The 1,024,039-nt window shown below is 43.1% G+C and overlaps 12 protein-coding genes across 29 annotated transcripts; 6 read left to right on the plus strand and 6 right to left on the minus strand.

Moving 5' to 3' along the window:
• Nucleotides 1-10,751: 10,751 nt before the first annotated feature.
• On the minus strand, nt 10,752-106,884 carry LOC115605764 (cat eye syndrome critical region protein 2). 2 transcript variants are annotated; one of them, XM_030480682.1, is made up of 19 exons: nt 106,712-106,884; nt 55,979-56,073; nt 36,084-36,267; nt 35,200-35,339; nt 34,594-34,698; nt 33,920-33,969; nt 31,413-31,582; nt 30,609-30,686; nt 25,666-25,822; nt 20,840-20,969; nt 20,522-20,559; nt 20,328-20,419; nt 19,940-20,066; nt 18,098-18,531; nt 16,872-17,000; nt 15,960-16,782; nt 12,457-13,864; nt 11,509-11,614; nt 10,752-11,227 (listed from the first exon to the last, which is right to left on the minus strand). In XM_030480682.1, the coding sequence occupies exons 1-19, from the start codon at nt 106,880-106,882 to the stop codon at nt 11,222-11,224; spliced, it is 4,443 nt and encodes a 1,480-aa protein (XP_030336542.1). In that variant the 5' UTR covers nt 106,883-106,884; the 3' UTR covers nt 10,752-11,221. The 2 variants fall into 2 exon arrangements, with proteins under 2 accessions (XP_030336542.1, XP_030336543.1); XM_030480683.1 differs by lacking the exons at nt 30,609-30,686; nt 55,979-56,073; nt 106,712-106,884 and having other exon boundaries at nt 10,752-11,614; nt 36,084-36,568.
• Nucleotides 106,885-136,467: 29,583 nt separating this feature from the next.
• Nucleotides 136,468-159,364, plus strand: ADA2 (adenosine deaminase 2). 2 transcript variants are annotated; one of them, XM_030480587.1, is made up of 10 exons: nt 136,468-136,639; nt 137,727-138,052; nt 140,855-141,080; nt 147,914-148,124; nt 151,142-151,269; nt 152,411-152,501; nt 152,801-152,909; nt 153,905-154,062; nt 154,865-155,067; nt 156,240-159,364. In XM_030480587.1, the coding sequence occupies exons 2-10, from the start codon at nt 137,740-137,742 to the stop codon at nt 156,346-156,348; spliced, it is 1,548 nt and encodes a 515-aa protein (XP_030336447.1). In that variant the 5' UTR covers nt 136,468-136,639; nt 137,727-137,739; the 3' UTR covers nt 156,349-159,364. The 2 variants fall into 2 exon arrangements, with proteins under 2 accessions (XP_030336447.1, XP_030336448.1); XM_030480588.1 differs by lacking the exon at nt 136,468-136,639 and having other exon boundaries at nt 137,730-137,768.
• A 4,918-nt stretch (nt 159,365-164,282) lies between these two features.
• HDHD5 (haloacid dehalogenase like hydrolase domain containing 5) lies at nt 164,283-173,164 on the plus strand. Its single transcript, XM_030480590.1, has 8 exons — nt 164,283-164,450; nt 164,603-164,803; nt 165,133-165,245; nt 166,408-166,501; nt 166,985-167,018; nt 167,427-167,601; nt 167,921-168,109; nt 168,673-173,164. Exons 1-8 carry the CDS (start codon nt 164,355-164,357, stop codon nt 169,040-169,042), a joined length of 1,272 nt encoding a protein of 423 aa, XP_030336450.1. The 5' UTR covers nt 164,283-164,354; the 3' UTR covers nt 169,043-173,164.
• A 6,002-nt stretch (nt 173,165-179,166) lies between these two features.
• On the plus strand, nt 179,167-185,188 carry TMEM121B (transmembrane protein 121B). Its single transcript, XM_030480596.1, has one exon. The coding sequence runs from the start codon at nt 179,847-179,849 to the stop codon at nt 181,914-181,916; it is 2,070 nt and encodes a 689-aa protein (XP_030336456.1). The 5' UTR covers nt 179,167-179,846; the 3' UTR covers nt 181,917-185,188.
• Nucleotides 184,377-209,473, minus strand: IL17RA (interleukin 17 receptor A). 5 transcript variants are annotated; one of them, XM_030480592.1, is made up of 13 exons: nt 209,238-209,473; nt 200,072-200,096; nt 198,159-198,305; nt 196,823-196,947; nt 195,865-195,991; nt 194,674-194,721; nt 193,513-193,670; nt 192,029-192,106; nt 191,517-191,592; nt 191,418-191,432; nt 190,461-190,562; nt 189,612-189,653; nt 184,377-188,994 (listed from the first exon to the last, which is right to left on the minus strand). In XM_030480592.1, the coding sequence occupies exons 1-13, from the start codon at nt 209,364-209,366 to the stop codon at nt 187,484-187,486; spliced, it is 2,583 nt and encodes an 860-aa protein (XP_030336452.1). In that variant the 5' UTR covers nt 209,367-209,473; the 3' UTR covers nt 184,377-187,483. The 5 variants fall into 5 exon arrangements, with proteins under 5 accessions (XP_030336452.1, XP_030336451.1, XP_030336455.1 ...); XM_030480591.1 differs by having other exon boundaries at nt 184,377-188,997; XM_030480595.1 differs by lacking the exon at nt 209,238-209,473 and adding an exon at nt 208,555-208,781 and having other exon boundaries at nt 184,377-188,997.
• Nucleotides 209,474-210,996: 1,523 nt separating this feature from the next.
• On the minus strand, nt 210,997-651,219 carry CACNA1C (calcium voltage-gated channel subunit alpha1 C). 8 transcript variants are annotated; one of them, XM_030480605.1, is made up of 49 exons: nt 650,696-651,219; nt 622,732-623,053; nt 618,980-619,085; nt 414,591-414,730; nt 407,051-407,190; nt 386,814-386,975; nt 384,851-385,047; nt 364,148-364,251; nt 357,527-357,699; nt 334,257-334,347; nt 324,982-325,008; nt 322,669-322,829; nt 321,645-321,870; nt 315,400-315,607; nt 314,458-314,578; nt 312,389-312,503; nt 311,157-311,277; nt 310,960-311,029; nt 304,725-304,857; nt 302,888-303,017; nt 299,040-299,099; nt 295,181-295,287; nt 293,590-293,677; nt 292,327-292,434; nt 291,581-291,633; nt 291,327-291,473; nt 290,234-290,435; nt 289,614-289,772; nt 286,769-286,879; nt 269,557-269,640; nt 268,834-268,917; nt 248,842-248,874; nt 245,713-245,841; nt 242,058-242,123; nt 238,868-238,959; nt 237,910-238,075; nt 236,904-237,031; nt 235,146-235,242; nt 233,402-233,504; nt 231,073-231,174; nt 229,537-229,664; nt 228,256-228,390; nt 227,192-227,544; nt 225,859-225,885; nt 224,362-224,490; nt 223,868-223,977; nt 221,774-221,877; nt 218,709-219,032; nt 210,997-218,445 (listed from the first exon to the last, which is right to left on the minus strand). In XM_030480605.1, the coding sequence occupies exons 1-49, from the start codon at nt 650,742-650,744 to the stop codon at nt 218,149-218,151; spliced, it is 6,522 nt and encodes a 2,173-aa protein (XP_030336465.1). In that variant the 5' UTR covers nt 650,745-651,219; the 3' UTR covers nt 210,997-218,148. The 8 variants fall into 8 exon arrangements, with proteins under 8 accessions (XP_030336465.1, XP_030336463.1, XP_030336457.1 ...); XM_030480603.1 differs by lacking the exons at nt 269,557-269,640; nt 364,148-364,251 and adding an exon at nt 364,628-364,731 and having other exon boundaries at nt 210,997-218,083; nt 218,313-218,445; nt 228,256-228,405; XM_030480597.1 differs by lacking the exons at nt 269,557-269,640; nt 364,148-364,251 and adding an exon at nt 364,628-364,731 and having other exon boundaries at nt 228,256-228,405.
• Nucleotides 651,220-683,776: 32,557 nt separating this feature from the next.
• DCP1B (decapping mRNA 1B) lies at nt 683,777-730,750 on the plus strand. 2 transcript variants are annotated; one of them, XM_030480606.1, is made up of 9 exons: nt 683,777-684,021; nt 685,445-685,485; nt 687,409-687,536; nt 708,815-708,881; nt 711,059-711,194; nt 718,754-718,882; nt 719,628-720,467; nt 726,981-727,229; nt 729,068-730,750. In XM_030480606.1, exons 1-9 carry the CDS (start codon nt 683,869-683,871, stop codon nt 729,146-729,148), a joined length of 1,824 nt encoding a protein of 607 aa, XP_030336466.1. In that variant the 5' UTR covers nt 683,777-683,868; the 3' UTR covers nt 729,149-730,750. The 2 variants fall into 2 exon arrangements, with proteins under 2 accessions (XP_030336466.1, XP_030336467.1); XM_030480607.1 differs by having other exon boundaries at nt 683,847-684,021; nt 685,445-685,625.
• Nucleotides 730,751-746,955: 16,205 nt separating this feature from the next.
• On the plus strand, nt 746,956-875,355 carry CACNA2D4 (calcium voltage-gated channel auxiliary subunit alpha2delta 4). The gene is made up of 40 exons (XM_030480291.1): nt 746,956-747,062; nt 752,153-752,234; nt 758,429-758,545; nt 760,026-760,085; nt 761,675-761,837; nt 764,600-764,731; nt 765,757-765,817; nt 766,441-766,591; nt 768,142-768,216; nt 769,412-769,501; nt 776,987-777,100; nt 778,179-778,257; nt 780,274-780,407; nt 783,455-783,532; nt 784,628-784,708; nt 787,131-787,205; nt 788,592-788,678; nt 792,190-792,261; nt 796,478-796,539; nt 797,219-797,286; nt 797,425-797,470; nt 798,756-798,853; nt 800,836-800,929; nt 802,199-802,294; nt 804,775-804,902; nt 807,919-807,999; nt 850,887-850,948; nt 852,105-852,119; nt 853,976-854,020; nt 854,979-855,041; nt 855,298-855,333; nt 860,685-860,755; nt 861,576-861,651; nt 863,470-863,522; nt 864,532-864,587; nt 865,967-865,987; nt 870,649-870,766; nt 873,564-873,676; nt 874,317-874,399; nt 875,097-875,355. Exons 1-40 carry the CDS (start codon nt 746,956-746,958, stop codon nt 875,181-875,183), a joined length of 3,330 nt encoding a protein of 1,109 aa, XP_030336151.1. The 3' UTR covers nt 875,184-875,355.
• On the minus strand, nt 822,797-846,661 carry LRTM2 (leucine rich repeats and transmembrane domains 2). Of its 3 annotated transcripts, none has more exons than XM_030480294.1 (5): nt 846,056-846,661; nt 833,804-833,965; nt 829,094-829,684; nt 826,623-827,114; nt 822,797-823,674 (listed from the first exon to the last, which is right to left on the minus strand). In XM_030480294.1, exons 2-4 carry the CDS (start codon nt 833,868-833,870, stop codon nt 826,660-826,662), a joined length of 1,113 nt encoding a protein of 370 aa, XP_030336154.1. In that variant the 5' UTR covers nt 833,871-833,965; nt 846,056-846,661; the 3' UTR covers nt 822,797-823,674; nt 826,623-826,659. The 3 variants fall into 3 exon arrangements, with proteins under 3 accessions (XP_030336154.1, XP_030336153.1, XP_030336152.1); XM_030480293.2 differs by adding an exon at nt 835,414-835,544 and having other exon boundaries at nt 822,797-827,114; nt 846,056-846,659; XM_030480292.1 differs by having other exon boundaries at nt 822,797-827,114; nt 846,056-846,659.
• A 7,558-nt stretch (nt 875,356-882,913) lies between the features above and the next one.
• ADIPOR2 (adiponectin receptor 2) lies at nt 882,914-928,319 on the minus strand. 2 transcript variants are annotated; one of them, XM_030478604.1, is made up of 8 exons: nt 928,118-928,319; nt 904,702-904,937; nt 892,742-892,861; nt 890,741-890,912; nt 889,905-890,091; nt 888,643-888,830; nt 887,229-887,422; nt 882,914-885,713 (listed from the first exon to the last, which is right to left on the minus strand). In XM_030478604.1, the coding sequence occupies exons 2-8, from the start codon at nt 904,867-904,869 to the stop codon at nt 885,582-885,584; spliced, it is 1,161 nt and encodes a 386-aa protein (XP_030334464.1). In that variant the 5' UTR covers nt 904,870-904,937; nt 928,118-928,319; the 3' UTR covers nt 882,914-885,581. The 2 variants fall into 2 exon arrangements, with proteins under 2 accessions (XP_030334464.1, XP_030334465.1); XM_030478605.1 differs by lacking the exon at nt 928,118-928,319 and adding an exon at nt 912,113-912,423.
• A 6,448-nt stretch (nt 928,320-934,767) lies between these two features.
• On the minus strand, nt 934,768-951,825 carry WNT5B (Wnt family member 5B). Its single transcript, XM_030479849.1, has 4 exons — nt 951,645-951,825; nt 950,684-950,931; nt 944,306-944,598; nt 934,768-936,286 (listed from the first exon to the last, which is right to left on the minus strand). The coding sequence occupies exons 1-4, from the start codon at nt 951,722-951,724 to the stop codon at nt 935,828-935,830; spliced, it is 1,080 nt and encodes a 359-aa protein (XP_030335709.1). The 5' UTR covers nt 951,725-951,825; the 3' UTR covers nt 934,768-935,827.
• Nucleotides 951,826-973,165: 21,340 nt separating this feature from the next.
• FBXL14 (F-box and leucine rich repeat protein 14) lies at nt 973,166-976,387 on the plus strand. The gene has a single exon (XM_030479850.1). It carries the CDS (start codon nt 973,218-973,220, stop codon nt 974,418-974,420), a length of 1,203 nt encoding a protein of 400 aa, XP_030335710.1. The 5' UTR covers nt 973,166-973,217; the 3' UTR covers nt 974,421-976,387.
• Nucleotides 976,388-1,024,039: the final 47,652 nt, after the last annotated feature.

Raw genomic sequence — 1,024,039 nt, forward strand, 5'->3', positions numbered from 1 at the left:
GCCAGGCACAAGGCGAGCCCCAGCCCCTTCCCACCTTCTCCTCCAGCAAACCTGCTCTGTCTCCTCTCTGCAGGTCCTGCACAGGGTCCTCAGGGTCACAAAACAAGTTTGCATTTCTTTGGTAGCACCTGGGAGACCCTTGACATTTGGTTTGTGTATGTATAAATACATGTACGACAACACCCCACCCTCAGACTGAGTTTATGCCTGGGACCAAGGTGTCCAGGTCTGTTCCTACCAAACAGGGCAAGTGGCTTTGCTTCACCTTTCCGTGCCTGTACCTTCTCCACCAAACAAATATTGCAGCTTTGAGGGCTGGAGGAGAATAAAAATCAAACTCTTGAATACATGAGTGTATGTATTTTTCCTAATACCTATAACTAAACATTTCTGTGATTAGAAACCATTCATTTTAGCCTAAATCTGAGTCTTCCTGAGCTACTCCAAGTGCCTTAGTCCTGCCCTTCTGTGCGAGGTGGTGTGCTCCATGCTAAGTGTGGTGACTAACTGGAAAACTCAAGATGCAAACTTTACCTGCAAGATTCTTAATTTTTAGGGAAATATACAACCAATCACCCCCTTGAAAACACTGATGGGTGCCAAGGGCACTCTGGTTCTTCCTTAGCGATTAGGCACCCCCCAGAGATGTACCATTCAGGTCTAGCAAAGCCCTCCTGGAGCCAGAGTTCTCCCCAGGGTCTGCCCCATGATGGAGGTAAGGGGCTGCCATTTATCTCTGCACCCAAACTGGGCACTAAACTGGTCCCTATTAAAACCAATTCTTCCACCCATCCCCAATTCAAGCCTACGTGGATTAGGCTGCTCTGAGATGGCTGGACATAAAGCTAGATGTGGGAAGCATCCCAGTTCTTAGGGAGAAGGAAGCTAGAGAGGAAGCCAAGAGTTTAAATCCACAGCCTAAGAGCTCAGGAAAGCTCTTAGCAAAGGGGATTAAGCTTTTCCAACCCATAGAGGGAAGGAAATACGAGAAGAAAGAAGAAATGTGGACAGCAGAAAGCAGGGAGAAAGGTAAAAAACTAGGTGGACACCTGCCCATTACATTCACGATAGCATCTTGTCAAGGTTAGGATGTGGCATTTCCTATCGCACAGATAAGCTTTGTCTTTGCCTGGGCTGCAAGGCAGCTCTAAAAGCATCAGCTTTCTGCCCCTTCCCTGGGACTGGTTCCAATTAGCGCTGGCTCCACTCAGCACCGGCTTAGCCCCAGGATTAGAAATCTCCCCCTGCCAATCCCCTCTGACCCAAACACTTCCTGGGACTGATGGGGCGACCGAATTCCTCCCCTTCCTCAATTGGACAGCTTGCTCTTGTCACCCTGAACTCTGGCCCCGAGGGGGGAGAGGGGGAAGGAGGATACGTGACAGAGAGCAGCCTTTTGCCTGCCCAGGAACAGCTTACCTTGGAGGAGCCAGCATCCTCAAACAGCCTCCTCAGGGCCTGGAGGAGCACCCATTGGGATGCTTGGCTTAACCTGCCTCTGCCACCCCGCTGGTCATTTTGGGGTGCTCAAGGTGTCAGAGTGCAGCAGATCACATCTCAGGCTCCTCCAAAAGCCCCAGAGCAGAAAAGTGCCAACATGTGCTCCTGTGGGCTTCTTGGAGTATGAAATACGCAATGGAAGGATAAGTCACTCTCAGACCAAGTCGTGGAGGGTGAAGTGAGTGTCTGAATGGCCCCAGGAGCGGGGATGCACTGCTGAGGATTTACAGTCAGGTCTTGAACAATTCATTCATCGTGGTTCAATCACCCATCTTTGTAAAATGCTGGTGGTGTGAGGGGATGAACTTGCTGCTGTGGGCACACAGAGGGGAAGAAGAGCTATGAGGACAGGATGAGGCCCCTGGTTTGCCCAGCAAGTGTGGGATCCTGCGTCACAGACAAATGTTTCATAAGCATCCCTGCAGAGGCAACTTTGAGAGCTGGGGGAGCACACTGGGCTCAGGAACAGCCCCAGCCCCAGCCATGGCTCCAGCAGGAGGGGCAGATGGAGCTTGAGGCATAAGCAGGCTACGCTGCGAAGCTGTTTTGGCAGGAGGAGATGTGAGCTAGAGCATCTGTCACCAGCCCTGGAGGAGGCAGGGGAAGCTTTCACCAGCTAGAGCTGGGGAGGAGAGGGAAGGAGCATGCAGCATGCACGTGGGAGCCTGCGTGCCCCTTGCCTTCTGCAGGTCATCCCACATGCCCCCTTTTTGCTGGCACCAGCATTTAAGAGAAATCGCCTTGATTTTGTCCTGATGCAAAGCTGCTGAGTCAGCAAAATCGAGCAAGTTATTTATTCAGGGACCAGCTGAGTAAGGGCCAAGTGCAAGCTGCCTCCATGCACCTACAGCAGGCGCCTTCCTGCACAACACGGTGCGGCCAGTTCCCGGTTTTGATGTCAAAACCCCCATCAGAAAGATCTCTGTTGTTTTTAAAAACCTCTGTGCTACGAGGGCTGCAGCCACTCCCCATCTCACATGGGAGATTTAATAAACAGTGAACAGCAAGTGCTGTTTTGTGTCTAATATGGATTAGGACCACCTCACATGAGCTGTAAAGGTTTCCCATTCCTCTAACAGCAGCTGAGGGGCGTCATACTCTATGCTGCTCAGCATCAAAGCAGCAAAAAGGGGAATCACATAGGCTACATCAGTTCCTCCTTCATAGCAGCATCACTTCATAGGTTTTAAGGGCAATCACCCTTTTTAAAGCAGAGAGGGTTTGGGGGAATATGGAGGAATGGGCTACCTGTGCCCCAAGACTGTGTGGTGTTTTGGGGAGGATGCAGGCTTTCCAGCACACCTGGGCTGCGGACAAGCCCACAGCCCACCAAGGACCTGGGGGCAAAGCAGTGACACCATCTCATTTCCACAACGGGGTTGTTCATAGGCAGACAGCTGTGCTTCAGAAAGGGAAATGATCCCAATTAGCATTCCAGGTGCTCTCTTGTAAATAGATTTCAGGTGGTACAGCCATGTCTGACTGCAGTCCAGGGCTCTGCCTCTCTGAAGAAAGCCCTCTGTGTTCCCCACAGCTGCACCCCCCTTACAAGGGTAGAGAGAGACCATCCAGGAGACAAGAAAACACACATACAGCAAGGGCGATTGCTATTTTAAGAACGTACTTTATACAAAATAACCAATTCATATGGAAATAAAATCTACAGACCTCCAAGGATCAAGCTTTTAAAAAAGTTCTTTAAAAAAATTACCCAACACACAGTATTAAACTAACTATTGAGGTAACTGTCGCTCTTGGGGAACAAAGGTAATCAGCAGACCAAGACAAAATATACACAATATAAAAATAAATAGCATTCCCCTTTCCAGTATTGACCAGGAAAGTTCACACAACTTTGCAGCAGCAGGAGAGAGAAGAGGATCCCTGACACTGTGCTCTACGGGACGGGCAGGGAGGCAGGGGCGAGAGGCAGGGCTGCCGGACAGCAGGCAATGGATGGAGAGGTGCAGCACCTCAGCCCCTGCTGGGGAGAGCAAATCCAGCATCAACTCCTTCTTCCACTGAGAAACTCAGGCTATCAAATCCAACCTTTCCTAAACAGCATGGGCAACCATCCAGCTCGGTTTTCAGATGAGCAGGACCATGAGTGTTACATCCCACCACCCAGCCAAACACCCCAGTGCAGAGCCCCACGCAGGTCAGATTCCCCCCACTGAGGGATGCAGGCAGGGGTCATTTTCACAGCTAATGCCACAGCATTAGCTCGTCCTCCCGCTGCCCTGGGACAGTGGCAAGCACTCGACAAAGGCCAGGCTTCTGCCCCCCATGGCTGTTAACCCCCTCCCTGCTCAAAACCAAAGAATACAGCAACATAAGAACAGCCTCACCCAACAAGAGAAAGGCCCCCGTTTTCTCCTTGTGCCCCCAACAGACAGATTACATTCTTTACAAACTTACAATAATACAAAAAAAACCCAACATCACCCAACTTCAGAAAAAATGGACGTAATGGCATAGGCTCTCCTGCTACCTGCCCCATCAATGCCAAATGAAGCAGCAACGGGTCACTCTCCTTCCCCAGAGGCATTAAATCAGCAGTCTACCCACCCTCAGTCTGTGGCAGCAACAGACACCCCTCTTCTACGTGCTCTGCTTTGTGGACAAGACTCAGCTTTACCATCTTGCTCCCTTCTCTTTCTACCTTCCCGAACACAGAAGCAGCAACCAGCTTTCTCCCGGCTACCTAAATCAACCCAACGGCTGCTGGGAAAGCAGGAACGTGGCATAGATAAGATGCAGGCTCACTGAGATCACCTTGCTTCCCACTCAAAGTGTAAAGCCCCCCAGTGTGTTTCACAGCCATTTGCTCCCTGAAACAATATGGGAAGGTCAAAGTCACACCGCTGCACATTATTATTGCTCAGAAAACATCAGGCAGCTGTGCTCATTGATCTACCAAGGAAGAGAGGCAAGAGTTTTCACGGTTGTACGCAGTATGTGGTTTTAACCTAAGCCCCATTGGAGGTAGACAGACCGGGATCACACACAGGAGCCCTGCACAGAGGCCAGGAGCAAATCCTCATGCTGGCAGAAGGACAGACATTACCGTGCCGGGATGGCAAACCCCAGAGGGAACAAAAGAGAACAGCAGTGAGCCACTGGGGACACCTTAATTTCATGAGGAGAGCAAATGTGTACTCCCCACCTGCCTTCCTTATGGAGACGGCTGCCAAGTTCAGCCTCCCGCCCTTCTACTCACATGGGCAGTGAGCTTTCATCTCTGACAGTAACCAACTGCAGCAAAGTGAGCAGAGGGAAAGAAACTTGAAAGCTAGGAAAGGGAGGAGAGAGGAAGTGCTGGCGTATGACACAAAAGGGGATCAGAGGACTTTCCAGACTAAGAGTTGAGGCCTGAGCTCCTGTAGCTGCCTGGCTGGCTTCAGAAAGGGAGATTGCTCCTCTGATGTACTCCACAGTGTTTGAGTGCACTAGGTGTCTGCTTGCCTCTTCCTCATTTGAAGGCCAAAGGAGTCCCTGATGGGTGTCTGGTCTAACTTTATCCACAGCAATGGAATTTTGCCCACAGGGAGTCAGTTCTACTTTTATTTAGAAGAGATACCACTTACTGCCCTTCTGCTAGGGAGCCAAGTGTTTCCACATGGAAGGGGCAAAGGACAGAGGGACTTGCTAGAGTTGGTGAAATCCCACTTAATCCCTCGCCCTAATTAATCCTTTGTCCCCTCTTCCACTGGTGGATGTAACTCTTGCTCCCTCCCGGATGCACCATCCACTTTGACACCCACATTTCAAACAGAGGAAGACCTTTGCCAAAATAAATTTAGGCCACTGCTGCAAATTAAGGGAAAAAAACCCTCAATTGATGCAGATTGATGCAGTGTTAAAACTACAAAACGCTTCATGGTCTCTCACACACTGCCTGTGGGCCGGGGCAGGAGAGTAACCAAAAAGGGAACAGCACCACACAGCTTGCTACACCTGCACTTTGAAGGTACACTTGTATGTTACTATCTAGTTTCAAACACATAAAACCCTATCCTGAATCTCCTTCTCTAGGAGTGGACTGAGCCTTGCTCTTGTCATCCCAACAGCTCCTCTTTGGAGACAGCTGGAAACGCGTCCCTCCCCAGCTCTTTTTCAGAGAGGGAGGTGGGCAGCAGAGTGAAAACCAGGACGTGTAGTTCATTATGTGCTGGCTAAAAGCGTTTTCCTTCCGCATGGGCGGCAGGGGTCCTGCCAAGCCCAAATGTGCTTTACCCCCATCTGTATGTTAAACAGGTACAGATGGGGAAAGGCTGGAAGGTCAACGTTTGAGATGCTTTCTCGGTTACAATAAGCACCAGCTCTTAAAGCATCACATGGCCTGCAGCTGCAGCACTACTTTCCCAGCCTGCTATCTCAATCTCAGCCTTACAGAAAGGATATGGCTCTCACACACCTGCCCTTCAACCACCAGCCTGGACTTGAAGCAGGAATTCTGCAAGAGCAAATTCCTCTACCACCAATGCACTGCAGTGAAAACTTCTTAAGGGGTTGCCCTGATTAAGCGCAGACCCAGTTGCATGGTTGCTCTGCAATGAGGGGAACCAGCAGCAACCACACCATCACAAATGCCCATTTGTCTTCTCCAAGCCACCCCTTGGGATGGCACTTCCCTGTCACTCAATTCGGCACCTTCTGAGAAATTCCACAATGCATATGGTGACACCATCTCCTTGGAAAAGGAAAGCAGAACAAAGACATTGGGAACAAAGCAACAACTCTGGCTGAACAGAGAGATGCACAGAAGACTGAAAGAGATCAGTAGAGGGAATAAAGGAAGGCTGTTTTCTCATTATACTTTCATTTTAAATGGAGAAGCGTTGGGGTGAGAAGCTGCAGGAGAACTGCCTCGGTCAGCAGGATGAAAGACAGCCTCTGTGACTAGCTTTCAGATAAGACATCAAGAAGCTGATAGTTCTCCAAGACCCCGAGAAACCACACTTACAAAAATATACACAGGAGATTAGTTTCAGAAAGTCTGCATGGGAAAGGCATTTGGCAGATGAGGAAGAATCGGAACCTCTTCCAAGAAAAGTGTCTCCATGTACTTTAAAGTCACAAATCAAACCAATTGGGCCTTGAAGCTTCAAATTTACTTTCCTCTTTTGTCCTCCTCATTGCAGGCTGGTGCCTTGGATTGCTACTGAGTGGTTTGGTGGGTCACACCATGGAATTTATAGACTGCAAACTTCTGCTAGACACAGCTAAAAATCACTGCGAAGCCTCAAGTGACTGGCCTTCTTAAAATACTTAGTTGAATTGTCAGGGCTTGCAGTACTTCAGATGCCCAAAGCTTCCAGAGTCCCAGGGGGAGTTTATACAGTGGCATTTACAAGTGGCAATTGAACATCTCAGGAGCTTGGGAACACCATACAACAACTTGCAAAGGAGGAGGTGGTGGGGAGAACAAGAGGCTAAAAATCCAGAGCAGCATACAAAGCTTTTCTGAGAATATTGGAAACTTTTGTCATGCTGAAGCATGGTCAGCATCATTGTTCTATGTACTGTACAGTCTTGTTTAACATGAAATCCATAATTATAGCAAAACACATCCTCCGTATGGGAAAAGTAATAGTTACAGGAAACTTCTCAAAGTTGCCAGCTCAGGATTCTTTCTGAAAAAGGACCAACTGGTAATGTATCATACTACAGCAATGCTGGGGGATGAGAAAGAGGGCTTCCAACCAGAGTCTAGAATTTCTTAATTGTGTTAAAACATTATTTAAGATAGGGACACAAGTATGGCACTCAAAAGCTAGGATGTTTTAAAATGCAGCTGCATTTCTCCTGCACTGCATGCCAACCGCTGGCAAAAAGTACTGCTCTGTACACAAAGAGCTGCCATTTTGCTCTCATAGATCCCTCCTTAAACCCTTGTCTTTCGCAATATCTACAAAGCAGCCCTATGCAGCATAGAATGGGAAACCATAAACTGTAAAATCAACATTTTCTGCTCCTCCGCACACATTTCCACCCCAGCAATCTGCTCCGTGCCCTGAGAGGCGCCATTTTCTTTTATTTGCTCAGATTGTACTTAGGGAGATAGATAGAACTCTGGTTTTGGGGACACCCCTAAATATCATCATAAGAGAAAAAAAAACCAAACCCTAAACACTTATGAACAAAGCATCTGGAAGTCTGGAAACTGAGCTAAGATTCCACAGGCAGCTCTCCATCTTAGTGTGCCCTGTTCCAGGATAGCCCTTATCCCTGTAGCCCAGCCATAGTCCCCCTAGGCTATATGAGTACTTTTCTAATATAAACCATGTGTCCTCACAACAGCAGCTTGTTAGTCACTTTAATAAGAAATACTGACTACATCAAAAGCCGTTTACCTAGAAACCCTCCCAGAAGGAGTCAACTTCACTAATCTGTTTTGTCTACCATTTGCAAGTTAAACCCTTCTCCCAGATTTGCTTTATGTCAGGTAAGGGATAATACCTTCATGTCACATACTCTACATAGGATCCTCTGGGTATCTATCACTGTCTAATTCTCCACTATGTTCTCCAAGCAGACCACAAGCAATTCTTGTCTTTCTTATTTGTCCCCTGTTTTGATCTGGTCTTGGTACTCATCCAGATACCATGACCACTAGAACCATGTTTTCAGTGCCAGTTCCAGCTGAAGGCCAAGAGTGCTTCAGCTTGGTTGGTTTTTTTTTATAGCTTCTAAAAACCTCCTGTTCCACAAAGTTCACAATAAGCTGAATGAAAGGCACTTCAAATATTTGGGTAACTGTGATGCAGAAGACAGGCTGAAGTACAGCAGGGGTGGTTTGCAGAATCTACATTCACGTTTCCAGAATTTCGAATACTTTGTAACAAGTTATATTTTACAGTTCCTCTATTTTCAAGTGTGCTATTTCAAATTCTTTTTATATCTACAACGAACTAAAGATTGCTTTACAAGAAGAAGCAACTGTGTTTTCCTTTGTCTCAGGTTTATTGTCTTGAAGAGCTGCTATACTTGGGGTTTTTCATAAATATCTACTACTGCTTCAGTACCTCCATTCAGTGAGAAATCTAGGCCTGCATTTCAGAGCAGCTGGGGCACCTCTGAAAACCCACTGCCAGTTGATATGCCAGCAACAAACCCTCAGATCTGGAACAATTTCAGATGAGCCATAGCACAATGTTCTTGGCTAAGGAGAGCAGTTACGAGCTTCTCAGTCAATGTGCAACATTCAGGATCACCTATTCCAGTTTAAACCAATCCACCAGTGACAACTGCTTCCTGACAGATGAGCACAAATGAAAAAGAAAAAAGAAATCTACCAAAAAAAAAAAATTCTCCCTTTCGTAATGCAATGGCATCTATGGATAGGTATTGTAAGTGATTCACATTGTATTGAAGTTTTCCTTTGTGGAGGAGCCAGCTGTCCCAGGCAACTCAAGGTTCTAGGCAGACAGCAGCTATAGTTCACAGGCTAGCAGCAGCAGTGGGTAACAAGAATTGCATTTATAAGCACACTGGGGGGAATAGCATGAAGAAGTTTAACTCCCATTAGGCTTGGAAAATGCCTTGGCCCTGTGCAGCTCAGAGGCAAAAGTACTGTAGCAACAGAGCAGTGAAACTCATTGGTAAGAGGGCATCAATGTGGCAGTGTTTCCTTGTTCTAACCATTTTAAGAGAGAATAGTCTCATCTTTTAGGCTTTCTGTGCTTCCAAGAGCTTAGGACAGAAGGACACTCAGCATCAGTGAGATGCTACCTGCCATTTGCTCGAACAGCTTTGCCAGCACGTGGTAGATCTATACAGCAGGACAAAGGCAGTACAGTCATGCATGCCAGTGCAATCCAGCTAAAGACACAGGTGATGGCACCATCCAAGACAACAAAGCAGCCAGAAAAAATCTCCAGAAACCTGGAGACAAAGACTCTCCCCTAGCTGCTACCACAGACTAAAGGGCATGCTGCTCTGTCCTCACTTCTAGTGCTCTTGCTAGCACAATTTGTCCGACACATCAGCACATCCTCCTTTTAACCATACCCCTGTACCCCTCAGTGCAACCAGCACCCTGCCCACTAGGCTACAGTCCCAGCAGACCTTGCTGCCCAACCTCATAGTGTAGTGACTCCCCTGTTTTAGCCCAGCTTCCCCAAGAGTTATCATATCTATTTGCCTGTCAGCTTTGAGGTGTGAACAAATGCAGATGAGATTCCTACTGAACTCATTTGTTAAACCTGCTGCCTTTGAACACCAGTGGCTGATGAAGCACTGGGGTTTCTCAGTGCAGTACTGCAACTGGTGAGGAAAGCACCTGCACACTGACTGCACGCAGCCTCCAAGAGAAGATGCCACCAGCCCTGTAGGATCTGCTGCTACTTATCAGTGATGACACAGTTCAACCAGCTCAACTCTAGCATGCAGTCCCTCTCATCCCTCAACCTCTGAGCCATGCCACCTCGACATTTGATTTCGAATCAGTGTTTTCTGATTCACCTGCAACTTGCAAATGCCAAATCCAACTCCACAGGCCAACAAATGGCTCACATTGCATTAAACCAACCATTCCTCCAAAGCAGCCTCATGCTCTTCCTCCAGAGCAACTGAGAGCGGTCGGGAGCGCCAGGGTACTTTGCTGCTGCTAAGAAGTGAATATAGCCAGGGGTCAGAGAAAGAACTTGGCTCCTCTCCTTGGGCAGCAGGGCAGTACAGATTTGCACAGTTTGTTCTACTGGATAGGCGCTGCTCCACCCGCAGCTGCACCGGTTTCACCAAAAATAGGCTAAGATGACCAGTTATGCCGTTTTCTGTTTTCCAGAGCATACATTTCTCCTATCAGAAAGGTAGAAAGGGTACTATACTAGCAGAAAGGACAATGCCATGAGTGTCCTGTTCTGGTTTCAATTCCTGGTCCTGGTTTCCTTGTTCCCCCATGATGACAGGAGCTGGAAGTGCACTCAGGCCCTGGATCCAGAGGGGCAGAGGCGGGGGTGAGAGGGGAAGGAGGAAGAAGACAAGAGAAAGAGGAGGACACATTATGCTCCTGAGCAATTCCTGCTACTAAGTCAACCAACTATCGGGTCATTTCTTGGTTGCAGAGGACAGGAAGGAGGACAGCAAGTCATCCATCATTCATTCCCTCTCCTCTCCCCGCTCCCCGCCAGACCCTCACCCTATCCTGAAAGATTTCAGTGTGATATGATTGTAAACAGTTAAGGATTCCTCCAGTGCTAAGCCCACTACAAGCTGGGCCCACCCCCTCCCCCATTATGTACAATACATTCACCAACAACAGAAATTTATTTAAAAAGGCAACAGGTTAAATTCTGTAAACTGGATCCAGCTCCAAAACACACATGTTAATACTACAAGTAAAATTCCATCATCGTCCTCTTCCACCCTGAAAAATATACCTGAGTTTAGCAGTCAATGAACGTTTCTGCCCCCACCCTCGCCCTCCCCCCACCCCAAAAATCCCTCAAACCCTGAATGAGACGCAGTCTCCGGTCACGGAAAGCCACTAGTGTGTGATGCTTGCCCTGCGGTGGCAAGCCAGCTGCTCGGCTGGCTGGCTGGGGCCCAGCGCTGCTCCAGGTTCCCAACACAAAAGCCGTCACAGCACCATGTTCCATGGATCCAGGAAGCTACATGCTGCTCGGGCGAGGGGAGGGTGGGAGGAAGGCCTGCCCCTCCTCCCCCTTGTCCAAATCATGTGTGGCTTTCGTCTTCATGAGGTCCTTCCTTCCTCGGACTAGCTCTGGAAGAGGAAGAACGAGAGTTGGAGGCTTTAACTGGCAGCTTTAGAAAGGAATAACCTCCTGATTACATGCAACCAGTTCAAAGCTAGCACTATCAGTCCACCTAGGTTACATTTTACAGTCGGCTAAGACTATGGAGACACCCCCAACTCCTCTACATAGCAGTAGTTCACTTCCCAGCTTCCTCCAGTGCTTCCCACTTCGTCAAACACTTCACTCCTCTAACCAGCAGGAAGGGAAAGATTTGCATTTGAACTTTGCTCTCTCTAGCAGCCCTTACTTGATCCAGAGGCAACGCTGATGGTTTTTGTGACGTCAAGTCTTCCTGGGACATGGTTGCTGTAGGCATCTTTGGGAAGGGAACTTGAGCCTGATGCATTTGCATTCTGGAGCCAGGTTGAATGGAGAGAGTTTTAGCACATGAACTCAAGAGCAAATCCCATTACTTCGTTGAAAGCATACATAAAACATTCACATACAAGCATGCACTTTGTGTATTCTTCTTTCTGACTTTCCCCGAAACACAACCTTTAATCCATGCCACTCCCACAATGGCTTAGCTGTAAGAAAGCTCCCTGAATATTAGAAGGCCTGTCATGCCAGGGCTATGACAAAACACTAACAGTGGAAGCACATTTATAAAATCTGAATAGGGAATTTTTGGAGTAGCATCATTTTCCACTTGGGAATAAAACGTGATAGGCACAGTCTCAGTGAGAAGTAATTATCCATCAGGGAAATTTGAGACAGAGAAGAAGGGCAAAGCAAGACGAGGAGAAAAAGGGGGCAACATTACTTAAGTAAAGGGATTCATAACAAGAGGCTAACTTCTACTTTAGTTAGCTACTCTGCCCCACTATGAGAAAGATGCAACAAAATACTTGCAAAGAAAATTGCAAGAGTCCATTTGAAGGGATTCACAACCCTGAACAATGCATTAACAAACACTGACAGATAAAACAAAGCACTGGTGTGGGGATGGATGGGACAGGCTAACTGGTCTCCATGATAGCAATTGCTACTTGTTTTTAAAGAGCTGTGATGAGACTCTCTCTCCAGCTTAAGAGACCTTTTACTCCAAGGGCCTAACAGTCACCTGTTAGCCATTCAACTTTGCTTGCCATCTGCCCTGGCTTTAAGCATTATCCTTTCAAGGATATCCAACATTTATCATCACCAGGCATCACCCCCCTCCCACCTTGCCTTCTCGCAGAAAACACGATCTTACCCCGAGGGTCTATACAAGTCCTGGGGTGGCCCCCCCATGCCACCTCCACTGCCTCTCTGCTCCATCAGCAAGGCCTGAAAGTGACCTACGTTCTCCTCTCGGCAGCGGTACAGGGGTCCCTCCTGAGAGAGGCCATTGGTCTGGCTAGAGACCGCATGATGAGACAGATGAGCATTCATGGGCGATCCATATGTCCTGGGCTGGAAATGACTGGCAGGATGCCGGGATGCATAAGGAGAGCCAGTCTGTAGCATCACCCCATGGGGAGGGAAGGCTGATGGGCCAAATCCCATTCCCGAACCCAGGTGTGGTGGTGGGGCTCCATAGAGAAACTCCCCTGCTGCCACCGAGCTCTGCCTCTTCGTGGCCGCATTGTGGTTGTCCAAATCAAGAAACTCTTTGGGACTCTCTGGTCTTTCCTGAGACTCCTCAGACTTCTCGTCTTCAGGTCCCAGATCCTGCCCATCACTTGGAGAAACCTCTTTGGCACTCGCTATGTCCATGCGGTTGGGAGAGGCCAGGGCAGCGCTCAGTGCCTCGCAGCCCTGCAAGCCACTGGTGGACCCCCGATCTGGGAAAGGGGGTCTGACCAGTGATGGGTGGGCAGTGGGGTGCCCGCTGGGGCTGGCCTGGGGATGGAGAGGCCTCTGCCAGTCCGAGTAGCCCTGTGGACAGGCGTAGTAGGGCGGTCGCTGGTAGTGGTGGTAGGAAGGTTGAGGCTGCGGCTGGTAAGGGTAGGGCATGCCCTGGGGGGGCCGATACCGGGGGAAGACGCCGGGGGGGGCGCCACTTGGCTGGAAACCCCGTGGGGGAAAATGCTGAGGGTGGGAGGCAGGAGGAGGAGGCTTCCCCCCCATCATGGGACCGAAGCCCTGCAGGCCTGGGTTCATGTGGTAACGCCCGGCTGAATTCGGGTATTCCAGACCAGGCATGTAGAGAGGGTGGAACTGGTTGGGGGCAGCCCCCATGGAGCTGGTGTCCATGCCAGGGAGGCCAGTGCCCTGTCCCATGCAAGGTACGGCTGCTTCAGGCAGAGCCTTCCCTCCGCCACAGAGGGGCTTCTCCAGCAGGTTGGCAGCAAGTCCCTTCCCCTCGGTGCCGGACGCTGGCCCCTCGCCCGCTGCCCCATTCTCAGGCAGGGGACCTCCTCTCTCAGAGGTGGGCACCAGGTCCCTCACACAGCCTGGGCCACCAGCATAGCTGCTCTCCGCCGGCCACGAGCCTTTGCCCTGTGCTGCCTTCAGGTCTCCCTTCACACTGGAGCCATCTCCCTCCCCATCTGGGGGCAAGGCGCGCCTCGTGCACTCCATGGGCAGTGGGGGCTTGGGATGAGGTAGGAGTTTGGCGTAGGCTCCGTCGGGAATGCCAATGCACTGAGCCTTCTCGTCCATGCCTGCTGGTGGCTCCACTGGAAAGAGAGGAGGAAAAAGTCACATATTGGTCTAACTTCAGAAAATGGTCCTCTCAGCGCAACACATGCACGCACCTACTCACGCTCACCCAAAGCACACATGCCAAAGATTAATTCCTGCCAGTTTAACCAGGTGTGCCAAAATAGCCTCTCAACATCCTCTTCTGCTGCTGACCCAAGCTGCTGGGCAGCTTTGTCCAGCATGTCCCTAACATCTGGATGGATAGAACATTCCACTGCGTTGCTAATGCATGAGAAAAAGGAGTGACTCTCTAAAGCCACAAAGGTCCTTACATCGTAAATACTCCAAAGCCTATAAAGATCCACCTTCTACTCAAACCTCTCTGCAGGACTGTTGGAGCATGGCAGCAGGACAACTGCTCTTCTGCAGGGCTGCAGCCTCCCTCCCACACCCATCACAATCTTCCCTTTAGAGACCTTTAGCAATTCTGAAGTGCATTTTTGCAGCGTTAGGAGACCTTTAGTGGCTGTTTCATTTAAAAGAGCTCTTTTAAAAACTACTTGTGTGGTTGCACCTCTCTTGGAAAAAGAGAGCACATGTGGACTGAACCCTCAAGATACAGGCACAATAGTAGTTTGCAAGCCACACATAAGTCACACGTCCATTGGAGTACATTGCACACATGGATTTGGTCTGACACATGGGGCTGCCTAATGGTGAGGCAGATTTGGGAAATACCACTGTGGGGTCCACATAACAGCAAATTAAGAAGATGGGGTAATAGCAGCGTGATTTCAGGCTGTGTTGCTCCTTCTGGTCCACAAACCCGACTTGCCCACAGCGTGGCAGAAGCACTGCCACAACCAAGAAGCTGCAGAGCGAATTGCAGCCATATTTTGACAAACTGTGATTTGGAGATGCGACTACTCTGCCCTGCAATCACTCAACGTCCTCCCCTGGTCTCTGTTCTATATCCAGCACAGTTAAATGATGATGACTTTGGAGCAATGCCACACAAGGAAAGAGTTTGCTCCTAGTGCAAGGCACACGAGGGATCCATAAAAGATGCAAGGGTTTTGATCTCCAGTTTACCAGCTAGAATTAATGAAAAAAAAAAATTTTTTTTGATCTCTGGGGTTTTTTGATCTCTACTTTAGGTTTGGTTTATTTTTAAATTGGGTTTTTTTTTTTGATCTCTAGTTTACCAGCTAGAATGAAAGAAATTCAACTAGAAAGAAACTTGTGATGGTACACACGACACACTGCCATCCCACCTGAACTGACACAGCTGCTGTGGAGAAGCCATGCTCAAAGAAGCATATTTAAACCATTTATTCACATAACGTCTTCTTTCCTTACTTAACTCTCTGCAGATCCAATTTTCATATTAATTCTAAGTGAGCTCTCTAGAAGTATCACAGCCTATGCTTTGCATTTGCACCCTAAGGCAAACTGACAGCTTGCAGGTATAGCTGGGACAGAGGGGACCTCTGGCAGGCTACAGTGAAACAAAACAACCTTAGGAAATCTAAGTGATGGCTGGAGTAGAAAATATAATCCAATTCAGGTTAAAGACACATGTAAAAACTGAATGTCCCATCCATGGCAATGTGCAAGGCCAGGTTGGATGGGGCTTGGAGCAACCTGGCCTAGTGGAAGGCGTCCCTGCCCACGCAGAGAGGTTGGAACTAGATGATATTTAAGGTCGCTTCCAACCAAAACCATTCTGTGATTTTATTCAATCAAGATTTTAATTATTTTATAGAAAAAAACCCCAAACCCCTGCTTTTGTTGCTGAGCCTCAGCCACTGCTTAAAAACTCTGGCAAGCCTGAAGATCAGGACATACTCTCCACTTCTCTAGTAGCACAAATCCAAATAAAGCCACATTTGCAGACCCAGAACATCTGCATGACAGTTAAGGTTTGGGTCCCTAGAAATTTGGAGCCCAAGAGCAACAAATCCAGCCTGGGGGTGCTCCTGCCTGCTCCACACAACCACACACCAGCACGGAATGGGAAATGGTGGCACCGTGCAGCAGGCAGGAGGGATGCCTGGCAGCGAGCAAAGGAGAGGCGGGCAGGGGCATGCAGGGAACAGATGCAGGCAGGAAGGTCACTGGAGAGGTTACCTGGGTTGCTCTCCATCTCCATGGTCTGTGCGGTGGGATCCTGCGAGCCGCCGTTCCCCACAGCAGGCTTCGGGGGCTGCACGCCAGCGGCGGAGGCAGCGTGAGCCAGCTGCGGGAAGGGCCCGGGGAGGTGCGGCGGCGGCGGCTGGCGAGGGTGGTAAGGCACACCCGGCGGGCACACGCGGGAGGACAGCTGCTGCATGGCGATCATCTCCGGGCTGTCCATCATGGAATCCCCACCCTGGCACCCCCTTTGAACCTGAGGCGGTCCCCCAAACAGAGCAGCCGGCGGCTGCGGCACCCTCTGCCCCGCAGCTTTCCCCGGCGGTCTGATATACCCTGAGGGAGGCACCCCGTGAGGTAGGAAATTTGATTGCTCGGTCCACTGGCTGGGAGGCAGCGGTGGCCTCATGGACCGGGGGTCCATCATATGACCCAGGGTGCGGGGCTGGAGCGAGGGCCCCGGCCCCATGGGCACCTTCTCCTCTGGCCCCACAGCACCCTGGCTGGTGGGGCCGTGGCTGCCATTCCATAGGGCTGGGTGCGCGCGGTTCAGGAACTTGTAGGGCCGGTACATGTGCCCTGGGGGGACCTCCGAGCCCTCTGACGGCCTCACGGGGGGCCCGTTGTGCCGCGGGGGGAGGAAGCCCTGCTGGAACTGTGCCGGTGGGTACACGGCGTCTGGCGGGGGGCCGCTCATGCGCCCCAGCTGCAGCGCGCCCGGCCGGGGGCTGAGGCCAGAGACGTGGGTCGGTCCTGCGCACGCCTGCTTCTCCGGCGCTGCCAGCCTGTGCCCGCGGTGCTCGCTCAGTCCCACAGCCGGCTGGGGAGGAGGGAGAGAGAAAGAAATGGGGGGGTCTCAGCGAGAGCAGGGCCCGGGGTGCTGGATCCCTTGGCTGCAGCGGTTCTTACCTGCATGGCAAAGTGCTGGTGCTGCTGGACCGGGTCTCCGGGATGGGGCTCAGGCACTCGCGGCGAGCCATACAGTTTCGTGGGATCTGATCCACGCAGGGGACCAAACGTCCCCGGCACAGCTGGTCTCTGGGGGACAGGGAGAGGTGAAGGAGGGAGAAATGAAATGGTTCGTGAAGCACAGAAAAGCAGCATTGCTGCTGCAGGTGAGCGGAAGCCAAGGCTGGAGGAACCACACATAACCAGATGGGCTTTTTGGAGATATACATGAAAAACCTGTGGTCTCTTTCCTATAAGGTGACACAGTTCTCCTGCCAAAGCCACTCATCACACCCCATCCACACATCCCTGAGCTCGAGGTTGCAATGCACTCACTTGCCACCCAAGTACTTGGGAGCAAGCAAGAAGGCTGGAGGGGGCAGTGGTTCACTCTGAGGAGAGGGTGAGAGTATGCAAGCAGGTCAATGGGGGAACATGCTGGATTTCCTTCAAAATACTTGTCTCCAGCTCTCCTACTGCCTCCCACTATCTGCATCACAAGAATTGCTCTAAAATTTCTTGTTTGATCTCTAGCTAAAAGGGTGAGGGGTTGCCTGGGTCTCAGAGGAGTAGCTGATACACCACAAGACACCACTAGTTGCAGTGGAAAAGGCAGTGAAGGATGGGTAAGGAACAGCCTAGAGGGGAGGCAGAACAGAGAAGGTGGCATTCAGAGAAGAAATGTTGGGCTAAAAGGAGGCCACTGCTGCAGTCCAGAGTGGCCTTGTGTTTGGTTTCATTTACTGCTTTTATAAATACCCAAGGCACAAAATGCACTAGTGTGCAGATGGCACAAAGCTACAGACACCTGTAAACAACTGAGACAAACGAAGACTGGCTTGTTGAACATCATAAACTGGAGGTTAAGAAAGGAAATACAACTGCTTTCCATGCACAACAGGGTAACTCTCCAAGGAGAGAACCGGGGGAGCCGGGGCTGGTGCAAGCCCACACGGGTACTTGCTGGCTGTGGGAAACATTAGGAGGCTGTCCCCAGCTATTGTGGCAAAGACTGAAGCTGTACCAGTTTAAATCTGAGGGCTGAAAAGTTTCAGTTGTAGAAACCATAGCCCTGACCCTTAACCTCTGGGAAAAGGTTCTTGCCACACAGTAGGGATTTCACAGTTGAGAGTTTCATTCCCTCCCTCCGCACGTTGGATGGGCGAACAGCAGAAACTGCCCCTTACCATCTGACCGGGATGTGGCACAGGGCTGGGCATGCCGCCATACTGCAGAGAGCGAGGGAAACCTCGTCCATTGGAAGGACCCACTTCTCGAGGAGGCTGCATTGGGTTGCCACTCTGATCGTCTGCAGAGGATGAGGAGAAGGAGGATGAAGAGGAAGAGGAGGAAGAAGCAGGAGCCCTGGAAGCAGCTCGATATGGTGGAGGTTTTCCGCCATTTTCCAGGCGTTGCTGCCTTTTCCCTGGTCCATCTGGGTCTCGCGACCGAGTCCAAACATTGCCTGTGCTGGAGCGGCCAGTCCGCCGGCTCCTCTTCTCTCGTCTCCCATCTTCTCTGATCCAAAACTCCTCATCTGTGTCTCCGTCTTCCCCAGGGAAGTGCTTCATCATTGCTCGGTGGAAACACCTCTCTAAGTTGTAAGCCATCTTGGTATATTCTGCAGCCAAAAAACCCCAACGACATCAGGGACAGAGCCTTACAGAGAGAAGCAATTAAGTAACACCAGACTTTCCCCATCAAATAAATCATCTCCCCTCCACAAAGTTTCTTCGAGGAAGAAGAAACTTCTTTGTTTCTAACTAGTCAACTTTAGTTTATGTTTTTAAACTTGATAAGCAACACAGCACCAGATTTGTTCAGTAACCCCACCAGAGGACAGGCACATAGGCATGACAAAGTACCATCAGCAGCACAGCCTGCAGAGTCAGCATTAACTCAGTGTTCCAGTGTAGTGCCAAGAATTACATTATGAGAAGCACCACCTCCACTTGCAGAGATGCGTGACCTGCACAGTTAGCCAACAGAGTGCTGAGAGAAGAAATGCGAACTTCCAGCAATGCTATTTGATTACATTCAGAGGCTTTTCTTGGACTCGTTCAAATCTCTGATGTGTGCCACAAGACAGAGGAAAATGAGCAAACATATTCATCTATGTACAGTTTCTAAAGCACTTGCTGACCCTGCCACAAAAACTATTGCAAACACCAGTGTCCCTATTGCATCATTTACACAGGACAGTTCTGCTCTGAGGGGCTCCTACTTTTCATTGGAGTGGATAGGAAGGAAAAGACATGTGAGAGGTGTTAATGACAAGGGCTTGAAGCAAATCACTTTCCAGTTATTTCCACCCACTAACCCTGAAGTTCCTCGGGAAACAGAGCTCTCCCAGTGGCAGCGGAGGAATGCTTTTACTTGGGGCCCACAGCAACAAGCCGGGTAGCTCTAAGTATTTTCCCTTTCAAGGCGGTGCTAGTGAGACACAGTCTGCAGTGATGATCCACCATATGGGAACTGATTTCTTCCCTAAGCAAGATGTAGAATTCCAGTTGGCATAGCAGTTAAACCCAGGGCTTCCCATTTGCAGACTCATGTTTTTCGCTCAATAGCAAAGGAAACCAAACCCTACATTTTTCCGTCCCAAGGACTACAAGCCTGGTTTATTCCTCACTTTTCTGTGGTACTCAATAAACTCCAGACTCCACTGCTTTTCAAAGTATCTGTTAGATATTATGAGAGAGGCACACATATATCCACAAGCACATGACGGAATGAGCTCAGAAAGAAACAGACTGTCTTCTCTTTATATGTTCTGCCTTCACCATCTACCAACATGGGAGCCCCTTAGTGTGCCATGCCTCAATTTGGCATGACCAAGTTGTGCTCAAAACCTCACTAAAGCCCCTGGCCTTTTCACTCAGCAGCTCCAACTCTTTTGTCCAGCCTTCCGAAAATACCCTGAAAGTGAATGAGCACAAATCAAGTGCTGGTGAGTAGGAAGAGATCACTGCTTACTTGCTTTGACTGAGCACTGCAAATAGACAAACTTAGCATCTTACTGCTCTTACCACTGCCTTCACCATTGTACTTAAGACAGTTCCTGAACATGGTCTTCATATCGCCCACAAATTCTTCCTTGGTACAGTACTGACCTCCATTCAACTTCTTCTCCATGCTAGAGATGTCCATGGGGGCCTGAAATGCAACAAAATCTCCCTTCAGTTACAGCAAGTGTAGTGGGGCTTACAAAGTTGCATAGCTAGCTTCCTCATGGAGAGGGATGGGGGAGCCTCTCATCTTTGGTTTCCTTGACTTGCAAGGTTTAAAAGGGAGTACAGGAGTCGTGCAGTCTGACTGCAAGGGTAACATAGCCCACGAAACTTCAAAACACTTAGAAAAACCAGCATGCCAGCCAGCAAAGTGCATTAGTCAAGATGGCTGGAGCACTTTCCGTACCTTAATGATCTGGTAGTAGTTGGGAGCATACGATTCGTCAACGGGTTCCAAGAAGGGCCAAGAGTCCTTGTGAGCCTTTACGACATCTAGAACTGGCAGTAGCAAAAGAAAGGTGAATGATTATGCACACACCCCCAGGGAAGCATTTCACTTTGAGCAAGCCATGCAAAGGGGAAAGCTGGAGCGGGACTAACCTTTGTACATGGCTGTGAACTCATCATCAAGTTCAAAGCTGTAACGGGAAGAACAACAGTGAATATGCAGACTGAGGATGTACAAGACATGCTTATGTACTTCATTTTCCCTTCCACACCATGCACAGTGCCATAATGTTGACAAATAAACCTCATCACACGTAGCATGGGCCAAACCCAGATGTTTCTCAGCTTTCTCCTTCCTGATCTCCAACCTCACTTCTTCCTCTTCATTCCTGTGAATGATCACACTACTCTCCTTCCCAGACTTACTCCTTCAATGCATTCACATGCTGCAATGCCCAGTTGCATACTCACAGATCCTTGGTCCTTCGCTCTTCCCTGGTAGGGGAACTGGGATCCAAGTGAGAAAGCTCAGGGGGGAGCTCCTTCCCTTGCGCCAGCAGCCAGGCCCGCTCTTCACGAAGCTTCCTCCTCCTGGCCCGTTCTGCAGTGGGGAGAGGGGAGAGGTGCAAAACCATTCAGCACCCATTGTCAACATCAGCTTGCAGGGAAAACAGAGGTAGCTGCTGCAGTTCTCAAGAACGCCAGTGAAACGTCCTTGTTCTTTCTGCAAAAGCAGCAACAGCACAGGAGCAGAGGAGGTGAGAATACGGCACACCATCAACATGCCTCTTCATTTTCCCTTCACTTTACAATCAGTGATTCTGAAGCATTACTGTGATACAGATGCTTCCTATGGCAGCTTCCAGACAAATTCCCAACTGTGGTGAGATACAAAGAAAGGTGTTCAATGCACAGAACTAGGCATAGGTCAGCACTATGGAAAGAGCTGGTTTGTTAAGTTATCATCCTTCAGATGCTACACCTCAGGCAGGTGAACTCAAGGCAGCTGGTTTACACTGAAGTGGATGAAGAACAGTACCGAAGGAAGTTCTGCCAGCTGGGAGGCAATGGGAAACTGGGAACATTAATATCCTCCACCACGGTGGCTAACTTTGGGAAGATTGCTCAGGTAGGCCTTCACAGCCAGCAACCAGAGCGAGCAAGCTGCCGCACAGGAGGGCCACTGGGACAGCTTTCGTTTAAGAGGTGAGAGACAGGAAGAAGCAACGCTGGTAATATAACCTGTGGTTTGCAACCAGACAGCTGGCTAACAGATTGCTTCATAATAGAAAGTTTATGGGCTCGTATGAACCTCATTTCCTCTTTCTTATAGGAAATCTGAATTCGTTTGACTTGCTAAACACCTGTGGTTGTACCAACTTTCTGTAGGAGCGGAATTCTGTGAAAGTAACGTTCAAGGAGACATGTCATAGGAGTAAGACCTCAGAAAACAGGACACATTGGGGAACACCCAGAGTGAAAGAAAGATGGGAGAGACTTGGCTAATAACCTCCAGCAGAGGCTCCATCTTTGGAGTTTAAGAGGTTTGCTTGAGTCCAAAGACTCAAGCACCAGCTCTGGTGGAAGAGTATTAATTTACTGTCTTACTCTGTCAGTTAAAACTAAACTTGGGATGGGGGTTGAGAGCACAAGAAAACTAGGAATACCTACAAGGTGGGTATTTCCAGGGAGGTCCATGGCCAGATATGCCAAAGAGTGATAAAGTCCAAATTTCCCATTAGAAGTCTCTGGGTACCACTGAAGTTGGAAGGACAGGACTTGCATCTAGGGAAGTTCAGGTCAGATATAAGAAAGAAGTTCTTTACTGTGAGGGTGGTGAGGTGCTGGAACAAGCTGCCCAAAGAAGTGGTGAATGCTCCATCCCTGGCAGTGTTCAAGGCCATGTTGGACAGAGCCTTGGTTGACATGGTCTAGGGTGAGGCATCCCTGCCCATGGCAGGGGGGTTGGAACTAGATGATCTTAAGGTCCTTTCCAACCCAAACCATTCTATGATTCTACGATTAAATTGCAGTTAACAGAGACCATCTAGGTCTGTCCAAGCACAGTTCAGTACTTCATGCTTCTTCTGTAAAATTAGCATCACTTACATGACACTGTAGTGGATGCCTAAGTGAGAAAGCTGAGAAGGACATGAGGGGATGACTTGAGCAGCAAAAGGAAAATCTCATGGCAACAGCAACCACGGGGTAAGGTGATGTAGATTTTAGAAATAATCAAGGCCTGCCAAAGATCTGACCTGGTAAACTGACATGAATTAGGGAGCACTACCCTGGTACCAGACTGGAGCTCAGTCAGGATTAATAGCAGGTCCTTCTACCACACCAAGTGATTAATATAGCATGTTAAACATCACTGGCAGAGCTTGTTGCCATGCTGTTGGCCCAGGCTGAGTCCTACCCAGCAGCTTTCAAAATCTCAGCAACGTCCTAAAAACAGCTAGAAAGTCACATGTGCAAGAGAGAATGGTGAAGCAGCATCTGGGAAGAGAACTAGGAAACTCTAACCTGCTGTTGTGGTAGAAATCTATAAAGCTGCCTTCACTCATAAATTCAGGAACAAATAGATGGGCCCCACAGGAGGTCTGCTACCTGGGATGTGCACTGGCATGAGGGGGAAGAGAAATCCCAGAGTGGAAACAGGAACGTAATCTAAAAACAGCATACAGTCCAAAACTGAGAAGCAGGTGAAGCGCTGATGAACTATATCAGAGAGCAGATATTTCAGCCTGTGTTTCCTATTTCCCCTCTACAGAAGACCTTACAAAATTAATGCTAAATCCCAAACAGACTGCAAAATGCAAGAAAATCTTTGTTACCCTAAAATCTCTGACAACAGATGTCCAGTTTTAACAAGTCTGATCCAAGCAAAATATGACTACATTTTCAAATCACTTTCTGTCCATGTTACGAACTGTCATGGAAGTAATTGCTAATGGGAAATGTGCTTGGCAATAAGGAAAGATGGTTAAGAAGCCAGTTTTACCTGGGTAGCTGCCGTTTCTAGGGATGAAAAATACTGCAGTCATTTAACTGAACAAGTCAGCTATTTCAATAACCTTTCCAAACAGCTTCTGCACCAGCTTGAAAAAGACACTTCTCCTGACATAGCCTAAACTGACTAGGGACAAATTTAAACTAAACTGAAAGAAACTGCACAAACTAAAATAAAAGCATCTCTGCCAAGAAAAGCATGAATGTAGTTAAATTAACTTAAAACAGTTTACTGCCCAATACCATGCCAGTTTCTTTGAGTGGCTCCGGTGCCTTTGCATCACCACAGAATGGTTGAGGTTAGAAGGGACCACCAGAGATCATCTAGTCCAACCTCCCTGCTCAAGCAGGGTCACCTACAGCACATTGCTCAGGATTGTGTCCAGACGGCTCTTGAGTACCTCCAAGGAAAGAGACTCCACAACCTCCCTGAGCAACCTATTCCAATACTCAGCCACCCTCACAATAAAGAAGTTCTTTCTCATGCTCAGGTGGAACTTCCCGTGTTTTAGTTTATGCCTGTTGTCTCTTGTCCTATCTCCTAGCACCACCAAGAAGAGTCTGGACCCATCTTCTTGACACCCGCCCTTCAGATACTTATATACAGTGATCAGATGCCCCAGAGCCTTCTCTAGGCTGAACAGGCCCAACTTTCTCAGCTCTTCCTCATACGAGAGATGCTCCAGACCCTTAACCATTCTAGTAGCTCTTTGCTGGACTTGCTCCAGGAGCTCCATGTCTCTTGCGCTGAGAGCGCAGGACTGGACACAGCACTCCAGGCAAGGCCTCACCAGGGCTGACTAGAGAGGGAGTATCACCTCCCTCAACCTGCCGGCAATGCCCTTCCTAATGCACCCCAGGATACCATTGGCCTTGTGGGCCACAAGGGCGCATGGCTGGTTCGTGGACAACTTATTCACCAAGACCCATGGCTCCTTCTCCACAGAGCTCCTTTCAGCAGATCAGCCCCCAGCCTGCACTGGAACATAGGGTTTTTCCTCCCCAGGTGCAGGACCCTGCGCTTGCTTTTGTTGAATTTCTCTGCCCATCTCTCCAGCCTGTCTAGATCCTTCTGAATGACAGCACAGCACCCTGGGCTATCAGCCACTCCTCACAGTTTTATCCTAGCAAACTTGCTGAGGAGGCACTCTATCCCTTCATCCAAGCCATTGGTGAGCAAGTTAAACAATACTGGACCCAGATGATGTAGTGATTGAATTTACCCAGAAAAGGACATGGCTTATACCAGAATAAGATCTTTTCACAGGTACATTTATCTTTGCAGCTCTTCTGGAACTTCAAGATTAACATTGTCTATACGGATGGAGAATTAAAGCACAGAGACTATGCAATTTCCCAAGGTGAGAGAGATATATGTGGCAGATATGAAAGGCTGGATGATTCTCAGTTTAAAGCACCGGATTAGCTAGGACTGGCAACCAGGAATATATGAAGGCCAAGCAAGTAATTGGATTTTCTAAAGGTTAAAAAGGTAAGCAGGTAAAAGAAGCTATTCTTAGATAACATCTGGTCTGCTAGCAAACATCTGGTAGCAGACTGTTTCATCTTGGAAAGTTTACAGGGTTTGCATGAACTTAGTCCTTTTTCCTTTTTGGATTCTTTATCCACTTAAGGATTCACAATACTGATACCACCACACATCACCACCACAGCTTTCTGAAGATGAACTGCAAAAGCCCAGCCAGCCACTGCAGCAAAAGCAGCAGATATAGGAATCCCCATAACGGAGGCTGGCAGAGAGAAGATGGTCAGAAATGAGCTTGCTCTTAGACACCAGTACCTACGTGTACTGGCTGAAGGCCTGCTGTCTGTGGCTTGATCATATTAAACACAACACAGCTGCTTGTTGCAGAACAGCTTAAATCAGCATCTAATTCAAAACCATGAAAAGACAAGACCAACACCTGAAGCTGCCACCTCTGCTGCTGCTCTATTTAGCCTGGTCCCCATATCTTTAGTTCTGCAAGTGATAAGGCCAATAGCAATATAAAAGTACTACTCTTGCTACTCCCATCTGGGGCAAGGGGAAAAATAAGCATCATTTGAATATGTCACAGTTGAAGGGTGCACTAGAGAGCAGCCACCAACAGTAAGGGAGATAGACAAAGGAAAAGAAGTTGCCGTCAGACCGACTTATCTAAAGTGCCAGAAAAGATATTCTTGTTAGGAGGTCTGGCAGGGGTGGGATGCAAATGGCAGATCAAGATCTCAGTCTCGGCTTTGAAAGCTTCCACTCCTGCTTCACGCTGGCTGCATGCACATACCTTCCACTGCTTTGACTTTCTCCTCCATCTCTCTCTTCCTCTCCTCCTTTAGCAGCTGTTCCTGCTCCCTCTTCTGCACTGCTATAAGGATTTGCCGTTCCTCCTCTTCCTCTCTTTGCCTCTGCGTCTCCATTGAACTCAGCACATTTGGGTTTACCTGTGGCAAAAAGGTGCAACAAACACTGTAATGCACTCGCTTATTGAAGTCTGAGCAGAGGCAGGTTTACCCTGAGCAAGTATTAGAGCATACCTAAATGAATGGCTGGGAGGCAAAAAGGGAAAAAAGAAATGATGCATACATATGAATTCTCAGATGAAAAGCAACATGTAGAGGAAAGTTATTTGTCAAGCAATGAAATCCTAATGACACAGGGACAAAGGAAGGAGAAGCGATGGGTTAGACAAGCCAGGGATGCACTGTGTGTATTTCCCTTCTGGGCAAAGGGCTGTTGACACCCTCACACAACACCACTACTCCTTCCAGCTAGCAGATCCAGCCAGCAGTTGCAAGCATGAGCAGAAAGGACTACTCTGTTGAACCTGATTCTGCTATAAACCACAGAGTACTTAGGATAGGAAAAGAAACTGGTACAAGGTATCGTTTGGAGTGCTTTCCTTTCCTTCTCAAAATAAGGCCAGCCATATTTATGAGTGTTAATCTCCCTTGAACTAGCTCTTGCTCATTTGTTTGGACAGTTTTCCTGCTGGGTCCCCCAGCCAGTTTTCTCAGTCAAGGACGCCTGGCTCTTTACTGCCTCACTTCCTCACCTCCGCACTGCCAGAAGGCTGCAAGGCTGTGCTTGATCCCACTAAGACTGCATACTTCCCCAGCCAGGGTCGTCTGCTCCTATTTCTCCAATAAAGTGCAAAGTATGTATATGGCAGTAGGGAATTACCTTTATTAGCTTAATTTAATTATAAGACAAATGAATTGGTCATCCACCAGCCACTCCCACCTTACTGACTTCTGCAAGACCAAGACATGTGTGCCTTATCGGCAGGGAATATCAACTGGAAAAGAATAATGTGCATACAGCTTTCTACACCTTAATTTTCGGGGAATAACCAGCAACCACCACTTAAGGCAGAAGGCATTTCCTGAGGATTAGCAATCAGCTGGGGTCCCTTGGCTGCAGCTCAGACCATCAACTTCTACAGGCCCATTATTAATCCCCTGAAAAAAATCTGGCACCATAATTAGTATTTTGTCCTTGTTTCATTGCCCAGAAGTGGAACCTCAGGATGTTTTGATAAATGCCTAGAAATGTTGTCCGGTTTCACTGTACATTCATTCCCCCCTGCCTTCCCTTCCCTACACAGCACTGCCCTACAATATCCCCGTGCAGGTCTCCATGCATGAGAATCGTGTATTATATCTCTGTTTCCAGCAGCAACAATATATATTAAGAGAATTATGCTTTAACCACCAATAGCCATGGAGAAGTGTCCAAGAGAGGGTGATAGAACTCTTGACAACATCAGGACATTTAGGGACAGACTGGACAGCAAAAACCAATATTCTGTGCTGATCTTTTTGGGTGAAATGCACAAAATGATCTCACCACAAGGGAACTCTGCCCATCTTCTTTTCCTTTTTAGATCTTTGCCAAATATTAGAACTTCACGCTTCCACTCCTTCCCTAAGAAAACCATTCTGTGCCTCCACATGCTTTTAGGTTAGCCAGCTTCTCTTCTCATTCAGTCTGAAGTTAATTTCTCATCCCTTCACTCCATCCAATTATTCCTAGTTACACTCTTCTGGCTGAACATAAATCCTCCTCTTCTTCCACCACATTCGAGCATTTATGGGCTTCCTCAGACACTTGCACAAAACTCCCACGTTTCTGCAATTAGGATAATGTTTCCTTATAAAGCAATCCATCCAGCTCCCTAATCATTCCAGTTGTCTCTCTCAGATCTTTCCTCCAACAGATCAATATCCAAACACCAGGATGTCCAGGAATGAAACTGCTGTGCCAAGTAGAAGAGGTCAAGAACCTATAGTATTGGGTTCTACATTTCCACTTCTGATTCTTTTCATATCCCTTTCTCAATTGCTCTACCATCTGATTTTCTACTCATGCACTGCAAACTATTTCCTTTCAGGCCTGATCCTGACCACCATCAAGCAGTTTCCTCCTAACTTTCTTGATCAAAAGAAAGGTACCAAAAAAGTTAGATTCTGCAGCAATTAGAAGAGAAAGAGGTGAGCAGGAACCAGCCACCAGAAGTTGGTACACCAAGATATTTTATTGAGGATGTGACCATCAGCCTTTAGATTCTCCAACCAGTAGACCTAAGCCAGCCTGACATGCCACACTAGTTTCTTCAATTGCTTCAAAAGCTCAGACCTTCCTTTTCCTTGGATTCATACAGCTTCCGCCATTCTTGTCCTATGAACACAACATCCAAGCTGCAGTGCTCACACCAGGACCTATCCAAACCTGCAGGGTGCACTCAGCACCCTATACTCTAGTGACGCAACACAGAATCCATAGCACATTCCAGATCAACCCACCAAAAATACAGCCTCAACAAAGCAAAGGGACAATTTGAACCAAACGAGAGGATGTCATCTTAGCTGAACTAGAGAAAGGAGAAAAGGGAAAAGCAGAAACCACAAACGCAGTGTAGTGAGCACCAAGGACTGCAGCAAACACCCACAACTGCACTTGCTCCCTGCAGTGCTTGCAGGACAGCAGCAATGCTGGCATGGACTCTTTGAGACACTTCAGACACATATATAGTCTGATTTTCAGAGGGACTTTCTGCCTGGAGTCCCACTTAACCCCATTAGGGATGAGTGTGCTCAACTCAGGGTTAAAAAACATAAGTCAACACAAACAAGTAAACTCCTACTAGATATGGTAGAAGCAGACACCTATTGGAATGATAAAACCAAGAACCCAATACAAGTTAAACTCCCTTCCTGACCAAAGAGGTGGCCAAAGGGACATTCTCCAGCTTCCTCCCCACTCAGCGGTTAAAAATCACCCCTCTCATGTGTGATCACAGCATCACCACCTCCTTCCCTCCGCCAGAGAGCACTCCAGGACACAGCATCGCTGCCTTCCCCCAGGGACCCCGAAAGGGCCAAACTTGCGCCTTTTGCTTTGGCTTCCAGACAGTGGGTATCAGACTTCAGGGTCAGAAGACCAGGAGGCTTGGGTGCCCTGGCCCCCTCCAGCCGCACACCCTGGCCCCTCATCTTCCAAACCTTTCCTGCTCCAGTTTCCGCAGCACCACCTTAATGAGGGTGCTGCTCAGGCGGCTCTTTAATGAGGAGCTAATCTGAACCACCTGTTGAGAAATCCCCCGCAGGATTAGGAGCCTACGGAGCAGTTATATCTCAAAGCAGCATCCAGCTCACAGAATAAGGAGGAAGGCGTCACCCCTGCACCAGGCTGAGGTTTTCTCCCTGAGACTCGCCTGCTGCCCACCCTTCACTCAGCAAACAAGCCATCAGACATGCTGGCACCTTCCCTGCGCAGGGATGACTGCCACATCCTGCTGGGGAGCTGGCGTGAGCATCACCACCCTTGTGCTGGCTGGGTCCCCGCACCCCGGCGCAGCAGGTGCCAGGAGGGCCCCCCGCTCGCTGAAAGCGTTTCACTGGCCCACAGGCAGCAATTAACAGCCCTCTGCTGCCGCAGACCTGGAGCACCTGCGGTACTGATTAGCATCATTCAGGCTCCATGTGTTTCCCACTCCCCTCCTCCTCTGGGATTTCTGCTGCCTGTGAACAAACACGTGTCCCTGGGCTTCCTGCATGGTGGGCTTTGCAGAGAGCAATTCTGGCCCCAAACTGACCATTGCTAGGGTTGTATTTTCCTCTCGGCAGGCTTTTATCTGCAGCATGATGAGAGGTTCTTCCTTCCTTTTATTTATCTATTCTAAGTAATTCTATTTATTGTGGGGCACTGTACTTTCTCCTTTGTTTTGCGGGAACCCCTGACCCTGGCTCACGTGGAATATTCCCTGCAGTTTAATTTCCCAGGGCTTGACAAAACATCAGGTAGTTATGTTTTCATTAATCTACAGCAAGAGATTATGCCACGGCCTGATAGAATCAAGCCAATTTTTTCCTGCGAAGCTAATCCCGTGTTGCCTGGCTGATTACTTAGGGTAGCAGTTGCCAGTTCAAAGACCCTCCATCTCCACTGTACCATGCCCCTGGCTGTGCCAGTGTTACTGTTGGGGGCTGCGAGGTGAACTGGATCGGGAAGCTGATCTCCGTTAAAAATAACCCCGACCAAAGAAAAAGGTTATATTTAACTCCAGCCATTTTCCTGGGTCTGGTTCACTGCACAGACCCGCAAGCACCAGCGCTGTGACACTGATGGGGTGGAGAGGAGATGAGGGTGAAGAGGCACGGAAAGAGGCGTTTCAGCTGACAAGGCTGCAGTTTGATAAGCATTTCTTTAAGCAGCCGAAATTGTGACTTCCATTTCCAGCTGACCCCCTCCTCGCTCAGGTCCATCCTGCATCAGTCATTCTTCTCTCCTTCCACGCTATCTACACCCTCATGTGTTTGCAGCCTCACGTTTTCCCCTTGGCTGAATTTCTGTCATTTCCCTTTGTAAGCCGGTTCTTCTAGCCCTCTCATCCTTCTTCAACTTTTCTTTGAACTGCCTCGAATGTGCCAGCACTTTCATTGAAGTGGAATTCCCCAGACTGAGCGCAGATTTCCATATGCAGCTGCACCGGAGTCTGTGGCGAGGCCGGTTACCTCTGCGATCCAGAGGGCAGCACCTCCCTGCTCGCCATAGAAACCCCGAGTGTCAGCCTGCCTTTGACGGGCATTACCACCCATCTCTCTTTCAGCACAAGCACTTTCAAACGAATCCTTCCCACTGAATAGTGATGCTGCGGTTTATTTTTTCCCCCAGGAGGCATCTGCTCTCGCCTCCCTCCGTCGTCCTCCCCCTCGCACCCCCCCTCACCTCCTGCTTGATTGGTTTGATGGGCTGATGGTCAGACATCCACCTGGGAGAAAATTCTGTCCGCTGCAGACGCTTCTCCTGAAACAGGGTTGAGAAGTGAGGGAAGGAAAAAGAGAGTGGAGGAAATTAGGGCACATTGGTGATACTGGCAGGAGAAACTCTGGGGGCTAGAAGCGACCATGAAATCCGTATTAGCTTTACAAGGGTAGAAAACAAGCAAACTGAACTCAGTCCAAGAACATCACGCTGACTGCAGAGCACATTTTACAAAGCCATCTAGCCGAAGGATCCCGTGCCAAATCTGTCCCACCTGAAAACATCCAGTTGATGGAGAATACCCTTCAGAGTTTCGTGGCTTTGACATACCAGCTCAAGCAGCCACTGCCCCTTCAGCAGAGCCAGCTGAGAGAAACAGCAGTAAAAGTAGAATCACAGGCAGTTTTGCATAGAAAAGCTAGGCTGTAAATTGAAGCAGTTCAAAAGCAGATAGATTCCCTGCTAGCAGAAAAGGGACAAGAAACATGTCTGAAGACAGTAACCCTTTCAGTCATCCTACCTGTACTGGCATGCAACCATGAACCAGATCCTTAAGTATCCTCTCGAGCCCTGCCACTCCATGAGGGAGAGCCTTTCTCCCCATACACAAGCTAAACAGCTCCTGCATGCACAACACTTGCAGGCTGGAGGCAGCGGGGAGCAGGACAGGGTGACAGGCTGCTTGGATTTAGCTCTCCTTCAATCAGCAAACGTCCATGCTCTTGGAAACAGTCAAAGGGAGGTAAACAGGATGTCATGTCTCCTCACCTTCTGTGCAATCATGTTGCAGATCTCCGGCAGGAAGTCTTCACTCAAGAGTTTGTAGAGCTGCCGCTCTCTAAGGGAAGTCCTCTCTCTGAAGCTCTCTGTGACCTGCCTCCACTCCTCTTCCGTCTGACACAGCAGCCACCATGTCCCACGGCCAGGCCCTTGGGACCCTTCAACAACATGAAAGGATGTTATCTCCACAGTAGTTATGGCTAACAGCTTTTCTTTATCCCTTCTCTTCTCTACTCAGGGCTCAGGAAGAGCAAAAGGTACTGCCAATGGCCACTGTTATGGGAAACATGCTCTTTGCTATAGACCCAAAGCTCTCTTCGTCCACCGGGAGCACTGTTACCTCCCCTAGCGACACTGAAAGTGATGCCAAGACACAGAGGAAGTTCACAGGTGAGGAAATAATGGTGGCACTTTGCAACACACGGGCAGTATTACATCCCTGTAGCAAGCCTCCATTCCAGTTATGAAAGACCAGAGAAATGGATTTGTTTCTTGTAATGGAGTCTGTCAGCGAGGGGCAGGACATAGAGTAATACAAATGCCTGAGTTAGTCTGGCACCAGAATAAAAACATCGAAAATTAATGTTATTTGAAATAACCTCCTTTTCTTTTAGCACTGCAAACCTTGGCTGCGGTGAACAAAACCTCCCATTCTCCCCAAATGAAACATTTTGTTTGCAGGCACTTGAAAGAACAGAAGAGGAACAGAAAAGGAAGTGAAGGACAGGGTTCATCGGGCTGCCAGATGAGGGGGAAGTTCCAAAAGTTCACATCCCATCCCTGCTCAACCCAGAGTGGGATCTGAAGCAGATCACCCACCGCTCTGAAGCATGTCCCAACTACCAAGACACTCGGAGCTGTTCCGCCTTGTGTGAAACATTTGAATATTAATTGTGAAGGAAGGGCTGTCTTGCGTGTTGGTTGGAACACCCACCTGGAGAGGGGAAATGTGGCTCCTGCTCCGCAAATGTTTACACAGAGCAAGAGGAGCCTCATGGGTTGCAACTTGCATGCTTTTGCCCCGAGACACTCTCTAAGCAAAAAAGGCTGTGGCCCATTTTTGGGGAGGGGAAAGATGTTGGTTCAAACTCCTTCAGGCTGAGGGGGTTCTCAGCTCCCTCTAGACTTTTCTAGAGCTAGCCACTGGCTACTGGAAGGAAAGTAATGGTCACTATCCCCACGATGGCAGATGTCATGCAGCATCTCACCGTATTTTCAAGCAAATTAACTATGAAAAATACAGAGAAGCAAAAACCAGAGCCCTTTTCTCTCTGAACCTGACTCTGGGCCCTTTGTGGATCTGAGCCACCAGTGGCTCTGGCACACAAGCTATCAGGTTGCCCCAGGAAGACTGGAAAGCTGCAGCCTCCCTCCAGCCACCTGCTCTCAGTCAGAAACCTCCATACCACAGTGGGTGTGCTAGCTCCAGGTCACAGGCCAGCCTATACCTTAACCCACTGTTGGCTTCAGCTCCAGTTAATGCACTGGGTATTGGTAACTGAGATAGTGAAGGACCAACCATGTGTTGGTTTCTGCCTCCCTGGCTATGCAAAGCCATCCCTTGCCCACCTGCAATGGGGAGCTTACCTGCACACTGCCCCTAGAGCCTGCACCCTTATTTCCCCTTCCCTTGCCAGCTGCCTATGGGCAACTCCTTTCAATAGCAACCAGGACTAAGGCACTGCATTGTGTCACCAGAAGATTACTCTGCAGCTGAAGTGACATAATTTGCTGGAAGACAATGATCTGATAGAACCCCCAGTGCCTCACATGCACAGCTCCCAAGCAGCCGCCAGGAAATCTGAAGACAAAGGGTGAAGGGAAGGAGGCATGGCAAAGACAATGCCACCCTTGCCTTTTATTGTGGGGCGATGGGCAGGCTGAGCTCCTGGGTTGTGTAGAAGCCACTGGGTGCACATGTATGACAAATGAGTCCCAGCCTCCTCAAATTCAACTTTCTCATTATGTTGCCAACTTAACTTATTCTGTTTGCCTCATTAACCCTTAGGTGGGTATCCCCAAGAGATTATTTACTGAGTTCAGCCACCCAATGGCACCAGGAAGGAGGGGTGAGGAGAATCAAAAAGGTTCTTCCTTCCCTATCTTGGCATCACTGACTCCGCTCTCTTGCCAGTCCAAAAAACCTCACTGACTACAAACAGGGGCTTGTGTTCACCTCACCGCTGGAAGAGCAAGGGCTATTCACAGCCCATTTCCACCAACTTCACTGAGTAGGTGGGCCCCCGAGGCCAAGTGTAACCCAATAGGTTAGGTTTCTTCATCCCAAACTAATCCATGATAAAGCAGGAAGACTGCAGGTGCCCAGGCTCCCAGCTGCAGGGCAGCCTGTAATGCCAACCCCTCCTTCCAAACTCAGTCCCAAACATCAGCAGAGAGACTCTCCCTCTCCTGAGAAAGGCATCTCTCTGGGTTTTGATAATTTAAAAGCCATGTTAGCTGATTGTATCAACCCTGACCCTGCAAATTCTCTTTACCATTTCTTATCTGAGTCTCACGGATTAGCAAGTTCTCTTCTGCCTTCTCCCTACCAAAAAAAAAGAGAAAGAAGGAGTGATACAATAAATATATTACTTCACATCATTGACCAATTCACAGCCAATTCTGAGGAGAAGAATGGGGGACGCAGCAACTATTCAATAGACAGCGAAACCATGAAAAACACCACCATGCAGAACACACACATGTCCGATATGTATTTTCACGTATATATCTATCATAGCTTCATAAAATTTTAAGAAGTCAAGGCTGGAGTTTGGAAAGAACAGTATTTCAATTCTCATGGGGAAGCATCCCAAAATCTATACTGACTCAAGTGGCCAGGATTTTTGGCTGCAAGCGCTACACAGTGGAAGTGTTCTTTATCAAGAGCATATCCTCTAGCACTGCACAGAGGAATTGCATCCAAAGTGAGGCCGCTGGAAGAGTGATACCCACTGTTCCACCAAACTTGGCATCCAGCTCACTCAGAATTTTCTTTGGAGAGTGATCAAAGCACCCACCACGTCTGAGCTTGCTTCACTTCAGAGATGCAATGAAATTATGGCTGCATGGTACATACATACTTATTGGGGGAACCTCAGAAGTACATTATACTTCCCTATACTTATATATGCATTTTACATTTATCGCAGGAACACCCTTTCCGTACCTCAGCAGATTTTCCTCCAGAAGTTTTTTCCGCTTCGGGGGTCGCCCTCGTCTCTTGCCCGTTTTCCCAGGAACGTTTGGGGTGTTTGTCTGCCCCCCGCATCCACTATGAAACAGCAAAACCACCATGAAATATCTGCTGAGCAAGGGGGCTGCGGCTGGCAGGATGGGAGAAGGGCAGGGAAGTCGGAACAGCTGCTAGGAACCCCACCAAAGGAAGGGATTAAATCAGAGCAGCAATGGGACAGGGAGGGGAGGAGAGGAGGGATTCCCACTGGCTGGGAGCCTGATCTGGGAGCCGCCGGCACAGTGCGGGGCAGACGGGGAGGAATGTGGTGGGGCAGGCAGCATCGTTCCCACAGCAGGCTCTCCTGGTGCCACAAAGGCTGCAGGCTGGCTCTGACACAATGCACGACGGTGGGGCAGCTCACAGTCTGCTTGGCAACTCCAGTCTCGCCCCGCATCACCCCAGCCCTCTCCCAGGCTCCCCCCTGCAGCCCCCTGACACAACAGCAGTCAGGCGGAGCCCCCTCCAGCCAGGCTGGCTGTGCTGTGCCCCCCTCACCCCCTGCACCCAGACATGGCGGGAATGTGTGGGGGCCGTTACCTGTCTGGAGCCAGCTCTCCATTGGTTTTCCCCTGCACCGGATCCTCCTTGTACATCCGTGTGCCATAGAAGTACCAGTACAGGGCACCGCTGCTGTCCTCGCCCAGCGGCTCCACGCGGAGGCTGTCGGCGTCCAAGCCCTGCGCCCATCGGGGAGCCCCCCGCCAGACGGTGACAAGTTGAAAAGCGGCCACATTGTCACACAAAACATGATGACACCCCTCTGCAAACACCTCCCTCCTCCCCTCCCACCATGCCACAGCAGCAGTACAGCTGCTCCTCCAGGCCAGAGCTGGGAAAATGTTACTCCAGGGGGAAGGCGATGTTCGCTCTCTGTCCAGGGAGGGATTGAGATTGGCATCTCTAATTTGAATGGCCTCTCTCATTTTAACATTTCATCTCTGGTGCTCCTGACAGGGAAGGTCTAATTAGTGCTGGCGACAGTCACACACAGCCCTGAGAAGCTCCCTCCCCCCTTCCCCGCCATCACCCTTCCCCCAGCTCCCCCACTACCCTTCAGCCCCATCCTTTCATCTCACACCATCCCTCAGCAAGGCAGTCTCGGCTCTCACAGCCCTGCCATTACCGTTGGAGCATCTCCAAATTCACTCTTCGCAGGAAGAGTAGCCAATAAAGCCAATTTACTTAGTGACTCCTGTGCTATGAATACATCCGCACAGGACAAGGGCCCCAAGAACAGTCCTGAGCGCTTGCCTTGGGTCCTCTGCAAGGCAGGGGAGAACATGGAGAACTGCTGACCCACTGCACTGTCACCAATCACCTGGCCTTAAAATACACTTAATACATCAACCCTTCTGTTCCCAGGAAGATTCACTGATCTGGCCCAGCTGCACCATTTCCCCCTTCCCTGCCACCCAAAGCACCTTGAGAAGGTCGAAGACATCATCTGCATCGAGACGGTAGTCACAGAGGCGGTGCAAGATCTCCACCCGGGTGCGCAGAGGCAGCTCCTGGAAGGTGGACTCTCGCAAGGGGTTGGGTTTCCCTTCCTCCAGCTCCCAGCGGTAGTTGATGATGTCCTCCAGGTAGCTGTGAAACGTCTGGGATCTAACCAAGGAAACAAAGTCCCACACACTCACTGTAGTTTACCATGCCAGAAACACCTGGCGGAACCAACAACTTGAACATACACAACACAGACACAGCTGGCACCTGGAGGAGAACCATGCCTCACAACAGCTATGGTTAGGTCCAGCTCTACAGAGTTCCCAAAATATAGCAATCTCATTGCAACACCATAGAATTTCACATTATACACATAGAGCTTACAGGACTCTGCATTATCGTTATTTCTTTCCAAGCTGAAATAACAAGCTAAATATGCCAGCTCAGCCCCATGGGCTGTGCCTTTTGCTAGCACCAACATCAACCCTTTACTAAAATAGGATGCAACGAAGCTGACAAGTCTGATCCCCTTCCACCTCTGCTTGTTTCACGTGGAAACCCTTTTCTTCAGCTTTCCATTTGCTCCTCATATCTGTCGTAGCCAAGCCCTGCTCCTCATTCTGCCTCTTATGTAGATTTCTATGCCCTGGTTCAGTGCCTTGCAACTTTCTGTAGCTGCTTGTCTCCTCCTCGCTTTGCTGCTGTGTGCTTCCCATACCCCTGTTGCGACCCTTGTTCTCCCCTACATCTGTCCCCAAAGGTGCTGCCACTTTCTGCCTGTTCCTCCATTGGTGGCTCTGGCAGGAACATCTGCACAGCCCAGTTAACACACACGGCTTGGACCCTGCCATGCAACAAGGCTCATTCCCAGACAGGGTTCAGCTCAGAGGACTCTCTCCTCCCTAATATCAAGCTGAACACTTGAGTTCTTCATAAACATTGCTATTAGAATGATTTCTCATTTTCTAGCTGGGCCACATTAAGTTCCCCTTCCGCTCCCAGCAGTTCACCATATAACCCAAGGAAACACACATTTCTTGCCCTCATCTGGCATTCAGGGTAAATGTCCCCATCTGACACACATTAGACTGCTGATGGAGCTTAAGGCTAAAAGAACTCCTGTCTATATTAATGAGACTTGAGGCCCTTATTCTGACTGCTGAAAATTTCACGGGAGGCAATAAAAAATGGCTGGTGAGGCCACGTGTCCCTAAATATAAAACTTTCTTAAGATCTGTTCATATTACTTTGAGTCCTGAGACTTGCCAGGCTCTCTCAGCCTGCTTGCGTACCCTGAGCACAGCTAAGGGAGACCCCCCCCATGCCCCAGTCATTCTTGCACACACGGGAAGTCCATATGCCAGCAAGAACACCACTGGGTACACATTCCCACCAGCTCTCAAAAAGGCAGCTCAACTTGATAGGTTTTTGGCACAAACGGATTACTCTATATGATTAATGGAACCGTGCCAGTGCTACAGAACTGCATTTGCCTGAGAAATTGCTAACTACTACAAAAGCTATTATTTTTTAACAAAGAGAAAGAGGAGCACGATCCAACTGAAGAAAGGTTGTTAAAAGTCAACCAGAAGTTATCTATTAAGAGAGGAGGCTTCATGCGTTTGGTAAAGACTGGATGTCTTTGCAAGGACCATGACCGGACAGTGACTGCAAGAAGGAAGGAACAGATGCCACATGATTCCTCAAGCCATGTCCACCTGGCAGCATTCCTCTTCCTCCTTGAGTGGAGAAGTTGATGCTATCACCCTGCAGATCAATCCTCACTAGCCTGCTTCCTTCTGACGTCAAATGCAAGCTGACCTCACACAGATACCTCCTCTCACCGGAGGAGCACTACCAGCCCTCTGGTTGTATTTAACAACAGATGCTCAAATGTACCTGGATCTAGTGCCTTCTGCAGCCTGGAGTTTGCTCTTTTCTTCGTGACACAAGCAAAGCATTGGCATTTCCAAGTATCATTGCTTTGCCCCACTAATAACAGCAATCAAATGCAACTTGTAACAGTCCCCATCACTGATGAAGTTCAGTCAGCAAAGGAGGACTGACTGTTTTATGAAACGATTTCTGAGCAGCCTCAAGTACTAATTTTAGGGTAAAAACTAGACAGCAGCTATCCTTTTTCAAAATGGACTATTCAGTGCACAGTACACCTACCTGAAATAGCTGTGCATTCCCACAGTGTCTTCCTCATATACCTCAAGACCCAATCCAACTTCCAGCAAGGGCTTAAGCTTTCCAGAAACTGTGATACTAGATTCTCTTTATAGACTTTTTACCTTTAAGAGTGCTATTTGGTCACGCACAGCTTAAATGTTAGACATTTACTGAAGCCATTGATTAAAACAAAAATAGACAGATTTGACTAGCTTGCAGAACAGAAGTAGTGATGAGAACATCCCTTCCTGAAAGCAGGAAAGTAACACCTGTATTCTGTTGCTTAGTCCATCACAGAAGGATAATGACTGTAAACTCTCAGAAAGCATCTGAGTTTCAGTCCCCAAGTTCAGTTGTTCAACTCTGTCAGAGCTTAAGGCAGAAGATTTCATCAGATCTGATATAGAGGCTCTAGCTATTTCCAATAACATTGACTGAAAAAGCAGTTTCCCTAGGACCCTGAAAAACTAGTGGGTGACATGGGATGCCAGGAAGAAGCAACAAAAGCAACAGGGTTTAATCTGCTCTATTTTACCATTTGCCTGAGTTCGCTTCTCTTGCTCTACCATTTTGGTTGCTCTCAGAGAAAATTGATCCAGAAAGCCCCTCAATTCCAAAAGATCATATGAAATCTTTGCCTATATAACTCTGATTCCCCCTGGGGACTGGCTTTGGTGACTTAACCAATTTGGTTTGAGTTTGACTTTCACAGAAGTGGCTAACACTAGAAATTTCCTCCATTCACCCAGCGTTCAATACATTACGAGCTCTGTTCTCAAGAGTACTTTGAGTTCCTACTCCCATCAATTTTCAAAGACAGCTACTGTGCATTTGTCGCTTTGAATAAGGATAGAAATGAGAACCAGAGATGGGAACCAGATGTCTCAAGGCATTCTCAATCACTCTCAATCTTACCCAATTTATATTTTCCCTCTTAATGGGGACTGGCCTCTTTCCTCCAGACAAACGTGGGGTGCTCGTCTTCAACTTGTCTGCCGCACCTAGGTTTAGTCTCACTGAGCCTGGCTCTATTACATTTCCATTTATAAAAGGTTTCTGAAACAGCCTCCTTGATTTGGAGAAGAAAATCTGCGAAGAGTGCAGCAATCTGTGAGAACCCTGCCCTTGGGGTCCTTCCTCACACAAAGCAGAAATGCTCAGGAATATTTAGCATTATCCCTAAAAAATAAAAGAATTAATATCCATAAGATTAAAGAATCAGACAGACAGGAATTACCTGGATGCATTCTGTCAACTACTCTTTGACAGCTGACTAATATAACAGTGATACACCTGTAGGTGTGGCAAGTCCTACAGAGTCTCTGCTGCAGTTGAGAACCTCTGAACACACTTTTGTAGGTGGGAAGAAGGCAGGAAGGAGGATCACTGAGCTTAGGAGACAGATGTATCTCTTCTCCTCAGGTTCTCAGCATCACTGATGTAAAAACACTCAACCAATGGAGGCAATGTTAGGTCAGCAATGTTCTTTCTCTACAAACTGGGAGAATTCCCAGGGAGGATGAACTGGCACACAGACACATTCTGCCTCAGGATACATATCCAGAGGAAAATCACCTCTCTCCTGAAAGTAAATTGGGGGTTCTAGGAACAGTTTATAAAATAATTGAGACCATGGACCATGAGACTGCCACCGTATCTCAATCTTCTACCTCTCCCTGCCGTAAAACACAAGCATCTTCCATACAGCTCATTAACCAAGGAAAAGTATTGCAGAAATCACCTACATGAGGTCAGAAAAGTTACCTTAGAATACTCTGTAACTGCAAAACTTCACCCTTCCCACTAACTGTCTTTCTCCCCATCCCAATTTCACTAGCACCATTAATATTTCAGAAAACTGAGACAGAGTGACTCACTTGTCACAACATCCCTTACTTTGCAGCTGCCACCCGATGTGCAAAGCAATTTGGATAGCTGTAGTGGTGAAGTGGTGGAATAGCACATGTGTATCTATGGGATGCATCCCACATGGGTGCAGGCGATTTCTCATGAGCCCAATGCAATTCATGGTCTTGTCCCTGGCTGTGCTCTGAAACCATAGGGTCGTTGTCAAGGGTCCCTACCTTCTTTTTCAAATGATTAGAAAGGAGGTCAAAGCTGAATTGTACCTGTGGTTGAAAGTTTAAATCATATGTTGTGGACCCCTACATATATAAAAGAAAACCTGGGGCACAGGGAAGGATGTGACCTAGCACCTCGGTGTCAAAGGGGAGGAATAGTGGCAGGCAATCCACAAGAGTCCCAGTGAGGTTGCAGCTCAAGTTGCTTGTGATCTTTAGTAGCAGCTGCACAAGAATCAGGGCATAAAGATGACGGGAGCAAGCTGAAGGAGGGGCTCCTCTCCAACATGGGTATCAGCGTCCAGAACAAGCCAGAGAAATGATACACCCCCTGAGAGCTCAGCGCCGCAGCCCGGCCATCTGCCACCCGGCTGCTTCCCAAAGAGGGATGTTTCTCTGTGTTCCAGGAGAGGGGAGCTGAGGACTCCTCCCCCTGCTTGGTGATCCCAATTCGGCAGCCTGCCTCCTCCGTGGCTTTCCCTGCTCACAGAAGAGGCACCCTTCCCATCACCTGGGCTTTTAGTGTGCAGGACCACCGCTGTTGGAAAAAGGAGCTTGGCCAGCGTGCCCATCACCATGCCCAGTTTCCCGGAGGGGCTTCTTGGGAGACCTCTGGAAGAGATGGTGAAAACTTCAAAGGGTTGACAGGATATATGGACAAATTTGGTCAGAGCTTCTGGTGCACACGCCTGGGAGGGAACAGCTGCACCTAGAGACCCCAGCCCCACAGCACCCTGTAGGGAAAACTCAATGCGAAATTCCTTCTGAGTGAACCCAGCACCAGTGGGGCTGGAATTATGTGTACACAGACACACGTATTTTCTTATCCTCATGCCCAGAGGAAGCAGAGCCACTTGTGCTTTTAGTTTTAAAGTCACCAAAGTAAATCAAATCTTGGCTGGGAAACTGTAAACAAAATCAAGCCAAACAAACAAAAGCAAAACCAAATACTGATTCACAGTAAGAGAGTCCCCGTGTCAATCTGCACTTCCCGCAGGCAGAGTGCCATGGCCCGAGTGTGGAATTACTGTCACAGCACACTTCCCTATCTGCTCTATTGCTGCCAATTTTGTTACAAGCCCTCCCTCCCCGCATCCCCTCAAAACAATGAAACACACCCTCCCCAAATCAACTAAAAACCTCCCCACAAAACCCCCAACCCTGTGGGAGTAAATATTGGATTAAAAGAAACATTAGGGTAAGGAGTTGGAAATACTGGAGATAAAAATCTCTCAACAATGCTCAGATACTGCTGGCACACACAAATAAGCCTTCTCAAAGTTCAGATGCCAAATAATTGCCTGGACCCACTAGCTGGCGTATCTATCATGTTGACAGTGTTTTAAGTCTCTTGTTTCATTTAATTTACAAAATGCAACGGAAGAGTAAATACTGGAACGCTCTGGAGCTAAAACTGCTGGGAAAATGGCAAGCCTGACCTATGTCTAATCCCAGACAGTATATTGTTCGGTACTTGAGATTAAAACCAAGAACCCTGACAAAACCAGAGGATGACAAGAGAATAACGAGAGACCTCCGCCACCTCCTGCCCAACAGTAGTATGTGGGAGGAACATGGAAAACAAGACTGTGAGAGCTCAACCTTTCCCTCAAAGACTATTTAAACATGAATAGAATTACTCTCAAAGTTCATTTTACAGAGTTGGCCTGTAAGAAAAGTAACAGAAGTGATAATTCTGTCTGACGAAAGCTTTAAAAGCTGAAAAAGACTTGGGTTCCATCAGCCACCCAGCACAAGCATTGCTTTTACAAGGTTCTCAATATAAATATAAATACAAATATAAATATAAATGAAAAAAGACTTCTTGGGCATGTAATTCACAGCACACAAGAGAACTTGTTTTGTCTCGGTGATCTCTCTAGTTAAAAGAAACAACAGCAGCAGCAGCAATCAAGGTGTTAGGAAAGAACAGACGTTTTACCATGGAATTAATGTTGTGGACTGAAGATATTTCACCTTATGGGCTGGCACCTTTTTAAGTTCTGAATTGGCAAAAAGGCACCAGCTTGGTGTTGGGAGTCACTCAGGTGTTAATGAGAGCATTAACTGGCAGATGGCATTCAAGATATTTCTCCCCTCTCCAATGAAGGCAGCTTCTTTGCTACAGCAGAGATCAGGAAATCTTCATTCTTAACAAGCACACAATGCTTTGGCACAAAGGCAAGCCCTCTGGAAGGTAATGGGAAGGATTCAGGGTTTGCTGGGATGACCTCAGTCAAACATCATTAACAGGGTCAGGAGAAGCAAAGCCTATTTCAGAAGAAAAAAAATAATGTAAGGGCCCCCATGATCAATCTATCGTGGCTTGTCAGAAAGAGAAAGCATAGGCTGACCTTAGAAGCAATATGAGTTACTACTACCAGCCTGACCTTGAGCTCTCATGTAACAATGGAGACTTTTTTTTTCTACTGTATTAATGAGCTTTCTTATCTGAGGTGGGGGAGGAAGTTTTATGGACCAGCTTGTACTTCACCTTCAAACAATCTACCCCACTGAGAAACTAAGTCAGGCATGATGCAGGGGGGGAAAAGATACTACGCCATCCTTCTGGGTGAGAAAAGGGTTGGATAGGTATACTGCCATTTCCTTCCAAGCCCTCTGTGTGCAGCTCACTCTGAAGGTGTGCAAGCCAACAGAAAGCATGTAGTCCTCAGACCATGGGCCAACATGAGGACAATCAGACTGGCAGAGGCTCAAGGGCAACAAGTACCTTGAAGGACCTCTCCTCAAAACACTTCACTGCAGCAGATCAAAATGACCGAGAAGGTGGAGATACAGGAATCATGATCTTTAACATCCCCATTTCATTTCCAATTCAACTAGCAGTGCCACTACTGCACCACTGTCCTGCACCACTGGTGGGGACAGGCTCACAGATTCCAGCCACGGACAGTCTTGAGGGAAGCAGTAGCCCCTGGCTACACCAAACTGATGACAGACCTAAGCAAGGTCCAACCCTAGTAAAGCCCTTGTGATGGAGGAAACAAACACCCAGGCTCATCCTATTTCTCAGTGCCCTCTTTTGATTCATGCCTGGAGAAAACCAGGTGGCCCACAAGTGGCTGTGAACAAAAGGAAGACAGCTGATATTAAGAGACCCTGAATAAGACCACAGAATTGGGGAGAGAAATCAAACTGGACTGATCAAAGCTCCAGAGTGAACTTTCTCCTTCCAGAATCAGAAAGATAGCAGAGATTGCTGGAGTACAAGATTCTCAACAAGGCATGTACAGTCCTGCCTCTTGTCCTCCACTGCTAGTTAGAACTAGTTTTCTGAACACACATATTGCCCAAACCTCAAGTAATTGTGTGGCCATCAGGAGCACTGGCAGTGAAAAGGAGAAGAAAGACACCTGAAGACTTGAGCATGTGGATTGCACTGAACTGAACACACAATGACCTTTGTCTTCACCATTGCTGAGCACCAGAAGACATTCTATGTTACAACCATGGTTTTGTTTCAAAGTTTAAGGACAAAAAACATAACTGGTTAGCGAATATTAAGTAGGAGCAGCTCTTCCCTAGTCTGGTCTAACTCCTGGATTTGGCAGTCTGAAACATGAGTGATCAGAGGTTTCCACATCCATGAAAGATAAACCCAAGTCTTCCAGAAAAGTAAAAGACAGCAGGGTAATTGCAGAACCCTGATCCCTGCCCCTCACTTGTCCACCCCATAACTTCCTTCCAGAGCTCAAATGTGGCACTGAGACCAACCCCAAGAGTATGCTGAAGAGATGTTTAGACAAGACATCAGTGTTCTGGACCCCCCAACACGATAACACAAAGTTAGGACAGGAGGTTCTCCAGCAGAAGGGCTGCTCGATCTTGCTAAAGAAATCTAATGTACATGGTTGGGTGCCAGGGAGTCTACTGCCTTCCCAGCTGAACTCCTGAAGTGTTCACGTTCAGGAGAGAGAAAAAATCAGCTAAGAAAATCCAAGGCCATCAGTAGCTAAGAATACTCCACTCCTGCTCCTTGTCTTCCTCCATCTTACCTCAAGCAATCTTCCATACAATAAAAACTGGGGAAGTTGGAAGGGGAGCTGGCAGATATGTTGTATCCCACAGAGAAGCAGAATGGGAACAGCTATGGAGCGAGGCAGTGTCTCCAGGGAGGCAGAGAGAATGGAGAGCTGATGTGGGCTGTCTGGTCTAATAAGGGATCACACCACAGGAGCATGTGCTGGCTTGACAGAAGCAAGTGCAGCCACTTAACCTGGGTATGACAGCTGAAGCAGGAGCGTTGCTTTGCTACCACCAAAAAAGGGGAGCACGAAGGAAGAAGGGAAGCCATGAGGTCACCACTGCCCACTCTTCAGGGACATTCCAGGTCTTATGCAAACTTCTCCCCCCAGCCAACAGCAGAAAAACTAAGCAGCCAAGGAAGTTTCTAGCTTGGGCTCTTTAGCACTACCAGACCACATTCACCAACTCTTGAATGAGATGGAGATGTCCTTTTACCTGCTGTGAGCTGCTATGTGCTGCCTTCTACCCTTTTTCTCTCACCTGAGGGGCAGGAGGCAGCAAATCCACCCCTCAAAAAGGAGACGCCAGCTGTAGGAACTGAACTCATCTCACATGCCAGCGTGGCAAAAGGCATGCTCTGATCTTCCCCAGCTGCCTATGGTCCATGCTGCTTCTGTGATTTGGCTTTTATCTAGCAACCACCCTACGCATGACACTGCATGACACTGCTGGTGGGGGTGACTCGTTTGTTATTGTGCTGAGAAGGCAGAAAATCAAGAGAGATACCGTCACAGATACAGCACTGTCCCACACTGGCCTCTTCTGAAAAGGCTCTTCCCTTAGGCTGGCAAATGCCGGGGACAAGCAGGAGTGCTGAGATAAGTGTCTATTTGATCTCCTCTTCCCCCATTTACCCTGGCCTTTTCACTGCTTTATGTTCACAAACCGCCAAGGCAGCTAATCAGTGCTCTGTGACCCCTGTTAATTGGGCTGTGTGAGAGAAAGGCAGCACCGGCAGGAGAAATCACACATACCTGTTACTTTGAACTGTCCTGTCATTTTCCGTCTCCCTGCTTGCAGGAGCTCCAAGCACCCTTCTGTGAGCCAGGGCTGCTCTATTTCTGTCACCATCCCCAGGATCAGCAGGAGGGGCCACAAGTGTTATGTGTAGTTGTCCTACCTTTAACACCTCCAAGAACAGGGATGCCGCTGCTTCTCCTTCCATGTAAGAAGGTGAAAGTGATTTTTGGTGAAGGAAACACAATCTGAAGGCACTGATGGCCCTTCTTCCACCTATGCCCAGCTGCTACTCACTGCCCTTATCTGCCTCTCTGTTGCTTCCCCTCTCCCTCCCCACCACAGTACCAGGAGGAAACTAGCAGATGCCCAGCATCCATCTCTCTGTCTCAAGAGACCAGCAGCCTATCTGGCCAAGTGAGCCAGAGAAAGCAATCAATTGGTGTGAAGATGTGAAGCATTGGAGGAAAGAGGGGTTGGATTTGCCAAGCCTGGTGGATTATGCAGTACTTGGAGGATGAGGAAGACACATATGGTTAACTAGATGCACACTGGGTGCGGGGGCCTGCATCTGATTTTTAGGTAGGAACAAGGGCTGCTTGTGTGTTTCTGTTGTTCGAGTAAGGAAAGGAAGAAATAGGGATAGAATCATAGGATAGGTATGAGCAGCAATAAAGCCAGAGCAGCTAGAAACGTCACGTATGGTATCAAAGGAAGAAAAAGTGCTGCGGACAATGGGGATGAGCAAGAGGATGTGTACACTGCCCAGACGGATTCAGAGAATACTAATGGGACTAAAATAAAACATGATAACTACCTGGTTTTGAGTGCTAGCTCAACTCTTCTCCCTCAAGCTCAGTAAGTCCCTGCACAGTCTCCATGAACGGAAGATTTGTGCTCTCTATGTATGCAGGGTTTTGGGGTAGTGGTATGGACAGAGGAGCAGGAACCCCCCTCACTACTGCTACTGCAATTTGAGTGAAACCTGATAATGACAAATCAATGGGTTGGATAACTGGATTAAAAAGGGGAGGAAATAATGCTGCTAAAAGATGCTGAAACATCACTGTGGTGAGCAAACTGTATTGTTATATATATTTGTGAAAACAGGAATTAAGATAGCAACAGATGAACAGAAAAGATTATTTACCTTGAATCGGTACAAAGAAGACAATTTGAGGCAGTTTTAATAATTGTCTTTTTCCTTAATTGTAACTGCATGAATACTATTAAGTGTGATTACACTATTTTCTATGGGCGTTGTTGGGTTTGACTCAGGATGACCCAGTTCATACCAAAGGTGTATTTAAACACACTTGCCCAGCTTTGCCAACATACAGGCCCCACAGATAGGCTGTACTTCACCATTTGTTCAATTTTACCTTTAAGATACTACCCTGAAACCATTAGTCAAAAGGTGCAATAACAAATCAATTGCTTTCAGTGTGATGTACAACCAGCCCATCAGAGCAACAAGCGAAGGTTTTAGCTCCAAGAGGAAACTAGCTCTGTAATCAGCTACCAACATGCATTTTCCTTGCTACCATCATGTTGATACATGCACCTAGCTCCAACATGGAGGAAAACAGATGATGCTGCAGCTACTTTTTCTCTTCTTGCCTAAAAATAGGGAATTTCCTTGAGATATGGCTGGAATTGTAAAATACATACTACATACAGGAACGTCCAGAAAACTCCTGGTAAGATGGTCTGTCAGATATCCTGCCTGTCTGAATGGGGAAGAAGACCTGAGTATCTGTCAAGCAATAAGTGGTTTCTGCTTCTTTTTGGGTGTTGCACTGGACAGTCCATCAGTCTTAGAGGAGACAAGATGCACGTCCCGAGCAATGCTAGCTGCTCTTTTCCTGCCTTAAGGAATCTATCTGTTGAGCTGAGGGAGCCCAAGAAAGAGGCAATATCAGTTACTGAAGCTTTACCCAGAAAGGGAGGCAGAGCTGGTACTAGAAGAGGGTGGTACCAGTGCTGATGCCATCACACATTATGTCTGAGGTGGAAAGGACCAAGAAAAGAAGTTATCTCACCCTAAGTGCATATGATAAATTAATGATAGAACTGAAAATGTCTCTCCATACGCCTAAAGAAATTTTGGTGTCAAGCTGGCATGCGATACTGCAGAAGGAAGATGTCTCTTGCCGTGTGATGACATTGATCTTGGCTGGGGAAGGGCCAGGGAAAATGGCTTTTATTAAACAATGAATTCCCTGGCATGTTAGTGAATAGGGTTGGAGAGCTGAGAAGAATCAGAGGCCAACGCTTCCCTATGCAACGAGATCTATCGCTGCAGCTAGACTGGAAACATGAATTTTTCCCTGGCAGTGTGCTCAGATCAAGTGGTAAGAATCCCCTGAAACTCTAAAGTACAGAGTTTTCTGTCAGGCTCACAATCAGAATGAGTGACAGCCGCCACTGGCAAAGGCAGAATGTCAGGAGGCAGAAGAGAAGTCCTGAGTCTCAGAGACAGCAACGGGGTGTGTACTGAAGGGACAGTTGGTACTAAAGGACAGGAAGATAACAGTGACGAGATGTCATGATGATCAGTACTGAAGTTGGTGGTACTGGTGCACAGGACAGAGGTGCAGAGTAGGAGAGCCGGGTGAAGGAGGGATGCACTGACCTATAGGGCACGGCTGGTCCCCTGGTGAAGCATAAGATCACCAAGCAAAGATTAAGCAATAATGATGCCAAACTGGAGATTTTACAAGCCCATCAGCAGGCAGCAGACACTGACAGACTTAATGGGATCAGTAAATTATGTCACTTTTTGGATTTTTGCAACAAAAAAGCAAAGAACCTTGGTTCTCCTCAGAGCATATGCTCATGAGACAATAAATCCAAGACACAGCAGTTCCCAGGGTCAGTTTTAGAGCTCAAGGGGTAATTCTTTGGCCTCAAAAGAGAACCGCCTGACCCGGACATTTCTGATCACAACTTAACAAAGGGAGGTACCTTTCTCCCCGCAAGAGGTATAAGGCCAGATTTTTGTCTGCCTTGTAAAGGAAATCAGACAAAGGCAGGAGGGTCCCCAGGCAGGGTGAAATGCTGATCCTGAAAGGCTCTGATCAGCAGGTGAAACTCCTCCAGTCCCCACATGGATGGATGCCTCCCAGCACCCCATAGGAATTCAGAGTGCTGCATTCTTCTCTGCCCAGTTCTTCCCCAAGGCTTATCAGACACTGAGGATGGGAATCACTTATAGGCATAACGATCCCACAGCCAGGACAAAGTTTGAAGCCGGAGGGCTTCTGCATTGCTTCTGTGTCAAGTACCTTTAGCTTTGAATAACAAAAGGCAATCTCTGGAAGGATCAAAAAGGAAAATAAAAAGAACCAGTGTTAGAACTATTTAGTAACTAACACAAGAACTAGTTACAGGTTGTTAGATATAATAAAAAGGAAGAGAGAAGGATCTGGGTGCTCAAGAGGGAAACAAGTACCTTGGGGGAAGTCAACTCCCTCAATCAGTGGAGGGGGTGGGTTGGGTAATGCTGGTGTGGGGTGAGAGGCCTGGTAAGCTGCAGGCTGCTGGCTACTGCTTTAAAGGGTTCTGCTAAGGGAGATTTTGGCTGGGTACATAGCCAAGGCATACTGATCTGACCTGGAAAGAATGTGCAGGAAGGGATGTTGATGGCCACACAGATGAAATGAAGTGTGAGAACCACTGCTGTACTCTTTGCTCTTGCCATATGCTGTCTCCATGTGCACACTTTGACTCTTAAGGCTTGTTTTTTTCCCCCTTTGTTTTGTGTTTTTTTCTGTGTGAGCTTGACATCCAACCACACAGTGCACACCCAATAACAAGCCACTCCGGATGTGACGAAATGAAGATCAAGCCATAGCAGTCTCTGTCTCAGGAGGGATGAACACAGCCTTCTGGATGGTCCAGAACATACCTAGAGCCCAACTTTCACCTTCTGAACTGACCTGGTAAGACAGCAAGGGCTTTAGTTGGTCTGTGATGGCACTGCTTTTCTCCCATCAATGATCTTCATCTGCATCTAACCAGGCTTCAATATGTCTTTGCCAATTGTCATCCACACACTCTTTCTAACTGCTCTTACTTGATGGTGATGCTCTTTCTGAAGAGACGCAGATCAACCACTGGGAGCTGGAGACAATTAACTTATGAAAGACCCAAATACATCTTCTATATTCTGAAAGAAGGAGTGAGGCTTACTCTGCTCCACATGCAGACTGGAAGAAGATCGTTACTTACTATTCATTTCTGGATCCTTGAAGAACAAGTGAAGCCAGCTTAATGCTGTATTGTTCATTCCTAGTGCCCATCAACAGAAAGCATGCTCCAGTTCATAGCCATAAGGAAACACAACAGTATTGCTGTGGCCATAAGCTCTTCTGATTGTTTTGGGGCTGTAGAGAGGACCTCAGGGTATTACAGTGATGACGAGCACTGTGGGGAAGAAGCTGGAGTTATTGTCTTGATGATGATGGGGAAATAGGACACATGCCTGTATTATGGCACAAATCCGTATGAAAAAAGCCTTTATGTGCCTTGCTGCTCATAGGAAAATATGCTTAATGTGGGAGAAGAGAGTCCCTTCTGAGGCAAAAAATACCTAGCATGGGGTTGCCTTGAAGCAAACAAGCTTAGCAAATTCCTTACTTCAATCCAGTCCCACACATTACAAGTTTCTGGGGACAATGGATAAACCCAAGTTTTTACAGATAAATACATGGGTCCAAAAGAAGTCCCTTTTGGGATTCATTTCAGAACAGGTCTTCCCTCTTCTTTTGTCTAAAGCTTGAACTACTACACTGGTTGAGCCAGAAGGAAACTGAGGAAGGATGGAAGGTAAAATGAGAGATAAATTCAAAATACAGATGACTTAAAGCAGTGACTTGAGATGACACACCAGATTATCGTAGTGACTTAGCAGCTGGCCAGCAGCCGCCCCAGCTCACTGGGTCTAAAAGGCTCCAAGAAAATACCTTCAGAACTTCTTCAGTATTCTCCCTTGGACTAAAGATTGGCTTCTGAACCTGGCTGGTTCAGAAGCTGATGTGCTGGGAGAATGCCTACAAGACCAACTGTGCTGGAGCAAAAGTCCTGCACTGGTAGTTTGAAACACTATTATCTTGAAATGCAAGCCTCAAGAGTGAGAGCAAAGGTTTCTTGTGGAGAGAACTTCGACCCCGTCCCCCTCTCTCCATCATTATTTGTCTTCTTCCTTGAAAGGAGAAGATGTTTCAACTTGCCTTCTCAATTTCTTCCTTCATCGTTGTTTTCTTCCTCCTCTCCAGAACACTTGGTTTGCAACATCAAGGACTTAAAAATACAGCTGTCCATTTCATATTTCAAACTCTGACATTAGCATGATGACATCATTGCAGTCTCCAAGATTGACTTCTCTATTCATCCTTTTAAGTTTAGCCACCTCTTCCTCCCTGTCAATGTTTTGCATAACTCCCTCTCCCCAGATATCCCATCTATTTGTCTTTCATCCATCTGTCCTAATAATAACAGCACAGCTTTCAGCCTCTCTTTTTCTTCCACCATTTTCACTCCTTATTCTCCACCACATTTATGGAATAGCACTTCCAGAATGTGCTACCAACTTTTCTTCAAATTCTTCTTTAAAGATTCATTTTATCCATCTGAGAATCAAAGACATTTACTTAGCTTTATTTATAGTTGAACTCTATAATTTTATTCCACTGTGCTTCTCATTAATCTCTGAATGACCGTGTTATTTTACTGCTGTAATCTCATCCTTCCTTTCCCAACACCTGCCAGCTGCCTCATTTTCACTTTTTACCCTTTAAAAGGCTCACCTTGCATGGCTTGGCTATTATTATAATAAATATTAATATTAGATTCAAGATGAGAAATGCAGCCACTTCATCTCCCTTGCCCCCTCACGGTATTTCCTGTGCTGATGATACTGGGTCTATTCCAGAGGCCATCCACCAATCTCCATGATGTATGCAAGGCAGCACTTGTTAAAAGTCAGACTGTAAATAATGCTGATCTTGTTGATATTCACTTGGCATTCATGAATATGATTCTGAGTTAGTGAGGTGCTTTGTGGCTAGGCCATTGAAACAGTTGTTATAATCAAGGTCACCAGCACAACCACAAGAGATGGCTGTTCAAACTCTTTCTGAAAGGTGTTGGTCCCCAGGTCTGCTGTGACTGAGCTTAGGCTGGCTGTCCTAGATGTTATGGCATGGACTGAAGCACTGAATTATTCAGGTTGTCTTAGTACCTTGGCTTAGCTATTCCCACAGCACAGTTCGCCACAGTATCCTTGAGACTGAAAGCTTGGCACTGGTTTTTGCCAACTATCCCAGTTGACCTGCCACTTTATCCCTTAGACCAGACCAACATACAACAGTTCTTAAAGGACACAACTCACATATTCACGTGCAGAAGGGCAATTTCAAGATATTTAGTCTTTTAACAGAGGCCACTATTAATAGAGGCCACTTTTAACGGAACATGAGACCTAATGTAACCCCCAACGTAATCTGTAAAGACACAGTCCACACAGAATAAAGTACGAGGGTGGACAGAAGTGACAAAGCAGAAGGAAGAAGAGAAATACTCAGAGCTATTAAATACAGTCCTCAGAAATGGGCATTCTGCCCAGTGGGTTAGAAGATTTCAGATTATCCCTTGTCTCTTTCTGATGAAAGCTCAAATAAGTGATTACAGAGCAAGCATTAGAAAATAAGCAGAATAGAGGCAGTATTCTTGACTGGCAATTCAATGAGTAGGGAATGCAGCTCTTCTGATGCCACACTGGGAGTATTTCTCCATGCCACCACTAAGGCTATGAAAGAAATAATTAAAACAATTGCAGGGGAGGGAAGAGGAGTAAAGGAATATCCTCTTATTATCCATATTAGAACAAACAGGCACAAATTACAAGCCAAAGACTCCAAGATTAGTTTACAGATCCGGGAGCTTAAGGTGGGTGCAAAACAGATGATCCACCTGGGGGGGGAGGGGGAAAATTCCAATGAATTAAGGGAAGAAATAACAAGAGAAAAAATAATTGAGGTTCCTAAGGAAGCAAATGCTGTCTATGGTGCCACAGAAGTCAATTAGATAGTTTTCAGCTACGGTGATGGACCAATCTCCCGGGGTTTAAAAAAGGAAAGAATCTCACGGGGCACAGGCAGGAGCAGAAGTGTTGTTTTTGTTTCTCACTTTCTGGTACCTTTGTCCATGTTAAAAAAAATAAAAGTTAAAACACGTTACAAGAAAAAAGTAATTAAAATGTTTTTCAAGAGACAATAGCAGTGTACTAAATGCTTCCCCATGAGAAATATGATATAGTCATTGAAACATTTTATGCCACCACATTAGATGTGATCCCATCACACTGCAGTAACAGAGCAGTGAAGAATGAGTTTCACTCAAAGAAGTGCTGAACAGCAGGAGCTTTTCTGGATTACTTTAGTTGAGTGTACACATCCATGTCACACCATCATTTCTTACTTAAAAACAGCTGCAGAAGGCTCCTGCTGCGGCTGCTGCCGTTAGCTGAAGCTCTGATCTTCCTGTCTTGATACAAGTCATCAAGTTGCATTTCCTGCTGGAATTAAAGTGGCAGCCCCTAGGGACTATGCAGCTGCCCAATTTATATCAGAGAGGATCTGAAGCAAGCACCAGTCTTTTTTCCAAATGGTTTAATTTTTACTTAGTTTTATAACCCCCACATTCTATTAAGAGTTTTTTCCCTCCCCACTTTCCAGGCATTTGTGTTTTGAAACAATCAAAAGAAAACAGTCATTTCAAGGCCTGTACACAAAAGCTAGAGGCAGGAAAAACGTATGGGTAAACTCAGTGGCATCAAACCAAACTGCGCCTGTTGCGTAAAACTGAGCTGAGAGATCAAACAAAAAGCATCAAGGATATCAGTTATTACATCATTAGTAGCTAGATAGTATGGTTGGTGCATAAATACTGTGAAGGGATTTATAAAACAACAAAAGCTGCAGATCATGGCACAGAAGTATTTTGGGTCAGAACAAAAAGAGGAGAGCAACAGGGAAACTGACCTGGCCAAGGGCTCAAACCACCCAGTGCCAGGCAAAGACAGCTACAGGGTGATTGCTACAGATGTTAGAAGCCAGAAATGCAAACTTGCAAACTACTGTCTTTTCTGTTCTGAACTTCCACAGTGCTTAACATAGCAAGAACCAGGTCAGCAAAGAGTGTTCCTAACAGCTATGGTAGGTAGGTTATGATAAATAAGAGTTTGGAGAAGATCATGTGGCATCCCATTAAGTAGGCTCTGCAGTTAAACACAGATATTCATAGCTCAAAGAACGTCTTTAAGTTACCAGACATTCAACACCCTCTAACCATCAAGCAGGGTAAAAAACAGTCTTTCTCTCATGTATAGGATTCTTAAAAATGTCTGTCATAAAGAATATTGAAACCAAGGCAAAGTTGATCTACTTCAAAACCAAATATCACAGAACCCTACAAAAGTATTAATCTCTTAAAAAAAAAAAAAAAGGAATAAAAAGCAAATCAAACTAGAGTATGTTAAATTGTGCATTAGAAGGGCTCTCATCTAGGTTCCACTTCCAAAATTACTTGAGAGCACATTATAATTAGCAAAGGTATGTGACAGTTTTATACCCCTCTATGATGCATGATTAAAGCCAGGCAGCCCAGCTCCACCACAAGTTCTGCATGCCGTCAAAACAGATGTGACAAGAACTACAAGCTGCTCCCAGACAGACTGTGAGAAAGCATAGGCAGATAACATTTTAGCCATCAAAGAGGTAAGATACAATGCAAAACTAATTAAGCCTCAAAACCCCCTGGAGAGGTAGGTAAACTATATTTTATACGAAGTTATACGAAGCATCTTGTGCTCAAGCCGTAGCGCTCCAAGAACAAGTATGAGAACAAGCTCCTACCTTCCCCTCTGAGGTGCAACAGGGAGCAAAGTTTACAGCTTAAACAGCTCACAGCTTCAGCATGAGAATGTGGAGCAAAATAACTTAAGAAATCGCTGCTGTAATGCCACTGTGATGATCTGTGACACTGCTGATTTTTCCAACATGAGACAGATACCTGCTATCTGTCTGCAACAGAAAAATATGGAGTCCTGGCTCATTGTAAAAGCCAAATCTACATTCCACACAAATTCTGCCTCTTACACTTATATTTGCATGTCTTTGTCTGCTGAGCGCTCACAAAATCAATTAGAGGCTCAACTTCTTACCACTAACAGAAGACAAACTACATACGGTAAGGAAGCTGTGCATTTGCCAAGGACTGACTATGCCTCCTGAACTCAGGTTAGAGGGAACAAAGACATTGGAAATAAACGTACAAGGAACAAGGAGAATTTTAGACTTTAAAGACACACAATCATTTTGGACAAATATTTCATGGCTGGTCTGTAAGTGGATACAGTGAGAAGTGTGTCCAAGCCATCACTTTTATTCTCATTTATCTACAGATTTCCATATTTAGACTACATCTTTATGCTTCTTCGTTCGTGACATCCTTCTGCATACAGCACCTCTGTTTCCAGGTATTCTCCCCCATTGCTTCCTCTGCAAAGCTTCAGAGCCCAACTCCCTAACACATCCCTATGGCTCCAGCCAGTTTTCCTGATATACTCCTTAAGAAGAAGCAATTAAATTCTCTGCCGAGAATTTAGGAGAAACCTCACAATGCAGAATTTATGAAATTTATCAAAGGCAAACCTTCCACTGCTTCTACAAGTTTGAGCTGGTGATGGTGGGAAAAACATAAGCATCTATGGTTATGCCTATGCACCAGCCCAAGACCCTGCACAACAGGGGAATCTTAGGGAGTGGGATTGCCTAACACCTCTTCTAAGCAACTGCAACTGTTGCCAAGCTGTCCTCATCTCCACAATTATGCTTTGCTATTAACACGGTTCACAGGAGAACAAATAAAACACACTGCAACAAGCCTTTGTTATCACTGGGAGCATATTGCGCTGCGTGAGTGGTGATCCTCTAAAGAATGATGTTCTACAGACGTCTCAGTTTGGGAGCGCACTTTGGTGGACACTAACAAAGTGTCTCTGGATGTTGAAACATCAAGAGCAGGTGTGAAATCACTTTCCAACATGCTGAAACTGAACTGATTCCAATACTCCTCTTATTTCTAAGAAAATAATTATGATTGTCCCCCTGTAAAGCAGCAGGATCTTCCATGCAAGTGAGGTGGCTGCAGAGCAGCAAGTCTTATTCTATGCAATATATATAAAAAGTTGAAAACTTGTGATGAGTTAGAGACTTAGTGTGATATCACTAATTTGGCCAGAAAAAGTGCAGACCACAACAGCAGATGTGAACATTCACTGTGTGCACTAGTGCTACAGCAGAGCATCAAACACATTTGCACCAGATCTGGACAAAGAAGTTTGCTTGACAACGGGTCTGTAAAATTAAAAACATACAACTCAACCCAAGAAGAGCTGGAATTCCCTTCCACTTGGTGAAGCATCTCGCCTGATTGCTGGTGGCTGCTGATCACTGCCATGTCATCACTCTAAAGCCGTGAAACATCCCTGCAACAGTGTTAATTAGCTCCCCTTGCAAAGCCTTAAGCCGTAGAGCGAGGTTACTCACGTGATGTCTCTGCGCTGATAGCAACCTTGCAGAAGGCAGGCGATCAGGTCGCTGATAAACTCCACATCATCCCTGTGAAGAGCAGCTTCCAGTTCCTAATGAGCAGAAAGGAGAGAAAAAACAATTCCAACCATCAAACTAATTCCTTAAAATTTACTGCTAGCTGATCAGGACCAAAAAGACCCAAGCAGCCTCAAGTATGCGTACAAAAAGCAGAGCATACACTAGGTAAGCCAACCTTCCCCATCATTAAAAATACTGCTACTACTACCTTTTCACTGCAAGAGTTTATGAGAAGACCTTGAAAGGCTTTTACCGAGTGTCACTCTTCAGCCAGAAGACTAATGCTTCTGTCTGGACACTCTAAAATAGGGTTCAGTGAGGTTGAGATACTATAGCCTAATAAGAAAGCCATGATTTCTCCTATGTTCAGCTGATGGGCAGGAATCAACAGTTTCATTCTCTGGCTTTGCTTTCCATTTGCTAAGGCTGGTGAGTTCATTTAAAAGATGTGCTCAGAAAGCATGGCCCTAAAAGCCACTTACACAGAGAGGTAGCAGTTTCAGATGGGTAGCCAGAAATGGCTAAAAGCTAGCAAGAAAAAGCCGCAAAGAAAAGCAAGCATTTTGATTATGTAACTTATTTTTCTTTGTTTGTTTTGGTTTGGTTTTCCTCTACTAAGAGAGAAAGAAAGAATGGAGGCATATCAGACCTCATGACCCAAAACCTCAACCTTTGATGAAGGGGCGGAAAATAATTCACATAAATGCATGATTCAGGAACTGATCCACAAAAAGGATTAACTTCTGAAATGTAGTTATTACAAATTTCACACATGTTGTGAGCAATATCTGTTTTTCAGCTAGCAATGTCAAGTTGTTTTCAAAATATTACTAGGTTAAATTACAGTTCTATTTATATGCCAGAAAATCATTCACAGTAAGAAAAATCCACTTCCTATAACATTTATTATGAGTAGTATACAGCACTTAACAAGATTTAATATGGCTAAACAGCATAGGCATAAGAAGCTATTCTTTTTAGGTTCCAGAGTAAATAATGGATTGAATACAAATTCCTGCTTGAATGTTACTCAACAGACTGTTACACAAATGGCTACGCTAATGGCTACAGAATAAAGGTTAATGGCCAGAGAATAAAGGATAAACGTTTTGGCACATACCCAATAAAGAAGAGAAAGTGCTTTTTTATTAGACCGCAGTAACTGCGGTAATAAAATTATTGATAACAGATTGCAGATTAAATGCTGCTTGTAGTTATTTATTGGGAGTGTATTAATGGCATATTTTCATTATCAGCACTACTGTTATTTACCTCTTGTGCGGCATCCAAAGTGCTTCACGAGTGGAAGCTTGACACCTGCACTGTGAAGAATGTATCTTAAATATGTATATATGTGGAAACTCGAGGAAAAGAAAGGGCAGTGGGCAGCCAAAGCCTGACATAGCATCCCTGCTGCAGAGCTAAATCCCCAAAAATCTCTGTCCTGGCCTTTAGATGACCACCCTGTTTAATGACAAGTTAATACAAAAACTGCTGTTGCTGCTTGCCATCCCTTGGATAGAGTGATATGATTGTTGTATAAATATTAATCATACTTAATAAATAGCAATTACTGAGTAAATTCACTCAGCCGTTAGTATTCTGGAGGTGTTGACTTATTTTATTTGAAAATTATTTTAGTGGACATCTGCCTTCTAACAAAACACACCTGAGGAGGGGGGGACCAAAACCCCAAGTATGCGATGTGCTAAAACATCCCAGATGTGTTACCACAGTAAACTTGCAGCTTGTGAAAAATGACACGTTAGGACCCAAAATAAAGGCGGGGGGGGGGGGGGGCGGGAGGTGAAATTAAGTCTCCAGGATGCTCCCCCCTCCATCCAGCCGTATCCACATACACTTGTGCACTAAAGCTGTCAGTCAGCAGGCTGCCTCTGCTAGGGTGCGACAGCCTTTTGTATGAAGGAATATTTAAATTGCTTCCCGTGAGCCTTTTCAGCCAGCTGTTTGACTAACACTCCTTCAGCAGTGGCCACAACTGGCTCAGATAGCCCCTATCTGCAGCCATTGTTTTCCAGGACCAGGAGTGACCTTTACCTTTTTGGAGCGGCTGGGTCACCCCGGGGGACATTCCTCAGGCACTGGGCAAGGTGCTGTTTCCTGGGCAGGGACCTCCAGCCTTCCCCAACGTACCTGGCTAGGTATTTTCCCCCCTCATTTGCTGCCTTTTCTCTCCCAGGTGGGTGTTCCTTGTCCTTGCCTTCACGCAGGTGTAGCACTGATTTGGGTACCCAATCCGACAGATCTTGCAGCCACTGGCTAACAGGGGCACTGAGCATGCAGGCCAGTGCGGGCCTGGGTGCAGAGTCCTGGGTTAAGGGGACTCTTGCACAAGTCAGGATTAATCCACACAGACATATCACTGGGTTAAAGAAGGTCCATCATTAGCAGGTATGAGGCTGTCAGCACCTCTGTAGAAAGGTGCTTGCTGTGCTCCCCAATGCCATGGGTGCTGTCTGGAGCCCAATCTGGTCCCTACTGACAGGCACACTGGGTGCCCATGTGTTATGGCAAAGGCACAGTCCAAGTGTTACTGTGATTATTGGAAAAAAAAAGAAAGATACTGACATTGTCCTGCTGCTGCTTGTGATAGCACAAGATCAGAGAGAGGAGCTTTAATTTCCACAAGCTGAATCCATTAGCCCTGCTAAACTGAATACCAGAGTTTTCTATCCCACTGGATTTTCCAGCTTCCTTCCCCAAACCACCTAAATCCTGGACTTTTTCCACACACCCAGGGTGCTGTGGGAATGCAGGGGACCAGGAGGATGCTATGCAAATCTTAACATCTCAGGATTGTAAGCAAAGTGTTAGGATCCCCTTGGGTTTTCACCTAATGCTTCAGCCCACATTTTGCAGGAGGAATAAACCTTGTTTTCCCAGCCCTCCCCTCCAACAAAGGACAGCTAGCAAAGTGGCACAGTGCTTGGGTGGCACATCTGAGCTGAAGTGATGCCAGGGACTCCCAGGAGAAAGAGACCATCGAAACCTCCTTGGTCCTCAGAGCAAACCCTGCCCTGGGCACCATCCCCACAGCCTGGCCAGGGCAAGCAGCGAGTGGCTGGGCTTCCTCCCAGCCACCATCCTCCCCACGCCTCCAACCCTTTTGTTTTTCCCCTTTTCTCTTTGAGCACTGAGCTGTGAGCACAGAAATCTGAACCTTGCCAAAACGCTTTGGGGACGGCACAGAAAGGAAACAGAAGAGGCAGCAAATCAGCAGAGGAACGGGGGGGGGGACGACGACGACCACATCTCCTCCTCCTGTAGCTGTAGAGAGCAACAGACAGGAGAAAAGCAAGATTCTCCCCCTCTCCAGCTGGCGTCACACCTCATTAGGGAAAAGCCTGTTTAACGTCTTTCCCTCCCCCCAGCCCGGGACTAAATCCCCCCTGAGTCAGGCAAGGGCTGTCGGGAAGAGACGGCCGCTGGAGCAAGGGTGACCACCTCGCCCTGGAGGAGCACTGGCCAGAGGCAGGGTTAGCCAGGGCAGGTTGGAGGGCACTGCTAACCCAATCCCTCCCTGCTCCCTGGTGTGCTGGTGGAGAAGGGCATGCTGCCCCACGCCAGGCAGGCATGGTTACCCCCACCAGTGTGCTGCTGGCCAAGGGCTGGCTCTGGAACAAATGCTGCTCCCCCAGAGCTGCCATGAGCATGTGTTAAACCCCAATATCACTTGTCTTTTGTTGCAGTTGCTACTTTGGCCTGCTCTTGTCACCATACAAGTAATCGAAGCCCCACACTGCCCAAAGTGTATTCCTTCTCGATATCTGCCCAGATTTGAGAGGAAAAGCAGTTGACTTTCTGGGTTAAAGTAAAGAAACGAGTCCACAGCTGTGACAGCAGTCACACCACTGCCACCAACACCAGGGCATGCACTGGAGTTTTGAGCTCTGGAAAGCAGCCGGACAGATTTCATCTCCTTGCAAGCTGTCTGCTTGGAGGTTGGCATCACAAAGTTCGGCTTCCTCTTTGCAGAAGACAGGCTCCTCCAAAACCACAGGGAAGCCAGCACATGCAAGAGCCCAATGTGAGCAGAATGGGTGCTGAGGTTCAGTACTGCAGTTTAAAGGCTTCCTCTGTGCTGGAGCTGAATCATCTATAACCAAATCTGATGGACATAACCAGACTAAGTACAGATAAGCCTTGTCCAAGTTAGCCATCAGTTTAAAAACCCCAATCCGTTCAGCTCCATTTCCATACTGCTGCTGTTATCAGCTTTCCGCTACAATACTCCCAAGTGACTCAACAGTCTTTTGCAGAGGCTTTAGGAGATCACTGAAAGCTACCAGTGGGCTGTGACGAGCCAGCCCCAACCCATGCACTGAAATTTTAACACCGTCGATGAATCAAGTCAGGACATTCTTTTTCCTCTCACAGATAATTAGTGACAATGGGCTCCTGGGCAAGAGTCTGGCAAATTCACCCCAAACAGTAGTTACTGGGATTGGGCAGGAAGATGGGAAGTCAACTGCAGGTCTGAAATGCTTCCAACAAGCACCATTTATCCCTGCGTTGTGTGAAGCTGGTGTGTGTGCTTCACATCTCTGTCTAGGAGCTCCTGCTGCCCTCCCCACCAAAGAGCCACATATCCCAGGAGGATACAGGGACTTGGGGAGAGACCACTGCTTCTCTCGGTGCATCCCAGAGAGGAAAGTGCAGCACTCTCCTTTCTGTCGCAGAGCACCCAAATCAGCAGCAGAAGGCTAATGCAATGAATAATGGGGCACGGTCATGGAACTGAGGTGACAGGATCCAGTTACACCACAAGCCAGTTGCTCTGCCAACACTCAGGTCTGTTGGGGCATTCAGCCCCTAGGATGTATTCAGCATGCCCGAAAAATCATGCCTCCAAACAGCAGTCAGAGTGCTTTCTGCAGCCCAGTGCTGTGCTCTCCCTGCTTGTGATTGCTGCCATCGTATGGAAATAGTACTTCAAATATGAAACCTACTGAGTGCCCTGCTCTGCATGACAAGCCAGGAGGGCATTGCAGGGAGTCAGGGGTATTCCTAGGGCCACAATACCCTAGAAGTACAAACAGCAGTGGGTTCAGATGGCTGCCATAAAGTCAGACAGAAAGTTACAGCTTCTGATCCTGATGGATTCTCCCAGCCACATTATTTTAATTTTAAGCAGCTAGTTGGAAACACCACCCATTATCCAAGTCTGCAGCTGGATGCACCTCTCCCAGCTTCCCCACAGTCCCGCAGGACCCTGAACACTGTCTTCTTTCTGAGATGCTCCAGGGTCTTACGGCTTCCTGAGCCAAAAGGGCCCTCAACTTCTCTACTCCACCTTTCTACCACAAGAGGAGTGAGTGCTGAGTGCCCTCCCTGTGCTCCTGGCAGCCCGTAAGTCAGAAGCTCTCCTTAAGGAAACACCATCATCTCCACCTCCACCTAGGGACCACGAGCTCAGGGGGAGCCAAGCTGGCCTTCTACAGTAGCTTTGGGAGCATGAGCAAAAGAGGTTTAGTGACACTTGGCATCACAGCGGTTCTGGTTTTCATCTGAGTCGCCAGACTGGTGTTGCAAGCGCAAGGGATGAAGAGCAAATAAATACCTGGAGGAGGAGAAAAGCTACCCTGTCAGAAGGGGACTACCATTTGGGGAGGGGGATAAAGAAAGATTAGCAAGGGTATTGCCTTCTTCCGTTACTTTAGGTCCCCCCCTTTATGTCTGCCAAGTGCTTTCTGAGATCTCTACCTTCCTTGACTTTCTGTGAGCAGACTTTGAAGGCTATTTCAAGCATGTTGTAAATAGGAGCATAATGTTACTCTAAGGCTAAGCAGAGGTGTGAGATGACAGCTTTGTATGAGGGAGATGGTTATAAACAGAAAGCTGGGGACAATTTGTCGTATTGCCTCCACATTACGGCTGTTTGCAAAGAACAAATCCCATGTGCTCCCCCCCAGTGCCAGCAGTGTGACGGGCAATGTCAGCCATCCTCTCCTTTGGCAGCCCTCTTCAGCTACAAAAGGACATGCACAAAGATTGAATTCTGCTCCGTTCAAACTGAGTAGGTTTGAAAATGCAAACTCCTTCCAATGCTGATGGACATCTTCTGATAGAAATCTCCAGGCTTGGTTTATAGACACACTCTGGTTTTGTCTTCCTTTAGCCTTGCTATCAAGATGTTTTAAAGTTTGAGACCACTGTGCTATCTCTCAACCACCTATCCCACTCACCAGGACGGTTGTGGCTTCTTGTTCTCCATCCATGTTAACCTGCTGCCTGATCTCTCCTCTGGGACAGGGACCCTCCCCTGTTTGCACAGCATGCTGCCGCTTGCTCTCCAACTGGAATTTTTCACTGCTGCGTAATACAAACAAATACGAGCGGCTCATGCTGGGTGGCTAAACTGTACCGAAGAGAGGTTTCAGGCTGACCAGTCCAGTCTCCCTCATGCCCCATAGCACTGCACCGGTACTAGTAAAGCTTTCCTCTCCTCCTAGCTCATCTTGCCTGCAGTACAAGCGATTTGGGACAAGAACTACAACCGTTGTGAATCGTACGTATTGTCAATACTTAAAAAATGTAAAACTTCTACTCATTCCATTTCTCCCCCCTGCAAAGTACCTTTTCAGATGGACAGGGTACACACAAAGCTCTGAAGTAATAAGCTATTAGTTTCTGTTTAATAGTTAGCCATTAGTACTTTGTGCCTCTAGAGCAGCTTTCATCCCAGAGCATCAAAGCATTTAAAGAACATTCGGTAAAGCCTTGTAGCACCTGTGTAGGAAGGGGAGGCACACACCCACATGCAGAGCAATTTTACAGATGGAAAAATTACCACAAGCCCTAGCATCCTTACCAGGGACATGCTTCACTCCGTGGTGAGGCTAAGAGAGAAGCCATGAGGTTTGACACTTGATGCCACTGCAATCATCTTTTTTCCCCAGCAGTTTTATTAGCAGCCAAAGCATTTGAAGATCATGCTATTTCCCTCTGAAGGATCATTTCTCACTTTCAAAATAATCCCTTCTTCCTTCAGAGCAGATAATCTACACCATTTACTATAAGCCAGTTATGCTGGCTGAGGGGCAAGCACTGCACTGGGCAGTGTGCTGGCTTTACATGGGAAAGAGACACAAATTTCAGGCTCAGCAGAACTGATGGTCTCCAGCCTGTAGTTTGCAGACCCCGTGGAAGACTTCCAAGAGGCCTGTGAAGGGCAATTAAGAAAAACAAGCTTAACATGAGTCTGCTTAAATTTCTAATCAAGGGTCCGTGCCTTTACAGGAGAAGTACTGGGGTTGTGCCCTGAAAAAACGCAAACCAAAACACCCCCCCAAAGTGTCTGACCACTATTGCCCAAGCCACAAATTCAACTCCTCTAGCTGAAAATAACCTCCAAACACAGCAGTATGAGAGGAAACACAGTCTGCTTGAATTACATCCTGTTTGCCTCACCCTCAGAAGGATATTGTTTATTATCACCTAGAAAGGATCTCTCCCAGTATGTGCGCTTGTATGGAGTATCACAGGTATTCAGATTGTTAAACTACTTGTAGATTGTGCTGATTTAGGTTTTCAGGGTTCTTTTTTGCTGGGAAGACAGGCTGAGGAAAGTGGTAGGCAGATTAGCACCATTCTGAAGCTAACCCATAATACCATATAGATTATGTATTATTAAGCTCCCGCAGTCCCATGCCAGTACTGACTTGCTGGTAAAACCAAACCAGAACAACCCCAAATTCCCTCTTCTCCACAATTACTGGATTTAACATTCTCATTAATGGGCTAAGTACTACCAGCTGCTAAAACCTGCAAATTTTAGCAACTCTTTTACATAGCACCCTGGGTGAGCACAGCTCTACCTGTTCTTGATGTTGTTTCTGGAAACAACATCACTGGGTTAGCTATGGTCCGTCCCCAGATGATTTGGCTGCTCGATAAATAAAGAACAGCTGATCCTGCCGTGTCACCATCTCCTGCGGTAAGAGGCTTCCTGGGTACCTAGTGGGAGTTCTGCTAAGCTTTTAAGCCCATTGGCAATGTGGGGAACAGTCTGTAGCTCCAAAGCCAAGAGGCTCGAAGTAATAATCCGATTTCAAAGCTCCTCCTCCTTTCCAGCCAAAGGCAGCAAGGGAGGATGAGATCAGACTGTAGATGCTCTTCATTTTAGATCTGGCCATTGCACTCATCTGCTCAGCATGAGCATGGGGAAGGGAAAGGACGAGTGCCAAAATCTGGAATGGATTGCTTGACTGAAGTTTCTGCAAAGATTTCAAGATTTATTGGGAAAACAATTTTTTTAAGGGGATTTTCAGTGCTCTCGATATAGCTAGACTGGCCTATCTAAACCAACCTCCAGTTTTTTGGTTTGTGCACCAGCCAAAACTCCTGGGGTATTTACTCCCTGCCATCAGGCACTGCTGAGGCACCATGGCATTCAAGCTATGCAGCTGGCTTGCACTCTCACCTCAAAACTTCTGTAACAGAAAGAAGTGGTGCTCCAGCATTTACGTTGCTCCCCCCTCTAGGATGTTATTAGCTGCCAGTTGATAAGCAACCCGTGAAAAAACTATCATCATCATTGAAATAAATAGAAAGCCCAGATCACCCCTTAGGGGTTCAGGTGATTTCCTTACATCCCTTCTGCTCCCCAAACGAAAACTACAACCTGGCTTTTGAATGGGGAAGGAAAAGTCTGTGCTCAACCTTGCCTAAAAAAGCAGGATGAAACAGTAAAATATATTTAGATAAAAGAAGGCTTTATGTAAAGCCTTGCATTTTCCCTTTAATCTGATCTCCACAGCCAGCCATTCTTCTGCCTCCCCTTCTGATGCCGGGCAGAGCGCAGCCCGCAGCATACCCACCACAAACAAACCCAGGCTGGCGGCCCAGCGGGGACATCAGCCTTAAAGAGCTGTCGGCACTAGAAACTCTTCCTCCTCACTCAGGGTCAGACAAAAGAAAAGCCACCAAGAAAGAGCCTGCAGCCACACACAGGTACCCCAAGGGTTTCTACCACCACATGTGGCCAAGATGAAGGGTGGGTGAATTCCACCACAGTGCGATAGTGAAATCCAAGTTCCAGCGTTTTTTTCTGTTAGGTTAGCAAAGAAGAATTGGCAAAAGTATGAAATAGCTGCCAACCGGTACCAACCCTGATGACGCAGCCAGCCAGCTACTCAGATGTGTGAACTGCCTGTTTGCAACAGGCTTAGTCTCAAGCCTAAGAATGAGTTTTAAAAACACACATCTATCCCTCGGCATAACAGTTTGTGGAACCATAACTAATAGGTCTCTTTAGAGACTCTTAGATAACTGTCTGCACTACTCTGGATAGCCAAAAGCATCAACTGGCTTATCTATCAGACTATCTGGCTTATTCCAAGCTTATACAGTCCAGATGTACTTCAATACAAAAATTAATAGCTTTTATACATTTTCATTTTATTATTATAAGAAACACAGATGCTACCACCCTAATGTGAGATATATGCACTAAAGTACAGGCTTGTCATAGGAAATAAGTGTTTTAAGCCTGCCAAATATTGTAATGTGAGTCACAGCTCTATACACAGCCCTGGCTTCATAACGCATGTCACCACAGGATCCAATGTCAAAATAAACACAAGAAGTTACCTCTTCCACTACTCACACTCTACCTTCAGCCCTCACAAAAAAACCCCACCCTATATTTTCATCGGATATGTGGAGAAGCCACCCGGAGCTTTTAAAGCCTGGTCGAGGCTCAGAGCCTCCACTTCCAGTGACTGCTACCCAGCTCGCCTTCCTCAGCCAGTCTCCACGCTTCCTTGGCTGTCCTATAGAACATGCAACCTGCCCTGCTCCGCTGAGACATCATCTTCTGCTGGATGCTGGTAAAAACCTAAACAGGGCTCAGCAGGGTTGCTTGGAGGTGGAGGTGACTGCTCTCTGAGTGGGGAAGAGTGACTGGAAAGCTGTTCATGGAAAAGCACCTGGGGGTGCTGATTGACGGCCACTGAACATGAGCCAGCTTGTGCCCAGGCAGCCAAGAAGGCCAACAGCATCCTGGCCTGTACCAGCAATAGCGTAGCCAGCAGGGCCAGGGCAGTGATCATTCCCTGTACTCGGCACTGGTGAGGCTACACCTGGAACCCCGTATTCAGTTCTGGGCCCCTCACTGCAAGAGAGACATTGAGGTGCTGGAGCGGGTCCAGAAAAGGGCAACGGAGCTGGTGAAGGGTCTGGAGCACAAGTGTGATGAGGAACAGCTGAGGGAACTGGGGGTGTTTAGTCTGGAGAAGAGAAGGCTCAGGGGGACCTTATCACTCTCTACAACTACCTGAAGGGAAGTTGTAGTGAGGTGCGGGTCAGTCTCTTCTCCCAAGTAACAAGCGATAGGACAAGAGGTAACGGCCTCAAGCTGCGCCAGGGGAGGTTTAGATTGAATATTAGGAAACATTTCTTCACAGAGAGGGTGATCAGGCATTGGAACAGGCTGACCAGGGAAGTGGTGGAATCACTGTCCCTAGAGGTGTTCAAAAAACGTGTAGATGAGGCCCTCAGTGACATGGTTTAGTGGTGGACTTGGCAGTCCTGAGGTAAAGGTTGGACTTGATGATTTTAAAGGTCTTTTCCAATCCAGTTGATCCTATGATTCAGAGCTGGGAGCAGGCAGGAAATGAACCAGGAGGCCCATGGGAATTACTGTTCCCTTCCCCACAGCTGGGGGAAGGCAGAGGGGAGAAGGATCTGCTCAGAAAAACAAAGCATAAAGCTGGCAGTCCCAGGGATTTTAGGGCTAGTGTAAAACCTCAGGAACTGCTTCTTGTGACACACTGTGAGTGACTTGCCATTCACACAAGTGCCACTGGTGCAACTGTCCTGGCAAGGCCAGAAATGGCCACGAACCACCACCTCCACCCGCATCTGGAAGGAGCTCAGCTTACATGTGTGTTTGCCAAGGGAAATGATACAGAGCCCTTCGTGTGTTTAGGAGACGGACACCCTGTGTTTTACTCCACATCTGGCAATGCTGCTCCATAAAAAAGGTGATGGAGGGCTTGGAGCTCTCCTTCCAGAACACAGGATTAGTATCTTCAACACATATGCCATACAGAGATTCTTCTCTAGCTTAATTTAATGTCATTTTTATAGCCAATAAATTTTGAGGTTGCTACAAACACTTGGCTATTTATACAATAATAATTACACCTGCCAGAAACGGTAAATTAATAACAATGTTAATTATTATGTTCATAAATGTTAATGCTAACTACACTCTTAAAACACATATTATAAACAGCATCATAATTTGAGAGAAGGGCAGTAAACTACTTGCCCAGACACAGAGGAAACCAGGTCTACTGCTCTAACACTTATTCTACAGTACCTTTTTCTCCCAAATTCTTTCCTGCCATCCAGAATAAGAAAAAAGAAAAACAAAACCAGACTTGTTTCGCTACATTTAAAAAAAAACAAACCCAAACCCAACCAAAACCTAAGGGTCTGTTACATCTTGTAAACCGTAATAGCCAGCTTTGTTTCTGCAATTCAGTGCAGAAGTGATGACACTGGATTATCCAAAGATCTGCACAAAATGCTTTGGTTGGATGAAATAGCTGATCTGCCTGAAGTGGGGAAAAAACCCATGGTAACAGATAATTATATAACCAGCTTGTAGAAGTGTTATTAGTGGAGCATGGGATCAGGAAAGCCCTGGCTTTGGTTCTCATTTCATGCATTCAGTGATGAGAGCTAAATCTCTGCCCTTTTCTCCCTCCCCCCTGCCAAAAGTTAGATAATCTTTAGCCAACCCTGTAAAACACTTGCAACCTTTGAGTAAAAGCAAGGCTGGGTTAATGTACTGCTACTTCTCTAACATTCAGATGCTGTGTTCTTCCTTGATAACAGAAGAAAACTGGAAAAAAAATTTCCTCTGCTGTTTAGATAAGGTAGCTTGAGGACTCAGGGGTAAACTCTAAAGTTCAACATTTTAGTTTGAAAGGACATTTCCAGTCATTGGCTACTGGAATTCAGATCTTCAGATCTTGACTAAATGACAAATTCAATAAAAAAGAGCTTTGTCAGAAAGTATCTCTTTCTTTCAAGAAAGAATGGGAACATCAGCCATTCTGTACATTAACTAAGCATAGCAAAAAACCACACATGAACCTTGTTCTCAGTTATCCACAACTGGATGCCTCTGGAAACCTTTCCTCAGAAGTACAGTTTTGCTCCTCCTTTCTTAGGAATGACAGAGGCAAATCCAAGCAGGAGAAAAATTAAACTGGTGGCAACAGACCTTGAAGGTCTGACAGTGACCTGCAGCACTAAGGTCTTTGAAACCGCTTTCATTTGCCAGAACATAAATTAGTTTCCTCACTAGGTACAGCACCGGGGTTAATGGGAGCTTTATAAAGCCTTCTTTGAACATACAGATTATCCTTTTCAAAAAAGACTAATCTTGTGGTTTAAAGTACAGTACTGGGAGCCAGGAAACCTATTCCCAGCTCTGTTGGGCTGGGCGACTTCAGGCAACCCACTTGACTATTCCTCTTTTTCAATAAGCACAAAATAGAGACAAATACCTAAATCTCCCATGAGACTCAATATTTGTAAGACAACAAGAACCAGCTTAACTGTTCACAGATCCCTCAAAGCAGAAAAGGATGGCAGGCCCTTTTATACAGAGGTTTGCTCAAGCCTCTCCAAACACTAAGTCCCACAGATAGGAGCAAGGACACCTGCGCCTGGCACATCATACAGGCATGAATTGAATTACAACATTGCCAATTATACTTTTTTTCAGCAGTGAAGGAAATGTCTCATCCTGCCTGGCATTTCTGTCCAAAGGAGCAAAAATGAGGAACTAAGGAAAAATCAAGTTTAGGGAAAGCTATGCTGGCTAGGCAACTCTCAAAGAACAGCTTTCCTCTGCAGGATCTGATTTCACTGCAAGAATGTTAAAAAGAATTTAAAGACAACAAAATAAATTAAACTAAAAAAAAAAAAAAAATAAATCAAGCATTTCGAAGGTAAAATACAGAAAACTTCAGAAAGTGTGAGATGACACAGAACATTCAGCTCTGGGAACAAGGGTGACTACTACTCTTTCAAGAACAAATTCACCCTAGACAGCTCCACTGTGAAAACCAATACTGGCTTAGAGTCTCGTTTCAAGAGGTCTCTACCATTCATCCCAAATCGTTGTAATTACCTACTCTTCATCTTTTAGTTTCCATATATTAGTCTCCCTCAAACTTTTAAATAAATAAAATACATGTAAAACTTTTGGGTATAAACCAATCCCATCATTTCCAGCCCTCCTTAAAAGAGGGCATGCAGAGCCTTACATATGTTATGCACTACAACATTTTGGACTCACACCTTCAAAGACTGAGCACACCTCTTTTCTGCACAACCCAACGTTTTGATCAATGCATTCACATGCTGCTGCTGCTCGAAACAGCACTTGCCCATAAGCACAAGTGACTCTGACCCGGTCACTCCTAAAGGACTCAATCCCATTGTGTTGATGGGTGGTAACATTCCTTGTGACTCACTAATAAACTTCAGCAAGAGAAGTTCCAAAGAATATTTCCCAACTCATTCCCTTCTAGCACACAAAAATTTCAGGAAGTCATTTTAACTCAATAACCTCCACGTCATTTCCAGTTGAAATAGCAGAAAAAGCAAACAAAGAAAATCACATCCTATTCTGCAGACTACAAAATTTGCTCATTCCAAGGTGTCTCACACAGAAGAAAGTTATCCAACCAAAGGCAGCAATGTCATGTCACTTCCCTTTCCTCCAAAATAAATGTTGGTGTTGAAAAATATTCCACCTATACATTTATTGTGGGCAGCCTCAGTCAATGCTGGAGCATATCCACAGCCAGCAATCAAGGAACAGTGTTCAGTACTCCCTCTGTATTGACTTCTAGCTGGGGTACAAAGTTAGGAATTTGTCCTATTCGTGTCCCCCCCCATCTGTTCATTGATCTAAGAAGGAAGAAAAAACAATCCAAAAATGCCCAGACTCACTTTCACATAAGCTGAAGCACCACAATTAGTTTTCAAATTAAAGGCAAATTGTAATATTTTCCTAACAGCACTTGTGAAGGAGCTACAGCAGTTTGATCCATTGCTATTCATTCCTTCAAACACACATCCAATCTTTCAGTCACTGTGCTTACTGGTCATATGGAAGGTAAAGCAGTGAGGAGCACTAAAGGATTAATTCTCACAATAGCGGGAAGCAGGAGTCCCGGCTCTGAGGGAGGTGAGTGGGGGAGAAGGATGAACGTGTAATGCTGCATCCCTGGTCTTTGGAGTTCCTTCTGATTTCATCTTCCGCCTAAAGTTATCTTAAAAGGGAGCTACCAAAGAAAGGGTGCCCTAGTGACTTAAATGTAAATAGCATTATGGGAATTTTGTTTTAAACCTGCAAAGACTACAAGAAAGGGTTACATGTGAGATAAGCGCGAGGCATGGCTCAGCAGGGAAGGGAAGAGCTAAGGCACAAACACTTTGTATTCTGTTTGTTGGGAGTCACACAGTAGCTGAATAGATTTATGATTCAGATGTTTTAGTGTTGGTTATCAGCGATTAGCTCAAACTCTTAGAAAAACAGAGAGAGAAAGATTAAGCTTTTGTCTGCCCCAGCCCTCATCCTTCCTTCGCCTGGCAGCAGGGGTTACTGATTGTTTCTGTTCCTTTTTTAACATCAGAATGGCTCTGAGCCACACTCACTGCAGCAGCAGATCACACTGCCAATATAATCATAAACATTAGATTCAACAGCTAATTCATTTAAGTGCAAAATCATTTATTCAGGTACAGCCTACGCAAGTATATTTGTAAGATTTGGTTATAAGGGAACTTTTAAGTGTGGAGGCTTTTCCAACCATAGAGATCATTTGGGATACAGAAAGGGCTGACAAAGAGGGACCGGTTTTGTTAACTTAATCTTCGGTCTTTGTATAAAGCCAGTAACGTACACACAAGAGGACTTCATGCATCTTTATGGCATTTAACTTCACAACAACCATGTGGGCTTCTCACAGATAAGCTAAGTGACTTGCCCAAGATCACACAGGAAGCCAAACACAGAGCACTAAAACCGAATATAACAACTTTCAGACTAGACCTCTGACCATTGCAGCATTAATCCATTTCTAATTTAGTTTAATTGAACTTAACACTCAGCTAACGGATTTATTCCAAGACAGTGTTACATGGTGTGGAGCTATATGTTAGAGGAAGAGATTCAGACTTTTCTGTGAATCCCATCTCTACGCGTAAATGTAATGATGCAACCTTAAGGACAGAGTCATCCTCAGCACCTCTGTAACCAGGGGACCTGAAATGCAGCTGACCTTCAAAACCACACTGCAGCTAAATGTCATGGTTGTGAGAGACACGGTAAGAAGGACACTAATCCTGTCTCACTGCATCTGCAGAATGATATAAATCCCCAGCTCAGACCAAGGCCCAAAGTCCATACAGGAGCAACTGAACACAATGCCCAATTTTTCAAGTGCTGAGTCTACAACAACCCCTTTTTGTCTAAACTGTAAGGGACTGTCCACTTTTAGGGGAGAGAGGGGGAATTAGGGTAATTTAATAGTCTGTAATGGTGATACAGCAACCAAAGGTGATGCTGCTATAAGAACAAGAGTTCCCCCATATTACCTTGGTTGTGGTTAAAACACACAGCAATACAAGGAATTCCACAAGAAGGCACCCGATGGCAGATTCCTCTCTTTACAGATCCAGCCAGCACCACTCATCCAGGACAATTCTGGACAAATGCTTACGTGCTGACCCAGCATACAGCATAAGCTGCAAACACTACACGCTTGGTACGTCTCCAACCTCACGCGTGCATGTTCACTGCTCACAGAGTCCATCTGTGTACAATCTACCACATCTGGGAGGCAAATAGGCTGCACATCTGCACATCAGTGATGCGGCGGGTCCAACACAGAGAAGGAACATCAGGCTTATTAGGCAGAAGTTACAACAGATCATCTGAGTGATTTCTATCCAAAAGCTCCCAGCCAGGAACAGAGAAGGCTCCAGACTTCCCTGGACTGCTTCTTAAAATGTTGCAGGGCTGCTTTCCTGGAGAGGAAAGCGTGCACACCGTGTGACCAGATTAAGCTCTATTAACATAAGACACTTTTAAACAGAGCAAACTAAAACTAAACTTGGAATTAACTGGACTGGTGTAAAATTATACCTTAATGCACACAGAAACCAGATTAGAAGACAGATGGTGAAGAGGAAAGGAGAAAAAAGAAGAGTGGATTGGATATACAGAATCATAGAATCATAGAATGGTTTGGGTTGGAAAGGACCTTAAGATCATCTAGTTCCAACCCCCTGCCATGGGCAGGGACACCACACACTAAACCATGTCACCCAATACATATGTGGATTTACATTCTGTGGGCTTGGCACACGTCTTAGAGGCATTTTTTTATTTTCAGCATAATAGAAAGTCGCCTGACAGTGCTGGTACACTAGATAAGGGAAAAAAAGAACAGATGCTTTTGAAGGACTTTGTAGTATGAGTCTTCAAGCAGGAATTTCGAGATCAAGGTGAGTAGGAGCACTGGAGGAAGGAAGTTCTTTCAGATATGGTGGAAACATAAAAAAGGAGATGCAAGAGGAAAAAGGAAATTCTGGTGAATCAAGAGTAACTGTCAGGGTCCAGATCATAAGCAAAAGTGCAGGGATGCAGCTTGGGCAGCAGGGTGCAGAACCCTGAAAGTAGAAGCAATACAGTAGAGGCTGTCAAAAATTAATTAATAGTAGTAGGCATGCCAAGGAAAGGAACATAAAACATCATTATACCTCTTCTAAATGCAGAGTGAATTTGCACTTTAACTTACATGCAGTTCTGGTCCCCATATTTAGAAAAAAATAAAAGACAGAAGAACCGAAAAGCTGGAGCAAGGCAACAACAGTGATCAAGCGCATGAAACAGCTTCTGCAGGAGAAACAATTATGCAAAACAATAAAGGACTATAGAACCAGAAATGGCACAGAGAATGAGTGCTTGTAGTCCCTTCTCAAAAAAAGAATGGACAGACACCAAACGAAGCTCTCAGGATAAAAACAAACAAAAGGAGACACTTCCTTGCACAAGCAATAATTCATCTGCCTGTCTCTTTGCTATGGAATATCATGGATGCTAAAAGCGTACATGAGTTCACAGAAGAAACAAGCAACTTAATGGGGTGGTGGTGGGGTGTGTGTGTGTGTGCGCGTGAAGAGATAAAAACCTATCAAGGGCTGTTAAATACAAAAGGAAGTTTCAGAGCTGCGAATACGAGCCAGAGGCTAGCGGGCACAGTCTAGGGAGATACCATTGCTTGATTGCCCCACTCTGACACTCTTCCCTGGGTATCTGCTGTACAACAAGAGACAGGATGCTGGGCTAGGTGGACCTTTGATCTACCCCTGTACATGCATTTTTGTGTACAAGGCAGAAAACTGTTTGTATTCCATGTTGAATCAGGCTGGGGATAATAAAATTTGAATGGGAAAGTACATGATTTAGATGGCAAATTCAGAAAACACGGGTTGCCTAGAGCTGAGTGTCATAAAGGAGAGAAAATGTGAGGGTCCTAAAAAAAATAAAATCCTGTTACAGCGTTAAAACAGAGGACAGAGATTAGACTTCTGATGGCAAGTATGTGCATGAATACAGAAAATTGCATTTCAGACATAGAAGGGAATAGAGACTTGATTTCACACAACTTGGGATGTATGAAGGGAGGCAAAAAAAGAGGGGATAAAAGAACAGTATAGAAGAAGACTCCCAACATGTAAAAACTCCACTCTCCGACAATGCCTCAAGCTATAAGCAGAGCCAAGAGAAAAGAGGTGAAAAATGCAGTTTGACATGCTCGTTCAACTTCAAGAGATGAATCCAAGATGAGGTAGTGGAGATGATCATGTCATTAATGTACTGGACAGACATGGGGAGATCAGAGTTCATTTCCCAGCTGCGACACAGACTTCCTTCAAGAAGTTGAGCATTTCACTTTGTTGTTCCATAAAACTGAGAAAATATTTTCTTAATGCACAGGAAAGCTGTGAGGCTGAATTCCTTAAACAGCTGAGATGCACCACGGTGTCTGGAGAAGCACAGTTAGGACAGCAAATGCCAGGCACTCGCATGCCAAGCACCACATTTCACGGGCTGCTGGGACCAGACACAGCATGGAATGTAACCACTGTAGCAGGGACAGGAGAAATAATTCCACCACAGGAAATCAGTTCAGGGAAATTAAACCCTCTAAGGTGTGAGGGGAGGAGGTTTTGAAGCCAGTCAAAATGCAAGATGTGCAAAACATTTTTAATGAGACAAAAAGCTTGCAATGCATCTGAAGAACAACCCAGCAAACTATAGGAAGGAATCAGCATGACACTACAAGGGTGGGAGATAAACAGGATGATTGGGTATAATAATGTGCAAGTCCTGCAGCATCTGAGTCTACATCCAGAATGCACTTGAATACTTAGAAATAAAGACTCATTGCTTAGCCTAACATTTTCAATGCTTTCTACGGATTTCCCACCCGACCCCCCCAATCAGGAATATAAACATTGAATCATTTAAATATTAACTGTATCACTGAAGAAGATACAAAGAGGCTCTTGCTGGGGATACCAACGCCAGTGCAAAATCTACAAGAACAGCAATAGGGGCTGTTTGGATCCACTGAAACTTCACACTCAAATACTTAAGATACACTAAAAACCTTAAAACGTTGCTAGAACCAAATTTGGAGTTATTATAACCAATAAAAGCTGAAGCTTCTTCTGACTTTTAATCAATCATTCAAATTATACTTAACATCCAAACCAAATATTTGCCAAGAGGTGTAAAATGACTCCCAGACTGAACTGGCAGAAAACACAGAAGAGCCCAGAATAGACCTTACTGATAGGATAAATTGAGCCTTGACATGTGTGGAGCCCATCTGCGAGTGACGAAGAGTATGAGCTTCGTTTCTGTTTATGCCTTTCAACCCGGATGAAATTTCATGGGTAACTTTATAGCAACACTGCCAGGCTGGTGCCCAGCTTCCCTACCTGCATCCTCCCCTTCACTCACAGCTCTGCAGCAGCTCCTGGGCATCACCAATGATCAGGCACAGGGAGGTTTTAGGATTAAAAATCCTAAACCCGCTATTAGATGGTTTTCTTTCCCATATTATTTTACAGGTGAATCAGCCTTCCTCTGTCCATCTCGCAGTCACTTGTGGCAATGCAGCACAGCGCACAGCAAGACATGGCTGCTGACAAGCACCTACCTACAACCTGAGCATAGCTCTTAGTGCATCTGGCAGCACTGAGCTGCAAGCCAAAAACTCACTTTCTTCTTCAATTTCTGAATAAAAACCTTTATGTGACACGCTGAGGTGTTGGCTTCATAGAGCCCAGGAGGACCTGAGGATCAGAAACCAACCAGGTCAGATGGCCAACTGCAGCAAATCAGTTCTAGAATCACAAATCCACAGAATCAGCTAGGTTGGAAAAGACCTTTAAGGTCACCAAGTCCAACTGTTACCAAGGACTGCCAGGTCTGCGATTAAACCATGTCACTAAGGGCCTCGTCAACATGGTGCAAGGCTTTTCATTTAACACAAATTAATACTAAACTTCATCAAACTCATTTAAAAAGTTTTAGAGCACTTTTTAATTTAATTTTTTAACCAAAAGCACTTCAATAAAGGTCATAAGCAAATAGTTTATTCTGCAAAAAGGAAAAAACAGTTACAATTTTATAACTTAAAACGTTAAAATTAATCCAAGTAAACATACATTAAAGCCATAAATTGCTTAAACATGTACAGAAGAAAAGTCTGAATTGAATGTAAAGACTGAATTTGGCTGTAAATCTCCAGACTGTAGGAAAATTTGGAGATAATCCGACTTTTACTAACATAAAAGGCAAAAAAATATCAACATCATATTTAAATGACTATTTATTGCTTGCTTGTTGGAATAAAAACGTTAAACCCTCACATTTTAACAAATGTGCTTAAGCTTCCCCAAAGTTTGAGGGTAGGGAGTTGTCAAGATACTCGGAAAAACTTTTCAAAGTGTATCTCGAAGAGCAGGAGGCAGAAGCCCTTGCCGGGTGCTGGTAACAAGCAGTTCAAGAGCAGGCGCTGTAAAAACGCAGGGCAGCCTGCCACTGATGCCTGGAGTCACATAAAATTAATTTAAATTGGAAACAAACTGGCCTTGGTAGCACTTGCCTGAGTTTCTAACAATGTTAAGAGCTAAGCGGTGTATTACACATTTTGCTGGCAGCTTGATCATTAAAATTAAATAGGAAGTGGCAAAGCTGCAGGGCAGGCGATACCGTGCATTCGTGTATTAAAAGCAAAGGTGAGCCTGGGAATTACAGCCGCTTGTAAACCTTACTTTAGTACCTGGTAAAATGGCTCGACTCAGTAGTTATGGATGTTAGATTAATGCCATACAGGAGGCACAGATTAACATGGTATTTCCATAAGAAAAATGGGCACCTCCATCTTTTCTGCAAGGAGAGTCAAGACAGCGGTTAAAGAAAAACTGGTAGATATAATTAATTTGAATTTTCAAACAGCCTTTGGTAATATTAATCACTGCAGCCTATTAGGGAAACTAGTCATGGGGTGAGAGGTAAACATCTGTCAATAGATTAAAGCTAATTTAGAAAAAATGAGCAGCATGAATAAATGGCCAGTTTTCAAGAAGGTTAATGGGGGAAGTCCCAGGGGTGGATACTATGATCAACATTTAATATATTAAATGATCTGGAAACGGGCATATACAATGTGAAATAGGAGAAAAAAAAAATTGTTGACAATACTGCTTTATAAATTATTTAAAACTAGAGAGAACTAAAAAACTAAATCTTCACGATCAACCCAAGTTACAGCAAATAAATGTTAGTACACACGAGTGCAACGTTATGCAAATTGTCAAGGAGAGTTTGAAGTAATTGTGGACATGGATGGGTTCCACATTAATTGTAACCATTCAGAGAAAGATCTAAGTGGTCTCGTGGACAGCACAGGGAAAACATCTGCTTAGTTTCCAGTCATTGTCAAAACCACAAACCAGATGTGGAGCTTTGTATTAGAGAGAGATAAAGAATAATATGGAAAACACAATTTCAGCCTCAAATGTTGCGTTCAACCCATTTGTCCTTGTAACAAAACAAAATATAAGAAACCTAGAAGAGTGACATAAATTAGAGCTCCAGAAAGATGCTCAGCTAAGAACTCAATTAAAAAATACACACATCACAAAACTCAGACTCACTGAACCCTAGTTAGCGTGACTTCGGATAGCCTACAGTCCGTTAAAGTTTTCTGAATAAGAACTCTAATGATTTTCAAGTTTCTGGGCTGCATTCAAGGGGCGATAAGTAAGAAGTGAAACAATCCGAGCGTATGATACATAAAGCAGACAGAGAAAGCCATCTGGATGCACTTATTCTCAATTCCCACCCTCTTTTTCTCCCAATAAGACAGGAGCAATGAGTTGTCCAACTAAATAAAAGACAACATATTTAGAAGTGATGAAAGAAAATACTGCTGCACCCATACAGACAGAACTAACCCACAAAACTCAACTCGGCAAGGTATTTATTGAAGCAATAACCCTAATAAGATTAAAAACCACAAAACATCAACAATGTCAGCAATCGGAGTCAAGAGATTTCTGCAGCTTTCCCACTTGTCTTTGCAGGATTTTACTCTTTCTTCCAAGGTATCTAATCTTAGGCATGACTCGGGACAAGAAATGAGAACAAGCTGGGCTAGTGGCCTCATCCAGAACCTGATCAGAAGTTCAATGTGAGGAGGACAAACTCTGGACATGAAAGTAGTTCAAAATGAAAGAGGAAGGAAACAGGGAAGACATGACTTTAACTTCATTGTGTGAGTTGCATTCAAGGAAAAGACGGTTTAAGTCACCACAAGAATAGCTGAAAAAAAAAAAAAAATAAAATGCTGAGAAACAGAGTTTTTCATGTCCAAAACATTCAGCCCCTTCTGAAGGGGTAGGAGGCAGTATTAACTCTACAGTTACTATCGCTGACTCTTCCATCCAAACCAAATAGTATTTGAGGAGATGCCAATCTTTTCTTCTATCAGGGAGGCAAAACATCTCCATCAAAAACTGACCACCAGGCACAGCCAGCTAGCCTCCAGAGCACTGACTCACATAGCAAGATCCTTGTATATTTGCCATCTAATTCCTTCTTATACCTTCCAGTAAATACTGAGTCACTTGTTCAGTACTTAGCCCAAGTCTGCCAAAGGAATGCATGTCTGAAGTGTCCCCACTCTCCTACTTCATCAAATAATCGTCATATTGGTTACTGAGATGAACCCACTACTTACTTATGATACCAACCATCCCCTGCTTGTCTATTCTCTTCGAGGACAAAAGGCATACGAGATCCTATTTCTAACCCTGGACTATTTGAATGATATTACCTGCTGCCCTCCAATCTATTTGTCTAGTATAAATGTTTTAAGAAGAGAGCTTCCTATTCCTGTTTAGGATCCCTTCCTTGTGCTCAGAATCCATTTTCCCCTCCTCCTTTCTCCTACTATTTTTATCACCCAATTCCCTTGGCTCCCTCGGTGTCTGCGTCCTTTAGATACAGGTAAGCATCCAATACATTCAGGCCTTTCAATCTGTCTTTACAATAGGATCATTTTCCTGCTGTTTTTCTGGTTAATACTCTTTGACTTCCACACAATTTTTAAATCTTCCTGGCATTAAGGTGTCCAGAAACAAGGTTATACAAAAGGGTAAGGGCTACTGCCAGTCTTAATACATTTTATGGTGTAACATACCTTTATACGCAGTCAGTAGCTTTCCTTTGTATTACCACATCTTTAAGAAGGAAACATCATGCAACGTTATGCTCTTATAGCCTCTCTTGAACTAGAGGTCTGCCTTACTCTAAAACATTTAGAACAAGGTGTCAGGCCTACAACAAACATGACCCATTGGACTCACAATATTTTTAAATTACAATAAATGCTGGGCTCAGTTTGGTCCTCTAAACTGGGCATATACTTGGACCATATTATTAAAGTATCTTCAAGAACTGAAGTAAAATATGAAATACTGATTTTGGCCACAAGTCACAAGACATGGCTCACTCATTCTCAGATCACGAATGTTCCCACCAAATAGCTCTGGTTTAGTTTATTTATGTCCAGATACGATAGCATATGCTTTCCAACTTGAAGTTCTTTACCTATACTTCTAATCTCTTTCTAGGATCTTGCACTTTTGAGTAGTACTCCTTTAGCATTTTTAATGTGCATGAATTTAATTAGTACACTGCCTATTTCCTTCTCTGAATCATCAGAGTCAGAAACTACTTCTGATCCCTTTGGCAGTCTGATACATACCCTCTCACAGCACAGTTTACAATTACAGGTTTGCCCAGGGTAGGAAGGGTGAACCTGAGGTTTTTTGGTTATTGCTTTCACAGTTCTCTATATTAAGCAGCATTATTGAGATAAACCTAATGTTTCACAATAACAAAGTCACAACCATGCGTTATCTACCTTGAATGACAGCGCATAATATAATGTCATATTAACAGTGCTTCACTTCAATTTCTGAACCAAAGGAAACTGCAGGAAGCATAAAACTAAGGAAGAGGCTAGAAGTCAAGTAATTGTCCATCTGAGGAATTACTTTCTGTATCTACATGCTATTAATCAGTACGAAGTCTCATTTTAAGTCCCTTTTAAAAGGCACTGTGTTTTGGATGTACCAGCGAAAGCTGTTGGCAGATGAGGGCAGGTTACTGGAAGACAGGGCTCATGCAGACACAAATTTTCTGGAAGCACATGAAGTGTCTGGAGCTCGTCCATGAACACCACGCTGTGCACTCTGCAGACCATGACATGTGCCAGCAGGACAGTGGTTGAGCAGCCTGGTTTCCCTTCCTTCCCACTACCCCCCCACCTTGTGAGCCCAGCTCTGCTCTCTGCCACTAGAAGATCTAGTCGTGATTCTGCTTTCTGCTTGCAAAAAAGGGACATAGAAAAGGGAATCCAAAGGGCCATATGCATCTCTACATGCTGTTAGCATTTCCTTAGCAAAACTGAGGCACCACGTATTTTGTCTAAAGCACAACAGGTGAATATAACTGTCAGTCTGGACCAGTTCAAAGGCCCATGGAGCCCAATATCCTGCCCAAGACAGCAAGTAGCAGCAAATACTTGGTGGGTGCGTAAGAATAGCGCAAACATACCATAAGACTTCCCCCCTACCAGCTTCCAGCAAGCTGTGGCTTAAGACTTCCTGTGCCAGAGATTGTATCTTTGTGCTTAATTGCCCTCGATGAACTTCTCTTCCATGAATTTGTTTAATTGCTTTTTGAACCTATCTCGACTTCTGGCATCCACAACATCCTGCGGCAATGAATTCCAGTTTAATTATGTCTTGCATGAAAAAATACTTCCCTTTTGTGTAGGAAATTACTTCCTTTAAAAAAAACCCAAACCAAACCAAACCAAACAAAACCAACAAACACCAACCAACACCAACCACTATGTAAAACTACAAGTTCTGGTAAAGCATTACAGTGGCTTTAAAAGAAATCACCATATTCAGCTGTCCTCTCTGGCCTTTTGGAGAAGGTTACTGCCTGGATCACTAGACAAAGCTGCTGGTAATAAAGGTGAAGTGCTACACGATGGTGGTAGACGATGGTCCTATACAAGTTGGGAACTTGCAGTTAATAAAAAAAAAATGGGTTGCCTACATTCCTGACTGTTGTATGCACTTGCAAAAGTCCATCGTTACAGGACAAGATTCATTCCCCGCTAGACCACAAGAAAAGGTCTGCATTCTAAAACATTTCCCATGTTACGCTTTGACTACTTCGATGCTGCAATCCAGTGCAAATGATCACAAAGAACATAATTCTTTGCTTTGCTTGTATTATTATTGTGTTTTGTGGGTTTAGTGGTTATTTATTCCCACTGTTTCAGGTCCACAATAAATAAATTTAAGTGTAGAGATAGTATTATATGAATAGAGAGAGAGATAATATTATATGAAACCTCTTTCTAGTCTCCTCTCCTTTCTCAGTATTCCAAACCAAACAGCACAAAGAGTCTTTTTATATGTTGTTTTTTTCAAATACTGGCAACTTTGGCAAACTATACTGTCTATCCAAAACTGAAGTCCAGTGGAGCTATCAAGGCTGACAGCAATCTCTGTAACAAACTGAAGTGCTGATAGTCCAAGAGGAGAGCAGACATGGCCATCAGCAGTTCCTCCTTACTACTAGGTAGGGAATTAAAAGGGTTGACTAATTCCCTGTCTCCTGTCCTAATTTGCACCAGTGCTTGAACCAGGCAACTCTATGTTATGAATAGGCCCTCTTAACTCAGCTGAACATCATTTCACTTAACCCAAAATGAGTGCAAGTGGCTACCCTGCCGTTACAGTTACTGGATTCTTGCAAGGGCATCTCTCATAGCTCTCACACCACATGTGTAGCTGTTCCAAAATGATTTTCCTATAAACTGTGGGGGAATTTGTTAACTTTCTGGAGGCACAAGATGAATTCAGGGAGGTGCTAGAGGGCTTTGAGCACTCAGGTACATTAGCCTCTACCTTTACTGCACAGCCAGAGGGTTAGCAGCCTAAATGATTGCAATGTTTCTGCCATAGATTCACCACCTTACTCTATGCCAAAGCACTTGCTAAGCTCATTGCAGACCCTGGGGCAGGGGCATAGAGGAGAAAGGGAAGGGCAATGCCATGGGAAGATCAAATCCCCTGTTGAAGACATGCTTGGAGCTGACAGCTGTCAAACACTGCCTTCCACATGTTTCAGAGCACTCCTCCTCACAGGTAGCCTCAACATTTTACCTATTTTTGTTAATATTTATTGCCAATCTGCCCCAAAAGCAAGGCTTGGGGCCAACTTCTCTTTGGATGAGTGACAGCAACCAAAACAACAAAACTCAGCATTTAGTTCTCCTGAAGCCAGGCCCTTCCCCTTCACCAGCTGATCACAGAAGTGCACTCAAACCCCATTTCATTTATTTATACACTTTGCCACACTCTCTATTCCTGGCAACTGGTGCTCATGACATAGTGGCCTGGGACATGCTGGAACAGGGCTCTGGGTCACCTTGTACATGGTGGCAGCAGCTGCCTCCTGGATCAAGCGTTTTATTAACCAGCAGCTCAGGAGTGCTCTAAATTAAGTTCTCTGCTCTGTTCCCACAGAGGGGGAGGGAGAAAAAGATGCTGCCACCAAATCCCCTTCCAGCAGGACTCTGTGAAGCTTCTCCACTGCTCAGTCCTATCCTTGCTGAGATAAGACACCTAAGCCTGGGTTTCCATCAGCAGCCCTCTGGAATATGGAGGACCACTTGCTATTCCAGCTGCCATGGCTTTTCACAAACTATATAGCCCTTTTTTGGTTGGTGGCAGTGGTATGCAACTTCTCTTGCAGCACAGATGCAGCCTTTGGACCATCTCTGCATCCGAGATGCCTGCACAACACCATCCCTATAAATCGCAGTGGCAGAGAGTTAGGCACCAAGGGTGCTCTGAGCCCAGTATCCGTCATTTGGGAGGGGAGACTGTATAAATAGCTGTCGTGCACATACTCTGGAGGAGCAGCAGGAGAAAGAGGGAGGGAGGGGGAATCTGAAGTGTTGGGCCCCAGCTGTGAACTCCTCTTGTTTTTGTTTTAGGGTAATTAATGTTCTCTTGAATAAAGCCAGAGCATGGGCTCCTGTTTCTGCAGCTTTCAATGCTATCAGCAGCCCTTGCTGGACTGGGAGCGGCGGGGGGGAGGTTTGTATTTCCTGCCATCCCCATTAAATGAGGTAATGCAAGCGTGCGGCTGGAGGCAGGGCACAGCCAGGGGGAACCCACCCGAGCCCTGATGGAAGCCCACCAGCCTGCTCCCGAGAAACCCCTCTGGAGAGCTGCCTGCCCCTTCCCGCTTCTCCATCCTTATTGATTTTGCTGTCAAGGCAGGGGATCCCCGTACCCCCATCCCACCACCCCTCTGCCTGCTCCCCTCTCCCACCCCAAGCTCCCCTGCGCCTGAATTAGATACATTCCCCCTGCGCTCCCAGACGTCTCCATCCCCTGGTCCCCTGACAGAGCAATCATTTATCAAGTTGTTTCACGCGTTGTCGGGGAGGGGGGCCCCGGGGGACGGGGGTTTGTTTCGTCCCTTTGTTGGAGCTCCACAGGACCGTCCAGCTTAGTCTCCAGCCAACTGCTGAGAGTTGCCGGAGTCCGGGAGCAAATGTTAAAGGGGCTGCCTTTCATCTGCGGGCTGATCCTGCTGCCTTTTCATTTTATTCTTCCAGCTTCTGGGATGTTACTTGCTTACACACCCCCACACCCACCCTGCTATCATTCTGCATGCATGCATGTTTTTGAGGGAGCAGGAGCTTATTTTCCATGTGCTTGTCTCTTCTCCCTCCCTCAGCAGCTTCTCCTGTCACCAACCCACTCAGCCTCTGGGAGTTGGTGGGATTTTTTGCTTACCGCTGGCCTTTTTCTCATCATGGAATGTAAGATAATATCATAAACCAAATTTGCTTAAATGCAAGTCCTGCTTGTGCAGCCCATCTCCTTGCACACGCTTTGGCATATTGGAAGCTTTTATCCCCCTTGCTCTGTGCTTGGGAGATGAGTAACTACCTAGGGCGTACCACCATCAAAACACAGTATTTAAAAAAAAAAGGAAAAATAGATGACACTTTTTGGCAAAAGAACTAAGTAATGCTAAAGAAAAAAGAACTGTTTCGAGCACTCTGGTGCTTTAAGCACTCTTGTGTTTTCCACCTGTAGGACTGGAAGACAGATTATCTGTTTTGTGTTGCAGACTGCCCATGCTCACGCAAGAAGCTTGTGGCAGGTCACCTAGCCCCTCTGCATCCCACGGTGCCTCACCTGGAGACCAGGACACTGCCCAGCCCCTGGTGATCCTCCCTGCCTGCACTCATTAACCAGCCCTTAACATTCCCTTCGGATTCCTGGGTGGAAAGAAACATGGAAATACAGACGGCATTAAAGCAGAGATGTCTACATGCACCCCAAAGCAAAGTTCTTGGATACTTGCTTGGGAATGGCTGAATAAGGAGAGGGTAGCCCAAAGAGCTGTGAATCCAAACACGCCATTTCCTTCATTTACCAAAGCGCATATGAAGTGCTGCAAATCTTACGGCTGCATTTATTTTTGGACAACTATAGTTAGTTACAGTTTGTTTTCTAGCAAGCTGCCAAGTCTGTCCTCTGTGCTTATGTGTGAGCATTTCTCAGCTACAGCTTGTTGTAGTTCTTAAAAGATGGACAGAGCATGAAGGCCAAATAAAAAAGTCCTACTTGCTTAGCAATTAAGTAGCCATTGTAAATTCCACACATTTCACAGCTGAGAGGGCAGGAGCTGCCTGAGATCTGATGTATTCCTCTCACCACCTTGCCTCCATAACTCTTCCTTGTGGAGAAGAGCTGGATTCATTTGCTTCCCAAGTCAATCAACAGAGTTCATGAGTCAGCCAAGGGAATGCTGAAAAGCAAGAGGGTATGCTCCTGCCCCCAGGAACTGATTACTCTGCCTCTTAATTGTTCCCAGATTCTATTATCCCTGAAGAGACAGAGCAGCACCAGCACCAGCCAGCTTGTTGACAACATCCACTACATACCCAGCCTACCTCATCAGACATACAGAAATCTGCATTTTTGCAAACCACAGATCTGTTGAGACTACAATAGCTAGGTTATTGAAAAGGAAAAGTTAGGTCTTACAGATGTCTATCTGAAAAATCGTCTGTCTTCTTAGTCAGAGTTCAATATCCTACAATTTTGAGTCTGTTGGTAATCACACGGTCAGAAAGGCATCTAATACCAGGACAGTTCAAACCTATAAGCAGTATGGCCCTCTGCATATCACTGATCCAGACGATTCCCTCTCTTCTCATTTTCTACCAATTCCAGTAGCCTTAATGCTCATTTCCCCCTGCTTTTTCTCCTGTCCTTACCCAAACAAGGACACCCAAAGGTTTATTTCACTCTTCATTCACTGCGAAATGGAGTATTTTTGATTTTACACTGCTGTGTAGCCTCACTTATAACTACTTCCTTCATATCACCTATGCAGACTGCTGGCTTTCTGTAACAGTTCGGGTGACAGTGTGTGAAGAAGGAAATGCTACTTGGACTGTAAAAATAACCTGAGGTCTGTCCCATTATTCAAACCCTTTATAATAGCTATTAAATGAGTAATCACATACATCTCCATTACACTTCATTCAGTGCATGGGAGTGTGAGACTAGGAAGTAAAGACAGCTGTTCAATATTGATTTTTATCCTTCTTATCTTTATGTATCCCTATGCCTAATTTGCTACATAGCTTCCAAGCCCAGCCACCAAATAAGCTATTAATCGCTTCACAGACCTTTTTCTACGGTGGCCTCCACGTAGCATCTCAATCCAATAATCATTAATTCTTTTCTCAACCTATTTACAAGTTAATGATTTTTAATCTGATTTGACAAATGAGAAATTGAGAGAAAAAAGTGACCCATGCTAGCAAAACTCACTACTCCGTTTAAGCATTCAGTGGCTGCACCTCTATTTGAGAATTTTCCCCTCGCCCCCAAAATAATCCCACAAGCCTCATGCTTAGGATTTTTATGGCAGCATTTAACACACTAAAGAGTTTTAATTTTTATTTTCCCCAGGACAACAAGAAGGTGGGTAGGTAGCAATACACCCCAGAGGCAGGGAAAGCAAGGGAGAGAAAGGTGCCTTGACCACAGCTACTCAGAGAACTTCTGGCTGGTTCTTCCCTGCAGCACCATTACCAACTTTAACTTCCACCCCAAGCTGCCAGCACTTTCTAAAGCTGAAGTTTGGCAGTTTGTTAAGATGGCTTCAGGCTGTTCAGCACCGAACCTGAAATGCCACAGAGCAACACCGAGCATAAACTCAACTCTGCCATTTCCAACACATCTCCCCAGTTTAGCTCTGCACTGGCTGGCATCCATGGCTCTTCCTCTCCTGGTTAATTTAGCTAACTGAAAAACACACCCTTATTTGGATCATCTGGATGACCAGCAGCCAGGGATGGAGAAACATGGAAGGAACCAGGGCCCCAAGCCTGAGCTCTGGAGTGCAAAATGTGCAAGAAGGAGCCCTTGTCCTCTGTGCTTCAGCTGACGCAAGAACTTGTAGGGCCTGTCTGTGATGTGATCTGGGACCTCATGCCAGTCTCACTTGGCTTCAACCTATGCTCCTTCCCAGCTCCCACAATAGCTCGCAGTTGTATTTGCACAGATGAGGAGAAGTGCAGGTCCCCAGCTGCTTCTGAGGTAAGCACTGCCACCAAGTCTGGTACATGAAGGTTTCTTGTTTGAAATGGGACATGAGCAACTCACCCAGAGCCATAAGTCTGGGTCTATGCAACAAAAATGAGCGTGAAGACTGAACATGCAACTTTACATCAGCATGTTTATTGGCAAAACCCATCCTTATTCCTCTATGCTTATGCCTCTTCCACTCATTTGAGGACTTCATTGTAAGCCAGACAATTAAAATAATTCCAGGTACAAAAAAAAAAATCCAAAATTTAGCTTCTGAAACCTGGATTCCTCCCCCCCCTGCCAAGCATGGCCCCACAAAGTTCAAATGATGGATGAAAAGGGGCTGTGATAACAGAGAGCAGAGCCAAGAATCTCACACATGCCTTTCTGCTGGCTAGACAGACATGTATGATAGATACGGCGCTACACCCTCACTTCACCAAAAGACAACTTTCTTTTCCCACAGCGGCCCCATTTCTCATGTTCTGCCCATGTTCAAACTTCTTCAGCAAATGAGGCAAGAGCCACATAGCAAACAGCTTTGTCCAGTGCTTAGCCTTGGTTTATACTTTCAGCACTATCTGCCCTAGAGTGAGCACTGCCATTCTCCCATAGAAAAAGAATATGATGCTGTAATTAAAAACAATCCTCATCTGCAGGTACAAGGTGATGGATTAAAGGATGTGCAGACAACTGTAAATCTATAGTCTCCTGCCAAGTAGTTGAATTTGTAAGTATTTAGCATTGGTTTCAACACAGAAAACAATAATGTACAATAAACCCCTCGCTATCATGTCACGGCAGTGGTTTGAAGCAGCCACCTTCTCTACCACTGCTACCGCTTGAGCTCAAGTGCAAATTACATTAGCAGGCAAGCAGACAATACTGGTCTTTGAAGCCTTCACTGCAGGACAGAAACACTGAAAAGCATGCAGGAACAGCCCCATTTTATAGGCATCCTACCCAAAGGCAAGCAGTTAAAAGTGCGTTTTTTCCCCCAGAGCTAATAGTTAGTTCTTCAACCAGCTACATTATTGTTAGCAGTTGAATTTTCATAGTATTGCTATTGCTCATACCTGCCCTATTAAGCTTGGGATTCTGCTTCTAGCTGGTGACATTTTCTATATTTACAGCAGCACTGAAGGTAAAGCACTATGAGCATTAATTAGGCACACTGATATTTTCATTACTAAAATATGAGAGTCAAAAAATGAGGTTTAAGTTTAATGTCTTGTCTGAGCTGGTGCACTCAGTTCCTCTCTGTCATCCATGGAGAAAGAGAGAAACACCTTCAGAGTGATTCATGCCAGTCTAAAATAGACTACCCTTCTCTCAATTTCTTTCCATTGATGGTGATGAACCCCTGCATGATCAGTCTGACGTAACAGTCGAGTTTTAATGTTAAATTATTCTTGCCCTTTTTCTCATCCCTACCAGTTATTCCAACCTCTACACCATGGCTGGCACAACTGCTTGCCAGGCCATTCTATGATCCAGCTCATAAACTAATCCAAGCAAAAAATAGCTGGAAGGAAGAGGAGTTGAGGTGTTTTGTTGTATTTTTTTTTTTTTATCCACTGGCCAGATCAGCTCTTTGACCTATTTCAGGGTGCCCCTATGAAGACTACTGCTGGCACACTTGCGAAAGTGCTGACAAGGATGCAGGGACTAGATAGTTACCTAGCTTTGGGGCACGTAGAAATAGATGAAATGAGCTAGGTATAAAAAACCCAAAGGTCAGAACTCTTGGGCTATCTGTTCTCAATAATAATAACAATAAAAATATCTTCCTATCTGGTCTAAGGCATTTCTGGCAAGGCAACAGCTGCTATTTTGTGTGTGCCTTACCCAGAGGTCCCATTTAGAGTGCTTGCATAATGACTCCTAACGCAAGGTATCTGTGCACAGGCAACAGCCATCCAACAAAGGCAAACTATTCCCTACAGGATGAGAAAAAGAACTGTTTCCAACCCTGTCTTATTACTAGTCACAGTTCAAGCAGAGCTTCAAAAAGAAAACCTCCAGAACCACGAGCAAAAGGCATATCCCTGCCTCCCAACTAAACACCTTTTCTTCCCAGCTCTCCTTCTGCCCAAACTGAATTTCAGCAAACAGTTTTAGACCATGCATTGCTAAATGGTCTCTTAAAACAACTCTTGCGGCAATTCTGCTCTCTTTTTTGGGGAGTGGGAAGAGAGAAAAGAACTGAGGAAAGCATTATGCATTCTTTAGACCATGGTTAACCTGACCAACTGCAGGCACCAACCCCAATTCAAGCAAGAGGTTGGACTAGAGACTTCCAGAGGTTCCTTCTATGTATTTTTGTGATTCTATATTGTGGTTTCCTTATGAGTCTCTCCTGAAATCAAGTCTTTCCTTTCATAATGGTCTTCACAGATCACTTACACCTTCAAGGTCTCAGCCTTCATTTAGCATCACCTCCCTCTGTTCAGATGCCTTCTTTTACTGTTTTCCATGTATGACAGCTCACAAACCCAGGTGCACACCATGAACAGCCAGGAAAAGCAACAAGCAAAGCCTACCCAGGGCAGGACACCAGGGCAGCAATACTCCATCCACCATGACCAAAAGAATGTGATTAACAAGCATTTAGGGCTGGATGCATGTGTCTATGTGAACGCTAAGAGGTCCACACAGAGGTATGCTTGAATAATGTTCAACACACTTTGGACCTTTTGATGGAACGAGGTAGCATTAATGTACCCAGGCTAAAATGAACCTGCCTCCAAGCTGCAGCAGGTGCCACTCTCCATCCCGCTTCTTATTACATCTGGGAAAAAGTAGAAAAATGAATCAGGGAAATCAGGATGGTTCCTTACTTCTCGGTTATAGAGAAAAGGCAGCACAGGAGAGGATTCCTCCTCTTCAGATGCATAGCAGCAAGACGCTTTTCTGATGCCACAGGGTAGACCTTACACACTCCTCCTACAGGGGGAGGAACAGAGCCTCTCACTTACCCTCTCACTGGGCAGGAGTCCCAGACTACAAATAAGATGTTCTATTCAGCAGCTGGGTATTTATCCTGCTAGAGGTCTCTGCCCTCGATAATGTCAAGCATCTGCCTGTTGAGCAGGAAACATCACATAAGAAAGCATCACCAAAGTACATTTGTTCCTCTGCTCCTAAGGAACCCACAAACATCCCCACACAATTCAGCAATCCCCGTTCATTCCCTGCTCCTGATCTTGCCCCTGCCAAGCCACCAGGCTAGGCCAGGACTCACACTCAATATGCTAACTTTTGTGCAGCACATTGTGCTAACTCCTCAACGTCCAGGCATATCCTCTTGGCTCAAGTGTGTATAGCCCTGATAATATTTTTTTTGGGTGGCAATGGGGAAATAAGCACTCAAAAAAAGAGAAGATGGGGGACTCGCGGAGCCCCTGCCAATTGTTTAGCTCAGACACAACTTCAAGCACTGCTGTAATTGTCTAGAAATCAAACAAGTGGTTGATAGCACCAATTAACACCTTCCAGCATAACAATACCTTCATCCCATCTCTCCCCATTCTCTCAACAGCTTAACATATTGGCACTCTGAATGACTTCTCTCCCAGACAGCAGACAAACTAGTAATATGGAGGGGAGCAAGGAATGAAGGTGTACACAGTGCCCTAGCATGATAAAAAACTGCTAGCACAAACTAGCAGTTATAAAACCTTACATTAGAATAAGGAATTAGGACTTGAGACAGTCAAGAAGGTGAAACTAGTCTGGAGAAATATTTTTTACTTGGCCTCAAAACACTTTTTTGTGGGTAGTTTCTCAGCTACAAGCTGAGAAGTTATTTTAGACTGACCTTTCACCAAAGAATACAGTACTTTTTTCACACAGGGAGGGAAGAGCCATATGAACAATTTAATCAAACTGGGGGAAGATTTAAAAGAATCTTCAAATTTTCTTCAGAATAAATAATAAAGAAAAATAAGTTCTTGTGTTTAAGTTGCTTCTTTAAGCTTCTTGTGTAAATGTAAGTTTGCAAACTTAACCACATGCATCAGTCTTGCATTACAGGAGAACATAAGACTGTTCCGAAAGCACTCCATATTCAGTGTACGGATCGGGTACCACTCAGAGCTGCAGTCAGCTCTCATTAACAAACAGGGAGAGCATCCCAAAGATAAAACCTTGGTTTCAGGTGGGACACTGATTTCTGTGAGTACAGCATAAATCTGGAGTACATTGACTTGAATCCACTGGACTTGCTCTGAATTTACACCACTGTGACTGAATACAGACAGGGAGAGGAAAGGGGCAAAGGCTTCAGTTTTATTCAATACACTGTTTTGTTAAAGTAATAGGACTATGGACGTGAGATCCCCAGGATTAAAGTAAAGCCACATTTGTGGACCAGCAACATCTATTAGATCAGCAGCCACATCTGGAAAAAGTGAACAGCTTCTGGATTCAGAGCTGGTTTGGGGGTTGGCTTTAGGTTTGTTTCTTTTTTCTTTGGGGGGGGGGGGGGGGGAGGGAAGTGGTTGCTTTTTTTCCCCCCTCCCAGAACTTGTGCTACCATTTAAAACAATAAAAAAAATTATCCTTGCAGTAAAAGAAGGCTAATTACCCTTCACAGTGACACTGCCCATCCACCTTAAGATTCAGCTGCAGGGGTAGCTGCAGCTTGGGTGCATTCCCAACAGGGAGAAGCCTCAGGCTTTGCTCCACACCAGAGCCCAGGAAGGACGGCTGCTGGAAAAGGAGCAGTAATCCCAAACCGGCTAAGCCGGGCTGCCTTCCACCACAGCCCAAGGGCCTTTGCCTCCAACATTGAAATGCTAATCTGACTTTGTAAACCCATAAACAAAAACAAAGAAAAGGACACAAGAGGTAAAAAGCCTCCCTGAACTCCACCCCCAAGCCGAATCTCCGGCATTCAGGCTCTGTCCTACGGAGCATGATTTTACCCACAGGAGTGGGTCCCACAAGCTCCCACATAAAAATTGCTCGCAGGCAGCATCTTTATGATCAGATGCATTTAAATGGCCACTTCCAACCACACACTAGAATACCCTTTGTTTCAGGAATCTCCTCAGAAAGCAGCTTTTTACTGCAACAACAGGCCAGGCACGGACTCGCTAGCCTTAGTTATTGCCTTTTTATAACAGGACACCATCAAATATTAATAATACTAAAACCTAACTGGCTTCAGCAGCTGGGCTCAAGCTTGACCCTGCATGTGCTGAAGGCACCTTCCCTACCTCCCCCAAACACACACTGTTAAGACCTATGCCTGCCCAGTGGCTCACAGAACAGGAGTAGCTCCTTCCCAGAGACCCCAGCTAAGAGTCAGATGTGGGTACCACAGCTCTGGGCCTGCCAAAGGATGGTGTGGGCCGTGTAGGAAGGACAGCAGGGGTTAGCTGGTGGGGAGAACACGTCCGATGGCTTCCCTTGGAAGGCTGATGCTAAATCTCAGGGATCAGTAGGTATCTGTGATCCCAAGGCTTGCTGGCCCTCCTCTCTGCTTGCTCTGCTCTTCTTTCAGACCCTATCGGCATACCCACATTTGTAGAGTCAACATGGGGAATGACTTCTCAACAGCAAATGCTCCCTACCAGAGGGAGCACCGCAACCATCTAATTACCCCAAAAGCTGTCCTTTTGTTTCCCACCCTCCCTGTTTTCTTCTGTCTCCTGACCTGTTTTTGCAGGCATTCTGGATTGCCCATCATGTGGAAGACAGCTTTTAAAGACAAAGCAGTGGCTCACATATTTATCCCTCTGCGGAGAATCAGCTGACTCCAAGGGCACTGCTGCTACCATTGATCTTGAGGGGAGGACAGATCCAGCAACACGGACCACAGGGGAGGGGAAAGCTGTTCTGCAGTTCCTCACTGGGGTAGCTGAAGCCAGCCGTGGTTAACTCAGGCCAGAAGGTCCAAGGGCTCTTTTCTGCCAAGTTTAGTTTTGGATGACAGTGAAATGTGCTTAATTTGACAGTTTCATTTTAACATGTATGGGCAAAGTCTAGAAGGAGACAGTGGCAGCAGCAAGGGAACAGGGTTGGATTATTATAAGGTTGCTTTCCTGTTGCCTCAACCCAGTACTAAAAAACATACAAAAAAATTATAGATGCTGACTCTTCACCCTAGCAATGAAATAACTTAACAGAGTGTCTTCAATACCATAACAATATTCTCATGTTATAAAAGTTAGCCTTTCACCATAAATGTCAAACTCTGTGCCGCAGCTCTAACATTACAGAAGCTGAAAGCTTGGGCACAGCATCGTGGCTGGAAAATGTGAGGCTGGAAAACAGAGAAACTTTCTGCATATTACCCTATTCACATTTTTGTTTTTAAATCTACAATAAAGTAAAGCAATGGCACTGATATGACTTCTGTGTCCTTCTGAGTCTATAGGAAATACACTTATTCCTGTGAGCATGTGTAAAATGCAGTTCCTGAAGCTGCCACTGAAGCAGCAGGGAGAAAGAGGTGGTCAACAAGTTTGATTAGTGGAATCCTGTCAAACACATGGAAACAACCTGGCTTATTTGGGGCTGTATGCCGTGGGGACAGGGGAAAAGAACACTTCAAAGGTACATGAGAACATCTTCTGATCTCTGCTTGACTGTTGCTCCTGAAGAACTGCAAAGTGCATCTTTCTTCACTAATACTTTGCTCTTCATTAGGCGACACAAAGCCACCAGCTGGTTTACAACACACACCTGGGCAACCAACTTCCATAAGCCTGGTACATTCTCTAGGCTATATGGGGACAAGATGTTTTGGTAGAGCGCTTCCAGACATACTGATCACCCACCAGGCACACCAAACATCAACTGAACTGGAGGGTATAATAGCATGTCATCTTCTCTTCAGGCTTGTGGTAAGAAAAGACCACCTTGGCAGTCCAGCACTGGCTACCTCTTGACCATCACCTCCTTCTGCTCACAGTCCCCCCATTGGGGAAGCTGCCCTCTCTATTTCACACAAGTGCACCCCAGGCACGCGGGGCAGTGAAGGGTTAATTTAATTAGTTCTGTGTGTGCTCAAAGAATTACAGGCAACTTCATTTAATTATTAAGTAGCCAATCAGGTAATCTCTGTATCTGATTAGCACGCTAATGAAATAATGTCTTCCAGTTCAAAGCTGTCATTCCAATCAGGAGACAGCCCTTCAGCTAGAAGGAAAAGCTGGCCAGGTTTCCATGGGCTCAAGCTTTGGATTTTGGAGAGGAGATGGGAGCAGGGAGTGGAAACCATTCTGCCTTCCCTCTCGTTGTCTCTGACTCCGCACAGAACAGCACAGATCCCCCTTCCAGACAGGCAGGCAGGCACACTGGTTCCAGATAGGCTCCCTGATGCTCTAGGCAAGTGTCCTGTGTCACCACCACCTCGCGTCCCTTCTCCCATGCTCCCAGACACCCAGGAAGACTCTAGGCGACCAGAGCCCAGGGAGTGCCAGGCTGTTATAGCATATTGCCTAGGCACTGCCAACTGAGAGATCTGCTAAATATGTGGGGCATGACTCTGCTATGGTCCACATGGGAGAAGATTCACACAGCAAAGCCATTATAGCACTAAGAGGAAGCCAGAAACCCTCCTCCCTCCCCCACGCCATGCTCTGCTCCTGTGTCATATGCAGTTATTTCCAGCCTGGGGAAAAGTGCAAGGCGGCAGCTGTCACACGAGGCAAGGACTTGCCCCTTTTAAACAGGGATTTCAGGACTAAATGACCCATTACAATTAAGACAGCTGCAAGAACTGGGACACTTCCACACAGGCAGAGAGGGGCTTTGGGAGTGGGGGAGGAAAGGAGGAGACAAGCAGAGGGTTAGGATCATACTTCCAAGACCTGGGGTGGAGCGTCCCACCCCTCTGCTTTTTAAGTTATGGCTCAGCTGTCCTCTTCCAACTGCTACCACTCAGCCTAAGCCCAGCGAGGCAGACAAGCCCAAGCCCACCACACCACCTCCTCCATCAGCTCCTTACTCACACAACCGCTCCTGCTCAGAAACTCCCTTTCCCAAAGAGCAGCACTGGCTACTCCACTTTTGCATAGCTGCTAACTTTTAATTAGTTAGCCCAGCTTTATCAGAGGAGCTGCAGCAGGATGTGGTTCAGCACAACCAAACCATCCCAGCGTTTATCCGAGGAGCCCGGCAGATGTTGCTGTCCAAGCTCAAGCCTGTGCTGCTGCATCTGTACTTCTGTGCGTCCTCTACTGCCGGTTTAAATGCTAACTCAGCTCCAATAGTCACAGCTGACAGCGTGCCTTTGCATTCCCGAGCGCTGGATCACCTTCCCGGTGGGTGACGCTTCCACTCTCCCAGCACATTTCTCAGGAAAAGCCTCCAGGATGCTCACACTAAGTAGCACTAGTTTTGTTCAAGCCACCAAGCTGAAAACAAATACAGAGAGAATCCCAAGAGGAAGCAGGAAAATTGCGAGCAACCCCCGGGCAGCCAGCTGCCTTTCTATGAGAACATTTAAGTATTGATGCTTTCTGTTGACCTTTTTTCCCTCAGCATATCCCATGAACAAGAAACAGAACTGCTGAGAGTGAAGACATCTCTCTCTCTCTTCCCTCTGCTGACTACAGCCATTCCAAGTGAGGGAAACCAGTTAGATCAAGAAACTCAGGCTTGGACAGCACAATGAAGCATCCACTAATAATCAATCCCTTCACAGCAGCCTTCCTGCCAACTGGCTACGGACTAGGCAATGATTATAAATTGTAATTACTCCTCCAAGGAAAAACAACACATCATCATACAGCGGTCTATGTTCAATCTGTAATTCTGAAGCCAGTCCCACTCACAAAAAAAGACAAGTCTTTCTAACTGCCTGTCCCGAAAAACTTAGCCCTGAAATCCAAAGCTGGATTCATCCCATTGTGTGTTTCACTAGTCACAAAAAACCACCCAAAAAGTGATAAAACTCATGTCATTAAAGTTAGCAGAAAACTCTCCAACTGCCAGTGGAGTGAGTTTATTGCTTACAAAGAGATATTGTCACCCCCACGTTTCTGGCATCCTACTACCTTGGGAAGCTCACATAGGAGAACCTGCCACAGCAGAGCTGCCCCAACACTTACTAACCAGCGCACAGATGCAACCCGAGCCGGACTTAAGCTCAAGCAACTGAGGCAGCCACCTGGGGACCCACATTCCTTGACAGTCCTGCACATTCCAGTCCCCTTATCCCCCAGCCCCGAAACCAGGTCAGGGAGGCACAGCTTGACCTGATCTCCACCTCTGATAGCACCAAGCCCTGTCCCATCCCCTCTTGCCACCCTTGTCACAGTTGGGCCACATGCGACACCTCCCCCCCTGCCAAGACGCACAGAGCAAGGATACAGATACCCATCCACGCATGTGAAGGGACTCCCTCTCAATGCCACAGCTATTTGTGGATCAGCCGTCGTCCAAAACTTCCCAAAATGAGAAAGTCCAGGCATTTGGAAGGTCAGGTGCTTACTACAGCGAGTAGCTTGTTTAGCCGAGGGACTCGTAACACCCTCCCAAATTACACATTGCCCTTTACGGGATGCCGCAGCAGCTGGAATCAGCTCCCTTCTCACATTCCTTAATAAGCACTTCCATCAGAGAGTAGGGTGGATGCAGGGCATCAGCTGCAGTTAATCATAACCGAGAGCTGGGCTCCCTTTCCTCATGCTCGCGGCACTATCTGCAGTCTAAGAATATCCAGCACCACCCGCCCTGCTGGGGCAGGGGGAGTCAAGTGGTCCGAGCTCACAGGCATCACAGGTCTCCCTGTTACAGGAGACTTTCACTCTGCCTCCCCCAAGCAGCAGCCTTCAGCGGGGCCCCTCGATAGCTGGTTGAGATCCTACAGATCATGGAAAGATAATCCATTGCACTACTAATGCACTACTGCAGCTGTCCATGGAGAAAATCCCCTTTCAACAAAAAAAAAAAAAAAAAAAAAACAAAAAAAACCCTCAAGCCCTTTGATCCTCTCCAACACACAATTATCTTAAGGGCAAAATAGTCTTCTGTGCCTCGGCACCTTGTATCAGGCTGAAAGAAAGGAAATCGAGACTGCTATTCCCTGTTTCTTCTACATGGCTGCCCTGTCCAACAAGGCAAGCTGCTCCAGCCTCTTCAGCACAGGCAAGCAAATCCTGATGGATAGATATCTACATTGCTGGGTGACCAGAGCCTAAGGGAAACTTTTTTTGTGGAAATGGTTTGGTGTTTTTTAAAAAAAGAAAAGCGTGAATCTCTGAGAAGGATGATAAAATTTTGCACTCTTGGTTTTGTGCAAGACTGTCAGCTACAGCAAAGTTTAACTGATTTCAACTGCGTGTTCAGGTCCAACTTGGGGAAGAACAATTTCAAGGGTCGCCATCAACTCCAATTTGAACTTTTTCCTAACCAGAACATTAACTTAAAGAACCAAGAAACCTAGCAAGCCTTGATATAGCACCAGAAAGGAACCCCAAACCACTCTTAGAGGCCAATGAAGGTCTTTCCCCAGGTGCCCCCCTCGCTGCATGACCTCTTGTTACCTGCACAGTCTCACTCTACCTGCTACCCAGGGCTGCCGTGTGATAAGCATTTCTTTCAGCAGAAGTGTCAGCTATAAAAAGCCCTTCCCTTCCCCTCCCCACTGCCTGTTTCCATTCCTGTGCCACCGCTTCAGTCATGCTGGTACAACCCTTTTGTGGGGCTGCGGAGGGAGCTGGCTGGGGGAACCAACCGCTCCTGGTTAGACATAGCTCACTTGAAGGAAGAAAGAGTTGTGGCTTTTAATCCGGGTGAGCAGTTTTACTGCCATCCGTGACGGGTGGCAGGAGCTGCCGTGGGAAGGCGGCTTGAGAATTGATGTCCTCGGGTTGGTTTCACCGGACACTGCTTGTAGGTCCACACTAACAACACAAGGAAAAGGGCCATGTGATGCCAAACTCTCCAGTGGAGAATACAAAAAGGCAAGGAAAAAAAGTCACTTCTCTTGATGCCCTGAAATCCTATTAATTTTGGAGGTACTCACGACTACATTTTATACAGGGATTTTTAGAAAACACATTTAAAAATCCCAACCAACACATTTAAAAATCCCAACTACTCCTTGTACACATTTCTTCATCAATCACCCATTAATAAGTTTTGAATTCTTGGCTGACTCAACCAAAAGCAACGGGAGTGCTGGAGTCTTGGACACGCAGCTTTTATAGACAGTGCTCACGATACTTGGCTCCTGCAACCATCCCAAACGTGTTTACATGCCAATGCACACACGTGGCCTGGGAGCTGCATGAGACAACACATGATCTTTGCAACAGAGGGTTGCAGAAAAGAGAAACACTGAGAAAAGTGAGACATGAGGACATGAAGGGCTGCCATACTCCGTGCTCAGACTGGGAACCCTTCTGAAACCAGGACTCAATTTTACTAGCAAGTAAAATGTACTTTGCATTGGAAAATGTATTTCACTTTTACAGAGTGCCCTTAATGTTGCTTATTCGGGAGTCAAGAAGCAACTTCTGTGCTGGACCAACAAGGCCTATGCGAGATCTTAGAACACCAGAGGAACAGAAGGGGTCTTGCTTGCTGGTTTTTTGTTGTTTGTTTGGGGTTTTTTAAATATTTTTCCTTATGTTTTGGCATTTGAACCTTCCCAGCACACCAGAAGAGGGAGCCTTTGACTCCTCTCCCATGCTCATTTGTTTTATATTAGCAACAATGACAAGCTCTATTAAGAGTCAAGCTCTTTAAGTGAACTCTCACCCTTTGCCTCCTAAAACAAACAAAACACCCACGCAAGAAAAAAACCAAAATCCACAACCCTCTTTGCCTTGTGTTATGGATATATAAATATTTTTGCTGCCACACAACTCCCTGTGTACAGGGCTCACCAGAAATGGGAAAGTTAGCTCTATCTTCCAACCCTTGGGTTGTGCAAAGCTCCAGCCCCTTTTGGGCAGGCTTAGCTGGAGAGCAGGAGCCAGACAAGTAACAGCTTTCCAACAAGGAGGAAAAAGACTCTTCAGACCTCCTTTTACATCACCAGCCCCAGCAACCAGAACTAAACTAAGGTTAGGATTTCAAGAGCCATGGCAGATTGATCCAGCAGCTTCTGGCCACCAAAAGCACGAGGTCCTGCTCCTCCCACAGGACTAAACGCCCCAAAAATCCCAGCCAGGACCCAGCAAGCAGCTGGGCTGGTGCCAGGGAATGGGCAGATCACAGAGTCAGAAGCCTGAAAAAGGGCCTGAAAGGGAACAAGGTCTTTCTTCCGGCAGCCAGCAGCCCCCAAAACCAAAGCTTTGGGTGTCACTGCTTCCTGCGCAGCACATGTGCCCTCCCTTCCCACTGGGCTGAACATGCTAGCTTGAGTACACTGATATAAAAACCAACAAATACTCCCACCACTACCACCCTGTCACTGAAATGAGCTACATTAATATAGGAAGGGCTGAACCAGCGTAAGTACATCTAGGGGTGAGATCTTGCACTGGTTAAGTCAGATCAGTCCCAAAACTACATTAAACTGGTGGTCTGACCCGGGGCAGAAGTGGCCTGAGGACCATAGCCCCCTTGTGTTTCACATAGTTTAGTATTATTAATTTTACATACTGCCTTCTCCAGCCAGCCGTCAGCAGTCCTGCCCTGGATGATAATAGCAGCTTTACTTTTTCCGTGGAAAGCTGATGTCTTAGCTAAGCATTTATATATAAGAGATATGAAAAGTTTGTCAAGAAGTTGAGCCAGCTCTGAAAGGAGTTGCCACAGTGGGCTGTGAGGCCACCTCCAAGCAAAGCAAAGACCCTGACTGCCATCAGCCCATAGTATCTAGTTATTCCCCCATCCTCAGTAAAGGTGGATTTAAAAGCCCCCCAAAAAAGCAGGAAAATGTGTGCTCTGGCAGCAAGCAAACTCAGGAACACCACTTTCCCCCCATCAGCTGTTTTCTGTTCCTCACACAAAAGGCAGCAAACCCCTCCTAATTGCAGGAGCCCTCCACCTAACAGACCCTGCTCTCCGGGCCCTCCTCCCCAGGAACTGGGGGAGAACTGGGGCACAATAGGAAGGAGCCCGGCTAAAGGGAATAGATCTGTTAAATTAACGCATTTTCTGTCAACCAAATCAGCTGCCCCTAGTGCTATTGTTGGTGAAACAATGGAGACCCCAGGAATGGGCACCCATTAAAAGGAACAAGCCTGCTGAAAGGATACACTCTGAGGCACAGCCTTGTGTGTTTAACAGGATTCTCTACTGTAAGGAAGGAGGAATCACTAGGCTGCATTGTTCCCACCACCACAGCAGATGCTGTTGCTTCTGGTAACGAGGAGGGGGAAAAAAATAAGAAAAAAATAATTTCGCATCTACCTACAATAAGGTTTACATGATAAACTTTTAATTCGGGAACTTTTAACTCCCTGGCTGTTGCCATTTCTGCCTATAGCCCTTTTCTTGAGGAGATTTTTGCCTGAAAGAAGTCTATGAAAGCATCCATTGCCATTACAAAAGTTAATTCTTCACCCTTCATGCAGGCACTTAACAGATGCCAGGGGCAGAATGGCACAGCTCTGCCGGCATTATTCCCTGGGAGAGAAAGACCGCAGTTAAGCAGGTCTACATATAAAGCTGCAACACTTTAAAGGTGTTACTTTTAGCTGGTTTGGTTAGAGCAAATTCCAAAAGGAACAAACTTTTGAGGCCTAATTTAGATGCACTATGCAGTAGTTTACATCAGCTGCATTGAACTGGTACAGGTTTGTGGTAGTCGAGTCTCTGTAAACAAAGCAAACTGCAAAGTCATATTAAAGCTGCTACACAAAACATTTCCCCCCCCACAAGCCAGGGAAGATTTGCACCAGATTATTTTAAGTTGTTTTTTTAATAAGTTCAGCTTAAACCATTAAACTTGTGGGTGCACAAACACTTTGGCTAACACCAGACATGATTTTCAGAGTCAGCTGCACTAGCAGAAGAAGTAATTGCCTCCAACTACTACCACCAGAGAAAATCTGTAATATCAACTCCCATGTACTCCATCCAAATCTCCAAAACTCTTATCGTGTTCCTCTTTCTTCTGCCTTCGGCTGCTACAGTCATTCCCCAACTCCCCTGTCACCTAACTAGGATCCATTCAAAATGTTGCTGTCAAAATAAGCTTCCTTATCCATTGTTCAGACGCCCTTTGGCTTCGTGCAGTCACTTCTTGTTTCTTTTCATAGGCTTAAGATAATGTTTTAACCCACATATCAGCCTCCTGAACTACCTATTCCTTCTTTTTGTATCCAATTACACTAGAGTCTCATTATATAAAATGTAAACACTTGTTAAAAAGTTTAAGATCTACAGTTGGGAAAGATGTGACTTGCATTTAAAATGGAAACTGACATAATGCTTTCCAATTTGCAGACCACTTGAAACAACAGCTCTGAGAAGTATCTCTCTGCCTCCCCCTGCATTAATCTCAATGAACTCTAGAGCCCAATACTGACATGTAGAGTGTTAATGATTCTATTATGAACAGAATAACTAAGGCAGCAAAAGTTGAAGATCAGCAAAGTAAGAACAGCAGTTCTTAACAGCTGGAACAGACGTGGGGAGAAGGACGGGGTACTGCCAAAGCACCTAAACCGAACAGTGGATGGGACAGGTAGAAAGAACAGTAAAAACAGCACTAACCCTCCATTTTGTTTTGTTTTTTAAACTTGATTTTCAAACAATTTTCAAACAACGAACACCCAGCTCATGTCCTCTACTATGACGAAGCTGATGCTGCTTGTTGGAAGCACAGCCACCGCAGAGTGACTGTGGTATATAATCCAAATTCACACAGAGGTCCAGAAGCAGGTCTCTCCACACAATGGGACACTTTTTCTTTTCAGTATGTCTGAAGTCCATCATTTTTTCCATCATGACTTACTTGCCATACAGCACCTCTCCATGCACTGCCAATTACTCTACCTTTCCTCAGACAATGTGCTCTTTCTAAAGCCAGGTCATTTGTGCAAGAGTGAAGTTTTAGCGAGCAGATCTATTGTTTCGCTCTTGTTTCAGGCATTCAATGCTCCCTTCCACTTTAACATTGCCTACCACCCATGGGCAAAGGGCAAGAGGGATGGACATCCTATGCCATTCTACTGAAAAAGCATTTAAACCAACTCAGACTTACCCTCTTATGAGTAGAGCTGAGCTACACGAATTCACTGATATTTTTGTCAGCTTGCAGCACCTACTTGTTGTGTTGATCTTAATTAGATTTTAAATTCTTCTGAGCAGAAACTACCTGGCCATTTTAGCTATCATACAACATGTAGATGCTGTACATGCTACTGTAATACAAATAATGCAGCACTAGACCAGAATAGCTATAGAGGGGTGAAGGCTCAGCACTATACAATTAACCCCATACCAACCACTGACAGAACAGGAAGGTTGTGATGTTCTGGTATCACAGATCACAAGGGATCCACCTGGATGGCACAGAGCAAGGGGCTCCACAGAGTAATTTCAGCGGGAACTAACATGACAGGACAGTGGAGGTCAAAGCATGCTCAGCCATCCTGTCCACACTAGGAAAAAATTCTAACACATTTAGAGTTTAACACGTTAAAAAATGGTTTTTGCCTTTAAAGCTGTATCTGGTTTGCACAGATAGAAGAAACCCTGTTCTTTGCTCTCTCCTTCAGATGGCCAGATCACAGCTCTCCCTCTCTCCACACTCTTCCTCCTCCTGGGAGACCCACGGGAGCAGTAGCAGTTGCTGGTTTGTAACAGCCACATCGTACTCCTAACAGAAAGAGCCTGTTCAAGAACCGACATGGCAGATACCGCACTTCAGGAGGAAAAGGTGTGCAGGAGCAGCAGTGCCCTGCCTGTGGGCAGGAGGAATGTATCTAAAGGTAGAGCCAGAGCCCAAAGTGCTAGGAAGGGGCAAGAGGCAAGGAAAAGCATCTTAAAGCCATAGTGAAGTTAACAGCAGAGGCAATTTGCCCAAAGGCGCTTTTAAAAACCACAGGAAAAGATTTATGTTTTCCCTGTGTAATGTGGCTTTCCCCCCTTTTCCAAATAAACTAAGTTAACAACGTTTTGACTATTTTCAAGCGCATTCTGGAAAGTCACCTCCCCTCGACCTACCCAGGCAGAAGTTCCTAAATGTTTTAGCCCATAGCTCCTGAGAGCACATGCCAAAGAGCTGGGTGGCCACGCCATGCTGGCTTCTGTCCAGTGTTTTCAAGTTGCGCTGAAATATGGTTGAAAACGTTAAATATTCCCCTAATATTTTCGATGCAAACAAACCCTACAGCTGCCAGGAAGATATTTCAGTTGCAGAGGTGAGGGCACATGGCCAGGAGACACTTTGTCATGAGACTTGTCCCACATTACAGTCCAGACTTGAAGAGGGAAACAAATCACTCCCTATCATCACCTGCACTAACTTAAGCATGGAAAGCATCCTTTCTGTCCATCAAGGCAATGCCTCCCAAAAAAATGATGGATGTGTCCTGGACAGCCAGACCTTCTGCTGGAGTACTGTTAGAATGGGGAAGGATGAACTCACTCGATGCAGATTTTACAAACCACTGAGAAAGCAGCCACGACATCCAAGCCAACACAACTGAAAGCCCACTTTTGAAGTGGCATGCAAGTTTTATACAGCAGATGGCCGACAAGGCAGCCATTTAAAAGGGGAGGAGGATGAAAAAAGACAAGACCCACCCCAGCAGGCAGAAGCACTCTCTGCCATCCTCAGAGATCCACGTGAAATCACGGCATGAAGCCGAACACATCCCAGAGCACCCGCTCCTGGCCCACTGAACTTTTGACCCGCTGGCAGTAGCTGAACCCCTCCTGAGCCCATCGCCGGGTGATGCTGCGGCGGAGGTTTGAAAAGAGGAGCCCTGCGCCTCATCAGGCGCCTGCATCTGCTGGAGCCAGCATGGGGGCTGGCTGTGCCCACCCCCTCCCCAAACAATGCCCAGGGCCCGGCCTGATGGATGCGCTTCTTTCTTTCAGTTTCGGACACCCCTTCCCTATAGTCTCTGGCTACACACTGGTCCAGCAAGGAGAAAAACAAAACATCTGCTTCCCAGCTTTCTGACATCCAGCTGCTGACGGCAGCCCCGCATCTGGAAGCTTCACTTTCTTTTGGTCCAATAAGTAGAGAGAGAAAGGTTTGCATTTGAAAAGAAAAAAGAGGAAAGCTCCATGCTGCTTCTCTGTGCTAAAGCCCCAAACTTCTCGAATACCATCAGCAAATCTGCTCGGCACGGGAGGGATGGGTCCAGATGGCCTATCATTACCGAGCCTCCCAGTTAGCTACGGGCAGACCCACCAGAAGAAAAAAAATATCAGTTGGGGGGGGGGAGAAAAAACCAAGAAAATACCTATGGCTTTAAAAAGAAAAAACAATACACCAAAACATATTGGAAGATCGGGTTTTGTCTGGTTTGGGGACTAGAGACTGTAGCAGTGAAACCTTAACCTCACCGCCTGCTAAAACTGGAGGGAGGGAGACAGAGAGAGAGAGAGCAAGGAGGGGTATTTGTTACAAGCAGAATTCAGGTTTGTTTAAAACTTTCCCTTGTTGTAACAATGTTGTAAGAGTTTAGCACCAGGCTCCCCTCTGGAGATACACAAGTATCAGAAAAAGGAAAAAAAGAAAAAGCCACCAAACTAGGATTTAACTTGGGAGGAGCTCAGCCGTCCTAGGAAGAAGGGGGTACCCTCCAAGAGCCGACTGCAGCCAGAATAAGGCATCCCTTAGCAATACCGGGCAGAGCCAGACAGATGTTTGCTGCAAAGCTCCGGGAGCCTGGGCATGACCATCCTCTCGCTGACACTCTCTGAGCCTGAGATCTCCATTCCTGTTTCCACACACGAGAAAGCAGGTTCACTCAAACCACCTGTTTTACTTTGCAACCAGATGGACCCAGGTACTCGCCCTGGGTTACCCATGAGGGGCAGTAATTTCTCAACAGCTTGCACTTGGCCACAAGCACCCACCCACATGATAACTGAATCTAAAGCAAGAAAATGTCATTTGTAGATGAGCACAGTTTCAATTTTTGATGGCTGGGTAGGGTTTTATTTCCTCCCATTATTTGCCTCGAGTCCTAGAGTTTCCCCAAACCCTAGAAAAGCCACATCCATTTTATTCACACACCCCTGAAACTCAAAGCCCATCTTGGACGTAGCAGTGTCCAGAATGGGAACTGGCACTATTAGGTCCAAAACCAAGGAGGGAACCTTCCCTATGCAGCCAAATAAGGTACGAACCAAAAAAGACAGAGAGCAGTACTCTTAGAAAAAAGGGTAAGACTCATCACTGGCCATCAGCTTCACACCACGAACTGTCTGGAGGAAGCTCTTTGTGCAAAGCGCTGTTCCCAGATATCCCTAAAACCAGTGGTGAGACTGGAACAACTATGCCAGGCAACAGGTAACAAGATGGTGAGCTTCAAGGAACAGCAAGTTTTGAAACTGCCTGCACTGGGCTGCTCACACCGTGCTGAGGACGGAGATTTACTCCACATGCCTGAAGACGCTGAGTTCTGACAGCCACATCTGTCCTCTCTCAGCATCCCACTTCTAACCGCGATTCCTACCGTCCCTCGCACCAACACCATCCTTCCAAGCCTGTTCCTGCCGAGCCATCCATGTGCACCAAAGTGGTTTTGAGGGCAATGTTTTCTATGTGCTGCTTCTGTGCTCTGCAACACCCCCAGCACCAACCCGCATGCACCCCTCCTCGCCCTGGGCATCCCTCCCCCCCTCCCCAAAAAAGCAACTTCATTTGTTCCGAGTGATGTTAACTTCCACCTCCACCCTAAGCGTGCTCCGGGAAGCAAAGGGGAGCCCACATTTACTTCATTTGTGAAGCAAGCCAGATGCTAATTGCCTCCAAAGGTGAAAGGCTAGTGCCTTGGCTCCTTTATCATTGTAAATTCAGGTTCCTTCAAGACTTTGCGCTGCCGGGCCCGGGGAGCCTCCCCCTTTACTGGTTTGGCATCAATAGGAGGGGGAGGGGAGTTCCCTTTCGCAAGAAGTTGCATCATTGCGAGACCTTATCCCCTCTCAAGATTTCGCACCGCAGAAGGGATTCCCCCTCTTTAGAAATTCACATCCTGCTCGAGGAGTTTTGCTCTTTAAGGCTTCGCGCATCCCACTGAACTTTTAAGCATCTTTGGAATTCGCGTTCACGGGGCAATTACTGCCTTTAAAGAAAAAAAAAAATAAATAAAAACACACGCCGCCACGTTATTCACCCGGGTTTATTGCCAACGCGCTGGCAAGAATAGCTTTTCACAGCAAGCACAAAAGATTTCCTACCAGGACGCACTTTGTTTGTAACGTTTGTAGCCGGAGCACAAAATATTTACGGAGCATTAGCCAGGCGCGCAAAAGTAAGAATTAAAATAATAATGAAAAAACCAACACCCCTCCCCAAAAAAATCCAAAACCAAACCCACACGGGAAAAGTGGGCAGGAAAGTGGGGAAGCCGAGAGTTTGCCCTACGCGGGGAGCAGAGGCGGGTGGGCGACCGGCGGGGAAGGCTCCGTCGCTGCCGCGGAGCCTCCGCGGAGCCGCACAATGCGCGGCGCGGTGCCCCGCGGAGCAGCCCAGCACGCCGGGATGCGGAGAACGGCTGCACCGCCCGCCGCGGCGGCGACTCTTCGAACACACACACCCTCCCTCCACCACCACCGGCACCGGCCAGGTGGGAACCGACACCCTCCCTTCAACAAAAGGAACCAACTTGGGCACAGGCTGAGCGGGCTGGGGACCCCCCCAACAAGAGCCGCGGGGACCCCCGGGGATGGCGGGGGGTCACCAGGCCGGGCCCGCCTCTCGCCGCCACCATTTTGGGCACGGGGGACCCGCCGCCGGCTCCGTGCCGACTCCGTCCCCCCCCGCCACCTTTGTGTGCGGACACCGGCCCGGCGGAACAATGCGGCCCGGCGGCGGCCGGCCCCGCTCCGCCCGCGGCTGCCCCGCCGGGTCCGGAGCCGGAGCCGAGGGAGGTCTTGCCCGCAGACGCCGCCGACGCCGCACCGGGACGGGCGCGCCGAAAGTTTGCGAGCGCGCCCGGGAGGGACACGGGGAAGTTGTTGCATCTGCCGCGGGCAGAGGGGAGCACCCGCGCTGCATCGCGCCGGGATCCAGCGGCTCACCGGGGCAAAGTAGGGCTGGGGGGTGCCGGAGGAGCGGCGCGCGGGAGCCGCCGTGCCGCGGGAGCGCAGCGGGGACGGCGCCGCGGCACGGCAACAGCCCGCGGGCTGGGGCGCGGAGCGACCGTCCGGCGGCTGCCCTCCGGGGCGCGCACGGTGCGGGGAAACGGCGTCCGCGGGGGCTCTCACCTCGATCTCGAAGTCGGGCAGGCGGAAGGCGGTGCGGAAGAGGGAGCAGAAGTGCGCGATGGCCGGGACTTCCCACCAGGAGCGGAGCTCATCCAGCGCCACCGCCGCCTCCGGGCCGCCGGTGCCGGCCACGCCGCCGCCGCCGCAGCCGCCGTCCTCCTCCGGGCACATCTCCCGCGGCCGCCAGCCGGCTGCCTGCCTGCCCGCTCGCTCGCTGCCTCACTCCGCGGGCGGCTGCGTGCCGCCGCCGCTCGGCGCTGCGGCTCCGCCCGCCCCCCGGCGCCACGCCGCTCAGCGGCCGCCCCCCGGCGGCCCCGCGCTGCCCCCTCGCTGCCGACCGCGCATGGGGCGGCTCGGCGCCGGCGCGGGGGCGCTAGGGCCGGCGGGGGCGCTGCTGCCGCTGCTGCCTCTGCTGCCGCCGGCCACCGCCGCTGCGCGGGCCCATCCTCCGCCGCCCGCCCGCGCCCTGCAGGGCAACCGCCGCGCCGCCGGGAACAGATGGGCCCGGGGTGGAAGGGGGGGGGGACGGGACGGGGACGGGGACGGAGAACGGGACACCCGGCGGGGAGGGGCGGGCCGGCGGGGCGGGGCGCAGGGAGTGGACAAAAGGCGTGAGGGCGGGGTGGGGGCTCCGCGGCCATGCACGAGGACGGGGCGGAGCCGGCGCCCATCACAACAACAGGCCCTCCGCGCCCGCCCGGGCACGCCTACCGGGGCGGGGACACCGGCCGGGGCACGGGGACGGGCCGTGTCCCGGTCCTTGCATAGGGTGGAAGCGGCACCACAGCCTCGCCTCCGCGGTGCCCGCCCGCTTCCCCGCCGGAGCGAGGCGGCGGGAAGAGGTGGCCTGGGCTGAGCCCCTCGCGGAGGTCTCGAGGAGCCACCTCCCCCAGGCTGCGGCCTGCCCCCCGCCTCAGCCCTTCACCCCGCCCTAGCCCTCGCCTCAGCCCCTTCCCGCAGCCCCGGCGGAACTCCTGCTCCAGTCCCCAGGGCATTGGGACTAGCCGTCGGGCTGCCAGGACAGTGCCTCAGCCCCACTGCAGGGCTGTGTCCCAAGCGCGTTGGTGCGGTGGGGAGATGCTGGGGCTGGCTCCTGGGGGAATCCCCATCCCTGGAAGTGTTCAAAAGATGTGTAGATGAGGCCCTCAGTAACGTGGTTTAGTGGTGGACTTGGCAGTCCTGGGGTAACGGTTGGACTTGGTGATCTTAAAGGTCTTTTTCAACCTAGTTGATTCTATGGGTGCACTGAAGGGGGATCCCTCCGGGATTTCTGTTCACACTTGGTATTTTTGAGTGAGGGAGCCCAAGCAGCACTTATTCTCCACATGCTGCTGTGGCTGCCACAAGGAGTCAGACACCTTCCTCTGCCCTGAGGTGTTTCACTGTCTCACCCCTACACTCAGCATCTCCATTTCTCCTGGCTCTGAAAAGAAGAGGGTAATGCTGCCCTATTTTGAAATCTGTTATGGAAAAACATTCAGCGACAGAAAGGTATTACCTCCTCCTGGGGCTGCCCTAGTGAGACGTAAGAGCTTCAGTGAAACACCAGGCAGCTGTAACTTTGCATGCTGTCACTGCATCACTTTACAACCTCTCAGTTTGCCTCCGAAATCCACCTTCAAAACAGTCGCAAAGTATCACTGTGCACAGCTGCACCAGCTTAGGATCTTACCTCCAGTGAAACCAGTATGAAGCTGGAGTTTAACCACAGTTTAGGAATTCCTTCCTTCTACTCCTTCCTGCCTTCTTCTGGCTGGGGCTGGTTTTATACCAGTCCCACTTTTCCCAGCCTTTCCTTTCCTGTATTTGGTTAACTTTCTTATTTTTAGCCTCTCCCCTTCACACCTTGCATTCCGTTGCTGTTTCCAGTGCCATCTCCACGTATCTGAGTGTGATGGGCTGCTGTTTGTGAATTCACACGCTCAGCACAGGACAGCAGAACAGCGATGTGCAGAGCTCAGGTAATTAGTCCAGAACTGATGAGACTAATCCCACAGCCTAGTGACCATCAGCGTGGATGCAAGGAAGCAGTGAAATGCCTGAGGTGGCGTAGGAGGGGGAATGGGACCTTCCCTTTTGGAAACAACCTGAAGATCGGCTGGATCCAGCTGAGGGGAAACCACACTGCAGATGCCCTGCTCTGTCTCCGACTTGGAGGCATCAGGGAGGGAAAGGCCAGTGGCATCAGTCAGTGTCATCATATTGCTGCTGAGCTAATACCAGCTGACACAGAGCAGTCTGATATTTCAGTCTGCAACCTCAAGCACGTACTTTTGAGGCTCTCAGGGTTTCCTCTCCCTGCTGCCCTTCCAAATGAACTCTTCAACAGAGAATAGGCGAAGGCATAAGCTCTGCCGTGCCCTAGGCCACTGCCAAACAGCCTGACCCAGGAAAACTTTGGCCAAGGGTGGGAACAGCTACTTTAGAGAAGAAACATATCAAGAGACAGCAGTGCTGCTTGGCAAGAATGAACAAGCTCTAATTTCATTGCCCTTTTTCATATTGCAGGATCAAGGGATACCCAGCAAAACTGGAAGGAAGCAAATTTAAAATGGTGCAAGGAAATATTTGTACCATGTGTAATTAACACATGGCATTTATTACCACAAGGTTTCATTGAGGCCAGGAGATTAGCAGGATTCAGAAAAGGATTAGACATTTATACGGATACTGAAAACATTCATGGTCACATTAGACAGGATATAAATAAATTTTAGAAGGGATATAAACTGTCAGGCTTCAAGGCACAACATCTCCACTAACTGATGGAAAGGGATTAGGGAGAAACTTCCCTTGTGGGCAGGTTATTCTATAATTGTCCACTACGGGGTTTCTCACACCTTTCTTTGAAGTATTAGAGAGCTGCAACTGTTGAAGTGAGAAGACTGGATTAGGAGGGCCACTGGGTTGATCATCTATGACAACTGCTGTGCTCTTTGGGGGGCTGTGAGGGTCACTTGAGAAACGAAGCAGCAAAGAGGATAAGATACTAGAGGTAGCATCAGGCCTCTTATACCATTCCTCAGGCAGAGAGCTCACTCCCTTTGCTGTAAATTTCAACCCACAGCACAGATTTCCTAAGCCTTCCCCACCAAGGTTTTTGCCAAAATGTGCACTGTTTAATTGGTTTATTGGTTATCTTTCTGAGCAGAGTTTTTGCATCTGTTTTCCCCAAAAATCTTTTGACTTCATTGTTCTCAGGAGACCAGTATGTTATACCGAAGCCCTGACTCTGTTTTAAGGCATGACAGCTTGAAGACTTGATCTTGAGTGGGGCAGTGTCTGATCTCTCATGTACTGTATCTGCCTGCACTGGATTAAACCAGTAGCTCCAGCTACAATAGGGTAACTGCTGAGGAGGAGAGTGCAGTCTAACTTACAGTATTTTGTCAATATACAGGATCACTATAAACCACCAATAGGCCTGCATGAGAAATTTTGGGGTGACAAATTCTCACACACAGTTTTCTTTGGGCTAGTTACAGAACTCTGTAGTGTTACTTAATGCCTGATGCGCCCATGGAGCAAACTTTCTGTTCCCTTGCCATGTAAGGGGAGTTGCATTTCTGTCTCACTCTATCCCAACATTCCTCCCTGAATTCCTGTAATGTCCAGCCATGGCTTATCTTACTGCAGCATCTTTGCTTGTTCTTGACACTAGGTCAAATAGTTTTGTAGTATCCCCGCTCTCTATCCCACTAAGAATTCTGTGAACTTTAATGAAGACTCCTAATCTCTCCATCAGAAGAGCTGTACTCCCAATTTTGCCTAACATTTTTGTGAATTAATTTGGCTCCCTCTATCGTCCCCATTATTTCTGTTGGACTGTGTTTACTCTTCCACTGTTCTTTTTAGGCAAGGATGCTGGGGACTGCCTGTGATCACTTAAGGTTGCTTCACTTTGCTATATTCTTACACTGTTCTTAGATCACTTCTTTAGATTTATTAATCAAGCCTAAAAATCTCTGCTCTCCCACTGCTGTTCAAGAGTAGGCACTTGGTGAATACAATGCAGCATTTCCTCTTCTATTTCTCTTTGACAAATATCTCTGTTCACAAATCTGTGTGTTTCTCCCCTTCCAAGCCACCTTCGGTTATGAGTTTGCTATTTGTAACTAACACAACCAAAGCCTTCTCTGACCAGTGTCCTTTCCCAGTATGCTATATTCTTCCTCTCAATCTTTTTTTCCCCCCTAAGCTATTGATAAGACTTCATACACCTATTGATATTTCAACTCAATATCCAATCCTGGCTGTTCACTACCTTCCATACTTAGACTCCTCCACTATCTTCCGTGTGTTTTCTTTTCCTTCCTTCCTATACTGGGTGTAAATTGAGAGCTTGTACCATGTAAAGTCACACTGAGAAAGAACTGAGGCTGATGGACCAAATCAAAGCCTCATGTTTTTGTTGTTCAAAGTCATCTCTGGATTTCTGAGCTTGTTTCCTTGAGAAAAGTCAAATTCAAAGTGCCAAAAGCAAATAAAAAGCTTGTAGGAGATTCAGGGATTAAATGTCCCATTCCTGTATGACAAATCATTTCACTTGGAAACAAGAAAAAGGGAGGAATGTTTTCCACTTTCTCCAGAAAGACCTGCAATATGTGCCCAATTTGGCAAAGCTTAAATGTAATATTAGGTTGATGACAGCCTGTAGCCTGCCCCTGAAAGAGAATGGGTTATTGACAGGTACAGGTCAGCTCCTCAGCAGCTGAAGTGATATTGTAATTGATAAGGATCTCTTTAAAAATAACTTCTTAAATTACTTGCATTTCCACTTCATGGCTTCAAGCCAAAGCATCACTGACTAGGTTTCTATAAGCTACAGGAGAACCTGCAGGCTTCCCTTGTAAGGACCCAAAAACATTTGCAGAAGGACTAGCCAAAACTCAGGTGCTATTCTCACTGGCAGCACATTCTCAGAAGCACGGGGTTTGGGGAGGTTCAGGTTTTCCTAATTCAGAGGAAGTACAAATTAAACCCACCGCGTCTTCAAAACAGAACTTTCTCATTTCATTGTGTGAATTGCTTCAGCTCCCTTTTCTAGCATGTCTGAATTTTATTCCTCCCTTGTATGCGTTGACCTGCCTCAATAGTCTAGCACCAGCAAATCTCTCTGCCTTTGCTTCTTTTCTCTCTTTGAGTGGTGAAGCAGAAGGCAGTTGTGATTTAGCCTACTACTTTCACCCCAAGCCACTTCTACCTGCTAGGACTCTTTGTATTTTGATCCATCTTCAAGTTTCTTGTTCCCTTTTCAAGGCCTCCTGAGTGAAGAGATTTTGTGGTTTACATAGCATGGTTGAAAAGCCTTCTTGAACAGAGCAAAGACTGAAGTGGAGTACTTAGCATTGAGGGGTACATTTCTAATCCCTTGATCTGCCTCTCTGACTCAGACAACAAGTCAAGGAAACTGAGGCACATATAGTGGAAATGCTTTTCTCGGTAGTGGTGGGCCGGAGTCATGGGGGCGGCTGTGGGGATCACAGAAGAGATGCAAAAGCAGGTGAGAAACTTTGCTTCCTGTAACTGAACCAGGAACGTTGAGAGAAGACAGACATGCTGCATTTTGATAATTAGTTATTTTGAGCTACTAGTTGTGATTTTATAAGTAGGGACAGCAGTGGTGCACAAGGGGCTGAAATAAGGCACATGCAAGCCAACAGGAATGGAACAACAGGAAGAATCCTGTTTCTTTGACCAGAAAGTGCTGAAAGAGAGGAAAATAGATTTGAAATAGAGGACATCAGTGCAGTCAAGAGACTGTGTAGGATGAGACAGACACAAGGGATGAGAGAAACTGGCAAATACTTTGAGAGGTGGGAAGTGAAGGAGTCTATATATCTCCTTCCTAATTAGGAAGGAGTATGGAAAAGTCTGTAGTCACAAACACTTGTGGAGTAGAAGGAGCAGGAATGCTGTGAGAAAGAAAGGGAAAGAGCAGGGAGGGGCTGAAAGAGATGGTAAAGCCAGACAGAGAAAAAGGAACAAACACATGGTGAAGGCAAGGTCGAACAGCAGGCTCTGTCAGTGAGTGGAAGGCTGCAGGGTTGAATAAGAAGGTGAGAGAGGATGGTACAAAATGTGAGGTCTGAGCAGCCTAACAGTGTGAAAATTTAAGTTACCAAGAGAAAGGACGAGGGAGCCAGTAAAAAGGAGAGCCAGAGAATGAATGGGGAAGAAATGGGTGGGCGCAGATAACAGCTGCTGAGTGGAGGCATGAGAGAGAACAGGGTCTGCCTGGACAGTGCTGGAAAGTGTGAGAGACAGGAGATGGAAACAGGAGTAGCACAAGAGAAAAAAAGGCTTTCTCCCTTTTTTGGCACTGCGCTGCAGTGAACCAGCTTGCACAAGGTCTGTTGCTGGAGTTGGGTATATGGTATCGATGCAGCTACATTTAAACTTTAGCTAACATAAACAGGGCTGGGACACAGACATTTCTCTTTTCCTTTGAGTAACAAGGAGGCTTGCCATGATTCCTGCAGCCAGTATCATTGGCAACATGGATTTGAGGCTCATTTGCTCAAGAACCTGTTGCTTGGTCAGAATGTATCCTCCAATTTCTCACGTGCTGTTATGCTCTGGAGATTGCAACTGCCAAGGTGTGGTGCACTGTTTATTTTGACTCCTGAACGTACACATTTGACTTGCTCAGTGTACAAGCTAATGTGAAAATAATCACTCCTGCAAACCTGACCTAGCGCCTGAAAAACTGATGGGTGCTCTTTGAAACATCCCAGGTATTTGCTTCACAACACTATTTTCAGCATAGCAAACTGTTGGAAAGTATAAGTAACTTCATGTTACTGAAGTGTAGCCACTCTCTCCATGAAGTACAACATCAGTCACACACATCACCATTGGTTTAGGCAGAAAATCAGCAACATTGTGCCATTTTTAGCTTGCATCAGCTCCGTTATTCAAAAAGCACCTATCTACTGGGAATTTGGCTAGCACCGATGTGGCAAAGCATCCTCTATTATGGCTTTTCTCCTGTGTGCTTTACTGAACTACATATCAAACCAACAGATCTAAGCCTTAGGTCTCAACAGATTTTCTACTCTTAATCCATTGGGCCTGACAACCACAGGTTGTAACTCGATGTTTTGTCCCCTAGAGAGCAACCAACAGGCGAACAATAATTTGTGGCAATGGATTTAAAGCCAGGGAATCTGGATCTTTCCAAATCTTCCCTGAAGAGTAGCACTGAGAGGGGCCCACCACGTACTGTTTGTTTGTGGTCAGCCATGCTCACTGCTGCTGCCGAGCACTGGTCCATACATCTGGCAGAGAGATGAGTGAGACACAGGCTGGCTTGAACAGCCACAAAGCAAGATGAAGAGCTAGCAATCTGCCCTGGAAACCTCGATGGGAAGCTGAGCAGAGAGACAGGCAAACCCAAGCGCTTTCATGTCTCTCCAGGTCTGTTGTCTCTACTGTGGCCATCCGCAGCTATTCCACAGGCAGCAGTGCTACCGCATAAACGACGAGATATTTTAATTGTTTCCAGACCAGCGGTTAGCAATGGTGCTGATACACGTGCTGCGCACTCCAGCACTGGTTCCTACAGACTGTCTCTGAACACCCAGTGAGAGGCTCATTGGGATTCACTGCCACAGCCTGAGCTGGTTTGGCTCAGGTGCAGCACGCTGTGGAGGCCAGGCACTTACAGGCAAAGAGAACAGCCCCAGATGAAATGCAGATGATGCTTGACAGCAGGGCGGTGCTCCATAGCCAGAAGAGCTCCCCATCAGTCACTCCAGGAGAGAAGAACTATGTTCATTGAGGGGAATTAAAAGACCATTTTGCTTACAACCCATAGCAATTCAGTTCTCTGTTCAACACCTTATTAGAGGTATCAAAGCAGCTCTGGCAGTGCAGCTGAAATTTTCTTTGTTGCAACCAGTCTTCTGCAGTCTGGACGTACAGACACGATATGAGGGAAAGCTTGATTTCTTGTCTAAAGTTGTGGCTGCCCCATCCCTAGCAGCGTTCAAGGCCAGGTTGGATGCGGCTTTGAGCAACCTGGTCTAGTGGGAGTTGTCCCTGCCCGTGGCACAGGGGTTGGAATTGGATGATCTTTAAGGTCCCTTCCAACCCAAACCATTCTATGATTCAGAATCATCCTTCGGAATGTGAATCATCATTCTCTGATGATCTCATACAGCTACGAGAGGTGTTGCTGAGTGCCTACCTGCGCAGAGCAAGAGGGTTCCTGTTCAGCATTGGTGCCAAAGCTGTTCTCCCCAAGGAGGTTTCTAGGCCATATTCAGTGTTGATGTTAACCATTAAGTACATACAAATTAAAAAATGGTACGGTTGTGTGCATACCAGTTACTGCAGCCATGGCACGGTTGGAAAGGCAAGACCCAGGATGGCTTAAGCTAATGCGGTCCTTTCCAACACTTCATTTGACACCAACCTGATAGTTGCTTTTCCTGCTTCTGCTACTTCTGTGTAACTCCTGAACGCTAACTTGTTGAGACTTCGCCAGCATCCATTTTCAACCTCACCTATAGTCTGCTTGTCACTGCTGCATTTGGCTAGGGAGATATTAAAATCCCATTCCTTCCATAAAAGTCAACAGAAATTAAGGGTAATTCATTTCTAAATCCTGATAAGAATAGGATACTAGGTTACACTGACGCACAGATCTAGAAATGAGGCAGAGCCTCATGGATAGCTGAGCAGCCGTCCAAACATTAGCAGGGCTGAGTTGTGGTTCCAGCTCTTCCACTGAATTGCTCTGTGCCTCTGTGTAAATCAAGTCATCTATATTTTTCTCATCCATAAAATGGGAATGGTCATATTCAGATACCTCCGGGAAGTTGCAAGGCTTAATTAGTTAATGCTAGTGCCTTGTCAGCTCTCATTACCATGCTATCTCAAGTGTTTATTGCTTTGAAATCGTAAAATGCTACTCAAATGCTAAACATTATTATTCTAGGTGAGGTGGAAAGACTTAATCCAGTTTCTCTGTAAATCCCAACGACAGGGAGTTGACATTCCCAGTAATGGCTTAGGTATGAGGGCTGGCCTATTTGGAAGAAAGTTTTCCTAACATATTACAAAATGTATTTATTTCCAGATCCCTAATGTAACTATTCTTGAACCAGTTTAAGCTGCGCTTTTACTGGTTTGCTGAATTCAACATCTATAATTAAAGTCATTTGGCATAAACACAATTTAACCTGGTTCAGACTCCTCTTTGGTTCCAGTGCAAGGAAAACCGATAGGATCACTTCCTCTGGCAAAAATAATCCAGGCAGGTCTCAATCAGAATAGGGCCCATGAAAGACTTTCAAACCCTATTTGCATGTCAAGTCACTCAGAGAAAAGAGACTGTAGGCGCTTAAAGTGGGGGATGGCTGGCAGATTTGAGGAGTGAAGGGATTTCAAGTGCCCAGCCTCAAAGGGAAAGAGCTAGTGACTAATCCCGTTAGTCATCTCCAGACTTTTCCCAGAACAGTCCTGCTTGTAACTAGGCAGTTTTAAGATACTCAGCTTTTTGTGCTGACCAGTTAAGGGAAAGCCTTAATTCTTCATGGGGGTACAGCCTTGACCTTAGGGCTATTTCTGTTAGCGCCACATTGCATTAGAACAGACTTGAGATGCTGGCAGAGGGGCCAAGGAGCTGCCTTCACCCCTTCTCACCCCAGCCTCTGCAGTAGCTGTGCCTACTGAGGTGGGGGTGCCTGCCTAGCCAAGGGATGATGGCCAGCTTGGAAAAGGCAGGCAGGGGTGTGAACTTAAGCCATGTGATGTATTTAGGACAGGCCACACAACACAGCAGCTGATCACCTCTCTTGGTCACTAGTACAGTTTGCACCAGCAGTGCAGAAATAGAAAGAAAAGACCTGTTCGCACCATTAGTGACACTATCAACCATTGACTCCTCCAGCTGGTTTTCATTTACTACCTCTCATCAAACACTTGAGGCTCAGCTCCAGGGTTTCCCATGCTAATAGCATGTCAATACAAGCTGCTAGCATTCCTTACAGTCAGGCATTAAGCAGGAGGGATGCTGTAGGCTCCTGAACAGAGATCTGATAAATAGATCCCAGTTATGGCCAGAGGAAGCTCTAGGCTTCAGTCCCCAGCTCCCCAAACAGCTCTGCTAATGCACCTCCACTTTCCCCTGAATTCAAGATGAGGATCCTGCTGCAAAAGACCTGGCTGTGGTGGAATGGTTGCTCCTGCAGAAGCACTTGAATTGTTTTAAAACTGTGACTTGATGGAAATACAAGTAGATGTGTAATGGGGAAAGACATGCATTGGTAGGGAGAAGGGCCAACTGACTTGTTCTTTCTTCTGCAGTTAGTAGCTTTCAAGTTTTGGGTTTCCCGCATCCAGCCTTCCTGGTTCATCCTCCTGCCTAAGCCTCATTTTCCTGCTGGGAAGAGAGGGATGTATGCCAGCAGCTATGTCTGTCTGCCTTAGCACCCAAGATGTTGTCTGCCCTGCTAGACCATGGCATCAAAAAATTCAACTGCTTTAAGTTAAAGTGGTATATAATCATCTAGACAAACAATCCAATTTGCAAAAGTACCAGCACCTAGCCACCCTGCCAGTTACCTGGGTGGCCATATTTCCCTTGCCTGCTCCCAGTGATATGCAGACAAAATGGGGTAACTTTACTGGCATCAGTAAGAGTGACTCCACTTCATGTTCTGGGTGAGGGCAGAATCAGCCCCTGCACTCCAAAATGTAGCAGCAAGGCTTTTATACGTTTGGACAAAGCCCCCCAGGGAACTGGTGTATGGAAATAAAAACCATTATGCTTTATAAATAGAGAAGAAAAAAGGCTTGGGGGTTAAAATATGAAGTGGTCAAGATATTAACCTTCTCATTTAGATGCCATGGTCACTAAATTATGATGCATGTCTCCTTCCTCTTCCTCCAAAGAACAGGCCTTAGGAGTGGCTGAGGGAACTGGGGTTGTTTAGCCTGGAGAAAAGGAGGTGGAGGAGAGACCTTGTCACTCTCTACCACTACCTGAAAGGAGGTGGAGGGAGGTGGGTGTTGGTCTCTTCTCCGAAGTAATAAGTGATAAGATGAGAGGAAATGACCTCAAGTTGCACCAGGGGAGGTTTAGATTGGATATTAGAGAAAAATTCTTCACCTAACGGGTTGTCAAGCATTGGAACAGGCTGCCCAGGGAAGTGGGTGAGTCACCATCCCTGGAGGTATTTAAAAGATGTGCAAATGTGGCACTTACTTAGAAACATGGTTTAGTGGTGGACTGGGCAGTGCTAGGTTAATGGTTGGACTTGATGATCTTAAAGGTTCTTTTCCAACCTAAATGATTCTATGTATGATACTGGTCCATTATGTGAACAAGCAATAAGCCGTAATTAATCCAGCTCTGAAAATGTGATCAAATACCCACAATGAGTCACAGCTGAGCCAGAGGGGGTTAAGGAGCTTAAATCAGCCAGCCAGTGCACCAGGAAAATAGCAGATCCTCCCACTGCCTCCTGTCACCCCACCCAGCAAGGGCTGTCCCCACAAGTGACATGAAGCATGCTGCCTCACATGGACTCCACGGGGATAAAGCTCAGTTCATGTGAGCTCTTGTAAGGTGGGCTGGCTCTGAATGGGACAGGAGGCCTCCAATGGAGACCCAGGAGAGCACGGAAAGTGGGTCCAGAGTCAGCAGGCTTAACTCTGTGCCACCACTCAACCAAGAGGTGCACAGCGCTGTGAGGCAGATATGCATTTGGGAAGGGAAAGGGAACGGAGTTTCCAGAGATACTATCTTTTAAGATATAATATTGAATATAGGTTCTAGCTGGTCCTGGTAGTTAAAAATGCCCTGGCAGTGGTTGCGCACATGTACTCTGGGCAAATTGCAACCTAAGCAATTGCATTTTGCTTGTCTTAAAGCAATTCCAGATAGCTTCAGCTGGAGGAAAAATTAATCTTCCCCTTCCCTGGTGAAATGTGCCCTGCTGTGCAAGGTCTATGCTAGAGGCAGCTGGTCCGCTGGTAGGAGGGGAAACAGCTTGTTAGTACACACTGTGGAGATGCTTCTGAGTGGAATGTTATGTGCTTTTGCTCAGCGGTCAGAGCGGACAGGGAAATGTCTCCAGAGACAAGATGGGTCCTGCAAGTTCCATTCAGGGAAGTGGCAGCGCACAGCTCTGATGTTCCGAGATGTGTAGATGGGGCAGACCACCTTGTCCTGGCCCACATGGCTTCCAATTCCTGCTCTTTCCCAAACACACTGCTTGGGCATGTGTTCTCTGTGAAGCGATTAGATAGGAGAAAACCCTCCTCAGCACAGGGAAGATGTGGCACAGAAATGCTCTCTTGCACACCTCAGCTGGGAGATTTATGGCACGCAGTTCATACATCACAAGACCATGCCCATCCTGCTGCTCCTGTGGGTGAGACTACAAAGAGCAGAGAAACAAAAGCTACCCTTCTCTTTACAGAGTATCATCTGCCAAGAAGCATTGCTTAGCTGCTAGCCATACTTCATGTTCAAGTCTACTGTTCTTTGATCTAGCAGTTGTGAAGACGCAGGAGCTGGGCTGGCATTTTTTGGGTGCACATATTGAGCCATACCCCACTCAGGCACCTCCCACCAAACACCTGCGTGTGTTTGGAGTGAAATGGGGTGGGGAGCACGTCTCCAAGCCAGCACATGTAGAGCAGTGGTGAAGAGGCAGCAGCGTAGGCTTCAGCACAAAGTGGACCAACCTACTCGAGTATCAGTGACAAGCATCCTCACTCCTGTTACTACTCCTCCTCGGCTGGTGAGCTGGCAGCTAGTGTAGGTGTGCCTGTGCTTTCCAGAGTCACCCTCATTTGGCTGTGTAGGCACACCTCATGTCAGCAGTCTCCAGTCTTGGCTGGCCCAAGGGCACAAGCAGTAACGCACTGCAGGCAACACTCTGCTTCCCTACCTTTGTTGGAAGCAGGAACGATGCCAACGGAGGATAAAGCATTTGCTGATTACAAACACCTGAAGAGCTGATTTTTTGTGGGACCTACTGAACCAGCTTTTTGGTTGGGATGTCAATATACAATCTTTTGGGCATTCTCTAATTTAAACTTCTAAGTAGTCACTGCATCTTGCAGTAGTGAACCCTTTTCTCAGCTCATTTCCTCTTTGGGTCCATCGGCATATAACCTTTGACTTCAGCTTGTGCTCTCCCATTGGCCCTGTGACCACAAGTACCTGATTCCGGTGAGCTCTAGGCTGAGGAGACCACCTAAAAGATTTCTGTTTCCGTGTGCCCAGCTTTCTAAGGCCTCAGAAAGAGGTCCCGCATAAGGCCACTGTTTCCTGGGGAGTCTTTTTGCTTAAAGAGGCAAAACTTCACTATGTTTCTTTCCCTTCCCTCTCTTTCTGATGTAAATAGAGTATTTAAATATCCATCACAACTCTACCCTCACCTTTCTAAAGCAAGTGCTTTTCTCAACTGATTTATCTTTCCGGTGAGAGAAGGGTAATGTTGTTCTGAAGTAGCATCATAGGAATCAAGTTGAAAGCAAAACCAGGAAAAAAATCCCTTAGCAAAACATTTGTAAACCAACAGTGCTATTAAATATAAACCAAACTGACATCCAAAATTCCCCTGCAGTCTTCCCAAATCCGACTTTGAAGACCATAGTGGGGAAGAAAGAAAAGTAAAGATTACTTGAGATAAAAGAGAAACCAGCCAAACTAATTCCTTTGATCCAGCTGAGAAGAAAATACAGGAGGGACAGAACTAGCATAAATAGTAACCTTTTTTTAACACTATGAGTTTTAGTATTCCAAACTGCTGTTAGTATAAGTGACCACTACACCTCAAGATCGCTACCTGTGAAATGAAGATGTTAACATAGAGCTATACATTGTAGCTATATACAATTTTATTAACAAGTCTTTGTTAAATGCCCTCAGATGCTATGGGTGGAAACATATAGAGGGAGGCAACAAGTGTTGTAATGAACTGCCAACTACTGTTTGCTTAAAGATCTGCTTACCCGTGTGTTACAGACTCCATGCTGCTAATAGCCATGCTTTGGCTTTATTGTCTGTGTTGATAGCCTGCGTGCTTAGGATAGTCAAGAAATCCCTGCAGCATTATTAATGTGAGGAGGCCTGCCTGTGCATGAGCACATGTCTGTGTATGTACACATGTAGCCTATATGAACTATCCCTTCTTAACATTTCTGCTTAGGAAATCATATAGAAATCTCAAAGCTGCTGAGTGAGGACCTATCTGGCAGCTCAGGCCAACTGTTTGGCCCTTCATCTGAAGCAGCATGAGAAACGGCAGGGTTTGGGAAGATTGTTTTACTTGCTGGCTATACCCAGAAGGCTGCTAGGTAGCTTGGGTTGATGGCTGTCAGCCCATTGCATCTGTTCCTGCTATCTCCATGTGGGTGATCAATGCCTGGTGAGAAATGCTCCTTCGACAAAAAACAGTCTGTAAGCAGTAGCTGGGGGATGACTTGAAGTCACCGGTCACTTGCTGATTTAGTGGTTTGTTGTTGTACTATCATTTGTGTTGGGGAACTCGGGGTGTCTCCCTGACTGTCCTGCCCTGATTGCAAAAGGTGAATGAAAGGCAGGATAGGACATTTTCAGTATACCCAGCTCAATTCCCAGCCCTGGAAGGGGTGTCTTTCATGCCAGGCTCCACCACAGCCCTTCTCTGCCCCAAGTTTCTTCCCTCCTGCGGGGTCGGGGACCAGGAGAAGGCAGAAGTTCTCTGCAGCCCCAAGATTCAATCGGAGTCATGAAGTATTTTAAGCACCCCCCATCCTTTTCCTGCTGCTGCTGCCGCAGCTGCTGTGCCCCATGCTGTTTCTTTGTAACAGAGAGAGAAGGACAGAGGCAGATTTTCTTTTCGGCACTTACTGCTGCTCAGCGTTCTTCACTATCTCCTGTCTGCAGGCACAGCAGTTGCTCCTGTTCCTCTCTCGCCCTTGCTCAGACAGATGCCTTCTATGGTTTAGCACCAATTTCCTAAAAATAATGAAGAACTTTACTGAACAAGGAACCACACACTTATTTCTATTCTCCAACTGACTCTGCCTGCCCATTTCGGGTGAATCCGGTGTTAAGTGCCTTTAGTAAGTGCCTTTACTTAAAGGCTACAAACAGCCTGAGGCAGTGATTGATTTGTCCCACATGTATGCGCTGTACCCAGCATCCTGTGCTCTAGACTGGGGCCTGATGCACTATCACAGCTGATGCACTACCTGGTGCAAGAGAAACCTTAACATAGAAGGAGAGAAATTCTTGTATGATAGCACAGGGAATAGTTTTGGTACTCACCCCTTATGCCCTAACCTTAACAAAAAAACACACACAAGATTTTTTTAAGTTTTTATTATTATTAAGCTGGCAGCTGGCCTTGCTTAGCACTCTGAAGCTATGGCTATGAAACATCATATCAGCGCCAAGCCAAACTCTGTCACTGCAGTTGTACCCATCATGCCAGAGCCTCCCTCTATTCCCACGCCCATATACTCTGGGAGATGCTACCAGCAAAGCACTTATGGCACAAGAACAGCTAAAATTGCAGCTCTGTGCTTTGTGGTGCTATAACAAATCTTCTCCCCTCCAAAGCTGCAGCTAATAGCACCTTACAGGGAGATCAGACTCTGTGGAGTAGCACTGACAGCCATCCCAGCACTGCCATCCAGCCACTGCCCAAAGGCATCCTCCTCCAGGGCCAGGCTGCCTGGGGTCCTGCAGCCAGGACAGGCAACCACATGGAATGAATTTGCCTCTCACCTATTTATTGTGGAGCCATGTGGGGGTTAATGCTCCTCTTTCCCAGTTGCTGAGTGACCCAGGTGGGGCTAATGAGTGCTTGCCTTGCTTAGCTAATTAGAGGTGCTGAGAGCAGCAGACTGCAGTTCTAGGCATGGGGCACTTGCAGAGGGAATATAGTATGTGTGGGGTTGATTTCCAGCTCTTTATTTTTTTGTCAAATAAAAACCTCTGGCAGGACTAATACAGCACAGATGGGAAAGAGCAATGAGATGAGGCTTCACCCTTCTTTGCCCTGTCTCTTCTAATGTGCATTATTCTGGGGTTTGAGGAGGCAGGAGCAAAAGATTAGGATGGCTGGACCATTTGTTCCCCTTCAAAGATAGATTTCCATCTGATCCAAATCAGTGTAGTCCTTTGGAGTCCTGCATAGGTCTCCCTACTTCCACAACTCACCCCTCTTATGTCACCTCTCATCTCTGCAGGGTCTAGCAGGGTGTGCCCCAGTGGCACACATGGCCTGGCCAGTGGTGGTCCTTGCTGAAACCTGTTTCTGCCCAAAGGCATGTGAACTTCACACTTTGCATGGGACACTTATGGACCCTGAATACTCTGCAGTCTGGTCAGATAGGGCTTCACCCACTCTCCTTGTCTGCGATGCAGTATCCCCACCGGTGGGGCTGCCCAAGGATGCTGAAGGGGAAGTCCCTCCTCTCAGAAATGGGGGGAGAAACTGAGGAAGGCCCAGTATGGCTGCTGGGCTCAGCAGCCCTGCCCCGGCCCCTCACGTTTGCACCACAGAGGTTTTGCCACCGGGGTGCAAGACCCTGAACAGACAGACAGACAGAGTGCACCGAAAGCCAGGGCTGCTGCCTGCCATTCCCACCCATGCACTGTGGGGCATCCCTGCAGCCCCACCGGCGACTGAGGCTAGGCTCTGCGGGGCTGAGACTGCCACTTGCCCCACTGTGGCCTCACCCCAAGTTCCTGTGCCTGGTCTGACCTTGCCCTGCCCTGGCAGTGCTGGGACAGAGAGCTGGGGCTGGGAGAAAACCAACAGCCGGATGTCTGAGGCACTGATGGTGCCCACTTGAGCTGAAAACCTCGCGGCCAGGAAGGTTTGGGGTGCGAGACCCCAGGTTAAGGGACGATGCTTGCCCCGTGCAGCTCGGCTTTGCTTGGCAGGCAGGTCATGGCCAGAGCTGCTAAACACTGCTCCCAGCCATCCCATGTGTGGCAATGGGCCGGCCAGCACATGACAGCTTGAAGGGATCTGGATTTTATTACAACATCACCTCTATCACAGCACACCCAAAGAAGGCCCTTAGCTGCTGATGAGCCTGTCCCATGCTCACAGACTAAATCTCAAAAAGTTGTAGCCTGAACTCTCTTTTCCTTGCCTGCCCAGCTCTTTACATACAAATTGGAGAGAAAAAACAGCTGCTGCTGAAGGGTGCTTATTTTAACTTGCAAGCTGCATTTCTGTTGCCTCTTTCTAGCTGTTATTTAGTTCCCTTCATGTTGTTTTCCTCTGGCTTTTCCTTTGTTTCTTTCCTAGGGAAGCAGCACATCATTATGGCTGGTCTTTCTCTAGAGCTCTCCTAGCTGAGGTCATTACTTAGCTTGTGAGATCCAGCGAGGTTGCTGTTTGTATGGCTGTGAGACCTATGAAAAAGCAGCTAATCAATTCAGAAAATCATCTGGGTGGTAACCCCACTGTCAGCTTATTTTCTTCCCTTCCACTTAGACATCAAACTGGCTGAAGAGGGCTCTGGGGAATGAGGCAGGCACTGAGAGCTGCTCTTCTGCAGACACATCTGTGTCTTTCATCAGCAGGGCTCAGGGAATAGCACTAACCGGAGAGGGGAAAATCTCTTTGGAGCTGAGAGGTTTGTGGTCTCTGTCCTCTCGCTCTGAAGAGACCCTAGCCAGTGGGGAAACGATCGTTTGAAAAGTGGCTAATGCACTAACATTGTTTGGCAGAAACTGTCACATTACAGACAGGGACAAGGCACAGCAAGGAGGCTGGTGTTAGGATAGCCTCGTGTCAGCAAGCAGATCCTGGTTGCCGAAATAGCTCACGATGTTTAAGTGGAGCAGCAATTGGCAATAGCACATGAAAATGGTCTTCTGGTAAACGAACTTACTAATTGTTGCACTTTGCTTTCACCCACTCTTTCTGTGGTTTGTGTCTTTGGGGATGACACCAGAACAGTGCACAGTCAGAGCCGTAAAGCCTTTACCACCGCCAGTTGTAGTAATTAGAAGTATAGATGCATGGCGCCTTGTACGCTGGGACTCAGTGGTGTCACAGCTCATTCAGAGGAGATAAGTCACACCTGAAAGGCATTCTCTGGTGGACCAGCTAGCCCTTTGAAGGGTGGGGGTGGCTGCACGTGAGTGTGTCCTACCCGTGGATTTGGCCAGCAGTCTGGAAAATGTCAAGGTTAGGAAAGGCTGAGCTTCATTTGCTTTTCACAGATCTGGGTAATGAATTTTTCATTTTAAAGTATTGTTCTAGCTTGAAAAGCGAGTCTGTAGCGCTGGCGTGGGGTTCCGCATCTGTCTCTCAGTTGCTCTGGACCACGCTGGCCCATTTTACTAAACAGGGAATTTGTTATGTTTTGCAACCCTGCAAACTAAACAGGAGGCCTGAGGCTTTAGTGGAGTTTTGCTCCTCATATGGCTTTATCAACATGGCAGATTTTGCTCACTAACCCTTTATATATTAGTCTCCTGTGCTGGCATTGCTTTTGCAAGGAGACCAGGCAAAATCAAGGCACAGGAAGGGGAAAAGCATCAAGAACTCAGTTTTGTCACTAGACGGAGTACTTTTAATTCTGAATGCAAATGGGAAGCAGAACCCCACAGTAAAAACAAAGGCGTTTTCCTCCCCAGCCAGGGTTGAGTCAAAGTCTTTTTCTTCCTCCTCCTTTGTGGCTGCAGCTTGATAAAACTCCATAAAAGAATGAGCAGCTTGAAAAGATTCACCGGGAACTTATCTCCCTGTTTCATTGTGTGAAATACAGAGATATTGAATTGCATTGGAAATCATATCAGGACAGCTAAAGGCAGTATCTTTTCACACTGCTCACATCTTACCTGTGGAACTTGTTTCTGCCACGTGTGGTGGAGCCCAGGGGTCCTGTCAGGATTCAGAAAAGGGTTCAGTAGGTCTCAAACAGTCTTCCAGACAATATTAAAAGCTATAATTAAAGTAACAAAAGCTTCTAGTGACGTAAGCCCTGCTTACCAAAGCTGAATTCAACCTTGGCGTGTGGACTTTGGGAAGTGTTTCATCAGTAGGCATGTCTTCCTGCTCCTGCCTACTGGAGGTTTGTGTGTCCCTTTCTATGATGCTGACCCCAAGCAAAACCAGAGTGCTAGAAGAGAGGAAAAGTTAGTGTGATACAGCACAAACCAGTTCCTCTATTTTTACTGAAACTGCCAAGCACTGAATATGCCCACTGTAATCCTAACCAGTCCAGAGTGCATCCCAAGGCTAGAGGGATGGTTCAAGGGTAATGCCTCCAGTAAGGGCTTGTGCTAGGGGCATGTGAAAAGGTGCAAAAAATCCTTTGCCTTATACATATGTCATGGGGCAGCGAGTTCCACAGCTGAACTACCTGCAAACAAGAAAATTTCCTTTTTATCAGTTTTCTTTCTCTACCACCTGCTCAGGTGGGAAGCAAACATGAAAACTTTCTTTTTTTTTTCAGTGAAACCAACTTCTCCCACAAGTTGTTTGTGCTGCAGCATTGATATTTCCAAATAGGTAGCTCCTAAATGTTTTCTCTCTAAAAGTACTTTACCTGTTTTAAGCATCCCTGAACGGTGCCCACACCATGCCAGCAGTGTGCGTTACCAACTGCAGTTGTTGAAGGGCTGCTGGCAGCCAGAGCACAGTCCCACTGTGAGCTGTAAGAGAGACCAAGGGCTTGCCAGCATCCAAATAAGGGACCAGCCTGGTGCCCACTTGATTGTATGAGAACAATCAGCATTAAACCACCATATCCACTCACTTAGTGGTGTTCACGCATGCAGTGGCCTGTGGCAAGCTAGCAGCTGGAGCAAATTCAGTGGATGGGCAACAGAGGAGAAGAGGAGTGCTCCGGCCATGGCAGGACCACAGTGGGAAGCGCCAGGTTCACAGCCCAACTAAACCCGACAGCAAACATGAGCATGTGCTTAGAGGCAGTTCTTAGCAGAGTAACTGCTTGCCATGAGCAGATTGTGACTAACCATGAGCATCCCCAAAAGCACAGGAAGACTGAGGCACCCCATGCCTTTCTCTTGCCAGTTGCTGCCTGCCCTGCCTGGCCGTGTGGGGAGGAGGCACACATGGGGCTGACTTGCCCACCCTGTCTTGGCTGGGCATATTTAGTTTACTCTCAAGGTGCCCACTCCCCTCCCTGCTGCTGCATGGTGCTGGATCAGCCCCACGGCTGATCGGGGGAGCAGAGCCCTGCGGGAGGAGGGTGCAGCTGAAGGGGCAAAGCTCTGAGTGTCCCCGGGGTGGCTTCGCAGAGGATTTAGAGGGGGCTATTGGAGGTGGGTAGCAGGTGGTGTGGTGCTGAGCTGCTCAGCTGTTGTGTGGCTGGAGAGAGATGGACGCAGCTGGGTGAGGGAAGGAAAGAGCTCAAGGTCTGGCAGTCTTTCTGCTTTACAGGTCTGGAGTCGGCACAGAAACAGCGGAGAGCAATCGAGTTGGGATGCAGGGCCCTGGGCGCTTATGATCCCACTGCGGGCTGTGCCATGAAGCACCCTCACAGGGGTGTGATGAGCATGCACAGGGTCTGTGACAGTCTCACCCAGGGGCCCATGTGCTTTGTGCCTGGGTGAGTACCCTGGCACAGCCCCTGCTGTATGCCAGCAGGGGCCTTGGCAGTGCTCTCTGGGGCATACATTTATAGCTGCTCATGCAAATAACCTGGAAGTGTCCCCCGGAGTGGGACAGCTGGTCCCCGGCAGTGTTTTTGGGAGCATTCTTTATGTGCCCATGTAAGTACCCTGGCAATGTCTTTTGGGGCTCGCCAGCAGGGGCCCTAGCAGAGGCCGGGAGGCAGCATCTCAGTGGCTGAAGCCATGCCAGCTGAAGCTTTCCAACAGCAAAGCTTTCTTCTGCCCCGAACAAAGAGCCAATGTGGCTAGCATTATTGATCTGTTTCATGCCTTGCTGCTTTTAATGTGGCAGGAAAAGACCGAGAGGAGTTTTAATTTGTCCAAACAGCTTTAGACAAGGTTAATACAACTCATTGATAAATGCCACCTTTTATTAAGTTTTAATTACAGTGTCATTTCAACAGGCTGGACACACCTTGCCTCCTCAGCACAGCCAGTGGTGAGCTTTTTAAGGTGCGCTTCCTTGAGCTTCAGTGATTGATTTCCACTGCGGACCCAGGAGCTGACAGTGTGCCGGAGAGCCCGATTGCCTCAGCAAATTCCCCTTGGCACCAGGCCCCGTGCTGGCAATCACAGCTTTACGTCAGCAAGCCAGTTGGCAATGCACGCTGGGCTGGGGTGGCGGCGGGAGGAGGTGGGCCAATGGTTTCAGGGACAGTAAGATGTACACAGACTAAATGCAGTTGTTGGATCTTCTTTCTTCACACTCATGGAGGTGGTCCCTTCCAGCGAGTTGCAATCTGGCTGTGCCTCAGTCCCCGTGGCACAGCCCTCCGTATGTTTTATGAAGCCTGATTTCTTGTATTGCAGTAGGACCTCCCTGGGGCAGAAGCTGGATGCATAAGAAGGTGTGTGCATGCACGTATCACCCCTGAGGCACTGCACTGCTTTCCGTCCCCAGCGCTGTTCCAAATATTTGCTGAAAGTTGGCATTTTCTCTGTTTGCTCCCTCTTTTTTTACAGCAACTTTCCACATCAATCATTTCCATGCGATCAAGATCTTTGTAAGAGTGGAAAACACTGCTGCAGAAGGCACACGGATGACAAACCACTCCTTGGTTATAATGCTACAAGCCATTCTTCCTCTACTGCCCTGTGCCTTCCCAAAAAGCTGGGGAAGCAGCATTAGTGCTACCCAGCCTTTATTTCTGCAAAGGGTGCCTTACACAGAGGAGCAGGGAAACTAGAGCTCAGAGTGGTAGAGAACTCACCATGATGGAAAAGAAACGTCAGCCAGCCTTAAGTGGCACTTGCTGTCAGACCAAAAGCAAGAGGGTAAAAATGTCAGAGGCAAGACTCAATGAAACTACAGTACACAGGTACTACTGCAGGGTTTGCCTCAGGTGGTATTATGGCAGGGTTTGGTGGTGTTCAAGGAAGCAGAACTGAGGATTAGGCTGCTGTACAAACACCAATTATAACACAGGCTTGTCCCAACCAGGCAGAGTCTGGAACACAGATGAGGGGTGTCTGGTAAGAATCTTTTACTTTAAAATGCCTGCTGCTGTTACCATGGGCATTTGTGAAGGTGTGGTGCTTATGTCTGGAGATTGGCAGCAGATTATATTCACCCTTGGCATCTAAATCCTGCCTTGAGAAGGCTTAAACAGTGTGGTAGCTAGTGTCAGGGCCCTGAGCATATCCCCTGGGGGTTTGGCTCCCTGGGCTCAGGGCTGACTTAGATAATCATGCAGGTTTCTGATGTTTAAGAGAGCTCTTCGAGAAAGCTCTGTTAAAGAGCCCCAGTGAGGACCTGTCCTGTTGTTCACTTGTAAACTGAAGCTCCTGCACTTGGTCCCCAGCTGTGCTGCAGCCATCCCTGAGCCATGTACTCTGTTTATGTGCACCTTGGCCTGTGGACTTCAGTCCCTGACTTGACCTTGGATCTATTTCCTCACCATGGACTTGCCCAGCAATCGCTGGCCTCTTGGCTGAACCTGGTTACCATCACCAGACCTGCTCTGCTCTTCTTGCTTGGGTATTATGGGACTGGGCCTTTGCCAGTGTGGCCATTGCCCTGTGCCTGCCTTGCTGTGACCCTCAGTTCCAGGCTTACCTTCTTCCATCGAGCAGCTGGCCCTTGCTGCTTCCTCTCAGCTGACACATTGATTGATGCCTATATCTCCGATGTTGCTTGTGATTTTGCCTTGGCTGTCACCAAGAGAGTGAAAACACAGTGGGAAATAGAGTTGTCTGTCTGCAGAGGACATATCGATCAGGCAGAATATAAAGGAAGCAGCTCTCACATATTATAATGCAAAGCAGTGATGGGCAGCATTCCTGCATCTATGTGCACACTTGATGTGTGCTAGAGCCATGAGTGCTGTCTCTCAAAGCGAACAAGGCCATGGGAACGAGGAATTTTAGGCAAATAGTGATAATGGCTCTGCAGGACTCCTAACATGTCGCTCCGGAGGGGGCTATGCTAGGTGCGGAGTGGGATCCCTGGGTAAGCCTGAGGGGTTGGTCCCTGCAGCCATGCTTCCTCCCGTAGCCGATGATTCAGGTTACACCGCAGATCTAGCGGCACATTCCCCACCCTGTGCTTTACAGTGTATTACTCACACAGGAGCCATTCTCAGAGCTGACTGTGAGGCTCAAGAGCCAAAGCTTGTTCACCGTAATTGAAAGAAGGTGAGCTTGAGCTATGTGCGCCCAGGATGGGCTGAAAAGCGGTTGTATTCCTACGACTTCCACAAGACATGCCCTGTTTGGTTTGAAGACCCTACAAAGCCATATCCTTGAAGCCTCTGTCTGTGCCTCACTTCGTGAGGTCAGTGACCATACTGCAGCTTGTTGCTGAGAGGCTTGCAAAAGTGACACTGTCTGCTTCATGCCTTTCTTGTCACCCAGGTTGGAGTGGGTGAATTGAGGACTTCTCTGCTTGCTGCAGTGTTCTAGCGCTTTAGTGAAAGAGCACCTCTTGGGGCAATGCAGCCATGTAGGTGAAGGTAAGATTGCACCTATCACTACCTGCAGGACAGGTTGGGAGGTGCCAGGGGACAAGAGGCAAAGTGTTATGGGCTGGGCTGAAACGCTTCTGAAGAACAGGATGAACAAGTCTAGGCATGTCAGAAATGCCCTGAGCTTTTTCTGTAATGACTCCAAGTGGCTGGGCTCTGCTGTTGAGTGTGTACCCTGGGCAGGTGACTGTTGTGATGAGCACCCTTCGCCTTGCTTTCAGCTCTGTTGCTCAGGTGCTGCTAGAGTTGACAGCAGTATAAATCCCCACAGAGCACAACCCTGCCTAAGAAGCTGGGTAATGCTTGGGGGGAAAAATGTTTTGCTGGCAGCGCTGCTAGTGCTAGCTGGCTTGAAGCCAGTGTCTGCGTTTGTGGTGATGGTATATGGAGGTACCTGTAAAGGGAACGAGGCAGAAGCCTTGTTTTGACATCTCAAGGCTTTAATAAATTTTGGAGGTTTGCCTAGGCAGGATGAAGCTTGGCTACAAGACAGACACTTTTAATTCAAATGCTCCTTGCTACTATTAATTTTGTAGTATAAACCTGTTCTAAATACTGACTTGCTTGCCTCATGCACAGGAGGAAAAGAAGCCATACACACTGGGGTGACTTCTGAGCAGCTGAAGGTTGGGTGTAGCTGCTGGTGTGTTCCCCAGCCTTTGCTATCCTCTCTCCCAAAGCATTTCTGGGGCCTGAAAGTATAAGATAGAGCTATAGCTTTGGCACACAGTGTGGCGTATGTGTCTTCTGGTGGGACTTCTATGAGATTCCAGGGGGAGAGAGGGAGAGAGAGAGAAACCATGGTCCTGTGCCACTGCAAGGCCTTGTACATCTTACTGGTCAGGCTTGAAGTCTGTGTGATGGTGGAGCAACCTGGGTGATGCAGACACAGAGAAAGGGAGACCCAGATAGATAAGATGGTTGATGTGGAGACACAGGGTGTCCTGACAGAGATCATGGGGATGCTCACAGCTGCAGAGTGACCATGGATGAACTCAGATCCTCTGTGTCAAGGCGTGATGGACTCCCAGGGCAGATGGATTAGGGAAGAGATTTGATTTGCTTTATGTTCCAGCTGGGGAAGGCAGGTGGGTGGAGTAGGAGGCTGGGAGTGTGTGCGAGTGTTTAGATGTAATATAGCTTTTAGGAACAGGGATTTTGCCCTGCTTGTTATACCAGAATCAACCCTCTCAAAATCATGCTGATCCATGGGAGCCTGTGCAGCCTGGTGGTGGATGGACACCACAGGCCAGTCAGGAAACCCGACGTGACTTGCAGAAAGCAAGAAAACACTTTCCAGTGTGGCACTGGGCTTCTTCTGTCCCTCAAGTCATTCCCTAGAGAGAGTGAGTCAAGCACACTTGCTAATCCAGGATGTTTCAGTTGCCTAGTTTGCTCTCATTTTTACCCCTAGTAGGTAGGAGAGGGAGAGAACACAAGAACACAAACAATAGACTTGAGGCTTTGCTAATATTCTCTGGGAACCTTCACACAGAAACCTCGGAGACAGCTTGAGACTTGCTCTGGATGGCACCAAGCCTCTTTCCCAAACACCCAGGGCTCTCAGCTCCGCCCTGGGAGCCCTTGGCAGCCTGCTGTTTGCTCCCAAAGCAACTGGCTGCTAATACACACCACCTCACTTTGTTTTGTCTTTCCCCTTTTCACCCTCCTCTATGGGGTGACAGCAGTAGAGAACAACCCTGGTCAGGGGGAGGATTTTGAAGGAAATGATGCAGTTTGACTTATTTATTTTCAGGGTTGGAACTAGATGATCTTAAGGTCCTTTCCAACCCTAACTATCCTATTCCATGATTTATCTGCAAGCTCAGCTCAGCAGCAGCGCAGCGACAGCCTGTGTGCAGGCTGCTGCTGGTGTGCACCGCCAGCTCCACTGTAGTTAGAGGGTGAGTGCTGATGAAGCTGTTGGGCTCCTGGAGCTATGAACCCCGCTCTTGTGAGCAAGATGGATTTGAATTTTTGCAGGTGTGCTGGGAATAGCCCAAAGCACCTCATCTTGGTCTCTGGTCAGAGGAATTCACGGCTATTACATCTGAGAGCCAGGCGATGATTATAAATCAATGACTCCGCTCCCGGAGTGATTCATCATTAACCTGGGAATTTAGCTCTTTCTGTGGCTCTCTGCATCACCAGCTCCAGGTCTTGTAGCATCTCGAGTGTCTTATTTGTTTTAAATCATCAGGTTGCCATGGGTGTAGCTGAGGAGGAGTGGAAGGACAGATGCAGGGAGGCATGGCTGGGCAGCTAAGGCGAGGGAGGGTTTCTGAAGGAGGATGGAGCACCTTGAGAGTGAGCAGAGCTTGGCTGTAGGTTGGGGAGCAATGCTGCTGGCATGACCCACGGCAGAGCAGTATCCTCTCTGCTGCAGGGCTCCCACTGACCTGTTTGCTTGGCTGGTAAATGGCACATATATTTTGCCTGACTGGGCACAAAGCGAGTGTGTGTGTGTAAATACCAACCTGTGCCCAGTCTGAGCAAAACAAAGGTTATTTAGCAGGCCAGTGGGGAGTTTTTAATCATCCCAAACATCCTGGGCCACTCTGTTCTTAATAATTTATAGCGCTTAGCATTTTTACACCTTATCAGCATTTCATAGGCATTAACTGGGGGGCTAGGACCACTTTGGAGCAGGGGCTGGTGCTGTGGTCTCCCCAGGCCTAGCACAAAAGTAAGGAGCAAGCTTTCCACAGCCTGCCCTCATTCACTGCTGCACCTACCCACCTACGGCTGTCTTCCAGCTCCTTGTCCCACCTGACAGTTCTCCTCTCAAAACTAGAGCATGTCTTTTATGCAGACTTGCTTTAAAACTGCAGCCATCTAGCCGCTGGCCCAGGGAGCTTGGCTATTTCACCAGCAGGTACAGTAAGTAATCACCACTGTCAAGCAGGGCAGCTAGGCAGGGAGTTGATCCCATTCACAAATGAGGCAGCTGGCGCAGAAAGAACAGCTAACTGGTAGAGCTGGGATCGCATTTCCCAGCTCCAACCTTCTCTGCCTGGCCTTACAGTGGTATTTCCAGAACATGACTTAGACATTAGCATATTCAGAGAGGATAAGAAGCTAAAAAACACCCCAACCCTCTGTACTATAAGAAATGTTTGGATATGGCTTACTCAAAATGGGTTGACCACATAGGAAACTTTGCAGGGTCTGCACCTTTAGGTCTATCGTCTGCTGGACTTGTCAACACTGTAGTTTTTGCTGTCATCTACACATGCACCAGGGCTTTAATCTGGGGCTGGGTTCTGCAGTGGCACACAGCAAGCTGATCCTCCATACAGAGGCTGCAGCAGAAAGATGGGCTTTGCAGGACACTCGAAAGCACTATGTGAAATGCCAAGCTGAAAGATGAAGTGAAAAACTTGTGCCCACAAGCCCACTGCTGCTGCCGCCTCTGTGGTCCTTCCTCCTTCCTGCACCCCTAGTGCTGGGGACTGTGGCCATGCTCCCCTTTGCACTGCTGCTGCAAGGGACTGAGTGATGGGAGCAAACACCCCGTTGCAGTAGCAGGGAAGATAGATGCAGGAGGGAGAGGTGGGGGAATGTGCTGGAGGTGATGGTAGCCGTTGCCTCCAAGAAGCTTGAAAGGTTTGAAAACAACTGGTTCGCATACAGAACTGAAACTGAACCAAGGGGAATTCACTGAGAGAACTACATGGCCGCCACCAGCTATTTAAAGCTTCACATGCATCTGACATGCAGCTGGGCATAAAGAAAGGGTGTGCCTGCAGCTTGCATGGACATACCCCATGACAGCTTTAAAACAGGGCTTTTGAGCACTGCTAGGTACAGCTGCAGCAGCTGGGAGGTCAGGATGGGCTAGAAACCACCCAAGAAAACAGGGAATGGCTGGGGTATTTGATGGAGTAGGGCATGACCGGTGCCCCTATCAGTCCTGGCTAAACAGCAAGTAGAATTGGAGCCAGAGAGTTTAAGATTATTTCAGAAGCCCGTCAAGACCAAACAGGAAATGCAATGGCTGTTTTGTGGACAGACACACAGAGCTATTCCACAACCTCCAGGGAGGCTACCCACTTCTCAGCAAGAATTCAAACTAGCTGGGAGATGCATCAGAGTAGAAATGACCCCTACAACATTCCTTGTTGGTCCTTTATATAAAGCAAGTCTTCCTATACCATGCCTTAGTTCCCAGGGAGGTCAGAAACCTGAGCTGTGAATGCCTATGGGCACTAGAGAAACCCATGTCCTCCCACAAATGGGGCTACTGGTGTGTGGCAACCATGGCTTGGGTTGTCCTGTTCTCCTTCCTTCCACCCTCCACGTCCAGGCAGATCCAGCTTAAAAGCAGCTGGGTTCTTATTTCACCAGCGCTGGCCCCCCATGATTTTCCTTTTCAGAGCTTGGACCACATTTTAATAGTGAGCAAAGCACCTCAAACACCTTCTTACTTCCTAGCACAATCCTTGCAACATCTGTACAGCACTCTCCTGGCAATGACTGTGATTGCTTACATGGAGAAGTCCCATTAAAGAAGTGTTTTAGCATTGGACTTTGGTTTTGTTTTTCAAACTCAATTTGACAGGTTGAACCAGTGCTGCACATCTCAGAGGCCCTCTGGTAGGCACTTCCAAGACCTCTGCCTGGCTGTGAGCTGCTATTTGAGGTCCTCTGCACAGCATTTTACCCCCTCTTAATGCTCCTCCCTGGGAACCTGTCTCCAGCACCCAGTTGCTCACTGCAGAGATGGTTTTCTAACTGCCCAGCCTGAATTTTGTTTTATGGTCCTAATGCCAGGCTTTACTACTCTGAGATAATTAGAGCAATTCCCTTCTTTCGCATATGTTGTTCCCTTGAAGATACTTGTTGGTGGAACACTTGTCCCTACTGAACCATCCCTTTTCTGCTCCATGCACTTCTCTCTGCAGTCCCCTCTTGCACCTCCCATCCTCAGACTGTTTTCACCAACTAATAGATGCTGCAGAGCATAGTTGGGTGATCATTCCACTCCTCTGAGCACCCTTGGGGATCAGTATCCTCTTGAGACTGAAGAAAACACCCCCATCCTGCTGAGGAGCTGGCAAGGGTCCACAGCCAACCACCAGACACATTGCCCTGGCTGGGGTTTGGAATGCTTTGGGGAAACCCTGACTGATTCCTGCATGGATGCTGGGGCTGATCTCAGTGACAGCAAAGAGACCAGGAAAGGAGGAAAAGCTGGCAGGTGTTCATCTGAGATATTCAGGGAACCTGTCCACCCCACGTTCAATCTGCTGCGGTGATGCCAGCTAATGCAATTTCACATATTATTGACCAAATTCTACTTTCTGTGCCTCAAAACCAATCTTTGTCACTGCTGTGGGTTGTTTTCAATAGCTCTTGGCTTATGAGATCTTTCTTTCTTTTATTAAAAAATTAAAATCATTAAAATTTTGATTAAATTAAACCAAATGGACTTTGTTCTCCACTGGAAGCTGTTTATGGAACATCTGTTTTAAATAACTTTAAAACTCAGCCCATTCAACTGTGCAAAATAAAGCAGTGAAATTACAATAGTTGCTATGATTTAAAGAAATAAACCAGTTTGTACCCCCTTCCACCTGATTTACTCCCCAGGCAGAAGCTTAACGCTGTGTGCCCAATGCAGCCCACTTTGCACATCTGCCTGGTTTGCACAGCTGGCAAAGACTGGGCAAAGTCATTTAAAACTACTTTGACAAATTCCTGTTTTCTCAGATAAAAACACATTAGTAAGTAGAGCTTGCAGTGCTGTTGGCATTAAATGCACAAATCAGATTAGATACCCAAGCTCACGTGTATCCCTGGGACAGCCTGAGCAGGGCTTAAGTTTCCCCATACAGGGAACATGTGCCAAAGTGTTTCTTCCAAGATGTTGAAAAGCTGCATATGCATATCAGAGTACATGGGAGGGCTGCACAGACAAGCCCCTGCTCGCCTCACTGGTGGTCAATGACGGGTTAAAGAGTGCACCTCTATTCTGTGCAGGAGCTGGAGGGGTTCCCATAGGTGACCCCACTGCTTTGGCTCCCCAGTTCCCAGCCCGGCTCCCTGCAGCTGCTTGCCTGGGAGCCTGTGTCCCTCTTTCTCATAACCTCGCCTGCCTCCTCCTCCTCTTTATATATTCATGAAGTGGTAGGGACAGGATAAATAAAAGCTGAGCAAGCCGGAGCAGCAGCACAGGAAGAGGAACTGCTTGCTCCGGCGGGTGCCTCACTCTGCACCGCTGGGACGGATCCTGCCTCTTTATCTTTGCTGGGACAGAGCCGGCTTGCGAGAGAGATAACTGTTCCCTGCTCTCTGGGGTGGCAGCTGGATGAGCTCTGCATGCAAGGAGGAGGAAAGTTAAAAGTAAGTGAGTCAGTCTCACGAGGGATAAGACAGTGCCTTGTAGGATGTTTCTTTAAGTTCAGAGCCAGGCCTCTCATGGGGCTGCATCTGCCCTGCTGTGTTCCCCGCAGATTGCTCCCCCTTGTCATGCTTTGTCCCCTGGGACCCGCTGATGGGGCTGAGGGCAATCTGGTGGACCCACAGGTGGAGGAGAGGCTGGAAGCAGAAGGCACATGCGCAAGCAGGGACTTACTGTGTAATTCACAGGGGAACATTTCAAAATGTTGAGCCTTTCTCCAGCCTGCTTCATTCTGGAGAGATTGGTGTGGAGGGTCACTAAAGCCTGGTGTTAAAGGATTATATTGCAGCTGTGCTTTTTTTGGGAAGGGCAGACTTCTCAGAGTTCACATATGCCTGCCTCCTTGCGATCTCTTACTACTCCCATGGTCTCTCTTCTGTCCTTTTTCTTCTGGGATTGCAAGGAAAGGATGCACCTCTGCCTCTGATGCACCCCTGCACCTCTGTCCTCTGATGCACACAGAGGAAGCTGTGGGGCTTTCTGCCAGTAAATTAGTCCCTGTGATAGCTGAAATATACTATAAAGGTGCAATAAAGTCTTCTCTTGGCTGTAAGGGATCAGGATCTGATTAGCCTAAGCAAAAACTAGAAGCACCTCAAATGCTATGGACCCTTGCTTCCCTCCTTGGGATGCTAGCAGCACAGCCAGCACTGTGCCGCCAGCACCGTGCCACCAGCACCTCTTATTCTGAGGAGACTCCATCCCAGCTTGCAAGTCAGAGAGTGACCTCACCAATCCCCCGTTCTAGGGCTAGAATTTTACCATGCTGCAAGTCTGCATGATGTGCTGCCAGTCTGATCCAAGGAGCATTATCTCCCTCTCTGCCCTGCCTACACTCTTTCTGTGTGCAATCAGCATCATGGGGAGTATGCTAATGCATAGCCCTAAATACAGGGAACATTGGTACGCGATGCTCCCCCCAGCACTGACCATCAATTACCCACTATTTCTGCAGGATGGGCCCATGGGTCACAGCTAAGGTGTCACATTTGGACCTCTGCTAATGGTCAATCTTCTCCCCCTGCCTAGGTGCAGCTGCAAGATGAAGCCTCCACTTGCTCAAGGCATGAGGTTTGTGTACCTTCTTCTGAATTTGGCTTCCCTCTGCTTTCCCATCCCACTCTGGAAGGACCGAGACTCCCTAATGCAGGAGGAGAAAGCCCATCAGACAGGCGGCAATTTGGTGCTGAGTAGACAGGAACAGCAGCTGAGTACAAAGCTTGTAAACCTCAAGAAGCAGGAGGTTGCAACAGCTATAGCTACGGGACAGTTTCCTCCAAGCATGCACTTCTTTCGGGCAAAAGGCCTCATTGAGCAGAGCACGGTGTTCAGCATCTTAAAGCGCATGCCAAAAGGTAGGCTTGGCCCAAGACTTGCTTGTCTTGTTCGTCCTCCTTTTGCCTTTTGCTTTCTACAGCAGAGCTGGGACAAAGCATGAGATGTGGCAGGCGAGCTTATAAGAGCTGTAAATTGTGCTCACTCCATTCCAGGAAGAGCCCTGCCTCTGAGCCTGCGGACAGGGCACAGGGAGAGAGGAAGAGGGGGACAGATTGGATGAATACACATTTCCAGCAATTGTAGCATTTGGTATAACTTATCATATGGATTCTTCAACCTTTGAAATGTGGAGAAAGGGCAGAGGAAGCAAAGACAGCAAGACATCACAGATATCCATATTTGCTCAGCATGCTCCAGCCAGGGCCTTTCCTTTTTTCACATACACATACTACAGACATGCTACCAACCTTATCTTAGCCCACCTCCTAGCCAAAATGCTGTAGCCCCAGTAAGTCTTTCTGCAGGTGTTCTGGAAGTCTACTGGAAAGTCTGGGGGCATTAGAGGAGGAACGTGCTACCTCCACTACTGCAGGCATTTCTCCTCTTGTCTTTAGAGATCTCGTTTGGCTTACTCAAAGGGTGTTGACCACACAGGAAACACAGCAGGGCTTGCACCACCCCTAGGTCATTTTTCCCCGGTTGTGCAGCAAGCCATGTGCTAATGGGCTGTCATGCCCTAATACCAAAAATGTTTCTGTACTCTGCATCACACAGTTTTAAAGGCATTTGGACCATTTTAGGTTAGCTAGAGGTTATGACGTTGTCCAATACCTTCACTGCACCATCCTGTGCATCCTCCAACAAGCAGCTGGGATGCAGCAGCATCTGAAAGCTCAGCAGTCCAGGTTGCAATGGAAAGGAGGAGAGGATATTTTTAGCCACAGTGAAATACAAAACAGCTAGGCTGGGTAGCAGGAAGCCTAATGTCTCCATGTCCCTGAGCTGCTGACAGTTCAGCAGAGAGGCAGGGGGTTGAGGTGATCACAGGAGGAAAGCCTTGGCTCTAGTTTCTCCCTCTGCATCTCTAGTTCAGCAAGGAAGAATCTGAACAAAGTGCCTTCTTTAGTTAAAGATACAAGACACTTGCAGTAAACACTGTCAATACTCCTGTAACTCTGTACAGTATGTGCACCCTTCCAGGTGGTCCCTTTTTGATTCAGAGCCCCACGGCCTTGCCCACATGGAAACAGGCAGGTGACCTGTTTTGGAAGATTGGGGAATCAGTTTCTCCACAGAAGCATTTTTTACTTGCAAGCTGTGGCACTGGAACATGGAGAAGAGCTATCTTTCTCACTTCACAGCTTCTCCCTCCCAGCCTCCGGTGTGGGATGAGGACCCCTGGCTTGCAGCATCCTAATCTGTTACCATAAATGATTGGTATATCAGAATTGTCATTATCTTTTCATTACTGAATAGAACAGTAAGGAATTGAAAAGTACTCCGCCCTTCACCTCCACTAGGGTATCTTTGATATCAAGGAGGAATCAAACAAAAAAATTAACACTTTTCAATCCAGGAGATGTTAAAATGGGTTCTTGGAAATTTTTCAAGAGCCATAAGCTTTTAGGGCCAAGATCACTGCTTGAGAAGGACATAGTCTTAAAGACCCTGGGAATTACTGTTTTTTTCACATACTATTATAATTTCTATTGCTGCTCACATAGGGAAGAGGGTGACATTGCCAGGAAGAGGAAGGTCAGATCTAGACAGCTGTGGCATGCCCATTCTGTCACACTAGCTCTGTTGAGAGCAGCAAACCACAGTTGCTCAGCATCTTAACAGTCAGACCCTCTGTAGTGGGAGATTATAGGCCATATAGGCTATATTAGATCAGTCCACTATAAGTTACAGTCTTGAAGTTTGTCTAATGTCACATACACAGCAGTCTTCTGTATTGTTCTTGCCACTCATGTTCTCCCTTTACCCCTAAGGGTATCGAAGCAATTTTGACTATGAGCTCTCTCCTGGACTAATAAAATACATATTTGTAAGACTTCACCTCTCACAGTAGCTTCCCTTTACAAAGATGAAGTTTAGTTCAAGCATCAAAAACGTAAGAAGTCTCTGCAAAATGAGAGATTTTAGCTAAACGAAAGGATGGGCTGAGGAAGGTGAGCATGCAGAGAGTGCCGGGAAGACTGGCAGTTGCCAACGTACTGCACAAAGCAGAGCATCCCGGAGGCCTTTTGTGCTGGCCAGCAGCAGATGTACATTGTGAGTGAGCATGCTTTTGATAAGGCATAAAAGTAGATGGTACTCTGCATCTGAGTGCAATTCCCTGGTGTGCCATGGTCTGGGATTTTGGTGTATGCCAGAGTTTCAAAGAGATTAAAGAAGAGACACAGACTAGATGCAAAAATTGAGGCAGGGATTCAAATAGCTTAGATACAGAGGCTTGTTTCAGGTCTGCAAGTCAGCTAGCATGCCTTGTAAACTGCTGCCTACTGTGTGAGTTCCTCTTTAAATCAGTGGGGCCTGAGCCAGCTCACAGCAAAGTCTGTCTGAAAGACCTTTAATAACTCAGAGCATTTTCCATCCCAGCGGAGAAGCAGAGCTCCCTATTGATTTCTGCCCTCCCTCTGCTCCCAGGGAGCTGTCACGCTCTGCCTGCCCTGTGTTTGATGTGGAGGGGGCCACATCCCCCAGCATGGGAGAGGCAGAGCAGCCGCACAGTCTCTGCTGGGAGAGGTCACTCGCAGCCATCTAGAAGCATTTCCAGATGCCCTTGGATGGGCAAACTCAAACTATTACCACACTAAACTTCAGTTCCTTCTTCTCAGCTGCTTTGTCTTGTTAGCATATATTTTTCCTCCCACCAGGTGCTGTCTTACACCTGCACGACTATGCCATCCTGAGTGTGGACTGGCTGGTGTACAATGCCACCTATCTCCCCAACTGCTACATCTGCTTCACCCGCATGGGCACCGTTCGGTTTCGCTTTTCCAAGCCTCACCCTCCGCACCCACTGCCAGCCCAGTGCTCCCAGTGGGTTTTGCTGGAGACTTACCGTAAACAGCTGCACAACATGACCGAGTTTGATAGCAGGTGAGTGAAGAGGGGTTGTAAGCTTGCCATTACTTCACGCTAGCCTTGTGTAGCCAGCAGGATCATTCTGATCATCCAACTTCGTCATTTTCTTGCTGCTCTGGAAGTGGGGAACTCCATTTAGGGCTGCACGCATACAACAAATAGCAACACAAGATCTTGAACATTGCAGCACACCAAAGTCCGACACCATCAAAATTGAAGTTTTCTGTGCACCCTCACTCTGTCGTTCGCACAGACATGTTGAAGACAATGGTTTGAGTAGATTCGTGTGGCCTATCCCCACCTCTCCGCAGCATCCATGCTGGATGTGCTCCCAGCACAGGACAGGGCTGCATGCTGAAAGACCTTATCTCATCCATTAAGGTACCATGGAAGAGGATGAGGAAGCCAAGTAGCTGAGAAGAGAAGCCCAACATCCAAGAAGTCTTTTGTAAAAAAATCATTATTTTGAGTCAGAGCAAGAAGTTGGGCAAGGTACTTGTGTTAGTAACTGCACTAGCAAAAAAACCCCCCAAATAACCCAAGAGAAAACCCAACCCAATTTCCCTCTCCAAACACCACCCTTGACTTCTGAGGGCTGTCCTTGAAACCTCACTAGTACCCACCAGGCTAAGGCAAGAGGCACTCATTCCCAACAGGGTCCTCAGGCACCAGGAATTGTGATTTACCCTCAGACAAGGGGTTTGGTCTCAGCCTGGGCATTGGTTGAACCAATGAACCCCACACAGATCCTATGCCTGGTATCTCTCTTGCCCCCTCAACACCCTCCTGCTAGCAGTGCTTCTCCCCTTACAGGAGAGGCCTCCTATAGCTGTCCAGGAGCTCACCCATCAAATGGCTCCCCAAGGCATCCCTCACTCTCTACCAGGAGCTCCCCTCCCTGGAGGCAGCTCCTATTGTAAGTGCTGGCAGCCTTTTATCAGGACCAGGTGTTAGCTGACTGCTCAGCAGCCCCCTACCATTTAATCACTCACAGGTGGGTGGGAATAGCCTGGATCCCCCCTTCCAGCCGGTGGTGACAGGAAGAGAGAGCCCTATTCCCCCATCCAAGAGCCACTGATCCTGGGACAAAGCCCTGCCAAAAAGGCCAGGAGGAAGCATGTAGTCCTGCGTGGCACGTAGGGGGCTGGAAGAGCGTGCTAAATAATGCATGGAGTCAGACACTGAGTGATGAGGACAAGGGAAAATATTGAGTAGTGATCCATTCAGAGGGCACCACTGTCCACGGTGCTCTGGGGGTTGGGGTCCTGCGGGAAAAAATAGTATGGGGTGTCATGTAATTAAAGCCAGCATGGCCATGCCGATATATGAGGAGAGGGCTAGATGAAGGTGATGTGGGTGACCCTAATTACAGCATTTCCTACGTGAAATTTGATGGGGTTTACTGTAGTGCTCTTCACTGAGAGTCTGTGCTCTTAAGTAGACACCTTTTAACTCTTAGGGAGCTGGTAACCCCTCCAAATGGAAGCTGCCTGGGCTCTGTGCCCTACAGATCTGCGAAGAAGGTCAGGTTGGGAAGCTGAGGAGCTGCCAGACCTTTGGCATGGTATTGCTTTCCCTCCCCAACAACAGCAAGGGGCAGGGCAGAGGGAGCTGACTTTCCAGGGTCCCCACCACTCATCTCCTATGGGAGGTCCAGACAAGGAGAAAGTAGTGTCAGACCCTGGGCTTTTGATCTTTCATATCCTGACATTCAACTGCCCTGGCACGTGATGGAAGAAATCAGATCCAGTGAGAAGTCGCTTACCTATGTCTTTGAAAGAGAAAACTGGTTTCCCATTAGCTCCCTTACACTTCTACTGGGAGTGATAAAGAGGGAAAGACCACAGCACCAGCTTTTTTCAACCCCACCTGAAGACCCATAAAGAATGTGCAAGAAACTGGATTTTGAAACAGCTTCACTTATTTGAAGCCCAATCAACTGCACTGGGTATTTCAAAACTGCCTCAGGAGCAACCATTTGTTGTATTTGTTTTTGGTTGTATTTCCATAGTGTGACATCCCTTTCTGGCTGAGGCTAGAGGCCACGGCATCCTATGCACCTAGGAGGGTGGAGCTGTGCATTATTTGATTCCCTATGTTCCTGTTTGGGAACATGATTTCTTTTCAGAGGCAGTGTTATAACATTCCTCTTCTTTTGTATTAGTTGTCTGACAATGTCTAGTAGCCACAAGCCAGAACAGGAATTCAGAGTGGCAGGCACTACACAGGAACACAAGACAGACCCCACTGCAAAAGTATCCCCAAAAGTGGAGGGGAAACTGAGGCACAGACCAATGAAGTGATTTAGTGATTTTCCTCAGCGAGTGAGTGCCCAAGCCAAGTACAAACTTGGATCTCTCACATCCTGGGTGCTTAGACTTACTCATTTGAGTGTGTTGTCCTTCATTTCTTGCCCTTCTGTGCTCATCACCACAAAATCACAGAGGAGTCATTGCACATTATGTGCAAACACACGAACAACCACCACATTGAGGCTCTTCCCCTTCTATATTCATCTAATCCCCGGGTGCTAGTTCTAGGGGTTAGGAATGTTTTTTGGCCGTCTGGAAATAGGTCTCTAGCCAGGAATAGGCCCCAATCTGTTCTGCTTCTCAGATTCTGGAAACTCTCCCAGTCTCTTGAACATGTGCATCCCAGGCTACCTCTTTCCTGCGCTCCTCTTTGCCCTTGAGCACTGACAAGCTGAGAGAAAGCAGATGTCAGAGGAAGGAACGGATGGATAGTTGGGTGGTTTCAAGGGAGTATCAAGGGAATATGGCAGCAGGGAAGGGCTCTCATGCAAGACAGGGTGGATCAGCAACTATGAAGGGAACAATGGAAATGTTTCTGAGAGGCTGCACCTCTTTCACATTACTGTAATACTGACCAGAAAGGGGTGAGGGAGAGAGGTGCCTGAATTCCATTTTGCTGTTTGCATTTTTAGGTACATATGCATACATATACATATGTGCATATGTGTTTTGGAAGCAAGTCTTTTTGTTTGTTTCTCTCAAAAGAAGGTTTAATCATTCCTATTCAAAACACACATCCTATGGGCCAAGACCCTGGAGTATTCTGTTACTGATTCCAAAAGGATGCTATTATGAGAATCAGGAGATCACAGGCCAGGAGGCAGAGAAACAAAGCGAATGTTGCTTTGAGACTTAAAAGAGAAGAATAATCCTCACTTATTTACTTTGCATTACGATATAGGAAAATACCATTATTTCCTCAAGATGCAACATAATGATGACTGTCTCTAAAGCAAGAGCATGCCCCTAGATATTTCGGGAAACAGCACTGACATTCCAGATATTTGTAAAATACCACTGCAGACCCCTTCCTGACCAGCAGCCCTAGGATTAAGGCCGTGCCTGGCAGCACATCTCCAGTGGCCCAGCGGAGCTCTCTATCACCAGGATGAAGTCATCTGTGAGGGAGCTGACACCATGGCCGAGGCTGCGCGGACAACTCCCCTGGGCACTCCTGGCTGCCTGGACTGCCATCACCTTCCCCTCCATGTCCTCCGACTGCCTTATCTCACAGAAAAATAGAGCAGTGTGTGCATTACAGGGGAAAAAAAGAGACTAAAAATCCACTACAGAAACAAAGCACTCTGCCCCCTCTACAAGTCTCCCCTTGGGGAGAAGAGGGGGGATGAGAAAGAGAGAGAAAGCGAATGAACCACATGTGACAGATGTTAGTCACACTATTTAATGCACCACTGGAAGACACTCAGATACTACGGTGACAAGAGGGCTGTAATTGCCCATCGAGAACAGAAAAAGCAGCAGGAAAAAGAATCCCTTTAAAGACAAGGCAACAAAACTGCTTCTTTCTATATTATACAGCCCAAGAAAGCAAGACAGTTAGGGGAAAAAAGAAAAAACAGGAAAAGAGAAAGCAAAACCACGGTTGAAAACAAATAATCCTTAGCTGGTCATTTTAGCTGTGCCCCTTTGGGCATATGCATTGCAATAGCATTGTTCAGTGCATACATGACATGACATGGAAGGCTATTTGTAGTCTGCACCTGATCACTGGCCCATTCCAGAAAAGAAGCAAAAAATGTGTTTATGAAGCTTTGCTTCATCTGCATGAGCTACTGATGGCAAAAGCCCCTGAACCCTTAGGAGATTATCCAGTTATCAAGGATGGATCACTATTACACAATAAATCTTCAACAGTTATAGGGATCAATAATCAGTCTCAAAGGGAAGGGAATTATAAAAAAAAGCACGATTTGATTTATGTGCTTTTAGGAACAGGGCAGTGTGGGGATTTATTGCTGTTTCTAGCCCAGGAGCACAGGCTAAGTAAACAACCACAAGTTTGTACAACTAGATTTAAAGGCAGGGAGCGGAGCCCTGTGTGCACTCATTGCTGGAGAAGCCAAGTTCTCACAGGACAAGGGCAGAAAGCGGTGGGAGCCCGACTAACCGCCCATCCTTATCCAAAAAGAAGCTGTGCAGGGTGGCGAGAACAGTCTTGCACGGCCTTTTGATCCATGGGGAGGTTTTTCCCTCGGTGCTTGAAGGGATGGTGGGAACAGCCCCACTCAGCTCTCGGCTTTGGGCAGGTGCTCTCCGCCGGTGCGCAGGGCTGGTGGGGAGCTGCCCTTTGGCCAGGAGGGGAATGGAAAAGTCTCTTTTCCGCAGCTCTTCCCACACAAAACCTCCTCTCCCCTCCCACTGAGCTGCAGCACACCCTTTCTGCTGGCAGCCGGCCTCCACCACAGCTCCAGCAGCTGGATCAGAGCCTTTAGGATGCCCCTGGCTCCTGCATTCCTGGTTTCTAGGGTGATGCTGTGGTGTCTCCCACTGCTCGTGCTCCCCACTGCCTGCCTCTGCCATGGTCCAGCTCGGTCCCCTTTGGATGCATGGATTACTGAACAGTAGCTGGGGTTGCCCAGTGCCCTGTGATAATAATGGCACCAAAGCCCCTATTGTAATGCGCAGGAAAGCAGAGGTGAAGTTGCTGTGGAAACCTTAGGTCTGAATTTTCCTGACTGTTAAGCATTTAAAATCTCATCCTTAATGTGGTATGAGTGTCTCAAATTAACAGAGTGAAGAAGAAATGAAATTGCAGCCACTGAAAGAGCATCCTTAGTGAAAGCGCAGGCAAATGCTGGGGGAACGGGCTCTGTTTTATAGTCAGGATGGAGGGACTCAAAAAGGATGTCCCTGCCTGGGATGTGTCAGTTTATGAGTTTGGACCAGACCACATTTTACATCTGTAGGAGGAAGGTTTTTAATTCCATCCATCCAGAAGCCTCTTGGAAGAAGATAATAAGAGCACAAATCAAACCCACACCACTCATATAACAAAGCAGAGCACTGCACAAGGATGGGGGCCAAGACATCAAACAAGAAACATCATTAAAGATCAGCGGCTGTCACTGAGGGGAAACAATATGCTTCAATGAAAGATGAAGCATGGTTGAAGGAATTTCTATCTGAACCTGCCTAGCCCCTGTCACTAGGCAAGCATCAGGCCTGGCCAGACTAGTAAACCCACGTACCTGCAAGCAGCTGGCTCTTTAGCTTGCTGCAATGGCTTCAGCTTGTCCACCCAGGAATGACGTTGATCACCCCCATATTGCCATTTAGACTTTGACCACCAGCCTGAGAAATTTATTATGAACCTATTCAGGTGGCCACCAGCAGAGGGATGGGAGCTGCTGCCAGAGGCAAGGCTTTGGGTGGGATGAAGACTATCAGCTTGTCAGAGAACAGCATTGCGGTATGGATGCTCACCCTGTCCAAAAGGCAAGCTGTCACCCACAACTAGGTAATCTTGGAATTATGGGCTCCTTTAAACTCTGCTTGATAAAACTACCTGCTGCCTTTCTGGATTTCTGAGAGAGGCTTCTACACCAGCTGAGCGTATGGAGGAAATACATACGCTTCCTTCCCATTAAGGAAAAGCCAGAACCTGTGATTCTTATCAGTCATTTCCCAGCAGACAACCTGAAGAAGTCATCAGCAAGGCAGGCAGGATATCAGGTGTGTTCCATTGGCAGGGGAAAAGGATTTCTGATTTACAATCATTTTCCCCCTGCTTGTATTAGATGATGTACTTTGACGACACGAAGGTGTCAAGGCAAGTTCTAGGCTTAGTAAGCAAGTTGATGGTGGCCCAGTACATGGCATCTCCTGGAGACTCAGATTTCCTTTAGGTGGTAAACAGAGGGCCAGGTGTCATAACTTTTTTACATACACTGAAGATGTTTGGGAGAATATATTGTCTCCAGGAGCAATGTGCTAGCCTACTTTTGGATTAAGGATACCACTGGGTAGCGGAGTGCAATTCTTATGATATAAAAACATCACACTTGCTTTTGTAACTCTTTTGTAAAGACAGGTTTTGAACATCTAATCTTACCTTGCTTGTAACTCAACAGATAATGTATGACTTTTTACCTGTCAGCTATTATCTGTACCAGCCATTGGAGGAGTAAATATAGGTGGCAGAAAAATTACCTGAATGCTTTCTAGCTGCACCAGTCATTGTTATCCCTGTTGTACAGCAGTGCCAACAGGCCCCGAGTTAGATGTTGGTCCTCTACTGTGGCAGGAAAGGCTTTGCACCTTTTCTTGGACCTGCCCATAGAACACATGGCTCCTTCAGCACAGCCACTGCCCTGCTACACCCCAGAGCATGCAGGTGTGAGAGTGTCACGTCTGCAAAGCTTGGTCTCTGACCATAAAACTCACACCTATCTTGGAGGAAATCTATTTCCCCCTGTACTGAACATCTAGCTGCCAGCCAGTGGCTTTTTGCATGCTGAAAGCCAACTGTCTTGTTCATTCTTCTCATTCTTCCTTTTCTCTATACCCTTTCTACAGCTTGCTGAGAAACTTGACCCTGGTGACAGATGCCCCTGAGCTCACCTACCCTTCTCAGACTTTAATTTGGAAAAGATTTGAAGAAGTCTTTCTCATTGCCTCTGGACTTATCTGCTACGCACCTGTGTTCAAGGCCTATTTCTACCAGGGGCTGCTGGAGCTCTATGAAGATAATGTACAGTATGTTGAGATAAGAGCTATCCTGCCTCCGGTATGTATTTTTTGGCTTCTCTAGTATTCTTTTAAATCCTTATTTCTCCATAACTATTCTCAAGCCCTATCTTGAATTCAGTTTTTGTATGTTTGCATACCTGCCCTTCTAAGGATGCTGGAAAACCTTGATCATATTCAAAGGTCTTTGTTGGAGATTTGCATAGGCAAGGGCTTGAAAGTGAGAGATGCTAAGGAAGGCACCTGCTGTGGCAAGAGCACAGAACTCCATTGCACAGTCTGACTGAGAGCTGTGTCAAAATCTTGCTGGTTGGAAAGATGTATCTCATGTTTGTCTGGACCAGAATCACCTGTTCTGTGGCAGCTCTTCTGGAATAATTACCTGTTTTGACTAGGGACTTATTGTGGAATAGTTCTGTTACTTTAAATCCACAGCTTATTTCAGAATGATTTCTCTGAACAGGCTAGTAAACCGATAGACAAAGCACAGTCTTCCACAGTTTGCTGACAACCTAGAATTCTGGCTATGTATGTGAGTATGAACTGCTCCTTTCACTGCCACTAAAATCTGTTGGTAATAGTTCAGGCCTTTCTCCCTGCATGTCACAGGGAGCTGGTCAGATTGTCCTACAATCCCATGCTGCCCCCATGCCTTCCCGAGCACCAGCAGTACCCACTACCAATCTTTGGCTATAAGGGTTCACACATTCCCAGTGGCAATTTTGACACTGCAGGCACACCTTTTCCATGCAGTTCTCCTGCCCAGCTCTAAGTTGGGCAGCATGGGGATGGGAGCTCTGTCAGAGAGGCAGATGCCTTACCAAACACCGTATCTATCAGGCTGCTGCTCCTCACTACACCACCTACCTCCGTGTTCTTCAGAGCCCGTTGCAATCAGAATGAAGCTGCTGTGCAAGGTCGATCTGGCAGCACCTGATGGACCAGCTAGTGGTGGTGGGTTGTGTGTGGGAACACAGGTAGCAGCTTGCTGCTCGCACCACAGTGTCCAGCAGATGAAGCAGCCACGCTGATGTCCTGCTGGTGGCCTGACTCCCAAGTGTGCCTGACACCAACTTCCTTAAATGACTGCCCTTGCATGCAACGGCTGGTGGGCTCCAGCCAGCTGCGTATGCATGTCCGTGCCCCAGCAACCACAGCCACCCCATCAGCAGACAGGCAGATGCTGTGAAAAATCTGGAGACTGGTCTGGCTTTGTGCATGCCTCCCCCCAACAGCTGGGGAGTGGGGCTGCTAACCCTGCCCTACTGGGGCTTGGGCTGGCCCTATAGCAAATAGGGTTCAGTGTCAGGGCTGCAGGCTGGCACTCTATTGTGCCTGAGATGAGAAGGGTGTACTGAAAAGAAAAAAAAGGAGATGGAGAAGAACACAGAGCTTATCTGTATCTTACTTTGCTGGGGTTGGTCATGAGCCAGTTGCTCTGAACTCAGTCACCATTGTCTTTGGGGTGGAAATAGACCTGCAAAGAGAAAATAACAGCAATGTCAAAATTCCTGTGCCATGAGACAGTGCAAAAGCTGACATCTCCCCATGTCATGCAAGTTTCCGAACCAAGAGTATCTCCAATGATACAAGTGCGTGGGCCTGACTGGAAAATACCCTGCCTTTACTGGCAGCGCTTAGACAGGGTTGTAATATCTTTTGAAGAGAGGCTTGGCAGGGAAGACTTCCTTCCTATCCAGCCCCTAATGCTGGCTCCAGGTGTGGGAGCCTCCAGAGCTCCCGAGCTGGGCTTGCTCGCACCCAGTAGCTTGGCATGCTGCGAGGTACAGGCAGCCTGTAGGTACAACCGCACTGTGAGGGCTGCGAGGAGCTGCGAGCACGCTGGGCTCCTGGCCCCCAAGGGAAGTGCCAGCTAGGCTGGGGCAGGGATGGGAGGGAAAGAAGATGCTTTGCGAGGTGAGCAGGGTGTGATGGGAATAGTGAAATGCTTGTGTGGCTGGAGATCTCTGCAAGGCTTGGACAACAGCGCTGACACTCTGCAAAAGCTTGCCTTGCAGCAAAGCCCGCCAGAAGCGGCCCCTGAGGTAAAGTAAATGAAAGTCAGGATTTAGTGCGCAACAGCAAACATTGTGGAAAAGCCACCCAAACCCAGCTGTGTTTGCAAATTCAGCTGTGTAAAGTCTCACATTCCCATGGGCTGCAGCCCGGGAAAATTCCCTTGGAGAGTCTGTGTCTGTACCACGGCTGCTGGTGCCTGCAAGGGGGATGCCCCAGAGGCATAGGGGCTTAGCAAGGGGCATCACTGCAAGGGGCAGCATGGAGGGGAAGTAAGAATGTGGAGTGGACCAGTTGGAGGGTGGAGAAGGGTGAAAGAGAAAAGAAAGGCAAGACGGATAAGAGAACAGAATTATTTTAGCCACTGTTTTTAGAGTGACTCCAGACAGGGCCTTTGTGGGTTAGTATCAATCAGGATATACAGGGCTACGGGTATACAAAAGCCCTGCATATAACCCTATTAGTGAGGATCTCACAAAGTTGATGAGACAGAGCATGCCAAAAGGATTGGTTTTCCCGGTTTGCAGCCAGAGAACTGGGAAAGCATGGCAAGACTGAACAACAGACTCAAGGTCACAGAGCAGACCTCTGGCAGAGGGGAGCAGAAGTGCAGTCCAGCTGGTAGCTTATGGAGCCCCTTGCATGCCTTGGGGCTGCCTTGGGTGATAGACTGCCGCCGCAAGGCACAGAACGTGTGTGAGCCACCAGACAGCTGGACAAAACACTCCAGCGTTTGATATAGACATAAGTAAGAGGTCATGGTCTCCTCTGGGTACTCAAGGGCACTTGCTTGCCATGTCTGAACATGTAGAAACTTGTTTCTTGCATCACGCAGGAAAGAGGAAAACCACTCCTTGGTTCTTGCCATCTGGTAAAGGCTTCAAGAAGAAAATGTTCTGCACAGATTCAACTGTTTTTTTCTGCCCTATTGATAGGCTGCAGCACATTAGTTCTCCTGAGCTTTTCTTCACTTAATTTCTCCCACCCTCCAATAAAACACCTCTTTCAACTTCTGCTTGCCATGTGCTTCTCGTCCTGCAGGTGTATGAACTGGATGGCACCCTGCACAATAAGTCTTGGTCTGTGGCAACCTATCGGGACGTGACCAAGCAGTTTGTGAAGGAGCACCCTGACTTTATTGGAGCCAAGATTATATTTACAGCGCACAGGTAAAGGCTGAGCGGAGCTAAAAGAGGCTGAGCAGAGCTAAAAAGGGCTGAGCATGGCTGCCTGTGCTACAGCAAAGGTGGTGGTAGGAACGGATGGCTTCAGGCCAGGAGAAGTGGTGCTGAGGTCTGGGCTGAAGTGCCACAGTCAGTTAGCAATGCTTGTCTGTGCCATCAGACCTGGGCTATTGACTCATGAAGCATTCCCTGGCACATGTAAAAGGCTGACGATTAGACATCTATATAAGTCTGTGTACGTGCAAAGCGAGCAGGGTTAGCTCATGGTGTGTGCTGGAGAGACAAGCATCTGTGAGCCCTGGGTGTGGGAATGAGCAAGGGGAGGGCTGCTTGCATGCGTGCGTCCAAGCCATGCATGCTCTCTTCCTGAGCCTGGATGTACTCCCTCTCTCTGTGGAAAGTGAAGCAGTGACAGCAGTGCCCGAGTATGGGCACTTGGTATTACAGAGATCCTCATGGAACCCTGCAAAAGCTGTTCTCCCGGCAGCCTTTGTACGGTATGTTCGTGCTGCTGTTCGCAGGCGGGCACAAGGCTGTTCTCCAAGTCAGCCAGATGCCATGAAGTCATGTGAGGTGATCCCGAGCAAATATAACAGACCTCTCATCAGCACTTACTCACTCCAGCTTGGCAGAATTCCGTTTCCAGTTCAGAGCTGGCTTGCCTCTGGCCAGCTTGGGTATGGATGGAGTCTGTCTGCAAAATGCATTGTGATGTTTAAGTCTGATAAGGCTGGAAGAAATCTAAATTTAAAACTCTCCTGAAACGCAGCTGCTGTCCCACCTCCCAGCAAAACAATGGAGAGGCAAAAAAAGTAAATTAAATATTTGCTCTCCATGCTGTTATGTTCCCTGCTTGGTAGATGGGAAAGCCAGTGAGCCAGACAAGCATGTCTCAACTCCAGTGACAGCGGGGTCTAGCCAGGCATTTCCTGGTCATTCAGGGGTTTCCTTTCATAATATCAATTTTCTACTGCTGTTACTCTGGAGAGCTGAAGCTGGTTGTCAGATTCAGGAGCAACTTGCATTTTGGAAATATCCCTGGGGGCCCCGTTTCACAACTCAAAGCCAGAGAAGGCAGGCCTGTGGGAGTGAGCCTCTGCACTGCTTTCTCTCTCTTGCTCTTTAGGATGCTGAATGTTTCCCAGATTGAAGAAGCCATCGTCACTGCCATGGCACTCAGACACCACTTCCCAGACACCCTGGCAGGCTTCGACCTGGTAACTGTTTTTCTTCTGTGGCTTCAAGTTAACCCCTAGAGGTGCAATATATGTATAATATGGCATATGTTTTATACGAGAGCCAGATCCTCTGCTGCTGTACTGTAATCAGTGTAAATGAATCACAAATCTTCCAGCTAAGGATTTTATTGAGAGTACTTGACAAAATCTCCTGAAAGAATCATCTCCCTACTCCACAGCATTGTAATTTCAGTACAGTTGGCACCTCAGTGACATGTAGCTGTAAGTCCCACCATCTTCCAGAGTGTGTTCAAAAACACCTATCCTCTTTCCCCTAGGTTGGTGATGAGGATGAAGGTCATTCTTTATGGGACCTGAAGGATGCCCTGACCCTTCCGTATTCCCTGGGGGTCAACTTGCCATACTTTTTCCATGCTGGGGAGACTGGTAAGCATGAAGACTCAAGGCCTGTTATTGCTTGCAGAGGCAAGGCTTCTGTGCTTGCAAAGCACAGAAGCAGCAAGCCTGGCTGTACCTAGAGTATGTGTGTGTGCATATGTCTATACATGTGTATATAACCAGTTTTCCCTATGTTTCTCCCCATATCAGCTTGTTGGCTGTAGCATTTCTACATGGCACCTCCCCTACCTGCTCCCTGCTCTTGACTGTAGGCATCATGTGGCTCAGCATCTCTGCCCTGTGTGTGACACAGAGCTGTGATGCACGAGTTATTTGGGTAGCCATTTCCTACCCAGAGCAGTGCTTACCTCCTATTCACAGTGGTAGCAGAATTCCTCAACCATTATTTTACACTTTAAGGTGAAGGAACATCTGAGCCAGCCTCAAGCCTTATCTGAATACACTCATCAAAGTAACTGATCATTACCTTTCATTCCTAGGGCAATATATTCCTATTGGCAATCCACTGTTCAGTCCATATGGATGAGGTTTACCTTAACCATGTGTGACAGTTGTGTCTAACTTGTGTGTTATGCTTACTGCATGTTGACATCTACAGAGAAGATGTCTACATCTGAACTAGTTACCTTTGGTTCCCTTTACAGACATGGACAGTTACAAGCACTTCTAAGGCACAATATATCTCATGCTAATGCACAGGCTATTCCTCAGAAATTATTACTTCTCTCCATTGACTATCAATGCAGACCAGCATGATTAGCTTAGCTGTAAGAGCAATACTGTGGACATCTAAAGCCAGGTGAGATGAGTAGGTATCTCTATGCTGAGGAATGTCCTGGGCAGATTTGGATCCCTATTTCACTGAGAATGCAAAGTGGGAACTCAGAGCATGAGCAACCCTCCCACCTTACAACTGTGACATTTATTAAAGAAATGATCTAGCAGTTGTATGAGAAGATTTCTTATCTGAGATGATTTATTTCCTCACAGCACTGCAGTGATTCTTACCTGTCTTTGCTCAGACTGGCAGGGCACCTCTGTGGACAACAATGTGCTGGATGCATTGCTACTGAATACCAGTCGGATTGGCCATGGACTTGCCCTCATTAAACATCCAGTAGCCAAAAGTTTGTCTCTGAAGAGGGATATTCCTGTAGAAGTCTGTCCCATCTCCAACCAGGTATGTTGGTAAAAGCTTAGGTCTTGGGCTGGGACAGAGGAATGGAATTTACCATGATAGCAGAAAGCTGAGGAGCAGCTAAACTTTTTGTTGCACCCAGGCTGGCTCAGTTGTCTTTGCACCATGTTACACTGCAGTCTGCTATGTAGACACATGCTGTGTATATATAAGGCTGGTAATTCCAGTCAGCTCACAATCATTTAAATTCCTATCCAGAGGAACGTGGGAAGGCAATCCTCCCTAGTGGAGGTGAGGCCCAGAGCCAGGGAGGTGCCCAGAGAGACACAATGGAAAATACTTCAAAGTCAGAGGCTGAGAAGCTGGGATTTGTAACTGGAAGTCTTTTGGTTTTGTAGAATTCATAACCAAGGGGAACTCTTTTGCAACACATTAGCATGGTGCCCATTGTCCCCTGGGTGCAGAGGAAAGGATGCTCTGGGGTAGACATGTACCAGTGTGAGCCTTGAGGGAGAGAACCCTGATACCAGCTCCCAGATGTCCTCACATTGTTACAAATTGTTACAAATAAGCAGAAGTTATTCAACCCACTGGCCTTGGTTTAGGTGATTAATATAAGAAACCCATCTCCCTGCGTAGTCAGTGGAGACAAATAGGCTCCTCCTGCAGCAATTCAGAGGAGAATGCCTAGCATGAACAGCCCACTGGAGGCTCTTCCTCCCTGATGACTACCTGCGGACACAAGCAGCTAGAGGCAGCTAGAGCAGGGCGATAAGTGCTGTAATGCAAGCACAGCTACAGCAATAACCTGATGTGGTGTTATCTCCCACCCTTCCCTGCCGAGGTCCTGCTGCTGGTAGCCGATCTGCGGAGTCACCCTGCAGCTGACCTCATGGCTGAAGGGCACCCCATTGTGATCAGCCCCGATGATCCCCCTATCTTTGGAGCAAAAGGAGTCTCTTATGACTTCTACGAGGTGTTCATGGCCATCGGAGGGATGAACGCTGACTTGAGGACCTTAAAACAACTTGCACTCAACTCCATAAAGTAAGTTCTTCATCTCTCTCATCTAGCAATAGTAATGCTAAGGGGACTACCAGCTTGCTCCCTGGAAATCCACTGTGTTTGGGGTTTGCCCCCAGAGTCTCCTCTGCCACATGAACTGGGCTTCCATTAATCCAAAGTCTCCTCTGTGTGTCTCCTCCAGGGGCAAGACAAAGGGACCCCAGAGGCTCCTCTGCCTGTGCTCTTGAGTGCCTTTCTCTAACTCAGCATCTCAGTTTATCCCCCCTTTTCCATCCTTCGCAAACTTGCCTTCAGTACCCTGTTCTGGGTATGGGAAAAATCTTAGGCCTTTGTATCGCTTGTCTATTTCTGTCAAAACTGACTTGCTGCGCTGTTTGCCATGGCTTCATTGGGGAAACACAGGAAAACAATCTACCAGCATGTAGCTTGAGTGTGTTTAACCACATTTTCTATGTATCTAGACAGCTCTGAATGTCCCAAAATAGTTTGGATATGGTGCCGAGAACCTTTGTGCACATTCCTAGACTCTTGTCTCTTTGCCAAATCCTGTGCCAATCCTCACATCAATCCCAAGTCCCTGCATGGCCAGGGACGACAACAAATACTCGTTTCCTACCAATCTGGACCAAGCCCAGGCCACATTTGAAAGCAGTGCTGTCTCTTCTGTACTAGTCACTGGGTGCCACCCAGTGAGTGTCCAGCTTATGCAGACTGAGCTGTTTGTCCACATTGTGTAATGGGGTAATGGTTTTAAACTAAAAGAGGGGAGAGTCAGGCTGGAAAAATTCTTTACAATGAGGGTGGTAAAATACTGCAACAGGCTGACCAGAGAGGTGGTGGATGCGCCATCCCTGGAGACATTCAAGGCCAGGCTGGACTCTGGGCAATCTGATCTAGTTCAAGATGTCCCTGCTCATTGCAAGGGGTTGGACTAGATGACCTTTTGAAGGTCCTTTCCAACCCAAACTGTTCTATGATTCTATGACTCAGTAGCTGTTGATATGGCCTTGTCCCAGCATGAGCCCAGCTGGCAGGAGCTCAAGGCTTCTTTACACTGCCTTACTCTGTGTGGTGTAGGCATGTCCTGCAAGAGTTAATCTGTTACTGCTTCCTGCCTTTTCATTTCAGTCAGTGATCTTGAAATGGCTGCCTCCTTGTCTCCTGTCTGATACTGACTTTTCTCTTCCTCGCAGATACAGTGCCATGCTACCAGATGAGAAAGCCAAGGCCAAAGAGGTCTGGCAGAAAAAATGGGACCAGTTTGTGGTTGACCTCTCTGATAGCTTTTCAAGGGAGCTTTAGAGGGGAGGAGACACATCTCAGAAGGCATTTGGCAAGCCAGAGCCAGCCAGACTTATTGCTAAGAGAGAAACTGCTTCTTCCATGTGACCTGAGCAGATGAATGAACCTCAAAAGTCTGACCTGGCAATGGGCTTCATGGGCTTAATACTAAGAATGAGCTGCACTATCCTGTGAAAATCATGGACTGGAGGTAAAAGGGAGCAGTTATAGCAACAACAAAAGAACACCCTGCTCAAAATAGTCAAAACAGTTAAAAATTGCCAAAGACCAAATCCTGACATCCTTATTCAGGAAAAACATGCTTTCTAATTAATGTTAGCAGGAGATTGCCAACATGAGGATCTCCAAATTTCGCCTTATCATTACAAAACGCAGACCTTGTCCGGAAACAGCTAAGACAAACATCCAACCATTTGGGCCACTGACCTTCAGGAGAGCAAGGACTGAAAATGACTCTTGTTATGTTTAACCCTGGGCCTGCCGCCAAAATAGCACTGCTAGGTCGAAGAACCAGTCATAGGTCCGATGTCTGCTATTTCAGGACCTACCATGGCTGGAAACGAGCTGATGGAACTTGCTCCCAGAACAATTTAAGCCTGGTTGCACTGTGATCATAAAGTCCAAAAGAGGTGCCTCTGTTGCTGACAGGTTTTTTTACTGCAAAATCGTTTCCTGTCTTCTGGTCACAAGGAAACCAAACCACTTTTCAGCTGAGAAAAAACACCCTAGCTTCTCAGATACAGTCCCCTGCACTGGGCCATGTTAACACGGACCTTTGCATTTACAGAAGATGCCATTTAATTTCAAGGTATTCCACTACCAGCCTTTTCCACCTAACTCAGAGTGCAAATGCACCCTTATTTAGCCTGTTGGACATATTTTCACCTTGTTGGAGAACTACCCTCACTCTGGATAACCACAGTGTTCACTTGGACCTTTGTAGTTTCCAGCTCTTTGGCAAAAGGTATTGCAGCAACTACACAATAAACAGTGTTTGGACAAGCAGATTCCCTTTCTTAACATCACCAAAAAGATCAGGAGAAAACTAACTGCAGGGAGAAAGAAATCTCAATCAAGGATGCTAAACAAATTCAGCAAAATCCTTTGGCACACATAGCGCAAGCACACAGCCAGGATCAGTCAGCGGCTCTCCCCGGCTTCAGCACAATTATGCTTGTTTGCATCAGCCAAGAGAGAAATTACAAAAGTTCCTGCTGAAGGACATCTCTCTCCTCTGAGCTGCAGACTTGCAAGGCCTGTCACTTCCTGATCTGACCAGCTTGGGCAAATTTGCTCTCTTTATGTTTGCTGCTAATTGTCTCAAGCTGCCTGGCCATAGTGTTTATTTCCACTGACCTTGGCTAAAACACCCTAGGAGGAGGCAAGTATACTTACTACAGACCTGGATGAGGCAGCACAGCCCATGCATCCTGTGTTAAATTGCTCACATTTCACAGGCTGCAAACTCATCTCTTGTTATCCTAGGAAAAAAACCCCAATAAACACACTACAAACCCCATAACAAAAAACCAAATAAACCCACAACCAACCGAAGGCTTCTACATTGCAGAAGCCAGCAACACAAACCACAGGAAGCAGAAAGTGAAAGCCCAGTCACACACCTCGCTAACCAAGGGGGCTGAGCATCTAGCACCCCAAGGCTTTTTCAGACACAGCTGCCTCTACTCCAGCTCTCTCTGCCCACACCTTCCTCTGAAGCACCAGCAGCTAATCTTTACAGGCTGGACTTTCCTGGGCCTTGATGCAGGTTTGGTCCTGGGACCAGCTTTACACTGGAGGAGGAGCCAGAGTAGAGCCACCTTCCCTCCTTCTCCTCCTTCACAGGTGTTGCGTACACACCTCAGTCTAAGGTCCCTAAGAAAGGCTTTGGTCATGGTCAGACTATAAATGCTGACGTGGGAAATGCCTTATTTGTAGTGCTGAGGAAAACTACTGCAAACTGGCGGAATGGCTGCTAACCAGTGACCCACAGCAATGTCCCTCTGAGCTCCCCAATCCTTCGATTTTGCTATATATGGATCGACAAAGATCTTTTATTTGCTGTGAATTGATTCTCCCTTAAGTGAGCCTCTTTGCTACCAAGGTGAAGCTAATAATTACAGAGTCAGTGTGGGAGGAGCTGAGTTCCTCAACACAGGCTGACCCATGTCCTTTCCTTTTCTGCCACAGTGGAAAGGCTTCAGCACTTCCTGCACATGGTCTTTTGAAGGCTTGAACCACCGGTGGCTTTTTGGTTACCTCTAGTCCCCCGTCCTCATTTATCCACATTAGCAGTAGGGCTAGATCTTCTGTTTGCCAGACACTTGCTGGGACCAGTTTACTTGTTGTGTCCAGTTTGTTCTTGCCTTCCTTGGAGAAGCCTGTTGTGTACTTGGCCATTTACCTACTTTGCATTTGGAACCATGATATGATGTGGCCCATGGAGCCACTAGCAAGTGATGCTGTTCAGGGTTACAGCACAGAAATCACAGGGGAGTTAAAATTGCACAGGTCTGGAGATCTGGAGATCACCTCAGAACTTGTCTCTATGGGGCTGTGTTCGAATTTGTGACTCAGCTTCTGCTGAAGGTTTCCATCTTAGGGTTGGTCAGAGAGCAAAAACTTTTCCATCCTGATCACATGGGTTTAAATGTGAGCCTGAACCACATGGAGAAGCCTGACTCCAGTCATGTAGCCTTCCTTGCATCCCTCCTTGCCATGTGTGGTGGCTGGGCATTCCCAAGAGTCCTCTAGCAGTAGATGGGCTTTAACCATTTTTAGGGCCTTAGTGAGTGTGACAGATGGAGGGCCAGACTGCTTAACTGCTGGGGATTAACTCATCCGTAGAGTGGGCCTTAGTTAGGAGAAAGATGCAAATTGGGAAACCCAGACAGCATCTTCACATCTCCAACTCTAGCTGTGCAAATCAATCCCTTCAGATATCCTTTCCCGTACCCTCAGTACCATGGGCCCTGCTCATATTTGTTGGCAAATACATCGCATATAATGCTTTCAAGCCTGTCTCATTCAGAACATGGTAAATATTTACATTTTTAAATGGGTTTTAATTGCGGGGTTTCACTTTTTTTTTTCCTGTTAAGAAGAACTGGGGATACCTGTATCTGATGTGAGGTTTTAATCTGGAATGTGCAGCAGAGGGGGATCTTTCATATCATTCAGCCTGGATTATCAGGGAGTTATCAGGGAGTCTGAAGTGTCTTCACAGAACGCTGCAAAGCACAGTTTGATCCATGGGGCTAACACACTGTGGAGTCAGCCCGAGTCACCTGGCAGAGGCATGACACAGGTCCTCCAGCTCCCCACACCACACAGTAGCTGCATCCAGCTCAGGGCTGTGTTTTCAGAGACCACTCAACAGACACGATTTGCTTGTGCTACCTCTCCTCCTGTTCAAGTTTTGTACCACCTCTATGGCGGTTACAGCATGGGAAAGTAAAAGAAACTACTGAAGGTCATTTTGCCTGCTTTTAGCATGATTTTAACAGAAGGCAACAAGGAGAAGAGTAAATGCTACACGACAAGCCCATTCTTTTCAAAGCTGGCAAGTGCCTGGTGAAGTACCAGCTAACTGCCTGGCACAACTCGAGGCTCTTTGTCCAAAGCATTGGTGATGGGCATGGGAAGAAAGGGCCAGCCAGAGAACTTGAAAACCTGAGATGAAGGAGGTGTTTGGACAAGCAGGGCTGGAGGCAGCCAGAAGGGTGGTGGGAGGTTGAGCAGGGACAGAAAGGGCCCCCCTTCAGTCTCCATCTGGACTTGGGAGCAAGGAAGCAGAGTAGGAAATCTATCTGTGATGTTACTTCAAGCAGCCATAGGAATATGCCAAGCCTAATGCTTGTTATCTCCCCCATCTGTCTCTCTCTGTGGCCTCTTCTGGCTCAATTTGTTTAAATGGGAGGTGGATGGAGCTTTGTTTGCAGCACACAGGTCTAGCCTGTGTTTTGTTGCGGAGCAGTTCAGATGCCTTTGGGGCACTTTAGCGAATGAAATGTTTGCCTCTTGGTCACTCACTGGCAGGAAATGGCTGATCCAGCACTAGTGGTTGCTGTCAAAAATCTTGCCAATAAAAACAGAGGACTGAGGTAGCTGGCTGAAAATAGAGATAGGCCAAGCGAGCAGCTGGATCTATACATCATGTGAGCCTCCATCACTGCAGTGGGACTACACACATGCCAGATGCTAAGCAAAGCCCTCTGGCCATACAACAGAGGGATACAGATGTGTTTTACACCAGCTCCTGATGCTCAGCCTGCTTCAGGTTTTTTCTCCAATAAGTTGCTGAATTAGTCTCTTCACAGGTAGTAGAAGGACATTTCTTTGGCCAGAAACCTGTAGCTCTAATTGGCTCAGTATTCCTTTCTTTCCAGGCTCGCAGCAGCAGTTGCAATCATGGCAGGTCTATCAAGTCCACTGAGGGTTAGGCAGGTGAAGGGTCTGGCCCTCTATTCGCCTGGCTTGCCATTTTTATCAGGCCGTGTCCTCCCCCCTTGGTCATTACAGGATAAGGAAGCCATTTTACTGTATTTTCTCAACCTTTAGCTTGTCCATCATTCCATGAGGAGGCTGCAGCAGAGAAAAGAGATAAACTGAGGGGGGAGGGTTGGTTCAGGCCATTAGAGCCTCTGCCGTAAGAAAAGAGACAGAAGGTACCTCTGCTTTTGAGGAGGATATTAGAAGGTCATGAAGAGGGGGGTGATGACACGGCTACGAGTCCAGGGAAAACAGAGCTGCAAAGTTTACGTAGGAATCCACGGGAGAAGGCTGTGGGCAACTGCCTGTTTTGCTTGTCTTTAAAGGCAGCTCTGAAAGAGGGTGGGGGAAACATCCAAGCACAGCGTAGACAGGGGAAGAAGAGGGAGTCTCCTGTGGGCTGGTGTGAGAAGGGCAGACAGACCATCTCTGGGGGCATGAGGGGATATGGCTGTTGCCAGATGTGCCTGCAGAAGAAATTGTAAGGTCCAGCCATGTGTAACACGCAAAATGGGAAGCTCCTAGTACAGTAACAGAGAAAGTATCAGCTCTTGAAGGGAAAATGACACTACTGGGCATTCAGCTAAAGCCTGCCTGCTTTAGCTGGGGGTTCGGCAGCCAGGCTGCTGGCAAACTCCCTCCCCGCTGGTTTAAAAATAAGCGCCTCAGCCTGTTGGACAAGCCTTCCTCGCAAAAATAAACACGGCAGCTCCGCCAGCCCGCCGGGAACACTCGCTGGGGCCCTCCACACGCTTTGGGGGCACCCCTTCAGCGGTGGGTACACCCTGGCCGGCGACACCAACCCTCGCTAGGTGCCACATCCCTGTGGCTGCCCAAACGCTTTCTGAACGCCAGGAGAACGCTGCAAAGCATGCGATCGGCGTTAGCGGGGCCAGCACCGCCGCCATCACCCCCATCTCCGCCTCCTCCGCCCTCAGGTGAGCGGCGGAGGCCACGCCCCCTCCCCGCGCGCCCGTGCCGCGGTGCGGAGGCGCCCCCTGCTGGACTCCGCTGACACCAAACTCGCAGAGAACCACAAACCAGGTTGGAAAGACATTTAAGAGCATCAAATCCAACGAGAAGGGAGAACGGTAGGTCGCACCTTTGAATACGATGCGGGGAAAACACCTCATTCCAGTGCTCTGCCACCCTCAACGTAAAGAAGTTCTTCTTCATGTTGAGGTGAAACTTGTTGTGTTTTAGTTTGTGGCCATTGCTCCTCGTCCCATCACTGGGCACCACTGAAAAGAGTCCGGCACCACCCTCCTGGCACCCGCCTTTGAGATATTGATATGTATTAATCAGATCCGCTCAGTCTGCTCTTCTCTAGACTAAACAGGCCCAGCTCCCGCAATCTCTCCTCAAAAGAAAGACCACTGATCATCCTTGTGGCCCTCTGCTGGACTCTCTCCAGTAGCTCCTTGTCTTTTTTGTAACTGAGGAGTCCAGAACTGGACACAGTACTCATCAGGGTCAAGTAGAGGGGGAGGAACCACCTCCCTCGATCTGCTGGCCACACTCCTCCCAATGCGCCACAGGATACAACCCATCCAGCTGGCAAGTGGTTGTATTGTTAAAAGGCTGTAAATGCAGGTCAGCCCAGTCTCCAGACAGAAATCACAGTAAATCAATTAAAATTTTTCTGTGCCAGGAGCAACCACCTTGGTGGATATGTGAAAAATGCCCAAAACCAGATGTTTGTCTTTGTCGTTCGTTTTAGAAAGTCTTTACCTCTCTCTCTGACTGTATTTTTCATCGCAGCCAAGGGACATGAGGGTTGGAGGTCCTCAGGTTGTAAGTGGGAGCATAACTAGTTGCAAAGGTGTGCTTCAAAGTAGCTGTAACTGGCTTCATCATACTAGCAGAAGCAGGTTTGAAGCCCAGCACTGCAGGGAACTAAATACTTCCAGTAATGTTTCCAAGGCCAGCATGAATTTTGCCAGAGCAGGAGGAGCTGCAAACACTTCTGAGAAATTAAAGAGGTCCCAGCAAGTTGAGGAAATTATGTAAAATAAACAGTAGGTAATTCACTTAAGGCAAAGGCACTTAAGGAGGAATAACCATCTGTGCAAATGCATAACCCTGCATTACCAGTGCTTTTACAGCTCTGCAGAAAGGGCTCTGGGTGTTAAAGTGGGTCAAAAATGAATGAAGGTTGGTGTTCATGGCAATGGAAGCATAAAACCAATTACGCTGTTTGTGTAATCGGTGTCTAAAGTCATACGTGTTAAACCTGCCGTATCACAGGAGTCAGGAGATCTTAAGCCTAGCCAGAAAGCAAACAAACACTGTTTCATCTCCATGGAGGTGAAATGAACCTTTTGCTTTCCGCAGGTCTGGAAGAGCCTCAGCTGAATTCAGTGTCAAGATTTCTGTCCCATGCTGCAGGAAAAGAGGAAGCCCCTGGGGCACAGCCCATCAGGCAGCAAGAAAAAGGCCAGAGTTCTAGAAAACTTCATGATCTGTGTGAAAAGATCAGCCTTGTTCGGACTTGTTTGGAGAAGAGAAGGCTCAGGAAAGACCTTATAGCAGCCTTCCAGTACCTAAAGTGAGACTACAGGAAAGCTTTTTACAAGGGCATGTAGAGACAGGACAAAGGGAAACAGCTTTAAACTGAAAGAGGGAAGCTTGAGATTAGACATTAGGAAGAAATTCTTCACTATGAGGGTGGTGAGGCGCTGGCACAGGTTGCCCAGAGAAGCTGTGGCTGCCCCATCCCTGGCTTGCTCAAGGCCAGGTTGGACGGGGCTTGGAGCAATCTGGTCTAGTGGAAGGTGTCCCTGCCCATGGCAGGGGGTTGGAATAGGTGATCTTTAAGATCCCTTCCAAGCCAAACCATTCTATAAGTCTATGAAAAAACAACACAAGACTTAGGTTTGCATAGAAAAGACTGTGTGAAGACCGGGCAGCAGCTGGCAGGGGTAAAAAGTTGCAGTGAAGAGGCTTCGCGTGGGCACTGTGGGCAGGGTAAGTTTTAACCACCGAGACTGGGACCAGGCTACGTTCTCTGGACACCTTTATAGCCATGATGCCTACACCACAAAGTTGCCATCATAAAACCGAGTCTCCCACCCTTTGCTTTTGTGAACAGGTCAGATAAACGCGGTGGAATCGCTTTGTAGGCGTCTAACCCTTTCACTCCCTCCTGCCCAAACCTCTCCCCATCAGTGTCTCTTCACACCTCTCCCACCGCGGGGCTGCTCGTACCCGTTTCCCCGGCGCACCCCCTTTCCTCTGCCATGTCAAGCCTCACCGCCTCGGCCCTGTTTCCAACACCTGCTTCTGCAACCACTCGCCACCTCCAGCTTCTCTCACAGATCTCCCCAAGACTTCCACCCGCTCCGCGGACACCCCGCGGCGAAGGCGGGCAGCCCTCTGCCACCCCCCGCTCCCCAGCTCCGCCCGCCCCGGTCCCGCCCCGCCGCGCCCCGCGCCTCGCTGGGAGCTGTAGTCCGGGAACTACGAACGGCGGCGTGCTCCGCCGCCGGCCCCGGGGCCGGGTGGAGCGGCGCGGCATGGCGCTGCGCGGCTGCCTGCGGGCTGGGCTGGGGCTGCTGCGCGCCGCGGCGCCTCGGGGACCGCCCGCCCGCGGGCGCTGCGCCGGGGGCCGGGTGAGCGGCGGCGCCGGGGGCGATAGGCCGGGCCCGCCGCCCGCGTCCTTGCTGTGGGCCGGGAAGGGCGCCGCGGGCCGGCTGCGGGGAGGGGGAGAGGAGAGGGAAGGGCTGCCGGCGGCGGGTGACCGTGCCCTCCGCTCGCCTTGCAGCCGCCGGCCTTTGGGTTCCTGTTCGACGTGGATGGGGTGCTGGTGCGGGGCAGCCAGGTGGTGCCCGCCGCCCGCCGGGCCTTCCAGAGGCTGGCGGACAGCAGCGGGCGGCTCCGGGTGCCCGTCGTCTTCCTGACCAACGCCGGCAACTGCCTGAGATCGGCTAAGGCCCAGGAGCTGTCCCAGGCGCTGGGGCTGCAGGTAACGGCGGCGGGCCGGGGGGCGACGCGGCTCCGCCGGTGGGTCACAGGGACCTCACGGCGCTGGGAAGCGGCTTCTTCACCGCTCCCCCGTTCAGCTGTCCCGGCTTTGGAGGGGAGCACCGGGAGGAGGAGAAGGAGGGATCTCCCCCAGGAGGGATGAAGGGCTGGGGGTGGCGGCGTCACCGAGCAACCGGCCGTGCCTCGGCCCGAGGGATGGAGGGAGGCCGGTAGCAGCATGGGGAAGGGAAGGGGATGCAATCCGTGCAAGGAAAAGTGGGGGAAAATCTTCCCAGCGGATCCTCCATCACCCTGTCCTCCCTCCTGCAGGTGTCTCCGGAGCAGGTGATCCTGTCCCACAGCCCTCTGCGCCTCTTCAGCCAGTTCCACCACAAGTGCATGCTGGTGGCTGGACAGGGGCCCGTGGAGGAGAACGCCCAGGAGTATCCTTTGCTGTGCATGCCTTGGGGTGCTCTGCGTGTCCACTGCGGCTTCCCAGCTAAATGCTGCTGCTTCCACCCTGCCCCTGGCACTTGCTCAGTCAGCTTGTACAAGCACAAGGAGATGGAGTCACAGTCTTACCTTAGGGGGAGGCAACCTCATGGAGAGGCCCGAATGCAGGCACTAACTGTTGATCTCCATCTTGGTCACCTCCTAGCTGTCCTTGGTCAGTGTTTGGCTTCTCACGCTGATGACCTGTTGTGTGATTGCTGTTCCTGTTGGTGAGATGTCACTGTGAGGACTTTATCAGCTTTGGATCTCTCTCACTTTTGAGATAAAATTGTGCTCCTTCCATTCCTTCATGGCAAAGTGCATTAGAGATCACTCGCAACTCTCACACAGCTAAGGCTTTCCCCCAGGAATCTGACAGGCACTGGAAGGAACCCAAATATCATTACAGTCAGAGAGTCAATCCCAGATGCATACTGCCTGGCTGAGACTAGAGCACAGCAGCTCTGACTAACCCCATGTCTGCGAGGAGGTCAGAACTGCCTGCGGGGTTTGCGACATCTCAGCCTGTGCACACAGTCACACCCTGTCCTTAGCATTTAACTTCCTTTGGTGCAAAACCTTGGCCTGTCTCAGTTTCCCAAGGCCAGTAGGGTGAGCTGAGGGTGAGGAGTTCTGCAAGCAAATGCAACTCATCCTTCACTTGTGTAGTTTTATCAGCACAGACCATTTTCTTTTCACCAGCTGAGCTGACCAGAGCTTCACTGATTCTGCTTCTGGCCAAGAAGCCTGACCAGCCCCCTGTGCTGCACCAGTATGAGAACCCTGGCCTTAAAAGGCTCCCAAAGCACATCTATTTGGCACAACCTCTGCTCTTTGCCTAATTCCAGGGATGGCTGATCACAAACTAAATCACCCCATTCTGGGTGTTTTTGTAACCTTTAGGGCCACCTGTAGGTTGAAGCACAGCATACAGTTTGGCTGAAGGCCACAAGGTTATGCTTTACCAGGTTAAATGACTGCTCTATTATTTGCACTTGTATTCCTTAATCCTGTAAATGCTTTTGCAATTAACTTAAAAAACCTCAGTCACTTAAAAAAAACAAGTAACAAAACCCAACAATGTCCACTACTTTCCTTAATGGTCTGAAATAGCCTGGGGTTCAAGCATGTGGTCACCATGGAGGCACTCAGGAAGGCATATCCCTTGTTAGACATGGTGGATCAGAGCCGGAGGCCAAAAGAACTGGTAATTTCCTGATGCATCAGTAGAGCGGGTGGGCTGCTGTGGAGGTGCTCATGGCATATGGCGTGGGTTGGAGAAGCTGCAAAGGCACTGAGTGGCTGTCTGCTGGTGGCTGACTTACGCAAGAGGCTGTGACCGATGCCGGGCAGCCAGCGTCTCTCTGCTCTTTCCAGTGTTGGCTCCTGCAGGAAGAGCAATGACTTTCCCCTCTCCTTTCTTATGCCATACTTGTCTTTCACTCCTGTTCCTTGCAGTAAGTTTGGTTTGGTTGGCATCTCCAGCTCCAAGACAGGAATGCAAAATCTGTGAAATCCAATCTGGGATGGGGGGGTGGGGAAAGTCTTTCTTTGGGATTCCAGGTGGCCTTGTCCTTCCTCTTTATGTGGCTGCCTTGGCAGGTTCAAAGGAAGCATTTATAATTTGTTTTGGAGATGGCATTAGGTTTTGCATTACTAACCTAGCCTTGTTTTTTTTTTTTCCTGGCAGCCTCCTCCAACCACTGGCTTCCCCGCTATAGAAGGTAAGCAATAGCCTTTGTTTACATACGAAAAGCAAGCAGAAATAACAGCAAGGCAAAGCCAGCTGGGCTGGGAGCTAACAATGTGCTGTCTGTATCCATCTGTATCCACAGGCTGCTTATTCAGAGGATACAGTCAGGAGGCAGCATCGCTGCCCTCGTGCAGCACGAAGCATGAGCTTGATAAGAGCAAAGCCAACTTTTCTCTGTGCCATGCTCCAATATCTGGGACCAGTGGCGCACATGGTGCAGTAACATACAGACTGGAGCCCTGGCACCAGCCATGTTCCAGCGGTAGCTGTATTAGCCAGGGTGTCTCAGCAGAGGAGTGTTTTTGCTAGCAGGTGGCTTTGGTAGTGGGTGCTATATGTGGCTGCTGTGAGTTTCCAAGCATCTCTTGAAATCTTCCAGGGGTGATTCTGTTTGGTGAGCCAGTGAGGTGGGAGACAAGCCTGCAGCTTATTACTGATGTACTCCTGAGCAATGGCAACCCTGATTCAGAGCTTCAAAATATACCATACCCCCATCTGCCTGTCCTTGCCTGCAACATGGATCTCCTGTGGATGGCTGAAGCCAAGATGCCCAGGTGAAAAGCATTTGTTTTAGCCTATTTTATACACCTCTCCTGCAGATGATCTTTTCTTACTACATTTTTTAGCATTTGACTGGTTTAAGTGTTTGACTGTATGGCATAATTAGCAGCAGAGATATGAAAACTGCATGAGAAACAAAGACTTAAACTTTCAAGAACCAAAACCCAGACCACTACCTGTGGAGGTGTGTGGGTAGATACCATGACCAGCCTAGACAGTGGCCTGGCTATAGCAGCTGGTCCTCCTCACTGAGGAGTGTTTGCTACTTCAGTGGTGTGACTGAGGATACTGATGACCTCCTTTCTGGAGCAGGATTGGCCATGGCACTTTCCTTCTCTGCTTAGAGAACATCTACAAGAAAGTGACAGGCCGGGAACTGAAGTATGAGGCCTTGATTGGCAAACCCAGCACAGTCACCTACCGCTATGCTGCATACTTGATACAACAGCAGGCAGAGAAACAGGGCTGGAAGGCTCCCATCCGACGCCTCTATGCAGTTGGGTAAGAGACTGTTTTCCCTGCTGTTTTCCTTAGGGGGGTACATACTGACCTCTCAAGTGTTTTTTATACCAAAATCCCCATGGCGCCTCTGGAGACTCACATCCTGGAAGAGAGGCTTGCTAGATTTTTGTACCCTACACTTTTAATAATTTGAAGGGCCCTGTCAGCCTAGCAGAGCTGTTTACTATAGGGTGCAGAGTGCATGTAGCATGACTGGGTTAAAGAAAAAGTTGAGACCAGATGTAGTATCATTAGCCCTAGTTAAGCCAAACACTTTGGAATCATAGGGAATACATTACAGTAATGGCTGAAACTGCTGTGGGTGCTTTGGACATGTCTTTTCCCCTTTGAAAGATGTTTGTGAAGCATGTGGCCTTCACCACAGCTGGACAGGACACACCAGTAGGTGGACTCCCTGGCCCAGTCTCGGTGATTCTCTTGATGTTACCAAACATCTTGCCTCCCTTCCTCCTTCAGTGCTGCCTTAATCCCAGTCTGCCAGAGCCTGAAATTGATGCATGGGCTAGTTTCTCATTTCTGTTTCACACTGTGACCTTATCCAGGGATAATCCTATGTCTGATGTCTATGGGGCAAACCTCTACAACAACTACCTCAAGACAGCTCACCAGAACCAGGTCCAAGCTGGGGTGAAGAGGAGCCCACAGGCAGCCAGTCCCCAAACTGAGGATCACTTCAAGCTGAGGAAGGACTGCAAAAATTCAGTGGAGAGTTGCGAGTCGATTCTGGTCTGCACTGGGGTCTACCGCCACAATGCAGATGTCCCTAGTAAAATGAAAGAGTGCACAATGGAGGCAGTGTTCCATGGCCATCGGGACTTCTGCTTTGACCCCAGCCTGGTGGAGGCATCTCACATAGTGCAGGACGTGAATGATGCTGTGCTGCTTGCTTTCAAGAAAGAGAACTGGAGCTAGGGTTAAGACAGGTGTGCCTGAATATCTACTGTCAGGGATTTTATGTACTGAAAAGAGAAGAGGGAAGGAGTGGGGAGAGACCTGGTGTGATCTTCTAATCTAGACAATATGAAAGAAAACTCCCTGTCTCAGCACTAAAAGCCCCTTGTTTTTAATCGATATTCATCTGCAATCCTGCCAGCTGCCAGCAGGCTTTCAACTGTGAACATACATTGCTGCCATCAGTAATTGAGCCATAATGGAAACAGGGTATAAGAAGGCGGCTTGTCCCAGTAATCCCAGTTTTGTTCAGCCATCAGAGTTCTTTCTTTACCACCCTTTGTGCATGAAGATCAGGCAAGCCCACCCTCCTCCTCATGATGTGTTTGAGGATGAAGCATTTCCCTGTGCAAGGAGCCACCATCAGCCAATGTACCATTTGTACAATGTACTATTCGTCCAGTCTGTGACGTGAGCACACCAGAAGCTGTGTTGTGGCATTGTGCCAAGGGAAGGCTTTAAGTCTTAACATTCTCCTTGTGAAGAATAAGTGCCTATGGACTTTAACAAATTCTGTTTGCTTGGGGATTTGCCACTGCATCACTGTCAGTCTGAAACAAAGTCCCATTTTGCAGTCCACTGGCAGCTATGGAGAGGCAGGGCCCCTCAAAGGAAGCTGCAGTAGTCAGAGCAACTTGCTGCAGTGCTGAGGGAAATGTTATATTGTTCCTTCCCCCCTATTTAGCATTCTGTGAACACTTCTGCCTTTTCACATCCCGCTAGGGAGCCAACAGCCTGCTCTCAATAGCAGAGGAAACCACCACGGAGTCTGAATTTCCAGAAGCAGCTTTGCCCAGAACTCAGCGCTGTAGCAAGAGGCTGTTTCGGCACACACCCTGACCCAAACTTTGCAAGGAACATCCCCCTGCTCCAGCTGGCACAGCTCCCAAAGAGGGGCTCCTCTTTGGAACAAGGGCCAACCATGAAGAGTCACGGCTCACCTTTAGTGCTTCCTTGCATGCAAGGATCGAGGAGGAGATCATCACGCCAGGATAGTACCTAAGCGCCAAATTCCCAGTCTTCATCTTTAAGAATAAATGTCTCCGTCCTTCATTTCCTTTCTTCCTCTCCTCTCTCATGTCATTTGCAGCTCAGGGATATCCCATACAGCCTGATCCCTGTTCCCTCCTCTTCCTTTAATGTGCAGGTAGAGTCCCCCTAACATGAATTAGCAGCTGGGACTTGCCTGCCTAGGAACATTTCCATATCCTTAACAACATGCACTGTCTGTTGCATCTGTTCTCCTAGTTCGGGCTATGCAGAGAAGGATCAAGACCTGTGTGACCTTAGGCAGTCCAAAGAAACTAAGCAAGGATTGCTTGAAAAACTCCATGTGAAAGACTGGCTCAGCAAGGAGTGTCTTAATTCCAGAGGAGCATTGTGATTTTAGAAGCATAGATCAGTCTGTGTATATGATGGAAAGCCTTTGGAGGCAACACAGCTGAGTTGGTGTTCCTAGTTACACTCTGCTCACACCACACAGAGATCAGAAATAAGTCTTTGCCTCCTCTTCCCTCCCTCCTGCTTTACCAGGCAGCTCCATACACAGGGTACGAACGAGATGTGAGTTGTTCTTCATTCAGATCTCAGCGTCCATGCACACTGACATTTTGCTTCAGCAACTCTCCATCCTCTCACTACTGATGTGCCTTCCTAGGAAGCTCACACTGCAGAGGCTCTGTTCTTATGTTATGCCAGGCTTTGCATATGGAGGGGACTGAATGTTCTGTCAGTGATGCAGGTAAAGAGGTCCTTCTCAGTGGCTTCTTTCTCTATACCTTATTTTCTGAATAGGAGCAGAAAAGTACTTCTTTGGGTGAATTTCCCTCCTGTAAAATCTATAGTAGGAAGCGGTCTCTTTCTCTCTTAGTACTAGCTAGGTTTTTTGTCTTAACAGGACAAGAATTGCTTGGCTGCTTCTAAAAGCAGCTGTAACATGAGGAACACAATCTTAGTTTTGAATCCTTTGCCTTTCTTTGGAAAGAAAAAGAAATTACCATTTCATCTGCTTGTACAAGACAAGGGCTTGTCTCCAATTTCCAGAAGAGTAAGTACAAGGAAGGACTTTGCATGTAACATATGGAAGGTCCTGTAGCTTTCAGAGTATCACAGTCAAAATTGTGCTGTGGACCCAGTGTGCAAGACCTTAAACTGGAAGTCCAAACCCCATTTATTCATAAACTAGGTCCAGTGCCCCTCAGCCTTACTTTTCAGAGGTGCAGTCCAGTGCAGAAAGAGGAATGCTCCCCTTCCTTGCAGTATTCGCTAACTTTCATGGGATTAATGAATGGTCTAGACCATGGAAATGGTCTTCTAGGCCATGATTACATAAACCTCAGAGAGCTGATTGCGGGCAGTAACTGCTAGCCACACCTTCAATATAGTAGGTACTTATCTACAGAAATACTAAGATCTGTCCATCTGTGTGTGCAGAGCTCTTTCTTGTTACTTGTTGAGACTCTGGTGCCAGTTATTTAAAAGCAAGGTGCTGCTGAACCAGTATTTCCTGAGGGGTGCAGTGCTGCCAAATCAGCTACCCCAAATGGAGTGAGGTACCCTGGCTGCTTCTCCAGTGATGGCAGTAGCTTTGTAGAAGCAACGTGAAGAAGAATTGTGAGAAATCACAAGCAATTTTTAATTTCATATCAGCACACACGCCACATCTCAGCCAGAAATGAGGTAGGTAGCAAGAGGAAGGAGGTAGCACCTCTTTCAAGAAAGGAAGAGGTTTGCATTTGCACAGACAGTGAGCCAGGCATCTCTGTCTTTGGAATAGCAGTGGAGGTGAGCTGACTGATGTGAATCTACTTCAGATTCCAAATCTGCTTTTAGCTCCAGATTTGGTTTTTTCCCCACCACGTTAGTGTTGAAACAGTGCTCTGGGAGTCTTAAAAATGTGTGGGAGGAACTTCAGTGATACGAAATTTAAGAAATGCTTTGCTTGCAAGTTGAAATTGGACAGAAGGGAGGAGGAGGAGGAATCTAGAAGAATCCTGTACCCTTTCCCCAGTTCTTACCAAGTAAGGTTGCATAAAAGGCTCTGCTGTTCATCTATGCACTATTTAATCAGATGGGCTACCCTTGGCCTGAGCAACATGGAGACCTTTCCCCTCTTCTCCTGCTCAGCTCCTTGGAACAGTGCACTTCACCCAAGTCACTGCCTAGGAATTGCATGGACACATGGATGGAGTAGGAAATTGGTTCTCTGGCTGTTGCTGGATACTGACTCGATTGTGGAAGATTTCTACAAACAAAAGTGCTTGCCAGGTCTCCTCTATTCTACAAGTTCTGTGCTAAAGTGCTGTGCAGGCTTCTAAGTTATTTGTGGTTCATTTATGGACATCTGTGGTTGCTAGAATTCAGTGAAGTCCTTTTTTCCTGGAATTGCAGCTTTCTGGAATTAGCTTCAAGTGTGGCTGCAACAGAACTTTCCTTTGTCTCATGTGTTGCACAGAAGTGGTATTTCTGAAGCTGTATTTCTCTCATTTGGAGCAAGCATACTTGTGTGCAGATTATGGGACCAAGCAGGAGAGGGATCTTCACTTGCTGATCCAATACCTTAGTATTTATATGGTTCACTGCCCTATACAACAAACATGGTGAAGACCTGATCCTAACAATCCCACCTTCCACAGATGGATAGGTGTTAGTCAAGTGTAAAGGGAATATGCAGTGAGGTAAGGCAACTGAGAATAGCAGGGAGGAACCGAAGGAGGGATAGACCTTGTTTTGGATATGAAGCAGAGAGCTTTTACGTCATGCAATATCATGGTGGCCAGAGAGGTCAATTCCTTTATTCCAGAGGACACATGCAACTACTAGCCTGGCATTCAGGGAGTCATATAACACTACTGTCCCCTTTATTCCAGTCTTAATGCTGGTGTGTCTTTTTCCCTCTAATAAATGGGTAGTGTTTTGGATTATATCACACACACTGTAGCAGAGTGATTACATATCAGAGAAATCACAAGCTGTGATTATTTTAGATTTCATATTAATTTTAACCTAGTTCCAGAGTTGCTCTTTTGATCTAGTGTATATATATATATAAAAAATAATAAAAGATGTTTTCTTTGAAATAAATTTTAACTTGCTGCATGTACATTTCATGAGTATTTATCCTGGTCTCTTCCACATCCATGCCTTAGAAGATTATCAGGACAAATTCTGTCTTTCATTCTGTTCATCAAGCAATTTTTGAGGAAATCACCCTGAAAGATACACCTCCAGCAATTCTTTTGACTGAGCCAAACTGTAATTCTCTGTAAACTCTACATCTGCTGTAGTTAGGTGAGATGAGTGCAATTTTGACCATTCCTACTCTGTGGCATGGGGCTAGGGTGGGGAGGACACATCACAAGCTACAACGCCCTGACTGACTGTTCACAGTCAAGATTAGTTTTGGGATGCCACCTGTGTATGAGATGCTTTCAGGGTAGGCATTTAGTTGTGACCTGACATAAACAAGCCACAAGGTAGATGCCATCACCTTAATCTGCTATTGCAGATGAAGAACAAGCCTAAGGGCATATGGAAAGCCATCTTTACCACTAGAAGCTTGCTTGGCTCTATGTTAAATAAGCCCTTTGTGATCCTATAAGAAACCCAATTTATGTGACAAGAGCCATACCATGGTACCTTCTGAAGAAGGTGAGTGGAGTTAGGGAGAGATATACTAACAGGCAACTTTCAGATTAGAACCAGAAGTTTCCACTTATTTCAGCAAATGAAAAATTAAAGATCTTACTAGGTAAAAACCAACAGCTTTAATGATCTAGAAACAGCCAATTCACTTGCATTGTTCTTATATTCTATCAGATGGTTTTCCATCTACAAAGTTCACAGCTCACAGGAGACACATTAGACAGCAAAACAAGTGTAATTCAGAGTCCCGAGAACTTGATGTTGAAAGTAACAATTGATAAAGCAGTAAAAGCAGTTTTGTACGGGCAGGACAAGGATTCCCATTCTCAGCAGAGAGAGGAATTGAATTGTATCCTACATCCTGGAGAAGTGACCTATGTCCCTGTCCTCTAATAAATAATAATAAAAAGCATTATTAACCAGCCTTCTCTTTTTATCCAGTACTCCAGTAGCTGGGGCACTCGTCCAAGATAGAGCTTACCAAGGTTTAGTTGGGCAGAAAGAGATCAAAACCTGAACCTCTCAGGTAAACACTTTTAATCACTAGACTATGGTCAAAGCAAAAGGGCAGCCTAGGGTTAAGGTATCCCTTGTAGGTGACAGCCTTAGCTGGAAGCTAGAGTCCCACATAAATCCTTAACCAACATAAGGAGCAGAGTTAAACATTGGCATAATGAAACACTGAAGAAGGAATGACTTGAAAAAGAATCAAGAGCCCTATTCAAGTTGGAGTTTGCTCCCAGGTGGATGGCATGAGAGTTGCCCACCAGAGTAAGCCCCAAGAACTGCTTAATCTATGGGTTCTGATGGGCATTGAACACAAGCTAAGCAGTTACCCGCTCACCCTGGTATAGAGCTTGTCCCTTTAGAGGTGTGCCCAAACCTTTCCTTTACCAAATCTACCTAACCTCAATTATAAAAACACAAATCTTATGGATTTTTGGAGCCACATAGTTAATTTGATGAAAATTGTGCACTTAAAGGCCTTTATAGATCCAATCTGCAACAGTTTAAAATCTCATACCAGCAAGGCAGCTACATCTTCTCTAGGAACCAAACTGTTCTATCAAGAAAGCACTTTTCTCTCATTCACTGTAATAAACCTGTTTCTCCCTTTCAGTCAGTTCAACTACTAAGAACTTTCATTTTGTCCTCAAGGTCAGTTCCAGTAGACACTGTGTGCTAAGACTGAGCAAGCACACACTATTAAGAGCAAACCCCAAATCATCTTCACTCTCCAAACTCTTACCCTGATACAAGCATGAAAAAAAAACCAAAAAACTTTGCATTTTATGCTGGTCTTGAAAGCTCTTTCAACTGAAATGTGATTGCAAGCAATAGATTGTTACTTTTATACCCTTTTGAACAGTATCTGCATTCCCCAAACCATAATACTGGATCAGCAGTTCAGTTACAAAGACTGCATTCAGAGGCACACAAACTGAGGCCTCTTTCAGTTTTGGTGCTGGCCAGGTGAAGCTCTTGTACGCTTACCTGTAACTTCAGCCCTGCCTGTTTGAATGGGTTAGATAAGGGCAGTACAAAGCGTGTGTCAGAGAATCCCAGAGCCTTCCCTTTCCCACACAAAAGGCATTTTAAGTACGGTTGGAGCAGATTATGCTCAAACTCACTGAGATCAGCTTTGCCTCCTTCCCTCCCACTGCTGCCAGTTTCTGACAGCTTACTGCAGGGTATAATTAGGGATTTAGTTTCTAGTCTTTCAGGCATATATTTGCCTCTTCCCCCCCCCCCCTTTCCCCAAGAAATTGAGTCATTATTATGTCTCCTTTTGAGCTTTACCCTCAAGAAAGTTTTACCTTTCCCCCAACAGGGGTATTTTTGATGGTACACTACTTGTTTCCACTAGTAGTGTAAACTAGAGTGGTAGCATTTTAGATATTCAGTGTGACTATTTCACAAAACTCTATTGTCTGCTGTTTGCCTTTAAATATATGTATATACACACATATCTGTGCATACATATAAATACTTAAAGAAGCCAAAAACATATGGGAGCTGCTGAAAAGTAGAAGCTATTTATAGTTTAGCCTTTTAATGTTTTAACAGTAATGGTTAAGCACTAACACTTCCAAGGACTGCACATTGCATTAAATAACTGGATCACTCGGGAAGCATCAACTTGTCATATCGCATCCTACAGTGTGCTACAAAAAGCTCTTCAGTGCTTTCTCAAGTAGAAGACATTTCTCCCCTCACTCCCATTTTAAGGTACAGGCACAATTTCTGCTTCCTTCCCCAGAAATAAGCTTTTTCCTTATTCTCACCTGCTTGTTTGGGTAGTGTTTGCCCTGCTGGAACCCATGCTTAGCCCAAGGAAGCCCTTCAGCTCTCACCTTCCTTTCCAATGCTCCCCCATCTCTGCTTATAGCTCCCCTTGCTCTGTAGCCACAGGTCCCTGTTCCCACCTGCCTACCTTGGATGCGGGGACCTTCCCAGCCTCAGCAGGGATCCTTTGGTCTCTGGAGAACCATTTCCACATGGTTGCTCTTGCCCTGCTCACACAGCCTCATCCCAGTAGGCCTGTATCCCCCAGGGTACAAGAGGTGCAAGCCCCTTCACCAAGTATGTGCTAGCCCAGGCAGGCCCCACTTAGCACCCAGGTGCTTCGCTTCTCCCCCTCCCTGGGCTAAGCTCACCACATCACCTGGCTGGTGTGTCAGAGCCCATTTCCCTAGGTGGAGGCCAGCTGCAGGTGACAGCCCATCCCTCACAAAGCCCATGGACCCCACTCCGATTGCACTTATCCCAGCAGACATCCCACCACATCAGTCTGGCAAGAAACACACCCAAACCTTTGTGAAATGAGTCTCTGGATTGAAAACAGAGAACACACAAGTGCCTGTGGGCAGACTGCCAGGGCAGTTAAGTGAGCATGTCTAGCCCGCGGTGCCCAGGGAAGCGCATTGCCCAGGAAACCTGGAGCACAAGAGCCAACGAGGCAAAGCCATCACCATCTGCTGCCCAGGTAGGGCAGGACCAACCCTCTCTGTGTGAGGGCTGTTGCCCTGGTCAGCCCAGATGGATGCTTGATTTTCACTCCACGTCCTCTTGTAGAAGTGGAAAACTTTCCCTGCAGTGGAATAGGTGAATGTGGTAGGAGCAGGACTGATTTAGCTAATCCTCGGGACTAGCTAAATTAACCATGCCAGTGACACAAGTGTTGGCTTACCCTGAGAGGGGTCAGGTGAATGAACTCACCTTAGATAAAGGCCAGGATCCTGAGGGTGAGAATGTGGGTTTACCCTTGATCACACACAATTACACTGCCATTTAACCCATGGAAACCAAATGAGGAGACACAGCTGGTGCCATTCACAAACCTTTGCTGCCACTCTGGGCCATCCTTAACTGGGCAGCTCCTGACACCAATCAAAGGGAGGTGGGGCTGGGCCCTGCTCGGACCTGAAAGAGCAATGCAGGTAGCAAACATTCTCCTTGGCCATGGCCTCAAGCCTCACACTCCCGATATAACAAAGGCCCTCCAACAGAGCTCTAAGCAAGGTGTTTGTGGTGTTGTACAAAAACTGTAGTTAAAGCAATTGTTTTTTAACTTTCACAGACAAGTGTGCCAAAGACTTGCCTGCAAAACACATAGTGCTCAGTGGCAGAGCCCAGGCACAGTGCTTTTGTCTCTGACAAAGCCCACACGCTTTGAGAGGCTGGAGAGCAAAGCAAACACGATGGGAGCGTATCTGGCAAGGAAAGTAGAGGCAGCTCACTGCTCGCTGTCTTCTTGCATCTTGAACAACCTCAGACTAAGCTGCTCAACGGAGAGTGGTGCTGCATTGCTTCTGTCACACAAAAGCTTGCCATTTTCCAGTGTTGGGTGGCTGTGGGCTGGCACTGCACCAAGCAATGCAGAGGGAAGAATGTAGCGCCTCTGAGGCACTGACATGGGATATGAGCTGTGGGAAGGGGGTCTGTGTGGTCCAGGGGATGCCAGAGCTGTGATGCCTTGGCCAAGTGCCTTGGACTAAATGCAGGCAGCACTGTGAGAGTGACACAAGTCTGCTGTGAGAGATCCTCAGGCTGCCATGCAGTCACCTGCAGGAAAATAAATGGCAGCATCCCTCTTTGGACTCACCTGATCTTAAACTTCTGAATCCCGGTGGTGCTTGTTACAGTGGCAAGGGTAGTGGTGCTGCCTGCTGCATCCTGGTCCCTCTGTGAGCACGTGCACAGGTGTCCTGCCTGTTCTGCCTGGGGCAAAGCCTCATGTCCTCAATCCCGGCACCAAGCAGGGATACACCAGGCCATTCACCACCCTCGAGGCCAGGCTGTTATTTTGAACACTCATAAGAAACATGTTTCTTATGATATGCTATTATTAATGACCTTCTTAAAATGAAGGATTTTTATTTGCTAATTGAAATGTAGAATTATAGAGAAAGGGCCCTTAGACTGCAAGAGAGCACATGCCTGTTCAGTCTCCTCTGACGCTATGTACCATGACAAGGTAAGTTAGAGGAAGGCAGTGAACACAAGTAGCACTGGTGTAAGGCTGAGTCTTGGCAGGTGCGTCCTAGCATTGAAAACACAATGTGAGTATAGCAGAAAATGGGTGTTCTCCATCCTAGCTGTGACCCACACTGCAGCCATCCAGGTTCTGGCAGCAGAGGTGCAGCAGCATGGACTTTAGAGCAGAATAGCAATCAGAGTGGGAGACCAGGGGAATGCCTGCATGTTGCTACCCCAGTTTAGAGGTTGCACCGCTTCAGTACTGTGCTTCCCAAGTAATGACATTAAAGCTTGCAAAGCCTCCAGTTATCTTTTCCCCCCTCTGTTTTGATCATGCTTTTAGAAAACTGATTTATCTGTGTTGCCTCACTGCAGTCTCCATTGACAGTAATGCTTTTGCTGTGATTCTTCTTCTTCCCCTGCATTTCCTCTTGATCATTGCTATGTGTCTGAAGAAATCTTCGTGTCAACCCCCTCAAGTTCACCCCTTCCCCTTCTCAAATATTTCTTTGTTTTGGGTTTAAGCATGAATTCTCGCAGTACCCCAGACTGATTTCTGCTGTTTGTTGTCAAGAGCAGCCAGTGACATTTACTGGAATAGGGCTCCTCAGGGAGCCTGCACCAACATGTATTAGACAGTTGTCACTGCTGTCCTGATGTCCTTTTCCAGTACTAAGCATCTGGGTTTCACTTAACCCCATGTGCTGATGAGCAGCATTCTCAAAATCAAGCTATTTTGGATCTTTATAACAGAGGACAGTTAATACAGACATTTGTGGGCACAGCTTATTCAGTATGCTTCATGTCATTGCCAGGCAGCACCTGGCTCATCACCGGTGGGCACAGCTAGGCATGAGGGACTGGTGATGCTGAGCACCAAGCCACTTTGGAATGTGCCAAGTCATTAGTGCTGGTCCTGTGGCAAATTCAGCCAGCCAAGTGCAATTCAAGGCCGTTATTACTGGGACAGTAAAGGTCCTGACTGGTGCTTTCAGTAGAAGCAGGAACTTTAGGGCTATTCACATCAATTTAAAGCCACTGTGCCACTACATGGACCTGCTCAAGCAAGTCCAGAGGAGGCCACGAAAACAATCGGAGGGCTGGAGCACCTCTCCTGTGAAGACAACCTGGGAGAGCTGAGCTTGTTCAGCCTGGAGAAGAGAAGGCTCTGGGGAGATGTTAGAGCAGCTTCCAGTGCCTAAAGAGAACGTACAAGAAATCTGGAGGGGGCTTTTTACAAGGGCATGTAGTGACACGACAAGGGGGAATGGCTTTAAACGGAAAGAGTGGAGATTTAGATTAGATATTAGGAAGAAATTCTTCCCTGTGAGGGTGGTGAGGCACTGGCACAGGGTGCCCAGAGAAGCTGTGGCTGCCCCATCCCTGGCAATGTTCAAGGCCAGGTTGGACGGGGCTTGGAGCAACCTGGTCTAGTAGAAGGTGTCCTTGCCCATGGCAGGGGGGTTGAAATAGATGATCTTTAAGGTCCCATCCAAGCCAAACCATTCTATGATTCTGTGATTATAGCAAGCTGGGCAGAGCCCTCAGCATGTGGCTTGGCTCAACTCGGGGAATCGATGGAGTAAAATCACTTACTTTGATGTACAATTACTTAGAATAGACCACAAGTATGGGCAGCTGAATGTCCAGCGCCACAGATGAGGAGCCGCAAGTGAGTGTTTCACTGAGGGCTCAGTGCCAGGCCGCTGGCCATTGTCTTGGTCAGCCTGGAGAGATCGCGGGAGACAGAAGTACTCCTGATGTTCTGGAGTGGGTGCTGGGGGACTGTGGCATGCCCATGAGTGCATCACCCAGGCCCGGCTGGCTCCACTCACAGGGGCTTGGGGGTCAGGAAGCAGCCGGGCCGTGCCCCCCGAGAGCTGGCTGTACCGCAGCCCCGGGGACAGGACGGGGGGCGCCTCTCCCTCCCTCCCCTCCTCGCTCCCCCGCACAGCCGCTCCCCCGCAGCCCACCCACCGCCGCCAGCGGAGACGCCCGCCCCGGCCCCGGCAGCTGCCGCGGTTCCGGCTCGGCGCCGCCCCCGGCCCCCCCGCAGCGCCCGCCGGCTCCCGCCGCTCGGGGTCTCCGCACCGCTGCCGCTGCCGGTGCGGCGGCGCGGGGGGCGGGCCGGGGGCGGGCCGGGGGCCGCGGCGCGGCCGTCGGGCCCGGCGCGCCGGCTCGGGGGCCGGGGAGGACCATGCACCGCGCTGCCTCCAACCAGCGCTCGGTCTCCTCCTCCTCGGGCTCCTTCCAGCCGCCGCCGCCGCCGCCGCCGCTGCCGCACGCCGCCGACCGGCAGCCCCTCTTCCCGGGGGGCTCCAGCAGCGGCGGCAGCCGGCGGGGCTCGGGGTCGAGCTCCGGCTCGGCGCGGGCCCGCCGCACCCGCAGCCCCCGCAGCAGCACCGAGGAGGAGGAGGAAGAAGAAGAAGAGGAGGAGGAGGACAGCATCAGCATCAGCAAGCCTCTGGTGCCGCCGCCCGCCGCCCCGCCGCCCTCCGCCGCCTCGCCGCTCCCTAGCAGCAGCAGCAGCAGCAGCGGCGGCGGGAGCCCGGGCCGCAGCATGACGGCGGCGGAGCTGTACGGGGCGGCGGCGGGCGGCGGGGCGGCGGGCGGCGGGGCGGCGGCGGCGGCGGCGTTGCTGGGGCCCGGCGGGGCGGCGGGCGGGCGGCGCTGGGGCTTCCAGGCGCTGTCCCTGGTGCTGCTGCTGGGGCAGGGCGCGCTGCTGGACCTCTACCTGATCGCCGTCACCGACCTGTACTGGTGCAGCTGGATCGCCACTGACCTGGTGCTGGCGGCCGGCTGGGGCATCTTCTTCTGCCGCAACAGCCGGGCTCGCCGCCGAGAGCGGCCTCCGCCGCCCCCCGGCCCGCCGCCGCCGCACCCGCTGCTGCTGCACGGTCCCCCCGGCGGGCGCGGGGCCGGGGGCCGCGGGGCCGGGGTTCCTCCCCGCGGCGGCGACTTTGCCTACGCGCACCTCGCCTGGCTCATCTACTCCATCGCCTTCACGCCCAAGGCGGCGCTGATCCTGGGCACCTCCATCCTGGAGCTGATCGAGCTGCGCCTGCCGCTGGGCACCACCGGCTTCCGCATCACGCTGGCGCTCTCCGCCCCGCTGCTGTACTGCCTGCTGCGGGCCATCGGCACCGAGGGCGCCGGGCAGCTGCTCCTGCCGCCGCAGCCGCCGCCGCAGCACCGCGCTGCCGCCGCCTTCCTCGCCACCTGCCTCGACCTGCTCGACAGCTTCTCCCTGCTGGAGCTGGTGCTGCAGCCCGGGCGGCCGGCGCCGCTGCCCGCCCCGCTGCGCTACCTTCTCATCGCCGTCTATTTCCTCTGCCTGGCCTCGCCGGTGCTGTGGCTGTACGAGCTCAGCGCCGCCCGCCCCCCCGGCGCCGCCCGCCTCGCCCTCCACCTCCTGCTGCCGGCCGGGCTGCTGGACGCCCCGCTCCTGGCGCTCCGCTGCCTCCTGCTCCTGCGCTACCAGCAGCCGCTCTCCCTTTTCATGCTGAAGAACCTGTTCTTCCTGGCCTGTCGCAGCCTAGAGGCGCTGGAGACCTGCTGCCTCCTGCGCCCCGCCGCCGCCCCGCCGCCCGCCAAGTACGGCCCCGGCGCCGCCGCTCCCGCCGCCGCAGCCCCGCTGGCCCACGGGCTCTCGGACGCCGACGTGGGCCCCCACGGGTACGTGAACGCCTTGGCGGTCACCGCGCAGGGCTGAGCCTCCCCCCGGCCGCCGCCCCCCGAGGGGCTCCCCGCAGTGTCTCTGCGGTCCTGCTCAGGTTCCCGCCGCCGCGGCCGAGCAGGGGAAGGGGCCGCGGGCTGCCCCGCCGGGCTCCCGCGCTCCTCCCTCTCCCGCGGACACATCCAGCAGCGGAAGCTCAGCGCAAACCCGACTACCTGCACGGGCCTACGGCTGGCGCTTGTCCCTGGAAAACACAACTGCCCTTCACGTCGAGTCCTCTCCTAGCGCTCCTGCCCCTCCGTGCTGTTCGGAGGGTCCCACTCCCCCTCTCCTGCTCCCCGCCAGGACATCGCGTTGCTTTGTGACCATAAAAGTTTAGTTTTTCCTTTCCCTCCTACACAACAAACAGGGACCAAACGGTGGATTTTGTCCCCTCCATTAAGAACTCCTGCTGACCACAACGACAAGATGCGAGAGGGCCCTGCCCAGCAGAGACGTGCCTTTGGGGTGCGGGCAGGGCAAAAGGAAGCACGCTTTGGTTTCACTAGGTCTTGCAAAGCTGTCGCCTCTGTTTCCCAGCAGCAGAGAGTATCCCAGCTGGAGGACCTCTGGGAGCATGCCAGCTAGCTGGTCATTTCAAACCTAGGAGCCACTTTCTCCAAGCCAAAACCGTCTACCTCTGTGCTTCAACCTTTTGCATCTTATGTTGACTTCACATGCTAAAGAAACACGCAAATCTAGCATGGACATAATGCAGGAGCTTAGGCTCCATTTCAGTACTACCACCGAGACATTTATTTCTGGTGAGAACAGGGTTTACAGCAGCCTACTGCTCGCTTCAGCCAGAAGCACCCAGGTGCTGGGGCTCTCATTTCTGTGAATATGCATGTTTATGGAATCAGCATTGGTTTTCTTTTATGCAGAGCATACGGTCTTCCTTTCCATAGGCTGGGAAGGCTGGAAAGATTTCCTCTGGCCCCCTTCCATGTCTGCATGAGAGCACAGAGACAGGGCTCAGCCTGCAAACTGCCCCATCCCAAACAGCAGAGCAGAGGATGCTGGTGCTGCTCGGGGTGGGCACCGGGCTTGGTGAGCCTCACTTTTCAGCACAGAAAGCAAGGGCACCCGAGCTTTGGTGATAGCCCATGTACCAGCATCCTGTTCTCCATGTGCATGTGGGTAAGAGTAGGTGGGGTAAAAGTTAATTGTTAGTAATCTCTCATAAAAATATGGTTATCTTTGTTTTTAAGCTCCATGAACATTCGGTGGAGGTTAAGGCCTGCTCTTCTGTCTGGCTACAGCTGCTCCTGAAACCAGCCCAATGGAAGCAGGAGCACAGAGGCCACATTTGGAGGAAGGACTTTGCCCCTCCCAGGTTTATATTTTGTTATCTGGGCAAGGCTGCATTCATTGGGAAAATGCCAGTTTCACATCCTGAGCCTTTTTTTGAGCTGTCCTGACGGAAAGGGGAAGTGAAGCACAACCAACTGCTACCCCGAGCCAACAGCAGGACTGCAGGCACAGCCCAGACCTCTCCTGCACACACATCCATTCTTTCCTTCAGGGCTTGGGCTTCAGTGGGACTGAGCCTCTATCCCACTTCCCATTTCACAGGGTGGAATCAACTGCCTGCTCCAGTGGACTGCTACAACAAAATGTTTACAGTCTGGTGACTTCCAGCTCCCACAGGCAGAAGTGGGGGTGCCATGGGCCTCTTCTCCCCCAGCTCTTGGTGGCTGATGAGTTTGGAGGAGCTAGAAAAGCCCCTTGGAAAGCTGGGGCAATAGAGCTGTTCTGTTCAGAGCTGCAGCTATAGGACAGGTGACTCGCTGCTCTCCCCGTGCCAAGTGGAGAGTTGGCAAAGGCCAGGCTTAACTTTCCCACCAGTGCTTTATTTTTAACCTGAGCCCTTACATGGGCAATTGTGTGAATTTTGGCCAGTGGCCTTTCTCTTCGGTAACTTCTTTTTGTCTGGACAATCTTGGTGCTGTGAGTGACTGTGATTGTAAAACTTGGTACTGTGAACTTTTCCTATGTGATGTGAGATGTGTCGAGGGGATGCTAAGTTCCTGACGGAAGGAGGTGTACTTACAGGTAGATTTTGCTTGTACAGATATGTTTCCTTGCACCTTCCTTTTTCAGCGTTCAGATAGTAAAAGCTCAGCAAGAACTACAGTGTTATTCAGGAGAGAATAAGATGATACCTGTACCCAGAAGTACTCCATGCTTCAGTCAAACAGCTGAAGGAAAAAACCCCAAAACCAAAAAACCAGCTAAACAACTTTGCCACAAACAAGGTGAAGGAAATAAAAAGCTATTCACCCTCAACTATGTTTTGCTGCACCTATGGCTGAGGTCATGATAGCACCAAATTGCTAATCCCTAACACACTGAAGTGTAAGCACCGTTGAGACACTACAAGAATCACAGCAGAATTATTGAGTCTCAGCTCAGTACCCTTTCAAAGCACATAACAAAGTTGCTGTTTCAAGTGAGTGCCTTTTTCCAGTTAGGACATTATTGAGAAAATGGCATATTTGAAGTTTATCTAGCCATGGCATATGCAAACCAGTGACAGGGAAATCACAATTCAGACTTGTCCGTGGATGCAAAGGTTGCCTGGGACAGATGACCCTGCAAAATGATGCTTCTGTTGCACAGAATTCCTTTGTAGAAAAAGCAGTTCTTTGTAGTGCCATGGTTTCTAGGTTGTTAGTGAATGTGCTGTTTGGAGAGTATAAAGCTCTCGTAATAGCTGGCTGCACAGAAGTCCCCTTGCAACTAAAAGGGCAGCTCTGCTGCCACTTAATTACTTACTACAGAGAAACACATTTAAAGCTCTTCAATGTCTTGTTTATAAACCTGCTTCTCCTTTTGAATACCCTTCTCTTTGGTAATTGAGCTCTTGTTTCTATTTAAACCTTTCACCTCATAATAGATCCGTTTGCAGAAAAGAGTGACAGTGGTACCGTTAAAGTGCAAACAATACCTCACCTGATGCACCTTGCACACCAACCATTTATTCTGCCAGCATTAAAATTACTGCTCCAGGTCAGTAACACTTTGCCAAATGATGTTGTGCCATAATGCCCCTTGGGATTCTGTTACAAGCCTTTTAACACAACTCAGCCATTTAGCATTTTATTGCTCCGTTTGCTATCCTGACAAAAGAGACGACTACTCCCAGGAGGAGAAACTGAAGTGAGAGAAGGCCTGTGGCCAGTGGACACTTGGCATCCCCCTGGCATTAATCAGAACTTGTATTTTTTAAAAAGCAAGATTGTTAAAATAAAACTAGAAACTTGTGAGTGATTTTGCTCTTTATTTCCCTCCTTTGAGTCTTGCTGGGCTATTCGATTTTGCATTCAGGGACCAACAGATGCATTCAAGTTACTTGATTTCCTCACACTGGACCACCAGAATAGCATCTGGATTTTTCCCTTGAACTTCTTGTAAGTGAAAGCAAATTCTAAAAGCTGTAACACCACGGGAGCTATTTGAGAAGGGAATGACTAAGTCAAGAAAATCCAGATGACACTTCTGAGCTTCCCATTTAAATGATGTATAGGAATTCATACTACTTGAAAGAGGCTCATGGAGGAAAAAAATACCAGATTTACATGTTAATTGCTGCAAGAGAAAAGAAACTTTAAGAAGTGGGATCATCAAGATGACAGTTATTCTGAGAATGGGGTTCTCGCTGGAGACACACTGAGATCACAGCTTCCCCTGGCTTAGCCCCTGCTGGATTAGGTCCTGTACAGACAGGAAACGAAGGTGGCACCCAGTTTCCAGTGTGGATCTATGCAGGGACCATCCCTTTGTTAGTCTTTCTAGGCATCTGGCTGCAGAGACAGCAAACTGTCTGAACAGTCCTCACTGGCAGCCCTGCACACAAATGACAAACATTTCCCTTCTTTAACACCCATTTTGAAGGAGCATGCACTTCCCACACAAGAGGGCCCTCAGCTGTATCCAGCTCAACTGGATACAGCCACAACCCTTTGCAGGAATGCTTTGGCATTTGTCAGCCAGTTCAGTTCTGGCTCTCAGTTTTGCTTCAGATTTCTGTACGGAATACTAACATAAGGAGTTAGGTGGAATTGAGCACATAAAAGTGTTTGAGTAAATATATCCAAAAAGTATTCTTGTCTTTTAATTTAAGCAACAAACCACAAGTTATAAAAAAATTATACACATAATACACATTATCTTCTGCTGAGATATCAGATTTTCAAAAAGCTGAAATAAGATTTTTTGACAAGTAAACTGATAAGGACAGGACGATGACAAGCTTGTCTGAAAGGAGAAAGGCCTAGATCTATCTACATCTCACAGGCTGTTACCCAGTGGGCTGGACTGCAGACACCCTGACAACAAACAGGGTAAACACCAGCCTCAACTAGTCCGCCACCCAGTCAGCACTACATGGGCCAACATACGATCACTCACAGGGAATCAGCTTTACTAGCGTATTGAGCCCAACTTTTTAAAACCACTGGCATTGATACAGTTACCATCACTGCTCCTGGAAGATGAACCCTTTCGTCTATCAAGCATTTCACAATGTTTAACCTGAACTACCTGCGCTTGAATTTATACCCACATAAATACATCTTAGACTCATTTTAGCTCAGCCTCTCCTAACTCAGTTATAATCTCCACTCTAAACCAGCATCTGCTGAAGCTACACTCTTTTCTCCTCCAAATCAGGCTTTAATTTACTTAATTGTGTGTCACTATCCACATCTTCAGTTCAAGTCTTCCTGGTGCTAATATATCCAAAAGCAAACAGCACTGCAGCAGTGCATTACAGAATACATCAGATTCCCCTGATTCAGTAACTCTCTATTCAGCCCCAGATTCTTCTTGTATAAGAAGCCTGAATCCCATTTTTTGGTCCATTATCCCCTTTTCCCCCCTTCCTCCTGTTGCTGGTTTTCAAGCACATTCCTCCCAGTAGGGAGGCAAGGAGAGTTATGGAGACTCCCAATTTAGAAGTTTATCCTGCTTACTGCTCTGTTACTCCACTTGATTTCTGAATGGCCATGGAAATGCAGCTGGAAATGAACAAGTGGCAAAACTAAAAATCTCTAGATACATGTATCAACCGGGTAGAGACAGCCCTAACCTAGCTGGAGTTTAAGGCACACATCTTTAACACAGTATTTACAACGAAATATTTAAAATGTGTATTAAAATGGCAATGCAAGTTTTGCCATGTTATCTATTTTCCAAAATCTGGCCATGACTTTTATCCAGTGCAACAGAATCAGCACAGCTGTAAGGCATTTTGAAGGCACAAGTGGATGAGCCAGGGCCATCCATCAGTGAGGATTCAATGTAATACATTTCCCCAAGGAACAGAACTACTGCCTGTTCTTTCACAGAGGTGGCTAATATTTGTTGCTTCTCTCCAGGAATTGGAAGCAGCATTACCAGTCTGCTGTGCAGTCCTGCCTCCCAGCAGCAGACAGGAAGAGCCTACCAGTAAGTCATTTATGATATGAGAACAAGGATGGTGTTGGAAATGCAGTTTCAGCACTATGCATGGTACCACCTTCCATCCCAGTATTTCGAATGGAGCAGGTTCCAGATAGAGCCTAACAGTCCTCCAAAGATTGGCCAGTGTCCATCACCTCAGCAGGACACTCCCAGTCAGAGCTCCGTTGAATGTCCTGGAAAAACAGCTGCTGCTGGAGGCTCTTTAGACTGTTCAAGACCTCTGCAGAGAGTTCATGGAAGACCACCTGGTTTTCCTGATTCTCCTCCTCCTCCTCTTCTTCCTCCTCCTCCACAAGGTCATCAGGAGGCAAAGGAGAACATCTAGAGATGTAGCCCTGGTCTGACTGCACTGACTGTCTTTGGTCTTTGCACTGGTCATCAAAGACCAACTGGTGTTGCTTGTCAGCATCCTCTTGGCAGAGAAATGGCTCTGAAGGAATGACACTCTGCTGATAAAGAGAGTGCATAAGTTCATTCAGATGGTGTCTCAGGTTACCTGAGAGGTCTGCAGGACTCTGGTCATCTATTGCTGAAACTTCAGAGTCATCATGGAGGATGATGTTATTCCTCATTGGAACGCTTGTCTCCAGAAGAGGAACTCCCTCCATACAGTCCTCATTACTCAGCACATGCTGGCCAAGTATATTTCTATCTTCCATGGAAGAGACTGGCTCTACTACCTGAACTAGAGGAGCCTCATCCATAGGAAGGACCACAGTCTGAGAAGTCATATCCCCACATGGATTAAGCTGAGGTTGCAGCTTACAGCCTCTACTTTCACCTTCATGCATGTGGAGACTGATGACATACGAGCAGTTAGGGTCAGGCTCCCGTAGCTGCAGCTGGTGTTTCACAATTCCACCTGGTTCACTCAGCAAGGAATCCACCTGGCTCTCTCTGTTTAGGGACAGCGACTCTTCATCATTATCCAGGTAGATGGTTTCACTCTCAAACCAGTCTGGGTGCTCAGTCTGCCAGTTCTTGAACTTCTGTACTGCCTCTTTCAACTTCCTCCCACTAGGGGTATCAATGTAGTTTTCGGCTGTGATTTCCTGGATTCGATGGATGCGCCCAGGTTCAAACTTCTCCAAATCCTGAATCCGAAAATAAATATCCTCAAACTTGTTCATCAGTTGGTACCTGGATGTGACGTTGAACAGATCAGGTATATCTTTCTCACTACTTATCCCCTCAAAATAGCAGACTATATACATTCCAAAACATGCTGGCTTCTTGAAGTCTGGGAGGATCAGATTCAAGGCTGGGGTGAACAGGTCTCCCATTGGTTTTTGCCGATCTTGCTTGAGACACACAGGCTCACTCCCAAGCATCGCCTGCCATTTGGCCTGGGTGCCCCGTGAACATAAGATGATGATCTTTGAAGACAGGTCTTCCATTTCCTTCTTCTGTCGAGTAAGCCAGGGTAATGGCCCTAACTCTGAGATCTGATGATCTTCTAGCAGATCTAAGGCTACAGCAGTGCCACAGACAGTCATCAGGAACTCAGCAAACTTCAGCACCACATCCACGTACAGCAGGTGATCAGCAGAGTACACAATCCAAACCTTTCGGGGCTTCAGTGGTGGCAGAGGAAGGTCAGCATATGGTGCTGCTGAAAGACAGAAAAACATTCATTCCAGCCACATTCCCAAAATTGTAATGGTGCAAGTCAGTAGCAATCAACGTAGGACCATATTAACAAAAGGTTATAGCAACTACCAGTTCTGAAGCTATTTTGGCGTCATATGCAGGTAACATCTTACTGTATAAATTTAATATAAAAGTCCAGACAGTGGAGCTGTGATTTATAATGATGCCTGAATAGTTCATGGAATTTCACCACACAAAACCAGCACACCAGCTTCAACAGGCTTGCAAATGTAGCTATATTCCCTGCTGGAGAGCCAAGTGCACCCACCCCAAAACAATCTCATATTGCTACGGCTTAGATGATGAGCCAAGTTTTTTTTTCCTGCCAGTACAGCCCCAACTGCATCAAAAGCCTCACCACTTTACAAAGCAATTATCTCCCATCTGGCAAATATGGCATTCCAAATTCCATACACATAGTTTGTTTTAGCTCAACAGGAAGATCCTAAGGCTACCTTTTGGTTTTGAGAAGCACCTATAGAGTAGTAGAGCTTATGAGAGCCCCTTCTGGACAACTGTGTGAGACTTCCAGAATGCATTACATGTGCTAGATAAGACATGGGCAGGATATCTTACCAGTTTGCAAATTATTGTGGTTGCATTTCCCTCGCCAGTGTCCTGGAAAAGAAAGTCACTGTCAGTTCTGAAAACACGAAATAAGATCAAATCCTTAAAATGACACCACCTTCCAAATAATAAGTTAAAAAAACCCCATAATCTTTAACTGTGCAGGGATAAAACCATGGGGAGAGAGAAGCCTAATAAAAAAAATTAACTAAATGAATAAAGACTTTTCTACAGCTGATTTTGCTACATACTTCACTACATTTTTACCAGCCAGCGAGTTGCGCAGTTTCCATGTGATAACTGCCTCATGGTTGCAGCACAAAAGACTAGGAGTTAGTCCTTAAGTACCCAATTTTCCAACCCACTCAGTGTCAACCTCTGTGCCCTGTCTCCCTTCTTACATCTTAATTGACAAACACTATTTAAGCTCAAAATAGCATAAAAATTAATTTTGTACAGATTTTGGGAGACGGGAAGGATTACAGTCTGGACAAATAGGAAGCTTCTGCAGAACTCTTATGCAATACAGGAGAAAAATAAATGGAAAAGACATTGGTAGCAATCTGCAGGAAACAAAGGCCTGAACTACCAAGTTCCTTTCTCACTTCATAAGCTCTGAAGTGCTATGAAAATGGAGTATCAGTGCATAACCCATGGAAGGCTTTACTTAACTTGGTGGATGGTATTAGGATGTTACAAGTCCCATGATGTAAAACAGAAGAAAGCGTTTACATAGACATTACTTCAGTGGCAAGACATCAGAACAGCAAGGAAGAAAGTAGCAATAAGAATAGGTACAGAAGTACGAAAAACAGTTTTAGCATTGAATCTTTTCTTCCTAGCTGATATGAGTCTTACCTGCTCGTTTTTTGGTCATACACATTACCCCTGCTATGACTGATCCCACCAGTAACACACAGATCCCAGTGATACACCAGTAGAGCCATATAATCATATCACCTGCAGTACAAAAATAGTTCTCAGGCATTGCTATAAACAGACCTTCACCAAAGAACAGAAGTTTCTTGAGCAGCAGGGGCCAAGGGAGAAGGGTCCTGGCTCTGCCTAAACCCACAGGTAGTCCAGCACTTCCCCCTTACAACATAACACAGTCACTTCTCAAACCAAATTTCTGCTTTCATGATGATGCTCTACACCATAAACTTGCTCCACAAAGAACCATATGTGCAGCACACTGAAAACACAGATCAATAATCTTCCTCTAAACAGCAACTTTTACCCAGCTTTGACAGGCATGCCTCCCATGTCCTGCCTGCTCATGTAATCTACCTTAAAATAAAATCTAAAAAAATCACCATTTTGGATAATGTATTTTTTCAATCTACAGGTGTTTTTCTTTTTAAATCTTGGGCAAACTAACTCCTTACAGGTATTGCTGCAGCCAAAAAAAGATGTCAAATCATTATGCACATGATTTATCTTGATATTCATAAAAATGAATATATGCATACTATTATCTCCAAAGCTGTTTTATATTATGCAAATTTTTTAACACTGAGCAAAGTGACAGAAAGTATTTTATATTAAGCCTCTTCTTGTCAAAACTGTTTCTCAAAGAATTCTGTGCAAGTGAAGTATGTCTAAAAAATTGCTCTTTAAGGTTCACGCTGCATACAAATACTTGCCTTGTGAAATCATGGTAACTTTTAACACAATTCATTCTAAGCTCAGTGTTACAAGGGGACATTTCCTGCCCATCGGGTCATTCCCAGGGAGGATCATTTGTTAGTCTATATGACAGGAAAAGAGCAGCAGAAAAAAGAAGAGTTTCAGGGTATCGGAAGAACTTCTTACCTGATGGGTCTGTACCTGCAAAAGACAAGAGTTACATTAAAAGATCGGCTCTCATCTGTAAGGCAATGGGAATCTAATTTACAGAAAAGGAGTTCTCACTTGGAGCTGGTGAACATGGGATGAAAGCAGAGTGTCTCAGACAGTCTGTGCCACAGTTCGCAAAAAATGGCTGAATCTGCAGTTGAAATAAGTTCAGAAAACAGAAGCTATTCTTAAAAGCAATTTTGTGCTCTGCTTTACCTTCCCCCGCCTCGATATTTGCTGTATTTTAGCACAAGGACCCAGAATTCCCATTTCCCTTCAGCAAACAACATTAATCAAGATTTCTACACTACAGTAAGAAGGCAGCAAGCTCCTGAGGTTGAACACTTGCCATTCCTCCTCCACAGTCTCCAATTTGGCAACTCTATACTAAGGAAAAGCCACTGTCTACAGAGAATACCTATATGAAAAATATTGTTTTTCCAGCTGCAATAATTATTTCCCTGATACAGATAATTATGGATTAGTGAATCTCAGAACAAAACACTGTGTAAAACCCCATAATATTCCAAAGCTGCTCACAGCATTGCTGGTGAAGGAAGGACACAGGGAAAAGAGCGAGATCTTACCTGTATTTTGTAGTTGCAGCAAGCTCTTATGTTTTTCTCTATTTTGATAGTGACATTCACTTGCTGTTGTAGCCCACCCTGTAGAAATCAGATGTAAGTTATAGGGGAAGGAAGAAAATTAAATGCAAGCAGGAAAAAAGGAGTCAACATGAGAATATGGAGTGGTCCAAAGAAGCAGAAATTTCTTTTTTGTTTGGGAGAGGAACAAGAAGCCCACAAAACAAAACAGATAAATGGGCTGGTCACCATCACTGCAGGTGTCCTGCACAACAGACCTGGTAATACAATTCAGACAGAAGGCTAAGGTTGCATAGGCAACAGAAAACAATTAAGGATGTGCACTGTATAACTGCAAACACGTTAACTTAGACTTACAGTTTCTTAACAACATAAATGTCTTCAATTATTTAATGTGTAAACATTAACAAGCTTCCTCTAATTAAAAAAGCTGTCAACACTGCTTCTTCTGACACTAGAACAGACAAGGAAGTTGCCTTTGTTACCTGATGTATACAATCAATATAATGATAATCTAAATATATTCTTTACAATGACTAGCCAATACATACTCTAAACTGAGGTATATTCCCCTCTACCAGGGAAATATGCACACCAGCTGTGTCAGTCATAACTTAATACATATCAGTGAATGCAGTATGAAGGGGTTTAAGTGTGAAAGGAATGGAAAGATTAAACAAACTGAATGCCAATATATCTGCCCTCCCACAAGGAAGAGTGGGGACTGGTACCAAATATTCATCATTTTTCCTCCCTCAGATGCCTGAAGGGGAACATTTCTTATGTCAGAAGATACCCTGGATCTATTTTGAGCTTCTCAATAACAGGCTCTTAGACTTACAGGAATTTATTCAGTTTGGCTGAAGCATCTGTTACAAACCCACTCATTCCTGATCTAAACAAAAAAATAATTAATTACCCTCCCCTGCTGCCATCACATTTGATAAACCAATGATTTATTGAAACTTCGTACTTCCATTTTTGTTGATTTATTTAGTCTTAACCCACAGGCATTGGCTTGACAAAGGTAACAGAGCCCAGAGAATCACTATCAAATTTCAGGTTTCCATGCAGATGTTTACAGACTGCTCCATGCATTATAAACCCTCTTTTTTTATCTTTTATCCATCAAATTCCTGGAATAGATTTCCTCTTTCCAAAGGCAATTAAAAATCTGTGAAAGTAACTCCTCGAAAATTGCTGTTCAAGTGCGTTTGTTACACCTTCTAACATCATGACGCCCCATTCCTGGCAGGGTTCAAGGCCAGGCTGGACAGAGCCTTGGGCGACATGGTCTAGTGTGAGGTGTCCCTGCCCATGGCAGGGGGGGTGGAACTAGATGATCTTAAGGTCCTTTCCAACCCAAACCATTCTATGATTCTATGGCTCCAAGTCCTTGTTTAGCAACCATTAAAGAAATGTTCCTCTATAATACCACAGAAGGTATAATTTAGGAAGGTAATTACCTCAGTGAAATCACGTGTGATCATTTTACACTTCTTGTCATTCAGGAAACTGGCCACATGAATTTGGTATCGGGCTGACTCCATCCATGGGTTAAAGCTCACAAGCAGAGTTGTATCATCTAGACTTTTACCTTGAATCCTGGGCTCCCACAAGCTGCCTGGAAATAGTGCAGATATCCCCAAGTTTCTCAACTGTCAGAAATATTTCAACAGAGAATCCATGTCTATGTTACAGAAAACTCTCCTCCGCAGGTTTCCCACAGCTGTCTCTGACATCTGATTCTTAGAAAAATAATTGAGTGGTACAGGAATAGGAACAGCTCAACTGGGTGCCTCTGGGGAGGGACAAAGAAATTCCTGAGTTTTTATACCCTCACATTCTATGCACCCAACCATCACATGCTGTTGACATGCCTCTTGGTCCAATAGTTTTGGTTCTCCTCATCCATCATTGGGTTCTTCCGTTGTCTCGAGGTGGTCCATAATTTTATTTTAACCTCTCTGGTTGTTGCTTCTTGCTAACAGATCCAACTCCTTTATCTTCTAATTTGCACTGGTCTCTAAGCCTTCATTTACATAACTAAGCACAGGTTGTAAATTAAGTTCAGCTTTACCTAGGTGGGAGTTAGCTGCTTGCGGTCTAAAGCTCCAGCAACTTCAGCTTCCCATGCTAAGCAAAACCACCCAGTCAAAAAAACTCAGTTAAAGGAATTCAAACTAAACAAGCTGAAAGAGTTGGGCTTGTTCAGCCTGGAGAAGAAAAGGCTCCAGGGAGACCTTTTAACAGTCTTCCAGTACCTAAAAGGAGCTACAAGAAATCTGGAGAGGGACTTTTTACAAGGGTATGTAGTGACAGGACAAGGGGGAATGACTTTAAGCTGACAGAAGAGAGATTTAGATTAGACATTAGGAAGAAGTTTTTCATTCTGAGGGTGGTGAGGCACTGGCACAGGTTGCCCAGAGAAGCTGTGGCTGCCGCATCCCTGGCAGTGTTCAAGGCCAGGCTGGACGGGGCTTGGAGCAACCTGGTCTAGTGGAAGGTGTCCCTGCCCATGGCAGGGGGTTGGAACTAGATGATTTTTAAGATCCCTTCCAATCCAAACTGTTCTGGGATGCTGTGAAACTTAATTCACAATGTCTACATAACTCAAAGATTTTTACCTGTCTTTATACATGGGATGGTTCTTTTCATCAGAGAGTCCTTGCAATCTGCAAGAAAGACCACAAGTGACTAGTCAGAAACACTGTACTTCCATTTAGGAAAAAAAAAAATAGCTAATTTTCTTATCAGAAGCCAGACATCTAACCAAGCCCTCCTTGACAGAGACCTTTTGTCAATGCAGTAGCAAAGTATTGCAGTAGAATAACATTGGTTTCCAATGCATAAACTAGACTCCCTCCCCTGATGTTATGGTGCCTTTTTTTTTTTCCAGAACAGAGATAATTAATAAGAAAAGACTGAAAATATACAATACTTATAATAACAGTAATATTTGACAACCCTCGTTAATGTAAGACTTCTGCAGACAGGGTCATAATGGAATTAAGACTTCATGTTGATCTCTGGGCCTTGTGATCCTGGCCACAGCAATACATTCTTCCAAAAGCATTCTGCCCCAGGAAAACTAGGAAGCTGGAATCTTTCTTGATCCCAAAATACTTTTCCAAGTTTATAATTCTCTTTGCTTCGTTTAGGAGATTGGCCCTGCTCTTTGGGACCTTCATCAGTCCAACCCAGAGTTACATATCCAACATTAAGCAATGTGGGATTTACAAGTCTCAGTTTAAACTATGTCTCTCCTCCCAGGTTTGGATAAAGGAAAAGGCACAACAGTTAAAAAACAGTTGAAGCCCCCCCCCCGCATATCTTAAATTTCCCACTTTCAAAGTTAGAATATTTACAGTGCCTCTGTAATTCATCTGTAAGCTCTAATCGACAAAGCTCCCTGCAACTGCTGAGCTTGACACAATGCATTAGATTTCTGAAGAACAGTGGAGGATAAAAGCCAGGAAGTTCTCTAAGTGACCAGGTATAAGAAAGGATAAGAGGGCTGAAACTCAAGTGCTCCCTCTCCTTTTCCAGCTCACACTGACTGACACACCACATACTTTGCCATTTTATAAAATCATGTTGACAACTATAAACAAGTTAAAAAGAAAAATATGGAACAGTTTAAGCTTCGTATTGAGTGCCAAATTTTTTACAAACAAGCCAGTGCAGCCAGAGGGCACTGCAGATGCCCAGCATCTTTGGGGAGAACAACAAAAATTCTTTCTAGTTATAGGAAAATTTTCACATACACGCAGAAGAGTCCTAAGCTCAAGACCCAGAGTAAACTAAACATCTCTTACCAGGCACTGTGAGAGATGTGGACTTGTAATTGTAGTCTCCAACTACACCCAGTTTGGGGAGGTGGTAGACAGTAACTTGATAAGTCTGGCCAGGTTCCACTTCAAAACGGTCAAAAGTGAAATTCCACTGAAAACAAAACACATTCACAAGGACTTAAACAAGAATGTTTTTCTATAAAGGCATTGAAATTAACAGCTAACTTGGCTGACTTGTTCCCCTGTGTTCCCTCATCCCATATGACATTTTTTTTTGAAGCTTATTAAGAAAACTGAAATCAAGTATATTAAACGTATGAGGGCTTGGTTTGTCCCAAAACCTTCTGTTTGGAATAAGAAATATACAGTTATTTCTTGGGATCTTTGAGCTAATACAACAGTCTTATGTCAAAAAACTTTGTGGAGTTTCCACTAAATTACATTCTGAACTGAAAGTAGATTAGGCTAAAATACGCAGCTCAGATTGTTCATACAGGGAGTTGTGGATGCTTAGCATTTTTCTGATGGGTTTCCTAGACTCAGTGTAAGTTGAAGGACCACCTCCAAGGTTGGTGCTTTCCTCCATATCAAGAGGGCACAAGAAAGAAGTGGAAGTAAAAGTAAAGGTTGAGTTAAAAAGACTTGAAGTGGCACAGCTGTCAAGCAGAATGCAAAACCTCCTACAGTTATTTACTTTAAGCAATATCCAGAATGATGACAAGTACTAGGCACTGAAAGCAACAATTCTTAAAACCTGAAGAATGGGAAAAGCAAAAGAGACGCCAAGATAAGTAAGCAGCTCGTAGGCAGTTAAACACAAGTGTAAAACTGGAACAGACAGCATGTCTCAAGTCCAATATCTTCATTGTTTTCATCAACTTTAAGAGTCTGTACTTTTTAATTGATAACCTTGCTGTACGACAGTGAAAGTAGAAACAAACCAATGGACTAGAAAAAGCAGGTTAGAGCCCTTTGCACTCACCCGGCCTCCATCTGGACGGACCTGAAGTGTCAAGTTGTTCTGAAAGTCAAACTGGGCACAGATCTGTTGATTGCTGTTCACTTGCATCACAGCCAGCTCTGCCCCTTGGAGATACTGGATGCTAGCTGCAGGGACAGGGACAGAGAAACATTATCTTTCTTTTTCTGTCATCTGCATGTGCAGGGTTGCAACCCCCACAGGGATTACCACTGCACCTAGTCTTGTCACAGTCTTATTTCTTTGAAGTGCTGGGGGTCCTAACACAAAGATAACTGGCCATGAGAAGTGAGCATGCAGGGTTGACTAACAGCACTCTCAGCTTAAAGGTTGCCCTGCATGGCAAGAGCTCCATCTGTGCAAATGAAAGGGCAAAGCAGACGGCAACTTCATTCTCTCAGACACCCTGGCAGTTCCAGAAGTTCAGTGTTGTATTTAGCTATGCCTCTTAAGGCTGCTTCACGCAGTTTGGGCACCAAAGCAAACATGCTTTTATTGTGGTACTGACAGTCCCAGTGAGAAAGTTTATAACCATAGCTACACAAAATTACTGGGTTACCCAAGTCACACCTGCTTTTACACTGTAACAGCTATACTGAGAGCTAACAGCCCTTAGACAAGGCCCTGCAGAAGGAAGAAACAACGAACACATTTAATTCTGTCATGAACCAGTGCAAAGCCATGGACAAGAGCATGTAAGGGAAACATCATACACAAAGAAACAATCAAAGATATCTGGAGAGTAAGAAAACTTGTTTTATTGTTACTCCTTTAGGTTCCAGCAATGAGATAATTATTCCTTTATCAATACGTGTGTATAGGAAACCTAAGTTACAAGGATTAAATTAGCTGAAATGGGAGGAACTTGCACTGGTTAACAGTGCATAATTTATTTGCACTGTCTCAAATTAATTCTCATTTGTTCAGTTTGCAGATATAATTCCCCTGCACAAGACTGCTGCATTCATCACTATGCCTTAGAAAGGCAATGCTTGCAGAGCAAACCACCATTCTCCCCTCACTACTGTGGTAAAGGTGTGGGACACTTGATTCCATTTTTATGTGCTTTTCCCATTTTAAATGTCATTATCCCATACTAGTGGAAGCACTCTGAATTCTCGAACACCCAGCACACCCAAAGCCCTAATTCAGTCCTCAAGAAAAATCAAAAAAACATCTCCCAAAGCAAACAAAATGAAGCAGCCAAACTCCCAGATTCAGAGGTCTGCTTTCATGACTAGATCAGTGAAAGACTTCAAGCCATAATTCTTCTCCCTATCCTTACTACGTCACACCTAAATCTTCTGCTCCATGTTCACATTAAACCACCACCACTTACCATCAGTGGCCACTTTCCATTCTATCCGAAGCACAGGGAGCAGTTTTCCATCCATCTGACGGAAAACGTCAGAAGAGACATGAAGACTGCTTGGAGCAGAAGGAGTCCACGTCCGAACCTGCAGCCAGCTCACCTCCATGCAGGTACCTGTCCAGCAAATGAAAACCACTATTTAGAGTGGGGCTGAGGAATTGCAATTATGGTCTGCCCTCTGGGTCAGGGTTACTCAGAGGGCAAAACTGGGTGACAGACTGCTTCACAGTTAAGAAAGGCAGTTTTCAGCATGCAAATACTTTATAAATTGCCTGCAATATTCTGAACTCACTCATTCTAGTTACTTACACTTCTTCTTTTCCTTAAAATCCATTAGTAATTATCACAATCAGACTAAACAGGTCAAGTAAGTTTACACAGTATCTCCTGCTGCTGCAACAGACCGATATTAGAAGACTAGTGTTAATTTCCAGCCTTCCAATGGTAAGAAGTCTGTCAGATACCCAGGGAAATTGTTCCAATAGTTAATTACTTTGTTTAAAAAAAAAAAAAAAAGAAAGTTACTTCTAATTTGAATATACATCCAAATTCAGTTCCCACAACTGCTTGTTATGCCTTTCTTAAATGATCTACTTACACCCATGTAAGACATTTGACTTATCAGGGCATACTAAAAATAGTATGGTCAGTCCCCCTGATCCAAAGATACTTTCAGTCTTTTTTGCTGGGTCAGTGATGGGAACAGTGGAAAATGGGCACTATTCCTTCTTGTAACAGCATGGTTTTAGGTTTAGGAAGTAAACAGACAATCCTCAAATGCTCATTTACCAGAAAATAACTACGGAAAATCTGGTAAGATTAAAGTACCTTTCAGGAAAGAGTGTACTAAGCACTAAAAAAACCTTTCCCCTACAGCAGAAAAACGTAAAAAAACAATAAGGCAGAATTTAAATCAAATATTCAAATAAGGTGGCATTTTAATGGTGGAGCTGTAGTTTGGCTTAGCTGTGTTTTCAAGCTGTATTCCAATGGCCACCTGCCAGTGGGAAATATGATCCAATTCAATCCTACCCAATCCCTCTGCTGCCAAAAAAAGTTTTAAACCTGGTTATTTTCAGCATAGTCGTCTCTCTGATCTGGCATGCCAACCATGGCTACAAAAACACTTGTACCAGTACAACACAGGGTTGAGCACTGAGGCAGACATGAACCTGCTTAGAACAATGACTGCGAAGGCAGACCAAGATGTTCTGCAGCACGATCCAGACACCTCCAGGTACCAAATGGACATATGCAGAGCTTTCTCCTTTTTTAAGAACATTACCCATAATTATACTAAAGTGTTTCCTGTGCATGTCATTGCTAAGACTTGACCCCGTGCACCTGATGTATCCAATACATTTCCTCAGAGGGACTTACAGTAACTCTCGTGCCTTTTTCCAATTCACAGGATCATTTAGGTTAGAAAAGTCCTTTAAGATTAAGTTAATTCAATGGACTTTATGCCCAGTACTTTACATTAATTGCTTTCAGCTTTATACCCCTCTTTTAATTCTAGTTCATATGTTAACTTTTCATCAAGTTCTATCATAGATATAATAGCTTGTACTGAACATTTACTGACAAACTTGTCCAAAAATTCTCATTTCTTTAAAAATTCACCAGCTTTATATAGAAACTAAACAAGTTGAGTTGTGCTCCACCCACCCCACAACTCTATCTTAAGAAAGACTTAACTTCCCATTCCTCTTTTAGCTAGAGCCGATTATGGATCAAACTGAAAACTTTGAAAGCAAGGCACGATAGCAGTGCTACACTTCCTATCTCTCTGATTCTAGCTGGAAGAACTTGCTGTATGAACTCAGTTAAAAAAAAGCATGATTAATGAGAAAACCACAATGAAGGAAAAAATTACTTACTGTTTCTTACAAGGCAGTTTAAATCCTGTGGGGGAAAGAAACAAGAATATTATTCTCAGAATAGAAACTGGATTGACAGTAATTTGCTTCTGCTTGGTGGCAGAAAGAAAACAATTCATTAACAACAACGCATACAAACTGGAAGAATCAGTCATCAGGAAACATTGCACAAAGTTGCTAATCAGAGAACCAAGGACACAAGGCCTCTAACCTGTGCACGCCTGAACTGCATATGCGACAGTAGTAGTTGTAATAATGGAAAGCAACTGAGGAGAGGAAAAAATGCAAGATTATAGTAAAACCCTTCCAAAATCCAGGATTGTGAAAATAGAAACCAGTGTGACATGAAAGACAGTTTGAAGTGTTTAAACACCATTGCTTTAAGTTACCACTACCCAGCAGTGATCATGCTGGTAATGCCTGCAAGGTCTAAGCCCACCTGACTGGAAGCACAAGCTCTGTGCTGCTAGGTTTGACACTGAATTACTGGGTTTCACACTGCCTGCTGCAGAGCATCCCTGAACAGAAAGGCTACATCAGTTACAGCTGGTCTTTCTCCTGATGCCACATAAGCAGGGAAAAGACAAAATTTAGTAAATGCCAGGCTTTAAAGTAGGATACAGTGATTTTATTTTCTAGAAAATAAACTGTTCTCCCCCCAAAATCCTAATGAAGGCAAAACATCACATCAATTAATAATATATTTGAGAGGCAATTCAAGGTGGGGGGGGGGGAGGTGGGGATTAATCAGCATTAGACTCTTTACGAATAAATAAGCCCTGAACACAAAGAAGCAACCAGAAACTATGTGGGCTCTGCCTGGTTTCCCCAGGTATGTTTTGTTTATAGGGGAAGACCCCATGGTCACCAGGAAAAAGCATGTATGTCTGCTTGGTTAATGTGATGCAAAATTCTAGTGATAAGGAAGACTGAATTTTCACTGACTTTGTAAATCAAGACAAGGGCTAGGTTTCTTCCCTCTCATTTCCTATGCCTTGACATATAAAGACGGATATTACTGTCACACTGTTGCCACAATAGAATTCATTCCAGTGGAGGAGGCGAGGCGGCAGCAGGGTTTTTAATCTCTCTGCAATTTAAGGTCAACTCCAAGTGTATTTGGGGTTTATTAATGCGGTGTAGCTCTGGCTATCCAAGGTTGTATTTACATTTTCAGGGATGGGTGCTTGAAAAAGCCAACTGTGCCTTTCTGGTAGTGAACATGCCCTCCAGCATGGCACAGAAAGCTAATGTTTCACAGACACTGAGCTGGCATTAGACAGCATCATTGCCAGAGGCACAGCCTTAAACCTCCGTTCACTGACACCCCAGCACTACAGCCTGCCCTGTGCTGGTACACGCATGTTTGTGACATTGCGGGCACCTGGCTACAGCCTGAAACTGACTCAAGGGGAAGAAAGGAGGTCATCTGTGAACTAGAGCTTCTGCCTTTCTGCACCTCTGCTCCTGGTTGTGTGGGAGAGGCTGAGAACGAACCACCAGGCCTGAGGAGGAAAGCAGGCACTGCTCTTTCACAGCTATGCTGGCTTTTGTCTGCTTGTAGCAGGGCAGAACTGCATCCTACCTTTAAAGAAGTCCTAGTGAAGGCAAAACACCACATCAATCGATAAGCTTTCTATTGTTTGAAAGAAATACAAAGTATAAGCAATCAGTGAAGTCTGGTATCGTACAAGCTGTCCCAAGCAACTGATTTCAAATGTGAGCAGAGTTCTACTGATTATGAAAAAAATGTCTTGGACATCAATACTCCTATTTCAGCTAATGCATCCGTGTTCCTACAAACCTTGAGCGAAAGCAGGCAGATTTGGCATTAAGCTCCTCATGCTTATACAAAAACCTGTAAGTCTCTTGCAGGCTTTTGTTACACAAGTCAAAACAATACAGAGGTATAAATCCGGTCTTCAGGCACCCTTCACAAGGAACAGACCCACACTCCAATAAGCAGTACTACAAATGGACTCAAGATATAGGTGTATTAAAAAAAGATTTAGTGCAACACCTAATTTGTGTAATATTGACCAACTTCATTATCATTTATGAAATATTTAAATCAAATGAAGGAATCTGCCTCATTGGCCGCCCTGAACCTCTAAGTATAACAAATCTATATAATACTTTGCCTAAGAACTGAACTTTGGTGAAGAATTGTTTTCTGATCAGCCAGCTAGCAACGTTACATTTTTCAAAATGAAACAATCTTTGGTGTACTAAGTTAGGACTAAGGCAACATCCCACAGTCAGGACAAATATTCTGATTACTTTTCGCTGTTAAACAGGTTTTTTTATATATGAGGAGGGAAGGAGGATGAACACCAACACACTTAACCTTTCCTTGCCCTTCTCCCACTCTGTTCCTTTCTCATCTGACCTCCAGAGATTAGCAGCTCACCTGCAGAAAACATTTGCCTTCCTCCTTGCTCTTGAAGTGGTTCTTCCTGAAGTTTTCAACTCACTGTTGGATGCCCAGCCTCCCTGCTAGGCTGTGGCACTTACAACTTGTTGGTTGTTTGGGAAACACCCAAACAGCGTCTTGCTAGATGCGAGTTTTGGGATAAGCAGCCCCAAGAGCTGCGTAGCAGTGCCTTGCCTGGACCTCCAGCGTAACCAACAGCAAAATAAATCTATGAACTTAATGTCAGGATGAAAGGACGTGTAAGAGATACTTTTCACTATATTTGTTATGCTCTAAAGCTCAAACCAGACACAAATATATTCAACTTGATAAATTTTAATATAAATACCAATTCAGCCTGAACTGCAATTTTGCAAGTATACTGCACCTAATTATTGCAGCCAAATGTACAGACAAATCTTCCATTAGGTATTTAGATCCATCAAACTTAAGAAAAATTGTCTACAAGTATAATTAATAGAAATATTATTGAAGCTTTGAACCTCCCAAATCAGGTCATGTCCCATTGTAACTACAAGTATGTAAAAGCAGATTAAGCTACAACCTCCCGCCCCCCACCCAACTTATTCCTAACATGTCAAATGCTTAATCAGACTTTCTTAGGTAAATTATTTAGCCTGACATTGCCCTTTGCACAAACAGGTGCAATCTTTTTGGCTGTGATGAAGTTAATTTTCCTCACAGCAACTGGCATGATGCTGTATTTTGGGTCTGTGACCACAACAGTGTTGATAACACAGGGATGCTTTAGTTATTACTGAACCGTGCTCATGCAGTACCGAGGTCTTTTACGTTTCTTACACCACTCCCCTCAAGCAGATAGATTGGGGCACACAAGAATTAGTAGGGGGCATAGCCAGAACAGCTGACCCCAAGTGACCAAAGGGATACCCCAGACCATGTGATGCCGTTCCCTCAGGGGAAAGGATAAGGAAGGGGGTGACATTCAGTTATGGGATTTGTCTTCCCAAATAAGTGTTACACATGAGGAAGCCCTGCTTTCCTGGGGACAGCTCAACATCTGCCTGGTGATGGAAAGGAGTGAATGAACTACTTATTTTGCTTTGCTTGCATGCAGAGCTTTTGTTTTACCTATTAAACTGTTTTTATCTCAATCCACAAGTTTTCTTGCTTTTGCCCTTCCAATTCTCACCCCATCCCACTGAGGGAGAGTGAGCAGCTGTGTGGGGCTGAGCTGCTGGCTGAGTGAACCCACAACAGGCAACAAAAATAACTGGCTACTAACCATGGTTTTTTGTTTGCAGTTTAATGATTTCTGTTAAAACCTATCACTATTCAGTCATTTTGTCTTTGTTCTGTTGCAGTTATCAGTAATTATTGTAAACAGCATAATGATAAAACCCTTATATAAATTATACAGCATTATCTGCCTGAAGAGCAGCAACATATGCTTTCATTTGAGTGCTGGTGTTTCTGTTTATTAGCAGATAAGACATGGTTAAATGAGGAAGTGCTGCAGTTCCCCTTTTTTGTTTTATGATCAATATTAATATTGAACCAGCGAAGCATATAAATTGATTCTCTCTTCCTCCAGATCTGCTCTCCCAGGTAAAGTGTTCACAATGATGTTCCCAGCACCCATGAGACTGTGCCCTTTCTGATGTTCATTAAAAAGCCAAGAGCTTAATCAGGAACCATCAGTCAGCTGATGAAGATTCAGAACTGAAACTTGACAATTAAGATCTCTTACCTTTCAACAGTGGGTTTCTATGGGGACAAACAATAGTTGTGTGTCACTGCTCCCCAACCCCACTCACGATTTTCAAGGGGCTACCTACAAATGTTTTCTTCCTATCCCACACTAGCCTGTTTACCTGCTGTGCCAGTAACCTTTTGCTATGAGTAGCTGACTGTGTTGGAGTGTTTTAAGCTGCCACCAGTAATCCAAGAATTTAGCAGGCTTACCACAGATGGGGAGGAAGGAACTTGGGAGTCTGCAGCAACTCAGGTGTTGGTCCATTCCCTTCTCAGACCCCAAAGCACTACAGGGATAACCCTAACAGCCAAAAGTGCCCAGAACAACAATCATCCATCTGTGAAGGCCTTGCTATTGGCATAAGGAAGCGAAGGTAACAGAAGGAGAAGGTGAAGCAACAAGGCAGGCTTGAGATATAACAACGTCAAAGGATACCTAGAAAGCAGTGACCATGAAAACCCTCATTTCCTTTTTGGATACTGCCCAGGTGAACTGACTGGGCTGCAGCTGAGGGCACACTTTTATACTAAGACAGTGTAACTCCAGAGAATGACACCCAAAAGCCAGGAAAAAATTTAAAAAAAAACCCCAAACCCGAACCAACCACAAACAAGTTGGTTTTGCAGTAAAATAAGCCAACTACTTCCAGATTTGCACTGGCTACCTGCTCAGCACCAGGGGGAATACTTGCAGGTTTTCCCTTCTAAAGGTCCAACCTGCCCAAAACCTTATCTGACGCCTTGGCTCATTCAGAGTGCATTAAAAAAGCTGTGGTCAGCAGAAGTACTTAACCTACTTTCTCTACTTGAGCAAGCACAAATTTAGATGATACAACAGAAATAAACCTAGAGCAATGGTTGTTTCTGCTCACCCACGTAGAGTTAGAAGCATGTAAGCAGCATTGACAGAACTGAGACATGTGTCAGTCTGCATAGAACAGACAAGCAGACAAATGGGAGAAGGAAGAGAACTCTGCAGAAAAGCTGAAGATGGAGCCTGCAGCTAGGCAACTGCTCTGCACATTATTATAGAAGGGGCTTAAATTGAGATGTGCTCCTCTCACCAGCTTCCTATTGCCTTCCAGGCCCAAAAAGCAAAGCTACAAACATGGGAGGCATAAATGAGAACAAGATGATTGTGAGGCGATGCCTGAAACTATTATCAGCAGAAGAGGACAGGCACAGTCAACTCTTCATGTTTACTTGCCGTATTTTCACCGAAAGCTAAGCAACTGTTTCGTTTACTCTTTTTCCCCTCCCAAGAGTTTTCTTGCTTTTGACAAAAAGAAAAAAAAAAAGAACAGACCGTATGCTGTGGAGAATCATATGAAGCTGAAATAAAATGGGAAACTGATTAGCAGCCAGTCATAATAATTCAATTAAATTAATAGGAGGTCAAGATTTCCCAGCAGGACACAAGAAATGGCTGTGAGCTGGGCAAGCATCCAGTTTTCCTCGGCACTCAAATGAAAGAGCAGCTGCTGAACAGAAATGGCTCCAGCTTTCCAAAATCTACCTCTCACCTATGAGCCATTCTATGTATCTTCCGAGGCTTGGCCGCTTTGAACTTTACTGCAGTTTCCCTTCCCTGATTCCTTAGTTAAAAGAAGCAGAGATCAATAGGACATGAACATGCTACAGGAATAACTGCTGAAAGATGATTTGTTTAAGGCTGATAGGAAACAACTATCTTTTACAATATTGTTATGATCTTTTTAAGCATTTTTCTCTATAGTTGCTAAGTTCTTTCTCTTGCCCTCATATACTTTCTCAGCAAAATCAAAGCCAAACTCAGAAGCAGAAGATTCTTCACAAAAATCCGTTTTAAAGGTTTTCTTAATCATATTTTCATAGCTTTGATTGCTAACCCTTTTTATGCTGAAGTTGGGTAGTTCACTAACCATTTTTGTGCCAAGAAGTCCAGAAACACTTTAGCAGCAGTAAGTGTGACTCTGGTTTATGGTAACATCCTACATGGCAAAAAGCTGCCACAGAGAAGAATGAGAGAAATCAGTCAATAGCAAAGACAAAATGAACACATTTGTAAAGGAGGACCAGGAAAAGTCTTCCTCATGTGCACCACCATTGCTCATCTTCATGAGAGTTGTTTCATCAATTCTTCTCCAGAGACTTTTAGTGAATATCCATCAAGCTAGCAAGATAGATTTCAAAGCCAAACTATGTACACCTATCCAGCTCCTTAAAGATGGCAGGGTTATAAACTCTGCATTCCTCCAGGACACCAAGGCGTGCCATGTAGTGAAACAGTTATGGCCCAGTGACTGAACACAGTGATTAAACACTTGATGGCGAACAACCAGATGGTTATTTAAGCTGTGAGATGGTTTTACCCTGTACATAGAAAAAAACCCCCAAAACAACAAAACATGAAGCCCACCTCCCTGAATACGACATACTCAAATAATAGTTACTAGAAGGAAGTAGATTTGCAGCTGTGCTATTGAGCCTTACAGCTGACCAGGCTTGATGGAGTGGTGGTAAATAAGGCCCATTAAGTGCATTTGTCGGTATTTTAATAAGATGAGCTGTTAATGAACATTTAGTTTTACTTTCACAGTTTACAGGTGTCTACCGATATTGATGTGACACTTTCCCTCCACTACTCCATCTCCAGAACAGCCTTCACCACATGAAAGGTTTGCTGAAAAAACCACTGTTTCTCACCCTGACCTACTCTGAAGCTCAGCAACAGCAGCATGAGTGTGGTGAGTTAAAAAAAGGAAGTGGGTCTCACCAACAGCTTCTTTTTTGAACCACGCTGCAGTCACTCATTGGAAGGGTTAATGAATCATCCTCCAAAAACAGTGCAACTGACAAAAAGGGAAGGGGATATTGTTTTCAATTATCCTAACTTCAGCTGATGGCACTTTTCCCTGTATGTCTCGGCAGCTTCACAACTGCTTCTAAAGAGGCTGCTCGTGGGTTTAAACCAACTCATTTTTCATAATACTGTTTGCATTTTAGAAAATGGCTTATTGACAGAAAAAACCAAAGTGCATGCTTACACATTCACTGATCTACAAACACACCGAGAATGTGAGGCAACACGTTTCCTTAGTAAAAGTCAGTTATGTACTAGTGAACCCCTCACCACGTTATCGTGGTTCAAGTTCCCTAAAAAGCCAGAGGTACAGCCAAGAAGACAAAGTCAAAGCCCAAGCATCCAAGGACTCACAGGAACCCTATAATGTATTACTCTCAAGCTCTGTGTGACTAAATGTTTGGGCTACCCATGGTTTTGTTAGATGCCTAAGCAATACCGTAATGTCCTCTTTCCCCTTTGCTAAGATTTTGCATTTTGTAACTCCACAATGCCCAGCCTAAAGTAGAACTGCAGAAGTGGTCTTTTTTCTTGGGTATTTTTAAATAGGAGTGAAGGCAGCAAGGGCAGAGGTCAGGTGAAACAGGGGTAAGCATACAGTCAAACATTAGGAAAGGAGGCAGCATAGACAAAGGCTAGGAAATGTGTTCAGGAAAAGATTATAGAAGCTTTCATCCCAAAGGACACATTTAGGCTGATGTACGTCTACAGCCCCATCTGACTGGCTGCTTCGCTAGAGTGCTGAGAGTGCATCATGACACTCAAAACTGTCCAGCTTAGAAGACAGCTGCCCATTATCCTGTTTATGCATGCACCGCTGCTGTTAACAGAAACAAAATGCAAAGCCAGATCTCTTCCCCCTTCTATATACTCTTTACATGTGTCTTAGACAACGAAAGACCCCAACTAAACAAACAAAATATCCCAAACAAAACCAAAACAAACCCCCAGAAGGAGAGACACCAGCTAGAAGTTAATACTTTGGGGTGCCAAAGTTAGCTCAGATTGGTTAGTTCACTCTTTATATAGACACTACATCTGCACCTCTCAATCTATATCCTCTCTGTCTGGTTTCCCAGGGAGAAAAGACAACCAGCAATCTGCCTTTTCAAGATTTCAAGTACATGTAATGTTTGTTTACCTACTCCTCCAGCAGAGATTCCCTCCTTCCTCCTAAAAACCCCTCAGCTGCAAGGAAGAGGTTAAAACATTTAGGATATTAGGCAACCTCAGCTATTAGCAAAGACTCACATCCTGCGCAGTAACTTCAGGCAGTTTTAGCAAGCTTCAGCCCCAGCCCCTCACAGATGCTAGTGACAGGCATTTCCTGGCAGTCATTACAAGGCCAGGCTAATTCTGCGGTATTTAGGATTCGAGTTTAACATGAAGTTAACACTGTTGTGCGCTACATACAGTTGCTTTGATACATACAGCCCACATCAACCACAACCAACCCCCCCAAACCGTACAAAACCGAGGACCCGGGGTTACCTGAGCAGCACAGTGTAACGCAAGGATGAGGTCGGCAGCAGGACCAAAGAGTCACCGACCTCGAGGGGCCGAGGGCGCCCATTGCCAGCTGCGAGAGCTCGGAAGGGTCCCGTCCGCGGCCACCTCCTGCCCGGGCAGCTCCCCCCGGCTCCAGGCGCCGCTTCGGACCGGCGCTCGCCGCCAGCTCCGCGATGGGCGGACGGAGGAGAGGGAGAAGGAGAAAGAGCTCACCCGCCCGAGGCTTTGCCTGCGGACGCGGCGCCACGGCCGGAAGTGAGGCGGCTCCGGGTCGCCTGCTCCACAGCCCTTGTTGCTCCCCACCCCGGAGGGAGCCGAACGGGCCCGGGCTCCCCCCCCGACAAGCCATGTCCCGGGAGAAGGCGACTCCGCTGAGTCCCGCACCCCTCCAGCGGGGCAGCCGCTCCCTCATCCCGACTTCCCGGCCGGCTCCTCGTCCCTGTCCGGGCGGCGCGGTGCCCGCCCCCCCGCACACCGGCGGGTAGCGGCCGCTGGCGGCGCGGGACACGGCGGGAAGCGGGAAACCCCCGCCTCGCCGGCCCTGCGGCCGAGCCCCGCCCGCCACGAGCACCGCGGGGACGCCACCGGCCCCGTACCCGGCCCCGGTGCTTGCCGACCGGCCGGCACCACCGAGCTCCCGGCGCTCCCGACGCCGCCGCGCTTACCGGCTGGGAGCAGGTGAAGGGCGGCGCGGCGCCCAGCAGCAGCCGCAGGGCCGCGGCGGCGGGCGGGATGGGGAAGACGAAGAGGAGCAGCAGCAGGATCAGCCACCGCCACAGCTCCGAGCCCGCCATGGCCCGACCGCCACGGCCCCGGGGCTTCCGGACTCCGACCTGGGCGCGGGGCGGTGCCAGCCCTCACCTGAGGAGGGGCCGCCGCGGCGAGGCGGCGCTAGGAGCTGCCGCGGGGCGGGGCGAGAGGCGGGGCCGCGGCCCCCCGGAGCCCGCCCGCTGCGGATTACCATTGGGTCGGTTGTTTGGTCTGGGAGGGTGCGGTCGTGAGGAGCGAGCCGGGCCCGGCCCGGTGCAGGCAGCGGCGATTTCCGCGCCCTGCTTCGGGTTGCCGTGAGCCCCGCTGGAGAGCGCCCTGAGGGCAGAGGTCGGGGCCAAAGAGACGAACCGGGTTTTACCCGGGGTTGGTCTTAGTTCTTCGTTTTCACGAGTAAACGGAGGGGTTTGCGAGGTCTGTCTGCTCATCCTCCCCGGTGCACGCTTCCACATAAATACTGTAAGCATGACAAAGCATCAGCAGCGGTCTGCAACTACCCAGTAACAAGCATTATAGGTGTATGTTGTACTTTTCCTGTCGTGGGACTATTCTAAATGCACTCAGTTCACCGAGGGCTGTGCAAACCTTTTACTCGTCCCTGATGCTCACGGCGTTTCAGCTGCCTCACAGGTTTCACTCAGGGTTTCACACCATCCTTCACACCGCAGCACACCCACAGCCGGCTTTCACCCGTTACTGGCCGTGGTTTTCACACAAAGCTGTAGCCCGGCCCCAGGGAGCTCGGCTGCGTTTCCAGCTCGGTGAGCTTTCCAGCAAAGCTGAACCATTTGCCGGGCTTCAACTGACACAGCACAGCGGTTTTGTGTGGTTTTGCGGTGGCAACTGTCTAACTGAGGGCTGGTCCGAGCCTGGAGATAACGAGGTTTCTGGTGCTTGCTCTGCCATTCCGACACCTCATGCTGATGACATCCACAGGTCTTAATCACCTCCTGGGTTTTACCATTTTGTGGCACCGTTAACAGTTTCAGCAAAGCCTGCAGTCCTCACGCTTGCATGCAAGTCAGGGAAAATATATGTATATATATACACACATAATTGAAGAAAAACACTCTGTTTTCTTAAGATGTTATTTTGCTCAATCTTACACCAACGCACTTGGACTAAGTGCACTATGGTTTATAGTGCTGCTACAGGAAATACACTGCTCAGCTGGCATTGCAGCGGGATTGCATGATAACCCTGGTAGAACAAATTTGTTCAATCAGGAAGTAAATGTGTGGTATGCTACTTATTAGCGTCCCATTAGCTTCATGGCTTATGTATGTACTGATTATGCTGTATTTAGGCTGCGGGCATTCATTTTTTGTTGCATATGATTGGTAAAAAAGAATCCTGTGGAGAAAATGTGAAGTGTGTGGTTATGCACGAGTCACACTTTGGCAATCATGACACAGCAGAATTGCTGTAGTGACAACAGTACAGAGAGCGGCTGGATTTCCTAAGTTACTGTTTGACAGCGCAGGCTGTAACTGTCCAAGACAGTTCTGCGGCCTCTTTAATACCCACCAACAGCAGCAGGACTGCTGGTGGGAAGTAAGGGGCTGCAGGAAGCTGCCTTGTTCAGCTGCTGCTGAGAGAAGGGAGCAATGTCAATGTCAAAGGAGTTCTGATAACATTTACAATATTAAACAAATCTGGACATTGTTTAGAAATTTATTAGCAATTTTAAAATAACATCATTCATTAGATAAAAATGCAATCTTACAGGAATATACATTTGTCCCACACAGAGATGACCCTATAGCTCGCTGGCGGGCCATTCACTCTAACTTTCCTCTGTTGATTTTAAAACGTGCGAGAGGGCAAGACGGACTCTGGCACTGATGACAGGCTTACATGACGGTTACAAACTGTACAGCATTATTTACAAAAGCATTTCTGTGAGTTCATGAAAACTAGATATAAAATTGTGGAAGGAGGTAAAGAATTGAGATGGGGAAGGGCTTGGGTGGAGGTGCAAGAGAGGGTGGGCGGGGAGTGTAGGGAAGAGTGGGAGAGGAGGTTTATGTCTGGACTGATTTATACTTGAGAGAGGTCATTTTACAGCTCTGGGCAATTCAAATGAAGGCAAAACACTTATATTTATCAACATTTATAGCTGATGATCAGAGCAGGAAATGGTGCTCCAGGGCCTGAACTTAAGAGGTGCTGAGGAACCCCATCTTCCCTGAAGTCACCGGGAAACACAGTTATGCAGTACCTTGCCGGGCCAGGCCCAAACCATGCAGCTGCAGGCCAGATAGAGGTGCCCCCCAGATCTTACGTAGTTTTGATCCTGCAGTGCTCAGTCACTGGCGCTGATGTGAGTTCAGACTGAGTGTGAGATCAGCTCCCAAAACCTTTCACCCCTGAAACTGGACTAGATGCCAACCACTTCTTGCCAGAATTCACCCAAAGCGACTTATCCCCTGCTCTACCAAGCGGCAATTGTTTGGAGGGAGATTTCATCATTCAGAATTGATTTTTAAGGCAGTTTTAAAAGAATCTCCCCCTTTTATTTTTGTGTGTGATGCAGCAATGTTTGTCAAAGAGATATTTACAATCTCGATCCTCCTCTGAAACCTTCCCACATTCAAACTGTCAAGGCTGAATAAGCCTGAAACAATCACTTCTATGAGCAATCATAAAGTTGATGATGTTTAGATAGTATTGGCTGCCAGTCTAGCTAGGTGCTTGAGATGGGAGCAGGCTGGCTTCAGATGCTTAAAATACTGACAGCATTACAGCCTGTTGGGAAGGAACTTGCATTTTGCCTTGCTGGGCAAAATGCAACAAGAAAACGCAGGTATCTAATCGTCCAAATAACGAGTCTGCTGAATGGTGTCTGAGTTTGCGTATCTGTCTTGAATAGGAAAATGCTTTGGAAAGGGGCTGTTTGAACACTGACAGAAAAAAACCTGTTGTTGGGTGGAGTGTTGCCTGCTCTCGCCTGGGCTTGCTCCTGCTCCACTGGGTCTGGGATGCAGCCGCTAACCCTGGCCTGACGTAAAGGCCGGGCAGAGCGCCGTGAACTTCAGGCTGTAGGAGTGGAGGCTGTCTGCATGAGGTGGGGTAGGAAAACAACTGCATGGGAGTGTGGAGACCAGCTCCCAGTTGTGCCTAACTAAGCCCTTGGTAATGGTAATGAAGATTCCCTTGTTACATCAGTCATTGGTACTGCTCCTCTCCATTAGCCCTTTAGAAAGGGCCTTGATTAAGTTGCCTAATTGTCTCCTGCCACCTGAGATCTCTGCCATCCAGGTGGGACCAGTAGCTGTAGTACTAGCCGTGGGGAAGAGACATGCCTTTCTGGACCAGCTGCTGCAAGCCAGAGAGAGTGCTGTAGGGGATCTCAAGTGGTAGCATATGCCCACATTTAGGCAACTGAGCTGAGCCCTGTGCCCCTAAAGAAGGCCTGTTTTTTATGCTCAAGTGTTAACACTTAAGTAAAGCCCCTCGTAAGGGCCAGGGGAAGAATGGAGGATTTAACTAGAACACTAAAGTTTATATCAGAAGAAGTTGGGTTTTTTTTCCATTCCAGTGTGATGCTACTGACTTCTCCGAAAGCAGTTGGAGCCCAGTCTGTCTGCAGTGCAGTACAGGACATCTCTCTCTTGGCTGTGCTTCTGCCCTCGCCTGCCCCATCTCAGGGTGCTTAGCAGCAAGGCCATAGCGGATTCAGCTGTACAGAAACAAAACAGCAACAGAGAGCAAAGCTCCACAGACTGAGATCCCATTGGAAATCTTCTGGATCTCTGGGCTTGCTAACCCAGGATAAAACTTTGAAAACTTTGCAACATTTAAAAAGAAGAAAAAAAGAAACCCTATGCATATATTGGAATTTATATTTCTTAGACTTCTTTGGAGAAGAAAATAAACAGAGAAAAGATATAATAAAACTTTTCTGGGCCCAGTTCTGTTTTCCACTTTTGTTGCATCCTCGTGCCCTCCAGCCTCGTGTTAGCAAGATGGGAACTGGGGCTTCTGACAGCCTGGAATATTTTCTTTATATGCACTGCAGTTTTCATTATGGAAACAGATAAAACCTCACCACTACCAGCAGACCCCAACTGGATTCTACTTATTTTATCAACTTTATTGTGCTCCAAATTCGTCATTCAGTGTTCCGGTCCCCCACCCCACCCTGCCATGGGGACAGTCACAACAGGACCGTGCATATATCTTAGGATACTCAGTTCTGTCTCAGTAGGGCTGCTTCACTTCAGCTCACCGGACCAACAGGTTGGGGTTCTCATCCATGCATATGAAGCAAGGCCTCCAACTTCATCTCTGACACAGGTGACAACCCCACGGGCTTGCGGTGCCGTCACCTTTTACGATTGTGTCTGTGTGCAAACGCGCATACATTTCATACAGCAATCTGAAACTATCAGGCAGAAAAGACACAGGAGCCTGGCTGAGACCCATACAACTGTTATATTGGCGTCAGTCTAAAGAAAGCAATGATACATTGCTTTGGAAATTATCAAGAAATGTAAAAAATGCATTTGCCCTTTTTTTGTTGTTGTTGTCGTTGTCATAGTCATCAGGGGCAGGGTTCTGAGTCAGAAAACAAAGCAGAAATAGATGTGATTCTGTACATGGCGCCTCTCTGGCTGTCCCTCCGTGCTGGGGTGTGGTGAGCAGGGTAATAAAACAGGCGGGACCCCTGCAGTAGCAGCAGCATCTACACCATCATCGTTCACATGTCCAGCTGAAGAGGCAGGTGATGCAGAAAAGGTCTGTGGACAATGAAACTCCAGCTCTGGATCATGAGTTTCACTTTCTTCCCCGTCATGTCAGCCACACAGAAATAAGGAGGAAAAAAAGAAATGCACCCGGTGTGGCTGGCCCAGTACTGCCAGGAACAACGAGCAGGAGTGATACAAGGAGGAGGTTTGTTGTTTTATAAGAAACGTCTTTAGTCTGCAGCGTACTCTTGCAAGTCAGAGATGCTCAGTGGCAAACAGCAGATCGTTTTCCCCATTCTTTCCTTCCATGCCACTCCTCAGCCACCAGTTCCTTCAAAGCTTCCATCCACAGCACAGTGATCGTACCCACCATCCACTCCCACACACAGGGAAAGAAGGACATTCCAGGAACTAAATCTGCCCCTGCCTTCCCACCATCCCCTGGACTCTCCCGCACCTGAAGGAGGCAGTAGCTCTGTGCTCAGGCCTGTCACAGTGTGCACACTGGAAGTACCTCAAATGAAAAAATAAATAAAAAGTGCTGCCCTCCCCAGAAAGAGGAATTTGTACAGCCGGCACCAGCAATTACTAAATTTAACATCTGCCCCTCAAACTGCAGCAGTCATCTGCATTCTCTAGCCATGTGTTTTCCACTCTGCAGGACCTAAGTCAGGGGTCTTCCAGCAGAGAGCGGGGTTTCCCCTGGCCATGGCAGGCTCCGACCCCTGAGGCAGCTGCAGCTTTCACTGGGAATGTGTGGGGCATAATCCTTTCCACCATGTTCCTTCCTATCAAGAAAAAGCCTAAAAGCTGATGGGGCTGTCAAGCATCCAAACAAGCCCATTGCCACCACTAATTTAGATCCGTACTTTGTTTCTTGGGAGCAGAGAACACCACCGTCTCCCACTGGGAGGGTCAGATGGACTTTCTAGTGGAAGAAAGTGAGATAGGGAGCCCTTACCCAGATTTCATTTTCAGAAACAGCCAGGCACAGCACTATTTCCTTTCAAATAGCTTTGGAGCACATCGGCACTAGCAACAGCAAACTCTGAAAGGGAGACGCGCTTGTGTGCCCATCTCAATACAGGCACGAAGGATGGAAAGGATGAGACTGACTGACATCAGCCGGTTGCTTTCTCCAGGGAAGTCTTGAATTAGGACTTTGATGCCACATAGTTGTATAAATGGATTCATATTTCTCTACTTTAAAAGAATTTGGTGGTTTTTTCTCAAGGTATCTTGAGCTGCTACTGGCCGGTTCAAAATGACACTGAAAGAAGTGCTCTGTCAAAAATACCCTTTGCTATTTCTGTTTTATCAGAGATAAAAGAAGAATCAAGAAGAAAAACAAGGGCATAACAAAAATAATGTAATCAACATATGCAATAAATGATGTTCTCAGACATCTGCAGAAGCTCAAGATTTGAATGAAAGTTTAGCTCTGAGTCAGATCATGCCTCTTAGCACTGATCTGCAAGTTTGTGAACCATCTTGAGAAGGGAGAAAAAACAGCAGCAGACTAAACAAAAATCAGTTGCATAAAATCTAACGGTACCTGCCTGTTTTTTCAGCCTCTTTCATGAGTTAGGATCAAGGGTCGGTGTGAGGAAAGTCAAGAGACATCCACACTCACTTAGTAGGGAAATATGGCTGGGACATGCTGTGCTCTCGGATGTTTTGTGACTTAGAATCTGACCCATCCACTGAAGTCTGGGAAGAGGGATGAGACCGTGCATGGGAACACAAAAAAAATCACTTCACATCTGCATCTTGGCCAGAGTGCAGCAATTCTCCTAAGCAATGATCCAGAGCTCTCTCCCTCACTTAACCTCTGCTTTGAGCCCAGACCAGAGTTAGATAACTTTACTTTGCTAACGATTCTGCCTCTTGCATTTGCTTATCCCAGGATCCTGCTATAATCGATCAGGGTTAGCTATTTAATAAAAGAAATTTGAAAGCAGATTTTTCCTCCCCACTCCTTGAATTGCTGGTGCCAGCTGATTACGTAGGATGGATCTACCAAACGGGCTTGGGGCTCTTGCCACCCTCGAGTGGAACAAGACCTTTAGAGAAACTGAGCAAAAGGAAGAAGAACAAAGCCTGAATAAAATGTCCCAGTCTCGGGAAGAAAGATTCTCTACCAATAAAGTCATCGTGCATGTTTAGAGGGAGCGAGGAAGAAGGAAAATGAACACAAGATATGCAAAATCAGTAACGTTCAACCTGTCAGTGGATTGCAGAATAGTTACTTACACCAGGTACACTTTGTTCATTGTACAAATTAAAAAAAAGAAAAAAAATAGTACCCCTTTCCCCAACCACACGTAGAAAAGCACTTAAAAGTTCAAAGGTAAAGCTTGGCACATTCCAAATACGAAATGATTCACTTGACATGCAGCAAAATATACAAGAAGTGATTCTTTTTTTTTCTTTTTTTTTCTTAAACAAACTTAATTCAATTCATTATCTTTGCTTGGCACAACTGCAATTCATTTTTAAAAAAATATTTGAAAAATACTGAAACTGACCTGAATTCAAGTATAACGGTTTCTTCAACAGAAACATTATCAATGCAATAAAACATCACACGGAATATATCGAAGCGTAACGCCTTCTGGTTTGTTTTTTTGTTTGCTCCCCCACCCACCCCCCCCAATTTTTGTTTTCTATACAGTTTTAATGCCAACACAACTTACAATTGTATTTTAAAATTAATATTATTGCATTGTTTTTGCATATCTTGTGGAACAGAAAATGCAAAGTTACTGATTCCCCTTTCAAAAGCAGAGACAGTGGTTTGTTTTTGCATTCAAATGGCCCCAGATACAGATCTCCTGCAGCTCAAACCAGGATGTGGAGAACTGCATGCACTTACACACACACGCACGCGCGCACGCACACTCGCTCTGTATTGCTCCCACACTCACAGATATACTTAGCACTAAGAAGAACCCAAATCAATCACTCAAATGTGCAAGACTATATCAAGTGCATTGCCTACTATCTTTAAATTATAAAACAACAACAAAAAAAGGAGGTTTCAATTACTAGCAAATAAAATTACAAATTCTTGGTGTACATAATGGTTGGTAAAACTTGTCTATCATTATACTTCTACCAAATTTCAATGGAGAAAAAAACCCCAGTTTAAATAATGCAACATGATCAAACCAATTTAACATTTGCAAAGGTGAAAATAAACCAAAACAAAAAGGTAAGGTGATTACAAAACCTTGTAAACACTCCCTTCTCCCTCCAAAAAAATTCAAATAAAATAGTCAAAATAAAAACTGCAACATGCTTTCAAGAAAATATCAAACTGCAAAACAAGGAGAGATCTACACAAGCCCACCACCACCACCTCAGCAAGTGCGGGGCAGGTCGGCTCAGCCCCGCCGCAGAGCCTGCTCCCCGCTCTCCCACTGGCTGGCACGGCTGGCTGTCAGAGCTCTGATTGGTCGGCAAGAGACTGCCTGAGCTCAGATTGGCTGGCAAGTGACTGCTCGAGCTCTGATTGGTTGGCCGGAGTGGCTGCCTGAGCTTGGATTGGTTGGCAGATTCCGCCGCCTGGGAGTCTTAGCAGGGTTGGGCAGCGCTGCCACCTGCCCCTTGGGCTTCTTCTGCTTCCTCCTTCACTTCGCGGTACGGGAATCCACAGCAGAAGAAGTCCTCCTCTCCTTCCGAATCAAAGGGCCTTGGCTTTATGGAGACGGTGAGGCTCATACAGAATATGTGCAAAATGATTTTTACAAGCAAAGTTGAAAGACACCCGTTTGAAGCAGGGTCCTTTTGGCTAGGGCCATCCACAGGAAGCTGAGGTTCCCCTATGCGCTTGGGAGGCAGCTGTTCCTTGTGCAGGGACTGAAAAAAAGAGGGAGCTGGCTCTCCTCCTCTTCCTCCTCCTCCTCACTCTTCCTTCATGGACTCATGCTGGGGTTATATCCGCTCCTGAAAAGCTTTCTTACACCACCCAACTCTGCGACTCGTCCCAACAGAAATGAATGAAGAACGCTGTTCCGGTTACTCCAGGTCACGAGAACAGTGAGGCACTTCTGAAACAAACCCATTAGGAACATTGAAACAAATAAAAAACCAGCATCGCTTCCAGCCCTGGCAACTACAGGCTGCTGATATAAATCCTGCTGTCCTTGAGCTCCTCCTGACTTATTCTACAATCCGGGTTCTGCACCTCTTCCTCTTCCTCTCCTGCACTGTCCTGCCCTGGGTCCCTGCAGTTAACAAAAGGCAAGAGGTTGCCATTGGGGCTCTGCTTGCTGTTACCATTGAGAATGTTGTCTGCTGCATTTTCCATCTCTTCTATCGTCATGTCACAGGCGTCTGCGAGCTCCTGGGTTGTGACCTCAATGAACTTTGGATCTTGAGCAAACTGCATCAGTCCTTCCGAAATCAAGACCTTCAAAAGCAGGTAGGGAACCAAAGACATAAGTTAGAATTCTGCATCCTCAACCCTGCCACACCTCTAACGTAACCCCCTTTACCACTGTATTTTCCCCAGTGGTCCTTCTCCTCCCATTCACACTGCTAACCCCTGCTTGTATGTGCTCTCCTATGCTTGGCATTGTGGGCAGCAACATATCTGTTGCCCTGCTCTTGTGAGTGCTGTGTTTCTAGTTGGCCTTGACACTGCTCATGTCCTGGTTGACTCTGCAGTCTTACCGCTTCAACCAGGCTGCCAGCGCTGCCATGAAACTGCCTGCTGCTCCCTCCGGTCTGGCTGGGGACGGTGAGGGAGACTGGCCTGGCTCTCCTCGGGCTGCTGCAGCCGGTGTTGTCAGGATACCGAGAGCCGCAGTGTACTGATGGGAAGCTGCTGTTGAGCTTCTCGCTGGACTCTGCCCCGTCCAGGCGCAGAGTCGGGATGGTCTGTTGCGGCCAGCCACGGTTGCAGGGTGTAGCAGGAGGTGTCGCACACAGCCGAGAGAACATTGTAGGAGAATGGCTTCGCTGGAGTAGGGGACTCAGGCCAGCCACTGCTAATGCCTGTGGACAGAGGAGGAACAAGACAAGTGAGAGCTTGCTCTTAGCAGCAGGGCCGGAACCCTCATTCTGGAAGTTCTGCAGAAACTACCCAAGAAAGGCCTGGATGGTCTCAAGGCTCGTGAAAAGAGCTGCCAGCTCCTGCAATGGTTTGGATGTTTGCTGTGTTTAAAGGAAAGTGCAAGCTTTCCTTTAAACAGCGTATCTTGCACTAGTGCTGAGGACCAGATTGAAAACATTCACAACTGCAGTTCTTCAGCCTTGGAGCCACTGCACTGACAGGACGGATGTAGCCCTGCTCCCCACAGCCTTGCCAGAAACACCACCTCTTCTCCAGTGGGTGAGACAGCAATTCATTTTCCCACCACTGCCACCACCCATACTGCTAGCTTTTACTGCCAATTGCTGTGTTTTCTGTTAAGTGTCTACTGTGGAACCTGAACAGTACCAGATGTGAATTTTAGATGTGTCTGCAGTTGGCAATAACTGAAAAATCCACCACTGGATTTTAAGGCATCTGCTGTTGGTGGGAGGATCAATAGCTGATGATTATACTTCGAGTCATCCAGTCCTTCCTGTAATCATATACGCAACCTCTGAGTCATCCTGACTCCTTTTATAACAATTTCTCAAGAAGCCTGTTGTTGCACAGGGCTGATCTGATGCCTTATTCATGTGACTGCTGCCTTGTTCCCTAAGGAATGCCATCAGAATCATAAGGTCTTCTCACAAAGCTCACTGATGCCTAGTATAAGCAAATAAATCTATTCACAGGAAATACAAAAGCATGTGGATTGTGTTGCAGAGGATCCTTGGTTGGCTCACCCAGCTGCAGCTGTCTGAAGGCTATATGTTTAGCCTAAGTTAACTGTGCAGAGAGACACCAGCAAGCCTCCTGCTTCTTTTTGATACCTGCCTGAAAATGCTATGTGAAGGATGAGACTTAGACAAGACTTGCACTTGCCCTTTGGAGATGCTCTTTGTTGAGCACAGTGGGACTGAACTGACCAGTTTAAATTAGAGAGCTGACTTGAAGATAGCTGAAGGTAAGTAAGGCTCAGTCCATCTGCCACTGAAATCCTTGGGAACTGATAACCATGCTACGCTGATGGTTTCAGTGACAGATGAACAAAAGAATTGTCATGTGCAAGGTTCACCGAATTTCTCAGGAATTAGACACCTACCAGAATTCATTGAGGAAGAAAGCCTTTAAAAATGATTCTGTATAAGTCATGCTGAGCAGGCCTCAGCACATCCCTTAAACTGCCAGGGCTTCAAGGAGAGCCATAGATCTGTCAGGCAGGACAACTAAACCAGTTTTTCAGTATATTGGCTGAAACATATACAAGGTGTTTTGGCCAAAATATAAGGTTCTGAGGAAGTTGAAGGAAGCTATTAGGGATTGCTCTGAGCTTCATCTGCATATATTTACATATCATGATGTGTGAGTATTTTGTGAGAATACCCCTTCAAGCATTCACAGCAACTGAATCTGTTGTGCTTAGCAGAGACAACCTTTACACCGTATGTTCTTATTTTAAGCACTGCTGGAGCTAACATTTTTGTAACAATATGAACACTGCTGAGTGTTGTCAGTTGGAGGTCAGATGATTATTTTAGGGGAACCCTTCAGCATGGCTGAGTGACACTGGGATGTGTAAAGCCTCATCCCTTTCAGTTTGGAGCTGCATGGTGGAATGAGTAAGGCTGAAGTAGCTCCATCCTCTTCATACAGGTTGGAGGGAGGTGATGCTGCCAGCTGGTGGGCTGTGAGGGTGGGAGGCATGTGTCCCCTTTGTCTGGCCTGCCATGGGAGGGCAGCAAGTCTCAGGAGGGCTGTTGCTGCTGTGGGGAACGTGGGAAGCTGTTTCCTGCCCACTTCTCCCTGCCCCAGTGCATTTTCGGCTTGTCCCTGCCATGGCTGTAACTCTCTGCAGAGCACTGCTTTCTGGAGCTCGATCCTTAAAGGATAACTAGCTGGGAGCAGAGATAAGAAAAGCCAGCGAGCCTCAAGCATTCTCATCTCTCACTCATCTGCTCTGACTTCTCCCTCCTCCCACTGCTGCTGTCTGGCATTTTCTGCCCCTGAGGTAGCCTAAGGAGGTGGCAAGATTGTTCTGCCCTGCCCCAGGAACTACGCAGAGCAGGATGCCACACTTGCAAGGCTGGCACTACCATCTGTACTCATTTCTTCTATGTTGACAAAAAGTGGCATCGTTAAACTAAAAGACAGAAGTCTACTCTGGACTACGACAGCTGGCTTACATTTGCTAGGCTGCTGAATGTACTTGCAAAGGGCTCAAGATGTAATGTAGTCAGTTTATGTTTTAAAATTATTAATTACAGTTACTAGTTTCCTTTAATATTAAAGTAGACCCTGTATATTTTATTCATATGCATACTACCATCAAAAGCAGTGTAATTGCACTGCAATGTGCAATTTGGGTAGATATTTTTATCTTTTAAGTAGTTTTTTATTTTACTCTTTCATGGGCATCAGAAAATGGTAAGTCTGCTGCCTTACAAAGGACATGTTCCTGTAGCATTCTTCTAGGAATGATGAAAGTCCTGAAAGCAGGAATAAGCATGATGGCAAATATGATTTCTAAAAATTGGACATTTGATAAGGGTGAGAGACTATCCCAAATGTTTTTTAAAAGGTTGGTTGGGATTAAAGGAGGTGGCACTGCAGATGGTAGGGTCTCAGTTGAATTGTTGGGCCCTTTATGGTTATTAATGCTTACCTGATGATGTACCAGATGCAAGGGCAGAACTGTCTTCTGCGAGACATCTACGCCCTGGTTTTTCTGTCTTTTCAGACACTCTAAGTGAAAAGATGCTCTTCGACCTGAAACAGAAATTGCACACAACTGTATCCATCACTCATAATACACTACAGGAAATCTGTTTTCAATTTCTTTTAGTGTAGTCTCACTGGAGATGCAGCAAAGTCATATACATTTTACTCCGTGTCCACTTTCCCTCAATACTTTGCCCCTTCCAAAGCGTTTGTATTCACAAAAAGCAGTCAAGCATCATGGACTAGCCAGCACCACCTCCCAAACAAGCTGCAAGATAAAATTCTGGATGATGATTTGTATTTTTCCCTTCTGAAACACTGTCCTAGTAGATACCATGCAGCTGATTTTGCTCCTAAGCAGTGGAAGTGTTCTCAGAACCCTGATTCAGGTAAAGCCCTCAGCGGGACTGAGGATGGCAGCTGAGGCTCTGGTGCTGTGCCTGGCTATACATAACATGCACGAGGGGACGTCAGGCTGCTCAAGTGACATTGACCTCCTGCTTGCATGTGATCTGTGTCCCTTAGCTGCCAGACATACCACAGCTTATGAGGCTGTGTCTATAGCAAGGTCAAGTGGAGTGAATTAATCAGTGGTTGAGTTCACTGGTGAATGGAAGGCTGCTTATACAGACGTGAAGCATTTTCAAAATTTGGAAAGAAGGGATGAGAAAAAAGGTTTTTTTCTCTTGGAAAAAAAAAAAAGATATTTTAGGGGGAACTATTGAAACAGTCACGTTGTTTACTTGCTATAAAATTGATCTTTACTTCTGTAAATGTGAGAAAGGTAGTCCCTATGTGGGAATTTAAAAGTACTGTAAACTATGTTTGTGAACAAGTGCATAGGCTTTACTTCTGAAGAACGGCAAATAAACCCGGTGTTAAAGATTGAGCTGCATGGTGTACTAAAATATTTTGTGGACTTCTTGATCCTGTTGACATTTTTCTGAAGAAAGAAAGAAAATCAGAATTCTGAAAAAAGTAAATACCTATAATATTGATTTGTTGAGAAAAGGCCCTCTAGGGGTTGAGGGAAACGTGTTATAACCCAGAGAATGAATACTACAACACAGAAAAAAATTTTTCCTCTTTCTAGAGAAAAAAAACCCCACACTAGTAAAATGAGTATGACACCACTGTATAAATATTCACTAGAACATAGTTAATGAAGCACTGTATCAAGAACTGACTGCAAATTTGGCCATACAGATAGATATAGGAATTGTCATAGCCTAATATTTTAAGCTTTGAAATAAAGTAAATGCTTTTAAAATACTCCATTGTACAAGCACCCTGAAGGATCTGAGTGAAGACTCAGTAGCCTCACTTTAAACATTACGCTACCTAGTCTGTCACTGTTATTTTGTAAGAATATATTTTATATACAGGATTCTTTTTACTTTCTTCCCCAAATGTTCTTTTTCTCCACATGAGTATTCAGGAAAAAGGCTGAAAAATATTCTACATTAAAGAGCTCATTTTCTTTAAGGCTCTCACATTTGTCCTGATACTTCCATAAAATCCTGTGACTCATGGATTTCACCCGAGCATAGCTTGCACACCCAAGCACTTGAAAATATCCAGGTACAATTAGAGCAGAAAGCAAATTTGTATTAACTTAATCTGAAATTGACTCTATTCATTGTAGCAGAAAAAAAGAGACAACCTACCCTTTCTCCCTCCGAATACACACAGAACAGAACACCGTATACTCAAGGCTAGCCTATTCGGTGACTCCTTGGTGACTGTTAGGAGAGTCTACAGTGCTCTAATAAACTCCCCTAATTCACAGGCAGGCTTAATCAAACAGATCTCATGGACCATCCAAACAACCACAGATTCATCTACTGTCTGAGCATAACGTCATGGAATCATGTGCATGATCAGGATCATATGCACACTGTGGGATTCCTGGTCTCGCAAGCTAAATGCACCAAACAGCAACACCAGTGCCCACACATGCTGGGATTCCTCCAGCAAAATGTGAGAACTCAGTTGAGGTAGAGAAGAGCACAGCCCACATGTCATGCTGGGGGGTTACCTAATGCTGAGGAGCACAGAAACCCTTTCTTCGGGGAGTGCCGGCTGTCTTCTCCTTTGTTGTTTTCTGGTGGAGAAAGTTGTCTGTTTTCATCATCTTGGTATGCAAGCCTGGAAAGGAGAACAGAGGGATTCTAGAAAAACAGCTGATATTGGACAGAATAACCCCTTTTCCAGCAGGGAAGCCAGGAAAATCATGCTATCAAATGGATGCAATAGCAAGCCAGCTTCGAGCTGTAACTGGTCCAGGAGCAGTAACAAGAGATCATGGGACAGAGAATGCTCTAAATGTGAGATTTGGGAATGTTAAATTGTAGAAGCGAATATGAGAGGAGGCCCTGTAGATCCAGATGTCTCATTCAGAGAAGGAAAACCCTGGGTCTTCCAGCCTTACGCCATAAAATGAATTTTTTGGAGAAAACCAGCACCTCTTCCCACCTCTCCCCCTTACTTGAAGAACCACCCGAACACCTTGACTAAAGCTGCAAAGCTCACATTTCGGTAGAGAGCAGACTTGGTTCACTACAGTACTCAATGTCTTCATTCAAATTTTCATCATACGTCTCATCCTGAGACACTTCCTCTCGGCAAACAATTGCCAGCTGGCTGTCTCTGGAACTGGAGCTAATGAGCAAAAAAGACAAGTCAAGATACAGAGATGGTAAAGACAACCTGTTATAAAGACAAGAATGACAGGCTCCATCTGTCTCAGTTTATTATAATGTTGAAGAGCTATCATAGAAAAATCAATGACTGAACAGAGCTGCAGAGTTCACAAACACAAAGCAACAACCTTTGGCTCTATCCTCTTTCAGAGGAAGAGTTTCTTAAATCAATGCTGGACAAATATTATTGTCATTTGTGACTACATGTACTCTATAGATGTGCAACATCACACTGACTATATTTTCAAAGATATACCTCACTGAACTTGAGGTAAAACCTGAGATGGGCTCTTGGAAATACAGCTTTTTCCCTTGTTGCAAAAGCCTTGGTTACGAATTTCAGAGAAGCCTCCTAGACACTAACAGTAACCCTCTCAGCTCTGTGGTTTATGGTCTCTGCCTCCGAAATCCCTTTCTCTGCACATCTCTGCCCTCTGCCTTCTGTTCTCCCTCTTGTTCCTTGCTGTCTTTTCCATGTTTGGTCCCTTTTTCTCATCACTAACTGCCGAGTGCTTCTACTGAATTCAGTAGGATCCATTGAAGCCCTTAAGCGTGACAGCCCTTAATTCCCTGCTTGCCTTCTCTTTGTCCCTCTGTTTTATGTCTTGGCCCTCATATTTCACTTCTTTCTGAGTTGGTGTTTTCTCAGGAGCAAACTGAAATCTGAAGGTAGTGTGAATCTTTGAGAGACTGACATGAAGGTATTGGAGCCAATGTCAGTCTGTTACTAGCATTTGCAGAAGACAGCAGTATGGCAGGGTTTTTTTTTTTTCATATTTCAGGCACTGGATAGGAAACATTATTTTATCATATGGTTTAAGCAAAAAGCATTGGGCGAAATGTGCATACACATGGTATAAAACAGCTTGTAGGACAGTGCTGCAGTGATCTTCCTCCTGAGATGGGAGGCAAGTAAAACTGCTACGGTGCAGAGGGGAGAAAATAAGTATGAGGCAGCTCCCCCTATACAACAGTTTGTGTTTAGCCAAAACCATACAGAATTCTTGCAATAACATGCCAGGGTGTACTTCACTGTGCTGTGATCAGAGGGTGCCTAGATGTGTGACCCCAGCTAGAAACTCTAAAACCCTCACAAATCTAGGAACCAGCTAGGAACAGACTATGCATCACTACCTGCCCATGGGCAGAAAAGCCCTGAGTTGGGAGTATTTTCTGGAAATGTCATGGTGATCATTGCTTCTTTTTCAGCCTTACTGACACCAAAACCAAGAGGTCATACTCAGCCTTAAGGGAGATTTGGACTTTCAATGGAACGAACATGGATCTTACACCCAGAGAGCATTAGGGCATGAGGGAGAACACGTACCGTCCCAGTGTTTCGTAGTAATGCGTCCTAATTCAAGGAAGGTGCCCAAGGAAGCAGGGAGAGAAAAGAACACCATGTTAGCAGTGTTACATCAGCATAAGTCAGCAAGGGGGAGGGCAGATGGTTACGTGCAACTCCTGTGGCCTCCCTCAGGAAGGCACAAAGTAGAAAAAATACTGGACTCTTTACTTGGGCAATTCATAGAACCATAGAATGGTCTGGGCTGGAAACAACCTTAAGATTACCTAGTTCCAACCCCCTGCCATGGGCAGGGACACCTCCCACTAGACCAGGTTGCTCAAGGTCTTGCCCAACATGGCCTTGAACACTGCCAGGGATGTGGGATCCACATCTTCTCTGGGCAACCTGTTCCAGTGTCTGACCACCCTCACAGCAAAGAACTTCTTCCTTATATCTAACCTGATCTTCCTCTGTTTAAGTTTGAACCCGTTACCCCTTGTCCTATCACTACAGTCCCTAATGAAGAGTCCCTCCCCAGCATCCTTGTAGGCCCCCTTCAGATTCTGCAAGGCTGCTATGAGGTCTCCACACAGCCTTGTCCTTTCCAGGCCAAGCAGCCCAAACTTTCTTAGTCTATCTTCATACGGGAGGTGCTCCAGCCCCTGGTTATTCTCTATTCTGCACCCACTGAATTTCCCGTCTTACTTTTCTATTCTACCCTTTGGTGGGGCAGCATTTCTCCACCTTTTGACATTGTCAATTCTATGCACTGAAAAAAATTTCCAGCTCCTTCCTCTGTTACTGAAAGGGTTAAAAATATCCCCTAGTGATAAAGATGATACCCCTTTTCATACTTGTCATCTGTGTGTAAACAGCTTGAAAGCTTTCCAGAGAAGGTGATTTTATTTGCTTTGCACAGTATTGCACTTCTGAAAACCTTGCTTTCCCCCTCCCAGGATGCCTTTGGTGACCTCTGTAGGGATGTGACCCACTGAATGAAAAACCACTGACTTCCACAAAGCTCCCTATTGGGGGCTTAAGAGGTGAACTGCAGTCTTTTGGTTACCAGTTGATAAAACACCTCCCTGTGGTGAAAGGGGGATACATAAAGCTCCCTTTGGTTCTTACAAAGGCTTTTTTTCATTATAAATCTCAAAGAAGTTAAGTGTGTTAGTCAGTAAGAGTGCAGTGGTCAACAGATGCATATCTGTTGTATGGTGGGCTTTGGCACAAGTGGAGAACCACAGGCTCAATCCAGGCTGCAGGCTGGGCAATGTCTGGTGGGTGACTTCAGCTAGGCAGCAGTGCTCTGGTGTCTGCATGCAGGTTCCTATACCCAGTCCCTTGACTCACTCACTGCTGTGAAGCTTACCTTTTGGAAGGTAGTTTCCAAGGAGCCTCCTGTACACGTATGGTGGGTGACAAGGGGGTCCCATGGCCTTCCACTGTGCTGACAGTGCTGGGGTAGCTGGGTGGGCTGGGGAAGCGGCACAGGGCTGTGTTGTTGGCATTGTTGATGTTGGCATTGGAGCCCGAAGATGAATAGCTGCTGGGAGTGAAGGTGGAGTCCACCAGCTTCTCATGAGATGGAGACTCGGTATCTCCCTGGTTGTTGCCAGACTTATTGATGTGCAAAGGTCGCTGGGTGGTGAATGTCTGTGGGAACGCACTCCTGCCATCACTTTGGTAATAGCTGACATGGTTTCCAAACAAGCCTCCGGCTCTCTATCAGAAAAAAAGGAAGGATTTTCCCTTTTTGAGCGAGAAGATGAGCAAGGGCCCTAGTATCTCCTGATTAGCCTGCTGTTGAGGAGAAATCCATGAGGACAAAAGTGTGTGTGATGGCACTAGTGCTCTCTTTTCCAGAGAGACTAGGTACTCACAAGCTGTGAAAGCTTTAGCTTTCTAAGATATTTCAGAGGACTGGCCAGGAGTATAGGTGAGGCAAAGAAAAGGAAATTTTACCAGAAGAGGCAATTACAAGGAATAGGAATGAAATAAGAACGAGAAGATTTAGATAATGTGCTCAGAAAATTTCCTCCTTCTATAGGAGCGTTATTGGGTTCTGTTGTACTTTTTGGAAGGATGCTACTTGTGCCACTGAAAGAAGGAGTGAACAAAAAAGCTGAAGTGTGCTTGCTGCTGCTCTGTGGACTGAAAGATGGCTGAACTGATGTGTTCTTCAGACTCTGGCCATTCTCATTCTGCTTTTACTTAGGTTTTAAGAGGGAAGCTTGCATTGAGAAGAAAATGGGATAAAAACTGTGCAAAGGTCTCAGGATCTGGCACCCTGAGTCCCCCACTCTGTTTTCTAATAGGGTCTAAAGAACAAGAAGGAGGGCCTAGCTGAAAACCAGAGTGCATAAAAGAGAATGTAGCACTCTTTGAGCTCAGCTACTGGTCTAGCCTCAGCTTGCAAACTCGCTGAGTACCTACCCGGAAGATATCATCTTCAGAGGCAGCAGAAACAGCTTCTTTCATGGCCTTGTCTAGCTCTTCTTCAGCTGTCAGGTCTCCAGAGATTGCTCGTCGGATCTCTGGCCCAATGTCGTGAAGTGTTCGCAGACCAGCCTGCAAAACAGCAAACTATAGAGCTTCATATCTCCGAGTGGGTTTATGAGGGACAAAAGCAGTTCTATTTCTCCCTAAGCACTGCAAAGCCCTTTTACTTAATACAGCATCCCTAGCTCCCAGAAAAACACCAACAAATTCTGTTCTTTCATCTCCAGCTTAGAGAGAGTGAAACTCATAGCAATCCAACCCAGGAATGTTTGTTGCTAGTCCCCTGGCTTCCTCACAACAGGACATAGTAATAAATCCACAGGCTTGACTAAGCAAGTCTGCATGCTTTCAACTTTGGGTTCTCAGATCCACAACCAGAAGCCCTACAGCAGCCACAGTTCCAGCTGAACTGTGGACTCTGTGCCTCTGAAAATGTCTTCTTTTAAATCAGCAGCTTAAATATGGATATAATAGCTAACCTTCTGGCATCTGGACCTAGACAGTCCTCAAACCCCTCACTGACTGGAATCTATTCCAGGGAGTCCATCCAGGAAGGTAAGCTGTGGGTATGCCAAGACCTCAATCTGTATTTGATCCTGTGCAACAGCAGTTTTTAGCTTGCTGGAACTCCAGTCACCCTTCTTCCTTATGGTACCCTTGAGGGACATAAATGGGTTTGCTTGTACAGTCATGAGGCTTTCTCATTCTTTCACTCAGGGTGGTAGTCCACCCAGTGAACATGTAGCACAGTGGTGAACAGATCCCAGGTCTTAGAGCCTGATGCCCCATTTGTTGTATGGCATTGGCACTCAGGTATGCTTTTTCGCTTTTTAACTAGTTTTGCCTCCTGGCAACATGCTGTCCCTGACCCTGTTATAGAAACTCCCCTCAGAAAGGGTAGAATGAATGTGGTAACAAGCAAATGTCTCCTGGACACTTCATACCAGTTCTCTAAAAGGAACCTACATTTCAGATATTACCAGCAGATTGATAAGCTGTGGATATATCTCACTTGTGCCTTCCACCTCCAGAGCTAAGGGATGTGGCAGGTGGTACATACACGTTTATCCAAAAGGACTGATGTAGTAATTCAAGGGGCCTACAAGCTCCTTTCCAGTGGGGATAGCCCATTGCACCCCCCAGCGTGGTTGAGAGGGAAGTGGGGTCAAATGCCTCTACTGTACCACCCCTGTCCATTCTGTGCCCGCTTGTCACCTGTAAGGAGAGCGCGTTGCGCTGGGAGGGCTTGCCCACCAGTCCCTGTTCTTTACGTTTCTTGAACTTCCGGAAATATTCCTGAATCAGGAAAGTGGCATAGAACTTCCCAACAGTCACCTCATCATCTGCAAAGGGGTATTAAAAAAATTAAATAAATTAAATAAGAAACTGATTTTATACAGTGTATTTGCTAATGTGAGCCTTGCAATTCGCAGCAGAAACACTAGGTACCGCAGTACAGCTTTGCTTCTTATGGCATCAGGATGCAGGGCTGAAGGAAGGGATTGTTCCACAGCCAGAGTTTGCTGTAAGTAATCAGGAAGAGAGGTGCATGTGGCATTTGGATAGACTGGTTCTGCTGGCAGAGAACCCCTATAGATATGTACCTCTGGATGTATGTTGTTTATGGTGAAGGGCCTCTAACTTTGCAGTCTCTGGTTCTGGTTTACCACATAGGATCTTGCTATAGCAGCAGCCTCCCATCTGGGTCAATACATGCTGCTCTGTCTTGTGATAGCCTGGGGTAATACATACTCATCGTCTGCGCTCACCAACAGCATCTGACTGGCCATCCATTCCAGACATAATGTGGCCATTCTCTGTGTTGAAATTCTGTCTGGTTGTGCCTAGCATGGTCATGAGTGAACCAAAATGGTCACCTCTCCCCAGAAATGCAGTCACTGCTGTATCCTCACTTAATACAAATTGTCATTTTGATGTGCATTAAGTTTTTACCCAGGTAACTCTCCTCCCTTCTCCAAACCCACTGGAAATGTTGTAAGACATGGTCTGCTGACTTCAGAGCAGGCTGAGCAAGATTCAGGATCTGGCTACAACTAACTATCAAATGCTGTTTTGTGCTATAGCCCCTGCAGCCATCTGGAAAGTCAGTGAAGGCCACACTGGATGCCCATCCACCTGGGGTCCCAAGAAGCCTAGCAAAGGAGTTGCCCAGAAGCCTGCAAATTCCAGCCTACCAGGGATGCTTGCATAGAAACCCACAGCAATCTGTTACGCCAGTTCAGGCTGGCTGAGGAATGTCGCTAGGTACATGAGTCTTTGACAGGTATCACAGTAGAATGCAGTTACATGGCTAAAAAGAGTTATATCCATAGTAAAGGTAGCTTTGCTAAATATGCAGGGTTTATGAGGTGGGGCTGCATTCTTGACTGTAATGCAGTCACATAAAGTCCATATCATCATCCCTGGAGCTACTTTGTTCTGCCTGTTTTCTCTGCCCCAGCAGGCACCAGATAATGTCCTGGAGGGGCAATTGCCTATGGTCAAATTGGGGCAAGATCTAGGAATAAAGTTTTCTAACACCTATTTATGCAGTTAGAAACCTCATTTCTCAGCAGTGAGAACAAGATATTCATGTTAGTACAGGCAGAAACAGATCTCAGCCTGATGAAACACTGGTAACAGCTTGTAGAAGAAAGCTTGCCCCCCACATTCCACTTGATGATCATGAGGTGCAGTAGGACAGTGGGGAAAGAGACAGAGATTGAGACTGGGACAAGATCTTGCACTCACCACCTGCGGGGGGCACCACCTGGTCCAGCAGCTTCATACTGGTGCGCTTCCAGATTTTCTTAATTATTGCTCTCAGCTCTTCGTTGGCTTGCTCGAGGTTACCTGCAGGGTGAAAATCATCAGAGGCAGGGATTAAGCAGACCCTGCAGAGGAGCAATTTCATGTCTGGCATGGCAATCTTAGGAGGAAAATACCAGAGCTTTTTCAGTAGTGCAAAGTTTCGGGCAAAGAGATGCCCTCGCCATTGCTAAAACCCCCTCATAGCAAGAGGTCTTCTTCCTAAATATGCATAGTCATCTCGGGTTAGGAAGGTGACTGTGTTACTGACTGTGATAGTGTGCAAAAGCCAGAAACAACAGAACCATGGTGCTACTTCATCCCAATAAGCAACAATCTTATCTAACACTTGAATTTTTAATTGAGATCCAGTGAAGGTTGAATATGATGAGAAGAGAGGTCAGTTGATGGGAAACTACAGCTTGGGGAACACAAATGGCATTAAAGATGCATCTAGAAGTCTGAAGGCCTGTGCCTGATTGCAGGACTTACCAAGAATTACCTGTTGCAATCCCTGCCTCCCAGCAGATATCAAGTTCTTCACATGGTGCAAATAGTCTGCCTTGAAGAGTGTGCACAATGCTCTGACAAGGCACTACAGGCATGTGCAAGGCTTTCACTACTCAACTCAGAGGACTGTCCCAGGATAGTTGTGTTTATTCTCTGAAGAACAGCACAGGCTGTAACAAGCCTTTTATGTAACTGAACTTAGTCTTTACATGTCTCAGTCTGAACTTAGACTTTACATGTTCCTCCAAGGGGTTCTGAGCTAAATGAGGCATTAATCAAACCACACTACCCCTTTGAGAGTGAGTGAAGCAGGTTCGATTTATATCCTTTCCTTCTAGATACCCATTTCTTCCCAGGCGACTCACTTTCAATTTTATTTCTTAATTTATGTACGTTCAGAGCCCTTATAATTGAAGCTCTCTTCTTTCTCTAGGTGTATGGAACCACTATCTTGTCCTCCTAAAGGTGCTGTTCCTTCAGCTTTTCTTATTGCTCCTCAGCATTAAGGCTTCTCAGTGTGCTGCACAGGGCTCTGCATGGCAGTAGCTCTCTTAATAGGATGCAGTGAAGACAGGAACACTGAGTAACTTGCTGAGGATGACACAGGTGGACAGCATCAAAGGCAGAAGTCTGGCTCAGGAGGTCTAATTCCAAACTCCTGCCCTAACTAACCACTTAGAAGATCTTGCTAACGCAAGAAAGCAAGCAGTTTGAGGCTTTAGGTGGTTTCCCAGGAGTTCACTGGAAATGACTGAGAGCTTGAGGCAAAGATGGACAAGAAAATCGAGTCCTTTTTGGGTCTTTGTTTCATAAAACACAAGATGTCCTACAGGGGTTGTGGTTGTCCCTTTCTTCAGGAGAACCTCTTTGGCTACAGTTAAACGCTGTTTAGCACAACATTCATGATCTTAATATGTTTTTTTGATTTTACCATGTTTTTTTGGCTCAGCTGTCAGTATAATCCTGGCACAGTAAGCTGGGGTTCTGCTGGTCTCTGCCTTCCCATGCCTGAAATATAGCCACTCCTGAGGCAGAGGTGGTTAGCTCTGAATCACAGACCTACACACTCTTTTAGAGTGTCTCATTAGTACATGAAGCCAGGTTTTGACTCAGGACCAGTATCTTTCATTACAGCAGGTGACAGAGCGCAACAAAGGGAACAAGCTGAGCCCAAAATCTTGTCTGCTTTCCCAAACTGTACCTGCTGGTCTGTGCAAAGCTATTATCAGCCCCTTTGCTTCTCATCTGTCTTTAGTCCTACAACACTACTGTCACTATAGTGTGATATGAACTCATGCTAATGGAAGCACAGGAGGAGTTTTAGTGAGGTGAGGCTTTTGAGTCCAACCTGCTTAGCCTCCCTTGGATTGGAAGATCAGTAGCAACAACAATCAAAAAGTGGCCCAGCTCTGCAGCTGGTTTGTACAAGGGGAGACTTCTTTGCCCTTTTTCCTTCCCCTGGTTGCTGTTTGAGCAGACATGGACCTAAAACTTAACTTTGAGACCATTGTAAAAGACATGTTCAATAATCTGAGATGACACCATGGGAAGCACCAGCTCTCTAGTGAACGGTGAACACTGTTCTCTCCCTAGAAGATATTTCTCCAAACATCTTCACATTGTTTTTTGTACCATGTGCTGCATATGAGTAACTGGGATCATTTTACACCAGATGTCCTTAGTGTTGTGTTCCAGCTCAGCACGCTTCGGTGTGAACACCATTCAGCTACCTTTGTACCCTTGCAGCCAGCAAGCTGCTTACCTTCTGTCTTGATCCTCAGTGCTGTTCTGACCAATGCAAAGAGAGTGGCATTGAACATGACAGTCCCATCACTGTTCAGTGGCATATTCATGGAAACAAGGCGCTGCGGAGTAAGAAGAAAGAGAACAATCATACTGCCAACAGATAGACTGAAGCACGCTCTTCCTTGTGCCCTCATGATGCCCTCCAGACCTACCACCCCTCTTATGTAAGCATCCATGGCCTGTGGATTTAATTACACAATTACAGAAGTATTTGTCACATCCACTAATGGTCCCAACCATGGTATTTTTGCCCTGGGGTCCCTCTCTCATTGCTAGATACTCTGTTTTCTTCAGTGTAGCTATCACTTTCTAACCTTCCTTTGGGTTAGAAAGGAAGTGTATTACACAGCAAGAGATTTGCTCCAGTCCCCAAACCATCTGGCTTTTAAATGACACCTTGTTTTCTTATGAGGAGCAAACTGATTTCTTCATACCTCATAACGCACTTGCAAAGCTGCCTGCACTAAAGCTGTGCCTGATTCGAATGTATTTAAACAGAGAGCCAGAATCTTTCTTTTAGGTGACAGGCTTGAAAGAAAGGGGATTAGCCAAACCTGATAGCTGTTCTGCTTTATCCAACTATTCCCCCTCTCCCATTAAAACAAGGCTGTGTCTGCCCTGCAGTAATTCTGTAAAGCCATGTAGGACGAGAGGGGAGAGTGAGTGCTGAGTACTGTTGCAGCTGCAGGGCGAACTTCAGTGAGACCAACAACATATGTCTGAAGCAGATGCAGCAGAGACACCAGATCTTACATCCTTCCTTCTCTCTCAGGAGGTAAGAGACATCAGGGACTTCATTTGAACTCTTAAGCTTTCAGGGGTTGATTTTGTTTGAGCTCTTTCTTCTGCCACTTTCATGCAACAGGCCTGGTTCAACACTAAATTGGAGGAAAGGGTGTAATCCCCCATCACTATCACTGCAGTCACAGTCTGGGGGGTTTGAACCAGATCGTGACAACAAACAATTGCTTGACAGCAGACTGAAAGGGATTGGCAATAGACCACAGAAGTCACATACTTATGTGTACAGGCCCCAGGCTTTGTATTTTGCTCTGAGACTAATATAAAGAACAACTACAAGTGTCATATATGAACTCTGGGACTTGCAAGGACATGAGCAAAGATCTTCAAGCAAAGGAAGCACAAAGGTTATAAACATGTCATTATTCACTAGAGAGTCCTTTTTCATAGCCAGAGACTCAGAACTAAAGAAAACGAGTGATTTTCACAGAAAATCTGTCTTTGCCCTTCATGCATTTTAATACCGTGCTCAGTGTGCTGTTTAATATCCGTCAGTTATTTAAGCAAGAATGAGATATAACACTATGGTTCTGGTGCACTGCTTAGTCAATAGGAAAATCTCAGAGATATTTTTACTTGCCCTGTTATTTCTGTCTGCCCTGATCTGTCTTGGGATGTGTGTTCGATACTGCAAACATATGTATGGTTGATTCAGTGCTCGATATTTGAGAGCTGTGGTTAGCATGAATGCTCCCTCCTAGCTACAGAGAGGGCTGGCAGTGTGCTGATGTCTCTGATTAGCAGAAAACCCACCTGCTGGTGACCCTCCAGCCCAGAGAGGCAGTAGACTGGGAGGCACCCAGACTGAGCAGCAGGGTTAGCTATAAAAATGCCACTGCGGGCTATTTAGCTGCTTCCTCAGGCCTTCCCAGCCTTCCCCAAGCTGCTGTGTGCCTTACTTTGCAAGCCACCCGGTGAGGGCAGAGCTTCCCAAAGCCCAGGGGTGGCTGAATCCGTCGGAGCAGTGTCACCACGTCCAAGTGTTTGATCCGTCCCCTAAAGAAGAAAGCACAGTGAGGGTCTCATCCTTACCACGGGGTAACCTGCTGATCCGCCTGCAGAGTGTGGATGCAGCTAGAAGTATCACTAGATCTTTGCAGCTCCACACTGCAACTCCCTGATGCCTGGGCATAGCTTAAGGCATTATGTCAGGCCTCTTGCATTGTGCATTCCTCAGGATTTGCCCAGCACTCGTATAACTCCTACTAGCACAGAAAACCCAGCTGTCAGTCACGCATGAGTCAGTACTTGCAAGAACTGACTTCAGTGTTTTGAATGCTGCAGTTTCTTAGTGCATTGACAGACATGAACAGACAATTTGGGGTTGTCCTGCCACCCCTGACCCGATCAAAATCTATGTCTGCTTATTTACTTGTTGGTCTTAGGGCTATAGCAGGCACAGAGGTGCACAGGATCTCTTTTTTTCTGGTGCTTTACCTCCCATATAAATAGCTCCAAGCCACTCTCTTTTGATACTTGTTTATGCTTTGGGCTGTCATTGGAGATAGTGCAAAACAAAGCACTAAACTTCCTTCACAGAAGCAGTTGGGTTTCTTTTAAGTTCTGTAAATGGCATCTCAAAAGAAGAATTCTCCCATGGAGGGAGGAGAGCAACCAGGGCCGGAGGTGGGGCTTCAAGCCTGGGACATGGATGGGAAAGAGGGAAAAAAGAGCTTCCCATTTATAGATGGGAAGGAACAGGATGTCATTTGGACTGAGCAGCTATCTATTATATGGCTTCAGTCCCTGCAGTCTTGCCTTCAAACAAGCACAAATAGTAGCATCTGTTTTGTTAGCAAACAGTTTATTTATTAGAATTCTGTGCTTATCCCCTATCCATATTAAAAGTCTCTATGGGAAGTCACCATGGATGGGAAGAAGGGTTTCAATTTACGTATCACCCTGATAATGTGACATGGCCTCACATACTGCAGAACCTGAGCCCAAATTAATCTTGACACTATGTTCCTAAAGAGATCTGCTTTTAGTTCACGCCAAGATCTCTTTCACAGTTTTTGCACTATGAAAGGGGCTTTGCAATTACAATTGTCAACTGTACTGTAATGCCACAGGGATCTAAATGCACTTTAAGCCTAAGCATGTGTTAAACAGAGCATATAATACTGAATGTCAGTTAAGCCCTCGTGTGAGTTGTTCTTGTGTAACTTTAAATCCCTGCAAGTCTGCTGATGTGAATAACCCTGCAGACAACCTACCGCAGCCATGTGAAGGTACAGGTTGTGATGGGCCTATATGACGGAATGGAGATTTGAGAACAGCAGCTCTACTGTGAGTAGGAACTCAAACAGAAGAGTCACAGCTCAATATCCCAAACACACACAACAACAACCCCACCCTCTAACCTCCTTTGCTCAGTCTCCTGCTGCCCCATCCCTCTTATCCCTCTATGTCTCCCTCTGACTGAAAGTGAAACAATGTCCTGCCAGGTAACAGTGAGATTTGTGTGTGTATCCTCGCACAGCTGGCTTATGGAGTTGCCAGCAATACCCTGTGGAGGTATCTATTTTAGGATTCTTTTCAGAAAAAAAAGAAGTGTTCCTGCAGGAGGAACATGGCACTTACTGCACTGGGTCTAGAGAAAATAAAAATGGGCCTGTTCTCCTGAGGAGTTCTGATATCCAGGCTGGGTTACTTACTTGGCTTCAGGGTCATACTCTGCCCAGATCCTTTTAAACTCATCCAGGTGATGTGGTCCTAAAATGGACCAGTCCCGTGTCAGGTAATCAAAGTTATCCATTATAACAGCTACAAAAAGATTGATGATCTGCAAACAAGGACAAAGATGACTTGATGGATGAGACAGGTAACAAACAATAGATTTTACGAGGTTCTCCATTTAAGGGCTAGATTTGGACTTACAAAACTAGGAAGCTATTGTGCGTGGGTTCTCTGTTCCCCCATGCCAGCCCCTCAGTTTGAATGGGAAGATCCCAGAGGTGAGATATTCTCAGCTGGTCACATTTTTCTCTTCCCTACTAAACGGATGAGGCCCGAATTTGCTTAATGCTTAGACATGGTGTGATGGCTTTTTGTTTACCTGTGTCTTTGCCCAGCAGAATGGAGTAGCGGTGGAAGAACCTGGGATTTATCCTCTAAAGGCAGTGGGGCTGAGATAAAAGCCCGTTCTTCTGGCCCAGGACCAAAACTTTTCAAATGTTGCTGCTGTTCACTGGGAGAGTTTTGCGCACTGACGCCAGCTGCAGAGCATGTGCTGTCGCTCTGAGCAATGCCGCATTGCCAACATGGAGCAGATGCAAGTGGGATATGTGTATTCTCACAGTCATTGCTGCTGGCAGGGGAGGAAAAACCTGCTCAGCAGCCAGAAGGAAGGTAGGAGGGAAGGTGGGAAGTGTGGCTGAGGCGTTGCTAGCCTCAGCACAGCCCACAACGCACTAATTTGGTTTTCTCATTGAGGGGGAGGGGGGAAGATCCTTTGCTGTGCACAGAGGATTTGGTTTGGAAGCAGAGCATCCCCCAAAGCGGGAGGGAGACAGGAATGGCAAAGACCAAGGGGGTGTTGTCACTTAAAGGGTGCTGCTGGGAAAGACCCCACGGGAAGATTTTCCCTTGTTGAGATCACTCTTCTATTGTGCTGTGCACAGTTTGACAGAGGACAGGTTTCAGTTGCTGGGGCAGACTCACCAGGAAGGCACAGAGCATGTAGAAGCTGATGAAATAGAAGACTGCGAAGCTGCTGCCACAGGAGTGATCGGCTTCAGTGGAGTTGGCTGGCTCCGACTCTGGGTCACACTTCTTGTCTGGGAGACATGCCAACATGATTTCTTGCCAGGCCTCTCCGGTGGCACACCTGGGCACAGCAAAGGGCAAGAGAAGACAGCAGTGACCTTCGATGTGAGAGGGACTGGCACATTAAACAACCTGTTCCTGCTCCCATGAATATTAATGGAAATTTTGCCACTGGGGTCAATTAAGAACAAGTTAGGCTGATAGCTGGGCTTTGACATACACTGGCGTACTCTCTTTTTGGCTTTGTTGCCATCACCAGTGTGTTGTTCCTAAATGGCTTTGGATAGCCTGGGTATGGGGCTGTTGTGCTCCAACCAGCCAGAATCATTGAGACGTGTGTGACATGTCTATGGATTGCATGAAAAAAACCCTTGAAAATGAGGAGATGCTGTTGAATTTGTGCCATCTCTCCACCCTGTCAGCACCTCTCCCTGACCCTGACACACCTGGCCACAGCTGGAGCAGCATGATGTGCTAAATTGAGCTGGACATGGCCGTGCCAAAGCACGAGTGGGAGTTCATGTCCCTTTCCCTGCTAAAATAAGCTGGAAGTCATTCTGGCTACATTTGAACGAAAGGAGGAGTTTGTGATGCATATCAACATTTGATAGCACTGAAAACTAGCTACTTCTGAATAGGAGGACTTGCCTCCCTGCCAGCACTGAGTGCTGGCCAGCGTACAGGGCTTAAGCGGCTGGTCCTGTCATCTGACATAGCTCCTAGGCTCCCCTGCTGAGGGACAACATGTTTCTACTCACCTCGTGAGCATGACACAGTAGAAGGAGATAAGCTGTGCCCAAGAGCAGAGGGATCGTGCTCCCAGGCTGACAATCCAGAGCTGTCAGACACCTACCTGAAAAGCAGCAGCACTGCCTGGGGGAAGGTCTGGAAGTTGTTGTTGCGGTTGATTTCTGTGGTATCATTCAGCGCAATTTTACCAAACACCTGGCAGAAAGCAGAGGTCTTTTCAGGTTAGCCCTGCAAAATCCCCAAACCTCTTGTCACCTGCAGCTCTTGGCCTCACCCTGGCTCTGATAGTTAACAGAATCTACTCTTCTCTTAAGAAAATAATTTCCACAGGTCTTTTGTATTTGCTGCTACTTCCCTTGCTTGTGCTTTGTCATCAGAAAAGCGCTCATTCTGTAACAAGAGGCGTCTTTTGTTAAAACAAGACTTCCTTATTTCATACACTATGAATATGTGATATGGGGCCTTATTTTAGCAGGCACTTATATGTGGAGAGTCCAACTGAAAGAAATCAGTAACAATAAAGAAAAAGTTTATCTGTCTTCACCAGGAGGAAACGATAGCCTTGAGCTTCCAGCTCTGTGGGGTGCCTTGAATCTTCCTAAAACAACATAACATACGTTGCCTTGGATTTGGATATCATCCTGCCTGCCCTTCTGGTAGCCTCCCTTGTTTCACACCACCCCCTCTTCCCCAAAATGCAGCAGTGAGAAGGTGGTACCTAGATTTTTCCAGACAAGGATGGCTTACAGCTTCCTTCCATGTCCAACCAACCATCGCTGCAACTGTTTCATCCAGCCACAGCAACCATCAGCAAACGTTTTTAGGAGCCTGCCCTTGGGTGTGAAGTCCTCAGTGCAGGACAGTTTCAGGCTTCTTTGAAAAAGTCTTATATAGCTTTGTTACTTTTGGGAACTGGGACTGAGAGCCTAACAAGCCCTGCTTGGCAGAAAGGTCTCTGCACAGCATAGCCAAGTCAGGACTGTTTATTCCCCATCAACAGCAACGTGACAGAGATCTCAAGGACTGAGAGCTGTAATCTTGTAGCCAAAACAAGCAGCAGGAACAGAGCAGCTCTGAGAGAACATGGATCTTCTTTTCCAGCAAATGTCGCCAATAATTAACACCCCAAGAGAAACAATGACGCGGAGAGAAGTGCCGGGACAATGGTGCGGAGGCCACGGCAGATGGGAGGGAAGGTTTGTACATGGCAGCCTTTCTGCAGGGATTCCTCATGGACATGTGGGCCCTCCCCTGCCCCAGCTGCACTGAGGAGGAGCAGGAGGACAGTTTAAATGCTCAGAGGCTGTTTGAGCTGAGGCAGCCCATATTTTTCATTTCAGGCGAGTGTAGGCAAGGGAACTTCCCATGCTGGAAGCCTGATTTTCCTTTTGACCCTGCAGATTACCCCATACACAAGGCACTGGTGGCAGCTGCTAAGAGTGCTTCACATTAGGCGCCTACGAGAAGCTGTAGGTAGAAGTTCCTCTCCCATGGCCTCTCCAGTCTGTGCCTCTTGGGCCATGATATGAGTGGCTTCATGCATCAGCATCAATTTGGGTTTTTCCACTTGAGCACATTAAGCAGCAAAGCTTGAAAGCTGTTAAGCTCCAAGTCAGGGCAGCAGCTGAGATAAAGTGGTAGGTCTCCTTTATGTGGGAAATTCTTATACTTTCATCAGAGTTGGTACATCTAATCTTCCAAGGTAGCTGCTTAATGGAGTGAGGATTTTCCTTCCTACGTGTCCCTATGTGTAAGGAAACTCTCTGTGTCAGCAGGTTCAAGAGAGCAGCACACAAAATGTCTGAGATGCCATTTGGACAAAGAAGTGATGATAGCAGGTCTGTGGGCTCTAAGCAAAGAGAGAAGATGAGAAAAATGGTTTTCTCATTGGAAGACAGGAGGGCAGGAAGCGATCTAGTAATCGAGATCAATGTGAAAGACAGATGTACGATCCTCAGGCTGCTGAGATGATTTAAACAGAGGCTTGAACATAAGCCAGACATTAAATAGCCAACTCAGAAGTAGCTGACAGAAAAGGGAATAGAATTACAGAATAAAATGTCTAGCCCTGGCAGTGCCCTGATCATTGCAGACCCATCTACATGGGTGCTTGGAATCTATTTTTAATGCTTTGTGTAGCTGCATAACACTAGTGTGATACTCCCAGGTGATTTTCTGTATAGCACAGGTAATCCTGTAAGATCTTGGCCATTTGAGCTAGTTAGGTATTAAAGGCAAAATTGGCAAGTTTGCAGTATGAGCCTAGTAGACTAAATGACAGCTGTAATGACTAGGGGCAATTGAGGTAACTAACCCGTGATAATTCAAGATCAGACTAGTTTTATTTTTTAAACTGGGTCAAAGTAATGGAGTCTATGAAAATATGTGATTATAATAACAGGAAACAAATTAAAGCAAGGTCACAGGGGGCAGATGAATTCTGTTACAAATTCTGTAAGCATTGTGAAACCAAGAAGCCTGTCATGTTTGAAGACCTCTGGAAGCAATTATACCATGCCTTTCTATGCTTTGGTCCCAGATGGTTGGCTTGTCCGAGATCTTTGGTTAACACTGAAGTGGAAAGCGAAGCTTAGTTTGAAAAGCAGTGCAGCAAATGAGGCTGGCACTGTCACAGACTGTGCCTGTATCACATGCTTTCTTCAATAGTCTGTATGCAACCACAGTTCCTTGCACAGGTGAATGCTCGGGCCAGTTCCAAGTTCTTTCTGTAAACTGAATAAGCTATTGTATTGATGCAGCTTCCTGAAGAATGGGCACAAACACAGAGTGTCGGTTTGTCAGGTCTGATCCTGTATTTACCTTCATGGGTGTAAATCGAAAGCTGCTCTTTACAACTTGGTGGAAGTTACGCCAGTGTGAAAATGATGCAAGAGAAGATTTGGGTTTCTTCAGTGCAGCACAGACCACTGAAACAACTATTTTGAACCAATGAGCAAGGCAGTAAATCTCCTTTGCCACCACTGCTGAATATTGCTTTCGGACTGTGGAGGGCAGTCATGGTCCTTTTACTGTTTGCATATTGCATTCTACCATTAAATGGGTCTTTTTTTTTTTTTTTCCTTTTTTTCTTTTTTTGGAGTGTGTTCTGCTCCTGTTGGAAGTACATAGGTGGACAATGTTTTCCAAGCAAGGCTAGCTGCCATCTTAGCTTACTGGGTGAAAACATCCTTGTAAGCCCCTACAACCACACATTGACCTAATTATTTTATAAGTCAGTTCCCAAAACTTAACAGGAGAAGACAGACAGAGTTTAGCTCTTTGGTATCACTTACCTGCATCCCGATCACGGCGTAGATGAAGAACAACATCACTATTAAAAGAGCCACATAGGGGAGAGCCTAGAAATGAAAAAAAGAAAGAAAAAGGGAAAGAGGGAGAACACCGTGTGTCCACCGAGCGCGGCACACTGAGCCTGGTCCATGCTGCTGGCTTTGGGAAACTGAGCAGAAGCTGACCCCAAACGTGGAGTCTGTAATTTGGCCAGATGGCCACTAGATGCCTCCCCAAGCCTACATTTGCTTGCCCTCCCCTCTCAGGCGGGCTGTGCTTCTGCTCCCATCCGTCATTGTGCAGCTCTGCTACCTTCAAGTCAGTTCTGCCCTTGACGGAGTAAGGAAAGAGAGGGAAAAAGCAGTGTCTACAGCTGCTTACCAAGAGGAGAAAACCCTCACAACCTGTATTATTCTGGCACTAATGGCCACGTGTTTTTTAATGGATCTAGCCTGGTGAAGCAAACAATCCAACAGCTGCTGAGATCTGAATTCAAGTCTTCCGCTACAATGGCTATGTCGTGGTTAGTACCATCCTAAGCACCTAAAGGAGCATCAGCTTTGTTCCCTGTTCAGTGTTAGGTGTCTCTGATGCTGTCTGCAATGCACTAAGAGTCTGTGATCAGGAGCTGAAAAAGAAATGCAGAGCTGCCTCATAAGGAAGAGGCCAGTGCAACTAGCAAAGTGTTGAGTGCTATCATCTGTTTCCTCTGCCAGTAGCAGGAGTCAAGGGCACAGCCTGGGACCTCACAGGCTCAGGCTTTTGAGGAGAAATTTTCTACTTTGTTGCCTTTGAAATATGTAGTGCTCAGGCCACAGATTTCCAGACTTTATTTCAGAGGCAGTGGGCAGACACATTCGCCCTTAAAATGTGAGTAAAGCCCCTGATCAGGATTTTCAACACTCCATTTCACAGAGTATAAAAAGCCTACAACATTATTATTATTTAAATATAAGATTATTCCCACATTTTAAGTTTATGCCTTAATTCAAAAGGGATAAATCCTATAGGAATAATCAAGGCAGAATTTTCTGGGTCCACTACGGAGATTTGACTAAAATCTGAAGAAATAATCTCAAAGAGATCTGAATATTAAAATGGCAAAAATTCAACCCTTGAAAGAATATCATATTGAGGCTCAGGAGCAGATTCTTCTGTGTTTTATGGGGTCGGACAAATCTGTTACCCCACAACATCAGTGGAGATACACCAGCTCAGAACTGGGCTCCAAACATTCTGTGGTCCAGACGGGATGGGAGGTGCATAACCTTACCAGTTATTCTATCTTTCAAATGTGGATGGGAAAAGTGTCTCCTCTCCTGGCCCTCTGGCCCTCCACTTTCTTTCCATGTTCTTCTGCACAGCCCACTCCCCTCCACTGATGCACCTTCTTACTCATCTGTACCCCTTAGTCCTCACAAGTCCTTCAGCTCCACACCTCCCATACTCCACTCTCCTTGCTCTGTCCTTCTCTGCCTCCATCCTTCCCTGCTCCCACTTTGTCCTTGTGATTCCCACGGCCTTGCTTTGCCCTCAGCACCCCTCTCACTTCCTACTCCTCCCACCCGCCTGCCTGAGCCCTGTCGCTATCTCTGCAGGCAGAAACCCCGCTGAGCATTTTCCCACCACCCGCTCCTCTGACTGGTATCCCAACTTGCAAGCACTGTGCGCCATGCATGGGGCACACGGTAGTTACAATAGGATGTGAACTCCAGCCTAAGTTCATTGCTTATTAGGCTGCCCTGTGTGAGCTGACACTTCCTGGAAGCATGTGAGGACACAGAGAAGAGCTCATGCCAGACAGAGTCTGCAGGGATCCCAGATTTTGACAGTGGGAGTGGCTGAGTAAAGAGCTCTGCACAGCGGCTATTCATAGCTACCAAAGGAGCCTCCCAGTAGTTGCAATAGGAGGATCTCTGGGCAGAGAATACCATGGTATAAATGACTAAAGGCTTCTAATGGAAAAGGCACTTGCTTGCAATGCTTAGTCTTCCCCCCTCCCTGCTGTGGAAGATGCCTCCCTTGGTACTTTCTCCCATCACCCTACAACCCTGCCTAAAAGTGACTCTCCAATCAAAGAGGTCTGGAGGTCACTGGAGGGAAGTACCAGGAACTCCCTTTCCCATCCATCTCATCCTCTCCAGCCAAGGGTTGTGGCAAGCTGAGCTCAGAATAAGAGTGAGCTATTGCTAAAGAGGTTGGAGGGGCACAGGGGCAAGGGGAGGAGAAGCAGGAACTGGAAAGTGTGACTCTGTCCCCTGCATCAGAGATGGCTGAGCTGTGCCAAGGGAATTTCATTCCTATGCATGCAGACAAAACTGTTCCCACTGGTGCCGCTCAAATAACAACCTGGAAGTTAGCAACCATGTAAGCAATGGAAAAAAGTTACTGTGGTATGGATATGTCAGAAAACCACTGTGCAATATTAGATCCTCTGGCAGTCAAGGAGTGTGCAAAAAGAGAGTCCTTTGCATGAGCCTGGTGGTCTGGCTACCAAGACCACCTGAGAGCTGCAGTGGAAAAGGTCCAGATTGATCCCTGGTGTACACGTGTTCTAATTCTGCTGACAGGGACAGAAGTCATGCTGATCCCCAGCACTGCACGCTTTGGTCCCAGCTTCTGTTGCAGCTGGTGAAGTTTAAGTTTTAAAATGTGGGTCAGCTACTTTCCCTTTTGAGTCAATACAAATGCTATCAACCATTCAAAGCCTCCATCTGAGGGATATATGGTTGCTGTTTCAAGACTTATATGTTGCATGTTACTCTTTCATGCATTTATCCAGTGGTGTGTCCTGAATCTTTTCTCATGTTTTGACCACCATTTGCATTCCTGTGCTATCTTTCCCTGATGCTTCCTTCGGACCTGCCCCAGCTAACACCCAGGTTGTGCTGGCCCAGTAAATCCAGGTCAAGTATTTGTAAAATACAAGAATATGCTATGTTTAATCTCTAACATTTTTTCTATACATGGCTAGGTTAGGGGCTGGTTTGGAAGCAGTTTTCTAGCAAACGGCAGTCTCTTGGTGTTTGTTTTTCCCCCCGAGGTGATGATTCTTATTGAGTCTGATTTTCTTTTCCTTCCCCTATCTACTCTTGTACTTTACCTACCATTGAAATGCAACCTGCCTTCAGGGCAAAGGCAGCAATTTAATAACTTGGCATTGCTACCAGAGCCAAAGGTATGGGGCCAAAAAGGCGAAATTCTTCCTGGATAAAAGCATGGGGGCCACACACCTCTAATACTCACTGGAAATCATCAAAACAAGGCTTAAGGGAAAAACTTGACTGAGACCCAGGCCTTCCCCATAGCTGTGCCTTTCACTTGAAACAACAAATATAAAATACAGCTAAAATAGAAAAAAAAAAGGGGGGACGTTGAAGGGTTACAGCAGGTGGCAATTGAGTTGAACTGAACTATCAAGGCTGTTCAGAAAGGTCTCAAGCAATTACTCATGCTTTAAAGATGAAATTCATACCAGGCGGTTGTTCCCTGCAAGCCCCATTTACTTGACTCTCATTCGTGCAACGTGCCACTGGTGCACACAGCTCTGACCAGCAGACTTTGAGCTTAGGCACTTGGGTGAAACCACTCTATGAGAGGTCACCAAGGGGAAATAAAAAGGAATTAGGTCTTACTTAGAAATAACTGAAAGAATACCTGGAAGGATTTGATGAAGGTCCAAAGCAGTGTCCGGATGCCCTCCCCTCGGCTCAGGAGCTTCACAAGACGCATCACGCGGAAGAGTCGGAAGAAGGTGATTGAGATGCGAGAGTTTTCCTCTGCGTTCTGGAAGCCATTGGCACAGAGGCAGGAGTTACAACAGCACGGGAGGAATGGGGGCCCTGGGCCACAGAGGACGCTACACCGAGAGCTCACTGCACTGTTCCTTGTCCTGGAACCGCTCCCTGGGCTTGCACTGCTCCAGTACCCCAGGGATGGGCCGAGGCTGGTCAAGCCTGCCCGCTCTCCCATGGTGGTGAGCTAATCTACAGGGGCTTTTGAGGCCACCAGCCTCTCCTTTCATATTGCCTGGACTTTTGGGGATTAGGGATATTTATCATATAACCCCCCCACATTACATCTCCTCCTCACATTGGAAAGATGCAATTCTCCTTTGACATCGTACAGGAGGAGAAAGATACTTTCTCTTTTGACTCGTCTCAGATGTTTTACCCAGCAAACACTCCAGCCAGTGGTTCTGGAAAACCTGGTGCTGGGCATCAGCCATGTGCTGCTTGCTCTGAGGGGAAACAATAGCAGGTCCCAGGTCTGCTTTGGGGTGCGAAACCTCATGGGGGCACGGCATGTGCTGCCCTGTCCAGCTGTTGGCACCGCTGGTGGCCTCTCTGTCCCTGCACTGCTGCTGTAGCCATTCTTCAGGGGGCCAGACCATGGTCGCTTGCTCCACTGCTCTGTGTTCAGGCCTTTTGCATTTCTCATGACCCCTTTGTATTTCCCACAGTCTGTGCACTGACTTTTGTTTTTCTAAAGACATTTTATTTTGGCTTTGCTGCTACTGTTCAAGCGTGCAGTATTTTAAAATAGTCTTTCCTCTGGCCAGTTTTTTTCTCACAGCATCTGCTTTGTCCCTAAGCATTTTCCTCTGGGCTTGCAACCAGCTCTGACATTCCTCAGCCTTCATGTGTGTGAAGGCAACATCTATCTGACTGCTGCCATGGAGGCAGGCTCACCTGTGCCTCAGTGAGAAGGCTTCCCAGCTCACTCCTGAGTGGAGTGAGGCACAGAAAATGCTGTGTTTCCCAGTTCATTAATCCCCTAAAATACTGTGTGAAGCCTGTGGAGCTAGTGGTTTGCAGTAGCAGCACTGTGGGAATGTGACCTCGTGTCACAGGGGAAGATAACAGTGTCGCCCTGCCACTTGACCTGCTGTGGAGCAAAGAAGTGCACAGAAACGCCCTCTCTGTCCCCACCCAGGCTGCAAAGACTGCAGTTTGAGTCTAAACGCCACCGAAAGAGCAACATTTAGGAAGAAGAAACAGTGCAGATCACCCCCGCTGTTAACTACTCACCACTGTGTAAACCAAGAGAGAATAGACCCTTGGGATTTCCTGTCACGAGGCAGTGAAAACAGCAGCTGCTTGCCTGTCCACTCCCGATAAAACCCAAAGCACAGGCATTGCCCGGACAGAATTAAATGACCAGATGAGGATGTGTACCTGTGCACTGTGTGTGCTCCTGTTTCCAACCCAGGATGAGCAGACTGGTGCTCAGCTCTGTTGGCCCCAGCAGGGTCTGTGCCCCAGCTCTTGCTGTGCAGCCATGGGGGTACAGAGGGTCAGTAGCTGCTTGCTAGTGTGTGTAAACCCCACTTACAGCTGCAGTTTGTCTGTCTATCTGTGGAGTGAATCACTGGTGGATATTTTGGGTAGCTCCTTCCAGTCTGCAGCAAAGGCTGATGCTCGCTGCCTGTTTGCTGCCCATGCAGTAACCTGGTGAAAAAGATTAGGGGAACAGGCTGTGTCAAGGAAAAGCCTGAGTGCTCCCTACATCTCACATTATTCTCATTTTCTAACGTGGACAACAGGCTGGGGGCTTCAGTGATTTGGAGGGAATTATTCTGAGGTGAAGGAGGGAATGTGGCCTCCAAGAAATCAAAAGTCATGGCATTCGATTCTCTCAGCACTGCAGTCCCAGAAAGCTAATTATAAAGTCACACAACTCTCGCAATCCTACGTAAGTCCTATGTAGGAGTTCTATGGCCTCCCTTCCACTTTCTCTAACAAGCTAAACTCCAATGCCACCTCAAAGATCCAAATTTAAAAGTTGTGTGGACAGCAGTACTGCTGTGTTTGTGGACCTAAAAAAACCCCAAAAAGTATTTTCTTACTCTACGTGCTGCTGCTCTTGTCAGCTTGGCCCTTTGGATGGCAGCATGTTGGGATGGAGGTCTGGACAGAGGTTTTAGCATTCTTTCATCTTTGCTTGCTGAGAAGAGGCAGCTGCTACAGGCAGAAAATTACCCCTGTCTTCCTACAGCCCTGGAGTAGGCAAAGGCCAAAGAGCAGATAAAACAGAACAAATTCCTCCCTGACGCAAATCTGCAACTTACTGGCATCAAACCACTCAGCCAAAAACACTCAGTGATACCTCAGGAGATTACAGTCATTTTAAGACTAGGTGGCTACAGATTAGCCTGTGCTTGAGTAGCCTTGCTTGCTTTCTCCTGACTTCCATCCAGCTTTCTGAAGGCTTAGCTTTGCCGGAGGAGGGAGGTTCTGCAAAGTGGCAATCAATCAAGAGACTGGAGTTACTGCAGCTCTGCTGGGGTGGTGTGGGAACTGTCTTGTACACCAAGGCAGCTGAGTTTGTGTGCACCACTGCACAAGTTTTTTTGTGCAAACTCCAATGTTACAGTGAGTCACCTCATTGCAGAGGAACTTCAGAGTCCCAATCCTTTCTAGTCTGGAGGCCTGGACATGAAGTCACATTGCAAAGTCATTCGGCATCACATTGATAGTGACACAGGTTGTTGCTAGCAAGAAATCTTACCAGGTCTAGTTCTCTCTTGGTGATTCAATTAGAAGGCAGAACGACAGTTAACTTGACCAAAGGAAAGCTCAGGATGCACAAGAAATACACATGTGCAGCATATTCACAGCTCAGGTGAACACCAGACTCACACCAATACACGACATGGCAGCTTCATGCACAAATAACTAGGCTGGGCTTGGAGAGAGAACTCGTGATCACAGAGAAGAGAATAAAGGAGTGTGTTAGAAAGAGTGTCACAGAAGCTAGGAGGGTGGTCTGTATTTTTGGTCTTACCATAGAGGAAGAGCATTGGGTATGTTCAGCTGGCTTTAAAGAAAGGCAGACAGAAATAAGCTGTAATAAGTCTCCAATCAAGAGCCCTAGTAAACTAGGTCTTGGCTAACACAGGAGCAACAAAATGGTAGAAGAGGGCAAACGGGAGTTTGAAAGAAATGCACAAGAGGCTGGGCTAATTCCCTAGGATCAAAGCTGGCCATGGCAGAAGTAGGTACAACTTCCACTGGATTTGATGGAGGCTGTATACGCTACCACCACATGTGAATTGCACCTAGTATCTCCTGCGTGCTAGACATCCTGGCATCCAGGCAGTGGAGGTACTGATACTGTCAAAATGTTTCTTGTATCATTACTATCGAACTCAATACAGGGTCTGACTTAGCTCCCCAGCTCAGATCCAGGCCATGTCTCCACAGGGACCAGCCAGCTTCTAGTGCATCAGTCTGATTTAAAAGCCCATAATACCCCAGTGCTAAAGCAATGCTATTTATATATCCCCATTCCCTTACACATAGTTCTGGGTTGGGACAGTCTAATCAGCAATTTGCAACACTACAACACCCACCACCAGCTGTGGAAAGTGGGTTGGTAAAGCTGGTTATCTTGCTGTACCTTCACCCACCTCACAGCAAAGCTCCAGGGACCCAATGGATGTTTTCCTGGAAGCCAAGCTGAGCTGAGCCCTGGTCATGCCTGGAAGAGTCTAGCTGCTGCAAACACTCTACCAGATGTTCCTTGATTAACTTCTGGGGCCATTTCCAATACTGAGAGCAATTCTAAAAAACACCCAAATATCCTTAGGTGTAAGAAGCAGAATTGAAAATTAAATAAAACCAGCTTTACTGGGAGTCCTTCAGTTCAATAGTAACATAATCCTTCAGGCCTAACCTCTACCATATGCCAAACCTGTCCGTCATTACTTTCTCTGATTACATTAGCAAAGCTGAAACTGATGTATTTGTTCTTCTGCAATGGCAGAATTTAGCTCTAGCACCACAGAGGGCTCTGGCAGTGTGCTCCTGCTCTCCAAGGACAGTCCAGTTACCAAACTGTCATTGTATTACCTACATAAAAACTAGTTTGGATGCACAGTCTATTTGGTGATATAGGCAAATGAGAATAATTGAAAACCCAGGGTACACCTAATCATGTAATAGTCTTTTGGGTTAACGCATTGGTTTTGTAGTGTCAGATTTCATTGCTTTTATCCTCCTCTTTCATGTGTTTGCTCTTGTGTTTTCTTTTCAGATCACATACAGGCAAAAGTTGACTTGAATACCAAATAAAGGAGCGGTGCCCACAGAGACATTTCTTACAGACCAAGCATAGATTTCCATTTTGTGTTGCTGGGCAAACATCTTTCCAGCAGAGTTTCTCTGTCCCATTCCCCTTCCTCTTTCTAGTTTTGCAAATCATCTTTTCTAACAATAGAAGGACCTTTATTCTGCTAGTTGCTGCGCTCCTGATAGAAGGTACAAAGCCCCTTCAAATTTACTGAAGAATGCCCAAAAACTTCCAGCACCTTTCATGATTCTCCATCCTTCCTGGCTGACGGTGTTGGTCCATCTGTGACTGACTGGCTGAAGAAGCCTTATAAGTTACTGTGGAATATTACACCTTAATTGTCATTTGGATATTGTTAGTATTTAATCAGAAAATGCAGATAATAGTAATGTAACAAAGTAAAAAAATCTGTATAAGAAGATATGACTATATAAGCCACTGTTGGTATGGGATGCTCAACTTGAAGGAGTTAGCATCACCTTGAAAAACTAGAAACCAAAGGTTCTGAGCATCTCTGGCACTGCTAAGAAAGTGGAGGTTGATTTACTCCTCTCTCATTCCTGAGCTAACTGGCCTGTGTTTTAAGATGGGGTCAAATAGCACATTTTATCACTACCTACAAAAAAGGCTCAAAAGCAGCACAAGAAAGTTTCTGTTAATGTTGGCAAGTGGTATTTGTCTGAACTGTAGCACTGTGGGCTGAGGTTCCTGATATGCTTGTGCATACTGTATTTTGTGCATGAGTATATGAGGGGGAAATCAACCCCCAGCTGTGGGATGCAGAATACATTTTCTGATGTCCACAAAGGTTTCAGGGAGAAGCCAAATCCTACCATTTTCCACCCGTGCCAAAAAATCACCATATGGACCTGAGCACAGATATCTGAGAACCTGTTACTGGGACTTTGAAGTGTGGCTATTCCTAACTATAAAGCCGAGAGAGTTATCCCTAGATTTTCTAAGAATCTTCAGCCTTGCACATGATGTGGGTATGCCAATTTTAGGACAAGGACAGGCACTCAGCACCTGAGAATGTACTAGTCACATCAGTTCACAGGGATGGAGGCATGGTGATAGGTACTTGGAATTCAAGCCAGTGTCAGGATTTAATTTCTACAAACCTCAGAACAATATGCAAAAGCAAATCCTCATCTGTTTGATGTCTTTGAAAGGGCGTATGGAGAAGCTACACCTCTTAACAGAAGGCAGCCTTGGCTGTACCCTGTTTTACTGGCAGCCATCTCTTCTGCGTGGTATAACCTGCAAAGGAACTTCAAGTATTCTACCCTGCTCTCGCCATTTGGGGCACAAGTAGCATGCACAGAACTGAGTAAGAAAGGGCAACAACAGTAACAGTGAGATTAGTCAAGAGATGCTGCTCTGTGCAATTTCCATCATAGAGAAAATGGACCTGAAGTATAAATCACAAACAAGACCAGGGGCGTATCAAGAGTGGTGTAGAATGAAACCTGCTAAACAGGGAAGAGAAATATCTGAGGCAGGATGCATCTGTGCAAAGACACTAAATGGGAATGAGTGCAATGAAACTGCTTGGGCCATTTATTTATTTATTTTCTCTTGATGTCACCATATTGTTGCCTGCATATTATCTCATTTTACCTAAGTTGAATGTGTATCAGGGCACCAACATTTTAAACAGACACATTGCTCGAGCTGCTGCTAACCTCTGTGTGTCCTTAAAGCCGCTACAGGCACAAAAGCGAAAGGCAGAGTTTATGCCTCTCATGAATTCAGGATCCCAGGTAAGGAAGTCTCTGGGAAAGAAGTTTATTCAATGGAGGGATACTTAAAATATCAGAGACCACAGCACAGAATAAGGTAACTGATAGTGCTGTGTTCCTGCTAATCATGCTCCACCTGGGTAGGTGGGAGTAAGGCATACTGGTGGCTACTGGCAAAGAACATATGACCTTCAGACGGGAACAGGGAGCATCAGAGTCTCCAGAACCTCCATACTGACTCACATATCAGACGTGGTGTCTGATCTTGCCATCGAGTCAAGGGAATAGTTTTTAACTTTTTTTTTGCTGTTTGTTTTGGGTTTTTTTTTTTTTTTTTTTTTTTGGTGGTTTTGTTGTTCTGGGTTTCCGAATCTTGATAACAGCATGAATGCTTTGAAAGCTAGGAGAAGATAAAATTTGCACTCTAGGAGAACTAGTTTCAAGGGCAATAAGTAACAGTTAATATCATATGACGTTTATGCTATAATGTAATCCATTTTGAAATTTTGAGGAGGGTTTACTTGGCATTTCAAAGCTGTAATGACAGGATTTAAAATATAAGCAAAAAGGCTAAAGACTTTGTACCACCACAGCAGTATCAAAGCCCCCTGAAACATCCATGCCCTGGAATATCTTCTGGATAGATAAAGATTTGGAAGAAAACAATAAGGTTTGTTAATAAATAGATTCAAATGAGAGTTTCAGTAGAAAAATTATGAGGAGAGGTATCAATCCCAACTCATCCTTGTGGAACACTGGAGATGGAGGACCATGTCGAGAGGTTTGGGTTCCCTAGGATTTTTGGCTGGTTTGCTGAGAATTATAATGACTATCCAGAGAAGCAGCACCTAGAAATGCCTGAAGGGGAGCTCCATTAGGTTTGTACAGCATCTATTTAACCAATCTATCCAAGGAGACTCCTTGACTACTGGGTGAGTATTCTTTGGTAGTTGTAGAAGCCTGACTACCACTGAGATGATGGTATAGGCAGGTGGCATTCCCATTACCAGCACTGTGATGGTAGTAATTTTTTTTTTACACCAGAGGACACACTGAAGAGGATGAGTTCAGCTCCCTCAGTGGATCAAGTCTTTGCTAGGAAGTCCAAACGGACTTTTTTCCAATGTTTGAGGAGTAAACCTTCCTTGCTGATAGCTTTTTTACTTTCCAATAAGATTTCTTCCATTCATAGGGAGGAATCTCGTTTTGCAAGACAGAATTCAACCTTTATGTTGTGGAGAACTTTGGCCTGGCTTGATCTGGGCAATATTTGAGCAGTCAAACGCACAGTGTCGTTACTGCTTTTTAAGTCAGATTTGTCTTAGCCAATACAGTGGCACAATGGCAGCTTTCTAATTTTGCCTGGTAGCCCTAGGTTTGAAGAGATATGATAAAATCTGTGTTTGAGACTTTGGCACCATTGATATGACAGAGTATCTTCATATTTCTCAAGAAAACGAATTGTCAGATGCTTATGTTGCCTTTTGTGACAAATCTATAACGGCATATCTCCACTAATGAAAATATGGTTTGTGGATGAAGCTCTTTGGAGACCACTTGCAGTAGCTGGTTGCTGGTGACGGATGACTGCTAAGGTGTTTCCTTGATTGCTGTTGATATTTGGAGAATGAAGTTACCCATGAATATTCCATATCCTTTGGAAACTTGTCCATCGGTCTGTTAGCCTTCTTCCATGAGGAAAGGGGTGATGGGTATTCACTCCTTGTTTTTTTCTACTCATTGCAGGAAGGATGCCTCTGAGAATCTGCACTGCAGAGTTCGCCTGAGCAGGCTGCAGCACTGTGAAGCTCCTTTGCAGTTCTAGAATACCGGTCTTTTCTAGCTCGGGTTCTTTGTATCGAGAGGTCCTCCAAGAGTCCTGCATAGCCATACTGCATCTCTGACCTTCTTGGACACAAAATGAAGGGTGAAAAGAGACACTCTGGGAAAATGAACTCATTGTACAAACATAGATAAGATTTTGAGGGGAATTAAAAACAGTTCCATTGAGTGATACCTGATGAGCAACAATGATTTGATTTTTTTGCTGCAGGGGATGAGAAAGAACTGAAGGGCTGTTTCAGCTGCTTGGCCACTTCATCTTTCCAAATGTAGAGTGCACAAACAGGGCAGCAGCAAGCCAACAGCACTACTTTTCTGGAGGTTTTTTTTTTCTTTCACACATGTGGATCACACTGGGATGGGATCTGTAAGGACCTGAGCTTCAAGAAGAACAAGAATCTACCCTAGTATAGGAGAAAAAGCGAATTAGAATTTGTGCCATGGAGACATGACAAAAGAGAAGACACAACTCTCTCCTGTCAAAAGTCTAAAGTGACCTCAAGAGGCTAGCTGAGTAACACAAGTCTCTGTGGAGAGCTGGAAAAAGTCAGGGTTTCAAATCAACCTGGCTGCTGGCAGGTAATAGCCTGCCGTTACACTGGGGAGTTACCACAACCCCTTCCAGACTCATCTGTCTGCCACTGCTGTGTGTGGTTTTAATCACAAGAACTCCAGCAACCATCCACCTGCCACCAAAGTCTGTGAAGTTGTTATAAAACCAGGCAGAAATGTATCTGCTATTTCTCTGACAGGGAATACTACTGGATTGCAGATGGCATAATTCAAATTCCCCCAACCTTTCAGTGACATCAAACTGTTAGCAGGATAATAATAACAGCCAGTCAAGCTGCTCAAACTCTGCATTCTTTCATTAAGTGTACAGTTCTTCAAGAATTTCTGGGAATATTTTGAACAAAACTAGCCAGATTTTTTTTTTTTCCCCCTACAAAAATGTTTTCTGTTAGAAGAATGCTGATGCTGAAAGTGAAATGTTCTGTGGGGACATGTCAATTTTGAAAAAAGCATTTCTGAAATCTGAGATTGAAATCTCACGTTTTGTCCTCGCACATTTCAATTTGAGTTTTCAGTTCCATTAGAAACATTATATAACTATGAAAAAAATAAATCCCAGATTAAACTGGTTTTACTTTACTTAAGTAAATGCCTTGCTTTTCCTTGATTATTTCTGTTGGAGTGATCTCTTACTGAAAAATTTTCAATTTAAAATTTTTATTGTATCTTAAAACAGAAAAAAAAAAAAGTTACAAGGGGCATTTCTGAAACAAAAAATCAAGCCTTCCTGTAGCTCTAACCTGAGTGAAGCACCAGAGGCTTTTTTGATCATTTTCATAAATTGAGGTTTGGTTTTCATGCCTATTAGAAAAGGGTGTCATCTTACAGGAAAACAGGGAATCATCAGGGCAAATGGTGAACACCTTGCTGATTTCCCTGGAAAAAGCCCTGAGTTGTTTCACTGCAATGTAATATGCTAATCCTCAGACAGATCTGCAGAAGATGGAACTAGATGATCTTCAGGTCCTTCCCAACCCTAACTATTCTATGATTCTATGATTCTAAGAGACTGAAATCTCTTGGACTAGGGAATTAAAATTTTATTTGGTGTAATACAGGCAATTACAAAAAATGTGACAGCTGCAATGAAATTTGCCATTACATTTCTGCCTGCACTAACTCATGTGGATCAGCAGACATCAAGTGTCAGCTCATACAAATGCAATACATAGGCATTTATAGTTCACATAGATTCCACATGATCTCAGATCTTGGGGGAAATATTAGCATAACTGCATGCAAAAAAGCCTATTTCAAATACGTTTAATAAGATCAAGGTAACTTTTAAAGCAAATGAGTCCTGCAGCTATCAGTTTTTCCCCTTCATTTCCTATATTGTAAGATTTTGAAATTCTAGAGCTTGCTTTTCTAATTAGCTTCAAATATGCAAATCATACCAATTTGAATAGCTTATTAATTAATTTCATATATATATCTATCCATGAAATTGTCAGACAGTTATCTTACAGTTCTAAGTGCTTAAGGTAAATATAAGGCAAATCAATTGCTTTAATTTGGTTATGCAGATTACTCTAGCTTGACAATTACTGGACAATTAATGAGTCACTTTTTACACAGCTGAAAGCTCTATTTTTTCCTTGACTTTCAGAAAAGCAGAAGAATTGGTAAAGTATATCTATGCAAATTATTCTTAATTTTCAGGATGTTTTAATAATCCTTCTCATTAACTCTGGGTAAAAGATAAGTTCAAGTCTTACAGTCGTCAAGCCTGGGGGGCTCCTGAAAAACAAATAGATGTTAAACACTATCAGAAATATAGTGCTCATCTTCAGGTACAAATGCCTGTCTGACCCTGGGAGGCAGGTGCAGCTTACCTGTGTTTTATTATTTGTGTTTTGTAGGACAGGTAGTTTAAAAAAGCCCTAGAACATCTGGATAGGAAGGCTCTGAAGAAAAACCAAGCCAAATGTTGAAAGGCTACTTGTGTGCAGGACCTTTTACTTTTGTTTTAGAGGTGGAGAGATTTTAAGGATTTTCTGGTTTGAATATCAGTGGATGAGAGGTTTTGCTGATTTGAACACCTCTGCCAAAGGCCACGTGTGACAGAGTGGACTTTCTTCATTCACCTTGGATTTTCACTTGACCAATTCTTGATGCGCAGGGCAAGGGCTCCCAAAGGAGGTAATCAGGCTGTTCCAGACCAGAGCAGACTAAGAGGGATGACCCTGGGAACAGACCAGACCACTGAGCAACACAGAGAGAGAGCAAGTGTGAAAATTTAGAGTTCCGAGGTCGCCAGCTTTACTCAGCTCTATTACCATCCATGCCAATGCTTTCTTTCATTGCTGTCTCTAAGTATTCCAGTGTGCCTCACTGCCTTTCCTATGCCAAAGTTAATATGGCTTTTAAACACCAAACCCAGCAATGTAATTATCACTGTGCTGGAAAGGGCAGTCTTCTTTTCCTCCACCTCTTTAGGAAGATTTATGTTCTCTGTTACATTGATCCTTATTACTGTTTTTAATTTTCATTGTCTGGTAGGGACAGAGGGAGTTTGGTTTTCCAGAAAAAGCACAGCCTGTATCTGGTTTTGACTCATTCCAACTGGCAGTTCTTTTCATATCCAGGTTCTCCCATCCCAAACACCCAAATGAATCCACCATTTTGGCTTCCTATCTGTAGCACTGTTGTGAAAGCACAGCTGCTCTGGAAAGCTGCAAATAGAAAGATGGTCTCTGACACAGCCTGGCCTGCTAAGGTTCTTGTACATTAAGACCATACTGCTGATTTTAATCTTGAAATAACAAAGAAAGAGACTGTTTAAAGCATTCATTCGTACCAGTCTTGGTTACTTTAAAGACATGCTGTTTGCTGTATAAAGTATTGATTTTTCCATTTCTTGTAACATCCCACAGCCTATCTTGGAAATTATAATGGCAGCAAGAATTTTTCTGTAAGATGAATTTCATGAGCCATATGTAGGCAGAGGCTTTCCTTATCTCCAACACCTTGCAACACTCCATTAGTACTGAGAGGGTAACACCTACTGGCTTTGTCTTCCCTGGGGGCTGATGATTTGAGGAATTAAGTAAACTCCTAGAAGCATCTCCTTCTGTCACGGCTGTGCTTGTCTTCAGTGCACTGAGCATTTGAGTGCTTCTACAGCTATGTTAATTACTTATTAATTAGCTGATAGGATTCCATGGTGTAGGAAAAGGATAAGGAAGAAGGTAAAATGAAGAAGAGATTGAAACTTGGTGTCCTCTGTGTATTAATGTTACTGGGGCTTCTCTGGGCAGTCTCACCTGCCTAGGGCAGAAAGGAGGCTAGAGACCTTTGGACTCCATTGGTGAAGAAGTTTGCTGGGAGCTCAGTATGAAGGATTTACTGTGATGTGATTGGCAGGAGCACATGAATCCAGAAGGAAGCTTTTTTGCAACTATCCAGAAGGAGTAGCACTTTTGCAACTCTTGTATAACTGATGGGGAATTACATTGGTGGTGTTAAGGTCAGAAGCAGGCACGTGGTCTGCAGCAAAATACCCACTCCTCACTATGATAACTCTTCTGGGAACTAATGCAGCCAGATGGAGACTAGATCATGAGCAGGTTTTTCCAGGGAGGAAGGCAGGCAGTCTACCAGCTCAAAGACTGCATGCAGTGTTGCCAGGATCCTTCCTTTGGCAAGCCCAAAGGCTCTGGGACAGAGTGAAGATGAATGAGCCATCTTATGCTTTGATGAAGGTGCTGAAAGAAACTGCACATGCCACTGAAAACAGGAGAAAACCCAATCCCCCTTTGTTCAAATGAAACAGTCTGTGGGTTGTAGGAGACAGTAGCTACAGGTGAACTAGCAGCCCCTGCTAATTTTGGGTAATGAATCTTTTCTGAAGGGATGGTAGCCAGAGATACCAGAAGCCCAAAGAGAGAGTTTGTTATGGATCACTTAGTTTGAGATTTGTAGCAGTTATTATTTAATTCCCAGGCTGTGTCTTTTCATTGCCTTTTAAATTAGAAAGTTATTTAATGTTGATGCAGAAGGTTTCCTAGAAGAGAACAGCCTACAGAGTCGTACTGAATTTTTGTATATTAATATGGGATACAATAAAGCCTACGAGCTATTCTGGGATTGGAATGCCAATCGCAGCGCTATCACAGCAAGTTAGAGGTGGTCATATGTAACTGCAGATAGCTGTTACAAAGCTATTGAGCAACAGTTTTTTTGCTCTACACCTCTACCAAAAATAAATTCTTATTGAGTTGATGAATTCTTTGGTAAAAAAAAAAATAGTAGGGATAGTTTGGATGATGTGTACTGCTCACTGTGTGTGATTTACTATGTTCACGTCTGTGCAAACAGTTGAGCCTCAAATTCTTTAGCCCTAAATATTAATCTGTTTTAGTGCCTTTCTATTAACAAGTGTTTCTTTACTGCTGAGGCATCTTTTCCTTGATGTCTGTTCAGCTTAGGAAAAGATGTCATTTGATTTGGGTGAAACAGATTTTCTCCCAGTCACTCAGACAAGGCTCAGCAGACAGCACCACTGACTGGCATCTCTGTTTAAAAGTGGATTTTGAGAGAATGGCTGGGATGTGACCAGCTGGGATGTCCCACTACTCTCCAACAGTTTTACTAGCAATTAGAGCCAGGACATTCGTGGCCATCAATCAGCTAACCATAAGCAGCAATCCAGTCTCTACAGCAAGGTCATCTGGATGCAGCAGGGAATGGGTCCCATTTAGCAGATGTCTATGAAAGTATATGAAGCAGAAGTCATTTTGTTGGCATGTCGTGCCAGACAGTCTCCACAAAGAATAGACCACTGAGAGAAGGTAAGAGCACAGCCATTTTAAAAACAGTTGTCTAGTGAGAAATTAAAAAACCCCTTATGTTTGCCTGGCTGGTACCTATGAGGGTAGAGGGAGCACGGCAGAAGCTAAACAAAGGTGCTATATTGACTATATTCAGAAGGGTAAAATTAGTTTGTATGTGTTTACCTTCAATCACAAATCTGGCTGGAAGGCCACATTCCTTGCCTACCAGCAAAACTGCCACAAACAGGTCTTTATTGAATAGGAACCGCAAAAATTCCTGTTAGTCTGTGCATTTGGGTTTGCAGAATGGTACCCGTCACCATGTTGAATTGCTGCCGAATGCCTGGCACAAAAACCTTCACAAAGGGGAACAGCCTTTCCCATGGACTGATGGCATGTTGGCTGGAGACAGACAGGAAAGATCACCCATACAGGAGGTAGAGGGGAACTAATAACTGCCTTGTTGAAAACTACTTCTAGTGCTCCTGGGAATGGGAAACATGATGTCTGCTATCTGAGATTTCAGCAAAATTTGGGCAAAGTCACTGGGGATAAGAAGATGGGGAAACAGAAAAAGTTAAAGAGGAAAACAGGTAAAATATTTGTGCATGTCTTCCCTTCTTCCATCACCTTCATTACTTTCATTGCAACTGGCAGTGCAATCTGGAACCAGTTAGCAGATCTCTAAATATGCATAATAGTATGAGATGGTACACGCAATGAGGTCTTGGAGGGTCAGTGTTAAAAGCTTTTGTAATTTGGATGAGGAACAGAAGCAAAACTGAATGAGTGAAATACAGGGGATTGTACACCCTTTATTATTGCAATCTGTGGGTGGAGAACAGCGGCATTGGAAAACTCCTTGGGCATCTCAGCGAAGTAGGTCTTAGAAAAAGGAGAATTAAATGCCAGAAATCATCTTTCACTGCTTCAAGGAATTGCCTTACATAACAGAACTAGCTGAATTTGCACTCACTCAAGCACTTTTTTTGACCATCTAACTTATTGTGCTTAGAAAGCTATCATTAATTAACATTGATATGTTCTGAGATGATCTAAGGAATCAGGCAGGGATTTTACTGTGGATTCATATAAAGATATAATCTCTATTAGAGTTCAGGGAAAGTTAAAGGAAACTTTTGCTAGGTAAAAGGAATGATTTATCCTGGCTAACAAGCCAATGGAAATATAACCAGCTTGGGGTAGTTCTAATGGTTTTTATTATTTTTTCTTTTGCCTTTTAACTGGTGTTTTAACTAGCTTTGTGAAAAAACATTGAAATTAAAAGGACAATGAAACATAACTATATTATATCACAAACGTTGATGCCAGAATAATGTAGCAGGGTTTTTTTTTTAGAGTGATGTGATAGAAAAATGACAGGAAAAATTAAATACTGGTCAAAAAAATATCTGTTTGTAGGCTTTTTAAAGAGGTCTTTGTACTGAAATGTACATCACACACTTATTTTACCTGTGAACCAACACAGGACAAGGCCTGTGGTACTTTGTATTCCTACTATTAGCTATTATTGTTATTGTAACAATAATTTACAGTCAAATAAGAAAACAGGACTCTTCTCTAACAGCTTTAAAACCCACCAAGGTTTTGGGTATGTGAAAACCTGCAGTAATTTAAAGAACTATCCACCCCTCAGTGCACTCACTGAGGTGCTGTGCCCCACTATTTTAGAGACAGTTCTAAACATTTTCGCTCAGAAGGACTCCAGACAGGTTTGTGCATCCAGTTAAGTCTTACAGCTATAGGGCTATCTAACTTTCTTTTTGCTGCTTTCACAATTAGCTTTTAAGAATTTGTTTGATTCTTTATCTTCTGTTTCTTGTATTTTAAGCAACTAGCATGTGCATGGTCAAATTTATGCTACTCTTAAATCTCCCCTTCATTAAAATACATTCTGATTATTCCATGCACCTTGAATAATGTTGAAAGCCAAGTACAACAAATAGTTTTGTGGAAATCACAACCTTGAGGTATTTCTTCAAAACTGGGGAGTATGGAAAGTCTTTCAAAATGGGAACTACATGCTTTCTTCTTATGGTGCTAATATTGCTAGTCATCAGTTACAGCTCAAATACTCAGGGAAGATGAGGAAGGAGTAATTTGCATTTACTACCCCCTTTTCTGCATAGATATATACTTTTTTCTGTTTTCCTGTATTTCATATAGATTTCCTTACAGAAGAAGTTGTGCAGTTACCAAAATTACCTCTTTGAATAGGCAAATCACATTATGAACTCTGGAAATGCACTCAGAATACCAACATTTTTAAGCAAAATAGATAAAAATAGGCCCCATTTTCATGACAAAAATATACATAAATAAAACCAAAATAACCCTGTTCAAACATGGTTGTGGTCAAATAGTCTTACCGTACTTTCATACATACTTTCACCACACAGGGTGAAAAACATGCACTAGAATTTTTGATTAAGCATGGGAGGTGATCAAATTCAAATTGATCTAAGCCTAATTTGGGGAACAGTTCAGGGCAGCTCTCCTGATGTTCACCAAAGGCAAAATAAAGCACTAGCATTTGCCACTGCTACAGCTCACAACCATGCTTCAACGTGGCTTCCCACATACAGAAGCTGGGGCCACCGTGGTGCGTTACCTGTATTATTCTAGCGATAAAAACACCACCAGATATTAGAAAAAGCAAATTAAATCCACCCCTCCCCCCATTCTTTTTCCAAAAAGAAAACAAGTCATATATACAGACATATACACGCACACAGGGATAGCTCAGGACTACACACAACTTCTAGGATGGCAGCAGTAAGGGTATGACGATACGAGATGTCAAAAGAAGCCACTGTGCTTCTCCAGCCCTTTGCTACATAATTTGGAGGCCTCTGCTACCCAGATGGCACTTAAGAAAGAAAGAGAGAGAAGGAGAGACGAAGGAGATGTTTTCTGCCTCTTCCGGAAGGTTTGAGTAAATGAACTTGCAAGTTCTAGGAATTACAAAGATTTGTGTCCAGTGGCAGCTGATGGCCAAAATCTGAGCAGCAAAGGGCATGGAAGCAGAGAGAACCAGACAGGCAGAGACAGAGAGACAGACACAGCGACAGAGGTGAATGCCAGTCCCAACTGAGGTGCAGGCTAGATGTATGTCGTCCTTCCACTGATCCTTGCTCCCATTGTGGGGGGGTGTGTGTATAGGACTGTCGCAGAGGCTGACCGCTCCAGTCCTTGCTCAGGTGAAGTGCCCTGGGGCAGTTCTGCCTGAAGGACTGCAGGATTTAAGCCACTGGTTCTCTGCCTTCAGACACATTGATTGAGGGTGAAAATGAGCTTGTGAGGTTTAGTGTGGCTGGAGACAAGGGAGAGGAAGCAAGGGAGAAAAGGAAGAAAGGTAGGAGGTGGGTTAAAAGGGAGAAGTGCAGGAGAAGGTGAGAGGGAGACTTGAGTACAGGCTGTCAGATATTCCAAAGGATGGGAGCAGGAGCTCATGACAAATCATATGAAGCCTCTTGACACCAAAAACAAGATGACTGTAAGGAAAGGCCCCATGCGCCTGGTTTAAGCCTGAGCTGCTTTACTTCAGAAACAAAAAAAAGACTAAAGGAGAACCCACTGCACAGGCCTCCAAGTATTCTTGGGAGCTGAATGCTTCGGTATCTCTCTGACCTTACTGCATCAGTACTCAGGAATCAAGCAAGCTGCAACCCCCTGCTGACTTCATACCAGAATTTGGAAACCTTTTCAGAAGGGCAAGATACAAAGTACTCAGCTCTCCTGAATATCTGGTAAACGCCAAACCACTACACAGCAGTCCTGTGCACAACAGCCCTGACCAACATTTCCTAGGGGCACTAATACAGTAAGATGGGCTTTGGGTTTCTCTAACCTTCTTCATAGCGGTGCTACTTCCTGAAGCACCCAGGTCCTGTGTCTCCCAGATGCCACCATGGATCAGATCACGTGCAACACTGTATTTTCCTTTTTTTTCCTCCTTGTGTCACCTCTCCCATTAAAAAACCACACCATTTCCTTCAACCCTCAAAGCAGTCACAATGCTCACTCTTGGAAAAACCTGTACTGCTACAACAGGAGGCCGACTTTCGCAGGGAAATACTCCATTATTTCACAAAAGCCCACAAGTCACCAATTCCCTATCTCTGATAGTTCTCATCTCGTATCCATGCACACCCTCCCCCAGCTTGCCACATCTGCTGTATCACATTGCATACCCATCACGGGTATCTCTTCCTCCTCCTCTGTATCTCCTGCAGTGTTCACAAACACACTCAGACATGCAAGTATGGTCATTGAGTGGAACAGGTGAGATGGATACCAGTCCAGATGGTTTTGCTCAGCTATTCTCATGCACTCCCAAACACAGTTGATGAACACAGAGGTACTCACACATGCAGACACACTCAGAGGCACTCGCAGACGCCCTTGCTGACAGGCTCACAAGTAGGCACAAACCCTCCCTCTCCAACATGCTTTCAAGACAGACAGAATCAAACCACGACATCCCCACTGTCACTGTTGTACCTGTGCCTCTGGAGCCACACATGCTGCCACTTGAACATGCCTCTGTAACTCTCATACATCTGCATGCCACGAAAGGCCCACTGCAGCTGGATGGGCCAAGCTCTCAGCTGGCCACAGGGACGCATCCAGCTCAGTGGGCACTGCTATGAGCATCGCTTTGGTGGCAAATGAAGACTCAGCCACAGCGCATCTTTGGTCTGACACTGGCAGGGAAAAGGGTGAAATAAAAAGGACCCTATGGACAAGAGAGGTATCAGCTTTTCTCTCCGACTGAGAGGAAGGAAGTTACATTACCATCTTTCCCAGTGACATGATAGCACAGAGCACAAATAGAACTTAATTTCCCCCTTTGATAAAACACAAGAAATAGTAATGAGCAATTTTCTTTGCCTGGAGGAGGGGATAGCAGGCACCCAACTCCAGGCTGTGTTCTGTGGAAAGGAAGGAAATGCATGGCTGTGCCTGGGGCTACTTCTGGGATGATCTATTCCAAATTTGCTGGCTTTTATTCAATTCCTATAATATTTTATTTCCTATTATTATAATAGACAGTAGTAATCTTTACCACCTTAATGGTTTCTTCTAAGGAACTTAGAAGTGTTTTGTAAACACTGACGACAATGCTTTCTTAACATAGGGAATAACAACAATCTCCAATTTACTGATGGGAAGACTGAGGTATAGGGATCCATTCAAAGTCCAAAGAAAACAACCCATAGACCCCACGTCCTAGTCCCCATATATTATATAACCTTTCATCTTATTCCTCAACAGTAATTCTTGGTACTAGCACTTAAAGAGAGTTGACACATGGTATATGTGGTCTCTGCCTCAGAAATTCTTTTTTTAATAGCAGATTAAGAAGTCCTCCCCTCCCTCTTTACTTAAGAAGTGGCTTAAGAGAGGCCCAAAATACAATCATTAACTATTTCTAGAAATTTTGGAAAAATCTTTATTTTTTTGGCTAGGAAGTTAGTTCTGTAACACTTACTGAGAAGCAAAGCTCTGAAAACGCATCTTGAAAGTAAGGCAATTTAAAAGTGAATTTGGCAGAAACTGTGCCACTCTCTGAAGCTTCCAAACCCACCAGATTTTAACCTGCCCCATGCCCTTTGCACTCAGTTGTGTGAGCTGCTTCTCCATGTGTCTGCGGAGCTGGTGGTGGGGCACTTGGGAGATGTTCCCAAATTGCAGTAAGCAAGCGGGCCTAACGTGATGCAGTTGGACTTATCACTTGATATGTCTCCACACCATGGAGATGTTTTAAGTGGAGGTTTCCTGAAGGACTCAGAAATGCTGAAGGTGACCTGGGAGCCTACCTCATGAGTACATGCATTCTGACTGTTTTTGAATGCACAGCCATGCTAACAAAAATATGCTGAGCTTGCCACGCAAGTGTACACTCACACACAGGCATGCAGATGAACATGCCTGCATAGAGGAAACTCTCAGATATATAAACACCCACCCATAAGCAGACAAATTGCACAGTAAGATAACTACATTGGCTCAGAAAACTTATTCATAGACTCAATTACATACACGACAACTCATGTGTCTCCATCAACAACCATTCAACAACACAAATGTGTATGAAATACGTATGCTTGCATACACGTTCTCTTTCTCCCACACACGGATTCATGTCTGTACACTCCCCCATGGATTTGAAGCCCATACACAGGCATCCAAACACATTCAGGAATACACACTACAACCAGTGGACACACACAAAGAGTCACCCATGCACACTCACATCTATCTAATGAAGGTTTTGGTCTGGGAAATTCCCTTTCAGAAAACAAAAATAATTGCCAAAAGCAAAAAAAACCAAGAGCATGGGGAACTGCACAAACAGATGCAAGCGTATACCTACACACACACTGCGGAGCCTGCCGGTCAGGATTCCCAACGCAACTACAGCTATTGCAGCTCAGCACCTGATGGGTATGCTTCCCTGAATGCAAATGTCTGGTGAACTTCAGAGATTTCAGGCTTATATGGCCACATATCAAACTAACCCATGCCAGGTGTCGACATCTTCCCTAACTGACCACAATGAAAACTGTCCTTTAACTCCAAGAGCAGCACCTTCCAAGACGCTACCACAAACATCCTTCAGCTTCTAAGGAGCTGGGCAGAAACATCTTACCTGCACCTGACCAGGTTAAACATCTCCAATTAGTGGAGTTTATTGGAATTTTAGTGTTTATTTTTCATTTTTCAGACTCCAGGTCTCTTGGAACAAGACAAGACATTGTACAGAAACACAAGGCAGGTTTTGCTCAAACCCACAAACACCAAGAAAGCAACAAGCTCCTGAGGAGAAGGGGAGAAGTGTATCTGATAAACTGCCTCACACCGCTTGGGAAGATGACAACTGTCCGTCCAAGATGGGCTGCTACTTCCAAAGCCCATTTGCTACAGATGTAACATATCAAGTGCTGCTAGCAGGAAGGGAATCCGACAGGACAAACCAACATACAAAACATTCTCTTATTCAATAAAGGTTATAAGTGCAAAGGGATTTCAGAATATTTCAGAACAAACTCCATCCATAGCTGCTGGTCATTTATCAGTGCATCAAAAGATTGTGCAAGTTTTTAGTAACAAACATTTGAAACTAGTAGCAAAGGACTTGCCTAGATAAAAAGAGAAGATTTAAACATGCCAGGTAACAAAAAGACGTGTGCAAAGATCTGTAAAAACTGTATAGAAGGAAAGGATTCTTTAGAGGAAACAGAGGGACCATTGTGCAATGCTCTTACTATAAGAGTCAGGGCCACTCCTGCTGCCTCCTCAACTAAGACAGGTGATGGTTGCTTGGACAGAAGCACACCCTCATTTTTCATAGACTTCTATAACCAAAAACTGGATTCTGGGCCTTGGCTGACATGAACTTGAATTTAGCCAGGGAATGGAAAAGAGGGGAAGCCTTGTCAATGGTAATTAAGCACCCCAGTATGGATAGCCGTGGAGACTGAAGATCAGAACATAGCACAATTAGCAGCAGTGTGACCTTCTTGACAACATGCTGAGAATGAATGTGATTTATCCTGCTTAAATTTAGTGTCTGAGAGCTGGGTGTCTAGACAAACCTAACAAACCTAGACAGTCACCAGCCACTGGATGGGCACCTCCAAAGAGCAATTCATTTTCCCTGTCATAGACACGTGCAGGGAGGCACCAGTTGGCCCGGGGAGGTGTGCGTTTCACTACACTAACAGTGAGAGGAGGCCTAGGTGACTATCTGTCTTCCTCTCAGATGACTAAAGTTTAATGAGATGTATATCAAGTGTCTTAACCCATGATGTAAAAAGTTCTTTAATTTATAGGAAATTACTGTGAATTTCTTCAAAAGGGTCCATTAGATTTTCCCGCAGTACAGGGTTTCTGACTATGATAGACCTCTATTTATTTATGGAAACACAAGGATTTCCTGCCTTTCTTTTTATGAGACTTCTGTACAGATCCAAATACATCAGTCAGGAAACTCTTGTTGATGTTTAGCATAATTCATCTCCAGTTAACTGTACTTACTTCCTCAGTTACCATGTACAGTTCTGCCTCTGTGGATAAGAACTGAACTTTTCCACAATCTGAAGGCTATTGCCAGGTTCCCCATTTAGTTTTCTTGTGAGAATTCTCACATAAAAAAGGCTTTAATTTTATTCTTCAAAAGGAACAACTTCAGCCTACTGATCATTGTGACTTCCCTCTACAGTCAGTCCGTTCCTAATATCTCTTTAGTAAAAAGGTAACCAAAATTGTTTACAACATTCTGGGGGATCTTTTTTTTGTGTGTGCCCAGAAAGTAGCACATTTAACAAGCAAAATAAAAGTTAATTTTCAGTTAGAAACTATTTTCTATTCTCTCAAAAGACAACGAAAATAGACTAGTGTAAAATAAAAAATTTCATTTATTCTAAATCAAAATATTCCAACTTGGATAAATCTCCCTGTTTCAGAATAAAAAAATAAGAAAAAATAAAATAAAGAAGTTGAACAGAAATTAAACAGAACCGAAATAAGAAAACATTTTGTTTGGAAAGTTCCAAGTTAGGCACTTTTATTTTTTCAAATTGTTGCCTACATTTTCCCTTAAACACAGTACTGAGTGAAAACTCTGCTGTCACTTTCCTGCTTCTGACGGATTGCCTCTACAGTACACAATTCCAAGCTGGAATGTTTACTCAACAGCTACATGATTTTGAAAATACATGATTGATTTGCCTTCATTAACATATTTACAACAATTTTCTTTCAATCTTTCTATTTTCCTTGCCTTGCTAAGCTAGATTTTGCAGTGCAATTTTTGTCCGTGCTCATAAACCCAGTGGTCCTTTGTTGTCTTTCTTTTGGGAATCTGTTCGTTTCCTGCCTGTCCTTTGTCTACCTATCCTGTAATGCTATATCCATCCATCTCCAAAAATACAGAGGAAGAAGTTTGCCTGAAGTGATTTATTCCTTGAACACCAGCTGCTCATTTCAGTCTCCGTGGCTCATTCAATCCTTCACCTGTCTGCTGAGATGGGCACCAACCAGTGTCAATTGCGCTGATGGAATTTGTGAGATGCAACAAATTGGGTTGAAAACCCCAAAACCTGGGTTGAAACTCTGGCACTTCGTTTTTCTTTGGGCTTCCTGCTTTGTTTTTATTTTATCTAGCTTTTTTTCGAAATTAGAAACTGGACATTAGGAGCAGGTTCTTCTAAACAGAGATCACGGAATCACAGATGATTTGGTCATTTCTTTTGGAGGAAGCCTGTGTGAAGAGGGAGGATTCCTGGTTTGGTTCCCGCAGTTCCAACTCGAAAGAACTGACTTTTAGCTCTCTGTGGGGTGGAGAGTATTGAACTGCCATGGGAAGCAAAGAATAACACTGGGTAGACCAAAGTGCTGGCCTGGGACTATTCTAGTAGCTTCCCGTGGCACAAATAGCTTTTTCACTTACACTCCACGTTTCCCATCACTTTTCCTGCTATACAGTTTAATTCATGCCAGGCGGATTATGAAGGGAAGAAAATGATGCAACAGTCAAAAAGTCCTTTAAGTCGTTCCAAAAATTAAAACATAATAAAAAGAAAAAAAAACAACAAAAAAAAGAGATCTTCAAAACTGAACAAAAAGCTTTGAAAACAAACTCAAAAGAAAGAAGGAAGGGGGAGGGGGAAAAAAAAAAATAGAACCCGGGAAAGACGAGTGAATGTTAGAGCAGGCACGATCATGGACAGACGCCAGCTACTTACGTTCACCTCGGTGATTGCTATATCAACAATGCTACCCACAACAATCAAGGCGTCAAATGTATTCCATGCATCACAGAAATAGTGCTGCATGTGGCAGAGAAGCCAAGGAGAGAAAGAGAAAGAGAGAGAGAGAGAAAGGAAGAGAAAGAAAGAATGAGAGAGAGAGGGAGAGAGAAGGGAAAGAGAGAGGTAAAGGGAGAAAAGAGGGGAAAAAAAGTAAAAAATAAAATAAAATAAAATAAAAAACAAAACAAAAGCATGAAAGAGGGAGAGAAGAGGAAAAAAAATAAGAAAAGAAAGAGGTTACGTGGGCATATTAAATAGTCTCTTACCACTCTACAGTATTGGTTGCTCAAACCTCTGTAACGTTTCACATGATGGAGGGTATCAACAAAAGCCTGGTTAGTCAGAAAGTTACACTCAAGCATGTCTACCTTTTGGAGGGAAAAAAAGCACACACACCCCAAACTCTGTGCGCTTTCACCAGTCACAGCTGTGGGGCGAGCTATGACAAGTGAAAAAGAAGGAGGCATTTTCCCCCCCTCCTTTTTTTTTCCCTGGGAGAAGGAGAAGGACGACGGCAAGTTCAATAAAAGCATGACTAGAGGGAAAAAAAAAAAAAGAAAAAAAAAAAAGAGAGAGAGAAAGAAAGAGAGAAAGAGAGAAGGAACAGCAGAGGAGGAGGAGGTGGTGGTATCCTGGGGAGGGTAGAGTAATACTCACATTAGTCTCACTGAGAATGACGTCTATAATGCTGCCAATTACGATGAGGAAGTCAAAAACATTCCAAGGATCACTAAAGTAACCCTACATAAGGAAGGGGCAGGCAGGATGGGGATTAAAAAGGAATGTTAGACAGACAAAAACAGTTCAAAATTACCATTAGAATTACTGCCCTGATACGTGAAGGAGCTTTCCTCTTAAGTCTACTTGTTGCCTCTCAAGCTGCAGCCCAGTCCTGGGATCCCTGACTTGTGTGAGCAGCCCCTATCCAGCTAACGTGATCCCAGGGCAGCTACCCCTCCCCTCCGACTCTGGGACGGGGGGCAAAGGGAAGCCACACAGATCACTTTAAGCATGTCTTCTCACAGGAGTAGGGCTTGCAGGACCAGCTCCTCCAGACACATCGGATTCCTCACAACACAGCACCCTTCCCCATTTGGCTTAGATTTGGCTGTGGGAAGAGTATAGGAATGGTGTCATATGGTTCTCACAAAAAATGGCTCCCCTTCTGCCAGTGTCTACCAGTCCATGTTTCAGATATAATGCTCTGTGCTGGCGCTGGGAATGAATGGCTGTCTGCGCTATCACAATGGAGTAGAGAGCACAGTAGGGCTGAGGATGTGCTATCTAAACCTCACTGGTTGTCACCTTCTTCTTTGTCACATTGAGTATTATGACAGCCATTAGCCTTACAGTTTCTATTACTAATGCTTTAGATCCTGTCTTAAAACTACAGGGCAGGACTGGCATTTCTGCTACTCTGAAAGCACATCTTGCCACAAAATGAAGGTGTGAATGTAGCATGCCCTGGCACATCCTGTCAGGAACGGGTAAGAACAAGAGCAAAGTTGGCTTTAGCATGTGCTCAGAGTGAGACCTGTTGTTCACTCACGCTAAAGATAGTGCTGCAGAATTACTGCAACATTAGCTATGACAAGCTATGGCAGATCTGCTAGCAAGTGCTAAACTCATACCTTTGCTTTGCTGTGCAGAATCATTTTGGGGGCTATCTCAAACATCTCATTGTCCTAAGCAGAGCTCAGGAGAAGATAATCAGCACTGCTTAGTGTCCCCGTCCTGCATGATTTTTGACTGGGAAGGCTATAAAGATACAGGACCTGTTTGGAAAAGGTTCTGTTCAGCCCAGAACATGAGCTTCTGTATGTAAACTTCCTGTACAACTCAGTATCATGAGCGAAGAAAATGTGTCTGGGCTCACTGAACACCTGTGCCAACCTCTTCCCCTCATTCTGCAGTCTTAAAAGGAGGTGAACATACAAAATCCTCCGTACTCCTTTAATGCGTTTGGTTTTGTGAGCATAGGCTAATCTGACCTCCCTGTTTCCCAGCTGCAGCACGTCTCCAGTGAGACTGAACCCAAGTTGCACTGCGACTGCTATTCTTAGCCAGAGAGTCAGGTCATGGGTAAAGTGTGAGTCTGTGTTCCCAGGCAGTGTTTTAGAAAGCAAAAAGAAGAAAAGAGGAAAAAAAAAAAATAATCCCAGCACTGGCACTGCACAACCCAGGCTTGGGAACCTGAAATTACTGCAGGTTCAACCATCAGATGGAGCAGGCAGTGGCAAAAAGCATCTTTCTGAACGCTGAAACACTGCCTCCGGGATGCTTTGAGACTCACATTTATAAGCTGAATTATGCTTGGGACAGAGGAAAAAAAAACCATCTATGAAGCAGAGAAAGCCACTGCCCCGCTGGTTCTACACCAGTGAAGGGAGCTGGTGGAGAGGACGTTGAAATCTTCTCCTCCAAACCAGAAAAAAAACCCCTTTATTCTGCAGCCTGAAATAGGCAACTCTTAGCAGATCTACACTGGAAGAAGTAATTATCCCATGGCTACACATTACTGTGCAGTTAGCTACAACAGGGAAGAAGGAAACAGGAGCAAAAGCAAATTCAGAGAATATTATTATTCAGCGTCCAGCCTAGAAAATACACAACAAATATTAGAATGAATTCAGCAGTGATGTCCAGCATCGTTAGCAACCAGATGGACCTGGAATAAAACTGTAATTAGACTTCACCAAGAGGAAGGGGAGGGAGAGAACAGCAGATTAAATTGTAGAGGCAAACACATTTTGAATAAATAAAGGACAGACACAGATCACACAGAGTTGCAAAAAGTGCCTTTGCAGCCTGATGCGACCTTGGCAGACAGTACGCTTGCAGGATCAAAGAGAACAGAGTAGAAGACAACAGACCCAATCCTCCTGCCCCTGTTCACGTGCACAGTCCTGCTGAAGGCAATGGCACTGCTCACATGCCAAATGACTGCACGCATTTAATAGCATGGCTATCTTCCACTTCCTTCTCAAATTGCATAGTTTAGGAATTATTAAGGATTTCAGCAGGAACCCAAACAACTCCAAAAAAACAGAGTCTGCTTTTGGGCAGCTGCAAGGATGAAGATCCAAAACATGTTGCTCAGGTTTTGCCTATGACAATGCTGATGATCTACTTTTAAATCTGTGGTGATGGATAGGTGGTTATTTTTACTATGATTGGCATCATATGTCAAGGAATGTTTTTGATGCAAACAAATTCAGTTTCTTTTTACTGAGCAACTTCTTTATAAAGACCCCGACAGCCATTGCTGCTGGTGAAACAGCATTTGCTTTTCGTACAAAACCCAGGTGACAAGCAGCATCAAATCCTGTCCTCAGATGACCACTGAAGCCAGTGAAGTAAATTTTGCTCCCAGTTGCGGTAACGCAGCCTCAGCTGGAAGTAATGACACTGCACTGGTACCGTTGGGACATCTTCGGAGAGATTCAGGAAAGAAAAGGTCCCATTTTTATTGCCATTACAAATAGCCGTTTTGGACCTTTGTGACACTACAGCACATTTTGAGTCACTCTGCTAACTTTGGTAGTGCAGCTTTTTCTCACGGGATGCTCTGCTGGGTCTCATCAGCCAGCTCCTTGCTTGAAAGTCATGAGCTGGTGTGCTCTGGGATCACAGAAAGAGCATTACCGTGGTCTGTTACTGTGTGGCTTTAAGGTGGACTTAAGAGAGTTCTTCTCTTCCTCCTGTTCCTCTTAGATGAGTGATAGAGAGGAACTATGGATATGAATGCAGTTTTACTCAACCCTACATCCAATATGGCAGTATTGAATTAAGAAAACACACGAAATTTAAAACCTTCCTTTCCTCCTCACCTGTTCCCTCTGTGTTTCAAACAGAAGGGTGAAAAATAGGAAGATATTATTTACAGTAAGAGAGCTCAAAGAAAAGAGAGAATATAGACGCTTCATTTGTGTGGAAGGTAATGGAATCTTTCCTTGAAAAGCCACCCTCCTTGGAGACATTTATACCAACAAACGGCCATTTGGCCACTTTGCTTTAGATCAGACCTCATAATCTTGTGGAGTTCTGAGCACGTATCGAGAGTGAACCAAACCCCTTTGGGACTTGCTTCTTGCAACCTTAAAGTACCTCTTCAAGCCACATTCTTCACTGGAGTGTACCAGGGTGGCTAATGAAAGACAAGCTGAATGAAGGAAGAGCTTTCACTCTAATAAAGAGGTTGTATTTCCAAACTATTTTTCCCACCAGAAAGTTCTGTATACTTTTCCCAAGGGGGTGGAGGTCTGACTGGAAATGAATTGATGGCACTGTTTGTTTTTGCAGTACGGGAATTTAGAGTGTAATACCATATTTTACCCTTAAAGGGAGATGCTTGACCTTGATTTAGCTGTATAATTGCATGCCACATAATGGCAGCCTCAGGGGCTTACAGGGGAATGGTAGTCACCCTCTCTTGTGGGATGTCTTTGGAGATCCATGAAGCTTTTGGGGAGAAAGGAGGACAGAAAGAGACCAGGAGGATTGGACTGAATATTCAGGAAGCATGAAATAGCCCCACCATTAGAGCATATTTTTTCCCCACTTTTTTATTTCTCCAAAGGTAGCAAAGGATAGTGTATCACCACATGATCAATAAGTTAATGAAAGGCTGAGCATAAATATGCAGTAGCTGACTGGAATGGAATCTCATTTGTGTGAGGGGAGTAGACATTGTAGCATCTCAGAATGAGTATGCCAATCATTTTTAGGTTTCCTAGTTGCTGAGATTAGCTATCAGAGAAGCTAGGGTTTGTTTTGATACTTATGGACCCATTGAAATCTCTGGATTGATTTGAAATGGGTTCAAAAGTTTTGTTACTCTTTGTGAATATGAGATCGTAACGCAGTATCTAAGAAGCCTCATTAACAGCAGAGAAAATTGCCCACTGGAGTCTATCTGAAGGTCTGAGCTCAAAGTCACCTGGGGCCCATAACAAAAATGTGTGGTATATGTTGAGCAATGCATCTACACTGAAGCACAGAAATCCTCAGGGGAAAGGTGCTGTCGAGTCATGGTAGCAGCTGGGTTTTGAGCATCCAGCCCTGTGGGAGCTGCAGGGTCACTTGTGTGCTAATTGATGTGCAGTTATTTATCTGCTTAGTCCCAGGTTTTCATTCCCATCTCTTACGAGGTGGCTGGCAAAATTTAACAAATGCCTCTGAAAGAAAAGTCTCTAAAGATGAAGAGCACAGCAAGGGTCAAGGCTATTCTGGGTGGGATCTGAATGCAGGTCAGATGGTCCCCAGTGAAGAAGATGCTGCAATGTCATAGGAAAAAAGGGAAAGACACGCATTCATGCATGTATGCATGTATGAATTCAGAAATGAAGCATCCAGGAGAAGAAACTAAGACATGTAGGTAATTACACAGACTAAAAGGAAAGCAAACTACAGGAGAACCTTGCTATCACTTATGTGAAATAAAGCTGCATGTTAAAACAACAAAAAGAAGATTCAATCTTAATCAGCTGAAAAGAGTATATAGGAAGGAAAGGGGTTGATACTCTGATATGCAGTGTGATTTCTTAGCAAAAAAATTTCCTGCTCATTGTAAAGGGCACCAAAGCAGACTTCGCTAGAAATTTGCAAAATGAGATGAACTGCTAGTTTAGCTGATGGTTGCTTGCTATGTGAATTTGTTTCTGAAAATGTTGCAGGCTATTTGGAGCTGTGAGAGTCAGTTCTCAGACTTCATTAAAAGAGGCTTTCCCTGAAAGTAACCTTGCAAAAGAGACAGTTTCATTGGGAAATGGTATTGAATCAAATGACATTTACACAGTGCTGTGGCTCTTGGCATACCTTCTCACAGCAGATTTGAGTGATTCACATGTATCCTGAACTATCTTACAAAGCTACAATAGCTCCTTACATCAAACGGAGATTTGTGTCAGATGCAAATTCTGTTATGCCAAGATACCATTTAGCCATAACAGCAATCAGGGAAATTAGCAGAACCTAGTAGAGAAGGAATAAAGTGGAGGATGCAGCTGCTTGGAGCTCCTGACAGGCTGCAGGAAAACAGCATCTATTTACATACTATCTATCAGCTCTCATCCATTGATGGATTAATTCTGAGACATAGACTCCCTGCAGTTCACCTACCAGTCACTGTAATGAGTCACTGCTCAGGGAATTGACAAGGTCCTCTGAGCTCCATCAAGTCTTTCCACAGACAGGGAGTGAGGATAGATGCTTTTCAGCTCCCCAGACTATTCCAAGGTTTGGTCAGTTCTGAAGCAGCCTCCTGCCTTGATCTGCTTATTCCATAAGAAGACAAGACCAAGCTGTAGACCAAGACAGCTGCTTAATAACTTTGATGTTTTCCTTTATCCTCTCTCACTCTCACGCTCTCTCTCACTAGGGGATGCTAGTGAAAGCAGACAGGTATCCCTTGGGGTCTAAGGACTTGCCAGGAAACACTGGACACTGCTTGACAGAAACAAAGGAACTGGGGGACTTGAATGGCTCTGTGATCTGGAACGTTTATTTCTAGGTCACTATTATAAAGGTGGGGTACCTTGTTACTGGTTAAAAGTGACCACCTTCTGATTATTTTTTGAGAGCCTGTAGATCCAAAAGCAAACTACGGGTCTCACCTGTGCTTCTAGTGGACAAATATCTCCAAACACAGAAAAAAAGGAGAAAACTCCATTGCCTGAACCAAGATCCCCAAGCCACCATTTGACAAACTTAAAAGTTTACAGAGGCTGGAACGATATAGTCTCTTCTGTCACAACATACCCTTTTTTTAATGCTCTCCATAATTACTGCTAATTGGCAACGTCAGGGGGGACATGCCTAGAAAAGTCTTTGTCATACCTGTTCTGTGAACTGAAAGTTCACTGCAACTCAGTCCATTCCACCAGAATTGTAATTTCTAGATGGTCCCATGAGCTCTTCCATGACCACCTACATGGTGGCACAGTTGTCTTACATCTCTCCATATTTCATTTACTGTAAAGTGGTTAATAGCACACAAGTACTGAGCCATGTGGAAGGCTTGAAGTGCAATGTTATGGTCCCAGGTTTTCCAAAGACTGGGAAAGAAGCATGGCAAAGACAGTATGGAAGCATTTATCATGGAAACATCTCTTAGAGGTTGCAAAGATTGTATTTCAAGACAACATGTTGAGAAGGCCTGTGGAAATGATAACAGTAAAACATGCTGAAACTGGATGATTCAACTAGCTGACCCTGATGTCATTTTTTGACTGGATTTGAAGTTGCCTTTAAAGGGAGGGTGAGTAATTTCTTCAAAGCTGCCTCTGAAGTGAGGGTGAGTAATTTCTCAGAATTCCTATGGCCTCCTTGATATAAATGCTTGAAAATGGAAGCAGAGTAACAGAAAGCTGTCTTTAAATTCTGCTGTTGACCTAGAAACGTAAGATAAACATTCCTGACTTTCCTACAGGTATGTCATGGCACAGTGATACCCTGTGAGGAGTTGGGCCCTTTTGCTCATGAACAGTAATTACATTGCCATCATTCAACAATTACTACCCTGCAGTCAGAAACCAAACTTGTTCTCAGCAAAGAGAAACAAAATCAACACCAGTCTTACCAGAAAGACTGAAAAGTGAATGTGATAGCTTGTTATGTCTGAACAGATCACTTATCATAAAATACATTCCATGAGAATTTTGCTGTCAAATTCCATTAGGAAGAAGCTGTAAATGCTCAAAGACTTTGCAAGGTCTAGAAAAAGCAGGTCTTGATGAGAGCCAACAGATAACTCTTGAAGGCAATAAACCAAACCAGCAACATGAAACAGTCCTATGAAAAAGGATGGGGTTAGCTGTTTAAAATAGTCTATCTTCTGAAGTTAGACTGACATCCAGCCCAGGGAAGAATGACTCAAAAGAAGAAAACTCAAAAGAAGTGACACATATTTCAGAATGAAGAGCCACTTACTGTTGTGGGCAGATGACCCCGTAGCAAGTAATGGTTGAAGCAGCATTCTGAATATGGGGCTGGACTTGAAACAACTTCCCTGTCTCTGTATGCACCATGGGAAAAGGCTATGGACTACTCTAACATGGTTGATGCATGGGTAGTGGATACTCACTGGGAGAAAGGCACAATCTCCTAGAAACAGGCTGGTAGGTATGAGCAGTAGGTTTCTTGATACATTTTTTTTTTTCTAAGTTATCTCCATTTTCAGAAAAGGCTTGATTTTATATGAGTAGTTAATAAAATAATGCTTACTTTCATGTAATCCATCAACCACAACTTTCCAAAAAGAACGGTTACTCTCATTTTACATGCAGCAAAGCAGAAATGTAGAAAAGTAAAGTTTCCAAGGTCCTACAAAAGCCAGATGCATGATAGAGAGGAGAAATCAACTCTCTTAGATCTCAGCCAGGTGATCATCTGGCAGAGGAAATGTAAGTTCCTAACATGACGAACAATTCTTAACAGGGGCTGTATCATAGTCTGCTACCTGGTATCACTCTTACATGAAGAGAAGATTCACATCTGTGAGAACTCTTGACCCTTTAAAACAACCTCACATGAGGTGATAGAGGGTTGGGATTTTTCTTTTGAGAGTGAGAACAAGTCACTTTTCCCTGGAACTGTTCCCTTTACCTGCTGCTGCTGACGCTGTCGATGCTGTTCTGAATGAGACCCCAGTTCACCATCCCACTGGGCTTTTAACACTGTGTGAATAATTTCCTGTGTTAAATAATTAAGTGTAATAACTAATACGGTACTTCCCACACTGTTGCATTGTGCAGTCGTATCATTATTTTTGATCATTTATAATGACATTAAAACCCCCAAGTGCCAGACTGAAAATAAATCTGTCACAATGTTGCAGCAATATGCAAATTCTCTGGGTATGCTTGCTGTGAAGGAGAAGGTCCTCTCTCATTGAAGCTCTTATACAGCTTCTTTAACAGCTTTTTCTGCCTACTGAATTCTCCACTGATCCTCCAGAAAGCTAGAGGATTGCATAGCTCTGGCTGATCAGTGTTAGAAATTTCACACGTTCTATATAGTAATTAGAGGATCTATTTGTGTGCAGAAAATTGCTGGCCTCGTCCTCCAGGGAGGAGAACATCCTGCATTTAAGCAACAAATGTAACACGGGAAGCAGGAGATCAAACAGCCTTTTTGTCCCTCACCAATTGCTTCAATCACAACATGAAGGGACAAGTTTTTTTTGAACGAAGAGGGAAGTTTGTTCTGTATACTCATTTCACTCTTGGCCTCTTCTCTGGGGGCACCAACAAAGAAACCAATCAAGATCTGCTCATGCCTTTCTGCAACACACGTTTTCCACAAGGAAATGGGAAAGAGACCAGTATACTTCATACAGGATGTCGACCAGTGCTCAGAAGGAAGACTTTGATGTTTCCTGACCCAGATTCAACTAGAGGTATGAGCTAGGATTTACTGTGAAATTCCATTTCTCATCATCTGTCTAGTTGCTTCTGTTACATTCACCTACCAAATGTTTTTCACACTGCATGACTTGTTTAGGTGGAGTCACGCCTATGCCATCTCAGAATATAAGCATATGCACAATAGAAAAACTTTAGTCTGGCACTACTTTCTTCTCCTTCAAAGTGTCGGGAATAGCCAGACTTCTCCTCCCACACACCTCCCTGGTGAGGAACTTGGTGAAATCTAGAAGTATCAAAGAGGATTCCCTGTACTTCCACATGACAGAGAAGGCAGTTACTTCCTTGCTAACTCCTCATTTATGGAAACTGGTGCTAAATCAACCTCACTCCTGAGCATTCTGTTGCAAATTCTCTTTCTATATTAACTGGAAGATTTGTTGTTCGAGGCTCTACAGTTACATCAGGTGTACCGTTTAACCTGATGGGCCAGCACTCTAAAACATCAGGATGTGGTTCCTCTTTGTTTTAATGTCACTGCCTTGTAACATGTTGGCAGCACAGACTCCTGAGTAGTTTCAATTTAAGGCCTAGAATAACAAAAGCAGCTGATTTGGTCCTTGGCTAGCTGGATGCCCTTCCATGTTCTGTGAGAAAGTTTTAATGCCGAGCTGCTGAGAGTGCTGTGGCCCATGCTGCGCTGCAAGAGGCTTAATTACTTTCTTAGCCCCTCTTTTCTCTTCTTCCTCATGGACATATGAGGCAGATAGAAATTCTGTCAGGCAAGCAGCACTCATAAGCAAGTCTACTTGATGACTCTCTGTGCCAATCCACTGATAGATATAAAGGACTGGGATGATCTGACCATTCATGTCCAGAATAATTATCTCAAGTATTTCTTCACATCAAAGTCACCTAAATATGCTGCTCTTACACACAGTTTTTAGTATTTACTTTTGCAGAAAGGGCTTAGAAAAGAGGCTCATTCTTCCTCTCAGACCTGTGGACATGAAAGACCTTATGGTCAAATCTCCACATGATATGTATGCTATGCAAAATGTGTGAAACTTCTGGCAGATAATCACAGTAAAGAGAAAGAAGATGAGTGATTAATGAGGGGTTAAGATGTTTTCCCTTTTCTTCTGTATTTCCAAAACTCTTGAGCCTGATTCAGCAATTGCCTGAGAGCCTCAGACTGACTGCACACATATAATGCAGTGTCTGGTCGTGAACTACAGAGATGTCAGAGATTTCTGATCATATGGCTGCTGGGTTTGTTGGAGCAGCTGAGATTAATTCTGGCTGGGCTACTGGCTGTACAGAAGATGCAGAGAAATACATAATACATTCAGACTTCACTCAGAAAATAAAATTGCGATGAAAAAGGAGAGAATTTCTGGGGTAACATGCTGGTGCATTTTGCAATGGGGCTGAGCTTCGTCCACAGAAGTAGGTAAATACATTGCACACAACTTTTATTGCAAATTATTCTAATGAGAGGCTCTGTGGCTGAGATACTGATGTGTTTGAACATGGTGACTTGGGATGTCTGCCAGAGAACTTCAATAGAAGGTAGAAGCACAAAAAGATGCTCTTTGGCTTAAAAGCTATGGGTTTTATTTCAGTTTTCAATTTTCTAAAAATCCCTTTCCATGTTTACTTTGCTTTTTAGCCCTGTTTCTGTTTTACTTTTCCTTGCAACATTTTTTGTGTAATCACTTCTTTCTCTATTTTATTAATATTTTTCTCTTTTGGGGTCTTCATTTTTTTTTTTTTCTTTTTTCTGTTTCCTTTCCTTCCCATGCATTTAAGGATATTCTGTCCGTTCCCATTCTCCATTATTTGCGTATGGCTTTTCCTCTCCTCCAGGTTTCGTTTCTCTCTCTTCCCCCTCCCAGGACATGGTCCCTCCTGTTCGTTTAGGTCTCTCACTTTCTTCAGTTCACACACTCTCTTACCTGACTATTCCTAGTTCTCTCCAAGTTCACTATTTTTCACCCAACATCAAGCATAGCTCACTCTTCCTTTTTGCTGAATGAGGTATATTTTTTCCCCACCCACAGATCCTGAAACATATTAGCTCTCTCACTTCTTTTTTTTGCTTTTTAAAGCACTTGTTCCAACCAAAGGCAGGGTGGTGGCTGGAGACTGCCCTTCCTATTGCACCGTAGATGGCTCAGCTGCCTCTCCAAAACAGAAAGTATAGTGCTGAAGCTGAGGGGAGGAAAAAATTAGATGATCACTTAGGTCTAGAACCTCCAAAGCAGAGAAATCTGCAAAGTAAGAGCCATTTGACAACCAGAATTGTGTTGCCAAACTCCCAGAGAGGGGGGCAGCTGCCTGCACCAATACCTTACACATTTACACAAACTAAACTACTAATTTAGGCCACCATACTTCACCCCAGACCATGTGATTTTAAACTGTGATTCTTTATGCCTGTTGAATGGACCTGAAATGTTTTTCCACGCTGAACAAAAGACAATTCAATTATAATCAGTTTTCTGACATTTTTGTGTGGGTGCAAAAGTCTTCACTTTGCTTTCTCTGCATAAGCTGGAGAAACAAAACACTGTGATGAATGATGTCAGGGAAGCATCCTAAGCTATACAGATATTTCTAAAGGCACTAGAATGAAGAAGTACAAAAGCATTAGATTTCCAAATAAGCCAACATTGTTTCTATGGCGCAAGGGAATAGATCTGATATAAATTTCAGCTGTTTGTGAAAATGCTGAAGCCTCTAGCCTGACCAAGGAATGACAGATTATGGTAATGGTGAAGAAGAAGAAGAATGCAAGTAGTATGAAGCAGCCAGTGTAACTTTAGGAGAGACTGCTCAAAGATCTGTTTATAGGAGTAAACATATGACAAATGAAGTAGTAAAAAGGGAACAAAACCAGATAAGTAATTTTTCAGGTTTGAGAAGAGATATCAGTGCATCAAATACATGATAAATGCTGAGTGGAACTTAAAGAGGAATAAAGAAGGGCAGATGCATCAGGGGAGAAAGAAACACTGAGGACATGTGGCTCCATCAGTAAATAGAGACTAAGAAATAACCATAGGTGACATTCATGACTTCTACTACTCAGAGGGTCATAGCTCTTCCTGGGATCACACGGAATTATTTGCCTTGTGCTGAATATGAAACTTGTTTGAAACAGTGCACAGAAGTCTGAACTCTGCTACATGAAAATGACATTAAAGAATGGCAAGAATACAGAGTAAAGTAGCAGTGATAAATGAGGGACTGAGCTAACTATCTGAGGCAGGACAGATGGCATTACAGTCTGCTTTTCAAGTAGCATCCATAAACACTCAGGGAAGAAAGGTGCTGACAGTGTCTGGTAAATGGAATAGACTTGTGATCTGTAGACTCTGTGATAGCCATAATTCCACAGAGGAAATCCCCAAGATTGCCTTTCCACAGATTTCCCCAAGATTGCAGATCTGAATTTGACAAAATATATGAACATGTGCTTTACTTTATGCATGGGAGCAGTTCTACTGACATATCTTCCCTGGTTTGAGATGACAGGGACAGTGGTAGAAAATTCATAGTTCTTGGACTACTAGTCCTGCCCAAGCTAATAGATAGATGAAATGTTTCCTGAAAGAAAAAGTAGATGTGGTCCATCAGTAAAACAGCCCATTCCATGGAGCTGGAAAGCTCTGAAATTCCTGGAAGAATATCTATCCCCATTTTAGCATGTGCGTTGACAGATGGCACAGCTTCATATGAATAGGAATTTTAAGTTGCTGTCTTTGAGTTGAAAAGATAAACCTGAGGCAGGTTTTACAGAGCAGCTGGTCCTTCATGAACTGGTGCTTGTGGAGATTTCTTCTTTAAGAAGCTCAGACAGTGGTAACTGTGAGCACTCTAGACAGCACAGCACTTCTCATTCCCTTTAGTAGTTTTCTCTGGGAAGAGCATGAAGCAGCAGCAGCTTGCTCTATGCAGGAACCGGAAAATAGCTCACCAGACTGGCTGGAGAATTTATAAAATTATAAAAACAAAGCAGCAAAAGGCCTTGGCTCAACAGCATTACTTTTAGACTGCCTGTCTCTTTGAAGTAACTGGTCTTAAATCAGTTTATGAGCATCAGCCAAGACAAACACTCAGGTCCATTTGGGAGTTTTGCTTCAGAGCGGCACATTAATACTGTGTAAGGAGATGCAGGGCATGTAGTGGAGGTTTTCTTTATCAGCAGCACTAATCACCCCAAATCTCTCTTGCTTATTGTTAGCACACACTCCTGTTAAGACTGCATCAGACACAGATGAGCTGTCTTACACAGTGCTTAGATTTATCCTGCAAAAAAGATTGGGATAACTGATCCTCTCCTCCAAAAAATGTGCCACACAGAAACACAGGGGATCTCAGAGGCTGGCCTTGTCCCTGCCTGGAATTCACTATCCATACCAGCAGCAGCTGCTCCAGCTAAAGCACCCCTCTTCTCTCTAGCCTTCCTGGAGACTAAACAAACCAAAACACAGTTCACAGAAGATGGCCAATAAAAGGGACAGGTATCAAAGGGACTTCCTGACTAGAGTAACCAACCTCAACAGTGACAGTATGTTTAGTTAGGAAAGCCCTTGTCTTTCTACCCCCTTCACATACTTTCTGTAAGTGTTAGGAGATGGGCTCTGACTCAGACTTGGCTCCCTATTCCTACAGCTGGCCTTTCAATAAGTAAATCCTTGTTCTTAACAGTAGATGGAGGGCTGGATTACCCATGCTGATTCTTTGCAGTCAGGCACATGTGATCCTACTCAATGTCTGTGCAACTGACCGTGTGGGGTTTTTTTCACCTTTACTATCAAGAGTAGCAAATAAGAAGGACGTGTGTCCTCACAGAATGGGAGCAAAAACTGGATACAGTAAGAAAATCTTTTCAGAGACTGCCACCTTTTTTGTTGTTGTGCATGTAATACACAAGTAGCGCTGTAGTACATTATATTACTTCATAAAATAGCAATTGCCATACCACTGCCTGCAGAAGGAACTCTGCATATGAGGCTCCTCAAAAAGCTGTTCTGCATGGGCACATCCCTGTGGTGACTTCCATAAGAAGCTTGAGTGATGGCAGCTCTGAGTGCCTCAGGGACCTGTCCCAGTTACCTTAGCAATTCTCTCTGGTAAAGGTATGAATAAACAGCAGTTTGTTCTACCTTGCACAGATGGAGAAAACCATGATCCTCTGTTGCTGCTGCAGACCATTCATTCCAAGGTGCCTTTTAGGAAGTGGCTGTGCAAGGGAGAGCTCTGCGGCAGCTGCTCCAGAGTTACAACTCAGTTACTGCATTGCCTGCTGTAGTTGAAGGTTAGCTGCAGCACCCACTCTTGGGTTAAGCACCACAAAGTTGGAGAAAACAGAGAGAATTTTGCCAGTTTCAGTTCTATGCTCAGTTCTGTTCTGCCACATTCTCCTGGGGCTTGTTGCTGAGGACACACTACCTTCAGCTAACCAGGTTTCCTGCTTTCTTGTTGTCAGTCATAAATCTTACAGCTTCCTCATTTGAGGGCACTCTTCAGATGGAAAAGAGTGATGTTTGGGCACAAATTAAAAGTGAGACAAAGAGCTTAAACAAAGGCTGGTTTGTGGTTTATTGCTCAGGAAATGGCAGACAAATCTTGTCTTCAGCAGAGATCTCATGAGCATTTAATCTTGCCATTTCATCTTTGGGAAACACTATTGTCACTTAGTATCTCATTTCTTTATCTGAGGGACTTCATTGGCTATAGGGGAGAGGATGATGGCTGTGCTGTAGACATGTTCATCCAGGTGACAATTCAATCCTTTTGGACTTTTCCAGCTGGTATTCCTGGGAAGAACTACCATCTACAAATGTAGTTTGCTTTTATATCTTAACTGATAGGTCTCACCAAACAGAGGGCTGAGGGTAACAACTTCTTCCATGCTGGAAGACTCCCACATCAGAACATACTCGAGGCAAGTTCAGCTCCAATCCCAATGTGCAACCTAAAGAGAAGCAGATTGTGCCACTCAGCGTTGCTCCACATCTGTCCAAGTGGTTATCTGGAATAGGGGGTTTCCTTCTTTGGAGAGCAGGTTGAGTCAATATGGAGCAGGGAATGAAGGCTGCAGGCCAAATCCTTGAGCTGAGCAGACAATGGCAAATTACACAAGGAATTTTGATGTTCAAACTGGAGTCGCTGAACTGGTACTCAACATAATCCAGTGTCAATATAGCTGTAGGCAAGTCTTTTTGCTGTATTAGTTGTTTTCATGAATTCATTCCTGTTTTAATTTCCTGTAAATCCTGTGGTTCCATTTTTAAAAAATTTTGTTTATTTTCTTGAAGGTATTTAATTAAAATAGAGCTTGAGAGTTAGTACTATTTTTGGCATATGTGCCAAACTAGAATTTGAAACAGATTTATTCTTTTCATTGGCTATTCTTTCAGGATGGGCAGGACCCAGCCTGAGATTGCTGTCTGATCCTTAGTTGAGAAGACTTTATTAAGACTCTACTACTCTGGTCACCAGGAAAACTTCTTTTATATTCTCAATTTTACTATAGTGTAGTAGCTGGGGATTTAGTTGGAAATTACAGGATTATGGAAAACTGGGCTGAGAGGGACCTCATGAGATAGTCTAGTCTAGTCCATTCCACTGTTTCAAGGCAGATCACACATTCCTCAACTGTTTTTAATGAGAGGTTCCCCTAACTTAATCTTAAACCCTCAAACTACAGAAATTCCACAATGTCTTTAGGCAACACGTTCCAATGTTTTGCTATCTAGAGGATACATGTTTTACCTCTGTTGATTTTGTTTAGTACTTGGTTGTGCAGCAAAAATTGAAACGGAGATGAGACGTAGGAAAGTAAGACAGAGGAAGTAGAAAGGACCTTCAATATCATCAATGACAATTCTTTACTTGTTAGTGGCAACCATGTCAAGTAAAGTGTTCCTTGATATGTACAGAGCTCAATATGAGAACTGGTAGAACGTTTTCCCTAAATGCTCAGAACAGATTCTGCTGAGAACCTCATCTTTCTCAAAGTTAAGAATCTGCTGTGAAGTAGAACTATGAAATCAGAAGAACTTTACAAAGCCTGTGAGATACATTTCTGGGTACATAATGCGCAGGTAATATTTTTGCCAAGTGCCAGAAGATTTGCTTGCTAGTAGACAAGGCAACATCTCAGAAGTGAAAGGTCCCTCCTGAAAATTACAATCCCTTCTGAAACAGATGATAGTATTTCTAAATTTCCCAAGACAATGTTTGAGATTTCACACACACACACACACAAAATAAATAAATCAGACCTTCACCAGGACTGCACAAGATGCTTTTATCTTTCAAGAGAACTACATCTGAGATAGGATAGTGATATTGGTTTCAGGAAAAAAACCCACAAAAACTGTGACTCTTCTAAGAAGAAGTGCTAGAAAGTGGGGTAGGCTGGGTAGAAGTAAAGTCAGCACAGATTTAATAGAAAAAGTAAGACCAAATTCAGTTGAATTGGACAGCAAAATTTCTGAGGTGAGGATGAGGAAGAAGTTAGGTTAGAGGTGGGAGGATCTCTTAACTTCAGTGATCCCCTAAATGTTTAACATGAAGGACAAGCATGACTGTCAGAGACATGATTGTTCTCATCTTTACCAGTGTCATAACTGATGCTTCAGACAGTATTTGTCAATCCTAGTGGATCACGGTATCCTTCAAGATACAACCCCATGTGTCAAGGTATCATTGAAGATATGAAATGGCATGAGATATCGGTATTTAAGTATCTAGATTCTGCTCCTTATGACCCAACTCTGAGCTTAAACCTCAAAGAAGAAAGACTTGCGTAATCTTAAATTATGTGAGGTCAGAATCTTTGTCCTTGTCCTGCAGCAGCTGTGCCAAATTAGTCAGAAGAGGTTGTAGATTATAATCATACTCCATGGTGCAGCTCTACTAGCAAAATGCCATGACCCAATGGACAATACTTTCGCACAGAAACTGGTAGGGTACTGAATATTATCAGTGAAATTTTATATTCAAAACTAAAGCACTAAAACTATCATTGAGATGTAGCCCTCCCAGATGCAACATTTTTTTCCAAAGCTCATAACTCAAAATGAGTCATGCTTGATTAACTTCACTTGGGCCAGAAGACTAATCATGGGATGCTATTTATAATTTATTTAAGGAAAGTCAGAGAGAGCATTAGAATGACATTGAGAATGGAAAACATGTTATGGCCTTAACATAGTGTCACTGCTATAACTTAATGGAAACAGAGAACTAGGAATCTCCTCTCTTAGCAGGTGTTGCCTTTAATTATTTTTATTTGTTTTAGTGTGTCTCCTCTCCAGTGAAAAATTTATTAAATATATGTGAGACTCCAATCCAGAGAGCAACTGTCCAGCTCAGTTACTGGTGGGGTAATAGATCAGAAAGTTTCACCTCCTCCTTCTCCTCACAGCTGCCCCGCACACATGCACACACACACAGAGGCCAGGAAACTCTACCCCTATAGTACCTACCTTGGGTTTGAAGGCGATTAATTTCAGGACCATCTCAACAGTGAAGAGGCCAGTGAAGAGCATGTTGAGGATATTCATGGCTTCCTTGAACATGCAGCTCTGACCGTAGTGCTGAAAAATAGCATCCCGGCACCAGCGTGAGGAATGAAAATATGAGTTTGTTTAGTTAGTTAGGAACCCACAGGGCCTCTCCTGATCTCCCTTTGTGTTGAGGTTCTCTAAAGAAAACCACAACATGCTCCATCTTTTCAATTTAGAATTCCCATCTCCCTTTACACATACGCATTTCCATACCTCTAGCCATTTTGCCATCTGCCTCCTCCTCTTTTTACAAAAATCTTTTTGAGTGGTGGCTACCAAAATCACACTTCTAACTCCAGTTGAGGGCTCGTTATAAATTTGCATAATGGTACAAGGCAGTCTCCAATTGAGTATGTTATCTCACCATTCCCTAACACTTGGATTACTTTCTTGTTTGATTGGTACTGCACAGTAAACAGAGGTTTCACTGAGCTGTTCATAATGATACCAAGCCATTCCCCAACTAATTACACTTAATTCAGGATTCTGCAAAGTACACGAGCAGTTCAAATCATATCTTTCCAATATGCATTATCTTGCATTTGTCAACTCTGAATTAAATTTGCAATCATGCTGCCCATTCACTTAACTTTATTAAGGTCTTATGAAGTTACTCTCCATCTGCTATTGATTAATTCAAGTAGTGTCTTCTGCAAATGTTGCCACCTCACTCTTGATTTCCCTATTTCCAGATCATTATACTTGAAACTGATTGCACTGCCTTAGTCTAAGGTCATCTTCCAGTTCGTATTACAAGGCCCTATTGGTAATTGCTTAACTTTGATAAACTTTAACCCGCTGGGATGAATTTTCATATTCTACATTGGCTCAGAGCGATTTATTTAAAGGAGTTTCAGTTAAAACAATTCAGCTGCAGCTGAAAGCCAGTCCAGGGAAAAATATATTGTTGAGGTGTTTTTAAAATTTCTTGTAACATTCTCCTTGAAAGACTCTAGTACTTAAGGGACTCTGCTTAAAAACTTGGAATTTCACTGGAACGTGGCTTTTGTGTTTGCTGTATGTTACAAAGTTTGACTCAAATCTTGCCACAGTATAAGCCTTTGGAAAAATGTACTTTTCTCAAGATGGATACAGACTCCCTAGAATCTCCAGAGCTGCTGTCCTCCCTGTAGGCTCACAAACATCTCACGGCTTCTAGCTTTACCTGCCCTAGGTGTGTACCACTGTCACAGCAACTGAGCATGCTTCAGGGTGAAGATAATAGTCCCTCTCTATTGCTTCATGACAGCAGGGCAGTAGATACTTCAGCTGAGAGCAGAGCACTTTCTCGTGCTCATGCTGCCTCACTCCTCTTTTGGTACCTTAGGCAGGACAGCAGAGGAAGCCTTTTCACTGGGGATGGGAAAGAACAAGACCAGATAAAGAAAAGGTAGGGAGGTCAAGAAATCTGGTGAGATAGGACTGGAGACAGTGAGAGAAAATAATATGAAAATTGACTGTGAATGTAGACTTCGACTGTTAGTGAGTGATAAGAAACTGAGGCTAGTTTTGAGGGGAGGCTGGGAGTGCAGCAGATGGGCATTGATCCAGTAGAAAATGTAATGGTGGGATGCAAAGGTCAAAAGGGAAGTTGGTGTTGGAGTGCACAGAGAGATACAAACTAGAAAAGGGAACAAAGTGTAACAGACAACCAAATAGAAAGATGATCTTTAAGGACCCTTCTAATCCAAACCATTCTGTGATTCTATGAAAGGGCAGAGAGAGACCGGAAAGGAGATCCATGTAGGGGCAACTTCAACTGAATCTATGTAGTGAAGAGGACTGTTTGAGGGGTCAGGATCTGGACTATTTGGTCCATGGACCAGGGAAGAGACTGACAGGGTGAGAAGAAAGTATGCTTAGCAGGTGGAGCCTGGGACTGACTGAAAATGAAAGGGAGGTGAGAAAGGCCTTGTGCAGAAGACAGACTGGAAGGAACAAGCCAGGAAAATACAGACTTGGAAAAATGTACAAATGTTCTACCTGCACATGGTAATCTACTACCTCTATTTGCTATTCTTGTAGATCCAGCTGCAAATGTTTCTTTGGTGGATTCATGTTTGATCTTTGGAAAACCTTTGCACAGTAAGGAAAATGAATGCACAGCATAGTGGATAGTAAGGCAATCAGTAGCATCAGTAGTGAAAAAAATTTAGGCAAACACCTATCAAGAAATGCTTTAGGTGGAGCTGATACTGCCTTTAGGTGATGGGATGGACAATAGGGCCCCTAGAGGTTCTTTCTAAACAGTTTCTATGGTTCTTAACACAGATTAAAGGAGATACTAGGGTCTTCCTACCCTCCAGCCCCAGCTTCCTTGATTGTCTTGTTTGCCAAAATATTTGCTTTTTAAGACAGTAAAGTCCCAGATTTAAAATTCAGCTCTCAGGTGAGTGGCAATTCCAGGCTTATTGCTGCATTTTATAGAAGACAAGTCAGAATTGAAAAGTTGCTTGTTATTAGAGTGGCCACTGAATTGGTCTGTAACGTAACTGTTAGGTTCTTTTTCTTATTTGTTTTTAAGGAGTTAAAACAGAATTGTTTAAAGTGTCAGATATTAGCAAGAAGAGAATAAGAGGCAGATTCCTCATTTTAACTAAATGTCATCAGGAATGAATGTGGTACAATGCTTTCTATCACGTCCCTGTCCTCCCTCAATACACTGGGTGAAAGTGAGAGTGGGTCTCAACCTTGGCCATTTCAACATTTTCCCTGACAAAGTCTTACAATTCATCACCTGTAGAGTTTTATGCTGCTTACTTACTTGCATGGCCAGGCAGATGGTGTTCAGCAGGATCAGAACGAACATCAGGTATTCAAAATAGGTGGAGTTGACCACATACCAAACTTTGTACTGGTACTGGTTTTTAGGGATGTATCTCCGCAGGGGCCGGGCTTTCAGGGCATATTCTACACACTGGCGCTGTGAAAGAGGCAGGGTAGGTTTAAAAATAAAAACAAAATACAGGGTTGGTCAGCTACCTCCAAACATAATAAAAATACAATGCGTTTCAAGTTTTTTACTGAAATGAAAATGCTTGGTATAAGCACTTCTTTCAGGTCACAATCCAAATGTGCTTATTCTACCCATTGAAGAGTTACATACACATTTACTTTGGCCAGACAATGTCAATTAGTCATGCTCATCTAATCTAAGTGAACCAAATGGAATAGCACATATTTTTAAGCAAATGTTGTTCTTTGAACCAATCTTTCAGCAAGACTTTTTCTTTTACGTCACTCCTGAAAAACGGCAGTGAAGCCAGCTGACTGTTTTACCTTGTTAGCAGTCTTCACATGTTCCTCTCTGTATGTATTTATCTCTTAAATGCTTATTCTGAATGTATTTTCTATCTTTGGTGGTGACAAGGTGTTGTAGATTACCTGGTTTTTGTCCAGCTCACAGTTCTTGTACTCTTGTTCTCCTTGTTCCTGAAATGTGACGATGACGAAACCAACGAAGATGTTCATCATGAAGAAAGCAATGATGATGATGTAGATAATAAAGAAGATGGAGATCTCAACCCTGTGATTATAGATGGGTCCCACATCCTCCATGTGGGAATCAATGGACCTATACAGCAACCTGAAAGCAAACAGGAGCCCAATGCAGAGAAAATCTGCAACTGCCTTGAGGCCTTATAGGTGATGTTATAAAGTTTAACTTCGTGACTTTCTTTTACTTGTATCAAAATTAATTCACTCACAGCTGTGCAGAGTGTAAACTCTTGCAAAAGAGAAGACATGGCTCTTACTAACTTTACACATTTGAACCTGTTTAGGGGTGAAATCTTTCTGTAGTTGAACAATTACAATTTAAAACAGAAGCATGCCCTTCAGTTAACAGAACACAGGAGAGTCTGTGTTGTTGGCAGCTCAGTTTTGCGAGAAAAGGGGATCTCAGCACTTTTAACATTTGTTAACATTGCTGTTGGTGTCACCCTGTGACAGGTCAGGGTCAGCCCACCTGGTACCCTGCATGCCTGTGTCACACTGACAGAGTGAAGCTGTGGGAATCTTTCACCCTGTGGCACAGCCAGCACAGGCTTATAAGACATCTCATCTCTGCCCATATTGCAGAGATAGCACTGCTGTGTTTCATATGGCCCTGTTGGCTCCATCAGGTAACTTGCAACACCTAGCAATACTGGTAAGTGCCTGACAGGCATTTTATATCCATTTATATATATAATATTTGTAACAAATATCGTTATCACTGCTACTACTAGCAATCATTTCTTAAGAGCTAGAGACAGTGCTATGCACTGTTTACAAGTACAGAAACAGCAATTCCTTTGGGCCCTGAGGAATTTACAAAGTACATAATACTGCAATGACTGTTGCTACTATTGCTATGTTTAATGCTTTAGACTTATTTAAATACTTAGAATGGGAAAGACTATGCTCTGCATTTGAATTTCTCTTTTGAAATGAATGAGGATATTGCTGCTGTTGCACCAGTCCAAGAAGCACTCACTCTGGCCAGCCCTCAAAGGTTGAGACAGTGAAGAGGGCCATCATGGCAGTCAAGACGTTGTCAAAGTCAAACTTGCTGTTCTCCCAGCTCCGGGGTTGTATCATCGGCTGGTTGACCTCACCATCCTTGTATGTAATGTAGTACCCTCTGTGGATGGAGAGCAGAGAGAGAACATGGCAGAACTACACTTACAGTACAAGGCCCTGAGAGCAGGTGACCAGTGAAGGGGGCTAACTGGGAAAGGTCAGACCCACCTGCATTCTGCTTCTGTCTGCTTGGAGCTATCAGTGCAGCTGTACAGCTTGCCCTTGAAAAAGAAGAAAGAAGAATGAAGCTTCTTTTCCTGATAGCACAAGGGTTAGGGCAGATCATGCAGCAAGGAGGCTGTGTTTTCTACTTGCTTAACCAACTACGAGCATGTTTACATGCTCTTTTGCAGGTAGATGTGAGCAAACTGGATTGAGAGTTGCTTCTGAGCAGTTCAGAGCACAGGCTTTCATCTGCTTGCACAGTACTTTTATGTGTATGTCCTGAGGTGCATGACTACTGAGCACTGCAGAACACTTGTAGTCAGAAGGGTGGTGAAGGGCAAACAAATAAGAGCATGCATAAAAAAGTGAATGAATAACCTCCTGTGATTATCTGGCATGTCCCCCTCTCTATGAGATGGGATGTAGACAGCCTGCAGGTATCAATCCTTTAGAACAGCCCCCTTCACCTCCTTGGTGCTAAGTCATGCTACAAGCTATTTATGGAAGAAGAAGGTTACTGATGTTTTCTTATGATTACAGATGAAGGGCAGGAGTTCTGAATATGCCTGGTCCAGTTCTGGGCAACTGCTGGTAGCAGGAACCCAATTAACACTGACATTGCCTCAAATGTTTTGCCTTTCACACATAAGACTCCATCTCCCCTTCCCAGGCTTCTTGGTGGTAGTTTTCTTCCCATCCTGTACTACAGTTCAGTGTATTGGATGAATGAAAGGGCCTAATGGTTTTACCTTAAACAACTGAACTCCAATGCAGGCAAACATGAACTGCAGCAAAGTGGTGACAATCACAATGTTTCCGATGGTTCGGATGGCAACAAACACACACTGCACCACATGCTGCAAATGGAAGATAGGAATAAAAGTAACTTGCAGGATTGTTCTGGCTCCTCTGGCTAAGGGAGAAGCTTAAGACTAAAAATACAATGAAAAGATTTACAATTAACAATTGCCCCTTAAGCAATGTCTCACGAAAGAGGAGAGAATATCAACTTGTTACGTTCTTCACTGTAGTCTTAGGAAGTGGCAGAAAGGGATAGAAAAATATCAGAGCTCAGCTCTCTGAAACTTTCAGCAGCACTGGCTCGGACAGTTGGGCAATCACCAGCCCACAGGAAGGAGTTTATCTAATACAGTAAGGCTATGTTAAAATAGACTTGTGAGCCCAGCAAACTACATCATTTAACCTCAGTGGTGATGGGTCGGACACCCAGCTGGAAAGCAGCCTGGCAGAAAAAGACCGTGAGGTTCTGGTGGACACCAAGTTGAACATGAGCCCTTGCTGCAAAGAAGATGAGTGGTATCCTGGGCTGCAATAGGCAGAGCACTTTAAGCAGACTGAAGGAGGTGATCCTTCCCCTCTGCTCAGCACTGGCCAGGCCACACCTGGAGTACTGTGTCCAGTTAGGCTCCTCAGTACAAGAGAGATATGGATGTACTGGAGGGAGTCCAGCAAAGGGCCATAAAGATGATTAAGGGACTGGAGCATCTCTCCCAGGAGGTAAGGCTGTGAGAACTGGGACTATGCAGCCCTGGAGAAGAGAAGGCTCAGGGGGAGTCTTGTCAATGTATATAAATACCCGAAGGGAGGGTAAAAAAAAAAAAAAGAAAGCAAAGCCAGGCTCTTTTCAGTGGTGCCCACTGATGGGACAAGAGGCAATGGGCACAAACTTCAATACAGGAAGTTCATCTGAACATTGGGAAACACTTTTTTTATTGTGAGAGTGACTGAGCATTGGAACAGGTTGCTCAGAGAGGTTGTGGGGGTCTCCCTCCTTGGAGATATTCAGAAGCTATCTGGGCATGGTCCTAGGCAGCCCACTCTTGGTGGCCCTGCTTGAGCAGGGTTCTTGGACAAGACAACCTCTGGAGGTCTGTTCCAACATTAACCATTCTGTGATTACGCTGAAACACTACCTGAACCACTGCAAAAGTCCTTGTAGCCTGAAATAACTTGAATTTATAGTTTAGAGAATACATTGGGACTCTTCTAACCTTTAGTCCTTTGGCTCTGTTGATGGCCCTCAGTGGTCTAAGGACTCGCAGAACACGCAGGATCTTCACCACATTGATGGCACTGGACCTGGAATAAAGTATTGGAAGGTTTAAGAGATACAGCAACATAGGGGGTGTGCTGCGAGGGCAGATAGATTTCACCCACTCTTTCTTGCTTGAAATCCTACATAGCCTTAGACTGCTTAGGATAGTTAGAGAATCAACTCTTTGCTACGCCACTTCAGGGGTAAGGAAACTACTCTCTGGTGTTATCTTCACAGGTCTTGCTTTCTGATCTGGGCAGGCTCAGTATACATTCTCCTGGCTTCCACCATCTCTGCTGTATTAATGAAGGGAATGGAACATAGGCAGGGTATTTTATTTTTTATTTTAAAGCAGGGCAAGCTGCCAAATACTCTGCAGATATCTATGATACAGAAATTGTGCCAAGATGTAGTCATCACAAGATATTTTCAGATAAGGCTCAAAGAAGCACTCCAGTGAAATATTCATGAGAATGAAAACTCCAGGTGACTCCAGCATTAAAGGTACCATACACCTGGAGTTTGATCCTTCAGTGTGTTTGGCCTCTGATCCCACAAATCAGTTGAGTGTGTACATAAATTTAAGGATGTGGAACTCCCAGTGAATTGACTAGGATGACTTATGTACTTAATTTTAAGTACTGAACATAATTATCTTCTACAACAGAGCTCTCTGCATCTTCCAAGACTAAAACCCTGACTGAGAATCTTTTCCATGCTGTATGACATCAGGCTCTCCTTACTGATTTTGGAAACAGGTTTTTTACTAACATATTAAGAGCCTAGTTAAGTCTGTAAGAAAGAAATAGCAGGTCAAAATGAGCAATCTGCCATTCTTAAAACCTTGTCTGAAAGCCTAATGGACCTAACAAATCCTTCTGCTTGACTAGTTACTTAGCTCTGGAATATATGTGAGCTGCTAACCTGTAACGGTGACAATTGGGAGCTCATTTCTGATCAGGTGGGATACTAATTAGAAAACTCCCTAACCAACACATAAAGTTCCACACAGTCAAGTAAATCTATAAACTTATTAAGCAAATTAACACATCAACCAACACAATGCAACGCAACAGAAGCAGGATCAACAGTCACTGCCACCAGTACTGTGCAGATTTTCACACAGATCTTCAGACTCTTGGTGGTCTTTGACTGACCAAGACCCACAACATCTTAGGAAGCAGCAAAACACTATCAGCCCATTTTCCAAAGATGTTATGAGAGCTCTGGGAGGGAACAGTAAGTTACTCAACTGTCCTGAACAGATACAGTGAATCAAGAGATCTTGCTGTTATTCTCAATGGACCATTTCTAGTTCTCATTTGCTCTTTCTCTAAGTTACACCTCCATGTCGCTAGAGTAGCATTTCCCAATTATTACCTCTGTTCTTGAGGATGAATTTTAATGGTCTTGAATCATCTGAGAAAAATACCTCCAGGCTCATGAGAAAAAAATCTTACCCAGGTAAGACAATGATCCTGAAGTATTACCTCTCAACCCAGCCCTACAATCCCCAAAACACAGTCAGCTGAAAATAGCTCACTCACTGGATCCCGAAGGAGATGAGAGAAACGCTGACCACCAGCAGGTCTAAGATGTTGAAATAGTTTCTGCAGAAGGAGCCTTTATGGAGGAAAGCCCCATATGCGGTCATCTGCAGGAAGGCACATGAAGACACAAACACACTTTGCCATTAGCAACTGTTCAGAAACCAAACACATCTGGTTGTGCTCAGTGTATATAACTGGGAAGGGGCAGAATTTCTAACATAACAGACAATTTACCCCCAGACCCTAAAGGAGAAGCTGAATCCCCATTGAAAGAAGAGAGAGTGAAAAAGACATTAAGACAACTATAAAAGACCTAACTAGGGAAATCAAACACTAGGTTCAGTGAGGAAAATATGTGCTTTGAGTGCATAAAGTACAGAACATTTAGAATCAGCAAAGCAGTAGAATGACTGTTTGCAAAAACTACTCTTTGCAATCATATGCTTTTTCCTTTTTCTTCAATGGCAGAGGACACTTGTGGGTATGATGCTTGTATTATATAAAGGCCTCTTAAGTTAAATTGAATAAAAAATATAAAATAAAAAGGGCGCTTTTGTAATGTTTTTCAATGCTTAGACCAGCTGCAGTGGACAGCTGAGTTCTCTTCCCTCTGTGAAGAAAAAACAGAATCCCTCAGGAATTTGATGTTTTGGAGCTGAACTGAAACAACAGGAGGAATTCCTGCTCTCTTCAGTTTGCTCCTTCTGGTCAGCTCAATCCTGTATTCCTTTTCCTATCCCTCTTCAGGTTTTTCTATTTTTATTCTAGAAGCAGTTGCATTTCCCCCTTGGTTTTCCTCACAAAGCCTAAGGTAAAGTTCTTTGAGACAGAGTGGTTTCTTAGTGGAGGTAATCATTACGAACATCATCCAGCAGAGGAGGGGAAAGATTTTACATGTTTTACATGGGACACTCTGCCCCATCTGGGTATGAAGGGGTATTGAATACCTGCTGGCTTTAAGGAGGGTGTCACAGCTCCAGCATTAGTTGAAGTGACCATGTAAATGGTAAACAGAAATAGGTCTCACCCACAAAGTCAGACCTAAACACCTATGAGATCAGAATTTGAATTTCAGACTGAGCTCAGTTACAGAATGTAATTAAATGAGTCTGGCATGGTTAAAGAGGTTGAGGTGATGGGGATATTGTATCACCTACCTTAGACTCAGCGAGCAATCTAAGTAGCTGCTTTGAAGAAACCCCATTCCCACAACAGCTAAAGTCCCTCCATTACCTGGGTTAGGAACACAGGCTGCTAAATTTGGTCCTCTGAATCCCATCTAAGCTAGATGTCTAAAGTAACTTGAAGCAGACATCATGAGACTGTTCCTCAGTGACGAGCTCTAGCCAGACTCCCAGAAGAGAAGTGTGAACTAGAAACTGAGTTTTCTGGCTCCTGATAATGGCTCAGGATGGCATACCTGCTAGTGGTTTCCAGCCATGCCTACCTGGGACAGCCTTATTCAGAGGAGGGGTGGAAGGGAACATGGTATATCAGGTTTTTTTTTTCACCAAACTTCCATGACACCAGGGAACTGCCTATCAATTAGACAGAACTTAGAAGGGAAGAAGTATAAACTCTGGTCTTGGCTTAGAATTTATACTTATAGACACATTCAATTGGGGAAGAGGGGAGGGGTTCTTGCCATAACAAAGGTGGTAAATATGCCTGGTTAGATTTTGTATGGCAATCTTGAAAGAAAGGAGACACCATTGAAATCAGGAGGAGAAGCTCTGCTAAGTTTAAGTTCTATGCAAACTGTGGTTCTCTCAAGCCTGCTGAGAGATTTTGTTATCCCAGAAGAGACTCTCATAGAGTACATAATCTATGCCTGCCTCCCATCTGGGGCACTGAAGAAGCTTTTAGGATGACAACTAAAAAGCCTTGGTGGTCACCTTGTTAACATTCACCAGACTCCACCACGGCAGTGTGAAGCTTGCAGGTGTCATCAGCAACATAAGATCAGAGGAAGATGTTTCTCTACAGCCTTGAACATCTTATGGCCATTTATTCTGTTGTTTTTTACCATTTAGGCTAACCTTTCTGTAGTGCAAAACATTCTGCTCAATTCAGGACAGCAGAGAAACATGCACTGAGAAACCAATGCAGCTTGTGAGGCAGGAACTGACAGGACAAGAACAGAAGAATTTCTTAAACAATTGTAGTCCTTGTGCTCCTCTCCTATTTGAACTCAGAGAATATCCAGGGGTGTTGACATGAACCCGCTGAAATTAATAGGAAGACATCAGGAAGGTTCCTCTGATGCACTCCCCTGATGAAAACAGAGCAATACACCAGTGGGTTTGATTAGGTTCTGCTTCCACTGAAGTCATTAGGAGTGTTACTATTTGCTTCAGTGGAAGCAGAATTAGTAATTCTAAATTCAAACAGGTGTCTTGAGCTATGGTTTTATTTTTAAGTGTTGCTGTTGAGATGTTTTCCTTTTTTGACAGGCCTTTTTGATCAGCCATTTGGTATGTGCATGTTCAGATTTATTGTGTAAACAGAGATGCACACCGCACAGAAGCATAATATGTACATCTCTTCGGAGAACATTATGGCTTTGGTGATTTTAAGTCACATCAAGAAGCACTTTTCTCTATAAAAATATGCAGGGGCCACCTTGCTTGCCAGCCTTCAGTATAGATACCGTTATTAGGGGTTTGAAATGCAAGATTTGAGCAATGCTAAGGTACTGCCTGCCAGCACTTAGAACTAGCTTGCTGAGGAAAAACCCAAGCTGCCAAGTGAACCTAGCATTTAGAAAGCCAGAACTTTGCTCAATTACTGTTATTTAAATTATTAGCCTACCAATTTGAGAAAATTAGTGTTAAGAACAAGGCAACCTATTTTTATTTTCTTCCAAGCTAAACCAGTATTCTGCACATTTCCCTTGGTATAGAGTAGGTTCCTGGAAATGGGAAGGCAGGTTTCGAACAGGCAATGCAGCAGTTTTCATTCGCAGCTACAGTCCTTGGTGTTTCAATGACTGGTACTCTCAGTTATCTCTTCACACCTAGAAAGTGAGCTACTGCACTGTGCTCCCTGTCTCCTACTTGACTGTGCACCCCGTAACCTTAAAGGGTTATCAACCACCCACTTACATCGGCCACTCTCTGGCCCAGCCTCAAGAGTTGTGCAGAATGAGCTGTAGTATGTGTAAGCGGAAGTGTGTATTCTCAGGGTTCCTTGCACAGGAAACAAATCCTGTTTTCAGAAGACTGGCCAGAGTAGAGAAAGACATTTATGGGGTGATGGCTGCCTTCTTGGCCTCCTCTTACTTTTCCCAACAGGATCATCCTTTCATTGTGATTCCCATAAAAAGCATTTTTTTTTTTTTTTTTAATACAGGCCCTGAATTACAAGTTTGAATCAAAATTTCACAGAAGACTTTTTAAGCAACTACCAAAGCATTAAAATCAAAAGATAAACAATCCTTTGCGTAGAGGTAATAGTGAGGTTTTTAAAAAAAAAGAAAGCTAAAGAAAGAAAGAAAGAGAAAGAAAGAGAAAGAAGAAAGAAAGAAAGAAAGAAAGAAAGAAAGAAAGAAAGAAAGAAAGAAAGAAAGAAAGAAAGAAAGAAAGAAAGAAAGAAAGAAAGAAAGAAAGAAAGAAAGAAAGAAAGAAAGAAAGAAAGAAAGAAAGAAAGAAAGAAAGAAAGAAAGAAAGAAAGAAAGAAAGAAAGAAAGAAAGAAAGAAAGAAAGAAAGAAAGAAAGAAAGAAAGAAAGAAAGAAAGAAAGAAAGAAAGAAAGAAAGAAAGAAAGAAAGAAAGAAAGAAAGAAAGAAAGAAAGAAAGAAAGAAAGAAAGAAAGAAAGAGAGAGAGAAGAAAACGAGTGTATTGCTCAGATTGGTTACCTTCAGAATAATTTCTAATGTAAAGATACTAGTGAAGACATAGTCTGCATTGCCTAGGATCTGAAAAATAAGCACAATTGGGTTAGTGGTACTGAGCATGACCCGGGAACAAATAGGCGTGTGTGTTAGCAACAGATAGTGGCAGAAAACTAGTAAGCTTGTGAACAAGTAATGGTAGAGAAGATGGGCACTTTACCTTCAGAGCAATTTCAATGGTGAAAATGACAGTAAAAACTATATCAAAATAAAAGAGAATCTGTAAAAACAAAAGGGAATAGGATTGGGGAGGGTAGATCAGTGACTAATCACTTGAATGGGAAATCACAGTTCAAAATCAAATACATATGCCTTTTAACAAGGGAACAAGGACTATATAGGAAATGGGTTTGTAATGAAGTCCTGTTGAATGCAGTGAAGGTCCTGGCACAGAGGACAAGCAGCATATTTCATGAAATCTTTTCTGAGTTACAATCCCATGAGGACTCTAGAGGCAAAATAAGTTTTTGGTTGTTGTCGTAGGATTTTTTTTTTAAATCTGATAGAGAACAGACGATTCAAGGATTTTCCCAAATACACATCCAAACTGAGAATTCAAGGAGCCTGGTCTCTCAGTAGAAAACATGACATCCCTTCTTATTAACTTCCATTCAGGCTTGTTCTGTGCTTCTTGCAAAGGAAGAAAAGAAAACCTCAGATTCATGCTCTTGCTATTTTTTTTTTTTTTGTCTACCCTGATTTGCTTTGGATTAGGCTGAAAAACAAAGACTCTGCCAATTGAACAGAATCCCAGCTCTTGTATTGCAACCATTTCATCATGTGCTAAAGGTGCCTAACACAGATCTTGCATCTTTCCATTGGCATCCTGGATAACAGGCAAGCTGAAAGGCACTCATCGTTCCCATGAACTTGGATCTGGTGAAGGGGATACTGGTGGCATGCATAGCAGACCACAAAAAGTGGTCCTGGAGCGTCACAAAAGGCAACAGCAAGTCTGGAAGTGTAAAGTGATTTTCCAGGTAACAGCATCAAGGACAGAAATGTCTTTTGCTGCCAATAAATTGACATCCTACAAAAGCAAATGGGAACTTCTTCATTGACTAATGGGACCAGAACTGAACTCTTTTTGTTTACAATGTATTCCAATATCTCCAGCCATTTTAGTGTTCTCTACGCTACAAATGGTGAAGATCAAAAGTATTGTGCCCTAGGACTGCTGTTATTTTACTGTTGTTTGACCATGAGCAGGCCAATATATGGAAGTTATAGAAAACTGATCATTTGTAAAATTTAAATCTTTACTGCTAAGATACTAATAAGCATACAGCAGTAAAGTGCCACAGCTGTTTGTTGTATCTCAATGCCTGTACCATAACTCAGATTTAGAGCTGGCTAAATTCTCACAGCTTGGAATGCCACAGGCAGTGGGCTAGCTACTGCAAATTACAGGGTTATTTTAGATGGCACTATTTAAGCATGATCTGAATCTGCACTAATTTGCAGACACTGAATGTCAAATGGGGGGGAAGTATCACTTACTGCTACTGTGTAACTTAAAATTTTTCAGGTCACTGCTTGGTTTTTGACCCCAAGTTGTTCTCCCTTCTTCAAGGATGTCTTGTGGTCTATTAATTTTTGCAACTTACAAAATTAAAAAAAGGGCCATTTCAAGGATGGACAGATCTCAATTGCACCCTATATTAATTTACACATATTATGACTGGAAATGCCCCCTTGCATTGCTGCCTTATAGGTCCTGACATTTGGTTATTATATGAACAGAATAATTTTATAATCAATGGGCCAAATTCATGGGTACTCTTAGGCTGCTTTGCATGACTTCACCAACATAAAGCAGTCATAAACTTGATTAAAGTGGATAATTAAGCTGTACCTGCAGCTGCTTTACATCACTAGAGCACTGCAAAGCAGCTACAGTATACTGGTGAAGCTGGCCCCAAAGCTGCAGCTAGTAAAGATGTCCTTTATAGATGAGATCATGCCTAATGAAAATGATCACCGCTCCACCTGTGCACGCAGCACCACTTATCAGCAAGCATATTTATTATTATCTAAATACGAATTTACTTTAGAATATATTATAATGAACAAGCACCTTGTCAAGGTGCAAACAGGAGAATATTATGGGCACACAAAGTCTTAGGACTTGTTTGGGCTTTAAAGGCTGTTTGATCAGACTGGGGAGGCACTTTCAAACACCTGCTGTCTGAGCCCTGTGTGACACAAGAAAGACGCAGCCACTAGCCCACCTAGGACAGAAGCAGTGTCCAAGCCTCTTCACTAGCCCTTCCTGGGCTCTCTGTTCCTGTCTTCCTACCCTAGGACACTTTTTGTCAACAGCAGCACTAGTCTGCATGAGTTCTTGGGCACAGGCTAATGCCTGGTTATGTTGTCCCAGTGCGAAGTTAGAAGCAGTTAGTTTGCTTTCAGCTTGCTTTCTTTCTCTCCCAGGCCTCTGTGTGGGCACAGGGCAAGACATATTCTTACTGTTCTACTGTCAAAGTGTAAAGGCAGACCACATTTGCAACCCAGACATCTTGTCAGTGTCCCCTTGTATGATACATTTTAAACATCTGTACCTGCAAAAATTAAACACAAATTTTCATGCAACATCAGTGGCTTCAAATACACAAGACAACACTTTGCCCCAAACCTTCAGCTTTTTTTATCCAGGACAACCAGCTTTGACTACTTTTTTTCTCATTTAAATCTCTCTGCTGCAACTTCTGTGGCATGTCAGAAGCTCATATGCCAGTTGACATCATGCTGCAGCGCTAATACACATTGACATACATTTATCCCTACGCTGTGGGCACACTTAACTGTGCACAAATGGGTCATGGGTGGCACAAATTTGACTGTATTATTTAGCACCCTCCATCAGGACAAAAAGCAAAGCAGGTCTGAGATGAGCTGAGGAAGAAACCTCCATTAACACTTTTTCTGCATGCACATGTGTGTTTAAATGCATGTTGAGGCCAGGATATTTCAGGCAGGTAGAACACAAACTGTTACATTAAGGTTTTTTTATTAAACAACACAGAAAATTGTCCCACTCTTTAAGCCTAGCAAGTTCTTCCAGCATAAAGACACCAAAATGCCACTGCAGACAAGCAGAGATCTCATATATGACTGCTGACTGATTTGGCTGTCTGATTTCTCCAGTGACCCCACATTAATGGAAACAACCACTGGCAAAGTTAAGGGAGCACTGAATGTTCCTAAAGGCTAATAATGGTCAGGAAAGAAGGTGAGAATGTATCTCCTTGCTGAATGCCTTCCTCTCCTTCCCCCAGACTGGTGAGAAGCACAGCATATTTTCTGAGGATTATCTCAAATTTAATGATAGCTTTGCAGCTTGTGTTCAAATAGTCTGATTCTAACCTCGATAGCACCATTTTCCTCTACAGTGACTGCATCAAACTCAAGAGTGTTACTCCTGATTTTCACCAGTGTGAACAGAATCAAAATCAGGCCCTGGACATTTTAGTTCAACAGAAAGCATGTTCCAAAGGGAACCTGCAAATCCCCCAAATTATAATTATCTGTATCCCAATTAATGTTTCTACAGCCCATTTCTAATGCCTTAATTCCAGGGAACAATTTTGCTTCAGCCTCCTGCCCTTCCTTCCCCTACACACACTTCTGAAATGAACTTAGAGGCCAGATTATGCACTGACTCATGTTCCCTTACACACAGCCTAAAAAGGGATAGGGAGTCACTCCTAAAGCCTCCGATGCATCTTTTTCTGCCTTTCTCTGCTTCAACTCATGATCTGCTTATACCACACTTCTAATACACAGTGAGGGAAGGAGGATGGGAAGCATACTTGGTTCCTAAAGGAGAGGTGTCGGACGGGGTCCTCAGCTGCCAGGGAGATGCTGCTGAGCAAGATGAAAAATAGGATCAGGTTGGTGAAAATGTTATCGTTAACGATTCGATGGCAGTGGACACGAAACCTGCAAGAGAGAGGAGAGGCATAACTTTATCGCTCAGAGAATAGCAAAACATAGGAAACATTCCCCCTTTCCTCTTTTGCCAGCAGGACTGGCCCTGCGGGATCGTTCTCCAGAGCACCTTCCCTCTGCCCCAGCAGCAGGGAGAATGATGGGCCCAGGCAGCTGTGATGGGTACCAGGCAGCTTTGGCGTTCCATGTCATGCAGTGATGCACACAGAGTGATCGGCTGCCTGCGGGACTCATGCGAAGAACAGTTGCTCCATCCTGACAGAGCTTTTTGTGATTTAGATGTGGTCTGAAACCTTCCAACCCAAAATTATATCCTCTGCTTTCATTCACAGAACCGTTCCCTATTCATTTAGTGGGGAAAGCAGCAGAAATGGGCTTCCAGGTGATCTTTCTGAGCTGGGTCTGGAGTGTCACTGGGCAGGAGCTGTGCGACACCTACTTTGGTAACAGGGCATAGACCTGGCCAAATGTATACAGGGCAGGCTGCGAAGGGCTTCTGGGAGGACATCATGCCATGCAGGGTGTCTGCTGAACATCAGCCAAATATAGAGTGCTCGGTGCTCTTGGTAGGAAACTGGCAGGTAAAGAAGTAGCAGTGTCCCATCAAAGAGCAGCATGCTTACTGGAGACGATTGCAGCACTTTCCATATGTTGGTATCAGGGCGGGAGGAGTTAAACCTCATAACACTCCTATACATAATTCTAGAGCCACTTCATTAATCTATTTAGCTCTACTTTTGGCTGTAAAGTCTCCAAGTCCCTATTAAAGCAATTTTACAGATGATTGCAGAGGTTAATTTACTTCTCTTCAAAAAACAACAGTGGGTGGGCGGCAAAGCTGACATTAGAGTCCATGAGTCCCAATCATCATCAGTCCCTCCCCGCTGCACATACCCAAGGAGGAGTGGCACAAACTCTGCTGTGGAAAGACTGGCTGTGAATTCAGCTGTTCTTTTACAGCCCTGCCTTACTTTGGCACTGTGACTGGAGGCCAAATGCCCAAGGGAGATATTGGGATACACAGTACTGCACAGACTATGGGGCAGTGAGCTCATTTCTGCACCCTTGGGAAGGTATATTCCTCTGTGTCAATTCTCAGCTCTCCACCCACAGTACTGGTCTCGCACATCTGTGTTGGATAGACAGTTGGGGCAATGTGAATCCACATTGAAGAAGCCCAAGGGAAGCAAGAAAAGAATTATACTTCTCAGTCTCCCTTTAGACCTATGGACTCTCCTCCTCCTCCCTTTTCTTCTGTGCTCATTCTTGACATGTAGGAATGAGCAGAGACACATGAACTCCCTACTGAGAGCGGATTTTGAGCAGCCATTAGGACAGGAAGCTCCTACCTCATGCTTGACTGCATGATGGCTTGCTTGCAATTTGGACCTGAATATATTGAGGAATTCCAATTACTGACTTGCCTCCGAATCCCTTATTTCTGAAGGTTTCATGATTTGTGTCTTCAACCAGCCTTGGAGGTGCCATGAACTCCCACTGAATATTGTCAGGGGGTTCCCTAAAGTTATGCTTTCATGAGGATTTCATGCCAGGGCCTTTAAAAGAGAGACTGGTCAAAGAAGGTCTCTGGTATGAACTGCTGGAAGGGAGCTCTGCATCACATAATCTTTGGGGCCCAGCATGAAAGTGATACCTGCTCTCTGTGTCCCTGTTCCAGCTAAGCAGTTTCTTAAATACCTGTTGTTAGGACTGAAGATGAAAAAAGCACTCGCATCAGGCATGGGCACAGCCTTTTCCTTGAGGTGCAGCTCAGACATCGGGCGAGGCCGAGGGCCGACAGGCATCTCTGGTTCTTCCTCATCTTCCTCTGCTGCAAGAAGCGTTTTTGTCTTTTAATACAAAATACAATCCCTTTCTGGAGTGCTGGGGCATTTGTCTCTCTCATAACTAGAGCTAAAAACTAAGAATCGTTGAAATAGGATGATGAAAGCTTGAGGTTCCTTGCCCACTTCCTTTCTCCAAGGCAGCATCCGCTGTCCAGTGCTCACCCTGGCATACATTGATCTAGACTCTCTGTGAAGCCATTAAGGCTGGTAAACCCACAATATCCTTACTACAGTCTCCTCAGATGCTTCACTGTCCCTCCTGAAAAAAACAAAAAACTTCATCTAATGACTGACTTGAATCATTCACAATGGTCTAAATCCATTATGTATTTTCTTATTTTCCATGGACACAGGAAATAGGGAATTCCCCTCCTTTTGCAGAAGGCTTTTACATAGTTGAGGACCATTACTATGCCTCTGCAAGGATTTCTGGTTCCCAGAGCAAAACAACAGCAGTCTTTCCTGAAGTGCTGTGTTCCTTTGGTGTCTGATCACTCTTGCTACTTTCCTCCAGATTAACTGAAGGATTCACCTCCAGTTGAGGTTTTACTAGTGCAGAGGAGAGCTGGATTATTTATTACAATACTATCTTCCTGTTTAAATATCCTTCATGGGCACTTCTTTTCATTATACTTTGGCATTAATTTGCCATCAGTTTCGGATTTGCACAAAGCGCAGATTATTTACCACAGAATGGTTACATAGCCTGGCACTCCCCCTTCTGCATTTGTGCTGCTGACTGTTCTCAAGAGTAGCATTTTGACTTCATCCTTATTGAACTGCATCTTATTTTATTCAGACCATTCCACCAGTTTATCAAGAACTGCTTCTCTCCTCTTTGTAAGGCTCTCCATGGAGCCACTGCCACATTTGGGATTGCGTCTGGATGAGCACATGTATGCGTACACGTATGTGCCCCAGAGCAAACATGAAGCACGGGCACTTTGACTTACATGAATCAGAAATTCTTCAAGTTGTCCCCTTTCATAATTCAGTGTGTGGGAAGACCGAAAAGGTGGAAGCAAGGCTGAGACTCTCGAATCTGATGCCTATGGAGCAGACCTCCAGGCACTGTGCAGATCAGAGAGCACCCTCAACCAGAGGTGGGGGCTAAGTAGTATGTGAAAGAGAATCTTCCAGCTTTGAGGATTCCCTCTACCTGAATTCAGATGCTGTTTTGTAAATGACAAATAGGATTTTGCTATTTTAAAGATTCCAATCCTCTCAATCAGCAAGACAGGAAAAAATAGTGTAAGAAAGAAGCCTGACAGGTTAGATGCATCTGATTCAGAAGAAACTATAGTTAAAAGGTTAATCTTGAGTCCACAGAGTGAGCTGTTATTACATGTAAATAGGATTCCTTCTTTACACTTTCAGTAGCAACAGTTCAGCTCAGATTTGCTTGATAGATTTTTGCATAAATGTTTGAACTGGTACTTAAGAGTTTGTACTTTTAAAGGCAGTCTATTTTTTAACAGCTCAATTTTATGTTGTAATATAATTCATAATACTCTTTCTACAGGCTTTAATAGTTAAAGAAACATTCTTTCAGAAGTACTTTTGTACTTGTAAAATTGGTGCTCATACTTATATTTATATAATATTAAAATACTTTGCACTTGTACCTTTTATCTACAGGTTTCAGAGCGGGCTGACAATGAGCAAGGTAAGCAAGTTCTTTTTCTTCTTCAACAGTCTAGACTACCAATGCCCACGATAATGTTGGTTATTTGAGACTCCTACTTAAAAAGACTAGTACTCCAAGTCACTGTTCTGTGCCTTCAATATTAGATCTCCTTTTTCTTTTACTTGAGGAATGCTTAAAAAACCACTCTTAAAAGGCTATGGTACAACGCCTAAGGAAAAGGGACTTTTAGCAGAAGGATCAGTCCCATAAGACCATAAAGAACATTGTTCCTCTCTTCTTTTTCTTGTTTCTGCCATAGAGCAAGAAGTATACTAATGATTCTGGCAACCACACACCTTCAGACTGGAAAACGCATTCAGTTCCTCAGTCATAAATAAAGAACAATGTTTCAAATATTTTTCATTTAAAGTAGGGTCTAGGGCACAGAAGAAAGGAAAAACTGAGGCCCAAATACACAAAGAAAAACATGATTACAGCCTCAGCTCAGGTCACCACCCACTTGTTGTTTGACTGTTTTCTATACCTAAGATATATTTCTGTTCAAAAACTGACCCTTCTAGTCAAGCTTGCCATGAAATCATAAAGAAACATGACTCAGAGCTGCCAAGTTCAGATCTAGGTTTGAACTCTCCTAAAGTTCAAGGAAATTCAAATCTGGGACTGTCATCTTGAATTATGCTTCATTGGAATGGTGATATCATTTGATTGTGAAGCCATAAGCACACACAGGCTACAGTGCAGCATCAGTGAGAAATTCAATGATGAGGGTTTTTTCTTTTACTGTACAAAGACCAGAACTCTTGTGTAAGGACACTGCTTTGCATCAAGCTCCCATGCATCACCCCAAGCTATTACCTTCCATCTGACATTCTGAATTCTTTCTCTGTTTCTGTACTAATCTACAAGACTAACTCCATGTCTTCCTATAATAAACATATCATCATAATAATCCTTCTAGTGTACGCAAATCTCTGGAAGAACTAGTTTTCTCCTTCCAAAGATGTGATGAGCTGCAAGTACACAGAGTATCCTGGGGACTAAGAGCAACAGTGTGTAGCAAATAGAGTCAGAAGAGGTTATTGAAAAAACTGGCTGAGGCAGCAGAAACAAACGGGAGATTGAGTGAGGTAGGTTGAAAGAATAAAGGGAAAACAAACGAGGTGACCATTTCAAATTGTTTCTGAACACTGTATTAGCGTGAAGGGTGTTTTCAGAGGATGGAATGGTACACAGCCATGGAATGGTCACAGGCATTAACAGCTTAAATTATAAACAGAAAACAGTAGAACCAGTTGACTGCATCTAAGAAGCAATATGATGCTTTACTCAAAGCACAGCTGAAATGGATACACATGCAAGTGGACAAGAAAAGGTGAATTCCCAGACAGGCCATATATGGCTGGACAGCATCCAGCATCTCCTGTACCACAGCTGGACCAATCAGCAATTAGCAGAAGGGTTCTGGACTGGTCACAAAGGAACTGGACAGAGCTACATGTCAAGATTGTGTGATAATTCTGGGGAAAGCCTTGGAGCGTGGTTCCCCAGAACTGACTACACAAGGCAGATGTGACATGCCACACCAGCTCTGAGAGGGCCTTGGTGTTTCTGAACTTTTTACAGCAGAATGGAATAGATGACTATGGTAAATCTAATCTAACAAGGGATTTACAAAACTACTGCAGCTAAGCCTTATGGTTGACTTCCATGAACTCTGAAAAAGAATGGTCAGGTAATTTTGTGAGCTTGTTGTTAGAGATCAACCTCACTCCTCACAGAGAAATTGTAAATAGTTGAGGGAATAGGCCTGTTTAGAAATGGCATCAATCAACAGCAGTTAACCAAGATGCTGTCCCTTTCCCTTTCTAATAGGAGACAGGAGAAAACCTGACTATCCATTCAAATCTTAGGTTCTGTTCAAAAATACAAGAAGCCAGGAATTGGCACCCAAAGGCAAGAGTTAAAAGTGTTTTTACTTAATTTTCTGCACTCTAATCCTATGCACGGCTGCAGATAAAATGTCTATGACGCAGACTGTAGATGTAGCTTTTGACATATAATTCAAATGCCAGACTATTTCTAAGCTATCCACAGAAGGCAACTAAAACACAATTCTCAGTAGGCTTAAATTTGATGCACAGGTGACGGTACCTTCACTTGAAAAAAATGTAATGGTCTGCAAATCCAAGCCAGGTGAGAAACAGAAACAAAACTATCAAGCTGTTTTAATTTATGCTTCCGACTAAAGTCTTCCACAAACCCCTTAGCAACTGGGCATGTGTGTCCCGTAAGTGCCTGTGCCTATAGAGGTGCCGGGAGGATTAAAGCCAGAGTGATTTGCCTGAAGCAATGTTAAAATACTGTTGCATGGTGTTGGAACCACATTCTATTCCTGATAAATGGGCTATAAATATGGATGAATATAAGTATAGCAAAAGCAGGGATTTCTTTATACTGAAAATCAAATGCAATGAACAGCTTTCCTTTTTGCTCATCTGAAACCCATGTCCATCTATTTAAAATGAAGTATTATGTCTTTTTTACTCTATCACATCAACCTATTATCAGACATTTATTTATTAGGAATCACAGAATAGAGGAGAATATGTTTTATTGCCTATTACAGCCTGTTACATAATGGTAGAAACACAGAAGAGAGGAGAAGGTAAGGATCACAAAAGGCGCTCTGGTTCATGCCTCTGTTAAGCCAGGATTAACTAATTATTACATCTAAGCCTTTTCTGGCAGATATTTTTCTGACCTGTTTTTAACAACAATCAGTGATGCTGAGCTTCTACAACCATCTCCATGATCTTTTCTAGCCTCACCTTTAAAAAATTCTCCCCTGATGTGAATCTTAAATCTGTTATTTCTTCATAATGGAGATAATTCCTCTCCTACCTTTAATAGGCTTTTATGCATTTGAAGATGTTTCTCCTGCCTTTCCTACCTCAAACAACCACAATTCTTTCAACCTTAGTTCTTGCTTCCTGCTAGCAGTGTTTTCACCATGCTCTCCTAAAATCCTTCCAGTTCAGCCCCGCTGCTCCTAAGCAGAGCACCCAAAATGAGATACGATATCCCAGCTGAGATCTTATCAATGATGAACAGAATAAAACAATTGCTTTGCTCTGGTTAGCTTTCACTGGCCAGTTAGAAGAAACCCATAAGTGGACTAAAGGGTCATGTTTCCATTGGTTATAAGTCTCACTACTTGCTTGGTTTTTGAAAGTCAGCAAAATGTTTTTGGCACCTGTTGAGCTTGTGGTAACAGGATTCAGATTCTTTTCTCAACCTAAGTCTCTGTCACTTGAGATCCTTTATTTGTAGAGCCTGGCACTTTCAGTTTTATTTAGACCATTTATCCAGTTCCTCAAGAGCTTTTTGAATTCTAATGCTGGGCCCAGCACGCTTCCTGTCCTTCCTAGCTTCATGCCATCTGGAAATGTAATAAACATATTTCCTCTTCCATTACTCAGGTCATTAATAATGAACTGATCTTGGGAATGGCCATTGGCTTGTAGAACCTCACTTGGGCTATCACTACTCTCCATCTAAAGGGTCTCACCAATTTCTCTCCCAGTCATCGCAACCATGTTTTTCTAGCTAACTTAGGAGACAACCATTAGCCTTAGCAAAACTAAAGAATATGACATCTACTTTTTTTTTTCCTCCTGTCTACAAGTCTTGTCAGCCCCTTTTAGAAGAAAATAAGGGTGGTTTCATGTGATTTGTTCTTGGCAAATCTATGCTGGCTGCTAGTCATCTCCTTATCTTGCAGTCATATAGTTTGTGTAATCATTTGTTCCAGCACTTTTCCAAGAATGGAAGTTGAACTGCCTAGCTTACAATTCTTCTTCTCCATCCCCACCCCAATTCAGAATCTCTTGAAAAATTGCTTGAAGTTCTGAGATTTCTTCAACCAATCTTTTAAGTATCTGAAGATGAAGCTAATTAGGTCCAACTGACTTGAAAACTAGCCTAATTAATGCTCTAGATTGAATTTTTCCAGTTCTAGGCTGAGATCTCATGCCTTTAGAATTATGCTAATAAATCACACCGTCTTTTTTGATTAGAAAAAGTGCAAAAAGGTATTCAGCACTTTGCCTTTCCTAAGTATCTGCTGTGATTCTCCTCTGACCACTGACTACTGAGAAAATAGACTGAAAACAGTCATATATATATACAGAGATTTGTATGTGATTTGATTTTGGTTCTCTATAAAGCTTTGTATTTGGAGAACCAAATCAAATATTAGTCAGTATAGGGACTGCAAAGGACTACGTCTACACCTGTGCAAACATAGGCAAGCACATCATCCCGTCCCATCATGAAAGCACTACAAGTTCAGCATAACTATTACCACAGCTTGACTTTATTCATTAGCAACTGGAACTTCTCTTTGTTGAACCAGGGATAAGAGAAAGAAGACATATACCTGGCGCTTCGGTTGTGGGATATGGACTCTTTTCTTCATTTTCATTGGGCTGATAATCATCCACGTTGATCTAACAGAAATGGAAGGAGAAGCAGCAAAGCCTTTGTCAGACAAGGCAGAAGGTTTTCGTTCCATCAGAACCACAAGCCGTTCACGCCATCACTGCACAAAGAGTGCTGGCTGGCCCCAGACCTCACCTTGGTAGCAGGCGGGGATTCTCCATCAGCAGTGATCGATTTCAACTCTATTTTCTCTTCCTTTGTCTCCTCCTCCACAGCTGTTTTTTCTATCTCCTGTTTCTTTTCAGGACTAGCAGTTCTAACAATTTTACAAGATAAAAAACAAAGAGTTACAAAGGTGAAAAGCTGTTTCCCTTTCAGGTACTTCATGTAGAACAGCACACACCATGAGAACAATCGCCTGCCTGGCACCTCCATTCTGAGCCCAGCTTACATACCAGTGGTTTCACCTTGTCTGGATACGCAGGCAAAGGCAGAGACTACTCTGCTCTAATTCTATATAGCATCCTTCTATTTTATAGCTTTCTCAATGGCATGTGTCTGTGGGTGGGTGCATGCACATGTGGGGAAGTATGTGCCTGTGTGAGCACATGTGTATTCTAGGTCTGCCAGTAGAGATCTCTTTGTTCACCCAATGACAAAGGCATGAATCATTTTCAACCCATATCTTGTGCACTTACACTATGTTGCCTACAAAGTTTTGCCCCTCACTGCACTCTAAGAGACGGGGAAACCTGCTGACTAGCATGCAGGATGAAGTAGAAAGATCTGCACAAGACATCCCCTCCAAGTGGCCTGGAAGACAGTGAATAGAAATAAGCAGGAAGGAGAGGCTTCCCTGCTGTTGGCAGCTGGGAATGTTAAAGCAGCTCTACATCCAGCTTACGCCTCCTAAGAGTCTGCAGAAACACTAAAAGAACTGGCAAGAGAAGAACAGCATGTGGCATCGAAAAGGAAGGAAACTGCTGAATCTTGTCATGGGAAAAACAGTCTGAAAATACACCTTGTGGTCCAAAGCAATCAGAAGGTAATAGGGAGATTCAAATGGGTTTGTAACATTGACACCATTTCACACTCATTCTCTTCTGATGCCCTGAGAGCTCATCAGTCACCCAGACTTCCTTTCCTCTGCTCACATCATCACAAATGTGGAGACTCACAGCTCCTGATTCCTTCTTGTCCTTTAGTTTAAATTCCTTTGCATAAAAATGTGTATATATATATATAATTCCACATATAATTACATTAATCACAAATATAAAATCTATACATACCCACAGAGAAGTTATATACATACATGTTCCATATACACACATACCTGCATATACATATGCGCGCATAATGCTTGTAATTACACTCACAGGAATGCATGCATATGAGTGTAGATAGGTGTTTGCAAATGGATTTACCTAGCTAGCTTTTTCCTTTCTTTTTCCTCTTCCTCCTCTTTCTGGGCAGATGTTAAGCTCTCAGCATCAGCAAGGTTGTCCACAGCAATGGCCAAAAATACATTCAGCAGGATATCTGTTTGTGTGCTACTTAAAGAAAACAGGCTTTGAAAACTGCAAAACAACATTATACCAAAGGTTTCTTAATTGAAGGATTTTAGCAACCTGTCATCAGATCTCTTGGATTTTCCAAACTCTCATTTCACACAAATGTTCAGGACGTGCATATCCAGCATGCACAAATCTACACCTTCCATCCAAATAGCTAACACACTGTGTGGGGTTTCCAAAATTTCACAACCGAATGACTGATATAAAACATGTAAGTCCAGACTTCTATTTTAGTTTCCAGTTTCCCAAAAGAGTCTCGCTTTGTGCAATAAGTCCCACAGAAGATAAAAGGAGTGCTGAATGCTTTGCATCTTTGACAGCTTAGGTCACTTTTACTAAAGCACTCATATTCATGAACCTCATACTATAAGACACCTGGGCTTTCCAGTTTTGGCCTATGCACGTGAGGTGAACAACCTCATTATAGATATTCCCACAGACATGAGTGGATTTTATGGACAGCAAGCATAGCACTCTCACTAGCATTTCTGAGGCAACCCAAAAGAAATCCATTTAGTCTGGGCATTGAAGGGTTGAGCTGACAACTCTGCCATCTCCTAGCAGAGAGTCCATGCATGGCCAGTGATGCCCATGTAGCTGGAGGGCAAGGAATCACAATGGTTTTCTTGTCTTGCCAGTCAATGTTCAGATCTCATGCCACAAATCTGAACATCAGCTTCTTTTATAAATTTCTTGAGAATGGGCCTTATTACACCATGGTAACTTTTAAGTAAACCCCAGTTCAAGGCTTCGTCTGGAAATATAACCATCCCCCCTCCCTGGGCTTCAAGGTCTCATGGCTCCAAAGTCAGCCAGCATGTAGAGCTGGCTCACATTTTTCCTCTGCAGTTCACAAGGAAATCCAAATTGTAGCTTTTTTTAAGCTGTCAGGCAGACTGCCTACCTCGACCTTCTGATAAGTGGAATTGCACCATCTCACTTTGAAGAGAGGGCATGCAGGTCAACTGAAATGTCAAATAATGAGGTTTGAGAGATCTGAATTACAAGGAAAGGCCAGAAGAGCTGGGCTGAGACTACAAGGTGGCTTTATAGGAAAATTGGTATAAAAAGAAATGTCACCTCTGACACCAGAGAGTCATCTATTAGGGAAGCAGAACCCAAACATGAACAAATTTGAAGCAAATTGATATACAGAGCAGAACCACATCTCTATGTTACATGTAAATTCTTGTGAAAAGACACACATAGCCTTAACATGCATGTGCTTTGTACCTCCTAGGATATGTACAGTGCCCTCACTTCACCTTGAAGCCTGAGAGAACTGAAGTTGCTTAACACCAGCACAGGCTGAAGATAACAGAGCACATGATTTTCTGTTTGAAGAACACACAGATTGCAGTAACCGAAATGTAACACGGTTCCTGTTAGTTTATACATGAATTAATATATGATCTCATATAAGTCAATTATGTCAAACATATGTTACTCCTATTAAAGCATTTGTATATAGCATATTGTAGAGTATACAAATTTCTATTCCACATAAGTCTTGGATGAAAGTGCATGGAATATATTACTGAAAAGGCAATTAAAGCAAAAATATGCAGTAAGTACAGTGGGTACACACAGAGATTAGTTTCTGGACAAGGCAGGAAAGAAAACCCTATGAGAGAATTAAGGGGAATGAAAGATAAAAACGCTAAACATATAAAGATACTAAATAAAAGCTAGCATGCAGAACAGGCATGTAGCTGGTTCTTACAACTGTTTATATGCCTTAGCACTTGCTAAAATTAAACAAACTTGCTTAACTTTTGGCAGTGCAAAGCCAAAATTCAGGCCTACGGAAAAGGTAAAAATGTAAGGTATGAAATTCACTATTTTCTGACATAACAAAGTAGTAAAGGGTGGCTTTAAATTCAGCCCCACTTGAAGAAGAGAGTAGCATCAAAGGATACAGTTTCCACAGATGAATAGGATGATGAAGTAAATACAGACCAACATTCCTGGAAAAGAGGGGCCGCCATAAGCCATGATCCCATCATACATCACCGAATTCCAGTCCTCCCCAGTCAGGATCTAAATGACACATTCCCACCAATAAGGGATACAGTGTTAGACCACACAGAGAATTTGAAAACCCCATTAACACATAGATATCTACTATCCTAGAGAACACCCCCTCCCCCAGGATGGTTGGAGACTGTCTGCATCCATCTGGAAAATTAAAAAACTCCAAGAACAAGCAGAATGCAAAGAGGGCCTGTGCTCAAAGTGTAAAAAACCCCAAGACGTCCCCTTGAAGCTGATGGCTGAAGATGAACAGTTCTCCCAGACAACTCTGATCAGGCTGCCCCATCTCTCCCAGGTGCTTCACTCCCATGTGCTGGTTGTTTCAAACAAGGCTGCACAACCTACGACACTGAAGACAGCCCTCAGCACAGCGCTCCCTGCCGCTCCCCTTAACCTTGCACATGAAATGATCCTGGTGCTCTTGGTTGATCACTCCCAAAACTGCAGTCCGGTTAAACACCATTTGATTACTTCTCTGGTGCTTTGATTTGTTCCCGATTACCATGTGAGGGGGGGGGGAGAAAGCTGCAGGGTTGGGCTTTTGGCACGCAGGTGCTGCTCTGGGACAAGGCAATGGCTCTTCTCTTGTCCTACCCTGCTCAGACCTGGTGTTTGCTACACAGAGGGGCTTTAGCTTTGATTCCCCACTTTGGGAGGGAATACCCCTGTGCTAGCAGCATGGCATGGCACCTGGCTCATGGAGCTGTTAGTCTGATGCCCAGTCTCGGGGACTGCCAGGCTGCAGGGGAGGGGTGAAGGATCTGCTGTCTGTCTTGCCCCACATAAACACGATGTGTTGGCTCCATTGGGACCACTCTTGCCCTTACCTGAAACACAGTGAGGAGGGACTGGGGGAAGTTGTCAAAAGTACTCCTCCTGGTCTGCATCTCATCAAAGTTAAACTTGCCCCCAAAGAGCTGCATCCCCAGGAGTGAGAAGATGATAATGAAGAGGAAGAGAAGCAGCAATAGGGAGGCAATAGAGCGGACTGAATTCAGGAGTGAAGCCACAAGGTTACTCAGGGAGTTCCAGTATCTGGGAGAGAAAATATAGGCAGTTAAAATTCCTTCAGTCCAAGACAGGTGCTCATGGACTGCACAGGATATTGGTTCAGGCTGCCTTCTGCATATAAGCAGGCATTTCCAGATATCCTGTTAAGCAGTGAATCATTGATGTGCTTCCCTAACATAATGAGACCTACTGCAGCTAATGAGTAATTTTACTATCACACGTGTACATACACAATTCCCCCCACCCTATATGCACACCCAGAAGATTATTGCAGCACTCTCCATCTAAGACACTGCAAATCTTCTATCAATATATGGTGATTAGTTCTTGCTGCTTCAGTGAGTTACATTCTAACCAACCTCATTACAACACTCACAGATGTTTGGCAGCCGGAATACCTCACTCCAGAGAATGGCCTGTAATAACTAACAGAGCAGATGGGGAAACAGTTTGGATGCAAATACAAACTTGTCCAAAACCTGGTATGTGTGATTGGGCTCACTCACAGACAGAGGTTGCTAAGCTTTCTGGTATTGAGAGGAATGAGAAAGGTATTAAAGGTCCTTTTACACGGACCCTATAAGAGACTCCAGATCTATATCCATGAAGTCCAGAGTTTCCTTTGCTCTTGGAAGAGCATACCATCATTGCTTTTTTGTTTTGAGTATCAAACCCACTGTACTTCCTCAAACATTTTGGAAGGGCTTCATTCATGAGAGAGGGTGGCTAAGACCTGTTCTTCCAGTGTATTCAGGCTTGTGCCCAGATCAGAGTGATGTACGATGCAGAGAAAGGATCTTCTTGCCCTTGTCTTCCCACATTAGAGCTCAAAGAGATGCCAGCAGCACGCTCTGCTGCAGCATGTCAGTTTGCTTGCATTCTCTGCCAGCCTGCAGAGTGGCCACATGTTGGAAAAAGGCTTAAGATAAAATTGCTGAAGAATCCACCACATCACTCCTGAAGCAGCTTCCACTTTGGTGCGGCATCTGCTCAACCAGTCAATCTGCTCAACTAGGACTGCTTAGATGGTCCCAACCACTTCTCTTTTATGCAGTTTTCAGCCTGACAGAGTTTTCAGCCTGGTCTGAAGGTTGGCTGTCAACTTCCAATCACCTCATTTTGAATGCACATTACTAGCAAGCTCCAACAGCTTTCACAGGTCAGCAAGCCAGTAATATTTGCCTGTGATTTCTAAGTCTTCCTTCCAGCACCATCTCTTGTGGCCTACAACCATGCTTTGAGATTCCACCATGGCCAATGTCCTCCACTCCCTTCTCCCAGAGCCCGTAACACTGAACCTTTCTTTCCTCGTAGGACTCTGAATTTCTAGCCATATTTTCCTTGGAGCAGAAGTTTGACTTGAGAAGGATAGCAGACATGTCTAGTGCTCTCACTTCCTTTGAGGAAGCCTGATCCTTCAACATACAATTTTTTTCTGAAGGTAGTGCAGTCATAATAGACAAGAGTTCTTAAAATCCCAATGAAATTAATATTTTAAAATGTGAATTTAATATTTTTTTTTTCATATTTTTTAAAGTGTAAAAAGAAGGTTTTTCTTGTCCTATGGAAGACAGGAATGCTTGAGCAGCCCTATCACTTTATGAAGGTTAGCAATCTGATCTGCACAGGGACACCACCATGTCCTCTGAAGATCAGCAACTGGTCCATCTCCAAGGGCTGAGCTTCAAAGAGAACTGTGATGTTTTCCCTCCAGCCCAGCTTTAGCACTTCAGAGAAAACTAGAATGCTTTAAAGTTTAACTGCAATTAACAAGATGAGCAATGAAAAACTACAGAGCAAAGGTAAGGGCATGGAAGCTGTGGGCTCAGTGCCACCAAATATCTGCACTGAATGTGCAATGTAACAGCTCTCTGTATTTGTGTTTATGCTTACATTCACATACTTTCACACTTTGGGAGGAAGGGAAAGCAACACAGTAAAAGGGAATTAATTTCTGACGAAACTCAACTGATTTTAGCATTCTTAAATCAGAAATTCATGGGGGTCAAAATATCTTTCCAAGTCCTCCAATGTCAGCCAGGACACACATTTTCTAGGTCTTTCTAGCAGTGCCCTTAAAAGGCATACAGTAAAGCTGTTACACATCTGAATCGTCTCAGTGACTCACTTAAAACTTAAATGCCTTGCTATCGCAGAGCCCAATTGCAAGGCTTCTATCAGCTCTGCATTTCTTACAAACAGCTCAGTACCTGAGGTTCAGGTTCTTATGTAACTATCAAACTTAAAGCAATTAACTGAGATGACCTGGGGATAAGATTAGAGTTGTTTTAGCTGTGTCCTGAGTGCTAGTGAGAAATACAGCATCATTAGAAAAATAAACAAACCGGGGTTGGGTGTGGGGTGGGGGTGGGGGTGGGGGGGTGGGAAGAGAGAAAGGAAAAGGAGAAGATAAGGAAGGCTTGACTTGGATTAGGATGTGAAAATAACAATTGTCTTATCTTACTGTCCTAGAAGCCTGACCTGAGGTTACCATCTGTCATATTAGGTGGTTGCAGAACTAACATGAACACCCCCTCAGAATGAGATCTGGGGTTACTCAATAAAACACAAGGCTTTTAAGTTGGGAATGGTTGAAGCCCAGACAAAGAAATACTCTCTCACTACGTTGTCCTCTTTGGTTAACACACTTCAAGGAAAAACCAGTTACAATATATCTCATGGCACTGCTGGATGGAATCAGAGGTTTTGAACCAGGCAGCATATAATGGGAGGTACAAGAGAAAGCACTGCTGCTGCCTCAGAATTATAGGGAAACGAACGTGCTTCTTAACATCTCCCACTTGCAGATCTCAGACCCTTGAGGATGCCAGTGAATGAGGCACTGCAAAACTCCAGTGAGTAGGATGTGATTATGATCCCTGTTCAGAAATGGAGGAATGATGCAGAGAAGTTAAATGGGTTGTTCAACATCTCACACAGAAATCAAATGCAGAACTGGATTAGAAGTTAATGTTCTTTTATTCTCTTCCCTCTCCTCTCCATTGCCTTCCACTATGTCTTTATGATACTGGCAATCACAGATGCAAAGCTTAAAACAGTAGCAACAGCTGGCAGTCTCATTGTGGGAAAGCTTCCCACACTGTTCATCCAATATGAAACCACTTTGAAAGCAGGTACAAAAAAAGGTGTCCTGTCTCTCCTCCCTACATTTAACAGTGACATATCTGTCACTGTGGCAAAATTAGGTATAAAATATCTAATTTTAAGTATGTTGATTAAGATTTAAGTATGCTGTTGCAATTAAATTGATTTATTTTTTAGGTATAAAGGACTAAATATAGGGACTTACAAAGCATTAAAGGACTATTTATAAAGAGACAATAATTTGTCTTCTCATAGCAATGGGAGATGTTCTGCACAGCTCTGTAAAAATTAGGCAGAATAAAACAAACAGATGATATTGTTTGCTCATCTAATGTACAAGACTAAATGATTCTGAAGAGTATTTATAATTTTGGAAAAAATGTTTGCTTTTGAAATTCTAAATGTGGTTTCTAAAATGACGCATTGTTCCTCTGATGTGTCTTTATTTGTTTCTATTATATTAGGGAGCCGTATTAGTGTTTTTCATAGAAGTGTATCATCTTGACACACCCACAATTTTTTTGTGCTTGGTGTTTACCATGGAAAATCCATAAAAATATACAAAGATCAGGCTACGTATTGATATACTCTCACCAGAGTAATCTTCCTGCTTTGTGCCTTTTTACTGCCCTTGATTGTCACTCTTTCCATTTACACTGTACGTCCCCATGTCACTGCTTATGCATACGTATTTAACCTAAAACATTACACTATTCTTCCTCTTACCCTTCCCAGCTTTCTAGGATTGTATCTTTCTGTATTATGGTTGCACTCAGGTGGTGTATTCCACCAGAGTTTGTAACATCAATAAATCCTCATTGTATTTATTAGAGCTGAGTGAATAATGGAAAAATTTGTATTTTACTGGAGAATATCAGAGGTAGAAGTTTTGCTTTAATGCCAGAATATTCTCTCCTGCAGCAAGATGTGAGTGGGCCTAAAATACTGCTTTGAAGGCTTGTGCTAGGGCCTTGCACATGAGGGTGAACTGCACCCACAGAGGGGAAAAATCATGAAGAAAATCATGAATAATTAAAAAACACAGATAAATGTGAGACTACTGCAACCTACTTGCCAATATTTTAGGAACAGGAAAGAAGGCAAAATCTGATTAATACATTATTCATTATGAGTTATTCCTCAGCTCTGTGCTTTACACATAGACCCATGCACAAATTGCAGAAGACGCATTCCAGGTAACATTTGCTTCCATGTAAAATTGCATTTTAGTTCTGCTGCAGAACAAATATAACTAGTCCTACTGCTAGCTGGTTCCAGCATTACATCTCTGCCAGAAGCTTTAAGAATATTTGAGTACTTCAGTAGCTCAAGCTTCCTGAAGTATTAACGATATTCTCTCAGAGTTTGCCTTTCTATTATAGAATTCTCTAGACTATATATTTTGTGTAGGAGTGGAGAAATGCCTTGAAAAAACAATGACCTCTCTAAGACGCTATGTTGAAGCTTATGCTTTTATAGCTATTGGTATGTTGCCCTGGGTGTATCTGATTACCCAATGCCTGAAACAGCTACTGCTTTCCCCAGAAACCAAGCCTGGGACTCAGTGATGATAGCTTTCAGACCCAAAGATCCAGGAAAAACAGTCACCAGACCAGACATCCCCACTATTTTTGGAAGGGCAAAGATGCTTTTCTTGCTGGAAACTCTTGTTAGCAGGGACGTTTTTCCCTCTTCTGTGATCACAAGTCTAAACAGACCACCTTTTTTTATCTTTTTTAATAGCAGTAGGCTTGATTTGGCCTCTCTCTCTGAGACTGTAAACTGATTTTCTGTCTCTGTCATCTGACCCTGAAAACCATTCACCCTGCCAGAGAGTTGAGGCTCAACTTAAGGGTTGAGCCTTAAGGTAAGCTTAAGGGCAAATCTTGTACAATGCACAAGTTCAAGTCTTATTTTTTCTGCCTCTCAGCTCTGCCATCTTGACTGTCTTCCAGTTCTGGTCATGTTTTTCTCATGAGCTGTGTTCTTTATCTCAAATTTGTCAGAAACTTCCTCTGGGGGAATTCATAGCAATTCTAGGGACATTTTCATAGCTGAGCTTGCATAAAACACACACTTTCACCACCCCAGTCAAGCCTTTTATAAGGTGCTGACTGGTGCCACACGGGAAAAGGCAGACCCTGTGCTGCTTTGGGTGAGCACTTGGATAGATTTGTTCCAATAGCTCCCATCTAAGCTGGGAGCTGAACTTTGCTACAACCTCCCCTTAAGATGAAAGACTCCTGCCAAACCAAGCTGGTGTTTTGGAGATACCTGACTACAGGAAGCAACAACTGTTTAATAGACACCATTGTGCCTTTATCCAGACAGAGAGGAGAAAAAAGGAGAAGGAAAAAGAGGGGAGACTGGAATCTAGAAAAAACTGGTTTCTTCATAAAGCTGCTGCTTCATGCTGGACTCCTCTGAAGGAGAAGGGCTGGCAACATCCTTTGCCTATAGCTGCTAGTGTTGACACTTTCTCCCATTCGGACCACTGCTGAGCCTACTGGAGCTGGCATGGCTCCTCAGTCAAATGTTATTCTGGCTCAAAGCAGCCTTTCAGGCTCCTCTCTGTCACCATAATACAAAAGAAAAGATTGCAAGGCTATCTGATGTTTTGTTTTCACTTTGTCTTTTGCAGGGAATTTTAAGACCTCAAGCTCAGCTCACATTACCCTTCCAGGTTTCAGTTTAACAATCTGCATGGTATCAAGTGTCTCCAGCCCCCTATGCCAGACTCCTCACCAATCTGTACCACTCACACCAGAGATACTCAGTCTGTACAACCTTCCCTATCCCACCACAGACTTCAGAAGATGAGGACTGTCAACCTAGCACTCTCACTACTCAATTAGTGGTATAAAAAGTGAAAAACAGGGATGTGAGTGACTTGTACCTATGTATGCTCTGCACTGGGGAGTAGCCCTCCTTCGTCCCCAAAGAAACACAGAAGTACCTTGTGATTTTAAATATTCTTAGGAGTCGAACACATCTCAACACCGAAATGCCCAGTGGTGACATGATCTTCGTCTCAACCAGAATTGTTTCCAGGATTCCTCCACACACAATGAAACAGTCAAAGCGATTGAAGAGGGACACAAAATAGGCCTGGAGACCAAGGCTGTACATCTTCAGTAGCATCTCTGCCGTGAAAAGAGCTAGCAGCACCTTGTTGGCAGTGTCTCATGAAAAACAAACAGAAACAGATTAAGGAAACTTAGTCAAAAGATCATCACAGCTAACCACTGGCCTTTGTCTATAAGAAACCTCTTCTGAGATCAGTCTGAAAAGTTAGCTTCATGTAAGCTTGGGTCAAAGAATGGACTTCAAAAGCACAGGCATCTCATTCACAGAAATGTTTTACAAAGATCCTTACAGCAATTCTTATGTATTGCACATACAGGTGTGATGTATTACACAACAACACAACCTCCAAGGCAGGGACATGCCTTCCTGTGCACAACCTCCCATCACGCTTGTCATCTGCAGATGAGAGTGGGAACAGAAGAGGTGCTGTGCTACCTACTGTTGCTTAATTAAGCCTTTCAGCTGCTCTCACCTCCAGTGAGGATTCAACTGTTCTGCAGACAGAAGAACTTTACAAATTGCTCTTCCTCACCTCCCTTGTAACTAGAACTTATCATAAATGCCATTTCAGGAAAACCCTGGACAACCTGTGGCTCCCAGTAGCTATCCATAAATTGGAAATCCAGTTGCTGTGAATATATATTTAGCATAAGCTCCTGATTTCACCTACACCCAGTGGAACACTGCACTTGCTGGAAATGAGTAACTTAGGTTTCCCCTGAAACTTCTGCCACTGTAAGCAGATATTTTGTTGTATTATTTAAGATCCTTCACAGACACTATTAAGAGCTGTGTATGCTCCTGTTACATTGTGAAGTCTAATGCATCAGCTCCTCCCTCAGTCCCCTTTTTGGCACTGATCATGATAAACAGAACCATCTGCCTCTCCTCACCTTGGACCTCCGTGAGCCAGTCTGGCTGGTTGTAGTGTTCAGAGGCAATGGTAAGGGTGTTGAGAAACACAAGGAATATCACCAACCAGTAGAAAACATTGGACTTGACAGCGGCGCGGCACTTTCTTCTGCAGAATCGATTCCACCGACGCCAGTAGCGACTTGAAAAATTGGAAAAGGAAAAGTTCTTTTCAGATAGGGATCCTTAGGCTATTGCAAATCTCTGTCAAGAGATACTCTAGTCTTCATTTATTGTTCAAGAGTGGTAGAGAATAACTTTAAAGTTCACCCTGAGAAATGTCCTCTCATTTTCATCTGAGCTGACAGCTATGATCATCCTTCGTTTAGCTATAGAAATAAAGCTAGTCCTAAGACAATTTGCAACATTTAGCGATGAATAAACCTCTTCAAGCAAGCCCTTAATCTGATTAAGATATCCATCACAGCTACCCCAAGAGGTTTTTTAGCCCAGTTCCAATAAAAATATTTATTATTCTTGTATTTAATGCTTGCAGCCTGCAATGGGACCTTGCCCAAGCACAGGATAGTCAATGAAAAGCTACCCACTATGTACCATAGACCTTTGGATTAAGTTCTTGGAGAAGTGAGGTCAAATAAAATCCATGGAATGTTTCCAACATTCAGCAATGTTCACGAGTAAGCTCAATACAAGGGCTAACTCTGAACAGAAACAAACAAACCCCAACAAACAAACAAAAAACAACTTAGGGGACCTCAGCATCTCACCTTCATGCCTCGAACTAACGGTACCATTTGCTAATCAACAGACCTTTTAAAGTTTGCCTTCCATGAACACATCCCCTTGTGTCACTGATTTCTGAGGGTAATTACTAACCACAGAAGATATTTAAAGCTAATTACACACCTCCTACTCTTCAGAATTTAACTTGCATAGCAACCAGTTTCCAGGCAACACTTGCACTGTAGAATAAATCTAATAGTTTTATATAGATATTATATACATATGTGTGTGTGCGTGCATGCATGTGTGTGCCTCTAAAGAGACACATACATTACAGGAAGAGAGATATTTTCTTGGCTAGTCTTCTCTTATGCATTATTTCCAGTGATAAACTATGGCCATGCTTGAGGTCAGGGTTCAGAATCTCTATGAACTAAAGACAGATGACGTGAACATTGCACAATGGCCAAGAATTTTGCAACAACATTTTAACAGGTAATCAAATCCAGGCTGTTTTATCTATGCAATTTATAAAGGCATCCGGTCTAGCTAGAACAAACATTTAAGAAGGGTTGCATGTTTTGCAGTGGATTTGGGACAAGAAACGATCTCCTCAATTTTCAAAATGGGCACAACACTTAGACATTCATGTTGTCATTAAATCATTATTAATCCCACACACTTTTGTATCTACTTGTGCATAAGTGTGTGTGCACATGACCATGTGATGATACAAGTTTTTTTTTTTTGTGCTACAGCTGAACCCAGGACACACTTACATACAAATAAATCCACTGATTGTAGGAATGTGATCATGCATGCAACTCCGCACACGGATGCATATAGGCAACATGTATGCATATGTGCATTCCTGTATTTACATTACTGTTATTTCGGTAAGCTGAAGGACACAGTTGCTCACTTTTCCCAGTTATTCTGAAAATTAATTTAGTTTTTTATAAAACTGATTTTGAATTCAGAGTTATGGAGGCAGCTGGGCTTCTACTGAAGAGGCAGAAATGGACTGGGACCTCAAAGCCAAGTTTCATGAGCTCAGCCAGCCTTTCCAGTGCAAACCCACAGGCGACCACCTGGGGATTGCTTCACATTTTCAAAAGTTTTAAATCAACAGAAAAAACAACCATCATCATCAGAACTCCACATGTCTAATGGTGAAAGAGAGAATTTCACAATTAAGATGCAAACCTCATCAGTTGAAAGATTTACAATCAAGCAAAGCAGACTGGTGCAAGAAAGTGTAGGAAAGAGAACCTTGAGCTGACAGGGTTGATGTTGATGGATGTAGCATAATGATGCAGTTGAACTGCTGCTGCTGCTGCTGCTTTTATATGTTATGGCTTGAAATATGTAGGTAGCAATCAGATATGAACTTCTGAGTGAAATACTGTCAGTAGCCCCTGTTCCTTATTTCAGTATGACACTAAGAAAAAGGATCTTGATTTTTGGTAGATGACTGACTAAAATCTCACAAGTTTGGCAGTATCTCCTAGAATCAACACTGTGTCCTGCAGATGCAGGAGTAAACCTCTTCACAAAGTAAGGAACAAAACCAGTGGAAAGGAGGAAAAGCAAAAGTCAGTTTTACTTACCTAAACTTTGATTTTGAGATCCGATGCCTGAAAGATAAGAATTGCCATTAAAGTCTCTGAAGCTGCCCCGTATCTCCCAGGCTTTTACAAAAATAGCAATAGAAAGAAACAAAGTTTCAAAGCTCAATTAATTTTTAATGGATGCTGTTTTCCTCATGAATCCCCTGCAAGTCAGTGTAGGCACTGGGAATGGCTAGAATTCCCTGATATACACATCTTGGGGTTTTTTGGAGGGAGTCATGCCATGATGGGATTCTACCACCTGGAGACATGGGTGAACTAGCTTTTCTCTTGGGTAAAAGTCTGGCCCAGTGCTAGGGGCACTATACATCTCTCACCAATTTTTCAAGCATGATTCTTCTTTCTTTTAGTCACTAGGGTTTTTTTCTTATATTAAAATACATATGACTTTATATAGACAGACTTGTTGCTTTCACACATCACCTGTCCCTTCAGGAAATGCAAGCTCATTATGAAACCATGGGGAAAATAATACTTGCTTTTTTTTTTTTTTCTTTTTTTCCCAGCAACTGAAATAAAAACAGTGGATATTTTGAAACTTAGATGCTAACACTTTTTTGTCTATGTTAAAATCTATATAAATTGGATGAATTCAAAAGGGTTTGAACAATAACAGATTCTGTTGTTATCAATGAAATTTGGAATTAAGCATTCATAAAAATTTGTCCATGTTCCCACCATATATGTTTATCTAATTCCATGCACTTGCATTTATTCACCTAAGTAATCTCAGCCTTTTATGCAAAGCCTCAAACAAAGTTAGAGATAGACCCCAATTCTCTAACCACTACCTTGCTCTGCTTGACACATGTCCTACAAGGCCTTTGAACTCTTTGTCTGTTTTCTGGTTCTTAAATAATGGTGCACAGAGAGAAATAAAGGTATGTGGATGCAATGACATGAGTCAGAGGTGATTTAGGAAGCTGCAAAATCCACTACTAATAACAGAAGAAATGAGAATCTGGGGAGTGACTATGAACAAGAAATTTCTGCTGGGTTGAAGCATTTCTTAAGATTTCCTCTATGATAGGAAAGTGATTCACTGTTGACAACAGTTGGCAAAGGTCTTACTGTACTGGCTGAAAAATGGATTCACTGTGTTAGTAGACACAGGACAAAGTAACTCTCAAAGCATCTAACAATACTGTAGTGGTCTTAAAAATGGTCATGTCCCTGTTTGAGGACATCAGTCACTGACAAGTAACCAGTGACCGGTCAGTTTCCTTATGTGGAAGAGATTGTAGTGATAGGAACATTTCAACAGCAGATGGTCCAAGACAAAAAAGAAAAAAAAAAGCCTTTGCACTGAATACATCATTCCTGCTGTGTCACAGGCAGCTTGTCTAGGACACAGTGTGGTTACAGACACACACAAGAACTCTTAATAAGGAAGAAATAATGTACTGGCTGAATAGAATGCTAAATTACGCTGCAGCGAGAAAGTGCACTTTAACGAGCAAGATGAGCGAAGCACCTACAAAGCATATCCTTAATGTTAAAGCTATTCCAACTTCTTACAGAGAATTCTTCCTTCATATGTGCTACCTACAAACTGTAATGGATCATATTTACAGACCACAGGAGAGAAGGTTCAGACAAAGACAGGCAAAGAAATAAAAATCAGAATGAAGGAAAAAGTGGTGCACTGAAAAGGAGATGGAGAGGACTTTCATAGGAAAAAGCTGGGGGGAGCAGAGGAAAAGAGAGCAAGAGAGATGTCATGGGGAACCTGTCTGGTGGAAGGTGAAGGACAGGGACTGTGAAGTCCTCTGGTGACCTCTATGGCTAATGGTTTGCCAGTAAGGGAGTTGTGTGACATTAAAGGAATTTTTTTTATTTATTCAAGCAAAAGAGATGTGGCAGGTGTAGTACTCATCACGCATCTGATAATTATATCTTTGGAGCATTATGAACAGCAGCCAAGCGCATTCAGTGCTCCCACAGGTTAGCTAGAGCCTTCCCGCACCTTGCCTTACTGCTATGGCAGAAGGCTTTATCACATGTGGGTGTGCTATATATATAGAACAGGACAAGGAAGGAGGAAGAGATTTATATTTAGAGGCAGAATCCAAGACTGAAATGGAATTTTGGAAACGCAAACTGTACAATAAGCAATTCTGAAAGCATTATGCCCAAATCTGAAACATGTTTTTCAAATGACCCTTGTGATCAAGAATCTTTTGTCTTTCAGAACCAGAATTAACTATGTAATATAAAAAATCATTTTATGGCATCATTAGGGGCTGTCAAATAGTCTAGATTTGAGGCCTTGCCGTGGCCTTTTTGTGACACTCCAAACTGGCAATTGCCAGGGGTTCAGGGTGGACAAGATTCTCTGCTGAGTTTAAAACATGGATCTCTTGCATCCCTGGTATCCTGGGGGCTTTATGTCATTGGGAGAAAGAGAGCGTCCCCATTTGTGTTCAACTCTGGAATATATTGAGAAATTATTGTTTAAAATCACGGTATAGGAGCTTATATGAAAAACCATTTCAGATCACTACTGAGTGTTTTATCATAGGAACCATGTAACGCTGACTATCTTTTAGGAAGACAAACACAAAGATCAGACCCCTACTGGCTGACCAGCTGTCTTTTAAATTCTCTAATACTCTTGAACCTTACATAGTTATGCAGAACATACAGATACAACAGGGAAAAGATTTTATCTGCACAAACTCAAGATAATCAGCATAATTCGAATTTAGTGAGATTTACCACATTCTGAGAAATAAAGTCTTCATTTCTCTGTTCATGGAGGACACCAGAGAAGAGAAATTATGTGCTTGTGAAGGATGTGACATTCCTGCATAACAGGGATTAAGGACTTTGTGTAATTGCACACACAACAAAAATCTGGAAAAATCTTGTAGGTCTCCAAGCATGACATAAAGTTGTTACAGTTGTTTTCTTGGAGTAGAAATTACTAAACATGACCATGAAATTATCTGGCATGCTGGTCACAACCACTTCTACACTATATGATCCCGCCTATAGGCAACTGTTTTCATGAGGACTTACAAAAGCCCTTGGATACTAATAAAAGCTCTCAGAAAAGCACTAACACAGAAATTTGCTTACTATGCCTCTAGGTTATATGCAACTTTGGGGAACATCCAAAGAGCTGCACTAATCCTACAGATTTTAGAACTGTGAGAACACATCCCTGGTGTAATATTGATACTGTTTTGGTGCAATATGGTGCATTCGTGCAGTTACTGGCCAGGCAGCACAAGATTTTTCCTTCTTTCTATTCCTGCTGATGACATATCGTTGTTTCTGGTCAGGATGCTGGCATCCCTGAAGATGCCCACCATACGGTCTTTTTTCCACATACTACTGGGACAAGGGCATATAGTATCATGACATTTTCAGAAATGTATGCTATATACCTGATAATCTCTCTTCCTAGTAAAGACTTAGGGCTAAATTCTATCCTCAGCTGTGCCTCTGTGATTCACACTAAAGCAATAGGCCTCCATCCTTCTGCTTGCTATCCTCATCACATCACAATTAACACTGGGGAGTTGTACAGGGACATGCAATGACCATTTCTCACTTCATTTAATTAATTAAAAGATTCCATCAAAACAGAACAGATGACTGACTGGCCCTGGAGAACTTGCATTCTCATGTGGACTGAGATCCTCCTGCTGAGGCAATCACTGAATTTCAGCAGAGTCCACACAGTGATGCCTCTTCTCTCTTTCTGTTTTTTATTCTTGCCCTTCTTGCATAAGCACTGGAAAGCATGCTGACCTGATCTCAGTGATGCTGATTTTATGAGAGAGGTGTATGCTGGCCAGTAAGAATCTATAGGGCAACTTTAAGAAAATTGAATCTGCCTAGCTTAAAATTGAGCTGGCTTGCTATTCAACAGGCTTTCTTACAGTCTAGGAAAATAGGCCAGCACTTCAGCACTTAGTGAATAATCTTGCTCTCCCTGTGACAAGTCACAGGCAAGGCCTGTCATAGAATCCAAAGTAGCAAGATAATTCGTACTCCACAAGGGCATGTTATTGTCCTTTAGACACATATCTAGAGCTGACTGTGAATATCAAAAGCACCTTGCTCATAATAAATCGGAGAGCAGTAGCTGAGGCTGATACATAAGGTTCAATCCTGTGTGTCTTCCTGCTGAAGTCAGCAGTGGTTTCAGAGTGTTTGGCAGACTTTTCTTACCACTGCTCCTGATGTGATGGGGACTTTGGTCCTCACAGAAGGAGGTTATCATATTACTAGGTGAAAATCAGCAGCAACTATAGCGAATCTCCATGCAAACTGATTCTTTCACCTTTACCACTGGCTCCTACACTGATTATTGCAAGAACTGCATAGGAATTATTCTCCCAGCCAGAAAAGCACGAAGGGAAAATCACTAATGGTTCAGCTGCCAGTGAAAGCTTCCACTGTTCATAATATTTTCAGGACACACTGTTTTGAGTTGGAAAGCCAGGGTAGGTTATTCACTTTGTTTTATCCTGTTTTATTGTTTTAACCCTCTTTGGCGGAAAAGCAATTGAACTGTACTCTACATGTATGGAAATCCTGGCCAAGGTAAAAATGCCAAGTGGCTCATTGTTTCAATGAAAGCAGGTAATTTTCTCTTTCCCTTTGAGCTCAAGTGCTTCACTTTTCTATTGAGGTTCTATGGAACATTAGTTTCCACAAAGGTCTTTTTTTTTAGCTAATACATATGCATAAAAGCAAGCTCTATTGTGGCACCCCAGATCTGTATGATTGTATTAGAAAATTAACATTCTGGTTATATTGGAAGATTATATATGCTGACATCCTTCACACAACATATTACTACTGATTATGAGCAATAGCCTGTCTTTGGGAATCTTAAGTCGTGCACAGCAGTAACCACAGAGGCTCAGGGAAACTGCTCACTCCTGAGAAGTCCTGGGTATAAGGGTATCATGCAAATAGAAACCCATTGCTCCTAGTTCCGGGTTTATCCCACAGGTGCGTGCTGCAGAGGAAACATGTTTCTTTGTACCCAGAGGCAAAAGGTTATTCATATCAGAAGTAAGATCAGTTTCACTTCCAAATGTTGTCCTTGAGGTTAAAAGCTGTTGTGTTTCTACTGCAGGACAGATGTCAGTGTAGTACAAGGCAATACCATGACAGAGATGATGTACTGTGGAGGCTTTTCAACGTTCTGTGGAACCCTAGAAAACCTTTTTCAAATTCAGATGCCTGGTAAAGCTAACATTCATCTTAGGAAAGGAACTACTCCCTGCCAGAGCTCTCCTGATGGCAGCAGAATTACACCAGGAATTAATATGAGCAAGTTAGAATAATAGAATTATAGAATAGCTAGGGTTGGAAAGGACCTTAAGATCATCTAGTTCCAACCCCCCTGCCATGGGCAGGGACACCTCGCATTAAACCATGTTGCCCAAGGCTCTGTCCAACCTGGCCTTGAACACTGCCAGGGGTGGAGCAGAACTTGTTTTGGTTTGTTTTGTTTTAGTTCTAAGAAACTGGATTTACACAATAGGCAAAGAGAGATTAGATGTTAGATCCCTCCTGAAACTCCTTCTGCTGGTTTGAAGACTGGCATTGCTCCAGACAGCACAGCTGATGAAGGCAGTTTCTATAGTATGGATACTATAGAAATAAAAGCTTCTTTGAGACAATTCATCAGTAGGAGATAGCTTGTGTTTGAGAGGTACTCTCGTGATCTCACATAGCATATGTCTCTGTGGAGCTGAGAAAGGCTGTCAGGGAAGATCTCCTTTTCTAAAAGGCATGCTTGAGCCTGGCTTCTCATGCAGATCTTTCTGTCATTCACAGACCCAGCCTTTCAAAGCTCTACAGCTTTTTATAAGAACAAAAAGAACAGCCAGTAATTCTGAATTATCTTCAATGAAAATGGTTTTTCCTTCAGTCTCCTGGGTAATTTTTTCCTTTTATCACGAGTTCAATTTGATGGCAAGCTCAGTCTGTAACTATGGTGGTGGTGCTGGGATGGTTAAATGCCCTAGCAGCCCGATGCCACTAAATAAATAAATATATTACCTTTCACTTGTAATCTCCCTGTTGCTTCAGTCATGTCTGGTTGCAGCTTGCCCAGTGCAGTCTCTGCCCTCTGGGAAAAAATGTGTTTATAACAAGGCAATGGGGACTCATGGCTGCTAGATGATTTTAGCAGGCTGTCAAAAATGAAGACTCATGTGCAACCGATGAAACTCAACAATCAAGCAAAAACCTTGTCTAGCCATTTCAACTGTAAAAACAGAATCCAGAGGACAGATGACTGCTCAAAAGTCCAGGCCTAATCTTCAACTATAGTAAATCAGGGGCATGACCATAATTATTAGTGCTTACTCAAAGTCACTAGTACCAGATGAGGAACTGACTTGAAAAGATTAACTGACTTCCCACATGAATTATCTCTATTCTTGAACGCTGGGCCAAATTTCGATTCTCTTAGTCAGATTCCAATAAAAGAAAATACTCACTCAAATAAATTCTTCCTTACATTTTATATGTTCCTGCAGGAATATTGGTCTATGGGGGGTTTAAATAAGGGCTCAGTGAGAAGATAACTTCATAGTTCTTGAAACCAGGAAAGCTGGTTTCTTTCTCTGCCTGAGTGTGTGATGCAGTAACAAAACAAACCAGAAAGGATTTCAAGCCTCAGAATCAAAGACAAATCTGAATTTACCCATAACTAAGGAATCTGCAGCTACACAACTTTGAAACAAGCATTTTACAAAAGTAGGAAGCCTTGGCAAAATTTGTAAAAAAAATCTCACTCAGAATTTCAAATACAATGATGCAGCCATTCAGTTTCCTAGATGAAGGAGCCTATCCATCTCTTAGAGATGAAAAGCAATCTGAGTGAGGCCTTGAGGATTTTAACTGTCCTTGGTTAAGGGGTAAAAAACCCCTTCTCAATAACAAACTTCAATTCCCCTACTATACATCACCCATTTTCAAACTAAGTGGGAAGGTGCAAGGAAACTGTTTATTTCCCTGAATCTTACATGTCCTGCTCTGGCAAAACTTGGGGCGAAACCCTGTTTTAACATTTCCAACATGGGAAGAAGAAATGAAGCTCTATTTTCTTGTAATTCTCTTACATCTTCTTCCATGAAATATGTTGGATACAGCTATCCCTTCTCCTAATGCCAGGAGTATAGTGATCATGACGCCAGACCACAGCAGTGCTATTCTCCTGTGGGCACGTTGGGCTATTTTAAGTAAACTCCATTCTAAGTCATGATTATGTTTAAAGTTGTGTTTAACTTCAGCTCTCCTGGCCACATTCCAGCTAAGATAATTATGTTCGGCTTGCCAAAATTCCCCATGCAGTTTCAGTGCAAAAGAAGCTATCCTTCATACATCTCCTTATACACTCGTGTTCTTTGTTTTTAAACACCTGTCCCATTTTACCCTGAAGGTGGCTGAACTCTAATGCTGTGAAAACAATCCCTACATTTACAGTTCATAAAGTGCTTTAGGATCCTTTGGGACTAAGGACATTAAATGAATGCAAGCTGTAATATTAAAAATATATGAAACTTTACAGTAACATTTGCCATTGTTTTTGGCACTGTGTAGCAGCAGGGGACCCATTGTGTTGGGAACCATAACTGCAGAATAGAGATGGTTCTCCAGATTGGATCCAGCTGGAAGAAGTGGTCACATATCCAGCTGCTGCTTCCTGTAGTATGACAAGAGCATAAGCTCTTGTCTTGTGGTGCTAAAGGAAGGGCTACAACTGCCTGAGCACCATGAATAGGCCTAGCCTGATTCCTTCAGGAAGGAGTCTATAATCTAAACTAAAAGACTCAGCAGGTAGGCAACAGCAGGCAGGTGAAGGAAAGCTATCACAAATAATTTCTCCCAGGGTTTGTAAGTCACTGGCTGACACTTACAGGAAAGCAGATTGAATTTACAACATATTCCACATATCACATCTTCTAATGCAGATAAGATCTCCTCCTCTTCAGTTTGTAGAGGAGGGGGCCAAGGGTATGCGTGGGAGATACAATCAAGGTTTACAAAGTCATGAAAGTGATAGATAAGCTGAATGTGGAACTGTTGATCACCAAATCTCACAGTATTAGAAGGACAGGACGTCGACTAAAAGTAGTAGTAAATCAGCTTAAAACAAATATGAGAAAGTACTTGTCTACACAGCAGGTAGTGAACTTCTCGAACAGCCTTAACGGGTTCAGATAAATCCACGGATGACAGGTCCATAAACAACCACTAAAGGCAAAAAGTAGAGGTGTGCTCTCTAACATCTCTAATCTACTAAGCATAAATTTGGGAGCAAAGGGGACTGGAAAGCATGAAATGGTGAAGCTTGTGTATTTGTCCTCCTATCACTGTCAGGACCTGAACAGTCGGCCAGCTGGACCACAGGCTGACAAAATTACTTATATACCTATGGTGAGCATTTGACAAACACTGAAGGGCTCAAGGTATGCCTAAGGACAGCACAAAGCCTCAAAATACTCCAGCATGGTACAAGCTATAGCACCGATAGGCTTAGCCCATATTTCAAGGAAATTTGGATGGACTAATATATACCCCCCCAGCATAAAGTCCATTCTTGTTAAAGTCATGCAAAAGGAAAGGACTCCTCTTGCCTATTCTTGCTCTCTGTGATGCTAAAATGTATACCATATCATATGGTATTGCCAAAGTATTATCTTACACATTCTTCAGCATCTCCAGTAACTACAATGGTGCAATTTCAAGGAGGCATTGCTCCCTTCTATCTGATATATTTCTTTGTCACTACAGGGTTGCATTCAGCACTTGAAGGGTGCAATTCAGGCTGCAGGATGGGAGGTATCAGCCATGTATCTCCATTACAAGACAGTGTAAAGTGTAGAAGAATCATTAGAGAAATGTAAATAGACCAGTCATTTCCACACTTTGGCCTACATATACTGGGTTTGATCATATGTCACCAAAGAGGAGTTTTAAAAAAGAACAGTGTTATCCATCAGTTCTTCTTTTAGCTATTATGCAAAACCAGATCTGCTTATCCTGGGCATTCTGTGCTTTATTTATATCTATGTAAACCCAGAGTCTCTCCATTAGTGTCCAGAAGAAATCTACATTGCAATTAAGATAAGAACTAGGATCAACAGATCTTCTGCACCCCTTCCTTTCACCCACTGAGATTTTTTTCCTCTTAAAAAGGCTGACATTTGCCCTGGCTTTAACCCACCAAGCTCGATCCAACCCCTACACACATGTATCTGTGTATATGTACTCACGCTAGCCTAGCACCGCAGTTTTCGCCTTCAATATCTGCTCCAGGGACGTTGTCTGTGTTCACGGACTCAGTCTCACTGGTGGGCATGCTCACTGTAAGAGTCAAAGGGAAGAAAAAGAGAAGGTTGGCCATTAGAACCTGGCATATCTATTAATGAGTCACATGAGGGAAGGAACTAGCTTAATAAAAAGACCCTCAGCTGCAGCTCCTGAGGATTAAGCAATTTGCTAAGCAAGTCTAGCGTCTCCATGTACAGGCCAGGTTGGGTAGGTAGACTTCAGAAACATACACAAGTCATTCAAATGCTAAAGAAAAGAGAAGAAGCAGCTGCTCTCTTTCTTTCAGAGTCAGTTCCTGGAAATTCTATGAATAAGAACCATGGAAAACTAGAGTGCTTGGCAAAGCCAACAATCTTTGTTTGATTCAATGGAACACTTTAAAAAAATACCTCTTTACTTGCACCAGCCCAACCACCTCACTGCCCTCCCCAATCTTTTGTGCAATGATCAGAATACAAATAAATAGTACCAGATTGACATGTATTCAGTCAAATGTCTTCTGTTAGCCTGATAGCAAGTACCACATAAATAATACTGATGGTTCATATGTCGTATAGTAACCATTAATGTGTTTCAACATTACACGTAGAAACTGGACCTATAAGGCAAAGAGGGGAATTCAGATTCTCTGATCCATTCAAAGGAGCTAATGAATATGGACTATGATAGAGATTCTATACTGACACTCACCAACTAATATCTGGACACAACTTCCTAGGCTTTTATAGAAGTATCATGGAACAACCTTAGGCATCAACTTCTCTCATTTGGATTCAAGGACCTGTCATGTTTTCTATCTGTTATCAAACCTCACTATTTTAATTGCTCTACAGTTCACACATACACACAAAAATCACCGTTTCTAGTCCACTAGCTGCTCTCAGCTGCTATATGAGTTCTAATAACTCCTTAAATATATAATCATTCAACAGAAGTTAGGGCAATGGATAGGATCCAATATGTGTCCTCTTCGTTCCTCCCTCCTTTTCAAATACACAAAGCAAATGAAAAAATGATACTTAAAACTGAATGATGGAGGAGTTAAACAGATCTTTTAGATGCTTGGTAGAACTTCAGAGCATGAACTGTGTTAGCACTTGGATATCTAACAGATGAGACTTGAGAGCATGTACTACTAGCTGTAGGAGAGGCTTCTAATAGCCTGTAAGAATACTCAGAGCTAAGAACATATCTATTTCTGGGTCCCTCGCACAAAAGGAAGCAATGTAGGACAAATGGGTTCTGCATTTCAATTGGGCAGATGTTTAATGGGCCATGGGGCCAGGTCTTCTTTCAGAGGCTAGAAAGATATGAGTAGGTTCATCCAAAGAGGTCCTGGATTCCAGCTTTGAAAGCATGATGGCAGAAATGTCCCTCAAAGTGAACTATGTTTCCTTCATCCCATCTCAACAATTCACATGCCTACAACATATGTCTTAGGAAATCTAAAGTTCTTGTGTTGTGTTCTTTGGACTATATAAAATAATGGACTCTAGCACTCTTGACATAACTGAAATATTGTACTCTAATGGTGCCTGTTCCTTTACAAAGACTAGATGTTTTGATAATCTTGTCTATGTGGAAAGACAAATTAAGGAATCAACTGAATTCATATTTTGATGCACATGAAGCAGTCAAGTAAGCTGTAAGAAAAAACAACATTCATAATTAAAATTTTCAGTCCTGACTGAGGCCTTCAGGAAAAAAAAAAACCAAAACGCTGGTATTTCGCAAGTCATCTTTGAGGATGAGGTAAAGCACTTTCGAGACATATTTGAGCTTATTTGCAAATGGAAAACAATTTTGAAGACATTAGCAAGAGATTGATTTGCAGAGCAGCTTATTATCTTGAGTGCATGAAGAGGACACTGCACAAGCAATAGAAAAAGCAAGGCACGCGCATGCAGAAGTATACAAAGCTATATTATATGTCCATTTGTACAATATACAGACACACACATACACGGATATATGCAGTGTGGACACAGAGTGCAGTGGAACATTACCATGGGTTTCTGTGGAGTGACTAAACCAAGCAAACTTTCCTTTCTTCTTATCAGGCAAGCCAGCTGGAGTGCTTCCTTTCACAGACAAGATGGTCAGTGTCAAGTACCAGGAACAAGACATCAATAGAGAACATGCAGCCAGTGACAGGCAAAAGGAAAAAACAAGGAACTCAGCTTACACATGACATCCACTTCTGTCTGAAAACTTCATCATGTGAATTAAAAGTACAAATGAAAGCTGAAGATATACGGAAGTATGAAATATCATAGCAGACCATCAGAGGGCAACTATTCCTGGCTTTCTGCTCTTTTTGTATCTGGCTTCCGAGAATATGAAGCTGCTGAATTTAAGTTTATGGGTCAACTCCTTTTTCTAGTGATGTCAACAGCAAAACTCCTCTTGTCTGACTGTCTAACATGTTGAAGTTGATGAGACCAAGGCAATTGCAATGTGTCCCCAGGTTATTCTCTGATGCTTACAGTCAGAATCTGGACTAGCCTATTTTTTAATGAGGTTCATCTGCTTTCCTCCTAAACTGCTCCAATACATAGAAACTTTTCCAAAACTGTCAGAGCTGCTAACAGAAAGTTGTTGAGGTAACCACATTTCTCTGTATTTCCCCATCTCTAGAGATTAACAACCTTCATCAAGTACCCAGATGTACGCTGACTTGCTCAAACTGAGATACCCCTAGACTATGCCTCATAATTTCTCTTTGAGTTGAGATTTGGCATTCACCCTCTGATATCCTTCTGGCGCGTGGCTTTTGACAGCATTACTTAATGTTGATCCTCTGCCTCTTATGCGCAGACGTCCTTGGCCCACACAGATCAGAGGTGCATGCACAGAGATGTCTTAGAACGTACTTTGCACTTCCCTAATCTACTGCTGCTGAAAGCCAAATTTAAGTAAAGTGAGTGATGAAGGTGCTGTGGCACATGGGCTGAACAGAATGCTGTGGTTCTGGCTAGCTTGCTGGCACTAGCTCACAGGCATTTATTACACTGCACTGACAGAAAATATTAAGGACAATAAAGTATTAAGATGGTATCAAATATTAGAGGAATGATGGCCAGAACTTAAAGGTCAGGACAGACAGGAGATTAGGACTGTATTCCCCAATGCCTCAGCAGGACAAACACTTACTTTACCTGGCACCTCGCACCACCTTCAATATCAGGTCGTGCAGATGCTGTGAGGTTCATTGAGGTCAGTTGACATCTGAAAATAGAAGATGCTGCAGAAGAGTTGCGTACAAACTGGGGCTGGATATGAGAGGAAGTAGACCAAATACTGCCCAGGTGGCTTTCTTATCTGACTCAGTTCTCAGAGACACAGACCTTGTGTCCACACTGGCTCCCGCCTAGAAACAAGGCAAGGCATTTTTTGCAGTCCGGGTAATTAATTACTGGAACCATGTACCAAGAATGCTGGTGGTAAATCCACCACAGGAATGTTTTAATCAGGAAGAGATGTTTTTTTCTAAATGGTGGGCTCTACTCCAGACCAGAGTTATGTTTAGGACCATGTTATACAGAGCAAGCCATCTCAATGGCCACTTCCTTCCGGTAATTTTGGGAGTTGAGACAAAGGCAAGAAAGAGGCAAATGCATATTTCCTCCCACCTGGGTACAAAGAGACTTAGCAGTGGAAATCCTGGTGCCTTGCATCCTGTGCCATGTGCATTCACTGACTTATGCACTCTTAGAGGAGTGGTTCCCTGTTAACTTCAAAAAATCGATTGCTTGTAACCCAATCGGAGATCCCCAGGGGGCTTGGTTCTGCCAGATGTAGAGGAACCCCACCTCACTGCTTCCTGGCCTTCAAGCAGACCATTAAATCTTCCATCTCCACATACTTTGCATTGAAGGTGCTTCAGTGTCCAAACTGCAGCATGGACAAGGCAGTGATCAATCTCTGCGCATACTATCCAACTGCCCACTGATGTATATACGTGTATATAGGCAACTTATTGACAGTAAGGAACAACTCTGTCCACACACCTGTCCATCCTAAGTGACATCAGGTTGTTAAAGAGGTAAGAAGGCATTTCCATCAGGCAGTTTGCCTTTGTATAACTACACCAGGAGCAGCAGTCCAGCTAACAATGCACCAAGCACACAGAGTGGGCAGTTGCTTCAATCAAACCAGTCCAGTGAACCGTAACAACTTCACATATTTCACAGAATCATAGAATGGTTTGGGGTGGAAGGGACCTTTTAAGATCATCTAGTCCACCCCTCTGCCATAGGCAGGGACACCTTCCACTAGACCAGGTTGCTCAAAGTCCCCTCCAATCTGGCCTTGAACACTGCCAGGGATGGGGTAACCTGTGTACCTGTTCCTGGCCAAAATCACAATGGCTTTACTTAAACAGGAATCTCATTTTTTGGATTTAGCACCATATCCATGATTCACTCTGGTAGATTAAATCTCCCATTAGTTACATATCCTCTAGGTAGTGTAGTATAGCATTTTTTTAAAGGCATGCAAGTTATCTCACGATTTCAATAGTGTGCAAACCATAAGGACCAGAAGGTTATATACTCTCTCTACAGTTGCTTCTGAAGCCTTTACACTTATTACATCTTGCCAGTGTGGCTCATCTCTGAATATAGACTTTCTATCCTGGACTACCTAAACTCAAATTTCACATTACTTACACAGCATTCCTGCAGCAGCTAAAGCAACAACAAAAGCTATGTAGCAGCTTCCTTGAAAATAAATCTGAAAAATGCTTCATGTTATGTCAATTCTAGCTCTTAGGCCCAACAGACAGAAATAAGGACAAAGAGTCTGCAGTGTGTGACTGGCTAGACAGATAGATGTGCAAGACCCTTTGAGAGCCTCTGTTCCATGTCACTGGCATCAAGCATTGATACCAGCCCTACTCTTGCACTAACATACCTCCCTCCTCTACTGAAACGCCCCATGGACATGCAATGAATTATTAGATGGCAGGTTGCCAAAAGACAGCCAGCCACTGAAACAGAAAGCTGGCAGAAGCAAATACCCTTCTGTGTAGCCCTGAAATAATTCTTCCTTCACACACTTGGAGAGTAATATTTGCTCCCAGTTCAGAAATATCATTACTACTGTTGCATCTTGCATTTATGACACTTCTGTCATCTCGGCAGTGGAAATAATTCTAATATTCAGATTTATCTCTGTGGATTATATAACCTTGCCACAATTGTTGCTGAATCTCACTTTAATACTGTGACAACTTAAGATCCAGAGATCGTGCCTGGGCAACGGGTGCCCAGTCCCACAAACATAGACAAAGCACAAACTTTTCACAGATTTTAATGGGACACATAACTACATGACTTTGCAGATCTGGCCATCAGTTTTAGAACTGGGTATGTCAGAAGCTATTCACGTTGCCTGACTTCATGTCTCTGATTTCGCTGAGTTAGGCTACAGAGGCAGATAGTTTCCTGTCACAGAGTTTGAGTGCTATACTGATGTCTCCCTCAATGGTATGGACAGGATGTGCATTTACCTTATGCTGTTGGGTTAGGTACCTGGCTTGAAACAGTGTGACTATCCAACAGTTCACTCATATTGAAAAAGACCTGTAGTGGGTTTTCAGACTAAGAAAAGCAACAATACACTTGATTGTGTTTTCTAATATGCCCACTGAGACTCCAATTTCTCCAACACTCCAATTTCTACTAGTATTGAATTGCTTTGCAAAACATGGGTATAAATCTGCCTTTTGCCCACGCTGGCATTTGAGATCAGAAGGACTTGAAATCACTCCATCACCATTTCACCTTATTGTGTCACCTTGGTCACACAACCAAGCCTTTCTATGTATCTGTTCCATTTCTCTAAAAGGGGGATTATAATTCTGCACTCATCTTGCAAATCTCTCGGAGATCTGCAGATGAAACATATTACAATAAGCGCTAAGTACTATAGTTATTACTGATGCTGAGGTCTCCCAAGCGGGACTCTGCAGACCTGTAAAGCAAATCTAAAGAGCAAAGAAGTCCTGTGAATTCTTCAGCTGGGATTTAAGATTTCTTTTTCCACAACAAGAATAAATTACAATATCCAGGCTGCTTCTTTTTAACAAAATGTGCATCGAGAGAATGACTTTGTCTCCAGTACAAATCCTGCTTCCCGTGGTGCCTCTCATGCCCATCATTTCATGAATGAGTCTATGGCAGCTGTCAGAATATTAATCAACTCTTTTTTTTTTTTTTTGGTGGAGAGCTCTCATTTTAATTAATACATGAATATTGCCTAGCTTTCCTCTTCTCATTGCTTGGTTTGGAAATGCTGCACTCATTTATTTTATTCATTAATTTAAATAAGATACAGCTTTCATTCTGCTACATGCATACAGTGTCTTGGGAACAATCAGTGAGTGTGTTCATAAACGCAAGCAGTGTGCAGAACGTAAACTGTGCAGAGGTAAATAATTAGTTTTCTCTAGATGTCCTGATTTTGTCAGGAAAATATACTAGATACAACTGGGGGACTTTGGCATTTTCTGTTTTGAAAAAGGAGTTCTGGAATAGGAAAGCTTCTACAGGAGAAGAGGAAAGGGAACTTGAACTATATGTAGGATCTGGTGGTTACATACCTATTCATACAGAATACATCATTGAATCTAGCACAGTAAAAAAATACCAGAAAAATTGGGAAAATACTTGGAAAATGTTTACCAAGGGCTCAGAGACCAATGCTCATATATGGACAGTGTATATACAGACAATATTATACACACAATATTACATTAAATACATGTAATAAATACAGTTTGTGTAACCTAATTTTGTGTTATGTACAAATGACTGCAATTGCAAGGAGAAAGAGCTTGATCACTCAAGGTCAGCCACAGAATCTAAGACAGTAATAAAGAGCCATACAGCGATTGCCAGTTTTATCCACTTCAGTCAAACAGAAAAAGGCTTTTGATAAAAAGATCTTTATACCAGTGAACCAGCAGCAAAGGTGCTGCAGCTAGTATGTAGTAACAACACCTGTCATTACAGTAAAACCAGACTGGGCTTTGGATTGTATCAGAGAAGACTGATGCAGTTTAGCACTGTTTTACTGCACGGAGTAAAACTCACTTCTTTTACAGAAAGTAGGAATGTTGCCAATATTGGGATGGGGTACTGTATCTTCAAACATTTCACTCAAATAAATTATATATTTTACAACACAAATTGCAATGTATATCTTTTTATATAAAGACTAATTTTTACATGTCCTTCTCCCCTTCCAGAATGTCACCATATGCACATATACACCCTACGATGGCGAGGGGATATAACCATAGGCTAAGTAAATGTATACCATACCCAAAGAGGAATAAAGAACAATATGTATCAAATGTGCAGGCATGTGATTAACGGATCTGTCATTACCATATGCAGATTACTTCACACCTATGAATACATTATCTTGCTACTAATTAATCTTCCTGGGACTTTTTTTAGTATAACAAACTCCTCAGCTACTTTATACAGCTGCCATTTTTCTTCTTTTTATAGCGATATTGACAGTAATATGCCTCATTCCACAAATACCCGTTCATTTCAGTCCCTGAGTGGAAAGCACATTGCACAGAGGACCATGTAAAGGGCACAGTCAAACTCCTGGCCTGCCAAAAGACAGCCTTTGCAAGCCCCAAACATCTTCTAGTCTGTGTTTGAAAGGAAGAACTTCAAATCCTTTTCGCATTTCCCTGCCTGAAGGGCAAAGGTATTCTTTGCATAACCTGTGGTATCCCAAATGTGTCGTAAGCACAGAATGCAGGACTCGCCCAAAAGCAGCCTTTACAGAAAGGAGTCAAAGTCTCTGCTAAAAAGAGCAAGAAAAGCAGTCTCCCTGGATAACTGGTTGTACTGCTGAGCAAACATCTAAGTCTGCAACAGGAGTCCAGTCACTGCAGAGTATCTGACTGCAAGTGCAATGGAAGTAACTCTCTTAATCCCTATGGCTGAAGGAGGACAGATGGGTTGAGTCACAGGGTGACAGAACTGCTACCAGAACAGATGAAAAGATGTCTCTCTCCTGAATCTGGATCCTCCTATGACATCCTAAACTGGTTTTCTTGTCTGATAAATGACTTGTATTGTTTGCATTGTAAGGAGCAAAAACTAATGTGCTAAAGTGCAAGGCATTTACTTGCCAGGACATGGTTTATGGCGTAAGTTTCTCGTGTCAGTCTAATAGCTTTTAGCAACCCCTCTGGTTCCCCACAGGATTTGAAGCAATTCATTAAAAAAAAAAAAAAAAAAAAAAAAGGAAAAGCAAAACGATTGAAACAATTGAGGATCTATGACTTTTTCAGCAGTATTTTGTAATGGTGAACAAATCACAGCAGTTCATTCTGAATGGTTCTGAGAGATTTCTGTCTCACTCTTTATGATTTTTAGTGGAGTAAGGTAGGACAAGCAGCAGTGCTATCAAATCCATATGAATCTACCCTGCAAAATGATACATGGACACAACAAGCAGAAGCATCTCGCTTGAAAATCAGAAGGATTCTATTAGTGCAGGCTGGTCTGGCAGGCACCTTAGAAATGAGGACATGAGAGCTGAAAACACTGTAGATAATGTGTTGGGAAGTGATACGAATGTTGATCATCATGAACAATTACTAGCCACAAAGAAAGTGCCCTGAAGACAGCAAAATGAATAACTAAAAGAAAAAATCCCTCCTGCTTTAATTGTCTTTGTCCCTTTAATAGTCATGGCACTATTCATATTTTGATCACCAAAAATGAGCAACACACCAGTGCTGTTATTAATGAAAATAACCAGCACAGAAGTTCCAAGCACAAATGTGGTATTAAAACAGACCATGTGTTTCTTTCCTGAAATTCCTGTGCATGGAGGAATTTCTACATCTGCCCACCTATACAAATATACACCTGGGTGGTGAACCAGTAACTTTGATGAGGATCTTTGCTTCAGCAAAAGCGTCTTTGTTCTTTGAGTTCATAGCCCTGTGAATCCATCTTCCCTGCAGAGTCCAGGAGAAGCAAAAAAAAATTACAGAAGCTAGTTCCAACTTGGTCTGCTTAGGTTGTCAGAAACTCTCCAGGGAGTGCTGCTCACCACCTAGATTGCAAAGCTTCAAAGTGACTGAGATGCAGCTGTTTTATGACATTCCTGCCTGTTGCAAGCCATTTCAAGGTGGGTGATGCCTGAAAACTCAGCAAGTGGCCTACAGTTTGTGAGCTAGAGCACATAAGAGGATATGTCAGGACAGCAGGGACTGTTTGGATGGTGCAGTGGGTGGGGAGTCGTACTCTGGTAGCTTGCAATGGACATCTTTCCCAGAAGGAGCTCACACAACCCTGTGGCCAGGGAACTTAGGCAGGAATTGTGCCATTCAGAATGTACATCTCTCTGAGGACTATATCTGGTATAGAAAAAGGAAACTATTCTCCTGGAGCCTGGCCCTTGTTGGCCGAACATCAGAAAAAAAGGAAAAGTGAATGTGAAGGAGAAATTGGACTGTATTATTTCACAGGACAGGCAGGGCAACTGGGCAGAGGCTGGGCCACAAGTGAAGAGATTGTGGGAAAGGACAAGTGACTGAATACTTTCATCTGAAAAACCAATCTGCAAGCTGGAAGAGTGGTGTGTGTTTCCTGCATCTGGGAAGACTTAATTCAGGAGTGACTTGCTTAAAATATTTAAGAATTAATATTATGAAGAAGAGAGAGCAGCAAAGCCCTGTCCATCTGAGCAGTCCCATCACACAGGCAATGCCTGATAGACATCAGTTCTCTCCAAATGCAGACATTTTCTAATAGCAGTATTCATTTTGGATGTGTGAGAAGGCTTCTGGATGATGCCTGCCTTGATGGTAATTCTGGATTGTTTAATCAAGCAATTCAGTTCACTCATTAACAGGTACAGCAATTCACATATCAGATCTGGGTCATTCTGGAGCCAGGGCTGTGTGAAAGCACTGGATCCCTGTAGTTGTATTCATGGATCACACTGAACAGATTCTGTTCAGCTTCATGAGCTGAAATGGATATCACCTCTCCTATTCTGAAATGTGCATAAAATTCTGTTTTTAAAACCTAGTCTGCTATATTTCTTCTGTGCCTAGTAAATAAAATGCTTGTGATTTTGCGTGCTGCTCCTGCATGTGGTGTTCTTTCAGACACTTTTGCTAACATAATGACTAGTCTGATACTAGACACTATTATCACAATATCATATGAGTCAGAAGCATGAGACATGCTAGCTGGGCAGGCTGTGTGTTACTGTGCAGAAAAGCGAAGAATTGAAGTTAGAAGAGTTTTGCCCTTAAAGTCAGCTTGTCAAACCTGTAATTAAAGCTTTTATACCTCTCGAGTAAGGCATTGAGAATAGGCCAATTATGCTGAGCCAAAGAAATAAGCATTTTATAGTGACCTTGAAATAATAGATTCCTAGTTTGCAAATACTTGTAGCATGCGCATGCAGGAGACTGAGGGACTGATAACAACAGCTTGAGCTAAGCTTAGTGTGGGCAGGTGTTATGCAAGCTTCGCTCACACAGCTGTGCTAAAACAAGTAATTCGTGACCTGGCATAGCCCTGTTATTCTGCTCGTGGTTCTTCAAACAGCTAAATAATACACTTACATTTTGATCTGCACATCTGTGAGGATCCACGCAGCTCTGCCACTGCATCCTTGTTCTGATGCTTAACCCTTCTGCTACTTCAGCCTATGGATTTTAATATAGCTGGTAACATTCTCATCCTAACCTCCGGTGACCCCTGTGTTACCTATCCTTGGGCCCAATACAAGACCTCTATAGTTAGCTCTTAGAGGGACACATCTGATTGCAGTCCTTCCTCAAGTGGACAAGGAGAAGCGAGATGCATCATGCTGTCATTTGTGAACTCTGTAAATGGAAATGAGGATGTGAGCAGCACCACAAACACCCATGGGCCCTAAAGCTGAATTTGAATTTAAGCCTCAAGATCTGAAAGGCCAATTCTCTTATCTGTTGGCTTATCTCTACAATCCTGGTAACTGAAGAGCTGCTGTAATCAGCAGGCAGACTCAGTGCCACAGCTATTTTCAGTTCAGTTCCCCAGTTGGAAAGATTTTACTTCCCCCGCCATCTCTCCAGGCTTGATGTTGTTTATGAGATAACTGGGATGGAGAGACCTGCTTTTTTTCCCAGGAGCAAATACGATGAGAGATTTTTATCTTGTTAGCAGTCTGTGCTGGACTGCAAGCTTCCCAGGCTTCCCACTAAAGTGCTGAAAAGGGCTGGGTGCCATTCACAACTGTTGGTTCTTCTCAGCTACGCCATCACTGGCTATCAGTTTGGTAATATAAATACTAGTTCAGCTGTGTAATATCACTCAGACTCCTTGTCACCGAGCTCTGCCACAGGAATATCACAGACCTCCTGTTAGCTACAGGCTCATTGCACTGCTCCACTGCATTACCTTCACAACAGCATGGTCGGCTTTCTAACCCCACTTGTATTTAAAACAGAATAATATTGTCTTTGCTGCTTTGTGTACTTGCTTGTGAATCAGTCTAAGAAAGTGATGGATTACTCAGGCTACCTTGCAGTCAGGTTCAGTGAAAGTGGAAGATATGACAGTTTCATTGGGAGAGCTTTGCTAATGCTACTCCTGCCTCCCTCAGCCTGTACTGGTCTCTTAGAGGCTTTTCAGTTTCACCCCTTCCCACACAGAGCTCTTGGTCTGGGCCAAGGAATACAAGGTCTGAGCCTCAGTATTTATCTTCCTGCTCATGAATCTTCAAGTTATAATATAAAACACATAAGGGAAGAAAAAGAAATAGGTAGATAGGTCATGATGAATACACACTTTGAGGGGGAAAAAAGCTCGCATCAGAACCATTTCTGTTGCAGTTGGCCCTATTGCATTCTTCTATCTACCAAGAACACTTTTAAGACAGTCAGCTTACAAGATGCATATTGAAGGTTCTAGCTGTACTAAACTTTTCCTACATGTCTTTGGAGTAACCACACTCAGTTGCTTCTTCTGATGCACTGGATGGCATTTTTGACATCCCACCTGGGATATGCCCTTCCAACAATCACACCCCAAGAGTGCTATAATTGATCTGTTAGTCCACAATGAAGGTCTTAGTACCAGGAAGTGTCTAAATTGGCATTAGATGAATATGTTTAGGCAGCTGAACCCATCTATACTAGCTTTGGTTTCCTGTAAAAAGGAAGTGCATACATATACTTTATATTTGTGTATATACAGTGCCAGACACACTGTGGCTTTGATCTTGGCTGGCATTACTGTAATAACGAGTAATTCTCACCCTCAACAGTTATTTCTAACTCCAAACACATGCTCCATGTCCCTCAGTTACTATTACTGAATACCACAGCCACTCGCCTGACAGTTCTGTACGCCAGATTAAAAAATCCTCAGAGCTGCCATCAGTCCAGCTCACCAATGCTTTCTTCTCAATGAAGAGGCTTTAAAGTCTACATATGCAATGATAACTGGTTTTCAAATATTGATCACAGGTCATTCTCACTGACTTCACTGGAACTGCTGAACACTCCACAGTTTTTAAAACCACTTTAAGTGCCCTTTTAAAGATTTATGAGCACACTCTTGGCACCTACTTAAAAAAAAAAATAGTGGCCTTGCTGTTTATCCTGGGAGTTTGTGGCATTTCTTCCTAAATTTTTCTGTGGAGATTCTGGTACCAAATGCTTTCTATGCCTCTCTAACCATGGAAAATAAAGCATGTTCAATCTGTCAGAAGGTATGGCAATGGCAGTTTTCTCACAGACTGTTCCCTCTAATGTCGTTCCTTGAGAAGCAGAATCACAGTGTCAGTTGATAAATCTTGACAGCTTCAAGAAATACATCCCAGCAGGGCAGATGGAGATTAATTTATTTGTGCAAAGGTGTCTTCCCTGCTATGTAAACAATGGATTCCCTCTAAAGCCTTACCTGCAAAGGTATCTCTCTCTAACATATTAGCAGAGGATTTCTACATCAACATAACTCTCTCTTCCAGCAGGCAATACAGAAGTGTTATCTCACCAGACCGTCTTTGCTAGGGAAATAGCTTTTATAGTAGATAAACTTAATGCCTTATCAACATTAATGTCAGCCTCTGTATGCTGTATCTGGTCACACATCACTGCTCTAGCAGTTCTCAGTGTAATGTTTGCGCTCCACGTTACAAGAGTCAGGGAAGGGAGAAGCTGGAAAAAACTGTAAGCTGAACAACACAAGCCAGATCCTCAGCTGCAAGAGAGCAAGAGCGTGTGTAGATCATCACAAAACTTTTCAGTCATAGAGAATCTTATAGGAAGAGGCTTTTTCCCCAGATGTGAACTACAGCAGCCTGGGAACTTATCTAACTTATGCAGCTTTTGATGTCCATGAGGGAGCATGAACTAAAATTGAGCCTGAAGGCAGAAATCAGCACAGTTTTGGAGTTTGCTCTCCATGCTGCCCTCCCTTCCTCTATGCACAAGTAGCAGCAGTGGCACAGAGATTTGGTATATGCTCATTGCAGTGACCCTTTCAGGGTCAGTTAATTATCTCAGAGCTGCCACTGTTCACCAACACTCACTCAAGAAGCTGGCGGCTGGAGCCAGACACATGCCTGAATTTGGCCCACCTTCCCCAAAGTGTAGAGTTACTCTGCTCTACTTTCTAGAAATGCTTTTCCACTTCATCAAACAATATCAAGCCCTCTGATGTTATGTTATGTTAGAACAGATTACTGTAGACCTATATATTGTAACATTGGTCTCAGCTTTGTCCTGAGGCTTCCTGAATACCAGCAGCTTTTTCTTCTTTAGCTCTTCATTCAGATAAAGGAAACAATTTGTTTTCTCCATACTGTGCTTTGACATTAAACACAGCCTTGAGCTAAACTGCTTCTACACCTCCTTTAGTCAGATGGGGTTTACCTACCATCAGCAGTAACTATCAGCAGAGAAGGAAGGGGAAGGATTTCAACTGGTTGCTTGCTTTTTGTTTTATGATCAAAGCTCCTTTTCATCCAGAAAGAGAGAAAATGGGAAGTTATGAAATCCATAGAACAATGAAGTTAAATGCTGCTTTTTTATAAAAGCTAGTTGTTAAATTATGTTTCTAATAAAATCAAACCTGTGGATTAACGTACAGAGTGAACCATCCATACATTCTGGGGAACAAGAAAATTGTATCTATTAAAGTGATTGAGATGATTATGGTGAATTCCCAATGAAGGAAAATAGTTCAAAACTACCCGGATCAAACCTGTAAATGCCTTACATGATACAATCCAGGGTCAAAATTTTCATCTAGAGGGCAGAGAACGGTATGAGAGACTCTGCCACTGAGGGAGTAGGTGACCTTCAGTAAATCATTTAACTTTCCTGTGCCTTTTTCTTTAGATTAGACAAAAGAGCCCAGAACAACATTACTCCCCTTTCCAAACATTAACCTGCACACATATTTTAAAGAACCAATGTTGCATATGAAGCACTTCTAAGCATAACTTAAACCCCAAAGTTTTTAATTTCACTTTGTTGAGAGAATTTATTTTTTGTTATTTCCTCTTTTCTCTTCTTGGAAATGAGGAGAAAGACAAACAATCAAGGACAAGGCCTTATTGCTTCCTTGCTTTTTCACTCACAAAAAAAGAAGAAAGTAACATGTGAAGAGAGTCAGGAAGGACGTCTACTCTCAGTTTTGGTCTGATTCCAATAGGAAAAAGCCAAATGTTGGCATCAGTTTTGTTGACACTGATGGAACATAGGACAAAAATGGAAGCAGAAAGTTAAACAATGAAAATGACACTTATATGGCAGCTTTACTTGAATATCACTGATATTACTTGAATATCATTGCCCTAGATACTCTGCTGCTGAAGCTACCTACAGCGTCACTATCAAGCCTCACAAATGCCTTCTCATTTGTTTTCAATCTATGTTGTTTTTCCTTTTCAGGATATAAAAGTTTATCTGGGTCTGATCCCACGTTTCCTTAAGTACAGTTATGGAAGCCAAATGCTTGTAATGACTGTGGGTCAAATTGATGCCAGATACAACTGCATTTCAGCCAGTGGAATTAAGCACTGGGCAAACAGCACTATCTGGACTACTCAGTACTGTAAGTGACTTCGGATCCCAAATATCTCATGCTCTCCATTTGGTGGATGACTTTTACACAATATTGAAGTCATGTGTGAGCAGAGAAGCCTCTGGCGCATCAAGACCTCACACTGGGCAACATTTTCAAGTGCTGACACTGGCATGTTTTGTTACTGACCTCAGATGAAACAGATTGGGGCCCAAGTCCTTACCCAGGCAAAATCCCCAGCAACTTCAGTAGGATTTTTGCCTAAGGACTGCAGAAGTAATTCAGCCCAATGAGAGAAATAATTTCCCAGAAGCTTTTTCTAGGCAGTATGCTAATTATAGACTCAAGCTTGACATCTGTAGCACAAACCCATGCAGCATTTTGCAACCTGAGCTTCTCTGTGAAGAAGAGAACAATCACATGACAAAAAGCTGACTTATCATTTACAAAGGCCTTTTAGGAAGTATTCCTCAAACTATGGTATTGATATTAAAAGATGTGTATGAACTACTTCAAAAGATGGCAAGGTAGAAAAATGCCACTGGGACTGTTTTCCACAGAGCATGCATTGGGCACAGCACACAGCTGGGAGTTGCTGTTACTCCTGTCTGAGTAAACCATGTTTTTGGAACTCTGCTACAGAGTACATGGAGTTTTAATTCCCTAGAGGAAACTGGTGGTGCAGAGAACACCAAAAAGCACTTCTGTACTTCTTTTGTCCCTCTGCCTTCAGGTAAAAGAGAATAAATCTATCACTGCTACTAAACTCCTTGTGAAACAACTATCAAGTGCCCATGTGAAATGCCTACAGTTGTTGGCACTGCAGCAAATCTTTTCTTAGTTACCAGATGATTATTTTCCACATCAGTGGACAATGATAAAAGTAGATGACATTGGGCTTTCTTTATCTTTAGATGAGGTTTTGACAGATAATAAATAATTTTACAACACTGACTTTTATTTCCTCGTATTTACACATGGAAAACAAAATGCAAACAGGTCGTATGGTAGCATTCTCAAATCACCAACTGGTATTGGAGGAAATAAACTGATAAAGGTTTCATTTTTCAGCCTGTGCCTTTTACAGCTTTTGCTTAGATGATCTTAAATCCCATGCAAGTGCCCTATGGTTTTGGGGTTTTTTGTCGTTTTGTTTTGTTGTTTTTTTTTTTTTAAATTGCTTTTTGACAACAGGCAAAAATGCTCTAAAATACCAAGCTGTACGTGTCTGTCAAGGGGTGACTGCCCATGTACTTCAATGTGTATGTGAAATACCTTGGGACAAGTTCTGAGGATGAAACTAGAATAAATCTGGGTGAACTGACTTGCTGTTAACAAGTTCAAGTGTGTTTCAAGTGTGTTCTGTATTAGAGGAGACAAAATTAATTCGGTACACCATCTTTTTGCTCATAGAGTAAGCAGACCTGAGTTTTAAGGCAGCGACAGTCAAGACTGAATTTAAAATAGACATCTCGCAAATATACTCTCGTTTTCCCCCCCTCTGTGTTATTTCCCTAGCTGTGCCCTTTCCGTTGAATTTCATCATAGAAAATGGACCAAGAGATTTTTTAGGCCACCCTGAAATTTTAGCCTTTAACCAAGTCTTTGAAAATCCTGTTATGTGCTTTCTACCTGAGACATTATCCCACAGCACCATGCTATGTTGTCAGGCTAAAAGTAATAAGCTACTGCCTTGTCAGTACACTAAGCACTTGATTCGGAGGCCACAGAGCAAGCTGACATGTGGAATTTCTAAATGTAAAAATTGAACAAGTTGGTATTCTTTTATCTCGGTACCCTGATTAGATCTGTACACAAAACTCTCTCAAGCCAACAGCTTCAAACTGCTAACTTTCCCAAAGGGTTGCACAGGATTTAGTGACAGCTTTCATTAAACTAAATGGAAAGTATTTGGTACATAGCCTCTCTGGAATCAATGGAGTCTCCTTGTGGTATATAAGTTGCCTTTGCAGAAGGAAGTTGAGAGAAATTGGATAGCTAAATCCTAAAAAGCCTGAACTTTCAGAGAAAGATGGTCACGCTTTTTTCCCTGTTATGTAATAGAGTCAAACTACTACTGGAGCTCTTGGGAATAAAACCTTGTTTGGGTTGAAATTACTGAGGCTTCTATTTCTAGAGTTCTCAAATTCTTCTCTTCTCATGTTTGAACCACCAGCTCTCCTGTTCTCATGTCTGGCCTGGTGTTCAGAAGCACAAAGCATTTCCATGAAAATGTCAGTTTTTCTGAAAGTTCCAATGGTCCAAGAGGACCCAATTTCTTCCAAAACTTTTGCAGCTGAAAACTTACTCCCTGTCTCAGAATCATTTTCTGATGATTCTGAGACTCTCATTATCCTGTGATTTTTACTGCCTTGTCATAACTAGTGCTTTTCACAAGTAACTCTCCTTGTGGGAGTGAGACATAATCTGTGGTTCACCAAAAAGTTAGGTTGCAGTTGATTCCTTAGTGGCAGTGAACTCAGATGTTAACAAACATTTCCAGAGGTTACCAAGGCACTACAAGAATTGCTCTGAGAATGAGATTCAAGGCTATTTCTTTTTAAACAGCTTAAGTTTTTATGTATTTTAGAATCTGACTGTATTTCTGTACTTCTTGTCTTCAGCTGGGCACTTTCTCTATTGCCACTTTAACTGAGGCATAAATCTGCACATACAGCCAACTCCCTTCCCACACCTTTCATTTTTTAATGTACTATCTGAAGTATTGCCATTTGTTTTTGATAGACAACACATTGGCTTGTATTGCTTTTTCATGTGAAACTTGATTATCTACAGCCATCAGTCCCATCAGAATAGAGCCTGGAGTTTGATTAGACTTTAAATTTTTGTAAAGCTACCTGCAAATCAGCTCTTGAATTTACAGCACTATCTTCGATATGACTTAACTAGAAGAATGATTGTCTTGAATCATAGAATGTCTTTGTTATCAGATCCCAGCAGCTAAGCAGTGGGCTTTGCTACTCTTAGGGACTCTGTTAATTAATGTGGTCCTACTCACATTGCAGATGGCAGCACCAAAGAGAATGGAAATAGAAGGAAACAGAGGGAGGGCAAAAATCTGAGCAGTCAGAAACATCAAATTACTTCTTCCTGCCCATTCATAGCTTTTTCCTGGCTCTAGTGCAGTCAATGGGAGCTTTGCCAATTAATTTCAATAGGAGGAGAATCTGGGTTGGACTGAGGTTTCCTGCTTCTGCCCACTGCCACACAAATGCATTCCAGACCACTCTTAGGAAGAAAAAAAAGGGCAAATTCCCAGTTACTGTGGCAACAGGAGGGATGGTTCTCTTTCCTATCATGCAATCTTGAAATTCAGTAGCTGTTTTGTGCCATGACATGTGTTTCTCTCCTCTGTCAAATTAATGTTTTCTTCCCATGTGGAAGGCTCATCAGGTAAAGAGCATATAAGAAAACCATCAACACAAACAGTCCTCAGAAGCCTTTCCACATTTCCCACCTCACATCTGTCATAATGGCAAAATGATGTTTGCAAACAACAAGGAAAAACTGCCTTAAACATGTACTTCCCAAAACACAGATAATGAATTCAGCCCGCTCTGTGAACGCCCCTCAACATGTGAGAGATGACTGGTAATAAACTGCCTCAGAAGAATGCCAAGACCTCTGCTATGGAGAGCATCAGCTAAAAGCTGCACAGATTGACTGACTCTGGCTGCATTTATCTTCCTTTCTTACACTTTCCTCTACTAATGTCCTTGCTGTTGTAGTTCCTGGACTTGTTGACCATTTCATTAAGGGCTGTAAACACCAAATGAGACTTAGGGCAAAGTTTGACAGCTTCAGGAAAGCAGTGGCATATACAAAATGTGACTGATGAGGCCCTAAGGACTGGCACAGGCAGATTTTCAAACCGAACCAGGATGCAAGTAAATTTTGCTTCCCTTCCACTTTGTGTTCTCTGTTCTACAGGAGGCAATTCCCATGCTGACAGAGAGGCAACCCTCTCTACAGACTAAGATGGCAGTAAAACCTGCCTCTGCAGCTAAGGACAGAGAAGAGACCAGAGACATATGTTCTCTGTGTTTGGGATGATTCAGTTTAGGTATACTACCTGGGTCAGAGCCCAGATGGTGTAAACTGTTGAATCTCAGAGTTTACCTTAGCTGAGACTCTAGTTTAATAAGAATTTTTTAATTAAACTTCTAAACTTTTCTGACATTTTTTCTAAAAAACAAAGAAAACCGAAAGCTCCAAACAACCTCCAAGGGAAAACTGAGGAAGCAAAAACTGATGTGACTTCTTTAAAGTAATGGTGTGAGTTACTGTCAGAGTTCAGGCAGCAGTCCACATTTTCTGAGCATCAGTACACTATAACTGATGCAAAGGCAACCTCTGAAGTTTACTGAGCTAAACCAGCAACTTAAGGAGGTCTGAACTGCCCTATGCACTTCAGTGATTGTTTTCTAAAAGGCACAGTGCTGATACCTTAAATCTCAACATTATTTATTAATTAATCACTGAAAAAACTGTGTTGGACAGGGGTAGTAGCACTTCTGTGGAGTTCAGGAGGTATACTGGAGACAGGAGGTGGAAAGCTTTGAAGAGCATTTGACAGAAAAACACTCAAGATGCATACAAGGCAACTGAGCTCTTTCAGCAAAAGCTAAACAAGACAAGGAAGACATTGGAGCCTTGGCAATGCAAGCTCAGCACTGCTACTAGGTGAGATTCAAATGTCTTGGGGGCACTCATGCCAAAGGGATTCCTGAGGGAATTTACAACTGTGCCATCTGTCCCTTATACTTGGAGCTTATTTTGGAAGAGAATTAATACCATCTTTCTTCCTCAGTTTAACTCTACTGGTGATTGACTGCTGGCATGAGTGCCCAAACATTCAACACAGTAGATAACACACCAAAAAAACCCCAATCAAAACCAAACAAAACACCCTGTCACTTACGCATGGTACCTTTTCTGTGTTATTATCTCAACCTGAAGCCATTAAGAAAAGGAGCTCTACTTCTCGGTTTGATTTTGCTACACAGTGTTCATTCAATCCATTTTCTAGCAGATTTCTCAAGACCCAAGAGCAGTACAACTGCAATGTGACTCAGCTTCAGGAGAACTGGCAGGCCTTGGCAGAGCTGGTTAATAAACTAGTCTCCAGTACTCGACTGAGTTGAGATGGTTCTGCAGAAGGTATATTCATAGGCAGTAGGATAAGCAAGATGTGGAATCACATTGGTAGGTACAGTAAGTATACCAGGAATTTCCCACTCAACACACATGACAGATAAGCATATCAACCAATTAAGTGAGTATGACATCTTATTAGAGGATGTTTGCAAGCTATTTGGCTTTGCAAACACATTCCCACCTGTCGTGTGAGTAAAGATTGAAATTCAGGAATATCAAGAAATACAACAGAGTTTAAGCAATAAACTGCAATTGTGCAAAAGTACATACAACAGCCTACAGGAAAATATGAATGTGACTTACGAAATACAAAAGGGCAGCTCGTAAGCTCCACAACTGTGCTAAGTGAAAGCATGCATCCAAGTATTTTACTGGCTTCGGGGTGGAATAGGGAGTGTTGCTCTTTACCTTCTGTACCCAGTGGCTATGTGCTTCCTTACTAGAGGATGTCAGCACAGAGACCCTTTACTTCTATAGCTGGAAAAGCCTGTGGCGGGGAGACACTGGATAATACACCAAAGCTAGAAGTATTAATTTGGCATTCACAGATGCATGCCACAGGTGCCAAGAAGAATACTGCCTGCACTAGATGGAGCACATATGTCAGAAGAACAGGCAAAAAACTTCATGGAGTGACCTGTTTGCTTGGTCTCTGCTATTCTCTTGTGCAGAGACTTTTGTTCACATGCCTACTGTCCCCAGCACATGTTCAAAATCAGTGAACAGCCTTCCTTTGCATTCTGAGCAATTCCTCTCAACAGAGGTGTAATTCTACTGTTTAGCACTCTGCACTGCAAACATCTGTTCCCGAACCTGGTCTGTCATGTAATAAAAATGGATAATGTGACCCAAAGCCACAATGTCACAGAGAACATGTTGTGTGCGTGGGACTGGTCAACAGCCAGTGCCCTTAGACCTGACACTTGGAACCGATGGCATTGAAGACTCTCCATTAATAGTTTGGAAAAGAAATGGGTAACAAATTAGTTTACTAATAGTATGCAATTCTGTCATTAATAGCCAATTGTGAGAAACTCCAGACAACTTGTTGGATATAAGACGACTAATTTCTATAAACTGTGTCTTACAAAATTCACATTATTAAACCAGACAGGAAGAACTGAAAGCAAGTTGAAGACACGTTATGTCTCAGTTCTTAACACCACCACCTATAAAAGAAGCTTGTCAGCCCAAATGTGGACTGACCCCACCCCACAGCACGTGCAATGAATCTACACCTTGCACATTCCACAACTCTTTTACAAAAGCAGCATTATTTTTGTGTAAATTTAAAAAGAAAAACTTCAAATCTGCTAGTAAGCCAGGCAAGTTCTAATCACCCTACTTTACCACTATGGCCACATATTCCTTTAGCAGGCAAGTCTCTAAAGAGGAAATGTGATGAACTTGACCCAGTCCACTGAAGTCAAGGGAAAGTCTCCTGGTGACTTCATTGGAGTTGTGTGCAACTCAGTCGTTGGTCTCCCCACTCAGATGTCACATAAGTATACTAACCAGAGCCCACTATGGTAGTGGTTTTTTGGTTTTGTTTTCTTTCTTTTTTTTTTTTTTAACTATAGGGAATTCTCTCTACAAATTAATTTGGATCATCAGACATCATCTTCCATGTATTATATGCCTCAGAGCAGCAAATATTGGCCAAGAATAATAAATTAATTTTTGAATGATTACTGAGGTAATGAAGGTTATGAAGACACAAGCATAAAAATCAAAATCACTTGATTTGGGGAAACTCTGAGCAAGTCATCTTGGGGACTACTTCAAGTCCAGATATCTCAGTATCATGGGTATAACCTTATATTAATAAGGTTTTTTTTTTGGGGGGGGGGGGGTTTCTGAAAGAACTTCAATGTTCTGGCAGCAATGGGAAGTAGTGCTTACTCCCCAAAAGATCATGAGCATCTGATACATATCTTGCTTTACTCTGCAGGCACAATTTCCCATATCCAATTTTCTTACTAGAATATACGTTTCTGCTTCGATCATCTCATGGATTTTGCTTGTTTGGTAGGAAGGGTGATATCTGGGGAAATGTTTCATGTCTTCTCTTCCAAAATCAAACTAGGAAAATGACCATTTCCATAATGAAAGCAAAGAGTACAGGCAGTGTCCATTAACTGTGTAACTGTCTACAGGTTCCAAGTCTGACATTTCCCAAGTGCACGACCTGAAGTGATAACTGTTTCTGATAAGATGTTTCTGAAGTGTTACACAGTGTGTATTGGTAAAAGGAGGTGGAAGAAGAAAATTCAGTGGAGGTAATGAAATGTAGAGAATCACTGCTTTTTTCAAGCCCTTCCATCTTCAGGATTTCTAATAAGAAGAGATAGTTGGTGAATTCTCACTTTGCACAAACATCTTCTCAACTCCAGAACATAAGAATAAGAGGTAATTCCTTTACAAGAAATGTCTGAAAGCTTAATTCCTGCCTGGTAAAACCAAACACAATTCCACTGATTTCAATGGAGTTACAGATGGCCCACTTGCTGTACAGCAGGGTTTATTTGGCCCTTCTACCATATAGTAGCACTGCTTTGCCTAGAAACCTTTGCTTTCAAAGTAATTAACAGTGTGTAAAATGCCTGCAACTGCAGTCAAATAAATGAATAGGAGATATTTATATTTTAAAACTTATCTCAATAGTGGACTTTAACAGCAAGTATTGACCTTTTTTTTTTTTTTGTCAAATATCAGGAACTTATGTCAGTATCACAGACAAGAAACAGGATCTGCAGAACAGTATCAATTATTGTACACGTATTTCTCCCTCCCACAGTTTCCAACAGGCATTAAACTGGAATAATGTACAAACATAGTGAGAGTCTCAGGAAGAACCTGTTCTTCCTTATAACCCATGTCAGCACTACAACAGGTGGGAACAGGCTCTCTTGCTAAAAGCACAGAGGGGGAGAGACAGACAGAAGAAAATTGCTTACTGTTTCGAGGCTTCTCCTCATCCATGCCTTCATCTTCATTTTCTGGGTCAATATCTTCTGCCTGAGTTATCCAGTCTAAGTATCCCTTCAAATCCTCTTCTAGTTGTTGTTTTTCCCGTAACTTCTGGAAATCACCCCGAGCTTTAGCCTTCTCTCTTTCTTTGGAAAACTCCCTAGCAACAGGGAGGAAGGGGCAGGACACAGGTAGAGGGAAGGAAGAAATTGAAAAACAGTGTGTTAGATTGATTTCCACTAAAAAGTCTCCACATCCTGCGTAGCATACCCAGTTTTCTCTATTCTTTAAAGACAGACACATGAATGCAGTACCCTTGCTAGATACACATGTAAAACAGCTAGAGTGTCCACATTTTAACCAATGCTTAGGGAAAGAGGTACACCTGGTTTTAATCCTTTCATTCTCAACATTTGATTGACAATTCAAATAAAACACATATGTAACATTTATGTACAATACCATACACTTTCTAATATTCTTCACCACTTGATATTCTCGAACAGTTATCCATAAATATCTATATGAATAATGGTTAATTTAATTCAATGACGAACTGCCTGACAATAATCTGACATCTGGAGAATGATATGGTGGCTCTAATTTTTAGCCAGGTTTCAATCTATCTTTAAGTTCTATATGTAATCACAACTAAATTGGGCTAATTGTAAGTGTAATTAACAGTACTCACAATTCTGTACACATTTAATTATGGGCAATTTCAACCACAGTCCTGAACAACATGTTTAAAAACTCAGACCTCAATGTTTTACTGCAGACTTTCAGTACTCAGGGCTATTATCTGACATGACTTATTTTTCAAATATCAACCTGGGTAGGCAAACATGATAAATTATGGGTAGACAAAACTAATAGATTCTACCAGAAAGTGAAGAAGGATAGACTTTGATAGTTTTATGAAAGACCGCTACTGCGAATATAGGCTTAAAACACAGGGTATAAGAACAAGAATTTCATGCTGCTTAGTTATGAACCTGAGTGCTTGCTTTGGCTTCTTTTTGGCTGTGATGCTCTTTCTTCCTCTCTTCCAGAGACACCCATACTGCATTATTTTTTTTCTAGAAATACTGACCTACCTTTCTTTAGAGACTCTTCTGTGGTTCTAATCAAGGTTTTCATGCTCGTATTTGAAAAAGTAAGCTCAATGATTGTGAAAAGTGCTGGACCAAAAGTACTTAAGTATTAAGTCTTTTATCTGCTGAAGCAGATCACCATATAAGGCACACACAGCAGATAACATGGCCCACTGTTTCTAGAAATGAGAGGTAAAGTCATTCTTTCCAATGCATTATCCATTGCCATTGCTGATAATGGTCAGCAACAAATGAATAAAAAAAAAATAAATGTTCACCTAATATTTTTCTTAGGTTTGCTCCTGAAAAAACAAATAGAAAACATAACAATTGGTTTGGTGGAACAATATTAGGATGATGAAAATGTATCCCAAAATGTTAATGAGTGCCATGTGAAGTGTCCTCAAGCAACTGAGATAGACATGAGTTTCTAACAGTGATGGTGAAGTTTTTTCCTCCTGTCTGGTCTAAAACCCACTGAAAAATTTTCATTGACTTCACAGGCCTTGTATCATGTTTCAATATTATGAACTGTGCACAAAATCAGCAATGCAGCAGAACAAAAGTAGGATGATGCCTTCACTTCAATCCAAAGAATGTGACAAAGTATGCCTGTGCAAACTTCACCTCTGGCACATGGCTGAGGGCTCAGCCCATCCCCACGGGACTGCAATAATGAAGGTGGAAATGAGGAAGAGAATTGTTGAATCACAGTCAACCCTGGGACCAAACTTAGCCACAAGGCAGAATCAGTTATCGCGAGCATGGCAAGGATGAAAAAAACCCAATTTTTCTCATGCTGGGGTGATATTTTACTATTTAAAATCTAAAACAAACAACCCCCGAACAATAAGGTCAGCTTGGACAGGGTTTTGAGCAACTTGGTCTAGTGAAAGGTGTCCCTGCCCATGGCAAGGGGTTGGAACTGGATATCTTTAAGGTCCCTTCCAACCCAAACCATTTTGTGATTCTAAGATTCTATAAATAATAACAAAAACTCCACAAAGAATTTTAGAAAAATTCAGTCTATAGCAGTTATATTTTCTGCTTCAATAACATCTTTCCTCTGGGTCTGACACAGTGCCACATCCAAATTAATAAATTAACTCTTTCAAAAAAAGAGGACTGAAGAAAGTTTTTATTACTAAGCCTATTTGATAAATCAAATCCCAGTATTTCAATTGTTGACTCCTAAACTGGTGTTTTACAGCCTAAGACAAACGGATCCAATTTTAAAAGGGGCTGAGCTTTCAGCTCCAAGGGAGAACTATTTATTTTTGCATGGATATAACTTGCAATGGGCTGTTATAAAAACAAAAGTGGAAAACATCACAGAACAGCCCAGCTTACAGAAACTGCAATTCCTACTGTGCACTGAAGTGGATTGTTTGTTAGATGCACCTAAGCTGCATGACTACTTGGGTCTTTTCAGTCTCCTTTTACCGTCTCTCTCAAATGGGACTCAGGCTGAGGGGAGAGCTGACTAAATCAATGGGAGATTTTAGCATGCTGTCTTTACACTGACCATCTGCATAGGAGTGAATTTGCTACCTAGCTTTTTAATGGCAAAACTGAAAATACTGTGATTGCCTAGTCTAAACGATCTGCAATTGCATGTCTCTTTCCTTTGTACAATGTATGATACTCCATATCTCAGAAGACTCTCCAAAGAAGACAACTTATTTAAATTACATTAATTTCTATGCTTTACTAACATTAAACCATTGAGAACAGTTGTCTCAGGAAATTGCTAATGCAATTCAAACCACCTCCCATGTGGAATGCTAGCCTGTACTCAGGCAAACGTACTTCACAATCAAGAATTACTATTAATGATAATTTATTATCTCATGTGAAATGAGTTGGTGACCTCAGCCCAGTTCCTATTGCAGGCAGGTGTGAACATTGTATCTGCCACCATCACAGCTGGCAATAAATGGTCATTGTTTGCAGTTTCAGCAGGGAGGCCAAGGACCAAGTAAGCTTTCTGATGAAGTGCCATCTTGAGTCTGGAGGTGGCCTTCTCAAAAAATATTGTGATATCATGTCAGGATTAGGTTGACAAAGGCTTGCAGAACTACTGAGCAATCTGTCTTTTTTTCAGTGAACAAGAGAACATCAGTTTAAGAGTCAGTGAATCTGGTTGTTTTTACCAGAATTCAGTTTGCTTCACTTCTCCCAGAAATTATAAGATACATCTGCCAATGGGAATACCAAAAAGCAGAGCATTCTGGAGAGATGGTTTTTTTTGTGTGAGGTTAGAGTGGGTCAATATCATAAATCTGAACACCCAGCTCTTTATACCGTGCTGTTCCAGAAGAAAATTTCTCCTGCCCATCCTAATGATGGAATATAAGTAATTCTTGTCTATATCTGATTTCAATATGATTTCTCACATTTAGAGGAATGAAAGAAAGTGAGCAAACCAGCAGAATTCTAGCAGTTCAAGACTCTTGCTTACTAATAAAGGTGTAGCACAAGGCTTCAAGCCTCATCCACCCTGAGAAGTACACCAAGGAATGGGAAAGGTTAGAAGAGGGGACAGAAGACTAGGGAAAAGTCCTGAAAGGTCACAAAACACTGCTCCAGAAGGAACTAAAACCGTAGCCAGCCTCTCATTCACTCTGACCTCTTCCTTGGCAGTAAGAACATCAAAAGCAGCCAACCGCGTTTTCCAGGATCCTCTTAAAGCAGAAGAAACAGCTGTCCTCTAGCCCTTCACTTGCCTTAGGCAACTGCTTATTTGGCCTGTGCCCTGGGATTCGGATCACTGCTAGACAAAATATAAAAGAAATGTGAATCTATATGCTTAGGTGTGCAGCCTTTTTTTTTTTCTCACTAATTGACTGAAACATAACACACATGCGATCAAGAGACCTCTACGAGGGGCTTCACTGCTCACAGCAATGATGTGGAATCCTTCTGCCTGGGCTTGGGGAGATCTACTGTGTGTTCTGCTGACTGGATATTTCCTTTGGAATACATGAATTTTATATTATGCTCAGTCAAGAGAGGAAGAGGATTATAGCTCCACACATGAATACTCGGTCATACTGTTTAGCTTAGCATGTGTGACTAGTAAATTTACCAGAAGGACCATGAACGGATGACATACCTGAGAAAAAACAAATTACGAATGAGTTCAAATGAGTTCTTTAAGCAGAGCAGAACTCAGCATTTGATTTCACAGGTTCAATCAAGGTGTCTTTGTGAGTACAATTAATTACACTTACGTATTCAGACGTGATTACAAAAACTAAGTTAATCTGTCATTGACGAAGCCTACCTACATGACATGCTTGGTGAAGTTCCTGAAATAGATAAATAGGAAGAAATCAGAGATGCCTAGAATGGATATAAAAAGATGCCTGGGAACGCTGCTTTCTATCTAACATAGGACAGGTGGATCATCTACATAGGTCAGACTAATAGTAATAGCAAGTCTAATAAAAAGCTGAATCTGCAAAGTGAACACACTTTGCAACTCAGCAGAGTTCAGAACTGCTTTAGAAAGTTAATTGTTTAAGAACTGCTTATTCAGCCCAAAGAAAATTTAGAACATTTCTCCCATAATTTCTGTGTTTTTTTTCATGGAAGCAAACTCTTTTTACTTTTTCTCCAGTTGGGAAAATTGTTGCAGAAACAGTGCAGCTGTCATAACACTGTGAACACAGTCAGAAAAGAGTGACTCACATCTTAAACAAGGTGAATTTCATCTTTGATTTCAGTTCTCTCTACAGATTGTTTCCATCTCTTACCACTAACTGTGGTGGTCTACCTGCAGTATGTCAGGAGGTGGAAGATCCAGGCCCCAAAACTTTCTTGAGTTGAAAAACGAGAGAGAGGAAATTCAATTTTCAATTACGTACAGAGACAAATCCAAGTGTAGGTAAATTGAATCAGCAGTGCTCCAACGGTATGCACTCCTCAGGGCTGGGCTCACAGGCACTGTTTATCCGATCAGATACTATATAATATTCAACCACTGTCTTATATGGTCTTTGAGTGCACCTCTGATACAACAGATCATTTTTCCTCTGTCAGCTGGTTATCATCCTCCACTACTGCCGACATCCTTACCCACTGATCAGAGTATCCACTGGGAGAAATGCTTTAAAATTGTACCCAGAGTATCACTCTCCAGACTATTCAAAACCAGACTATTGTCTGATATTTTTTTTTTTTTCCCCCCACTCCCATTATTGCTTGGAAACCCTTCTCTTTGCAGCAGCTGTCTTAACAGCATATCTCCTTCAGCGGAGTAATGAAGATAGTAGTAATACCTCCTGTAGATCTGCTATTACCTGTCTCTTTGCAGGATGGCCAATGGTGGATCATCTTCTCCAGTCCCACTACTGCCCTTCCTATGTTGTTGGCCCAAGTACTGAGGGCATAATTTTTGTGAGGCATCAAGTCCTCTTTCCTGCTCAGAGATCATTTTCCCTCTCTTATGATCAAAAGACAAGGTACTTCAGGGCTGCCCGTGCAGGCAGCAGGTACAGGCTCCGACCAAATTCATTTAGAGCTCATTAAAGGAGGCAGGATGTTGGAAACGAAGAAGAGGATGCATAAAAGTCCTCATACCATATTTATCCATGTACATAGAATGTCTGTAGGCACCCAGTCATGCCCAAATATGGAATTAGAGGCCTAATTCTAGGAGATCTTTTTATAAAAATGTTTGCTGGCTTGATTCCTCTAATTATGTGGCTCCCAAGGGGCAGTAAAATTTGTAACTACTGGGGGCAATATCAATTGTTTTTAATCAAAGCTACTAAACTGATGTTTTCCAGTGAGGGTTATACTGCAGAACTGAAATACAGCTAAATGTCTAGATGTCTTAGGAATGCTTAAACAGTAGAAGGACTTCTCCTGCTTCTCTGTTCATCCTTAGAAAAGGTCAGAGGGAAATTATCTTTTCTCCCTGCATCATGCTAGGCTTGTAACTGCACAATAGAGAAGATGTGCTTAATTGAAGAAGTAGTGTGTCCAAGACACTCTCTAGGGAAAACAGTCTCCCATTAGGCTGTGCTTTAGAAACACTAAACAATGTGAACATTCCTCGTGTGAGAAGATATAATTTGGCAGGAATCTCATCCCACAAATATGAAGAGATTTGTCTCATGCTCTCATTCCTCCTTCAGTCCCACTGATTCTTCCAGAAATTTTACTATAATCCCCTTCTATGGTGAATGCTGTGCTTCACCCACAGGAGAGCATAGCATTGTCCTCTTCCCACAGAGTACAGGTGGAGGTTTTAGGTAGAGGAACATGTTACAGGCAAAGAGTTGTCTTGTATCCCTTCCATTTAGCCAAATGACTCCTTCCATTGCCAGTAGGAATGCAAAATACTGGCCGGTATTTTGCTACTGGCGCAGCAGTAGCCTAGGCCTTCTATTAAGGTTCCTGAGATCAACCCACCACTGCCCGTTGTTTTGGTAATCAGAGAGTAGGAATAGAAATACAAATTAAAAAAAATAAACAATAATAAAACATTTTCCTCGTACTGCTTACCCGCTAAGTACACCGAGAACCAAGTTAAGTACAAAAAATGACCCTATGATGATTAGTGTAACAAAATAGATCCAGGGCCAGTCCCTTCCTATGGCATCATTGACCTGGAAGAGTGGAATGATAATTAGTGAGACAAGCTCAGATTCTGAGCACTGCAAGGCTCCAGCCAAAGAGATCCCAAGTCACCAGCAGTTAAGATTTTCAATAGCCAGCTTTCTGGAAATTTATGACAGGTTGACATTAGTGATTTTGAATGCTCTGAGACTGAATTTCTTTGCCAGAGAATAACACCTCTTTTGTTACCTGTATTGTTATTTGCAATGTTTGAACATTTTGTCAAAATATTTGAGAGCTGATGTGAAGCTTCCTTGGATTCAGATTTTTAATCCCTCTGAAAGAATCCTGGTGACAGGGAAGAGCCCTTATTATGGAGTCTTGCCCTGTAGCATTGGAAAAAGGACACCAAAACTGTCAGCTTACCCGCTCAACACACCAAGAACCAGATTTAGAACGAAAAAGGATCCAAAGATGACCAGACTGACAAAATACACCCATGGTAACTCATAGCCCATAGCGTCCTGCATCTGGAAAGATGAAGGAAAGTTAGAAGACAGAGAGGGAAAGCAGAAATGATTAGGCAAAGGAACAGATGGAAAGGTTTGTAAACAGAGCCTGTGGTTGGTTTACACATAATCATAGCATGTGTTTCTGTATGTTCTCTCTGATGTGACCCCTCCTTTGATTGCTTTTTTCCTCTAGCTGTTTCCTTACACACAGTGATTAATATAGACTGAGATATAACCGCGTGCCATACTGGCACTTCCTTAGACTTAGGACTATCACTTTCTGGAGTTTACTTACAACACCACAAGGGTCCATCCGATGATTTCTAAACTTCTAACCACTGCACATTCATATGACTATTTACTGCCAGTGAAACTATTGCTAGTTTTTTCTAAGCATGGCTACAGTGTGTTGTCAGATCATGTTTACTTCCCATGTACCTCAGAGAAAGCATGTGGTAACTGTGGGCACATTTCCCTGACAATGCTCTGGTAATCTTCACAGTTTACCACAGTGAGGGCAGTAGCAGTATGCTTTTGAGGAAGGACCTTTCAAGGCTCACCGTATTCTAACCTGGTCAAGCGCTTTCTAAAGCCTTCTCACAACCTTTATCTCTTTAAAGGATGAATCTGTCGTTCAAAATTTGATTCCTACACAACTGAATACTCAGAGAATTTGAGACTGCAAACTGAATGACATGAGCATAGGTCTGGCTTTTACAGTACTACAAGCATCTGCAAATGAATCAGGCAGACTACTGCTTTAATGCCAGAATCTGTACTATGTGTAAAGCAAATCTATCACATAATAAGATACTGCATATATTCTAAAAGTATCTGCACATAGACACAATTTAACTTGAAGTCTTCTTCAAAGTTCAAAATTTTGGAAAGCTGCTGGATACCTTAATAGAATCTCACTTGCATGACGGTATCAAAATATCAGAGTCCTTTCTTTCTTACTTTTCATAAACACTTATCTCCTGAGCCAGACATAGCATCATTAAAGAAGCAGATGGTGGTTAACGTTTTCAGGAGCACTAAAATGATTGATGAATGTAAATTGCAGACTTGCAAGTACCTAAAGGCATAAAGCATCCTAGGTTCCTTTGTTTTCCATGCTTTTGAAAATTTTTATCTTATGTTGTCCTCTCCTCCACAACCTAAGCATTTGTTGTGATCACAGAAGAAATATTTTTCCATATATGGGCACTGAGACACACTTCAGGGAAGGCGATCTGACTCAAGATTTGTAACAACTCAGGAAAGGAATTTCAGACCTTCAGTAAGACAAGGCAAGAAAGTAACACTAATATAATCAGTTCTTTGTGGATGAAAGCCCATTATCCATTTTTCTTTCAAAGTACAGTCACTAAAGTCCTTGTCTGGCAAGAGTCCACAGTCAATGGGCTGGTCCAGAAGTCTCTCTCAGGGCTCCTTCAACTGCAACTGAAGTAGACTCACTAAAAAATAAACTCAAAATCTGCCTGTGTGAAAACAGTTCATCAGGTCTTTCCTCAGGATTAATATGTTTGGTGATCAGAAGAAAGTACCTGAACATCTAACATTCCCAAAGCATATTAACCAGCTTCCCTTTTAACACTTTTGTTCAGTTAGTTTACAAATAATACTAATTATTCTTTATGTTTGCAAACCACACTTCATCCCACATGGCGAAAAAGTAGACACCTCTGGTGTGAAACACACCAGTGCTTTAGAGAGAACAAAACATCATGGCATATAAAGATGGAAGCAAACATTCACCTGAAATCACAGTGGAAAAATCAGGCAGGCAAAATGTAGCTGCCAAAGCTGGAATTAAGTAAAGAAATGAGACTTAGTATTCTCTCCCTTCTACAAAGAACATGGCTATAAAGCAATCCACACAAACAATGAGTATGGATGATTTTGAAAAACTGCCATAAGAATTTACCAATGCAGGCACAATGATGACTCCACTTCCCTCTAATTAGGATAGATGGTGATAAAAAAGCCTCATTTGTCTGGCATTTATCTTTAGACAGGTTTTTTCTTTTTGTCAGCTGGGAAAGTTAGCTGGAAAAGTAAAACTTAAAGCTGGGGCACAAGTGAATCCTAAATAGCAAACATCGGGGTGCTGGGTACAGAATTCAGGTGCACGTCAGGGTGCCTTTTGTGTACTCTGGCATGCAGAAATTTCCAGATGGCAAGAAGCTTCCATTGTGGCCTGATAAAGTATAGGATCAGCGTATAGTGTACTCTGGTTATTCCCAATGCCTTCACAATTGCATAACAATCGCACCAGCCAGCACCAGCACAAATTAATTCTGAAAAATAGACCCGCATTCTGGTACAGCAGAGTATTTGGGACTTCTCAGACTGAACATTTAGGAGGTCAGCTTTTCATCTCCTTTTTATTGCCCAGTTGTATACGTAACAGAGAAGCTGAGAGGCAGAGACCGTGATAGCTTCTCAAGTGTGGAGAAACCATCAGTATTTGGCAGTCTGTCTCTCTGTTGCTGTACTCCCTATGTTTGGTATGTTTGGTGCTCTCACATCTCATTTTCTTTAGTAGGAGTTGAGATTATTCTATACATTGTGGGACTGAGCCACAGATGACAGAAATGTATATGTTGATATAACATTAGGTATTTGGTAAACTATGATTAAAACCCCATTTGATAAAGAGATGATACACTGTGAGCTTACTATTTGCTCTTGGAAAACATCTGCAGGAGAAACGCAGAAACACGGGCTGCTTGGCAGAAGTTTGGGGGGGGGGAAGAGATAGACTTACTCAGAACAGTAACAGAAATATATCAACATTTAAGAAACATTAAATTCTTATCTGAGATTGTATCTTTCCAAATACTTGGAAATGTTTCCCCCAAAATGGAAGTATCCTAGAAGCCTAGGGTAGACTGTTCTCAACAGCACAATGCTCCCATACAGTTATCAGTAAAAACCTTGCACCTGTGTTCGAGTGAAACTGCTTCCTGGAAACTTATCATAATTCTGCAAATATGTAGCTATTAATCATGTGTGTATGAATACACATGTCCTGTTGACTGCAGCTGGAGGCTTTCATGTCAAGTGTAACTTCGGTGGTAGAGCTGTTTTTATCTAATTATGCTGTTGAAGTGGAGAAACTACAGAAGGTCATGACAAGATCAGAAGGAGTGTTACCACTTGTACACTACTGAGTGCAGAAAATAAGGTCTGCAAAATATATTTTGCATTCTTGTCTACAGTGAACAGAAAATGGCTTGGTTACCTCTCTAGGAAGGACAGTACAACTCAGGGCACATAGTTCATCTCTCTGGTCACTGAGTGCATTTCTTCTTCCTGAGTGTTTACTATTAACCATATGAACCCCAACAGACAAGGTGGATTATCTTCTAGATTTACAGTTCTGAACAAAGACTATCAGCCAGTGTAGGTCTGAATTATAATATTCTAGCTACACTAGTCAAGGTGATTGCAACCTGATTAAGCACATATAGTACAATTGTTAGGTCAGCTGGAAGCACAGCATTGGTGGGAATCTGCAAATCGTCATTTAAAGAAATAATTCTGCTTTTTGAGTCAAACTGCCTGACCTTTCCCAGTTCACATCTCAACACCCATATCTCGCTACTCTCGAGGGTCAGAAAGTTGGTACATTTCTGAACATTAATGCATCATCTCTCAGAAACCTCAGAGATAACGATTTTAGATCCCTTCTCATGATTTGCTACATACCCTCTCTGGGTATAGGGACATCATTTTGACTCGCTATGCTTCAGCTTTCTAATCTGCAAAGTACAGCTACAGGTTGGGCAGAGAAGAGATTCAGAGCAGCCCTGCGGAGAAGGACTTGGGGGTGTTGGTTGATGAGAAGCTTAACATGAGCCAGCAGTGTGCACTCGCAGCCCAGAAAGCCAACCGTATCCTGGGCTGCATCAAAAGAAGCATGACCAGCAGGTCAAAGGAGGTGATCCTGCCCCTCTGCTCTGCTCTCGCAAGACCTCAGTTGGAGTTTTGTGTACAGTTCTGGTATCCTTAACATAAAAAGGACATGGAGCTGTTGGAGCAAGTCCAAAGGAGGGCCACGAGGATGATAAGGGGGCTGGAGCACTTCCCGTATAAAGACAGGCTGAGAAAGTTGGGGCTGTTCAGCCTGGAGAAGAGAAGGCTGCGTGGAGACCTCATAGCAGCCTTCCAGTATCTGAAGGGGGCCTGTAAGGATGATGGGGAGCGACTCTTCCTTAGGGACTGGAGTGGTAGGACAAGGGGCAATGGCTTCAAACTTAAACAGGTGAAGTTTAGATTAGATATAAGGAAAAAGTTCTTTACAGTGAGGGTGGTGAGGCACTGGAATGGGTTGCCCAAGGAAGTTGTGGATGCTTCATCCCTGGCGGAGTTCAAGGCCAGGTTGGATAGAGACTTGGGTGACATGGTTTAGTATGAGGTGCCCCTGCCCATAGCAGGGGGGTTGGAACTAGATGATCTTAAGGTCCTTTCCAACCCTAACTATTCTATGATTCTACGAAAATGGGATACAACCCTGCCTCACTGGGTACTGTCAATGAAACCACTCAGCATCATGACTAAAAGAGGGTATTTCAGCATATTTGAGGTCTGATGGACCTTGTGTACTGGGGAAGAGCTTTTCCTTTGCCAAGAATCCTTAACTGTTACCATGACTATGGCATTTCAACATCCAGTTGAAGGCTTATCTCTCAATGATACAAATAATGTCCTAGAAACGACACCAGGATTTTTAATTCTGTAGCTTGCTGATCACAATTAGAACCAGTAGTTTCAGTAAGGGCCAAGGAATAAAAGTCTATTTATCTCTACAAATAGACCTCTGTGCCTACGCCTTCTGGTTCTTCAGAAGACACAGGTGAAAATGATACTGGTAAAGCCACAGGAGATATGCATGCTTTACTTGTTTAGAAGATTGAGTTTTGTTTTTCCCCAGGGATAATAGTCTGGCACATTTTGCAAGTATCTCATTTATTACACAGGCATCATAGTTCAAAGAAAATATCACAGGCATATCATCTATTAAAATGATGGCTGAGCATGACCAAGCACATAGTCAGGTCTTTCAGTCACTTAATGGAAGGGGTAGACACAATTCACTGAATTCTGCTGACTTTACAGTTCACACACCTACACCCTGACACTTTGTACCAAATGTCTTTCATAAACGACTGAAAGTTAGAGGAAAAGTTTAATGCACCACAAAAGGGCAGCTGTCACTGAAAAGCAGCAAGCTGAACTGAAAAAAAAGTCAAGTCTGTTTTGTTTAGTGCACAGTACTGGAGAGCTGCAGCTTAATGGCAAATAAGTTAGCTAGGACACCAGGGCTACAAGTCCTATTTCTTGAATAAATTGCTAATTGATTTCTAACGACTGTGGAATGTTATGATAGTCTTTCTCAAACATAGGTCAAGTGCTTCAAGTATTCTATAATGAAGTGTATAACCTTTCACAGAATAACAATAATCAAGAGAAGGACAAGTACTCAATAAAATTAAAGGGCAGTAAATTTGGAAATTTTGTGTAGAAATGCTATTTTATGCAGCCTGTCTGTGGAATTCACTGCCTCAGGAAATGATCTAGCCAAATGTAATGGTTATGGCCAACAGCAAGATCTCTAGTTTGAATCAAGTCTTTCTTGTAACAATATAAAATTAGAGAATACTGGGAGCAGGAGATATTAGAAAGAAAAGGTAACAATTGTCACTGAATATATCTTCCTGCTTGAAACCTTCATTTTGAAAACCATCTTTTTCAGGAAAAGTACCTTCATAACATTAAGGATGTGTAGAAGTGATTTCCTCAGCTTAGACCAAAGATTAAATGGTAGCCTACTGGCAGGTATGGCTCCGTGCATACATAAAGGGCCATGCATATACTAATGTGAGATTTAGATATTTATCACTGATCAATTACAAAGTAAAAAGGTTTGGATTAAAACATAAATTTTCCTTTTCCACTCCCTAGTTCCTTCTCTTCCCATGAATACCTGGGTGAATATATTTCATTTACATATATGCTAATGGAACTACTACTTTAAACTCAGCTTAAACAACACTAGAAATACTTCTTATAGGATGACTGTTTTGCACTGTGAGCGAAAAATGTTTGCCTCCCCATTTTTTAGTCAGAACTCAGGTACAAAAACAACTGAAATAAACAGAGGATAGAACTCTTATTATTTTCTTTGGTTTCCATTATATCTTTATGCTGCTTTCATAATAGTTTAAACTTTGCTTTGTCTCTGAAACTTCGCAGATTGACTAAAATGCTGTGCATTCATATAGTCAGTGAACAAAATAGATCTCACGAAATCAGTGTAACACTTCAGAAGTGACTAAGATGGAGTGAATTTCCCAAAAGGTGCCTGGATAAATTTGTCCAGTGAAGAAGCAACCCTTTGAAAGATTTATTTTTCTACCTTTCCTCATGCTAGATGTATTACAACAGCAAAACCAGCTAATGAACAAAATATTCATCTGAAATGAGAAAAAGGATATTGCTGGCAGTTCCCAAGAACATCCAACTAACAACTGTAACTGGCAATAGCATGATTTCTGAGGCTACTCTGCAAACAAAAAATATTTGTTCAATCAAACATTCTCTTCTGGTTGACTTCTCAACTGCTCAGCTGATTTAGGCTTAAGAACACCTTGGCTCTGCAGTACTTGCAGTCTTTGCCTTGAAAGCTCTTGCTTTCAAGTCAGAGCAGGCAGAGGACTTGTGATGTGAAGATTTGACTCCTTGCCTTCTCTCAACTTCTTCTCTGGGGAGAAAGAACACATCTGACAACTGCCTTTTTAGCAGTCATGCTCTTAAATAACTTACAGGTAATTAATTGGACTATTAAGATTGTGACACAGGCCAACCCCTAAATGTGCAAAAAAATTTAGTATTGTTGGCTAGCTCTGGTAACAAAGCCTGCACATGGTATTTTTTTCTGATCTCTAAACAGTACACTTACGTTATACTGGTTTCTTTTTTATGTAATAATTGTGATAAATATATTAATTATGCATTTTACAACTTATTGTAAGCCCCACTGGTCTTAATATTGGTTTTAACAAGGAAATTACTCATTGTTATTCACAATTTCTAATTTTTCCGCAGAACTATAAATGCTTAAAAGAAGCCCAGAAAGATTTCAATGAGGTATAACAGAATTAAAGCTACAGTAAGAAGGGATACAGTACTAAAATTGACTTTCTATGTATGTTAGGCTCCATAGGCACTTTTTCCAACCCCTGGGGCAAACTATGGGATTACTTATTTAGCACTAGAATCCTACACATCCTGAATCTGCTGATTTGTTTGGAGTTTGAATGGTGTGAGGCTGCTGCACATCATGTCCATAAAGACATGAAAAAAGCACTTTTTTAATTGAGAAATTCCTGCCTGGTCTCCACATACACCTCAAGTAAGTCTATACACAGCACGTATCCATCTGACTTCACCATTCACTGAAGAAGCAAGAAAGAATCCTATTTCTTATTACCCAGTGTATATTCTTAAAAAGCTGGATTTAGACTTAGTGCATTATTATCCCAAGGATGAAGATTCCACTTTGTAGATCCTTCAACATTTAAATTCTAATTAGTTGTCTTCACTTGGTTGGTTTTTAATCTAGTACTCATGTAGGTGCAAAATTTATGGCATATGAATAATTTCATTGAAGTTAATGGTCAATAATTTCATTGAAGTCAATCATCATTATTGTTACCAGCAGAAATGAAGTGATACGCATAAGTGCTTTGCTTGAATGGGATGGGGCACAGGACTGGGAGAAATGTATAAGGAGCTCATTTTATGAAATTCCCTGAGAAAAAAAACAGAAGTTTAACGTACATGGTGACTAAAAAATGATACAAAGATTTAAGCATTTCAGTCTAGACATTCTAGTGCATCATCAGAAGTATCATTATTAATCTTATCAACCTGAAATACTCTTTCAGCCTTCCTGAGTCTTTAACACAGGTGATAAGGAGTGGGAAGTTAAGGTCTCAGAGCTGACTCAAGGCAAAAGAACAGAGATGGGGTAAAAAAATACAAAACTGCAAACCTTGTAATAAGCAAAAATACAAAAACTAAAATAAAACAGACTTACTTTTATGGACTTAAAAACAATGGAGTAAAATTGCTTCTGAATGGCTTATAACATAAGCAAAGGACTCCAGATGCCTTTGCTATTATTCTGGATAGAATCTTTCTAAGCATCAACATCCTAATAGTCTTAAATTTGACTCCAAGACACAGTTGCTCCTCATGACTGTTCTGAAATACTCTGCATTTTGTAGCTGGCACTATTAAATGGATGTAAAGGAGAGACTGGAGAGTTCAACCCGGCTTCAGTCTGAAATGGTGATTCTCAAAGAAAGGAGCAGCACTTGATCAGTTGCTCCTGTTAAAAACTGTTTGACAACTACATTTCTTTTATTTTGAAATAGTGAAGGAGAAGGCAAATCTTAAGATCAGTTGTTCTCTCCAAGCACTTATTTTTAAGGATCTTCTTACTGCGTTACCTCAATTAAGGCATTTTATAAATTCCACATGTGCATTCTATATGGATATACAGTCATCTATAACCCTTTTTTTTTTTTCCAGAATGTCTTCAGGAGAAAGGCAAGACAGAGCTGGATGAAGTTCACAGGGCATCATGAACCAGGGCAGAGGATCCTCCAGACAGGTTATTCTGCTATACAGTTACTGTAGGATCAAAGCAAATAGTGTAGGCAAATTCATCATACGTAGGCAGTGGGAAGAATAATAAAATTCCTATGTGTACCTTGGTTCCTCAGTTGTTCTGTATGCTCTGCAGTGATGGAAAGAGCAAACTAAAATTCCACTCTGAGCTAGAAATATTGGCAATTTGTACAGAACTCTCTGCAGGAGCTAAATGGAGCCATTAACTGAGAAAGGACTGCCTTGATGAGGACAACAGAAGCCATCAAGGGAAGAGATTAATTTGTAACAGAGAACCCCTGGAAAGAATCAAAGAAACTGCAGCAGTGTGAGTCCAGAAGAGAGAAGAGGAAAGGGGCAGACAGATCTAAGAAAAATGGGAGTCTGCAGAGATTTCTTCTTCAGCCCTGCAGACAAAGACTATGTTGAATCTGCTGTAGATGTTCTCACCCAAATACACCTGTTCTAATCCAGGTGAACTGTTTATTCTAGAAAAACTTTGGGTATAGCTATAGTTCATTGCTATGCTGCCTGATCTCCCTGACAAAAAGGTGAAGTCTCCACAACGGACCAAGCTTCCCATGCAGCACGATAGATAAGTGAAAGCAATGCTGGGCTCAACCTCAGAAGCATGAGAGCACACACTCCTGCAGAACATACACCTTGACTAGCTTGGATTTCTTGGGGAGACTGTGTAAAAGCAGGAGTCCTGCAGAAGAGCCCTACCACGTTGCTGCAACCTGTGCAAAAGCAAGGTGAGAGCAGAGATGTAGAAGCACTGCCTTACAACCATGTCAGCTGCTTGATGGCAAAGTGAAAACACGTAAAATAGCTGTTTGAGCTTCTCTGAAATTATGCAATCACAGCAGAATGCCATTTTGCTGTTATATGAATTCCCTTCAATGAAGAACACATAAAAGATATGAAGCAAACTGTATTTGCTTTTTGTTGTATACAGTGTGCGGGAAGTGTATTGTTACCAGTAGAATTTGCCAAGCTTATTTCTTTTAACAGCACTGAGTCATATTTTCATCACTCAAATACTGGCCCCACCTTTTCAAGGATATGCACATTTTCTCAGCTGGGAAAGACTGTATAAAGTCTGAGGTACATAGAAAAAAAACCAAATTTCAACCACCTTTCAGCCCCAGATTACTGATACTGTATGCGGACACCGAATACTTCCACTGTGTTCTTTAGCCCCCAGTACATAATCACTGGAGTCAACAACATTATTTCATTCTTTAGTATCTATATGGATATTTTAGCTGTTTTCAGGGTGGGTGCACACTGTTTTTTGTAGTCAGCTGTTCTTTAAAAGATTGAGCTATTACAGGGATTATAAGGTCTCTGTCTGAGAATGGGAATAGAATTAAAACTTGCATCCAAATACCAGCAGGTCAAAATGTCTGTGACACACAATGATTGAGCTGAACTGTTCTTCCACTGCAAGCTATTTCTGTTGAAAATGCTTACTGATCCCAGACTTCTACACCACTGTAATTTGTGCTTGCTGGAGGGACAGGAGGGCAATGTTAACTTGGTTGTGTTTACTTCTGTCTTAATTAAATCTGTAATTTTAAATGGCCTTCACACAAGCTTACCGTACAACTTCAACTAATGGCAAAGGCCACTAGCATTTGATTTCAAAATAGAGGAAAAAGATTTAGACTCTCCCTTGACTTAAAGAGAACAGCACTGGTACCGGGTTTTGTTTTCACAAAGTTGCAACTTTTATTAGCACTAGGAATGTTCCAAAGGGACATGGATTACCATGGCAAATCAACTATCTGACAAAATCTCAGCATGCTATATTTTGTTTGTGCAAGTACTATGGGGAAATTCCTACAGTCAACTTCACTAGGGGAGGGAAAACAGAAATTATCAGGAAGCTACCATTTACACCTCCTCCCATCCCACCTGTACTCCTTGTGCTTTCTTGTGGGACTTATTTATTTTTCTATGAAAGGTGGAGGGGGCTATGTATGTCTGCAGCATGTTTGGCAATACAGGGATTCTGAACTCCTACTGAAAACGTTAGTTACACAGTGAGAATTCCTTACATTAAGGACAAATTCTGAGCTCAAATAAGCCTCCTGCTTTGCCACCTCACTCTCTTTCTCCAGGTGTAATATGTAGAAGAAAAAAAAAAAATTTTTTCAATTCAGTTTAGCATAGAACATGTTACCCAAAAGTGAAATATTGAAATTCATGTATTGCCAAGTGATACAGGAACTCACATTCTAGAGTGTGCTGGAACTGCTGCACTTTGAGGATGTAAATAATTCTCTCTAAACTATTCCCTCAAAAGACTTTTGTTGTTGTTGTTTGGTTGGGTTTTTTTCCCTAGTGGTGGCTCAGGTCACTCCTAAAGACAGTAGGTCCAGACTGAGCAGAGCTTCAGGACTTTCACAAACATAGCTTGTAGTTTAGTATGCCAGGCCCTTGCTCTTAATCCATTCTGCTTGTTGATATAGGTTGCTGACAGGCCATTTTGCTTACCTCTTCCCTACTCAACAGCTAACATCAATAGTGACATTACTTTTGCGTTCACTTAGAGGAGATTCACATCATTGATCCACCCGCAGTGTTCTGCCAAAGTCAGGACCCTATACGGGTAAGAGCACTCATTAAGGCACTCCATTCTCTCATGTGACTGAGTACATGAGTTACCTTGTTGGGTGAATTTGCAATTTACAGAAATGGCATGTAGTGACCTCCAAAAATTATTTGGACTTGTGTGACTTAATCAGGATTTGAATTCAGGCCTCCAGAGGCAAAAGTCAGAGAGCTTTACGTGAGTTGCCTTGTTCCCATGTAACTGTATAGCTTTTTTCCCCTTTAAAAGTGCTTTGAAAAAGTCATCCAAAAGCCCAAAGGCTATTTAGCCACAGGGCTGATAGTTCTTTCATTATAGCTATTGCAGCAGTTCCATCTCTTACTGCTGCTCAGTTATTTAAAAACCTTTTCATCTTTTAAAGGCTTTGGAAATTCACTCCAAAAGAATAAAGTGCTGATTTCAAGCATGAAAATATCCCCTAGGATGGTGGGTTTCCAAATCTAAAGATTTCATTTCATCTTAGAATTCCGGGCTATCCCTTCCTGGCTCTGCTTATTTTGTATTTACATTTGCACGGCTGATTATCCAGAAAGGATTTTCTGCCTGTTTTACTGTCCTGCTGTTTTATAACTGCTTCTATTTATCTCAATGCAGACTGATAGCAAATTCTACCACAAGTATATTAGAACAGCACTGATTGCTGCATGCACAGGAATACACAAGCACATACTGTTCATTGATTTACATAGTCAATTAAGTCCTTAAAAATAAAGATAATGAAAAGCAGTACTGTAAGCTGTAGATAATCACTACCTTCTTTATTAAGTGGAGGCATGACTGTCAATTCTTTTTTTACACTTGATCACTATCTAACCCCGTTTCCTTTGTAGCCAGTTTCCGATCTATGATATTCCTAGAAATAAGTTCTACATTTTAGATTATGAATCCAGCTTTCATCTGTGAAATCACTCCCAAAATTCTCAAATAAAATATACAGTATCTAGAACTAAACCTTAATCTGATACACACACTAGCCACTCACAGATATTGTATGAGCATTAGAGGTTCATTGGAGAAATTACTTTCAAAGAGCCTGAATGAGGTGCAACTGCCTTATTGGCAGACAAGATCACCCCTTCTCTTTTTCTGGTGAGTTTTATCAGCAACATCAAGTAGGCAAGATCAGCATTATGTCCAGGACTGATTTAATCTAGATATGCTTTAAAAATCCACAGTATGGGTGTTCTGCGGTAAATATTCCTCTGACTGAGTCCTAAGCTCTTCATTTTCTACTTCTGGTCACTTTAGGGAGATGTGACCAATACTGGTCTTAGGCCTCCAGTTTAGATGCAGTTCAGAGGATTGGAGTTAGAAGGAAACAGTTCTAGAGGAGGCCATGGGTGCAGCTAAACTATACACTTATGATATATAACCACCAATCCTACCGAGTCCTTAAGTCCCATTCAGGCAGAAATCCCACTCAAATCAATGAATAAAGCCAGTATTAGCAGACTGATGCTCTTTGAAGGCAGGAAAGACTTTTATTCACAGTAAGATTGGTGAGGGTTTAGTGGCATTGCCCTTTGTCTTGAAAACAAGATATTGAAACAAATTAAACTCAAAATAAACGTGAATTTTACAAAAAGTTCTAAAGCCACCACTTGCATTCTGACCTTGGGCATATGCCCCTGTCTTTTTCTTTCCTAGGGTCTAGATAATGAAACTAAGTCTCTTATTTGTGAATTTGTCTGGTGCCTATCGGTCCAAACTTAACAACTCTGAAGACAGTTGTTTCAGAAGGTAATGATTTTCAGTTTTTGAAAAACTGGTAGTAAGGCCCAAGCAGTGCACCCATAGAGGCACTCAAAATCCCAAGTCATATAGGATGACCTAGCTCAGTAGCTAAGCTCTTAATTTTATAGCTTTGGGATAGAAGATTAAAGATTAAAGACAAGAAAGGTCTCTGTGGTGATTAGACAGCAGCAATTAGGAAATAGCCTAAGAAAGAACAGAAGAAGAAAGAATAGAGAAAGGGCAACAGAAAGACAGGGCTATTAAAGAGGTCCTTCCCACGCAGGAGCACTGGGCAGAGGGTCTCCATTAACACCTCCCCGTAACCAACCCAAAGCAGCTTATTTTTAATGGAGAGTTTCTTTCCATGTGGAGGAAGAGGACTGAGAGGTCCAAAGTTGAGGTCTGAAGGGCTCAGGAAAACTTAATTTCACACAATAAGTGCCAATAGTGCATTGAACAAATGTTCAGCAGCAGGTTTTTTGTGGCAGGTGGCAACCAGCAAGTCACTGCTGTTACTCGTTTTCAAGGTAGCAGTACAGGCAACCATGACAGTTGCATGTGCAGTTGTTCATGAAGAAAAGGAAAACTGATTTAGGCCAGCATTTATGCAAATTAAGGGTGGACACTGCTTTTGCAGGTCATTAATGCTGTGCCCCTTCAGTGCTCTCAACTATAGGCCCTCTCCCCTTACCCACCACTGTTAACAGATGGAGAAGAAATAACATCTGCAATTGCAGAGATGGGTTGCTCATACTTGCGTGCATATTCTTTGTAAATTTTTCACATCCATACAAAGCCCTGCCAAAAAGATGATTAAAAAACCTCAACTCCACAACAATAAAAGCCCAACATTTTCTTGGAGGGGTGGGGGCGGATGGGGAATAAACACCATGGAAACATGTAGACAGATATATTCTTAGAATCAGATCATTCTCTTGTGTGGAAAGCCTTACTAATTCAAGCCTAAGTGCTGCAAGAATAAAGGGTTAGAAGGAAAAACACAGCTGGCAAAAATTGGGGGTTGCAGCTCTGCGTTTAATGTCTTCCACTTTGTGGCAGTATCTCTGTATGCCTCACATCATTTTCCTCACTGGCTGCAACAGACTGTGGGGAGATGAGAAAAGCCCACAAGATATGTCAATGCCGTCAGCAAAATTAATTATGTGTTGTCCAGTTTGTACTGTTTTGATTTCATGAAGGGTGACTGTAAGCTCCAGTTTCAAGCTCATTTAGTGACTCTTGGAAGTATGATCTCAGAGATTCAGAGATGGAAGAATCTTTCTGAACAGCTTGTTTAACCCGCTGCACTTATATACGTTACTCTATGCTGCCTTTGGGGATGTGATGCTTCCGAATGTTTCCACTGATTCAATCTCACTACATCGTGACTCTCATTGCATTGTGGTGGCTCTGCCATACCGTTTTAGACTACTAAAACGTTTTCTTGTCTAGGAGCTGAGAAGCCCACCAAGGACTGTTCGGTTAAATTTGAGGGAGTCAACTTCTCATGTGCCAGTTCAGGCATCTCTTCCAGGGATAGGTTAGTGCCCTGGATCTCATCCAGACCTGGCTTTGGTCCATCTATAATTATACCACACTCTTTAGTTTACAGTTAAAGCCTTGAGGTAAACTGTCCCTGGACGCACTGCGTGTTATTTTCAGAGACTCAATCAAGTATTCTGAAGTGTGGTCCAAATGACATGGGACAAAGCCAATACTCCACAAATTATGTCAGGCTCATGGCTGCTCATTATTAATAACCTATTAATAATCAAGCACATAAATCATGTAGAATTACTCAATCCTAGAATTCAAGCTGCAATGGGCAAACTGTATGCAGTACATTTCAGGACCAGGTTCTCCACCACCCAGCAATGTGAATAACCCAATATAACAAAGTATGGATGTGTTTTGCACCTGCTCTGCACTCTTTTTTCCTTTATATATATAACAGCTTAGATGCAGGGGAGTGGAGAGACCAGGTACATAAAACTGAGGCTGCAGTGGGCAGATGTGCATGCAGTGTCACAGGGCTTCAGCTGCAGAAAGCACATTTCACATCAAGATGAAAGCCTTCCTAGAGAAAGGGCACTGTCCGAACTGTATTTAACTCAGAAGCAAAGTGTCCCCTGAAGGACAGTAACAAACTGATTAAAAATAATTAAAAAGAAGCCCCATTAGAGAAGGTTGAAAGAACTGAATCTGCTCAGATTAGAAAAAGATTAAGGGAAGGCAATAATGTCTACAGATACTTAAACAGGATGTTACAAAATGCACAGGGATTAATTTTCCTCCTTGGACAGCAAGACAATAAGAAATAACAGACTGCAGCAGAGACTGATTACAAAATATAAAATGACTCAATTTGTAACATTTAGATTTGCATCTGCTGCTGAAGTTTCCAAGACTGAGTGGTCTTCAGAAACGGGCCTTGGTGCCTGCACAAGGGAATGAGGTGCTGTGCTAGGCGATCATACATTAAGGAGAATTTTGAGAATTATAAGCTTGATCTTTCTACAATGCATTGGAAAAACTACGATGTGACATATCATAAGAGGTGCCTATCTACTCAATTCTGTGAACTGACTGCATATGAGATAAAGCCACCTGGCATTTCTACTGGGACAAAGCAAACCTTGTAAGACTGAGGCAGTGTAGGAGATGTGCTTCTATAAACACTTAACACTCCCTTCAACAAAGATCAATTTTTCAACAAAGAGTCAACAAGGTTGTTTTGCATGGATTTTCATCCTGTCCGATATAGTTTTTTCACATTAAAATTTTGGCTCCTTGTAAGTAATATCTTACCTGCCACTAGTGCAGTCTCAAACTGTTTTCCTCAACATTTTTCTTTCACATTGCAAAAGATGTCAATCTACCTCCCAAATCTTATCTACTGAGTGAGAGAGGAGATTGGAAAGCGTATTGATCTTACTGATGTCAAATTCTTCTAAGGAATAAAAGTTTATTGCTTTTCTCTCTCTCATTATCTTATTGTGAGGATGTGGATCACAGGCGGGGAAACAGGACTCCATGAGAGAGGAGACAGGCTTCCCTACAGAGGCGAAAAGCTGGAGGAGGCATGTGGAGAAGCATGAAGAAGGAAACTGAAGATAGAATTTGAAGAGCTACTAAGTGGATTAGGAGTCCAAGGCTTGTGGAAGGTCATACAGCTTTCTAACTTTTAAACATGCATGTTTAACCTTGCAAGGTATGGCACAAGACAGACATAGGTTTCATGAAATTGCTAGTATATTTTTCAGGGCAACATGCTGAAATGTGCTAAGCTCCCTCCATTCCCACTGAGAGGAATGCAGAGATCTAGGTACCTTTCAAAAGTTATTTTTCAGAAGATATAATTGAAAAGCACCTATGGGAAAGTTCAAACCAAGGGAATTGGTTCATTGTCTAAACATTTCCAGCCAAATAATTCAGCACAGAGCTTTATCTGTGGTTCTGCTGAGTTTTAGGCTCTTTTCAGATTTAAGGAGGAAACAAAGAAAACTCACTACATACCTACAGACACCAAGGCCCTGATTAGGCATCTGTAAGTCCTCATGTCATACACATGATGGCATGTGGAAAATCTCAACAGCGTGATCAAGATTTTGCAAAATAGAAGTTAAGATGTTGACCTTTTGAAATTAATTGGAATTTTGCCATTGATCCCAGCAGGACCCCAGATTCAAACCTTGGTATCTACCCTGAATTGCAGAGGAGCTAAGAACCTGACAGTGTGCTTGAACTTTGAATGCTCAGCACTTTTAATATTAATTACTTTACATCCTTAAGTTTAAGGAATGACCTCTGAAAATCACCACCTAAAATTTTCAGCTGCAAAATTGTCTGATTTGCTGACAACATTTTCTTACACTGTTCTTTAACCTGTACTTTCCTTTCAGCGTAAAATGGACAACCAACTCTCTATCTCAGGGTGTAGTTGGAGAGAGAGGATCTGGATTTCTAATTTAATTAACTGTGCAGATTTATTTACTAACAAAGCAAGTTTTAATTTCCAGGACCCCAGTGTGGATCCAGGAGATCTCTCAAAGTGTTATCTACTTAAGAAGAAAATAGCCTCCTATCTCTACACTCTTGTGGAGATGCAGCCCCCAATGGGTTGTCTGTGGCAAGTCCACTCTTCTTGGCTGAAAAGTCAAAGGCCAGGGAGTAGAGTTGTATATGAGTCAGACTTCACTAAAGAAACAACGGCTCACACTAAGTTTAAAATAGATTATTTATATCCTACTCCACTTACTAAAATTTGTCCTTCACAGAGATTGAAAAGTTGCATTTTTTCTATTTACTATCCAGAAATAATCTTACTTTTGATCTGGCTGGCTTCAGTTAGAATGCCCTTTTCATGGACTATAAAGCTTACAGTATAAACCACAATTGATGAGGTTTGAAACACCGACATATGAAATTACAGTGTGAATGTTCAGAGACTGTTTCTACATATAAATACTAAAGCCACAGTGCTTCTCATAGGCGTGCCCTATAGTGACTGCCCAAACAAAATCTGACTCCAGAGTACCACAGACCTCTCTGCAGAAGGAAATACGCATTGCATCTCAAATACCTTCTTTACCATATGGCAAACACTGATCACAGTTGACTTCTATCCACTTTCTCAACATGAAACAGTGGCAAAAGGTCATATGGGACAACAATACTCTTAGGATTGTTTACAGCAGCTTAACTGTGTCTGTCAGCTCAGGTGTTCAGGCATTTACTCAAATTTTGTGTTTCATGCCCTTTAAACATAGGTGATATGTTTTTTTCTTTACAAACTAAATTTCTTTCTCCTCAACTACTGAAATTTTGCCTGCAATGCTAACTCTTTTGTAGTCTTGTCTAGGAATAATTGGAAACCAATGATAAATATTTCTTTTATTTCCAAAGCAAATGGGCTGTAGCAATAGGACAAGGGGTAATGGGTTCAAACTAAAACAGCGGAAGGTCAGGTTAGATATGAGGAAGAAGTACTTTACAGTAAGGGTGGTGAGGCACTGGAACAGGTTGCCCAGGGAAGTGGTAAATGTTCCACCCCTGGCGGTGTTCAAGGCCAGGTTGGACAGAGCCTTGGGCAACATAGTCTAGTGTGAGGCATCCCTGCCCATGGCAGGGGAGTTGGAACTAAATGATCTTAAGGTCCTTTCCAATCCTAACTATTCTATGATTCTATGATTTTATCAAAGCCATAATATAAAAGGCTAACTATACAGATGGCCCTAAAAATAATGACCATCAATCTGTACTAATTTCAGGTCTCAGTTCACCATAGTGTCTCTAAAGATAAAAGAACAGCTCAGGAAATCAGTGAAAAAAAAGATGGCTGAATACCCAAGAAAGGCCCACAGCTAAAATCCAGGTTGCTGCAAGGATGCCATAAAAAAATCGACCATCTGCAGCAGTCATGGTAGAAAATCATTTAACATCGAGTATAAGCTTTTGGCTCCTGGTATTAGATAACTGATAACTGAGTTCTGAATGATTCATGTCCCATCATGCAAATGATGCCTGGATCCAAAAGGGTAGGGATTGGCAGGGTCTTTTATTACACGTGCCTTTGGAGAAAACGATGACAACTTGTGAATAGGTTTCATGATACTAAACAGTATAAACTGCCAAAACTCTTTTCATGTTTCATGTTTGTTGCTGGTATCTTTTACTTTCTTCTGTCTCCCTTGAACTACCTATAAATCCTCTCAATCACATGAAGATTGAAGGAATGTAAGCTAAATGTAATAAAAAGACAGGTATATTATATATAGCTATAGTTGAGCTGTGGAGTAGTTTTGATCAGTTCTTTTTTTGACTTAACTTCTGTTCTTCTTTATTATTTTATTAATCTATACTCTCATTTCAAGTAAAGGCAATTTTTGTGCTCTGAGACCCAGACTCCCCTTGTGGTTTGATCTCTGCCCTTTATCTCAGGCATTTAAAAGAAGCTCGAGTCACAATTTTAATCTAAATTTATGAGGATAAAGAGACAACTGCTAGCTGTTCCACATAGAGACTATCTATTGCAGATAAGCTAAATCTTCAAAGGGAAATCTTGTAAACTCTAACTCACTGGTGGGTAGAAGGCAGCTTCAGGCTAGTGTTTAAGAGAGAAGCTGATGCTGATTAACAGTGCAAGCTGCCTCAGCCCAGATTATCTTTTTGTGTGTTTTGGGTCTTTTTGAGTTAAATTCCATCACTCATTGTAGCACATCCTACCATCTTGGAGAACCAGGTGTCGTAATATGCCAATCTTCAAAGTTAGTCAGAGTCTGGGTTAGCCTTACACAGACGGGACTGAGTAAGCTGTGTGTGAACTGCTGCAAAAGTCAATGGCAAGAGCTGAACCAAGAAACATGTTTATATCTGGTTTACAGGTGAAGGCTAAATCTGATTTGAACTCCTATAGTATAATTGTATTGCCACTGAATTTCCCAACACATCAGGAATTAAAAAGCAGAAACTAAAGCTACTGACTCCCAGAACTAGGGTAAAGGACAAGATGAGACTGCATTTAGCTTAAAGATAGTATCATGTTTCAGCTAAACATGTAACCATGATTGATAACAACATGAGAGTTTGGAGAATTTATTCTAATACTATTGTGATAAAAATCATAATCAGGAGTAGCACTGGCATGAAAAGGGATTTGTGAGGCCTTTCTTATAAAACCTACAAGTGATCAGCGTAATGCCTTTGTAACATTAATGCCATTGGTAGAGCACACAGTTTCTGTCATAAATACTTCTACATCAATAATCTGGAGATGTACGAGATATTTCACTCCTGCAGAGAAGGTCTTTACATGACATTCAGCTCAACAAAGGTACATTGATTATCTTCAAACCATTAAGCCACGTGCCATCTTTCAACATTAAAATATCACTGCATGCTCAACATTTACATTTGATTTAACTGCACCAGATAAATCCTCCCATTTTACCCACTAATATTCTGAATTAATTAAAGCTCCATGCTAGCAACCATGCCTTCACTATATAGAAATTAGCAAGAAAGCTCTAAAGCCCTGAAGCTTCACCATAGCCATAGCACATGAGCAGGCCTTTCATCTTATCATTTTCGGATACGTACCCAGTACAGTACATCTGTCCAGCCCTCCATCGTGATGCACTGAAACACTGTCAGCATGGCAAAAGCAAAGTTGTCAAAGTTGGTAATGCCGTGCTTAGGTCCCTCCCAGCCTGCCTTGCACTCCGTGCCATTCTGACACTGTCGCCCATGTGCAGACTGGGGGGCACAGGGAGATGGATCATCTTCTGCAGGTGTATCTTAAAGGAGAGGAGGGAGAAAAAGGAGATGAAGAGAACTAATTGCCGTGAGTGAGTGAAGGATATCTGATTTGAAGAAATACATTTTGCAGCAAATTTGTCAGATTTGTGTAGGAATACACAAGCAACAGTATTAATTTTAATGGGCAGAGGAATGTCTTTTTATGCTTCACTTTCTTTTTGTAAAAATAATGGATAAGCTTTCAAATTTTACAGTCAAAACTGAGATAGACATTTTTTGAAAGCATAGTCTCCTATGAGGAAGAAATCATGCTCTTCAACATGAGAGGGAACATTAGATCGAGTCTATTACATTCTTTAGGCTGCATGTTATGACCAGTGTTTTCATACCGCAGTCACCTGGCATCTGGGTTAATCTTGGAAGAAAACTGCAGCAGTGACTGGCACTCCGCTGAAGGAGGCTGAACTTCTGCAGCAGACAGGCTTCAGTGCTCTGGAGATACGTTGATATGGTGCTGGGCCACTGCTAAATCACAGCAGAGAGTGTCTGGAGCTCCACTCTTCTGGAGTTTAAAACCTGTGTGGCATTTTCTCAATAGCTCAGTGTCACTCATGAGCTCTATAAGACTATAGCTTGATTATATAGCCCTTATTCTATACAGGTGCTTCCAAAAATTAGAGAACCCATGCAACAAGCCTGCCTAAATGCTTTGGCATATGAAAAATGCTACTAAAAAACATTTTTATAAGCACAAAGATTCATTCAATAGTTTCTTTTGGGTTTGTTTTTTTTTTTTTTGTATATGGATTTCAGAGATTAGTGCTACATTTATAACAGATGCAGGTATGTATGTGTGTGGAAGCAGATAATAATGTTTGTTTCTCATCTAATATGGCAAAAAAATGCAATTTTCCAAAATTTATGATCACACTCTCATCATTAAAGTGTACCAGAAACAGCAATAATAGACTTAGATGCTGTAACATAAATAATTCCACACTATGGAGAAAGATATATACACTTTAAAGTTGTAAATCAGACTGACAATTCATTATAGTTCAAGCATCGTTTCCAGAAAATGAGATCTGCCAATGTTATAAAAGCAGAAAATATAGAAATTCTGAAACAATTTCCTGCTGTACAATATTTTCTTGGTTATAAGCTGAACCAGGTCCTAGACACTGGCACCCACTACCACATAGGAAATCACTGCTGTTCAAGTTCAGTAAATCAAATGAAAAAGAGCAGATGGTTAGATGAGTGAGTGATAATACAATTGAATTATTTTGAAATTTGAACATTTCTTTCTGTAAATAAATTTGAAAATTCTTTCCTGATGGATTTGGTGCAAAAAGTTTCTTTCCATTAATATAATTTTGCTTTCATACCAGCTGCACTTCTAGTCATGGTCACAGCCTGTGATTGAAAAAAAAGGTAATGGGCCTCAATTCCTTTATAATATACAATAATCCTTTACAATGATACTAGTTTAAAATGGACATGTGTTTGTGTACAAGATTAATAATAAAATATAAGGGTTTTTGATTTCTGTGATGCCACCTCATTTGTAGCTCAGTCTGACTAGTGGTGAAATCATCACTACTTTAGTGTTGCTTGAGCCTTGTTAAAGAACTCAGGCTGGCTTGTAGTGCCAAAGGTCCACATTAAAAAGTTCACTACTGTGTTCAGCAGGAATTGACAGGTTTGCATATAGCCTTTACAGACAGCACAAGTGTGCTCTGAGATACACGGGGAATGCCTTCCTCAGAAAATCTTTGTGTGTATGATATAGTGTTCCCCTTACCTATCAGTCCCCCTTGCACATGATAGCAGGTCTTATGCATCTTCCCCATGAATAACTCCAGTCCAATGATAGCATAGATAATAATGACAAACAGCACCAGCAGGGCAATATGCAACAAAGGGACCATGGCCTTGATAATTGAATTTAAAACCACCTGGAGACCTGCAGAGAGAACAGAAGGAAACACTTATCAGCAAGAGAACAAAATAGAGAGGTGATAAATTGCACAATAATAAATACGTAATTTTTATTTCATCCCCCCCTCACCTGAACTCATTATCTTGATGATGTAAAGATTTACATTTACAGATCACCTCCCTCCAGAAGATACCCAGTATTTCACAAATTTGCCATCGCAGCCTGGATCACAGACTAAAGTAAAACAGGTATTACCCTACCTGTCACTAAAATACCACCACACTGGGGAGGGAATACATTAGCTATTTTGCCTGTTCTTGAAAACCAGACACAAGTTGTTCCCCAGAAAGTATTGAGGAGAGTTAAAGCATGGGAAAAATGAAGAACAACCAGAACTGAAGCAGGACAAGAACGGAAAGACATGCAAGAGGGCAAGTGCTGGGATACCACAGAGCTGCACCCCAGAGCATGGGAAAAGATGGTAAACTGAAGTAATGTCCCTACTCTGATTCTGCGTTCTTCCAGAGGTCAAGCCATCTCAGTGAGAGCCTGAGCTGCTGACGGACCACCAAACCTACACTGACGGAGAGCTCCCGGTCCTCTTAGCATCTCCCTGCACTCTAGATCTACCCCACTTTACTTCAGTATGTGGGAGAGTCAGAACCAGCAGCACAGGTTTTGCCCCAAGATTTAGGGATCATTCTATAACAGAGGTTGTCTAAGTACCTAGAAAGGGGTACGAACAAAACAGTATTACATGGCTGTTGTTAAGGCATGAGACTGGTATAAATCCTGGTCATGAGTGAGCCAAACATTTCCAGAATGGCCCAGCGAAGGTGACTTGTAGCTGAGTTTGCTAAAGCACTAAGCAGCTGTACCCTCAGATGCAGTTGACTCAAGCTGCAGACACATGGGTCTCTCTCTTGTTTCCTTCTCCTCACTTGTAAAACCGGAACAACAAAGCCAGCCTTTAGTAAGGATTTGCATTTACAAAGGTCTTAAAGTTATTATCACTGGTGGCAGTGATGGCAACCACTGTCACTGGCAAGTTATTAATGTTGGAAATACCGAGAGACCTCTAAAACTCTATAGCCTACAAATAGCCAGATCAGAACAATTATGAGCTCATGATTTTGCAATGACCGAGAGCCAAAAACCATTAATGTCTCCTGCAAATGCTGCCATCTCCTTAGATAAGTTGATATTAGCTGTGATTTTTGAAAAAATGTGATTCATGAGTTGTAAACATCTGTTATATATCTGCCAAGAGAGTTTGTGATAACTATTAACTTCTAAAATCTATCATCTAAGATCTTAGATTTTCATTTTTATTACTTTTTTCTAACTAATTTAAATACCTTCTAATAAGGATGACACATCTCTTGACAAGCACTTTCACTTGTAGGCAATCCACTTGTCAATTCACAGCTAAGGCTGAGAATTTGCATTTGCTCCCCAGCTACATGGAACACAGCAAAAACAATCAAAGGTGGCATCAGCTGCCAGGCCAGCAAGATCATTCACTGCTAGTAATCCCAAGTTGGCTACTAGCATCCCTCTGGTCATAATGTTTTTTCAGGTGTCTGTAGCCAGTTCAGTTACCTGTTAATGGCTCATGTTACTATCCAAAGGGAGTGATACTCAGCATGAAGCATTCTGGCTTTCACAAGGAGTTTCCTTATATGAAGTAAGATACTGACAGGATCAAAACTCATCCTGTAAAAGACTGAGCTGTTCTGCTCACTCAGTTACCTCTAGGTACTTACTCTGGATAAGAAATGTCTCTGGGGAAAAAATACTGCTGTGATTACATGAGGCAGTCATTCTTTCTCCCTAGATGCTCACCTGATTTGGTCTACCTCTTTTAAATATACACAAAAAATGAACTGCGTTCCACATCAACATCACCCCAATACTTCACAGCAGTCAAGAATGTCACATTCACCAGAAAATTACAACAATGTCCCACCTTCTCCCAAACAATGTACAACACAAGGAAGTTAAAAGACTACAGATGGCTACGAAGCTGAAAAAAATCACAAACTCTGCAGACTGAACTATTTGTAGCTTCAAGTAAATCTACACAAAAGCAAATAAAGGTCTCCATTTTTAGTGATTTTAGGAGCCCTATTAATCCAAATTATAGTCAAGGTCTTATGTATTTTATCCTTAATTACTGTTATTCTTAATTGATTTAATATCATAGGATATACCCAGTGCTCTTGAGAGGGTACCGAAGACAGACACAATGATGAACAAAAAGCTCTCTCATTTCCAATGTAGCTTCATTACTACCCATGCCATGAAAGTCTTCAGTGTACTACAAATGTCCAGAGAAGACAATATCTGCACAAACCAATGCCCTCTGTATTAACAAAGCAGTGCTTGTGAAATCAAAGGCAGGCACTATCAACACGAGATGACAAGGTGTTTAGACAGTCAAGGGAACATGTACCACCAGATTTGCAGGAGCTTCAGCTAGCTTAATTAGAGAAAAGCTTCTAGAGGATAATAAACCAAAACTTTGAAGAAGAGATGAGCTACTGCATACTGCTGGCATGAATCAATGTGTGTGCTGTGCAGTACCCCAGTAGGGCAGCTTGGTTTTAAATCCAGATGATTCCATTAATTAGCAAGCTTACATATATTACCATTGAAGTATTCAGAGAGTTTTTAAAAGTTTAAAACCACTAACTATGCAGCAACTTTAGAAATGTCCTCTCAGAAGATGTAATGAATGCTACTAGTAGAGGTGCACAGGTTTATATGCACATCACCATGCTCCCAGCATTGTTGTCAAGCTCATTGCTGCAATATAGCTGCAGACAGTAAATTACTTTATACCCACTTCAGGCAACCACTTGCAACTTGAATAGCTGTTGCAAGGAATGGCATGAGGAACCAGGCCTGGACAATCAGAAAAGTTGGTGTAGTAGCAGAATAGGGAGAGCAGATAAAGAATGATTAAAGGACTGAGGGAGAGCCATGGGTAGGTGGAACAAACAGGGATGCTTCAAAAAACATAAAATCTGTGTTCTGAAATCTGAGTGGTGCAGATCAATGTCTATGGATGATGAGATGCATTTCCGATCAGGATAAATGAAGGCAAACCATCCCCTTACATGCAGTCACAAAGCTTTTTCTAACCAATGGTGAGACCTTCTACACACATTCACATGTTTTATCCCTCAGCAGAGGAAGAAAAGTCAGTTGAACTTACACCACCCCGTACTCCCCTCACTCCCCTGGCTAAACCCCCCAAAAAATTAAACTTCTCTGTGCCAACTCATTCATGCTCTTAATCTTTGTGCAATTTGACATGTAGATATCACCCAACACGGGTGTTCACAATACAAGGGCAACACAGACCCACTTGCTTGATGCTCTCTACAACACACCATCGCACAATGCACACCTTTGGCATTTTATGCCTTGTGGAGGTAAGGCTTGCACTGCAAGCAATGAGCTTTTCAGCTTATAATCATAATTAAATCAGTATGCCCAGTGACCTTATCAGAGTGCAAAGCTGGCCTCTGGGTTTCAAGAAGGTGATGCCAATAACTGCCTTCCCACAGCAGAGTGAAGAGCTGTGTTTTTACACTGCCTTACAGAGGCTGGCAATGCCATCGTTGGCCAACCATAAATGCAGAGTTCTGAATTACATCCTGGCCAGTAAATATAAGAATAAATGGTTTTCAAATATTTGGTGTACTTAGTCATTCATGGAAGCTTTCTCCATGTGCTAGACACACACCAAATACCTGTGAAGGCATAGCGCCTGCCTTGAGGGGCTCACTCCAGGCTGGACAAAGAGATAACTGCACAGAGGTGAGGGAGAGCACCACAAAAGGGATTGTTTGCAGTTTTACAGCCTGCACTTTTCTTCTGTTAATAATTGAAGATCTTAAACAGCTTTTAGTATTTATTTTGAAAGCACTTCAGCTTACCTTTTAAAAAACCCTCTTGGCTGCATTTTGTTGGCTGACATTGACTTCATAAATGTTTCAGTAAGCAAAACACATTAATGCCATTCCCTGGGCTCGCAGAATTTAGCATTTATTTACACTGATAAAGTATTTTAAATATTTATTATGTGAGAACAACATTGCTTTTTATACTATGTCAAGCCCTTTTCAGCCTCTAAGGACTGCATCGACCCAAAGGTTTAGGGAACAATTGGGAAGTACAGGGAATATGGAAGAAAGAAGGAAAAGAGCTTATACCAGGCAACATTGATCTTTCTCAAAGCTATGGGAAATATACTGTTAGGGATACTTGAGCTGTTTTAGAGGTATTATATGATGCTGCATTTCCTCTCAGGAAGACAATCACGAGAGGAGCTGGTTCCTGTCTCATCAATTCAGGTTTATCTCTGAGCATGTAAGTGTCTGCACCTAAAGCAATGGGATTACCTACATACTCCATTGTGTACTTACAAGCTTTTTTGGATTTCAACCAGTGCTCAGCAAAGATGGCACCAAAAAAAAAAAAAAAGTGCACTAGACCCAGCTGCTAAAATGCACTAGGCATTGTTGTGCTGTGGAACATATCCAAGGAAAATAATGGCAAGTTGGTCTCAGAAAAAATATTGGGACTTTCCAAGCACAGCTCTATCTCACATTTTCATGTGTCTTCAATTTTGGAACAAACTTAGTTTGCTGGACAGGGTTGTTTCCTGTTCTCATGATAACCCAGATCTTCAGAGAAAGCGTATCCCAAGTCTACTCCTTCATTGGTTTTGCAGGGTTATAGTTGCCTACACCATGGCATTGCCTGAACCAGGAGTTATAAGCAGGCACAGTCTCATAAAAATAACCTTCTGGGAATGAGCAGGACTAAAAGGAAAAGGCAAGGACTTTCAGCTCCATCCATCCCTCCTCCACCTCCTGATACACACACAAACACACAGAGATTTTCACACTTAAGCCAGTACCAAGGATGCGGGAGGTAATTATTTTTCTGCTAATATAGTTCAGAAGAAAACTACTACTTTCTGTAAGCAAGGAGGAAGCAGGGGAGGATTAGTGACTCAGCACGGTGCCTGAGTCAGATCACTTTTGGGAACCACTCAAATGGTAGAGTTTATGCACCATGCCCAACCACCAGCTAGGCCTACCAACAGATCACATTTATTTCTGTTGCTACGCTAAGGGACTGCCACTACAGTTATCTCTATTTCCAAAGCTAAAGCAATATAACTAGTAATATTCCCCAAAGCAGATGTTTATAATTTAATAAACGTAGGCATTAGCGAAGAAAATTAAAAAAAAAAAACCAACATTAAATTTTCATAAATATGAAAGGTTTTACACCAATTTTAAAGGAAACCTGGAAAACAACAGACATTTTTACCACAAAATGGTCCACAGTCATCTTATATGAGTACATCTGCAACGATTTGTGAGGGAAAACATTGAGGACTTTCTTCACTGGTATTGCAAAGGCAACTCATATGGCACAGTTCAGTTAAGGACAGCTGTACAGTAACAATTTGGAGAGGTAGTCCTTACTGTCTTGCTGGAGTCTCAAAATATTAGTGGCAGATTGCTAGATAAAGCAAGTTCTGTGGGTGTAGTGCAACGTTCTGGGGCTGCAGATGTCATTTCTATTTCAAGAATAATAGGAAAGGTCTTAGAATAGGAAGGAAAGGCACGACACAGGACAGAAAACTAGCTGAAGAGAAAAGAAAGAAAAACTAGGAAAGACACTTTTCAAGTTGAACAGTGACTATTTTGGAGTAGGTAATGCTATTTAAACGTATACAAACATACAATTCAAAAACATGTGCTGGAATGAAAAGAAAAAAGAAAGTTCTGGCATCTGCTCCCAATGTTCTCATTCCTCCATTTTCAAACCATGTTTTCATTGACTTCTCAAACCAAAATACACACACACACACACACACACAAAAGGAGACTCATACAAATGGGCATGTGTATGCAAACACAATTGTTTTATATTTGTCAAGTCTTGCAATACCACCCTTGCCTCATCCTTTGAGGCAAGAAAAGAACAGCAGAACAAAAAAACAAAAGCCACAACAAAATCAAGCTCTTCCTTCTGGATCCTTTTCTCTTGGGAAGCAACTCATCTTCGGCATCCTGTTTGTCAGAGTGACCTAACTTAAACAGCCGAACAATACAGCTTGTCCCTCAGCATGGTGGCTACACAGCCCCAGCTCTTGGATGCCTGAGGAGGATGGCTGGATAAATGTACACACTGACTTTGGCTCTTTACCTCTCTACTGGAAGAAACCTCTACTACCACTCATAGAAGCATCCCTCTTCCCTCCTGGGGGGCTTTAATCTTTCTTAATAGCTTTTTATTCAAAGTATGTAAGCGTTCACTTTCTTAAAAAGTTGCTTGCCAATTAGAAGACCTTGCTCATCTTTCCAGTCACAACACGTTCGGTAGCTCCTACAAGCTCAACTTTTTTTCTCCAGCCATGATCTCCAAATTCTTAATGTAAAAAACCAAAGGCGTAGTGTCCCTCCCATGCAGGTACTTGCATATAGAGAAGGTCCATGGAGAGAAAAGCAGCAACTAACTACCTACTGAAAATTGACAGAAAAAAAGACCATTATGAGTAAAACCACGAATTAAGTTTGGTAAGTTAAATTTGAGGCTGTTTCAAACAAAGACCACAGTGTGCTATAAAGTAGTCTTATGCTGAGAGAGGGAAGGATGAGTTGAAGTATTCACTCCCAGAGAGAGATTCCTAAAGATGGGCTGAAAGTAAGGCAGGTAAAGGGCATGCAAGAGCCCTGGCAGTTCCTGGGCCAGCAAGGATCAGCTGTCACCCTTTACCAGGAAATAACTTTGATCTTTCTGCTGACAGGACGATCATGGACTCGGAGACTGTTGTTGGACTCACTGTAAAAGTTTTATCTATACTTAATCACTGTGAAGGATCACAAATAGAAGAACTTTTATTCGCTCCTCTCCCTACGTAGCTATGCAGTCTGGTCAGAAGACTGCACCAGTTTTCAGTGAAATGATCCATCACACTTCTACTTTTTTTTTAATTTCTCCATGCTCAAGCACAGCTGTGACAAAGAACAGTCTTTCAAGCTCCAGTACAGACACAAATTTTGGTCTAGTCTTGTGCCACTGGATTCAGTGAGAAAACTTGTATAGGAATGTCAAAATGCTGCACTGTCCTTAGTCTGGTCAAGTGAACATGAACACCCCCCAGACCAATAGTTAAGTAACCTCTGAAATGAGATAATGAAAGAGCTTTGTTTCAGAATGCCAGATGCTGTTTATATACACATCTGAGGAATGACTACACACATTACTGTGTCCTAAGGATGTAGTTTTTGAAACAAGGAACTATGGCACCTGAAGTGCTAAAGCACCATGGTAATAGAACTGGGCTTAAAGTACCTGGTCTCATTTGTGAGTGTACCAGCATTTAACTGTAGGACTAATGACTTTTGGGTTACAAATACCTCTGTTAAGTTGCCCAAATCTCAGGGTTATAACAGCATTATTTTTTACTGTTTATTCTCATAGCTCCCAAAGCAGGTGGACATTAGCCCCTTTTGTTCATTGCTAAATAATCCTCTCTCTCTTATACATAATAAAGTCTTTTAGTTGCCTGAGCTCCTTCTCCTGATACTCTAACTTATCACTTGTGAATGGGTTTAGAAATAATAGCTAGCAAGGTAACAAATGATAACAGGGATCCTGCAAACGTTAAAGTGCATCCAGGGATGATAATATTACAGTATTGTTGTACTTGGAGAAAAATATATTGATGGCAAAAATTGCTCGTCTTGGAGTGATTAAATACTCCAAGCCTATCAACTGGCATACCATGAGCTACACTAAGTTTTACTCTCTCATGATAGAAAAAGTACAACAAAATACTTGATAAACCCTAAAACTTTCTCTTTAGATGGCTATCTATGTGGAAGTGAAGCACTGTATATGATGAACAGGCCATATATCTCTGCAGAAGAAAACTCACTCCACCTCTTTAGTTTGGATAGCACTTAATGAGCATAGTCAGGACTAAGATCTGGCAAGACAGTACAACATTTTCGAAATCATTGATAGAGTTTTCAGGAGTATTTTGGGAACCAAGAAATATAAAGTTACCTGATCAGGTAATGAAAGATTTAACGCAAATTACACAATGAGTGATTACTGTCGTCGTGTTACTGTCTTGATACAAACATGGGATTTGTTTTCTCTTTTTAAACTATCAAAAATGCTGTTAATGAAAATGCATGGTACAACACCAAAATCCTTGAAAAGATATGGCCATACAAATCTGAACCACTTTGACTCTCATTTTTAAAAAGAGAGTTTGGATTTAGGGACTCACTTATTCAGTGGTTAATCAGTCCAATCTCAGAATACCTAAAACATCAGCTTTTTTTCTTTTCCACACTAGTAAGACTGTTGCTTTTGAGTTTTATAAACCTGATTATACTTAAAAATCTGCTTGCAGGCATCAGATAATAAAGTAACTTTAGGGGAAGAAATACCTTCTGATATAATAGGCAAAACCTTCTTTAGCTCGCTAGGGAGCTCCACTATGTTTGGACAGAAAAATTAATGGTTGCAGTTTTCACAAAGATGCATTTGTCAGACTAAAGAATGGTACTTTATTGATATTTACTTTCTTTGTAACTTTCTTTATGACTTGCACAATTCAGAAGACTTTTGTACAGACTGTGTATGTATTGCTGGAATGCATTGGAACTAAACATCTATTTATTTTTAATTTCCTTTTACATATAATAAGCTGTCAAGAGAGAATCATAAGGCCCTCCTGCTGTAAACTGAACAGCTAAATTAAATTCTTTACAGATACAGAAATCTACTAATATAAATCTGAGTGGAATTTGGCCCCCTCCAACGTAACGATCTTAAGTGAAATAACTATCTCAACTGGTGTGTGAAAAGCAAAAGATGGGCTAAAGGTCCAGTTTAAATTTTCACCTATATTGTGAGGGCAAGGGTGAGACTCAATCCTAAATTCTTTCACTGGGTGCTGTTTGTACTAAACAACCGAACTGTCAGATTTAAAATAGGCCTTTGTAAAGCTTATATGTATGGATAATGGATATATTGGTTTGATTTCCAACCAAGACATCAAACCTGATTAAAAGGAACTTACCTTTTGGTAACTCCAAATACATATTAAAAACCAACACACAGCAACAACCTATGAGAATATGTCAATTGCAGGAACGTGCTGAACAACAAGGAACAACAGTTATTGCAGAAAACAAAATTAAAAATCACTAAACCCAACAGCCAATGCAAAACAAGACAGAAATGTCACCCAGGCTGCTAGTTTAATGTGTTAACACTAATGTAAAAGAAAACGAGCCAGCAGATCACATTTCTAAGATATATAGCATTAGGTAAGTCCCACTCCTCACACCAGGTGCATACCACTGCCTCCAAAAAGGGGAGCCCTCTGCAAGAATGGTATCAGATTAAAAGATGAAACACTTAAAAATTTAGAGAGGAGGTTTTGTAATCTAGTAATGAAATTTAATTTCTATAGATCTTTCCACTCCTAAAGAAAATAAAATCTAGTCAGCCTTATGAAAAAGTGACAAAAATAGAATTTTAAAAATTTCTTGTATTTCTTTTATTCCACATGCTGCTTTCTGTCAAAAATGCTTCTGATGTAGAAATGTTGAGCAGCTTTAGCATTACTGAAGTTGAAAAGAAGATTTTTTGCAGAGGGCTAGCAGATGTTTTCTGAATTGTGATTAATGTGGCAGGGCAAACCAGGAAAAGATAATCTAAAACTGAAAAAAAAAAAAAGAGGCATAGCTATTCAGACAAGTTAGAAAAATAGTTGCAACAAATGGAAAAACACATATGGGATAGGTTATTGTTACATGTGTTAAACAGGAATTGGATTTGCTTCTGGGAAAAAAGGAAATTAAGAAAGTGTCTGATCTCCTTCCTTTTTTCCTGGCAGAAAGCAAGCTGATAAAAAGTTAAGAGACTGGGCAGGTTAGGTGGGCTGTAGTTTGCCTTTGGTCAATATTTCCCCATGATCAGAACAACAAACTATTTGTTCCCCCAGTGAACATCTTAAGCATAGAAAAGTTTATTAGTTGTTCATAACCAGCCAATATTCCCGTGTTCTCAGCTAGCACAGTAATATCAAGCAGACGTAACTTAGAAGGCTGCAGCTGATTTTGGAGAAGCTAGATTAAAGAGAACAGAGAAGGTCTCAAATAGATTTATGTAGCCACTGAAATTTTTAAATATATTTCCTCATATTTGCCTCCTCTTGGTTCAGTGTACTTTTTTTTTCTCGTACAGCACTTGTACAAGATGCAATATTATTACAAATTCAGATTATCACTGAAAAAAGTAATTTATTTGGAGACTAAACATGAGACTTTAAATGTATTCACTGGTTGAGAGAACTGACTGATCTGCTGCTCTGTGCTTTGCTGATATTTTGATAATGATTTGTGAAAAATCACAATCATGACCACAGGCAGCTAACAATGCTTTTGGAAGGCCAGGACAAACAGAATTAATTCAAATGATGCCAGTAAAGGAGCATCCATGTACTGCCTTCTGTCCTCAGCAAAACACTCTTCCATGAACTTTCCTGTGTCCCACTTCTGAGACAAATGCTACCCAGCATGTGTTAGTCACCTCTTCAAGACAGGATGAGAAAGATTCAGGCATGTTAAAAAGTCCCAGCAGTTCAGTAACAATTTAATAGACATGCATTCATTTTAGAGAAAATGAACAAGGGTTTCAAATCATTCCTTACAAGATCCTAATTAATGAGCAATGTAAAATTTAGCCAATGGAATCAAAGTATGAAATCACATTTGATGTAAGCTTGGGATGACATCAGATGCAGCAGAGATGTCATCTGGGAGAGAATGTAAGAAGAAAGCAAAATAGATCATATCCTTACTATTTTGATCAGTAACAGCAATATCTTAGCTCAATCATCATGGAGACAGCAACAGCCAACAATTACAAGTGAGCAACTGGGAACCGAACACACTCCCGCTGATACCAGTTAGCTAAAATCTGTAGGCATACTTCTGCTCCTTCATGGTCCAGACAAAAGCGTATCTAAATAACAACGCAAACTGTTCTTAGGAGACAGCAGATGGCATTCTTAGGTTTTTCAGATGCTTTAGGACAAGCATCTTAATGACATGGGCTTTCTCTGAGCTTTGTCCTATGCCCGTTCTGAATAGGAACTCTCAGCATTACTTGAAGAACAAAAAACAGGTGCTAGAAAGAAAGTCTGATCCATTCAGAGCACTTCTGAAAACCTCTTACTAAGCCAAGCTAGGATTTTTTGACTATCTTCATGTCTGCTCTTTGATGTCAGCGTGGGCTTTGTTTTCTTCATTTGGAAGGACTGCCTACACCCTGATGTGGTCCCACATTATGGTATTGGGATTTTTGTTTTGTTCTGTTGTGAAGACATGTTGAATAATCATGCCAGCACGCACAGTAATTGGTAGGATAAAGGCTGACACAGTTATTGGGTACATTTGTAGTTAATGCTATTTTTAAAAGAGCTATGTAGCCAAGATCAAATAATAAATATTTCCCTGTTTTCATTGGCGTTCCTTAAATATGAGAGAAATCTTTATTACAACAAGAAGTCTGTGGCTCTGTGAGCAAACTTCTTTACTGAGACAAATCCCTTTTTGCTATGCTGAGTTAACCTTTTCTGCCATAAATGACATCATTCTTTAAGTTGTACCACTCAAGGAAACATGCTTTAGGTCCCGATTGTGTAAGCCCTGCTCATGGGAATCATCTTTACCTACGGGAGATGCTACACTGGAATAAAATTACTCCCTTGAGTAATGGTGACCTAAGTAAATAAAGGACTTGCAAGCATGTGTAGGGTTTTAAGTTAACTATGAAGAAATAAGCTTAATGAGGACATTTGGTTCAGACTGTTCTCTCCCTTTTTTCTCTACTCCCTTCCCACTTGTAATGAAAGCAAAACAAATCGGCCTCTTGAGGTTAAAAACAGCTAGGCAATGACATGGGAAAGGTGGTGCAACTTTTCCTCACATGGTGCTGTATGTGCTGGAGAGATGGTACAGATGGTTGAGAAGCCTTGTTCAAGAATGAAGGAGAACATAAGAAACCTGCTTGAGAGCACGTCTCCTACAGCTTTTAGAGCCCAAGAGAAAAGAAAGGAACTGGACTTGGCAGAAGCTGACGTTATTAAATGCAACAACAACAAAGTTTAAGGCAAAATTAAGATTTTGCCCAAATGTATTTGCAGCAATTCCCCCTGTTGTCAATGATCTTTATTTAATAGATTTGGTGGTAATAAAATACCAAGTATATTGTCTCCTTTAGCTCACTCTAATCTTTTGTACCTACACACACACCTTTCACACTTTGAAAGCTTTGATCAGGCCACTTCTCCTACCTCCTCACACTGAAGGCACATAAGAATTCTCCACTGGTATGCTGTTTGTTCCATAACCCACATGCATCAGGAGGGTAAATTTAAACCCCTAGCTCCACCAGTGTATAAACACAAACCATGTGCAGAACCGATGACTGTCAACAATACTTTACCAGAAGCACACACATTTTGAAAAAAACCAGTGTTGTTGACTGCCAGTTAGTATTTGCTTAAAACTTAAGACTTACTATGTGCTATTCAACATATTCAGCAGGCAATGGCTCACATTTCTTTGCCATATTCCAAACATGCGTGGTTCTCAAAAGAGATGCCATTTTGGATTTCTTGAATTTTCTGTTTATTACCTCAATTACATAATTTCCTCAACTATATAAAGTGGTGATAATTTTCTTGGCTGTGAGGAAAACAATGAGAAATTACAGCTAAAAATTTTGATTGCGCACTGAATAAAAATAAATCCCAAATGCAAGCCAAATAACTGCATTGTGTGTGCTCATTTCAACGGATGCAAAATGGCATCATTGCAATAGGTTGAGCTACATTGTCTCAGTGGCTGGCAAGCCGAAGCAGGAGAGCAACCACAGTCCACACAGTCAGGTGTTGAGGATAAAGTAAGGCGAATGTCACCAATGCACACTGAGATATAGAAGTAACTAACAACATGTAGAGTTGCTCTAGGTCCCATTCTCACCATCCAGTAAAGCGTTTGGCACAGCCAAGTTGACATGATGCTATAAATGAGAACAGCAAATTTCCCTTGGGAGATGACATTTGAGGGTAGTTTAAAAAAAAAAAATCACCAATCTCCTTGCTTTTCACAGTACAGGCAGAATGTAAGGTTTCAGGACCAGTGTGCCTGCAGCAGGAACCGGGCTCTCTGCATGGTGCTTGATCCATATTTACCTGCCTAGCCTTCTCCACACACCAGGTAGAGTGGCTCCAAGGACGCTTCAACTACACCTGAGTTCAATTTGGCCTCCAGACAAATTCAGCTTTGCAAGGATTACACAGGAGAGAAAGCATTATGTCTGTTCCCACCTGGTTATGTACACCTAACCTGGTCCAAGTCAGATGCAGTTGAAGACTAAGTCATCAGTATAGTACTAGTTTCTAGCTCAAAGCACTAAGAGGTCTTCTGATAAGCAACAAGCATTAACGCCCCATCTTTTATAAATCATTCAACAGCAAATTTAGAGTCCTCAAATCAAACATGAGACAGAGGATTTGCTTAGTCTTACATTAGGAGGATTACCATGGTGAGTCTGACATATCCCTACTGTCTTAAACTCTGTAAGTCTCTCTCTATTTTGATATAGAACTCCCTCCATCTTTTTCTTTCAGTGGAGGGTGTCTCTGAATTATGAGATTGTACAAATAAAATTCCCCTATGATTTGAAATTAATAAATTAGATCATATTCCTTAAAAAAGGGGAGGAAAACAAAAGAAATATTACCAGTCAGAGTTAAGAACAATCTTCATTGGAATATGTAGACTACAGTCTAAACACCCTGTAAAGACTTGAGAGCCTTTTTCTTTTACTTCTTCCAAAAAACTGATGCAGAATGTACTTGGCAGTGCCCCACACAGACAAAACCTAGACAGAAAAAAATCCAGTCCTACCACCCCTGGGATTTCCTTGCTTCACCTACAACAATACCACAAATAAACAACAAACCCAGCTGGATGACTTTGCCAATACAGCATCTCTCAAATAGGCAAAACTTTCCTCATGCATTACTCTTCTCATGGAGCCCTTGGGGGCTCTTATTTTACTTCTCATCTTCACCACCCTGTGTGGTGAATTTGGAATCATATATATAGACCTGAATGGCTCAGATCTATCAGGATATTGCAAGTAAAGACAGGATGCTTTCCTACACACTCCAAAGTTCAAAGAAACAACCTGATTAATGCCAGAAAATTTGGGATAAAGATGGAAGACGACTGTGGTAATGAGAAAACACTGAAATGAATACAGGGTAGAGAACATTTCTGGGACTGAGGAAGCATTGTAAATTTTAATAGAGAAGAGCATTTCAGGGCAAATGAGGACTAATTGTAATTAGATGGAACAAAATCTGAAAATGTCTAAATTTTTCATTCACCTTGTCTGAAGACACCCAATTTTCACATGAACTCAGAGCAACCATGGACTTCCACAACAGCATCGTTATAAAAAATTTGTTGCTTTCGTTAGTTGACTTAAATACGTGTAAAGGGAATCACCTCTAGGCATTCATGCATGAAAATTCTGGTCTTCATTTTAACAACAACAACAAAAATATACTCAGCCAGATACACGGTGTTGTTTCACTGATGGAAAGACGTTGCACTGTCATGAGGAGGGCTTAGGATATTTTTCTCATACCGTCCGCTTTCCAGTTATGCAATTGTTGCATCTCAAGTAGACCATGTAAGTACTGGTGCTAGAGACCTATTTTAAGTAACTCTCCTGCTAGGAGACTCAAGTGAAGCTTGAAAACATCACAGGCTTAGTTTCTTGTGTGGTTTTTTTTTTTTGTTTGGGTTTTTTTTTTTTTTTTTTTTTTGTTTTTTTGTTTTTAAAGAAAAGAGTAAAAAAAAGAAAGAAAAGAAAAAAGGTGGCAAGTTTTTGTTCTGGTGGTGGAACAGTCAAGTTTCCTCTCTAGCTTTGTTAAGGATATCACAGTCTTCTGCCCACATCCATCTGGGTGGTCAGCAGAGGATCTCATTGAAAATACAAGTATGGAGCACATCATCTACTCAAATTATATGGCTTTCAAGATACCTGGAAGAGCTTATAAATTAAGTTTGTCAAATATCAGATAGGCAATAACTACTGGCAACAATGTAGTTACATGAAGACAAAGTACAACATAAAGAGGATGAACAGAATGTATGAGGTGGTATAATTGAGCTGCATGCATAAAGGTGGTACAGATGGAATTTAATAAGTTGAATGGGCGTGAGTTAGCATGAGTAGGAGTAACTGATTGCCCCTTTTTAAGTAATTGATTTTCCTTTTTCATTGGATCATGCTTCTTCATTGCTGAATGTATGCTTCTTTTTGCCCTCCTCAAGCACAAAATGTTTAAAGCAAGTTTTAAAATATGTAATAATGTAAAATGGTAATAGAAGAGTGATCAACAGAAACCTCTTAACACAAAAGGGCTCACTTGATCCTGTCCCTAGAAAGCTTTGCAATGCTTTACACTCCTGCCAAAGGATACCAGGTAACAGTTTCCAATTGCTAAAGTGATTAAGTTTTGGTATACATGCTGATTTTGCGCTTGTCTACTTATGTCCATCTAGAGAATTGTTTTCCTTCTCTCTCCTTTCTCAAACCAACATATTGATCTTAATGCCACATTAAGATAGGTGCTCTAATGCACATATGAAGGTTTTTTTACAAGGATACTGCTCTGGTACATGAGCAGTAAAGTTATTTCAGCGACTGAAATGAAACTATGCACTACAAGAATTATGTTAGTATGACAGTAACAGAATAGTTGAACAGTAAAGCCTGGCCTGTGTATCAACGATATACAGTGCTTACACCTAATTTCTAAAGTGACTTACCACTTCAAAACCTAAATTATCTATGTGCTTTTGAAAATATTCACTGTTAATTTACAAGTTAATGCTAGGCTAAACAGACTGGGAATGGATCATTTTTCCAGAAGCAGGATGAATTTAAACAGAGGGGAACAAAAAAAAAAAAAAAAAAAAAAATATGGAGAGAGAAAGCAAAAGAGTTGCTTAATTATCCCTTTTAAATTTTATTTTGTTCACAAAGCAACTGTCAGCACTGGGTATCTAATCTACTGCTCTGCCATGCACCTCACATAGTCACAACAAAACCGGTACTTTTCATTCCAAAAAAAGTTTTCAAGAAAGGAACTCAAATTACAAAAGACATATCAAAACAAATCAATCCCTATTGCACTCTTTGGAAATGTGTAAATACTTAACACCAATTTTTGAAGGTGTAGTGGGAACACAAAGACCTTAAATTCGGTGCCTTTGAAGGCTTCTCTCATGATGCTACAATTATTTTTGAGACATGGGTAAGACACGTTTCATCCTTTAAACAAAATGTCTATCTCCTTTTTCATGACAAATGGTCTTGTGAATGTCCATATAACCACAAAGAATAAAAGTATCACCTGTTCTCTTGAAGATTATGAAATATTTATCTGCCGATGACAGTCATCCAGATGTAGTCTTCAGGCTTTGCTGAATTCATGACCTCAAACGCTTTTGATCTTGACTAAAGTAATTTGGGGCCTAGGACTGTTCAGTCATAACAAAGATTGCCAAAGGTACCTTTGCTCATCTACCCATGGGTGAACCAAATTTGCTTGCAGATGAACCTCTTCCTGTGCTGCACAGTCCCTGAATTCTTTACTGAGACGTTCTCTGACAAGAGACAGCCAAGTCCAAGGAACTAAGCATGGATGGGACTTGGAGAAAAGGCATTCTCAGATCTGAGGCTAACATCTATCTAAAACTATCCATCTAGCTAAAGCTTTCATATACCCAGGTGTTTAGCATTGGTAGCCAATGAGAGACATAGAATTAGAAGCCACTTCTGAAAGTGTTCAACCTTGAACTTTTGCTTCAGTCTCCCCATCTGCAAAATGCAGACACTTGTAATTTACTTTAGAAGACAATTCATATGTTTTCCCCCTACTTCTAATCATACTTATGTGGAAACTTTTCGTATTTTGAAACAGGCCTTTAAATGCTGAACCTGAATACAAAACAATGTCTCTCTTAAATTGGATTAGTTCCTAAGATTGAACCAGAGAGAAAAAAATTGACTCAGAAGAAATGATTCCAGGATGCAAGCCAATATATCCACCTCAGACAACCTATTTCCCAATCCTGATGAGATTAAGAATTTCATGCAAAAATTCACCACGTGCTTCATAAATTTAGTTTATAACAATCATTGTGTTTTATACTTTTTGTCCCCGCAAATAGTGGTAGTTAGATCTGGACCTCAAGTCAAGCAGCAGATGTTGGGATTTCCACGCAGAAGGTGGCTGTCAATAACCCCAGAGGATCCCCTTTTACTAATGAGATACTACTTCCATACACTTACGGAGTCTGCTATAATAAATCTAGAGTCTAAAAATAAATTGCAGTGCAGGTTATGTTCACATAATTTTAGGACAAATCTGTGCAGTTTGTCTCCTCACAGTAGAAAAGTCTACTACATTTTGGAAGGGAAAGGAAACAAACAACATTTCTTTACGGATAGCAAAACACAGCAAGTTCAATACTGGTAACTCACCCACTGGTGTTTATGATGCCTCAAGGACAGAACTTTTATGGGACCCAGAGATTTGACTTCCAAACCTCTACACTTACTATTATGTAATAATGCAATCCTGTAATGTACTATTTATGGTTAGCTTAGGTAATCTTATCTAAAAGGCCTCATGAGAAAAGCTACGCTCTAATACATATGGATGTGATATCTATCTAGGATAATCAACAGGCATTTGTACAATTAATAAATGCTCAGTGAAGACTGAGGCTGTATTAGTTACAGACCTCAGCAGGCTTTCTAAAAGCCATGCCAGCCCCAAAGAAACCTAGTTCAATAAGTACGTCCCTAGTCAGAACCATAAAGACTACTAGAGGATGTCTGTCAGATCAAGTTGATGGTTCACCTACTTCGCACTGGGCTGGCATTTCACTGTCTAGACCGAATATTTTTTAGAATGCACCAGGCTCCCTGGGTCTGTTCTGGTTCAAAATAAATACTGCTCTTGATGAACCTCACCCCACCCCAACCACCCCATACACAAATGGACTATTAGTCTATACTGGGATCAAGATCATGTATGCATATGGTTATGAACTGTGCCAGATTTGGCTCCCTCAGCCTCTTCTAGTCCTCTAAGAGCACTAGTCAAGAGACTCGAACAGTAGTAACAAAACCCCTTTCTCTGAGGGAACACATGTTTTTCTCCAAAACAGCAAGAACTATAAGCACAGTTAAGCTCAGCCTATGTCAGAACAACTCTAAGAACATGACCCAGCATAGGCAGCATCTCGCACTCCAGTTCATAGATGTTTAAATTTGAGTACCATCCCCTTACCATACAGTGGGCATGCAACTATAAGGTGTCAAAAAACTTAGATCAGAGAAGGACTAGGAAAGAACAACAAAACCTTAAGTGGATGCCACTGCAGACTGAAGACCACAGACAAAATACGAACAAGACCACAGACAAAAATTGTCATGGGACAGCTTTGGCCAAAAGCAGAGCTGCCTTCTGCATGGACTGAAGGTATTGCATGGTACACAGTTGTCTACACGAAACAATCCACTGCAGTAGTGCCTAACAGAGGTGGCATGAATACTGGATGTTAGTTCTGTATCAGAGGGAAAGGTCCTTAGTTGCTTAATAGACAGCACTTAGCTTTCAATATTTTCTACTCACTCACTGATGTCCAAAGCAACCCCAAGTTGGGCGCAAGTTGAGGCTTTGCAGGCTGGTTAGCAAGCATGGCTTTTTGTGAGACCAAATAGTAATGCTGTCAACTGTCTCAGTATTTTTTACTTCTAACAGGACTTCAGCTCCTCCCACAGAGATTCTCACCTTTCATTTAAAAAGTTTCTACCCTTTATGAGTGTGAAGAAAAGCCTGCAAACATGGCTTTAATATAACCTATGGGTCAGAAAACAAGCCAAAGAAAAAGAACCTCACACTTCTTTTCCCTAATAAACAAATAATGATTTTTAAATTGATGGTTTATGGTAACTTGACACAGAGTTTATGGTAACTTGACTCAAGGTTTTCAAATGACTAAGGTTAGAAGTACTTTAAGACATCAAACTAGCAAACTCCCCAAATAAAAATAAACAAAGCTCTTTCCACAGCTATTCTGGAGAAGATTAACTCCTTTCCTGCTAACCACATCTCTCATTGCCATAAACATGGAAATCAATGACAGCTTTCAACTAACCCTCTCTCCAAAAGGCCAGTGGGTCCCATCTATAACAAACTCTCAAGCCAAATGATAAAATCCTACCACACTGTGATGTCCATATTCTACCTCCACAACAGAATTACCAGACTTCCAGTTACTCATATCTTCATTATAAATAAGAAAACGGATGTTGGACTATAAAAAGCTGCTTGAGGACTTTCTCAGAGGCATTACAAATAATTTAAGCAAAGACTAACAGAGAACATGACTGTGTCATTGCCCTAGGTCCTGTTGGTTCTAATTGTTCCCAGTGCTCCTGATCAGAACATCACATGCAAAGAAGAAAATGCAATTTTAATGAAAAAGCTCCTCTCCCTCCGAACTTAACACAAATGGCCATACAGCATTTCCATCTAGGTCAAGTATTTATAATGCCAACAATGCACTGTGTCTTCACAGTTATCTAAAGGATCTTTTGCTTGTAATCATGAAAATCTTGGATCTCCCACTTTCATTGTTTAAAAAAGTTGCACAATTAGATTGACATACCATGAAAATTCCATTCCCATTCAGCTCTTATTTGGTCATTGGATTAGTATCACATTTATTATGAACACATTCATTTGAAAAAAGGTCTCCACGCACACACCAAAAATAATCTGCAGCACACTCCACCTTCAAAATCGTTACACAAGCTACTCCTGCCCCATTCCACACCACACACATACATAAAAGAAAACCAATGACATTACTTACTAGGAACTCCAGACACCAGCCTTAAAGGGCGTAATACTCGGAAAGCCCGCAGTGCTTTAACATCGAATCCGGCACCTTTTCCTCCTATTGAATTCCCCCCATCTGCTTTGGTTGCTTGTTCTAAAATTGCACTAAAAAGCCTGCAAAAAGAAAGAGGAAACAATCTGTAGGCAGACAGCAAGGCTTGGGCTAAACAGGAACAGAGATCATCATCATCATATCACCCAAACTATCTCACAGACCTGTGAAGAGTGTCACATATCTCAGTCGACATTCACATATGGTGGAGGAGAGACAGACTCTTCCCATCTGCAGTAGCCTAATGGTGATGTCTATACCACTTACAAAACACTTGTTTCTGGAGCAGACATAAACATGACATGCTCCTCCTTCAGATTAATGGCTCCTTGCAGCCAGCTATAGACTACCACAGCAACCAGCCTGCCTGGTGGCACATGGAAGTGCACTCCCTGCCATGGGAGCTGGGGCATGCTGGACGCATTCTGGCAATGCCTTGTCTGAATTTAAAGGGTCACCAAAAGCAGAGCACATGGGTCAGATTTTGAAGGCAGGCTCTATGCTGTTCTTATCAGTCTGGACATACTCAGTGGGAGTTGAGCAGAAAGGCAAGAAAGCACAAATTTTAGGGTTTTGCTCTTTCTGCTGCCAATATTTTGCTATCTTTATTAACCAACAATTTCCCTTGGGGAAAAAAAATCTCCATAATTAAACCAATCGTTAGCTATCTGTCACCCATTTTACAAGGATTTAAGATTCACCAAGGTCACTGCAGGTAGAACATGGTGTAAATCTCAGGGATCGTTCAAGGTGCAAATTTTTAGATAAGGGAGTATGCTCAGATTATGTGCTTGTGTATCCATTTGTAAATCCCTTGATGCATTGGCTAGAGAAAGCACCAAACTGTAGGAGTCTTATTATTAGAATATTTTATTATACCACTCAATGTTTAATTTTGGCTAGTAGGAGTAGATGCTTTAAGGAGATGTCTCACTCAGAACACATTTGAAAAGGCAGTGCAAAGCAGAAAAGACAATGTTCTTCTGTTAAAGTGCTGAAGGTTCACCCTATGTGTTAATAAGGATTTGATATAATACATTAGCTTTCAGGAAGCAGTTTCCATTTTTCTGGTAAAACATTAGTACCTTTGGGGGAGGATGGATTCCTCATGAATTTGCTAATGACATTGCTTTCAGCCTTGAAGTAATCAACATGAACCCAGCCAAATTCAGTAGAGGTTAAAAGCTATTCCAGTATAAACGGATGTTTGGTGCTCTGTAAAAAATGCTTGCCTGGGAGTGGCAGAGACCCCTTGGCCCATAGCATGCCATGGAGATACCAGAGGTAACTTTAAAGAAGCCGCCTGGGATGCCAGAAACAGCCTAGTTAGGATGGCCTGGATTCAGCACTGGCTGATTTCTCTCTCAGACTTTGCAGTCTGCAGTATCTCTGTCAGGATCTCGTTTGTACACCCTGACTGGCATATTACAGAGAGAGCCCCCAAACTGCAAACAGAGGCTGAGCTGCCTGATTGCTTTGCAAAGAGCTCCAGTGCCTGCTGTCTGCAATTAAAACTTACCAACAGGGCCACAAACACAGGTAGTTTGCTGTGAATAGAAAAAAGGATTCCTTTACTGAAGCATCTAAGCCAACACTTTTTCCCAGCATTAAATCCACACAGAAACGTGGATTAGGGCAGCGCAAGTGCAAAATCAGTTTCTTACAGAGTTGGTGGGGTTTTTTTAATTTCAGATAAAGAGTCTTATAAAACTTGTCAGCTGTGACTGAGGAACTCCTAACTGGATCTATTCAAAGTCTCAACTTCAAGCACTGCAGAAAGATTTAACAACTAGGTAACAAGCGTGGGAAAAACTGTGTGTGGGGAGGTTGGATGCTGAGTTTGTAGGTGTTGCAGACTGAGAAGCAGGATGCAGAGAAGACAAAAACAGAGCCTATGAGAAATACTGCGTTGACTACAGATATCATAGCGAGAGATAAACAAGGGCTGATGAAAAGAACAAATTATTTGAATGTATGTATGTATTGAGCTGTGTACACAAATTATACAGTTGCAATTTTCTGCTGGTCTTCATAATAGAAACACTGTAGGTCAAATTTGGCCTAATGTATTTTCAGTAAGCTAGTGATTACGCTCTAGAAATGTGCTCTATTTCTTATTCAAACATTTATACCTTCCTAGTCAACAGAATTCCCATGCTAGGTGATGAGTGACATACCTATACAACAGTCCCAGTCTCCTGGGATCCTCTGGAGGCAAAAGAATTCACTGCAAAAGGTTTCTTATGCTGTTTTTCAGCTCTTTTGCAATGCTGAAGACAAGAAATTTCAAGGAGCTCTGAGTCAGCAGTTGTGCAAGTCGGAGGGTTCGTTATCCTGGTCCCATTATCACTGGCCCCATGTTTGGCCAAACACCAGCTCTTGACAGCTGGCACCAAGGGCATTTCTCCTGTCACTCATTCAATGAGCAAACTATGGGCTGCCCTAGAATTCTACATCCTAAGAAAAGCTATACATGTCCTAAATTAATTCAGAAGAAGCAGAAATACAAATACAGTAGGACACTGGAGCTGGAACCTACCTTCCCAGATTAATGCAGCTCCCCTGCAGGCCAGTTGGCCCTGTTTGTGTGCTCTAGCATTGACCGTATGCTAAATGTGCTGTCTTGAGGTACCCGCAGTCATCTGCCTACTGTACTTCAGGAATAATTCGCGGTAATTCCTGCTGCTCCTCATTTAAAAACCTACATTTAAACTTGAATTGCATTACCACTGCTAATCCTGATTTAATGCATTTACTCCATGCATAATATCTCCCCTTGTACTAATCCTGCTTTTTACTAATGCAATATAACTTTTTGTTTCTCTCATTTATTTCACTCTCTCTTCCTTTTGTACTGGGGTCTACACTCTGCTCAGTCTGGCCTACTGAATCACTACTTCACTCTTCAAATTGATGGTACACCTTGCCAATCCTACTTCATTGTCCCTACCACCTCCAGAGTTAGAGCATGGGCTGACGTCAATGATTCAGAGGCTACAACTATCACATGCTGCTTTGGCTGTAACTCATCATGATCCAGGGGGCGAGCTAAAACCTGTTCAGAAATAGCACCAATGATAACACACAGAAGAAAGGTAAATCTTGTGATGGTTCCCCCTTCCATTATCCTCTACTAGGAAAAAACTCCACAACCTATATACAATTTGTTATTTCTATGAGCTCTATAGACTGTAACTTTTTCAGCTAATTGTTTTCCAAACCTGAAAGAGCTGGAGGGATGTTAAGCTACTCATATAAAACATGAGGCCAGACTCTTTCAGCCCTACATTTACATGGCAAAATCTGCTCCTTGATGAAAACCTCTGGGAAAAGCTTACAGTAGGTACGGTGGAGTGAGGTGTGGGTCTTTCCTTTTCTTCTCAGTAGGTGAGTTAGCCAAAATTCATATTCCAAGCACAGTGTGAGAGAACGCTGTGCTGACAGACAAACCAAAGTTTGGATGGCATAAAAATGCAAGAGAGCTAATCTCTTGTGGCCACTGAAAATCTCACCATTAAGAAAAAAAGAATATAGAAATCAGTCTTATTTCCTTCCAGCTAACTACTTTTTGCCAGCCTAAATTCATGCCCCATTTTCATTTGATACAGTACTTTCCACTGATGAAGCACAATTAACAGCATCTTGATTTCTGAACTTCACTTGTGACATGACTACTCCTAAATTAAATTCATCTGCCAGACATGAACCTTAAAGAAGAAATTAAATTTTTTTCACACATGTGTATGTATGGACACACTCCACTTTTTTTTTTTTTTTTTTTTATATTTACTTGTGAAGTATAAAGCAAGTTTCACTGTTTTTCTCACTTCTATTTTTCTGTTTCTGTTTTGACATTTGAAATATCTAGAAGGTTTTTGCTTTGCTAGATGACCCCAGCATCAGCATGATAAGGCTGTAACCTGCTCTTCATCTTCTCCTCTGTGGGTAGGGCACACTGATTTTTATAACATAAAAGAACTTGTCAAGGGCCTCCAGAGTACAAAGAGAAAACAGAGGAATTGGTATTTCTAAGACAAAAATGCAGCAGAAAAACACAGCTGAAAGAATCCTCATAGGTATAATGAAATAGTAATAAAAAAGGTGGTTTTCTTCCCCCCACCCTGTGTTTACAGTTCACCTGTGATTTGAGTGTGAAAATGTTTGGGTCTGCCCTTTAGAAACTCCCCATAGGTCTTTAGAAAGATATATACCGTGACCACATTTTCCAGTCTGCTCTGAATTTCAGATCTTTTCCAAATACCTTCATGCTTATCTTCCTAAGACTTCCTTTCAAATTACGATACCTTTTTTTCTGGCAGAAGCTATGGGTCGTTGGAGAATGACTGTGCTTGGCAGACAAACCACAGTACTGCCAGGAAAGACACATATTCTTCTAGCACAACATTGTCAGGTTAGGCTTCTCTCAAGAGAAATTTCCTCCAACAGCCTAATACTCAAGGACATCACTGTTATATCTGAAAGTTTTAATGTTTTCCAAAAGAGGAACGGTAAAACTGGAGGAAGCAGGAAACAATTTGACTAACCATTAGTGTTTGTGAGTTGTGCCTCATTAGGCAGCTTAAGGGTGTGATCTCTACTCATAACTAATAATGTTCTTATCCACAGAGCCTCTCTGATTGAAATCCTCACACAGACATTCTTCTTCAAAGGAACGTTTAATGGTGCTGCTATAGCAGTGTCATAGGCTATTTAAAGATAAGCTAGAATCAAGCTTTAAATTATTTAGCTGATGAATAAGCAGATCTCCCACACTGCAAGAATGATAAGCTGTTACAAGCTTACAGGTCTAAAGTGCATCCTTTCTCCTGAAAACGTAGTGGTTGTATTCAGTGCTTCCCTCTGCTGCTGCTGTGTATTCCTGTAGCCTTGCTAGAACCACTGGTGCTAAAATCCCTTTGGATACCAAGGGACCTAACTTCAGAAGGCAGGGGAAAGTATATAGGCATGCTGTTATAAAAACTTTTCGTGGAAACTGAGACTTCCCTCTAGAATTTATGCTTGGTCCTACACATGCCCATTTTCCTCTTAATCTATTGACGTGTATACGTTAACATAAAGGAAGCCAGTTGTGCTGTATTCTCTCTTCATGATATGCGTGTACTAGGTGGATTTAGAGATAAACAAAGGATCTAAAACATGTCTTTTTTTTCTCCTTTAACTTCCAACTTGAAGAAGTACTTCCCACCTAGCCTTTCCAATTTTTCTGCAGCAAGGACAATCATTCAAAATGAAGATGATTCCTAAGGCAGAACAAGCATGAATGGCAATTACCATTGTCATTCTGGGACTTGAGGCTTCCAGTATGAGTCCCACACCATCCTTTCCCCCACATACCAAAGAAATCCCTCTACTCAGTGCTACAGCAGCGTCTAAACTACTCAGCTTTCTCAAACAACTCCATCAATGGGCAGAAAAAGGCACCACAAGGAAATGTTACCAGCACTTGCTTTGTTGCTCCTCCCTTTCTCTCTCTTAAAATTTATTTCAAACCTTTTCTATGGGACTTCCTCCCCGGCAAAATATTCAAATACACTGAAATTTAAACATAATGTCATTAGGGGATTTCAGACAGCCCCATGGAAAAGAAGACAGGGCAGAACAGGAACAGATGGTATCACCACGTAGGTTTTGCAGAGGGGTTGTGGAGAGAAAAAGCAGCACACCAGCCTAGGCTGTGGTACTGTACAAGTGAGTTTAAACAGATAAACATCAAAGGAACCCACCTGGCCTTGAAGTGGAATCTGTCACTTGAGATTGTAACTATTTAACAGGGACCTTGGGGTCTTGGCCATGTTTATTATACTCATGTAATCCCTCCCCAGTTACATTTTTTGTTCCCCATCTAGTGACGAGAGCTGCTGGAGGCAAGAGCAGATAGAAGAGCTGAGAGCTGCAGCTTCTGTAATTGGCAGGAGAATTAATTTCAGTCTGAATATCATCTTGCTGATTAACTGCCCTGACAGGAAAATTGAAAAGGACTGTGCTTAAACTAGATATAATGCTGCCCTGTGATTTCCGAAGCCCTGCTCTTTCACATTCCAATGGAAGCAAAAGAGGTAATGTGTCCTCTCTTTAAAAAGTCTCTTTCTCATAAAAATGAAAAGGGAATAATCGCATTCACAGGACTTTTGTTCTCCAATCTTTCTTAAACTTAAGCAGTAATTCCCAAGCAGGTGATAAATCTGAGGGCATTGAAAGGCAGAACCAGCTATGGAATTAGACATCAACGCAGGGGAGGGGTTGGGGATTTTCCAATTTCCAATTACTAATTTGCTGTGGTATCCTCTGGCTGCAGGTAGTAACAAAGGCGCACCGCTGTAAGGAGAAGCGTTATGCCCATGTGGAGGCAGAGAGGTCTTGAGACTAAGAATAGGTTCCAGCTTGTCCTCCCTCCCCTTCACTGGGAATTCTCTTTCCACCCACTTCTACCCATGATGGTGGAAAGTAGGAGGGATTGGGTAGCACACAGCAGTTTGCTGACGTAATTTTGGGGGGCCGCCACAAAAATGGTCAAGAAGCTACATGGACCTTGGCTTGGGCAGAAATTAGGAGGGGTTTTCGATGACTGAAAGTGTCCCTTTTGACGTTTTCCCTAGGAGCTGATGCAGGGTTTGCTTGGTAAAGAGGTGAAAAGAATTCAAGTTTTTGTGGGCGATGAAATTCTTTAACAATGGAGTGGTGGGAGGATGGGACAAATTACTCAGGCAAAGATATACTTGTTCTCTTTGTCTTCAGTGGTAGTTTATCCTTCACCTCTTCCCTTCAACAACCACAATTCAAATCCCTTGCTTATCTCCTACCCTTAGGTAGAAAAAGAAGAAGGTGTTTTACTTTGCTTTTATTTGAATAAATTAAATGCCAAGCTTGAAAACATGTAGAGTAATATAAGGGGATTAGAAAGGTTGCAGCTCAAAGTGGCAGTTTGATCTGCAATAGTAAAATTAGACTTTTAAAATGTTAAAACATTAAAAGGGTCAAAATCAAAGTATTGAAATCACCAGCAGAACAGTGCATTTGAACGGAAGAACTTATTTTTGTTTGTAAGAATGGAAACCTGGGATTTAAATTTTTTATCCATCTTTGAGAGTGAGAAACATCAGTAAAAGTTCACATGATGGCAGAATTCCTTTGTCATCCAACTCTAATCTTCAAGGATCCAACCCAGATGTTATTTTTAAATATTCATACAGGTTTAAAAACAAAGAGAGTTTCTTCCAGTTGGGCAGTCTTGCACTGCTTCCTCTTTTTATCCCTGTTCCCGAAAAGCAATTTAATTTCCATGTCTTGCAAACCATTAAAATGGTGGTAAGAGGAGGAACACAATGTACAGTAACCTCTAACCCATACATAGCATACCAAGTATTCACCCACCCTTATGCTCCCAAAGGTTGACAGTATCCCCATGTGCCAGTGCATTCAAAGATAAAATGTTGGTACTCACCCTACTACCACAATTATAAAATCTAGTAAATTCCAGCCATTGCGGAGGTAAGCGTTGGGGTGAAAGAGAAGTCCGTATGCTATTACTTTTAAAAATGCTTCCACTGTAAAAATTATGAGAAAGAGATACTCCACTCGTTCCTGTGGAAGATAACAGAACAGAGAGACAGTGGTTAGTGTGAGTGACAAACCATGGATAAGGACGTTTTCTTCTGTCACAGTCCACCCATGCAGCCTCCAAGCTCAATGACCCACCACTTGAGTACACCTAACATGCATGGCTTGTCAGAGGGCCTTTCTCCCTACACTTTCCTTGTCTGCAGCTAGTCTGACGGGACAGTGGCAGTAAATTTTGGATAGGCTCTGAAATTTGCTGCCCTTGCCTAGGCAGTGATTGACCACTGCACACACCTGTGTAAAGGAGGTGGGGAGAAGGTCAACAGGCATGTTCTAGCACTCAGCTCTCTACAGAGTACGTTGCCAAATATTATCAGCTATCAGAATGAACTGCATGCAGTCCTTTTCTACCTCTGGAGAGGAAACATTGCTGGATGCAATACTGTTGAGAGAGATGGGTAGAAATAAAGACAAGAGCCCACCTGAGACTGATGCATGTGTCATACTGTGCCTTCTTTGGGATTCCCTTTTCTGTGGCTGGGGAATAGGTAGGCAGAATATTGGTGGCAAATGATTTACAGATCAGGATGACTAATGTTAGGGGCTTTTATTCATTTCATGAGAAATCTACATGTCCCTGTGAAATGCAGGCTGCAATTAAGCATATCCAAACAAAATTACTTCCAGTGACAGTACAGTCTGATTCAGGACAAGCAAGCACGTTTTTGGAATCAGTGCACAGGCTCACCATCTCTAATCTCTGGGGTTTCTCTTATTCCCCACCGTAGAATAAGAATAGCAGTACTGCAGAAACGGTAGAGACCTCCACCTAAGTAGGAGGGAAACTGCAGTATTAGGTAATCACTACCAAAGTGCTGCGTGGCAAGCTGAGTGGGAAATAAGTACGTGAAAACTAGATGACAGCAAAAAGATACAAGGTCCCTACAAGGTTAAACTCCAAAGTGAATAGAAGTTCACATTAAAGAGATAAAAATCTGAGATAAATACAAACTAAAACATCCTAGGGATTCCTGGTCATATCTTACAGGGTACCCAGAAAAACAATCAGGCAGTTCACTATTTTTCTTTTCAACACCAAACTGCAATTGCCCTTTTCCTCTGTCCAGTTGAATGAATGTATGACACTTTCATATGACAGAGCAATACAAAAAGTGTAGGATTACAAAAAAACCCCATTCCATCACTTCACAGCTGCCCATTTGAACATCTTCCTTTCAGCCACACATAATTAACAACTCACTACCAACCCATTGATCAAAAAAAGCAATTTCCAGTTCATCTGCATGTTTACACTAACAGGCTATTTTACATGACTGAGAAATTTCATCCGACAGTAGCAGGCACATGTTTGTGCTTTAAAATATTGCTGTTCTCCCCTCAGACAATGCTTTCACAATAACTGCAACATTTGCACTACTTAGTGCAGGGAATGCCTAAAACAGAAAAAGTATCATTTTGTAGTTATCTGTTCATCATAAACCTTTTGAACATGCCCACAACACAGAATTTATCCATTATTGTCCCAGATGGAGAAAGGTCAGCACGCTAAGATTTCCCTCCCCTTGAACTCAGAGAAAGAAACAACAACATACAATACTAGCAACTGCTATGCCCTCGGCTTTACAAATAGTAAGCGCATTGTATTATTTAGCACATGAATTGGCACATCAAGTGCTAGCAACCAGGAGTCCAGCCATGGTCTTGGCCACAGAAAAGAGCTCCATAATGGCTTGCACACTCCTAGAATGGACTCACCTGCTGCCCTTCTTCTTCCACTGCTGCTGACACATGAATGGGTACTAATTGATGTACAAATCGTAGCCAAGCAGCCCCAAACAATCAAACTCTATGCGTACATTTGTAAAGTAATTCATTTTGCCATGAAACCTCTTAAAAAAAGCCCAAAACAAACCACAGAATGATCGTGTGATGGGAAGTCTATGCAGTTTCTTTCTGATTGCCCTGCATCTTTGTGCTGCTCACGTTTCTATTAGCATGGTGCAAGGCCAGATGCCATCCTATACAGATAGCCTGTGGTAGCTCTGCCTGGGAGACGATGCCCTATCTCTGAAAGGGCAAGGTAAAGCCTGTGCAAAGGATGAAGGAAGGTGGAAATGGGCTCTGGGAAGGAAGAACCTGCCCTGCATTGAGGATGGGAGTAGGAAGTGTTGTGCCTGGCATGGACATGGCCTCCCTAGGGACGAATTAACAACTTTTAGGATGGAAATGAAGATTTCTTTCGCTGCAACCCAGCCCATTAATGGGTCTCATTCCCGGTTTCAACCAAGGGCTTTCCATGCTGTGGGCAAGCCCTCCTTCCCTCCTGCAAAGAGCTACAGCAGATCTGAGACCACTCTCTCATTCAGACTGCTGATGAGGCTGCCCTGTGCACTCAATTCACCTGGCATCCCACTCTGTAAACACAGACATGGGCTCATGATAGAATGCTGTAGGCACTAAAACCCGGCCTTCCCCTAAAATCTTTCTTGGCAGTCACAGCCAACACTGATACCAAGGGGATGCTGAGGAGACCACCCCCTCGTTTAATAGCTCCAGGTCCAATTTGAAGCAGATTGGCAGAACAACTGAAGAGGAAGGCCTAAAACTGATCCTGTGCCTAGTGATTCAACAGCAAACACTGTCCTTGACCTCTGGGCACCCTCAGACAAATGCTGCTGTCAGCTCGCTCTGGCTCTGTGCTTCTTCTGGGGCTGCAGTGCTGTGCAGGCCTACTGGCCAGAAGAGCCTTTCCACTGCATTAATTTTGTTGAAATAACTAACTAATTATGTTAGTATTTGTTGAAATACTAACATAATCAAAGGTTCAAGAAAGTAAATACTTGAGAAAATTCTGGAACAAACTTCTTTTTTTTTTTTTTTTAATATTTAATACTGCACAGAACAGCCAGTATTTCACACACTAACAGGTTCCATTTGGTTGGGTTTAGGAGCCTCATACGTTTTTGCTTCTAAACATGCCTACGGGACTACAGACTCCTGTTTTGTTATTGTAATAAAGCTGTTTGTTGAACCATGCTACTGAGGTAATAATATGCCAAAATATTACACACACATGCATATATATACACCTATACAAAGATATACACATGTCTACATATACAACTACAAGCTGTTTGAATAAATTCCTTAAATGCTCTGGTTAAAGTGGAAAGATCCACATAAAGTAAAACTCTATAAAAGCCTCTGAAATGAACATCAGATATAGAATGCTGAGCACAGGAGAGAGATTTTATGATCCTCTGCACTTAAATTAATGATTTCAGGATCTAAAACTGAAGGAAAAATGCTGCCGAGATTAAACAGTGTAGCTACTCACAGACCATTTCAGAAAGCTACTCTCGCTTTGACTCCAGAAGAATTTGAAAAGCCTACTAATTAATTGTGTTCCCTTTTCTCCTTATACTATAAAACTCAAGGGCTTTTATGAACGCAGCATAACTCAGTAATGACACAGCATAACTAGGTTCCCAGGAACTTGGGTTAAAGTCCCAGTTCTGATGCCACCCTTGCCAGATGAACTCACAGGCATGACTTAACCACCCCCTGCCTCAGGTTAGAAATAAGAGGAGGACCTATTGCCCTCAGCAGCCAGAGAGAATTATTAATTTGTCTCTGCTAAATGGGCACCTGCAATTCTGGCTGCTCATTTGAAGTTTTGCTGTCACGGTTTAGGCAGACTGGGCCCCAGTGTTTCAAGCTCCCAAGGGACATAGCACTGCAAAGTATCTGTAACCCCACTCCTCTGAGAAGCCAATTTGGTGCCATTTTAAAGGAAACCAAGATAGAAAAATATTGGCATTTTTGCTTGAGAGAGCTCCCTGCTGACAGGGAGCTGCCCACTACCTCTGTGGGAGGGAAAGGAGATAGCAACAGCATCAGCCCTCGAAAGACAAATCCAAACCACAGCATCAAAAGAGAGAGAACTTGTTATGGAGCTGTAAGAAAGAGGGAACAGTATTTTTTTAATGTGTGTCTCAGAAATGGGAATCATGCTGGTGGAGCCGAGACACATGAAGCACAGTGAAGACTGCAGAATTATACAGCAGGAGCTTCCTGCTTGGGCAATAGTGCTGAAATGCTTAAAAAAAAAAAAAAAAAAAAAAAAAAAAAAAAAAAAAAGAAGGAAAAGAAAGAAAATCAGAGAAAAAACCCCAAACAAACAATATATGAGTGGAAGATGAAAAAGGATAAAGTTTTAGAAAACTGGCCAGTCTCTAGAGCATACACAGATGTTCTGGGACTCACTCTACCACTGGTTTTCTGGGTTTGTTTTGTTTTTCATAGACGTAAGACATAAGCATCAGCCGATAGATTAGCCAGCTAATCTACCTAGCCAATAAATTAGCCAGCACTAACATTGCCTAGAAACAAACTGTACATCATCTTACTCTTAACAAAAAAACAAACACTAACTTACTGTTAAGGCTCTAAGATATACTTCCAAAAGAGGATTACTGTATTAAGTACAAAACCCCTCTAATCTCATGTGCCTTCAAAAGATGTCATCAATTTGTTTTTGTTTATAATTTTTAAACCATACCTAATGATACTCTCGGTTCATAAAAGGAGTCTGAAAACAGGAAATCCAAAGAAATTACTGTAGGGTGCCTTGAGGCTTTTCTCCTGTCAACAGAGGAGTGAGTAGACCAGTGCTGTTTCTGAGAAATGGTCCTCAGGATGATTCATTGCATCTTGATCCTAGCTCTCCAAACCCCATCCACTCAGCAATACTGCTCGGTTGTAACATTTACTTTGTAAGAGTTACTCGAAGCTCAAATGACAATCATGTCCTCGTATCTCATACACCCCAGTCTTAAGAGTTTACAGCCTAAAAATCAGACTTTGCTGTCTGTCTCTGCTTGCACTCTGCTCATCTTGTAACAAACCAAGGTTCAAAAACTAGAATTTATGCGTTTGAAGTAACGTGCAGCAAGCCCTGAACAGCTAGAACCATTATGAATCTGCCTGTTTGACCTTAGTCAATGTTACGTCAGTGTCTGCGTTATTCCCTAGTGCTTCCTTAAACATAATAGAATACATTTATTCAGTAATGCAAATACTCAGTAGTCCAAGGAAAACATCAGTGTTTTAAGGGTTTCTGTCATATAGGATGCTTTGGCATTAGCTGCATAAATAGGCTCTGAAAGATACAAGTCAGAGTGGAAGCACTCAGACTTTTTCCTAGTAGGGAAAATAATCTTTTCTGATGGGCAGTAAGGAAACTAAACTACAGTGCTGGCAAAGATGGCCTAGAGACTTTATGAAAAAAAGTTTCAATTTTTTTGGATTACAAGTTATCATCACATTAGAGATATGGATATCCTCACTGTGTGAATTTGCTGACCTGGAGGTTCCTGTTAGCATTAATAACTTTGACCTTCAATGAGGAAGAGCCACATGTATGCACTTAAAGGATCAATTCAATAAAGCAGATCTTAAGACAGATCTTAACTTGTTGACAGTAAGTTCCTTCTGAATGTACTCAGTTACTCAGGGGACGTTTTCAGCTAAGTATGTGTGAAAATAGTACACAAGCACATTGGGGAATAAAAGGAGAGAACATGCTTAGATTCTTTTTTCTTTCTTTCTCCTTAAAATTATTGCCATTGAACAAGCAAGCAGCCATATCTATTTATTTGATAAACAGAAAGGGATGATAAGATAGCATACTGTTAAACATAACTCCTTTTGCTGTTACTTCTGGTCCTAAAAAGAGAGCATCCCTTCTTCTAACTATTGCACCAAAAAGAACACTAACTGATTTTACCTGGAAAGGATAAAACAAGCCCAAAGAAGGAAGTGGGTGACTAGCATTTAACCAAACATAACCCGCTCTGTTGGTAAACAGCAGTCCAAGCAGCTTCCAAAGGGTTAGATTTCCAAACACCATCAGCATTGCCTTCTCTCCTCTCCAACCAAAGGCAGTGTCTGTATAACATCAGGCATTACAATGAGCAGAGTTAAATTCACACCAAGCATTGCAGAAATACCACCTTTTAACTAACACCTGTAAATGACAGGTACTCTCATATGCAGCTACTTTAAAAGCTAGAAGAATAAACCAAAGGCAGAAGTCTAATCTGAAATGAGTAATTATAAAACAGGAACATAGCGCAAGCCAGCCTTCAGTACTTTATGATAGTTTATAACATGCCCACGATGCATTTAAAGAACTTCCGCTGAAATGAACGGAAGAGAGGACTTTAACAGTTTTGAATTATTACAGACCTGATATACAAATTACATTCAAGAGTTCCTTAGCAAATCAATGAATACTTCATGCATAGATCTTTCGCAGGATCTAGTGTGAACTCATTTTTCTTACAGCACTTTGGCAAGGATCAAGTTGAATTTATTTATGGGTTCAGTGGAATTACGTTTTGTGTCAGACAGAGTTCAATTATAAATACAAAGCCAAGATACAATTGGTCCATCCCCTGTGCTAGGTACCTTGCATAAACACACTTTCCCTTTCAGTAAGCCATATGTTCCTTCTCCACTCAAACCAAAATAAAGATGATGTATGGCATCACTGTTCTGATTTACCATCACTTCACTACATTTGTTTTACTAATATTAGGTGAAGAAACAGGCTCCAGCTCTGCAGAATAATGCCACTATTGGGAATCCTGCATTTCAGAAGGGGTGGACGTGCCATTATAATTTGGACCATACTATGAGAGAGTTATTATTTTGAAACCTTTATACTAGAGAAGATTCTGAGCAACTTGATTTAATTTTGAAGACAGCCATGGTTTGAGGCGGAGTTTGGACTAGACAACCCACAGAAGTCCCTCTCAACCCATATTTTTTCTGAGACAAAATGTGTTTTTTATCATTCTAAATACAACTCCAGCCCTCAGAATAATCTAACCAACTCGCTATTTCCTTTCCACACAATGCTTTCCAGTGGGATGCCTTATTCTCCACAATAGAGATGGTCAAGCATGCACCTTTCTGGATTCATATAAAGGATTATGCATCCATTTGGACTTAAAATTTGGACTCTGATGCCGATTAGATAATGTCTAACCTATTCAAATTTTTTCTTTACGGTCTTTGGCTAGAAGTAGTAGAAATCTCTTGAGTGCTGTTGCTCAAGAGTTCTTTTTTTTTGGACTGAATAGAACAAAGTTCTTGCCTATATATGAATTAAATACAGAGATTATGTTCCTTATGGGCTTGGTCTGTCTTTGGCGTGACCAAGAATTGAAGCCATCCAAACCGCCATGTACAAACATTCCAAACTGAACAGCTCTGAAGAGGCAGAGAATTTCGTACCCTACTTTCTTTTGCTTTGGTCCACTACTCTGATTAAATTGAAATGAACTGTCACTTTACATTCTGATCAGACCAACAAGAGATTATCCTTCTAGGAGGAAGCAACATTAGGGAAGGCAACATCAGCTTTATGACTAAGAGAGCCTCATTTAGGATCTCTGGATAGAAATTAAAAGCTGGCTAGGTGTTGTGTTGTTATCATGCCCAGAAATTAAATTCACCCCCAGAAGAAAGCTTCTACTAGCTTCTTTTACGTAGTTTCAGAGGTAGTGAGGCAGTCCAGTGTCTTCTTCCAAGGTTAACACAGCCATTTGAAACACCAGTCAACCGTCCATCTACCAACGTCTGTTTAAGGACAGGGTACCAGAAGTATCCATTTACATCAGAGCAGTCCCAATATAACAGCTATATCTAATAGATCATTGCAAGGCATATCATGTCTCATCCAGCTCCCAGAATGACACAAATGAGTTAGAAATTGGCTACTGATCATACTTAGGTGTTTGGACTTGATCATGTATGTAAGCTATCAGCTACAAAACACTTCAGTGCTCCATTTTATTAACACTTTTCATTTTTATTAATATTAAAAACCAGTCCCCTCTAGCATAACCTAACCTTTCTGTGCTCAAGACCATGCTAGTGTTAAATATTGAGCATTTTGTTGCCAGGCAGAACAGTAAATATATATCCCACTTTAGGAGGAGGAATTCTAAAGAAACTATCTAATTAAATATCGACTCACTAGGGCAGTTTCCAAAAGGTCTTTACAGTGCATCACCTGCAGCAGGATAGACAAGCATGCTTGCTTTTGGAAAAAAGCTACATGACCTCAGCAATAACTGTTCTAATTATTTTATTGTCGGGCTGGTTCCTCAAGTCACAGGTCCAGAGTTGTTCTCATTGTATCATTTTAATCTGATCCTTGTTACAAAACCAGAGCTTTCAGTACATTATTTTTCAATCAGTGGTAGGAAAGCTTAACAAAGGTGAATTCCAAGCGTCTGACTGCTGCCAAAATGAAGGACAGAACTTCCAACAGAACTCAAAATGTGGATAGTGAGATCCTTTGGAAATACACTCATAACAAGACTTTCTCTGTGCCAAGGGCTTTTACAATCCCCTCATGGGTAAGGGGTGTGGAGGAGTTGCATTCCATACCCTTAATTTAATGAAGCATCTTTTCTCTCAAAGAGCTTTTTTAAAAATTATATTTAAAAAATTATCTAATCCTACAAGGTTTGGAGTAATTCTAGTACATGTCAGGTTAGACTAACATATAGTTAATTCAGGGAGAATTTTCCTACTAATTTTAACATAGAAAATATTATCCACTTAGTAGGCAAGTCAGTAATTGCCTACAGACTGAATTCCCCATTTCTCTTCCTCCTCTTCATAACTTCTCAGGAAACACTAAAGAATTAGAAACCTCCCCTAAATTGCCTTGCAGGAGGAACCCCAATTTGAAGGAGGCACCACCACATACTGAGCTGAGAAGGCACTGCCTCTGTCATGCAAGCCCCGGACATAGCCAATGTTTTATAGAAGAGAACAGGGCTAGCAGGAAAGATGACAACAGCCAAAGAAAGAAGTATTTGGGCAGCTACCATGGGATCAGATGTCAGCAAACATAGGCTCTTCAAGAAACCGTAGCCACATCCAGCACAATTTAGATCCTCTGTGAATTACTCTCCACTACTGAGCTAAGAACTAGAGAGCCACAAGAGACCCCCTGCAGAAATCTGGTCCTGAATCTTTGTTTTAATAGGCCTCTGAGCACAGACTTTTCTCTGACCACCCAGAAGAGCTCATCAAAATCCCACTTTTAAAACATTTCTGTCAAATGCATTTTAATCCCACCACTCTTGCACATTTTATGATGCTCCAATTCATGCTTTTAATCTACTACAATTCTGTCATAATTGTTTGTGCAGTGACGCCTGACAGGGAATGCTTTATAAATAAATTGAATTTATGACTATTTATAACCTCTTCCTCTTGAAATTGCTAAGCAAATAAATGGGTCCCACAGTTTAATGTTCTAAGGTTGGGGTGTCTCTGTAGATATTCATACAAACACACAGTATACACATGTGCATAAGAGAGAAAGAGATGAAGTGTGCACGTGTGTGTGACCTTTTCTTTCCATGAGTAACTTTAGGGCATATTTAACATTCTGTTCACACTGCTCATGGCAGACAGGAAAAACACAACTAAGGGGAATGAAAAATGAAAAGTCCTTGCAGCATCTCCGTCTCAGCCTCTATCTTTATTTTTGTGGGGCAAAGGTTTTCAGTTTTTGTTTACTACCCCTGAGTAAGTTTCTGTTTGTTTGCTTGCTGCTTGAATGGACAGGGCACATGCAATGAGGCAGCTATAAGGACCTTTGACAACCAGCACATAAAACTCATTTCCTTAATGGAAGTCTAATTAGTAATTAAAAAGATGACTGTGACTTGTGCAGTACCCAGAGAATAGAAATGGACTTCGCTTTAAACAGATAAAGCTCACAAGGCTGCAGCTCTGCAGAGTAGCAAGATTTCTTATGAGCAAGGAGAAGCGAAAGAAGTGCTTTAGTTTTTAGCAGGTTTTGCCAATTTAGGCTAACCAAAAAAACCCAAATGACTGATATCCTTTGTCAGTTCTTCTGTCTCTTGATTGACTCCCCCCAGCCATTCTGCCAACCATCTCTGTAGTGGCTAGTGAAATATGTTGAAATAGACCCAGAGACAAGAAGCTGGAAAATGGAATTTGGATTCTTGCCCCCACCCCCATCAAACTGGGGCATGTATTTCATTTCTTGTAAGACAAGTGTGTGTTTCATCCTCCTCTGTGTGTGTATTGCAGGCATAAAGGGACAAACTAAGAATCTAGCCAATGCTACTACCTTCCATTCAGTTAGGTGTCTAGTTGGTGTAACCTCACGCTGCAGGATGCTGTATCTCCCTCACAAAGCCCACAGCAGTTGCTTGGGAGGGTGCAGAGTAATGCAAGGTCACATCATAACAAAATGCTTGGATTTGCTTCAAGCAAGCCAAACACATGGAATGTTAAAACATTTCTGCTCAATAAAAATGTTTAAACATAATGCTCTGTCATGTCTGCACTGAAACTCTCAGAGATTTTTCCTTTAGGGACAATGGAGAGGGGGAATATCATATACAGAATGCTTCAAATTTTTAATTCTAATATTAAACAAAACCAAGTTTTGAAATATTGGAATTTCCCAGGCAACTTCTAAATTTCCACCAGCCTGAGTGGCAAACCAGCAGGAGGGAAAATGGAAAGAAGAGAAACAGCTCTGAAATGGGTTATTGCATGCTAATGCATTTAATTCATTAAAAAAAAAGGAAAATGTTTTCTATTGAAATTTAAGCATTAATAAGGAATGAACATTGAATCCATACCACTTTTTGCAAGTGAAAAGTCCGTAAAAAGTTACTGTGAGCTACGCAGCCAATGTACCTGTGTTTTGTCTTACTATGACCAACCCTTAAGATGGTATTTATTCTCATGTAGATAAACTTAAAATAAAAACAAAGAAAAATATTAGACTCTGGACAGTGAAAGGTCAGAAATTTTACTACGATTCGATAATGCTCTTTAGTTTAACTCGGCTTGATTAGGTTCTGCCTAGTTTACAAAAAGGCATACTCCTCCTACATTCCCCGGCTTTGGGGGCGGCTTTATCTCCAGCAAGTATTGCAGGCTGCGGGATCTCCATCTAAAGGGAAAATTGGGTTTCAGCTGGCCTGTCTGAAATAAAAAATAAATATCTAAATCCCACCCACAACCAGAATTCCCTTTCATCTGTTACAGTCAAATCCTTACGACGCCCATTGCTCAGGAGGTCACTCCCGGTGAAATAATCTCTAAGAACTCAGCCAGATTTCCTCTACGTCAGACAGTCTACCGCTCAGGGCTGGCAAGCGTTTTGCCAAATGGACTTGGATTTCAAAGATTTTGTGTTCACTTGATGAAAATAAGATGTTACACACTTTGTGTTTTCACTTACTTTGTTCCCAAGGCTCCCTCTTTCTTCAATTACCCTAAGGCTCTAAGAAAACAGGATTCATATTGATCTGACTGAAAATTATTTTTAATGCTATTAATGTTATAGGCTGCTGCACTGGATATCTTCTAAGTTTTTCATCCTGACTAGTTGGTTCTGACTGATCTGCAATACACTAACCCCATCACTTCTGCCTTGCTGCTGGCCAAGTCCCAGCTCACACCACAGAAATAAAAGACAGCGTATGTCTGTACTTGAACTTTGGTAGGGCATAAGTGTTTTCTTGTGCTCAGTACATACTCCTCATAGCCTCACAAACTCTGCACAGTGTCATCCCTTGACATTTTCTGGCTTTTTACATCTCCATTCCATCACTCTGCTTTCTGTACATTTTAGGTCATGCATAGTATTATTGCTGCCAGTGCAAAAGTGGCAGGAGCTGAATGAACTTTTGGATGCCAATTTAAGAGAATTATTCTCCTATTCTACTGTTATCTCCCAGTCAAACATACAATGATTATTGTATTTAACTGAAGACTACTACATTAAATTCAGAAACATCAAATCAAACTACATATTTAACATTGCAAAAAGGAATACCTTAAATGGATGGTATGATATTGCAGGTACAGCTTTTAAGATACAGGGTATAATAACTTTAAACACACTTAAAAGTTTAGATTTTGCAAACACTTAACATCTCTCACATGGAATAGATTTTAGATTTTAAATAAAGTCCTTATTTGGTCCTAATTTCCACGAACTTCTAGAAGGTCTGCATAAGAAAGAATTGAGTAAAACCTGAGTAAGTACAATAAGCTTTGGCCCACTAATACCAGATATATTCTCCTATAGTAACACTACACCAAATTTCACAGATTTGGGAGATTCTACTGTTTTCTTTTAATTGTCTACAAACTGTGCTAAGGCGCTGTTGTGCTAATGTTTGTGCTCAGTGGTGGAAGTGATTAAAAACTATAATTACATGGAATAAGCTATTATTTACAGAACAGCAAAAAGGGTATAAAAAGGAACAAACACAAACAGTGAAAAATAATTTTGATATTATTCTTTCATTTGACTATCTTTGGTAGTGTTAGTAAAACATAGATGGAAGGAGAACAAATTTTGCAGGTAATAAGCATTGCTCAGTCCACAGTTTATTCTGGTCCCTTGAAAGACTGTAAGAGCAAACACAGAATTTTTTCACAGGATATTTTACAGGCAGAAAGGGACCTTGTGATTTAATCTTTGCAACCTTTTATGTTTTGCTGAAATCTTCCTATTTAGTCAAACAGTCTGAACTGAAATTTTCCGAAGTAATTTTTTTTTTTTTTTTTAATCTCTTAACCATTCCGTCCTTATAGGATCCACCAGGACTCATGTAGAACAACATTAGTAAGATAGTACGTCACAAGGATTTGTCTCAAGCCCCTGAGCATTACTCCACAAGCTATTTTACACAACTTATCTTCCAGTCACGTCCGTCACTTGCATGTCCTCTGTTTCACTCTCCTATGATGTCTCACTCTGCTTTATTTCAAACTCAATTTGTCTTCACAAGACGATGAGAAAAATAAGCAAGGAGGACTATGAATCCACTGGCCTATGGCAAAGGCCATAAAATAAAATAATTCAGAGAAATTTTAATTTTACTGAGCTTACTTCCTGCAACCATTCCCTTCATGAAAAGTCCAATTACCAAGAACTGATGCCATTACATTTACTGTACTGTATTATGCTTAGTTGGGCTGTTACACAGCAAAAGAACTGACATTGAAATCTCTTGTATAACTTGCCAGATGTGAAACTAGTAGGGCTAAATTATCCCACAAGTCATCTAGCACTGACTGAAAAGAAGAGATTGCCAGGGATAAGTTTGTCTCACCACCTTAGTGCTTTAGATCCCCAGAAAAAGCTCCAGGGGTTATAGTCAATCACAAACCGAATATGACTCAACGTCATGCTATTGCAAAACAAAAAAAAGCAAACATGCTGGGATGTGTAAACAAACGTGCAAACCACAAGATGCAAGAAAAAATCCTTCTGCTATACACAGCAGGGGTGAAAGTTCTGTGGAAATTCTGGAATGAAGGAATACATGGAGGGACTAGAGTGGGGTTGGGGAGAGCAACAGGGATCTTCTGAAGAGTGACCTGAGAGGAAAGACTGTTGTGAGGCTGTTCAGCATAGAGAAGGAAAGGCAAGACTACAGACTGCTGCACAGAGGCAGTGAATAACCCATTTCCGTGCATTCACTTTGGATATGGCAGGAAGTAATGGCTTTACATTGGCACAAAGAAGGTTTAGGACAGACATTAAGGAAACCTTTCGTTGGGATGCCAGTATTGGTCATAGTGCTGTGCCAGAGTATGCTGTCTGGGAAGTTACAGACTTTAAAACACTAGAGGCTCAATTGTTCTATGGGGCAGAACGACTAAATGGCCTCCCAGGGTACCTTCTAGCCCTAGCTTTTGTATTCCTGAGGGTCTAACAGATGTCCGAGGCCACAAGATCCAGCCAGGTTGGTCTCATCAGGGAGGCAGCTGTCTATTGGTTTTGAACAGAAAGACTGGGACACGGGACTGTCCTTCTGTATTCATGAGTGAATAGCCTTTCAAAATGTCTTTGACACCGTGCAGTTAAGGTAGATCTATGCAAGAAATGTTAGTTGTTTAAGATTTCAAGAAATGCCTCCATATGTCATCACTGAAAAAAGGAGCTCAATAGCTCTCCTGGGGGAAACAGAATTCAGGCTTCTCCTGAATCAGGGCTGATCAGTTTAGAAACATCATTGCGATTGCACTGGAATGGAGTAAGTTCTTCTGTTCATCTGGTGCAGTTTCACGGTTTTCTAAGATCACATTGTAGAGGCCAAGTTAAGCAGAGGGAATTTCCCCTCTCTGACAAGGCTCTCAAGTATTATCATTCTGACCAATTCTCATCTGGGATGGTGATATTTGTGCCAGAAATTTGTCTTCCTCAGTGCATCTGCCTCTGAAGGGCATGTGAAACATGACCTTGTGAATGCTTAGTCTTCTTTTGATCTCTTTTGCTTTGGGTCCACAGATCCCCTGTAGCAGGAATCTATGAGCTTTGTTGAGCACATTTGTAATTAATCCTGGACTTAGAAAAATTTGGGGATTAGTGTATTGCTGAACTCCTTATGTCTCTATAGCAATGCTGGAGTTTCCTTTTCATAAGCAGCAGAGGAAGAGTTGGCATTTGTTGAGAATCTGGCTTAGGCTACTGAACATACTGATTTCCGTAGATCAGAGAAGTCTTCAAAGCAGCAGTACTACTTGCTTGAATAAATACAGTCTCCATCCAAGGCTTGCAATAGACTTCACAAACAGTAATGAATGAAATAAAATACAAATCATACCACAGGGGCAAAAGAGAAAGTACCTCCATTTCACAACTGGGAAAATTGAGAAATACATAGGATAAAGGTATTTGAAGATTTGAGATCTTCCAGTTTCTGATAACCCATTTTAGGACAATGACAACCTGATTTGATTTTATTTTTTCACAGACACTGAGTGGTTTGTTGACTAATTGGAGTGATGATGCCTCTAGGGATAGGAGCTTGGCACACTGACTTGGCTGACTTAACCAGCTAACGAGCTAATAGCAATTTAGAGAAGACGAACCTCTGACAAGCGTGAAAAGACCTTGTCTAAATGTTTAGAAATCTTTGATTAGTTCCTGGTGGATGAAAACTGAGATGATGTTGTCCCTGCCCCTCTTTGTCCCACTCGATTGCTTCCACTCCATCTCCTGCATCCTGTTTCTGCCATCTTTCTATCCTTTTGTTTCTTTTTTGTTGCTTTGTTTTGTACTCCACTTTTCTTCTTGTATTCAAGGATTTCCAGAGGTTGAGCTGAAAGTGCAGGTGTCTGGGTCTCCATCTGCAAAGCACAAGCTGTTCAAAACTGAGGGACAAGTTTGGAAATTAGACCCACCTGATTACCACCTTATGACAAAATCAAGACTGGGATGGTGGAATCCTGAGGGGCTACTTTGCTATTCCATGCTGTAGATAAGGTGCATATGCCAGGCAATGTTAGTGAGGTGCTAAAGAAACTTCATTATCTGAGAAGGGTATTTTTGGGGTCAATTCTATGAACTATTTTGATATATAGTGCTATAGCAACACATGTATTTTTTGGTAACATTTGTACTGTAACATCAAAATGATACCAAGACACCACAAACGCAACAGCAGTGCTGACGGGTACAAGAGGCACCAAAATTCACTCTCAACCAGCAAATTGTGTCTGAACAAAAAGCTACCAAAAGCAGTCTAGCAGCCTTCTGTTGACACATTGGTTATGAGCAGGGAGCATATTATACAATATATCGTAGCATAATGAATTTATTGTATTGTAGCTGGTATGTAGTTTCATTTGCTGAAACAACATTGCTGTTTAATCCACAGTTGAATACCGATTGGCATGCAGAAGGCTGCAGTGCACCTTGCGCAGTAGAGATCGGCTGCATTTACGCTCACCAGAGGGAGTTGTAATACTTTTCTGCACAATAGAGTTCTGCTAATTCATTTATAAACCCTGACTTGGACCAGTTGCCAGGGTCCTAATGAAGTTGAGTTAGACCCTGTGCATCAATCTGCTGCTCCTCCTACCGATGTTTCTTTTCCTCTGCAGAACCAAAACATCCCTCACAAAATTGTGATTCAGCTCGACTAAGACACTGTCTGACAGGATGTACTCTCCAGGACAGCAACAAAGTAATACAGTAGGCCTCTTCTCTTTAAAACACAGAACAAAACCCAATTATATAAAAAGAAAGTACACCTACTGAGTGCACAACAACGTATATGTCTCTAGGTCTCTCCCATAAAACAGACATAGTATAGCTCACTGCTCAGGCCATGGCACTCCTCCCTAAAAGCAATCAGAAGAATTCATGCTGCAGGTAGACTGATGAAAATGGAGATCGGAGATCAAATTCTGAGCAGGTCATAAATAAAAGGAAACAACATTGGCTTTCTCTTTACAGTAAGCATTCTTCCCTAACGTAAGCTCACTACACTCCTTACAAATCTGCACTGGCAAGCTTTTGGTAAGGCTGGTGCTCTGGGGCATTGCACTGTGAGCAAGGAAAACCTTCAGATGGAGGAAAATCAGGGTCTTTAATAACAGATGGTAGGTGCACCAGGAAGACTGGTGGGTCCCCAGAAAGAGGGATGTGGCACTGTTCTAGCTTCAGCTGTGCCCACAATGCCCCTCTCTCACCAAGGCTCCTTCTTTACATTTTCCCAAGGGTAGTTTTACAGCCTTCTAAAACAATCTTTATGGGGCTGTGTTTTACCAGGCAGTAATTTCTGAGAGCAATACTGCATTTTTAGCAATTATTTTGAACTGTTTAAGAATATGCTGGGTTTTTAGCAAAAAAGAACCCAAGAGTAACAGGTAAGATCAATTTCTGATTTTCATTCTTTGAAATTCAGCCTGTTTAGGAAGGAAAAAGATTATGTACTGTCACACATACAAGCCTATGAACATCAATATATTTTAACGGATACATCTTTCTCTTGTATCTATCCTCTGAGTTTTTCAACCTCTGGGCAAGACCTAAAAATGTACCATGTCATCTGTAGTGCTCTGTAACCTGAAACCCCAAGCCTCCTTAGGAAACTTTTCTTTCAGAACGATTTAATAAGATGGGATATTAACATCCCAATAGCTTTTCCCTTACGAGTTACAAGTACCACTCTCTCTATTTTGACTATTTTCTGCCAAATAAACACAGCCTACCTCGATTAGAGAAATTCCCATATTTTGCCTTTTTTTTTTTGACTCATGAGGCTTTCTTTACTTTGTACCCTGAGCTATTAAGTGGCTTTGCCTCGTTTAAAAGCTGTATCTCTGCCCAGCATGCCTGCATTCCTGTGGAGAGTTGCTTAATCCCTCTGTATACTCCCAATCTGCCTGTAAGGAACGCAGAGCATTCACAGATCTTTAAATGGAGGCAATACAAAAATCTATTTTCTTTTATTAACAGAAAAGAATCCCTGTACTAGTTAAAAAACCCAAACAAGCTCCCTCTTTTTTGGTATTATCCTTTTTTCGTGCTTTACTCAATTATAGCTGATTGATTATTAACTGCCATGACATATGAGTCATGCAGGATCTAGGACACAGGATGTGTTCAGAGTTGCTTAATCATGTTCTAATATTTAACATGTACACTTGTTTCTTAGGTAATAGAGTTGTGCATGATATTTACATTGTGCTATATTAATTTGGGATGTTAATGCTAGAAGGGCCAGAAAATGATAAACAGAAATTATACAGGCAAATGAGGTGGAAAAATGAAAAACTAAACCAAAGCACAATGAGAAAACAGATTCCCAGGGCACAGGAAGGAAGAAATCACATTCAAATTTTTTTGTTCAGGAACTTGTAGGTCTCCTTTCAGTTATATCACTAAGCTCAGGGTAACTTCCTTTTCATGGTAATATCTAGTTTCACCCTAAAGTAGCCAAACTTTCTACACCTCAGATTTTATTTTTTCTCAAAAATAGCTAGCTCCCACATGCCTCTCAAACTCCTTCAGTATATGAGGATTATCTGTGCACCAAATCGTGACTTTTGCTGCCTGTTTGAGAAGTGTTGACATCTGCCTCCAACTGCATAAGGAAAGGGACATCCCATATGAAAACACATAACTTTTTCTCCTTTCCCTCTCTCACTACAGCACTTATGTCTAGTCAGGACAGCAGACAGCTTTCAAAAGAGCACACAGAAGGAAGCCAAGCTGTCTTAAGGTGAAGCAGATGATCGCAGCACTGTATTCAGTGGTGGGGCACAAATGTCGATGAAAACACAATTTAGCCTGAGGGCTCTATTTTAAAAAACCACGAGTTTTTTCATTAATAAAAACAATAAAAATCTAAATAAGATTACTTGTCTGTGAAACTTATCCAGAAATGACAAAGCTACGTAGGCAAGATGGAAGAAGTAAACAGAAATAAGATGTACTTAAGCGAGGATATTTGAACTCAGGATACTTAAGGAAGGTAAGGAATATGAGAAATCAACAAAAAAAGCACTATTTGGCTAACTTCCCCTGGAAGCACTTGGCAGCTGAACGTGGTTTTGAATGGCCTGAAAGCAGTTTACCACAGGGACTGAGTCAAGGCAGCTTTGCATGAGAGAGGACAATGGCATTCTGCAACACAGAGGATAGATGCCTATTTTGAGGAGATGGTTTTCTGTCTCCAGAGACCCCTGATGTGGATACATGACAATATAGAGGACTGCAGCAAGAACAGTCACACCAGAGCTTAACTTGGAAACTGTTTTACAAATTAATTGCTTGTTACTTCAGTTCTTCTTTGTTTTTTTCCCCCTCACACTTGATGGCTTTTTCCTCTTGTCCTCTTTCCTGGGACTTCTCTCATTTTCATCCCACTTTATCAATCCTATTTGAACACTTGCTTGGTTTTTGTTTGTTGGTTTGGTTTTTGTTTATTTTGTTTGGGTTTTTTAAATTTTTTTATTATTATTATTTTATTTTATTTTTTGGGAGGTAGGGGGAAGGGTTGGTTTGGTTTGGATTTTTACTTCTGTCACACTCTTCAGAGTTCCCAAGCCACTGATAAAACACTGCAAGCACCCTATGGTAACAATGTTTGTAATCCCTAGACTAGTTTTTTTAATGGAAACCTACAAGAAAAATACATTCCTTAGGAGTTATATCAGAAGCTGACAAGGAGGCATGAAAAGCCCGAACAAGACAGCATCAGGAAAGCATAAGCTACAAAGCCAGATTCACCTTAGGGAAAAACAAGTGGTCTGAAGATCATTGGTGTTCTGGCTCTTCTTCAACAGCATGCAGAGACCACTAGTACTAGCCCCACAGTCCAAGTTCTCTTCTGATTTGCAGAGAAATGCTGTGATGATATCATGCCACTGTTTATCAAGGCTTTTGAACAGAGGGTACGTGGACAGCAAAGTATTCCCAACAGCTGGTCCTGAGCTTTGGAGGCAAGAGCTGCTAAACTTCCAACCCATGTTATGGACAAAATGACTTCCTAGCAATTCTCAGAATACAGAAGAATCAAAAATCCCACAGCCACATTTCCCCATGCTGTTACCAGAGCTGTAATGGCCACAACAACAAAGCAGAGCCAATATTTTAAAAGCCACCTGTGCAAATTCTGGCTTCTGACTGTACTAAAGCACCTACCAACATTTCCAGAGCTGTTCAGTAGCTCTCACTGTTCTCAGCAGGAAAAGGAATAGGGTTGTGTTTTCCAAGCAAGCAAGTTTTGTACTTTGTGCACCAAGTTTTATAATTATTGTGACAGATATGCATCTTCTACTTTTCAGTTCCCCCTCATGCATAATTTCCAGCAGCAGTCCCAAAGTAGACCACTTGGTCTTCAATGCTGCCCAGAGTCACCTGGCTGCCCAGAGGCTGCTGCTTGCTGAGTGCACTGGAGTTATCCCTCAAGTCTACTGCCCATCCCTAGGCTTCATTTCCATTTTTTGCTGCTTTTTCCCTTAGTCATCAAGCAGTTTTCTTGTTAAGTAGTCTCTAAACAAAAAGCACATTTCCCCTTCCAACATTTCAAACATCTCAGTGACATGGCAGAAAAGCCAAAACACACGGCGATGCAGATATCACTTCAATTTATTGCCCAATTCAAGTTATCAAGGCCTACATGCTCCAGACAGTTCTCTGAGAAAACGAAATCTGAAGGGCACAAAACTCATACCTCGTGTCTGCAGTGCTTGTCCAGAAATGTTATCACTTTAGTACATCACAAGTGATCATAAAATCAGCAGCATCTTCAATACCAAAATACAGAAGAGCCTTATAAAAATTGATTAGATTTAAGGGAGCAAAGACAACCGATAGATCTATGCCCTTCACCAATCTGCTAAAGGAAAAAGAATAAAGCAGACTGGTTTACAGCATTGGAAAAGAATTAATCTGACTCTTACAATTACTAAAGGACATTTGTCTCCATAACGCAGTAGGCACCTGCATTTTTCATCCTGTTGAACAGCATTTCCAACTTTTGCTTTGTATTGTTAACAAATAGCCCTTTTAGTCTTACTGCTCTTTAAACACTACCTACCTAAAAAAAAAAAAAACAAAACAAAACCAAACAAAAAAACAAAAAACAAAAGCAAAAACAAAAAAACCCCACAAAAACCAAAAAACCATGAAATAATCAGAACATCTGTGTAGGATATTAGCTATATGGAGTAGGTGATAGAGGGAAGACATTGAAATCCCCTCAGCCTAATTCCTGCAGAGAAAGAGGAGAGAAACACTACTGTCTTGAAGCTAAAAGGCAATATTCAGGTGCAAGAGTGGCAAGGGCAGTGGAAATACAGAACAGATGCAGAAATTGAAGAATGTCACTTATCTTTGGTATGCCTTTGGAAATATAAATTAAACCTACAGAACATTTTGAAGCTCCTTACAATAGAGCACTTGTTCTTTAGGTATATCAAGAGTACGTAAATGAACAAATGTGTCTATACGAAATTACATTCAGTAGGAGTTTGCTGGTTTGCCTGGATATTAGAAGTGATGTCATTAAAAACTCAGCATTGACACCCAGTCACCAGGGTGAGACGTCCATTTTTTTTTAACCAGTTTTTATCAATTTGCAGAAGAGACATCAAACTATAGTTCCACTCTAATGGCCACTTTAAGTAAAACATTAAGATCTTTCATAACCTCAAGGATTACTGAACTTATATTAAAAAGAAGGTAGGGAGAAGCTGAGGATTTCTTCTGTCCTAGCCTACAGATGACCAAAGGCTCATCAGGCAAAGTGATGTTTTGCATGGGTCACTCAGTCCACGGCAACAATGAATGAGGTCAACTACTTTGTCTAGAGCAGAAAATAGCACTGCAAGTCTGGATTTGTGCGTAGCTCTTCCGCAGTTTTTCAGGCCCACTCAAAAGCTCCACAGAAATGCGGAATTATTGCTTAAAATTAGGCATTTGACAGTTAAAACTCTGACCTATGCAATTTACCTAAACTGTACACAGTGAGCTGAGGCTACCAGAAGGCACAACACAGAACTCCCCTCTCAGTCCCTTGTTCTGCCAACATTATCTGCAATGCGCACTGCAAAAGTGCTGAGAAAGAGGTAAACATCTCTTCACATGTGGTCTTCTCTCAGCAAAACAAACATACTGGTTGGCTTCAAACTGCAGATACCATCAAGTTAATTATTGCTGCCAAGTTAATTATTGCTGCTGTTCTTATTATTTTTCACCCATCATCTCTCCCGTAACATTTCACTAGCTTCCTTGGAGAAAGAAATGTGTCTGTGGGTAATAATTTCACTGCTTTTCCTCCTCTGCCCGCCTCTTGATCACTCTTTTATATTGAATAATCAGTTATATGGTGGTTTAATTAGTTACTTATGAATGTGTTTGGGTATTTTAAGGAGGAAAAATCATTGTTTACTCCCTAGTAATTAAGTGGGTTGCATTTGATTTTGGTCTCAGGAAATTTATGAGAATTATTTTTATGGGTGACGGTATCAAATATTAAAAACATAATTATTTGCTCATATCTTGGTACACTGAAAGGGGAAGTAAATTTCCCTAACTGTAGGCTTCAGGCTTGTGGTGGCTTATCATTAGTATAACTGATCTGGATACGCTTATTATGATGTAGAAAGAGCACTCAAGAAAGGGACACTAGTTACAGATAGAAAGCCTCACTGCATTTTGCAGAACACTCAATTCACCTGCCTGCCACCAAAGCCAATGAAAACAGCTTCCAACTCCTTCCTTCCCCTTCAAGGGTATAAGCAAAAGCAAGCATCTAAAAGGGTCATCTATGGTCCTTGTGATCCGTATGCAGCAGCTGTGCTTGGAAGTCAACATTCATCTTGTGAGCCCAACAGAAGCTCTACGTACAGGAAGGCTCTGCTTGATTCTCCTGACACTAACAAACAAGACAGGTCGCCAGAAAATAGCAGCAGGTCTGAGTGGAAGGAATGGGCAAGAGCAGTAGAGGCATAGACACCGACTCTTAGCTCTTACCTTTCAGCATGATCCTGAGAAAGGGCAGCAGTAGTGTATCTGCTACAGTTCTGCTCTGCCACAAACAGCAAGCGATCAGATTTCAGCAATCCCAGTAAGATATTTTTTTAAATGCACAGGCTATGAAGCAGGAATAAAGAAAACCACATGAGCCTGGTCATGATGTACCTCTGAATATTGCTAGTAATGCCCCAGGATCAGGTCCTACATGCGGCACTCCTTCCTTACTTCCTATCAGGGCACAGCATGGAATGAGATGAATGATGCAAAAACAATACAGCATGAAGACTTTGGCCTCTTCAGACTTTTACTCTATTTCTCAACATCTCCATTTGAGAAACATGCATTACTCAGACACTCTAGCTTAACCGAGCATGGTTTTAAGACCTCCATTTGCCAGTTGCAGGGTCAGCAGAGCAAGGCTTCTGTCACAGGTGGAGGCCCTTCTATCATCCATATCCCATAGCTCACACCATAAAAGCACTTAGAAAACAGCAACAGAATTTTTAAGTCTTTGATAATGCAAAACAAGGAGTAAAACACAGTGCGTTGACTCAGGGTAAGAGAAACAACATGTTCCTGCTGGCATGCTTTATGTGAGAGCACCTAGAAAAAGAGATGCCTGTAGCATATTTAAAACTCAGTTCCCTCTCAAAGGCCGACTTCTATTCCCAATGTTGAGAAAACCAGCACAGCTCCTACAGTTTCCAGTAGCACTGCTTCCAGCTTCATTAATGGATAAGAAGGATAACTTATTTTTAAAACACACAAACAAAACTGCCCTGTAATATGTCCCCTATTTTGTTCCTTTTCAAGCAAATTTTAGAGGAGATTATAAATCAGATCTTCCATGCTCCATTTTGTACTTTCTTGTAAACTGCTCTTTTCAAATGTATGTTTTTCTATGAACTCTGTATGTATTTCAAACTAGTACATATTATAACTAACAGCATATAAATATGCAAATCCTGATTTTGCCTTATAAGGACCTATTAAGAAGAGCAGTACTGTGTTTATAGTTCTTTTTCCTCGATTTATAGTTTCTGAGGCTTTACTGCACATTTTCAACATTCACTACAAAAACTATGCAGGCTAGAATTTTACCATCTTTCAGAGCAAAGCTGAGAGCAACTTAACTGCAGAAGACTGGGCTATCACAAAATAGTCAACTACTGTGAAACTCAAGGTAAAATAGTGAGATTTAGCAAGATATGCAAATTAGGCTAAGCATACAACCAACATCCATTGTAGCCTGCCAGGACTCATCCATACTTGATTCCTATTTCCAACGGTCTCAAAAACTAAATCCATCTTGCAATGTGAACTGAAGGTCATTAGAGGTGGGTCCAGCTGCACCAGCAGGGGAGCAAGGCATGGAGTCAAGGACCTGGGCTAAATATAACCGGCTGTCAGCTCCGTCCTTCCTTAACCTTGAGGCTATTATCAAAGCATTCCAGTGAATTTCAAGTGCCTTGCTATCATGTGAGAAGAAAGTTGCTTTCAGGTATTTATATCACTGCATTCACAGCTTCACAGTTTATTAATGACATGTGCAGTGAACTTAGATGTATGAGCCTCAAGCCTTCATGTCCTTTCAACACTTTCTCACAAGTATGATATTTTGTTGTTTTTGTTTTTTTTTTTTTTTTTTACCCAGAGTTACAAATCCAGAGCAGAGCCTATTCCAGCATCTCATGGTTAATTAATATCTTGGCCATACGAACAACATTTTATTGCTTAAACATTTTAAAAATCCAGTTTATATATGTTTTCAGAATCTAATTATCAATAAATGGTCTTCCTTCAGTCATATGAACATCTGAACTGACTAATGAATATTAAAGGCTAATACTTTATCAAACATCTTGAGGTCATATATCATCAAGATCTACAGCACTGCGGCAGCTTCTAAAGTATGTGAACTACACATGCCCACAGCCAATAATTTGGAGGTATGTTCACTGAAGGGTTGGCCAGATTGCAGAGCCACAAAAGGCTGCTGCAAGCTTACAGTTGGAGTTTTGTTCACAGTTGGGTCAACCCCTCAAAAAAATTTAAGATTCCTTGAAATCAAATAATGGCCCTTGCTTTGTGCAGAGCCCTCGGTGTCTGCAGACTTATTGCAATTTAAGTCGGTAATACTACTTGCATGTTTGAAAAAAATCACTTTGGAGCAGGAGAAAAAAAATGTTGTGGATTCTCTCTCTACAACATATGTATGCAATCAAGAGTCACGGAAAATCCTATGTTTCATGATACAAACTTTTAAAAGCTTCACCTTCATTAGGAAAGTTTCTTATTTTGTCTAATCAAAATAACCACAGCGTCCCTCATGTTTCAGCACAGGTATTACAGTCATTGTGACCTGAGATTTCTAGATTTCTCTCAAATATTTCCTAAGGATATTAACACTGGCAGCCGAGGACAGAGAAACTTCCACAGTTCCCCTGTTAACGATTGTTTTCCAGCCTCAAAACCTCAAGAGAATGCCTTGCTGAGCACAGAGGCCCCACAAATGCTATATATAAAACTTACATTTCTGTTCCTGTTGTTGACAAGAGTAGCGAAGAATAAGGGACTAAGGGAAGGTAGAATGCCTTCAGAGATGAACAGAGAAAAGAAAGAGATATTACCCATTTTTTCACCCCTAGCCATGAAGGAACCCTATTTTTCTCATTTGATGGTTAACACCACACAGAGACACGCACTTGCTATCTTGGCAGAAGCAAAGCTTCTAATAGCATGGAAAGGAAAGTCAGAAAAATTTCAACAGTTGCAGACGAAGAAATAAGGCTGAGCTCTACAGCATATTCTCCCCTGCAATGTCCAGTCTACTTTTGTTATGCTTATATTATACAGATGGAGCACTGACTATTTCTCTTCTACAAACCAGGCAGCCTCGCAGTTAGAATGTTTCCTAATACTTCAGTCATTTTATTTGTCAAATTCTCCTAGATTTTACTCCATTTCCTTCCTCCAAATGAGCTTCCAAACCCAAGGTGTTCTCTTTTTAGTCTTTTGGGAAAACACTAAACAAATGTTTCAAAAGTGTGGCATTTTTTCTGCACTAAGAAATCAACTTACTTTTTTTTTTTTTATTTATTCTATTTGGTGCTTAGTAGCAAAAAGAAGTCTAAAATAGGATCATAGATTTTTTAAACTGGGGCAGGAAAGGGAGGATAGATGCATCTCCAGAGTATGCAAAACAGAAATGAGATTGAAAAGTGAATCAGGCTCAAATAAAGTCACCTTGATTCAAATTACACAATCACACACTGCAGTAGCATTAGAGATGTGGCCCTGTGATGTCTAATCAGAAGTTACTGTTCCCTTACTAAGATAGCATGTTTGCCTGCAAAATAAACCTATAAGCAGAAATGGGGTGTTATACTGGATGTACTAACATCCCCAAACTCATGTGCATACAGGCAAGCTGCAACTCATACAGCATTAGCAATTATGTGGGCCAGCAAACAGTGCAACTCATCCCAGGCTGCTAACAGACAGGCTCCCTCTCAGTGAGGAGAAAGAATGTCATGTCAAGAGTAGACTTCAGTTCTGCCCTAGCAGCAGGGCTGCAGGATTGTATCTTGGCTCAAGGTTCATCTGCTGGTGTAAGGATGAAATCAGTGACAGGATAAGCAAGACCCAAACACAAGTGGTTTTGCTGCTGCAGCTGGAGGAAGCTAAGTACCCTCCAAACCACAGGGCTGCAATCAAGATAGGATGGAAGAGCAGGCTGGATCCAGCACATAAGGCTTGATCATTGGGCTATAACAGTATCATGATGCGCTATGCAACATGCCTCAGTCTTCTGGTCCCCTATTGTCCACATCAGAGCATGCCACAAGCACTCTCTCAGTCTCTGAGCCTGAATTTTGCTCCCAGGAAAAGACCACATGCATTCAATCACAGGGTTTGGAAACAGCCAGGAAATCCATTTAGACCCAAACAGTGCAAAGCATGCTTGGACCTCACTGTTTGTTTATTGCTGGAGTGAACATAAGGATGGATGTGCATTGACCAACACCCTGAGGGCTGGGATTCTGCCCAGTGCGCTTCCTCTCTCCCTCCAATTCCCCAAAGAACAAGAGTCCTTTGAATCACGGCTTTTTGTGGCGGTTATGCTAGAAAGTATTTCTCTGTACTTTTGCATGCTAAGAACTTGTTATTTTGGGTTATTCCCAAGTCGGAAAATACATGAGGCCACAGATGAAGCCTGCTATGCACAATGTACAAGTTTTTTGATGTGGAGATGAAAACAGTAGTTTATAGGTAAGTGCATCAATCTTTTCCTTCTGAAGCCAATCCCTCCTCTTCAAAGATTACAACAGCCTGAGCCTGGAAGAGACAAATGGCATTCTCTGAGGTGGGCAACAGAAGCATTTCAAAATTTTAAATCAGTCTCAGGTACATGCACTTCACAGCTTGCACAAAAAAGGACAGAAGATGCTCAGCCCGTAGAAGTCTTTTTCATGCAGCAGTCTGTCATAAATTTATATTAAATCCATTAAATTTGGGACTCCAAGATCACAGGGTTGGAGAAAGTCATTCAGCTAGCCACAGTGATTTGAGGACTGCTACTACTAGGTTGGAAAAAGACTGAAAAGGGGCAGGGCTTGGCTATTTGGTTTGTCTTTCCAAGATAGAGTATTCTGGACACTCGGTCATCAAAGGAAGCAGGAAGCTGGATTTAAAGTCACTATGGCTTCCAGATGGGGTAAAAATGAACCAGAGACGATTGTTATGTATCATTTGCACAATGAAGGGGCAGTACTTGCAGTGCCATGAAATTTGGTGCATTTGTCAAAGGAGTGCAGTTTCCCATGACAAGCTGAGGCATCTTGTACACAACTCTGAAAGTGAGTTTTCCCTTGGGGTTAAAGTTTGTTTTCAGCTGAAATATTGCTCACAGGTTTTCAAAGTTAAAAGAAAAGACTATGGAGCCCCACACGTAAGGTCTCACTTAACCTAAGGACTGCCAGGGAGGCTGGAAACTGCTGGTCTCCCATTAAGCGGTCACATTTTCTGAAATGCCTTTCATACAGATAGGCATCCACATTAACTATCTCACCAACTTCAGTAGGTGGTTTTGGTGGCAAGAATTGTGTGTTAGGGGATCTGGATCCTCTGGACTGACTCTCTGGGGCCATCACAGCTGATGAGTTCGCTTCCCACAGTAGCCTGGCTACAAGTACATGTCTGTTCTCCCTACAAACATGCACACTCACATTAACATTTTTGTAATAGGCAGCCAACAGGCAGGAAGATTAATAAGTTGGCTTATCATCACAGCTCCTGCTGACATAAAGTGACCAACATGGAGAATAACATGCTCATCTGTGACCTTCACCTACATCAGCAGGAAGAAGGACAAAATAACCAAATGCAAGGACAGCAAAATGCAATATGCAGAGTCTCTGACTTTAGACTGAAAAAGGTGCAGCTTGGAGGGAGGGAGCTCAGGTGATCTAAACAAAGCAGCGCAAAGCAGAGACAACCTGGACTTTCCTTTGGCTCATTGCTAATGCAGTGAGTGCCAGCAATTTAATCCTGGGAAGGCTCCAAGTCAGCCTCACAACAAGAGATACCAGACCCTAACAGCTGCTCTGGCAGAACATGCTGGCACAGTGTTCTTTTTTTGCTGTCCCAAGGTGGCTGGATGAATGCAGTCAGTCTTGTAACCGAGGGAATTTTCTCAGGACTGTTCAAACAGATCTAGGACATTTCATGAGCTGAGCTGTTTAACTCCCACTTGCCTGATCCAAAGCCAGTGTGTGACCTTCTCCTTCACAACTAATCTGAGACAACTTGGCCATGTTTGATGTTGGAAGCTTTCAGATCAGCATTTCAGACAATAGAGACCAGGCAGTTGCTTGACCAGTGTCAGGCGCACTTTGGAAAAAGCATCAGGTATCCCCACTTCCCCAAATCCTGACTGGCATGATGGGAAACCACCTAGAGTACAGTGGCACAAGTATCTTCTGAGGTAGCACATAAGCAAAATCAAGGTCCTTTTTTTAACTACAGCTTTGAGAACAAGTTATTGGCCTGATTTTTTGCTCCCTTTTGTCTCACAAAAGGCCCCCTTACTGTCCTTCCTGTAATATCACATCCTTATCATTACAATATCTTTGCAGCTTTAGGCACCTGGAAGAGCTATCCAGTATTCTCCTTACTTCACTAGCTCCTTGGCAAGTCACAGCTCAGTGAAATATGCGCATGAAACAGTGAAAGCTAGGGAGAATGGAGAAAATGATGTATAAAAAAAAAAAAAAACTAGTGAAACTGGCTTGCTGGTGCAAAAGCTGCAGACAAAGACAGTTTCCTTGTATCATGGACCTTAAGCGAGTGGGTAGGTACCAACCAAATGCCACCCAGGGAACTATGGCTCTTTCCATTGCCTGGAATTCGGCAGGGGTTAGAACTTCAACAGGAGAGGATGCTAATGTGCGCTAGATAAATCTCTTAGGATTGCAGTTACAGGAGCAATAATATAAAATTAGAGGTATCAGCAGGTGAAAAATTTACTTAGAAAAACACAGGCCAGCAAAAAATAAGACAAAGTCATTCTGGTTCCTAGCCGAGGACAGCTAACTGGGTCAGAGCCATATAAAGATATTATTTATGTGGCTATCTTATCTGCCTTCACCCGTGGAAGAATTTGTGCATTATTGGTATTAACGGAAGACAAAGATATGCCAAGAAATAGTTTTCTTCATGTCCCAACATTTATCATCATGGTATAAGTTTGGGGTATTTTATGCTTATCTAATTTATTTTTACAACAGTTTTCCTAGGTCAGTAATTTATTGATATTTGTCCTAAACAGAGATTTAAAGAACTAATGTTAACAGCGACTTTCACCAACTGTTCTTGTGAGGCTATTTAGTGAAGAAAATGAAGGATTACAAAGCAAGGCAAATCTTACTTCATTCATTTGCAGGAGATAGTCCTTGCAAAAAAACCCTAAACCTGTCCCACTTGGGTGGGATGGAGTATTTACTCTAAGTGTGAATAGTAGAGGGTGTGGAGAAAAGAAAGTATATTTATGCTCTGCAATGTGAGAATTTAAAGAGCAACTTTTTTGTCAAAATGACAAAAAAACCCCACAGTCAAAAAATTGTAGAGCATGCAGAAAGATATGAGAAAGCACAGCTTCCAATATCTGAGGTGATCAATCTAGGGATCATAACACTGACTCTCTGCAAGGCTTAACTCTTGTCTCCATGATAAAAAGGGATCAAGGGGAAAAAGGAAGATGGTATGAGGCAAGGAAGTATTTGGGAGCATAAAAGATCCTCTCCATGCTGAGGAATGGAGGACATGAGAAGGGAAGAAACAAGCTGTGAGCCCCTGCACAGAAGAAAGGAACGTTTGGAGCACCAGCAAAGAGACAGTAAAGGAACAACCCCTGAGGGAAACCAGGGGTACAAAACTGCAGACATAGGAAGAAAGGGTACAGAAACATGCACAGAGCCCGTGGCAAGAAGGGGATGAAGTCACAGAACCGAAAAGAGATGGGCACGTAACACAGGTTGCTCAGTGAGGCAGGAAAACACATGAATGCAAGAAACCCTTTACACACCCATAAAGCACAAGCTGTGTAGCTGCACTGATGATTACTCTGTTTTCTCCTGTATGGCAACAAACTGGAACAGACCAAAACAGGAAGTCTAAAATAAAAGAGGAAACAACAATCACAGGGACAAGGACCACATCTCACCAGGAAACAAGAGACACGCAGCAAGGAGAACTCAAGGAGAGAGGTATCTCCAGAACAACTAGCAGGAGGCCAATACAGCAGCCTGTGTTACAGTTTTCTCTACTCTCTAGTCCTCCAAGAAGAATATGTAAGCCTGGAAACACACAGAGAAGTTCCTCTGTGCATAAGAGGACTGGATCTGCAATGATTTGCAGCAAAAGCAGGGTATAAAAGATGTGGAAAAGTCCTTTGTAGCTCCCTGTGTACATCTTCAAAGACCAAAGAGATGCTAAGCTTTCTTACCAGAGTATATATTCTGTTCTGGAGGGAGGTCATCAGTTTAATGCAAACTAATTAAGACACAACACCCTTTCCTCTTGCTATTATACAGATTACTTTCCCTTTTATTGGTGATCATAGTCCTGCAGCAAATAGAAGAACAGCTTATATACATGGCTAGTATTAAGAGATGTGTTTAATGTACTCTAACTCCCTGTAACGAAATTTAGCGTCTAGGAGAAGAGACTGCACTTTGAGACCAGACAATGCTTTGCAGACCACATGAAACACAAAGCTAGGGTTTGCAGACCATAGTCAGTCAGCTCTAATCTACAGAGTAATAGAACACTTTTTTTTTCAGCTGCACTAGTTTCTACAGAATAAAGACCACCAGAAAAACCTGAATGTCTTTTACAGAACTGTAGAATTAGTGGCTGTAGGGAAAGTAGTATACATGATGTATCTGAATTACAAGCATTTGACAGAGCATCTCAGGAAATATTACTCACAGAATTAATTCACTTCAATCTCGATGGGAACAAAATCAACCAAAGCAAAAACAGACTGCACAGCAGTAAACAAATTCCAGGTTTTGGCACTACATCGAGTTTGCACACTTAGCTTACTGGAATATTACAGGGAAATATGTTAGTCCACTATTTGCCTAACGTCATCATCATTGTTCCAGAAAAAATAAAGTGCCCATTAATAAAGAATGACATGCTTATAAACTAAAAAGCAGCTAAAAATATGACTCAGATCAGAAATCAGAACGAGAAAAGAAAGGTACCTTCAACAGCTGAAACCACAACTGGAAAACATGAGACTGAAATCAGCTCTATACAGAGGCATTAGCCATTGTCACTGGCTGGCTGCGAGGATCCTATCTGGTGCCGTGGATTGCAACAGTGCAAAAATGTCACTGCCAGGTTCTCTTCCACATACCTTGCAAAAATGTCCCTGTCCCTCTTATAACCTTGAAAATACCTTCAGGGCTCAAGGTGTGCAAAGTAATCCCAGCCTAGCTGATAAGGTAGGGCTGTCTTAAGGATTCTGGTGGCCCATGACACAACTATGATTAAACACCTCTACAGCTCCAGACAGACACATGCAGACAGCAAGTCTATGTTCACACAGCATGTTACAGAGTTCAAACAAGCCCCCGCACTAAATTCAACAGATCATATTTGCTCTACACGCACAATTTATTTGTACAGATTCATTAGCAGCCTTTGCAAGCTGCAAGTGCTGGCTTCCCCAGAAATAGAGGAAAAATTATGTTGAGTCCCTTCTTACACCAGATATTTTGTGTATATGGGAAATCCTGTAATAAGCAGGGTATCTGGGAATTCCCACATTCAGGGATCTTTTGACCTTCTCATAACCCCATGCATTAAAATGGCTTTGTATTTAGGGCCAGCACATCAAAGAACAGGGAGACTCAAGTCTTTATTTCTAGAACACTCAGGGATATTTCATTCACTTTGAGACATCTCATTAACTAAAACACAAATGCAGCTAAAGCAGAAGCAGAGGAGAAACAAGAACATCCGGGGGCTGATTTAAAAGGAGACACTCAGAAAATGAAATACACAGACCTTGGCTCAGAGGCAATGAAGAAAAAGAATATAACAAGAAATGACAAATACTTGAAGGGTATGAACACCAAGAAAGGAGAGGAATTTTAGGTTGTGCAAGAAGTAGTAAACCTATGAGTAATGACATTAAATTAAGAAAAGATAAACTTGCATTGAAACATCAATTTGTCTTTACAAGTAGTTCTAGTATGATATCAAGCAGCCTTCCAACAGAAAGTTCAGAAGATCCATTGCTTTGGGTATTTAGGAGGATTTTGGACAAATAATTGAAAGTGCTCTGTAGGAAAAATATTGCATACTGAGAGCCAGAGAAGCTGCATGATTTAGTAAAATTTTTTCTTAATGTGACTTCTCTGACTAGATATTGTGAAACAAAACATTCAAATGAGATTATCTAGCTCACAAGGATGGTGAAAGTTAATTTGTCTTCTCTTGCTAGAGGTCCTACAAGTTATGAAAGTGTTATACATTGCTGATTGGATACTGTTTGACATCACTTCATCTAAACTCACTGTAGCTGAACTAAAAGGAAAGACTAAGAAAAAGCTAAATATGCAGACCTTGGCAAAGAGACAATGAAGAAAGAGAACTCAATAGGTATATCTGTTTTGCATCTGAAGGATATAAACCACAAGGAATCAGAGACAAAAACACACTCAAGCAATGGCAGCTTAAATTACTTCCTCAAAGTCCAGAACTAGACAATGGTGAAGGCAAGAATTGATCCCAGGGATGCTTCAAGATGCTGGGCACTCTGGATTCCTTTCTTAAATCAATGGGACATGTATCTGCTCATGTCATGACTAAAAGCTCATTCCCTTTAAAAATAAATGTACTTTATGTAAATCTAAACTAGAAGAGGTACTAAGAAGCATGCTAGCAATCACAGAATATGAAAGAAATGTTCAGCTCTAAACCAGTCACATGGTGAAATGGACATTTAACTGTATTAATGCAATATGACAATTACAAACGTTTTTATATTAAAAGTAATAACAGCACCTTTGCAATGGAGATTTAGCTGTATTGATACAATGTGACAACTGAATTACAAACATTTCTATATTAAAAGTAATAGCAGCATCTTTCAAATGAACAGGACCTTTACAGCCTGAAGGGTCTATAGGCAGAAAAATTGTACCTGCTACGCATGACCAAGCATGAATGCATGAAGCATGTTCTGATTCAGGTATTAGAAGTATTTGGGTGATTTTTATACCTGCTAGAAAATTGAGACCTTTCTGACCTTAAATGATGCCACTTCTGCTTGGTACTAGTGAAAACAGACTTAGTGTAGCTAAAAACCACTTCCCAAACCTTACTCTTATAGAAAAGAGATATCATGCTTGCATGTGTGGCTGAATGTCAACCATGTCTCATTCTGCTAAAGGTTCTCCTGCCAGCATCGGCAATGGCTGCAGAAAATCCGGGCAGCTAGATTTGAAAATCTTCTTTAAAAACCTAATGGTTAATCAAGTCTAGTTTTGCAGTATTAATACTGTCAGGGGTCACAGACTGGCTGATAAGAAGAGTCCAATCCCTCAGAAGTTAATATAAGTCCTTCTAAAGGGATGAAGCAATTGCATCACCGATGGAAACAGAAAGCATCAGCTGGATCCCATTGGATCACTTTGTAGTTCCCTGCAGCTCTCATGCAGGGTTTAAGTCTCCAGGGTAAATGTGATGCTGTGCAAGTACCACTGCTGGACACTACTGAAATAATGGCAGCTTAAGGCAGTGGAAAATTAATGCGGGATCCTAAGGAAAGGGAGCACAGAGTACACAGGATCCAATCGTAACCTCAAGTAGGACATAAAACCTAGTGACTGTAACTCTAATGGCAAAGTGGTGCTGTGCTCATACTGCTAGTGGATACCTGACACAGTGACTATGTGTCTGATGGCTCACATTGTGGCATATGCATTTCCAGAAGATAAGGCTTTCTATGGTGTCTGCTCCTGTCAAAACACCAGTGTGGTGGCAGCACCTCTCCTTCGCACCTGAAAGGTGGGAATGCCCTGCTGTCTCACAGGCAGAGTTGGCTCCCTGGCCCTCCTGTTGCCTAAACCATGCTGCATTTTGCCCAGAGCCCATCCTCACAGTGCTCTCTCTGCTTTGAGAAGTGAGGTCTCCCAGGGAAAGCAGCTCGGACCTTGAGGGTTTTCTGATCCCTGCAAAACTTGATTTTTCCTTCAATTTGGCACCTTTTACAGGGAAACTGAAAGGATGAGAGGTGGAGGAAGCAGTGTTGTTTACATCTATTGCATAAAAGAAACAAACAGAAAAAGAAGCGCCTGAGCTGTTGGAGTCATTAACACAACCAGAGCCCAGGGCAAGCAACGGGTGTGCCACACATCTTGCCAGCTCCTTTTTGATTCCTTCTTATCTTGCTCATCCTCTGTTTCCCCTCCACAGCTCATGCATTCATATACATTTTTCACAATGTCATGGGGCCAGGCAGGGGCCACGCTGAGCCTGTAGGACAGGCTATATCACTGCTTTTATTCCCTGCAGCTACTCCGAGACGAACACTCTGAAAATGCGTAGCCAAAGGAACACACTGTAATTGTGCAGCTACAAGAACCTCCCTCCAGTGCAGACCTGACTGGGACATCTAAACTCCAGCCCAGGTTGTGGCTGCCCGCCAAGATGCACCCCCAGGGCCACCCCAGGCAGCAGGACAGGAGCAGGGTCATGGGAGAGAAGGCTGAGGGTGGGCATGGCTCTGGGATGAGCCAGTGTGTGGAGCACAGCCCATCTCCTGTTGTGTACAGCACTGAAATTAAACAAGAAGCTGCAGGGTTTGACTGACAGGCAGGGAAGATGGCAGCCACTTGTCATTGTCTCTCTGTGGAAGGATGCCGGGAAATGACTAGACAGGTCTTTGGCCCATAGTTCGAATTGCACCCAGCAGCTACCTGTGTCCTAGCTTGCTTTTTCCTTCTCTCCTCCCCACCAGCGCACAGGTTGAGGCAGGCAGGAGGGGAAAAAAGAGAAGTATCACTTTGATAGATATCATTTGACAGTTGTACCAACTAAATGAAACAGTCTTTTTAATGAAAAAGCTGAAAAAGGCTCAAGGCCAAGCCTTGGCTGAAACTTGAACCACCATAAAGCCACATAGATCTCCATATAAGGAAATTTAAATAATCATCCCAAGCCCCCTGCACATTCAGATATCCTTGAGCTAATGAGCAGGGCAGCTTTACTGGGCTCAGTGTATGTGTGGGTATTCCAACAAACACACACACACGTGTGCCCATTCCTGGATAGTAATAAAAGGGGGGAGGAAATCAGAGAAACATATAAGAATCATTTTGGGCAGTAGCGGCAGAGCAGCAAATCTATAATAATATATCTAAGCAGGGAAATCATCTACTGGTCCTGAAAAAAATATGCTAAAGATCATGCACACCAAGTTTCTTTGTAACTGTGGTGTACTACTAAAAGCAGTACTATTAACAGCTGCCTCCTCTCTCCCCCACCCCCCCCCCACCTCCCCGCCTGGGAGTAAGTCTGTACTGAGCTCCGCAGAGCCGTAATGCAGTAGGTGACAGCACTGCACACATAGAGACTGAACACAGGCACCGCTCAGTTTCTGACCACTTTCTTCTGAAAAGAAGATCCCCATATAAGGAGATCTAAGACTTTCCCTTTGGGGCTCGGGCAGTGGGAGGCTGAGGAGGGATTACACACACACAAGCACACACACACACACACACACACACACACACACACACACACTCTCACAGTTCGACAACATTTTAACCCATTCCTTGGGGATGTGGGTTTGAAACCGCTTTGCTATTGTGGTTCCCAAGGTCGAGAAAGCAGGGGAGGGAAGCTAACGAGGAAGGGGCAGCTGCCTCATAGGATGCGTTGAGTTCCTGCGTGCTCGAGGACCAGGCTGCCCTGATATCACTTGTGGTGTGGCTGAAGAGATGGCACATTTGACACAGCCACCTCATGCAGCCTTCGCCATGTAAGAGCCTACGCACTTGGCTAGGTACTCAGAAGAGAGAGCCCCAGCACTACAGCATTTGAGTCATACTCTAAACAAAAGGCAGACAGAAGGAAGAGGTACAGAGATGCAGTTGATTCAATACAAACAGCTATTATTGGAAGATGATTTCATTAATGAATTATCCCAACGGCAGCTTAGCTAGTGGGCATGAGAGAAGCCCAGAGTAATCAGTTAAAGCTGAAGTGATTTTCTTTTGTTCTGTAATTTAGCTCCTTGGGAGGTGTTAGTCTCACACATGCACATAGAGCTCCCTATACAATCCACATGCTTATCTCAGCACACAAACTGAAGGTGCCTCCCATACGCCAAAATGCCTTTTTGATGGGAAGATGGCAGCATGGATGGAAAAGGGAGGACAACCACATTAAGAAAGTTGGGGAAAAGGGAGAGCATGAAGAGAAGGCAACATTGATAGGAAGTGGAAAGAAGAGAAATTCAGGAAAAGAGGAAGATGAAGGAAAAACTCGGAAGGGAGGGCAAAATATAAAAGGAAAAGATATGAATAATAAAGAGGCATTTAAGGAAGGAAGAAAATAAAGAATTCAAAGCACACGGGTAATGCAGATGTACTAAAAACTGCTTAAGAAAAACACATGTTTTAAGGATGGGGTTTGATTTTCTGAACAGACATTCTGCAAAACTTAAATTTTCTGAGGCACCTGTGTTGGGCTGGCATATCTGACACAGAACATAACAGAAAGCCACGCTCTCCAGCAGGCCAGGCAGGGTACTGTGGATACCTGAAATGGCACAACATGCCCAAGCTTAAGCAGCTGAATTGCACTCTAAAATGTCGAAGACCACAAGATACAGCCAGGCATCCAATGAGAAAAGGAGAGAACCAGGATGATGTGGAACAGTGGCAGAGTCAGGTGTTGTAATTCTCCAACAATCTCATGAAATAAAGCAGCCTGAACTGTGGGGAAATCGGTAGCCACTACCATATGAAGGTAGACAACCCATCAGAATGTCAGCTCGAATCAAAATCAGCTATCACATTTTAAATGTAGGTTCATATTGCTTATAATAGGAGTAATACTTGAGAGCACTAATGTGAGCTTAGGAAAGACCAGACAGCATAAAATACAGCAACCATATTAGGCTGCAGATCAATGGAAGATCTGTCTAGCCCCTTATCCTGGCTCTCACGGTGGCCAAGAGCAGCTGCTCAGCTAAGAGTCCAGGATGAAGGCAAGCCTCCTGTGGTACTTCTGCAGAATGCTTCTTGTAGCACTACAGTCCCTTAGCTAAGGGACCTTCTGAGCCACAAATACTATCTTTGCACCTAGTGGCCTTTAGTGGCTTTCTGTTCTGTGAATGAGCCAGGTCTCTTCTTGAACCTCTGTGAACTCTGAAACTCCTCAACACCCTGCATGAAGGAGCTCCGCAGATGAATCCCAGGACTTTTGTCTGCTTTGAACCTGCCTTATCACTTGCTAGTTTTACATAATCCTTTGTCTTCTTCAGTTCATGCATAGGAAAAGATGGTGAAAAGTTATTTCCCTACATGCCCACCTGCTGACGGTTGTGATTTTGAAAACAAAGCACAACAATTCCATGGAGAAGCTGTGGTATTTATCCTACTCATGCTTCCCTGAATGAGAAATCTAGCTTACCTTTTTATTCTGTACAGTTGTTATTGTACATTGTTAACAAGACAGAGGGTAGTCAGATAATCACACTTGATGAAGCAAGCTGGGGGAAGGCAATCTAAATGCGTTTCTTGTACCTTCCACCTGCTCAGTGGACTGATCCTTTCTGTTAACTACAAACTTCATTGAGCAGCTTCACACAGACTTTTATGTCCTTCACTAATGCAACCAACTCAAAAAGGCTTTTTCAGGCTTACTGTAATGCAATACACTGTATGTGGTACACATATACTCTTGTCCCCAGCAGCTATCCTGAACAAAGGGTAAAGGAACAGCTGCTTCTGGCACTGCCAGGCAAAGGAGATCTTCCTTAGCTCCAGCATTCATGCCTACCTTTTTCCTGCTGTGAGAGAAAAGTTCTTTTCTTATGACTTGGGTGGGAAGGAAAAAGTGTAATTTATCATTAACTGAGCCTGCCCTCTGCACTGATTCATCTTCTGTCTGGACATTTCCTAGAGGAAATACAAAGGGCAACCTTCATGCCTGTCACCACATGAACATATACATATTCCAAGCTCCATACAGCAGCACTGCTCCCCTAGTCAGCACGGATTGCACTTTGGGGTGAATCATACCAGGCATTTGTCTTTTCTGCACATCCCTTCTCAGAGAACCCCATAGAAGGAATATACTATTCCTGTGGAAATAAAAGAGCAGAGGCTAAGATGGGATATGCAAACATTAATTTGGAAGAACTGATAAATCAAGGGAGGAGAGGAAAATGAATGGAAGTGGAAGGAGACTAAAGAAAAGGAGAGAAGTGGAGAGAACTGAGAGGATGGGTGCTCATGTGACACAGCACAGCAGACATTTTTTATTGGGTTAGCTGTATGAGAGGGCAAATGACAGTCTGGTTTTACTGTGCATTTTTGAACTTATGTAACCTTAGCACACTCCCTTATTACAATGCATTTTATCGTTAATCATTTCCATCTGCAAAACAATCTCTTACTGAGACAAACTGTATGCGGCATAATAAAACTGAAGTTACAGCCACTGATCTGGTAACTGAATCTGTATTTTCTTGGAATTGGGAAAGCTGATTGGGTTTTTTGCACTACTAAGAAAAGCAATCCACAATTTTTCAATCACTTTAAAAGCATCATCAGAAATACTGTTCAATGCTTATATTCAAAGTTTGGGGAATTATAGTAGCATACAATTTTTAATGCTTCTAGAACAAGGTTGGACGTGAACATGTAGCAACATAAATAGCCTACAAGTTATAAAATAAGACAATAGTATATTGTTATGCACGCACAAATACATATGTGCATAAAGGACAAGCCTCCTCAGAAGACACTTACATAGCTTTAGTCAGCTACTACTGATAATATAAACAAAACCAAAACAAACATCAAACACTATGGAAAACCTTTTAAAATCATTACATATGCATGTAACAGCTTAAAAATCTATGTGGGTATAAAGTTTACCTTTGGCTGCATAGAAGTCAAGAAACGTGATTGTGGTAATATGCGGCTTATTGGCTTTCTGTAAAGCTGCTGTCCTTGTATAAACCAGTAAGAAATACCCAACATATTTGTTGAAGATATGAGTGATGAAGTTTATTTGAAGATATACTTTTACCACTGAAATACTTTACCCACACCTACTCACATTTGAACCTGTTTTGCTGGGGCTAAAGTAGCACACTCAGTTCCAGAGACATTATCATTAGAGACCTGTATGTCCCATTTGCACTTATGTCCGCTTGCTCAAAGTATTCCTGGTTCGAAATAGCTAGGACAGGAAGAAAAATGAACCTTCAACACATGCCATGTGACTATATCTTGGTGTTTCTCCCCAAGAAGAGAATGAAAAGGAATGTAAGAATGTAAGAATGAAAAGGATTCTCCCCATTCCAAACACAGTGTTCCTACACAGCTCTCTTGGGAAATTTTTATTCCTATATATTGCACCAGCCAAACTTATGTCAGCTTTAACCATTATTTTGGTAGTGAACCATGTAAAAGCCCTCCCTGGATATGTGTATCAACCTCAGTGGCACTTGTTCATTTCCTAATGGGTAATAAACTGCTATGTGCTGTGTTTAGAAGTGCCAACGCACAGAGCCAAACTTACCTAGAAGTATTTCAAAACAACCAACTAAAAATCTCAGTTAGTTGCCTGAAGAATCTATGAAATCTCACAGCAGCTTATGCAGCATAACTCTCAAAAACACGGTTCAGCTGTGATTGAATGCAGCTGGCTACCCAAATTACAGATTACCTGTTTTTGCACCAATATGAAGAGACAGGCAATACAAACACGGTCAGGCCCAGCAACTGAGAAAAGCATTTCCTCTTGTGAGAATGTTGCTATGTGAGGGGAGGAGGCAAGCAGCTCCTTATATAGGGAAGGAAGCTGCAACCTGCAGCTACGTCCTAAAACTGAGCCCCAGGTCCCGAGCCTTTGGTGGTTAGACCACTTCTAGCCACAGTAGGAAATCTGCCTAATTAAGGACCACAACAGAGGAAGCTTGTTCAAGTCTACCTACCACCTCAGGTAGAAAATAGAAAAAGAAATATCCCTGACCTGATTACAAGGTCCCTAAGCACTTACAAATCTCATTTGACATTAACAAAGCCGTAGGCGATCAGGTCTTCAGTAACAGCAGTTGTTTGCAGAGAGGCTCACTTTATACCTCAGACTAGCTGGACTAGCAAAGTACATTGAAAAACAGCTTCCTGAAAGTGAAATGCTGTAAAAATAATAATAATAAAAAATATCAGAGCAGTCCGAATGAAGTATTTTTGTTAAAATACAATGGAGAAGGACATTTGTTTGCATTCTGAAGAGAAACTGCATTCCTATGTATCCTAAGCACCAGCAATAAAACTGTTAATCAAGATCTAATTGTGTCTCAGAACAATACATTCTACTTGAACCAAGAAGAACCCAGCTTGGCTCTCAGATCATATTTTCAGAACTGGCTGTTATGTCAGAAACAAACACATTTCTCCACTTATAAATCAGAAGATCTATCTTGAGTAGGGACAGTATAGAACACACGCAATGCGACTTTTAATCCTTTTCACTTTGTATGCAAATACTACCCAATGCTGTTCCTCTTCAAAATACAGTACAAAGCATCTGGAGAACAGGGACTGACTGTTAGTTATTGGGAACCAGTAATTCCTAATGACTTTGGAGAAATTGCTGCTGGCATGTTCTGGGCCCAAGCCAGTGTACAAAAACTGTGCCAGAGGGCAGCAGCAGTGGTAAACTCATAATGTAACTTGAATCTCTTCAGTTTCTCCATCAGGATTTCAACTGCAACATGCCCTGGGAAGTTTGCAGCAGAGCTAGATTTGGAAAGCAGCTCCCCAAGAACGCAGGCTCTCTTCTTAAGTGACAACGTATTTTAAAACCAGTCAGTGGTAGGGAAAATGAGGTGCACGGGATTATTAATTAGTGATGGAAGCGCTGACACCAAGAGCAAGAGCTGGGTTTGGCTCTGGGATCAGCCTTCTCATCTAGCAACCAAGGAAAATTTTGCCTGTGCTCTGCTCTGGGACTTGCTTCTCCTCAAGAGCTGGGGAGGTTAGAGCCCTCTTGCTGCGGTTGACACAGCAGCACTCAAGGGTACTTAATACAGAGGATAACAGAGAAAAAATAATTTCAATACAACCTCCTAAAGCAGAAGCAAAAAGATCCAGAAATCTGGAGTAAGTCAATTCTTACTAAGCTTTCATAGAGACAGAAGATGTAAGCTCAACTTACAGGTGATGCTGTCTTAACGAGATATCCTACATCGCATTTCCTAATAGCCTCCAGAAAATCCATTTTTTCCACTACCTGTAAATGTTCTTAGTTTATGTGTGCAGAAATTGTCACTTGTTTACACCTACCTAATATCTGCAGAGGCAGTTATAGCCTCATGTGCAAATGTGCACTTGAATGCATTGCTCTGCAAGCGTGTTCATCCACTGACATTCTTCACAGTTTTGGCAACTACCTGCAAATCTGACTTCAAAAAGTCAGTGCCAAAAGCAAACTTGAACTTGGATCAAAAGGTCCAGATTTACATATGTCCTTATTTTATTTCTTGTCTAAATCTGGGGGATGGTTATATACTAAAGGGAAAAGAATCAACTGCTAACAATATAACCAGAACTCCACAACTATACAGGTTTTTAAACCCATTAATTTATGATATATGCCTACTATAAACTTAATATTTACAACTAACTAATCGTCTCTTCACAAAACAAAAAGGCATACTGGAATGAGACATATGAAGAGAGTTAAAAAGAAATCCTTATGCGTGCTCTGTAAGTAGCACACCCTTCTGGAAAGCATGCCCATTTCAACTCATTTGCTCTCGTGTGGCAATTTTAATTCCAGCCTCTCGAGATTTAGCATGTATAGTACCTCCTGGTACTTCTGTCAATACACCCACTTTTCTCTCAAGCACAGATGTCCCAGTGCCCAAGTACCTCTAACCAACACATACAGCAACAACAGCAGCATAGAAGCAAAAATCTGAAGACAGGCAGACAGAATCCAGGACACAAATGCATTCTTCAACTCACAGCTTCCCAAGAATTTGAATAAACATATGCTTAACCTAGAGGGGTTAACATTTCCAAGCAGGAAAGCTATGTCAGCTCTCAGAATGGGCTGCAGCCTCCGAGATAGAACTGGAGGGCTTTTGGCCATCATGTCTCTCCGGAGGGTCAGTATATTGGGTCTGCAAAGCATCTTGGAGCACACAGAGTTGCTCACTGAAGCGTGTGCTAGAGGAAAAAGCATTCCTGAAGACACACAGCCTACCTGAACTCCAGCCACAGCCAGAGCAATGAGGCTAGGTACAGCCTCACACCAGCAGGGAAGAAGGATTATCTGGCTGAGGCGTGGAGTCAGAAGCTGCAAGAACACTGCAGGGCATCCTGGCTGACTGCTGGCAGCAGGTAGGCTCATCCCATCCCTGTGTACCGTATGGAAGCCTCTACATAGACATTCCCTGGAAATCACCGAGTCTTGCAGGGAGCTTTGGGCAGGAATTTATTTTTACGATACAAAATATCAAGTCATGAGAAAGGGGCAAGTGTCCTTTGCATTCAAACTCCGGGAAAGCCAGCTACTAACATTCATTAGTATTTCATCTTTAACATCATTATTGAATCCTGACATCTGTGGTTTAAGCTATTTATCCATCAATCCCACCTCTTTTCTAACAGGGGAGTTTTTAATTTGGCAAAGTTTTGTCCCTCCCTTCACCTTCAGTGAATCAGAGTTAAATCCCACAGTGAACTTTAATCTTCCACACCATGACTTCATAGTCCAGTAATAGAAAGTACTATTTCACAATCAACAGAAATTACATGTATTTATTTAAGTAATTCCTGGCTGCACCATGCACTTTCCTGTAACAAAAAGATGAATTTTGCTGCCCAGTTCTGTGGCTGCAAATCGAGGTCAGATTATTAATAAGATTGAAAAAGAGAGGTCTAACAGTACTCTGAACAAGGTCTAAAACATAATGTTACTTTGTCTGAGAGACAGTCTTGTACCAGCTGGAGCTATCTAGGAGCTAAAAAATGCTTTTAAGAAGAACTGATCACTAGCAGGGATCTCAAGAAATTTCACAAAGAAGTTAATCTAACTCATGAATCAGCATAAATACATTGGAATTGTAGGACCCTGGATCAATGCATGGCAGTCTGGGTGACCTTTGTAGATGTCTGCAGACAAACATGAACAGCCATCCGAGTGTGACATCTTAGCCAGTCTCTTCATGATATTTCAGTGTTCTATTACCATACCTTTAAACGAACCAAAAAGCCTCTTATGTTTTGATTAGTAATAGTCTTCGATTAATCTTTTATTGCTATTCAAGCCCCTATTCAAATTCACACCCATTTATCAAATTAAATAATGAAACCTGCTTGTATATCTTAGGCTTAAAGGCCTGAGACAAACCGACGCAGAAGACTAATAGACCAGACAGCCTTTTTCAAAATTAAGGCACTTAGTACGACATGTAAAATAAAAGTGAGAACAGAAATGAAACCCCTCCAGGAGTCTCTCATGAGGCATGAGAAGACCCAAGATTTGTTCTTATAATCAACAATAAAACGAGAACTGCATGCCGCTCTAACATTCACCTCTGAAAAAGCAAAATGAGTATCAGAGTGAAAAGAAATCACACACTTGATGGAGTTGCTTCAGTAAGGACAGGATCTGCTCAGAATATTTCCAGACAAGGCAATAAGATATGTAAGTGTGTTTTGGCTTCAGTCTTTAGAACTTAATGAGCTTCTAAATCTTACTATTTGTCCTGGGCTGGTAGCCTGAGAGCTGGAGCAGCAGCTGTTAGAGAGTATCAAGAGCTGCAACTACTCCATTATCAGGCACCCGTACATGACAATTTACTGACTGTGCTGTTACACCAACCTACATCTACTACTGAAGTGGCTCTTCTGTCCTTTCTTCTCAACATTTGGTTGAAAACATACCTGTCAAAATGTACCACTTTGGGACCTGCGTGCTTCATATTACTGCCTCTCCAGAGGAGGTATCACATCCAAATATGACTTTGTAAGTGACTATAGCATCACATAACTGCAGAAACTTCGTCACTCAGCTTGTCCACATGGGACGGTACACAACTACGCAGCAGCTAGTACTCATGTTACCTGCAGCTCCCAGAGACATCCTAGTCTGCAACACTTAACCACATCCTCAACAGAAGGAACCCCAAAAATTTTGAATCTTCCCACAAAAAACTGAAACAATTTTCTCTTCAGTGCAATTAAAACCTTTCATTCCATTTTCTTCTTTTTGTTTTATATTGTGTAACATCAGCGTAGTTGTTGGAAACAAAATAAACATTTCAGAATGAAAAAATCAAAAATTTCTGCTCTAAGAACCTGAAAATGAAATGTTAGAATGTTTTGGCTCTATTCTTTCTGTGTTTTGTTTTGTCTACGTTAACACATATCTTTCAAGCATTTGAAGTTTGCTGAAATTACTTTTTGAAAAGTGAAATACTTCCAGAAAATGTCTAACCAATTCCAGCAGGTGTGTCAATCACTAGTACTTGTCTGTCTCTGCACAGTTGGGTTAAGACACTCAGTGAGAGGCTGTAAGCCATGAATTTGAGATAGTTACATTGCTAGCTGGACATTAATTGCTGTTGATTAACCAAAGCATGACATTTAATTATCAGCTGATTTGGCACAAGATGGAAACACCAAAACAGCTTTTGAACTCTAACTTTTCATTCTTTGCATCTAGTTACTGAGGTTTTGCAGAAAAACAGATCAAATTTCCCAGTAATATTAAATATCTTGTCTTTTATGTTCATCATTGCATGGCAGCAGTTATCCTTGAAAGGTGCACTATTAGATTGCTCAGCAAACAAATAAAATGTATTTCTGTGTATGATAACAGCATGAACATTGAATTTTAGAGGAGGATGTTTAAATTTCAAAATAAATAGTTCTCATTTGTTATTTACTGTGCTTGTCCTAATCGTATAATGTCAATGCATCTATAAATTGCCTTGTCAAAGAGCAACTGCTGAAAGTGATGAAACCTGTCACTTAATCAAAAAGCCTAAATTTATCAAGGAAAGGAAAGGAAAGCAGACCCAGAGCTACCATTAAGGCTTTTTCCTGCTCCACTAGGGATGATAGACATGAGTGAGGGAGCTGCAAAGATAACAGACAAAAACAATGACAAAAACAAAGAAGAAACCTTGCAGGCCTCAGTGCAGAAGCAGGTACACTGGCCCAGCATCACCTCCACAACACACAAGTTCTGGACCTAAGCAGTTTTAGGTAAATTTGATCTTTACCTCATTTGTTCTCAGGGTGGTAATAAAATGCTCTGCTAAGAAACCATTGCATCCCACCACAGAGACAAGGCTTGGCTTCAGGAGTGGGCAAACAATCTTCCTATCTAGTTTTAACATTATTTTGCAAACTGCTTTTGGATTCGCCAAGATGAGCAGCATTACAGAAGTGACAATATTTCTTCAGAAATTATTCTCTCCTAGAAGCTGCTGACAGGCCACAGGACTGGGTTTGCACAGAAGAATGACTCATCACTTCTGATTAGAGGAATGAAATAAACATGGGCTTTATCAACACTGAAAGTTTTACCACTTCACATTCTTTCACACACAGTTCCAAATTATAGGGCTATATTATTTTCTCTTGTAAAGGAATGCATGTCCACTAATGCTGGGGCAAGTTTCCTATGTAATCTCTTCACCTGAGGCTAGCTAGTAATAACATTATACTGGGGGAATATAATTGGTGTCTATACACAAATCACCATAAATGCTAGGGAGGGAAAAGACCTATTTAACCAAAAGGACACAGTGGCTCAAGAAATAGCACGTGCCTATGCTTCAAGCAGAAATTAGAAAAGGATTTCTAACCAGAAAAGAAGTGAGGTTCTGTGACAGCCTCTGAATTAAGAGAAAACTATTGTAAGATGGGGTTTGACTCATTTATAAAAGGGATTATTTCATGGTTTGCCTGCAGCACTGGAAGACTTAATGGTCAGGGAGATCTGTGACATTCCTAAACTTCGCTTTCAGTCTTTCTTTCCCAAGGATAACAATTGAATTGATACAGACAGAAAATGTCCGACAACAAGGTCAGCACTCCACATGCAAATGCAATAAAAGAGCTATAGAAAATCCAAATCTAAGTACTTAACCTCCGCAAAGCCTTGAATACCTTGGTACTGTAAACCAGCTGCACACATGCATGATTTCTTTCTGGCGCCAGCTGAAAGGTCCTTAAAACGCAGGGAGCTGACATGCTCATAATCTTATCCAAACCAGATTAATCACTATTTTTATTCAAATACCAGTCCAATCTTCTCCTAGTAACCTATTTGCCCATTTGTCACACAGGTCAAATTGCTTGTTGCACATAAAAATATCTTGCTTTGGTATGTTAAATTTCCTTCCTTTCACCTAAGAACAGACATCCACCCTCAAGCCTCTCTGACATCAAAGCAAGAATTTTTTAATTCAGCAGTGATGATGCTGTCATGTGATGCCACATGTCATGGAGAGCCAGGCTGTGTTTCAGGGCCCAGAGAAAGGGGTAAACTTAATCAAACCAGAGACAAAACCCTCGCTGCTCAGCCCTTTCAGGATACTCTGGAAAGTAAGTCTCACACAGATGATGGCACAATCTCTGAAAAAGAAAGAGAATGCTGGCAGAGGTGGGCCAGCTCTGTGTAACATGTATCTGCAAAGGATGCTGGTGATTGCATGATTAATCCAGCACTTCATTGTTTTAAACAATGACATATCTTAACGTCTAAGAAATATAATAAGCAAAATTACTAATGAAGCCTTACAGTCTGTCATACAAATAATTAAGGATGCCTCAACCTTTCCTCTTTCCCCCTGCACATTTTTCTGCCCAGCATCTTACTGCCCCTAGATGTTCATCCACTTCTGCTTCATGTTATTGAAGCTTAAAACCAGAAGCCCCTTTTCCTGCAGTTGCCTGTTACTCAATTACTTGGCTCCACGCAACCCAGGCTCACGTGCTTGCCTCTGTTTCTACTTACACTGCAGACTCCACCCTATGCCTGTCAGCATTTCTCAATGAGGTAGCAGTGGTAACACATAAAAAACACTCCTTTTCGTTCTCGTATGTGCCAAGTACACACTTTGCTATCACAAACCTTGCAAAAGACTGATTTTGTATCCCACTAGTACAGAGAAAAATCTGTTCACTATTCTCTGCTTTCTAAAGGTGTCACCAATAACAAACAACATGGCATCTGCTATGTGTTTGTTGCTAACAAAGCCAATGGGCTACTAGAGCTCAGTGATTTCTCCATACAGTATTCCAAATAAGCAACAGTTTTCCATTGCCCTTGATAAGTGATGGATAATCAAATTGTTTGTTTCGTTTTCTCTTGGAAACATCCTACCAAGTGATTCAGCAATATTGTTTACAACGTCCATTCCACATCTACAGGATAGTGCTTGTTCACATTACAAAAACTGGCAAAAAAGAAATGCTGCAATTTTCCAGCTTCCATTACGGTACTGCTCTGCCACAGCTGTTAAGAAATTCATATTGCTGAACAGAAAAAGGACATTTTCATTCCCTTTTGGTCATCATGTTCTCACTTTAAAGTTTCTCAACAGACCACTCAAGCCAAGTCTCTGAAGCTTTGTTCATATGAACTCAAAGATCCTCCTAAGGAATTCCTACAACTTCTATTATATCTTGTAACCAAATGAAAAGGATCCTCTAGATTACAGGGAATTTCCAGCAAGTTGTCACTTTGTGTCGCCAAATCCAGAAGAAAGCCTTGCTACTAGATCAGACTTGACAAGAGAAGATGATTTCTGATAGCCAAGCTACATGCCTGAACCGCCCTATTCAGGAGCAATGATGAGGTGATTCATGACACTTTTCTTAGGCATTCAAGGCTACCAGCTCCTAACCCCAATCTCCCTTTATGAAAGAAAGGCTGGAAAAAAACCTCTAATTTCTAAAATTGATCTTCCACCCGATTAATGGACAATCCAATCTGCTGAATTTACTCCTCTTTCCTCAGAAAGACAAAGGTGCTACTAAAGACTCCACAGCCTCCGGTAATACCAACAGTGTAACTGTAAACTTTCCTTGTGGACTAGAAGTAACTTACAGAAGTAAAGGGATTTGAATTTGCTTTTGCAACATATTCTTTTTTGAGAACATATTTGTCAAAAACATCTGCAAACTTTGAAAGAATGTTGTTTTCTGGTTGCAATAAGCCTGCTATACCAGAAAACAAGAATTCAAATGTCTTTGATGAGCTTTCGTGCTCTGCCAAACAACCGAGGCACCCAGGGAAGGAGGATGTAAGAGAAGATAATATGTTGTGGATCAGCTGAACTACATCATCTAAATACTGAAAACATTCAAGGCCAGACTGAGGAAAGTCTTAGTGCAGTGTGTAGAGAAGCAGCTCTGGAACTGGCAGTGTGGTAAAACGGGAGATCAAAGCCCAGGGTATAGGACACTCTCTGGCTGCAAGTGACCATTAATAATTGTAATTTTTATCAGCCAAAAAGTCAGTGAGCATTTTTTCTGTTACTTATGCTATCCGCATTCAAAGTAAACACCACATAAGTATATGGTACAGATAAGCCCTAAAAGAAGTGATCAAAATAGACTGCAAATCCTTTTCCAGACACAACTACGTATGGCACTCTCTTCTCCCACATCTACTACTATGTGGCAAGAAATGAAGACTACAGAACAAGCAGGCAATTTGCACATTGAGCATAGGTACAAAGATTCAAGTAACTTAAATAATTCACACTTATTTGTTAAAGAGAACTGGGTGTTCTGCAGCTGACATACTGCACAAATACAGCTAACTCTGAAAATATGCCCTGAAGTAGCTAAATTTGGTGACATACATGGAAATTGTTTTTCATTCAAAGAGCAAATATATTTTTGCCTAATAATTGTTGACAGAAATCAGAGTCTCTGCCAAAATATTTACATTCAATTTGATTACAACAATGATCAGAGAGCATTGTTAAATTTACTGTGTTCATTCAGTTTTGGCAACAACATCAAATATGAAATAATTCTCTTCAGATCTTTTATAGATATTTAGTACACATCAATTTATATATTTATGTGTGTGCATAATTATGCATATTTTTATACACATTCTAGTTTGTTAAACTTTTTTATTTAGCAAAGATGTTTCTGACATAAAGCAGCAGGCACCTGGGCTAAGTTTGCAGTTCTGCACCCTCCCTATATTGGCCCTAACTAGATCTGCATACAGTCCACATTTTTTGCTACCACCTTGCGAAACAACACATTCATAACTAGTAATACTATGGAATTTAAAAAAAAACACATATATATAGTTCTGTTTCAAGATTATATTGTGCAGAGTAACAGAGGTTATTATAAACGAGCCCTTTGCATCTAACCCTCTCACCCATAATCTGTCTGCAAACCTCACACTAATCCCTCTGGAAAACACAGAGTGGGTATTGCCGAGATAGATAGCTCATGACCACACCAGAACACCTGGTTGGCAGCAGCCATCCCTCTAAAACTGGGCTACCATATACCAGAACCAGCTTTGTGAAGGAACCTAACAAACCGAGAATTTTGGCTAGATTTTCTGCATTGCACCCAAAATAACCCAAACACCAGAAACAGACTTTGACTGGGTACAACTTGGTTGCTCTGAATTCAGTGCAGGTGGCAGGATTCATCTGCCTGCTTATAAGACAGAGGAAGGACGCCACTGTACTGCTGCCCATGTTGCCCTCCATTTGAGGCTGAAATGGAGTCCAGACCTTAATCTCAAATGTTCCTCAATATCAGAAGTATGCCATAGTTAACACTAACCCGGCTCACTTCTGCGAAATTTGTTAACAAGTACATCCAACCACCTTTGGTTCGATGTGAAAGGGTTTGTGGGTCAGAAGATTAAATAAACTGCCAGGAATGAGAAGCCCTGATAGTGGAGGGGCTTTTCTTTGATGCTTTTGTAGCGGACACAGAGCGCTGCTGCAGAAATATTCCAAGGAGCTGTGGGGTTTTCCTTCTTCATCAAATAGCAGCTGCCAAAACACCTACCTGGCTCGAAACAATTTGGTCATTAAAGGAAGCTCTGGCATTCCTCCACCTCCACAGCAGAGTAATCTTTTAAAGAGGACTTCTCACCTTGGGGTGCATTTTCTGCTCTGTTTACAGCAACAGCCTGTTGTGAGATCCTTAGCTTGAGGCCTTCATTTCTCGTTAGGATTCTCAGCTTTATGGAGGAAGGTTTGAACAGCAAAAAGCTTCAGGCTCTGTGCACGTCAGAATGGTTTCATGGCACGTTAAATTCAAACGCAGCCATAAACTGAGACTTCTCTTAAAGCAACTGGAGTTTCTATTAAGTGCAGTGATTACCAAAAAGTGTCTGCAAACGTTTCAATGTCTGGCTCAGTTCTTTTTTCTGGCTGGAAGGTTAGTATAGGATGATAGACTAAAACACCATGCAGCTTCAGTAGCTTGCAGCAGAAAGGTTTTTTTACAGTTACAGAAACACAGAAGGTATGTATGTAGTGCTAAGAAATAAAAGCAGCACTTTGCTGTGCCTCATATCTGCACAGTCCAGCAGAGTTTTGAAACACTAATTAAACATTTCAGCAGCCTGGAAAATGAGTAAGAATTGTTCTCATTTATGGATAGTTAAACATAGGCTCAGGGAAGTTAGATGTCTTATCCTAGAAGACAGAGCCAACCAACTGCAAATCTGGGACCTGATTTTTTTCAGTATCAGACTCTTACCTCTAAATTAATCTTACGTCTCTTGGAAACAGAAGTGCTGTGACAAAATCATTTTTGGACATGCTAAGTTGCGCGGTCCCCTCAGTAATGCAGGAATCTCTCACAAGTAGCACTGTTGATGGACATGCTATTGTGTATTAAAGTATATAACTGCAGTACGTCCTCCTCTGCCTACTTTCCTGTCTGCCACATGATTTCAGAATGAATATCTTCCCCAATAAGATAAAATTTACTTCCACTAGATTATTCCATGTCCCTACTTTAAACATATTTCCTCTTGGGCTTCCTCTTACTCCAACTTCACCTATTCAGCTCCCCAACCACTTCCATACTTCCTTTAATTTTATGAAGGCTTAAAGCCTTATCTGCTGCTGTCCCTGCCCCTATCACAATGATTCTCAATGTCCATAGCATCTTGTATGAAGTTGCATGAAGAGCAACAGAACAACTAAACGGAATAATTAGCAAGGATTAGAAAGGAAGAAGATAGCATACATTATTTCAGTTTTCTTACATAACAGCGACAATATGTCAAGCTTATCACTGAAGGCACTATGCTGGGGCAATGAAGAGTAGCTGGTGGGTAAGTATCAAGCTCGATATCATGCCACATGCAAAAAATGCAATACATTGACTTAGGATCTTAGTCTGTCCTTTTGTTACCTGCCACTGATGGTGCAATTTTGTCTTAATTTCATAAGATCAGTGCGACTGTACTACAGCTGATAAGAAAATGCAAACTAAACTTCATAAATCAAACCTTTCTGGCATGACTGAGGGAGCAAGAAGCTAGAATCCATAGCCGTGACTTCCAACTATGCTTCATAGTAGTTTTCTCCTCTTCCTTCCCTCTTTTTTTTTTTTTTTTTAATTTTTTTTTCTTCACAGTTCTGATCTTTATTGTTACTCCTCAGCACCCCCATCTCTTCAGCCTACTTTCAGAATCCCAGTGATGGCTCCAGAACACAGATTTAGGCCTTTATCTATATGATTAGCAGTCTTGGCTCCTACAGGCTTAAGACCTCATGGACAGTTAAGGAATCTATCCAGCACAACTTATTAATTCTGTAATTTGTGATCCATGGGATGCACTGGAACACAGAGACATCTGTACTGTTGTGTACCTCCCAGGCCCAGGAAAATGGGCATTCACTAAACCTTGATGCACCTCTTGATAGGATGGCGGAAAAAAGCTTCCTCCAAAATGCTGGGATGTGAACAGCAGTGAACACACAGACAAGACAAAAAGGTCAGAAATTGGGCCTTTATCTTAAATGTCATGGAGCCTGAGATATATGCAAGAAGCAAATAGACTCACAAAGACTCCTGAGCAGGCCTGGATCTGACTTCTTTGCTCAGAGGTCTCCTAGAGCTAAGAAACCTACTGAGAAAGGACAAGTCTGGCTAGTTAGGGCAGAAAGAGACATTCTCTATACATATTGCGAGAATCTCTGGTTCAGTTATCATAGGCCACCCTAAAAAAGCCCCTTATGAACTTGCAGATATATCAGCAGTGGATCTACAGAAATGGCATAAATAAGCACAAGGCATAAAGTACCTGGGTTGAAGGTAGGGGATAAGTGGTCAGCACTGATCTTGAAGAGAGGAGGCAAATGAGTTGCATGTTACAAGGGGGACCAGTAGACAGCGAACTTCTACATAGTAAGTACATAAGTTCAGTTAGCTCTATATCAGGAAAAGTAAGAGCACATAAACAAGTAGGCTTTTGGTGGGAGGATAAAAACACAGAAGTCTGATAAGCATCGAGATGAGGAAGCTGTAACAAGTGCTATCTGAGGCCACAAAATGTGGGTATCACCCTGGTAGGAAAATACAAGGCTGAATAACAATAGTTTGATGGGATAAAGACTATGTCTTATATTTTCTAGACACAGTGCTTTGGAAAACTCAAGTCAGTCTTCATTTGCCAGTCTTCACTCTGGCAGATGTTACTTGAGAAGTACATGATTTTGGAAAGCATAACAAAACCAGCTGTGGTGTATACTGCAAGATAGCCGAGTTAATTTAGAAAAGATCTTTCTGCAATAAGCGTTTGCACATATTTCTGATACCTATTTATACTCCAGACTGTGAGCACTTCATTTGGATCTCCCATAGGAATATTTCAAAATATTAATATAATAGTACACCACCTCAGTCCACAGCCTGATAACCACTCACAAAACATACATAAAATATCATTAAGGAGTCAGGGAGAGGAATAAAAAGGTCCTTGAGTGTGTATGCTGCAGTTATGGAAAGCATAATTCTTGATTTAAGGGTCAGGATTGTTTCTGAAGAAATTGCTAGCTGTGTTAAACAGGTGACTGATCTACCACTGTAAAAAGAGTACAGTACTTATCTTGTTGTGTAGTGACTTGTTCTTTTTAATCAAGATTATGTAATTGAATAGAAAAAGACTGCAAGCTTCTTCCTATGAAACCCCGACCAAAAAGTGTATATTCTGCTTCAATGCAGGCTTCTATCTACCATGCTGGTCAGTGGCAGACAATATCTGTGGCTGTGTAGAAATGTAATTTCCTGTCCTAGGACTAAGAAGATTTAAAAAGAAAATCCACTCAGGTTACTTAAAAGATTTAATACTAAACTTCCTAGTTTCATAAAGTTTTTAATGATAATTAGCTTAGCTTTCTAAAGGAAAGGTCATTTTGAAATGAAAAAGCACTATTCTTAAATCTAAAAAAGGTCAAAATGGATGTATTGCAAATTTGAAAAATTCCGCTACCCCAAATATTTGTCTTGAAAAATTAACCAAAACTAACTTGTGATGTGACCTGGTTCAGTTTTGATGAATCCACTTGCTCTGAAAAATATTGCTGTCATGGAAATATTAATGACTAGCTCCACGGAGGCACTAGTAGTACAGTACATGCTGTAATGTCTTATAGAGTTGGAGTCATCAGTCTTGTTCAGCTATGCTTTGTTGACATAGAAAAAAAATGATTAAGATATTGGAAAATATAAATGTTTTTGCTAAATTGGCCTCTCCTAATAAACCGAAAGGCCAGTTTCATTGAAATCAGTTGCAAAACCTCTTTAAAATTGCTAGGTAGGTGAGATGTTGGATGGATTCTATAATAATCTGGTTACTTAAAATTGATCTTGAAAAATAGCCATGAAGTTGGACTAACATGATGAAGCAAATCCCCAAAGAAGAACATGAGAATCCTGATGCTTAAACATCTCTACCATTAAGTTGAGAAAACAAAATATGAGCATTCTTAAATTGAATTACATTTTGCAATGAAAGATGACACAGTTGAGCTGCACATCATGCCAAGAAAGGGAAAGTATTCTATTGTTACAAGCACTCCAGAGGAGACATCTTCAACCTTCTTCAATTTTGCCATCAGGCAGTCATGGAAGAAGCCTGCTCCATCAGTATTCCCTCTGCCATGAGAAAACACTACTGGTACCTCCAGAATGAGAGACTACCCATTAATAGGTCTAGTGCAAATAATCAAACTTAAGTAGCTAATAATGCAGGCTTAAAGTTTTACAGGTAAGTTAATTCTCTTCAAAATTTTTTCTGCAAGTTAATTACATTGTCCCTATGACCCCACCAGGCAGTTTTTAATTTGAAAGAAACCTTTCAGCCTGTGTGATCAGGAAGTGTCACAGAAGATGGAGAGTAGGAAATGGCGTACCAGGCTGTAGAGCACATGCTGGAATACTGGCACCCTGATTGCAAAGTGGAAGGAAGATGACTAGGTACAGGGTGCAAACACAGAGTGTGAAATCATATGCTGGTGCTGAAAGGCCATGAGAACTCCAGGACAAAGCCAGACTGTTGTCTTCTGGTGGCACACAGATCTCGGATGTACGACAAGAAGGGCAGCTTTCTTTTTTCTAAGCGTTTTGCAACATTCGATTAACTGTGTTCTCTTGTGATGCACAAAGACAATCTGTCAGTGCAAACAGTGCTGATTATTTTTCTTTTCTTAGATTGCCTCTTAACATGATCACAGTAGAGCTCTCAAGGCTAAAAGATTTCTCCATTTATGATAAAATGTGAATAAAAACTGACAGAGAGATAAGAACTGTTTCTTAAGACTTCCCTAAAAGGCTGAGGAATCTAAACAAAGGGGTCTTGATTATTAGCTCAGGACAACCTATCATCACTGCTACATGGACAAATTGCACTGCATGCCAGAACACACTAAGAAACAATAATTTATCAGTCAGAACACAGAAAATTGCACGGCGCACGGTGACTTCCCAGATCACATTTCTTCCTTGCAGATCCTCCATTTCTGCCTTAAAGAGACATCGTGATACAGCATAAGTCTAAAATGGAGTTTGGGAGGGAAAACGAAGAAAGGCATCGCATGGAAAAGTACCTACTTTTGAGCATCAAACATAAAGCCTAAATTAGATATTCAGTCTCCCTTTACATTCCCTAGAAAAGAGAGGAGCCCTGCTAGATGGTAACTTAGAGCAAGAGTTGAAGTGTCCTGTGAATCACACTAACTTGCACACAGATGTATATACCCCACCTCTTTCCATCAACTATTCTAAGAGCCTACAGACACTAACTTCTGAACTGGGCATCTAAGTAAGGCAGGCAGTGTGAACAAATGCTCTCGTGTGTCAAATCTGGGACAAGTGAAGGAGCTTGTACAAACAAAAACACAAACAGGGAAAACAATCTCGTGGCGTTGCTTAAAGGGAAAAGCTAAAAGTATCCAGAGGTCTTAACTTTTCCACTCTTAAACTTAGAACAGGAAGGCAACACAACAGGAAAGCTAAAGGAATGGACCTCAAGGGAGCACACTTCAGTCATCCCAGAGGTTTGTCAGGAAAGACCTTCAGGAAATGGTCTAAGGAAAAAGGCATTACAGAGAGATGGATTCTCTTTAATTAAATAATTCTTATGGCCTTATGTGCTAACTGTTTCACTGTGGAGAAAAGACAAGTCACATAGTAACCTTGACTAGACTGTGAGCTCTTTATTGACCTGAATCATGAGAAGGGAGCAGAACAGCAGTGAAAACCAAGTCAGATTACCCAGCAAAAGTACAAAAGCCCAGAAAGACTACATCACATTAGAGTGTTATTCACTAAGAGTGTCCAGGGTACAAAGTTGGATATAACCAGCAAGAAACATTAAGAAATCATTCAACAAAGACATAAACAACAAAGGTAGACTCAGGACTAGAGTGACATAAAACAGAGTGAAGGTTCTTGATGTATGATGTCAAAATGGTCAAGATGTTTAATGCTTTTTTGTGTGTTGTTCATCACAAAAGATAAGCTTTCATCAGATGGCTATCATATCTAATTCCAGTAACAAAAGAGTGAGATCTAATTCTTTGAATAGAAAAAAACTCCAAAGACTAACAAGTATTTGTTAAATTCAATTGTTTTCAAATTGCCCAGACCTAATGAGCTTTGTCCTCAGCCTAAACCTAAAGGTTTGGGTGATAAAATCTAGAGCCTTTAGCAGTTATTCTGAGAACTCATTAAGACTTGGTAAGGTATTAGACATTACTACATTTACCTTTCTCTAGTTTGGGGTGGTTTGGGTTGGTTTTTTTTTGTATAGTTTTTAAAGACATGAAAGGAGAAGGGAATTAGAAACAGCCAGTTTAGCTTCAATTTCTGGAACAAATTCTGAAATGTTTGTAACTACATAGAGGGTAATTACTAACATCCAGCAGTGACTGGTTGTGGGAAAAATCATGTCACACCAATCTAATCTCTTTTTAGGATCTAGTAGAAGGCCTTATGGAGAGAGAAGAAAGACAGTAGATGTTGTACAACTTGAGTTCAGTAATGTATGTAATGTGCTCTTAATGTTCTGTTAATGTAGCAACCTAGACTAAGATGAAAATAGGTGTGAACTGGTAGGAACACTATTTTTAGAGCTTACTTTCCAATATATAAACGTTTGTCACTGACAGTGAAACATCGATATATGTAAGAAAAGTTAACATGCAAAATAATTCTTCCGTTCTACTGAACAACTGGAGGATTCAGGTCTGGGTGCCCATTGCAGGATACCACATATGGACTGATTAAAGAAAGTCCAAAGGAAGCAATGGAAACTATGGGAGGACTCAAAAACACCATCCACAGAGGCCTACCAAAGACACTGGCACCGATGATAGATCCTAAGCATCTTCTATGTAAGAAGTCTCCAAAGAGAAACAAGTTCATCCTTTCATGAAAGATAGAGATAATTACTACTGTTCTTTCTTTATTTTGCAGTTTAAGATCAATTCTAGCTTATCTACAGTGGAATGTTAATCATTTGTGCTACATGTGTTTCAGCAATCAGCCCAAAATGATCAGATACTGTCATGGCAGTGTACAATTTTATACTATGTATGTACATTTGTGTGCATATATATATAAACATATAAATACATGCATGTATACACACAAACCAATGTAGGCTAGTAAGTCCTCAGAACAAGCCTAATTCTTTTTATTTCTTAGAACTGTCTTTATTTATGCTTAACTATAGAGGATCAGCCTAAAATAGCCTAGATAAAGTAATGACCTCATATGCTGCAGCCTAGTATGAGGGCTGATATATTCCATAAATAGGAACACCTCAAAACTCTAACAGGTTCTGCCTCATTCCCTGACCCCTGCATGGTTAAAAGCCACTGCTTAGCCCTACCATCACAACAACATTCAGCCTGTGAACCTGAGCTAGGGGAGACCTCAATGTCCTGCAACTTGCTACTCTTCACTCTCTTTACCAGCTCGCTCATTAACTAGTCTCCATATCCCTATAGTCTTTTCGAGTAGCTACATCCCATAGGGCTGTATTGTTAAATTCACCATTAACAGTTATTTTAAAAAACACTACACACTTACAGACTTTTGTTTCCTCATTAATTACAGCTGGGATGTGTTGAAGCATTTTAAGATATGCTCTTTCTGTGTTGAAAGCTAGACAGTGCCTGCCCTTTCATACAGCTTGTTGTCCACAGGAGGATTTCTGCCCCGGACAATCCCACTGAAGCCCTGTGAAGGGCTGCCTGTGTGAAGGGTGGGAGAAACTTTAAAGGATCACAACTATATTTAAAGGTGCCAAGGCCTGCCCTCTGAGCTACATTATCACTATGTACACTTTTGACTATGGCTGGAATTCTCATGATGTCCTCTGGTCTCCCTTGTAACATAATCAGACTTCCAGATAGAAAAACTTCCCTTTTATGCCCTCAGCTAATACTAGAGCTAAAAACTCACTGTTTGCAGGGATGACAGCTCAGCTAATTTCTTGCTGTGCTGGCTCCAGCCCAACTCTTTACCCCCTCTCTGCTTGCACCCCCCCTTTACCACCATAGCAGCTGCAGAGTTGTGCCACCCCTAATTATTCCCAGCAGTGCCAAGCTGGAGGCACCGCTGTCACGGAGGATGGCAGCAGAGTGCAGAGCATGACAACAGCAGCAGCAGGTGGGCAGAGCAGAAAAGGCCAGATTACTGTCTATGTGATTACTGTCATTTATCTCAAGTCAGGCAGAAGGCAGAGCATGCTCTGCCTTAGCTAGTTCCTTCCCTCTGTTGCTACAGAGCAATTCCCGAAAACACTGTAGATGGATGTTATGCGCTTGTTAAGCATTGCTTTAAGCAATGAAAACCACTGCAGTCAGAGCAAGTAATTGCCTCTTATAGCAGTCGCAGGTTTCTCTCAAACACAAATGCTATGGGAAAATAAACAAGGAAACTTCCAATTTAGGGTCAACTTGAAAAGCTGTTAGATTTTCACAACTGCATATATTTCTGTCTTTCAGTGTATTGGGCTGAGCAAAGCATGAAATATAAACAAGAACTTTGGCCTTACAGCTCCGCCTTCTCAAGGCAGCAGGACTGGGATGCTGTCAGCAGCTGCCTGCTGGGAGGGTTGCAGGCAAGCTGCTTGACTCCAGTGCACAGGTGAGAAAGGAAGCACTCCCCTCTAATGCTGGGACCAATCTAAAACATGCTCCTGCATCTGGTTCCCATCTTTGCTAATTCTTTTCTCCCTGATACTTAACGTGATAATATTCTGTCACAGCTAAGCTCTTTCAACTCTGGTTGTCAGATTTCTACATGAAATCTATGTATTTAAAAGCATATGGATTTATGTATCAATGCTTTATACAAAAATGTCATTTCTGAATCTTAAAACAGACTTTCTAAATTTAGCCAGAAAGCTTAACACCATCACAAATACAGTCTTCATTGCAACACATACTTTGCTCCTCCAAAACTGGATTCAAACTTTGCTCCTTGGCCTCATCATTAGGTTAAGAACAAATGATAAAATAAGACCCAAAGTCTGAGTCCATATGAAATATAAATCTATTTTGAGGCCCAAAAATATTCCATATACCCTGATTTTCATTCCATTGGTCTTGAACTAGAAGCAAAATGGAGAAAAGATTTGATTTGGGGGGAAAGTTTTTCCTTTCCACATTAAGGGAACAGAAAACTCTATAGCCCAAATGAGGTTTAACAAAAGCCTCCTGCATAAATCTGTGGGCCTCCTGAGGTTTTTTTCATCACCTGCTCAGACAGGGAAGATAAAACATAACGAAAGGCTCATGGGTCGAGATAAGGACAAGGCGAGATGATTCAATTACAGTAACAGGCAAAACAGACCCAACTTGGGGAAATTAGTTTAATTTCTTACGAGAGTAGGATAATGAGAAATAAAACCAATCTTAAAGACACCTTCCCCCCACTGCCCTGCTTCTTCCCAGCTTAACTTTACTCCCAAGTTCTCTACACCCTCCCCACTCCAGTGGTGCAAGGAGGTGGGAAATGGGGGTTGTGGTCAGTTCAACACACACTGTGTCTGCCGCTCCTTCCTCCTCAGGGGGACGACTCCTCACACTCTTCCCCTGCTCCAGCGTGGGGTCCCTCCTACAGGAGACAGTCCATGAACTGCTCCAATGTAAGTCTTTCCCAGGGGCTGCAGTTCTACATGAACTGCTCCAGTATGGGTCTCTTCTCTGAGTGCAGTCCTTCAGGAACAGACTGCTCCAGCATGGGTCCCTTCCACGGGGCGCAGCCCTTCAGGAAGAGACTGCTCCAGCATGGGTCCCTTCCACAAGGTGCAATCCTTCAGGAAGAGACTGCTCCAGCGTGGGTTCCTTCCATGGGCTGCAGTCCAAGAAGAGGCTGCTCCAGCGTGCGTCCCCTGCGGGGCCACAAGTCCTGCAGCAAACCTGCTCCAGCGTGGGCTCCTCTCTTCATAAGGACACAGGTCTCTCTAGGAGCCTGCTCCAGCATGGGCTTCCGATGGGGTCACAGTCTCCTTTGAGTGCATCCCCCTTCTCTGGTGTCTGCAGGTGGATATCTGCTCCACCATGGACCTCCACGGGCTGCAGGGGGACAGCCTACCTCACCGTGGTCTGTACCATGGGCTGCAGGGAAATCTCTGCTCTGGAGCAACTCCTCTCCTCCTTCTGCACTGACCTAGGCGCCTGCAGAGCTGTGTCTCACATGTTCTCACTCCTCTCTTCAGCTGCAGTTGTGCAGTTTTCCCCCCCCCTTCTTAAATATATTATCCCAGAGGTGCTACCACCGTCACGGATAGGCTTGGCCTTGGCCAGCAGTGGGTCTGTCTTGGAGCTGGCTGGCATTGGCTCGATCAGACACAGGGGAAGCCTCTAGCAGCTCACAGAAGCCACCCCTGAGGTCCACCTGCTACTAAAACCTTGCCACATGAACCCAATGGCAGCAGCGGCATGAATCCAAGACAGCATGTATGAAAAATGTAGGAGATTTTGAGTGTATTGTAATGTTCACTTGTCTACCAGCTACTTAAAGATTTCCAGGGCTGCCAGTTTCACATGAAGACAGTCTACTCATTATTGAAAGCAAAACTTATTTGCTTCTGCTGTTTGTAGTATGTTCTTCTTTCAAAGCAGGCAGTTGGAAAGTGCCATGCAGACTATTAAGAAGGAAGTTCGTGGTAGACAAAACACTCAGAAATCACTATTAACATGGGTTAAGCACTGGCTATTTTCAGTCACCAGTGTGACTAAAGAGGCTTCACCCCACACCACACTGTGAAACAACTATCTTCTGATTGCATGTGCCACTCTGCCCTGAGAGCACAAAAAAAAAAAAAAAAATCCATGAAAAGATCAACATAAAGAGTTTTCAGCTTGTTCTGGGATTAGAAAATATTGCCTTAATTCCTGCCTCCATTGCCAGTCTTCCTCACCAGCCTGCTCTCTCAGCCATTACAATTTTAAGGTAAAGTAGTAGTGAGTTTATGACAGCCCAATCGAAGACACTCTGAGCACCGGGTTGCCAGAGTTACACCTCATTTTTTGCAGCTCCAGGAACATTTCCATGCTTTCCAGCAACAGGACCTGAACACCACCAGCATGATTTTGCAAGACAAGCCCAAGGAATGAACAGAGGTGGTCTTTACAGGGGCTTCCTACATCACTCTCTCTTCTGTAACAACAGTCCCCTGAAAACAGCAAGCTGCCAGAGTGACACAGCAATGCTTGTGAAGTGTGTGTGAAGGCAGGGATAGCAAGGGAGATGGGGAGTGCTGAGGCTGCATGTTCCTGCAATCTGCTTTACCAGGCAGTTCTTGGGCCCAAAGAGCAAGGAGGCAGTTTCTCCCTCCAGCCTTAGACTTCACAGCTACAGAGAGCCAATTGTAACAGTAATCATAGAATCAGCTAAGTTGGAAAAGACCTTTAAGGTCATCAAGTCCAACTTCTACCCCAGGACCGCCAAGTCCACCACTAAACCATGTCACTGAGGGCCTCATCTACACATCTTTTGAACGCTTCCAGGGACAGTGATTCCACCACTGCCCTGGGAAACCTGCGATCACCCTTTTGGTGAAGAAATTTTCCCTAATACCCGATCTAAACCTCCCCTGGTGCAGCTTGAGGCTGTTACCTCTTGTCCTATTGCTTGTTACTTGGGAGAAGAGACTGACCCTCACCTTACTACAACCTCCTTCCAGGTAGTTGTAGAGAACAATAAGGTCCCCCCCTGAGCCTTCTCTTCTCCAGATTAAACACCCCCGGTTCCCTCAGCCATTCCTCATAAGACATGTGCTCTAGGTCCTTCACCTAACAACTGTGCCTAAAGGTGTATCCTGCTTAGATCCCAAGGGGGTAAGCAAACATGAGCAAAAAAAATCCCACACAAGCATGCACCACTGCCTGCACAGAAAGTTAAAGGATAACACCTGCTCCACCTCCCGAAGTTGCCCAGCACTTACACAATGAGTGATTTGAGAAAGGCAGTGTGTACTTGAAGAATAATTTCGCAGTGCCCCAGTTTGTGCTTACTCTGTCCTGCCCCACTTCATGCATTAAGGCTACCCCCAACACTCCACAAGCTGGGCTGACCTGCCCCAGGCAGTGGGAAAATACCCTGCCAGTTCCATATCACAGACAGGGCAAGAGGTGAAGCTGCCAGCAAGAGGAGGGACTGACAGCCAGAAGACACAGCCATACATAGGGGTGGCTAACAACAGCTCCTGCCATTACCCTGATTAGCAATAATTAAGAGATGATTGAGTTTAAAGCAGGGGGGGGAAAGAGGGGGTGAAACCAACCCAACACCTCTTGGGTAACGTATCGACCTCCTCCTTGACATATTACCTCCAGATACCACAAGCTGCTGCTTTCAGTCTGCATAAGATAAAAGGTGCGACAAGCCGACCTGAGGTTGCCATGGAGACCAAAATCCTTCGCAGTGCCATGGTAACTGACTCTAGGATGTGCTATGAAAAGCTGACTGCACACCCTAGTTGAGCTTTTTCATATTTTTAAACCAATTAACTGAGTTTACTTAAATTACTTTCTGTTTAAAGAAAGGCACTGTTAAAATCTAAGATACATTAGTTAGTATCTTTTTTTCTTAGCAAAACAGAAGAAAATAAAACCTGAGGGATATTACCAAGGTACATTTGATTGGTTTTGAAAATCAAAAGCCTTATCTTTTCACATAAGAAATTCAATTTTTATATATTTATACTGAATTGGAAGGAAAGGGTTGAGCAGCTCCAAACCTAAGCTTCCCTTAGGGCACAGTGCTGTACTCCTGTACTCTGACATCACTGGAAGTTTGGAATGGACAAGAAATAAGCTTCTACAAGAAAATAAATAAGGCTCCAGGAAAACATTTAAGGCAAACATCATAAAGCTGGACACGAAGCAGCATGAGCTGCATGCATACCCAGGTCAGTGAGAATGGAAATTCTCAGTCAGCCCTTTGACTTCTCTGTGCCTCTGTTTCCTCACTTCAGTGAGCAGTGATTCTTCCCTCTTCTTACAGTATTCTGTGATACCAGTGGACTGAAAACTCCCAGATATCATCAGCAGGCATTTCAATTCTTCCTTTCCCACCCTCCCCCCACCTTGTTTTAAACACTGCATCACAAACATGCTCCTTACAGTGAAACTTGATATCCAGAGCTTTCTCAACATGAGACTACTACTGATTAAACCAGGAGTTTCCAAGATGCTGCTCCATCCTCTGATGACAAATGTGCAGTGTGTAGGTGCTGTGCTTCAGGTTAGTGAGCAAGGAATATAACATGGCTTAATGTTTTCCACACAACTAAGAAATAGCAAAAGCAGACAGGCACAGGAGAAGTAATGAATCTACAATACACTCTCCAGGGTAATGCTGAAAAGGCTAAGCAACACCTGGGGAATACCTGCCTGCACCACATGCACTGTTTGCAATGCTGTACCGATAAGCTGAGGTGAAGAGAGCTCACGTCAACAGCCGCGTCCCCATGCTTCCTAGAGTGCTTCCCAGAAAAGTCTGCTAATTCAGAAATTTGGTTTGAATCCAATTCATATATTTTGGGGGTCTGGTCCTTGAAAGTGAGAAATGTTATGGAGAAATAAAGAACATGTTCATTTCAGGGATGTAGGTGGCAGAGCTCTCCTACTGAAACTGTGTAGAACACTGTCCTCATTTGACCCAGTTGTAAACAGATATCTGGTCATTTGTGGACTGAAAACTGGGCAGGTTGAGTAGTAGTCACATAGCACTCCAGGTAACTAGAGAAGTGAACTCACTCTTGCCTTACTTTGAGGTTTGCCTTTTACTTGTTAGTCTGTACTTCAAAATCATTTTTACCTTAGCAAAAGCTTCAGCAAGAAATGTCCCTGGAACACAGCAGTAAATATTGCACAGCCACTCTAAGCTTCCAGCAAGTGTCATAATAGAGCCCAGGCAGAAGGATACCAATTCTTCAAGTTCTGGTATGAAAACTGCCATTTCTAATAAACAGCCTCTAATAACTAAGAACATTTTCATGGAGTTTAAAATGAGCAAACTCAGGTTTCTATATAAGGCAGCTATTGCATCAGGAGAAGATGTACTGGGTAGGTCTAAAAAAAACACCCTTACAGTCTGTCTTTGTTCAGAAGACAATTCCTCTCTTAGCTATTCCGCAATTAAAAAAAAAAAAAGAAAAAAAAATCCCATAGCATTAAATACATAGAAAGGATATTAAGGATATTTTACCAGAATTAATGTAAAGCTCATTCCTGCAGTATCACCAAAAAAAAAAAAAAAAAAAAAAAAAAAAAAAAAAGAGAGAGAGAGAGAAAGGGACCTCTTCCACAAGAAAAATACAAGGTGGATACTACAGTAAACATGTTGCAATCACCATGGAAATACACCCCTAAGTTTTTGACAGGTATTTAAACAGAAAGTGAAGAGTCTGGGCAAAAGACATTCAGAGTACAAGCTAGAATTCAGAGGTCTCCTTCCCCCAAGAGGGAACACTTGCTAGGAGATAAATATTATGGACATTGAATAGAAAAAAATAGGTGAGTAAAGAGTGTCAAGGAAGCAGATAGAAGATATTTTGATGGCAACTACTGGAGAACACAGCACTGGCTGATGAGCAGCAGGAATCCATCTCAGAGTTTTTCAAGAGATGCTAAAAATACTCATGAGTATAAGATGCCAAACCAGCTAGCTTGTCGAGGAGAAGCAAGAACAAAAGAGAAAAAAAATCCTAACATGTTACAGAGGCAACTTATAAAGGAGAAGCCAGCAGAAAAAGCAAACCGGGAGTGCACTCACATCTCCAGCTGATACTCTGTTCTGCCTTATATTTGCTGCACAATTTATTTAGAAAAGTTTTTCTAAACACTTCACTGAAAGTAAAATAATGGAACAGCATTTGATGTTAGAACAGATTCTTCAAAGAGGTTCCATATCAGAGAGACAAGTGGTCTAAACAGAGTTTAACCACAAGACCTAAACATGGTTAAACGTAGTCTTATTTCAACAATTTGTACACTGTTACTCCAGGGACAACGTTTAGTAGTTATCCTCTGTTATGAGTAACTACATCTCCAATTCTATATTAAAAAAAAAAAAAAAAAAAGTGATTTCTCATACTGGGCGGCTTTCCCTTTGTCTGTCTAGGATGCTAGTAAAGTTTGTTTTAAGGCAAATGATTAATAAGATTTAAGCACACATCAGACTGAAGTACAGATTGAAGTATTGGCTGGGAGGATGGATCTGTGCTTCACTAACGAACCTACAGAAACCAAGTCTTATTTTGTACCATAGATTATATTTCTTGAGATTCAGAACTGAATAACAGACGGAGAAAGATGAAGTATGCCTGTCCCTGAAAATAGCTACCCATTCTTCTTTATCATCTTGTAAAGTCAAACATACTCTTCTGAAAATATCCTGCGTCCTGAATTGCCATAGCTATGTGGGGAATTGCCTGAGAGTTCTTTGTGTACTATGAATGTTCTAGAAGTGGCAGCTTTCCAGATGCAAGAGAAATGACCAACAAGGAGATTAATATCTATAAAAAAATTTTCAGATCTTCATTTCCTAACTAAATACAATGCTAACTGATGGTCAGGAATAGCTGGATGAAAACATTACTCACTTTGAAGACACAGAAATCTTGTTTTAAACAGCTGTCATTTTGGCATAAGCAAATTACAACCAAAAAGAAATTACTTGCACTTTTGTTCTCATCTAAACCAAATCTCAAAACTTCACCAGCTATTTTTTGACCAGTCAGGAGCCCCACACTTATGCTACTTACAAGTTTCTATGCTTCCATTCTAATCCTCAAAATAACATGAAAAAATGCTACTGTCGAAACACTCTTGCCACCTTAGAAAGAGGCAATTTCCCAAGTTATTATACGGAAGTGTGTTCCCTTAAGATTTCAAGCACAGCAGTCTGTAACTATAGTCTCCTCTGAGAGGATGCTATTACCATTCAGCTTTTCAGCAAAATACATCCAGATATGGTCTGCCACCATTTACACCCAAATTCCCACTGGCATCCAGGAGCTCAGTCAGGTATGACTAAGGGTAGAATTTCCCCTGTAGTCTTTCATCAAATTAACTGACTTTGCTGCTCTTTTCTTTTCAGCTGCCCTGACATTTTACCTGCTTACACTAAATGCACGTTAAGAGCTGTATCAACAGCAAAAGGGCAACTGGCAGACCCTGTATTATGCATTTGTAATCCCTACCATCATTTTAAGCAAGCAAATGAGCAGCATCAGCTAAAGAAAAGAAATGACAGAGCTTGTGGTTTGCTTCTTTTTCCTCACTTCATCTTATGGTAGAAAAAAAATCAAAGGAATGCTTCACAAACTGATGTCCCAGAAAGGGGAAGAAAACTTTCTTAAAGGCCTCTTTGATGGAAAAAAAATAGTACCTCCAGATACATTACTATGGAAAAATTGCTATCCTGAGCTGCTTCATCCAGAGCCGGCCGGAAATTAGTCATAGGCAAACTGCAAATACCTTGAAGGTTCAGACGGGCATTCAGAATGTCTGATACTTATCATAATCCCTTGAGTCTGCAGAATAGTCTTTATTGCAGTTTCTTGATGCTTCTTCGCAAAGCGCAGAGATATGAAAAATTAAGGCAAAAAAATGGCCGGACATTTCTGAATTACAAAAAGACCTCCATCTGAGTTTTGTGGGAGGACTGCAGTTAGCTCTTACTTTATCTAAACTAGCTTATACATCCTAAACTGCTTTCATGGCAGGACTATTTGGAATTCTTATAATCCTTTAAGCTACGTGCACTACCTTAATCAGATTCTAACCTGATCTCTCAAAATTCTGAAGTACCATTTTTTAATATAGAAAAACAAAAAATTCCATGATTTTATTCTGGCAGAGAGATTTTCACTGATTTGAGAAAATGATAGGACAAATGGTCGCAATCAATCATTAGCTCTTTTTCCTGTTTAGCTTAGGAATAGAAGCATAATGAAATAAGTCTTACAGGAGTGAATTGAGAGAAAGAATCACTGCTGTGTGCAATGCACTACAAATGATTATAAGAAAAAAGAGAAATAGCCAGAAAGATGCATGCACAGAGACATGAAAGTGAATATAATAGTAACCATTCTTAATATGCCATTTACATACTAAATTTCACCCACTGGATTATATTCAAACATCACACAAGCAAAATAAGCTTCACAGAAACATACAACATGGGCATATTTTTCCATGGCTTATCAAAACTGTAGCAGTGCTCATGAATCTGAGAAATGAACTAAAACATTAAGCAAAACATGAGGGGGATAAGTGTTTTTCTGAACTGATGGTTAAGTGATAAAAAGAAGTATCTAACCCTGATAGATTAGTCTTCTATACAGAGACATTGATGTTTATGTTCCTAGGGGAATTCCATATTATGAAGAGGAATTCCAAATCAGAGCTGGTGCAATGATGTCTATTAAAAGGGGAATAAAAGGAATAGTGAATTGAAGCAAAGAAGAGAGGGGAAAAAAGCTATCATACCTGGCCTAATCACCTTCTCATATAAAAAAAAACCAAAACTTTCTAGGATCTATTTTTTTTGTCCCAAACAATGCAAAGCACAGTTCTGCTGAAAACAAGAAGCGATTCTATTGCTGTGTTTCTAAAGACAATCCCTCTGTGGATTCACAGTGAAAGAGCAACTAATTATACATGGAGCCCCAAAAAGTTCATACAAGCAATATTTAACTACTTGCACCAGCCCAGTACTAAATATACTTGCTCATCTAGTTGGGTATCTTCTCTGCACACTCCATTTTTCTCTTGTAAATGATCTGCTGAGTTTATCCTGAAAACACTCTGTCTTTGAAAAGTAGCCTCCTGCTTTTTTAAAAATGAAAGTACAAAAAGAGCACAAAACAAAACTCCAAAGTCCAAAAGGCTCTAAATGATTCTTTATCGAGAGACTACCTAAAATCACAGAATTTTACATGGAAAAGTCAGAAGCGTGAAGAAAAATAAAATATCTGAAATACAGACAATGGAATCTGCTATATAGTTCTACGGGCACGTTGGGCTACGTAGAGTGAAGTATTACAGGTACATCCCAAATCCTTGCAGTTTATCACTACGATGGAACAAATTAAAGAAAAAAAAAATCTCTTTAGCATCTAAAATTTACTTTTGGAAGCAATAGTCCAAATAATGGTGTAAATTTAAAAAGAGATAAATTCCAGAAAAATACAAAACCAAGTACTTTGAAACTTAAAACTGCCTTTGAAGACATGATTTGCCTTTACCATAATAATCATAGAATGGTTTGTGTTGGAAGGGATCTTAAAGACCATCTAGTTTCAATTCCCCTGCCATGGGCAGAGACACCTTCCACTAGACCACAGGTAGCTCCAAGCCCCATCCAACCTGGCCTTGAACACTGCCAGGGATGGGGCAGCCACAACTTCCCTGGGCAACCTCTTCCAGTGTCTCACCACCCTCTTAGTGAAGAATTTCTTCGTTATATCTAATCAAAATCTACCTTCTTTCAGTTTAAAATCATTCCCCCTTGTCCTGTCACTATATGCCCCTATAAAAAGCCCTTCTGCAGCTTTCCTGTAGGCCCCCTTTAGGTACTGGAAGCTGCTCTAAGGTCTCCCTGGAGCCTTCTCTTTTCCAGGCTGAAAAACCCCAACTCTCTCAGCCTGTCTTCCTAGGAGAGGTGCTCCAGCCCCCTGAGCATCTTTGCAGCCTCCTCTGGTTTCGCTGCAACAGGTCCACATCCCTCTTGTGTTGGGGATCCCAGAGCTGAACGCAGTGCTGCAGGTGAAGTGTCACGAGAGCAGAGTAGAGGGGCAGGATCACCTTCCTCGACCTGCCGCTCATGCTTCTTTCGATGCAGCCCAGGATACAGTTGGCTTTCTGGGCTGCGAGTGCACGCTGCTGCTCATACTGACTTTTTTTGTCATCCAACACTCCCGAGTCCTTTTCCTCAGTGCTGTTCTCAATCCAGTAATAAATACTACCTTTTCTGATATGTAGAAAACCAAACACAAAAAACCACACACAAACCCCCAAACAACTGTGTGGTAGCATTGTGCTGCTATTGGGCATTTTTCTCAAATGCTATCTGTGCTTCTTCATTCAAAACACATCTTTTCTGAATCACACGATAAATAAAAAGACTGTACTCACTACAGCCTTCTACAGAAGCAGAAAGAGAAAAAGCAGGCTGCAGTACTGCTGAAATGCTTTACACATAATGGTACAGTTTTTCCTCACGCTGATTTAACATGAGAAGCTCAAATAAAGTTATTGTAAAATGGACAACAAATGTAGGTCTATTTCATTGGCAAAATGAAGATAAACATCTTAATACTAAATGCCTTTACTGAGAAAAGAATGACCAGCCTTTGTTTCCAAGCACCAGGATAAGTTTATGAAAAACAGCAGGAAAGAACACTCCAAAGAGTCTGTGACACGAAGCCAGTATGAGTTTGTGTGTAACACAAGTTTAAGAGCTTTTAGCTCCTTGAACAGTTAATGGTCTAGTGTCCCAACATCATGGGTGTTTTTCATGTTACCAAAGCAAGTTGCATTTTATTGAAAAGTTGAAAAAATTCAAGTTCCAGAAGAGGAACGAGAAAAAAAAAACCAAACCAACCCAAAACAAACACAAATATTTTGACACCAACCTTGTGACAAACAGCAGAGAGAAAGCTTGACTGCAAGACATTGAAAGAAAATACTAAACTCAGGTTATTTTGACTAAGGATTGCTAAACCTTAGAAGACACAGCTGCTCTACATAGAACGATTAAGAATGGTTTTGTCTCTTCTCTATACTTGTAGACTTTAAGCTCCATCAGATTATCTAAGAATAACTAATGGCAAAATTTGGTTCATGCAGTTTTGACTCCAGCTGTCTGTACCCAAAAAGCATATCCAATTATAAATTCACATCCATTCCTACTTTTGTACAGGAAGTCCAAAAAGAAAAAAAAAAACCAACAACAAAAAAACCAAAACAAACCCCAAAACCCAAAAAACACAGAACAAAAATCTTTATTGTATTTGAAGTATGTGAAAACAGATGCCCCAGACAGTTGAGAAATGGCCAACTCCTGCATTGTTCAGGAAAATTCAATTATAAACAACCAAAGACCCATTTAAGCCACATGTTTTGATTAAAAAAAAAAAATAGGGTAAAAGAACAGATATATTCTGCTTGTTACCTTCTTGCTTCAGGCCTCTGTATCTATGGTAATAGTATTACCATCTCAGGACTAGAATTGATCAGAATTTTTATAATTACATTCAACCCTCACAAATCAAGTGCCTTTTTCTGTGTTTGGTGGTGGGGTTTTTTGGTTTTGGGTTGGGGTTTTTTTTCTTTTCCTATTTGAATTTTATAGTTATTACCTCAATAGTCTCCACCCCATCTTAAAATAATGTATTAAAAATGATTGCTACTAAATGGTTTCTTTTTCTCTCTCTAGTCCTCTTTACTACAAATCACATCAGCTAGAAAATCCTATGTAAAGCAGGGTTGGCTTTGGATTATTTTCCGTCTTTTCCCCTCTGTCTCCTTTGATCAGTCACATTTTACTGAGAAAGCATACGCTCGGCATTAGAGAAACGTAGCACAATGAAACAGCAAGGGAGGTTTGAAGCTTGTCTTATCACTAGGTCTTCTGCAGTTACAACATTAATTTTGCTGACTTGCAAACTCATGGAAAGGCCAAGAAAAAGTGATTTTGTTTTATCTTCCAGGTTTCATTCGCTGGTTAGTGGCTTTTATTTTTAATGATTAAGCACTCATGTCATCCATGTAATTCCCTTCTATAACAGGATATGCCTGACCAGTTTTCCAGGACCAGGAGCAGGCAGTGCCTAGCTTTATTAATGAATAAAGAAAAAAATGAATCAGGTGGTCTCCTTCAGTTACAAGGAGATAGCAACAACTAGAAGCCTGTGCTAAGAATGGAAGACAGAACTGAATCCATGATTTACAAAAATAGAGAAAAGAACTAATTTTGTAACAGGTAACAACCTCAGAACCCGAGTAGCCAAAGGGAGGAATACAATTGCCTCTCCTCCCTAGATTGAGTAGAAGCCAAGGCAAGAACAGCTTGGAAAAGCCTAGGTTTTAGACTCCCTGTGAATTGCTGAGGAGTTTGCTTTCCAAGTGAAAGCAAACACTTGTGCGTACCACACCTGCTGAGTGTTCCTGAACCAATAGCATAAATTGGGGGGTTATGCCTATTAGTTCATATGGCAGCATATGTCCCTCACAAAATGGTTTACCACATTGAGCAGATGCTATGAAACCACAGAAGAGGGAGAAATTCTTGGCTGTTGTAATGGCCTGTACTGTCTGGAACACATGCCTATAAACCAGGAGGACAGATAACTAAATCTGCCCATTGGGGAAGTTCCAGCGATTTCCACCATCCAGAGCATAGGGGACTTGCCAGGTTTCTAGAACAGAGAAAGCAGATTTTCAGCTCTCTTAGCCAAATTTTCAAATCTATTGAGAATACTGGAAGGGCTAATAGAGCCAAGTGCAATTTTCAGACACAGCTAACCAAGTCAGGCATACAGCTCCCAGGCCTTAACTTGCTTAGGCACTTTAGAAAACCTCATTAGGTGCATTATCTGCATCTTCAGATACCCGCATGTTTTGAAACTCTGGTCTCTTTTCTCTGGCAATTCAACCTTTTATGTACTTGTTGCCTATTCTTGCTTACATCTAGGCTTTCACAAGATGCAGTAGGCTTTGACCTTGGAAAAGGGATCCTGGGATGCTTTTTTAGAGGGGGGACTACGCACAGAATGATACCTCTCAAAAGAATAGATTGAACAGCATTTTTTTTTTTTTCCTGTTTAACCAGCACAGCTATAGATTATAAGGAGTTTGGTTTCATTATATAACAACTCATCGTTGTTCCCTAATACATTATCACATCAGGAGGCGCCATTTCAGAGAGGCTACATAGACACAAGTTTCTTAATAGCAGAGCTAAGTGGCAGCATGATGGCAGGATTAATTATATAACTGGCAAGTAGGCTTTTCTGCTTGTAATACAACTTTAAATTTACATCTTGAAATCAAATTTTTAGACAACTAAAATGTGTTGATTTTAAGAGATCTGTATCTAGCTCATCTGTTGGAGAAAAAAAAAAAAAAGTGGTCATTTACCTTTTTAGGACCTCCTTTAATCATATTCACCCTTATTCTAACCAGAAACTTCTTGGACACCACATTAATTTCAAAAGCATATAACAAATCAGTCACAAATTTCAGATATGGAAGTCAATATATGAATTAAAATTAGATATTTGATAAAATTATTCTCATTAGTAAGAAAAAGAAGAAGGAAAACTAAGTAGAATCTTAGAGTTCTTACCAATTTTTGCCCAAATAAAGGACTTCTATCAAAGTCGCATGTAATTGCTGACAGGAGTAAAAGTAGTGACATTCTAAGAGACCTTTGGGTAATGCTTTTCCTTCCCTACCAGAAAAAGTTTTACATTTTTGTTATGAAATATCATATGAGATGATGCATTTAGCACACACTATTAAATCTTCTCCATATGGTACCAAACTTTCTACAAATGTAGACCATGTGGCTATCAGGATTTATGAACAACGTGTGCAAGCTTTCAGATCACTGAAGTGGATGCTGAAATAAAACATGGTAGATAAGTAGATCATGTATGAATTCTTCCTCAGGCTTCCTCTTTTTCTGAAATGTTAATTCAAGCTTTGCTAAGAATCAATGCAGAGAGGACTTTTACTCTTCTGGAGTCAGAGCACCTTATCAAATTATCCTAAGTGGTTTTGCTATGAAATTGTTTTAATGCTCTAGAAATGGTTTCATGCTGATATTTATGAAGGCTTACAACAAATTTCCCTTTTAAAACAATGCTATGATTTACCCTTGTACAGTGGGAATGGAAGAAAACAGAGGATAAAATCTCACTCTGATTTTTACATCATCAGTGATGCAGCCAACCTCAGTAATAAGAGTCAATCCAGTTTTGAGAGCCAAAAGCTTTCATCCTACTCCTTTCATCAGACATACTTCTTATATATTTGTTGATTCTGCCTACTCCCTCTCTGTGGAGACTGAATATGAACGTGCTTCTTTCACATCTCTCCTTATTGCCTGCAGCTTCCATCTTATTCTCTTGAATTAGCAACTAAATAATAATTTTATTGATATACATTATCCTTCACAATATAAATTGCCCTATTTGGACAAAATAAACTGACAACAACTACTCATGGTCAAGGTAGCTGCTGCCAAACAGTCAACAACAAACCCTCTACTTTCCTTAACCCATGCATGTATATTCATGAGAAAGATCTTCTTGGCTCCTATCCCAGGCATAAATTAAGCCTGAACCAGATTTTGGATATGACAGGAAAGGATCATTTCCATTCCACCTGATTGTAATCTCATTTGTACTGACTTTTCACTAGTGTTAATTCTGCTAGTTTTATTAGGGGTGTTTCTAATCTTCATCATTGAAAATAAAAATCAGAACCTTATATTTCAGGTTTAAAGACTGAAGATATTTTTCCATCTTGAAACATTTGCAATTCACTCTAATTCTATCTATATTAGTGAAAATCTGGAGTAACTCCAGCTGGAGACTGTAACTTTTTGGCAAGCAGATAGTGAGAGAAATTTAGCAACAATTTCTTGTGCTCATATAACAGACTGCAGCTCTCATAAAAGAAAATATTATTAATGGTCATAACTGTAAATTCTAAAACCTTTCATCTCATTTAGTATGGAAAAGAAATTACACATCATGATAAAACTATGGAAAGCAGATGCTTTTGCACTTAAAGACTAAATTGACATCAAGCAAACAATAATGAAATTTCCAGAAGATGCTTTTGCCAAGTCAGGTTAGTTAACAATTTCTAAAGAACACTAACACAGGATATTCAAGAGGAAAAGCATGAAATTTTTTTATTATCTCAAATCATTAATATGTCTGTTAGGACTTGCCGCTAATTGTTGCACAATGGGGGGAGGGGGAGAGGGAAAGGAAAAAATGTGGCCTAAATTGAAAACCATCCCTCCCACAGAATCATTTTAGATAGATAAGATTACACATGGTATGAGTTACAGGGTTAGAAATGTAATTCAAATAAAACTTAACAATTATCTCCGAGTTGCAGGCTGTCATCAAGTAATGCTTGATGGACAGAAGAGATATAAGTGATAATATTTAATAGCAAAGAATCCTCTACTTGTCTAATATTTGGAAATAATCTATTAGGTCATCTTTTCTTTAGCAGATATATTGGTTCCTATTATTATCACTATTCAAACTTCTTCCCATTGGATGTAGAACAGTTTTGTCCAGGGAACTTGTAGGCATCGGAATGGATTCAGGCTCCTTGCTACTGAAGAAGTCCACTAGAACTCAACACATCCACTAGACCAGACAGACAAAAGGACCCAACTGATGTGGTCCCAAAGGAAGAAGAGTAAGCCCTAACTGAAGGTCCTTCCTCAATTTCTTGAGTTGGAGTCCATGCCCTTATTTCTCATTTCTCCAGACTTGGTCTGAACATGCTCTCTTTCCCCAGTTTTGGTTTGTTTGCAGCTTGTTTGGTTTATAGGGATTCTTCCCCCCATGGAAACAAAGGGGCCATGCTGTTGCCTTGACCTGGGTGTATGCAGGCTAGTGGTGGCTCATTTCCATGTACATTTATCTCTAAACAGTCTAATCACAACATTCAAGATCTTCTGGCCTTCTAGATGGTGTTCCTCTAATGTTTTCTGCTATGCCATATCATGCTAGTGTTAAAATTTGTCCAGGGATATAAACCAGCACCCTTGCACCTCCAATCCCCTGCTCTCACACAGTTCTTCCAAAGTACCACATTTCTGAACTCACCATTCCTACTTCCTCAGCCCTTGCTCATTACTGCTCTGCTGACAGAACTATACAGCTCTTTTGAAGAGGTGCTAAAAGTTTCTCTATTTAACTATTAACAAAATTATTATTGTTCCTTTACGTAAGGTGACATAGCTTGGAATCACCCACGATATATGGAAAAATAGTGATACCAGTCTGACTGCTTTTGCAAATCTACAGTGGTATGCAGAATTATTACAGACAATTTATTCAACAAATTGAGCAGTTGTTATAAATTGTACCCCACACAGATCACAATATTTACACTTTCCTTAACAGTTTAGTGTATTACAAATCTGAGGGTTGCTGGTTAACTAGTTTTGCTGATGTGCATGATAATTCAGTTCAAAATTCCTGGCATCTATTATCAACTAACTTGAGTTGCTTCTATTCCCAGATCATCTGGATTAAAATTATAACCATATACTTAATAGCAGATTAATCTATTATTTCTGCTTCCACCTGAAATTATCACATTTGAAACTAATTTTAGCTCTGGATCCTTTTTTTTTTTTTTTTTTTTTAATGTTCTTGGGAATAAAATTTCACTATTAAAAGAGTTATTAGTTTTATTTAATGAATTTATGAAGTTTAGGGGTAAATATGAGCCAATCAACAAAAGAAATTTTAAAGAATATTTCTTATGGTTTTCCTGGCTTTAATGACTTAAGTTTTTGCTTAAGCTTGACTTTGACTTGGGCATTTTTGTGATTTAAGTAGTTTTGCTGGTCACGCTTCTGTTGATGCAGCCCAGGACACAGTTGGTTTCTGGGCTTTGAGCACACACTGAAGCCAGCTCACGTTCAGTTTCTCATTCACCAACACCCACAAGTCCTTCCGCACAGGGCTGCTCTGAATCACTTCTCTGCCCAACCTGTAGCTGTGCCTGGGATTGCCCCGAGCCAGGTATAGGACCTTGCACTGAATGGTTAGGGTTGGAAGGGACCTTAAAGATCATCGAGTTCCAATCCCCTGCCATGGGCAGGGACACCATCCACTAGACAGGTTGCTCAAAGCCCCATCCAGCCTGGCCCTGAACACTGCCAGGGATGGAGCAGCCACAGTTTCTCTAGATAACCTGTTTCAGTGTCTCACCACCTTCATAGTGAAGAACTTAATATATAATCTAAATCTACCCTCTTTAGGTTTAAAAACTTAAGAGTTCATCCTATCACTACTTGGTCTCTTTATATTCCTTTTGTCAATCTCATTTCAATGGAACATGAACTCATTTGTGTTGAGATGATAGATGGGTTGATGACTAACTTGAAGAAATAACCATTCAATTATGCAAAGTTGATTTCCTTTTATTAAATTGGCATTCCTTGGTTCAAGGAACTGAAATGACTACCATCTTTGGTGGCACTAGTCACGAAACAAGTATGTGCCAATACATGCATGTATGACAGTACATAAAAGTTCAATTTTCTGGGAACAATATAGACACCCATCAGTAACTGTTATACAGGCTCTTCTGTTCAACTTAGAACACTCAGCAATATATTTGTGAAAATGCTGGCTCTGATTAGTCTTCTTGACAAAGGCAATGCTTTCTAGAACTTTTGTTGAGGGGGAAGAGACAACTGAAATTGACAAGAGCCATATCCAGTGAAGTCTGGATTCCGTATACAGTATTCCGTATTGTTATGTGGGAAAATACTAAACTTGGATGAATTCTGTCATACATCTTGATGCCTCCAGCAATGAAAAACTGATGTACTCGTTACCGTTTATAAGACAATATCCTTATTCAGGCAGCCTTTCAGTTTGGATAAATCTGCATTGTCAATTGCAGAGCTAACTATGCTGTTAGAAATAACACCCAAGTGAAAAGAAAGAAAAAGAAGTGGCTCTTCAAGGTGCATTAAGACCAGGCAGCTCCAGGAATGAAGGTAGTTCAAACTTGCTAGCAATAAACTTTAACTTTTGGCCAGCCCTGAAGTGGTCAGGCAGTTGGACTAGCTGATTACTGTAGGTCCCTTCCAACTGAACTATTCTATTCTACTTTAATCTTCTAGTCAAGTGGAAGATATTTGGCTGAAAAGAAACCATGTGCTACTTCAAGTCCTAGAGGAGCTTAACAGATGAAACAAATGTTACAGACATCAAACTAAAGGTTAAATAAAAGTCCAATTGCCTTTTTTTTTTTAATAATTGGAACTATTTTACTACACATCTAATTCAGTTCTGCTTCATTTACAGGCCACTATTTCTCTAAATAACTCTATGTTTAGCTGTGCAAGTCCCTTCATGGGACTTCTTTGTCTTGAAACAAATCTGAAGACTCACAGCACACTAAGCTCTCACTCAATTTAGAAGCCTATGGATGTCTCTAGAAGTCCCCTCTAAATATACAGATATTAGAAAATGCATTTTCTTTGTATCACTAACTCATTGTGGAAAACAGTTTCTAGATTCTTGGAGATTTGTGTGATTTCTTCATTCAAACAGTAGGTACCTTGAATCTTTATCTTATGGCTTTCTGCTAACATTGACCAAAAGGCAGCCAGCTGATGGTGTTTGTATTCCCATCTGGTCTAATTAGACCCAAGACCATCAATGTCTGTTACCCTGAATACCACCATGCCTTTTAGTCTCTTGCGATTCAGATAGCTTTTAAGCTGATGACCTTTACATAACAGTATCCTTGTTTCATTCCTGAACTGCTGAGCTGCCAAAGAACTGTTATTCCATTACTAAGCATTCCAGTGTAGATTTGTATCTTGCGTTTACCTATTAAACTTGATCCCCACCTAGGAATCCACCAAAATTTTATAGCTGGTTGGATGTTTCTGCCTTCCTCAGGAAACCTCTGCAGAGGTTGGAGCTGCACATCATGCATTAATCCTTCTACAGACTACTATTACATACCTAGATCACAAGTTGTAACATAGCCCTACGGCTATTAACAGTTTTCCACTGTCATGAATAGAGTCAGAAAGCTCACCTATTACCATTTGAAAATAAAAACAGAAATACATTGCAGGATGACTGTCTTGAGGTTTAATGGAGTTTGCCCTTCCCAGAGAGAATAATTCAGAAGATAAATTTAAATGATTATGAAATTCTCCTCCCTGACCCACATGCCTTCTTTAGGCTTCTTACATATTCTGTCTTCTACCGTGGGAATAGCTGTGTCACAGTGAGAGGATTGTGTGTCCTAGAAATACATTAACTAACCAATAGACAGTGGCTATGAAAAGAAAAAGAAGGGTGACAGGCTCTCCCTTTTCATATACAAATAGATAGTGTAGTAAGTAACAATTTGGGGACAAGAGTTTCCTGGGAAAATAATCCAATGTGAAGGGTAAAAGGTTTTCTATTTATACATTGTTTCCATTTGTATTGTTCACTAAGTATGAAACCTCCTTTTTAAATCTATGTCTCCTGGTGTCTTGAAGAACAGACTATTCCTGCCTGTCTGACTCATATATCTCTGGGCAGTCAGACCTTCTGACTCATTGGATAGTCAAAAATCTCAGATTAACAATAGTGTGTGCCTGCTAAAAATAGGAAATATAGACCCTGGAACTGAACGTAGGCAGAAGTAAACACATTTCCTCTGAATATGTGCAAACAGTGAAACATGAACAAAGGTGTTTGCCTTATGCTTCTTCATTTGGATTTCATTACTTTTGTTGGAAAACTGGATCCCAAATTGCCTCTGCAATTGTTTCAAAACAGTAGCTGGTTGGACGTTTCTGGAAGAGAAGAAACAATGACCACATATCTTTCTGACCCGCATACCTGGAAGTAACCTGATCGTGTTTAAGAAAGAATGCCTGAACTATAGTGGAGTAATAGCTTATCCTGCCACCTAAACTTGAGTGCTTTTTATAGGTCTCAGAATACACATTCCAATGCTTAAACATATTAGAAATATCTTTGCTTGCCCCCTTTTTTTTTTTTTTTTGGCTTTGTTTTGTGCTGTTAAGTTAGCCATTCTTGAATTCATCAGAAGGACAAGTTTCAGAAGTACACCAAAAAACATGATCTGTCTATAAAATTTGTGTATCTTGCTCCTAACATTTTTAAAGTGGTATGATCATTGTGATAGAAGGTATAAAAGCAAATTAAACATCGTAATCTGGAATGCAATCCTGTAAAATTTCCACAAAAATTCATCATGAAAGGCACAAAGACTATTCATATTGCCTTTTATCCTGAATCTGGTATTGATGCTGACACTGATAGTTAACTTGCCCATCAGCATGATGAATTTGTATTAGTATTTCATTTACATTCACAAAAAAGTGGCCTGCCTGTATGACAGAATTTCACAGAACTGAAAGTGTAACTGTCTTCTGAACTGATCAAAGAATTCTGTTCAAATACACATGGGGCATGTGATCAGCAGGAACTCCTAAAGCTTAAACTTCTGATGATCTGCATCAGCACATTTTCTTGCATAGCAACTTCAATATCCCTGACACTAGCTGCATGCCCCTATATTGTAAAATGGCTCACATGGGTTACTTAGAAACTACTATTATCAGTGCCAAGCAGTATCCAAGTGCTCACCTTAATGGATGGGAAGGTTAGAGAACTACTATCTTCAAAGAAAAATGAAGTATAAGAATTTAAGTAACTTCCAAAGAATCCCATCAAAATGCCTGTGTTAGGAACCAAAATTTTACGCTTGAAAAAGAGAGCTTAAAAAATTGTCAGAATTCAACAGGCAGTAGTGCCTTATTCAGGTTCTATATTTTAAGATATAATCTTAAAAAAATATATAAAATCCTCAACCAAAAAATAAAACCCCCAAACAATAGAACCCAAAAACCTGTAGAGCAGAAAAACATTCTGCAATCACATTTAAACTTGTTCATATCCTATCTAAGCACTTGCACTTGTGCTCATGGCTGCCCCAGTTGGTCAGCCTTCTTTTCAAAATAGTTATTCCATGTTGTTTCGAGGAGTAATTTTTAGCTATATCTAGAGATCATGCTGTATCTGGCAACCCATTTTTGCAGAGTAGCATTTTAAAGGAAGCTAGGCTAGAGAGGAAGAGAAAGAATGTGATATGCACAACTGGCAAGCTGGAATACAGGTGTTAAAGAAAAGGTGGGAAAAAAATAATCCACAGAATTCTGAGAAATGAAATAAGATTGTCAGGGATTAAGGCAATTCAATACCAGAAGAGAGTTCTGCAACCCAAATAGTCCAGTCTTTGACTGCTTTCTTAACTCTTGTCAAATCTAGGCAACAATGCTTTGTAGAAGAGTGCTGAAAACTCGATGTGGCTGCCAAAAATTATCAAAGATCGACTAACAGACTGAAATGGCTTCTATTCAATGCACCATTGAACTGGCTCTTGAGAGATGCAAATAGACAGCTATTTGGACATAGAACCTTTGGCAAGAACAAAAGTAATTGTATTTGTGTCACAAATAACAAAAACGAGGTGCTCTTTCTTAAAATGTTGGTCTACACTAGACAAGAATGTCACATTTGCAAAGAGCATTCACAGTTGATTAGAACATCAGCTTTCCATCATCTTTAGATGGAATTTAGGTTGAAACTATAATCCTTCTGAATTAACCCACAATTTTATCAAGACTTAAGGAATTAAATACTGCTCATTCTGGTTTGGTCCCTATTAACGCTTGAGAGCATGCTCTCAGGCTTTGGAACTTCCAAGAGGGTGGGTATCCAAATGACCTTGAAATTTTAGGGGCTTTTTCCTTTCTTCTTCTTCTTTTCCCTTTCTCTTCCTCCAGCTTAAGTTTTCTGAGAAGATTCTGAAATTACAACGAAGAAAACAAGGAGAGGCACTTGTAGGTATTACTGGTAGTGTCAAATTTTTCAATTTGACATTAGTTAAATGAGGTAATAGGATGATACAAAAGAAACAAGTGCAGAGGTCCACAGAAATTCCTTATTTGGCCATTCACAGAAAACAAATGGATGGCTGGAAACAGCAAGAAGCACCATCATTCTGCCAACATGACTTATACTGTATTTGGAAAAAACTTGAGCTACTTCCTATTATCATCTATGTCTGGATCATGTATCAAAGAGATCTAACTTCTTCGAAAGCATTTCTCCAAAGAAGTATTACTATAAATAAACAAGTTGAATTCTTGGTCTCATTTCAGTTCCTACCATACTGTTACCCATATATCAGTCACCATTATGACCAAATGGCTTTCTTCCTGGCAATCCTAATGAGGGCCAGACTTGTTAGGCCATCTCACTTCATTATCTTTTCTTCTGTTTCAGAGAAAACAACATGAACCTTGCATAGAAGGCAGCACTGATCTGGTCATCAGCAATGTGTCACACTTCACCTGGGACAAGCCCTGTATAGTTCTACACCTGCTCCAACTCCTTTTCAGCACATCTACTAGAAACTTTGACCCACCATTATCTTGGGCAAAGTCCCAGCTGCAATTAATTATTGGATTTGCCTGTATACATGCGCATGTGAGCACACAGAGCAAGCCTCGCCATGCTGCGCAATAATGCTTCGCTTGTTCTATATTCCTGTTAATGGTGCAATAGAACAGTGACAAAAACGTAAAAGTATATATAATTCTTTTGAAAAAAGCTTTGTCCTGCCTTACAAATGGATATAAAAGTATCCTGCAATAAAACAGAAGGTTTTTAAAAAAATTTTGATTCAACTAGAACTACATGTTTTTCTTTCTCTGCCTAGGATAAGTTTGAAATAGGCACTACCAGGGTCTTAGCTTATATAAATATCTTACACAGGTGCTAAGCAAAAATACCTTATGATAGGTATTTTTACAGAAAGATAGGTATTTACACAGAAAAAAAGCAAAAACAAAAAAAAAAAAACCTCATTAATCAGTTTTATCCATGTCAGCTTTTTGTAGAGTATTTTTTCCTCTAGGGAAGAAAATTTCACCAGTAGCTCTATGCAAAATCTCTTTTGATTTCTCAGTCATATTTTGTGTATCTATATATATAAAGCAAGCCATGATTCTTTTTAATGACTACAGCAATGTTCAACCAATGTGTCTAAGATACAGGCCACAGCAATTCTTTGTGTGGAAAGAAGGGATAAGCTTAGGAGAAGAAGAGAGGGCATGGGGGAATCAAGAGACTTCTTAATCAGAGAAAAGAAAGGATGGGGAAAAGGCAAAATATGATTTTAAAATCTCATTTGAAAATATAATATACTGGCTTAAATAATAATGGTGTATCCAAACACCTCAAGTTCTGAAAAATCATGAAACCGATCTTCATGCTTAGACCTGTAGAGTTTTTCTAGATCCTAGTAGCCAGATGAAAGGTAATGAGGGATAATCAGCCCTAACCTCAATGAGCTTGAGAGAAAAAGTCCTGCATTGCTGGGAGTTAAAATTAACTTAAACTCCAAGTCTCTGACTACATCACAAGCTGCAACCATGCACTTTATGCAAAACATGAGTTGTACATGATTAAACATGAGATAAGAATGTAATCAGATTTTCAACATCATGGGGTTTTTGCTGTGGTAAAATGAGACAACTAGACATTGATGCCTGGCTTTAAAAACAGGGAACTCTTTACAAGGAGCCCTGACCACCTGCTCAATTACCTTGAGAACAGTATAGAATTAGAAGCCGCCCTTCTACTCATCACCTGGACACACAACTAAGCATGGCAGGTGTTTAATTAGCAGTATGAATCATCTCACTAACACCAAAGTGATCTAGATGTCACATTTGGAGGAATGATGAATAAAAATTAGAAAGAAGTGGCCATTTCTCCCTATTCAGCACATGTAAGGCTACATCAGGCTCTCCACCAAATGGAGGCAAATTATAGCAAGAAAAGTTCTGGTATAGGGGTTTTGTAATTTATTTTTTTTTTTTTTAACAATGAGGATGATTAAGCACTGTATCAAGCATTTGGAGAGGCTGGGGGAAATCCATCCTTGGATATAATCAAACCCCAAATGAAAGCAGCCTCTGAGCTTTGCAGGCAGCACTGCTTTGAGCACATGGTTGGGTAAGATGACCTAGAGAGGAACCTTCCAATTGAAATTATTCTATGCTTTTGTCATACTGTGTAATTTCTCAGTTTTCCTTTTCTTTGTATGTTTTTAACTCAGAAAGCCATATTTCTTCTGTTGTGAATACATTAAAAGCTAGTAACAGACCCATTACTGTAAACCCCAGGTTTAATGATGTAAATACATGGTCATTTCCTAAGATATAGAAGTCATTCTCTCTCAGGCATTGTTCCACTAAATGAACTTACTCATGGTTCACTCGTGCTCTACAGATGTTTTCAGCTAAGTCTGAGTTTCAGAATTAGCAGCCTTCTTCTACTACTGAGAGTAAAAGGGAGATTTATTCATGGTAGACTTTCAACACTTACTGTATTTTGCCGTGCTCTCCTTACACTTTAAAGAAGTGTCTGTAGGGTAGACCATTTTATAATCATTCTTTGTCCACAGGAGTGACCTAGTGTTTCTGGCCATTTTATAAATCACACAAGGAGAAAACTGCAATGTTTTTGCATGTCCTTCTGCAAAAACATTTTGAGCAGTTATTAAAAAAAAAAAGATACTACAACATTAAACACTAATGGCCATTTAGCTTAATTTTGACAGCAATGACCATTATATGTTTTTATCCATTAAAAATTAGTGTTGGCGATTAACCTAAACTGAAATCTGAATTTCAGATCTTCTCAGCCCACTTTGCTTTGCATTGCTCTGGCAGCAGCAATGTGGGATCACAGAGTCAGAAGTCCAGGTGGAACCTTCAGAAGTCATTTATTACAATGTTTTTAATCTTCTGAAAAGTGCAACTCCCTTTTTGGTTATACATGTTCTTGCAACAATTATGTAAATAGGGGCCAGAAACTGCAAGGTCAAATGCTATTTGATATAGCCACTGCTAACACTTTAAGAATCCTTTGAATTCAAGCATAGCATGACCCAGAGTTTGGAAGTCGCTAGTTTATTTCATCCCTTTAAGCAAAATTTACTCCTTCTCTATGTTCCAAAGGAGAATCAAATATACTTATATCATTTTTAACAGATGTTTGCTTAGTTTCTTGGAAAGCTTCCAATGCAAGAGACTCCACAGCCTTCTTTGGCAAAGTATTTCAAAGCTTCACCATCCTTATTGTCAAAATTTCTTTCCTAATATCTAGTCTGCACTTCCTATCTCTAGACTAAACATTCCTAAGCTGCAAGTCATGCTTTGATCATTCTTCCTCTGCACTCTCTACAGCTGGTGCATACCTTAATATGTACTACCCAGAACTAGCCTCAGTGTTTCATCTAAAGTCTTACCAATGCTCAGCACGATTGAAGGGTTCTATCATTTCTTTTGCAGCCTATTCTTCTGTTACTGCATCCCAAGATTGCAACTACTCTCTTCACAATAGTGTAATGGACTGATATAGCTCTGTGCTTGTCTCCTATTATCAGCTTCCTTGCTTCTCCTGTCAAAAGATGCATCTTGTCTTTGCCTCAACAGTTTCTGAATGCCAGAACAGCCATTTGGGTCCTCAGCCATCAGGGATATAATTTAGTCCTGCTGTGAGCTTTTTACACTGGGAACTAGAACACAATGTAGTTATGCCCAAGAGCCCCAAGCAAGTGCAGTGGACGACCTAATCCTGAATAGGTAGCCACCATCAACAGCAAAAAGCAGGAACAGGTTTCCAGGTATATTAACCCCTATAATGCATTTCTCTAGCTGCAAGGCAAATAAAATGGTAAGTCATACAGCTCTGGGTTGGTTGTATTCTTGTATCTATAGTAGACACACACACATAGAGACTATGGAGTTGACAAAATAATGATTGCATAACATCCCACTAATGCTGCAAAGCTTTTTACATTATTTTCTGCACTTGATTCTTAAATTTGCTTTTGGAAAATTAAATACGAAAGTCTAGGATGCTATAATCTTGTTTTCAATATTAAACATTCCTTTGCTAGGAAATAGAGACATTAACCATATTAAGGTAATTTGACCTTAACTGCATGTCTTGTTTTGTATAACTAGTAATAAAGTGAAAGATGCAAGTTAGTATATAGCCTGTGCTGTGCAGGGAGCTTGATGTTATAATAGAAAACTTAACTTCTACATTTCCTCACCTGCTGTATTCAATTCTGGAATCTTAACAGGAGCTTTGGCGAGATAATACATATTCTCCTCCTCCCTTTCCCTTCCTTGCTCCTTGCCCTCCTTTCCTCTTTTTCCTAATTCTTTCCCTTTATTTAATTCCCTTTTCCCTTTATATAATAGGTCTTTTCTAGCTTGTTCTGAACAATATAGTCCCTTGCTCAGTTGAGGCAGGCAGCCCTCTCTCAACTTCTATTGAAAGTGGCTGTTGCTTTGCTTACCACACCTTTAATTTAGAGTAATGCAGCACTGTAAATATGTGATTACAGGCTATAAAATCAAACCTTTCAATGCTTTAAATACCTGCTGGAGCCTTTTCATATTCTTAATGCCTCTTATCACATTAAGAGGTTTAGCTCCCATCAGAAATGGAAACATTTTGATAGCCCCGAGAAGGCCTTTGGGATGATTGCCGTCAGACTCTACAATGATTTTCATACCGTATGCGTTCAGTGAAATGACCACATCATTATTTTTTAGTTTCTGAAAGGAAATAAGGACTTGCATGGTAAGTAAGCATTCTTATGGGAGGTTTGTGTATAGTACATGAGGATCACCTGCATATTGCAAGTAGTGGTGGGAATTCTGAACAGTGCATTTTATAAGCAAACATTATATAACTGTGCAATTCCTTTTTGAGTTGTCTACTCCTGTTCTTGTAAATTTCATAGACACTAAAACCAGTGAAAAAAAAAGTTCTTTACAAGCGAATTCACAGGTGCCTACAGAGATAAGAACTCCAAGATATCCAATAGATATAGCCATAAAGCATAAGAAACATCTTTCTATAATGTGCATGTAATCTAGAGTAAATCTGGCACTTACAGACTTTATTCCTGTCTGAAAGAAGTGATATTCTATAATTCTCCTTTCAAGTCTCCATTATTCTTTTATTTCCAAAAAAAAAAAAAAAAAAAAAAAAAAGAAAGCCTCCTCTTATACAGTCCAAGGAACTATTTCCTCTTTACTGATAACTTGCAGCATGCAGGAAAATGCTAGGATTAATTCCATTGACTGAGTTTGGGGCAAAATTTATTTTCTACTAAAAGCTTTATGAGACCTATATGAATAAAAAGTGCTATATGGAGCACTTACTGTATACAATTACTATTCTGGAGGAAAGGTTCAGGCTTCCTTCTAATGCATTGATCAGTAGCATCATTAATCCTGACGGCATTAATCCTTCCAAGATTTCAATAAAGAAATCACTATGTCTCATGTTTACTCCATGACCTTTTCTGAAGAGAATGAACAACAGTGAACAGCAATATTATTTTCTACTTCGTTTGAGCAGAAGAGGTCTGAGGAGTTGCTCTTTCACTTCTAGAGTCCTCACTGGAGGGGTCCTGAAGAATCAAATCTTTCCTCCACATTACCCACTGTCTGTATGAAGCTGCTGGAAAAGCCGCTGAGATAACAAACACTGTCGTGCTGGCAGACTGTGAGCCAGCCCACAGCCTAAGTCTCCTTTTTATCACATGTAAACAGCACCATCCCTCAGCTTTCTCAGTGCCTCTATGAAAACAGCATGTGGAGGCATGGTATCTACCTACAGCTGAACAACCTACACAAGACTGAGTAACACTGGTAAGAAGCAGCTTTTTTTCCTCTCCTCTCAAAGACATTTGTCCTCAGATTTTCCAACTGGGGTTTATTTAGACTCATCTGGATTCCTTAAGGCATCACCCAAATAGCCATTGTAGCAATAAAGACCACTTGTGTGCATGTCTAGAAAGAAACAGGACCAGAGACAGTATTGCCTATAGATGCTGCCACGCTTATCTTGGAGATTTATGTGATTGGAAGCACAAATCAGAGGCACTTCCCTGCAATACTCTGCTTCCTATTCCAATAGTCTGCTGGATGCAGAGGTGAAGGTCCCTGTTCAGAAAAACAAATCTTCTTAGGGTTATTCTTGGCCATGTAGAACTACACTTATCCCTTGCCCAAGCCTTCCTACAGCACTTACTTTTCATCGACACAATTAAACACCAACTAATGATGTCACAAGTTTCAAAGCAGCTAAGCCTATCTTTTAAGATTACACTTACAAGAGAGAAAACTGATCAAACTGATCCCACTCTCATTAGTTTCAAAACCAAATTATTATTTTTCTGTTGAGCTTTCTCTTGATAAATTTCTACCTACCCACAAGCACAAAAATACGAGCAAACAACAACAAATTCCTGTGATTGAAACAAGCACTTCCTTTCTCCAAACTGGAAAGTAATTGACCGAGACCATTATTTTTTAAATATTTTTGAGATATACAGATATCACAGTTACATAGGCTATACAAACATATCAGTGGATAGTCTCCAAATTACGCAGTCACAGATGAGAGTATAAAATCCATTAAGTAATCTGTGCGAGTCCCACTGCAGTAGTCCCAGAGGAAAGACAGGCCTTTTCATCCTAGAGAAATCAGTTTATTGTAACTGGGTCAGATTAGTGGCTAGGAAGGGATTACTTTTAGAAACCTTATAAAAAAAAAAAAAAGTTGTAAGTAGAGTCAGTGGTTGAGATTTGTATGTCCCTCATAGTAGGGATAAGCAGAGCCTCTGTAGCGCCCTTCATCAGAGAAGCGTGTAAGCTAGAAAAAGTGGACCCACGGAGATTTGCTGTTATCAAAATAACTAGGGAATGTGCAAATCCATAGGATCAGGCTGCAGTCACTTTCAGACTCAACCACGCTATGGATGAACCATTAGCTACTGAAGTTGCCAAATAATGACTCAAGTCATTAATAGAAACTCAGTCAAAACCTACAAGTAAGAGCTCAAATAGCTGAAGACATCCCAGTCTTCCTTGTGGCTTCCCAAGTACTTGAAGTTGGTTCATGGCAAATGAGGGTTTGCTTGCTTGGTTTTGTTTTCAAAGACAATACAGCTTAAATTAGGAGGTAGAGAGGACTATGCAGGTACAAGTCAGTGTAAACAATTTAGGATTTTCCTGATGAGAACCAATCTGGTTTTAGGATAACTCTGTGGGAAAATGTTTCATTTATGACTGATTCATGGTTATTACATTCTGCTTTTCCAAATGTGTCTTGTGAGAGGATCTTAATAATAGTGACCCCAAGAGGGATAGGTTAGAATGCTATTAATACATCAGAACATGAATATCCTTCATGTAGCAATGGATATTGTGAACTTCTCTCTCTGTAAAGTGCCAGCTGGGTAACAATTTTAAGAGACCAGAAAAGAAACACATCACTGTTTTGTAACACAAACTTCTGACACCACCTCCCTCCCCGACTAATTTTCTCAGCTGTTTTTATCTTTTATAGATAAAACTATTTACAGATTAAAGTAATTTTACATAAATATTTGATGCTAGACTTCATTATGAATCTGGGTTTAGTAACATAGACCAAGACAGAACATTTCACAGGCAGCATTTTCCAATACAAAATCATTTAAGCATCTGCCGGCTGCAAGAATAAACGTCTCTACCAACTTGTCAGAGCCTGTCAGGCCTATAATTATGTTCCACAGCGCTAAAGAAACTACTTTTGATTATGTGGGTATGAATTGCTAAACTAACAATACCAAATTATGAAGGCTACAAGCAGAACAGACTCAGTGGAAATGTGTGCACTGTTTGCTGACCAAGGGCTCCTTATCTATTGCCCACCATGACATGTGCATGGGCCCTGGCAGCTGTCACCTCTCCTACAACATCCTACTGTGAAGGATTTTTATTGCAAAGGTGATACACACCTCCCCTGCTACAGGGACTCCAGTATCTCAGCATACCACTGACAGCCTACAGCCACCCCACCTGACACTGCTATATAGCCATGCCTTAGGAGCTGAAGAAAGTTTTTATCAGACCACCTGCTCAATGGAAGTCCTCCAAAGAACATAGTTAGCATTGTGATTTAGGAGGTGACAATGTTTTCTGTATATGGCAGTACGGTCCCATTCAGGTGACCAGAGGGTGCTTTTTGAAATCCTCACTGCAGTTTCAGCTGTAAATGGTATTCAGCCTTACCGCTCATCCCAATCTCTTTGGTAACATTGCTTGGTGCTGTTGTGGAGCTCTCATATTGGTCTTCCTTTGCACCCTAGACAGCTGGCTACAGTTAAATAATACACAAGCAGCTTATTTATATCCTGTTACTAACATAAGAGGGGGTAGAGTTACAAGTTTCAGTACTTACTGACTTAAAATAACAAGGGCAAATACGCCTTCTAACAATCATAGAATAGTTTGAGTTGGAAGGGACCTTCAAAGGTCATCTAGTCCAACCCCCCTGCAATGAGCAGGGGCACCTTCAACTAGACCAGGTTGCCCAGAACCACATCCAGCCTGGCCTTGAATGTCTACAAGGATGGCACATCCACCGGCTCTCTGGGCAACCTGTTCCAGTATTTCAGCTCGCTAATCCAAAACACCTTTCAAATCCCAAACTTTTCGATTATAACTAAGTACAAACTGCATTTCTCTCACTTGCAGAAAGCAAAGAGAAGGCACTGAAAGAATTAGTAGTTTTACTGCTTGCAATTATCGTGACAGTGATATTATAGATATTACCTATAAATGGTACAGTATATGCTAATTATATGGATAACAAAACTACTTAAAAGCTAAACACTAATTCAGCTTCAAATACTTAATCTTCTAACCACTTACCACAAAAAAAAAAAAAAATCAATTCCTACATTAAAACCTTAAGTTTTACCCAATCTCCAGAAATAACCACCACTTCTAGTCAAAAAATGAATTTCAAAGCTATGCTGTTAGAAGGTCTATTATCTTGTCTACTATTTAAGCCCTTTAGAAAAACTAACCTGCACTTGGAAATAAAACTGCACTATACCCAACATGTATTAAAGGCTTATCCTGTCACATTGACATTAAATGACATAAGACACACTTTTAAAAAAACATACGGCACTTCAGCAGCAGCAGGCAGAGTTTAGTTTTGCCAAAACCCTCACAACACTAAGATAAGCAAAGAAAACCCTCAGCAAATTAAAACACTCCCTCTTCCGTCCTCAGACTGTCATTCACCTGGAGCCTGGTTCCTCTTGCACAAAATTCAGTGGAAAAAACACCAATTCACTTCAGTCCAAGTGGAATTAGGCTGCTAGCATTCAAGAACTCAGAGTCATCATTTTCTTTCAAGAGACAACTATCATTCAAGACTAGGTCCATATGGTCTAGTTTGTTACAATTCTGCCTGTAAGTGAGGAAGTTCTGTTGCAGAAGAAAGCTCTTATAAAGAGATAAAAAATGATGTTGAAGGTAAAATAATGTTTCCATCATAACTATAATCTCTATCTCGAAACAAGATTAAAAAAAAAAAGTCTATAAAAGTAGCTGCACAAAATAGCTAGTATAAGAAAAATATTTTATTTTATTGAGAATTCTTCTTTTATTCTTTGCTGTGTTGGCTGTTTTTTAGTCTTGGCACATAGTCAAAACACTGTTTGTGGCTACATACTCACAATTTCTTTCTTTGTTGTTTCATCACCCACAAAAACCTTTTATGGTTTCATATTCTCCTGTAGCTGAATAATACCCCTTAACTGTTTATAAACTCCCCTACAAACTAGAAAAAAATATACCAGTGTGTTTTAAGAAGCTACAGTACAAACTGCTGAACGAGTCAGAAATCCATGACTAGCTTAAGGAAAACAATAGTTAAACGGGGAAGAAAGCTTTTGTCTATTCCTTTTAACAGCAGCCAAAGGGAATAATTTCATCAAGTGGTCTGTTTGTTGTACCAATCCATACGGCTGCAAACTGATTCACTAGTCAAAGGTCATTTGAATTGAAGCAGCCCTGCCTTTCCAAACACAAACCTGCCACAGAACAGAAATGGGCAGAAGCAACTGTAGGAAGCTGTCAGTATTTTCTGTATTTCACTTATTGGAGAGATAAGCTTATACTTGACCTACTTGCAATCATCCAGCCACCACTCTTCTCTAGAAGTACTGTGTTTCTTTTACATGGAAAAGGTGGCCAGGCAACGACCACTGTGTGACTGTCATTTGCAACCTGCAGCAGGGTCCTTCAGCCACATGAGCCCCTACTCACCCCTGCCCCATCTGTATTCCCTTCCCATGCTATTTCATCCTTCGTTCCCAAGCCAATTCCCATCTGTAAAGCACAATCAGCTGCCAAGCATACATCTTCCTACAACACTGCAGAGCTCTACCACTTCTGCCAGTACTGGAGACACGGGAATGCCTGCTGATGCCACAAGGTGCTATTTCCCTCACTAGCATCTGCCCTCTCTTTCTTAGTCTCTCTCAAAGTTGTGCAGAAATGGCATGAACAATAGCAGACAGCACACTGCTCGGGCATGTAGAGGGGTACTGAAGTGCTCAGGTAACATATTCTGCTCAAATGGCTATTCCCTGTTTCTGTTGAGTAGAATTTAATAAGCTGAATGGAAGTGGTTTCAGTCAGTAACCAGGCCTGCTGGCATATGTGATCATACTTATTTTATTCCAGAAGTATTCTCCCATTTTCTCATAAGGGGTCATATGAAATTCAACATGAGATTCCCAACTTTTTGGTAGAGAAGAGAGAAAAATCCATCTTTACCATAAGTCGGCATCCAAGCTAGCCAACCAGATTTTTTTTTTTCTTTTTTATAAGTTGCTTGCAAGTAAGAAACACTTCTAAGTCAAGATTCAGCTAATTATTTGAGACATCTACCTTCAAGTAGATGAATCTCATTTTAGACATGGACTGCTGAATCCTACCCTACACAAGTTGACTAAGGAAGTACAAATGAGTACAGTGGGTTATGGAGGCATCCATGCTTAGCTCTGCAGTAGGTTTAGATAAGGCTACTAAAAAGTTGAGATTTCAGTAATCATTCAGAAAAATCCTTAAGTGGATCAATGGAACAGCTGAATTTTTGTGTCTTAGCTTGCTGGACAACTGTTCTACGTAAGGCTAATTTTAGAGAGTATCAGTAATCAAACCTTTTGAAGATATTACCTTGGGTTTTGTTTATTTCAAATTGGTCCCTTACTATATTACAGCTAGGTCAACTGAATTGTGAACTAGCATCAAAAGACAGTTTGCAGAAAAGTTACGTTTTAATTAAAACTCATAAAATGGCACAAAGACGACAGGAGAGGATCTCAGTTTTACAACTGTGCTGCAGCCAAACTGACAGTATATAAAGAGATGCAATAGAAACTGAGAATGCAACACGTATTTCTCATATTTTATTGCAATTCCAGCTGTATCTTGTATTTTGCATGGACCTAGCAGCTGAATGTCATTTTGCTACCACAAGTCTAACTAGGAAGGTAGAAAATGTACTAGTCACATATAGCACCATCTGGGCAGAACTCTTATTTCCCAAAACCAGTGCTGGCAATTAAAACAGAAATTGGTGACCCTGGCTGAAATATTTGACAACATGTAAATATTCAGGAAAATATATTCAAGAAAATGTATGACTCCAGCATGGAAAGCTTACCTCTGCACCTTTTGTTCATAAACACACAGACACAGAAGAGAAAATGTGATGCTGTTCCTACCAAAGGGGAAGGGGGCAGGTAAAACAACAGCAGTTCGGTTTTGAGAGTTATGAGGGATGATGTGGATAAAGCTATTTGAACAGATACATTTATGAAATGTTCTGATTAAAAAAAATCACGTGGTATAAGTCACTCACATGCACATGCTACTGGTATAACATTGTACTAAGGATGCTGTCCTGACATTACTATCAGCACTTGCTATCTGCTACTATCTGCTTACTACTAGTTGGGCAACACACATTTCCTTCTGTTTCAGTAGGATTGGTAGGAGTATATAGAAATTATTATTGACATATTGAAGTCTTGATGGAGTTGATTAGTATGAAACATGGGTTTCTGTAATGCTGTAGAGCTGACTGAGTACACTAAGGCTGGAATAATGTAAACAAAGGCTAGAACTAGTAAAAAAAATGGGAAGTTCAGTACTGTCATTTGATATTTCAGCACTGTTTTTTATTGATGCGTGCCAAAACTCAGTCAAGAAGCCAAAACATCATGCATATTTTGTAGAACATGAAGTACCAGAAAATTTCTACTAGAAATGCCAGTATTTTTCATTTAGACGTTAATGTCAAACTGAAACTCAAAGCTATATTTTGAATAACAGAATTTTGGTTTGCATGGAATATACAAGTCTCATAATACACTGCAATGGTCAAAGGATATCACGACAGAGAGAGCCCCAAGGAAAAGACTAACGCAGGAAGAGAACAGGGACATGCAGAATTTGAATAGGAACACTCACAAGCAATCACAGCAATTCAGGTGAACAAAGATTAACATCAAATTGACCTTAAGCACATTGATTCAGTAGCTTAAATCTGTAAAGTGAAATGCTATTTTGAATTCTAAAATGAAAAATTAAGGGGTGTGAGCAAAATTGTAGTTCCCCCCCCCCAAGAGAAAACATGTTAGTAGAAAATTGCTAATGCCTCAGGACAAGAAATTTGTATGTAGATATATATTTATATATTTAATGCACATCTTATAATCTCCCTACATTGTCTATCATTTTCCCCAAAATCTACAAAGAATAGTTTCCTGATTGTAGTGGAAGTAGGTGGCAGAGAAGGGTCAAGCAGGGCTGGCAGAGATATTAAAGGATCTTTTGCTTCTTCTATTCTTACTACCCTGCCCGTGGATGCACCCAACAGCTCACCATACAGCAGAGAGGCAGCACCACTCTGCAGCCTTAACCCAAACTGCAGATGCTGCCAGCTCCAGGAACAGCATCTTCCCTAAAGGTGGCTGCTGCCTGGAGCACCTCCTTTATGCAGGGTGTGACTCTAAAATTGCTGTTGCCAAAATTGTCATCTTTGAAATAGTTTATCTCCAGGCACCAGCAAAATGGGTTTGGAATTTGCTTCATCTAATGCATACTGTGAGTCACAAAGCAGCTTATGTTTCCTCGCGTAGATTTTCAGAAGCAGGCTGATGTTTGTTAATTAGCGCTAGGCCCTGGGTTTTGTCAACATCTGTTTTCTGTTGCTTTCACTAGATGCTATTTTATCCTGCATCTTAAGATTTTTAACCTCCCCCCCCCCCCGCGGAATATTTGCTGTGTTCCTTTTCTGTAGAAATCCTGTATTTTGCTGCTTTTGTGCAATACACACTACTTGTTAGGATTTTGTGAGCCCCTAGCTATGTCCGTTCATCTCCAGGATGTATAATAGGTTGTGAGTCCTCTCCCTAATGTTGAAGTAGAATTAGCTTTAGTGGGTTTTGCCCAGTTGTGACCCCCCTTAAGTAATATCTGATCATGTCAGCCCACAGACTGAACGTCTTGATTTTATAATTGAAATGAAACATCTTGGCACTTCAGCCTTCCTCATGCAGCACTCCATCCTCTGTACGCAAGTCAAAATTACGGTGGTAACAAGGAAAGAAAAAGATGATTTTTGTTAAGACCTACAATAGCAGATCTTGATTTACCATGCTTGGTATTCATGTCAACAATTAACAGCAGGCTTACGGGCCTGGTGGTGGTGGCACTAATTAAATCCTGTATGTGCCCTGTAGTGAACACACTGCAAATCACCTTCAAGTCTGGCACGTGCAGCCCTGATTATATTTATTGTATGAGAATGTTTGGGAGCAATACAGTCCCACTGACCACCACTGGCAACATCTGGGAGATACTGTGAACCTAGCCAAAGACATTTGCTAGTAGGTAAAGCAATTTCCTTTAGGAAAGAGGAATTAAGTTCAGGGTTCTTCCACATTCCACAATGCCCTGCAGAACCAGCTCAGGAAACAGGCAAAATTCCAAAAGCAGGATTTATGCCTTGAGTAATTTGAGTGGGTGGGCAGGGGGAGCAGCAGCAGAAGCAATACCCCCCTCCCAGAAAGACAGGACTAGGAACAGGGATTAATATTCAAGAGACATTTGCTTATTTGCAATGCTGGTCTTGAACTCTGCGTCTTGAAAGGAAAACTATTTAAAATTATTTAGCTTGGCAAGGCTGAAAAGCTTTTTTTTGTTATATTTAAAATCTCTCCAACACTTCCCTTTCCCTATTATTTATTCTGTGTATGCTTGGAAACACTTATGTCAGGCCAGCCCTTGATTCTGCCTGGAGGAAGCAGCACGAGGCAAGTAGTACAGGATCTGAGATCTCCTTTCCTTTCTCTTTCTGGAGACAGCAGTGACTCTCACATAGTGCTCCAGATCAGTGGAATTTAGAGAAGATAGTTGTCAAACTGAAGGTATGGGTGTCAGAGCATTTATTTTATCCTTCTTCAGGGTTGTCACCAAAGTGTTGCTGAGGATTTTTTCGTAAAAAAGAGTGAAATATGTCAATATATGTTTCTATTCACTTTAAAGTGCTACATATGAGTAATAAAGTATAACTAAAGCAATTTCTTTAACTGGACAAGGCTAATCCTAATTACATTGCAGTGTTTCAGACATAAAATGCCATTAAAGTATAGAGTGAAATCTGTGGCCCCAACATCGTACCTCCTCAGATCAAACCACCTGGTTCTCTTGTAGTCTTGATCTTCAACAGTATGAATAATCTGTTGTAGTATTAAATTAGTAGGAGCTAAGTAGCAGCAAACTGAATAAAACATAATATATCCTTTTAAGTGTTCAGTAGTTTTCAGTGGTCAGGGGGAAGAAAAGTTCCTTTTTCAGAAGCTGTAGTTTTGCCCACATAAGGAAAGTGGGCTATACTTGAACAAAGTCAAGTACTATTACTGCACCCTCAGCATCTTGTAACCACAGACAGATAAAGCTCAGTCTTGCACCTGAGATCAGAGTTCCTCGACAGGTTTTAATCAGATTCTCTTTTTCCTCAATAGCAGAGAAACTTGGGAACATACATTTGGGTTCCAGTGAAATCCCTGCCTCTCTGGACAGTTGGATAAAAGCCAACTTTGCTCTGTGTAGCCAAACCTGAACTCCAGTAGAGCTACCAAAACCAATACAGATATATCTGTGGTTAAATACATTAGAGTAACTTGGTGATCAAGTATCTGCATTGTAAGTTCATCAGCACAACTATAGCTTTGCAGTGTAGCAGATATAAAAGAGCACCACACTCATTTATCAAGATACAGAACTTAATACATGCACACGTACCAAATAGCGTCTCTCTCTCTTTGCCCAACTCCTGACTTCCTTGCAGCATTATTAATGTGTGATGTATGCTTGTGAATCAGTGCTAGAACTTCATGGAACTATTACAGAAATATATCTGAAATGCTCCCATGGTCTATTTTGGAATGTGAAAGACAGAAACAAAATGGGTGAAAATAGGATTCTTTCACATTTGGGAATATTTACTGAATAGTTTATATATTCTGAATGAATCTTACGTAAGAGTCAACATGTTCAAACAACTAAAAATAGGTTTGAAAAACTTTGGTGAGCAAATTCACAATATTTCTTGGAGTTCTATTCTTTAATCCATTAAAGACTTCGTATGTTTTGCCTACTTCCTGCAGCTTTTATTTGCCTCCTTCTAACAGTCTGGAAAACACCAATATTTTTAAGGATTTAAGCTGAATCCTAGGTAGAGATCTGCACCTCTGTGATAGACCTGTACCTCACCAGTCTGGGGCGGGGGCGGAGAGCAGGAGGGCTGTAAAAGTATTTTTCTTAACTTTGCCCACAGAATAAGGAACCTAAGAAAGTCTGGCCAGCCAAGCTCCTTTACTTACTTGCTCCCTCCTCCTTTATACTATTGCTACCTATAATAGCAAAAATGTTATTAACAGAAAGTTTCTTAAGCAGTAGACCCAAACTAGAGAAAGTTTCACAAAAACACACATATAAATTTATCTGAAAATCAATAAGAGTTTGGACTGAAGAGAACAGGTCTAATATGTTCATTAAAGAAATAATGTCTGCAAATCACTGCAATCCCCAAAGAGTTTTAAGATGTAGCCTCAGCTAGAGTTCATCAAAACAAGCTACTTTCAAAGTGAGAAAGACATTAGTAGACCACACTCATCATCCTAGTTTCTATTTCTCGCCCCACTAGTAGTGCTGGGAAGAGGAGGATTTATAGGTATTCTCAGAAGACCTTGCATACTTTCAGATAAGTACTGCTCATACAGCATTGATTTGCAGTGTAGCCAAAAGTAAAAAAAAAAAAAAAAAAAAAAAAGTAAAATAAAAATTGAGGTATTCACATTGCCCTAGAAACCTGTAATTGTATTGGATAAAAATTGGTGTGATGTAATACGTAGACAGAAGAGTTACCAGTGGGTTTTGAAAGAGGAGATTATTTTCTAATACCTTATGTTAGTAGTAACACTTGCTGCAAAGTAAACAGCAGCTTTTACTTCAAAAGATTTTCAATTACCTTACAAAACATACTTCCAGAAATCACTGCCTTCTTCCTTGAAATGTACCACCTCTGGGGTGCAAAGTGGGAAGAGTAAAGGGCTGAACTCTACGTACATGAGGAGTTGGTTCAAGTCAGACTGAGCTGCACATTGGCAGGAAGGAGGTCAATAACCTCATTAACATCATCTCCAAAAATACGTGAGATAATGCAAAGGCTGTGGTCATGGTTTAACCCTGTATGGAGCTAACCCATATACTACTCAGCTGTCAAAATACATGGGAAGAGGCAGCAAAGGCTATGGTAAGGTTTTCATGCAAAGTACTTGATCTTGGCAGAGAGCAACTTCCAGGACACATTCAAGGGAACAGGCTGATGTCCACAGACATTGCATAAGGATTCTTGAAAAACGGACCCTTCCTAAGGGTAAAGAGGAACTTAGGAAAGCTCAATGTGTAGGAATACCTCAATTTATTAAAAACATATTCCTCTTTCATTATACTTCATATTTCTTCATAAAAGTCTTCATTTTAGAAGCATATTATGAACAGTGGGAATAGAAGGCTGATAAATGCAGAAAATGGAGCAACAAAAGTATTGTGCTGAATCCAGGCAGAGGGGAACTGCAAGGTTCTCTGCTAAAAGAGGTCCAGGCATGGGGACCCTCCCGAGGAAGGGCACACACTCAGAAGAGAGGTCCTGACTGACAAAACCACCACCAGAAACAAATGCTGCATAGCATTTTAGGACTAGAAGTGCTTACAGTAAGCAGCGTTAACTTCACCCCCAAAAAAACAAATAAAACCAAGCAGGGGAATTTACTTTCCTGAATTACAATGTGATTGGCATATATATGAACAAAGCTCCTATGCTTCTGAACAGTTCCGAGATACCACTGAGGGCCAGAAACTCATCTCTACATACTATTAGGTCTCCAGCAACTCAGGATGTCCAAATGGAAGACACACATTAATTTGGTATTAACTTGAAGCTAACGAGAAAGCTATCACTGACACAGCTGTAGTCAGTGCAGAGCTGAACAGTGTAGTATCTTATTTTGCTATACCTAGTTAAAAATTTGGGATTTCTTATATAGTTTCTTAGTCTGCTCAAGAGGAGTGATTGCCTGCCTGCATTCCCTGCCATACACAGGCCAACATGCCTCTGGCTTTGCCTACCTTAACTATTCATGACAATTTCCAAACATTTTGAGCATTTATTTGACATGTCCTCATGTTAATCTGTGGATATTTGTAAGCCAAAGGGTACTTTCTGGTTGTATTTAAAATATTTACAAAAAGCAATTCTTTTAGTCCACTAAGGATGTGAATTTGGATAATTTATTCTGTTCAACCATGGCTTTGTAACAAGGGAATTCCTCTAAACAGAGAATTGAACAGGAGTTAGGACTGCTTTACTGCACATGGCTAGAAATATCTTAAAACTAAAAAAGAAAAAAAGTAAATATTTTGGATTACACTAACTTATTATTTTAGTGGGTTTTTTTTTTTTTTTTAATGCAACCTTGGACTTGACCCGAATTATCCCTTATATGCAATCTTGTATGTAGGCTCCTGTCAAGCTCTATTGTCACCCTTTATTAAGTATTTTCTTGCCCAGCATCAGTGCAATTTCTGCCAAGAAAACATGTTTATACATTCACATTGATGGGATTCCTGATAAAAGCCAGTAACTATATTGCCTGGATTAAATCCCTGGTTCTAAAAGCACTACCTTTAGAATAGTTTCTGAAGCTGGAAGGCAGTAAAATGTCTTGCCCTTGTTGCCTGGGCTGCAGATTGTCTGACCCAATTTCTTCATTCCCATTAACACTCTTTAAATCCTCCCTGACACCTGGATGAGCCCTTTCACTTGCCACTCATGCAAACTATAATCTTATGGTATCCCTGCAAGCTCATCCTCTCAAGCTTCTTGATAAGTCTTTTTCACTCATCTGAACACCTCCAGAGTAATATAAAAAAACATATGCAAAATCTACATGGATAACACACACACAGTTACACACAGCTTGCCAAATTTATGTGTGCTTGCAGGCTAAATCCTTCATATATAGATAAAATGCTGTTTGCCTGAGACATGACACCGAAGTCCGTAGGTCATTTCCTATTGGATTTGGCCAAAATTATGAGAGATCAAACTCAGGACCTCAACAATAATACCTAAGAGTTCACCTTGAATGGTTGCACTGAGTTTTGAAATTAAGCCCAGCATAAAACAGACCAAGTCCGGTGACTTCTGAAAGTATCACAGCTCAGTATAGTGCAAGTCTTTTGCATGCGTGAAGTCAGAAGGCCAGATTCATAGCTTCCTTTGCAACTAATCATAAAAAGCAAAATTCTTTTGCACCAAAAGCGTCCCGTGAAATTTGAGGACAATTATTTCTTAGGAGAAAGAAAAAAGGAGAAAAAGAGAGAGAGACCATGATAGAGCTCCTACAGAGATGCAAGGTCAGATTTCTCTCATACCCAGAAGGTGTACTAAAGTAGTACATTACATCAACACTCCTCCTTAGCCAAACCCCAGCTCCTCAGGCTGTGTTCTGCACGCCACCTTCCTGCCCTGGCAGGGAGAGTAGAGTAAAGCCTGTAATCTAAGTCTGCCGTCTAGGCAGTCTTTATGCTCTTGAAATAGGTGATATCATAATAAGAAAATCCTGCTACGAATGTGTAACCTAATAACAGTGTCTGTTTCCGTCAAAGGCTTTATGTTTGTCAGTTTTAGCTTCTGTGAAAGATTATCATATCTCTTTTTTAACACAGGCTGTGTGGCTGATAAAGCAAACAACCTTTAAATACGTCTGGTAAATGCTCCCTGCCAATAGCACAGCTCCATGCTGACAGCTGGGGTAATTTCCCCTACCCTCCTTCCTCATCATTGTGGGTAATTGACATTAAGAATTTAGACGTGTCAACCAAGAGGAAACAAGCAAGTTCAGAAAATTCACAAATACAATCCAAATTCAACTTGTCTACATCGCATTATCAACTTTTTTCTCCCAGTTAACACGTTTATTGCCACTCCCATTCCTTTCCTATTTGTGAGAGCACCACGCCATTCACAAGTCATCCCTGAGAAGTACTGGCACGGATTTTGGGCACCCTACTCAAAACATTAAAGACTGGCTCTTCCCTGTAAATTCAGAGTCACCAAGCTGCATAAGCAGAGTTTATACAAAATTTTATGAGAAGAAAAGAATCTGACATTCCTTTTCCCAGCTTTGCTGCAGCAAAAACATTGGGCTCCCTAGCTATTTAGAAGAGCAGATCCATGGGTTGTTACCCTACTTAAACACCTGTCCTTCAGACTGGTTTATTAATCTTCTCTAAGCTATGTGGCAGAACAATGATTAAAAAGCCTAAACATTATTTCTTCTCTTTGGCAATCTTGCTCTTTCCATTTTCTCTGCTTCCCCTGAACTTAGACCACCACACCAGCCACAATGGATAAAGATAACTCAATATTACATTTGCATACTGAAGCACCCATATTTTGAGCAAGTGTTTTATTAACTCAAAGCAAACCCCTATTTTACTAAACACTATTTCACTAGGGAACTAAGGATTACTTAATGAAGTGTTCACAGAGTTAATCATATGAGTTACTGGAATAAAGAATCTTATCACCACCTGGCATAGAGAGTATTGACAATGACAAAGCAAATAAATGCATAAGCCTTTAATTTGTCAAAACTGTACCTTTAATTACAATATCTTTACTTCTACATGGATGAGTACCTAACCTCTCAGACAGCTGAGACTCACAACACTACTCCCAACCTTTTAACATTGAAGTTGGAGTGATTTTTTCACCTATTTGCCCAGAAGCTATTGCCATTTTTCTGATGCTTCATATACAGACAACTGCCAGTTTTATCACCAATGAGTAAGTCAGGCAAAAAAAACCCAGCAGATCAACATAAACAAATCTTCTTGATGACAAAAAAAATGAGTTTGCCTATTCACTTGTATTTGCAATACCTTAGCTGTCACCAGGACACACACATTTGTGTATGTACCCAGGCAGAGGCACAGCCACACATGCAGAGTTACAGGTTGTTAGCTGCTTTTAGCACCCGAGACATACAAGTCCTATTAGCAGGTTATTCGTGCCAAGCTTTCTTTCCCCTAACATAGTCAATACCCAGTTATCTCACCAGGATTATCTTCGCATTAAATTACAGAAGCTGTCCTCTGCAACATCTCCAGCTCACTGCCATGTATTTTTGACACTTTGCATTTCTGAAGCCCGCACTGGCTAGAGTTTCACTTTGTGAATATTAACGTTTATGTATTTTACAAAGATTACTTCCATTATTATCTCCTTTTTCTATTATAAAATATATACTAAAGACAGCACTGATGCTAGTGAGCAGTAATTTTGTGAGCTCATTGAGACTGTATCGCAGAGGTATCCACAGCCACTGTCGAGATCTCTGCTTTGCACAGCTGGACAGGGCACACGGAAGGAGGTGTCTGCTACAGGAGCCAGAACTCCTGCTTCACAGAGGAATAAAGTAGCTTCACTTCTCTGCCTATGTTCATTACTATAAAAGGAAGGGAGCTACTAAGATATTTAGCAGGGCCAAGTTGATTTTCAACTAACCAATATAGTGTTTCTTATTACTAGAAAAGTCTGAACCAATGAAACCGAAGTATTTCATAGAACAGAGCTCGTTCCAAATGGAGGGGGTTTTAGTGCCTGTATGCAATTTCTCTGTCCTTGTATTTCTTTGGGAAGCCATTTGATAACTTTTTAACAGATGAAAGATCTCCAGGATGCAATTTAACTTTATTCTGACCAGGAAGTTAAAGGGGTTCTCTCTTTGGAGCTGAAACTAACAAGTTCAAATAGCCTGTATCAAAGTCAATGCACAAGTTCACAGAGCTTAACATTATCCCAACTGGCTAACTAGTTTTTCATCAGTTGTGAGGTCCCCTATACAGAATGTATAGGTTATAGAAATATAGCAGACCTCCACAGTTTTCAAAAAAAAAAAAAAAAAAATTACATATAAACATCAGCCCCCTGAAAAAGAGGAAAACCTTATTAGCTATAATTGGTATTAAAAGCAGTAACGCTTTAGGCTTAGATGGATTCTGAAGACACATTATCAAATATTCAAAACAAAAATCAGTAGCCTCTTTCAAAAGAGCAGTGCAGAGAAAAAAAATGTCTTTTTTTGTGAAGCTTATGCATAAACATACATTTGAATGAGGTATTCATATACTGAAAAGATGCACCTGAACATTTTTAGATACTAAAATAGGATTAAAAGAGAAAAGTCTTTTCAGAAATTCTAGTTCAATTAAGTTCAATGTCATTCATTTCAGAGGCAGGGGTCATGTTAAACCTGGAATCAATGAAGACAAAAAATATACTCATGAAAGATGGCAGAGAAAGAAAATAAATGTAGTTCACTATTTAGGGTGGGACCTCACAGACAAAATTAAAATACATATAAGTAGCAAGACACTAAACAAACTGCAGTAACTGGCATATCACAGACACAATTCATGGGTTGTGTTACCAAGGAGATAATGTTAATAGGGAAGAAACAAGAGAGTAGGACTGGAAATAAATAACTAATCTCTATGCCTTTCATGTCAGTTGTGTTCATGTATATGGAAGGATAAATACTCTATTTAAAAAAAAAAAAAAGTGAAAAGCACAGCGCTATTTTAAATATAGTTACTGAAAAGCTAAAGCTTTAGCTCAGCATAAAGGTTTTTCAGAGAAATCAGATCAGGCCAGAGGGTTGGTTTGTGGTTTTGTTTTTTTTCTCTGAATACCTTTTCTTTATGAGAAGATGAGTACAAACAGTTTAACAATAAGCAATTTTTGGCAAAAACAATGGATGCACCAAGCTCCAAGCACTTCCTCATGTCCCTGCAAAGTGACAGCTATAGTATTAGTGAGCTCAGCCTGAGGATTTTCTAAACAATCAGCAGTTTTAGGTACACCCCCAGCACAAGAAAGCCCTCATGCTGCAGCACTGAAACCCTAGTATTTCTCAGTTCTGGTAACTAATTGTTAAATTACTATATTTATTTAAAAGACAGACTAAATGAAATGGCCTGTTGAAAGCTATTTAGAGATATTTCAGCTTCAGACAAATACATGCCTTTTTTGTACAGAAATTAACAGCAATGATTTTAAGAAGGACTTCTCATCCAATAGGTGGTGCTAGCAAGTTCCCAGTTATCTAAATAGCTGACATAAGTATTCCTAAAAAAAAAAATAAAAAATAAAAAAATCAGACAAGAGAAAAAAAAAGGGGGGGAAGAAAATCCACTAAGCAGAACCAAACCCAATATCCTCTCACTACCAGGTTTCTAAACTACACTTACATTAAATATCTTAGAATTGTTGCTTTCCTCTGAAATGATCGAGTTTTTCATTTAAAAAAATTCTCCAACATTTTCAGCAAAAATGTGTCTGATAACATCAGCTTTTGTGTGGCTGCACACATGTATACCAGCAAACAGCTATTCTATTTTCAAGTTTCTCCTGCTATTTCAAATGCCCATCTTCCCTTAAAGTGAAAGGGAATTCGATAGTGCTACAAAATTTGATCTCTAGCTTGCTAAAATCATATTATATGCTCTCTTTCAAGACACTAAATTTTCTGCTAATCTTCCAATTGCAACATATTAATGAAATGGGAACTGGCTTCTTGAGGAAAGCCCAAACCAGGGAAAACTGGTATCCAACTCACTTCTTTTCAGATGTCCTCTCATTTTGTCCATATTTCCTCCAAGAAATGAAAATGAAATACCTATTATTTAGGTATGAGGCCAAGAGTAAGGTACATCTTCATGTAAACTGTGTACCACATGTGAAAAAAACCCAACTCGGATTTGCATGAAATGAGAAGGAAGGGTAAAACAATTAGAGACGACACAAGTTAGAGACAGAACCAGTCTGTGGCAAAATACTCTGCAAATGACTGGATTAAAACAAACAAAAACCCCAAACCACAACACCTTGATGGTTTTCAGGATCAGTTTGACACCTAAGTACAACTTCACAGAAGTCAGTGGAGGTATTTGTGTTACTAAACCATAGACTTCAGTCTCTATACACAAAATTGTCATTTTTCAGACTTTCATTATGAAACAGGTGGAAGATTCCTGAATTTTCTTAGGTACTAAGTAAATGACTAACACCAACACAAAGGCAAGCACAATGCATCACACAAAGTACTTTGATAATTTATTTTCCAAATGTCATTTATAGCGTTATTTGTGATCATATTTCATAATGTAATAGTAAGTGTCCTTTGGCGTATTTTTAAAAGCAATGAAGTCTTAAGTAATAAAAACACCTCACTGCAGCATTCTGCTATTACATTTTTTCTAAAAGTCACGGGGAATCCATCATTTTTCTGTGGGCAAATTAGCAAAAGGTGTATTAGTAAAGTTTCTTGCATGTTCTTAGGGCACTCATCTTCCTACACTGCTTTAGTTTCAACAGTTTCTGAGTATCCTTGAATCATTAGCATCAGAACACCTCCCAAAGAGGGAAGAAATTAAAAAACCTCAAGACGACAACAAAACCCACATTATATCACCCATTTCTGAAGCCATTCCCACCTGAATTTGGGGAAAAGAAAGCATTTGTAACAACACTAAAAGATAATGTGTGGCACAGTGTATCCAGCCAAAAGAGTGATTCAGAAAAAGGAATGCACTTCCTAAAGTTAGAGTGGTTATCATCCCAAATCTTACAAAGAACTGCAATTTATGGCCATAAACAGGTTGAATGCTGTAGCTTTCAAGCTACTGTTCATGAAGCTTAATGCCAGCACATGCTGGTATCCAAAGAGGGAGTCCTGCCCAGTGAGCTCCTAATCTGCAGCCCCACATCCCCGGATTCTACCTGTTCGCCTGAACAGGGATCACCTCTGCCAAAAACCAGTCATGGCTCTCCTACAAGTTTAGCTATCACCCTGATCTGACTCACCACAGAGCTGCAAAAACAGTAAGTGTGGGCCCAAGAGGTGTGGCAGAAATGCATTGTCAGAGGCAAGAAAAGGGCAGCTGTACCTCTTTGGTGAGAATGACAAATTATCCTTGAACCACAGTTTTGCTTTTATTTGTCTGTTATCCTCAAACAAAGCAAAAGCCCTGCAATATTCGACCTCTCCATATCCCCGTGATCCCTTCCCACCCCCCCGTTTAGCATTTCTTGAAGTTTGGAACATACTGTGACATTAACACCTCTGTTCTAGAATAACATGCATCTTGATCTCTGCTACACTCCCCAGCTGTTGTATACCTATACAGCCACTTCTGAGAGATAATAACAATTCTCCAACACCATGGAAAGCAGAAGAACTACCTTCCTTACAGCCATGAATTATAATTCATACAAGGATCTGACTTCATTTGTAAATACAGGAAGTCTGACCCAAAAATATTACACAATGAAGTTGTATGCTGGTGGAAATGCTGCAAAGTTACCAGACTGAAACAGCTTCCTTAAGTATTCCCAACAGTTTCCTTTGGGATTTGAAAAATACTGGCAGTATTTTTCTAAATAGAAAAAAAAAAAATAAAATAACCCACCCCTACTTGACACAGGTGGGAGGACAACAGATCCAAGAAAAGTTCAATACGTACTGCTCCTGGTTTGTTCCATATTTTATTCTTCGCACAGCTGCAACGGCTCTAGTTAGCTTATGCTGAGTGGGCTGACATCTTTCAGATGTTCTCAATAGCCTGAAACTGTCCCAGCAGCATTTTCAGACCAAAGCCCTAAAAATGGGCTGGTATTTGTATTGTTGCAGAAGAAGGAAGGTCCAGCAGTTATATTGCTAGTCAGAAATCAAGGACTTCAAAGACACATGTGTCTACTACAGCAGAGCATCTCTCTGCTACTCTGCTCATTTTCTCTGCTGTCTCCAAAATGAAGAGTAGGATCATGCAAACCTGAGAATATCCTTCACATGAGACACTGACAGCAAAAGTTGTTACCATAGCACAACAGGCATGTTGCTCTTTAATTTTTTTCCAAGTTATTGGTAACAACAGTTTTCCAGAGCCTCTTCCTCTTGAGATTATCAGAGTAGACAGTATTACTCTTCCTCAGAGTTGTGTGGTTAAGATAAAATATATCAAAATGATCAGAATTCTGAATACCATTATTAACATGGGACCTACGAACAACCTTGACCTTGGAAGAGCAAGACAGAACAGAGTGTTTTCAGTTACTAATGACTTAATTAAATTCAGAAATAATACTGTTCAAGTCCTTAGACTTCTTTGTAAATCAGCTTTAATACTATTTTGCATGAAGCCCAATTAGCAAACTGAAAACAACTGGTAATGATTTAAACCCATACTTACATACCACAATTAAAATGCATCTACTACAGACACCCCCACTGCATTACCTTAAATCTATAATACAATCATACTCATATAAATGACTTAGCAAGAAACACAACTACAACATTAGGTAGTCATGATCATGAATGGCTCAATCATGTCTGCATGAAGTCCCTGTTGTCAATAAGAAACCACAAAGTTCACAAGCTGAAAAGATTTCTTTAGATCAGCAGAGATCCACGTAATGGCGGTCTTGCACCTCCAGGCCACTGTGTTATCACCGCCTTTGCCTTTTGCCCTCAACCAGTCCTAATACACAAACTGTACTTGTCTCACAGTCTCTTTATTACTCAGGAAGCTTCAGTTTGCCAGACACAACTCCATCCATTGTGGTGTTGCTTCACAGGGCAGATGCTTTTAGCGTGTAATTATTCAAAGGTGCTGAATTTCAGCAAACCATATTTTTCAAATGGGTCCACTTTGTTAGATGGAAACCCTTTAGTTTGATTAGCAAGTTGACAAGTTGCATCCCACCATTTTAATGAGCTACGTAGCTTTTGAACAGAGTTTAATTAAAACCATCTATACTACCTACATTGCTCTGCAGTTCATAGTATAATTTTTAGGTCAGATGTACCTATTAGTACTACCTTTGGACAGCCACAGCTCTTCCAACCAAGTATACTAAACACTACTCAACAAGGGGTGCAAGAGCCACTAGACAGCAGCAAATCAGGCAGTGTGTTCATTAGTATGTACGGTATCCTCTCCCCCACACACTTGTTGCATACACAAATGGCTGTGCTGTTAACATTCACCATGCAGTCTGTACAAAGGAATACTTGTAAATAGAACATAACAGAGGAAAAATATAGGCTTTCCTTAAACTAAATATGCACCAGAAACACACAGATAACAACCAAAGGCTGCTAACAGGCAAAGCATTAGCAATCTCAATAAGAGAAAGATAGGCTACAGTAAACACCCTAGCTCAGAAATTACCAGTCAAATGCTGTACTCACATGCACACTCCTGCAGAGGGGCCAGGGAGGGCTGGGAGCTGCTACTCACTAGATGCCTATCCTAGGAGAAAAAAACCCCCTCATCTCTACATAGACAAAGAAAAAAAAACCCACCCTTACATCCCACACTACCCCAGGGAGGGCTGGCTCTTTCACACATTGTCTAATGAAAATGGAGAAAACCTGAGCAGCCTTCTGGTCCTCAGTACAACACCCTGGATTCCACCTGCCCCAGCCTGGGTGGAGCTTGTGAGTCTCTTCTCAGAGGCAAATTGCTCTAACGAGAGCAACCGGTGTTGGTTCGATCAGCAAAACCTCCTGTGTTCATTTCAACTTAGAAATGAGTCAGGTTTTGCAGGGAACATACTCCTTTGAAGGTTGTCCCAGGGACTTGTGATCCCTAGAACCAGAGAAATTAAGACAGAAGTTTCTTCACCCTGATTTTCAGTTCTTTTGCTATTTTACATACTGTGCCATGGAGGGTGGCAAGTGGACTTGCACTTTTATATTCTATTATACATTAAAGCTAGCGATGTGCTTGTAGAAATCTTGTGAAGATGACCACAAAGGCTCTAGTAACAGGCAGTTCTTAACACATAAGAACGCAAGAAAAAGTATACACAGGAGAGAGAATATAGATTTAGGCAGAAATTTACTACAAGTTTGGTACCAAAGTCAGAACAAGAGAAAAAAGGGAAATTTCACTGGCTTCTGTGAGACATTGTGAAAAGACTAGATCAAAGAAACAAAGCCAGTACAGTGATATTACAAAGTTCCTTTTACCTTCTCTTAGGACAGCTGGAATCAGGTCTGCCCTTGCAATCACCCAATCAGCATTTTGTTCCTCTTTGTGACAACTGCTGAGAAGACATGAAACAATGAGGCCCTAACTCCCCTTGGTGGATAGGCTCCATAAAGCTTCAGTAATGTCAATACTGGTTTTGAAATAGCCAGCTATATGGCAGGCAGACCAAAGGTATGCTTCTCTACTCTGCTGGAGGGAGGAAGCAAGCTGCCAGAAAAGATCAATGAGGAATGAAATGTTTCCTGTTAGGGATGTTTACATTTAAGGCATTCTGACCATAATGGAAGTGACTTAAATTAAGACTGACATACACTGGGAAGCAGCAATTTCTCACACCAGAGCCTCACCCTGAGTCTTTGTGTTGAAGACCACATTAGCTGCAAAGTTTCAGATCAGAAACTGAGTTTTTCCCACCTTCAGGGTGTTCAGAGCTGGGCCTTTAACTTGAAGTAGCACTTTAGAATACATCTTAGAAAAAGATGGCACACCATTATGCAGAATGATTGGCATATAAAGATAAGGAAGACTTTCTAGCACTTTAATCTTCCACAAAAAGAATCCTGTGTGTGCTTAATGCAGGTGTGTTTGCTATATGCAGGTGGGTGTAAGAATGCATGGGTGGCTGTGGGTATATGCATGTAGGCAAGTATTTTTAGTATTATTACTAAAGAAAATAATTTACAGTTGTTTGCCATAGAGCATTACTGAAGAATGCCACATAATACTAAAAATGAAAAGCCAGCAGTATTGTAAAAAGTGCTAGACATGGAGGAATGATGAGAGCAATTAAACATGAGCAACAACTGATCTCTCTTCCATATCTTTTCACATATTCAAGTTCTTTTAGCCCCCTAGATAAAATCATCTGATCAATGAAGAAGTTCACTGTCATTGCAGGGACCACAGACTCATCAGTACATGCAGTATAATTAGAGCTAGATTTTAGGTTACATATCAAAAGCAATCAGGCCACACACTGCAAATGCTTACTACTGAAACTGTTGGAAGAAGCAACTGGTAAAGTTGCAATATGTCATAGTCACGGCTTCATAAAATCTACCCTCAGTCTTCAGGAGACTGAAACAACATGTAAGTTGAAATTAATCAGTAAGTTGAGGATACAAATACATCCCCTCATGAACTCAAATCCTGAATTCAAAATGACTGATCATGGAAAGAGATACACAAACTGGGTAAGGCTTTTTTGAAGTTGTGACAGCAAAAGTCCATCTGAGTCAGTCAACTAAAAATATAGCTTAAGAAATGGAAGAGGTGTGACTTTACTGACAAGTCTTTTCACCCACTCTTTTATAGACTTAGAACATGATAGATAGAAAATGGAAAAACATTTTGGTAAATTGTAATTAGGACTCTGCATACAGATTAGTAATAGAACAGTGAGGGAGCTCCTGCGATGCAACAGCTCAGGTCTCAGCTAGGAAACACAGTGAGGGGGGAGAGGATGAGCCAGAAGAGGTCCCAAAGGAGGAGGGGACAGAAGGAGACTTGCTGGATCCTGCTTCACCTCCAACACCAACTGTCCTGCTGCAGCACTGATCTGAATGGAAAACAAAAATCTGTTAAGAAAGCTGGGAATATAAAGGTGAAGCCTGAAGGATGAGGTCTTCCCAGGTTCTCACACAACTATTTTCCCTCTGTTGTTTGTTCTTTGGTTTGATTTGGTTGGTTGGTTTTGACAACTTTTAGGATAGGGCTTTCAAAGCCACCTACTCTGGGACTCCAAATCTCTTTGCTTTGAAAATCTCCACCTTGCTGTCTGCTTTGTTTACTTTAGCAGGCATTTCAATTGCCTTACTCAGAAGGAGACCTAGTAACTCAACTTCTTTTGCTCAGTTAAAGTGACTGATAAGTGAAAAACTGGGGCCCACTTTCAGGTGTTTCTGCTCAACTTGAACATTTGGAGAGCTGCAACATCACAGAAGACATTGTTTCTAAATTACCCTAAAGGATGATCTCATTCCAAATACCTAAATTAAATCTCATCTTTACATAACATATACAAGCACCAAAAGATTTTTTTTTTTGACTGTGGATTACAGTGTTTCTCACTTGGTTCCCCTTTTCCTAAATACTTACGGAGCAGAAAAAGTTCTTGTTTTCCAAATAAGCTGTTTGGAAACAAATACAGTCCCCAAATTATAGTTTTGCAAGTAAGTTTAGTTCACTGAGGGTGAAATCAGATCACCATGATGGTGAAAACTGTTCAACAACAGCTTATGCAAGACAACTGGAAATTTAAAATGATATGCACAGAATCACTGTCCACATTGCACTAAACCAGGAAAAAAAAGAAAGGCAAACGTACAGAACATACTTTGTCCTAGCAGGAATCAGGATGGCTAACCCAGGCAGGACAAATTTAAGAACAGTAGTGAAAAGCATACAAGACTGAAGATAAGGAAATTTGACAAATATAAACCCAAGGAATACTATAGTATGCAGAAAGCATTTTAAGCTGGTTCATATACTTTAGAAAAGGAACCATCCTATTTGCATCCATTGGTGTTTTACCATGAAGGCTATGCATAGATGTACCTGAACTGGCTAGTGTTGGTACCAGCTGGAAGCTGTCAAATATTCTCTGTAAAACTGTCTCCCTGTGTCCAAATAAGGCAACCTACTAATCCCATCTGTCCTTGCAGCAGGTGAGTTTGGCCTTTTTAAAGAGGATCACAGGACATCTTCTGTGACTAATACCAATGGTGCTGTGGCATAACAGATGGAAAACATCGAGTCGGGTCATGAACAGTGAGCTTTTCATAGTTGTTAATGCACACAGCAGGCAAATGCATGGCAAGCCATGCTCAGTGTTTTCCCGCTTGAATATCTAGCAGTTTCTCCCCTAAGCAAATCTTGAATGCATTTCTGGTGTTTGGTCAGCAGTCTTAACTTTGGGCAAGAACTAATAACTTTTAAAATGTGGAGGAAAGATGTATTCTCAGGCAATCAGCAGTTTCATTCAACTTTCTTTTTGTTGCCTAGTGGAAGAGCTTTTGATCTGTTCCAGAAACAGAGTTGAATAAATGGGAAAACTTAATTAATACACAATAAAAATAATGTTGGCAAATATCTGAGGAAAGAGAAAAGACCCAAGAGTAGCTAGTCATTGAACTAACCACAAAAATCAATACGCTAACAGCAATTGTGTGCTTCAGAAGCAGCCTACCTGCCAAGGCACAGTGGTCAAAGGAATCTGAATTATATTTATAGTCTTCTAATAGGTGTTCCAAACTGTGTAACAAGATTTCATACCAGTAAATGTGGTTCTTCTGCATTTATTTTTTCATACTTCTCCACCCAGAATGACAACCAAGAACCACCTCTCAGGGCACATTAGTATGTAAAACATGCTGAAGAATAAGGCTTTAATAAGTAAACATTGCCAGGAATTGTTTCAAATGGATTAGATGTTAAAAAATGTTTGGAATTGTAAAACTATTTCTGTTCTACACAATCCATTGAAAAGAAAAGTCTTTCTTCAAGTTCAGTGTGAACTCTTGCAACCACCTGTCATATTGCTTCTTAGATGTGTTTTGGTGTTTCATGTCAGTCACACATGACAGGCCATGCTCTAAGGATTACATCTCCCATGATGGACACTCAGTGTACAACCTGAGAACAGGCTGTGAGTGTGTTGCAGACCATGGCTAGTCCCTACAGGAGGAGGGAAGCAGCAGGTACCTCAACTACCTCTCTCATGAGGCACTCACTGAACCAGCTCAGGAAATTAACAGCAAGTAAACTGAAAGGGAAGATGTTCCTATTCGGTTCAACACAATGAAAACCTTTGTTTCAGATTAAATAGACTTGAAATTAAATACTTTGTTTGCTTTTTCTTCCAGGAAAAAATGTAGACTGGTAAAATTTTTCTGAAGGAAAATATAAGTTTTTCAGAAGACACATTTTTTGTTAAAGTAATGTTTGTATAAATTGTTGTAATAAATAGTAATACAAACCAAAGAAATCCTCTTTCATTTATGAACTGCTTTTGAAACTGTCACAAAACCTAATCCTCTCAAGAGATATCCTGTTCCTAAACTACAAAACAAATCAATTGTGTGATTTTAAAACTATTTTAGCTTCCAAGTTCAAACCAGAATAACAAAGATAGTTTCTAAATTGGAAGCTGTATGAGCAAGCAGAATAAAAATTTTAGTTAATATCTCAATTTTTACTCTTTTCTAATCTCTGGATGAAACATTCTATATGCTGTCAGAAAATTTCAGGTATTTGCCTCATCACGTAACGTCCTTGCAACCTTTCTATGTGTTCCTGAATCACAATTTTTATCAGCAGGCCCAAATTTAAAATAGAGGGTTGTGTGAAATGCCTATTGCAATATTAATATGAATATCAAAATAACTGTCCATGATGAAGTATTGCTGCTGAGACATCATAACACAAAACAAAACACAAAGATGTCGTATAGAAACAGAACTTAGCAACAAAAACTAAGTGGAAAACATAGTCGAGACATTTTGCAGAGGGCATGTTACCAAAAGCCTTTTTAACTGTTGCGGTAATAGTTGTAATAAATAGCAAAGCTCTCCTTCAAGCCACAGAAGGACAGGCATACCAGGAGCCCTTTCATTTGCCATTCCTTATGTATCCCATTGTGAAAACTTCCATCTGATCTTTGGCTTCACACCTCTAACCCCAAACCAAAAACTGAACAAAAGAATATATTTTCCTATATATTTCTGTGTTGCATGTGCCTTTTAGTTATGCACCCACAACTTCCAGTACCATAAGGGAAAAGCCTGTTATTCCTTCCAGAACAGATTCTGCTGAAAGATGGTCCCCAGAGCCATGAGAACATTTACGGGTGACTAAAGTATGCTTAGAGAATTGTTTTTCTTGGTTTAAGTTCAACTTGGATTCCAGCTCAGTTCTCATTCTGAAGGAAGGACATTACAGGCCAACCACTTTTGAACTGAAGAAAACCCCAAATAAAGCTTGTTGGGAGTAGCTGACTCTTTAGTTCAGACATTCTGACTTTAGCGTACTCACAAAAACAAGTTGTGCCAGACACTCTGGGTATAAACATTTCAAAGTCAATCAAATCATAGCTTATCATAGAAGCTATAATATTTATTTAGGTAACAGTATTATGACCAGATTAAAGGTTGACTGTGCATCTAATTTTATAGTTTGCAGGTCCCTTAGCTATTCTCACCTTCAGTGTTGAGGTAATAGGATCTTTTTGCTAATTAAATGTTAATATGCAACAAGGGAGAAGCACTGGAAAACAAGACCATTTTGGGGCTTCACATAAAAGCTCTCTTTGAATACAATTAAAGTGTGAGAAATCTAAAGACAGTCTTAATGTGCTAATGAGAGAGGTGATAAGCCATAGAGCAAACTCCAGACCCGCTGTAACCTGAATGCTGGACGGGCAAATTTAATTAGCTTAATATCCAGATGCAGATCATCAAGCCAGTAGAGTATTATCAACTGAGTGCTTCCCATTTGTAAGGAAAACCCTGTGGTACAGCTTCTACTGCAGCCTGCCCAGGGAAATCAGCATAAACCTGGAAGCAGGAACAGGATTTGAGAATGCAGCTCTATCACCAAGTCCTACCCCCTCACCAGCCACATCTTTTTATTTCTCTGACTCAATTTCTCTATTTATGCTGTAGAGCTAAAAATATTTTCTATCTTGCTTCATAGAAATGTTGTGTCAAAGATGTAACATGAGTATTAATGTTGTTAGTATGGGACTAAATAAACATTTGTTAAAACATGGTTTTGCTAATTATATTAATAGTACAGTAACATCCAGAGATTTCACCTGGATTCATACCTTTACAAGACACTTCCCAACACACCACAGAACACAGTTTCTTCAAAAAAAGATACAGCTCACAAGAATAAGAAAACAAGTGGATACAGAGAGTAAGGGGAATCATAGAATCATTCAGGTTGAAAAAGACCTTCAAGATCATTGAGTCCAGCTGTTAACTCAGCACTGCCAAGTCCACTACTAAACCATGCTTTTAAGTGCCACATCTACACATCTTTTAAATATCTCCAGGGTTGGTGACTCAACCACTTCCCTGGGCAGCCTGTTCCAATGCTTGACAACACCTTCGGTGAAGAAATTTTTCCTAATATCCAATCTAAACCTCCCCTGCTGCACCCTGAGGTAATTTCCTCTCATTCTATTGCCTGTTACTTGGGAGAAGAGACCCACCTTGCCACAAGCTTCTTTCAGGTAGTTGTAGAGAGTTATAAGGTCCCCCCTGAGCCTCATTTTCTCAGGCTAAGTAACCCCAGTTCCCTCAGCAGCTTCTCAAAAGACTTGTTCTCTAGACCCTTCACCAGCTTCATTGCCCTTCTTTAGACGCATTCCAGAACCTCAACGTCTTTCTTGCAGTGAGAGGCCCAAAACTGAACATGGTGTTCAAAGTGCGGCCTCACCAGTGCCAAGTACAGAGGAACAATCATTGCCCTGGCCCTGCTGGCTACACTATTGCTGATACAGCCCAGGATGCTGTTGGCCTTCTTGGCCACCTAGGCACAAGCTGGCTCATGTTCAGTGGCCGTCAATCAGCACTCTCAGGTCCTTTTCTGCCAGGCAGTTTTCCAGCCACTCTTCCCCAAGCCTGTAGCGCTGCATGGGGTTGTTGTGACCCAAGTGCAGGACCCCGCAGTTGGCCTTGTCAAACTTCATACAACTGGCCTCGGCCCATTGATCCAGCCTGTCTAGATGCCTCTGCAGAGCCTTCCTACCCTCCAGCAGATCAACAATCCCACCCAACTTGGTGTCACCTGCAAACTTCTTGAAGGTGCATTCAATCTCCTCATCCAAATCATTGCTAAAGATATTAAACAGAACTGGTCCAGTACTGGACCCTGGGGAACACCACTTGTGGCCAGCCACCGGCTGGATTTTAACTTCATCCACCACAGGTCTTTGGCCTGGCCATACAACCAATTTTCTACCCAGCCAAGAGTACACCTGTTCAAGCCATGAACAGCCAGTTTCTGCAGGAGAATGCTGTGGGAAGATGTGATAAGTGAAGGCTCACTACAGCTGTAAGGAAACCTTATCACGACATTCATTTAGGTAAATACAAAAGTAATTGAGACAAGTTTTTAAGGTGTGCACTTAAGTAGTAAGAATAGTATTTCACATGTACAAAGTACCCTTCATCTGAAACTGTTCAAATATTTAAAGATGATAAATTGAGCCGTCCCATCTTTGAAACATAAGGAATCATTACTGGTTTTAGAATAGTTAATGTATATAAAGACAATACATTCAGATGAAGAAGCCACAGCTGTGTTGGACTCAGTAGTTCTGTCACCAATTTCAATCAAAGCCAGGATTCCACTCAGTAGTGTGAGGCTAGAAGAGACTTTTACGATAATCAGATCATCCTTGCGGATGAACTGAAGCACATTTTTCCCAAAGACATAATGACGACTTGCACATCAGCATGACTTTGGGATAATCATATTACTGAAGTCAACAAACAGTGCTTTGTTTTGTTTCTAAGCTAGAGGTTTCTCACTGCCACTAGCTTGCTGACACTTGGGTTTTGATTCTCTTCTCTCTGTAGGAAATGTTTCACTGGAGTTTGGTTCCTGCTTGAGAGGCACCTACCTGTATCAAATCTGGCCCTCATCTTGCTCTATTTACTTGTCTGCACCCAATGACTGAAGTGGAGAGATATTCCCAAGTTGGCTATTGCTGGTTTTTACTGTGCAATATTTCAGATGGGCATATTTTCTGATGATCTTGTGGGGCTGCAGATCATATTAGTCATTCTGACACGAAAGAGATATAAGGTGTAATTGACTACTTCTGAAAGTGTGTGTCTATATCATACTAGTCATTCTGACACGAAAGAAATATAAGGTGTAATTGGCTACTTCTGAAAGTGTGTGTCTGTATATATATACACATATAACTCACTTAAGTGTATATTATAATGCTATAGTTATAACTTGATTATCGTAAGAAATTCTAAATGAGAGAATCCTTTTGACACTGTACTAAAACCAAGTAAATGACAGCTGACAAGATGTCTTTGTTGAAGAAACAACTAAAAAATCATCAAATAAACCTAAAAAGCGAGGCTGGAGTTGACATGTTCCATTTGAGAAAATATTAAACGGAGTAAATGTGGCATGGCATAGGGACGAGAAGATTCCTTGGGAAAAAAAACCCAAACAAAAACCAAACAACATTTTGGAGGCACAAGCCCATTCACATTGCCAATGTGGAATGAAATACTGTCTCAGAACGTGTGAGATGACCTTAAAAATGCATCCAGTAAAATGTTTATTTTAAGTTGTTTAGGATTCTGTTTGGAGATTAGCAATTCTCCCAGTATGGGGTCATCTTTCAGCAACTTTTTCCGTGCAAACGCATGTTGCTAGCTACATAAACATTCTAAGCTTCTTTAGTTAGAAGTTACACATTTCATTTTTATGATAGTGATTAATACTCCTAGCCTGTTAGAAAATAATAAAATTAAAAAATAACTCACTCCAACAGCAATATGTATTATGGAATTTAATAAAATATATTACATTTCAGAAATGAATCAAAATAGGTGGTTGAATGTGTCCTTTATTATTCATAGCTTGCATTCTTAAAGAAATATTAGACTCTTGCAGCTTTTCAGATTTATGCTCTATGAGCTGTGAAAGCTCCAGTATTCTCCTGAAGAATGATAAAATGTCAGTCGATCAATCATCTAACAGTGTTTAACTACAAATCCATATTTTAAAGATCTTTCCATTTCTTAACCTTATTAAACCCAGGATCCTTCACATATTAAATTCTGAGATTATCAGCAAATAATCCCCATTATTTTAGTAACTATATTAATTTCTTGACTTTTTTTTTTTTAATTACAGTTTTAATTTATTTGTGGGTTCATAGATCTGTTCCTGCATTCCTTAAGAAGACTCAGAATCTGTGTAGCATGAAACCATTATACTCAGGAAACTACAATAAGACTATAGCTACTTCTCAATGTTTAAAAACATTTATCAGGACAAAAAGTATTTGCATTTGTTGTTCTGCTTAAATATCACAAGACCAGAAGAGATAGTTTTCTGAAAGGGAAAGAGAGTAGGATGGTATGATCTTAGTTTCCATTTATTAACTTTACAAACTCAGTGTTTTAGAGATGGCATCAAATCCACATTCATGACAGGAATTGCTCTGCTAGGAAAGTGTGGTTTGGGATGCACTCTTTATGGCTGTGAACTATTATTGGGTTTGGCAGGAGTCGACAGGAGTGACAACATCTCCTCAAGTAAGGCTTGTGATTCAAATAGCAAAGCTATTACACAGGTCAGAAGTGAAACGCATTAGGCAGACTATGTGAGAAACTCTAAAAGAAACAGAAAAGGCTTTTGCAGATCTCATGTGGTAGAGGTAGTGCACATATCTGCAACAGCAGAAATAAGGAAGGTTGAAATCAGAACATGAGACAGTCACAGAGCTGGGTCATGGGCTATCGATCAGCTGCCTGGGTAGCTCTATCTGACAGCAACTTTGACTACATAATAAGCAAAGCCATTGCAAAAATGTATTTACCCTAAAAATGTCAAAGAGGAAAAACTGAAAATGTTGTTAAGTCTCATAGTCAAATGATGACTGTTGAACAGTGACACAAATTCTACTTATTAGAATGTATGGCAGTAACTAATGCATGGGCAGATCAAAACAACTCAAAACAAAAGATATAATCAAATCAAAACTATGAGCAAATACATTAAAATAAAACTATATAATATTCTCTCTCATTTCTCTTTTGTGAGTTTCTCTTCTCCACCTAGAGAGCCACTGACAAATATATACAGTGAAGCAACTGTGTAGCCCAGTCAGAAACTTAAGATGACTTCCAGAATACTTAGTCATTTCAGTAGAAGGGTGTCCAGAGCTATACTAAATTATACCTCCCCACTCATCCACCCACTTATACCATAAGACATCCCAGGTCCAAGATAACAAACCTAATATTTTTCAGTATTCTAAATCATCAGATTATAGTACCTCCATGGTCAAATGTAGCTTAAACAAAGTGTATGTAGGGGGAGAAACAAGCACACAAGCAAAAAAGTTCCAGTCGGCTTCTAATAGCAGAACCAGAGTTCAAAGGGTATATAATCTCCCTGTCTGAGCTGTCATGAATAGGGCTCTCAAATCTCTGTGATAAGATTATGTTTTCTGACAAAAAGAAAAAATCCTTTAGATATGCCCTGCAGGTGAAAGTTGAGAAATTCTGCTCTAAGTATTGATAATATTTTTAAAATGCTTTGCAATAAGAGTTGAGGCATTCAATGTACTTTACAAATGAATTCTCCTCCTTTTAAAGAAGAAACTGAAAGATTGACGGGATGGAAAAAAATTAGGAAGGAAAGAAGGAAATCTGCAAGTCATCATTGCACAAATGACTCACAGATTATCCTTCTATCTTCTGACTCTTTTCCATAAAATGTGGCAGAAGAAACATTGCAAAGCAAAAAAGTAGAGAGCTGAGCATGGAGCATGTCAGACAGCTGAAATTAAACGAGGGGTCAGCAGTATTTCCAGGGTGACATGCCAAAGCACAATTTCCTTTTCCAAATTGGAGGTTAAGTGGGCCTTGAAGATGCCAAGGAGGGAAAGGAAAATCGAGAAAAACTTATGTATTAATGATACATCCAAGCGAAAGATTTCAGGGTGGCAAAGAGGACAGGAGATTTATCTACAAAGAAATTTTACCAGACTTTAATGAGTGCAGTTTCTACAGAATAGAAAAGGAAGACGACAGACTGAAGTGAGGTATACTGTTATCAGACAGGAGATGGTAGCACCTGGAGCAACAGCTCCAGATGAACTAACTTCTCAGGTGAAGCAAAATAAGGTACAAGGTGGACACAAAATATGGTACAAAGTACAACGTACAAGGACAGGAGGGGCAGATGAAGTCACAGAGAAGATGTTTGATTAGAGACAGAAAAGAATCCAACTGGACTTTGAGCTGAAGAGGTCAGAGGAGGAGAAGGTAGCATTAAGGCAAGATAGGCAGTTAATGTCTTCCCTCCTGAATTGTGACTGTATGGCTAAGTGCACACACAGGCAGCAGCTCTGGTCTTGTTGATTCCTTTCAAGGCACATTATAAATCAAGTAGTAATCCCTATTACTATCTCTCTGAATTAGCATTCCCTCAGGGCATCTAAATTTCTTCTACATATTGAAGTAATTTTGCTCATTGCTTGCTCTCCAACAAGCTATTGGCTGGAGCATTTTTTAACTGTCAGTATTTTGACAGTGCATGAGCATTTAATTATATGCTGTCCTTACCCTAGAGATTAAACTTCTGATTAGCGTGCAGCACATTGGCCAAGGACTCATCAGAACAGCAAGGGAAAAATGGGTCAAGAAGTCCAGGTAGAAAGAATGTTCCAGTTCGCTGTATTACATGAACACAGTCTGGAAGGGCCACTTTCCATTTTGTCAGAGCACTGCTGTCCACAGAGACGCAAAACTGTAGCTTCCATAAGAACTTTGCTTGAAGCTTTAGGCCTAGTCTCACCAGACTATACTTAGCACTGAGTTTATCCATAACAAAGCGGAAAAGAAGACAGTTCATGCGCCTTTTAAGAATTAGATCTATGTTTATATTCCTGGTGAGAGAAAGGAAGACAGGAAGAGTATACTCAGATCTTCGGGAGGAGAATAAAAGCATGCTTGGATCTCCAAGAAAGAGACCTTGAGAGTCCATGTATGGGTTTTAGCAGAAAGTATCTACCTTGGCTCTGTAAGGAAAATGCTGAGGGATTTATAAGTGGATTCCAGCAGAGCAGAACTAGGCAGACAGAAACAGAAATCCTGTATCCTAGTGAGAGGAAGCTGATGTCAAAAAAGCGCTTTTTAGCAATATCATTCACAGGTCATTTTGCATGCTGACCCTTACCTATGTAGCAAATAATCAGTGATTTGGGGTAATTCGGTGTACCTCAACTGATGGCTGATGAGAGCCTTATTAATTGTAGGTGACAGAACTGGATTAGAAGTGTTCCCTACATGATTTAGGAAGTTAGTATTTCTTCATATCTCTCTTACATTGCTGCATTTTTATAATAGGATTTTCAAACAGCTGATTAAAAAGGGCTGCCTCAGCAGACAACAGCATAAACCCACTGTTTTTTTCTGAATGCAACAAGTTCTCCTCAGTGATGTGGATTCCCCACAGCTGAAGAAATGTTCTGTATGTATGCAGAGCTCTGACCCTTCTTCACTTCTCTCATTTAGTTAGCCAAACTTCAATACCTAATTTCATGCTCTTTTGTTTGAAAATTCTGGAAAGCATGATTTACCTGAAGTGATAGAGCAAGTTAGTTAGAATACCGATTTTTATATTTCTCGCACTTCTTGCACTGGGATACATTCCTCCTTACAGGGCAAAATACATTTCCCCATCTATTCTTTAATACTATAACTCTCAAATGGAAGCCACCCGCTACTGATAAACAGCATATCAAAACTGCCACAGAAAAAAATTCTGTCACTTTGTTTTGTAGGCTCAACTCAATGTAACAGTATAAGCCACTTATCCTTTAATCTTCTTTTCATAGTAGCAGAACACTCAGAAACATATTATCCTGAATTTCCTTTAGCAGGTCTTCAGTAGCAGCAGGCTCCCATTAAACCAGGCTGTCTTTTATTCATGCTGTAACTGTACTTACACCAAGGACAAGATGGGAGCATCTGTGTTTCAATCCTGAATGACCTTCCAGAGCAGGAGTACTAGCAATTACCTGTTACCACTATGAGCACTCCCACTAGGAAGACAGGTTAGCATTTTATATGTCATTTAATTTTGCTTCATAGTGGCAGCTAATATCAGTTCTTTGCCTGCAGAGCTGAAAGCATAAAATACTATTGTCCTGTGACAATATTTCCCATTTTGATCTTCTGTGGCATACCCTATTTTCAGCTATCAAGTGCAGCTCTAGAATGCAGTACAATATCTTACCAGGTTGAGGCAGAAAGGAGAGTTAAAAAGAGAATGGTTGGTGATGGTTTTACAACAAAACGGAAAACCCACTGGTTCAAACACTGCTTTCTTTGACTTTGTCTAAATGAGAAAGTTTTGTAACACAACAGAAGAGGATCAGTAGGTCAGAGCAGTTGGTACTCAGGCCCCTACATCTCCACTGTATGAAGTTCCACTGTTACTTCAGATTAAATTTAATCTGTTCTCCTGCGTCAAAACATCCCCGCTATGTATGTGGTGTAAAGTGCTCTAGCAGATTGATCCTTGGTTCAGATCCCCATGTTCCCTTTAGGATTTTAAGCTTCCTGGATATGTACCCAGATCAGGGCTTTTGGTTGAAGTTCTTCTGAGAAGAACCTATTTAACATGAATCAACAGCACACAAGAGAAATGTGCCAAGATGTGGTAAGTGGGGACAGAGGACTCGTTTCAAAACTGCACTGCTTGTCTGTATCAAAATGGTAACATAGAACCACCTTCATTTTGCCTGTCATGGAAAATTAAAAATAAACAAATAGCACTGAAAAAAAAAAATTAGTTGAATAATGGGAATAAGTCTGGATTGGATATGGAACCTGAAAAGGCACAAAGCTGTGAAAAAGAGGGACTTATGCCTAAGCACTGTGGTACCTGCATGGATCTACTTACACCACATGGGAAACCTGGGACTCATCACTTAATTGTAAGGTATGGTTCACTTATTTTGTCTGTCACGGTGTAGGCAGCGAACTCAGATTTTTTTTTGTCCCAATTTTCAGCTGAAAACTACTGAGGAGATGCATACAAAATTTCACAAATATACGTCCTACTTTATTTTATGGTCACCAAAGAGATATTTCTATGACCTGAAATTCTACCCAACTGTTATGGTCCCTGACCATGCTAATGGGAATATTATTTTCTCAGTCTGGGATCCAGCAGTTTTCAACCCTGTTGGTTTTCCAACTTCTTCATTTTTTTCAGTCCAACAAAGCAGTAATATTTGCTGAGGGCATTCAACCCTGATGGGCTAAGACATTGTGGTATGTAAGAGCTAAATTATTTGGCTGAGTTTTGGAAGTGATTTGTAGCCCTGGGAATTACTAACAGCCAAAATATTTTGAGAGAGATGTCTGTAAAAAAAAAAAAAAAAGGTATCTATCAAAAATATTCTTATTTTAAAAAGTCTTTTTACCCTTATCGTTATTAAATTATTTTGTTTTAGAAATAATTACAGCAAGAAAGTGAACATGCATTTTTTGGTTTTGGTTAAAAGAGTGAGGTCAAGTTGGTCCTTTATTTGTATATTAAAATGTTAGTTAAGACTCCTGTTATCAGATTTTATGAATGGACAAAAGCTTATGTAAATGGTATTCTTCTACTCTCAAAAGACTGGCGGTGATTTTGTAGGATGGAGAAAATGTAATTCACATGATATAGTGCTTAACACATCTTTCCATAGACACAAACATCTTTTAAAATTAACTCATATGTAGCAATGTCATTAAACAGGCTACTGGAAGTGCTAACACAAGTTTTCTTTTGAGTGGGATGAAGAGATGAATTCCTTGTGTAGAAGCCTAGCATAAATCTTGAGCCCTTGTACTTCCAGCTCTCATAAGAGCTTTTTAAGTGTGTGGGGGGGGTGTGATATGTAGACCTTAAGTTGGCTTTGAATTCTGGCTGAGGAGATTCTGTAAGTCAGGTAGCTACTTCTATTTGGCTCATAAAATAACTTGGAGAAGACTGAAAAAATACTTTCAAAAAAGGACTGAACTTCTCAGAATGACAGTTTGCCATAGTCAAGTCTATACACAATACAACATATCTGAGTCATTCTGATTGGTTATAAGGCACAAGCAAATCACTAAGCAAAGTACAATATGGAAAATATAACAGCTTGAAAATCATTACTACAAAACCAATATATTGAAATTTGCACTTAACTCAACCTTCCAGGAAGGAGAAAGGCAAGGTGAAACAAGAGACCACCAAACTGTGAAAGACTATGCTACACTTTCGTTCCAGCGAAAGTTTACTTATTCTAAATTGTCTGTCCTACACCAAATGCTAATAAAGATCTCTAAGAGCTTAAACATCTCTGGATATTAAATAATCTATTTGGTATCTCAATTAGAACTATCAAATGAAATATAGAGATTTAAAAATAAGTTAAGGCAGACAAACCAGTTCAAAAGGGCAGTCAGAAAGGGCACTGAAAACAGAAGCATGGAACAAAGTATGCAAGTCTACAAGAAAGAAAGCCTACTAATCCAAATCCATAGTTCTGACACAAACAGATCCAGATCTGTAATTCAACTTACTGTATTTTGAAGTAGAGGATGCAAAGACAGGTAGTACCTACTGCAGACATGAGAAAAGTGAGAAAGAATTATACAACTCCTAACATGATTTTAAAATCAAAATTCAGTAAATTTAAAAGAAACTTTCAAGGATTTTCTTTTAGTCCTTCTATACTAAACTTGAGAAGTAAATTAATCACAAGAGGATGCCAAAAGATATGCAGTAGATTTGGATAACTTTATGAATAACTGGAACAATTATTATCAGTGCAAGCTATTATCAGTGTCCAAAATGCACTTCTGTGGGAATGGGAGTCTAATTCCTCACCCCAGAAAGATCACTGCATCCTTTGAATGTTAGGCTTGAGTTTTGGGGTTTTTTTTATGTTCCTCTGATACCTGAAATGATGGCCACTACCAGGTAAAAGTTTTAGACTTGAGGAACCAACACAATTTGATTCAGAGTGGCAAATCAAACCATGCTTTCCCTAAGTTCTTCAGAAATTGCTCCTAATTCTTACAAAGTAACTGGAAAGTAAAACGTAAACGAAATATGAGATCTGGATCGCAGGCACTGATATCGGTCATTATCTGTTCATCTAGAAAAAAATATCCCTCCTCTTCATTACCTTACCCAGTTCTTTTTTTTTAAATCCCTCAGAAAGATTAAATTCATAGCAATATAACCAACATCCAACACATTCCAGACATGGGGAACACACAGTGTAGCCAGGATCCTATAAATGTCAAAGATACTTTAGTGGTGATTTTGGATATGCATTTGGGCATATTTTTATTCTAGTCCCTGCTTGGGGTGTTTATCTGAGAGTGCACCAGGTGCATACTAACTATGGGTAAAGTACTTGAAGCTATTATGCCAAAGCAGCAGCTTGTTACAGTTTTCATTTCACTGCTTTTATTATTACTTGTGGTGATAGAAAAGTCAGTGAAATGGCACAAGTCATTGCTTAGGATGCTTCTGTACGTCTTAAATTCTATAGGGGTTAGGAGGACATACTTGGAAGGACAAAGGCTGTTTACAAGTGGCTGGGATCACAAATTCCCACTGAGATTCCAATTTCCAATATAGCTAACAGACAAACCCTGGTTTTCAAACAGGAGCTTAAATTGCCAGGTCAAACAGGTGCCACAGCAGAAGCCAGGCCAAAAAATATAAGCTTGCCACAAAAATGTCCTCATTTGCTAAACTCTCCCAAAGGAGTGTTAGTTTGTGCGAGCACATGCCTTTTGAGAGCAGAGTGAACAGAAATGTTTGTTTTTGGACTCTTGAAAGGGCTGTTATTCCATACCCTTCTCTATTTTTCTGTTTTCTAATGAAACATTTTCCTTTCTCCTAGGAGAAACAGTGGAACTTTCTTACTAGTGAACCAAAAATGTATTTGAAATTAGCAGTAATTCTTGTGATTATAAGCAGTCACATCCACATAAGAGACCCAGGTTTAAGTACATAGTCCTTAGCAGTCAGAGATGGAACCTGAACCTGGTTTTCTTCTTCTGTCTGGAAGCTCCATACAAGCAAGCTCCCAGATACCTTTTCCAATAAGGATGTAAATTAAGAGAAAATTAAAACAAAATTTATGATAAGAGAACATATGGCGTCTACATTACCCATCTCGAGTTTTGTTTTTAGCAAACTGAGAGAAGGTGAGTTCCTGCTCAGATAGCTATGTAAATGCACGACCAGGTACAAAGCTGTGCATTCCACTACTTCAGTGGCATGAGCACACCGATTCTAGGAAATGATTTTGAGCTCATTTTAATAAATTCTTATTTAACATTATTTTTAAATGTGTCTAAAATGAAACCCTTAAAGCTGGAAGAGTACTTAGATTACCTAGCCCAGAGGACTATTTTATCACTTACTGAGAGGGGCATGCTTTTGAATCTGAAACAGTCCATATTCACAGAAGTCCAAATGTCACAAAAGAGGTGGCAGCCAGGCCCTGGCACTTGAGACATTAGATACAATGGACTAAATTCCAGAGCATTTTATCCTTTGGCAGCAGAATGATCAGGTTTTCAACATAACTTCAGGGGATGTCACAGTCACAGAGCTGTGCCAGCTATCCAACAAGAAGATTGCTTATAATGACACTGTCTTTAATTGCATCTTAGTGTGTATCTTACACCACTGCTTTCTCTTGAATAGAACCCAACTTTTTTAGGGGTGTGCAATAGTCCTTCCACTTCCACCAATATGAGACAATGTCTCATTCAACTCATGTGGTTTGTGCTGTTGAACAGCAGTCAATTTTACTGCAAGATGTTCTCAGCCATTACCATGAAATTCTGACTGGCCGCAACAGGCAACAAATGAAGATAGTGAGGATCTGACATGGTGAAAAACTTTTTTAAATGCCTTCGGTTCTCCTACCACAGGCTGCCCTGCACATTATAGGTGTAACTATGTAGAGTTACATAGGAAAGAAAAAAGCATGGATGGGTATACAAGGAAGGAAATCTCAACGAGACTGGAGAAGAAAAGTATCAGGAGACAGTGAGGTTTCACTGTGTATCTTGTACCCTAATTCAGATCTTTTTCTAATATATGGGAAACAGACTTCTCCTGAGATCTAAACAAATGTTTACTGGTTTGGTTTGGGTTTGTTGTTTTGTTTTTTTTGGCTTAGGCATTAGCTGAAAACATTTTTTTTTTTTTGCAGGTTGATGAGAAACAACTTCTCCACCCCTTCCCAGCAAAATCAAAAGCTGAAAAATTATTTCAAGTTGGGTGAAATGTTTCCTATCATTTTATATATCAAAATACATACAATCTGTTTTGAAAAGAATAAAATATTTTTACTTTAGTTATTTTGCATTTCTTAAAATTGCACTGATTTACCAAATTCAGCACAAATACAAGTATACTATTCAGTACGTTGAATCTAATTGTTTGTAGCTAATATTGCCTCAAATTTGAATAATTTATTTAATGTACTGTTTCCTCTGGTGAGCTTAGGTATGAAAAACCCACTATGGCTCATAAATGTATCAGGTACATGTTTGTGGACGTAGTGTAAAGACTCGCAACTAGTTCCCTATCTAGAACTCTCTGGTCCCTCACTACCCTGAAAACTGCTTGAATTCGAGTTCCATTGCAAAAATAAATCCAGGGATATGATACTTTTAATGCAGCTAAATGAAAGCTTTTTAATTAAAAATTTTTATATACCATTCTTTCACTGTATGAACATTTATCCACCAAAGCTAAACCCCAACAGTATACCTACCTAATACTGTACAAAATATCGATAGAAAGGCAATGCTTAGTGAAAATTTTAATTCTCTGAAACAAAAGTGATAACTTTAAAATCAAATTTCGTGACTTAATTTTGACAAATGCCTCAGACTTCAGCTAAAAAAAAAAAAGTTTGATAAAAAAAAAGAATACCTTATTTTGCCTGAAAGTCTAATATTATTCAGTGCAATTATTTTTAGAAAACATTTTCCTTATAATTACATCTATAATTATATTTTTCACTGTTGGAAAGAAGGAATTTAACTGCCTTTTTACTGTTTTCTATAAATTAACTTTCCTTTAAGAAAAGGAAAGTTTAACATTAAAATCAAAAACAAAAAAACAAATAAAACACCAAAATAAACTTTCAAGCTTTCTTCCATCATCAGAACAATACGAACTGAATAACAAAAAGTATTTGATTTCCTAAGCTTTAATTTTTTCCTCTAGATTTTTCCCATTGTGCAAGTATGGGGAGTTACCCATACCTGCTACCAAATTCCTAACCTTAGTTTTCTACTTCCTCTCATTTCCTCTGTTTCTTAGTCAAAAAGAGTGTTCAGTAGCTAAGAGGGAAAAGGAGAAACCCCTGAAATAGTCCTAGGGTTTTATAACTGTAGATGCAATTAAAATTTCAGTTTGAAACAAAGGAATCATTTCACTTGCAGTTCTTTCAAATAAAACAAATAATATTTTTTCAAATTTTACCATTTAGAATCTTCTGAAGCCAGAGACAACCAGAGACTTAAAAAAAATAAAATCGATAGCCTAGATTTCTTCTTTTTTGAAGCCTTACCACAGACTTTCTCAGCAGCTCTGGCCAATCATCTTAATCATTCTGTTCCTTATTCTTTAAACAGAAGTAATAATATTAGCTTGCCTAACAAGGTTGTGATACAGCTTTATGTATTAAAGAGAGTGAAGTACTTGAGAAAGTTTGTTTTGAAGTCAAAGTGCTGGGCATTATATATAATTCGAAGAACTGCAAAGCAGTGCAATCTTTATTAAAAGGAGAACTAAGAAAAATATTTGTATCGCTGTGATACATGTTTCAATAACCAGGTTTCTGAAAATAAGCTTCTAACTCATACTTAAATATTTAGAAAGACAGTGTGGTTTTAAAAAGCATTGGTCTCAGTAGCTCCCCCTCTGGAATGATAAAAGATGTAGAAGACTAATTTTCATCACAACTTTAAGCTTTACATAAGGCCTGGACCTAGATTTTCTTCTAATTATATCAGTAGAATTTTCCATCATCTGAGTATCTCAAATATTTCACTTCAAGATGAACATTCAAAAATCAGTCTTTTTCCCCTCCTTGAGCATAATACAGCATTACTTTCTGATTTCTGACTTCAGTGCAGTGGATAAGAAGTATCATCTGCCGTTACTGCTCACCTCACACTCCCCTTTCATGAATGTTCAGAGATCAACAGCACTGCCTGAGCATCACTGGTAATTCTCATTGGATGGAGATTGTGGATAACAGAATTTGTGCCAGTAAAAGAAAACAACTATCATTCATGAGGTAGTGCCACCACCTTTCCATTATTATCTATTTCCTATGTGGGATGCCAACTAGCAACATATGTCGCTTGTCAGTTTCTACAGTACAAAGGACCCAACTCCTCGCTTGCAGTTAGAAGCTAAACATGTTGAAGAACATGAGTGGAGGAAGGGCTTCAGTTTTATTACAAAGGAAAGGAAAGCTTTCTTGCTGACTGGCCATGCCATGGGGAAAGGTTCCTTGGAAACAGATCAGAGAGATTCCAGGCATTCCTGCACCATCACCACGGCTGGATCTGCTCACTCTTGCACAGGCCTTGGACTGAAGGTGGGGGGCAAAGGAGAGAACACCACGAGCTTGATTTATTACTTCTTATGAAGATGGCACTGCAGTGAGCAAGATCAAGAGAATGTTCAGCATAAACAATCTGAGGAGGAATGCAAAATGCGTGGATGATTATCCTGAAATGGAGACTCTGCCTGAGCCATTTTAGGTGCTTTTAGATTTCAAAATAGCTCAGGAGTGTTAAAGTCTAAATGTGAATCTTTCCTGAGACAGGACTGTAGGGGCTGAGACTCTGTGAGTAAGGAATGCCCCAGTAAAATCAGAAGGGTAAAACTCAGGACCTTATCCAGAACTGAATTTGAAAGAAGGTTTCTATATTTTTCTTTTCTGTATTTTTTGCACTGAATTTCAATAGCAGATGCCTTTCTGAAAAATCAAAGGAAGATGAGGACAGATGGATCTAAAATAAACACAGAGCTCTTACTTGTTTGTGAAAAGCACATATATAGCTGAAGGCAGAATCTGTACCTAAATTATTGACACCTGTAATTTTTAATTAGTACTGTCACAGGATCCATTTTCAGGCAAAGCAAAAACTATTAGAGAGTTTGAGGATTGTGACCAATATCCAACTACACATTCACTCAGCAAGAAAGACAGCAAATGCAGTTCTGCATAATGAAGCCTCTTGATGTCCCAACATCAATATGATGCACTGTCATACCATCCTGTAAAAAAACAGAAGCTCATCAATTCACAGTGAGCATTAAAAGAACTGATTTGGAAAGCTCACAGTAAGTACTTTGGGACTGGTTTTCTACCACCAAACAGCTCTTCCACTGAGAACACTATTTAAATGAGGAAGCCACCAGCAGGCAGAGAATTGCCCTGGCCAGCATCCAGCCAGCCAGGGGTCTGAGCTGCAGGAAGCAGAGGGGAAGAGAACAACTGCACCATGCTATATGCCATATAGTGTGTGAGTCCTTAAAAATCAAAGCTAACAGAGTCATGTTAGAGCAGCCTGAGAGCTGCTATACTCTATACCAAGATTGCCAACAAGATTTGGGGACATAGAGAGTGTATCACACACTATCATTCAGCTTGGGAGAAGGATGTAGGAAACAGGGGCAGAGAAAGGGAGCCCACAAACACACACAGAGGGCTGGGACCAAGGTATGGAGGACAAAGGAGTGCTCGGGCAGACCTCTGTGGATGGGGGCAAGCAGCAGCAGAAGGTAGGGCACTCAGGATACAGTTTGCAGACTGGTTGCATTTTCAGCTATTGGTGTAACTAAACCAAACTGAACTGCTTCCAAGATCTCACATTATCTGTTCTCCTTTTTTCCCTATCCTGACCTGCTCTAGGTGCCTGTAGAGGAGAAGAGGGTCTTTATTTTGGCAGAGGCACCACTGTCCCAAGAAAGATGTAGGTGATGCTCTCTCCTTTTGACTTCCACAGCCTGGGAAGGAAGTAGGGTGCAGAACAGAGAGCAACCGAACTCTCATCTTCCACCACTATAATACAGCTGCAACTACAAAGAGACAAGACAAAGCTGCACAGATCACTCACAGGTTACAGAACACAGAATGGGACAGTCATGGGAAACAAATGGAGAGCCTGTGCTTCCTATTATCTCTGTGTAACAGTGATGCTGATCCAAAATAAAAATGGTAGGTGAATTCAATAATTATTTTCAAACTACCTAGAAACTAGGTTTGAAATTCAGGTGAAATTTGGTTTGCATGGCCTACATGGTCTGTTAGTAGTCCATGAGATTCTGAGAATCTGATACTAAAAAATTCAATCACCTGTTTTCTTTGAGAATTTCTTCAGGATTTACTATAGGGAGTTAACTCTACTTGCTAGAAGCAGCCTTTAAAATCAAAGCATTTCAGAAATTGAAGAAATGTCCAGATTTATTTTTGGAGGAGAACCAAGGGACAGAAAGGAAAATTCAGGAAAGCAGGGTAAAAACAGAAACAGAGAAATATGCGGCCTTTTTCTGTTCTGAACATTTCTTAGATTCATATGTCCTCTGCTAGCCATCATCCAGATATGTGTCAAACCAATTTGCATAGGCTGCATGCCTCTAGAAGCAGGAACCAGCAGGTGATGTACCTTTTGAACAGAAGCTAGGTAGAAAGAAGAATGGAAGAGTACTAAGTTCACAAAGTTAGACTTTTTTAGGAGGCAAGACCACCTCTAGCTTTTTCTGAGTGTAAGGCTTGAATCCTCCCAGCAGCTCGCACATGTATATTAAGAATGGCCTAAGTGCAAGATCTGAAATATGAGCATAGAGTGAAGGTGTGGCTCCAAAACAGGACTTATTTTCATTGTTCTTGGTAAACACATCTCACTCTGTTTAGCTGTTTTTCCCTTTTCATGTAGAAACAGGCAAAATATTTCTGAGCCCTGCTATTCAAACATGGAACACTGCAGGAGGGAATAAACCCTCTCAAAATCAACTGGGAAATAAACTTATTTTCATAAGAGAAATTAAAAAGCTTTAGAGCCAGGAAGGTGTTGAATCATACTTGTAAAAGAACCTTGAGATTTGAGATTCATCACAATCGTCAGTGATAGAAAATACTTCGTAGATTTCTGCATCTTTATCTTTAAATGTTGTTTATGGTATTTTTAGACTCTTCAGTATTCAGGAGCAAGACCTTCTTTCCATTTTATCCTTAGCCTCACTTTTCTGTACGTTAGAGCTTTTTACCTGTAACTAACCTGAAAGAGATCTTAGGATACTTTTCCTCTAAAATTCGTTTCAATTCTTTATAGGTCAAATTCTCTTCCTACTAAAAACATGGAATAAACCTCAATAGGATTACACAGACCCCATGAAATAAACTTCAGAGGGGTAAAGAAACTGCTGACAGGTCTCTACTAGAAAGCCAAAAAAAAAAAAAAAATGCACAAGACAGATGGACTAGCCCCAGATGGCTGAGAATCTTTTAATTCAGTCATATAATTTTCATTGTATTAGGTAGTAGTACCTCTAGATGAATAAGGTGGGAATAGGTCACTTATGAATGGACATTATCCAAAGAAAAAAATCACTGCTAGAATTGTTAATGAATTAGTACTAGAACTTGGCTACACTTGAAGCAGAAGGCTTTGTATCAAATCTCTGTCTCTCCTAACAAGCCCCATATATTCACAGAGTCTGTTTATTGGCCTGGTACTCCAGCTGAATTTCAACCTAGGGAATTATTTCTTAACTATTTGATATGCCCAGAAACATCTCCCCTAAAATTATTCTGTAACTGTGGGTACTTTAAAAGAATTGCTCTATTTCACTGTGGAGGTGACTTCACACAAGAGATTTCGTTTGCCAAATGGACAACCCCAACTTTTGCAAAGAGTGGTTAAGATAAGAACTAATCTTGGATGAAATATGAGCATACGCCTATCACACTGTATCATCTTGGATTACACAGGCCTGGGAACTGGGGTGAGGGAAGTGAAATTAGAAAAAAAGAAAAAAAAAGAAAAAGAAAAAATCTTGATATCTTTTGACTTGAACGAAAATGATTGCATGATGTTTTGCTGCCTCCCCACTGCATCTTACACCATATTACACCAGCCTGGGATGACGAGCATCTGCAGTCCTGTGATTACAGAACTTGGTGACCACTCACTTGTGGCACTGATGAGAAGCAGAAATATGGAAAGGGCAGAGAAATTAAAAAAAAAGCACTTCATAAATTTCCCAGCTGATACATTGGACTGGCAAGCAAACTGCCTGGAAAGGTTGTGGCAGAGCCATCAGCTTGAATACAAAAGTGAATTCTTACTTTAAAAGAAAAAAGAAGAAGAAAAAAACCCAAAACCAAACAACTCAAACCAAAAAACTAATGACAGGAAAGAGGAGTGACACAACCATGTTGTTCTATCCATTAAAATACATTAACACAGATTCAAAAGCCGCACTCCAGGCCTTTTGCTGGCACCAAGCTCTTTCATTCATTAATCTTCTCAATGCAGCTAATGAACTTCAGAATTACAGAATGTCATGGGTTATATGATTCCTTGACTTATTTTTTTCCAGCTCCATATAACTCTTTAGCTGATCACTATCTACACACATACATATGCACTTACACTACTCTAAATCTTTGATGAGTGTGGAAGGTGTTAATTTGCATAAGAACTTATCTTATATGCTAAAATGATGTTCCTGATCCAGAAGAATGAGAAATCAAGACACTGGAAGTACTCTAGGTTTCTTTGGCACAAAAGATGCAGGTTTTACTGTTGGGGCAAGATGGGAAAAAAGCATACCCCATACATCAAAATCCTGCTATGTCTGCAAGCACATATGTTAAACCTAACGTTGTTTTCTTCATGGAAAAAAAAAAAGAGAGTAAGAAGATCAAAACAAAAACACCATCTCAAACCTACTCTAACTTACATATTCACACACGTTCTTTCTCACATAGATGCTCTTATTCCCATCTACTCCAGCAAGCCTCCGCCTAAATACTATCCTCACCAGCACTACACTAGCACATGTGCATCAACATTCACACACACTCACTTTATCTGTCACCCATACATATATGTAATCCATGGGCTGTTGGTCTTACTGTCACTATGCTTTATCCAGGATACTACAACAGCTAAAAGACAGACAAATATTCACTGAGTTTCACAGCAACAGAGTAAAATGTAGCAAATTGGCTGCAGTTCTTTATGTGTTAGAAGGCTTGGGCAGCAAGCAGAAGATACCATACCACCAATGTTCATCCTGTGTGACCAGAGCCTGATAAATTCAAAGATACTGACAGCACCCACATCCTTCATCTCCTGCATTAACAGCAAACTTTTCTGACTATTGGTGAAGAATGAACCAGGGCAAATCACACACATAGAGGCACTGAGTTCCCTTAATTGATACCAGTCTTATTACAGATTGTCAAAAGTTTCCATCAGATCCAACCTTGCCTCAGCCAACGTAGTAAAGACAACACTGAGAAAACTCCTCAAAAGTACAAAAATAGTTCAAGCAAAAAGTACCCCCAGCTCTGAACTTCACTGAAATCAGTGATCGGAGGTCTGAAGAAAGTTTGACCTTCAAACTACAGAGAAAATGTGTATTACATTAATCTAAAGTCAGGAGGGTTTTGGCTTTTTAAAAATTCAGTAGTAAGAGATTTACGAGCAAAATTACACCGATAGAGAAAAAAACTGTATTGGGAAAATATGATGCTTAGGAGGAGAACAATTAAGCATTACAATTGTTGGTATTATGTCTTCTTTGCAGACTATAGATCAAGCAGAGCAAAGAGTTATCATCCTGATCTATTTGCGTTTCATGTAATAATGCCTTAACGATTCAATTAGCATTGATTCTTCAGCTGCAACAATATTTTCTGACTGATCTAGTAATTTAGCTCTCACTGCTGATTGATACAATTCCTATGAGTAATAACGCAGTTTGAAAGAAATTTATTTAATAATTCACAAATTGCTTTAAAGAAGATTTTTTACTGCCTCTTCCAGTAGTAATCCCTAAGATTTCAGGAAGTGAAATATTCTTTTTAACAGTTTGGCACTTGTAGTGGTGACTCTTTCTTTTAAGAAGCCTATTCCCACCTAGCATGGCTGTGGCAACTCCATTTTAGGATACTTACCAGCCTTCAGGTGGAGAAGATTAAGAAAAGGATGGATAATCTGAAGATGAATGCGCATGGCATATAATGTGCACCGATCACATAGAAACAACACAGGCAACTTGTACAGTTAATACATAGAACCTGGTTTTGACTCTCAGACAGAAATCTTTTTAGCTAATAAGGAAATATATTAATATTAAGCATAATCAGGTATTAGAGCAGAACTCCACAAACAAAGTAAAAACTGGTGCTGAAGGTGGTCAGAGAGATATACTGAAGTTGTATGACACAGAGATTTCTTCTAATATGGAAATGGTAGTATGTAAATGAAATATAACATCCTCCTAAATGTTTTGGGGAAAACAACTGCTGCAGAACTTCTGCTGCACAGACTCAATCAGTAATAGCTTCATGGTCTCCATGACACTTCCTGTTGCAGCAGAAAAAAAACTACAATGAAAACTTCATCAAGCTTTCAAAATAGCATCCTGCTCATGATTTGTTTTTGTCCATGCTCTACAGTGCCTCATAAATTTCCACACTGATAAGTAGATCCTGTCCAAATGAAATGCTCTTTTAATGGGTTTGTATGTGTTGCTTTGTGCATGTATTTATACACACTTCTTATTTCATGATGGCTCCCTAGGCAAAATCCCTCATTCTGCTTTATTAATTGTCTAGTATTTCCTGGGGAAAGCAGACAGTTCTGGAACACACAGATTTTTTTCTTTAAGTCATATTACTTGACATTTATTTTTAACTCAGCGGGGAACAATCCAATTGAAAAGACAATGTGAGAAAAAAACATTTAGCAAACACAAAAAACAAATCAGAGAAGCCTACGTGAAGATTTGAGTAGGATTAATCCTCACTGGGATATATCAACTTCCCTGTTAATTTCAGTCTTTCAAGGAGGATGAACAGCTCTATGTTTAAAACACAGTACAGGGAGAGTTAAGACATCAGTTCTTTTCCTCACTCTGACTAAACTTGTTACGTGACCTTGAAGAAAAAAGGTTTTCATTTGAAACTGCACTCAAGTTACCTGCTATACATATATCAGCCTTTTGCAAATATACATGTTCAAGAGTTGACTGCTTTGCTAGGAGATAGTGCTTTCACAATCTGGGGGTAAAATTCAGAGCCTTAATCTGCCTATGCTTTAACGTCCTATCTTGCTCCTGCATAAAACAGAGATAATGACTCCTACCTAGCTGTACTTCACAGGCATGTTGCGAGGCTCCATTCATTCATACGATATTTATAAAGCTTTCTGACATCCCTAATAAAAGATTCTGCATAGCTACAAATTATTATTTAATGATGAAAAATTGAAACATGGCATGTAGAATGCAAATGAGAGTAAGATATGGTGGGGTCACTCTGACAGGCTAAGGTTGTCTCCTTCAACTGTGTGTCAACCAGCATGCAAACATGAATGCAACAAAGCTGTGTCTGACCACTGTGCTACAAAAAGCCTGTTATCACATGGTTCTCAAGGGCAGCAGTTCTTTCAAATCAGATTGTAGTAATGGCAATTATGCTATCAAAAAGGAAAACAAAACTGAGTATCCATTGTTGGTTTGTTTGTTCCCCTCCTCCTGTCAGCTAAGGAATTCATGCATACAGTTGTGTTCCTCCCCCTTTACTTTTAATTGATATTATTAATATATCTAGATCATTTAATAAGAGCATTTCTAGGGCAGGTGAACAGGAGGTGACACAAAGAATTAGCTGCTACATAGTTGCTTTCACACGTTTTTTAAAATTAATGTGAAGTACAGAACACAATCAACTTTAAATCTTGCCTACTCTTTCCTCAACCTGCTTCTGCCCCTGCTACAGAAATCACTATTTAGCAATGGACAGCCTTTTATTCAGTCTTGCCCTGTCTGATATAGTGCCATATGAACTCAGGATGTCCCTAATTTCCTGCCCTTCCGTAACTACAGCTACCAACACTCACCCAATTCCAAATATTTTCCCTCTTCCTATGTAAGGCCTCCACAGATCAGAACTGCTCTTCACTGCTCAGTTTTTTCCCACACACATATCTTTCATACTTGACAGTCACAGCTCCTGAGCTTAGAGACATCCTCAAACCTTTCTCCTTCTCTTTCTGTGAACCTATAAAAGAATCAAAAGCATTGGAGTACATGCTCACAGATTCGCTTTCAGCTCCATCAGACTTGCTGAAGGGCAGGTTAAACTGCCTGAACTATACCCTCTCTCTCCGTGCTTGCCTAGGCAGAAATCCCCACAAACCTCACAAAAAAGCTTTTATAGGCTCAGTGCATCAATCATACCAGGTAGGCATGACATTGGTGAGGCAGATCCTCCTTCAACCCTCACTACTGAAATGTGCCAGGTGAAAACATACCTAGAAGAGCCATTATCTCAAACAGACATCAGCTGGGACCTTGACTGTTTTAGAGACCATAGATTAAATGTTTATAGATCTAAAGGCCTTTCAACACAAAAAATGTTCTTTCTGCTTCAGAATTGAGGCATGGGATGCTCACTTCTGGAGAATCGAGAAAAGCTGAATGTTCACTACTTTTCATTTAGCATGAGCAACTCATGTCTTAGTGCTCAACTCAGTTTAAAAGAAGGAAAAACTCTTCGATACTATTATTTTTAATTACAAGATCTCATCTTGTATTCTCTCATTAAAAGGTATGACTATAAGAAAGGTAAGGAGAAAAATTTAAGTAAGAGACAGAGTATTAGGTTTCCACAAGCCTGCTTCAGGGAATTGTCTGTTAGTGGAGCTATAATACTGAACTATGTCAGTGCTTGGTTTCTTTATTTTGCTTCTTGGGTTAAAATTGTGCTATCACACCTCTGATAAGATTTACTTTGCCTTCTCTTATTGATAAATACAGAATTTCAAGAAGGTTTGAACGATTCTGTGATTCTGTTTTCTACCACGTAATCTAGTCAAATCTTTTCAGAAAGAAAGGAAATGTATTTAAAAAAAATTTTTGCTATATATAATTTAGAGATAATAAAAATTATATATGAAGAGGAGAACACATTTTCCTCCTCAGCACTATGTCTACGAATCTCAAAACATACAGTATCATAGAAAGGTAATTCCTATTTGATTTGCTATAAAGCTCTCAAATGTCATCAATTCATTTACTAGCTCTCTTGTGAACTCATACAACTGTAAAGCCAAGCTATATTTTTTCAGAAAGGCAGCAGAATTCTTGTGTTCATTAAAACAGTGAGGATAACTTTTAATCTGTTTTGAACTCCTCATTTTTGGTTTTAACTTATGATCTGTAATGTGCCTCACTCAATAAGGCCTGTGGTAGAGCCCCAAATGAAGATGCCAGCTCAGTGGCAAGCAGAAGGGAGGAGAGCAGTGGGAAGAATGTGCTGAGAACTGCAATGTCAGAGTAGTGAGAATAAGTAACAAGGATATCCTGTTAAAAGTTAAAATCATTTTAGTAAGCTGAGGCAAACATAGTAGAGAGAAATATTTTCTTACAAGATTTTTACATTAAATACTTTTACCCAGCTGTGTTATAACCTGAAGACTAGTCAACCTCATTTTAGCATGTCTTCTTTCCTGCACCAAGTTTATTATTAGCGTACAAGCTCCCTGGACAACAACTGACTTCTCCTGTACCTATAGAATGTCAAGGACATCTTGTATACCAACCATTTGTAAACAATAAATTCCTATTAGTGAGAAGTAAAGACCTTACCACATCCATGGTAGCTGCAAAATATCTGGACTTTCTCCAGGATGAGAAAGTGTACCAAATACAAATTATTTTTATATGTCCTTGGAAAGGTAATTTTCCCTAGATATACTCTAAGTTTTTACACTTGACCTACAACTTCGATGTCAAGGACCATTATCTTTCAACATGTTATACTAAAGCAAACACAATTTTTTGAAGATTTGCTTGAGTTTAAAAGGATAAATTAAATTAGCACAACTCAATCATATAAAAAAAAAAAAGTATTTTCTCCTTAGATGGCAGCTCTCATACTGTCTTGCCTGCAAATTAAAAATGACCTTTTTGATAGTGTTGATTGTTTTCTGGCAGTTTAGTATTGGTGATTTGTGACTGTGGGATACTGACAGGAGGTTCAGAAAATATCAAGACTAATATCTAACAGATCCTGCTGATTGCTTCCATATAAACATTTCTCCCTTCCACAGTTTCAATGGGTTTTCAGATTCAGAGGGCCATATTTGAATGACATTCAATTCTGTGGAGCTACTTGTTGAGTGATTTACTAAAACTGAACAGGTTAGTGCCTCTAAGGTACAAAAAGATAAATCACCATTGTCTGTGCACTCCCAAGGCACAAGTCAGCAGAGGCCCCTGTGCCCTACAGGACAACCAAGGACACTGGGTTGCATTCACAAGTATAATGTTTGAAGGGGGAGGTGGGACACAAAAAAAAAACCCCAAAAGTAACATTTCTTTTGATAAATAGGACAAATTCTGCTGTGTTTGTTATATATAAATATATTTAAAGTGAAACAAAGTTCACAATAAAGCATATTACAAAATCTGACAGTCCTTTTTAAAAGTCATTACTGCACCCTTTCCATCCCCTTGAGCACAATGTCAAATTGTTCCCTATTGTACATTTATTAACATTTTGTCCAGTCTATATTTAAATGTGTCAACAACAGGGCTCCCAACATTTCTCTGTTCCACAATCTATTCCACTCAGGTCTAAAATTACCCTGTTATAATTTCCTGTCATTAGCTCTATTTAACCCTCTAGTTCCATCCTAAAAATGTTCTCTTCAGTGTTAGACTTACATCATTCTACCGTTTCCGCACTTGCTCTCTCCTATTGGACAAACAAGCTACCAGAAGCGGCGATACTCTGGCCAGCAACATCTAGTTTAAGGCTCTTAAATGCTTCATATTAAAAAATACTCTTTTCCATTGCTTATTATTAACATGGACCTGTCTTGTTAGAAATTTTTCATCCTGCCTCAAGCAGCATTTGGGGGGATTTTTTTTTTTTTATTTCAGCCAAAATAATTGTGCTGTTAGCCAGCAGGAAAATATGCTTTCTTCTGTATCTAAGAACTCCAGTGACTTTTCCTTCGAGCAGCCCTACCACGGCAGCTTGAGAACAGAAACTTGAAAGACGAATAATCTCTCCTGTTTTCTTTTTTTTCCCTTTCTTTTATTTTTCTTTTTATGCACACTTAATTCAAGCAAAACTTTTCTTCATCTCTCAAGACAAACTCAATACAAAAACCTATGTTTCACAGACAGCCACCTAGTGCTTTCATTAGCACTGTGATTACCCTTCTGTACCCCCATTGCCTGGAGCATTCACTTATGGCCTGTCCTGCAGGGCACTGATTATCCTCAGCTTCTTCTGAAATCAATGGAAACCAAGCACACTACCCACGACACAGGAGGTCCACAGCCACTGACAGGAGCAGGTACTTACAGATTAGCAACATATTGAAAACATCACAGGAGCAGCCACTTGCTAATATTAAAACCACCCTTTCATAAAAAAGAAGGTCTTATTATTGATGCAAGCAGGGCCTGCTGTACTTAAAGCATGTTATTAACTGTAATGAAATATGGTCAAACTGTTACAGCAGCAAGGAATTTAGGGGAAAAGTGGAAGAGAGGAAGTGTGATATACAGCATCTGCTTCACATACTGCATGGGCCCATCCATCATGGGGCACAAAGTCTTTCCTGTTCATGCCCTAATAACTACTATGGAAATCAGCTGCTATGCACAGAGGGGAAGAGTGGAATGAGAGAAGGGGACGTCTGACAAAAATGCATGCTTCAGCATATGTTATAAAGCAACAGCAACAATGTGAAGTACCTTGGGACAAAGACCTTTTTCTATGGACCATCAAGTCCAATTTAAGGCTTACTTGAACTAATTTGTTCCTTCCTACAGCTGACTCCTTCAGAGCAAGGTGATATCATGTGGCTGTTCAAACATTATCTGATCTTCTACTTGAATAACTTTACTACAGCTCCAAAGCTTGGATGATCTATTCACTGGGAGAGACAGAATGCACTGACGGATCACTAGTCCCTCAAAACCAGCAGAGATGAATGAGTGTTAATATAGGACTTGTAGCCAAGCCTTCTGGTTGATAGTTCACCTAAGGAGTATGTGTGAGGTTGGATATAATACGATTATTACCTACAGTTGTGTCTTCCACAGAAATGAAAGCCACTGTCATTCCAAATGAAATACTCAAGGCAAACCATTACGGACTTGAAATGTTGCACGCACCCAAATAGACCAAATAGTATGAAATCTGCATTTCAACAAAAATACCTAGGGAAAGGTCTGCTTTTACCTGGTTTTGGCCTGGAGGGTGGTAAATGTTCCTCGACTTGTAGAATAGTTCAGGTAAGTGAGGTCTTTGCAAAGCATAGCAGTGAAATCTTGTCAGTGGAATTTTTGCGGGGGAAGACAAAAAGACAAAAGCCAGGAAAACTATGGGTTGTGGTGTCTCCAGATGCTACAGAACAGTAACTATTCGACATTAAAAATTGTGTTCCCCCCACTTTGGAGTGTGTTGATATTCTACTGACTCATTAAAAACTGTGAGGACCATATGATTTGTAAGTGTAGAAATTATTACGTGTGTTAATATTTTAGTTAAGAAATGATACAGAACTGAACAAGAAATAGAATTATTAAAGTAAACTTCAATGTAAAAGGAAAAATAGGAAACACTGCTGCAGTAAACTAACTCCTAGATGTTTACACCACACCTTATATTAAAAAACCCAAACTCTTCTATAATCTCATGTAATTGTTTACACTCCCAATATCTAATTATGGAAGACAATTATGAATTCTCAAAAGACAGAATAGAAAATTGGCGATTGGTCTTATAAGCAAAATGGAGATGCTCTTTAATGCATTTCCATTTTGTAGGTACAATAAAAGTCAATTAGATGTAAAAGGACTATAATAAATGAACGCTGTGGATTCACACCATCTATGAGCAAAAATGCTCTTCATTATCAAGTATTGCCTATATGATGCCAGGAATACCACCAACACATTAAATTTGGAAGACCTTTGTGTTTCCACTATATATGAGCTCACAGTAACTGCAAAACATTCCAACTTATCTTTCACAGGAGGAGAAATGAATAATATAAACTACTTTGGTTTTGCAGTAGAGAATGAATGTGTATATGGAGATCCCACTCCTAAGTGGTGCTATATCCATGAACCACATTTTCAGAAGTAGGTACAATTTATATCTCGACACTAGTTTCCATGTATTCAGATATACACACAGCCATGTTCACATAGCTTACAGATGTTCTGCTATGAACTGTGGAATCCCAGAATGCCAAACAAGCTGCAGAGCTTTTCTGATAAGCTCAGAAAATACTTGGGCAGTTATCTTGAGTTGAACTCTGTGCTGCTAAGATTAAATAGATATTGCTAGCCAACCTATTCAGTTTTAAACCTAGCTCCACTACTTTTGCACAAGCTGTTGTTCTGAGATCTGTCAGCTATTTAGATTAAATAAGAAGCTGCTTCTGAGTCTTGTAACTCCCTAAAGTCTTCACATGGTGTGTATTTGGAAAGTATCTCCCACTCTACAAGCCTCAGTACATCTAGAAACAGGTATACTTCTCTTTAAAGCTGCTGGAGACTTGAACATATCAGCCAGCACTTCAGTTTGTAACTAAACAATTTACCACTTCCCTTCCTGGCTCCCTCTTTTGTTGTCCTCCAACGTTTCACAGAGCTGAAAGCAAATGAGCTGCATCCTGATGTCAATTTTCACTCTCTCTGGAAAGAGATGTGAATACATGATTGAAAATGTTTCTCCTGTTGCATAGTTTGCATATGCTGTGGCCTTACTTATGCCATAGCAACCTCACATCAGCAACACATGGCTGTTGGGCAGCAGCACCTGGTCACCACATGGCTGAAGGTGCTGTAATTCTGCCTTTGCAGAGAAGCTCCAAAGCTTTCAGCTTGTTCAGAATGGATTAACCCATTTGCTCTTTTGTTCAGCAAAGAGCCGTCAGATTTCGCCTGCCCTGAGTGCTTCCTGTGGGCTGCTCAGAGTGGTATTTTGACTTGAAGGTTATCTCACTAAGTTTTAAAACCCCAGCTGGAAAGACCATATATAACATAGAAACCTCTGTACTGACTTGGTATCATCCTTGTTCTGGGGATTCCACTGATACCTGTTGAACTAGTTGGTCTTTGTACTTTATCATAGCTGATTTCTTGATAGTGGAATTCACTACTCTACAGCACCCATTTCATTTTATACTCCTACCCATTTTTTTATTAAACAAAAGCCTTCAGCATTTTTTAAATATCAAGGGGATTTTTTTAATGATATTTATTTAATGATTGCTGCTGGCCTTATGTTTATTAATGTTACATCTTTCCAGGCCTCCCTTCTGAGCCTATGAATGTGTAGGAGAGAGAGGAATAGTAGGATGCTGCCTTTGTTTTTAATCTGTTTGCATTTTAATACTATCTTATTTATTATTACTGATTTTGTATGTTTAAAAGAATAATTTCTTGTTTCAACAAACAGAATAAAACAAGAAATTGAGAGTGCTTTATAAATAAGATCACTATTCTAATTCTGCTGGCATGAAAATGATAGTCTAGGATGGGGCTGCTGTTCTTAGGCATTACCATATACAAATAACCACAGTTAACATTGGTAGCAGCCCCAAGACTGGGGCAATGGTGTTTCGCATCAAAAGCTAAATAGCACCTGCTCATTTCAGATCTACAGAGTGGTCTGTAAATAAAAAACGCAGCTGTTACCCAGGCCAGGGTCACTGAGGGATATTCTCTTTAAAGTATGGAACAAGAAGCAAATCCCCTGGGAAGAATTAGGGAAAAAGAGGTAGATAATTTTTAAAAAAATGAGGGACTTGAGAGCATAGAGGGAAATATTCCTGACAAAAGACCAGTGTCACTAGGATCAAGTGGACAAGAAGAACAAGCAAAACTGAAAAAGATGACTTTGTTTTCTGTAAGACCTTAAATTTCAAATGGGAGTGCCCAGCTCTGTACAGTCCATGGGCAGTGCAGCTTTCACCTTGGGGCAGATCTGCAGTGTTGCGGGGAATTGAGAGTGGGTTCCATGGTTCAGATATTTCCTGAAAACTGTTTTGTGAGAAGGTTTCATAGAAGCACAGACTGGGCTGCATTGGAAGGGACCTTAAGATCATCTAGTTCCTGCCCATGGCAGAGACACCTTCCACTAGACCACATTGCTCAAAGCCGCATCCAGCCTGGCCTTGAACACTGCCAGGGATGGGGCAGCCACAGCTTCTCTGGGCAACCTGTGCCAGTGTCTCACCACCCTCACAGTAAAGAACTTCCTCTTCTGTCATACAAAAGACTGGAGCTACAAACATACAGTATTTTTTACCAAAGTCCTCTGATAATCTTACGTTTTCATTAGAAGAAAATTTACAATACCTTGGGACGTTTTTCAAAAGTATATTTATGCTTAAAAGCCTGTCAGAACTTCAGTGCAAGCCAAAAGAGGAAGGTAGGTGAATTACTGTAGAAAGTAAATCATTTGCAATGATTTAATCCAGTTGGTTTAGATATGATTTAACATGCACTGTCTCACCCATTGTTACCATAGCATTAATGCATAGATATACTATAAACAAGCCTGTATCCAGATGCATAATTAGAAATGTTTTGTCACACAGTAAAACATGCAGAGAAAAAGGGAGTAGGAGAGAGGACAGACTTCCAAGATAGCATAAGTCCTAGTGAAATTACTCTGCTACGGCAAAACTGAAAAGTAAACATATTGCTGCAACCACCCCCCTACAGCATTTCGCATGATGAGTGGATGCACTTGGTAGATAGGACAGACCCACACGTAATCACGGAGAACCAGGGCCCTTGCTCAGGCCCTGTGCTGTGCCAGCCATCCTGAAAGAGTTAAGCCTCGCACTGATCTGAAGGGATACCACACACACATCTGTTTAGCACACACTGACTAATTGCAGCGTTGGCAGAGTGTGGCGGGATGCCAGCCCCTGCGCTCATGCGCAATACACTGGATTATGCACTGATCTGCTTTTCTTGTGTGGGTTTTAAATACCCAGATAAGCCTACAAAGCTGCAAGAAGATCACATCGATATATTTACCCCAAAGGCTTCCCTCTCCCTTTCCATCATACTGTTATGTGCCTACCAAAGGTCTGTTGTAAAACAATCTCCTGAGCCCTGTTGTGTTGTAGCTTTCTCTAATGTTAACTGAATTTCCCTTGGTAACAGAGACACAGTATCTCAGCAGTATTCCCACTCTCTTCTCTGAATAGCTTATCATTTGATAGTGGAGCTATTCAAAATGGCATCTAGTGTTTTCTTCGTAAGATTTCACTGCTGAATTATTGATGAATTAGAGTGTAATTTTAAAGGAGCTGCAATTTAACAAAACAGCTGGGTAAATGATAAATAGAGGGTTGGCACGTTTGCTCTGTGGTAGATTTTGCCTATAACAGTACTACATCTAATTTCAAGGTCAGGACTTTCATTCTCAGGCAGCATTTAGATTTAGGAAGAACACCTAGCAAGCCATGAACATAAATTCATTCACCCTCGTAATTTCTACAAGAGGCAGGCAGGTATTATGATCTCCATTACACGGGGAAAACATCATCTTCTAAAAGAAAGACTGACTCCAGCCACTAGAGAGGAGGCATTTCAACCATCGTATCTCTGAAAGCTGGCTAAATATTTTAGAATTAAGTATTTGTTATTTTTTCCAGAAAGATGTTGATAAATTGAAGTCGAAACTTCAAATTAACATCTATGCCTGTAGCAACAAAGATGGATTCTCCAACTCAAAAAAGGAGAACGGCTCAACCAAGCTTAATTTGTCAATAAGAGAAGTTTAGATAAGTAGAAAATAACTCATTTTATTCTAATGGGAGAGGGAAGTTTAAAACTTTGCTCCAAGCAAGCATATACCTTAACATAGAAAATGAGCACCTGTCCTACTGCTCTAGAAGGAGCATCTTTCTTTACTTTGAAAGACTTCTCCATGTACAGAATGAGTCAATATTTTAAATGCTGCAACATCTCACAGGAGAGGAGACAGCCTTTTCTGCCCATTTCTGCTAGTTGTTTCTGAAGTCCAGACCAAAAAATATCCATAATGATTTGCAGAAAGATAAATGAAACCATCATGATTGGGTAGCAGATGTCTTGATGTGAAACTTACAGATATATCTTAGGAAGTTTATTAAAAAAAGGAAAGCAAAATAAAATTGGGTTATTTCCTCCAGCAAACATTCCAGCACCAGATGAGAATTAGAGCAAATTCTACCTCACTGTGAAGAAGGGTAGGATTTGTACAACAGCAAGGAAAGCATTATGAGACAGGGATTATTTCTGACTAAGAGAATCTAGTTGTAGAGAATACAGACAGAATAGAGGCAGGAAAAAAGACTGATTCAATTTCATGCTAATGTGAACATATAGTACTGGAAATTGCAGTTTTAAATTTATCAGCATCTATTTCTAAATTATCAAGTAATAAATACATTGTTAAGATTGTTCTTCTTCAGTTCTCTTCTAAAATATAGTTGTTTATGCGATGTGTTTTAGTACATTTTTGTATGGTTTTGATCCTGTTTTATTTCATCCTTCATATTTATCAACTTCCAGGGAGTCATTATATAAATATACATAGGGTTTTTTTTAAAAACTGGTTTTACTTGTGGATGAATAAGGATACAATAAAGAGCCAGACTTTCTTCCATCTCCTAAACAAGTTTGTTCCTTTTTTTGAAATTGAAAAGATTTTGCAAAGGAATATGTGAACTATGCTTACTTATTTTTCTAGGAAAGGGAACCAAACAAGGAGGTGCTAACAAAGTTGCTTTTAAGGTTATTGTGTTAATAAAGGTCAGTCCAAATCAATCCTGTAAGCCTGGCCTTTTGGAACATGTGCCATATAATGCCTACTGACAACTTGTGATTTGCAAATATAATTCTTCATGTCATCTTTTCCCTCCAGACCTTTGAAAGGACCCTGTTTAAATTGTTTTCCAATAATGTCACAACAACATATCACTGGAGACATACAACATATATTTCTGTACTTCAGCTTCCTCAGTCTGGACTGATCTATCCAGCTTTTTCTTGGCCTAGTTAATTCTCACTTCAAAAAACCCCACAATTTTAGCTTATTTTTACTTATTTGTTAATATAATTCCAGAATATGACTCTGGTAGAAGTATGGAGAGAATGGTAATGGCAAAAGGAAATCTCTAAAATAGAAAAATTTCTGCTGGCTTCAGATCCTAAGTTACCATAGCAGCGAATTCAACACACTACCTGTAGACTAGATAGCAACAGATAAATAAAAGCTGGGAGAGATCATATTAAAACCTAAGGGTCTGTTCAGCAAATTCTCTATTTATACCCACAAAAACAAGGAGATAACGTGTGTTGTTTTGATTCCTGGCACCCGTAATTCAACAGAACTGTGCAGAAGGTCTCCTTGGTCCTCATTTCCTGTGGCAGTATTCTGCAGGCATCCTTTGTGAATTAATTTCTGTTAGGTTTATATAATAACACAGCTCCACAGAAGCCATCCTCTCTGATGAGGAATGAGTGTTTCTTTTCAGTTTTCCACGAATGAAAAAGAATGCCTAATCCCAGATGCTATCAACTCACTAAGAATAACCTAATCTTACGTAAGATCAGGTTGCTCTCTGAATTGAATGTGGACTGTTAATGCTCATCTAATGACAGACAAAGTGATTTGTGTTTACAAGTCTGGGAGGATACCTCACGCATATTTTATATTTTACATTCATGCATATAGAGAACTGAAATCTATGTGAAATCTATGTGATAAACTGTGTACCCAGATGATATTGAGATGTGTCATTGGTATTTTACATACTGATCTATTTTGTTTTAACATTTCAAACCACTGGGACCTTGTTTGCACGGCACAATTCAGCTGGATAGAGAAACATCTAACAGATCACTATCATATCATTGTAAATTAGATCATCCATCAGATTAGCTAACCCCGATTAGCTAACCATGGTCATATCAGGATGTTGGATACTGCAGCCTGCCTATAACCAATCAAATTTATTTTTGAAGTTCATAAAACTAAAAGACTAAGAGCAAAGGTAATAGCAAAGAACCATTATAGGTGCATAGGTCAAAAGCAGTTCAGTTTGGCTTCAGAACAAAGTTTTTTCCCAGCTTCAGAAACCTCCCCAGTGATGTGGAGGGATTCTTGTTTGAAGTTTGTTGTTTTAAGAAGTGATTTCCTCATTGTTACTTTGTTGGGTGCAAGTGAACAATACAGGGCATAAATAGACCTTCTCAAAGATTAAAAAAGAGAATACTTAAACTGCATGGCTAGGATTCTTCTCTGCTACTAATGTACATGTACATATCTCCCTATGCCAAATGAAAATCAGGAAAGAGATTACCCAGTTCAGTTCTACAACAATGTTAATGAGATTTAGTCTCAGTGGGGTTTTCTTGGTCTTTGTCAATTATGCCACTTTACCTGTCCTTTTGGCTTTTATTTCTCCAGTGACTTCTCTATGTAATTCACCAAATAACAAAGGACAATAGTAAAGAAAGCTTGCATTTCAATGCAGGTTTTCATTTGAAAAAAAAAAATGATACAGAAACAGAATATAATTCAGGCTCTGGATACAGAAGAGTGCTTAAGAATATCATTAACTTTAGACCTGTGCAGTATTCTGAGAAAGAGACTGAAGAAAGTGCTTAAGTACTCATATCTAACCTGAACTTCCCCTGTTTAAGTTTAATCCCATCATCCCTTGTCCTATCACCACAGTCCCTAAGGAAGAGTCCCTCCCCGGCATGATTGCAAGCCTCCTTCAAATAATGGAAAGCTGCTATAAGGTGACCATGCAGCCTTCTCTTCTCCAGGCTTAACAGCCCCAACTTGCTCAGCCTGTCTTCATACGGGAGGTGCTCCAGCCCCCTTATCGTTTTCATGGCCCTCCTCTGGATTTGCTCCAACAGCTCCATGTCCTTTTTATGTTGAGGACACCAGAACTGTACACAATACTCCAAGTGGGGTCTCATGAGAGCAGAGGACAGGGGCAGGATCACCTCTTCTGACCTGCTGGTCACGCTTCTTTTGATGCAGCCCAGGATATGGTTGGCTTTCTGGGCTGCGAGCGCACACTGCCGGCTTCCTGTTTCTCGTTGACTGTCTCATCTGAGACAGTTGCTGTTTTAAAGATATTATGATGTTAAATGGACAAGGAAGACAAATGCAAGAGAATTGAGGGCAATAAAACAGTTACAGTAAGTAACCACCAACTGAAGGAGAACTGGGAGAACGTAAACCAAAGACATAGTATGCCTTCAACTGAAAGAAGAGAGTGGAGCTGAAGGATGCTAATGGTGGGAAGGAACAGCTAATCTGCTCTCATGCATTCCCATTGACTTCAAATAAGGTATATCAGGGAGCTTACACTTAAATTATGGCTCCTGTTTTTGCTGGTTTGGGAAGTTATATCTCCTGTCTTTAATACTGAACCGTGAACTTGAATCTGAAAATGTCCTTCAAGTTGCTTAGAAGGACAGAGAAAGTGTGCAGCAAGAATTTAACTGTTTGTGACAGATTCAGCTTCAGGCACTCTTAGATAAAGTACAATTTATGCAATTTTTCTGTGTGGAAATTAGTGACTGAAATATTTAGCTAAATCAAATTGTACATAAAGATACCAAACTCGTAAAACACTGAAAAACCCGTGAGTAAACCTATGAGCTATCAGGGCAGTAAAGGTGCGAAAGAAAAAAAAACCCCAGCAGCTCACATATAGAGGTCAACCAATTGCCCAAATGTGAATCTGTTCAGTCATCTGAAAGCATTGATGACTGCCCGGCAGCACTTTGAAAATATACAGTTGCCAACTAGTCCTAAATCTCAGTTTGCGCAATGATTGCAAATTTGCATAATTAAGAACAGCCACCATAAAGCCCAAATGGTTGTCAGTTTAGAAGAATCTCACTGCAATCTGCTAAAGTTTACGTGCTAAAAATAAGTGTCATAAGGATTGGCAGGATGGTCTCACAGTTTAAAAAGGAAGTTTGTTTGTGAACTTGGATATGCCTGCTGTATTTGAGACCTTCGACCTGCACTTCAAATACTATTTAATTCAATTTCTTATCTGAAAAGTGTGGATAATACTATGTGGCCTTTTTCATAAAGAACTTCATAATTCTTGACTGAAAGGATCTATAGAACTGTAAACTATTTATTATTATGCAAACTGTTGCTGAGAATGCTCTGTGACAGCTAACTCTACTTTCTTCAAAACCACTTAATCTCTTCAATGGATTCTCTCTTAATCCCAAAACGTACTTTCATTATATTAAATTACCACAAAGAAGCCTCCATGGACAAGTTCCCACGTTTTTATTCATTCCTTCTTCAGCCAATGCAAAGTTAGTAAAGTTTCTGTTTGAATAATGACCAAGTCAAAACTGATTATGGAAATCAGGATTGAGCCAGGAAAGTAGAGTTTTCCTGTGCACGTGGAGGGGGAAGAGACTGACCTTCTTTAGAGATTATTTTTGTTATCATGCAATAAAATGGATTTGGCAGATTTAGATTATTCTTAGTTAAGAAATACACCTCTCAGCAGCACAAAATATGCATTCCAGATGTCATTTTACATGCCAAATGTATTTAGATAGATTTTAAAATAGCTAAAATTAACTCAGAAAATAAAGCTTATCAAAGAGACAAAACACATTGTTTCATACCTAACATCTTCAGAAGCATCTCTAGACAGATTAATTAAAAACAAAAAAATAATATCAAGATTAAAAGATTCCTGGGTTCAAAATGCATTTGAAAAAATTCATGACAATGTTTTTATTTTTAGTTCAGCACTCCTATCTGAAAGATCACATATCTTAACCACAGCTCCCTAAAGCTGATGAATGAATTTATTTTGACTAAACTACATCTGATAGCCAGGCCCCAATGCTTTTCAAGTCCACTTAAATTCATAATTTTATCTGTAATATACATTCACTACTCCTTTCCCCATCCTCACTTCAATATAGAGGTACTGCTAAGAGATGACAAACACTAACAATTTTGTGGCACACGAAATTCTGCCAATTGATAATACCACTCTCTTTCTTGTCCAAGTTCAAATACTCTACAAGTCATGCAGAAATGCCATCAATTCAATCTTTGATTTTCATGCATTTGGATTTGCAAAAATAAGCAAACTACACATCACCATGAAGTCTCTTTTAAGACATTCAGCACTGCAGTTATCAAACAGGAAGCAGTATTTCTTAAGAAACAGCAGATATCTGCAGGCACTTTTCCATGAACAGAGTTTACTTCAGTTCCTGGACAAAGGTAAAATTCAAACTTTCTTGGAAAATATCCTCTGTCCTTCTGTTTCGCAAGGAAAGGTAGCAAGTCAATTTAGTCATGAAACTGACAAAAGGCTCAACTGAACATCTCCAACCAGATTCTGCATGTTTACCTCCATAACACATAAAGAAGAGCCATTACAAGTTGCCTGAAAGAAAACAGACATTTTTCCACTAGAAAATACTCCCACTTCGCTTAATTTGCTTATTTCCATAGAGCCTAAATGGTCTAAAAGCTCCCTCAACCCATTGCTTGAAAGCGGATCATTGCTGTCTCCTGCTCTTTACTTCCCACTGCTGACTGCTTGCTCACTTCCACCACCTTACAATAGACTAGCTCTCCACCTGCAAGAAAATGGCAGAGGAAACAGATACTTGTTTCATAGGAGAGTGGAAGTGAATGGGGTTTTTGAACAGCCTTAGACTATGCAAGACACAGGTCCATTTCCTTAGGCTGGGATGGGAACCAGAATTAAAATTTCAGGGACATACAGTTAGTCTGAGTCTTACTTTCTGGCAACTAGCAGAATTCACACTTTTTTTGTACCATGCCCTCTGCATTGCCTGAAGTTTTATCCCAGGTCCCGTCTTTCATATTCCCATCTTCAGACACCCGATAGCTCTAAATTTCTCAGGCATCTTTCCATCAATGACCTTCAGTTCAACCCTCATTCTGGGACACCAGTTGCAATCTTACTGTAGTAAGTATAGCTTTGCTTTGACATTTTATTAGACAGACTTCAAAATGTGTGTAACAAACACATTTCAAGATAACTCACTCCTGTAAAAACATTTTCTTCTAATCTCCCTGTGAATACTGTCACCCCTTACTGTATAAAATTTCACTGTGGTCTTAATTCCTCAGTATCAGGATCTGGTGTTTTATTTGCCTGTAGAGTGCCACAAACATCTGTGGCTCTGTATAAAATCTAAAAATTAATGAAAACACAATGTTCTTAATTTTCTTAACAGCTTCTCATCTCTGTCTCACCTATTAATGCAAAGTCAACTTTAAAGTTTATCACAAGTAGACTGACCTTTGCCTCAGGTTTTGTCTTAAAATAGGCATGTGGTGTTGCAGAAAAAGTCAAAAGCATCGCCGTCTTCTGCTGGTTTGCTGCATGAGAATGGCTCAGATGTCTCATTCTGCTATTTCAAGTGGTTAAGTGCATTATCTAAAGTAAGCCTTGATTGTCAAAGCTTGAGCCCATATTCTTCTTTTATCTGAAGGTAATGCAATTTCAGATAACCGATTATTTCATCTGATGAGAAAAAAGAATGACAATGCTCTGTCTAATGCACTGAAAGGATCTGAGCACTAATGTCTTAATACGCTGTAATGAACATTAAGAAAGTATCTTTTCATCTTGTGAAATGGCAAATTTTTGATTGCAAAAATACATCTGTGACAGCAAGTATACAGCATTGCATATGCAGTCCAGCCGGATGATGCTTACAGAGCGCAGAGTACAGAGGACAACACAGCAAAGCACTTTGTTTTCATATGCTTTTGTTCTAGGATTTCAAGTAAGATGTTCAAGGAAAGCGTGAGGGCAATATTTTGAAGTTATGTAACACACTGTCAGCCCTTCACAGTTAAAAATAAAAGGATTCAGGCTCTCCTCCATAATTGTAATTTACAATGAAGAGTTACATAGATGCATTCTCCTGAAGAATTTCAGCATTTATTCCTTGTTTTAGCACTGTGAATCATAAAGACCCACTGGCTCTCTCTTTAGGCAAGTTACACTCCCAATGACTTTAATGGATTAGGAATATAGAAGATCACCCCGTTGTTTCCTGCTTTTGTGGCTTAGAGGCAATTGATGTGAAGTTAGAGAAAATTATCAAAGCTACTGTTGGAATGCTCCCCTGGTTCTGATTCTGCCCAAAACTTTCCCATACCCTTCTCCTCTCCTACATGCTCCTCCTAGTTTTGAAGTGCTGTGTACCTGCAAGATGCATTTATATTAGGCTATGGCGAAAGGCTTCAGGAGAAGACGCAGAGTGGGACAGAGCAGAATTCAGAAAGAACTGGTAGGAAACTGCATGTAGCTGGAAGTGGAAACTCCTAACAGAAAGGTACTACCAGGCCTACAGGAATGAGAGAGAAGCAGAATTTCTTACTTTTTAAGCATCCAGTTTCAAGAACTGGGGTGCCAAGAGAGAACAAATTGTGGCTCAGCCACAATTACAGTTCTGAATACATTTCTAAGGGCCTACCTACCTGTTCCCTTCAACAACATGATCCTATTTGTAATATATTTCTGTAAATTTGTAAGGCTTTTATTCCCAAAGGAATGAGGAACTACATGCAGCCACCTGCAACAATGCTGCAATTGCAAAAAGAGTTGTAGCTTGGATGTATTCTAAAGCATCTTCCATTCTGCCGACAGCTTGTTGGACAGATTATGTTATTGAGAGAATAAAGTGTTTACTATGTCAGCAGAGTAATTATATCTGGAAAAAAAACCACATGAGCATTCATAAAGTCTCTCCCCAAAATTGAATTATGTACTAAAAATAATGATGGCTGCTGTATGAATAATCTCAACTTTAAAAGAAGTTTCTGTAGCAAAGCTCACAGCAGCCTATCCTTTCCTCCCTATCTTTCAAAAGCGTCAGTCATCTTCTATCTTATCACTATGAACACAATGCAGGCCAGCGCTGCTAACTTCTTACCCTGCAAGAGCATTTGAGTGATTAGAGGTTTCTCTTTTGTTTCTCTTTGGTTTACGTATTCTTTCCAATAGCACTCTCACTTTTACTATTGGGAGACATATTTTTGCCGCCACAAAGTTTGGCTGATGCTTCCGGTGACAACTTCTACAGATACCAGAAAGACTTCCAATGTTCCCGAGCCTTGTGTAAAGGGCTTAGGCTGACTTCTGGAGTAGAAACTGAAGTAGAGGCAACAAAGATCATAACCTTGGCTTTTAAGTGTTAAAATTATAAGACTTTTGGAGGTATCTAATGAGCAAAATATGTCTTTAACATAAGATAACCTTAACATTTCCAGTGGCTTGAATAGGTCAACAAAACGTAAAACTATCAATGAAGATTGCAAAGGCCACCCAGTAGCTCCAAAATATACTGTAATTTTTTTGATCAAAAAGGAATCTTTTTATAAATATTTGATTGAACCTTTTTAACTCTTTTGTGATAATTAAATTCTTTTAAAATTTCTATTTAGTATTACTTTCACAGATCCTTACATAAGAACCTCAGAAATCTGCCAGTGAAATCTAGACTCAGCGTAAAGATCAATTACTGATGGAATGAGATTGTAATGATTGCTATATCACACAGCTAAGGAATTTACTATAACTCCCTGCTTTCACAGGTTTTATTTAAAAAGTAATCTCCCATTAGTAGGTCCCTATCTTGATTTAGGAAATAATTTAATTCACAGGGTTCAACAATGCAGAGACCACCAAGACCAAGAAACTGGTTTTACTCCCACTGATGCTAAACATAATACTCTCAATCAGTGAGAATCAGAATTTTGTCTGTAGCTTTATAGCAAGTATTTTTTTAAAAAAACCTCAGTCCAAATTAGTAAGTGCAGCTGCTTCTAAGATGCATATAATCACCAATATGTTTCACACATAACATAATACCAAATTTCACCCATGAATTATGAATTTTGTAGAAAGCAAAGTAAATGATAAAAATGTTAGATTGCATCATTTCTTGTAATACATGTATATGCATGCTCAAATTCCCCCGAAAATGTCGAAATGAGAAAACCCCAATATTTTCTAAGTCAAGACATATATCCTATAAATTCATCATTTCCTTAGTTTGTACCAACCCAGGAATTTCAGTCAAGTACAGAACTGAGCATTAGCACTTGGTATTTTACTACTGCTAATAGAGGTACAAGATGACAGTTACTAAAACACCAGACCAGCCACAGAGTATTCTATTTCACTGACAGATAAGGGAAATGAGCATCTCAATTGGTGCTTTTATGGGCAACTACAGGCCCTCAAAGTGCCATGACAGGAAGCATATCTGGATTTTAATGGCATCTATTTGGGTACTGTTGAGCAAAAATGAAAAACATTTTCACTTCTACGCTATCAAAACCCTCAAAGTGGCTAACAAATAGTAGCATTTGAAAATCTAAAAATGAAGATGCAAATTAAAACAGTAAAAAAGATAAGAAATTTCAAGGCAACCATCAGTGAATTACCTAACAAGAATAGTGTATCTTTCCTAGGTAAGATGTTGAATACTTGAATATGCTGGTGAAGACTCAGCAGGACCCAAGAGACATTGCTATCATTCACTTCATGAGTACAAGGCAAAGCTTCCCGCCGAGTTCTGAAAGCAGGCCCTGGGAGGCATTTGCCCTCACACATTTTTGGAGGGTGCCTGGTGTCCTAGATCTGCCTTTGTGCTGGCTCTTGCACTCTACCACTTAGTATCTGCTGTGTTTGACCATTAGCACACCTGCCGTAAGCTGCTCCCTTTGCTCCAAGGAAACCTATTCATAGTTTCCTTACGTATTCAAAAAGGCAGTGAACTGCCCCAAAGAACTTCATGACTGATTGTTTATTGATGAATTTGGTTACATTGACATCAACTCAAAAGGAAGAGCAAACCAGCAGGTATTGTATTTAAATAAGGACTGGTTAGAGTAGCCTTTGAGTTCCCACAGAAGTTTCTGTGAAGAAGATCAAGTTTTGAAACCAGCAAGCTCTGAGGAAAAAAGTCTGCTTTTCTGCAGGTAACAGTGATTTAGTTTTGACATACACTGTTTAGCAGGTTCTGATTTTTTTTAAAACCAAGAGAAAATCAGCTTCTGGTTACCAATTTAAGGGCATTCTTAAATTTGTTATTTGCATATCCCTCTGTTTCCACACTACAGAGGAGAAAAAACACAGCATATTCAAGTCCTCAGGAACACCCCTATTGATATTATCTTTCAAAAATAATCAAAAGGAGTTTCACAATGACAGAGCTCAGCTCTTGCAAGTGCATCCCATGAGGTCCCATAGACTTGCGTATGTCCATTTTGTTTACGTGCTCCCTAAATTGAACTTTCCGTACTTCTTCCACTTCACTCCAGACTTTCCCACCAGTCTCAGGGGCCTCGGATTCCTGAAGCACAGTCTTACCAGTAAAGACTGAGGCAAAAAAAGCATCACGTACCTTTGTGTTTTCCTGTCGTTTGTAACTGGCCATATTCAGCTGCAGGCCCACATTTATCCTCCTCTTCCTTTTACAGCTGATACACCTGTATAGAAGCACTTCTTGCTGCTTTTCACATCCCTCTCTGGATTCAACTCCAGGTGGACTTTGGTTTTCCTAACTCCATCACTTCGTGCTTGGACAGTGCCTCTATAGTCTTCCTGGGTCACTTGACCCTGTTTCTACTATTGTATGCTTTCTTTTTAAAATCTTTGTCAGGAGTTTTGTGTTCATCCATGCAAGCCTCCAGCCACCTACTGTTTCCTGCATGTGGAGATCAACTGTTCTTGAGATTAGCAGAGGCAATTGGGCAACAAAACCACCAGCTCTCCTGGATGCCCTTGCTCCCCAGGACTGTCTCCCTTAAGATTCTTCAGAGCAGATACCTCACTAGAAAATCCTGCTCTCCTGAAACCCAGGGTTGTGATCCTGCTATTTGTCTTGCCATCTCTCAGAATCCTGTTCTCTACCACCTCATGGCTGTTGCAACCAACGTAGCCTCCAACTTTAACATCCCTGACCCAGTTCTTCCTTCTTTGCGAGTATGAGTTGCATCACTGTCCTCCTCTGATCAGATCCTCAATCACCTCTGGTAGTAAGTTATCACCAATATGCTCCAGAAAATTCCTGGATTGCTTGTGGCCTCCTGCATTACCCTTCCAGCAGATATTGGGGTGGTTTAAGTCCTATGTGAGGACCAGTGCCTTTGAACGTGAGGCTTATTTAAATTGTTTGAAGACCACCTAAGCAACCTCTTAGTCTTGATAAGAGGGTCTGCAGCAGACCCCTACTGCAAGGTGGCCCACCTGTAGCTTTCCCTATAGCCCTAACTTATAAGCTGTCAGCTGCCAGGCATAGCTCCTAGGCAGAGCTGCATGCACTCCCACTGCTCCCTCACACAAAAAGTAGCTTCCCCCATATTGTCTTGACCCATCCTTCCTAAAGAGCTTGTACACATCTGTTACAGTGCTGCTCTTGTGTAAGCTATCCCACTGTGTTTGCAACACAGATGAGATCATAGCCCTGAAACTGCACACAGACCCCTAACTCGTGCTGTCTGTTTTACATGCACTACATGCATTAGCAGACAGACTCTTCAGATAGGTATTTCATCATGCTGATTTCCCAGAAAACGTATGAAAGCTTTCCCTGTAATAATGCCCTGTAGGCACTTAGTTATTGCTTGCACAGGCTTGATGAGGTCCCCCTTCAGCATTATGGATTAAGAGTTCTTTATTGTCTGCAAAACCCTGCACCCTTCGCTTACAAACTCAGTCCACTGCTTCCTCACTTGACTATGTGTTGATTCCTTTACCCTACTGATCCTAAAGTTCTCACCCAATTGGCCAGCCCGTTGGCAAAGATGCTTTTGACCTACTAGGTAAGGTGGATCTCATCTCTCCCTAGCAGTCCTTGGTACTGAGGGAGGATCCCATGGTCATAAAAGCAGAATCTGCTGTTGAAACCAGCTGGGCAACCAGTTGATCACCTGCAGGAATCACCCACTCCTCCTCAAGCTGCATTGAGAAGAATTTCAATAAAAACATTTTTTAATGCAAAGGTGACAATCACTTCTAATCTGCATCAATCTTGCAAAGAAGAGCAGTCAGGCTTGAGTCATATTTCACTGAGCTAAAACTAAGATATGGAAGTTGGACCAGTCGAAAGCTGGGAGCAAAGCTAGCAGTGTGTCCTCACATCCACGGGAGAGAATGGTCTAACAACTTTCTCTAGCAAACTTTCATGCCAAGGTCCCAGAAACCAGAAAACCATAAATTTTATGTTTTGAGTGTTCAGTGGTATCAACACAAACAATAGTAAGAATTCTAACCTCTGAACTACTATTAAGTATTACATTAATTTACAAAAGGATGAACAGCTCTTTCCTGTTGTGCTAGTTTAACCCCATAATATTAAATGGTCAAAATTCTGCTCTGGCTTACAAATTCAGCCCTAAAGTCCCAGGTAGAATTCTAGCTTCAGTGACAAAACTACCAATGATGACTTGCAGAAGGTAAAATACCAGGCATGGATCATCTGAACATAATCAGGACATGTTCTAGCATTGGGCTGGGTGCCTCTGGCTGAGAGAAAAATTCAGAAACAAAGTAAAAGCATTTTCAGTAAGCAGAGTAAGGAACACAGGTACTAGTGCAACTGCAGTTGTGAACTGAACAAAGATAACAAGCGCATTGAGAGTCTGGATAATAACTCAAAAGAGGTAATGAACTCAACAGGAATAGCTCTCCCCCAACAAAAATCTGAACCCCAGGCTGAGAGTTCCTTCCTCTTTCCCTCTCCTTCCACCTCTAGAGCACACAGGAGGGCCCTGCAACACTGCAGAGTCTCGAGTGAGCAAGCAGCCTTTCGGTCTACGTCCTTCAGTGGCCATAAAGCTACTGCAGTTCTTCATCTATCAGAAGGACCCAGACAGAAGAGACGGGCTGAGCCTCGCTCATCAGCGCACTGTTGCCATGGCAATCAGCTGTTGCCAGGTAGCCTGCAACTAAGAGAAGCCTGAGAACTAGCGAGGCCTAAAAATAAAGGTGTCGGGGTTTTTTCCTAGATGTTCATGTGTAACAGGCAAAATAATACTAAAAATCCCTCAAGATCTCAGCAGTTACGGGGTGTTTATATTCCGTAGGCTTTGATCACCTTTTAAAATTAGCACATTTTGATAAGCAACAAAACCAACCAAAACATGCCAGTGGGAAGATTTTCCAAATCAATGAAAACATGAGACTAAAAAGCAGGAAAGGAGATAAACCATTCTGAATATTCAAAGAAACTGACAGATAAAAGGCTAAAACCCTTTTAAATCTCTAAATCAGCAGAGTCAGAAGACATAGCAGTTCTGCTGGTTTACGTCATCTGTGCAGGAACTGTCCTGTGGATGAGAAAAAAATTTCATTTCCATCCATAAACACTCCCTAGGCATATAGACCCTACAAAATAAGAAAAAGATGCAATTTCAAATATTGTGCAACTAGGCTTTGGCATTCTCAGATTGAAGACATGATGGGAATATGCCACATCTAACTGCAACAGGGTTGATGAAAGCTAACGTTGCAAAGGCTCATCACCAAGGAAAGAAAGGCTGTTAAAGCGAAAAATTCTTCAACAGAAGTTAATAAAAGTTGCAACTAAGAAAACAAAATGTGTTCTTCACTGCTTCTTCCTGGTCACTACATGGACACATGACCAAAACAACCCAAAACCCAACCACAACTCAGCAGGTCACATGGAAATATATTTGCAGCACCTTTCTTCCCAGGAGCAAGTATTTTAGAGGAGAGAAGCTGTATGAGACCCTGTAAACTAACATATCAAAATCAAGTCTGATCCTAACCAGTAGCGTTTTACAGTTATTGACTCCAAGATCTGCATGGGTTTGTGCTACTGGACGCCAGGGAACCATTTCCTGCAGGTTTCAAGGGATAAGCCCATGGCAGAAATACAGCAGGATTGGGCCAAACTGCTTGTCCAGCTGACTTCTTTCAGAGCAAAGCTAGACAAAAACCGAAATATTAAGTCTGAGCCCATTTCGATGTACAAAATAAACAATTCCTTTGGGTTTACTAAAAAAGGAATTTTCCTTTTTTTGTTTTTCATTTCAAGTAAGTAAAATCTGAAGAAACATTAATTCTTTCTACCAGGAAAGACTTTTTTCTTTCTTCTGTTTTTGTAAACTGAAAACAAAATGTAATGACATAAACCAAAAAGAAATTATGAAATGGAAACTAATTTCCGATTAAAATAATGTAAACTTTCAATGCTCAAAATGCTAAAATGAAACATTTGGTAGTTTTTGAACATTGTTGTTTCAAATGAATAGCTTGGCAACAAAAAAGGAATTTCTAAATCATCTTAATGTTGCAAAATCTGTATGTTTCAGAAGTAAAATCTGATAAAAATATTCAGTCCTTTTCTATCTCAAGCACCTAGCTGAGACAATATTTCTCCCTAAATTCTATGCTGTACATGACCCAGTATTTAGAAATACACAGCACATCAGTTGTACTATGATGAAAATTATTCTCTCATTTTTCCTTTTTATTCCACATGTTTCAATAAATAAATAATATTTCTTCTTCAGTATATATTAGGAATCAATCGCAAGTGGAAAATGTCACAATAAACACTTAATAGTGGCATGATGCATTTGAGAAACCGGAATAACATTCTTGTGCAGAGGGACCTTTGAAACAGTGACATAAAGAAGCAGTGGATTTACAGAGAATATTCTAAAAACATATTTTCAGACACCCTACAAAGGCACCAAATAAAAACAGGCCAAAGCTGAGTGGAAAATTACTTCCAAAAATGAACAAGCACAATACAAAGAAAGCCAAATAAGAGCTGGATTTCTTACTAGTGGCTAGTGTTTGTTTTCAGAAAGGACTTGAAATTAAAATGTCTCTTCCAGTTAGAAGAATCATTCTTATCCTGCTCCCTTTGTTCTGGCACCCATCACTGAATGTTATACATTTTCACTTGAGGAGTATCAGATAAGATTAGTTTATACAAACATAGCCAGAGACACAGAACGCTTAATATAACTCTGACTCAACTCTACTGATTTCAGCCTAGAAATTGATTTTTGTCTGAATGGGCTTCAGCTCCCATAAAAACACAAAGCAGTTGCGAATATGGTGATAACCTTTAAGGAAGCCACAAACTCGAATACTGGAAAAATCTGACTTGATTTTCCCCTCCTGTTGCATCCCCCTGGGAAACACAAATACCCATCCAGGGATTGTTTCCAGAGATACAGTGTTTTCTGAAGTTCAAAGGAGTTATTTTGAACTCTCTGAGTTTCTTAGTGTTGTTTCTAAAATATAATTAGAGATTCCTTAGCCTAAGCCAAGTTCTTGCATATATGGAGGTGCCAGTTAGCAGCTCCCCTGAAGAGGAACATGAAGTGGCCTGACTTTATAAAGACATTCTGTTCTCTGTGCCACACACGAGACTCCATTTGTCTCCACAGAGCTTAACTAGTTAGGGGGAAAGTGCTTCCTCAATGAGTCTTCCACAGTAAATCCCTCAACAACACGCAAACAGGGGGCCTGGCGCTGCCTTAGGTACACAGAGCAAAGCCCAGCAATAGCTACCAGTTATGCTGTAGCATGGTTTCCTCATTTGGTATCACAGAGGCTGTTGGGAGGGTTCGGAAGGGAGGCAGTGGAAGGAGGCAGAAGGGAGAGGTGAGCTCTTATTTCTAGTTTTAACATGTACAGTGCTAAAGGAAAATAAGGGAACAGCCACCAAGTGGTCTCGTGTCTTTCTTATTTTATTTCTGCTGCATTTCTGTTATTTATGTAAGTTTTTCTTCTGGTATCTTTTAAAGCTTAAAAAACCCACCACCACCACCAACAAAAAAACGAACAACAATGGAAGAAAAGTTCTCTTTTGCTTAAAAATAATTTTATGAAAATTACAATGTTTTGCAGACATGTTCATATCAACTACATTTTTGACATAATATTGTCAAGTTTCCACTTCAGATGCTGAACCTACCAATTAATCTTCTCATATTAAACTCTTAATTGTAATTGTATATGTAAAAATAATATATATTATACTTAGATAGCACAATATAAAAGTGGAAATTTAATTAATCAAAACGTTTTGATACCACTAATGTGATTGCTGTATTTTGAGTCTTCATTCAAAACACATTGGACGTATATTCTAACTTGAAATTATTTCCTACTCAAATGTTGGGATTTCCCATGGAAGAGAAAACCTGGTATTTTAGACACAAATGACTGTCACACATTCATAGGTATCTTCTGGGGTATACAGTTGCAGTCCAGGAGCATTAACTAAACTGAATGCACTCAAGAAAAAGTGAATATTAATTCACCTCCAGAATACTGGCATTAAACTAACATTTAAATTCAAACAATTCTGTATATATCCTTCTAGCCTCAAGAAGTGTTTTATACTTATTATTTTTTCTTTTAATTATTTTATCATATCTACATTAGATATTATTGTTAAAACAATAGCTACCCCAGGAAAAACACAAAAAAAAGCTGCCTTAACACGAACCTATTTCACTGCAAAATAGAAATAAAAGCTTTCTTTTCAGATAACAAAATACAGGAATGAGGGAAACCATCTAGTTGGAGTCCCACATGAGGCAGCATGCAAGCCACAACAAACATCTCTATTAATCCAAATGTGGAGATTTCATACTGGAGGAAGGGCTGCTGATGACACCTGTAGCTAAATCAGAACACAGACCTCATTTTTGTGCAGCACTAAAACGAGGATGCTCTGATCTCGTCTCTCAAACTATACTGGAGCATTGTTCAGTTTGAGAAAACTTCACCTTAAATGCACTGTAAAAGTGTTATATCATCTGAGGAAGTATTTTTTGTTCTAAATGTGTTAAGAATTGCCTCCCGCATAACTTCCTCTGGTTTGAATAATTAAGTAACATGACCATCTCTTACACTCTTAGGAAGAAAGGAGCACTTAGCCATCAGAAGACCAAATCACTTTTAAACATCACCATTTATTTATGTACAGGAGTTATATGGAGTATAGCAGCAAAGTATCAATTTAAAATAAAATAGGTATTCTAGAATACCTTCCCATGAGGACATATTTATCCTTTTCCTTCACTAGACTCTTTTGTGCTTTTGCTCAGTTGTAACCAATTCAGTAAGTCACAGGATACTCTACTCTTCTCTCTTGAGTGGGTAAAAATTCTGACCCAAAAGCACATACCTAAAATGTTTTTTAAATGAACATGTATACATTTTGGTGTGAACAAACTTTTTGCCAGTTAAACTCTAATTAAATCTAAAATTAGTGTAAAATCCTCCTTAGAATCATTGAATTGCATCTAATTTCCACTAAAAATCCATAATTGACTCAAATGTACTTGAAAGATTCACAAATCTCTTTATGGTTTCTCCTCAGCAACCCATAAAAATAATTCTATCAGAATGAACACTAGCTATACAACATTGTTACAGCTAATTGCCTTAGGTTCTTTAAATTTCTTTTTTTGATCAATGAGGAAGAAATGTGTTGATCAGACGGGTTCATTTTGGCTTACATATCAATCTGTAAGTTTCCATTGAAGTGCCAGATCTGGAAGTTTATGGCACCTGTAAAACTAAACTTGAAACAGTGGGCTTGTATAAGTTTCATAGAGAGTCAAATCTATGCTGCAGAATATTACTGGTGATGATGCACAAGTAGGAAAGAATCAGGCTTTCTTTGCTAAGTCTGCAATGCTGACAGCAAAAATATCTGTAATCTAAATATATTTGATCTGAAGTTATATAGAGAGAAACATGACAACCTATCACATCTTTTTTCTTTTTAAACAAAGTCACATTTCTGAGAAGAACTGCAATTTAAGGAGGTTTTTTTTTCAAGTTTTCAGGTCTGAGTCAGTTATGAAACCAGAAAGTGGGCATAATGAACATGTAAACCTCCAGCACGTATCTTTAGATTCATGTCAGCCATTTCATAAGCCCTTTGGAAGGGTGGCTTTCCCTCAGAGATATACAGAACTGAACACAGAATTTTGTCCTTCAGGAGTAATCACCACCTCTTGGGAAGCTCTCAAAAACGGGCTAGAAATCAGCCTGTTGATCTGCTGCAGCAGTTCTGCACCATTTCCCTTCTGAGAATTACTTCATAAGAGAGGCCGGGAGACCCGCCAGCCTCATTCCTGTCTTTCCACTCTACTGCTTCAACCTAATTTCTACATAGCACTCGCAGTGGTCCACCATTTGGGGGTTTTTCCTCAAAATTATTCAAGGTGCTATTACATAAGGATGAATGCATTTTGAAAACTAGATACACCATTTGAAAGGCAAGGATCACAAGATCACAGAGATCTCTATTTTCTACTGTTTATTATTTTTTTATTATCCTAGATGATCTCATTGAAGCAGGCTTCTCACCTTCAAACAACAAACTGTTATCCGTATGGAATATTAGTAAGGCTGCCAGGAAACAACAAATTTACATATTAAAAGTGTTTGAAGTTTTGATTTCTATTGGGTTTTTTTGATCAGCATATGAAGGACTTGATCACCTATCTCCCACGCTTTGCGTATGCACTAATTTACACTAATCCATACCTGTTTTGCTGAAATTCTATCTAAGGTTTTATGTATTTGTCATCTAAACCGAAACATCTTACTTTTTGGGGAGAAAATAAAAGATATAATCAGCTTTAATTATGACTTTAAGTGAGGAATAAACCAACATGAAATGATAAATTAAACACTGACTTCCAAGCACAGCCCAAAGATTAAAAATAGGAAAATAAAGGTAGCATGACACATCCTTTTACTTCAACTAATAACAGACACAAAGGAAAAAACAGATGTTGATCAGCATCCAAAGAACATGAGGTTCTTGAATATGGATATTTCTGATTCTTTTGAAAGGTCTCTGACATAGCATAGATCTCTAACTTCTAATCCTCAAAGAAAATTTGAATGTGACAAGCAAAAGAGAGTCAAATTAAATCTGAAAATTATCTTCTTCCGCAATAATGAAGTCTGCAAATATGCACAATATTTAAAATAAAACTCGCACAATTCAAATCTGTCTTTGGGATGAGGACTCTTATTCAAAGATGCAAGCACTAAACCTCTACTATATTCAGCTCTACCTAAAAGGAGGAAGAGTGCACACACACATGCCCCGCTCACAATAAAAGGGAATGAATGGCTCCTGAGGCAGGAGAACTAATAAAATCAGGGTTTTCACCAGAAGACTTCTGCCTCCTCCACTTCTATGACAAGAAGCACAACTCACCCCTCTGTTGTACTTCCATTAGATCTTCCACATTTACCCAGATATCTGCAACACCAGCTACCGACAAAAGACCTTCCCTTCCTCTCCATATTCACATTATTTCTCCATTCTATTCTCAATGATCATTTACCTCATCTCCCAGCAGCAATATTCCTCATTTGCTCCAAACCTCATTGACCTTTCTTGTTTGGATAAGGCAAAGCATGAGTTTGCCTGGAGCCACACGTTCCTTGCTGATGTACTATTCATGTGCTGGTTGGCTCACTTGTCAGCACTTGTTGGGTGCTGACTGCCCAACTGGCTGTTGCCAAACTTGATGGCAATGGCCAAGTTTCTGCCAGTCTCTCAGTGGGGCCATTAACAGGGTTTCTCTCCTTTAGTCAGCCACCCCTTTTGATAATAGTTTTAGGAACTTGACACCTTCAAGATCTCTGTCTACATGCAAATTTTGATTAAAATTCACCAACAAACTCCAAATTTATTAAGAGAAGACTGACAGAAAGTGCTATCACTTACGATTTTTTCTTGAAGAACCTATGCAAAAAATACAGTTCAAAGAGCTGTCATTCATAGTGTTATTCTTTCACCACAAAACTCATCTCAGATTCAGTACAACTTTTCTTACTATATTATATATTTTTTCTTGAGTAAATCAGCTAGAGCTTCATACAGAGTTACCAGAAATTGAAAGGTGTTTTGCACAAGGTCATACAATATGTCACTCTCAGAAGTGGGTGTTGTCACCTACGCTCCGCGTTGTTTAGCCAGGAGAAAAGGAGGCTCAAGGGAGACCTTATCACTACCTGAGAGGAGATTGTAGCAAGGTGGCTGTCAGTCTTTTCTCCCAAGTGAGGAGCAACAGGACAAGAGGAAATGCCATCAAGTTGTGCCGTAGAAGGTTTGGACTGGATATTAGGAAAATATCTTCACCAAAAGGGTTGTCAAACATTGGAACAGGCTGCCCAGGGAAGTGGTTGAGTTACCACCCAGGAGGTATTTAAAAGACACGTAGGTGTGGCACTTAGGGGCATGGTTTAGCATTTCGCAGTGCTGGATTAACAGTTGGACTCTATGATCTTAAAGGTCTTTTCCAGCCTAAACAATTCTACAATTCCATGACTTCAGTTTCTATTTCCCTATTCAGTCTCTCTTCCCCTTTTCTCCTTCCCTTCTATACTAAAAATCTTCTATTTGCCTTTTTCTTTTCACAACTGGAAAACACAAGCTGTGGCCCTACATTAGTCCTTCTAAGAGGATGTGAATCTCACCTTCTTTATAGAACAAATAAGAACATGTAAGAAAAAATCAGAGTAAACTTGCCTGATAGATATTTCATTCATTATGAAGGCGGTGAGACACTGGAACAGGTTTCCCAGCAAAGCTGTGGCTGCCCCATCCCTGGAAGTGTCACGGCCCTGTTGGACGGGGCTTTGAGCAACCTGGTCTAGTGGAACGTGTACTTGCCCATGGCAGGGGGCTGGAACTAAATGATCTTTAAGATCCCTTTCAAGCCAAACCATTCTATGATTCTACAATTCATGCAGTTCATTAAAAGGTGGGAGGCAGGAAAGCTTTTAAAATTACTGAAATGCTGCTGCAATTTCTTTGATGGGATTTTTCCATCCTAAGTGTGATTAAGGATTTTGTTTCTATTGTTACCTTTAAACACTTTGATTAATAATTCAGTATAAAATTAATAAATATACAATTAAGAATGTTGTTAGTTTTCTACCAAAACTTTTTTCAATGTGTTAAAAATAAATACAGTGCTATCTCTTCCAAATAGCTGACTCCTTTTTCAACAGATTGAACATGCCACACAGCCTGTTTTGATTGAACATATTGCACCTCAGAGTCTTGAATGAAGCCACACAAGAAGGTCGTAAGACCTTCTTTGCAAAACAGTCCTCAACCTCATTCTTAAATTTCTGGTTTATATACATCAAATTCAAGAGAGATGAACTGCTGCAGATGAAAACACTCTTCTAATTCCATTATATCAGAGATCTATTTTGTGTGGTAAAGGCCTTATTTTAAAGGCCTTATTTTAAAGGCCTTAGCTATATGGTTTCTGAAAAATGTGTTATTTTAACAGCACTTGTTGCAGTGTTACGTGCTTTCATTTCTGTTATTTCAGGTACCTAACTGTTTTCTGGCTAGTTCTACTCTCCATGCTTGTCAATTCTCCAGCTGTAGCACCAATAAGAGGTCTACAATGACCAGAACTGAAACCAGTGACTTGCAAACTATAACTCATAGTCCACTAATGGTCCCTACAGACTATATAAAGAGCAGTTTCCAACTCAAGTGAAATATTCTTTCTTCAAGAAGCAACAATTCATTTGTAAAGAATGACAGAAATTTTATTTTTTTTTTTTAATTTAAAAAGAATCGGAATGCTATAATGTAAGATACATGTAGGTACTGGGCAGAGAATGCCTCTGAAATGTAGAAAGTGAGAGCTAAAACCCCTACACACAGCCAGGGTAATGAAGATTTTAATCTTAGGTAGTCTACACTCAGTTGAATACTGAGACGCAGCTGTTCCTTTCTAGTGTCTCCTGTTGTAATAGTCCTATTTTGTATGAATAAGTAATAACAGGGACAGAAAAATATAGTTCTTGGTGCTTACCACTCTCTTGTGGGATGAGGAAAACTAAGTTTCACCTGCTTGCTACAATGAACAGAGTTGCACTTTTACAGCAATTGAACCATTCCAGCTGAAATCCAGCCCCAGATTCCCAGTAACAAAGAGCAGAAAACTTTAACCCATTTTTCCTGCATCCCAAATCAGTACTTCAGCCACCAGAACACCGGCTATGCTAGAAGTCCTTTCAGCTACAAATCCCTCCCAAGATTTCAGAACCCCTTCTGGTTTAAGTTTTGTCAAAAGTGCTAAGTTCCTACAAAAGCTTTCTTTTCAGTGAAATCTTACTTTCAGATGGAAACATTTAGCTGAAAAAATGTCCTGACCAGTCCTATTCCCAGTTGTTACGCAATCATTTTAAAGGGATTTGCAGACCCTTGTGAAAAAAACAAAAGAGTCCAAAAGAGTCCATTTATCAGCACTTTGTTAAGTCTACATTTCCTTTGGTGCTCCATTAACATTGTTCATATTTGGTGACAAAAATATGAGAGGACCAGGAAAGTCTAATAAAATTTGGAAGTGACCTTGAGATATTAGCACCATCATTGCTCGCAATGAAGGGGATGCTGGAGAACATATTCAAACCGGTTTGATGGAAACCTATAGGTTACAGCATCTGTTAGATGAGCTCACTTCATTTGTGACCAATATTCAATTTACTCCAACCCCTGAGAAACAAGCAAACCTTACTTCAAGTAACAGTTGCAGATGTAATGGATTTTGTTCTCTATTAGAATATAAAACCAAATTAGTTGTGCTGTCCACAATATCTGAATGGGGCACTCCAAGTGTATGATGTTATACTATTCTTATTTCTGCTGCTCTAAAGATAAACGTGGACATCAGTTTAACTAGGATAGACTGTGAAAATGATGTAAATTTGTCACCATTTGTACATAACAGCAAAACATTCCTCAGCACTTACAGACCTGAGCATCTTTTACTTCCCCAAGATGCTCACCCTCTGCTCAGCTTCTATCATTCCCCTAGTACTAGGTCTTGTAGCAGGGACCTTGCACAACGGCATAACTTACACCACCTCTCTGGGGAAAATGGTGTCCCTGAGTTTGTCTGGGGTTATACTGACTATTTAAGAGAGATGAGAGGAAGCACACAGCAGAATCTCTGCAGGATCTTTGCAGAAACCTCATCCATGATTCAGCACATGGCTTTCTTTCACAGTAGCCAGTATTGAAAAACCAATAACTGAATGACTGATCGGACAAACTCTTAGAGGGTGCTGTGCTGTTGTTAATATAGGCATCATTTTACCGCTGAGGGTCTCTAGTATTTACAATCATCACAAATCCCACAGTTCTATGTAGAAGACATTGCTATTCATGCCTCAGTTATTACCTTCTCTGCTTCAGAATAAGTGGTGCTTGTTTGGGTATTAATGAGGAGTGAAAAAAATGCCTACTTTTTCTATATAAAATCATATGCTAATTTAAAACAAGGCTTAACAGTGTGATAAACTATTTCCTCAGAAATGTTATAAACCATTAAATTATTCTTTAAACAAAGTGGTTTTCTTCTTGGTACTTTCATAGTTTAATGAAAATTTGTTGTAGAAATCTAGGGTTCTGACTAGCTCTGTATCAATATCTGTATGTACATCTAGCGAGAAATGTTTGCTTATCATAATCATCCTGAAAATAAACGCTTGTTGCTTTAGCCCTTAGTGTAGCAACAGCATTCCTTAAAGTTTCCATTTGTGTGACATGAGCTCGCTAGACCTGCCATGTATCTCCTAGGCACAGTCCTGCAAGCTACTAACTCCTGCAGAGGAGTTAGGCAGATACCAACTGCTTCACGTGGTTGGTGTCAGTCACTGTATACAAGCCAGGGTATGTTATGCACCATCAAGCGTAAAGGAAACAGTATCCCTGCTAGTCTCTAAACAAAAGAATGTTTAAGTACAAATCATAAGAGAGCTACAGATTCCGCATTAAGGCAAGAGGTATTTCTATCAAAGACCACCCGATTTGAAAAACACATAATGTAAAAAGAACTGTGGATATAATGAACACTTTCCAGGGTGAAACAGATCTCTACAGCCAATAGAAGTCTACAAACCAATCAGTTATGTTCAAGTCTGACAGGAAGAAAGGATTAATCGATACACCTGTCTTGGAAGTGCTTTCCTGTTTTGTGGGTCTTTTGCCATGGAAATAGGACTGCTCCTTAACTAAATTTCAGACTCCAAAGGAAGCTAAAATTTAGATTCCCAGATCAGATTTTTGAGATCTCTGCATGTTTTATTCATTGCCTACTCCAAAAAAGAATTCACAAAGACAAAACCACTAAAAGACTTTATTGGGTCTCTTACACACATCCAAATCTACTGGTCACAGACTACTGCTACATCTTTGATTAATGATGTATTGGCAACTACAAACACGTTAAACATTCTAATTATACTTGTTATTTCATTAGATTTAGATGACACATACATGCTCTCTGCATTTCCAGGGCACATCTAAAAGAGCCCAGAATGAGTTTTAAGGAAATGACAGAGATGATAGAAGATCTAGGAATATTCCAGCCATTAATGCATTTATTTTTTTTTTTAAGATTATGAGACAGTTTCTGACTACGAAACAGCTTTTCTCACATAACTAGAACATCATCATCTCAGATAATCTATTTCACATTATTTGTTGCATCTTCATTCCTAAAGCAATGACACTTAGCATCATCATATTCTCCCTTCCAGGATCATTCAAACAACAAGCAGCTCGCATCAGTTCCATTTTGATAAGGAAAAAAAAACCAAAAAAAAAAAAAAAAAAAGAAAACCAAACAAAACAACCTATTGTTACTCAGAAGGTTTACAGAAAGGAGTAGTCTAGCGTTTGCTGGACATGGACACCATCCAAAACCAATGGTGGCTATGAACTGAAATAAACCTAACAAGTGAATGCTTCGTTCTTTAAAGAAAGGGCAAAGTGAGCAGATATATTGTAGCAAAATTTAGTCAGATTAAGCAGCAGTATAGGTGAACCAAGGTCAAATCAAGGAGCTGGCGCAAAAGATGCCTATATAGGAAGGAAAGCTGCTTGGCTAGAAGAGTCTCACTCAAGAAAGCAAAACCACAGAAAAATATCTATATATATAGATATGTAAACATATTTACCACACAGAAAATGGCAAAACCACGAAACATTGCTAGAAGCCATCCAAAGGACAAAAAAAGGAAATGTTTCTAGCATTTGTTATCTGTACGTGATTGCAACTGAAAATGACAGATTCCTCTAAAACCTTTGGTATAAAACCCACTAAATAGGAATAATCTGAAATAAAAATTGAAAAGTTGATTTCTAGTCCTTCATTGCCTACATAATGGAGTTAAACATACAGATATTTAATTCCTGACACATTGAAAAGATACTTAGATAATGATTTCCTCTATACAAAGGCTTTGCTGCTGCAGAGAAGAGTATGATTTTCACAGGTATATATTAGCATAGAAATATTACATCTAATTGTTTTGGATTTTGTTCATCTTTTCAGTGCAATTTTGGGATCGCATGACCTTATACGTTCATGAAAAACCTCATCCTGATGAAAAGGAGCCAAGAAATAATACCTTCCTTTTTTGTGCCCCAAAGAAACATATAGATTTTGAAGACTAAGAATGAAAAAGCTGTCTAGTTCCTAAAAGTTCAGACACCTCATTTGCCTTCTCTCATAATGTTATGTGCCTAAAGATTATTTAGAATGGCAGTATTTCCTCTACTTTTGCAACTACAGTTTGCCAGTCACCATCCAGGCATGCACATATTTCCAGCCCCTCTAACTTTTTCTGTGAGTATCCATCATCTCACACACCTTAGAGCCCTGAAAAAGGAAGGACCCTGGTGGAATTTTGCCTGAAGGGGGGTGGAGAGGCTGGGGTGGCTTTTGTGCTTCTGTCCCATTCAGTCAATCGCACCTGCACCAGAACTGGGAGCAGAAGAGACATCTCTGTGTTGTGATTCAAATGGGTGATATGTAGCTGCAGAGGTCTGAAGATCATGAGTTTGAAGCTATCTGAGGAAGTCACAAGCATGTGAGATAAGAGGTATTTGCAACAAGAGGTAGGAATGGTACACATTCAAAAGACTTTCGCCAATGCTGTCTCCAGCTTTGCTAGAATTTTTATTATCTTTTTAGTGTTGAAGGTCTTGTTATACATAAGAAGACAATTTATTCTTTGAAAATGGCCAGTTGACATGATGTGACAGTTACCTTCCTACAGATCAATGTTCTAGAAATTCCATTAGTTTCCAAAGATTAGCTTCATTAGGAAGCAGCTTTAATTTCTAAAGAGAAATATCTGCCAATATATTAGATGGGAGTGGAAGGAAGAACACACTTCCAACAAGGCTCAGTGCAGGGTCCTGCACTGGAGTCACACCAACCCCATCCAATGCTATAAGCTTGGGGAACAGTGGCTGGAAAGCTGCCTGGAGGAAAAGGACCTGAGGGTGTTGGTCAACAGTTGGCTGAATACCAGCTGGCAGTGTGTGCCCAGGTGGCCAAGAATGCCGACAGCATCCTGGCTTATATCAGAAATAGTGTGGCCAGCAGAACTAGGGAAATTATTGTTCCCCTATACTCAGCACTGGTGAGGCCACACCTGGAATCCTGTGTTCAGTTCTGGGCCACTCACTACAAGAGATACATTGAGGTGCTGGAGCGGGTCCAGAAAAGGGCAACGAAGCTGGTGAAGGGTCTGGAACACAAGTGTGATGAGAAGCGGCTGAGGGAACTGTGGGTGTTTAGTCTGGAGAAGAGACGGCTCGGGGGGGACCTTATCACTCTCTACAACTGTCTGAAAGGAGGCTGTAGTGAGGTGGGTGTCAAACTCTTCTCCGAAGTAACAAGCGATAGGACAAACGAAAATGGCCTCGGGTTGCACCAGGGGAGGTTTTGAGTGGATATTAGGAAAATTTTCTCACTGAAACGGTTGTCAAGCATTGGAACAGGCTGCCCAGGGAAGTGGTTGAGTCACCACCCAGGAGATATTTAAAAGATGTGTAGATGTGGCACTTAGGAATATGGTTTAGTGGTGGACTTGGCAGTGCTAGGTTAACAGTTGGACTCTATGATCTTAAAGGTCATTTCCAACCTAAATTATTCCATGATTTTAAGATCATAATAATGCAAATAATATTAACTATTGCTCCAGGGAATGTAAACAAACTTTAGAATAAAGTAAATAATTTTTCTTTTTGTTTAAACAGTCAATGGGCACACCAATGCTAACCTACCTCCAGTATGAGAACCACCTTTCTTCAGTGGGACATTACTTCTGATGTCCCACTGATGCTTCTGTGTAGGTGGTATGCAATTCATGTCCAGTTCTGTGCAGTTCCTAGGCTTCAATCTTCTACACTGCAGGAGACCCCCATAGTTTTTAACTCGTAACCAGATAATGGGCTATAGTATAACCCAGTAGACTTGACTGAGTTACACTGCTGTGGTTTACTCCAGTTAGGATTTCATGATCAGTAGTGCTGAGTGAGAGAACAGCCTTCCAAAATCCAACTTTTAAGTATTTTCTGTGGAAAGAGTGCTTTTAGGCCACTCTTCTTTTTTCCTGCTTGTTCCGATGTTTACCTGACTGCCCCATTAAACTAAATATGTTTGTAGAGTAAATGCTGAAATAACCTAATCAAAGTACCATTCCTAGCATTGTCTGTCATGCCACTCTGAAGTCTTACTCACTGATTATATTGAATAGCATATAAAATAGCATGAGGCAAAACAAAAAGTACCAAGATTTTATCCAACTCCTTCCTAATGAATTAGTCTTCAGATATCTTCAATGGTTTTATTCTTTTAATCTGTCATAAGCAAAAAGATAATACAAACGCAACCTGCATGGGCCACAGTTTCATAGCTGCAGCATGTGGATCACTGATACTTATTAATTAGCATTTCAAGAAAAATAATATATAATTCCCATTTCAAGAGTAAATATGTTTCTCTGTGGAATCTACTCTTTATGTTATTATGGTGTTCTATAAGAGTGCAGAGACTGACTTTCTGATTGAGGTGCATGTGCATGCATGCACACAGAGAGACTGCATTTTTGTTGGCCCTGTTGAAGTGTCAGCTCTGGGTTTATTTTATCACTGAGGAATATGCTTCTCTAACTTCATCTGACCTTTAAGAGAACCGTGTGCTGATGCTAATAGTATGCTACTGTGTCTGAAGCACACTAAAAAAGAGACTGGCTGCTAGATCTGTGTAGTACACTCAAGCAAGAAAAGCCTTTTTAAACTCTGGACGGTGACAGTCAAACCACTGGAGGCTTGAGGTTCCGCTAAGTACACCAAACGGTTGATTACCCAAACTTTTACCAAACCACTCATCTTTTAACACAGATGGAAGTCTTTCAAGAGAAAAGGTGGGAAATTCTATTTCTGGTTTTATTGTATTTGGTTGGTTTGATTTTATTTTTCCATGAGGAAGTTTCTGGTCCCTCCCAAGTCTGGTCTGGCTGGAATAGCTACCCTTCCATAATGCAGATTTTGCAGAAAGGGCCACCACTAGAACAAGGGATTGCAGAGTGCATGAAAATGAATGGAAAGGGATTAACTTTGAGAGCTCAACAAAATAGAAATATCAGAGTCCTGAAGTGATTAAAATGAAAGATCTGTGAGAAATTTGACACTTCAAAAGTAATCTGATCTAGGTTTGGTTCAAGGACTTGGTAAAGAACAGAGTCAGTTCTAATTTTATCTGGACTGATTCACCTATTTGTAACGGCTGTCCTACATGCTCTAATAACACAGTCCTGTGGCTCTTATACTTGCACTGTTACACAGATGTCAGATTTTTAAGACACTGAAGAGGTTTTTTCACTGACAAACTACCAGCTTGACCAAACATATCTTACTAGCTGCCATTAAGGGGAACATACTGTGGAGATGCCCTAGGGCAAGCAAAGGATAACAGGCAAGACAGCATGTCTCGTAAGGAAAACTTAAAACAGCAGCCAACTTTCCAACTTGGAAGCAGCCAACTTAGAGTACACAACAGGTTAAGGGCAAAGAAAACACCAGTGAGTGTTAGAACAAAGTAAGGAATTGCAGAATACATTTTCTGTGAACATCCAGAAATAGAATTACCACTGCTACTATTGTCCGTCTAATGAAAAGGCAGCAGCATAAGAATAATTGAAACATCAGCCATTACAACAGGAGAAAGTCAGGACTATGCAGTCCAACACCTTTCTTTACATTCCTCCACTTCATTTTCATTGGATTTTAATTTGGACAAAAAGGAAACTTTTACAGAATTAGAAATCAAGGGGTTTTACCCAGAGAATATCTGCTGCAACACTCACCAAACCCTCCCCCTCTTCCCCAAAATTCCTTGCCAGCACTTTTTAACATTAGCAAAGAGAAACTCCTTTGAAAGGCATTGAGGACAATCCTGCATGAACATATTCACTCAGCCAATTATGGTCAAATATTAGCGGTGACTATTCTGATGTGGGCACTACTGATGATTTATAGAGAGACTATTACTGTAGCAGCGAAACATTTACTAGAAACTGGACTGGGGCCACCAATTCATTTCACACAAGCTATTGAAACAGTAAAATGTTCTCTTGTCTCATTATTAATTTGAGCCAAAGTTATTTGGTTCCTTTAAATCAATGTTTCTCATTAGCTTGCTTTGGGTTCAAAAAGGCTACTCACAATCTTTGTGACAATTTATAAGGCTTTTAAGCACTTAGTTTAGTGTAGTTCATTAAATAAGGGTTAAAGTAGTTGAAACATCCCAGTGAAACATACATAGGCCTTTTCCTAATTTTTTTTCTGTTGCTATACACTTGAGGCATTTCAAAACAATGAAGGTAGTTTAGTAAGGCAAACAGTATTGCAGTTATTACTGGCTTTCATAATTCTGACCATTGATATGGGGAACTGCAAAGAGAAGCCAGCTACAAGTAGACTGGTACATAGCTGCACATCCTTTGTCCACAGAGGGTCAGAACAGCAGCAACTGAAGAACATACACATAAAGGGAGGGGAGCCACCTATTATCTTTAACACTGAGGCACTATGTAATGCTCCATCTAGACCCAAAGAACTGAATCTAAGCATGAAATAGGTCCCTAGTTTCCTAATTGAGAGTTTGAAATTAAGTGAAACAAATTCTTCTTAGAGATGATGGTGTTCTAGAAGAAAAAATAGAGTATCCTTACCCACTGCATAACGAGTAGCTCTGCAGCTGATTACAGTATTCATCTTGGTTTGGGAAATCCCAATACAGATCTTTACTCTGCTTATTTAAAGATGTGAATCTTAATTTTTTTAAAGAATGTCTTAGCAACTAGAATAAAGAATTATTCTCTCCCAAGGTTTCCTGTCGGAGATACCTCATTATGTATAAATGATTGACTCATCACAGACAAGGCTTGAAACTCTTTTGCACCTCTCTAGTGGTTGTCCTAACCATGGACATGGATTCAGTCCCCCTCACTTTTTCCCAATTGTATTTAATTACGTTCACCAAGAATATCTCTGACAGGTAAAAAGCCAAGAATGATCATGCAATCTTGTATATGGGGCATTTGCTGGGTAGAGGAGACACCATTTAAGTTGCTGAGCTGTTTAAAGACTTGATCTGAATCACCCCCATCAAATGAGTGTCCTGGAGTTCTCAGTGGCTGCTTCAGGTTGTGTGTTTTCTCATCTTAGCTATAAATTCCACTCTGAACCCAGAAGCTTTTCCTGCAGAAACTTGTAGTGTACATTGCTATAAAAAGTGCACACTGTGACACATGCGTTAATCAGAAAAATCCAGTCTGACATTTATGCCACCTACATATTGGAAACTCAGTTTTCTCCAGGCTGGATCTGAGTTAGAGGACACACTCGATGGTTGTTCTCTGTCTTAAAAAATGAGGCTTCTATCAAAAAAATTCCCACCTGCTGTCTTTGTTCCACCATCTCTGTATAAACAGGCTACTACAACAATCTAGATGTCCCAATTAAAAAGCTGGCACATGAAGAGAAATATGACAGCAAATGATCATATTTGCTGTCAGCCGCTTTCCTTCCACACATCATTTTAACAAGCACACTCTGATGATCATGTTGTTAATCTCCTTGCTCCTCATGCACTGAGGAACACACAGACTATGGAACTGGCAAAAGGAATGATCTCCTATCCCTCTACCATTAAATTCTTTTTCTCCTACAGCCAAAACTGGAACAGTAGGCCATTCTAAAACTAAAGTTTGCAAGAAAATCAAGGAATATCATTACTTATCTTATATAATTTGCTATAAATATATCAGTGCTTTTTAACATTTGAAGGTGCTTCTGAAACTGAACTGGTACTTCAAAGGAAATAAACACAACAAATGTCCCAGATGACCTTTTACTGACATATATCCAAGCTTAATATTTTAAAATTTTACCTGGAATGTCACTGAGCAGCAGTAAGTACCAAATGAATTACAAATACATACTGGCAAGTATAGTGTCTGCGCATACGAGACAGAGCAAGCATTGTCTCAGTAAGAGATAACATACATGTATTTCTCATTGGATAAGACAGACAGATTTTAATCCATAACATTTAATTTCGCAGCTGTAAGCATTAAATTTGCATAAGCAACACTGAACCCCACTTTGGAGTACAACATTTCAGGAAAGTGAGGTAATTGGATAAGAAACCCAAATCCACACAAACTACACAGGCAAAGGTCACTCACCATCCAAAAGAATATTTGCAAAAGATCTTTTCTCACTCAAACAGTGCACTTCACATGACTCAGATAATAGACCCTTAGTTTACGTTTGTGCTATATCAACCAGTCTTCGAGGACAGTGTCCTGAAATGTACTGTAACTGCACAAATAGATTTTGTTCCTTGGTATGGCTGTTAAAGAAAAAAAAACTACTTAGGTGGGAAGACTGCAGGAAAGTAGGCAAGGAAAGTAAGGATAGGCCAAGGGAAGAGAAGCTCATAGGTAGGTTTTTTCCTATCCTCCCCACAGTTAAGTTTGTTTTTAACATGACAGCCATATTTTCAAACTAGTTATAACCTCGTCCCACTGAAATGTGTGGGGTTACACCAGTTTACATCTGTCTGAGGATCTAGCTCCAAGACTAGTGCTTTTTTAATTTTTTATTGTAAACCATTTAATCTTCACAAGTAGCTCATCACCATAAGAGTCTCATACAGGCAGAAATGATCTCATTTCACTAGCTTTCCATAAACTGTAATTAAATAACTTGTAGTAGGAGTCCAGGGGCTCCTGCCTGGTTTTAATTGTGTTTTCATTAAAGCAAGCACTGCTATTGTCCAAGTGAACTGTGAGTTCTGCAGCGTGGCCTGAATTGCCTCTGTAGAACCTATGTGAACTACAAGCTCCAGCATACCACAGCTGAGCTGTTATACTTTAAAGAAATTAAATGCTATAACTAGTAATGAGGATGGTCAATTTTGAAGTTACGTGATTTAAAAGAAAGCAACAAATACAGTTATTGCCTTTTTTTACTTTATTGCCAAGATAAATAATCATGCTAAGCCACTACTAAGGAAAGCAGCCTTATGTAATAGACAAATGGCACTTGCAAATACATGTGCAAGATACTGTTCAAGTAATGCCGGCACAATACCTTCCTAATAGACGAGGGAAAAGGATGATACTTGAAAAACATACCTTCCAACTGAAACCTGGCAAAGAAAACAAGTAGTCTGCACATAAGGTCTAGGCTATGCAGTTTTCATTTAACATCTGCTGCAAGACTAGGCTTTCCCCTAAAGCCCCTGCAGTTATTAATACTGAGAAAATAGGATTATTGTCTGCACAGCACGGAGATGAAAAACTGCATCTGCAAGCTGTCTGCTTATTTAGAAAGCATTCAAGACTGTTTTTCTTAATAACATATTTGAAGAACAACTTTGGAAAAATAAACCTTCTGGACTATTTTTTGATTTCTCTTCTTCCTTGCAGGTGACCTGTGATTTTTTTCTAAGTGACAGAGCACACAAATTTTTGCATCTTCCTAATGCATGCACAGGAAGGGTTTCCAAGAGATTAAATTCAAGGATTCAAAATCATACTATTAGAATAATAAAGAATGATTTGGAGGGCTTCCTACCACGGTAAGCTTGCCCTAAAGTACATAAAATCAGCTATTGCCATTACAAACAGAGGTAAGTGTCTCTCAGGCTGTTTTTATTTCATACCCTAGCTAGAAGAAACTGGAAAACACTTTACACAGAAAGTGGATGAAAATACTGGCCCTGATGATGGTTGCTAGGCACCGAGCATTGCAGAAAGGACTACAACAAGCCAAGTTTCAAGCAGATTTAGATATTGTCCTAATGAACATAGAGTGTCATTAAAAACCCAGGGCTAGTTTAAACAATTTTGCCTGGACTATTCAAAAAAGAAAATTATTTCATCTTGGCTTACTCTGCAAAGCCAGATACAATACCCATGTAGATGAACACACTAGCAGTTACAGACACACAACCCCTCATACTTAATTCCCAAATAAAGGAAGATTAAATAGCATTCAGGATCCCTACTGAGCTTGTGCTCAGTGGTTCACTTGCAAAGCATCTGCTGTAGGATGGGAATCCAAATCCTAACCCATCCATCTTCACTTCATTCCTGGAAGCATTTGCATCTTTGCAGCTCTTGGCTGTACATCCAACCATCTTGGGACCCTACCAATCTTTTGCTGCCTTGCTGAGGGGGAATCAGGCCTACTGCTGACATACATGCCAGTCAGCATGCTCCCTAAGATGGACACTGACATGTGGCAAGTTGTACCATCCAAAGCAGCACTTCCAGGGAAGCTGCAATGCCTTTGAGTTCATCTGGCACAAGTCCAGAGTAAAATGTACCTCTCTGAGCCTACTGTAAAACAGACCAGAGGGAATCAAAGAATCATAAAACATTCTGGGTTGGAAGGGACTTGTGGAGGTCATCCAACCCAACCTCCCACTCAAAGACAGGCTTTAAGCTCAATCAGACTTCGGGTCTTTAAACAGTTCTGTCCTTAAATAGATTCAGGGTCTGAACAGTTTGGGGATTGTAATTCTCCCTTTTTTTTTTTTTTTTTTTTTGCAAGTTCAAGTCTTTGATCACAGTTGTTTTTGTGGATTCATGACGTTTCATCACCCAGATCTGCTATTTCTTTTCATGCTTCAGATCTAGAGACTGACTGGAAAAAATGTCTTAAATCATCCCAGATTTTGAAATATAGATCCAAACTTCTCTATTGTTGTCCATCTGTTCAAAATGCTTCTGTGAACATAATTTGATTCAGGTGCTTTCTTTTCCTCCTATATTCTCATTATCCCTACAGGTACTTAAAGAAAAGATAATTAAAGACCAGCAAACTGCCATCACCCCAATCCAAAAAAAATACAAACAACTCTGAGCCTGTCAAGGAGCAGATCAAACTTCAAATACATAAAGAGACATGAACTCTATTCCAAAGTTTTTATCTTCAGTTGAGGCCATACTAAATTTCTCTATTTAAAAAATGCTTTTAAATGAGCAATGTCCTCTATATTTTCTGCAATACAGAGGATTCTCTAGTTCATCTGCTACTAGGGCAGAAGCCTCTGTTTATATACTCAATTACCTTACATCAAATCTTCAGAGCACTTTATTGTTTGTATTTATCTTCCTTTCTTTTAATAAATATTATTTTCAGGTTGTGTCATAACTTGTGCTCCAATCTCCTAATGGCATTTGGACAGAATTTCCATTTTTAAAAAGTTTTTTTAGGTTCTAATGAATTAGTTCTCTTCACTGATTTGTGTCAAACTCAGTACCTTTACTTTGTTATTCAATTTAGTCTTGTAGCAAAATGTTTTTAAGTGGCCTTCTCCAGGATGATTTTATACTTTTTCTTTTTTTTTTTCCCATCTAACTTTCAACCAGATTTTAACTATTTTCCTTCAAGCTTCAGAATAACAAAACCATTGATAAATTGCTATCAAAACACCTCTGCTAAAAAATTATAGCTCCCTCAAACGCTAGGTTACTCCTAGCCCTCTGTACAGAGGGTTAGTCTATGAATGTCTGCCATTGTAAACTGGTAAAAACTACCATCATTGTAAGAAATAGTTATCATGCTACTACCTCCAGCTCTTCAGCTAGTTCTGCGATTAAGTGGTAGTCCTGACAGCAGTAGTATCAGCACAGGGAAAAGAAATAGGTAATGGGCAGCTGAGAGTAGCAGAGGGGCAGGCATCCTGTGGGACCTGCATGGACTGGAGCAACTGGAGGACAGTATCTCTTTAAAATAGGTCCTCATGTGTTATTCAGTCATTTAATAGACTTGTTATAAGTCTTTCATGCTTTCACAACAGATTTTAATCTATTATCATATAGGTCTTCTCATTAGTTAGATTCTGGCATGATGTGGTATACTTCTGCTATTACCTGTATTCGGTGACATTTGTAACCAAAGCCAAGATTTTGTAAAGCAACTGCCTGAAGTTAGCATTCTATGCCTATACTTCGGCATCTAAAGCAGTGGTTTAATTATCAAAAATGTTGAGCACACAGCTCCTACTTTAACTTCCAGGATGAAGAATAAATAAGGAATTTTTTTTTTTTTTTTTTAAGAAAGTGTGTTTTTCAAAGTTTATTCGACAAGTTTTGCTTCTATTTTTCATGATATAGCTAGAAAATTTGATAGGTGAAGCAGAAAAGCCTGACTAAATAAGTATAAGCTTTTATATCAATACTGGAATTCATTGCCACAAGAAATGAGGGAGTTCAAAACTTCAGTGAGGTTTTAAAAGGAATGCACATGAATAAGATGCCTTTTAGAGCCTAAACCAACCAGTAAGAGGAAAAATATTTTCCTTCTCAGATAAGCTTGCACATTATAATGGCTTTTCCTCTTCCACTCTTCTATTCAGACAGCATTACAGTCCTCTACCAAAGGAAGAAGAGTGAACAAGCAGTGTAATGTGGCAGTTGCAATGTCCTCATGAAGTAGCACTCACTACTCCGTGCTCATTTTTAAAATCCCATGTTCCCCTTCTGAAGTTCAAAAAATCCCTCTTAGCTTGCACCATGTATGGACACAAAAATAGCTATATTCTTCCTTTTTGGTCTTAATATCTATGTACAACCAAGAGTTTAGTAAGAATACAAATTTTGACATTCCAGATCAGACAACAATATTCAGAATACAGAATTTCAAGCATAACCACCAGAAAAAAGCTCCATCACCCGATACACAGGAAGTCAGAGAAGAAAATAAAACAACTTTTCCTAAGAAGCCATGTAATATCCAATACAGTCAAATCGTGATTCTAGTCTGATAACATATATTGGGTAGTGGCCAGTTTCTGAATGTTCATAGGGAAACACACAATCTCCATCATACCCTTGGATGAGATTAGAAAGTTGTAAACATGTGGAAAGTATAGAGATTCAAGGAACTTCACTGATTCCCATAGGCAAACCTCTCATATCAAAGCGTGTGGCACAATTAAACTGATAGTCACTACATTATTGCATTAAAGCCCAGCTACCACGTTGTTTTATCAGTAAATCCTAAGATTTAACATCTTTATAAGCATTTCACAAATTTCTAAACACAATTACGTGTGAAGAAAACAAAAATACTTGTGTTGCTAGCAAGTATATTTGCTCTTAATAGAATTATGTACTATAGAGTCTGTGGAAAACAAAATTAAGGTAAATCATGCTCAAGGTGTTCTTCCTCATCCTGGCACAAAGGAGAAGTTGCCCCTAGTCAATCAGTTAATTTTACCTAATGTAGCTGGAAGAATGTCAGGCCTGTCAAGGAGATAGACATGCTCACACCTCTTCTCTGCCAGCTGCACAGTTCTTCCAAATGACTTGTCGTGCATGAAGAAAAGATGGAAGAGTTTCCCCTAATCCACTACTGTGTCAGAACATAAAGTCTTCAGGACAGTGACTCAATAGAGTGACTAAAGTTGAATTATTATATTTTTTTATTTGATTTGAATCACTTTGCATCTAGCAGAAAGCTCTCACTCTCTATCCTGGTCCTGCATCCGTTTTATACCATGTAAATGCGTAATAACAAATCTTCCCCTAAGTTTTAGACTTCAGGAATAGGACATGGAATTTAAAGTGTATATATCCTATTTGCTGTAAGATGTTGAGGAAGGGAGGAGAAAGCAGAACTGGAAGGGCCACAAAATAAGGATGCAGCTTATCTCGATGACTTTATTTACAAACTGTTAGTTACAAACCTTTTTTTCTTACCCAGCACTCTTACTATTTTTTAACAAAGTTATCATAAGCCACAGTTCATAAGAAACCATGCTGCATTCAGTCTGGAATTGTTATTCACTGGTAAAGTATCTGAAGACAACAAGACACTATTGCCCTCATGCCTATTGTTCCTTCTCTCCACTTTCCTGATTTTTAAATCCACTACCACATAAGTGGAAATTTTTGGTAAATTAAAAAGCATTACCCTTTGGCCACAATCTCAAACCAAACATTCACAAGTTAATTTCAAAATACTGTGGGTATATCCATGATTCTTGGTGCTTAATCGGCTTGAGTTGTGATGGTGCTCAAACTGTAAATCACAAAAATTAAGGAGGTTTGGGCACAAGGAGAACCTGAATACAAAATCTAAGCAGAAAATCTGTAGAAAGTGGACTGGGTAATTATAGTGGGAATGCTCTTCTCCCCTAACCCTCAGTGAGCCGATATGGGTCTAGATACACAGGTTCTGAACATCTGCCAGCAATGTAACATAGTGGAGCCTCATGACTTTTACTCCAGGCAAAGGGAAAGGGTTAGTAAAGCCTGGGCAAAATCCCACTTTATGGGGTTTTTTAATTGGTTTAGTTTGTTTTAAGTTTACTTCATCTTTTTCTGTAAAGTAAATGACATTTTTTTGTTCATAGTCTTATCATGTTGTCCTACCCGTAAACATGCTGAATAAGTATGTAGAGTATTTCAAGCAAGATCTAAAATGAAAACATGTCCATTTCTGTCCAAACTCACTTCAAGCCAGTGGTCTTGTGTACTATGGTAGCTTTCAGAACAGTTGATAATTGGGATATTAAACATTATAGAGAGCACACGGGAGAGGACAGTCCCACAAGTATATATCAGCAATTTCAAAGCCCTAACTAGTTTTATTCACAGCAAGAGAGAAAGGAACACCTGCACATGCCGCTGGCTGGAACCTCAGGAGCAAGAAGCCTAACAGTGCATGGAAGCAATACCATCTGTCAAATCTCAGCCTGCTGCCTTACATTTAAATGTGACATGCAGTAAAGGTGGCACAAAATTTTACTGTGGAGTATCAGATATTGCAGGATTCATCTTCTGGTGGAAAAAAAAAATAAAAATGGAAGGAAAGTAATATTCAGTGTGGCTTGAAGATAATACTAGCACCATTTTTCTTTTCACAAAAGAAACATGGCCTACAAGCTATTCTATTAAGAATACTGTAAGATTGTTGGAATAATGCTGCATATTTTCTATTGAAAATTTCTTCACCATATGTTTTGTCTTACCTTCATTCGATGCAGGTGAAAACATAGCTATCAAAACTCAGAACTAATTTTATAAAGCACAAAAAAAATCCAGTGACATTCTTACATGCTCAAGACAATGTTTCTTTCAAGAACAATGTACTTTCAAGACAACGGTACTTAATTGTACTTCTAGACATGTCAGACCCAGACTCCTCTTTTTCCCATTGTACCATTTAAGAAAACATTGCTTAAAAACCAGCCAATATTATACTGACAAATTTAGTGCTATGACAGAGTAGTCCTAACCTCCCTCCTCCTGTTTTCATAACTTCGCACAGCTTAAGAAACTGAAAGTGTTATGTAAACTTATGCGTTCTTAAAAAAGGCATGAAAGTATTAATTCACTATGATATATGGCACTTGCTATGATATGTCTCTTGCCTTGAGACAGCTCTTGATACTCAAACTCACCCAGATATCAGCTTGTATTGATATATACATCCTCTGTTCACATTCAGGAAAAAGAACCAGAACACTGAGAAAACTGAGTTACACCGGATTGCTTCTTTGAAACACTATACTGAAAGATCTGGGGCAGGGATCATCTTTTATTCTCTGTAATGCCTAGCACAATGGGGTCTGGCCTACCACTAATACTCCTAGCAGCTTTGATTTTTTAAATAATTTTACTGCAGTCTAATGGCATAGATGGCACAGATCAATCTGTGCATGACTCTATGCTGCTAATGAAAATGCTTTGTGGTAGTAAAGTATTGTTTCACTATGTGGCTGCACTCACTCAAGACAGCAAACCTGAGAAGACAGCCTCACCTATATCTGTATTGGAGATATTTTCATAAGGATACACAAAAGGCACCTAGAATCAGCTCCAGCCTGTTGAAATTAAACCTACTCCTCCAATCTGACCCCTGTCAGAAGCACCTGAACAGTGATGACCAGAGACTTTCTTTCACCCACCCAAACACACACGCAGACATGCTGTCCTAAACAGCAAGCACTGATATATGTTCAGAACTAACATCTAGCCAACCATACCGCAAATGTTTTTATCAGTAACGAAAGGGACGTAGCACTTCGGAAAGCATCAATATCACTTAAGAACAACAAACCAACTCACAGTTGGTAACAATTGAAAAATCAGTATTCACATGTTATCTTGTATTATTTGATATAGTTCCACATTGCTTAAAAAAAACCCCAGATAGATATTAGTAAATACAGCTTCCTTATTTTTTCCAATAAAGTTCTTTCAAAAACCAAACACACAGATTTATATTGCTAGTGAGTATTTTTCTGCTAATGGCATAGGTTAATTTGAAGAGAAAAATAAAAAACATTTGGTTTGCAGTTTTGTATTAGCCTTTTAAAAAGTGGTTATCAGTGTTATACTCAGAGCCTTCTCAGAGCCTATAATAAGTGGTATTCATATAATTTAGGTCATAAATATTTTTACTGGATTTATTTGTGCTGGTTGAATTAGAGCTATCAGTTTGAATCACTTACCGGAAAGTTTTAACTCAAGGATTTTTATAATCATTTTATAAGTCCTTTCTCCTATGTACTATCAGAGTCTTTTCAAAAGCGTGTAATTAGTGTTCCTAATAGAACCAAACTGCTTTTCTTCAAATCACTAGATTAACTATTATTAAAATGACAAAGGCATTGTCATGATACATACACTTGTAATCTACAAGTGGAAAATACTGCAGCATCTCACAGGTGATACTTCTATGGGCTCTGTGACCTTCTCTTGACATTGTTAAAATGGTTCTCTTGAAGAAGTAAGTGTCAAACAGAAGATAATGTCTGTCCTGAACCCAGATATCCAACTCAAATACTGGAAGCGAAAGCAAATGTGGTAAAACAATTAGCATACCACTCATCTCCTTATTAGTTGTGACTGGATGATTATTTTTTCATGACAGTTCTATACATAGAACAGTTGTGAAAATGAAAATGAAATAATAAGAAAGGTTCTGGTCAGATTTCTAGGCCATTAAAAAAAAAAAAGGCAGCTTCATCAATATTTTCACATACGGATTGAATCTAGGGTAGATTCAGGAAGAGGGTCTAGTGATCTGAAGAGTCACTATAGTATCCTCTTGATGCTATGTGACATGTCCCTATGTTTCCGTCCTGTTTTGAATCTGAGCTTCCCAGAAGTTCACTGAACCAGAAAGTAGTTCATGCTAATCAGCCTCCACATCTGTTGACACAGAGAAAAATGGCCAATTAGAAGCCAAGTAGATCCAACCAGAGCTTATGTAACAGCTTAGTTTTGCTTTGCCCATCTTTAGAAATTCTGCAATTCCAAGTTTCACTAGATTACTTTAAGATCCTCAGGAGATCAGTGGCAACTACCAGCGGTCCATAAAAGACACCGTATCAGCAAATGACAAATTTAACAGCAAACTTTAAGAGAAGCATGTGTATAAAGAAAAGGATCTCGATTTGGAAATGCATCAGTCGGGATTCTAATGGTATCCTGGTGATACATTAATGTGCTAAAAAAACCAACAGAACATTTTCAGCTTCTTTTTATTGGCTTTCAGAATAATTTTGCTGAACTGTCTTCCTAGAGAATCTGAGAAATGCCAAAACCAAATGCAAAACCAGCAGGATATTTTCCAACATAAAGAGTCAGCATCCAGACTTTCAATTCAGACAACACTAGAGACTGACCTAGATGCCACAGAGCTCATCCCAGGCTAGCTCCTCAGTCCAGAGAAATTCCCTTTCATTACTAACATAGAGTGAATACAGTTGCCTCAAAGTTCTTACATAGCCAGTTTTGAATGGCTTAGAGTGTCACCTCTGCATAGTTGCTAAGCTGGTTAAGTCACCTTCTGAAAAAGTCACCAGTCAAACTGGTGCTGTGCTTCCTCTATGCAGAAAGCAAGAACACTAAAAGGGAAGCAGACACCCTGTTAAAAATGGGTAGAATACCGCTATGTGGTTAGAGCTGGCACTTGTTGATACTGTGCACAAGTATCAACATAGCCTGTCCCTGTAAGCTGTCTTCTAAGAAAGTTCCCTAGTCAGGAACTCTATCGGAAAGACTGAGAGGATTCTGTTCAGGCAAGGTTTCTGAGGGCTTAGAGAGATCCATTTTTCTGATATCTGGGACACTTATATCTGGACTCAAACCTGCTAGGGAATTGATGAAAATAGGGACAGTATCTAGACCGTGCTGCTAGGTCTGTTTTCCTTGGAGAGAGACTGAAATGTCTTGGGTCCTGCCATCTCCTTTATAGTCCTTGTATGTGACTCTCCACTGAAAACTCCTTGAAATAAAGCTACTGAAGGACATCATGAATACAAAAAAAAGGTGGCACAATTCTGATGGTGAGCTGCAAGCTTCTTTGTGACCCTACACTGTCAAGACTAATGCAGGATTTGTGGTGTCACTTCACAGATTTCCAATTTCTCTTGCTTAACTGCAGTGTGAATTAGATTTTAAAAGATGTTTTGAATAGAGGGCTATATCGCAAATGAACAAGCCAACATTGCGATATCTGCCTCCCTCCCCTCAATTTCTAGCCAAAATGGCAATCTCAGCTTAATATCGCTCTACCTCCCTTTATCATCCCAAGATGAAGAATTTTTGCCGAATATCCCTTCACAACTATTAAACTCCCGAACTGAAGACTTTATATAAACGGAAGACAACTTTTACCTTCAGTGCTTCGGACAATCCATGACAGCATCCTGAAAGATTCAGGAAAGCACAGAATTTAATTTTGCTGTTAGCAATGCCAACTTAATATATACCTGGACAGTATTATCTCATGGAAGGAAACACTGGAGCTTTGGGTTTACAAGCCACAGTTTTGATGACCAGCCTAATTAAGAAACCAATAAGAGGGAATTAAGGTGATGTTCTTGGGAAGAGTTCTCCCATGTGAATGGATGTGAAAGAAGAAAATTCCCTATAAGTAGCTTTACCAGTCACATTCAGATTTCATTTCCCAAATTCATTTGGATCTATGCCCACAATATGTATGAAGCCAAATCTTATTACCAACAAATTAGCAGTTTGAGGCAGAAGTGCACGTTCACATGTCTACCCAAGTTTGGTGGCTCCTACATTACTGTCTCAGGATGATCTCAGCTGACAACCTTGAACCTTCCTCTTTTCTCAGATTTAATTACTATAACAAGGCACAAATCTTCAGCTTCACTTACAGTTATGTTCTGTTAAACTGAATTCACTAAAAAGCCAGGTTGGATGGGGCTTTGAGCAACCTGGTCTAGTGGATGGTATGGCAGGGGGGTTGGAACTACATGATCTTTAAGGTCTCTTCCAACCCAAACCATTCTATGGTTCTCTGAAAAAGCAAAGACTACTGACTTTACAAGACAGTTTCTGCAGCCTTCCAATATCTGAATGGGGCCTACAAAGATGCTGGAGAGGGACTCTTCATCAGGGACTACAGCGATAGGACAAGAGGTAATGGGTTTAAACTGAAACAGGGGAAGTTCAGGTTAGATATAAGTGAGAAGTTCTTTACTGTGAGAGTGAACTCTAGGGCACTGGAACAGGTTGCCCAGAGAAGTGGTAAATGTTCCATCCCTGGCAGTGTTCAACACCAGGTTGGACAGAGCCTTGGGCGACATGGCCTAGGGTGAAGCATCCCTGCCCACGGCAGGGGAGTTAGAACTAGATGATCTTAAGGTCCTTTCCAACCTAAACCATTCTATGATCATGAGTCTCATATATTCAAAATACATGGATTCCTTTTCTTTCCTTCCCCTCCATGCCAGTAGAAGGTTGGCCACAAAACCATAAAACAAAGTCTTGGACTCTTTCTGGATTTTGAACCCCAAAGTTCTGGTTTTAGGCTTCCCTACCCCACCAAAAATGGGCTTATCTAACTTGGTACTGTGCCTCCAAGAGTGACCATAACCAAAACCCAAAGGAAGATCAACAACAGCACATGCACATACCTCTCCCACATACACTCCCAGCCTTCAATTATTTTCAGCTCAGGGGATTTCCTCAGCCTGATGCAGTTTCTCTATTTACTAACTCTCAATGGACCGCTCTTCCAAATTCTTTTTCCATTCTCCCATAGAGTTAATGTAATCTTTCTGCTTTCTTACGCAACAGCAATACTTCAGACTAAAGACTAAACCTCTTGATTTTTCATGAAGTAATGTCAGAGGAGAATGGTACAAAGAATGAGTCATTTCCCTCTCCTGACTCAACTTTTGTCCAGGAATGCTGTGAGGCTGCATGGAATAGGTGGAAACCACTGCTCCTGGCACAAGCCAATCAGCTCCCAACTGCAACAATTCATTTTAATAAGCCAAGAAAACAAAAGGCTTTACTGAAAGTCATAAAAGGCTTCTACGTGTTTGTAATTTCCCATGTTTAAAGTGTATAGGCTTCTCTACGATTCACTGAAAACAGGATGGAAAATGAACTGTTGCTCACTGAAATAAAACATCACTGAGTAGCAAGAAAAATTCTACCAAGAGCTTTATCAGCAGTCCAGTCTAAGATTATTTAACATAAACTAGCTTCTGTTGTCATCGGATTGAGAGTTTCAGCATTTAAAAAAAAAGTGTTTAGGGTGAAAGTCATTACAACCATCATTTCCAATTCATGTTTAGCACAGACCATATCATTTCAAATAAAGTTAGGAGGCTATTTTTTTTTCCCCTAGAAAATGGTGAGGTAATGAGAAGATTTTAATTTTTAAGTAAATAACATCCCTATGAGAAAACAGTGCTTTCGCTTTCCTCCTTCCTCCCTTCTCCCTGCTCTAGCACTCAGTGATGGAAGCAAAGACAAGTATAAATTACTATATGCCATCAAGGCAAAATTGGCCCTGAGAACCTGGCATCATGCCCGGGATTTTACTCACTCCATGACAAGTGGTGTTCTCTTCAGCTAGGATTTATCCAACCTCATCAATAAATACCTCGAGCATGGTCATTTGATGGACATGATGAGATTAGATTCCAAAACATTTAGGTATCTATACAGGATTGCACTATTGTAAAGAAAATGGCAATATCCTGAAGCAGGAGCGATTTCTTTTTCTGACATTAAATGTCTGAACAAATTGTTGTACAATCCTTGTTGGCTACGTATAACATGAGGGCTTTTTAAAATTCACTTGGTGCTTTTTTTTTTCCTGTACATTATTCTATGAGCCATTTCGCCCTCAGTGTTTGCTTTACAGTCATCACCACTTTTCTCACTTATGTATGATGAGGGAGAATATGTTCTCATCTGTGTCTTCGGAGGCAAGATGTGGATTTGTTTACAAGCTTTCAGTTCTTGCTTTTCTGATTCAGACCAGGGGATCCAAAGTAACAGGTTTTAATATGGCAAGTAAATACAACCGACTCGAAGCCCACAATCAGTCTCTCTTGCTCTCTAGTCCAATTAAAAAGTATTTACTGATAGCAGGACAGAATAATTACATAATTACTTTGCATCCAATGTGGGGCTCCATCAGGTAAGATGGAGAGAAGATTTAGAGACATGACAGCACTAACAGCAGAAGAAACATGTTTGCAAGCTGTGCGAGTGAGACTCACCGAGATCAACCTGAATGCTTCCAATTGTGCTAAATCAGTCCAAACTTAAGACGATTTATCAGAGAACTGGGAACTATAGAACAAAGTATTTCAGCACAGCAAGATAGCCAGAAACAAAGGCATATGTCTGGAATGAAGGAATGTAGGCCAAACTTACTAAACTGCCATTACATATATACATATATATATATTGGGGAGCAACTGTTCATTAAGGTGGCTTTCAGACAATTTCCAAGGTCAACCAAATGCAAGCATCACGACAAAGCTTTTGGATAAGATGGCTAATAAGATTCTAGGATGCCCAAGGAGAAAAACTGAAACAGAATAATTACTTTCTGTGCTGTACTACTGATAATACTGAAAACTTTATCTACCTTCAATGTCCATTCTTCAAAGATGCTGCTGATGAGTACTTTCAGGAGAAAAGAAAAATCGTAACAATTGTTATCAGGAAATAGTGAAAACGGAGAAGTTGCGGTCCTCATAATAGGGACAATTAAGCCAAGACTCAAGCATAATCTATCAGAATTTGTATGGAGACAGGAAAGACAATTTCATTCTTGTTGCAAATATGTATAGTTGAAGAATGCAAGTTGAGGAATGAAAAAAAAAAACCCAAAAACAAACTATCTTTTTTCAGATTATATTATTCGTAAGCAGCTTTAAATTTGAATTAAGGTTGTTCTTACACATATACTAATCATATTTTCCCTCTTCTTGAGGGAGGAATTACTTCATGAATTTATATGACCAGTGGAAAACAAGACTAGATGCTTGAAATCACCACCTCCCACCTTACAATATCATCTGATCCATGGAGCTCGCCTACAGCTTTAAGTTTGTGCTCACCTCTGGGTCCTGCTATAGTCTATTTCATTTGGTCTTTCCCTAGTCCCACAGGGTCAGACATACTTTCAAAAGGTTATAGGCCACTTTATTTTAAGCAGTTCAACAAAAAAAAAAAAAAGAAAGAATCTTTTTCAGCTTCTTATGGATTTTCATGCTTTCAAAAGGTCAAAAACTCTGCTGAGCCCAGTTTGTCTTCTGGGGCTGGAACAGTAAAGGCACATCAGTTTCCGTAGCCAGAGGCACTCAGAGCAGCGTGGTTATCACTGTACTTAGCTGCGTTCAGCCCTCTGTCCATATGTGCAGATGCATTGATTAGAGGCAGTTTTCAACACTGTCCTGAACAAAGCTTAGAAGTCACCCATGGGAGAACAGAGAAAGGCCTTACCTGCTCTACCATTATTTCAAAAGCGGAACAGCCTCCTTTCCTGCACAGACTGTGAAATGGACCTGCTACCCATCCCAGTGAGACAGGAGGGAAGGTGCAAGGAAAAGGAAGAGGCACTCCTCCTACACACACAGCTGCTGCTGTGTCTGCACACAGAGACAGGGGAGAAGCCTCCAGACTGGTGCCTGTTACCCTGAGTGTCTGTGTCAGTATGAGTGTGTACTTCTGTGGGAGATGGAGAATGACAGGGACAAGGCCTACCTCTGACAATTACACACCCGCTATGAGCACTACCCAGAAACATCCATAACTGTGGTCCCCAAAAAGGTCTCAGAAGTGGATCCTAGCACAGGTGGAACCATGCTCTTAAGTTCTGCTTCAATGTATTAGTTCAACAGAGGCTTTAAAAAATATAAAATAAAATAAAACAAGAAAACCAAGACATACTGAAGAACCAGTGATTCAAAAATCCTTTTTTGGAAATTATTATTGAGAAAAGGAAAAAAGTGTGTAAGTTAAATAAGTTATCATCCAATGAAACCTTTCTTTGCATTTCACTGAAGATCAGCAGCATGCACACAGGCTGGGAGCCATGTTAGTTCAGGTCTTGATGGTGGGGGACGGGGAGAATGAACCACAAAGAACAGACTGCTTTAAACACACATCTTTAGATTCATACCACAGCCCAACAATGTTACCTGCCTACCATGGAAAATGACATGAGTAACCAAGATAAATAGCGCAGAGAAGCACATGAGCAGCAGCTTGAATACAAGCTGTGATCCCTCTTCCTCTGAAAGGGGGAATCAATATCTCTGTAGTATCCTTTTTCAACAGTATTGAAATTTGAAAGCAAAGGTAAACATTTCCAAATGGAGCTGTCATCCAGGACTGAATTTATTTCAAGAGATAATCAGAAATAGTTGTATCAGCACGTACTTCTCTCAAATACTGCATGGCACTTTCCCTAGACATGCTCCTGTCCTTTAAACCTTTAAAATGCTATGTCCCTCATACAGCCATATCCTCTGTAAGGTGACTGCTATGTACATGCTCAAAACTTAGCAGAATTAAACCTTCTGAGACTTACAAATATATTTTGGCATATATTTTTTTCCTCATTTCTTCTTTCACTCCATGAGATTTCCGTACACAAAGATCATCCAAAAGACTCAAACACATTCTCATATTTCATGGCCCCTGAAAGGCTAAAACATTCAACTTTGCTTCATCTGCTTCTTCCTTTTTCCCCTATGAACTGTCAAGTACTTGCATGCAGCAGCCTGATACTTCAAAAGAAAAACAAAGTAGCAGCAGTGCTGGTTTTATCATAGAGACAATGAAAACTGGAAACAAAATCGATTTGGACATTAATATTTATATCAAATATAAAAAAAGAGGCTGAAACTGGAATGTAGTTTTTAAGTGTGTTGTTAAACGGGTTAAACATTTAATTGAAGTAAAAGCTAATGCTGGAGTTTGAACAGTTATCATCAAGAAGTTATTTATGTCAGGATGAAAACATCACACCCCTGAGATAGATAAAAATTATATAATTGTCCAAATGAGAATTAGGATACCATGAAAATGTTAAATAAGACAGGAACTAAAAAAGAGTCAGTGACTTGATTCATAGCTAAAACTTTGTTTAGGTTGAATAAGGGAAGAATAAATCATGATTAATGACTTATAAAAATTATGATACAAGTTGCACACACCACAGCTGCACATCCAGCTCAGATATCTACATGCAGATGCCAACTTTTGACTACAGTTCTCCCTACTTTGACATACAGCACTGACTTCCTAGAAAACTCCAGATGAAAATATAGTACCGCTCCATTACTACAGTTGCACATGATTATTCGGTATTTGCACAAGCAAATGCTTAGTTAGCTTCTTGAATTCGGGAGGTACCCAAGGCATTTAATAGAAGTGGGAAGCTGGAAATCCTCTATTTCCTTCTCTTTGTTGCAAGGACAGCAGTGGCTTTAAAGAGCAGAGGCAGCTGGTTTCCTCCTTCTACAGAAAAACAAACCTTATTAGTTAAATGCCCCAATATCCGTCACTACAGTGATACAAATCTTATGTGTGTTTGAGATCTTAGTTTGTCATTGTTATGATTTAGCTTAACAGCTAGAGGTGAATAGGAGCTGTTCATTCTTTTCGATTTTATTTCATCTTGCAGTCTTTCATCTCAGCCCACCACTCCTGAAGGTCATTGATGTGCCTTTTGTTCAGATTCAGACATTAGCTTGATGACCATAATGAGGAGAAGCTGTTTGTTTGTTTTTTAAATACAAGTTTAGACTGTTAAACAATTATGCAACTAGATCTTTAAAAATCTTTTGTGACCACATCTTTGGCTGCATAATCTCATTTAAACAGAGATTCTTGTTTTAAAGTGACTCTAACAAACAATAAGACCACACAAGGATAACAGCACTGTAAGTGGTTTTCAATGGATAAAGATAATAATTACAATAAAATAACATGCAAGTTCTGCTTTTGTGTGATGTTTTATATTTGAGGGTATGTAAAAGAAGTAAAACATTTCAAAACGTCCACATGAAAAGCATTCACTATGCTTCTGATCAAAGAGTAATACTAAGAGATTAAGCACATTTATTGCTAACTAGAAAAACATTTCAACATACCAGATGAAGATAATCATATGCAAAAGATGACTGCTTCAGTTCCTAATATGAGCTTCCTAAATATAAGTTTTATAAGAAACAGACAATAGCAAGTCAGCAGCAGAGGAAGAATTCCAAAACCCCAAACTCTCCATCAGTGCAAATTTATCAGGACAGCCTGAAAAGCAGTTGCACACTTGCCAACACAGCTAGGTGGGGAACCACACACATGCTGCTTCTGGAAAGCTTATACTGTGGGAGCTGGGCATATTGTTCCTGCCATTGCCAAATTTAATGCATGGGGCTAAAGGTGTTGACACCACTGTTCAAGAGACTTTCAAGAAATTGTACTGCCAGCAACCACAGGATTGTAACAGTTTTCAAAGAGCAGGTATGCTCCTTTGGCCAGATGTTCTGCATTAGAATCCAAAGTCTGCGGCGATAAGTTCACTGTGAGCATCAAGACATCAATTCTCATCATGCATGTATAAAATTTTACAGGTATACATCATTAAAGTGTCTCAACCAAGAAAAATATGCATTCATTAGTGTCCCACAGACCATCAGAAGTTACTAAGGTTGTAGCAAAATGCTAGAAAAACTCTGCAGTCCAGAAGCGGTCCAGCTCTCTTGCCTAAGCTTAGGTAAAAAGGGAACTTGCTAAGGATGTCTTAAGGAGATAACCTGCTGTGCCAGCTTCCCAGCATCTACCAGAACCGCAACATACTGTGGAGATGTTAATGAACTTTTCCTGCTGCTTACCAGAACTCTTCCCCTAACTGGTGAACTTCCAACACCATATTCTTAATAGAGAAATATCATTGACAAGTATAGGCTCTTCACAGTTATTGTACAAGAAAAGAGATTTTGTTCATGGGGTTGTAGACAAACTCCTTCATAAATTGCCCAGCATTTCCCAAAAGTGAAATTCAAGGATGGTCTTTGCTTTGAAGTACAGGCTGTCTGTCATTCAGCCAGGAGGACTTAAGAGCTGCTATGACATACAGACCTTCATGTTTTAGGAGATAAAAAATATGGGAGGAGAACAGGAATTGTCCTCAAGAGGAATAGCCACTCAAAACATTGACAAACATACAAAACATTCTTCCCTTTGGGCAATTCTGCCTCTTGGCAAGCAGCACATCTGTTCCTTTATTTCCAATGGAATTATGAAAAGTTGTTGGGATTTTTTCCAGTTTTCACAAGTACAAGGAGTATTGCCTTTAGAGTCAATGATTTTGTAGATGTCAGCAAAGCCCAATGTTCCAATGATTGTTTGTAAATAGCATGCACTAAATTAGAGAATGGATGTGCATGAAAATCAAGTTAACTCCAGTGAAGTCAACGGGAAGTTCGCCTGACTAAAAACCCAAGAACATGGTATAATACAAATGATACATAAAGGAATCTAAAGATCATATGTAAAACCATCTATTGAATTTCTAGATGGAGATGCATATTTCCCAACATCATTAAACTCATGAATAGAAGTCTAACATCCCACAGACTTGCAGAAGGATAAGGATACTTGTACCAAAAAGACTCAGAAAAAGTACCTGTCATTTTGGAAATTAGACTACAGTGAAAACAACAGTACTTAAAATCTCTTATTTGTCCTACTTCCCTATTTTTCCTATCTTTCCCGAACAGGAGGAAAAAAAGAAAAAAAAGAAAAAAAGAGAGAAAAGGAAGGCATTCTACAGTAAACATGAGGTTTGATAAACAAGAATAATTACCACCTGGAAAAAAAATATCTTGCGTACACTTGATAAGTGAGTTGGAAAGCTTTCACATAAAGAAAGGGGAAATGGTAATCAGAGCTGTCTAAAGAAATGGGATAAATGGCTTAATGTTTGGACTAAGTCAATAAATGAGCTGTCAATCAGAAGCAAAACATATAGTTAAAATTTCAAAAATCACTTACACAGAAACATATAACCTGCAAATTTCAAGTTTCTATTTCTATGGACTTGGATTAGTTTGTGTAAAATTTTTTTACTTACAGTTCTACCTATATAAAACTTACAGTCCTACTGTAAGCAAACAGAAGTATCTGTTTCTGCTACCAATCTTGTAGCTGTTTGTCTACAGAGAAAGGTCCTCTTTCTGCAGCTCCTCCAAACCAGGACAGCCCTTTTCAAATAGTTGAATTTTGCCTCAAAGGCACATCGTTCACTTTCAAATCCTATCTGAAACCTACTTCTTTTCTGTAGTCTGTTATCTCTTAATCATCTTCTCTTTATTACATTATATACTGCATAATGTAAATGTACTTGATAACGTTACAGCATTATTTATAATTCATTCTTTAATTCTAAAAGCCTATTATGCCATTTTTCAGTATCTCATTAATTCAGTGAAGCACTATGACACATTTTAATACGGAAGATATTAATGGAGGTGAATCTCTAGCACTATTTCTGTTAAAGCTACTCAATATTTTCCATTCAGATACTGTTTTCAGCTGCTTTTAATTGTGAATTTACCTGTTGATCCTACAGTTTTTCATGCTGGTTTCTATCTCAAGCTGTGTATTTGTGCACTATTTCAGACAAAACAGTTTAACAACATCCATTGATTTATTCCAGTTTAAAAAAAAAAATATCTCAACTATTTTCTTTAGTGATAATACTATTTGCAACAAGGCCATATATCTGCCAAATTAATGGCCTTTGTGTCAGGGCTGCATCTTTTGCCTTGTCTACCCATTGAAGTTTGGCCAGATTGGCTTTTTAAAACCTCCATCTGCAGAGGCTCCACAGAGACTTGCTAAGACTTAACACTCAAACTGTCATTACAAATACTAATCAGGCATCTTACAGCTTCTGCAAACCAAAATGTATGTGTCACATCCACAGAGCTGAGCAAGGGCTACAAAAGCTTTCAAGGACCAATGTAATAGCTGTTCTTAGCTGGTCTGAATCAAGCTGGAATAAAGCAACTGAATTTTCAGTTGGGCTGCTCTCTCAGTATTTCTACCACTGGTAACCAGACATTGGGAAGGATACTACTGATTTCCAAAACAAAAAGGCTAAGGACAAACCAGGGACAGGCTCAGACTGGGAGACCAATGTGTTGAGAATGGAGCTGGAAAACAACAAAGAAGTAGCTGGAAAGAGTGTGGGGATTTCGTGGATTACTTGGTTACAGAGACCAGGTATAGGAGTGGAAAGGAATTTAAGACTAGAATTACCAAGAGAAGTGGTCAGGGAGCCAAAGCTGAGTGAGGGTAGCACTGAGATCAAATGAGAAAACAGGTGATTAACATATGAAATCACTATGGAGGAGAGAATGCAGTTAGGAGAGAAATGGGAAACCAAAAGGAACAGGTCTGATAGAAGCTGAACTGGAAAAATTGCTTGGCAAAGCAAAGATAATAAATTTTAAAAAGCAACAAAAATGGGGACACACAGACATAAGAGATCTCAGAGGAGATCAAGAGATGGTAAACAACAACAAGCACAGACTGGGTGAGGACACTGGGACCACTAGTACAAAGAGAAGCAGAAGGCTGGGATTTGATTGGGACTCAACAATGAGCCTTGTAGAGGACAGAAAACTGCTAATGAAATGTTAGAAAGAAGACTGAAGTATGGACTCTAAGTCTCGTAAAGAAAAAGAACAGAAATGGCAGAACTGAGGAAGAGGTATAGCTCAGACAACTATAGCTGAGATGAGGAGAGGTTCAGAGGGAGGCATTATTGGAAGAAAGAGCCAGAAAAAGACCTTTTTCCAAAAATACAGAGAAGCCCTTATAAATATATTACTTTCCAGAGCCTTGAACAAAACCCAGCATTCTTCTGTTGTGGGCAAACACCTCTGAATTCCTCTGCTAAACTTTCCCAATCCTGTCTTCGTGTGGTCCACACAGAGAACCACCTCTTACCACTCATGATTACCCAACTCAAGTGGCAGAGACCTGCCCAGGGAATCCAGTAGTTTTGGTCTTGCTAGAAACACATATAGGCATCAATGTCTGCTTTACCATTTTGTCTTCACAAAGCCTAGGAAACGACACTGCTATGTTAAAAGAAGGATACAAAGGCTGCAAATTTAAATACCAGCAGGTAAGAGCCCCCCCTCAAACTAATTCAACACACATGAGCAAATTGTGATGATGCAGTCCTACGCTCTTCTCAGGGGAAACAAAATTCTGACCCACCAGTGCAAAGATATAAGGCTTCTGCCTTAATTTTTACCCTTCTTGTTCAGTTAAGAAACCATGGGTTTGGAATTGCTTGCTACAGAGTTTATTCTTCTCTTGACGGTCTTTCCTACAGCATTGCTTGTAATGGTCTGCGCGATGTCAGGCACTAATTACCTTCACCATGAGAGCAGTGACCAACCCACTTTACAGATGGGAAAACCGAGACAGCAATTTACCCAAGACCACAGAGTTTGCCAGCATCAGAACCAGCAGACAACCCTGAAAGTCATCTTCTCAAACCTAAAGCTTATTTTTCCACACTGTGCTTCACTATTGCCATAGATGCTGAGTATTAGCCTCTCCCTGCCAGAGGCAGGGCTTCTGAGGACCTTGAGAAATGTTGAGCCTATATTCCATCATACTCAATTTCCTTGGCATCACACAGGTCAGTGATTCACAATCTTTCTGGAGGAAGTCCTCAAGGATGTTTTGGAACAATCTCCTTTCTTCTCCTCATCCTGATTCCAGTCCCTTTTCCAGCCTCCTCAGCTCCTCTCTTCCAGCCTCTGTCACTTACTCCTCACTTTTCAAATTCTGTAACTTTCCCCAGCTGTAGCAGTGCTGGCATGAGGCCCAAGCTAATAAACCTATCAGAGCTTATTAGCTTGGTATCTCCTCTATCCTGCCCTGCACCTCACCTCTGACGTTGGCGTATCTCATTACTGTATTCACTTACTAGTTGGGAACTGTCACACAGGAGGATGACAGCAATGACACAAGAGAACCAAAAGCTTTTGTGCAGTATTCTTCCTTATCCTTGTCCAGAAAAGCTATCTCTTTTTTTTCCTGACCTCCTCACCACCACTTTGCTCTCTAATACTTTTCTGACTTCGCACAGTTAAAAATGAGAGACTGTTCAATATGCTGGCTCCAGAATTCTCTGATATAAAAAATGCTGGTTTGTTATGCCAGTATCTAGAACGATAATACATGTAGCTACATCCACACCTATTGTGTCAGTCCGCTGCAAATGCAGAAACATTAAAAACATTTCATTCTTTTTTGTACAGGAATCACCTGCTCAACTGGATACTACCATAATCACCAGTAACTAAAGCAGCCATACCTTCCTGAAAGGCAAGCTCCCTTTCTGTAGACAGGCATTCCCACAAACACTGGCTGGCACAAGCACGGACAAGCAAGCAGAAATTCCATTTTTCCTTTCACAGGGTCCTATTTGAAGTTTAACAAATTAGTCTGAAGGTGATATCCCTTTATAAGCTCACATATAAACATAAGAGATCTTTTTTTCAAATTTAGCTAGTATAAAACAGGATTTCCTTTCTGTAATAAGAACAAGGGAGGGAAAGCAGAGCTATCAAAACAACACAAGGAATCTCCTCCTGCTATTTATCCAAAGCATAAACAACTGAGTTGCCTTCCACGGAACGTGTTGTAAACCTTGGTCTTAACCTCGTTATGTTATCGCCATGCTGTGACATTGACCAGGCTTGTGCCATTTGCAATTGCCAGTAAAGTGACAGAAGCATTTTCCTCTCAGCTTCGTATCTTAGGCGGTCCATAGTTTTATTCCTAAGTGTACATTATCTCTGTTCTAATGCATAATTGCAGGGATAACAAGCAGAAAGCCTCCATATCAGTTACAGCTTCTCATGCAGGCTAACTTTATTTCCCTTCAAACAAGCTCCAGTTTTCCTGACTGCATCAAGAGAATACGTTACTGTTCTTTGCATGAGCTTTACTTGTAAATTCAAGCAAAGTTTCAGCAGAGTTCGTTACAAAAAAATTTTTGCACCTACTACAACTCCCCTGCACTTGTGTGAGTTCAATTGTTTTCCAGTGAACACATTGCAGAAGTAAAATACAGAAACTGCTGAAGCAATTTCAAGCATGTTATGACTGCATTATATTGTTCTGGCATTTTTCTTATAGCCAGTGACAAAGACATGGCAGTGAGCATAAAAATGTGAAATCTGAGGTTTTGGTGTAAGCGTGCACTTGAAAAACTAAAGTGCTTCACAGTCCAAGTTACCATCCCTAGACTTGATGAAAACGGCTTGAGGATCTACAGGAAATATTATTATTATTACAGGAAGCCAAATTGCAGAGAACCATTCAGAACATCTGTGTGCTATTTGGCCTAAACTTGTAGTACATGACAGCTAATCACAATTCCTTGCTAACACAAAAAGGAAGGAATTATTTATTGGAGTCTTCTCTATTTATTTCTAATGCTTGTACTAATTACTGTGGCATCATATCAAATAGATTTTGCACTTAAAGACAAGGCTTATTAAAATTGAGATGACTATAGGTTCCTGGTTTTGTACAGGTAAATGAAGCATGTGTCTCTTGAAGACTTCTGTAGAAGGCATAAAGCAATAAATAAGCCCTATTTGACCAGTGGCTGATCACATCTGTGAAATTAAACTATTTATCAAAACATTATTCAGCTATCATTTTTTACTTTTAGAGACAAAGCCACTCCCACAATTCAGAACTCCTTTCTCACCTCTCACCACCCTCTACTCCATTATCTTGTTAAAAACAAGCGACTGAATTTTTACCTCAGCCCGCAAAGAAAACGTTGTTTGAAAAGTTATGATGAAACCTTAGAGAAGGAATACTCAGACCCTAAGGGAAAAGTGGCAGCTTATTGGAAAACTGTTGTGACACTTTCAGACCTTGTAAAACAGCTACTATCCATCATATGTTTTCTGTAGATAGTTTCTTCATGTCTCAGGAAGTTAAGGATGGCTGAGGAAACATAGAATGTGGGAGTTTCTGTGGTAGCTTTACCCCTAAAAAAACTAAACTGAAAAATGGAAATGAATCAAGAGTTACAGAAGTGGCAATTTCTTCTGTACAGATAGGAAGATTCTGTATGCATTTGGTCAGACTCACACTTTTGCACTGTACATAAATCTGTGCATGCTATTAACTTATATGCACACATTGTAGTCATACATTCCTTTCCTCTTTCAGCTTTTAGAGCTCTAGACCTCATGGCTACAACATAAATCTGATTGCAAAACACATGCGCATAGGTAGGAAGAAAAGGTAAAAATCAAGCAAGTATATGAGCTTTTACAGTAACATATTCTTAACCCCAGCTTCTTTCTAGTTGCTTCCATGTAGTTTGGCTCTTTGAGAGTAAGGTCCCACTCTTCTGCAGTTCCTACCATCTGGAATAACTTCCCTTTAACTGCATTTCATCTATGCTTTCATCCCCTTCCAAAACACAACTAACACATTTTTTCACCCTTATTTCACCCATTTGCCTCCACTTCCCCTCCCTATTGCTCAGTTCTTTACTTACTCATCACAATACACAACTCTCCACAATTCTATGAAAAGTTCAGAATGCAGCATATGACATACGCAAAAACTGTGTTTCCAAACAGCAATATATACATGCCAAGATATATGTATATCACCCTGCGAAAACAAACAAACAAAACCACAAACCCACAAAACAACCACAACAAGGGACTAACAAGATATCACAGGACCAAAGGCTACTGGGCAGTTAGAGGTCCAGGGTTTCCTCTATAGTCTAGAATAAAGTCTTACATCCACTAGTGCAAGCCCTTCATGGAATACTAAGTATCCCGTTTTCTGTTTTTAATTACTTTTTCCATTAAGACCCAAAGAACAATGTGTAGTCAAGCAGACTCCCCATTTTACTTTCTTCTCCCCCTCTAAAACTGCTATTTAGATAAATTAACAATGCCTCCTCATCTTCACGGCTATAACATTTCTAAACTTTCCTCAGACGATGATTCTTGCTTGGCTGGGCTTTTTTAACTCCTACTCACAAATAACATGAGTGTTTTGATAGATTGACCAAATGATGCAAAAGATGCCCTGGAAAACAGATGCAGAATAGCAACTCAGCTCACAAGGTGCATATATTTTCTGATAGAAGAGTTTCAATAAACCTCATTCAATAAGAATATACTCCCAGCCTAGTATTAGCCAACAGTCTCTTCACTGAAATAAGGCAAATACCCACACAAAATTTAGCTCAAGACAAATTAGAGAGTTCTCTAACCTTCAACTCTGCTTCGTTTTCCTCTTTCAACCTTGGAAGTCAGAATGTGCAATAAATATACTGTCTTTTATCACAAGAGAGTCAATTGAATTGAGTATGCTTTTTAAAAGATTCTCATTTTGAAAGCTGCCACACTGAACTGTCTTAAATATACACACCACAATTCATCACTGTTAATCACTAAGTCAAGCTAACAAAAAGATAACAGCAAAAGAGAAATAAGACAAGATCACATATTCTGTCAATATAAAGAACAGTTAAAAGTTAACAATCACTTATCTCCTCCTGCTCCTATTTTTAAACTTCTATAAGGGGCTACAGAAGAAAAGCGTTAAATTTTTTTATTCCTCCTTTTTTTTAACAAAGAAGTACTGGTCTAGCAAAGTCCTGAAGTTTGCAATTTGTTTTGTACAACTCCAAGAGATATTTAATCAAGTGACTGACTTCCAAGAACAGCATGGATCATTTTAATTACAACATCTGTCAGCCACCCCAATTATCCCTACTTTGGAAGTATGGCTTTTGTTTTCCTCCTCTGTTGCTCTTAAATTTCTTATGTCTCAGTAAATTTTAATCAGGAAGGAGCATCCCAACTCTTAAACTCTAGGAGCAAGTTTTCATCCTGATCCAACCAGACAAGTGAGAGATTTGTTCACATATTTGAGAGAAAGAAAAACATTTTCTGCTAATTCAGTGAATTGTGTTCCAGAACTGGTTTACGCTGTGTCCTTACTGAAGAGAATTTTTTGCTATGACTTCATGCTAAGCCCAAAGTAAACACTCTTGCCTTTTTATACAGACAGCTCTATCCCAAAGCTCCAATATTAGCATCAGTGGTGACAGAGGAAAAGTTATTTTCCTCAACAAGAGGGACGGAAAAAAAAAAACAGATAAACAAAAAACCCCAAACCTGCAAACATTGTCCAATCACACATATGTCTGTGAAATGCAAGAATTAATGTATTTCCTTACAAATTAGTCATGAAGCTGTGCTCTCGAGTACCACCTGAGACAAGGACAGTATCAATTACCCAATGGCACTTTAAGACAAAATCCATCATATAATCCATGATTAAAAGATTTCTTCTGCAAATACCTGCAGTTCAAAACTTACCAAGCACTTTTGCAGCATGCAGAAACGTGTTAACCAAAACATCACATACGGCATCCATACAATTTTTGGAACATTCTTTTCTAAAGCCAGCTCAACTGAAACAGATGCTAACATAGAAGAGGAGACACAGCAGTCCAATCCAATTTTTACTTTATTACATTCTCACCTTTGGTAGATACATCTATGTTCCCTAGCTTCAACAGTCTCTCTGGTCACTTTTAAAAAGGACTTCAAAATAGTAAGACTGAACACCATTAAGGACTTACCAGATTGGAATTGGTGGCATTGGAATCATCTTCTGGAAAGGGGATATAGATAGCTAAGGCCACACAATTGGCAAAAATAGTCAGTAAAATAATTATTTCAAATGGTCTGAGGAATGGAGTTAAGGCAATTTTTCCAAAATGTGCACACACAAATAAAAAAGAAAAAAAGATTTATAAGGATTCTGTTTAAAGAAAACATTCCAAGCCCCTTATATTCTGAAAAGAAACATATGCCTTTTTAAGTGCTTTTAGGAGCTCCCAGCCAAGAATCTTCCTAATATGTCAAAAGAAGTGTAGGCCAGTCGCGTGCCAGAGTAAACACAGATTTCTTAAAAGTTTTTTCTTCCTTTATTTATTTAGATTACATTTTCCCTATTTTCCTTCAAGTGTGGCTGTACTATTTTTGATAGCAGAAGCCTGTTCTAGAAGGACTGCCATCTTTCGTCTTACAATTAGCTTCTCTCAGTCTTTTCCATCTGCATTTACAAACCCTGAAATAATTTTAGCAAAAGTTTAGGGTTTGTTTTTTTTTTTTGTCATTGTTGTATTCTCTCCCCCCTCTCCCGCCTTTCTCAATCTCTCTCTGATATCTCAAAGTTAAATGCAAGAGCCCAAGAAATACATGCATACATTCAATTAGAAGACATTTAAATGATGATAAGGTTTGTTAAGGCAAAAGAAAAAAGTTTTGTCCAAAATATGCTTATGCTGCACATTGCCATGTATGCTTGTTTTGCTTAAAAATTATTTGAGGCAGTATTTCTTCTTTTTAATTTGGATTTCCTTTAGTATTCATAGGGAAAACAAATGTGCCTACACGGTATATTAGGGACAATGGGAAGCTAAGAGTTCTTATGACAAAGAAAGTAGCACCAATTCAAGGGCATTTCAGCCAGGCATCAACTTTGTTAGAGAAAATACCCCAAACATTTTGGATGTTCAACAAGCAAATCCTGCACAATCTTGATGCCCCACTGACTGCCCATTGGAATCAAAGGACATTTTCCTACTGACCAATTTGCTGGCACGGTACTTAGTCTACTTGTGTGGACTTCTTAAACCTAAATACTGTGAAGTGCCTCCAAACTCAGACTAGAGACCAGATTTACAGTCTGTCTACATTTACTCGCCTGCAAGAATATCCTGGAAACTAGCTCTGCGATAACTCACCAGTATTCTGGAGGGGAATTAAGAGCAGGACAGGACAGGGAGAATGCCAAGTATAACCTGTGCCACAGAGTGCATTTGAGCATGAATTTATATACCATGGGACTGGCTTTGCAGCATTGCCGAATGTCAACACAACATGTATGATTCTGGCCAGCAGACTACTGTTCTCAGCAGGTTTTAGCAGGAAAGACCTGGAGATCGGGATGTGCAGCTGCCTGAACTGCAGGATATACACAAATCCCAGGCACCTGTGTATGCTCAGATACTTTCTACATTTCACATATGGAAGAGTCAAAGGGTTCCAAACTCGCCAAACTACCATGCTTAAACCTATAAATAATAGGAAATATATGACCATATTGAGGAAGAAAACCAGATGAAGATGATATCCATGGGACTTCTCAAAAAGTTCAGGCTGTGTATATAGTGTTTACTGTATAAACACCTGAATTTCCATAGGCTCTCCTTTTCTTAATCACTTTTTTCCTAGACTTCTTGGTTTTGACAGCATTGTTATCTATTAACATATCACTGTTTATGCATACTTTCTTCAACTTCTCTTTCTGCACTGTAAAAATAAAATGGTATAAAATCTACAAATACACTGCACACAGAGCAGAAAATTAAACACACAGCTAAATCTTTGCAAAATAAGGCAATCGCTTCATTTCACTTTTTCTTATATGCAATTGCACCTTCAGGCTCTTAATGCTATAATGTTTGGGTAAGAAATACCACAGAAGTACCATTTGATATTTAATATCTACTATGCTTAGACTTTAGTGGTTCAGCAAATTAAGCTAAGCTTTTCTCAGTAGTTTTTAGCGATTAGGATAAGTCAGAGTACAGAATAAAATTTCATCACAAGCCTTTGATATTGTTACTTGTCATTGAAGTGTTTCACATTTATAAACACTAGATGTCCAATGACAGGTTCTGATGGAAAACAAAAATACTTCCATCAACTCACCTAAAAGCAAATAAAACCATAAAATGCAATCATCAGCACCTTTTGATTGCTTTAATTGCATTGTTTGGTCCTCTCTTGATCTCAGCAGTGCTGTATCCTGTCCTACAACACATTATTCCCACCACTCATTGGTGATCTTATTCATTTATCAAATGTCACTTTGTGCTCTTTTTCTAAAGACATGTGGTTACTGGGGTGCTGGCAAGCGAACCAATATTCAGCTTCATCCTGTTAGTCACCATCCATCTTCTTAAAACACCAGAGCTATGTCCAAAGGGATAAGAAGTAGCAAACCTAATCATAGGGATTAAAAATTAGCATCTGAAGAAAGGAATAGGCAGGCAGGTAGTTTAAGGACATCTAAGAATTGACAGGAACATTTTAAAACATTCTTCACCTGGAAAATATGTCCATGTCAGCAAGACATAATAATTGTATTCTGTTTTCATCTTTCTAACGTCCCACCAGACCCCCAAAGGAACAATATTATCACATTGTCTTAAATGCCGTCATTCGTTTTTTTACCATACTAACTACTGCCAAGTTCTGTACTGCCTTCCCTTGACATGCTTATCTATCCCTAACAACGTGCTTTCTCTTTTGTATTTTCTGAAGAATCTGATTAGCTTCCAATTTACTGACAGTTACTGTTCAGGGTAAGACTCAATTTCCCTTTGGGAAGGCAAGGGAGGTGTATTTTATTTCAGTTTGTGTTTCCCACCAAATCCTTAAATTCCAGCTTGTGCTCATCAGACTTGGGTGATTTTCTCCTTCCACACAATGAAACCAATGGCCAAACTCCCACTGACTTTACAGGAAAACAGCACTGACCCTTACATTCTGCAGCTCTGTGTCAGTGGTTATCATCTATCATCTCTGACAGTCTGTCTCTTGTTCAGACTACTAGATCTGGCCTTATACTGCATTTGTACATGTTGCAGGATTACTGTCTTTCTTTTACCCTGCTTCTAGATAACGAGTATCTCTTACCATACGTTAGTGAGCCTTATTGGTTTAAGTGCAATTTCAAAATAATTAAGACTTTAGCCCTGTTTCATGGTCTTATTGCGTTTGGGGTTTTTTCCTCCTCCTTTTTTCCCATTCTTTTCTCTATACTGTAGAAAGTGTGATACCACGTGTTTAACAAAAAAAGCATATGATTCAAACCACCAGAGCTGTTTAACCGGTGACACTGGTGCTACTGTTTTAACTACAGAAAAAAAAAAAAAAAAAAAAAGAAGGGAAAGCCAGCAGCTGCTATCAATCCCATCGAGTCAGTTCAGTTCTGGCCTCAGATACCTTGCATATCTCCCATCAATTTCATCCTTGGCCATGTGTTTTTAAAAAAGAAAATTTCAACCCCTAACCTTTATCATTTAAACTTCTAGTGGTTTCTTACACAAGGGTATAGTTAAGGCTTCAGTCCTAAACATTAAAATCTTTTTTCCCCCAGCATAAATGATCTTAGTTAAGACATCAAAAACTATTCATGTACTTTACGTTCCCAGTGGTGCCTTTCAACTTAATGTATTGATTTCTTCACACTTATGAATAGCGCCTGATGTGCACAAACAATTTGCTGTTTTCCAAATGAGAACATCAAAAAGGATATTTCCATTCAACGATGTTGATGCATGCCCTCCGGATGGGATTTTTCAGTGTTAAACACAGCAGTGCCCGGGGAGGACGTGTAGCTGTGGTGGTACCCTGTTTTTTCTGTTTCCCATACTGCTGCCGTTTCCTCTGCGTGGAGCTAGCTGTGGATATTGTTGCATTGCCAGCACTACCCATCAGTTTGGCTTGCCTGGCAGCATCAATCGCAGCTTGCCAGGACAGAGCTGCCCCTGGAGTAGGGATATGCTCTGGGGCAAGCCCTGCTGCTGCATTGGCATTCATGTTGGCATGAGCTGGACGGGGACTCCCATAGTTGGAACCTGTGAAAGGAAAAGATAAAAAACAGGAATTTGTACAGACACTTTTAACAGCAGAAAAGATAATTTTTTTTTTTTAAACACAAGTATCAGTATTTTAAGTATCAGTAAAATCAAGATTCAGGATAAGTGTAGGGTATTCACTTACAACCACCTTGTTTCTCCAACTCAAACTCTTCAATTTAAAGTAACACTACTATGCAGTCATTTGTCTTGCAGGTCTGCCAACAAGACCCAATAGACACTGAGCTATTAGAAGCATCTTCAATCAATACAATCTCCACAGATTCACAGAAAAGACACTGTCCTCTTTTCCTTTGTTACTCACACATTTTGCAAGTTGGACTGTTTGAAAGTTCAAAAGGTGATGCTAGTTCGCATCACTTTATCACACAGACATGCAGCACTGTGCTATTATTTGGCAAAGCACCCAAATGAAGTTCTCAAGTCCTGTCATAAAAATCCTTATGTTTTCAATAATGCCTCAAGGTAAAGTGAAGTTTTAACAATGACCATAATTCTCTCTGCGAACAGTACATATTGTTTGCGGGCTGCTGTAGTCAGCCTAAGAACAGCCTGACTAGAAGGTACACTGAAGCAGAAACTGGAACACAAAGGAAGGGTTTGTTGCTTTTGTGCTCTATAGGATGCTGTGCAGGCAGTTTAGGCCAACTAATATATTTAGAATCTGGAACTGACTCCTTATAAGCTGATTGTAAGTTAGATGAACTATTGAAATCAATGGAGTAACATTTAAAAGGCATGTATTAACAAGAATGATAAGACCTAGAAGTCTCAAGTTTTGTGCGTCTTTTAGCCAAAACTGAGGGAGTATGTGCTTTTATCCAAACATAATAACAAGATATATGTCAGGCGACATGTGGCTGATATTTAGGTCTTAGCAGTACAGAAAATGAAAGTCACCCTTTCAAGCTAGTGCAATTGTTCCTTTGTTTCAGTAAAGGCAGTGAAGTCACCTGTGTCTCTTCAATGAAGCTTTTTCAGCAATATAAGTTAAAACTTCAGTCACTTCAAGATGAGTGAATTTTGAAGCTTCAGATTCCCTTCCTCCTTGGAGTGTGCTTCAATTGTGATACATGAGAACTTGTGAAAGACTAACTGAATTTTGCCACAAACACTTCATAGTATGAAGAAAATGTAAGCCATGTTAGAAAAGTGCAACATAAAATCTACACAAAGTCACAACAGCAAACTTTAATTGGAAAGAACTTCCTGTTTAGATATGTCATATAAGATTTCAGAGACTACTTCTCTTTTTTTCGTGGACTTGCCTGTGGCTCATACATTGAGATACAGGTAAAAGGAAGTCCAAATGACTTACAGATCTTATTCCTTCACAGGCCATGAAACCAGAGTTCAGTTTCAAAACACTGCACACTCTAAAGATTGTGTTTTCTGATCAGCAGAGACTATGCTTCAGAAGAGTGTACATGCAAACAGCAGATAGTATAAACCCAGTACTTTGTTTGATCACCTTTTATTTCAAAGCAAGCTTGAAGTCTACTATTAATGGTGTTCCACTTTAGTATAGAAACATGGTTCTACTAAATAGATCAGATGGAATCCTATAGACTACTAGGCAAAGCAAACACAAGACCACATGACACTGTTTTCCTTAAAAAATCAGGTGAAAGACATTTAAAACTGGGGAACTGGCAAACTGTTCTTGAACACAAATAATTACCCACCCAAGATGAATATTTCATAGGTGGATGTGCAGTGCCAAGATATCACAGCAATGACCAATGACTGTACTAAAAATGAATTACAGCAGGTAGAATAAATACAATTACATTGACACACAGAATGCAACAGGATATGCCTCTGCCTAGAAAACATACAAGATTTTTAAATTCATCTCACTGAATCGCAAGGAAGGACATGATAGTCAGATGTTATTTTATGTCAGGCATTGCCATAAGATTTCCAGGCTGTTAGAGTTTCATTGCAGAGCAGGAAAATCTAGAGCTTGTCTCTGCTCACTGAAAAACCTCCTAGTTGCAAACCAGCCAAAGGAAGCTGGTGAGTAATATGACTCTGACATGTGAAAGGGAAAGCTGAAAGAAACAAGAAATTGGGAAATAGTTAATTCACATCCCTCTGAATTTGAAACTGAAGAAAAAGAGCTTTCAGAATTGCTCAGGCTAAGCAGATTTCCTCGATGAAGCAGGCAATCAACTGGCGGACAAACTTAGTTTTCTAAGGCTAAGCAAATTGTACACAGCACTGCTCATGGGATGCATATTTATTTTCAGACCAGTTTCAGATGCAGTTTTTCTCTTTAGCATCTATTTGACCTCCCTACCCTGAGGCATGCTGGAAAGAAAAATAAATGGAAAATTACTCTAATTATTCTCCAACTCCAGCTCTTCTTTAATACTGATCTATTAGAGTGGATAAGAAAGATGTGTGTGTTTTCCAGTAAAAGCAAACTTGCTAATCCATCACCACTTGTGTTCTTATCATGCTGACTAGACCATGTGGTCCTGGAAATAAACAGCTGCTGCATCTTAATGAAGACTTTTATGCAATTTGGGAATGTGTCAAGCTTCTTCATTATTATTGCTTATTAGCTAGGTTTCACATGAGGATTCAAGTCTATGCATTATGACTTGATGTGCCAGCAAAGTTAAGGATACAACTTACAGTGTTTTCATTGCTTTTGCTTCTATTATGGGACTGGTGTTCATGGTAAAGTGCTTTGTCTCAAATTAATTTCAAAAGATGAGTCAGTAGTGACAGATTTATATTAACAGATATTACAAATATTGATTACTGATAAGGATCCGTCTGTTTTATGAAGCTCAGAGGCTGCAGACTCTATCTGTACTAAACAACTAACGGCAGTGACAAATGACTTGATCTACAGGCAGTTAATAGGAATAGCTTAAATTACAGAGTGAAGCTCACAGCTTCACGGAAAGTACATTCAAGCACTGAGCAAACTATTTTCAAAGACAGCATAGCCAAAGTTTCAGGGCGAATGAAATTCTAACCTATGATCTAAATGCTTAGTGTTAATTCCTAGGAAGCAAGCAGAAAACAGTTCATACTGAACTTGCAAGGCACCATGCTAAATTTCACCTGCGGCACTCATTTCTCCCCCACCACAAAACTTTGCTGTAGAGAGCTGCAGTTACTGGATTTGCTATTTTCATTTTGCAGTGTAGCAGTTAAAATACTTCACTCCATTTCCCTACTACAAATAAAGTTTCAGGATCTCTAAACCAGTTTAATCATATTTGTTTATACTTTTATTCAGCTGGAAGTTGACCAGAACTGGGCAATAGAGATTCATCCCCCACCCAAATGCAATAACTCACTAAGCACTGTGATCCACAGCATTATCACCCTACTAATCCTTATCACCCTTTAACAAGAATTTTTACTGTTGACTCTGTCCAGCTGGTGCACAAAACTCTTCTCTCTCAAGGACTTCTGTGCTATGGTTCATGAGTTTAAGCATCTGAATAGTAATTAAACAGAAAAGTCCATGTATACGGACAAATTTCACAGACTCATAGAACGGTTTGGGTTGGGACCTTAAAGATTAAAGAGCATTTGACAGATGATTGTAAGAAGGCTTAAGTATTACATGACCTTTTTGCATCAATTTTTACTAAAGAAAAATCCATCAAGAGCAGGTGACTAGCACAATTAATCCCCAACTGTGAATGGGAAACAAGCTAGGAAGTACGTAGATAATGTCCATGGTTTCAGCTACTTAGGTACCACCCCACAGAATATCCTAGAATATTTACAGAGCTTTCTGAAGTAATCTCAAAGCTGTTATCTGCTGTTTGAATTCATGGAAGACAGGAGACACCTCAGAGGACTGAGGAAGTGTGAATTGATTACCCAGTTAAAAAGGTGGAAAAGGGAGAAAATTAAACCCAGTTGAACTTCAATCTCCAGAAAAAGATCTAGAGTATGTAACATAAACAAGTGACAGCAAGTACTTGGAGAACAGCAGACATGGATTTGTCATGAATACATTGTGTCAAAGAAAACTAATTCATTCCAGAACTGGGTAACAGAATTCACACGCAAGGTGGAAGCGGTAGGTGCTGTTCTGCTGACTTTATTATGACTTGTATATATGACAATTTCACAAGGATGCTAGGGACATATCAGCAAGAAAAGTATTGCTGTAACACGAGTATAGAACCAGTGGATGCCTGAGAGCAGTTATCTTTGGTACACACTCTAAATTGAAGGATGTGTCACATGGAAACACCCAAGTGCTTGCCCCGGATCCAATTCTGTGCCATGTTTTCACTAATAATCTGGATGATGAACTGGTGAATGGTGTTATTAAACAAGCAGGTAACTGTGAATTTGGGAGGTAAAGCAAATACCCTGAAGGACAGAATTTGAATTCAAAATGAACTTCATGAATTGGAGAAAAAGTCTTAAAAATAGAATGGAGTTCAGCAGGGACAAATGCAAAGTGTTTAAGCAAAATGAATCATCTGCCTAAATTATTTCCAGAAAAGCCTTGGGGGTTATACTGGATCCCCAACGGAACAGAAGTTGATATTGTCATACTGCCTTCTTCCCACAAAATGCAATCATCACAATGTAGTATATATATAGCGATAAAATCTGAGAGGAGAGCAAGGAGACCAACCAAAGGCCTAGAAAACATGAGCTATGAGGCAAAGTGACAGAAATGGGAATGCCAGAACTTGGATTGCTGATCCTGAAGATGTGAGTGTAAAGAGGGTATGATAACAAGCGTGTGTATATATGTATATTATATATACACATATATGCTTCTTAATACATATTTCTAAATGTGTGTGTATTTTATTTCAAACAGAAGGGAATATCTATCACCATACTCACAGTGAATAAGCAGAAGTAATGTTTCTGTAGTAAGAAAAATTCATTATGTACCTTCAAAAACACTTTCTAACCACAGAGAGAGTGAAGCACGTCTATTGACTTCCTAGATTGGTGGCAGTACCTCCCGCACTCTAAGTCTTTTAGACGAGGCCAGAAAAACATTTCTCCAGAACCATATCCACGAGGCGATTTACAGTGAGAAGCAGTTTTTTTTGCTAATCTAAAGCAAGACTGACCTGAAGGAAGGCCCTTCCACAGAAAGCTTATGTTTTTCTTCCATCAGTCAATCTATCAAGAGAACCCTTCAAGTAAACCCCACTTTACTCAAAACCTTTAGCTCCTCACAGCTACACAGGCACATTGTAAGAATGCTCATCACTCCCCAGGGGGGAAGTGAGGGCCCTCAGTCTGACTGACCGGGAACTCTCCTTCATTGGTTTTAAAACCTCACTCTTCCAATGTACTTTTTTAAAAGCCCAAAAGCCTTTCAGTATCTCAGGACAATAACAACTAATCATCCGCAAAGTTTAAAATCTTGAAGTAGGAAAAAAACAGTCTTTTCCAGAAATCTTCATTAACTTTTCAGTTGACATCCCTGGAAATTTTCACTAGCAAATGCAGTGCTGCATGCATATAGCATTCACTTTCTTCAGAGCATGATTCGGATGTTTTTCCTTATTTGCCTGGTTTTTTGGTTTTTTGAGGTTTTTGGTTTGGGTGGGGGTTTTTTTTTGGTGGTTTTTTTTTTCTTGTTGTTGTTGTTTAGGGGTTTTTTGGGTGTTTTTAAAGTTGACAAAACATTAATTCTAACAGCTAACTGCTAATATTTTCCGAAAAGATTTTTCTGGAGGTAATTTGTAAGTAGAGATGGGAGCTATAATGAAAGCTGGATTGCAACCTGAACTATGGCTTTTTCTATAACAAAATTTATAATATACACATACACTTCTAAACATCATGTCAGACTAAAAGTCAGTGTGTAGTTGTTAGCCCCAGATAAGAGAGTTAAAGAATTTTTCCTGTAAATTGTTTTGAGGCTTCAGAACACACACATAAAAGATACATGATTTAAGACAGTTCGTTTGCCATAGTTGAGACTAAACATTCTTTAAAATCTAAACAAACAAAAAACCCAAACTTATTCAAGAACCATGCTTCATTTGCTACTAGATATTTGTTTTCCTTTATCTCCCTCTCCAACAGAGGATTTTTTTGCTGCATGCCATTAACATAAGAAGACACAATAAGCTACTAGCAATGTGAAACAAACAAGTCCATTTCAGTGAAAACAGCAAGTGCACAATCTCCTCTCACTTCAAGTATTGAATTCCTACAAGTTAAATATTTACATTTGAAAATTACCCATGGACATTGCATGGTAAATTGTCCTAACTTTGCCAACACTATTTGGATTTCGAATTTTCGAAGAAAGGGGCGGACTTTTATTCTATATCAGTAGAACATCCAGCACAACAGATTCCTGGCTCATGAATAAGGCACAAGAAGAATACAAGCAATAATAATTCCCTATCAACACTGAAATAAACCATGAGATAACTCTTCCTTTAATATCACCAAATGTATAGTTCGCTCCGTGCAAAAATACTTTGTTTCAGAGTATAATGCAAACCCATTGCTTCCAGATAAGATCTTTCCTCCCTATGTACTTAGACATGCAAGATATCTAGGCGCTGAGATACAAATTTTTAACATTTCCCTTATTTTTCTGCTTGAAAATGCTATGGTTTTCAATAAACACAATTCAGGGGTTTAGGTGGGTTTTTGCTTTGGTTGGGGTTTTTTGTTTGGTTGGGTTTGGGGGTGGGGAGGAGGGTTTGTTGCTTTTTGTTTGGTTTTTTTTGGGGGGGTGGGTTGCATTGGGGTTTTTTAATAAACAACACAATCCTATATTTGTAGTAAAAGCAAATAATGTTTTTATTTACTGACAATTTGGGGGTTTTACAGCTCAGTCTACAATAACACAAATGATAGAATCCCTCCCCTTCTAATTAGTAGGTGATAACAAGTTATCATCTAAGATTTCATCTCTTGAGAAGCAAAAGAAGGAACACTTCAGTTTTATTTTTACATTCTGAAACAAAACAAAGCAAAGCAACATTCTGTTAGACCTCCTCTACCACAAAGGCATCTTGTCAGATCATGCTCAGAAGAACACAGAAAGCCACAAGCTTGAAAATCCTTAGCAGTCACAAAAATCCATCTAGTTTCTGATTTTCCTTCCTGTAACTATGGATTCAAGAGAACTAGTCTGGGAGGTAAGGTCTCTTTTTTAGAGAGGAGGAAGAAGAAGAGAAGAAAGCATGGAGCCTAGTAAATGTTAAGCCCCAAGGCAAGTGTCTAATATTAAAGGATTGGTAATAGACACAGATACTAGGAGACCCAGGGAAGACAATAGTGCAACTTAGCTGGACTACAAATTCTATTAGGAGATACATCTGTTAGACTGGGGGAGGAGGGGTGTTAAGAGGTTAATTTCCTTTGAAGCATTTGCATTTTCTTGTGGCTTTCAAGCTAAAAGAAAACAAAAAGAGACCCACAAAGACTCCTCCTTGATTTCTTGAGACATGTTTCTGGTGGGACTTAAGATAAGCTCTTGGAAATCAAGCCAAGCAACACTTTCCTTCAACTATAGCTCACTGAAACATTCATAAAACTCCAAAATAGCAACAGAGGACTAGTGACATAAAGATACTTTTTACTAATACCAATATTTGTATGCACCTCAAATAACCCTGAGAGAACCCAGTTAACCATGTATTTGAAAGAATGGCTAGCAAGAGCTTTTACATAAAACAGTAGTTCTGCTGTGATAATGCAATCTCCCACAGAACAAAGCACAAAGCCATTTCTAATACCAAATGGCATGCAAATTAAAAACCAAGGTTCCTGACTTGCAGCAGCAATAGATGCATGTATCATAGTACAGTGCATTAATACATCTTTTTAAAGTATTATAGGGTACCTATCAGTACAAAACCTTTGTAGTAATGTGCATACGTGCCACGGTGAGTTTCTCGGAAGAGCAACATGCTTCTTGGACAAACTCCAGCCACAGATCCTCAAATTGAGGCACCAAGAGAAAGCTTTTCTTGCTCAAATGTGTATTTTTGCACTGCTTATCTAAATTAATGTTACCACCATTAAGGATCCTGGGATCAAGTACATACTTGGCTAAATTTCCTTGACTTCAGCAAAATTCCTCTGGAGATTAACCATAACTCAATAGATTGGATCCTTCTGACAAACCTGTCAACTTAACTACTCATCATTTTCTTACTGGTGAATGATTACTCTTTACGTCGTGAGTAATCTAAATATAACTTCGTTACAGAAATAAAGCTCTTACAGGTTTAAAATGTATCAGATGCTGTATCGGATATTCTCCAGATTCTTTACCTAAGAATGCAGATTGGGATAGAAATAAATACATAAGCCTGTTAATGTGATTTGCCTCACCCTACCCAAATCATTTTTAAAAAGGGATCTTGTTGAAGTTTCCTCTGTAGTCTGTGCAGAGGACCATTTCTTCCATTCTTAAGACAGATGTTTGAAATACAAGTGAAACCAGCTGTTGAAAGTGCCAATCTCTCTTCAGATTGTACAGAAGTAATCCAAAACATAAATTTCATTGCACATCAAATTTAAGTGGATTAAATGAGATGAAATGACTCCCACTTATGTGTGGGGAGTATATACATGCACATGTGTTTCTGAACAAGGTACAGGACAACTCTGTAGCTGCTTTTGGCCCAAAACATGACAAAATTTGTAAAATATGTGCAACTGCATGGTATCTAAATAATTCAAAGCCTGCAATTTCAATGATACTTCATCCTAGAAAAATCAATCACAATTCTTCCACAACTCATAGTATTCTCAGTCCTGAAATAGCAGTCTGTTCCCAGTTACATCAGATGATGACTAAAAAGCAAAAGGAATCTCTATATAGGTCTGTATTTGAGTTACAGACAATATGAATTTCAATAAAAATAGACACATACACATAAACCAAAACAAAACAAACCCTTTAGCATCCATATCTAAATGGAGATCAGCCCTGAAAAACAATACACAATGCAAATTCTTAGAAGCTGAGGTTTTTTGCTTCCTCTTGCTGCTTATGGAGTCAGTGTTCAGCTGCACAAATCCAGACAGCAGGCAGAGTTTGTTGGAATGTTCTTTGGAAGTGTATAAAAGGAGTGGATATCTAACCTTCCTATACAAGCCATAAGTACTCCCTGCCAGCCCTCCCTCTCACTGGTGATGCAGACAACAAGAAGCCATTAATCCACATTATCATACAATGTCTTAGGTTAAAAGGGACCTCTGAAGGCCATCTGGTCCATGTCCCTTCTCCTTTTTAGCCCACTCATCCAAAGCAGTCAAATTTTAGCAACCTCTTTGGCTACCCAGCACCATGCCTTGCACCACTACTGCTGTCTCTTGAGTCTCTGGGTAGCATTGCAAGAATTGACCACAGTAAGCACCCAAATCCAAGGTTCATTCAGGTACTGGGCATACAGCTTAAGAAAATAGTACATACCTAATTTTAAAAGGTACCTACTACATTATACTTTGTGAATACCAGACATCTATAAATTATATCATTAGCACTCACACAAAACAATCACCTAAAAACTATTTATTGCTTTCCAGAAAGGCAAAACTTAGAATTTATTTTAAACTGCAGTTACCTAATTTTAGATTAGGCGTGCAATACCCTAATAAATTAAAGATGCACTCCCTTCTTGAAATGCAGGCAGTTTCAAAGGAAAAGATATTAAAAGATTCTTCAAGTGTCAAAACTGACTTTGATTTCAGCTATTAATCTTAGTGTTCTAAAAAACACATTTTTCCTATTTTTAAAATGTGATTACTTTTTTTTCCCCTGCTGCTTGGAGTAAAACCAACAGAAGATCAGAAAAAGCAACTGGAGGGGAAAGTTTTGAAACAGACTATAAAAATGTTTTGCCAAATCCTAAGAATTAAGACAATGATAGACAAGGTCAGGTTTTCTCCTAATTTCACTCATCTAATTAATATTATCTTATTTCTGAACAATTTTTGGGCAAAATTAAAGTATTGAAATGGGAGGACTCTTTGTAACTTGGCACCATCAAGGTGCTAGAAAGAGATCATGCAAAAAAAAAGGCAAAATTTAAACTGAGGGAAGAAAAAAAAAATGCTGCCTCAGTCCTATCCTTCTGTTTCCTTTCATCTACAGAATCTCAAGAGGATGCTCGATATACAATGTGCTCTGTAAGACAAGAAAGAGGAAGCCCTTGCAAACCTCCATTAAAACAAACCCACAGAAAATTACTAACCACATGAATATAAACCATGCTATACAACAAAGGAAAACAGTGGCTTGTTTCAACTCCAGGGTGATATTAAAAGGCAATTTAAAAAAAAAAAAAAAAAAAGAAAAATAATAATACTTTTACTCATACTAGACATTTGTGATCTAGAGGCACTGCAGCAGTAACAGATTTAGAGTCATGTTTTTAAAGTCAGTTTGCATAGAAGAAAATAATTCTACCAAGTTGTTTGCTACTAAAGTAGGATGTTCTATCTCTAGCATGCAGACTTTTCTCTGACATTCTTTTTTATTTACTGGTATCCTCTTGGGGAATGTTCCAAGTCTGAATATTAAGCATGTGTAATATCCAGATGCAAAAACAAGCACTCTTGACTTGCTCTGCTAGTGAAGAGCATTTCCAAACTAAATAAGGCACTAAATCAGAAGAATGCAACTGTAGCAAAAAAGGAGAGGATAATAAAAGGTGGGAAAAATTAGCAAGAAACAATCTTTGTAAGCACCTGTATGAGAAAAAACAGCATCTGGCTTACATCTTAGGTTGAACACTGTAACACGTAACCCTGAAATAGTTCTTATGCCACTGGTTGTCTATACAAACATTGTTAAGCAGCTTCTCTGTGACCTTTTCTGCAGTAGATGCAGGCAAGTGTTTGAGATAGTCTTTATAGTTTCTTTCTAAAAATAAAGACTCCTGCTTATATAAAGGCAGATTAATTGATCATTACTGATTTGACGCACACCAGAGCAAAGGTGGCAAGAGCAGATGCACACCAGGTTTGTAGGGCACTTGCTTAGATCTCAGTGGGCAGTATTTTAGCACTGCCACTGAGTCAGCGCTCTAGCCACTGCTCCAGACCCATCTTCTGACAGTTTTCAGACCATACCAAAGACAGTGAACGCTAAGGCTTTTGTGCTCCTTTCTTGGGGCCTTCTGCACTTCATAGGATGAGCATCACAAAAGAGCCAAGAAATTTCCTACAAACCATTTGCTCCGATAGCATTTGAACACTAGTCAAGAGATTCTGCATTTCTACTGCTTGCTAGGAGTAAAAAAAACCCAAACCCACCACCACCAACCCACAACCAACCAACCTTACAAAACCCCAAAACATCCAGCCTATTTACAGGGAGTAAGCATCTCTCTTTACCTTCGGAGCTTGCCACGGAATTGTGCCCTCCCTGTTTGGAGACAGGGCACACAAGCAAGTCAACTCCTCCTTCATGACTGAGCTGCTTTGTCCTGAGAGCCAGTTGCCTGGCTCTAACTAATGGTCAGAGTGAACCAACACACAGACAACATGGACCTCAACAAGTTTCAACCTATGTGTGAGCCTAAAAGTCCAGGTAATATGGCTGTACAGACCATTACTACAGAACGCAACATCACAGGCCCCAGTTCTAGACTCCACACCTCAAAAAGAAGAATAAAACAGTTTAAAGAACTAAGAAAAAGAAGTACAAGAAAACGTAGAGCGGGATAATATCTTACATTGAGACACTAAAGACAGCTGAATCATTTAGTCTTACATAGAGACAGTAAAAAAAATTTATCAGAATTTATCAGCATGAGCATTAGGAAGATTTTTGACACCACATGACCCTTTCAGCTAACTGGAATAACCATTATGAGATTAAATATTTGCTAGCTGTAACTAAGCAAACTCAGATGTCTAAGAAGTTATACATTGCTAACAACGAGGAGGCTGAACCAGTGGAAAACTTAACTGTGAAATGTCAGGGGTCACCTCCACTTTGCCTCCCCAGCTCAGGCCTGGGTATTTTTCTAATGTCCCTTATGATACTCAAACAGCAGGATTCAGAAACTGCTGGGTGAGATCCTTCAGCTTGGCTTCTGTTATCCACAGACAGCCCAAGGACAGTAGGAAAACATGAAGCGATTATGATGACATTTAAAAAATATCAGTTGGAAATTTCTCTATAAAATGGTATCTTTTACAACATACTGAGGTCTGCAGTGGGATAAACACAAGATTTTCACATAGAGTGGGAATGCCGATTGTTGTCTTTTTTCAAGTTATTTGCTGCACAATGGCTTAATCAGAAAAGTATGCTACAAAACCAGTTATGTTATTTAAAGTAAATTACTCCCACTTAAATCTATACATTTCCTGAAACATTCTCTTGTCTCAAGTTTTGACTCATTGTATCATTACCAGGCACAGGCAGTAAAAGAGCATTTAACAGCAAATGGTGAAATGATGACAGAAAGCATCATAGACAACCCCATGCAAAATTACAGAAGAGCTTTCCATAGAGGCATCGTAACATATGTTTGTGATTTCTATAGGAAGTTTAAACTGGAAGCTGCTGATAGGAAATACTGTATTTCAAAAATTGTTATTTCATGAAAAAAATCCCATTATTTCCTATTTTCAAAATTAAATTTTCAAATTTGAGTTCAAAAAGTTCAATTATTTTATCAGCACCTCACAACAAGGGCAAGTATCGCTTTGAACTGGTCTACCCCATCACAGATGACAATTTCTGTGAGCAGAATTTCTTGTTGATGCTCTTTAGGAAACTAAAATAGTTGCTCCACATATTGTAGGTGCTGCAGCACAGCCTTTCTTCCAGGGCATGGCAGGTATTTGGCCACTATATAGCTTATGCAAAGGGCAGCATGATAGAGTCAAGGCTATAAACTCTGGGAAAAGAGGCTCTGAGGAGATAACAGGATGATACATAAAGACATCATGTCCCTGCTTGTGGAATGACAGGAAGAAATTTTGAAAAGATGCATGTTCTTTGAGATAATAAAGATACAAAGAAAGTGTGTGTGCCACCCTTTATTCATGATGATAAAAATTTGCCCTGCTGAGATGGGTTAACCTTTTCTCCTGATGCTACCAGAATGAAATACTATTCCTCCTCTGGCTGCATCCTGGAGGGACAAGGGATCTCCCCCTCTGGTTGAAATCATGGAACCCAGCACACTTTGCCTGGTACTCCAGGCTCTAGCAGGCCAAAGCTTATTTGCACATAATACACAGTTGAACAAAGTTGCCAAACTAACAAGACCAAATGAATTCTGCACCTCAATTTATCTTCTCTTTGGGACCCTGTTACTGTGGAAGTTTGCAATGATTCAAAAATGGCACTTTCAAAATTAGGCATGCTGTGTTTGTCCACCCAAAAGCACAAAACACACAAACTAAAGAGTTACTGCAGAGAACTCTCCCTACATTGCTATTACCTGACTGTTCATCTTTCCTTGTAAATTTTGTACATTCCAGCCAGCCCAGCTAACCACGCACGCTAGTTAGGAGAAGCAGATTGAACTGATTAGAGCATGGTTTCTCTGATGCTGTGTCTTCTGGCATGCTTGCCATCACTCTGACACTGGCTGGAAAGCCCCATCTCCTTCCTGAAGCTACCTATTTTGCATTCACAATATTCTCCACTCTAAATATAATTTGGGGAAAAATTAATTGTTCTCACTCTAGATGGAAACAGGGATATTCTTCAAGAAATAGCTTCCATGAATTTCCAAGAGGGATTTTTCCTGAAGCCCTGTTTTTCTTGTCATGCATTTCTTTAAGAATTCCTTTTATTTAATGGCATACATTCAGTCAGGAAGCATACGTTTATTGTATTTTCATTCATGCAGGTCACCTGGAAGACAGGTGACTTACTAAAACCTGTTATAGGCAAATAACTCCTTTCTCCACGCTACACTTCTGTTGTTGACAACTAGAAATAGAAATCAACACACATGCAGAAAGTAGAAATCACTTCCTGAGTTCCAGCAATATAAAAATCTAACATTTGGTCTAACTTGGTCATCAATTCTTTATCTATATAGTTAAGGCACAGTTAAGTTCCTCAAAAAAAGCAGTCCACTCCACCTTTTTTAGTTATCTATAATGTTCTGTAGCCATGGCTGCCTTCCTCTCCACTGACTACACATGAACTGTAGATGATTAGCTCCAACTAGACAATTTAAACACCCACAGTGAGGTAAAATGAAATCCATGCCAAATAATTATTTTTTCTATATAGAGAATGACAATCTGAAAAGAGATTATTTCTCTCATTTCATACTATTCTATTTCTTTCCAAATCTTCTGTAACACAGCTAGATCCTTCCAACCACAGTCACTTATTCATTCTGGTCCACTAAGCAAATTATACTTCTCCCTATATATATATACACACACACACACATATACACAACTGTGTAGGCACACTGCAACTGCAGACATCTCAGAGACATCCTAATGGTTCCAGAGCATAGATAATTTTTTCCTACTATTTGAAAACAAAATTTAAAATATCCTTGATACACACACTTGAAAGATGGCAGATAAAAATCGGGAGTCCCTATATATCTAGGTTGCTCTTCAAGCCCTTGTGGTGCCTACTGATAAGCATGTGTAGAATTGGAAGGAAGAGAGAGGCATAATTCCTCTTACCCATTAGCACCAAGTGCACTTGTGTACACACCACATACTACCATGTGCAGTCCCCAGAGAAAGACCAGACAGAAGCCTCCTTTTCTATCAGATTCACATTTGATCATAGCAAAATTCAAGAGAAGAACACTTTATCTCTGCAATTTATACCCGAATGAAACCACACATACCATGATGATAAAGTATCTGATTCAAAATTCGTGCTAAGATCTCTGCACTGACTCCTCATGAACCTGTATATTTCTGACCAAATCTGCCTGATCATTTGTTTTCAGTTACCCAAGATGTCTGTCTCCTTCCACAGCCATTGCATCTCCTAATTATAAAACTACTGATTACCAGCGAAAAAAATATAAGTGCAAAGAATCATGGAATACCAGGTTGGAAAGGACCTCAAGGATCATCTGGTCCAACCTTTCTAGGCAAAGCATGACCTAGAGTAGATGTCCGAGCACCCTGTCCAGCTGAATGTTAAAAGTGTCCAATGTTGACGAGTCCACTCGTCCCTGGGGAGATTATTCCAATGGCTGATTGTTCTCATTGTGAAAAATTTTCCTATTGTGTCCAGTCTGAATCTCCCCAGGAGTAACTTATACTCATGACTCCATGTCTTTTCCGTGTGATTCCTTGTAAAAAGGGAGGTAGTAATCTTTTAAATACTGGAACATGGTGGCAAAGTCTCCCCTGAGTCTTCTTTTCTCTAGGCTGAACAAACCCAGTTCTCTCAGCTTTTATTTCCTCACACAGCAGGCTTCCCAGTCCTCTGATCAACTTTGTGGCCTTTCTCTGGACCCTCTCTAGCCTGTCCACATCTTTTTGGTATAGTGGAGACCAAAACTGAACACAGTATTCCAGGCATAGCTTGACAAGAACTGAGTGAGGTAATGAATTCTTTATCTCTGCTGGTGATGCCTTTGTTGATGGAACTCCACATCTTGTTAGCTTTGCTGCAGCAGCACACTGTTTGCTCACATTGAGCTTGCTTCCACCAGGACCCCTAGACGGCTTTCCACAGAGCTGCTCCCCAGCCAGGTAGATGCCAGCCTGTCCTGCACTCCTGGATTGTGTTTTTACCCACATGCCAGACTTTAGACTTGTCCTTGAACTTCATAAGGTTCTTGTTAGCCCACTCTTCCAGCACAGGCTTCTCTTCCAAAGTGCCTCCTTCTCTTCCAAGGAAGAGAATCCCCTTTACTTATTAATATACAGCGCCCACTTGATAAGTTAAGTTTAGACTTAGTAGTTAAGACTACTCAGAGTACTTATTAAGGCTGCAGGCAGATGACTCAGTCCTGGCCTGACTAACTGAACAAGACATGGAAAACTACTGGATGTGCCATGAGAAATTACCAGATGTGACAACAAAGTCAGATGCTGACACAGGTTACAGGTAGTACTGTAAGGAATGGCCAGATTTCACACTCAGTTAAGAAGGACTTGAGTCACAGTTAGTTGAAGCAAAGTACTGGAGTCCTGTTGGGAAGTACTGCAAGGCTAATAGTGCCCAGATAACTGTGCCAGTAATGCCAAATGAGGCCAGGATTACAAAGTACCAATGTCAGAAAGACCAGATTTGGTTACGGATGTAGAAAACCTGGGACTAGTGGGGAAAAAAGGTAACTAAGGGTGGGTTGTTTATTCTGGAGAAGGCTGGTCAGAGAAGGGAGGCACAAATGCAGAGAAAAGGAGAGTCAGCAGAATTGAAAAGGAATAATGCAAATCATGGGACAACAGTTGTATAGGGGTACCCAGTGGGAGCCGTGCCCTTAATCACCACAGCTGGACCTGTACAACAAACCAACTTGTTACTCTGACCATAACACAAGTTTCAAACCTGCTTATGCAATCAGAAGGACCAGAGCAGCAGCTGTTTTCCCTGGTTGGCATCCAGACAGATGGATCAAGCATCCCAGTATTGCTATATCCATGCCTGTTACAGGCTTGATGGCATCAGTAACTACATACCGTTTCATAACACGCATCTCACTAAAATTAAATGTCATATTAATTTCTTTGCCTGCACCTCCAAGAGTAGTATCTTCACATAAGCACACAGAACATAGTTAATGAAGAAAATTAAATTTCCAATCCTATTGACCTGGCACGCTGGGAAGAGCAATAGAGTTTTTGACACTGGAAGTTGTTCATATTACAGGGATCATGACCAGGTAAGTATGTAAGAAAATACGTAGACGACTTCAGAGAACACATTTGCCAACCTTCCAAAAGGAAAGAAATACAATCTTTGTGGAGGTTTGGCAGACTTTCTGGAAGCCTACATCCTAACACAGGAATAAACTAAAATAAAGTCTGATCCTCTAATGTCTGTACTCTAGTCTTTACATTAATCTCTCAAATAGCACCTGACAATCTGTCAAATCTCTGTCCAGTGTTTTGTAGCGGCAGAATCAGGTTTAGATATTTTCTATTGCTGTTACTAAAATAACTAGCTACATGAACTAGAGGTTTAAATCTTAAGATGACAAGTGGGGCTTTCCATCTTCTACAGTAATTCTATTTTAAAATGATATTTTAATATAGTATTTCAATACTGACATTCATCGATATATTAAGCCACCTGGATGAGCTTATACCACATTCCTTTTGAAGTATCAAAACACTGCTGATATGTGCAATAAGAATAAATTTCCTGCCCTTTGATATTGTAGAATTGACTCCACATAGGGTTTCTCCATCCATATATCACACAAATAACACATCCTCTGACCCTACAGCACACATGCCAAAATCCTTAGCAACATTCAGTTAAACCTAGCTCTGCATTCTACGCACTACTTTTCTCCAGGAGAAACCACCTTAAAGCACAACAGAAAAATCTCGAAAATGCATATCCAAAAATTGTTCTGGTGAAAGAATAATGTAATTAAGGGAAAGCAAGACAACAGCAAGGTTCTCAATATGAATGCTAAGTACTAGGAAAACAGATAGAAAACTGCTGACCCATATGTACTGTAAAATCCAAATGAAAACTTATTTCAGTTAAATCTTTGCATTAAGACAGCAGGATGTACATTTAGTCCAATACATACCTATTGACAGAAATGTTCTAAATTGTTACTCACACTGCAAATTAAAAGCACTAAGATGATGTCTAAGCATAATGTTTCATAGGAAGTAACAGAAGTTGCATTATCAGCGCTAAAAATTTCTTGCAATGTTTTGTTGCATTACTAGTATTTTCAGATGTGCTCCTTTATAAAGCACTTCAGGCTTGACTAAGATAGCTTCCCAAAGATTCTGCCAAGCACCTGTAGAGCTCCATGCTCAAATCTCCTGAAGCTCGATATTTGACTTTTCTAGGAACTGCCAGTAACAAGTACTGCTAGTTATTTTCTGACTGACTTTGTGGCATGCATAACAGCTTTTATCACTGCATGCGAATTAGGACATGAGTTTTCATCTCTTATGATCTTTCTTGACACCCTTTGCCTTTAAGCAGATAAAAGTCCTCAAGCCATATTGATCTTAATATTTCACACACTGCTATTATTTCTGGCTTTTGCTATAATGGCCAAACTTACAAGTGATACTCTCTTTATTCCAGTCACCACTATGTCATTATATTTGCCTTCAAAACCAAAATTAAACTATAACTCTTTTGGTCATAATATCAGTAAAAAAAATTAGGCTTCAACATAGTCTCTCATAAGCTTCCCAGGAATTAGTGATTCCCTGGTTCCTGATTTAAACAATAAGCTTCATTACATCTAACACATAACAAACAACTCTCTTCAAAGAAAACTGTAGAGAAATATGTTTCAGAGCTCAGCAGAGTGTACTGCTATGTACAGGACTACCACCACCAAACACCTGCTAATAAACATTTCACACTCACATGATTTGTGCAATTAAGCCAAAGCCAGTGAGAATCCGACAGATGAAAGATATTAGAGTTATATCACTCAAGCCATCCATTAACTGAAGTACTCGATTTTGACATTGCCTGCACCAAACTTGACTGATGTCTGCAAATCACAGGTTTTTCACTTACAATTTTCATTTAGGTGAAAGCGATGCAAAAAAATCATATAACTCACTCCTACCTGTTGCTCCAGTCATACAAAAGTTCCATTTGAATCACAATTAAACTTGATCACTTTCCATTTTCACTTTATAAATGTATTTTACTTCTCTCTAAAGACACCAATTCAAATTTAAATTACACCTGAAAACACTCTGCATTTATATAATTTATAAATCAGCAATAATAGACCATTCAAGTATCATGGGAATTTCAGCACACAGGTGAAGCTTTCCTCCCTACATATATTTGTTTACAACTCAAGAAAGTAATGAATACCATGGATTTCCTCTGTTTTCTTAAAGGCACTTGGGCTTATCTGACTTAATTGGCTAACTTTGCTGTCAATGTGCTAAACTTATCCCAAGGGAATCAGACCCCTTTGTACTTAACTAAATCCAAATTTCTAAGATTTGCATATAGGATCTGCATAGAAAAAATTCTTTTGTGAACGGTATGAAAGCTACAAGATAGAAAACACAGCACAGTTTGGCATTGCATCTCACCCTTAGCTTCCTGATACTTGTCAATCTGTGTCAGATTTTACTGTAAAGTTCAAAATCAATACACTATGCAACGTATTTAAATGCAGTGATACATTTTTCTTCTATCTTCAACAAAAAATTTTAATTCCTGAACTCACCTGGGTTCCCTTGCTTCTCACACAGTCCATTGTGGCATTTCTGTATCTAAAATTGACGAATTTTACTACTAACAGCTATATCGTAGGAGTTTCAATTTCAGAATTATTATTTTTGTCAATAATGCATGAGGCAGAATATAGATGGTACCTAACAGAGTTGGACTGACTTACAAGCAAAGAGACGCAGGTACTCTTTTTGTATATTTAAAGACTATTTCATCTGACAAAGCATTAGAGGAACATCTGATGTATCAAAACTACATATTAAATTTCAAAATCTGAAGAATCTTAAGAAGTCTTACATCTATCCAGGCACATGGAAGAATGGAAGTCTTTTTTTCTCTTCCTTTGCAATAATACATCTGAAATCTGATCAGTAACATGAATTTGTTCCTACAATGCCTTTAGGAAGAAATGTTGAGTTAATTACTCAATTAGAGCATATTTACTTTGTAATTATAATGTCATGTTCAGTTATATTTTTTTTTTTTTTCCAAAATACCCAAAGGCAACCATCCACATCATGGCCTGAAAACCTGAAAAATTTAAGACAAATAACAGTTCCATTTAGAGAAGCATATTTTAAACATATGATAAAGCATCCTTTAAAGTTAGATGGATCTCAGACAATATTTTCCTCAAAACAACTGGCTCGTAAGATTTATGCACATGATGGAAAGATAGCCAGATTTTTTGGTCTCATTTCTCCTCCAGTTTGAAAACTATTAAGTCTCCAAACACCTTTAAGATTTACTTTATTTTAATCTTCTGTCTTTTACCAAAGAAGCAAATTTTCCCTCCCTCTTAACTGTGCTAAATTCATCAGCGCCCGGGTCAGGAGACTGATGAATCTTGTGGATTTCTTTTATTTCCTTACAGGTGCCAGGTTAAATAACCTTTTTTTTACTTCCCACAGGCAAGGTTTTAACTGGTACTCTGATAACTCCTCCCAGCTGTTGACGGAGATTCAACTTGCTGGTTTCTTTTCATGGATTCTAAATGTTTTGCCTGCTGAGACAGCAACTGAGATTTAGAATTTAATAACTGGGACTAAAAAAAACCCTCACACACACAGAAAAAAGAAAATTGCAAAGTCCTCTACAAATATAGTCTTAGCATTTCTATATAAGCTTCTAACATCCCAGAGAACATCCATTAACAGTTATCTCAATTTTCTTTAATCCACAGGGAAAAAAAGAATCTAAATCAAAGTTAGGACCCTCATCCTGTTTGGATTCAAGCCCTACAGTCATCATTTCCATGATGATTTTATGTCCAGATATATATATCCCAACAGTAACTAATGAGATTCAGTTAAATGTTTATATATTATAGCGGGATTCATCTATTGACATGTTAACATGTATTGGAACATTAAACATTGAACTACTCATAGATTTCTACTACCTCATCATTATATGTGCCAGTCTCTGACTGTAGCCACAGTTCTGCATGAAAGCCATTCTAGCACAGGGCAGGAAAACAACCCACTTACAAACTCAGTGTGTCTATCAGAGCCATTGAGACTCCAGACCTACCTCACCTCACCTACAATACAAACTATAATAAAACCAAGCAAGCTACCCAAAAAGGAGTGATGCGCTGAGACAAAAGCCCCTCAAGTCTTCCATCTCAAAGTTTCAACAAATAGCCACAGTGTCTGATTAAACAGAAGAACGTGGTTGCAGTTTAGCTATTGGCTGACATATGTAAATATACAGAGTAGGTACTATGAAAAATGTGTCGTGGTTTCTCTTTTTTTTTTTTTTTGGTTTGGTTTTGGGGTGTTTTTTTTTTACCGTAAGGGTAGTTAAAGATGGCAACAGGCTGCCCACTATGTTTGTGGAAGCCCTGTCCCCAGAGATATACAAGATTTGACTGGATATGGCCCTGAGCAAGACCTGCTTTTCAGTAGGGTGTTTAACTACCTGGCCTCTGCAGGCCCCTTCCATCCTACGTTATGATTTTATTTAATCCCCACTCCTTAGAAATGCAATTCTTTGCAGTGAAACTCATATGAGAGTTTGTCCGCCGGAGCGCATGTCTTCCAGAACTACCACTTCTGGGAAAGATGCCTGGGAAGGTGACATACAAAGCAGACCAGCTTCAAAACCATTAGCAGTGGGTTCCCCTCAATCAAGGCTTCTCAAGGACGAACCGTGCTAATAATCTTACAGCCATACGTCACAATAATTCAACCTTCGCCAATATGCCAGAATAAATACAAAATGTGAGTCCCTCAAGTCTTCTGTCACCTTCTACAACACAAATATTAATCTTTTCTCCCTTTGTTTTTTCCCTACCCCCTATGGACTGTCAAGTTCACCTATCCAAACCATAGAATCTCCACTGTTATGTTTAAGTGTCTGGGAGAAATTCAGCAAGGCCTTTTGTTCTGCAAATCTCTATACACAGTAGAGAGACACCTGTGACTCTTTCAGTTCAAAGAGAGCTACCCTGAACCCCTCTCAAGTTCTTAATGAAGTTTATATAACTCTCATCATTACGCCCCATCCACGGAAACTGACAGAAACTCTTTCAAGGACTCTTTCAGGCAAAGATTTATATATAGCATTGACTGCACCTTGATATATTCCATGACAACCTTGCACTAACAACAGGTGCCCTTGTGATCACATAACTTCATCAGCGTATTTCAGAGTTCCCAGCAGGACCACTCTACCACCTAAAACTACACCTGCTCTCTGGCAGAAGCACCATAGGCCCATCACTGTGCTCTGTGCTCAGAAGACTGACTGACTTCCTCCTGCATAAAAACCAAAGGGAAGTATAAGGGGACAAAATTCTCAGGTAGCTTAAAGGCACAATGATGCTTTTACTCCAGTAAAGTAAAAATCATTAAACATGGTAAATATTAACTTTATATATTTTTTAGCATCCATTAGTAAAATTACATGAAAAACATGCCAATTCTATATTAGGTAAGAGATGAACTATGTCAAAACGAAAAGTATTTGGTGGTAACCAATTTGTCTGAATGCTTAATGTTGTTCTTTTCTTAAAATTGATGATGCCAAAATCCAGCAATGAGCATTTTAATTAGTACACTTCCTCTCAAATTCATCTCATCTCCATTAGCTAAATAAAAAACAGTGTTTTAGATGAAAGAGTGACTCAAAAAAAAAAAAAATTGGGTTTGTCTACAGTCAAAAAAAAAAAAGGCATTTGAACCATTTAATAACATTATGCTTTGTAAAGCATATATCTGCCATTGGTAAAAGCTTTCTTCAGTGTTGATCCAATTTGTTGTTTTCAACAATTTAAGAGACTTTTACTGTATATGGTCACATGTGTTAAGTTGTTTGATAGTCAATAAATTTATACAACACATTTGCTCAGAAGAGATCTTATATTTGCTGTTCCTGAACTTCAGTGACTCTGTTCCTTGAACTAATTCCCAGAAAGGGTTAAACAAGACAGTTTCTAATGAGTCAAATGGCCATGATGACAATTCGCACAAATGCAGACACACATGCAAAAAGTAAATTTAAGAATGATTGCCATTCAGATTGATCCTATTTTAAGTGCGGATGTAAACCCATTTTCCACAAAATTGAAAGAAAGTAAGCCAAACCTAAGCGTACATGGTAATATTACAGGTATTTGACATTTTCTTCAAACTAAAGTGTTTTGAGGAAACAAAACAAAAAGATGAAGACAAATAATTAAAAGTAAATATCTTGGTAGGATAAGCTAATTTAATCGTTGGACTTGATCTTAAAGGCCTTTTCCAACCTAGTTGATTCTGTGCTTCTATTCTACGATTCTAATTAATTCCACATGGCAAGGATGTGTCAGGGTTGCTGCAGTGAATTACACAGATGTAACCCCAAACACACATTCAAGAGCAGAGATGCAACCATGAGTGGGTTTGCAAGGCTGTCTTGGTTGCAGAGAGGGCACCAGCTGGGTTCTTCACAAGCAAGTGTTCATAATGGCAGAAACTGACAAACTTCAGGAAGAACCAGCCAGCAGGAACACCGGTGAACACCTAACCCAAAGTGGTCTCTACGACTGAAGAGAATTTCAAAGAAAATCTTTCAAAAGTATATACTTTAAATCCCATGTCTTCAGCAGAAAACTTAAATACTTCTTCTAAGGATATGAAAAGGTTGAACGCACTTAAGCACTTTTCTGAAGACTCTACTAGTCTTCTTCTCTACTAGTGCACTGCATTTACTTTCATAAGTAATTTACTTTCATAAGTAAATGCAGTGCACTATATTACTTAGAATGTTGAAGTAGTTATTTAACATTATATTAAACATTTTTATATTACACTGCTATTTCATGTTATATCAAATTAAACACTTAACACTTACTGAATGTCCCAAGTACTCAGTGGAAGAAGATAATACTTTACAAATACAAGCATTTATTGTTAAATCTATGACAGTTGGAATTTTAGTGCTGTGTTTTAAAACAGTGATTCAGATATTTTTTTCCCAAAAAAATCCTGAAGATAAGTTTCAAACTACTTAGAGGTATTCTTTATGCCCCGCAACTAATGCCTATTCTGACAAACATGTACAGTAAAATGAGAACACAAAAACAAATGGCTCAAAACTGAAGACTCGGTTTGCTTGTCTGATCACTTTGTCACCATGAAAAGAGCATGGTTTCTCCTATACGTAAAAGCATTGCCCCAGAAAATTACAGGAAATAAAAGTGGCATTCTGAAAATAGAGCAGAAAATTAAAGCAAACATCCAATAAATTCTAGTCCACATCTCCAATGGTTTTGTCTTGTAGCACAGCATGAGACAGATTTCAACCCTTCAACTGAAATCAGCTGTGAAGTGTACACAATCATCTCTATACCTGCAGAGTTAAGGGGAGCATTTGTGGGTTTGACCCTCATTTCAGGTCAGAAATGCATTAGGGACCATGCTTGTGACTTGACCCTCTCACTATCAATAGGCTTCTGAGAAATAAAGGATATACTAATTAGTTCCTGATTTAGTAGATACAAAAGATTACAAGGACTATGAGTGTCTTACAGGGGAAGATTTCAAGAACAGAGTATGTGCAGGTTAGGAAAGGAGGTTGAAAGAAGACCTAATTATGGTTCACAAATACCTGAGGGGGTTCTTTTCTACAAGCAGCAGGTAGAAATCTGTTCAAAATATGCAATAAGGACAAAGCCCAAAGGCATTCTCTGAAATTGAAGGAAGGGTAGTTCAGACACGGCATCAGAAATGGCTTTTCACTCAGAGGATCATTACTGTATGAAATAAGTGACCTACCAGGGACTCTTCAATCCTAATGAATTTTATTCTGGGGTAGATGCGTATCTATCGGTGCTACATCTGGCCTGTCCTCCTGAGGAGCAGGGGATGGATGAGGCAGACCGAGAAGCATCTGCATGGCTGCGGGCTCAGCGGCCCCGCAGTGCCACCTCCCGGGAGAGGCAGTACCGGGACACCCTCCCACCCCTCCCCGAGCCCCCGGGACTGAAAAAACACAGCAAAACTACTGGATTCGTTTCATTTCCTGGCTGGTCACCAAATCTCCCCAAGAGAGACCCCGCCAGAATGGCGAGCACCCAAATTAAACTGGATGGTTAAGCTATGCTTGAGATTCAAACTCGCAGCACCAGAGGCTGGGTTGACTCACACTGGTCCCTCCCTTGAGAGGGCTGTGAAACGTGGGTTTGCAAACTGATTTTCCATTTTCTATTATGAAAGAGCAAGTTTTCAAAATATTATGAAGGAAACGCATTAAAGATGCCCATCTAGGATCCCACCCGGTCCCACATGTGCATTAAGCGTGATGGAGGTAGTTTTGAAAGCTTTTTTCTGGTGCTTGTCGGGTGGGTTTTTAAAATTTTCTAGATAAACACATGCTCTATGGTAATAATGAATAATTAATTGTTATAAAAATACATTCTATTATGTAGCAAAAATAAATGTTGAGAAGTGTCTCAGCATCAACAAATAATACCATCAGCTTCCCTTTCTTTGTGCAGCAGGAGGCTGCAACAAGAACACAGTAGATTTATATTTTAACATTCAAAAATTATCAGAAATTCTTACTTTAGGGTGAAAGCCTTTCAGTGGACAAAGTCACATGCAAAAGAGTAAAACGCGTATTACAAACCTACACAAATTAGAAGTTGAGAAGTCAACAAAGCATTTTTAAGTACAATTCCTCTTCCCCACAGCCCTCACAACCTAACAAATGGCCTCTAGCATGCTTTATTTCTTTATTTTAAGTAAGTGGCTCTCCTGTCTCCCAGGTTTTAGTACTAAAGGCTGTACAGGTGAGCTGATGAGAGGCTAACTGAGAGTGGACATGTGCAGAAAGCAGCTGCTGGCAGAGGCCTAGCCCTGTCAGTCACATTTCAAGAACAGACAAAAAAAAAATCTGCCTTGTATCAGTAGCACCTGGAACGCTCACCTTGCTGCCAGCAACTGAGAAGGATACAAGAATAAGGACTTATTCAACTCAATCTTCCCTCCTACAAACAAGGAGCAGGCCAAGATCACACACCTTGCTTCGCCTTCTACCCGTCTTTTTTTATCTCTACCTTGCAACTGAGAATCTGTGGTTGCTTTAACGACTCCATTCCGCATTGTGATTGGTTTGCTCCCACCTCCTTGTCACCAGGTTTTCTCGATTACTGATCAGTTTAACCTTTCAGGCGCTGTTTGCACAAAATCAAAATAGATTGTAAATAAATGGCAGCCCAGCACTATCAGGGAACAGAACTCTTCCACCTGGCTGATTTTCTGTTTGCTTTAGAAGTTGCTCTTTCACCTGGGAGTAATGACAATCCGCATGAAGAGACAGATGCAAAACTGTTCCTTCAATTATATAATCACTGCAGCTGATAAGGAGGGAGCTGGATTTAGGTTGCCATAGTGTTGGCATATTGCTATGGAGGCTGAGCTCTTCATCCACTTTATCAGCTTTGGTCCAGGAAGAGCAGCCCAATTATGCCTGCTGAATGCATGCGTTGTGGGCTCGCTCGCACTTTGAAGGAGCACTCTGCATCAGGGGCTGTTTCCTTTCCCCTCCCACCTCATTTTGATAGAGTGGCTAGGGGTAGGGGGTGCTGGGTTTTTCTCTTTTTAATCTGTATTTAATCGGAAGGAGGGTGGTGTTACCTCCACCGCCTCTCCACCATTACGGGCTGCCACAGTGCTAACGCACCTCCCCAGCTGCACCCTCGGCTGCCCCTGCCAGGGGCTCAGGACAGGGGGCACCAGGGGAGCTGGCCGGGGCTGGGATGCCCCCCCCCACCCGGTGCAGGTGCTCGGTCACAGTGGGCAGAGGCCCCGGCCGAGGGTGGGAGGGGGGGATGCCCTAGAGAGCAGGGCCGGGGGCAGGATCGGGGGATAAGGAAAAAGAAGTTGCCCTCGGCTGGGGGGCTCTGCCGGGAAGAGGGAGGCAGCCGGTTCCCGCTGGAGCGCTGCTCTTCTCTTGCCGAGGGGAGGAAATGGCTCTGTCTGCTCTGCAACACCGACGTGTGTGTGCAGCAGGGCTGCTGGGGAGGGAGGGGGGACAACATGCAGGTAACATGATAAAAATAACTTCAGGGACAGCAGATCGGGGTTGGGCCGGGGGTGTGTGGGGGGTAGGCTTCTGGAGTTTGGACAAAGTTTTACTACAGGGAATAACGGCGGACGTTTGCTAATGCCTAGGAGCAGCAGCAGCACGGGTTGGTATCCATGATGCAGGCGATCCTGAGAGAAGCTCGGCGAGAAATCACTGCCCCAAGTAAAACCCAACTTTGATTTTAATGCAGGCTCTCCTGCTGTCCCTCATCCTCTCGGTATGTGCGCGTATGTGGTGTATGTGTGTGTAAACAGATAATTCCCCCTTCCCTCTCGTATGAGAGATTAGAAATAGCGTAGAAGGGAAGGGCTCCTCTCCCTGTGTCTTAGGAAGCCGTACCCACATGGGGGTTAGGAGGACGGGGAGGGCATTAATTGGGAAAGATCCCCTAATGCTGGCTGCGCTACCAATTAATCTGCCCCTGACACGGAGGCACGGGCGGCTCCGCGCAGCCCCTCCGCCCTGGAAGGCGACGACGGCGACTCAAAGGAACTTTTATTTGCCCGGTGTTTTCTGTGAACCCCCCCTTCCCCGAGGGGCTGCGGGGTCTCCCTGCAGCACAGCCGGCTGAAGGGAGCGGTGTGCCCCGAATGGGAAGCGGTGGCAAGAGCTGTCCTCCGCCCCGGACCCTCGCCTGCCGCTGGCTGGGGCAGCGGCTGAACCGAGCTGAGAGATTACGGACAAAGGGTAGGGGAGAGAATGGTTGCTAGATCCTCGGAGGTGAATCTCAGGCTTACCTTGATGGTTTTCTTCAGGGATGTACATCCTCTTGTTTTCATTGACCATTTAAAACGAGTCCAGATTAATCCCTCCGAAAATCGGCTTGGTAAAATACAAGGAAGAATGGAGCTGCAGAATTTCCCCTTTTATTATTACCTGATTCCCATTATTGCATCAAACACCAAAAACTGATCCTTTCCACTACTGCCTCCTTTAGTGAAATTGCAATGCATCCTCAGTACATCCGGGCCCCTTCCAAGAATTTAGCACAGCACCTCTGGCTGTTAAACCATAAAAAAGAACAGGAAGGGGGGAAACGAGAGAGAGGGGGGATTTAAAAAAAAAAAAAATGGAAAAAGCAAAAGCATCCAGGGCAAACCTCTGAGGGTTAAATGTCTTTTTAAAATCCGCCAACTACAAGAGTCAGAAGAGGAGGAAAAAAAGGGGGGGAAAAAGAGAGATGTTCAAACGCTGCTGCTCCTCCTCTTCAAAGCCATTCCGAGCGCGTTGTGTTGGCAGGGAGCTGTTTCTGCAGAGGAAGAGAGCACAGTCCCAGCCCCTTACTCCCTCCCCTCCCTCAGCGCGCTCGCTCCCCGCTCTCTCCCTCTCGCCGACAGACACACTGAACGCTTCCAGATGTTCCAGCTGCGGCGGCTGCACGCAGCCCCCCGCGCGCGGCGTTCGGAACCGCCGCCGGACTTGATCTGAAAGTTTAACGCGGTGCCCGCCCGCCTTCACTGCGCCTGCCGGGGCCGCGCCACAGACATGACGTCAAGGAGCCGGGCTGGAGCCGACGGCCTCCACAAGTGGGGGGACAGAGCAGGGGACCCGCGGCACGGCACGGCTGGGGGGCGGCGGCACCGTGTTACGGTGGTACAGAGACAGCGTGGCTCGGTGTCACGGTGGCACAGCGGCAGGGTGGCTCGGTGGCACAGCGGCGGAGCCCCGCGCCCGCCCGCCCGCGCCGCCGCTCCCCAGTCCCGCTTCGATCCGCTTTCTCGGTATTGTGGGCTCTGCTCTGCGGTTCCGCCACGGAATGCGAGTGCGAGCTGCGTTTCGAGGCGGGCGGTGTCGTTGGCTGAAGCGCTACCGCGGGGGCATCGTGTGCGAGCGTGTAACGAAGCGGCGGAGCGGGTTGAGGCTGGGTCCGGCCCGTTAGGAGCAGGCAAAGCCGGGCACGGCATGCAGGCAGGCAGGCAGGCGGTGGAAGGGAAAGAGATACCCAGGGATAAGTTGCACAGACGAGAGGATGCACAGATGTTTAAACAGATTAATCAAGCTAGGATTTGCAAAATCCTTGGTGGAAACACCAAAGTGCTCTGCTGGTATCCCACCACTTCCCTTAATTATGCCTGTCATTTGGTCCTCTATAATTGAAGCCTCTGCAGAGAGCAAAAATGACTCCTTTAAAATGAAATGTGAACTGAATTCAGTACATGTTAAACGTAGCTGGACTCTTCGAGCTGCCATGTTAAACAAGAGATGCAGAATTCAAAACCACCCCTCAGGAACCACTCCAGAAACTGCCAAAACCTGAGCAACTAAACCACTCTGGCGTACGCAGAGGTGAGTGTCCAGAATACCATGTCCTGCCTACAAACCCCTGGCTGTAAATTCTCGTGATGACAGAAGATCCATTTAACATCACATGCATGCGATACTGTTTGTGGAACTTAAAACACAGTGGTTCTTTCCTTTCAAGTGGTTTTCCATTCCAACTAGAAAAAGAGTATTTCTAGTTGGTAATACCCCTATAAAAGAATCAAACTAACTTAATGCCTTCCCTACAACTGGATCTCAGTGGGGTGTATCAAATAGCTGTCTCTTTTTGAGGCATTCCTCCCACTTTGAATGAGCTGCCTCTCAGATGGAACTCAAAATATAACAAAAACCACCACCACCTAACAGATTCAGGCAAAGAAACAAGAAAACAATGCATCCACTTGGAACTACAAGAAAAACTGGAATAGAGACATAAAAACACTCACAAAGAACTGGATACAGCCAAAGCACTTGTGCTAAAGAAAGGTCATTTTGGTTTCTAATAAACACTGATCATCACAACTTCTGCCTTAGATGCTATTCAAAGGGTAATCCACTGACAACATATTGCCACTGACAGCATGTAGAGACACAGCTTTATTTCTGACTCAGGAGGAAGAGTTCCTCTGAGCAATTAAAATACTCTGTCCTCTATTGCCTAGTTTTTCTCTAAGAATGTCACATGCACTCACCCTGTTTAACTTAGGTTTAACTTAGGTTTTGCTTAGACCAAGCAAAATCACTGCTAGAGGTGGAAAGGCAATGTATTAGCTTTCATTTTCAATGCAACTTGCCTTTTTCTTGAGAAAAAAAAAAGGGGGAGAAGAAAAAAGTTTTTCCTTCATCATTCTAAGAAGGACTGAACAGCAAATCCTTCACTGCCTATATTTATTGTGTAAGTATGCATTTTCTTTTTCTCCTTGTGACCACAAATCCTTGCCATTTTGGATTGTGCTAACTCCATTTTTCCAGCCATGCGTCAACCAAGAGTTGCATGATTCACCCTTGCATGGACATAATCTCTGGGGATGTGATTAAGTGTATGCTGATCACTCTTGTAAGAAATCAAACACCAGTGGGGCACCTGTAAATATTTTTTCCTCCCTTGTCAGGTCACATCCTCAGCTAGCTAAGGATTATATATTGTATTAGTTGAACAGTTAACATCCACAGAGCCTTGCTTTATGCCAGCTCCCATACTTATGCAGCCACATACACAAGCTGTCCCTGCAACCTACAAATCTCTTTCTCCGTTCTTTATCCCTCTCTCTCTGCCAAGCTCCCACAGTGGGACACAAGTTGGGCCAATTACCAAAAATTAAATACAGAAGAAAAATAGAACAAGAAACAAGAATATTAGCTGGCATTAATTTCTTCAGCATAAATAAAATTCTACTATAACTTGAGGCTTCCTTACTCAGCAATTCAGATGCAAATATTTTTCTATGCAGAGAAGTGGAAAGAAACTGATTGTAGGATTAAGATGGAAAGATCCTGCTAATGAAGGACAATCAGGTGGCATAAGAGTGAACATCACCTTCCCCTAAAGAATTTGTACTGTCAAAGGACACTAAGAAGATGTATTCCATGAAAAAAAGGTTTGGTAAAGACGTGGCATTTGAAGTACAGGTGCTCATAAGATTTTTTTTTCTTAATAATGTGATTACTGAAATTCACATTTACTAATAATTGTCTCTAGAAAGAATCTGAATTGTTACCCTCCACAGAAACTAGGAAGATTCAACTTGCTTAAAATTTGTTTCTTTACATTCTTTACACTTTCTTTCCATTTTTCATAGCAGTAGCGCAGAAGGGATTCTATTAGGGACTCCAGAGCAGCATGTTAGAGACTTCAGGGAGGGTAACAGCCCTTCCCTGCATGGGCCCTGAATCCTGAGCTCTCTAATTGGGTACATTCTGGCCCAGGACTCAAAAGGCAAAGCATATGGCCTAAGCGAATTAGAAAGTTTTCTATTATTTTTGAATGACTGGTGTATGAAAAGCTGTAAGGCCTTCTGAAGAAGAGCGCACTTAGCCTTCTGCAGTTAGATCCCCTCACACACAGCACAAAGATGAGTGTGCAAGTGAGAGAAGTATCTTTAAAAAAGTATTAAAGAATTATTCCTTCAACACAACAACAACAACCAAAAAAAAAAAAAAAAAGAAAAAACAAAAACAAACAAAAAACCAATTAGAAAGTTCTTTGTCCTTGCCTCATATGGCATCCAGCAGATTTAAAGGCAAGATTTGACAGACTGAGAGAGTTGGGGTTGTTCAGCCTGGAGAAGAGAAGGCTCCACAGAGACCTTAAAGCAGCTTCCAGCACCTAAAGGGGGACTACAAGAAAGGTGGAGAGCAAGTAGTGATAGGACAAGGGGGAATGGCTTTAAACAGACAGAGAGAGGATTTAGATTAGATATTAGGAAGAAATTATTTACTGTGAGGGTGGTGAGGCACAGGGACAGGTTGCCCGGAGAAGTTGTGGCTGCCCCATCCTTGGAAGTATTCAAGGCCAGGTTGGATGGAGCTTTGAGTGACCTGGTCTAGTGGAAGGTGTCCCTGCCCATGGCAGGGAATTGGAACTAGATGATCTTTAACTAGATGCTCTTCCAACCAAAACATTCTACGATTCTGTGATTCTAAGAAGGACAGTGTAAAGATCAGGTACAAGGGTATCTTACATCAGTCTGAATCTGTGCTTGTACACTTCCTCTAAGCAGATGGATATAGATCAGACAAATCCAATGCATTAGGGTTTGCATTAGGGTTTAGTCATAGGCCAGCCCTAAAGCGGAGATACTAGTTTTCTACCCCACAGGAACGCTACAAGGAGAAAAACAGTTCTCCAGTTGCTCTGGGAACAATAGTAACGAGGGCCATAGAAAGCACCAAGACAGAGATTTCTGAAAAAAAGCTATTAAAAGTTACAAAGTGTCAAAGATGATTTGTAAGGTGCATAACGTGAACATGCAGCAGTCCATTCTGCATGTCAGGAATTTTCTGTTCTGTGTACAATGTTCTGTGTACTCCATCCCTCTTACCCAGCCATAAATAGAGTATACTGGGCAGAACAGCCTCTTCAAAATCCAGTACCAGAACCTACGTCCATCTTCTGAACAGAAATAGCCCAAATAGAGCGTATTCTTGATTCAGAGAGTTACTGTAATGCTGTATTTAAAGATGGTGCCAGAAAGCAATGGGATGAAAACAGAAAAGAGCATACAATAACTCTGCATTGAACTATTTTTATATCTTATAAAATTATTTGAAAGGCTCTTTTAAGCAGTCTCAGTACTTTTAAAATGATCTAGAGTTTTCATTGGGCCTACTGCAGAAGTTATCTAGCTATCTAATTGCAGTGGATTCTGTTCACACTATTTTGGCAGTAATGCCTTTTACTATAAGAAGGTAAATTATTCAAAAGTAGAAAAGAAATTTATTTATCCCCAGAAATAGTATTAAGGTTCACAATACAAATGTGATTCTTTCCAGGGCCAGCACAGAGAAACAGTGCCAGAACTCTTTATTACTTTGCTGAAAGGTATTTTTTTCCCCACAGATTTAAGGTTTTGCACCTCCGCCAACAAACAGAGAAGGCTTCCCATAAGAATCAGCACTTTCTTGTACTGAAAAGTGTGGGGTTTTTTTGTCACTGATTTAAATAAATGGGATTTAAACACAATGCAGTCTTTGCATGAAGACTTTGACCTCCTTTTTCTCAAAGGCTAACACGTCAATAATTCCGGTTTCTGTTTAGTATCTTTCTTTCAGAACATTCAGACCTAAAGCAATAGCCTGATCAGTCCTGGGTACATTAAAAGAACCATTATGAATGAATAACACAATATTCTTAACAACTTCTGGGTGACATGGTTTAGTGTGTGGTGTCCCTGCCCAGGGCAGGGAGTTGAAACTAAGCGATCTTAAGGTCCTTTCCAACCCTAACTATTCTATGATTCTATTTCTGATCATATTGCATTGTTGGTCCCTGCACAGTACAATGGAAACATCGGGTATTTGCTGGTGTTGCATTACTACAATGTATTTTTTTTTAAATCAAATATTGATGATAGCAATTTTTTCTCATATTTCAGGACTGCTCTGTTTTGAACTGTTGCCAAAGTTATTTTTTATTCTTCTGAACTACGTATCATCCAAAAATGTGAGTATCATCCTCTCCATTTCAACTTCCTATTTGTTACTGGAAAAAATACCTATGAGTTTACACCTATGAGTATGGATTTATAAAAATGTCTTTTTTTTTTTTTTTTTTTTTGTGTTCCTTAATTTTAATTGGAATGAAAGCAATTGACAGTGCTATCTAAAGCTATTCAAAGTGTGGCCAGGAAACTGCAGACCTTTCAAAACTATCAACTAGCTAGAACACAGGAGAATTTCTGAAGAAAAAGGGAATCTAGGAAGGCTGATGATCAGGATATCTAGGTGATTTCATTTCTTAAGATCTGAAACAGTGCCAAATGCACAGGAACTTTTGAAGTTTTATATAGTCAGAAAGATTGATTTTCAAAGTCAGCTTGGAAAACTTAGCCCTATTTTTCACATTGAAATTAATAGAAGTGGTTACTTGGCTTTGAAATTTACAGCTTTTATATTTACATTCAAATGTCAACAAGCAACTACAAAAATTTAGAGGGAAAATGATAAGATTTATCAAGATAGTTGTATGGTCTACTAAAGCATATTAAGGCCTAGTATTGGTAAACAATAGAAAACATAAGATATAAGGGAAAAAAACCCCAAAGAATGGGTAGGAAAGTAGTTGCTAATCAAAACAAACTGTAGAGAAGAAAAGGAAGTAGAGGAAATTGATGGCCTTTAAGTAACTTTTGATTTTCTAGACTGCAGAAGCTTCTAGAAAGTAACCTGGATATCTGAAAGTGTGATTTTATTCAAATCTTGCTAACTATCATGGTTTTCAGCCGTGATCTGTGATTTCAATGGGTGGTCACCATGGTGGGGTTTTTTTTAAGTCCAGATGCAGAAATGAAAGAACTCGCTATTTATCCTTGTAGATAGGTGATAATTGTTTAATGATTACTATGTAGCGTTGTATGAATTCACGCACAAATTTGAAGTGTAACAGCAAACAAATGCTTGAACACACCGAAACACACCATAGAAAATTATCCCAAGTAAAATATAAATACAGATGTGCTTATCAGACTTGAAGGGAACTTGTGGCAGTTTTCGCTGTACCATCACCATCGCTGGCAGCAGCCACAGAGCTGTTATAGTGCTCTAAGGTCTAACACCTTTGCAGAACTTCAGAACAGAATTAATCTCTGTTCCTCACGAAGGGAAAAGGCCAGTTGTTCACTCTGCCATAAAAGCTTAAGGGCAAGACATGAACATAAAGTGTGACACTGTTTCTATTTTAGATAAGAAATAATTGGGCTTAACTAGACTGGATATGTACTGATACAAAGAGACAAACTCATCAGTTCATCATTAGCTACTGCTAATTAAGAACAAAACAAAACAGAGCAAAAAAGCAAAATAACTGTGGTTAATAATAGTCTAAAATCATCAGTCAAACAAAAGACATGACCTAATAAAGTTTACAAAGAGATCTACAATGAAAAATGAGTTTTTAATACAGTCAGCCTACACTTTACAAAAAAAAAAAAAAAAAACCCCCACCAAAAAAAAACCCCCAACAAAACAAAACAAAAAAAAAAAACAAACAAAAAAAAAAAACCAAAAAACCATCATGCAAACTGTTGAGGGGATCTTAGATACTTGCCACTGCTTACAAAACAAAATGAAGAAATTATTACAATTCTGATCCTCTAACATGGTTCAAAAAAATACTCAGGAATATGTAGCTTGTATTTTGTTTGTAACTAAATACCACATGTAAGTTGAGATTTAGGCCAACTACAGATGGAAGGGGTAGATTCTTCAAAGGGTAAATTTTTGCAAGTTGTTGAGGAAGATTTTACAGTGACTACAAGGGTTACAGGATGCTGGCATTTGGAAACCTCAGTGGATCTAATTATTAAACAATGAAAACTACACAATGTCAAAATAAGAAGGCAATGTAGAAAAATATATTTAGCCTGTACAACCAACTCCAAGCATAAAAGTCATAAATTGCGCTCAAAAGAGAAAAACAAATTAAATATAGGGGCAGGCTACAAAACCAAGTTCCTTCCTTCTCTTTTGGCATTTAAAGTCTCAGAACCTCTAAATCTGCTTTGTCAACATAGGAAATTATTGACAAACTCAAGGAAGCCAACAATTTGGGATTATGACAGATTTTGGAGGATCTACAGTAATCACTATTAAGATAAAATGGTCTAAAAATGCATAGTCTTATGTATCAGCTGCAAGAAAGATGATTAATTTGTTAGTATAGTCAGTTACTGTGATACTGACCTTACACATAACGTCAACATTTCAACTCACTTAGTAAGTGTATCTGGTTATAGAGTAATCTTTGTAGTGTTCTTCTAGCTTTTTTTCACAATCATTTCTTTCCAAAATGGAGAAAATCACCACTCACTCAGAAATCAGCTTCATTTTCAACTGCAGCACCTTTATTTCCTGTAATCTTAAAATCTGCTCTACAACTTGCAGTTCTCCCACTGCCTCCGGTTAAAATGACTTGTAATTGTGTTTACTGAATAATGATTTTGTGGTCAATTCAAATGGGCACTAAGTTAAAGACAACTTGCACATGTAGCAATATTTAACTTGAATCCTTTTTTCCAGAATTGTATTGTTACAGACTATAGTCAGTCCAGGGTTATCTCAGTACCACCTAAACCTTTCATTCAAGTGATCTAAAGTCCTTCTTTGCAAAACACTTTAAAACAAAATTAGTTCCAATAGATTACTCAAAATAGCTCTCTATTTCCATAAAAATCATCATCAAACCACCAGAAGCAAATGCTACGCAGACCCTAATTGAATTGGTTATATCATCAACTTTAAAACTGTATATTTCATTATGGTTCCATCTTGACTAATTGTTCTCCTAGGACATCCAGAAGCTCATTTAGTGGAACTTTATTAAAGTGTTACAGAAGTTCTGGAAGTGTGAAACAAAGTGTTTCAAAGTATATTTTGCTGGAGAGATATTAAAGGCTTCTTGGAAATTTTCCTGAATACTGTATAAATTAAATCTGCTCCTATTGCATGGATTTGGGCTTGTACACAAGTTGCTCAAATAGCTTTAATTTAAAAATGGTTGTGTGGCTGTCACTGTTGGTGAAATCCACAACTGCTACAGAATATTTCAAATACTTGTAGCAATACACAATAGGTGGTTTCCTAAATATGTGCCCTCCAAAGCTTTCTTTGCTGCAGTGGAACCTTGATGGAACAGAAGCAGTAAAACAGGTAAAGTGACAGGCAGCAAAGTTGAGACCATTATTTGATTTGGGGGACAATACAGTAAAGTAGGTTTTGAATCAATATAGTGTGATAAATGTTCATTATGTTTGCAGTGTCTTGAAAAAATGTGTAGCTTTAGAAGCTGAGAAGAATGTTACGCTTATTTAAACTACCCCTCCAGCATGCAATCAGTTTATTTACATCTCCCCTTTCATGTATTTCCATCTTTCTTTAAACATGCAGACAAGCAAAATGAAACAAATAAACAACTCTAAACTCTTTAGTCACTAGTTCCACATATTCTGAAGGAAATATTTGCATTTCCTTAACATAAATAGTTGAGAGTTATTTTATAATGCCATCAATGTGTACAATAGTTTATAAGAGCTGCCCCTCAAGAACATCATGAGACCAAGAATGACCAAGCTAAGCTGCAAGCACACACACACACAAAAGAAAAGAGAAAAAGAAAGAAAGGAAAAAAAGGCAGTAGTTTTATCTAAAAGAAATGCATCACAGGAAGAATGCTTCCAGATCAGGTTTAATATCGTCTTTGATTTAGGGTGAGAGTGAGAAGTAGAGGAAGACCACCTTTTGCTGGACCTTAAAATAGTAATAAATTTCACATTGAGGGGAAAACTTGTTGCTGTCTCAATAGAAGACTAGTCTACACTATTCTGCTAAGTAACAAAATGGGTAGGTTTCAGAATAGGTTACATCACCGGCTAAGGCTGCTTGAGATGTTATTCGTAACTCACAATTTTTCAGAACACCATGGAATTTTTCAGTCTGTATTTAATTTCCCCTTCTACACCATGGGAAGAAAGCCTGATAATTTTTTAATGAGAAAAAGCAAGATCAGAAGAGAATAGAAAGCTCATGCCAATTACACATATAGCAAGCATATGCAATTGCATCCTTTCATTCCTTGACATTATCCCTCCTTCCTGACCTGATGTTTCTGCATTGTTTTCTTTATAACCAGGAGCTGTAAAGAACTCAGGCCTTGATCCTGATCCAGAATTTTGGACATTAAACCAATAAACTGATAAAATATAATATATCATAAGTAATCTTACAAATTGGGAAAAAGAGAATAAATGTCTGACCCAATGTCGCACAAGCAACAAGCAGTAAAGAGAACAGAAAAGGACACGCTACCCACTTTGTTCTCCAATTGCCTTTCCAGGAGATGTCCTTTATATCTCATTTACTCATGTTTCCATGAGACAGTTTGAGTCTTCTGACTTCAGAAGAAGAGTGGGTGAGTGAAAGCAAGATGAATATTTCAGACCCAGCTCCTTATTGATTAAATCCTTGAAGAAGTCTCTCTCTCCAGTTCCTGGTTCAACTTGACATAAAGAAAACTTTCTTTCACCCTGAGAGCTGTCAGGCACTGACCAAGTTTCTCAGAAGGGCATCACTTGAAGGATTCCAAGTCAACTGGACAAAACCCTAAGCAACCTGGTCTGTGCTTCAAGCAGGAGGTTGGAGTAGGTGACCTCCCAACAACCCTTCTGATGTAAGCTGTTCTGTTTCTAAGACTGAGAAGGGTAAAATTGCCAAATTTTTGAGACTTTATTGGTGTTTCTTTTATCGTAATCAGTATTAAAATGTCTACTGATATACTGCAATTATGAATCAAGAAAAGGTGAAACAAAACTGTTCATTCACTTTCAACTGTACTTTACTATCTTCCTTTAATCTGGAGTATACTTGTCTTGCGTCAAAGGAACACAAAAAGCTCAAAATCTTACTCAGTTCCATCTGTATCATCATAATGCAAATAACAGAATTATCTAGCCTTTCAACTGAGTAACTGTTGGACAGAAATAAGGATTTGGGGTTTTTTTTCCCCATCTTCAGTCTCGAGGAGAGTCTTTGACTTTTACAATTACTGTATCATCTACTGCTATCTCCTGAAGAAACACATCTTGAACTTTGGAGGAAGACAGGAAAATGAAGGTATCGACATTCTGAGTTTTCTGCTAGTTAGTGCTGCCTGTCAATCACAAAGGACAAGTACAGTTTGCAAGTTCTAGGTTGGTCGAGTGTAAGAATGTAGAAAGTGAATATTTAAATAATATGGGACTATTACACCTCTCTGATTCCATTTCTCTTCCATTGAGCTCTGTAGTGTTTATGGCAATTGCTCCCATGCACAACAGGAGCTGCTGGTTTTCACTGCAGGAAGGAACTCTTATCGGCACAAGCACAACAGTGGAGCTTCTGCAGTACATAGCAGAGCAAATCTGCAGTACACAGGCTGCACAAAGAGTACCTGATTTAGTAAGACATGTGACTGTTGTTCTAACATGAATAGGCATAGAGTTGTACCCAGGGGATGGACTGACAGATTTCACATTCTGAATATCTGCATTTAGCTGTACACTACTGTACTACTGTTTTGCCATCTACCCGATGTATAGAAGTGAACGACAATTAATTGAAGAAGATACTAGAAAGGAAATTCTGTTCCCAAAATAAATCAGGTTCATAGAAGAATGCTAGAGAAGAAAACAAACAAACAAAAAGCCAAAACAAACCGTGCTTGTCCCAGTGACCCAAAGACAAGCCAATAAGATCATCCTGACCATAGCCTGAAATGACTTTGTATCTATACTTACATAAATCTTCCTTTTTGTGCTACTCTAGCGTATCAGATAGCTTCAGTTTACCAGAAATAGAACTATACAGAAATAGATCTATACCCATATATAAACTATTTTTTCTGCCATGCTCCTCCAGTTTTTAAAAATCATTTTAAAATCATACAGCTATTTTTAAACTAGATTTTTGCAGCTTAACTGGCCCAGCATATCCAAACAATGTAGTCATCAAGAGAGTTACAAAGATAAAGGAATAAGCACACTATGAAAGAATGGCAGATGGTATTATTGTCAAAATGTAAGTGAGCTGGTGGTGAAGTCTAATCATTCATTGAAAGCTACATCATGTCTGAAATTTCACACAGGAAGAGCACATGGCTTAAACATGTTCAGTGAATGTATTTTACAAATATTCTACTGGTGAATAACAATCAGAATCCCCAGCGCATGGGAAATCCACATACTTTTCAAGGAAACTAAATATATCTGTTTGCTAAGACCAAACCTATTTCCAGTGAAGCTGCTGAATCTGAAAAGATCTCACACAAGAATTATACTGATGTAGTCAATCAGTTTTACCAAATTACTCCCAACTTATATTATTACAAATGAGATCAGGATGCCATTTAGTCTTCAATGGGAGTAAAATCTAACCCATGAAGATGCATCTGCACTTTAGTGTTCAGCAAAATGGAAGTGATGAATCACACTCTTGCCCTAAGAGTGACACAAAGGAGCAATCAGCTTGAGCTGGTGTTCTGGCACTAGTTAAGAACATACTCGTGACTCCCCATGTTCTAAGTTTCTCAGTCCTTTAGATGAAGCTCCCATAGTCAGCAGCAGCATCAAATACAGTCACTGATGATATTCAGAGTGCCTTACATGCAAAAAACTTCAGAGCACGCAAAAATAGTTTAAAAATAATTTTACTAGTCGCAAAGATAGAATTGACATTTGAGTTAAAGATTCATTTTGAGTTAACACTACACCATACTTTTAAGACTGGAATTGAAAAATGCCGTGTGAAATTATTTAGCTATTGTAAGAACTTGATCAGAATATAAGAACAGGAAATTAACTTGGTCCTCTCAACTCTACAAAAAGGTTCAGTGAGATCTATAATGACAATAAATTGTCGAGCTATTAGATGTATGTTATGGTTACAAAAAGGTAGTACATCAGGCAGCATGGCGAAACCTAAAGCATATAGTTTTGTTGGCTCTGTATTCCAGGAAAAGAATGCAATCTGCTCTGTAGCTTTACTGCATCTGGTGTCACCCTAAATTCTACTTGAAGTTTCATTCGATTAATAGCTATGACTAATTTTGCTTTGTCCATAAATACCTCTGAGAATAAATGTTAAGTGGACCTTCACAGAATAGTATACTCCTTCAACTCTGTAGTTAAAAAAAAAAAGTTTGCGTGTTTTTTGAAAGAAAATTTAAGTTCTACACCAGCTTCCACATAGTTTTTGGTTTTCTTTATATACTTAGTGCTCTAGTATACAACAAATATTCTTAATAGATCAACCAATACAATTAGAAGTATTAGGTCTTTCAAAGGCAAAATGAATGTTAGACCATGCAGAGTCAAAAGTAAGGGGTAAAGGGTAAATCACAGTTGTACTTCCAATGTACAATTGGAAGGAATTTGCTGTTTCCTGTCAGCTGTGACTAAAGAATACAGACCATCATTTCCAAGCTGGTGGAGCCAGATGGTGCGATATGATACAGTTAATATTAATGGTTGCATGCTGCCTTCTCTTGACTAATCAAGAGTCCTGCTTCATGCTGGTTTTGGGGAGAAGGCTGCAAAGCCAAGGAGATCTGTCATTCTAAGGAAACATGAGGCAGGAATTTCTGTTTGTTCGGACTGGCTTTGGTTTCATAATTGGTATGCAAAGTTGTAGGCAGACTTTTTTCCTGTAACTTTTTATTTAAGACAGTTGTCACAGTACTGGGAATAATTTCAAATATTGAAGAAAGTGTAGCAAAACCCCTTTTCAAAATGCATTCAATTTACATTTTTGATTTGGAGTTATGGATCATTGCTCTGAGGGCGCTACTCTTCTCCTCCAAGTGTGCTCTAAGATAGTGTTTGAAAAGTCAAAGCGGTAACTCACAACAGACATTTATTTTACTCCCTCTCCAATTTGGTATTTTACAAAGAATATCGAAGAGTTGAGTGGAAAGATACCACAATACGTTTCATTCTTTACCTGAGCCTTAAAAGACAAACACAGGATAATTTTTTACTCTTTCAATCCCATCAGTATATGATTCTCAAATTAGGAGGCATTTCCAAATTACCTAAATTTCCACCTGGGTAAATACAATCCAGGAGTGCAGCACAGGTTGGGATCTACCTGGCTGGAGAGCAGTTCTGTGGAAAGAGATCTAGAGGTCCTGGTGGAAACAAGCTCAGTGTGAGTGAACAGCATGCTGCTGCAGCAAAGAAAGCCAACAGGATGCTGGGTTACATCAACAAAGGCATAACCAGCAGAGATAAAGAAGTCATTACTCCACTCTATTCAGTTCTTGTCAGGCCACACCTGGAATACTGTGTTCAGTTTTGGTCCATTCTATACAAAAAAAGACGTGACAGGCTGGAGAGGGTCCAGAGAAGGGCCACGAAGGTGATCAAAGGACTGGGAAGCCTGCCATGTGAGGAAAGGCTGAGAGAACTGGGTTTGTTCAGCCTAGAGAAAAGAAGGGTCAGGGGAGACCTTATCACCATGTTCCAGCATTTAAAGGGTGGATACAAAGAAGGAGGAGACTCCTTTTTCAGAAAGAGTCCCAAAGAAAAGACAAGGGGTGATGGGTACAAGTTACTCCTGGGGACATTCAGACTGGACACAAGAGGAAAATTTTTCACAATGAGATCAGCCATTGGAATAACCTCCCCAGGGACGGGGTGGATTCCCCATCACTGGACACTTCTATGATTTGGCTGGTCAGGGTGCTGAACATCTACTCTAGGTCATGCTTTGCCTAGAAAGGTTGGACCAGATGATCCTTGAGGTCCCTTCTAAACTGTATTCTGTAATTCTCTGATTCACTAATGATTGACACCACCTTAAAATCAATTGGGCCGCATCCTGCAGTACTTGACATTCATTCAGGTAAGATGTTAATTAACCTAAATAGTGACTTCAAATCAATTATGACTTCAGGATTCCATGTACTGTTGCTTTTCATTTTTAATAAGGATGAATTTTGAAAGTCCATGTAAGCTTCCCTCACAGACAATTAAGGAAATTTTTGATCCTAAATAATCCAGGTTTTAATTTTAATCTATTTATGGAATATATTTTAATTCCAACCCAAACTATTCTATGATTCTAGGATCTTAATTTAACACTTTGTTGGTTATAGTTGGGAATCCCATCTTCCCATAGTAAGCAGAACTGTTTTTCTAATATCACTTACCTATGTTTTAATTTGAAAGATCTATGGTGTATATTCTTTTCTTTAATAAACAATAATTCAACTATTTGTCTTTGTAACCTCTAACTATAAAAAATACATAATAATAAAAAAAATCTTTATAGCATTTAGTAACACAAAAACACTCTAAAGCCTGGACTGGAAGAAAATATTTTCAGCTAAATTACATTATCAAATTTCATGCAATTTCTATTAATAATATCAACTAAAATCTGGTTTTGTTTTTCATACTGAAGTGGTACATCTGATCTTCTCAGGCACAAATGCTATTTTTAAATAAAAAACTGCTTCTATAAATATTTCAGTTTTAAACACCCATAATTCAGTTTCTCTTTTTTTTAATTTTTTTTACATCTAGAACTGCAGCAGGGCCTTGGAGAGGTTAAACAACTACAAAAAAGCCGAACATCCACATAATGAGTGCTAGTAGCATTTCCCCAGTTCAAAGCAGACTGTCCATAATTCAGAGGACAAGACAAGGTCACTAATAAACATCAGCGAACTGTGTCTGCTTTTGCAAGTTCCACATAAAAATAGTGCATCCCTAGGAACACAAAACAGACATAATAGATTGGTTCACATCAGAACACACATAAACACAAGAAACTAATCATCTTTTGATTGCAACAGGCTCTGACTCAATTATTTTGCAAGACTAGCAGCCCTTTCTTTGTATGGTATTAAAAGAAAGGAAAAAAGTTGTTTTGTAACTTTAAACAATTAGAACTAATGCCAGAGCCAAATTCGGCTCTTTGCAGACAAAAGTAAAAGACTGCAGTTGGCCTGTTATGGTCTGCACATCTGGCAGAACTGGACCTGAAAAACTACAACGCACATCACGAATGCATTGCAAATTGACTTATCATCTCCCACCAGAAAACAATCATGCAGGAGGGTGGGAACAAAGATCTTTTCCACCACCTTATTTCTTCTGAATGTAAGAAATAATTCCAGAAGGGACTGAGGGTACCACTTACCTGCAGCTATCTGTGTCACATGTGACACAGAATATGTAACAAAGCAAAGAACACTCTGCACTCCCCTCTCTAAGTAAACTATCTTCAGCTCTGAAAGGAAAAAACACCCACAAAGTGAACTGAGCTATGAGTTATAAGGTGGGGGGAAACTACCAGGTTTCCCATGAACTCAGAGTAAAATGACAGCCTATGAAGGGCCAACATATGGAAGTTACTACAAGTGGTACATAACAAAGGTGCTCCTGAATCATCATTTACTGTCATAACAAAATATTGAGGAAGAGAGTGTTGTCACCCTTAATATAAAAGTGACAATGACAGTTGAATAATCAGAGACAGATCAATGACCTCTGCATTACTCAAGACCTTTCTTTTATTCAGTAGCTTACTAGACACATGAAAACTGTTCAAGTTCCAAAGGACAAGCCAGAGTATATCTTAAAATACCAGCTGTCCCCCTTTCCCCTCCACCCCCCCCCCCAAAAAAAAAAGGAACTAAACCAAAACCAAAGAAAAAAGAACATGCAACATATTTTATTTTTGTGTCTTCAGTACTTGGCACTATTTAAGGTATAATATATTGCATCTTTTGCATACTTTCTTCTTAGTTTTTCATTCTTATCCCTACTTAGCTTTCTGTGTTCATATCACATTTAAAGTACTGTAAAGACAGAAAGACAACTTCTTCCTTAATATCAGTTTCAAGACATATCTTGATTTAGCCAAACAGTCATGTCCTCCACCCTTTACTTCCCAGCCACCACATATAGTTAGTGAGGATGTTTGTACTGACATCTTCCCGTCTTCCCCCTCCATCTGTGAGGCACTGTGTAAGCTAGTGTCTTCCCAGCTGGGGGTGGGAGGAGTAGATTTGTAAGTGCAGGGTAATTTATTATTGAAACTTGCAGAAATGGAAATAAACACTTGACATCTTGCTAACTTCTAGTCGTATCTCTGCCTGGGTCTAAAAAATCTACCCCCAAGATTTTTAGCCTCTTGTAACACCATGAATCAAACTTCTCTCTTCTATAATCTGTGTTCCTCTTCCCCAAGGATTCTGGTCTCCATATTTCACAGGTAAAGAGAGCACCAAGGAGACACAGTTACAAGAATTAAACCCTATCGTGGCATGAACATGGCTTTCTATGACTAAGCCTAAATTTCGTATGAGGATATGCAGTCTTCCTGCTGACCTCGGGTGGAAAAGATTTGGTTTGCAGTAAAAGTTTTGTGTATTTTTGGAAGTAATGAAAGATGTAGGAGAACACAAGGCTGCAAACACTTTTAATCTTTAGGCAGATTTCCTCATGACAGGATGTAGTATGCACCGCTATTTCTTTGTATTACTTTTCCCATCCATCCATCCATCCATCTCACTTCTGAATATTGGAAATATTCTTGAAAAAGATTATCATTATTTTATCACCAGCAGAAAACTGTCCAAAGAGATGATGCATTATGTATCTTCAGAGGTATTTCATTAATATGGGTAAATCCTTGGCTGTAAAGAGGTTGATAACTTTACCAAGCTACATGAGATGGAGAACTACAGACTACAACTCCCAACTTTTATTTCTACTACGATTTAGAAATAAAAATTGGAAGTTATTACAAATCAAGTATGACGCTGATCATTATAATAACAATGAAAAGGTAAAGATAAACAGTATTAGTGTTGACTTTTTAAAGTTATTTCTAAAAGATGAAGGCCTATGGCTAAAATACATCAAGAATTTCCCCCATACAAAGTTTTGCTTGATAGTGTCCATTTAACTTACTTACAGTCAATAGACTTTAAAGACAGAGTAGCAGGAGAGTCCTCTATTAGGAGCTATGCAGAATTATTTCCAAGTTAGTCTGGGTGTTGACAAGTACTTTTCTAGACAACAAAATGTCACAGGTGTTCAGGATTTTGCTCCAACCAGGTCAAAATGCTGGAAGTAAATATCTAAAATACTTGTTGATTCACTAACCAGGCACCTGGGCAGGATATGCAGAGCATTACCTAGAAAGGAACAAGGGGGATGAAGAAACATATAGATTCTTGTCACTAAGATTTCATGACTGTGCAAGCAACAATATGAGACTTAATTCAAAATCTACTGAAGTCAAAGAGTTCAGTGAATAATACAGCTGTCCTAAACAAAGATGGAACTACTAAGTTTTCCCTAAAGATCCTTTCAGAAGGAAGAGCTGCAATTTCAAAGGTTAACAGGAAGGACTTGGCAAATTATCTCATCTCTAACCTCAAATGTGTCTTGCCCCTTCACTCATTTTGACTAATTTCCCCCTGCCTTTTTATTAGAAAGAAGACGAATATAGTATTTGTGCATCTCACCGAGACACTATTTGTGAAGTTATTTGAGATGCAATGAAAGAACTGAAAATCCATATTAGTACACATGAACTATAGCGTTACTAAATGATAACCTGTAATTTGATTTTCATTTTAAAATAACTCTCTTTTACACAACATAAGTACAAGGCAACACTTCTATCGGTCACTTTTATCGGTCTTATCATTCTTTGATAGCAAAGTTTTAACTGTTTGGATTCAAATTTCTCAGGAAAATGGGTAATAAATGCTTCAGAGTTAGGACTCGCAATCTGACACGCAAAACTGCCCAGATTTCAAAACTGCCCAGATTTCAAGGCCTTCTGTCATGTACATGACTTGAATCTTGTCAAATTAAAGTTCCATAAAAGAATTGTGGCTTCCATATGCTCAATATGGAAAAAGAACAAGCTATAGGGCCAGAAATGTTCCAGACCACAAGAATCACTGACCTCAGACACTAGACTGGAACTCCATGCCTGGATCTGTTCTGCTCAAGGAGACTAGCTTCCACACCTTCTGAAGGTGTAGTCTCTGTTTTCTCCCCAAGGCTGACATAACACATAACAGTATGATCACCTACACTTGTTAGCAGTTACTCCTGTTTTCCAAATGGCAAAATAAGGGCTAATAATAGAAATGTTTCAGCTGTTTTAATAAACTGTACTGTAATAACATTCTATTCTATTTAAATTTGGGGGTGGGTGAAAGTATGTGTTTCAGGAGATGCATAACAAGAAAATTATATCCAAAAGACTATAGGAAAGAAACAAGAGTTAAGCCTGGCTGAGAAACCTTGTAATTCTGTTTCCATGGAGTTATGCCTTATAATATTTAAGTTAAGTAATACTTTCTGATGGGACTACTGGAATGTCTTAATTCCATGATACTGATTTATCTTCTCTACCTTTGGAACCAAAGGACTGAGTAAAGAGGTCGTATTTACAGTAAAATCTCTGCCCCAAGGAAAAAGGCACTGAACCAAACTAGTATTACTATAGTGTTACAGGCAGAAGTCACAGTCTTTGCTGATGGACAACTGAGAAAGAGCAGTCTGAACACAGCTAGTTTTAAACTATGGTGTCATGGCCATTTGGAGAGTACCACCTTATATTTGGTACTCCAAACTAAGATGTAATCCTTCTTCATAAGCAAGAACTTGTTGATGGTCCAATGAAAATGACTAATGAAAATTAATTTTCCATCAATTATAGTGGAACAAAGACTATGCTTGCATTTACATCTCTATTAGAATTCTTTGATAGCCAAATTCAAAGTTGAAAAAATGAGGAATTTGGGACTTGGGAGATGGAAGTCAACTTTTACAATCATCGTGAAAATGTGATTTTTCAGCTGCAGATTATCAGCTGTTCTTCTGGGACACTAAATACCTCTATGAGCCTGAGCCTCCAATGACCTAATTATTCAGTCTTATTTTTCAGCAATCTGCTGCTTTCCTTGTCCTCTAGTAGGATAAGGAAATGTCCTACTTTTTGACAATGCCCTCATGAATGTCCTCTCCTCAAAAAGGGGGGAAAGGAGAAAAACTACTATGTGGAATGCAGGCAATACTTCCAATCATGAAACTGGGCATATAGATGATGAACAGTAAGAATACAGATAATGCTGTTCCCATTTATAACTGGATGTGATTTCATGTTTGTAACGTGACAAGGAGTATATATTTTAATTACAAGGGTGAATATCTTGAGATTTATTATTCACTGCAAGAAATAGTGTTATGAGATTGATATGGCTATGTTAAATGTATACTGTTTGGGAAATTAACACATTTTGTTGCTTAAGCTTTATGTTTTTCAAACATGCAATAGCTTGCACTAGGACAAGGGGTGATGGTTTTAAACTGAAAGAGGAGAAATTCAGGCAGGACATGAGGAAGAAATTTTTTACAGTGGGGGTGGTAAAATACTGGAACAGGTTTCCCAGAAAGGCGGTAGATGCACCATCCCTGGAGACGTTCAAGGCCAGGCTGGATGTGGTCCTGAGCAACCTGATCTAGTTGAAGATGTTCCGCTTATTGCAGGGGGGTTGGACTAGATGACCTTTGAAAGTCCCTTCCAACCCAAAATTTTCTATGATTCTATATCATGTCCTAATTTCAACTCTAAGTATACAACATGTAGGTGTATAGTTGACTTATTTTCCTACAAGGCAACTTATTTTCCTACAAGACAACTGGCCGGTGTTCTGGACAGTCATAAATTTCAGGACTAGATTGTTTCCAGAGGTCCCTTCCAACCCTAACAATTCTGTGATTCTCTGCTACCCCCCCCCCATTTACTTCACTTTGTTTAGAATGAGTAAGTGAAGCAAACAGATAATTTTCATAATGCATTCCTTTCTCCTCATACTTGATTTTTAAGATATTATTCCATATGTTGTATCTGCACAAGAATTTGCACATGAGCAGAAAACCCTTAGTTTGACAAAGGTTACTAAGTGCTATGAACAGACACGTATAACAGGACATTCAAATACGTGTACAATATTTCCTGGAATACTATGTGTGTGGGGGGAAATCTTAATATTTGGTTTCTTGGACCACTCCTCTCTAACACACATCCTACAAGCATGCTGGGCCTGGATTCCAAAAAGTCATCTCAATGGCTCCTTTTAGTCACCTCCCTGGAATAACACCCTCTGATACACGGCTCGAAAGTATGCACTGGCCTTCCTAATCTGGGCAATTCAACAGTTGACTATGTACAGTGAAGTCAGTTCACTTCCACAGAACAAACAGTGGTACCTGATCTTATTAGCATTTTTATTCTCCTGAGAATCTTTATGTAATGTTGCATTAGTAGCCTTTACTAAATTAGAAAACCAAAAGGGAGGATAAATCAATATGAATGTACGTTTGCTGATATTGATTTTTCCCCTCATAGTCAGCATGGGAATATTGTGGCTCCTATTAATATAAGAAGTGGGAGAGCTTTAAAGAGCTCTGTCTGGATAATTACCCAGTAGTTTTGGGAACTTATTCAAACTTTTTTCGTCTATAATTTTGAATTAGACATTTCACAAAATCAAATCCTTCTCATGAATAATCATGTTAAGATGTTGATGACAATTTCTGGATAGAGATTATCAATAAGATGACTAGGAGAGACATTTGACCTGTTACTCATGAAAAAGGATGAAGAACTGGGCAATGTGAAGGTCACGGGCAGCCTAGGCTTCAGCAAACATGATACTCTGCAGTTCAACATCCTGAAAGAAGTGAGCAAGGGAAATACTGGAATCACGGCTCTGGAACTCAGGATATATTTCGGCTTGGTTAGGAATGTGCTGTGTGGGATCCCACAGAATATTGCCCTGCAGGGGATGGAAGCAGCAACAGGGTACCCAGGAGGAATACATGGACATGGCCCAAGAACACAGGGATGGAGTCAGGAAAGCCAAAACTCAGAGGGAATTAGAAATAGAAATATGAAAGGCAAGAAGGGCTTCTGTAAGCACATTGGCAAGCAAAGGGAAGGCTGAGAAGAATGTGGACTTACAGTTCAGTCTGGCAGGGAAACTAGTGACAAAGGACATGGATAAGGCTGAGGTACACAATGCCTGTTTTGCCTCACAGTTTTGTTTGGGGGTTTTTCTTCCTAGTAAGGTTTGTCTTTAGGCCTTCCAGGTCACTGAGCCCAGCGGCAGTCTGTGGGAGCAGAACACTTAAGACAGTTGGACATACACAGATCCTTGGAATGACAAAAGTGGTATCAGAAGGTGTGTAGAGAGGCGGACAATGTCACTGCAATGTCACTCATTTTTTAAATGTTACAGCTATCAGGGGAGGTTTTTGGTGACTGGAGAGACAAACATCACATCCATCTCCAAGAAAGAGGGCCCAAGGAAGTTGACTGTAGGGCAGTCAACTTCAATTCCTGGGAAGATTATGGAGTAAGTCATCCCAGAATCCATAATCAAGCACAGGAAGGACAAAAAGGAACAGCCAGACTGGACGTACCAACAGCAAACCATGCCAGACCAACATGACAACTTTTTATGACTGACTCTGTGGACAAGGGGAGAGTAATGGGTGTCACTTCCCTTGACTTCAGTGAGGTCTTTGAGTTTCCCATAATATTTTGTAGCCAAATTGTGGAGATGTGGACTGAATAAATAAGAAGGATGAAAATTTCCCTGTACTGGCATGTTCAAAGTGTTGTGATCAGTAGTGTAAACTCTTACTGGTGGCCAACTACTAGTGGCATATGTCCTTCAGGTACTGAAATTGGGGCCAAAACTGTGCAATATCTTTATTAATAATCATGATTACCAGAGAAAGTGCACTTTCAACTAGCTAATGGATGATACCAAACTGGGGGAGAAGTGATATGCTGGAAGGTAGAGCTGCTATCCAGAAGGACTTCAGGAGACTGACAGGAACCGCATGGAGTTTAACAATGACAAATACAAAATCCTGCACCTGGAATGGAGTAATCCCATGCACCAGCAGAGGCTGAGAAGCAGTTTTGCAGAAAAGGACCATGTGTCCTGGTAGACGATAAGCTGAACATGAGCAAGTAGCATGCCCTGGTTGTGAAGAAGGCCAACCACATCCTGGACCTAATTAGCAAGAATTTTGCCAGCAGGTCATAAGGAAGTCATTCTGAGACCACAGCTGGAGTATCCCATCTAGTTTTGGGCTACCTAGTACGAGACATTGACATAGAGGAGGAAGTCCAGAGAATTAGGGGGCTGAAGGATAACATAAGAGAACAGGCTGAGATAACTGGGCTTATTAAGCCTGAAAAAGAAATAAGGTAGACATTGTTGCTGTCTTCAGGTGTTCAAGGTAGAGCATAGAGAAGTTGATGCCAGCTTCTTGTCAAAGGTACATAGTGAAAGGACAAGAGGCAGCAGACAAGTCATAAAGGAGGAAATTCTAATTAGACATAAGGAAAATAATTTTCATTATAAGGGTGGTAAAACACTGGAACAGGTTGCCCAGAAACACTGTGTAAGCTCCATTGCTGTTGCTACTACTTTAGCTTTAAATCAAAGATATGTTCAGAGTCACTTTTATGGAAAAGCCAAATTTAAGGCCCTTTTTTTTCTGTTACTATAGCAGTTTAAGTACAGTATTCTCATTCACAGAACAAAGATCATATTCCTCAGTACTGTAGGACACCTGAGAATCAATGAAGCTACAAACTTAACAGATTTATAATTCTAGCATAACAAGATGCATTAGCCATGTGAAAGTAAAAACCCATAAGCCAAGCCGTCGTACTCACACTGAATGAAAATGGAGCCATCATTGATGAAGTTAAAGCAAATAACCAAATGCTAGAGGAAATCAGACTTCAGAAAAGCTTTACATCATTTCATTGCTTTAAATCTTTAGTGACAAGTAAAATGAGCCCTCTCTCCTTTTAGGCCTGCTTTTTGCTTTGGGATTTTGTTTTGTGGGGTTTTTTTTTTTTTCATTTTTTCATATACAAACACACATACATTTACTACCCAAAGCTCAGACAAAACAGCTTGGTTTATGTAATTTCTGCAAACAGCAATATCCAAGATAGAATGTTAAAAATAGTACCCTACAGCTTTTCCTCCCTCTATATCCTAAACCACATTTCAAACAGCAATCTCTATTGACATACAGTTACTTTTAGGAGAAAATGCAACTGCTATTTATCAGTTGGAATTAATGATACTACATTAAACATTAGACATTTAAAAATAGTGGACTATATATCATCTCTCTTGGAACTGTATAAGTGGCTTCTACATCTTGTGGCAACTGTTGCCAAGTAGTAGAGAAAACAGAGATGCTTTCTAGCAGGCTTTATCCTTTCATAAATGCTTCCTCTATCATTAAAACATCTCTCTTGATGGTCGGCAACTTCTCCTACAACTTTTAAGTCTATGACCCTTTCTTCCTCAAGCAGGTGGAGAAAATGCCTGTTCTGTATCCCTCAGAAACCACTCGCAGACAGAGACACAGAAAATATATGTGATGCTGTATCTGGTTCCTAATTGCTCAGTGCTGCATGAGGAGAGACTCTCCATACGTCCTGTTCTGTAGCAACAACCACTTCCAACTAGGTCATGTCACAAGCAGTGATTAAAGTGACCTAAAAAAAATGGTCATGGCAGAAAGGCAGTATCCAGTAATGGCCGCACACTGTTTACCCGTCCTTGTGCTCAGCATTTCATTCCATCAAAACCTAAAGAACTCCTTTTACCCTACTTCCAGTTAGAAAACCAATCTGAGTTTTTCTGCCCCAAGATCTACATAACTTTGTCCTTTCCTAGCAGGTGCCTCTTTCTAGCTGCAAGCCTCCTTTAGTTTTGCCCCCATGTTAATCATGCCCTTCGGTGCAACATGGCAAGCATTATTGCTCCTCAGTTCTGCCTTGTGAATCCACATGCATCCTGCTTCCCCAGTCTGTATGCTCCTGTATCATTTCAACAATAACACAGTACTGTGTCTAGTTCTCTTCCAATCTTTATCTCTCCTTTATAATCCAACCTACTAAGTTGTCTCATACATTTTCTACACTCCCTCCCACCCCCTTCTTTTTGATTCAGAGATGAAATTGACTTTTGCAACAGAAATGGAAAAAATATCACATTGATTAGAATAATGACTAAAGGAATTGGTTAAGATGTTAAACTCCATCTAACAGAGTGCATCCTCAGCAAGTTTGCAAATGACACAAACTAGGAGGTGAGGTTGATACAACAGAATCATGCTGCCATCCAGAGCAACCTCAAGAGGCTGGAGAAATGGGCCAACAGGAACCTCATGAAGTTCAACAAGGGAAGTGCAAAGTCCTGCACCTGAGAAGGAACAGCCCCACACACCAATATATGCTGGGGGCACACAGCTGGGAAGCAGCTTGGCAGAAAAGCAACTGGGGGTCCTAGTGGACAAATATGAGCCAGCCATGTGCCTTCACTGCAGAGGCAGTGAATGGTATCCTGGGCTGTATCAGGGAAAGTATTGCCACGAAGTCAAGAGAGGTGATCCTCCTCCTCTGCTCAGCCCTGATGAGGCCACATCTAGAGTACTGGGTCCAGTTCTGGACTCCTCAGTACAAGAGAGATATGGACATACTGGAGGAAATCCAGCAAAAGGCCACAAAGGTAATGAAGGGTCTGGGCACAGGCTGCCAAAGGAGGTTGCTGTATCTTCCTTGTTGGAGTACTGGAAGTCCTGAGAAACCTGCTCTAGGTGGCCCTGCTTCAGGGAGTTGGACAACGTGACCTCCAGAGGTCCCTTCCAACCTCAACCATTCCCCGATTCTGAGAGTACCATGAAATATGTTTTATTACCTCACCTCTTAATAACTGAAATCCTCAGAGGCCACGTAAAACTATTTAAAAAAGATTTTTCCTTGAAGTTGAGTAGTAAGTCAAGAGTAAATAACAGATTACCTAACAAAAATGTCCTAAACATGGTTTAGTTTTACATGGTCTTATAAGTTTTACTAGTGCTTAAATGACACAGCAATTAACAGATTTGGGTAAAACAGCAGGAAAAATAAGAGGAAGAAAGAGACTTTGGCCTGTTGCTGTCTAAGGAAGTTTTTCTTTAAAAATCCATGTAGCTCATGTTTCTGTCACGCAAGGTAATATGCCTGTAAATTTAATCTGACAGAAGACATAGCACAGCATCACCAGAAAGTGACAAAATCAGATTGTAGGAGAGGGACTGCCAAATGCCTTCACAGCTCTCAGAATTCACTGGGGGAAACAAATTCACACAAGTGTAATAAACCCAGACTCAGATACCCACTGGAGGTTTGTGGTGTTAATACCTTTAGTTTCCACTTCAAAATCTCATTCAAAGTGCTTAAATCTTCTATCAGTTGCCTGCTGGAAGGTGCCTTTGCCCAAATGCATCCCTCTTAAAAACCAAGGATATTTCCAAGGGCAACATTTCAAATGTTACCAAGTTTTATCTTCTGATACACTTACACAGAACTGAGCTCCTTCTTCTACCTAGGCCTTTCTTCCCATACCCACAAACTCTAGATCAACACAAGTAATAAGCAAAATGAAGTATTCTTAAGTTTCAGGAAAAAGTAATGTAATTGCATTTGAAGAATAGAGGTAACTCTGAATCCTATTGCAACATGCTGCATAATGAAAGAGAAAGTCAGATTTCTGTTTGAAAGGAAGTTTACTTTAAAGCAAGTATCTCATTGATACTTGCTAGCCAAATAAAGCCAGTAACAAATAAAAACGATTACCCAAAGCATTATACCAAAATGTAAAGATCACGCTATTTTAAGTTAGATGGTCTCACATTAAAAGACACGTACAATAGCTTTTCAGCCTAACTTTAACTACAGAAGATACATTTGTAAGAACATTCTTCACAAGCTCCTACCACCTTCAGGAGCAGATATGAAATAGGCATTAGCATCACAAGAGTTTTTCCCATGGTAATTTTCATGAACAGCTATCAAATACACAAAAAGATTGGGGCAATATTTGAGGCACAAACCCCATTTTACTTACTTAGTTATTTTAATGATCCTTCCTTATATCATTATTTATCTGTTATAACTCTCTACAATTCAGTATTATGATAACACTCTCAACTTCATTCACTTCTGCTATGTCTAAAGCCATGAAATCCTGTACCAATCCTTAAAAAACAACAACATTCTTCATAAAAAAACCCCACCACCACCAAAAACAAAGAACACCCCCCAACAAAACCCAAGAAGATACTTCTATCAGTTTAGAAGGCAATAATGCAAGTTCTTTCCATGAAGTAACACTTCCACAGCTACAGGTATAACAGTTATTTGGAGCCTCTCCTGACTTCATCAATTAACTCCAAAAAAACAAGCTGATTTGAACATACAGAACTCACCTGCCTAAAAAGATTCTTTAGCACCACTGGCTCGAATCCCTGTACACCCCAGCCCCTAACCAGACTCAGCCCAAGTACTTCTCCAGCCTTGCTACTAGCTTCTTCTTTGCACCAACAGTGGCACATCTTTGTGCTGACTGTTTCCTTAATATGGCAAGAGCTCCTATGCCAAGTGAGGTGTATAAATGAGGTCGTGACTCCATATAATTATCTAATGGAACTCTTCATATTATGAATGAATTAAATGAGGCCATCTTCTCTGTAACTAGTTGGGAAACAGCTCTTTTAGAGCTACAGGTGTTTGATTCTGCCCAATTAAATGATGATTACCAAAAAGATGTGGTTGGAAAGGTATTATCCTTGGTAAGCTATAATTACTATTATATCTTATTAACCTATGGAAAATAGCAGGAATGCTCTATCTTATCAGTATTTTGGTAGTTTGCCTAGCTGATCAACTGTGCAAAGAATGATGTTGATGGATCAGAACAGTTTAGGGCAGCTTATCAGGAAAGCAATAAGGTAATGGCTATCAACAATGTTTTATTGATTATAAGCACATACAGCTGTGGTAAAAAAAAAATTAGTGAGGAACTCAAATACTAGCTCAAATACTAGCTCAAAATGGCCACCTTCTCATAATAAAATCCAGTGTTTGGTTTGGGGTTTTTTACTGTAATTAAAGTAGTATGTGGGTGAAAAAAAAGGAACTTGTAAAGTTAAACCTTATGAGAAATATTACTGAAGGAAGTCAGGGATTTCTGCTACATTAAATAAACAAAGAAGTTGAAAAAAGCCAATAAGTTTTGACGGTATTTTTTCTTTGTTATAGCAGGAAAATGAACTATGTTTAGGGCATTATTAGTATTAGGGAGAGACTGAAGGATGTAATCTAGAATCTTATTAAGAGATCTGACAGATTTGTACTCACAATTGTATAGTTATAGAAGTCAGGCAAAGTTTGCAGATAAAGGTAACACCTTTTATTGTATCAACTAGTATAACCAGGTAAAAATATTCCATGTGCAAAAATCTTTTTTAAGTTTATAATTTTCTCATTTCTGCTCTACTGAAAGATAAAACACTGAAATCGTATAGTCATTTAAAACACTGAAAATCTAACACTGATAAAAATCAGAATTTTTACTGATTGAACATACACAAGAAAGATTTTTTTTTTTTTTTTTCCCTGTATAACACTATAATTCAATGCAATTATATTGGTACAGCTTCTTCCTTCCTCCTCCTGAAATAGTTTTTTCCTGGTTTTATTTTTTTTTTTCAGCTCAGGTTATGCCCTCTGAAAAGTGATTAAAGTTCAATCAAAAAGAATTCTTCACCCCAGAAGAATATCTACATAGGAAGTTAGAAAGAAAAAACAGTAGTTCAATTAAAGATAGTAGGGAGCTTTCCTTCAGTTCTCCTCCAACTAGGCCACTGGCAGAAGGTGGGCCTATAAAGAAGATAGAGCTCAGTATCTTGCAAATAAATGTCCAGAAAGAGGAAAAAGTGTAGAGTTACTTACTAACAGAATCATTTAGCAAAATGTAAGTCAAAGAAAGAACAAACTTTTTGTGAAAACCCAGGCTCTTACATGCATTAAAAAGCCCCCAACCTTCAACTGAAAACCATAGTAAATTATTGTTAATTACTTCAGACACAGTATGTATAATATCAGAATTTCAAAACCAACAACGATAGGAATACCGTCCCATTCTTGTGCAGACTAACATTTGCAGAAAATCTCAAAACAGTCTCATAAGCTTCACCAGGGAGCAACATTACAGACACACATGGGCATGCTAATAACTTAATGTGGTGGGGATTATTTGGGGACAAAGGGGAGGGTTGTTTTAAATTGGAATGAAAGTAACCAGATTTAATTTTAGAGCAAAGAAATATTTTTTTAGTAACTGCACCAGATAAAACTATATAATCTGACCCTGTACTCATTAAGGAACCTTTAGCAAGTAATAAATTACTAACAGAAAGACTAAAATTGCTTTTACCATTAGGAGTAAAGAAGTGGTCCAGCAGCACAACCAACAGCTTCAACTTTCGAGCATAAGGAAAGCACTCTAACGCTATCTATTGAGAGCCCGTAATCAATGTGGGCTGTAAAGACCATACATTTCATCAATGTCTGGGAAGGGATGAAGATAGCCTCCAGCACAAGGGGCACTGGTTCCCAAGTTGTGAGAGCTACCATGCTGCAGAGTTGCAAACACATCCCCAGAAGTACAGGAACAAACCCTTGCAGGATCATCCTGGCTCCATAAGAACAACCTACTTTTCCCCTGAAAGCTGTTATGCTGGAAATCACCACATGAAGATATTCAAGTGGCCCTGGGTGGAGTGAGGGGAACTTATTAATTCTGCCTCAGCACCTTTTCCACTAGCAGGGGCAGCAGTAGAGCCACCAGAATCAGAAGAAAATTATGGCAGCACTGGGGAAGGAATAAAAAGGGAAAGATAACTACCACGCAGTAACAACTCCAAAGGGGCTGGAGATGAGAAAGAGAAGCAAATGAGGTGCTCAACTCTACATTTAATGAAATGATTCCTGCTGTTTATTAAAAAAAAATTGCTCCTCAAAGAAGGAACTGAATGTGAACAAGTAGGAAAGCAGTCAGTCAAGGCAGTGATCTCAGTATGAACACTTGCTTTTCAATCCATTTGTTTCCTTAGTTTGGTTCACACTGTGGCCACATATGCACCCATGCCAGTACAGTCCCAAGGCACCAGGATGGTGGGACGGAGTGGCTGGGACCTGGGACATGGGTTGTGTACGCTCAGCAGTGCCACCAAATATATTAATATAAAATTGTATCATTAGTGTTGATAATTTGCTGTTGGAGGCACAATTTTTCTTTGAACAATCCTTGTGAAAAAGTTTGGCCTAACCATCTTAAAGTTTATTATTAATGGAGACCTTAAGAATGTCATGCTGTGTGCATTTTGCCATAAATCGGTCTGGATATTACCTACACAAAATGCCTATCACACCACATCAAAAGCATAGGTGTGTTTTCTTTAACAGCGTAGTATCCAGGTGGGTGGAAGACAAAAATGTGACATTCAAATCATATACTTCATGAAATTATGACACTTTGAAAGCTAGAAAATTACTTTGTTTCATAAACAAATTACAGCAAAATCATTCTAACTCGATTTGATAGTTATTATGGACTACCGGATTACTGACTGTAAGCAAGTAACTGCAGTTTAAAGAATCAACCTTTTTAAGCTGTGACATTTTTGCTATAATGTCCTTAACTTCTTAGGTGCAGAGAGAATTCACAGTGCTTCTCTTAACACGATCTTGTTTCATTGGAAAAAATTTAGTCTACTAAGTGATCCCATAAAGCAGGGCAGAACTAATGGCTTTATTAAGTACCTTTACTTCAGGCTAAATGGAAGGAGCAATTACATCCCACTTATACAGCAAAACAGCTGCGACCAGCAGAAGCTACCTCACCATGCAACAGAAAATATAAAAAGGCCTGATCAGAAGCTTGACAGGTTCACTGGCCCAAAACACAGGACTATGGACTGTCTGTCCAGTTATGTTAGAAAGGGTCACAGTAATCCAGAAGGAAGGTAGTGCTAAAGAAGCATCCTCAAACAGGGCGATGAAAACAGACAGGCAAAATTTTTGGCAGGCCTACTTCAAGATCTTTAGCCTCACAGTTGGGGTTTCTTCCATGGAGCTCAAGGGAACAGGACATTGTCTAATCTTCCTATGTCAAGAGAAGGGCACAGGAGACACACTTGAGCCCATCAGTCTGTCTCTCTAACACAACAAATGGGCAAGGCTTCAAGTATTGGTATAGGGGCACAAATAGAAACAAGGTAAGTTGTAAAAGGTGAAACACACCTTATTTCTGCTTCAAACTTCCCCCCCCCCCCGTAACAGGACTGCAGTACATCTAAATGTTGTATTCTGCTTTCTCCTACCCAGTAACAGCTATGAGTAACTACTTTTAGTTAAATTAACAGCCTTTGAAATACAGTTTCTATAACATAGTCTTACGATGGGACTTTGCAATAACCTCTCCCTCCCTCCATGAAAAATAATAAAAAAAGCAGGGCACCTTTTTTGGTAAGTATTATTGTTGGAGGGAGCAAAGGCATCCGGGAAGGGGAACTCCAAGAGTTTGACACTTCTACACCTTGGTGACAAGTTGGGACTTTTTGTAAGCAGAATTGTCAAAGAACTGGAGATGAGATGGTAATGAGAAACTCCAGCACATGAGAAGGAATGTGGTTAGGGGTGCCTGGAAACTGGGAATTGAGGACTATCCAATCAGCAAAAAGAAATTATTGTGTATCTGTTCACTATTTGAGCGACATGACTTATCTTTCCTACTTACTATTTCTTTTTTTTTTTGCCATTCTACTCCGGTCTACATTCTATTCCCAGACCAAGGACAGCAGTTTTTCTTGTCCACCATGAGCCCATATATCTTTCTTGCTGTTACAGGATCTGTAAATCAGCCAGCACTTTGCAATGGAACCGCTTAGAGCCATTTTCCTACCACAAGTATACCAAAAACACTTAAAAACTTCTAAACTCTAAAGCTGTGTTTCATTACAGCCCCAACTGAAACAAGGTGGCTTTAGATAAAGAAGAACTCAGAGTGAGACACATTATAATAAAAGGGCACGTATAGAGGTTTCCTCTCCCACTTGCAGAGCAAGCTGTGGGTCCTCATTCTTAGCAATGCAATTTTTAGTGGCCTTCTAGGCTACAACAAAACATATGCATTCTCTCCTGAGGCCCAAAGAACAGTCTCACTTCCTGTGCTTCCGAAGAGCGTGCCCATTCCTAACTCTACTCAAGAAAATCACTATCCCTACATTTACTACTATGAATTTCCAGCTTGCTGCCTCTCAGTTCTCTCCTATCCCCACTTTGCTTTTTCACCTGGGCTTGCCCATTTGCTCTCAGAGCAGATGCTGCTGTTCAGTCTATCCTACAGGCCCCATCTGGCCTAGAGTGAAAAGGAGGGAAGAAAAAAGCAGTCTTCATCCCCCTATATCCAGCTACTGCCCTTTCAAAAATGTTGTGTCAGGGATATTGCAAACAAACAAGATAGCACCCACTACCTTTGCCTTTAGTTCTTCCAGAGTATCGCATTCTCTGGAAGGAAATGTATCACTCTACTGCTTCCATACACAGAAGGTAGTAACTCCTTTTAGAATTGCTGTTGGTCTGAGGTGATGAAGTAACAAAAATTTGCTCTCACAGGGGGTTCAGGCTGGACAGTTAAGCAAATCTTTTAAATGTAAGCACATATTGTTTATTTGCATGCCACATAAAGCTCATGTATTTGCTGTAAACTGTTGATATCAATAGATTAATAATAAATATATGTCTGACAGGAAAATATGGTAAATAAATTCATGGTCTTGTCCATCTGTTCCTCTGCTGTTTGTGTATCTCCATATCATAGTATGCTTATGTTTCAGCTGCTTGTCACATGTATGCACATATATATATTTATAAGCACACACACGAGGGTTGTATGACGGCTTAGTTTGCACTCACATTCCTTTTCCCTTAAGTTTCATGCAGATGTCTGTGAGTGTATGCTAGCAAATACAGACTGGATATTCACCGAAGTGAGACAACTTGTGGCATACACCACACCTGCCATCGTTAGGCTAATGGGCACACGGCGGGTGCAAGAGCCCCTGCCGTGTCGTCCCTCTGGCGAGGCAGCTACTCTGTGGCCTCCCCAGCGACAAGTAGAGGCCTGAAAACGAAGGGTGCCGCGGGAACACCGGGCGGCAGAGGCGGGCCGCAGGCGGGAGAGGCGCTGCGCAGCCGGCCGGCCCTCACGGTCTGCCCCGGTCAGGCCGCGCCTCAGCTTGCCCCGTCGCCAACGGCAACAATCCTGAGCGGGCGGCGCTCGGCGCTCGATTGCGGCGGCTGGGCTCCAACTTCCCCGCCCGCTCTCTCTACGACTGGACGGGAGGGGGGTGGGAGCCGCCGCCGCCGCCCTTCTTCTCGGCGTTGGATTAGTTGCGCCTACTAGGAACCGTGTGTTGTTCTCGGAGGCAAAATGGCGGCGGCGGTGGCCGGGGCCGCCCTGCTGGGCAAGGGGCTGGACATCAGCCTGGCGGCGCTGCAGCAACAGGACCCCTACATCAGCAGCATCGTGGACGTGGCCAGCCAGGTGGCGCTATACACCTTCGGGCACCGCGCCAACGAGTGGGTACGTGAGCACGCACCGCCCGCCCCGCACCCTCCGCCGCGACGGGGCGGGCGGGGCGGGGCGAGGAGAGGCCACGCCCACAGCGGAGGGCGGGGCGGAGAGGAGGCTCCGCCCCCTCGGCATGTGGAGAGGGCGGGGGGAAAGAAGGGGCGGGCGCCGCCGTGGTGGAGGTGTGAGGGTGGGTTCGGGAGGGCTTTGTCGAGGGATGTCTTGGGGCGCTCACCAAGCTGGGTGGGAGGTTGTGCCTCAGTCTTTCAGGGGACTAAGAAGCTCCTGCGGTACCTTGGAAATGAAGTTTGAGAGGCTGGCAGGGCAGGGCAGGGCAGGGCTGCGCTGCAGGAGACTGGGGTTTAAACCAGGGTGTGGGCTCCTCTGTAGCAGAATCAAAGTGCATATAAGAGTGTTAGTGTTACAAATGCTAAAAAGACTGTTTAAGAACAAAAACAAGTAATTAACTTGGGGAACTGCATCCAGCTCTGGGGTCCCCAACATAAGGAGGATGTGGACTCGCTTGAGCGAGTCCAGAGGAGGCCATGAAGATGCTCGGAGGTCTGGAGCACCTATCCTGTGAAGACAGGCTGAGAGAGTTGAGCTTCTTCAGCCTGGAGAAGAGAAGGCTCTGGGGAGACCTTAGAGCAGCTTCCAGTGCCTAAAGAGGGGTGACAGGAAGTCTGGAGAGGGATTTTTACAAGGGCATGTAGTGACAGGACAAGGAGCAATGTCTTCAAACTGAAAAAGGGTAGATTTAGATTAGATATTAGGAAGAAACTCTTTACTGTGAGGGCGGTGAAACATTAGAACAGGTTGCCCAGAGAAGTTGTGGCTGCCCCATCCCTGGCAATGTTCAAGGCCAGGTTGGACGGGGCTTGGAGCAACCTGGTCTAGTGGAAGGTGTCCCTGCTCATGGCAGGGGGTTGGAACTAGATAATCTTTAAGGTCCCTTCCAACACAAACCATTCTATGATTCTGGCTATTTGCAGGTGGTTTTTGGACTGTTCTAATGGTGGGGCTTAGGACCTGTGTTTGAAGAACTTGCACAACTTGTCTTTTATGTGGTTTCCCCCTTACCCATCCTGAGCATCGCCCCCAAGGGTAGGCACTGTTTGGAAAATCCTTTCCCTGGCCTGTGCATCACCCTTGGGTGTAGGGGAGAGTTAATCCAGCACAGTGTTTAGTCTCATGGTGTTGAGCCTTTAGCCTTTTCATGTCTTGTCATAAGGCTTGGGTCAGCTGCACAGTGACCTGTGCTAGCTCTAGTCTCTCACCACCAGCCAATGAAGTTGGGTTTAGTTAGTTATTTCTTCATGGCATAGGTGAGAGAAATCTAACTGATGGCATTGGTAAAAGAGTGAGAAAGGGGGCTCACTGAGGGCTAGCAAAAAGCTCCCTTGATTTCAACCCTCTTAACTTTCCTTTTCTTCAGGAGAAGACTGATGTGGAGGGAACACTGTTTGTTTACACAAGGTGAGGATCTACTGATTCACATCTGCAAATGAAACCTGTGGATATGGAAAAGCTAGCTAGGATGGACCATGGCTGCATGAATGAAATGCTCCTCCTTGTCAGGGGTGAAAAAAACCTGAAATTGGTAGAAGCAAATATGGGTAAGAAAACACTGGGAAGGAGCCATCACCTTGTATTTGGATAAGACTTACAAATGTGATTTAAATCTCAATATGGGTAAACCACAGGAATCTGTTACGTTGTTTTAAATAGGATGTAGCATTTGCAGTTGAAAAGGTGACTGAACAAAAAGCAAATAGTGAAATAAATAATGATATTCCTTAAAGTAAGAAAATTGTAGTACTTATGAAGTATTGTGTTCCCTACTTAGGGGACTTTAATACAGCTTGTGTCTGATTATTCATTTTTCATGCATATTTAACCAAACATTCTGGATTATTTTAATGCTTTCTTTTAGCAGCAGCTCTGATTGTGGCTTTTCAAAGCCCTGGTTATACCATTTATTCTAGTGTGTACATTAGATCTGTTGCAAAGCCTACCCTATGTTTGAGTTTTCAAGTTAGTGCTCCAGCATTTCCCTGTGACTATTGTTAAAACCAGAAAATAATACGTTAAGCAAATCTTGCAGTAGCTGCTGGGATGGGACACCAAAACAGAAACTTTCTTCTTCAATATTTATGTTGAAGAGCTGGTAGGAGAACTGAGAAAGCAAGAAATTGTTTTGAGAAGATGAGAGATATATGTGTGAAGTGACAGAGTTCAAGAGACCGTAAGCTTTGTGTGAAGTGAGAATGCTGGTTTTGATCTTTTAAGCTCTTTGGTACTGGCAGTGAAAATCATCATCGGTAATTTTTCTAAGCTGCTTTCAGGTAAGTGGAGACAAGATGCTGTTACAATTACCACCACAAGAGGAAAGAACTGGCTGTTAGTTGTGCCAGCAGTAGGTGGAAGTGGCTAAACAGAAGTAGTATTTCTCTGGTATGATGGTTTTAAAACTCCAGAGCTGACAACATATAAGCTGGCACTTCTAGCATCTGTGATCTTTCACTGTTCTTTTTGTTGCCTGAGGAAGTTTCCATTTACAGCAGAGATTGCTACCCTGGCTGCCCTATAGGCAACAGTATGAAACAGGTTGTGAGCTGTGAGTAACGTCATATGTTGCTCTCCCCTTCAGTTTTAACCTTCATTTTTTGTGGCTTTGAACAAGGTCATAAAGCCCTGTGGAAAAGACATTGCCAATAGACGATAGTTTGGAGACCGCTAGTGTTGCCTTTGTTGCTTCTCATTGCTGTTGTAACAATGGAAAGTAATGTGACCATTTTACTTGAGCTGAACTTTTTATCACCTATCTCGTCTTTGCGAATTCTGAGGAATGGTCAAAAAAAAAAAAAAAATCTCTAATTGTTATCCTGAGTATTAAAAAATATAGTTGCTCTGGCCCATGACTGAATCATTCTGCTTGCTGTTTTTTACTCCAGTGAGAAACTACAGGGTAGGTGGTGGTTGGATAATGTGATGCTGATGGTCTGGGACAAAGCGGCTTTTTGTAACATCTTGCCTGTTCAGAAGTTGTAGGCCTTATAACTTGAAGTGAAGACTGGACGTGCAGATATGCTGTGACTAAATCACTTGGTGTCAAATGGTAGGATCAGAGGTGTGGCATACTCTCCACAGCTATTATGAGACCAGTGGTGCTTCTGTTATTTCTGATGCAGAATGTCGGGTTTTGACATAATTAAAAGGACTGCACGAAACACTGCAAGAGTCTGTTGTTATTTCCTTGGCAAAAAACCAAAACTATCTCTTTAGAAATAATAAACAAAACAAAAAAAAAAGACAATTTTGGAGAACCATACAACAAAGCAATTCTGTTAATTTCTTTTTTTCCTTGACTTGATGTGATTTCTACTTGATAATTTTCAGATCGGCTTCTCCAAGGCATGGTTTTACAATTATGAACAGACTGAGCATGGAAAATCGAACAGAACCAATTACTAAAGACCTCGATTTCCAGCTGCAGGACCCTTTTCTACTGTACAGAAATGCCAGATGTAAGTATGTGATATGTTGGGTTAAATACTAAAGGAGTCAGCACCTCTTCAGAGTCTGTTCTTGGCTATGGCAGTCCAAATAATTAGGCTGCAGCTTTCAAGGGCAGAAAGCTAGCTGGTTAACAGTTACGATTGAAGGAATGCATTTTGCTTTTTGAAGTGCTGAAAGAGAAGAGACGCTTGCTTGATGCTTCCTAAAATGCAACTCTTCTAAAGAAAGTATTAGAATGTGCTTAAAAGTAATCTCTTCAGTTAACTGACAAATAGAAGACTTTTATGGTCGTGTATGTGATGGGCTTAGAGACTCACAGAGATACTGTGCGTGTTCTGAATATATCCTAGTCAGTGCTGGGAAGTAGTGCTGTAAAGCAGATCTACTAAGGGTTGGAGTAATATTCGTAGTCTTTTTTTTCTGCGTAAGAATGGACAAATGCAGCAAATTCAAACCCTGTCTTCTGCTACAGCTCCAAAATACTGTTCTTATAGCAAGTTCGGAGGCAGATTACTTCCTAATTATTAGGGCTAATTCTTGACAACATAAGCGTTGAGCCTCATTTAAACCCTGATGAAAGACAAAGCTATTACTTTGGGCTCTGTGTTTATCTTGCATGATTATCTTTATACAAGAATTAGCAAGTGTCAGGCAAACTCAGAAATACGTGGCAGACATGAGAAAACTGTTCTTTTACATGCAGATTTACATGCAGACTGTTACAATGTGCAATTATATGAGAATGAGCGGTTATAAATACACAGTTTATATCCGTACTTGGAAGCAGAGCTGTAGTACGATCTATGCTTTGTGCTTGATGCATAAAAGCAGACTGCAAAAATGTTTTATGTAAACTGTGATGCAGAAGTGTTCCCTCCAGATGAAGTAAAAGCAGAGGAAATTTGTGGCATACAAAGCAGCCCAGTTTGATAATCTGCTAGACCTTTTTACTTCATAAACTAATTGGCAGTTGGAAAGTATATCAAGAGGGAATCCTGTTGTTCACGCACACTATGTGGTAGAAACAATAGAGAAATAAGATTTTAAATAACCTAAATGAAACTTCTATTTTTGCAAGTATTTGATAACCCTGACAAAAAATTGAAATTCCCAAAGAAACTGAAAAGAGATGCAGACATCTCCAGGCTAACATAAACTAGACGAGACATAAGAAATTTAAGTACCATGAGACCTATTTATCCCATCTGATTTTGAAGTCTTTCCTATGTGTATGTAATATTTTTTATCTCATTTTGAAATTCCATTAGGAGTTTATGCATGATAACTAATATTTACCTTTTGAAATCTGATCTATTAATTTTTCGTTTTTGTGAGATAATTGGTATAAAGAGTAATTAGAAGTTGTCATAACTCTATGCCGACATGAAGTAAGACAACCTTTAGTCTGATTACTACATGTTAACTGTGATTCGTTTGGTTTGTAGTTAGGAGAAAAACTGGGGTCTTTGAAGGATGTATGCCATTTGTTTACTAAGAGATATCAGAATTTTAGGCAGTGGGCCTATGTTCAAGTAAGTCGTCCAGAGCTTTTTGGCTAGTTGTGCAACAGCAAAATGCAGACGGCTTCTTTTCTGGGTTTTTCTGTCTAGGCAGCTGTTCTTTTAGGGCAGTTAACTGCTGAACTGTGTTTGTATCACATCAGGGCCTTCTCTGTTTCTCACATTGCCCTGCCAGTGAGTAGGCTGGGGGTGCGTAAGAATTTGGGAGGGAAAGCAGCTGGGACAGCTGACCCCAACTGACCCCAGGGAAACCCCAGACCATACGATATTGTGATCAGCAATAAAACCGGGGGGAAAAGGAGGAACAGGGATGTTCGGATATACAGCATTTGTCTTCCCAAATGACTATTACACATGAGGAAGTCCTGCTTTCCTGGAACTGGCTGAACATCTGTCTGCAGATGGAAAGTAGTGAATGAATTACTTATTTTGCTTTGCTTGTATGCACAGCTTTGCTTTACCTGTTAAACTGTCTTTAGTCTCAAACCCAGGAGTTTTCTTACTTTTGCGCTTCTGATTCTCTCCTCATCCCACTGAGGGGAAGGGAGCAAGTGGCTGCATGGAGCTGTGCTGCTGGCTGGGCTGAACCCACAATACCTACAATTTGCCAGTGGCAACATGAAAATAACACCTTTCTTTCAGTTTAGGATCTCTAAGCCACAAGATCTGATAGCTTCTTGACATTGTGGCACACTTTACTGCATCATTCCTTTGAGTGCAACCACAAGAAAAGAAACAACAGGATCTTCAGTCAGTATACTCCCAGTTTTATAAAGTTATCTTCAGCCTGGTTGCGTGGGCCTGATTTTTAGCTGTTTGATCTATCCATAGGTAAATCTGTATCTGTTACTTAATTGGAGAATTTTGGTGTATGAGAAAAGATGCATGTTTGCTTTATCAAAAAAAATCCACTGGTTTAGGATTTCAGTTAGTATCAGGTGTGTTCCAGGTATGTGTTCCAGTGGTATGTTCCCCTACTTATTTATCTTCTAAATACTCTTACAAAGGATTAATCATTAGTTCTTCAAGAAATCTGAAGGTCATGGTACTTCAAAAGGAAAACCTGCCCTTTTCTTAGATTTTCATGGAAATATCTGTGTTTCCAGATCAAACTGGCATTACAGATCCATAGAAGAAAAGTTATTTACCAACTCATTTGACTTTTCCAGGTTTTCTTTAGGTCGCTACAGATTGTTCATATGGTGATTTCTCTGCCAAGATGCAGATACCTCTAGCCTTTTCTTCCTTACTGTGTGTTTCGAAGCCTTTGCTACCTAAAATAAAGGAACCTTCTCAACATTAAGTATCTGTTTTCACTCAGGTCTCACCTAGACACAATTCTGAGTATCAGTCTTGAATTTGCTATATGGATGCTTTCTTTGTGTTTTGCTTTATTATACTTGTTTTTATAATTTTTGCAAAACCAAGACTTCAGGCGTCTTCCTTTTTAAATGGAGTTTTCATCCAAAACTGGGGTTTTTTACACCCTGATCTTATAATATTATTTTTATCTCTTGCTTCCAGATACTAACGAGGAGTACTCAGTGATAGCTGTTTACTTGGCAAAACAGTGGACAGTTTGGCAGTAATACTTAAAAGGATCTGGAAACAAGTTATCTTTTGTTTGACTTGGTTACTTCTCACTCTATTTTTCATACATATCTTGTTATTAGATACAGCAAAACTAGCAGAATTTCCCCTGTGTCTCTAATTGGGATAGTTGCTTTCCCATATAACGGGACTTAGGTTTTTGTTTGTGACAATGTAAATTTCAGAAAAATACAAAAGCTAGCACTTGGAACAATAAAGAAGTCCTGCCCGGTGTTTTGTTTCTTCTAATATTCTGAATGTTTGTTGAAACCAGCTTAATTTCAGTACAGCTGAATATCTATGGTTGGCTGTATCACACAGTCTAAAATAAATGCTCTTGCTCTTGGCAGGAAAAGGTGGTACTTGTGTACAACAAGTCTGCCAACATTTTGTCATGTTATAGCTATTATTTTGTAAAGATTGCTTTGCATCCAGTGTATGATGACAATGGAAAAAGCTTTCCAAAATTGTACACGATAAATATAAGTTTTATGAATACTTAAAATGATTTTTTCCCGTTTTTGTTTTATTGATTTTTATATTTCTTCTGTTGTTTCATATGATCTTGGTCATGTAAACTTGAGCTACTGTTTAAACACCATGTTGCAGACACTTACAGTCTAATCCCAGGACTTTTCAGGCTGGATTTGGGATCCATGCCAGTTAATGTTTGCACTGATCCACTGTTTCACGGAAGAGTTTAGTTTGGGAAATGTTAGGCTAGAACTAGGGTTATTCATTTCAAAGCCAGGAGGGAAGCTCAAATTACAGTTTTGAATGCCAGCAGAAATCCTTGTCCACCAAGAAACAGAAGGTTTATAGATCAAATAAGTACTTTCAGCGTGACCTTTAAACTTATGTAGTTATCTGCAGTTTTGGACACTTTCTTTCTGAGAGCAAGACAGTAGTTCTGTTTCTGTTTAGATCATCTAATGATTTTAAGGGTTTAAAAAATTTCCTGAGTTTTATATTTGAGTAACCTTAACTACATAATTACTACTTTTTTCCTTAATCTTTGGTGATACTTATTGTCGAAACCAATGTTTAGAACCAGTTGCTGAAGACTTGATGTGATTAATATGACATAGTTCAGAAGAAAGGCTTAACTGTAAATTACTGGTTAAACTAAATTCATTTTCTGTCTATCAATCAGAACCCTGAAAATTTAGTATTGTTTTCCTGTATTCCTACACTGCAAAAATGTTCAGTAGATCCGATGGTATGGAGTGGGAAGTTTGCCACCTGTCTAAAGAAGTAGCTTGAGTTTTTGGGGTTCGAGGGGGGTTTGTAGGTGATTGTTGGGTTGTTTATTTTTCCCTGTAGATCAGAATTATTTATATTGCATGAAAATATATATATATTGCATGAAAATTTCTCCAAATGGTGTATATTTTTCTCAAACTATTATTTTTCATTCTTAAATTCTATGTTACAGTATCCTAGACCCCCCTCAAACAGAACAACTTACCTTCTTGGAGACTGATTGTGGCTCATTTCAGTTCATCCTTCTAAGTAAATACTGATAAAAACTAAATGCGCAACAAATGCCCCACTTCTGTAGGCATTTCTGGAGACCCATTGACCCTGCAAGTAGTGTTTCTCTTGTAAAGGATGTCTTAGTTTGAAGACTATTAGAAGTTTACTTCCGAAGGGAAAGCAGGAGACAACAGTAATAGAATTTGAGTGATACATAAAAATGAATATGTCATGAGAATCTTCTTTTAGATATTAGTGTCTTTTTTACCCTGGAATGTTTGTAGTCTATACTACGTTGTATATTCTGTAATTCAATATTTGAAATCTTTCTTCTGAGGTGTGTTTTTATCTGAGAATGAAATCAGCCTTTGGTGGTTAAATTTGCATATATATTTAGATTCTAATGTTGACCAGTGAACAACTACTTCCTCAGTTGTTTCTATTGAGACAGGCAAAATAGATTTCCCAGGCTTTGTTTTTGTGATGTAATAGAGTTTCTGTTTGATTTTTGGTGTTGGTAGAAAGGTCAGATTAAAATGTAGAGCCTTATTTATTAGCCTCCTACCTGTCAACACACAGTATCTAGTCCAATAACAAAAAAGAACCCAAGAGGATGAATGCAGTAAATTGAAATGTGTATTTAATCAGTTATTCCTCAAATGCTCATTGGTCTTGAATTTTGAAACAGATATCTTTAAGTATTTTCAACTTTGTTCAATTCATATTATTTTTCTCTAAATTCAGTGGTCTGCTGATTCAGAAATGCTACATGGCTTTCTGTTGCTGCTTCATTAAGCAAAACACAATGTTTTTGTCACAACTGAATAACTTAAAAATAGTTGTTCTGAGGTTAAGTTTGATTGCAGAACAATTATTCTGGCCTGCTAGAACCTGCAGGTTTTGTAAAAGAAAACATTTCTGTAGTTTAAAGCTCTGAAAAATGTTTGTCCATTTGTACCAAAAGCGTTTGAAAAGTGAAAGCTCAAACTATAGAAATTCAAAGTAATTTTGGCAGAAGGACCTTGCCCTTGTTAGAGGTATGTTCTTCTTAGCCCGTTGTTTGCTAAACAGATTTGGCTAAAGGTTTTTTTTAAACGCCTGCCTGGACTGACTACTGCCATTTGTGCAGAATACAAATGCTTGTGGTTTACCTGAGGTTCTGTCCTTTTTGTCTCAGGCAAAAAGGAGACATTTTGGTCTCAGAGGAAGAAACAAATAGTTCCTCCTTCTTCCCATTCCACTTTCTGTCCTCTAATCAGCATTATAAAAATTCATCAGGCATCCAGCAAGGCAGAGCAGCAGCAGAGGTCACAGTTATCTTCCCTGGGTGTTATTGACCTCAAAGTGAAACCTCAGTTTTGCTGAGAGCATTGGAATGCTAACACTGTTAAGCATAGATATTGTTTTCCTTTTTTAAATTTAAAAGGAACATATACATACTGAAAATATATTAACATTGTAGTAAGAGTTGATTCTAAACCCAGAAAATTAAGGTCGCAGCATGAGTTTTGTCCTGTGGCATGCATTTATTTATTTTAGAAACCTGTTTTGTAGATTCTCTCCAACTTAACTATTTTATACTTGGTCATGTGCAAATTTTCTTGAGAAGCAAATAAATAAGAGCAGGAAGAAACTTGCCTATCAATCAGATGCATAGTGACAGTAATTTTTATTTTTTTTATGTGAGATGCTGTCTAGCACTCAGTTTACTGAGTTTACCCTGTTTACTGAGTTTACTCAGTTTACCCTGTACCTACACTCAGGAATTATCTGTTCCTAAACCAGTTTATAAAAGCATATATAAGAGCATTACTAATTTCCTATTACATTTCCCATATCGTTTCCTCCCTTTGTGGGCTGTACTTCAATCTGCTGATGATTTTAATGTGCTAAGAAGATGGTAAAAGTTGCTTTGGAATATGAAGAAAAATAATAAATTGCCCCTTGGAACTGGTAGATACTAATTTACATTTTTATAAATAAAAAGATAAAATAGATACCTTTATAGATTAAGATTTTTGTGCTTTGTCTCATTTTAATTTTCAAGGATGCCTAAAAATCTTCAGTGCTTGCCTGTTGAAATATAAAAATATAACTTGATGGCATTACTAAATGCTGTTTTGCGGTTGGGTGTGGATGGACATGCACCAGTGCTGGCTCAAGGCAGGTGAATCTTAAGATTAGGGATCATGATCTTGCTGTCTAATGGTTAGCTGGCTTGCCTGTTCTGGAGTTTACGCCTGGTTTTGAAATCTGTATCTAAACTCTGCTTGAGTCTATGGAAGCAGAAGTGGATTTTTAACGTAGTGAAAGGGACAGGATAATTTGTTGTAAAGGAGTATGCTAATTACTTAAAAAATAGATTAACTGAAAAAGTGCCATAGAATATACTTTTCTGTGGAAAATTGTAGTTGATCATAATTTCTTCTCCTAACTCTCTATCTTCCTGAGGCTAGCCCTGTTTTGAGGAGAAGGTTAGAATAAATGACCTGCAGAGGCCCCAGCCAATAAACTAAATTATTAATGTTATTCTAGAATTAGCCGATATTGGTTAATTCTACTTTAGGTCATTTGGGATTTTTTTTGTGTGTGTCTGTGTGTGTTTATTGTGAAGAGTAAATGTAGTTCTGTGATTTAGGTTTTTAGGGTTCAAATGAAAAAATAAACCAAACATAAAACAGAGGAAGAACTGTAATATCCCTTTTTTGTTTGTTTTTTGTAAGGCAAAATTGTTTGGACGACTAAGTATTTCTAAATTTATTTTTTCCAGGATTACCTTATTATTTATATTTTCCTTTGAACTAAATATGATGTATGGTTTTCAGCAGAATTTGTACATGCCAGTTGTGAAGGCCTTAAGATTAAGATACAAGTTTTGATAGGTAAAACCTATGTATGTCCCTTGCCACCCCACCTAGTTCAGCACAGATATTTCTATTCAGACTTTCCTAAAAGGACATTTTTGTTGTTTCTTCTTCCCTGAGGATTTGGTAGTTGTGTAAGTCTTTGACTGAGCAAAGGAGACAATTTAGGACGCTTTGCATTTGTAAAGTAGTTTTTTGCAACTGCGACTGTGATGACTGCAGACATCTTTTTGCTCTAATGGTGTGTTTCTGCTGTGCGATGAAGGTGGTAGGGAAAAAAAGTGCAGTAATCCTAACATGCATTTTCAGTTTTGTGGAATGATGGAGTCCAATCGGAAAATCAGAGAAACTATATGTCATGTGAGAAGAAACAGGCTAAGGAGCTAAGATAAGAAAGCTATGTAAGTTTTTTTGATGGCTGGTAATTATTTTGTGTATGGAGGAACTCTATCACTGCCTGGGCAAACAGATTGGTAGGGAAAGTATATGAAATAGAATTAAAAGCATGTATCAAGCATCCTGTAGTTGTGGATGAGTTTCTGTATTGAATAGAAGGAGTAGAATACTGCATATATCTGCTAGACACAGTCTTTGTTTCCCATTTATGGATGTCAGCATATAAGCAACATATTAGCTTGCCTGGACATTTACTGCTGAGAGTGTACTGCCAGCGCTGGGAATTCCGGACATCTTTTCAAGATAACATAGGCATATGATGCAGTAAAGCTCAAGAGTTCAAGTTGGAACAGATAATTTTTTTTTTAAAGAGGTTATTTTCATGTGACTACCTGTATACCCTCTACTTCATACACACTTCCTTGTATAGCATAAAATGGTAGATGTTTTCAGGTCAGTGTAACTATGCCTGCATATTTCTTCTGCAAATGAAAATATTACAGAGCTAGTTGGTTTTTAGAAATCTCTTGCGTAACCCCATTCTTGGATTAGTCCCTTCACACGCACACACAGATGCATTTAATGTTTTGAGCTTTTGTGTGTTTTAAACTTCTCAGGCTTTTTGTCTGCAGAAAAACCCCTTTTTCTTTCTTGTTCCTTATACCTACATGCCTTTTTTTTTTTCCCTTTTCTCTCTGGTATCAAAGTGAAGTGGGAAAGCAATGTTCATTGGATACTCAAAAGAATATATTACAAAGAGAAGCCATCGATCTACTTAACTCCGCAGATTTTAGACTTACCTAAATACTGTGGTAGTGGAATCACACACGCAGGACTTCACAGTACATTATCCACAACTATTACTATAAGTTATTCGTGTAGTTTCATATATTATACAGATTATTGTATTTAAATAGAAAGGGAATAGTTATGCCAGCAGGTAGATACCAATACAGTTTGCATGCACACAGCTGGGTAATGCTGTCTTACCTCCGGGCTTGATGTAGAAGCAGTTAAGCTGAGTTTCATGCACCAGCTTCCCCTTATACTTCGTTTCAGGTTCCGTTGGCTGGTGGCTGGGTAGCGGGTGGTATGCTTTTCGAACAAAAGCTTGAAACATTTTAAAATTCCAAGGAGAGTTGAAACAGCTGAACCTGAGTGTATTTTCTGTATATAGTAAAGGTAAATTCCTTTTGGTCAGTTGTTTCTTACTTCAGAGTTACTTTATGAAATAGGCTTGTACAGAAGTTAAAACGTGAAGGTTGCTTTAAAGTACTGACAACTCGGTCTTTTAATCTAGAATCTATTTTCTAGCTCTTTGAAACCTCTGCAGTATCTCTTGCATTATCCTTCCTTTCCTTGCTCTTTGCTCCTAATCCTTTTCTCGTCCTCTGTGCCTGATGCTCAGTTGGAGCCTTCTCCTCCCCGGGTGGTTTTTCAGGAAAACTTGGATTGAGAAGTGAAGATAATGGGCGCCATCCACCCGTCAGCTCATCACCTCACCGAGCCATGACGATCTCTGGTTTCTGTATATCAGCACAGACTTCTCTGATAATATCCTCTTGTGTTTGAAAAAAATAGGTTTGTCTAGTAGGGGGTGGACTTCACTCCTGACATAGCCAGAAAACTTCTCATGGAATGTGAGCTTGCTTACTTGCACTCTTTCGTATGTGTGTATATATAAAAATATTTGTAACCTTCTCTCAAATCATGGAAGATAAATATGTGAGCAAGTGTATCCCACAGCGCATATACAAGCTGCTCACTTCTGTCTAGTATTGATTTAATACAAGCTCTTGAGAGCCTCATCAGCTCTCTCTTCGTCAAAACAAGCCTTAAATCGGCAGTAAACAATACTTCTCAATTACGGGAGGAAAAAAGAAAGAAACCCTTCTCAAGTATAAGATAGCATACCCTTTAAAGGACAAGGAATGTGTTCTATACAGAAACACGGTGCAACTGCTCCAGTGGAATTCCACTAAGGCTGCAAATGCAGTGTTGCTTTTTTGTCTTAACTGGCATACGAACTCGTAACAGTATTGGGCTTAATATTTGCTGTCTGCTCTGCTCTAATGGTTGCAGCTGCAGCCCAATTGTTGGTTTTGCAATGCAGAGCTTGCTTTAATAAAATTTAATGAAATGTAAAGTCTTCATATCGTAACGTATTGCTTAAAGCCAATCTTAAAAAAAAGAAAAAGTGGGTTTTACCTGCTAGCTTCGCTATTTTAGGCATACATATTCCTAGGTCTCTTGGAGCCTGTTTCGGTAATCCTTTTGCATAGCAGAGGTATTATTTATATGAATAAAACCAGCCAGAGATCCTGTAGCCAGGTCGAAAAAAATGTAAGTGATGAAAGACACATGCTTCAGGTCAGAAGTCAACAATAAAGGGACTAGGAAGATTCTTCCTGTGAATCATCTGGTGCTGGTCATTGTCTTAGACAGGATATGGACTTTCAGTTTGATGAGCTCCACCAATTCTTTTGTCTCTGTCAAACAAACTGCCTTCCTGTAAAATTTCAGTATTATTTGCTTTACAACATACAGTATTAAATCTTCTACACAGGAGTGTGTAGCATCTCTCAATGAAAAGGTTAATGAAAATTCTTAATAATTAGAAAAGAATAGAAATAACATCAGATTTTTATATAAGGTAGCGTATGCCTTCCTGCAATACTTCGCTGCTTTTTTTGCTATTGTTGTCATCTCTCTTCTGGTTTTATTCTGGTTTCTCTCACACGAATATTTTGTACATCCTCTCTCTCAAACAGAAAACAAAGTAGGGGTTAAAATTTGCACTGAGGGAGTTAAAAGCTGAAAGAGGGGATAGACTGAAGAACCAGAAGATGATTGCCGATATGTTTTATTCCTGAGGGATTTCACATAAACTAGTAAAGTACCACTGACTTCTGAAGCAAAATGAAATACGCACTTTTACTTTTTGTATGAAAATAATACAACCATTGTAATGAATATCACCTGATTCAAAATTTCAAATTTTTATTCAATTTAGATGTATCTCTATTCTATATTCAGGGATTCAAAATTGCAGGGTACCTGTTATAAAATGTCTAGCAGCTAATATAAAATTAATTTGATAAATATAGGGGTTTTTTTCTGTTGGACTACAGGTTTAAAACAAGGAAATGCTTGCTGCTTAAATTGCATTTTCTTGGTGACAGACTTGATCTCAGGAATACATTCTGTTTCTCCCTCTATACATATACTTCATGGAATGTCTTGTGTGCAAGAAGGCAGAAAAGTCAGTAAGCTGCTAATGTTTGTAGTAATCTGAAAACTAACTCCAGCAGTTAAAATAAATTTTTTAAAAATATACAAACATGTTAAAAAAGAATTACAGCAATCAAAAGAAAAAAGCAGTTCAAAGAGGTGGTGTTTGTATCTTCATGAAAGAAATTACCAAGTTGCAACTTTCACGAGAAAAAAAGAGGATCATAAAGTATTAATAAAAATGTGTAAAATATGTTTTAAGATGAAATGTAATGATCCTTCAGTTTTCAAGCATGTGAAAATGCAGTGGCCATATGTGAATGATAAAGGGTCCAAGGTGTAACCAGCTACTGAGATTTAGCTCGTGAGCGCAGCATGAACCTACCCAGAACTGGAGTAAACCTATTGCTGCTTGCCTGTCATTATGTGAGAACAGTGGAAATCACTTCTGTGCATGTGAATTTGTATTGTATCATTAAAAATTGTATGTCAGAATTTCCAAAGGCAGCTCTACAGATAAGCAGGTGTTGCCGAAGGCAATGTAACAGCTGACTATAAGACAAGGAACGGCTACAGAATAGTAGAGAAGAATTTTGTAATGTGTTGCCTATAACATGTTGACAGGCTGTGGCAAATCAGTAAAAGCAAAACATAAGAATGTTGTAAATATGAAATTAAACATTTGAAATTTCAGGAGGAGTAGTTGACTTGACCTTTGCCTATTTCTGTGTGAATATTTTTATTTTTTTTCTAGGAATTTCAGACACAGAGATGGTTTAGGGAAAATGAAGAAATTGCCTGCCTCTCAAATGATGGCGTGTACAGAGTGTACAAATGGAAAAATACAAAATTGATTTTTTAAATTCTGTTAATCTTATGGTATTACTTAGCTGTTACTTGTTACAAGAACAAGTGTATATATATACAAACAACTTAGACTTTTGTTAAGAACTTAGTCCAGATCTGCAAATATATTTCCATTACTTAGGATCTGAAGGTATGCAGTGAAGAAATAAGAGATGAGATCACAACAGTCAGAATTAGAAACATCATCTATAGTTAAGGTTGCTTATTTTTCTTTTTGAAGCCCTTTTTGAAGGTGTTCATAATTTTGTTGGAATTAAACCATTTAGGGTGACAGCTCATCAGAGTGATTATAGTAAGAAATCAGGTTTCAGGAATAAATAAAATACCATGCTATTAAATACCTATTTGAGGTTAAGATATTCTTCCTTCTTTTTCTCCTTCTTTTCTATTGTCATGATTTAACCCCAGCCAGCAACTAAGTACCATGCAGCCACTCACTCACTCCCCCTACCCACTCCCCAGTGGGATGGGAAGGAGAATTGGGAAAATGTAAATACCTGTAGGTTGAGATAAGAACAGTTTAATAATTAAAATAAAATACAATGTAATACTAATATTACTACAGTACAATTGCTCACCACTCATGAGGCAGCTCCTGCCCAGGCAGTGATCAGTCCTTCTCAGCCAACTCCTTGCAGTTTATATACTGGGCATGATGTGCTGTGGTATGGAATATCCCTTTCAGGTTCAGGTCAGCTAGTTCTGGCTAGTTCAGGTCAGCTGTTCTGGCTGTGCTCTCCTGTCCCAGCTTTTTGTTCTCCTCCTCACTGGCACAGCATGGGAAACTGGAAGTCCTTGACTTAGGGCAAGCGCTACTTAGCAACAACTAAAACATTGGTGTGTTATCAGCATTGTTCTCAGACAAAAGCCAAAACACAGCACTGTACCAGCTGCTAGGAAGAAAATTAAATATCCCAGCTGAAATCAGGACATCCATTTTACTGAAAAATCAGTAGAGTTTGGAAAAGAATTTGACCTTGAACTTGATTATAGCTCCGGAAGTAGAGATGTACTTGAGCCTTTGGTAGGTATCTCAGAGATGCATTTTAAAAATCATTGGGAAGATATTCTTAGATTTGACTAAATTATAAATGAAAACCATGATGTTTAAATCAGATGAGTCCTCTACCAACCATGTATGTCACATACAGTAGAGCAGACTTTATACTTACAGCTCTAGAAGCCCAGATACTCCACAAAAACCATAACAGAAGTCACAAGAAACATAACAGAAGCTGCTGCTTTTCTTAACGTAGTAGAAGGCAAGATGGAAATAAAAGGGCTGGAAATTGAGAAGGTGAAGGCAGCTCTTCTTCCTATTCTTTCAAATAAAAGCAAACTTTTTTTTTTGCCTCTGGGTTGGAAAGGCAGTGTTGTCCCCTTCTTGACTGAGGAGAGTTCTCATTGATTTTAGCCAGTAGGTACAATGTGATGTGCACAGAATCGAGCAAAGAGTGTGGTTTCTGGTTTAACCTCTTCTGCTTGTGATAGTGTTAAGTTAATGTGAGCTTTTCTGCTAACAGAGGTTATGAGTATATATTCAGCCTAGATTTGTGTAATGGCATTTTCGTAATATGTTCAGATGATTCCTGTAGATCAGGGCCTGGCTTCATTTCAGTGCATTGAAGATATGTTTTGTGATTTGCTGTAGAAGGAAGAAAATATAGAGTAAGCTAACACAGGTGATAGTTTCAGATGTAGAGGAGTTATGTGTCTTTCCGACTGAGCCATTCTCTGATGGAATTTCTTTCACAGGAAGAATGCTGTTGTTGACTCAGTATATTTGGATTTAATTTTTAGCCTTGCTGAAGACTTCTTCACTTACCTTTCTAACGTCATTGTCTATCATTCTTCTATATATTTTTCTTTCACCCACCGTTTGTTTTTCTTAATACCTCTTCACTTGGCTTTTACGCTCCTCGAGTGAGACTGTTTAATCATTTCCGTTATAAAGGCAGTGGAGCGCCAGTCTGACGTGGCCATTTCAGAAGTCTATTGTGAAATAGTAATGAGAACCACTTGTTATTTAAGAACAACTTAGAAATAATAACAATAAAGGATTTATTAAGAACAACTTGTGATTTTAGAAATTGATAGTCTAGCATCTACAGACTTCCTGCCTTAATTTCAGTGTCATGCATCATCATGGTTTAAAAATTATTTGGAACTGATGATGCAACGTCAGGCGATGTGACTGGAAAACCAGTGGTGGGCGGGGGGAAAATAAATGCACTAAAAGCCAGATGGATCATAACATAGATGCTATTCCTGTGTCGTGACTAAAAATTTCTTATAGCATCAACAGAATGCGATTTTACGGGAAATCTGGCAAATTCAGTTTGCTTTTGGGCTCTTTTCCAAAAACTAAAGAACCTGCTGATGGACTCCTACATCTGCTGAGCTTTATGGAAATAAATGGATCAATGGGCTTTAAAGTTCCCTACAGTACTGACATAATGTTAGCTTTGAGGCTCTTTAAGGGGTATTCCAGTGAGGCAATCTTGTTGATGTCTGCTAGAGAATTGATGTTTTTTTCATAAAGAATTCTGATAAATTTTGATTAAAAATCTGCCTGAAGTCAGGCTATCACAGTAGAGCCACAGACATGATTTAATAAACAATCCACCATCTCTGAGTTGTCCCTTTTTTGCCTCATGAAATCAAATATTTGCTGAGTCTATCTGGAAGTCTGCAACACAACTGTCATGACTGGTGGAAGGTGGCAGGGATATTTCAGGCTCCATCCTATTCACAAAAAAATTGTTTCCTGTGGTGATTTTTAAGGCATAGTTCCAGGCACAATTAAACAGATGATGGCAGGGAACTTTCTCTTGACCTTGGAAGTGTTGCCAATCATTGCACACTGTCAAACCATCCACTTTTGGGGAAAGGGGTTTTGACGGGCTTTAGCATTGTATTGGGTTTTTGTTGTACATTTTCTCGTTATTTTTGGGATGGTTTTTTTTTTAAGAAAGCTGCTTGAACAGTTCCCTCCTCACTTGGATTTGACTGGTCAAGCTGAAAAACAGCTTTTTTCACTCTCCAGGTATGATCATCAGTTTGCATGAAGATGCAGAGGATTCTTTTCCCTTTAATAACTGGCTTTTTTTCCTGCTTGATCATAGAATCATAGAATGGTTTGTCATACATAATGTTTTAAACATTTGAAATAATGGAAATACCAAGTTATCCTTTTCCCTGTCTGTATTAAAAGTTCCCCAAGTAAGGTCAGGAGCCTTATCGACTTTTAAATAAAAGAATTAAGTGTTTGATTATTTAAACTGTTGGGTTTTTTCAGCAGCTTTTTACGAATTTAAGTTAAGCTTATATCAAAATACGGTTTTTTGTTGCTTTAAAAGCTCTTGCCTTGCTTCAGTTTCTTTGCATTTTATTGCCTGGGGCATCATAAAAAATTGGTTCCCCTCTAAGAACTTCCAGAAATAACAGGGTACATCTGAGCTGAATTTCCGTTATTTAAAAACAAATAAGTTTCTTTATATATATTATTTGTATTGTACTGCTTTACACAATGTAGAGAAGCAAGAGACCTAAATGAGCCACATCACTATCAACATGGCAGTATAATAGGAAATTTAATATTCTTCTAGTGTTTTGGTTTTAGATATCTAAATAGCTAAGCAAAATGTTGTGTTTGAAAGAACTTTAAGGCTGTAAAGAACTAAAATAACTTTAAGGCTCCTAAACTAGCAAAATCCAAAATTAAGGCTGCTTGTGCAATCTCTCTTTTTTTGCTTATGGAATTTTAAATTATGTTATCATCTTCTTTTGTAATAAGGACTTTGCTTCAGTTATCAAATAGTCTGAATGGCATTCATGTAAAGAGCAGCCACTCAGTATTTCTGTTTTTTCATCGTTACTGATATGTGGGACTTTTGCTTTGTTATATGCCACTTAAGTTCTGCACTAGGGACAGAATCAGTATAATAACTGATAAATCATGAATAAGCTGAACTGTTGTACCTTGCTCAGATTAGAAGAAGTATACTTCCCATTTTACAAATGGGGATCCTAGGGCATAGTAGTCACAATTGCAGAGATCAATTAAATGCAGGATGTCTGATTTTAATTACTCAGACCTAATTTTTCCAGCATCATTCATATGTTCAAAACCACTTCATATGGACTTCAGTTGTGATTATAAGTAGCCAGTGGTTTTGCAGGTTATGCATTCAAATCTTAGACCAAAGTTTAGGGCCTCAAATCTAACACTGGGAAATGTAACATACACAGTCGGTGACAGCCACTTAAGATGACATTTCACAACTTATGTATTGTTGCGTAATGTCTCTGGGGCAGTGTCAGAGATGGAATTCAGCTTGCCAAGATAGCGTGCAGCTGCCTTAGTTGCAGGTTTTTTTTTTTTATCATCTTTCCTTTGTTGCAGTCCTCTCTTGCTTTACACTGTAGAGCATAATGTAGGCCGTCAACAGGCAAGTCTCCTTTACTACTGGAGATGAACAAAGGGGAAGGAACATCACATGCCTGTATTGTAATTGTAACGATGGTATCAGGGACAAAGGGATCACATCTGCACTGGAGTCGAAGAGCACAAAGTCAACATGGCATGCTTTCATTCATGTCTTAAGAACTCATAGATGAAAAATTATCGTTGTGAATATAACCTACTTCGGTTCTTTTTTCAGTAGGTCCTGCAAAACGGAAGCTGCAATATTCTAAAAGTACTAGGAAAAGAAATGAAAGCATTGATAGTTTGCTGAATAGTCAAACATTAGAGCAGAGAGAAAAGATGGCCGAATAAAGGTTTCTGGCTACCTCGTAAGATGTGTGTAAAGAAACTGCTGTTTAATATGGGCAAGTGTGGATATACATATTCAGGAGCAGGAGTCTAGGCCATACGTAGGGAATAAAGTTCCTTAAGAAACATGATATCAAGAATAAAACATTAAAATTGAGGAATCATTTTATTTATTTGTTTATTTTTAATACCAGCGAGTATAAAACAGTATCTAGGTACAGGGAGTCTCTAGTCCATAGTTATGATATTGCTGCATTTATTTTTATCATGGTTAAATACTGTAGGCAGTCTGTGGAGCAATAGCTTTAAAATAATGTGTTACAGGTACACTGTACCCAAGACTTTGATAATGGAAATGTCTATCCAGAAGACAAAAATCTAATAGCTGGAAGTCGAAGCTAGACAAATTAAGAGTAAAATAAATAATCTTAGAGAAATGCCTTCTCTTTTAACAGATACTTAATGTGAATTATGAAAGTTGATAAGAAATTCTTCATCATCATAATAAATAAAAGTTTCAGATTTTGAGAGGTTAGAAATTGTCATCTATAATTCTGGTAGATAGCAGCTGTCAGCTTCTGCTTATAAATAGTATCGAGTGCTCTCGTGTTTGTGAGGACAGGAGAAATCTGTAGCCAAAAAAATGAAAATTGTAAGGGAGAAGCTGTAGAATTGGCTCTGAAGTCATGATTTAAAACTTAAATAGTATACTTCCTGAAATTCATTTACTGAGCTATATTAAAGGAGCTGCACAGATTTTGTTAAATTTTTTCAGTTTTTATTTACGAGTAACAGACCTTTTTCAAATTCTAAGCATTCTAAAGACTGATATCCCTTAATATTAGATTATTTAAGTGATTTATTTAGCTTATTCCCATTCAATATTAATTGTATTTTGTTGATTTGATAGCTGCATTATATCCTTCTAGTTTTGTGTAATCTTGTTAACAACATCATTACTTTGGTGCCTTATTTTTTCTTCTTTAATGTGATTGATTCATTACTAAATCTCATTTCGTTTAGTAAATGACTTTGGAGCTATTGAAAGTGTATGAATAGCTGTGTACCATCTTGTCAGTATTAATGTAGCTTTCCTTATTGGGCTTTTGTTAGCTGCTTTTTATGTGACTGGCTCACTTGGTTAGCAGAAGATACTTGACTTTGATTTGTTTTTCCTTCTTCTGTTTTTTACAATAATCTCTTCTTGAATAACTGTATAGCTGAAGCTGGGCCTAAAAGTGCCTTAATATTTCCTCTTTTGTGCAGCAGCAGAAGTACTTGCTTTGTGCATCTGCTGTATAGTGATTCAGTTGTGCCTCCGCTGAATCATGATTAATTTTTAACATGTGAACATTTTAGTGAAATTACCACTCTACAGATGATACTTAGATCAGGATTTCCTTTTTGTCAAACAGTCTGATAGAGATGGAAGGCGGATAAAAGTGATCTGTTTAGATTTAATCCTGATAAGACATGCAGTGTTTTCATGCGGGTGAAATCTTGTAGTGAAATTTGTGCTGTATGTCTGTGTAGTTTTTATTAGTGGAGAGCATGCCAGGTTCGTAGCTTGCCAGTTACAGTTTGTAGTCATCTTAGGTTCTTTTGCTGGTCCTGGGATCTTCTGTATTGTCATACACGTATATTTGGGGTTTTTTTTCCATTTTGTGTACATCATTAATCAAGAAGATGGCCATTAATACACATTTTTACTACTATTATTTACAATTTTGTTTTCTTAAATGTAGATTATAGCAGAATACACTACTGTAGCATGAATTTATGACATAGCTCTTCATGTGATGAGCACCCAATATGAAAACATATGTTAGTGTATTTTGGATACCTGGTTATTTCAAATTTCCATCAAGTTACTGCCTTCTCACTGATACCTCATTCTCCCATGCATGAAGGAGCTTGGGGTACATTGTGATTATTTCTCAGTGTATTTTGGAAGTGTTCATCTGTTCTGGACAGATGGGAGAAGTGTGGAAAGAAGAAGAGGAGGACTGTCCACTTCTGAAAGATTTCATTACTGAATGGGTGAGCTGTAAGCTCAGAGGATACTGGGTTTTGGTCTTAGCTTGCTTTCGGCTGTGCTTCCTAGTCTGGTTGAAAGTACCATTTAACTGAGGTGAGAAAGCAAGTGTGGGTGGGTGGTTTGAAGCTCAGTTAACATCTAGGCTAAAGGTCTCTGGATCTGCAATATCATGACTTAAAGCTTCCGATGAGATGTAATATATTGTTGGGTGGTGGTTTGGTTTGGTGGGACAGGCAGTAATTAGTGTCCTTGTTCTGTGATCTGAAATGGGTGTGCATTTGTTTGAATTGTATTTCAGAATATTAGCTGTAGTGCTGTAAAAGCTGAAATAGTGTTTTATACTGGTAATCAGACAGTTTACTTGTGTTTGTCACTGGGTTGAGAGAAACTAGCTTGCTCCTGCTGTTTATTCCAGTCCTTCAACTTCTAATGGCCAGAAGCACTGCAGTATTTTCATGAGACTGTCAGTTTTCAAATTGATTAGATATTCATAAATGGTCTATGACATGTTTGATCAATTGGCCAAAAGGTGAAGCTGTTCAACCCATCTTGCATATTGGTGATGCCACCAGCTGTGACAGACATTAGAAAAAAAAGAAAGAGAAGATGGAGCAGATGGCCAAAGTTTCATCAATATTTTTCTGCACTGGAGATTCTTTTATAGCAAAGAAGAACCTTGATTAAAACAAATCTGACTTGTCTGGGCTTTTCAGTCTGCTTGCTGTGTTGTTGCATTGAATACTACCAAGTTACAGTTTTCAAATGTGTTCCATCACAATGATGTGTAGTTTTGCGTAATAGGTTGGTGCTTTGGAACCTTGTGAATCGTTCATATGCTTTTGTGCAGGTTTGTAGTTTATTATTGGATGCTTACTGGAATGTGTTAGAATATTAATGTCTAATTTAAATGCATGTTTTAATATTAATATCTGTGTTACAAAACTGAGACTCTGCAGTTTAGATCAGCTCTTATGTTGCACATTTGTAGAATCACTGTTGCATATTGTTGCTCGCCTTTTTTTAGGTGAATAATAGAAGTCATCATCACAGTTTTCAAAAGTTAATCATAAAAAGGACTGTACATATTTTAAAAGTTATTTATTGTATGTCTGCAGGACAGCTGTTGGTTTGTGGATTTTTTAGGCTTTTCACCAATATGCTGTATTAAACAGCTGAACCATTTTTAGCTATATAGAAGATAACACATGGCTGAAAATCTGAGGGGGAATGGCAATAAGTATTACATTTGTGTCTTACGAACAGCTGTACATTCATTTTCTTTCCAAACATCAACAAAGGAAACTTATACTTCATATGCCATGGTTTTGGTTCTGTGGAATTGAAGAAGTGGTTGCTTTTGGATTCTGCTAATATAAGGAAATCCTACATCATCAGGGTCAGTGCTGCAATTGTTTTTAAACAGGTACTTAATCCATTTATGCCCCTTTAAAATCAAACATAGTAGGGGCTAGATCCTAAGACATATTAGCAATTGACATTTCTTAGTAAGGTTAAGGTAAAACTCTTGCCTGCAGTGTGGTAGGAAGGGGAAGGAGAAAGAAATGGGGCAGCTACGTGTTAGCTACCATGTCATGTAAAGGGAACATGGATGTTACACAAGGCGATAGAAAGGGGAAGATCCATGTTAACCTTTTAAGTGCTTTTCCTTTCCTCTTCGCACAGCAGATTTTGTGCCTGAGGTTAAAACTAGCACAGTTACCCTGACAAATGCAGATGGATTGTTTTGAGATTGTGTTGTAGATTTATTCCCAGGCTGTTTTACCAGAGGTATGTAACATGGTTGAGAATGGAAAAAAATCTCCCTCTTTATGATGATTGTGGAACCTGCACTAACTATAGTTCCGTCATGGCTGTTACCATAATGATGGTTTCATTAGCAGTGTGTACGTTTGAGAATCTTGAACTACTAGTAAATTTAAATCTGTCATGGCTGGGCAAAGCTGCAGGCACTTACTTTAGTGGAGGTCTGAACTTAGATATAGATTTTCTGTACTGGGGTTGGCTACAGATAATTACTTCTTTGGTGGTGAAAATAATGAGCAACATTACAGGAAATCTACAGGGAGTTCATACTATAACAACTTTGATGTTATATATGATAGATCAGAACATTGCTGAAAACTAAACAGATCTTGCTTGCTTACATACGCATGCAACACTACCTGCACTATGCTAGCCACTGGACTCTAATGGACATGATATGACAACTGAAAAAATGAGAGAACAAAAGGTTTTAAAGGAAAAAAACTCAGGTTTAGTGTTCTGAAGAAAAGGATCAAATACCTCTGCCTTAATTGCAGGTTCAAGAGCCTGTAATTTACATCCTTAGAGATATGCCCTTGATCATTTTTGATTTTGGAGGATCTGAGGTGTCATTCTTATGTTTATAGATAGGGAAAACATAAATAAATCCAAAAATTCCTTTACAGGTCACTTTTAAATATCTACCAGGTAGAATTGCTGTTTGAGAAGATGCTCACAGTTTGTGTTTGATGTGCATTTACAGTGTCCATATATGGGATTTGGTTTTATGATAAAGAAGAATGCCAAAGAATTGCAGAGCTCATGAAAAAGTAAGTGATGGGTCAACAAGACTTTTTGTGCTTTTATTATGTATGTATTTCTGTACATACATGCACAGTATATTGCTGGGATGATTATATCTTTCTACTTTAAAGCTATATTTGTAGAATTTGTTGCAAATAAGGTTGTCACACCTGAATTTTGTATAAACAGAAATAAGTCACTATATTGCAATACTGTTCCATAATCTGCTGTGCAGCTTTCCAGCTACATCAGAGTGTAACACTTCATCTGATTTATTTCCTGATGACTCAGAGATCTGTTTTGAAGAATTGTATTCTTTGGGGGTTTAATATATTTTTTGTGTTTGGGGAGTTTTTTAATGTTGCTGTTACCTTTTTTTTGCTTATATCAATGTAAATGTGGGCTGTCATGAAGGCATACTCTAATAATACAGTTCTGTGAGGTTTATCCTGTTTCTGCATCATGGTTAAATTCCTGCTTCCTCATTTCTTAGCAATCTGTACAAAATTCACTTTGTTTTTGGAATATAAAGCAAGACTTTAATTAGCTTTGAATTCATTACTTTTATGTACATAACATTATTTTCTACATGTTATATAATCTTTAATTTTGCAGTCAAGTCGGAGATTAAAATTTCAAACAGAACTGTATTCTCAGCTGTATTTTAATCTAATGATATCATGGGTATTTTTTTCACTCTCACTGCTTTCTTTATGTGTCCAGGATAGACAGGGCTCATTCTTCTGCTCTACCCCCTCGTTGGCCTAATGATGGGCTCGTTTGCAATGATCCTTCTTTTATTACTATATTCTGCAGGTTTTTGTGTTTGTTTGGAGGAGAAAGGAGCTGAAGTCTTCTTACAGATTTTATCAATATATGCAATCTAAATTTTTTAGAGCTATAATATAGAGGATATGGTAAAGGGGCCCAATAGGAACAGGCAGAGATTGGATATACCGGTTGCCTGCACTATGTAGGGTTGAACATATCATCGTGTCACAGTTCTTTTAAGTGACAGGAGGAGCGATGATGTAGAGCCGGGTCTTTGTCATCCCAAGAAAAGCCATGGGAGGTGGATACAGTCAAGCTGACAGCATTGGGTACTAACAGAGTGCAATGTAAAGTCACTGTCAGACCTGTGAATCTGTCCTTTTCAAGTCATCTGTCCCAGTCTAACAGCTTCTCTAGCCAAAAGCATGCTGAGGAAGTGACATCAGCTTTGATTGCTAAAGTTACTAAGTGCCCAAAAGCCCAATTACGTACCCTGCAGTGCAAGTCCAAACAAGGTTCACATCCTCGCACATCTCAATCCATAGCAAAGTGCTTAGCTCTTCTACCACTATGTTTCAGATAGGATTTGTTATAAAATACTGGATGGGAAGGTAGTCATGTTTCCTCCAGATCACTTTTTAAAGTAATACCTGCTGCTTTTCATTTTGCAGTGACAAAACATTGTGAAACACAGACTGTGACAATGATGGGGGTTTGTTTAGGGGGTTTTTTTGTTTTTACTGTATATCCTACAGCAATAAAATGAGTCAGTTTTGACCGAAGAAATAATTGATGGGGATGAATTTACAAAAATAAGCAATGAACCATAGGAAACCCAGGTTTTTGACAGCTCATTTTAGTTAACTAGCTCAAGTTTCAGTTGGTGGTGATTAGGTACTCTCAAACTGGTAATTTACTACAATAAAAACTAGTTTTCAGAGGATTCCTGCAATTGTAAACCACGTGTAGTGGTTTATAATAGCAGTATTTGATATAGATAAAAAATACCCTGTCGCTCAGCCAATTGGCTGCGTGTTTTAATTCTCAGCATTGTACAATAATAATAAAACAGCTGGGGCAGGAAATTGGTCATTTGCTAGTAGTTAATGACTGATTTGTGTGTGTTTGCCATCCTCCACCACCAGCAGAACTGAATAACACTATAAATTCCCCGCTCTTTCTGGGTATAGAAATTAAGACTGAGTTATGGAAATTTTAGTCTATGGCCTACTGTATTCAAGATTGGAGAAAAAGAATCTCATGCCTGGTCAAATTATGGTTTAATATAGATCTTTTAATAGAGATTTTTTTACACATTTTAATGAAGATCAGGGGTAAAAATAGTTTTTATTCATAAAGTAGTTGTGGTTAAACTCTTTATATTTTATCTGGTTTTTGTCTTGTATATTCTCCTCTTACCTCCAACTTTCAGCCTAACTCAACAGGAACAATTCAAAGCAAAGCAGGGCATGGGCACAGGAGTATCCCCAATGATTATGAATTCTGCTAATAACAAAGAAGTGGATATCTTACGGATGCTTACCAAGGCCAAAGATGAGTATACCAAGGTGAGATTTGCTGTCTATGAAAGAGGACATTTCTTTTTGGCGATACTGTGATGCCAACTTACTCACATTAAATTTTAAAACATAAAAGGTTTGGGTTTGTTTTCATATAGTTTTACTCAAAGTGAAATTGATTTTAACAGTGTGCTCTCTCATTTTGTATAGAATTGGCTGGTAGAAAAGTTTTGTCACAATTTGCTAAAGATTCAAGAGAAATGAATGCTGTCAATAAAAACCTCTGAAAGGAGAACATGTATGTGGTTGGTTATTTGTTGAATGCTAGAGGGTAAGATGAAGTATAAATCAGCTTTCATTTTGACCCTTGGAGTTCCTATGCTTGTTGCTTATTGAGTAGTACCTAGAAGTTTTGTCCTTTTTCTGGCTGAAGTACTCAAACCTGCTAGCAGTTTCTGTAGTTTGTACAAATAGCTTCCTTCAGAGAAGACCTTTAACAGTGAAGTTACTGCTTTTAATTGTGGTTGTTAGCTACTTTCAAATACTAATAGAAGGCAATTAAAAGGTTGAAATGTAGTATAATTTCAGCCCGTGTGCTGCTTTGGTCTTCTGAGGCTTCTAAATAAAGAAGTAACTAATGGACTAATAATGTTCTCTATTATTGAGCAATCAAAAACATTTTACTTTGGGGAATAAAAATTAGGAATTTTAACTGTTCGTATATATGCTGCAAATTGTTACAGAGCCTGCAGGTTCCTACTGCTGTTTCCTGTATTTCATATGTTTTGTCATGCAATAATAAAGCTCATAAGTGTTATTGAATCTAGAAGTATATCTTAAACATAGCAATTTCAAGAGAGGAAAAGTTGTTTTTCTGAAATGCAGCAACTAATAACATCCTCAGAAAGATAATAGTAAACTACTTGAGTTACGGTGAAATGTAGCCCTTTTTATTGTAGAATAGCTTCTTTTGAAGCTTAAGACCTTTGTATTTTCTGTAATGGGGATTTAATATAGTGTAGTGCATATTTTTTAAAGAGCATAACTAACTTTGAGGGGTATATCTTATTCCTAAATTAAGTTACACATTTAAAGGTTACATGTAAAATAAAATACATAGCCTCCCCCCTCCTTCTTTTATTAATGGAGCTTTAAGTTCCTAAACCACTAAAATATTTTTTGAAAAATGTCCTTCTTATACACTTGCCTTCTTTTGATCTCTGGTAAGAAGAAGTGGTATTAGCTGGCCTCATAATGATTGACAGCTGGGGAGATAAATTGCTGAGAGCTGCTAGAGTACAGAACGAAGCATGACTAAATGTGTTTCTCTTTAACCATTGTGCCTTTTCTTGTCCTACAAGACAAGGTCTAGTTTTAGATCTGTGCTGTACACTTCTTCTACAGCATCTACCCATTTACTACACCAACTTTGATGTACTAAGGGTCAGATTAGGTAGGCATCCTTTGTCTGGTTGATGTGGCAAAAATAACTGAAGCTTGCTTCTTCATTACTAAGGACACACAATGATTTTATAAGAACATCATTTCTGGTAGCGAGCAAGCATGGCTTCTGGACTTCTATTTCTGTTTTTGACTGTTTCTTTCACTTTTTTGTCTTTTAGCAAAATATTCCAATGGTACTGCCCTGCCCAAAGAGGAATATAGTTTCTAAGTTTTCGGGTGCCTTAGCTTTTGATTTGTTAACTGTGTGAAAGGCTTGATCGTAGGATCCCCAAGGCCTAGTTTTCCTGAGGGCAGTTTGCCATGCTCAGCCTTGATGATGCAGAGACTACACTGCTATTCTTAAACAGTTTGAATTGGTTCTGTATGTCTCACTTAATCAGGGCTCTGACTGGAAATCTTTACTACTGCTCTTTGGCACAGTCCTTGTCCTCCTTAGTTCCTCTCTTCTGCTAAGCACCTTGTACGCCTTCATATCATGTTCATTAATGTCATCTTGTGGCTGCTTTAGGAAGAAATCCACAGTTTCCAGGGCTTTTTAGCTCTGCACTCAAGCTCTGACAACTTCAAAGTCCTCTTCATCCCTTTCGGCATAGACATCTAAATACAAAAGCTCTTCCAAGTTCCATCAGATCTTGGCTGACCTTTTTTCCTTGTATCAGACGTTCTAGCGTCAACTCCTTGTACTTGACAGGTCTTCGCAGTTCACATGTCTCAATGTCAGGTTTTTGCTACAGACCATGAGATTGGGATGTGACATGGTATTTGCTTCAGGAGAACTGCAATACTGAGGTACCGTGCTTATCCATTGTCTGTTTACTTTGAAAATGTCCTGGTCAGCTTGAGCTTCATATTCTACATGTAGACTATGAAATCTCACAACATGGAGCAGTTGTTTGCCTCCAGTGTCTCTGACCATACCAAACATGCCTAAAACATCCTCAGTGATGGTCTTGTTCTTTTTGTTTGACATTTACCACGTCTTCTTTTTTTTTTCCCCCCAGTGTTTCTTAGCCTTTTTTTGACTTGATCTTAGAACCTTTTGATTTCTTATGAATCTTTTGTAGGAACATAGCTTTGAACAAGACACATGACTAAAGGACAGACCAGTGAACCAAGTTGGAGTAATCATCGAGTGTAGTAGCTGATGAGTACTCTTCTGGTTCTATCACTAAAGAGCATGGTGACATTTCTTTCATGCTGTTTTTTGCTCTTGGTGATGGCATATGATGTCTTCTTTACCTGTCCACTTGACAGTTGCTTAAAATGTCATGTTGTTGCTCTGAACTTACTCATCAGCAAGGCCATGCTCTCCATCTGCCAAAATGACTTTATATTCTGAGCTTCTGAAATCATCACAGGCTTTTTTTTTTTTTCTCTTCAGCATACTTCTCTGTATTTGACACCAGCTTACTAGGCAAGTTATCAAATCATGGGAATGGTACCAAATCAGTTCAATGTCATTCTCTATAGGCCTTTTTGTATACTGCTGTTCATTCTGCTGAGGAATTTGGTCTGAAAAATGCTCATATAGTGAGAAACTCCACTGTTTCTCACCTCATTTTTATATGCTTAGTTCTGTGCTCATGCAGAGTATGACAGTAAAAGCTAAGGTACTCACAGGTTCTGAAGAATTCAGCCTATTAAAATACCCTGGGGAAATAAGGGTATTATTTAAATTCTGGAGAACCCATTGTGAGGTATACAAGAGTATGTTATTCATTGTGATAAAGAAAAAGTTTAAATGCATGCTTATATGATTTTAGCCCCAAAAGTTATGCTGAAAAATAGCAGTAAGAAGAAGGTATATTGAAGAAACGGCAGCATCATTAGAAAGAGAACAGTTTGGGAGAAGAAAAGCTATTTAATTTTACTGAAGTGCGGTTTTGGTCTATGTAGGATCTGTCCAGTCTAAAACAGAAAATTATCTTCACTTTTTGTAGTATAGATCGAATAGGGCCACAGGAAGCACTTATTTGGACTATGAAGAAAACTTTCATCATATAGTTTCAAATATACTAGGTAAGAGGCTTAACTGTAATTAAGTGAATGAGACACAACATACGTCACCAGTCAGAAACTGGGTGGGAAAATGAGTTAAGAATAATTCAGTCCTTTTGTCCTAGCATATTTAATTTTTTAAAAAATTGGTGAGGTTGCAGAAGGCTCCATACTAGGACATTGTTGAGAGTCCATACGAACTGCCTGGAAATGATAAGAAAATAAAGCTTGTAGGAAAGAACAACAGCAACAAAGAAGTTACTCAAATTCAAGGATAACAACGTGTAAGCTAAGAAGAACCTAAGAAAACAATTTGTTTGAGCAGTACATTGACAAATTTAACTCAGAGCTAATAAATGGAAAGGAAACTTTTCCTTAGTGTAAAAGCCTTAATAGTTACGTTAGTGTTGTAGGCTTGTTTTCTGCACTGTTTCTTCATAGCTTCTTTCTGTTACGATTTTTCATAACAATCCATTCATAACCATTTTAAATATTAACGGCTTAGCAAAACTGAAACTTCAGTTAAGTGTAGGTTTCTTTCGAGTGCTTCCAGTAATCAGGCTTTGAATCATAGATGAGGGAAGTAAGCATGGACTAGCTTTAAAGGAAAACGGTTTTGCTTGTCATGTATAAGTCTTTGGACTTAACTCTCTATTTAAATTTTGGGACATCTTTGGTCATCAGACTTGCTCTGCACTATGAGATGGGTAGCAAGGCTCTGGGTGAATGAGATACCACATTCTAGTAAAATTATTTCTTTAATTTTTCTTTTTTCCCAGAGAGGACAAAAAGTGTAGCTGAGTTTAAATATATTCACATGCTGAATGTGGCCTACTCAGATTAGCCATGAGGCACGTACTTGCTATATGATTTTATATGTAACTGAAATCCAGTTTTGCTGCGAAGCTCTGCATTTACTGGCAGCGTCAGTATGTTGTTCTTCCTGTTTTTTCCAATCTAGTGCTTGAGGAAGTTTCTCATTTTATGCAGCAGGGGTATAGCAGGAAAGAAGAGACTGGTGCTTGTTCGTCCTTGAAACTGAATAGCTAACCACCCTGTGGCATGATTGTGTGTGCATGCTTAAAAGTTATTTCTAAGAGCAACATTTGAACCAAAAATTGTCATACAATAGGAGAAAGCCAGGTACATGAGAGGAATTACACTTATACTGTGCAAGATCATGTTTTCAGAAACTCACTGCAGAAGGTCTTGACTGTCTGAACATCCACAAGGTGATTTTTCAGCAGAGACTCACAAAATTGACACTGGAAGGGATCTCAGGAGATAGTCTAGTCTAGCCTCCTCATTCACAGTAGTATCAGCTAAAGTGGGTTGCTCAGGGCCATGTTAAGTCAGGTTTTAAATATCTCCATGGACAGAGACTCCACAACCTCTCTGGGCTCCCCGTTCCAGTATTTAAACATCCTTAGAGTAAGCAATTTTTTCTTAAATTTAATCAAGACTTTGTATATTCTATTTTTTTTCTTTTGCCTCTTGTCTTCACTGGGGACCACTGAGAAGAGACTGTCTCGGTCATCTTCACTTCTTCCCATCAGGTATTTGTCCACATTGATGTTATACCTTGAGCCACCTTTTTTGGAGACTAAGCCCCTCCTTGCTTGACAGGTGCTTAAATCAACTTCATAGACTTTCAGTGAACACAGTCATGTGTGTGTGCATCTGGGAATCCCAGAACTAGATGTAGCACTGCACTGCTTAGTAGAGGGGTCTAAACAGTGGTCTCACCAGTGCTCAGCAGAGGTGAAGGACCACCTCCCTTGATCAGCTGGCAGTGCTCTGCCTAATGCAACCTAGGATGCTGTTGGCCTTCTTTTGCCACAGGGGCATGTTGCCAGTTCACGTTCAACTTAATTTCCACCCAGGTCTCTTCCTGCAAAGCTGCTCTTCAGTCAGTCAGCACCAATCTGTACTGCACGGGGTTATTCCTCAGTTTCCCTTTGTTGAACTTCATGTTTCTGTCAACCCATTTCTTCAGTCTGTCAAGGTCCCTCTGAATGGCAGTACAGCCATTTGGTCTATTAACTACACATCACTATTTTATATTGTCTGCAAGCCTGCTCTGCCTCATTATTCAGGTCATTAATGAAGACGTTAAACAGCATTGACCCCAATGTCAAACCCTATGGTACCCCACTAGCGAGTGACTGGCCTCCAGCTGGACTTCGTGCCAACAATATTTTGAGTCCAGCAGTTCGGACAGTTTTCTGTCCACCTCACTGTCCACTTACATAGTTTCATATCAACAGTTTGTCTTTGAGGATGTTATGGGAGACAGTGCCAAAAGCTTTGCAGAAGTGAAGATAAACAATATCCACTGCTCTCCCATCATCCACTGAGCCAGTCATCTAACTGTAAAAGGCTACTGGGTTGATCAAGCATGATCTTCCCTTTGTAAATCCATGCTGGCTAATCCAAATCACTTTCTTGTCCTTAGTATCTTTAGAAATGGCTTCCAGTAGGAAGCCATTTGTTTCATTGCCTTTCCAGGGACTGAGGTGAGGCAGACAGTCCTGAAGTTCCCCAAATCCCCTTTCTGGCTCTTCTTGAAGATAGTACTGATGTTTGTTTTCTTCCAGTCCTTGGGAACCTCCCTCAGTTGTTAATACCTTTCAAAACCATAGTGGCTTCACAATGACAGAGGCAGCTCTCTCAGCTCTTATGAGTGCATCCCACATGCTACCTAGCCTGATGCTCCTCTACCAAGGGTAAGTCTTCATCACTCCAGACTTTCTCACCAGTCTCAGATGCCTGGTATTCCTGAGGACAAATGTTGCAAAGAAGGCGCTGAGTACCTCCTAGAGCCCCTCAAGTCCCCTTGAGAAGTCAAGTTCTGTTTTGCTGAGCAGCCTGGAACAAGAGTGTCTTTGTTTACTATTGCAGTAGGTCAGAAATGGATTAAATGATCAGTTTTGTATATTTGAGGGGGGTGGGGTGTGTGTTTTCTCACCTAACATTTGCATCCTGAGGAGTTTGTCTCTGAAAGTTCTGGAAAGGACACCGACATTTTCATAATTGCACAGCAATGGCTTTGAAGTGTGTCCATATGGCAGTCTGTCCAGTCCACAGTTCTGTCCCAAGTAATGCACAAAACTGGGGTCTTTGGAGGAAAGCATGAGAAACCAAATCTGATCATTCCTTACCCAACCATTAGACCTGCAGCATAAAATTTAGATCCCATCAAATTCAGGTAATTGACTGTGAATATTGTTGTTAGATAGGATTAACTTCTTGTTAGGTAATTCTTTAAAAAATCTTTCCAGGTTCTTGGATTCAATTGTATCAAGTGACAATGACTTCCAATATATTATTTTCTACTGACAGTAGCATTCCTTGTATAACTAATGTTTTTTAGTTCCATTGATTATGTTCTTTCTTTCAGTACAATGAAAATAGGACCATCTTATTCTCCTTTTCCTATTCCATTTATTATTTCTCTTTCAGGCAGCATTTTCGGTGCATTTCTTCTGAATTAAATCATGCCTTTCCATGTCCCTGATCGCTTTTAGTCATCTGTCTCTGCTCATGTTTTTATAAATATTTTTATTAATCCTGTCATATTTAATAAGAAAACATACTGATTCTAAAAACTGATTAAACCTTTAATTATTTTTCTTTGTGGGTATATGCATCCTCCAGGTTCCCACAATGTAGAACATTTATGTAAAAGAGTTTGAGTTATAATTCCAATTTTTAACAAAACGCATTGAAAATGTTCTTTATGGCCATATTAATCCTTCATGTATTTGAGCTACTACTAGCTGTCTGCTAATGCAGGAAAAGCATGTCTGTTGCTTGGTTTCTAAGGTGCTTTCTAAAAATTATTTTATGTTTTCTTAAAGTGTGGGAAAAGCAGAAGATAAGAAAGAGAACTGAGATTTAAATGAGAAGGAAACCTCGTACTTGGGAAGTCTTGGAATCAAGTGTTTATTTTTACATGTGCTTTGTGGGTTTAGAAAATTAGGTTGCAGTTGTAGTTCTTTCAATAGCATAATATTTCATAATCAGTGCTGCAACTAGTATTTTTGGTTACTGAATACATGGCTATGTCTGTATTTTACTATACTGGAGAACTCAGGGAAAAGATGCTGTCACACTTACTAAAAAGCACTTCTTTTCTGTTGCAGTGTAAGACCTGCTCAGAGCCAAAACAAATAACCAGTTCCTCTGCAATCTATAACAACCCCAACCTGATCAAACCAATTCCAGTGAAGCCTAGTGAAAATCAGCAGCAACGAGCATCTCAGCAAAGCAAGGTAAAATGTTTTGTGTGTTTTCTGACCAGTGCTGCTGTAATCGAGTAACCATGTAGGGATATTTATTGAAGTTGGAAGGTCAGTGCAAGAATTTGAGGTGGAACCACTGTAAGGAATTATGTTAATGCAAAACTCGTCTGTTTTATAAAAAGCTTCGCAACCCCCACTACATGATGTGGAAGCATGTAAGTCACAAGCATGCTGTCCTGATGCAACAAAGAAATACTAGTCTTTCAAATTTCAGATGCTACTTTGATTGCAAGCTGGTCTAGTCAATTGCTGCACCACAGTTTTTATGTTTTTCTTTTTTTAGGTTAATTCAGTTAATCTAAATAAAGAGAAGTCTCTTGATAAATCTTCAAGCTCAGTCACACTGCAACATCCTAAAAGCTGAATTCAGCTGTGACAGGGAGATGCGCAAGAAGTGGCCCTACTTTGTGCATGGGAGACTTCTGTTTCTTACTAATATTGTACTGGTGGCTGAAAGAGAAGATGCTCTTTCATGGTGTTTGAAGTGAAGCCACTTCTATCTCTCAGATTCACTGATATTCTCCCACATTAGCAGCTTGGCAACTGTTGTCTTGCCCTTCCTATGTGACAAAACTATTAAAAATCCTCTTGGGAGAAAAGAGCATATCGGTTTTCTCAGCTTTTCCTTGAATACTGCTGGCTAAATGTTGTCACCACTTAGTGTAACTTATGCATGAGGGAACTATGTTTACTTTTTTCCCTTGTCCCCTCACAGAATGTGGATCCTGAACCACAGCACTTGTCTTTGACAGCACTGTTTGGAAAACAAGAAAAGACAGATGTCTCAGAACCGCTTAATAAGCAGCATCAAGAGAATCTTCCTGTTAGGCAGGGTGTGGTACGTTCACTGTCCTATGAAGAACCTAGCAGGCATTCACCCTCTGCAGAGAAACAGCTTTGCCCTGCCATTCAGAAGCTTATGGTGCGTGGGACAGACCTTCATCCACTTGCTGAGTTTCCTGAGAACCGACTTTGTGAAAATGGCAATATCCACCCTGTGGGTGAGACTTTCACAGGACTCTTCCAACCTGTGACTTCTCATGGTATTGCAGCATCTCATGTAGTTCAGGATACTGCTGGCACTCAGAGCTTATTGCAGAAATTACAAAGTCAGTCAGGGACAGTGACTAAAATGGACGCCAATGCAATAGGATCTGTGAACTCAACAGCTTCTGTGTTCAGTAGGACTCCTGCTCCTGTTGGAGCACCAGCAGGAACAGTAAATAATATGAGCCAGCCACCTTTGGTATATTTCAATGGTTCCCTACCAGGCCAGACTTTAGAATCTCAGACAGTTGGTAAAGAACAATCCAAACTTCCTAGGCAGCCACTTTCTCTCTCTGGCAATCAAGCAGCCAGTTCTGGGGTGATTTCACCTCAAGAGTTACTGAAAAAACTCCAAATAGTGCAACAAGAACAACAGTTGCATGTATCCAGCAGACCAACCTTGGCAGCTAAGTTTCCTGTCGTTACTCAGAATACCAATACATTGAAACCACTGGATTCTTGGATCGAAAAGGCACCGGGTGCAGAAAAACAGAGCGCGCTCTTCCAGGTAAATGGGAAACATCAACACTTAAAATAAATAATAAAAAAATCTAGCAATCTTTGAACTTGGTGTTTTGCAAGATTAGTCTTTGTTTCATTTTGACCAGTGTATTCTTGTTACTATTCTTACCACATGTTCCTGCACATCATTCATTTTGCAGCGGATGGTTTAACAACAGCAAGTAAGTTCTGATTTACTAAGCTGTGATATTGTAAATACTGATGGCTCCACGTCTTGCACATCAATAACGACCAAAAATACTGCAGTCTTGGGTTTTTTCAGAGGCACTAAGAAAAGTCACCTGGTTTTCAGTTGTCATACTTACTTTGAGGCTTCCCATATGGTTACTGAATTTTGAGTTTAATAATTTTTCTTACAAAATTAGTCATGGCTTCCTCTGTGCAGGTATGCATTCCTTTGTATGCCCTTTGCTAAAGGTGCTTAAAAGGTCACTTACTTTCTAACCAGCAGTTTTTTGAAGTTTTTTTTGTATCGGTGAATTAGCAAACTTGCACCATAACATGAGCTATTCATTAGCTATTCTTTTATTTGCTATGTAATATCGTTTGTTTTCTTGTTGGTTTTTTGGTTGGTTTTTTTTTTTTAAAAAAAGGCCTTGTTCCTGAATGCCTTCAAAAAAACCCCAAACCTTTAATTCTGGTGATTGTGACCCTACAAGTCAGAGTGGGGTCTTAAAAAATTCAGGAGATGTCAAGAGAATGTGTGTCTCATGAGTGCATTTTTCGGCTTTTTTCTTAAGAAAAGCATCATGTGCAATTACAAAATGTCCCATCCTGGATTAACTTCTGTCTTTGTTAACAACTTCATTTTCTGTTGGATCTTTCTCACCTGAATGTCTTTCAATGTGCTGTTCGAGGATGCATCTAAGTCTCTTTTAACTTACCTTATTGTGGACAGACTGTCCACAAGATTTGTGTTGTGCTGGAGTCTGACTTGTATTGGAGTCTAGAAGTTACCCAAATGAAAAAGCATTCACCTTTTCAGTGTAAAATTAAAAAGCTGCTTTTCTATTGCAACTTCTTAAAAACCTGAATGAAAGACTAGAGAATACTTCAGCATGCTCCAAGAATCCTCCTGATTCTAGAAAGTTATCCCATGTGAAGAAGCTGAAACAGTCATTTAACAATTAAGGGCCACATCTGTCACTAACACTGTGACATGTCAAGATTTCTAATTCCTTGAGAGAGGTCAGAGGAAGATTAATTTGCTATAGCAAATAGCTCTCATTATTTTTATTCTTTTAATTAAAGCAGCATGACTTTGAATAATCTGTGTGGAAGAGTTTTGAGGGGGATTAGTCACTGAAATTATTCAGGAGCAGTTGCTTACAGATGGTATTCTGACTTTCCAGTGGAGTGCTAATGAATTAAAAGAGTATCCAGAATCACAAAAATTTACTTCGGTTTTCACTGGGAATGGAGCTTGCCTGCTAGAAATGAAGGAAATTGTCTAATTCACTGGTACACGTACGAGTAGCATGGAGACATAAGACATTCCTTCTCTGAAGGTAAAAGTAAAATGAGGCAAGTGCCAGGCTGTACATTATAAGTCACTACACATAAATAAAAGATGGCAAATATGCTGATATATTTCCATATGAAAAATCCATATACATGTTGATATTGCTAATGACTTTATTTGTGTATACTTGAAAAAGACCATGATGCCAGCATTAGTTGAAGGACAGAATGGGAATTATTGAGGTCTGACATAATGCAATGTCAGTGATTTTACTGTTTAAGTACGACTAGAACAGTAGCTTGCGAGAAGAGTAAAATCTTCACTGGTACAAGTCTCATTCACTGTTATTATTGCTGCAAGTTTGCCTTAAAAAAAAATGCAGTTGAGGAGACTCTCAGTCTCACTTCACATGGCCGTGAGCAGACCAAGTAGGTTGAGACTGCCTATGAGTGGTTTCACAGAGCGGCATAGTCACAGCTGTTACCAAAACAGTATTAGATGCCGTTCTTCCGGCATATTTAGCAGCAGATTTAGTACACAGACTGAAAATGATAATGAAAGTATGAGTAATTATTGTTTCGGATACCTAAAGCTCTACAACCTGGAAGGAATGGCCTCTTTCACATGCAGCAGATTGCCAAAAAACAGAAAAAGGGGGGGAGGCTAAAAATGAAGGCATGAGTATGTATTCCTGTAGAATGCCATGATTTAGCCACATGAAATATGCCTACTTCTGCAAAAAATAAAAATATTGGAAGATAAAAATTTGAAACAACTTTTATAACCAACATTATTCTTTTCATAATATAATACTTGCTGTAGACCAGAGCTTTAAGTGACATGCCTGCAGACAGACATTCGAGTGAAATTGAATTGGCACAAATATATCTGCACATGCTCATGCAAAATTGATCAAAGCAGATTCTGACAACAAATGCAGCAAAAGGTTTGTTCTCTGTAATTATTTATCTTTTGGTATTGCCTCTTCTACTACATTTCAGTATACAGAAAAAGCAAATTCTGAAAAGTCTGACAGGAACGGAGAGATATCTGGACAGTGTCTGTTGTTGGAAACATTATTAAAGGAACACCCTAAATCCATCTAAAACAGCACTAAGAAAATGAAAGCAAGTCTTTTCCACAATTGACACATTACAAGTCCAAGTTTAAATTGGCTTCTCTGCATCTCCATATGGTGTAAGAACTGTGATCTCCCACATGGAAAGGAAGAGACCAGTTACCAAAAAAAAAAAAAAAAAAAGTGGAGAGAGAGAAAGAAAGAAGAATAAAAGCAAAAGCTGAAGAATAACACTCAGGAGCATTCAGTCTGGTCTGGTGCCAGCCCTATTCTGTGAAGTATTCCTTATGTGGACAGTGAGTAACGTGTGCTTAAGATGCAATAAAAAAGCATTAATCTGCAGTGGTCTTTTAAGCATATGCTTAGTGTTACGCATGAGTTATCCTGATTATAGATACATGCATGCTTAAGTGTTTATGTTAATCAGAATTATAGGTTTAGAACTGCTTACAATAACCTTGACACAAATTTATCTTTTCTTCAGAAGACCATTTATCTCGCAGCACATTTTTCTTATTTGGAGCATTTTCCATCAAGAATGTATTATTTGGTACAGGTTACATCTCCTGAATGTGTGCATGGTACCTAATATCTCTGGTGTGAGCATCACATCATTACCTTTCAATTGTCCTGACTGCAGTTTCAGCACGAGATTCTAAATATGCACAGGAAGAATGCAAATAAATACTTACAACTTGTTTTGAAAAGTAGTTTAAGATTCTGTACTTAAACATCAATTTAAAAAATCTGAATTAAATTTGAAAGACAAAGCAATGTTAGCACTGTAGCCAGCTTTATTTTAATAGTAATTGTCTTTAAAGTTCCTGAACCATTCTTAGATTAAATGTTCTCAGTTTTAAGTAATGCCACTAAAAACAGTTAGAGGCCCACAGCACCCACCCAGGTGCTCGTGTTCCAGAGGAGCACTTCATGCACGTGGGATTCTGCATGCGTAGGAAGCAACAGGGGGTGCCAGTTTGCATTACAGGAGATCCAATGCTTTCCTTAGTTCATGGTGTTATGTGAATTTGCCAGCTATCATGTCATCTTGCTGCCAGCAGCCACGCACAATACCAAATATGTATCTTAGTGAGCATTTATGCCTCTGAGAAGGAATTCTATATGCTGCAGTGATCATTTTGCACATTTTTTTATTGTTCTTTCTTCATTGCTGCACAACTGATGGTAGACTCCTACTCTGTTATTAGTGACTCAGAGATTTAAGTGTTGACCTGATAAAGCTGGAGATAATTCAGTAGAGGCTGGATGAACAAGTAACTCAGGTTAGATTCTGTGGGGAAGAAGTTGATGGAACAGCATTTTGGAAGAACTGTTATGTCTTGTGAGAAATTGCTCAAGGCTAAAAGATTGGCCCAAGGACTATTAAAGTCTCTACGGAGCATTTTAAATGCTTTCAGCAAAAGCATAGTGCTATAGGAATTGCACTAGTAATGCCAAGATCAGCATCCCATTTTTTGGTGGGTGTCAGCTCTCCCAGTGACTGAAGGTGACCTGAACCAAGTCTAAAATGAAAGTATGCCTGTAAGTTTTTAAAAAAGCATGTTGTTTATGTAAATTTGTTAAATGGCAGAAGCTTTGAGTATGAAGTGTTAGCAAAAAAGTGTATTTTAATGTTTGCATACAGAAACAAATGCTGTGCACTGAAAAAAATTATATATATATTTTCTATTCTTTTGACACAAGTATTTTAAGTTTTGCAGTAACCTGTAGATATTAGCTGTGTCACCAGAAGATGGCAATATTGCTTATTCCATATAGTTTCCATATGTTTGGCAAGTCCTACCAAAAAGCTGATTCCATGCAGAGAAAACAAGTAATTTTTCATATGTCTTTTAAACCACAACATGTATACGTGTTTGACAGTAGTAACTGTATATTATTAAGCGCACAGTTTATCTCAGGTTTTGTTTATTTGCCTTTGACTCTGGAGAGGAATGTCTTTTGATTTTGAAGGACATGTCATCTAGGTTTTGACATAGCCCGTGGTGGATTCAGCTATGTTAGTGGGACAGTTTATCTCCTCCAGCTGCTCGCCACCATCCCTTTGCTGGAGGTTCCTGCCCTTGGAGAGCAGTTTGTATATGCATTCTTTAAATCACATAAGGGAGAATCATCTGGTGCAAGCAAACCCTGCCAATTTTGCTTGAGATAAATTATAGAGAAGTTACTTCAGCTACATGGGTGAGTAGGGCAGAAGCATTGTGATAAGTGTCTGGAGGCAGTCAATCTTCCACAGGCAGGAGAACAATCTTCTTACAGGAGAAAATCTGTGCATAGTCTGAAGGTCTCACTCCACAGAGGGTTGTCACTTTGAACTTAGATTGGTTTTCTTCTAAAAAGAATGTTGTTTTTCAAGCATAGGTGCACAAACATATGCACTACCTTACTGTTTGAAGCAAACCTACAGCAAGTTAGGAATACCTTAACTCATTCAAGAGCTTGTAACACAGACCTGATGATTGCTGTTATGACTTATGTGTCATGGGGTAGGAAAAAGCTGTAGGTCAAGAGTTTTGTTTTTAAGTAGAACTCTTTATTTGAGAAACAGAAGCAATATTTGCCTAATGTGTTGTCGTGGTTTAAAATGTGAACTGAGATATTTTTGTATTGGGTGCATATTGCATGCTTTCTGATATCCATGAGTCTTCCCTGACCCCTGGTCTTTCTGCTTCCTTAAATTTTGTGTAAAACAGCATGAGATCTTAGTCCTCCTCATTTCATTCTATTTTTCTTTGTACGGTAGTCTGACTAACATTGTTCAGAAATGTCTTGGGTAGAACAATATAGGAGTAAGTCAAACTACCAAAATATGAATGTTCTTTAATATTAAACTGCGTTGTTTTGCATACCTGGGAGATAAACCTCAGTTTTATTTTGTTAATTTTAATTTTTCTTCAAAACTGAAATGTAACCCGGGACAGAGAGTGGAGTGGTTCAGTAGCCTTTCACCTTCATACGGTAGCAATAAATCATGCTCCAGTCCAAAAGAGAGGAGCTTTGGTGAGCTCCTATCAATTGCTTTTTATGTTCTGTTCTGTGAAAAAAAGATCGGGTACTTGAACAGCGAGAAGATTGCTGATTAGGATTAAGATTTATTACTATAATTACCTGGAGAGAGCTCTAATATCTGCAAACTGAGTGAATAAACTTCCCACTATGTTGTGTATTACATCTGATAGTATTTGCTAGTTCTGCATGTTTTACAGTTCCAAGATGCTTTGCAAAATTTAAAAGTAAAAATTCTTTGACACATATCTTTGCAGGTTGGCATGGGTATGATACTGAGGGAACTTGCAGAACTACTGCAGCATCAAGGTTTTGCTTCTCTTTGAGGGCCTTTTTGATTTTGTCAGCTGCATGTTGGTTAGGAGTCAGTTCTGACAGTGCTACTAGCTCACTGTGACTTTTTAGATAAATCACTTAATCTCTATTATTTTCCTTCCCCTTTCCTTAAGTAAAATAATAAGAAAAAAAATATACTTATATATATATTTATAAAGTAATTTGGAAGTTGTAATTAGAAAATACTTTCTGATATTAGATAGAAAGATTTGTCTTTAAAAGTGATATTTGCATGTAAGTATATACTCAAAGATTAAATTTAATGACTTACTGTCCCTATGTAGAAGACTTTACAGCTGCATTGTATAAGAGTGGTGATATTTGATAGTAGTCTGATTTTTGTAATAAAATGCTCTTGTCCTAAGATCATTTGCCTGTCAGACTTAATCACACTTGAATCCAATGCTTCAATCTCAAATTGGGTGGAAGCTGGTTTAATCTGTAAATAGATCATATAGGTGGTCCTGAGCTGGAGTTTCATGTAACTGAAGTCTCTGTACCTGTTGCCAATCAGTCTGCAGTTTTCATCATCTTTATTCCCGTAGAATAAAGTAGATGATAGGTTTAAATTGATGACTTTGTTTTTATATGGACAGGTAATCTCACCTCAACGCATTCCTGCCACTGTGACTCCTACTTTGTTGATGTCCCCCATGGTGTTCACTCAGTCCACATCTGCTCCACCAAAAGCAAATGAAAGTGGGCAGTTAGCAGCAGCAAACCAAGAACCTGCTGCTAGCTCAGCTAACCTTCTCCTGCCACTGCAAAACCCAGAGCCTTCTGTGGTCAACAGCAGCTCAATGACGAAGATGCAGCTGCAGGAAACACTTCTACACCTGATCCAGGTAAAGAGCCAAGAATTCTCCTTTGCTTAAAATCCTGGTACCCATTTTGATAAAAGCACCCTGTGATCAGTTGCATCTGTCTGTCTAGAGGTTAAATGAATAATTAAAATATATGCTTACGGCTGCGTGTGAAAGGAGCACTATGGCATAGATTGAGGATGTGATAGCCTCTCCTTGCACCCTGCTGTCTTAACTGCATTTTGATTAATGCATCTGATTTTGGGCTCAGGAAAGAAAAAATTTGATGGAAAAGAACAAAGGTGACTGAAAATTTTGTTAGGTGAACCTGTGAGCCAGAGAGAGCTCTATTATATTTTTAGCTAAGAATAAATAATGGGTGATTATCCTAGCTGCCAAATATTTCAGAGGTGCATGTTAGCAGTAAGAAGAATTCAGATGGGAAATGAAAATTGCAGGATGACTCTGAGCAACTTTAAAATATGGGTTAGATAACCTAAAAATATATTAGTTCAGTTAATTCAATGCAATTCTCTAGTTCAAATGCTAAAATTCCTTTTGCTGTAGTTTTCCAGGTTTAAATGTGACAAAACACTAACAATGTTATGTATGAGATGATTGTTTACTGCTCTGGGATGGTATGAGTGATTATGAATATTTTTTCCTTAACTTGGCACGTGATGAATATCTGAAGAGTAGAAGTTGAGGGGAGATTATATAACTAAAGACCTGCCTACAAAGCACAAGGAATTAAAGCACAGGTTTAAGGGTACAATTTGTAGGCAAAAACTATGTGCTTGTATGACTTTCGAATAAAAATAAAAGTCATTATTGGAATGTTGAAGTTACTTAAAATGCAATTTAAGTCATAGACTCAGAACGAAAACAGTATCTTTAGCAAATTAAAGGCTTTTCTTATTTTTCCCCTATATTTTTAGTTTGGGATTAAAAGATAAAATTATCGCCTTATCCTGTCTTTACACACTTGGAGTATCCGGATAGTAGTAAAACCATATATGAAGTTCAAAAGGAATCTGGTCAAGGAAAATTGGATTTTACCCTCTTAAACTGTACTTGCAAAATGTACATTTGACCCTACTGTTCTGGGTGGTAGTTGGGATTAACTAAATTACCCAGAAATATATTGCTGCCAGTTTCTTACCTGTTATTTTCCATTATATAAAACTAGGATCTTGGATGCTCCTGATTTTTCTCAAATAGTATCTTGATTTTAATTATCTTCATATGTTTATATGAGCTACTTAGGACATTCTTTCTTAATGTGGGTTTACCCATTCTTGCAAATTGATCTGCAGAAAGAAAAAGTTAAGCATCAGAGGAAAAGGAGCAGCATCAGTTAGGAGCATTAACTCTAAAAGAGCTAAACAAGATGCAAGGATTTGCCCAGGTAGGATTTAGTATAGGATCAAACCCTAGGGTGTTTCACTATTCTTTCAGACGTGCTTGGAATTATCACTGACCTGATGAAGGAAACTACTTTAGGAAGTCCCTAGGTAAATGAGGGCTAAGAGAAGAAATTACAGGGTTGTATCACCTTCGTGTTATCATGTAAGAATAGAGGGCTGAAGTTATATCCACTGTGAGTTTGGAAAATCTGCTTTATGTATGCTCATTACTTCTTATAGAGATACAGTCATGTTTGCTGCAGTGAAGTTTATATTCATGTCCAGTTCGTCTTAAGGCTAATAGCAAGGCTTGGAAATAATCCATATTTTTGTAAAGGAAATAGCCTTCCTATTGCTCACTTTCAAAAATAGAATAAGGATGAAAAGTAACTGATCCATGAAATGGAGAAGCCTTCTAATCTCTTTACTCAAAACACCTATCATGCACTAACAATTACCTGTTTTGTTTTTCAGAATGATGACAACTTCTTAAATATTATTTATGAAGCATATCTCTTCAGCGTGAGAAAGGCGGCAATGAAAAAGTCTATGTGAAAGATCATTTTTAAATTCAGTATCTTCCTGAACTCTAGGAAAAAGGTTTTCAAATTTTCAAGTACGTTTATGGTTAAAGAAATGAATGGTCTTAGGCATTTTGCATACACGTAGATCTTGCTGGTTGGCAAGTACGTGCTGTACTGAGAAAGAAGTGAGCGAAAACGGATTGTGCCTTCAGGGAGGGGAGCGTCACGATACTGAAGACTTAATAACAAAATATCTTAAATTATTTTTCTTATATTGGTCCATACTTAGAATTGGTTTCCTTGCATAAGGGCTCAGTTCTCAGAATTCAGCTTCCTTTTTTACTTGCAGTGTGGTTGGTTGTTCATTGACTAGGTATTTGACGTGTTTCTCCGAGACGTCTGAAGGTGCCCATCTCTGACCACATGGTGGCAATGTTGGACTATTTTTAGGAACGTAAAAACCCGAGTGACATCTCGGAAGGGAAAGTCTTGGGAAGGCTGAGCTATCATCGCACTCAGCTGACTGCAAAGCAATTTAGATGACATGTCATGACTTTCCCCCAAATTTTTGTAGAAAAATCTTTTTCTATTTTAACAAGAATATTTTTAGCTAGCTGTAGAAACGGGACTCTGCGGGTGTTTTGAGGAACTGGGGGGGAGGGTTTGTTTGTGAATGTACTTGCTATCAGCATAGCTCTGGGGTGGCACTGGGTTCATGTTTGTATTATTCCAGATGCAATCTGCATATTGGATAAGCAATGTACAACTTTGTTAAGGGGAATGCTACCTGGTGTAAAACTCCTATTAAATTTTTTTAGTATGTTCCTGGAGCACAGTGATTTCATTGATCCGCTTCTAAAGAAAATAAAATAGCTATTCCCTACTACGTGCTGATTTAATTTTATTGTACCGTGGACTATGTATTTAGAATTGTTGGGTGATATGTATTTGTATGACTTTAAAATGTTTTTACACTTGTCAGAAGACTGACAAGGTTTTAAATCAATTAGAATAAATGACTGAGGTAAATTTTACGTATAATTTTTATTAGCATCTGCTACTGAAGTGCCAGTTTAGTACAGGTTAGGAACCAAAAGTTGTTGCTGAGGAGGCATTTCTTTTGTGGGTGCAGAGAACCCAATCTGTACTCCATAAGTGAGTATACACTCTTCTTTACTATGGGCATTGGTGTAGGCACAGCTCAGTAGCTTCAGTAGTGAAGGTTCTTCAGTGTAAATTTGGATGCGGGTTTCGATTAGTATAGTTGTAATGATTCAAGCACTTGCCCCCACCCCCCTACATGTGGCCTTTCTCTAGTGCTCACATTCCTTGCGAAAGGTTCTAAATCAATATTAAAAAGAAAAGTCAAGAGCTACTTTCTTTATAGTCAAGTGAATAACGCCAAGAGACTCGTACCTACAAAACTGCTAGACTTTTCCCACACGAAGTAGCTTGTAGAAAGCAAGTTGTATTCTAGTTCCATTTTGTTACCAAAATCTTATGATTCTTTTAGATTCAGTGAAAAGAACATGTTGAGCAAATACCAGGAAGGGCAGATTTAAAGATAGCAAGTCCTAATTCTAATCTTGTAGCCATAATAATTTATGTAGCCATTAAAGTTTATGGGATTGTACTGAGTTAATTGGTATTATTTCTGAATATACTGGTGTGGAAGAAATTGGAATCTACACAAGAGAGTTTGTATGAAACTACATACATGCATAATTCATGTCTGTGATGCAGGATTACCTGAGAGTGCAATTTAAAGATGATGGGGATACATAGTTAAGACCTCATTTGGCACAGAACTTCTGTAATTGGTGGGTAAAAATAATCCTTAAGCATCTCGAGCTGTGGCTGTGATAGGTTTTCTAATCATGGAGGAAACTTTTATTTACAAAAAACCAAGTAGGAATTTTAAAACCACCCGTATTTACTGTTTTTCAGAGTAATGTAGCATTTACAAAAATTAAAGGCATATTTTTTAAAACATCTGTTAACTCTTGCTGCTTATGACAACAGTAGTATTGGCACGATGCTTGGCAAGCTGAGGCTTATCTTAAAGCAGACAAAGAGCTAATTCAGGGTTTCTTCTCATTGCCCTCTCTTCTGGTTACATCTACACCAAGTAACACTGATGGAGTTGGACTTCTCTTATTGTATTATGCTATAAGGGATTTCTGGGATTGTTTAGGAGGCATAAACTTGTCCTTTATGGAGTGAAGAAGGGTAGTTGATAAAGAAGGGAAGTGCTATTTTAGCTGACTTGCATGCCTACCTAGTACAAGGTAAGAAGATAGAACAAGCTCAAAAAGAAACTAAATTTTATGACAATTAACAGGAGAGGAAAAGTAGTGAGGGAATTCTATTGAGAAATGAAGACAAACTTCTTGTCTAGGTTTCCCTTTTAGATGGCAGGATCTGCTTCTTCAGAGGTGTTTGAGAGCTGGAGAGGTGAGCTTGGAGTCATACTGGAGTGTAGAACTGTGCCATGCCCCTTTCTCTCTTCTCTCTTCTGCAAGCTGAAGAATGCGTCTCAGAAAAAGGCATTTTCCAGGAATATAGTCAGAGCCTTCTAGTACTGTGGAAAAGCTGGAGGATTCTTACCTAATACTGAAAAATTAATCTCTGGCTTTTGGTATTGTGTTTTGTTTAATAGCTTTTTTATCAGCTCGGGCTCTCTCTTTGTGCAGCCACCTTTGTGCATGATACCAAAAAGTTTATTTCGGCTTTGTTAGCTCACCTCTATACTAGAGTGGTTCTGAACATTTGGCTTCCCTGTTTTACTATGTTATTTTTAAGACACTGCTAGAAGACCAAGCTAGCAAGGCCTTTGGAGAGGCCACAGCAGTTAAGATTGCCTTTCTTTAGGCCTATTTATTATTTTTTTTTAATCTGAAAAAGGAGAAAAGGTAGCAAGCAGAAAATCAGAAGGTATGTAAGGAACACATTAACTCTGCTTTAGATGTTGCCACAGTATGCATGTGTAATATTTTTTAATCGTCTGTGTAATATACTGCTGTTTGCGGGGGGCGGGGGAGTGGAGGGGGTGGGTTTGTTGTTCTAGTAGAATAAATATCTCGTAAATGGGGCCTTAACAAGAATTCCAGAAGTTGGAGCAGTGCTTTATACATTAATCCCAGTCTCAGCCTTGAATTGATATTAGCTTTCAGTGTAGTTCCACTTAACCACTGACCACTTCCTTAGAAAATTCCACACCTACTAAACTAGAATGAGACGACAAGGAATAGAAAATCAGTGAAATACTTAAGTATAATCTCTCTCCGTGTTTATCGTTAAATCCGTAATATTCAGTGAAGGCATCCAAATCTTTTCTCAGAGAAAATTCAGGTCCTTAATTTGATTTTTATTCATTAGCTCTCTGTTGCTCCTCTGTTTACTCCTTGTTGTAGCTGCAAATTGGGTAATTAAAATTGTACAGCAAAATAAAATTTTCCAGGAGCAGGATGCAGATGAATAGGCAGGATGCTTCATCTCCTCTGACAGCCTATTTAGAATGTGTTGAGCTTTGAATTTCAGTCGTAAAAGTGGTGGGTATTTGAGATGTCTTTGTCCCTTTAGATTATTAAAATAATTGTTTAATATTTTAGCAAACTTGGAAATCTTTGCTGAGGAAAAGACAAAATTAAAAGATATTTTTTCAGTTAGCATTTGAGACTGTAATGTGAAAGATGTTACGAGATGGCAGCTTTACCCAGAGGGATCCCTGAAACCTAGAAAAAGGCAAAATTCCAGTCCTGAAGATGAATAATGCACTTAAAAATTAATCCTCTGTCAACCTACAGTAAACTTTACTGCTAATCCTAAGGACTTTTAAGAGACTATTACATGTCCTTGCCTTTTCCATACTGCTACGGATATCTCTAACAAGCTTGTTCTGGCCTCTAGACGTAAATCTCTATGCAGCTGAGTTGGGAATATAGGAGGAGGGAGCTTGGCATATACGAACTGGAGGAGGAAAATGTGGTTCTGCAAGACACCTCAGAAACAAAGGCTGTAGCTTTATAAACGCTTTAAGCTGGCTCTGCTGCTGAGGAGGCAGTCTGTCCCAGCCACCCACTCCTAGCTGCTCATCCCTGTTCCCCCACCACTCTTTCCTTCCTTTGCCCTTTATTTCTCTCCTGTTTTAGTTTGATTAAGACATGGTAAAATATGTTGCAGCAGAATTACCCCAGGTTAATCCCTCCATGCCAAGTCTGGTTTTAACCTAGATGAGTCCAGTGGGCTGCAGCCAGGCACTGGTGTCAGTATACAGACGGGCACGCAGCTGTGCGGATAAGTGTGTGGGATGTGGGGAGAGGAAGGTGAGGCAGGAGACTTGAGTTGCAGTACTGCCTTAAACTGACTGGAAGCTTTTGTGATCTAAAGGCCTTTGCCTCTTCGCTGACATTAGGACTCAGACGATGCCACATTGAAATGTGACTTTGTTGTTATCCCCTACCTTGGCTCCGTATGGAAATCCATGAGAGTGTTTGCAGATACCTTCATGAAGGGTAACTACTGTCCATGAGGTTAAGCTCTCCAGGCTCTCTGCAGAGCCAGGGGAAAGACAGGATCCTCTTGAGACACTCAGTGCAAACCTAATTTAGCTTGGGAGATTAGATTGGCTGGGCTAAAGTTAGCCTTTGCAAACATCTTCCCTACCACCATCATCTTGTACTGAACCAGTACTGACATCAGAGTCAGCCCCTACCTTTGCTCACAACACAGCAGATGTTTGGGTGAATTTTCCCTTCCTATTTTTTTTTTTTTTTTTTTTTTTAAATTTAATGGACGTTGTACCATCAAGCCTGAGCAGACTGTTCAGGTACAAATCTGTCCAGCATGGAAGTGAATGTGGAATGCAGGAACCAGATTGCTTTTGTCTGTGTAGCTGAAAAACTACTGGAACAAGCAGGAAATAAGCACTGGAAAGATAAAGGGGAGAGGAGGAAAAATGATATTTTTTCAGTAATTTTAAAGAATAGCTTTTGGGGAAAGTATGTCTGTATTCGAACACTTTTACTTTATAGTTGTTGTAGAAAGAATTTGAGTTGCAAGTAATCTCCATGGTTCTTCTTTCTAAAAGGTGAGCAACATCATAAAAACTTCCAAAGAACAAATTTAGAATAAACAGCTGGTGTACACAATAGGAAGTCACTACTCATTTTTTTGCGAGCAGCAGCTTCAGTCATACACGGAATAAAAAAATACATTTTTGAAACCATTTGGGGCATACATTAATTAAAAGCCCTTTTTACTATATTTGGACACAAATTCCACAAGAAGCAAAGTAAGCTCTGCCTTCAGAACAATGTGTCTGCACGAATACCACCAGTCAATAAAGACAGAAGAAAAAACCCTCTGGCATGTGGTGACTAAATGAAAGTCAAGAAATAGAAAGGATGACATCTTACTATCAGCAAGAGAGTAGCCTGCTTTCACGCCATGAGGGATCTGTGCAAACAATGGCAAAGTCCTACAGCTGCTGCTGTACAGCTGTGTACAGAGAGGGATGCAAGTCCTATCGTTAGATCCTCCATCAATACTACCACTTTTCTTGCCCAAGTGCTGCCACCTTGCTCCACAGGGCCATGTGCTCAATGCAGACCTGCTACTCATGGCCTTGAACCATGCTGCTGCACGTTTCTGTTACACTATGTCGTTGTGGGTACAGCCACTGGTACCATATTTCACCCGATACTTTACTTCTGAAACATACTAAAATGGAGTGATTACTATTATTGTGTCACTTACCCACCTGTGTGTTTTTCTTCAAGCACTTGTCTGTAAATACAACGTTTAGAGGGAGAGAGGAAAGGAGCGTGCAGGCTCTTGGCAGCACTCCCAGCATAAGGCTACTCAGGCTGGGAACAAAAGCTCTGTTTTCCTTCATTTTTACTGCTGCTTAGCAGCCTGACTCGCTAACAGCCGCCTTCTTTCCACTTACAGCAGTAGCCCCAGACCTACCACTTAGTAAAAGTGCTTGCATTTCACATTCATACAAGAAGTTGTGGGGGGGTTTATGCCTGAGGCTCCCCTCTCAGGTTCTTATCAAGGACAACCTACCTCACCTGGCTTCTCCCATGGGTGCGGTGACCTGTGGCCAGGGGTTTGAACTAGAGGAGCTGTCAGGCTGTAGTAACGTAACATAATCCAGGGCTCCCATACTTAGAGCTTGCAGTGTGGCGACAGAGGTAAAGTTCCCACCTCTTTTAAAGGTGCGTTTGCAGCCAGGATCAGCCGCTTGTCCCTGATGTCTCATCCTCTTGTGATACTAATTTCGCTTCCCCTGTTTCTACAGCTGAAGGCCAAAACCTAGTGCTTCCAGACATTCTGTATCCTCTTTCCTACCACTGCCTAAATCCTATTATCCCCACCTCTCATTCCTCCAAAGCAATTGCTCACAGGGAGATGTTTGCCCTTGTCTGCCATGTGAGCAAGCACAAGCCATCACTACTTTCAAGTGGATTACACCCCACCAAACGTATGTCACAACTTAGGAATGTCTGGACAATATCAGCAGGACCAAAGATGGAGATGATGAATGCTATAACAAATGAAAGCTTTGTTCTCTTTGAGAAAAGTCTCTGCAGGGATCATCCTAAAACACAGGCTTCAAGGGAAGGGTAAAAGGAATAAGACGTAAAGAAGATGAAGAGTCTCCGGTTAACTCCTTTGACTGAGAGGTATGGAGAAATGCTGGCTATGTACTCAAGAAATCCAGTAAGGTCTTTGAAAGGACAGTGAATAATTCTAAACAGAAGTGAAAGCCAGGAATTTTCAGCTCACCTGTGGGGACAGAAGTGAAGTTGCAGAAACTGGAAGAGGAAGCAAGGAGATGGAAATGCAGAGAAGAAACATGATTTTGTTCAGTTAAACTTTCACTTATAAAAGCAGAAATTCAGAGAGCATTAAAGTTCAGAAGAAACAGAAAGCTAATTCCTCACTGTGGGGGGCTGCCAAATCCAGCAGACAAATGTTCTCCAGTGTCAAGTGCATCGAACCAGCCAGATGGCCAAAGATGAAGGCAGTGAGCACTCATTTCTGAGATACTGGCAGGCAGTCAAAGCAGACCTGGCTTTGCAAAGCAGATACTCTGCAAGTGCTGCTGTGCGTACCTTGAAGAAACCAACTCATGAAATGGGAAGATTTCAGAGATAAAATACCAGTTTAGGAGGTGATAGAAAGAGAAAAGTTGTTGGGCTCTTCTTGTCACACCATAGCAACAGGTTTAATCATATTGGTGCTGAAGGGGCAGGTCTGAACATACAGATGGTGGGGAAGATGGGCAGGTTCAGGTACAGAACGGGAGGACACAAACACTCTGGTCAAGATTTAACCCGAAGAGATCTGCTCTTGTTTTGTAAGTGGTGATTTCATAATCCACTGAAAGACCTTTGGATGAGAACTCTTACATGGTTTTAAAGGATGTCTATTTCTTACATATGTTTTCAGTGTCTTCAACATTGCTCTAAAGGTGCTTTTACATGAATAGCTTGATAGATACAAAGTATGTAGAAATGCTTTGTATACAAATTACCCTAGCAAAGGAGAGAGAAAGAAATACTATCTCAGTTTAAAATGGACATGAAGAGTGGTTCCATAATGGATTTATGGAGAACACAGAAGAAATCAAGAGACAAAAGCAGATACTGATGCTCAGTCACGTCTCGCTGGGGCTTTGCTCCTTTGTCCATCACTTCACTTTTGTTTGCAGCAAACAGAAAAATCCCTCAGCCCAGCCCAGACTGCCCTGTTTCCCAGATGCAGCACTTCATAAGAGATCAGCATGTTGTGTAGGCGGTGAAAACTGGAAGAAGCAAGGAACAGACAGAGACAACAGCAGCAGCCTAGCAACCAAAAATGTATCCTCACAAATGTGGGATTTCAGTTGTTATATTTTTTTCCCTTTGCGGGTGCTGTATGACCAGCAGGAATCCTGTCCTCCCTCCCTTCCTCTGCAGCATCTCGCAGGCTGGTATGTGACAGCTTGGTACGCCCTGTGCCTGTCCTAGGCCAGACAAATGAACAAAGCCAGCAGGAATGAGTGGAACAGCGATAGTATTTTCATATGCAATTCCTGTATTGATCAAAAAATAAATTGCTGTTGCTCCAAAATGTGCTCTCTCCAGCTGTGTAATAGAGATGACGCTAAAGAGGCCAGTTGGTGCAAGTTCCCATTATCCTTCCTGTCCCATTAACGTCTGCTCTTCCCTCAGCTCTTTGCTCTGAGCCTCTGATGTGATTTGTGATGTGCTGCTGACAAAGCTTCTGTTGCGCTTCCTCCTTAGGAATGTTCTTCTTCTGCCAGATGACTGCAGCAGCTTAATGAGAGTCTTAAAGGTTTTTTGGTGGTCTGTCCAGAGGTAAGCAATTGCTACTGACATTTTAGAAAAGACCAGAATTAACCAAAAGTCCATTTTCGGTGGGAGAGGAAAAGGAAAAACCTCCTATGTGATCCCCACAAACACGAGTTTGCCAGAATAGGTTGGACTATCAATCTTTCAGGTTCTGTTTCTGCCCCTGTCCTTTATCCCCCAGTCTTCATGCTCCAGAGAAAGCCCATGACCCAGAATAACACTGCACAGCAATGCTTAAGCCCACTGTGGATGACAAAACATCTTCTGACTCCTGACGCAGCAACTTTTCATCTCATCTACACAGAGCCTCTGTACAGAGATCGAGTTTGCCGTGTGCTCTCAAGCACAATATCTGCATTTGTTTCTACACATTTCTGGCCCTGAACTGCCATATGCACAGCTTACAATTTTCTAGTGCTAATAACAATTTTCTACTTGGTTAACACGTGCAGCACCACACTAAATCCATCTAGTCGGTGTCCTCCCTGCCAAAAGGCAGGAAAGGGGCTCCACGGCTATTCTAGCCTGTCAGCTTTCACAGCCTCCTAAGCAATCAATTCTAAGGAATTTTAGTTACATCAACCTTCTCTGCTTCCATCTTATTCCATAATAGGTTAGAGCATTTTTAGCCTGGGTATGACCAGCAGCATGCAGTATTTAAAAGCTCGCTGACCTCCCTCCAGCATTTTGGGAGGACTATGAAAGCAGTGAGCTCCTTTCTCTCCTCATCACCCTCAACAGATGTTCGTGTCAGTGAGATGATAAAGAACAACAGCTTGTCCTTTGCTGCTGGACACCATCCTTGGAGAGAAGGCTTTGGAAGTGAATAACCTTTGCAATTTCTGTTTCTTCCCTGGTAGACAAGGAGAAAGCAACTGTTGGCAGATGTGAAGCCAGACATCAGCACACAGGAAAAAATACCAGCACAGTTCTGGAAAACCTCTAGAAGACAAGTAGGAGCATTTTAAAGATGAGACAAAGCTGACCAGCTTAGAGGACTTTGACAATAGCCCCAGCACAATTTGGAGGTGCCCCAGAAAAGGATTTGTGAAGTCCTGGGCACTGTTCGCATCTCCAGCATGGGAAGAGGAATGCTGGTGTACTGCTCTGGCACCCACAGGCAGCCACAGCCACTCTCAGCAGTTCACCTTCTACCAGAATTACCAGCACGCAAGCTGCCAGACCCGACTCACTGCTGCCTGCTGTGACGTTTCGGCCTCTACACAGCCATGAAGTAGCTTAGTCGCTGTCAGAGTGTGAGACTGTACTTTAGGGTACAAGAAGAGCTAGATAATGCTTTTTCTTTTGGGGAGATTTATAGGCCTGGTAAGCAGAGTAGATCTAGGTTTAAAATGCAGCTAGAAAAGGGAATCACTCCAAACTGAGAACGCCAATTAGCTCCAGCATCACTTGAACGAATTAAGCTAAGGTCAGAGCTGCAGTAAGCAACCATTGCTAATGGGATTTTGGTGCCACTCTGCCTCCTTTATGCACATCAGATTTCCTGTGAAGGAATCCCTTGGGGCACAACTGTTTGTCTTCTGTCTGAAACTTCAGGAGCCTCTGGCTCAGAATGATGTTAACTTCAGCCTTGACGCTGCACTAACAAGAAGGCAGGCAGTTGGAATGCTTCTTTAGCAAATGGCAGATCATTTTAGACAGACATCACAACTTGGCATTCGAATTTTCATTCTTGCAATATATGCATGCATTATTTATTTATCTATAGCTCTGGTAATCTTAAATTCCACTTTTTGCCATGGACAGTGAATGCAGTTTTTTTAGTTTTATTTCAAGCATGCTGCAGAGTGATCTGTCCTCAACACAAGCAAATGGTTTGCCGAGCTGTCCCTATCTCTCTATTGGCTGTTCCACGTGCTGCCCAAATGCTGACAACAGCAGGAGGAAGCAGAATAGGTGAGGCTGCTAGAAACTGATTTTTTCAGACAGGTACTTTGCCCATTGTTACACCTTCCATCAGTAAGAGAGAAATCATTTGCTCTCATAATATAAGTGCCTAGACCAGGCTAAATCTTTGTGAGCCACCCTTTCCTAGGGGTTGACGCTGTCCTTGGCCAGCATCCATGTTAGAAGGAGATATCTGCAACCTGGAGAGGCCTCTCCTGCTGCGTGGGGCTACCGGCTCTATCGTGCTGTGCCGATGGGAGCTAAAATCATCAACAAAAGCTGCTAGCAAGAAATGCACTATTTTGCTTCCACAGCTAATTTGTGCTCCTTGAAGGAAATCAAAGGCAGCGTTTAATGATCCTTCTGGGCACAACATGATTTGTATCTTCATCCTTTGGGGGCAGGCTCACAGCATGAAAACCCCTGGGGTGGAGGGGAAATCTCTTTGAAGGCCGCTTGCTGAGTGAGATGCTGTCAGATATTGAAGGGAGGAAGTGTGAATGTGTGTTATGAAAGTTGGCAGGTGACTGAGCTAATTACAGACTCGGAGGCAATTTAGGGTGACGGGAAGTGACTTGAATTGTAACCAGAGGTTAAAAGACTTTAAAAGGAGATGGTGCCGGTGCTTCCATGCTCAGATGGGCTTCAGACCGTTCCCTGTCACCCCATTGAGCAGCCCTCGGTCAGAGAAACACCCTTTGCACTCGTTACAGAGCAATTTTGGAGCAAAACACAAGCTGCTGCAAAATGGTGTTAATTGGATGTGGAAAGCCTCATGGACACTTCCCCCACCCCCTTCTCTTCGAAACTGCCTGGGTATTTTGATAACAATTGATGGTTGCCTAAAATCACAAAACATGTTTTCATTAATATTCATGAAAGAATGGACTGTTTTTATCTACACCTACATCAATGTGTGGTAAAACTCATCTAAAGCCCAGCTCTTATCTCTAATCACACTGAAACTGATCGCCTCTGATTTTTGTGGGGGGAAAAATACTCCTGTTTTCAAAGGAGAAAAGCATGAAATGCTATAATTTGTGACCCAGAATTTTGGCAAAGCTTCTGCCTTCTGTGAAATCAAAAGGAAGGAAAAAAATAATCAAACTTCTAAGATTTTTAATTGAGTTCTGAATATTCCAGAAATTCTGATACATGTTTCTGCAATAGCTCTTGCCTGGACATTCAGTATCAGCAGCAAAACAAATAAAATTACAGGAAACCTCTGAAAAATGTATTTTAAAAAGATGAAAATGCCTTTCTGCCTAGACATTGCCCTTTATTTATGCTATGGTAGCACACAGCAACTTCCCCAGGGATCAGGCATGACTGCTGTATATATTGTGCAAACCCCCAGCCACAGAGCCCATGGCCCACAGACACTGTGCTGGGGATAGTCAGTTCATCTGTATTGATGCCATTTTTCCTGACAGGCAGATGTTTAATGCCTGGATCAATATAGACAGGTCTGCAGAGTTCTGCAGCCCACCCCTATTGCCAGGGAATGGATAAAACTGCCCTGTGGGCTTGGTCTGACCCCTGAACCACTGACAGTGTGATCCAAATCAGCCAGGGGAGAGGAGCGAAGTGGAGTGGTTTGCTGCTTTGCCCCTGTAGATCACATGCCAAGCGAGAAGATGGTCCTCAGCCCTGCAGGCTATGCTGTCTCCCTTTGCAAGAGCACAGAGAATTAGAGAGCACCTTGTATTTCCAAAACACCCTATAGCCATTACCCAATAAACCCTTATCAGGATTTCAGCAAATAGGTGAGGCAGTAACATCAGATCACAAAGGCAAGAAACTAATTTCTGCACTCTCCGCATCTGCTGACCCTGACAGGGGATCACATAGGAAGAGGAACCCTCCTTCTTTCCAGCCCAGCCAGGCTGGAGCAACCCTAATTTGGCCCAAATACCTCTGTCCTGATAACCGTGCAAAATCCTGGATCCTTATTAACACACAGAGCAGAAAGAAGGAGGTATTTGTAGCGTGTCCTCTGGATAAGGTCATCGCATCATGCATTTAATACAAAACACGTGGCAACATAAATGATATTGCTAGATGTGCACTGAGTCAAGGTCTTTGTGGCTGTGGAGATTAGCGGGATAAGTGGCATCATTTATTTAGACACTTGATGCACCACAGTTCCTGGGGTTCCCCATGAAGCAAAGCCTCCTCTCTCAAAAAAGCAGACACTTTATCACTAAAGGCTTTAATCTCTTTTAAATGGGGTTTCCCTTCCTCCTAATCAAGTTCCTTCAGGTGGACTTGAAATAGAAAAGATTAAGTTTAACCCTTTGGTCGTAGAAAGAGAAGGATAAAGTTGACTTTCACCCTGGGTGCTTTTGTGACAGCACCCAGGAAAGCTGCATTCTGCTCACAGGTCTTCCAAAACAAGCATCTGCTTTCACTTACTTTTCTTTTTTTCTTTTCTTTTTTAATACATTCTTTTTCTTGCCTTGCCTTCAGAGATGGTGGGAAGATGCTTCAATGTTCTTTGCTTCCTGTGCATTCGACTCTCCCTTGGTGTCTCCCTCCGTGCCCTACTTTTCCTACTGTTCGTAACACTGTGCCTGATGAGGGTTTGAAATGCTGCTAGCAAAATAAATAAATAAATGCTCATTTCATCTTGGAATATTTAAACAAGTCTAAATTTAGAGAAGAGCTGGGGGGGGGGGGGGGAGGCAAAAAGGAAAAAAAGGCAAAGTAACCAGCCAAAGGCGTTAATTAATATGACACCTACATGGCTGCTTCTTTAAACAATTAGAAGAACATGCGGCTTGCAGGTGAATGGGTCTGCAGGCAGATATTTACAGACCACTCAGGTGCAATGTAGGGTCTAGGAGGACACGGTTTGAGACATCCTAATGTCTGATGGTGACATCCATTATTCACTGACTCTGAGGCAACCTGAAATGGAGAAAGTCAGTGGTATAATACCTGCCTACGTGTCAGCATTCCCCTGTATAACCCCCCCTGTGTTACACTAGGGATGAATCTGTCCTGCTCTACAGAGATCCTAGTGGGGCATCAGGTATTCAGCTGCATTCCCATGGTAAACACGCTTTTGTGTGTCTCCTCTGTGGAGTCACATCAGGGTCTCCTTGTGGCCACTGGCACTCATCAGCCTGGTCTCTGATGGCAGAAGAACCCTTCCACACACCCAGAGGTATCAACCATTTCCCCTGCACCCAAATGATATTAAAAGCAGCTAATTTAACCCAAAACACTCCCGGGAATTAGGGAGGTATCCACACCTCTGCAAACTCAGTTTGTGACTGTTAGTTCTCCACAGCACTGAAACCTGATCAGAAGAGATTTGCACGACCAGTCAGTAAAACCATGACTGAAAGTGCTTTTGCATTGCCTCTTCTGGCAAGGGCTCCCTCATCCTGGCAGCTGCTGGGACAGGGGGATGGCATTCTCTAGTACTGGCAAAACACTGCCTGACTGCTTTCCAAACCAGCCTGAGGAACAGTTAAACCTACTCAGACAGGCCACAGACATTGTCCTCCTATCTTCTGAACAGGACACAAGCTCAAACGCTGTTGAGAAAGCAGTTTCACAAGGAGGATGTTTGACCAGGACAGAAAGGAGCTTTTGTATACAGATACTCGTTGAAGGAGTCTTGACAAGAGATAATGAGAGGCACAAGATTATGATCTCAGATAAATGCATCGGCTGTGAACAAAACCCTTTTTTCCCATCATGCCTTGTTTTAAGATATTCAAAATCAAGGCAAATTATCCTTATTAAGTGATTACATCCCAGACGTTTTAAGTTCAGGATCATGATGGAGCAAAGACTTGCTTTGAGGTATGTGGTGGTGGCAGGCACACAGCAAGATCCCAGCATCTCCAGAATGAAAACCAAGCCAACGGTGATGTCTTGCAACCTCTTCCTCAGTCCTGATATCCCTGGAATATCCTGATATCCTATTGATATCTACAGTGCAAAAAGGACCCTGAGGCTCGCTCCATGTGGGCCCTGAGACACTGCAACCGAGTACCCAGAAAATAAGAGGGAGCACCCCTGCCTCACTGCAAGGGCCAACAAGGAGATCATTACTGTGGGTGCTACGGGGAAGTATCTCTATGACCAGCTTCAGCCCTATCAACCTCCTGGCAGCAGGAGTAATATTATGATGAGCCTGGTGCCTGAGGAGGCTGAGACACTGTCCCATCTGCTCTCATCTCCACAAAGCTGCATACTCTTTGCTGTGTTCAAGGTTGTCACCATAGCCCCTGTTCCAGCCAGCTTTCTAACAAAGAGACACTTGGCTGCTACAGAATGCCTTATTGACCAATATTCCATGGAGAGAAGTTGCCTCAAGAGATTGTGCACATCTTTCTAATGATGCCCTGCACATCTTTCTAATCAGCTTTCTCTGATGCTCAGTGTACCATTCCCCTTTCTTCATTTTTCCTCATTATATTTATCCCACTGTAAGACTACACATTAGCCTGCTGAGGCATTTCCAGGTGAGGGTCACCACATGAATGCATAAAACAAATAAGGATTTCTACTATTTAATAAACACTGCTTATACCAGTGTTTTGATGATATTTGTTCTTTAGCTGGTCCTGACAGTATCTTCTCCTAACAAGATAATCCAAACTGAACTCAGGTTCTAGTCAAACCAGAAATGAATAGAGCTGGTAAATCTTCCCCCTGCCTGTGAATACAGCACAAAATCATACTGGCCTTTTTTTATTGCCCTATAGTTTTGCAAATTTAACTCTAATTTGCTGTAATCATTCACCCCATACCTCTTGCAGCCTTGAATTCTACTCCTTGTTATGTGTTTGCTTTCATTCTTTCTCATAGGATTAATTTTCTTTCTCCTAACTCAGACCCTGCTGTCGTCTATCTCCTCCCTGTGCTCCAGCTGTGCTCACACTCTGTGGTCGATGAGCTCTGCATAAGTAACTGGATGCACACTAATCCCATTAAGGGCCCTATAGTCACCTGGGCCTTTTCAGTTTTCTGTGCAATTTTCATTTCACCTTCAAATCTTACTCCCTTGCCATTTCAGATCATGAAGGGGTTAAGTGAGATATATCCAGTAAATGGGATAAATCCAAATAAAGGGATTTGGATCTCCCAGTTCAGCATGTTGTTATTGCCTTTTCTATCAGTGTTTCAGGGTTTCCCAAACACAACCAGACAGGGGCTCTTGCCAGAACCCATCTGGATTAAACTGGCTCCCAGCTGCAAATAGGACACAGTGGCGGGAAGGGTTAGTGAAAAGATCCTGCAAAAATCACTCACAATAACTATTTGATACGGCTCCTTGCAAAGTGGAGAGAAAATGCTATCTAAAATGTTAATTCTCCTGCCTTCAGATCTCATTTCAGATTGTTTCAGAACATGAATTTTTATCATCTCTTCCTTGAAGCATCCAGACAGTGAAGCCTGCCACTTTGGATGCTACCCCACACTTTTAACCCAGATAAACACAGAGAAATCAGACCTTGATGGTCATTCTTCCCAGCTCCTCCAAGAGCAATCTGTTCTCTTCAGGCTGCAGAGGAAGGAAGAGGCAGCAGAAGCCCAGCCCTGTGGTCCCGGGTCCCAGTAGCATGAGGCCAGCACCAGGGGAAGGGCAATCAGCTCCTTCCATTCCTACAGGCAACACATTGCACCCCTTGTCTGCAGTGAGCATTTCTGGAGGGAAGACATTTCTCTGCAGCGTCCTCACCTCCAGATTCCCCCTGGGGCTGTCTGGGTCTGTATGTGCCCCTTTCCAGGACAAGATCCCCCATAGCACATTTTTGTCATTTAAGAAATGCATTACTAAGATCCAAATCTGCTGTGCCTGTTGCCTTCATATACTGACTATGGCGTTTGCTGTACAGCCATGTGGTACCCTGAAGGCACTGTGTCTACAGCATTTGTGTTTGTGTAAATTGATTTTTTATAGATTTTAAGGTGAGATAGAACCATTTCAACCTTCCCATGTAACCCTTTGCACAGACCTAAGAACATAACCTGGAAATTTCTGCCCTTCAGGCTCACAACATCTGCTTTAAGAAAATCGTAAATTTCAAAAAGATACTCAATCTGGAGTTAAAGATTGTAATAAATGACTAAACCATCCAATCCCAAGGTGAATTATTCCTGTAATTACTTAATTGCTCACCCCAGGCGTTCAGCCTCTTCATCATACAATTTAACCTGTATTACACATTTCACAGTTTTATTCCCTTCCCTGTATTTCCTCTGCAGCTTCTATTATCCCATTTAATGTGTGGCACCAATGCTGCACTCAGCAGCACATCTATAATATGTGCCTTAGTTTTATTTTAGTGCTTTGACAGCCAGTTTCCTCCTCTACATTCTTATGAGACACTTAATGATCTAGCATGGCTTTGCATTTTGTATTAAATATGCCATTTGTAAAGGTGCAAAAGATGATTGGAAGATACTTTAATAACCAGGTTAATTCATAGCCATAGAGTCAAGGTGTTCAACAGGTAATTTATAATCTTTCTGCTGCTGCATCTATAGTTATTTATAATTTATACTTCTCGTGACTACAATGAGCTTATACAGCATGCCCCTCATCCGAGTGTGCAGTTTGCTGCTTGCTGCTCTTCATCAAGCTCAGCCATTGGTCTCCTTTGATTCATTGGTCTCCAGATAGATGAGGGGATAGCAATCTCAACTGAATGTTGCTCAAACTGACAGGTTCAACTCTTAATAAATAATTTCTCACATAAGGAGACAATCAGTTAAAACCAGCAAGAGTCCTTTTTTTCATGTCGTTTTTGCTTTCCGCAGCACATTTTCCCCTCTTTCCTCTCTCCTTTCCTCTTTTCTTTCTCCTCTCCTCTCCTTTCCTCTCCTGTGCAAGCCGGTCCTGTGCAAGCCTCAGCACCAAGCAGCAACACAGCATGAATTGACTGGTGTCTGCAGGAGCCTGCCACATAGCCCGCATTCCTGGTCCCAATCCCAGGTCCCCGGTGGGGAGGAGATGGTGCTGGGCTGCCCTGCTGGAGCAACACATCAGCATCCTGTAGTGTGACAAAGAGGCCTTGCTGGACAGAGATCAAAGGTCAGGGTATTTTTGGGAGGGTGTGCATATGACCCCTTTAAAGCAGGCACAGCCTGACCTCCGGCTGGAGAAGCCGAGACCCATCTTCAGGAATCAGAGTAATCCCATGTGATTTTATCCCACTCCACTTCTCTAAATCTGTGGCTGCTGCTGCTTGGCGAGGGGATTAAGGGGCTGGTGGGGGATTACGTAGCTACCACGGCTCGCAGCACGGATCTCCCTCCCGACACTGCCACTCCTCGGGACGCAGAGATGCACCGCACCCATGGGTGCCCACCGACGAGGGTTCCCACAGGCTTTTAGCTGCCTGCCCTGCATCAGAGACCCCTGACAGCACCCGGTAGCAGGAGTGGCATTCCCAGGACAGAGGCAGCCACAGTCACCCTGGGGCTTGGCCCTGCAGGGTGAGGACACGCAGTGTGGTAGCATGGCGGGGGCGGCAGGGGACCTCCCCAGGGGCAGCAGGAAGGACAGGGAACCTCCGCATCCCGCCGGCTGGTCCTCTTGCTGATGGTTGGCACATGGAGGATGGGGCCCTGGGCCATCCTGTGGATGACACTCTGGCTCTTCTGCCTCCTGCCCTCTGCCAGGGCCCAGACGAAGATCCCACTGGAGACGTAAGTATTTCCTTCTCTCTGTCATGCAGTGTTTCTGGTGTGGAGTGGGCAATGCTGTGGGCATGGGCAGGAGGGTGGGAGTGCCTCCCCGGCACTGGCAGGGACTGAGGGTGCAGGTTCCTCCGGATGAGCACATCACTGCAGGGGAAGTTGTGTTTCCTTCCAGTGATGGCAATGGCTTCTGAGAGAGGACATGGGCATGGGAGCCACAAATTCCATTCCCAGGTCTAGCATGGATGCAATGCCTCATTTTCCCTGTTCATCAAGCAGAGCAATGATACTCATCTCCTTTGTTCAGCACTTTGACATCTATTAATGCATTGCTTAATGCACTGGGTGGCAGAAGGCAAAACCAGTTTAAAGACATGTTCCTAAAACCCCACCATGGGTGCAACTTGGGGAGATTCAGCCATGGAGGCAGATGTAAGCACATGGGGTGTTTGAGTGAAGACGCATCATTCTGACACACGAGATATGGATTGTGCAGTACAAGCTTTGCAGCTGTGACCCCTTGTGTTGGTCTGGTACACTGATGGCTGAAAAAAAGCCTTTGTGCGCACATACGCAGCCTGGATAATACACACACGTGTTTATTCACATGGGCAGATGTCACGGGATGTTAGGGTCATGGCGGCTGAATAGAGGAAAGAGGCCATAGCACCTTTTCTTGCTTACTCCTGCACCTTATTACAAAGGGCACAGTAGCCCTGCCCAGAGCTCTGGAGCTTAAGAATGAGAAGCTGAGCTGCCATACAAAGCATAAACAGCCATGTTTTGTGCACAAAATCACAGCATGGTTTGGGTTGGAAGGAACCTTATAGATCACCTGGTTCCAACCCCTCTGCCATGGGCAGGGACACCTTCCACTAGACCAGGTTGCTCAAAGCCCCGTCCAACCTGGCCTTGAGCACTGACAGGAGTGGGGCACATCCTGCATTTGTGTCTGGGTGCTAGTGCACATGCAGGGAATCTTAATGCACCTTTTTGGATGTGGTTTTGCAGTGCACCCATGCCTGCGTATGTGTTGGTGTGCACAAGTTGCTCCTCTGGCATGGTCATGCTGGAAAGCTCCCCACCAGCAGCGCAGCCTGCCCTGGCAGCCCCCCAGGAGGCTAACAGCTCTCAGCAAACCCAGTGTATGAAAACTTCACCTTGTAAGCTGATTTAGGCAAGTTAAATCCTTTAAGGATTAAAAATGTGAGCACCATGGTTGGTAAAAGTTGTTGGGGGGCAGCTTCTCTGGAGCTGGGATAAGTCTGTCTGCGTAGGACAGCAGGTTGGTCTGGAAAGGAGACAACACTGCCATTCAGTTTCAGGAGGAGATATGTCTGATAAACCGACCAAAGTCAGCTCAAGCCCTTTCCTGAGATTGAGAAAATATTGTATAATCAAAAATTGCCTATAAGACCCTTTGTAGATGTGCTCACCAAACACAGCCCAGGCGATTATCAAGAGTTGCGCTGACTTTATCCAGTCAGGGTCTCAGGAAACTTTGCCGCCAGTTTTATTCTTGGCTGCACTTTCAAGCCCTTCCTCAGCAAAGTGCTTCTGACTTGGGTCTCACAAAAATGACATAGAGGTTACATAGAATAAAATCCAACTTCTAATAATTTTAAACCATGGAAAATAAAAATCAGCTTTCCATGCCCTGGGTAAATACTGCATGGAAATACCTTTTGGCCTGGAAATCTGCGGCATTAAGAAGCCAGCCATCCTTTCTGCTGTTTTTGCTACTGAATACAAGTGCAGGGATTACAGGCAGGCAACCTCTGACCAAATCCTTTTCTGATGTGTTTGGTTATAATGTGATAGCCCTTTACTACTGAGAAAAGAATTACGTCACTTTGCAGAATTTGGAAGTTATTCATGCACAAGAATGAAGAGTAAACAATAGAAAAAGAGCTTTTCTCCCCGGGTACTGAAATCAGACCAACACCCGAATTAATCCCTGGTATTCGAAATCCATTCCTGAACTTAACTAAAACACAGAAGTTGCTCTTTTTGAATGAAATTTCTGTAGAAGAGCACATTGGCCAGAGGACCAAAGGGAGTAAATCAGCATGAAATGGACCTGCTCCATAAATTACACAGGGACATTTTGGGGACGCAAACCCAAAGACTTTTAAACACCAGCTGGATTCAATCACAGCTAAGTGACATTAAAGCTAAGTCAGCCTTTGCAGCTCCCCAGGTCATGCGTGGCCTTGTTGCACTATGTTCTGTTCAACACCAACTTATTCACATCTTTGCAAAGCTCACTCAGCTTTAACTCCAGGGTGCAAAAATCTGCTCAATTACTAGCAATGCTTCTGGGGTGCAAGTTCAGCACAGAAATCACCTCCTCTTTCCTCCTGGCTACTGCTCTGCTCATCAGCTGGCCATGGCATGGGCAGAAGTGCTCACAGCTGTGAGGATGGTGAAGATTTGCAGCTCACTGCTCACTCTTTGCTTCTTGGGGTACCAATAAACATCAGGAAATGCTGGTGGGAGAGGTGAAGATCAATCTGGTATGGCCTCTTTACACTGTCCCTGCCATCTCTATGCACCTCCTGAGTTCAGGAGCTAGCAGCCTTAGATAAAATTTCTCTGCAACCTGACGAATTTTAGACTGACCTTTTCTCTAACTTGTTTATGAAAAAAATAAGGAAACCTATTTAAATTCAGCAGGCAGCCCTTAATTTCCCAGTACTTTAAGGTTGCTCCCTTCCCTGGCAAATAATTGTCTTTTAAATATGTAAATGCCAGCATATTTCCACCTCTCCATTTGCCTCCTTTTCAACCTGTGTAAAATGCCACTATATATTTTTAATTACCCACTCTTCAGCCTTGTCACACAGGGCTCTGGGGCCTTTGTGCCCTCCCATTCCTCTGCGATACCTAACTTTCCAACCAGCCCTCCAAAGCTGCTGGTCTCTGGCTCTCTCTCCGCTAAAAATGTTCTCAAAGGCTAGAAAACAACCTTCCCTCATCCTGTTTTTATGAAAGCAGAGAATCCAAATCAGGATGGACTTGAGGACTGCACAAATGAGCAGATCCAAGAGCAGCAGGGCTGGAATCTTCTACGAAACTGTGTGTGTGGCTGGCTTCTCTACCAGCTGTTGCTAAGCTCATATTGTGGGCCTCTTACCTCAGCAATAGCATCTTTCTGCTATTTTATATATATGTATCTCTCACAGACTCTTCCACTCTAATGGGTTGAAAAATTATGAAGGCCGGAAGGAACAGGGATGCACGCACGGCCACAGACATGACACAAAACAGAAAGGCCAGGATCACACGCACCTCATTTCTGGGGGAGGCAAATAGGGTAAAGATAAACCTCCCTGCTAAAATTGCTATCCCATGCTTCATGTCTAGGTTCTCTTTTTCTATGATAAAAGGTGTGGAGACTGGAGAATATTAGTCAATATCAGCACAAAACATCTTGTACATAAAAGCTATAAAACCATCAGCAGCAGATGGGCATTGAGTTAAATGGTTATTCAGAGATCCTTATACCTCAGGGAATCTGTTAGTTACTACAACAGCAGGAAAGTATCCCATAAGGTCCCTGTTATAGTTTCCTCTTTCATTCTAGGCTTGCTAGAATAACTCTAATATGGGGCTATAAATCCTGCTTTCCTAGCAAATACCCATATTCTTTTGTATTTAAGAATGAAATGAAGAGATAAAAGCTCTGGCTGTCAAAATAAGATGCAGAGCACAATGCCAAAAAAAGGGGGGAGAAGGAGGAGGTGAAGAAGCTTTGCTCTTATTGACTTCAGCTGGTGCTAGATCACACTCAGTGGTTAGAAAGGAACACCTCATTGCTAATTAAGGAGTGATTAAGAAAGATATCCACCCTGTCATTATACTCCTTTTATAGGCAGTGGAGAGAGGTGCAGTTCAGGGCAGAAGCCTTAAGTATGCTTCAAATCATCTCTATAGCTGCTTACCATTCTCTCTATTTGCAAGGGGAGAGTCTAAACAGGCTTTCCTAGGCTGAAGTTAGCTGTTGTGATTATTCCACCACTGCTGTGCTGGCTTTACTCCAGAGCTCGTCTCTATGTTGGTGTTTTATTCTGCTACAAAAGTGGTGCAATGCACTGAGAAATTAGACTCTCATGTTAAAGTCTGCTTAGGACTGGAAGAAATCTAGTGGAAGCTGTAGGTAAGACTCTGCACCCCATAAATAAGTAGTGTATTCTGGTAAGAGGGGAAGGCTATTTATTCCATTAAATAAATCTCTCCTAAGTGAATCCTTGTTGAAGGATCTGCATGTAGGTGGAACTGCTTAATGTGAATCATGTAACAGATTTCTGATTAAGTGCTCTGTCAATAATGAGAGCCATCTATTTTGATTTGGATGGCTTGGTGTTCAGGCTGCTCTTCAACATTCTTGTGTTCTCCATGTGGTATTGCTATTATCAATTATTTACAGGATGGCACAAATGCAAGTAGTGTTTTACAGTGATGAGGTGTGTAATCTACTCTGGCATTATCAAGCTGTAGTACCTCCACTGAGAGCAGTGAATTAGTCTGGCTTGTTAGTCTCTGTGCCACACAGCTCTCGGAACTGAATCCAAGGGGTGAATCTTGACAACTTCTTTCAGGTCTGGCACTTACTTCTCTTCAGCAGCCTTGACATTAGGTGTCTAGCCCTTCACCCCAGGCTCTGTCTGCAATCAGTGAAGACAAATAGGTGTCTGCAGAGAGCTATTTATTTCACTTTGCTAACAACACAGGAAACCAGCTGATATTGAAGACCAAATGTAAAACTTTTGTACTTCTAAAGTTGTGTGAGACAAATTCACTAAGTCAAAACTTGGTGACTATTTGACTTAGTCAAAACAGTGACCGAGACCAGCAGAACTCAGTGTTTCTCCTCATTGAACAATGTCCCAGGCAGAATGTCCAAAAGCAGTGCTTGCTGCCTGCCTTTGTGCTTGTCTGGCTAGGAATATAGGGAGAAAGCTTTGTTGTTGTCACTATAGTGTCTTAGAGAAATAAGGGGGGGTTTCATACTGGGAAAACTTGAATTTTCCCTGTCTGAAGAAGTAAGCAGTTCTACTGATTTTTATTAACCCTGGTTTTCCTTTTTCTCTTTTTAGGGTGAAGTCTTGGGCAGATGCCTTCGGTGGGGAGCTGTACTCCATTGTGACTAAGTATTCAGGCTCTCTCCTGTTGCAGAAGGTAGGCAAAAAGCTGTGAGGGTTCCTTTGGCTTTGCACTGTCTCCCCATGTAGCCCTTCAAGCTTTCCTTTGTGATGGAAGAAAGCAAACCACACAGGTCTCCAGCTAACTCTCAAAACCATGTAGCTTCATATCCTTAAGTAGAGAGTGATGCCTTGTGGCCATTCTCCATGAACTGGAGAGGGGAATCCATCTAATGCCTTTCCTGCTTTCATTAGCCATGGCTGAATGCCACTTTAATAGTCCCATTTTAAAAAAATACTTTTTCGCAGTACTAATTGTGTTTCCCCTCTGATGATCACTTTATTCCCTTTCATACTAACCCTTTACTTCTCCTTTCCTAAGTGCCTATCAGTTCCTCTCCTCATCGCTCACATGTTCATGGTCATCCCATTGTCCCATCCTGCAGCTCTGCAGCTGGCACTCTTGTTTCTTTCTGCTTTCTTCATCTGTCTTCCACCAGTCACTCCTCAATTCTTTGAATTGTGCCCTTGAAACTCTGCTTTGGATAAGGTTCCTGAGGCAGCTGCCCTGGAAGCCATGATCTTCCAGAGCTGCAGAGCTCTGCTTGGCTTGGCCACCAAACACCAGACACTGCTGCACTAAACTCTCTACCAGCATTAATGGGTGTAGCTTCAGTGGCTTTAATAAAGGTCCCATTTGCAGATGTAGAGAAGTTGCCCTGTTGCCTTGATTCCTGAAATCAGAGGTGAATGGCTGCTCCTCTTCCAGGCTTGGTGAACTCTGCACTGCAGCAGCAGGGCTGTATGGATCAACAGGTCCTAAGCGCTGCACAGGGAGCCTGGTGGTGCTGAGTGCATCTGAAGGGATGCAGTCCTCTCCCCACCTTATGAGGTTGTCCAGTTCCCTTTTTTTACTCTTCCTCTGATTCTTCTCTTCAATACAAACCATGCATTGCCTCTTAGGCTTTCTAGGTGTCTGATTTCTGTCCTCGTGTTAGTAACAACACCCATATCCCAGTGCAAAAAGAAGGATCCGGATATCATTTGCCTTGCCTTGCTGCTGAGCCCTCTCATTCCCTGTCCCCATGGTGTTGCTTTCTATCTAGAGTAAGGGAGTATCACCTTTGGTAGGCTTGGCCAAGAAAGGCCTTCAGCATTCACCACAAAGGTCCATATTGATCATCAGCTCTTCTTAGGAGGAATGTGCCACTGTGCACTAAAAATCTATCTGCACTAATAGAGGTACTTCATGCACTAATCAAGAGGCAGCTGTGGTGGGTATAGATGCAGGCACAAGTTTAGCTTTTAGCAGTTTTGATGATACTTCTGCATTGCCTATTCTTCCATGGGGTCTCCAAGTGATGATTGCCCGAGGCAAAGGGACATGCTAAGCTATCTCTGGTGGATGCCAGAGTTCCAGTGGGCAGGAGATACAGATTGGGGTTATTTGCTAGTCTGATATCTGTGCCTGATGCTGTACAGGTGTGTTTCAGCACAGCCAACTTCACTGCTTCTGTGGCTATTTCTACTAACAGATTAAGGGAGTTGATGTTCCTTAAGGCCCAAAGGTCAGTGGGACCAAGAAGAACAGGGTTTAGCTTGAAAATACCAGTGTTGTGAAAGTTAACAATGGAGGCCAAGAATGGCAGATGTGGTACTGAGGTGGATGTTAAGACAACTGTGCTGCTGGCCCTTTAGAGATGTTGCACCCAATCATTTCTCCTCCCTCTGTCCACACTGTCTTGTCTCTCAAGATCTTGATCTCTTTGGGGTATGGGTTATATGAGACCTATAGGTGCTAGTACAGTACCACTGAAAATGACAGTCATGACAACCAGGTCTTGAACAAAAGTTCTCAACTTTATCAGCTTTTGGTGAAATTCACTGGAAACAAGACTAATTTCTGATGAAAAAGAAGCCTGAATGTAACCAAATCCAATCTAGCATTCATGTCAAGGGCAGTCAAGGCAGAGCTATATTTCCCTGGTGGCCTGACAGCCTTATAAAGCAATTGCACTTGCAGGCCTGGGGAGCCAAATGCACTAATGTCCAGAAATCCAAACGTGCTCTCCAGGCACCTTCCTCTTTTTGGGCTGTTACCTCCCATTCACATTAAATATTTCTCTGTGTATGTAAGTATGCACAGACCAGCAGAGGAGTGAGGGGCAACAGTGTAGAGGCCCAGATGATTCCTCCTTGCTTGTTAAGTCAATGGTCATTTTGCCTTTGCGGAAATAGAAACTGAGAGATAAGAGCACCTTTCATATTTTGTTTCATGCTTCCTTGTGCTTAATAGGCTCAAAGTAACTAGCTTATTGTTGCTTTGAGAGCCATAATTTTTCAGTTACTGAACGTTTTGAATGTAGACCTTCTCTTTAATATTTAGCATAAACTTCCTTTTATGGCTTTGAGTTTGTTTGGTTTTCTTTAGGGTTTTTTGTTCGTTTCCCCCAGAAGAACTCTAATACCACATTGCAAATCCAAACAGTCGATTTCTTGCCAAGCTTTATTGTTCCGAGAGACCTGGTGAATCAGTAGACATCTCTTGAATCCACAAAGGCAGGTTCTCATCCTGCATCAGAGGGCTTTGAGAAAGCCCCCTAGGTGTTTCTCTATCTCAAGCAGTCAGAATATCATTAAATTAAACCTCATCAAGGTAGCAGAAGCCGAAGAGTGATTTTGGTTTGATAGCTGAAGCATTCATTGTATTCTCTTGCTTATTATGCAGCAGAAGTTAAGATAATTTGGAGAGGGACTTTTTATAAGGGCATGTAGTGACAAGACAAGAGGGAATGACTTTAAACTAAAAGAGGGTAGATTTAGATTAGATATTAGGAATAAATTTTTCTTTATGAAGACACTCCCATTCCCTGTCACTGTTCAAGGCCAGGTTGGATGTGGGTTTGAGCAACCTGGTCTAGTGGAAGGTGTCCCTGTCCATGGCAGGGGGCTTGGAACTAGATGATCTTTAAGGTTCCTTCCAACCCTAATCATTCTGTGATTCTGTGATAAGCTTGTACACTTCAACCTGGCTCAGAGATGATGGATCTGTATTAAAATGCTGGCCAGAGTCTAGGACAGTTGAGAGCAATACAGCTGGAATAAAGAGGCAATGGGAAAGGCTGAGTAGAGTGAGGGCAGTAGCATCTCCCAGAGCTAAGGAACAGAAAGCTGGAACCTGTGTTTTGTTAGGTCTGTTTGCTACAGTTGCTGCAGCAACCAAAGGCTTGGGGCCACTAATGGCATCCATGCCAGGAAGATACCACAGTGGTTCTGGGCTTCTCACGGCTTGCGCCGAGTGGCAGGAACACCATCAGCTTCAGCAGACCCAAATCTTCACTTTTTCTTCTACTGTGTAAATGATACATTGTGTTTTCTTGAGAATTGTCTCCTGCTTCCTTCTGGAGCTGAGGTGCCGATTGCTTTCCCTGGTGGATAGGGCTGAGAAAGGACAACAGGGCTTGGCTGTTGGCTCCAGCTATGTAATTACTAGAAAGCACGACAAATAACTGCATGGTGAAGAATAGAAGCTAAAGAAGTTCAGTCAAGACATTTTCCTGGGTGAAGATGAAAGGAATGTCTTTCACACTCTTAATATAGTTTCACTAGCAGTGAGTAATGCAACACTGTGTACTCCAGTGGGCTCAATTTCCTGGAGGTGGGAACAAGAAAATATATTTGGTGATATATCTCTGTTCACAGATAAAACTTAGAATACTGGGTCCTGGATATTCCAATTCTAAGTCACCACCCCCATCACTGCAGAAGGAGAATCTTAATGAATTGCTCCTATTTTAAGGGAATACTAATTACTAGATGAATATGAAAAGATTTTCTGTTAGATCAGAACTTTTTGGCCCCTTTTCAACATCACATCCTTTCAGCAAGTTCTCCCTAGTCTGTAGCTGATTTCTGTTCTGTAAATTATAATGATCTGATAACCTGAACCCTAAACTTATTCTATGCAGGTTAATGTTGGTTGGCCGTAAGCACCTATGTTGACATATGCTGCATACTTTCAGCCATGATGTCTGGTAACAGTATTGAAATCACAGGTACTACTTCATTGCTTACCTTTAGGAAGCCTTGGAGTGAATATTCATTAGTAGCAGGAGATTTTAGTGGCAGGAGTACAGATAGAAAATGGTCTGCTGGATTGTTCATAGGGGAAAAAAAGCTCAGGTATATTCCTTGCAGCCAACTGAAACTTTGCAGAAAGTTTTTTTGGTTGTTTTTATTGCCTTCTCATTTCTGGCTAGTTCCCAGGGCTGAGACATGTGTACAGTATTAGCAGACTGCTCATGATTGCTCATGATTACTTTTACCTTATTAACATCTACTTGTCAAAGTGTCAAAAGCACATTAAACAATAACTGAGAGGTAAAAAGCCCCATTCTTTTTAATTCAAGACATGACCCAAGGTAACTGATGGCAGGTCACTTTGTAAAGTGCATGCTTGCCCGTGCTGGTGTGGTCCCCCCCTTTACTAGCTTTCCCAGGAGAGATTACCCTCCTCCCCCCGAGGAGGGCCTGATTAAAGCCTAGCCTGGCAGAGATCTCTTCCCTTACAATGAAACCATGACACAGAGCTAAATGGGACAGGCACCGCTGGGATGTGTCCTGCATTCTTGTCAGCAGTCAGGGATCTCAGTCGGGGGGGTTGTTGTTGCACACCCCTCTTTCAGCAGCATGGTTACGCTAACCTTCGTGTTCAACCCTACCTCCTCCCCTGCCAGTCCTGGCTACCCAGCCACAGCAGAGGGGATGCAAGGCCTGGTGTATTTAATCCAGTAAAACCCTTGCTGTTAATCACGCCAGACAGAGCAAGCAGCCTCCCTGCCATGCCTGCTGCAGGCTGGATGCTGCTGCTATTTCTGTCTGACGTCCTCAGCCTGCCCCATCCTCAAGGCATTTCTTACTCTGCTTGCACTCAGCTGCCCTCCCTCCCAGATGGTCAATGAGCTTCTTGAACAAAAGGAGCTCTGCTCACTCACCCTAAAGACATGCAAAGTTGTCACCAGCCCCTCTCTTCTAACTCAAAAGTGCCCCTAAAGCCCTGCCATTCCCTTACCCTTTCACCACCTCATTTTTTACCAGCACAAGAAGTCCAGTCCTGGCTGAGATTGCTGCTGTGGTGCTAATACAACATGTAGATGGAGGGCATGTGTATACACTGCAGAGAGAAATGATGATGAGGGACCGGGGAAATTCAGTCTCTGTTGCCTTCATGCTTCCACATCGCTGGGGAGAGAAAGCTCTGTCTTTTCTGAAATAACTTAACCATATTGTGTTCTTTTGCAGGTTTTTTTACTCTTCCTGTCTGCCTATCTCTATCAGGCTCGGGATTTTTTGAAAAAGGGAAATAAAGGCCATTGTATCCAGTCTTGCAAGGGCAGATTTAGGGAGGCAGTTTGGGAGTACTCTCAGGTTTTTAATGCCTGGATTCTATGAAACATGGTCAGAAGGAACTGGTTATCTCTAAAGCTGTCATACCCAGATTCTCTTTATTACAGCATCTCTCCCAGTGGAGGCAGCAGTAAATAGTTACACTTGTAATTGCTAGTTTCTGGGAATCACCTCTGTGGTGCTCTTGGGTCAAAGTGTGACATGCATGCTGAATAAGTATCATCATACTCTCTCACTGACCTTTCCTTGGCGGTTTCCCACCTAAGCACTGAGGGGACCCTTCTTGCTGCAGACCTGATAAGTTACCCGGCAGATAGGATGGCACTGTGAGAGGACAGGGCATTACACTAGCATAACATCTCTCCCACTACTGACCCAGAGCACATATGATGTAGGAGGCAATATAATGACAGCATACAGTTCCTTGCCCTTCTTTCTGCCTTAAGTAAATTTCAGGTATGGGATGCATATAATGTTGTTATGGTTGTAAGCACAATATGTATTTTAGGTTTCCAAAAGCCCCTTCTGCTTCTCTCTTATTTGTAGGCACTAATAGCTTCAGGTACATTGCTGTTTTTGACAGTTACAAGCTCACAATTGGATCAATTGCTTTTACTTCGTCAAAATGCTTTGTGTTATGGCCAGTAATCTGCACACACCCTGAAAAGGGAAGAAATGCGAAGATGGGGAAAGGTGATAAATCAGACCAGTTCTTTCAACACATCTTTCTTCACCAAAGACAATAATACCCAGCTAACAATAATAGATTCACTCCTCTCCTTATAAGCCTCCTCTCAGCAGGATTTTCTGCTTTCCCTTGGGTAGAAGTACAAAGATGTGGAGCCAACGCTGAAGATCAAAGAGGTGGATGGCTTGGAGCTGGTGAAGAAGTTCTCGGAACAGATGGAAAACATGCTCCGCAGGAAGGTCGAAGCCGTTGAGGTATGACCACCAGGGCTAGAGAAAGGAAATCCTCTCCTGTCAGGCCCAGAGCAGTACACACAAGGCTTCCTGCCTGCACCAGCAGCGTGTGGGCACAGAGGTTGCATGAGGACTTCCTTGCCTAACAAAATGCCTGCTGGTGCAGCTGGCTGCTTGCTCTGAGCTTTAAGTAGACACTGGTGGGAGGATGTGGGCGTTCAGACAAGGGAATGCTGGCTTCTCTCTCAGCCCAAAGTAGGAAATGAGATACAAACAAAGTCTAGGAATAAATATGAGGGAATGAATATTCTTTCAGGAGAAAAGAGCTGTTTAAAGAGGGAAAAAAACCACCTCTCACAAGAGAAAGTCCATCCTTGCATAATGCACTCCGGCCATTGAAGACTGGTAGCTTGTTTCAGCTGCGTGTGTGGCTCAAGGGAAATTTCTGCAGCCCCTGAACAGGAGCTGTAAGGAAAGTACTTGGATTTCCAGCTGTGTATATGGGGAAGTGTGGAGGAGGTAGCAAGAGGTCTTTGGCTGTTGCTGTGTTGGAGATCAGAGCAAGTAATCATTATGGCCTCTCTTACTTCTTGCATCTAAGGATCTATCATATTCCCTTACATTTACCCACTATGAAAAGCATATTTCTGTAGTCACAGAGCCTTGACTGTTTAAGGTGTCTAATGTGGAAAACTCATCCAGAAACACATCATTTGAATCCCAAAGTGAAATGTGGGCGTATTTAGACCCAGAGCTTTGGCCCATAACATTAAATTCATAGCCAGACTTTTCCAGTGTTTGGATTGCCTTTATCCTTTATGAATGAGCAAAAAGTAGTTTTGCTGAGACTGTCACTGATTGTGCAACTCTGAAAACATGTGCATGTGTAGCTGGATTCCTTCCCAGTCTGTACCAATTGAGAATTAGTGCCCTGAAGCATCACAATGGAGAATACTAGTTGATTATTTTTGCCTTCCATAAATGGCCACACCATCACTGAGCCCTTTATGAAATCAAGTCATGGTCTTTGTCTCAGTAACAATACCAGACTGAGATTCCCACAAGGCCTTCTGACAAGATACCAACATCAGGCTGGGTCTGCCATGCCTTTCCCATGGCTTTTTGGAAGGGTTCATGGAAAATGAAATTAAATCTCTGGCTGCTCTTTCTCTAAATCAACATGTTTCTGTTTGTATATGTCCTGTGATATCTAAGACTGCTCAGGGGTTTAGCGGGGACTCTGGAGTAAGTAGGTGTGAATATACTTGGCAATAAATAGCTGTGAATATACCTTCCAAGCTGTAAAGTTGCAGCACAGAATGACAGGTCAGCAGAAAAGGAGGGTAAGAGGGAAGTTAATAGCCCAATGACTCTGTGTTGCGGTAAAGGAGGCAGTCGTGTGTCTTTTCACTACCTGTGTGAATGGCTGATACAGCTGGAAGAGCTTCTGGAGGGCTTTTTACAGCACTCCCTCATCTTTCTTTCCATGTGCTTGCATTAGAGGTTGGTAGAAGCAGCAGAAGATGCAGACCTGAACCATGAGTACAACTCCTCACTAGAGGTAAGTTTATCCTGGTCAGTGACAAAATATGACACACATCCTCAGAGAGACTAGCCAAAAGGCAGGCCTAGCTGCTCCAGCCACCTTGGGTTCCTGGACAAGTTGGGAGTTTCCTTGTCTTCAGGACACTCGGCTTGTCTAGAAACTAGTGTAAGAGACTCCCTTGGCAGATCCCAAACCTAGTAACACCAAGAAGATTAGTCCCTTTGGCTCTGGAAGGGAAAGGATTTGTGAAGACGTTGGGTTGTGTGCTGTTATTGGCATTACACTTCTGCACACCAACGTTGTCACTATGTGACGCGTTGTTGCAAATTAGTTGGAGCTTTGTGGGTTACTTGACTGGAAAATGAACTAAAAATTGAGTGTATGTGAGTGATGAGACAGATGCTGTTACAAATACCCACAGCAAACTGTTAATCCCAATGAGCTGAGCTTCTCACTATCTTTCACAACAGCTCCCATCATCTTTTCTCTACCCTGCAGACACCCACTTGACAGGACTTCCTGTTAAGTAAAAGCTTGGTGTTGTCCAAGCTGTTTGGTTAATTGGGTTTCTGTTAATAACTGTTGTAGCCAAGCTATGGGATTATTGCTGGTGAAGGGAATTGGAGTGAAAACTCTGATTGTGAATGTCCACTGTCCTCAGTACAAGTGCAGAGTGCTTAGTAGAAGTGCAGGCTACCCCTGCAAGTACATCTCTTCATGCTGGGAAAGGGTGGGAGTGAAAATGCTTCTTGAAATCAAGCTAGCTACTATTTTCACCTCTTTATTTAAGAATCTCATTACAGTCATGCTAGTTGGGTTAGCTGCATTCACAGTAAGGGTCATGAGTGAGTTGAGGTACTTGACTGTATTTGCACACATCATTCACACCCCCTGAGAACTGTTAGTGCTTGAATATAAAGCCTTAAATAACCTCTGCCTTCAGATAAAGTCAACAAAAACATCTAAAAAACATCTATTATCCAAGGGTGAAGAGTGTCCTGAAGATACTAAAATGGCTATAGCTGCTAAATCACCAGTGGCTTCACAGGGGGAAAACTGCATTATCTGTGAGCAATTTCTGCTCTATCCTTTGCTCTTCATGAGTGCCTGCCGCTTGGAGTGACAGAGTGAGGGGATAATCCTGGATGGATGTACATCAGGAGTTCACTCTAGTAAATGACAGCTATAGAGACAGGGCAAGTAAGGTCTGAATCAGCATGCCCTATAGCAAACCTGGGAGGCAGACCCAGTGAGACACTCCATCTCTCTGGCTAGTCACTTAAATACCTCCGAGGGACCACAGGAGTTCACTGCTCTGGCCCTTTGCTCTCAAGTGGCTCTTCTGCTGCTGGTTATGACCATGCTTTCAGTCATGTGGGCACCTGACAATGAGAAACTGGTCAGAAACCATCGTTTGGGCAGCTTGACAATTTTCAGTTGGTAATGGCTGTTGTTTGCTGCTTATCTTAATCCTATTTGAAGCCCAAATTCTCCAGGTGTCCTTTATGTTCTAGAGGTTTTGAGGTTTTTTTCAGGCAGTACTGCTAATAGTCTGTCTTATTCTCTCTTGTTGCTTTTCTCTTTTCCATCATCCTCATCAACAGTTTGATTACTACAACTCTCTCCTAATTAATGATAAGGATGAAAATGATAATTATGTGGAGCTTGGAGATGAATTCATTCTGGAGCCAAATGAGCATTTCAATAACCTGCTGGTGAACACAACATACAGTGATATCCAGCTTCCCACCAATGTCTACAACAAAGGTAATGGCCTCTACTTTCTCACTACTAGTAGGTTGCTGTGGAAACAACCAGTAATAATACTGAAAAATATGGGAATAGAAAAAAACCCCACAACTGACAGAAAAGAAAACAGGGTTGGAAAGATACTGTCCCAAGGCATGGCTATGTCTGTGCTGTGGTCTGTCACTGCGACACGGCTTAGGTATAATCTGCTCTTGAAAAACCTCTAATGATGGACAGTCCTCCATCTTAGGCAAGCAGTATAGTCTCCTAGGGTTCATCTACCCAACCGAAGACACTGTGAAACACAGTGATGTTAATTTATTGGCAATCATCACTCTGTACGAAGAGTCAGATCTATCAAGGTCTTCATGTGTTGAGGATGTCATTGATTTCAGCTGAGAATTTAGACCTCAAGTACCTTTGTGTTATGGGTCATTAACATCTGACAGGGACACTTCTAACTCCTAATGAGCATATCTGTAGGGACTAGGGGTAGAATCATAGAATCACAGAATGGTTTGGGTTGGAAGGGACCTTAAAGATCATCTACTAACCCCCTTGCCATGGGCAGGGTAATTAACAACTGCTAGCGGGACATGACTATTCTGGCCTATTCTCCATTCTTAGCAAGCCTTTGGCTCTTTGGCAGCTGCAGAAGCCCAGAGAGGCACCAAGGCTCACATGGCCTCACCTGTGCCCAGACTCTTCCCCTGCACATCCACCACTCTGGCTACACACCAGAACCCGCTCCATCTCCAGGCTGGTCAGCACACTGCCGAATATGTGGGATGAGACACCAGTTGTGACTGTTCTAAGTTTACTGCACCTTTTGGCCACCATTCAAAGCTGCCTGAACTGGCTGCTTCCCTGCCTCCCCATCAGCTCTTCCCCTTGCATACATTTTAGCAAGAAAAAAAGTGCCATTACTTCTCTCATAGATGGAGCTCATTTACAATCTTCAGGACCAGACAGGGCAGGCGCTGGTGACTGTGCTCACAACTGCTACATTATTTAGAGGGACAATAGAGGGAGTTCTATTTCTCCCATGATTTTAAATTAGTTCCATCTGGTCTGACAGCCCCAGACACTAAAATCTTGCTCACAATAGAGCCATCAGCAGAGCTGGCTGTGGGCAGCTACAGCAGAGCTACACAAAGCAGCCTGCTGCCTAGAGCAGCATATGGGAAAAGGTGGCCAAATGCATGCTGTCAGAGACAGCAGAGGGGCACTGCCCAGCTAAACTCTACAGCTTGATACAAACCATCCAGCTGCTACGGCTGGAGAATGAGCAGGAGATGGAGGAGGAGGAGGGACACTTCCATGCCCAGGGCTCATGCCAGGACCAGTGCTTGGTAGTACTCACTCGCTCTCTTGCAAACTGCAGCAAGCCTGGCTCTCCACAACTCTTCTGGCTCCCTTCATGCATGAGTTACTTTGGCCTCATCCCTGGGGGAGTCACAGTTCAATTTTTCCTCTATTTTGACCAAAACTGCCTTTAGTAAAGTGACTAAACAGGAAGTGGTAGGTCAAAGTCCCATATCCCTTTCAACATTAATACATTTAATCCTGCAATGACTAGTCTCATAATTCCCTGTTTCTATTGCTGCTGCTGTGTTTGGTGTCCTGAGGCAATGAGTCAACACAGACACCAAATATACATTGCCTCTTATGAATTCTTGCAAACCTGCAACTTCCTATTGATTTTGATGAGATCAGGGCAAGGGAGGACAGCTCAGGCTTTGTGAAAGAAAGGGTAGGAAAAGAAAGAATTGTTGGGGAAAAGAGGAGAGAGAAATGGCATAAAATCCTAGAGCTCCTCTATTTTAGGTACTTATAACTAACATAAATTTAAACACTCTTGAGTCCTGCCTCTGTGGTGTGGCCAGTTGTGCTCAGCACAGTGCTGGTTTTCTGGGTCTCCTGGAGCCCTCTTCCAACCAGATGTAATGCCCAAGGGCAGACAAGGCTGGAAAAAGAAATGGGGATAAGAGTGTATGACCAAGCTGAGACCACCTGTAGTGGCCAGTGGTGACCTGGCCTCCAGGATTCACTTGAGTGATGCATCCAATAACCTGCTCAATGTCAAAGCTTTGGACAAGGCTGCATTTCTCCTGTGGTTGCCTTTGTTCCCATGTCCCTCCATGGGAGATGGAGGGTGACCTCCCCTCTTTTGCACTTTCTTTTCCCATTGTCATGGTTTGAGCCCAGATGGTAACTCGGAACCACGCAGCCACTCGCTCACTCCTCCCCTTCTTCCTCCGCCTGCTCCCAGAGGGATGGGGAGGAGAATCGGAAGAATGTAACTCCCACAGGTTGAGATAAGAACAGTCCAGTAACTAAGGTATAATACACAACCACTACTGCTACCACCAATGATAACAGTGATAAGGGAAATAACAAGGGGAGAGGATACAATTGCTCACCACCTGCTGACTGATACCCAGCCCGACCCAAGCAGTGATCTGGCCTTCTGTGTCACTCCCCCCAGCTTATATACTGGGCATGATGTGCCATGGTATGGAATACCCCTTTGGCTAGTTTGGGTCAGGTGTCCTGTCTCTGCTTCCTCCCGGCTTCCCCTCCTCCCTGGCAAAGCATAAGACTGAGAAAATCCTTGGTCAGAGTAAACATTACTTAGCAACAACTAAAAACATCAGTGTTATCAGCATTGTTCCCAGGCTAAAAGTTAAAAAACACAGCACTGCACCAGCTACTAAGAAGGAGAAAAATGACTGCTATAGCTGAACCCAGGACACCCATTTTCTATTCTTTCATCACAGACCCAGATATCCTGAATGGTGTTTACATGTCAGAAGCCCTGAATCCTATTTTTGTGGACAACTTTGAAAGGGATCCCACGCTGACCTGGCAGTACTTTGGCAGCTCCACTGGATTCTTCAGGCTCTACCCAGGTAAGGGAGCAGAGACCAGCTTCGCTCGTTCAGTGCAATGCAATAGTCTTGCAGGACAGGGTCCGTACCACGGAAGAGCTCAATCTGGGAAGGTTGAGGGCAGTGTGGCCCCATGAAGGGCAAGGTGCAGTGAGAAAAATACTCAGTGCATGGCATTGCTGCCACTTAGGATGAAGGAATAGCATTCATGGCAGGCATAACCCCCTTTTTTCCCATGTGGACCATCCCCCCAAGCATGTTGCCCTTGCAATCTGAGAGTCTACTTACAGGTGCTCCAAAAAGCTCACAAAACACCATGGCAGCACCCATCTCTCAGGTGGGGCACGGATGCTGCAGGAGGGCTCCCTGCTTCATGCTCCTCTGTTTTTTTTAATGGCAGCCGCAGCCACAGCCTCTCTCCATCTCTGAGGGCACATGTGGCAGATGCAGCTGGTCAGTCTGACTTGTTATCCAGTCACAAGCTGAGAGCTGCATGTAAGATTGTGGAGCAAGAGGGAGGGCCTGTGCTTGGAGGAGCCCACAGCTGTATATACTGTATATATAGATACTCCACAGCTGTAGCTTGGCCTGGTGGCCCCTTCATGTGGCTGCATGCCCTTTTTCTGTGACCTGTCATGTCTTGTGGAAGGGGAAAGTAGAGATGACTGTGAACAGAGCCTTTAGCGGGGAATCTGGGACACATCCCTGTCACTGTCACTGCTTTTTTATGCTCTCAACCACCGCTGGGGAGAAGAAGATGTTGAGAACTACATCAAAGTGGCAAAAAGCTCAAAGTAAGTGCAACTGCTCCCCAAAATCTAACATTTTTAGATAGATATCTAATAAAGAGTTTACTTAGGACTGCTGAAGACCACGCAGCTCTGCTTGTATTTCTACAGAATGGCCACTGCTATTGCTGGCCAGACTTGTGCGCCCCTGCGGGGTAGCTGCGTCTCAGCAGCAAACAGCAGAAGTTCCCTGGGGAGCAGGGAGCAGATGCCTGCCTCTCTGTGTGTGTTGATTGCTCCTTTCGCTGCTCCCTTCAGGAATAAAGTGGTTACCAGATGAGAACGGAGTCATCTCCTTTGACTGCAGGAATCGTGGCTGGTAAGAGTTTTGGAGAGTCTTGGCCAAAGCACCTTTCAGTCTTCCACTCTCCCTCTTTTCCAAGGTGACACCTTAGTGAGTTGCTGATCAGCAGCTAGTATCCCATACTGCTTCTGCAAGAGATGAGGGGTACATAAATGAAGGCAATAACAGGTTAGAATCCCTACCACTGGAAGGTTCCAGCTTTCCTTATGGCATCTAACATGTGCTACATGAAAATCGCCAATGGTTTGTCCTTCCTCTGTCCCATCCTCCTTATAATTCTGTGACTGGAGGGATGGGGCTGTTTAGACTCCGGAGGTGCAGAGTATTTACTCAGTCTATTCAGCATGGCTAAAGGAGGCTTTAGCAATTTTCACTCTCAGCTGTATCTGGACATACGTCTGCAGCAGGCCCAGCACTTGCCAATGTGGAAAGTGAGATGCTGGGTCTGGTGGGAGAGGCAGGTTGACAGGAAGGGACCCATCAGATGCCCTGACCCTGCCAGACACAGCCCAACCCTGCCAGACGGCTGTGTTCATGGCACATATTTTGCTGCTGCTAGCATCATGCGACAGCAGCATGCCCAGCATTCCTTCTCCTCGTACACTCACCCTACTTCCTTGGATTCTTCTTTTATAAAGGTACATCCAAGCGGCCACCTCTCCCAAGGACATTGTCATCATTGTGGATGTCAGTGGGAGCATGAAGGGCCTGCGGATGACCATTGCCAAACACACCATTACCACCATTTTAGATACTCTGGGAGAAAATGACTTTGTCAACATCATTGCAGTAAGTATGTCCCATTTTCAGTGATAAGTTGTCTTCCTTGTGACTTGTATCCGCTCCTCAGTCCCTTTAGCAAACTATAGGCATTACAGTGGTGTAACTACAACACTTAGTACCTATGTTGGATGGTGGATTAAAACCAGTGATCTTTGGGAAACTGGGTTCGTGTGGTCAGCAGGGTGGCTGCTAGATCATCTCACCCCCCTCTATGAAGGATGTCAGCTGCATCTTTTTGCTTACTTAGGGATGCGAGTGCAATGGATAAAGTGATGTAGGAAGACACCAGAGCTAATAAATTCACCTGACATAGCATAGTGTAATACTGTGTTGGGGTTCAGTCGCAGTATAATCCTCAGGATAATGTTTCCAGGCTAGAAAATTACCACCATACACAGTTTTGTGCGCCAGCATCCTGCAAGGCTGCAATCCGGTTCAATCTGCACAGGTCTGCATGGAGTTTGGTCAGGTTGCTTCAGTGTTACTATCTCCCTGTTTAAACCCTGGACAGGTTGAGGATGTGCTGGTTACCCACAGAGAACCAGCACTACTGACCACAGAAAGCAAAGCTTTTCCATGATCCAGGCCAAGACCACGGGGTTTGGTGCCAGGTTAAAGCCAAACAGCTGCCTGTCTCCTAATTTTAAAAGCTAATTCAAGCACCATCTCTTTCCCTGGTCTCCTTTCTATAAAAGCTTGCCAGGGCACAGTCACTGAGATATAAAGTCTACTATTTGTCAATAGCTTGTTATTGTGTAAGTTACTTAGAAACTCCGGTAAAGATCTGTCTTTATATGGCTGGATAGTTGGAAGAGTGAACAGTGTTGGCAGAAAAATGGAGGCAAGCCATTAATGAGTTTTAAATATCATCTGTTCATCAAAACAATCCCCAAAAGAGCATATAATATATATTCCTTTACTGCACTCACACCAAGAACCTACCAGCTCAGACACATTATAGCCTGACCTAAGCTCCTAAGCTGAGCATTAGCAGCCTCTTAGCCATGTTTTTAGGAATGACACTCTTCTGAACCTTGCAGGAAAAGGTTTATACTGGCATGTTTTACCTCACATATGTATCAGGCTAGAGAAATATACCCCACTAATTATCACAGTTTGGTGGATATGTGGTAATTTGATATGTTGTCGCTCAGCCATGCACCAGAGGCATCAGATGTTAGGATACAAAACGACTTGTGAGGTTCGACAGGGACTCAAAGTTTCCAGAAGTCAAAAATATGTGCAAATAGTGCTAGAAGCAAGGCCAAGTGCATAAGCTAACAGAGTGTGGAGGAAATCCCTACAGTGTGAGTGAAAAAAAAGTAATTTTCTATCTGTGGATATGCCCAGATAGAACTCAGCAAAGCACCATAATTAATGCATTATTCAGAGATTGAGATTTGTCAAAATTGTTTTGCATGATCACTACAAACAGTTCTTAAGGGAAACATGTATAAAATGTCATAATGCTCCATACTGTTTTCTGAACATCCACCTAGAACATGAGCTCATTTTTCTCCAATTACCACCACTTTCTTCCTATTTTCTCTTTGCAGTATAATGATTATGTGCATTTTATTGAACCCTGTTTTAAGGGTATCCTGGTCCAAGCAGACAGGGATAACAGAGAGGTGAGTACCACGCTCCTATCTATGTTATTCAGGTAGCTCTCTTAATGTAAGAAAGAAGTACATGAGGTTAAGATGCTATGGCATGCAACTCCAGGGACAAGAAACAACCATCTCCCAGAAGTGTGTGGGGCTGCGTTTCAGAACCAAGCACCAGTTCAGTGGTGTGTGCTGGCTCTGTGGTTCACCTTTGCTTACACAAAGCCACTGTAACATGGGGTCAGCTGGCTAGCTAACCAGCAGCAACCAGCTTCCCTGTGTCACAAGAGACCACTGCCAGAGCATGAGTGGACCCAGCCCAGACTGCTATGGAAGAACAGCATGCACAGGGAAAAGGGTCTCCACTTTTGAAACCCCACATCCTCAGCCTTCAAAGGAGGAAAATCAGCCCTTTCCTGGTGAACGTGTTCTCAGCCTGGCCTGATCCTTTGCCAGGGTGGACTGCCAGCAAGCGTTCTCTGATGAGGGGGTTTGCTGCTCTCATCCAGGATGGCTCGGCAGCCCCAAGGTGGCCAGCCTGCATCCAGCTGCTCCACTGCCCTCTGGGCTGACTTGTATTCTTAGCATTTTTTACTGTTTGGTTTTCTTTAATCCCTTTTTCTCTATACTAATACCACAGATGTAGCACATCCCTCCATGTCTTCAACCACCAGATTTCTCTCCAAATTTCTTAGCCCTGGGTTTCAGACTATGACTCCAGAGGGTGATGTTGCCTGCAGCATTTTCCAAAGGATCTCTAAGCATTTTGGATGCTATGTTGCGGCGAGCATGTTCTGAGGGTTTTATTTACAATCAGTCAGAACAATGCCTCTTTTTTCCCCAACCCTGTTGCTCTTGCATGCACAGGAATATTTTGTTTGTTCATTTTCCTGAAGGGGCGGATAAGGGAAAGTCTGATTTCTAATAGTTTTGTCACTTGCATGTTTCATGGACCACCCATGGTCCACAGCACGTAGACTGTGAAATGCAGTCCTGCTCTGGCTGCTTGGGCAATGGTGCAACATGATGGCACTGCCAACAGAACCACCATTTGACTTTCCCACCTCCACCCATCACAGTGCTGCACTGCCCTGCCAGCAGTGGTGAAGGATCAGGAGCCCAAAGTATGGATTTTTTCCAGGTTACCCTTTCCTCCCTCTGCTGAAGGGAACACCCTGCCTGTGACTCATTGCTGCCTTTTTCCCCCTCTTCTTGCCAGCACTTCAAGCAGCTGGTGGATGAACTGCAGGCAAAAGGAGTGGGCACTGTGAACAAGGCTTTGACAGAGTCCTTCAAAATACTGAGGGAGGTAAGAGTCAGCGCTGATGCTTGCATTGGGCACAAGTGTCCCTGCCCCTACTTTCCCCTCTGCATCTAATGACTTAGCACATCCTTCACGGTGCAGCAGAGCGGAGGTGGCATAAGCTCATCTCACAGTCCCTAACTTCGTGACAAGCAGTGTGCAGGGGTGACCCTGTACTTTGGAGGTGTCAGTTTGTGCGTGGTGCCTTGAGGCTGCCAATCCCTGCAAGCCTGTGGCCTCATGAGTGCTTCCTTAATGAGCCGCACGACTGGGCATTGCTCAGGCACCTTGGTTATAGATGGTGGCAATAAAATATAACTGATCAGCTGAGGGTGACAGTTCTAGTCACAAGTAATGTTATTACAATGTGAGCCTTGATAAGTAGATGATGATGAAGATGTGAAAGATTATTCTTAGGCTTCAGATTTATTTCAATGTCACTTTGAGTGTCAGTGCTTGGGGAAGAAATCACAGGTACAGAAGAATTAATCAGTCAGTCTGATCATGTCCTGTGATAAGAATCGTAAATGATTCATTGCCTTATGTGAACAATTGTGACTTCAGTAGCCTGGAGGTAAACATAAAATTTAACTCTTTTTCTTAAGGAAGGTTAACAAAAAAGGACAAAGAACCAGCTGAACACCCCTATCTTCTTGTGGCCCTGTCTATAGTGTGGTTGGCCTAAAGATGCCAATGCCTTTGGGGCTGACAAAAATATGTATACAGTGCGATGCTAGTGACCGTAACGATGGCATTGGTGTTAAAAGTAATGTGCTAGAGGTATTGACACCCTGGGAAGGATTCTCCAGTCTTACTTATTTTACAAATTGAAAGTTTAAGTTTGTTGTTGGGTATGGTAATGCTGTTCCTGATTTATGCCAGTGCAAGCATCATCAGAGTTGAGCCCAGGGATGGTGGTGGCTGAGCTGACTTGTCAGTGGTTACAGAAGCATAATGGAATTAATGGCAACTTGAGAAGACTGTGATATAGCCTTGGCATTGCAGTAATAGGCTGGCAGCACTCCTAGTAGTAATGCTTCAACATCTTTGGAGGAAGATAGTTGAGATGACCAGGGAAGCAGTAATGATCTAAAGCTAGAACAATTGTATGGACCATAGGTATGCTAGATTTATCTACATGTACCTTTGAACTTTATGGCAGAATTAACTTGAACTTTAAAAAACAAAGATCCAGAGCCTATATAGGCCTGTGTCCTATAAATCACAATATTTAAACAATTTTTCCGTCAGAGGAAAAGATGATTTCGTAATATCTAACGTAGCACTTTGCAACTTCATCCCAGGACTTCTGTCTGCCTGATGACATTCTGTCATGGTTTAAGCCCAGCTGGTAACTCAGAACCACACAGCCGCTCGCTCACTCCCCTGCTTCTTCCCCCCCCCCCTGCTCCCAGAGGGATGGGAAGGAGAATTGAAAGAATGTAAATCCCATGGGTTGAGATAAGAGCAGTCCAGTAACTAAGGTATAATACTCAATCACTACTGCTACCACCAATAACAATAATGATAAGGGAATTAACAAGGGGAGAGGATACAATTGCTCACCACCCGCCGACTGACACCCAGCCCGACCCGAGCAGCAATCTGGGTCTTCCAGGTGACTTCCCCCCAGTTTATATACTGGGCATGACGTGCTGTGGTATGGAATACCCCTTTGGCTAGTTTGGGTCAGGTGTCCTGTCTCTGCTTCCTCCCGGCTTCCTCTCCTCCCTGGCAAAGCATGAGACTGAAAAGTCCTTGATCGGAGTAAACATTACTTAGCAACAACTAAAAACATCAGTGTGTTATCAGCCTTGTTCTCAGACTAAAGTTGAAAACACAGCACTGCACCAGCTACTAAGAAGGAGAAAAATGACTCCTACAGCTGAACCCAGGATACACTCAGAAGAGACAGAGGTGGCGTCTCAGTTCACAAGCGGCATCGTGCGCATACATAGGCATGCAAGTGTAGAACTATGTCTGCTGTCCTAGAACAGCCTTCCCCAAACTGCAGCTTCTGTAGCTAAGGGCTCATCTAGAGAATGTCTTGATACCACCAGCTGGAGGACCCCAGGCTCTGCAGGTACCACAGCTAAAGGCAAAAAGGTATCACCTGCCAAGTGCTCATATGCTTTATGGACTCTCTGAAATCATAGAGATTCTTAGATCTATATCGGTAATAGGAGAGGGAGAGGGTTTCTGTCAGTGTGCCCTGAAACAAATCTGTGCTGCTGCAGTCATGCAGACAGGAGAAAGGGAAACTTTGGTGGAATTGGCCACCCCCCTCCCATCAGAAAACATTCACATTCTAAGCTTGTAGTCATAGCTGTTACTCACAGACTGTCCTGTTATTGTTCACAGGAGCATACGCAAGAGAATGAAAATGAAAATTGCTACATCACACTGATGAAACAGGCTTTGCTGATTACAACAGACAACCAGTAATAATATCTGTAATGAAAGTGATTACAAAATTTCTCTGGTAATTTCCCTCAATCCAATTGCTCATAGAATTAATAGCCCAGTAGAGACCTACTCAGTGAGGTATGAGTGGCAGAGAGGGGTTGCAGAAGAGCACAATCTCTCACCATCTTTGTTTTCCTTCATTATGTTCTGGGATAGACAGGGTATATTTTAATCTACGACGCAATCTGCAGAACAGTTTAGGGAGAACAGTTAGCCAGAGCCTCCTCTGCCCCTCTCTGCCATGCTCAATAAACCACTTAAATGCTCTATTCCAATTTAGCCACACACCAAGTGGTTTCAATAAAATATGCGTGCCAGGGAAACTGTGGTCTTGAGCATATATTCATAAAGTGCTTCAAAGTTCTGTCAAGTGAGCTCCTTCCTAGTTTATCAAGTTTTAGTCACTCTCAGTGCTGTCTTCTCTTTGTTTCAACAAGCTTGGCACATCTTGTCCTCTCACCCTTTTCTTGTAGGATTTATACCCCTTTGTTCTGGCTGCTGCTCTGCTCACGGCCGCTTCCAGGCTGCCTTCCCTGAAACACCATCCTCCCAACAGTATGTACGTGCTGCAGCTGAGAGCTACCAAGTGCTAAGCAGAGCAGAATAATCACCTTCCTTGTTTTACACACCATAGTCCTCTTAACACAATGTAAGACAACAGCTAAATTTCTTCAGACACTGTCACATTGTTAATTCCTATCCAGCTGATCTGCCTCTGCGGTATTCCTCTCTAGCCAGTATTCAGCCTCCTGTTCTGTGTTTGAGCCTCTGACTAGCCTTTCCAATGTACATCAATTGTAAAGATACTTATATATTTTTATAGACGTGCCAAAGATATGTGTGTACATATACACATATGCAAACACAACCCTAAGCCTAAGAGGGTGATATAAAATTATTTATATATTTGTTATATAAGAATAGAACTAGGATTAGATTATACAAAATCTGTGACTCTTATGGCTCCTCCTTTCTCGCGATAATTCTCAGTCTAAATAGGGACTTTGAAAGCTGATGTTTTCTGACCCTGTGGAGGAAAAGAAATCCCAAGTTTTGCTCTCTGAGCCCACCTTGGAATGATGTCTCCTTTTTCACCAAGCTGGTTTAATGGTACCTTGACTGGCAGCTGAACTCAGACATTACATACATTTTGAAGTCACTCCAAAATGGGTATAGATGAAAATAAAATGGTGAAACTGGTAACAAACTGGACTTCAGCGAGATGTAAAATTGCGTAACTTGAGCAAACTGGTGTCATGAAGAGAATGAGCCATCTGCTGATGGGAGTAAGCAAAGGAGTTAGTGGCTTCTTATCGCCCACCTGTGTGAGGAAGCATTTAATTTGCACACTCACAAGAGGACCATGTTACTAATTTTTCTAGCAATGTGCTAAAAGTTTAAGGGACAATTTACCCATCTAGTTTAATCCCTTCTTGTAACAGGCGTTTTCTGTTGATTCCTGCTTTGTCCTTTGGGATCTCAGCCTCAGTCAGGTCTCAGCCCATGAGGCAAGTAGTTCAGCAACACCTTCTGCAATTCTTTCCCTTCCTGCTGAGCAGAGATTATTCAAATGCTTTCAATTAACTTTTTCTTTAACCCTACCACTTTATGACCCTGCCTGTAATTCATTCATTCTTTTCTTTGTCTCTTATCACTTCAGTGTATGCCCAGCCATTACAATATTGTCTTTTTGATGATGAAGTATGATGGCTCTAAAGCATCTCTGCCTGACCATTTCCCTCTGTTTTTTATCATCTGGCAACATACTCCTTTTACTCCCTTTCTTGTTTCTTCTCTGAACATGTAGAAATCTTTTCTCAATTCCATTTGCATTTTTTATGGACCTGGATTCTGCAGCAAACCTTTCAGGATAAGCAAAGCTCAAGATTTCCTGTTTACCAGTTTATGCCATTTTGCTTATTGCCATCTCTCATTTGTTCTTCACTAGCTTTCTGTTTCCTTCTCTTCAGCTAATTTTCTACCTAGGAGACACTTCCCACTAAGTCTTAATTTTCAGTAATTCTAGAGGCCACTCTGGAGGCAGGTCTGTATAAGAATGGGGCAGAAGGAGATGAAGAGGAGCTGCTCAGTCATCTGGCCTGATGTGTATAATCCACATGTGTGCCTGTGCATCACTGAGTTATGCTGATGTTCTTATTGCTTCACTAGTAACTCTTGTGCCAGGCCGTAACTGCAAAGTAAATGGCAGTGAGCAAACAAGGGAGTATAAGAGACTCTGACCCTGAATTAATTAGATCATGCCTGTTGCTCCTGGCAATACAACCAAAGTTATATGGGAGAACACATAACTCCATCTCTCATTTGCCGACTGCAGCTCTAGCCTGCACCTATTCAGGCATCTGTTCTGCAGACATCTTGTTCCCATTCTCCCATTCTTTCATGCTCCTGAGATTTCAGTCAGAGCAGGGAATTATGCTCAGAGCCTGATGTGAATGCTGTCAGATCATTTGCTACAGCTGCAGCCAGCCACAAAAGGACCTAAAAACCAGGGATTACCTCTTGTTCATTTGTTTTCTAAATCTGTCTCTTTAATCTCTATTTCTATGACACTGATGATCTCATTTTCCCTGTTGAAAATATCATCTACTCCTGTAATTAGGAGATTGCTGGTTCTGATACAGCATCTAATTTCTCAGTATCTCAGTATTATAAGGGCTGAAGTAAGCTACATGAAGAGAGATCTTAAGTTGTTTGAAATGGTGGTGACCTTAATTAAGTGTTAATTTAACAATTATCTAAACAAAATATGTTGTAGATTGCAACAGACTGGAATAAGCTGCTTTTGTAACTACAAGGTTCACAGATCTGTGATCTAAACATCATTCTGACAGCATCTCCTGCACCATCATAATCATATGCCTCCTTAATGGATGCTCACACTAGCCCTTCTCTCTGTTAATTTGCATGTAGTGGATTTCTGCCCTAGAGCTAACTCACTTGAGACTCCTTGTCTTTTTCCTACCTGATGATCTGCAGCAGAATCCCATGAAGCTATCGACTGCTTTTCCCCTTTTGTTTGCACCTAAGCACATCCTATGTTTGTTCCTGTTATGCACCCTCAGCCTTTGCCCTGAGTCTCCTTGCTGAAGGGGGGACATGTATTCTGACCCATTCTGGAGCTCCAATTACCCTCTAGCTGGCACTGATGTTTTTTTTTTTCCTGGTACAAGGTTTAGCAGCTTTTTGGACGACTGGAAATGTCAGATTCTGGGGACTCTGTAGGGAAAGACATGAGAGATCCCTACTGTTGGGTTGGTATGACCACAGCAACAGAGGTACACTCTGTCTCCCCTCTCAATGTGCTGCTGTGGTGACACAAAAGAGACAGAGCATGTCCAGCTACCTCATCCTGATTCAGCAATTCACACAGATGTTTTGCCTAAGAACAGCTAGTTAGGAATGACCTTATTACACCACCCTTCTCTCTCATGATCACTTGTACCTATTCTGGTCAGTGAAACAGGGAGAGATGGGTTCACGCATGTGGTCATTCAGAAGCTGTTGAATCCATGCGTACTGCAGTAGAGTAACAGATACTTGGTGATATTGAGAGTAATGTTGAAGGAGGCAGGACTGATAACATAAATAGTGGTGGAAGGAGACATTATGGTGATGTTAGCACCAGGTATCCATGGTCATGATGTTAATCTGCAGTGGAACCACAGTACCATCTGTGTTAGTAAAGACATTTGCTTTCTGTCCTAACAAAGCATTATGAAACCAGAAGGGACTTGTTAATTGAACCCTAAAACATCTATAAAGTACCAGTTTGCATCCTGTGCTCTTGTCCTCCCACCCAGTGCTTGCTTTCATTTTATGCAATTAGGGTTGGATACCTTTTTCCTTATTTATAAGACATAACTATCCTCTCCAGTTTAAAATTGCTTCTGTGTTTGATATAACATTAGTCACCCTTCAGTTAGGCTTCCATATGCTCTCTATCTCATGCCATTGCCTCTCATTAATCTTGTGTGCAGAGTTGTCGTATCTTGCTCTTTCCATATTTCTTTTACTCTGCATCAGTTTCCATATCCTCCTCTGCTGATTAGACTTTTCCATGCTCAGAAGCAGTGAGATGCTCTGCAAGGAGGAGCACATGCTGGCACTGAGCTAGGAGCCGCAGCAAAGTAGCTGAGTATTTTTGTGCTTTGATGACCTCTGCTACCTCCTCTGGTGACTGCTAATTTAATACCTGTGTTGGTGCTGCATAAGGCACTTGTGCTCTCAGGTACACTAGCTCTAGAGAACCAAGAGGCAAATGGCTCTGCAGACAGGAGCAGGAGATAAGCAGCACTTGAAGGCTGTTTTTCCTGGCTGAAAAGGCAGGGTCTGGCTTTTTCAATGCCCATTCAACGCCTCTTCATGTGTTCTTGGGAGCACATCAACGTTTGTAACAAAGTCCCAGACTACCTCCACTCTACCTTAAATATCACTTATGCACAGATAACCGGTCATCTGTCATTATAGTGTATGGCCTTTTTATCTGGCACATTCGTAACCTATTTCAGCCCTGATGGCAGTAATGCTCTCGTTTTCGCATGTTCCTGCCTTTCTCTGCTATTTTTTGTCAGATTGATGGATTTGCCCTGAAATAATGAGTCTGATTTCCTTCTCCTGTCACTTTTTCTGCCATAAAAAGTGACAGTTATTGCTGTCAAATCAGAATTGCAGTGTTTATGGTCAGCCTATAGTTGTTTGCATAAACGAATGCGACTGTAAGATGTGAGGCAGCAGGGAACCGCACCCTTCCTCTACAGCACTTACTTCCTCATTATTTTACTTCTGCAAAGCCTCCTGTGTCTACTTGTGCTAGGTAGGGCTGTATAAATAAAACAATTATGTGCAGCATACAAACACGATCCTTATTTAAGCAGAGCTCTTTCTGAGCACAGTGTGAGGTTTACAAGAGGAAGTCAGGATCTGGCCCACCATGAACAAATACGCTGCAGTTACACAGAAACAGCCCATGCTGAGGTAACTAATGCTCTTCCTCTCTGTTTGCAGTTCAGAGAGGCTGGTCAAGGGGGCTTGTGTAACCAAGCTATCATGCTGATCACAGATGGAGCAGTGGAGGATTACGAAGCTGTGTTTGAAAAGTACAACTGGCCAGATCGGAAGGTTTGTCTGGGAAGTGCTAAATGAAAAGGGCGATGAAAGGTGTTATCCTGCTATGGTGGGAATGGAAGAGCATGAGCCAGGACGTCAGGCAGAGCTGAGCATTCACATCCTTCAATACCCACATGCATGCAGCTGTAAACACAATCAAAGCAGCCAGACAGGAGCCTGCTGTGGTGATTTTAGAGGTGGTAGGATCACAAATGGTATCTGTAGGTCAGTGAAGATTTATTATATTTTCATACACTTTGATTTCTAAAGGTGTGACAATCAAAACATTCTCCTGATAAGATGACAATGACTAAGCTGAGTATTTTAAAATAATTTAAAAAAAAGAATTTTAATCCCATCCAAGACTGTTTATAATTGGTGCTGTTTGGGAAAGGTTTGGCTGTTACCAGTTCTTACAGTGGGCAGGAGAATGGCCCAGACAACCTCTCTAGGTGCCTTCCAGCCCTATTTACCTTGAGGCCTATGATTACAGGCTTGTACTAGCAAAGCAGACTGGGAAAGTAGAATAGAGCAGGGCTCATCCTAAACCCTCCTGATTTATTTGCTTACCTCATCCCAGCTAGCAGCAATGCACAAAGGGAGAGAGAAGCAGCCTACTGAGAGACCAGAGCATAGGGCTGTTAAAGCAGTTTATTTCAGGATTGGCTCTTTTGTTGTTGGTCAAACACAAGAGAAATGGGGAAGCTTTCTCTAAATGATTCATGCAGCCAGCTGTTCTCCTGGGTAAAGGATTTCTGTGAGCTATAAACCTCTCTGCATGTGGTTGCTGAGGGCCTGGCAGAGCTGCTATCATAAAATCAAACAGAATTTGCACTTCTGCCTTGTTATTCAGATGACCTCGGGTGCTACTTGGCTTTCTGGGCTTATTGTAATTGGAAATCAAGTTCCAGCCCACAAAATGCAAAACAAATGGAGCAAAAGGCTTCTGTCTCTGTGTGAAGGCAGAGCTATTGCTATGCACCACAAATAAGCATTCACACCAGTGCATAGCAGAATGCTAAACCTCAGCCATTTGGATTTGGTAGCACATTGCATCCTAATTCTTCTATCTTTGCATTCTTGCTCCCAGGTCCGGGTTTTCACTTACCTCATTGGACGAGAGGTCACTTTTGCCCCTAACGTGAAATGGATTGCCTGCAACAACAAAGGTGCTGTATGGGAACGGTTCCCTGAACCCCATCATGCATATCCTGCATGGACTGCAGCTACGGGGCCCTGGACCCCTCTAAGGCTCACCCACTGCCACCTGGGACCCATAAACCCTTGGTTGGAAAGCAACCTAAGGAAAAAACAGACCCTGCTAGTCCACATTTAGAGTGACTGTGTCCAACTAACACAAGTCCTCCGTGCTGAGCCACCACATTTTCCTGTCATGGTGCCAAGGGACACTGTGACCGAGATTCATGCTGGCTGTAGTCCACTTAAGTCCCTGCGCTTATTGTGTCCCACTTGCTGGCTTTTGACAATCTGTCTAAAACTCTGTCAGAAAGCCTGTGACATCTTTTGGCTGATATACAAAACTAATATCTCTTCTTTAAAGAATTTATAGCATTTTTCATGAAGTCTGCAGGTTAACCCCTATATCCTGGCCAAATTCTTTGTGTGCCAGTGGTTTCACTGAGGTACCAGAATAGCTTGTTAATCCCACCACAAACTCAGCATTCTGAATATGGCATGAATGGGAAAATCCATTCTGAGTAGGTGAGTCACGTCTATGCATTTGGGGCCAGTTAAAAAGTCTAGCTAGCCTTGACAGACTCTGCAAGGGTAAAAGAGAGGGGAAAAAAAAGGTGTTTGGGCATGACTTGGCCTAAACCTGGGTGGAGACAGTTAGAAATGCTTGTTACGTCAGTATCCTGCTTAAACAGGGAAAGGAAGGGAAGATTGAAGGTGGGGGCTGACTAGCTAGGTATATTGACTCTTTTCCTGTCTGAGCAGTGGTTCCAGCAGGCTATGAAATGTGTGGGTGCATTTGCTACTGAAAATAATTGACAGACAAGAGTTGCTAGCCTGCAGAATGTGAGCTGGGACTGTCCAAGGCTCAAATGTTTGTCTATTAGCACTATGAATCACACTTAACACTCTTAGTTTTTGATATATGAAACAAAAACCTGGATTTCAGATTGCATAATCAGACCTAAGATTAGTGACAGGGGATTCACTGTGCTGTTGGTTCACATAAAATGTGAGAATGGATTCTCCTGAATAACTAGAGAACAAAAAATGCACTTGAATTCTCACTTACCAGACTTGAGCTCTGCACAAAGCTCACTGATTTTGGTTCTTCTCTTTCAACACATTGTATAGCTCTTGTAGTCCTTGTTTTTAAGCACACTAAATCTGTTTCCACATCACAAAGTTTATCAGATCATGAGCCCTTTCACATGGCAGTGTTTTCCATCTATCAGACATACTCTTTCCCATGCCAAGTACAACCAATCAGTTCCATGTGGTGAGAAGCAGGAATCGTTGTGACATTACACTGTGTTAATATTTCTAACCAGTTAAGCAGATAGTTTTAAGGACCTTTTGATAATTTGAAAACATCCTTCCCCTGTACTCCTTGTTGTAGTATTTATTAGACTGGCATGGGTCCATCTACAGGGGCAGAGGAAAATAGGTAACTTGCACTTTTAGGTTCTGCTTCCAACAGGTAGATGGAAGTAGTCGCCATCCTTGGATGTAAAGCTAGGCAGACTGAAGAGTAGAGTGCTGGAAAAAGTCTAGAAGAGAAGTTGGGAGTTTGGGCTTAATATAAAATTGGGCAGGGTAAGTGGGTAGCCTGGTGGAATACTTTGTTTGCGTATGTCTGGCCTTCAGGAACAAAGGCAGCCTGATTACTGGGATTTTTTTACTTAAGTTTTGCCTAAGACCCAAAGTAACATTTTACATCTATTTGGCATGATATCAAGACTCTGGTCTTGTGCATTGGTCCAGTATTTTGAGAAGAACAGAGCCAATCCTTTGAAACTCTAGATTTCCACAGAAACGTGTCTACAGAAGCTTGTGGATACAAGGCATGTCAAGGCACATTTTGTAAAGAGCAGATAAGCCATCTGGGTATATAGTCTTTGACATCTAGTTTTCTAGCTTTGCACAGACATTCATTTAAAATACTGAAGACATGTGAGCAGCATGACTCACACCTCTGTTTCTCCATGAAGGCTACTACACTCAGATCTCCACACTGGCAGACGTCCAGGAGAATGTGATGGAGTACCTGCATGTCCTCAGCCGACCCATGGTCATCAACCATGACCATGACATTATTTGGACTGAAGCCTACATGGACAGTGCGGTAAGGACTTACAGCACAAGTCTTTAAGTCAGCAAAGAGTAGGGCCTATGGGCCAAACTGGAAAAGGCATTAGACACCCAGCTAGTATGTTAGGCATATAACTTGTCCCAGATTCCCATCTAAATATCTTATGTGTATCAGAATCTAAATAAGTTTAAATAAATCTGAATAAAACCAGGAATTGGTTGATTGATAGAAGTTACTGGGCTCTGGCACTGCTGAGACAGTGTTTCTTCTCTGCCACACCTCTGGAGTTGAGATGCGTATGCAGACTCAGGTCTGAACCTGCAGTGACCAGGGAGCCCAGGACTAATCACACAGATACAGCACGATTTAAGTAGTGCTTGTGTGAAAGCAGGTTGCCTTCTAAAGGATTATTCACAGGAAAGATTTACAGCTCAGAATATGGGTCACAGAGATTTATTTCCTCCAGCCCAGTAGCTAAATGCATACTACTTGCTACTCAAAGATACTTATCTCGGTTTGGGAAGCAAGCTCACTCTTTCATTCCTTGAGCTAGCAAGTCCTAATGTCACTGCAGTGGCCCTGTACTCAACCCTATGGGTAAAGGACACATGGCAAAGGACCAGTCAGTCAGCACGCCCAACACCCGTTGCTTTATCTCAGGCCTGCCTTATGGGAAGACATTTGGACCGTGAGCAAGTGCTATTATGGTAGTGTATTGCCAAGGAGGCTTTGAAATTCAAAGGAGTGAAGGGAAGGACAAAGAAGTAGACCTCCACTGAAGGAGTCTTCCCCTGCACTTCCCCAAATAGAAGACGTTCCTCAACTTCCATCTCCATGCCTTTTTACATTGCCAAAGAGAAAGTTACAGTTCTTATTCTGGGGCTGTGCTTTCAGGGAGATAAAGTTTATTTCCTACACTGGGACTCTTCACCCCAGAGAAGTGTCTATATAACTGTGACAGCTAGACCTGACCAGAAGTCATATTTCCCTCTTCCAAAAACAAACCTGAGGTCTTAGAACTGTTTGTACTATCTGAGGGGAAAAAGTATTCTAGAAATATTGAGGATGTTCCTGTACACAGTCCCACTGTGGGACTGAAGTTATTTGCTCTGATCTGGCCAGCAGCAGCTTTAGGGTGTCTGCCACAGCCCTAGGGAGAAACCACAGTTTTCATGTTTAAGATTCATGGTAAGAAACCTGAACTTTCTGAGTTGGAGTAAAACTAGGGGTACTAAGCTTAGCTTTGTAGCAGTAAATATGACCTGGGTCACCCATGGTGGTGATCAATGCTGTGCTCAAACTCAAGACCACACAAACCCCAAGAAATACCTCTAAAGCAGTCAGGCTTGCACCACAACAGTACATAGATGCTATACTCAGGAGACTTTTGTGGGAAAGGACTGTCCCCCACCTCTGTGCTGTGGCTGACTATTAAGGCTGCAGCTGTGGCACATTAGCTCAGTGAGGGTGACGTGGGGATGTCTTCTGCTGCCAGAGCTGTGCCGAGTGAGAGTTGGGGACATGGTACTTGGGTGTGCAAAGCAAAGCCTCCAGAACTGCTGCTAACTACCCAGCAAGTTTATTTTATCAGCAGGCATGGTACCCTGGCACTACTGTATGGTGTCACTCTTCCCAAGGCAGCCACAGGGACTTGTTTGTTGCATTTCTTTTCTTGCTGCATCTCTTCTCTTGCTGCTTGGTTTGCTATTCTCTTCCTCTGCCCCAACCTCTCCCATCTTTGATTCACCCCTCCATTCATGTACTCATTCATCTGTTCATCCATGTCTCTCACTAGCTGCCACAGTCTGAGGAGGTAACTGCACCCCTGTGTTTTGTGAGCATGCTGTTTCCCCTGTGCCAGTTGGTGTGTCAGTGCCAGTGCTCGCAGCCACAGCTGGCCTGTACATCTGGAGGGGGGTGGGGGCTGCAGCACTGGCGGAGTCCTCTTACACTGGCAAGAAGAGGAGATGAAATTATGGATGTACTGGAGAGCTGTGCTGTTGGTTCAGAGTAGGTAGGGGTGTCTGTGTTGTGCAGTAGCTTAGTTCACCATATGTCTTTTTCCATATATCCACTAAGTGCTGGAGAAGTTTACTTGCTATGTGTTAGTGTGAGTGTTGCTGTGAATGGAAAGTTTCCACAAAGAATTATCCGGACCAGTAATTCAAGATAGCAGGCTCAACTCTCCTTCACGTGACTTTATAGATTGTTGACTCGCTCCTTTATGGTTCCTAGTATGTGTAATAATGGAGACAGAAGGTCATTTCTTGCCTTACTACTTACTTGACCAAGTAAGAGATGGAAGGGAGATGCTACTGGCTTTGAGGGATTAGGTTCTTCTGATAGCTAGGCATGTTTGGGAGACTTCTTCACATGTGTCTTGCCTTTTTTACCTCCTTTCATGTGTGTTTTTAGAGCATCTGTCTTCTGCAGAACTGGGAGTATCTGTTCCCCACTACATGGACATGTCCTGTATCCCCTGTAGAGATAGCTCACCATGATCTGTTTGGATCATTTGTCTCCGTTTTTCCTAAGCTTAGATGGTTATGTAACAAGTGTATATAAGCAGGGTCTGTGTGTATTTGTGCCCTTTAAATATTTGCCATTGGTGTTTCTCATTTGTAGTATTTACGTGTTTGCAATATAGATGACATCTTGTTTGTGATTTTGCTCATATTTGTGTTGCTTTTCTCGATCCTGTACTCCTTGTGTTGGTGGTTTTTACACTTGTGTAAGTGCTCATGTTTCTACGCTCCCAATGCGTGGTGGGTATAAATTGTGCCACCACTTCTACAGGTTTCTGTCTCTTCATTAAAACAGCTCTTTAATTTTTCTTGCTTCAACACATTTCATTGGCATTCATCCCATCATCATCACCACTCACGAGCAAGCATCCATCCCACGATCCTCTTGGATACGGAGTATTGAAAAGTGCTGTCATCTGTTTTTAGAGCAGTGTGGGAGGCAAGGAGGTGGCTACTTGTAATTAACATCAGGGGTCTTTGGGAATTCCAATGCCTTTCATTTGGGTTGTCTGTGGTATTGCATTTGCTAACACACAGCTCATTCTTCTGTGGCAGCTCTTTGCATCTCAGGCTCAAAGTCTGTTGCTCATGACAACAGTGGCTATGCCAGTCTTCAGCAAAAAGAATGAGACGGTGAGTGCAACACGGGCTTCCTTCTCCTCCAGCCAGCAAAGGCGAAAAGGATACAGCAGACCTTTGCAAGGTTTTAAAGCCAACGGGTCTCTGAAAGAACAGCCAGCCGTTACAGACTGCAGTAGATCTCTGGCAGGAAGGGCAGCTGACAATTTATCTGACAAAATTGATGGTCTGAATGTTATCTCTTCAAAATACCCCTTAAATATTGTATTTCCCCTGTTTTATCCCTTCCATTTTCAAACTGAGCCTAGTTCACAAACCCATAAAGTTTCAGGCTGGAAGAGATCATTACCTTGTCTACTCTGTGCTTTTTACTGCAGACCTTTACATTTCATATAGATGGTTTTTCATGAGCCGAATAACCTGTGTTTGGCAAAAGCATCACTGAAGAAAGGCATCCATCCCGACCTCTCTATTGTGGTTTCTCACTCTGCATTAAAAACTGATGTCTAAATTCCACTTTCAATTTGTCTGGTCTCACCTTCCTGCCATAATGACATTCTCTGCAGATTAAAAAGCCTGTGCCCTTTTGTATCTTCTCCTGGTCCTAAAAAAAAGGGTCCTCCTTCTTCACCTGAGGCTAGCTTTAACCTGTATTAACACAGTGCTGCAGTGAGATCCTGTGAGTCGTTCTCCCATCATGTTCTCCAGACACTTATTAAACAACCAGTTCCCCATTTCATGGGGCATTCCTTTTTCCTAGATTAACAGTTCTGTATTTGGCATTTGGTTTAATCAACCCAAGTTATCAACCAATCCATGTTGTTTTGTGTGATTGCCTTGCCCTTACTGTATATTTACATATACTGAAACTGAGGGGGTTTCCCTCAAAACTTGTTTTCAGTGATTTTATGTTACTTCTGAACTATAGTTAAAAATGCTAACTAGTGCTGGGTGGAAACCCTCCTCTCCGTAAACACTGGAGCAACTTCTTTAGGCTTTTTGAGGTATGTTAGTTGGTTTTCAATCAACATATTCACACAAGCCTGGAAAGAATACAGAATAGACTAGTAGGAATGCAATAATGTGTATTCAGGTAGAAAACCACCCAGGTCTTGCTTCTGAAAATGGATTCTCTTCTTTTTTTTCAAGCGATCTCATGGCATTCTCCTGGGTGTGGTGGGCTCTGATGTACCACTGAGGGAGTTGCTAAAACTTGCTCCACGGTATAAGGTAAGACTGAGATAAAGTAATTTGCTATTTTGCACAGCAAAGTCACCAGTCATTCTTCCATGGGCATGACTGAAAAATCATTCCTCTGCCTGTAGGAATAACTGTAAGTGTGAAGCAAGGGATGCTGGATTTGGTAATGTGTGATTTCTATATAGCACATGGGAAATCATTCACTATTAGAAGCTCTTATGCTGCTTCAGAAACACAAGGACTGGATGATCCAGTAGATTGGTAACAGGTCATGAGTGTTTGCATCTTGATGGTCACCAACCTAGATCCCTTGGAGCTGATACAGATCTGACAGCCTACCTCAGAAGAACTGAAGTTTTATATCCAGTTCTCGGTGCACAAAAGCTGCCATGCCAGCTGGCAACAATTAAACTAGTTTCACTTAGCAGAAAAACTGAGGACTGAATGGACTACAGAGAGCCAAATTTTCTGTCATGCCCAGAGGTTCCTTTCTCCAGATCAGCATGAAGATTTCTTGGCAGGATAGTGCACAGGAAGTTGGCTCTCACTCACTTGTGCTGTACCTAAAGTATTTGCTCTCCAGAATTCTTAGTCCAACAACTTTCCATTAGCTCTGTTTTTAATATATCTAAAAAAAAAAAAAAAAGCTCATCCATAGGAAGCCCTGAGTTGCACTGTTTAGTTTGTTTTCTGCTGTGATTTCTGTACAGTGACCTTATGTTCAATCAGTCTGCACACAGCAAAGCACATCTGAGGATCACCATGAAATCAGGTGATTTGAGCCATCATTTCAAGTTTTCAGTTTCTCTTGAGTAACTATCAGACAAATACCACCAGTTAGGCAGTTGTCCAAAATTTGATTGCTGAAGACTCACAGGACTGAAAGTGCTGTCAGAGGCTGACAGTGATCTGTGGGGTGCTTCCAGACATGGATGCGGGGCAGACCATTCTCATGCAGCTGTAGATAACGATCCTTCAGGCAACCCAGGAGTTGAGTGGTGGGGTGCATACACTCAGCACCAAAAGCTAGCTGGTTTGGGTCTAAGGGAACCTTGTCTAGGAGCTTCAATTTTTATACATGTTTATTTTCTCTGTAAGACCAACACTTTACATCCTATTCCCACCATGTCACTCAAAGGCCATGTGTCACAAAAATCTTTCTTCTGGGCCAAGGAGGGACACTGTTCTTTCCTCCAAGCAGTGGAGAAGGGAAAATTATCTGAAGGATGTCCTTACATCAGAGGCACGACATGACTTCCCACAACCTCTTCCAACTCCAGACCAGTTTGGAAACCTAGGATCCTCAACTTAATCCCCTGGCATATGGATTGCAAAGGACCAGCTCCAGAGTTACAGCCCTTGAGAGACTGTACATTTATGATCATGATTACTGAGCTGGGAAATTTCAGCTTTAATAGGCCAGCAAGGAAGTTTGCTGTAGTCCTGATTCAATGCCTTGGTTTCACTCTTGCCATGCTGAGCTGAGCTCAGTGTGCTCTGCAAAAAAACTTTCATGTAGGTAAAGTCCAAAGTTTTGATCTGGGATGTGTGAAATACAGAATTCATTCCCTCCAAAAAAGCACAGACAGATTGTAAATGACTTGCCTCCCCACTTCCCTACTCGTATCCCTGCAGGATTGTCTCTATAGGAATATAAATTTGAAAAATTTTTTTGAAGACAGAAACCTTAGCCATTCTTGTTTTCCTTGAGGCACCTCTTGGTTTGGCAAGCACAGGCTATCAGCGGGATTTTAGGAACTTGGGGTTTAGCTGGAATTTGTATTATATATGGGCTTGATCTGAGTAGTTGCTCTCTCGGAAATCTCTTCCAGATCAGGTAAACCAGTGCCTGCTCTTGTTAGATTATGCTATTCCTTAAAAAGCATTCTAAGACTACAGGGTTGTACAATTGGCCTAGGCTGGGTCTGGTCTTGCCAACACTGAAACATAATGCAAAGCTCCTCTGAAAACTGACTGGGTTTCCAGAGAAGCCATCTGTGAGATTAATACTCACTTGATCACTCACTGCTCTGCATATGTAGTGATGGGCATACAGACCTGTCACTGCTGTTCCTGTATTGTTTATGACATTCCCCACTCTTGCCCATTTTATGTGCAGCACTGCTGTGCCTGCCGTGGAGAGCTTATTCTGCCTCTGGGTGGTAACTGTCCACAAGGACAATCACACTCTAGGAAGGCATCTTTTTCTGAATGTGGACCCAGATCAAATACCTGCCCATCCTTTTGTGCATCCCATCATAGTCAGCCTCCTCAGACAGAGCAGCCAGAGATCTGTAGATAAATGGTTTGGGATGGACCCTGTTTTCTGCCAGTCGATACCTTTAAAAGGAAAATATTTCTGAATACTTGTGGTGCCAGGGTATCGGTGGCACCCATTACACAGCAGTGTTTATAGCTAAAACACTAATTATTGAAATGCTTCTTTCTCCAGCTGGGTGTCCATGGATACGCCTTTCTGAACACCAACAACGGGTACATCCTTTCACACCCAGACCTGCGTCCTTTGGTATGTATAGCTATGAATTTGAGAACCTTTGATTACTTGGAAACAGTGGCTTTCAGGGATGCTCCTATTTCTCGTATTTTATTGAGCTGTGACGGCTACCAGGCTCTGATATATAGGCACCCACGAGCATGCGGGCCAGAAAAATCAATTCCACGTGCAAAGATGTATATTCGGACACACGCATATGAAGCATAAGGTACCCTGCCTGTCTGTTCTCCATAAGAATGCATGTGAGGGCTGTATTTGTGTGCACTTGCTGTACTGTGGGTGCACGTGTATCTACATCAATGCAAGAGTTCACTGGTGGGCTGAACAAACAATTCCCCTTGTTCAGGCATATCTCCTACAAGAAGATTCAGCCTGAGTAGCACCCCAGTAATAGCTACCCAGCAGCTATAGTGTTGGACAGTTTGGGAATCTGAGGATAGCAGGGTCCACAGGTCTTACGAGCATGGTAAGTCAGGCACAATTTAGAGACCAGTAGGCTGCAAAGACCCTCTGGGACTTGAGAGAGTGGACACAAGGACAACATTACTCCCTCGCCGTGCCACCTGAAGCTCTAGGCTGCAGATCTGTCTGCAAACACACAGCTGGCCTCATTACTCAGGTACCCCGGCATACAATGATTTCACATTTCATATGCATGCCTGTCACCACAAATCCACCTGCGTGCAGCTATAAGCTTCCTCTTGCCTGTGGTGAAGCCACCACAGGGCTTCACAGCAGCTGTCTTCAAAAAGGCAGCTTTGCACAGGGAGACCACAGGCACTGGTAGTTACTTCAGTATGTGAAGGGAAGGGATGCATCGTGTTTTCAGTATGGGGCAAGGCTAAGTTAAGCAAGGGCACTGCTTTATCCTCCCTCTGAAACTGGCCTTCACATCTTTTCCTTCTCATAGAATATTACAGGGAAATAGCTCTCTTGCATGAGTAAGCCCTAGGTGAAAAGCCTACCTGTGTGTCAGTGGAGTCAAAGCCTAATTCCCATCAGAAAAGATCTCCTGCTGGTATTATTAGTGTTAATGGGATTACACTCTTAGCTGTGGGGAAAAAATTATTTCCTGGAGGCAAGTGTATCGTACTGATCTATTTAGAAGGATATTCTCACAAAGGAAGGTCTAGCCTTTACCTCCAAGTTTATCTGTGTTCCTGCCTGTACCTTGCTCCTGGATCAGCCTCTTCCACTTGAACTCTTCTAGCCCTTCAGTGCCCACATAAAGAAGTACATGGCATGGGACCAAGAAGGCCTTCCTAGTCAGAGAACAAATGAGACGTCTCTGTTTTTCAAATTACATATCAATTCTTAAAAGGTTAGTTTAGGAATTTATCTAGACTCTTACTTGTGTATTTTTTTCCTTTTTTCTTTTCTTTTTTTAATGAACACCAGTATAAAGAAGGAAAGAAACTGAAGCCTAAGCCGAACTACAACAGTGTAGATCTCTCAGAAGTGGAATGGGAAGACCAGGATGAAATAGTGAGTATCAGAAAGAGAATTTAGCCTGGTTTTGCAGCTCCTTCTTTCTGTTACTTTGTGTGCCTGTATGGAAGGAGCAGGGGAACAGCACGCATTCATAGTTTTTTCTGTGCCTGACTGGCCGCTACAAGAGGACACAGATGATGCTTCTCTACAAAGTGCCTGTCTTCCTTCCCAGTATGAGCCTTCCTTCTCATGGATCAGGGAGAGGAAGCGCTGGGAGGAGGAAGGAAGCACTTTTCAGGGTCATATACACGCTGCTTCAAGGAGCCAGTCTATATATGGCCCAAATGCTGCCTTAATGTAAAGCCAAGATAACTTACAAGTCTGGCAGTGTCCCATGATGTTACCCATACATGTAGTATGTGAGATATAGGTGAAGCCACTCAAGTAATGAGATCTGCAACAAGGGAAAGGTACATTCAGAAAGAGACTAAAGCTTGTAGCCATTACTAATAATAGACAAAGAGGATAAGGGACTTACTTAAACACTTGAGAAAAACCAATTTCCAGAAGCCACCTTATCGCACAGGTGTGGAGGCGCTGAAAACAGTAGCTGACCAGAGGGAAAAGACTAGAAAATACCTTTTCTATTGTCTTTTGAGCAAAATTGTTAAAAAGGGGTAAACAACAGCAATCACCTTAACAGGTGCACATTGCCACATTGCAATAGGAACCCAGATACAATGAGAAGGTAGAGAAGTTCCTCTGTGGCTGGATTTCTTTTACTCAGGAGAATTAGGAAAGAATAGATACTTAAGTTACTAAGATAAGAACTGAATTTAGAGTAAGATAGAATTAGCTGTGGGACACATGCTTCTGGATTACAGGGGAGACTGCTGAGATAGACGGATCTGATGCTATAGATACCCACTTAAACAGGTAGGACAAATGAACCGCCCTGCAAGAGGATCAAAGTAGCTACGGCTGCTAGTGCAGGCCAAGTACAAAGGGCCATACCAGCAGAATCACATATGGGAACTGGGAGAGTGCCAAACTAAGAAAGGAAACACAGCAGAACTGGGTGTGAAACATGGAAAGCAAGATAAAAATAAGAGGCTTTAATGCAGTGGAACCACCAAGATGAAGGTTGCCAATGGCTTTTTGTGGCTTCACTGGTATCTTCTAGAAGCTCTGCTCCCATTGTAGTTTTCTCTCTTATTCGAGCCATTTTTAGAGCTTCACTTCTTTACAGTTTGCTATTTTACGCACACAAAAATAATAATCCAGGAAATTGGAGAACTTTGCTGTCATATTTATTTGGCTAGCAGGTTCCTGTCTGACCAAGTAACACTGATACCTGATGCAAATATGATGCAAAGTGTAAGGTTTCTGTCTGTGGGCAGAGTAAAACTATCCAATAAAAAAAAAAAAGTCAAAAGAGGCATGAAAAACAAAGCCACTTTGTGTTCCTGTACTGCATCTTCCAGCAGAAAAGTTGCAGTCACTGACGGTACACAGACATTCAGTGACGCGAGCGGTATCTGCAGTGTGACTTCAGCAAGTCTAGAGACTCCCAAGATACACCCACTGCAGCAGAGAGCTGCCAACATTTCAACACCCATATTTGCAGCTATCGCATTAGATCAATGACAGACTCAACATCAGTTGCAGTATAATCTCGGCAACACTGATAAGCAACAAATTCAGACTGGAAAAATATGCCCAAGTGCTAATGATGTGTAATACAGACCAGCTGCTAAAAAGAAATCTGGGGGAGGGAAGATGGCACTGTCTGGAAAATACCAATTGATGCACAATAGTGCTAGCTGCAGCTAGGCAGCAAGGAAGTTTGGGCTTGCTTATATAGCGACACAGGGATAGTCTTGGTGTGAGGGGAAAAGGGAAGAGTCAAGAGATCCTCCCCAGCAGTCTAGAAGCTGTCACCCAAACAGATTTTCTTCAGTTTTTACAGAACCACTGAAGAAGAAGTTAGTTTGGAAAGATGTTGAAACTGAGTGGCAAAACATATAGATGTAGTGAGAACCCCTCAATTAAACTGTATGTCTGTGTTGGTTTGAAGCCACACAAGCAGACAGGGGAATGGAGTCTGCAGAACTCATTACCAGTGGTGGGGACAGCACAGACTCATTGCCTTGGAGCAGGAGTTTGCTGTTTGGAGTGTCAGGAACAAGTGCTTCAGCATGCACCAGAGCTCCCCTCCATCCAAACTCCGCTACACACTTTTCAAAGTGGAGGCCAGCTGTTGCCAGAAGTGTGCTGCCAGAAAAGGACTGAGCGTTATGTGGCTCCCAGACACCAGGACTGTAATTGACTTCTCAATGCTGGAAAAGCTGTTGAGGAAGACGCAGCAAGCCTGGACTGTTGCACCAACCTACAGCCACTGTCACCTGGGGGCTGGGCACAGGACCAGGAGCCTGCCTGCAGACGAGCTGGAGCTGAGGAGATCCAAGGAGACCTCAGATAGCCACTGATTTACTTCTACACTGCCTTACAGGGGAAAGATGCCTGATATTCAAGAAGATACAGATGAAACAATATCTGGACTAAAACCAAAACCCATAGCAAATGCTGCAGGCTGTCAGACCTCAACAGAGAGTATGCTGTGGCTCTGGCAGAAGGTCAAACACTCTTAGCCAAAAAGAAGTAATAGTACCAGTCAGTGTTTTAATTTCCAAGACATGGGCCTTGGGGAACACAAGCTTTATATTCTAGGTCCGTAAATAACCCACATCAAACAGCCATAATAAACAAAACTGTGGCCTTGTAAAGCAAAATGCAGTTGAGACTGGCCAGCACCTGAATGGAGGCCTGTCTCTGGAAGTAAGGAAGCAATTTGTGTGAATGAATAAGTTACTTCCCACCTTTTTTTCTATCCAGGCTGAAGCAATAGGTTGATATGCTCTGGCAGGCTAGACCTGAAGTCAAAGCCTCTACACTAGTGGAAAAATTCCCTGGCTCTTACTTGCAAGAGGCTGGGAATAACTGTGAAAACTACATTTTGCCTTTGGAACCTGGATTGAATAAAGTGGTCTTCTCACTGCCTACCCTGCTATCGTACAGTCTTGCTTTGCTGTGTTAAACAGCTGCGTTGCTGCACTTCAGAAGTGGTGCTGAATACAGCCTACAATTTATAAATCAGTTTAAAAAATGTCAAAGAGCTTTGGAATCAGTCTGGGGGAGTTACTGGGTTTCTCAGTCGCCTCCGCTTCCAGGCTCTCAAAGCACCATGCTAATGACTTTCTGGCTGCCAAACTGTGAAGTCTGAAACTTGGACTGGCAATTTCATAGCTTCCAGATCCTTTCTTTTCACTGAAAAGACATATCAACAAGCTTTCAGTATAAACCATCATTATTCTGTGTCACTTATCAGCCTCAAGGAACAAGGATCCTGACCACCGAGAACAGGTTTTCAGTTTAAAAGCAGCAAGAAAGAGCTGGGGGGAGCAAGGGGCAAAGTCACTCTTTTCCACAAGACCCTGTACGTTAATGGCAACCGCTATTAATTCCTGCCCTGCCTGGAGACGCTAACACTTGTTCACCTCTGCAGCTGAGAACTGCCATGATCAATGGGGAAACAGGCTACCTCTCTATGGATGTGAAGGTCCCTGTGGATAAAGGGGTAAGACATCATGCTTCTGCTCAGGTCACATGAGGGAGGGGATGGGAAATGGATGCTGAAGAACCGCAAAGGATGTGGTTTTAATGCTCAGCATTTCTGAGTGTGAAGATTTTATTGTTTCACCACATACATAACACATGCTAAAGACATAAAATAGAGCATCGTTAGAAGTACTTTTTATACCTATCAACATTCTACTCATACAAAGGTATTGGAAATGCCTCACAGCTCCCTTCTTTGTCCAGGAAAAGCCAAAAAGTATGTTGTTAATTGTTTATAGGGCTGTGAAATGAATCAGGGATCTTAAAGAGTTTTGATTGGGGAAGACTATGCTGAGCTGAGCTAGACAGACAGAGGTTTGGAGGCTATTTTGCAACTCCCTTTCCCTACCCAAAAATACTCATGAAAACTTTGTCCCTCACTCTGTCAGAAGGTGATTTCCTTTATACAGGTCCAGGATTCAGTTTCTATGCAAATATTTACAGATGTTTTATGAAAAGTCCTAGTGAAATGGAGACTTTTGAATGTTCCCTACCAGCTCTTATATAGGGTTATACATCTTCCCTTGGAATCAGTGCAAAATTATCTTGTACATTTACATTCACTGGTACTTTTTCATTCAGGCTCATTTAACTCTCCTAAAGATTTTGGCTTTCATCATTTCCTGTTAGGAAGTATTCCAGAGTCCTGCAAGTTACACTGCCCAGAAGTCTTCCATATTTCAGGAAAATTTTCCATCTCTTACAGAGAACACTTTTTTTTGTGGGGGGATCAGGCTGGCTGAACTGCTCCCATGCTAAGCCACAGTCGACACCAATTCCAATTAAACCAACTGCTCACAGCCACTGCTGAAACGGTGCCACTTCCTAATGAAGGCACCACTCAGTTTCCTCTGAATAGTTGTGCTGCTACAAGTTGTAACTAAATTCTCTTTCTTTATTTCTGGTGCTTGACACTATCAGGTACCTGTCAATGGCTTTGCCCTTCCTTTCCTGGGCATTGTCAGCACCTGCATTTGAAATACTTGCACACTTTTCAGTTCAAGCAGTTCAGCAATTATTTTTGTTCCCTTTGTCTCTTGTACCATTTCTGCTACACAGGTACCAGGGCTTCACTGAATTATTTCAGTTCTGTTTCCCTGTTGCTCCCTGTTGCTATTGTAGAGAGCTTCTATTTTCTGCAATAGGATATTTCTGAACAGGGAGCCCCAAATCTCCTTTCTTTTGTCCCTTCAATATTCTTCTCCCTTCTACAGCTGCATGGGAACAACTGCTTTGGTTTCCATGCTTCTCAGCTATTTTTTCCAGTTGCCATTTTTCCATGTGAATCCCACTCCTCTGTTTTGTCTAATCTTTCTAATTTTTAAGGTCGTTGGGATTTTTTTTCTCAGTATACAGAGAAGTATTGTTTTACTTTGTCTTACAGATCACTGTACATAAAGGCTCCTAAGCCAGTCTGTCTGTTCCTCTCATTAGATCTGTTTCCCTTGATGGCCTGTCGTTTGCTGTTTCTTTTTGTTTACAGTGCTGCAGCTGGTTCTCACTCCACATCTTATTTAACCCCACTTTAACAGATTCTTTAGAATGAAATTTAATGAGAAGCTGTTTCAAGTGCTTTATATAAACCCAGATACATTGCATGTCCCTTATTCCCTTCATCTATTCATCTATTACCTTTGTTATTTTGTCAGAAAAGCAATCAGGGTTTTCCAGCAAGATCTATTCTTTGTAAGTCTCGATTGCTTATTTTGCTAGCTTAACCTCTCTCTCTGTCTCTGTGCACCCTCAATAACATTTATTCTGAGTCATCGAAAGATACCTTTTCAGTTCAGTATTTTAGGGACATCTTTCTGCTCCCCTACCCAGGGAAAAAAGATAACAAAAAGTGGCCTTTGTAAGAGATATTAGCTATTTTATTCTGCAGCTCTGTAAGCTTTACGAAGCATAATAGGAGACTGAAGCTGAGTATGTGACAGTTTCACCATTATCAGAATACACATGGAGTGGGGACTAGAAGTGAAACTTAGCAATTCCCACTTGTACTCTGCTAGCTGATGGAGCAGAGTAGCATTGAAACAAAGAAAGTGCTGACAGAGCCTTGAAACAAAGACAATGAGGCAGTCAGACTGCAGAGAGAAGGGCTGAGTGAAGGGGATAGAAATTAATCTGCCAGCCACATAAATGCTGGTTCCCCAGGTTGATCTCAGGAAGACACTGAGAGCAGAGTGAGATAGAGAGGAGAAAATAAGGACCAAAGACAAGGGGTGGTTGTTAGAGAGATCTAGTGACAAAAATGCCTTTGCTTGCAACTAAGGTGCAACAGGGTTGTGACTGTGAAAGCAAAAGGGCAAGGACATGGATAGGAGCTGTGGCAAACCACTGATAATGGCATTAGCCAGGGCTGGCTGCCTAGTACAGTGGTGACAAAACTGGAAACATGTGTTCCCAGACCGCAGGTGCTGGGAGTCAGCCATCCTATCCCTGTGCCAACGCACCCATGTTCTTGTCTTCTCCCTTCCTCTGTGTTGTGTGTCAGTCCCACCTGATCATCCTCAGCCCTGCTTGGCTCAAGGGTGCCTCTGCTTCTCTTCCTTCCCATGGATAAGTGCTAATACATCCAGCTGTCTTAGGGAAGGTTGGCCATCCATCCCTTCCTCTGCCCAACAAAGGTTTCCCCTCCCTCCCACAAGGTACGAGTGCTGTGTGGCTGCATGTGCAGAAGAGGGGCAGCTCAGGCGAACAAAGGATAAGCAGAACAAGCCCTGCTGAAGGAAAGGTTCTCAGAGTAGTGGCGCCCATGGGCCATTTTTCACTGCATCCTTTCTCTCAGAGACAGGCCTACACTCCTGGGTTTCCCTCCCCATACCTCCCCGCCTCCACCATCAGCTCAGACTGGAAATGAAAGGGAGATTTAATACCTCTTGTACCTTTCTCACAGCCACCAGAACACCACCATGCCATGTTCCTTGGCGGTATCACACACTTTTGTAAAATCTTCAGCTCAGCAAAAAACTTAGCCCCTGTTGCTCAGCAGTACACAACTGGCACACATGGAAAGAGAGGGGAGGGAGGTGGCTGAGACATCTGCTTCCTCACCTAACAATAACCCCCATCCCCGTCAGCCCATCCACTGCATGCACAAACTCGGGGCACAGCGTGGAGCTGGCACTGGCTCGCCCTTTGTGCCTTGCTCTGCTTCCACTGCTGCACAGCTTGAGCAAGTTAGAGCCGGCATGACTTTCCCTGGGGAACACTGAGTTTTCTGTGTTCGCTCCGTCTCCCACACACATCCTCTCACCTCATTTTCAGATCGGGCCTGGGATTTTAAACATATTAGAGTTCATATACTGGCATAAGGGTTGGATAGAAACTTTCCAAGAACTTTTCTCCTTTTTGGAAAAGAGTTCCACTGAAATCAACACTTTCCTACAGGAAAAGGCCAGTCTGGCAAACAGCTGAAGTTCTGAAGTAGCTTTCAATAATCTGAAATGTCTTCAGTTGAAATGTCAGTCTGAAAAAAATATTTTCAAGTGCATCAAAATGGCTTGGATTTGAATCAGCACTTTTTTCCAATTTGAAAATGTAAATTTGGGTTTTTTTTTTTTTTCTGATGTTTTCTAACAAAATTGAAATATATTAGTGTTTTGTCCCAGTTTAGCATGAAAGCAAATGTCAGGAATGTCAGCATTTCCCACAGGAATGAGGAGACCTGGCCCTGGTTGCCCACCCACACTGTGGGTAGGTTTGCCATCCTGTCTCTCCTCTAACCCCACCTCTCCTTCCTACCTGCCCCACTGAGCCCCCCTCCCTCTGGGGATGATAATGATGATGATGTGCAAAGCCATCAAGGTTGCTCTGTATAGCAAAAGAGCAGCAGGGCCCCAGCGCGTTGGCTCAGCGGGTACAAGAGGGAGGGCAACATCCCCCCACACCTTCCTGCAGCCTGTGCAGGAGCCCTAGAGCAAAGAAAGGTTTAACTGAAGCCCTACATGGAAAGATAAAGTGGCTGCCTGGATCCTGAAAGTCACAAGTTGCTGAATATGCTGAATACTACACATTCGCCCCTGCCTCTGGCCAGCCCTAGCAGGGTGTGAAGTGTTGGTAATGATCAACTGCTTTTGCCTAGCTTTGGGGACGTATATCCCAGGTCCCCATCATCACTATGCTCTTGGTCTGTCAGATGGTCTCTCACTTTCTTATTCATGCTCTTATTCCAGAAACGAGTTCTCTTCCTCACCAATGATTATTTCTTCACGGACATCAGTGGAACACCCTTCAGGTGAGCAAGGATTCATGTGACACCAACCCAGGGTGTCAGAAGTCTGCCATTAGGGACAGCAAATTGGTTCCTTCATGAAACTGGCCACAAGTCATGAGTAGAGCAGCGTGAATAACTGGCTTCTTTGTTCCTATAGCCATTAAAATATTGCTGGGGTCAACTCAAAAGGAATATTAGATTTATCTGAAGTTCAGCGTCCAAAAGCTATACCTTAGGTGAAACATGTTGTTTCATTTCAGAGAAATGAGACATCTTCAATTTTCAGTTCTACTGAAAATGTTCCATGTCCTGGTGTATGGCTCTAAACAAAACATTGTTATGAACTGAAAATTATAAAACATCACATAAAGAAATCAAGCAAACATTTTTTGGGGGTTTTTTTCCCAGCTGAAATGGTTTTAAATTGGCACAGATTCGAGAAATGTTATTGTTGACCTGAACCTACAAGACTGGCCAAAAAAAGTTGTCACCAAAATGCTTCATAGCTCTATAGACAGGTTCCTTAGCCTTGTGCTGAAATCAGATCTCACCTAATCCTCTTTCGATGATGTTCTTTTCTTTAATAGCTGTGCAGGGAGTTAATGTCTTTAAGGGTTGTAATTGCAGGGAACACAGTGTCATATTCAGGGATTACACTTCTCCTTGCTGACAAGTCGTCTGTTTTCCTTCCTGCCCGCAGCCTGGGTGTCGTGCTGTCCAGGGGACATGGCGAGTACATTCTGCTGGGGAACACTTCAGTGGAAGAAGGTAGGTTAATCTGACACAGCCACACTATCCTAAGGGATAAGTTAGCTACTCTGAACTTCACTGCTTCACTTCTCCTTCACAGCCTGTATCTGCCTGTCTGGTACCTAACTGCATACTCTGTGTATTATCTGGTTTCAGGTTTGCATGACCTGCTCCAGCCAGACTTGTCTTTAGCGAATGAATGGTAAGTGGAGGAAATCCTGTCAGTGACAGAGGACTTTGTCAGGAGATTTTGGCACAGTTCCCAGCAATTTGGCTTGATTTCACCACCCTCTGTGGCCTAGGGAGAAAGCAGTGTTGTTCAGGGGCTGTACCTGCAAAGACCTGATTGTCTCTAGGCAATTCAGTTCCTCCTCTTCCTTTGGGAGATCCCACCAAGGCCTGGCACATCGCTCTGCTAAGAAACATCTCCTGAGATTTATTCTCAGTCTTCTGTGCTCAGACCTATTTTATTCCTCCTCGTGTTGCTCAGAATTGTGCTACAAAACCTACAGCATGTAAGATCTGTCAGGAAATTTTTTTGCAAGCTTGGTGAGAGATTGAAATGCTTTTTTAAATCCTAGCTTATTTTTGGTTGGCATTCTTCTGAACTGAGCCTAGACCTAATTTCTAGTGAATGTGGAGGTGATTTATGACCCCCGTTTCAATAGCAAGCATAATTTATGGTTTTGCTTGGTTTGGATATGAAATAGGGTGAAGCATGGCACTTTCCATTTATTGCCGTGAGGTTTGGGATTTTCATGAACCCGACATTCAGTTACACTCAAGCACACGAACCCAGCCTGTATCAAAGCCAAAATAACTATATTCAACAAACCCTGCAGCCCTTCACACCTCTCATTACACTGTCAAGTTTCACAGGCAGCGCATTTGAGACATAAGCAGTGACTTCTCCTTCTTCTACTCCTAACTTGGGGTGTCAGCTTACCACACCTTACATATTCATTTCTCTTAGGCTTCCCTCATAAATCACTCCTTTCAGCTCCTTCATGAGTTATAATTCTCTCTTATAACCCCTTACCCTCCCTTGTCCTGACAATGAAGCAGTCAAAATTGAAAGCAGGATTAGAAGACTGGTTTCTTTTATAATACAGAACATTTGTAATACATTCTCCTTCTTCTCCCCAAACTGTGTCCTGAGGCTCCTGCAGCTGTGTCCCTTTGGGACAGCTTTTATTGCCATCATATCATACTGCAATATCATTCCTCATCTCAGATTTTTTTTCTCTCTTTTGCTTTTTCTGCTCTCAGTCTGGTCTTACATTGCACATGACCCTCTGCTTTTCAGGTCTCTCCATCTCATTGTTATTGTTCATATAGCCACATTGTTAGATTTTGAGTGGGAACAACATGCAGCAGCAGCAAAATCTCTGCAGCACAAGGTCTCTTGCTGAATATTTGTTTGCAGTTATTATTTTCTAGGAGCATTTGCCTGACTGTGGTTTCTCTTTCTCTCCCCTCCCCACCAGGATTTACTGCATCACCGACATTGATCCGGACCACCGGAAGCTCAGCCAGCTGGAGGCTGTGATCCGCTTCCTCACCGGAGAGGAGCCTGACCTGGAATGTGAGTCCCAGGCACCAAACAGGCCCCAATGGGATTTTCCTGTACTGACCACAGGGGAGAGGGGACTGTGACAAACTGATTGGTGTTAGACTGAGCTCCTGTGGCACCTGCTCACACAGACAGGACTGAACTCAAGCCAGCTTAATTCACAAGTGGAAATGAGCTGAGGATCCACTTCCTCATCTCTGTCAGAGGAATTTTTTTCCATTTCAAAGCTGTCACATAACTTGGCCTTATTGGAGGTCTCAGCACTGGAAATACTGAAAGGTGAAAGGCTTGAATGGAGCTTGGCAGGGGCTATACACCATGTTTCAGACAGACTGACCAGCTGGGCTAGAGGGGGTGATGGCAGGAGGAACCAGGAAAACTGCTGTTGACTTCTCTCCTCCCCAGGATCCCAGCCAGCATCCTCCATGGGCTGCATAGTGCCGTCTAGAGAGATGGGTTCTCTCAGAACAAGGACTATTCGTTTTGTTTTCCAAACACAACTGGTAACCAACTCAGGGAAAAAAAAAGTGACAGAATTATTCTCTTTCCTACTCCCAGTGCTGGCCATCCCTTGCACTCGTTCTCCAGGCAATGCGTAGCCACACAAGCAGCTGATAAAGCACCTCTATAGAGTGGGATCTCTGTCGGTGAGCAGAGGTGGACATCTGTGCATGGGAACTCCTTACAGCAACTTAGCTTTAGGATGTCCTTCAGCCCCCTCACTCTCCATAACTTCAGACCCCTTAGTTGTGCGAAGTACAAGCTTCTGTATGTAATGCTCTACCTGAGAGTCACAAACCTTTGGCACAAGGATGGGAATCTCTTAAACCTAAAATTAAATAATTGTTCCTCTCTTGCATAGTATGAGTAGACCCCTCCTGGCTGTCTTCGGAGCAGGTTGGAAAGAGGAGATGTATGAGTTGAAGAGGCTAGAGAGGAGGAGGAAAGTTTCAGGAGAGCTGACTGTGAGAAATATGCAGACCTGGAAGTGCTGTGGAGCAAAACCAAATACGATTTTGGACGCATCCTGGACATGCGGGGCCAAATCAAACAGAAGATACTTCATGCAGTAGCCCTTGGGCCAGCCCAGACAGGACAAGATGTGAAAAATGTGCTCTACACTGCAACCAGGGAGAATGGTCCTACCTGGAACCTCTGGCAGAAAGCTCCAGGGAAGACTTGAGGTCAACCCCTTGGCTTTTAGAGTTGAGAATACAGAAGATCCAAGGCTGGCTATACTCCAGCTGTAAAAGAGATACTGGCAGCCTGTGAAGGAGTTCAAGCTGTTTCAAGAAGTGGTTGCACTGCAGCACGGCTCCTCCTGGCACTCTGACTGCTAGTGGGTTTATGACAGGGGTTTTAGAGTATGTCACTTAGCACATGATGATACATCAAACCTTCCTAAACATTTCTCAGTTCCAGTCCAGAGCGGACTAGACTGGTAGCCTAGGCTGGCCAGAACTTCTGGTGGAAACCGGGACAGGACATTGTCTTATGAGACTTACAGGAAGGGTGGCTAACAGAGTAGCCAGTAAGTACAAGGACAGAATAGAGGCCATGAAGAAGTCACTAGTGCTTTTGCGGAAAGCTTCTTGAAGGGAATGGGGTGGCTGGTGTCCTCTGTACTGGGCAGCCAGAAGAAAGGTCAAGGCAGGGATTTGAGGCAATGGCTGTGGTCAGCCTGTTCAATCAAGGAAAAGGACAGAGTGAAGGTCTGATGAAGAAATTAATTTGAAAGCCTCTCACTTGCCCACACATTCAAACCCAACCGTTCCACTGAGTATGCAGTTGATCATGTTAGCTGTAACCTCTGTTCTTGTGTTCTCTGCCATCCAGGGTGGTAGGTCCTGTTTGCAGCCCTGTAACAGGAGGCCTCTTTTTGTGCCATGTTGCTCCACTGTCCTGGCCAGGCAGATGATCCTTAACAAAGGATCCTCTAAGACATCTAAGGAGGAACACGCCTTTCTCTCCTGATTCTTGTTCTCCCTTCTTAGGTGATGAGGAGTTGGTCCAGGAAGTACTGTTTGATGCAGTAGTCACTGCACCCATGGAAGCCTACTGGACAACACTAGCCCTCAATATGTCCATGTAAGTGTATGAGAAATAAATACGGGTAAAACACCATTGAGGATGCACCTCCAGATGCTATGGGCTTATGCAGTGTCCAAAACAGTCACAGACCCTTATACAGTGTATAAGAAACTCTAGAAGTAGCTCAAAAGCTGACAGAAATAGCTCAGTATCTTTAGAAATAACTCTGAAAGTGTCTCTCAGGAGTGGGTCTTCTCAGGAGAGCCTTTAATTTGGTGAGGGGTTTTTTGGTAACACAACATTAACACAACCCATGTCTGAATATCACTGGAGGACAGCAGTGATCCCAGGTGTCACTGCAAGGGGTGTTCCTCACTAGTTCTTTGCAGCACCTAACTCAGATGCACTGCATTTGCCCCTTAAGTTGATAGAGTTTGGTATTCCTGGACACCTGAGGCCATTTCAGTTTAAAGTAGTTTTGAGTTATCTCCCCCTGCATCAGATATCCCTTTGAATGGCAGCAATGTGGTTTGACTCAACTGCCCCTATGACTGTAGCAGAAGTTCCATTTCAGGTGGCAAGTAATTTGTTCCCTTACCAGCAGTAAAGAAAAAGGAGTTTGATCTTGTCTCTGTTGGTGATGATTTCAGATTGAGCCTTAGGGAGTGGATAGGCTGGCTTCAGTGAACAACTTTCTACTCTGTTTCCAGTGAGGCACCTATTGCTTGTAGTATCTAGTATCACGTCACACAGATCTTCTTTCAGCAGACAACATATTACTTAGACGTGTGGTCTTGGGATTCCTATCCCTGTTTCAGTTACCAGTATCTCTACCACTACCAGATGCTGAGCCACTGGCAATCATGCTAGGACACCGAATTATCAGCACATCTTTAAACAGCTGCACCAGGACACCCTCTTCAGAGCCATTCTGCCACCCTGGCCATTCTCTGCATCCCTGATACAGCTATTCTCTCTCTGCAGTTCCTCTCCCTCACTTCAGCCTCATGTGGGCAGCCTGGAGCAGGGCCAGCAGGAGGAGAGGAGCTTATGATCTATTTAGAAGAGAATAAAATGAACAAACTTCAAAGATATGAATCTAGATACAAGTCTAAGCCTGCCAATTGTTAGCCAGTAACAACCTGTTGCCACCAGCAGGGAGGAGCCAGTGTGACCACCCCTGGTGTGAATAGGTTATATTGCAAATGAACTTGGGACTACATCTCCAGGTGTGGTTTCTAACTTGAAAGGCCCTCACCCTGGGGCAGGGAGATGGCTGTTCTTCTGAGACCTGTTTGCTTCTGCTTGTGTGTTTCTGTTCCACAGGGAGACTGAGACAGGCATTGAGATGGCATTTCTGGGCACTCGGGCTGGACTCATGAGGAGTGCCCTATATGTGGGCTCTGAGAAAATTTCCAACAGGTAAGTCCCTAAACTGCATTAAGGGGCTTCTCTCAGTGTCTCTGAAGGGGCAGCATGAAACCACCACCAGCCTTAGAAATGTATTTGGGAAGACAGAAACAGAAAGGAAAGAAGCAACACCTCGATGCCATTGGTGCTGATTTACACAGTCAGGGTAGGGGTCCTTTGTCTTCTTCTGGTCCTTTTGAGTTTTTCTTAAAATACTATCCCAGCGTGCATTCATTTCAATGAAAACCTTCAATTATTCCCTGACTTCAGTCAGCTAACAGAGAAAATGTCCACAGTTAGTTACTATATATCCCCAGGACCATTTTGCAGTGCAGAGGCTCTGCACTTCAGTGCCCCGGTGACATTCCAGCTTGGCTAGATTTGATTTTTCTGTCTCAATTCCTCTTCCAGGTTTATTCTGTTCTGCCTTTTACATTGCCCACATCACAGTATCCCAGCATGTTCCAGTGAGGCATTCAGTGATGTGACTGACATCTGTCATATATGATTCATTCTCTTGTCCTCTCCCTGAAGGCAAAAGCGTGTGTTGGGTGGAGGGTTCTGACATGGAAAGGGTATAGTTTGCATTTTTGTTGCATTTTGAATACACAGGCTGGTGCATGCTGCTTAAGAAAGATGGGTCACAGAGGCACACTAGCAGATGGAACAGAAGGGGACAGTGGTGGTGGTGGTCGTTAGCTTCTTGGCAGCTGTTTCTCTGTCTCTGAATTACCCAAACACAAGTCATATGTTCAAGGCAGACAACTCTGCTGTGCCTGGAAGGTGAAATTCTTCATAGTTTTGAGGCAGTCTGGATAAGTCAGAGTAGTCAGGCCCTGGCAACAAGGAAGAAAACGATGTGTGCTGCAGGAGGCAGATGTGATGATTCCTTACCCCCCACTGCGCATCAGGAGCATCACTCAATACTTTTAAACAGATGTAGTCATGACACTGCAGTGATAGACCCCCACGCATCACATAAGAGGTGCTTCTGGAATCCCCTGAAAGGAAGGAACTGTATAAATGAGTAATTATTATGTCAAAATATACAGCTAAACAGAAGCCTGAAAACAAAGGGGATTTGTCAGGCAAGATGTAGGGACCTCCAGGGAAGCCAATGACCTGATTTTCATGAAGCCTCTCCTGAGCACCCACTGCCTGTCTTGCCATGCCCTCAGGATTCATCCTCTTGCCTTCAGGAGCACATGTTTCCTCAAGTACTTCAGTCCACTCATCCCTAGGAGTTCAGTACTTAGCCACAGCAGCACGACCTTCGGTTTGGGGTGCATTTTGTTTTCTTCTCATAGAATCACAGAATGGTTTGGGTTGGACGGGACTTTAACAATCATCTAGTTCCAACCCCCTGCCATGGGCAGGGACACCTTCCACAAGACCAGGTTGCTCCAAGCCCCGTCCAACCTGGCCTTGAACACCGCCAGGGATGGGGCAGCCACAGCTTCTCTGGGCACCCTGTGCCAGCACCTCACCACCCTCACAGGGAAGAATTTCTTCCTAATATCTAATCTAAATCTCTCTTCTGTCAGCTTAAAGCCATTCCCCCTTGTCTTGTCACTACAGGCCCTTCTAAAAAGTCCCTCTCCAGATTTCTTATACCCCCTTTAGGCACTGGGAGCTGCTCTAAGGTCTCCCTGGAACCTTCTCTTCTCCAGGCTGAAAAAGCCCAACTCTCTCAGCCTGTCTTCACAGGAGAGACACTCCTATTTTTTTATTATTATTATCAGCGTTTTTAAAACTTGTGTTGCTGGTTTTTTTCAGGAGACTCTCTAATTCCCATTGCTCACCTGCTCCCCATTCTCCTGCAGTAACTAGCCACACGCCAGCTTGCCTTCCCCCACCACAGCTCACGCCTGCAGCCCTTGCTCCTCACTGAGTAACCTGCCAGGCCTCCCGCGGGCGGGCGGACGCCTTCTCTCCCCACCCCCGGCACTAAACCCCAGAGGCCGCTGGAAGCCGCGGCACCCACCGCCCTGCCGCCGCCGGGGCGCTGCCGGCCTGCGGCCTCCCCTCGCACGCCCTTGGGGCCGCCGCTGGCCGGGGCTCCGAGGGCCTCGGCCGGGGCAACAGCGACACCTGGCGGGCGGCCGGCAGCGGCGCGGCGGCAGCAGGGAGCGGGGCGCCGCCGGGCAGTGGCCGCGGGTGTGGCCGTCAGCGGCCCGGCCCGGCTGCCGGTAGGAGCCCGTCCTCGGGGTCGGTCGCTGACCCACGCTTCCCCGGCGGGTGCGAGGCGCGTCCGCGTTTCGGTAGCCCCGGAGGCCTCGCCGGCTGCCCAGGTGTCCCCAGGGCGAGGAGTGCTCCACGAGGACCATGGCGTGTTTCGCTCCCCTAGGGGTCCCTCCGCGGCAGGGGAAGCCCCAGGGGATGGGATGCAGGTGCTGTGCCCAGCCCCACGGGTCCCGCTGCATTGCCCCAAGCAGGGCTGCCCAGCTCCTTCACACCGTGCACAACGGCTGCCCTGGGTTTTCTCTTGGCAGGAAATTCCTGACACAGAAGGACAAGGAAAGCATCTTCACCATGGACCACTTTCCTCTGTGGTACCGGCGGGCAGCTGAGCATCCTCCTGGGAGCTTCATCTATAGCATTGTCTCAGAAGATGATTCAGGTAACCCCAGCCTGAGCACCAGAGGAGAGGGGAAGAGAAAGCTCTTTACATCCCACGTCCCACACCACGTTTGCCCTGATCCCTTTGTTGATGCCTCCTTCCTAGCGGGAAGTGCTGAGACCTGGCCTTTTGGTGTTACCTTCGCACCAGCATAGAGGGGGCATGGCCAAGATACTGACACAGTAGAAGGAGAAAGCTACAAGCTGCACAGAAGGCAGTCAGGGCTGCATAACGTGAAGGTAGCAGAGGAGGTGAAGAACATGTGGAAGTGCAGGGACAGGGTAGACCCAAGGGTATAGGCAGGCAGGAGGTGGGGAACATGTGAACCATGAGAAGGGTAGAAGAAAGGTATCACAGAAGCGGTGAGACATATAGATATGAGCAGGCCTGGGAGGGAACATCAGGCATACTGCATGACAGTAACAGCTGGGACTGATGAGGGATCAGCAAGCACTTAGTCAGGAAGTCTAAGTTTAGAGGGCAACATTTTTCCTGTCACCACTTTCCATGATGAGAACGGATGGGTTTGTTTTGGAAGATGGTGGAGGAAAAGGGAAGAAGGCTCTTCCATAGCTTATTCTCAGGAAGGGCCTCCTCAAAGGCTGGAAGAGAGCAGAAGAGCCTAGAAGAAACAATCAAAACAAAGCCTCATGTGAGGCTCCTACACAGAAGGCAGAAGTCCCCTCTGTGCTCCTTGCTGGCCCCTAGTTCTCCATCTCTGTCACGGAGCTCAGCACTTTAGCTGCTAAAGCTTTTTGTGGCACAGTGGTGGGAGGCTGGTGGGTGGGAAAGCAAGTAGCAAAGAAGAGAAAACCAGACTTGGAGGCAAGAGATGAACCAGGATGTAAAGGGAGAGGGATGGAAAGAGAGAATACTTGAATCCTTTCGTGAAAGCCTCTCTCTGCCCAGCACCCTTACATCTCACTTAAAAGGCAACTGTGGAGAGAGGGGTAGGCATGGCAGGACCTTTTACTCCCCTGCATGCCAAAGTATTTGCTCTTCGGAACAGAGTGTGGGTTAAAACCAGGCAATGACATTCTGTGGGGCTTCCTAGGACAGTCATTACCCAGGCCACAGTAATCACTGCTGGCTAAACACTGGGGTTGTGGCTTGATGTGGCTTTCTTAGAAGTCATAGGTGGTTTTCCATGAATAAAGACAGAAGACAAGCAGCTGCCACTGTTTCTTATATTATGCGGCTATTGGTCAGAAACTTCTACCAAGTGCAGGACCCCATTCACCTGGAAACCCTACAGGCACATTGTAAGTAGTAGTACTTGGCCCTGAAGATCTTGTGCTCTAAACTGTAAGGGAGATTAGTCTCTTCAGAGATGAGCAGCTAGGCTTAGGAGACTGTGATCCATGAGGCCACACAGTATGCGTGGGAAGAGCCAGAAAATAATACTCAGTGCTTCTGAGATGCAGTGCTGCAGTGTCAGAGCAGAGTCCATGCCTTCCCTTGACATCCAAAGAAGCAGGGGTGTCCCACCATTTGACCATCCCTCTTATTAAGTTCTTGATGATTAGATGCTGAAGTCCCCTTTCCATGATTTCTACATGTCCCCCCAGCAAAGGGTTTTCATGGCAGATGCACTTCTCATCACATAAGAGGGAAGAGGCCGAAGACTCCCCTGTTGGAGAGTAAACCAGCAGGGAATGACTGCAGGTCATCAGAATAATTTATTGAGGGCACTTCCTTCCAGTGTCCAAAAGTCCCACAGGGAAGAATACAGCAGGGAAAGCTCTACAAGTCAGCTGTTCTTGCAGCCCATATCTCTCATGTGTTGGGTGGTTTGTTATTTCAGGTTGGTTGGTTTGTTTGTTTTTCTAGAGATGCTAAGTGTGTTTTGCTTCTTTGTCTCATCCTAGGAAGAGTGAGACATTTGGGGTTCACCATAAAGGCAGAATCAGGCTCAAGGCATGTGAGCATAAGTTGGCTGGGTGTTTGTTTCACAACGGCTTTACTATTTCTGACATCCTTGGGAGAGTTAATCTGGCTTCAGCCTGAAAAACAGTGAGAGACTCCAGGCTAAAATGTGGCAGACACTGAATTGTGCTGTGGATGCACTGGGTACCACCTAGAATGATGAAGGCAGAAATGGGAAGCAGAAACAAATGCTGGAGCTCTTGGGAAGGAAAGAATCCTTTACCCATCTGTCTGAGCAAGACATTTCCGTTCAGCGTGCAAGTAGGGAATCAGTTGCAGGCTAAATTGATCATGCTGACCTTCAGAGTGTCCCCTGGCAGTTCCAAAAGAGGTGCCCCAGCTGAAGCTAATCACTTTAGAAAAATACAGAAATGGCATCTGTCACATGAACAATTGCAGGCTGAAACAACTGCACTGACAAAGAGAGAGGAGATAGGGTTCAGTTGCTTTAACCTATCCAGCCATGCTATTTTAAATGCCCTGAGGGAGCCAAGAGATCTGCACAGGGCTGCCAGATGTGACACAGGACCTACAGGACGCTTAAAGCAGCAGCTAAAGGATAATCAGGAGATGCTGGGGCATAACAGAGTTTAGGCAGCGACGTCCCAAGAAGACTTTGTTTCTAAAATGGAGTGTGCCCTGGAAAGTACCTGGAAGTGCTGTGTCTGTCTCTCCAGTTTGTAGTGCTGGTCTGGCTTGGGTAACAGAGTGTGAGAGTCAGTGTCAGAATTACCTATCCCACTTCTCTTCTGCCTACAAAGTTTGGCTGGTGCATGAAGCATAGCAGTCTTCTGGCCTAAAAGTAGCTCTACATGCCCAAAATTGAGGAAGCCAGTCCCTTTTTATGCTGAGAGGATGCTACTTGTTTCATGGGACCTTATCTCCAAGAAAAAAAAATATCTACTCATAGCCACTTAGATTGTTTATGTGTCTTGAAAGATGCAGGCCTCCAACTTCTTGGGTGTTTCAGGGTTGAGGCATATGTGCACACTGTCCTGGATGTGAAAATGTGCGAGCAAGCTGCTCCTGCTTCATTTTACTCCTCTGTGGTGGTAAGCTAACCAAGCCTGCTGTATTTGTGTCTTGACAGAAGGAGGTGGCCTGCCAAAAGTGGTGACAGTGAGCACGGCTGTGTCTGTGTCTGTGGATGGGAAGATGGGTATTGCTGCAGGTAGGACATTCTGGTTTCTCTTTTTATCTTGAATGAAATGGTTGCATCTTATATTGAGAGTGGGAGCTGAGAGCTGTTTGTTAGCTTGTCACTCAAGGGAAATGACGGGATCCACAATAGTTTGTGATGTTGAAAACTAGGCTAAACAGAGAATACTGGAACAGGTACTGAACAGCTGATAGGCTTTTGGAAGGGAAATTGGCTGTTTGAATGGAAGCTTCCCATCTTCAATGCTGGTGAATTTGTCGATCTAAACTGTTTCTCTGGATCATGAGTAGGCTGAGAAGTCCATGCAGATTTTGAACTGTTTGCAGGAGACACTTTGTTTTTGGAAGAACAGCGTCTTCATGCATCTCCATCGTTATCTCAGCTGAAAAATAATTTTTGCTGGTGGAATGGGCTTGTTGCTAGATTTCCAGCTCAGACATATAGATTGCCCAATTTATTTTTGTAGACGAGCTTTAAACCCCTTTTGGCAGACCTTCACTATACTCTGTGTCTACTTTTGGAAAATTCATAAACCACGTTACTTCCAGCAGAACTCCAAAGCTTTTGAAGCCTTAGCATTTTCTGCAGCAATTGCTTCTGCCTTTACGGAAGTACAGTAAACTCAAAGTGAAACGGAGCAGCCATTTAATGAAACATTATTAATCAATAATGCTGGCATCGTATCTAACTTAAATGCTCTGTGTAGGAGTATTGGGTAAGAGAAGATGTAGCTCAGTGGAATTTGGTTTAGAACTGGAAGCATTAAGGGAAGAAGTTGATGAACATGTAATGGAGTAATTATCACTAAAAACTTGCCAAGAAGAAAAGCTACTTGTGAAACAATTGTTGTAGGAGTACCTAGTAGAAAGAAGGTCATATAGCAGATACCTTCAGACCAGAGAGTCAGCCATTGCTCTTCCCTAGGCTGGGTAGGATACAATGACTGGTCCTTAGTACTACAGTAAAACTACGTCAGTTTAACTTCATGTGAGGAAGCAAGCATTCCTCAACTTCTAGTCTTTCAGTAAGTTCCAGCTGGGAGTGGTACTCTTTAAGTATCATGTGGGCATTAAGAAGGTACTTATAAGCTGAAGGAGGAATGTTATGAAATAGCACTTTTCACTAATAAACCACCATTTCAAGCCCAAATCCAGAAAATCATTATGAAGTCTGCCCGTGTGAAATAGAGATGGTTTCAGTAAAGTTCATGTTTGGTAGGTGCTTGGGTCATAGAAATTACTCTCAAAACTGATACTGGCTGGCACTGTTATGAGTATACCCAGCAAAGAATGAAATAGCATTGAAAACGTACCAAGAGTCTCTGCAGCACTGGAGCATTTGGAGCACCTTTCTAAGCACGAAAAGCTTTTTTTGTTGTTGTTGTTGTTTTTGTTGTTTGTTTTTTAAAAAGATTGTTTTTCGTGGTTGTTTTCCTTCCCTTTCCTGACCTGTGAGTTAGAACAGAGGCACACAAGCAGTTCATCTGGCACTTAGCATAAATACAAGGCAGGAAACTTCTGAGTGGAAGAGCTGGAGCAAGAACAAGTGCTAGGAGGATCTGCCCCTGACAGAGCCATTTCTCTTCTGTCAGCAGCACTTTTCACAACCCCCATGGAGATTTCACCCGCTCAGTTATTCTGAATACTGAATTGACTGTCTGTGTGGACATGCTGTGAAGGGGCAGGATCCTCTGCAGAGGGAAGAGGAGGGCAGAGAAAGAGCAGAGAATAGGGAAAGAAATCATGTTAAAACAATAAGGTAAAAATTGTGTCTTTGTAGAAATTATCCAGAACAAACTATTTTCCTTACGGGTAACCACAGAAGTTGAGGCACAAAATGAATTCTCAATTGCTTTCATTCCTTAAAGGTACCACAGTCCCTGTCACTAGCAGACACATTAGGTGTCCTGACCATAAGCATCTTTGCTTACTTCCACACATGGTACATACAGCTGGGTGTTCTTCATTCCCCGTTTCTTATGCGTTGATAAAAACTACCCATATTTCATCCAAATAATGGGCTGCATGACAGCACTGAGGGAAATAATTTCTCCCAAAGGGTCCAAAGTCCTTTGGGCCCACAGCTGTAGTCCCATTGGCTTCATGGGAGCAAGGGTTTGCCAAGGTAGTTCCCATCTGCTGGCTTGGGTGTAAGTTTACACCCTGGCTTGGGTGTTTCAGGGAGAAAAAAATTACTATATATTACCATTTTCTTTGTTTCCAGTAGCAACTAGGTTCATCATCTGAATCTTTTATACCAACAGTCATTTAAGAAGAAGAAAAAAAGGAAATAATTGTAGGTAGGTAGTGTAGGTCACACTACCTGTTGCAGTACTGTTTGATCTTGAGGATAGCAGCTTTGAGAGAAGGATGTAGGTCTCTCTTCATCTCCCCTCACACTAATATACACAGTCCTGAGTGGCCAGGACCTGATTCTAGAGTACTTCACAAGTGGCTACAGCACAAATGATGCTGGGGAGTGCTGCAATACCATCCTGGGTACAGAGGAGAGGTGAAGGAAGGGGAGTGGGAGGAGACAGCGCAAGAAGCAATCAGAGCAGAATGGGATGCAGATTTTTGTTATTGTTATTCTGATGGCATCAGCCCTCAGTCGGATTGATATCTTGTTCATTTAGAGTTAGGATACTGCCAGCAGTTTGGTAGCACAGGTTCCCAGAAAGCCACATATCTTGGTAGGCTTGTAGTTTCTGGATAAATACAGTCACAGTTCTGTAAAAGGGAAAAACCAGGGACTTTTTAAGTGCCCCTATAAAAGTGCAAGTGGTATGAACTGGCCTGTCATTCTGCCGCTGATTGTTACTGTCACTTGTTTGACTTGACAGTGCTTGAGGGGTGGGATTTGTGAGCACTCTGAAATGTTCACTATGCATGCAGTGGAAAACTCAGCTCTAGGATTTACAGGCATGCCTGTGGGGACGGAGCACCCCCAGTACCCTCATAGGAAGAATGTCAGTGACAGGGAGCACTGGGCCCCTTTTCTTCTGGCGGCTGAATGGCAGTCCCCAGCCAAGACAGAGAAAGGCAAACTGGCAAAATCAAATGTCCAGGAAGATGACACAGGCCTGGTGCTGTCAGGGAGTGAGGGAGCAGTCAGCTTGGATTAGAGAGCAACTGCACTGGAGGGCTGAGAACAGGGATAGGGTGGGAGTACCAGAGCCTCTTTCCTCCTGTTTTGCTCTGGCTTAGCTCAATAGGGAATCCCAGAATGGGTCTGGGAGGAGTCCAAGATGCTCCTCTTATTGTTAGAGATGCTCCACACAAGGACGTGTGGGGAGGTGGCCAAATTCAAGAGGGAAAAGCAATGTCCTCTGCCCTGCTCTACCCTACCGTTTCCCCCTTTCACCCATCCCTCTCCTTCCCCCGTGGGCCAAGCCCCTGTAGCTCTGGCACAAGGGATATGTGCAAAGGGTTCAAGGTACCTGCAGGTCTCTTGGAGGACATAGTGGAGTCAAGGCAGGGTCCGCTTGTGTGAGCTGAGTTGATGTGGTGTCTCTGGTGGGAAGCCACACAGGCAAACCTACCCCTGGCTTGGCTATACCTGTTTCTTTAAATTAATAATATCCCTTGCTATATTGTGCTTTGGCACTTCAAAGCACTATGCAAACATTAAGTAATGCCTGGATGATTAATTATAATTAATTAGAAGGCAGCTATTCTCCTGGGATGTCAGTCCAGTACGTTTCACGCATACTAACTTTGTTGGAAATGAAAAATAAGGAATTGTGATGGCACTCTCCCCAAGCCAAGTCCTGCCCCAGATAGCACTGTCATCTGCTGCCTCCTGTGAGTCAGTAGCCTGGGGCTTTCTGGTCCTCAGGGTGCAAGACAGAAATCACATGTAGTTGCTGACAGAAGCTTTTAGTGATTTAAAGCCCCAGTGAAACTGCTGGAATCTGCGCAGGAGTTTAGCTGTCGTTTTGGGCTGTGTATGACATCTCTTTCACTGCCTGACCTTCTCGCTGTTCAACTTACGTGGTGTGAGCTGGCTGCCAGTCCCAACGGGGGCAGGTAGGGGTTTCTTTCCATTAAGTTTCTTGCAATGGTTGTCATGTCTTAGAGATGGCAAACAGCTGATACCAGCAAACCATGGGGCATGCACAGGCTCCGCAGTGCCCAATAAAAACCAATCCAAATGGGCCCTTAGGAAATGCAGGTTTATACAATACCTTTCTTCTCTGTTTATATTGGAAGTTACTGTTAGTTCTTATCTGCAGTGATTGGACCACAGTGAAATTGTTATCCCATGACACCAACAGTATACAGAGATGTATTTGGGAAGAGTGCTCAGCAAGCTCAGTCAAGGATGAGAGAAGAAAAATATTGTCTCTGTTTGACAGAGAATGTTTGGGGACACCGAGTTATTAAGGCCAGTATTTTCAGAAGAGCTCTGTACTTCCAGCAGGAGCAGATTTTTTTAAAAGCTTAGATTTTTTTCAAAAGTATTTGAAATCAATCAGTCTGAAAAATAGATAATGGGAAGTAATTTTGCCATTATACTGCTGGTTAAAATCCAACCTCTATCAGTCCAACAGAAGCTCTTCATTTGAAGAGTGATTACTGGCCAGCTTGACATCTCTCCATCCTCTTCCTTGGTCCCCAATTTTGGCTACCTGCTGTCTGTTACCAGGAAGCAGGGAGAGGAAGTGCACTTGGCTTCTTCAGCAGTTCTGTTGCTGTGGCAGCTTTTCAAACTACTCTACATGCAATTCTGTATTCCTAAAGTTTTGTTGCTTGGGTGGATAAAACATTTCAACCTTCTCTCTAGGAAGTGACAGTTGCACCTGTAGAAGCTGCTAAAATGCATGGAGATAAGCTACAATCGCATAAGCACCTTTTACGTGGAAACTGCTGCATCCAAGCTGGAGAATTAAAATTATTTCACTTGGCTGGCTCAGAAACCAGCTTATTGTTACCCATACAAAACCCAAGAGCAGCTGATCTCCTGAATGAGTGATGCGGTATTCAGAAGGAATGCTGTCCTTCTTTTAATGCTAGAAGTTGTGCCAGTGTTGTCCCGGTATGCTCCTGAGGCATTACTGGGTGCCTTTATGGAAATGATGATATCCCCAGCATCCAGTGGTAGCACAGATAGAAATGCTATGTCTGGCGTCTTCCTGATGCCATTCCCATCTGGCAACCCAGAAATGCTGATGATAGTACTAACGGGAGCCATATCTTCTCCACCTCTCAGAACATCTGTCTGGAGGCTGTCAGTACGTTTGGCTGGCCTACAGGTTGAGCCAATACTCCATGGGCCAGGGTATCAACATTTCGCAGTGCTGTTGGTGTGCCAAAACCAGTGTGTCTTGCATCCTTCATCCATCCATTTGCCTGCCTGCCATCCATTGCATTCTACTTTACCTACCAAGCCTTGGGGGAAGAGACCTGTAAGCATAAAGGCTGCTTTTTGGGGTGTTACTGGGACAGAAACAAGCTGATCTATGAACCACATAAAAGTGAGGTGGTTGCCTTGTTTGGCACTGGCTTTGATCTTACAAACTCTGCCTTTTGCCAATGCTTGGTGTCAGTGCTTAGGCTACATGGTTCCCTGCTCAGAGTTGGTTACCCTCCAGCCAGGTCAGAACAGGCAGAAAGAGCAAGCATCTGCCTGCAAAATTCCATATAGATGTCTCCATGCATGGACAGTAACTAGTGACAAGGGGGTCGAATACATTTATTTTACCCTCCAAAGAATGCTAAAAATAATATGTGAGACATTTTCCATAGCATTCTGCCCACCCTGGCTGGACATCAGCAATTTCCTTGTCTTCTGCGGTGTATCTGCTGTCTGCATAAGCTGTAAGATCTTCAGCACAAGGATTGTGCCTCCTTCCTCTGCATGTGGACATTGCCACTTGCCTTGGAATAAGCCCTTGGCTGGGGGAAAAGCAAAGAAAATAGCCAATTCTGCAGAATAAATATTTCCTTGTAGTCTCAGCTGAGTGCCAGAGTTTGCACATTACATCACATACCAGGGAAGAAAACACTAAGTGAATCAGCCCTCCTTCCTACAGCCCATGCAGGCAGTGCTTCACCCAGCACAGAGCAAATGCCCCCACTGTGGGTGGGTGCCTGTGCCCAGACCCTGCCCTCATCAGCCCTTTTAGGGAATTCCCACAATGGGGACACCAAAACAACTAGCAAGCAATAAGATTTCTCTTGAGAGGTCTGCTGAGGCATCCCTCAGGACATCCCCAGTCCTGGAGCCTGTTTCAGGCTGGATCTCCAGCCCAGGAGCCCGTTCTTGCCTGTGTGTAGCAGAAATCTTCTAGCCTAAGGTTATCCATCACTGCTGCGTCTGTAGCTCCTCTGATTGCTATGGCTGTCACTCTTGAAGGGAAAAGAGCCCTTGACTCTGTTTCAGGAGATACTTGCATGTAGCTGGATTTTTCAGATTGGCACCCGGCGCCTGTGCCATGTTCCCTTTGCTTGCAAATTATTTGATATCATTTTAATTCTGAGCCAAATTAGAGCAGTGTGCGGGTTGCCATAGCAACCATTTCCTTGTGCCTTTTGGTCTGACTCATTGCAGACAATTACTCTTGCGCTCCAGGATTCACAGATGTGATAGGAGAAGAATCATGTGCTGGGCTTTCAACTTTTTTTTATTTGCTTTTAATTTCTTTCCCAGCCTATCTTGCATTAACTCCTACCTAGCCAGCATCAGAAGGGACCTATATCTCTGCTACATGGGCCCGTGGGAGCACGTTGTGGGTATAGAGTATGTGTAGATGCCCAGTGTGTGAGGAGATTTGTGCATACATGTGCATATTTGCATACACAAACAGTTTCTCTGCAGTGTGTTGTGTGGCTGTGATACCTGTCTATGTGTGTAACTAGGGGTGTGCACAGATGCGTATATCCACAGAGTGATTTGCACTTACTTATGTCTGTGGTAGGGCTACACACTTACATGTGTTTTCTGTGTGCACACGCCGGTATGTACATGAGTAATCCCTGTGGACATAGAAGTGTACCCAGTGTGTAGGGTCTGTCAATAGGCACTAAATATGCAGGGGTACTGACAAAGTGCAGGGACCACGAGTAGGCCAGGACCTTTCATTTGGAGCTGTGTGAAGATCCACAGACTGCCAAGCAAGTGGCATTAACACCTCTGACCAAGTAGGGTGCAAACCTAAAGTTCTGTGTGAATGCAAGGCCAGTTCATTACCTTGCTCATACCTATTCCCTACAACAGCCCATACCTATTCTTGTGAGACCTCACTTGGAGTACTGTGTACAGTTCTGGTGTCCTCAACATAAAAAGGACATGGAGCTGTTGGACCAAGTCCAGAGGAGGGCCACAAGGATGATAAGAGGGCCGGAGCACCTCCCGTATGAAGACAGGCTGAGAGAGTTGGGGCTGTCCACCCTGGAGAAGAGAAGGCTGCGTGGAGACCTCATAGCAGCCTTCCAGTATCTGAAGGGGGCCTGTAAGGATGCTGGGGAGGGACTCTTAGGGACTGTAGTGACAGGACAAGGGGTAATGGCTTCAAACTTAAACAGGGGAAGTTTAGATTAGATATAAGGAAGAAGTTCTTTACTGTGAGGGTGGCGAAGCACTGGAATGGGTTGCCCAGGGAGGTTGTGGATGCTCCATCCCTGGTGGTGTTCAAGGCCAGGCTGGACAGAGCCTTGGGCAACATAGTTTAGTGCAAGGTGTCCCTGCCCACGGCAGGGGGGTTGGAACTAGGTGATCTTAAGGTCCTTTCCAACCCTACCTATTCTATGATTCTATGCATCTAAAGTACATGGAGTAAAGTCGTGTTGTCCATGCAAGGACCATAGCCTTAGCACAGGTATAACGGATGCCATGAGCTGCATTAAGACCTGTCGTTCAGCAGAGGAGCAAATTCATGTGAGAAGATGCTGAAAGGGATCACAGAAGCAGTCTGTAGTTGTAGGGATGAAGGTAGTAAATATTACAGCAGATAAGGTTATAGGAAATGTCTTGTGAGATGGTTTGGATTAAATTAGCCAAGGCACAAGCAGACAAGTTCTGCAGGAAAAACTTAGCAGATCTGAGGACAACTTCAATCTATTCCTAAGACACATTCCTTTTACCACCAAACTCGGCCTGTTTCCTTCCTGAGTTCTTCTTTTCCTGCCCTACTTATCCACCTAAGGCACAAATCTCCCCATCATAATGCTGCTTAATGGGACTGCTACTGTGAGCTCTTTCCCCTCACAAGACCTCCTTCTTTTTCTTTCCCTTTCCCTCACTGGGATACAGAAGCCCCGCTCATAGGACCATAGGATAATTCCTCTTGAAAGGCACCTCAGGAGGTCTCTAGTCACCTTTCTGCTCAAAGCAGGGTCAACTATGAGGCCAGACCAGTATGCTTAGAGCTTTATCATATTAATAGCCCCAGAACCATGTCTTGTTCCTCCCTAATGCTCTTATGCTGTGCTCTCGCCCTCTGTACCATGCAGAGGCTGTACTGATGGCCATTCTCTTTTTCTCTCCCTACCCTTGTGCTGTTTGAGGGCTATCAGCACATCTTCACGACTCACCAGGGGCTGTGGAGGTGCTGAATGCGGGGTGGTTTGCAGTGGGTATGGACCTAGTGTTGGATAGTGAGGCACAGAGAGGGTGTGGGAGGAAAGGAGACAGCGGAAGGCAGTCGTCCTGCTTCTGCCGGCGGGGGAGCTTGGCTGGGAGCCCTTGTCTGGAAGCCCTGGGAAGTGCCAGGCTTTCCCAAGGCAGCTGGAAGGCAGGGAAGAGATGTTGTGAGTGCAGGAGGTAGGGAAGGTGTGGGCTACACTGCTGCCTAGGGTGTGTGGAGGAGTGGTTTGCTGCTGGCTCTTGGAACTGCTTTCACAGGCAGCCATGCAAAGTCTGGACTGTGAGGAGGGAGCTGTTCGGCTTTCAGGGACTGTGGAGCCCGCATTTCTGGGAGGAGTCAGTAAATGGCAATGCCTGATTCTCTTGCCCTCCATCTGTCTGCCACCACAGGCAACTGCTTAGGCTGCTTAAGCTTTCTCTGCAGAGAGCCTACGTGGAATGGAAAAAGAACAGACAGCAAAGAAAGCTGTGTCTTAGAGGTCAGGAAATATAGGGATAAAGTCAGGATTGCTTACAAATCAAGCTGAGTTAAAGCCTGCAAAGGAGATTAAAACAAACACCAAAGATTCTTCAGCTATTTGGAAAAAAAAGATAATGAGAAGTGGGGCCACTTCTGGACAGTAAGAGTGAAGTTGAGATCAAGGAGTCTGTAGTCTAAGCCAAAACCAAAGAGGACTTTGCGCCCAAATTATTGATAAGGACAGCAATATTGTCCTTGGGGAAACAAAGAAGCTGACTAATGAGAACAGGCAGCTCTAGCAGCTTAGTGCATGCTGCTGGGCATGGGTGCTCTACTGCCTTGGGAGAGCTGGAATGTGGAAACACAGGCTTATAGCAAGGGATTTTCTTCAACTCTACCCACAGTGGTGCCTCCATGCAGGCTGGAAAAGTGAAAATTCAGCAGTTATGGTTAAGGAAGGGGGAGAAGTAAGTTGGTCAGTCTCAGACCTGTACGTGTAAACTCTGTAATGTTTGTAGCACTTTAGAGGAGATCTTGAAGGAAAGTATAATTATTACCAAGCAGTTAGGGGAAAAGGGAGTTGGCCAATATGAGTTTATCAGTGCTAGATCCTACCAGACTAACCCAATAGCTTTCTTTCAGATGATTGTTTTCCTGGAAGGCTAAAGAGATTTCAGAGGTCTGATCTCTGTATTTCAGTAAAGCACTTGATACAGTTCCACGTAAGAAACAATCAGTTAAACTGGACTAGATTGGGAAAGGCAGAGGGAGTTGCAAAGGGCAGGGAGAGAGAAGTCAGTCTGGGAAGATGAAAGCAGCAAAATCACTTGTCAAAGTCTGGCAAAAGGTGCAGCACTCCCCCATGGTCACCCATGGGATTAGTCTTTGCTAACATTAACCTGAGACTCTGGCTCAGATAGCAACAGGTAGTGAGGAAGTGTCCTGATGATTCAACGCTAGAAGGCATTGCTAGTACAGGGAAGGAGCAGGATATCGTAGAGAAAACCTTAATTGACCTTGGCAGGAGTACCAGAAACAGAATGAATTTCAGTAGTACGACAGACAAGGTCATATGCTTGAGAACTAATATTAGAAATCTCCTCTAAGCTGGTAACCCTGTGAGATCTGGCAGAGAGCACAGCAAGCACAACTAAAGGCAGCCCTTTTCTGGGAACTGTTGGGCCCATTTTGCCAAGTCTCAATATGATCCTCAGTGTAGGCTGTATTGCCCCCTCCCCTGGTGCCCATATAAAATTCAGGGAGCTGTTGTTGTCTGCCATGTTCTGTTCTGAGGTCCTTGCCAAATGGCAGATGGGTAGACATATCCTGAGAAAGCTCGGCAGAAAAATGCTGAGAACTCCTGTATTAAGTGATGGTAGGATGATGGCAAATGATAGTGTGATGCAGTTGTGGTTGAAGCAAACACTGTTCTAGAATGTACCTGGAGAGGTGTTCCTGGTGGGGATGGGGGTGCATTGGTGCTCCTACCCAAAGCCGTGTGAGGCGTCCCCTCTAGTTTGTGTTACAGTTTTAGCCAAAGGAATAGAGGCTGAAGACAGGAACAGACAGGACAAAAAGATGATGAGAGAAAAAGAAAGCCCGACTTGATGAGAGGAGCCTGGAAGAACCCAGCTTGCTTAACCACATGCAACCAAGGCTGAAGCAGATAAGATTGCTGTAGTATATATGCTGCATATCGGAAGAAACATTTATACTAAATCACATGGCTTGCATGAAAACAGTGCAGTAGAAATAGGCCATGAAAATATTTAGGGTGGAAAACTAGAAGAGAGTTTCTAGCTGTTAGGGTAATGCAGATTCAGCCAGAATCTGAGGTAAAAAGACAAATGGGTTTAAGCTGAAGTTCGAAAAGTCTGTAAGAAGGTGGTGGTGCCTTGAATAGAAAGAGATGAGACTTTGCTAGCCTGCAGTCCCTTCTCCATCACCAGGAAAAAGCTGAAGTCTCTTGTCTCACCATGCCATGGTACAATCACCAGCAAGCAAGTGAGCCACGAGGTGGTCACTCAGGGCAGTCCCTGTTCACTGCAGCACTCCTTCTGGGCACAAGGCTGGGTCTTTTTGCCATCAATTCACACACTCCATGATTTAATCAGGACTGAACAAAAATATGTGTGTTAATGCAGCTGAAAGTCCCAGCACAGCACCTGGGAGGCCAGAAACTAGGGCTGACCTAAACCCCTCTCCCACCCTTTGACAGCATGGTGTTTTTTCTTGATTGATTTGGGTTTTGCAAAGTAAAGAAGAGTGAGTGGAGAAGCCCCTGCTTATGATAACAAGCCTTTAAAAAGCAGATGGGGATGTGGGGGTTGGTGTGTTTTGTGGCAGCTGAGAAGTGGCAGTTGAGGAGATCAGAGAAGGGAGAATCTGAAAAGCAGCTGGTCAGAGGCAGTCGCTGAAAAGAGGATGATCAGTCACAAGAGGATGAAAATAAGGGTGAGAGAGAAGGAATTATTTGGGAATCTGAGACCTTTATGTCCAGTGGGAGAGATGTGAAAGATAATCAAATAATCAAATCATATGAGACCATGAGTGGATGAGAAAGTGCAGACTGCTAGAAGGGGACCATTAGTTTAAATAAAGGGCTAGATTTTTCTCTTGCCTAAAATTGCATAAGACTCTTGTTTAAAATCCCATGAATTTATACTGCTATAAAGGGGGTTATGAGTGGGATCAGAAATAGTTTCCCATAATCTTGATGATAAAATGACTTGTTAGGGTTTTTCCCTAGTGTTTCCATATCCCTTCATCTTTAAAGTAGGAACCATGTTCACACAGCCTAGAGGGCGTGCTGTGAGACATTGTTTTATGGGGAGGAGTAGGAAAGGTGATATTTACTGTTGCATGGCAATAGTCAGGCAGTATCTACAATACAGAACACAGATTTTGTTGGATGAGGAGCATACTTCTAAAAGGGGGAGGAAAAATTGGAAATAGTGTGGCAAAAGACTACAATATTGTTCCAGAGGGCAGGAAATGCTTTGCAAGTAAAGGCTTAATGAACTCAATCTGCTTATCTTACCAAAAAGAAGACTGAGCAATTATTTGATTAGAGTATAAAGTACCTTCATAAGGAGAGATGCTGGTTACTGAATGTTTAGGGTTTTTTAATCTAGGAGGAGAAACGCAACAAAAACCTGTGACAGGAAACCAAACAGATTCAAATGAGATATTAAGCATGAATGCTAACAGCATGAATAGTTATTGTAGTAAGGGTACCAAGGGAAAATGGGAGGTTTCCTCTCTTGAATGTTTCTTAGATTAAAGGTAGATGCCTTTCTGAAAGATTGACCTTAGCTACATGTAAACACTCACTGTTGGGCTTTCTACAGTATAACTTCTTTATTTTCTGTTTCATAAGCTATACAGATTGAGGTCTTTGAGGCTTTCACATCAAGGCATTTTCTGCCACCCTCAAATAATGTTTGTGGTTCTTTTCCGCACAATTTCCAAGTAGCGTGCAATACACAGAAGGTCAGACTGGATGATCTAAAGTCCCTTCTGGCCTTCATACTCTCTGAATCTCTGCCTCTGTGAATTCATTAATGTTTGCAAGCTCCCAGAGAGCTGCCAAAGGCAAGCACTATAGAAATGCAAAGCATTGTTACTTTGGATATTTCCCTTGAGCTTTATGCAGAGCTGGTTGAATATCGTCTGTGCATATTTCCTCAAATGAAATACCTGCATTTGTCATTCATTCGATGCCCTTTGCAAGTTGATTTTTCTGCAGCTGTTCTAGCAAACAAGTTTGTTCCCAAGTTAGGACATAGAAAAAGCAAATGCGAAGGGTGAAATCTGGAGTTGGTGCCCCGAGCAAAGAGAAGCACATTGTTGTCCTGGCCCAGGAGCTCCATGCAAGGCAGAGTTATTCTTAGCATCACAGTTTGCTTTCTCCTTGGCTCCAGGTGCCCTGCACATGGCCTCTGCCTGGCTGCAGCACAGTGCCACTGTGGGAAGGAGAGGTCCAGCCCCTGTCAGTTGCTTCTTCTCCACCCTCTAATAGGGAGAAAAGCTGCGAGGATGCTGCCTTGTTCCCAGATTTCCAGGGCTGCTACTGATGTGGAGAGCTCCCCGAAGTGATACAGGAAATCGTTATTTACTTGCACTCCATTCCGTAACTGTACTTATTGGGGAATGCTTACTCTTTTGTCTGTATTGCACAATATTCTCAGAGGGAAGGCTTTTTGGTCCTCAGAAATCCCATGCTAGGACTTGCCCTCATCTAATCAGAGGATAGAAACTGACCTTCTGACCTGTGTTTCCAATCAGTGTTAGCAAACATCATTCAAGCCAGCACAGCAAGTTGCTGATGAACAAGATACTGAGGAGGAATTCTTTTTTATATATTTTACATGTATTATATATACATATACATAATTACATGTTTTATATATATAATTACATTTTATATATGTGTGTGAGTGACTATATATATATGATGTAGACATACGATATGTGTGTGTGTGTGACTAGATAGGTATGCAGGGCAAATACATTTGCCAATATCAAATAATCAAATTATAATAACAATTTTAATTTAACCAATATAATAACCAGGCAGAAGATCACAGCCTGCTCCCAGATAATTCATGAACTGAAAAAACCTAGAGTCATCAGATCAGTGTGTTTTTTTCTGCTCTACATTTCTGGTATTATATGAACTGCTTAGTAGTATCTGTGTGCACTCATCTACCTACATGGCAAAATTAGATTAAACTATGTGTCATAGACACCATACTGTTAAACAATAATAGCGATTCTCTTGCGGCACATACCTTTTCATCAGAACAGATGCCTCAGCTGTTATCAGATTAAGAGTATTTGGGTTCTGCACCCAGTTTCTCTCTAAAGATCAGATTGAGTATAACAGGGTGGCGGAGTATTACGCTGTGAGCATGGTAGCATGAGGGTTTGCTTGTGGCAGGGTTTAACATCTTTTGTGGTTCCACATGCCTCAGGATGAGCTTTTTCTCGCAGGAAGAGTATGTGATGAATTGTGTATGCTTAGTGCTGAAAGTAGACAAGTGGGGAATTTAGACTTCTTAGCTGTTTGTGATAGACCTCTCCAGTGAACAGCTGGTGGAGAGACTCTTTTAGCTCCAGGAGTGACAGCTTGTGTAGTTATGGATGCAATAGGATTACATAGCAATTTCCATTCATTTCAGAATAACCTTGTTCAGGAGGGTCAGGAATCTGGAGGTGTGGGAAGCCATAGCTCACTATTTGTTACTGTAAGTTTGATTGAACATTATGCTCTAATTAAAAAAAAAAAAAAAAGCTTTTGGAATCAAATTTGACCTGAATATAACTCCATTGGCTTCTGCATTCTTACCCTAGGGATTAATTTGGCCCTTTCTACTTTTATGTAATGAGCTGATTGCCACAGTATCTTATCCTTGTTACACAATCACCCTTGTCTGGCTGTGTCCCTGGAGCACTGTGTGTGTGTGTGTTTCTAGATCTATGGTCTCACCTTGACTTGAGTGTGTATTTAGTTCTACAGCCTCACCTCAACTACTGGTAGGTGCTTGCCTAGGACTCACACTGATGTAGTGTATGTGTGTTTGTAGGTACATGCACATTCATTCCAAGTTCAAACACTAGGTACAGACAAGCATACACATATGTGGGAGTTCAGGGGCTTTTTCATTTGGCTGGCTGTATCCCTGCAGTGTTTGTTTTTGCAGGTTGTAGGGGAGAAAGGGGAGGTTACCATCAGAGATCTCATTTAAACAAGAAGGAGCATAGGAAAATACATTCTTTATTATTCTTCTGTAACAACAAGCCAGAAATATAATATACCTTTAAAAATGTTCTGTCTCATGCCAGAGAAACCTCCATTCAATCATTTTAGAAAATCTTGTTGCTCTCCCTCAAACAGTAACAAAAAGAAAAAGGAATTACAAGTGCCATCTGTTCCCTACAAGAAATGTGCCTGCTTGTACCACAGGTGGGTGTGTGGGGAAGGGGAGCAGGGGGAGTAGAAAGTGTGTTTCTGGTGGCCCTGCCAACCCCTCCATCACCCTGGCATGTGTTGGGCCTGCCAGCCCCAGAAGACCATTTCCTGAGGGCAGGTACCTGCATGTGGCATTGATACACCTGCCTGCAGCAAAGGGTGCGTTCAGGAGGATTTCCCCCATGCCTAGCCATGCCTGCAGGAAGCACAGGACCTCCTGTCCCCACACATCAGAGGAACCTGTTGTCTGGGCACACAAGGAGCACTGGGTCTTGTTCTATATCCAGCATCCCACAGGAGAGCTTAGTTTCTGACCTGGCTGGGTACCATGTTCCCTAGAGTGCCTGTGGGCAGTGCAGCAGCTCAGTCACACTAGGGCAGCCTGTTTTCCAGGTGTGCTAGGGAGCAGAGTAAGAACCTGTTTGCAAACAGTGGTATAAAGAGGACATTTCCCAGTGAACCCTGTTACCCTGCTCTGCATGAAGGAGGACAGGTCCTTGTCCTTCCAGTCACAGTATTTTACTTCCAGTGGGACTCCCCGTAGCAGCCAGCCTTCATGTTTCTCAGCAGCCCTCTTTTCTCCCCTATCCCATCTTCTCCTTTCCTGGGTGGATTTCTAAATATAGCAGTCCCTTTTCTAGGGTTCAGATGAATCCAGACTTTCTGCCTTATAAATGAAAAAAAAAAAAGAATGGGCAAGGTCACCATCAGCCCCACAACACAAGATATAGAAAATATTATTAGCAACAATGAAAAATTGGTCAGGGCAGGAGAAGGTCACAGGGAAGGTGCAGGGAAAGAGGATTTCAGCCCCCCAACCCCTGCATTGTCCCCTGCCTCCCTCCCATTAATTTTACCTCTAGTCCATCCCCTTAAAAATGATCTCTCCCTTACTCTCTTGTTCACTCACACACACACACACACACACACACACACACACACACACACAGGTCCCATTTGTTTTGTGCAATATTTCACCATTATTTGATGCAAGTAAAATATAGATCTATAAATATACCACTCTGACTCAAGTCCCATTTCAAGTATGATTGCGGAGTCCAGTATGGTAAAGGGAGAAGTTCCCCTGAGAGGGAGTTTGGGGAGAGGTTTGGATCCAGCAGGCAGAGTCTAGTCCTGGCTTGCCGGAAATGTGGAGCAGCAGTAACACGCATATGGAGTCTGCAGTGCACCAGTTCTGCCCTTCAGAGCGGGCTACGGTTGCAGCATGGGATGGTTGGAGTGGCTATACAGTGCATGGGGGAAGAGTCCTTCCTCCTCACATCTTACCAGCCTCTCTCCTTCTCTTCCCCAAAAGCAGTGTGCTGGGAGTGGGGGTACAATGTGTGCGCACACTTGTGGGTGGACTGCTTCTCCCAGTCATTCTTTCAGGGCAGCCTGGTCTGCTGCTTACTGAAGAACATCTTTCCCTGTCCCATGCATCACTGTGTCAAAGGAAAATCATGCTAAAACAGTCCAGAGCATCCTATCATTTTGCCTGTGGTGGCGCTGGGTAGGCCAGGAAACACACACTCACACACTTCAGCACTGTGTGCCCATGGGTCAGTACAACCACCTATCTGGGACCAGAAGGGAATGAGGAGCCAGCGTGCATTACTTCCACAGGGATCCAGCAGCAGTGAGCAGGAGGGCTGTGAGATGTCCAAAGGCATTGGGATCCAGCTGGAGCACGAGAAAAAGGTGAGATGCCCTGGCAGGGTCCACCTGCAGCGCATGCTGGGCTCTGAACACAGGTTGCTAGCGAAACACCCTGCAAAGCTGGGCTGGCTGCCAGCTTGTTTCCTGATGGCAGGGATCACACCATCCACAGGCACTGCGGATGCACGACCTCCGGTGTCATCTTCCTCACTCAGGAATACCCACTGTGATGGGTTAGAGCAGGTTACCATGGCAATGTGCGCTCTCCCCTGGAGACAGCATTTTATCCCACTTCCAGTGATACAAAATGAGTCCTTATGTTGAGTTCCTTTCATTTTTTTTCCTCCTCTCACTTTTTTTTTTTTTTTTTTTTTGTGTCAGGTTGGAAGGAGCTGAGACTAATAGGAGGCACTGCAGTCTGAGGGCTTTAAAATCTGGTTGGGGGAAGTCACCCTAAGTGACAGTGGCAGTGTGTGCAGTTGTGTGTGTATGCACACTCATCTGCAGCTGTGCATGGCAATGAACGCAGAAGTGATGGTGAGGGGAGCATATGTGGACTGTGCTGGACCATGCAGGACCCTTCCTGGGCTCTCCCACCTCTGTCATACTGTGGTCCAGGTTTCAGCCTTCACCTCAAGACCCTCCAGAATTGTGCCCCTCTCTTCAGTCACCCCAGCTGCATAACCCTACTCCATACGCCGTGCTTGCCCCTCTTGGGTTGTGTGCCTTCTTCCCCCGCCACCTTCCCTTAGGCTCATGCTACTTCTCAACATAGCTTACACTACCGAGGCTGGTAAGCCACCTCCTCCCCTAGTCTCTCCTGATGGCCCACTTCTGCTCTACCAATCAGACGTTTCCAAATGGAGGCTTCATATCCTTACGGTCTCCATTTATCATAGAAAACATAAAATAGATAACAAGAGCACACTGTATTTTTTTTTCATGCTGTGTACTTGTTTCCACAGACTCATGCTGTAACCTTAATAACTTTGTTTCTCTCCATCCTATCCTGCCCATTTCCACTGGCTCTGCATTATGGCTGAGATGTTTCCGTTAGGTCCTCAGTAGCAGGGTGCATGTATTTTGTCTGAAGCAGAAGATGCCGTGCACTGTTATGGTGAGAGTAAAGTGGCTGAATGTACTCATGGCTGCACACGGAGGGTAGATCAACATGGACACGTGGCTCTGCATGCACAGGTGGGGTGCCTGGATGTCTGGAGCTGGGGCCAACTGTGTGTATGTGTTGGGATCAGAATGAGTCAGTGTGTGTGTGTGCAGAAGGACAGGTCTGTATCTGCGTACCTATAGCAGGTGATATGTGTGCCAGCTCGCAGATCTGGACTTGGCCAGGAGCAAAAAGAGGGACACTGTGCTCCCGGACAATGTGTTAGAGTGATACAGGTATCTTTCCGCCTTTAGAAGTGAGAAGGGAAATCTCCCCCTGACTGTTGTCAGCTCCTAGGGACCTTCTGTCCTTTCTGATGTGCTCTCGACAGCACTGACTTGGAGGGTGAGCAGCAACTTCCTGTCACACAACAGCAGTGACCCTAACAGCAGGGCATGGACACTTTTGGTGTCCTGCTACCCACAGAAGCTTTCACAGAGCTGCTCTCTGTTTGCAGAGAGCTCTTGACAGGATACAGGAAGACTCAGGACCAAAGCTGAAAGGATGCACAGGTTCCCAGAAGGTGCCACAGCAGGCATGTGAGGGAAGGTCTGTGCAGGGTCATGAGGCACAGCAAGCACTCGAGATCTGACTCTACTTTATTTGTCTGGGAGGGCCCAAGGGTGAAAGGGCACAAAATGGGCCTGGGGCAGAGGAACAGAAATTGAGCCAGGTGTCCTGCCCGCCCAGAAGCATGTTACACTACTTGGGTGAGTGGAGCAATAGCACAGTCTGTCTGTCTATCTGGGAAGATGTATGTTGGGAGGACCCCACGCTTGACTGCTCTCAGGTACCTTTGTTCATTGCTGTCCCTTTCTTCCTAGAAGAGTTTCATGCCACAGAAGAGATTTGTTTCTGCTCTTCGTGTTCACCTTCTGTGTCACCCATGAGTGGCTGCCTCTTCTTCAGCTCCCGGTGGTACTTGGCCATAAGGGAGGCATAGATGCAACCATAAGCAGCTGCCACCACCATCATGATGCACACAATGCCGCAAACCACCCCTGCAATGATCACAGTGCCAATAGCCCGGCGCACGCTCACAGGCCTATATCGCTGTTTCTGAGGGCATCCCACACTGGGCTCCACTTCTGTTTCTGGACCTGATTTAGATTTGGAAGGAGTTGGGCTTCCTTTAGTGCAGGGTGGGCCAGTATTGTCCAGCACTGTAGAGCTGTTCTCATCATCCAGCTGGGAGCAGTAGTTAAACATCTCCATGGGCACCATTCGCATATCCTTTCCTTTCAGCTCCTTGGGCAGGGTACACGCCAGCTGGTCGATTTTCCCACCTGTCCCAATAGAGATAATAGGAGTAAACCACAGCTTCATCCCCATACAGTGGCAGCAGAGCTAGATCCTCAGGTGGGTTAAGTTCCTCTGACTCTAGTCACATCTGCTAAATATTTGCCCTGCAGAAGTCAGCACTGTGGTTATCAAGTGGGGAACTGCTTTATTATAGCACTGGGGCCATAAAATCCAGTCCCTCATGTGTGAATGCATTCCTGAGTAGAGAGAGTATTCAAGAGAGCCTGCCAGATCCTCAGTGCTTGTCCAAGGTGGAAGGAGGGAGGAATGGCTCTGCTTCCATGCACTGGGCAGAAGGAGCACATGTATTATCCTTTAAAATGATTGTTTTGCCTAACTTGGAGACATTTTACATAGAATGGTTTGGATTGGAAAGGACCTTAAGATCATCTAGTTCCAACCCCCCTGTCATGGGCAGGGACACCTTCCACTTGACTAGGTTGCTCAAGGCCCTGTCCACCCTGAACTTAATACTTCCAGGGATGGAGCATCCACAGCTTCCTTGGGCAACCTATTCCAGTGCCCCACCACTCTCACAGTAAAGAATTTCTTCCTTATATCTAACATAAATCTTCCGTTTAAGTTTGAATGCCTTAGCCCTTCACTGCTGGAACAGTTTCAACCATGGCAGCTGGCTGGTATGCCTGGGTTGGATTTGACTGTAAAGCTCATGGTATTTGGTATCTGTATAGACATCTTTCAGGCCAAGACATGAAAGCCCTCTGAAACCATCGATTAAATCAGCCTCATACTGTTTAGTGAGTTATGTAAGTGTCAGTAGAACCATTTTAGAAAAGGAGAAATAAAAGCAAAAAGATAAGACCAGGTTGTATCTTCTCCAGATAACAGCAAACATACAGTCCCATCTTCTAACAACTAATCCATCCCCCTTCTGTGAAAATAATGACAGATGTTGAAACAAATGCTTGAGCAAGTTTGGGCAATTTCTTTGTAAGGGGAAAAAAAAGCAAAATTAACTCCATGTGCTTTCCATTGACTCTGTGATTTGAGAGTCAAGAAACAAAACAAACCAAAAAGAAAAAAAAAAAAAGAGGAAAGTGGCACTCTCATGCTTGTTTGATTCTGCTCACACAAATGCATATTTCAGACTGCAGTATAGCCATAGGCGCAGATAATCTCTTTGCAGCATGGCTGTGATCAGCAGAGATGTGACAGCTGACTCTTGCTATCCGCATGATTTGAGACCCTTTCCTACTCATTGGCTCCAGTGGCAGAAGGTTAGGCCTTCGGTCATCATTCCTGTAAAATGTGCCATCTTTGAGTCGCAGCTCCTGAAAGCATGTCATCCCATCAGCATTCCTGCTAAGTGATATGTACCTTTCCAGTCTTCCATATTTCAAGGAAAAGCTGGAAATACAAACTTGTCAAGAGCTGCTTGGTTTGAAATGATTTTATAGCCAGTCTGACTTGGGGCCTGGCTTGTTAATTTGAGCTTTAGTTTGGGTTTGCCAATATTAGTTGCAGTATTTTCCTAAGTGGCACTGTTTCCTATGGACTTTTAGTTGAAAGCAAACCTGATGCTTTACAGCCAAATCTGGCTTTTAGTTCTTCCAGCTTAAGAAAGAGAATGGGATGGTTATTTTGAAGCATGAAAAGCATTTCTTTAAGCAGAAAGGATGAGGGGAGCTCATAGTCCTAAAATTTTAATGTTATTTGAGGAAAGTTCTTTCCTCTCCCAAGAAAAAAAAAAATCTTTCAGAATAGAAACAAAACAAGGGAATATGAGATCTGGGGCTGCGGAGGACTTCTCAGTGTGGCAGTGGTGCTAAACTGTCTCTTAGCATTGTGGCATGGTCCTCATGCTCCTTGGCTAAGATCTGACATTCAGGTCAGCCTGACCTACCAGATGTATCTGCTCGTGTTTCTTCCCTGCCCACCTTTGTCTGCCTTTGCATGGAAGACCAGCACTTCTGCACTTGGCTCCCACTGCATGAGCACCTACCTCGGTAGGAGAACCACTCCATCCAGTGCTTGAAGTCTCGGAGGTTGCAGTCACATTCCCAGGGGTTATCCCCAACTTGGAGTTGCTGCAGGCTGGTTAGCGGTTCGAAGGTCACCCTGTCCAGGCTCTGCAGGCGATTGGACCTGAGAGAGAGGGAGCGGAGAGCAGGCAGGTCGTCAAAGATGCCCGAAGGTATCTGGGCCAGGCCATTGATGGAGAGATCCAGCTGGCGCAGCAGGGCCGTGTGTTGTAGCAGGTCCTTGTCTAAGGCCCGGATGCTGTTGTTCCTCAGCTGGAGCTCCGTGAGGTTCCCCAGGTCACTGAAGATGTTCTGAGGGAGCTGGTCCAAGAAGTTGTTGGATAGATCCAGCCTCTGTAGAGCAGAGAGGTTGGAAAACACTGCTCCTGGCAGGATGCTGAGTTTGTTGTTGAGAAAGAGGAAGGTCCTGGTGTTTGTGGGGATGCCTGAGGGGATGGAGGAGAGGCCCAAGCCACTACAGTCCACTTCCAGGTTGCCACTGTTACACTTGCAGGAGGAAGGACAAGCAAAGAAGGACTCGGCAGCACATAGTGACAGCCAACAGCCAAGCACTGGTAGGTGAAAAGCAGGGGAGAGAGAGTGCATGTATTAGAACAGCGCTTTCCCGTCCTCATCAATTACCACCTTGACCATAGCTATGGCTATAATGTAACCCTCAAAGCAGGGCTCTGCTTCTTCACAGCTACGTCCCGTTACTTCTGGCCTGGCATCATGGCTTTCCTCTTAGCCTTTTTGTCATGAGCAAGCAAATAAATATCCTTCTAGTCTCACAAGGAAGTTAGAATGGTGCATCCCAGAGGACTTTGCTGCTAGATGCTAAAGAACTGGAACCTGTCAGAGGAGAATGGAGCAGAGAGCAGTGGGAGGTTCACCTCTGATAAGGGACAGCTCTTTCCAAACAGTCAGGGAGGTGAAGGGACTGGTATATATTTAAGAAGCTCTATTTTTACAGAAATAGACATGTTAATGAAAAGCTTTTAAGAAAAATGAAAACAAAACAACCCACATCTCAGTTGTGCTCCTGCGGTTTGTATCCTAATCTTTGTGATAGATGAGACTCAGGTCTAAGTTAGCCTCTAAATCAGGGTATCATTTGCTTTCCATATCCACAGTGTGTTGTGGGGGCCTTGTGGCAAGAGACTTTTTTATGAACTAGATTACATTACAAAGGGATGACCGAAAAAGCTGTCAAAAAGTAATGAGGAGACCCTAAACCACTGGACACCTGGTACTTGCCATTGCTCTCAAAACAGTTTCCAAATACCCCCATATCTGTCTCCTCTGACCAACATTGCCCATAGCAATGGAGATGAGGACAAAAATTGTAGGTTCGTAGTTGAAAACAGAGATGTTAGAAAAAGGGTTAGCACACCACCCCTTTCTCCTGCACTGTCTCAAAAGTAAGGTCAGATAATAGACAAAACAGTGTTTTTTAGAGCTGTTGTGGATCACCATTCCAGATGTGGGTCCAGATCCTATGAGTGGCATCAGGGCACTAGTTACCAACCCTCTTTGTGAGCCAGTGGCTTTTAGAACTCTTATTTCTGTGGCAAAGGAGCACCAGCAAGAGGGAAGCAAGCTTTGTGCCTCCTGTCATTGGAGGAGTGGGAGTTATGTTTAAGCAGACTATGTAAAACATTTGCATCCTTCATCTTAATTCCTTTTGTGGAATTGAGATTAATTTCTCAATGTGGGAAGCAAATTCAGCTCCCTTGCTGCTTTTTAAGGTGACAAGTTTGAACATTTGACTAAAACTGAAGCAGGTTTGTTTGTACGTCATGCCCTGTCCTCTTCCTTTCTCACTTTTTTTCAGAGAAGGCAGTCGCTTAGGTTTGGTAGTCTTTTTAGGGGTGAACGGTAGCTAAAGTGGATGCATTTATTTTCTCAACACTCTTTCCTGGGCTGGAAACCAGATTCTTCTGTCCTGTTTTTTTTCCAAAGAACCAGCAAGCAGGTGTTTTGTTTCTTAACCGCAAAGGAATTGTGAAAGGACTGCCATAGGAGAGGGAGCTGGTGGAGAGCTTCTGGAGAAGCTCTGCTTGGATCAGTCTGCAGTCAGCCATGCTCTTCCTCTCTTCTCTCACACCACTCTCTAGAATTTAGTCTAACCCATACCCCATTTTTTTAAATCATCTTGGCATCTTTCAGCAATGCAGCCTTTGTACTCAAACCATGTCATCCTGTGTGGGGTGTATTCATGTTCCCAATGGTCCTTGTGAGAATCAGCAGATTTGTGGACTGGTAGCATAAGGAGAACTACACAGTTTGGATCCTAAGCTATATAACATAGGGCCACAAAGATGACTGGGAAGCCTGACACGCTGGGAAAGGCTGAGAAAGTTTGATTTGTTCAGCCTAGAGAAGAGAAGGCTCAGGGAAGACCTTATCACCATGTTCCATTATTTAAAAGGTGGCTACAAAGAAGGTGGAGACTCCCCTTTTACAAGGAGTCGTATGGAAAAGCTGAGGGGTCATGGGCACAAGTTACTCCTGGTGAGATTCCAGTTGGAGGCAAGAGAAAAATTTTTCACAATTGAAACAATCAGCCATTGGAATAATCTCCCCAGGGAAGGGGTGGATTCCCCAGCTCTGGACACATGTAAGATGTGGCCGGTCAGGGTGCTGAGACATCTAGTCTAGGTCATGCTTTGCTTAGAAAGGTTGGACCAGATGATCCTTGAGGTCCCTTCCAACCTGGTATTCTATGATTCTGTGATGACTTCACTAAGGACCAAGGGATAAGTGTTCAGAGAGACAGCCTCAGCTCTCTTGTATTTCATCCATCTTGCACAATTTCTTCAAGAATTTTTTTGTCCTACAGGGGAGATCTCAGGTGTACTTCAGCTCAGGCTGTGCCAATTTGTGTGCTCTTTTAATGATAATTGTGGATCCTTATGGTGAAATACAAGAGAAATCTTTACCTTGAGCACCTCTGTGCTTTCTTATCATGCAAAGGTGGGGGTCAACAGCAAAGATTGCCATGAAAGCAGATCATAGTCTGTGGACTGGTGCAGTGCAGGTACTGGCTGGCTGGATGATACTTAATTCCATTCAGAATACATTGCGCTCTCGTTTAAGGAGAGAATTAAAAGAATGGGAGCTAGAGTGGGGAAGGGAGAGAGCCGTGAGTCACTCAAGTGACCCTATCTTTTCCTGGATGCTTAACAAAAGTACAGTATTAATAATAGATTGACAGCTGTGATGATGAGATAACATTTAGCTGCTTTGTACACCAAGAAAGGCAAGAGCAGACTGTGTGTAATGCTATACAGGTGGCATTCTGTTCAGGGCTTATCTCTGAAAATGCCTACCCGCCACCAGCCCCAACTGGGTGGGTGTGGGGTTCCACCAGTATGGATGCTGGCAGCGGCTGGTAGGAACAAAGTCTCAGGCAGCTGGCTGTGGTTATGTTCAGAATCTGATTTGTGCCAAGTTTCTGCAGCCATGTAGGATGTGCCAAAAGTGTCTCGTTGTTGCCCATATATTGCTCTGTGTTCTTGGAAATATTTAACTAAAATCACAGAGAGGAGAAGGTCTGATTTCATTTTCAGTCCCTGCAAGAGGTGCATCCACTAGTATGTGAGTTGAGATCAAGGAATTGATCACACTGGTTAGGATGAATCTCTATGGGGAAGGGAGGCAGAGAAACAATAGACAGAACTTGACACTATCTTCCAGCCCTACAGAAGGATGAGTAGCATGTGTTTTTGTGTTAGGGGAAGATGAAGTTACTTTGTGGGGTGTTTGGTGACTAGTAGGTGGCAGAAAGCTGATCCAGGTATATCAGATTAAGTCAAGACTCAGTAGCATTCATTATAAATAATTTATACAGCAGTCTAGTCTGTGACAATGGATTACAAAGATGCCTGTTTTTTGGAGAAGGAAATAACTTCCCCAGCTTCTTACAGTGGCAGCCCCAAATTTGAGCAGGGGGACAGGAACAAGGGAAACCACAGACCTGCTTGGCGCCTGGGCATGTAGTAGTGATGGACACTCTCTAGGTGCTCCCTTTCCTCTGCTGTGGTCCACAGATGCTTCTGGGAACTGCAGATACACTCCTAGAAGCCTCACATCACCATAGCCATCTCTGCTCTGCACTCAGGGATGCTGTAGCAGATGCCTCGGTCTACTGGGAAGATGCCCAGGCTGAACTTTTACAATTTAATGTAAAAGAGATCTTCTTTATTTACTCCTTGATTTTCACTACATGTGGCAGTGCCCAGTAGGAGAATTCTGCATTTGCATCCTGCATTCCCTTCTAAAATCTGTCATGACTTCTGCTGTGAATCGCTGGGAGCCTTGCCCAGCAGCATATATATATATACATATCCCTACCACAGAGAGGGGTCTGCAGCTCACAGGATGCCAATGTGAGAAATGTTCAGGATGGATCTTTGTGCAGTGGTATCTGTCTCGCTGTTTCTCACCTGCCAGGCCCACTGGAATTCAGCAATCATCACTCGCTGTCCCACTTTAAGCCCATCTTCAGCTTTAGAATCTCACTTTCCCTCCCAGCTAGCCTGGCCTCTAAAGGAATCAGGAATTAGTTCAAACATCTCCATTCTTAGCTGTCCCTCTCCCCTATTCTTAACCCTGATGTGACCTATTTTCTTTCCACTCCCTTGACAAACAGGATCATTGTACTTAGTACCTGAGTAGGCATTACTTACAACAAGCCTCTTGCCACCTCATGAGGAACCTGCTCTTCCACCTGTGGCCAGCAGTTGTAGGCAGCATTGTTGTCTTCTCCAGCGTGTCTTCACATCCACCAGCCAGCCTGGCACACAGCCCCAAAGGGAGGAGGAATGACCTGGTACCCTGCCTGCCAGGTCCTGGAGGGGCAGAGCAGAACAAAGCGGGTGAGATTCAGTTCCCTGGGCATAAGACACAGGGCTGGGCTGAGTGTTGTCCTTTCTTCTCCCCAACTAGAGTTTTGCCTTTAAGGCATCAGCTCCATTTTGAAGGAGAGATGGGGGATGTTTCAGGAGGCGCAGTGTGACAAAGGGACAATGTTAATTCACTTTGAACCTCGCAGTGCAGAATTAAGGCCTGATTCACCTAAGTGCCAAAGAGACAAGCGTGTGCTTGAGTACCCTGCTACAATAGCTACATTAGCATCACACTCAAGGTTAACCTGCTGAATTGCTGAGGTGACCCTGCCAGGGCAGCAGACTCCAGCTTGCTCCCTCTTGCCTCCATGCAGTCTGGTACGACCTGTGCCTCCTCTCCCTGATGCACAGCTCAGGCTCATTGAGGTCTGGGTACCAGCGGCTGCCAAGCTGCTTCTCCCCTGCCCTGTATTCCCTACCAGCGCTTCCTTTGTGTTTGAAGGTAAAATGAATGCGGTGGCTAGAGCGGGGCTGAGCAGAGCACAGCTTCAGCTTGGGGATTTCACACTGCAGCAACTGCAGGAGCTGAAGAGCAAGGGAGGGAGCCTCAGAGGAGAAGGGAGGACTTGGGGCAGGGGAGACTGAGTAGGAGTGTTGAAAAGAGAGGAACTGCATCTTAATTAGAAGAAGGAAAAATTCTCAGTCTAATTAGAAACCCAAAGACCATAAACTCTCCCCTGAGAATAACTGACTGACAACAGGTTCCAACTTCCCTCCCGCTTCCTTTTTGGATACAGGCAAGCAGGAAAAAGGGAAACACCACGGACCCTCCTGTCCTCCTGCTTGCTCTCAGATGTGCCACCCACAGTAGCAGCAGCAGTTGGATGGACACATTTCAACAAGGGTACAGAAATAAACCATCCTCCACCCTCTCTGAGGGGCTCTGACAACATCCACAGCCATTATTTCAGCTGGGTGCAGCACTCCCACTGGGACACCCTCCCCACACACGTGCCAGCTGCTTCCCCTCCCCCAGGCTCCCAGGAATGATTTATTTTATATGGGAAAGTAAACCACCAGGAAATATTTAAATTAGCATCTTGATGAGAAAGATGAGCAGGTTCAGTGCCCGGACTAGTACATTCTGCAAGGCTATTTAGATAATTTACCCAAATGCCACTGCACCAAATAGATGAATACCTCTCACAGCACCAAAACCACCCGCTGCAGCCCCCCACTCTCCAAACAGAGCTCGAGCCCTTTGTCTGCAGCCCCCACTGAAGGAGAAGCCACAGCAAATAGCTGTCCCCATTCAGTGCTTGCATTCACCCTGGCTGAGAAGGAGACTTTCAACCTCCCCCATATCAATGTCTCCATCCTAAATGCCACCCCTGAAGTCTCCTGTCCCCAGCTCTCAGCAGCAGCAAGGATGAAAAGCCACAAGCGCTTACCTGGAGGGGCTCTGCCTGCAGCCACTTCCACCCGACTCCCCAGGCACTGCCCAGTTACTGCCTCTTGCTTCCCTCTCCCTCCTTGACTTTCACTCCCGGCAGCAGGCTTTCCGTGTGCTCTATTTAACTCCCTACAGCACAGGAATAAACGGCAGAGTTAAGCTGACAGGCACAGAGCCTTATCTGCCTGCTGGATAGCAGGAGCCGATCAGCTCCAAATCCCATTGCCGAACGATCGAGTCCTTGCTGTCAGCATCAGGGGCTGCCTGCCACGCTCTGCCTTTCCCTCTTCCCCACCTTCACTCCATCTAACTTTGTCAGGGTTATAGATAGCTCTGTTCCTTGCGCTCTTGCCTTTTGGCTCTGTTTTGTAACACCCCATCTGTATCAGCTGGCTTGGCTCCAATCAGGGGGGCTAAGCTTTTTTCTTTTAAAAGAAAAAAAAACAGCTTCCTTGGGTGCTTCGTGACACGGCTTCCCTCTGTGGTCTCCCCTCAGCACAGGTCCCTGCTTATGCCAGGGGCTGGCGTCTCCCCAACCCCTCTCGCTGCTCTGTGCAATTCAGCCACGCCATCCCCAGGCAACAGTGGGGGGCTGAAAGCAGGATGGGCATACCCAAGTGTAAGAATGGGGTCAGGGTTTCTACCCCTAGCCCCTGCTCTGCCAGGGCAAGCCCTGCTCTTACAGTCATTTCTGGTACCTCACAGGCGCCTCTTTCTCTGAGGCAGCGCCAAGGCTCAAGCACAAAGTGCAGGGTGGGAGGAGCAGCCGTGTATAAATAAGCCCTTTTCCTATGTTTAGAATTTATTACAGTGCATAGTGATTAACACCTGTTCAGGCTTTAATGCTGTCTCCTGCGCTGCAACATGCACAAAGATGGAGGCGCCTTGATAAACCCAAGATAATTTTAAAAACATGTCACAAACACAGCACTCCCGCCCCACACAGATAGCAGCCACCCTTTGTGCACTCATACACATGTTTCTAAGACTTAAAAGCAACTATCTTCATGTATGTATGCAGACATAGTCACTAGCCTAGCTTATGTTTACAAATGTGTGCGCAGTTGGGCATGCACATGTACTGGGGGCTCTTCTGTAACCCATATTTATCAATATCCACGTCTCGCACAGAACTGCCTGCTTCTCCATGCATAACATATGCTCAGGTGGCAGCGCAGTAGATTTGGAATAGGTAGAGGTTCCTGGCTGCTGAAGTGTGAGGGGCAATGAGCTGCTGCATTTATACCTTGAAGCAGTATATTTATGGAGGAATTTTAATTCCCAGGATCCAAAAAAAGCCTGTTTCTTTCATGCTTCTATTGACTCTAGGCACATTAGACCCTTAGTAATTACTATTCTGCACCAGGAGAGAGCAAGGCAGCAGAGAGGATTTCTGAGAGTTTCTTTTTTAAAGGTTTTTCTCTGACTTGTCTTGAATTCTGACTTAATTAGCTGTTTTATTGTGGCCCATGAGATGCCTTCTGCTCTGCAGAGCACCAGGCCAGCTGTGCTCGCTGCCAATGCAGCATTGGGAACCCCGTAGTCCTGGGGCAACTAGCACCTGCCTACACCTCAAGGCTCTCCAGAACACCACTAAATCTGTTTGGCTGCTTTTAGCCTGACAGCCAGAGACTTTCGAGCAGTGAGGACTCTGCCAGACCTAGGAGTGCCCCCATAAGCCCCCAGCCCAAGGGGAGAGGCACTGAACTAGCATGGCATTGCCTGGGTTTGGGGGCTCAAGGCTGATCAGCATTGCTGCAGCTCTGAATGCTCTGAAGTCGCTCAAGGGCATTAGTCTTTCTTCTGGGCTCACTAGATAGTTCCTTCTCCCTGGAGCAACATGTCAGCTGAATGCCCTGTCACATGGGACACGGTGTCCAGAGCTTTCTTCCACATGCTTAACTTCCAAGAGTTAAGTCTCTTTTCCAGATTCAGGAGAAATGAACAGGGTAGCCTGTGGGGCTGGTGATTAATAAACTTTTCTTCTTGCTGTTTGATATAGGACAGTAAAAGACAACTTCTATAGTTTCAGCTCAAAGCAACAGAAATCATCCATTTCTGGCCCATGGTCTCCAGTGGCCAAAAATACACTGTGCTGAAGTGCCACTTGGACATTTGGCCTGCTGTCAGACTCTAGAGGACTCTCTAATGAGGATTCCCCTAATTAGTTTTAACAGGGAACTTTACTGCTGGGGAGGAGGGAGGGTGGAAGCAGAGGAGATAGATTGTAATGACTCTGCAGCACTTGCCAGGGCATAAAAGCTATAGCAGGCACTATCCCTGTCTTGCGCTTCCCTTCTCCCTGCCCAGACACCCGTAATGTTTGCAGTGACCCTCCAAAGCTTTTGCTTTCGTGAGTAGGGTCCCAAGGAGCATGCCGTGAGGGTAGGGAGAGTTTCAGGTTACTGCATCCACACACTTCTTCAGTAATACTTCCCAATTTGTGGCACCTTCTATCCAAAGCTTTCCATCTGCTCTAGGAATGGCTCCTATGGTAGTTGTAGGTGGCGTTAGTTTGTATTTAATGACCACAGAAGGAAGGTTGGGGTCGTAGCCTATAGAGCCTCTGCTCTAGGTTGGTGGATAAAACTATCCCATTTTCCAGACGGGGACACTGAGGCTAGAGAGACAGGTGACTGTGTCACTAGGATGAGCCGCGGTCAGAAACAGCCCAGCAACCTCTGATTATTTCTCCTAGTACTTTTCACTAACCCTCGGATCATGGCTAACGGATCAGACTCCGTTAACAGCCTGGCTTATGAGCATTGGCAGGGCATGTGGGTGACCTATATTACAAAAGGGTAGGTAGCAAAGGCTGCAACAGATGCCAGTGTTAAATTATCAGGAAGTACATGCAGATATTCATCCCTCCCGCACACTCTCCTTGACGAATGATGGCAATGTCTCTTTTCCCTTTCCAATGCTGAATTGCTATAGCCTTTATCAGAAAAGCAGCAGGGTGAGGGAGGGCATGGAGGACACTTCAAGGATATTATCTTTTCCCCCTCCCTTTTCCTTGCTGTTTTTAGGATTCTTGTTTTATTACCATCACCCCGTAATGGAGGGGGAGAGTGGTACCGCAGCATCCTGTGACTAAAGCATGCTTTTCTATGTCTGTTCCTTCATCAGCTCTTTGGGGAGCAAGAGTCTCAGAGGGCAGGGAGACACATCAGCCATGAGATCTGATTACAGCAACTGGAAGTTCATGAAGTAACCTGGCCGATAAGTCCTAGGGGGGAATCGTGCCTCAGACAGTACCGCAAGTGGGCTTATATGGCCTGAGATGATGCCTGTTCTTGGTCCGCCAACAGACCTGTCAGTGGTGTAGATTATTGACCATGAGAGGTCACATAGCCTCAGTGTCAGCTTCTCATTTGTGGTCTATTTGGACTGCAGAAGCACCCAAAGATAGCAGCCAAGCTCAGCAGAACTGTAGAAACATGCAGCATGTGTCGCTGTCCCAGTGATCTTCTAAGCTAAATAGCTGGGGGCTTCATTTCCAGCAGTTGCTGATTTATTAACACGTGTGTTCAAGACTCATTAGTGTTGTGCTGTCACAATCAGTGCAAAGCACATTTTAAATTCATACTAGATACTCAGCTGCAGAAGAAATGGTGCCATCTGACTTGTAGTGATCAATCACAGCTAAGCAAAGCACCTCATACAGAAAGCTGTAAAGTAGAAGGTGTGCAAAACCCACTTGGTATTGTAAGGGATTCTGCCACATTCCTGACTGGGTGTGAATAAAAACCTCACCCTGTTCTCTGGGATGTGAAGAGGTCAAAAAGCTTCTGATCTTTGGAAGAACAATGTGTAGGCACCTCTGAAATGCAAATGTGATTGCTGTTAAAAGATGTTTTCTCCCCAAGCCCCTCCAAGAAAGATCTGCTTTATTCCCTTTTTATGGAGGGGTAAACTACCACGGAGGTAAAAATGGCTGCTGAGTTTTGCTGGCTGCTTAGCTTTTGATACTTCTTCAAGAGCCCAAATCAGTTCTCCACCAAGCGCAGTGCTTGGACTGGACCACTTCAGCTTGTAAATGCTCTCCTGTCCTGCAGAGGTGATTTGTAGGGCTTTCCGGAACAACACAGAATAAATGAGTTTTGGCCAGGCTTTCCCAAAGTTTCCTGACAGGCCTGTGGCAAAATCAGGAGAGAAGCCAGGTTTTTTGATTCCTCATCCAATACCTTAGCCAGGAAACATTATATGCATCCCAAGCCTCCCTGACCAATGCATGATAATGAGACTGGGAGATGTTGGAGGGCATGGAAATACCAAGGGCATCAGGCATCATCAAACCCTCTGAAAAAGCACAGAGCATCCAAATGGGAGCCAGGGCAGGTATCACTGATGGGAAAGACCCAGATTGCTGTGGAGAAGTGAGATTCCTTGGGAAGCTGTGGAAGCAGGTGGGGAGACTGGGATATCCAGCACGGGAGTGACAGGAAAGTCCCAGTGCAGCAAGAGTGTGGCATATGGAGGAGGCCCAGAGCAGCAGCAGGAGGAGAGCTGAGGGGGCAGTTGACAGGAAGAAATCCAGCCATGTGTGTGCCAGCATCTTCTCCGAGTATTATTGCATGCAACGGACCACGTGCATGTTTCCTCCATGCAAAACGGAGGCAGCTGAGAAGGGAAGCGGGTGAGAGAGTGGGAGAGGGGCTCAGAGGAGGGACACGTGAGCTGGCTACCCAGTTTCCTTCTCTTCTTCTTGTCACAGAGTGATGTTTTTGTTCTTCTCACACTGTTGGCAAAAATTGGTAACCGAGTGAGATGTGGAGGGGAGTTCTACATGAAGGCTGAGATAACATTTTCTGATCCAGCCGGGAACAGTTGGCTGTGGGTGGTGGCTTGTCACCAGCCCTGCCAGTTCTAATCCAGATCCCAGTTTTTCTTTCTCTCAGCTGTGTAGTGAAGAGCCTTCTCTACAACTTTAATTTCCTACAGGGGTTAATCCCATGGTCAGTAGTAGCTCAGGCCTTTAATCCTTGCACTCAGCCTCTCAGCAGAAGGACTGTGGCCACTCCTGACCCAGCAGGTCTGAGGGAGGAACCCTTCTGCTCCCAGTTCCTCCTTTACATCCCCATGAGCATCCTTCACTGTCATTTAAAATGCTGCTCCCGCCCTCCTGACAAGCCTGCCCTGGGGGTGTGGGTGAGTGGCACAACCCAGGGAGAGGCTTCAGGCAGAGAACACAGCTTAGTAGGAGAATCCCGATTCTGTGATTCTCATTCCCCTCCGCAGCCCACACACAGGTATTTTCCACACTTAGTTGGATGGTGCTCTGAATCCCAAAGTAATCTCTTTCATAAGTGGGTGTTGTTCAAGAAGAAGGGTATGTATGAGCCCACATATGTGAAGGATTCTCCGAAGGCTCAGAAATTTTGGCATGACCCAGTACCTTCCCTCGGTCTCTTATTAGGGGAAAAGGATGCAGCAGATCCATAAGAGGGAAGGTGCCAGCCTGTCTGAGATACATGGATAGAGTAGTAGATGGAGATGCATCAGCTTAGCAGCAAGATAGTAAAATGTAAGGGGTTTTTATCAGTATAGCTCTCAGTTCACAGTTCTGTCCTCAGAGTGCTAGGCCAGACATCTGTCAAACAGCACAGCCAGACTGCCAAATAAAGAGGCTTCTTATGGGGGCCAAGGCACTTCGGCCATAAGCCTTTCGCCTTGTGCTTCCTCATTCCTAGAATCAGGCGAGCTTCTGCAAGCTCCCGTGCACACAAGATGTCCCACACCTGCCTGTTTGCCATCATTCGTGTCTGCATTAGCCCAAGAACTGGCTTTGCCTTTTTTCATAGTCTCTATTCTGAAACACACCAGGATGCCAAGCTCACTAGCATTCCTAGTGCTTGACTCTTGTTACTTTTGCTTCTGGTGGAGAAGCCAACATGATGGAGAACTGCTGCCACCTAAGCTACTGAGAGAGAGAGTCTCTCCCCGTCTTCCTCACCCAGCACCTTGGCTGTGCTTCCCTGGCTGCCAGACTCTCAGAATGAGACCATTGGCTGCAAGGGTAGTGGCTTGCACTTTAGCAGTTGGAGCAGGAGGAGAGAGAGGAAGTAGAAAACACAGTGGGTCGAAGGAAGATCATCACTACCATCTCACCTCACAAGCCTGTGCCTTGGGCATGTACACAGGGGCAGGGATCATCCATGCATGCACAGCAGGGTGGGAAGAGCACAACATGCTAGCATTAAATCCTCTCTGCTCTTGTCGTAAGGGGATCAGTGACCCAGCACACACACAGCTCCTGGCAAACCTCCCAAGGAAAGGCTGACTCTCATTGTTCACACAGAATGCATTTACACCGAACTCTGAAGGAGACCTTTTTCTGCCGTAGTGAGTTGCATAGATCTGCTTGATTATCACTGTGGTTCTCTTCTGCTTTCCCATCGCCCCGTTGTCACCTTCCCAGAGCATCCAAGAGGGGCATCCCTGCAAAGTCCACACAAACTGCATGGGGTACAGGCTGCTGCCTGAAGCTCCAGGGGTGCCTGAGGATCTCTGGGACACGTTTATACTCTTTACAAGCTGGGAACATTGCCCATAGCTCAACAAGATGTAGTGACAGCTCTCACAACCCAGCGCTCCAGCCAAGATCCTTGGGTGCATCTGGGTTAGCACACAGATCATAGCCCCATGCTGCAGAGCTTGTGAGGCTGGGGAAGGTCTTCAAATCTGATGTGACTTTCGTTTTCTGGAAGGTTTGTAGCCACAGAAGAGATGGCAACGTTCACATCCCATCAAAATCGATGCAAGTGGTGTAGGGAGCAGGGCCCATCTTCAGCCCCTCTGCCACCAACAGGTACCTTGCAGCAAAATCACAGCAGCAGCATGCCCTGCTTTGGGGAGCACCAGCAGCAGAGAGCCTCACCAGGAGTGGAAAGAGAGCCCAAGTTGCCTCTAACATCTCCAGACTCAGTATGTGGTCCTACTTTTTTATTCCTTGTGTGACAGCACGGTCCATGGGGAAGGAAGCTTCCCAGTCTCCTTGGAGTGAGGAGTGTGGTAGCAGGGCCTGTCTTTAAAGTAACAGCCTTTGCTTGCAGTCAGTCATGAAGTTCAAACTTATATGGATCTGCTGTACATTTAAGTCTCGGTCCTTCCTGTGACAGGTGTGGGGTGTTGCAATGTATAAATCGTAGAATCATAGAATGGTTTGAGTTGGAAAGGACCTTAAGATCATCTATTTCCAAACCCCCTGCCATGGGCAGAGACACCTCACACTAGACCGTGTCACCCAAGGCTCTGTCCAACCTGGCCTTAAACACTGCCAGGGATGGATAATGGCAAGCCTGTTGTTTTCCCATTCATAAAAGAAGAATCAAGAAGATGTCATTTTAATTTTTAAAAACAAATTGCCATATAATAAAATATGCCATTTGGCTTGCAAAGCCAAGCACTTAAATGTGGGTTAATACCTCCACAACCTTAATTCAGCCACTTGCATATACTCATTACAAGACAGCCTTTACTTACCCAAAAGTACTATTTCTTGTTTTCACAGGACCCTGTCCTGTACTCAGTGCAAAGGACACACTGATACTCCAGCTAACAATGAGGTTGTTGTAATAAATAAGGCTATTTTTATATGGTCGGCATTAAATATTAAACCACAGTTTTGGCACATGGCCACAGTCTGCCCATTCCTAATTTTGCGGGTGCTCAACACGAGACCCTAGGGGCCATTTTGCTGAACTGCTGAGCACTCACAGCTGCTTTAGAAAATGCTGGCAGCTTAGCCAGCAGACCGGTACGGTCTCGACGACTCAATGGCACTGAGAGCCAAGAGGCTCCAAGCTCCAGTCATGCACCTGCTGCACCTTCCCCATGTGGCTAAAGGGAAAGTCTCTTTTCTCTTCAAAAGCAAGGAAAACAAGCATTCTGTCTGCCTCATCAGGAGCATAAATTCTCTATCATCAGCTATGAGGCAACTGTAGCAGTGAGCATCTTCAGAACACCACAAGACAATGAATAATGATGTATTGCCTGCAGGGCTTGGATGGCAGGCAGTAAACAAATAAAACAGGCACACACTTTGCAGTACAAAAAGCACAGTAACAGCCCTTTGCTTCACTCCCCGAGCAGCATGTAGCCAGTGCTCTGAATGAGGCAGCTTATGGAAATACAGCCTGTGATCCTACCAGTTAGGGCTGCGACCCAGTGCAGATGGCATGCTGCCCCCAATCCTGACATCTCCTAACTTTTAACTGCTTGGGTTTGTGATGTGAATAAAACTGTATTTTACGTAAACCCACCCCTCGCAGGTTAAGCAACTTGACCTTCCATCTCTCCAGCCTGGAATTGAACTGGTTTATAGAAAAAAATACTTCTTCTTGCTATTAGGATACCCTCAGCTACACAAAGCATTTTTGTGAGCCAGCATTTTGGTAAAGCCAGGAATAAGGTATGTGTTACAAGGTATTTCTATGTGGTAGACACAGAAACAGCCCAGGACTCCAGCTGCATCCCACTGAGAACTGGAGTGTGTCATGGTATGGCACCCTGGAGCATTACCAGGAACATCCCAGTATGGTCATTTGAATTACTGCTTGAGCCACCCAGGCTGGGACAGATGTCAAGTGGTGTAAGCAGCTGCTTGTAACCAAACATGGCAAGTGAAGGAAACTGCTTGGGCTCTCTTTTGAATCAGCAACAGGCAAATTCTGAAGAGTCACTGAAGAACTGCCCAGAAATGCCCTCCCACAGGCTTGAGCCTGTCCCTATCCTGTTCCAGCGTCTGCTGCTCCCTGGATGCTCCTGTCCAGGTATCCTCATGGCCCTGTGCTGCTGCTGGTCCTCCCTGCTGCACATTGAGATGCAGGTCTGTCTTCACCAGGCTTCTCTGATGCTGAAAAGCCTAGAAAATCCTTTCTGCATCAGGCTTAGAAAAGCCAGAGGAAGGGCAGGAAGCTGGAGCAGCTCATGAAGGTATCCAAGCACCTTGCTAGTGTGTGGCACTCACTTTGCTGGAGGCAAGGGTAAAGCTATGATCTGGCATAAAAATTACATAAGAAGGCTTCCCCCCTTTCTCTTTGCAAACAGCCCCTTTGCTCAGGATTTACCATAATTCCTCCAACTGGGCAAGATACACTAACAGAGACTGCACTGATGCCTACCGGGGAGACAACTCCCGCAAGCCTTCCGCTCATGTGGAATAATTCCCTTGCAAATGTTGTTTGCCGACAGCAGTTAGAGGAAGATCCACCCCCCACCCCAACAGACCTGAGCAATAAAGATCAGCAGAAAAATGGTCTGCAATTCTGGAAAGGCACCCCCCCCCCTCCTCACTGCTAGAAATACCCCCTGCCTTGTGACAGCTCCCTATCTATGTGCCTTTAAGGGTGTCCCAGTCTTTTAAGGGTTTCCTTCTTTAAACCCTGCAATAGCAGCTGCTCCAGCCCTTCCCCAATTGAGATCTTCATTTCTCCCTCCATCCTTGGGTGGCAGATCAGGCACTGGCAGCAGAGCAGTGCTGGACCCTGCCGTTGCCATCGGGGATGTGCTGGATGTGGCACATTCAGGCTACCTGACAGCCCACATGGCGGGCCTGGGGCCCATCTTGATCATGACCTGGTTGGAGTAACACCTCCAAACAGCCTCGCTCCCCAAACTGGGAGAGCTCCAATTTTACATGTCTCTCTTAATTAGCATGAGGTGCAGTGGCAGTAATAAACTGGGCAGGCAGAGGGAGAAGGGGGGGGGACAGAATGCCCTGTATATGTGCACGTGCCTGTGCATGTGTATATATGCACACGTGTATATATGGACACACACGCTAACGCTTATATACCATTATGCATAGGGGGCTTCACATCAGCTCATTCAGAAGCTCATTCTCCCCCTTTCCCCCCAGGCAGGGCTGGAAAAGGCTGTGAAGTTTCTCTGTGCTGTTTCATCCCCATCCTCAGTGCTGTGCCTTCTGCCCAAAAGTTCAGAAATTGCAGGGTCAGCCTCCAGGGATGCCAGAAGCAACTTGGGTCTTATTTTTGGCTCTACTTGTGACATGGCATCCTTCACTTCACATTCTGTGGTCGTATCTGTGAGCTTTGTGTGTGAAACTGTACACGCACACACACATACACATAAAGACCCTACTCATCCTAAAGCTGGGTGTTGAGTGCTGGACCTGTTCAATTTTGGTCCTCGCTTCTCCATTTTAGGTTTTTCTAAGGCAGCTGAGACCAAAATGATGCCCAGCAAAGCAGTCACGGGTCAGGTGAGAGGCAGCTCCCATGCTCACCCCTCTCACACAAGTAAGGAGGAGGAACAAAAGCCAAGGCTCACCGGCTGCCCAGTAGCCGGTGACCACAGCACCAAGCACTCAGCCCCAAAGCTGCACCTGAGCTGGTGCCATTCACATCTGGGAGAAGTTACTCCCAGCTGCCCGCACTGAAACTGGACTGGAACCAGTACCAGCAGTCTCTGCGGCAGGGTTGTCGTTCTGCCTTATCGGGAAGATCGCTGCCTGAAGCCTCACACAACCGGGACTTCTGCACTGTGCCGCCTGGCAGACAGCGCTGCCCCTGACCACCGCTCCCCTCCCCAGGGAAGCCGGTTCCTTGGGGGGCAGCTCCACTGATCTCACATAGCTGGGGAGTGAGGGGGAATACAAAAGAGACATCTTTACTTACCTCTCTGGGGCTGGGCTGGACCCTCCTGTGAGAACGACAGCTCTTCCAGCGAACCCGGTACAATCCCAGAGCAAATCCAGCAGAAAGTGCCTCTGTTGCTGGCTGGGCTCTCAATGGACCCTAGCTGTCAGGAACCCCTCCTAGCCAGCCCCTCGCCACACACGGAGGGCAGAGGAGCCGCACGGTGAGATGGCAGCGTGGGAAAGGAACTGTAATCCTCCGTAAATAATAAATAGGGGGAGAGGGAAAGAGAGACGGGAGAGGGAGCGACTGCGCGGCGAAGTGACAGCTGGGGGTACATCTGCGATGGCAGCAGCACACGCACAGGAGCGCGCACAGACAGTGCAGAGGAGTCACCCCGCCAGGCAGGCAGGGTCTGCTCCGCAACACCCAGAGGAAGGAGCTCGGGAGATTCTCGTGTCTCTCAACCCATCCTGGAGAAAGGGCAGTTGCTGTCAGTCCCTGTCTCCCCCTCTTCCTCCTCCCCTTGCCTCCATCCCTCTCCGGGAGCCAAGGGAGTCAAGAAGGGGTAAGGAGAAGCCAGAGTGGAGGGAGCTCCCCACAGCCCCTCGGGAGGCAGATTGGTCAGGCACAGGTTATGAGAGGAGGCACCGAGCCGAACGCCTCCTCCCCTCCCTCCATCTCTCCTCTGCCTGGTGTATGGCTGATGACAATAAACCCAGAGAGAAAAGCACAAAGAGAAAGGATGAGCCCTGGGGTTTGTATAGGGCTGAGGTGAGCAGCTGCAGGGGAGGCAGTGGGGGGAAAAGCAGCGGGCTTGGGAGCAGGGCACCCCCTTCCCACCAGTGCTCCAGAGGCAGCTGGGGGAGGCAGTGTGTCTGACAGAGAGACTTAACCAAGAGGTGCCCACCGCAGGCTGGCCGCATCCTGCCTGGCCACAGCCAGCATCCCCAGCAGCTCCTGTAATGCTTCTCTCCTTGAACACAGCATGACCCTGTGTCTGTGTCCTTGAGGAATCAGGGAAAAGTGCTGGTGGGAGGTAGTTGGGATGGGAGGAATGGGTGAAAGAGAGTAGCGTTTGCACCCACAGTTCATTCCCCTGAATTTGGTGTGTGGCAGGAGAGCGTGCTCAGCTGTATGTCCAGCACAAGCTTGGGGTGTGGTTACATCCATGCAGTGACAGAGACATCCCCTGCCCTCCCTGACACAGCCTACTGGTACCCTCAAATCCAGCCCACTGCCTCTGTCAGGCTTCCCTCTGCGTTCTCCTGTGGGCTCCTGCAGCCACCCTCACTCACCCCAAATCAGACCCCTTGCTTGCCTTCCTCCAGCTTGCTGAAGACCTCGGTAGCTCATACGTGCAATAATTACTCTTTTGCTGATCCAACTGAACTGCTGCTTCTGTCAGGTCCAGTATCATAAACAGACATCCACTGGTTTGGGCTTTTTGTTCACTTTAATTTGCCTGGAAGTTATTTTTTAAGTAAAATTTTTAGGGGACTTCAAGTAAAATTTTGAGTGGGGCAGCTCCACTGCTGGCTTGAGAGGGAAAATGGGAATATTTCAGAAATAGGGAATGGGGAATGCAAATAGCCATTATGGGCAGGGCTGCTCTGCCACTGTGGCACCTTTTTCCATTTGAATCACAGGTTTTATTTAACCATTGGACCAGCTGCCATGAAAACAGGTTGTGAATAGCAAGGTAAATCTTGATTAGCACTCTACAGGATGTGGTCTTGTGATTGTTATGCCTTTTTATTATGCAGCAGGCCCAAGAATTAAATCTTGGGGAAAGCTCCTTATGAGAACAGCATATGGACAATCAAAGAGAGAAGCCAGGGAAGGCAGACAGAGAGAGACGAGCAGAGGATGAGCTAATGAGGCAGACATGCTCAATGGAGGAATGAACAGGTGGAGGGGAAGGCTCTTATCTCCACAGTGAATGGCAGCATGAGACGCCAGAGAAAGCCAGCAGCAGCCATGCAGTGGGCAGTGCTTGGGTTTGGTGGGAAGCCGTGAACAGGTCTGGGTAACTCATTGACATGGTGAGGCGATGCTAAGCAAGGTGCACAGCATTGCTGGTCCTTGTGTTTATTTCACTGCTGGAATGCTACAGTCACACATGGTGTTTGCACATTGGTAGGAATAAAATGATTAGCCACAGTCTCTCTGCGGACTCCACAGTTATTGCTGTGCTGCACACTAGAGCCAGTCATCATTTTACAGACCTCAGATCTTCCCATTCCTGCAGCATATGCTTTGCCACATGAGCAAAAAGGCTCGTTAATGACCAGTTGTACTTTGGAACAAGCAGAGAGAAGTTTAGTCCAGTTTTCTCCCTCTCACCTGAGCTGCAGCGTCATCCTCGCCTCAGGCTGAATTACAGCTTCCCTCCTTTCTCCCCAGCCTCACCAATAGCCTGAAGGCACCCAGGCAACTGGTTGTTACTAGCACTGGGAGGATGATTGGGCCTGTTTCTCCTCAGCTCCCCTGTCTTCCTCAGGTCACCTGAATGTGTGGGAGTTTCTCACAGCTCTTGCCAGGAGCTGCCAATCCTCACAGACTGGCAAGGAGTGGTGCTGCCAGGCAGGAGCACGGAGCAGCCCATCCAGTATGGTTCCCTGTAAGGGGTACCATCCAGATAGACAAACCTGGCTGCAAGGCAGAATAGCCCCCAGCTTTGCTTTCAATGACCTCTTCAGACTGTGCCGTGATGTGAGGAGGAGATTGGTGCTCACCATGGCTCCATGAGGAATAGCTAGAAATGCGTGCAGAGAAGATGAGTAAGCTCAAGCCCTACGGAGAGGTTAGGACTGCAGAGATTGCATCCAAAGGACAAGGATTGTTTACAGATGGCACATACAGGTTAGACATGGCTGTGAGCAATGTGGAAAGAGGAAAAAGAATGCTGGGAGACTCTACTTTCTGTCCCTGCTGCCAGCCGCCAGTGCAAGCCTCCAGAAACTCTCCTTCCTCATGTTGCAGGCAACGCTGTCCAAGTTCAGTACCTGCTACTCATGTCTCCTGAGCAGAGGCAAGGATTCACAATCAGGGGCTAAGCTCGCCTTGAAGAACAATTTAAGGCTAGATGTTCCCACTGGCAAAAACATGAGCCACTGATCAAGTCTCTGCATTGCAAGGTTAGTTATGTAGGTGTCAACTCCTCTTCAGGTCTCATAAAAACTCTATGTCCTGAGTAATGCTCAGTGCCATTGATGTGATCTGCTGTGATAAGGGGAATAACTTTTTCTTGAGATGGTGTTAAAGGAAAATGATGAATTTATTTAAAGCTACATACCAAATCGGATGCGTGGGCCTCATCAGACTCAGCAGCAACAGCACCATTTGCCTTCTGTCATGGGCTGCCGGTTTGTCAGCAGGGGCATCAAGCCAAACCATGCCTGCGATAGCCCCGCTGAAGCTGATGAATCTTCACCCAGGCTGGACTCAGCCCCGTCCTTCCTCCTTTGTTTACATTCTTTGTCTCATCTGGTTTGTGTTCTGCAAGGCTTAGGGCAAGGCAGCTCTACAAAATCCTTCCTTTCCCCACATACAGGCAGTCAGATTCAGTCTATAGCATGGAGAGCTGGATAATAAACGCACCTGTGATACATGGGATTTTGTAAGATGTAATAGCAGTGGGAATGTGACAAGGACACTGATATGAAAGGCAGAACTGATGCCAAGTGCCAGGGTTTCTGTACGTGCTGCAAGAAAATATGCCATTGCATACTCCAGTTTTAATTCATACCCGTCTGAATTAGAGCATCAGATCATACTGTTAACTTAAAAGCACCCACACAGCATGATTCAGATTTAAAGGATCTGTTCCCCCTTTGAAGGTCCTGCTAATTCAGAGGAAATCTGTAGAAACAGCAACACTTCATCCACCCGATATTGGTGGTTGTGAAAAAAAGGCTCAAACTTTCCCTCTCTCTGCTTCTTTTTCTCCCTCACTTGCACTTTATATTCTATTTCAAGGTCCTGCTTGAGGCTGTAATTCCTGCAGAGCATTTGGATTCAACTAGTTGACACAGAGCCCCGTTGCTCCCGTCACCGTGCCAGGCTGCGCACGACTGCACTGGTTATTACGTGTGTTTGCAGGCAACCTACCCAGGGACAGCTAGGTTATTCTGTTAGGGAGACCCTGCACTGTTTCTTCTCCTGTGGAGCTATGCCTTGCTTCAGGAACATGATGCTGGGAATAGAAGAGAAATTAAGCCAAGAAATTAGGACGCTCTTCATTAAGAAACACACATGCTTCTGCTTAGCCCAGCGTGTGCTAGGCTGGGACCGGGTAACAAAGCACTTCTTCTAATCAACACTTTTCCATCAAATGGCATTCATATTTCTGTGCTTTTATAGTGGCTTAGGAGCCATCTAAATTGCTGTGGTCTCCCCTTGAGACAGGTGGGGTTTTGAATGAATCTCTTCCTCACACTGGCCTACTTTATTTCTGCCTGATGCTGTGTTGTGCAAGAGTTGAGGCTGGGGTGATCAGAAACAGCTGCAAATCTACAAAAGACAAAGATGAAGGTTCACACGCTCACTGCCCTGTGTTTTTTGGTGGGACTTTTTTTGTTGCTGTGAATTTGTTTGTAGCTCCGTAGTGTTTAGTGGGAGGGAGGTGTCGGTACCTCAGTACAGACACTGTCCCCTTTTCTTCTACCTTGTTAAATCTCTGACTCTCACTTGGCAGTCTGACTCAGTGCTGATCCCCTGATGCTTATCACTCACGCTTGGAAGCAGGTTGCAATTGTGATTTCCATCACATCACTTCAGGCAAATATTTACTCCTCCTTTCCTAACGTGTGTTGTCCTTCTCTCTCTGGTTCCTCTTTTCATCCTCCCCCCTTTTTGTTTCCCATAGCGGTGGGTGTGCAAATCACGCTGGAGTTGCTCCAACGCAAGTTTTGGATGGCCATGCAACAGGTAAGAGTATCAGCAGTCATGCAGAGAGACAATTTAATGCTGTTCATCAGCTAGGTCGATGCTATGTTACATCACATACAATGGTGTTTTGATGAAGGCTTTTGTGACATTCATATTAAAAGATTTATGAAGTAGATTAGTTTGAAGTCACACATTTCTGTAATCCTTTGACGGCACTAATGCCATGTGAGCCGTGAGTCTGTTCCGCAAATGCTGTGTTGACAGTGTCAGCATCCTGGCCTGGCATTAGCTCTGCTGCATATGACACATTTAATTGTGGAAATATGTTTGTGCTCATTCAGCCTTTCAGAAACCTCATGGAAGTCTGCAATTTTGGGCACATGTTAATAAAAAAAAACCTACTGCCCTCTCTTATCTTCCTAATGGTAACAAAATGCTACCAGCTTGCCAAAATAAAAATCATTTGCTCCAGGGATAAGCTTTCAGTGGTGTCCTAATTTTGGACACTCTTGCTGGACTGAAAGAAGTGGAATAATTAAAACAGCTACCGTGGTCTGAGAGGCAGGAAAAGTGAAACACCTTTCACTTACCACCCGGGGGCTTTCCCACCCACCTTTGTTTTTGGAGGGATGAGACTGATGGGATTGAAGCAGCAACCAGCAGAAGCGGCTATCTGTTGTCAGGAAAGGGAACTGTCATTATATGGGGATGACAGGGAACATCATAGAAGGGCAGGAGGCTGCTCGCTGGGAGCGAACACAAGTGGGCAATGGAAAAGCCCAGAGTTGGCCGTAGTGGCAGGAGCATCCTCACAGGTGGGATATCACATAAACGTAACCTGAGCTAAAAATACTTCTGCAAAGTGTATGAGCATACCCTGATGCATCAGCAGAGAGCTTCATTTTTAAATATCTCCTTAGGGCCATATCCAGGCAGTTCTCACACAAACAAGCCCACATGGGTGTTGAGTGAAACCGGGAAGCCTTATTAAAGAAGCTGAAAGGAGGCCTGTGTGCCAAGTGCCTGCAAGCCATGGCCCTGCTGGGTGCTGGTATGAAAAAAAAGCCTGCATATGGTTTTGGAGGATGTGACCGCCATTTGACAGAGGAATGACTAACAGATTTTGTTTTCTCTCTCCTGCTTCACCGCATGCTGTGCCGCTCTGGATGTCCACACTGTGCCTCCCGTCTCCCAGCCCAATGACAGTGATGTAAGTAGACAAAAGCTGGGGACAGGGAGGCATCCCAGCGTGCCTCGCCGTAGCTCTCGGCTTCGTAATTGTGTCGTTTGTGTGCCAGCATATTATAGGCACTGTCCCTTGTCTGTAGTCACTGGAGATGGTCCAAGCCTGTCATAGGCTGTGTTTGTCTTCACAGTAATTAAGTGTCTTTTTGACAAAGCTGAAAGTGCTCTGGGTCACAGTGTTTCAGAGACCTGACCAACAGCAGGAGGATGTTGTGAGGTAGGCTGGTCTCTGAGGAGGGACCTGCACCCATAACATATATGTGGTCTCAGAGCAATCAGAGAGCTCAGGATCAGCTCTTCCCCCACCTCAGGGACTCCCTGCAAGCTGCTGGTGCTCTCAGACAAGGCTCCTCACCACTGTCCCACTGCTGCACAGCCAGCCCAGCACTGGGCACTGCTGGATCTTCTCTGAGTCTGGAAGAGCAGCGGCAGTGAGACCATGTCCTCACACTGCTGAGGAAGATGATGTGAGATACAGGCCTTTCTTGTGGAATCCACTGTGGTTCACCTCGGTTTCTGTTCTGATTTTCATGCTTTGGGCTCTGTATTTGTTATCCCCCAAGGACATAATAGTGGTTCTTTGTGGCCATACTTCTGTGATGACCAAAGGAAGGAATCCACTAGGGGTGAAGTACAGGGTCACTTCTATGCATATGTCCAGGGAACCAAATCAATCCAATGCTGTTTTGTGAGGGGTGAGACAATGCTTGCAAGTGTGGGTAAAGGGGTGCTATTAAACCATCATCCCTGAAACCTCAAAGCCGGTTGGAGCATGAGCATGCGATATTGCAAAGCCACAAGGCTTGAAACAAACTTGGGCATCTCCAAGCCTCCTCTGAAAGAAATTCTAACTGAAAGTAATGATCTTCTTGTGGTTTGAAATGGCAAATTCACCTCTTGTTACTGAGAATCATCCAGAAAGGGGTCTGGGGCTTATGTGTAAGGGTTTTGCAGAAATAAAGGGCAGCAGGCTGAGAGCAGACAGGCTACACAACACATCAGTGTCCTTCCCTGATCCCAGAAAATCTCAGGCAGAAAGGGGACCCCGTGTACAGAAATGGCAACACCTTGTCAGCTTTCTTCCCTCCGCTGCTGGAGAAAATAGCATTCAAAAATAACACAAAGAGACAGACACGCGCAGCCATGGCAAACTTGGAACAATTATGAAATCAATAAGCACCTGAAGGGCTTTGTTACTCACCCCTTAACCCCTCATGTCCCCACCCAGTTCAGCATTGTGAAACACATGTCAAATCCAGTACACAGAAATCCTAAATGAAACAAATGGATGGTGCCTTAGGCTACATGAGCACCATTCACATCCTATTTTATCATTAGCTGCCTGGAGAATAAAGAAACCAACAGCAACAACAACAACAAAAGATCCCTGCCGGAGAAGAATCCTGATCTAAAATACCATGCCATGTGTTTAGTGCAGAACCAGCAGATGCTGAAATGCATGCTGGTTTCTCACCAGTGCACAATAACCTTTGCGTTTGCAGCCAGAGAGCTTGCTGCTGTCCCCTTTCTTTGCAAAAGCCACCTCTGCTTGAAGTGCACAGTGACCATGTCAGGGAGGCAGGTACAGGATCAGAGCCCTCAGCAACGTGGATGTTGCTCTGGGAAGTGGAGAGCACACAGAGGTACTGGTGCCCAACTTGGGGGGTGGTACCTCCGCATGCTGTAGAGCTCATCTTGAGGGAAATGCCAGCCCAATTGCAGAGCTTTATGGGATGGTGGAGACCTTTAGCTCAGCAGTCCTTCAGGGGAGACTGTAAGATGAGGTCATGCCATGGTTAATTCTCTGTTTTTCCTTTCCAGTGCAGTGCCTTGGATGGTGCCTGTCCACTAAGCTGTCAGGATGACGTAAGTTGCCCAGATTTCTTCTCTGTAGCTGTAATGGGTGTGATTGACTACCTGCTCTGTGGAGATCTCACACACACACCCCCCCCCCCACTAAACAAAAAGGTATCACCTGTCATCTCCTCACAAGAGGTTGCAGAGCTGGGGACAGGACCTTGTGCTGTTGAGGCAAACCTGCAGTTTAGGTCTTCCCCTTAACTGAGAGATGTCAGCTGAGCCGGGGGAGGGGCATGGGGATTCCAGCCAGTGACTCTAAGGAGAGTCCATCTCCTCTAAAGCTGCCTCACTGTCATCCCAGGTCTTCCAAAGAAAATGGCTGTCAGCATGACATGCATGCTGGACACCCCTCTTTGCATTTAGACCACTGCTTTAACCTTGGTCTCAGGCATACGTGGGACGGGAGCTACTCAGTTCTGGAGAGTAGGATCACCAGAGAATTTTTGATCTATGTTAATGTAAGATATCCTCTGCATCCTAGTTTTCCCCTCTGAGACCTAAAGGTTTTCATCTAAACTCTGTGCCTCCATTTCCTGCTCTGCAAAACCAAAACAGAGACCATCACTGATGTTCAGTGGTGAGGAGAGGGTTATTTCATGAGTGGTTATAAAATTCTGAAATCTGAAGATGGAAAGCATTAGATACCATTTTATTAGAGAAGTGCTCTCCAAATATCCTGCAGGGCGCCTTGTCTTCTGAAGTGTGGCTCACAGCCCTGGCAAGAGACAGTCTCTGTCACAGTCAGCTCACGAACTAAATACCTGAAGATGAAGGCAGAGAGGGAAAAGTCAATTGTGTAAAACCCATGGTAGCTTAGCCATGGGGCTAGGCATAGAAATGCCAAGGCTGTTGCCATAAGCACAGCCCACACCACTCCATCCTGCACACAGCAGTACATGAAAATACATAACAGATGACCATGGAAAAAGCTGTCTTTAATGTTCCTTCTCTTTCATCTCTGCAGATTCTGAATTGCTTCCTTATTGATAACAACGGCTTTATACTCATTTCCAAAAGACCTGCAGAGGTAAGAGAGCATAAGAGGAGGAGCAGGGGAGCATTCCTAAATAACCCACCAGAGCTGGTTAGAACAAATGAAGCTGAATTGTGTAATAAGAGTGGCTGTGGTGTAATTAAATTCAGCTGCATGATGAGGGGGAAGCCTCCCATCAGAGTGACAGCACATCCTAGGTGAGGAAGGAATTTGCAGTGATAAGGAAGGAACTAGTCAAAATACCTTTTTACCAGGAGTGAGGAAATTAGACTCATTTCTCTCAGCACAGATGCTACTGAATGATGATCTGAGGCAATCCCAGAAGGCAGGTGTGCCCTGATGAGGAAACTGAAAAGAATGAAAGGAAAAGGAAAAGGAAAAGGGGAAGGGAAAAAGGAAGGGAGCAGCACTTCTGAGTGCCTTGAAGTCAGAGCAGGCATTCCACAGGAAAGGAAACCAAGGGGATGGTGAGAGCAAAATGCCAAAGGCCAAAATGCCAAAGGCAATTTGGAAACAGGGGAACACCTAAAGAACTGGAGGACTCACAGAAGTGAAAGGAGTGAGGAAGAAGACTCAGAATAATAAAAATATAAGCAACAAAAGTCACTTGTTTTCCTCTTGCCACTAGTGCCTCCATGACCATTTCTAGTGAGCTAAATGGGTGCAGTTTATGATGTGTCTTCTCTGCAGCCTGGGTAAATCCAACACTACCAGCCACTGCATGGCTTAGCTATACGTTTCTGTTCACCAGTAAATTCACCACAGAGCTATTTGTTTCAAAATAATAAAAGGCTATAGATGTGGTTGTCAGAAAGTGACATGTTGGAACAGTCTCATAAGCTACAAGGCAATAATAAGTCAATAGCAAGAGTGGGGAATGAAGCAGTTTTGTTACTGACAGAAGTGTGGAGTTTCATTAAAATTTCCACAGTACTGGAGTTACCAAACACTGTATGTGTATTTCCAAAAGGCAGTAGAACTGATCCCAGAAATTGCTTGCTTCAAGATGTGACAAACAGGTTCAAATGGAAATTAAAAGTAAAGAACATCCAATTAAAAACAGAACACCTGATGAATGTGATTGGGACAAGCAGCACAACTTCTATAAAGGAAGAAAACCTATCTTACTAGCTATAGTTCTTTGAAAGTGTAGATAAATCAGGAGATAAGGGAGGATGGATGACCTACTGCATTTCAGTTTTATTAAAAGCCTTGAAGAGTCCCTTAGAAGAGGCTGTTAAAGAAGTTCTGGTTGAAGAGTGAAGTAGTGGCGTTGATCTCAAAGTATCTGGGACAGAAAAGAAAGATGAGGAATTTTTAGATGGATATTTAAATGGAAAACGTCGAGCTATATGAGTCCCATGGTTTCCCATCTGGACTTGTGTTGGTTAGCATATTCAGAATAGGCTGGCAAAAGAAAAAGGTGAGATCATGAATTCTGCAGGCACTACGCAGTAAGTTCAGTGAGGCCAAAATGAGAACTGTTGGGGCTCACAAAGCAAAATGAATCAGCAACACATTGGCACCAGGTGGATGATATAGACAAATATCAAGGAGGGGGCATATTGCAAGGAATAACCAACCTCTTTTCTGCTGGGAAAGTGACCTACTGAACACTTTGAATATTCCAGTAAAAAGTGCCCCTTCAATAACATGGTGTGCCAAAAAAAAGCCAAAGAAAACTTGAAAAATAAGGAAAGAAATTGCTGTAAAGTTATATTGGCTCCCTACTCTGTGAGGCCAGGTCCTACTGCATGGTCAGGATGGGCTGGTAATCTTGGGATTTGCAGTTTCCTTCTCTGCCCCCCATGGCATTTTCAAAGGTGCTTTGCTGAGTCCTGTGGCATGTGTCCATAGATAAAGGCAACTACACCCTTTAGCTACCAGATCTGCTGTTCTTAGCACTGCTTTCCTGGGTTCTGTCTCTGTATTTTTCCTGCATCTTATGGAAAATGTTGTTTTCCAAAAGCTCATCTCTGAAAGATATGACTAGTAGAAACATGGCATTATAGTGGATTTGAGTAAATTGTAAACATTATCCACTTGCCTCCAAGATCAGGCATTTTGGCAGGCACCAGAGCTGTTATCTCCTTCCAGCTGTTACCTCCCCTGACCTCGGAGAGTTCGCCACTATTTTTCTTCTGATTTCTTTATCTTGTTCCAGTTACTGCTTTTATTTCCTGGAGGCACCATAAGTGTCCACACTGTTAAACCCTACAGGGAATTCAAGCAGCAACATTAAATCAATACCCTGGGTTTCATAGCCTTGCCACTTGGATGTTGCTGCTATGTGGTCTTCTTTGCCCCATCCCACACTCTTCCCTCAGTGCATCCTTTAACATAATGACCCCCAAAAATCCCTTACCTGGATGTTGTGGGTATTTTGCCTTTCTGGAGAAGTCAGCTACTTCGCTCTTCTCCCTCCCTCCCTTACACCAGCAAGAGTAGCTCAGCATTTCAGTCCAGCAGCAGGGAGAATGGCAGCATGCCCTCATGCTGAGGCACTGAGCTGCACAGGCTGTGGCAGCACCAGCACAATCAGAGCTCCACACACATCCCCACTTCCCTGAGGAAGGCAGCCAAGGAGCTTTCATGTCCAAAATACTTACTTCCTGGGGCAAAGTGCAAGCTAAGAATAACAGTGCCTGTGTCCTTACAGCCCCTCAGCAAGCTGGTAGTGCCAGAGACCCACTCTGGGGGCTCTGAGATGTTTTGTTCCATCTCTGTTGTTCCCTGCGGTGCCTTATGGTGTTCTCAACCTGCTGCAAGCACCTCTTTTTTGAGTGGCCACACTGGAAATCAGAGCAACTTCATGAAGGAGTGGGGTGAGGATAGCCTGGCTTGGGCTCTGCTTCCCTTTGTCCTTGGGATGGGCGATCAGGATGGGGGATCAGCTTTAATAACCTCTGCCTGAAGGCAGCAGGAAGCTAACCAGCAGCCAAAAGTCACCACAGAATAAAGAGGGACTCAGGATTTTAATGAGTGATGCATTGGAACCTCCCTACAGGATTACTTGGGGAGAATGGGTAATCTTTTAATTCAGGCTAATCTCCCCATCCAGATTTATTGAGAAGGGATCAAGAAGTTAATAGCCAGAGCCAGGAGAAGGAAGTGAGAGAAGGAGAGGACTGGGTGATCTAGGGCAGGGAAGGAAGGTAAGGTCAGTGGCATGCTCAGGCTGTGCTGCAGTGAGGGCTGCTCCAGAATATGTTTCTGCCAGTGTTTTCAGCCCTGGCCACATGACTGCCCCTGAGTTTTCTGCTGCCAGCCAGAGGCACATTTGTGGATCACAGGTCTTGAGCTCCCTCCACCTGCTGCATCTAGATGTCCCCTTGCACGCTAAACCTCTTTTTTCTAGGACTGCTTCTTTCTCCCTGAGGCATCTGCAAGCTTTGCCTAGGTGGGATTCAGGGACAGGGTGGTAGCTAAAAGGCCAAGATCCCACCAGGGGTGGGCAGAGCTTGTGGAGAAGAAAGGGCTGGCTTTGTCTGAGCCATGTAAGGAGGCTGCCCGCTCCACTCACCCAAAGCCTGGCCCATTTGACAGATCTTGTTTGTCTCCAGCTTTTGTGTGTACCAGAAGTGCAGATTGCTCAATGAGCTAGCAAAGCATGGGCGCATCTATGTCTGTGAGCAGTGATGCACCTTTCAAGCCATATGCATGCTCCAGGATGTATCTCTTTCCTGTGCATAGCCTGCATATGCATTTGTATGCTCCCAGCTGCAGGGGGATGTGATACAGCATGTGTCACACAGGATGTCAGAGGCAATACTTTGTGCTGTGAATCTTTGAAATTGCAAGGGCTTGTGCAATTCCAGCTTCCAGCCTAATTCCCAGCTTCTAGCCTAATTTCCAGCCTGGGAATTAGGAGAAACACAGCTAGGAAATGTCAGGGAGAGCAGCAGCCAGCCACTGAGGAAGAAGGCTGTAATGAGAGCTGCCTTGCAAAATGTCGCTTCAGTAGAGGACCACTTGGGTTTCTGCCAAGTGATGCTTTCCTGTGTTACTACCTGCACAGGGTACCTAAAACAGCACCAAGCTTTGAATGTCCAGTTTGGTCTTAAAGGCCGGTTTGCTGATGCTTTTCTGAACACATTCCCTAAGCCTTTCTCTCAATTATACTGAAAGCTCCTCATATTTGTACCTATAGGAACAACATCCTACCTAGAGAAATTCAGACATCAGCATCTCTGGACAGGGTGAGACTCTTCCCCTTGCTACACCAGCTGCAGCTTGCGCTGTGTTAAATCCCACTGCTCTGGCTCTTGCTAGGGCTACAGACTGGTATTAAATGGAAGCAGCTGGCTTCCTTACCACCCTAATCAGATTGAAAGAGCGAGGGAGGTGAAAAAAGTTAGCGCTTGCTCAGACACATTTGACTATGTCTGAGATGATTACAGCCTAAGTGCTCAAAGAGGAGTTGATGTTATGTATCAATATATACAGTGAGATGCATTCTAAAGCCTGTTGGGAAGAAGCTCATAATCATGTAATGCTACTGTTAGATGATTACCATATGATCTTAGGTAAATCTGCCTAAGGGTTTGTTTTTTATAGTGGAGATGCCCCACTCAAATAAATGAAATCATCTGTCATCTGCTAAATACATGCTAAATGACTGCTAGCCCATCAGTGGAAAAGTAAAATGTACCCCCAAACTGTGTGAACAGTTCCATAACATATGGGAGGTGTTTACTGTGTCAAGACCCATGAGCTAGGAAAATAGATGGAGGATAGCTCATATCTGCACTTTTATTATTTATGAATATTTTATTAACTTGCTTGCAAACAAAGCAGTGAACTTGGCAGATTTGAAGCATTTTTGCAATAGATTTGTCATGGTTTGGTAATCAGGAAAGCCAGATCTGTTCTTTGTTTGAAGAAGTCTTTAAAGCAGCAGTTCCAGGATGTGGAATTAGGACTGTATTTGAGGTATTATATTAACTCCAAAGCGTAAATGGTACCAGAGAGCCACAAGCTCTGCTTTTAGTCCAGGCATCCAAGTGGGATTTGGGGGTTGTTGCCCCCCACATGCAACTTTTGTTAGCGTGGAGCCTGTGCAATAGCTCTGACTCTGCCAGTGCATAGGAAGCTAAAGGGATGCATTGGTTTGTGTTGTGTTGTTTGGGTTACTGCCTGCTCGGAACTCACACAGCAGCAACTTGTAAACTTGCATTTGCTACCTAAATAAATCTGTCCAGCACACTCCCATGTGGTGGGTCAGTTCACCTAGTGCAGCAGGAGAGCAGGGGTTTCCAAAGCCACTGCAGCCATGAGCTAGCAGAGAGGTTCAAGCAGAAGAGATTCAGGCATTCAGACCTGGAGGATGTGGATTCACAAAAACCCACAGGAGAGCCCAGGCTTCCGGTGAATCAGTGTGCCTGGGTCTCTGCAGCTTGAGAGTCCTCCTTTTTCTATCACAAGCTGCATGACTTACGTGGGCGAAATCATTTCCAAGTGTGGTAGGAACTGTGCAGAGTGCCCAGCTGGTGATGGGGGAAGTCCTCCCTCAAGCTTTCCAGCCAGCCAAAGGACAAAGCTTGGCATTACCTCCTTATAAAATACCTGTTATGTGTAGTAGGTCTCCAGACAAACTGGATCAGCTGGTCCCATCGAACATTTGGAAATTTTACTGCTGTTAGTTTATTCTGGTTTTTTCCTTTCCTGTGCTTGCAGACTGGAAAATTCTTGGGTGCAGTGGATGGCCCAGTAATGACCCAGCTGCTAAACATGGGCATGTTCAGGCGGTAAGTGGGGGATCTCCGTGCTGTACTTCTCCTTCTTTAGCTGGTGTGTGGGTCAGAGCAGACTGGTCCCCATAAGCAGCAGGGGAAAAATTCACATGCTGATGCATGTGACTCTCTTGTTTTGATAGAAGAGCTTCTTTAGCTACCTGCCTCCTCCCCTGACTTGCTCAGCCACCATCACCACACACCCTGTTCTTCCTCATCCGCTCTTCTGCCTGCTGCAAAGCACCGAGAGAGATAGTAACTCCTGATCTGCATGTGGCCAGAAAGCAGCTGCTCCTCTGTGTTTTCCAGGGCAAGATGCTATGGGAAACACTTCTTGGCATTTTGGGTATAAAGCACTTCAGTTCCTCCTGCAACTTGGAAAGCCTGTGAGCAGTTGTCTTGAGAGCCTCCCAGATGTAGTGTTGCAGCTGGCTGAGCACATTTCTCTCTCTCCTAAAAATACCTCTGTTTCTCTCACTCCACTCCCCCAGCCCATGTCAAAAGAGAGTTCTGAGTTTCAGTGGCTTGAAAACAGGAACTAGGGGGACCTGTGGTAGTTGCAACTATAATTTTCCTGCTTCACTGCCTGCTTTACTCACCATCTGAAATTAGGGACATATTTCTTCCTGTACTGACCCAGTTACATTAATCCAGAGCCTGAATTTCTTGCTTTGCAAGATCCAGCACTGACCAAACAGCAAAGACATGTATGTGTAAGCAGGCCGCTGATTTAGTTCTTCCATACAAGGTCTTCTTAGAAAAAGCTGATGTGTGTGTCCTGTAGGCAGTTGCATTGCTTACTTTTGGCTGCTTGCTTGTTTTGTTTTGATTGCAGGGTGACCATGTATGATTATCAAGCAATGTGCAAAGTACCCTACCACCACCACAGCGGTGCCCAGCCCCTGCTCAGCGTACGTATCTGTCGGCATGCAGCCCTCTCTGGGCTTGGCTGCGGAGGCTTTCTCCTAGGACATCTCCCACACCCTGATGTAGTGTCTTCCCCAAAAGAGTTTAGCAGATTTTTGCTTTCAAGTGATGGGAATGTCCAAACTCACCGTAAGGCAGATTTCTGAGGCAGTGATGGCCACTTACAGTGGTTTTCAATTTGGCTCTCTATTGGCGTAGATCTCACTGAAAATCAGAAGGACCAGGGAGAGGACAGGAACTAGACTATGCCAGGCATCTCCTAAAAGCCAAGAAACCAGCTTGCAGCTGAAATGAATAGAGATGCTTTTGCAGTACATGGTTTTGGTCAGCAGCTCAAAAAGAGGAGTTGCACTCTTAGCATCTGGGAGAAAGCTGTCAGCCTTTCAGGGAAGCATAACTGGGCTTAGAGCAACAGAGACAGGTTAAAGCAGCTGAGAAATGCTGATAGCCCAGGGAACAAACTATCAGAGTGAATAGTCTTGCCAGTACACAAATGCAACCTCTCTTTCAGCTGATACAAACTAATAATCTAATCCCACTCTACCTTGCTAACCTGTCCTGAAACAGGCAGAACAAAGTAATTAACACTCAGGCTACTTCAAACTAGTTGAAGCAATCCTAAAGAAGGATGTGTTTATTATTCTTAAGATTGGGGGTTTGATACTTTAAAATGCGGTGTGCTGGAAGTACTTCTTACAGCATGACATTGTAATTTATTTCCAGTAAAAGAATTTTCAGCAAAATATTACTTTTTAACAATATGTTATGTTATAACAATATGTCTGATTTGCAATGGCTGTACTTCAGCTGGATAGGTGAGGGTTGTGAAAATATTTGTTTGGTTGTATTATCCTCCAATTCTGATTACTGAAAGAAATGTCACAAAATATGAGCTGCCAAAAATGAGGTGAACTGAGAAGAGAATAAAAAGGTGAGCATTCCGCCTCCATCTCTCCTTTTCCCTTCTTAGGAAATTCCTTGAAAAGGAAGAAATTGAGAAAAGCCCATTTTTCATGTACATTCGTAAAAAATCAAACAAATTCCCAACCATCTATACATTTTACTCTTTGCTGACTTTCCCTGGCTGAAGATAAGTCAGTTAGCAGTAATGGAACATTATCTTATGTCCTATGACTGCTGCATCTGTTTTGGATTTGAGGATAAGGGTGTGATTATGAGAGGGAGAGACGAAAATTAGACATGGTTACCATGAAGAAAAGAAGCAGCAGGATGCTCTGCAGATGAATTGTCCCTGGGACAATGCTGGATTTCCAATCTGTAGCTGAAAAGCAAGAAGATGATAGAAGTCGTGCCATCTTGAGGAAAAGCTGGATGAAAGCGCAGTTAAGCATAATCAATCAGTGGCAGATAATACTAAATCCTGGGCAATGCTGTCGCTTGTCCCAGAAACACCACTTGCTATCAGATCATAAAAGCATCCTAAACTGGTGGTGTCCCATTTAGCTGTGTTTCTCTCCTGCTCTGAGCTTTCAAGGTCATCCATACTGGAGAGAAATCATCAAGCAATTACATCTTCAAAGTCCTTCATACATTTGTGATAAACTCCCTGACCCTGACGGGGAGGGGGTGAGAAGATATTATTAGTAGCAAGGCAGCTCTGCTGGCTTTCGATGTGTTTTGAACATTTTCCAGTAATGCCCAGACCTTGAATTTCCAGCCTGTTTTCAAGAGCTCTGATCGTTTTAGAGGGAATTGGTCTGAAACCTGGGGTCCTGCATAACAATTATAAACTCTCTGACCAGGTCCTTACGGTATTTCTCATTTCTTCTTTTGTTCTCCAGCCAATTTATGCCTTTCTAGCTGCAGTGAAATGGCTGATAAGTGATTTCCTCATGTGAGTACCAGAAGATGGGGGGGTTTGGGAGGCTCAGACCAATAGGGGCAACAGCTGAGAAAGCTGCAAGCGGAGGTGCCTGCGTAGGGCATTGCTCTCAGCCTTCTCCTGACATTCAGCTCAGCGCCTTGCTCCTGGGAGACAGAAAGCTATTACTATTCCCATTTTGAGAGGCAGAGGCCTGTAGCGGGTCTGGGATTTACCTGAAGTCACTCAGTACAAAGTGGCAGAGTCAGAAATAGGACTCAGGTCTCCTGGGGCCCCATGCAGATCCTTGATGCTGAGTCCTCTTGCCTGTCTCCTTTGCCTGTGATGAGTGAATGCACACCTTCATTTCACAGGGGGTGAAGGCTGAAGGAAGGAAGCCAGGGAGCTCAGGTCTGAGTGAGAAGCAAGGCAGGAGAGGAGGGAGGCCTTGAATCAAGCTCTGGATTTGGGCTTACCTCAAACTGCTGGGGGGAATTGGAGTTCAAGCTGAATTTAGGATGAAAATACCGCTTCTCAGCTTGCTGGGTGCACAAAAGGAAAAGCGTGGAAAAGATCCAGCTCCAAGGGCTTGGCATATTGGTACAGAATAATTTAATGTGATGTGTAGCTACCTCCGAGTAGCCAGAGTACGGGCTCCCTGATGGCCATCCATGCCTGTTCTTCAAGTGGATCTCACTGTGACTGAATCCCCTCCCAGCCTTAGGGGCTGTTGTACTCATTCCTTCCTTCGCTGGCCCTGCACAGCATATACTAAAGGAAAAAGCCCATTTAGATATTCCACAGTACAGATCCCATGATACAGAGCTACACAGTATCATGTGGAGAGCAGGAAAAAAATATAAATAAAAAAAAAAAACCAAAAAAAAAAAAAAAACCCAAACCAAACTCAGACTTCCACTGCCAGCAGATTTGTAGTAAACATTTTAGAACTGATACTCAGCAGGCAATGGGGCCATCTCCCTGACACCTGCATCCTTCCAGGCTGCTGAAAAAGCATCCTCTGTTTTTGCTCTTTTGACAGCTTCCTTTTGGAGTTTAACATGAGTAGCTTCTGGCACTCAGACAACTTGGCAGATGGTGAGTATACAAGAGTCCAGCAGCCCCATAGCACGTGAGTGTTACAGCCACTGGTGGCAGAAGAAGCTGTATGGGGAAGCCTGGCCTCGTGCGAGGAGCCCACCATCTGCCCTGCCACTTCTCCCTCCACGGGCACTGGAATCCAGCTTCCAGGTCCCAACACCACCCCGTTTCCTCCCATTTCCACCCCCATTTCAGGCTGCCACAGCACCAGAGCAGTCAGGCTGAGGTGTGTGTGGTTTTCCTCAGGGTAACTGGGGCAGGGGGAGGCTCTTCTTTCTGAGGACCCCCATCCTACTTGCATAGGATGAGAGACACCATCAGCTGCAAATCCCTCTGGTTGAAAAAACTCCCAACCAAAAAAATCCCTTTTCTGGTTGAAAAACCCTCCCTTTCCTGAGGGTTACAGGACAAAGCAGAGCAGGGCTGGAGCAGCAGGCTCTCCAGAGCCTAGCGAGGGTACCAGAAGACAGCCAGAAACCTGTAAACTTCAACAATACATTGAAGGGCTTTTCTTGCCCCACTGGACCCTCTCTGGAAGAGAGATGATAGCACATGGTATTACACAGCAACTGGGAGCAGCAGAGAGGGTTGAAATCCAGTGATCTGCCCTGCAGCTGCAGTGCTGCCTGCTGAAAACATACTGGGAGTCTCTGCGGTCCCATCCCTGCCCCTGCACGCAGGAGGGATGCTTCTGACCCTGAGGTGACCCAAAGGGAAAGGTAAGGAGTGCTCTGCATGCCATGTCGGTACCATTATTACACCCTCACTAACCGTTCAGCGCTAATGGTGCTTTTAGTGGAGACAGTGGTAACTTCCCTGCTAACAGTGGCCCTGTCTTCTGCGCTGAACTCTCCTGGCATAATGAGGAAATGGTAGTTTTTAGAGAGCAGAATTTCCTTCCAGTCAGATAACCGGCCCAATGTCTGGGTACTGTGCATGTGCCATTCACCTCCTCCAAAAAGGATCACCAGAGATGGTGATAGAAGTTGCAGCAACCCTCTATGTAGCCCTGGCTGCTGCTTAACATGCACCAGGATAACAGGAGTGGCCTCATGCAGAAGTTGGTGAGGAAGAGTCAGATGCGAGTGCAGTACTTGTGGCAGTGCAGGAGGGCCCGACCAGCCTGGTGTTCCTGCAGAGAGCTGCTGTGGCTACAGTTTGGTTTAGTCTTTGCTTGAGGAGACGGGGAAAAAAGGAGGGGGTTCTCACTCCTATCCTGCTCATCACCAGTTCCTTTTGTGCTTTCTTCGTCTCTTTCCTGCATCACCTCCATGACTGCTGTGTGCTGATTCATCTCTTCACTGGGCTACCATCATGTGAAACTGTCATGTGGCTCCATCGTCATTGTGTGTATGTCTGTTGTGCGACTTTTCCAGCCAAGGCTGTCTTCCATCACTGTAAGTAAAACCACTTAAGAGCAAAAAGAGGAGGATTTAGCTAGAAATACCAGCTAGGAAAGGCTTCTTTTGGACAATGGGGAACTTGCAGAAAGGTGTGACAGGGACAAGGCAGTGCCTGGCTCTATTTGCCTGCACTGCAAAGAAGCAAGTGATGCTGTTCCTTGTTTAGCTGGCAATTGAAGGTCTGTCACTGAGAAGTCAATAAAAGAAGGGACACACCAGCCTCCTCAGGGGCTGCGGGCACAGACACCACCATCACTGTGGTGTAGATGGGCACATAGCTTAGGTACCATGGCATGTCCTTCACTTTGCTTCCCAGCTGCCCCATTCTTTTCAGTTATTATGCCAAACCAAAGACCAACCCATGCCCTCTTGCAGGAAAGACTATATGGCTCTCACAGACTTCAGTTATTAAGAGGCAACTTAAGTCTTCTTTTCCACACCCCATGGCTTAGCTCCTTCTGATGAATCCCAGCCCAGCTCCAGGATAATGCACAACTACTTTCAAGCAGTTCGGCTTGATAAGTATATGCTCTAGCTCATAAATCCGCTCCTACAGGCAAGTTAGAAATCCCTCCAAGACACAGTCCAGACTGTGGCTGTGTTTGTATCTTCCTGCTTCCATATCATCTAGCTTGTATTCGCCGATTTGCTCTCTGCCCAGCAAGACGTAAGTGTGAGACAGAGATAGAGAAATAGAGACAGTTGGAATGTGTCTCACTGTAAGAAGAGGAAAAGAAAGAGTCTGGTGGGGGAGGGAATAGCAGGGTGGAAGAATACTATTGGGGCTGGAAGAAATGGATTGCACATGTTGTTAAGAAGGGGCTGTAGATTTTTGCCAGAGATGTTAACATTTTTTTGACTGCATGCCAAGGCTGGTGTATGCAAAAAATGTGAAGAGAAGGAGACATTTTGTGAGAGAGAGATTGAGCACACATTTATTCAGGGATATAGGCAGAGGAATTAATGGCCAGGGACCTAATGCTCACCGTTGCCTGACTGTGCACCTCTAGCTCTGCAGCACTGAGCCTGTTCCTGCTTCCCAAGTTCTCTTGCTTTCTGGGAAGGCAAGACTTGCTGTTGGAATATGGGCATGATGTATTCAGACTGCACTCATCGTGCAAATCGGCTTTTCAGAGGTGGTGAGAAGACATGTTTGCTGCTGTGGATTTTTCACTGCTCTCAGCATCTCATTCCTCTCTGTGTCTGTAAGGGCTTCTGCTTTTTTGGACATCAGCACAGGTTTGAAAGCTTTTAAAACCACATCCAGCCAAGGAATACAGCCTAGAAAGGACTATTTCTAGAATTATGTAGCTCACAAAAGTTTCTTTTTGATTGCATGGTAGTGTACAGAGAGGATATTTTACAAGATAATCAATTAAATTCTCTGTTTTGTATTTGTAACTAAGTAGCAGACTTTGTCTTGTGTCCCAGAGTAAATCCACCGGCTTGAGTTTGTGATTTATGCTGGTGGGAAAGAGTTCACGATCTGGGCTATATAGTTCATAACACAGCGTGGCAGCTGCCTTTGCTACTCAGAAGGATTGGTTGCCAAACGTCTGACAAAGTCTTTCTGGCAGTGCAGATGGTAGCAACGACAGCCTGGAATTAACTCACTCTTTGCTATAAAGTTTGCAATTTGTTATCAGCTCCTCTGGCTGTTTACTAATCCCTGACCACCAGGCTCTTGAAGTGCTGATAACGTTTTGATGTCCAGCATGTGCATGCAAAGGCTCAGCCCAAGCGTTTCGCTGATGATGTACGTGCTACTGGGCTTCTCTGAACTTCTCAATACTGCTGCAGCTGCATTGCTTCCAAGCAAATTAAGTGGCAGAAGGCTTAAGCATAATCTCTGTCATAGGTCTTGTCTCTGTGCAGAAGTTAGGAGATTTTAAAGGGGCTTCTTTTCAGTTAGCCTGTGCCAAGAAACTGATTTAAGATGGTCTATGCAGAGGACTTGTGCCAATTTAGCGGAGTTTAAAAATATAACTTGGTGCACATGATGGAGTTAACCCAGAGCATGACAAATTGCAGGTGGTCATGAAAGACTCAAACAGAAATGCAACTTCTGTGCATGACTTAGCCCATAATGCTGGTGGCAAAAGTGCTCCTGAAGGGACTAACCCAGGTGCACTCCCCACTGTTTAACTCTAGACACACAGGCTGCTCCTGTGAAAGCCACCATGGCACAGTTCAATCCAGGATTACTGCTCAGGTGTTGCGTCTCTAGAGCTGTGTCCAGAGCTGAGGCACAGCTCTTGCCCATGTGTGCGAGTCAGGCCAGCAAGCAGTGCTGCAAATCCAGGGGTAACATAATGGGGCTTTGATGGTTTGTGGCTGGGGGACCAGTGTGTGGTCTTGCCACAAGCATGCCCCTAAGAAGGTCTGTCCCTGGCCCAGACTGCAGTAGTCTGGGCCGCCTGTTTCAGAGTTTGGAGCTGTTTTCCCCGACACTAGTACAGAGAATTAAGGCTGAAGGAAAGGGCTCCCACTCAGTTCCTCACACTCCTTTAGTCCATCAGGGACCAGCCCTGGAACTGGTCTGAAATGGAAAGCATTTGCGGCTTCTCGCCTTACAGCCTAAACAGGGATATTCTGTGTGTTTCATCAGAAATGTCTAAGCCTTTAAAATTCACCTCAGTAACAGGCCTTCTACTGCTCATCCCGAACATCCTCGGGAATGTTCATCCCTATGACAGATACTAGCCAGAGACGTTCTCCATTAGCAAAAATGGGAGGGGCTTTTCCGTGCTTCTGCAGTGTGGGGTTTGCACAGAAGGATGGCAAGTGGTGGCAGAGCACAGCCAGGCAGCTCCCGGCTGCCAGACCCTGAAATGACGAGTTCAGTTGATTAATTTAGTGTGAATCCAGGGTGAATACAGAACAAGGCATCATGGTGAAATCAAGCCCTGTGTGCTTTTGGATCTGTGCAAAAATGAACCTAATCATGATACCAAAAGGTAGGTCCTGCAGTCTGTGAGGATTTAAGCAGGAGGCTGCCCTGAAGGTGACATTTTCTGAGAGTTCAGAAGAAAAGCCCAAGGCACAACTACTGGGGACTCTGTACTGCAGGGAGGTGTTTCAGTCTCCATCATATTCACCTGGGGAAGGCATTAGAGGGGAGATTGGGCTGCAGCTCCTGCCTCTTAATGAATGTCTTGTGTCGCTGGATCACAATGGTGGGGAGGAAAAATCAGAGAGAATCATCCAGCTTTTCTCTGTCTCATGTAATCCCATTGTTTAGACGGCAAACTCTGCGGGGGGTGCCTGCCCCTTTCTGTGTGCTCTGGCAGCATCGGGGCAGAGGAGACCATAGCTCTCAGTAAGGCTTTTACAGTGATGCAAATTACCCATCAGAATCACAGATCCCCTCTTGCTGCCTTCTTACCTTACATTCACTGATTAAAACCCATGCTGCTTCACTTTTCCATAAATCTTCAGCACCGCTCCTGCAAGGGATAAGCTGGTCATCCTCCACTTCAGAAGGACTCTCTTTCCTGCCTATCCCCTGGCAGGGCTTCCTGCAGCAGCTCTGTGGGCAAGTCTTTCGCGCTCAGACCCAAAGCTGATGTAGAAACCATTTCTCATAGTTGTTGTTAGCTGAGCCGCAACCACCTCTGCTCTAGCAACAAAACGTCGCATTTCCATCAGCGGCATCCCCCTGTGTGTTACAGAGGCAGGAGCTGGCTTTGCTACCTCAAACTGCAGAAAATAATTGCCAGAAAGGCCCAAGGCAGTAGTTGGAGGCAAGGCAGACTTTGCTGAACTCCTAGAAAGAATGCTGTTGCTTCTCGAGGGAGGCTCGGTAAGGCAGTTCAGCTCCCCCTCATCCCCAAATTAGTTTGGGAGTCCCACAGAGTGTGTGTGACTGATGAGTGATGGAGCAGCTGCTCCCTGCCTCTGCAGTGGATGGCTCCCTCCAGGAGCCAGCGCTGTGCATTAGCTAGGCCTCTGCTGGTCCTTGAGAGCCATCACCTGCTTCCCTGTGGGCTCAGGCCAGATCTGTTTGCTGGCAGTGTTTTCTTTTTAATGTGACACACATTCAACCACTCAGATTTCCTTCTGTCATGTCAGAGGGCTCAGGAAGGATCAGTGGTTGATGAAGAACCCCACCACGGACATGCAGAGTCCCCGCAAGGGCAGATCCCTCAGCACGGGGACTGAGGACCAGCCCAATTGCAGCTTTGAATGTTTAAACAAGTGTATGAACCAGGGCTGCGTTAGGCAGGAGGGTCTCTGTTTTAACACTTCTGGTTTGGTAGACCCCCCTCCTTTGAACACAGGGGTACCGGTGCCCAAATGCCCCTGCCTAACTGGTCACGGGGGTCCTTGGGGTGCTGTGGCCGTTGCAAGCCCATGGCTGTGGCTTCAGGAGGGCAGGGTCCAGGCTTGCTTGGGGAAGGTAAATGGGAATATTGGGCTCATTTCTTACATAGACCGGTTTTCCCACACCACCTAGTGGGAGCAGGGCTCACTGCCTGGCTGCATTCTGCAGCATCTCCATCCCCTTCTCCTCCGGAAGGCACCTGCTCTTGGACACTGTCAGGGAGGGGAAACTCAGGGCTGCTCCTCCAACTTACATCACCAGTCTTACATGCATCCATCTCAGTGCAAATCCTCTGCCCTTCCTTTCTCACCTTGCCTCCTTACTATCGCAGCTCACAAGCACAAGAAGCATGACATCCTGCAACCCTGTGACACCGAGTACCCCGTTTTCGTGTATGAGCCAGCTATCAAGGAGACCAATGGGCTGATCGAGTGTGGAGATTGCCAAAAGTAAGAACTGTGGATTCTCTTTCATTTGGGGGCTCCCCAAATCATGGTCCTTGTTGCAGAGCCCAGGGGTGACAACAGCAACCTGAGGAGAGTTGACTTGCTGCTGTGCTCATGGCATGGCCACCGCTGCATCCACAGCTCTGGCCACAGAGCAGAGCTAAATAGCCACGCTGGACAGCGAGGGGGTGAAGTGACCAAGTTAATACTTCTCAATTAAAGAGGAAAAAATTAAAATCATCTGTTAATAAGTAGAGATGGCTGTAGAGCGAGGGGGAAAGCATTTAAACATATATATAATATATATGTCTTTCCATTCCACGGATTTCAGAAAGGAACTTTTTGTCTGTTTTTTCACGTTTCTGGCAACAGTTTTCTCCTTAGAAATTTTTCCTTTTTGCAGTGCTTTCAGCTTTCCTTTTACTTTTATTTTCTCTCTTTCCTGTTTTTATACCAAAAAAAAAAAAAAAAAAAAAAAACCAAAAAAAGAAAAAAAGGGGGAGGAAGGAAGTGTTAAACTAAAAGAAGTGAAAATACAGGTAGACCTTTTTATTTTCTGTTTTCATTTTAAGAGAATGAACAGTCCAAAATAACAGAAAAGTCATTGTGAAAAGAGGCTGTTTTGAGTGGGTGCCATCAGCAATCACATGCAGAAGGATGAATTTCCACTGGTCCAGCTTTTCCTAACACGAGGTGTCCAAACAGAGCTGACTGGAACCCCTCTTAACAAAAAAGCCAACAGTCTTACCTAGTCTGACTTCAGTCTTGGATTAACAGCGGGAAAGACTTAAAGGTTAGGAAAACAGCCTGCATTAGTCAGCATGACTTTAGGAAAACCAGGCCTTGCCAAACATTGTTGTACAAGAGATGGCAGATTTGGTGACAACAAGGTGTTGCGTAGGTGCAAAAGGCCCTGGGCAGATCCAGAGGAGCCAAGTGCTCCAAACTGACCTGTTTGTGTGTTATGCTGTTGCTGCACAGATCTCTGGCACCAACACAACCTGGGACTGACCCCTCCATGCAGGAGGCAGCACCTCGACTGTGCCATCAGAAGCTGCTGCTGCATCCTGCTTGGCTCCTCTGTAGTTAGAAGCAAAGTTGCAGTCTCTGGATCCCGGGTGCATCTCCTGTGCAGGTGTTTGGGAGCAACACACACCCTGACACAGGCTCTGTGGAGCATTAGCCAGTGGCCTGCTTGGTCATGCAGGCTTTCCTGATCACATTTGGCAATCCCAGGTGGTTCCCAGTGGAGCTGGGTTCTCCACCCTGGGCAAACGTCGGCTTGGTGCATGGGGTACTTAGCCTGGTTACTGAATGTGTGTGTGGGTTAAAGCTGTCATCAGCCAGGAATACTAATGAAATGGTTGAAGCATGTCACACTCAACACCTCTAAATGTGAATACAGAAATCCCTGGAGGCTAGACAGCAGTGAGGCTAAGTGGTGACTGACCGGGCAGGCAGGGCGATCTGCAGTGCAGTCAGGTTCATCGATGCAGGAGGCACAGCCTCACAAACCTGTATTTCTCATGCAGAAGCCCTCCCCCTTGGCTGAGAGGTGGTGAGCACACAGAGCCCCATCCTGGCTGCAACATCACCTGTGCCGCTAGCACAGGCACACCAAGCCTGATGCCCTTGGCCTTCCCTGTGCCCAGTGGCAGCACAGCCTGCTGAGCCGCAGTGGAGGATGACAGCATGAGCAGCTCGGCCTTGCTTTGTGTGGCTGGAGCTTCTGTGCTGGCGGAGGGCAGGCAATGCCTGCAGGGCATCAGGCGCGGGGGGTGAGCTGCCCAGACACGTACAGCACCTTGCGGTGACACCGGCGTGTGTACGCTTGGACACGCACCCCCTGGCACTCCACGTGCTCACTCAGGGTGACAAAGCAGTGCTCGTGCCTGTGTGCAAGCTCACAGTCACACACAGCCCCCTGAGCACAGGGACACGGCTGAGCTGTGCACACGCGCTCGTGCACGGAACCCTGCACGCAGCTGGAACACGTGCCTGCCCTCGTCCTGCTCTGCCCACACGAGCCCTCCAAGGCCTGCAGGAGCAGGGAAGCAGCACTGCCACAAGCCCTCACGTGCACATCCTCGGGAAAGCACTTGGATCTAGAGGCATCCCCACCGGCACGTGCCTGTGCTCGTCACCAGCCCTTTTCTGTAGCCTGCTTATCTGACAGGGAGGGGAAGAGGCAGGAGAAATCGTGGCTGCAAAGTGAAGCTGTATGTTTTTCGTGGCAGCAGGCAAGACCGAGCACTTGTCCCATCACAGCGACATACTTGTGATGTTACTGGGATCCCCCATTTCTCACTCCAGTAACAAGAAATTTAGCAAAACTGTTCTTTGCAGGAACACTTAGTACATAGATTCTTGCATTGTATAAGCAGATGCATAAATATACATCAAATGGGCATTGGCACACCTTCAGATGAAACCAGGCCTTTTCTGGTGTTATCTGCTGTTAAATGCTAATGGGGAATCATTTAAGTATTAAATGCTGCCCCATTTGTGGAGGGCTGGTGTTGGGTTTTGTCTGGTATTTTTGGTTGGGGTTTGGGTTTAATTTTGGCTTTTGTGCCTAGCATGAAGTTGTAAATCTGAGACAATTCAGAGCTTCCTGAGGCAAAAAAGGTGTGCTAACATCACCTCCCCCATGTGTACAGCTGCTTGCTGTGTCTCTCCCACTTTCTACTGACATCCCGTTTCCTGTTTTCTTTGCATTTCTGTGCTGTGGGTCAGGTGATGCTGCTCTGGCACTGCAGTGGGAGGGATGTGCCTTCTCCAACCTGCTCTTTCCTTGCAGGATGTTTGTGGCGCAGCAGATTGTCAGCAGTAACCTGCTGCTCCTCGTCACAGATGCTGTTTGCGACTGCAGCGTCTTCCCACCCATCCTGCTGGATGTGAAAGAGGTCAAATATATCCTTCCATGTGCAGCAGGGGCACACAGCTCCACAGGTCCCTTCATCTCCATGTTTACTAGGGTGGAAAACATGCTCCCAGGGCAGTCGCCATGGGGATGGAGGGCATGGCCCAACTTGTGGGACAGCTGGGGAGAGAGACATGGAGCAGGTAGGGTTGCAGTGTGGTGGAGAGAAGGCATCGGTTCTGCCTTCCATCCCCCCAAGGGAAAGCCAGCCTCCACTGGCCAGGCTGCCGGATGCACTGTGTGAGGGTTAGGGTGGGAAAGGCCAGAGAAAAGGATCAGTGGTGGGGTGGGTTGCAGCTGGGCTGGCTCCCCAACACTGCTCCCATAACTCATCCCTGCGGGGTCTTCATCCCTTGCTCTTCATAAAGGGCAGTGACATGGTGCAGTTTGTTGCCATGAAGCTGTGCCCATGCATTTTGGCCACTTTCAGCTGTGGGTCCTTCCTTGCCCCCTTCTAGTGCTTGGTGATGTCTCGAGCCCATGCAAGGTGACCTGCGCTTCCCATGTCCTCCCCGCTGTCTCCCAGGCTGCGCAGTTACACCCAGACGACATACATCAGGGCCCCTTGGTCTGCGCGGTGCTCATCCCCCTTTCCCTGCCTGCTGCTGCATGTTCTTAACAGCCTCGCACATAACGCTTCAGTGAAGTGTGAACGGATGCGGTCCCAGAAGCTGAGGCGGCGGCCGGACACGTGCCACGCGTTCCATCCTGAGGTACCCCGGGGCAGCACGGGGGGCAGAGCACACAGCTGGGTTTCGCCATGGGCATGCCTATCTCCTCTTGCACCCCTGCGTTGTGTGTATCACATGACTATCCCACTGGCTGAACACAGACACAGCCCTGTGACTCCTCAAGAGGTTCCAAGCCCCTGAGTCATGCTAATGATACCTGGGAAGGGCTTGAGCTCAGACATCACGGGGTTACTGGGTTTCTTTGGGGCGTTCACCTGACGGAAGAGCCTGATTCCTGGAACCAGCCCTTGCGACCTGGGCTTGGTACAGGCAGGCAGCTGTCCCGCCTGCCGGGATGGCAGGAGCTTGGTCCAGGCACCTTCACACAGTGCCAGGGGCCAGGAGCAGGCACAGTGACCTGCTTGCAGGCAGGGGACTCTGGAAGGAGCTGCAGGAGGAACGTGAAGGTGGGAGCCGATCCTGCTGCAGCCTGCAAGGCTGAGGGATGGGTTTTAGTGTATGGGGCATACCATGGTGAATGCCAAGAAGGTGAATGTCTTCCTGCAGGTGGCCGCCATGGCTCACTGGAATCAAACCAGTCCCTTCCTTTGCCCCTTGCAATCCTTCCTTTAGGCTACAGGCATTGCTCCCCCTTCCAAAGGCAAGAGGCAGGCTGCCTTCCCTCTGCAGCAGCCACCCTGGCTGTAAGCAAGCTGACATCTTCTCTCCTGTCTACCAGGAAAACGCCCAAGACTGCGGTGGCGCTGCCGAGATCTCCGTCTCACCAACGCTGCTCTTCCTGCCCCTGGTGCTGCTCCTGCGGTGACGCTGCCTGCACACGCCTTATGCAGCAGAGACCCGGGAAGAGGGGGCTGACACTGGCCCCAACAGCAGCAGGGGAGGAGATGGGGCTCAGGCCGTTGTGATAACCACTGCAACAAACTGGTGAGATGAGGCACTAACAATGTGGTGCAACACGTCCTGTGTCCTTCACCACATGGTCCAGTGTGGTGCTAGTGGTGGAAGCTGCTCCCTCCTTGAAAGCCCATGGCAGCAGTCCTGCATGAGGGCCAGCAGGGTCAGCTCCCAGCACACCACCTCCTGAGCTGCTCCTCCCAGCCGTTGGCTCACAACCAGGATGGCCAAGGTTGTTGGCATGGCTGGCATGGCACCGTCACCCTGGATCCCACAAAGACACTTTGGGGTAGTAGAGGGCTCTGTGGGGCAGATCTGGCCTTAGAAGAGCACGTGAGGCAGGGGATGCTCTCTGCCTGTCCCACAGTGGGAGCCACCAGGATTTGGAGCATCCGGGTCTGGAGCAGCCCAGGCACAGCCCTGCCAGAACAGGGCCCTTAGAGGTCCCAGGACAGAGGCAGTATCTCCTGGGCTTGGTGGTGGTCCTCGACCAGGACTCCAGGAACAGGACATGACACCTAACCTGAACTGCACTACTTAACACATAACCAGGTGAAAGCAAGTAGCACAGCTTGGCTAGTTAGCTGCAGCTACACCAGCTCTGCCGAGAAGATGTCTCCTGACACTGCTAGCACAGAATCCAGAGTCTTGTCTAGATGTGGACTTAACCTCTGGGAAGGGGTTATGGATGACCCACCAAAACTGGAGGTATGTTTCCCACTGCCTGCTAGTTTCACTGCAGAAGCAGCTAAGAAATGGGCACTTTTCCCCTTGCAGCAGCACTGCCCTGCTCACTGAAGCAGCCCATGCCCAGCTGGTGGGCATGGGCCATTTCTCACAGAGCTTTACAGACACATGGGGAGCACTCCTTTTTCCTTTTACTTTTTGTATGAACTGCTCCATACCATCTCACTAAAAACAAATATATGGCATATTCTAAATAGATACTTAAGCTTCAGCGTCTCATGTTTGGAGCTAATCACAGCCCTACACCACATCCCCTCAACAAACTCACAGGGACGTGGTCCGGGTGGAGGGACTGCAAACCCAGCTGTGGTGGCCTGGCCATTAGGGGTATGCCAGCAACTCGTGGGGATGCCAAGAAATGGTTCTGGTTGCTGTGCCACTTTTTACTGGAGCTTTGAGACCTCTGACCATGCAGTGCACACTGTGATCCAGCCAACTGCACCCCACAGCCCACAGCTCTCTGTCACCTCCGGGGCAGGATGGGGGTCCTGGGATCTATAGCCAATGGCTATAGATGGAAACAGGGTCTCACCTTGAGCTCTGCACCATCCCCATCCGTAGCCACCCCAGCACCCATGGGTACCCACTGTGGTGGCTCAAAGGGAGCAGGCTATCAGGCCAGCAAAGCAGAGCCTTGCCCTGGCCTCCTCTGCCAGGTCAGTCACTTTAGGAACCCCCTGCACCCCTTTGGGCATCCTGAGAGGTGTGTGGCTCATCAAACCGAGCTGCTACCTCCTGCAGGGTAAGTGCCACCCAAAACTAAGAGGACAGTACCGGTCACAACCAGGTCCTGTGGGGACCTTTCAGGATGTTACAGGTCCCACTGTGGTGGGTTTTGCTTGCCTGGGGCCAGTTTTACGGCAAAGAGGAGAGGAACAACTATAAACTGGAAGTAAATCTGGCCATGGTTTCCAGGCTTCAGATGCAGTGACCTTATCAGAGGCAGAAGCAGCCAAAGAAGATGAAGACAGTGAGGAGGGAAAAGGGGCTGCTGTCAAGTCTGAGGAGTCAAGAGCTGCTCGCAGATGGAGGAGCCACCGTCTCAGGGCATCCCCCGCTGCTGGCACAGCTCCCACAGCTCCATGCACATGCCTTTGGTGCTGGCCTCCTGCGGCACCACTCTCAAGGGTGACCTCCCTGTCAGAAAGGATTAGCAGTCCCATCTCCACTCAGCTTAAAAAAGATACAGAAATACATGTTGTCCTCCTGCGTATCAACCATGTTTGATTTCAGGTGCATTAACCCACAATGAATATGGTCGTACAGAGACCTGCACTGGGAGAGTAAAGACATGAGCTATACCTAGCTTAGTTGACTTAGCTAGTTTGTTCCTCAGTTGTAAGTGGAGGGAATAGGACAGGGATGAGAACTGGATTACTTTTTTAACCACAGAATAAGGGTGAAGGTTCTCTGCAGGGATCCAGGAAGAGGGGAGCTGCACTGGGCCCCCCGCACTCAAAACCCTGGTGGGTTTGCTCCCCAGGGCAGGTAGCAAACACACACTGCAGCAGCCATATCTGCTACAGAAGCTTCTGCTTCTGTACATGAGGTTTGTCTTCACCATTTATTAGGAGGCAAACACAGCCCTTTTCTTCCCACAGTGCTGCTGATCCACAGTGGGATAGCTACATTTAGGTGTAAGGCTTATGGTTTTAGCCTTAGAAGGCAAATGGCTTGCTAAGGTTTTTTGCCAGCAAAGCAGACCCTAAGCATACCTACCCATTTCTGGTCTCCAGCATGGGGTTAAGCAAATCCCACTGCCTGCTCTGCTTGCCTGGCAGAGGTAGCAGCTCATGGCCCTACAGCAAGAGAGAAGTCCCCAGGAAGAGCAGCTGCTCCCAACTTCTTCAGTAGTGTGCTGGGCATAGCACATTAAAATAGGTCAGCAAAAGCAAACAGATCTGAGGCCAGAGGATCTGACCAGCAGAGGAGCAGCTGTGAGAGCAGCCATCTCTCACTTCCAGACGAGCAGCATCCTGCTGCCATCCTGATACAGCACTGTAATCACAGCTGTACCTCCTGCAAGATCCCGCTCACCCCCACAAGCACACACCCTGTAGGCATCAGAGTTTATTCTAATAAGGCAAGACTGGATGGGAGAAAACTCCAAGCATTGCTCTGCAGTGAGGAGTGTCCGTCAGACCTACCCAGCCACATCTGGCTGCCACACACATCAGGGGCTTCACAAGCCCTGAATCTGCAGCTGATTTCCTCCCAGGCAGGTGGAGAGGAGAGGAACAACTGTGTACTGGAAGTACAGGCTTTGGAAACACCCCACTGCAGGCTGAGCTAACCCTGGATGCTGCAGTGGGCACTGAGGATGCCTGAGCTGCGGGCAGGGACACATGCCTTGCACGTACACGTGCCCTCCCTTGACTCACGCCTTAGGTCAGAGCAGGCGGATGACCAGACCTTTGAGTGTGGCCAGACAGGGATGACTTCATCCTACAAAACAGGAGGAAAATCAGCCCTGGATTTACAGCAGCTGTTTGCAGTTGGGAGTGGGCACAAAGGCAGCAGCTTTTCAGCAGGCTGGCCTGAGTGAGCTTATCCTTAGCAAGAGCCTGGCCCATCCCAGGCTGGGGATGGCAGCGCTTGCAGCTAGGAGCCACATGCTCCAAGTGGGTTAAGAGGGGAGGGTGCCCACCTCTGCCTCAGCAAAGGACCAGTACCACAGTCTGGCTTGGGTTTATGTGCACCTCTCAGACTTGAGCTCCTCAGAATATTTTCCAGATGCTGCTTCTGCTGATAAAGCCCAATGGTACTTTCATTGCAGAAACCCCAGGCTCTCACAAGCCTCTGCTTGCAGGGGAGGGGGACTGAGGGCAGCCAAATGCAGCATGCACCTTTGCATAAAGCAGCTTTTCAAAAGCAAGTGGAGAAGGAGCATCAAACTCCCATGTGCTGGATGGCTCCATCACCAGCTGGACCCTCGCTGGAGGGGGTTGCTGCTCCTGTCTCCCCTGGACATCGGGGAGCTCCTATATCCTTCAGTGCAGGCTGTTCTCCAAAGCCTCTGCTGCAGGTTCCCTCACGCCACCTCTGCCTCCACCTGACAGGAGCCTGGACACCGCCTGTCACTCGCTCAGCCAGCAACCACCACTGTCATTACCTCGTATGACATCAGCCACAGTAACACAGCTCGTCACCAGCACCTGACGCAAACTGTAATGGCCCCACTTAAATGCCACCAAGCGTGTTTCTTCAGTAAATACTTCATGGGCGTCGCAGGGAATTTCATCAGCTCTTCCTGCTTTGCTTGCTGCTGCCTCGAATGCTGGGAGCCCTGGCACCCCACTGCTGGCAGCAGGAGAGGGCTGGGCACTGAGCCCTGTCCTTACATCTCCATTTGGCTCTTCTGGTGTCAGCCAGCCACTGCCACTCTTCCAGCCGGTGTTGTAAGGATGTGCATGAGCACTTTCTTGGCTCTCCCTGAGGAAAGGCTTTGGAGATGGTGGGAGGCTGCTGACATTCCTGGAGGCCACCGTCACACCAGGGTCTGGCCTCTCACAGATGGCAGGGAAGGGGACACGGAGCTGCTGGGGAAGCCCTTGCACCAATGTAAAGGAGAACGGCGATGCTGGAAGTCACACACTAGCCAAAGCAGTGGCTTTCTTCTGCAGTGGGCAGCCAGCCCCCTGGCACAGCAGGAGCCTGCTGTCACCCTGCTCCTGCCTGGCTCTGAGGGACACAGTGTTGCTTGCCATGCTGGCAGGATGCTCCCTGGCAAAGGCAGCACACCCAGCCTGGCTGCTGCTGCGGGCAGCGGGACGGGGGAGCTGTGCCAGAGCCAGGGCTGAGCCAGGAGCAAGCAGGAGGTGGTGGCAGGAGCTGCTCTTTCCCAGGAGGGCTGGCATCCCATCCCATCCCATCCCATCCCACTGCTGCCAGCAGTGGGGAGCTGCCCCAGCCTGCCCCTGCTCCAGCTCTGCAGCCTGGCATTGGCTGCACTGAACAACTTCCTCAGTCCAGGGGAGCTCAGCTCCAGCTAGCACAAACCTCAAACCATATGCACAGGTTTGGCATGGTTGGAGAGGAGAACAAAAGCTAGCTGCTGGAGCTGGTTTGGGTGTCATTTGCCTCCAATAGGGAAGCACATCGTTGGTCTGGGAACCCAGCCAGGCCTGTGATTTTCTCATCTCATTTACAGCTAGACTGGTTTGGGTTTTCTGCCAACTGTGAAGAGCCTCTGTGCCCAGCTGCACCACTATAGACATGAAGCTGCTAATAAGAGAAATCACCACGAATCTCCAGTGCAAACATCTCTCAGCTTGGAAACAGCAATAGCTCTGCTGTTCAAACACGAATTTTACTAGAGGATAGAAGGGCAAAGGAGAAGCTCCTGTGAATGCCTGAAATAAGACTGACCTGGCAAATCATCCCCTTGCACACACACAGGAGTGTTAGGCTCACATCCTGCCATCCTTCCCCAAGGAGCCTGATGGTGAGCAAGGTGGTGAACAAGGGACCAGTTACAGCTTGGTCCCCTCACAGCAGCAAAACTGCATCACTGCCCAGGTGATGCTGGGCAGAGCTCCTCCTGTGCTTTCCCTATGTTGATCATTGTTAACATAGCTGAAGATGGTCAGGTGTGATGTGTTCAGTGTTGCTACGAGCTCGAGGCTGGTATTCCTTCTTCATAAAGAACATACAGACCTAGGAATTAACACACATCCTCTCCAAGGAGCTGATCTTTTTAGGGAGCTTCATTTAAAGCACATCAGTGTGCTCCAGGCTTGAGAATCTCATCTTGGGCATTCCAGACAAATACAGAAGTTCTGATCAGCAGGAGAGTTTGGTTCAAAGTGCTTGATGCCACACAGGAGGTAGGGGGGAAATAAATAAATAAATAAAAGGAAGGGAAAAAAGAACTCAAATTTGCAGGAAAGCCTCTAATAGCTTCAACTAACCCAAACTCAGCTCCTCCATCCTAATCATACACTTCATTTATTTCCAGCTCCTAAAACAATTAGGCAATGGCCTTAGACATCCACTTGATTGCAGCGCTTCAATCCATTCTCAGGGTAAGTTCACCCTTTGCAATGAATGAAACAAGTGATTCTTGGGAGAGGGCAAAGCACGGCCACAGCTACATGCAGAGGTAGGCCATGCAATTTTAGCCTGCCCAGACAACTTTTAAGTATCACTCTGCTTTCTCAAAACAGAATAAACCCAATTTATATCCAAACATGGCAGCTTCTTTTAGTGTAATTCATGTGCAATCTGACGACGACGTTCTCGACGCTCCTTGAATTTGCTTTGCATTAAATAAAAGATTCCATCCTAACACCTCAAGCTGTCACAGGTCATTTACTGGAGCTGGATGTCTTACAAGGCACTGCAAAACATGTATCTTGAGCCAAGTAACTGATAAACAGCCCAGCTGTAGATGCCCAGGCTCGGTGTGAGGCAACATGAGAGGAGGATTAGGCATATCCTGCCCAGGCAGTCCACATGCGCTTGCTGACAGCCAAGGAACAGCCATGAAGGAGCAGAAGGCCCCACTGCAGGCACAGGGCTGTTCTGGTCAGCACTAGCCCCACTCACTACCCAGTCAAACCCCACTTCTCCTTCCCACCCCTGCCAGCCTTAAGCCTGCATACGAGGAGGAGATCAGTCCCTTACAGGGGTACAGGCTGGGAGGCACTTCCTCTACACCAGGAATTGGAGTCCAGGCCTCTCAAGTATCTCCTCTTAGTCTCAACTCACCTAGAATTTTGCCCACAGAAAAACCCCAGGTCTCAGCACCCACCCTCTTCTTCCCCCAGCTCTTGCTCTTCACACCCTTGGTCCCTCCTGCCTGCTTTTTTCCTTGCAAGTTCTCATGCACCAGTGCTTCACCTTTGGCTTTCCAATACTGTCCATAAATCACAGTTTCTGCTCCTTCCACCACGCTCCACCCAGTTTGATTCCTTGGCTTGCCTGCTCCTTTCCCCTGCCTGCCAATTACCCCCTGGCACCCACCCTGCAGCAGTAGGAGACAGCCTGGGAAGCAAGGAAGGGGACAGTACACATGCAGTCTGCTCTAAAATCTGCAAGGCCAGGAACTGGGAAACTGAGCAACTGAAAAGTAGTGTCTCTAAACATGCAGAAATAGATAACCTTTGAAATAGTAGCTAGCCCAGCCTCAGACGGAGGCTTGGGGGATGGAGAGAGACCTGACAAAGGCTGGCCAGCCCCATGAGCACCCCTCAACTCCACTGTACAGGTTCAGCCAAACTTCCCAAAACAAAAGGCAAAACTTAGCAGTAACGCCAACCCCGCTTTGTCCTCAAGTTACTTTTAAAATATGACAGAGGTCAAAACCAAGCTGAGATAGGACAGGATGTGTTGTCCCAGGCCTTTCATTCTCTGCAAGTTCAGAATAATTGTATGTCAGGGGAATTCTTACGACGGGCAGCTTCATGAAATGGTGGCAGCAGACACACCTACCACCACCTCCTTCCCCCACACCACTACCAGCCCCATACGACTTTGTACAACTACTGCCTGTTGGGCATCAAAGTCTAGACTTTGGAAAAACACATCTCCCCTGGAGATTAGTACTGTAAGAGGCAGCACAGCCCACTGACACCTTTGCTGTGATATTTAAATGCATTAGACAGTACTGAAATCTTAGAGGAAGACCAGGCGCACACTTGATGTGAATTATAGACATCAAAAGGATGCCACATAATAGAACTAAAGTTTGTTGTCCATCCCCCCCCCCCGCTGGCTTTTGCCTGAGGAGGCACACAGCAAGCATCACTTCAGCCACAGGTAAAGAAGTGTTTAAGCATCAGTTTGGTTTCTGCACCAGCAGAAGTCCTCTACCTACAGAACACTGCCTGTAAGCACTGGGAAGGATTCTTTCAAGCTTCACACACAGCACAGAAAGACTCAAACTAGACAATAATCAATTTGGTTCTTTTATTAGCAGAAGTTAAGAATACAGCAAGTAATAAGATCCCATCTTACATGGAACCATCACCAGAGTCCCCAACCATCAAAACCCCAGAATGTGCTTCATTGCTTCCAACAGTAAGCAATTTTTAAAAAGAAATATACTGAACAAGGCCACTATTTAATGGGGAAGGAAAGAAGCTGTAGGTCCTAACTATTCTATGGCAATAACCTGCACACAGAGCAAGCAAGCCTCTGACTGCTGAGAGTAAGGCATTCAGGTGCCAACCTGGGAAGAGTTCTCAGCAAAAGCTACAGAAAAGTGCACAGCTAGGTTGTTTTTATTGGAACACACAAACTTCTTGAATGGAGAGACTGACTGGGTTAAGAATAGCAGGTGGAGTACTGTGTTTTTGTAATAGTTCTGTGCTGTGTAGGACCAGGTTACAATCACCCTTCAAGGAGTGAACGTGGGACGATCCAGGATGGAGACTGCCACTTCTGCTGGTACTGTTACAGAGGTATCCCAAAGAGCCTTACCGACAACTCCGATTCTGATATGTACCGCGCTTTTCTCAGACACCAGTATACTTCCCTCCAGGCAACTCTACATCTTTGTACAGAATGCCAGTGCTATTAGCCCTTACATCCAAGTTAATACTGCTCTTTACTTCATTTTAGTACCACACAGAATTGTGATAACTTCTGGCCCTACAGGCAACCAGTGTAGTGATCCCACTGAGAACACGTCCCTCTAAGCTTGCAGACTCTGCTGCAGCACCTCTTTCTGCAGCTGACCTTGCCCTCATAGGCTCACATTCGAGGGGTGAAGCCTTAATACCAGTCAACTTTAGGAAGGCATTCTGCTTCTACACGACTCCATTAGGCAAAGGAACTCCCAAAAACACACTCTGTGATATCCAAGGCATGGGAAGATCTTTGCAATCCACATTTTTCTCTTGAAGGATGAAAATTCAAACTCGCAGGAGTATTAAAAAAAAAAAAAAAAAAAACAAAACAAAACCCACAAAACCAAAAACCCTACTCAACACACAACAAAAAAACCCAAAACACCCTCTACCTTCCTTCTTTGTGAAATACAGCATTTTATGAGCTGTTCAATTCATCTGTGAGAGAGGTAATTGCTCTGAATTTCCAACCAAACACTCCAAGCAATACCTGTGCCATAACAAACAAAACGTTCAAGTTTCATCTTACAACTCCAAAGATTCTCCTTCAGTCTGGCTTCTGACTGGGCTCCAAAGATCAAGCTACATGAATTACACAAGAGAAGGATCTATGCCTCCCCTTATATAGGAGGTGCGTCAGCTCCACAGCAATCCAACTGAACACTTAGTTTTAGGTTTAAGAAATACCAGCAGTCCCATTGCTTAAGCACAGATGGGAAGCAGACCTAAGGAAGAAAAAAAAAAAAAAAAATGGAACTGCATTAGGCTGATTGTGGATTTTTCCTCTTAAAAAGAAAAACCTGCAAACTCCCTTGGCATACGGAGCCTGACACATGAGAAGGTAATGTGCTTGAGGTCTGCAGTAACTGTTAACTCCAGGTCCTGGAGCACACAGCTTCCTCTTTCCAGTCCATCTTAACCCCACCTCTGCTTCCCCTCACATGCTCAACTACCTTTTAAGAAGTGTATTACCATCATTTGTTCAGACAAAGCAAAGCACACCAGCAAATGGCAACCATCTACTCAATGGGGGCCCTTGGGTATAGGCAGGCACTGATGGAGTTGGACTGTTTGCCATTTCATGTGCAGTTATCCCACCATGCTCCAATTCATACGATGAGAACCAAAACAACTAACTTTAAGATCCACTATCCAAAACTATACAGGCCACACAAGCTTGGAAGGCAGCTGTCCCACATGCTTAGGCAGGGCACAGATGTATCTTTTGAGTTACTTGCGTAAACAAACTTGCTAACACTGTGACTTTCACAACCCTTGTGTACATGTACTGAACCTACTCCAAGCGCTGGCCAGGACCCCATCTGGCCCAGGGCATGCTTCACTCCTGGGAATTTTACCTGGTCCTCCTGCGATCGTTTATTTTGTGCAAAATTGAAACAGTGTGTGGTACTTGCATGTTGCATTCTTTACAAAAACCCTTTTCCCCCCCACCCATTGTTTAAAACATTTATATAAATTTTATTTAAACAGAAAGTTAGAAATCTTATTTACAATTTGTTTTTCTCCCAAAAGAGCATCTAAAATCAACTCCCAAACCCTCCAAGAGGATATAAATTTAACCTTGATTTTTCTTAAAAAAAAAAAAAAAGAAAAAAGAAAAAAAGGAAAAAAAAAAAGGAAAAAAAAAGGGAAGGAAAAAAAAAGAAAAAAAAGGGAAACTGCTAAGCTATCCCTCCCCAATTCTACAAATAAATATGGCATTGAACAGAAGCCGATTTGGAAAGGGTCCTCTGTAGCTCAATTTGTAGATCCCAAGAATAAATTAGGGTTTCAGAATTTCCTGGTCTTCAAATTGATTTATTCCATTGCTTGAGGTATAGAATTTATCTTGGTTAGTCAGAATCCCCATGAAGCTCCATGCCCCATCAGTTGAAACTTGGATTCTTCTTAGGTATTCATTTTGCTAGCCTGTATGCTTCAACCGCGCTTGCGGTACTGTTTTGGTTACGATCTTGGGCTGAAGGCTGGTTTTACTGCATCCCATCTTCCTCTGTGCAGCCTCCTCCGACCGTGAAGCGGAACTCCTGGAGGTTGGAAACCCCATGGAAGTGCACAAAAGCACCAGCCACTACAAAGACGTGAAACAGCTGATGGGAGTGGAACTGTGGAAAAGAAAACACTTCTGTTCAGCTGGGGTACTTTGGGTTCTACTGCTACCCTGTCTCCAAAAAAGCCACACATTCAGCTGAAGTACACAGTAACACGTAGCAGTACCTCGAACCACAAGCTGCAAAGTTCTCCAAGTTGTGTAAAGGCCCATCCCACTCCTATCATTAGCAAAATAATCAAATCCTCCACACACACGCACCCCTTTCCTTCACAGGCATCTTAAGCAGCTCGTCAATCAACATATACGCTACATAAATGCTATAGCGCATCTTTGTGAAGGGACAAGGATCATTTCCGAGCTTTGTGCAAAAGGCTTAAGCAGAACAGTTAAAATTAGTTCCTCCACAATACGGTTTATTGATAAAAAGGGCTATCTCATACCGCTAACAGGTATAAACTCTGCTCTGGTCACAGGCATAAGTTTTACCACGTGGATTTTGAATGTTATTTTATTTCTCTGCCACAGAGAAACAGAACAGGAAAAAAACAGGTATTATATTAAAACCTAGAAGCAACCAGATGATCTGAATGAATGTCCAGGATGCTATTGATTATAGTACAGCAGAATAAAAACCATGAGGGAGCTACATGACAAGGCATGTCCTTGTTTGAGGGAAGCCACACCAATATGGATAATACTCTTGGGAAAAAATAAATAAATAAATCTATAAATGTGTATTTGCTGCATTGGAAGCTTGGACAAGAGTGCTTTTGGAGCCTAGCTCATTATCATAACAAGGCTTGATCTGGCCATTTAAACAAACCTAGCAAACCGGTGCTGTGCAAAAAGCCACTAAAACAACCTAGGCCTCATTCTCACTTCTAATCTTCTTTAGGGGTCTTAAACTACACTAGTGAAAGTACAGTGGCCTTCCAAAGCTCCACTCCCTCTCATCTGTACTCGTGCTCCACCCAGGAGTAGAGGTCTTTTCTTACATTTTCCCCATGTATTTCCCCTCGAGAGTCTTCATGATCCTTTTCCTCATACCAAGTTTCCCTCACCCACCCGCTTGCTCACCCGATTTTCCCTTCTGCTGGGCCAGAGATCCCTCTGAAGCCTACCATCTATATCCATCATTTTCACTGGCTGCACAGGATGAGGAGCCAGCTATAGTGAAGATCCCAGAGAAAACACTGAACATCAGAGAAATAACCAGACACTATTCTGCACAGAAGCAAGGTAAGATGTGTGCTTGCAGAATCCTCAACATACACACATGAAAAGGTTCACAAAGTTGCTTACCCATCTAGTAAAGCTGCCTAGTACATGTGCAGGGGTGAATTTGCACACCAGCAGTTACCTCAGACCAGCCCGTTTGTGACAACTCAGCAAGAGAGACACAAGGTAAGCCACGCTCAGAGAGCCCACAGTTTGGCCTGTTAAGACCTATGCTTCTGGTGCAGCAGTTTGATACTTGCAATAAGAAAACACTGACACAACATCCTGCAGCCTCAAGGGGAACTAGCTTTCACGTTGGCCTCCTCATCCAGTCATTCTGTAGACTCACCCAGATGTCACACTTGCCAGGGAAGAATCTCTCCGGGATGCGGGCAGCATATAGTGCAGCACCAGTGATGTACAGGCATGCCATGAGTGCCAGCCAGCCTATCTGCCCCATTGTGGCTGCTTTCAGGAGCCCCTCAGAGATGACAAAGTGCAGGGTGGGAATAACCCCACTAAGACCCAGACCTAGAAATACTCCTGGGAGGTAAAGAAAATGTGGGAGAGTCAGGTTTGAACACAGTGGTGGTAAAGGGAGACAATGAAAACACAAGAACTATGGAAGGAAAACTCAGTATTTGCCAAAGCAGCAGCGAAGTGACAACTCTTGAAGCTAGAGGTCCCCAGAAGCACTTTATTGGGGAGGAATTTAAAGAATGCACAGACTTCCTTCATATAGCAGAACCTACTTAGTTATACGTTCCAGCACTTACTGGAATATTTAATTTACTGATTGCATCTGCAGGCTTTAAGATACATTGAGCCAGTTACACATCTTGGACTGTAGAGGGCACTGAGACTACATGAACTACATCTCACTTTACCATAATCTCTCAAGAGCAAGACAAGGAGAGACAACAAAGAGATTATTTATCATATACTGTACAAGTAGTCCTAGGAAACAGAAAAGTAGCATCTGCGGCTCATCTGATGTGCCAAATATGAGAACATGGTTTATTCATTTAGCTTTTAGCAGCACGTACAGAAATCTTGTAAAAAAGTTGGGGAGGGAGAGGCGGGGAATAATCATGTCTCATCCACAGATTTTAAGTTTGGAAGGCTGAACTCTCTGAAGTATACCCATAGCTTGTCCAGGAAATCTAGATTTACTGTAGACACCATGTGCAGGTTAAGTAACAAATAATACTATTCAACCCAGCTGCATGCACATTCCATAGCTGCCCCCTAAAGCTTTCTCTTTCTTCCTACTTCAGAATGTGAAACCAAATCTGATTTTGTTCTTTTGATTACGTGAAGAGAAAAACTAGGTTCTTTGTCTTAAACACCTATTTTATCTAGGCAAATCATTCAGATTAATTCAATCATTCAATGATCTGCTTGTTTCTCAGCCTAGTATTTGAAAAACAAGACAAATAGTAGAAGTACACATACACACACCAAGCAGTCAGCCATTTTTGGAGAGAGCAAAGTTGCTAGATGTAGCTAGAAATACTTTGCACTACCTTTCCTACTGCGTGTGTTACTGTCCATTTCAGGAATGCACTTCCAGGACTTGTACCAGCCCTTATCTGTGCATCCAGATGGCTATAATAAATGCTGAAAGAAAACCCATCACGCTCCCAACCCAAGAGTATCTATAAAATTAAGCTCTCAAGTCTTCACAAGACATTTTCTTCCAAGCAGCAAGGAGGAAGAAGAAAAGGCAGTTAAGAAGCAAAACGATTAACTTTAGGTCTTACCTGCCCTTACACCCCGGTATTCAGGGGTTGCAAACATGTCCCATTGTGAGACAATTATGGCTGCGATGCCCAGGACACAAATCACAATCAAGTAGATGAAGCAAGGCTGAGGGTTGCAATAGAAGGAGTAGTACAGCCATGGTACAAAGCTGCCCATTATGAGAAGTGCAATGCCAGAATAATCCAGCCTAGAAGGAAACATAAATCAGTTTTGTAAGAAATGCTAATCTTTGGAAGTCTTGATACCAACACTCTCTTCTTTAGTAGATCTACTACCTACTTCTCACTGCAAAATGAAGTTATTTTCACCACTGCAACTTACTTCCTGATGGCAACTCTTCCACCAATGCCCTCCTAAAGTAATGGATTACCTTGACAGACAACTAATAAGGCCACTTTTGGTCATCAGCAATACCTACAGCAGCCTTCAGACCAAAGTTTTTTGAAGAAAACTCAGATTTAAGGTTCAGATGAGGAAAAAAGCAGCACAAGAGTCCTCTAAATACAAAAAAGGGCACACAGTATGTTGTGAGAGCACAGCCAACACAAACACTTTGGTATCTGACAAGCATGCGTGAGTCAAGCATCAGCTGAAGTGACCACTGGGGAATAATGTCACCATTTTTCAACCATGCTGTTTTTCTATATACTAGGGAAGAAAAGGAGTTCTTACAGCTACTGCTTTTTACCGCAACCTGACAAAATGCTCCTACAAAAGATGGAGTTAATTTTTCAGCAGGGGATTTTAATTGCTCGGCTACTTTAGAGGTAATCTTGCAGACTATACAATTTTAGGTTGAGTAATCTTAGGAAATACAAGCTATTTAGCAGTCAGCCAAAAAAGAAGGTGTAATAAAACCAAAAGACCAAGACATCGCAATACACATTGTGGAGCTGTCTTACATAAGTTTAAGATTCAAAGTTATTCAGACTAGGTGAAATGACAAGAAGTGACAGTTGCATTAAAAATTCAAAGTCCTGTAACTAAGCTCTAGATATATTACTTACAGCAGCAAGATGCGTGCACACGCCTGCCAAACAGCAGAAAATGAAGGACTTTTGAGACTAAAATGACAGCACAAAAACTCATGCTGAAACAAACAATAATTAGAAGAAGCTGCACTGAACCTCTGCTTAACTCTGTTCCAAAGTACATGCAGTCATGTGATGAACAACTCCTACACTGGGGCTCCAGGTATAAATCCCAACCCTGTTTTCCCACCTGTTTCCTATTTGGCCTACCCTGTCCTCTAGGCACTTACTTGGAGAAGAGCCGGGAAACACCTTCTGAGTGGCAATAAACTGTGTGGAAGAGCCATGAGAAGGAGAGGCAGAGTATGGCTCCCAAGAAGAACAATCCAACAACCACCTTCTCCTGCACGGGTGCTACAAAGGACATGTTTGGCCGGAACATGTAGAAAATTCCCAGACAAAGGAAGAACACACATCCTGAAAAACAGTGAGGCAGAAAGGTGTCAAGTTCATTTCATATTGAAAGCTTTTCTTTCTAAAAGCATGACTTTAATGTACAGGAGCACTACACATAGGAACTTCATGACAACCAGCAGCACACATGCAGAACAGACTACAGCCCTACGCATTCTAACCAGATTTCTGTCTGACTGATGCAATACAGACTTGCATGGACTCTGTATTTTCATTTGTGTCTGACAATTAGTTGGACATCGTAGAACAATGAAATAACCTGCTGCAAAACTTAAAAAGAGAAGAGCATGGTCCAAAGAAACCCTTTCCCTTCAAGGCTCCCTGCAAGTTGGAAACCACTCATACAAGCTGCAACTTAAACGTGTTCCTGTGGCAAGAAATACAATCTCAATTAACCCTTATACACTTGGGGAAAAAGAGTATCTACCAGTATTTTATCAGCTATAAGGAAATTTTTATTTTATTGTACTGAATGCATAATTAAGGAAGCCCCATCCAACTCTGGTGGGATAAAATTGAGAGGGATACCAATCTATTAATGTATCAGGTTACTAGTGGAATGATAATGCTGACGACCCCATACCCCTTTCTATCTTGCTCTCAAAGAAAGAGAGCAATGAAGCCAATTAGCATTAGAACAATCTGAAAATACCTAGAAGATGTGTCCAGATGTTACCAGTCTCTGTATGTATTCTGAAGATACTCTTGAAACAAGCCCGGAAGGAAGGCATGGGTGGTCTGTGTCCATGCAACAGGTAGTCGTTGTCCTTTAGCCAGTCAGGCAGAACATCATGGGGAATGACCCTCCATCGGCCCTCCCATACCTAGGAGTTAGAAGATTTTAGTTAAATGCAGGGAACTGAGTTCCACTGATGTATGGCAAAAGTCAGAAAATCTGTATTAGTAAAAGTGTTAATCTATGAGAACAGTAAACAGAAAAGAGTGGACGGGACATTTCTGGGGAAAAGGCTTTACACTTGAAATAAATATAACGCTTAAGTCACAGCTCCCTATTTAAACAGTACCATTATGAAGTTGACCTGCACCACTAGAGGAAGAAACACTTCAGCATTTCACTGAACAGGAAAGCTATTGGGCTTTTTTACTGCTAATGAAGGGAAAACATTTAATTCATTTCCATGTTCTGTTATTTTCACAGATCATCCTTTCCATTTAATATGAAGTCTACACCTAGCTCCCTCCAAGAAATAAATAAGAGCCTGTTCTTCCAACCACAAGCTAATCTGACTGTATATCTGTTAGCATTTGGGGCAGTCTAGCAAAAAGGCTGCCCATCAGCACTAATATGGGCTAGAAAGCATGAAGTGGCAAGAGGCCAGTGAGACATATCCAAACCCTTATCCAGGTTGGAAAAAAAAGAAAAAGCTCCCACACTTCCAAAACAAACAGTGACAGATCAGTTAAAGCAACAGATCCATGACTCTCATTTCCATCAGATTTCTTCTTTAAAGGGAGAGAGCATATGTGCACATGTTATTCTTGTAGCTGGTTCCAAATGAAAAAAGTGTGCACGGGTGTTCTTAAGGCTGCTTCAGTAACATGAGATACACGTAGTCTTCAGTTTGGTGTCAGAAGCAGCACTGCCAAGCAGAGGGGTATCAGGGAATTGCTTTATGTACCGGGGTTGTTTCTGCAGTGTTCCTTGGATTTGTCGGCTGGTTAGTAACACAGGAGCGAGCCTGATGAGTCCTGAAACACTAAGTTTAAAAAGCTACATTCTTATTTCAGTTTCAAAAACCAGAGCCCAGAGTTTTCAAATCAATTCTCCACACTCCTTCATGGAAGCAAAACAAAACCAAATCAGAATAACCAACCTAGTTAAAGACTAGGTTCTTCAATATACTAAACAAGAAAATAACTGGTTTACTTCAGGAACCAAAAATTTGAATTGAGGTAGGAACAGCAGGAGGGAATTCATTTTACACAATCCACCCTACACAACATCTAGAAAGGGAAAAGATGCATAGGAAAACAAAACAAAACCAACCAAACAACAGAACCACCCACACACAAAAGACCACCACGTAGCTAGGGTCCCTTGTAAAAACATCAAAGAAGAGTTCATAAAACCAGCAGTGTGTAAAGGGACAGCACTCCTTTCACCAAGCAAGGAGGGCCAGACACAGCCCCACGGATCTAAAAAGCAGCAAAAATTGAGCCAAAATCAGCAATTACAAAATCCGCAATGGATTTACTTAGATACAGTTCTAATACAACTTGTAAGGGACAGAGCTTATCTGCAATGGATGCAAAAGTGCTGGAAAACCAAAATATTTGGAAGTTCGAAGAAACCTGGGAAAAAAAATGACCTTGTGAATGAAAGTGCCTTGAACGAGAAGGCTTTTACTCTGCTTCGCACTCACAGGTGTTTCAAGGAGCTCCTCAGCTGCACTATCAGCTTTAGTCTCATTTGTAATCCCTACTGTTTCATGCCTTACAATTTATTCACTTATGACAGACCAAGATCCCAAGAAGTTGTAGTGTTACTAGTTATAGCAAGAGATGCCCATTCAGGGGTGGTGTGTACCTGCTCTCCCTCACATTATTAGCACAGTTGCTGCAGGTGTAGTCTATTGCCCACTGGAGCTTCCTAAAGAAGGAAATTACTTCAGCAGTTTCCATATGCACTTACCTTACAGACAAATTCTTCCATTCTCTCCATAGCATGGTGGGCTTGTAGAAGAGGTGACATACCCATAAACCCTTCATCTTCTTGAGGTGACTCATCATTGTGTTTGTAATCTTCAGAACACTGGGGAAAAAAAAAAAAAACCAAAAACAAAACCAGAGAAAATGTTTTTTAGAAAGATGAACAGAGAAAGGTGACGTTTTCCATACAAAACTATGATTTGAGGTCTTGGCAAATAAAGTAGTCTTTTTTCCTTGTCGGCACTGAGGAAGGAATTCAAGAGAACCAGCAAAAAATTATTACATTCTTAGGTATCTGAGAACAACTCACATGTCTAATTCATTTCGCACATGTTTTCACCACGTTTAGAAGAAAGCAGTGTTCTTCTGTAAGTTATGCTTCATTAAAGCCCAGATACGGAGTCTGAGGCTTGCAGTCTACCTACCTCTAGGGAAGAATTACTTCCTATTTTCCGTTTCAATGTCACTATGTCTACCTTAATGCCTCTATAACATGTATGGCATTTTAGGATAATAAAGGGCAAGCCAAGGAATCTATTTACTTTGTTATAAATGCTTCATCTCATTTTCAGTTCAAATCTGAAGGTCTCTATTGTGTTTAACTGACACTTCAGACACTTACTTATTTGACTTTCAAGGTATTTCAGATAGTAGTATGAAACTTTGGCCAGTTAGACAAAGGCAAGTTATCACAGAAAAGCAGTAACAGACATCACAGTTTTAAGCAAAATTCAAATAAAGAGAAATATCCATATGCCTAAGGTGTACCAAGAGAATTACGAAAACCAAACAAAAAAACCCCAAAAACCAACACTGAGCCTGGATACTCAGCTGGTCCACATCACTAATAACTTTATAGGAACGAGTTTTGGTAGCTTTCTACCCTATGCTGACTTACCGCATCATCTACAGATCAGGAAGAAGGCAGGGGGTGGTAGGGGTGGTGTGTGTGACAAGACAAATGTTTGCTTACTACAATGCTCATGGCCCATTAGAGACCCCTTCAGCTTCCAAGGTAAACAAGTTTGAGAAAGCTACAAAAGAGAGAATGACCGTTTTGTACTCTTCAGGATTGAGGCAGAAAGCTGCCGTGCACAGCACCTCGTGACCAAGCCAAGAAAGCCCTACAAGCTGTAAGGAGACTGGCCTCCTCCATATTATGTGTCACAATTTTTCCACCCTCCAAGTCCCGTATCAAGGTTAACAACTTTAAAAATCAAGATTATTTATCAGTAACGCCATCTGAAGTGTATAACCTCACATACTTTATCTATTAAATATTATCAGTAATGTTCAGGAAAGTGTCCTGAACTTCAAGTCAGAGATCAGATCTGGCTGTGCATCTGTCCCACGCTACAGCCCTCTCTTTAGAGTATGGCCTTATTACCTGTTTCCATCAGAAAGTTAACTCAACAAGCTGCTTAAAGCTTTAATTTTTTGATAAACAAAAGGAAACTTCTTCCAGCCTACAGTAAGCTATCCAGATTCTTCAATAGTTTGGGGTTTTGAGAGAGAAAAACAACATGTTAATACTTGCTTTTGTACCTGAGGCGTGCAGCAGCCACTGAAGCTTCATCTTTTGAAGAGGCCCCCCCAACACATAGTTCTTGATCCAATTTTGCTTATCCAGAATGCAGATCTCTGCTATGTAGTACACAGTAAGCATCCTTCACATTTCATGACCTCATTTGTCCACCCTAGGACAACTTGATTGACTAAATGAATCTTTGTACATAATCTAGATCCCTTGTAGTGTCTACTCGTCTCCATCTATTGTCACAATCAACACCCACCCTGAGCAAGTCTGGGCAATGATTTCATATTTTATATCAGACAACTGATATAAATATTGATCAGTTCTAGCCAGATCTTACAGCAGTATGAGACAGTATTAAATACACTCTTACTGCCTAGATTATCCCATCAATTCTATCGAAAAAAGCATCAGACAACACTGAGATGTAAATAGGTTTAATATCCTTCTAAAAAAGGAATGTCCCGTTGGACCAGAAAACATATTAATAACAAATTTGGTTTCACTCTGACTCAACAACATTCACTGCCATTATTTTCCACACTATCAATTTTACTGGCTTTTTCTACTAATGGATCTGACTGGTTAAGAGTCTCCCTTTTCAATATTATAAATAATTAAATAAAGGTCACAGAAATATATAATGATTTGGGTTGGAAGAGTCCTTTAGAGATCATGTAGTCCAAGCCCCCTGCCATGGGGGCCTAGATAAGATGCTTATGATAGTCTGCAATCTTGCAAACCAAAGGAATCCTCAGTTTCCAGGAACATACCTTCTAGAAAAGCAAGGCCAGTGTTGAAGTTGCAATGTTCTTGAAACAAGAAGCACTGCTATGCCTTTTAGCTATCCTAGAATTTCCTCTCTCAGCACCATACAATGACCACCTGGAATGGGGTGAACAAGTCAGTAATCCTCACTTTACAAAACTGGATGGACTGCAGAAAAAAAAAGTCCCTTACAGAATCAAAGCCTGTATTCACTGCAGTCTGCCCAGTGACTCAAAGCCAGAAAACATTCATTTCCCTCTCTCCACATACTCCCATTTCCAGAATGATGGGAAGGTTTAAATCTGAACAGACTGCAAAGCTCGAAGAGCACAGCTATTTATGAACTAGCCCGAAAATCTTTGCATTTTGGCAATGTGCCTACAAACAAATCATTACAGAGCTTCTTTTAGCGATAAAAAGAATTTGTATCATATACACAGTCCAGATTACTGCCAGAAAATGGCATTTATTTTACTATCTCCTTCCTGCCATTAAGCTGCAAAATTAGCATTCAAGTTAAAACCCGAAGCGCAGCTTCTTAGTCCTTTTCTTGCTAAGGAGGAAAAATGAGGTTCTGGAATGTCTGTCCTCTCTCGACTCCTTCCTGTAACATCCCTTTAGGAAGAACACTAAACTGTGCTTCTTGGAAGCTGGAAATCTATAGTTGGAGCGCAACACCAGTGCTGGTTTTCATGTGGAAATCTGAAGGAGTCTGTTGACCTTCAATTCTTCAGACAATGACTGAAGGGAAAAATACCACTTTTCTGTTCAGAAGGCACATTGTTGTAAAGTTTCCACTGTGACAAGTTCCTTTGAATCTTAGGAGCGCCATTTCTCTGCTCTTTGGCTGATCTTATCAGAAATTCGAGAGTAGTTCTAGAACATAACAATGTAAGCAAGCATATGCTTTAGGCCTGTTTTCAACTATCTCTAAGTTCTGCCCACAGAAACACATTTTAAAATGGAGAACACGTTGGGTAAATAATCTCACTTGCCTTAAGACCGTGCAAGAAATGAGAGCCCAGAACAAAACTCTGATACTCCCACTTTTAATGAGGTATGGTATATCCTTAATCAAGTGCTTCCAGAATAATTTTGCCTTTGTACTTTCAAGATCATTGGCCAAAAGGATTTTCACTCTGCTGATGTTTCAGATGTTCTTTTACATCATCTAATTTACTCAAACTCTTTTAAAAGCAGTCTCAAATTTTGACTAAATAATTATGTGAATTCTTCAGAGCATTTTAGATTATCTTTCAATAAAAGCCCTCATTCACTTGAAACAAACAAACTTGTTGCAATCATAAATTGTCATTCTTCTGCTGCACATAGGCCACAATGCATAGAATCAGTCTTTCATACAAATCAGAAATCAGGCCTCCTGTATACTTACACTCCAGAGGTTCTAGACACTTAATTCTACGGAAATGCAAAACAATCCTTCCAATTTTAATCCTATTCTTTGCAAATTCACAGAGTGTTAAAGGTACCAACACAGTACAGATATCTAGTGAGATGGAAATTATACAACAGAGGTATAAATGCACCCAGAGTTGAATAATGATACCAGAAAATAACTAAACCTGAAGGACAAATGACAATGGCTGGAAGAAAACAGTTTTACTGCTTTATCCATATTCACTTTATTCTGGGAACTTTCCAGATTCTTTTGTGGTAACAGTGATAGACAAGAAGGTAAACAGGTAGAAATCAGACTTGATTATATCACTTCATAGAGTTCCAAGCGACATGCTTCCAGGGACAGATTATCTTCTAAATAAGAATTTCAGAGTGTGCTTTGGTAGGGACAGAAAAGGTTTAATGCTAAAACCAAATCTTAGAGCACCAGAGTGAACAAGAGCAAGAAACATGAGAGCTCAATTGTACAGTGCACATCATTAAGTAAGTTTATTTTAAAATTAAAATATCACTCTTTTATAGCAATGACACAGAAGTTAAAAAAACAAAAGTTTACATTTAGTACAAGAATTTGCTGCCTGAATGTGGTCCAAAAAAAAGTCAGATCACATCGCCAAAGACTGCTAGAGAAAACTGCAGTAAAACCTGCTCTAGTAAATGTAGCACTTCTCTTGTCTTATCTTCTCTTGTCTTGTTCCTTTATCTCGTCTATCTTGTCTTCTTCTCTTATCTTCTTATACTTCTCTTGTCTACAGCTCATCCTTCTCATGTAGGTTAACAGTATTTATACTATCACTCTCAAACCTTTTAACAGACACGCTGTTTATTAATGCCTTTACTATGCCTGTGAGAAGTCAAGTCATAATGGCGGAAAAAGATTCCAGAAAACCTTTTACCACTTTTGAGAAAGTTGTGTTCTCTGGATTTCAAGTAGTAGAAGTGTAATTTCTTGAGGTCTGTAGTTTCTTGATGTCGATTTAAAGATGCACAGAAAGTTTGAGAGTTTGCACACACCTACTACTTACACACATGACATGCAAGCTTTTGTTCAACGCTTGAGACTATAATTTTGCTATTAAATGACATCAATCTGTGTTCATTAGAGTGTGCAAACTGAAGCATAAATCAGACTTGAGTAAGCAGCTTACTCTATCAAAACTGGTCCTTTTCTCCCTCACCCCCTCTTCTTTTACACTGCTTCTGTGTTAACTCAAGGCACCCCTCTGATTCTTGAGTTGATTAGCTGATCCAATACTAATCTGACAGGAACTGTTCACAGTTTTACTAGGTGACCTTCCCGGTAAATAAAGTTGGTTGAGATAAGGGACTTAAGGAGCCTGGGCTAGTGCAACAGGAAAAAGGAAGCATCAGCTTCCATTTTATTGAGATTCACTACAATATACTGTCTGTGGATCATGTGCAAGACCAAGTTTCTTTTCGACACGTATCAGTTGGATGCCAAATGACCTCCAGACCTCCTTTTTGTAGCGTTCATGAGAAAGGAGCCTAGGAACTGAGCTAGGCAGGGATTAAGGAAAGTTAAACTAATGATTGCTTCAATAGGCTGCTGCATTCTCAAAACTTCCAACAGCTGTCAGGATGACACTTTCAGAAATTTGACAGGTTTCACTGGTTGCATGTATGGTATTTGATGCAGACTCAGAAGTGCATGTTAACCAGTAACACTAGTAACTGCAATGCAAGTCTCCTAAACCCCAGAAAGAGCAGAACTCTTCTGTGTTAGGGTTTCTTTTTGGACAGAGTCACCACTCAGTTACTTGAGGGCCAAACTGACCATGCACATACCTATGTAGTATTAAGTTCTGGACTTAAAGTCCCATGTCTCAAAGCTCAACTGTTTGTGATGCCAATTCACCATCAAGATGTCACTGGTGCCCTGAAGCTACCACCACAGGGATTTCCGAAGCGTGATGCAGTCTGAATCTGTTCTAATGTTCCTGTTGCTTCCTTCAGCTGCTGACAGATGCTCGCCCACTCTCTTCTTGATCTGTATCCTGACGGAACTCTGCCTTGATAAGAACACATCACCGTAACACAGGCAGGATAGTTCAGAAAAAGTAGACATCTTGATTAACACTGATTCATGGGATATTATATGACTTACTACTTATACACAATTCTCTTAAAATACAAGTTACAAAACACATGTCATTGCATCTACACCACCACTGTTAACCCCCATATTAAACTGGAGTCTAAACATGACTTGGAGTTTTTTGCTCTTATCTTGATCTCACCAGATGAATAATTAATAGTGTTTAACACAACATTCAAGTCATTTAATGTTTCTTGGAGGAGCATGTCAGATTCAGTAACTCGAGAGTATTCAGCATAATGGACAAGATACATTCAAGAGTATATTATAAACTGCTATTTTTCTTATTGCAGTCCTGTAACATCCTTTCCAGCAAGCCATATTGCTTTTTTTCAGCAACTCCTCTGTGCCCATTCTGCCAACTGACCTTTTATCAACTGGTCTTTTGTTAGGGGAAAGCAGCGATAGGCAGTGCCGTGCCATGCCATTCCTCCTAAAACCCCATTGCGCATTTTCAGTATTTCATCAGCTTATGTTCTTTGGATTGTAAGTAATTAACTGGAAAAGCACAGCACCTTAAAACGTCCCCTGACATCCCCTAACTTCTGCACAAAGTTATTCTAAAATAACAGCTTTGTCATTTAGAGTTTACATTCTCTCTTAATCTGACAGACTTGTAAACACAGACACATCAGAGTTTCCAAAAGGGTAACTACATTCACCCTCTAAGCAGGGTGTGCAAAGCTGTTTTTGCTGTCACAGGACCAAAAAGAGTCTTTCATTAGTGCTGTGCCAAAGACCCTTTCAGCCTATTGGTCAAAATGTTAAGTACTTGAAGGTTCCTGGAGTTTAGTTCTTTTCCTTTGTAGGTCACCTTCTTCTAAAAGCTACACTCCATTTAATATAGCACTTGGAAACAGTTTTATACAACTGGTCACGGGTGATTGCTTGCTGGCACTCATTAAAAACAAGCACTAGCATTTAACACTCGTTTAGCAAATAGTCCTGGGACAAAGTCATTTTTTGGCTTCGGCAACCTTGCTAATACATCCTTATTAGAACTAGCTGCCTCATTAAATAGCTTCAGATGAAAAGGGTTTGTTGAATCTCTAAGCAGTAGCGACGACCGATTTTCTGTCAATGCCCAGTACTTGACAAGGAGCAAAGACCCCAAACGCTCCTATGTGCTCATCAGTACACTTTGGGAGAAAGCCTGCAGAAAGTGCTTCTACTACAGAAGATTCTCATGTGCCATTTTCTGCTCCTCTGTCATTGTTGATCCTGACAGCAGAGAAAGAAAACAAGCACACTGGGCTTATGGAAAAAAATGCTCTGTTCAAAAAATAAACAAAAAGAGGCTGAAAGTGTACTGCTGAAGTTAACAGAAGAGCAGAGTCGATCAATCTAAAACAGCTGGAGAAAGATGCAAGTTAATCCACCAGTACACCACTATTTTATCTTATATCACTGTGAAAGGAGTCATCTCCCCCATTGCTGCCCAGATCAGGCAGATACAATCTCCAGGAGAACAAAGGCAAAAACTGTGGAATCTAACCCTTGTCCAGGGAAACTGTTGTGCCAGTGAATTATAAACAAAACCACTCCCTCCCCCTCCTAGTTTTCAACAAGCAGCACAGCAAGCAATGGTTACAAAACCAGCTGGCAGGCAGCAAACTCAGTAGAGCATCAACACTTCCCCTCTCAAATAGCTAAGACTCTACATGCACCCTTTCTGTCAATACCAAAACCTATTTCTATAGATAATACGTACACATTTCTGGAACAGAAAAGACTCTCAGTTAAGTTCTAAGTGCCAAGTTAAAAGCCTCGAGTTATTTGCTCTTCTTCAATTATTCTAGAACTTCTCTTTTGCACCTGAAAACGTTACATCCTTCCACCTCCCTCCTTTGAGTGACTTTAGTATTTATGCTCTTGTAGCTACATGCAGGTATATCATTAAATTTGTCAGAGGTCAAGTAAGTTCCACTTGAAGTCAAAACCCATGCCTCCTGAGAAGCAATCCAGATGAGTATTTGCTCAATTTTCTTCTGCCCATTCAGACGGCTTGAGAGCTACCCACACCTCCTCCCAAACACTTACTGTAGATTATCAAACTCCTTATATCAACAAGTCTCCACTTCATGGTGCATTTTGGTGCCAAACAGGACAACTACACAAGGCAGCTCAACTGCATGAGAGAACTCATCATTCAGGAACAGGAAAGCCTGACAACTGGAATAAAGTCAAATAAAATGGTTCTTTTGTTTACCTCCTGTCACTGACAGGTTAAAATATAAAAGGAAAAAGTCAAGCACGAGTTTTTAGGGCTGCATAAAGAGCCCATTCACCAGGTTATAAGAAGTAACAAGCATTTGATCGTGTAAGCTTACCAAAGCCACAGTAAGAGAGATTTCTTTAGGAACTATCGCTACTGGAATTAACAGCAGTTAACACACAGAAACTCTAGGACAGCAGAAAGGATGTTGTCCCAAAGCAAACCAATGCAATCCAGCATGCTACAGGAGGGAAGCATCTGCTGAAAAAATGCCTTATCAGCATATGCACAGCACATGTAAATTAGAGCAAGAAAAACAAGTTTAAACTGCTGAAGAACAAGATGAATTATGCAGCTTGCCTGATGCTTTTCTCACCACCAAATCTTAAACATTCAGATAAATGGCCACTATTCCTCAAAGTCACAGAAGTGCATCACTCCTCTGATGTTATACTGAACGCATGTTTAAACAAGATAGCAAGATGTGTATCTATACTTTGGAACAGATACTTGGAAGAGGGGATAATCTATGAACATATACACACTCTAGGAGAAAACATAGTCATGGGTTAAAATACAGACTAAGGTTCAGGTGTTAAAAGGGTATTGATTTTATATGATCCATATCTTCTCATAAACATCATTACAGAACTGACAGATCAACAGCACTGGCAGAGGGATGCAGCTATTTTACTATTATTGTGGATAACCATGCTCAATACAGCTAATGAACTTTTGCCACATGTATTCAGTGAATGACACAACTTACAGAGAGTAACATCTTTCATGTAATTTTTAGACCACAGCTATGCAACCACTCAAATAGGTTACTGGTGCCAGAGAAAAAACTCTCAGGAAAACAGAAACAAAACAAAACCATACTTTTAGGACTAAACTTGATTTCTTAATCCCACCTCCATTTTTTTCCCCATGAAGAAGTTTTATTTCTAGGGAGGACCAATATTTTGGCCCATCAAAATTAGAAATAGATAATAGTGCAAGCTGTGGGGGAGATGGAAAATTATTCTGAACAATACAATGATATGCTTCCACACACCCCCTTAGAAAAGGCTATTAAAATAATTCATCAAAAGCAGCTAGTACCCCTTAATTGCTCTGACTGCTTCCTCTTATGAGTGGAGCAGAAAGTGAATATACAAGTAGCAGAGGGAAAGGAATTTTTATAGGAAAGTTTGGGGCAGATTTTATATAAAGGAGCTGCAATGATGTAAATATAGAAGCAGCAGGAAAAGTAAACAATGCTGCATTATCACAGGTATTGTGATAATGCAGCACACACATTTTTACACTAATACCTCAAAAGTCTTAGGCCCAGTAAATTTTGGAGAAGTATCGTAATTATCATAAGTATCTATATTATGATATTCAAGAAAGTCAGTATGCTTAGCTTGTCTTAAGTAGAAGCATTTGAAAGCATGTTAAATGACCACGGTTGTTCTACCATCAAGACGCTCTATAGCTCTCATCCACTTTCCTTTCTCCAACATGGAAATTCCCCAGTTGTTACTACCAGCTTCAACGTGGTTACATTTAGCTACTGGAATACTAATGCAATGGGCACCACTCAAGTCCTTTTATAAGGCTAGGTTTAGCTTGTGCGCCCAAGTACTATTGCCATCCACAGAAGAACAATAACTTTGTATTACAGTGATCTAAACAAGAGCATCTTCAAAACCAAAGGAAAACCATGCTTTTGAATAATAATTCATCCCTACTGAGGCAGTTACGCTTAGCCAGAATGTACAGTAGAGCAAAAAAGTGAATTCTAGCTGGCATTGGAGTAACAGCTGCACTGAGGCTTATACAAGACAAAGGATGATATATAACATAATGTTTTTTCCAGATTATTTAGAACGCTGCAGTATTTCATATAATAAAGGCCATTTGGCAAGCTAATACTGGCAATTTTGACAGCAGAGTGTTTTGGGATGAACTTTTAAGATGAAAAAAAATTAAAAGATATGACAGTATTAAAAACAAGAAACCACAGAGGAAAGGAATAAAGTTTAGGCTGAAAGTAAAAAAAGCAGACAGCCATATAAGGCAGAGAAAGTGATACAGTCCAAGACAGAACAGCAAGGCCCAAATGGCAAAAAAAAGATTTCTGTGGCAGCATTTAGCGAACTGGGAAAGAGAGAAGACATCAAATACAGGAAAGATAAATATTTGTAGTGAGCCAAAACAAAAGAAACTTCTGTTGAAAGCATGAGAGCAAACGCAAAGACACCCCAATAGGCTAACAAATGCCAAGAATGCCTGAAAAAGAAGATAGAATGAGAGTACTTTAACCATTTTACTTCCACAGTTCTAAAATTAAACACACTGACTCATCCATGTAATTTCTATTTAGCTAAGCAAATGCACAGAAAGATTTACAGATCATAATCATTACGGGCTTTTACTTTGGGCTACTCCACCTGCAGGTAACAGGTAACTCACATTATTCAATCAGGAAAGTCAGAGACAAGAATGAAAGTAGCCTTCAAAAAAGATGATCCCAAACACATTGTCAGGTAAACACGCATGTTCAAAATAACTGCTAGTACAATCTTTTTTCTAACCTTAGCAAATTCTGCTATTTGCTAAGACTTTGCACCTTATACACATATATTACAACCTTTCACACAGTGCAAAGAAAAAGACTGCGTATTTCCTGTTATCAAGATACTAAGAACGTCCTATAGAAGTTTCAGCAGTGTACAACAGAGTGCACTGGCTTGGCTTATCAGCCACAAATACCTGTTCTGATTCTCATTAAAAGGACACTTGCAAGTGAATTCCATAAGGCTCAAACTCATCAAGTTAAGGCAATCTAATACAGGTTGTGTCAGCTATGATAGTGGTCCATGCACATACCCAGAATCTCTGGCAAATGCAATTAAAGCAACAGCCCAACTCTTCTGCATAGAAGGCTACATTAAGTAGTATCAGCATGTTTTTGCTGCTGGCTAAAACTACACAGTTTCTGTAACTGAGCTGATACAGTAAACTCATTAAGTCATGATAAATTTAATAGCGAGCTTAGGATGAATGCCTCTTCCACTTAACTGTGCTGATAACCATCTGTATATATCCTGGGAGAAGCATTAATTACAGTTCCGAAACTCTCTAACCAGAAGGTACTTCTGTCCAATTCCTGGCCATTACCCTTGTATAACACCTAATTAAGCTGTGGAACACCTTTCCGCAGGATGCTGTGGCTGCTAAAATTTACAAAGGCTCATGCACCAAAAATCCAAACACATTGCCACCAGCTCCGAGTATCTGTGAGCCACCAATTACTACAGGCTGGGAGAGTACCCTTGGGAAGTAACACAACATACTTCCCCACCCTCGTACTCGTCCTTACGAGCCAGAGTTACTGGCTACTGTCCGAGATAGGATATCACGCACTTTGGATGTTTGGTCTAATCCAGAACGGCCATTCTTCCAACAAGAATGCTCGCTAACAGATGTTTCTGTCCTAATCTCCAAAATGATTGCCAAGGTTCAGATTACATTCAGCCAGAGTCAATGTATCTTCTCCTTTCACTTATTATTAATTGAAGGTTACAGAACAAAAATCTCTTCATATGAGCAGTGTCTCAGTAGAGAACAAACCAGTATGAGTCCCACTTCTTTGAGGAAGGAATAAAAAGAAAATATATATAAAGCTGGTAAACTCACATTTATGCCCAGTGTTGTCACCCAAGTTCCCTTACATTCATCTGAATATTTCTGGCATCTTCCTGCTTTTAATACAATTATTTAGCAGGCTTAAAGAGTTTGTAGGCTCACAGTTAACATTTCTGGAACTTATTTCAAGCACTGAAGCACTTATGTCAAAACTCATGTTTCTTAGCAAGCCTAACAGATAATCCTATAACTTACATTTTCCTGGTCAGAAGGCGGCGGCGGCTCCACTAAAAGCAGCCTCTGCTCAGAGCTGTCCTCTTCAAAGGCTGCCTCTGTTGTTGCAGTGCCAGACATGTGTCCTTTTCTGAGCCGTAGACCTGGCTCTGGAGAACCAGCATTATCGAGTTCCGTTAGTTCATTCATGAGATGCTGGGAGCCTTCTCAAATATTCTCTTTCCTCTTGGTTCAGTTTGGCTGTTTATGTGCTGGCTCTGAAAAACAAACAGTCTGTATAACTGAACTGAAGTTTAAAAGAAGAGTATAAGAATTGGCTGAAAGAAAAGCATGCTTAAAAGCTCCCAAACAGCTATGATAACTATTTCTGTATGTACACAAACTCTCACAGGATCAGTGATAGAGACTTCTAAACTGCTGGACAATAGATTCCCATTTTGTGATCACTAATACTTTCATAAGCTAACACAAGTTAAACACAACTTTGAAAGATAATAGAAAGTGAGGTCCACAAAACAGTAAATTCACAAAAGCACAGTGATGTTTTTATAAATTATTTTTATTTTTACAAAGCTGCAAACACTTGGCTGTTGATTCTATGTACGAATTAAGCTCTATAGTTACAAGCTTCCTGTGGGTATGAAGCTCGTATCCAAGCTCAATCATGTGGGCTAAGTTTCACCAAAACTAGAACGCTAAGTACTAGTACAGCTGCTCGGGTAATAGCAAGCAAGCAGAGATCAAGCAGCAACTAACTTCAGACAGACTGCAACGAGGGTAATAGTACACACAGTGATTATGTTTCTGTTGCTTAAATGAACATGTTCACAATTGCTGCTAGCAATGGGTCTGTATACTTACTTGTGTTAGGAATTAGACCAGACAGATGTAAACACCATTCATTCCATGACAGCAACCAGAAACAGATTAAAAACCATAACCTATGCTTTCTACTCAGAAAAGTAACTACATTTTGCACTTAGAACATCAAGGATGTGGGGTAAATTTAACTCAAGATTCTAAAGTTCAATTAGATTTGCAGAAAATTACCTTATTACCTGTTAATCTGAGCCCTCATCCAAGAGTATTATTGGTTACCTATTCATCTTGTACATCACTGTGTGGTGGTCACCTCATTAGTCAGTTGAGAGATACCTATTTGACACTGGTAGCCTTGGGAGGCACAACAGCCAGAGCACTGCAGTCAGAGTGCCAGAAATTATCAGAATGAATTAGCATTCAGCTGAGGCTTCAGAATCACTCTGAATGAGAATCTATTTGCTTTGTACTGATCACTTGGTGTCATTCTTATTACTGTACCATCTAAGCACTTAGATGTGACTAACACATAACATTAAGATAACCAATCTAACAAGTTTTAACTTGCCAGGGAGCATGATTAGATTGGAATTTTAGTGCCCAATGAAAGATGCTGAACTTTGTCGTAATGTAGGAAAGAAAATTAAAAATGTAAGATAGGGGATTGATATTGGCAGTCTTGTAATAAAATGTCACCTCAAAAAAGCCAACAAATAATGTACTCCCTTTCAGGGACTAATCTCATTTACATATAACTGCAAGATAATTCTCAGCTGACAAATGTGCTATAGTTAATTTCGCTGCAGCAGTTTGTAATATTATACCCCCTCAGCTGGCTGGCAATCCCCAGAGGAGAGAGCTGCTAATGAGCAGGTAACAGACTTTGCATAACTAAATGATACCTCAGCTGTCCGAGTTCAGTATGGCACACTGCTTTAATCACCCAAGAAGGTAAGTTTACAATATGACAGCCAAGCAGATGGTATGCCCACTTTCCTGCTAACTCCACTACAGGGTCAGTAACCTCCATCTGGGAAGTAACATCTAAAACAGCCACAGCTGTTTACTTGGTAAACACAAGAGCCACAGGACTACCACCCCATGAGAATCGAGCCAAGGCTTAACAACATTACACAGGAAGCCAAATGAAGAAGTTGAACAAGTAGATTTTAAGACCAAGGACAAATATTTAGAAAGCCATAGAACAACTGAAATCTCGACTGGTTTTGTCGTATTTCAAGCAGCCAATTCACAATTCTATTTTTATGCAAGAAGCACGAAGACATCATCACATTGCCATTTGGCAAAACTGATCTAGGGAAAAAAGAAAACGATGCAATAAGAACTGCAGTTTGAAATGGAGCTGAATGTTTAATTTAAAAGACAACTTATAAGAGTCTAAATTCAATACAGTAAGCTGAACCAATTTGAATCTACAGCTAAAATAAAGAGATGCAAGTAATCAGAGTAGCTGTTTGTAAACAACAGTTACACACACACGCCCCCTACCTGATACTCCGCACAACATTTCAAACAGGTAGCTAGTTGAAAGAGCAATAGTTAGTTTCACAGATTGGTCATTTTGCATTAGACATTTAACCAGCAAGTTTTACTAGTTTTTCTTTCTACCAGCTTTAAGCAATAGAATTGCCACTGTGTGCTGCATTACCTGCTGTATTGCCTAAGAGCATGTCCTTACATCACCTCTATGACATGGTGGGAGCCAATGTAACAACCAACATAACAGGCTTAACCACATTTAGCCAAGATGCTTGTGAAAAGTTCTTCTAATACAAGAGTGCCAAGAGACAGGCACTAAAATCAGGCCTTGAAGATTTACTTCACTATACTCGCTGCCAAGCAATCACTAAGGTTAAAAATAAAAGATGCATTTCACCTCCAGTGAGCGATACTTGCATTCAGCAGTCGAGTTGAACTTTAGAGCTCTGCAGAAATAGAAGTTGTCATTTCTTGAAATTACAGTGGAATTCCTCAATGAGCTAGGATGTTTTCACGTTGTCCTTCATGCAGGATCCTTTTAGTGCTAAATATGCTTGCCCTTACTGAGCATGCAAAGGTAAGCAAGCCAAAACATAGTCCAAGAGCCTCACTACTGGATTTTATTCCTTAAAAAAAAAAAGATGTAAAAATGTACCACAAAAGCCAAAGAGACATGCCTGACTGCAACATGGAGTTGCTAACAGAAAAGTGCTAATAGTCAGAACTATTTGTTCGCAAGTTAAAAACAGCAGTCTGAGATTATGAACAGGAAAGGCATAGATGGTCTTTAATTTCTATTATAAAGTTTCTATGAGTCCACAGTTCAGTGAAGGATTTGGATGACTACGATGACCTTTTCCTATGAGAAGTCATGATGGTTGAAATGCAGCAAAGAGGCATTCGGTCTCTAAGAATAGGCAGTTTAGGAAAAACAAAATCTAGAAACTGAAAGCTATAGAACACTTGAGATCTTGGAAGAGATTGTTTTGTGTTTCACTGAGATTATAAATGTCATAAGTCCTTTAACATTTTTTGTAGCATGCAACACACTGAAAGCTTTCATTAAAACTAGCTTCCATTTAAAGAGGAAGTTGCCATGTACAACTGAAAATCTACTTAATGACTGCATACATAATAAGCATAATATCAGCATGTAGATCAATCAGTGAGTTCCTGCCATGTTTAAAATCAGCTGAGAAAAGCATCTACAGAGTTTGGTTTGGTTGGATTTTTTTAAATACAAAACTTCTAAAGGCTACATCAGCTTTTAGAAAGGACTTACCAGTTTAATGCTATCATAGTTCTAAACACAGCCTATAAACACAAAATGTAGCACTCCATTAGTTGACTTCATATGCTGCTGCCACCACACAACCTATAATAGCCTAGGTGGTGATCACCCCAGATGCTCACTCCACCCCAGTTCAGAAGTCAACCTCACAGTGAGGGGAGTCAGTACCAGTTTGAGGCTGCAGACGGACACTTGTAATCTTTCTGAAAAGAGAATCAGAAGGCAGTACTAGTTCAGCACTTAACAATTGTGCAACATCAGAAGAGTCAGCATCCACAATTACAGCATATTTAGGACACTGCTTCACTCCTCAAGATGACAAGGACAGAGTAGTTACACAAACTTAAGCACCACAAGATGATGCTACTATTCTTTGTACAATCTTCCTGGATACTCCTCAGGATAAGTGATATGATCCTTCTAACCTCTCAGAATTCACCTGACACGACTGGTTTTCTAAGCTAAACAATGCCACATGGTAGCAAAAGAAAGAAACCACACTAAGGATAGGTGTTTGTAGTTAAATTTAAGAGATCTGTTACTCCCTTTTCAGGATAAGAGAGTCCTGGATGGTCAGACTACCTCTCACTACCCTTAAGAGCAAAGCAATCTCTCCAGCATTCAACTCTTCTCAGCATATTCTTCCTATAATAAGCACAAGAATGATCCCTTCAAAGGTGTTTCACTCTGTCTGTAGCTGGTATTTGGAAGAAGAATAAAAATTGTATCCCCTTCCATTCCCCTCTCACTTATTCAACAGTCTTTTTGATAGAAACTTTCCTGATCAGGAAGATAATGTCATCCACCATATGCGCTTCCCTTTCTAATCCTCTTCAAAGCATCCATTAAACTAGCACAAGCAATGAATACACATCGGACAGATCTTCCTAAGATTAGCTCATTCTCCCTAACAAAGTTTAGTTATCAAAAGAACAAGAAGTCATCATGACAATTTCAGGCTACATCATTTCTCAGAACATTCATTAATATTTAACAAAGGGCTTGAGTGCTTGAAAATTCTTGTAAGAGATACTATCTCAATCTATAAATTTGCCTTGTGTCTACATATCATCACAGCTACAACCGCATCACTAGCTAGTTAGCTACATCCATGCCAGCAGAATGGCACTGTTAATTGAACAGTAAACCACTTATGTTGAGTAACTTTACCAAATCCAAAGTTGTTTAGAGTAGGCATTAGAAACAAAACAGGCACAACTCCATTTTGAGAACTGTTAGCACAGGTACAATGGCAAAACACAACATGAGCAACCCATGAGCAGACTGTTTGTGATAAGAACACACCTTATATGGGGTGATGGAAGGGATTTTTTTTCCTGTAAAATACTTAATTCTGGCTACCTCAACTGAAATAAGGTATGCTAAACAAAATGTAGGTTTTGGCACACTGTAGTTCTACTTCTGTCTCCTGGTAGGGAGGTTCTGTCAAAGATAGTCCCTCCCTACCAACAGTATTCAGCAACATCACACAAAATCTTAAGTTATTCTCAGATGACACTGGCATCATCCTATCACCCATCTGGTTCCCTTACTCCCTAGCAGCAGTGCTGCTGATCAATTTTGTTCATCAACAGTGAGCTGTTGGCAAGGTGTTGGGTTTCGTGCTCCAGGGGGGAGGCAGTCGTCCTTGACTTTCTGCCTATGTGGCACCTGGTCCATTTACCAGGGAAATCAGGCAAGCACCAGCATTATTACAAGGTAGGTGTATACAGTTCGGGCTACGGAAAACAGGAAGAAGTCATACAGCAAACATTGTGTCACGAGTTAAGACTGCTGTTGCGCATCACCCCTGCATGTAGCCTAGCTGGGTCACTTATTAACTGATACATGAGGTATCCACTAGTTGTCTGCTTTTCTCATTATGCATAGAGCAAAGCAGAAGAGATAAGAAATCCACACATTTTAAGTAGGTGTGCAAGTTGTCCCTACATTAGAAGGCCATAGCTAAAATGTTAACAGTAGTATTGAAAGATCCAACAGCATAACTTTAAATAAAGGATTTTTATCCTCACACACACCCCAAGTCTTTCAGTAATTGAGCTTTTTCAATTAAAGAGTTAAACATCCACAGCAATATTCCAAATATTCTCCCAAACCAGTGTCAAAACCAAAGCAAATGAGGGTATGTATGAAAGGGGGAAGGGGGGGGGGGGGGAAGTCACTGAAAACCTTGCTTTCTCAATGTACCCTAAAGGAAAAGTATGAATAGGGCTGTAAAAATTCTTTGGAGGTCATCTTTAACAATGAGGAACAATGAGGAAGCAATCCAGCACCTCTTCTCTTAGATGTAATTTCCCTAGATAAAGAGACATCTACAAAACAAAGATTAGGCTCCTGCAGAGGGTCAGTGGCCAAAAAGCTGTCTTTGTAACTTGTAAACTGTCACTGGACACTTCAGCCTAAGCTATTTCACAGCAGGCTGCAGAGGCAAACAATCAAGCACATTCTGATGCATTTGGATCCAAAGAAAGGGAACAAGCTAGCAGCCTGCCTACGTTAACGCAATGCTTCCATTTCAGAGGATCCCATTACATTGTTACAACATTTGTCCAATTTGTACTGCAAATTGGACCCCAGTTTTGTAACTGGGTTAAGCTTTACATCAGAGGTTGGCCCACCCCCAGTGCACAATGTCCAGTTGTTACAGACTGGATGACTGCTGTAAATTAGTGCTACTCTTCAATAAATAAAACCAAGAGAATTGTCTCAAAAGCAGTAAAAAGAGAAGTTCAAGTTCTTTTCACACCACATTCCACAAGAATCTACAGCCCAGACCTGGAACGCTTGCTTTTGGTTCATTTTCATTACATGGCTCGGTTTCTCCAAGTGAGAAACATTCCACCGTTGTGCCCATTTATGATTTTATTTCTATGGCATGTTAGTAACTCACACCAACTTACTTCACACTTGCCAACAACAAAAAGACACACTTGGGTTTTGTTAGTAACACTTTGAATCACAGACCGTCTAAAAGTGAAAGACAGAAGTGAGACGTTACTTTCCTCTTAAGTGAAAACTCTTAATACATCCTTTTAACTACTGCCTCAAGGACATCCACTTCACAGAACTGTTGAGTAAAGATGAAGAAACCATCTTTGGAGCAGGCACTAAAATCCACAGCTAGACTACTAAACTGAAGTTATATTCGTTTAACCCCTCTACACAGAGGATCTTATTGCATGAGAATGTAAATGGCAGCAAAATCAACAGCAGCAATGAAGAGAGCAAACATTCCTCTACTCTGGCAGGTACAACACTCTCCCCCAAGAAAGTATAAGTTTGAACATTCCTAGAAACTGAATTGAGACCTTTTATAATTCAAGAATACGCTCCAAGGCCTAGAGCAACAGTACAAAACAAATGCTACCACCCTGCTTTTAAAATCAAAGAGGAATAAACGCATTTCAGGCTGCAAACTTAAAGCAGGAAAGCAGTAAGACAGTTGCCTTCAGTGCTTCTAATTGGCTTGCTTGGACATGTCTTCATTTAGGTGTCATCGCTGTGCAGATTCAAGGGCTGGCTGTCATGAAGACAAGGCAGCCCCACTCTTCCCTGGGTGGGCTTCAAACAGCCCCACTTCTCATGGCTCAGTTCACTATCAGAGACAACATGACAGAAAGGGCATGACCACACACCTAAAAATTTTGATTCTTTCTGTATTTTATGGGCAGTATTTTCCTAACCTGTTAAGGACTGACAGTTATTTCTTGGCTCAAGCCTTTAATTGTCACATACCATGGCCTTTATTACGACCTGTTGACCGGCTTATTATGACCTAGCATAGCAAACCAAACACCTCACCAAGATTAGTAATTTTAATACAGTGGTTGGGATCTCAGAAGCTTGGTTGAAAAAAGCTGACCATCACAATCTTCACAGTTTTTGGAAGCATCTGCTGTTTAGTTTTGCTGATAAGCTTTATTCATGAGGCTATGAGCTTGCTCATCAGTGTTTTAATTTGTGGCTGAAAGATTTGGTCTACAAAATATGTTTGCATTCCTGTATATGTAAAAAATAAGGACAAAGAAAACTTACTCCTTTACTTACGCCCAACAACAGCATTTCTTCAGTGGAAAACAGCACATATTCCTCTCCTCAAAAACTATAATGTTGTTTTGCCACAAGTCAGACAGCTCTAAAAATTTGTTATTTTTCTGTAGCAGAAGTATCATAAGAACGCTGTAGGAATAACACTGACACCCACAGCATCATATCAGTCTAAGATCCAAAGAGCAGCGCAGCATCTTTTTCAGACTCTTTCTTAACCAAAACTTAAGCAGGAGAGGCAGATCTACTCTAACTAGACTGCACCCAACTTATGTCAATCAGAAAGAGATTTAGTCAAATGGCTGAAGTTCTAGATAAGACCAGGTAAAATTATTATTAATTACAAATCTTCGCTTCCTTAATGCAATAGCCAGAGAATAATTTGTTTTCTAAAAGATAATCGTTGTTGAGAGTTATGAAATAAGCTGAAGTGAACTTTTAGTCTCCTCTAGCATTTAATGCTACTCTTTCAGATAAACATTTCTTTCTTGGTAATATTGTTTGAAATAATCTCAAATTCTGAGACAAGAACACTGATATCACAATATATCACTGATGTAAGTTAATCTTTTACTTTCTACTGTACTATAACTAAGGAGCTATGGCAAAACACCCACAGCCTACTTATGATACTCTGATGTTACTGCTAAAGTTTGAAGAGCCAAACTTACTACCCATCTACATGCAAGCCCTTTAAGTAGGGATTTAGCTACACACAGGACCTAGACCTAAACCAAGACATTTGCACACAAAGACATTTTGTTGTTTTTTGTTTTAACATCTTGACATAACACTTTCTGCTAGTATAACTGTGTTCCCTGCAGAGGTTTTTGCTAGTATAGCTGCAGCCTGCAGTCTAATCAGTAGCTATGCTAGTAAAAATATTAAGTTTGAAACAGTTTAAGACCATAAACATGCTCCAAGTTAATTTTCACGTAACCAGGAAGCATTTTGGGAATATACACATTAGGTATTTTCCGTTACTTAGTATCACTTATTGACGCATTCAGATGGCCACTGGGAGGGGAGGGAAGAATCTTTGTCTCTTCCAACTCCAAAAATAACCCCAAACCCTAAAAAATGCTGTAAATAAGCTGTGGCAATGAGAAGTGCTTCACGTCTATATACTTTCAGTGAAAAATACACTGTCCCTTCTTTGTAGCATGTAATTGCAATCCACCCAGAGCTACACTGCTTGTTTAGTAAAACAAGGACTGGCTGTAACATTGGATGAATGGCAGTCAACACCATTAAAGGAAAATAAAGATTATTTTGTTACATCAAACCACCTAGATAACTTGCAACAGAAGAGATATTGACAACAGGAGACCAAGCAAAAAATTCTTCAAAGGAAATAGACACAATATTTACCCTTATAAAAATCATAGAGTAATAGTCAGGGTTGGAAAGGACCTTAAGATCATCTAGTTCCAACCCCCCTGCCATGGGCAGGGACACCTCCCACTAGACCATGTCACTCAAGACTCTGTCCAACCTGCCCTTGAACCCTGCCAGGAATGGAGCATTCACAACTTCCTTGGGCAACCTGTTCCAGTGCATCACCACCCTCACAGTAAAGAACTTCTTCCTCATATATAACCTAAACTTACAACACAGGAATAAAACCATAATTTCACATAAACCAGAAGAAGTTGGAGTTAGACATCCAGGCTGCCTTTATCATAGACAGAATACAGTATTTACCATAATTATAAAATCCATAAAAGAAAACACAAGACTATTGTGTGAAGCACTTGCACTAAGTACAATGGCTATATTTCACAACAAAGCTCTACTGGCTACCCTCAGACCTACACAGGTCACCACAAGGCATAAGATGGCAGAAAAGAGAGGATGCCTCCAAGATCCTTTATGTGCTCCTGCTCGGGAACCTGGAATCACAAGGAGGTTTGTAACACCCTTCCTGGACTTGTGAGTGATAGGTGGGATTTGTGGACATGGAACCAGGGGAAACCAGAACCACGGAGCCCTGTAAATACAGCACTACCAGTGCTAGCAGCAGGCCATAAGCTCCGTATTGAGCTGCAAGACCTCAAAGACTGAGGCTTGTCAGGCTGGCTCTGTCCAAACCTTTCTTGACCTGCGTTTTACTCAGCTTAGCTGTGACAGCAGCTTCTCTACTTGTCTAGATGTCTATGGCTAATTTATTTTACTTTTGTTTACCATGGTGTGATATTACCTCCAGTTATCCTCCACAGAGAGTGGTATTTACAATGATGTTGAGAAATGCTGGCCTAGTATGACAACAGAGGCCCTGAGAAGCGAAGAAACAGGATGCGGTGCAGAGGAGTACAGGCGTGGGATAAGAAATAGGGCACAAACTTGCCTGGACAACGGGTGGAAGTAACTCCAAGGAAAAGGACAGAAACCAAAAAGTGCATGTGTTACAATTTCAGCTGCATTCAGCAACATTTTCCCTCTAAGTACTCCAGCTGCAATATTCTTGATTTTCCTTTTAAGAACTTTAATTTGTCCAGAATAATGATTCTTAAATCAGACTGTTAAGATTTCCATTATACCAACAATAAATCTTTGTCTTTCGTTTTTATAGACACAGACACATGCGCAAGGGAAGCTTCCTCTTTCCCCATAAACAAGAATGTAACAACATGGATGGAGTCCTTCATTCCTTCTCTCATTTCGTAACCCTGAAGAACATTGTTAGTCTTTAAAACATTACTATTATATTGTAATTTTCCTGTAATGTGTGAAACAGTCCCAGGAAAAGCAACTACGTGGGCAGTCTGAACTTGTAACACATTCTTCAGAGGGAACTCTTCGTGCCAGGGTGACCCAGTCAATGTTGGTTTGTATCAAAGGGTCTTTCATACATGTATGTATGAACACATAAACACAAAAAACAAACCAGTAAGCTAAGCAGTTACTGTGTGCACTTTCTGTTTGCAGAAAGAAGTTCTAGATATTACAGAAGACACTCAATTTCTTTAAGGAACCCTAAGAACAGGAAGGAAATATGGGCAAGTTGGTAAGTATCCACAGTCTGAAGAGTAGGAAGGGTAGGAATTTGGGTTGATTTCCTCAACAAGGGCCCAGACAGGAGGAACACTAACAGAGAGCAAGAACTGGGTCAGCAAACTATTTGTCCTGGTTTTCAAATACTCACTGAAGGTACTCTTACCCTAGCCCAACTGCATCTGTAAGGGGTGCTAATACAAGTTTCTACTATTCAGATAAACTATTTTGGAAAAAAGAAAAGATACCTTGCGCTGACACAACACCTACTGTCAATGGAGTTAGCAAATAAGGGATCTCATTCTAGCATAAGTTTGTTCTCTGTAAGAAAAATATGCTATCTAGTGTAATTTTGATGCACAGACTAACTACCATGTCCGTGGCTGTGACTGAGAGGTAACATCTCTTCAGATTCATCTCATATGCACAGGCTGAAGCTATCATCAGGACTGAAAAAAATGCAGGCCAAGCTTCTTGGTTGAAACCGAGTGCTACACATAGGAGCCAACCACTAATCTGTATGCCAAAGATGTACTTGGAAACCTAGCCGAGAACTCTATACAGGGGTCAGATGTAAACAGAGCATAAGCACTGCCTTATCCACTTCTAATACCCCCAGGTATACTATTATGAAAGGTTCCTCCAGTGCCAGCAGCACAGTTGTGGCATGCATGAAAAAAGTAGACACTGAGAGATTTGTAAGTCCTAATGAGTTAATAATCAGTGTAGCTAATTTATTGTTACAAGAGAGCAGAAGTCTTGAAGGACAACTGACCTGTCCAGATAACCAGGCAATCCCTGACCGATGTAGGCAAGCAAGCAGCTGTAGCTAAGGAAACAAGAGAACAAAGTGACACATGCCTTGCATTTATGAAATACAAAATCTGGTATCTATTTTTACCATGTTAGTAGTAGCAGCTAGTTAATAGTTCACCAGTTTTACATCATATTATACACATTTGCTAAATTGAGAAGTTATTTGCTTTGCAATAGCAAAAAAAAGTTTTATTTATAACCAGAGCTGACCGGTCAAGATTGCAATAAGATTTCAACAGAGCACAAGATTTCCCAATCTTTGTGCCTGCAGCACCATGCAAAACAATGAGAAAAAGTGGAAATACCAAGCACTACCTGTCAGCCAAGGTAAAGCCACAGAGTCAGACGGCAACACAAAATACATACACAAAAATAAGTTGTTTGTGACACAGGAAATTGGTAAAGCTTGGAACTCCTTGCCACTGGATGAGGATTCACAGGGAAACTGGACAAACACACAGGATAAATCCATCAACGGGTGTTAAGCACATGAAGCCACCTCTAGCTCTAGAAGCTTCTAGATACCGATGCATATCTGCCGTATATTGCTTGGATATTTATGCTTAGAAGCTATTTTCTTCCTTAGGGGATAGGCATCCTTACTAAAACCTTAGTCCTCTCTGAGGAAGGACAGCAAAGGGCCTAATGCATGAAGACAAAACAGGGAAGAAGTCAAATGACTATGAGACAAAATTAAAAAACCCACAGAAGAAAGGATGAGGGCTGCAAATTTCCCAGAGACACCACACAAAGCACCCTAACAATCCCAATAACTCCCCAAAGGCATCCAAGAAGCCAGCAGACACTACTCTGAAATGCTGTAGCCAGCGACCCACATAAAAGGACATGGGAACAGAAAAACTCTATAGTTGCCAGAATCTCATTTGCCAAGTTTCTTCCTACTCCCCTGAACAGCCAGCTTGGCTAGGACCAGTAGGTGGTCCTGCAACTTGGCCAGGCTTCAGGCTCAAAGGGTATAAACAGAAAGGTTAGGGACAAAGCACAGCCAAAGCCTCAGTAAGATGTGCTGCAACCTGGCACATTTGGCAGACACACATCAGGATTTCATCATGTGGCAGGTCACACATCAAGTGAACCACATCACGAACCCATAGCACAACTCTCATGCTACCCATCAACTTAACCCAGTGAAACACAAAACCTGCTGAGCACAAGCTAGCCCAGAGCTTCTTGGTCCCTCTGCTTCAGGCAGGAGGTCTTGTCACTTTGTGCATGGGTGAGACACCAGGGCAAGAAAACTAAGCAAGTGGAGCACAAGGATGTTTCACAGCCTGGAGGCATTCTGGGTGGATATTATGCAGCCTACTTGGGTTACACACACGAGGGTGGACAGAGAGTCTCATGGGGCAGAAGCTTAAGCAGCAGCTCCACAACGAACACAGGATCCTGAGCCAGAGAGATTTCTAGTTTGACCCAGCCTGGTTTATGTTACAGCTATTCTGGAATTCCAAATTTCAATGGAATGACTCGCCCTTTTCCAGAGACTCAAGGAAATCAAGACACTCTGTGTGTCCCAATTTTGGTTCTTACATACAAATTAGGTAAGATCTGTTAACCACTATGATTTTGCTTTGTTCCACAAATAAACTGTCACACAGCAATTTGATGTCATTGATTTTCACTGCCAAAGTCAGAACAGTAAGAGAAAAAAAGAAAAAAAGAAAATCCACACCACCCCTCCAAAACAACACCCACCTGAAACAAACACAACAAACCTGGGAGGAAAAACAAAAATCAATCCCACACAGCAGAAAAACACCCACCCAAAAAACCACCCTTATCAAATACCAGATCACACTGCCACAGTTTCCCTCCTGAAGGGGAAAAGAATAACTAATTAAAGTCCTGCCTCCACAACTGGTTTATACTCTCACGCATGTACCTAGCACTCACCTCAGCTACCAACTCCAATCTGGAAGCCAAGCTTGCTACATTGTCACCTCACTTCAGAAACATAGAAATTTCTTGTTAGCCTCAGTCCTGAGAAATACAACTTGGAACAAACCAAACAGATCTCATACCTTCCCTGTGGAGTAACACACAGCAGTTATCTTCACCACTAAAATACATTTCCCCAAAACACCCGGTATTGCTAGTCCCCAAGTTGTTACTGCTCACTGACAAACAGCTGTGCTACCTATGAGGAAACACAGATCTCCCACCTCAAGCTTGTAAGTGGTTTTGATATTTGTATTCAAGCTTGGGAAGGTTACAGTCCAAGATTCACACAAGAAGGATGTGAAATCAACATGAAGGCTCTTTCTCCAGGTTAGTTTAAAACTAGGTAATAAATTTATGGGGGTGGGAGGGAGGAGGGGAGAGAGAAAGGGGGAAATCCTTAGAGTGCTATACAGCAGCTATTAAACACTTAGAGTGGATGACAAAATGCATGCATTCCATTTAAATTAGAATCCTTTGATTTTTTTAGGCTCACTCACCAAGATAACTTCAATTTAATGAAAACTCCACATAGTTACAGCTAATTTGTATAAAGATGCATCAGCACAAAACCAAGGAAAGCAGGGAACTTTTTAACCATCTCAGCTACATAATTCTCCATAAAATATTCAATGTAACTCCAGGTACCATATTTTATTCAAACTCTCTGCCAAACAAATCTCTGCCTCGGTACTTGTTAAAACTGATTTATTACTGCCAAATACATTAATCCACATGTTAATCTGCCTCAGGTCACTTAAAGTCAGTCAGAAAGGACTTTTGTCAAGCCATATACAATGTTGCTTTTGGTCCTCCTGGGAGTTTGAAATCAGAGCTTGGGAGAGATCCTCTATGACATAAATATTACAGCATGAAAACAGCAAGGAATGCAGAAGCCTTTTCCTGTAATCCATTTCCATTTTCTTTGCTTCACTTCATGGCATGCTGTTAAAGCCTAAAGTTTCACTAAATGAAGGCCGAGTTTATCTTGGGATCTTGTGTCACTGGAGTTGTAAAGCATACTGCACTCACATGCCAGCTTCAAACTGACATTCACTGCACTCCTGCAGAGGGGGCAAGGTTGGTAAGTTATACAACCTACTTCATCCATACTGCAAGCAGTACACAAGACTGAAAAGCTGGCTCAAACATTACAAGTATTACATTAGATACAATAAGTACTGGTAATATTTCTATATGAAGTCTTACACCAAACAGTTTAAAGCCTTCCAATTGTATGGCTTTCTTATTCAATATATCCAACTGAAAGCAGAACTGGTTTTCACAAACAGACCACATGCCTCCTAGTATAACCAATTCTCTAGACAACTTACCAGATGACCCAAGATTTTCAGCACAATCGAATCAGAAGTTCAAAGATGAGCAAGGCCAGTTGGACAATCACTGAAGAGAAGCAGGTCTGGCATACGCATCTTGCGAGTTTGTTAGCAACTGGATCACCCTGAGCACAGTATGCTGATACAGGTCTATTACCTGTTACATCCCCTGAAGCAGCAGTCTCCACTACAAGCAGCAGTAATGCATACATTCTACACCTTTCCTTTTTATGTCTGCCTAGTGATTAATTTTAAGTGCCAGTAATTCTCACATACTCCATCATTAGGATGACTAAATGTCACTCTACAATAGGAATTATGCAGCTATGCTTTGGTTAACCCTGAATACCACTGTTACCTGCGACTTTGAATGTTGTAACAAATAATATGCTTACAAACTGCTCATTTATTACAAAGACATTACTTAGAATACCACCCAATTCAGGAGTCCCTTTGGCTTGAAATGAGAAAGTGTTCAAATACTCTGTTCCCTCAAAACAGGATCTCCAAGTGAGCACTGAGTTTTAAGGGAGTTGTAATCTCTATAAGCCTCTCAAAAGGTGGTAAGATTTCAGGTGGTACTACAAGAACTATTCGAAACATTATACTTACTGCTAAAAGGACAGGAATGTGGAACAATACCTTTTCAAGGATGACCTTAAACTGCACAAAACATTCATGTGAGTCTTGCAGGCAGATAAGCCCTCAGGCACTAACATAAATAATGAACTATTGAAACAGAGCCAAAACATGAGTTTTCAGACGAAAACAGTCATGGGTTCTGTGATCATGCTTTGTTTTTCACAATGACTTTATTGTGATGTGTACCAAGGGGGTATTTGAACTGGTTGACTGATACAGAAAGAGTCAGCTGGAAAGGGCTTATATAGAAAAATACAAAACTAACGTCCTTCTGAGAGCATCTAGTACCACTTTTCCAACAGCATTTTAAGGCTCTGCTGCTCAAAACACCCAAAGCGGACCTAGGTTACTCACAGTCATGCAGGGCTGAACTGCTATGTCATAGAATGGTTTCAGTTGGAAGGGACTTTAAAAAACCATAGTACCAACCCCCTGTCATGGGCAGGGACACCTTCCACTAGACCAGGTTGCTCCAAGTCCAACCTGGCCTTGAACACTGCCAGGGATGAGGCAGCCACAGCTTCTCTGGGCACCCTGTGCCAGCGCCTCAGCACCCTCATAGTGAAGAATTTTTTTTTAATGTCTAATCTAAATCTGCCCTCTGTCACTTTAAAGTCATTCTCCCTTGTCCTATTACTACTTGCCCTCGTAAAAAGTCCCTGTCCAGATTTCTTGTAGGAGTATTTGAGATTTTTCAGTATCGTCTCCTTTTCCCTACACTGACCTGTACACTGGAGTCCTTCCAAATCAGTTGACATAACTGGCATTTTCAACAGCATCACGTGCTAGTTAGATGTTTTGGACAGAAACATTTATGCAAGTGCTGTGAAACTTGGTCAGCCTCTCTTATCAAGGACCAGCTTAACTTGAAATTCTGAATTTGCCTTCATGGCAGAAGACAGGAAATAGCCTACCTTTAGCCTCCAGAGTAGAGGATCAAGGCCAAATTACAAGAGTTTTACAGATACAGTAGCTAAAACCAACACACATCTTCTCAACTATCTTAGCATCAAGCCACCTCCTACTGAATCTAGCACTGAGTTTTTGTAATCCAGAAGGTTTTAATGTTTTATTACTGATCTTCCTTCTCTATAGTCCTAGCTGATATAAGAATACCAGAACACCCATGAAAAATCCTAAGAAAAAGAAAAGGAAGCTTTGACAAATTACAATGTGTTTCTGGAAGATGACCTAAAAAGCAAGAAGGAGGGAAACAAACAAGCTCACCAAAAACTATCCCTTTATATCCTTCACAGGAGTGAAATTAATAATTCATAATTATCAAGTGGTCAGAAATTTTGTATTCCTCTTCTATACCAAAAACGTATTTGAAAATTGTCGCTTAAGTAGTATCTTACAAATCAAGCCTCAGCTACCTAGCAACTTCCTTCACTGCATTAGTGAAGCTCATAAAAAGGATTTTTATAATACATCCATTATTGAACTATTTCTGTAACGCTGCAGAATTCATATGGCTGCCAATTATTAAAAAGTCACAAAACAGGAAGTCAAAGAGCAGTTGCACTTAATCATGGACATTATGATCACCAGGACACAAGCCTTCTTTTCAGCATGCCCCTCTTAGCCTGGACTACATAAAGGTCAGAAAACCACTAAGTAAAGCTTTTGTTGACTTTGTTATGCTTTTATCACCTCTAAGGACACCCACCTCAGAAAATAATTCATTTTGTTCCCCACCGAAGGTACAGCAGGCAGAAAGCCAACAGTTGGCACTTTGTCACATAACTACTTTAATAAGAATTATGAATAGGCTCTTCCTTTTCTTTCTACAGTCATGTTCCGTTAAAACGTAAGATTATTTGCCTAAAAGATTAATATTGAGAACAGCAGAACATTGCTGTTATCAGCCTTGTAATGCTATATGCTGTTCTAGGGAATACACAGACACAAATAATTGCTTAAACTAAAGCAATTTGCAAAGAACACTGTTCTTCACAAGCAAATTGGTTGTATCATCCCATAATGTCAGACAGTACCAGTTTTCACCACCACTAACTTGTCTCTACAGCACTAGTATTTGTCTAAGCAATACAAGCCCACAAATTCCACCAGCCATGGAGACCAAGACATAAATTAAAGCATTAGGAAGGAAAACAGAAAAAGTACATCCTTCAGTCTACACCAGGGAATGACAAGCACTAAATCTCAGAAGCAGCCTGCTAGGACACGCAGTGTAGTATTCTCCATAACAAAAGCATACCTAAACTGTCAGCTGAGAGAAGCTGAAATGCATGTTCAGTGGCTCTTCATCTCAAGTCCTACTAGCTATCCACCTCCTTGTTCCAAGTGCTAAACTCCCAGTGCAGGTAAAAGCTTACCAATACTCTCAGAACTGACCATATAGCCAGTCTCAGCTATACTTACCTTTGCACTGCATGGCTTTTTAAAACAGCTCCCACTGCAGACTGGGAGACACAGATATACCCAAAACAAGCAGGAGTTAAAGATTAGCTAAGGGAACCAGAGGCAGTATTTGCTCTCAGAGGGCACCTTTTGCTGCTCAATTCAATTATCCCATTTTCATCAGAAGTTCTGCAGTTTACAAAACTCAGAAACAACACGTAGACTTACGTGGGCTTGAAGTCCCCCTCATGGTAACAGGTCCCAAAACCTAGTATCATCCACAGAGCATTTTGCACAAGGAATCATAAGCGCACAAATAAGTGCCTTTAATAAAGTGTGCAGAATTACATGAAGAAGACATGCCTGTTTGTTCAAATATCCATAAACATCTTATTTGAGAAAACAAACTTATAACAACATTTTGAGAAAATCATACTAGCCAAGCAATAAACATCCATCAGTAAGGAGCTAAAACAGGAACCTCACTAGAAGGCTGTCATTAAAACAGATAAAAGCCCACTAAAGGTTCCTACCAACAAAATGACCCTTACCTAAAAGCTGTAAGAGAACTACTTAGCACACCCAGTGACCTCCTAACGAAATCTGTAGCATGTAAATTGTCATCCTCTAGGCCTAAACACAGCAGCACAATTGACCTTGGCTTCAAACAAGGAATGACAATCTCTGCAATCCTCTAAGCAGATGTAACCTAACAGGTTGGGGAAAAGAGCATTTAATTTGCTTAAGAGGAGAAGGAGGAAAATTGGATGAAGAGATATGAAAAATGGCTTTAGTGCACTTATCAAAGCCAGCCTAGTTATACCTTATCTTGAATGTATGCAAACAATCATAGCTATATTTAGAAAAACAACAACTCATGTTGGCAAAGACAGCTATACATTTACATGATATAGTCAAATGCAGGCAATATTGTAATGACAGGATTTCTACATCTAGTCCAAGCCTGGTTTTCAGCATTAGATGAAGAAACATGAATGCTAACCATTTTGAGAGAAAATACTGCCAGAAAGAGGAGAGTAAGACAAGGCAGAAAAAAAAAAAAAAAAAAAAGGAAGTAGCTTTTCCTGCAGCAGGTCTCAACATAAGTGTGCAATGTACTTTGATCTGCTGGCAGAACACCGCAATACCCATTTTAAGTATTCAGACTTGACTTTCAACTCCTCCTGCAAGTAAATTGTATACTCTCTTGCTTACTTGCTGTCTAAAGGTACCTTAGAGCAAATGATTACAGCTCTGCCTGTTCCAACTCTTTCTTCCTGTAAATAGTGCCTGACTATTTTCTGTTCTCACAAGGGCTTAATTAGTCCTGTTCAGAGAGCTGCAGCAGCTGGCACATCCCAGCAGACTCCATTGCATTTTCACAGCTACTGAAATCCATCTGAACCGTGCTGCAAATTTTTCTACACTGACAATTACATGTCCTGTAAACGTTTTATCTACCTATACATTTGAAGACACCTTTCCGCAAGTAATTTAACAAGGCAGCCCTAAGAAGTCCCAGAACATTCACTGACACACATTCACAGCAGGCTGAAGAACACTGCATGGCCAGAAAACGAGACTCTCTCCCCCACTAACAAAGAAGCAGAGAGGTAAGTAACTCTAGAATACACGAATAATCATGGCTACATGCAACAACAAATACAACTGCCATCTTATTTTATACCCATCAGCCCTACAACATATTTCATCTGCTCAGGAGATCATTAAGCTACAAATAAAAAACCCAAACGAAACCTGAACAGTAATTTTCTTCCTGCCCTGGCCATATCATAACTCAAGTAGATGCCACTTAAAAAATAACAAAGGATAAAGATATTTCCATGAGGTTCTGAAAATTCCAAAGAAATTATAATTGAAAATTATGCTAAATCAGAAGGTAAATGGGTATTAGGCATATAACATTTCCTCTTCAAAATTCCGAACACCTTAATTTTACAAACACCTCCTCAGCTCAAGTTCTTTGCTACTTCTCAAATCAAGCAGCAGCAGCATAAACTGTGGCACCTCCTTTCCTCAGAGAGGCTGGCTGCTTATCACCACACCAGCTGCCACATCCCAACATAGTGAACAGTCTTCTGTATACAAAAAGATTGCTATTGTGTCCTGAAAGGAAACCTTGAGGTTCATCTTCAAACTGGACAAAGATTTTATTTTTACGTCAAACCACTGAGACAGGCTTTCCGGAAAACATTTGTAACCACTGGGCAAATTAAACTCCAGCTCAGTTTTACAGTTACCTGATAATAAAAGTCTGAATCTCTCACTCTGCCAAAAAGAAGGCACCAGGACATTCTTTTCAATGCACTTCAACAGGAACTGTGTGGAAACAATTCACCTCCTGCTTCTTATCAGTGTACATACTGATACGCAGCATCCTACTTCAGAAATAAAAAGTTCTGGTAGTAGGAGCGTATCCAAATAAACAAGTTAAAAATGTTTTCAGAAATCTGTTTTCTGAAGAAGCAGAACTAGTACCTTGTTTGCCTCCATATTCTTAGTTTTTGAAAACCAGTTTCTTCGTTGAACTTGTCTTGACAAAGACATTGCTTTAAAAAGCAGAGGCAGCCAGTCACCATGTCAAGCACAACCAACTGAAATACAGTGTCTCGTAGAGAAGATAAGGCACTTCAAATAAGTTTTGTCAGAGAATGATAAATTTTGATAGTCTTCTCCTTAAACACCATCCCAAACACTTTTTCATAATCAATACCATTATCTTGTATAATGTCTTTTCAGATCTACTAACACCGTCTGCCAGAAAATTCACAGAATGACTCAGACACAGACACTTTCAAATCATAAATACTCAAAACTGCTATTTCCATTTCAGAACTACTTCGACTTAAGCATTTGAATTGCTGATGGAAATAATAATACAACGACCTCCTGAAGCTTCCTTATCAAGATTTTCCTCATCCACAGACACCATCTCCACTGACGAAAGCAAGCCTTGTTTCTTTGCACAGTGTCTTGGACAGCATGGTTACACAAACAGAAACCCATAACACTTGCAAAATGTTGAGAGCCTAATATTTGAGTATGTTTTGTACATGAATGCTTGACACAGCTCCTTGAACATGCAACTGAAGACATAAGATAACAGCAGAGACTCAAGCATTAAAGTCACTGGCATTACATGCCCTGCCAATTCCCATTAATTCTCTTTCATGACAAATCAACAGAACACTCTCACCTAGAGCTTTGCAAACTCCAGGTTTTTAATCCTGTATAAGGGAGTCAGGCTTCAAGTCTGAATCTCACTCACACTGCCAAAACCACCACTCACTAGTCACTTGAGCAAACCAGTAGTAATGCCACCAGTTCAATAGCACTGATACAACTCCATCTGTGCAGAGACTGCAGTGGGGGAGAGGTAAGGGGGAGCATTTTGCTTATGTCTGGCTCTCTTGAAAACCTGATACAATTTAAGCTCCTATATTCATCACATTTCATATTTATGTTTGAGAAGGTACATCCAATAGGTAAGAATCTGTTGAAGGAATTTTCACCATGAAAGGTTTTGCTAAAGTATGCCAGAAATACACTCTTGTCCTTCACACCAAATTATTTTTTTGTATCTGATTTATACTCCGATAGCATCATTTTGAAAACCTGGACTGAGCTGGGATGCAGCTTTTAACTCTTCCATCACCAATTCCAATTCAGTTCTCCACATTAGTAACTATTCTCCATGGTTTTCACCACAAAGCTGCCAACAACCTTATCCACAGGCCTGTTCAGCCATATTCAGTTGTCAGTTTAGACAAGCAAGTCATTTCCACATATTATCAACTAATCTTACACTTCCAACACAACAAATGAACTTTTTTCAAGTTTCCTCCTAACACACACTCACAGTCTTCATATAGGATTAAGTGTCACAGTACAGATGAAGCTTACACATAATAAGTTATCCCTCCAACGTAAGAGCCACAGCATAAAATCTTCATAGCTGGAATTAGCTAGTACCCCTACAGGAAAAGGAAAAACAAACCCAAAACACAAACACTTCCTTTTCTGTATAAACAATATTAGCTCATAGCCGAAGATAACAAGGGAAACAGGCTGTGTCTTATGACCACACTGCGCCCATAATTCCATGACACAACATCTACTTCTGTCAATCATAAATGTATTTCCTGCTGTCACAGCAGCTATCACCAAATCTGAAGTAGTCCCATCAAAGTTCTGTAGAAAGCAAGCACTTCGCTGCTGAAATACTACAGAAAGGCCTCTGAAAGCTCAGAGACCGAGTACTGAGAAAGATGACTGTCAGCTCTTCCTAGCTTCCAGAACAGATCTGTGAAGACCGCAGCCGGGATAGAACCAGGAATTTAATACTCCCAGACACCGACTACAGCAAGGGAGCAAAACCAAGAGTTTATATTACACATTAAGACCTCAACTCTTGAAAACCAGATTATGCCCAGAAGGGTTTGCCCAGAGGACCTGGCCAATTTTATAAAACCTGACCCATTTTAAAAAATATACAATACAGTACAACTGCCTGAAGAACTTCAATGCTGCACTAAGAACAAAATGTATCTTTAAATAAGGAGTAATATCAAAAAGCTTTTCTGCTACGTGACAGGTGCAAACACTAGTTCACATACACAAAGTGACAAAGCCTGTGTTTCAAGAAAGTTGTAATTTAACATTAACAGTTTTCCTAAACAAATGCCACATACACATCTACTAAAGCCACTAAATCAACTGACTTACATGGCTAAGACAAAAAGAAGCCAACACCGCTTGAAAAGCTCAGTAAGAACAACAGCTGTCATATCTTCTTTGTCTTCTAGTCGATTACCATATGTTTCAACATCTTTGTTGCTCATCCTCAGCAAAGAAGAGATGAACACCCGATTCTCTCAGCGAAAAAAACCCAAACAAAACATCGCCAAAAAAAATCACAGACACAAAAAATAAACTTTTTTAAAAGTTTATTTAGCTGTCACTTGGGAATATCCAAGTTTATCGTTGCACTGGTGTTGAATATTTATATTATCCATTGTTGGTAACTGTGTGTGTTTATGTATATGTATCTATAAACACTAAACACACAGGGAGCGCCCTGCAGGGGCAAGGCAAGGCTCCTTTACTGTGCAAGCGAAGAAGTTCGTATTTTTATAGCCTCTCCGTAGCGAGATTTTAGGAGTAGCAGCAGCCGCCTTCCCTGTCCTAACAAGCAACAAGTGTACAGAAGGCTACGAACAAGGCCCACTTACAGCGCTCTTGACCCACTTAGGGTGCTTCGCCGGCCCAAAGCCTCCTCCAGCCGGGCACTTCCAAGCGCTGCTCCGCGCCCCTAAGCAAACACCCTGACCGCAAGCCCGGCTCCCTCCTGCCCCCGGCCAACCGCCCGCAGCGCCAGCTCCCCGCCGCGCCGGCAAACCCGGCCGCGACCCCGACCCCCGTGGCGCCGCCGTCCCCGCGGAGCGGCGGAAGGGAACGAGGCTCCCCCCCCCCCTCCACCCCGCCACGGAGTCTCCTCCTCGCCGCCCCGCCGCAAGCGGTCGGACGCCCGGCCCTGGCCCGGGACCCCCGTCCCCGCAGGCAGCGGCCGGGCCGCGCAGCCCCTCCGGTGCGAAGCAGGGCGCGCGGGCCGCCCGCGGGCACTCACCTGGCCACGGCCGGCGCCCGCCCCGGCGCCCGCGAGGTGCTGCCCGCCGCCCCGCGCCGCCCCCCTCCTGCGGCCGCCGCTGCCGCCTCCCCGTCCCGGTCGCCTCCTCCTTGCTCTACAGCGTCATAATCGCACGAGGCCGCCGCCGCCAATGCGGGCCGCCCTACCGCGTATGCGCACGGCGCGGCGGAACGGAGCGGAGCGAGCGCGGTGCATCCCGGGGAATGTAGTCAGGACGGGGAGCGAGGAGGGGGGCCGCCGCGCTGCGCAGGCTGCGGAGAGGCGGGGTGCGGCGGGCGCCGGCTCTGATTGGCTGAGGGTGCGGGCGGTCGCTGTCGGCGGTGGCCGTTGTAGGGCGGTTGTTGGGAGCCACGCGGGCTGAGAGAGGCGGTGTGGAACTCATTGGGGAAGGGTCCATCATGCAGGGGAACGGAGGTTTAATGCTTCGGGCCGGCCTCTGTGCTCCTCGGCATGGCCCGGGGTAGGTAGGGAGGCAGCAGCCAGCACACCACCGCAAAGATGATGGAAGCCAGACGGTGTTAGCAGGACTGATGTCTCTAGAAGCATCTGGGAAGGCTGGCTCATGGGACAGGGCTCAAACATCTCTGATGTAGGGGCACGGAGAGGGAACACCAACCTGAACAAGAAGTTACTCTGTTGAGTAATGGAAGTGTCAGCAGAGTAGCAGGAAAAACCATGTGAGGTGGAGATTTCACCCTCTGAGATCACATCCTGGGGGGAAATGGTGGAAACCCTGCACCTGCATGTTGTACAGTGAGACAAGTCAAAACACTGAGGGAACAGTGTCGTGTTAGAGGACAATATTAACAAGTGCCAAGGAGAACAATTGGATGATCCAGGAGGATCTGTCTGTGATTTGTGTGGCTCTACACACTTCAGTGCTTTGCTGAGCCACACTCCAGTCAATTGTACGCACACAGAGAAATTTTAGCCCAAACTGGTGACTGTGAACAAGATAGTTAATAGAAGCAAAATTATCCCTATAATTTTTGAAATGTTTCGATCCCTAATACCAACCAACATTAAATACATCCTGCCCATCTCTTATAAAACTACAATTCCTTATTGTCTCCTTTAAAATGTGTCCCACCTCACGCATTCATTAAAGTCTTTATTATTGTGAAGAGAGCAGGGTAGTTACTGAACATCACAGTTGGACTGTTCCATGTATTTACGGTTTCTCTCATCAATCAAAATGTATTTTGACAGCCGTCGGGCAGCAGCACGGAGAGTAGCAGCTGCAGTGCCTGCTCCAGCTCCACCCCGTGCCTGTTGGATGAAGTATTTCCTGCCCTGTCTTTCAGTATTTCATCTGCAAAATGGCGCTAATGATTTTAAAATATTTCGAGCCCCAACGACAAAAAATGTACATAAAAACCGTATGTCATTTTCATCTGTCATTTCCCGTCACCGTAACTTAACAGGTACTCAGCCAGTTAAGAGCGAAATTGAGATAGGAATACTGTTTCATTAAATATTAAATAAAAGGAATTAGGGTGGTTTATTCTGGTTCAAGAGCCTGGAAATCAAAAAGGAAAGCTGTGCTCTGCCATATGGGGCAAAGCATTCATTCAGAAAGACACATTTAAAAAAAACCTGAGTTACGTACTGCCTGGGCATTTATAGGCAATTCCTAGAAACAGAAGGATTGATATAAAATGTTCATTGCCGTAATTCCATCTCTGAGTGTTTTTGTCCTTCATACATATCGCTGTGCTTTGTGAGACTTGGCAGGTCATTAGTTAACTCTGTTGTTGTTCCTGAGCAAAAGAAAACGAATTTGCCTGTGGTAAATGAAACCGAGACTGGCCAGAATCATCACAGTGAATTGCAGAGGGCTGCCACTCTAGAAACCTGGTCTAGATGTTTTCTCAGCCCAAGAGGGGTAATGGCTAAGCACCTGTGCACCTCCTTGGGGCTGTGAACAAGGCAAGGCTACAATTAGCTCCAGCACAATGACTGTGACAGTCATTAAGTGACACTGGGTCTATCCCAGTGTGTTTTGAATTCCCCCCACCCCCCAAAAAGGCAGGATTGTAATGTGTCCTTACGCAGTGATGCCTCATCCTGCCCATCCCGCGTGATCACCATGCTCCTGCAGTCATGCGAAGGGCTGACGCAGCTATATGGCACTCTAGGAAGAGCCAAAAGACAAATTGTGATTCAGAATAAAGCTGCCCTAGGGTAGGGAAGAGCCTGGACCTTTTTTCTTTTTGGTTTTCTTTTCCAGGATATGCCTTACTGCTGCAAGCCTTTAACGTGCCTCATCTCTACTGACAAACATACTCAAGGGGTTCCCTTCTGAATTCCCTGGGATGGCTGCCACCATGTGACAGCACCATGGGGCAGAGCTAATGGCAAAAGGGCCTGGGGGAGGTAGTAGTATCTCCCTGCCTCCTAGTGAAGCTGTGCTTGCTTTTTTCTTTGTATTTCCTTCCTTATCATCCTTCCCCTCCTAACTCAGAGGGCCTGACCCTCACGGCTCGCTCCATCACACTGCCAAAGGCTGGTGCTTGCTCCAGCCACCACGTTCCAAACAGATGGAGCTGTTGCCAGTACAATGGGCCATCAGGCCCTGCTTGTACAGGACGGGCAGCATGGAGAGCTAACTGTGACACTTAGGGCAGGTAGCCAACCTAAGTGTCACAGGGCAATATCTAGCACTCTGTATTACAGCTGCTGCATTTTATCCCTGCTTACAGGGAGAACTCTTGACCCTAATGTTTGTTCCCTCTTTCTCTCTTTGAGGAAATTCTGCGAGTGGGTCATCCCTTTTTGAATCCTAATGCAAAAAAAGACTTCAACTGTCATTTAAAAAGAGCTAAGAAACAAGTAACAGCTTCAGGCCCTGCAGGAAGGGATTGATGGATGGAAGGCAGGAGCATGCTGTGATCATTGTATTATACTGGGGGTTTTTTTATTACTGTTATTTGGGGATTTGCAATGGCTGATCATGATTCTTTTTGTCCTTTCTGGTATCTGTCCTGTTGGCCATGAAAATCTGTTTTGCTTATCTTTGAGGCTGGTTATATTTAGACTTCGGTGCTGGTATGCTCACGATGTGGCCCAGTCCCAAATCTACCAGCTATCTACACCAGAGCTGGAGATGGGACAGGCTACCTGCTTGACGGCCTCTGCATCCATCAGCCTTTGCACACAGGGTATTGGTGCCCACACTGCCCTGGCAGGAAGGGAGTCAGGATACGGCCAGGATACACATCTGGGCCAAGGAGATGGGATGCATCTCTGGGTCCCATGGATTAGACATAGCCAGAGTCAGCCTTTGAGAAGGGGATCCAACATTATGTTCACATCTGCTCACTGTCATATGGCAGTTCCTTCAGAGCCTGCCCTTCAGTGAATTTGATTTCATAGAGTATCTTTTAGAAACTATGTAACCTGAAATGTAGTTAAACAAAAACTAAGTGAAAGTGAATGACCTTATGAGCAGCTGGTTCTGGAAAGCCTTGTGACAGACACTTGAGAAATGCCCTTTAGTCGCTGGAAGGCATTTCCCAAGGTCTCTTTGGGATGTCCTGTGTATGTGTCAGCTGATGAAAATACTGTAGCCACAGGTGATTAGGAATTGCTCCTGCAGCATAATTTAAACCTACTAGGATTCTCCCTGGATGGGGTCAAGTGAGCAGAGAGATAGCCTTGCACGTTTGATTTTACATGACAGAACAAGATCTGCTCTGTTTGTGCTTTGTCAAGGCTACAAAACTTGGGTCCATGTAGCAAGTATAAGGTACACTCACACTGGGTGTCTGGGTTCAGCTTGGCTGTTTCCTGAATTGCAAAACGCAGCAGTCTCTGTTACATTGAGCTCTGGGTAGGCACAATCTATTTTGGGGACAAAGAATAGGAGCCTCCAAATGATGCAAATGGCCTACAGTCCAGTGGTGTTAAAAGGTTCATTTAAATTTTCTCACAACCCTACCAGTCTCTTTTTAACATAATTAATATCAAATGGAAGTTTCTGTTTGTTCTGCAATTGCTATTGCTCAGCTTACCTTGCAGCAGAACATACTAAGGCCTCATTCATTCACGTTATAACTTATGTAGTACTAGCCAGTTGGAAAATGATGACAGATTTGCATCCTGTTCTGCTCCGTTTAGGAGCTGATGTTCACTGACTTGCAGTAACTGTATATTTGCATAGTGCCTTTAACTCCAAAATATTTTAGTTTTACATGACTTACGGGTGGTCATTTCTATCAGCCTTGAAGTGCAGTGACTTCAGGGTTGGAATGTGGCAGCCAGTTACCAGCGTACACTATATAATAGCGTATTGTGTGAATATCTTATCCATATGAAACTGCAAACAGAATTTGAGCAGGCAGGTACTTCATTCAGAAACCAGGCCAACCTCCCTAAACCTTACTCTTGCTAGAAGATATTCAATACCCATAAATAAACAAGCCCTGAGTTCACCTCTCTTTTGTACAACAGTCTTGCCTCCAGCCTTGTGCTGGAGTACAGCTTCACCACAACAGCCCCCCCGAGGTTCCTGCTGAGCCCCCCAGCAACCACCTCCGAGCATCTGACCCTCGGAGGTGCCGCTGAGCCTCTTTGTCTTGAATCGAGCGTGTCCCCGCACAATGGGGATACAGCTGTCCGCCTGCCGGAGTTAATGAGCGTAGAGGGTAGGCCTTCAATTACGTTTTCCTCAGCCATATTTCTCAAAGAGCTTCACAGAAAAAAGGAGGTATTCTGCTCCTCATTTTATACAGGAGGCGGCTGGAGGCTAAAATTCAAAGAAATTAAGTAACTTGTTGAAATTACAAAGCAGATAATCAGCAGAGCTCAGAATCAAGCTTAGCTCCCCACCCCCATGTCCCTCTACGACTTCGTGCATCTAACAAGGCACAACATAAAATCGACCACTTTTTAACTTTCATGGTAAAGAAGCAGTTCTGCTACAGCTTTCTGTTTGACTTTCTTTGGCTTTGCATCAAACCAGTCTGGCTGTGTTCTTATTTTATACTTACTACCACCCTAAGGAGGTTCTTTTATGTGTGGGCGCCATAGAAATTAAGTTTTAAGCTAGAGTTTAGTGGGATCAAATTTTTGGATACAGAACTCCCAGAAAGTTGAGAAGACTAAAACCTAGGTCTTGTAAATAAAAAAACAAAAAAGGAGGAGGAGGAGGAAGGAGGAGAAATCCAATGGTCACTTCTCTCCTATCACTATACGATCCCAGTCCAATAGGAACTGCTGGCTCCAACCAGGCTGCCAGACGTCCAGAGTGCTGGGATAAAAGGCCAAAAACCATCTTTTTTCGATCCAGACAACATTTTAGGTGGAAAAAGAAGAACATAACCAGGGACGCCCAGATGAATAGTAGCCCTAACAATGCCAACTTTTCCGCTCCCAAAGTTGTTTACACCCACAAAATTAATCATGGAGCCAAACTGCGGGGAGAGTTGTGACTCCCTTAAATGTGTGGTCTTTATCAGAAAGGCCAAATGAAATCACTTTGAATTACCAGACATATTAACAATGCCTGAGGGTGTCATATACAAATAGCTGACACCTTTAAACACTGACGCAATAAGGATGGACAAGAACATGAGGTGAGGGTGGTGGGAGGAAAGGTCTTTTTTAGATGTATCCAAGGTAGAGCAAATTTTATTACTGGGCTAGAAACATATAGTATCCCAGGAGTGAATAGCTCACACATTTGATCCGATCTTGGGCTCAGTCCAGCTCCCACTGAAGTTTAATGGGAGTTGGATCAGGCCATTGCACTCACATTTTTTCCATGCATGGAAAACTATTTCCGTTACTTTGAATTACAATACCACTGGCTTTGGATTTATATAATAAAATAAATCTAGGCCACTGTTTATATTCCAAGAAACTGCATTCTGGGATGCCAGCAAATATATTGCCTGTTGGATTAAAAAAAATAAAATAAAAACTGGACACATTGGTTTAAAAAAACAACGGCTCCTAATTATTAAACATAATTTTTCTTCCTTGTGCTTTTCTGGAGTCCTCAAATATTTGAAGTATGAAAGGTACATATAAATTCTTCTCTGGTGGTTGAAATGGTGGAATCTGTAAAACTGCAATGCTTTATAAGAAACAGAGGTTCAATATAAAAATAATAATCTTCATGACTGGCTCTTTGCTTATTGGCATATTTTGCGCATTTTAGAATTTACAGAAAAAACCCTAACACCCTTGGAATGTCAGAAACAAAGGGGATGTATATTAGCAAACCCTTATATTTTGGGAACTGGCTTCTCTTGATTGTTCTGACTGCAAATGAACTCTGCAGATGCTGAGAGGCACAGGAAATGTCTTGTGCTAGAAACAGCATTTGTTCCCTGCTTTATGAATTATATTCTACTAAAATCCCAACGTGGTAAGACTGATTAGCAGACTTTGGTAATGCCTTCTGCCCTAGTACAATTTTATTATGCTCTTTTATTACCAAGGAAAAACACAGAAAAGACTTCCATTCGTGAACATGTGCCCACATTCTGGGAGCAAACATACCTGTGGTTACCTTATGCCAGGGAAGACCATGGCCCCTGGATTCTGAAATATAGAGCAGCAAAAGACACCTCACCAAAAGAATGAAACAAAACCACACATATACACAAGCAACAGAGGGAAAGAAATGTCAATGAGGGGTGTTTAATGTTAAAGAGAAACTATACATCTGGGATGGTGGTGAGGAGGATTTAATAGAGCTGAACAAGGTGACCACCTGCATCCACTTCAAAGAGTAAAAAAAACTGGCAGCAGCTTGAGGAGTGCTTACGCAGTCATGTGTATGTATGTGCATTCAATGCCTCTTTCTGCTGACAAAATACAAAGTATATTGCCTTTGCAAACATTCCTGGGCACTGGCAGCTTCTCCTCTACATTGACAAATTAAGTTTCAGCACAGGATTAAAATGAAAATAATTAAAAATCTCCCTTATGCACATAGCCACGTAGTCTGAGCTGGACTGGTTTCCCCTTGGCCCAGGCAGTACAGAAGACCTAGATGCTGGGTTCATGGGGACTCTCAGGCTGTGCACTGGTCAGCCACAGGTCACACCTTCCTTCCTAACAACAGCAGGTTGTAAACCTTCCTCCACCACACTGTGGTCTGTGAAGCATCCAGGAATGGTTTACAGGACTGAGGATTTTAAGCTGTTTTCTATGGCTTGAAAGGGGCCTTGACTAACCTTCCCTCTCACATGACAAAGCCCTCAAAGGGACCAAAAATTGGTTCCAAATTCCCCAGTGGGTTTAGTGAAGTGGCAGGGTTTGAAACTTGGGTAACTAGGACTCACGCACATCTGGCGGTAATTTCAGATGTGCAGTAACTATGCAAAATGTTGAGACTTACTGACCAGAGCAGAAAGAACCCACCTTTCTCATTCTTGCTGGCTTCGTTTCTGTAATGAAACAGTGTGTGCTTGTACGTAGGGGGGAGTTCATTTTGTCAGCACCTCCTCAGCCTCTTCACCCTGACTGAAACATCCAAGGGGAGATGCACCCACAGACAAACTCCCCAGCGGAACTTAAGGAATGGCATACCAGCTGGCCTGATGGGGGAAATTTCAAAACCAAAATGTCTCTTAAATAAGCTTCTTTAATTATTATCATCATCTGTTTATTTATACAAATATAAAATATATTTATATAGATTTATATAATATAGATTTGTTGCTTTGGTGGCTCCTTTCATTTACAGACATACTGATCGACGATCTCTGTGCACTTTTTACACTTGACGTAACAGCACCAATGGAACTTGCAGTGGCAACGCTCCACCTGGACGCTCTTGAACTGGTCATAACCCCGTCCGCAGCACATCAGCTCACACCCATCCATGCCCTCTGAGGTCTTGTTGCACAGTCGGCCCTGGGTGCCCAGAGAACCAGTGGTCTCATTGCGCAGGCAATAGTCCGGGCTGGGGTCGACGTAGACCAGGTCCTCTTGCGTCGGCATGTTGAAGCGGTTGTTCACGAGCTCCAGCTTGCCCTTGCGGCTGATCCTCATGGCCGCGGCGCTGTCGTACTTCTCCTTCAGCAAGTCGCCCACCTTGCGGAAGTCAGCCAGCTGCAGCCAGCAGGTCTTGAGGCTGCAGGAGCCCGATACACCATGGCACTTGCAGGCCACGTCCGCCAGCTTGTACACGGCCTGTGGGAAAAGAAATGTAATCAGGCAAAGCTGTGTCTATCCCTGCTGCACTGGCAGCTGGCTTAATTACAGTGAATTCATCGCGTTTCCATAGCTGCTTTCATTATCCCCCAATTTCTGTTGTTTCGCCCTTCAGAAGAGACAAAAGTCTCCTCTTCCCCCTGCTGCAACTGCTGTGCTCCTGTTCCCTAAATACTTCTATTTCTGGTCACACTGCCTCCAAACATGACTTCTCCACCTTTTTTTCCCCTGGACTTGAGCAGGAAAGAAGAGAAAGAGTCGTCTCCGCGTGGACTCTGGAAATTCCCCCCTCTCATAGAGCAAGAATGGTATTTATTGTGGTATTTATTGTGTGGCTTTCCCTTCAGAGCTGCGAAAAGGAAACACACCTGGCAACCAGCCCATTTCCAACCATCCGCACCAGGAACTGACCAACACTATAGTCCAAGGGATACATCTCCATCTTTCCACCATAAATCCACATTCCCACACCCTTTCCCTCCACCTCTGCTGAGAGGAGCCCGTTCAGGGGCAGTGTCCGGAGGAGGCCTCGCTCTCCCGAGAGGAGCAAGCAGGGTCGGTGGTGCGGAAGATGAACACCTCTGTGCTGGGGCAGAGCCGCTCACCTCTGCTCCAGGGGGTGCTCACCCGGCTGCCGCCTAGGCGAGCAGGGACGCGTTGCGAACCTGCGCCATCTCGTGTCCACACGCCTCCCTGCACCAGCAGCACTGCCGCCACGCACAAGAGCCCACATCTTAAACGGCAAACGCAAGATTTCGCTGAGGTCTTTCCCCAAATACTTTGAGCTATGCTTGCGGAAGTCTGAGGGGGCTGTAGAGGCATCATATCCCTGAAAATCCGGCATCCGAATCAGCAAATAGGTTTGAAATGCTGGCCAGCGGGCGTTAAGCCCTCAGCAGAGCAAGTACACGATGTGAAGGAAAACGGTGGTTACTGTCTTCCTCCTCACACTAGCTGGGAGGAGAAATATTGAAATATATTCTAGAATTACAAAGCTCAGACCGTAAGAAACTAAACTGAAATGGAAGTTGGGTTTGTTCTTTCCATTAATTCCAGAGACAGGTACAAAACTGTGTGCTATGTGAGGTCCTGTCAGCACCCACCGGCACCCACAAGAGCTGGTGTCCCTGCACAACCAGAGCTACAGCAGCTTAACCCCTAGCCTTGCTCCTCATGCTCTTGCCATCAGGCTCACCTCTGCTCTCCCCTGACCATCATGCACATCCGCAGGGCAGCGCCTCTGCCAGATCCCATGTGCCAAGCAGAGGGGTCTGGCATTGGCTGAGATACTTCCACCAGCTGTATCTGATGCGGACATCAAGGAACGTGGTGGAAAACTAGGATGCTCTGAGGGAGGCAGTGATATTCCTTCCAGCCCAGTTTTCTGCTGAAGAGAGCAACCAGACACTGAGGGGTGTTTTCTGCCTCATGCACCGACTCAGAAGAAAGCTTCCCAGCTATCTGCATTCGCATCCCAAGTAGTAGGTGATTAAGGCAATTGAGCATACTGCAAGCGAAACCTTCCGCCTATGACTACATTCTGGACCAGCAGGGAGAGGCCATAGTTCTCCTACAACAACTGGTTGCTCCTCTGTCTAACTAAAATCTAGTGCTTTTGACAGCTAGTGAAGATTCAATTTGGCTTAATGGCTAAATCACATGGAGGCCAATCCAGCTCCTGAGAAAGTCAATGGAGTGAGTCCTTAAAACAGAGAAGCTTTAGTTCTGCTCCTTGGAGCTCAATTTACTGAGGCAATCCCTCACGGCACAATGTAACAGCTAAAGGCTGGGAGTTAAGCACTTGTCTTGGATCAAACTACAACTGCAGAGGACCAACCACACCGTTACTTAAGGATTCCTGCTGTACTGTAACCAGACAGAGCCACAGCTGAATTTCCCGAGCCCCAGACACTTACTATATCCTCACGGCACTGCCAGCCTGCTTATTATAAGCTTGTGTTAGCACTTTTTGGTTATGGTTCTGTCAAATCCCAGGCCACTCGTGCCTCCCTTGCCCTTGCATGTGTTTTTATAAAGTATTACGATTCTTCCTAATCCTGGGCTTTGTTCCTTTAGAAAAACACTGCAACTCGATCCCTCTCAGTTAATGTCATGGGACTGAGTTCACTCCGACTTGGCTTTAAGCAACTGATGCTCAAAACATCTGGCCCATGTGGGTAGTAGCTGCGCTGGGGAATGTGAATGCTACCAGTTATCACAGGTGAGCATGGCGCCACTCAGCCCCCTGCAGCTCCCACCATCAATGTCCCGTGGAGGTAACCATAGCTTCAGCTGCTAAATGGCTCTCCCACTCTCCCCCTTTGCTGCCCGAATGGGGAGAAAGCAGAGGAAATTGCAGAATTCCTCTCTGATCAGGCTCAGGTCAAGGTAAAGAATAACAGACCCCACATGCAGTTCTGAGGGCAGGGTCTGATCGATGGCCATGCCACTTAGGTTGAAAATGCCTCTAATGGAAAGGCTTAAAGGCCCTTCCCATAAGCACAAGTTCTCTTCCAATTCTTTTCTTGCAAGAATGGGAATGGGAAGAGAATTAATGGGGAATTCCTATGTGGTCAATTAGCCAGACCCCCTTCCAGGCTCTTCTGGCACTGGCTCGAGTGACTGATGACTGAGGCCTGCCATATGCTGACTGGGTAAACAGCGCGGAACGACTGACCACCAGAGTCTGCCAGACAGGGCGACAGATAAGGAATAGGGGGAAATAAGAGAGTGTAATGGAGACCAATTGGAAGAAAAAGACAGATGGAAGGAAAGGACATATTGAGATAACATCCAAAGACAAACAAACACAGGCAATAAAGCCAGGAGCCACCACCACAAGCACTCTGACATGGAGTGAAGGGGTGATGGGGTCAGGACTGCCTGAAAGATAAAAGACCTCTGGTCCCCTCCTGTCTCTCTCAGCTTCTTCTGAGAACCATGGAGAGCAGGGACAATCTTCTGCCATCAGAGCTCCTCAGAGTTCAAGGAGGACTTTCTCACCCACAGGAAACTGAGTGAGGGGACACACCGAAAGTCTGCCCAGAAATCAGAAGACACATAAGACATCAAGTGAAACACTGGCTGAGAAAATGGGTCAAGGCTGTACGTGGGATGGCACCTGGTGGTCACTTAGCAGTGCTCACTGCTGTGTCCCCAGTACTCCTTTCTTTCAGTACCGGCTTGCGGGAGTATGGAGTTACACATGCACCTTCCTACTTCCAAAACCAGAATCTCAGAAGTTTAGGAATGCAGGACCAGATGGGACCTCCTTGGTTTTTAAGTATGATCTCTTGCTATTGTAGGCACTGCTTCAAATAATGTTTTCCTTAAATGTATAGAGTGCCCTTTTAAAAGCAATTAGGTTTTCGGCCACCATTATTCTGATCACTATTCCAATGATAAAGTATCTTTTTCTAAGTCCCAGCCTAAACGTAGTCACTCTATGCCCATTTGCTATTATGCCAAATTGGCCTTTTGCTTAAAAAGTACTTTTCCTTCCCTCTTATTTCTCCCACTAACATAGACATCAGTCATATCCTCTCTCAACTTTCACTTTGTTAGGCTAAACATGGCAAGCTACTCCAGCCCACTTTCTTAAGAAAAGATTCCTATCCCTTGGGTCCACCATAACAAGCCTTTTCTAGTCTGAGGTCATTTTGCTCAGGAATATGAGAACATACAGTATTTTGGGGCCTCACAAGAGCTGAATACAATGGCATTAGTATTCCCCCATTGTTTTCTAAAAATACTTTCCTTAGTACATTATAGGATATTTACCACCTTCCAAGCCACATTACATCTGCAGTCATCTGCAGCTGACTGCTGCGACCCATTCTTTTCAACTCGTTTCCTAATGACTAAAAACGTTTTCATACAAGACCTCAAATGATGGTCTTAATGTCATTTTATTGGATGTCATTAGCTGCTCTACAAAATTTGGATTTTCCTCTGTATTTGTAATACTTGCCACCTTTGCATCATCACCAAATTTCATCAGCCCATTCTAATTCTTGTGTTGAGGCTGAGAAACAAAAATACTAAGCATTGGTCTTGAGGTAAGTCCTTGAAGACTTGCTAATTAATCTCTGTTAAGAATCAAGGTATGTCCTTTCATGCAACTTACTGACATCTTTCCTTGAACCAGTTTCTTGTCTCATAGCTACTGCTTTTTTTCCTTATCTTTCCCAATGTAACCAAGTGTTTCTCACATGGGAAATACATTAAATGTCTCACAGAAGTGCTTATAAATGCGACCTATCAGATCTAGTTTGCTTTTTAGGAGATCAGTGATGTTCTAAATGATTGCATGATCCATCTTTGAGAAATTCTTCACAAATTACTTCACATTTTGCCTCTTCCTCTGAGATATCCTTTCCCTCAGGTCCTGCTGCAAGCGCTGCTGAGGTCACACTGCCTGTGCTGCCAGGTGCCAGCTCTTTCAGAGTGACAGGAAAGAAACTGGGCACTCCCTGTGCCCACTTGAGAGCTTTACACAACCTGAGTTTTGCTTCCACCTAGGTGGCAATAATTTCCATTTCCAGCCTTTCTCCTTTGCTCCCATGCTAATACATTTCTAAGAGCCAAGAGGAAGGACTGCCCTGTACTGGCCAAATACTATCCTGACCAGACAACCCTGGAACCCTGTAGCAACGCCATCTCACAGCCATCCAGGGTGTACTCTCCAGATCCTTCATGTCCATATCCTTTCCCGATCCCAGCATCTCCATTCCTCACTACTCCCAAATCCTCGTCCACTCAATCCACCCGAGCCTTGTTTACTCCAGAGCAGCCCTCTGTTCTTCCAACCCTTTGCTGCCACCTGATACCCATCTGAATCATTTGACCCGATCCTAAACTTCTCTCCATCATCAGACCCCTGCACCATCCCACCCACCTCAACTCTGCTGGCCCAAACCTTCTGTACTTGCTGCTCAGCTCCTCTTCCTCTACCTGCCTGAACATGACAGCTACCTCCTCTTGCCTTCCTCACTCCCACAGGGTGCCAGCTCCATTAGCTACCACTGCCTCCTGTGATAGGCCATGACTGGCTTGCCCCAGAAAAGTCTCAGGAGGATTTAAAAACCTACACTACAAGCACTTATTCACCTAGGCAAAAGTACTGAGGACAGAAAAACACATCTCCATTGTGCAGCAGACATATGGTACCCGTCCCCATGAGCAATGCCCCCTATTCCAACTGGAAGCCCCAGGTAAAGCACTCGCCTACTTTGGGGACCAAAGCTACTCTGTCTTTAGAGTTAGCCCCATCCTCATTCATTAGCAGTCTCCTTTCTTCCAATTTCCAAAGTTTAAAAACTTTCCCTGTTTATTTTACTACCCTTTGCAAGGTCTGACTCAGCGTGATTTTTTACTGTTCTCACTTCGTCTTTACACTTCTTGACCTCTAAGAGCTTTTCATTATTTATTTGCTATCAGTTCTTTTTTTTTCCATTCTTAGTAGGCTTTTGGTCTATTCCTAACAGCTTCTCTGTGGTAGTTATTCATTCAGTGAGGTCTGGATATTCTTCCTACAAGCTTTTTCCTCTTGCTTGGCATGCAGAATTGTAATGGCTTTAGCATCTTTGACTTGAAAAAGTTCCAGACCTCCTCCACATCAAGTTCCTCGGCTGAGTTTACTAACCAGCTCCCTTAGTTTATCGAAGTTTGTTCTTTGAAATTCACAAGCTTAATTACACACTGGTTTAAACTTCCATTTAATTTAATCTAAAATGACTCGTGTTCATTTAATCTAAGGTTATTTTCTACAGCCATCTGTCCTACAGAGTCTACAAAACCCAAGCTTGAAATAACCTTGTCTTTTGCTGGCCCCTTTGGAAAGCCTTTGTCCAGGTCCTGCATTAACTGGAGACACAGAAATTGCCTTGAGAGCTTGTCTGTGGACTCCAAAGCAGCCCAGGCACTGTAGCCTTCCAAGCACAATTTAAACAACTTTCTGCACCGTAGTAAAGGCAGGACATAGCTGGGTTTAGCTCTGTCCTTAAAGCAGAACAAAGCTTTCTTCCATCTAAAACTGTATCATCATCTGAAATCACAGCTCAGTGATTTTCTTGCCCATATAACAAGAATAACAAGACAGGGTAGTGTTTCACCCATGCTGTGGAGCAAGTATCTTCTGACTTGATCTTCTAATACAGATGTTACTACAGTTCAACTGGCGCCTCAAACTATTGGCCATATTCTGTCTCTGGATCCCTCAAGGCAATAGGACTGGCTGTAAAACATCTCATAACATATTCACTCCCTATTTTAGACAGGGTATTTATTTGTAGTAACCCAAGTTCATGACTCCATACATATAAGATGTTCAAAGCAAGTAATGCAGAGAAGAATGTCACTTTCAGGCTACTACTCCGTGGAGGAATGCCCCCCCCCCACCTCCATTTCTAAGGAAATGCAGACCCTCTGCCCTTCCAAGCCAAAAAAAACCACCCCAAACTAAACCCCGCTGAGTTCTACAGCTTTCAGTTCCACGGTTTTCCACCTACTGCAAATTTACTGCCATTTGATTTTTCAAAAGAAGCCCAGAGTATTTGCAATGCTTCAACCTGACACACTGATTCCACAATCAAAAAAATAGAGCCAATCTTCCTTGGTGGCAAAATGAAGCCAAAATTACATGCAGAAAAGACAGACATACATGGGAAAGATAATAGAGTAACAATTAGAAGAAAGAAAGGGCAGAAAACTGATAAGGAAACTGAGGATATTAGTTAAGAATGTGCAAAAGAGCGAGGCTAAGTACACTTAACAGGATTTTTTAACATGCATTAGAAATAAAATTAACCTCAGAAAAGCTCACAACTAGGGAAGAATGATAAAAATTTTAAACACCCTGTGAAAAAGACAACAACTGCTCAGGTAAGTATTCCTGTTCTACATTTGGAAAGAGGCAGGACTACACAGTTGTACCACATATGAATGATGCTACACTTTCCACACCATTAATCACAGGCAGAATTGTGTAAAAAGCAAAAGTGCATAACTGGACGCAAACAAAGGGGGCAACTTCACCTACGCTTACAGCATCAGTGAGACCAATACCAGAACCCAGCATGTTATTTTGGTATCCAGTTTCTTAAAGTATGCTAAAGTAATGTAAAAATGATTTGATGACTGATGAGAATCTCTGAAAGTGAGAGTCTTCAGTGCTCAATCTAGTTTGTCAAGAAAGAGTGGTGAATAAATTACAGTAGATAAATACTTCTATGCAGAGGACATTCTGATTACTAACAGGCTTTTGGATCTAGCTGTGAAAGTCAGAAAAAGAGCTGGTTGGAAGCTGATGCCAGATAAATTCAAATGATAATGAGGTACAGTGTCGAAACAGGGTGATTAATGATGGTAGCATACTACAAAGGAAGTGATGGATTCTCCATCCCTAGGGGTCTCTCGATCAAAACTGTGTTATCTTCTCAGAAAACGTCACCTTTTTACTCATTTTTTTTTTATTTTACTCAATACTGAGGTATTGATTACTTATTTTACTCAATACTGAGGTAAACGAGCAACGCGTAAGTTTCAGAGATAGCCAGGTAGCCTGATTTGATGTTTGCTTCTGGTTTTATATTCCAAAAACCTGAATGATGGCAGTAGAGAATGCCACATGCCAACAGATTCTCTTTTTCATCACCAGCCTGTTCCTTTGGCAGCTCTGGAAAGCCAGTTTCTGAGATGTAAACCTTGAAAGTGGGCCATGACAGCACCTAGTTTATTTGCAAACATCTTACATGTCTGCATTTGCATGCCATATAGTATCTCATTTGGCTTCAGCTGGCAATGGAAGCCTGCCATTTAAATTGCAATTTAATATTGTCAATGTTGCCTGTAATATTCACAGAAATGCAGAAAATGTAACCATACACCATTACTGGGTTATCACTGGACAATCCTCATCAAACCTCCAATTAATTTCAAGCTATCCCAAGCCTTCTGAATCTGCCTCTGAGAAGAGGAAACCGTCAGCACTGGTCTTACCCTGCGACCAGCCTCATTGTTCTGCAAGTTCATCAGCATGCGAGCCTGTTCCTCTGAACCTCTCACGTAGTTCTTCTCCCTCTCCTTGGCATCCACAAACTCCTTGGCAAAACGATATCCATACTCCACGTTATCCCCGCAGCCACCCCACAGCCAGTCTCGGGGCAAGTCCTTGGGCCGGGCCGTCCGGCTGCAGCCACAGCTGGAGAGCTCTCCTTCACGGCAGGCCCGGCTGATGGCGTTCACCACCCCGGCAGCGCTGACGGCATAGGTGAAAGCAGTCTCTCGGCTGCCTGCAAGAGAGACACGAGAAGCAAATTAACAAGAGACAGATCTCAGTTAACAAACACAACGCACAGCAAGGAGCAAGCAAACGGGCTCCGGACAGTAGGACATGCTGTACTCTAGGAAGGTGCACAGAACTAACTGGAACAAACAAATGGAGAGGTCAAGTGCAAGGGCAGCACCCCATTCTGGCAAAGGGAGAACTGTCCCAAGACATCCTTGCATCCCAGTTTTGTTTTCATTTCATAATAACAGCTCCAGTCAACTGACTGCCCAGAACTCGCAGTTTCTATGTAACCAGGATCAAACCCAAAACTGATTCTCCGGCACACACCAGGGAAAGGTCTGAGATTTCTGCTGCCGCCTGGAGGAATGCTCTTGGGAAGAGCATGTTCTTCATGAATTTGTAGGTGCTACTGCTCAAGGGTTATTGTTTTTATTACACCTATGTTTGACCATTTAAGAGCCCTGGAAACTCCAGAAACAGCAACACCATAGGCAGGGACTGCTTGGTCTCTTTCCCCTTCAGTATCCTCTCATTTTAACCTAGAGGAAGCTCTCAAGCAAGAGGATTATTCACTTGCTGAAAATACAGCTGCTGCTTTAGTCGCTGCATTTGCCAATAACCACTGAGAACAACTGATGAGGTTGGGTCTGTGCAAAACGAGCATTCTGGTCAAGCCAGATATCACTCGGGAAAGGTTTTCATTTAACTGGGACAAGCACTCTTTATGGGCTCCTCAGCTCATCGACCTTATTTTAGTTTACATGAGGTCAGCTGAGAACTGTTTTGAGACAAACTGAAGGAAACCCATTTTCACACTAAAGCATCAAGGCAGAGGTTCTTCCAGTGCCTACAGAGCTGCAGTGCTGGAACAAGTAAAATTTCCCATGTAGACAATAATAAATGAAAAGACTTTCCATTAGCATGTTTACTAGAGACTGCCCTGCTTGGAGCGTATGCTCTGTACAGCTCAGAGTGCAAGCCAAGCAGCTGGATCAGGTCTCTAGCTATGTATTCCTGGCTGTGATTCAGCCCCAACTTGACCGGGGCACCAACACAGCCAGCACTGCATGAGGCCAAGCGTGCTGCACCAGTGAGTGCCGTGGGTCTGAAGGGGGTGAGTAGAGGGGGGTGAGGAGGAGAAGGAGGCAATCCACACCTGCACTCTCACCACACAGTGTAATAAATAGCTAAACTGACACCTTCATTGTGTGCATCACCAAACTTTCAGGTGATAAAGAGAACGACTGCCAAAGCTTCACTGGAATAAGCAAATCTGATTGTGAAGAGCTACTTACACGCCCCAGCAAGATGCTCTCAAGCAAATTTGAATGACTTCAGAGGGCAGATCCTCCAAGAACAGTTTATCACCAGCCCACAAGGCTCTCAGTGCCAGCTCCCTCAGCAGGACTGAGCTGCTGCTTTTGGTATGCTCTTGTTCCAATTTGCATGTGCTGACAATCTGTAATTAATAGCAGCTTATCACCAGCTTAGTGGTAATGACCCAAGACAAAGGCAAGGCTGTGAATGGCATCCACCTTGCAGAACAACTTGTGATTTCCACCCCCCCCCAAAGTTGTGCACTAAAGGCTTCTGCTGTGGAGCACAGCACAAGGCTGATAAAATGCTACAGGATACATAATACAGAAGGAAAGGCCTTACTAGCGGGTCATAAGGAGAGGACTCTGCCCTCCAAAACCTCCTTGGGTCGGGAGGTAAAGAGGACTGACTCCTAGTTAAGGTAATTCAGCTGAAACTGGCCCATAAGGGAGTTATGGTCTTTTTTCAGTAACCAAAATAAAGTTTTTACTCATCTGTTTTGTTTTGCATGCTATGGGTATTTTAAGGTAACAGTCCAATGAGCAGTTTTTGCCCCTACCAGTCTGTGCCTGTATGGTGAGAGCCCCATGGACACACCAATCCTCCTGTTAAGTAGAGCACTCCCTGCATCTGTACAGGTTGAAATACATACAATGGGGGGACCTCCCGGTGTTACAGCTGGTGCAGCAGAGCCTGCATGACTCCAGGTGCTTAGCATCCTTACTGCTTGATTGAGACCCTTGAAAGCACAGACTGGTTTACACTTTTACTGTCCATGTTTTAACCATCTCCACATTTCAGATGTAGCAGCACAACAACTCAATGTGCAGCCCCTGGGTCTGCATGAGTTCTTTAGGCTGCTGAGGATGGTGCTAGGAAAGGCTGAAAGAAGTTTCAGTGGGGTTTTTTTTCCCCGCTTGTTGCCCACAAAGCAAAACAAACCACAGTGCTCATCAGACGCAGGTTTGGAAGACTGCAGCTTGGTTTGGGAGGCAGGATCAACCGTGCATGAAACCTTGTGCTTAATACAAAGCAAATTTGTAGCTAGCAGTTGTGGGCTTATACATCCCAGTTTTCTCTGCTCTTCTGCCAGCTTTGGAAAAGTATTTGGGTTTTCACTCATCATCTCAAAGTTCACTCCAGTTCCACACCTCTGTGCTGTCAACTTAAAGGACAACCCCCCTTCTGCCCTCTCCCGCACCTCTGCCGAGCCAAGCGCTGGGGTCACCCCGATGCTGGGGGCCTCGGGAGGCTCAGCTCTGCCTGCCGGTGCGGAGCTCCACGGAGCTCTGCTGCCCTCCTCAGCCTGCCGGCCACCGGCGCTGCCCGCAGGACAGCGAGGGAGCGCGGGGCTGGGGCAGCTTTTGAGGGCACCAGTGAGGGTAGCGGTGTGAGCCATACCCAGGAGTGGTGCTGGATCACAGCTTGCTTTTCTGGAGCTGCTTGCGAAGGAAACGTGAGAAGAACAGACCCGAGTGGGGAGACTTACACAAAGATGATAAAAATGTGTCACTTTTTGGATGAAAAAGTTTTAGTTTCAACTGATTTTTTTTTACAGAAAAAGCATTTCCCCAAGGTTTGCCAATTTCAAAGAAAAAGGAGGAAAAATATTCAAATATTCCTCTTTGTTCTTTTATGACTTTTTTTTTTTTTCCTCCTTTCTGCGTTTGAAAAGGCAGAAGAGATAAAAATCTTTGGCTGAAGAAATGACTGGACTAACCTGGAAACCCCAGCCTTGCATTTAGGATTGCACTGAAGGAGGTATATTCTCTCCTCCCCTGAGGAAATTCTAACATGACCTTTTTGGGTGCTCTGTCCTCTCCCTCATAAATGTAGCAGTAAGGAATGTGTCTGTTTGTAATGTATAGATACACATATACACACACATGCAGTCTAAAACCTGTATTAACAGAACAAGAAGCAACTTCAGAAGGGCAATCTTTGTACATCGCCAGATATCATCATTGCATAAACCACACTGAAAAGGTAAGAGCAATTCTCATGACCACACAAACACTAGGAAAAACCAGTGCTAAAAAGCAGCCTACTTCAGCGCTACCGATGCCTCTGTACAAGCTTTGTATCACTGGACACAAAGCCTCACCTCTGTGAAATGCACCAAAATGAAGGTGTAATGATTAAACACAGACAGACCAGGCCTCCCATTTTTCTGAGCTGAGCCAAGTTCTGCGAAGGGGAAAGGAAACAAATCTTCCAGGTTTCTGCGCGAACACTCTCGTGAGGATCTCCCCAGGCTTTGGACTTGGCCAGGGCAGGTTCTCCTCCCCTCTCACAATCTACAGCAGCTCAAGAAATCATATAATATATGCCATGCCTGCATTGGTGGGTGGGCAGCCGAAGGTTGTTGGCACACTATACACCTTCTGGGTCCTTCTTATCTCTTTTCTCCCCCCACTCTCCACAATGCTCTGGCATGCCTCTGCACTCTTGTAGATATTCTGGTCTCCAGACCTTCCTCGTGCCATTGGCATGGAGTACAGAAAAAGGGCTGTGGTCCAGAACTGGAGCTCAGAAGTTGAAAACAGGAGACGAGCAGACAGTATGAACCCAGAGAGGAATGACTTTGTAGCTGACACAACCTGAGAGACTGGAAGGCTTTATCTCCTTCCCCAGCATGGAAAACAGATCTGCTGAAATGATGAGCAACGCCTCATTACAAAGAAGGAAAAAGCAAAAGCGGAAGATGGAACGAAGAGGAAAGAGGCAGCACCCCCCTCCACAACAGCTTATCACTGACACAGACAACAGCAGTGAATCATCATAGTCCCTGTAGTACCCTAGGCCACATTTGGTGACATTTCTTACTTCTGTTCTGTCTTGTACTGGAGTATCAGCATCTGAACATGCTCTGACTGACCAGAGAATCTAAAGGACACGGGTTCAAAACTCTTTGTCAGGGTATGTTTTCAACAGCAGGCAACCACGGGCAGTCACCTCACAGACACTCCCATCAGCAGATTCCTACCAGAGATACAACAGTATTATTCCTAACGAACAAAATGCATGCATGAACAAACAAAACAGCAGTAGCAGGACTGCTGGACATACCCATTACATACTCACAACAGCTCCTTCCTCATCAAAACCCAAACCTAAACTAACTCCCAATATAAACTAACAGGATCAAATTCATTTTAGATGGGAAGAATCTTCCCTCTTCCACTACCCACTCTAATCCCTCCTTCCCGTACACCCTCGGATCCTTCCTGATGGCTTTTCATCCTTTTAACTCTGATCTTTGCTTTCTCTTAGTTCACCCTTACTTCTTTTCTCCAGGCGTGGACTCATGCAGTGGTCCAGCCTGGGGCTGCAGGAAGGTTCTTAAGAAGAGGATGAAGTTTGCTGCAGAAAGGGATATTTCTATTTCATTCTGGAGTCACTAGGATCATTTTGGGGATCTGAAATTTACCCCACTCTTTGGGATAAGTTACATGCGAGAGAGGGACACCAGAAGGGAGAGGTGGAGGTGGCTGAAATGTTAGTTTTCATACCCCAAAGCACAAGTTTTAACAATATGGGATTGCATGCTGCCTCATCTGGCCAACACCCCTGCTATCACAAAGCAAGAGATCAAGGATGTGCAGCTGCCTTGGATCTGTGTCAGGAGCTGAAAGTATGTGTCAGGAAACTACATTTCCCAGGGGAGTACCCCAGAGAAGCAGGGATTTGTTGGGGTATGAGCTGGGCAGAAAGGAAGGAATCAGAATGGTTCTGATGGGCTGAATTAGGAATTCTGAAAGGTTGAGTAACACATGCAGAAATATCCCTTAAAATTCTCTAGGATGACACACAGGAATTTCAGGATCAAATGGAAGGGGTCATGCGACTTGGTTACCTTGGTGTCCTATCACCTCGATGCCCAGAGATATATTAAAGCTGGGGTTTTTTTGAGAGTGAAACCAAAAAGGTGCAAGCAATGCTGGGGGCAGCTGAGGGTGCAGGAGCCGCTAAGTGTTTTCTCTGACCTCACAACCAAGAAATAGTGCTGGTTCTTCACTGTAAATGATCGGCTTTGTGGGTGGGAAACAAAACCTCTTCACATGGGACCTGGAGAGAGAACAAGCCTGCGTGTGTGTATGAGTGGCTGTTTTAACACCTTTTCTTTATTGTCCTGCCTGTCGGACACATCAAACCGAGCCCGGATTTCTCAGTTTCTTGCCATCAGATGATTGCATTTCAAAAGGACCTGGGACAATGCAGCTAGGTCACACCTCAATTCAAGTGCAGCAATGGCCTGTCAATGCGCCTCTTACGGTCAGCGGGGCAGGAATTATAAAAATCTCTGGGGTTTACACACAAGTGGCAGAACAGGGGCGAGGGGGGGAGATCCTATGCCAGGGGAGCCCGTATTTCCCACATCTCAGGGCTGCATTCCCTGTCTGAGGGCACTCCAGATGCTGGGAAATGATAACACGGGACCATTGTTCCTGGCTCCAGCTTCTTCCCTCCCTACCTTTAAACGAGCACACAACACAAAAGCAGCCCCCCTCTTCCTGACCTCCCCATGCCCCCCCAAAGAAAGTGTGTGTGTCCTCCGCTGCCCCAGCTAACTCCTGCTGGGCTCAGGTGCACTGCTGCCACCCGCCCAGACGCAGGCAGCACCAGCACACCGGGGAATGGAACAGCTCGTTAAAGGCAGCTTTAGGAGCGGTGGTAACGGGGCTCATCACTCCTGCCTGTGTATTTGAAGAAAGGGAGAGCGCTACAGAGCGACCAACCGGCCTGCGCCCCGTGCCGGGTGCTCCTACCTATTTTCATGACCCTCCCGAATACGGAGGTGTTGTCCACCGTGCTGCAGTTCCACCGCCGCTGCCGAAACTGGTACTGGCACTCCTTGATGGCGCTGCGGGCCCCCTCCCCGATGAACACCATGTGCTCCTGGTAGAGCTGGCAGAGCTTGCGCTGCCCGGGGGAGAGCCCCGGCAGCTGGCTGCACACCGGCTGCGCGCCGATGATGTACATCTCAGGTCTCTGGATGGGGTTCATGGCCAAAGACCTGCGATGAGAAAAACATCCAAGGGAGTCTGTCTGGAGGGAGAGGCCCCCTCCGCGGAACGCCCGGCACCTTTCCCCGCCAGCCCAGCCCCGCTCCGCGCCCAAAGCCCCGGCGCATTTCTCATGTCAGCTGCTTCCCGCTACGGCTCTGCCAGATGCGAGGCTTTTCCAGGCTCCAGCGGGAGAAACACAGCTCGTTTGTAACTTGAGTTTAAACACAGAGGACACCCGGGATGGGGAGGGGGGCAGAGAGAAAGCTCAGCACTTTCTCTGCAGAAGAAGAAAGTGAGCTGCTGCTTTTTCACAGACCGCCAGCCAGCGATGCCTGCCTTCCAGCCAGGCTATTTTCCGCTCTTCAGGGGAAGGGGGCTCCGCGGCTGCTCCCGGGGCTTTTGGCAGCGGGTAGGAAATCTTACCCATCTCTCCTTACGCATTCCCCACATCCTAAAGCCCGGACGGGATTTCAGCGAGCCCGTACAAAAGGAGCCCAGGAATGCCTGGAGGAGAAGGGCTGTGTCCCCAGAAATTGGGCAGGGACAGCGGGAGGGGGGAACCTGGTCAGAAGCAAGCTGCTGCGAAAGAAGCCCGGCGGGCAGGAAAGTTCGTTCCCGCGGGGAGCGCACGGCAGCTCCCGCTCCCGTTCCGCCGCCCGGCCCCGGGCAGTCCCCGTTCCGCAGCGGCGGACAAAGACGCTGCGGTCTCCCCCTCACTTACCACCAGGAGTTGGCGTCGGCCACCGGAGAGGTGCAGCTGCAGAGGAGCGCGGCGGCGAGGGCCAGCCTCGGCCCGGTCATGGTGGGCAGCCGCCGCAGAGCCGGCCGCCGGGACGGGGCGCCCTGCGGAGAAGCGCCGAAGAGAAACCCTGGAGCGGGGCCTGCGTGCGGCGGGGCGCGGCGAGCACAGCCCGGCTGCCGCCCCCTCCCGCCCCCCGCAGGACCCTCCCTCCTTCCCCCGGCCGCCGCCTCCCGGGGGCTTCGGCCCCGGCCCTGCCTCCCGCCCGCCCTCGGCCCCGGGCCAGGGGCCGCGCTGCCGGGGCTCCGCTGCCGCCGACGGACCCTCCCCGTCCCGTCCCGGGGCAGACAGCCGTGTGAGGCCAGGGCGTCGGGAGCTTCGGGGCCAGGGGGATGTGCCCCCCGCCCGGAGTCCGCCGGTGTCCCCGCGGGCCGGGCCGGGCCGTGAGCCCCGCGGCCGCAGGTGTGCGGGGAGCCGGCGGGGCACATCAAAGCGGCGCGCTGGCCCCGCTGCCCGCCTTTGTAATGCAGGGCCGGATCGGAAATGAGCTGCCCCCTCCCCAAAACGGCCTCCAGAGGGGCCCCACAGCATGGCCCCGGCCCCGGCCCCGCGCCCCGGGCGGGGGGTCTGCGAGGCGCGGGCGGGCTGCCGTCGGCGAGCGCAGTTAACCTGGCACCAGAGCCTAATGGCTTTATGGGCAGGGGAGGTGGACAGGAGAAAAGCTTCAAAGGCTCCTCTTGTCCAAACACCCCTCTCTCCCTTCCCCGCTCCACCCACTGGGAACCTTAAAGTCGGGGGCAATCTGTCAGCTCCTCAGCCCTTTCCCCCCCGCCCTAGACACCGGCAGAAGGCAAACGCAGGCATCCCGGACTTGTGCGAGTACTTGTAACAAACACTCCTCGCAGCCTGCCTCCTTCACAGCCACCTCATCACACCTTCGACACCACTGCTGCTGTCTGCATCTCTGCACAGCTTTCCATTGTCCTGTCCTCTGCACCCCACGGTCCCCACCTCTTCACCACAGACAAATGCACCCCTTCTCTCCCACACAGCCTCCCCACCGGGCCTGGCATCCCCCCCACCTTGCCCCTGCCGTGGCGGCGGCTCCCCAAACACAGGCTGAACGTGCGGGTGCCCCCTAGGTTGTGGCCACGGTGTACGTGGTCCAAGACTCGCAAGTACCCAGCCTTTCACTCTGCCTCCGGAGCGAGCAGCGCCCGAGGCACGAATCACCAGACTCGGCACCTCAGACCGCTGAAGTATAGTATATTTTTTATGGAATTCCTTGCGCCCGCCACGGTGGACTTGCTGTGTTTGTTTGCAGCACGCTTCGCTTCCTCCCCCATCCAGATGTGCTGTACCTGCAGCTGGTGGCCCATCTCACCTGGCAGGCAGATGTGGGGCTGCAAGTGCCAGAATTAGCCTCAGGACAAAAAAGCCTTGTGTGACCCAGAACCTCGGTGGGAGGGGAGTTTTACTGCTCGGGCACAGCGGGATCCACGTCTGAAGAAAACAGGGTGACTTTATTCACATCTTCTATATCCTCCCTTCTCCTCCTCCCACAGCCCCGAGCGTGACAGAGGGACGGTGAGGTGTATGTGTGTGTAGCCACGCATACGTGTTTTGGGTCTGTTTCTATAGGGAATAGACAGAATGGAAAGTTTATCTCCCAGAGTCTGGGGAGGAAGGAAGTTGTGTATGGATGAATGGCTTTTCCATGAGAAACAATGAGTCTGCACAGACATGGTGTGATGTCACCTAAAGAATTTCCAAGCCAGTCTCAGATACAGAAAACCTTCTTGCTGGCAGAGATGAGAGCATCCCACCTTTCCATCTCACCACAGCCAGAAGGAAGAACTAGGGCAGGGGAAAAAAAAAAGGTCTCACTGTCTCACACACACATGCGTCATGTAAATAGATGACATGATGGGAGAGGTGTATCTCCAAATTTCACCCTTGCTGAGTCTCCTCATGGATTCTGAGAAAGGAGTAAACCGTGGCGAGCTGCCCTTGGTGCCTGTCCCAGCCAGGAATGTGAGACGGCACCAGCCGATGAGACACTTCCACAAATATAGGTGATGTCAATGTCCGTGTTCGTGTAAGCTTCCCCGAGCGCATGTGCACAACTCCACAAGGCAAGAAGGATATACCACTGGTGGACTGGTGGTCCACGTCAGCACTGGGGTGTGACAGAAACAAAAACCTTTCCAACAGGCACAAGCAAGGCAATGATCTTATTTTGAAACCCAAGACATAAAAATTGCCGTATGGGATAAGATCGCTTATCCAGCCAACCTAATATCCTGTCACAGGCAACAATGAAAGGAGATGCTTCAGCAGGAGAGGTCTGAGGCTCTGAATTCTGTCTAAATTGTGCTGCTGGCAAGAGCGACTGCCATTGAGTTAAGATGTGCATTATGGAAGTGAGTCCTTTTTAAGGTGCTGGAAATAATTTCTCCACTGGCTGTGTTTATGACTTCAGATAAAGCGGTAATAGCAGGTGAGGTGCTGTTGGAGGGATTTAGCCTCAGCCAGCAACTTCCAGACCAAAAGCTGCACAACACTTGCCTGGTGGTCCAAAGAATACTGTCTATCCCTCTTCCTTGCTCCTGTTTCTACTTGCCACCAAAATCTCGACAGTGAGCTTTCCATGTTGCAAACAAAAACCTTGGGTTATTTTTTAAGCCCAACTGCAGGGCTGGTTCAGGCAGCTTTGGTGAGGTTGTTTGCCAAAGCAGGGCTGGGTGAGAGAAGTCAGGATGAGAGGAGGGGTGAAGCGGGGCTGCTGGGATGAACGGAGTCAGTGAAGCATCACTTCAGAGGTGGGGGTAAGGAGCTGCTGGTGGGTAATCATGGATGACCGACTGAGGTGCTGGCAGGGTCATGAGGGCTTAAGGGGCTTCAGGGGAAGGAGGCTAGGAGTGAGCAGGATTTTGGGGTGGTTCCACATGAGTAACGTGAAGGGGATTGCTACATCAACGGGTATTGAGAAGGCCCTAGAGAAAGGGCCCTCTTTGGGGAGGGGGCAAAGAAGAGGTCTCACTGCCTTTCTGTTCCGTGGTAATCCCCTGCCTCAGATCCAGGAGAGCCCAACCTCATGCCTTGCAGATCACCCTTCCTGGACACCATCACCGTTCACCCACTGTCACTCAAGTGAGTCCCACTTTCATTCCAAACCATCCCTCCCCTGCAGCAGCCCACTCACACCAAATCGGAACACTCCTGCTACAGCAGGGGAAGAAGAGGCAGTAGAAAGAACTCCAAAACCAGGGTTTGCCTTGCTTCTGCTGAACAACGCCCCATCCCACCCCTTTCAGCAGGCCTGTCTCACTCAAAGAGCCACTCTGTGTCTTCAGCATTGCAAATCTGATGCTTGCACCCAGATCGCTGAGGATCATCTGGGACAAAGAGGGAGCTGTCACCTGAAAATCGGACATGAATCTCCACACTCAGATGAAAGGTCTAACACTGGCTTCTTAGAGGGGAGAGCAGCAGCAGCAAGCCTGCATCTTTGTAAAGCCTTGGCATTCTGCTGCATTCAACAGCCTGCTGCCCTAGGCAACTGTCTACTGTGTTGGCTGGCTGCCTAACATTAGTACCTGTGTTTGCCTTTGTTCGCTTTTCAGAGGGGACAAGCGTGCACTAAGGACAACTTTACACATCGAGTTTCCAAAGCCGTGGCAGAGCAGCTGGAGAGCTATCACTGCTTTCCCAATGCCGTTCCTGCTGCGCTTGCTGGAAGGAAGCTGCAAGACTCCAAGAAGGAGAGGTCATGTCCATGAGATCATTTGCAAAGATTTGGCAGACCATGAAAAACGTTGAACCTTGGCTGGAAGGCAGCCCTGATAAATGAGGGAAGGAGAGTTACTCATGCAAACTCCTTGTCCTACCCTTATTGTTTTTCAAACATTTGGGATGTCCTCAAGTACGGCACAGATCTTTATCAAGTGCTGTAAGAAGTGTTGACAGAAAAAGTAGGTTCTCTCCACCTAACTCCAACAATCCTCATTTCTGCAACTTGTCTGGTTCCTCCCAGGCTGAGGAGAACTAGACATTCATTTTGCTTATAATGATCAAGAGCTTCTTTCAAGTTCCTGTTTATTCTTGCATCTTGACTGTGGTTCAATGTTTGTTTTTAATGTCCAGTGCATCCAAAAACATTTATTTCTCTCTCTGACATAAGACACTTACTCAAGATGGGAAAAATATTCACTGAAGTAGAGTGTCCTCTACTTATGGAGCCCAGTATAGATGCATTGCCCGGGAAGGAGAATTGACATGTGTTGCTTGAAAGCGAATCCCTCTAGTTCTGTACCATGGACCTACTGGTTGACAGCACCAAGAGATGTACCATAACATCTTACTATACATCTGCTTCTGGCAGCCAGGCTCAGTTTTAACCACAGTTCTTACTAAGATTTCAGGAATCTCATTAAAGTCACATACTTGCCCATTCAGCTGAACCAGTTTTAGAAGGAGTGTAGATTAAAATAATAATAATAAAAAAGTCCCTTGAAGCTAAACTGCAGCCCTCACACAGAAACCTAAATCATCTTTTATCCCACCAGCCCCCCCTCTTTTGATCCTGTGCTGCTCCCCTGCTGCCAACCTGTCCCTTTCTCAGCACCGTACCTCCGTGTGGCTGTACTGCTGTCAACCTTCCCAGATCTAAATGTGTTGTTTTATTTGTATTGTGATTATTACTTAAACAGCAACTGGAGACACCTCCACAGGTCCAGATCCAGCTGAGGTGTTACAAACTGTGTAATAACACCTTCTCAAAGCATCCCAGAACATTAGTCATAGAATCATAGAATGGTTTGGGTTGGAAAGGACCTTAAAGATCATCCAGTTCCAACCCCCTGCCACAGGCAGGGACACCTTCCACTAGACCAGGTTGCTCAAAGCCCCGTCCAACCTGGCCTTGAACACTGCTAGGGATGGGGCAGCCACAGGTTCTCTGGGCAACCTGTGCCAGCACCTCACCACCCTCACAGTAAAGAATTTATTCCTTTGTGTCCTCCTCTTTTGTCTTGACATTGCCTTGCCTCACTGAATTGTTTTGTACAGTCTGTCTCTGCTGGGAAGGGCAGATTACTCCTGCTTGTGTCCTGCTTGTTTCTTTTGGTACTTACAGACTCGGTTTTATCTCCTGATGTGCTCATGTGCTACCTTTTTCTGCATCTCATCACCTGTCACCCCTGCTGACAGACCCAGATTTCCTTTCACCACTACCTTGCTCTTTTATTTTTCCATGACTCCCCTGCCCAATGACATCCAGTCTCACTGTCACCAGCGCATGTAGTGCAGCAAATGCCAAGATATATCTGCCAGTCTCAGCAGACCCAGTGACAGCTCTCCCTGAAGTGCCTCACCAAGGAGAACAAGAATGGAGGAAGGTTGCAAGTAAAAAGCAGACGTATCAGACAACACAGAAGGCCCAAATACTAAATATTTTACCATTTAAAACCAGAATAGGTATAAAGGATAGTGATTCTATGAATAAAACAGCTTCTCATTAGTGAAAGATACAGGACATATGTAAAGCCTTATGAACACTGTCATTTACGTCACAGTATTTCACATGACAGGCAACAAGTTCACCTGGAGCTAGACCATCTCGCCTGCTACAAAAAAAGGAGCAAACTCCATGGATAAATTAGGACATGACCCTCCTCCAAAATGGAAAAATCGATTCTTTGAAATTGAGGAGGAAGCAACATAGACCCATCCCTGCAGGTACATAGCTGCCTGGAAACTGTCCGTATTTATGATATTCCTAGGGACAGATCCAGCCCATCTGGTTCCTTTTCCATGGGAGCTCTATTTGCATGTTGGTGACCGCAGTCAAGAGCCAGAAACCCAAACTGGGACATGTCTGGCCCAAACTTTGCACTTCTTGTTCCCACAACTAGAATACCAAGGTTTCTGGGGCTGCAGCAGATCAGCCATAATCACAAACTGAAACCTTCTTAGCATCCCTTGTTTATATGGGCAAGATGGCTCTGTAAGAAATGGCTCTATAAGTTAGACAAGCTTCACTATGTGTGAAAAAAGCACCAAGCATTATCCTATGCTGACCATTCAGTGGCTTATTTAACTTGCCCACAGTGTCACAGCTTACTTGCCAAACAGGTACCCCACCTCCTTAATTTGCACTAACAATTTCTTATTCAGGAATTGTTTCCCAGACCTCCTTAAAGAAGCCACAGGAGGTCAGGTTGAAACACAAGACCAGGAAGGGTTCAAAAGCCCATGCTGCTGCTCCCCAACACTGTAGGTTTCTAGGAATGAAAGACTCTAACACTTAAAGCCATCTAGCCAACAATTTTCCCAAGTTTACATGGAGAATTAACCATCCCGGGGGAGAATAAGACATAAGGAAAGGGAGAAGAAGGAAGTATATCCCTCCTTTATTTGTTTTCCAGGGATCAGTCCTGGGAGTTGGTTTGTTACCTGCCACAGCTGATAGCAGCATGAGCCCCTCAAGCAGCGAGAGGAGAGCAGCCCTCGTCCTGCTAGAGAGTTTATGCTGGCTGCAGGATTTGCATGAGAACTCTGGACTCAGACTGTGGTGGTTACGAGCAGGTACATCAGCCCTCCTTGGAGATTAAGAAGGATAAGAAGACAAAGTTCTCCGACAGCAAGAGCAAGGAGGCAGCAAAACGCAATCCAAGCCAAAGCAACTTCTCTGCAGAGATTTCAGAACAGGGGATGGAAACAGCTAGATGACTTTAAGTATCTTCTTCCTTACTCTGATCTTGCAAAGCACGTAGCACCCTTCACCCTCCTTAAAGGAGTGTCTAGCTCCCCCAGTCCCACTGGAGTCATCCCAAACCAAGAAGATTCATGTTTCTGCATCTCACAGGACTTGACCTCATTTTTGCTGTGAGTATATATTCCTTTCTGTTTGTTTCATACTCTGTAATAATTACATCAACTGGCAAAGGTAGTCAAATACTTAAAATTAAGTTAAGCTGCTGCTGCAGTGGTTCTTAGCTCTCCAGGAGTGAATGGCCACAGAAAACAGGGAGATGCATGGCTACTGCTCTGTCTTGGACGTTCAACACCTCAGTGTAAGTCACAAGGACCAGTGTCAGACTGACCCGGACCAATAGTTAAATCATTGCCAGCAAAGCTTGATATATACGTTTGCAAAGGAAATGGTAATCCATGGAATAAATTAAGTTTCTCTCCTTCCTGTTAGTCTTCAAAGATGTTCTTATAAAGTCCAGTCTAATGAAAATAGTATTAATGATCAGCTCTTCCTCCACTCTAGAATTGCAGAGCAAGCACATACACCCCATACCTTAGACCCCATGACTCTGACAGCCACTATCTTTCCCTTACCTTACAGAAAGGGAAAGAAAGGCGCAGGAAGGGCTGAGTAACAGGTTCAAACCAGTAAATCTGTGCTGCAGATTTACCTCCGTTCAGCAAAGCATTAAACCAGGTGCTTGAAAGTAAGCATATGCCTCCTCATCTTTGCTGAATCAGGATCAAAATTAAAATCTGCTTGTTTTTTCCATTCTTTTACCCACCAAATACTTTGCCATCAATTAAATGTTGTTCCTGCTCCAATTCAAAGTGCATTCAAAGTGCAAGTAATAAAAAAAATTGGGAATAATGCTCCAGTGTATCAACTGTATCATCTACATATTTACCACAAACAGTTTCCAAATTCCAAATTCCAGAGAAAAATTATTTTCCAAGCATGCTTATTACATTTTAATATTGATATATATATAAAAGGCTGAAACACTATACTTGTAGCCCTGTCTTTATCAGAAGATTACACTGATTCAACCAGTTTCAGAACTTATCTTCTATACTGTCACACTTCAGTGAAAGAATTTCCTGTTAATTCTAGATGCAAGAGATTTAAACTAAACCTGTTCAAACTGTCTGGGGAATAGACTGCATATACATTTGTACCAAAAAGAAGATCATTTTGTCTCTGATAAAAATAGATATATTTTTTTATATATCTATTTTATATCTCACCTTTATTCTGGCACCAATCACATACATGCAATTCAAACTGCGGAAAATAAAGTAGCCTATTTTAGATCGTTTGTAAAATGCTATTATAACATTATTGCCTGCTTAAATAAAGAGTTTCCAGATACAAATTTTCAGCAAAACGTGCATCCATGCACTCTGAATCTGGAAGAGTTCTATCAGTCTATCAGTGTTGTGTAGGTTAGTTATCCTTTAAACCAAAAGCAAAGCCTTCAAAATTAAGATCTGTACTGAGTTAAATAGACTGTTCAGTTAAATCACTGCATTTCTTTTTCCTTTTAAGTAGATAAGGCCTAATATTAGGAACAGGGGGTTGTGCCTCTTTTCAGTAACACATCATATGATTCCATCTATAAGCTCAGTGAGCATCTTGAAAGCTGTGGTTTATTTGGGGTCCCTGCTCTGTTTGGCATCTCACCATGCAAAAAGCTGTGACAGTTTCTCTAATTTCCAGCCTAAATTTATCCATGGTCAGCTCACAGTCATTTGTTCATGTGCCAGCTTGCCGCTTACAGCTCAGGTTCCAAAACTAAGGCTGGAGCCTGACAATATGGTTCTGCTGGCAGCGTTACCAGGGTAATAAAGACCTCTGTCCCACCTCGGTGCTGCAAGACACTGCTCTTTCAAGGTGCAGCCCCTTAATAATACAAGCAGTTAAAATGACAATATAAGGAGTCAAACAGATTCAAAATTAAACTTGCAAGAAGAAAATATCAGGTTTTACTTATTTAACTGCCTGGACTGGTTCATGTGGGAATCAGATGCCCAAAGGAGCAGGGCAGGAACGTGTGGCTGGAGGGGGCTGAGCCACAGCAGTACCACCTTCACCTGAGTCACATTCGAATGGAGCGACACTGGCACTTCCAAAAAAGCTGTATTCCTGGGAGGTTTTTTGATTGTGGATCTGCTCCCTGATTTCACAGCTCACTGCCACAGGCTGAGGGCGCAACTCCACACAGGGTGAACACAAGCTTCTTGGACAGGAGCTATTAAACCCATATTGCTGCCAAGGCCTCTGTGTTATCAGGACAAGGCCTGAAATGCAAGAACACGGTAGTCAGAGCAAAATAGTAATTTAAATCTAAGTCTTAAAAAATCAGTAACAAAGCATTAATTTGAATGGTGCCTCTGTGTAAAATTACCTGCTTTGGAACAGATGAGGTTTCCAGTGTAGCAACTAGTATTTGCTGCTTTGTAAATCCCTCCCTGAGCAGAAAGAAAAAAGAACTGGAAAAGTAACTACAATTACTAGCTCATTTTACTTAAATTTATTCCTTTTCAATGACTTTCTCTCAGTTTTCAAACAATATTATACAGATATTTGAACTGCCAAAGCTATCCAAAAGCTTTCCAAAAAAAAGCTATACTTTTTTTCCTGCTTCTCTCCTCAACATGAACTGCAATGTGACATTTTTGCTGGTGGTACAGACACTAGAATAGCATCCATCTTCTCCTCCTCTTCGTTAGCACAGCGGGGCTAACAAAAGTCAAAACGGGCTCTACATCAACACAGCCAGTTATCACCAGACTGGTGGTGAGGTTTTCTGAGCACATCCTGCACTCCACTTATGAGGACTTTATCCTCCAAAGAGCTCAGCCCACACCTAGGCTTCAAAACAAGGAATCAGATTTCAGAAGTGCCCATGGAAAACTGCACTTCTCCTTTCCTGCTTTTTGACATGAAAAATATAACCACCAGAAGCAGAACTCCAAGGAGTTAAATTATCTGGAAAATGTAGGTGCTTATCTAACACCTCATCTGCTCAGAGAGTAGTGTACAAGCCCATGAATGATGGACACCAGAGAATTTATCCCTAAGCCGTCCTGAGAGCCGAGTTGGTAGTAGCCACGTTTCGCACCCCTTCAAATAGGGATTTAAAAGTCATCATTCCTGCAACAGGTGCAGCTAGGCTGGATAAGGGTACTGGACTCAGATCATTATGATCCTGCAAACTTCAGAAAGGCACTTGGGTATTTTGACTTCTACTGCCAACCAGTTTTTCAATTCAGTTTGCTAGAGCTGAGGGAGGGCAGAACTGCTTCTTTTGATGCAATGTGGGTTGACGTCATCTTTGAATGGTCATACACCTACAGAATCAGATTGTCATCAGGTCTCAGAATCACGCTTGACGAAGGAAACGAGTAACTACTGAGTGATTGTTGTTGGAACAAGTCCAGACGAGGCCATGAAGATGATCAGATGGCTAGAGCACCTCTGCTATGAAGACAGGCAACAAGTTCGCCTTGTTCAGCCTGGAGAGGAGAAAGCTCTGAGAAGACCTTAGAGCAGCTTCCAATACCTGAAGGGGGCCTATAGGAAAGCTGGAGAGGGGATTTTCACAAGGGCATGTAGTGACAGGACAAGGGGAAATGGCTTTAAACTGACAGAGGAAGTTTAAAGTTCTTCACTATGAGGGTGGTGAGACACTGGCACAGGTTACCCAGAGAAATTGTGGCTGCCCCATCCCTAGCAGTGTTCAAGGCCAGGTTGGACGGGGCTTGGAGCAACCTGGTCTAGTGGAAGATGTCTATGCCTATGGCAAGGGGGTTGGAACTAGATGATCTTTAAGGTCCCTTCCAAACCATTCTATGGTTCTATGTTTCTGTGATTCTCATTCCTGTTGAAAATTCAGGTATGTATACATTCATGAGCTAACCTGTCAGAGGGAAGGGTGTTTTCCTCAGAAACAACCAGAGCTTGGAAGACAGAAGCTAAAATCCTCTCCTGTAGCCACACTTTACCACAGTGTGGACATTGGGCCAGGTGCCCTGCAGGGACAGCCTGCCACCCCTCCCCAGTGACTGAGGCTGCATCCTACCTTTATGCTAATGGTACTCTCTGGCCATGTAACGTGTGGCAGTTAAATTGCACAGCACTGGCATTTCCAGCAAGGAGCACGTACAAAGCTGACGATATGGCACAAACAGTCCTTGCTGCAGTGACTTCGTCTGGAGCCCTGCTGATCTAGGCAAGGTGCTGTGTCTGGTGACTGCAGCAAGGGCTTAGGTCAGGACCTTGTCTTCCCAGCACCACTGCCAATTTGCTTAGCCATCTCGTTTCGGTTTTAACTAACTGAGACCTTGAAATTCAGTTTCTTCATCTGCCAGGGGGAGGTATATTTATTTCATGACCATATTATGATCTCGCCTGTGGATGCTGTGATATGTTACAGGCTCTATGCATTTAAAGATCCTTCAGTGAAAACATGCATATACAGTTATTATTAAGTCCATGTTCACAGTAATACCTCAGGCAGAACTTACCAAATACAAGAGAACAGTCTATAGGAGACAGCTTTATTTCAAAGAAATAAATGTTTTAATTCTTCCCTTGAAGTACAGGGAAAACATGTACCCAGTGGGAGAAAGTAAGTTCTTCCAACTGCCACTCAAAGACAATTAAAATTATCTATTCTATGCACCATCCAAAAGGACATTTACAGTACCAGAGATATTTTCCCCCATTATATGAATCATATTTATTCTCTCTGGCAACATAGTACTGAATATGTTGACGAGACAGAACTAGGGAGTTTCTGTAGGTAGAACAGCTGTACGTCAGGGTGGAGTATCTGTAAATCAGGAATGCAAACTTGGCTTTTTTGGACAAAGCTCTTTCAATGAAAAATGTTTGTCCTGCAAAAAAGAGTGTATTTGTAGAGAAGGTAGGGATTGCTTGCGTTGCAGGTGAGGGAAGCATGCTGCATTGCACGGAAGGGTTATGTGAGTGGCGTCTTGCATGCTGGCTTGCAGGTGTGCACCACAGAAAGCCAGTGTATGAGGATATATGCACCCGTCCCTGCAGTGGGCAAGGTGTAGGAGGAGAGAAGGAATTGCCCAAATTTCTGTGTTGCAAGGTAAGCAAGAAATCCTATTAAGGATTTATGCTGTTCCAGCAAAATAACTTCCTCACTTGAAGCAGAAGCCAGCTTTTTCATTGTATTTACTTCACTCGTGCTGACAGTGTGCAGTTCATCGGTCAAGCCCAGTGCCTGTGTTGTACTGACAGATTCATCACTAGGAAATGGGTTACCAAGCCTCCCAGCTCCTATTCCTGCTCTCAGTCACAATTTAAGTTGCCTTTGAAATGTATTTCCAAGACTTTGAGTGAATAGCCCCCATGTCTGATCACTAATAGAGTGAAAGCAGTTATTACATGAATGGGTTTGAAAACACAGAGATGTTCACGTTCAAAAATACATTCTAGAGAAGGCATGTATGGGAGATGTCTGAGAAGACGTGTGCGTGGTGTGTAATAATTACAATATGTTTTCATTTACACAGTATCTCCTCCACGCACAAGGGAATAAAACAAAACGTAACTAAAACCGCATATCCTTACAAATAAAGGGAGAGAGTATGTTTCATGCAAAGGTTGAACAAAAAAATGTGTTTAATGTCACTTTGGGGATTAGAGGAACCAGAGTAAAACAAACATCCAGAACAAACTTTAAGGGGTTGCTTCAGGAAAAGCACGTGTGTGAATGTGTGCCATCACATCTGCATATTCAGTATGTCTTGCTGGAACAGCTCAGGGAAAATAGGAAGCTGAAAATTTTCAGTGTGGGAATTAGATGGAAGAATGTGAACCATTCTAAACAAAACACAGCGAAGTTGCCAGCTGACTTGCTAAAATGCCAGTGTTTTCTAGGATCCCTTGAAACGGAGCTGAGGACTGGCATTGCTGTTCAGACAGCGGGTAGGGAGCCAGGAGATCTGGGCTGTATTCCTGGCCCTGCAACAAACCCAGCATGTGACGTTGGAAAGTCATTCAGTCCTAAGTTTCCAAAAACTGATTTCATGCCTATACTTATAGGCACCTAGCGTGAGACCTCCTGAGCCCAAACACCCAGGGTTTCAAACAAAGTTGAGCCGTGGGTACTAACTTCCCATCCATGCAGAAGATATCTTTTGGAGCTCGATATCATCACACATGCGACAGGGCTAAAGCAACCCGAAACACTGAGAAGCTGCAGGTATTACATGATTACACAGAGCTCTCATTTTGCCAAAGGAGAGGTGCTACAGATATGCAAAGGAGTATTATTTAGTTACCTGTTGTTTCCCACATCCTGGCAACCATTCCTGTTCTACAAATATTTTCACAGGTTTCAATACATCTGAAGATTTTTGGTTTTGTTTCCTGCTTCGGGGCATCAAGGAATAATCTTACAAAAGGATTCAGTGTTCCAAAAGGAACATAAAGAATACAGACCAGGATTGCTGGCAAAAAGTGTGGAATAACAACACCGACAAGGCTAGGAAAATACTGGATCTCAGGGGTGAAATAGTGGAAAGAAAGCGGCTTTTCCACATAATTTAGTCAGCATGTATGCTGGGGAAAAAAAAAAAAAGGAGGAAAAGCAGTATTTCTAGCTTACATTTCCCTGTGCACACACACTTTTAAAAAAATTGGGAACCATCTGGATTACAGAAAGTTGTGTTCTCATTGTACATGACAGGGCCTGGTCACACAGGACATTCATTTACATTGTACCATAGGCAAATGATTATTGTGTTTTTTCTGAATGGTGTAGAAACAACTTGAAAGAACTAGCATAAAACGCAGCTCTTGTTTTACCCATTTATACTTCCACCCCCAACACGGTGAACTCTATACCTTCTTCCCACCCTGTTTGTGTCTCCCCCTAATTTTACCCCTGCATTTTCAGAGAGGCTTTTCAAGCTTTTTGACGTGCACAGGCAGATAACGTGTTCGTGAATTTAGCAGTCTGAATAGAGTGTCCACACATACCCAAGAACAGAAGCAAGAACGAAAGCAGTTTCTGAAAGGCGCCTCCTTTTGCCACCACTTCTCTGTGCATCCATTGGAATTGCAGCAGATACCTCTCAGAAAATCAGGGAAATTTAACACCAATTGTTTCTGCACAGTTACTTTTAGGAACAAATTGTTAAAGCAACCTTCCTTTGGCCAGAACTAATGGAAATCCTCCATTATGCATAGAATTGTATTTTATATCTTTACCCCACCTTTCATGTAATACTGTATTTTGTAATTCTCACCTGCAGTTTGTGCCGGGCTCCAACTGTGACTCTGAATTTCACAGCATGTTTCCAAAACATTACTGCCCTATTTTTCCATTTTCCTGTACGAACTTACTTCAGAGCCAATGCTCGCAGAGCAGGTGACATAACTTTGTCCAATTCTAGTGAACTGCCAATTTCAGAATGCTATTTACTACCTGAAAATGTGCTGGTGGCCACAGTCCAGAAAGGGAGTAGTTAATAGTTAAAAGTAATACCACAGTAATCCATGGGTACAAAAATGTGTGTTTTAAGAACCACGCAGCTACATCTGTACTCTCCCTGGGATGAGGTTACCTTCTTGTGAGGTTACCTCTCTCAAGAATATATGAATTACCTGCTCCTGGAGCTCGCTCCTGGGGCACTACGCAACGCTTGACTGAAGAGGGACAAGCCCAGTTATTCATGCCTTTTCTTCCTTGGAGCTTCTGATAGAAAGTACAAGCAAGAAGCTTCCCTGATAGCCAAATTACACTCACTTGCAAGCTGGCCAGTATTGCTACATCTTCCCTGACTGCATGGAACCCTTTGGCAGAGGAGAGGCTGCACCCACACTTCTCCAACCTCAGCCAAGGGCCAGAACATCTCCTCCATCCCAGACTGAATGTGCTGGCTGTCAACAGAGCAACACACACACAGTGTCTGGCTGTCTCTGCTGGGTTTTGGACTAAACAGCTGTTACAGGGGAAGATTTCACAAACCTGCTGCTGTAAAACAGGTACCACCCAGCGTGTTGGACACACATGTTTCTGCTGTGACTGCAGGGCTGCCCCTTTTAGATTGAGTTGTAGAGGTCTCAAGAGTTCAATCCTCAGGAATGGCTTATGAAAGCAATTACTACCAGAAAGATCTCTTTGTTTTTGTGCTACTGCTTTTAATAATAATGATTACATCAGATATTTTCTGCCATCTTGATCTTCCTTGGTACTGCTAATAAAGAAATAACAAAGCTCAACACTTAAAATAGCACCCAATGCAATGAACTGCAAGCACTGAAGTTTGAGATTTTACATGCTGCCCTTCCAGAGCACTTTCCCTTTGATGATTTTTAACCACTGAGGACTGAGCTTCATGTAAGCTATGAGGGGTATGACATGCATGGCAGAGTCAAGAGAATTGCCTGCGGCCAGGGGCCCAGGTCACTGGCTCTAACCATCAGACAGACCTGTCCCACAAGAGCAGAGGAGACATACATGATAGGTACACAGCATTCAAGTGCAGTTGCCTGGACCATAACCTATTATTTTGGTTCTTCAGGCGATCCTTTTATTTATGCTTGGTTCAATCTGTAACAGCATCAGCAGTTGCTGACCACTTTAATGGCAAAACTGGGAATATAATCCAGACCTCCCACGCTTTACATCCTCTAACCATTCCTTCTTGTATCAGCATAGTTCTATTCTTGTTCAGCTACTGACTGACAGGCAAAATCAAAACCTGAAGAAAATACCCAAATTCCAAAGGCTTAAACATAGAGCTGGAGTCTGCACTGAAACATCAGCTCCGCATTTGGCCCCAGCGCCTAACCACATGTTCACAGTACACTGCATAAGCCACCCTGACACCAGGAAACACATAGCAGATCAGAATTACTTTGTGCAGGACGAACCATGTAATCCTAAACCACAGTCTTGTGTATCACCTATTTGAGAGATGATATCTGCAAAGTACAGAAAAAAACCCGCCAGGTTTTTTATTTTTAAGGAAAGCTTCATAGTGACCCAAGCTTCGCAACAAAGCTCTGCATGCAAGAGGATCCTGATGTTACAATTGTAGAACGGTTTGGGTTGGAAGGGACCTTAAAGATCACCTAGTTCCAACCCCCTGCTATGGGCAGGGGAGCCTCACACTAGACCAGGTTGCTCCAAGCCCCATCCAACCTCGCCTTGGAACACTTCCAAGGATGGGGCAACTTCCCTGGGCAACTTGTTCCCATGTCTCACCACCTCATAGTGAAGAATTTTTACAGTGGTGAGACACTGACATAACCCACTGACTAGTTAAATTTTCTTTATAATCTCTGATCAAAAAAAGATCATGACCAGCATGAATTCCAAAGGGAACCCACTCACTTAACAGCCCTATCCTGACTTATGTATGTGTGTATGCATGTGTATAGAGATGTATATACGCTTATGTATGCATACTACACATCTGTTCTGCCTACACTTAAACACGTAACTCTTAACAGAGATCTTTGTCATGTAATTAGTCACTGAGTTCACAGAAGGGTTCTAGGGAATTTTCTTTGCTTTACATTCAAGAAAGGAAGGGAACCTCTAAAACACCCCAGCGCAGCTTCTTTTGACACCTTGTAAGAGAAGAAAAGCTCTACGCTATTAGTCAGGAGTCCACTCAGCGTGAAACACTGGTGAGCACTACATTGTCTCCATGACAAGCTGGCACCCTCATTTTGCTGAGCCATGTCAGAAGATGGTGTCAGCAATGCAAGAGGCAATCACAAAAACCATTTCCCAAATTGACTTTTAAGAAGTTCCACTAAACCACCTTTAAACCCCGTTTAAGACCATTGTTTGTATTGGAGTTTGCTGATTTTTGTGGACACACTCCCAGTCTGATGAAGGAGGTCTGGAAGCCAATTTGTGAAGGCCAATCATAGCCCCCTGGAGCGTGGCAGACATTAGAACTTCAACCAGTCCCAAAACAGTGTAAACTGAACTACTCATTAAGCCAAATGCATTTTTTTGGAGAGGAGAAATTTCCTCACTATAGCTTTGACTGTGGTGAAATGCTTTAAACTGAGAAGTAATGTTGTGGTGGGCTGCACAAAGGGACTGAAAACCCAACATCAGCCAGTCACGGGAAATTAGCTAATGGATTGTGTTAGTCTGCACCCCAAAAGGCACCAGCCTGCAGCTGCTGCAACAGATGAGGAAGGCAGAGGCCATCCATGCCTTCTGTTTTTTTCAAAGGTGGGAAGTAAAACACCACCATTTTAAATGAAAGCTCAGATCTCCAAAGCTGCCTGCATGAACGAGGATCCCATTGGGCTCCTACCTCCCCAATATCCCTTGGATCATCTTAGCCATGAGTGGAACACATCTGAGCTGCTTGTCTGCTCCCTCGGATGAAGCTGCCTCTCATTTCCCAGGCTCTGGGATGTGGGATAGTGCAGCCAGGTGAAGCAATGGGAGGGGCACAAGAGAACGCAAGGAAGAACACAATCCCTCAAGGAACCACAATCCCTGCTAGGCAAGGCAGGAAAATATATTACTGTAGGAATTAATTTAAGGTTAAATGGATCAAAAGAGAGAGAAAGGTTAGTGGACCATGGGATTTATTGTTCCAGCGTTTTTGTGTCATTTCTATCCTGCAGTCCCAGTGGCCACCACCCATTGGTAAGAAGAAGCCAAAGGCCAAGAAGATTCCTGTGGGTAAATTCCCAAGTTTTCCGTTCTATGACTGAAGCCATGAAAATGCAGAAAGCACATGGAGAAGGGTGGCAGAAGACAAGGTCAGCTAGGGAAGGACTCTGTATTTGTTATCTCTTAAATGATTAATTTGAGCCAAAAGTTACCCTGCAAGTTGAGAAGCAAAATAGGGGCAGACTGAGAGGAGACCTGGTGGATGGATGTTATGCCTAGCCATGCAATGAAAGATAAAAGACAGACGATGGTGCAGCTTTATCAGCACAACTTACTTCCAATCACAGAAGCCACAAACAAACGAGTTACGCGGCTCCTCCTGAACCCCTGCCAAGCAAAACTGTCCGGCCTCTGCTGAACACCGGTGTAACTGGGGGAGAAAACCAGAGCGAAACATTTATCTGGCAAGTGCTTTCAAAAAGAGAAAGTGGCTGTTGGGAGCTGCTCAAGGGGCTGGAATGCTGGAGACGGTTCCAGAGGGGATGGATCAGCAGTCAGAGCATATACAAGGCAGGCAGGGATTTTTAATAAAATGCAGTTTATCGCACAGTGATTACCACCTCCTATTTATACCATATGAGATCATGAAAAACATGGCACATATTTCCTTACTGCTGGAAACATAGTCAACAGAACAACTACGTGATAAATTGGCTCTTTTCATGCACTTTGTCTTTCTAAACCTCTATTTCCAAATATCTGTCACTTACAAAAGTGAGCAATTAAAATCTACTAAAAAATACTTTATGTGCCTCCCCCCAAAAAAACCCAACCCCACGGCAGATTAGGATTCTGAGTCCAAATTCCAGGGCTGTTCCATCTAACACGTAGATCTTAATTGTTCACAAGGCAGCACAGACACTCAAAGTACGTAATAGGTGAGAAAAGGGACTTCAGGGTCTCCAGAAAATGCTTTATCTAACCTTTGCAGGTTACACACAACAGGCACTACAGACACAACGTGTTAAGACATAAAGTATTTCAGGTAAGCTTTTATGCCTTAAAGAGCACGCCTTTCCTCACTCCCCCTCAAACGTGGTTTGAAGGTGAAAGGCTTAGAGGGAGGAAATACCACGTTATTTCCACGGCTAAGATTCTGCAGTCGAATTTGGGATAATATGGTAAAAGACTTCATTAGCACTCTCTCAGAATGACTTGTATAACTTGCTCGTAGCTTTGCCAGTTATGAGTAATGCAACAATCACTGAGATACACCAACACCACCTTTGTACCACATTCCTTTCACACGCTGCCTGATGTCTACCGGACTTGGCCTTCTTGGAAGCAATCCCGCTGTCTTCAGCCGAGCACGAGGCAGGTCCATGCAGCCCATGAGATGCCGCACCTTTCACCCGCTCCTCACTTCATGGAAATTCTCCTTTTCAGTTGTGATGCTCTACAACTGCTCTGAGCACAGTAGATCTGCAGTGTGGCTGCTCAGCAAAATCTATTGTCCATAATCTTTTCCTTATGAACCCGATGGTTATCCATCCCCCCCTGACAGCACAAAACTAAATAAAGATAATCCATACTGGGTGGCACCCTGATACAGCATCTGTGTGGATACAGCTCCACGATCATTAAAACCAGGTCTACACATTGCTGGATCACCCAGGAGTACAGATTTGATCGGGATCAGGCCAAGGCACGTGATCATGCTTCTGCTGAATGAGCCAGAGCGCGCGATACGGAGCCAACGCCAATTTTACGCTGGCCATATGCCAGGCGCAGGGGTGCAGACGATACCTGATCTGGCTGGAGTTGTGTACAGTGATACCTGATCCAGCATAAAGTCTGCTAGTAAAAAGTTAACCTGTCAAAAACTCCTTGAATTAACTCAAGCAGGCAGAGTGAATGAATGCCACCAGGTCAGTGCTTCACATCACGCGGCCACCCCATTTTTGAGCCAATAATAGGAGCTGTACTGCTGGCTTTCCTGCAGTGCCAAACCACAGCCTGATGTCGACAGTGATGCTTATATGCACAGGGATCTCATTGCAGGACCAGGGCCTCAGAGTTCTTCCACTCGCCTTGCCTCCCACTTAAAGTAGAAGGGAAATAAAAAAGCAGAACAAAATCTAAACATTTAACCTCTAAGTAGTCAACGGAGTCTACTAATGCAGAATCTGTACATGAAGATGGAGCCATGGGCGTTTCTGTAGCAGATAAATTTAGATGATGATTAAAATAGAGCCTGTTCCTTCAGGTTAGTGAAGGAACTCACTACAGAAAACACATCAGTAACTAGGCTGATTTTGGTAGAATTTTAGTAATCCAAACAGTATTAAAAATGCGCCCTGTTGTGTCGAACAAATGTGAACTTTCTTTTTTCTTTACTTTTCTTTTTTTTATTTTGGCACAGAAAGGCAGTCCTGCTCTTTGAAACTCTTTTGAAAAGCCTTACCTGATCTCTGATAGAACTTAATCCATTTTTAACACTGCCGTAACGCTTCCCAGTGTTGAAACATGCACTTACCATTACACAAGGCTACAGACACACAGGAAACGTGAATTTCAAACATTCTCTCTTGAAATTACTGGAAATCAATGGAAATTGCTTCATTTATGTGAGCAGCTCAACTGTTTTCAGAGCTAGTTAAAGGAGACCATTAGCTGAAAGCCATTTTCAGAAGTTTTCCATTTCCCACTGCAGAGGCCCTAAAACGGTCCGCCCAAAGGTCTAGCAACCTTGATGGTTACCCAGATCTGCGAGCTATCTACACTCATGCTCCTATCGCTCTGCAAGGGATGCCTAGACAGGATGTTCCCAAATAATGGTCCTCAGGGCCATCATGCAGTCTCAAGGCCAAGCCACAGATCACAACAGCCTGCACTCTGAAAGGCAGAGTCAAGGCTGCAGCCCGCCTTCTGCTTGCCCTACTGTGCAGCCGCATGAGCTCGTGTTCCTCCTCACCGGGCTCCCCAGACTGCTGAGGGGTTTGTTCACCAGCCGGCCCTTCGCAAAGCCCAACACCACCACTATGGGCTCTTGGGGAGCGGGTGAGGCAGCGGGCCTGAAGCGGGGTGGCCTGGCTGGACCGCGGTGCGGGGCTGCGCTGACGCGGGGCTGCCATCTGCGGGGGACGAGGCACCCGAGGATGACAAGACAGCGCCCAGCGACGGCTTCTCCACACTGACAGGGCGGGATGGGGGCGACGCGCCCCGGCGGCGCTCGGGGGGTGCCTCGAGCTGAGGCCTGCTCGCTCCGGGCGGCCCCGGCGGGCAACGGGGCGCCGCCGCGGCGCAGCAACGGTTAACGGCGGGGCGCAGCGAATGGGCCGCGCTGTTTCCAGGGCGACGGCTCGGAGTGTTCCGGATCGTACCATTGCGCAAGCGGCGCGGGGGGGTGAAAGGGGGGGAAAGACGGGAGGAGCGGTGCTGCTGCCGCCGCCAGGCCCGGCCCCGCGCCGCCTCCTCCCTCTCTCCCTCCCTTCTCCTCCCCCTCCCGCCCGGCCGGAGCGCGGCGCCGGGGCCCAGCAGCGAGCGGCGCGCGGCGGAGTGGAGCAGGCGGCCGGCGGCGGCCGGGCCCGGAGCAGCGGAGTCGGTACCGGCGGCGGGGCGGGCCGGGCCGGGCCGGCGCGACTCCCTTCCCTCGCTAGCTTCTCGCCGCCGCGGGATGCGGGCGGCCCGGGGCCGCGGGCTGTGAGCGGCGGCAGCGCGGAGACAAAGGGAGGCGGCGGGGCTCGGCGGCCGGCACCAGGGACGGAGCGCGGGGGCCGCCGCCGCCGCCGGGGCGCACCCGCCCGCCCGCCGGGAGGCGGCACGATGCGGCACGGGGCGGCGCGGCGGCAGCAGCGCGGCGGCAGCAGCGGCGCGGCCCGCCCGGCGCGGCGGTAGAGGCGGCGGCGGCGGCCGCAGGGCTTGGGGCCGGGCCGGGCCGGCGGTCGCGCAGCAGCGTCTCCCGCGGGCCGGGGCCGGGCCGCGCCGCGCCGCCCGGACCGGGCTGGCGATGTGAGGGGCGGCGGCGGCGAGGAGGAGCGCGGCGCGGCACGGCGCGGAGCGGAGCAGAGCGGAAGGCGGGCGGGCCCCGAGCGGAAGCGGGCCGGGCCCGGCGGCGAGGAGGAGCGCGGCGCCGGCGGGGGCGGCCGGGCGCGGGCGTGCGATGGAAACGCACATCTCGTGCCTGTTCCCCGAGCTGCTGGCCATGATCTTCGGGTACCTGGAGGTGCGGGACAAGGGCCGCGCGGCGCAGGTGTGCACGGCCTGGCGGGACGCCGCCTACCACCGCTCGGTGTGGCGGGGCGTGGAGGCCAAGCTGCACCTGCGCCGCGCCAACCCCTCGCTCTTCCCCAGCCTGGCGGCGCGGGGCATCCGGCGGGTGCAGATCCTGTCGCTGCGGCGCAGCCTGAGCTACGTGATCCAGGGCATGGCAGACATCGAGAGCCTCAACCTCAGCGGCTGCTACAACCTCACCGACAACGGGCTGGGCCACGCCTTCGTGGCGGAGATCAGCTCACTGCGCTCGCTCAACCTGAGCCTCTGCAAGCAGATCACGGACAGCAGCCTGGGCCGCATCGCCCAGTACCTCAAGGGCCTCGAGGTGCTCGAGCTGGGGGGCTGCAGCAACATCACCAACACCGGGCTCCTCCTCATCGCCTGGGGCCTGCAGCGCCTCAAGAGCCTCAACCTGCGCTCCTGCCGGCATCTCTCCGATGTGGGCATTGGGCACCTGGCGGGCATGACACGCAGCGCGGCAGAGGGCTGCCTGGGCCTGGAGCAGCTCACGCTGCAGGACTGCCAGAAGCTCAGCGACCTCTCGCTCAAGCACCTGGCCCGCGGGCTGGGCCGCCTCCGCCAGCTCAACCTCAGCTTCTGTGGGGGCATCTCGGACGCGGGGCTGCTGCACCTGTCGCACATGAGCAGCCTGCGCAGCCTCAACCTGCGCTCCTGTGACAACATCAGCGACACGGGCATCATGCATCTGGCCATGGGCAGCCTGCGGCTGTCTGGCCTTGACGTCTCCTTCTGCGACAAGGTGGGGGACCAGAGCCTAGCCTACATCGCACAGGGCCTGGATGGGCTGCGCTCCCTCTCCCTCTGCTCCTGCCACATTAGCGACGAGGGCATCAACCGCATGGTGCGACAGATGCACGGGCTCCGCACCCTCAACATCGGCCAGTGCGTCCGCATCACTGACAAGGGCCTGGAGCTCATCGCCGAACACCTCAGCCAGCTCACGGGCATTGATCTCTATGGCTGCACCCGCATTACCAAGCGGGGTTTGGAGCGCATCACCCAGCTGCCCTGCCTCAAGGTGCTCAACCTGGGACTTTGGGAAATGACTGAGAGCGAGAAGGTCAGGTGAGAGGAGGGGGTGCCCTGAGACCTCCATCTCTTCTGGAGGGACTCACTGACTGACTGACTGCTGCAATGGAGGAGAGAAAGAGAGAGAGGGGCACGCACAGAGCCATGCTACCCACGCACCCTGGCACCAGAGGGAGGAACGTAGAGAAAGAGAGTATATCCTGAACCTTTCTGTGCTGCCTACCTACCCTTGCGCTCTGGAGGAGGAGGAGGAAGGGGGGGCAGGAGGAGAGAGAGAGAAAGCACCTATCCTTTTTCCAGGTCATGCCTCCAGCTCCACACTGGGGAGACGGAGCTCCCCCTTCCCCTACAGCATCCTTCCCTGCAGAAGAGGTAGAAGCCGATACTCTTATGCACTGGGGCTAGAGACACCCCTCTTTATCCCCACTCCCTGATTCCATCCCCTCGTGCACTAAGGATGGATAAAGAAAGACCCTTGTTCTGCCATGTATTCAGAATAGATTATTTTTGGTTTATATAAAGGAGAGTGGGAATGGAGATGGGAACAAACAACAACAGCAGGAAAGGCTTCCTAGCTACACTTATGTACCCAACCACCCAGTCATCCTGCACTGGGCACAGACACAGCTTTTGGTAAAATAACCATTCCACCTCTGCGCTTGCCCCTCCCCTGTCAACTGGGAATCGTGACAGAAGTACTGCTCCCTAGGTACATTGATGATTTTTTTTTTTATTATTTTTCGGGTTTTTTTTTAAATCTGTTTTCAGTCTCCAGTTCCATGTTATTCTCTGCTGTGGGTGGATCCAACCTCCCACTATTCCAGTTCTCCACTGCACTGAGATTAGGCATAGCTACAGCCTCTCCTTTTGTCAGTATGTTTCTGTGTCACCCTGCACTATGGTTAATGGAAAAGCCTAGGCACTCCATTCTCTCTCACCATCTCTCTCCTGGAGATGAAGATACCATTTCTTCCTTCTCCTGTCTCTGGGGGGACTGGACATGGACTCCAGTTTCTTAAGCCTTCCCATGCACTGGGGGACGCAGAGTCACAAGGCTCATTTTCCCTTCCATCATTCTCTCTTCTTCTCCCCTCCTTTTTCTTGGCAACAGGGATAGACATATCCAACTACATATCCATTCCTCTTTGGGTCGGGGTGAGCAGGTAGAAGGGGTAGCTAGCTCCCCCTCTACCCAGGGGACTTGAGGAAGAATCTCCAGCTTCATTTCTGCTTCATTTGAGATACTGTGACCTGTTTTTATTTTGAAATGCATAAAAAAAATTACTGCTACAAAAACAGCCTCTTACTCTCCCATCTATCCCTTGCTTATGTCCTGTAACTGATCCCAGTTTTCCTCACTCATTCTCCTCTTTACAGTATTCATTTTCTTACATGGTTTTATTTTTAAAGACATATGAAGTTGCTGTTCTTGTGGATTTTTAAGTACATTTTTTTTCTGCTGAATATATTCTATATATATAAATATATATATGATGTCTGGCTACCTCGTTTTAATTTGTTACTCCCCCCCCCCCAAAGCCCTGGAATTCTTACAGGAATGAGATTTTAAGACTGAAACATTTTTGTGCCTAGACTGGAATAACGCCCCTTGAGTGAGTTCTTTTTTACCCCCTCCCCTTTTTTTTTTTTCTTTATAATTTTTGTTTTTAAGCTCACCCTACTGTGTCCCACCTTCACATTCTGGTTGTGCCTCTCCCTCCCTCTTCACTGGGGACCCAAACTGTGCTTCTGCATTTTTTCTTTTCTAGCACAAACATGTAACATGTGAGAATCCATGCTGAGGATTGGGCTACTGTTAGCAGAAATGTGTAAAATGCAAGTTTGTTTGTTTGGGGTTTTTTTAATAATTATATATAGAGATATATGCAAATGCTTTCCCCTCCCAAATCACCTACAAAAGGTCACCATGCCAGGCTTCCTGTTTGTAGGTGGAGAGGAACAGAGCTGGCCTACAGGCCCTGAGGCTGCAACGTGAAGGGGAGGAGACTGAAGTTCATCTGTCTTATCTCTGTTCTGTCAATAAAATGGAGCTGGTTTTTTTTTTTTTTTTTGTTGGGTTTTTTTGGGTTTGGTTTTTTTTTTTTTTTTTTTTTTAATATTTTAAAAAGGAAGAGTAAGTTCAGGTTTTGGGGTTTTTTTAAAGAAAAATATCTTGGCTTTTTTTTTTTTTTTTTCCTCATCTGTTCAGAATCTCAAATCCTCTACAGTAACAGGCCAGACCACGGAGTTAACGCAAACCCAGAGACCCCTATGGATTAATTGTACTGTTTGTGAATTTGTATAAAAAAATAACAAAGATCCTCTTAAAACATTTTATATTCTTACAGTAAAAGGTTAAACATATTTATATAATAAAAGAGGAAATATGAAGTATGTTTTTGAAAAAAAAAAAAAAAAAAGCTGTATCTGTGTTGTCTGTGCTTTTTAAAGACATGTACCTATCTGTCTATCTGTTGGGTTTGGTAAGTATGCTGTGCAGCTTGGGCTGGGGGTTTGGTGCTGCTCCCTCTTGTTCCAGTGAGTGATGGGAGGAGGAGAAGGAAGGAAGAGAGCCTGGTGCCTCCTGTGCAGGATGTTGAGAAACATCATCACAAAGAGTTTGTAAGGAAGGGGTTTGGTAGGACCAGCCTTGTCTGCGAGGGCACTTGCAGCAGCTGTGGGGAGAAGAAGAGTTCAGCTGCCCATTGGTGTGAAGCATCAGCTCAGTTTGAGGTCAGACAAACCAAAAGTGCTGAAGGTCACTAGCAAGTGAATTGAGTATCCTGTGGTAGAGGGAGACATTTGGGAAGGGGAAGACAGAGGGCTGTGTATCTTAATATTTTGGGCTGTGTATCTTAATTTTTTTAAAGCCTCAGGTAGATGGGAAAGGGGTTTTTTGAGATTTAAATTGACGCCTACCCTGGGTGGAAGACCCATCAAAAAAAAACATTTCCCAGCAGTGACAGCCACCAAAAACTCTGCCCTTGCCAGTGCATGAAGACCTGGGAAATCCAAAATGTTTTGGTTGGTTTTCACTGCCCAGGCACAGATTAAAGAGGAAGTGAAGTGGGAACATGTTAAAAAAAAAAAAAAAGTTTGAATCATTAAGATGCCCTTTGTCCTATACCATAATCTTTCTCCTCAATGTATGACTTTTAACCCAGTGGGCTCCCTTTTTAGCCTTCCATGATGTGGGTTTTTTATTGTTGGAGATGGAGCTTAAGCGGTGTTTATAGGGCAGCGACAAAGCCTGTCTCCCCCAGCCCAGCGGCAGGGCTCCCTCAGCCTGCTGCCCCCTTCCTGCCTCCAAGGAGGCGGAATGCGAAATGGTGGAAGAAGCCGGAGCCATTGTTCAGGAAAGTTAAAAGAGGAGCTGTCCTTGCTTGCTTGCTCAGTCATGCATACTCAATCTGGCCGGGCCGGGTCCCTATGGAAAGGAGGAGGGCGATTCTTCCCCTCTTTTTAACATTCCTCTCCAGGCCTGGCTGTATTTAAGCTGCTTTCCTCCACGCCAAGGAGGAGGGAGGGGGATGGTCTGAAGTTTCTGTACATTTGCATTTTAAGCACTTCCAGCGCTTGGGCAGGCCACTTTGTTCCCCCTGTGCTACCCAGCTACAGCAGCCATTGCTGCGGTGCTGCTCCAGGTGGGTCGGATGCCCTACCAGAGGAGGTCTGGTCCACTTCGCATCCCAGGGGCTCAGCCCCTGCCTCCACAGGTATTTTGGGTTGAGGCTGGACTGGGCATACTTCTTTGTTGCCAGCTCTAACCACTTCACCCCTTTTATGTCAGTGCCACACTGCGAAAGGGAAAAAAGTGCCTAACTCCATCCCTCTTAAAAAGAGATGCTATCTCCTCCACATCCCAAGGACCCAGTCTATCTCAAGGTTTGGACTTTGGGGCATGTGTTGGTTTCCCCCTTCCCCCCTTCTTTCCAAGAGTTCCAAGCTTTCTGCTGGGAGTCCGTCACAAAAGCTGCATTGTTTGCTATAAGGAAAGCCACCGCAATTGGATCTAATTGAGCCTGACGCTATACCCATCTTCCTCTGCTTGGAGGGAGGTGTGGGGTCTGTCTTTCCTGTGTCAAGAAAAAAGTAACTTCTTGACCTAAAAAGAGGATGTATGTATGAGTGTTATAAACAACGGGAATTCCAGATCAGGTTCCCATTACCGCTGAAAATGTAAATGCTCCTGGGGTAAGCGACAGTTCCAGCCAGAGGCTGGGAATGATACATCTCTCATAAGGTAGGTCTGTTTCTGCTGGATTTGAGCAATAATGGCATCTCTTACTAAGCCCCACGTTCACATGGATAACGGTGGGACACCTATGTCTAAATATGATGTGTGTGCTCATAAGTTCTGTAATCATAAATAGGACAGGATTCCTCCCCACTCCCCCTTAAGAAAAAAAAAAAAAAAAAAGCCCAAACTATGTCTCCCCAGTTAAAAACAAGCCAAAAGCATTGCCCACATGGCCCAGCACGCTCTTTAAGGGGAATCCAAGCCAAAGGAAGCTGCTGAAACCAAGGCCTCTCTGAATCTTAATGTTAAGACACCCTGGGCTGGTCCCATAGATGGAACAGGTGCTCCTCATGCCTTCCTCTCATGCCCCAGGCACCTCCTCAGGCACAGCCGCGGGCCTCCCTGTCCAGCAAGCCCACGGCTGGGCAAATGCATGTGTTTACTAGTAAAGAGAAGGGTTTCTTAAAATAAATAACCCATTGCCAACAACCATAGACCAATTACCACATGACTCCTCAGGGTAACAAGGAAACTCAATTTTCACTCTCCAACCGCTCTTGAATTTTTGAACACGACTCAGTTGGCAACTGGGGTAGAAAACCGTAACAAAACCCACTACTATTTGGAAGCGAGCTGGAAGTCTCCCATCTGTGCCAGCAAGCCCATGGTGCCCCAGCAGTGGCTTTGGTGCCAGCCTTTGCTGCTGCACCCAGAAAAAGCATTCCCAGCCATGCTGGTTGGGACAGCACGGTCCTCTGCCTACAGCCACGCAAACCAGTGCACAGAGGATGAACCAGGGACCTGCTTTATAGACGGATGGCTCTAGGGAGCAAAGGGGCCATGCTCAAGAGGTGGCAGCAGAAAGCAGAGCAGAGCAGGAGCAATGCGAAGGGGGAATGAAGGGACTGGGCACAAGAGGAGGTGGCTGGAGACTGAAGGGCAGTGGCAGGGGACACCAGTTCACAAGCTGCAGCTAAGCCCTATATGTGTGGGGGTGTCCCTGGTCTGCTGCAGCAGCTGCTCGCCTGGCCAGAGCCGGTGTCTGGCTCCTCTCCCTGGGTGATGGGGAGGAAAAGCAGGCTCCAGCTGGGTCCTATCGCCCTGGGACTAGCATACAGGAGGTCCCTGCATGGCAGATTTATACATTTTATACCTTGCCGCCCCATGCTGAGGGTCTGACTGAATCAGTTTGTCATGGTGAGTCTGGGGTCCTTTGTTTCCCTGATAACAAATAACGGGGTCATGGGGCAGCTGTCACATAAACCGCCTAGGGCCTGTGCTAAGACAAGAAGTGATCTCTGTGCTAGATACTACAGAGCTTACTACTGAACCTGCCCTTTGGAAGTCAGGGAAGAGTTAAAATGAGAGCTGGGTGGCCAAGACACCCAAAGTTTTTGGAACTAAAGCTAGACGTTAGCAGAGGCTGCCATTAACAGCTCAAGGGTAGGCATCCCTCAGATCTGGCAGCCTCACCACATACATACATACGCAGGATGCTTCCAGCAAAGTCGACCCTTTTTTGTTTTCTCTCTCTCCCTCCTCTACCTTAAATCCCACTCTTTTAGCCAGCAGCTCTTTAACAGTGCCTTCTGTGGAGGAAAAAGATAATGGATAAACTCAGCTGGGTGGTGCAGGGTGGATATGAGGATCCCTCAGGACAGCGATGAGGCCCCATGCCAGACCTGCTGGCTGGGCTGCATGACACTCCCTACCACAGCCAGCCAGCGAGGCCATCCTGCTCAATTCCCCAGCCCCAAGCTGCATGAAAGAAAGAGCTGGAGAGGGTTCATCGAGCTCCTGTGCCAGAACTTTGACTCCAGCCACGTTTGGCTGGGATGCTAGTGCTTCTCCCCCTTCTTTAATTAAATCTACCAAACGCATTAGCTCAATGGCAGCCCAAACTGAAATAGCACCATGGAGATTTTGAAAGATCCAAATCCCATCTGTCCTTGCAACAGAAAGATAAATGGAAATGGGATTTTCCTAAAAGATTTCCTAAAATCTGGGGTGTGTTTTGGAAAGGGTGTCAAAAGTTTAATACCAGGGCCTGGACACGTGCCCTGAGTATTTCCCCATGAGAGGGTTACTGAGACATAAACCAAACTCCTATTCTGCTACAGAAACTAACTGGGAAATGGGCAACTCCTCCTAGTTATTTTCCTTCCTTTAAGCCTTGTGTCCTCGGGCACAGTTTAGTGATTTCAAGATGAAGCAATTTCCCCTCCCAACTTTAAGAAAAACCACAACAAAATTTTATCTGAGGGTCATCCTCTTCCTCCCTCTCCCTCCCTTCTTTCTCTTCCAAGATGTCCCAGCTTTACAACCCCATAGCAGCTTAAGGGGCTTGACAGGTTGGCACCAAAGGTGTATAGACAGCACCACATGAGCACACTGATCACAAGCTCTGCAGCCAGCGGCCTCTCTCCTTGTTCAGTGAGCTAAAACGCCAAGCTCCGAGCAGCAATAAAACCCTGCCATCATCTCCTTTTGTGACAGCCCCAGTTGCACACCTGGTACCCCAGCTTCAGCCTGAACCAGGCGCATCCTTCAGCGCTATAAACTCCGCTTGATGCATATCAGGGAGAAGTCCCATAAGACTGCTCATCCTGCAGGTGAGCTGGTTTCCTCTGTTCCTGCTGGCTCATGGAGCTGCCTGGAATACAACACTCACCTCTTTGCTCTGGCAAATATGCGGCTGCTTGGCCAAAGCACCCCTATGCACCACCAATCCCTATGCGGATTGCCCAAAGGTGTTGGGAACGAGATCCTTCAGGCTGCTTGTCCACCAATCACCCAGTAAAAACAGATGGGGACAACACAGTAAGGAAGAAAAGTGAATACTGCCTATGATACTGGCATGGTTTCTGCAGTGGCATGGGTTGGGTGAAGCATCGTTATCTGCGTCTCCTATCCGGAGCCGCACAGCCACTGGCAACCCCAGATTTCTCTCCCCATCTCGCAGCACCTCCGGGGACCCGCCGGCTCCCTCTCCGCCTGCCTGCCTGCCTTCCTTCCTTCCCTCTCCTCTTCCTCCCTCCATCCCCCCCGCCGCCGCCGTTCCCGGGCCAGGCTCCGCCTGCAGGTGCGGCGCCTCTCCGCTAGGCGGCAGCATTGCCCACCGAGTGCCGCCACCCGCCGGCTACCAGGTCAACCCACCGCCTCTCTCCGGGGAGCCGGGTCTCCGCTGGGACCCGTTCGGGAGCCCGGGTTTCCCGGGGAGGGTCGGCGGGTTGACTCATCCCGGGCCAAGGCGCCGCACAACGCCTCACACGTTAATTAACTAAAACTTCACGCATTAATTAATTAAAAGTAGGTAATTCTAACGGGGGTTGCTATCCTGCAAGAAGTCCACAGCAGGGTACATGTGTTGCTTTGGGTGAGAAATTGGATGGGAGAGATGGCCCAGTCGGCAACCCTGGACCACGGCTGTGTGGGCAGGATGTCTGAGGTCGAGGTTACAAAGAGATGGTGAACTCCGTTGCTGCTCATCATCACCACCATCAGTGCTAGATGGTGAAGGGTCCTGAGGGACCGTAAACCAAAACAGGAAGCCACAGTTGGCATAGCTGGACTTGTGGTCAACACACGCCATCGCTGTGCAAGACCAGCACACCCCAGCCTGAACTGGCTGCCTTCTGGAAAACAGCTGTCCTAAACAGATGAGCCTGAAGTCTGCATCTTTTGACATCTATAGCTTTACACTAAGAAATAGTTTTGGTTTGGTTTTTTTAAAGTATGCAAACATGAGAATGCCTATGGAGCAGGATCAAACTTAATTAATGCTTGGATTATTTTATTTCAGTTTTGTTGTGCAGGGCTTTGCTATGTTGTTAGCACAGTTACTCCATGGGATATCTCTGCAGAGATTAAGGTACCTGGTGCTGTACGTGCATGTCTCTTTTAGCACCTAAACTTGAACAGGGTTTTTTTTTATCCACTTCTCACACTGCTGCCACAGATACAGCGATGGTGTCTTTTTCAGAAGCAGCTATACCTGATAATTTACTAGAATAACTAATTAGCTTCTGCATGGCTCATTACATACACAGACGTTAGAAAGTGAACCATCATCACTAATGGTGAAAAAGAGGTGCAAACAACTTGGCTAAGGTTATGTCCCAAATCCCTGAGTGGCCAAACAGCACCTGGTGTCCACCTCTCCCATCTCCAGTCCTGTTGGCTTCTGCCACTTAGAGCAGCAAAAACTGAAATGAGTATTCCAGCGTAAGATAGCCCTGAAGAGGGAAGGTTGGGACAGAGAAACACTAAGTGCAGAGGACATCTTCCTACGCTTCCCACACGAGGCTCTGCCACCCAGAGTTCCAGAAGCACTGGTGTACAAGTGCAGGCTGTGGAAGTGCTCCCAGCAGCAGGAACCACTCCCACAAGCCATCCCTATCTGTTCAGACTCTTCAGCTGTCGCAGCTTTTATTTCAGGCAAGAGCGAGCCTCACAAAACAAATGCGGAGCTGACAAAAAGCGGCGCCTTGGCAGCCCTGAAGGCCAATGTCCGTCACAACAACAGGTACAGCTCAGATTGCAGCTCTCCCAGCTGCTCTATCTAAATCTTCACCAGGACTGTCCCTGCAGCAACGCTCCCAGACCACCCATGTGGATCAAAGGCATGGGCAGTACACGGCCCTTATGGCTGCAAATGCTATTGCCCCTCATGGTTTTCCCTCCCAAGAGGCACCTGTCCATTAGCAGAAACTCACCCAGACCACACCAAAGATGAAACCAAAAGTCACTGTCACTTGGTTGCAGACCCAGACCACACGGCACGAGGACTCGTGCCTGGGCTGCCCCCTCCTTTTCGCCTCACCTCCATTGGTTTTGAATGTAGCATTCCAGGAGGGACATCAGTGGAAGGACAACACGGGGGAACATCATCTCTCACACACACCTGCCAGGGAGTCAGCGAGTCAGGGGGAGGCTGCATGTGAGCGGCTGGGTGTAACTTCCACTCTGTCCCTAGTGCCAAAAACAAGCATGTTAAAGCTAATCTACCCCTGTCTCAGCTCAACTGCTTTTCTGTGACTAAGCCCCTTATAATGGTTTTACTAAAATCCCCTTTTGATGGAAAAAATCCCAGCTGGAAGTTTCGGGCAGCGGCACAATGTGCAAGTCTGCGTGTCCCTTTCCCCAGCTTCACAAAAGCCTCTAATCGAGTGGAAAATTTGCTGGAGGCCAGAGGTTTAGGCCTGCAATTATTTTTTAAGGGATTATCAAGAGAGAATGGGGGTACTTACGACCCTCCCTCTCTTTGTGTATTGCTCTGTGCCGCTTTCAGACAGACTCAGGCAGAAGCCTAAACCACCACAGCTGGATCCATCAAAACCAGGGCTCAGCTGGGCAGCACATCTCTCTGTCCTATGGGATGGAGCCCAGCCTCCAGGTTAGACGAGTCCCACTCCAGCACCATGCAATGAACAGACATGCTTCTCCACAGAAACAACACTAGAAGGCTTTTTTAAAGAAAAACTTAAGAAAAAGCAACTTGAGAAAAATACCTTGCCCAGTCCTGTGAGCCTCACTGAACCAAAAAACCAAGGAGCAGGCAGGGATGTGGGCCATGGACAGGCTGGGCTTTGGCTCTGCAAAGCCCTTATGCAGGAGGTCTTGCACAAGTTACTTGCAGTAAGCTCCAAAAAAGACTTGGCACTGAAGATGCACCCAGCTTTTAAGGGCCTTGCGCCAAGGGTGGATCCCAGGGTTAGGGTCCTTGGTGCTTTTGCTGCCTCTGAGAAGAGTCAGACACCACCAAGGTTCCAAACCAACTTCTTGCCCGCCATGGAGCCACTTGCTGTCAGCACGCTTAGCAGGGGCCAGCCAGAGGAGAAACACCGCTGGCTCTCCTGCCTGAGGAGCTCCATACCTTGCTCAGGGCTACCAGGAACCTCCTATGCTCACATGTGACCCTTCTCCACCATCAAATTGCCATGCTCCCGCTTGCATACAAGCAAGCGAGACATACCCAGAAGAAACAGTGGCATACCCTGCTTTTAAACAGTAGCCTAAGGAAGCAGGAGACCTGCTTTAATTCCTGCCTCCATTTGTGGCACTTCAAACCTACCCCTCCAGAGAAGACACCAACCACTTGCCCTCAGGCAAAGGCCAGGAGAAAAGGCCACTCTTCACTATTCCCATATAAGCCATGCTACAGTGTGGGTGATTGTTCCAGACTCAGTGCAAGAAAGAGTACATGAAGGAAGCAACAGCTATAGACCACGAGTGTTTACTCTTGGGGCCAGTCTCTCCTTTGGAAACCTCTGAGCATGTAGCATAAAGCAGCTGTTGGATAAAATGGAGAAGCACGTTTTGATTCCTGAGCCTTCCAACCATTTGGCTGCTATATAAGGTGTTTCAAAAAAACCAAAGTGGCAGCTGCCACTGGGTTTTCAATCTTACCGTGTCCATGTGTGCTAGGTGTGCTCTGAAACTGCCTGGAGAGGCTGAGGAGCCAGGGTTCTTGCTTTCTGGATCACGATCAGACCCGAACAGTTCTGGGCAGGCACTTCAGTACAACACTCCGCGCCCGAGGTGTGTTAAAATAAGAATAATTTAAAAAAACCAGACAAACACAGATTAAAAGGCAAATGAGGCATTTGTGGAATTAAGTTGCCTCCAGGAGCTAGGTGGTGCCTAAGCTGGGGATTTTTATTTTGCAATTTTGGATACTGCTTAAATGTAATTTGTTTTGGGTTTTTTTTTCTCTTGGATCAGGTCTTTTGCCCCCTCTCTACCTCATTCTCTCCATCCACATGGACACTGTTTTTGCAGCGTTTTAAGACAGTAAGATAAAAAGACCTCTTTTGGGTCACGTTTGAGCAGGCCTAGCCTGCTCAAAATTGCTCATTAAGGCTGATGTGCTTTAAGATACTCTGTACATGTCTAACTTCTGGAAGACAGATGAGTCTGTTCTCCAAAATAGCTTGAGAGCGTCAGCATCCAGAGACAAGGGACGCAGAATCGCCAGTAACTACTAGTGTAGGGTAGGACCTGTGCAATTCACTAGCAGCGCTAGAAATACAAGGTCAGGTGAAGAGTGAGCTCCAGCTCCATCTTCTAATAAATTGAGTGCTGGGCATAGCACTACAGCAGAGCCATCCCCTACTACTTCAAAGGAAGCAGATCTTTCTCCAAGTCTGCTGTTCCTGAGTGCTGTCAGTGAGCCTTGCTCTTGGAGTCCCGAGTCTTTCCGTTTATACACAGCCTGATGTCCACAGATGACCTTGAAAAGCCCTACTTAGAGTATCACTGAAACACCAGGGACTTCCAGAGATCACTATTCAAATTCTGCTCAGAGGCAGGATCAAGTATACTTGGATCATTCCTGACAAGGGTTTATCTTACCCTTCCTATAACTCACTAAAGGCATAGCCTGAAACCCTCTTTCCCAACCACTTCCAGTTTACTTCTAATAATTTTTCTCCCTATCCACCTTAAATATTCTAATTTTTTCCTCCAGATTAAGCTATGGTTTTAATGTTCTCCGCAACTAGCAACAGAAAAGAGTTGAGGGCTTTCCTTTATTGGGGCCACCTCTTATGGCCTGGACCACAACTCCTTCCCCTTAGTCCTTGAACTCAGCTTCCTGCAGATGCACCTCAGATGCAACATGCTTCGACTCCACCTCTGTGCAAGGTCTGCCTTGTGAAGAGCCCAGTTATCATGCTGCATTATACAGGTGGATTTCTAGATGTATGATAAACATGTCTGGAAACTATTATGATCCTCACAAATGTTTGTGGCCTGCAAAAGCTGAAACCGGAATCCCAACAATGTAAAATGATTTGCTCTCCAGGATGTTATAAAGATCTTATATTTTACAATATTATTATAATACATAACATAAAGATATTATAAAGATACAACTTGCCCTCTGTCCCAGCACTCCCACTACTTTATTCCATAGATATCTGCCAGCCCGGCTCCTTTATCCTCTTTATGGATGTTCTCTTGTACCCCTTGATCCAACAGCAGTGTCCTCCACAGAAGTCAACAGAAACAGTAATTCTGTTGCTACCCAGTGGCCACTGATGGAGACACAAGGGATGTGCTCAGTTCAGTAAGACTGAAGATAACCAGTGTTTCACATGCAGCTGCACAAAGTAAAAGGATCTTATTTATTTTTCTAGCATAGCTTTATGATGCAAGTGAAAAGAGGGGACTGACAAGCCATGACAACTGGGTCCACTCCTGTTCAAGTCTAACACTGCACCAAAACTATCCTAGCATGAGCATTACAGACCTTTGAACTTCATGGGCTCTCATAAATTCTGTCACCAGTCTAGGATGTCCAACAGTCATAAACAGAGTGAAAAAAAAATCCTTTTCCAGCAGAGCAGTTGTGCTATCACTGTAAACATATGGTGCACAGGTAGGCACTTGTTTCCTCCTTGCACTATCACTACTATTTTCAAGGCACAACTTCAGCTCCAGGCATATCACAGCAGAAAAGAAGTGCCAAGCAACACACAGTACAGAAATAACGTTACTCTGCATCTTATACAGTGTATTGCCCTCATGTGTAGCTATGCAATGCAATGGGCATTGGTGGCGGTGGAGTGAGGCAAGCAAAGAGGCTTATGGCTTGAATTTGTAAAAGTCTAGGCACTCAGACATCTCCAAGCACCACAGGAGCTTCTGGTGACGTGTACCTCTCATGAAAAACAATGGAGCGGATTCTGTCCCAGGCTCACCGTGCCACTGTAGGCAAGTCCTGCCACCCCCCTGCACCTCAGCTGCTTTGTGCTTTAACTGAGAGTAGTACGTACCTGTGAGAATAGAAAATCTTATATTTGGAAGTTCAAACACATGCTCAAGACCTCTGCATGGAAGTCATTGGAGAAGTCTCAGACATGATCACTGATATTCCTGCGCCCAGGGCAAAGTACAGGAAATTTGTCAGAGCCTCCCAAAAATGCTTGAGGAGGTCCCAACACATGTTCACATCTGCCCCTTCCATACCACTACCCTGAAGAATAGGCCTTGTAGACAGAAGGGTTTCAAAACACAGCTTGAGCACAGTAACTGCAGACACATTGTGTCAGACAGGGGCTAAGTGTTGAAAGAATTGTCTATATACTCAGCTGCATATTGCTACAAACATTTAAAGAAGCTGCTCTATCCAAAAAGGAAGGACAAGTTCTTATTATTATGAAAGCTGGGGAGTTTCCAGGGTTGCCGGTGTGCCAGCAAACAATCCAGAGCCAGGACAGATAATCACAGCAGAAACGATAGGAAAATCTACAAGCGCCTGAGGACCACCTACGCAACATCTGCACATGTCTCATAAACCAGGTGTTGCTCCCTGGAGCGCATAATTTGCACATACATTCAGTGTGCCACTCCTACCACTGCCTGGCTCCCACCAGAACAATGTCACGCACTGCCTACAGCTACGTGCAAAGTAAGTAGCGCCAACTCCAGTTCAGAGAAATCTGTCATTTGCCCAAGAATATGTTGTGTCAGTACAAAACTAGCCCACAGCTGGGAACTGGCAGGAACATATTTGAGGTATCACACTCACAGAGAGGGAACAGAAAAACTGCTTTGCCCACAACTGCCCAAAAGCAACTGCAGCAGTTCAAGTCCAAGACTTGGAGGAAGGCACACAGAGAAGTCAGGGGTCAGGCTCCAGGAGAGACATGGATTCACACTCCAGAAAACAGGCTACGAAGCAATAAATGCAAAGAGGACTTTATCCCAGCAGCAAGCTCCATACTGCATAGAGATGTGCTTTCGTTACAGAGGCGAATGCACCTCAGTACACCCAGCATCTAGTGTGATTCTGGTTCCTTACTCCATGGATCCTACCACATGCCAGGGATGGGAGCATCTCTCCTTCATGGACTAGCAGATCTCAAGAGCTAAATTCTGGCAGTAGTTCCCCCCTTCTCCAAACCTCTAAAAACAAAACAAACAAACAAAACCCCCCAAGAAAAACAACAACAAAAAAAAAACCCCAAACCTAAACCCCAACCCCTAGTCAGGAGCCTGCTATGCCACAGAATGAAAAGTGTTTACTTTTCTTCAGGAAGAGATTGTATTTCTTATATCATGTTGAAGGTGGTCGTGGAATGGGGTTCAGCACATGGATGCACTTCTGGAGGCTTTTTCTTTTAATAAATATGCATAACTCCAGGGGGAAAACCTCTGTCAATACAAATCTTATGGAAAATATTGCTCCTGTAGCCAGAAGAGAGACCAGTTCTGTTTGTGTATTCAGGCACTGTATATATGAAGATATTTTAGAGGCCTCTATACTTAGCCATTGTGGTTTCTATCTTTCCCAGGCCAGAGGTAGCTGTGTAAGCATATAGTCAGCATTGGCTAAACAAGCACTTTTAAAACCATACTATTATTACCAAGTTAGTTAAAGAAGGCTTTTTTCTTCTCTATTCCCCCTCCCCCCCCCGCCCCTTGAGGGGGGAATCTGTAATTCAAGACAAAAATCATTAAAAAAAACAAACAAAAAACCACCACCCTTCTAGCCTTTAGAACAAGATGTGGGTTTTTTTCAGTATCCCTTATATTTAACTGCAGCCAGACCACTTCAGGTCATGATTTCATCTGACCTCAGCAGGATGGCAGCACCATGTCTTGCTGATGCTCCTGGGGAAACCAGGGTCCCTCAGGAAGCGATGTGGGTGACTCAGGCAGCGGAGCCTCTTCCTCTGAGTCAACACTGTCCCAGTGTTTCAGCATCATGCCGGAGGGCACTGACCTGCTCAGCACGTTGTCTTTCAGAGGAAATAAATGGGTGCCTGACCACGCTTGTGGTTATTAAGACAACATGCCACTTTACACAAACATTGGCATTTGGCTACGTGACCGCTCCCTATGTGCGTAATTACATTTCTGCCTTCCTCCACTTTCTGTCCTGAATTGTTTCAATGCTGCTGTGTTTCATAGAGCCCTAAATGCACTTCGATGGTCGGAGGAACATTTCCAGCAGAGCCCAAAACTAAGAACCTGGAATTTTATTGCTAACCCCACCTTTGGTTGGCAGCATAACTTAAGCATGTCTCTCCCACTTTCCCTTCTCCCCATGTGCAAAAGCGGGATCATAAGAAGAAACTCCTCCGTAAAATGCATTGAGAGCTACCGGTGGAAAACCCCATGTAAGAGAGCACTAAAAAGATGAATTGTGTGAGAAAGTGTTATTAATCAGGTATGCTGATTAAACATTCTGGGATTTTTTCAGTAGAAACGGCAGTAGGGAAAATAAAACACATTTGCAGAGACAGCAGTGAAATCTTCTGCATTTGATACAATCATGACCTACTATCTTTCTTTAATCCAAGAGTGCCTTGGATGACAGGCCAGACAAGTATTCCCCCTTTGATGCAGAGGAGTTCAGTGATGCCTTCTCTCCAGTAAGTGCTCTAAAGGCACTGAGCATTAGCAGGATTACTTTTTTTTTTCCACAGGCAACTCAGCTGCCTATAATTATCTAAGGAAAAATTCCTCCCCTTCTTCCCTAATCCCAGCGCTCTGATCACATGCTACGTTTGCTCTGGGGACTCCATTTCAGAGCCATGTGACATTTACAACACACAGTCTGAAAAACACATGAAAAATACACCTGGTTCTGGGATTTGGCACAAACTCAGCCCAGGTTCACCGAAAGGTTTGTGACCCTTCCAAGCACAGCTGGGACCAAGTTACAGTTTTTCATTGTACCTTGTGGCTTGGATATGAAAAAGCAAAAAAGATCATCAAACTTGGAAGCTTTGATCAAGATATACTTGGAGAGTTTGAGTTCAGTTTAGGCACAAACTCAGTACAAAACTCAGAGGCTGGAAACTGGCTTGAATGGAGAGTGGATGGAATATCTACAGTCACCTGCATGGCAAAAAGGATGAGCTTGATACCTGTGACAGAAATTTGACGGCATCCCTGACCACTACCAACACCGAGAGAGCCATGAGAATGCTAGTATGGTAGTTCAAAAAGAGATTCACTTCTGAAGCAAATCCCTCATCAATCCCATTACCCATGCAGTGATTTGCAACTTTGAGCAGCCTTAGAGCTGGCAAATTGGATTCTCTCTAGATGAAACTGCACAGGAGAACATGCTTGAGGAGGATACCTCACTCACCTCCTCCACATCAATGGGGCAAGACAAGAGCTAGTCCAAAATAACAGGCCTCACACCATCAAGTGCTATTGCACAGGTGGCAGATATTCAGCACCAACAGTTTCACCCTCCAGCCCCACTCCTCCTGGCCCGCTCTGCCTGCTAACACAGCCATGGCCACCAAAAACTGGGGCTCACAGACCAGAGAACTGGAGTGCAGAGGTAGCAGCAGTACCCAATTACTTGTGATATCTGTTTATGAGCACCCTCTGCTGGATATCACCATTTTGTCTTCCCTCTAGGCCAGCAATGCCAGCAGGATACCTCTGCAAAATCGGCAAACCAGGGGTGTGGAAGCAGGGAGCCTATCCTGGGTACGCCCAGGATCTCCCAAAGCACAATGTGCCTAGTGCATGGCTGGGGACTACTCTGCACCAATACCTCCACAGCAGGATTGTTCATTAAAAACAACCAGAGCCCAAAGACATACTCATAACAAGAAAAAGTCAAACTCAACAAAATCCTTTCCTAATGACTAAGCTGCTTACAACTCACATCAGTCTGAACAAAACATACTGCTGAAAAGATGCTGAGGTAACACCTAAGATGCATCCCTCCCCAAGTGAATGGCAGTCATACAGGCTCTGATGTTGTAACATTTCCTACTGTGGCTCTGACCTGCAGAGGTCATCTATCCACCACAACACTGGGCTGGATAAGTAGTAAAGAGGTGATTAAGACATCCGAGTTGGTGGTTTGACAAGATGGATAATTGTCATCTTGAATCTATAGTTCAGGAGGACGACAACATCCTCGTATTCTACATCTCAGCCTTCAGGTGATTAGAAAGTTGTGGTCACCTCTGATCCCAGCCAGGCTTATAGTAATTATTCAATGCAGATGTTCAGCAATGCAAAGCTCAGGCAATGACTCCTCTAAGCTAGTGTCTACTGTCAGATGTTTCAGAGGAAGGTATCAGAGGTTTACGGGGCTGGGAAGAGCATTTAACCAGCTGCAGCTGGAAAACTGTCCAGGAGCAGGAGGCCTGATACCTTCTAAACCAGTGAGAACTAAATTCATAAACTGCGTGTAAGATTTTTATCCATATAAACATCTAATCCTTTCTGCATTCTACTATGTTCTTGGTCTCAATTATTTATGCACTGTAAGAGAAAAGTAAGTTTCACCTATGTCAGATGTTTTATTTCAATTTCATTGAAAACCTTGTATTACGTAAAAGTATATACAGGAATGCCTGGTTTACTTCTCTGTACTTCTAAGTTTATATACTTCTGTCATGTTTCTTTTTATTACTCTTCACTCTAACTAAGGATGCATAATCTTTTTAGTCTCTCCACACCTCTAAGCATTTTCATCACCTTCTTCTGCTAAACATTTGTAGCAGAGAGATCATAAATGAATGTATGATATTTTATTTTTAAGACCAGAGTCCCAAAGAATCACTCATCTTTCCACCAAAGCAATCCAGCACATCCCCATTGCCAGCAGCCAAAGCGAGGGGAGCAACGGAGGAAGCAGGGCTTATTACATCGGCCTCTTTCACACTGCAAAATTCATGACTGCAGGAGGAGTTATGTGCTCCTGTACCATGCCAGCCAAAGTCGGCTGTGGTAATGCAAACGAAAAGGCATTAACCCTGCTCCCTGCTAGGAAACAAAGTCTCCCACTCATTCCTTAGAAAAGCTAAAGGTACGCATTTCTGAGGGACTTGCGGGGTGGGTAGATACGCTCGCTGCAGTTCTCCAAAGACAGCTCAGAAATAACCTGGGAGGATCCCAGATGAAGGCTGGGTGTCTTCTTACATCTGTCTGGTTTGGGAGATGGAGTGTAAACAGTGGAACATTAGCTCAGATTAATTACAGACTGCCGGTATTTTGCTTTCATGTAGCGAGCCCCGGGAACATAACACCGCTGATAATTAAATAGCGCCTTCCATCAAAAGCCTTCAAACCACCCAGCAAACCAGCCGGGCTGTTAAGGTAGGGCTGTTGGAGTGGCACACAGCAGCAGCTTAACAGGACTAAGGAACACAGCATACTTGTTTAGGAAATGAAACATTTCTACTGCAGCTTCAGAAGGAATTATCACGTGTTTTACATTACGTACTGCACAGTAAAACCTGGGCAGGATTAGCATCAGTGCCAGGAGACATTCACTGGTCAGACACAAAGTTTTATATCCCATGAGAAAGACTGTTTCTCCCATGACACGACACCTATTTCTTTCTTTTTTCCTGGAACATTGGCTCAGTAATGACTGAGGAATAATAATAATAGAAAAAGTTATCTCCTGTTTTGTTTTCTGCAGCTATGAGGTCTCTTTGTGGCTTTCCAACACTGAACATGAGCGACACACAGGTTTTACTTGGGAGATGACAGCCCTCAGGTATGCAAGGGTGAGAAAATACACAACACGAGACTGATGCCAGCAAAGAAATGCTCACAGTAGTGAGGTTACTCTTTTGTGTTACCACATGCCCTCCTTCCCCAACTTCTTCCATACACACCACTGCCCATCAGTTACACGAAATTTTGTGCCGGGTTCACCAGCGTAGCACACCAGTGCAGTGTCAGCTCTGGAGGTGGATGGTCAAACCTGCACTCTCCTTCTCACGTGCTCTCTCCCTCTCCATTTCCTTTTCTGTCCCTGCTTTTTCCGGTCCTGAGGCTGCTTTTCCCCGCTTACCTCCCCTTCCTCATCCCCTGGCAGTCAATGCCCACCAGTGGCAGGGAAGCTCACAGTTACTCTGGCTGGCACGGCTGAATGAATTGTTGCTGTAAGGCCAGGCTGCTCCCCAAAACTGCAGCCCTGAACTCATCATTTGTTGTCTCAAAGGCACCAAAATCAGACACCCATGCAGAAGCAGAAGGGAGAGGGGGGCTGCCAGGATCTATCCACTGCTTTACATTCACACTTGAAATAGGGAGCAGAATTGGTGGAGAGGAACATGTTTTTCCTGCCCACCACATACGCGGGCACTATCTCGCATCCCTCTGCGAAGGGGAACGGGAACCTGCAATTCAGGAACTTAGTATCTCAAGATCAGCTGCCCTTTGCAGGCAGTTTCTTGCCCTGGAGTCCCAGGATATGGGGACTAGGGATATCAACATAATGAAACACATTACCAAACCCCTTCAGCACTCCCGGAGACATCCTCAGGACTCCAGCTTGAGCATCAGCAATGTTACTGAAAGGCAAAACCGCTTGCTGTCCTCATGAACACAGCATTCTCACTCCACAGTTTCACCCAACCTGCCCTCTGTGCAGACACAGTGACCGATTCAGTCAATTTCACCTCCTGCAGCTGGATTCAAGGCAAGGCCAGAGATACTCTTCAAAATGCAGACACTCAGGCTGCAACCTGCCCACCGATAGGAGACTGCTAAGTGCCTGGCTGGGAGGTGATCCATAATAACAGGCATAGGGATAAGGGTCTTAGGGGGAAAGAAGGAAAGGAGCAAACTTCACACAGGAGCAATGCTTATTTTTGAATGGTTAATTATATGCTATTATGGTTTAGTTAATAATCTGAGGTGGACTAGAGAGAGACACATGCTTCCATTCAGTGCATCCTCACCTAACAGAGGCACCTTTTCCGGCATATTGTGCCAACAGCCTTTACTTTTCACATAACAGTTGAATGAGAGCCATGAATATTAAGTCTACATCACAACATGTGGTAGAGCAGCTGGAACACACAGCTGTGAGACAGCTATTTGTAAATTCTACCTATCCCCACCAGAAAAAACCCCCTTCCCCAAGCCCTGCCATCCCATCACTGAAACCAGATAATCCCATCTGTAGAAGCTGTACCAACTCCTCAGGGCTAAGGAGGAGGTACTGATGGAGAGAAGAGGGAGAGAACAGATCACTTTGAAATGTAAAGCACCAAGAAAGTACAAGAAAGCTAAGGAGATACAAAACTACCAAACTTCTTCATCAATATCTGCTAGGATTGTTCACTTACCTACCTCCTTCCTAGGAAGTACTGGACAACCAAAAAAGCAGGATCAGACACAGACCCCAAGAGGAAAGCTAAAGAAAAGTAATTCCCATCTGCTCTCTCAACACTCCTGTGTTACAGAGAGGATAAACTACACCTGGGCAGGTTCAAATGGCTCATAGCCATCAATGCCCAGGTGAAGTCCATGAAGGAAAGGAGGCACCCAGGCTTACCAGAAGTCACAGAGTCTGGGTTATCCCAAAAAACCCCAGTGCCCAGCCCTCACCCTCACAAACTGAATCCTCTGAGAGAAATCTGGAAGATTTTAATTGTTGTCAGCATGAAGCGCACATCCCAGAGCTCTAGCAACCGTTGGTGCAGATCAGAACCTCAGGGTACCAGGAGCACTTTGCTGACCAAGCTGTACAGCTTTAGTCTGCAATGTGTGGCTTGCACCACAGTAATATTCAGAGGACCCAAAGTGCTAGGCTCTATAAAACACAAGACAGCAATTACTTTGCATTATCATTATCCCCCTAGATAAATATAAAACCTTATACTGAAGAGTTTTCTCATCTTTTTCAAGTCAGACAGCCATATAGCGACACTGGCACTCCTCTCACTTACAGTGGCATAAGGAAGAACGGAGAAAAATGTATTTTGCAGCCAGATATGTAACCGCAGTACATTAGATGCTCAAACAGGTGATCCTGGTGAGCTCATGGAGAAAGAGCAAGGGTTTCCACCACCATTTGCCTGAGTAAGTCCCCGAGAGTCCCCAGTCACCAGTGCAGCTACGCTTGCCTTGCTGCTGTTACTTGCATGTGGCAGAGAGTAAAGCGAGCTCAGATGGGCCACCTTGCAGTGCATCCGCCCCTTGGCATTTCCACGCTGTGGGAGTACCTTCCCTTCCCGTGAAATCACTCCCACTGCACTAGCAGAGACAGCAGAGAAAGACAAGCAAAAAGCAGGACTAAAGAGGGCAAAATCTAAGCCCTCTTTAGATACCAAGTTGCATCTGTTCCTCACACATTTCTTAGAGGTACACATTTCTGTCCCAACATAAGCAAAAGCCCAAGGACTCCAGTTGTCACCATGCTGCCAGCGCTGGAGTTCTTTCTGATATATTTAGAGCATGCAGCATCACACCAACTCCTCTACTCATTAAACCATGATATCTGAGCTATGAGTTTTTTTGCTCTTTTTAAGGTGACCTATCTGAAAAAGCTGGTTGCCGAACAAGAAAAATATGGTTGCCCCAACATTATTCTGTCACTGCAGTTAGCTTGGCTTTTTATTTAGAGAGTAGATTTTATGTCTGTCTTGCAAGGACAAGTACCCAATCGAGAGTAAAATTCTGGGTGAGACGACTGACTGATGCATCTGACCCACGGCTGAAAATAAAAGCTGGCTTCCCACCTTAGTTTCCAAGTAAACTCCTCCAAATGACACAGCACCCCATACTGCATTTCACAGGCAGTGCAGATATATTTAGCCTGGTACGCCCCTCCCAAAGTGCAGCACGGGGCATAACTGGCTGAGCAGAACCCAGGGAGGAATATAGGAAAAGGAACCAGGCAAACCATCCTCTCCAATTCACTAAGCATGGCTCTTGTTTACTTGCTTTGTTTAAAACAAAACAAACAAAAAAACCCCAACCCAAACCAAGGAAACTTCACAAGGGAGTTTTATTTTCAGGTCAGGAGCAAACCCAAGAGCTGTAATTAGGCTCTGGAAATTAGCAGCTTAATTTATTTGTGTTGTCAGATGTTCTTTTTATTTCCATCCCAGTGCCAGACAAGAATGTAGGGATGAGAATGGCATCTACCCTTCCTCCTCAGGCTTGTTGTGAGAGAAAATGGTGTAAGCATCACACAAGCATCACAGACATATGAATGTGCTGGCACTCCCTTTCATGGATATGAAACTACAGGACAATAAGGCAGTTCAATAGGAATGTTTGGGTGCCTGAAGAAGCACACTGGTTGCTTTTGGAATCCAGAAAAGTACCTGAGGGAAATGAATTTCAGTGGTGTATAGCCAACTAACTTCCAAACAACTTGGTGCACTTCAGCAGATGCCTCCAAGGAGAGATGCCTCTGGAGGTCATCCCAGGGTTGTTGGAGGGTCAGAAGGAGCTTAGAGCCTAGCTCTAGGAAGCCTAGGTTTTGTCCTGAAGGCCTTGGGAAGTGATCTCCTTCTCAGCCTCCATCAAATCAGATAGATAGCAAATAAAACAAATTATGGTGATCAGAATGATAAAAGGCAGCGGCTGCTTAGAAGCATTTGCCAGCCTGTTGGGTTTTGGCACTAGCAGGTTATACGTGGTGATGATGCTCTTCCACCCACTAAGCTACAGGGAGGGCTCTCTGCCTTCCCCAGAAGGGCTCCCAGATGCAGCACAGGAACACAGAGCATCTTCTTGGCTTCCATGCTGGACAATCTCCTGGCCTAAAAAAATTATATACCTGAATCTTAGTTGTAAAGGACTTTCTTTTCTTCTCAAATCGGGAAAACAATCCATTACCTAGTAGAAATGAAACAAGAAATCAGGGCAAAACCTAACAATGAGGTTGTGTGAACAGGAGTATCCTATCAAGACCACTAGCCTGCAGCTTTCCCTAACACGTCTGGTTTTAGTTCAGTCGTTGGGAACCTTTTGCTCCATCGGACAGACTTTCAGTTCAGAGTTGGGCTAAGCAGAGTGCGATTTATTAGGGAGACCGCACTGCAATACAAAGCAATTTCTCTTTATTTTCCTCATCCCCAAATGGGAGATAGGGTAGAGCCAAGGAAGGTTCACAGCTGTGAAAAGACTTTAATGTCTGCATAACACTACAAGCACGCAGACACTTGATTTTTCAGAGTTGCACTGCTTCATCCTCTCCCGTGACAGTTTAGGAGGTTGAGTGGAGTAGCTGTCTCCTAGATTTCCCAATCTTTCACTCCTTTTCCCTAAAGAGTGCTCTCTTGAGGCCTCCTTTCTATGGCTTTCCCTCAGCCAAGAAAGGCCAAGCACAGCTTTTTGCTCCCTCACGTGTTATCTCTGCCCCAGGCCAGCCGGCTAAGAGAGGAGACTATTATTTAAAGAGGTGCAGAGAGGAGCTGGGACGTGATCATAATCACTGACCCTTGGCCACCCTAAAGCACAGGACCACAATGTGCTGAGACATGAATAACACTCCTCCTGAGGGAAAGTTGGGCACTGCCGCTATGCGTGATCACAATCCAAGTGCTAACCAGGTTTAGAAATCCCTGCACATCGGTGTCCTGTTTCACAGTCCTGCAACCGCAGAGACAAATAATAGTCTATAACATGCAGCTTGAGGGAACCTCTTCTTTCTGATCATATTTTTTAAAAAAGCAATATAATATTTTTCTCTAATTTGAGATAAAAAATTGTTTATCAAAAGTCCTGCAAGTGATTCCTGTCCCGTAGGTTGCTTGTGTATGTATTGCTGACAATATCTGCTACCTGAAGAAACAAGAATGACAGGCAGAGCTTCTTATCCCTGACTGGGTGAGTACAGTTCCTGGAACCACCTGGAACCAAACTTATGATGCAAATATTTGAGGATGTCAAAATTAGGGTCCCTTTGATATCATTTGCTTTCGCATGCTAATACTGTATCTGTGAGCATTTCCACTATGAAAATCATTTGCTAAAATACTCACAAAGAGCAGTCAAACACAGTCAAACACCACTCATCCTCTAAATATTGGCCAATACTAGCCGAAAAGTTTAAAATATTCACCTAGCTCATCACTGTTCCAGTGATGTAATATTTGTAATAGTTCCGCCAATGCTACACACAAGAGAGGTTTCTGTGAGAACCAGCCTTTTCTCCTTCAAGAATATGTCTCCTGCTTGTTTAGATTAATTGATTTCACACACAGTTGTTTTTGCGTGTGGCCTCCCTTGATTTTCCGAGCTCTCCTCGCTCCAAACAAAACAGCTTAGGGATGTAGATGGAGCCAATTGCATTTTGGAAGAGGGGAGATAACACCTCAAAGCCAAACAGAAAAGGACATTTCTTGCTTCAGAGACCTCTGGATTATGCTTTGAGACAGCTTGACAAAAGCATGCTTCTGGGAACACCATAAAACTGCTTCAGAGACAGGCTGCACAGAGCCTGGCAGGAAAAAGTTCCCCACAATGGTGGGAAGGGGAAAAAGTAACTTCTGAGCAGAAAGATATATGGCAGTGAGATTGCAAACAATAGACAACCAAGAAGCTGTCTCAAATTTTAAAACATCTTGATTTCATATAAGAGCTCATAGCTGGACTGAGAGAGCACCACAGTCCTCATCTGTGCATGGAATATGTATCAGGCAGCTGCACAGTGCACTACCAAACACTGATTCAAAAGGAAAATTTATCTTGGGAAAGAAATCTGGATATTAATTTGAAAGCACAACACACAGCAAGAAAGATTAACTGCCCTCAGCCTCTCCAAACCAGCAGTGTGGACACGGCACGAATTCAATCTGCAGTGAATTACAAGTCATCACATACAAAGTATTGAAGTAGCCAGCCAGGAAAACCAGTGGAAATACACTTTTGTAGATCTGGTCAGAGAATGGAATCTCTGTTCCCCAAGAAGGGCTGGGATTTCAACATTTGCCTGCATCTCAAATAAGGATGAAAGGTCAAAATATTATACTATTTGATGCCATCAACAATTCCAAGTGCTTCTGATTTGAAAATGCAGGGGAAAAAAATCCCAAGATATTATTGATAGACACAAAACATTCAAAATGTTTTACCAGCATTTCCTCTGTCTTTTCCAGCACTGTTGGGCCCCAGGCCTTGGGGAAAAAAAATGCAGGTTGATGTAAACACAGACCCAGCATCAGTTAAGGAAGAGTTGGCATGTGAACTATTACAGGAGCTTGCCCCAGATCTATAGGCCCCAACATTATCTACCTGAGGGTGTTAGGAGAGCTGGCTGATGTCCTTGTGAGGCCACTCTCCAAAATCTCTGAGAAGTCGTGGAGATCAGGGAATGTCCCAGAAGACTGGAACAAGGCTACATCATCCCCATCTGCAAGAAGGGCTTACAGGAGGATCCAGGAAATTACAGGTCCATCAGTTTTACTTCAGTCCCCAGAAGAGTTATGGAATGAGTCCTCCTGGGGGCTATCACAAGTCAAATGAAGCATGTGATTGGGAAAAGCCAGCACGGATGCACCAAGGGCAAACTGTGCTTGACAAACCCTATTGCCTTCTACAACAAAGTCAGCTGCTCGGTTGATGTGGGGCAAGCAGTGGACATTGTCTATCTGGATTTATCCAAGGCTTTCCATATGGTTTCCCACAGCCTCCTCCTAGCAAAATGTGCATTACAGCCCAGACAAGTGGTCTGTGTGGTGGGTGGGAACTGGCTGACCGGCTGCACCCAGTGGTGCTGGTGAACAGCTACTTTTCAAACTGGAGACCTGTCACTAGTGGGGTCCCCCCAGGGATCTATATTGAGCCCAACACTGTTCAATGTCTTCATGAGTGATCTGGAAGATGGGATCAAGTGTACCCTGACCAAGGTTACCAATGATACCAAACTGAGTGGGGAAGCAGACACTTTGGAAGGGAGAGGCCACCCTGCAGGAAGACCTGGATAGGCGGGAAGAGTGGGCTAACAAGAACCTTATGAAGATCTACAAGGACAAATGTAAGGTCTTGCACCAGATGATTGGCTGGACCACATGATCCTTGAGGTTCCTTCCAACCTGGTATTCGATGATTCTCTGAAAATGAAATGTTGATCAAAAGATTTTGGAATGTTGACCTGAAATTTAAACTCTTGTTTAGGGTTTAAACTTAAAATGACATTTAAGTCTGAATGTCAGTTGGAAACAGAAATCATTAGGCTTTGAAGCATCACTATGGAGAAACATGTTTTTCTTGTGAAAATTTCAATTTAGACCAAAACATGTTTTCTTGTGAGAGCCTTTTTATTTACCAGCTCCATGGTTGCTTGTTTTGCTGCTTAAGGATTGGATATTTGCTTCAAGCATATGGATGTCTGCAGTGGGCATATCCACACTGGGGGCACACTGGAGGCACGCTGGAGATTCCTTATAGAAGTCCAGGAATTCGGCGTATCTGCACCCAGACTTGTTTAGAAACCTGAAATATTACAGAGCAATTAGAGATTTTAAAAGCAGTGGACAAGCAGAAATCCGCTTTGCACACAGAAAAGAGTGGAGTCTGAGGTACTCCTAGACACCCTCCAAAGCAGCATCTCTTCCGCAGCATACGAGATTAAAGGCCTCTCTCCAAAGGTCTGTAATCTTGCAAAACCTTGGAAAGGAAAAGGCAAATGGGCCCGTGGAAACATAAAATTACCTCTAATCACTTGTTCCTTATTGATATTAATTCTTTGCAGAAAAACACAAGCAAAAGCCTAACGCCAACTCCAGGAATTCACAAAATTTCTGAAGACACCTTTAGGCAGATGTACGACTACCAGCAACCTCTGACCTGTGCAGAAATAACCAGTTTTCTGTGGCAGAGCGGACAATGAGAGAAAGCAGCGTATCCCAAACACAGCATTGTAAACTTTGACTGAAAAGGTAACTACACCATTAAAAAAAGGTAACTACACCATTAATGTCTGCTGCTTTGGATACATGAGACAATGGCTATGAACATGCAAGTCTGCGCAGCACACAGACAGCACAGCAAGTCAATTTATGGTGACTAGTCACAGTTGCAGGACCTCAGATTACAAGTCATCAAGATGGCCTGGAAGATCCACTCAGCACAATGCTGAGGTACAATGAGAGAAAGCCCTACCAAGGAAAGAATGACAGAATCAAGTGATTAATTTGATATGATGACATTGTTATTAAAGGCCAAAGGCTCCTGCACATTCTGGCAGAGGAGCTGGAGGCAGAAGTAAAATGTATTTAGGTGGAGTCACAACTGTGACTGAGGAGAGTAGCACCATCTGCCTGAGACCCAAACAGGGAATGGATCGTATTCAAGCAACTCGGTGACTTTCAACATCAGACCAGCACCTGCTAGATTGATGGACATTCTGGGTGACAACCCATAACTTGGGAATAGGTGTTGCTTTTGAGCTCTTTCAATCCCAGGCTGATTTTAAAAAGCTATGCCCACCCCAGGGCAGCCTCTGATGCCTGTGAATGAGCCACAGTTTCCACAGGGCTCTATCCTACTCAACCCCTGGTCCAGCTCCAGCATACCCTACAGGCCAGCATATACATGTCCTCTTGCACACAGGCCTGCTGGATAATCCTTCCCTGGCTGTGGACAAAGGTTTTGGGCTCTGTGAAGATCACCACCTCTTTCACCAGGAGTTACTGGACCATCTGGGAAATAAGAGGACAATCTTCTCTGTTGCCTCAGGGAGGTGCAGGAATTGGTACAGGTGACAGCCAAAGCTGTCCCTGCTGGCTCAGAGGCACACTGTGATGGTCACCTTCCATCTGCTCAGCTTGGGATCGACTGCATGAAGCATGAGGTTCACCACCTCAGATCTCACACAGATTTACCAAAAGTGGCAATGAACTGACAGAGCCTTCTCTCTAATGTATTTAAAATACATTTCCCAGTTCAGCTTTGTCCATAAGCTAAAGTTAGTCTAGCTAACACAGACTAACTCTGTCTAAATGTAACTACTTTTCATATTGCCTGTATCTTGGTTTCTGCTTGACTTGGAAGCGTTACCTGATGTCTTTAAGTAGGGCCTGGTCCAGACTATGAAGTTTACCCCATAAAATTTTGTTAGCTCATGGAGTGAAAAAAAAAGTAATAAAAACACACCCTCCCCAACACCCCAGTGAATACTGTTGTGATGACGTAGATGCTCACGTAGCCATGAAGCCATGTCTGTGTCCACAGAAGTTGCTGCTACTGCCTTCATTCATGGTCTTTGGAAAGGTGTCACAGCTACGCAGGCAGAAAAGCCCAGCACTACTGAGCAGTGCTGGCACTGCTCTACCATAGACACAACCTAACACAACCAGTCAAATTCAGGCAGAGATTGACTGGAGTAGATTGTTCCTGGTGTGCAAGTCTGACCTAAATGGCAGCACTTTCTTAGAAGATACAGAAGTTTTACATGCCTTGTGGACAAAAAGTTCAGTTAGGTGCAATGGAGTTTTTTGTGCCACTGAAGTGCAGGAATAAAGACCCACAGTCAGATCATCCCAGCATGCTATGGAGAAGACAAGCAGATCCTATGCCTTTCAGGATTGTGCAGACTCCTTAGAAAATGGCAGAGATGCTGAAAAAGCATGCACAGCTACAGTAAAAACTGAACATAAACAGTGCTGCACTTACCAAGCTTACCCAGCTGAAAACTTTCTTGCCATTAATAAAAAATTAATAGAAGTTCATTTTGTACTTTGGCAGAACTCCCAAACAGGTTGTTAAGAATAGGTGGAAACTTTTTCTATAAAAACAGAACAGAAATTGGGACAGGTAATTGGTCGTAATTCACAGGAGCACTCACTCTGCTCTACCTGTATGGCAGGCTGCACAATCTCCGCAGGTGGAATTACAGCTGCAGCCACCCGCGAGGCTGCAGATGTTGGTGAGAAATCTGGTTTGTATGCACCATGCACTGCAGCAAGAAAACCAGAAGCTTCCACTACTGCACGTAGAGTAATGGGGCTACCCATGAATATCTGCATCATCTCCATACAAGATTGTAAAGCTCCAGTTAGTTTTCAAAGATGCAAAGCCAAGCAGAATCAACAGGGATGAATGGCCACAGGATACGTCAAACCTTGCCAGTTGTGACACAGAAATGATAATGGCAAAATATTTACTAAACAAAACCCTGACATTCTGCCAGGACCAATATTTACAGCAATTATTAACAAATCTGGGCCACAGAATATAATAAAGGAAACCTCTAGAATTTCTCTATCTGTAAAATGAGGAGGAAAAAAAGGAATTTCATTTTCTTTTGTACAGTATCAATTTTTTATGGTTAAAGACAACTTCAGAGTACTTAGAAACACCTCAGAGAGTAATGAACCCGACAGTCACAAAATTATTTTTTCTGAAAAATGTTGCATTAATGAAGACATATTTGGGCTCATATGTTTCTCTCACCATTCTTTGATGCATAACAAAGCTCAGGAACGTTTTCACAGCTGAGCAAGGGAGATTCTCATTTAATTTGCTTTAGAACTCTAACTTGTCCATAATAGAGGTGCTACAATGCTTCAGGACTCAGTGAAACAATGATACCAAAGCAGCCAAGAAGCTGAAGCTGAACAGAGAACAGCTGGAAAAGGAAGATAAATTTAGGGAGATCACTGGAATACTACTATTGGTATAACTGTAGTTAACCCCCTGCCCTTAATGATGAAAATAATCAACCCAAAACATGTGCTTCACCCAACCACTTCAGTCTCCTTCATCTCCAACTGAGATGGGAGAGTATACAGAAAACATATTTTCCCTAAATCCCTCAAATAAGCTAAGAATTAAACTTCAAGTGTATATATAAATCTGTATCTATATATGCAAAGATACAATGTTGAGCTCCTTTTTTTTTCCCTAAGATAAAAACTATCAATCAAACCCTTTGAGCCTTTCCCATGATCTATTGAAAACCACAATTAAACTAAAACAAGAATTCTTTTTCAAATCCCTGCACACAACAGTGCCATGAGCTCTCCGACCACGAACCGATTTCCATTCTAGGAAGACTCGTTCCATTTGAGTATCCCTGCTAGAGACCTACATCATGCATTACTTGATCTCATTTTGTCCTGCCTAATTCTGTGCCAAATCCTGAGGTGAAGGCCTGCAAAACGGAGCACTCATTTTGAGTAATCAAGTCCAGACTACTTAAGCCTGCCCAAGTGTCAGAAATAGCTGAACCTTGGCAAAAAATTGGGACCTTTGACAGTGTTTCAACTTGGATACCCCAAATCACTAGTCATTGCTGAAAACCCTGGCCTTCATTACCTTTCCTCTGAATATGAGCGTATTAAACACAAGGCCACCGGGTTAGCTCAAAGAGTGACAGAGGAGGCCAGGATTCAAACCATCTCTCTCATGTGGTAGACCACAGCATTAGTTACATGACAAGCAGGCATGCCTGGAAAAGCAGAGATCAATTAGGGGTCTCTTGCAGGGTTATGCAGGGCATGAATGGTTTGATCCCAATGGTTTTATTTAGATGAAGAGGACTGTCAGGTTGGGCCATATTTATTGTCCCAAACTTTGAAACTCTAAAGATTCTGTCCAGCCTGACAAAAACAGAAGCACTCCATCTCCTCTGCTTCTCTCTCTCTCCAGCTCCTCTGAAGCCAAGGGGCATATCACTCAGCTCCCAAACAAACTGGGATGAAAGCCAGCTTGAGGAAGCCCAGCTCTGAACAAACTGAAATGAGAAAGATGCCTCTATGGGGAAGCACCTACAGACCCCACTACTGGGGTTCCAAGAGGGGCAGAAAGAGACTCCATCCCTTTAGAGATGTCCAGGGAGCTTGTCAGTATGCCTGGTCTCCATTTGTGAGCAACCACATCTAGAAAGAAAACAGCTGTGGGCTGTAGCAGGATAAGGGGAGACTTCCTGAAGCCCACTGTAAAGTAAATACTGAAAGAAGCCAGGGATGAGAGAACAAGGGACCCTCCAGTCCCGAGTGCTGTGCAACCAGATTTAAAAATAAAATCTACAAGCGGGGAGAACTGGCTTGCCCAGGACCTCGAAAGAGCCAGCGTCCGCCGGGGAGAGGGAGCAAGCGGCAAACCACCAGCCCGAGGCAGCCAGGAAACACTGCAGCAGGAGCCAGACCCACAGCTCAGCCACAAGAGAACAGGTCAGCTTAGGATGGATGAAGCCGGCTGGGGAGTTAAATTTAGACAGGTAAACATAGCAAGGGGAAGAGATGGGGTTCACACAGCCCTCACCATCTGCCACTGCCAGGCTCCGGGTAGGACCCCTCAAAAAATCTGCCGGGGGCTGTAGCTGGAGCACCCCAGAATAGGGCCATCAGGGCATGCAGGTGAGGGAGCACTCAACTGCCTGGATGTTTTATCCTTACCATCTGCTCCAAGCACCTCCCTGCCAGGCTGTATTCCCAGGAAGTGGGAAAGCTGTTGAGCAAAGCATCCAGGATACTGCAGCCTCAGGAGAGCTGCAGTGCTGGGTACACACGGTGCACAGGGACCATCCAAAGGAAAGGTGCGACAGAAAACCAACCAGAAACACGTGGGTCACAACCTCGGTGTAACCATTTGGGTTCCAGAGCCCTGCTGAGCTCCCTTTTTGAGGGGAAAAAGGGGCAAAAGAAGAGGGCTAGCAATTGCTCATGACACTTCATGCAAGAACAAGGAGTTAAAAGTCTTGCTAACTCAGCCAAACTCTAGCTTAAGTCATCCAAACCCTGAGGACTGGATGGGACACACAGCATTCCTTTGCCCATACTGCCTGCAGCCCTGCTGCAACCCATCAAACCTCATTGCCCATTTCACAGCTCCCAAGGACAAGTGGAGGATCCCCACATATGGACAGCCTGTCATCTACAATGGGCTTCCACGGAGAGTGGCCCTGAAATTACAAGGTACACAAGAGCATCCCTACTTTGTGGAAGCTGCTGTGCTGAAAAGCGACAATCTGCTTTCAGTGACCCTGTTGCTCCACCTCACACAGAGCGGGGAAAGGCTTGCGTAAGGCCTAAGCCAAGCTTGGAAGGGGATGGTGGATCACAGGGTCTGGTCTCGTCTGTAATTCTGTCCATATGGTCTCAGCCAGTTATCTCTGCAGTGAGCCCGAGAGCTTGTGCTCCAGTAAAGTGTCTTTTCCAAAAAGACATTCAGTCTTTATTTGAAGATTTTAAGAGCTGGAGAAGCTAATGTTGCCTTTGGTTGTTTGTTCCAATGGTTAATCACCCTGCTGTTAAAAACCTTGCCTGTTTCTAATGTGAATGCATAGAGCTTAAGCACCCAGACACACGCTTTAAGTTCTCCTCTTGAATTAGAAAGCTCTCCAATGCCAGCTACTCCCAGTGCCACTGAAAGCACTCAGGAATCACACCGTGCTACGTCTTAATTTTCTTTCTGAAACACTACTTAGGTCCACATTCCTTAAATCTCCCATTAGAAAAGGATTTTTTCCAGCCCAGGAGAAATTCCCATGACTCTTCTCTGCACTGCCTTCAGCTTTAATGAAGTCTGCGTGCCTTTTTCCAGCAAGCGAAGGTCCCTTTCTATGTGAAAAATGAAAGCAAATCACAAACTGCCCTGTCTTACATGACAACATGCCTTGGCTATCCGCATCCTGATTCTTTTAAAAGTACTGAGTTTAAAAGTCTCTCTGAAATGCTCATTGTGTGTGTGTCCAATTAATTTGGAAATGATGAAATGGTTTTCACTCGAACTTTGATCAGCCATTAGAAAAAAAGATCTTATGAACAGAAACAATTTATATTCATTTAAATGAGCAATCATGCAGGTTTCAGAAAAGAGCTGGTTTTCCTGAGCGCCTTGAAACCCAAACCCAACAACTGCAGGACAAAAGACTCGAGATCTGAAGCAGTCCAGAAATAGGGAGGCCTACTGAGCTGGAGGAAGGAATAAACAGCATTAAAGATGACTGCACTGATTTATTCTTCTTTTTTAATTTCACAATATTTGATCTCTTCCTAAAAGCCAAAGCTCCTAAAGATTTTGCTATACAAGAATTTGAGTTTTTCTTTAAAAATGGATGGTTTTATCTTTGCAGAATAAGCCTAGAAAATACAATTGGGACATACCTTATTACCTTGAAAAAAATAGGACCCCCCAACTTTTTAGACCCATCTTTTTCAAAACTTCCCTTTTTTTTTTTTTTCCCCCCAACTGATGTAAGGAATTCCAGCAGATTGGGAAGGAAGGGGCCGAGAGAGAAGATATCTCAGGGCTGGGAACCTGCATCCACAATTTCAGCTTCGGCTTTCCCTAAACGGAGTTTAGTCACACATGGAAGGACATTTCCATTGTACATGCACTAGAGATAGGGAAAAGGACTGTCCCTGGGGGACAGTCCCTAAGGGGCTGCTTAATAGCTACCAAGAGGAGAGGTGTGCTCATACTGAAGGCACAGAAGGAGCTAGGGAGCAACTCATTTCCAAAAGGGAGGAATCTCTTACAGACACTCCTGGGTATGGAAGCACGAGTGAGCTACAAAGCCTAGGAGCAGAGGCTGGAATGGGGACGGCTCATCTCCACAGCTCTGCTTCCTACCGCATACTGGAAGTTCAACTTCATGCTTTTCTCTTCATATACTTGGCTAATTTCTTTAAAGATGTAGGTAAAATCCAACCCCAAATACGTGGGTTACCTTCATTGACATGTGTAGCAACTTACCCCATACACTGGATGCTTGGGTCAAAAAAGTTCCACCTGAATTCCTGAAGTGCTCAACCTTCACCTTGGATAAATCCAAGTACCCATGCATAGGACACAGGTTTAAGAGGAGCCTGTCTCTTCTGCCAGCTTTAAGAAAGCCCATTTCTTTCTCTTTTGGGAAAAAGAACATGTACCCAACTTGGTTCTGCATTTACAGCAGCATCTGCACGTGTGACATAAGATAGGCATCCGTGGGTGAAACCGGTCACCAGCAGAAAAGGTGGTTGTTTCAGCTCATGTATCGATGCCCAGCAGCAAATGTGGGAAGGAAGGGCAATGACATGCTCATGCCTGAGTGTTGGTGCCCCCCTGCAGACCTCCCACCTGCAGGGGAAGGTGAGGAGATCTTAGAAATACACATGTGCAGGGGACAGACAGACAAAGATGAGTGTAAAGGAAGGAGATACCTTGTATCCACTACACGTGTGTGCCCAATGCTGTGTGGACACAAAAGCCCAAATAAAGGGCAACAGGAAACAGCCTTCCATGTGTAGGTAGATGAGAAGGCATCAGTGCAAAAGACAGTCCGCTTATGTGGGTGATGTGTGGTAGAGCAGATTACAACAGAAATGTGCAGGAACGTGATGTGCATGTACTCGAAGTTTTGGCTATGAAGAAAATGGAGAGAGAACGTAAATGCTGGTATATGTGTGAGAAACAGCTCCATCACAAAACAAAACAACCCCAAAGATGAACAGGATGACGACGTGGGTGCAGGCGGCAGAGCAAGGATGGAGATGATCACACACTGGAGTGCAGGCAGGAAAGCACTGAGAGGCAGGTAAAAGCTGGAGAGAGCGAGCAGCAGGGACGCTCATCTGGTGGCAAGCAAAAAATACAAAAAAACACAGGACAACAAAGTGCATCACAGCACACAAAAACGTGTTTGGGGAAGTTATCTTGCCCGTACCACTAAGGGAAGTATTGCACCATAATTCCCACGAAAGAGAAAAAACAACCAAGTTTCATAAAGCAGTTTATGTTTGTTACAGACATAACTGGGATGCTCATGCCCTGGTACCTGAGACCCACTACACCATCGCTACTCGTCTGCTTTTCTGTATGCACAAGCACTTTCTCCCACGCTACATGCCATGGCCCGTGATGGCACATGCTGTCACACCTCGGGCACATGGGCTGGGGGCTTGGGTTCTCTCACACACAGGGAAAGGGCTCTCATCAGAGAGTAACATCCCCTGCTCACAGTCACGTCCATCTTACTGGAGTAACATCTGTTTTGCCAAACTCATGTCTGTCATGCCCGAGGAACATCCGTGTTACCAGCACAACGTCTGCCACCCCAGAGGAACATCCCTCGCACCCCAGCAGCATCTCTCCTGCCAGAGCCGGTCTCTCCTACCACAGTAGTACAGCCAAGGCCACTCCGGGGCCATCCCGCAGACGGCCCCAGCCCCGTCCTCCGGTCGCCCCTCTGCTGCTGTATCGCAAGGGGCTCACTGGGGACTTCTGCCCCGCGGCGGCCGCGGCTCAGCCCCCCAACAGCCTCCGACGTCCCCCACTCCCGGCCGGAGCCGCCCGCCGCGGGTGCTCCGCGCGGCACGGACCGCCCCATCCCCGCGGCCCCGACCGGCGGCTGCAACGTGCGGGAGGCGCCCCCGGGCCGCGCTGCCGGGGGTCGGCTGCTGAAAGCGGTCGCGTCTCCCGGGCTGGGAGAAAGCAGCAGCCCCCGGCACTGCCCGCGCCGCCTCCCGCCCCTTCGGGGGCCGGCCGGGGAGGCGTCCGGCCCCGGGACGGGACGGGCCCGGGAAGCCGTGCCGCCCGGCACGGCAAAACACCTCCCGTCCCCCGACCTCCTCCTCCCGCCGCCGCCGCCCTCCCCGCCGCCGCGGGCGGGGGCCGCCTCCTACCTGCATCTCCCGGGCGCCGCGTCCCCGGGCGGCGGCTGCAGGTGAGCGAGCGCCCGCGGCGAGCACGGGGCTCCGCGCCCCTCTCCGCGGCGTCGCGGCGGCCGAGACCGCGAGGGGACGCACCTGCCCCGGGGGCCGCGGCCCCGTCGCTGCGCCGGGCCGAGCCCCTCGCCGGCAGCGAGAGGGGAGCGGGGAGAGGCTGCCGGCGCTGCCCTGCCCGTCGCCGCGGCGGCGCTGCGCTCCGGCAACGGCGGCACCGAGGGCGACTCCCGGCCGAAGTTGGCGGCGGCGGCGAGTGCCGGGCCCGGGAGGTGCCGGCGGATCCCGGGGGCTCCGGCCGCCTCCGCCCCGCCTCCCCCCCGCCCCGCGCCCGCCCCCCGCGCCCTGTGCCCGCCCCGCCGCGGGCACCGCCGCCGCCGCCGGGATGGGGCTCGCTGGAGGGGGCGCGACGGTTTCCACCACCGGGGCGGCCCCGGGGATGGGGCGGGCAGGGGGTGGCCCGAGGGCGAGGTACGAGCCCGCTGCCGTCGGGGTGACCCGTCCCGATGGGTGGGGAGGACGACGGGGGGAAACACCGCGGCCCCATGCGGTAGAGGGGACCGGGCTGGCTCCGTCTCTCCGGTCTGGGCAGCTCTCCGGTGCCTGCTGTCCCCCTCTCCTCGCCGTGCTCGGCAGCACAGCCCCCGCAGGGACCCTCAGTCAACCGTGGGTCGCTCCAGCGCACCTCCGCGGTGCTCCCTCCCTGACTGCCGGGCCCATCCGTCTGTAAGTGCCCGGCCAGCCACCGCCCCGGGCAGCCCGCAGCACTCTGCCGTACGCTTCTCGCTGTGGGTGCTCACGGGCACTCTGTTCATGTGAGACCCGGCCTGGGGGCCAGCCTGCTGGAAGCCGAAATCCCTCCGCCATAGGCTCCCAGAGGAGGGGTTTTGACCTGGTGACCCGCTGCTTCATCGGAACAGAGAGGATTTTTGTCATCTGTCTCCCAGTGCAGGCAGTGGGGGGGGGGGGGGGGTTGCAGGGAAGGTGCGAATGAGGCAAAACCTGTTTCGGGGATGCTGTTAAAAAAGGCTGGCAAAGTTTGGCAGAGAAGGCAGGGCACAGCTTGCATGGAGCTCTTGATGGGGCTGGCTCACAACCGGCACATCCATCCCTTGCCTGCAACACCAGGAATCACACCAGGGGCTCTCCCCCACCTCTCTTCCCATAAAACTTCACAGATTCACGGCCAGATCCTGTTCTCACTTTTCCTGGCAGAAGTAGGGAGTAGCTGCATAGGCATTAGCAGGATCACCGCAAATTTATGGTGCTGTAGCTGAGAGCAGTGTCTAGCCCTTGGGATCATTGGGCATCTCGGCACACACAGAGGCAGGATTTACTTGCCTGGCCTCTGAACCCGGTGGCAGCTCTGCTGTAGCCAGCGAAGCCAGAATTTACACTTGTTGTGTCGGGATCCCCATCTCCGGGCCCCACAGCATCAGGCATCTAAAATCTCCATGTGGCGGGAGCTGCAGAACCTCACACACAGTGCAGCGAGTGCCTTGCTGCTCTTACACAAGAACAGCCTCAGGCATATGAAGATTCAAAGGCAGTTACATCAAGGAGGCATTTGGCCCCTTGGAATTATTCAAACTTGTACCAGGCTGGGACTTAGTGCTGCTAGAGGCATGCACCCCAAGTCCCGGTTTCAGCGTAAACCATGACACCCCTACATGAACGCCTTGTTTCAAACAGCCCTGAGCATCTGTTCAGGTTCAGAGTGGAAATACTCATGTGAGCATTTTTAGAGGTGCAGGTAAATGTTTGAATACAGGCTACATGGTACAAATAATTGAAGGCTCCGAGTGTCTTAATTTATGACCAACTGTTCCAGTGCTTCCCATCACTGTAGTCATTAATGATACTTTCTTTTAGTGGGAATAGGGGATAGAGGAGGTAAATAGTAACCCAGTGTTTGTGGTAGGAAATAAGGAGCCATTGTCCTCAGCACTATGTAACTAGAAAGATAATAGTTGGTACAGCAAATACCAGCTAATTAGAGGGCAAAGGCAGTCTTGAAATTGCAGCTGGCTGCAGGAAATTTTAGGTGCCAGCTTTTTTGCTCCGAGGTAAAGCCAGTTTACCATAGGGGCTGTTGTTCCCTGCTTGTCTGGCAGACTTATAACTTGCAGGTTAAGGCTGCAGAGGGCAGAGCCAGGGTGGTCCTTTGGGGACCTAGCAAACAGCAGTGTCCCCTCTTGGGGACTTGGAGCTGTGAAGGGGAGCATCATAGGACTGAGGCTTAATAACAAATTGCTTGGCCTGTTGAGTAACGCACTCACTTCTGGTGCTACAAGAGACAGCTGGCCAGAGCAGGTCAGGGGTCCTCACAGGGGTCCTCCTGTGTTGGCATGGCTTCACCCCCTGAGGTAGTGCCTTACATCAGGGTTAAAGGTGGCAGAAGGGGAGGGCAGAGCCAGTGTAGACCACCAGCAGAGATGGATAGACAGGACTGGACACACACGTTCCTTAAAATCTCCAGCCACAAACTGTGTGGATTATTCAAATAAGATCCCAGCTTACTCAAAGACCGTGCTGGCATCAGCATAGTCCACGAAGAAGGTGGGACTTCCTGTAGCTTTAATCATTTCATACTGTTTCCACTTCTGCTTTGGTGGGACAAGAAGAGCTGCCAAGAGGCATGTAGGAGTGTGTCAGTCCTGTGGTGGTGCTGGTGCCAGGAAAGGCAGGAGGGACAGCGGAGGGTGCACACCTCAAAGGCTGGGTGGGAGTGGGCCCCTGGCTGGCCGCTTGAAGGGCTGGAGAAGAGGCAAGAGGTCCTCAGCCAGCAGTAATGAGGTGCACGGCCCATCTGAGAGGGTGTATGTCTCACAAGGGGGAAGACTTGGCACTCTTGCCAGCACTGAGGTCAGAACACACAGAATGAGTTGGTCATGGTGCCTGCATGGGTGGGTAAGGACAGGAGACCACTTAGTGCTTTACCTCACTTTGTCCTCTCTGCTGAAATGTCTTTGCTGGTTTTCTCCTGGAAGGAAAAAAGTTGGTTGCCACCTTTTCTCCTTGTGTCCCCTGCAAGTTTATCCTCCACCAAAACACCTCCCTACAAATATCATACCTTAGTTTTTGTCCACTGAAGCTATTCCTCCATCTACAGAAGAGGATGGATGAGCAAAGGGCACTTGTACCTGGACAGGAGTGATCCTCACCAGGTATTGGGGGTACCAGCTGTCAGTAGGAGGGGCTCCTGTCTAGTATCAGCTGCTGAAGATGTCGTCCAGATGTTCTTTAGAAGATGTCCCAATAATTAAGTCTCACTGATCTAATAATGAGTGGTGTCCACAGCTGCAACTGGGCAGGATGTGGACTTTACTCCATGACCAGAGGCTTGGATGTGACTAATACCGGTGGGAGACAGAGTCAGAGCACACCAGGGAAGATATTATATCTGATGAGTTGTAAAAAGTAGCTTAAATCCATGCAGCCCCCTGGACACCATATGCTGTTTTACTTCTCTTCATCTCATTGAAACATTCCTATGGCTCTAGTGGCCCTCATGCTCCCCTTTGTCTTCTACTGCAGTGATGGAAGTTGTACCTCTCATCTGGCCGGCCTCTGCTGCTGGTGAGCAGGAACAGGGTGGGGAAGAGCTCAGATTGTCCGAGATGTGGAAATACTCAGCTCACTTGGGAGAGGAGCAGAGCGATTTAAAATGTGTAGGGAACATAAGTCCCTCTTAGTTAATGGCATGACCCTGCAGAACATGTTCAGAACCTTATCACTAGGAAGTCAGCCATGTGGCTCCAACTTTGCTTAACATAGATGTAGGCCCAGTCTAGCATTTCTGTGGTGCTCATAAGCTCTGATGTCTTGGGAAGCTTCTTCCATCCCCATTGCATCTGCACAATAAGCTTCCCCCTAGGTCAGATGGTCCTGTGTCTTCCCTGCATGCAGGGCAGAGCCAAGGCCGAGATGATGCCTATTCTGCGACACATTTCAAGGAATACTTACTATGCTTCTTTTATTGAGATGGACCTTTTTTTGTCCTTTCATTACCACTCGCCCCCCACTCCTGCAGTGGGAGTAGTCGCAGTAGTAGGAGCAAGTCAAAGGCAGTGAACCCGTTGTGAGGAACTGGACACGTTTCCAGCGGTGAGATTTTTATGAGTCAAGGTGGAATTCATGGAATAAAAATCTGGAAATGGAAAAAACCCCATCTTGGGCTCCTGCCAAAGGAGGGCTCGTTCCAGACTCGTTACCTGATCTGACCTGCCTTGCAGGTGTGAAAACCTTCATTGACCCACCCCCATGTTCTCTACCTGCCCCTGCAAACACCAAAGGAAACCACCACCTTATTCCCAGCCGCTGCCCTCATGGGAAGCAGCCAGTTTCCTTGAGGCATAAAGCTCATGACCTGAGAATTTGTGGCACTCCACAAAAGGAAATATAGGCTAAACTTCTGAAACATTTTCTAATGTTGACGTCTTTCAAGTGGTGGAATCGTCTCCCCAGGGACACGTGGATGCTCCACTCCTTGAGTCAGGGAGACAGGACCGGACAACGCACAGGGAGACGTATTGTTGGGAACCTTACTGCCCCCATCTCCGGGAGAGACAATGAGGTGGGAGAGAGGAAATAAATTAGATGACTTGAATCATTTCCAGCTCTAATTGCTATGATCTTGCAGTAGTTTTCCCAGCCCCAAGTATAACATTAACCATCGAAGCACGATTTCACCCACGGTCAATTAAACCAGGATTCATCAGGCCTGACATCACCAAGTAAAATCTATCCTGGACCCAGGGACACCATGCTGAGAAGAGACAGAAGCCAGACAGGGGGTCTATGGAATGGTCAGAAGCTGTTTTGGTGGTGGACATCTGCAAGCATGCTCTTCCCCTCTGTCGGCACAGGGCACAAAGGGCAATGCAGCAACTGTATAATGTGCATTTGCCTTTCCTCATCTCAGTGATGCACTGGTAGGGTCCTTGAGAGTGGTGCCCCCCATCTGGATGGTGCTACTGGCTGGGGAGCTGCTCCAGAGGTCAAATGGAGACAGCCTTCCACGCTGGCTGATGTGTGCCATCCTGCACATGGCAGGATACCACTTCACACTCAGTGGCTACAAACGTTATCCTCTGTCTGGTTTGCCCCTACCCTCCTGGTCCTCCAAAGTGCAGCTCTGGGGAGCCTGTCAGGTGCCCACAGGGGATATCTGAATCTCGAGCTCCTCAGGGTGGAGGGCAGATGTCCTGGGTTCAGCTTAAACCGTGACAGCAGATCAGGGTACAGCTGTCCTGCAGTTACCTCCTACAGCTGCAGACCTCCTCCTCGCACCTCCTTCCTCTTCCTCTGAAGTCCTCAACGAAGGGGTGAACCAAGCCATTTAATAGGTTTTGAATACCAAGAAAGCAAATAATGAGAAACCCTTGTGAAGACACAAGGATTTAAAGGACATGGCAGTAACCAGACAGACCTGGCAGCTGCAATGGGGTGAAGTCCTGACTTGCCTGGCTTCATGTAACTCGGTAGCAAGGCTGGGGAGAGCAGGCAGAGTTCATGCCTCCTCGTTTAGCTTTAATCATTAGACAGACGCTCCCGACAGCAGGCTCTGTGGGCTGAGTGAGTTAAACTGTAACTGCCCTCCTCAGCGGCCCCCAGCAGGGAGCCCTGGCTCGCGTGACCAGGGCAGGACCAGCCTCCTACGCGAGTCCCACCAGCTCTCACTGCTGGCTCTGGCAGGGATGCAGGGCTGGCCCTGGCCGCAGGCTGGTGTGGGGTAGCTGCCCTGCATCTCCATGATGGCCATGGGGTGGACCAGGACCCTGTTAGGTTGTATCCCATGGAACTGGGGGACATTCCCATCCCTTCCTCCCTCCCTCCCATGAGCAGATTAGATCACCTGTCCCCATGGCACTGCTGGGTGTGGGGGACAGGACATGCCCCGCGGCCAGCCCAGGGCACCAAGCCCTGTGCCCTGCCACTGATAAAGACCAGGGCTCCGTTCAGGGAGGCGCGGGGCCACAGCCATAGCCAGACAGTGAGGTAATCTGTCCCCCAACGCCCCTTCTGTCAGACCAAGTCTCCTGGTCTCTTCTACTTGGCTTGAACCCCGATGCGAAGAGTTGTACATCCTTTCCAAAATTTTTATCGGCATGAATTATGACAACTCTGGATATTCTTATTGTCTGCTTAAATGGCCGATCCCGTTCTAAAGTCTTACTTAATTCTTGGCCTGGGCTGCTTCCTGTGGTAATGAGCTCCACAGCGTAATTAAACATGGTCTGTGATAGCAACCATGCAATGGGCTTCACAGCGGCAGCAGCACGTGGGTGTGCATGTGTGTGTCTCTGTGTGCATGGGTGTGTGCAGGCTGGGGTGCACGGAGGGTGACACTGCTTGCAGGCAGGGCAAGCATCGCCTTGCGAGGACAGAAGCAACTTCAGGGTGCAGCCAGGCTGGGGCACAGGATCACTGAGGCCACTGTGCTGGGGCTGTTCACCCTGGGTGCTGTGACCCAATGCCTGACTGTCAGGGAACCACAAACCCCAAATTCCTGCCCTGCACAGCCAGAAGGGAGCGGTTGCCCCAGCAGCCCCCTCTCTCTGGATTAGGCAAGTGATGCTGAAGTCCCACAAATCTGGCTACAAGATGTCCCCAAACAGCTGAGGATCCATGGGTGGTTTTGGGGAAAGTGCATGCAAGGGTCTAGCTGGGATCTGTCAGATGAGGCCCGGCATCCTCCTCTCCTGTGGTCTGCAGCTGCTCAGGGGCTGCAGCTGGGCTGGAAGAGAACGCGTGCTGCAGCAGAGCCCCTTCCCCGGGATGGCACCAGGGGAATCCCAGTTGATGCTAAGGGTTTACCTTACTCCGCTACAGGTTCCCTGTTTCTCCATGTAATCTCCTTCTTTTTTCCTTCATTTTTCTTTTCTCCTTCTTTGCTTCCTTCCTTCCTCTTTGTCTTCTGCCTTTCTGATCATCTCCTTTTGTAATTACTTTGAAAGCAAGACAGGCCTCTGGCTGTGCTTGTCACTGATGAGGTGAAAGGGGATTATTCTCCTGATAATCACTGGGATTAATACCGCAAAGCAACTTCACCTAAAGGAGGAACCAAACCCAATTCATATGTTACATCCAGCTTTCCCATGGACTGTGCAGACAGGTGCTGAGAGGCAGAGGATGGGCTAACAGGGTTGAGCTCCCTCTCCCCTGCCTGGCACCACTGTAGGTGGGCATGGCGGGCAGAAACCCCCAATCCCATAGCGGGAGCCGCTCCCTGGGCTTGCTCGGTGCCTCTCTGCATCACTGCTGGCTTGGGCACTCCCGGCTGCAGGGCCAGCCCAACGCCGCATGCAGGTGACACAGATGGCTTCTGGGGCGGGTCGCACACGCTCCATAGCCTGGCAGGTGGCAAGGGAAGGGAATGAAATGTGCTGAGACGCCAAGCCGGGAGGGTGCGACCAGTGCTGCCCTGCCACCAGTGCCGCCCTGCCACCAGTGCTGCCCTGCCACCAGTGCCACCCTGCCACCAGTGCTGCCCTGCCACCAGGGAGTTGGGATAGTGGGCAGAGGTTGGATGGGGTCGGGAATGTCACCAAACAGAGGGTGGGACAGAGCCGCCAGGACTGCAGGGTTGCAAAGGAAGGCTTAGAGTATGGGGAGGCATAATATATATGATATAATGTATGTCTGCCAGGCATGTGACTGCTGGTGCCGCTGCCTGGAGGCAGACACTGCCCTGGGACAGATTCTCACACAAGCTGGGGACGGTCGCTCTTTATGGCTGGTGAAACCACAGCGTATTTCCTGCTTTTATTTCTAGGTCCCACAAAGCCCAGGGACAAACTGAAGAGAGTCAGTGAGGCTTAGGATGGGCTCTACAGCTCCTGGCTGTGCCACTCAAGTCCTTCTGCAAACCAACCCAGTAAGACAATAAAGCCTCTGCACAAAAACCACTATGTTCGTAGGTTCCCAAGTGTCCTTTGATGACAAATGCCTTTGCTTAATAGTCTCACCTTCACAGTGCAAGCTGAAGAGAACATAAATACCATCCTTAGACACTGTGGCTTCTAAAGATATATATATAGCATGAGTAATATATGGGCTTACACAAACAGCAGTGTTGAAGCACACAAAGTAGACAGGGAAGGAAACTATAATAACTGAAGCACCAGAGCAGTCACAAGATATGAAGAGGGAAGAAACCACGTGGCAATAGATGTTTTTCTTCTAAGGCACTTGGATGTTGTGTTGAATGTGGTCTCAGTGCTCGGCCATCAGACAAAGGGATGGACATGAATACTGATGCTCCTGTGGCACAAGCAGCCCTTGGCACATTTGAAGGGCTTGTTCACAAAAAACCAAAGTGTGTGTCTGTGTATGTATTTACACATGCAAGAAACTAAAGATGTATAAACCAATGAATTCTAGTTCAGATTGCTGTCATGTACTCTTGCAAAGGTAAAATTAAAGATGGAGTTCCCCCATATAATTTAATTGTAATTGTGTATGTGTTCTGTATTTTCTGTGGTTGACACCCTTAAGTCATGACTCTGAATTTTCAGCTTGAGACACTGATTTTCCAGGATGCACAGAGCACCTACCTGCTAACACCACTCGTGGCATCTGAAGTTAAGCCAAATCACTAAATGCTTCAACACATCCTGGGTCTGTAATTAAACACACCTGCAAAAAACCCAAAACGAAACTCCCCAAAAAACCCAAACAAAAAACCAACTCCACAAAACCTGAAACCACCATGATTCATGTCCCAAAACATATTTCCTCACTTGCATAAGATCTTAGTTTTTACTTGAAGGCACTTTTTTTGGTGGATTTGATTCTTGTTTGCAAGCCTTTAGTGTTCACTAAAGTTACATTTTTCTTAATTTCCCTCCAGCAATGGAAGCTGGAATTCTTTTAATTATTTATTTCTGTATGTATGAATGCAGATGGGGACCCTCTTTCCATCACAGGGCTTTGGGGCTGTGTTTAAAGAACCAAACGTAATGGAAGATTGTAATGTCACGTTCAACACCCTTCAAGATATGGCTTGCATAGAATCCCTTTTACAGTAGCATGAATAACGTTTTGCACAGACACCTGTGGAGAATAAATGAGCTTTTGTACGGTGCAGAGGGATCTCCCTCTCTTGATCCTTAGCGAGTGTATACAATTGGGTTTTGGGGGTGACCACATTGTCAGTGAGTTATGGGAACCTCCCAAGCACATGGCAGCTAAACCTGTAGGCACCGGTACTCCTTTTAGAGGCCTGAACTGTAGCTGGTATGCGCTGATAGAGCTCTGCTGAAGGCAAGAGGGGAACTGGTCTTCAGCACTGTCTTTGTTTGATTTACTTGCCATCTTTTCTTACATTTCCTTGGCTCTTCCTTGTTGAGATGATGTTAGTAGTTCATGGTGTCAGCACTATGGTGAGGATGTGCTTCGAGACACCCAGATGGCAGGGATCCGGCCAGGTTTGGCTCCAAGCTGGGGATGAAGTGATTGCTACGCCACTGCCTCCTCACACATTCACAGAGGTTCCCAAATGATCCACGACACCCTCACTGCACAGTGCCAAGCTGCAACACACCCCACAGCGACACAACGCAAAGGCCTGTGTCGCGTCTGAACTTGCCGAGATAACATCTTAAGATTGCACATGGAACGATGAACATAAGCGATACTGTTGTGCTGAATAAGGTTTCTTACCAGAAAAACAAAAACAGGGAAAGTTGGCGTCATCGTCTCTAACCCCTGTCACTACTCAGCTGTAAGCAAACGTGGAGGAAAGCTCTGGGTCAGCGTTAGGCTGGGTGGCTTTGCTGTATGGATCTAAGACTGGTTTCCCAATGAAGTCATGCTCCAGTCTGTCACTTCACACAAAGGAAGCCTCTGGGTCATCCATGGTGATATTTGTCTGCAGCTCTATAGATACCTTTGATCTACTCTTCTGACAGATGAGCATAAATAATTGTGTTACCACTCATGTTTTCAAGAGTCACCACTTCATTAACAAACGAATCAAATTAAAGCCTCCAACCATAAGGTGAGGAGCAGCCTTTCACTGTCACCTCGGAGTCATTGTGCCTAACTTGGGTTACTGGGAGGAGATTGAAAGGACAGATGTTGCATTAGGTGCACTACACTCCAGCATCCACTGTTTGGCAAAGTGCTTGTTCCTGCAGCTAGGTTTTTACAGCAAAGCCAGCAGCTGCTGCCACTCACCAGCACACTGGGCTCATGCGCTGTGTGAGTGGCCAAACCCCATCTTGGGTCCATGAGGGACCATGGGTTACAGAGAGTAGGTATTTGAAGACATTAATCCCTCCCTGCCACCCCAGGAATGGCTGGGGACACCGACTCCCGGTGGAAGCTGTGAACTTGCATTATATTTTGAGGATAAATCTTTCATTTCCTTGGGCTTCCTGCAGATGTTGTACCTCTCCTGCCCTGGGTCTAGCACGGGATCTGTTCTGGATTCAAGGTGTCATGTTGCTGCCAAACTGAAGGAGAGCACCCTTCCAAAGGCACTGGTGGGAAGCACAATTCCTGATGTGCAATGCCATTGCAGTGATGCAGGATTTTAAATGCTGGCCTAAACGCACAAGGGGAAAGGCTTTCTTTTATCTGAGCTCAGAACAGTGTTTCACACATGGGGTAGGAAAAAGAAGGGACCTTACAGTATTGTATTAGAAGTGGTCACAAACAAGTTTGCAGAAGTGGATTGAGCAACTTAGTTCCTACTGTCTCCACTTGAAGGACCAGCAGCACCATGTGCTCTGGGGCAGTGGTTCCTCCGTTTGTCATGCCCATCGGGTAACTCAACAGGCTGTCCAAAGTAACCAGAAAACCCCTTACATTTTAAAGTTTTGAATTAAAATATCTTAAAATCTTAACAAAGATAACAAAAAAGGGTGCTGCTTTCTGAGACACACAGAAAGCTGACAGCTCTGAAAAATTGGGCGCCACTGCCTTAAAGCATTGTGTTAGTTTGTCGTCTGAAGAGACAATGCAAGCCATCGAGTTACTACAGTTTAACAAATCACTGCAAGTTAGCTGAGCTGTAGCAATTGGCAGTATGCATGCTCTTAGCTTGACGCAAAGCAAAGTCAAGTATGTCAGCTGAAACAGTAGCTGCCAGCTACCATTGTCCTCTTCCTTGCTGAGCAGCAGAAAGGCCTTGCCACAGTCATATATCATCCTCAGTGGAGACTCTTGGTTTTCCATACAATACCCTGTTGTAGGGCCTCCTCTTATGCAGACAATCAAGATACCAGCATGAATTCCCACTTATCCTGGTTCATTTTACATCTTTGGAGACCCGAGAGTCTGTAAAAACGTAAGCATTCACCAGACGCGTCAGGCACAGTAAAGAGGACACCTTGGGAACTGAGCCAAGCTCTGCACGAACTCATTAGTATCTTTGTTACCACTTCAGCTGCATTCTGCTAAAAAATATTGTAACAAAAAGAGAAAAGAGGATATCCCGTTCTAGCATCATTCTGCTGGATTTATGATTAAGGGATTAGTCCCCCAAACAAACTCATCAGCAGAGTTAAAATTATACAGAAAAAACCACACAGTACCGCTAGGATTTTTTTATTCCTTCTGCATCAGATCAGGTGAGAAAGCAGCAGAAGACATCTGTTTCTGGTACTGCAGGAGGAGAACCAAGCAATCTAACTCCTGTCTTCTACTGAACATCAGCTTTTAGTAAGCCCAGCCTGCACTGGGTACGCTCTGTAGAGCTCAGGCAAAGGCAGCCACCAACTGCACTCTTTGGCCAGACCTTTATGTATATCCCCACCCACAGTAACCTAACACAAAGTCACATTTCCTACGAGGAGAAATAAGGGCATCTTTTAGTCTGGTAAAAATCATAGTGTTTTTTTCCTTTGGTTGAAAATTTCTCCAAGAGAGTTTAACATTTAATATCAATATCAGCTAACATTTAATATCGAGTTTACCATTTAATATCCAGCTGCCTGGACCAGGTGAAGTGATGGTTTTATTGTACTTGCATGTTTGATCTTACCCACAGTAAGTAATGTATTAAGTGCCTTCCCTACACACAGCTGAGCCTCCTTGGCTTTGGTGGGTGCCATGAGCCTATGGAGGTCCCTGGCTGTTCCTGCCTTGGCTGCTGCTGAGCCCTGGCTCCCTCTGAAAACAACCTTACACAGTTACCACTTGGATTGGGAAGACACACCTGAAGCCAAAACAGGGTACTTTACAGCAGTGAAGTGGCAGTAGTTTAAAATATCCTTTGCTTTCTCAAACTTTAATGACTACCACCACCAATACTCAGAGTAACTATTAATCCTAAAACAATCAATTAATTCATAGGAGAATGGCATGAACTGCTGATTGAAGTCACACGGAGATCAAAAAGAATGAGATGCTGTAATCAAACTTACCTCCTTCTGCACTTTGCACTCAGTCTTTAAATCCCATGTGCATGTATTGCACATGTCCTCCAAGTTATTAAGTATCTGACATAGCAACTGCAGCTGACAAGCATCTGCAAACATGTGCCCCTTCGGTGGTACATCAGTCACTCTGGCTGTCAGGTAGTCCCAAATATCTTATACAGGACCAAATATTTCATACAGTGTCTCTTTGTGGGGTACTTGTGCTGCTGCCAGGAATGACCTGACTGGCAAAGTCAATGCGCTTTGTAGACAATAAGGAAGAAAAGAGGAAGCACATTCCTACCTCCATTTTAATGTCAAGCCATATCTCCCTCTAAGTCTTTGACTCCTTAACAAGCCTCAGGCAGTCCTTGCTGCATATGGTGTCTGATCAGAGTTAATGTCCAGCTGTGTGTCTGAAGGACCAGAACTCTTCTTTGCTAGATAAAGATTTCTATTATCAAACCCATTAGAAATAAGTGGCAGCATGCCCAGGGAGCAACAGCATAAGCTGTCACTGTGGTGCCAGTCTGTGTTTGGTGTGGGTGTGAATGAAATTTAGCTCTGGATGTGGATGTTGTGTATGTATCCTGTGCTAGACCAAATCCTCTCCTCCAGGCACTTGTGGGCTATGGAATTTGAAGTCTGGGTCTTCCCAAATGTCAGAATCTGGTTCATTTTAAAGTCACATTAGAGCAGATACAAGCTTGTGTCTCTTGAAAAATATGGAAGGACTTTGAGGCAATTCCTTCTTTATGGGAGCAGCCCTCTTGATGTCTAAGTGGTCACTAACCTGAGGGACAATTTGCAGAATCAAAATAATGAGAGACTTGCAACAGAGAACTGCTGGTCTTGGAAGATATAGGTGTGACAGCAAAGCTAGGGTTTATTCAATCACTGATTTGAAGAAAACAGTTCATCCCGCACACTTAAAGGAGAAAAGGTCCAGCAAAAAAATAGTTACATACATACATCACTGAAAATTGCATCATGGACCTATTAGGCATGAAGTCATATAGATTTTCTAACTTCCAGACCTTTGGCATTGCAGGATTAGTATTCTTGAAACATGGTTTTCAGTGTGCAGCTGTATATATTTATATTATCACACAGATGGGCACAGATGCAGAGAGATACATGCACACGTGCACTTCAGTCCATTGGGCTACAAGATGATATACTGTTTAAAGCTAAAAACAGTTTGTATGTATTATATAGAATCATAGAATTATGATTCTATATAATGCAGAGAGTTTAAGAGCATTCATATACATTCCAAGACTTGTGGTTCTGCAAAATGGTGCGCCCTTACAGAAAATGAAGGGTTTACTCAAACTGAACAAAAAATCTTCTAGGAGAGGTTTTAAGCTACAGCAATACATAAAGAAATACATAAAGAATCCTTTTTTCCCAATACATAAAACACCCAAATGGTTTTTAACTTGCCTTGCCACAAAGTTTGCATCCATAGGCATTCCTGGAGCTGAATTCCTGCTGAACTAAGCAACACCTTCACAAAAACGGGCTGTGGAACCCGGTCCCAAGTATTTAACTTCTTAGGCATTCGTCTAGAACAATTTTAATGTTTTCAACTGCAACCATTGGGAAAAGCTACTGATCACGTACTTAAAACTAGCCGAATTTAAAGCCCACGCCCAGAGAATCGCTTGCTGTAACTCCACGGCTACGCCCAAGCTGCTCCCAGCTGTTCTACTTA

This window comes from Strigops habroptila, chromosome 3, assembly GCF_004027225.2.
Source record: "Strigops habroptila isolate Jane chromosome 3, bStrHab1.2.pri, whole genome shotgun sequence".
NCBI lineage: Eukaryota > Metazoa > Chordata > Aves > Psittaciformes > Psittacidae > Strigops > Strigops habroptila.

Coding starts and splice junctions, on each gene's coding strand:
- LOC115605764 (XM_030480682.1), bottom strand. CDS start 106,882: ATGTGCCCGGAGGAGGACGGCGGCTGCGGCGGCGGCGGCGTGGCCGGC. Junction 31,583..33,919: donor TGAGACTCAGATAAGAAATG/GTAAAGAGAATT, acceptor ATGTTGTTGAAG/GGTCCCAAGGGCCTGGCCGT. Junction 11,615..12,456: donor GACTTGTATAGACCCTCGGG/GTAAGATCGTGT, acceptor ACCTGGCTCCAG/AATGCAAATGCATCAGGCTC.
- ADA2 (XM_030480587.1), top strand. CDS start 137,740: ATGAAGCCTCCACTTGCTCAAGGCATGAGGTTTGTGTACCTTCTTCTG. Junction 141,081..147,913: donor ATGACCGAGTTTGATAGCAG/GTGAGTGAAGAG, acceptor CCCTTTCTACAG/CTTGCTGAGAAACTTGACCC. Junction 148,125..151,141: donor TAAGAGCTATCCTGCCTCCG/GTATGTATTTTT, acceptor CTCGTCCTGCAG/GTGTATGAACTGGATGGCAC.
- HDHD5 (XM_030480590.1), top strand. CDS start 164,355: ATGGCGCTGCGCGGCTGCCTGCGGGCTGGGCTGGGGCTGCTGCGCGCC. Junction 164,804..165,132: donor CCCAGGCGCTGGGGCTGCAG/GTAACGGCGGCG, acceptor TCCCTCCTGCAG/GTGTCTCCGGAGCAGGTGAT. Junction 167,602..167,920: donor GCTGAAGCCAAGATGCCCAG/GTGAAAAGCATT, acceptor TTTCTGGAGCAG/GATTGGCCATGGCACTTTCC.
- TMEM121B (XM_030480596.1), top strand. CDS start 179,847: ATGTCCAGCGCCACAGATGAGGAGCCGCAAGTGAGTGTTTCACTGAGG.
- IL17RA (XM_030480591.1), bottom strand. CDS start 209,366: ATGGCGGGCTCGGAGCTGTGGCGGTGGCTGATCCTGCTGCTGCTCCTC. Junction 193,671..194,673: donor CATCCCATGTATAAAGACAG/GTAAAAATCTTT, acceptor CACTATTTCCAG/GCAGCTTGTGGGAGCCCAGG. Junction 191,593..192,028: donor GCTGCAACTACAAAATACAG/GTAAGATCTCGC, acceptor TTTCAACTGCAG/ATTCAGCCATTTTTTGCGAA.
- CACNA1C (XM_030480605.1), bottom strand. CDS start 650,744: ATGGTCAATGAAAACAAGAGGATGTACATCCCTGAAGAAAACCATCAA. Junction 269,641..286,768: donor TAATCGCCTTCAAACCCAAG/GTAGGTACTATA, acceptor TTCCTTATGTAG/GGTTACTTTAGTGATCCTTG. Junction 245,842..248,841: donor CCCAATGCTCTTCCTCTATG/GTAAGACCAAAA, acceptor AATGGCTTCCAG/AACGCAGAGGAAAACTCTCG.
- DCP1B (XM_030480606.1), top strand. CDS start 683,869: ATGGCGGCGGCGGTGGCCGGGGCCGCCCTGCTGGGCAAGGGGCTGGAC. Junction 684,022..685,444: donor GGCACCGCGCCAACGAGTGG/GTACGTGAGCAC, acceptor CCTTTTCTTCAG/GAGAAGACTGATGTGGAGGG. Junction 708,882..711,058: donor ATTGCAGAGCTCATGAAAAA/GTAAGTGATGGG, acceptor TCCAACTTTCAG/CCTAACTCAACAGGAACAAT.
- CACNA2D4 (XM_030480291.1), top strand. CDS start 746,956: ATGGTTGGCACATGGAGGATGGGGCCCTGGGCCATCCTGTGGATGACA. Junction 792,262..796,477: donor AGGTCCCTGTGGATAAAGGG/GTAAGACATCAT, acceptor CTCTTATTCCAG/AAACGAGTTCTCTTCCTCAC. Junction 854,021..854,978: donor CACTAAGCTGTCAGGATGAC/GTAAGTTGCCCA, acceptor TCATCTCTGCAG/ATTCTGAATTGCTTCCTTAT.
- LRTM2 (XM_030480294.1), bottom strand. CDS start 833,870: ATGCTGCCTACAACTGCTGGCCACAGGTGGAAGAGCAGGTTCCTCATG. Junction 829,685..833,803: donor GAGGTGGCAAGAGGCTTGTT/GTAAGTAATGCC, acceptor TTCACCTACCAG/TGCTTGGCTGTTGGCTGTCA. Junction 827,115..829,093: donor GGAGTGGTTCTCCTACCGAG/GTAGGTGCTCAT, acceptor CTATTGGGACAG/GTGGGAAAATCGACCAGCTG.
- ADIPOR2 (XM_030478604.1), bottom strand. CDS start 904,869: ATGAATGAACTAACGGAACTCGATAATGCTGGTTCTCCAGAGCCAGGT. Junction 890,092..890,740: donor CATCTGGACACATCTTCTAG/GTATTTTCAGAT, acceptor ACTGTTTTTCAG/GATGTGTGTTCTTCCTTTGT. Junction 887,423..888,642: donor ATACCGGGGTGTAAGGGCAG/GTAAGACCTAAA, acceptor TTTACCTCCCAG/GAGTATTTCTAGGTCTGGGT.
- WNT5B (XM_030479849.1), bottom strand. CDS start 951,724: ATGACCGGGCCGAGGCTGGCCCTCGCCGCCGCGCTCCTCTGCAGCTGC. Junction 950,932..951,644: donor GCCGACGCCAACTCCTGGTG/GTAAGTGAGGGG, acceptor TTCTCATCGCAG/GTCTTTGGCCATGAACCCCA. Junction 936,287..944,305: donor ACAATGAGGCTGGTCGCAGG/GTAAGACCAGTG, acceptor CTTTTCCCACAG/GCCGTGTACAAGCTGGCGGA.
- FBXL14 (XM_030479850.1), top strand. CDS start 973,218: ATGGAAACGCACATCTCGTGCCTGTTCCCCGAGCTGCTGGCCATGATC.